We start from the raw sequence: 1109763 nt of genomic DNA, 5'->3' as shown, positions 1-1109763 counted from the left end.
GTGTGGCTAGGCCTATCCAGGCTTGCAATCACACCGAGTACAGTGTAAACATATCCTATGTAAGAAAATATGGCACAAATTGATACTATGTACCTTCATCTTTCACAGACATAATTCATGTTTTTTTAAGACAGTATGTTCTAGAGGCTAGAGAAAAGGGTTCTGAGCTGGGCATCTGACTCTGTGGCTTTGGAGAAGTGACTTAACCTCTGGGTCAAATTCTGATTAAATGCAAACCCAAACAGAAACCTTTCCATTATTTGTATATTTTAATATCAGTGGAAACCACTTTAAAACAAATAAGCACTCCAGCTGTAGTGTCTGCAACACAAATATTGCAGGATTTAGAATCTGAAGGGGAGACTGACTTCAGTGTTTTTCATTGTCCAAGTGGAAATAATGCAAAATATGAAACAGCATAAAGTGTGAAATTTGGATTTTAGAAAAATCTTTTTGTTTAGCTATGCTAGTAAGGTTTTAGTGACACAGGTGAAGAACTGTGTTTGTTGGCAGTACAGGCTTCTAACACTGACAGTTTCCCATCAAAATGGAGTACAGTTTGTAGAAAAAAATAGTTCTAAGTGAAAGAGGAAACAAACTGCCATTTTGTAGCTGCCTTATGCTACACTGGGAGCAAAGTTCCTTTCAGAGGCCGGCACCAGCCATGATGCAGCAAGGGCCAGCTCCTCAATGGTATTTAGGAACCTAACTCCCATTGATTTCACTGGAGTTATCTGTCCAAATATCTCAGAGGAGCTAGGCCTGATTTCTTTTCAAGGTGTGCTTTTGACAGGTGTTTTCAGCCTTTCACCTCTCATGAAACCCCAGCCCAACATTCAAACCACTACTCAATAGTATTCCAGGATCCTTTGTGACAGCTCTCAGGGCTCTTCCAAGGTGAACCAGCACAATGACTTCTGAAGTGCTCCTTGCAGAGAAAGGGCTCATCCCCCAAATGCTAAGAATACCTGACATGTCCTGAGGATCAAACTCAGTAAGTTAACTCCTAGTTGATTAGATTTATGTCTGAACTACAACTTGACTCGATTCCATGCCACTTCCTATGCAAGGATAAAGTGCCCTTTTGTGAAATCACTTGGGCTCTCTCTGAGCACAGCAATCTACCCACACACTACCAAATGTAGAAATGGGGACTTCACGTGCAAATGCAGGGTTTTTGCAGTCCTGGTGGGGATGCAGGTATTTTTGTGAGCATATCCACTGTACCGTCATTGGAAATGTTGGCCCTAATAATTATCCAGCTTTCAAAACTGCATGTACTAGCAATAGATCAGAAATAGCCATTTCCCCCGGTACTGGTGCAGTGGGACATCAAAAGACAAATGCAGAGAAAGAGCATAACATAATGTAACAATACAAAACCTTATAAACAGGATGAGCCACTATTTTCGTCTCTCTTATTTTGCTCAAGATAGTTGATCTGAGAAACAAACAAAGTTGTTTCCCATACATTTGCCAGCCATATGGAAATAAATTCAACAGAGATTCAGTTTCTAATTTTCTTTTCACGTAAGGGTGGTCCTGCTCCTGCTCTCATTGAAGTTCACAGAAGTTTTGCTTTTAACAATAGGAACAGGAACAGGGCATGCAAGAGCATATATTGTTTTTTCTACATTCAGTTAGTTGCTCCAGTGTTATAGAATAAATAACAGCACTTATCTTTAAAAAAATATATAACTTTTCTTGTAAACTTCCTGTTTAACTTTTTAGTATTGCTCCAGAGAGGAAATATTGTTCAATTTACTGAAATATGAATTTTGGTAATACAGCATCTTTGAGCTGCCCTGAGCTGGCATATTGAGAAATAGTTCATGTTGCAATCTTGATTCTTGCATTCAAATGCATGCAAGATTCTGAGATTAGACAAAAATAAAGCATACAACCAAGAAGTTCAGCTTGAGATGAGAACTGTCTGTAATAATACATCCTCCAAAGCAACTTGTTACTAGATACTTAGTCTGCAGCAAGGCATATGTCTCTATCACCCAGCCTAGGTCACACTATACTGGCTTCAGTAGTGATCCCACACCCACTCTTGCAGTGTGGAATGGAAATCTGTTAACTATAATGCTTCCAAAGTTGCACTGACTTTAAGATAATAATTTCTATTCTATACTGTTGCACATAGGGTCTTATACCACCCTCATCACCATAGTATACGAGTACCTTCCGCTAGCGCATTATGTGACATGACTAACGTCAGAGCATGCATGATTTGTTCTCTCTTTCATTGTCTCCCCAGGAGGAGAATTGTGTGTAGAGTGGAGTGTTGTCTTTGATAGGATTTGTATTTTATTTGTTTGGAGTTATTTGATGTGTATGTTGCTATGTGTTTATATTAGAGAATGCAAGGTGGAAAGAGAGCATTTTGCCCTTGGAGTGGAAAGTTTATGATGGTTCTTAGTTCCTGTGGGAGTTCATTGCATGGTTTCGGACAGGCCCCTGAGAGAGCTCTGTTTCCTATGCAGGTGAGATTTACTCTTACAGTAGAAAGTTCTGTTGTGCCCGAGAAGCAGAGCTGTCAAAACTATTCTTCATCTTGGAGCTTTACACAATCTGTTAGATATGCTGGCCCCAGGTGATTGAGCACCTTGAAGATAAGGACCAAAACCTTGAACTAGACTCAGTATTCTAAGGGAAGACTAGAGAGCAAAGGACGCATTTGGTGTGCTCACAGTAGACCAATATTCCTATGTCATCTCTTATCTGTACTATAGCAATGATGAGAGATGACAAAGGAATGGATAACTCAAGCAAGGTCGCCATCTGACGGGAGGAGACAGTCTCCTAGCCAACCCGAGATGTTGCCATGCAATAGCATGGTGTCAGTGAGGCACCAAGCGAACTCCTAAATGACAGTTCTGCACAGTGTGCCTGAATGGATTATCATGGTAATCAGCAAAAATGCAATGCAGGAATTTCTCCTACAAAAAGCCAGGCCCCTGCTAGTTTAGTTAAAGGAAAATCTCCAATAGCTGTAGGACGAAGACCTGTGTGAAAACTTCATAGCAAATCCCCTATAAATAGGAAGAAATCAACTGATTTCATATTTCATGATGGAACTGAAACTCACCAAGGTTTGCTGAGGTGAGCCACCTCTCCCCAGCTACATAACCCACATATGTGTGCTAGATTCAAAACTGCCTAACAGACTGATGGTTCATCTCAAATAAAGAAGATGTCACGGGTTTATTTACTCCCACACAAACTTTGTGCTGGAGGAAAGAAAGTCTCCTGCAGTATTTGTTTTCAGGATATTTTCATGGAGAAGAAGAGATCACTTCTCAGGGGGTCTCAGTCTGCGGCAGATAATTCAGTTGCCAAATTTAAGATTCTTCTTCTATTTTGTCTCCCCTGAAGGGTCCCGGAGGATAGAGCACCTATAAGGAAGTGGGAGGAGAATTGTCTGTGAATTTACCAGTGAAACAGAGGATGGAAAATGCCAATTCACTGAACCTGAAATGTTTCACGGAAACCTATCAGGTTCATCAAACTTTCAATAAACCACAGGCCGAGTTCCAGTGGAACAAGTGCTTCTCCTTCTGTCTGCACACTTTTTCCCCAAGTACACACACACAATACACAGAGCTGCAACTGATACCATAGTCCCTGAGTTTGCAGTAAGGGAATCCCTGAAACCACATGTTTTAACTTCAGATCAGGGCTTGCCATGTAGCCCTTTGCCTTGGGCAATGGTTTCGATAGTTTCCAGCTATCTCACTACACAGAAGGACTTAATTGCTCCTTTCATTGAGCCTGAAAGAAGGTTGCTTAGCAAAATCATTGGCTTTAACCAGATTTGTGATTGTCTATAGATCAAAGACCTATCTGAGGCAGCCATTCTTAGAATCGTAGGATTAGAAGGGACCACAGGGGTCATATAGTCTAACCCCCTGCCAAAATTCTTGATTTGTTGTGCCTAAACCATCCAAAACAGATGACTATCCAGCCATTAACACATACTTGTATAAAACCTTCTAGTATAACTATATTAATATCTTTCCTTAGTTTGATTTTCATATTAAGGAGACAGCAGTTCTGGGGAATCCTAGTGATTGTTTTAAGAACAGGAGTACTTGTTGCACCTTAAAGACTAACAAATTTATTTCAGCATAAGCTTTCGTGGGCTACAGCTCGCTTCTTCGGATGCATAGAATGGAACACACAGACAGAAGATATTTATACATACAGAGAACATGAAAAGGTGGAAGTACCCATACCAACTGGAAGAGGTCAATCAACTGAGATGAGCTATCATCAGCAGGAGAAAAAAAATCTTTGAAGTGATAATTGAGATGACTCATAGAAGGTGTGAGGAGAACTTAACACAGGGAATTAGATTCAATTAGTGTAATGACCCAACCATTCCCAGTCTCTGTTTAAATCCAAGTTAATTGTATCTAATTTGCATATTAATTCGAGTTCAGCAGTCTCTCTCTGCAGTCTGTTTTTGAAGTTTTTTTTGTTGCAAAATTGCCACCTTCAAGACTGTCACTGAGTGGTTAGAGACGTTGAAGTTTTCTCCCACTGGTTTTTTAATGTTATGATTCCTGATACCAGATTTGTGTTCATTTATTCTTTTGCGTAGAGACTGTCCGGTTTGGCCAATGTACATGGCAGAGGGGCATTGCTGACACATGATGGCATACATCACGTTGGTAGATGTGCAGGTGAACGAGCCCCTGATGGCGTGGCTGATGTGGTTAGGTCCTATGATAGTGTCACTTGAATAGATATGTGGACAGAGCTGGCATCAGGCTTTGTTGCAAGGATAGGTTCCTGGGTTAGTGTTTATGTTGTATGGTGTGCGGTTGCTGGTGAGTATTTGCTTCAGGTTGGGAGGTTGTCTGTAAGCAAGGACTGGCCTGTTTCCCAAGATCTGTGAAAGTGAGGGATCATCTTTCAGGATAGGTTGTAGATCTTTCATGATGCGCTGGAGAGGTTTTAGTTGGGGGCCGAAGGTGTTGGCTAGTGGCATTCTGTTATTTTCTTTGTTGGGCCTGTCCTGCAGTAGGTGGCTTCTGGGTACTGTTCTGGGTCTGTCAATCTGTTTTTTCACTTCAGCAGATGGGTATTGTAATTTTAAGAATGCTTAATAGAGATCTTGTAGGTGTTTATCTCTGTCTGAGGGATTGGAGCAAATGTGGTTGTTTTGATACAGATAGTCCATATTGTTATACTAAAAGGATCAAAAGCCAACAAAAAATAATCCCAAAGGATAGCTATTAGTAGGAAACTGGCTACAAATGTTTATGTTTTTCTCCTGAAAAAAAATATGTCCACTTCCTGCCAAGTAGTTTTAAAAGGGTTATCAGTACAGTCCATTTTATTATGGGCACTTAATGCTGTAAGGCTTTCTGTGGAGATCTATGACTATGCTATTTTGTTGCAACAGTCTGTTGTCAGTTGCTGTGACCCAGGGAGCCCCTTAATACCAACTGGCAGAAGGTCCACCAAACCATAACTCATATCATACCTGACACACTCGTTGCACCAACTACTGTTGTCATAAGCTCTATCTAGAAGGTGTTGTGCAAGGTGTCATATGCAAATTGGTAACATATTGGTAATTAATATTACTGTGTGATGTATGTACGATGGTGTATAAAGAAACAGATCTGTGCTGGAAATTTGTTCTTAAAATGTGTTTGGCAGACAGTGCCTAAGCCTTGCCTGGGGGCAGGATTTCACTACCCGCCGGATCAGTGGGTAGTGATCGATCTATCGGGGGTCGATTTATCGCGTCTACACTAGAAGCGATAAAATCGATCTCCGATCATGCTCCCTGTTGACTCCGGAACTCCAGCTCACAAGAGGCAGAAGCAGAGTCAACGGGAGAGCAGCAGCAGTTGACTCACCTCCATCCTCACGGCCAGGTAAGTCGACCTAAGATACGCTGACGTCAGCTATGCTTCACATAGCTGAAGTTGCGTATCTTAGATCGACACTCCCCGCTCCCCGCTAGTGTAGACCTGGTCACAGATTTGACTGTGTCTCCAATGTAAATTGAGCAAGGTGTGAGCTAAGACAATAAAAACCACATTTGCATGCAAGGTAAACAAAGCCATCAGGCAAGCAAATGAGGGAAGATGACCCCTTAGCCATCTTAACAGGGGATGGAGATTGCACCCCTCAGGAAGCCTTCCTGCCTCTTAAAACAGGGTCAATGAACTTTGGGACAATATAAACAGAGGCAAAAAGTCATTTTGTCATCCATCACTGGCGGGACGATCAGATACAGGACCCTTTGAGCCTATGAAATTTGGGTCTGCTAGTGTGGAGGGGGATAACTTGAGGTAAGCAAGGAAACTACTCAGGAAAGATTGTAGCTTGCTAGAATCAAGTTTTAAAAGAATGTTTATTTTATTTGTAACCTTTCCTCTCTCTTTCAAGCTGATGTGTAATCACTGAAACCTATGTTCTTTGTTAATAAATTTATTTTTATTTCATTACAAAGCCATCTCAAAGTTGTGTATTAAACTGAAGTATGGGCCTTCAGCCAATCTATCAGGCTGGTGTGTGTGCTCTGTCCCCTTGGAGGCAGTAAATTTAAAAAGTTCTGTGAGGGTCCAGTAAGAGCGACTGATGGTGTCATTCTGCAAGGAGTAACCAGGCTGGCGGAAGCCAGAGTAAGGCGATTGTGCTGTGAGCTGCATGCTGCTGTCAGGGCTCTGGGCCAAAGCTGCACAGCACAGAAGCACCCAGAGTTACAGGGCAGGCAGCAACACAACAATCCCTTACTGGTCTGAGTGAAACCCCACGCACTACAGTTACCTTGATTCGATGGCCTCTCGAGGTCCCTTCCAGTCCTAGAGTCTATGAATCTATGATAATATTTTATACTCATATAGCATCATTTTTGAAGGATTACAAGGCACTTTATCAACATTAACATGCTGAACCTTTTCACCCCGTTATGCAATAGTTAAATCTTATTTCTATTTTACATAAAGAAAAACTGATGTATAGAAATGTTGTTATTGGAGCCGTCTCAGTCCCAGGATATTAGAGAGACAAGGTGGATGAGGTAATATCCTTTATTTAGCCAGCTTAAGCTTGTTTCTCTCACCAACAGAAGCTGGTCCAATAGAAGATATTATCTCACCCACCTGGTCTCTCTGTACAGAAAGATTAGCTGACTTACCCAAGGTTACCGAGGAAGTTGTGGGAAAGCTGGCAAAAACCCCAGACGTGTTATGTTCTCGTTTTGTACTTTAATCACAAAGCTCTATTTTTTCTTTACTTTTTGTTTTTCCCTTGAGAAATAGCTGACTTTTAAAATATATTCTTTTAGTTATAGAAATTTGGTTTTTTGCAAGTATAGTCTCTGGCTCCCTACCCAAGTTCTCTCCCATGTGTTGTCTTCACCATTGTTTACTGTATTTATCAACTTCAGTGTTCTGTAGACTATGGTTTATAAAGGCCATACTTCAGTGAATTTGTTGGGAGAAATCTGAGTTTCATCTGGGATTGGGGTCTAATCATACAACTGGGATAAAACATGAGAGTTAAGAAGACTGTTAACTCTCTTTTGAAACAAACAGAGTGTGAGTTGGTAAAATATCTAAGTCACCTAAAGCATCTCAGAATCTTTATTTCTTTTATACCAAAAGCCCACTTGTCTCTGGAGGCATGCTTACTGCATAGAACTGGAAGTTAGCTGATCTATATAATCCATGAGATGCATGGAGCTATCAAGAACTATGGTTCTGATTCTGAGCCATATCTCTGGTGTGACACAATGTAAGGAAAAGAGGGTATCAAACTAATGCCTCTAGAATTCTAGAGATGGCTAGAAGCTAGGTTGGCCCCTACTGGTTTTTTAATTTACAGAAGCTGTAAATAATTTTGTATGGAGCTATCAAGCATCCCAGATTAGCCAAAGTGCAAAGTGTTCTGGCCACACATCTTCCTGCTCTTGACAAACTCCTACACTAGGAGAAGCAAAAGGGCACACTGCTAGCCCTTTGCTGCCAGAGGAATCTGCCAGGATTTTGTCCCCTTTGGCCACCCAAGTAGCATGAGGAGACCGGAAAGCAACCCAAAATTAGGACTGTATCCCAGTATCCAGCCTGTATCATGACGCTAACTCCCTCTCCCCCGACCTCCACTCCACCAGAATTCCCAGTCTTTACCACCTATTGGTCAGCTTTTCCCTTAAATACCTGTGCTTTCTCCCATGCTGCCCATTGCACATGAGGAAGATGCTCTGATAAAATCCAGTCAGGCACTACCTTATCTTCCCTCAAATTCCTCCTTAAGACTCATCTCTGCCATGATATCTGCAATCCCCAGATTGCAGGACCGCCCGGGGGCGGGAGGGCAAGTGGGGCAATTTGCCCTAGGCCCCGGGCCCCACTAGGGCCCTCACGAGAGTTTTTCAGGGCCCCTGGAACGGGGTCCTTCACTCCGGGGGCCCCCAGAGCTTCTTCCGCTCCGGGTCTTTGGCGGCGGGGGGTCCTTCCACCCAACCAACTCACCCAGGTCTTCGGCAGCGGGTCCCGCTTCAGCGGTAATTCAGTGGTGGGGAGCCTCCGCTGCAGGTCTTCGGGGCACTTCGGCAGCGGGTCCGGGAGCAGAAGGACCCCCCCGCAGCCGAATTACCGCCGAAGCAGGGACCCTCCGCAGCTGAAGACCCGAGGCCTCCTGAATCCTCTGGGTGGCCCTACCAGACTGCTGACCACAGCTAGGCAGAGCTAAGATGTGACTATTTTTCTTCCCCTTTCTACTCTTTCCTACTCCCTTCCTCTATACTTGTATGGCCAATAAATTTAATTAATTAAATTAATTAAAAACCCTGTAACTAACAAAACTGTGCCAATTCTTCACCAATTTCATGTGCTTGTATGCTGCTATATCTCCATTCCCCTCTACTTCATCTGTTTTCCCAGGACTACTCCTAAAAGTTTTACTAGTATAACTTTTTAGTTAGGACTACACATTTTTACCAAAATTGTTGTATCGGTAAAAGCTCTAGTGTACATGCAGATGGATAAAGGTGCCTTATACTGGTATAGTTATTCCCTTTCTGTATAAGAATAAGCTATATTGGTATAATCCTTTTATACAGGTATAATTGTACCCACTATACTGGTATAGTTGAAATGGCACATCTTCTACATGTAGATAAACCCTCAGTGTCATGAAATTGCAAGGTTTTCAGGGCAGGGATTGTCTCTTCTCTGTGTTAATACAACACCCAACATAACAAGGCTTCCATCCTGACTGGGGCATTTGGCTGCTACCATAATAGAAAAATTTACTACTAATAATAATGGTTATTGTACATCCACCAAAGTCTATGTATCACTGCTTCTATTAACACTGCAGGTATTCAACAGGAAAGCCTGTGTCTGCAGGGCACAGAGGTAGGTATCCCAGTGATACATGCACTGCCGTCCAGCTTGATACTTTTCAGGAACTTTTCACAAAGTATTGTGAGATGGAAATGACTCACACAGGGATCTCTGGAAGCTAGGAGACAAATTCCCAGCATACAATTTTCTCCATCCCATAGTGCCATCACTGTCCCATAATTTTTGTGTTTTGTTTATTTATTTATTTTTTTAAATTCCACAAACCCATTCAGCATTTTTTGGTGTCTGTCATCTCTGAGAGAAGCATGAAGCACACTGAGCTCTGCACTGTTCTCATGACGTTGCTGATACAGGACACATAACTGCAGCACTTCCTGTGGGTTTGCAAGTGTGCAGGGCCAATAATCATATCTTGCTATGCAGGACTGTGACACTCAGCAATGTGCAGGATACAGTGGATGGATTTGTGGTGAGGCAATAGACAGCATGCTGTGACTCTCTCCAGGGATATCTCACCACCAGTCCTGTCTGTGCCTGCTGTGAATCAGCTCCCTGAAACCACCAGCCTCTGGCAGCACAAGCATTACCTTCCAGGCCTTGCTCTCTCTGTACAGGTAGTGATAGCCACACACCAAACCCTGAATCCTCAAAGCATTTCCTATAGTGTCCAGCCCCTTATCCATTGAACACTCACAGCATTACCAAGCCTGCTGCTCCCAAAGGAACAGTATACACCAGCTTGTAAGATTCAATTCAAGACCACCACTTAGCTTCACACCCCAGTAGTTGGGTACAGTTATAGGGAAAACAAGAATAAGTTTGTTATTAAAGAACAGAGATTCAAGTGATAATGAGTAAGAATATCAAAAACAAATGGTTACGTATAAAACAAAATCATAACATGGTTTCTAGAGACTAAACTAGCAAGTTAACTCTCTTATCTAAAGACATTCATCTCACCTAAAGCATTCATCATTCATCTCATTTTCAAGTAAGCCTGGTTTTGACCCCTCTTTCATTAAGTAAACTCTCTGCCCATTTATTTCCTACCTGAAGGATGACAAGGTGTATTATTTGTCCCCCAAATATAGTAAAGCAAGCCTTTGATTTGAACCCCAAGATAGGGTCCTCCACCTGCTGTTTGTTTCTTCTTATTATTTTTCTCCTTTTGAAGTTTTTGCACTCCTTCATTAATATGCAGTTCAAACTGGTGAGAGGAGACCATTGTGAACTACACAAGACTTAATTTAGATGTAAACAGACAGCTAGATAAACATTTATATCTGATGAAAATCTATTTTTCACCTTTTCTCATGACCAGTCCATAGACACAGACCCTTAAGAACATAATTGTCAGTATGTTTACATAATTCCTCACACAACATCCATGCATGCATATTACAATTAAATTGGCGACCAGTCTAACACTGGCTTTTATTTTAAACCTTATATGACACTTTTTAGTGAAGTAGAATATGCATGCCAGACTCACGAGATCCCTGTAACCCTTCTGCATTCTCTTGCTAGTTGGCATTAAAAGGTTCTTGGGTCTCACATGCATATCCCTATTTGGGCACCAGTCCACCTTGTCAGAGAGTACATCAACAGAAAGGGCAACTTTTCTATGGTTATGCAAGAGTTGGTGGATTACCAAAGGTACTTCACCAATATCAGTGTGGGCTGGTCAGGAAAGGTGCATGACACTTGAATCTTTAAGAACACATGACTGTTCAGAAAGCTACAAGCAGAGCAGAGACATTCTTTCCCAGCTGGCAGATTACCACTGGTGATATGGAAATGCAAATAGTCATTCTGGGGCACCCAGCCTATGCCGTGGTCCCCTGCCTCATGAACCTATACACTGGCCACACTGACAGCACCAAGGAAAGATTCAACTACCAGCTCAGCAGGTGCAGAATGACAGCTGAATGTGCAACTGGTAGACTAAAATGATGCTGATGGTGTTTACTCACTGGATTGGATCTCAATGTGAAAAACATCGCAATGGTTATAGCTGCCTGTTGTGTCCTTCATAATATCTGTGAGGGGAAAAGCTGCTGCCAGGGTAGAGGTGGAGTAGCTGGCTGCTGACTTTGAACAGCCAGCCACAAGTGCCATTAGCGGAGCTCAGCATGGAGCTGTGCAGTTGAGAGAGGTTTTGAAGGAGCACCTTAATGCTTAGCCGCAGAGTGTTCTGTGCTGGACTGTTCTCTGGTCCTGGAGCTTGGGTGCAGGTAGGAATTGTGTAGTGCTTACTGTACATTTATAAACATGACTGTGTATGTGTTCCTGAACATGAGTCATGTGATGTCCCCTGTACATTTACCAGTACTGTGTGTCAGAGACAGGGAGGTGGATGGCCATACCTAGTGGTCAAAGCAGAAATCAGGCCTAATGGTCAGAGCAGAAGTTGGAGCCTAGGGTGAGAGCCAGAGTCAAAGGCCAGATGCCAGAGCCACAGGTCACAGCCAGAGCCAGGAGTTGGTGGCCAGGGTCAGAACTGGAATCAGAGACCAGATACTAGAGCCAAGAGTTAGAACCAACGTCAGAGGTCAGAAATTGGAGCCAAGAGTCAGAACCAGGTTACCTGGAGAGAGGCAAGGCAGGAGCAGGACTGGGGCCAAGGCAGGAACAAGCAGGCTCAGGAGTTCTAACAGCTGTGGGCAAATGTTTTGAGCAGCCACTGAACTGTTGCTGTAGCTGTGCTTAAGAGCCGGTTTGCTGCCTCTTCCAACCAACAAGGCAGTGTAGCCAAACAGGCAGCCTATTACAGGTCAGCTGTGCATGTTACATTGCCTGGAGATGGTTTGTGCTGCAGACCCTACTTTCTGGCATTTTGTGCTTTTAATACCACTAAGCATTCTGCAATAATATGCTGTGAAGGAGATCATAGAATATCAGGGTTGGAAGGGACCACAGGAGGTCATCTAGTCCAACCCCCTGCTCAAAGCAGGACCAATCACCAGACAGTTTTTTACCCCAGTTCCCTAAATGGCCCCCTCAAGGATTGAACTTACAACCCTGGGTTTAACAGGCCAATGCTCAAACCACTGAGCTATCCCAATGAATAAAGATAATATTATTCTCCAAAAACAAATTTATTGAGTGGCAAAACTTGTGCAAAAAACAACAAACTTTTAACATAAATGAATGAAATGGGATTTTAAAATTGGAAAGACTGCAAACATTTCTGTCCAGTTCAGTTCACAAATGTAGTCTGTTGTGACTACATAGACAACAACCATGGTTCTCAAACGTCTCTGTATGTGAAGTTGTGATTTTCTTTGCTGTCCCTTAGAGTGGAAGCATGGGGGTAAAGATATATCTTGTGATGCCACATGGTATATTGGAGAGTTACTAGCAAGGAGTTCTCCAAGGACTGGAAAGCGTGGTCCTGTGGGTCAACGAGGATCTGCAGCATATGTGTTTGCTGCCCAAGAAGACTCATTATGTTCTTTGTGCATTTACCTCTCCTTTTCTTGGTGGGATGCCTGGGCCACACCCTGTCTTTCTCCATGCTGTCAGTCATATTTGCCCTCCAGGACCACTGTTCACAGTCTGATGCAGCATTGGCTTGTGCAATCTCACTGAACATGTCCTCTTCTTTTTCCTCATCAGTGTCAGGCATTCTGTGGATGTGGAGGGCACTCCCCTCAAGGCCACAACAGCAACAGCAGCTGATAAAAACAGATAGATGAATCACTGGATTTACAGTCACAACAGAAAGGGAAAGATATACTTCAAAACTCCCTTCCCTTACTCCCATAAAAACTTTTAATAAGACATATTTCTTGACATTTCAGCTTTGGCATGTCTCTGTGCAGCACCACTCCACAACCCCAGCCATGTAGTATAACCCACCAGGAGTAAAGTGAGGGGGAAGGAAGGAATTTCATTTGCACAAAACAATAAAATTTCAATCCCTAAACTATGGGTATGAATATATGGCAATGCACTGAATATTGGCACTATTTTCCACCACTAGTTTCAGCTGATCTCTCACTCCTGAGGGTAACAAAGCCAAAGATAGCATAGCTGCTACTGGCATCCTAAATGCTCATGCCCAAATGCTGCCAGCCTGTTTACTGCAATGGTGCCAGCCAAATTCATCCCGTAGTGCTGTGGGAAAGAGTCCTACTGCAAAGGAAGAAAAGACAGCCATCTCTAGAAACCTTTAGGAGAGGATTGCAGAGTACCTCCATGAAAGTTTTATACAAATTTCTCAAGACGATACAAGAACCATTCCTATGAACATAAACAAAGTGCTCCGCATGCTCCCCTTCACCTCCTCACCTGCCGCCTAACCCAACAGAGGAATGAAAAGCAGATATGATCTCTATCTCTGTTTGTTGTACCACTACCTCTCCTCGTAAGAATAAAACAATGAAAAGTCAATATCTATGTCTTGGTAGCTTGCGGATGGGCCAGGCAACATCTTTAAATTTAATCATTAGAAGGAAAAACACATGTACCCCTTCATTGGGCTCATCCATGCTTGGCTGACAGGACTGGCTAGACTGTAGTGTAGTCTTGAACAGGTCCTGACTTGTGGTACTGCATTCTGTCCTCCGCTTCCATCTCCTTGCTGTTCACAGCAAGGGTCACTGTCTTGGGCTCCTTTGAGGTATCCAGTCCACAACTGTCTGCACAGTGCTGGTGGAGTCTCTGCCAAGCATGGCATGCAACTTGTAAAAGCAGCAGGTCTGCACCTCAGCACAGATTGATTGTTGCGTTCTTGGGTCTTGTGGTGTGACTGGTGCAATTCCTTCACTTTCACATTGCACTGCTGCAGATCTCTGTCATGCTCCTTTGCCTGCAATCTGTTCATAGGTGTCCACATTTCTGTGGCTGGTCCATAGCTGTGCTTCCACAGCCTCTTCTCCTCACAGGTGAAGGAGATCTAATACCTTCTGTCTATTCCAGATTGTACCACACCTAGTGCGTGGGGCTAGCTTGGTCAGTTGAAAGTTGCACACACCAAAGGACTGCTGTTAGATGTGCTCCCCAAGTTGGACAATCAGGAAAAAACATTTCAAAAATGCACGGAGGGGGTAGGCCTTTAGCGAGGGGTGTGGCTTCCAGTCTCCATGACCCCTGGGCAGTGGAATTCATAATAGTGCCCAGAGCAGTTGCTGTCAAGCATTGTGGGACACCTGCAGGGGGACTGTTAGGGTCAGCACAGGTCATGCAGTGTCTACCTGCCCCAGTAGGTCGACCATGGCTCCACATTGAGGTGGTGGTTTTACTGTGTTGTCATAACAGGGCACTTATGTCAGTTGGAGGCATTTGAGTATAGACACATGCACAAAGGTCAACTCAAGGCGACTTATGTCAACCTAACTTTGTAAAGTAGACCAGGCTTAAATGTAACACCCCGTTTCCTATATATTCTCCCAATATTCTTTTTACATGCCACATGTACCACTGAAGCTTGGATCTCCTCAGTTTTTCTATCATTTGTACCATCTTCACATTCCCCCTAATTTGTTCATTCCAAACATTGTCCATTTTTATAACACCAAGCACCCATCTTAACATTTTCATTTCCTCTATATTCAAGATCTTCTCCTCAGTGCCCAGCATTCAGAACCATACAAAAGTGAAGGCCTAATTAATGTCTTGAAGATCTTACTTTTCAATTTGATAGACTGTCTCCTAATGCAGATTACTCCACTTACTTATCTCCGTTTAGTCCACGCCTTTCCTGCTCTGCTAATAGGTTCATTGAGTTCACCATTATCTCAAATTATCAAACCTAGGTACTTGAACTTCTGTATCTTTGGTAGTGGCTCATCCCCCAGACATATATTTTGTTATCTTCCTGCAACTTACTGAATCTAGAGACCATGCACTCTGTTTTATTTTGGCTGGTTTTCATGACATTTTTTTCAAGTGTATGTCTCCCCTTCTCTCAATTTTCTTCCATTTTTTATTTGCCGTCTCCCCGCCCTTCTCCCAGCACTAAATCATCTGCAGAAAGTATGTTCCAGGATACCACTGTGGATGTTAAAGTGCATGAATTACCAACGTGAACAAAAAGGGGCTTAGGGCCAAACCTTGATGTCCTCTGACTCTTATTAGAAACTGTTCCATTTCTCCACATAGCCTAAAGAGTGAGGCCTGGTCTACGCTACATGTTTAAACTGATTTTAGCAGCGTTAAACTGATTTAATGCTGTACATGTCCACACAACGAGGCCCTTTATATCAATATAAAGGGCTCTTTAAATCGGTTTCTGTACTCTTCCCCAACGAGAGGAGTAGCGCTAAAATCGGTATTACCATATCGGATTAGGGTTAGTATGGCTGCAAATCGACAGTATTGGCCTCCGGGCGGTATCCCACAGTGCTCCACTGTGACCGCTCTGGACAGCAATCTGAACTCGGATGCAGTGGCCAGGTAGACAGGAAAAGCCCCGCAAACTTTTGAATTTCATTTCCTGTTTCCCCAGCATGGAGCTCTGATCAGCACGGGTGGCAATGCAGTCCTAATTCCAAAAAGAGCTCCCGCATGGACTGTATGGGAGATACTGGAGCTGATCGCTGTATGGGGAGACAAATCTGTTCTATCAGAGCTCCGTTACAGAAGACGAAATGCCAAAGCATTTGAAAAAAATCTTCAGGCTATGATACAAAGTCCACAGCACAGTGCTGCGTGACATGCATAACGGAAAGCCAAAAAATCAAATGGACGCTCACAGAGGGAGGGAAGGGGTACCGAAGACTCCAGCTATCCCACAGTCCCCGCAGTCTCCAAAAATCATTTGCATTCTTGGCTGAGCTCCCAGTGCCTGTAGGGTCAAACACATTGTCCGGGGTGGTTCAGGGTCTATCTTGTCAATTTACCCCCCCTCTGCCTCCGTGATAGAAAAGGGGAAAAAATAGTTTCTTAACTTTTTTATATGTCACCCTATGTATACTGCATGCTGCTAGTAGACACGGTGCTGTAGCAGTAAATAGTAGCATCCTCTCTCCACCCCTCCCCGGTAGCAGACAATACAGTGCAGAAGGACTGATAGCCGTCCTCATCATGAGCCCATGAGTGCTCCTGGCTGGCCTCAGGTGAGGCCGGTCGGGGGCGCCTGGGTAAAAATAGGAATGATTCCCAGTCATTCCCAGTAGATGGTACAGAACGGCTGGTAACCGTCCTCATAATAGCAACTGGTGGCTGAGCTTCATCAGCCCCCTCCTTTTCATGTGTAAAGAAAAGATTCTGTACTGCCTGAACTATCATAGCAGTGGGATGCTGAGCTCCTCTCCCCCACACCGCTTAATGTCCTGCCTGGACTATCATAGCAGCTGGAGGCTGCCTCCCCCTCATTTTACCTCACTAACAAGTCAGTGTTTCTTATTCCTGCATTCTTTATTACTTCATCACACAAATGGAGGGGACACTGCCATGGTAGCCCAGGAAGGGTGGGAGAGGAGGGAAGCAATGGGTGGGGTTGTTGCAAGGGTACCCCCTGTGAATGGCATGCAGCTCATCATTTTTGCGGGATCTGACACGGAGCAGCTGTACTCTCTGATACACTGGTTCTCTAGTACACTTGCCCCATATTCTAGGCAGGACTAACTCTATTTTTAGATACCATAAAGGAGGGATTGACTCAGGGAGTTATTCCCATTTTTGTCTTTGCGCCCCCGGCCGACCTCAGCCAGGGGCACCCATGACAGCAGCAGACGGTACAGAACGACAGATAACTGTCATCTCATTGCCAATTTACAATAGCACAGCAGACGGTACAGAATGACTGATAACCATCTCTGCTATCATGCGAAGGCAAATGAATGCTGCTGTGTAGCACTGCAATACCGCGTCTGTTAGCAACATCCAGTAGATATACGGTGACAGTAAAAAAAACGCTGAACGGGCTCCATGGTTGTCGTGCTATGGCGTCTCCCAGGGCAATCCAGGGAAAAAGGGCGCGAAATGATTGTCTGCCTTTGCTTTCCCGGAGGAAGGAATGACTGACGACATTTACCCAGAACCACCCGCGACAATTATTTTTGCCCCATCAGGCATTGGGATCTCAACCCAGAATTCCAAGGGGTGGGGGAGACTGCAGGAACTATGGGATAGCTACGGAATAGCTACCCACAGTGCAACGCTCCAGAAATCGACGCTAGCCTCGGACCATTGATGCACACAGCCGAATTAATGTGCTTAGTGTGGCCGCTTGCACTCGACTTTATACAATCTGTTTTACAAAACTGTTTTATGTAAAATCGGAATAATCCCATAGTGCAGACGTACCCTGACATAGTTACTGGGCTAAATTGATTTTTTTAACTGGTTGTTGGGTCTCAAAGAAAGTGAATTTGAACTGTATAGATCTGATTTTGTTAGAAACTTCTTGATGATTCCTGACTTTTGTATATATATAAACTGGAGTTTCATCTCTTTCAAACCTTGGCTTAGAGTTTTCTTTAGATATGGGAAGAAAGCTAAACAGAAGTAAGAGGTAAATAGAACAAGTTTTCAAATAACTACAAAGTCTTACTAATAACAATTTTAAACAAGCTATCCTGTCAACAGGCTTTTCTGTCATTGACAGACGCTATCTACATTATAGCTTATGTCAGCAGAATTTATGTCCTTCAGGGATGTGAATAAACTACTCCCTTGAGCTTGAGCAACATTAATTACACAGACATAAGCGCCTGTGTGGACAGTGCTATGTCGGCAGGAGAGCTTCTTCTGCCAATACAGCTTCTGAACTCATGGAGGACTGAGAGTTGCCAGGTGTCGAGTTTTTAACTGGAACCACTGGTCAAAAACGGAAACAGATAGCGTCCAGTTAGCACAGCTGACCGGATGCTGAAAGTCTGGTGACCTGCAGTAGCCAGCGTCCACTGCTGGGGGGTGGGAAGAGCAACAGCTCCTGCTGGAGCCTGGAGGAGTGGCTCTGCTTAGCAGATGATGCTCTTCCCACCTCCAAGCCTGACAGAGAGAACTGGATGGCTCCCAGACCGGTCTCCAAAGCTGGTACCGGTGCCATCTGGAGGAGGGGTGTGTAACCTGTCTTCCCCCCGCCACACTGCTGTGCCTCAATTACCCCAGCCCCTTGCTCTGGGGACTTCCCTGCTCTGCTGTGCCCCAATTTCCCCTCCCCAGCCCCGGCTCCAGGGACGGCCCCTCCCCCCACCCCACTGTGCCCCAATTTCCCCTCCCCAGTCCCTGACTCCAGGGAAGGACCCTCCCCCTGCCCCATGGGCCCTGATTTCCCCTCCCCAGCTCCTCGCTTCAGGGATGGCCCCTTCCCCCTACTGTGCCCCGACTACCCCCACCCCACCCCTGGCCCCAGGAATGGACCCCTCCCCCTGCCCTGCTGTGCCCCGATTTCCTCACCACAGCCTCTCACTCCAAGGACTGACCTTCCCCCCTGCTCTGCTGTGCCCTGATTTCCCCACCCCAGCCCCTTGCTCCAAGGACTGACCCCCGCCATGCTCTGCTATGCCCTGATTGAGCAGGCTAGCAGGCTCCACATCAGCTCCTCCCAGCCCAGGTACAGTGACAGGGGTAGGGGTGGAGAGCAAGGGATGGAGGGGGGTTACAGGTGGAGGAAGAGGCAGTATTCAGTTTTCAGGGATTAGAAAGTTAGCAACCCTAATGGAGGTGGTTTTATTAGGCTGACAGGAAATACAGTGTCTTCACCAGACACATTGCAGCGCTGTATGTGTAGACATGCATTGAAAGTTCCAAGTACAGCCTGATCCTCAGGTAGAAAAAACTCCACAGAGGTTTACAGGAGATCTCCCTGCATAGCGCTGGCAGGATGGGACCCTGCCGTAGCTAAATCTCAAATTAAACATCTGATTTAGTTGGGGTTTGTATGTTAATCCTCAATTCTGTAGTGCTGCCTTTTATGCAAGTACCTGATCTCTGAGATCTTTACAGATAAAACTTGACGCAGCCAATCATCGAATAGAATCAGAGAAGATTAGGGTTGGAAGAGACCTCAGAAGGTCATCTAGTCCAACCTCCTGCTCAAAGCAGGACCAACCCCAATTAAATCATCCCAGCCACAGCTTTGTCAAGCCACGTCTTTAAAACCTCTAAGGAGGGAGGTTCCACCACCTCCCTTGGAAACTCATTCCAGTGCTTCACTACACTCCTAGTGAAATAGTTTTTCCTAATTTCCAACCTAGACCTCCCCCACTGCAACTTGAGACCATTGCTTCTTGTTCTGTCATCTGCCACCACTGAGAATAGCCAAGCTCCATCCTCTTTGGAACCCCCTCTCCCCCTTTCAGGTAGTTGAAGGCTGCTATCAAATCACCCCTCACTCTTCTGCAGACTAAATAAGCCCAGGTCTCCTAGCCTCTCCTCATAAATCAAGTGCCCCAGCCCCCTAATAATTTTCGTTGCCCTCCACTGGACTCCCCCCACTTTGTCTACATCCATTCTGCAGTGGGAGGCCCAGAACTGGATGCAATACTCCAGATGTGGCCTCACAAGTGCCAAACAGAGGCGTATAATCACTTCCCTCAATCTGCTGGCAATGCTTCTACTAATGCAGCCAAATATGCCATTAATCATCTTGGCAAAAAGGACACACAGCTGACTTATATCCCAGCTTCCCATATACTGTAATCCCCAGGTCCTTTTCTGCAGAACTGCCACTTAGCTCATTAGTTCCCAGCCTGTAGCAGTGCATGGGATTCTTCCATCCTAAGTGCAGGACTCTGCACTTGTCCTTGTTGAATCTCATCAGATTTCTTTTGGCCCAGTCCTCAATTTCTCTAGGTCACCCTTTAGTGTATCTACCTCACCCCCCAACTGACTGTCATCCGCCTACTTGCTGAGGGTGCAATCCATCCTATCATCCAGATCATTAATGAAGATAGTGAACAAGGGAGGCATTTCTCCACACAATACAGCATCCATATTCTCTGTAAAAAAAATTAAATATAATTTAAAAAATAAATCAAGTGCATTTTAAATCTCTTCTTAAAGGAAACACGACCCAATTGAGTAAAATACCCACAGTTAAAAGACGCATTATGGTCTTCAGGACAGGGAGAGTGCATCTTTTTGTTCTGAAAAAGCAGCAAAGAGTCCTGTGTCACCTTATAGACTAACAGACATATTGGAGCATGAGCTTCTGTGGATGAATACCCGCTTCGTCGGATGGGTCTTCACCCACGAAAGCTCATGCTCCAAAACGTCTGTTAGTCTATAAGGTGCCACAGGACTCTTTGCTGCTTTTACAGATCCAGACTAGCAGGCTACCCCTCTGATTTTTGTTTGGAGTTTGTCACAGACTGTGACTCACAGTAGGGCCATGAACCTCAACTGGGGCCCCAAGGCGCTAGCAACAGAAACGATTGGTGCGAGGAAATGGGGGGCAGCTTCTCCTTCTTCCCCCGAGATATTAAACTCTTACAGATTAATTACTGTGATGGGTTTGCAATAAAACACCTAGTTCCCGCGGCTGGGCCATCTGCCCCATGTTATTTGCATTGCAGCTGCCCTCCGAGGCCCTGACCAGGCTGAGCTGGGGGCAGTCTGCTGGAAACTGCACAGACCTACAAATGAGCCCTGCCAGGCCTGTTTTCACGCCGTCCGTGGGCAGGAACCACACACACAAACCCAGCTGCTGGCTGGGGCGGTGACGTCACTCCCCACACCACCCCCGTCGCCTCTCGCGCGAGCGCTGCCCGGGTTTCTGGGAAGAGTCGCTGTTTCGCTGAAGCCCGCGGGGGAGGGGGGATGTCCGCGCAGCGCGAGGCCGGCGCGTTCGGGCGCTGGCGCGACGCAGCGGCTGGCGCTCGGGGTGGTTTCCGTTGCTGTCTGTTCTCGCGCGAGCGGGCGGGGGGTGGGTGCCGCGCGCAGCCGGCGGCAGCACAAGCCCGGTGGCTGGAGCCCCCGCGAGAGGATGGCGCCGCCGGAGCTGCTGCTGCTCCCGCTGCTGCTGGCGCCCCTCGCTGCAGGTGAGCGCGGCGGCTTCTCCGGGGGGCAGGTTGTGGGGTCTGCGGCGCCCCGGCCCGGCCGATCTGTGCCTGCCGGGGGGAGGGGGCGTAGCCGCGCGTCCAGCCTGCGGCTCAGAGCGCCCCCGAGTCCAGCCCTCGGCGCCGGCGGCTCTGCCTGGCCGGGCTGGGTCTGCCGCGCCGCGCCCCGGGCCGCCAGCGAGAGCAGCCCGGGTAGAAACAGGGCGGCCCTGCCCCCGGCCTCGCTTGTGCCGCTGTCAGGCGGGGCTCGCCCGCGCCACGAGCGACGGGCCGAACCGGCTGTTAAAGCGGGTTAGTTAAACTGCCCTGCAGCGCCTTTCATTTAGCGTGACAGGGGCCGTAGTGTGAGTCCGTGCCGTTCACTGGGGAGTGAATTAAACTGAACCGAATCGGGCTGTGTCTACACTACAGGGTCGACCACCTCACTTCTGTTGGTGTACAGCCAGCGCAGTTATTAAATCGTGTCTGCGTGTGTGGATGCAGCCTTGGCGCTTTGTGTGGGCGGTGAGGGTCTTCGCAGGGAGCCCGTGTATCCATGGTATTGTCAGCGTGGGGGGACTGCGGGGTAGCTCCTGAAAGCCTGTAAACATAGACGTGAGCAACCCTATGTCTACACTGATGCTGCTCTGACAGTCAGCAGTGACCCCCTAACAGCTAGTAGCCTTATAATGGCTGGCAACCATTAAAAAAAAATTAAACCCCTCACAAACACAGTAGCCTAAACTTTTAAACTGTCTTCCTTTATCAGTCTTAAGGCAGTTAAAGCTGGTCCTAAGGCAGTTTTTGCTAAGCAAATTGCAAAAGTGCAGGGTTTGCTAACCACCAATCAAATGCTAACACAACCAAAGCCTGTGTGTAAGTGTGTATAAAAAATTCTTGGTTTTTGTATGAAGTAGAGTTTTTTGTACCAAGGTACAAAACTCTCTGTTCTTCTGCAAAATAAAGCAACCTTTCCTTATCCCTGTCTGGCTGTCATTGGCTCTCAGCTAGGCAAACCCAACATTTCGGTAACGCTGCCTTGACCCTAATTACATCCTGAGGTGATGTGTTGGGGGAGGCGGCTCAAACAACCCCCAGATTTTTGCCAGGATAGGAGTTGGGCTGAGTGTGGCTGAAGTGAAAAGACATGCTTAGGAGAGGCACCAGCACCTAGTGCTCCTGCTGAGCCCTGCTAGGAGGTGCGTGGGGCAGGGAGGAGAGTCTGGGCAGTAGGGGCGGCTCCAGGCCCCAGCACGCCAAGCACGTGCTTGGGGCGGCAAGTTGCGGGGGGCGCTCTGCCGGCACCGCGAGAGTGGCAGGCAGGCTGCCTTCAGCGGCTTGCCTGTGGAGGATCCGCTGATCCTGCCTGCAGGAGGTCCGCTGAAGCCGCAGGACCAGTGGACCCTCCGCAGGCAGCCTTCCTGCCGTACTTGGGGCAGCAAAATGCCTAGAGCCGCCCCTGCTGGGCGGGCATCAAAGCTCTGCCAGAGGGAGTGCAGGGAAGCCCACTGCATCCCATCCCTTTCTCACCCACAGCTGCAATTACCGATGGTTGGCAGTAGGTGGTTGGAGCCTCTGACCGCAGCAGGGAGGCAATGGGAGAAGTGAGGAAGGAGCTGTGATGGGAGTGGAGTCAAGTTGGTGCCAGCTTGGAGCGGTTGTGGGAGGCACAGGAGGAATGGGAAAGGGCCCAGAGGCGAGGCGTGAGGCGGACATGTGCCCCCACCAACCTTTAAATTATGTCCAGCCCATTATCAAGAGTTAAGTGTCGCCTCTGATTACATCGGCCGTGATGCCACATGCTCAGGGAGGTAGTGTTACTATATTGATGTAAAGAGGAACTTGCTTTGGCAGGAGCCAAATTTAAGTGAAAACACTTTCACAGCGAGGTCAACACAAAGCAGCTTATGTTGACCTAGTCCTGTTGTGTAGGCCACGCTCTGTGATACAAGGTGAGTGGGGTAATATGTTTTATTGGACCAATTAATTTTGGTGAGATCTACAAGCTTTCAAGCTTACACAAAGCTCTTCTGGTCTGGGACAGGTACTCAGTGTCACACTTAATTACAAGATAGAGCAGTCATGGTGGGGAAGGAAGGGAGGAAAGATGCTGGAGTGGGAAGGTTAGCAGGTTACTGATTGCAGTTAGCAGGTTACTGTAATAAGCCATAAATCCAGTGGCCCTGTACAGTCGATGATTTTTAATGTTTAGCGAAGTTGTAAATTTAAGCTCCCAGGCTTGTCTTTTGAAGGTGTTGTGTAGGTTTCCTTTGAGAATGAGGACGAAGAGGTCAGATATGGAGTGACCACTTTGTGAAAAGTATGCACCCACAGGGTAATGTGGTATTTTTGTCTTATTTTCTGTGTGAGTTCATTTGAGAGCATACTGATTGTCTGGTTTCACCCACATAGTTGTTGTTTGGGTATTTAGTGCACTGGATGAAGTACATCACATGTGATAGGCATGTATGGGACCCATGGATCTTGAAAGGAGCGTGCTTGAGGTTGCTGGTCGTTGTACCAGTAGAGAGATGTCTGCAGGTTTTGCATCTGTTGTTCTGGCAGGGATTGATGCTGCTTTGAGTTGGTGTGTCCTGGTCTGCTGAGAACTTGCTTCTGATGAGGTGTGTGTGTGTGTTGTTGGGGAGAGGATGTTTGAAGGTCAGAAGAGGAGGTTCAGGAAAGATTAAAGTATGAGTTGTAATTGTTTGATACCCTGTATAGGTTCCATTGTGGGATGATAGGTGACAACTTAGTTCCTTTTTCCCCTTAGGACTGGAGAGTTGTTAACAGGCCACTTCATGGTGAATGATCCCTTGAGATGTGTGGTGACTACCTATGCTGAACAATCTGTTTCCTCTTGTATTTTGCTGTGCCACTCTGAGGGCTTGTCTACACCATGCAGCTTTTAGCAACAGGGCTATGTCGACACAGCCTTGTCACTAAAATTTGGCTTGTATAAACACCCTTTTTTGGCACTTTGTCATTACCTTTGCCGTCAAAATACTTTCACCCCTGCAAGTGGCATTCAGTTTGTCGGCAGGAGAGCACTCCTGCTGACAAAGCCGCGTTCACACTGCCACTTGCTGCGGCAAAACTTTTATCTTTCGGGAGGAGCTTTTTTTAAGCACCCGTGAAAGACAAAAGTTTTGTAGACATCTTGTCAGTGTAGTACCTTTCCCAGACCTGAAGAAGAGCTCTGTGTAAGCTCAAAAGCTTGTGTCTCTCACCAACAGAAGTTGATCCAGTAAAAGATATTACCTCACCTATCTTGTAGACATGTTGGTGTCAGGATATTAGAGAGACAATACCAGTGCATAAACTGAATTAAGGCCACTTCAGTTCTCGTTGAGGGCAACCACAATGGGGTTTAATGTGGTTTAACTTATGCACTTCAAATTCACACTTGAATTCAGATTGATTTTTCTTGAGTGTCTTTGTGTAGACAAGCCCTATGATTCTCTCTGTCCACTCTAAACCAGTAACACAAGCCCCATTGGAGACATCCTTGACTCCTCCATCCCCCTGTTTACTTTAGCCAGCTACATCAAGGCAAAGCTACAGATTGCTTGGTCTGCACTCATGTTTTATGACGTGTCAGCTATCATGTGCTAGGTATCACCTTGTAAAAACAACTCCATTTTTCCTGGGGTAGATGTACTCTAGGAGGGCTTTTGAATTGTGTTCAGGCAAAGGCTTGTGTGCATGGCAGGGTAATGCACACTATAGTGTACAATTTCTGAACCACACTAACATATTGCACACCAGCATCTTGGTCCGTGTCAACCCTGCTGGGGCTCTTTAAAGGTTTCCTAGTGCACTTTAACATAGGGCTGGCTATATTATTTTATCACAAGGGAATATTTGAATATAGATTGAGCAGATGAAGGGATTTAAAAAAAATCCATGCAACCGTGGATGGTTATGTAATGCAGAGTGATAATCATGTGATTGATCAATCTGTTTGAATTAGGACTGAGACTGACAGCTTTCCCCCTCCCCCCCCTTTTAATGATTTGGCACTCCTATCTGTATACTTTATTGGCTCTGGTGTGGAGAGCCTTCTTATTGTAAAATAACTCTCAGCTAGTGTTCATATAGGGACACTGAGCACTTTCATGTTCTTCCACTTGTTCACAATATTAATGTAAATGATATTAATAAAGACAGATACAACTCAGAGTTTGAAATAAAAAACAAAAAGCGGCTTGATCACACAAAATACTATTATTTTTTCTTACATTTATTTTAGTGTACAACTATTGTTGGCATTTGTGAGTGTATCTCTGTTGCAGTGGAGAAAAGAAATGGGAATTCTCAGGTCTTTACTGAAAGAGTTGGAGTTTATGAGAGAGGATGTGTGTTTCATTGGGTGTTAAGAGGGGAAAGAGGCATATGGAAAGGGATGTACAAGGGTGGTCTGCCTATCTGGGAAGCTGGCCACCAGTGACATCCCTTAGAGATTACTGCTACACTTGTGTTTGGTGACACACTCAATCTTGTGTGTGTCATCTTTTACAAAGATAAACTCTTTAGTTGTCATATGAATAGATGAAATAACCTTAAAAACTAGGGCTGAGACTGAATAAAAACACAAGATAACTTTAGATGTGAAAATTGTTTCTTGTGGTTGTCTCAAGTTTCTTTTCCATGATGTGTTAATATCTGACTAATATTTTCCAGTGAAATAAACTATTTGTGTGTGGGAGAACAAAAGGGAACCCTCAAATAAATGTTTGTTATGAAAGTGCTTTGAGAATTTCTCTGAAGTGAACTTAAGGGCGCATGGTTTGGGCAGGGCTGCCCGGGGGGGGGGGAGCAAGTGGGGCAATTTGCCCCATGCCCCGCGGGGGCCCCCACGAGAGTATTTCGGGGGCTCTGGAGCAGGGTTCTTCACTCCGGGGGCCCAGAAAACTCTTGCAGGGCCTGTGCCCCCAAGCTTCTTCCACTCCAGGTCTTCAGCGGCAATTTGGCGGCAGGGGGGTACTTCTGCTCCGGGATCCGCCGCCGAAGTGCCTGGTCTTTGGCAATTCGGCAACGGGGGCCCTCTGCTGCCGAAGACCCCAGGACCCCGAATTCTCTGGGTGGCCTTGGGTTTGGGGACATTTTATGTGTACATATGTACAAATGGAGTGAGATAAGTGGCACTTACTTTGAAGTCAAAAGGACATGGCCAACTTTAAAATCACACTTCTCTCTGGAGTTTTGTACCATTTACCGTTATAGTAATCTTAGGGAGTAACTTGTAAGTAAAAAGTCGAAACATTTTTTCTGTTTAGTTTTGCATTTGACAGCACTGTGTATAGTTAGTTTTACTGATTCCCTTGGATAGCCAGCTAGCTCCTACTCCTGCAAACATTCACATTTATGCTTAACTTCACACCATGAGTATCCAGTTGTTAGTTGTGAATTCAGTGGAACTGCTCATGTGTATGAGGCTAAATGTGTATAAGTGTTTACATAATTTGGGGGTTTGGTCATTTTCACCTTAGCTGAAAAAAACATAAACGTTAAGAGGAGAATAATTTTGAAAAATAAAATCAGGACACGCTCTTTAAAGAGTGCTCTATCAGAAACTGGATTTTTTTTGAAGTAATCATTTAAAAACATTAAAGTTGACAATGTCCCTTTAAAGATCACATGAGCCGCTTTAATCTGCTTGTGTTAAAATAGACAATGCTTTTTTTTTTTTTTAAGTAAAACCTTTTATGGTGTTAGAACGTGAATGTTTTGTTGAAGAAAACAATATGCTAAATTTCATGTTGTTCTTTTCACCCAAATCATAAATAGCTCTCCCTTTTTACAGCTCTGCTCTCTGGCCCTGGAAATATCAGTCACTCTTTAGCTACCGTTTTTCCTCTTCCACTGTTACTAGTCTTTGCCATAACATGGTGTCTAGCTAAAGTAAGAGCATATGTTTGTGGCTGGAGCTGCTCTGCTAGACAGATGTTTGATTAGTAAGAACGTTATTTCCTCCTTTCTTTCCTTCCTGATCATCATAACCATCTACAGTATGCTAAGAGGCTTATGTTGTAACTGAAAAGACTGGTGAGTTTGAATGTGTTGCAGAATTTCTTAGATATAGTCCAGGGATTCTCAGACTCGGGGTCACGAGGGTATTACATGGGCGGTTGTGAGCTGTCAGCCTCCACCCCAAACCCTGCTTTGCCTCCAGCATTTATAATGGTGTTAAATATATTAAAAAAGTGTTTTTAATCTAAAAGGGGGGGTCGCTCTCAGAGGCTTGCTGTGTGAAAGGGATCACCAGTACAAAACTTTGAGAACCACTGATATAGTCCATGAAGGTTCACTGAACTTCTTTCTCTCCAGTTCCTGTGATCTCATGAATTATGGCCCCAGGAGCTAATACTTTTCTGCTTATAGCACTTGACACCTTTAGCAGCCTCCCCCCTTTCAAAAAAAAAAAAAAGAATTTGGCAGATTTTTCTTGTGGGATACTTGGTTGAACTTATGACTGTTACATTGGACAAGCATTTTTTCTAAAATAGAGTTTAAAAATTGTTATAACAAAGTAAAAGGGATACAATCAATATTTGTATATTAAACTAAGCTTTATTTCTGATATCCCATTAGAAACTTAAAGTGTATTTCTGTTCTGAAAAGTGTCTGAGAATTTTTTTGAGATTCCTGATTTACTGCCTCAGTGAATTCCAGCTCAGAATTGCTCAGTGTGTGTCTCCCCCTACCTATTCCCTGCGCTTTCTGTCAGCCCCTGCAGTCTAAGCTTGGAAGCCAAGCCAAAAGTCAAGACTACCTTCTTTTTGGCTCACATTACCAGTAATAAATATTCAGTTCAACTGCTGCCCTCTATTACACCTGTTACTCCATTGTCTTCAATTAATGCCCATAGTTAAACCTCTGCTACCCTATTCCTTTCACTGAGGATTGCATAATTCAAAGACAATGATGTTGCAAATGTGGTCTTGCAAATGGAATTTATTTAATCACTGTAATGTTACATGAGTAAGAAAATAATCTTTCATTCTCTGTTATGTTACTTTTTCAGAGCAGACAGTAGTAAAAATTGTGCTCATATGATCTTGCATACATACAGACTACAGATCTGCTGAGGAAGAAGGAGCCATTTTTACACACTCACCATCAGAGTAGAAATACTTGTTTTGATCTGAAAACAGATTATATTTTTATCTCATCAACTATGCAACTTCTTTTTTCTGACATCTGAAAATGGAGGCAGCTTTCTGGAAATCCTCTACTTCCTGTGTACTGGCAGGGTGGTATGTTCTTGTGCCATGCATGCTGTGCACCAGAGATCGGCAACCTGTGGCACGCCAGGGTAAGCTCCCTGGTGGGCCGGGCCGTTTTGTTTACCTCCTGCGTCTGCAGGTTTGGCTGATTGCTGATCCCACTGGCTGCGGTTCGTCACTCCAGGCCAATGGGGGCTGTGGGAAGAGGCGCGGGCCGAGGGATGTGCTGGCCGCCGCTTCCCGCAGGCCCCATTGGCCTGGAGCGGCGAACCGCGGCCAGTGGGAGCTGCGATTGGCTGAACCTAAGGATGCGGCAGATAAACAAACCAGCCCAACCAGCCAGCCAGGGGGCTTACCCTGGCGGGCTGCATACCAAAGGTTGCCGATCCCTGCATTGCACTATAGAATTAGGTAACATTCCTTTAAGAAATGGAAGGAAAGACTATTTTATTAAAAAGTGGGACAGTTGCTGTCTGAAGAGTTACCATGTGTTATGTATAAAACAAATAAAATAGAAAGCCTGCAAGTTTCATTTTGTTTATCTCCACTCTTACGCATACACAATAACTGTCTTCCCTTTGCCTGCCACTATTTTCATGTCTTCAAAATAACAAAAAATCGGTTAAAGACTGATTCCCATTTCCTCACCATCTCCAACCTCCTGAAATAAAAAGATGCAGAGTATTAGTCTCTCTTCAGTCTCTGCTCATTCTTGTTTGTGTCTTGATGCATATTTACCCTTTACCCTCCAAGCTTATTATGGAGGAAACTAACCTGCACTACTCTTGCTCAAGAGGAAATGTTGCATTGCTGCAAAGGAATCCCAGGGTCATACTATGTGGAGAAGTCTTTGTGGTGATTGCATCTCAAAGTATATTGTAGCAGGGAGAAAGGTCATAGATCTTCTGGGTCCATTTTACAGCTGTGGAATGGTAGAAAGCAGCAGAGGCACATCTAGTAGAGCTTCTGCCCAGAGATCCAAGTGTTGAAAGCTGGCACTGCTTGTTTTTAAATGCTTTGGCTGACATGCATTCAGAACCAATGAATTTTTCCATGCACTAAGTCTTGAAACTCTGTATAAAAAGATAAAAAAATGAATCCCAATTAATAGAGATTTCTCCTCTGTAACAGGCTAAGAAGCCATGAATTATCTTGCTATTTCAATAGGCTTGAGTACTTGTTAACTATACTAAACTTGGTATTCTATTTTAATTTTTAACATGTAAAGATTTCTGTTGTGGAACTGATGTCACACATCCTTAAACTTTGTGTACAATAACATTTTCCCCAACCTCTTCCTGTCTCTTCCCCCTCTCCCTGCCCCAACATTTTTGTAGGCCAAATGAATCTGACGAGCCCTCAGAATGTTCAAGTCAATGTTGTAAACACAAATTTCACTCTAAGATGGAGCTGGGGTAGTGAGAGTGACTTCAATGTGACATTTTCAGCTCAATACCAACGGTAAGCTTACTGTTTTACTGTGAGCCAAAATTATTTGAAATCCATGTCTACAGAAGGTAAAAAGAGGAAAAAACAAAACAAAAACCCACCACTGCGGTTTGTTTGTTTATTGATATAAAAATTGTTAAAAATAAACAGAAGAGCACACTGGTGATCCAAGAAAAGTGATGCTTTTATAGTGGTTTGTGCGCTTCTTTTCATCACTGTGTATAGTTTGAACATGTAGCCACATTTTTAACATTGTAACTGTTTTTGGTTACAAGAGTTTCAAAACATTGATGTTAGTGTTTGAAGTGGTACTAATCTTCTTTAATTCACAGAGCTTTGGGAGTCCCGGCCTTCTAGCAGTGCATCCTTACACCCAGGCTGTCCCAAAGTGTGAACGGCTAAATCTGGGAATCTACAAGCATTTCAGGGGCATATCAAGGGTTGTCCCTTAGACACAGTGGGCTTTAGATTGGTTAAAAGTTGCAGTCCAGTCTACTGATTAAAACCTAGTTCCAGCTAGGTTAGGGGATAATTCTGAAACTCTCCCACCGACATAGCGCTGTGCACACTGCCACTTATATTTTTCACATCTCTGAGCAACATAAGAGCAAAATTTTCATTTGTATCACTGGATGCTGGATCAGGCCCAGAATGAATTCTTAAATCAACATGAATGCCAAAATATGTACTTGCCCAATCGTCCAAATGGAATAGAGGCATATCTGAATCTTACAAAATTGGAATTTGTTTCTTTCAGATCTTTGGATAAGATCAGGTCAGATGTGTGCAGAGGGAACATCTTTAGGGGATTTATCAAAACTAGGAGGAGCTGCACTGGTGGTCTTGCTTGTACCAATCTAGGATTAATTTTCCTCACTGCTGTGCATTTAAATTATCAGTCTTTGTATAAAAACGAGGAGTCTGCTGGCACCTTAAAGACTAACAGATTTACTTGGACATAAGTTTTTTATGCACAAAAGCTTATGGCCAAATAAATCTGTTAGTCTTTAGGGTGCCAACAGACTCCTCGTTGTTTTTGTGGATACAGACTAACACGGCTACCCCTCTGATACTCGAGTCTTTGTATAGAAATTCTGTAACTTTCTTTGTAAGAAACCATCACGAAGAAACTTCTAAAATGCAGCGCAAAGGGAGAACACAATCCTGTGCTCAGTGTGAGAGCTTGGAGACATAACACAGATTTATCTAAAGTAAGGCTATCCCTGAGTATATCAAATTGAACAGTAGACAGACTAATATTAAAAATTCAGTACCAGATGCACACACAGTTTATTTAAATATGTATCTCCTGTATTTGTGAAGCTGTGTTCAATGTGTTTTGGTCATGCCACCAGTATGGACAAGAACACCCCAGCACACCATGTGCTCTCACTGTCATGCACTGCTAACTAGTGCCACAGGACTGCCCCCAAGATTTGTCGATATGCAGAATTGAGTTAGTTCTGGGAATTTCACTACACAGTGCCTACTCAACATCATCAACTGTTGTGATTCTGGCTCGTGCAGTAGTCCTCAGTAGACTATGCCTGTTTGTTGCAACACTTCTTTGGGGTATCCAGAACCATAAGCCACTGTTACCTGCAAAGCAAGGTTAAGACTAGCAGAGTCTCAAGGTGTGTGCTGGTGAAGCTGATAGACTGATGTGGCAGGGAGCTGACACACAGTTTAAGCTCCAGCAAAACTCTCACTTGCTGAGGGGTAAAATACGGAGAATCCCAGTTCCTGAACCCCCTAGAAAACCATTCCCCTGCAGCATCCACACCCTGTCACTTGGTGCCCACAGAAATACCAAGTGTGCTGTCTCAGAAAAGACAGACTACGCACCAGTCTGTTGGTTCAGCTGAAATTGCACACCTCACTTGAATATAACAGCACTGATGTGATTACGTAAAACTAAAATTGAATTTATTAATGAACAGAGATTTAAGTGACACTAAACAGATAATATAAACAGAAAAGGATACAAGTAAAACAAATAAAACATGCTTCCTAGTGTCTATAATTTAACAAATTGCAATCCTGGTCTCAGGCAATTACTCACCTACAGTCCATTTTCAGCATCCTCAACCCATGTTGTTGGGGGACCTACCTTTCACAGATTCCAAATGTGTATGGCCCCTTTTTGTCTCTTAAGTGATGAATGCACAAGGAGTCCCCTTTCTTTCCTTTTATAATCTAGAAAACCTTTGAAACGTATTTGAAAAATAAACCTAGGAAAAGTTTCTCTCTCCTGTTTCTTGTTCTTCACGGTGAAGGTGCAAGCCCCTTCATTCTCTGGCAAACCTGCTTATTCAATTGACTTGATCATTTTGTTTACCTTAGATGCAAATGTACTTTTACTGTCCTTTTCTTGTAATCAAGCCATACTGTTTTTCTCATCTGCCCGTTAGCTTGATCCATGGAGACAGGCAAATCCACATTCCTTTATCTAGGGCAGGGATCGGTAATCTTTGGCATGCGGCTTGCCAATCCCTGATCTAGGGCAAGCTTGTTTATCAACTGCCTCCACTACATTTTTAACATAAGAATGGCCATACTGGGTCAGACCAGTGGTCCATCTAGCACAGGATCCTATCTTCTGACAGTAGCTGGTGCCAGATGCTTCGGAGGGAATGAACAGAACAGGAAAGATATCAAGTGATCCATGCCCTGTCCTCCATTCCCAACTTTTGGCATTTTGATGATTAGGGACACTGTGATTGGGTGTAAAGGCTGCAGACGGATGAGGAAGGGGCCAGAGAGGACCTGGCAGCAGGGCTAATCCCACCCCTCTGGCCCTGTCAATCATGCATGATAGGGAGGAGGTCTTTAAAAAGGAGGAAGCTGCAATTAGCAATGGGGGAAAGAGCAGGATCACACTAAGCAGCAAACTGCAGGAGTGACTCCTGAAGCTGTGGAGGGAGCTTCTGGGCAGGAAACTTTCAAACCAACCCTGAGGAGAGTGCAGTGGACTCCCAGGGCAAGACAGACAAGCTGAGGCCATCCCAGAAACCAAGCCAGAGCGATTTCCCCAAACCCATTGCACAGGGGCTGGATTGTTGGCAGCGCTATAGACTTGCCGCTTCCCCCACCTCCATTTGCTGGGATTACAAGGAAAGAGTATTCCTGAATGTGTGGGAGTTCTTGACTTTCATTTTGATCTTCCAGTCAGAGAGAATTAAGGAGCTCTACAAAGGGATAGAACCTCCTTGGTAATAGTGGGGAAGTGGGGCATGGGTTGTGACCACCTACTGTAGGTCACTGGATGTGGTCAGGTTCCCCCACTGCCTGAGCGAGGAACCATCAAGGATTGCATTACAGACACTTGGAGCATGGGGTTGTGTCCCTGACCACCTTGGCTAATAGCCACTGACAGACCTGTCCTCTGCAAGAGCATATTAAGAACATATTTCCAGCATATATATATAACTCCTTATACACAACTCATACGTACATCACACAATGATATTCATGGCAAGTGTCACCAGTTTTCATATGATACATTACAAGATATTGTTGGGCTAATTATTCTGACTCTGTGTTGGTTGTAGTGAGTTGACCAGACCTGTTGGGATTTACTCTTACATAATCATGCACCCTTTGCCAGTTGCCATAAAGGAGCTCTTAGGGTCACAGTTGGATGATGTGATGACTTATGTGTGGGGTCCTCACAGCCATGAAGTCTGCTCTCCTCTGTGAAATCTGCGAGGGAGAGGCAGGGCTTGGGGCACACCAGCCTGGGCTCCTATCATGCACCAGACTCTGGCTGCTAGTCCTGGTGGGGCTGAGGGCTTGCTTGCTTTTCTCTTTCAGGGTACTCCTGGGGCCGGTGAGACCCATCTCTGGGAACCTCCCCCAGCTTCAGGAAGCCCCACACCTCCACTGTGTCCTTCCCCCATTGCTCCCCAGCGGTGGGCAGAGGAGTCATTGTACATGGAGCAGCAGCAGAGCTTCTTGCAGATTGCGGGGGGAGGGTGGGTCCCGGAGGTGGATCTGACCCGGCCCTTGGGGCAGCCCCTGCAGGAGAATAAGAAGTTCTATCCCTCTCCAGCCTGGCCAAGACTAGTAGTGGGAGCCTAATGGATAGTAGGACCCCCCCACAGCTGAGGTGTCCCCAGCCAACAGCATCAGAACTGGGATGGATAGGGGGTCATGCCCCTCCACTATTTAATGTGGGCGTAGCTTGGGGGGCAGAGGGCAGCATTGCCCCCACAGACTGCAAGACTTACATAGTTATCAGCTCCCCTGCTGCTTGCACTGTGCAGTTGCTGTCCCCTGCTCCCAGACTATGCCCTTGTTAAAAAGTGGGGGGACATGGCTCCCAGTCCTGCAGTTCCAGCGCTGGTGCCCCCCTACTTCTAAAAAGGTTCTGGCACTTCTGTCCCCAGCCCTGCCCCTTCCCATCTCCAGGCCCAGTGCTCATGAGTTAAAGGGGCATTGGGCTGGTTGGGGGGGCATGGTGCCCCCCAACCACAGGGCTCTGGGCAGTTACCCACCCATAATGCTGGCCCTGCCACCCCCCCCAAAGTGATGGCCCCCACCATACCATGCAACCTTCACATCAGCGCTGCCCCCTGTTCTCCAGCTGCCCAGCTCTGAAGGCAGCATCTCCATCAGCAACAACTCAGATGTAAGGGTGGCAATGCTGCGACCCTCCTACAATAGCTTTGTGACACCCCTCCCCCACAATCATCTTATTGGTTGGAACCTCCATGCTTATAACACCCTGAAATTTCAGATGCAAGTATCTGAAATCATGAAATTGACTACTTTTAAAATCCTAGGACTGTGAAATTGACCAAAATGGACACTGAATTTGGTAGGGCCCTAATTATGTATCCCTATGTATATCTTTAGGTCTGTACCTGTGATAATTTGAATGTTCTCAACATATTGAAAAAGTGCAAAATAGCGAATGCTAGAAATTTGAGAATTTCATTATGAAAACACAAAATTATAGTTCCCATTGCAGCCAGGACACTGGCTCGTGGTACTTTGTGTTTGGGAAACACAGTAGAATTAAAATTCATTCCTAAACTGATGCATGCCTATGAAGCAACCATGGCATAGTTCCTGCAAATCATATATTTCCTGTGTAGATGTTCCTCAGTATTGGTATGCATATCATTTGTAAAAACACATTCAGTAGTAACAGTACATACAGAAAGAGAAACATTGGCTGGTTGATCTTAATTTACAAACTTTGGTCATCAGATTAAACTGTTTGTATATCCTTATTTTCAGTTAGCGCCTCTTTTTTTTTAGTTTGTGCTTCTTGCTTCTTTCTAATGTGACTACTATTTCTCATTACCCTTTCCCAACAAATAAATTCACAAACTTGTCTGGCTTAATAGCAACTCCGTAATTAAGATATCAGGGAAAGAATCATATTATGTATTTGAACATGAAGATTTGGTGTGCTTCTCTTTATTTTTTGGATGGGAGAAAGGTGGCTTCAAAAATACAGGTTTACCTCAGAAACATGCAACTGTTGAAGACAAAATATAGTGGTTATACAAGTTTACTCTCAGTTTTCCAGTTTTTTCCTCTTTTAATTATGAGTCTCATCTTTATCCTATTGTTTCTGCCACTTCCTGATGTCTGAATTGTCTTTTGGAGACAGGTGGTTTTTGATGAGAAGCCCAGTTCTGATAGGATAGAATAGTTCACTCTCCTGTGTTTTTCATTTTATTCGGTTTTCTTTTTCCCAGTTGTTGATTCTGATTTCCTATTCTGTCTCCTTTCCTTCATTTCTCTCCTTCACTCCTCCAGTCTACTCTCCCTCAGCTGTACTCTTTACTATTCAGAACTCTCACTCGTTGTTCCCCCATCCCTTTCCTTTGCCACTTAGGTCTCCTCCAAGCACTTTTTGCACCCCCTATTCTGTGAGTGTACCTGAGGGGTAATAAAATACACCCCAGTTTGATAGTGCACTCAGGGTTTAATCCCAGAAATGATAATCCTGAAATGATCTTTTTTTTTTTTCTCAAAAAGAACAGGAGTATTTGTGGCACCTTAAAGACTAATACATTTATTTGAGCATAAGTGTTTGTGAGCTACAGCCCACTTCATCGGATGCATAGAGTGGAACATATAGTGAGGATACATATATATGTATATATGTGTATATATATATATACACACATACAGAGATCATGAAAAGGTGGGAGTTGCCCTACCAACTCTAAGAGGCTAATTAATTAAAATGAGCAAAGAGTTCTGTGGCACCTTATAGACTAACAGACGTATTGGAGCATGAGCTTTCATGGGTGAAAACCCATACATGCATCTGATGAACTGGGTATTCACCCACGAAAGCTCATGCTCCAATATGTCTGTTAGTCTATAAGGTGCCACAGGACTCTTTGCTGCTTTTACATGGGTAGACTAACATGGCTACCCCTTTGATACTTAATTAAAATGAGCTGTTGTGTTTAAGTGTTGGACTAGAAAAGCAAATTGCCAGCATGTCTTGGGGATTCCTTATTCAATAGTTAACCCAGACTAGCATTCATAAAGTAACCTAAATTAGACAGGTTTCAGAGTGGTAGCCATGTTAGTCTGTATCAGCAAAAACAACTAGGAGTCCTGGTGGCACCTTAGAGACTAACAAATAAATTAGGTATTCTAGAATTCTGAGACCAGTTGAATATCTTTTTGACCACCAGATGGTTCTGATCAAAATACAAAATGAATGTTTACATTTTCTTTTATCACCAATAGAAACCTAATTTTATTTTTTTACTTGAAGAAGATTTGAGAATTATGAGGAAGAAGAAGAAGAAACAGATTGGAAAGAGATATCTGGCTGTCAGAATGTCACTGTCCTAGAATGCGACTTCTCCTCAGCAATGACAGCTTATTTAGATTCCTATAATGTGCGTATAAGAGCTGAAAAAGGGGAAGAAAAATCTCTGTGGTCTACTACTTTATCATTCGTACCATATTCAATTGGTATGTACTACATATGTACTTCGTTATTAAACAGGTTAATTTTTCAACTTAATAGTGTTACAGCACAATATAAAATACAGTGTAGATATTTGTATTCCCTATTATTATTATCAGCTCTGCTGTTTTATAGATCAACTTCCTTTTTATGCTTTTAATAGTAGTATTTATATACTAACTTTCCTGAGATCTTGTCCAAACACAAGTTGTGCTGTTTTAAATAATTTGACTAAAGCAGTACAAACCCCTTCCATAAGGATGGCTAAATCCCATTTGTGCCTTTGAAAATCACACCCATAATTGCTAATTTCCCAACCTTTACTAAATTATAGCACTGTATGAAATATGCAGTGAATAGCCTTTTAAATTGCTTGGACCATGTAAGTTAAGATTATTTTGAGACCCTTAGCTCTGACTATTCTGACTTGCATGCTTAAAGTTATAAGTTTAACATTGTTAGAACGTATCTAATGTTATAAGCAGCTTTAAGTGATTGTCATGGAAAATTTATGACCGATGAGTCCACCATACATAATGTATGTCAGTTATTCTTCCCAACTTTTGAGCTATGCAGCACTCCCATGGTAAAGTGTAATGTAGGGCCTTTTATTTTTGCAGGTCATGGTTTTCTATGGTGGCCATCTCTATGCTGTACCCATTTCATTCCTAACATTAGGGAAGAGGCAGGATGGTCCAGATTAGGGACGAGCCAATTCCCTGAGTACCATATGTGTCATTGCCCCTGTGCTGATATTGGCAAATGTATTTGAGAAGCTAGCGTTCCAATAGTCCTACCTTCTACCTTTCATTTACCACAAATATATACAGCTGAATCCTTCCATTAATATTGGGTTGGTTCTTGGGGAATGAGCTTTTTTTAAAGTAAGTCTTTCTTGTAACCTCATTCCACAAATTTATGACTCTTCGTTTCAGAATCAGGCAGTTACTGTGATATTGTTACAGCCAGTAAGTATTATTTTAACTATCTTCAGTCCCAGATAACACTTGGAGTTTATTCAGTTAAACTACGGTTAGATTCTACCTGAAGAACTTAATTAAGTACTGTACGCAATTCCTTGTAGTTTACTTGTTCAAACATGTAACTTCTGATTTTTCAACAGTTGTTGTGCTTCATGATAATGTTTAATTTTTGCAGCTAAAATTGGTCCTCCAGGAGTGCAGTTAGAATCCATAGATGGAGTGGTGAAAATCAACATTTCCCCTCCAGAAGACAATCAGAACAGAAAAATGTGGACAAATGATATAAGTTTTACCTACAATGCAGTGTTCTGGGAAAACTCATCAAATGCAGAGGTATGATAGGGATTAAAATTAAGTTTAAAATATTGTTTTATTTACTTCAGTTGTTGAGTCACTTCCTAGAATTAAATTCTACTTTTTATTATTTTATACATATGATCTGTCCTAATTTCTGCCTGTAGCTTGATACATTCACTGTTAAAAAATAAAGTGCATTGATTTGCTAGACTGTATTACATCTCTTGCTCAAAGTTTTGGTTCGGTTGCTAATGTCATTAAGCTGGTCCATGCTTAGTTGCTTAAGAACATAACAGCCATACTTGGTCAGACCAATGGTCACTCTAGCCCAGTATCCTGTCTTGCAATGGTGGCCAATGCCAGGCGCTTCAGAGGGAATGAACAGAACAGGCAGTCATTTAATGATCCATCTCCTGTTGCACATTCCCAACTTCTGGTAGCAGAGGCTAGGACACTCAGATCATAGTGTTCTATCCCCGACTGTCCTGGCTAACAGCCATTGATGGGCCTATCCTCCGTGAACTTACATAGTCCTTTTTTGAATCCTGTTACAGTTTTGGCCTTCATGACATCCACTGGCAATGTGTTTCATAGGTTGACACTGCATCGTGTGAAGAAGTATTTCCTTTTTTGTTTGTTTTAAACCTGCTGCCTATTGATTTCATTGGGTGACCCTTAGTTCTTCTGTTATATGAAGAGGTGAATAAGGAAGTGTTATACACTTATCTCCACACCAGTCAAGATTTTTATAGACCTCTATCGTATCCCCCCTTAGACGTCACTTTTCCAAGCTGAAAAGTCCCAGTCTTTTAACCTCTCCTTCATATGGAAACTGTTCCATACCCCTAGTCATTTTTGTTGCCATTCTCTGTACCTTTTCCAATTCTAATACATCTTCTTTGAGATGAGGTGACCAAATCTGCACACAGTATTCAAGATGTGGACTTGCCATGGATTTATATAGCGGGATTGATACTTTCTGTTTTATCCTTTTCCTAATGGTTCCTATCATTCTGTTAGCTTTTTTGACTGCCGCTGTACATTGAGCAGTTGTTTTCAGAGAACTATCCATGATGACTCCAAGATAATTCTTCGGAGGTAATAGCTAATTTAGATCCCATAATTTTGTATATGTAATTGGAAAACATTATCTCAATGTGCTTTGCTTTGCATTTATCAACATTGAACTTCATCTGCCATTTTGTTTCCCAGTCACCCAGTTTTGTGAGATTCCTTTGTAACTCTTCGCAGACTGCTTTGGATTTAACTATCTTGAGGAGTTTTATATCATCTGCAAATTTAGCCACCTCAATGTTTACTCCTTTTTCTAGATAATTTATGAATTTGTTGAACAGCACTCCTCCCAGTACAGACCGCTGGGGAACCCCACTATTTACTTCTCTCCATTCTGTAAACTGACCATTTATTCCTGCCCTTTGTTTCCTATCTTTTAGCCAGTTATTGATCCATGAGAGAACCTTTCCTCTTATCCCATGACTGCTTGCTTTGCTTAAGAGCCTTTGGTGAGGGACTTTATCAAAGGCTTTCTGAAAATCTAAATACCACTGTACCCACTGGATCACCCTTATCCCCGTTTGTTGACCACCCTCAAAGACTTCTAATAGATTGACAGCAAGATTAGTAGGGCAACTCCCACCTTTTTTATGTTCTCTGTGTATATATATATATATATATCTCCTCACTATATGTTTCATTCTGTGCATCCGATGGAGTGGGCTGTAGCCCACGAAAGCTTGTGCTCAGACAAATTTGTTAGTCTAAGGTGCCACAAGTACTCCTGTTCTTTTTGCAGTCTAAGACAGTTACTCAGATTTGTCACCTAAAAAGAATGGTGCAAGTGTGGAAATCTCCCTCACATTGTTTACAGTAAAGATGCAAAGAATTCATTTAGCTTCTCCACAATGACTTTATCTTCCTTGAATGCTCCTTTAGCACCTCAGTTGTCCAGTGGCCCCACTGATTGTTCAGTAGGCTTCCTGCTTCTAGTATACAAAAAATTTTACTGCTAGTTTTTCAGTCTTTGGCTAATTGCTCTTCAAATTCTTTTTTGTCCTGCCTAATTATACTTTTACACTTGATTTGCTGAGATTTATGGGCCTTTCTATTTTCCTCAATAGAGTTTAATTTCCAATTTTTCACAGATGCCTTTTTGCCTCTAACTGCTTCTTTAACTTTGTTTAGCCATGGTAGCACTTTTTTGGTCATCTTACCATGTTTTTTAATTTGGGGTAGACACTTAATTTAAGTCTCTATTATGGTGTTTTTAAAACATTTCCATGTAGCTTGCAGGCATTTTACTTTGGGAACTGAACCTTTCAATTTCTGTTTATCTAGCTTCTTCATTTTTGTGTAGTTTCCCTCTCTGAAACTAATGCTACTGTGGTGGACTCACAGCTCTTAGCAGGCTTTTAGAGCTCTTTGTGAGGCTTAAGAAGGGAATTTGAAAACTTTGCCCAGTTTCCCTGCATGTCCGAGGCAAGTGATCATTAATGTATTCTTTAGAATCAATATACACAATACTTATCTCCCAACTCCACAAACAGTACCAGAATGAGTGCCGATCAGATTAGATACATACTGAGAAGATGTGTATGTCCATTTGGGAGACCTACTGTGGTTGGGCATTTTTAAAGGTAAAAATCCCAAGGCCCTCCCAGTACATTCTTGCGTTCAAGAAAAGGTGAATGACAAATCTGTCAGTCCAGTTAGCTGAACTTTTACTAAAAAGTTTAGTGAAACAAGTGCAGTAAATCTTGTCCTCAGCATGGAGCCTATAATTTCTATAGAAGAGTGGATTTTGTGTTACTCTAAATAGTTAATGAACTAGAACAGGGATCGGCAACCTTTGGCACACGGTCTGCCAGGGTAAGCACCCTGACAGGCTGGGCCGGTTTATTTACCTGCCGCATCCGCAGGTTTGGCCGATCGCGGCTCCCACTGGCCACAGTTCACCGCTCCAGGCCAGTGGGGACTGTGGGAAACAGCGTGGGCCAAGGGATGTGCTGGCTGCTGCTTCCTGCCGCCCAAAGGTTGCCGATCCCTGAACTAGAAAGTAGAGCCAGTCTTAGTGTGAAAACACTTCAGTGAACAATATTTTAAGGATGATATATCTGCAAAGTTGAAGACTCAGATCTTCCTCAGACCCTGCCCAGAAATGTCATCTGGACTTTTTGTGGTGGACTCTTCTTGACTTTAATTATTCTTTGGCTAGAATTGGTAAATGGGGATTGAGCAGTCTTGACCAGTTAGTCCATCAGTGGTGTGTTGGTGATGATCAACGTACTTAGCATTAGAGGGACAGAGAACGTGATCATTTTCAACTTTAATCAACAGGAGCTGTATCGATGAGAGACATAGGGCTTGTCTACACTGGCAATTTACAGCGCTGCAATTTTCTCACTCGGGTGTGAAAAAAAACAACCCTGAGCACAGCAAGTTCCAGCGCTATAAAGTACCAGTGTAAACAGTGCTCCAGGGCTGTGAGACACGCATCTTGTAGGGGTGGGTTTTTTAAGTGACTCTCTGCCGCGACCACGCAAGCCATGTTAAAGTGCTGCCACAGCAGTGCTTTAGTGTTGCCAGTGTAGACTTAACCCATGCTTTCAAGCTTGCACAGATTTCTTCTTCCCATCTGGGAAGGGTACTTAAAGTGTCACAGCTAAATAAAAGGTGGAACAAATTGTTTAGCATAAGTAGTTAACGCATGTTTCAAGGGACTATTCAAGGTGATGTGGCCTGTTAACAGGCCTCCAGAAATGGGGGAAAGGAAGTGTGTGTGGGGGGCCAGCTTGGAGGATTTGTTAGTAGGTTATAGATTGTTGTAATAAGCTATAAAGTGTCTACTGAGTCCTTAATTTTTAGTGTTTAGCAAAGTTATGAATTTAAGTCCCAGCCTCATCATTTGAAGGTATTGTGCAGGTTTTCTTTGACCTTTCAGTCCTCATTCTCAGATATAGAATGATCACTTCTTGAAGTGTTCACCCCAGACAGTGGGGTATTTTTTGTCTTTTATCACTTTCTTGTGAGAGTTCATTCAAGAGTATAGTGATCGTCTGGTTTCACCCACATAGTTCTTGTTGGGGTATTTAGTGCACTGGATGAGGTATACCATATGTTGTGGTAGGCATGTTTAGGATCCATGGATCTTGAATGGTGTGTTGATCATCATAGCAGTGCAGATATGTCTGCAGATTTTGCATCTGTTCTGGCAGGGTCTGGCACCACCTGAGTTGGTGTCCAGGTTTGTGGGGAGCTTGCTTCTGATGATGAGCTTGGAGACGATGGGGTGGGGGGGTTGTTTGAAGGCCAGAAGAGGGGGTTCAGGAAAGGATTTATTTCAAGCTAGGGGTCCCCACTGAGTATGGGTGGTTGTTGTTTGATACCCCATATGTGTTCCAACAGGGGGTGGCAAGTGACAGCTAGGGGTTTCTATATAAAACTTCATCTGACTGCACACCTCTAGTTGTCAGCTACCACCCCACACTGGAAGCCAACTCAAATGCCCCAATAACAACTATGTGGGTGAAGCCAGACAATCCCTACACTCTCTCAAAATAAGATGACGCAGGGAGCTTAAATTCATAGCTTTGCTAGACACTAAAAATCGAGGACTGAACAGAGATTTTATGGCTTATTACAACAATCTATAATTCAGTAACGCCCCCCAGCTGCCTTCCCCCCTGTGACTGGAGTGGTGTTTGTTTCATTTCCCCCCATGACTGGAGTGGTGTTAACGGCCAACTTTGCCTTGAATGGTCCCTTAAAATGTATGTTAACTGCTTATGCTGAACAATCTGTTCCACCTTGTGTTTAGCTGTGACACTGAGTACATTTCCCAGACCTGAAGAAGAGCTCTGTGTAAGCTCGAAAGTTGGTTTCTCTCACCAACAGAAGTTGGTTCAATAAAAGAGGTTACTTCACCCACCTTGTCTCTCTGGCCATGTCTACACTACCACTTATGCCAGCAAAACGTATTTCAGGGGAGTCAAAAAACACACCCCTGAGTGACATAAGTTTTGCTGGCATAAGCGATAGTGTGCACAGCACTATGTTGATGGGAGAGCTCTCTCCCATCAGCATAGAGCGGCTAAATGAGTGATACACAGCAGCAAAGCTGCATTGGTACCTTGGTAAGCTCACTAGTGTAGATATGGCCTCTGATTTCCTGGGACCGACGTGGCTACAACACTACTCTTCAGCTGTGTCTACACTACACACCTTTCAGTGACACAACTGTGTTGCTACAGCCATGCCACTAAAAGGCACACAGTGTAGCTGCTGTATGCCAGCAGGATCCCAATGAGCGGCAGTAACTTTGTCAGCAGGAGAGTTCTCCTGCTAACAAAGCGCTGTGCACACTGGCACTTTTTGTTGATAAAACTTGTGTTGTTTTGGGGCGGGGGAGGGGAGTTTCACACACATGAATGACAAAAGTTTTGTTGTTCAGGTTCCAGTATAGACAAAGCCTTTCTCAGTAGAGCTTAAAGGACTCTGCAGAGGAGAATAAGTATCATTATCCTCATTTTACACACTGGAAAACTGGAGCACAGGTCCTCTATAGCTAGCATGCTATAATATTCAGGGTGAAAGGTTGCAAGATCTTACCACTTCTGAAAGGAAAATCCCATTTCTTATCTTTAGAAGAGAGGTATATGAACTGGGTGTATGGAAAGTCTATACATTTTAAGGTCATTTGTTACCTTATCCCTAAGTCTGAATGTATCCAAATGTCATATGTGCGGGTGGTGTCAAGGTATATGACATCATATGAGGTATATGAACTGGGTGTATGGAAAGTCTATACATTTTAAGGTCATTTGTTAACATTATTTCGCTGAACTGTACAGGCTGACCTTTTCCTGCTTTTTTATTTTCTCTTCTGTCTTCTTGCTTTGTGGCAGGGAAAGGATTTATACATTTATCTGACTGGTATAGGAAAGTTGGGAAAATCTCAATCAGATAAGAAATTACTTTTCAGAATGTTAAGAGTAGAGAGAAATTGTGTATCGTTTGACATGCAAAACTTACTACAGCATAAGAAAAATATAAATCTATTTCTGGGATTACTTTCTATAGCAAACTGTTATCAAATAGGGAACTATTTAAATTCACTTCAACATTGCAGAAAGCATTACAAAAACATGGAGTCAATTTATTTTGTTCAGACATTTAAAGCTTTTTTCTTTCCATTCTGTACTTCTTGTTTCAGGTAAGTTTTGAGTATACCGTAGCTTAAGATGGTTCATAATTATTTCCCACAAATTAAACATGCAAAATTACATTAGCATGCCAATAATATAGTATAAATGAATTTTACCTTATCCCTAATGTCTGAATGTATCCAAATGTCATATGTGTGGGTGATGTCAAGTGATTCTTCAGGACAGTAAGACTTTTTGTCACAAGTTGAGGCTGTTTGGGAAAGAACAATTTCCTCAATATGTTGTTTAAAACTGTTTTTCTGTATGTATTGCAGCCAAAAAGCAAAACTATTAATCGCAGAGACACAATTTATGATCTTGCACCAGAGACTACTTACTGTCTGAAGGTTCAAGCACGCATAACTTCTGAAAGAAAAATAGGTTCCTTCAGCCCAGTGTACTGCATTAAAACTACAGATAAAGGTAAGGAATAAAAATCCTTTAAACTCTCTAGTAATCAAATCCTACAACTGGCTTGATGGGTTGCAAAATCCATTGCTCCAAAGTAGTAGAACTGTGCAAAATTACCAACATTTCTACTGATTTCCATGTAACCTTGATAATTTGAATATCAGTTATCCAAACTCCCTGTTATGGACAGCTTAATGTCTTTCAGCATCTACTGAGGCTTTTGATAGTGAAAGGAATTTTCAGTTACCCAAACATATTCAGTGTCCACCATTACATTTAGATTATCGTGATTCTATTGTGCTCCTAGATGCAGAAACAAATTTTCCCGTATTTGTGAATTTTGGTTTAGGATAAAACTTTGTTCAATTCCTGTAAGATATTGTTGTGCATACGTGGAAAAACTGAATTCATGTAGTTGAAATGTATGATTTTGCCAAGTCAACATGCCATTTTTGTGCAAACCCTGACTTTTTTTTGTTCTGAAGCCCCAAAAAGTGATTTAGAATGTATTTGCTTGCAGCTCATGAATTGTCTTGCAAAGTGCATTTATCATCTGTCCAAGTGACTTATTTTTTTAAAATAGACATTGAAAGGATTCTACACTCTTCATATTGTGTATGTAGGAATATAGGACTTTTAGTACTGAATGAGACAAGTGGCACACCTGCTCCAGAATCCAGTCAGAGTGTGATCGGTCCCAGATGATTCAGGAGAGGTAGAAGAAATCCTTTTGGAGACAGTTTTGGGATAACTTTTTTCCCAGGGAAGGTTTCCTCCTTTTTTTCCAGAAGCTGGAGCTGGTTTATCCTTGAAACACTTATTTTAAAAGTTTCAAGTAACTGATGAAACCCAAATAAATGATTTTTTTTTCATGCATTACAAAAATAAACAGTTAAAGCAGTAGAAGAACAGTAACTAAATCTGCTACCTCAAAGCAGAAACAATTATGAGTTTAAAAAAAGAATTATCTTCTTAGTGCCAATGCCCTAGTTCAGTGGAACTTGCAGGAAACGTGGTAGATCTGAGTTAGGGCTTACTGAACAAATAAAACTAACATATATTGATAAATGCTGCTTTCATTCTGGTAAGAGAGAAAAGACTAGGAAATAATATTTATTTAGTTAGCTGTCTTCACAAGAAGAATTTCTAATGCTGTTATCTAATTTGGAATTTTAATAGGGTTAACATCCCTCTTCTTGCAGAAAGTGTCATGGTAATGTTGAACTGTGTAAGGCTTACGTTTTTCAGCTTGTAAACTTTGGTTAAATTATCAGCATTACTGTGTTGTACATATAGTAGACTTCTTTAAAACCAGTAAATAGCATCATTCAAAAAAGTGACATGAGACCTTTAATGACCACAAAGGTCTGGACATGCTTTTATTTACCTCCACCAGAGTGCCCTGCCTCATAATACCGCTGTTAAATATTTGGTTCAATACTATCTCCCAAGGGGTGCGGGAGGGAAAGGCAGGCATGTTCATCACCAACACACTTTCATGTAGCACCATGATTTTCCTTGCTGGTATCCTATCCAAGTGCAGACCAACTTCTATCTTGCTTAATTTGTGACATCTTTAGAAAAAGTCCACTAGCTATGCTGTCTTTTATTGGTTTGCTATGGAGTTTCTTACTCTGGTCCATTAATTGACAATGGAATTCATGTTTAAAGTATGTCATTGCTATGCTTCGTCACAGACGGCAACCAAGGAATTGGAATCTGAAACTACTTTTTATATGGTAATATAGAATATATTTATTGCTAACCTCAGTTTCAGTTTACATTTTGCTTGAAGTAAATTGTCTGTTGTTCCAGATTCCTTACTTTTATATAGCTAAATTTTGCACTGTGTAAAATCCCCCAGATCTGAAATAATGTTACGACAAGAACATCATCATTGCATCATAGCGTTCTTTATTTGCAGATCTTCCAGAATATGTAATTTGTAAATTTGTATTTATGTACATTTTTCCAGCCGGATTCTCACTGACACTGACTTCTCATCATATTTCCATTTTCTAACGTTTTTGTGCTGTCTAATATTCTCTGTTGATTTAAAAACTGATGCTTTCCTAGAGAACCCTTTGAGAGCTACATACCACTATGACTTAACCAGCTGTGTGCGCCCACTGCTATGATGGCAAATCACCGAATATTTTAAAGTTCTATTCACACAGTTATTTAAAATATAGCATGCAGATTTTCTTACTGTGAGGAAAAATAAGTGTACATGACTTAAGACTTCTTGACGATGATGAGTTTTGTTTTCTTTGCATTTTAGCATGGAATGTACTACCTTATCCAATGAATGTGGAAGTTCATGCTTTGAACATGAAGTTTCTTCTGTCCTGGGATAATCAATATGATCAGAATGTGAGCTTTACTGTACAATATCTCAGGTAAGTTAAATAGTTTTTAAAGCTTTGCTGCTTAAGTAGACTTTAAACGTGACGATTCTAAATTGCCCTCGATTAGGCCTATGAAGCTAAGTATTCCTAGAAATTCAAGTATGATATTCAGAAAAGTATCCTGATGTACTCATTGAGGTAATGGATACTTCATCCAGTCACCCATGTGGTGTGCTTACAAGAATAATACCAGTGTTTGATTACTGAAGAAATTTTAACGTACCCACATTACATATACTCTGGGATTTTCAAACACTATTAATGATTAGGCTGCAAATGTGTAACTTACTATATTTGGGGTATGTGCAGTGGGTGTACAAATGTTGCTGTCCTCATCTAAATTTAAATGTCCTGATTGATTCAGTTTTTCAGTGAAATGTTGCATTTAATATATTTTTCCCACTCTTCATTATAATTAAGAATGAACATTCCATAGAAAAGATTGAGTTCTTATGGAATGCTTTGAACATGTCAGCAAAATAGTTGACAGAGAACTGCATGATACAGCTTTGGACTTTTATGTCAAAGACTTCTTCAATTTACACAGTCATTATATGTGTTTGCCTAGAAACAGTGAACAGAAATGGACATATTCATTCAACTGTAATTTAAATGAAAAATATTGTTAGTTTGATTAGACTAGGGAGTTCATATTGACCACAAAATGTCATTTATTCTAGTGGATATTTAAAGAGTCTTTCTGAAGACTATTCAGATAAATGGATCACTATTTCTGGATGTGAAAACATCACTGCTACACAGTGTGACTTCTCATCTGACATAGCCATTAGTGGAATTTACTTTCTCCGTGTACAAGCTATGAACGGATATAATAAATCACGTTGGTCTAATGAAATAAAAGTGGATCCTTGTGTAGTAAGTAAGTGGATATATTTTTCTTTTCTCAGTTGATTTGTACATCATTAGTATCTGCATTCAGTCTACTCATTTTCATCTTTAATAGCTTTCTTATTTTTATAGTTCCCCTGTAGAAACACTGGGTGAAAAACTGGCACCACTGAAGCCAGTGGGAACTTTTTCCATTGATTCCAGTGGAGCTGGGATTTTACTCCTGGCTTGAAAATAGCAAATTACTTACTAAAATCGAGATGCACAGCATCTTCTGCACTTTTTGCATACTTTAACTTTCCTCATTTATTAACTATATTACATTAATCATTTTGTTATGTAAATCTTAGCATACCAGATCATTGCTGGTGTCCCTCTAATCTGGCATTTGCTTTGGATGAGTTCCTGATGTCAGAGAAGGGGGAAACTAGAAAACCAGTTAATTGTGGTGTGCTGTAAATGTGGGAGGAGGGATTTCTTACAGATCTGGTCCTTATATGTGTTCTAGTTTATGCTCTAAGGTAGGCACAGTTGGGAAAGTAACTCTCATACTTTCCTGGTGGACTCTGTTTTTCTCTAAATGGACAACTTATCCTAAATTCTCAATGATATATTTTACTTTTCACCACCAACTCTCTGTATAATGTTTTTCATGAGTAATGTACCCGAATGCATGAATGCTAAACATCTAAACTGTATTCTTAAATTCATTCACCAAAATTTGGGTTATTGCTGATTATGCACTATATGTATCTTATGACTACCCACAAATACAAAGTTTGTTTTTAAAATCTTAGCACTATACCCAGATATACAGACACTCTTTTCTCAGCCTATGTTTTATATAATTTTTTTAACATTAGCTTTAATAAAAATTTTATTTCTCACTAGTGGTTTGCAACTCCCAGGGAAGTTATAAAAATGACGACCAGAGAGAGGGTTGCAAGGCACTGAAAATTTTACTACAATCTAAAACGGATTCTCAAACTTCATTGCACCACGACCCCCTTCTGACAACAGAAATTACTGCATGACTCCAGGAGGGAGGACTGAAGTTTGAGTCTGCCCAAACCCCACTGCCCTGGGTGTGGAAGCCCAAAATCCCAGGGCTTCCGCCCCAGGTGGTTGGGCTCAGGCTTTGGCTCTGGCAACCCCATAAAAATAGGGTTACAATCCACTTCGAGGTCCCGAACCCACAGTTTGAAAACTGCTGATCTAAAATAAAGATCTTACTCTGGCACTCCTTGCACACCTTACTTTTCAGTGTCCTCTATTTTGTCAACCTTTCAATGCACAAACAAATTATATAGGCTTATCAGTTTTATCATTTGTTAATTTTTTTCAACACCTTTACATTTACTATAAAAGTGTTTTATACTTGGAATTAAGGAGTTTCAACCTGAAAAGGCTGAGAAAACATTACCTTATAACAGTGGTTACCAACCGGTTGGCCATGATCACCGGCAGTGCAGTGTGGTTGCTGCTAAGGCACTCCCTCTGCCTACTCTAGCCCCAGCCTGCTCCCAGAAGCGGCCAGTGCAGACCTGCTGACCCAGGGGTGGGGAAGTAGAGGTCTCCTATGGCGCGCTGCTCCTGCCTGCAAGCACCTCCCCTGCAGCTCCCATTGGCTGGAAAAGCTGTGGGGGTGGTGCTTACAGAGAGGGGCAGCACGCAGAGCCACGTCCCCCACAGGGGTGCATTGGCCTCTTCCGGGAGTGGTGTGAGACTGGGGTAGGCAGCTGCCACCAACTGGGAGCCATCAGAGGTAAGTGCTGCCTGGCAGGAGGCCACACCCCAACCCCCAGCCTTGAACCCCCTTCCGGACCAGCACCCCATGCCCCATCATGCACCCTGAACCCCCAGCCGTGAGCCCTCTGCTGCATCCCAGCCCGCTGCCCCAGCCCAGTGAAAGTGAGGGTGGGGGAGAGTGAGCAATGGAGAAGGGGGAATGGAGCAAGCGGGGCAGGGCTTTGGGGAAAGGGCGGGGTAGATCCTGGGTTGCCCTTAGATTCAAAAAGTGATCTTGGACATAAAAAGGTTGGAGATCACTACCTTGTAAGATTTGGCTTTTCTTACCCTTTTACTGAAGGCTGAAAATCAGTAATGCTTCTCGCCTGGCTTATACCTCTGGGGGTAAAAGAGGAACTGCTTCCTAATCCAGTTGATCAGTTTAAGAAGCACAAAGACTGTCATAAGGTTTGGCTACACTTGCAGGTGTACAGCGCTGGGAGTTAAAGCTGTCTTCGTACAGCTGTGTAGGGAAAGCGCTGCAGTGTGGCCACACTGACAACTACCAGCACTGCAGTGTGGCCACATTTGCAGCATTTGTAGCGGTGTTGGGAGTGGTGCATTATGGGCAGCTATCCCAGCATTCAAGTGGCTGCAATGTGCTTTTCAAAAGAGGGGAGTGGGGTGGACTGTGACAGGGAGAGTAGGGGAAACAGAGTGGATTTTTGAAGCTGACACTGTGTCAACTCCCTGCCTTGCAAGTTCTAAGGATTTGAAGATACACAGCACCAACCTTCAATCATTTTAAAAGTTTCAGCCCCGTCTGCCACCCCTCTCTCATTCACTAAATGCAAATAGCCTTCAGATCAGATAAGCAGCTGCTCCAAAACGGCCCCCCCAGCCCTCCCTCCAGGCTGCTTCTCTCCTCAAGCAAACACTAGCTGTGGACATTCATCCATCTCTGCTCGAGCAAACAGTAGCTGTGTTTGTTTTTTAGATAAGCAGCTCCGGGATCCCAGTTCACAACAAAAGAGAGAGTGTTATCTTTACTTAAAAAGCATTATGGGAAGGTTCCAGAGGTTAGTTACAGCGTAGTAAGATTAATCACTGTTTACCCTGGCACCCCAGCGCTGCAAGAGCAGTGCTGTTCTCTTTATTCCTCTTGTCGAGGTGGAGTACATGCAGCGCTGTAGCCAGGGAGATGCAGCACTGTATGTGCCTTGCCAATGTGGACGAGGAGTAAGTTACAGCGCTGTAAAGCCACCACCAGCACTGTAACTCTCAAGTGTAGCCAAGCCCATAGTCCTTGTAATTGTTGCTGGGTGGTAGATTTGAGGGCCTTGCATGCTGGCTTCCCATTGGGGAAGAAAGTGGTGGTTTGGAGTCTGGGTATATTAGTTCAACTTGTTTGTGTTATGCTATATACACCAATCTTTTGAACACAGGTGATCACAAATAGCATGCATGTAATCCTCTTTCAGAAATCGCAGTCTATAGATCAGTGTCTGGTTCTCAGGAAGAAGCTCTGCCCCAAGAATTGACTTTAGACAGAGGAAATGAGACAGAGCACAAACTCTCCTGCTGTTTGCAACAGCTTCCCCAACAGAACACATACTTTACCTCAAAAATTAACAGCAATACAGCAGTTCTTCAAAGAATGGATAGTGTTTGCACATTAAGGAAAAAATAACTAAGCCTAACAGTGCCATCTGGTGACTCGTACTTGTTTTTATCCTGCTAGTATAAATAAAAATATTTTCATGTTTTCATTAGCTCTCCCTATTAAATTAAACTATTAAGTAGATATTGCAACGCATGTTCTAAAATTTCAATTGCTCTATTTTGACTGATATATATCACAACTTCAAAATATCTTTCATAGTGTGACTGAAAGCTCAAAAACAACAAATACAATATTAATGCTGAAACATTAGGGTTAAACATTTACATTATTGTGCCTGCTTTCCCATCTCCCCCTATTTGTTTTTGTAAAGATGCTAGTAAAAGCCAGATTTCTAGCCATAAATCTGAAAACCTTTGCTGTTAATGGGTTTAATCACAGCTGTAACATTTTTTACTTACATGTTGTAGCTAACAGATTTGTAACTTTTTGTGTGTGTGTGTGTGTGAAATCTTTTAAGATGAAATTGGCCCTCCAAGCGTAACAGTAAGCTCCAGTAAGGATTCACTTCGTATCCAACTCACTCCTCCAGGAGAGTCTGAAAATAAGTCCATGAGTGAATTTTATGACTTATCTTACCGGGTTCTGTACTGGAAAAATTCTTCAGATACTAAGGTAAAAAAAAACTTTTTCAAACTTCTTTAATTAAAAAGGTGTAATAATAAGTAGCATGATTTTAATGTTACACTAAGACCTTCCCCCTTAAAAAGTTTAATTTAAAAAAGAGTCTTGTATATGATTTTCTTCTTGCAGAGCTCACATAAAATGTAAAATCTTGCTGGGATGTATACATCATAAAGTAAGCAAAGAGATGGTAATATTGGTTGGTTGATGACAGTTATCCTTCGTGATCCTACATTGTGTCTGTACAGTCATTTTAGGAATCTTGCACGAATGGCTGCTGATGGATCATTTTTGAGTAGTTGACTGCATGGCTCTATGGAAGCAGTTTATTTAGGATCTGACCCTGTGCACATTGAAGTAATTTATAACGCTCCCATTGACTTCACTGGTGCAGGATCAGGCTTTTAGATAAAAAAATTGCTTCAGTAAATAACTTCTTTCTGAAGTTCTGTATTGGTAATTTTAGGGCCACTCAGTTCAAAAAACAGTAATTCTTATATCAGTCCAAGACAGAACAAAAAAGCTGGCATAATACTAGTTGACTATTTCCCTATTGATCTAAAAATATTCTCTTGTTTTAAATTCTCAGCACTGAAGTTTGTATAGCATTTCTAGTTAATTCAGAGCTACGGTTAGACTGAATTTCTCTACATTTATAAATTTACACATTTTTAGTTGACATTTTGATGTGATTTTCCATTTTTAAACTTGTATAATAAACTCCTTAACTTTGTTTTACAAGACTACAATAAGAATGCACATGTGAAAAGAGAGCAGAACACTTTAAACATACCAGAAAGTTTGATGTCTACACAACACAAACTTGGAAGTGTACTTTTGCAAGTACCTTTGCAAAATAGTGAAAATGGTTAGTTTGTGGATTAATACTTTCTAAATGTGGTTTGAAATTGAAAATTTTGATTTGAGAGTGAAATATAATTAACTTTATACAAAAATTATTTTTCAGCATTGCATTGCTTACAATTTTTAATACAGTTGAATCAGTCTTGTACTGTTTTTTACTTGCATTTCTTATTTTTCTTTCAGGAGAAAATCGAAGAAGAACAACAGTTATTATTCACAATCTCTGACTTGACACCCTTGGTTTTGTACTGTTTGAAAGTGCAAGCATTTTCACCAGCATATAAAAAAGATGGTCATTTTAGTGATGTGGAATGTATTAAAACGCTTAATGGTATGAAAAGTTTAAATATATGTTTGGGATATATTGAAACTCAGTTCAGAAATTTTTATATAGAATGAGTGAAACACTTTAGTAAATCCCAGGTTCCTCAAAAGAAAGCTTATTCTCTGATGCTTACAATTCTCTGGAATTAAGAGCTGGATTCTACCACCCTTACTCATGTTAAAACACTTAGTTTCTTACTCCACAAATCTACTTGATGTCAGTGGAAAATCCACTTGATCCTACAAGGTGCTGAGAATTCTGGCCCTGATTATTTCAATGGCCTACATACCTGCTTAAAGTTAAGCACACACTGCAGTGCTTTGCTGATTGAGGCACCTGATGAGATGAAGCCTTAAATAGAGAAAATAATATCCTGATTAAAGGCAGCAGAATATGGTCCTGTGACAAGCTGCTGGGGATACCTGGAGCTGTGAAACACTGTGCTACCCCGTTCCATCTGAGCTTAAACTTAATTTTTTTAAGTGTTTGTATTTCTTCAGTAGGTGAATTTCTTAAAATATGTTTGTCCCATTAATGCTTAAACTAAATTATTGTGGAATTTGTTGCCCCAGGAAGTCACTGAAGCCAAGAATTTAACAAGTTTCCAAAAGGGATTAGATATCAAGAATATCCAGAATTATTGTTGTTGACAAATTTTGGAAGGGGTATTAAACTTCATGCTTCAAAGTATAGGGCAATCTCAACTATTAATCAGGAAGACACCTATGTGAGAGGCAGATTGTCCCACATCTGCCTACTGTATGGTTCTTATATTTTGCTCTGGAGCATCTGTACTGGCCACTGTCAGACAGGGAACTGGCCTAGATGGACCTTGGCTTTGATTCAAAATGGCAGTTTCTATGTATTTATATTTGGTGCTGAAAACCTTTTGCTTTGTTTCAGTAGACTGCTCTGAGCTATTGGGATGGTGTGAAGATTTATTCATGTTCATGTAATACTTTCAAGAAGTAAAACACTGTGTAAATGTGAAGTTTTATGGTGTAGCCTTTACATTGTATATGATCTTTAAATGTAAAGATCTTGGTGATAGGGCACTTCATGAATATGTAAATAGATTAATGATTATTTCCTTATTTTTTAGATAAAACTTCACCTCTGACTATTTTGAAAACCTTTGTAATCGCCATGATTGCCTTCTTCTTTTTTGCATCATTTTTTATTTTTGGTGTATATTATATATCTAAACGGATCAGATATGCATTCTTTCCATCATGCAAACCTCCTTCAAACATAGAGGTAAGGTGTTGACTATCTTTCCAAGAATGTAACTTTTCAAGGATCAAAGAACACTAGAATGTCATCACATAATATTTCTGATTCATTATTCGAAAGAATAGTGTCAGGGAGACTTGCCAGATTAGATACCAAGAGTTTAATGATAAAATATGTGAATTAGTCTGATATTTTGTGATTATTACTGATTGCTCTAAATCTGTGATAAGCAAATATTTCAATTTGTATGGAAAAAAGGGGAAAGCCTATTGAAAGCAGTTACAAAATAACATTTCAGGATTTCTACCTTGTCAAGTTGACCCAAAGAAGGGGAAAAGCCCGTATCAAATTTTAGTTTTAAATAGAGGAATACCTTTGTGCAAATGTTTTTCTTCCAAGCTTCAGGTTTTGCTTTAAAAAACCTACTTTTTATAGGTCATTACATCCTCTATTAGCTGATGGATAAAGAATAAGTGGAGTAGATGAGAATGAAGAAAGTTCATGAGGAGTGCTCCTTTCCCATGAGTTCCTCTGAGTCTCCAACTCATGTTCCATTCTCCTCTGCCCCCGAACACTCCTAATTGCACTGTGGTTGATGGATGAGGAGCTTAATTTCTGTAGCTGTTGTAGACAGCTCCGTTTTTAGTCTTTAGCTCCTTTATTCATCTTAGTTCCATTATTCATCTTAGTTCCATTTTTACTTGTTTACTCAGATGAGGGATTGGTTTAATGTTAACTTTTTCACTACCTTCAGCATTAGCAGGAAGGGAGAAAAAGTATACAAAACTCGGCCAAAATGATACCAGTCGCTCTAGTGTGGCCAAGACAGCAATAGTACATGAACCTCCTACTCCTGCAGAGGGAAATACAAACCTGTACCAGTAATGATGGGCTTGCTGTCCCACCAGAGGGAGGGTTTTTCATCCAGATCCAAAATCACTATATCTAGTGTCATGGATGATAGGACTTAAAACAGATTTTAAGAAACCTTGTTCTGTAGGTGTGCAACATGTATTAATCAATTCTAGAAAAGTAGACTAGAAAAATGTTATGATTTTAAATGGAGAAAAACATTTTATGGCTGACTGACTAGGATAGTGATCCTGTATCCATTCCTATTCAATATATTTTAGAATATTTATTACACTTAAAATCTATGGGTTAATCTGTTTCCTCACTTAGTCCACTTGGCAGCAGTAGCAATTTTTCATTTACCTATTAATGATAAATATTTTTTTCATATTACCGTTAAAAGGTTTTGCAAGGTTTATTGAACTTGTAGCTGCCAGTAGGAAATCCAGTTCCTCCATGGGATCTAAACTTTGTATTAACACAATTATCTCCACCCTTCAAACCTCTCTCCATAAAAACAATTTTATAATAGGAATTGCAGTTCCATAATTCTTCTAGATAGACTGTATGTTTTGATGGTAGACTCTTTCTACTGTTTTTCATAAGGACAAGGTTGTACCTAGACCTCACCCCAAGTTTATCCCAAAGTAATTTCAGATTTTCATGTTTAATCAATATACTGGTTGTCTTTCCTGGATCTCATGCTCATAAGGGTGAGTGTAAATTAGCATTCAGACATAGTTTTATTGTTATCTGGCTAGAACTAGGGAGTTTAGACCTTTCCCAAATTGTTCATTTCCTGTGCTGGAAACTTTAGAGGCTGAGCTGTTTCTGCACAGCCCTTGTCTAGATGGTTTAGACAGCATATAGAGTAAAGTTAAGATCTCTTCTCTCTCCTCCTGCTGGTCTCAGAACTCTCTCAACTAAAGTGGTTGGTACCTCTGTAGCATGTTAGGCATGTTCCTCTTTTTGAAATATGTAAGCTGCCATTTGGGGTTCATGTCTCACTTTCATTAAACATTATAGTTTAAATTTGGTATCTAGATCTGATGCTCAGTTTGATAGAGTAGTGTTTCAATCTTTATTTAATTAGGACGCTATGTGCCTCCATCCTTCGTTTGGCAAGCAGTATTTAACAATCTCATGAGAGGAAATGTTCAGTGGAAAACAAAAAACAAAAAAAGAAAAAAAGTTGGTTACTTGTAACCAAAGTTCTTTTGATATGGATTCTGTATACTCACACTCCCTGCCTGCCTTCCCCCTTTTGTGAAGTCCTAATTAATTCCTTGCTCTATGGGGGACAGGTGGGACTGTGTCCCTTTTTATAGCCTCATTCTCAGAACATAAATGCTGATGGGAGGCTTAGGAAGGTCACACAAGCACTCTAGCACTGCCACGAGAAGGTCCACTGTCCAAGTTGCACCAGTCAGTGCATCCCAAGAATGTGAATATGCAGAATCCATCTCGAACTCCAGTTACAATTACTTAATTTTCATTTTCCCCTTCAGGATTGATGAGATGGAGTTCTTTAACTTCACCCGTCTGTCCAGTTCTGGAACAGTATGATGAAAGGAATGTGGTTACATCCCCTCACTATCCTCTAGTAACATCAGAAATGATAGAGCACAAATATTTTGTAAGGGAGGGATGCCACTGGCACTTTCTCCCACCCAAACCATAACCCTGTGCTCATTTAAGCTGCAGTGACTGAAACCAGGAGTAGGTCAGGCTCAGAGGTAACTACGTTGAGAACTGTATGCAAGTAATCATGGAACAAAAGGAAGCCTTTTTCTTCCTTCCAAATCATAAGCTCCACTTTTACCTCAAAATAGTTCCCACCGTCATGGGGTACTTCCTATAAACTGTCTTCAGTCTGTACATATTCAAGTAGCGTTTGTATGGAAAAATACTTTTTGAAGTTGTATTGTTATTCACATAAAAAGTGGGTTTGCTTGAGAGCGCCCTTTTCCTCCACATGCACCTTCACAAGATGCACATGTTATGGCTCACAGCATTCAAATGCTGAAGTGTTGCAAGAATCAGCTTTCACAGTACTCTCTAATTGCCTCTGAGAATGTTATGTTGTTGACAAGGCGGCATGTCACTTGAACAGTGAACCTTGTTCCCAGCGCACTTCTGCCTCAATGAAGCCCTTAACACATACGGTACATAGTGCTTTACAAACATTAGTATCAGTCAAGTTGTGAATTAAACAATATATCTACTATCAAATTATCTGTATATTGCATTGTAAGGCAAAATTTCAGCTGTTTGTGTCAATTGTAGACTGGCAACACAGTTCACGTAATGCTTTTTTATTTATAAGTGTCCCCTTCGTAGGAAGCGATTTTAAATATTTTAGTCTAGGGTTGAGTTAACAGTTCACTATTTGTAAAGTACTGAGGAGCATAAGACTGGATGGAACTTCTTCCCTTATCTAAGTGCCCCAGCACCCACTGTCTATTTCCAATTTTTCTTCAGAACCTTTTCTCCCCTTGCAAAGCATGCAAATGTTTATCCACATCAGTTTAAAACAAAAAACGTACCTACTTATTACCACCACTTCCCTGTCCCCAAATGCACTAAGTTATTTCTCTGAGTCTCAAAGTGTGTACTTTTGTGGTGTAGTAGCTCCCTGCTCCAAAGGGCTAGAGTCTGTATAGTCTTTTGTATTTTGCTGAGCACACTGTTACTACTTATTAGCAAAGTAAAAAAATGAGAAAAATTAATTATGGCCATATAGATTGATAGACTGTAAGGCCAGAAGGAACCACCATGATCATCTAGTCTGACCTGCGCATTGCAGGCCACAGAACCTCACCCACCCACTCCTGTAATACACCCATAACCTCTGGCTGAGTTACAGAAGTCCTCAAATCATGATTTAAATACTTCAAATTACCAAGAATCCACCATTTACACCATTTACATTAGTTTAGAAACATATCTAAAGACATTTTGTAATACTTGTCTGTATTTACATACCAAAGCAACCATTATAGCTAAGTTACTAATTCCTAAAAAAAAAAAAAAGGTGCCATACTATCACTATAAGTAGGGCCATCATTGTACTACAGAATCTAATGGGAACAAGATTGCAAAGCAGCTGCATTAACCAACGCCATATTTAAGCTTATAACTAATAATTTTGTTTTTCCTCTTTCCTTCCATTCTCCCCATCTGCAGTGCCTTGGTGGACAACCTTTCAACAGTCCATATCTGTCAACTTCAGAGGAGCCAACAGAAAATTGTTGTATAATTGAGAGTATGGTTATAGAGGAAACAGATCAAACTGATTTTAAAGACTACAAACACTCAAAACAGAGCACTCGAGATTCAGGAAATTATTCTAATGATGATGATACTTCTGGAACTAAAGTGTTAGAAGAAACACTAGAACAGGAAACAGCATAACTAAAAATAACCTCAAACTTGAGACTGTCAGCCTGACTAGCATTTTGCTGTTCTCATTACATATGAAAGAGTCATTGCCTGACCAAGACAGGCTGATGTCAGACTGTTGGTCCTAAAGTTTCCAATTTTGCTTTTCAGTAGTGCAAAATTACTTAAATGTGAGGAACAAATATTACTACTGCTCCTCCAGGAAAAGGATATTCTTCTGGTCATTTTGGTTGGTATTTGGTGCTAGTCTTTCTGTTTACCATGTGGATCCTGTAACATCAGCAAAAGTCCTGTGATGTCTCCACAGAAAAGACAATCTTTGCCCATCTATGTTGCTGGTAGTAGATGCCAACGTATGTAGGCTTCCTTAAGCCTGCTCTTGGAAATCCTGGTGCCAGTAGTGCATTGTATGTGCTGGTGTCAATTCTGTTAACTTTAAACTTATTACTATCAATATGCCCTCTTCCTAGACAATTCAGCTACCTTAGCTAACATGCAGAGGTAGAGGCAGAAAAGGGATTTTTCTCAGGTAAATATTAGCTGGAGGAGTTAAAGGAAAATAGTGGATGCTTGTTGTCAGAATAGTTTTGGGCAACTTTGTCTTGATCATTCTAGCCTAACAAGCACTACATCCAGAATAAAACAGTGATCTTCCAAATTAGATGTGCATAAAAGTAAATTCTCAGCCTTGTAAGAACAGAGCAAATTCTATTATGCACTTTAATGCCAAAGCAAGTTAGGGAGCTTATACTTGTGTCTATTTAGAAACCAGATACCCATAAGCTGTAACATTTTTACCCACAACTGAGATGTACTTAAATGTGAATTTTTTTCCTACATTTGAAAATAACAAACTTTTTTTTTCAACTTGTTCTTGAATTCCTGATTATCATAAATGAAGGGCAAACCCACAACCATCAAATGGAAATAGCTTTGGAGAATTGGATCCTTTAAATCCCCCACCATAAAGCCAAATGATCACTAAAATTTATAAACCTGAATCCAACTGATTTTAATGTTGTGCTGCCACATATAAATCTCTGGATACTGGTATGGTTGAATCATCTTTGCTTTAAATAATTCCTCCGTGTGTATTCGTCAATGATTTTTGTATATTGCTGGGGTAAATTAGTTTTCTCATTGTGATTACGCTGCAATTACTAGTTTGATTTATAATTCCTCTTGACTGACAGAATGGCAAGAATAGTCTCCACTTACAAACTTTTCCAGCTCAGATCTTACTTTATCAGTGGGCTCTTGTTTATACAAAACATGATACATGCTGCACTGACACTTAAAGAAAATTTACTCCAGTCTTGTGGATAATTTTTCCACTCTTATTCTTGTAATGTGGGATTTTAAAAATAGTTTCCTGTTTTATGGGAAAAGTTGACTTGGAGTAAGAACCAGGACACACACTTCCAGCTTTCATGTAAATTTATAACTTGCTATAGGTAATTGTTGGTTTCTTTCAAAATTTGAATATTTTTAATCTCTAAAATGTGAGTGTTCCCAGATCAATCCTCAATACTTACTGGACAGGATAGTATGTTTTATAGGAAAGTATCAGAGGGGTAGCTGTGTTAATCTGGATCTATAAAAGCAGCAAAGAGTCCTGTGGCATCTTATAGACTAACAGACATTTTGGAGCATGAGCTTTCGTGGGTGAATACCCACTTCGTCAGGTGCATGCATGTATTCACCCACGAAAGCTCATGCTCCAAAACGTCTGTTAGTCTATAAGGTGCCACAGGACTCTTTGCTGCTTTTATAAGAGAGTTTCTTTTTTCCCCAGCATAATTCTGCTTAGTCCTGTGAAAGTGTGGCTGGAATTGCTTAGGATAATAACCTGTAATTAGAAAGGAAAATACAGCATTTGGACATGACATGAATTTTCCTCTAACTCGTTCTAAATTTGGGGAATGTTCATTATTTTACCTTTTGGCACTTTGAGCAGAGTAGAAATGTTTTTTCTTGTTTCCCTCTCCTCTACCATTCCCTCCTTCCCCTTCTCCTCCCCCTACCCCCCCCCAAAAAAAAATCAGTTTTTTTTTAATGCCCTTATGAAAGTTTGGCAAATTTGTTTCCTAACATTGTAGGAATTTGAATTGTTTGGTTTTTCACTATAGTAGTCTAGGAGGATACATGTGTAAGCCATGCCCACCTCATGTGGCACTGTCACTGATGGTGGCTAGATCACAGAAATTAGTTGGTAGCTTCCAAGAAATGCATTGGAATAGCCCAGTTTTAGCCCCATTCATTGGCCCGGCCTCACGTGTCTGATGGTGGTCAGTGCCCAATGTTTTAGAAGTAGACAGAAAACATCCCTAATTCACCTAATTGTTGTAATAGAGCCAAACTCTTTGGCTTTAGATCAAAAAAATTGGGGGGGGGGAGGAACATCTTTAACTTTTGCAGATAACTGTGACCTTGGAGAAGGCAGTGTCATCTCCTTTTTGGAACAGGGAACTTGAACTTGGAGTCAGAATTGCCTGGGTTCAGCATACAGTTTTATCAATTAGTGTGGTCTTGGGCATATCACTTAATAACTGTACCTCAGTTTGTGACGGTGCTGGGCAATCCTTAATTAAAGGAGCTATAAAACTGTATCGTACATACAAATTGTAATTGGATGTAGTTTTGCGTCTGTTCTTCTTGTTTATGCAGCTGTTAGTGCTTTGTGCTGCAGATATACCTCCTGGGACTACTTTTCCCAAAAAAAGTTATTTTGAAAATCGCATTTCTTAATCATAGCCTGTTTCTTCAGCAGTATTTAAGTTTGGAACACATTCTTCCATTTTTTTTGTAGATAGTCTTCCTTTGTTTTGTTTTTCTCTTCTAAGGAGAACACTTCAGTTGATATTTAAGTGGTTAATGATGAAGTATTACTTTCGGAAATGATCATTTAGTAGTAACATAGATTTGGTTGGCTCCATGTGTTTATGGCTGTTTTCCAAAGATTATTATGTTTAATATGAGGGATTTCACTGTAAATAATCAAACATTTGATGGCTGAAAAATCTCTGAAAGTTACAGGTGTAAGGCTAGCTTAGGCAACTTCCTCTGACTTCAGTGGGAATTGCACCTGTGTACATCAAACTTGTACTATAGTGTCATCTTACTGGATATTTGGTAGTACATTCATTGTATTGCTGATCTGTTCACCACTTTAAATATCACAGAGGCAGGTGCTCTGTAGCATCCCCTTGTGGTTGGCTTCAGTTTCTCCCTTCTCAAATCTCAGCAGGAACTTCACAAGTCTCTTGCTGTTATTACACCGTTGCTGGGCTTGTTTATTGGCACAAGTGTAAATTTCCAGTTCTCCAACAGATTCGCTAATCCCCAACTGCCCAGCCAGAATAATTTGGCCCTTGGGACTTTTGTCCTCTGCAGCGTCCTCTTTCTAAGAAGAGTCCCAAGCCAAACCAATAATCCACAGATCCTCTTTAAATCTGCTCTTCCTAGGCTTCTTTTCCTCAGACAGTATTAAGTACAGTCCCCAGCAAAATTAATAAATTGCAGATCCAGCCACTTCTTCCCAAGTGGTGCCTCCCCAGGCTGTCCCAGAGGCAGACTTCTTTACTGATCCCAAGATTATTTATTTTCCCCACCATGCTGGCAGTGTCTGTTTCCTCTTTCTCTTCTGAATAACTATCTGATTTTTTTATGATGCATGCCCCCGCATTAGGAGGCACTTAACTGATCACAGATGGGTGGGGCCTGTTCCCTCTTAAGGGACCAATCCCAGCTGTAACAATCAGTTTTTGATTTCTATGCAGACTTTCTGGAAGTGTATTGCCTCCACTTTTTCCACAGGAAGCCCCACTACTCCAAGACTGGTTCCCTGACTTCAGCATCTCTTTCTCACCATGATCTTCAAGTCCGAAGGCATTTGGACACTGGTTGGAGACTTAGCCATTTGGGAGCTATGCAAACAGCAGATGTTTCAATTGACGCAGGACAGCCTTTTCAAAACAGGAGATTTATTAGACAACAGGAATACAGTCTTTAGGTACATTGAGTTAAAATGGTAAAGCAAAATCTCAACGTGTAACTGTCCTTGCTTAGTTAGGCAGCTCTCTCTTTGCTCTAGCCTAGAAGGCAAATTGCACATTTGCAGCAAACCTCTCTCACTCTGTGGGCATGTTACATAGCAAAAGCAAAAAACCCACAACCGCCAGTCTCAGAGCCTGGGTCAACTGACTCTTGCTCCCAGGGCTCAGGCTCTGAGTCTAAAGTTAGCCATGTAGATGTTTGGGATCGAGCTGGAGCCCAGGCTCTGAGACCTTCCCCTCCCACCACTGGATCTCAGAACATGGGCTCTAGCCCAAGCCCAAATGTCTGTTTCTAGCCCCACAGTGTGAGCCCAGCAAGCCCAAGGCAGTTGACCTGGACTCTGAGACTTGCTGCTACAGGGTTTGTTTTGCTGTGTGGCTGTACCCTGTGTGTCTCAGTCAGTTGTCGTCTGTCCTCTTTTCACTGAGCCCCACCTCCTGACAATGTCCCCCAGCTAATACAACCCCCTCCCTTTTCTAGGATCTTTGAAGCTTTCTAATATTTTAGTGTTCCCTTTGGCCCCGCTCCTCTCAGCTTTGGCCAAACAGCTATGTCACCAGGGCTGGATCCAAGGAGTTGCCTTTTCCCTGATATCCTGGCTTTTGTTTGATGTGTGGGATGTTCCTTTTCTTGGCTATTGTTTTACCTTTTCTACTTGGTTCCTCTAACACACCTTTTGAAGTAGCATAGCAAGTAATCCATCATGAACAAACACCCATAGCCATATACCTTATTCATAAATGACATCTTCTAGTTTGTCACAACCTGCAAAACTTTGTTGCAGTCTGGTGCATTATTGCTTTGTCATCTTCCAGCTGAAATTGGATAGTTAGCATGCAGTTCTAAACTATGCATTGGAGAGGGAGAGAAGAATGCAACTTCAGAGAACTGGAAGAGCTCCTTTGAATGCCAGGGACTTCATACAGAGTGGCACATTAGATTTGAATGGTGAAGAAATTTCATGCTGTCTCAAAGGTTTGCCAACATTTTTCTCAGGTTATCATCTTCTCTAGCTGAGGCATAGCAAGGTGTGTTGTTGCCTTAGCCTGACTTAGAACTTTCTTACATGGATGGCCCAATACAAGCCCCTTGATGCCTGTGCTGGCTTCATTGCTTTTCTTAACATGCTAGTGTGTGCAGATGTTCTGATGCCTTCTCAGCTCAGTAAATATCAGAATGTCTAAATGCAGTTCAGTGGATTTTTCTTGCAGTAGCACTGACACCACTTTACTCTACCCACTTTCTATGCTCAGGGTACACTTATGGGTTTTGGAATCAAAAGGCTGACATTTCCTGGCACACTGTGAACTACCTGTGCTTTCCATGGCTTGTGTGGTGAAATAATAGGTTGCAATAAGGCTTTTTTTTTTTTTTAACTTGGCATCATGATCACCTAGGGAGTTGTCACAACCAAGTCTTCAATTTCTAGGAGCAGCATTTCCTTTGAAATAGTTATATGCAATAGGCATGTAAGGGTATGTCTGCACTACAAAATTAGGTCAAATTTATAGAAGTCATTTTTTTAGAAATCGTTTTTATACAGTCGGTAGTGTGTGTCCCCATACAAAATGCTCTAAGTGCATTAAGTCAGTGGACTGCATCCACAGTACTGAGGCTAGTGTCAACTTCTGGAGTATTGCGCTGTGGGTAGCTATCCCACAGTTCCTGCAGTCTCCGCTGCCCATTGGAATTCTGGGTTGAGATCCCAATGCCTGATGGGGCAAAAACTGTCGCGGGTGGTTCTAGGTACATGTCATCAGGCCTCCCTTCCCTCTATGAAAGCAATGGCAGACAATCATTTTGCGCCTTTTTTCCTGGGTTACCTGTGCAGACACCATACCACAGCAAGCATGGAGCCCACTCAGCTCATCACCATACGTCTCCTGGATGCTGGCAGATGTGGGACTGCGTTGCTACACAGCAGCAGCTCATTGCCTTTTGGCAGAAGATGGTGCATTATGACTGGTATCCATCATCATCATACTCCTGGGTGCTCTTTTAGCCAACCTCAGTGAGGTCGTTCGGGGCACCTGGGCAGACATGGGAGTGACTCAGCCAGGTCATTCCCATCTTTTGCCGAGCACCCAGGAGATGACGATGGCTAGCAGTCATACTGCACGGTCTGCTGCCAGCCTAAGATGTAAAAGATAGATGGAGTGGATCAAAACAAGAAATGGACCCAATTTGTTTTGTATTCATTTGCTCTCCCTGCCCTCCCTCCATGAAATCAACGGCCTGCTAAACCCAGGGTTTTGAGTTCAGTCTTTGAGGGGGGTATTCTGTGTGACAGTTGATTGTGTTTCTCCTTGATGCAAAGCTACCCCTTTGTTGATTTTAATTCCCTGTAAGCCATGTTGTCAGTCGCCCCTCCCTCTTTCAGAGCAGCGGCAGACAATCATCTTGTGCCTTTTTTCAGCGTATACGTCATAGCACTGGGAACATGGAGCCTGCTCAAATCACAGCAATTATGAGCACTGTAAACACCACGCGCATTATCCTGTAGGATATGCAGAACCTGCAAAAGCAAAACCAGGTGAGGAGGCAATGGCAACGTGGTAACGAGAGTGATGAGGACAAGACATGGACATAGACTTCTCACAAAGTATAGGCCCCGGCAGTGTGCGCATCATGGTGTTAATGGAGCGGGTTCATGCTGAGTAACGCCAGTTCTGGGCCCGGGAAACAAGTACAGACTGGTGGAACCGCATAGTATTGCAGGTCTGGGACAATTCTCAGTGGCTGCAAAACTTTGGCATGCGTAAGGGCACTTTCATGGAACTTTGTGACTTGCTTTCCTCTGCCCTGAAGCACCAGAATACCAAGATGAGCGCAGCCCTCACAGTTGAGAAGCAAGTGGTGATAGCCCTCTGGAAGCTTGCAACGCCAGACAGCTACCAGTCAATCGGGCATCAATTTGGAGTGGGCAAATCTACTGTGGGGACTACTGTTATCCAAGTAGCCAACGCAATCAAAGAGCTGCTGATATTAAGGATAGTGACTCTGGGAAATGTGCAGGCCATAGTGGATGGCTTTGCTGCAATGGGATTTCCCTAACTCTGTAGGGCAATAGACGGAACCCATATCCTATCTTGGCACCGGAGCACCAAGCCAGCGAGTACATAAACAGAAAGGGGTACTTTTCAATGGTGCTGAAAGCACTGGTGGATCACAAGGGATGTTTCACCAACATCAATGTGGGATGGCCGGGAAAGGTACATGACGCTTGCATCTTCAGGAACTCTGGTCTGTTTCAAAAGCTGCAGGAAGGGACTTTCTTCCCAGACCAGAAAATAAGCATTGGGGATGTTGAAATGCCTATAGTTATCCTTGGGGACCCAGCCTACCCCTTAATGCCATGGCTCATGAAGCCATAAACAGGCAGCCTGGACTTTAATCAGGAGCTGTTCCACTATAGGCTGAGCAAGTGCAGAATGGTGGTAGAATGTGCATTTGGATGTTTAAAAGCCCGCTGGCACAGTTTACTGACTCAGACCTCAGCGAAACCAGTATTCCCATTGTTATTACTGCTTGCTATGCGCTCCACAATCTCTGAGAGTAAGGGAGAGATGTTTATGGCGGGGTGGGAGATTGAGGCAAATCGCCTGGCCGCTGATTATGCACAGCCAGACACCAGGGTGATTAGAAGAGTACACGAGGATGCAGTGCACACCAGAGAAGCTTTGAAAACAAGTTTCATGACTGGCCAGGCTACGGTGTGAAAGTTCTGTTTTTCTCCTTGATGACCGCCGCCGCCCACCCTCGGCCTTGGTTCACTCTACTTCCTTGTAAGCTAACCACCCTCCCCTCCCCCCTTCAATCACCACTTGCAGAGGCATGTGTTGCTTCACATTCATGCATTCTTTATTAATTCATCACACAAATAGAGGGATAACTGTCAAGGTAGTCCGGGAGGGGTGGGGGAGGAGGGAAGGACAAGGCCACACTGCACTTTAAAACTTAAAAACTTATTTAATGCCAGCCTTCTGTTCCTTGGGCAATCCTGGGGTGGAATGGCTGGGTGGCCGGAGGCCCCACCACCACGTTCTTGGGCGTCTGGGTGAGGAGGCTATGGAACTTGGGGAAGGAGAGCGGTTGGTTACACAGGGGCTGTAGCGGAGATCTGTGCTCCTGCTGCCTTTCCTGCAGCTCAGCCATACACTGGAGCATATGAGTTTGATTCTCCAGCAGCCTGAGCTTTGACTCCTGCCTTCTGTCAGCAAGCTGACGCCACCTATCATCTTCAGCCCACCACCTCTCCTCGCGTTCATATTGCGCTTTCCTGCACTCTGACATTTTCTATGTCCACGCATTCTGCTGTGCTCTGTCAGTGTGGAAGGACAGCATGAGCTCAGAGAACATTTCATCCCCAGTGCATTTTTTTTTTTTTTTTTGCCTTCTAATCTTTGCTAGCTTCTGGGAAGGAGAAACATATGCAGTTGTTGGAGTTTAAAAAAAAAAAGGGAGAGTGATAGTTAAAAAGACATATTTTATTGAACAGTGGGTATATTCTTTCATGGTAAACCTTGCTGTTAACATTACATAGCACATGTGCTTTTGTTACAAGGTCGCATTTTGATGGCTTCACCTCTCCCCCTACTGCATGGCTAACAGCAGGGAACATTTCTGTTCAGCCACAGGCAAACTGCCCAGCAGGAACTGGCACCTCTTAATGTCCACTAATAAAACCACCCTATTTCAACCAGGTGACCATGAATGATATCACTCTCCTGAGGATAACACAGAGAAATAAAGAACGGATGTTGTTTGAATGCCAGCAAACACGGGGACCATACGCTGCAGTGCTTTGTTCTGCAATGATTCCTGACTACATGCTGCTGGCCTGGCATGGTAAAATGGCCTACCATGGACTACGAAATAAGGCTGCCCTCCCCAGAAACCTTTTGCAAAGGCTTTGGGAGTACATCCAGGAGAGCTTTATGGAGATGTCCCTGGAGGATTTCCACTCCATCCCTAGACACGTTAACAGACTTTTCCAGTAGCTGTACTGGCCGCAAATGCCAGGGCAAATTAATCATTAAACACGCTTGCTTTTAAACCATGTCTAATATTTACAAAGGTACACTCACCAGAGGTCCATTCTCCACCTGGCAGGTCCAGGAGGCAGCCTTGGGTGGATTTGGGGGGTTACTGGCTCCAGGTCCAGGGTGAGAAACAGATCTTGGCTGTTGAGGAAACCGGTTTCTCCACTTCCTTGCTGTGAGTTATCTTCAACCTCATCATCATCATCCTCATCCCCAAAACCCGCTTCTGTGTTGCATCCTACTCCATTGACGGAGTCAAAGCACAGAGTTGGGGTACTGGTGGCTGCACCCCCTAGAATGGCATGCAGCTCATCATAGAAGTGGCATGTTTTGGGCTGTGACCCGGAGCGGCCATTTGCCTCTCTGTTTTTTTTTTGGTAGGCTTGCCTGAGCTCCTTAATTTTCACATGGCACTGCCGTGAGTCCTTGTTATAGCCTCTGTCCTTCATGCCCTTGGTGACTTTTTCAAATGTTTTGGCAGTTTGTTTCCTGGAAAGGAGTTCAGCTAGCACGGATTCATCTCCCCATACAGAAATCAAATCCTGTACTTCTCATTCGGTCCATGCTGGAGCTCTTTTGTGATTCTGGGACTCCATGGTCACCTGTGCTGATCAGCTCACCACACTGGCCAAACAGGAAATAAAATTCATAAGTTTGTGAACCTTTTCCTGTCTACTTGGCCAACGCATCTGAACTGAGAGCACTGTCCAGAGCGGTCACAATGGAGCACTCTGGGATAGCTCCCGGAGGCCAATACTGTCAAATTTCGTCCACATTATCCCAAATTTGATCCGGCAAGGCCAATTTCAGCGCTAATCACCTCGTCAGAGGTGGAGTAAATAAATCGCTTTTAAAAAGCCCTATAAGTCAAAAAAAAAAAAAAAGGGCTTCGTTGTGTGGATGGGTCCAGGGTTAAATCGAGGTAATGCTGCTAAATTCGACCTAAAATCATAGTGTAGACCAGGCCTAATACTCATATGGACATACTGGCATAACCAGATAAGAATGAGGCATATGCTAGTCACAGGAGACATCTTTTAATTTTGTGTGCCTATTTTTGACTCTGATCAGCACATAAGGCTTATGAAATGCCTTATGACCTGCTCAAAGACAATGGGAGTATTACACTTTGAATTTTTGGATTGAACCAGGACAACTCTATTCTACAGTACAGGTAAAGGATGTCAGTGGTCACAACCATCTCAGACAGTTTGCTTCCACGTGATAGAATTCCCAACAGAGGCTTGATTTGGTGGGTTCAAGTAGATAATCTCAGTTGAGGCATATACTTTCATGTGCTGCCTGCCCAAATGAATATTCAGATGCATTCCATAAAGGTTGGAAAACCCATGTTCATGGATACTCTCTTTAGGAATTTAATATTACCAGGTTCCATATTGCTATCTTGGAAATGAGGATGTGTGGGGATATTCCTGAGTTCTAGAAATCAGATGTTCTAAAGATTAGGAATTCAAACAGACTTCCGGACTCTGAATTTCATATCAATAGACTGGGAGCTACAGGGTTTTTATCTGTTGTGTTAAAAAGCCATAGAGATGTAGAGAAAAATGTCCCACAATTTATTCTCAAAATAATTTCTCAAGTTGCATCTCTCTGAAAACTAGTTTGCCATGTTACAATCACAATGTTCATGTATAGCATGGTGTACTTGGTGAACTTAATGCTTGTGCAAGATGCTGTATCAGAAGCATTAGAGTCTGCTCTCCACAGAACAGGAACGCTGTGAATAACAGTACTATCTTCTTTGCCGCATTACTGCTAATGTTTCTACTCTTATTTGGAAGGAGCCACCCCACATGATGTGAGAAGGTAGTTGCATTCTGCCTCTTACCATTGTTCAGAGCTCCTACTGGAGTCATTCAGTACATCTGAGATTCAGACCACTCTGATTCAGGAGCCTTACTTTAGTCACCTAGGTTTGAAAAATTTGGGCATGTAATTTTATCCATGTCCAGTGTGTCTCCAAACAGACGATACTAAGGGCTGCTCCATTGTTTTCCAATTTTATTACTCTGTAGTGGATTGCTTTCTTTTTTTGTATTGCGTAAGTTGTTTTTTTTTTAATTCCAGTTGCATGAGGAAAATGTCTTTTTTGGAAATGGGTTTGTTACCACTTTTCTTTGCCAATTTCTGTTGAGAAATAATAATGTTTTCGTTTAGCAAAGACATTTCAATAGCTTACACCAGTCGTTCTCAAACTGGGGGCCAGGATCCCAAAGGGGGTTGCGACCCCATTTTAATGGCGTCACCAGGGTTGGTATTAGATTTGCTGGAGCTTGAGGCTAAAGCTAAAGCCTGAGGGCTTCAACCCTGGGTGACAGGTCTTACACCCCCCACATGGGGCTGAATCCTTGAGCTTTGGCTTTGACTCCACTCCTACTCGGGACAGCAGAGCTCAGGTAGGCTCAGGCTTCAGTTCCTCCTTCTGAGGTCATGTAATTTTTGTTGTCAGAAGGGGGGCACAGTGCAATGAAATTTGAGAACCCCTGCCAACATTCTAGGGAATGATTTTTCTAGTCTCCCTGGGAAATGTTTTTCTTGACTACTTTTTTTCATTTCTAAATATTTAGTAATATAAGGAGATCTCTCAATAAATGGTAGTCTGCAGGAGATTGGATTGGATTACTGTGCCTGAAATTCTTAATTTCAAAGTAATTATGCTAATCTAGAGTCTCCTCTTAGAAATTAAGAATTCTGTGCTGTGAAATAGGTTTGTGGGGGGAGGATTACTGTCATGGTCATTGGTTGAAAGAGAATTAACATCTGGCTCTGATCTAGCAAGACCCTCTGGTCACAGGAACTATGATTTTTACCATGGGTTCTAATTTTTTGCTTGCTCTCCACTTCAGAATCTCATGTCTGAGTTTGAAAGCTAAAGAAATACGTAGTTCTACAAGTATATCGACTATCAAGAATTGCATTAGTAACAAATCTTTCCACAATGCTGGAGTCTTCTTTTAATGACAAAAATCTGTCTTTTTCAAGTGATTGCATATGTCCATTCAATTTCACATGTGTGCATGCCCAATGCACTGAAGCTAGAGATTTTTACCTTGGCAGTGCCCATTCATGCGGCACTTGCATCCACTGCTGTACTATGACATAAAGGGCACCGCCACTCCCAGCCCTCCTTCATTCTTTCTTACCTCCTGTGATCAGTAGAGCTTGTTGGCTTGATTTGCAAGTGTTCTCCCTTTCAGGGAATTTTTCTCTTGTGTATATAGTTAGTGTACTCATCAGACAGTTAGTAGAGCTTTAGAATAAGTTTCTTTTGTTGTTTTACTTACTTTTACTTAGTTGGTTCCTGTTCGTTCTGGGTACTGGCTCACAGTACTGCCTTGGTCTTTGAGCTTTAAGCCTTGCAATGGCTTAAAGCAAAGTCGATGGTCGTGAATGACCATCATTCTAAGTTTCCGAAGTGCCTCAGTTAGGGTCACATCTGGGACAGATATCAGATCTGTAGAAACTTCAAGCCCCGGACTAAGAAAGATAGAGAGGTCACCTTCTCATGGAAACAGTGTTATGTCCATCATCAGAGTCTACCTGCTTGGGGCAGGCACCAAGGACCTCATTCAGAAGTGCCACTCTGGACATTGTGGAGATTCAGTATCAGGGGAGCAATAGACAGCAAGAAGTAAGAAGCATAGACAACATGCTTCAAAGGCACCAACCTCCTCCAGGAGATCAAGGTCCCTGGTACAGTTTATCAGCAAACAGGCTGGAAGGCAAATGCTTGAAGAATAGATGCTTTGTCTCACACAAGTTCCTCTGCTCCAGTAACAGTGCCTGTGCCATTGAGGTCGACCCCTTTAGTGCAAGATCAGCAATACCAGGTAACCTCTCAGCATCATCATCAGAGAATCTCCTATGCCTCTTGGTACCAGATTCCCCAACTGTATGAGACAAGTTGTCTTGTAACAAATGTTCCCCAGACTTTGGGCTTACTTGTGAGTAGCATTCAATACTGCAGCTGACTTCATACTGTGCAGCATCTTTTCACCTAATGCCACCCACAGAAAAGTCCAGCATGCTGTCATCAGTATTGATGTCTCCAAAGACACATGACCGGTCCTTGGTGCTGCAGGGTACCATAACTCCCTGCTCTGGCAACTTGGACTCTTGGTTAGAATTGGAAATAGGCTGCTATGCCACTTGCTCCCAGTCTAGAAGGTGCCTCTCCTGCATCAAGAGGATTCTGCCCTTGGTACTGGGCAAAGGTCCCCTCATGCTCTAGGGACCCAGATCCTTCCTCTGGTAGAGGTGGGATCCTATGTCCTACCACTGGCAGTACTGGAACACATGGGGATTTTCTCCCACCAGGTCCTCCCTGGTTCTTCCTCCTTCTAGGTCCCTAAGCATATGTGAGGATATTATCACCAAGAGACTTAGGATGTTAACGCAGGGACTGAGATTGGTACCAAACAGAATCAACTTTGCCTACCAGAGCCTTCCGCAGATGAGGTACAAGAGGCTCCATTTCAGCCTCCTTTGTGCTCCTCCTCATCACCTGATGAGGCAATGGTGTCTGGGGTATCCTGCCCTCTTCAGAACAACCTCAGAGCCTACCAAGACCTGCTAAAGAAGGTTGCTTCCTCTCTGGACATTCAGGTTAAGATAGTGAAAAGAGCTCCCATAGACTGGGGTCAGCAAGGACCTCCCCATGTGGCTCTGCCTATAAATGATGCCATACTGGAGCCCAGAAAAATATTGTGGCAAATGCCATCATCTCTACCACAAACAGCTGAGAAGACCAACGGGACATACCACATTCCTTCACAGGGATATGAACAAGTCTACACCTTCCCTTCTCTGGTTCGTTGGTTGTCTCAGCAGTAAATGAAGGGGAACATCAGCACAGCCTTCTATCACACAGGTGAAAGATGCAAATAGACATAGCCTTTTCAGTAGAAAGGTTTGTTCTATGGCTGACCTGCAGTTTCATATCTCAAACCAACAAGCCTTTCTGTTCAGATAAAATCTTTCCGCCTGGGACAATGTTGTCAAGTTTGTGGACAAATTACGAGAGGATGCCAGGCAGGAGTTTCAGGCCATCTTGGAAGAGGGCAAGTTGGTGGCTAGGACCTCTCTCCCAGCTGCCTTGGATGGAGTGAATGTGGCAGCCAAGCCCATGACTTCCACAATAATGATGTGCAGATGTTTATGGCTTCAATCATAGAGTCTTCCACAGGATGTCCTGCAGACTATACAGGATCTCCCCTTTGAGGGTCTGACCCTTTTTTCACAGCAGACCGATAAGAAACTTCAATCTCAGACTTGAGGGCTATGTTGAAGTAATTTGGGATTTACACTCCATTTCCTAAAAAGAAATAATTCTGCTCTCACTTATTTCAGTGATACCTGCCTTTTACTCCTAGACAACCTGACCAGACCAGCCCAGAAAGAAGTGGGAAAATTCATAAGAGATCTCTACCTCCTCATTCTTCTTCTTCAATGAATTCTTCTAGGCAGCCTGGGAATGCCAAACAGTCTGACTGACTGTCTGGTTGAGGGCAAGTGTACCAGTTTCTCTTACACCAGTTTCTCCTAGCCTCATTTTTTCCAACAGGTTATCCCACTTCCTATGTGGGCCCATATTAACACAGATCATTGGGTTCTAAGCAAGGGGAACTGGAGTTTTTCAGTCCCTCCCTCACAACCCCATCCCTCTTCAGGAACCACTTTCACGAGGCTGTCCTCCAGGCTCCTCTTCTCCACCAAAGGAAAGGGTTTTATTCATGCTACTTCCTGATTCCAAAGGTAAAAGTCTCAGACCCATCCTAGGCCTGCAAGAGCTAAACAGATATATAAAGAAAATACAGGTTATGATCACCCTAGCCTCCATTATCTCCTCCCTGGAACCCAGCGAGTGATACGCTGCCCTCAACTTGAGGGATGCATATTTCCATGTGGCTATCCATCAAAGCCACAGGCAATTTCTAAAATTCCTCATCAATATACATTATTCATTTACAGTCCTGCCCTTTTGGCCTTCCCAAAGCACCACAAGTATTTGTGTGGTGGTGGTGGACAAATTCCTAAGGAACACATGGTGCAAGTATTTCTCTCTCTTTATCTGGAGGACTGGCTGGTGTGAGGTTGGTCCAAGAGCCAGGGTGAATTCAGTATGTCCAAGATTCTGGTCTGTCTTCAGTGTTCTGGGGTCTGTCCATCAATGGGGACAAATGAGTCTTCTCCAAGTTCAGAGGATAGAATTTATAGGATTCTACAGTAGCCAGGGCTTTCCTTCCTCAAGCCAGACAATGTTAACCATCTCCACAGACCTAAAAGGCTGTCCAGTCACCACTATAAGAAACTCAGGCTTCTGAGGCAAATGGCTTCATGCACATATGTGGCTTGGTGTGCCAGACTTAGTCTCTGAGAAGTAGTAGAGCTGGGTAAGCTCAGTGTACTTCTTGGCTTGTCACCCATTAGACATGCTGATTTGAGTGCCTGCAGGAGTGTTAGCCTCCCTGAATTGGTGAACGAATCAGGCAAGTGTGTGTATGGGAGTTCTCTTCACCTCTCCCTACCCACATTAACTCTAATTACAGACACTTCTTCTTGGGTTGTTGCTTCTCCATGGTTAATGCCTCAGGAGGAGGTTTTGTTCAGAGAATGTGCAAAACATTCTGCTGAATAGCAGAAAGCCTTCTACTAGATATATTTACTGTACTTACTCCTTATGGTCACAGCAAAAAGGTGTTTGATCCCCCTGGGCCTCTATACAGCAGTATCCAGAACTATTCTAGCTGAAACAACAAGGCCTATCCATTAGTTCTATGAGGTTCACCTGGCAGCTATCTCCATTTCCAACCTCTGATCATGAGATGTTCTGTTTTTTACAATCTGATGTCAATTAGGTTTTTAAAGGGTCTGGACAAGTTATATCCCCAAGAGGTGGATCCTATCCCTCTCTGAGACTTGAATCTGGTGTTGAGTTGATGGGTTCACCCTTTCAACCGATGGCTACCTGCTCTTTACTTCACCTGTCCATGAAAGTAGCATTTATGGTAGCTATTACCTCATTGAGAAGAGTGAGGGAATTACAAGTGTTGGTCGTTTTCCCTCCTTACAAAGTCTTTTATAAAGACAAAGTTTACTTACGTCTTCATCTGAAATTTGTGACTAAAGTAGTGTTGAAATTCTAGCTCAGTCCAGCAATGTACTTACCAACTTTCTTTCATAACCCTCATTCTCATAAGGATGAAGAAAGACTCCATACCTTTCAGAAGTGTGTTAGCTTTTTAGTTGGCAGATTGTTTAGATTAGCATCCCAACAGTTAATAGAAATTGCAGACAGGATGAAGGGTGCTCCAGTCTCAATTTAGAGAGTCTCATCATGGATTTCTTCCTGCGTATATATGTGCTATGACATTGCCAACATAACCTTGCCGAATAGGGTGATGATAGAAGCTGAGTGTGCTAACTAAGGTGCCTATAATAGACATTTGTAGGGCTGAAGCTTGGTCATTCTGGAATACTAAGACGTGGCACAAGTAGTAAAGGGGTATGCACCTTTACTACTCGTGCCACATCTTAGTAGTCCAGAATGATGCCAAGTTCAGACGAGTAGTCCTTTAGACATTACTCAAGTACACTCCAAAACCCACCTCCATAGTGAACTGCTTGTGTGTCATCTGAAGTAGAATGGATATGTGCAATCATTTGAAGAAAAAACAGCTACCTGGTCTATAACTATTGTTCAGTATGTGTTGCAGGTGTCTACTCCACAACCCACCCTCCTTCCCCTCTCTATTGGACTCTGTCCAGTAAGAAGAAACTAAGGTCAGGGGTGGCTGCACCCTTTATACCCCTGATGCAATAGCACAAGGCTGCAGAGGGCATAAGCGGCCCAAACAGATTCAACAAAGGGAAGAATCTCTGGCTCTAATGCACCAGGCATGCTCATACCTGAATGGACATGGGCAACACATCTTGAACAACAGTTACAGAACAGGTTGCTAGCCATTTTTTGAATTCTTAAAGAGTTCTGATCTACTGGACAATGTCATTACAACTTGAACTCTCTTCTGGTAACTGAAGTGTCTCATTTATGGGTATCTCGTGTATTAATGTTTGGCACTAACAAAAAGTTCACTTAAAAATAAAAAAAAACATAAAGGTGTGGCACTGTGGAATTATCCCTCACTTTCCTTTACAGATGCTTCCCGGGTTACACAAGACCCGACTTATGCAAATTCACACTTATGGAAAAAGTTCCATAAACCAGAAATAGAATTTTCAAGTTGCAGAAATGTTTGTGTAACATATGGGTATACATTTCTGACATGCAAAATTCGAGTTATGCAAGGCTTTCTGGAATGGAACGATTGCGTAACTCAAGGGGTGAGGGCGGGGCGCGTCTGTACTGTGCGCTGTCCCAGAAAGGACTTAACATTTCTGGGGAGAAAGAAGTAGGGTGTGCACGAATGAACGATAGTGACATTAAAGGAACCAGAGAGCATAGCTGTTTGTTTATTATTAATTATTATTGTTTGTATTCATTTCAGTGCAAGCAATACACTTTTTTGAGTACATGCATTACTGACTTGAGAACTAGTGATTTTTATGAACATTTATCTCTCTTCTCATGTAGTCTTGCATGTTAATTGTTTTGGCTCAAGTAATTTAGTCTTACAGAAGCATTTGCTGTAGAGCCAAAGCAGTATATTAACAAGCTAAAGTGCTCTGTCTTTGGCCCTCTGCTCTCTATCACCTATTCCAATCTCTCTATCGGGCTTTTACATAGAGTGTAACAGCAGCAAACTTCCAAAGCAGGTCATATGTTACTTGTGGATGGGGTTGTGAAAAAGAGTCCTCGATCCCAGTAATGGATGTCCCTAAACAGGAGGAAACCCAATTTTGATGTCTCGCTGCTAACTGCATTAGCTAGGGCAGGGGTCCCCAATGCAGTGCTCATGGGTGTCATGGCGCCCGCCAGGGCATCTAAGTGTGCCCGCGTACTGGCTGGCGTAGGAGCAGCTGCCAAAATGCTGTCAACAAGTAGTATCATCCAGAGGCGTCGCCGCCAAAAATCTGCTGCATTTCGGCAGCGACGCCTCTGGATGATGATGCTTGTCGGCAGCATTTCGGCAGCAACATCTGTTGACGTTGCTGCTTGCTGCTTGTTGGCACATCCACCGCCACGGTCCTCAGTGGCTCGTTGTCTGGCGCCCACCACACAAAAAAGGTTGGGGACCACTGAGCTAGGGAATGTTCCAGGTATGCCTAAGGCTGTTCCACTCCGATATCTCCCAGCTGATAGGTTTGTGGCAAGGTGTCTTGAGGGATCTACAACCAACTTGGGCATTTGTGAGAATGATATTTAAGTGCTTGCATACTGACAGTTGTCGGAATAAATACAGACTCTATACACAGAAGACTCATCTTAAAATTACACTGTTAATTTGTGCTTCCTTCTGCCCCTGCTGCCGCCTCCCCCTCTCGCACAACCCAACCCAACCCAACCACTAGCAAGGAGTAAAGTACAGTAGCAGGTTTTGACAATCACTATTTGTCGGAGGTGTCTCTGTATTTGACTAATGGAGACTTCTTTCATTATCACTGACTTTATTTCAAGTCAGTGTTATGTGCTATTTCTTAGTCTGTTGCTTTTATAATCATCCCCATGCTCTGTAACTTATTCTCATGTGAGTAATTTTCTAGAAGTATTAAGAAAGCTATCTGCTAGTTTTCCAGCAAGAAGCAATGCAAACTATGATGTGTGAAATAAACTGACCTGTTTCTACAGCCCAAAATTCTCCATTAACGTCAGATGCAGTGTTGCTGGGTACCGTATCTGGATCTATAGTAAACCAATAGAAGTGCAATTAGTCTCTTTAGTTTCTGTCTGATTTCAGTGTTGCCTACAGGCCTGATTCTGCAGCTCAGTTAGCAAGCAGAATTCCCAGTGATTGCAAAGTGATTTCCCTTGTGATGGAGGCAGCATTGAGTCCTTAGTTGCTTGTTTTCCACATATAAATTGATTGGTTATATTTGATAGGATGCTTTTCCAACTAAACCCTGTGGGGCAGAATCTCAAAACTCTTTGTTTTTCACTAGAAATTGCTTTTTAAAAAAAAATATGAAGTTTTAGACAGTCAAGACGGTCACTTTTGAATTTAGGTTCTTCAGAGCATGTATTGGCAGAATCTGTACCAAGCCAGCTTATTGCCAATGGCCCTTGATTTCACAACAAACCCCATCAAAATGTGGAGCTGATGAACAGAGAGGGTTTTTTCTGTTCCTCTGCAGGAAACAGTAATGAGAATGCTGATATCCTTGACTTTTTGAGATATTTTAATATTTTAACAGTCTCCACTGTAAGTAGGGCACTAGAGCCAGGTGTGGGCAAGTAATTATTTCATGATGATGACTATTTAAGAGTGCCAGAATGGCTCTTTTAAGCATTGGTTAGTAATGTGGAAGAACTGTAATAGTTAAAGCTGCCAGATAAGTTATGTGGGCCCCAGAATTTGACTTACCTTAATCTAATGGGGAATCAATAACTGTCACAGAGGAATTTCTGCTCTACTATCCAGTTTCATTGAGGCTTGATATGAGTAAAACCTTAATCCTTTTATTTAAAATTATATACAATGTTTTTCTGCAGAGTCTTCAGCATTCCTAATGCAAGTATAGCAAAATATGTCTCCTTGTTGATGATCTTTGCTGATCACTTTTGCTGCCTCCAGGATGTGCAGAGCACCTCTTAAAAGGAAGAGGAGAGATCCTAGTGAGCTTCTCTCAGCTCCCGCTTCCCACTTGTCCCTCTCTTCAACCATATAACAATTGGTGCTGTCATCTTTTAGTATCCAACTGTAGTTGGATAGTAGACCTCCTGCCCCATTGATATCCCTCACTCACACCTGAAAAAATCTTTCTGGTCCCCACAAAGTCCTGTGCAGCCACTGTAGTCACTGATCAGTGAAATGCTACAAGTTGAGTGCTAGACATCAGCCATAGCTGGCAGCCTTGCATGAAATCAGAAAGTGTTGGGGATGCAGCTGAAGAAAACAGAGGAAATTTTTAACATTTAAAACTAGAGTTGTTCCCAGGAAACTATAATAAAGTGTGTTTTCCTTCTCAGGCTGGGGAAAGCAAACAGGATAAAATGACACTTTTAATCAAATAGCTATTTTAATGGGACCACAGAGAGCCTGATGTGTTGAGCTCCCTCTGCTGGCCGTGCAGCAGCATACTAACAAGCCATACTTCAAAGCTATGACAAACTGCTTGTGCGGTTCAAACAGGACAGTAAAGAGACCATTTCAGATCCATTAAAAATGTCGAATGAAGGTCTGAGCAGAGAGGCACAACTAATATAAATGTGGAGAGCTGATTTCCAATCCCTACAAGGGGAAAAGTTTAAAGTTCAAAGCAAAATATTTGTACCTGCTTAACCTGGTCTTTTTTTCCCCCTTGCCATATAAAACAGATCCTGTTTATGTATTTGTTTACTTGAGTGTATATAAAAAGTATTGTATTACTTTGCACCATTATATAAAATAGTGAATTTGAAAACATTTGTCTTTGTTTAAATCAATATTTCATCTTTATTAATGTTTCTTGGGTGGATGTGAATTAATGAGCAGCTAATTGAAACACTGAGTGTTTGTGCTAACAAATTGGGCTTTCATTCTCTAGAAGTGCCCAGCACAATATGCATGAAGTGTGCTTACCCCACATATAAGTAATTATCAAAAAACCAAACAGAAAACGTAATCTATTCTTGAATATTTTGTGCATAATAGCAGCTGAGTCAGAAAGCACTGATGTAGGTTATCAGCTATTCCCAGGTCACTTAATCTCAAGGAAATACCTCAAGTCTCTAGCACCATTTTACATGTTGAAACCTACAAAAAATACCAGTCAAACTGATAGGGTAACCAATGATAAGAATTAAACCAACATCTGATCTGACCACCATTTCACACTGATTTGTCAATCATTCAGAACCTCAGTGAATGAGCGTTAGGCAGCTGATTGCATATATGTTATTCCCCATGTAATATTCAAAATACCTTCATGATGGTTTTGTTTTTATACTCACATCAGGTAAGGTGCCTATTTTATACTTTATTAGTGTTTGCATCTCCATTGAGGAAATTGTCAGTATTTTACATGATTCTACCTTCCAACTGTGTTAACTAGAAAAACAAAGTTGGTGAAGTAATTTCTTTTACGGACCAACTTCTGTTGATGTAAGACAAGCTTTCACATTTTACAGACCTCTTCAGGTCACCATTGAGAAATGTCAGTCTTTTCTCATATGGACATTTTTGTGACTTTCTTATCAAGCAAAGCTTCCTTAAATCGTTGTCAGGACAGATATTACTTTGAAACATATTTACTGGTTGTTTGTTACATACATCAGTAAGTGTCATTTTATCATGTATTGTATAATAGACGAGAGACAGCAGTAGAGGCTCTTGATGGAAAAACTGTTGGCAGCAAGCTGGAAAAACAAACAATGGAATTGTCTTTTGAAGTCATTTTTCACAACCTAAAGGGCTGATTTCTCTCTAGGCTTAACATTCTCATGTGTCAAGATATATTTATGAGGCTAGAGCTGGCTGGAAGACTGCTTCCAGCCATGTTGTGTGCAAGTTTCCAGTAACATACACTCAAGGAAAAATGCTAGATGCCATCAATATTTTTCCTGTTCTGACTATGGCTCTTCTATTTTTTTTCAGTCAGTAGTTCAGCAAAATATACAGGTAAGTAACTGGTGTTCTATGGACACAATAAGACTTTGTTATAAAGAGCTCTGGCTCAAAACAGGCTCTCAAGATTATGTCTGTGAAATGTTTGTAAGTACCTTCAAAAATCTGGAAGGGGAGAAGAAAAGTATACTCTATTAGGGTATATAGATCTTTCATTTGCAATCATCTAGTTTTTTTCCAGTTTTGTGTGCTTTTTTTTCCTCCCATGGATGCTGTTGTGGGAGGCTTACCATAGACTCAGAATAACTTTTAATCACCAATATACAGTAAGTACACGGTGCTCTCCATGTCATAAAGTTGCTTAACAATCCAGCCAATAACCCCTAATATTCACAGTCTAAGTAGTGGCTAACTAAAAAGTACCTCGTACTGTAGTAAATGCACTGAATATGCTGTTCTAGGAAGTCAAGGTGCTCCAGTGGATAGACCACTGGACTGGGAGTTAGGAGACCTCTCCACTGTCATTGACCTGCTGTATAACTTACAATAAGTCATGTTGCCTCTTTGTAAAATAGTGATGGGGCCCATGCCTTTATAAAGCACTTCTAGATATCATATAAAATGTTTGCTAGCCTTAATTCCCATATCACACCCTTGCACAGATGTGCCTGGAGTGGTTTTTCATGTACTTAAAAATTAACTTTCAAATTAAGAAGAGAGTTGTTTCACTGATCAGAAATTTAGCCCCAGCATTTTAGAGCTTAATTCCATAAAATTAGCAACCTAAATCCCCATGTAGGCACTAAATGAAAGCAGTCTGAGTTTTCAAATGAGTGCCCACAGAAGTGAGTGCTCAGCACATCTGTAAAATTAAGCCACATTTACTTAGTGGTTACATATGGTTTTAGATGGCTAATTTTAGCATGCAAATTTGAATTTTTTTACCAGAAAATAACTCTTCAAAACAACTACACCTAGCAAACTTTCTGTTTGAAGAAGCTACTTTGTAGACAAGCTAATCTTGAAAAGAATAGGAGAAATAAACTACGTACTTAAAAAAATTGATAGTTGATCTGGCACTCTTCTGTTTAAAACAGTGGTTCTTGGCCCATGGGCCACATTTGCCCCAATTAGCACTCCATTGTGGCCCCGCAGTGTGCTCAAAAAATTCAAAGTTTCCTGCTCCAGTCCAGCAGGGGGCAGGGCCTGCTGAGAGGGAAATGGCATCATGCTGGAGCCCTGCTGGAGCTTTCCTGCCAACAGAGAAGGCAAAGCAGCCCCCTGTGGCAGGGGAAAAGCTCAGTAGTCCAACATAGTGTGCCCTGCTGGGCAAATGGGTCCTGAGGGACCCTGATCTGGGAAGGCCCCACTCCTGCTCCAGCCTGGCTGGTTGTGCCTCTCCCAAGAGGCAAGAGCGATCCCCAATTGGCTATAGCCACACTGCCAGCTCAGCCCAGTGGACACGGTCATCTACCAGTGGGGCTGATGAGTGCGACTGGGGCGCAGGGCACAGGAGAGTGGGTCTCAGTGGGGAGGGGGTCTGTGGCAGGGCTCTGGGCAGTAAGGGGTTTGTGAAGGGTGGTCTGTATGTTAGAGCAATGGGCCATTGTGGTGGTAGGGCTCTGCAGGGGGTGCTGGGTGGGCACTATGCAGATGGATGGTGTCTGGGTGGGGGGTGCTGGGCATAGGGGTCTGTAGGGGGGTCTCTGGGCAGGGGAGCACTGGGCATAGGGAGTCGGGGGGCACTCTGGGCAGGGGGATCGATATGGTGTGTGGTGCAGCTTTGCCCCCCAAAGGGCATACTGGTTGCACAGGGCTGGGCGGGCCACTGTGTGTCTATATGATCTATGTTCCTTACTTCCTTCCTTTTGTATATTTTTTTTTTGTCAGCACTTTTCAAGCACAAAAAGTTGAATATCCCTTGTACAGCCTATCTGGAGTCAGGCCTCAAACTTTTTCTTGTAATGGTTTTATAACCAATGTGAAACTCCAGCACATCTATCTTGAAACTTGATGGTTGTAGCAGGATAATAGAGATGAGCTAAACTGAGTCTGACAATTGATTTCAGCATTCCAGCTGAGTTAGTTACCCTTTTTAAAAACAAGATGAGTAGATTATAACTTTACAGTATGTTAAGAGACCTATTCAGCCATTCAAACACACTATGAGCTATGCTGTACAGCTAAAGTAGTTGTGCCCAACCCTTGAGATGTCTAGAGCAGTTGTACCCTATTGGTCTGGCCAGTTGACCATGTTTGATGGTACAGGTGAGCGTAACTGTAAACATCTTTTGGGGAAAACATTTTTATCTGCATATAATTACATACATTTGCATAAAATATTGCTTGATGGTGTTTAGGCTTTCAGCTCCTCCAACATACATATCAGTAAATTAATCTGCATCACCCGTAGCCCCATGTCAATTAAATCTGTACCCTCCAGCAGCTCCAAATCAGTCAATTCTTGATGCTCCCAGACTCACATCAATTAATGGATAGGTATCTGGTACATTTTGCAAAGTTGGATTTTGGGGGTAGTAAGGAGAGTCATCAGAAATGTATGTTGGTATCTCCCTTCCTGAAAGTGATGATAAAGATAATTGTGATAAATGAAGGGGGGGGTATTTCCCATTTATGGACACCCAGCCAGTTAGTTACAAAAACCCTGTTAGTAGCTGTTCTCTACTTGCTTTACCTATAAATGGTTAACAAGTCCACAGGTAAAAGGAAGGGAGCAGGCACCTATCTGAAAGAGCCAATGGGAGGGCTAGAACTTTTTTAATTGGGGGGAAAAAACTTCCCCTTTGTCTGTCTGTCAGTTGCTCTCTGGAGAGAGGAGAGACATAGCAGCAATGCTATAAGAAGCTTTAAGACAGGTATGGAAAATCATCAGATCATACCTAGAACTACTTATCTAAAACCTCAGATATGTAAGTAAATCAGGGAATGTGTAGGACAGGGGTGGGTAAACTTTGTGGCCCGAGGGCCACATCTGGGTGGGGACATTGCATGCAGGGCCATGAATGTAGGGCTGGGACAGGGGGTTCGGGTGCAGGAGGGAGTATGGAGTGTGGGACGGGCTGTGGTGTGCAGGAAGGGGCTCAGGGCAAGGGGTTGGAGTGTATGAGGGGTGTGGGATGTACGAGGGGGCTTGGCAGGGGGTTGGGGTGCAGGAAGGGTTGTGGAGTGCAGCAGGGGGCTCAGGGCAGGGGTGCAGCAGGGGGCTCAGGGCAGGGGGTGGGGTGCAGGAGGGGTGCGGGGTGCAGCAGGGGGCTAGGGGTTGGGGTGCAGGAGAGTGCAGGGAGCTCAGGGCAGGGGGTTAGGGTACAGGAGGGGTTTGGGTTGTCAGCTCTGGCATCGCTTACCTGGAGCTGCTCCAGGGTGGCAGCGAGGCTTAGGCAGGCTCCCTGCCTGCCCTGGCCCCACGTCGTTCCTGGAAGTGGCTGGCACCAGATCCCTGCAGCCCCTAGGGGAGGGACAGAGGGCTCCACACACTGCCTTCGCCCACGATTACCTCCCCTGAAGTGCCCATTGGCCACGGTTCCCCATTCCCAGTCAATGGGAGCTGCAGGGGGCAGTGCCTGCAGGCAAGGGCAGCACGCAGAGCCCTCTGTCCCCCACCAGGGGCCGCAGGGATCTGGTGCCAGCTACTTCCAGGAGTGGCGAGGGGCCCATGGCACCATGGGGGTGGCAATCCCACAGGCTGGATCCAAAGTTCTGATGGGCTAGATCCAGCCCACAGGGTGTAGTTTGCCCACCCCTGGTCTAGAAAGATGAGATTAGGGTCATTTCTTTTATTTCTTATTGGCTTGTGGACTCCTCTGTGCTAACCCCTAAATGCTTTTCTTTTGCTGGTAACCATTAAGCTGGACCTCAAGAAAACCATTGTTGATGCTTAATTATGATATTTGCTCTTTTAAAATCTGGCAATAGCCTAAGTTCCAGATGTATTTTCTTTCTTTTTGTTTCTAATAACATTTACCTTTTTTAAGAACAGGACTGAATTTTTGTGTCCTAAGAGGTTTGTGCATGTTGTTTAATTAGCTGGTGGCAACAGCTGATTTCCTTTGTTTTCTTTCTCAGCTCTTCCCTGGAGCAGGGGTGAAAGAGCTTGCGGGTACCCCACAGGGAGGAATTCCCAAGTGCGCCTTCCTGGGTCCCAAGGGTTTGTTTTGTTTTGTTCTGCTTGTTTGCTTTTGCACTTGGGTGGTGGCAGCATCTACCCATACAAGGTCAGAGAAAAGCTGTAACCTCGGGAGTTTAATACAAGTCTGGAGGGGCCAGTATTAATTTTTAAAAATCCTTGTGGTCCCCCACCTTGTGCACTCAAAGTGCCAGAGTGGGGAATCAGCCTTGACACTTATAAACATAGTTCAGTTATATCTTGGAGTGTGAAATTCTGTTCAAAGGTCTAACCTCATAATTTGAGAATTTCATGTGATATGTAGTTTGAAAGATACCAAGTCTGAAAGAGAGACAAACAAACTATGGTATCTTGAAGCTGTTTCATATTCCTGTGGGTATTCAAAAATATTTTTCCTTTAATTCATGACCTTGTCACTATGGACCCTTTAAAAATACATCTCAGCAGGATTTAGATTTGTTTTTTTAAATAAAGCCTCGTGCTTATGTTTCTTTTGAAAGCCAATGAGAATTGGACACCTAATTCCCTTAGGCTCCTTTGAAAAACTCTAATCCATAGGTCCCAATCCTGAAAGTTGCCCCAGATGAGCAAACTTTAATTCAAGTAAATAAGGCTCCACCTAATGGTGGAGGTCTCCCGACATGGACCAGTTTGCAAGACTGGGGCTTCATTCCTTAGCCCACGTCCACACTACAGGGTAAAATCGATGTTATTAAAATCGATTTTATAAAGCAGGCTTTATAAAATCGATTTTGCGCGTCCACACTAGGGCTACTTACATCGATGTTGAGCGTCCATGTTCCCTGGCGTCCATCTTTTCCCTGAGCGTTGCACTCTGGGTACCTATCCCACAGTTCCTGCATGGGTCCCTGGCCTTTGGAATTATGGGTTACTACCCCAGTGCATGATGGGGCCAAAATCCCCGTCGTGGGTGGTTCTGGGTACAGCCTCACCCCCTCCCTTCCTGTCAGCGGAACACAGTCACTTCGCGCGGTTTTTACTGGCTGCAGTGAGAAAACGCCATTTTGCAGCAAGCATGGATCCAGGAGTGCTCTTATCCTTGATCGCGAATGCTGTAAATAGTTCACGCATTCTCATGCTATCCATGCTGAACCATGAGTCAGAAATGCAAGAGAGAATGCTTGACTGCGGGGACGACAGTGATGAGGACTTGGAGAACGAGATTTCCGACACCCCGGGCCCCTGCACTTTGGAGCTCCTGACGGTTTGGGGGGAGGTTCTACCCGTTCCGCGCCGCTTTTGGGCATGGGAAACAAGCACTGACTGGTGGGACCGCATAGTCCTGCAGGTATGGGACGATTCGCAGTGGCTGCGGAACTTTCGCATGCATAAGAGCACTTTCTTTGAACTTTGTGACTCGCTTTCTCCTGTCCTGAAACGGCATAATACCAGGATGAGACCAGCCCTCACAGTGGAAAAGCGAGTGGCAATAGCCATCTGGAAGCTTGCAACGCCAGACAGCTACCGGTCAGTCGGTAATCAATTTGGAGTGGGAAAATCTACTGTGGGGGCTGCTGTGCTGGAAGTATCCAAAGCAATCATTAAGCTGCTGCTTCGAAAGGTTGTGACTCTGGGAAACGTGCAGGCCATTGTGGATGGCTTTGCTGCAATGGGATTCCCTAACTGTGGGGGGGCCATAGATGGAACCCATATCCCTATCTTGGCACCGGAGCACCAAGGCGCCCAGTACATAAACCGCAAGGGGTACTTTTCAATGGTGCTGCAAGCCCTGGTGGATCACAAGGGACGTTTCACCAACATCCACGTGGGATGGCCAGGAAGGGTTCATGACGCACGTGTCTTCAGAAGCACTACACTGTTTAAACGGCTGCAGCAAGGGACCTACTTCCCTGACCAGAGAATAACAGTTGGAGATGTTGAAATGCCTATAGTTATCCTTGGGGACCCAGCCTACCCCTTGATGCCCTGGCTAATGAAGCCATACACAGGCAGCCTTGACAGTGCTCAGGAGTTGTTTAATTACAGGCTGAGCAAATGCAGAATGGTGGTAGAATGTGCATTTGGCAGATTGAAGGGAAGATGGCGAACGCTTCTTACTCGCTCAGATCTTAGCCAAACCAATATCCCCTTTGTCATTGCTGCTTGTTGTGTGCTCCACAATCTCTGTGAGAGTAAGGGGGAGACCTTTATAGCGGGGTGGGAGGCTGAGGCAAACCACCTGGCCGCTGATTATGCGCAGCCAGACACCAGGGCAATTAGAAGATCACACCAGGATGCTGTGCGCATCAGAGAAGCCCTGAAAAGTAGCTTCCTCATGGGCCAGGGTAAAGTTTGAATGCTGAGTTTCTTTTCCATTGATTACCACCCTCCCCATGTATTCAGTCCTGCTGCTGCAAGCTGCATTCCCTGCACCCTTCCACAACTGCTTGCTTACGGTAATTAAAATAGCCGTCTGTGTCTGTGGAAAACATTGAATTCTTTATTAAAAGACAGTCACTGTAAGCAGCGCACCCTCCCTCTTGCATTTAGAAGCCTGTGAATAGAATTACAGTAATAGGGTTTTTTTGGGAGAAGAATAGTAAATGGCTAGGGTTAGGGAGGGATGTAGGAAGGAAAGACAAAGTCAGTTAAGGAAGCCCAGAAGTGGCTTCATGGACCAAGGAACGGTGTGATTGGTTTGTTTATTTCCCTGTTATTACCTACCTCCCCATGTCTTGACTCTGGCTGCTGCAAACGAGCTTCCCTGCACCCTTCCTTAACTGCTTGCTTATTGAAAATAAAGTTACTGGTATTTGTTAAAGAAATTGAGTTCTTTATTAAAAATCAGACCCTTTCAGCAATCAATCATCATGCTTGCTGTTACAATCCTGTGCATGACATTTCATAACTCGGGGTTCTCCGGGGAAGGGAGTGAGGGAGGTTTGGAGGAAGGGGGAGGGAGGTTGGTAAGAAGAAGGCGCATCAGAGAAGACATAACAAGATTTATCATAGACCATGGTACGGTATGACTGCTTTGTTTATTTTCCCTGTATTACCCACCTTCCCATGTGTTTACTCCTGATGCTGCAAACTAGCTTCCCTGAAGCTTTGCAAAGCTGCATGCTTTATTTCTTTAACAACCCACCCTCACGCTGCCTTTGCATAGCATGTCCTGAGAGTAAAGTAAGTAAATGGTGCCAAGGGAGAGGTTTGGGAGGAGTACAGGAGGGAAGAAACATAACATTAAGGGGTTTTCAATGTAATGACAGCCTTCTGGTTGGACTGTCCACAGGGGTGTAGTTGGCTGGTGCAGATAGCCTTCCCCCACGCGTTCTTACACGCCTGGTTCTGGAAGGTGTGGGACAGGGTGAGTACTGAGGGAGGTTATACATGGGCTGCAGAGGCAACCTGAGACCACGCAGCTCTTCCAGCATATCGCGGAGTATGTCGGTCTGATCACGAAGAAGATCCAGCGTTGCTGCCCGCCAGCGCTGCTCTTCCTGCCACCTGAAATCATTTTTAGCATCCCTCCTGTCTTCGCGTTGACTGGCAGCCTCCCTGTACTTTGCGACCAATTGTTTCCAGTCCCCCTGCTGAGTTCTCTCAGTACGGGTTACTGCCATAATTTCTGTGAACATCTCCTCACGCGTCCTCTTTTTTCTTAGCCTTCTTATGTGACCTCCCTGTCGGACAGGAGAAGGGAGAGGGAGGCTGGAGAAATGTGCAGCTGTGTAGGGGGGTGGGGGTGGAAAGAGTGATAGAAGAATCATAAGAGACATTTCATAGAACAATGGATACAGTCTTTCTCAGTGAACTGCGCTATTCACCGTACCTTGAGCATGTAACTTTACCACAAGGTCGCCTTAGGATTCTTTTAATACTTATTGCTTGTGGCTGAGGACTGAGATTTCAGCTCAGCCGCAGGTCAGGGGAGCACACAGACCGTGTCCGGAGACAATGGTAAGTTATTTGGTAGTGAACCGTGCAGTGGCTTGTAGTACCCTGCACCCCCTGCTATTATCAGGTAGCATGAACAGTAGTGAGGCAAAGCGCTTTAAGGAACAACACTGGTTTCTTTTCTTAAGCCATGGAAAAGGTGCAGCACAGGGAAATACAAGTTCCCTCCCACAATCATCTGTGCTGCACTTTGGAGTTAGCTTTAATGCCATCTACCTAACCCCATCCCCCCTCTGCCATGGCAGTTAATAGGGATGATTCATGCTGGCCAAGTGCTAGGGGACACCACCCCGTAGGAATGAACAGCTTTCTAACAACCACCACCTGGGTCATTGTTTTAGGAAAGGTTTTTCATTTACTGGCTCAGCACAGAAGAAAGGAATGAATGGTCATCTCTGTTCCCAGACATGTTAACAGACTGTTCCAGTAACTCTAATTCCAGCTACTGCATGCAAGCACTCATGGCAAATCACTCACTAAAAAAGGCTTGCATTCATTCAGCCTACGCTTTTAATAAAAAAAGTGCACTCACCAGAGGACAATTCCACAGCATCATTTTCTGTGCTACTGGCTTGAGAGGGCTGGCAGGGTACTTCTGTAAGGGTTAGGAAAAGATCCTGGCTGTTAGGGGGAATTGAATGCTCTGTGCTCTCTGCTGTTTCGTCCTCCTCTTGGTCCTCATCGTGATCTTCGCTGTCCTCTAAATCTTCGGCAGTGGCAGAGATCACTACCCCCACCTCTGAATCCACAGACAAGGGGGGGGTTGTCGTTGCACAGTTCCCCAATATTGCGTTCAGCTCCTTGTAGAAGCGGCATGTTTTGGGGCCAGATCCTGACCTGCCCTTTGCTGCTTTGGTCTTCTGATACGCCTGTCTGAGCTCCTTCACTTTCACCTTGCACTGCAACGAGTCTCTGCTGTGTCCTCTCTGTCTCCTGGCATTAGAAATCTTTTCAAAGGTTTTCTCATTTCTTCTGCTGGACCTCAGTTCTGAAAGCACTGACTCTTCTCCCCATACAGCTATCAGATCCTGTAACTCCTGTGTGTTCCATGCTGGAGCTCTTTTCCTATTCTCAGGAGATTGCATTGTTATCTCTGCTGCTGAGAGCTCCACGCTGGGCAAACAGGAACTGAAATTTCAAAGTGCCCCGGGGCTTTTCCTGTTTACCTGGCCAGCAGTAGAGTTCCTTTCCCTGTGCAGAGCGGCCACTGGTGCACTATGGGATACCTCCCGGAGGCCATTAACTTCTGTTTCCGTCCACACTAGCATAAAATCGATTTTATAAAATCGATTTTAGGGTTACTCCGCTCGTTTAGGTGGAGTACAGAAATCGATTTTAGGGACCCTTAAAATCGATTTACTGTACTCTGTAGTGTGGACGGTTACAGCTTTAAATCGATTTAAAGCTGTTTAAATCGATTTAAAGCTCTAGTCTGGACCTGCCCTTAGATTGTACTACCATTGAGAATGTTCGTGCACAAATGAGGGTGTAGTGGAAACATCCTAACCATTAAACATAGGTAAAATATGTCCAAATAGGGAGAAAAACAAAAATAGGTAAAAAGAAACAAATTTCTAGTACTGTCAGATTTCTTTCCCCTAGGTCTCCCTGTGGCAGCTAAGATAAGGGGGAACACCCAGGGAACCACTTACAATGGACAACAGCCTGGAATGTAAGATACGGTTGTGACATGGGACACTGAGGGCAGCCCTTACTGAAAATGTGACATTTTTGTTACCAGTTTGCCTGGGCCATAGTTGATTAGGCTGGGCCACAGGATTTTTTTGGGGAGGAGATGACGAGGCACACCAAGTGTGTAAATTTTAAAGCTTTATTCATAAAATAATAAAATACAGCAGAGAGTGCTGGGAATGCTTCTACATTACTTAGGGGAAGGAAGAAAGCATTAGAGCCCCAAGCCTTAACCCACTTTCATACTCACTCACGCACTACCCAAGGCTGGCTAGGCCTGGGTCTAATGTAAGAAGAAATGGGGGAGGGGTAAACAGGAGTTTTTGCCCTGGGCCCAGGTCGTCCGGGGATTCCACTGTAATTTTTTAATTGCTTTAGCTTTCGGGAGGGTTTTTAAGTTCTGGGTTTTTTGGGGGATGATGTCATTTAGGGTCCTTTGTGTCTGGTGGTTTTTGTACCAGTCCCAATTGGCTTGCTGTGGCCTTCTTGGCTGCCTAAAACACACTGGCTCTGGAGAATTTGTTTTTGTTTTTGTTGTTGGTTTTTACTGTTGCTGCCTTATTTGCTTTGTTTTTGCTGCTATTTTTGCTGCTTTGCTTTACTTAGGGTTTGTTTTTGTTTTTTTTTTAATGGCCACTTGGGCACATTTAAGCCCCCAGTTTTTTTGGCTGTTAGCCAAGTTTTGGCTGTGAGCAGTGTTTTTGGGTGGGGACCAGTGTTTTGTTTTTGGACTGAGCTTGCTAGCTGCAGTGTTGAGTTAACCCATTATTTGCGTGGTTTGTTCCCCCCACCTCAGCCCCTCGGCCTCTCGTACTCCTGCAAAGGAATTTTTTATTCCCCACTCACACATCTTTGATCTCCTCCCTCACACACACCAAGCCCTCTGCCCTGAGCCCCGCACCCCTCCCAGGTCCCTGCCCTGAGCTCTGTACCTCCCTCATACACACTCAGCCCTCTGCTTGACTCCTTCACGCCCCCCCAACCCTAGTCCTGACTCTTGCAACCCCCCTACTACCCAGCTCCCCCACCCCTCATGCACCCCCCCACATCCCCACCCCCACCCCTCACACCAAATGGGAATTCCTGCACCCCCCCCATTTCCACCCCCACCCCTCACACCAAATGGGAATTCCTGCACCCCCCCCCATTTCCACCTGCACCCCTTGCACCAAATGGGAGCTGCCCAGGTAAGTGCCCCCACACCCAAACCTCCTGCCCCAACCCTGAGCCCCCTCCTTCATTCTAGCTCCTGGCCAGACCCTGCACCCCAGCCCTGTGCTCAGTCCACTCCCACTCAGCTCAGTGCAGAGAGGAGGAGAATGGGCCAGAACCAGGGAGAAGGTAGGTACCCACTGTATGTGGGCAGGGCCTGGACCCCAGACCGGCAGCGGGCTGAGCAGGTCCAGCAGCCGGGATCCCGGCTGTCAGGAGCCGGCGGATGGAACCCGTGAGTGGCAGCGGGCTGAGCAGCTCAGCACACTGCCAGTCTGGCATCCCGGCCGCCGGCCCCGCACAGCCTGCTGCCAGCCTAGGTGAACAGAACCGCAGACCAGCAGCGGGCTGAGCAGGCCAGCGGCGTAAGACCAACATTTTAATTTAATTTTAAATGAAGCTTCTTAAACTGCCCCCCTCAGAACTCCCAACCCCCCACCCCTTGTCCCCTGACTACCCCCTCCTGGGGCCTCTGCCCCTAACTGCCCCCAAGGACCCCACCCCTATCTAAGCCTCCCTCCTCCTTATCCCCTAACTGCCCCCCTAGGCCCCTGCTCCCTACCTGTCCCCTGACTGCCTCGACCCTTATCCGCACCCCTGCCCCCAGACCAACCCCAGGGACTCCCACGCCCCATCCAATCACTCCTCGCCCCCTGACAGGCCCCTCAGAACTCCCAACCCATCCCCCCGCCCGGCTCCCTGCCTGCCCCAACCCCTCTCCACACCCCTGCCTCCTGACAGCCCCCCCCCCCGATCTCCTGACTCATCCAATCCCCCCCAGCTCCTTGTCCCCTGACCACTCCCTCCAGAGACCCTCCCACCCTAATTGCCCCCCCCGGACCCTCCTTGCTCCCTGTCCCCTGACTGCCCTGACCCCTATCCACCCCTGTTATAACCTTATTCCCAGATTTGGACCTTAGCGTCCGAAATATGGGGGTTAGCATGAAAACCTCCAAGCTTAGTTACCAGCTTGGACCTGGTACTTGCTACCACCACCCAAAAAATTAGAGTGTTTTGGGGCACTCTGGTCCCCCTGAAAAACCTTCCCTGGGGACCCCAAGACCCAAATCCCTTGAGTCTCACAACAAAGGGAAATAATCCTTTTCCCCTTCCCCCCTCCAGGTGCTCCTGGAGAGATACACAGACACAAGCTCTGTGAAACTACACAGAGACTCCCCCCTCTCTGTTCCCAATCCTGGAAACAAAAAGTACTTTCCTATTCCCCCCAGAGGGAATGCAAAATCAGGCTAGCAATCCAACACACAGATCTCCCCGATTTCTTCCTCCCACCAATTCCCTGGTGAGTATAGACTCAATTTCCCTGAAGTAAAGAAAAACTCCAACAGGTCTTAAAAGAAAGCTTTATATAAAAAAGAAAGAAAAAATACAAATAGTCTCTCTGTATTCAGATGACACAATACAGGGCAATTTCTTAAAAGAATATTGAATAAACAGCCTTATTCAAAAAGAATACAAATCAAAGCACTCCAGCACTTATATTCATGCAAATACCAAAGAAAAGAAACCATATAACTTACTATCTGATCTCTTCGTCCTTACACTTAGAAACAGAAGACTAGAAAGTAGAAAGTACTTCTCCAAAGCTCAGAGACAGCAGGCAGACAGAAACAAAGACTCAGACACACAATTCCCTCCACCCAAAGTTGAAAAAATCCAGTTTCCTGATTGGTTCTCTGGTCAGGTGTTTCAGGTGAAAGAGACATTAACCCTTAGCTATCTGTTTATGACACGCCCCCCAAATTGCAGACAGTGGGGAAGCTCACTGGCGGCAATTTCCTTCTAGAACTTGAAAATAAACAGATTAATACAACACATGCACCTTTACATATACTACTAAGTATATAACTAACAGACTTTTACATTTTAAGAACACTTTTTAACTACTGGATTCTGGGAAACTCTCACGGGAGAGTGCATCAGCAACTTTGTTAGAAGCTCCTGTGATGTGTTGAATTTCAAAATCAAAATCTTGGAGAGCTAAACTCCAATGAAGAAGTTTCTTGTTGTTCCCCTTGGCAGTATGAAGCCACTTTAGTGCAGCATGGTCAGTTTGTAGTTTGAACCGCCATCCCCAAACATATGGGCGTAGCTTTTCCAGGGCGTACACAATGGCATAGCATTCCTTTTCACTGACTGACCAGTGACTTTCCCTCTCAGACAGTTTTTTGCTGAGAAACACGACAGGATGGAAGTTGTGATCTGTTGCTTCCTGCATGAGCACTGCTCCTATACCACGCTCAGATGCATCTGTGGTTACTAGGAATGGCTTGTCAAAATCCGGGGCCCTGAGTACAGGGTCAGACATGAGTGTTGCCTTAAGTTGGGTAAAGGCCTTTTGACACTCATCAGTCCACTTAACTGCATTTGGCTGGGTCTTTTTGGTCAGGTCGGTCAATGGGGCAGCGATTTGGCTGTAGTGTGGTACAAATCGCCTGTAGTATCCGGCCAAGCCTAAGAAGGATTGGACTTGCTTTTTGGACCGTGGGACAGGCCACTTTTGGATAGCATCCACCTTGGCCTGTAGGGGGTTTATGGTTCCTCGACCCACCTGGTGCCCCAGGTAAGTCACTCTGTTTTGGCCTATTTGACACTTTTTGGCCTTAACAGTTAGTCCTGCCTGCCTGATGCGCTCAAATGCGCTACATTTCCAGGTGTAGTAGGTGTTCGGGCCAGGAGTCTGAAAAAATGGCCACATCATCGAGGTAGGCAACTGCAAATTCTCCCAGTCCAGCTAGTAGACCATCTACCAGCCTCTGGAAGGTGGCGGGTGCATTTCGAAGGCCGAAAGGAAGGACATTGAATTCATACACCCCCGCATGGGTGACGAATGCTGACCTCTCCTTGGCAGGTTCATCTAGCGGTACTTGCCAGTACCCCTTGGTTAAGTCTATTGTAGAGATGAACTGGGCACGTCCCAACTTCTCCAATAGCTCATCGGTGCGTGGCATTGGATAGTTGTCCGGACGAGTTACCGCATTTAGCTTACGGTAGTCCACGCAAAAGCGTATTTCCCCATCTGGTTTGGGTACCAGAACCACTGGAGATGCCCATGCACTGGTCGATGGGCGGATTATACCCATCTGTAGCATGTTTTGGATCTCCCGTTCTATAGCAGCTTGGGCATGAGGAGACACTCGGTAGGGTGGGGTTCTGATTGGGTGAGCATTACCTGTATCAATGGAGTGGTATGCCCGTTCAGTCCGTCCTGGGGTGGCTGAGAACAATGGGGCGAAGCTAGTGCACAGCTCCTTAATTTGTTGCCGCTGCAGACGTTCCAGGGTGGTTGAGAGGTTCACCTCTTCCACGCCACCGTCTTTTTTTCCGTCGTAGTAGACACCATCAGGCCACTCAGCATCATCTCCCTGGACTGTAAACTGACAAACCTGTAAGTCTCTGGAATAGAAAGGCTTGAGAGAATTAACATGGTACACTTTAGGCTTTAGTGGGGAATTGGGAAATGCTATGAGGTAGTTTACATTTCCCAGGCGCTCTTGGACCGTGAATGGCCCTTCCCATGATGCTTCCATCTTATGGGCCTGTTGCGCCTTCAAGACCATAACCTGGTCTCCTACCTTGAAGGAACATTCTCTGGCATGTCTGTCATACCAGGCCTTTTGCTCTTCTTGAGCATCCTTTAGGTTCTCTCTAGCAAGGGCTAAAGAGCGTTGGAGGGTGCTTTGTAGGTTGCTTACAAAGTCCAGAATGTTAGTTCCTGGAGAAGGCGTAAACCCCTCCCATTGCTGCTTCACCAACTGTAATGGCCCCTTAACCTCGTGACCATACACAAGTTCAAATGGTGAAAACCCTAAACTGGGATGTGGTACAGCCCTGTAGGCAAACAGCAACTGCTGCAACACTAGGTCCCAATTATTGGAGAATTCGTTGATGAATTTTCGTATCATGGCCCCCAAAGTTCCATTGAACCTTTCCACCAGGCCATTGGTTTGATGGTGGTACGGGGTGGCAACCAAGTGATTCACCCCATGAGTTTCCCACAGTTTTTCCATGGTCCCTGCCAGGAAATTAGACCCTGAATCTGTAAGGATGTCAGAGGGCCAACCTACCCTGGCAAAGATGTCTGTTAGGGCCAGGCACACAGTGTTAGCCCTGGTGTTGCCTAGAGCTACTGCTTCTGGCCATCGGGTAGCAAAGTCCACTAAAGTCAGTACGTACTGCTTTCCTCTGGGCGTCTTTTTTGGGAAAGGGCCCAGAATATCCACAGCTACTCGCTGAAATGGGACCTCAATTATGGGGAGTGGTTGGAGAGGGGCCTTGACCTGGTCTTGAGGCTTACCCACTCTTTGGCATACCTCACAAGACCGGACATACTTGGCAACATCCTTGCCCATCCCCTCCCAGTGGAAGGACTTCCCCAACCGGTCCTTGGTTCTGTTCACCCCAGCATGGCCACTGGGATGATCATGGGCTAAGCTTAAGAGCTTCCCCCGGTACTTAGTTGGAACCACCAACTGTTTTTGCGGCTGCCATTCTTCCCGGTGTCCACCAGAAAGAATTTCCTTGTATAAAAGTCCTTGGTCTATAACAAACCGGGATCGATTTGAAGAGCTGAGAGGCGGTGGGGTGCTCCGTGCCGCCGCCCACGCTTTCTGAAGGCTGTCATCTGCTTCCTGCTCAGCCTGGAACTGTTCCCTTGAGGCTGGGGTCACCAGTTCTTCCTCAGACTGTGGACTTGGGGTTGGTCCCTCTGGAAGCGATGTAGGTGATGGGGTTGTTTCCGTTGCTGGTGAACCGCTCTCCGCTGGTGCACCTGAGGGTATTTCAGGCTCTGGCTGAGCCTTTTGGGTATGGCTGTCTTTTGCTTCTGCCAGTTCTGGCTCGCTGGCGCCCTCTGGCGTTGAGTTTGAAGATGTGGTTGCACTTGCTGGTTGCTGTTCCAGTTCCGGGCCTGGGACTGGAGATGCTGTGGCTGTTTCAGTGGTAGGCATGGAATCCGGGTCCACTACCTCTGTCTGGGTCTCTGGTAACACAGACGGGGCCTCTGTGGACGGCTCAGGAACAGGAATGGGTCTGGAAGCTTGCCTGGTTTGGCTACGGGTAACCATTCCCACTCTCTTGGCCCGCCTCACCTGGTTGGCCAAGTCTTCCCCCAGTAGCATGGGGATAGGATAATTGTCATAGACTGCAAAAGTCCACATTCCTGACCAGCCTTTGTACTGGACAGGCAGTTGAGCTGTAGGCAAGTCTACAGCTTGTGACATGAAGGGGTAAATTGTAACTTTGGCCTTTGGGTTGATGAATTTGGGGTCAACGAAGGATTGGTGGATAGCTGACACTTGTGCCCCCGTGTCTCTCCACGCAGTAACCTTCTTTCCGCCCACTCTCAAATTTTCCCTTCGCTCCAAGGGTATTTGAGAGGCATCTGGGCCTGGGGATCTTTGGGGTGATGGTGGTGTAATGAATTGCACTCGCATGGTGTTCTTGGGACAGTTGGCCTTGATATGTCCCAGTTCATTACACTTAAAGCATCTTCCATCTGATGGGTCACTGGGCCGAGGTGAGTTACTGGAGACTGGTGAGGTTGAAGGGTAGGGTATCTGTGGCTTTACTTGGGTGGTATGTGGGGTCTTTGGCTGTCCTCGGTTGTAGGGTTTATGGTCTGTGTGCCCCCTGGGGTAATCGTTCCCCTTGACAGTAGCTTTCTTGCTTTCTGCCAGTTCCATCCATTTGGCTCCAATCTCCCCCGCCTCAGTGATATTTTTGGGATTTCTATCTTGTATGTACCGTGTGATGTCTTCAGGAACACCGTCCAAGAACTGCTCCATTTGTATGAGGAGGTTCAGTTCTTCCAAGGTTTGAATGCTGTTTCCTGTTAACCAGGCCTCATAGTTTTTTGCAATGTAGTAGGCGTGTTTGGGAAATGACATCTCTGGTTTCCACTTTTGGGTTCTGAAGCGCCGACGGGCATGATCTGGGGTTATCCCCATCCTGTATCTGGCCTTGGTTTGAAAAAGTTTATAGTCATTCATTTGCGGCTTGGGCATTTCAGCTGCCACCTCTGCTAAAGGTCCACTGAGTTGTGGCCTTAATTCTACCATGTACTGGTCTTCGGGGATGCTGTACCCAAGACAGGCTCTTTCAAAATTTTCCAAGAAGGCCTCGGTGTCATCACCTGCCTTGTAGGTGGGAAATTTCCTGTGCTGTGGAGCAATAATTGGCGCCGGGTTGTTAGGGTTGGCTGGCACATGCAGCCCAGCTTTTGCCAAGTCCAGTTCATGTTTTCTCTGTTTTTCCTTCTCTTCATTCTCTTTTTGTTGTTTTTCCATTTCTTTTTGTTGTTTTTCCATGTCTCGGCGGTGGGCCGCCTCTTCTTCTTCTTGCTTCCTTCTGTGGGCCAACTCATCTTCTGCTTGTTTCCTTCGGTAGGCTACCTCTTCTTCTTCTAGTTTTCTTTTGTGTGCTGCCTCTTGGGCTGCCTGTTCTCTTTGGAAGGCTGCCAGTTTGATGCTTTCTTCCTTTTCTTTTATCTCCATCTCTTTTTGTTTTATTTCCAGTTGTCGCCTGTGTTCAGCTTCTTTTAATTGGTCTTCGGCCTCCATTTTTGTCCTGGTAGACATGGTTCCTGTTTTCTTGTGTTGGGGTGCCCTCCGGTGTTTCTCTTTTGAACTGCAGGCTCTGTTGCCTCCTGAAGTCTGCCTAGCAACAGTGCTTTTTTCCCTTTCTCTCTGTAGCTAATGTTCAATGAAGGGAAACCAGAAAAACCACTTTATTTGCATGCATATAAGTGCTGGTACTTGCCTCCTAATGGGAGGGCTATTGTATGACAAAAGACTGGTAATAGTCCTTAACGACTTCTTGCTTAACATGCAAGGCACAAACGGCCAGAGAGAGAGCAGAAAAAAAAATTCTCTCTGGTTCCCTTTTAAAACCAAACTGTTTCTCTCTGCTAAAAAGCCCTTAGCAGAGAAAAGAAAAATATAATATTCCTACTGGCTTCTGGATTCTGTCTATATCCCGCCACTGCCACTCATGTTATAACCTTATTCCCAGATTTGGACCTTAGCGTCCGAAATATGGGGGTTAGCATGAAAACCTCCAAGCTTAGTTACCAGCTTGGACCTGGTACTTGCTGCCACCACCCAAAAAATTAGAGTGTTTTGGGGCACTCTGGTCCCCCTGAAAAACCTTCCCTGGGGACCCCAAGACCCAAATCCCTTGAGTCTCACAACAAAGGGAAATAATCCTTTTCCCCTTCCCCCCTCCAGGTGCTCCTGGAGAGATACACAGACACAAGCTCTGTGAAACTACACAGAGACTCCTCCCTCTCTGTTCCCAATCCTGGAAACAAAAAGTACTTTCCTATTCCCCCCAGAGGGAATGCAAAATCAGGCTAGCAATCCAACACACAGATCTCCCCGATTTCTTCCTCCCACCAATTCCCTGGTGAGTATAGACTCAATTTCCCTGAAGTAAAGAAAAACTCCAACAGGTCTTAAAAGAAAGCTTTATATAAAAAAGAAAGAAAAAATACAAATAGTCTCTCTGTATTCAGATGACACAATACAGGGCAATTTCTTAAAAGAATATTGAATAAACAGCCTTATTCAAAAAGAATACAAATCAAAGCACTCCAGCACTTATATTCATGCAAATACCAAAGAAAAGAAACCATATAACTTACTATCTGATCTCTTTGTCCTTACACTTAGAAACAGAAGACTAGAAAGTAGAAAGTACTTCTCCAAAGCTCAGAGACAGCAGGCAGACAGAAACAAAGACTCAGACACACAATTCCCTCCACCCAAAGTTGAAAAAATCCAGTTTCCTGATTGGTTCTCTGGTCAGGTGTTTCAGGTGAAAGAGACATTAACCCTTAGCTATCTGTTTATGACAACCCCTCCACCCCCTGACAGACCCCTGGACTCCCAAGCCCCATCCAACCCCTCCCCGCTCCCTGACTGCCCCCTCCAGAGACCCCCCCCACTCCTAACCACCCTGCCCGGGATCCCACCCCCATCCAACCCGCCCGGCTCCCTGTCCCCTGACTGCCCCCACCCCTTATTCAACCCCCCCGGCCCCGGACCCCTTACCATGAGGCTCCAAGCAGCATGTTCTGCTCTGCACAGAGCCAGACACCTTGCCCCATGGGAGCACCCAGCCCCACTCCTCACAGCGCTGTGCATGCGGCGGCATGGCTCAGGGGGTGGGGGGAGCATGTCTGCCTTCCCACAGAGACAAACACTGCCCCGCGGGGCGTGCAGCCCCGGCACCCAGAGTGCTGTGTGCACGGTGGCATGGGTCCAGAGGAGGCGGGAATGCGGGGGAGGGGCCGGCGGCTTGCTGCGCCCGGGCTGGCACTCTGGCCTGGGAGCGCGGACCTCGCAGCTTGCCGCTCCGGGAGAGTGGGGCCATTTGCCCACCCCGTGTGCACGCCTATGCTTCTTCTCCCTGCCCCTGCGGGGGGAGCAGAGGGTGGAGGAGAGCGGGCCAGGCTGGGCAGGATTTTTAATGGCACCCTGCTGCCTGCCAGAGTCCCGGCAGGCAGCAGGGTGCCATTAAAAATCGGCTTGAATGCCGTCTTTGGCACACATGCCATAGGTTGCCAACTCCGATATAGACTTGTAGAGAAAGACCTTCTAAAAAACATTGACATGTATTACCGGCATGCGAAACCTTAAATTAAAGTGAATAAATGAAGACTCGGCACACCACTTCTGAAAGGTTGCCGACCCCTGCCCTATACAAAGACTTCAGAGTCCATGTTTCAAATTCTTACTGAGTTTGCTGGCTTGAAATCCCTCTGGAACACATTGGATTGAGTCATTCAGTCCTTCGTTCAATGTTTCAGTCGGAGAACATTTCAGCCTCCCTGGTCACTCAATTACAGACCTCACAGTCACAATACTCCAACAAAAAAACTTCAGAAACAGACTCCAACGAGAAACTGCAGAATTGGAATTAATTTGCAAACTGGACACTATTAAATTAGGCTTGAATAAAGACTGGAAGTGAATGGGCATTACACAAAACTATTTCCCCATGCTAATTTTTCCTCTACTGTTACTCACACCTCCTTCTCAACTGTTGGAAATGGGCCACCCTGATTATCACTTCAAAAGTTTCTTTTTTCTCTTGCTGATAATAGCCCACGTTAATTGATCACTCTCATTATAGTATGACAACACTCATTTTTTCATATTCTCTGTGTATATATATCTTCCTACTGTATTTTCCACTGCATGCATCCGATGAAGTGGGTTTTAGTGCACAAAAGCTTATGCTTAAATAAATTTGCTAGTCTCTAAGGTGCCCCAGGTACTCCTTGTTCTTTCAGTTTATAAAGAAGTTGCTCCAGAGGTAGGAAGTGGGATTGAAGACAAAATGGAGAAGATGCAGCTGCCTGGGTTGGTGAAATCTAATTATAGAACATGCCAATAGTTTGGGGCATTTATCCTGTTTTTGGCAATCTGCTATCAGATAGGCACTCTCAGATGTGAGACACTTCAGATGGCATGACCCAGTGAATGCAAAAAGTGTAATGATCAGCTAAATGATCAGCAGCGTGAGAGTTTGCCTAGAGATACCAAGCCAGTGGCAGTGCTTGGACTCTCTTCAGTCTCCACAGGTTTAAGCAAGATGGATCCCTTCATGGCAGTCTGGTGGAGCTCAGCTAGATCTATCACACACGGCTCCAAAAGGAACCATGATTCCTAGTACTGACATCAGGTAGAAATGGCCGTGGCAATAGCATAACCTGCTAGCTGCTCTCCATCCAGCTTTGTCAGCAAAGAAACCAAGCAGTGGGGGCTTAACTGAATTAATCCTGTTTTTTTCCATTGAGCCTGCCATTTTTTGTGAAGTTCTAGCTTGGAATCTGGCTGTAGAGAGATGATTCAGTTTTGGCTTTGCCCTGGTTTTATTCTTTGCTGCTGATTTGGGCTCCAGTCCTGCAAGTCCCCCCACGTAGGGCAGACCCATGCATTCACACAGAGTAGCTTGCAGGACTGGGTCCTTAGAGAGGAAATTTGTTTGTGTCTAGGTAGAAGAGACCAACTAAGTTATTGAGTTAACCTGTCACTGAACCTTGGCTGAGTGATTCTTACTTTGTACAGTCCCTGCTTCTACAGTTGTGCACACAACCATATTTGCTTTTATACTTGTATCTTCCTTGCAAGATAGAAATCAGTTGATTAAGGAAGTGATAATCTATAATTGATAAGCTTTGTTCTCACCTGCAATTAAAGGGGAAAATGACAAAAAAGACATTTATACTTCCGATCTCCAGCTTTTCAAAAGATGTAATGGTCTGTTTAGTTGTTCTCTTCTTTATGGATCCATGGCAATGATCACATTGTGAACTTTTCCTTTTACTAGTTGAGCTTTCTCCTATCTCTTTTCTCTGATCTAAATTGTACTTTGGGTTGAATTATTTTACTATCTCTTTGTCCAGCTCTTCTTTAGGTATCATCCTCATGCCCACTTATATAAACCTATCTCCAGTTCACTCTTTCTTTCCGTCAGCAGGAGAGGTCTTTTTCCCTGCTCCCTTCTTGGAGGAAATAAGCCATTTTAACTTAAGTAATTAATTTAACATAGCTTATCTTTTCTGCACGCAAACTTTTTTAATGCATGGATAAAAATTAATGACCTCTGAGTAAATATGCCATCCTGACATGCCCACCTATTGGCTTTGATGTTACTTTTGTATTCTTGTTCTAAAAACATCTTCTTTAGCCAGACCATTTGTTCCAAGAGTCACGATAACCATACTGTAATTTATTTCCTCCTCCTTGGTCAATACAAAATGCAAAACTGGCTCAGCAGCTTGCTGAAGATCAACTTCTTGACTCAGAAGTTCAACAAAGTTTTTTAAGAACCCTAAGCTGAACAGAACAAATGTAAATTTGCATTAAGAAACTGAAAGTAGAAGCTTATTTAGATATGAATTACCAAGGGAGGTAGATGAGTCACTCTTAGAAGGGTTCAAGAAGAGGTCAGACAAAATGCTTGGACTTTCTTCAGTCTCCACAGGCTTAAAGCAGGATGGATCGCTACATGGCAGCCTGAGGGAGCTTAGCTAGATCTATCATACACGGCTCCAAAAGGAACCATGATTCCTAGTACTGTCATGAGGTAGAAATGGCCGTGGCAATAGCATAACCTGCTAGCTGCTCTCCATCCAGCTTTGTCAGCAAAGAAACCAAGCAGTGGGGGCTTCTTAACTGAATTAATCCTGTTTTTTCCATTGGGCCTGCCATTTTTTTGTGAAGTTCTAGCTTGGAATCTGGCTGTAGAGAGATGATTCAGTTTTGGCTTTGCCCTGGTTTTATTCTTTGCTGCTGATTTGGGCTCCAGTCCTGCCCCACTTAGGGCAGACCCATGCATTCACACAGCAGCTTGCAGGACTGGGTCCTTAGAGGGGAAATTTGTTTGTCAAGGTAGAAGAGACCACCTAAGTTATTGAGTTAACCTGTCACTGAACCTTGGCTGAGTGATTCTTACTCTGTACAAAAACAACAAGGAGTCCGGTGGCACCTTAAAGACGAACAGATTTATTTGGACATAAACTTTCGTGGGTAAAAAAACCTCATTTCTTCAGATGCATGAAGTGAAAGTTACAGATGCAAGCATTATATGATGACACATGAAGAGAAGGGAGTTACAAGTGGAGAACCAGTGTTGAAAGGGCCAATTCGATCAGGGTGGATGTAGTCAGCTTCCAATAATAGATGAGGAGGTGTCAATTCCAGGAGAGGCAAAGCTGCTTTTGTAATGAACGAGGCACTCCCAGTCCCTGTTCAAGCCCAAATTAATGGGGTTAAATTTGCAAATGAATTTTAGTTCTGCTGTTTCTCTTTGAAGTCTGTTTCTGAAGTTTTTTTGTTCAAGAATAGTTACTTTTAAACCTGTTATAGAATGTTCAGGGAGGTTGAAGTGTTCGTCTACTGGCTTTTGTTTGTTACCATTCCTGATGTCTGATTTGTGTCCATTTATTCTTTTACGTAGGGACTGTCCGGTTTGGCCAATGTACATGGCAAAGGGGCATTGCTGGCACATGATGGCATATATCACATTAGTAGACATGCAGGCGAATGAGCCGTTGCTACCCCCGATACTTACTCTGGACAATTCATCAAGGACTGGTCAGTCCCTGCTTCTACAGTTGTGCACAGGACCATATTTGTTTTTATGCTTGTATCTTTCTTGAAAGATAGTAATCAGTTGATGTCATAACTGTCCTACTCAGATCTGAACCTTAGAGTTCAGAACATGAGAAGCTAGCATGAAACCTCCAAACTTAATTACCAGCTTGGATCTGATATCGCTGCCACCAGCCAGAATTCCAGTGTCTGGCTCACTCTGGTCTCCCCAAAACCTTCCCTGGGGAATCCCAAGACTCAGATGCCCTGAGTCTCACCACCAAGGGAAATAACCCACTTCCCTTCCCCCTCTTTACCTCCTCCCAGATTTCCCCGCCCTGGGTTCTCTAGGAGATTCCCTGCTTCAAGTCCTTGAAACACAAGTACCAAGAGATCAAATCTCTCTCTCCCCTCACCCAGAGGGTATGCAAAGTCAGGCTTTGTAAATCTAACACAAAGAGATGTTCCCCCTCCCTTCATTTCTTAGCCTTAACCAGTGAAAAAAACTCAAACAGGTCTTAAAAAGAAAGCTTTATATAAAAAGAAAGAAAAAAGATATAAAATGGTCGCTGTATCAAGGTGACAATATACAGGGTCAATTGATTAACAGAAAAAATGAATAAACAGCCTTATCCAAAAAGAATACAATTTAACACATTCCAGCAACTACACACATGTAAATACAAAAAAACAATATAAACCTATTGTCTTACTATCCTTGTACTTACAACTTGGAAACAGAAGATTAGAAAGCCTGGAGATAGAAAGATCACTCTCAGAGCTGAGAGGGTCACTGAACCAAGACAAAGAACAAAGAACTTACACCCAAAACTTCCCTCCACCCAGATTTGAAAAAGTCTTGTTTCCTGATTGGTCCTCTGGTCAGGTGTTTCAGGTCACCTTTTGTTAACCCTTTACAGGTAAAAGAACATTAACCCTTAGCTATCTGTTTATGACAATTGATTAAGGAAGTGATCATCTATAAGTGATGCAAAACTCGCTTACAGGCTTGTTGAAGATCAGCTCCTTGACTCAGAAGTACAACGGAGTTTTTTAAGAACTGTAAGCTGAACAGAACAAATGTAATTTTGCATTAAGAAACTGAAAAGAGAAGCTTATGTAGATATGAATTACCAAAAAAGACAGATGAGTCACTCTTTTTAGAAGGGTTCAAGAAGAGGTCAGACAAAATGCTTTGGGGAGACATTGCACAGGGGAAATCCTGCCTCTTTCAAGGCAGCTGCACTACATCACAGAGTGGTTCTCATTCCTATCGTCTTTCTATCCCATGTTTATTTTCACTATCCACTCCTGATGAGGTTGCTGATGACTCTTCAGCAGTTGCTTTGTACTGTCTTGCTGTATTTAATCTCACAAGAACATAACATCACAAAACTGGAGCTCTCTAACCATTATCATTTGTAGGCTAATAATGCCTAAAGGTCACAACTGAGATGGAGGCCTCATAGTGGTAGGCACTACACAAACACACTGTAAAAGACAATCACTCCCCTAACGATCTTATCATCTAAATAGACAGGACAAAGGGTGGGAGACGGGAGGGATACTCATCCCCTTTTTTACAGAACTGAAATGTAGAGAAGTTCAGTCCAGGTCACACACAAAGTGAACCCAGTTCTCCTGAGTTCCAGTCCAGAGCCTTAGCCATAAAACTGTCCTTCTATGCTCATCATTCTGTTTCCTATTGTTGGAACTCTGACACTATTGGCCAGGGCTATATTTCATTTGGTAACTTGCACTGGGATTTCTTGTGTTCTTGAATTGGTCTTTTTTTTTTTTTTTTAATCCTCTAAAATGGCTCCTGGAAGGGCAGTGTTAGTACACTGTCAGCGTTAAAAGTTGCATCCCCAACGCTGGGACATAGCTTTCAAAACTGGCTCAGCTTTCTATTAGTGTAGAGACAGCAATGCTCATAGACTCATAGACTCTAGGACTGGAAGGGACCTTGAGAGGTCATCGAGTCCAGACCCTTGCCCTCATGGCAGGACCAAATACTGTCTAGACCATCCCTAATAGACATTTATCTAACCTACTCTTAAATATCTCCAGAGATGGAGATTCCACAACTTCCCTAGGCAATCTATTCCAGTGTTTAACTACCCTGACAGTTAGGAACTTTTTCCTAATGTCCAACCTAAATCTCCCTTGCTGCAGTTTAAGCCCATTGCTTCTTGTTCTATCATGGGAGGCTAAGGTGAACAAGTTTTCTCCCTCCTCCTGATGACACCCTTTTAGATACCTGAAAACTGCTATCATGTCCCCTCTCAGTCTTCTCTTTTCCAAACTAAACAAACCCAATTGTTTCAGCCTTCCTTCATAGGTCATGTTCTCAAGACCTTTAATCATTCTTGTTGCTCTTCTCTGGAGCCTCTCCAATTTCTCCACATCTTTCTTGAAATGCGGTGCCCAGAACTGGACACAATACTCCAGTTGAGGCCTAACCAGCGCAGAGTAAAGCGGAAGAATGACTTCTCATGTCTTGTTTACAACACACCTGTTAACGCATCCCAGAATCACGTTTGCTTTTTTTGCAACAGTATCACACTGTTGACTCATATTAAGCTTGTGGTCCACTATGACCCCTAGATCTCTTTCTGCCATACTCCTTCCTAGACAGTCTCTTCCCATTCTGTATGCGTGAAACTGATTGTTCCTTCCTAGGTGGAGCACTTTGCATTTATCTTTATTGAACTTCATCCTGTTTACCTCAGACCATTTCTCCAATTTGTCCAGATCATTTTGAATTTTGACCCTGTCCTCCAAAGCAGTTGCAATCCCTCCCAGTTTGGTATCGTCCGCAAACTTAATAAGCGTACTTTCTATGCCAACATCTAAATCGTTGATGAAGATATTGAACAGAGCTGGTCCCAAAACAGACCCCTGCGGAACCCCACTTGTTATACATTTCCAGCAGGATTGGGAGCCATTAATAACTACTCTCTTAGTACGGTTATCCAGCCAGTTATGCACCCACCTTATAGTAGCCCCATCTAAATTGTACTTTCCTAGTTTATCTATAAGAATATCATGCGAGACCGTATCAAATGCCTTACTAAAGTCTAGGTATATCACATCCACCGCTTCTCCCTTATCCACAAGGCTCGTTATCCCTATCCACAAGGCTCATTATCAAAGAATGCTATCAGATTAGTTTGACACAATTTGTTCTTTACAAATCCATGCTGGCTATTCCCTATCACCTTACCACCTTCCAAGTCTTTGCAGATGATTTCTTTAATTACTTGCTCCATTATCTTCCCTGGCACAGAAGTTAAACTAACTGGTCTGTAGTTTCCTGGGTTGTTTTTATTTTCCTTTTTATAGATGGGCACTATATTTGCCCTTTTCCAGTCTTCTGGAATCTCCCCCATCTCCCATGATTTCCCAAAGATAATAGCTAGAGGCTCAGATACCTCCTCTATTAACTCCTTGAGTATTCTAGGATGCATTTCATCAGGCCCTGGTGACTTGCAGGCATCTAACTTTTCTAAGTGATTTTTTACTTGCTCTTTTTTTATTTTCTCTTCTAAACCTACCCTCTTCCCGTAAGCATTCACTATATTAGACATTCCTTCAGACTTCTCAGTGAAGACCAAAACAAAGAAGTCATTAAGCATCTCTGCCATTTCCAAGTCTCCCATTACTGTTTCCCCCTCCTCACTGAGCAGTGGGCCTACCCTGTCCTTGGTCTTCCTCTTGCTTCTAATGTATTGATAAAAAGTCTTCTTGTTTCCCTTTATTCCCATAGCTAGTTTGAGCTCATTTTGTGCCTTTGCCTTTCTAATCTTGCCTCTGCATTCCTGTTATTTGCCTATATTCGTCCTTTGTAATCTGACCTAGTTTCCATTTTTTATATGACGCCTTTTTATTTTGTAGGTCACACAAGATCTCAGGGTTAAGCCAAGGTGGTCTTTTGCCACATTTTCTATCTTTCCTAACCATCGGAATAGCTTGCTTTTGGGCCCTTAATAGCGTCCCTTTGAAAAACTGCCAACTCTCCTCAGTTGTTTTTCCCCTCAGTCTTGATTCCCATTGGACCTTACCTATCAGCTCTCTGAACTTACCAAAATCCGCCTTCCTGAAATCCATTGTCTCTATTTTGCTGTACTCCCTTCTACCCTTCCTTAGAATTGCAAACTCTATGATTTCATGATCACTTTCACCCAAGCTTCCTTCTGCTTTCAAATTCTCAACTAGTTCCTCCCTATTTGTTAAAATCAAGTCTAGAATAGCTTCTCCCCAGTAGCTTTTTCAACTTTCTGAAATAAAAAGTTGTCTGCAATGCAGTCCAGGAACTTATTGGATAGTCTGTGCCCCACGGTGTTATTTTCCCAACATATATCTGGATAGTTGAAGTCCTCCATCACCACCAAATCTTGGGCTTTGGATGATTTTGTTAGTTGTTTGAAAAAAGCCTCATCCACCTCTTCCACCTGATTAGGTGGCCTGTAGTAGACTCCCAGCACGACATCACCGGTGCTTTTTACCCCTTTTAGCCTAACCCAGAGACTCTCAACACTTCCATCTCCTATGTCCATCTCCACCTCAGTCCAAGTGTGTACATTTTTAATATATAAGGCAACACCTCCTCCCTTTTTCCCGTCTATCCTTCCTGAGCAAACTATACCCATCCACACCAACATTCCAGTCGTGTGTATTATCCCACCAAGTTTCAGTAATGCCAACAATGTCATAGTTGTATTTATTTATTAGCACTTCCAGTTCTTCCTGCTTATTACCTATACTTCTTGCATTTGTATATAGGCATCTAAGATACTGGTTTGATCTTGCCTCCCAGCTTTGCCCTAACACTCCTTTCTCTCTGCTATTATAGCCCATGCTCCCTCCTGCTTCCGACCCATCTCCCAGGTCTTGTTCCCCACTTACCTGTGGGGTTTGCTCACCTGTCCCCGTCAAACCTAGTTTAAATAAAACTAAGGGTATGGCTACACTTACACTTGTACAGCGCTGGGAGTTACAGCTGTCTTTGTACAGCTGTGTAGGGAAAGCGCTGCAGTGTGGCCACACTGACAGCTACCAGCGCTGCAATGTGGCCACATTTGCAGTGCTGTTGGGAGTGGTGCATTGTGGGCAGCAATCCCAGCATTCAAGTGGCTGCAACGTGCTCTTCAAAACAGGGGGGTGGGGTGGAGTGTGACAGGGAGTGTGGGGGAGACAGAGAGAGTGGATTTTTGGAGCTGACACTGTTCTCAGCTCCCTGCCTTACAAGTTCTAAGGACTGGAAGATACACAGCACCTACCTTCAATCATTTTAAAAGTTTTGACCCCTTCCCCCACCCCTCTCTTATTCTCTAAATGCAAATTATGCACTCCTAAATAGCCTTCAGACCACATAAGCAGCTGCTCAACACAAGGACTCCCCTCTCTCCTCACGCAAACAGCTGTGAACATTCCAAAGCAATTCCCCTGCCTCTGCTCACTCGCTGGAGCAAAGAGCAGCTGTGTTTGTTTTTTAGGTCAGTAGCTCTGGGGAGCTCAGAATTCAGCCATTCTTCCCATTTGTTGTGGACAGGAATTCTGGGATACCTCCTAATACCCTGGAGGCCAATAACAGCGCTTTTGGTGGCCACACTTGATGACCAGCCCTGCAATCGTTATCACCCCAGCAGACCAGGTGTACAGCCAGTGCTGCAGCCAGGGAGTTGCAGCATTGGATGTGCCTTGCAGGTATGGACAGTTACTAAGTTGCAGTGCTGCAACCCCACCACCAGTGCTGCAACTCTCCAGTGTAGCCAAGCCCTAAAGCACCTCCGGGTTATTCTTGCTCAGCGGTCAGGATACTCTCTGTTAATTTGGCTGCTGTGCTCTTGTCATTACTTGTACAGCTGTTGTGTGTGGTTTGCTTCTATGCCCTTGGACTAAATACATTCAAAGAGATGGGGTCCCTTTTGTAGTAAGAACAGGAGTGTCATACCTACAAATATAGTCTCCTTATAAATACATACTGATCGTTCACCCATGAGGTACTAGATCCTATCAAATTCCTAAGCAGTTGCAACTCTTACTGAAGTCAGTGTTGCATCTGCTCGTGGTGGTGGTGCTGCATTTGATCTTATGTTACTGTTCATTGGGCGTTCAGCGCAGACAGGGGAAGCAGGCAAAACATGTTATGGTACTGTCTGTGTATTTAGGCACATGACTGTCATTTAATATTAATTAATGCAGTGTTGTGGCAGCCACATTGGTCCCAGGATATTAGAGAGAGAGAGAGGGGATGGGTGAGGTAATCTCTTTTACTGGCGCAACTTCTGTTGGTGACAGAGACAAGCTTTTCAGCTCACACAGAGCTCTTCATATCTAGGAAGTGTACTCAGGCCAGGTCTACACTACAGACCTATACTGGTATAATACGTTGCTCAAGAATGTGAAAAATCCACACCTCGAGTAACATAGTTATACTGACCTAACCCCCATATAGACAGCACTATGTCAGCGAGAGAGCTTCTCCAATTGACATAGCTCCTGTCTCCTGGGGAGGTGGATTAACTATGCTGCCAGGAGAAGCTCTCCCATCAGTGTAGCAGCATCTTCACTAAAGTGCTATAGCAGCACAGCTGGAGCACTGCACATGAAGCCAAGCCCTCAGAGTGTCACAGATAAATACAAGGTCGAGCAGATTGTTTAGCATAAGTAGTTAGCACATATTTCAAGGGACCATTGAAGGTGAATGGTGAGGGCCATATAAGTTAATTACCTATAGACAGATAGACTTGTGTCTCAGCAAAACCTTGGGGTTTTTTTCTTAATCAAGCAATGCCTATTATTCACTATTATTGTTGGTGTTTATTCTGAAGAGCATTATGCCTCCACTCAATGGATGTACCTTTAAACCTGACCTGTGCAGTCTAAGCGGGTTTTATTAAAGTTGTTGAAGATGCTAGAACTGCATTAAGGCTGCAAAATTCAGATTCCTGCTCTGTGAATTTATTTTTTGATCATTGTTATTTTTATTACAATTAGCAATATAGTATCTGAGTTGGGAGGAACTCTGATTTTCAAAATTACCCAGGGTTTGTATAAATGTACTATCACGGGTGCTGGAACTAGCCGTGTGGGGGTGGCTTTCAACACCTCCATTATAAAAATTGTTCCAGTACCCTTGTTTACTGTCGGTGTGTAATCAATAACATTAGTGAAGGTGTGTGGTTAAAATATAACCACGTGTTTGCAGTGTGCCAGATGCAACAAGTGAAAGCAAAGGGACTTTTTAACCACCTGATGCAAGATTTTCTCACTTAAACCACAAATCTATACACAATACTGCACACTCCTCTGTAAGCTTATACCACGTGTGGTCATGATAACCAGAGCATGTGTGTCTTTATTTCTCAAACCATAGAATAACTATAGAACTACTAAATAAGTTGCATGTAGTTGGCACTTTTGGTCTCCTCATTACTACTGCTTCTATTAAATCAGGTTCATTTAGCACATTCCAGATTGTTCAAAAGTTTGGTTTTCTGCCAGTTTAAAGGAAAAAATCTACCCCTACCTGCGGTGGACCTGTAATGGGATTTTGCACACCAGAGGGATGTCATCCACAGAACTGGATCTGCTTATTGTAGGATTGGGGCCTACAATTTTATTCTTCATCCATTATATATTTTCTCATCTTACACGGTTATATTGTGTGCTATAATATAAAACAATACCCTATAAACACTTTTGTTATTGAATTTACTGCTGAGACTTCTATTTTGTCACCACCAGTTTTCACCTGCTCACACTATACTGCTCCATGCTTGGTTTTAGTCTAAAGCTGAACTTTCCCGTAAACTCACACATTTTTGTTTGTTTAAGAAAAGGCGAGGCAATGTAGTCTAGTGCTCTGGCTGGGCGCCTGGGCCTTACCAGCAGGAGTTTGGCCGGGTGTCTCTGTGAACCAGGAAGAGCGTTAATTTTAGGGTTACACGTGCGCACCGGGACTACTGCAACCGCAATTAGCAAGCAAATAACCGGACAAAGAAGCCGCCGGAGGCCTTGGGGCGCTCCCTCGCGGGCAGGGTCATTTCCCCAAAGGGTTCAGCACCCTCGGAAGATGCCTGAGGCGGGTCAGTACCAGTGAGCGGCCCGCCCGGCAAGCTGGGTGTGCCCCAGTCCCGCCTTTCCTGTGGCTGGGCTGAGGGCGAGGGCTGCGGTAGCTGGTGCACCAGGAAGTACCGCAAGGCCCCCGCTTCTCTCCGCCGCCACAGGCCGGGGCGGGAGGGGGCTGTTGTGCAGCAGGGACCCGCGCTGGGCCCCGGGGCGCGGCTTGCGCCCGACCGCAGGGTTATTCCGGAACAGCCTGGCCCGGCCGCCCGGGCTCCGCAGCCGCGTCACAATTGGGGGCGAGAGCCCTTGAGCGCCCCGCTCCCCCCACGCCGCGCCGCCGGGGGCGTCCGAGCAGCCCGCGCGGGGTCCCCGGCTTTGCCAAGGGGGCGCTGCGCCGAGCCTCCCCGGGGCCCGCTCCCCTATCCCGCCGCGGGCTCTGCGCGGCTCCTCCCTGCCGAGGGGCACTGCTGGCCGCCGCCCCTTCCCGCCCGTGGGTCGGAGCTCCGGGAAGAGGTGGGTCCCAGGCGCTGCACGCAGTGACCCGCCCGGGCTCGGAGCCGGCGCACCGTGAGCAGAGCCCACCCGGTCAGCACCAGCGCCCCGACCTCGGCCATGCCGCGCCCCGGCGCCGCGCTGCTCCTCTGCCTGCTGCTGCCGAGCCTGCCCGAGCCCTCAGCTGCAGGTAGGTGCCGGGGGGCGCCCCGGGGCTGTGTGCGGGGGGCTCTGGCCCGTGTAGCCAGCATGGCCGGCGGGGGCTTGTTTTGCTGCAGAGTCCCTGGTCGCCAGGAAACCAGGCCTTAGTAGCGATCTGCCTGGGGCGAGTCCTTGGCGCTGGGGTGAGAGAGCCCCTCGGGGAGGTTTCAGAGAGTGGTTAGTAGGAAAGCTGCCGGGGACGCATTTCCCTGCGCGAAGGCTATGAAAAGGATAGATGAAGCCAGCGATGTGTTACGGTGAGCAAAGGCTCCCCCGATTTTCAGTTCACGCCCGGGGACAATCGTTTGGCGGGAGGGCAGGGGGGGTTGTATGTTCTGGGGACATCGCTCGCCTTTATTTTTATTTTCAAACTTAATGGCTGGTTTTAAAATGTTACTGTATTTCGTATACACTACGGGCAGCTCTCCTCCCCTGTGACGTCTTGACAGTTGCTAATTTATAAAAATGCTACGTCTCTTTACACAGTGATGCACCGTGCTTGTACCTGGGGAATGGATTTTTGCTGCTCTAAAACCATGGTAGAGCCAGGATTCTGTGGCAGAGAGGCCTTTCCCCTTTCTAAGTTTTATTTTTTGAAATGGCTAAGCTATGTATCTCTTTGGATTTCAATTTGTCTGTAAACATTTTACTAATTGAACTACGTCATTCTTACTTGTGATGTTACAGTGCAGCCGCCTGGTTATCCCAACATCAGGGGCGGAAACCCCCGCTGCAACTCATGCCTTGCAGCAAGCTGTTCCAGCATCCTCACGGGGAGGGGCTGGAAAGCTGAGGAGTGTATTCTAGTTTGCCTGCCATGCTTCCCAGGTGTAATTTTGCTTTTATTGCTAACAGGCTAAGTGTTGGATACATTTTGAGACATAAAACTATGTTTTGATATTCAAATTGATAGAAGAAATCAAAGAAATTTTAAATACTGGAAGGAACTCATTGATCTGACATTTTGTGTATTAATACAGTGTAGCAATACTTGAATAATATGTAACAACATATGATGACTCAAATAAATGCAAAACAGATGCACAAAGGGGCCATTTAAAATGGTGTGTGTCTTGCCTATGAAATTCATTGTTCTGTTTTATACTTAGCTGTGTTTGTCTGTGCTGTGGGTGTGTATTTCTCTGTTTTAGCGCTCTCGTTCTATGCCCCCCCCATCTGTTTCAATAATGGATGGCAGACTTATTTTTGCATTTATTAATTTGGGATATTTTAACCCAGTTGACTTGCAGTTGCATTCTTCACAATCTCAGACTGTAGTAAACAAAACCAGTAAAATATTCTTTGAAATTAGAGCCAGTTTTGTATAGTGATCATGTTCTTTGGATTTTTGGTTATTTTTTGTTTTGTGTGTGAGTTATCAGATACTAAATTTGGATAATGATAATTAAGTGCCACAGAAATTAAGACCTGTTAGATGATTAAATTCAGTCATCTGAGCTGGGTATTTTCCTTTATAGTGTTCCATAGAACCAGTTCCATTTCACAATAATTTGCCGTTTAGCACGTGCTCCCTTAGCTTGGTATGCAATTCCAAAATTGTAGGTTAAAACAGGTATGTGTGTGTGTGTGAGAGAGAGCAGTTAGATATATGAAGAATTGCTATTGAAACTTTGTTACAATGTTCAAATGTGGATAAAGTCTAGGTCTGAGAGAACATAAGTGAAAAATGAAATTTGACTATGTTTAGGGTTGGAAGAATTTATCAGTAAACGTCAAACACTGATTTCAGCATATAAACACAAACCAACAAAAAATATTTCCCTCAATAATAATTGAAATGTACAGATAGGCAATATAGGGGGAACGCCGTTTGAGAAATTAAGGTTTGATCTGAGGATTTTTACTTAGTATATTTTTGGTGTGATGTTGACAGTTTGTGTTTTTTACAGTTTTAAAGTTTAACAGCTTTAACTTTTTGAATCTCAGTATCTGTCACTAAATAACTATTGTGTGACCCCATCTCTCATAATTTTCTGCAATTATGAAAAGTTAACTTGATAAACATTCAAAAAAAGCTTTACTTCTCTATTATTGAAATTTTCAAAAAATAAAAATTGAACTCTGCCTAACTATGTTGCATAGATTTCTGACTCCTGAATTTCTATTTTGTGCCACTGCCTAAATCTAACTGTACTCTGACGTATTGCTTCTCAAAGGTGATTATTTTGCTTCATGATCAAGTTCATGATCTGTCTGATATAAAGATCTAGAATTAGACTGTTCTGTTTTGATGGATTTGCTGCCAGGTGATAATGTTGGAGTACTTTCTTCAAACCTTAACTATTACCCAAAACTCTCTCTCTTTTTTTACTCTTACATTCACTTATTCACATTTATCTTGTAGTATCTTTAGTGTTCTCAGTGGTGAACCTGGGGAATTACTTTTGAGGAAAACAATAAATCTTTAGTTGTATCTGGACTATGTCAGAAGTTTCTGAAGTCCAGAAACAATAACTTGTTCCTTCCTTTGTAAATGCTCCTTTTTCTGAGAGAAAAGTTATTTTAAAATGACACTAAATGTGGGTCTGGCACATTACAAACATATAACAAGTCCAGGTTTCCTGTCTGCGGCATCTTGCAATCTACATTAAGTTGAACTCTCTTCAGACATTCCCTTTTCAAGAAGACTTAAGTACTGGATGCTTGGAATTATATTTTAATAACCTTGTATTTGATTTTAAAAAGAAAATGCTAAACACAAAATGGTCAATTCCATGGAAATGAAAAGATTGTTATAATGAAGTACCGCAGATTTAAATGAAAATTATTTAAATTTAAAACAATTTAAATCTGTGTTTAAAAATCAAATGATTTAAATCAAGACTTTTCACTTGATTTAAATCAGCTTTTCCATTTGTACTTCAGTTATTTTCTAAAGAAAGATGCATTCTCATTGGTTGATATAACCATTACAACTTGTTGATTTACAATTAAATAGTTTTTACATTCGATTTGTTAGCAAAAAAAAGTATCTAGTTAGAGCAGTGGTTTTCAAACTGCGGGTATTGACCCAGTACTGGATCATGGAATATAATGCATTGGGTCATGGCTGCTCTGGTCAGCACTGCCGACCGGGCTATTAAAAGTCCCGTTGGTGGTGCTGCCTGGGTAAGGCAGGCTAGTCCCTACCTGTTCTGACAGCACGCTGTGTCCTGGAAGCAGCCAGCAGCAGGTCCAGCTCCTAGGCAAGGGGATCACAGGGTTCCATGTGCTGCCCCTGCCCCGAGCACCAGCTCCGCGTGGTGGGAGGGGAGGGTGCTTGTGGGCGAAAGCCATGCAGAGCCACTCGCGTGCCTCTGCTTAGGAGCCAGACCTGCTGCTGACCTCTTCTTGGAAGCTTGCCTTATCACTGCTGCTCACCGGGAGCTGCCTGAGGTAACCCTGTGCGCCCTGTCCCCTTGAGCTCCCCCAAACCCGGAGCCCCTTCCTGCACCCGGACTCCTCATCCCTGGTCCCACCCCAGAGCCTGCACCCCCAGCCCAGAGCCGTGATCCCCTCCCATGCCCCAGCCCTGAGCCCCTCCCCCATCCCAAACCCCTCATCCCTAGCTCTGTTGGGTTGCAGATATCAACAATTTTCTTCAACTGGGTCTCAAGAAAAATGTTTGAAAACCACTGAGTTAGAGAATACCTTCCTGTGTACCTGGTAATTGGAATTTAATTAAACACAAAGCAATATATACAGCTTTATTAAAACACCCCTAAATGTTTTGCATACATAAACTTCAGTGTTTTTCCATGAGCAGGAGAGTAGGTTTTCATGGTGGGTGGAGTCATAAATAATCATAATTTGATGACTGAGTCAATCGGAGCTGAGGTAGGGAGAAGCTATAAAACAGGAGTATTAAACCACCCGGCTATGATCAGTGGATGGTCCTGATGAGATACATGATGGTGTTTCCTGGAGTCAGAGTCCAGGTCCCTATGATAACTTTGCCAGTCTGTTGCACCCAGTAGCACAACCCCTGGCTCCCGCACAGGATCGAGGCCTTAATACAGTGTATACGTATCATGCCATATTTATAAAGCTTGACCTAAAAAATTAGATGTTTTCCCCCTGATTCTTTAGACAAAAAAGCAGCCTCTGTCACACTAATTCACAAGGTTTTTTTATAGAGACTCATGGATTCAGCATATTTAGTTTTTATTTAAATGTTGAGAGAGTTGGGCCTTAATTTGTTGTACATTAAATTCAGATTTCATTTTAAATAGGTTTATTTTTAAAAAGAAATTTATTCAAATATAAAAATAAAAAATCCAATTTAAATGAATTTTTTTTCTCTTCCTGGCCCCCCAGCCCCCCATTCAGTTTTTATCCACCCTGAAAATTACACCCAACTTATTTGGCACAAAGCTCAGAAGACTCATGTATAGAAATGACTTCTTACTATGTATCAACTGTCAAGTTAAAGGTTTTGATTAAAGTAGTCCTTTCTGAGCCTACTGACTGGGACGGTCCTGCTTCTGAATAATGGTGTTGCTTCATACCAGCAGTATGTGAACCTAATGCCAGGAAGAGATGAAATAGTTTACTTCCTCTTTTGTTACTTCAGTAACAGTGCGGAAAAAAATTAGAATGTGCATTTCACACCATCAACATTCTTGAATTGGCACCTATCTAGTTAGAGCTAGTTACCGCATATGGTTGGTTAAGTGAATTAACTGGTTATACAAGATACTCTGCCATGTGCATCAGACTTATAGTGAGCCCTAGCTGTTCAAGTATTCAGGAGTTTGCATGATACCATGATTCAAGAAAAGTTTCCTCTTTATATTTACTCAAAGGATTCTTGGCAACCTTAGAAATAGACACTCAATAGCAAATGTAACTATGCTGTGAACACCATTTAAAACTTACTTTTCATTGATCTTATGACAGCCAGCCCTGCCATGGATGGCAAGTTCATATTGTGCATGATTCCCCAGAGTCACAATTGCTAACTTTCACGTGGTAAATAAGCCAAAACTCAAGCTAATCCCATTTCAGACCAAGACCAAAACAAGCCAATCCTTAAAAACCCCAACACTCTGTGACTAGATATCTCCCGCCTCTCCCCCCCCCCCCCCGGGCATGCTGTCTGGGACTGTGATGGGCCTGCTGTGCACCCCAACTCTTCCCCAGCACTCTTGCCTCCCCCTTACCCCCCTGCTTGCCAGGAGCCGATTTAAAAAAAGAAGCAACAAGCCAAAACCTAACCAATAAGTAATTCACAAGCCAATTAAGCCACAAACAAGCTCAATTTCTGCATTTTTTCATGGGTTTGGCATGTCTGCCCAGAGTATGCTATCTTGGTGACATCAAGTGAACTGCAGTCAGGTCAAAGATGTTTTGCAAATTTAAAACAACAACATCGCAAAACCAGGAAATGTAGTAAAATTCTATACATATCAGAGGCCCTATAGGCAAGTTTTGTGGTTAATATCGCCAGGAAAAGCATACTCTGTGGTATTGCAGTGAGACTGAGCACTCAGGAATTATTATTTATCTTAAAGAAGGACTTCTTACACTAATATGCTTAAAGTTCATGACTAATGGAACCATTTGGCATGTTACACAAAGTTATTGGAACTTCATTAAAACTGGATGGGAATTGTTTTACAATACATTTTGTACCGGTTGTATTGTACTTCCCAGTGTCTTCAAAGTGCCATGGAAAAATACTAATTGTTAGCAAGCCTAATAGGTTTTTATAACTTTTTTTCTCCCTCAATAACTATCCCTTAGTTCCTTTTGACTTGTTTTGAAGTTCTTAAGCTGCATTTCTGGTCCTCAGAGCCAAAACAGCAGTAAGCTACCCAGAGGAGAAAAATTCATTCTGATGAAACTAGGCCTTATACAGTGCTTTTTGTTTCTGTGCAGAGGCTGGGCTTAGCATGGGCTCTGTAATATATCTAGGTTTATATCTCTTTTAATAATAAGAAAAATCATATGAACTTGAATGAAAAATGGATATTTAAAAAAAAAATCACAACACTTTCATAACACAAGGCTGCCAGTCCTGTCTTAACTTTCCCTAGCTTAACTTGCCCATATATTGTTTTCTATCTAAGGGCTAGTCTACACCGAAAACTTGCATTGGCTTAGCTACTTCACATGGGGGTCTGAAAAATCCACACCATGGAGAAATATAATTAAACCAACATAGCTTCCCAGTGTAGAGAGTGCTAGAAGAAGGTCTTCACTTAAAATGCTGCAGCAGCACTGCTTTATTTCTTCAATGAAGACTATCTGTGCTGATGGAGAGCTTCTCCCAGCATAGGTACTGCACCTCCCTGTGAGGCGGTAGCTACATCAAAGAGAGAATTTTCCCATCAACCTAGCATGTCTACACTAGGAGTTCGGTTGGCTTAACTGCATTGCTCAGGGATGTGGATATTTCACACCGCTGAGTGACATAGTTATGCCAACTTAATTTCCTGGTCTAGACCTGGCCAAGGTCAATGGAAGAATTCTCCCATCGACATAGCTGCCACCTCTCAAGGAGGTGCATTGACTACAGCAACAGGAGAACCCATCCTGTAGCTGTAGTGAGTGTCTACACTGAAGTGCTACATTGAATCAGCTGCAGTGTGCTGCTGTAATGTTTTAAGTATAGACACAGCCTAAGTGACTATATGAATGTAAGATTAATAATTTGCATAGAATTTCTTTATCCCACAAGACCCCAAACTGATTTTCAAATTTTGATGAGCTACCTCTGGAGCCACTTCCAGAGTGGTACGCAGCTTGTATCGTGTTGCCCGCATGTAGTAAAATACAAGTTGAAAACAGGAAGTGAATAATAACACATCTAACTGGAACTTTAGAAGAAGTATGTGTAGGCACAAAATAAACTACCTTATGGGAACTGGCCTAATATACTGGGTGTTATGCAATCATATGGGATTTTCAATAGTTATTTTGGTTTAAAATATACATCCTCACAAAAATAATGCTCTTTATTATATTGTCATTAGAAAGGTTATGGCAGAATATGATTACCCAAAATAAAACAAGTTATCTCCCCTGGATCAATATTAAATATTTATTGAAAATAGTTTTTGAAATAAAATAGAAATGAATACAGCTCTGAAATTGTCAAATACATATTAGGCATATTAGCCACAAGCATGATTAAAGAATTAGAAAACATGATTTATATGATGACAGACTTAAGGAGCTCAATCTATTTAGTCTAACAGATGAGGTGAAGGTATGAATTGATTACAATCTAGAAGCACCAATGTGGGAAACATATTTAATAATGGGTTCTTCAATCCAGATGAGAAAGGTATAACAGAGGGTCTGGAAGTAGAAGCTAGACAAATTCAGACTGGAAATAAGGCAGACTTTTTTGGCAGTGTGAGTAATTAACCACTGAATAATTTACCAAGGGTTGTGGTGGATTCTCCATCACTGACTATTTTTCAGTCAAAATTGGATGTTTTTCTAAAAGATACGTTCTAGGAATTATTTGGGGAATTATTGATTTCCTTATGGTTCTTCTGTGGCATTCATTAAGTGCTTTACAAAGATAAATTAAGTTATTTGCACAATACTGCTGTGAGGTGAGAGGAGGTATTATCTCCAGTTTATAGATGGGAACTGAGAGAGAGGTTAAGATGAAAATTATGTATTAATTTTGGGTGCCCAACTTGAGATGCCTAGGAACTGATTTTTTTCAGAGTACTTAGCATCCAAAGCACTTCACCCATTGACTTCGGTTTGCAGCTGTGAGTGCTCAGCACTTTTCATATCAGATCCTAATCTCAAGTTGGGCATCCAGAAAATGAGGAGCACACAATTAGTGACCACCTGTGAAAAGTTTTAGATGAAGTGACTTGCCCAGCATTGCTCAGGAACTCAGAGACAGGGACAGAATCCTGTTCTCCTGAGCAGCATTCAACTACCTTTTAACCATGAAACTGCCCTTTCTCTTCCTCCCAATCTCCTACCTCATTTATCACACTTTCAACTTCTTCAGCAAATGAGGCAAGGGTCCTACAGATAATAGCCACCTTCACTACACAACCCTGGTTCATCCATCTATCTTGTGCACTGAATGAGGGTGATCTGCCTGGTGCATGGGCACTGACTGAGGCAGGGTCCTTTGGAAACTGTGATCATATAATTAAATACTGTATTGTAAATACACAAGGGGTTGACTAAAGGTTGAACAAGCAACCTTATGTCTGCCATTTCCTAACTTTTGAATGCTTGAGTTTGCAATGTTAATGTTCTTTTAATGTTAGGGTGGTGGTGATTTTTCTTTCATGTAACATCCCAGTTTTTTTAAAAAAGCAAACTGAAAAAAAAAATTGTTAAGCTCTGGAATAAATTGCCTTGGGAGATTGTGGAATCTCCATAATTGGAGATTTTTAAAAGCAGGTTGGACAAACGCCTGTCAGGAATGGTCTAGATAATATTTAGTTCTGCCGTGAGTGCAAGGGACTGGACTAGATGACCTCTTGAGGTCCCTTCCAGTCCTGTGATTCTGTGATTTTTAGCTCCAGAACTCTAATAGGTCTCTGCTGACCATATGGACACTGAGATGGTTCAGAGGGTTGTAATTTAGCTAAATTTGGGCATTTTTCCATGAGAACAGCAAAAGGACATCCCCTGTCAAATTTCAAGTTTCCCTGCTCCACTGCATGGAGGAACTTGAGCTTCTCAATAAAATGTCTGCATGACTTTTTCCTAATCTTGTTTTTGAAAATGGCTGAACCATTTTGCCTGAAACTTTCCAACAGATTCAGCCTGAGCCAGACACCCAGCATGGAAAATGTCAGCCCAAACAATTAAAGTTTCGCAAAGTTATAAACACTGGTTCAGGGTTCTATAACTGGAAGTGTTGGGTAACCTGTGTATCAGAATGGTGCTGTCAGTTAAATCACTTTATTTTTATTATAGGTGAATTTTTTTCCCCCTATAGTTTCCTCTCCCAAAGCTGCCCTTCAGGATTTTGGATTTATTGCAAACTGTAGCCTGCATCTAGTATTAGGCAATAGTGCAGAAAACAATTATAGTGGGTAATAGAGATGTAAGGGCATTGGTGCTTAGTACATTTGGAAACAGAGGGTCGGGAGGTCTCTTGTTCTACAGTAGTTGGGAGAAAGGGGCAAGTTTGTGGCAAAGCTATATAAATACGTGGCCCTGAATTTTGGAGATGAGGAAAGGTGATTTCAAATCTGTAGTTACTGTGTGTTGAAAGTTTTATTTACTGTTTTGATGTTTTTTTCTCTCTCTCTTTTAGAATCTCCGCTCCAGTTACCAACACCACAGAATGTGACAATTTACTCATATAATTATCAGAATTTATTGACATGGGCTCCTGTTAAAGTGGACAATGGCTCAGTGTTATATACGGTTCAGTATAATACGTAAGTAAATAGTTGCAGTACACTAAATTGGTTTCATTCTAATAGAAAAGTATATGCTTATGTACAAAATGAGGTTTTTAATAAAAAGGTTTTCAGGTACTTGTGAAAGTAATAGGGAAAGCAAAGTTCTTGGACTGAATTATTTCCACTAAACAAGGAAAAGACTGAAATCCTTCCTTTTTCCCAATTTTTTTTCACTCTTGTTCCAAACCAGCTTTGTTAATATTCTTATTGAATCCCATGGTTATTTATACTCAGGACGTTCTTATTTTAAACATCAGTATGGATAATAAGGCAGAAAATATCATATTGCCTTTATATAAATCCATGATATGCTCACATCTTGAATACTGTGTGCAGCTGTGGTCGCACCATTTCAAAAAATATATATTGGAATTGGAAAAGGTACAGAAAGGGGCAACAAAAATGGTTAGGGGTATGGAACAGCTTCCATATGAGGAGAGATTAATAAGACTGACATTTCAGCTTGGAAAAGAGACAACTAAGGGGGATATGATAGAGGTCTATAAAATCATGACTGGTGTGGAGAAAGTAAATAAGGAAATGTTATTTACCCCTTCACTTACACAAGAACTAGGGATCACCAAGTAAAATTAATAGGCAGCAGGTTTAAAAGAAACAAAAGGAAGTATTTCTTCATACAGCGCAGTCAACCTGTGGAACTTTGTTGATGGATGTTGTGAAGGGCAGAACTAGAACAGGGTTAGAAAAAGAACTAACTAAATAAAAATAAATAAGTAAATAAATAATTGGAGATATACCAATCTCCTAGAACTGGAAGAGAACTTGAAAGGTCATTGAGTCCAGCCCCCTGCCTTCACTAGCAGGACCAATTTTTGCCCCAGATCCCTAAGTGGCCACCTGAAGGATTGAACTCGCAACCCTGTGTTTAGCAGGCCAATGCTAAAACCACTGAGCTATCCCTCCCTCCATCCCTCCTTTAGATAAATTCATGGAGGATAGGTCTATCAATGGCTATTAGCCAGGATGGGCAGGGAATGGGTGACGGGTTGGATCATGCAGTAATTACCTGTTCTGTTCATTCTCATCTAGCCCAGTATCCTGTCTTCCGACAGTAGCCAATGCCAGGTGCCGCAGAGGGCATGAACAGAACAGGTAATCATCAACTGATCCATCCCCTGTCGCCCATTTCCAGTTTCTGGCAAACAGAGGCTAGGGATATCATCCCTGTCCATCCTGGCTAATAGCCATTGATGGACCTATCCTCCATGAATTTATCTAAGGGAGGGAGGGATAGCTCAGTGTTTTTAGCATTGGCCTGCTAAACGCAGGGTTGTGAGTTCAATCCTTCAGGGGGCCACTTAGGGGTCTGGGGCAAAAATTGGTCCTGCTAGTGAAGGCAGGGGGCTGGACTCAATGACCTTTCAAGTTCTCTTCCAGTTCTAGGAGATTGGTATATCTCCAATTATTTATTTACTTATTTATTTTTATTTAGTTAGTTCTTTTTCTAACCCTGTTCTAGTTCTGCCCTTCACAACATCCATCAACAAAGTTCCACAGGTTGACTGCGTTGTACAAAGAAATACTTCCTTTTGTTTGTTTTAAATCTTTTGCCTATTAATTTTACTTGGTAACCCTTGAGTCTTGCCCACATGCTCCGGGTTTAACTGATCGCCATATCTGGGGTCGGGAAGGAATTTTCCTCCAAGGAAGATTGGCAGAGGCCCTGGAGGTTTTTCGCGTTCCTCTGCAGCATGGGGCATGAGTCACTTGCTGGAGGTTTCTCTGCACCTTGAGGTCTTTAAACTACAATTTGAGGACTTCAATAACTCAGACATAGGTTAGGGGTTTGTTACAGGAGTGGGTGGGTGAGATTCTGTGGCCAGCATTGTGCAGAGGTCAGACTAGATGATCGTAATGGTCCCTTTTGACCTTAAGTCTATGAATCTATGAGAAGGAGTAAATAACACTTCCTTATTTACTTTCTCCACACCAGTCATGATTTTTATAGACCTCTATCATATTCCCCCTTAGTCATCTCTTTTCCAAGCTGAAAAATCAGTGTTATTAATCTCTCCTCATATGGAAGCCATTTCATACCCCTAATAATTTTTGTTGCCCTTTTCTGTTCCTTTTCCAATTCCAATATATCTTTTTTGAGATGGGGAAACCACATCTGCACGGAGAATTCAAGAACTGGGCGTACCATGGGTTTATATGGAGGCAATATGATATTTTCTGTCGTCTTATCTGTTCTTTTCTTAATGTTTCCCAACATTCTCTTTGTTTTTGTTTTTTTTTTGACTGCTGCTGCACACTGAGTGGAAGTTTTCAGAGAACTATTCACAATGACTCCAAGCTCTCTTTCTTGAGTGGTAACAGCTAATTTGGAGTCGATCATTTTATACGTATACTTGGGATTATGTTTGCTAATGTGCCTTACTTTGCATTTATCAGCACTGAATTTCATCTGCCATTTTGTTGGCTAGTCCGCCAGTTTTAAGAGATCCTTTTGTAGCTGTTCACAGTCTGCTTGGGACTTAACTACCTTGAGTAGTTTTGTATCATCTGCAAATTTTGCCACCTCGCTGTTTACCCCTTTTTCCAGATCATGTGTGAATATGTTTATTAGGACCAGTTCCAGTACAGATGCCTGAGGGACTCCACCATTTACCTCTCTTCAGTCTGAAAACTGACCCTTTATCCCTACCCTTTGTTTCCTATCTTTTAACCAGTTGGTGATCCCATGACAGTTTGCCCAGTGCTGAAGTCAGGCTTACCAGCCTGTAATAGTTGAAGGCATTCAGCATCTGGACTTACAGAATGTCCCTTGCCTATATCATTAAATTTTTAATTGGCTACATTTTGAAAAGAGTTTCAGATGCTTTGAGAGAAGGCATTGCATGGTTATAGAGTAAAATTGCTTGAAAGTTGTACTTTTGTATCAAATGTTGATTCTTTAGAAACTGGCTAGTGTGTAAAGAAAGAGAACTCTCTCTGAAATATCAATCAGTTGTGCTAGATGCAGCAGTGAGGCGATTCCACTAATTTATTCTTTCATCATTTTATATTGCAGACTGGCCTGTAACTGTTGGGAAGAAATTAACTGCACAAACATTACGAAGACTGAATGCAGTTTCACAGATCCAGATATCAAAAGCTTTTGGACAATTACTTTACGTGTTAGGGCTGAGCTAGGGCAAGTGAAATCTGACTGGGTGGAAACAAATAAATTTGTAGCAGACCAAAACAGTAAGTCTTTTATGATCTCAGCCTCTCACTCCCTCACAGAAAATATTTCTGGTAATTGTTGTGTCTTCGTTTTCTTCACTGTTATAATATATGAGAGGACTCATAGACTCTAGAACTGGAAGGGACCTCGAGAGGTCATCGAGTCCAGTCCCCTGCCCTCGTGGCAGGACCAAATACTCTCTAGACCATCCCTAATAGACATTTATCTAACCTACTCTTAAATATCTCCAGAGATGGAGATTCCACAACTTCCCTAGGCAATCTATTCCAGTGTTTAACTACCCTGAGAGTTAAGAACTTTTTCCTAATGTCCAACCTAAATCTCCCTTGCTGCAGTTTAAGCCCATTGCTTCTTATTCTATCATTGGAAGCTAAGGTGAACAAGTTTTCTCCCTTCTCCTGATGACACCCTTTACCATACCTGAAAACTGCTATCATGTCCCCTCTAAGTCTTCTCTTTTCCAAACTAAACAAACCCAATTCCTTCAGCCTTCCTTCATAGGTCATGTTCTCAAGACCTTTAATCATTCTCGTTGCTCTTCTCTGGACCCTCTCCAGTTTCTCCACATCTTTCTTGAAATGCGGTGCTCAGAACTGGACACAATACTCCAGTTGAGGCCTAACCAGCGCAGAGTAAAGCGGAAGAATGACTTCTCGTGTCTTGTTTACAACACACTTGTTAATGCATCCCACTCGAAAGAGAGGTGATGGGACCTGCTGTGTTAGGAATCAATTTTTAAAATCTATTTCAGTTTATATTGCTATGCCAGTGGTATAGATACAGAGACCTAGTAGAAACTGGTATCTGTCAACTTTTCTGTAATAATATTAAAACAAGTTTCTCATCTACATTTAGCAACTGAGCTCTTTTCAGCACCAGTTGATGGGGGAATCTGTTGATTACAACTAATTTTCCTAGATTGAACAGAGCCCAGGAGAGCAATAACTTAACTTTCTTATATTCCTGTAGATTTCAGGCTTTTCTGTGCACCTAATTTTGTGATAACTCCTAAACACATTTTAGCACCAAACACACACCATTTCAAAAGTACCTACATTATGCCCTAGTTCTGTAGTATAAAGGGGTCGGGGATATACAGGGAGTACTAATACGGTATACTCCCATTTATCCAAAACCCTATTAGCTGAACTTCCACGTTATCTGAATCCCTTTCTTGTCCCCCAGCATGAGATACCTGACCTCTGCAGCCTGTAGCTCATGCTGGGGGACAAGGCAGATAATAGAGCAGACATCCCCAGCCAGGGCTGTGAGGAGGAAGACGAGCCCCTGGCCATGGCTCCGCATAAAATCAGTGTCCCATGTGCTATTCAGATAATGAGGAGTATACCATACTGACAAAATACAGGATAATTTGGTGGCTGTGTGAACACATTTAATGTTAACTTTTAGAAGTATCCATGAGTTTCCTTGTTATGGTTGGTTTCTGGGCTAGGAGGAGATTCAGTTCATAGAATATCAGGGTTGAAGGGACCTCGGGTCATCTAGTCCAACCCCCTGCTTAAAGCAGGGCCAATCCCCAGACAGATTTTTGCCCCAGATCCCTAAATGGCCCCCTCAAGGATTGAACTCACAACCCTGGATTTAGCAGGCCAGTGCTCAAACTACTGAGCTATGCCTCCCCTTATTGTGGGTTTCCTTTGTTCAAAAGTTAAGTTTCAAATAATATTTAGAGCAGAAGAGATTCATTCATTATTTCCTCTTATTTCCCAACTTGGGGAATGGATCCTGTGGATGGGGACATCCGGCTAGCTCAAAGGGAGCGCAAGGCAGAGGGGAGGGACTGCATGATTCCATACGTACTCTTTCCCAGCTATTGTGTATCCAGTGCTCTGGATAGTTTCAATTGACCCCTTGAAAGCCAGCAGCCTTCTCTGCCTTTTCATGTGGCACCACATGTAGCCAATCCTAAAATCAATTCCAGTAAACTCAAATGTTAGCCTTCTATCTTGTGTGTATTTTTCCCTATGGCATTCAGATCAGCCATGTGGATCACACCCCAGATCATGTTTCATGCCCTGAGCGGTGAGAGAGAGAATGTACAGGGAGAGAGTTACCTGCCAAAGGAAACTTATAAGCAAAATGCACAGAAGAGAGGACACATTAAAGGAGAGACAGCAGTTGCAACTGTAATAGGGCGTGATGCAAGAAGAAACTAAAAAGTTCATGATCCAGTGTATTAAGAAGAGGGCCAACTTTCCCCAAAATAATTTTGAGCAGAGCAGAACCATTTGAAACAGGGTAAAGTTAATTATTTTTGTTTGTCTGTTATCATAGCACAGATGACATTGCAGCATAATAAATGTAAACATGTCCTGCCATTATAAGTGAAAATAATAAGCCGAGGTTACAGGAAAGAATCAGTTTTCTCTTGTGTTATACTGGGCTGTCCGACTTTTGTTCTGGTCTTTTTAACATTTTTTTTAATATATTTGTAAAATAGAAGTGTGTAACGCTCAGAACCCCATTGAATTAGGTTCTGTAATACAATTTAGAGTCCAGGGCAACTCACCTTTTTTTCTTTATGCCATGCTATAACAATAATTAGGGATAAACGAATTGCTTGGTAGTCTTGTATTTATACTGGAAGGTACATTTTAGCAGTTCACTTCCAAACTTTGGTGACCAACGAAATGTTCAATAGGAAAATTAAAATATAACACATGAACATAAGTGTGATCGGTTCGGTCACAGGGACCCTCTTGGGACTGTCACCTGATATGCTGAGACTACCTCTGAGCCTGGCAGCTTGGGACTTCAGTACCCTGTCTTGTTGAGCCAGACACACTAGCCTGCTACAAACACAGACTCAGGTCTGAACCATGTCTCCCACAAGCTGCAGACTTAACTGAAAATAGCTTAAGAAGTACTCTTGTCTCTAGCACCGAGACATCCAGTGTCCAATGGGATCCAAACTCCAAATAAATCCATTTTGCTCTGTCTAAAGCTTATACAGGGTAAACTCATAGATTATTCGCCCTCTATAACACTGATAGATATGCACAGCTGTTTGCTCCCCCAGGTATTAATTACTTGCTCTGACTTAATTAATAAGTAAAAAGTGATTTTATTAAATATAAAAAGTAAGATTTAAGTGGTTCCAAGTAATAACAGACAGAACAAAGTATGCTGCCAAGCAAAATAAAACAAAAACACCCAAGTCTAAGCCTAATACAGTAAGAAACTGATTACCGATGAAACCTCACCCTCAGAGATGTTCCAGTAAGCTTCTTTCACAGACTAGACTCCTTTCTAGTCTGGGCCCAATCCTTTCCTGGGTACAGTCCTTGTTCCAGCTCAGGTAGTAGCTAGTGGATTTCGCATGACTGCAGCCCCCTTTGTTCTGTTCCAACCCCTTATATACCTCTGGCAGAAGGCAGGAATCTTTTGTCTCTTTGGGTCCCCACCCCTACCTCTAAATGGAAAAACACCTGGTTTAAGATGGATTCCAGTACCAGGTGAAATAGTCACATGTCCTGTGAGACCCCAAGCCTTCATTCTTCCTGGCCTCACTCACAGGAAGGCTTGCAAGTAAACAGAGGCATCTACAGTCAATTGTTCTAGTTGATGAGAGCCATCAAGATTCTAAACCACCATTAATGGCCCACACTTTGCATAACTACATAGACCTCAGAGTTACATTTTATATATTAGTTTGACACAAGAGTGATACACTTATACAAATTGGATGACCACACTGTCAATTATAAGCTTTGTAATAATACCTTACAAGAGACCTTTTGCATGGAGCATATTCCAGTTGCATTATATTCACACTCATTCGAATATTTTCATAAAATCATATGGAGTGCAATGTCACAATAAGACCCACTTCTTTTCCTCTTCTTTAAGCCTCGGCTACACTGAGAGTTTGCTCCAGTCCCAGCCATTGAAGACTAGTCACTGATGTAGCTGGAGCAGTGCAAACTCTTAAGGCAGGCAGGCATAGCTGCTATTCACACTGGTGGGGCCTAGCCTTGTTTGAAATAAAGGTAACCAGCAGTAGTGCAAATTGCAGTTTTGCCTGCCTATACCAGAGGTGGTACCAATGCTGCCACACCTATGGCTAGAACCAGGATAAATCTCTAACAATAGACAAGGCCTTGGTTCTCCTTCCAGCGTGTTGCATGCATCTAACTTCTCCTCCTTGCTTGCATCAGTCTTCTCATCCTTCTTCCTCTAGAATCTTTTTGCTTTCTTTTTCTCTTCTTAGCAACTGCAGCATATAACAGTAGTGCCATGTTGAAATACAGGAGCACTTCACAGATGCAGCTGGCTGTGAATTGAAACTGAGTGGGGTTATAACATCCTCATCAGTTTCCTTTTGCGGCATTCTCCACCTGTCTAGGCTTTGGGCGTGAGACACACTACTCTGGAGTTGATTGCCTGTTGAAGGGGTGTGTGAGAGAGACTACCAATAAGATATGAGAATAATTAAGAAGCACATATATGGTGTGTGTTTATCTGTAGTTGTCAGTGCTTTGTAAATGCTGGTAAACTTCACTGTGGATAAAACTGAGGGATAGAGTGAAATGATTTTCCCAAAATCACACAATGAGTCAGTAGCATAGCCAATAATAGAACCCACATCCTCTGACTCTAAGTCCAGTGTTCTATCTGCTGGAACAGATGATGCTCCTTTGCTGAGAGGCAATATGGGAGGCCCAGAATGTATAACTGATCTGGCATTTTGCAGGAAAAATTTAAATCAGATTAATGTCAACAGGGCTATGCAAAACTCAGAGTGAACTGCAGATAGATCCTGCTACAGCCTGATAATTTTTCAAGATAAAGTAGACAAAATGATTCTTTGTATCATTTAAATTCACATAAAAAGCCTGCTAAGGTTGTCCCACCCCCCACACACACTGTGAACTCTGGGATACAGATGTGGAGACCCCCTAAACTTATATTCTATTAATTTAGGTTAAAACTTCCCCAAGGCACAAATTCCTTTCCTTGTCCTTGGACGGTATGCTGCCACCACCAAGTGATTTTACACAAATATTCAGGTGACGGTCACGTGGAATCCCTATCCCCCAAAATATCCCCCCCAAGCCCTTTAACCCCCTTTCCTGGGGAGGCTTGAGAATAATATACTAACCAATTGCCTTAGCAATGTGGGCACTGATCAGACCCTTTGATTTCAGTGTCCTGAAGACAATCAGGTTCTTAAAAGAACTTTATTTATAAAGAAAAAATTAAGAATCACACCTGCAAAATCAGGATGGAAAGTACTTTACAGGGTAATAGAAAGATTTAAAATGCAGACGATTCCCCTCTGGGCTCAGCTTCACAGTTACAAAAACAGGAATAAAACTACCTCGGTAGCATAGGAAAATTCACAAGCCAAAACAAAAGATAACCTAATGCATTTCTTTACCCTACTTACAATCTCTGTGGTTTTAAATGGATTGTTCCAGGTATATTTTCAGGAGATGATGTACCTGGTTGACTTCTCCCTTCATCCGGAGAGGGAACAACAAAAGAGAACAACAAACAAATTCTTCTCCCTCCGCCCCGCCCCCCCAAATTTGAAAGGATCTTCCTTTCTCATTGATCCTTCTAATCAGGTGCTAACTGGGTTATTTGAACTGCTTAACCCTTTCCCCTATATTCATGACACAGCCAATATTTAGTGCTATGGAGCTATTTGAAATAGAGTAAATGGTATTTGAACACTTTATATCTCTTCCAGATAACAGGCTGTTGTATTCAGTAGTTTCTTATTATGTATCAGATCAAAACTGTTAGGAAATGTGCTCATTTTTTAAAATTCCAAATATTCATCTATTTTTTGTTCATTTTCAGCTACTATAGGGCCTCCTGTTATAGTAAATGTGGATTCAACATCTGATTCACTTTTCCTTAACTTCTTGCACACTGTAAAAGAAGATACTTTACAATATCTTGTGCGCTACTGGGAGAATTCAACAAATAAACAACATGTAAGAATTCTTATCTCTCTCTCCTTTCTTTGGTAAAATGGTAGACAGAAATGGAGGGCAGAGTTGTAATATTGACCTTTTTTCCAGCAGAAAGGAAGCTTGTTAGTTAACTGAAGGGAAATTAATCTAATCTAGGATCAAATGTATTATGTGTTTGTTAATTGAATGGATGTAAAGTTTTCCAAAGCACTTAGCAGTCCCATTTTCAAAAGTCATTTGGGCTCCTAAACACCTTTGTCACTTCTGAAAATCAGACTCTTAAGTCACTTAGGCACTTTTGAAAATTTTACCTAGGACCTCTGAGATTTTTCTCTCTATCTCAGGTCTTGTTTACACTGGGAATGTCAGCCACTTGTGTTCAGTTACTGGAGTAGCTGTGCTGGTTCAAATCAAAGCCTTAATGTAGACAGGTGGAAAAACTGCTACAAGACCTGATTTATGCAGTATCAAGTAAGGTGAGCTGTGCCAGTTCAAATCATGGCCTATAGATAGGGCCCTACCAAATTCACAGTCCATTTTGGTCAATTTCATGGTCATAGGATTTTAAAAATTGTAAATTTCATGATTTCAGCTATTTAAATCTGAAATGCCATGGTGTTGTAATTGTAAGAGTCCTGAAATGCCATGGTGTTGTAAGAGTCCTGATCCAAAAAGGAGGTGTGGGGGGATCGCAAGGTTATTTGGGGGTTGGGGTGGGAAATGGGTTGTGGTACTGCTACCCTTACTTCTGCGCTCTGCTGGTGGCGGCAATTCTTTGAGAGCAGCAGCTGCTGGCCAGGAGCCCAGCTCTGAAGGCGGAGCTGCCACCAGCAGCAGCGCAGAAGTGAGGATGGCATGGCATGGTATTGTCATCCTTACTTCTGTGCTCCTGCCTGCAGAGCTAGGCCCTCAGTCAGCAGCCGCTGCCCTCCAGCCACTCAGCTCTGAAGGCAGCAGTGCAGAGCTAAGGGTAGCAATACTGCGACCCCCGCTAAAATAGCCTTGTGACACACCCTCATCCCCTCCCCCGCAACTCATTGTTTGGTTAGGACCACCAATTTGAGAAACACTGGTCTCTTCTGTTAAATCTGTATAGTATAAAGTAAAAGCACACAAAAGACCAGATTTCACTGGGAGAGACCATATTTCATGGTCCGTGATGCATTTTTCATGACCATGAATTTGGTAGGGCTCTATCTATAGAGGTTTTGCAAAAATATGGTGTACTCCAAATCACTAGTATAGTTATACTTTTGTTTGGACTACCAGTGGCTATAAGCTGGGAAAATTCCCATTTTAGACAGGCTGGCTTTGGGGTGAATAAACTGCCCACAAATGAGGAATTTTTGTTTTAAAGACATAGACTGATGCATTTTTTTCATTTATGAAATTATCTGCCTCTGGCCAGAGTCATCCCATCCACAGGCCAGACCAGGGCAACTGCCCCAGGTCTTGTGCTTCAGGGGAATGTGGGGAGGCCAGGGCGGCCCAGGGGGCCTGGTGCTGGCAGCAGGGGTCGGCCCCATCCCCTGCACTCACCAGCCGAGGCATTTGTTTCTTTTCCTTTCCTGCAGCCCCTTGGGCTCAGTCTCTGCGGTAGCAGCCAGCGACCAGGTCTCAACTTGCTCTTCCGGGGCTCAGTGTCGCCTGCTGCTGTAGGGTCCTAGCACCTCCCAACCACTAGTGCCTGGGCAGGCTGACCCTGACCCTTCCCTTTTTCCAGTGGGACCTTCCAGCAGCACAGGGGGTTCCCTAGCACAGGTGAGTGCCAGCCAGTAGTCTCCATCACCCCGCATAGGTGTCCCCCCAGTGCCCCACGCTTCCCCCTTCCACTGCCCTTTCTCCCCTCTCCCAGCACTGTGTGGGGTCCTCCAGTGCCATCTCCAGGCCAGGGCCAGCCTTTATCACCCCTTTGCCTCAGGGTCCTCCTTGCCTTTCATCTCTCCAGCCTTGGGGTTCCCCTCCCTGCAGTACCAGGCCCTGGGGTCCCACAACTCTGCTCTCTCCACCACCAACCAGGACTGGGGTCCTCCATCCATCTGCTTTTCTGCTTCCCCTCCCGCTCCCAGCCCTCAGAGAAAACAGATCTTAGAGCCCCTCCTCCATGCTGGGGCATCCTGAGGTCCCCGAGCACCAGGGCACACGTAGGCTTTCCAAGAGTCTCCCAATTCCTGAGACATGAACTCTGTGTTGCAAATGTGTAATTGCATTTAAAACAAAAATCCACTGAGGGTAGCAAGACCATATGCATCTGGGAATTAAGTTTGCTGTGAGGAAGTCAGGGAAGGTGGATTTCAGAATGTAAGTGGTATGGCACTGATTTTTTTTATTTATTTTTTTCAAATTATATGAACTTCCTTATTGTAGTTCGTTCTTATAACAACACTATAATTATACAGCTGGGTGCTATCAATATTTAACCTGTGGCCAGCAGCTGCCCTTGAAGTTCACTGTAACCAGATTACATCTGTATAAAAAATGTTAAGGATGGCCCCAGACAGGCTGATTTGCCCTGGGCCCTGCCCCTCCCCTAGGGACAGCCCTGCCTCTGGTTTTCCAACTACTTTCCTGTTTCATTTCAGTTAATCTTAGCTGAGCTTTTTTTTAAAAAAAAAAAGACAGTGCCCAGGTTAATGCACCTTCCTCCTTTCCCAGAAAAATTGAGTTTTCTGACACACTTTTAACATACACCTCTACCTCGATATAACGCTGTCCTCAGGAGCCAAAAAATCTTACCACGTTATAGGTGAAACCGCATTATCTCAACTTGCTTTAATCCGCCTGAGTGCGCACCCCGCCCCCTCCCCAGCCCCTTTACCACGTTATATCCAAATTCATGTTATATTGAGGTAGAGGTGTACTCCTCTTCCTCTAGCTGACATACAGATGAGACAGAACTGAGACCCTCATGTCATAGCTTTTAGCTTTGACATTAAGAATGAATCAAGTTCTTAACTGATCTACCGAGCACTGAAAAAGGCAAACTGCTAGCTTTGTTAGGACTGTGGACATAGACTCATAGACTCCAGGACTGGAAGGGACCTCGAGAGGTCATCGAGTCCAGTCCCCTGCCCTCATGGCAGGACCAAATACTGTCTAGACCATCCCTAATAGACATTTATCTAACCTACTCTTAAATATCTCCAGAGATGGAGATTCCACAACTTCCCTAGGCAATCTATTCCAGTGTTTAACTACCCTGAGAGTTAAGAACTTTTTCCTAATGTCCAACCTAAATCTCCCTTGCTGCAGTTTAAGCCCATTGCTTCTTGTTCTATCATTGGAGGCTAAGGTGAACAAGTTTTCTCCCTCCTCCTGATGACACCCTTTTAGATACCTGAAAGCTGCTATCATGTCCCCTCTCAGTCTTCTCTTTTCCAAACTAAACAAACCCAATTCCTTCAGCCTTCCTTCATAGGTCATGTTCTCAAGACCTTTAATCATTCTTGTTGCTCTTCTCTGGACCCTCTCCAATTTCTCCACATCTTTCCTGAAATGCGGTGCTTAGAACTGGACACAATACTCCAGCTGAGGCCTGACCAGCGCAGAATAAAGCGGAAGAATGACTTCTCATGTCTTGTTTACAACACACCTGTTAATGCATCCCAGAATCACGTTTGCTTTTTTTGCAACAGTATCACACTGTTGACTCATATTAAGCTTGTGGTCTACTATGACCCCTAGATCTCTTTCTGCCATACTCCTTCCTAGACAGTCTCTTCCCATTCTGTATGTGTGAAACTGATTGTTCTTCTTCGAGTGATTGCTCATATCCATTCCAGTTAGGTGTACGCGCCGCGCGTGCACATTCGTCGGAAAACTTTTACCCTAGCAACTCAGTGGGCCGGCAGGTCGCCCCCTAGAGTGGCGCCACCATGGCGCTTGATATATACTCCTGCCGGCCCACCCGCTCCTCAGTTCTTTCTTACCGCCCGTGTCGGTCGTTGGAACAGTGGAGCGCGGCTTAGCTGACCTCCACTTCCCTAGCTACTCGTTTTCTCGTATATAGTTATGCAGTTATAACCCTTTTATATATATATTTGTATGGTTATACGTGTTTTCTTTGCTAACATGGTTAGTTTAGTTAGCGGGGTTCAGGAAGTAGCCCCTTCCATGAGCCCAGTGCCGGAGCCATGCATGGCTCACCGGGTTTTAAGAGGGGCCCGGCCTGCCAGAAGCCGCGGCCGAAGAGAGATCTACATGACTCCTGTTTGAAGTGCCTCAGGGAATCACACTTGACAGATAAGTGCCCCATTTGCAAGGCTTTTAAGCCGAGAACAAAAAGGTGCGGGACTTTCACTTACCCCTCCACCTTGGGCGCCGAGCGATGTTCAAGCGGCGGGCAGAAGCGCCTCCTCGGCACCGGACCCCGCCGGTACTACGAAGGCCTTTCGGCACCGGCCGTCGCCGGCACCGATGTCGACTCGGCACCGCTCCCTTCTTCCGAGGTCGAGAAAGCCTACGATTCCTGTTGGTGCCTGGCGGCTCCCCGGCACGCGCCGTGGTTGAGCCCCCTGCTCCCGCTGCTTCCGTGCCACCTGCATCGCAGCCAGAGAGCTCACCTAAGTTGCGTTACCCGGCACCGACACCTGTAGAGGCACCGATGACATCGGCACCGTCGATTCCAGTCCCCCAGGGCCACTGAATCCGGTGCCTGGCAGCTCCCCGGCTCGCGCCGTGGTAGAGCTTACTGCTCCTGCTGCTTCTGTGCCAACTGCACCGCAGCTAGAGAGCTCGTCTGAGATGGTTCGCCCGGCACCGACGACGTCGGCACCGTCGATCCCGGTCCCACGAGGGCCGTAGAATCCGGTGCCTGACGGCTCCCCGGCACGCGCCGTGGTTGAGCTACTGTTCCTGCTGCTTCCGTGCCAGCGGCACCGCAGCCAGAGAGCTCGTCTAAGTCGGATCGCCCGGCACCGACACCTGCTGCGGCACCGATGACGTCGGCACCGTCGATCCCGGTCCCACAAGGGCCGTAGAATCCGGTGCCTGTCGGCTCCCCGGCACGCGCCGTGGTTGAGCTACTGCTCCTGCTGCTTCCGTGCCAACAGCACCGCAGCCAGAGAGCTCGTCTAAGTCGGATCGCCCGGCACCGATACCTGCTACGGCACCGACGACGTCGGCACCGTCGATCCCGGTCCCACAAGGGCCGCAGAATCCGGTGCCTGACGGCTCCCCGGCACGCGCCGTGGTTGAGCCACTGCTCCGGCTGCTTCCGTGCCAACGGCACCGTAGCCAGAGGGCTAGTCTAAGTCGGATTGCCCGGCACCGACGCCTCTGAGGCACCGACAACGTCGGCACCGTCGATTCCAGTCCCACGAGGGCTATCGAATCCGGTGCCCGACGGCTCCCCGGCACGCGCCGTGGTTGAGCGTATTGCTCCCGCTGCTTCCGTGCTGACGGCACCGCAGCCAGACAGCTTATCTAACTCGGATCGCCTGGCACCGACACCTACCGAAGTTCTGATGACCTCGGTACTGTTGATCCCGGTCCCACGAGGGCCGTCGAATCCGGTGCCTGACAGCTCCCCAGTATGCACTGTGGTTGAGCCTGCTGTTCCCTTCATGCCGGAGACGTTACCAACGGCGAGGGCTCTCAGTGCCATGTCAGAGTCAATGCTGCCTGACCCCGGCACTGCCGGTGCGGGTAATACAGTCTCTTCAGGTGACTGTCCTCTGTCAGCACAGCAGAGCGGCACCGTTCATGATCACGGTCCCGCAGACACTCCAAGTCCTGTCGGCACGACGGACACCACTGGCAGTCCCGGTGCTGTTTTCCTCGGTATTGGTCGCACTCGCTGCACCGGTCGGTATCCCGTTCGCCGACCCGCTATCGGCACCGTTCCGACTCCTGGCACCGTGGCAGGTACCTTGGCTCCTGTAGCCTTTCCCCGAGCCTCGAGATCTCGGTTGACCTCCCGACACCGTTCTGGTTGCGGGTCTGGTTCTCGTTCCAAGTACCGATACGCCTCCCGGTGCCGGTCCCCGGTGCCGAGTTGGGCAAGGTCCGAATGAGTCAGAGGCTCTGCCTGTGCCTTCTTTTAGTACCTCCATGGCCGTCCGGACACGCATCCGTGTCATCCCATATGCGCAGATTTTATGCTCAGGACCACGATCCTGATATGATGGCCAGCGGGCGCCAGCCCCGAAGCAGAAAGAGGCTTGGCGAATGAACCTGCTTGGCCGCCAGGTGTACTCTGCAGGGGCCCTGCAGCTCTGGGTAGCCAAGCAACAAGCGATAATTATAGCACCTGGGTGAAGGAGTTTCTCCCTCAAAACTCCCACCAGGAGTTCGCTGCTGTCTTGGAGGACGGGGGAAAGAAGGTTCCCAGAGCGTCCCTCCAGGCCTCGTTGGACGCAGCAGACTCTGCGGCCAACACTCTGGCCTTGGGTGTCGCCATGAGGTGCATTTCATGGCTTCAGGTTTTAAACCTCCGGCCAGAGCTGCAGTATGCCATTCAGGATTTACCCTTTGTTGGTAAAGGCATCTTCGCGGCAGAGACAGCCCCAGACTGCGAAGTCTGATGGACAATAGGGTCCTAATGAGTCTCAGCATGTATACGCCAGCGACCAAACGCAGGCCTTTCTGGCCCCAGCCGCCATACTCTGTGCCTAGCCAGAGGCAGAACTCTGGGAAACGGCAAGGCCAAGGTGGTCGCAGACGAACGTCAGGACCCCTAAAGAGCCAAAGTCAAGGTCCCTCGCAATTACCACTGGGACCAAAGACGGACCTTCCAAGGTTCGCCTGAGGGCGGTGTACCACTCGCAGGTCGGGATCCCGATCCCGCTTTTTCCTGGCATGGCCCCAGTTACTTTCAGATCACTGGGTCCTGCGCACGATGGAGCATAGGTACCACCTTTAATTTGCTCCAGCCCTGTCCCCCTTCAGCGGACGAAGGGGCAAGGGGTTTTACTCCCGTTATGCCCTAGTCCCCCACTCGAACACAGGTCTCAGACCTTCCTGGTCCTGCACGGACTCAACCGGTTTAGGATAAGGTTGAAGTTCTGCATGGTATCCCTGGGAACCATTATTCCACCCTTGCCTCCTGGGGGCTACTATGCCGCCCTGGATATGAAGGACGCGTACTTTCGCAATGCCATCTTCCCTCCGCACGGGAGATGCCTCCGCTTTATAGCCAACGGTCAATGCTCCCGGTTACGGCCATAGTCGCCGCCTACCGTCGCTGATGTCGGATATGCGTTTTTCCGTATCTGGGCGATTCGCTTATCCGAGGAGAGACTGAGACACAAACCACTCAGCGCGTGGGCATCGTCACGGTCTTATTCACAGGTCAAGGCCTGCTGTTTACTATGGAGCAATCCACTCTGGTTCCCACGCAGAGGTTGGGCTTCCTAGGGGCTATCCTGGTCTCCTACCTAGCCGGAGCCTGCTTATCACAACTGCGGTTTTAGGCGATGGCAACAATCATCTGAGGTCTGAAGGCTTTCCCAACGACCTCAGCTCGTTCTTGTCTCAGTCTCCTGGGTCTATGGTTGCCCGCAAGTTTGTAACCAAACACGCCAAGCTCCGCCTCCGTCCTCTCCAAGTCCGGCCCACCTCGGCGTACCGCTTGGACAGGGAGCCAATGATCATGGTAGTCACCGTTCCCTCGAACGCCTTGGGCTCCCTAGAGTGGTGGCTAACTCCCTCCTTGGTGTGGACAGGGATGCGGTTTCATCCGCCCCAGCCCTCACTGCCCCTGACGGCGGACGCATCATCTCTCTGCTCGAGTGCTCATGGTCACCTCCGAGCTTAAGGCCTTTGGTCTTCTGCGGAGCTGGCATTCCTCATCAATGCCCAAATATGAGAGTAGTCCGCCTGGCATGCCAGGGGTTCCAGCGGCAGCTGCGAGGCCGTTGTATCTCGGTGTTTACAGCCAACACAACGGCCAGGTGCTTCATAAGTATTCAGGGGGGACATAGTCCTCCCCCCTTTTTTGTCAGGAGGCCATCCATTTCCGGGTCCTTTGCATGGCCCACTCGATGGAGCTGGCGACGTCCTTTCTCCCAGGCGTTCGGAACGTCTTAACTCTTTGACTCAGCAGGTCTTTCCTGTCTTACGAGTGATCACTCTGCCCCTTGTGAGGCGTCCCGCTTTCTGGAAGTGGAGATGTCGCCTCACACGGACCTGTTCGCTCACCGCGAGAGCAGGAAATGCCAGGTGTTCTGCTCCTTCCAAGGTCTCTCCGCGGAATCGATCTTGGACGCATTCCTGAGGCCGTGGAAAGGCCAACTGCATTATGCCTTCCCACTGTTCCCACTGGTTCATTAGGTCCTGCTCAAACTCCGCAGGGGCAGAGCACGCATCATCATGATCACTCCAGAGTGGTCCAGGCAGCACTGGCATACCACGTTGCTCGGCCTGTCAGCCCAGACCTCATCACTCAGGGCAACGACAGGCTTCGTCACTCGGGCCTGCAGCCTCTTCGCCTCACGGTGGCTCCTGCGTACCTGAGTCGGGGTGACAGGCAGCCTTCCACCTGGTCAACGTACCGGGCCAGGTGGAAGCGTTTCCTTTACAGCTGCAGTACGCTCGATCTTGCCCCTGCTGAGGTCTCGATCCCCTCTATTTGGCCTGCCTCTGGCCTTCAGCGGCAGGACCTGGCGGTATCATCGCTGAGGATACACTCAGCAGCCATCTCTACCTTCCAGCAGGCTAAGATGGACGTTCCGTGTTCTCACGCTCTATGGGTTCGAGGTCCCTCAAGGGCTTGGAGCGCTTGCACCCTCGGGTGCGCCACCCAGCCCCGCCCTGGGACCTCAACCTAGTCTTGGCCAGATGGGTCTCTGAGATCAGAGCTCTTACGGGGGTTCCACCATACACTAGGTTTCACAAAGACAAGGTGCAGTTATGACCGCACCCGGCTTTCCTCCCTAAGGTGTTTTGGCCTTTCATGTTACCCACAGCTCAACGCAATGGGCGCTACCGTTGCACTCCTTGGTCATCTGTGGAGTGCTTGCATTATATTGTGCTGACAGAACCATTTCCTCAGGTGCCCCAGCTCTGTCCCGGTAGCGGGCCAAAGGGAGGGCTTGCTTGTTTTCCTCTCAGAGGATCTCATCTGGGGTGATGGCGAACATCCCCACTTGTTATGATTTGGCTCATATTTCCCCAAGCCACATCACCGTGCATTCTACCAGGGCTCAGGCTTCATCTGCCGCCTTGCTGGCTTGTGTTTCTACCCACGAGATCTGTCACGAAGCTCCATTGGTCCTCGGTCCATACCTTTGCTTCGCAGTATGCCCTGATTCAGCAGTCAAGAGAGGCTGTAGCCTCTGGCTCAGCAGTTTTATTCTGCCACATTTCACTCCGACCCCACCGCCTTTGTAAGGCTTGGGATTCACCTAACTGGAATGGATATGAGCAATCACTCGAAGAAGAAAAGACGGTTACTCACCTTTGTAACTGTTGTTCTTCGAGATGTGTTGCTCATATCCATTCCACACCCGCCCTCCTTCCCCACTGTCGGAGTAGCCGGCAAGAAGAAACTGAGGAGCGGGTGGGCCGGCAGGAGTATATATGGAGCGCCATGGTGGCGCCACTCTAGGGGGCGACCTGCCGGCCCACTGAGTTGCTAGGGTAAAAGTTTTCCGACGAATGTGCACGCGCGGCGCGTACACCTAACTGGAATGGATATGAGCAACACATCTCGAAGAACAACAGTTACAAAGGTGAGTAACCGTCTTTTCCTTCCTAGGTGGAGCACTTTGCATTTATCTTTATTGAACTTCATCCTGTTTACCTCAGACCATTTCTCCAATTTGTCCAGATCGTTTTGAATTTTGACCCTGTCCTCCAAAGCAGTTGCAATCCCTCCCAGTTTGGTATCGTCCGCAAACTTAATAAGCGTACTTTCTATGCCGACATCTAAATCGTTGATGAAGATATTGAACAGAACCGGTCCCAAAACTGACCCCTGTGGAACCCCACTTGTTATACCTTTCCAGCAGGATTGGGAGCCAGTAACAACTACTCTCTGAGTACAGTTATCCAGCCAGTTATGCACCCACCTTATAGTAGCCCCATCTAAATTGTACTTTCCTAGTTTATCTATAAGAATATCATGCGAGACTGTATCAAATGCCTTACTAAAGTCTAGGTATATCACATCCACCGCTTCTCCCTTATCCACAAGGCTCGTTATCCTATCAAAGAATGCTATCAGATTAGTTTGACACGATTTGTTCTTTACAAATCCATGCTGGCTATTCCCTATCACCTTACCACCTTCCAAGTGTTTGCAGATGATTTCTTTAATTGCCTGCTCCATTATCTTCCCTGGCACAGAAGTTAAACTAACTGGTCTGTAGTTTCCTGGGTTGTTTTTATTTCCCTTTTCATAGATGGGCACTATATTTGCCCTTTTCCAGTCTTCTGGAATCTCCCCCATCTCCCATGATTTCCCAAAGATAATAGCTAGAGGCTCAGATACCTCTTCTATTAACTCCTTGAGTATTCTAGGATGCATTTCATCAGGCCCTGGTGACTTGCAGGCATCTAACTTTTCTAAGTGATTTTTTACTTGCTCTTTTTTTATTTTCTCTTCTAAACCTACCCTTTTCCCGTAAGCATTCACTATATTAGACATTCCTTCAGACTTCTCAGTGAAGACCGAAACAAAAAAGTCATTAAGCATCTCTGCCATTTCCAAGTCTCCTGTTACTGTTTCCCCCTCCTCACTGAGCAGTGGGCCTACCCTGTCCTTAGTCTTCCTCTTGCTTCTAACGTATTGATAAAAAGTCTTCTTGTTTCCCTTTATTCCCATAGCTAGTTTGAGTTCATTTTGTGCCTTTGCCTTTCTAATCTTGCCTCTGCATTCCTGTGTTATTTGCCTATATTCATCCTTTGTAATCTGACCTAGTTTCCATTTTTTATATGATGCCTTTTTATTTTGTAGGTCACGCAAGATCTCGTGGTTAAGCCAAGGTGGTCTTTTGCCACTTTTTCTATCTTTCCTAACCATCGGAATAACTTGCTTTTGGACCCTTAATAGCGTCCCTTTGAAAAACTGCCAACTTTCCTCAGTTGTTTTTCCCCTTAGTCTTGATTCCCATGGGACCTTACCTATCAGCTCTCTGAGTTTACCAAAGAATACCTTTAGCGTTGCCCTACAGTTCTCTCAGCTAGCTCCATTCTTGTGAGTAGACCAAGAGATAAATTGGTGAAAGTCTTGATCTTCAGTGGACAGAACTTCATCTAATTCAGTTCTTGCTGTCTGGGGCCAGTGGCTCTAGTGTCAAGAGTAGAGGGTTGATGCAAAATACGAACACCATACTTTCATCTGTCTTTAATCCCTAGATAATGATTCTGGGCATCCTAGCCTAGAAGCTGGTATTTTAAAGCAGCAGATTTGTTTTTGACGATATTTTTGTTTTGTTGTTTTTTCCAACTCCTACTTCTTCTGCCAAATCACCTTTTACTGCAGGAATTGGCACAAAAATACTGCAGACTTTCAGAGGTTCTAAGGGTGATTCATGTACAGTGAAATTTTATATTAACCTACATGCATTCACAAAATAATCATGTCCGTGGTAGATGGGGAGCGTAAATAGCCAGATTTTATTTCATTGAAGCAGAATGCCTCTAATAAAATTTGCGTTTAAAATGCACTGCAATAAGAAGCTCATACTGTTATACACCTCTACCCCGATATAACGCTACCCAATATAACATGAATTTGTATATAACGCGGTAAAGCCGCGCTTCGGGGGCCGTGGGACTGCATGCTCCAGCAGATCAAAGCAAGTTCGATATAATGTGGTTTCACCTATAACACGTCAAGATTTTTTGGCTCCCGAGGACAGCGTTATATTGGGGTAGAGGTGTACTACTTTTGCATAATGTTAGTTATGAAAAATATTGTGAAGCTTTTGAATGGAAACTTGTGATTTCACGTTGATTGTATTGAAGAAGACTCTTAATAGAAATCTTTGTAATAATATTAGTTGCACTAACATAGAACTTAACTTTTTTTTTAAAACAAACAAACAGGAAACAAAATGGACCAAGAATACCCGAATTGGACTTCTGAATCTAAAGCAACTGACGGTGTATTGTTTTCAAATACGAGCAAAAGTCCGAGTATTCGATGACAACATTGGACCATTAAGCGAAACAAATTGTCACAAAACTGCAGCTAGTGGTATAAACCTTATTTCATGAACACCTGTTTTATCTCTTGTGTAATGAAACTGGTATGAAACTTGTCTTAAATGGCTGGCTGTTTTCTTTTACTGTATCACACAACCAGTACCTGTCTTCCATTCTAAAAGGGCACTGTCTTTTAGTAGTTCAAGAGCATATTCGCATTCATTTTCACATAGTTTTTTTTTTTTCAGCAGCTCAATAAATAAGAGAAAGTAAAACAGAGCATCTGCCTCCCTTTCCCCACCCCTCCTAGATTGTGTGGTTTTTCTGTTTTTTTTTTTTTTTGTTTGTTTTTTTTTGGAGGGGTGGTTGTTGATGGGACTATTAAGGTACAAATATATGTATTCTAAGGAAAAATTACTTGCTGGTAATTCCTTTTCTCACCTTGGGTCAAATTTGTTTGTTTGAGGGAAAATGATGGTACTCCCCCAAACTCACCATGTCCCTCTCTGCCCTATCCCATTCACCTGATTGCCTCCTCTGCCATAGTGTAGAGAACGAGCAGGAGAGAGAGAGATTGGAGGGGAGGGGTGAGACAAAGTTGGGGAGGGCAAGGACAATTCAGAACCCGGTAAAGTTTGGTCCCATCTATACTGTTGGCCACAATGTTAGAATCTGGTCTGTCTATATCTGAGCTTAAGCCTGGTTTTAAACTCTGTTGTAAGGCCTGTGTAGACTTAGGTTCTCATGTTACATCTGATACGCTAACCTGGAGGAATCACCTCTAGGCATGAGAAGGCAGTATAGGCTCCATGCTCACGTACTCCTTTTTCTCTCCTTACACAAATGTGTCAAACAAGGTGCCATTTTAGGGCGTGATCCTGCAAGATGCTGAGCACACTGGCTCTAACCTAGCAAAGCTCTTAAAATACACTAACTACTCACTTAACATCATCCTGGTTAAGGTTGTTTTGTTGTTACGTTGCTGATCAATTAGGGAACATGCTCGTTTAAAGTTGCACAATGCTCCCTTATAACGTTGTTTGGCAGCCGCCTGCTTTGTCCCCTGCTTGCAGGAAGAGCAGCCCATTGGAGCTAGTGGTGGGGGCTTGGAACCAGGGTGGACTGGCAGCCCCCCCATCAGCTCCCCATTCCCCTAAGTTCCCTGTGTGGCAGCTGCCCCTTCCCTCACTGCCATGTGCTGCTCCTGCCCTCTGCCATGGAGCTGCTCCCAGGAGCCTCCTGCTTGCTGGGAGCAGGGGGGAAGAGGGGTGCTAATGTCAGGGTGTCCCCTTCCCCCGCTCCTGTACCCCATCTCCATAGGGTGAGGGGGAACATGACGGCTCAGGACTGGAGGGAGCTTGCTGGCAGCAGCTGCTGTCTCAACTTGCTGATCTACTTAAAAAGGCAGTGTACTTAGAGTGGGGTCAGCGTACTTAAAGGTTTAATGTGCATCTCTCTCTCTCACATACACATGATGTGTGTCTCTGTCTCTCTCTGCCATGCTGTCTCCCCTCCCTCCATTCATGCTGCCTTGTAGAGTGTATGGTTACATTAACAACAGGGATCAGCTGACTGCTAGTTCATCGTGTAGCAGTAAGGCATTCCCTGGGAAATATCCCACCCTCTTACACCCACTGAATTCACCACCTCAACCAAGCTTCACAGTCATCATTGCTGTGTACAGTATTCAATTGTTTATAACTTATACTGTGTATATGCATGTGTAATGTATGTGTGTATATGTAGTCTTTTTTGTCTGGCAAAAAAAATGTCCCTGGAACCTAACAATGTGCACACCATTGGAACTACTCATATGTTAAGTACATGCTTCAGTGTGAGAGTGCATTAGGAGGGCAAGGTGGATGAATTTAAATAAGAGTTAAGCCTCTGGGTCTGCCATTCTGGTATCTTTCACTGTATCATTGTTTAATAGAACAGTACAAATTATCCAGGGCAAATACCCTAATATTAATATTTCTTCTGCTTAGTGGGATTTGGATCTCAGCCCGTGAATTTCTGCATTGTTTGGCTTAAGATAGCAGTGTTCATTTCAAACAAAATTTTGAGAAGTATGAGACGTAGCATGGTGTACTTGCTATTGATGTGTTTCTCCTCCTCTTCTCAACAATTTTTGATAAAGTTCGTGTTTCCCGTAGGTTTTTTTTACTCCCATGTTAAAGCTGGAGAGTATTATTTTATCTTGTATTTTGATAGTGTCCGTTACTGTCATGTCCAAGCCTTGATTCTAGGAAAACTGTTACATGTGCCTTAAATACACTTTTACCACCTCTGGCAGAAGCTACGCATGACATATAAGTTATGCAGTTATATTGCAGTGCACAATAGGTGAAGCTTTTTTATCATTGTGTTAAACAAAAGAAGTCTATAAAAGCCTCTTGCTTATTATGATGCAATTTAAATTATTATCCAAGACAACTGATTAGTTTTCACATTAAAAAGTTATCAAAACTTGTTTATAAACTTGACACCAATGGAATAAAAAGAAAAAGCTTTTGATATGTACATTACATAGTGATACTATTTTTTTTTCTCTTTTTAGGTGCAATGAGAGCTGGATTTGTAGTAGTAATATTTGTTGCTGCCACAGTTACTGTGGTGATCTTAGCAATTGTCTGCTTCCTTTTTATTCAGAAATTTCATCAAGTTGTTAAATATTGGTTTCAGCCTCCTTTTAAAATTCCACCACATATTGAAGAGGTATGTGTTTTTTTTTATCTTTCTATTTAGCAAAAGAGGTAGTGGTATGACGGGAGTGAACTGGTTAGGTTAGTTGAAGTCACATAGAAGATACAAAATATTAAACTCTTGCCTTTCTGAGTTTACATCTGAAGTCCATAAATGCAGTATAGCTTATTTTTCATAGTTAGTGTGGCTATAAAGTTACTCCAGTTTATGCCATTTTACTTAGCTGGAATCCCTTGCTCACTCTGTACTTAAGTACAGATATTGTGGCGTTCCTTTGTGTAAAACTGTTGGAATATGAAAAAAGACTCAATTTTCTGTTTTAAAATAAATAATATTGATTAATCAGGGTTGATGCAGACCAATTCTTCATTACAGAACTGAGACTGAATGGCAGGCTGTACAGTATTAGTAGTTTCTTTGGGGGTTAAGTAGACTTTTTAAGGATCAGGTACTGAATTACAGGTGAGCACATGCCATTTTAAGAGTAGAGACCGAATATCAGAGTCTCTGAGGCCTGGGGGGATGGAAGGTTTGGTCTTGGGTGTTGTGAGGTTCTTTTGTTTGTTATGGTTTCTTGCAATTCACAGATGAATGACGAAAGATGCATGTGACTTTTTTCTGGCAGCTCATGCGTCTCTGTGCTGAAGAACATTTCAGCTCTGTTCATCTTCCTCTTTTTATGTTTTAAACAGGAAATGTTTTTCCATTGATCATGAATTAAAAGTTATGGCTTGAGACATCTTCCACATCATGGGTTAAACATTTCTACTATCAAAAACAATCCTTTGAGCTAGGGTACTTTCCTGATTAAGGAACTGGATCAGGACTTCAGGATCTGGGTTCAGTTTCCAAGTCTGCTGTAGATTTTCTGCATGACCTTGAGAAAGTCACTTAATCTGTGTCTGCCTCAGTTCCTATCTGTAAAATGAAGATGATGATTTCCCACCTCAAAAGGGTTTTGTGAGGATAAGTTTAATTTTATGCAATTAGATATTATTATGGGCGGGGGGGACACATAAGTACCTAAAATATGTTCACTTTTTAAAAATACACATATATTATGGAAAGGATGGTAAGAGTTAATCTGTTTTCTAATGCTCACTCGCGATCAGAATTTATAACCCTCAGTTGGTGTGGTGGTCATTAGAATTTCAGCTGGATAGTAAGCAGCAGAAATCAGGCAAATGCTTCAACAGTGAACCTGTTTTCAGTCAAATAACACTGATAATGATACATATTAAGAAACGATTCTGCTTGTATTATTTGTTTTCCAAGAGGGGTTAGCTGGCCCAGTGCTTTTCTTCTTCTTACAGCAGGGGTGGACAAACTACAGCCCAGGGGCCACATCCAGCCCTCCAGACGTTTTAATCTGGCCCTCAAGTTCCCACCAGGGAGCAGGGTTTGGGGCTTGCCCTGCTCCGGCACTTCAGCCCAGGAGCGAGGTCGGGAGCTTGCCCTGCTACGTGCAGCTCCTGGAAGCAGCAGCATCTCTCTCTTCTGGCTCCTACGCATAGGGGTAACCAGGGGACTCTGCGCGCTGCCCCTGCAGGTCCCATTGGCCGGGAACAGCAGCCAATGGGAGCTGCAGGGGTGGCACCTACAGACGGGGCAGTGCACAGAGCTGTCTGGCCGTACCGCCGCATAGGAGCTGGATGGGGGATATGCTGCTGCTTCTGGGAGCTACTTGAGATAAGCTCCACCTGGAGTCTGCACCCGACTCCCTCCCGTGCTGCAGCCCTGATCCCCGTCCCACCCTTCAAACCCCTCGGTCCCAGCCCAGAGCCAGTACCCCCAGCTGGAGCCCTAACCCCGTGCTGCATCCCCAATTTTGTGAGCATTCATGGCCCACCATACAATTTCCATACCCAGATGTGGCCCTTGGGCCAAAAAGTTTGCCCACCCCTGTCTTACAGCTATGGATATGTGAAAAGATTGTCATTAGAACAAGTTACCATAGTTAATATATGGCAGTGGCTTCTGTTTCATAGGGGTTTTTTTTAGCTTTGCAGAAAGTCACACAGTTCCTCCTTTACAGCAAATTCCAGGCTTTCAGCGTCTGAGTTACAGGAAGCAGATCTGATTATTGTCCCACTCCTTAGGTGTAGCAAAAAAAAATCACAAACTGATTATTTCTTGAATTCATTAAAATGTACTTATTTGCTCTGTCTTTAAAATCTACCTGTAAAAAATAATTTGAATCCGATTAATGCCAGAGATAAGTGTCATGATAAAATAACTTGTTCCTTATCCCTGCCCTGTCACCTGTATCTATAATTAAAACTGTTAATATAAAAGCCAACTAAAATGCTATGCCATGTTGTAGCTTGTAACATTATGAAAGTTTTTGGCTTCTAGGCTTTCTAACTAGCCCTGGAATAACTCTTCAACAATAAAAATCTTGTGTTCAGCTGTCTGAGGTGCTGAACGTCCTCTGTTCCCACTGAAGTGTATTAAAAGACACAGGTCTTTTTCCCTAAGAAAGCAGAGGTGTAGCCATGTATGGGCCTGAGTGGGCCACAGCCAGCCCACTTAGCTTCCAGGCCCATCTATGGAACCCACTGAATCCACAGGCTGGGACTCCCGATCCCAGCTCATTTTCCGACCGCATCCTCTCCTGCCGGCGCCATGCACTGCTGTCCTGGTCTACGGTCCCAGTGCTAGCCCTGCGGGGGAAGGGGGAGTGCCGTGGGGATAGAGAGGTCGCTAGTGCTGGGGCCGAGACCCGGGCAGCAGTGTGCGTCGCCAGCAGGTAGGGGACGCAGCCAGTCTGACAGATACTGACCTAAGGTCGGGAGGGGTGGATGGAGCTCGAGCCCTGGTGGGGCTCCCCCTCTGCCCCATGGGCATGCCCTGCAGCCTGTGTGCCCCAGGTGCCTGCTGAGTGGTAAGGGGTGATGTGGGGGAGGTGGGGCCCCCACCCCTGCTGCCCCCCCACCCAGTCTTTGCCTGCCCAAAAGCTAGGACCCAGCCAGTTTTCCTGTCCTACCTACACCACTGATGTAAAGTGCATGAAACTTTTATTTGCTCCACATCCAGAAGTGAATTTCTGGTGGCAGGCACGCAGCCTGATGGCAATTCTGTAGTGCTTTATACTGTGTATAAAATATAGTAGGTATATCACAGCCCAGTTCCTGTACTTGACCCACCCAGTCTTAACATTTGAGATGTCAGCCACCTGGAACACCTACCTGTGAAATTAGATAACTCTAGCTAATAGAATGCTGTGATTAATCAATGTATAATGTACTCTATTGATATGCATTATATTGATGAAGAATCTATCATTGGATACTTTGACTAATTCAGCAACTAAAAGTTTCCAACTTAGAGCTGTATCAGAGGGGTAGCCATGTTAGTCTGGATCTGTAAAAGTAGCAGAGAGAGTCCTGTGGCACCTTATAGACTAAGAGATGTATTGGAGCATGAGCTTTCATCGGATGCATGCTCACGCTCCAATACATCTCTTAGTCTATAAGGTGCCACAGGACTCTTTGCTGCTTTTACAACTTAGAGCTGTCGCACTTAAATTTTGTGATGATGTCAGAGCTCTGTTTGTAGGTGACAGGCTGTCAAATGGTTAATTTGTGGTGTGTTTTGCTTTTAAAAGATAGTTGGAATAGATCATGTCATGAAACACAGCTTTCAAACAAGTGTCTCTAAGATGGGAAATGAAACAGGCTTTAAAAACATTTAATGCTGTGTATTGATGAAACTGGTTGTCATAAAGGAAACCTTTTAAAACCAATTAGAACACTGTGTTTTGCTGAAAGTGACTTACCAGTCAAGTCTGAGCTAATCAAGTTAGGAAAAAACATGTTAGTTTGCTGTACTGTTAGTTTAAATACCTATTTGACCTTTGATTTAGTGGGGGGGGGGTTGTTTTTTGTTTTTGTTTGTTTTTAAAAAAGCTCTTTGCATTTATTTCAACATTGCACCAGCACTGTTTCTATAAAATGAGTCACAGGTGTGCATCTATGCTCACAAGAACAGAGTCTGATTCCTGTGTACATGTGATTCTGATGTTTCTTAGCAGCCTCAAGTTCTGTGTGATGGACGATTTTTGAAAGGACTCTTGACAGTAGCTTTGATTTTTGTAATGTGACCTCTAAATAGCACCAACTTTTAAGATCACCCTCTCCAAATTATGGCACTAAAAATTGCTCAATATATATGTTGTAAACACAGTACAGTCGTGAAATGTACGTTAACTACGTTGGTAGAGTGAAAGTAAGTTCGGATGCTTCTATATTAAAGTGATATTTTAACATGGAGAAATTCCTACTCTGGGTAGATAAAGTGGTAAGAAACTACAGAATGCTCCTGATGCATACGTGGCTAAATTTACAAAGTAGTTAGAGGCTGGAAAATCCCTACTGAATTTACTTTCATTTTGCCTTGCCAAGTTTTCTTAGCTGATATCAACAGATGATAAGAAATAGAATGGAAATTCCCCAATTCAGTATGAAATGAAAAATGCTGCAGGTTTTTTTTTCTGCTGGCTTCCAGTAAGTAACAGAATCCCAGTAAATTTAACAGAAAAGTACATTGGGACATTTGTGGTCATTTAAATATGATTAATCATATATCAGATTAACTTCTCAGAGTTATTACTGTCATCAAAAGTAGGAATGATTCTAACATGAAAATACTTGAAGGCCAAATTCTGCAATCCTAATTCAGGCAAAATTCTTAGTGACTTCAGTGGAAAGTCAGTGGCTGAGGACTGCAGGCTTTGCTCTTCAGTTTGTGAAGATTTGTTTGCGTTAAAAAAAATCTGCATTGCAAGAAACATTATTAATATTGCAAAGTCAAGCACTTAGAATTTGGAAACTACCCAAAATAAGGTTGCTGGTGCAACTTTAATTCAACTCCCGTGTATTTATGCATTCTGATGATACAGTCTTTAATTACATGATCAGACATGACTTATTCCACAGAATCCGTCTCATTCAATGAGTGGGTTATTCAATATTTCTTTTTATCCCCCTCATTCTGTGTGTGGCCCTACATACTTCATTTACTGCACACCCTTCAAACCCTGCTTTCCCTATAGCATCTTTAGTGGTTCACAAATGTCAATGAATTTATCTTCCAAACACATCTGAGATGAGTGGGTAATATCCAGCAGCTGCTCCAGGCACCAGTGCGCCAAGTGCGTGCCTGGGGCAGCAAGCCGTGGGGGGTACCCTGCCTGTCCCTGCGAGGGCAGCAGTCAGGCAGCCTTCCACAGCTTGCCTATGGGAGGTCTGCCAGTCCCACGGATTTGTCGGCAATTCAGCAGCAGGTACACCAAAGCCGCAGGACCGGGGAACTCCCACAGGCAAGCCACCTAAGGCTGCCTGACTGCCGTGCTTGGGGCCCACAAAAAAGCTAGATCCGTCCCTGGTAATATCCCCTTTCTATGGGTGGAGAGCTGAGGTACAGAGAGAGTAAGTCAAAATTACTAAGTGTCCACTAATTTTGGGTCTCTAACTGAAGACATCTGAGGGCCTGATTTTTCAGAGAACTTGGTATTTTTGTAGCATGTTATGTATTGAGAGCACAGCTCCCATTGACTTCAATTGCTGGTGTGAATGCTTAGCACTTCTGCACATCTGGTGCCAAGTGGCTCATTTCAGGCATCCAGAAGTGGAACACAGATACTTAGTCTCCGTTACCAGCTTTTGTTGATATAACTGTTACACCTGGGGGAATTCTGCACCACTGTGCATGCGCAGAATTCATGTCCCCCACAGATTTCTTTGCTTCCCTGCAGAAAAACGACTTTCTGATGGAGAAGCAAAGGATGCTCTCGTGGCTTTCAAGTGACTGTCCCCAGTAGTTACATTTTGGGTGCCTAGGGCAGCCGCCAGAGAGGTAAATCACTGTGGGGCAGAGCGGGGGGACTGAGGAAGACCCGGCTGTTGGCTCCTACCCTGCGCTGGGCTCAGCCGCTAGTCCCAGCAGAGTTGGGGAGGATGGGACTTCCTCTTCCCTTGCATGGCCGGCACCCAGAGTCAGGTCAGACCTCCAGGTTTCTCCCCAGGCTCCAGGAAGCTCTGCAAACTCTTCCCCACTTCCTGTGCCCATTGCTCCTCAGCTGCAGGGGGAGGGATCACTGTACAGGGAGTTCAAGACCCTGAGCCTCACCCCCCTGCACACATAGAACCCCTGCAGCCTAGCCCTGCTCCCCTTGCACCTGGACCACCATGACGAACCACCCAGATCCCCACCCCACTGAGCCCCAGCCTGCTGCATCTGGATCCCCACCCAACTGAGCCCTGCTCCGCCAGCATCTGGACTGCACCACTGAGCCTCCCCCACTGAGCTCTAACCACCTTCACCTGGACCCCCTGTAGAGTCCCATTGCCATTTCACCCACAACCCCCTAAAGAGCCCCTGTGCATCCAGATCCCCCCACTCCTCGATCCCTCACTGAGCCACCTGCACCCAGCTTGCCCCACACAGAACCCTGTCAACCCACACTTGGATCCCCTCCACACTTGGATCCTGCCTTGCTGAGCCTGCCTGCCCACACCTGGCATGGAGGGCCAGGGCCCTGGGGTGTTTCTGGGACAGGCTTGGTCCTTGCATTGTGTCAGAGATGGCTGCAGCCTCACTGCTGAGTCTGTGTCCGGGGGTGGAGGGGAATGCATAGTGATCTCCCATCTCTGTGCAGCCAGTGGCCTGTGCTCCCCAATGCCATGCTGGAGCCTCTACATTTATTTGACAAATAACATTTTGAAGAATTTAAAAATACAGAATTTTTAATTGGCACAGAATACCCTCAGGAGTAAATTGTGTCATACAAGGGTATGGAAAATCCACATCCCCAAACAACAGAGGTGATATTTCGAACCTACTCCTGTTTTAAAAAAAAATATATATATATAAACCCTGGCAGAAATCTGGAAGGGGCATGCGACCCCACGTGCCCCCTCCCCGCCCCATATATATATACATCACCTCTGCCAAGCCACATAGTTATACCGACCTGACCCCAGAATAGACAGTAATATGAACAGAGGAGGGCTTCTCCCATTAACGTATCTATCACTTCTTGGGGAGGTGGTTACCTACACTGCTGGGAGAAGCTCTCCTGTCAGCGTAGGGAGCATTTTCACTAAGCATTACACTGGCACTGTAAGTGTAGACAAGATCACAGTGGCCACCGGTGAAATTTTTGGATTACATGACTTGTCCAGTTTCACATAGGAACTCTGTGACAGAGGCAGGAAAAGAATCTAGTTCTCCAGGATGTTGTTCAACATCCCTGACCAGGACAGGAGACCATCCTTTCTCTTCATGAAATCCCCTGCTTCATTCACCACGCACCCTCCAACTTCTACTACAAACAAGGCACGGGTCCTTTAAACAACTGTCTCATGTATTACACAACCCTGATTCATTCCCAGAGCAGGGCCATCCTGTGCACGGAATGGGGAAGGGACAGGAGTGGAAAACATAGCATGTGATCATGTAATTAAATATTGTATCAGAATGCATATGTACAGAAAGGCTGAATTAAGGTTACAGGCAACCGTAATCCTGGGATTTCCTAACTTCTGAGTGCTTGACTTCAAAGGCACCCTAATGTTCTTTTAATGTAGTATTTTAATGTAGTTTTCCTAATCTTTGAACAATGAGGAAAAATAATCCCATCATGTGGAAGCAATTTACCCCCAGCTGGGTCATCGGCAGGGTTCAGACCTTTAGATCCATAGCACAGAACTTTATCACTTAAGGTAACTGTTCTCCTCTCTGTGGGCCAATTGTTAGAGGGGGATGAGCCACACATTTTGCCAGTGGGTTTCACAGAGATCTTCTGACAGCAGGGGAATGCAGATAATTGGGAATCCTGGTCTGAGTCGGGATTCTGTAGTCTGATTAGGCCCTTCTTTCTCTATAGCTTCAGCCCCACCTGCCACTCCCTGTCTCAAGCTCCCTTCCCCTTGATTCCTCATCCATCTGCATTCCAGTGTTTGCTTTGTCTTTCTCCATGCTGCCTGGGTGCCAGCAGGAGCAACACTGAGACACAACATCCCTGCCGTTCTGGTGCTCAGTGCCACAGCAACAGCTAGAAGAAGCCATTGCTGGGAAAGTCCTGCAGAGCCCCTGCAGCCCTTGGGATGGAACATGCTCTGGGCAGATGGAATTGTCAGAATTTAGCTGCCAGACTCTAACAAGCCTCTACTGAGCATGCACAGTTTTTTCAGAGGCTTATATCTTGGCCACATTTGGGTGAATTTTCATGGAGATTGCAAAAGGCACATCCCTGGCACCAAGGCAGCCCCTCCCTCCAGGCCAAATTTCAGATCCCTGATCCAAAGCACAGAAGGGCTAGAGCAGGGGTGGGCAAACTTTTTGGCCCGAGGGCCACATTGGGGTTGCAAAACTGTATGGAAGGCTCGGTAGTGAAGGCTGTGCCTACCCAAACAGCCTGGTCCCTGCCCCCTATCAGACCCCTCCCACTTCCTGCCCGCTCAGAACCTCCAACCCATCCAACCCCCCTCACTTCTTGTCCCCTAACCACCCCCTCTCAGGATCCCCCCACCCCTGGGACCTGACCCCCAGTCCCCTGACTGCCCCACCCCCTATCCACACCCTTAACCACCCCCGGGACCGCACCCCCTATCCAATCCTCCTGCTACCAGTCACCTGACCCCTATCCACATCCCTGCCCCCTGAGACTCCCATGGTTAGCCACACACACCCCCGCACCCACCCACACACACACATTCCCTGTCCCCTGACTGCCCCCCAGAACCTCTGCCCCATCCAACCTCCCCCCGGATCCCTTACCATGCTGCTCAGAGCAGCATGTCTGACAGCCATGCCGCCCGGCCGGAGCCAGACACACTGCCATGCTGCTCGGCAGGAGTGTGCAACCCTGCCACCCAAAGCACTGCCTGCATGGCGGTGTGGCTGCAGGGGAGGGGCCGAGGGCTAGCCTCCCTGGCCGGGAGCTCAAGGGTGGGCAGGACAGTCCCATGTGCTGTAGTTTGCTCTGGGCTACAGCATCTCAGCAGAACAGTTGCAAGAACATTTTTAACACATGTAAAACATATTTTTCTGTAATCTCCTTCTTGGAAATGGCTGCATTTTTTTTAATCCCTTCCCCCCCACCCCGAATAATCAGCCTGAAGCTGACACAATTAAAGTACAACAAAATTATAAACAATGGAAAATAGGGTTTTATAATGGAGAAGTGTTGGGTAACCTTAATTTATGGGTGGCATATCAGCTCCTCATGTAATTACACATATTCCTAAACCATATAGCATGAGATTGGTCTGTTATAGCATTTGTTCTGCAGAGAGAATTATAACTAATTACTCATTTTTGCTTTTTTTAGTATTTAAAGGATCCTGAAATGCCTGCTTTAGAAGAATTGCAGAATGATTGTGCTGAGGAAGATCCTTGGGACTCCTTGTCAGTTGTTTCCAATGCAGAAGGAAGTCAAGCCCTAGTGAGGGACACTCTGAACACAAATGTTCATTCAAACAGCAGATCCACTGAAAGTGAAAAAACGTAATTACATTATGGTAGAAGCACTGTGCCAGCATCATTGCCTTGGTGCTCTAGAAAGATGATAGTGTCACTATCAACAAACCACGTTGTGGGAGTCTTGACTTCCTGAGAACATTGTGTAACCTTGAGTGAGGCTTTTTTTAATGGTTTCTACTGCACTTCACTATATGAAGTACCTTCTCCAAGAGAGACTTTTTAAAAACAGATTTGAATATGAACTGGAAATGAACACTAAAAGGGCAGGAAAAGGACAACATCATGATTGGAGTAAAATGGCTGAATTTGCATTAACATTTTTGCAGAAATAACTGCACGATTACTATGAACATTGTTACGTTTGTCTGGGTTCTAACAAATCTTAGTGGAGTGTAGCACTTTATGGTAGGATATGATACTAGAAAAGATTTTTCAGTGAATTAGCGGATTATCTCACCATGAATGTGTGTTGGTCTTGGCCCATCAATACGTGTATATAAAGTCTGTCTCCTAACACACACACAGTAAGTTAGCACTTAGAAAATGACACTTCAGCTTTTACATATGTGAAAAATTGCTCTGTGTGCAGGGTGCTCTATGTCTGATGGAAATAGCTTGTTTTCAGGTGTCCATTTTAAGTGTGCCCCCCCCCATTTTTTTTGTTTAAAAAAAAAAAAAAAGTTCCAGTAAAAAAAATGAAAGATTTATATGATCTGAAGAGAAACCAGCACATAATTCGCTCCCAGTTAGGGAACCGTCATGGAAGGAATGCTTACAGGGACAGACAGGTTGGATCATTTCTCCCCTGAGCCTTCAGATGCTTGCACAACAATGGCATTAATTTCTTCTAGGACTGCAGTGTGGAGACTCGCTCTCTGTCGGCATCACATCCTTTACGATGAAATGAAATCCTAAAGCTTGTATCAGACACTAAAATATAATAGGTTTGGCTACCTAAAGAACCCTTCCTAAAGTCATTCAACTGAACTTGTCAGGTTTTGATGCACAAGAAACAAACTTTCCTGTGTAGTCAGAGAACACATGGGCAAGATGTGTCAAAGATAGTGTTTACCCACAACTAGTAGACACTAAGAACAAAGCCATGGTTCCCTTACCTGCTCAAGCAAGTTGTGACTGCTAGTGGAGACGAGACCCAGGATGTGGAGTGTGGCTGTTTGAGGAATGAAGCATCCGGAAATTCTTTACACCACTTTATTATATACGTGAAAATCTTGCTGTTAAAAACCCTATAATGTGTATTGAAATATTATTTGTACTGCTAATTAATAGAAAATTTCAATATGGAAAAAGTAGCTTTATGTGTTCGTTGTTTCCATATTATTTTTCTCTTTCCATGTGGTCATTTGCTCTTCATTTACAATCTAATCAGTGCCTAAATTAGGAGGAAAGGACTTCTTTCATACGACAGATATGAAGAGCAGAGCTTCATGTGCAGAGATATGGTGAATTAGCATTATAGACTGCCCTTTCAGTGCTACTCTTCCTCCTTCATTTTCCAGATTGACCCTTTACTCATATGAAAATAAGCTTCAGTTATGGTTCTTGACAAAGTTTAAAAATAAGCACAGTGGCATTCTGCTCCTGTCTGGGATGGGGAGAAGTGCTTTTGTGGCTCCAAACTAAAATCCATGCACTTTAAACTGTATATGATCAGATGTGACTCATCACTTTCAAGTTCAATGACTTTATAAAACATTTTCCATACATTCACCTCACGTTTAACTTATTGCTTTAAACAAGATAGTGGTTTTTTCCAGTTCTAGTAATGTGGTCTATGTTAAAGTTATCCTCATGATTAATGCTAAGATTTAGTCAGGGGTATTTTGGGTGAAAGTCATGGTCAGGTCACGGGTAATAAATAAAAATTCACGGCCGTGACCTGTACATGACTTTTCTCAAAAAAAATACCCCTGGCTAAATCTCTACTTCGGGGCCTTGATTCTCTGGCGGGGGACCTGGCTGGGGAGAGAGGGGAGGGGCTGCTCCAGTGACTGCCACCCAACCGCCACTCTCCAAACACCCGCCGGGTGCCCCTGGGGCTGCTGCTGCTTGGGCGGTCACCAGGGCATTCCTCAGAGCCAGCCACACTGGCTGCTGTTCCGGCGTTCCCTGGAACCAGCTGCTTGGGGCCACCCAAACAGCGGCCAGTGTGGCTGGCCCTGGGCAGCCTCTGGGACTGCTGCCCAGGCATTACCTGGCGCCACCCCCAGAACTGCTGCTTGGGCAGTCCCTGGGATCCGCCGCTGCTCACATGGTCCCTGTAGCCAGTTGCCCAGAGCCTCCTGAGCAGCAGCCAGTGCAGCTGCGGCCAGCTGCTCAGGCGGCCTTGAAGTCAGCTGCACCACTAGTCACAGAAAGTCATGGAATCCGTGCTGTCTGCGACCTTGTGAAAGAATCACAGCTTTAGTCATGATCATTGTTAACAGCTGTTCATGTTAAGTTTCTATTTCTATTCTGGGTGGAGAGGAGCTCAGCTATTTTATTATTTATAAAACCATCCAGCTGTGGTGGTACTGGTAATTCATAGTTCATTACAGTACTAGACAACCCTACACAATCCAAACATTTCACCTAAATACATTCAATTCTATATATGTTTTTAAACCATGCTCACCACTGTATTTTGTCAGCACCTACCAATCGTGCATTAAGCAATGTGGCTATACATCTGTCACAGGCTGCTTGGTCTCTTGTCCTTTTCCCAGAGGAAGAAGCATGTGCAGTAGTATCTTGTTTTGATAGGATGTTTTTGTGTTTAAAATAGCTTATGTGCTTGAGAGAAGATTAAGGCAAAGAAGTGCACTTTGCATGTGAGTGGAACAGTTTGTGATGATTCTTTGCAGGGAATTTATTCCAGGTGTTGGACCAGCCTCTGAGAAAGTTCTGTCATCCACACAGACAAGGTTTATTCTTAATGTAGAGAGTTTTGTTGTGCTGCAAGAGCATAGTTGTCCAAGATCTTTGGCCCAGAGCTTTCAGTGGTCTTGTATATTGGGCACGGGCTGTGAAGCACTTTGAGAATAAGGACCAAGCTCTTGAACTTGCTTTGAAATTCTATGGGAAGCCAGTGCAGAGGACAGTTGTAATGAAAGGAGAACATGACAATGGGAAGATGAATCTGACTGATAAGCATAATGTAAGTTACATGGTTTTGTTAATGCTGTTTTACTGATATGCTCTTTGGGTCATTGCTCTGATTGCCTCATCTTTTCATCTCTATCAGCAGTCTTGCTGAACCACTATTTGTATTACCAGAGTGCACTGGAAGCACCAGTCATGGACCAGGACCCCACGAAGGTAGGTGCTATACAAACACAGATGAATCCACCCCCACAGAGCTTATAATCTAAGTATAAAGACAAGGAATGGATACAGACAGCTGTCCAGCACCATCCCCATGCCACAGTGAACTTGGATATTAAGAAACAGCCAAGCTGTACACGTTTCCCTCTTATATTAAAATGTAGTACAGCCACCTGAAAGAGAGAGAGCTTCTAAAATCATGTTAAATAGTAAACTAATGGCCAGTTTCTTGGGGAATAATACCTGACAACTAGCTATTTAAAAGCATGGGGACTGCTCAGCCAGGTTTTGGGTGGTAGAAGGAGTTGTCCAAGTGAAAGCTGTTTTGCACCACCTCCTTACTGCCAAATGTTTCTGTAATTCTCAGCATTTACTCTTCAGCCTGCCTACCTTCCCCTGCAACCAGGAGCGGGGAAATGGAGTAGAAGCAGCTTAGGTTGGTAAGCTAGAGAAAGGGCACGTCAAAGGGTGACTGGTTAAATGAGGAAATGTACTGAAGCTTGACAACACTGCATTTCCACAGTGCCACACTTCATCTGAGAATCTTGAAATGTTTTTCACACAGGAACCCTCCTATCACCTCTGAAATAAGTTACTTCTCCAATTGTTTTCTGAAGCTGCTGTAAATCCACACTCTGAAGCCTGTCTGATCAGTGGGCATGTACATGGGAGTAGATGGTATTAAGCTGCTGGTCTTCTCTCAAGTGAAGGGTAGATGGGTATCTATTCCCACTGTGAGGGGCTTGGCTACATCATTTTTATAATACAGTAGAATCTATAGTCAATCAAGCTGTAGACTACCTCCATTAAGTCAACCCTGGGAATGTGCCCATGTTTTTTTTGTAGTACTTTCTATATGTTTAGTTTCAGAGTAGCAGCCATGTTAGGCTGTATCCGCAAAAAGAACAGGAGTACTTGTGGCTCCTTAGAGACTAACACATTTATATTTTATCAATATGTCTATAGCATCATTTCTGTTACTGGTAGGAAGGTACCTTATAGTGATAGAATTGTGTCCACAGGCAGAGGTTGTACTGCCTTAACTTTCAGTTTCTAAGCATATACAAAGTGCTACAGAAACGGGGTAGGTCAACCCTGGGGCTTCCAGGTTTGACTGGTGTATCCTGCACTGTCTTTAGAAACAGTCTTCCAAGGGGAACAGTGAGAGCAAAAAAAATTATATGGCTTTAAGACTGAACTTGGTACGTTTATGGAGGGGACGGTATGAGGAGATGGCCTACAATGGCATGTAGCTGATATCCAATAGCCAGTGATGGGACACTAGAGAGGGAAGGCTCTGAGTTATTCCAGAGAATTCTTTTAAAGGGGTCTGGCTGGTCAGTCTTGCCCACATGCTTAGGGTTTAACATATCACCATATTTGGGGTCTGGAAGGAATTTTCCCTTGGTTCAAATTGGCAGAGAGACTGGGGGTTTTCACCTTCTGCAGCATGGGGCATGGGTCACTTGAAGGTTTTAAACTAGTGTAAACGGTGGATTCTCTGCAGGGGCGGTTCCAGGCACCAGCATGCCAAGCATGTGCCTGGGGTGGCAAGCCTTGGGGGGGGCGCTCTGCTGGTCACAGCGAGGGCGTGCCGCCGAATCCATGGGACCAGGAACCTCTCGCAGGCAAGCCACCAAAGGCAGCCTGCCTGCCGAGCTTGGGGTGGCAAAATACCTAGAGTCACCCAATTTTCTGTAACTTATCCACAGAGACTCCAAGTTCTTTCTCTTGAGTGGAAACAGCTAATTACACGCCAACTGTACTGCAGTTGGGATTATCACTTCCACTGTGCATTACTTTGCATTTAGCAATATTGAACTTCATCTGCCCTGTTGTTGCCCAGTCACCCATTTTAGTGAGAGCCCTTTCTAACTCTTCCCAGTACACTTTGGACTAACTATCGTAATTTTGCCACTTCAGTATCTACCCTTTTCCAGATCCTTTATGAATATGTTGAACAATATTCATCCCAGCCAGTATAGACTCCTGGGGGATACCACTATTTACCTCTCTTCATCAATCTTTTTAAAAACAAAACAAGCAGCTGATCCAGTGAAATTTTAAACCAGTTTTATAATGCTTAGAATTATGAGGCTAAAAGTCCTAGTGAGGATGATCTGAAAAGGAGGGATGCATTCATCTTGATACTCTCACTGCAGGGCTGCTCCTGTGATATGGCAGTGTGGAAGGAAGTAAAGGAGATCACCCACTGGTGGGAGAGGGCTAAACTCAACAGCAAGAGAACATTATTGGAGTTAGAAACAGCTACATAAGATAGCTGGATTCTATTTAGGCCCCTCCATTGCTGGTGCTCCTCCTTCCTAAGCTCCAGTTGCTGCCTTGAGGTAGCAGCAGCCACAGCTGTATTCAAGACAGCACTGTACCAGGTGGGAACCTGAGCTTCAGCAGGATCAGGGCAACATTCCCTTCTGTGCCCCCCAAGCTAGGATGCACATAGAATGCCACTTCAAACACACAAGTGGAGCTAACTACACTGTCTTGCAGATAAAATATAATAGAGAATTTAAAAGGAGACCATACAAAAGCATTAATAGGCTAGATGTTTTCACTTTGCAAGAAAATCACCAGCTGTAGCCACAGGCTCATGGAAAGCTTCAGTTCTGACATGCTGCCATCACTTGGTCTGATAAGCTTGAAGCCAAGAGGTCTGGAAAATAACTTGTTTTAATATTGGCTGACTTATGCAAAGTCACCCTGCCATACTTACTTTTCAGTCATGAATCAGGATACTAAATTTTTTAAATAATGTATAGTGGTGTTTGGCAATTTTTATGTAAGATCTGTACAAACAAGAGATTAGTCTCAGAAGCCTTTATTGTATTTCAGTGACGTTATAATTGAGCAAATATAAGCTATGTACAATTCACACAGTTTAACATCATCAAATGTAACTGATTCAGAATGAACTTGCACAGTTTGGTGGACAAATCAGATTGAAAGTAACAGTCGAGGCAATGGCACAACTCAGCTATGGCATTTGCTTCATATTATGCTCACTAGAAAGAGCCTCAGAAAGGAGTGGGATGGGAAGAAATCAAATTAACAGGAAAATTAGTTGCCATACGTGGGGAATATTTTTCACGCTGTCAAAGTTATATTAATACTATTTGTGGAGCAAGCTTATGGTATATGAAAAAAATGATAAAAGTTGGGAGTGAGACAAAGTAATCTCACTTCACTTTATGCTAAATGCTTTAGCTGTAGGTAGAACTGATAAGAGAAGGATGTCAAACATGTAACCAAAACTGTAGAACATGTACAAGGTCATCCAATATAGATATAAAACCATCAAATACTCCCTTTTTGTCTTCTCCAGTTAGAACACACTAGACTCCAATAATAATGGTACCATTTCAACTCAATTCTTTCCTAAGTGTGTACTCATTAGATCTAAGAAATATGCATGAGAAAAATTCATAAAAATGAGGAAAAGTCATCCTGCCACATATATTTCATCAGCAAAATGATCCCTGAAGAAAAGCTGCATTAATATAACTTTAAAAAGCTAATGTCTTTCATATATTCGTCATACTCAAATATATCAGTTTCAGATGAATTTAGGTTTTTCTTGAATGTAATGGTAAATATAGCTAATGGTAGTAAGCTACTGAACACTAGACATGAGTGTTTAATTTTACAAGTATCATGTCATTAAATTGTGTTTGTGCTATAATAATGACAGGATTGAAAATAAAACTGGTCACTCACATTGTCCCTTTATTTTGGGACCTTGTTAAAAAGTCTTCACCTTTTAAAAATAGTTCAAAAGCTATTCTGTATTTGACTTTTTCAAACCCTTATATAAAATTCTTCTTAAAATCTCACTCTTAGCCCAAGCTCTAATCAAGATTTTTTCCTCTTAGCTATCCAGAAGTTTCGCTGAGACACTCTGAAGGACTCACTTCTGCTTTGAGGTATCTAACCAGGCATTGCTGCATAGCTTGTAAAATCAGCTACAGCTCACCAGTGCACAAAAGTAATAGTTGATTTGATACAGTGTGGCCTTGATCCTGCAAACTCTTACTTGCTTGAGTAGTTCAACTGAAGTTTGTCTCCCATGCGTGAGGGTTTGCAGGATCAGACCCTACATGGTGTTGGAAGTTCATGTATGAGAGCAGAAATAAAGACTTCAGAAATAAAAACATTTAACATTTGCTTTAAGATATATACATACACAGCCATATAATGTACATATTCACAAATCTGTCCTACGAAAAAAGGGAACTAATCACAGAAAACTGTCAAACCATTTTTGAAAATCTCATAGTTCATTCAATTTAGAGAAAGCAAAGGAACATGAACAAAGATTTAATGCAACATCTGAATATTTGGCAAAATGTAAAAACAAACAAAACAAAGATGTCTAGATACTGGATACACTATAAAGGGCATGGAATTAATGCTAACTTTAATTATATTATCCCCATAACTCTTCTGTTCTTCCAAATTTGTAGATCAGAGTACTGTAAAAAAACAGAAGTTTACATGTAATGTGGAAAAAGATCACTGGACATAGGAACAGAGGATACTTTAAAATCAAGTTTTGCACTTATAATTTGGGGTGAAAGAAAAAGTGTAAAATATTTATTCTTTAGCTACAGTACATTTAGACTCCCTTTGCTAATCTTAGTTCAGTCTACTTTAACCTCTTTAATTTGAAAATCTACTTTTACATATATTTAATCCCCTGAAGCAATAACTCACCAGGCTCAGAGGCTATATATCCAAGAGTTCTGGTGGAGTTTAACTATGAAGTGGCCGAGCTAACAACACTATGCAATCTCTTTTAACAACCACAGTTCTGAGGATTGGAGGGTAGTAAATGTTGTACCAATTTTTAAAAAAAGTTCTAGGTGTGATCCACAGAACTCTACAGCAGTAGACCTCACAGGTGTAAGTGGCAAACTGCTTGAAAATTAAAAATAGAACAAAATATGTGAAAGATCATGATATGACAGGGGATAACCAGCAGTTTCTGCAAAGGAAAATAGTGCCTCTCCAATCTCTTAGCATTCTCTGAAACACATCAGTAGACAAGCCATAAAGAAGAACTGGCTGACCATTTATTTAGGTGTCTAAATACGCTTTTACAAGGTCCCTGCACAAGAGGCTACTAAAAAAAGCTAAACATTCCTGGAGCAAGAGAACGACAAGCATTGTCATGGCTCAAATCTGGCTAGGGCAGAGAAAACAGAATAGGAATAAATGGTGAGTTTCCCACATGACAAAAAGTCGCTAGCAGATGCCTGAAGGTTCTGTACTAGGTCCCATGTTGTTCAACATTTAACAATGACCTGGAAAGGGGAGAGCAATGAGGAAGATGACACAAAGTTATTTAGGTTAGACAGGACCAGAGAAGACTTAGAGGAACTTCAGAAAGACCAAAAGAAGCCAGATGAATGGGCAATATGATGCAAATGAAATTCAGTGTTGACAAATGCAAAGTAATGCACACTGAATGGAAAAAATTAAACTACTCATACTTATGATAGGGCTCTAAATTAACTAGTAACTCAGGAAAGGGACCTGAGTGTCACTGTAGACAGCTCAATGAGCAGCTGCAGTCCAAAAAGCAAACACGATGTTAGGCTGGCTGTATAAGTAATGGGATGGAGAATAATACAGCAATCACTATTATATATTTTCATAATATCAATGGTGCGGTACTGGTCATCCTAGATCAAAAAGGTTACTGCAGAATTAGAGAGGTTCAGAAAGAGGCAATGAAAATGATCAAGGACCTGGGGAAAAGCCTCCTATGATGAGAGAATGAAAAGACCAGGACTGTTGACCTTAGAGAAAAGATTACTATGGTCTAGAGAGGATAAATCAGGAACATCTGTTTTCAATGTCTCATAACACAAGTACAAGGGGGCTTTTACTGCAATTAAAAAGGTGAGAAATTCAAAACTGATCAAATACTTTTTCACACAGTATATAATTAGACTTTGGAATTCATTGCCACAGGCAGTCATTGAGGCCAGGAAATTAGGAAGATTCAAAAAGGAACTAGGACATATCGATAACAAGAATATCCAGCAGCAAAGAGTCCTGTGGCACCTTATAGACTAACAGACGTATTGGAGCATGAGCTTTCGTGGGTGAATACCCACTTCGTCAGACACAAGAATATCCAGAGTTATCATAATTAATGATGCACTTTTGGAAGAGGTATTAAACTCCATGCTTCAGGGCTTAAGCCTAATTATCTATTCAAGATCACGATGAGATCTAATGAGGGGGGGCAGATTACCCCCACATCTGCCTATTATGGGGTTCTCACACCTTCATCTGAAGCTTTTGGCACTGACCATGGTTGGAAAGAGGATTCAGGACTCGAATGGCCCAGATTCAGTAATCAGCTACAGCTGGGCCAGCTCTAGGTTTGCAAGACTCTGTTGAAGAAGAGAGAGATGAGCCCTTACACTGCATTTCATAATCTGCATGTTTGAGAATAGGAGGATTTGGCCCATAAATCCCATTTTAGAGATGTTTTCATTAACAAAGGTGTCAGAAGGATTTCACCAGCTAGAATGTGAAGAGACCAGGTTTAAAAAAGAACTAGGAAAGACCTCCACATTTCATTTTTCAAGTACAGTAGAGGCAAGGATGGGCCATAGGGTGAAGGATGGACCAGGATGAACATTGGTTGTGGATGCTGACAGACTGGTAGCCTACACTAAGGTCAACAGGAGTGGCTCAACCTTCTTAAAAATCAGGCCACTTACTGTAGTGCTTAAATATGGATGTGGGAGCCCAACTTTAGGCTTCTTAAAAAAACTTTAGCTTCTGCCTTTAACATTTGTTTACTAACAGCATTTAATTGTATGAAAACAAACACGCTCTGTATTCCTGTGAGCAGAGAGAAACATACTTAATGAGTAAAACAGAAATGGACTTCAGTTTGGCATGAAAACAAGTAGGTTACCTGCTTCATAACATGACTGTGGGTAGAATAAGATAAATGCCAGCAATGGTTTGAAATTCTTGGGCACAAGAGAAAAACAACTTACCTAAAAAATATCAATGCATTTTGAAAAAACACAGCTAATCCTGGGTACACATTCGTGTCTACAAAATAAAAGTGCAAGATATATTAAGTTTAGTAGCTTCATATTGGAAAAGTGTATTTGAGACTATTCATGGAGTCACCATCTTGACACAAACCAAGCATACATTGCTTTGAAGAGGAATGGACAGTGAAAGACAGCACTGCCCTATCTCACAGGGCTGTTGTGAGGATAAAACATTAAAGACAGTGAAGCACTCAGAGGCTATGGTAATGAAACCACATAAGTGCCAAAGGTAGAGAGCCACTGTCACTTCCAGTACTTACTCAAGTGATTGTATATTAGAACATAGCTGCTGCAATTCAATATGTTACATGGATGACCATGTAAGAAGAGAACAAAACAAGCTCACAACAAATAAATGGAAATGTTCAAATTCTTATAAAAGTCTCCATGATTCCATGACTTGTTCTGTTCTGGGTTTCCCCCCAATCGGACAGAGAAAGTTTTATTCATATGCAAAACATAAGAGTTAGTGAACTTGAATAATGACCATAAGTGTATTAGTTAAAAAAGGAATTGGTTAATAGAGTTTCACAAAACCCTTAGAAATGGAGGCTTCACTAGAATACCTCTCCCTAATATAACGCTGTCCTTGGGAGCCAAAAAATCTTACTGTGTTATAGGTGAAACCACATTATATCGAACTTGCTTTGATCCGCCAGAGTGCGCGGCCCTGCCCCCCTCCCTCCCCCCGGAGCGCTGCTTTACCGCATTATATCCAAATTCATGTTATATCGGGTCGCATTATATCGGGGTAGAGGTGTACTTGAAAAGTAAATACTGGTTTTGTATGCTTAAAAGACATCTGAAGTTCCATGGGGATAGAGAGTTTTATGTTAGTAGACAGACTAAAGTTCAAGTATCAAGACTATAGACTACATAGCAGCACATGTATATATATAGTTTCTTCTTCAAAATAAGTCACTAAAATCAGTACAGTAAAGAGTTGAGAATTTCATTTACAGTTTCTCTTAATCTGAGCAGCACTATGGCTCCTTACTTTACTCACCAGTTCTCTATTCTCTGAACTTGCAAAACTCTCAACAACAACATCAACACAAGAGGTACATGTGTAATGGAGGTAGAATTTGCCACTGAGGTCAACAGTACAAACTGGAGCAGGTCACTTTGCACTGTATGTGTAGACTTTTTTTTTGCTGCCACTTTGGAAATGTCCCCTCCCCTCCGTTAAAATGTAATAAGGAAGGAGCCTTACTTTGTGTAACATATGCTCCAAAAAGGATCCACATTGAAGCAATAAGTGAACCGAACATCAACATGAAACCAATAAAGAGCCAGATGCGAGCACCTGTAAGAAATATATTAAAAGCATTAAAAATAATCTTCTGATCAGTAGGAGATAATGTATCATAAAACAGAGTGGTCCACATCATCCCATCCTAACCGTGAGAGGAGGCTCTGGAGGGAAAAATCTCCACCAGGATACTCTTGCAGAATTTCTACCACAGCATCCCACCAGAGAGAAGTAAGGCAGGATTTGCTTCTCCTGATGTAATAAGTCATAGGGTCTGCCACCAATCTGGGGATCCCTCAGGTATTCACAGAAGTCCAGGGCCATCTGTGGACAGGCCTCGTGTCTCTACAATGGCTCTGCCCCCAACAGCGTTCCTCATCTCCTAGCAGTGCATCTCCAAGTGGAGCTATGTTGCCAGAGACTCCACTCAGCCACTGCAGCCCATGGAACTCCTGGGGTGGGAGAGGAATCCCAACAGAAAAGATAGCAGGACCCCTAAGCTGTGCTATCTTTTCCAGGGGGCTCATGTGACGCCCTTTGGCCACAGTCCCATGCCCACTCAGTCTCCACCCCATGAGAACTCCAGACACAAAACAGCCTCTGGAAGTTCTGAAGGAGGGAGAACAGTACCTTGTGGAAGTGGGAAAAGGAATAGCTATATGCAAAGGATCTCCTCCATGCACAGATATATGGGTCACTCCAGGCCAATATTAATAGTCAGTGGGTACGTGGGACAGGTGATAGAGGTTTGGGGGGTCTGGATTGGTTTTAAAAAATCATGCCCTGTGTTAAAAAAAAAATGCATAGATGTGTACAAAGTGAAATTAAAACCTGTACACAGGAGTCCCACAGCAGCCCTACCTCCATGTAGCTCTGAGCAAACAGATGATACACAATGACCATGCCAGGGAGTTTCTACACTCTCCAAGGCCAATTAGATGGGCTTTATGCTAGCTTGAGGTAGCCTAGCACTAATGGAAGTGTTTGGGGTGGAACTGGAGAGAGGGCCATTGGATCCACAGAAACTCCGCACACAGACAGCATGGAGGGGCAGCAGCCCCTTTTCCAACCCACAGACTGGTGTAAGATTCAGAGTGACTGTACTGCAGCCTCATCAACCCATCTCAGGTTGTGGATTGGGATTTCATTCCCTCAGTGCTCATGCAGGATGCACAGATAAATGCTAGTTACTCAAGCTAGTTATATGTACTTCCTGAATTTCATCTTTAGTAGGAAATCCAGAAATCATGTTCTAAGGCTCAAAAATGGTAAAAATATATATATATATTTTCAGAGGTTAATGAGCAAAGAACATTTTTTGTAAATTCTGTGAGGTTATGAAATTCATTACAAACTGTAGTTGTTTTCACGTAGCTCTTTTAATGCTGATTAAATAAACCATTTACCTGTTCTTCCTAGACATCCATCACTGTAGCTATCTCCTCTCACCTGTGCATTTGATACAGCATTTATCCTAGGACAAAAAACAAACTCAAATATATAAGTTTATAAGTCTAAAGCTTTACTAAGAAAAGATATTTGAAAATTAAGATGGTTAAAAACAAAATTAAAGTTTTTAAGAGATCTGAAAAATATTCAGCAAAAGTTACTAGGCTGGTTGTTCCCTTCCAGTCACACAGTTTGTAAACTCTTTGTTTAGACCAGATCTTACAACTGGATCCAGAAGGGCAGATTTCTACACCCACACAGAGCTTCAGTGAAGTCCATGGTATCCTCTCAGGTGCAAGGTCTGCTCCAAGGCAACAAGCATCTGAGCCTTGTTTAAGTGGCCTTTTTTAAAACTAATTAAAATATCTGTAATATATTCTTGGCTTAAGTTAAATGCATTTTTTTAAAGTTAAAGACACTCCAAATAGATTTGGGGGATGATTGTGATGAAGACAGTAGCATGAATCACTCAACTACCCACTACTACTAATGATCTAAATTCACCTCTGATGCAACTCTGAAAAAAAAAAAAAGGTCATCAAAATGAGTTTCACACCCAAAGAAAGAGCTGTAGGAGTAGTTAGCTACACCATGGACCAATCTGGCCTAATATGCTTCCTGTTAGCATTATTGCATAATATATCAGAGTTTTTCTCCAGGAATATGAGCACTTGTTATAAAAGGAAAAGATGATGCCTTATATTAAGCCAAGATATATATAATTTTTAAAGATAAAACTTAAAGGCAGCAGAGAGAAGAAACAAATAACCATGTAACTACCCAATAGAAAAGGAAGCAGAGACCAAGAGCTTCGCCTTCTTTTGTGTATTTCGTGAAGGAGGTACTGGTGGATTAGCGAAAAGTAATGATGCTGATGGTTCAAATTTAGACTATACAGAATGCTGGTTAAATTTTCCACTCTGTAAAATTATGCATCTATGCATTTACAGGAAGGAAGTACCCTTTTAAATATAGAATTATCATTAGCATACTTACATGAAAAAAGCTAATGTGGAAAACACTCCACAGGTGTGGAATGCATGGTTCATTTGTTCTGGTTTAGGATAAACTACTGCAGCATCTATCATTATCCACCAGCCTGTGAAAAACTAGAGAAACAATGACACCATCACACAGTATTATGAAGCTGGATGGGTGTGAAGATAAACTTTCAGCATGTATTCTTTGTCTGGGGCCTGGTCTACACTACGCCTTTAAACCGATTTTAGCAGCATTAAACCGATTTAACGCTGTACCTGTCCACACTATGAGGCCCTTTATATCGATATAAAGGGCTCTTTAAATCGGTTTCTGTACTCCTCCCCAACGAGAGGAGTAGCGCTAAAATCGGTATTACCATATTGGATTAGGGTTAGTGTGGCCGCAAATCGACGATATTGGCCTCCGGGCGGTATCCCACAATGCATTACTGTGACCGCTCTGGACAGCAATCTGAACTCGGATGCAGTGGCAAGGGAAACAGGAAAAGCACCGCGAACTTTTGAATTTCATTTCCAGTTTGCCCAGCGTGGAGCTCTGATCAGCACGGATGGCGATGCAGTCTCAAATCCAAAAAGAGCTCCAGCATGGACCATACGGGAGATACTGGATCTGATCGCTGTATGGGGAGACAAATCTGTTCTATCAGAGTTCCGTTACAGAAGACAAAATGCCAAAGCATTTGAAAAAAATCTCCAGGCTACACAGTGCTGCGTGACAAGCTTAATGGAAAGCCAAAGAATCAAATGGACGTTCATGGAGGGAGGGAGGGGGTACTGAGGACTCCAGCTATCCCATAGTCCACAGCAATCTCCGAAAAATATTTACATTCTTGGCTGAGCTCCCAATGCCTGTAGGTTCAAACACATTGTCCGGCGTGGTTCAGGGTATAGCTCGACAATTTACTTTCTCCCCCACCACGTGAAAGAAAAGGGAAAGAAATCGTGTCTTGACTTCTTTCAATGTCACCCTATGTCTACTGAATGCTGCTGGTAGACGCGATGCTGCGGCAGTGAAGAGCAGTATCCGCTCCGCTCCGCTCCCCTCCCCTCCCCGGTGGCAGATGGTGCAGTAGGACTGCTAGCCGTCCTTGTAATCAGCCCGTGAGTGCTCCTGGCTGGCTTCAGGTGAGGCTGGCCGGGAGCGCCTGGATAAAAATAGGAATGATTCCCAGTCATTCCCAGTAGATGGTACAGAATGGCTGGTAACCGTCTTCATCATAGCAACTGGGGGCTGAGCTCCATCATCCCCCTCCCTTTCCTGTGTAAAGAAAAGATTCTGTACTGCCTGGACTGTCATGGCAGAGGGATGCTAGGCTTCTCTCCCCCGCACCACTTAATGTCCTGCCTGGACTGTCACAGCAGTGGGATGCTGGGCTCCTCTCCCCAACACTGCTTAATGTCCTGCCTGGACTGTCATAGCACCGGGAGGCTGCCTCCTCCTCATTTTATCTCACTAACAAGTCACTGTTTCTTATTCCTGCATTCTTTATAACTTGGGTGGGACACTGCCACGGTAGCCCAGGAAGGTTGGGGGAGGAGGGAAGCAAAAGGTGGGGTTGTTGCAGGGGCACCCCCCGTGAATGGCATGCAGCTCATCATTTCTGCGGGATCTGACACGGAGCAGCTGTGCTCTCTGGTACACTGGTTCTCTAGTACACTTGCCCCATATTCTAGGCAGGACTGACTCTATTTTTAGAAACCATAAAGGAGCGATTGACTCGGGGAGTCATTCCCAGTTTTGCCTTTGCGCCCCCGGCCGACCTCAGCCAGGGGCACCCATGATAGCAGCAGACAGTACAGAACGACAGATAACCGTCATCTTACTGCCAATTTACAATGGCAGCAGACGGTATAGAAAGACTGATAACCGTCTCTGCTATCATGCAAAAGCAAACGAATGCTGCTGTGTAGCGCTGCAGTTAACGCCTCTGTTAGCGGCATCCAGTACACATAGGGTGACAGTAAAAAAAAAGCTGACCGGGTTCCATGGTTGCCGTGCTATGGCGTCTGCCAGGGCAATCCATAAAAGGGTGCGAAATGATTGTCTGCCGTTGTTTTCCTGGGGGAAGGAAGGAATGACAACATTTACCCAGAACCACCCGCAACAATGATTTTTGCCCCATCAGGCACTGGGATCTCAACCCAGAATTCCAAGGGGCGGGGGAGACTGCGGGAACTATGGGATAGCTACAGAATAGCTACCCACAGTGCAACACTCCAGAAATCGACGCTAGCCTCGGACCATGGACGCACACCGCCGAATTAATGTGCTTAGTGTGGCCGCGTGCACTCGACTTTATACAATCTGTTTTATAATACCGGTTTATGTAAAATCGGAATAATCCCGTATTGTAGACGTACCCTAACATTTCATGCATATTGCTAATTTTATTTCTTCTTTTCACAAATACGCTCTTAAAAAAGTTTGCTGACATGTATATTCTGTAATCCAGTGAAGCTGAAAAAAAACTTACTGCTGACATTTTCAAAGCAGTGTTTGGGATTTAGCCATAAATCTTCTATTAAAATTAAAGAAAAGGGTATGGCTAGATTACCTTCATTGCCTTAAAAACTTGAACATATGTTCCCAATATATGCATGATTTAGCCAGGTAAAATGTAGGTACTGTTAACATACTTTGTTATGCCAGACACACACACATATCACATAGGAGTCCTAGTCAAGGAATTATACTAGATCAGGGGTCAGCAACCTTTCAGCAGCAGTGTGCCGACTCTTCATTTATTCACTCTAATTTAAGGTTTCGCATGCCAGTAATATATTTTAATATTTTTAGAAGGTCTCTTTCTATAAGTCTATAATATATAACTAAACTATTTTGTATGTAAAGAAAATAACATTTTTAAAATGTTTAAGAAGCTTCAATTAAATTAAAATGCAGAGCTCCCTGGATCAGTGGCAAGGATCCGAGCAGCGTGAGTGCCACTGAAAATCAGCTCATGTGCCGAAGGCGGCACACGTGCCATAGGTTGCCTACCCCTGTACTAGATTATGTACTAACACAGAACAAAAAAACCAGGCCTTGCCCCAACAAGCTTATGATGCTAAGTATAAGACAAGAGACGACAGATGGAGACAGATCGACTGATCAAAGGGGGAATACAAGGAAACAGTACTGGTCAGTATGATGCGCTGTGGTCTCAGCACACAAACGGTCTAGCCGTTGTCAAGTATTTTGTAGGCCTCACAGCAAAGGAGAGTTTTATGGACAGATTTGGAGGAGGATAATGAGTTAGTTTTGCAGATGTTTATACGGAGCTTCTCCCAAGTTTAAGGGGCAACATGGGAGAAAGCATGAAGGCGCTTGTTTGAGAAGTCAACAAGTAGGCGATGGCAGCTGGCATCATAGGCAGATCAGAGGCAGGGGTCTACCTTTCAATACTACATTAGATTTGATAGGTAGGACGGGGATAGGGCCATGAAGGTCTCTGAAAGTGAATACATACCTTCCAACAATTTAACACTTTTTAAAAGAAAATCAATACAGGAAAAAGAAAAAGTAGTATCGGAACATCAAATTCAAACAGAGTGTACACATCCAGGTGAACTGCAAAGGTTTTCCTAAACATACTTGAAAATTATGAAGAAATATATTGGTTTAAGAATGCAGTTAGCACTGCAATTTAACAAAATCTGATTTAGGAACATTTTATTTTCAAAGATTAATGAAGTATTAACGCCACATTAAATAAGATGACAACTCTGGATTCATTTGTACAGTCTGAATACTTACCAGTACACCTGCAACCACTGAAGCAACTGCATTTCTTCTTTCACTCCAGTCAATACACTCACACTCTGGCCATCGGAAGTTGTCTAGGAATCCTGCCATTTCTCTAATGGTTAGATTTTTCTTCTTTATCTGTACTCTTGCATGAATTTTTCATTAACTGTTGAATCCTAAATAATTTAACAGAACAGCCAGACAATTTAGAAACTTCATGATTTTTTTCCTTAAAAATATATATTTGACAAGTTTGTTAAAGACAGCATCCATTTAAAAAAAGCATTTTTTCTCAAATCAAATTTGGGCTAACATTTTGGTTTTGTAAGAACAAGCGTTTACAAACTAAGTCTAACAGCAATATAGCCAGAATTAAAAAATAATCTAAAACCTACAACCCAAACAATGAAGGGTTATGCTAGCTCAAGAAGTTAAAAATTATTAGAAATTGAATTCTCTATTTTCATCATCTAAGCTGACAGAAATGCAAAAATAAAAAAGCAAGCAAAACAACGTAAGTGGTAAAAACTAAATATGCCTTTTAACCTGAGAGTGTTAGTTCAGAGGCACAACCATCTTTCAGCCACTACAAATACTCTTGTAGACAAAAAGAGAAATATCACAGATGCAAGGGGATTTAAGAAGTTCTGGTAAATGCATAATTGGCCTTTACATCACAGCATCTATTAAGTTAGATTCCTGATACCAGTTGTATTCAGTGACTAAAGATGCTTGGGGAGTACCGCACTCGCACCACGGAGAGAAGATAATAAACTTGTTGATTCAGCTAAGGAATAGTGTTAATAAAATTTGAAAGGTGTCTTATTTAGTCCTTCTAGACCAAGGAGGTAGGTGCATCACTGCAGAATCTTAAAAGTCAGAAGGCTAAAGCAGGGGTAATTAAATAGAAAGCTATAAATAACTATAAATAGAAGTGAAATAATTGGGCCTCAAACGTTTTATTGGCTGATCACTAACTATAAAAGTTTCTTAACTATGATGTTATTGTTCATAGTCTATTACATATTAATCTTTATAACATATCCTCCATTTGCACATTCCTTACATTTGATATGGTACAGGCTTGTATACCTGGTTTTAGCTTTATTTATTTATTTGTTTGTTTGTGGTGTTAAGAGTTCAAATATTTACAAGATTTACACAGCATATTAAAAATTCACAGCAAGCATGCCTGATATCTAATTGTTTTAATCTTGTAGTTAATCATTTCCCTAATCTATACACAATAATCTACAAATACTGTTTAACTGTACATTATGATTAACAATTAACTATCTTAATCAAAGTACAGGAAAGATTGCTGGAGAGGTTTTTAAATTTCATTGTTATCAAGAAAAATCCCTCATTGAAGGTCAAAGGAAAATGAAATCCAATACTCAGTATCAGCCTACACATGAATAAAGGGCACTTCTTGTAGTTTAGATTTTTATAGAAGAAACAAGCAATTCTGAATCTAGCACTATGATTTCATCAATGGTTATGGTGACATCTTAAACCACTAAAGCAACCCTTGAACAATTGGGTAGTCAACAATAACTTCCAAATGAATGTATTGCACAATTCGAAAGAAAAAAAAAAAAGAATTAAACAGCAGTAATGGATACTAGTCCAAGATCCAGCTCTTAGCTAGAGGATGCAAAAGATTCACATTCTTTCCAGCTCTTCCACTAGTTCCCTCTGTGCTTCCCTCCCTGTATCACAACTCTACTGGCTCCTACTGTGCTTCCTTTTCCACCCCACCTTTAAGTTGCGGTTTGTTCCTCCTGTAATTTCTTCATTTCCTTTCAACTCCCTGTGGCTCCTGTTTCCTTCCCTCTCCTTCAATGACCTTCCTATCAGAAGGTCTGGTCCATCTCTGATCATCTCATTACCACTTTCTCCATGAACTACAAGTTCCTTTGTGTATGGTATTGCAGCCATTAACTACAACGAATGGCACATGCAGAAACATGCAACATTTTAAAAAAAATTTATTACAACAAAGTTACAATAAAACGTTAACATACTACACCATACGTTACTTATTCAGGCTCCAGTTAATATGCAAAGATCCTGGTTAAAGATTCTTGCCTGCCAACGGGAAGCCTCCCTCTGGAGTACACTAGAAAGGGTGAGCAAATTTCTAGACAACTATCCCATTTTTGGCACTTTTCTTGTGTACATACTTGGTGTGAAAGCTTTTTCATTAGAAGGACTGTCCACATTTTTCCATACTACTGTTCCCAAGAGAATGGGTCACATTTCCAAAAATGTGCAATACAGAGTCTAGCTGCTAACAAAAAAGATCTCTAACAAACTGGCATTTTGTTATAAGATGAATCTCTAATAATTTCCTGCCCAAACCATCTAATTCCCTGACAAGAACTGCATGTGCAAGTATGTTATCCTTTCCCCATAATCACTCCATCAGAGTGCCACTCTAATAGCAAAAATATGATGGATCTTCACTGGAGCTAAACGCCATCTTTATAGTAATTTATAAAAAAAAATTATGAGCTATACAATTTGAAGAGGTATATCCCTTTTCCCAAATAGAGATCTTTGCACTAATCCCTCTCCCATCTTTTCATTTGGGTTGTTTTCTTAACATCTTTTTAAAATCAAAATTGTATATATCTTGGATATTTAAACCTTTTCCACCTTTCTCTTACGTCACCTCCACAAATGTGGATAAAGGTCTAGATAGAGCCACCTCATATCCAGATTTCACAGTAAAAATGACTGGTAAATACCTGATCTTTATATTATTTACATTATTACATACCCCTTGGTATGTAATCACGACCCAGAAACAGCTGTCTGAATTAAATAATCTCAGATCTTATCCACAATAGATAGTCATGTTGATATAGGAATAATTTCCTAATAATTAATTAAAGTAGCTAAGGGAGAGGCTCTTGGTGACAGGAATTTAGAAAATTTATCCAAAACTGTTAATGTGGGCTGGATGAGTGAGTGACATTTTATTTATGGTGACTTAAATTTCTTTTTAACCCAACAATTACTGTGAATAGCTATATCTGAGGTCCAGTCTTGATTGAATTTTATCCAGTGTTTGGATGGTCTATTGTTAACCCAACTCATCACATCTTTTAATTGTGATGTATAATAATAAACCGAATTAGAAAACGCTATGCCACCCCACTTAGTAGACTTGTAGAGAATTTTAGAATTCAACCTATGCAATGTGACTTTTTCCACCACATAACATATTTGACATTATTTTAATTGTATTGGCTCAGGGGTTCCCAAACTTGGTTCGTGGCTTGTTCAGGGTAAGCCCTGGTGGGCCACGAGACACTTTGTTTACTTGAGTGTCCACAGGTATGACCGCTCGCAGCTCCCATTGGTTGGGAACGGCAAATTGCATCCACTGGGAGCTACGAGCGACTGTACCTGTGGAAGCTCAGGTAAACAAAATGTCTCGTGGCCTACCAGGGCTTACCGTGAACAAGCCATGAACCAAGTTTGGGAACCCCTATCATAGCTGATGGGTGTAAATGATCACCTTTTAAAAATCATGACTAGATGACATTAATAAAATGGCAGGTTTTGAATATGTACATATCTGAATTCTTTCTCAGTTACTCTGATTAGTGAGATACTAGCCACTCTCCTTGAGCTGAGTGTGGTGTGTAAAGTACCATTGCCTATCACTGGATCTTTGTGGTGAAGCTCATTAATCTCTGAAATACTGGGAAACAGAACAATTTCTGTATAAATACTCTGCAAAACCTGCAGTGTAAATTCATAAAATTTGCAACACATTTCAACTAGCAGCATGGTATGTGCTAAAATTAAGAATATATTGTGCTACTGCACAAATACAGAAAGGAAGAAAGAACTTTAGGCTGATCCATCAGGCATGTATGAAAAGGACTGCAACATCAGTAACTCACATACATTCACTTTTCAACCAGATCATCTTTAGGGGAGGACTAAGAATTATGGCATGAATGGGAAGGACAAAGCTACAGACAACTGAAAGCATCACTGAGTTGTTGTGCTTGAGAAACAAACAAGAGCATAGTGAGGCAATACATAGAGACTGGAATATATTTAGTCTAGTGATATAAACCTTTGTACTATATTTGCCCAGAAACTGCATGCAAGAGCTTAACAGAATAGCTATCATTTAACAAAAAAGTAAGAGAATGAAACTATACCAATTGTAGGATCCACACAACTGTTCATAACATAGTACATAAAGATTAAAGGCAGAGTTATGTGGCTGTCAATAATTCCCCCCAGAGGTTTGCCCACACTCCAACAGATAAAGTGAAACCAGTACTCTTCTCTCCCTGCCAGATTTGCTTTATTTTCTTTGAGGTTTGTAGGTTTTACATTTGTATGTTAATATGCGTATATAGATTTTAGGTGGGTGGTATGAATTATTCATATTTATGATGCAAGAATGTCTTTGCCAGTGGCATTTTGCACATATAATACAAATCTCCTGCAATAATCTCTAACCTGCTTAAATTTGAAAGCTAGGAAATAAGATAATTGTTACTTAAATTAAACTTCAGCAAAGGTTTATAGTGCATGATCCAACATCTCTCCAGTAATGTTAATTCCTTATAAAAATGTCAGGTTTTCCCAAATTGAAGACTTTTAAATTCATTCTGATACTGAGATTACCTTAAATAGGTTTCATGGAATTGGTTTGCATATGAATATTTTTCTTTTTTCCTGAGCACTAAGAGCAGTTATTATTAGTCGGGGCATGACAATTTACCAGACACCTGCTTGTCAGAGAAGTAAATCTACCTGCCATAGGTTGGTACTAAAGAAGCACAGCAATTACCCCCAAACTGCTGAAAAGTAGGGTACTGAGACTCTTACCAAGATTTTGGTACCAGAACTTGCTCCCCCTCTTGTTAATGGGTTTAGTGCGTGATAAATGTGAAGCCCCTCCTATACCCATCTGACACCTGGAAGGGAGAAGGAGATTCATCTTCATCCGGACCCCAAGTCCACAGCCTCCTGGCTGTATAGGGTGTCTGCTACTTTAGTCTTTTCCCAGTCAACTGGTTACTACAAGAGCTGGGTCCCCACAACTCTATTCCTCACCCAGTTTTCTTAACCCCCCCTGATAAATCATAGACTCATATACTTTAAGGTCAGAAGGGACCATGATCATCTAGTCTGACCTCCTCTGCACAATGCAGGTCACAGAATCTCACCCACCCACTCCTGTATCAAACCTGTGTCTGAACCACTGAAGTCCTCAAATCATGGTTTAAAGACTTCAAGGCACAGAGAAACTTCCAGCAAGTGACCCATGCCCCACACTGCAGAGGAACGCGAAAAACCCACAGGGCTTCTGCCAGTCTTCCCAGGAGGAAAATTCCTTCCCGATCCCAAACATGGCAATCAGTTAAACCCTGAGCATGTGGGCAAGACTCATCAGCCAGACACCCAGGAAAGAATTCTCTGTAGTAACTCAGATCCCACCCCATCTAAAATTCCATCACAAGCCATTGGGCATATTTACCGCTAGTAGTCAAAGATGAATTAATTGCCAAGGCTATCCTATTATACCATCCTCTCCATAAACCTATCAAACTTAGTCTTGAAGCCAGATATGTCTTTTGCCCCCACTACTCCCCTTGGAAGGCTGTTCCAGAACTTCACTCCTCTAATAGTTAGAAACTTTCATTTAATTTCAAGCCTAAACTTCCTTATAGCCAGTTTATATCCATTTGTTCTTGTGTCCACATTGGTACTAAACTTAAATAATTTCTCCCCCTCCCTGGTATTTTTTCCTCTGATATATTTATAGAAAGCAATCATATCTCCTCTCACTCTTCTTTTGGTTAGGCTAAACAAGCCAAGCTCTTTGAGTCTCCTTTCATATGACAGGTCTCCCATTCCTCGGATCATCCTAGTAGCACTTCTCTGAACCTGTTCCAGTTTGAATTCATCCTTCTTAAACATGGGAGACCAGAACTGCACACAGTATTCCAGATGAGGTCTCATCAGTGCCTTGTATAAGGTTACTAACACCTCCTTATCTCTACTGGAAATACCTTGCCTGATGCATCCCAAGACCGCATTAGCTTTTTTCACAGCCATATCACATTGGCGGCTCATAGTTATCCTGTGATCAATATTCCAGTGCCTGCTTCCACTGCACCTCACATCCTGCCCAAACAGCAGGAGAGAAATTGCCATGATTGTCAGTTTCACATTGCCCAGCACTGTAAATATCATCAGTGAAACTGACTAAACTTAGTTTCATATTTACTTTCACAGAGAAAGGATATTGGGGAATATTTAGGAATATTTAGGTAATAAACTCAAATACTCTATGGGGTTTCACAATTACGTATAGATAAAGTAATCATTCTGATCATATTTACACTTTCAATAACTGCCAAATAGAAAATAAGTAGTCAAGTTCTACACAGGTCACATTTACTTTAGAATGCTAGAAGTTCATGAAAATAAAGCAATCTTTTCACCAAGAAGGCTAGAAGCAAAGCATCTAGCTATTAGCCACAGCCAGTCATTTTCTTCAAAAAGAACTACTTTCTCAAGGGTTATAAATTAATTTTTTTTAAAGTTCTAAAAACAGGAGAAAATAAGAATGCTACCTGATATTTTTTCCCTGATCCCAATATTACTCAAATATTTTAGAGAGAAGTAATATTATTGATATCATGCTATAGTGGACATGTTAAGGGAAATAGCATACAACTCAGAATCCAAACAAAATTACTGCTTTAAAGACAGATATATCAGCGTTACAGACACAATATAACTTAAAATAACAATAACTTTACTCAATGTATTAATTTGATCTGCCTCCCACTAAGAAGGATCAATGTTTACTCTCTGTTCTGGTTTTCTAAGAGGTCACCCTCTCATTGAAAGAATGCCTGCTAGATTTTCAGATGACTACAACATCCAATTCTTAAGAAGATTCATATGGTTAAATCATTTTTTTCCTTAAAAAAAAAAATTCTTTAGTCAAAAGGGCAACGTGAAATACAAAAATTCTCTTTCCTAGGACTTAGATGGAAATGTAGGCTGTATTTTTCCCATCCTGAGATATTAGGAAAATGAGTAACTATGCAGATTTGTAATTTCAAAACAACGTGTCATTAACCCTAGTAAAACTTGTCAGAACTAATTTGGTGGTGATAGAAATATGTATATACAGTCTACACTTGCAAAAAAAATTTAAATTTTTTAACATTCAAAAAGTTGAGCACCAAATTAGGGATGTTTGGCTCACTTGGGAATTCTGAAAGCTCACACGGGAAATCTGAAAGCTCACACAGAACTTCTCTCAGCATTTCAGTAACTATCCACACACATCAGATTCTATTTTTAATACTAACATTATGGCCAAAATAGTGAAATCAGGGAAGCTGTTGCCACCTTGCCCTTGCAAATCTAATAGGTTTTTTTAGAAGACCTGCTAGCTGAAATGCAAAACAATCTGCTGCCAATGCATATTATTTTCTTTATTACAGAGTGCATTCCTGATAATCAGAACTGGCTCTGAAACATGAGTTTTGTTTGAACTTCACTTTTCAGACCAGAGGGACAGTGCAACAATTAACATGAGTAGACCTGATAAAAAAGCCAGCAGGTAGCATTTTTCTACAATGAGTGCTCATAATGGACAACACAATTTTCCTGCTTCTTCAGAACATGAATATAAATATGAAGAATAAATAAGCAATGAAGAATAGTTTGCAAATGAACTGGCTCTGTGTATGAGGGGAAAGCAGTGGACATGTTATTCCTTGACTTTAGCAAAGCTTTTGATACGGTCTCCCACAGTATTCTTGCCAGCAAGTTAATGAACCATGGGCTGGATGAATGGACTACAAGATGGATAGAAAGCTGGCTAGATCATCGGGCTCAACGGGTAGTGATCAATGGCTCCATGTCTAATTGGCAGCCAGTATCAAGCAGAGTGCCCCATGGGTCGGTCCTGAGGCAGGTTTTGTTCAATATCTTCATTAATGATCTGGAGGATGGTGCGGATTGCACCCTCAGCAAGTCTGTAGATGACACTAAACAGGGAGGAATGGTAGATATGCTGGGGGGTAGGGATAGGATATAGAGGGACCTAGACAAATTAGAAGATTGGGCCAAAAGAAATCTGATGAGGTTCAGCAAGGACAAGTGCAGAGTCCTGCACTTACGATGGAAGAATCCCATGCACTGCTACAGACTAGGGACCGAATGGCTAGGCAGCAGTTCTGCAGAAAAGGACCTGGGGTTACAGTGGACGAGAAGCTGGATATGAGTCAACAGTGTGCCCTTGCTGCCAGTAAGGCCAATGGCATTTTGGGTTATATAAGTAGGCGCATTGCCAGCAGATCGAGGGATGCGATCATTCCCCTCTATTCGACACTGGTAAGCCCTCATCTGGAGTACTGTGTGCAGTTTTGGGCCCAACACTACAAGAAGGATGTGGAAAAATTGGAAGAGTCCAGCGGAGGGCAACAAAAATGATTAGAGGGCTGGAGCACATAACTTATGAGGAGAGGCTGAGGGAACTAGGATTATTTAGTCTGCAGAAGAGAAGAATGAGGAGGGATTTGATAGCTGCTTTCAACTACTTGAAATGGGGTTCCAAAGAGGATGGAACTAGACTGTTCTCAGTGGTACCAGATGACAGAACAAGCAGTAATGATCTCAAGTTGCAGTGGGGGAGGTTTAGGTTGGATATTAAGAAAAACTTCTTCACTAGGAGGGTGGTGAAGCACTGGAATAAGTTACCTAGGGAGGTGGTTGAATCTCCTTCCTTAGAGGTTTTTAAGGTCAGGCTTGAAAAAGCCCTGGCTGGGATGATTTAGTTGGGGATTGGTCCTGCTTTGAGCAGGGGAGTGGATTAGATGACCCCCTGAGGTCCCTTCCAACCCTGATATTCTATGATTCTACAGAATAAGTAAAGAAAGATATTTATATAGGGGTCTACTTTGGAGACCAGCTCTGACTTCAGTGTGAATTTAACCCTGGGTACCGTGCTCCAGAGTTCAAACCTTCAATGATGCAGAAGGAGCTAATTTATTGTAACACTGGTCTACAATTTTTGAGAAGTCGTCTGCTTTAGAGATAAAATGTGATATTTATTATGTATTTTGATGTGCTGAATTCAAATATGACAATTAAAACAACTGATTGGCTACTGTTTCTAAGATATTTAAGTTTTTACATTTTATGTCTATGTCTATTGTGTAGATAGTAGAGTTTTAATCATAAATTGTAAACCTAGGTCTTTTCATGTGTTTATGGTGGCTTTACATGATAATATTTCACCTGTCCTGTTTATGTAACACTTTAAAAATCAGCAAAAGGGTTATATAAATAAAATTTATTATGAAACAAAAGGCAAAAAACTATTATGTACATAGTTTAGTCCTATTCAGTGTCTACTCGGCGCTTTTTGGCTTGTCTCTTGTATTCATTAAATGGAGCATCTCTTGTCACTGTCCAGCAATAGCCTGCAAGCATTGATGGGCTCCATTTGCCCTGATAGCCTGCCAGGAGATTCCACTGCTGTAGTCTGGAGCCCAACAGCTCTGCCTTACTCTTGAGTAGTTCCAAATCCCTGACAAGGTTGTTCAGTTCACCTTGTGTTATGAGGTGTGGTTCAGAGGAGGAGGATAGGAGAAAATGTGGGTCCTGTGACATTGATGGTTCAGGACCAGAAGTTTCATCCTCTTCCTCTTCCTCGTCTGACTCAAGTGAGAATGATTCTGGTGCATCAGGAACTGGCAGTCCTTCTCCGTGGGGTACTGGGCGTATAGCTGATGGAATGTTTGGATAAGGCACAGTCCACTTTTTCTTGACACACCTTTCCCAACTGGAGGCACCATGCAGAAATAACAATTGCTAGTAGGATCTGTTGGCTCTCTCCAAATCATTGGCACTGCAAAAGGCATAGATTTCCTTTTCCTGTTCAACCACTGGCCAAGATTTGTTGCACAAGTGTTGCAGCATATGTGTGGGGCCCACCTCTTGTCCTGATCTCCAATTTTGCAGCCAAAATAAAGGTGATAGGCTTTCTTAACCATAGCAGTTATACTGCGCTTTTGTGATGCAAAAGTCACTTCACCACAAACATAGCATAAGTTATCTGCACTGTTCACACAAGTACGAGGCATCGCTGCTCACTTTGGCTAAACAGAAATGTGTCCCTTTGCAAAATCAAACACTGACAAATAAGAGTGCACTACACTGTATGATTTCTAAAGCTGATACAGGGTAATTTGTTCAGCAGAGTGATCTAAGCTTCGTCATGATTGCATCATCCATGACTTCTTGGAATAACATGATGCAATTCATAGCATGTATGACGCAATACCAGCTTCAGATTGCAGCTTTCATTGTTCTGCCTAAAAAGCAAGTACTGTCCAAACTCAGTCATAGATTTATTCATAGATCCAGTCAAAGATGTATTTTAGTCATTTCTGGTTTAAATTGAGATCCCTTCCCTTTATAACTCACTTACCCTCCGCCATTCCCAAGTCAAGGGTCGTATATACTGATTCAATAGCATATCTTGAAAACTAGAGCCAATCAACAATTTTAAGCATCATTTTCATTCTCAGTGACCCAGAATTAGTAAAGTTGGACTACATTTATTTCAGAAGCATTTTGGCTGTAGAACAGTGTAATCAGCAGCCCATTTTTCTAACATAATTTGAGCATGGAAGGTACCTAGAACTCTGCAAACAGGAAGCCTCAAACTTTCCTATGACAATGATATTTATAGGAATTCAAATATGGAGTTTCACTTAAAGTTAAAAATAATTTTTAAACATTTCCTTAGTTACCTATGTATCACCACAGATGTATAGAATACGATATACTTGTGTGCCTAATATCCTAGATTATTAATAATTAGCTTTTATATTGTACTTTGTTTTCAAAACTTTTAACCCATCCTCAACATCTCAAGGAGGGAAGCAAGCATTACTCCAGGGGGAATTCTGTGCCACTGTGCAATCCAGAATTTTGCAGAAATCAACATTGTGCGTGCAAAATTTCCTTCCCCCAAACAGAAATGGGCTGCTAGCCACCACTAAGGGCTGATGGGCCAGGCAGAGCCCAGCTCACACATAAAAGACACTGTCAGGGGGAGAAGAAGGGAGCTACAGGATTCCTTGCAGCTGCAGTTCCCAGCATGTGCTGAAGGAAGGAGAGGGCAGTGCACAGGAAACTCCGTGCAATTCTGGGACCAAGCATCAGGCTGTTTCTCCCTCTGTATCCCTGGGGTCTGGAGGGAGGAGGGTACTGGGCAAGCGTGGGGGCCCTACAGATGAGCTCTGGTGGGGGAAGGGGGTTTGGGTGTGTCAGTCGGGGAGGCCCCGCAGCTGGGCTCTGGGGGGAGGAGTTGTGGGTGTCTGGCCTCCTGGCTGGGCTCTGAGGGGAAGGGGGCAGAGAAACAGGAACTGGGTGTCACAGGGGTTTCTTTAACTCTCTACTTCTGGGGGAATTTTTGTGTGCATCTGTATTGTTACAGATATACTTGCTGACAGGTATTTTGAAATAAATTACCAAAATAATTGAAACTAACATGATTATGGAGTGTTATTTTGACAAATAAAATCTGCAAAATTTTGAATTTTAAAATATTGTGTGCAGAATTTTTAATTTTTTGCCACAGAATGCCTCCAGGAGTAAAGTATTATTACAGCCATTTGACAGATGAAGAAACTAAGGCCCTGTCTACACTGGCAAGTTTCTGCGCAGTAAAGCAGCTTTCTGCGCTGTAACTCCCGAGGTGTCCACACTCCCAAGCCACTAACTGCGCAGAAACTGCGCAGTTGTAGCGCTTTAAAAAACACACCCCAGCCAGAGGCGTAGAGCTTTCTGCACCAGGGCTACAGCGCTGCGGTGCCAGTATAGACACTGTGGCGATTACAGAACTGCGTTTGGCCTCTGGGAGGTGTCCCACGATGCCTGTTCCCACCTCTCTGGTCATCAGTTTGAACTCTACTGCCCTGCCCTCAAGTGACCAACCGTCATCCCCACCCCATACATTCCTTTGGAAATTGGAAAGTCCCCTTCCTGTTTGCTCAGTAATGCATGCAGTGGTCTCGGCACATCTTTTCAGGGGGCCATGCCTGCTCCACGCACCAGGCGATCCCTCACTTGGAGCAATGCTGAGCTTCTGGACCTCATCAGTATTTGCATGGGGGGGGGGCTGTCCAGATCCAGCTGTGCTCCATCCATAGGAATTATGATACCTATGGACCGATTTCACGATGCATGACAGAAAGGGGCCATGACCCGGACACATTGCAGTGCAGGGTCAAAGTGAAGAAGCTGCAGAATGCCTGCTACAAGGCACGGGAGGCAACCACCACTCCCGTGCTGCTCCCATGGGCTGCCGGTTCTACAAAGAGCTGGACGTGATACTTGGCGGCAACCCCACCTCCATTATGAAGACCACTATGGATACTTCAGTGGCTCATGCGCCAGTCGACAGTGGACCGAGCCAGGAGGAGGAAATCTGGGATGAGGATGTGGAGGAGTAGGGGGACCCAGAGGCAGAGGATGACTCGGAGGCCAGAGATGCATGCAGACAGGAGCTCTTTTCTACCCCAGAGGAGGGTAGCCAGTCACAACTGTTGGAGCTTGGCAAAGTGCAAACAGGAAAGAAGGCACCTGGTAAGTGGATCTGATCTGAGGAATTCCTGAAGTGAGTTGTTGAGGTCAGAAGGGTTGCAGAAAGCAGGCTTGTCTCCCACCGCATGCCTCGTCTGAGCGGCCAAACAGGTTGTTGATAGACTCCCTCACCTCACAGGAATCTTCTTCAGAGATCACCAGGAAACTCTCATGGAGATACTGGGCAATCTGCTGCCGCAAGTTATTGGGCAGAGGTGCTTTCTTTCTTGCCCCATTAATAGCAACTTTCCCATGCTACTGTGCCGTCATAGGGGTGGAAGACCATTGCTGCCCACAGGCGAGCCACAAAGGGGACGGGCGGAAGCCGCAGGCTTGGAGAACACCCTCTCTTGATTCCCTGCTCACCCACAGCAGTGAGATATCTTCCATAATGATCACATCCTGTGGAAAGTGTGGGGACAGGAATGATTATCAGGCCCCCACTATAGTGCTGGCTCTCTCCAAGAGCCACATGCCCAATGTAAGCAGGGTCCAGGAAGAGTGATACCCTTTCCCTGCGGCTACCCACCATTTTGGGGGTCTTGTGGCTCATGTGTGCTTGCCTGGGGTCAGCCAGTTAGTGAAAAGTGTGAGACTATTGGCTGTGTTTTAAATCATTGAATCACTGTTCTCTGTTTTGCAAACAATACTGCTTCTGTAGAATGTTGCGTTTAAACTTCACAGAGATGACCTTGGTAGCTCAGCCTCCCTCTTTGTTATCAGCAGCTGAATGGCTGCGCAGAATTAGAAAGCGGATAAGAAGAACTAAAGAGGACTTTCTGCATGTTATGATGTACTCTGCCTCTGAAAAACAGAAATTGAAGGAGTGGCAGGACAGCGAGAAGAGGGACCAAAAGGAGAATGCAGCATGCCAGAATGAAGCCACAGAGCAGCTCTTAAAGGTTATGGAGCACCTAGCAGATACGCTAGAGGCGATACTAGCTCTTCAAATGAAGCAGCTCCACGCCCACCCTCCTCTGTAGCTGCTGTCGCAAAATTCTTTCCCATGCACCCCTCCAGACACCATCAACACACTCTTATCAACCTCCTGGCTCCTGTCTATAACTGAGGCATTCCACTCCTCCTTCCTCACAGTCCAGCACTGTGGACTCCAACTGTACTCAACAGCCATCCCTCTGCAGCTGGCCCTGATGAAGTACAGTACCCGCTGCATTGTATTCCAAAGGAGAAGGCTGGATATGATCCCTGGACATATACAAATCTTTAGCAGTCCTGGGACCCCTCCTCGTCCTGGAACCTACCTTTATCCCTCTCACTGCTGATGGGTTTTGTTGTTTAACTCTCTCCTCTGGTTGTTGTCTTTTAATAAAAGAATTGTGTTGGTTTGAAAGCAATCTTTATTCTATTAATTGAAAGCAAAACGAGCACTGCAAAGCAACATACAATTATGTTACACCCACTTATTACATCATGTGCACCAATCACCTCCTAGCACTACAAGCACTGCACTCTCAAGCATAGCAACAAATATTAGTGGCTTTCAGCTTCAAATTGCTGCCTCACAGCATCCCTGAGCCTTATGGCCCGTGCTGTGCCCCTCTAATAGCCCTGGTCTCTGGCTGTTCAAACTCAGCCTCCAGGCACTGAGCCTCTGCAGTCCAACCCTGAGTGAAGCTTTAATCCTTCCCTTCACATATATGGAGCATACAGCATGCAGCTATAAGCACAGGAATACTGTCATTGGCCAGGTACAGCTTCGCACAGAGGCAGCGCCATCGGGCTTTTAAATGTCCAAAAGCACACTCAACAGTAATTCTGAATTTGCTCAGCCTGTTGTTGAACTGCTTCATGCTGCTGTCAAGTTGCCCTGTGTATGGCTTCATAAGCCACGGCATTAAAGGATAGGCGGGGTCTCCCAGGATCACAATGGGCATTTTGACTTCCCCTACGACGATCTTCTGGTCAGGGAAGAAAGTCCTTGCTTGCAGCTTCCTGAACAGGCCAGTGTTCCGAAAGATGCGTGCGTCATGCCCCTTTCTGGACCAGCCTGCGTTAATGTCTGTGAAATGCCCACAGTGATCCACAAGTGCCCGGAGAACCATTGAGAAATACCCCTTGTGATTAATGTACTTGGTGGCTAAGTGGTCTGGTGCCAGAATTGGAATATGCGTGCCATCTATTGCCCCTAGGCAGTTAGGGAAGCCCATTTGTGCAAAGCCATCCAAAATGTCACACACGTTGCCCAGAGTCACAGTCTTTCAAAGCAGGATGCAATTAATAGCCCTGCACACTTCAGTCAACAAGAGTCCAATGGTCAACTTTCACACTCCGAACTGGTTAGCGACCAATCAGTAGCAGTCTGGAGTAGCCAGCTTCCACGGTGCAATCTCCACGCGCTTCTCCAACAGCAGGACAGCTCTCATTCTCCTGTCCTTGTGCCGCAGGGCTGAGGCGAGCTTATCATACAGTCCCATGAATGTGGCTTTCCTCATCCGAAAGTTCTGCAGCCACTGCTCGTCATCCCAGACGTGCATGACAATGTGATCCCACCACTCAGTATTGTTTCTCAAGCCCAAAAGCGGCATTCCACTGTGGTCAGCACCTCTGTGAATACCACAAGCAGTCTTGTGTCGTAGCTACTACACATGGCGAGATCAATGTCACACTCCCCTTGCCTTTGTAGTTTAAGGAATAACTCCACTGTCACTCATGATGAGTTGATCAGAGCGAGCAGCATATCGGTCAACAGTTCAGGATCCATTCCTGCAGCCAGAAGAGGAAGGGCGCGGGGTACACAAACCGTTGAAAGATAGCGCCACATGCAGATGGAAGCAACGATTGCTGGGATGCGAAGCAATTTATCATGGGTCATTGAGACAGGACCCAGGATGCCCCATGACCCTCTCCGTCTTCCCACGAGTCTTAGTGGCAGAAAAGAAAGAGGTGCTCTGTGAGATAGCTGCCCAGACTGCACTACTCCAAATACCGCTGCAAGTGCCACAAGTGTGAACACGCTATTGCGCAGGCAGCTGACAGTGTGAACACACAACAGCGGTTTCCCTTCACCACTCTCTGAGTGGCGCTGTAATTGCCAGCACTGTAACTTTTCCAGGGTAGATGTGCTCTTACTCCAAAACAAGAGGGTAACTGGAGGTAATGCTAAACAGGAACAAGGCAAGCTTGTTCCGGAATTTGAGCGTATATACATGGAGTTGGTTGGGAACAGCTTACTGCCCTTTAAATTCACACCCTACCTTAATTGGCATTAACTTTGAAGTATAGACGAGCCCTAAAATGGAACTGGAACTGAGGAGTTCCATCTGAAATCCAGTCCAGAAGGCTACATTGTCTCCCGTGAAAAAATGGGAAAAAGTTTACTGATTATGCTTTTCATTTCTTTTTGCATTTCCTAAAGTTTGGACATTGAAAATCCAGTATACATGGTCTCTGCACTTTCTGGTGTCTCTGCAGAGCGCTGGCTCTCCTTGTTTTCAGATGAGAAAGAACCGACAGGAGGGAGGAAGAAATTAAAACCAAAAATTTATTTCAAAAGGGTAAAACACCAGGCTAAAGACAGTTAAAAGTACACACTTATGTTATGAAAGAGTTTGGGAATCCTTGAACTAGTCCATTATAATCACTTATTTTACATGCAGTTTCACTTTCAGGTTTTCACCGACTGACACACAGTGTTACAGGATATGGGTTGTGACGCAGAAAGAGGGGGCAAAGAGCCGTGAGGGGATGGATGGTCTTGGGGGGAGGGGCGGGACAGGGCCGCATTCTGGGTGCCCCCTCCCCCCACTTTTAGGAAGCACCCATCCCCCAGCCCTGGGAGCAGGGGGGAGGAGGAGAAGAGGCAGCGCCCCCCCAGCGCAGAGAGCGACGAGAGCGTTTCACCCTCATCCCCGCGCGCGGACAGCCGTTGCCTGCGGCCGTTAGGAGGGGTCCCGTGGAGCGCGTGGGGGGGGGGTCTCCTGCCGCACGTGGAGCAGGCGGGGCGGGGGCGGTTTAGAACGGGCGGGGGGATGCCGCGCTCTCTCAGGAGGAGGCGGCAGCCGCCAAGCTGCTCGCCGCCTGCCTTCGCGAGGGGTCGCTTCGCCCGCCTTTCCCGCGAGCTCGCCCCCTCCCCGCGCGCTGGGCCGGTCCTAGGGGGACGCAGGCACCGAACCTACCCCGTCCTGCGTGAGACACTTCCTGCTACCACAGCCCGGCCGGCCGGGGAGGAGGGGTAGGCGAGGAGACTGACATGCCCTTCTGCCCAATCAGCAGCCGCAGCGAGGCGTCACAATGGGCTGGGCGGGGAGGAAGGAAGCACCGCGCTGTGGTTAACCCGACCCGGGAGTGAGGCTCGAGACGGGTCCAGGCCCTTCCCTGGCTCGGAGCCTCCAAAGCAGCTCGTGCCCCTGCCCCTCCCCCTCGGGGCTGCAGCATCATCACCACCGGGCTCCGCGTCAATCTGTCCCCACGGCCCCCCCCGCCGCGCCTGGCAGCCGTGCCATGGCCCCTGCCCCGCGTGCCCCTCTGCAGCCAGGGCTCTCGGACAGCGCCAGGCAGTGGGGCAGTGATGTTGGTACAATACGCGCAACCCAACCCTTGGGAAGAAAGGACAGCGGCTGTACAGCTAGGGTGACCAGATGTCCTGTTTTATAGGCACAGTCCCAATATTTGGGGCATTTTCTTATACAGGCTCCTGTTACCCCCGATTTTTCACACTTGCTATCTGGTCACCCTACGTACAGATGCGGTGGGAGCTTGGTCCTGGGGGGCAGCGACACAGAAAAAGACATGGGGTTGGTGGTGGATAATTAGCTAGACATGAGCTTCTCGTGCGATGCTTTTGGCCAAAGGGGCTAATGCAAGCCTAGAAGTCATAAATAAGGGACTCACAAAGAGGTTATTTTATCATTTGGCACTGGTGCGCCCACTGCTGGAATCTGACCTGTGACCAGTCTGCTGCCCACAGTTCAAGAAGGATGTTGATAAGTTGGAGAGGGTTCAGAGAAGAGCCATGAAAATGACTAAAGGATTTGAAAACATGCTTTATATTGACAGATGCAAGGAGCACAATCTGTTTAGTTTAACAAAGAGAAGGTTAAGGAGTGACGTTTACAGTCTGTAAATATCTACTTAGGGAACAAATATTTAATAACAAGCTCTTCAGTCTGGAAGAGAAAGGTATAACACAGGGGTGGGGAACTTTTCTATCGGGGTCATTGACCCACAGAAAAAATCAGTTGCAGGCCACACACAGCCCCCCCCCCCCCAGGAGGGGGTGGGCATAGAACAGGGGTTCTCAGACTTTTGTACTGCTGACCCCTTTCACACAGCAAGCCTCTGAGCGCAACCCCTCTTATACATTAAAAACACTTTTTTATATATTTAACACTATTATAAATGCTGGAAGCAAAGCAGGGTTTGAGGTGTAGGCTGACAGCTCGTGACTCCCCCGTGTAATAACTGTGACCCCCCCTTGAGGGGTCCTGACCCCCAGTTTGAGAACCCCTGGCATAGAAGCTTAGGGCTTCTCCTAGGCTCTGCGGTGGGGCCAGAAATGGGGGAAGGGGGCCTCCGGGCTGGGGCAAGGGGTTGGGGTGCAGGAGGAGGATCATGGTGCAGACTCCAGAAGGAAGTTTGGGTGCAGGAGGGCACTCAGGACAGGGGTTTGGGGTGTGGGCTCTGGCCAGGTGGTTCTTACCTCAGGCAACTCCTGGTTGGCAGCACAGCGGGGCTAAGGAAGTCTCCCTGCCTGCCCTGGCTCCGCACAGCTCCTGGAAGCAGCCACCATGTCAGGCCCCTAGGCAGAGGGGCCAAGGGGCTGTGCACACTGCCCTCAGAGCTTTCCTGATCACCCCTGCTCTTAGGGGCTACAGGGACATGCTGGTCGCTTTTGAGAACTGGATCCGACCCTAGCTTCCCCCCACAGTGGGGTGAGCCAATGCTCCTTGCTCTCATTTGCACTGGTGCAACTACTGCTGGAATCCTGTAAATATTGTTTAGTTTAACAAAGAGAAGGTTAAGGAGTGACTCTCTCCCCACAGCGCAGAGACTTGCCGCGCGCCATATGAAATGAAGCAGTGGGCCAGATCTGACCTGCAGGCTATAGGTTCCACACTCCTGGTATAACATGATCCAATGGCTGGAAGTTGAAGGTAGGCAAATTCAGACTGAAAATGAGGTGTAAATTTTTAACAGTGTCATCCATTGGAACAATTTACCAAGGATCACAGTGGATTTGCCATTGCTGACAATTTTAAAATCAAACTTAGATGTTTTTCTAAAAGATGTGCACTATGAATTATTCTGGGGAAGTTCTATGGTCTGTATTATACAGGAGGTCAAACTAGATGATCACAATGGTCCTTTCTGGCATTGGAATTTATGAATCTATGGACCCATCCACCCCAGTTCCCAAAGTTAGTGCTGATTAAGGTAGGCTGTGAATTTAAAATGCAGTAAGCTGTTCCTTGTGGCCCAAACCAAGCCAGCTCCAACTCACTGACTTAAGTGCAATTACTCCTGATTTATATCCCAGCCAGGGAGAACAGGATCAGGGCTAAGAAAAGAAGCTAGCATTGCCAAGCCCAAGTATTCAACAATTAAGAGTCAGTACCAGTATTCCCTCTAATTTTTCCCATTCACAAGCGGAATGAATTGTGTTAAGTGCACCAGTATGGAGGTGATGTGTGACCTGGGGCAGAGAGTTGGGGTGTGTGGGAAGGTGAAGGCTTTGGCTGGGGGTGTGGGCTCTGGGGTGGGGCCAGCGATGAGGGTCTCAGGGCTGGGGCAGAGGGTTGTGGGAGGGCTTTGAGGTGGAGCCGGGGATGAGGGGTTTGGGGTGCAGGCTGCCCCGGCGCTGTGGCAGGGAAAGAGGACTCCCCCCAGCTCTCTCTCCCCACAGCAGTACCTGGCTGGTGGGGAGAGGAGCCTCTCACCGCTGCGGCAGGGCCAGGGTTGGGTTGGGGCCATGGGACAGATGCCTCTCCTACGGCAGGTCCAGGGCTGGATTGAGGCTACGGGATAGGCACCTCTCCCATGGTTGCAGCAGGTCTATGGCAGGGCTGGGTTGGGGCCACGGGAGAGGCGCCTCTCCCACAGCCGTAGCAGGTTCAGGCCGGGGCTGGGCCATGAGAAAGGCGCCTCTCCCACAGCCCGCAGCTGGTCTGGGCTGGGGCTGGGTTGTGGCTGGGAAAGAGGAATCTCTCCCCTCCACAGCCCTGAGTACTTGCCCAGCACTTAATAGGTTGCCTTCCCCCAGCTCCCCCCTGGCAAAAAAAAAAAAAAAGGCTTAAATTTTATATATATACTTACACACACCTGGGGGATTTTTTATTTGCCTCCTGGGTTTTGAGATGCTATTATTTAACATTTTAAAGTTTTTCTCAGCAACCATCACTGCTAGAAACTATTTTTATTTATTTATTTATTTTTTAAATAAAAGCCAAGGCGTTCATGTAAGTGCATTATTCCTGAGCTGGAGCTGGGACTTTAAGAAAACCACCAAATGTCACGAGATTTGTGATAAAATCATGACAGTTGGCAACACTGAGAAGCCCAAGGCCTGGCCTTGTTACACTCCTACACTATCCCACACTCAGGGATCTCAAAGTAGCCTGTTCTTTTTTATTTCTTTATGATTAAGGCTGCATGTCTGTCATGGAGGTCACGGTAAGTCACATATTCTATGACTTTCCGTGACCTCCTTGGCTTCTCCAGCAGTAGGTGTGGCTGGCTCCAGGGCTGCCCGAGCAGCTCGGGCAGCACATGGGCCAGTAGCACTAGCCGCTGCTGGGGCAGTCTCCAGCCACCGCGCCTCCCGCCCCACCCAATCGCAGCAGGAGGAGTTTGGGTGTGGGAGGGGGCTCAGGGCTGGGGGTAGGGCACGGGAGTGGGTGAGGGCTCTGGGTGGCGCTTAGCTTGTGGGGCTCCCCAGAAGCGGTGACATGTCCCTCCCTCAGCGCCTAGCGCCACACACTGCCTCCGCCCACGGGCACCACTCCCACAGTTCCCACTGGCCATGGTTCCCAGACAATGGGAGCTGCAGAGCTGGCAGAATGCAGAGCTAGGATCTTAGGAAGGAACATGTCATCGCTTCCGAGAAGCTGGGTGGGAAGCCTGCCAGCCCCTCCAACCCCCACGCAGAACCAGCGGGGGTTCCGAGCTGCTCCCACCAAAGCACCTGTGGCGCCCCCTGGACCACCCCCCGAGCACTCACGGCGCCCCCTGGACTGCCCCCCTCAAGCACCTGTGATCCCACCCCACACAGCACCCCCCAAACTACCCCCCCCATGCACCTGTGGCATACCCCGAGCCACCGGGCCCCAAGCACCTGTGATGTCTCTCGGGCCGCCCTCCCACGAGCACCTGTGGCACTCACAAAATTTAATCTGGGGTATAGTACAAGTCATGGATAGGTCATGTGCTGTGAATTTTTGTTTGCTGCCCATGACCTGTCCATGACTTTTACTAGAATACCTGACTAAAATATAGCCTTATATATGATGTATAAAGAAGCCTGTAAGGGTGTATTTAAAAAAAAATAAAATAAAAAAAAAATCCCTAACTCTCCTTTTTTTAACCTTAGAATATCAGGAATATCAAGTCTGCTTTGGAGGACTCAGAGGACTGGGAATTTCCTCTTTACCAACAAGAACTTTTATTCCATTTGTAGGATATTGGAGTTAAATAAAATTAACTTTTAAAAACAGTGAATAAAAGTTATTTCCTTTCATATTTAAGCAGATTTGGTCTGCATGATACTTGTGATGTCATAATCATACTAATTTTCCAGTCAGCCCATTCAATCTTTTAGGAAAAACAGAGCAGCCAAGATCTGAATTTATTGTTGAAAAGAGAGGGGGAAAATAAAAATAAAAAACCCCAAAGATGTCAGGCCTTCTTTATATACTTTAAAGAAAAAAAGAGGGCAATATTCTTTTTTGTTCCTTTGCAGGTTGCTTTTAATAACTGTAGATTCATAAAGTGAGAAGTGTCCTTTGTTTTCTATCTGCAACACGGAGAATGGAGCCCACTCTAGAATGTTCAACAATTTGATATCACACCAGTCACTTTCTTGTGGATAAAGTTATAAGAAGCATTTTATTCCATAATACAATGACTGTTATTCCCTTACTTTCTGGTTAGACAAAAAGGTCTCCTTTTATTATAATTACCTGTAATTGGAATTCCCAGAATGTCTACTTGGAATAATATTTAGAGACAAATTTTCTTTTCAGATATGTACATATGTATAGCTCCCATTAGCTTTCATATGATTTGGGAATGTGTATTTGAGGTGAAATTTGGCCTTTCACAGCTAAGGCTCTACTATTTCCCTTAATCTTTCACACAACTTCTATGTATTTCAATTAGAGTTATACATGTTGAACAAAGATAAAATATAAAGCAACAAAGAGTCCTGTGGCACCTTGTAGACTAACAGATGTATTGGAGCATAAGCTTTCGTGGGTGAATACCCACTGCGTCAGATGTGGTTATTCACCCACGAAAGCTTATGCTCCAATACATCTGTTAGTCTATAAGGTGCCACAGGACTCTTTGTTGCTTTTTACAGATCCAGACTAACACGGTTACCCCTCTGATACAAAGATAAAATATGATCCTTAAACAGTTCCTGTATGTTCGGGGCCTTACTGCACATGTAAACAACCCTATAACACTGGTGAATATTATTCCTGTTTTACAGATCCTGTGTCACAGGATTGACTGGCCATTTACAGGATTTATTCTCAGCCCCACCTGCGCCTTGTCATCTGGTCCCAGGTGATGGATTTAGGCCAGTGGTTGGGTCAGGTGACCAGGCCTAACATGATCATCACAGAACTTGGTGGTGATGGGGGATTTCAACTACCCAGACATCTGTTAAGAAAATAACAAAGCAGAGCACCGATTATTTAACAAGTGCTTGGAATGTATTGGAGACAGTTTTTTATTTCAGAAGGTGGAGAAAGGTTAGGTTGGTCGGGGGCGCCTGAGCAGACCTGGCTGCTCCTGGCCAGCCTCGGTGAGGTCAGTTGGGGGCACCTGGACAAAAATGGGAATGACTCCAGGTCATTCTCTTCTTTAAGTTCTGTCTCATGGAGATTCAGTCCTGCCTGGAATATCATGGCAGCTAGAGGCTTCTGCCTCAGGCTGCTCTCCCCGTCGGCAGCATCACATGGTCGCACCTACCCCAGCCTACCCCTTGGTCCCATGCAGTGGCGTAGCCAGGTTCTAAAAGCAGGGGGAGCAAACATAAAAAAGGCACGCCTCCCCTTGGCCCTTCCTCCAGCCGCTCCGTGCCCCCTCCCTTGACTAGCTTCTTTGGCCGTGCTGTGCCGTGCCACCCCCGTGGCCCCTCCATGGCTCCTCGGGCCGCTCTGCCCCCACCATGGCTCCTCCAGCCGTGCTTTGGGCTTCCATGCTGCGCCCCCACCCCCCCCATGGCTCCTTCAGCTGCGCCACCTCCCCATGGCTCCTCCAGCCGCACTGCAGGCTGCCATGCTACACCCCACCTCGCTTCTCCAGCCACACCGCCCCCCCCTTGCCTGCAGGAGCCCAGTGCCGGTGTAACAACACAAACAGCTCCTGCTCCCAATTCCCTACTTCAGGTGTACTGAGCATGCTCACCCGAACTGAGCATGCCCAGTAACCTTCGCTGTTGCCACTGCCCTCTCTCTTTCAGCCCACACTTCAGAGCAGAGTGTGGGCCCTGCCCGCTGACTCCATGGTAACCCCTAACTAAGGCACTGCTTGTGAGAAAATGTGCTGAGGGGAAGTGGCTGCGTCCCCTGCACCCGACTAGCTACACTACTGGTCCCATGGCTCATGAAGCCTGGACAGTAATAAGGAGCAGTTCAACTATAGGCTGAGCAAGTGCATAATGGTGGTAGAATGTGCCTTTGGACATTTAAAACCTCGCTGGTGCAGTTTACTGACCTCGGTTAGACCTCGGCAAAACCAATATTCCCATCATTATTACTGCTTGCTGTATGCTCCACAATATCTGAGAGAGTAAGGGGGAGATGTTTATGGTGGGGTGGAAGGTTGATGCAAATCTGCTGTGCATCAGAGAAGTTTTGAAAACCATGACTGGCCAGGCTACGGTGTGAAAGTTATGTTTGTTTCTCCTTGATGAAAACCCTCCCCCTTGGTTCACTCTACTTCCCTGTAAGCCAACCGCCCTCCCCTCCCCCCTTTGATCTCTGCTTGTAGAGGCAATAAAGTCGTTGTTTCAAATTCATGCATTCTTTTTTAATTCGTCACACAAATGGGGGGATAACTGCCAAGGTAGCCTGGGAGGGGTGGGGAAGGAAGGAAGCACAGAGGTGGGATAGTTAGAATGGCATGCAGCACATCGTAGAAGTGGCATGTCTGGGGCTCTGACCCAGAGAGGTCATTTGCCTCTCTGGTTCTTTGGTAGGCTTCATGCGGCACTGCTGCGGGTCCCTATTATAACCTCTGTCCTTCATGCCCTTGGAGATTTTTTCAAATATTCCGGCATTTCGTCTTTTGGAACGGAGTTCGGATAGCACGGATTTGTCTCCCCAGTACCTCCTGTTCAGTCCATGCTGGAGCTCTTTTGCGATTCTGGGACTCCATGGTCACCTGTGCTCAAAAGTTCACAGGGTTTTTCCTGTCAACCTGGCCAGTGCATCTGAGTTGAGAGTACTGTCCAGTGTGGTCACAATGGAGCACTCTGAGATAGCTCCCGGAGGCCAATACCACCAAATTGCGTCTACACTACCCCAAATTCAACCCAGCAGGATCGATTTCAGTGCTAATTCTCTCGTCGGGGAGGAGTACAGAAATAAATTTTAAGAGCCCTTTAAGTCAACAAAAATGGCTTCGTTGTGTGGATGGATGCAGGGTTAAATCAATCTAACACTGCTAACTTTGACCTAAACTCGTAGTGTAGACCAGGGCTAATAGCTTTCTTTGACAGGGTAACAAGCCTTGTGGATAGGGGAAATGGTAAATATGGCATATCCTTAGTAAGGCTTTTGATACTGTCTCGCATGACCCTCTCGTAAACAGACTAGGGAAATGCAACCTAAATGGCTTGAAATTTGCTGGTTTGAGATACGTAGCTGTAGTCCACTCATTGAATAAATTTTCCTCTCAAACAGATCCAGTTTCTTTAAGTCTTTCTGTTTGGGGTTGCACTTGCTTGGCTCTGTCCATCCCTCTCATTGGCTGCTGACACAACTAGGGACCCAGGAGGAGGGTGAGAGTACAAGTGTTCATACCCCTTGGCTGGCATATCGTATTTCTTCTCTACTTCTTCGAAGAGGGCTTTTTATGTTAATTCCTTGGCATCAGAGATGGAGAACAGTGCCAGCATGGGTATCGTAGGCAGATGTAGGCTGTGCCTTCCCGAACAGCCTAGCATGGTCCTGCCCACACTCTGCCTCAGGCTGGTGGGGGCTGGCTGGCCTGCCTCCCGCAGGGAGTCAGGCCGGCTGGTGCTCGGGCTGTGCTGTGATACTAGTCAGCTCTGTGTTCTTGGGGAACCAGGGTGCAGTATCCAGCCTGTCTGACTCGTGAAAGGACATCCCCACCCCAGCCTCTGCTTGAACCAAAACTGATCAGAGAAAAGACTTGCAGAGAGCAGTGAAGGGTGGTGGGAGATACACCTAGACCCCTCCTGACAAGGGTGACAAGATTAAGGAAATTCCCCTAGCCTCATCTGCATCAAAGATGGGACAGGGAGGTATCTCCATTAGCATACAGAATGAAGAACAGAGATTCCAAGGCAAGAACCGCACTGAACTATGCAACCAGAAAAGCAGGGATCTCTGCTTGAGATGTTAATGAACCTACGCCTGCACACACTCTGCACGTACTTTAAATGACTGCTTTATGGAGCAGCTGGTACAGGAACCCACAAGGGGAGAGGCAACTCTAGATTTAATCCTGAGTGGAGCGCAGGAGCTGGTCCAAGATGTAACTATAGCAGGACCGTTTGGAAATAGTGACCATAATACAATAACATTCAACATCCCTGTGGTGGGAAGAACACCTCAACAGCCCAACACTGTGGCATTTAATTTCAAAAGGGGGAACTATAAAAAAGTGAGGGGGTTAGTTAAACAAAAGTTAAAAGGTACAGTGACTAAAGTGAAATCCCTGCAAGTTGCATGGGCCCTTTTTAAAGAAACCATAATAGAGGCCCAACTTCAATGTATACCCCAAATTAAGAAACACAGTAAAAGAACTGAAAAAGAGCCACCGTGGCTTAACAACCATGTGAAAGAAGCAATGAGAGATAAAAAGACTTCCTTTAAAAAGTGGAAGTCAAATCCTAGTGAGGCAAATAGAAAGGAGCACAAACACTGCCAGCTTAAGTGCAAGAGTGTAATAAGAAAAGAGGAATTTGAAGAACGGCTAGCCAAAAACTCCAAAGGTAATAACAAAATGTTTTTTAAGTACATCAGAAGCAGGAAGCCTGATAAACAACCAGTGGGGCCCCTTGACGATCAAGATACAAAAGAAGCGCTTAAAGACGATAAAGTCATTGCAGAGAAACTAAATGGATTCTTTGCTTCAATCTTCACGGCTGAGGATGTTAGGGAGATTCCCAAACCTGAACTGGCTTTTGTAGGTGACAAATCTGAGGAACTGTCACAAATTGAAGTGTCACTAGAGGAGGTTTTGGAATTAACTGATAAACTCAACATTAACAAGTCACCGGGACCAGATGGCATTCACCCAAGAGTTCTGAAAGAACTCAAATGTGAAGTTGCGGAACTATTAACTAAGGTTTGTAACCTGTCCTTTAAATCGGCTTCGGTACCCAATGACTGGAAGTTAGCTAATGTAAAGCCAATATTTAAAAAGGGCTCTAGAGGTGATCCCAGCAATTACAAACCAGTAAGTCTAACATCGGTACTGGGCAAATTAGTCGAAACAATAGTTAAAAATAAAATTGTCAGACACATAGAAAAACAAACTGTTGAGCAATAGTCAACATGGTTTCTGTAAAGGGAAATCGTGTCTTACTAATCTATTAGATTTCTTTGAAGCAGTCAACAAACATGTGGACATGGGGGATCCAGTGGACATAGTGTACTTAGATTTTCAGAAAGCCTTTGACAAGGTCCCTCACCAAAGGCTCTTACGTAAATTAAGCTGTCATGGGATAAAAGAGAAGGTCCTTTCACGGATTGAGAACTGGCTAAAAGACAGGGAACAAAAGGTAGGAATTAATGGTAAATTCTCAGAATGGAGAGGGGTAACTAGTGGTGTTCTCCAAGAGTCAGTCCTAGGATCAATCCTATTCAATTTATTCATAAATGATCTGGAGAAAGGGGTAAACAGTGAGGTGGCAAAGTTTGCAGATGATCCTAAACTACTCAAGATAATTAAGACCAAAGCAGATTGTGAGGAACTTCAAAAAGATCTCACAAAACTAAGTGATTGGGCAACAAAATGGCAAATGAAATTTAATGTGGATAAATGTAAAGTGATGCACATTGGAAAAAATAACCCCAACTATACATACAATATGATGGGGGTTAATTTAGCTACAACGAGTCAGGAAAAACATCTTGGCGCCATCGTGGATAGTTCTCTGAAGATGTCCATGCAGTGTGCACAGGCGGTCAAAAAAGCAAACAAGATGTTAGGAATCATTAAAAAGGGGATAGAGAATAAGACTGAGAATATATTATTGCCCTTATATAAATCCATGGTACGCCCACATCTCAAATACTGTGTACAGATGTGATCTCCTCACCTCAAAAAAGATATTCTAGCACTAGAAAAGATTCAGAAAAGGGCAACTAAAATGATAGGGGTTTGGAGAGGGTCCCATATGAGGAAAGATTAAAGAGGCTAGGCCTCTTCAGCTTGGAAAAGAGGAGACTAAGGGGGGATATGATAGAGGTATATAAAATCATGAGTGATGTTGAGAAAGTGGATAAGGAAAAGTTATTTACTTATTCCCATAATACAAGAACTAGGGGTCACCAAATGAAATTAATAGGTAGCAGGTTTAAAACAAATAAAAGGAAATTCTTCTTCACACAGTGCACGGTCAACTTGTGGAACTCCTTACCTGAGAAGGTTGTGAAGGCTGAGACTATAACAATGTTTAAAAGGGAACTGGATAAATTCATGATGGCTAAGTCCATAAATGGTTATTAGCCAGGAAGGGTAAAGAATGGTGTCCCTAGCCTCTGTTCATCAGAGGATGGAGATGGATGGCAGGAGAAAGATCACTTGATCATTGCCTGTTAGCTTCACTCCCTCTGGGGCACCTGGCATTGGCCACTGTCGGTAGACAGATACTGGGCTAGATGGACCTTTGGTCTGACCCGGTACGGCAGTTCTTATGTTAACACTCAGCTCAGCAGTTATCAGACCCATTCTAGTAATGAATCCTTGACTGATATCCAAAATACTGAAGCAATCTAATTGCATTGTGAGCTCCCTGAAGGGAACACCACCCATAGCTAGGAATAATCAGCCCCTATTGTCTAGCCTAAAGAAAACCCTTGAGTCATCAGTTTACCCCTAAACAAATCTAGTGTTCTCCCTTGAACCATTGTTCTTTCTCTACAAAAACCCCTACCTATGTTCAAGTAAGTGTTCTGATGCATAGATCCAAACTCTGCATCAGTTCCACTGGGATTTCATCTTCTCCTGACTGATTGTGCTGGGGGCTCTGCCTGTCTTCAGCACTCAAGACCCTGAGCTACCACCACCACCTGGGAACCCCAACCAGTTCAAGCTTCACGGACTGGTAAAATCCCACTCTCTGTCAGTTTTCTTTTCTACCTCAGGTATAGCTTTCTAACCCTGACTTGTTTGATCAGGTATAGTTTTCTACATATGACTTTTGTAACTGTTAATAATGTAACTGTTATGGTGGTTTAGGCTCTCCTTGTATAGTTATCACTATTATTCAATAAATAACTTCTATGATTAAAGCTGATTGCTTCCCTCTCTCTCTCTCTCTCTCTCTCTCTGAACTTTACTCTTTTGTGTTTTTAGCTTCCCCATTTACTCTGCAGCAATGCTTGTCTTACCTAAGTTAAGATCCCTGTAGCACCCAAAAATACTACGGGGTTTGCTCATCAAGTGGGTTACTACCAGTGCAATTGTAATGTGAAAGTGGGGATAGGGACATGCTGAACCTGTGACATAAGAGGATGGCAGCTTGGAAGTGCTGCTTGACCCAGACTACTTAGTCCAGGGGCATATAAGGGTGCCAGTTTGAAAGTGCTGTTCGATCCAGCCTGCTCAGGCGTACTGTATTCTGGTGCAGTACCTGTGGCATATAAGGGTTGCAGCTTGAAAGTGCTGCTTCACCCAGCCCACTGAGTCCAGGGGCATACAAGAGGTCAGCTTAAAGTACTGATTGACCCAGTCCATTGGGGGGGGGGGTGTTTCTGGAGGAACCCAGTCCTGCGGAACCTAGGTCCTGCAGGATAGCTCCATTGGGAGGGGACTTGCAGAAAGGAGAAGTAGAGCTCCGTATGAAACACAAGTAGTACATTAATAGAATTACAGACACACACACCCTGAAGAGTAACCCTAATAAATGAGCGTACCCCAAAGTAACAGGTAAATCTGGTAACAAATCGGTGGGGAAGCGCAGGCAACACGTAACCCTAATCACATGGTAATTGTTGAGTAGTTGCTGTGGAGTAGGGAAACTGAGGCAAGCTCTCTTTTCCTTTTTTAGACCAAGCTCCTTTAGCAAGGTCTCTCTCGCTCATAGAATATTTGGTAACCTTCTGTTAAGAATCATGCTTAGAATACCTGTAGAACTGTGCAATACTGTAGAACTGTGCAGGTTATGAGTTGTGCCTTAAAAATAAAGATTTTAGAGCAATACTGTGACTAGTAAAAGAGCTGTTGGTGGGGATCATTAGTGAGATAAGTAGAGATGGCTGAAAAAGACCTTTTGGCTGCTTGCTTGAGACAGGAGAAAACAGGTTAGCAAGATGGGTAATGAAGAAGGGGAAATGCCCCTGGAAAGGGGGTGCTTTAAGGGTGAGAATCCACTGACTGAAGCTAGCCTGAGCTTTGAACAATATTGCACAACCTTTAAGCCACAGGAAAGAGGTTCTCCCTACCAACCAGATGAAAAGGCCTAGTGAAAGCTGCAGGGAGGTGCTCAACCCCAAAGAGGCATGAGCAAACACTCAGGTGGAAGGACCTGGGTTTGGGGAAAGAATGTTCAGGCCAGTAAGGGACTGAAGAAAATGTGGAGTGAGGGAAAGTCTTGTTTAGATTTACATTGACATTTGAACTGTGATGTTTTAATAAATTAGATTTCAAGAACTAGAAGTGCTGCTTGACTCACAAGTAGTTCGGTATAGTTTTTGAGAAGCTGAAAAAGGGGAAACTGTCTGAGGCAATGGTAGAGTTTGAGGCTGAATTGAGCATAGATACATTCTGACTACCTGCAGTAGCTTCCTCTCTGTGTAAAATTACCCATTATTGATACTTTTTATGTAGTTCCACTGGCGATAGCACTAGCGTAGAAAAGCCACCTGTATTGTAATCATTGTCTTCTAACACTGCGCAAAGCAGAGCTAGGTGATACACTGGTAAAAGACTGGCATACCAGCACTTTCACCATTGCTACCATCAGTGCAGTTGTTGGAGGTATTCCCAGCTCAGTTCACTGGGCCACCCTGCTCTGGAGCATATAAAGCTGAGTGCTCTCAACCTAGGAGACATTAGAATTATTTAATGTGTTTTGCTGGTTAGAATCCCCCCCTCCATCTTCCTGTATGTACATTTCACACTAGCTCCAAAATTCCATAAATGGGCTGTCATATTGACCCTGTTTTGTGTACTTTCTCAAGCTTTTCTTGTTCTATTGGTAGCATGGTCCAGGGTGAGTCCATTAAGATTTTGAATCAAGTTTTCTTTCAAACCAAAAAGTTAAAAAAGTTACCTACTTTATAACAGCAAAGGAAAAAACAGGGAGGTTTTAAGACTGGTTCCTAGTGTGGTCAGAGGATCAAAACGTCAATCTTAAAAGCAGAGCAATGAAAAATTTGACTCAAGATGTCAATTACTAAATAGCTTCCTTGATGCTTCCTGTACATGATTTAATTAGCTCTCTATTTCTTGCTTTCTGGCCTGTTTGTTCTCAAAGCAATGGAGACACACAAAAGGATGTATTAGCACCAATATATATTGAGAGATCCACTGTCTCTCTAAACAAAAAAAGAGTTGCTGGGCAATTGCCCATTATAAAGGACTTAATATGAACCAGGTTTTAGAAATCTTGAGGCAAAATACTAAATTTGGATTAAATTAAATATTAGAGATGTTAGCTGGAAGAGTCTCACAAAACAAGTGTTCATATTCAAATGACTGGTTTATCTACAGCAGGATCAGTCAAAAAAGAGAGAAGCAGAAATTAGAAAGAGGAAGAAAGTAAACAAAAAGGGGAAGAATTTTTAAAGGTTACTCAAAAGGAACAGAGACTAGAATGATGGGGAACTAAGAATGAAACAAAGACAGAAGCAACATAACCCAAGGCATATAGAGAGATGTCAAGTGGAAACAAACATAAAATGCAAAGACACTAAAGACAGACATAAGCCCTGATCCTGCAACCACTTGTGTACGTGAGTACTGCCAATGAGATTTAAATGTTTCAAACCCACCAAGACATTCACAAATCTACCTATTCTTACCATTGTTATCTTCATCCTCCCTCCCTCCCTCCCTCCTACTTTTATAGACCTTGTTAGACCTTATAGACCTGATCCTCCCCTCACTCACCCCTGACTCCCACCCAAAGGTCCACTAATCTATGGATTTCTCTCTATGGGCACAGGAATCTGCCCATGCAATTCAATTGTAGAAACAACCTTACATCAAGCTTTTCAGAGCAGGAAACAAACCTTATATCTGTACAGCACCCAGACCCTGATGGGAGCACTACGTCAGCATAAATAAAATAAAATAAGTATTACCGGATTGAAGCAGGAATCTTGCCTTATCTCCTACTTGTAAGGTGCCATGCCATCTTTGGCACTAACTAATATAGTAAGAACTCCCCTTCCATGCACTGCATCTTTTGCTACCCACTCAGTACATCTATCTGAATTCACACCACCACATTCTTATCCTCTCCTCCAAGCATCTGGTGGTGCTCGTAAGGGCACCAGATGGGGAGGACTGAGTTACTACAAAAAATTCTTTCCCAAGTTTCACGCTGGCAGCTCTTGCCCACATGTTCATGGTCTAACTGGTCAAAAGGTTGGGATTTGGGGTTAGGAAGAAATTTTCTCCCAGGTCAGATTGGCCAAGACTCTGGGGGGTAGGTTTCACCTTTCTCTGCAGCATAGGGCACAGGTCACTTAAAGTTTTAAACTAGCGTAAATGGTGAAGTATCTGTAACTTGAAGTCTTTAAACCATGATTTGAGGACTTCAGTAACTTAGCCAAAGGTTGGAGGTCTATTTCAGGAGTGAGTGAGGTTCTGTGGCCTGCAACGTGCAGGAGGTCAGACTAGATTATCACAATGGTCTCTTCTGACCTTAAAGTTTATGAGTCTACGATTCCTTCCTCCACATTATTCTCGGACGCTGTTGCTGCTCTTCTTCCCCTGATGGCTCTCATCTCTTGAACTTTCCTATCCCCCCTATTCTGGCCAGTTTCTACATCAGTTCGTGCTGCTAATCTCAAATCGTGGGCAAGTGGGGGCCTCCCCATATGTATTGCCCATATGTAGGAAGTGGAAGGAAAAGCTACATACAAACATGTGGGGAAGCAGTTTCAAAACTGCAAACACTTTTTTCCCATGTTCTATTAGCTGTGTCAGCTGCTTCCTGCAAGAATGCATACTTGGCAACTTCTCTTGCCTCTTGCTTGTCCTCTGCTCTCCTGTAGCACCCCCTGCTGCTTCTCCTCAAAACCTTCTTTGTTGGTTATTCAAATGATGGTGAATGGCAGCCCTGAAGACCCAATAGTACCTTTTGTGCAACAGTATCTGCAGCAGGGATGTTTGAACTTTGGAGCCCAAGCTCTACAGCTACTGGAGCAGGATTTAGATGTATGGTAATGGTCTAGTAATTAAAAAAAATTGAAATGCAGGTTTGGGTAGGACTGAGCAAAATACAGCACTGACACCAAGATTGATACAGGATAGTCTAGTCCAACAAGTACATAACTAATTTTTATCTGAATATTAAGATCTCATATAGACAAGCCTTTCAAGGCACTTTCCATCTACTAATTATTCACATAACTCCCTGTACATGTACATAGTCAGACACCTTTTGTATCTGGGAGTAATATCTTAATTTTATTATTTTCCACAAGTCAGAACTAACAGAGAACTCTCATCAATCTCAAATTAGAGGCCCAGTATTAGACCTCACATGGGATGGAGAATTTACTTCTCTCTGGGCACTTCTTTCTTGGGTTTGTATAATTCAAATATACTTCTTAGATATTATGGTGCTTAGGGCTTTAGAAATGCTGTTAGATAGCATGATATTCTTAAGATTTCATAGCCTAAAATATGCAGAAAACTGACATTTATATCAGCCTTTCAAAAATATAGTCTCCCACATGCCAGCGGCAACTAGAATTTAATTCCTCCCCCTACCCCGCCATTATCAAGGTAAAGTGCTGAAAAGCAGATCTTGTGCCCGATAATTTTTCATGACTATTTTGTAAAGCTGATTTAAAGTACAAGGAATCTGTTCACATCCATTCAGTTTGCAGTTGAGAAATGAGCAATTATTTTGTTTGTACTGTTGGATTAGTTTAATTAGAAAAGCCAGTCAAATTCCATAGGTCATCTGGACAAATAGAAGTTACAATCTTTTCAATGCTGTTGTGTGAAATGGCTTTTATCTGCTGTAATTAAGCCCTAAATTTAAGCAGACGTCTGCCTAGTCCCAAGTTTCCATTATAAACAAGAACTACAAAAGATCACTTACACTCTTCGATAAATAAGTAGGCATTCATACAACAGTGACATCGAAAATGAGTACAAAGTTTGTGAAAGGCCAAAATCTTCCCTGAGATGCTAAAATAATGTATTCCAGCACTGCATGGCTTTGAGTATTGCTATTCATAAGACAAAAAGGAAAATGTACTCATTTCAGCTGTCAGTAGGGTTACTGAAGATTGATAGGCCCTAAATGTAACCTCTTGAATTTTTCTTTTTAATGTCTAGAGGATGATGAAAAATGATTATCCTTATCCTACCAAAACTAAAGGGTGCAGTGCAAGCTTCTCAACTGCATGACCCAACACCAATAAACTCAGCTCAGCGGGATTGCATACGAGTTTGTGCACATCACACCAGTCTTTTACTTGCTCTTTCTGCTCATTTCTTATGGGGGTTGGGGGAGTGGATTACAGAAACGGACAAGAATTCTGGTCTCTGAAAAACCTGAGAGCCAATTTCAGTCTTTTGCCTTATCACAAAAACAAAGAATGCAAGGACAGCACAGGCACAGTACAAAATGAGTGTACGTGTAAACAAATGAAATAAATTCAGGTTTGATTGTTGCTAGATCACTTGTCAAGGAGCTGTGATTTTAAAATTGTTTCAGCTTTCATTTGGACTGATCAGATACTAGAAGCAACCATCGGGGGATGAAAAGTTGTTGTAGTGATAAGGTTTACATTTTTGGCCTGTCAGCTTTCTCAGTGTTCTTTTAACATATAAGCAGCATTTAGAAAATGGAACTAGTAACTATGCTCCCAGTATTCTCAGGAAAATGTTCAATCTACTTATCTAAAGAAATATGTACTAGCTCATGCGAGCAGGGACTCTAATATTAGCCACAATTCCTTATACCAGAAAACAGTCTCTAACATCAATATTTTTTTAAATAAGAAAACTGTATTACTTAAAAGGGCCTTTTTTTTTTTTAACCTGCCCACTGTTCCTTGCTATGAGCATTCAAAGTAAGAGGGTAGAATGGTTCAAATAATAGAGCACAGGATAGGAAGTTAGATAATATAGATTCTATTCTTGGTTCTGTCACTAACTTGCTGTCATTTCTTTGCACCTCAGTTTCCTAATTTGTAAAGCAACGATAATGATACTTTTACAAGGCTTAATTATTTCTGATTTACCCAAGTAAAACACTGGTTCGATAGATGCAGAAGAATAAGCATGACAAAAGCAAAACTGGCTGAGAAAAATTATTTATTCTTAAGCAGCTTTCATATTGACCACTTGGACAGCCAGGTCAAGCAGCTAGATTCCTTCTAAACATTAAAACAGGTAGGTTTTATATTTTCAGTAAACCTGAAAAATTCTCTCTCAAATGACAAAATGTATTACAAATATTTAATCAAATCCAGTATATCCATTTTATTTTATTTCAGCATAAGATTTATCCACTTCAAAAAGCTGCATTTAAGCCTAAATATTTTAACTTTTTCCTGTTCATTTTCCTTTGTATCCACATCAGTAGTCTTTGTTTTTTCCATCAGGATCTCATAAGCCGCCTGTGCTCGTGCAATTTCTTTGTCTGCATTAAAATGAACCATTTGTCTGTTCAGAATGGGAACAATTAAATTAAAGTCATTAATTCTTTTGTTTAGTTTCTTGATATCTTCTATTAATTGTTCACAAATCTGACTCCATTGTTTCTGTCTACATGGTGTCATTGGCTCTCCAAGTTTATTCCTAGATGCTACTATGTTCCTTCTTAGTTCCTCAATAGTTTCTCGTATTTCTTTCTGCATCAGAATCCATTCTGGTTGGTATCCATTATCTATTAGAATTCTGTTCAGGTTGTGAGTCATAGGATCAATATGTGGACAGTATGAAAATTTCTGCAATGGTTTTCCTTTACCGCTGAGGTTATCAAAGTCTCCTTTAGCCATTGATTCCTGGATGAGGTCCTCAACCAAACGGTCAATTGCTTGGGTTATTTTTATCTTCTTACTCTGCCTTATATCTTTGGCTATCATAGCGTCCATAGCATACTGGCTCTCAAGTTTCTGCTTTTGATATTCCATCACCTGCTCAGCTGCACGGTCTACTCTAAACTGCTTGTACTGTCTCTCTCTTTGACTTGGAGTCCCAAAACCAACACCTTCAAAACTTAAATACTGCCTGTGCTGCGGTGCTTTGGATTTGAATTTGGTTTCCTCTTCATCTTCATTTTCACTTGATTTCATTTTCTTGGCCACATCAGAAAGCACAGTTCGGTATGCTGCTTCTATCTGCATAAACATTGCGGAATCAGCTGTGATGGAACCACTGTCTGGATGATACTGTTTGGCAAGATTTCTAAATGAATTTCTTACATCATCTAGGGAACACCCCACCTGAAGTTTAAGAAGTCTATAAGAGTCTTTGATGTTATTTTTAGATTTGTAACTTGACAACATTCTATGCTCAATTATATAGGGATAAGGAAATATTTTTACTTTTTTGGGAATCATTGTTGAAAGTGCCCAGAGATGACATCCAATTTTTTTTGTCCATATGACACAAAGCCACTTCATATTTCTTCAGATGCTGCTACATCCTAAACAATGACCTGGAAAAAATAAATAAAAAAAAATAAAAACACTGAACATAAAGTGAAACTAACATGTTGAATTTTAAAAGCCAATATTTCTTAAAAACTTCTGACATTAACTAGTTTTCATTTACTTCCAAAGATTATCAAAATACAGATTATTTTTTATGTACAAAGATCTTTATTTTAGAGGCCAACTCTCAGTCATACACTTGCCAAAATATATATAATGTAACAGCAGATTAGCACTGTTTACACACACAAGAATCCTGTATATACTACAAATGAAAATTCATTTGCAATACAGCTCTCCTAGTATCACAAAAAAGCAGTTCTCTTTTGCAGGGTAAATACCCTAGGCTTTAAACAGAGACCAAGTTATAGCATGTTTCTTAAAACACAGTTATGTCTTCTCTACATTGCAGAGAGCTGTGCTTTATAACTATGTTGAAGACATAATTGTGTAATAACAGAGCCCTGCCAATACAGTTGCATTTTAGTCAAACTCTAAATATAAAGTACCCGCCAGCTGGACTCTATCCACACTTATGAATGCCCCAGGATCTATTTTCCATTGTATACTTAAAAGTTTATTGGATCAGACCCTACTGCATTTTGCAGCATAAGTTAAAGCCATATTCATATTATTCAGTTATTTAGATGGCAAACTGCTTTACCCCAGAAGGATTCAAATATCCTAGATGCCAACCTCTTTTACTCCTGTTAGTAAGATAAAATAAATCTAGAACATTAAGTTTTTAATAAGAATAGAAAAGAGCAATAATGCCTTAACTTGGATTCTGCTGAGAAGACTGGTTGCTGAAAGTGCTGGAATCCCAAAGCAATTTTTTTTCAAACACTTACATAAAAGATGATTTTTCACACAAAAATCAACTATAGAAAGATAGGAAGCAAGCAAAAACTATACACCAAATACACCACTGGAACAACCCATTACTGTTCATGAGAATCGTCAGCCTAATTCCTTGCACAGTACACTAAGATCATCTTTACTTTCATAGCCACCACCACCATAACTCTTTGTGTCAGCTTGCATTACAAGATATAAAACTGGACAGGTTGAATCAATTACTGTTACTTAGCCTGCTAGCTGCATAAAATTTATCTATTTGGAAGAACCTTCTGAAAAGAGGCAAGATTAGAAGCATTCAATATTGATCATCTGTCCTGAATGCCTTGTAAAGGTACAACTGCACACATACAGGATCAAAGAACAGGTTTTTAAACTTAAGATCAGCAGGGGTTTCTTTTATTTTCTAATCACCTTGCCTTGTTTTACTTTCTTATTATAAACACTACCACTATGAATTCTTATGGCTTTGGTTATGCAGGAGGTTGGACTAGATCAGCAGTTCTCACACTTTAACAACCTGCAAACCCCTTTCACTAAAATGTCAAGCCTTGCGAACCCGCTCCTAAAAATTAATATTTCCAGGGATCGTCTCCTTTACCTGAGTATAAATTATAAAAGCAGTGATCTTGGACATATAAAATTTGTTTTTATGACATGCACACTATTATTTATCATTACAGTATTTTTATTACATTATGAAAATGGCAACACTCTTCCAAGATCTCAGTTTCGTAGCTTGTATCACTTTGAATAAGCCTGTTATAAGACAAGGCTCCTATGTTTCATCAAGGAGCATCAGATGTGAAACAGCATGAAGGTATTTAAGATGCCAACTCAAAGAGTTCCTCCCACACAAACATTCAGGTCTTCAGCAGTCCAGGCAAACAACCCATGTTACAACAAAGCTTAAACTTGTTCTTCATAATAATTTAAAAAACAATACTAGCTGCCTATTTAATTTAAAAAACAGCAGAAAATATCCACCTCCCTTTCCATTTCTTATACGGAGTCTTGAAGTTTAAATCTCCTCCCTGTGATAGATATGCTTGCTTTGATCTGCTTAGCTCTGGGAAGTCCAGGGGTTTTGAGCTGCTGGCCCCATGCTGCCTAGGGTCCCTAGGGACAGCTCTGTCCGCCATTATGGAATTTTTCCTCCAAAAAAACCCTGTAACATTTTGCAAACCCCAGTTTGGGAACCACTGGACTAGATGATGATTATAGTCTCTTGTTGCCTTAAAAAAGAATGCAAATGTGTTAAATAAGATCAATAGACCATCTCTTAGAACTGAGTGCATTAGTCAGAGGATGAATCCCCTACAACTCTGTGTAACTGTTTTTCATATATTCATGCTTACTCAAAATAGTGTGTTGAAAGTTTTTATGCCCATTAGCCACTCTGAGTTTCTGTCAAATTAAGATTAGGCTCAGAATTAAACCTGCTTTATAATTATAATCTGGCTGGAAAAAAAAATCAGCTTCTAAGTACTGTATCACTTAAAAGTACTTGTACAATCCACTACTCGTTACTATTGTTTAAATTTACCTATTTACCTACATGCCTTCAGCTTCCATCTAGGACACATCACACGCCCTAAAATACAACCGAATTTGCTCTGATCCCTCAGACAGAGACAAACATCTCCAAGATCTTTATCAAGCATTCTTAAAACTACAATACCCACCTGGGGAAGTTAGGAAACAGATTGACAGAGCGAGATGGGTACCCAGAAATCACCTGCTACAGGACAGGCCCAGCAAGGAAAATAACAGAACACCACTGGCCATCACGTACAGCCCCCAACTAAAACCTCTCCAGCACATTATCAACAATCTACAACCTATCCTGGAAAACGATCCCTCACTCTCATAGACCTTGGGAGGCAGACCAGTCCTCGCTTACAGACAACCCCCCTCAAACCAGAGGCAAATACTCACCAGCAACTACACACCACACCACAGAAACACCAACCCAGGAACCAATCCCTGTAGCAAACCTCATTGCCTACTCTGTCCCCATATCTACTCTAGCAACACCATCAGAGGACTCAACCACATCAGCCACATCATCAAGGGCTCATTCACCTGCACGTCTACTAATGTTATATATGCCATCATGTGCCAGCGATGCCCCTCTGTCATGTACATTGGCCAAACCAGACAGTCCCTACGTAAAAGAATAAATGGATACAAATCGGACATCAGGCATGGTAACATACAAAAGCCAGTAGGTGAACACTTCAACCTCCCTGGACATTCTATAACAGATTTAAAAACTATCCTTGAACAAAAAACTTCAGAAACAGACTTCAAAGAGAAACAGCAGAACTAAAATTCATTTGCAAATTTAACATCATTAATTTGGGCTTGAATTGGGACTGGGAGTGGCTAGCTCACTACAAAAACAGCTTTGCTTCTTCTGGAATTGACACCTCCTCATCTATTATTGGGAGCAGACTACATCCACCCTGATCAAATTGGCCCTTTCAGCACTGGTTCTTCACTTGTGAAGTACTCTCTGCTCTTCATGTGTCATTACATAATGCCTGCATCTGTAACTTTCACTCCATGCATCTGAAGAAGTGAGGTTTTTTTACCCACAAAAGCTTATGCCCAAATAAATGTGTTAGTCTTTAAGATGCCACCAGACTCCTTGTTGTTTTTGTAAATCTAGAAGTAATATTTGATTGTTGATCATTTTAAATAAAAGCTGCTAGGATTATGTATAACATTATATACAGCAGTGTGTGGTGCTTTATATAAGATAGTTATGTAAGACCTATGCAAAATGGTATTTTGTACTATCACGCAGTACAGGCATCTGTGACAAAAATTAAATGAACATTCCCATCTGCAAACACTCAGGGCAGGTCTACACTTCAAACGCTGCAGCTGCACAAATGCACCTGTGCCACTGAACATTTAAGTGAAGATGCTCCTGTGCCATTGGGAGAGCTTCTCCTGTCGGCATAGTTATCCACCTCCCCGAGAGGCAGTATAACTGCATCAATCGGAGAGCTGCTTCTGTCAGCATAGTGCTGGCTACACCTGGGGATAGGTCAGTATAAGTACATTGCTCAGAGATGTGGCCTTTTCACACCCAGGTGACATAGTTATACACCAATACAGATCTGCAGTGTAGACCTGGCCTCACCTTGCTCACAGCAGTAGAAGGGTTACTCTAGACTCATCATTTATGGTAAAACTTGATTATCCAGCTCTAGAGCTACCTTTCCCCCAGCTCAAGCAATGCCTTCGCAGGAGCGAGTGCCAGCTGTGCAATGGTGTGGGGAGAAGCCTAGAGATCGGGGACGCTGGCTCACCGCATTACAATGACAGATGAACAGCTGCACAGGCCGCGGCCAGACTGGGGCTGAGAGGCCAGGGTGACGGGCCACTTCCGGAGCTGTGCAGCCCCAACCAAGGGGCCGCCTGTGGCTGGCGCGGCCACTAACCGGCATTACCCCGCTCAGGGGGCGGGGGCAGAGGCGGACTGACAGAGTCACCCCCGCCCCCCACCAAGGCCTCGGCACAGCCCCCCGGGCTCACTCCCCCCGCCCCCGGGGCCGGGCCCTGCAGCGCCCCTTGCCCCTCCCCTACTGCCCCCGCCTATCAACGCCGCGGATGCCCAACGCCGCCGCCTCACCTGGCCCCCTCCCGCCCCCGTTGCTTGGCGCATGCGTAGGGGAGCGGGAAAGCACGCGGACGTTGAGGGGCGGTGTCTGGAAGCGCGGAGGGAGGGGCAGCTCCTTTCACCCCGCGCTCACGGACGGCTCCTAGCAGCTCTCTCAGGCGCAGCGGCCCCGCCCCCTCCCATTCCAACGTGCCGCCTGGGATTGTGGGCTATGTAGTCCCGACCATAGACGGAGGACTCTCGCGTCACCCCGATAGCTTCTGCGTCCGCCTGGCACGTGACAGGGTGTGGGTTTGTTGTGACCCGCGGCCTGCGTGAGAGAATTCACAGGGGCTGGGCGGGTGCCACGTGGGCGGGAGACCGCAGTGGGAGGGGGTTGGGAGAGGGGCTCTGAAGGATGTTCGGATATAGCAACAAACAGTAAATTACCCCCCACCCCACCCCTGTGCCATCTGTAATGTACAGCCAGCCCCGAGACAGTGTTCAAAGTGTTCCCCTCAGCAGCCCGAAACACCTGCAGCTTACTTGAAAAGCCATGTCGCTGGGACCTAAATGCCCTATGAAGTCCCTGGGAAATCAGAACAAAACTGTCAGGGCCAGCCAGCTGTTAATTTATCATGGTTAGAAACATGGTAACTTGGAAAGAACTGGGCATTCCTTATCCCGAGACAGGTGCTGGGTGAATGAACTCTCAGTGATGTCAATGAGAGCGTCAGGCTTAGGTTTTCGAGGCCCCTGGAGCGGGGTCCTTCACTCGCTCCAGGAGCCCCGGAAAACTCTCGCAGGGCCCGGGCCCCTGGAGCTTCTTCTGCTCCCGGTCCTCGCTGGTGGGGGGCCCTTCCACTCCGGGGTGGAAGGACCCCCGGCCGGTGAATTACCGCTGAAGCGGGACCCGCTGCCAACATGCAGCCCGGTCTTCGGCGGTAGTTCGGCGGCGGGGGGCCCTTCCGCTCTGGGACCAGTTGCCGAAGTGCTCCGGAGACCAACGGCGGGGGCCCTCCGCCACAGAATTACCACTGAAGACCCGGCTGCACTTTGGCAGCTGGTCCCGCTTCGGCAGCAATTTGGCAGTGGGGGGGGCCCGCGGCGGGTCTCCGGGGCACTTTGGCGGCGTGTCCCAGAGCGGAAGGGCCCCCCGCCGCTGAAGACCCCAGGCCCCCGGAATCCTCTGGGCTGCCCTGGCGCACCACTGGCAACCCAGGGAGGTCCCCTGGGTCAGCACGCCGCTGCCAGCAGCCGCCAGCCCAGGGGTTCCACTGCGCAGTCCTGCTTGGAGAGGATGCAGAGCAGAGGTGAGCTGGGGTGGGGAGGTACTGCAGGGCTCCTCAGGCCAGAGGGTGGGGAGCTGCCACGGGGGCGGGCGGCACACTTCAGGGTGGGGGGGGAGCTGCTGCAGGGCAGGGGGGCACAAGGTGGAAGTTTCGCCTAGGGCGTGAAACTTCCTTGCACGGGCCCTGTGCGTGTGTAATATTGGTTTCAAGATAATGTGTGCCAAACTCAGAAGTGATGTACATGGGGGTACAGCCAAGCTCTGAGATACAACCGTATTTGCTCCAATCCCTCAGACAGAGACAAACACAAGATCTCTATCAAGCGTTCTTAAAATTACAATATCCATTTGGTGAAGTGAAGAAACAGATTGACAGAGCCAGAAAAGTACCCAGAAGTCACCTACTACAGGACAGGCCCAACAAAGAAAGTAACGGAACTCCACTAGCTGTCACCTACAGCTCCCAACTAAAATCTCTCCAGCGCATCATCAAGGATCTATAACCTGTCCTGAAGGATGATCCATCACTCTCACAGACCTTGGGAGACAGGCCAGTCCTCCCTTACAGTCAGCCCCCCAACTAAGGTGACCAGACAGCAAGTGTGAAAAATCAGGATGGGATGGGGGGTAATAGGTGTCTATATAAGACAAAGCCCCAAATATTGGGACTGTCCTTATAAAATCGGGACATCTGGTCACCCTACCCCCAACCTGAAGCAAATACTCACCAGCAACAACACACCACACAACAAAAACACCAATTCAGGAACCAAACCCTGCAACAAACCCCGGTGCCAACTCTGTTCACATATCTATTCAAGGGACACCATCATAGGACCTATTCAATCAGCCACACCATCAGGGGCTTGTTCACCTGCACATCTACCAATGTGATAACTGCCATCATGTGCCAACAATGTCCCTCTGCCATGTACATTGGCCAAACTGGACAGTCCCTACATAAAAGAATAAATGGACACAAATCCGACATCAGGAATTATAACATTCAAAAACCAGTAGGAGAACACTTCAATCTCCCTGGTCACTCAGTAACAGACCTAAACGTGGCAATTCTTCAACAACAAAAATTCAAAAACACACTCCAATGTGAAAATGTAGAAATGGAATTAATTTGCAAACTTAACACCATCAAATTAGGCCTGAATACAGATTGGGAGTGGTTGGGTCATTACAAAACCTAAACCTAATTTCCCCCTACTGTTACTCACACCTTCTTGTCAACTGTTTGAAATGGGCCACTCTCATAACCACTACAAAAATTATTTTTCCTCCCTTGGTATCCTACTGTTAATTGAATTGTCTCATTAGACTGACCTCACACTTGGTAAGGCAACTCCCATCATTTCATGTATTTTACCTGCTCCTGTATTTTCCACTCCATGCATCTGATGAAGTGGGTTCCAGCTCACGAAATCTTGTGCCCAAATAAATTTGTTAGTCTCCAAGGTACCACAAGGACTTCTCCTTGTTTTTACATGGGGGTGTATCATGTTTGTAAATGGGCATCAGCTGCTGTATCAGATTGTAAATTACATTTCAGTGCTGCTATGTCTTGTGATTTTATTGCAAGTTTTTCAATATTTGATGTTTTTCTTATGTTCACTTATTGACGTCAGCTGATTACATGACACTCTCAGCTTTTATTTAAAAAAATTAAGTGTTTAGCTCTAATGGTTGCAGAGAAATGCTTGAAAAAGTGAACTAACTGCACCTATAATGGCTCAGAACCCAGAAGGCAAATAACTCCACCCTCCCCAAATTCTCTATTTTTTTTAATTTTCATGATTTTTAAGCCAATCCCATGGGATTTGTTGAGCCCAATTCATGATTTTGAATGCTTGGGGTAAGCAATATTGTACACCCAGTCGGTGAAATGACAGCAACACTGAAGCAAGAAAAGCCACTAACACATAGATGCCGACTCCATGGATGCTCTGGGGCTGGAGCACCCATAGGAAAAAATTAGTGGGTGCTATGCACCTACTGGCAGCAAAGCTCCCTGCCCCACCTCACCTCACATCACCTCCTCCTCTGCCTCCTCCCCTGAGTGCGTCAAGTCCCCGCTCCTCCACCTACCTTCCAGCGCTTGCTGCTGCCAAAGAGCTGTAGCAAGCTCTGGGAGGAGTGGGGAGGAGCGGGAACGTGGCACGCTTAGGGGAAGAGGCAGGCTGGGGCAGAGATCTGGGGAAGGGTTTGGAATGGGGGCAGGAGGGAGTGGGGCCTGGGGCAGAGGGGGGGTCAAGCACCCACCAGTGCCAGTAGAAGTCAGCACCTATGCACCTACATAAGTGTGTAAAAGGAGGCCTGTTTTATCTTTCTTTACACACTTGTGATAGAATGTACCTCATGTGTCCACACCACACATACTACTGTAATAATCTTTGTACAAAGTATGCCTTGTGAGTTATTTGAAAGCTCATAATTTTCTGGTCATTATTGTCCTGATAAAATGTGTGTGGCAACGTCATATGTGAAGTTATAATATTCCACTTTATGATGTTATTAAAACATATTCCAAACTGAAGTTGCCAGACAGGTCTGTCTCAAAGGAATGTGTGCTCTGCTTAATTTGCATTTAAGCAATAAACGGAGTCATCAAGCAGGTAGGGAAACAAAGTGTCCTCAATTAGGTGAGGAAAAAGCAGCAGGGAATATCCTTCCATATAGACTCTCTTGTCTCCTGAATATCAGCTGGAGATGCATTCACAGCACCTGAAGGACAAAGGAAGCAGTGCTGAACTGGTGGAATGGGCCTGACCTAAGAAGTTTGATCAGTAAGACTGCTGAAAGTATATGGTGAGACACTACTTTGCTTGATTCTGATATAGTTTAAATCAAGCACCATCAGAGTTGTAACTTTATTTTCTTGTAACCATTTCTGACTTATGCCTCATTACTTGTACATCATTTAAAATTTCTCTTTGTAGTGAATAAACTTACTTTATTGTTTTATCTATGCCAATGTGTTCAAACTGAAGTGTCTGGGAAACTCCATTTGGGGTGGCAGGTTCTGTGCAAATTATTCATTTTAAAGCAAAGGAGACTTTTATATAAACTTGTATTGTCCAAGAGAGGGGTGGGTGTTATAGGCTATACATTTCTGGGGGGAAATCTAATACTGAGGGTGTGTCGGGGTCACCTGCAGTATAACTAAGTGTAGTAAGAGCCCAGGTGTGGATGGCTGCAGCACACACACAGACATAGCTTGGAATGACTTTCATGCTGGAGGCTACAGAAGCAAAGCATTGTAAAAGGCACCCCAGGTTAGAGGGGAGGAGGAATACAGCAACTCATTAGTCTGGATTGTACCCTGATATGTTGCTTTTCCCCTTGCTTTGTTCTTTGGAGTAAATTACACCAATTTATGTTGCTTATACTGTTTTATGAATATGTAATTTATATCACCACTTACATCCCCTCTGAATCTGGCCCTGTGTAGTCAGTTTGTTCTCCTTTTGTTTGATCTATATATGAAAACTGAAGCAAACCTAAACATTTACATGAAGTGGAAATGATGCCATGGAAGAAATGTTTTTGTTTGGGTGTAAGACATTTCAACAGTTATTGTTCTCTCTGTTTATTATTGTATGTCTGTCTGTCTCTTTCTTACCCTACCTAAGAAAATTACTTAAGTCTGATAGCTGCAGTATGTTGTGGGCAGTTAGAATGAATGCAAACTTTCAGTATCTCCCTCTTATGTGATTGGGTAGAAGAAGACAGGGTTTCAGAATTGTGAGGATCCTTGTTGTGATCTACACTGCAGGATCCCTGTGAATATAAGAAGAAATGACTTAAATATCTACAGACCAAATTGTGCCTCAGCAGTTGTATGCTTGTTTGATCGGATTCCAACTACAGAGTCTCCCTCTGTTTGTCATTCCCTGGAAGAAAGCAAAAGAGACGGGTGACTTGATAGGTGATGTTTAAGCTTATTGTAATGTGCATGGCTTTTTTTCACTGTGATGCTAAAATCTGGCATCTCTCCATCAATATGTAAGGAATTGGAAGGTGTGCATGTGTGGGATTATCCTGTTGTTTATTAATGTAAATGTATTTATTTTAATGATGTGAGAGGAATGTATTGCATTTTAGAGACACAAACTTTTATTTCTCACTGCTTCAGTGTGTGCTTGCTTTTAAGAAGTTCACACACAGGTCTTGCTCAGTGATATATCAGCATTTTTTGATTTATTTTTCTGTAAACAATTGTAGTATTGGAAACATGGTGTTAGTCACATCTCTTAATGCACTACTGGAAGCTGTTCAAATACTATGGCAGTGAGGATGGTATAAGAACCTATAAGGAATGGAATAGAACATATTACTTATTGTGCACCTTTCTCCAACACTGAATAAACCTCATTTTATTTTCCACAAGGTTAAAAGATTCCATGTCCTAATTCAGGATTAAAGGAAAAACATTTAAGTTTAATATGTGATAGATATTAAAGTAGATTTTGAACAAATTAAACTGTGTATTGATATTACTGATTTGAGATAGTGGGGAGTTACACATTCACATCAAGGAATGACTATTCAACATTAATTTAAAGAATCTCTCCCATCCTCTGACATCAGAAAAGAACAGTTTTTAACTTCTGTACTGTTACCAAAGATGTTTGTTTTATTGTTATAGAAAGTTGCCTTGAGATTCATTACTTGAAAAGGGCCATACATGTGCAGTTAAATACACAGACTGATGACTTTATTGACCAATGTCTCAGTTTCAGAAATTATAATCTTTGTTTTTATAGGGAATGGGGAATATAGAGTTTGTGTGTATTACCAGCCAAAATACAGAACTGCTTGGTGGAGAAGTAATGCCATATTATTTGTTAGTCTCCTGTGAGAAATCCAAAGAATGAAGACTAGCAAATGTTACATAGGTTTTTGGGGGCATCCTGTTTTTTAAAGGAGTGAGTCACCTGCATTACCAGCAGGAGTTAAAGTAAGGAGGAGTACAGCTCACCCTCTTCTGCTAAAAGGAGAATGGAGCACACGTTCTCCTTCTTGTCCTTCTCCATGGCTTGGAGAGCTTAGCTCCCCAAGAGCTTGTCGTCCTTGGCTATGAGATCAGCTCTCATCACACAGAAAAATTTGAACAGGGAGCAGGAGGAACGGGTTGTCTCTGGCTGGGGAGTTTCTGGAATCCTTAGATGGAGCAATAGTGCCTGATGTGGCAAGTAGAGGTCTCTCAGCTGCGAGTCCCCATTATATCTCCTGTAAAGTAAGTTCTGTTCTTCCACCAGCCCCCTTTCCTGCCAAGATGCTTTTTTAAGTTGACTGCAAGAGGGAGGGAAGAGAGAGGAAAGCCCCCTCCTTTTTTTCTTCTGTATGATAGGAAAAGAAAACATGCATTTTTTTAAGCACGAAGAGGTTTCTGCTTGTGTGTGTTTTCCCCGCCCCCCACCCTCCATTAGAAATTTAGATCGATTCTACCTTGAAAGACTCTACTGAACTAGTGAAATTATGATGGGTCAAGAAAAGGTTGAAAACTGAATAATTGTGAGGAGAGAGGATTTAATTCAATTTTACAAAAACTTTTTTAGTTAACACCTATTTAATTCCAGAGTGTAATGAGCATTTGGGATAAATGTTGTTTTTGTTAAAATGTCATCGGATTCAACCTTTTGTTTATTGAGAGCTCTCTCATCCTTTCATCAGTACTGTAAAACACACACCCCAGGAAAGTCTTCCAGCAACAACAGGGAAGATCAGACTTAACATTTCTGGAATTGCTAAGACAAAAGGCAGGAGAGGGAGGGGCAGGAAAAATAAAACTTCATAAAGAAGCAAAAAAGGGAAGAACCCAACTTCTAAAAAAATTGGCATAAGGTAAACTTTATTTCAAGGTAATCTAATGTACGTATTTAGCGTGTCTAATGTATAGTACCCTTGCTCTGAAAAAAAGAAAAAACAATGGAAAAGATTTATTATATAAATAATCCTTTTCCCTGTAGATGCAGGATAAAGTCCCGTAAAAGAGGATATATAAAACTTCTTTAAGTGGACTTTATACTTGATCAGCTTCATGATTTTGGAAATGTATATAATCAATTATTATTTTATCGATATTGGTGCCATCTCTGCTAGGAACCAAAATCTCTTCCCTAAAATGTTACAGTTTACTAAAATCTATTCTTAAACATAATGCTTTTGTATTTAAATATTGTCTCTGATTTTGTTTGTAAGCTATACAGTAAGCTCCACACAGATCATCTGTTCCTGAGAAAGATCAATGTTGTGTCGGTTGGAAAGCTGACATTTTTATTGTGTTCTTAATTTATTATGTATTTCGTGGCTATGGATTGGTTAATGTCAATAGCATCTATCTTAAAGGTCATATTCTGGGATTGGTTTTGTTCATGACATTTATATGTGCCCATTTTAATTTCATATTGGAAAAACTAAATCAGCAGATGTAAAATACATTGTATATTATAGTGTTTGTGAAATACATCAAAACACATCTGCCAAGAAATACTATTGAGATAATAATTTTAAATGTCAGTGTACAGTAACTCCTCACTTAATGTTGTATGTTCCTGAAAAATGTGACTTTAACTGAAACAATGTTAAGCAAATCCAATTTCTCCATAAGAATGAATGTAAATGGGGGGGTTAGGTTCCAGGGAAATTTTTTTTTGCCAGACAGTACAGTACAGTTGGGAGGTGCCCCTGCCTTACCCCACACAGGCACAGCCCACTGCCACAGGAGACAATGAGGCAGGCAAGGAGGCTGAAGGTGCTGTAGGCTAGGAGAAACAGGGTGCGCAGTGGCAGCTTCCCCTACTCTGCAAGCACCAAGGGCAGGGGGCTCAACACTTAGCCCACGCACTCCATCCCTTCCCTCAAGCCCCCACCCTTAACCCACCTCTTCTTCCCCCCCTCTTCCCCTTTACTCCACATGCCACGTCCTTGCTCCTTCCCTCTCCCTCCCCTGCCTCCTGCCCACGGCAATCAGCTGGTTTGCGCTGTTTGGGAGGCAGGGGAGGGAGGGGGAGCCTGCGCACTGAGTCCTCACTGCTCCCCCTCCCTCCTGCCCCCTGAACATCACAAGCCAGCTGATTGTTGTGGGCAGGAGGCGGGGGGAGGAGGGGGAAGGCGCTGATCTGCGGGGTCTGCTGGTGGGAGGGAGGCGCTGTGGGGGGGGGGCATAGGGGAGCTGATGGGGTGCTGCCAGGTGTGGACAAAGCCAGCAGCCAAACAACATTATAGAGAAACATTTCACAACTTTAAATAGAGCATGTTCTGTAATTGAGCAGGGACGTAAGATTGAAAAAAAGTTAAGTGAGAGGACATTAAGTGGGGAGTTACTGTATTGGGGGAACAGCAGGTGTATTCAGCACATTATTCTATCTTAGCAGCATTCTCACTGATTTTTATAGTTTGACAATTGCTGTTTTAAAAAAATTACATATTTTAGTGCTCATTAAAGTTTCTGGATTGACATCCTCCATATTGAAGACTACCTTAAAGGTAAGTTTAAAACAGCATTTATATAAGTTTTCCCACACTGCCAATGTGCCTCAGTACTTCTGTGGAGGAACTAGACCTAGATGGGTAGTTGAGTCTCTATACCAGGGACCGGCAGCCTTTGGCACGTGGCCCGCCAGGGTAAGCACCCTGGGGGGCAGGGCTAATTTGTTTACCTGCCGCGTCTGCAGGTTCGGCCGATCACAGCTCCCACTGGCCATGGTTCGCCGCTCCAGGCCAATGGGGGCGGCGGGAAGCAGCATGAGCCAGGATCGGCTGAACCTGTGGACGTGGCATGTAAACAAACTGGCCCAACCCGCCAGGGGGTTTGTCAAAGGTTGCCAATTCCTGTTCTACATATTGGCCTGTATACTTAAGGGATTAAATCTTGACCCCATTGAAGTCAATGGTAAAACTTCCACTGACTTCAGTTGGTCCATGATATCACCCAGAAGGCCAACACTGTGGCCAATCAATACCATGTGTAATGCTGTATTTTTGTCACCTGAATACATATATGATGGACACTAGACTGAGGCCACCAATTATGAGTGGCTGTTAGAGACATAATTCATATGTTTTGTTTTTTCCCATAGGATTCCGAAATAAGTACAGTGACTGGCTTTTCACAGTCTGATGGCTGATCGAGTGCTTGTGATTGGCAGTGGAGGCAGAGAGCATGCTCTGGCCTGGAAATTGGCACAATCTCCACATGTAAAACAAGTGCTAGTTGCTCCAGGAAATGCAGGAACAGCCAATAATGGAAAGATTTCAAATTCAGGTAATGGAAAGCAAATAAAGGATATTTCAAGCTGTGCACGTATATAGATGTGTGAATATAAACAAAAACTGTTCAATATTATATGTTGAATCAATAGAAATTAACAGTGTCTTATTCTTTTCCACAAAAGATACCACAAATTATACCACATGTAAATAATTTTTGCTGTTTTTTTTTTTTGAATTGTCAGATTATTTTATAAAACACTCGTGGGGCCATTCTGCGTATGCACAGCATTTATGACCCCCGCAGATTTCTTTGCTTCCCCATAGAAAAATGACTTTCTGACAGGGAAGCAAAGGGAAGCCACAGTGGTCATGCAACCCTGCCCAGCAGTATGTTTCAGGTACCTAGGGCAGTTGGCAGAGACATAAATCACTGTGGGGCAGGAGACGGGACTGGGGAAGAGCTGGCTGGTGGCTCCCACCCTGTGCTGGGCTCAGCTGTTAGTCACAGCTGGGCTGGAGAGGATGGGACTTCCTCTTCCCCTGTATGGCATCTGGGGCTGGGTCAGACCCCCCCAGATTTCTCCCCTGGTTGCAGAAAATTCTGCAAAAACCCCTGCCCGCCCCCCTCCACTTCCTTCACTCATCATTCCTCAGCTGCAGGGGGAGGGAGTCCTGTACAGAGAGCTGCTCCCCCATCCACCTGTGCATCCAAATCCCCTCATGCCCAGACCCTTCTGCTGAGCCTCACTCCCTCACACTCAGTACTCCCCCAATAAGCCCCACTCCCCATGAACCTGGACCATCCCGACAGGCCACCAGCACTCAGATCCCTACTCCACCGAGCCCCAACTCATTGCACCTGGATCCCTACATTGAGTCCCACTCTCCCAGCATCTGAACTCCCCACCGAGCTCTGTCCCCTCCCCACACACCTGGATCTCCCCCACTGATCCCAAACCACCTTTCACCTGGATACCCCACAGAGACCCATTAATGTTTCATCCAGAACCCCCAACAAGTCCCTGTGCATCCAGATCCCCCCCCCAACCAGATCCCCCACTGAGCCGTCCACACCCAGATTGCCCACACAGAACCCTCTCAACCCTAAGCCCCTCCACACTTGGATCCTGCCTTGCTGAGCCTGCCTGCCCACACAGGGACCCTGAGATGTTTCTGGGGCAAGCATGGTCCTTGCGCTGTGTCAGGATTGGGTGCAGCCTCACCACTGAGTCTGTGTCCTGGGGGGGAAGCTGCAGAGTGATTTCCTATCTCTGTGCAGCCAGTGGCCTATGCTTCCCAGTGCCATGCTGGAGCCTCCACATTTACTTTACAAATAAAATTTGCAGAATTTTAAAATATCGTATACAGAATTTTAAATGTTTGGTGCAGAATTTTTACTTTTTGGTGCAGAATGCCCTCAGGAGTAAACCCTGTATCACATGTGTTTTGATATAGTGTCAGGAATTAAAGTAAACAACACATGAGACTTGAGAACAGCTGGGTCTCAATGGATACTCACCACTCCCAAAAACAAATACAAAGGTCCAAAAATTAATGGAGTGAAACTGATAAATCTATCAAATTCACAATGTATTTTAGGTTCTACCTTCTTCAGTGGTAAAGGATTTACTTCACTGTCACTGAATCTAATCAATATGTGCTTTAATGCTTGATTATGTGAGAATAGTTTCTCTTGCCATTGTTCCTAAAGTACAGATCAATGAGAATCTTTCTGCTGATTTCAGTGGTCACTGGATCAGGCTCATGATTTACTCCTGGGGGAATTCTGCACCAAAAAAGTAAAAGTTCTGCACACAATATTTGAAAATTCTGCATATTTTATTTGTCAAAATAACACAATATAATCATGCCAGTTACAATTATTTTGGTAATTTTTTCAAAATATCTGTCAACAAGTATGTCTAACAATACAGACAAAAAAAAGATTCTGTTTTGTTTTGGGGTTTGTTTGTTTTTTTGACAAATAGATTCCTCACGAGGCATATTAATACTGAACTTTGTGTAATTCATTTAAATGACAATACGGAATTGTATTTCCTGCACCTGTCAGAAGCAATGCAAAGACTTGGGGGAGTCAGGGGTGTTGGGGGAGCAGAGGGAGAGGGAAAGAGCATAGTGGTGTGGGTGGAAGGTTTTGCTTTGAGGGGGGGATTGTTAGGGTGTTGGGAAGCCGCCCCCATGCAGATCCTGGCTGACCCCAAGCCTCTCCCATTCAGTCAGGCACATCTACCCCTGTCCCCACACCCCTCATCTCCATGGGTCTCTGCGGCTCCTCTCCACCGTCCCCAGGCTCAACATTGTCACCCACAAGCTCCTGAGCCCATGCTCTGGTCTGTCCTCCTGAGTAGCCATTCTGAACCGCAGGCTGTGCCCCCCCCCCCAGCCCTGTGTGCCCCACTGTATCCTAACCTGGCTCTGCGTACAGAGTGCTGTGATGAACTTTTACTCCTGGGGGAATTCTACAGCACTGGGTATAGAATTTTGCATTTTCCTGCATAAAATACATTTTGCCTAAGAAGTGCTACAGTTCCATCTTCTGCCCATCAGAGACAGCTCTGGTGCTAGAACACCTTTTTATTTTTAAAATGTGCTAGTCCATTTGTATAAACATATTTTTAAAGTGTGTTTACTTGGGCTACCCAAAATAAACATAGCGTAATTAATATTTAATGACTGTATATTTATCAGATATTGTGCATAACCTTCAGTTACCTGTTCTGGACTCTGTTTATAGTTCTATTTCAGTTTTGATAATGTCTATATGGACATAACACCCTTTAAGTCAGCTCTCCTTTTGCCTATAATATCCTATTCCAACACTGTATTGTCACTGTTTGGGGGTGGAATTATAAACCCCTGTCTTTGATTCAGTGTACAAGTGTTTTATACTTGTAACTTAATTATATATCTTTATTCTTTTCAGCTGTGTTAGTCAGCAATCATACTATCCTTGCCCAGTTCTGCAAAGACCATAACATTGGACTTGTGGTAGTTGGACCAGAGGCTCTCTTGGGAACTGGTAAGGGTAGAATAAATTCTCTTGTTAGAAAAAGCCAAATGCCTTGAATTTATCTTAAAAGAAAAATAATCATATTGAAGTTTTAAACTGTATTCTACCTTAATTTAACTGAACTGTAAGAATATTCTAGGTTTTTCTCTATACTGTACATATGAAATCATTTTATGTCTAATTTTTGCTTCATTGCTGTGTACATGTTAGACATCATGTGGGAAATGTAAAGTAACTGGATGGTCTCACTACAAGGCTTGTAAAATAAGATTAAAGGTCTCTTGAAACCAAATGATGAAACAGGTAGCTTAATCCATTTGTAAAATAACACTTTGAGCATTAAACTGTTCACTATAGCAAAGGACGTAGCAGGCTGCTTGGATGGTGCTTTGGGAGGTACTTAAGAACATAAGGATGGCCCTACTGGGTCAGACCAATGGTCCATCTAGCCCAGTATCCTGTCTTCTGACAGGGGCCAATGTCAGGTGCTTCAGAGGGAATGAACAGAACACATAATTAGAAGAGATCCATCTCCTGTCTCCCATTCCCAGCTTCTGGCTAACGGGTAAGGACACCATGCCTTCCCATCCTGGCTAATAGCCTTTGATGGAATCTATTCTTCATGAACGTATCTAGTTCTTTTTTGCCTCTATGCAAAATGACATCTTGAATTCTGAATGCAGATCTGGTTGCTCCATCTCAAAAAGGATATATTGGAAGTGGAGAAAGTACAGAAAAGGGCAACAAAAATGTTTAGGGACTTTTCAGCTTGGCAAAGAGATTGCTAAGGGGGGATATGATAGAAGTCTATAAAGTCATGACTGGTGTGGAGAAAGTAAATAAGGAAGTGTTATTTACTCCTCATAACAGAAGAACTAGGGGGCACCAAATGAAATGTAGGCTTCCATGCTAACAGCACCCTGAATATTTTCAAATGAGGGATGAGAAAAAAAATAAAATGGTAATAAAGCACACAAACCTATCAATAATGTAAAGATATTATAGAATAACTACCTTCACCAAACAAGGACACTCCACTAAAGAAATAGATTGCATTATGGAACGGGTCACCCAAATACCCTGAGAGAACCTGATTCAATTCAGAATAAAAGAACTCTCCAACACACCCTCCTAGTTGTCACCTACCACCCCACAATGGCACACACAGGGGGTATCATTAAACAATTACAGCTTATACTTGATGGGAATCACATCCTGAAAGAAATCTTTCCTGAACCTCCTCTTCTGGCCTTCAAACAATCCCCCAGTCTTTCCAAGCTCATTGTCAAAAGCAAGCTTCCCACAGATCAGGACACTCCAACTCAAAGCAGCACCAGACCCTGGCATAACAACAGATGCAAAACCTGCAGACATATGTCCACTGCTAGGATGATCAACTCCCAGCACAATGCCCTTTTCAAGATCCATTGGTCCTACACATGCCTCTCAAAATATGTAATGTACCTTATCCAGCACACTAAATGCCCCAATAACAACTGAGTGGGTGAAACCAGATAGCACTATGCCTTGAATTCACACAGAAAAATGACAAAAGACAAAAATACTGCTTCACCTGTGGGTGAACACTTTTCATGAAATGACCACTCCATATCTGACCTTTTAGTTCTCATCCTCAGAGGAAACCTGCACAACATCTTCAAAAGACGAGCCTGGGAGCTTAAATTCATAACATTGCTAGTATCATAGCCGTGTGGGTATTCACCCACGAAAGCTCATGCTCCAATACGTCTGTAAGGCCATGTCTACATCTAAAATTTTGCAGCACTGGTTGTTACAGCTGTATTAGTACAGCTGTATAGGGCCAGCGCTGCAGAGTGGCCACACTTACAGCAACCAGCGCTGCAAGTGGTGTTAGATGTGGCCACACTGCAGCGCTGTTGGGCGGCTTCAAGGGGGGTTCCGGGACGAGAGAGCAAACCGGGAAAGGAAACCAGCTTCCCCGCGGTTTGCTCTCTCGGTCCCGGAGCCAGCCAGCAAACCGCAGGGAAGGAGACCTGCTTGCTCGGGGTTCCGGGACCGAGAGAGCAAACCGGGAACGCCGCGGTTTGCTCTCTCGGTCCCGGAGCCAGCCAGCAAACCGCAGGGAAGGAGACCTGCTTGCTCGGGGTTCCGGGACCGAGAGAGCAAACCGGGAACGCCGCGGTTTGCTCTCGCGTTCCCGGAGCCACCCAGCAAACCGCAGGGAAGGAGACCTGCTTGCTCGGGGTTCCGGGACCGAGAGAGCAAACCGCGGCGAAGCTGGTTTCCTTTCCCGGTTTGCTCTCTCGGTCCCGGAACCCCGAGCAAGCAGGTCTCCTTCCCTGCGGTTTGCTGGGTGGCTCCGGGAACGCGAGAGCAAACCGCGGCGAAGCTGGTCTCCTTTCCCGGTTTGCTCTCTCGGTCCCGGAACCCCGAGCAAGCAGGTCTCCTTCCCTGCGGTTTGCTGGGTGGCTCCGGGACCGAGAGAGCAAACCGGGAAAGGAAACCAGCTTGATTACCAGAGGCTTCCTCCTTCCACGGAGGTCAAGAAAAGCGCTGGTAACTGTCTACATTGGATTACCAGCGCTGGATCACCAGCGCTGGATCCTCTACACCCGAGACAAAACGGGAGTACGGCCAGCGCTGCAAACAGGGAGTTGCAGCGCTGGTGGTGCCCTGCAGATGTGTACACCTTCAAAGTTGCAGCGCTGTAACTCCCTCACCAGCGCTGCAACTTTCTGATGTAGACAAGCCCTTAGTCTATAAGGTGCCACAGGACTCTTTGCTGCTATAACATTGCTAGACACTAAAAATTATGGTCTTAATACAGAAACTGGATTTATAGCTTATTACAACAATGTATAACCCATAAACCACCACCACCCCTTTTTTTTTGTCCTATGACTGGAAGTTGTTAATAGGCCACTTCACCTTGAATGGTCTCGAGTATGTGTTAACTACTTATGGTAAACAATCTGTCCCACCTTGTATTTACTTCTGACACTCTTGAATACCTTTCCCAAACCTGAAGAAGAGCTCTGTATAGGCTCAAAACCTTGTCACTCTCTCTCCAGCAGAAGTTGGTGCAATAAAAGATGTTACCTCACTCACCTTTTTTCTATTATAGCAGTGGTTTTCAACCTTTTTTTTTTTTTTCATTTGTGGACCTCTAAAACATTTTGAATGGAGGTATGGAAATATTAGACATTGAAAACCATGGTCTTATAGAATAAAAAGGCCATCTTAGGTAGACATCTGAATATTTGAGTGCCTTTATCTTTTGGCACTTTTCAATTACTAGGAATTGTGGATGACTTGATGTCAGCTGGAGTTAGATGTTTTGGTCCCTCAGCCAAAGCAGCTCAGCTAGAGACCAATAGAAGCTTTGCCAAAGCCTTTCTGGATTGTCATGGGATCCCAACAGCAAGAGGGAAAGCATTTGCCGATCCTCAAGAAGCTTGTAGCTTTATTACCAGGTAAACCATCCGTCACTTGAAGCTTATTCACTTTTTGAAGTATCTTGTATATTTGATCTTACCCATGGGTGGCGAGTATAATAGACCAGGAAAGGCTAAACCTCCCCTGGCAGAGCCGCTGATGCGGGACGGTGTGTTGTGGATTTTTGCTTATTATTATGCGCTATGCAGATACCAGGGCAGCTGAGGCAGCGGTATCTGCTACTCAGTTTCCTGGGTTCATCAATAATCTCCCTGGACTCCAGAGCGATTACTGATGAACCCAGGAAGCTGAATAGCAGATAGTGCCTCCTCAGCTGCCCCGAACCTGCATAGCACATATAAAAAGCTCAGCATTCACCTACTGGGTGTCTGAGGGTCTCAGGAGACGAGGCACACTACCTTTCCCATTCTCCAGCTCGGGTTGGTCAGCCAGCACAGCAAGGGCCAGCCCGAGTCTCTTCCGTTTGTGATAGGAGTGGATTGGGGTTCCGTCGGCCCAGGGCTTCTCCGGCCATGGGAGGAGGGGCGCAGGGCTCCTGCTGTGGGGGAGCGGGCCTTCATCTGGAAGGAGTTGGGCCATGGGACTAGCCTCCCCAATGTATGTGGAGGGGGCCCCCGCCACCAATGGTCCTACCTCATGATATTTTCTTTTACTTGTTGATACTTTATTAGCTACTAGTTGTCATTAAGATGCTTTAATAATCAAAGACAAGGGTAGCCATTGGGCAACTGTGATGGCACTGAGGGCCACAATGGCAGTTTTTCAAGTTTCAGCTCAGAGATCATAGAGGTTTTTCTCTGTTAAACTACATAAGGATAACAGTTGGCCATCCATGATAAGGAAAAAACTGATCTAAGAAAAATAACATTGTATTTAACTGAAGTTTTCTTCAGCTATTTCATATATGGATCAGGCTATCCTGTGCGCAATCACAGATGACAATGTTATTCCTGGAGCACTATGAAAGGATACACATACTCACAGCTGAAGCTCAACTTCTTACTCATTTAAGGCTAGATTGCATATTCCTTACTCATGTTGGTGAGCAGTGACTCTAAGTAGTCCCACTGAAGTCAGTAGGATTCTTTAGGGGAGTGACTCTCAGTTGTGAAAGGGGTTCACAATCTGGCCTTGAGTAGTGATGCTCCCTTACCATAGTGCAATTGACCCCAGAAGAAAGCTACGGCTGTACAACTGTTCTGTTCTACAGCCATGCATTGGGTCCACAAATTGTGTTTTCTCTTATGTCGGGTCTTACATATGTTACTATCAATGAGAACAGGCATTTAAAAATAAAATCTTTCTTCATACTAATTTTGCCCAAACAAGTTCTACTACACTATTTTCTATTACAGTTATGCAAAGGAACTTTAATATGTAAACAATAAAAGAACCTGCAACACAAAGAAGAAAAGCAATCCCAGGTCGGCATGCCATGTGCTGCAGAATATGAGCTTTTTGTGCTTGCTCCTGCTCCTATTGAAATCAAGAATTGGGCTTTGTGTCAGTGGATTAAAATATGAAAAAGAAAACATGCTATATCAGAAAATGTGTGTCTGTTTGCATGCTGGTGTTATGAATATTCTGTTCAAATATTCCATTTAGTTTTGCTATCCAATATCTGAGGGAGGAGGAAAGATGTATAAAATGTGGTTAAACTATCTTTCGGAATTGGATAATAAATCATTTGATGCTCAAAGAATACATGCTATAATGTCAAGTAAAATACACCATATTCCTCATGTAACAAAGTAGCAGAATCCCTGCTTTAAGTGCAAAACTCAGCATTAATTATGACTGTGACCTGCACAGTGAGCAAATGTCAGAGCCCACACTAGTCCTCAGGAGTTCCTGGTTACCAGTCCTGTGCTTAGGCCACAAGACCACATTAAGTCTATCTGAAAATATGACATGTAATATTGGCACAAGCAGGTACATTTTAATGTATTATTCCTCAGAAAAAGGGGAAAATTTTAGAAGTGTTCAGCTTAGAAATGTACCTTTTAGATGATGCATTGGAGATGTCTGATCCTGACTCTAATGTGCCCTACCATCACTTATAGCACAGACTTTCCTGCACTGGTTATAAAGGCTAGTGGCCAAGCTGCTAGAAAAGAAATAATTATTGCAGCCAGCAAAGAGGAAGCCTGCAGAGCTGTGCAAGAGATTTTGCAGGTAAGCTACCCTTTGTTTAATTACTGTGAGGTCTGATTCTCATTGCTCGGTGACCTGGAATAAATGAATTTGGGGATTTCACTCCATTCTAGGCCAGGCAGACAAGTGTTTTTCATCACCAAACCCACCACTTTGTTTGCCTGAGAGCTGAATGGACCTTGAAACTGAATTATTTTCATAACCTAAGGAGGTCCCTCCAGCTCAGGGCTGGTGTACTGGGAAGCTTACTGCTGCTGCTGTCTATGCTGTACCTGTTCTCTGGGTAAAAGGAAGGCTTCAGTCGCCAAAACTGTCTGTTTCTTGTGACTGTGGGCCAATTTCCTGATGCCTTGCCCAGGCACATATCTGGGCAGAGTTCCTCTGGGCGGCATCTATTGATTCCTTTGACCCTTTCTCATGGCAATGGGTGTTGACCAGTGTTCTTTGCTCGGTTTCCCCCTCTAGATCCCTCATTTTGTATGTAATCAGTTAAGTTCTGGGTTGTGTGACGACTTTCTGATCTGAGGGGGGTGGTCTTTTCATTGCTCTGGTTGTCTCTGCACAGAATCCCAGGATTAATATAAACTGGCTCTTTTCATATACTTTGTCTTTCCTTCTCTTTGCAATGCTTTTCTTTTCTAAAGAGAAGACATGATCTAACTGATGGATGTCACAGCTAATAACTAAAGAATATTTTTAATGCAGGATAAAGTGTTTGGAAAGACTGGAGAGACGGTTGTCATTGAAGAACTTCTCGAAGGGGAAGAGCTATCTGTATGTTCAGTTTTGGCTCAATAGTTTGGTCACAAATCCTTTTATGCACTTGTATTGTTGTTACACTTTTTGCCTAAAAGCATGAATTCTTCATTTTAACTAGTTTGTGTTTTATATGACAACCACATAAATATGTAAGACATGCAGTCTGATGTCAAGTTAGTTAATATATGTTCTCAGTACAACTCTATTCTACATTAACCATAAATACGCAGTAACTGTGATCTGTGGGGGTGAATTGATTCTCTAGAGGAGAAAGAAAGAGTTTGCTGATTTTTAATATATACACTTTGCTGTAATTCTTACATTACATCCTAAATTGTTGTCCTAATGCTTAGTTCACTTTTCATATCTCTAAATAAGTTGTGGTGCCTTCCTTGCTGTAGACTATGTTACTCATCTGCAGGACAAAATTTAAGCTTACCTATATAGCGCAGGTCTGGATGTTGTGCCACAGTTACAAGATGAATTCTCTACACAAGATTTTATTCCATTACCAAAGATAATATTTTGCTCTCTTTTTAGACCCTGGTCCTGGAAATATTTACACCCGTGCTTAATTTTAAGCACTTGAATGGTTCCAGTGAAGTCAGTGGGACTACTCACATGCCTAAAGATAAGCATAAATTTAAGTGGGCTTGTTGGATCAGGACCTTAATGTGCCCAGCCCTGATAGTTTGGTAGAAGGGAATTCTTATATGTGGCCCTCACCAGTCAAAACCATTGTCTCCAGAAATCTTTGTTAATACCTAACTATATAATTAAAACAGGCTACTCCTTGTAGTCAATGGAGTTACAACAGGATGAATTTGGCCCACTGTTTTCTAGTTTTGAACCTTAAATACTAATGACAGGGCTAAATCTGTGGCCTTCTGAGCTGATTTCAGGTAATACAGAACATAACCATTTGAGTACATTCTGTGTTTGTTTTTCTTTACAGTGCTTGTGCTTCACTGATGGTGTCACTGTTGCTCCCATGCCACTAGTCCAGGCCCACAAACAGTTAATGGATGGAGACCAGGGCCCAAACACTGCAGGGATGGGAGCTTATTGCCCAGTTCCACAGGTGTAGTGATCTTTTGATTTTATTTTCCAAATCTACTCATGAAATGTAATTAAGCATTGATTAATTTGTTAATAAGGGCTCAATCCTGTTGCCATTATGTAAGCAAAACTCCCTGTGAAGTCAGTGCTTAGTTTGCATAAGGATATGGAGCCCCAGTCCTATTATTCATTCTTGGACTTCAGGTCTGAGTTCTGGGAAACGGTCTCCCATGTGGCTTTTCTGTTAATTTTAGGAATGGGTGCCTCCCAAGTTGTTAGCAACTTTGGAAATGAGCATACACTTAAAACAGTGGACCTGTGTAATTCCCGACATGTCTGGAGGCTTTCTGTATCTTAAACATGACCTTAGTTAATGATTTCAGAATTGTTATATTTTTTGGTAACAAAGAATGTTTGTGACCAGCTGCTTAATGCAGTTAACATTAACCTGGAGAAGGAACACAAGCAAGAATAGGTTAAAGAATATTTAGATAAGTTAGATGTATTCAAATCAACAGGGCCTAATGACTGAGGATATTTAAGGAGCTAGCTGAAGCATTAACATTGATCTTTAAGAACCTGTGGAGGATGGGTGAGGTCCCAGAAGATTGCAGAAGGGCAAACATCTTTTAAAAAGGTGAGGAAAGGGGGACATGGAGAATTATAGACCAGTCAGCCAAACTTTGATACCTGGGAAGATACTGAAAGAAACTATCAAACACATTTTTAAGCACCTAGAAGATAGTAGTATGATAAGTAATAACTAACAAGGATTTGTAAAGAATAGATAGTGCCAAATTAACTGAATCTCCTTCTTTGACAAGGTTATTAGCCCAGCGGTTGCAGGGGAAGGAGGGGAAGTAGTAGATGTATATATTGTATCCTGATTTTAGTAAGAATTTTGACATAGTTCCAAGTGACATTCTCATAAAATACTAGGGAAATGTAGGCTAGATGAAATTACTATAAGGTGGGTGCACAAGGGTTGAAAGACCATACTCAGAGTAGCTATCATTGGTTTGCTGTCAAACTTGGGGGACATATCGAGTAGGGTGCTGCAGGAGTCTGTTCTGGGTCCAGTACTATGTTTATAAAATTTGTGGATGACCCCAAGCTGGGTGGGCTTCTGTAAGCATTTTGGAGGCCAGGGTTGTAATTCAAAATGACCTTGACAAACTAGAGAATTGGTCTGAAATCCACAAGGTGAAATTCAGTAAAGACAAGTGCAAAGTGCTACACTTAGGAAGGACAAATCAAATGCATAACTGCAAAATGGGGAATAACTGGCTAGTTAGAGGGTAGTACTGCTGAAAAGGATCTGGAGGTTATTGTTGATTCATATTCAATTTGTGATCTATTAATAACATTCTTGGGTGTATTAACAGGAGTGTTGTAGGTAAGACAAGGGAGGTAATTGTCCTGCTCTGCTCAGTACTCCTGAGGCCTGCCTGGAGTTCTGTATACAGTTCTGGGCATAGACGCCAATGATGCTTAGCACTCACTGGCAGCCAACCTCCCACCTATTCCTCCTCCAAGCGCCTCCTGCCAATCAACTCCTCCCCCTCCCTCCCAGTGCTTTCTGCCTTCCGCTATCAACTGTTCCGTGGTGTGCAGGAGGCACTGGGGGTGGGGGGCAGGAGGAGAAGCGGGAATGGGACATGCTTAGGGAAGGGAGCAGGAGGAGGTGGGGTGCAGGTGGGATGGGGGTGGAGCCTGGGGGGAAAGGGTGAAGTGGGGGTGGGGCCTGGAGCAGAGGTAGGAACTTGGGGAAAGGGGGGGGGGCTCTGGGGCTGAGTCGGGGTTGAGCATCCCCAGGGAAAGGAAGAAGCTGGTCCTTGTGGTTCTGGGGCTACATTTCAGGAAAGATGTGGGCAAATTGGAGAGCGTTTAGAGGAGAGCAACAACAATAATAAAAGGTGTACAAAACCTGACCTATATGGAAATTTAAAAAAAAACTTGGCATACTTAGTCTTGAGAAAGAAGACTGAGGGGGGACCTGGTAAGTCTTAAAATATGTTAAGGGTTTTTATAAAGAGGACTGTGATCATGTGTTTTTCATGTCCACTAAAGGCAGAAGAAGAAGCAATGGGCTTAATCTGTAGCAAGGAAGACTTAAGGAAGACTAGGAAAAACTTTCTTTATAAGGGTAGTTAAGTATTGGAATAGGTTACTGAGGGAGGTTTTGGAATCCCTATCATTTGAGGTTTTTAAGTATAGGTTAGACCAGGGGTTCTCAAACTGTGGGTTGGGACCCCAAAGTGGGTCGCGACTCTGTTTTAATGGGGTCACCAGGGCTGGTTTAGACTTGCTGGGGCCTGGAGCTAAAGCCAAAGTCTGATCCCCACCGCCTTGGACCAAAGCCCAAGCCCTGGGTGGTGGGGCTCAGGTTATAGGCCCCCTGCCAGGGGTTGAAGGCTTTAGGCTTCAGCTTTGCCTCCACCCCCACCCCACCAAGGGTGGTGGGGCTCAGGCTTTGGCTTTGGACCCCCTCAGCCTGGGGCAGTGGGGCTTGGGTGGGCTCAGGCTTCAGTTCCCCCTCCTGGGATCATGTAGTAATTTTTGTTGTCAGAAGAGGGTTGCGGTACAATGAAGTTTGAGAACCCCTGGGTTAGACAAACATCTGTCAGGGATAGTCTAGGTATACTTGAACCTGCCTCAATTCAAAGCGCTGGACTCAATGACTTCTTAAGATCCTGCAGAAATAACAAAATATGTTGGGTGAAAGTCGGCATATAGCAAGAGAATGTTATGGTTTTCAGGAAAAAAAGACAGTGTTGAAAAGAAATGTCGTGCAATAGATCTTTAACCAGAGAAAGAGCTTTTTAATAAATAATATCTTGGTGCTATCTTAATACATTTTCACTGTAATTTAAATTCAGGCACTTCTTCTGAAAACATGACAACTTAACTGGTACAAAATAAATGGGTTATGTTCAGTGCTTTTTAAGAGACGAGATGAATTAATTATAAGAGGAAACTTACCACAAAAGGCTTATGCCAGGGGTAGGCAACCTATGGCACGGGTGCCGAAGGTGGCACATGAGCTGATTTTCAGTGGCACTCACACTGCCTGGGTCCTGGCCACCGGTCCGGGAGGCTCTGCATTTTAATTTAATTTTAAGTGAAGCTTCTTAAACATTTTAAACTTTATTTACTTTACATACAACAATAGTTTAGTTCGAAAAACATTAAAATGTATTACTGGCACGCGAGACCTTAAATTAGAGTGAATAAATGAAAACTCGGCACAGCACTTCTGAAAGGTTGCTGACCCCTGGCTTACGCTCTCAAATTTGGAATTGCTCATCAGATTCCTGAAGCTCTTCTAGAGAAAATTAAAGACTCTATCCTGCAACCTATTGTTGATGGTATGAGACAAGAGGGAACAACATATGTAGGTAAGTGCTAACCTGAATGGCAGAGTAAGGACATGCCAATTAATTCTATTGAATAACGTTTGAACTCCAAATTATCTCCATCAAAGAAGAATGCACTAGTTTCCCATGCTATTTTAAATCTCCCCAGCATTGTATATATCTCTTCCTTTGAGAGAAACATCATCATTTCTACTCTGGATGAGATTTCAGGAGTTTTATTGTGCTTGCTTTTTTTCTCATAGTTGGAGAAGTGGAGGGACTATGAATTTCTGAGCTATAAAACAGAAATACCAACTGGATTGTGAGGGACTTGTTAGTTGCATTGAACAGTAGGGAAACCTGCATTGATTTGATCAGTCACTTTCCTCAAAGGGAGAGAACTGAACTATAGTAGTCAAAAGATATTCAAGTTTTTCTTTTTTACAAAACTAAATTTCTAGTTGATCCCTGTGTATTATACCAGATGGAGACGGATGACCCTTAACTCTGCATGTTTGTTTTATTAAATTAAGCTCTACAGTTCACACCTACATTCAATAATGAAAGTTTTCTTCGGTACTGTACAGAAATTAATTTGAAAAAAGGGATGATATATGAAAGCACTGTAAGCCATCTCTTCATGCCAGTGGATGCACTTGCCATCAAAAGCATCAGGATCATGTATGTAGGAAAGTGGAGCCCAATCCTGCAAAGCGCTACATTTCTCTTATTTACTAAATCAATAGGTGGTGAAAATGCTCAGTACCATGTTAGAGGCACTTGCAAGGTTGACTCTTTCATCCATATCATTCTCTAAATCTCTACTCAGGAACCTAGCAACGAAGGATTCATTTCAGATCACTATATGTTTGTACATATTGTTGCAAGTTTTACTGATAATGATTTTAGTTACTGTTTGGTTAAATAATTTTAGATTTTGTTTGTTAATGAAAATTATTGGCAGTGGATTTTTGGTTGGGACTTTTGTCTTGTAATACTGAATAAAAAATACAGAAACTATTATGCATTGCAATATGCCATGGAGACTTCACTTAACTATGCATAGGCTTGGAAAGATTAGATTTTTATCAGTAAATGATGGTAAACATCAGTGTTGCTGTACACACAAACTGATGAGAAAATATTGTCATAGGGTATAATTGAAATTTACATATAGGCAAAGTAAGTAAAATGCTGCTTGAGAACCCATTAGAGCAGGAGCAGGCAACCTATGGCACGCCCAGGGCCGGCTCCAGGCCACAGCGTGCCAAGCGCGTGCTTGGGACGACACGCTGCGGGAGGCACTCTGCCGGTTGCTCGGAGGGCGGCAGGCGGCTCCGGTGGACCTGCCGCAGGTGTGGCTGCAGACAGTCCGCTGGTCCCGCAGCTCCGGTGGACCTCCCGCAGACACGCCTGCAGCAGCTCCACCGGAGCCGCAGGACCAGCTGACAGTTTGCAGAAACACCTGCGGGAGGTCCACCGGAGCCGCGGGACCGGCAAGCGGCAGAGCACCCCCCGTGGCGTGCCGCCGTGCTTAGGGTGGCGAAATTGCTAGAGCCGGCCCTGGGCACGCCTGCCGCCTTTGGCATGCAAGCTGATTTTCAGTGGCACTCACACTGCTCAGGTCCTGGTCACCGGTCTGGAGGGCTCTGTGTTTTAATTTAATTTTAAATGAAGCTTCTTAACCATTTTAAAAACCTTTATTTATTTTACATACAACAATAGTTTAGTTATATATTACAGACTTATAGAAACAGACCTTCTAAACACGTTAAAATGTATTACTGGCACACGAAACCTTAAATTAGAGTGAATAAATGAAGATTCAGCACACCACTTCTGAAAGGTTGCCGACCCCTGCATTAGAGTTTGATTTAAGGACATTCACTTTGTATATATTGGCGTGAGGTTGACAACTTGTGTTTTAACAGTTATAAAGCTTTAACTTTTTGAATCTCAGCATCTTCTGTCATTAAATAATTGTCTATCTGATCCCACCCATAATTTCTCACAACATTGAAAATGCAAATAGATTAACATTTATTTTCAAGGTTTTTTACCTTCTTTGTTGAAATTATAAAAAATAAAACTGAATTCTGCTGAGCCTGGCTGTACAATGCAACATACATAAACAGAAGTCTCCCCTGTACAGGAGGCAGGGCCAGTTCCAGGTTTTTTGCCACCCCAAGCGGCAAAGGGGGAAAAAAAAAAAAGATAAAGCCGTGATCGGCGGCACTTCAGCAGCATCTCTACCGCGCCACTTCATTCTTCGGCGGCAATTCAGCGGCCGGGGGTCCTTCCCTCCGAGATGAACCAAGGGACTTGCCGCTGAAGACCCGGACATGCCGCCCCTTTCTATTGGCTGCCCAAGCACCTGCTTCCTGCACTGGTGCCTGGAGCTGGCCCTGACAGGAGGTATTCTTTGGGAGCTATTTGTGCATTTTTCAAGGCCCCTTTATACCTTCAGAGTGTCTGCAATTAATGGGCTTTGTCAGAGGGCAGAACCTTCCCCTGTGTGTTTAGACTCTAGAGACACTCAAATGTTTCTGAACCAGCTCTATACTTCCCTGGTATCTTCAGTAATCTATGACAGAATATATTTGTTATGGCATTGCTATGCAGTTTGCTGGATTTTTATGGGATTTTTAAAGGACTGTCATAGAATACAAACACTTTGCAGAACCCAGGTGCAGATACCCTACAGTTTACCTAAGTTTATTGCACATTTCAGTTTGTTGCTTTTAAAGAAAGTGAACAAACCTTTTTGAACTAGCTTGTATAGTTCTGCTTTCTGTTCAGGTGTGCTGCAAACAGGATTAATGCGTACTAAAGATGATGTGAAAATTATAAACTTTACGTGCCACTTTGGTGACCCACAGTGCCAGGTGAGTGAGAGATGTTGGAAACCTAAATATGCTCCATGTTCCATACCAGAATCTAATAACTTGCTACTAATATAATTTACATAATTTAACAGGATGTGTATCATATCTACCACAAATATGGAAATCTACAAAAGAGCAACTTAGAGAATGTAACAGTAACTGTTAGAAATTTGCTTGTTAGCATTTATTTTCTGTGAAATGTTCATTGACTTAGCAAAGAATCCTGTGGCACCTTATAGACTAACAGACGTTTTGGAGCATGAGCTTTCGTGGGTGAATACCCACTTCCTCAGATGCATGTAATGGAAATATCCAGGGGCAGGTATATATATGTGTGCTAGCAAGCAAGCTAGAGATAACGAGGTCAGTTCAATCAGGGAGGATGAGGCCCTGTTCTAGCAGTTGAGGTGTGAAAACCAAGAGAGGAGAAACTGGTTCTGTAATTGGCAAGCCATTCACAGTCTTTGTTCAATCCTGAGCTGATGGTGTCAAATTTGCAGATGAACTGAAGCTCAGCAGTTTCTCTTTGAAGTCTGGTCCTGAAGTTTTTTTGCTGCAGGATGGCCACCTTAAGGTCTGCTATAGTGTGGCCAGGGAGGTTGAAGTGCTCTCCTACAGGTTTTTGTATATTGCCATTCCTAATGTCTGATTTGTGTCCATTTATCCTTTTCCGTAGAGACTGTCCAGTTTGGCCGATGTACATAGCAGAGGGGCATTGCTGGCATATGATGGCGTATATTACATTGGTGGATGTGCAGGTGAATGAACCAGTGATGGTGTGGCTGATCTGGTTAGGTCCTGTGATGGTGTCGCTGGTGTAGATATGTGGGCAGAGTTGGCATCGAGGTTTGTTGCATGGATTGGTTCCTGAGCTAGAGTTATTATGGTGTGGTGTGCAGTTACTGGTGAGAATATGTTTCAGGTTGGCAGGTTGTCTGTGGGCAAGGATTGGCCTGCCACCCAAGGCCTGTGAAAGTGTGGGATCATTGTCCAGGATGGGTTGTAGATCCTTGATGATGCGTTGGAGGGGTTTTAGCTGGGGGCTGTATGTGATGGCCAGTGGAGTCCTGTTGGTTTCTCTCTTGGGTTTGTCTCGCAGTAGGAGGCTTCTGGGTACACGTCTGGCTCTGTTGATCTGTTTCCTTATTTCCTCATGCGGGTATTGTAGTTTTGAGAATGCTTGGTGGAGATTTTGTAGGTGTTGGTCTCTGTCTGAGGGGTTAGAGCAAATGCGGTTGTACCTCAGTGCTTGGCTGTAGACAATGGATCGTGTGATGTGCCCGGGATGGAAGCTGGAGGCATGAAGGTAGGCATAGCGGTCGGTGGGTTTTCGATATAGGGTGGTGTTAATGTGACCATCACTTATTTGCACCGTGGTGTCAAGAAAGTGGACCTCCCGTGTAGATTGGTCCAGGCTGAGGTTGATGGTGGGGTGGAAGCTGTTGAAATCATGGTGGAATTTTTCCAGAGTCTCCTTCCCATGGGTCCAGATGATGAAGATGTCATCAATGTAGCGTAGATAGAGAAGGGGTGTGAGTGGACGAGAGCTGAGGAAGCGTTGTTCCAGGTCGGCCATGAAGATATTGGCATATTGTGGGGCCATGCGGGTGCCCATAGCAGTGCCACTGATCTGGAGATATATATTGTCATCAAATTTGAAATAGTTGTGTGTAAGTATAAAGGCACAGAGCTCAGCAGCCAGTTGTGCTGTGGCATCATCAGGGATGGTGTTCTTGACAGCTTGTATTCCATCTGTGTGTGGGATGTTTGTGTAGAGAGCCTCTACATCCATGGTGGCTAGGATGGTGTTTTCTGGGAGGTCACCAATGCATTGTAGTTTCCTCAGGAAATCAGTGGTGTCGCGGAGATAGCTGGGAGTGCTGGTGGCATAGGGTCTGAGTAGAGAGTCCATATATCCAGACAGTCCTTCAGTGAGAGTGCCAATGCCCGAGATGATGGGGCGTCCAGGATTTCCGGGTTTGTGGATCTTGGGTAGTAGATAGAATAACCCTGGTCGGGGCTCTAGGGGTATGCTGATTTCTTCTGGTGTTAGTGTAGGGAGTGTCCTGAGTAGATGCTGTAGTTTCTTAGTGTATTCCTCAGTGGGATCTGAGGGAAGTGGCCTGTAGAATTTGGTATTGGAGAGTTGTCTGGCTGCCTCCTTTTGATAGTCAGACCCTATATCGAAAACCCACCGACCGCTATGCCTACCTTCATGCCTCCAGCTTCCATCCCGGGCACATCACACGATCCATTGTCTACAGCCAAGCACTAAGGTACAACCGCATTTGCTCTAACCCCTCAGACAGAGACCAACACCTACAAAATCTCCACCAAGCATTCTCAAAACTACAATACCCGCATGAGGAAATAAGGAAACAGATCAACAGAGCCAGACGTGTACCCAGAAGCCTCCTACTGCGAGACAAACCCAAGAGAGAAACCAACAGGACTCCACTGGCCATCACATACAGCCCCCAGCTAAAACCCCTCCAACGCATCATCAAGGATCTACAACCCATCCTGGACAATGATCCCACACTTTCACAGGCCTTGGGTGGCAGGCCAATCCTTGCCCACAGACAACCTGCCAACCTGAAACATATTCTCACCAGTAACTGCACACCACACCATAATAACTCTAGCTCAGGAACCAATCCATGCAACAAACCTCGATGCCAACTCTGCCCACATATCTACACCAGCGACACCATCACAGGACCTAACCAGATCAGCCACACCATCACTGGTTCATTCACCTGCACATCCACCAATGTAATATACGCCATCATATGCCAGCAATGCCCCTCTGCTATGTACATCGGCCAAACTGGACAGTCTCTACGGAAAAGGATAAATGGACACAAATCAGACATTAGGAATGGCAATATACAAAAACCTGTAGGAGAGCACTTCAACCTCCCTGGCCACACTATAGCAGACCTTAAGGTGGCCATCCTGCAGCAAAAAAACTTCAGGACCAGACTTCAAAGAGAAACTGCTGAGCTTCAGTTCATCTGCAAATTTGACACCATCAGCTCAGGATTGAACAAAGACTGTGAATGGCTTGCCAATTACAGAACCAGTTTCTCCTCTCTTGGTTTTCACACCTCAACTGCTAGAACAGGGCCTCATCCTCCCTGATTGAACTGACCTCGTTATCTCTAGCTTGCTTGCTAGCACACATATATATACCTGCCCCTGGATATTTCCATTACATGCATCTGAGGAAGTGGGTATTCACCCACGAAAGCTCATGCTCCAAAACGTCTGTTAGTCTATAAGGTGCCACAGGATTCTTTGCTGCTTTTACAGATCCAGACTAACACGGCTACCCTCTGATACTTCATTGACTTAGTTTGCGATTGAAGTTATTGCTCAAATTCTGATTTTCTGAGTAGTAAAGGAGCCCAGACAAATTTGTGCTAAGTAGTATCATACTTGGTCTCTACAGGTGATGGTTGCTTTCTGTCTGTTGCTAATAATGATGGATGAAATTTTCTTTGTGATAGTAAATTTGCCAAAAATGTGTGTTTGGTATACTGAAACTATCTGAATTCATGTTGAATTCCGTGAATAGTTCAGCTGAAAAAACCCTGAAAATAAAATTCTTGGAAATGTCAAAATGGTTCGTTTAGAAAATGTCAAAATGAGCTGTTTAGACAATGTAGTTTTGAAACAAATGTCAAAACAAAATGTTTTGATACACACAGTTTTTTAAAAAAACTAGCCAATTTTTTTGTTTGTTTTTTCAGACTCTTTTTGTCCAGCCACTAAACATAAAAATTATTTGCTCAGCTCTAGTGTCTGGGATTAATTGCTGCAAATTAATGTTCACTGATTTTTTTTCCAAATCTGCAAATGTAGCAAAATATTTCTTGTTCTCCAACACATTTTTTGCTCACTGCGGTGGGCTTCATGTGAGTTTTAATTTTTGAAGAAAAGCTTAATAAGTCTTTGACATTTCAACAGTTAACAAAAACCATTTGACTAAATTGTTTAGCATACTTTTGCAGGTAATTCTTCCACTACTTACAAATGACTTTTATGAAGTGATTCAAGCAACAATTGATGGCAAGCTCTGCAGCTGCATGCCAGCTTGGTCAGAAAACCGTACTGCTGTGTCTGTGGTTATGGCAAGTGAAGGGTACCCAGGAGAATATGTCAAAGGCATGGAGGTAACAGGTAACTTTCGTTTCTTTTCTTTTTTTTTTTAATTCCAGACCAGGACTACTGCAAGGCGCCCAGTGAGTTTGATTTAGCAGAAATTCATATTGTTACTGTTCCTGAGGAGGTGCATGGAGGAAAGAAATCTTCCTTCATCACTCCTTGCACCATGCATGGGGGACAGTCATCGTCAAGGAAATGTAGGTTTACGCACCTGTCCAAAGTACCACAGAGGTTAGAAGTTTCAGACAGCACTCTCTAAGGACCAGACTGTGGCTTGGAGTTGGGATGAGAAGAGGGCTCTAGTGCAGTGGTTTTCAAACTGGGTCGCGACCCAGTACTGGGTCACAGAATGTAAGGCACTGGGTCATAGCGGCTCTGGTCAGCACCGCCAACCGACCAGGCCATTAAAAGTCTTGTTGGTGGTGCTGCCTGGCTAAGGCAGGCTAGTCCCTACCTGTTCTGACATCATGCTGTGCCCTGGAAGCAGCCAGCAGCAGGTCCGGCTCCTAGGTGGGGGGGTCATGGGGCACCACACTTTGCCCCTGCCCCGAGCACTGGCTCCAGACTCCCAATGGCCTGTTCCTGGCCAATGGGAGCTGAGGGGGATGGTGCCTGTGGCCAAGAGCTGCTTGGAGCCGCTTGTGCACCTCCGCCTAGGAGCTGATCCTGTTGCTGACTGCTTCTGCAGCGCAGCATGGTTTGTGGTACCTGGGCAGGCGGGAAGCCTGCCTCTACGCCACTGACCAGGAGCCACTGAAGGTAAGCCCGCACCCCGACCCTATCCCCCAATTCCCTGCCCAGACCCTGAGCCCCTCTGAAACCCAGAGCCCCTTCCTGAACCCCAAGCCCCTCCTCCCCAGGCCCACCCCAGAGCCTGCATCCCTAGCCCAGAGTCCTGACCCCCTCCCACACCCCAATTCCCTGCACCAGCCCTGAGCCACCCCCAAACCCGGAGCCCCCTCCTGCACCCCAAGCCCCTCATCCCCAGCTCCGCTGGGTCACGGGCATCAACAATTTTCTTCAACTGGGTCACCAGAAAAAAAAGTTTGAAAACCACTGCTCTAGAGCGTTAAGAATTCCTGGTGGAATTCTGGCTGACCCATTCAGAATTCCTCCAGAGACTTTGTGGGGAGCACAAACTGGAGTGTCACCTTTTCACATGTGCTCTTGTACTAGCTGAGCTTTGCTGGCTTGTAGATATGGTGAACCAGTTGTCTCAGCCGGATAACGCCATGCTAAAATTGGAACATGACCATCATGGCCTGTGTAATACTGAAAATTATTAACCTTTTTAACAGGAGCAGAGTGCACTTCCCCTACACCTGTGGTTCTCAACCAGAGGTACATGAACCCCTGGGGGTACTCAGTGTTCTTCCAGGGGCACATCAACTCATCTAGATATTTGCCTAGTTTTACAACAGGCTACATAAAAAACTCTAGCAAAGTCAGTACAAACTAAAATTTCATATGGACAATGACTTGTTTATACTGCTCTATTGTATGATACACTGAAATGTAAGTACAATATGTATATTCCAATTGATGTATTTTATAATTATATGGTAAAAACGAGAAAGTAAGCAATTTTTCAGTAACAATGGGCTGTGACACTTTTGTATTTTTGTCTGATTTTTGTAAGCAAGTAGTTTTTAAGTGAGGTGAAACTTGGGGGTACGCAAGACAAATCAGACTCTTGAAAGGGGTACAGTAGTCTGGAAAGGTTGAGAGCCACTTCCCTACACCAGATCTGGTTTGCAAGTCCGTCCTTTGCACCAGCTAGCAAGCCTGAGCAGTGCAGAGAGGAGTTCATGTTACAAAGCTCTCCCTGCACCATGTGTTCCTGGAGAAATTGTGTCTGAGTCAGAGAATGCTGCTGTTGCATTCCCCCTCCTCATCCTTTTCCCGTGCAACCAGTGTCTTTATTTTGCTTATCCCTGTGGTGCTCTGGAGAAGTGTATATTTCAGTTATAGGAACCCTAAAACTACACATGAGTAATGACAAAAAACAGTAAACACAAAGAAATCCCTGGTTAAGTTTGACGCTTTATTCGTAATCCATTGCTTAGTGTATATACATGTAACCCCCTGCAACACCTAAACTCTTCAGGACAGAAGGAAATGAGAATCTTTGCATATCACAACTAGAATATGATTTCCCTGTGTGTTTTTCTGTGGCTTACACTGTATGTAGAATGTGAAAAGCATGTGCCAGAATAAAATGTTATCTCTTAAAACCTTAGGCACAAGGGTTAATTTGAAATCAGAGTCATGAAGCACAGCCAACTGTACTTAGCTCTGACCTTCAGTGCAGTGCAGCCTGCATAGCAATGTGACACATTATAATTGCAGCAAGTGGAAAGGGTGTCTTTTGCTGGTAAAAACAGTTCCTAGCCTATTGTGAGATTGGGAGTTGCTATGCTGGATTTTTCTGCCTAATGATGACAGCAGCAAATTTCTCCTTCAAAAAATAACCTCAACAGTAAAACCCTCAAAATCCTTTCCTCCTGCCCCAGAAACCCCCCTTATTTTCCTAGTATGTATTGAAAGAACTTAAGGTTTTAAACTTGCTTAAACAATGACTAGGGGTGAGGAGACAACCATCTACAAGTATTTGAAGGGTGCAGATTCTATGGAGGGCGAGGAATGGTTCAGGGTGCTCTGAGCAGTATAACTTGATGTAATAGGATGAAAATTAAAATACAGGATGAATATCAAGAAAATATTCCAAACAGAGAGTTCTTTTGGTGTGCGGACTAGTATCTCAAGGGAAGCCTTGTCTCTAGAGTCATTTAACATTAGACTGGACAAGTTCTTCAAAAACATGGTGTTGAAAACATCTTGCTGTGGCAGATGGGTGAGTTTTAGAAGTCCTAATGCATCTCTCTTATTCTGTGAACTGCTGCTCTTGATGGCAGACTCAGCAGGAAGGTTTAGGATGGAATGGGCATGTGAGGTGAGCTACTCTCTCACCCTGGAAGTGATCTTTTCAGGATACACACATCGGTGAAGAAGTCTAAGGAAGCGTGTATGGCCACTGCCTGTGCTGTATTTGTGCTATGACGCAAAAAAAGAACTTCAGCTGCCAGCACTGTCACCAGCATTATATTTTATTTAAAATAATGAGATCTAATTTTGCTTTTATTTTTGTAGGACTTCTACAAGCGCGAGAGCTAGGGGTGAAGGTGTTCCATGCAGGCACAACCATGCAGGATGATAAAGTGGTGACTGGCGGTGGCAGAGTCCTTACAGTCACAGCTATCAAGGAGGATCTGATGTCAGCACTGGAAGAAGCCAACAAAGGAGTAGTAGCCATACGGTTCCAGGGTGCCATTTACAGAAAGGACATTGGTTATCAGGCTATAGCTTTTCTGCAGCAGTCTGTGTATGTAAGCAAGGGCACTAGCAGAAATAGATGCTTGCCTAGCCCACAGCCATTGATATTGTTCTGATTCTGTGATGAGCAACAGTGATGCAGAAAATGTCACTATAACCACAATGTGCCCCCTTTTTCCTTTCAGAGGCCTGATAAATGGCAACATAAGTGTAGACACTATAACCAGCACTGACCCACCAACTGCAACTGGTAGTAGATCAGGTAAGGTTAGCACAGTTCTGCAAACTTCCACTATTTTGAATGAAACCTGAATTCCTCCTAAGAAATGAGCAGACTGACCTTTCCACTCAGGTGAAATGCCTGGCATTGGTATCCCTAATGAGGCGATAGCACTTGCACATGATTGAACCAGGGCTTAAATCATCTTTACCAACAAGAATTCTCATTTTCTTCTGTCTCTTTCTTGTTTAAATCATCAGCTTAAGTTAAACACGGGGAATGACATTCTCTTTCAGTTACCTCCGCGGCTTGAGCTTTACACACTAGACAAGGGGAACTTGTGGAAAGAGAGGTTGCTGGGAAGTGAATTGTTGGATCATCAATTATTTAAGATAGTATGTAAGCCAGTAAAGTTTGGGAACCACTGCACTAGATTACTGTAGTATAACAAACCTTGCCACTAGCTTTTTAGTAGAAAATTATGTTAGCGTCCACTGAAGTAATGCTGTATTACCACTGGTCAAGTGTTACAGTACTTCTTGTACCAGCTTCATATATTTTTTTAGCAGAGTATGATATGCATACACGTATCTGTGATCTTGCTAATGAACACTGAATTTTGAAGTCTGCTGTTCACACTGTACCTTTTGTTAGTAACAGTCATGTGGTTGGAGGAATGCTTTCTGTTACATAATTAGTTTTTAAAGTGGAATAAGAAAGATTATCAGCTAACAAGGGATCAGCTGGTAAATACTGGTCACCAGTGATTTTTGCTGTAGATACACTATAATTTACAAAATACTAGGCCATAAAAGTGAGTTATAACAACATAAAATACGTGATTTCAGGATCTGTACTTCATATGATTATACATGTTTCTAGTTTAGTTGATGGGACCAATAATAAGTTGTCCAAGCTGTGATGATTTTCACTAGTAACACTTGTTGTTTATTTTCCTTAGAGTTACCTAAAAGTTGTCCTGGGCATTTTTTGTACTTGGCAGGCAGCCATGCAGAACTGGGAGGCTCTGCTGATCTCTTTGACTTGAAAGCATCTGGTTATGATGATCCTATCTTGGTATCTCGAACTAAAGGCATTGGAACTAAACTGCAGGTAACTGCTGGCATGCCCATACCAGAGCTTATGTTGTTTGCTGAGAATTTTAAAAACAGTACAATATATTGTACAGCGTACAACTCTGAGCATTGTAAAGACATTGGAGGTATGTCTACGCTGGAATAAAAGACTCGCAGCTGGCCTGGGTCAGCTGATCTGGGCTCAGGCTGCAGGGCTAAAAATAGCTGTGTTGATGTTTGGGCTCAGGCTGTAGCCCGGGCTCTGGGACCCTCCCCTCTTGCTGTGTCCAAGAGCTTTGGCTCCATCCTAAGCCCAAATGTCTACAGAGCAAATTTACAGCCCCACAACCCGAGCACTGTGAGCCCAAGTCAGCAGACCCGGGCCAGGTCTGGGTGTTTAATTGCTGTGTAGACATACCTTACAGGTCCACACTAGTCAAATGATATGAGATGCTGCTATCACACACTCATAACAAATATTCTACACCCACCACCACCTGTCTCCCTGTCACCACCATAAGTATGTTGCACTTCCTAGATTAAGCTAATTGAGACTTGCATGTATGTGCATGTATGTATTTGGGAGTAAATGAAAGTTCTAGAACAGTCATGATGATTTTTTGGCTCTTGAATGTTTCCTACTTCAAAAAATCTCACTGGGGAAACTTAGTACCACTCTTTCCTCACAACAAATTAGCAGAGGACTGTCCCAGCTCTGTCTTACATTCCCTCACTCCTGAGACTCTTCCTTGGCTGACAAGAGTTTGTGAATAATGCCCATCAATGCTGTTTGCTAGCTGAACCAGAGGGATTGTTATAGTGCAACAAAAGATGCTGAATAACTCCATAGTGCTCCCAGTCCCCACTGGTCTGGGCTGAAAGAGGCCTGGCTTTGCAAATCAAACCCAGATTTTGCATGTGAGCCTGATCCCGCACCCTTTGAAGCCAATGGGAGTCTTTACTTATGTTTCCCGCTCAAACTTTCTGTACTGAATTCTTTTGTACCGGTGTAGGTACGCAAATGCAACTCCCCACTGTAGACAGGGCCTAACATTCAGCCCTACACAGAATTTTTTTCTGCTAGTTTCATCCAGTGTAGCTATCAGTTACCAGAGTAAGTTGCAATGATGCAGGCCCTGATTTGCATGAGTGCACCGTGTCTGCATTAACAGTTGGCACCAGTGTTAACTGCATTGCCAGAGCTTCACCAATGTAACCAACCCATTTGTAGTTACATTGGCATAAATTTCCCTACTTTGGAGAAACCATCAGTGACAGTTGTTATGGGAAGCAGAGATGAATGGATGCAAGCAATATGGTAATCTTAATAAAGCATTTAAAAGTCTTTCTTGGGAAAACAAGACTTCATTGTGTGTGTTGATAAATTGTATAATCAATTGCTTGCCTATGCTTTGATTCATTATTTTGGTATGAAATATACTCAAGGCCAAATAACCAATGTCAGTCAGGTTTATTAATATGGTACAAGAAAAAGATTCTATATGATACCAGTTTCTAAAGAGCAGTCCCATGCAGATATGTTATATTCGCCTTATGAAGAAAGCGTGCTTCCCAAGTTACACACTTCAGCTGGCATTATTTATGTGGTTTTGCAAGTTTTTCACTTCTTTACACATCACTAAAATCCAACTGTTTGCTCCAGTTCCCTAACTTGTTGTCCTGTTCCTTCGTTATTGTCATTTTGGATACTAGCATTCCAAGTATTGTACTAAGACATAGGAAACTTGTCAAAATCAAGATACATGCATTAATTCTGAATGCTTACTTCAGCAAATGCAAGGTGTTATGGGATACTTAGCTGTAGTGACCAGGATTTTGGGAGAGGCCAGTTTAGGCTATATCGCTGTTGCAATATTTGTGCTAAATGTTATTGGTGTTTAATACTAATATACATATGGTGCAGGAAATACATATTATTAATGTGTTGTATTTATATCTAGCCAGCATATATTAGTCAACAGTGTGACTTTTAAGATTCCATTCAAGGCCCTGCATTCCTGTGGAACAGATCCAAGTTGCTGTCAATCACGAGATGGGGCTTCTTTATCATAGGCCTGGTCTACACTACGCATTTAAACTGATTTTAGCAGCGTTAAACCGTCCACACTACGAAGCCCTTTGTATCGATATAAAGGGCTCTTTAAATCGGTTTCTGTACTCCTCCCCAACAAGAGGAGTAACACTAAAATCGGTATTACCATATCGGATTAGGGTTAGTGTGGCCGCAAATCGACGGTATTGGCCTCCGGGTGGTATCCCACAGTGCACCACTGTGACTGCTCTGGACAGCAATCTGAACTCGGATGCATGGCCAGGTAAACAGGAAAAGCCCCTTGAACTTTTGAATTTCATTTCCTGTTTGCCCAGCATGGAGCTCTGATCAGCATGGGTGGCAATGCAGTCCCAAATCCAAAAAGAGCTCCAGCATGGACCTTACAGGAGATACTGGATCTGATCGCTGTATGGGGAGACAAATCTGTTCTATCAGAGCTCTGTTACAGAAGACAAAATGCCAAAGCGTTTGAAAAAAATCTCCAGGCTACACAGTGCTGCGTGACAAGCATAATGGAAAGCCAAAGAATCAAATGGACGCTCATGGAGGGAGGGAGGGGGTACTGAGGACTCCAGCTATCCCACAGTCCACAGCAGTCTCCGAAAAATATTTACATTCTTGGATGAGCTCCCAATGCCTGTAAGTTCAAACACATTGTCTGGCGTGGTTCAGGGAATAGCTCGACAATTTACTCCCTCCCCCCCATGTGAAAGAAAAGGGAAAGAAATAGTTTCTTGACTTCTTTCAATGTCACTCTGTGTCTACTGAATGCTGCTGGTAGACGCAATGCTGTGGGAGTGAAGAGCAGTATCCGCTCCTCTCCCCTCCCCAGTGACAGATGGTGCAGTAGGACTGCTAGCTGTCCTTGTCATCAGCCCGTGAGCGCTCCTGGCTGGCCTCAGGTGAGGCTGGCTGGGGGCGCCTGGGTAAAAATAGGAATGATTCCTTGTCATTCCCAGTAGATAGTACAGATCGGCTGGTAACCGTCCTCATCATAGCAACTGGGGGCTGAGCTCCATCAGCCCCCTCCCTTTCCTGTATAAAGAAAAGATTCTGTACTGCCTGGACTATCATAGCAGCGGGATGCTGGGCTCCTCTCCCCAACACCGCTTAATGTTCTGCCTGGACTGTCATAGCAGCGGGAGGCCTACTCTCCCTCATTTTATCTCACTAACAAGTCACTGTTTCTTATTCCTGCATTCTTTATTACTTCATCACACAAATGGGGGGGACACGGTAGCCCAGGAAGGTTGGGGAGGAGGGAAGGTAACGGGTGCGGTTGTTGCAGGGGCAACCCCCGTGAATGGCATGCAGCTCATCATTTCTGCGGGATCTCACATGGAGCAGCTGTGTTCTCTGATACACTGGTTCTCTAGTACACTTGCCCCATATTCTAGGCAGGACTGACTCTATTTTTAGATACCATAAAGGAGGGATTGACTCGAGGAGTCATTCCCATTTTTGCCTTTGCGCCCCCGGCCGACCTCAGGCAGGGGCACCCATGATAGCAGCAGACAGTACAGAATGACAGATAACCGTCATCTCATTGCCAATTTACAATGGCAGCAGACGGTACAGAACAACTCATAACCATCTCTGCTATCATGAAGTGCCGCCTGATAGAGCTGCTGGAGGAAAAGGTAAGGGGACTGGAGATGCAAGTGGAAACTCTGGCTGAGTTTAGAAGGGGATTTGAGCAGTTGATGGAACACAGACATGATGAGGCACAGGGGACAAGCTCAGACGAGCGGATAGAAGCAGGATCAAAGGACTCTGAGGAGGGGCTGCTGGGTGAGGAAAGCGGACGGTGGAAGCATGTGACTAGGAGAACCAGGCAGAGGAAAAGACGGGCCAGCGATGGAGAGATAGAACTCAGGAACAGGTTTGCTGAGTTGGAAAATGAAGATGGAGCACAGCAGGCTGCTGAAGGAGAAAGGGTGAGGAAGAAGAGGCGAGCAGCTAGTCCTGCAGAAGGAGGGGAGGAGTCGATGGAGGCGACACAAAGTACGAGCCCTAGGAGGATTGTAAGGGCGAATATAAATCGAGAGGAATTGCGGCCAGCTGCTGTGGGGGATAGACCGCAGAATTGCACTGTCGCCAGGAAAAGGCAAGTCTACGTGATTGGAGACTCTTTACTGAGAAGAGTAGACAGGCCTGTAACTAGACCTGATCAGGAGAACAGAAGGGTGTGCTGTCTGCCAGGGGCTAAGATACAGGATGTGGACCTGAGGCTGAATACGATCTTAGCGAGAGCAGGAAAGAATCCGTTGATTATCCTTCATGTGGGAACGAATGATACGGCTAGTTACTCGCTGGACTGTATCAAGGAGGACTATGCCAGAGTGGGGAAGACGCTCAAAGAAATCGAGGCTCAGGTGATCTTCAGTGGGATTCTGCCGGTTCCTAGAGCGGGGCGACGAAGGAGTGACAAGATTATGGCGATCAACAGATGGCTCAGGGAGTGGTGTTATAAGGAGGGCTTTGGGAAGTACGGTCACTGGGAAGCGTTTACGGATAGACGACTGTTCGCTCAGGATGGACTTCATCTAAGCAAGGAGGGAAATAGAATTCTAGGATGGAGGCTCGCCGACCTCATCAAGAGAGCTTTAAACTAGGAAGTTGGGGGAGATGGTTGGGAGATGTTCGGGAGATCTCCACGCCGGAATATAACCTGGAGAGGGAAGTAAACAAAGTGAGAGGGGATACCCTTGCGGTCCCAAGAATTGATCCAAGGAGGAATAGTGGAGTAGAAACCAGAGTAACAGGTGATGCTGGTGGTAGAAGGTCTCTGCACGACGGGGGAAAGAATGTCACTGACACCAAATGCCGAAAATTAAAAGGTCTGTACACTAATGCGAGGAGCCTAGGTAACAAGATGGAGGAACTGGAGTTACTGGTGCAGGAAGTGAAACCGGATATTATAGGGATAACCGAAACCTGGTGGAATAGTACTCATGACTGGAGCACGGGCATTGAAGGCTATGTGCTGTTTAGAAAAGACAGGAAGAAAGGCAAAGGTGGTGGAGTAGCCTTGTACATCAATGATGAAATTAACTGTAGCGAAATAAGAAGCGATGGAATGGATAAGACAGAGTCTGTCTGGGCAAAAATCACACTGGGTAAAAAAGCAACTAGAGCTTCCCCTGAGATAGTGCTTGGGGTGTGCTATAGACCGCCGGGATCTGATTGGGATATGGATAGAGACCTCTTTAATGTCTTTAATGAAGTAAACACAAAGGGGAAATGTGTGATTATGGGGGACTTCAACTTCCCGGATGTAGACTGGAGGACGAGTGCTTGCAAGAATAATAGGGGTTAGATTTTCCTGGATGTGATAGCGGATGGATTTCTTCATCAAGTAGTTGAAGTACCTACGAGAGGGGATGCCATTTTAGATTTGGTGTTGGTGAGCAGTGAGGACCTCGTAGAAGAAATGGTGGTAGGGGACAACCTTGGTTCGAGTGATCATGAGCTGATTCAGTTCAAACTAGATGGAAGGATAAACAAATGTAGATCTGGGATTAGGGTTTTCGACTTCTCGAGGGCTAATTTTAAAGAGTTAAGGAAATTAGTTAGGGAAGTGGATTGGATGGAGGAATTAGTGGATTTAAATGCGGAGGAGGTCTGGAATTACTTTAAGTCGCAGCTGCGGAGACTGTCAGAAGCCTGCATCCCAAGAAAGGGGAAAAAAAACCATGGGCAGGAGTTGTAGGCCAAACTGGATGAGCAAGCAACTCAGAGAGGGGATTAGACAAAAGCAGAAAGCTTACAGGGAGTGGAAGAAAGGCAGGATCAGTAAGGAAAGCTACCTTGGTGAGGTCAGAACATGTAGGGATAAAGTGAGGAAGGCTAAAAGCCGCATTGAACTGGACCTTACAAAGGGAATCAAAACCAATAGTAAAAGGTTCTACAGCCACATAAATAAGAAGAAAACAAAGAAAGAAGAAGTGGGGCCGCTATACACTGAGGATGGAATGGAGGTTAAGGATAACCTAGGCATGGCCCAACATCTAAACAAGTACTTTGCCTCAGTTTTTAATAAGACTAGTGAGGAATCTAGCGATGATGGAGGGATGATAAACGGGAATGTGGATATGGAAGTGGATATTACCGCAACTGAGGTAGAGGCCGTACTTGAACAGCTCAATGGGACGAAGTCGGAGGGCCCGGACAATTTCCATCCGAGGATATTAAAGGAACTGGCGCGTGAAATTGCGAGCTCGTTAGCGAGAATTTTTAAGCAATCGATAAACTCGGGGGTTGTGCCGTATGACTGGAGGATTGCTAATGTAGTTCCTATTTTTAAGAAAGGGAATAAAAGTGATCTGGGTAATTATAGGCCTGTTAGCTTGACGTCTGTAGTATGTAAGGTCTTGGAAAAAATTTTAAGGGAGAAAGTAGTTAAGGACATAGAGGTCAATGGTAATTGGGATGAATTGCAACACGGATTTACTAAAGGTAGATCGTGTCAAACCAATCTGCTCTCCTTCTTTGAGAAGGTGACGGATTACTTAGATAAAGGAAATGCGGTAGATATAATTTACCTAGATTTCAGTAAGGCGTTCGACACGGTTCCACATGGGGAACTGTTAGTTAAATTGGAAAAGATGGGGATGAATATGAAAGTTGTAAGGTGGATAAGGAACTGGTTAAAGAGGAGACTCCAGCGGGTCGTATTGAAAGGTGAACTGTCAGGCTGGAAGGAGGTCACTAGTGGAGTCCCTCAAGGATCGGTTTTGGGACCGATCTTATTTAACCTTTTTATTACTGACCTTGGCACAAAGAGCGGGAATGTGCTAATAAAGTTTGCGGATGACACAAAGCTGGGGGGTATTGCTAACACAGAGAAGGACAAGGATACTATTCAGGAAGATCTGAACCACCTTGTAAACTGGAGTAATAGAAATAGGATGATATACAATAGTGAAAAGTGTAAGGTCATGCACTTAGGAATTAATAATAAGAATTTTGGATATATGTTGGGGGCGCATCAGTTGGAAGCGACGGAGGAGGAGAAGAACCTTGGGGTACTGGTTGATAGCAGGATGACTATGAGTCGCCAATGTGATACGGCTGTTAAAAAAGCAAATGCGATTTTGGGATGCATCAGGCGGGGTATTTCCTGCAAGGATAAGGAGGTGTTAGTACCGTTATATAAGGCATTGGTGAGACCCCATCTGGAATACTGTGTGCAGTTCTGGTGTCCCATGTTCAAGAAGGATGAATTCAAACTGGAACAGGTTCAGAGATGGGCTACAAGGATGATCCGAGGAATGGAAAAACTGCCTTTTGAAAGGAGACTCAAAGAGCTTGGCTTGTTTAGCCTGGCCAAAAGAAGGCTGCGGAGGGATATGCTTGCTCTGTATAAATATATCAGGGGGGTTAACGTTAGGGAGGGAGAGGAATTATTTAAGTTTAGTACTAATGTAGGCACAAGGACGAATGGGTATACATTGGATATTAGGAAGTTTAGACTTGAAATTAGACAAAGGTTTCTAACCATTAGGGGAGTGAAGTTCTGGAACAGCCTTCCAAGGGAAGTAGTAGGGGCAAAAGACTTTTCTGGCTTTAAGACAAAGCTTGATAAGTATATGGAGGGGATGTTATGATAGGATCGTTAATTTGGGCAATTGATCTTGGATTACCACCAGATAGGTCTGCTCAATGGTCTGCGGGGAGATGCTGGATGGGATGGGAACTGAGTTACTGCAGAGAATTCCTTCTTGGGTGCTGGCTGGTGAGTCTTGCCCACATGCTCAGGGTTTAGCTGATTGCCATATTTGGGGTCGGGAAGGAATTTTCCTCCAGGGCGGATTGGCAGGGGCCCTGGAGGTATTTCGCCTTCCCCTGCAGCGTGGGGCACGGGTCGCTTGCTGGTGGATTCTCTGCAGCTTGAGGTCTTCAAACCAATTTTGAGGATTTCAATAACTCGGTCCTGGGTTAGGGGTTGTTATAAAATTGGATGGGTGGGATTCTGTGGCCTGCCTTGTGCAGGAGGTCAGACTAGATGATCATATTGGTCCCTTCTGACCTATGAGTCTATGAGTCTATCATGCAAAAGCAAGTGAATGCTGCTGTGTAGCGCTGCAGTATCACCGCTGTCAGCGGCATCAGGTAGACATATGGTGACAGTAAAAAAAAAAAAAAAGCTGAACAGGCTCCATGGCTGCCGTGCTATGGCGTCTGCCAGGGCAATCCAGGGAAAAAGGGCATGAAATGATTGTCTGCCGTTGCTTTCCCGGAGGAAGGAATGAGTGACAAAATTTACCCAGACCCACCCGCGACAATGATTTTTGCCCCATCAGGCACTGGGATCTCAACCCAGAATTCCAAGGGGCGGTGGAGACTGCAGGAACTATGGGATAGCTACCCACAGTGCAACGCTCCGGAAATCGACGCTAGCCTCGGACCATGGACGCACACCACCGAATTAATGTGCTTAGTGTGGCCACGTGCACTTGACTTTATACAATCTGTTTTACAAAATCGGTTTATGTAAAATCGGAATAATCCCATAGTGTAGACGTACCCATAGAGGGTCAGTGAAATATCACTGGAAGGAGGAAGTCTCATCCCTTTTACACCTAATAAAGCAGAAGAAAACTCTTTAATGATGCTCTTCGAGTTTTGCTATGGTGTTAAATGAAGGCAATGGACTAAGTAATACAGAACGCAAAACCATGTTTGATGGATTAATTTTATACAGATATTGATAAGCACATATAGTAGTTATCACGAAAAAAATGATGGCTGCCTCATCACTTTAGGACAATCTAATATTAGACTGGACACAGCATTTTAAAAAATTATACTGCGAGGACAAATTCTGCACAGGCAGAGAGGCAGAAGGTGAACTAGATGATCTGACAGGACTTTCCCATTTCTGATATCTATAGTGAATAGCACAGGCAATAAGAAGATTGTCCACTTTTCTTTCTTATGAAATGGCAACCATGTCAGAGCTGCTGTTTGCTTCCTATCGCAGCTATAAATTGGATCTCTGACTCTCTTGTTGCAGATTGCACAGATGTGTAAGAAACATGACACCATTGGCCAGGACTTGGTTGCCATGTGTGTCAATGACATCCTGGCTCAGGGAGCAGAGCCCCTCTTCTTCCTCGACTATTTTGCCTGTGGGAAACTTGACACTGAAGTGGCTCAAGCAGTCAGAGCGGGAATAGCTGAAGCTTGTAAAAAGGCAGGATGCGCTCTCTTGGGTACGAGCACTCACTTCCTGTACGGGATTTGAAGGTTCTGATATAAAATTATTACTGCCATTAGTACACAGACACTGAGCCTGATTCTCCTCTTTCACTTACTCTGGTACAAATGGGAGCTGAATTTGAGGCGCTGGATTCTTAATGTACTAAAAAAATGTCCATTACCTCTCCAAATAGAAATATGAACAAATAGAACTTCCCCTCCCCAACCCAAGAGGCACCATTTTGATTTTTTCCCAGAAATCAATGCTCAGGTAATACTTTTCCCCTTCCCACTGTTCATTTTTGTAACTCTGAGCTTAACTAGCTTTTCGGTGGTCCTTTGAAATAAGAAACGTGCAGTTTAAGCTGTGCCTGTCTTTCTAGCAACACTGAATACGTCCCCAATTTAAAAACTGTCATTGATTCCACATTAGAAATGAAATGCAGATGTGTTTACAGTTAGTGCTGCCTGCTTTCTCCCTTCCCCTAGGAAGAGATACTGCTGAAATTCCAGGCATGTATTCGCCTGGAGAGTACAACCTCGCTGGCTTTGCAGTTGGTGCAGTGGAACGAGGCCAAATGTTCCTGCAGCCGAAGAGAGTTGCTGAGGGGGATGTCGTCATTGGACTAGCTTCTTCTGGGATTCACAGCCATGGCTTTAACCTTGTAAGGAAGATTCTCTTAATGTCTTCCCTACACTACTCGTCTCCAGTACCTGGTGGATGTGGCGACCAGCCATTAGGTATAATAATATTTGCTTTTTAATGTTGAACCTTCCTGGAAGTGAATCCAGTTCAGTTATTTTCTTAAATAGACACTGGCAGGGTTTTTAGACCTCAAGATTGTATTTCCTAGTTATGGTTGCCACCAGCCCAGTTTTAGGCCCATGGTCCAGTTCCTTGGTTTCTGAGATCTTTCATCCATTTCCCCACAGTGTGGCAACACTGCTTGCAGTCTTCCCCGCTACTCTTGATAGGTTCTATGTCCCAAAGATAGCAAGAGGAATGCTGATAAAAGCATCATTTCTTGTATTGCCTGATAAAAGTGCTTCTGCACTGATTTTCATCTCTAATGATTTTTCTAAACTTTTATGATCACAGGAGAACTATTGCTAACTCCAACCAAAATCTACAGCAAGGCTCTGTTGCCTGTCCTTCGTTCAGGGCATGTGAAGGCCTTTGCCCCTATCACTGGTGGGGGGTTACTGGAAAGCATTCCCAGAATCCTACCTGAAGCATTTAGTGTAATTTTGGGTAAGTTGAAAAGAACTTTTTCTGTTATCGGTAAATGACATCTAATATAGACCTGATTTTTTTTAAGCCTGGTCTTTAGGAGATTTAGAGTATGTGTATATTCCACAAGGGTCGTAGTGGGGAAATCCCAATAGTGAATCTTAGAGCCTGAGGCTACGGTGCTAAAATTAGCAGTGTAGACATTCCTACTTGGGCTGGAGCCTAGGCTCTGAGACCTGCCCCCCATGCTGGGTATTGGAGCCCAGACTCCCACCCAAGCAGGAACATCTACAATGTTATTTTTTAGTGCTGCAGTGTGAGCTTGAGTCTGTAGACCTGGGCTCTAAGACTTGCTGCAGCTGCTCTTTTGCAATGTAGACATACCCTTAGAAGTGAAGTTCCTGATTTATAGGTACTTGGACCTCTGAGTGGCTTAATGGGCACAAAAAGCGGGGCCATAGTCTATAAATGTCTTGCTTAAAATGTTTGTGTTTATAGTTTTAATAAGTTTCAGCAAAATGTGTAGCTGTTAAGGAGCATCCGTTTCTAGGAGGAGACTAAGAATTCATGAAGATAGCTTCTGCTTCTCAAACTGCATACTCAGATTGACATGTTAAAAGCTTGGTAAGGGAGTGAAATGCTACACTTTGGGCTACAGTCTATATATAGCTGATACAGTGTTATGGAAAGGCAGTAGTTTCTCCACAGATAAGGACGCATCTCGGTTTCCATTACAAATCTGATTTTGGCCACCAGACAAAAGTCCACAGAATTGAACATCAGACATAACATTAACACATAATGTCTGTAGCTGAGATAAAATTTCTTTCAGATTTTAAGTAATTTGGACAAAGCGTCTATAAATTACAAAATATTAAAAATATAGGTGTTCAACAGAGTCCACAAAGTCTTCTAACATTCTCTGTCCTTCAAGAATGAAAATAGAAAGGAAAGAAATGAAAACCGAGTTTACTGTTTTCATTTAGTTGTGCCCAGGATCTAAGATTAGATGATAAAATTCTAATTTTTGAAAGTTATTAGAAATGTATATAGTTATGTCAGAATGGCATGTTGGCTCTGTCAGCTTAAAATAGGCCACGAACTGACTACAGGAGACAAACTCATTAAAAAAAAAAGTCTCTAGTTCTCTTCCTGTGGAGATACTTTTGCAAGGGAGGCTTGTCAATAGAGAAATGTTCTAGCAAAGCTAGAGCTAATTAGACAAGTTTGTAAATTAAAACACCAAAAAACGGTATTTGTCACAGTTAGAATATTCTATCTAAAACACTTTTGCCGGATCTCAGCTTGAGAATGGACAGTAGGAGATAAATAAAAGTAGGTCTGTTGGGTTTCTCACTATTTGCAATATGGTTCACAGGACCAAGCTTCTGAACTTTTACAGTCAAGTTTTAAAGGTTAGTAAGTGTTCAAATAGGAACATGAGAGGGGCACAGCAGGCTATGACAACCATTACAGTGCTCCTGATGAGCCTTTGGAAAATCAGTAGGATGCTGATGAACTTTACAAAGTATGCTGACGGCTGGCTCAGCGGCAGTGCACACAGTTACCCATCATAAAGTTTATGGCAGTGTTTCCCAAATGGTGGGTCCTGATAGAAGGTTTAGATGAGTCGTGAGGCCCTAGGTAAATACACACTTGTTCCAGCTTCATGTAGAGGTGAGACCTGGGAGGGGTTGGAAAATGGCTGTGCCTCACACTCTCACTGCAGCAGTGGCACCTCTCCTGCGGGGCTGGGCCCAGCTCCCCACCCCAAGCATTGAGACCTGGCATGGGGTCACAGCGCCACTCAGGTTTGGCCTGGCTGTCTCTTCCCAGTAGGGTGACCAGATAGCAAGTGTGAAAAATCAGGACAGAGAGTAGGGGGTAATAGGAGCCTATATAAGAAAAAGATCCAAAAATCTGGACTGTCTCTATAAAATTGGGACATCTGGTCACCCTACTCCCCAAGCCTGAGTGATGCTACATCCCTCCCAGGCTTAGCCCTGTGAGATAGGAGGCACTGTGTCAGTGTGGGTTGGGCTCGGCCTCTAGCCCCCCTTTTCCTACCTCCTGTCCACACTGGGCCAGTATTATGGTTGGGTTACCAGCAGTGCCAGGTTTACAATGGCGCCAGTGGCTCCATGGAGGCGGTCCCATGCTCAGAAGGGGCCTCAGTCTGCTCCGTTTGCACTGCGCCCCGAGATCCAGTCAGCCTGCTGGCTCCCCACCACCCACCACTTGCTCCTAAGGCCGAGGACGCTTCTCCACCCCCTGGCCCCGCCCCCCTGCTCCTCTCTACCCCCTGGCAAGACCCCAGTGCACCTCTGGCTCTGGACAGTCTCTACTTCCCAACACCTGGGGGCCCCTCCTGTCTCCCCGGAGCTGAGCTGCCTGGGACTGGTGCAGAAGCCTGGCCAGTCTCAGCCAGGTGTGTGCGGGGTGACAGTATGGGGGTTGCTTGCCTGGGCCCCTTCAGGCAAGTAGGTCCTGAAGGAGCCCAGGCGGAGCAGGCCCTGGCCTGGCTGATCGCACCACTCCTGAGGGGCCAGAGTGATTCCCGGCCCCGGGACCAGTTCTGGCTGCGCTGCTGGCTCAGCCTGGCAGACACAGTCACCTCCCAGCAGTGCTGGTGAGTGTGGCCGGGAGGCAGGGGGTGGGAAGTGGGTCTCTGGAGGGTGCTGGGCTGTGAGGTGGCAGGGAAGAGCTGTGTGTTGGGGCACTAGGGAATGGAGGTTCCATAGGGGGTGCTGGGCAGTTGTGCTCGGCAGGGCTGTCCTTAGGCATATGCAGCTGCGTAGGGCACCCGAAAATTTGGGGCACCACCGGGACAGCAGGTAAGAGCAGGTTGGCTCCCACACACCCAGCACACCCAGCAGTCTCCTTAGGCAGGGGTCGTATTCACAGAGCCAAATGCGCCTGCACATTCTGCGTGAGGAAGAGGGTACAGGGGTCTCTGCAGGGAACTATGACTCTCCGCCGCTGTGAGGTGGGCCGGGCAGCTCAGTATCCTTTGGTGCCTCGTCCCTCCCTTCTGGGCTGCGAGCCCAGGCTGCCACAGCATCTGCTGCATACGAAGCTCAGTGTGTGTCAGCATTTGGCGGGGGGTGTCTTCTGGGGGTCTGCAGTCAGGGGTGATGGCAGCTGTGCCCCAAGTCGGGCATAGGGGCACCAGTTTAATAATACTGTGTAGGGCTCCATAAATCCTAAGAATGGCCGGGGTGGTGAGGCTGTGGGCAGGGAGGCACTGGGCAAGGGTGGTGTTGTGCAGGGTGCTGTGCATTTGGGGGGAGCTGGGGGAGGTGCTGGGCATAGCAGGTCCAGGAGACTCTAGCCATAGGGAATTGGTGGGGGAAGATGTTCCGGTGTTGGGTGGGGGGGGCTGTGTGGCACAGCATGGGCCCGCCCCCGAGGGAAAGGGGCATGCTGGCAGCACAGGGTTAGGCGGGCCACTGTGTGTCTGGCAACTGCCGGTTTGTAAATAGTGCCCCAGCCATGCCATGCCATACCCCATTGCCTCTGGCTTGCTCCTCGCTCTGGGGACTGATGTCCCCGCGCCATGCTCCATTGCCACCATGGGGGCCCACAAATATGTTTGGTGCCAGGCCCACAAAAGGTTAATCTGGCCCTGTTGGAAGGTGACAAATGTAATGGTGTGTCACAAAGAAAAAAAAGGTGCAGTGATGGTTTGCTTATTAAAAACTTGGGAAACACTGGTCAGTAGCAAATTCCCCTGCTCTCTGAATCAGTCACTTTGAGCCATCTGCACAGCACAAGGCAACCCCTGCACTTTCCACGGTGGGTGTAAATGGCCTGGGGCTTGAGATTTCTGACTGATCTGGGACAAATGTGTCTTTGCTCTATCATGGTTCATCTACAGCAGTATGTTTTCAATAGGCTGTTCAATAGTTCCCATAAATTTTAATGCGAGTTGCACAGGAAGTTAGCTGCCCAATGCTTTTAAAATGTAGAGGATATTATCGATTATACAATGGTTTATATCCAACCCTTTTGCTGATCTATAAACATTCCAACCATTTTCAGATGCTTATACTTGGCAAATACCTGAAATCTTCTCCTGGCTCCAAACAGAGGGAAACCTCTCAGAAGAGGAGATGGCCCGAACGTTTAATTGCGGGATCGGTGCTGTCTTGATGGCAGACAAGGAGCTGGCTCAGCAAGTTCTGAAGGATGTACAGAGGCATGAGGAAGCCTGGCTGATTGGAAATATAGTCCCAAGCCACACAGGTTACTGGGCCTCTTAACTTCAAATAAGAAAAATTGAATTCCATTCATTAGGGCCTGATCCATCGTCCACTGAAATAATGAAAAGCCATTCATTGATTTAAATGGGGTTTGGACCAGGCCCTTAGAGATGCCCTATTTAAGTTGTAAACCAACACAAAGTAGATCATTAAGGGTCTATTTCTTGGTGGTTCTGAGCACTTATTAGGAGACAACATGCTTTCACATGCACATCTCCTCAACTCAGCACCCTGCAAAACTTGGTCCATCATTCTTCAGTATAGATCAAGTGAGAAGTAATTTGCTACTAGAGATGGACTTTACTAAGTCACTGGACAGAGATACCTGTAAAACTGCTTGAGACTTGAGGCAAATCTCCCTAGTGTCTACAGTCATATAGGTACTCCTTATGTTATGACTGCAATAAAATCATTATTTCTTTGGGTCATATTTTACCAACATGTTATCAACAAAACTCCCATATGACAATAGCAGCAGTTATTTTGTGCAAATTTGGTGGGTAGAAGGAGGCTACTATTACATGCTTGTGGGTCTGCCAAGTGGTAGCTAGATCATCCCTAGTTAGGTGACTCTCCATTAAGTAATTCCATCCACTTGGGTGTGCATGCATTGAGACTTTCACCAGGCCCTTTATGATCCGCAAGCAGCAGCTTTAGTAAGGGAGATACAAGGAAGTTTTGGTTCAGTTGAGATCACTTTTAGCATCCCCTGTAGGGCAGTACGAGGTGGGGTGGGGGACGGGGGGACGACTAAGAGAAAGGTTTGATATGGGATGGAAGATATCTGTTAATGTGTCTTTACTATTTTAGGTTATTCCCATGCAAACTGTTGCATGTGAGTAACTTTACACATGAACTTAATGAGATTAGATAAATTATTCATTTCTATATTTCAAATATTGGGTAAGTGTTGATGTTAGCATAAATTATCACTGATAGGTTTGCTTAGTTGATTCTAAATAGAAAAATATTTTGATATTTTACTTTGAAGGATCTTCTCATGTCAAAGTCAAGAATCTCCTTAAAGCCTTGCAGTTAAATAGATTCCAGTTTCTGCAGAATGCTGCTGATATGGACAGTCACCTGCATGTTGAGCCCCCAAAAAGCAAAGTGAAAGTAGCTGTTCTCATTTCTGGAACAGGTGAGTTTGCATTTTTAAGTGCACAGGATGACATCAAATTCAGCCCCACCGTAAGTATTTACATCTCCATTTACTTCAGTACACTTGTACCTTCTTAAACCAGAACTGAATTTGACTCAAGGTCAAAAAGATGTTCTGTGCTAGCCACTAAAACACATTACTTGTGTGAAACAGGGTTGGTGACCCTTCTATCAGCAGATAAGTCTTAGACCACATGTGACACGGTTGTCTTGCCATCCCAGATGGAGAGAATGAATTAGTCACATGACAGCCAGTCATGACACTAAAGCAGCCTTCTGGGAGGGTAGAAAAACAGAGATCTAGCCAATGGGGGACTGCAGAGTGAATCTACAAGAAGAGAAGTTTCCTGCAGTGGTCCCCAAGGAAGGAACTTGGGGCTGGGTAGAAAGACCCAGATGGAAGATTTGTTTTCTTTTTTGGGAGAAGGCCAAAAAGGCAGGCCAGACCTTGTCTTCTCCATTGTCTCCAAGGATAAAGGAAGAGAGAATACCTCGGGCAGGAGGGGCACAGCTTAAGGCTCAATGCAAGAGTTTTTTCTGTTTGTTTGGAACTTTGTTAATAAAACCAGATCCCAGAATGGGCTGTTACTGGACTTGTGAGAGTCTCTCTCTTTTTTTTTTTTTTTAGTTATTGAGTATTGAAGAGGGGAAACTGAGGTAGGGGCCCACAGAGCTACCCTTGACTACAAGGGGGCATGCAGAAGGCAACTGATTTTGTTGCATACTGCTAATCCATAAATTCTTTAGTCTTTTTCCATTCGCATGCTTGTTAAAGCAGATAGTATTTTAATGCATCCAAACACTTTGATGAAACATACAAGGATTAGATCACTTAGGTGACGGTAACACATTGTCACTACCTTGCCAAATCAAACAACACTCGTGTTCATAGTGACCACAAATTATTATCTAATGGCTGTTTGGTGAACTGAAGTAGTGCTCTGTCTGATTCTCAGTGGACAGAAACCACCACCACCACCACAGCTGGCATTATAGCTGGTCCCCCTACTGTCACTCTCAGGGCTGGTCTACACTAGAAAATTAGATGAACCCAGCTATGTCGCTCAGAGGTGAAAAAAATCCACACCCTTGAGTGATGTAGTTTAAGCCAACCTAACCCCTAGTGTAGAAATACTAGGACAATGGAAGAACTCTTCCATCAATGTAGCAACTGCCTCTTGGGGAGGTGAATTCACTAAAGTGATGGGAGAACCCCTCTTGTCACTGTAGTGTCTACACTGAAGCACTACAGCAGCCCAGCTGTGCCACTGTAGCATTTCAAGCCTAGACAAGCCCTCAAAAGAGGCCAGGGATTGAATACACACGGAGACTGAACTGTGCTTGCACCCCAGAGAGGCTCCCTCCAAGCAGGTCATGTCTGAAACATGTTGCTATAGTAGTAGGGGGGGAAGCTTATACTGGCTACGGCTGTGGTATTCCTGTTGTATGGATAAACAAGACTTTGGTCTTGAAGGCTGTCTACCTAGCACTCATCCTTAACACAAATTTCACATATAAAAATTGAAAAATATTTAAAATTATATAAAAATAGTAAAAGGGGATAACGTGGTTAGCAAGATTTCTCCACATAATGGAAATCCAGAATGTGTAGCATTACAGAGGGGTGAAATATAGGATAACATGAAAAGGACTCAAAGCTCTTTGAAAACAGGGGTTCAAAGCTGATTGCCAGAAATATGAAGAAAACAAAGCATTGTTCAGTAACAGCCAACACGGAACACTCCTAACTGTTGTTTATTTAGGAGCAGATGTTATCCCCAGTGCCCTCACTCAGTAACTTTGCTAGGCATGGGAAAAGGGGGTGAATCCTCCCCTTAAATAATAAAGCATAGTAGCTGGAGTAATCTGTATAACATTAGTACCTCCTGCCACCCTACTCTTTCCCGGTGCACATCTGCAGCTGGACTCTGTGTACTTTGTAGCGAGCTTTCCCTAGGTTGCAAGAGTGGCCCTCTATGCCTCTGGAAGAGGGGACAGGCTTTGCCCATTAATGTGTCTGAGCTCTTCTGGTCACTTGTTGTTCAGAGATTGTTACAATACCTATGCCAACTTTGGAGCCCCCAAAAGGAAAGCTGGTTGTATTATTGCTTTTTATGATGCTGCAGGCATTCATCCCCCAAAGAGCAATAGCTCAGGCTACATTTTAGTCATGGGTATTTTTAGTAAAAGTCATGGACAGATCATGGGCAGTAAACAAAAATTTATGGCCTGTGACCTGTCCATGACTTGTACTATATACCCCTGACTAAATCGGGGGGGGGGGGCGCAGCCTGAGGGCTCTGTGTGCTGCCTCTGCCCTGTGCGCTGGCTCTGCAACTCCCATTGCCTGGGAACCATGGCCAGTGGGAGCTGCAGGGGAGGCGCCTGCAGGTGGAAGCAGTGTGCAGAGCCGCCTGGCCATGCCTCCACCTAGGAGCTGAGCAATATCCCTGCTTCTGAGGAGTGCCCCAAGATAAGCGGCACCCAGAGCCCTCACCCCCTCCCATGACCCAGCCCCCAGCCCTGAGCCCCCTCCCATACCCACACTCCTGCTGCTGTGGGAGCGAGGCACGGTGGCCCGACACTGCCTCAGCATCGGCTGGTGCAGCTACTCCAGGGCCATTTAATTCACAAAGTGAGTAAAGTCTTCAGCATCCTGTTTATAAGACTTGTTCTTCTCTTTTAATTTGAGGTACAAACCTTGCGGCACTTATCGCATATGCCAGAGAACCAGCAAGCTGTGTACAGATAGCTCTTGTCATCTCTAATAAGTCTGGAGACGTGGAAGAATTGAGAAATGCAGCCCGGGCTGGGATTCCCACCAGGGTAAGGACATCCATTTCCTTTCAGTCACCAGAGGAACAGCTACTGCTTTTACAAATCTGGAACAAGTTTTCACTAATAATTCTGGCCCCACATTTATTTAAACTTACGTTAAGTTGCTAGCTAAAAGTATAAAACAATGACATCAGATAGCTAAGATCAAATCCAAAATCTTGTAGCACCTGATCCAGTGCTCACTGAAATCAGTGGAAATCTTTCCATTAATTTCAGTGGGCATTAGGACCCCAATTGAGTGAAGGATTGAAGTGTGTGCGTTGAAATCAATGGGACTTCAGATGTGTGCTTGCTTTGCTGAGCCCTATGCAGCTTACACCTTTAACTGAAAAGAGGAAGAAGAAATCAGTAAAACATCATTTTTTTTGGACTGCACGTGCACACTTTCCCCTCCTATGCTGCATTTATCCATTGGCTTCTTGAGCATGTAGTGAATATCTGCATAAGAAGACCGGTCTCTCACACCATCCCCAATTGCTTTCAATAGCAAAGTGAGTCTGATTCTGTTGTTGTTGTTATTATTATTATTAAGCAGAACTTCACTGCCCAAGGAGTCCCATTGATTTCAATTGCATAACATAGACATATAGTAGAAAGAATTGCACACACTGAGAATAGTGATACCATCTAGAGCAGGGGCAGGCAAACTTTTTGGCCTGAGGGCCACATTGGGTTTCTGGAATCGTATGGAGGGTGTTAGGATATAGATATTCAGGCCTGTCTGCACAGGCCTATACTTTAAGAATTTAGATGTATTCTTATCACTTGGCTAGTTTATAGAGGCATAAAAGAAAGAATCAAAATCACTGTCTGTGTAATGGCCTTCTCTTACTGTGACAGGCTAAGACCTTCAGCTAAGATGTAGTTAGGCAGCCATAAGCTGGGAAGTGTATGGTCACATCCTCACATTCCAAACTAGTCACATTGAAATGAGCTGCTATTGGGCTATTAGGAATACAATCCTGTCCTGATATTCCTATCACCTCCAGAGAAAGGGAAAAGCCTAGAAGATGTAAAAGGAAACTTAGTTTGATCGCATCCTGTCTGGCAAGAACTCACTTATCAAAAGAAGACAGCTGGAGAACACTGATGTCTGTATAGATGTAGTTGTGAAATCCTCACTTCTGTATTGTTTTGTATGTTTATTTGCATGGTCTCTGTCTGGTTCTGTAATTGTTTCTGTCTACTGTATAATTAATTTTGTTGGGTGTAAACCAATTAAGGTGGTGGGGTATAATTGGTTAAATAACCATGTTACAATATGTTAGGATTGGTTAGTTAAATTTCAGTAAAATGATTGGTTAAGGAATAGCTAAGCAAAACTCAGGTTTTGCTATATAATCTGAAGTCAATCAGGAAGTGGGGGGGGGGAATGGGATCATGTTTTGCGAAAGGGGGAAATGGGAACAGGGGATGGGAACAGGAACAGGGACACAGGCAAGGCTCTGTGGTGTCAGAGCTAGGAAGGGGGACACTAGGGAAGGAAACTGGAATTGTGCTTGCTGGAAGTTCACCCCAATAAACATCGAATTGTTTGCGCCTTTGGACTTCGGGTATTGTTGCTCTCTGTTCATGCGAGAAGGGCCAGGGAAGTAAGAAAGTCAAGGAATAAACCTTCTAACAGAGGGCCGGTTAGGGGAGGCTGTGCCTCCCCAAACAGCCAGGTGTGGCCCAGCCCCCAACCCCTATCCAACCCCTTGCCCCTGCTTCTCGCCTTCTGACAGCTGGGACTCCTGCCCATCCAACTCCCCTGTTCCCTGATGGCCCCCTGGGGACCCCTGTCCCATCCACCCCCCCATTCTTTGTTTCCCACCCACCCCCGAACCCCATGCCCCATCAACTCCCCCCCTCCTTCCTGATAGCCCCCCTGGGACCCTTGCCCCATCCAACCATCCCTTCTCCCTGACTGCCCCCAGACACCCCACCCCTGACTGTCCCCTGCCACCCCATCCAACCCCTCTTCTCCTTCCTGACGGCCCCCCAGGGACCCCTGCTCCCTGTTCCCTGCCCTCTGACTGCCCTGACCCCTATTCACACCCTTTTCCCCTGACCACTATCTCGAACTCCCCTGCCCTCTAGCCAACCTCCACTGCTCCCTGCCCTGGCCCCAGGACAGGCAGCCACACCGCACAGCACAGAGCACCAGTTCAGGCTGGGCTCTGCAGCTGCACTGCCCCAGGAGCTTGCTGCTCCGCCACCCAGAGCACTGTGCCAGCGGCGCAGTGAGCTGCGGCTGCAGGGGGAGGAGGAACAGCAGGGAAGGGGCCGGGGGCAATCCTCCCAGGCCAGGAGCTCAAGGGCCATAGTTTGCCCACCCCTGATCTAGAGCCTTCTGACTTAAAACATAGTGAGCCAAAAACACGTTCTTATTATAAGATTTAAGATCCTGAACCATTCTCTGTTCATACAGCTATGCTCAGACAGTAATGAAGGACATAGTAGCATTTAGTGGTTCTCCCATGCAGCTGAAAGTTTGAGCTAGCTCCGCCAAACTGTTAAACTGGAGGCACCTTAAATTTTCTCCAGTAGTCTATAAGCTCATATCTGAAAAACGTGTGTCAAGGGCCTTCAAAAGGTTTTCATGGGGACGAGAAACACTGCTCCATCACCTGTATTGATGAAAGTTGTCTTTAAAGGAATTGAAACACTTTCCTTGGGTATCTTCATTTTGGTCTGGAGTAGGGAAGAACATGATCTTCGCTCGTCTTACACACAATGTCTGATCAGTCCAGTGTCTTTTAAAATAAACTCACTGTTGCACAAGTCAATGGCTGTAAAATGATGGTGCTGCTTTTGGTGAAACCACATTGTTTTAAAGTAAATCTGTTCACTTCATATGCATTCTTCATGTGCATCTGGATTCAGGATAGGAGTAAGAACTTTGTCAATCATATCTTCTCACATAAAAAAATCACTAGAAAACACCCTTTTAAGGAATTCTGCTGCACTGGCTGGCAGGTGAACTTAGATGATGATATAGATCTTTCCCATTTCTGCTTCCTATGATTCTGTGAATTGCAAACACTGATTGATAGTACACGTGAGCACTAGCAAGGCTGTAACAACTTTTTAAAAATACTGGTATGTTTTGGCATGGGCCATTTTGATTTTCCTTTGTTCTCCAAGTAGTTACCCTCATTCTTACACACTGAGTCACTTTTAGTGTTTTGGCTTTGGTTGTTTTAATATTTTAGGTAATTGACCATAAATTGTACGGAAGCCGCTCTGAATTTGACCGCACAATTGACAGTGTCCTTGAAGAATTCTCTGTTGAACTGATTTGTCTCGCAGGATTTATGAGAATTTTGTCCAGTGCTTTTATCAGAAAGTGGTACGGTAAGAAACGAGAATAAATAATTGTTAGTAATAGCTGTAAAAGAGGCATGAAAAATATCAGTGCTTGGGGCCCATTCAGGAGTCTGGGGGCTTATCCAGTAGTGCACAGCATTACCATTACAGGGCAAGATTCTAACACCTTTTGTCATATTGATTAGCACCGTCTTCTGCATACAGTTGTATTTAAATCAATGGGGAGTATCTTATGCTTTCATTCATGTAATTCATTCATTCGAATCAATGGGACTTTGCAAAAGGTAAGGTATTACCCAAAGAGCTAAATTGTGCCCTGGGTATTGGGGTGGCAGAGGGGCAAAGAGGAAGGAAAGCAGGGTCCCTAGAGTCACTAAGCTCCTCCCACCCCAGGCAGGTGGCTGAAAAGGGCTGGGGAGCAGGTGGAAGGTTGGTTCTGTTCACTGCAATGTACCTGGTGGCATAGCTGTGCCCATGCATCAAAGAGCACATGCTGTGCTGGGTATAGACCTGGGGCAGTTACTCTTTGCCAAGAGTAGCAGGGGAACTGGGAGTGAGACTGAATTCTCAAGTCCCTCCTGAGCTGCTCTAGGAGCAGCACAACAATGCCCTGCCCCTTACCCTGGGCTTGAGGTAAAACCATGATGGAGCCTAGAGTGAATAAGGCTATTAAAATCTGACTCACAGGGTATATCTACCCTGTCTAGGTTATCTGACTTGGACTATGGGGCAAAAAATTGCATTGTAGATGTTTGGGCTATGGCTGGAGTCCGGGCTCTCAGACCCTCCTCCTTGGCGGTTTTCGGAGCCTGGGCTCTAGCCTGAGCCTGAAAGTCTACACTGCTATTTTTAGGCCCATGATCCCAAATCAATTGATCCACACTCTGAGACTCAGTTCTGTGGGGTTCTTATTGCAGTGGAAATGCACCCATAGAGACCAAGGTTCCAGTCACAGAGGCTGGGAATGCACACTCCCTAGCCGTTGACCCCTCTGTCCTGTTAAAAACCGTCCAATTCCTCAGGCCTCAGTGAGAGGTTACTCCCTTTTTATTCAGACCTTACTCAGACATCTCCTCCCAGCCCTGCCTCCAGGGGAGTGATCTGTGTCACACTTTTCCATCTGAAGATTACTGCTGTCTCTGCACTGGCACAATAGCATCCCTACAGAGTGGTCTCTCTCTTTCCCAGCTCCCCTTGTGCACAGAGTTGTGAGCTGGGTATGCAACTTAGGGGGTAGAGGGAACCTTCTGACCCCTTCCTCCTATCTGTGGCCATGGAGGACAAGTGACTGTCTTGTCTTTATCTCAAACCTCATTTTGCTTGGCTTGCAGCAGCAGCTGTACTTCACTGTCCTTGGCCCTGGAAACGTAATATTTCCTAAACGATTTCCTCAGATCCTAGCCCCAGCATCTCTGCTTTTGCATTTTAACCCTTGTACACCTTAGTAAGTTCTGATTGCAGTTTGGAGCATTCCAGGTTGTGGAATGACACCTAGTGTTATGAGCTCTTGCTGACATATTTTATTAATTGACTATCATCTATGTTTTTTATTTTAAAAGAACTTCAGCTTAAATTTTTGTTCTATTTTTTAAAATAATTTTTAGGTAAAATTTTGAACATTTGTCCATCACTATTACCTTCAGTCAAAGGGGGAAATGCCCATAAGCAGGTGCTACAAGCAGGAGTCAAAGTCACTGGCTGTACAGTACATTTTGTACTTGTAAGTATTGTTCTGCCTCTAAGAATTATTCTAACTCTAGGCAAATGATTATTGTATCACAATAACCAATGCATAAATGTTATCCAGATAATATCAGTGTAATGAACTTGTACCTGGAAATAATAGAATTATTACCAATAAAATAGGAAGAGTTGGAAGTTAAATTTCTGTAGGAAGATTAGTTTATGAATAGGAATGTGCAAAAATGTGCCCCAGTCCATTAAAGACCCAATGCATGCTTTACCCTATGCATGTGAATAATCCCACTGATGCCCTTCCCAAGTGATCTATTCCTTTAGATCGCCTTATCTCTATTGCCCTCTTCTCATTCCCTCCCTCACCCTCCTTCCCTTCATGATAGAGGCATGTCCCAGTCTTTTCTATCCTGAAAAACTATCCATCAACTATCTTTTTGCATCTCTGACATAACCCCCATCTCTCCCTTTTATCTCCACTCATCAAATGTGTGGTCTGCAACTGATGCAATGAATCCATCCCTTCAATCTGCCTTCTGCCATCTCCACACTACTGAAAATGTCCCTACTGACCTTTTCTTGGTCAGATCTCAAGTCCTTTACACCATCCACATCCTCCACCTACACCTTTCTGCTATGTTGGATGCTGTCAACCATCTTCTCCTAACAACTGATTTATAAATATCTCCCACTTAGGAGGAAGCTAATACAGGAGCAATAATTCTCCAGGAGCCTGTCTCTGTGAACACAGATGATACCGAGGAGACCTTGTTGGAAAGGGTGAAGGAAGCAGAGTGCCGAGCCTTTCCCATTGCCTTGCAGCTGGTGACCAGTGGAGTGGTGCGACTAGGAGCAGATGGTAAAATCTGCTGGAAACAAGGAACCCAAAGCTTGACTCATCATGAAAAGCAGGATTGCATTTCCTCCACTACTACTCTGAAGCCACAACAGTACAATAGGCTACAGTCAAATGCATGAATGTTCTACTCATTGCTCACTGGTTTTTCTCTGTCTGTTGTTTCTTCTGTCCTGATTTCAGGCAGACCAGTTTCATATCTTTCATTCACAACCGGAGATATATCTTCCCCAATCTAAAGTTACAGTTCCTTTGCTAAATCAGTGTTGGAATCTAAATTACCACATGTTGGGTTTGTGCATGTTCAGCTGTTTGTTAAAGGAATATATATATATAATAATATATAAAGCAAAGAACCAGAGAATTCAAGGTGTGAAAATAACAATGGTTTATAAGGGAAATCTAGTTTTGTCAGTATCTCCTTTTGATTGTTAATCTGATTCCAGAAAACCATGAACTTCACAAACCAACCCTAAATGAATTGAAGGAAGGGCAGGGGGGCAAGCTATCACTAGGCATTCTACCACCAAGGGCAGATCCAGTCAGATCAAAATTAGGTCCCTACTTGACAGGTGAGGGATATGGAAAAAAATTAGGCAACTTCTTAGAGGAAAAGTGCTAATTTTGTAGAAAGAGGTTGGTGTCTCAGTGAGTAGTCTCCCCTTTCCATCACCATGGAAGGCTCCTGGGCGTCTCTCTGTCTTCTCCCTGGTGGGTCTGTAGCTCTATGTGATGGGGAGTGAGCCTGGTTGTTATGGCAGAGAAGCGGGAAAGAACTGTTAATTTGATCAATGGTCAACTCCATCTGCCTGAGAAGTCAGAGACAAAAATTAGCACAACTAGGTTTAGACATTAGTCACATTTCTAGAATTAGGATCAAAGCCTCTGCTATTAGCAGTTCCTGGGACCCTGGTCTCAAATAGGTAAAAATGCAGCCAAAAAGTTGGAAGTGCCCAATTTTATGGAAAATATTGAATTGTGTTTTCTGCAAAATTACCTGTGAACTAAGGCCCTCATTAAAAGTGGAGCCAGCTGGTCCAAAAGCCAGCTGTAACAAGGGTAACTGACTTTGAGGGAAAATTTTACAAAATGGATTACATTTTTATCGAGCAACCTTTATCTTGTTTAAGTTCTCAGGGAGAAGCTATTTTCTCTAATCTTTCCTTCTCATGTTGTAGGAGCATGTTTTGAAGGTATGTCAAAGCACAGTCCAATTTCTTGAGTGGGAAGGGCAGTTTCCAAATATTGTAAAACATTACACAGAAGATTACTGGTACATATTGAAGAATCTTTTTGGATCCTGTTTAGGATAGTGAGAAGGGCCAGAAATACGCATTTTCCAGGTTTCTGATAGCAAGGAGAAAGAGGATGATTTCTCCATCGAGTGACTGGGTGCACATACATTCCACTGTAAGAGCTTGTCTTCGCTACCCGGGTAAGTCGACCTAAGTTATGCTACGTGAATAATGTAGCTGGAGTCAACGTAGTTTAGGTCGACTTACCCCGGTGTCTTCAGTGCACTGTGTCAATGGGAGACGTTCTCCTGCTGTCTTACCTTAATCTTCTTGGGGAGGTGCTGTACCAGGGTTGGCCGGAGAGCACTCTGCAGTCGATTTAGCAGGTCTTCACTAGACCCACTAAGTCGACCCCTGCTGCATTGATTGCAGCAGTGTTGATCTCCCTAAGTGTGTGCATGCCCAATGTACTTGAGACAGACTTTTGCTACCCATTCCAGCAGGCAGTGCACATATCCCCCACTATCCTCCTGCCCCGAGCGGAGGATGTAAAGGACATGATAGCCACCTTCCTCTCCATTTCTTCTTACTGCTCATGGCGGGAGTCAGAGTTCCCCATTACCCCTGAGCTTCAGTTAGCCAGCCTTTCAGAGGAATGTTTGTATTATATATATTTAGTGTTAGTAAATACCAGAACAATTAACTGGGCAAAGATCCCCAGATTTCAAACAACATGCCATGTGCATGGCCATGATCCTGGCTAGTGCCATACAAAAATTGTCCTAGCTGCTTAGGCAACAAATGTGAGAAACAAATGCCGCCTTCGTACTTCCTTCCCAACCAGAACAAAGAAACAAAGGGATTTCTGCCTTAAAGTAAATCTTCTGCTAAAGGCGATGCATCTCTCATCAGAGCCCAAACCCGACCCTGAGAGGACAGAACGTTCGTCCGTGAGGAGTGCCCCACTGGCAGCCTCTGCTTCCAAGCCAAAATCTGGCAAGAAATGTTACTTGTCATTTTCTGTGGCCTCCTCAAACTGTTCAAAATCCTCCTCTCATCCTCCAAGACCAACAAACCTTCAAAATCTCATTCTTCTTCTCACAGAAAGTCTCTGAAATTTGAGGTCTGGTCATAAGCACCAACACTCCCCAGCATCATTGATGGCCCTGCTGGTGCCAGAGTCAAAGACCAATGCCTCCTGCCTACCAGAGAGATCTTTGAGCCCACTGCTGTTGGGTCTGGCACCACCAGTGTTAGCAGCTTAGCACTCACCTCTGATATTGGTGCTGTCGATGCTGCAGGCATTCTTCGACTATCTTTTTGTCTCTCTCTCTCCTGGACTCTCCTTGTTACATCAGCTGGTGTCGACCTTAGTGCCTTCAGCTGCATCTGCACTGCCAGCACCAGCAACTTCACTTACCACCATGGTTGAGGCAGTTCCATCCACTTTGTCTATGGGTGCTGTACTGTCAATACTGACTCACCTGTCCTGCATTCTGACTACCTTGTCCACCAGCACCGTTGGATACATCTTTGAGTGTGCTACCTTTGGGACAACACAGTATGTTGCTGGTGCTGAGACCGCCCACCGATGCCTATGGGAATCATTCCACCATTTACTGAAGAGTTTTGTGTTTCCTCCTCTTCAGACTCAACCATGAGAGACCCATACGTCTGGGAACGTCTTTCAGGTCTCCATACAGACGACGTTGTAGAGATACCCAAATTAGGGCAAGAACATTATTATAAAGATGTCCCAGTATGGTGCCATCCACCGTGGGCAGTACAAAGACTGCACGGTCCTCCTTGGCCGGCTTCAAGACTATCCAGGTCTCTGTTGGCCACTCAATCAAAAGAGTCACCTCCTCATGTACCTAATAGTGCCTAGAGACTATCCTCTTCCAAACCCACAACCAACAGGTCTATTGGAGCCTACAGAGCCAGAGGAGAATGAGGATATTCCTGCCCTCCACAGCCCCAGTATTTCTTCCTTTCTCCAGAGTCATCACCTTCTCTTGGAGGACTTTAAAGATTTTCAGGACCTCATTAGGAGGCTGGCCACATCTCTGGGGCTACAGGCAGCACTCATGCAAGACAATCTGCAGAAACGGTTGGATGTCTCTCAAATTCCCACTCCACAAAGCATTGCCCTTTCCACTAATGGGCCTTGTTGGATCCTCCCAAGACCCTCTGGCGGACATCAGCCTCTGTACCTCTCACTGTCAAATGGGTGGATGGATGATACCAAGTCCCCTAACCAAAATTCAAGTATTTCTTTACACGGTGGCAAACAAGCATCAGACACAGCCTCACCCTAAGGCTATCCCTCCAAAAAATAAGGAATACAAGACTGGAACTTATGAGCCTTCAAATGAGGGTGTTAAATTAGGCCTTGTTGTCCAAATATACCTTATTAACAGGACAGCAATTTCAAAATTTGTAGACAAACTGGCTCAGGAATACAGGGAACAGTTTTTGGCCATCATATCAGAAGGTTATCTCACTGCTTGCTTGCCCCTCCAAGGAGCGATGGACAAGACAGTGCATCATGTTCAGTGGCTATGTAACCCTTCTGCCAGGTGGAGCTAGCAGCAACAAGGGCTGGGTTCAGTATCTGGATTTCCTTTCCCTTGATACAACAGATAACCGGCTTGAGCCCCCACCCAGTTACCTGGGAAAATTACGCACCACCCCTGGGTGCCTCTGAGAGGCAATACTTCCCCATTCGCAAGCATAGAGTCTGAGTGAGGAAAATAAACTTTTAATAAAAGGAGGGAAGTAACTGGATGTTAATTTGGGAAAATACTGCCAACAGAGTTCATAAACATAAACCATGAATGAAAGACACATCCCCAAGAAGGTTCAGCACTGTCCTTTTCCCCTCAGGTTCTTAAGTCCAACAACCCATGTGCCCAACCCTTCTCTGCACCCCGCTCACAGTTACTGTTCTTGGTCAGTGCAGACCCAGAATTCAGAGGTGCAGCTGCAGAATTCACCTCCCCCCTGGGTGGGATAAAGAGGTACCTTACTCGCTCTGCTGCGTGGGCACTCGCTTGCTGCCCCTTTCTGCCGGCCACCCTGCTCACTGCTCTCTAGATTGACTGATTTACTTAGTAATCCTTATCCATGGGTTACTCTATGTCTGATCTGGTATCTTTATGGGACCTGCATTTGGTATTATCTTGTTCGATGGGTTCCACCTTTTTGAACCTTTGGCAACAACATCCTTGCCACTGCCATCAATGAAAACAGTCTTTCTGGTAGAAATTATCCCTGCAAAGAGGGTGTCAAAGCCCCCGGCACTTCTAGCGCGCCCTGTTTTCACAGTATTTCACAAAAACAAAGCCTCGCTTTGGCCACACTTTAAGATTTTGCCTAAGGCAGTCTCTGCATTCCACCTCAACTTGATCATTCATCTTCCAGTGTTCTTTTTGAAATCTTGTTCTACCAAGGTTAAAGAAAAGCTTAATTCTTTGGATGTTCGGAGAGCTCTGATACTTTACCTGGACTGCAAAAAGTCTTTCGGATCCTGTCTTAGACTTTGTGTAGCGTATGCTGAAAGGATTAAAGGGTTACCTATTACAGTCCTGCAAATTTCACATTGGATTTCTGACTGCATCAAGCTTTGCTACGATCTAGTGAAGGTCTCGCCTCTACTGAGGATAACAGTCCGCTCCACTAAGGCTCATTCCACTTGGCTAGCCTTTTTGGAGCAACAGTCCTGTGGTGGTCACTTGCAAAGCAGCAACGTGGTCATCGCTGTATATACTTTCTCCACACACTGTGCCATTACTTAGGCTTTCTGAGACAATGCCAACTTTGGCCATCTCCAAGTAGTCTGAAGTTCCACCATCTGTAAGGAAAGTGCTGGTGAATCACTTGCAGTGGAATGACTATGTGCACAGCCACTCAAAGGAGTTAAAAATGGTTACTTACCTGTACAATGCTTTGTACCTATTCTTCTAGATGTTTAGTCAAATACATATTCCACACTCCTCTCACCTTCCCTGCTACTTCAGGAATTGTAGGTGTGCCTAGTGCACTCATCTGTCTACTGTGGACTGCATTTGTGCACCACACATCTTGAAGAACATCAGGCATTGTACAGGTAAGTAACCATTTTAGTGACAAAGGAGTCACCAGACTTGATTTGCAATGGAAGCTGAATCTCCATTTTCACAATGTCAAGCCAGTGACAGGCTGGGCAGTATGGGCTTCTTCCTTTAACTAAACACTTTGCCCAAGTAGGAGGCTTATTTTAACTCTGTCAGAGTAAAGGGCCATGTGCAAGTAAAATAAATCAGTGGGGAGGCAGGTCAGCCAAGAAATTATTGGAGTAGTTGGAAAAAGAAACAGCTAGAATTGAGCTTTCCGATGAAGGAGCCACTGATTGATTGATTAGATCAGATCATGGACATTTATATCCCCTAAGGTTCAATGAATAAACACTTATGTTTTGGAATTGAGTTTCATGTTCTGTACTTTTAGGGGCCTATCTTAGGTCAGGCTCTTGGCTCTAGTGAGATATTCCAAAGCCTGCGGCAAACTCCATTATAATTTACATTACGAGGAGGGGAGTATTTCGTTCAAGTTTTGTATTCATGCTTGTACTGTGGTGAATGTGGAGTTGGTAGTTGGAGAAGGTAAAGAAAACGATTCCTACTGTTACTTCTTGTCTACCTTTAATATACAAGACATTTATGGCTTCGATATAGCAAATGATGGAGTTTTATTGTTATGATTACAACAGTGAACTTCTGTTTTCATGTTAGCCCTTTCCTTTCTCCCAGATTAAACTGAGGACAGCTGGCAAATGCTTTTAATAGACACAGGATAAACGCACATGATTATTGCTTCTATTCTCTTGTGGTACTGTAGCCGTATAGTAATATTGTCCTGTCTATTGTTTTGAATTGTATAATCTTGTTTGAACATATTCAAATCTAACACAGTTATAACTGGAGCCGTAGCTCTTCTTATTTATGTATCTCAGATACTTCTCTGATCCCCCTTGCCATTGTATCCAAGAAACTCAGTCTTTAACTTATTTTTCTTCATACCACCTCTGTGAGGTATAATGCCCACTTTGTACAGATTGAGAATTGAGGCACTCATTGCCAGACGTTTAAAGCTAGTTAAGCACCTAATTCCCATTGAAAGGCCATCTGCTTCTTTAGGCACCTAAACACCTTTGTAAATCTGGCCTCAAGTGACTTGCCCAAGATCAAAAAGGACTAGGGTGACCCGATAGCAAGTGTGAAAAATCAGGACAGCAGGTAGGGGGTAATAGGTGCCTATATAAGAAAAAGCCCCCAAAATCGGGACTGTCCCTGTAAAATCAGGATATCTGCTCACCCTAAAAAGGACTCTGTGGCAGAACAAGGAACTGAATCCTGGACCCTCTGATGCCTATAGATTGTATGTGTAGCATGGGTGAATTTCACCTATTATTTTCTGCTAATATGTTAGAATAGTCTTAGGATCCACTGTCAAAGTGTCTGTGCACTCTTACAGAATGAGAGCTGCAGGTGAGTCTTCGAGTGGCAACTCCTCCTCTCTCCTTGACTGATCAGTAGTGAGATGGAGCTGGAAACCCTACTCTGCATGTCTCCTGATTCCAGCCCCGTGGGCAGGCACCAAGGTGTTTTGTTTTTACTTCCTGGGTTAAGCCAGACTCTTTGCGGCCTGTCCATGTGCCTCTCCACCAATTGGTCCTGTAGGCCCTCTGGTGTGAGTGTCAATTGGGGATTGTAGGAGGTGCGACCTCTAAGCCCCGACCAACTATAGAGTGTAACGAGGCTGGAAATTTGTCCTCTACTGCTTAACTATTGGCTAGTTGGTAGCAGTACCCTAGAAGCCCTTGACATGTGAAGGAGGCCATCTTGTTTAAAGAGCTCAGTTCCACTCCCACAAGACCTATTTACTTTAGCTCCAGTGGTACTTGAGGAGGAGGGGGAAGTCAAGGGGAGCCCTCTGGCCCAGCTGCCACTGGAGATTCCAGAATGCAACCTGAAGACCTAACAGGCAGCCTCACGCTATATATGCTGGAACTAGGGGTGCTGCAGCACCTTCTGACTTGAAGTGGTTTCTATCATATACAGGGTTTACACTTTGGTTCAATGGCTCTCAACACCCCCTCTATGCAGATTGTTCCAGCACCTCTGCCTTATGCTCGAGTTAGAGCCTGTGAACCCAGAGCAGGCCCAGAAATGTTGGGGGGGTGGGCTGCTGTTTTAACCATTGGAAGGGGGCAGGACATGTCATACAAGGCTGAGGCATCTCTGCCAAACAATTTGAGTTACGGAGCCAAGTTGCAGATAACTAGAATAGAAAATGTTGAAAGGGCTGAGGAGGGTAATGTGGATAGGAACTGATTGCACCTATGTAAATCTAAAATAGGGCCTTACCTGGGTAGGTTCTCTCAACAGCTGAGCAGTGACTTTGTAGAGAGCCCCAGAACCTGGACAGCATAGATCTGTGGATATGGAAGAATTAGGTCAAAATTGTTTTTGCCCGGCCCTGAAACAGGGTGTTTGTGAGTGAAGCTGAAATGGGGCATATGGCTCCAGTGATAGTGCTAATTGAGCCTGTGTGACATCATGAGCATGTAAGATGTGTGTGTGCTAGTGTGTGTTTCTGATTTGTTTTCTCTAAAAACAAAAAGTTTACTCAGCAAAAAACAAAACAAAAAACAACCCACACCTAAAAAACGTCCTAAGACACATTTTGTCAGCTTCAAAGTCAGTAGGAAGGGGGATAACAGTAATAGTCAAAGTTGCAGGGGATGACAGTTTACTGTTTAATAATGTAAGAAGGTCCTGTAATGCTCTATTTCAATTAGAAACAGGAAACTAAAGCCCCAAAGCAGCCCTGTTGAGTAGACAGTTTTTCACTCACAGCTGTAGGAATGCACAAATTCATCATGTACCCTAATCAAGTATCTATTAAGAACTGAAGTATCAAAACAACATGCTAAGTACAGATGTTAAAGTTAGATTGAAACAAACAGGTGCCTGGGGGTAAGTCTTATTTACTGGACACCGTCTCCTTACAACAGAAAGCATCTTGGTTGGAATGGCTGCTGGACTGTGAGGTATATTGTATAATTCTGAATGTACCTGATCTCTAGCAGTGTGTGTATACATAAAACACACACACACACTTTATTGTGGTGTGATCCGTTTAGTGGGGAAACAGCAACTTCAAGCTGTAATTCACCAGGGCAAGGTAAAATTCCATTTTAACTGTGCATATGTTTTACATTGTTTGTTTTTAAACAGTCTGTAGGTGTGTGTGGCAGGGCAGAGGGATAAACCCCTTGGATGCCCTACTAAAGAGGTGGCTCCCCTCTGCCTGCGGGGCCAGACACTCAGCAAGGAGCTCAGCTGCAGGCCCTAACGAGTGCAGGCTCAGGGGAACCAGCTGGGCTGGTGCCTGGGAGGAGATATAAGCCCAGGGAAAAGCTCAGTGGGAGACTAGCCAGGGGGACTGCAGCTCTGTCTCTACTGGCTGCAGGAGGCCTCAAGGGTTAGAGACCCAGGGAAGAGTCAATGGGGGGGATCGGTGTCGGGTGAATTGGGATTGCACTAAGCACTGTAAATAAAAAGAGGGGTGAAATACGTGAGAGAGGCATCGGGACCCTTTTCTTTGGCCAGCCTAAGCATGGAGCACAGGAGGGAGGGAACCTGTGCAGACCCTGTGACAGTGTGTTTCTGTAAACATGCAGTTTAAACAGTTAAGGAATATTATTAACTTAAATGTTGTTGATCATTAGGCTGAAGACATAAATACATGTGTGTAGGGAGGCAGGGGGAGAAACAGAAGAAACAGATACCACCGTGCCTTTAGTCTCTGGTGTGCAAAGGACATGCAAGCTCTTTTTAAAAAATGGATGAACACCATCTGCCATTGAGGGAGCAACCAGCAAGTCTAGACAAAGTAAGATGTGCTGCGATAGTCACAGTGAATTGCAGGATCCTACAAACCTAAATCTCCGGCCTTGAGAGAGAGGATCCCTGCCCCCAGAGAGGTGATGGCTGGAGGCCTGAGACCAACAGAGGAGTCCTTGAGGAGACCACAGGAGGCAGAGGTGTAGTTAATCCCAGCACTGACACACAGCGGCAGTGTGTGCAATTTGTGACTGGGGAATTGCCAGTAAGTGCCAAGAGCAGCAAAAGCAAGTATGGTAGAAAGAAAAGTGGTTTGTAGCCTTTTCAGGAAAAGGCTAGTGAAAAGACACAGCAAAGTGAGTTCTGAACAGCTGAAGGAAAAAAAGTTAGCAGAGGGAGATGGAGCTCTTGGAAGCTGACAAAGGCAGTTTAATGACCTGTGTATATTTTGAGAACCAGAAAAGCAACGATGGCCCAGAACTGCAGGGACACACGGATCACTGTTTCTGAACTCTATATGGGGGAAGTTTTGACAGAGCTTGAACCTGTCTAATAGGAGACCCTTGTGAACTATGAGTACGCACATTTAAGCAGAAGGTTTCTTTGCCGTGTGTCAGTTTAATTTTCAGATCCATGCCATTCTACAAGTTTATCTTGAAAAGAGAGGTAACTGTGTAAAGTTGCTGGGGCAGCTATCTTCCTGCTCTGAGCTGACCAGTTCATCCGCCTCCTAAAACCCTTCATTCATGACCGTCAGCTCTGTTTTGTATTCTCCAGATGTCTTTGTAAAACAGGCTCATGGAAAATTGTGTGGCAAGGGTGTTGTCACTGTAACTGAGCATTGATGCGGTAAGGCTACCTCCCACAGTGACATCCAGCTGGTAGAAAATGGACGCCTTGAGGTAATTCACTAGTCCCACCTGGGGCTCCTCATTGGGTTTGTAAAAGATGGAATCATCTTGCAACAGAAAGATACAGTAATATATTCAAAGCCATGTAACCTATTCCCATTCCTGCCCAAAAGTCAACCAGGAAGCTTCTGCAATGGCTGATATATATAGTTAGGCACCATCTCTATTTTTTTCCTATGCTGGTCTGCTGCGGGACTATTTAGAATGACTCGTTTGAATTTGCTGCATTCTTCAGCCCCACAGGGAACAGAAGTCATGGTGATTTAAATCTTTTACCTGGTGAACAGTGCCTCCTCTTCGCCCCAGCTTCCTCCTGGCCTTTCAATTCTGGCTAAACCAGCATTTGAGGGCTTTTTTTTTTTTTTTTTTTTTTAAAGACTTTGGGAGCCCTGTGTATTACACCTTCCATTTTCTTTTAAGCCGGCTCTTGTAAAGTTGTATCAGCCCAATCCCATTTGCATGGCTGGAATGCTCACTTTATCCAGAACAGCTCAGGAGATGCGACTTTACCCACATCTCTGGCTGTTTCTGAGCAGCTGTTTTTACAAAGGGGTTAATAATCTCTAGCCCCCTTCTCAAAAGAGGCTATGGAATACTGCCCCCATGCTGGCTCTGTACATCACAGGTGCCCCATGATATCCAGGAAGGGAATATTCAGCCTGGCCTTTAAGTTTTGGTTTATGGTGGTGGGGGTGTTCCCTATAAATTCTTAGGGTTACTACTCTGTTTTTACTTCAGGGGGACAGGTGCAGCTTGATGATCACCTTGCCAAAGTGAAAGGAGATGTCCTGCTCTGTCTATGACATCACCACTCCAGAAAATGTGATGGTTGCTCACAGGGATACAATGTGGTTTGTCATATGCAATGATAAACAGTGTCCTCATCAGTGGAAGTAACCGGTACAGAGAATTTCTGCACAAACTGGTGTTCTGCAATGTCCATGTATCAATAAAAAGTTCTAACCTCCTCTAATGTTGGAGAAAAATGGGATTTATTTATTTTTAACATTAGGACCAGGGAATAACTCCTCCAAACTCTAGGCTAGTTCCACAATGCTAGAAAATGCATAAGCCCCACCAGGAGATTTAAGTCTAACTTTTCTACCCCTATGATCGTAGCTTGTGAGCCCCTCTGGCTGTTCAGCTTGGCTCGCCCTAGCTTTGTTCATATAATCCACCAATTCAGGTATGGATGATTAATAGCCTCATTGTAGGAAGAAATGCCCATTCTTAGCCCCCCAAAGGTGATTTCAAAAGGCTTGTTTGGTGATGCTGTTTCAGATTGTATTTGCACTAACCCCAACTCCCAGGCCCCTGGGAGATAGTTAAAACTGTATAAATTCAAAGTAGGGTTTTGTGGAAAATCCTGAAACTGGCATCACTGGGTTGATGTAAAAATCACCACAGCTCTTTTCTTTTCTCCTTGTACATCTAGAAGGTTGGAGAGGTGAGATGAGGTTTCCACTCACCTCTTAAATTTAGTGGGCTGACCCAACTATTTCATCAGAAACCCATTTCTCTTCCACTTCCCTTTCCCAGCTAGAACTTTTTTCAACCCTGTAAACTCTGTCTTGTTCAGGTTTAACTTTTTTTTGGTAATTCTTGAGACCGAAAAGAATTGGTCCTGTCCTTGTAATCTTAAACCCCTATACAGGCCTCGGTCCCTTGATTAAGGCTTCATCCTCTACGAATATTTCATCAGTAAACATCTGTTGATAACCTTTTTCAATCCTTCTGGCTTTATATAGCCTCATATGGCCTGTTTCTGAAAGGGGACCCAGACTTCTTTATTTTAAAAACTGTCTCCACCATGCCTGCATCTGCATGATTAACCTCCCCAGGTCTGGTACTGATAATTCTGTGAATGTTTTGGCTGTACTGCTTTATAAACTCCAGTAACATCACTATATAGAGAGCTGATGTGGGCTGTAAATATCCTCTCTCTTCAAGTTCTGTTAAATCATTCTGCCACCTGCATTTTTGTATCATGATTACTAACCAAAGGGTCAGTTGTATGCTGCTTTCACAGATTGTTTTAAGTTCTTTCCCTGGCTCAGGCTGTAGTTTTAGGAGAATGTGCCCATCATCAACTATAGTTTGAAAGATCTTAAATTTTAGCACCTGTCTTGCTTTTTAAGCCTAAGGCCTAGGCATATTTAGGCAGAATGTCCATCACCTTTAAGATGGACCTAAAACCATTGTCATTTGGAGACTTGCAGCATATCTGCCTACTCTGCCTACCATTTTGTATCCACATCTGAAACAATAGTGTTCCCTTCTAAACACAGAATTTTTAAAAATCATTTCTGCCCTTAATGAAAGCAAAAGAATTTAAGGAAAATATTTAAATGAAGTCCCTTTAACGTTGCTTTTTCTCAACTTTATTAGAATTGGATTTGAAATAACTGAGCAGTTGAAATTGTTCTAACGCAGAAAGAATGTTAGTACAAAGGCTGGCAACCAACATTTAGTGTCACTTAGTGCATCAGTGACAGGAGGTTTCTGGTTTTTGTTTTGTTTTAAAACTATGTAGGAGCAACTGAAGGAAGGTGCCTCTAGCTTGTGGGGGGAAAACACATTTGAGTAAACTGTATAGTGACTGATGTTTGCAGCTGCTAAAAACATTAAAAGAAAATGAGGGGCTTGTACAGAGATAAGAGTTCAGCCATAATAAAAACACTCAAATATGTTTCTGAGAATGACAAATGATTTTGGAGGGGAAGAGGGGTAGGTTGAGAGAATTTAAAAAAAAAAAAGTTATTCTAGCTTAAACAGATGCTTCCAGAATTCCTGAATCTAGCTATGACAGCATTGGTAAAGAATTTCACACAGGATTATGAGCATTGGAAAGCATCTCATTCACAATTCTACACTGGGGGGGGAAAGAAATCCTCTAACTCTAAACCTGCTTAACCTCTAGTGGACTACAGGTATGAAATGAGGTCCCTAAAGCGAGACCCACTTATCCACAGTTAAGTATTCACCAGGAGTTTTATTCTGTACAGCATCTGCTGGATCACAGGTTCCACCTCTGGAGTTACTTGATACTGTGAGTCCAGACGAGGTATGATACTGCATGAAAAACACAATTTGCAGGGGCAAAATCCACTTCAACATTTTCTTTAAAGAAAGATTTTGTTATGAGGGCCACTTCCTTCCTTCTGGTGTGGCCAGAGCAATGTTGATCAGTTATCACCATGGTATTCTAAAACAAAATTAAAATTCCTGTCCCTTCCCGTTTTTGGCTCTCTCTGCCTTTACTTTGGAGCAATAGCACTAGAGGGAATTTAGAGATCCTGCTGGAATGCCATGGGAAATGTTACACTAAAACACACTATGAACAGAATAAAAGTAGCTGTGTGATTGCTAAGTTCTGCCCTCTGGATTATTATTGTTGTTCCATCACTGCAGCGAAGAGTTTTCTCAATTCCGCTGTGCTAAATTCCACAAGATCTTGCCATTTTCTCCAAGGCACGCTGCCTTACTGGCCACCAGTTCCAAGGCAGCAGGGAAGGCTCTGTGCTCCGCTTCTTTTACTCTTTCTGACAAGGTCTCCTCCGTGTCTCCAATCTTCACAGGAACTGCCTCTTGAAAAATTATAGCTCCAGCATCAACTTCCTCCTGAAAAAAGAAAATCCAAAATATTGTAAACTGAAAGAGGGGGGTGAGAAGACGCACAACAGTAGGACAGTTATTTGCTCTGGTTACCTTAGTACCACTTATACATCTTTCCTGTGATATGTGAGGAGTGCAGAAAATACAGTTGGGTCACCTTGGTCTGCAGGAAATTGATGGGACTCTGTTTCCAAGAATGGGAGCACGTAGGCCAGGGTGAATGCCATGAAAATACTTGTGATATTTCTGTGAGGTTGAGGAATAGCGTCCCACAAAGCAGTGAAAGCCATGGCACTTAAGCCATATAAAACTGGACTAGACAAAATGCAGATATATTTACAACAGAGAATTATCTTGCATTGACAAGGAGATGGATTAAGTGAGCCAAAAGGTCTTTTCACCTCTAAATTATTTATTTCCCACATGCTCAGTATGTTCCCTGTTGTCTATAAATTCTCTTCACTTGTGGAAATGCCATAATGACATACTATGGAGGGATAGAACCACATCTGTGTCTGGAAGAACCGAACTCCTTGCCTCCTCACATGCCACAGTGCTGACAAGAGTAAGAAAATGGATTTCTTAAGCAGCTATAGGAGTGGGAGGATGATTTCAAGCATTTAACGAGGGAGGTGCGTCCTGCTACTTTCAATACTGATAAGTAAATGAGAGGGAAAAAAAAAAATCTTACTTCTAAACTAATTTAATTGTATACATGCGTTTTCCACAAATGGTGAGAAGTCAAGGCTCATCAGCCCTATGGAGTTCATAACACATGTCTAAAATACCAGGGAGGGAGAGATTAACTTTGTAAATAAATCTTTCAGTTTATCGTCAAGAGAGAACTGAGTCATTTTAACCAGGGTCCAGCTGAGCAATGTTTTCTGTGGAAGCCAACTCCTCCAAAAGCCATAGACTCTCCTAATATCATGCAGGCCTACCACTGCTAGTTGAATGATTCAAAATTTTTGACAAAAGTGGTGTCAAAACAGAAATATCAGCACCAGGAAATTAGGTGTCCAGGTCTTCTGAATTTCTTATGAGAGGTCAAGAGCTGGGCCTAAGACTATTGCTAATCCTGCTCAAAGCAAGTCTTGACAACATGGTGGCAATATTGCCAACTCCAAGTGTTAAAAGAAAAAAAAAAAAACTTTTGCAAAATGAATACAGTTAGGGTTCTTTCCTTTGCCTGGTGGGGTGTGAGCCTTTAGGTTACAGTCACTCCATAGTTTCAAGCTTTTCTCTGCAAGCATGAGAGCTGGAACAATTTTTTGTTTTTAACAAAAGCTGAGATTCTCAGGCCTTCCTTGATTCCAGCAACTGGACTCTAAGAACACTAAACAGAGTGAGGCTCATGATTAAAAACACAGGACTTGGAAACATGATAGTGGATAAAGATGCTGCTCATCACCAAGGCCTTGCTTGTGCTAGCGCTCCCATTGATATGACAACTGGTGGAGCAGCACTACTGTTACCAATGGTAGGAAGCGGCACGGAAAAAAAGCAAGTGTAGATAAAGCCTGAATTCTAGTATAGTATTTATTTCCAATTCCCGTACTGCACAACATTCTAAAGAATTCATCTCACTGTACATTTCTACAAATGAAGAGGAAGAGACAGATCATTTTGACACAGGTATTATTCCAACCATGATATTCACTGCACGTTTTTCAAAGCTGCTCATTTCTGTTAGAAATGGGGTACTTACAGCTACAAAGTGCACAGTACAGCCACTGATTCGGACTCCAGCTTGTAATACCAATTTATGGGCATTTGCTCCTTTAAAAGATGGTAGTAAAGATGGATGAACATTCAGTATTTTTCCTAGAAAAGAATAAATGAAATCATCATCTCCTCTTAGCTCTCAGCCCTCGTTTCACAAGTTTAAACATCAAGTAAATGCCTCATCGTTAACCAGAATGCAAAATGCTCATAATGCCATGACAAAGCAGCCCAAAATCATCAGGAATCTACGTTCTACGCCATCTATTTTCAGCTGATCAGGGTTGGGAACAATAAAACATTTGCACATATGTGGTACACTTCTCCCAAGAAGCTCTGCCATGACTATCGTTTGTTTATAGCTCCTTGTTCTTTGTGGTGGTGGTGGTGGTCTCTTCCCCAGTGTCATGGCTTGCTCTTCATCTGACTAGACACACTCCTATTGCTCATAGTGCTTAATATCCACTCAAGTTAGTGACTTAGAATATTGGCCCATGGTGGCAGGGAGTGTCACACAAGCTTCCATGGAAGTGGTGAGATTTCTTCCTAGGTTAGTTTCCTAACCACTAAGGACTGTTCAGTCTTAACAGAAGAGAACTGCTGCCTACACAGGAGTATCCCCCTGCCCTTCCAAGAAGCAGAAACACACCACAGCTTTCCCCTTCTATTGAAAAAAGTCAGTATAATGCTCTTTTCCTGAGGGGTTTCTCCTAATGAACAGTCAGCAGGGTCCCCATTATAGTACTGAGCAGCACTAGGCCTCTCTCCTAGAGGTGACTGCCTATGCTCTGTGAGCATTCTAGTCACTAGCTAGCCTCAGAATAGGGCTGAACGCTAATCACAGACATACTATTCCTATAGCTAAGCCATCAGGCCATCTCCACTCCTCAAAAAGGTCTTTCCTCCTCCTCTAAGTTATTATTTTGTCTGACAAACTGCACTGGAAATCCTGGGCCAGAATGAAGTCTATGGTGTGATGTCATTTCACAGCAGCTGAGGATCTGACGCTCAGTTCAGAACAAACAAAAAATTCCTTTTCAGGTAACAGGAAGACAAGAACATGTGCCTCACATTAGGGTAACTTGTACACAAATGTCACTCCATGCCTCATGTGTGAGTTGCATGCCGCCAGTATTCACCAACAGCTTAATTGCACTGCGGTGAGACACTTGGCTGACTAATGTTAGGGGCAGCAGGGTCCAATTCCGGGGAGGGGGAAATGTACTGCAATGGGAAAAGTGGCCCAAGTGAAGACAGACAGTGCAAGATGAGGGCCATGTCCTATGGAGTCCAGTGCACAATTTGGACGTACACAATTTGCTCCAGACAATGACATTGGTAGCATTCTAGGGATAAGTATAGCATAAATCCCAACAGGTCTTCAACACTATCTCCAGCCTATTTTGTTCAAATAAGGCTTTTCTTCGGCTTCAATATGCCAGGTCTTCTTCCAGTGATTGTTTCGTCCTTGGGCAAAAATGTACTGGGGACAATACTGTGACAGTGACACTTCAGCTGAGTTTGAGTTCCTTGTTGCAGTATCCCCAGGAGCTGCAGTATAGGAGGCTGTTCTTCATGCATCCTTTCTGCTAAGATTCACCTTCAACATTGCAGGACCAGAGAGGAACCATGTCATGACCAGGATGTGGGGAATCTGACCTACTGGTCAGAGCAGGAGTTGGACCAGTTCAGATACCAGGAGGTCAGAGTCTGAGACAGGCCAGAGGGTAAACTGGGTGACAGGGGAAAGGCAGGGGCAGGTTACCAGGAGATAACTGATAAAAGTCCTGAAAGCTTTTGCCTCTCTGTCCTGTTACTGCTACTTAATCACAAAAACATTCATGGGAAGGGAAGAATTGAAAATACTTGTGCAAAAGGTTGTGAAGCTCTCTGGTTTTGTCAGGGACTTCAGGTCTTGAACCTTGTTCCACAGGGTTTTTAAGATCTAGGCAGGCCAGACCTGCCACCCAGTGACCTGCTAACAGCTGCTAGTACAGAAGTAAAACTGTAACAGAACTGCTTGGGCCCCAGTCTCTAACCCAAGCACAGGAATGGGAAGTTGTCCATGCAACTGAGTTTTCCCTGTTCCAAACTGTTTCCCCTGCAATACCTGCTCCTATTGCCTGCTTCCTGAATCAGTGGAAACTGAGTGCACCATTTACTTGTGTAAGAATTTCAATACCAGATTTCTCTTATCCTCTCCTTTATAGAAGCAGGTTACACACAATGCCTCCATCAGAAGGAAGTAGAAAGAAGTTCCAATGCAAATGATAAAGAGAAGGGAAAGATACTGGCTCCCTTCACCCTTCTCGTTTATTTCTCTACAGGAGGAAAGTAATCTGGCCTCCTTGCAATTTGGGATTAAGGTGGCCCCCTCCTCCATAATAGCAGGATTTAAAAGGGTCTGGCAGGGGGATTAGGAACCAATTTTGCTTTCTCACAGCAAGTTGAAGAGCTCCCTACTCACCAGCCCCTAAGACTGACACAAGGGGTGACCTTTCATCATATTAACAAGGTTCTATGTTTGGTGCGATGGCTCGTTTCTGGATGCCCTAAAAGGTCCCTTGAATTGATTCCTGTTCATATGCTCTGGGTCACTCCAATTGCTCTGTTTGGGGTTAGGAAGGAATTTCCCTCCCTGGCCCCACAAAGCCATTAGCTGAGGTGGTGGAGGGTTTTTTAAATTTTGTCTTCTCTCCCCTTTTTCTGTAGCAACTAAAGCTAAAAGGTAAAAGCTATGCACACACCTGAGAGTGGTGGGAACATGTAGGATAAAGACAGCCTGATGGGAATTTCAGCTTAAGAGCAGTAGCTGAGTAGGTGACCTAACACAAAAAGGCGACATATAACCCATCATAGTATAGATCACTTGTAATGGCCTCCTATCCTGAAACTTGGGCACGGGTTTGGGAACAGGGAAGGCTAAGGAAAGGGATCTATAGCACAGAGCCGGGGAAGACATTACTACCGTGTGCAGATATTGTATAAGGCATCCCATGAATAAGCATGTTTCCCCCCACTATTGGCTTGGCTGGGGATTTCCAACCATATCGTGTTAAAATCCTAGGTACGTGAAGTGTACTCTCAGGCCTTACACTTATTTAGGACCAGAGGGAGTACTAAATGACATTGCAGCTTGAACTATTTCTATAAATGCTACAGCCTCAGCCTTTGAACAAACTATCAGCATGTCATGGCTTATTCCTGCATCATCCCAATCGTCATCACCAACGATGGGATCAGCAACTGGTTGGTTGGCTGGCTGGCTAATGATATGCAACTGGTGTGTCACTCAATTGCTTTAAGTTTGTAACTCCCCGTGCAACCAAAGCAGGTGCTTTAGCTGCAGTTTTGGGGAGAGGGAAGGTTTCTGTTCCAACCACAGGCGACAGGTATCGTAGGCTGGGGGAAGCTGTGCCTCCCCAAACTGCCTGGTGTGGCCCTGGCCATTCTCTGCCCCCAGACTCCCTCCTGCAGTTCCCGGCGCTCTGCCCTGGCCCAGGTTAACTGGGGCTGGCTGGCCTGCCTCCCGCAGGGACTCAGGGTGGCTGGTGCTCGGCCTACGCTGCCTACCCAGTGCTCAGACCGCGCTACCCAGCGCACTAGTGCTGGGGGCGCTGCGGCTGTGCCACCCAGTCGCCCAGTGCAGGGGAGGGAAGAGGGAGGGACAGGGCATCTGGCACAATGGGTGGAGCCAGGGGCTATCCTCCTCCCCCAATGGCTGGGTCACTGGCCGCCCATAGTTCCAACCTTCAGCAGTCATGTACCTTCTTAAAAATCCAGAGTATAGTTGATAAAAAGGCATTCCAATTTAAGTGGTCAATCATCTATGTACACTTGCCTTGTTTTCTTTACATGTTTGCCATACTAAATACAGTGCTTAATTGCAACTGCAAATGTCTTTTGTCTTGTTTAGAAGTATATATTAAAATAGCATATTTACCATCCCACTTTTTGACAAAGGGACCAGACAAAATCCGCATAAATCCTGCGAGACAGATCAGTTCAACTGAGAATTCTTCAAGGACTTTATCAACCGCATTATCAAATTCTGTGCGACTTCCATACAATTTATGGTCAATTACCTACAATATCCAAAACAGGGAGAAACAGACACGAATGTGGATTAATTGACTCTTTCATATAACAAGAACATGCTGAAATACTGTGTTATAATCAAACAAAAATCTAAAATTCTAGATATGACCAAAGAAGGGTGTCCAGCTATTACAAGGATGAGCACTTCAGAAATGCACGTAAGTAATAGTAGATCAAATCCTGTAGTTTTCAACTCAGACTATATTCAGCCAAACTCATGTTGAAAGCAGTGGGAGCTTTGCCTGCTTAAACTCAGTTTAAGACTATAGGATTTGGACCATTAACAATTAATTATTATTAATAACCTGAAAAATATAACAAGCACCCTAACTCTTAGACTGGCTTAACCAGCTTCAGTTCATATGAAGCCTTAAAACAATCTACAGGGTTTAAACCCAGCCAAACCTTAGATCAGTTTAAATTGCAAACAAGATTCTCCCCTCCCCCCACCCATTAAAAAAATGTAACATAGGGCCCCACAAAAGGCCAGAGGGCTAATTATAGGCATGTTAAGAAGGAACAGCTAGGTAAGGCTGAGGATTGCTCCAGTTCAAGTTTTCTCTGCTAAGGACACGCATGTCATATTTAAATGTGAATAATTTTAAAATTAAAACTACTAAACTATTTTCTTAAAATATCCATAGCTTTAAAATAATGAGGCCTGTTAAATGCCAATGAAATTTACAAAAAACAATAGGGTTTAAAGTCAGCATGTTAGATTTGAAAAGTTTATGCTAAATTGGCTGTGCAGCTGTTCAACGCATTGGCAGTGTGGATAGGGCTGGAATTGCTTCTATTACTGGCTTTGCTACTGACCTATTGTGTAACCCTTGGCAAGTCACTTCACCTCTGTGTGGCTCTGATTCCCTTCCCATTCTGTCTTGTTCATTTAGATTGTGAATTCTTCAGGACAGACACTGTCTCTTAGGGTGAGATCCACAAAACACCCGCTAATCCCTGTAGGCCTCTAAACTCACTCAGCACTTATGGGTGTCATGTTCTGGGCAAGCGCACTACTGCCTCCCTCTAGGCATCCGGACACCTATCTCCTGCTCAAGTCCCAGAGTGATTCACGAACCAGAAGAAGATAAGTGACTGAACGCCTAAGTCACAAGCAGGGTCCAATGCTGTAGGCAACCTCTGAGCATGCCTACTAGACCAAGTGTGGTTCAAAATCTGGCATGAGGAGGAAGCAGTGGTGGTGCCATGCACCTGATAACTTTTAGTTCAGTAGTTAGAGCACTTGCCCAGGATGTGGGAAGCCCAGGTTCAATTCCCCCCGAGAGAAAGGATTAGAACAGGGGACTCCCACTTCTCAAGAAAGTGCTATAACCCCTGAGCTACAGGATGTTCTGTTGTGAGGCTCTCTCCACCTCTTCTGGTGAAGCTGTTCCACTGTAGATAAATAATTTAAGTGATTGGAACACAAGGACTGGACCCCAGATCTCCTCCCTCCCTCCCCGCTGAATGTCCTAGTCCCTGGACTCCAGAATCATTCCCACTCTCAATCTGGCCCCAGGACTGTTCTACTATAGATAAATAGTCACTGGGCCAGAGAATGAGAGCACACGAAAATGATACGGCAAGTCCAGTGGTTAGGGCACCCATCAGGGAAGTGGGAGACTCATTCAGGGCCCAGCACCCCTGCTCCAATCACTCTTGCATTGTTTATCCAATGGGGAACACCTTCCGCTGGAAAGGTAGAGAGCCCTGCACCTGAAGATCCCATAGCTCAGTGGTTAGAACGCTCTTCTCAGAGGTGGAAGTCCTCCCTTCAAATCCTCGCTCCCCCTTTGCCAGAGAGGTGGGGATTGAACATAGGGTTCCCACATCCCAGGTAGAGTGTTCTAACGACTAGGCTAAAAGCTATAAGGTGGGCACTGCGACTTCCTTCCCCTCCCCCCATTTCACAGGGACTGAGTCAAGTGCCTAAGTCATTCCTGCAAAAAATCCCATAGGCGCCTAAGGTACCTGCCTCTACATGGCTGGTTCTCATTTGTGGATCTCTAAGCAGACCTTGATGCCTCCCTGCAGCCTGGACTTAGGTGCCTATCTCCAAAAGAGGGGAGGGGTTTAGCTTGTCAGCATCTCCCACTGGCTAGCTTAGGCAGCTCCCCACTTAATGTGCTGGCTTTTGCAGATTGTGTTCTGAGGTGCCTCTCTCTCCCCATGCATTGGATAGGGAGCCTCGATGCCTAAAAAACAGTTACCTTTTCTGTAACCCGTGTTCTTCGAGATGTGTTGCTCATGTCCATTCCATATTAGGAATGTGTGCTCGCCACGTGCACCGGTGCTGGAAGTTTTTCCCTCAGCAGTATCCATAAGGGACCAGCTCTGGCGCCCTCTGGAGTGGTGCCCGCTTGGCGTGGTGTAAGAGGCACCGCCAGCTCTCCCCACTCTCAGTTCCTTCTTGCTGGAAACTCCGACAGTGGGGAAGGAGGGCAGGTCATGGCATGAACATGAGCAACACATCTCGAAGAACATCAGTTATGAAAAAGTTAACTCTCTTTTCTTCAAGTGCTTGCTCATGTCCATTCCATATTAGATGACTCCCAAGCAGTACCCCTGGAGGTGGGTAGAAGTTCATGGACGTGACGATTGCAACACAATTTTGCCAAACCCAGCGTCGTCCCTGGCCTGCTAAGTGATGGCATAATGAGCAGTAAACTTGTGAACAGAGGACCATGTTGCGGCTCTACAGATGTCCTGGATAGGGATGTGCGCCAGGAAGGCCACTGAAAACACCTATACTCTCATCAAGTGGGCTCTGACAATTTGCAGCGGTGGAACCCCCGCCAGATCATAAGTTCTTATGCACAAGGTAATTCAATTGGAAATCCTCTGTGAAGACACCAGGTGACCCTTCCTCCTATCCACTGTAGCGATGAAGAGTTGAGTCGATTTATGGAAAGGCTTGGTATGTTCTAAGTAGAAAGCCACGGCCCTCTGGACGTCCAGGGTAAGAAGATGCCTCTCTTCACTGGCCTTGTGTAGTATGGGACAGAACACCGGGAGGAAGATATCCTGGTTCATATGGAAGGTGGAGACCACCTTTGGCAGGAAGGCCAGGTGGGGCCGCAACTGAACCGTATCTTTGTAGAAGATTGTGTATGGAGGTTCTGAGGTCAAGTCTTTAATTTCAGACACCCGTCTTGCCAACATCTCCGCCACTAGGAATGCGACCTTCCACGACAGGTGGGAAAGGAAGCAGAAACCCAGTGGCTCAAAGAGCAGGCTGGTGAGCCTAGAGAGCACCAAGTTAAGATCCCACTGCGGAACAGGGGCCCGTACCTGCGGGAAGGGTGTCTCAGGCCGCCTCAGGAATTTGACCATGATGTCTTGGGAAAACACCATCTGTCCTTGGATCGGTGGGTGAAAAGCAGAGATTGCCGTGAGATGCACTCTAATGGAAGAACGTGCCAGGCTCTGGTTCCTCAAATGAAGCGGGTAGTCCAGGATGTATGGAGGACTATGAGAGAAAGATGCCCTGTTTGCAGCCCAGTAGGAAAACCTAGTCCACTTAGCCAGGTAAGTCAGTCTAGTTGAGGGCTTCTCACTTCAGGAGGACCTCTTGGACTCCTTTTGAACAGGTCCGTTCCTCCGGGTTCAGCCATGCAGCATCCACGGCGAGAGGTGGAGGGACCCAAGGTGGGGGTGGAGGTGTCAACCATGGTCCTCTGACTGCAGGTCCAGTCAGTTGGGCAGGGGCCTGGGAGTGGCCGTGAACAGGCTCATGAGCATGCTGAACCAGTGCTGGCGAGGCCACATCGAGGCGATCATGATGACCTGCATCTTGTCTCTCTTGGTCTTTGCCAGGGCCCTGCTGATGAGCGGAATTGGAGGGAACATGTACATCAGGCTCCATGACCACAACAGGAGGAAGGTGTCCGAGAGGGAGCCCTTGCTCAGAGCTTGCAGAGAACAAAACTGGTGGCATTTTCTGTACTGTCTGGTAGCAGAGAGGTCCATTTGGGGAATTCACCACCTTTGGAAGATAATGTAGGCTACCTCTGGATGGAGCGACCACTAGTGGTGAGAGGAGAAGTCCCTACTGAGCTGATCTGCCAGCATGTTCCTGACGCTGGAAAGGTGACAAGCTTTCAGGGGGATTTTGTGGCTGATGCAGAAATCCCGTAGATAGAATGCCTCTTGGCAGAGAGCAGACAATCGTGTGCTCCCTTGCCTGCTGATGTAAAACATCGAGGCTGTGTTGTCCATCAGGACTCGTACCACCCTACCCGACAGATGGAGCAAGACGAATTTCCCCGCCAACCAGACTGCTCAGAGCTCTTTGATGTTTATGTGCAACTGCGCTTTGTCTGGGGACCTCACAGTGTGAGTGTGGAGGGTTGTCAAATGGAACCCCTTCCAGGACTGTCCTGTGGTCAGTCCACCATCGCAGTGAGATAAGTATTGCCTGGGGAATGGTAACATCTTCTCCAGGGGGTCTCGGGACTGGGAATATACCATCACCAGCCATTGTCGCAGGGGCCATATTTGGAGCCTGGCATGGCAGACCACATAAGTGCATGCTTCTATGTGGCCCAGAAGGTGCAGACAGACCCTGGCTGTAGTCAGAGGGAAATGGAGACTTCCATGATGAGGTCGTCAATGTGTGAAACTTTTCCAGTGGCAGCAACGCCTTGGTGCAGGTCGAGTCGAGGACTGCTCCAATGAACTCTATCCTCTGCACTGGCACTAATGTCGACATTTTGTCGTTTACCAGTAGGCCCAGAGAGCGGCACATAGCTTGAAGCACTGCGACATCCCTTTGGACCCGAGACCTGGAGCTGCCCTTAACGAGCCAGTCGTTGAGGTACGAGTTGATCTGGATACCCCAGCGCCTGACGTAAGCCGTTACCATTGACATGCACTTGATAAACACTCTCAGTGCTGTCGCCAGGCTGAACAGGAGGACCGCAAACTGGTAGTGGTGGGGCCCCACCATAAATTGGACGAAGCGTCTGTGTCCTTGAAAGATTGCTATGTGGAAGTATGCGTCCTTCAAGTCGAGGGCGGCATACCAGTCTCCCAGATCCAGGGAGGGGCTAATAGAAGCCAGAGAGGCCATGCAGAACTTTAACTCTTTTAGGTACTTGTTAAGGCCTCGCAGGTCCAGAATGGGCTGTAGACTGCCCTTGGCTATTGAGATTAAAAAGTACCAGGAACAGAACCCCTTGTTCCTGTACTCAAGAGGAACTTCTTCCACCGCACCCAGTCGTAGCAACTCCTTTACCTCCTGTGCGAGGAGATTTTCGTGAGAGGGGTTCCTGAAGAGGGACGGGGAAGACTAGTGGGAAGGTGAGGTAGAAAGGAACTGGAGCGTATAATCCTGTTCCACTGTGCTGAGGACCCATCGGTCTGAGGTTATAGCTGTCCAGGCAGGGAGGAAGAGGGAAAGGTGGTTGGAGAACATAGGGAAGGATGGATCCGGAGAATAGTCTGGTAGGTCGCCCTCAGGCACACCCTCAAAATGACCATGTGGCCCCCTGCTTATTCTGGGTCAAGCTTGACTGGGCAGAGGGTGGAGGTGGGTGGCTCAGATGGCACTTGTAGCCCTTGGCTCATTTATGGGGCTGGTCCTGCTGAGGCTGACTCCCCTGGCCCTGCGGCTGCTGCGGTTTGAACCGCTTACATGCTGTGGCTGGGAAACAGAGACTCAGGGTCTTCAGGCTGGTGTGGGAGTCCTTGAGACCATGCAATTTGCTGTCTGTTTGTCCTGCAAATTGGTCCCAGCCATCGGAGGGCATGTCCTGCATAGACTGCTGGATCTCGGTGGACAACCCAGAGAGGAGCAGGCAAGAGCTTCGCCACATGGAGATAACAGAAGCCATGGTGTGGCCAGCATCAGCAGCATCTGACACTGCCTGGAGGGCTGCCCTGGTCACAGTTGTGCCCTCATTGAGGATTGCTCGGAACTCCGTCTTAGAAGCCTCAGGGAGCAACCCTTTGAACTTGGCCATGACTTGCCACATATTGAAGTCATATTGGCCAAGGAGGACTTGGTGGTTGGCTACTCTGAGTTGAATGCTGGAAGATGAATTAAACTTTACTTCTGAAAAGATCCAGCCTCCTGGAGTCTTTATTTTCGGGGGTGGCCCCAGGTTTTCCTTGCCTCTCCTTGTTGTTAACCACCTCGATCACAAGGGAATCAGGGGTTGGGTGGGAGTATAAGTACTCATTCCCATTGGTTGGCACAAAGTACTTGCATTCAGCCCTTTTAGAGATAAGGGCCAGGGAAGAGGGGTTCTGCCACAGGGCTTTAGTGATCTTGGAAACCTCTTCATGAAGGGGTAGAGCCACCCTGGCAGGAGCCGAGGAGCAGAGGACATCAAAGAGAGAGTCCGAGGGCTCCTCCAATTCTTCTGCCTGAAGCTGAGGTTAGAATCGACCCTCTTCAAAGGTCCTGGTGAGCCTTGGCATTATCCTGAGGAACTGGATGAGGAGGCCCCGTGATACCATCACCAGACAAGGCTGAGGACGATGCTGGTGCCGTGGGAGCCTCCATGTCCATTAGTGGTCCAGCAGCTTGCTCCCCTGGCTCTTCCTGGACCTGCATCCAGACACCTGAGTCTCACGCACCGGAGGGGGACGGGATACCGAGGCCACTGGCCTCTCCGAGGCTCCCGGCACTGATCGGGCAGCATGGGAAGGCTGGGTGAACCTCTATGGGTTCCACAGATACCATGTTGCCAGCCACTGTGCTTGGGGCCATTGGACAGGTTTCGGTGCTGATAACGTAGTCGGCACCCCCGGTACTGGAGCTTGTCCCACAGTCAGGGAACCTTGCTCCAAGCTGGAGCTAGCAGTGGAGCAGTCGGTACTGGGCGACCAGGATTGGGCTGAGCAGTGGCTCTTGTCTGATTGGTTCCAGTCACTGAATCCTGAAGCTGACCTGTCTGAGCAAGACTTTCTTGGTTGGGCTCTTGGGGACTGACAGTGTTCATCGGATCTGCATCGGATACCTGCAATCCACGCCTCACGCTATTCGACTGGTACCGGGATGTCGAATGGGACTGGCAGCTACTATGGGCTAGTTGCCAGGAGAATTGTCCTGAGATGGGCAATGACAGCCCAGCGATTGGTGGTCTCTGGTGCCCAATCAGTCCTGGGCCCTTGAAGACAGTCGCAGAGTTCTTGCCGGGTGGCGCATGCCTCAGAGGGTCTGCGCCAATCTACTAGCCAAGTACACCTCGAGTCCCTCAACTGGTGCCCCTGGTGCGAGGACCAAATAGGGCTCCACTGAGCCTGCCTTTCCCATCCTGAGGTGTGGTGGCTGCGGGCTGGTGAACACTGGTGGGATGTTCTTCTTGATAGGGAATGATACTGCTGAGGTGGGGACACATGCATAGGTCCTAACATGGGTTTTACCATGGGAGCCGGTGAGGGTGGCACCAGAAGCGTCAGGATCTCGTGAGCTGCTTGAAGGGCTTCGGGCATTGACGGCACCTGAAGCTGGCTGGGGCCTGCATTGCTATCTGGAGTTGCAGACAAAGCATGGGATGGGCTGCACTGCTTGGCTTGAGCTGGGGCCCAGCTTCCCAAGGAGGATGTTGAGCTGCCCAACCCAGGTCTTGTTGCTCCCCCTGCCCTTTCCTTTCCCTTGCAGGAGGTAGGAGATCTTCCCCTTACAGTCTTTTTCAGCTTCTTGTCTGGAGCTGTGGAGGGAGACCAGTGCGGTTCGTGTACAGCGTCAGGGGAGCACTGTGCATGGAGGCCACAGTGCTCAGTACGGAGTCAGACCACTGCTCCGGTGCTGGAGTGAGTGCCGACTCCATTAGGAGTGCTCTTAGAATGGATATCGCGCTCCTTCTTCGTCCTAGATTTTAAGGACTTGCAGATATGGCATTTGTCACTTATGTGCCCTTCACCTAAGCACCTTAGGCAGCTGGTATGTGGATCACTGAGGGGCATAGGCCGTTTGCAGCAATCGCAGGGCTTAAAGCCTGGGGACTAGGGTGCGCCCCGACCCCAGCTGGGTCCCACCTGGGACTAATGAAGAGTTGGAGAACTACTACTAAGAGTAACTAAGAAAACTAGTGACTATATAAACACAACTATTTTATGGGATTTGAAAGTTCGCAAGAACAGAGAACGAAACAATGCTAGCCGAAACGGCAGATATTCCCGCACCATCACCGGCGGGCTTGTGGGCGTCACTCCGGAGGGCGCCAAAGCTGATCCCCTATGCATACTGCTGAGGGAAAAACTTCCAGCACCGGTGCATGTGGCGAGCACACACACCTAATACAGAATAGACATGAGCAAGCACTCGAAAACTCAGGGTACGTCTACACTTACTGGGGATTGACCCTGCTGTGATAGATCCACCAGGGGTGGATTTAGCGGGTCTAGTAAAGACCCATTAAATAAACCACAGATTGCTCTACCCTTGACTCCAGTACTCCACCAAAACGAGAAGCGTGAGGTAAGTTGACAGGAGAGTTTCTCCCGTCAACCCAGCATGGTGTAGACAACACAGTAAGTTGACCTAAGCTATGTCAACTCCAGCTACATTATTCACATAGCTGGAGTTGTGTAACTTAGGTGACTTAACCCCGTAGTGTAGAGCTTCCCTCAGGTTTTGGGGAGCACAGTGTTATTGCGGTGACTTTCTAGGTGCCTAAGAGTTAGGTGCTGTGACCCTGAGCTTCGCAATGCCTCACTTCCTTTGTGGATCTTACCCTTACTATATATTTGTGTGGCACTAGCACAATGGGGTCCTGATCACAGCTGTAGCCCTTACCGTGGGGGGAAGGGGAGGGAATACTATATTATCTCACCTTGTCTCTCTAACATAATACAAACAGTAATAATAATAATAATAATTAATAATTTGTTTAAGCATCAGATCCTGCTCTAGTTGAAATCAATGGCAGAACTCACATTAGGCCCAATTCTCCATTGTTTATAAATTGATAAATAATAAATATTTGCATTGTCTGAAATGTACCTATTTTCTCATCACAGCTGAACAATATGAAAGGCTTTTGTTTAAACTTTAATAATAAAAATAATCACCTTTTGGGAGACCCCAAGCAGGGAAAATATTAGCTCTGGAAGTGAAAGGTAGGTAGGTAGGTGGTTGTTGGAGTGTGTGTGTTAATTTTAAGTGTTTTGCAACATTAACAATGGCCGGGGTTTCTAGGCACACCCTATAACAAATCCCAGTAACACCTCTAAGATGGAAATAAAAGACATACTATTATCTCCATCCTACTGATGGGAGACAGAAAGAAGGCACAGTCAGTGGCATAGAAGAATTCTGGAGTTTCTGGCTCCCAGTCCTGCGTTCCAGCTCCACCTTTCCCCTATAAATATTATTAATACTTGGCTAGATTTCCACAGCAGTGAGTTAGCAAAATCTGATTCAAAAGGTGAAACATTGCTTACTTTTGTAGGAATATCAGCTCTTTCAGCTCTTCTTAACCCTTCCACGCCTGACTTGTTAGAAATGACGAGGACTATCTGTGCATAGCTGGTTGGCTTTTTTGTGCTGGTTATTAGGGCTTCAAGGTTTGTGCCTAAAAATGAAAAAGAAGAAATGAAGACCAAGCATTTCTTGAAGGGTAAATATACTGAAGATTCCGAGATGGCTTTTAAAAACAGTAACATAGGAGGAGTCTGAGTCAATGGCCCCTGAAGTCAATGGGTGTCTTTCCATTGACCTTAGTGAGCACTGGCTTGGAACCCTGGCATGTGAGAGAACATGAAATGGTTTAATAAGTTATGCATTTGTAAAACATACTTTCCAGTGCATTAACTATGCTGCATGTGTTACTTTTGGGGCTGCCTATATGTCTATAAAACACAGAAGGAAAGTTTGATGTGTTTGAAAATACAATGCTGCATCCCTCTGATCAGCTAGTTGATCACTTGAAGGTGGTATAGAGATGTGTGGGCAAAAGCTACATATGTAGGTGATCTCACAAACAGTTTGCAGCCGTGGGTAATGATCAGAGTATATCCAATTCAAAATGGCCTAGGGCAAAAATCTGTTCTGCCTGCCCCCTGATGTCAATCTCTAGGCACCTGACTGAAAGGTCACTGAAGTCCATGGGAACACTTCCAGTAACTTGAAGCAGTTTTGGTTCAGGACCTAAGTTTCTTTTTCCAACAGCTGTGTTGCACCTTGAAGTGAAGAATGCAAAAGCCTCACCTGTTCCAGAGATGAGAACAGCCACCTTCACTTTGCTTGTTTGGGTTTTGCCTTGGATATGGTTGTGCAAAAACTGTAACCTATTTGCTTGTAAGGCTTGAAGCAGATTATTGACTTCAACATGGGCAGATTCTTAATAGGGGGAAAAAAAAAAGAAGAAGGAGTGTTACATGTAAACAGAGAAATACAGAGGACATAAAAGGACTTCAGCACCTCTGAGAATCAGACCAATAGCACTTCTTGTTTCTCACCACTTCAAAGCTAACACTCATTTATCCAACACTCTGAAGCATGTGTTATATGTACTGTAAGTGGAGTCTTCAGGACTATCATTTTAATACACCTATGGAGCAAATGCGACAGAGTATCTATGGACCAGATCCTTAGCTAACATCAGTGGACCTTCGCTGATTTCCATCAGCTGGGGATCTGGCCCTACATTTCTCTAGGTAAATGAGAATCCAGTAGTACCTGTCTGTCGGGAGACAACTTTCCCAATCAGCCAAGCTTCCTCATGTCTCTGTACGTCTTTCAGAACCTGCTGAGCCAGAGCCTTCTCTACCACCAAGACGGCGCCGATCCCGCAATTAAAAGTTCGGGCCATCTCCTCTTCTGAGAGGTTTCCCTCTTTTTGAAACCAAGAGAAGATTTCAGGTATCCGCCAACTGTGAGCATCTGAAAATGGTTGAAGCTGTAAAATTGCTCGTTGAAAAACAACACAAGTGTTGAACAGAAATCATTGTCTTGACACAAATACTCAAGTTCCTAGAATATCAAGAGCCAGAATTTCTGGACATGAATTACAAATGCAAAAATGATTAGACCTGTGGCAGTCTTAGCCCCAGTGATCTCTGTTGCAATGCAGAAGAACTGGATTTAATTCCCAGTCCATGTATCTTACTGCCTCAGTCAGTGTTGGAAAATGTGGTTCAGCCCATGGAATGTAGGAAATGAATTACTCAAGTGTGACACATTAGCTAATAATTAGGAAGAGGCTCTGAGGATACTTCAGAAGGTGCTCTTATTAGTCATCCTCTCCTGGGAAGATGACAGCTGCAAAGGTAGATAGGATATAAAATGAGGGAGGGACCATCAAATTCCGACAGACAAGACCCCTTCCCCCATTGCAAGAACTGATTGGCCCGCAGCAGCAGCATTCCTGAACAAGCCAGTATGATGGAGTTAAAAAGGGAGTAGATTTCTTTTTGACATATTATATTTTAAATGTTATGTCCTAGTTTTCATACATTAGTACTCAACAGATTTTAGCATATAGAAGAGGCGAACTATAAAAATAAAACTCAGATCTGATTATCTCAGTCCATGGAAGGAAGCACAATTTATTATTTGGAACAGAGAACTGGGAGTCACCAGCTCTCTGTTTTATTCTGCACCTGGCACCAACACTACGTGATCCTGAACAAGTCTCTTAACTTTGCTGTGCCAACAGATGCTTGCTTGTAAAATGGGAATAATAATATCCCACTAGGTTATTATAAGGATTAATTAATGTAGATAAAACGGTTTGAGATTTCAGAAAGGCAGTAAAGTGCAAAGTATCATGATTACGATATTATGCACACATTCCTCCGAATGTAAGAATGGTCATACTGGGTCAGACCAAAGGTCCATCCAGCCCAGTATCCTGTCTACCAACAGTGGCCAATGCCAGGTGCCCCAGAGGGAGTAAACCTAACAGGTAATGATCAAGTGATCTCTCTCCTGCCATCCATTTCCACCCTCTGACAAACAGAGGCTAGGGACACCATTCCTTACCCATCCTGGTTAAGAGCCATTAATGGACTTAAATTCGTGGAGGTTATCTAGTTCTCTTTTAAACCCTGTTACAGCCCTAGCCTTCACAACCTCCTCAGGCAAGGAGTTCCACAGGTTGACTGTGTGCTGTGTGAAGAACAACTTCCTTTTATTTGTTTTAAACCTGCTGCCCATTAATTTCATTTGGTGGCCCCTAGTTCTTATATTATGGGAAGAAGTAAATAACTTTTTCTTATTCACTTTCTCCACACCACTCATGATTTTATATACCTCTATCATGTCCCCCATAAGTCTCCTCTTTTCCAAGCTGAAAAGTCCTAGCCTCTTTAATCTCTCCTCATATGGGACCTATTCCAAACCCCTAATAATTTTAGTTGCCCATTTCTGAACTTTTTCTAATGCCAGTGTCTTTTTTGAGTCAAGAAGACCACATCTGTACGCAGTATTTAAGATGTGGGTGTACCATGGATTTATATACGAGCAATAAGATATTCTCCATCTTATTCTCTATACCTTTTATAATGATTCCTAACATCCTGTTTGCTTTTTTGCCTGGCGTTGCACACTGTGTGGACGTCTTCAGAGAACTATCCACAATGACTCCAAGATCTCTTTCCTGATTAGTTGTAGCTAAATTAGCCCCCATCATATTGTATTTTTCCAATGTGCATCACTTCACTTTTATCCACATTAAATTTCATTTGCCATTTTGTTACCCAATTACTTAGTTTTGTGAGATCTTTTTGAAATTCTTCACAGTTTGCTTTGGTCTTAACTAGTTTAGTAGCATCTGCAAACTTTGCCACCTCACTTTTTACCCCTTTCTCCAGATCATTTCTGAGTAAGTTGAATAGGATTGGTCCTAGGATTGACCCTTGGGGAACACCACTAGTTACTCCTCTCCATTTTAAAAATTTACCATTTATTCCTACCCTTTGTTCCCTGTCTTTTAACCAGTTCTCAATCCATGAAAGGATCTTCCCTCTTATCCCATGACAACTTAATTTACCTAAGAGCCTTTGGTGAAGGACCTTGTCAAAGGCTTTCTGGAAATCTAAGTACACTATGTCCACTGGATCACCCTTGTCCACATGTTTGTTGACCCCTTCAAAAGAACTCTAATAAATTGGTAAGATATGATTTCACTTTACAGAAACCATGTTGATTTTTGCCCAACAATTTATGTTCTTCTATGTGTCTGACAATTTTATTCTTTACTATTGTTTCAACTGATTTGCCCGATACGGACGTTAGACTTACCAGTCTGTAACTGCCGGGATCACCTCTAGAGCCCTTTTTAAATATTGGCGTAAAATTAGCTATCTTCCTGTCATTGGGTACCAAAGCTGATTTAAAGGACAGGTTACAAACCATAGTTAATAGCTCTGTAATTTCACATTTGAAATGTGAAACATGTGAACTACTAATTGCACTCTACTGCACAACAAAGCTTTCTCAAACAAGTTAGATTGAGCTGAGCTTGTGTCATGTTACAAAACGGTAAGGACTCTCTTTTGGTTGTTTTTAAACCACCTGGTTCCTTAAACAAACAAACCCAACCCAAAACCTTATGAGTTCAAGGGAGGAGATTTGCAATCTTAAGGCTACAAGGTAGGGTGACCTAATTCCCCTATGCTGAATACGGGACACCTGGTAAAATTATTTGTATTCAAGTGAGTTCAGCGGCAATCAGTCAGAATGTTGCAGTACAAACATTCAAATTAACATCAAGTTGACTGAGCCTCTGTTAAAAAGAAATACTGCGTAGTTGGATTATTATTTGCCTTCTTGTCTTTAAGGCTTAAGGTTTCATATGGGGAGGGGTGACACCCACATCCCTACCCTCCCACACACACACACGGGGAGAGGTGACATACACACACTCCCATACACCTCTCTCCCACGGAACTGCCTCTGCTGGCACCTGGTGCTGCATCTTCCTGATGCAGGGGGGAGAGAGGGGAATTGAAAGGACACAGTCACATGCCCCCCCCGCAAGATTTCTGCCAGGGTTCACACCAGAACATGGCCAGCAGCAGCCTTTTGGCACTGTGCAGGAAGGAAGGGACGGGAGCTGCTTCCAGCCACCGGTGAGGAAGACTGGGGGGGTGGTAGGGTAGAGGGGAAGGGATGACCTGGCGCATGTCTTTGCAGAGCTCATCTCTTCTCCCAGCACCCCCACCCCGCGTGGCTGGAAGCAGCTTGTCCCTTCCTGCCTGTACAGTGTTGAAAGGCAGCTAACACTGCCAGGCTGCTGCTGGCCACCAACATACCCCAGCTGCCTCCTGTACCACAGCTACAGCACAAGCAGGAAGGGGTTAAACCCTAAGGATGCATTGTGCACCAAGGCTCAGGCAACCTGACTGCAGGGGCTTCAGCGAACCCAGACAGAGAGGTGGCCCAGCAGGGGAAGGTGCCTAGGGGACAGAGCAGCCCTGCGCTCCCTGCAGGGGACTCAGGGCAGGGGTAAGTGTGAGTGAATAGGGTGCTTAGTCCCTGTCTCAGGGGTTGCTATGGAGCTGCAGAGTTGGGGAGCGAACAGGCTGGAAATCACCTTCCTCTGCAACTCCAGAGCTTAGCTGAGGGGTGGAGAGGCTTCCCTGTGCCAGCGCTGTGCAGGGCTTTGGCACACGCTGGGCTTGATTCCTTCTGGCCAGCGCCCTGGGCCAGAGGGTTGTGGGCTTTTCTGGGGTGCCAGCCCAACCAGAAGAAGTGAGGGAAGGAAGAAGCCTGCTGGCCAGGCTGTTGGTGAGCTCCAATGCTCCAACCAGGGGCTGATTCTCCACCCAGTGCTGGGAGCAGGGCTCTGCTGGGCGGGATATGGAGGAGCAGCGAGCTGGGGAACGAGGGGACAAAGGGGAAAAACAGCAACAGACCAGCCCCCATGCACTGCATCTTCACCCCACCACCATCCTTGAATACCCACCCCCATTGTCAGCCACTGGACCTCCCCTCACCGCTGGTGGGCAGGCGGTTGCTGAGCAGGGATCCAGCCAAAAGCCGGACCCCCAGTACTGGTGGGGGGGAAAATAGAAAATATGGGAAAATTTGCCCATTTTAAAGAAAAAGTCGGGACACCTACAGGAGGGCTTAAATATGGGACAGTCTCTTTAAAAACAGGATATCTGGTCACCCTACTACAAGGTACTCTGTAGGTATTCTGAGTGAAAGGAGAAATTCAGTAGAGATCTAGTAAAAAAATAAACTGTTCTAGACATGCAAATGTGAGACTCAAGGAAAGTGTCAGTTTACCTTATACCACATTGATGGGCTTTTCAGGTCCATGCCCACAACTGCACTTTTTTTAATATGATGTCCATTTTGCTTCCTTACCTAAAACTACACCAAATGATTCTGGGAGAACTCGGGGGATATTTTCCAACAGACCTCCTCCAGTGATGTGGGCGTAGGCCTTAACATGCCCTGAACGAAGGACAGGCAACAGAGTTTTACTGTAGATTTTAGTTGGGGCTAACAATAGTTCCCCTGTGAATATAAAATGAAGAAGACTGATTACAACATAGAAATAAACATAAATCGAATTAAAATCAAGAAAGCCTAAAAATATTCATTTACCAGACATTGAAAAGCAACTACTATATGACACAGTAAATTGAAGTGAAGAGAAAAATGCTTTGCTCTGACTCATGTAGTACACACCAGTGTTATTATCCATCTGCCCCTCAGCTTAATTTGTTTCAGTGTATTTAATTTGAGAAAAGGAAAAGAAGAATAGAGTCAGGTAAAAATGGAATTAAAAAAGCTATTTTGGGAAAATAATCATGACATTTTGTTACACTGCAGGAGAAGAGGTATATGTATTAGTGATGGTACCTAACGTCTGGTCACCAGAGCCACCAACAACTGATGGAGAAGTGAAATCTAAAGACGACTTTTCTACAATCTTCCTTACAAGGCTAAACCCATTGCTGTGAACCCCAGAGGAAGCTATTCCAATGACAACATCCCCATCAGCAACTCTCTCCAGTTGGGGGAGCATCTGTCCTCGTTCCACGGCACCAACTGCAAAGCCAGCGAGGTCGTACTCCCCGGGCAGATACATGCCAGGCATTTCAGCAGTCTCTCCTCCTGCAAGGAACAAAAAAGAGAAAGAGAAAGAATGGGGTGAAAGATATTGTGATCAATATACATACGATTTTTATATGTTCCCAACCGGCTGCGAAGGAATGCAGCAGTGTAAATAGGCTACATTAAAAAAAAAAAAGTATAAAAAAAAGACAATTAAAAAAATGAACTAGCAGCAGCATGTGTCACATAGCTGTAGCTCCTGTTGTTGGAACTGATGACAACATTCCAATTTGTCTGTCATCAAGAAATGCTAATTTCTGATGGCCAGGGTTAAAATTACTATATACCTACATTTTTTTCTACAGATTTTTTTCCATCAGGTTTGTTATTTCAGTGCTAATATGCTTCAGGAGCGATGCACAGAGACTACCTCCTGAGCATGCAGCCTTAGTGAAAACTAAATCTATTCATTTATACAGCAAAATATAAATGCTCTGGAGAATAACAGACAGGTTTAATTCCCCTCTGGGGTATGGCTGCGCTACACAAGGAAATGTATCCAAGGATGCTGAATGCATTACATAATTGATTGCTTCCCTTGTCTTCACAAGTGTTTAGCGTACCGAGACAGCAACATTGTTTGGCAGAACCATGCTGGCACATCCATACACAGAATGCCTTACTAACCTGGTTGTACCAGTACACTCTGAAGTGTCTATCCCACAGTGCCAGGACTGCTGATGGGAGCAGGGTTTTTTCAGTAACTTCTAAACACATGACACTGCGTTGTGGGATGGAGTTAGCAAGGCTAGTTGAATCAGTGCAGCTACAATGCTTATGGCTTCCTGTTCACACTGGAGAGAAACCCTTGTTGATTGCACCATTTCAGCCATGGCCTTTAGCTCAGATTTCTCCCAGGTGTTGTGACCATTTTGTACAAATAAGTCTTGCAATGTGCATGGGACAGCTGCAGTGTGTAGATGCAAAGGGTTGTACACCTGTTATAGTTTGCTGCAACTTCTTTTATTGCCTAGTGTTGACAAGATCTGATGTATTTAAAAGTAGCTCTCTCATGTAACAAAATGTCTGGAAAAATTAGTGATTTTAACAGGTCTGAAACAGAAAGTGATAGAATTCTAGCATCCTAATGGCTACTTGACTCATGGTCTCAGATATTTCTGAATATGAGCACACAATAATACACAGTATTCCCATTTAAAACTTAATAATTAATCTTCACTAATTAATCTGTAAGCCTCTCGCTTCCTTTCTAAAAACTCACTGTAGGTGGCTATGTTTACAGTTGTGTAGTAACTGTAATGGAAATTACACTCTGAAATTTAAACAATTTAGTCAATGCATGTGACAAGTTTTGATATTTAAATAAGTGTATTTTAGATGCAGGGTTTGAAGTAAGTAGCCCATTTGTTCATATACTGGTATGATGTAATGAATTAAGAACATCTGATTGGCAATACATACATTGCTTGTTTTTCACAGACAAAGCTTGTAAAATACCTGTAAAATGAGACATCCCCATTAAGAGAGACTCTCTTCTATTTTTCAAAGATAGTTACATAATGCAAGATAAGCTTATCTGATTTTGCCATCTCTAACTGATATATGAGATGGTTTGTCTTGAAAATTTATTAAGTTTTCCTCCTGTATTTTTACTAGGGGAGAGAATTACTTCAAAAAGGAGGAGAAACGTAAAAACAGAGAGAGGGAGCTGAACTTTGCTTTGTAGTTTTCATTCTTCTAAACTGTAAGCCTACATTCTATTACTTTTAAAAAGTAACGATTCATATTAATACTTGGATGACACAAGATTCTCTAACAGAATTTGAAATATATTAATGAGTTGAATGACTTTTAAAGGTTTAATTTTTGTGAAAGTCAAGTTAAAAGTAATATAGTGGTTCATTGTATGCAATATTAGCTTCAATATTGAATAATAGGATATGTACATAATTTACTGATAAAATATGATAACCTAGTGCATAATGAGAGTATGAGGGAAAATGCTTAAACTTACATCTTAACATCTTGGGATAAACTGATTGTGTGAAAATCTGGAACACCAAACACAGAGTCTTCATCAGAAAACAAATATGCCTCTTCAGCACATTTATAATTTGACTTGAAATATAGAACTAATTCAAATATGTGATCTATTGGCAGGAGCTGCATAAAGCCCTTCATTCTTATGAAGTTAAATGAAGAGACAGCGAAAGAAAATTGTAAAAACATGGATTCCTGACCTACTCGTAGCTTTTGTGAACAAACAGCACCTGCTATGTAGGTGGATGGAGACCCCATTTCATAAAGCATAGGCAGTTAATCAGAGTCTCATCGAGTTTTGATTTATGAAACCTTTCAAGAGTGTGGACACAAAACATTAAAAAACAATTTAAAAAAGATGCAGCACACAAATTTTCATATCCTGTATAGGAAGCGAGTGCTCGTACCCAAGAGAGCGCATCCTGCCTTTTTACAAGCTTCAGCTATGCTCGCTATGACTGCTTCAGCCACTTCAGTGTCAAGTTTCCCACAGGCAAAATAGTCGAGGAAGAAGAGAGGCTCTGCTCCCTGAGCCAGGATGTCATTGACACACATGGCAACCAAATCTTGGCCAATGGTGTCATGTTTCTTACATATCTGTGCAATCTGCAACAAGACAGAGAGAGACCAGTTTGTAATTTTTGCATGAATTAAAAGCACAAGATCAGAGTTGTTTCCCTGACAATGGCAAGGGAAGGCACAAATGTCACATTGTTCATGTGAATATTTTCTGAAAAGCCTATAAAATTGTCAGTTCCTTCAAATTAGGGTGTATCCTTTCTCTAAGTCACTTATTTTTTGTGGGGAGGGAGATTCTCAATGTTTTTCACAATATGGGTCACATCTTACTAGAGAGGGTCTCATGAACACTTCCCCTCCCATTGGCAACTGTTTAACATCCCTGTGGCAACTACAACAATTGCTTACATGACATTAGAAAAGCATTTAAGAGGTTTCAGCTGTCTTTAGTGCAATGTAGCAGCTGAAAACAAGGAAGGAAGACAGTATCATGTGACCATCCAGCTCTCCCTAGACCACCAATAAGTAATACACAGAGCACCAGATTTCAAGAAGTGAGAGAAGCTTTTTTAGGGGAAGAGAATGAAAGATAAATAAAACTGAGAATGACTTGAAAAATGGTACAGTTAACTTCTAGAACACCTCTCATAGTGCTTTGTAAACATATTTGAGTTAAGCCACACAGCACCCTACCGGTGGAGAAAGAGAATATCATTATCCCCATTTTTGTAGACTGAAGAAGTTGAGGCAAAGAGTGGTCAATGCCATAATTACCGAGTTTGTGTGTCTAAAGCTTGGAGCCTAAAATCAATATCCAAGCCCCTAAACAAGAAGCCTACTGTACTCCCAGCTCCAAACGTTACAAAAGCATAGCTAAAAATCATGTAATCTTAAAACAAATTTTGGCTGTTTATTTGTCTTCCTAGTTTTCATGTTACATTCATGTCATATTTTCAAGCTATACACCATAACCACCAGGGCTAGAATCTTACTATAAAAATAATCAGGATTGATAGTCTCATATAATCTCTTGCCTCCAGAAGCTGGGGCTTTAAGCAGAATATCAAACAGTGTGAGACTTGTGATAAAATTGGGAGAGTTGACACTACTGAGACTAATTTCCAAGGCACTACACAACCATAGCTGCCAGGGAAGTTAACAAAGGTGCCCATGAACCCTGGATGTGACCAAGTTACATGGCTGGATTTTAGCATGTCAGCTGCAGTGATGGAGTTAGTGTGAAACAGCAGGTCTTCACAACTATGTTTTTCTGGACCAGGCACAACAAGCACAAGAAACTCTTCCCCTATTTCCTAAGCAAAAGAATAAAAATGACGACCAGGTTCAAAATAGCTCTGATAAAACTGGATCACTACATTATTAGTAATAGTAATGCACTAGCACGTAGGATGCCCAATCAAAACTGGGACCCCCCTGTGCTAGGCACTACTTAAACAGAGAGTAAGAGATGGTCCCGCCGTGAAAAATTTACCATCTAAAAATGAGACTGTCATAAACAGATGGTTAAGGGTTAATGTCTTTTTTACCTGTAAAGGGTTAAGAAGCTCAGTAAACCCGGCTGACACCTGACCAGAGGACCAATAGGGGGACAAGATACTTTCAAACCTTGGTGGAGGGAAGTTTTGTTTGTGCTTTTTGTTTGGTTCGTTGTTCGCTCTCGGGACTGAGAGGGACGGGACATCATTCCAGGTTCTCCAAATCTTTCTGAATCAGTCGTTCATGTTTCAAAATTGTAAGTAATAGCCAGGCAACGTGGATTAGTCTTATGTTTGTTTTCTCAACTTGTAAATGTGTCTTTTTGCTGGAAGGATTTTTACCTCTGTTTGCTGTAACTTTGAATCTAAGGCTGGGGGCGGGGGTCCCTCTAGTCTATATGAATCTGAGTACCCTGTAAAGCATTTTCCATCCTGATTTTACAGAGATAAATTTTACCTTTTTCTTTTCTGTAATTAAAAGCTTTCTTTTTAAGAACCTGATTGATTTTTCCTTGTTTTAAAATCCAAGGGATTGAGTCTGAACTAATCAGGGATTGGTGGGGGGAAAGGAGGGGGGGGATGGTTAATTCCTCCTTGTTTTAAGACCCAAGGAGTTTGGATCGGTGTGAAGCCTCTCAAAGCAACCCAGGGAGGGGAAAGTCTGGGGGGAAAAGGAGGGGGATGGTTAATTTCTCCTTGTTTTAAGACCCATGGGGTTTGGGTCTGGGTTCCCCCGGGAAGGTTTTGGGGGAACAGAAAGTGTGCCACACACTAAATTCTGGCTGGTGGCAGCGTATCAGATTTAAGATAGTAATTAAGCTTAAAAGTGTTCATGCAGGTCCCCACTTTTTGTACCCTAACGTTCAAAGTGGGGGAAAAAACCTTGACAGAGACAAGATACAACAGGTGGATTTAACAAACTATAAGAGTAAGAAGGGCAAGGTTCAAAAGAAGAAGTGAGGAAAGCACAGTTTCCTAGTAATTGCCTTTTCATGACTTGGGTAAGGAGTGCTCTCACACCGATTCTCCTCAGTTGATGAGGAGAGAGTTACCCCTCCTGTTTCAATCTACATTAACCGCTGGATAATGGTACAAAGGGACCCCGTTAAGATTATGCAATTAGACAGAGAAGGTAGATAGTGCATAATGTCATTCTGAGTCAACAGGAAAGTACGTTTTGGTGGCTTTTTTTTTTTTTTTTTAAACTACAGTTTATTTCCACTTTCAAAATAAAAATTCACCTCAACTATGTTTATTTTTGTTACCACTCTCTATTTTCATCTTTTCCAACCGCTGATGACTTGGATATAGAAGGGATCCTTTGATTTTAATAATAAACATTTATGAGAGCACCAAGATTTGGAATATCACTCATTTACAGCTCAATGCTACATTATTTGTGCATCTGAAACTCCCAGCAAGAGTTTTGGGAAACATGGTCCCGGTCTTTAAATCTCTGAACCGGGAGCTCAGCTCCAAAAATTTATCTGGTATGAACAAGTAAACTGATGGGCACAGCAAAAACTCCAATTCATGCTGCCCAACAGTAAGACAGTCATTCTGCTCCGTTGGATACAGATATTAAAAGACTGTGGGCTAGATACTCAGCTGGAATAAACTGGTAGAGCTCCATAAATCTGACTTAAGATCTCATCTTAGGGAATGTTCATTTTTTAAAATTTAATTGGGGAGTACAACATGCACTCAGAATAAAATGGGCCAATCAGTGTGCACAAATATACAACGGCCACTATATAGTCTTATTGTTTGGCTCTGCGATTCGACACTGTGTGTGTAGAGATGGAGGCCCTGATGCATCAAGGTATTTAAATACATGCCTAATTTTAAACATGAGCAGTCCCTGACTTCAATGGGGCTTCTCACCTGCTTAAAGTCAGGCATGTGCTTAGCTGAACTGGGGTCAGAAAGAGGATGCTTTTTTAAAGTATCAAACATCAGAGGAGTAGCTGTGTTAGTCTGGATTTGTAAAAGCAGCAAAGAGTTCTGTGGCACCTTATAGACTAACAAACGTATCGGAGCATGAGCTTTCGTGGGTGAATACCCACTTCATCAGATGCATGTAGTAGAAATTTCCAGAGGCAGGTATAAATATGTAAGCAAGAATCAGGCTAAGATAATGAGCATTCTGAACACAATAAACATCCTTGATTAATAATCTCGGCATTGATGTTTTGCTTTTAATCAGGACAATCCTTCCTGCACAGGTATTTTCAGTTACCTTGAGTTTTGTTCCAACACCATCAGTTCCAGACACCAAGATAGGATCTTTGTAATCAGCTGCTTTCAAGTCAAAGAGACCAGCAAATCCTCCAAGCTCTGCATTGCAGCCTGCCAACCAGGGGGAAAAAAAGACAAAGGAATTAAACTTTTACTCCAATGGGATCCTGCCGGATCCTCCACCACCAAAGAGATTCCTTCTGAAGCTACTCAACATGACTTTAGTCAACAGAAGGGATCACAAGACTCTCTCTTCCCTTCCCTCTCCCGGCTCCCCAAAGTGCCCCTCTACAGTAGTCTCAGCCTCTGTTAAACTAGGCCCTGATCTAACCCCTATCATTGATTTCAGTTGTAAATTGGGCTCTTGGGGAACAAAAGCTGAGCTCTGGGCATAAATTTTGATCCCACGTGTTTATGCTGTTGATAAAAACAACAAAGCAGTGTGGGCTTTTTAGGGAAGGAATGTATCAACTAATATACTATTCAATTTCCAGAGCAATATCTGAGTATAAATGAAAGCACTGAGAGTATTAAAATGCTGCAAAACATACATCTCAACTGTATTTAGGTTGTCTGGGCTTGACTGTTCCCTGCCCTACACCCTGTGTAAACTGCTTACACCTGCGCAAAATATGTGCAAAGTGACTGAAAACCATTACTATTCTGACTGGTCACATTTTACATCCCCTTTGCACAGAAAGTCAATGGGACTGAAGCTCTTGAGTCATTTACGCACTTTCACAAATGTTACCCTGGGTGTCAGCGAAAGGTGCTGATTAACAGCCTAGTATACTGAAGACTTCTAACCACTTATGACCCATTCCTACAAATCATCCAGAAGTACAAAACCCATTGGAACTGAGCCAAGAACAGTGGGCCCTGATCCAGTAAACCACTGATTAAAGCACATGCTTAACTTTAAATACAGGAGTAGTTCCACAGTAGGACAGTTAAGTATGTGCTTTAATTGCTTCACTGGACTTAAGTTTTGAAACACACAGAGTTCCTTATCCTTTTAGGATATATTTTTATAATTACATAAGCCTTGTGATTGCACATTCAATAGTTAATGTAGATTATTTGTCCCTTTTTGTACTTAAAAAGCTTTCTGTAAAAGCAGATAAGAAATGGCTGTAATAGGCTGAAGCCCATTCCTCCCTGAAGAAAGTTGCCAACAGGACATTTTCCCCCCACTGAGATGCAACACCCATTTTATGTCTCTACCTACAGTGCACTATTACTGTCAAGTAAATGTATGTTTGGCTTCCAGTTGTTAAGATTAGCACACATTAAAAAAAACTAACAATGAAAGGGGAAAAGCTGGAAAAAATCAGAATTAATAAATGAAAATTATTCACAGCTTTGGTAAATGTGAAAAAGATATAAAGATATTTGAAGGGCCTTAATTAATTTGAAAATTGAAATAAACTGTATTAACAAAATGTCTGTATTCATTGCAGACCCACACTTTGTTATACCACCATTAGCGACTTGTTATGGCAAGGCAAGTTTCTGAAATCAGCATGAAGAGGGTCTGACCTGACCAGAGAGTTATCTGAGGAGCACATAGGTGTCTTGTATGCAAAACTGAGGTAATTCCATGTATGATGTATGGGGAGTTTTACACTTTCAGTGAAAAGTCACAGGCTTTCAAAACATGTATTGAAGAAAAATGAATCTCTGATACTGTACTCAAACTGATAATATAACTACTTAAAAACATGAGCAGGTGGTGAGATTTTTGCTCATGTATCTTAAATTTAGGGAATAAACCTCTGTGTTACATGAGCACCCTCAATTCTGTCAAACTCAAGGGGAGTTGAGAATGTGCTACACCTTTCAGGTAATATGTTTTATAGGGTCATTTTGACAAGTGATTCTGTATCTTTAGGGATTTCTGCATTTTGAATATCTCCTGGGTGTTTGCTCAACCTTGAATTTTCAAGGCAGGACACACAAACACGAGCATTTGCGTTACTCTAAAGATCTAATTACATCTATGGTTGTCAAGAACTGAGTGAACCAGGGATAATGGTACAAATCTGAGCTTACCTGGCCTTGAGGTGGCTGCTGCTAAGGGTTTAATTTTCTGAACCAAGGTATTGCCAGCTGCGATGTCCACCCCACTGTTTTTGTAAGTCAGGCCTCTAAAAGATTGTTAAAAAAAGTTTGAAGTAACCAATTACTAATGGCATAAATATGTTTGCCTTTTATAGTATTTACTTTCCTACATTACTGTGGTGCTCTGAGAATTAGCTATATAGAACTCGATCCTGGCCCTAATGAACTCAATAGGAGTTTTCCTAGTAGCATCATCCCTTTTGTGTTTGCACAGTACTTTGCTAACGTATCGTACGCTGTAAGAACTATTAGAATAGCATGAAGGAATTCAGCAGTAGTGACATAACATCTACTATACAACATATTTCAGACAAGCTCAGTAAGATTGAGGCACTGCACTGCTGTTTTGAGGCTAAGCTCATGCATATGGCTGAAGATAGGAACTAAGAGTACTGTGCTGTGTGATATATGACCCTCCTAGCCGTCATAAGGACTGCATCAGAGACCAGAACATAAGCCAACTGGCTACACACCAAGATACAATTTGCACAAAGATGACATTCAAAGAAGGGACAATGGGCTCAGTTTTGCAGACACTGGTCCATTGGCTTTAATTAGATTACTCACATGCTAAAAATTAAGCATCCGCTTAAGTCTTTTACGGACACAAGCAAGCATGATCAGTGGCTTGCAGGAAGCTCAAAATAGCATCCCATAATGAAGGTATTACATGGATCAGCACTGCTCTGTGAGAACATATCCTTCAACTTAAGGTTAGACCTTCCTTAATGACTCGGGTGGTAGCAGCACAAAACACAGTGCATCTTTTTTCTTTTTAATTAATAAGCAAACTTACTTTTAAAAAGATTTCTATCACAAGACTGCTTAAAGAAGGCACATTTTTCATGGCCCAATGTATTATGTGTATATATATTCTCTCTCTCTCTCTGAATATTTGGTTATAACTTGTACCCCAATTCAGTTAATGAACATATGTACAAAAATTGGAATAGCTATGTTCTTAGCTGAGATAAAGTTATTACCCCCATATTCACAGGAAGGATACTTTATTTTTGAGACAGTCATTGTAGTTGCTTTCAATGCTCAGTTGTAGCAAATGTATTTTACTCAAATTGAGCAATTTGAATTCTTATACGGTCATGGGTATGGATGAGATGGCCTAATAGATATTTTAGCTCTCTAATTTTTTTGATTCAGTATTAGATGTATTCTCAAGGCGAAGCCCGATACTGGTTGAGGAACAGAGATCTGTCAGAATGACTGCCCTCTTCCCAATGTGTCTTATTAAGAAAAATTCCCTCCAAAAAGTTGCATACACACACATTTCTGTTCAAACATACAAAGGGAGAAACATTAAACATTTTCAGCTCCTAAATATATGCTGGGTTTTGTTTTTCTTAAAAAGAGAGTATTTTATTTTCAGAAAATGCTCTGGTTGCATTATAGCAGTGGTTGGCCATAAGTTGCCCACCCCTGCATTATAGAGTGAAACAATACTGCCTGAGGATTGATCCTGCCAGGTGCTGTGCGCTTCCCCTGAGCTGCCCCCTCAGGAGCAGATGCCTCCCAGCACCTTGCAGAATAAGTTTCTAGAGACTACTGCTGCACTTTATGGGCCCAATCTTTGGTCCCTGTGACCTGTGCTCAACACAGGACCCAAGGTGGGGCAAAGGTTATTTTGCATCACCTATTTGTTCTCCCAGTAGTTGGAGCTGTCTGTCACCAGTTTGGCCTCCAATACACATTACAGCAGTCTCCGGGCCACTCAAACTTACACTAGCTCCCAAAGGGTTGATACATGAGCCGGAGATCATAAGAGCATAGAGGAATTCCAGCCATACTCCCTCTCTCTCCATGCCCCCTAAGTTCAGTGCTTTACAGGGTCAGGCTCCTAGTGTCTGTTCAAGTACACTCTTTTCTCGTGTAATACAGATATTTGATTATAATTTTTACTACAGCATTTATACCAATTATATGCTTTCACATAATTAAACAAAATTATCAAATGGTGTACTGTACTCTCAGGAGAAATAAGACTAAATACAAGCACCGTTTCACATTTAGTTTATTTATTGATTATACAGAAATGGCTTTACAATATACTAATCAAACAGCACTCTAGTAGCAAAATAGAGACTCTTACTAACACAGCCTCTTATACTTTGCATAATGGTCTATTACCAAAAGTTATTATGGCTGTTAATGAACTGGGGAAGAGGCAGATTGAGAAAAAACACTCCGTGTCTGGTAATATCAGTTAAAAAGTTTACAAGAGGTTCCAGACTACATCAAAAGGCAACAGCCAAGAATAGCAAGCGACAATGCACAAAACAACCCCCCCACCACCTTCCCAGGATTAATAAACCTGTGTCTCGCAGAACTATTTCAAAATAAAATTACAAATTATAAGCTGGCTGTTCGTCAAAACCCAATAAAGCAGGAGTTCCAAAACTTCTTGCTCCTTTTACACACATTTTAATAACACTGAGAATGAATCCAATAAAACAATTCACTAACATTTCTCCCATAAACAGGTGAGATGACTCTGTTAGACTAATGGGGAATACGAATTTAGTGCAGGAGAAAGTTACTGTTGTAAGAGCCTTGGAAACTGAAGTCCTCCATACACAGAATAGGCATAGTACAGGTAGCAGCAGTGCAAGTTACCCTAAATTTGATTGTCACTGTTGTTTACCCAAGACCTAGAAGAATCAGCTCTAGGTTGAAAGAGTAATTCAGTTTCCAAACCCAGTCAGTTGCTGGCCTCTCTTGCTGAGATCACTACAGAAATGCCAACCGTAAATTGCTACCTGCATCTGGGTACATCAGAAGCTGCCTAGAGACGACACCAAGTTAAGTGATCCCTTGAGTTACTCATGTCTTTTGATCACTTCAGGTAGCACTAATAACGATCAATTTCAGGCGATGCCTTCAGATATATACCTGGAATTGCTGAGGAAAGCTATAGCCCGATAACCAATGTCCTGTCTGTAAATGGCACCCTTGAAGTGTATGGCTGCTACTCCTTTGTTGGCTTCTTCCAGTGCTGCCATCAGATCCTTCTTGACAGCCGTTACCGTAAGGACTCTTCCACCATTAGTCACTACTTTGCCATCCTTTACTGCCGTGCCTGCATGGAACACCTCCAGCCCTAGTTCTTTAGCCTTAGACAATCCTGTAATATTTTACAATATAAATATAAAGAATCAGTCAGTCACTTAAAATACTTTGATCTATCACCTATTGTTAATTATTTGTATTCTAGCAGTATCTAGGAACCCCAATCAAGGATCAAATTGACTGTGCAGGCTCACATAACCACTCTGGTAACTAAATAAATATAACTAAGCTAAATTCTGTCGACAGACAAAAGTGTTAGCTAAATGCCCTGGGACGTGGAAGGAGGCATTTAGCCGAGACATCTGCTTACAGATTTAATTTTTAGTTGTATTTTGCATTACTCTACTCTTACTTATGACCTTGAGTGATCAAAACAGATCAGCATGTTGCTGGGTAGGTACACCCGGCCACAGGGTGTCAGGTCATGTGTGGTCCAAAAGAACAGAAAAGGCGGTACCGCAGCCAGTTAATTCTTATACTAATGACCTTTACTATGGACTTGGTAGTTTAGTGTCTAGTGGCTGGCATCAATAGGGCGGCTCTTCTAGTCAGGGCAGCATGGCCTAATGGCCAGAGTCAGTAGAGGGCCCCTCCACTCAGGGCAATGTGGCCCAATGGCCAGAGGCAGTAAACAGCCCTTCTACAAGGAACTGTGGGCCCTAATGGCCGGATTCAGCATAGTAGCTCACCTCATTGAGACTGCCTGGCCTGCTGGGGGAGTGGGGAGCCACTCAGGGGTGTGGGGCACTCTGGGTAACGGGACTTGGGCCCTCCCTGCTCCTCTGAGTCCCAGCCCCGGGCTCTGTTGGAGGTGGGAGTGCTCACCACTGAGCCAGCAGGGATCCTTCCGAAACATGCTGACTGGTTCCCCAGTTTGCTCAGCATCAAAAAGTTTATGTTCCCTGGGCTGCTTCTTACCCTTTCCCCCTTATTGAAGCTCCCCAGTTCCTCTGGGGTCCTCAAATGGCCAGGCTCCCACCAGTGTGGCCCCTTTTCGGGGCTCTTTGGGCAGCCTGGAGTCAGTCTGACACTCTGCGAGCCCCAGCCCCACAGTCGGGGCCTGTAGCAACTCTCTAGAAATAGCTCACAGCCTGAGCCCTTCCCCTCCAGCAGCCTGCCTAGACTGAGCTGGGCTGGGCTGCTACCATTTATATGCTGGGGCTAGTGCAGGGTAGGTACGTCCCGTCACACAGCACCAAACCAACAACGGGCAGTGATGAATTTAATACTATCTTCAGGTTTCACAGCACCTCAACAGCATTCCATATTTAAAAAACATAGAAGGACCAGAAAAAGAAGATGTCCTGAGTGTGAAATGCTGCGATTGTTGCCACAATGCTTATAGTATGAGAGTAAAGTATCAGTTTTCCTTCCCAGTCTGAAATTTATATGAAAGGAAGGACATTCTATTTGACTAATGAAAGCTAAAAATCTAACTCGTGTGTGTGTGTGTGTGTGTGTGTGTGTTAAAATTCAGTTCTCTTGCTGACGCAGAGTCATAAATTGTGTTGTTTTCAAATCTCTATATTACATAGATTAATTTGTGCAAGGCATACGGGGGGAAAACTTCTTGCACAGTTACTCCTGATGTCTTTACCTGTTATTTCCAAGCCCTTGGCATAGTTTCCTGGATAACCTTCACTAGCCATGACCACAGTCATGGCTGCACTGTCTTCAGACCAAACAGGCATGGAACTAGACAGCTTTCTATTGATCGTTGCTTGTATAACTTCATACAAATCACTTTTCAATAATGGAAGAATTACCTACAAAAATGTAGACAAGTTAAAAAGACACTAAGGTTGAATTAAGTCCCAAATTTAGACTTTTTAAGAACACAGATTTTATAAAAAAAAGATAGTTACTTTTTCTGTAACTGCTGTTCTTTGAGACGTGTTGCTCATGTCCATTCAACTTCAATGTGCATGCGTGCCATGTGCATCGGTGCCGGAAGTTTTTCCCTCAGCAGTATTCGTAGGGGACCGGCTCCGGCACCCCCTGGAGTGGCGCCCATATGCTGCAGTATATAGGGAGCTGGCAGTTCCCCCCACACTCAGTTGGGTGCCGGTCACTTTGCCTGGAGACCGATCTGGAGCAGGATTTTAGGGACTGGTGGTGCTTGACGGATCCACGACAGCTTGAAGCCAGTGATCTAGGTCTCACACTTGACGAGTGGTAATGGCATGAGGAGTGGGACCGGAAGTCGGAATGGGCCTGGTATCGGAAGTGCCCACACATGGTTTGCCTCCTAGGGATCAGTGACGGTTCGAGGAATGGCACCAGGAGGGACATGATCTCCTGCGCCGCCTGCAGGGCCTCTGGCGTGGATGGCATGTGGAGCTGATGGAGGCCTCTGCCACTCTCTGGGGTAGCTGGCAGGGATTGGGTTGGGCTATATCACTCCACCGGAGCTTGGGCCTGAGATCCCAACATGGGTCAAGAGCTGCCCTGCATGGGACCTTGCTCTTATCCTTTCCCTTGCGGGAAGTTGGAGACCGGCCTTGCACTGCCTTCTTGGTTGGAGCCACGGATGGGGACCGGTGCTGGCCCATGGACGGTCCCGGTGGGGTGCTGCATACCAAGGTCACTGTACGCGGTGGTGAGCTGGAGCACTGCTCCGGTGCTGCGGTGAGGGCCGACTCCTTAAGGAGCACTCTTAAATGAATATCATGCTCTTTCTTAGTCCTTGGCTTGAAGGACTTGCAAACTGTGCACTTCTCACTAATGTGTCCTTCACCCAAGCAATGCACACAACTGCTGTGTGGGCCACTAAAGGGCATGGGCTTCTTGCAGTGATCACAGGGCTTGAAGCCTGGGTATCAGGGCATGCCCCATCCCAAGACAAAGTTTCGTTTGGGACCTATGAAGTCTCTAACTATAGCTACGGGATTTATTAACACTAACAGAAAACTATGTACACTATAATACAAGAGATAACTGGTTTGTATGAATGAGCAGCAATAGCACTAGCTGAAGCAGCAACAGTTCCAGCAATGTCACTGGTGGCAAGAAGGAACTGAGGGTGGGGAGAACTGGCATTGCCCTCTATAGTGCGGCATGTGCGTGCCACTCCAGAGAGCACCAGAGCCAGTCCCCTACGGATACCGCTGAGGGAAAAACTTCTGACACCCACACACACCTAAGTTGAATGAACATGAGCAACCACTCAAAGAAGAATTTGAAGCTTATCAGAGAAATTCCAAATAAATATTTTTTAACAAAGTAAACATTCCCCTGAAGTGTTTGTTACTCAAAACACTGTACACAAGAACCAGAAAATGAGACTATCTAGAGACAGAATATGAAAGAGAGTGAAAGTGGCTGGTCTATTTATGTCATCCATATGGAGTGAAATGTAATTGAACAATCTGCATTAATGGTGAACTCTAAATTACTAAAAATAATAATATTTGCAAATCCTTACATTGGCTTTACTTATATGAGTGTATGGTCACCAAAGGGAATACATATGTATCTTCTCACCAATGTGATTAAAGGGTTCACAATCTGATCCTACATAACCTGACAGTCTTTCTTCAAAATTTGAACACTGTAATATAAATTCAAATCCCTTCTAAAGACTCACTTCTTATGCAATGAAGATATACGATGCCTAGAACTGAAAATAAAGAAAGCAAGCATTAAGGCATGCCGTTCTCTAGATCATAAGCTGCATAGGTCTGGGACTCAACTTTGTAGTTTGTTCAGCACTGAAAACATTTTTGGCACATAAACACATAGTAATTAATAATGTGGAAAAATACTAATCTATAACTGTTTTGAAGGAAATCGCTGTATAAAACTTAAAATACAAATTTTCTTTTTAAATCTTAAAACAATTGGACAATTATGCATTAGATCTTTGCCTAAGTTTTCCCTGTTTATAATCAGTGCAAATAAAGAAGCATGGATAAAAGTGTGATATATTTTCCATACCAACCTATTTTCAGACACTCACCTGACATTCTGGGTCACCAAACCTGCAATTAAACTCGAGAATCTTAGGCCCATCACTGGTAAGCATTAATCCAGCATATAGCACACCTAAAATGACAAACCACATTAAAAAACTAGTCTAAGTGACTGTACAGGCCATTTGTTTTAAAACTGTTTATAATGAATGTTGCATTTGCAATGCTATTATTAGGGGGTTGCCAGACCATGTTCACTCTAAACCTTAAATTCAAACAAACATTTGGGGCAAAAATTATCCAAAATATCCTGCAGAATTTTGTCCACAATTATTTTCGTCTGTTGTTCTTTTAATTCAAATCACTTGTGGGTGCAAATAATAGAATGAAGGCATGCAGTTACCTGATATGTGCAGCGAGACATAAATTCCATTACCTGCACTCATGCGTGATTACCCTGTTAACATTACAGGAATAAAAAATTGTGGACATAATTTTGCAGACTGCATCTGAAAATGTTGCCTTTACTGTTTGTGCTCATTTGGAGGCTGATCCATTGGACTCAACAGAAAGAAGCCACTGACTTCAGTGGGCTTTGGATCAAGCCTTTGGAACCAAATCCAGCTCCCAAAGAAGTCCAAGTATTGCCATTAACTTCAGGGGGAGTTGGACTGGGCCCGTAGCAGGAGATGGGAGGAGGGAGTAAGCTATGTTTGCTGTCTGAAGACATAAACATCTAACAAAAACAAAAGCTTTCACCTACCAATATAAGGGACACCCTCTTCTTTCATCCCATCAACCGTTTTCTGAAGAATTGTATCTCTGATTTTCAGCAGCAAATCTTTGGAAACCTAATAAAATATTATTAGAAATTAATGTATTTTTTCCTAGTGTCATACAAGTGCCTTTTTTTTTTGCATTGCTTTTAAGAGCCATGCAGCACTGAATTTCAACAAGACAAAGTGAATATCTCATTATCTATCTAGAAAGAGCATACAGCAGTACTGAGGGCTTGTCTACATCAGAAAGTTGCAGCGCTGGTGAGGGAGTTACAGCGCTGCAACTTAGAAGGTGTACACATCTGCAGGGCACCACCAGCGCTGCAACTCCCTGTTTGCAGCGCTGCAACTCCCTGTTTGCAGCGCTGGCCGTACTCCCGTTTTGTCTCGGGTGTAGAGGATCCAGCGCTGGTGATCCAGCGCTGGTAATCAAGTATAGACACTTACCAGCGCTTTTCTTGACCTCCGTGGAATAAGCAGGTATCCCAGCATACCTGAGGAAGCCTCTGGTAATCAAACAGGTCTCCTTCCCCAGCTTGCTCTCGCGTTCCCCGAACCCCGAGCAAGCAGGTCTCCTTCCCTGAGGTTTGCAGGGTGGTTCCGGGAACGCGAGAGCAAACCGCGGCGAAGCTGGTCTCCTTCCCCGGTTTGCTCTCGCGTTCCCCGAACAAGCAGGTCTCCTTCCCTACGGTTTGCAGGGTGGTTCGGGGAACGCGAGAGCAAACCGCGGCGAAGCTGGTCTCCTTCCCCAGCTTGCTCTCGCGTTCCCCGAACCCCGAGCAAGCAGGTCTCCTTCCCTGAGGTTTGCTGGGTGGTTCCGGGAACGCGAGGGCAAACCGCGGCGAAGCTGGTCTCCTTCCCCGGTTTGCTCTCGCGTTCCCCGAACCCCGAGCAAGCAGGTCTCCTTCCCTGCGGTTTGCAGGGTGGTTCCGGGAACGCGAGAGCAAACCGCGGCGAAGCTGGTCTCCTTTCCCGGTTTGCTCTCGCGTTCCCCGAACTACCCTGCAAACCGCAGGGAAGGAGACCTGCTTGCTCGGGGTTCGGGGAACGCGAGAGCAAACCGGGAAAGGAGACCAGCTTCGCCGCGGTTTGCTCTCGCGTTCCCCGAACCACCCTGCGAACCGCAGGGAAGGAGACCTGCTTGCTCGGGGAACGCGAGAGCAAACCGCGGCGAAGCTGGTCTCCTTTCCCCGTTTGCTCTCGCGTTCCCCGAACCCCCCTTGAAGCCGCCCAACAGCGCTGCAGTGTGGCCACATCTAACACCACTTGCAGCGCTGGTTGCTGTAAGTGTGGCCACTCTGCAGCGCTGGCCCTATACAGCTGTACTAATACAGCTGTAACAACCAGCGCTGCAAAATTTTAGATGTAGACATGGCCTGACACTATGGCTCAGATCCCACAACATTTCCACATGTTTTAGCGCTATACGTGCAAGTAGTCTCACTGACATAATGGAACTCCTCATTTGCATAATGTTAAGTATGTGTGTAAATGTTTGCAGGAAGGGAAGGTCAAGATAAATTAAGGATGGAATGCACACAGGATATTAATGACTGAATCACTGTCAAATAAAATCAACAGAGCTATGTTGTGATACAAAGTTTACTTTCGCAATGGAAGAAAGTCAATTGACCAGAATATCTACCAAAAGAAAGTAAAGTAAATCCCTTTGCAAACAACAGTTACCCATCAAACAGAAACACCAAATCATAAGAGACATATGACAAAGGTCAATCATTCTAACTTAAAGAAAAATTGATTTTTAACCAATTAGTATGGGTGACAAGGATTTAGTAACACTAAATACTGGCACAACATGCAATATGGCAGAAAATGCAGACTTCCACCTTCACAATTAAAATATAATTCAGTAAGGATACACCACTCTTTAGTGCAAGACAATCAAGCCTGGTGAAACACAATCCCTTGTGTCATCTCCCTTGGCTAGAAGCTCTCTCTGTCCAATCCTGTTTGCCAGGATAGGACAAATAACGCGCACACACACACACACACACACACACACACACACACACACACACTTTTAATATTAAACTCCACCAAAACAGCTTCCCAATATCATATTACACCTGTGGTGCTGGGCAATAGGCTCCCATGCCTCCAGTGTTTGGGCCCTGGTCTCCATCCATTAACCGTTTGTGATCCTGGGCTGGTGGCATGGGGGCAACAGTGACACCATCAGTGAAGCACAAGCACTGTAAGGAAACATGAATAGTTACATACCCAAATGTATATGACTAAAACTAGCACCACTGGAAATGGTGAATATAAACCCAGTTTTCAGACTTATAAAACCTGATAGTAAAAGCAATTAGCTCCACCGCCCTAAAAATATAAACACACATTAGCATTCTAAGCACTTCTCATCCCCTGCTCCCTCAAGAAGTTATCAACTTGTGCTGTAGAACCCTTATATACAAGTTATTCTGTAGGAACAGCAAAATGACACTGAGGAGGCACACAGATAAGAAGAGCAACTGGAATTTCCATTGCAGAGATTACTCCCGAGGAAGGGAAGCATTACATAGTTCTTTTTCCTTCTCCCGTGATCACAAAAAACAAACTGACTTTCAAAATTACATAGCTACCATATGCTCCATGCTTCATAGGGTCTTCAAAGAGCTCCCCCTGCCAGTCTCTTTTGGGAATTAAGCACTGTCAATCACTGTTCGGACAACTGCAAATATTGCTTGTTCAGGACTGCTTACAAGAACCATTTATAATTCCATTCAGAGGCAGGCAGGGTACCCTTATAACAATAAGCAAAAAGAGCCAAACGACATGTGTATCTCAGACCCTACAAAATTGTACTCACCCATGATGGATTATTTTTGCTTTTTCATAAACTCTAAGGTCAGAAGGGACCATCGTGATCATCTAGTCTGACCTTCTGCACTTTTCAGGCCACAGAACCTCACCCACCCACTCGTGTAATAGACCCCTAATCTCTGGCTGAGTTATCGAAGTCCTCAAAGAACTTTCAAGTAAGTTTTCATGTTCTTGTACTGAAATCCTTTGATGTCCTTTTGGCTAATTAAGAGTATCACTTTGTACATACTTAACTTGAGAGAACCACCAGTCTAAGTTCCCCTTAGTTCCAGACCAGCAGGGCTGACGAGACAGGGGGAAGCCAGTACAAATTACCAGGGCCCGGTGATCCGGAAGGGGGCCCGGGGCCCAGCTTTGCTGGCCCTGTTTAGTTGGTTCGCCCTTGCTGGGGGGCCCCCCAAATTTTTTTTCACCGGGGCTGGACCTGTTCTTGGCAGCCCTGCAGACCAGGTCACTATAAAGAACATGACCATCTGATATCTGCAGTTCTGTTTTCTTTAGGCAGGGCAGGATTCTGATGTGGCCTCCGCTATGACTGATCAACAAAGCAGTGATGGCTATTTTTCATATATAACATATCACCCTCCAAAGCTCAAGTGTGCCTCATCTAATATAGGCATATTTTAGCCCCGAGTGAGAAACCCAAGACCATACTTAGACTTCCTATGTTGCAGCAGTAATGCAAAGTTACCATGTCATCTTTTTAGAAACTGGGCCTGAATGCTCATTTACACTAAGGCCTGTTTACACCACTCTGCCAGTGTTAAGGGGCTTAAAGTGGGTGGAACTGAAATATATGTACATTTCAGGCTTCTCTAGACTGCCAGGATGGTGTAAAGGGGCCTTAGTATTAACAAAAATTCAGGCCCTAATACTGGTTACTTGTACAGTATCTTCTAAGTAAGTTGGTATAGTAGGTCTCTAAATGTTCCTTCAGTAAGCTGTAACCCAAACTCTTAAGAGTACGAAAAGCATACTTACAGAAACCTCTTCTCCTACAAGAAGTTCTTCAACAACAACAGTATCCCCAGCTACTCCAAAAGTCTTATCCTGCATTAAAAATTATCTTTATTTCTTCTGTCTCCATTTCAGTCATTTCAAACAACATTCAAACCTTTGTAATCCTCCCAAACCAGCAAGGAAAAATACATCTGGAACCATCTGTTCTGTTTCCAACCTCCACATCAGACATGTTGACAATGTTGAATGCTTTTTTCCTCTCGCTTTTCATAATACAGACATGCTCTTGAAAGTTTCTAAACTCAACATTGATACCTCTTGGGTTACTGACTGGCAATTCCTCATATCTTTTTTGTTTTAAGTTTTGAACCAATATTATTTCAGACTGGAGCAATGATTCTCAGCCTTGTAGAGCAGAAAATCTACTTTGTTCAGAACACTTACGGAGGAATGCGAGAACATCACTCCACGGAAATGTTTGCATGCTGACCACATATTAATGCAGTGCACTGTCAAGGCAACTTTGTGGCTCTCTGAGGCCATATCTACATGATTACTTTTGTCGGTATAACTTATGTTACTCAGAGGTGTGAAAAAATTTAGTGATTATCTTCAAAAACTCATGGAAGATGGGAAAGATGCCAGAGGACTGGAAGAGGGGAAATATGGAGCCAATCTGTAAAATGGTAAATAAGGACAACAAAAGGAATTACAGGCCAGTCAGTTTAACTTCAGTACCCGGAAAAATAATGGAGCAAATAATTCAATAATTCAAGAAATCAATTTGCAAACACCTAGAAGATAATAAGTTGATAAGTAACAGCCAACATGGATTCGTCAAGAACAAATCATGTCAAACCAACCTAATAGCTTTCTTTGACAGGGTAACAAGCCTGGATAGGGGGAAGCAGTAGATGTGGCATATCTTGAATTTAGTCAGGCTTTTGATACTGTCTCGCATGATCTTCTCATAAACAAACTAAGGAAATACAACCTAGATGGTGCTATTATAAGGTGGATGTATAACTACACCTCTGCCCCACTATAATGTGGTTGTGGAGAGCCAAAAATCCCTACCGCGTTATAGCTGAAACCCCGTTATATCGGGGTAGGGGTGGCAGGGCTCCGGTAGTGATTAAAGGAGCTCTGGGCTCCGGCAGCTGCGGGGAGCCCGGGCCCATTAAATTGCTGGCAAGCCCCACTGCCGCAGCCCCGAGGTAGCAGCGGCAGGGCTCCAGCAGTGATTTAAAGGGCCCAGGGCTCCCCACAGCAGCCAGAGGCCCAGACCCTTTAAAACACCGCCAGAGCCCCACTGCTACCGCGCTATACACGAATCTGTGTTATATCGGGTCACATTATAGCGGGGTAGAGGTGTCGTTGGAAAACCATCCCCAGAGAATAATTATCAGTTGTTCACAGTCAAGATGGAAGGGAATATCACGTGGGGTCCCTCAGGGATCAGTCCTGGGTCCGGTTCTGTACAGTATCTTCATCAATGACTAAAATAGTGGCATAGAGAGAGTACACTTATAAAGTTTGTGGACGATACCAACCTGGAAAGGTTGTGAGAACTGGTTAAAAGACAGGGAACAAAGGGTAGGAATTAATGGCAAATTCTCAGAATGGAGAGGGGTAACTAGTGGTGTTTCCCAAGGGTCAGTCCTAGGACCAGTCCTATTCAATTTATTCATAAATGATCTGGAGAAAGGGGTAAACAGTGAGGTGGCAAAGTTTGCAGATGATACTAAAACTACTCAAGATAGTTAAGACCAAACCAGATTGTGAAGAACTTCAGAAACATCTCACAAAACTAAGTGATTGGGTAACAAAATGGCAAATGAAATTTAATGTGGATAAACGTAAAGTAATGCACATTGGAAAAAATAACCCCAACTATACATACAATATGATGGGGGCTAATTTAGATGGCCTAGTTTTACTTGGTCCTGCCTTGGCATAGGGGGCTGGACTTGCTGACTTTTCAAAGTCCTTTTCAGCTCCACATTTCTATGAATCTATAAGTTGTGTTAGGCTAATGTACGTTCCACGTAAATCACACCAAAATGCCTTTGATGTTTTGCTGTTGTCACCAACAAACATAAAATTCTCATGCAAAATGGGTATTTACATAACATTGCAACTCACCTGCATGATTTCATGCACAGCTTTGCAGGCTCCCTCTTTGTTAGTAGCCACAATTACTCCTTTGCCAGCAGCCAGACCACTAGCTTTTACAACCAGGGCAGGAAAGTCCGCGCTTTTAAAAAAAGAGAGAATGACTGAGGGATTCCATAACAACCTGTCAGCCTCTGATGCATTTTCAAATCTAAGCCTCCTACCTTCATGGATTTTGAAGGCTGAAAATAAGAGTTCATATATTCACTACATCACAATAGCCATTTAACTATGATTGAAAAAACACACACATAATCAAGTGTCTTCCCCTGTCAACCCACTTCATTACACTATTTCTGGTTGCTATTTCTTTCCATTGTTATCTGACACTAACTTTTCTGACAGGGAAAAGAAGCATTTTATTTCTGTTAGCAGTGCGGACCAATACTGTTACTGAGTAAGCAGGACTGACTTCTGACTAGTGCAGTGGTGGGCAACCTCCGCCTCATCAGCGTATTCCACTGGTGGGCTGAGAGACAGTTTGTTTACATCGAGCATCTGCAGGCATGGCCACCCACAGCTCCCAGTGGCCACAGTTCACCGTTCCCAGCCACTGGGAGCCGTGGGCAGCTGTGGGCAGCTGTGCTTGCGTATGGTCAATGTAAACAAAGTGTCTTGTGGCCTGTCAGCAGATTACCCTGACAGGCAGCATGTTACCCACCACTGGAGTAGTGGATCATCAACAGACTGATGATGAAGCTCCAGTTGCAGAATGTGCATTACTAGTAATAAGCATGAACCACAGAGAACCCATTATGATTTTCAGATCCCAATCTAGGTTTGCATAGTTGGCAAGAAAAAACAACAACACCTTTTCCCTTGTAATCTGAGCACAGTTGAACTGTCATTAAAGAGCAATAAATGTAGAACTCATATTGATGCCATTTTTGCAGGGTTACTTTTAGACTGTCTTTTGAATACATGAACATTGTGCCACTACTGAAAAGGTAACTGAATGAATAGTGGGTTGCCAACTTTAGGTGCTTAACATATTGTAAACACACTACTGTAATGATAATAAAAGAGACTAAATATGGAAGTTTGTTTACCTGGTAATAAAGCTACAAGCTTCTTTAGGATTGGTGAATGCTTTCCATCTTGCAGTGGGGATCCCATGTCGGTCCAGAAAGGCTTTACAAAAACTCTTACTGGACTCGAGCTGAGCTGCCCTTGCTGTAGGACCAAAACATCTTACCCCAGCTCCTGTCAAGTCATCAACAATGCCTAGCAATAAAGATATTTAAGAGTTATTATTACTACAGTACTGAGCTGGTTTATAAGAGTTACAAGTTAATAAGATTGTTGCTTTGTATAACCACTTTGACACATTAGTGAGTAAGAGCTAAAAACATTGTGCCATGTATAGGATACATCATGGGGATTGTGCCCCATGGACCTCAAGGGCAGTGTTTGCCGTAACTAGCAGGGGACGATCTGGTCTTTAGGACTCTTAGGTCAGAATTTGTTGTTGCACCATGTAACTGCAGTAACACCACTTTAATAGATACAACTCCTTTCTCCCTTTTTACAACCCTCAGCCAAAAAGTCCATAGTAATCACTGGGGGAGAATAGCGCATGAGGTGTGAGAGAATCAAACTAAAACTTACAAAATTCTGTAGGTAAGTCTCTATATGCTGACTTCCAAATCTACTACACTTGATCTGAGCCAGAGGCCCGATACTATAATGCCACAGAAAGTCTCTAAAAAAAACACAAAACTATCCTCAGCAGTAGTAATGTTTTCTAGCATATATGAAGCAACACATTAAAACCCATAATTCCATGAATAGTTATATGGTAATAAGTGGGTAGAACTTTGATAATTTATTTTAAATTTACCAGCAGCAAGAGGAACTTCTGGGCCAACCACCACAAGTTTGATCTCATTGTCTTTGCAGAACTGAGCAAGAGCGGCATGATTACTGATTGAGATGGCTGTCAAAAGATGCAAGAGAAATTTAAACAGAGAGTACAATGAGGAACAGAAGATTTACATATAAAATAAAAAGAGAAAGCTTGCAAGAGACTAGATATCAAATTTTGTGACGAAAGCTCTGCAAAAAGGCAATATTATTCCACAATTTTTATCAAGAATAAATCCAACGTCAACAGTGGGGTGAGTCACCTGAACTCACACAGTTCTGAGCTGGATTGGTCATTTGCAAAGGGAGTGATAGCAGTCTGAAGCTACTCTCATCATTTGAGAAACAGAGCAAAAGCACACACTCTTTTAGTCCTGGGATATTTTGCTTTAAGCTTTTTTCTCTTTTCATGATGCAGTGTTGCAGCATAGCACCCTCGTTAGTATGTTTACAGGATGGGAAATATACTGAGGAAGGTGAGAGTTTTGCTGTATTTTAGGTTGCCACAAAAACCAAATTAAATCCACAGAATTATATCCTGATTGTTTAAACCCTTGAGATTGGCAATACTGCAACTGGCAAATAAGAGCATCATGTCAGACTGCTGCACCCCTGCTATGTGCTCACCCCAGCTCTACGAGAGATTCTCTCTTGTGCCCAGCTTCTACTAAATGCAGCCAAATAAGAGGCGTTCTGTCAGAGAGACCTGATTATGGGTTTCTTTTTCTCTGTCCCAGCACTGGCACAGGTTAGAATAGCTCGGGGAAAAAAAAACAAGACATTATACTTCGTACTGTATTGTCTTCCTGCAGGACTCAGCTAAAAACAGACATTATGACACAGAAAATATTAGCAGAGGATCCACTGTATGTACGAATGTCCCAGCAAGATCGACCAATGAAGGAGTCATTTTGTTCATGTATTATTCCAAAATGCACCTGTTTAACATGCAACATAATTTTCGTGACAGTGTAGGCTGAAAGGGAATATTTTTTTTATTCTTTCTGAAACCATTCATTTGGCATATGATTATTGTATTCTGGCCTGTCTTCCTTTCTTCAGGATAGAGTTTCCAAACCTGGGTGCCTAAAGTTTGACCCCTAACTCCATATACAGGCATCTGAATAAAAAAAAGTTATTAGAAGTGTTGTATACCCAGAAATCCCAGTGAAGTCAATGGGTGCTCATCATGTTTGCAAAACAAAGCACTTTTATTCTGGTGCCTAAATATGGAGTTAGCAGTCTCACTTCAGACACCCAGGTTTGAAAATTTTGGCCACTATGACTAAAGTTCTGGAAAACTGGTATTAGATTTTTTTTTTTAAAAGATCGGATATCCTTTTGTACCTCAATGACTTGCCAAAAATAAGTCACCCATAAAGCCACTTTTTTTGAGAGACAGGTGTTGTTTAACTGTGATCAGACTATAAACCTTTTGTGAAAGAGAACACTGATTTTTTTAAATTTGCATTATTTCCCTTGGAAAAGCACGAGACATGAGACTTCAATGCTAATTAAAGGGTATCTTGTGCATTCTGCTGTACATTGCTGCAAAAGAGAGGGAAGGATAGACGTCCAGGACCAAATCTTGATTAGACTGAAGTCAGTGGCAACACTCCCATTGAGATACATGGGAAAAAGGATTAAATCCCTATGCTTTAGAATATAAGGCTCACGTGCCTCTGTGTAATTATTTCTCATTTTCTCTCTCACACTGCAATCTAGACCGAGTTCCTGGCCCAAGCAGCAAGTCTTGGCTCTACAGAGATGCAAGGGAGTGTGGGGAAGTAGGATAAAGCCTTTCCCCACAAGCCACAGAATATTAACCTGGATTTGTGAGGAAGTGTGAATTATGCCCCTCTAATGCCTGAAGGGGCTTGGATTTACCCCTTCACACACATTCAGTGAAGCTCCAGTCCAGCAAAGTACTTAAATGGGTGTTTGAGGGGACTATTCAAGTAGCTAAAATGATGTTCATGCTTTGTTGGACTGGGGCCAGAATTTCCAGTATGTAGATAGATGCATCATTTTTTTTTTAAACTGGGAAGGTGACAGAAAAGTGTAGCAATTCTTACAACAGTATTCTTTAAATGACATTTAATTTAATAATCTGGATCTCGTGCGAGCTGGCTTTAACTTGATTTAACACAGGGACAAATCTCTTTATTTAACATTGTGGATGCAGAGGCATCATATGATTTCCACCTGTGAATGCTCGTTCCCTTCCCCTCACCTGCAAAGACAAGCAACAGATTTGTTCTGTTTGGCTGATGATACTGCAAATGGTCAAATAAGACAGAGAAAAATAAAATATGGCATTTCTTTGGTTGAACCGTCAGGTGAAGTGAAAGTTACAGATCAGTGATTTTCAGCCTGTGGTCCGCAGACGTCTGGGGGGCCGCAGACTATGTCTAAGGGGTCCACAAAAGGTTGTCGTTACCATAGAACAGTGGTTTTCAACCTGGGGTCTGCAGACTATGTCTAAGATTTCCAAAGGGGTCCGCACCTCCATTCAAATTTTTTAAGAGGTCAACAAATGAAAAAGTTTAAAAACACTGATCTAGAGCATTTATTTTATATACAGAATGTGTAAAATCTCTCATGGCTCATGTTTTCACAGGAGGTGGTAAGCAGATTTTAGTTGCATGCTATACAAGCATATATTCAGCATGTGTGTGTATATAATGTGCATCTACACATATACTGCATTAATCTAAATTTTATGTGTAATAACATATTTCAAAGTATACAGTTTAAGGCTATATTCATTGAAATATATGGAAACTTAAGCCAGTCATTAAAATATTCTCTTCAGCGGTGTGATCTAACGCAGCAAGTAATTCCTGGCTCCCTCTCCTGAACTGAGTAATTACTCCTGCTCTCCCACTGAATCACTGCGTGACTTTAGGAAAGTCACTCAAGCCAACATTTTCAAAAGCCACCTAGAATTTTGGATGCTCAGCTTTAAATAGCTTATGTCTGACTTTTATAATTGATGACTACCAATTCCAATTCAAGCCAATTGATGCTATAGGTACTTAAAACCTCTAAAAAAGGCACCTAGAATTAACCTAACTTCATTATGTCCCGATATGTAAAACGTGGAAAAGAACATTCTCTTACCTACAGCATTCACCCTTAAAAACTTGCTAATCTCTTAGGTAACTAAATAAGCAATATCTCAATACACACCTAACATTCTTTGTGGGCACAAGTGTGACCCAGATTACACACCTGTGCAGGGGGAATAAGGAAGCATAAGGGGAGTAAGCTGTCATAGGCAGGCTAGGAAGGCTTAGATTTTTAATCGGTAAATGTTGATTTCACTATATACACCCCCCCCGACAAAATACTTCCATCATCATAACAGAAATTAACAGATAAGCGAAGTAAGAAAAACGCTGCTTGAGAAGTTATTAGAGTTGGATTTAAGGTGATTTACTTTGTACTTTTGACATGTTGACAATGTGTGTTTAACGGTTATGAAGCTTTAAACTTTTAGACTCTCAACATCTGCTGTCATTAAATAACTGTCTGGCCCCACCCCATGGTTTTCTGTAACTGTCAAAAATCAACACATTAAAAAAAATGCTTAAAAATAAACATTGATATTATCCAGGGTTGGCAGGATTCAGACATTTCTTTTATAGACAGCCGTGTCTGCAGGGCCTCTTGCTATACAAGATAGTGGGTGGTCGCTTGCTTCCACATCCCCAAAGCAGCACCAGCATAGCTGAGCTGGTGCAGAGGGGGAAATAATCCACACAAGATAAATTACAGTCCGAGTAAAGTTTTTTTAATTACTTTTCACCCTATCCAAACATCACCTTTATAAGCATTCAGGGTCTGAAACATAAGAACTCCTATGACACTAATAGACAGAACCCTAAATTTACCAATGAATCAGTTTAGGCTCAACTACTGGTACTATACATTTAAAAAAACAAACAAACACACACTATTTTAGATTCTCTTTTTCATTTATTACCTGAATTTGAAATTTTTCCATTATTGGCTGTTCCTGCATTTCCTGGAGCGACTAGCACTCGTTTTATATGTGGTGACTGCGCTAATTTCCAGGCCAGGGCATGTTCTCTGCCACCACCACCAATCACAAGCACTTGACCAGCCATCAGTCTGCGCAAAACAACCAAAGTAATAATATTCAGATTAGGAAAGCAACAACATCATTGCGTACACTCATCAGCTAACAGGTTTGGTTTGCAGAGCAGCAGAGGAACTCACTGAGAAGGCAGATGGCATTTTTGCCTGTTTCACATAATTATTGTTCTGCAGTTTTGGGTATAAATGTGGTGATTAAGGGAGCAAGGTAACGATAGCACTGGCTCAACCAAGCACAGCACAGTCCCCATAGAAGTTTTCCCACTGAGTTCTGCCAATGCACATCAGCACGTACCTCCTATACCATTCCTGGTTCTCTCCTTTCCAGACTACCAACTGTACCAAATTACACAATAGTTTTATGACATGGATAAAATGTTCACTAGTGGCCTGGCTATGATTAATCACAGGACATTTTATACTGTAACCTAAATAGGTTTCTGAAGAATGTGAAAATGTCAAAGGTAAAGTCCCTTTGGACTAATGAAGAATGATTTGCTAGTCTGTCTAGTGGTGTTGCTAAATAGGAGAGCTCAAGACTTCTCACGAATGATGTCTGAAAATCTTCTTAATACTTTATATGAAAATGAAAGTGTCAGAATGATGAAACGGGGAAATGTCTTCCAACCTTGATCTTTAGGACAGAGCAACCGCATTACAAACAAAACTTTACAGACAAACACGAAGCGCAGCATGTCCTGCAAGGAGCTGAACCAGGGTCTTATCCAGCATTCCTCCAAAATCAGTGGAAACACTCCCATAGATTTCAGTGAGAGTTAGCTGGGGGAAACCTCCAAATGAACTAAGATTAACTCACATTACTTCAACGGGAGTTGATAATGCTTAGAGTCTTGCATGCTAAGGCTCAGCCTTTGCAACAATAAGAAGCAAGTTGCTGTAGTAAGTAAGACATTACTTAAGCATTTCAGTGACATTTTATCTTTACGTTAAGTTTCTAAATGAATTAATAGAAACAAATAGGTATTCTAACTTGGAGTTTCTGAAAAAAAAAAAAAAAAAAAGAAGGTAAAATTCCAAGATATTGACCAAATAATCTATAATCGGGGTTCTAAACTTTTTTCTTTCTGAGGCCTCTTCAACATGCTATAAAAACTCCACAGCCCACCTGTGCCACAATTGTTTTTCTGCATATAAAAGCCAGGACCAATGTCAGGGGGGTAGCAATCAGGGTAGTTGCCTGGGGCCCCACACCACTGCGAGCCCCCATGAAGCTACATTGTCAGGCTTCTGCTTCAACACTGAGATGGGCTTAAGGGCCCTGGGCTTCAGACCCATGGGTGGGGCTTCAGCTTTCCGCCCTGGGCCTCAGTGAGTCTAATGCTGGCCCTGTTTGGTGGCCTTCCTGAAGCCTGTTCGCAGCCCCCGACCTCTGGTTGAGAACTACTTATCTATAATATTCACAGCAGTCCAGTCTATCGGTTAGACCTTGAAGAAGCCATTCAGTAAAGGAGAATTAATTTGAGCAGAATGCAAGAAGCTACAAACTGGTGTTGCTAAGCCTGAATGTAAAATGTACTAATGGCAAGAATGAGTTTTATTTTTTTAAAACCATAATACATACTAGGCAGTAGTTTATACACATACCAAATAGACAGAGTTAACAGTATTATTAAATAGTGAAAATAATTTTTTAAAAGCTTTCATGCAGAGGAAAGCAACTAGTGTCACTTCAGTTTAAATCTTTTTAATGCTTAACAATACATTTCACGTGGTCAATAAGGGGGTCTTGTGTCTTTGCTGTCCAAACCATCTTACATTCATTAGGAGGAAGGACACCAGTTAAATAGGAATTTTACTCAAAATTGAAAAAACAGCACTGTGTTGTAATCTTACCAACATGGCACTTGAATACCATTTGTCTTCCTGTATTTCTTCCATGAAGAAGCTGGTGATCAATCCACTCTTGTACATGTGTACAGTTTCACCCAAAGCAGGGCACAGACAAAAAGCATTCGGCACAGTATTCATGTTGGACGTACGTACTCACAAGCTCTATTCACAGAAGGCTAAAGACCAGAACTTTGATGTAAAAGGGTAAGAAAGAACTGTCAGAGACCTAGTCTCCCAGAAAAATTCATAGATTCTAAGTCTAGAAGGCACCATTGTGATCATCCAGCCTGATCTCCTGTACAACTCAGGCCATAGAAATTCCCCTAATAATTCCTAGGGTATATCTTTTAGAAAAACAATCAATCCTGATTTAAAAATAGTGATGGAGAATCCACCATGACCCTTGACAAATTGTTCTATGGTTAAAAAGTGACTTATGACAGCTATGACTGATAGCAGGTTTTCAGCCAATCAGCAGGACAAGGTATTGATATCATTCCCAAATCAGCCATATTTCATAAGAAATGTAGTTAGTCTGCTGAAAACCTGACTCAAACCCTGCTACCTTCTCTCCATATAGCAGCCACCTAGTTTTGCTCCTTTTGGTGACTAGACACTAGAAACTTGTAATCCCTGGGAATTGTTACTATTCAGGGCATGGCTTCCACTGCAAAGGGATCACTTGGTATAATGCTGGGAATATATATGAAAAAGCACCTTTTTAAACCTAAAAAGTCTTAATAATAAATTGTGGGCAGGAAGATCCCGCAAATTTTCCAGAAGGTATTTCAATTCTATATGCAATAACATTTTAAAGTCTTGTACCAAATAGAAGACTCTTTCCAAGATGGAACATTTTAACTAAAACAAAAATAATTTGAAGAATAAAGAAAAAACCATGAATAAATCATGAATTCTGGGGGGGAGGAGAAAAGAGTATAGAAAATTAAGTGTGAAATACTTCACCATTAACTACAGAAATCTGGTTTTAAAAAACTTATTTACAGGTGCTCTAAACTGGTAGCTTTCCAAAACTACGTGCTGATGAAACAGACACTGCAGATTTATATAAATATTTTTAAAATACATTGACTGCAAAGTTACGTGTCTATTAAGAAGCTAATATTAAAAAAAAAATTCACACTGGTGCTAGAGATGGTCTAATCAGCCTGTGATAGAATGAAAAATCATCAATTATAGTAAAAATATTTGATGTGACAGGTAAGCAAGTAAAAGAAAAAAGGGAAGAAAGATTAAGGGACTGGCCATAGTGAAGGATAGTAATCTAAGAGGAAAACATTTTTTCCCTTCTTAAAAAGAATATAATGTATTAGGCAGTTATCTCTTATTCCTAAATGAGTTAAATCCAATTAGCATGTTCCCATGTCAGTGTATGGAACCTCATAGCAGAACAATACAGACTTGAAGAGCAAGGTCATCACAAAAGCCACAGAAATTAAAATACATGCTTTAAAGATTTACTTTGCAAAAGTCACTCCATTAGTGCTTGACACAGAGGCTGAAAGGAGGACAGAGAATGTATTTAACGCTAGGTGACGCTGATCTGAGAGAAGGGATACTCAGTAGCCAGACACACAATGACAAAAGAGAAAGGCAGTCTCCAGTTAAATTAATGCATCCACTCCCAATGCCACTGCCCCACTGACTACACCACACAAATGAGATAAAATAATCTGCAACAATTATTGATTCACATTTGAGTTAATAAAAACCTCAGTCCAGATTTTTGACCCCTCTAGGGCCCCTTTGCAGCACCCCCAGGGCACAGAGGATGCATGAATCCAGCTTCTGATGATTCCGATTATGTAAGGGGAAATCCCTAAGTGTCATCCAGTAGACTGGTGCCAGAAGTGGAAATAGAACCCAGATCTCCTAAATCCCAGTCCAGTGCTCTCTCAGCAAAGTAACTCTAGAGCAGGGTGATATGGCAGAAGCAACAGATGATAAAAATTACTTTGGCAGGGGGAAAAAAAGGATTAGCTTTTTAGAAGGAACTCGGATCATTATCTCAGAACAGTTATACCTTGTCTCAAAATTATTCTTAAAGTACAAGCAGTCACCTGAAGCCATATTCTGCATCCTAATTTAGGGAGAAAAGTCACTGAAAAAATAGTACTAAAAATCAATGGGTGTTTTGGTGGCCTCATCCCAACAGGTACTCAAACCTGTAACCCTAATTATATTTAGTGAGACTTCAGAGTGCTTTCAGGATCCAGACCTAAGTAAAGATTGCAGAAATAAGGTCTAGAGAGAATAAAAGAAAGAAAAGAAGCATTTTCCTTCCTGCATAAATATTGTCAATGTATATACTTACATATCGAAAGTAAATATACTTAAAAAATTATAACAAATATCAGCAAATTTAACCACTAATTTCAAGCTTCCTTAGCTTAGCTGAATTTAAAGAATTTATGAGGACAATATCAATTTTGGTAATACCCCAAATTTGCAAACTGAGGAGAAAGAATAAAAGTAGATTAAAGATCAAACCAAGATAGATCAAAAGTTTAATACTCACTTTTAAAAAAGCAAATATTTTCCTACTTGTTTAAAGCCAAAAAATAAAACAGTGTAGCATTTATAGACTACTAACATAACAAGCCTGTATGCGTGCATAACGAAAGAAACAAAATTGAAATTGCTAGTTTCTGAGAGGCACTTCTGACCAAGAGTAAGAACAGCTATTTTTAAATTCATATAAATTAAAAAAAAAAACACTATTGCCCTTAAAAATAATAAAACAAGCAGTAGAAGAAACAGCTTGCAGTTATAATAATTACAATGCTAACACCATACTGTTTAAATTAAACGCACCCACCCGAGTGTTATAGTTATGTAAGAACAAATGTTGCGCGTCTTACTCATGCAAGTAATTCAGTTGAAACGGAGGGCTCACATAAATACAGTAAGCATGGTTTGACATTCAAAACGCTGTTCCACCAACAGTGTAGAGGAAAAGCCATTTTACGGAAGATCAAACAGCACAGACTAAGCACATGGCCGAGATCACTGAATAAGTCTCCTCTTACAAATCTGTCTCTTAAAACACTGTTTCTTTCAAATGCCTCACTGCAGAACCTACACGTGCAACTCCGCTAGCATCCATGCAAAATATGCGTTAGATAGAACACATTTCTACAAAATGAACCAAACGCTTACTGAAACAAGAGAGCACAGCACGTCCGCCCGCCAGACTACTAGACCTTTGACAGCAATTTCGGCAAACAACAGACAAGTTCCCAGAATTCTCTAGCAGCATGAAATACTCGTGCTTGATTAACCCTTTAGGCGGAGGAAAGGAAAAAGCAATGTATGGGAGGGATTGTAAACGGAGAAACAGAACTTTTTATACTAATAAATTAAGGAAATAAGAAATAGAAAGCTGATACTGAATGCCACTAACAGTTCACAGTATCTATGCATGAAGTCAGGGATTTTAGAGTCATTTATTTACAGCAGGCAGCTCTTTGGACACATACAGGCTTTGGAGCTGCAAGGAGCTCTGGACAGGAGGATCAATGTATCCATGGTGTGACCCATTAACTTCAGTGGGCCTCTTCATAAATTTAGTGATCTGCCTATGTAGACCTGATTGCATTATCCGGGTGGTACTCTAATAGACAGTAAAATAATTTCCCAAGGGAACTAGTTGAGCCCCATCCTGACTATGTTTAAAACTAGATAAGACAAACACCAGAAAATGTACAACAGTGAATAATTTTGCATTGTAAGGTTACAGACTACAGCTAATATATCTTTTTCATCTCTAGATTATTTGATTATATCATATAATGGAGGAAATATAACATCACTCTATAGTGAAACATTGATAGTTAATGAGTTAATTGGATGATACCCTACTAAGACTAGTACTGCTTACTATTTGACTAGGGGCAATGCCCTTGGGAATATTATAGTATTAAATATCAACAAATAATTAATATCCTATACTTATTGTATCTATCAGCTTTAATTATGAAGAATTGTGGGGATACTGTAGCATGTTAAATTTAGCATTAAAATGTTACAAAGGCATAGGTGCTGGAATTAGGAGTGCTGCCACACCCCCTGTCTAGAAGTAGTATTAACGAACCCAAATACATGGTTTCCACCTTCAGCACCTCCATTATAAAAATTGTTCCAGCAACACTGTGGAAAGGTGTTATTCATCTTCTTGCAGTTTCTTTGCTTTCCAAGAGTCGTAATATAGTTGTGAAGGACTCATTCCTTGTTGAATTTTGCTCATATCTTGATAAGAGTAAGTAATTCCTCTGAATGCAAATAGGAGTTGTGTGTGCATGAAAAATGATATGCTCTGAAAAGGCTCAGTATCATGTTGCATCAGATCTTTTAAAATTATGAGTATCAAAATAAAATATCAGTTTATTAAATACTTTTACATATATGTATAACTCAAATAATCATTGGTTTAAAAAATTATCGCACAATAGAGCTCTGGAGTAGCTTTCGTCTTGTAAGTAGTACGACTGACTTCAATGGAACTACTATGGGGAGAAAAATTACTCCAGAGCATAAACAATTGCAGTATTGGGCCCTAAACTGGACAACAGTAATTAATCTAAATATATTCACTATGGCCTTGTATGAAGTAAAAAAATATATATATTTTTAATTTGAGTTTGCTTCATGGAACTAGTTCAATTCAGTTGAAAATCTCATTTACCACCAATCTAGATTAAGTTGTTACACTGTCTACACTAGTGTTAAGCCCAGTTTTCAATTGAGCTAAGGTACTTTGATTGCGCTAACTCAATTGAAACAAAACATCTTTTTTCAGTATAGACGAGGTCTATGTGAGCAAGATTTTAAATAAATGATTCAGTCTGACAATTTTTCACACCCATGAGATTTCTTGGTAATCTTCTCATTCTTGTCTAATGTGTGATATTGTCAGAGTAGTATCAAATGCTTTAATTCTTACTTATCAAAGGTGCCTCTGTCAGAGTTATAGGTGCTGCATAATTATTAAAAACTGAATAGCTCTATTATGGTATAATAAAGACCTTTTGATGACAACGTGGTTATATGCAATAAGCTAAAAGATCCAGTAACATCTAGCCCAGTCTCCAGTATTCCTACAGTGACCAATGCCAGATGTTTCAAATGGAATGAATAGAACATGGCAATTGTCCATTTATATATCCCATTCTCCAGTCTAAGCATCTGGCAGTCAAAGGCTTAGGGACGCCCAGAGCATGGGGTTGCAACCATGACCACCTTGGCTTATAGCCTTGATGGACCTTTCCTCCATGAACTTTAATTATTTTTTGAAACCTGTTATAGTTTTGGCCATGACAACATCCCCCAGCAGTGAGTTCCACAGGTTGACTGTGCATTGTGTGAAGTACTTCCTTTTATTTTAAACCTGCTGCCTATTAATTTTGTTGACCTTTGATTCTTGTGTCATGCAAAGGGATAAATAACACTTTCCTATTTACTTTCTCCACAGCATTCATGATTTTATAGAACTCTATCATATTCCCTCAATAATTGTCTCTTTTCCAAGATTAATAGTCCCAGTCTTTTTAAACCTCTCCTTGGACAGAAGCTGTTCCATACCCGTAATAGTTTTTATTGCTGTTCTCTGTACTTTTTCCATGTATAATTTTTTTGAGACGGTGTGACCAAAACTGCATGCCGTAATTCAAGGTGTGGGCAATTTATATAGCAGCGTTATATTTTCTGTTTTCTTATATATTCCTAATGGTTTCTAACATTCTATTAGCTTGACTGCTGCTGCACATTGAACGAATGTTTTCAGAGAAGTATCCATGATGACTCCAAGATCTCTTTCTTGAGTGGTAACAACTAATTTAGACACTATCATTTTGTCTGTATAGTTAGGATTATACTTTCCAATATGCATTACTTTGCATTTACCAACACTGAATTTAAACTGCTATTTTTGTTGCTCAGTCACCTAGTTTCGTGAGATCCCTTTGTAACTCTTCACAGTCTGCTTTGGACTTAACCATCTTGTAGCTGAAAACACAGTATTTTTCAGTTAGCATTCGGGCGCATTCTGCAGTAATATATATATACTGCATATAACCACACTATCATCAAATCATGGGGGCAACAAATAGTATTAAATTTGTCCCATGGCATAGACTATAAATAAGATCTCAGCAGCAATTGATTTGCTGTCAACTTAGTGTAAGTTGGCTTTCCAGAAAGGGTCACACATACAGCTTGTCTTGAGGACATACACAATGGATAGAATTTACTTTGGGTAAATTAATATTTGAAAATTTAACTTTGTCACCCAAGAATACAGAATCATCACATATCTGTATGCCATCACCTAATCTATTTTCTCTCACAGACCAAATAAGGAAAGGGGTAAGGCTGCATCAGTGGCACACCAAAATGTGTGTGAGAAAGTGCTTTGGGGATAATATCCCCAAATATCTGCCACAAGGGCAGCTGGATTTAGTGCAGCTGATCCGCTTGCAGTGATGCTCTAGTAAAACATTTCCCAAACGAGGCACTGTCTGGCTGGCGGAGCCAGGGCAGAGGCTGACTTTCAGGTTGGGGTTTATTTATTTATCTGAATTTAGTTCTGGATTCCAGTCCCCCCGACAAATCTGCACACGCTGGTCAGATCCAGGCTTCCTAAGAGCTGGGTTTTCCCTCACATGGTCTCTCTGTAAACACGCGCTGCCCTGTGCGTGACTTTACACAGCTGCTCTGTGTGTGTGTGTGTGTGTGTGTGCTGCCTTCAGCGCACGGAGCCGCGCCGCACCCCCGGCTGCAGCGGTCACCCGCCGTCTTTCTCTCGCGCACGGGCAGTGCAGGCCCTGGTGCGGCGGCGCTGCCTGAGCCCCATGGCGGAGCTCCCACTGGCTGCGGCGGGCTCGGGCCCGGCCGGAGGCGGCAGGCTCGGGCTCCAGGCGGTCACAGCCCCGGATCCCCGGCCTGCGCGGAGGTGAGTAGTGCCGGGCGTGCGGGTCTCCCGCGGGCGGGCAGGCAACCGAGTCCCCGCCGCGCGCCTACAGGCGGACGCGATCCCGGGACAGCCCGGGCCGAGCCCCGTTTACTGGCCCGGTGGGGGAGGAGTGAGAGGGCCGCGTTTCATCCCGTGGGTGGAGGGGCAACGCGGCCCCCGCGCCCACCGGCGCCCTGCGTGGAGGGGGGGAGAGGACTCGGTGCAGTAACATGGCTGCCAGGGCCCATCCTCCTCCCCAGGCATCTGCGGGGGGAGGGGAACATCACGGGCCTTTCCCCCCCCACCCCAGAGCCTGTGCTCTATGGTTCCCTGTGGGGGCAGAGCGGCTGATTGACGTCCCGTCATGCCTCTGGTGCCACAGAGGACGACCAATGGCGGGAGGGCATAAAGGAAACGCGTTAGAGCGGGGGCTGGCCTGTTGCTTCTTGCGCTGGTGCATTGTGGGGTAGTGGAGGACCTGCGTTGCGGATGGACGGGGAGTCGAGCCGTGGGGCTGTCATGGCGACTAACATCGAGCAGATCTTTCGGTCCTTTGTGGTCAGCAAGTTCCGGGAGATCCAGGAGGAGCAGGAACAGCAGCAGCAGCTGGGCGGGTAACGAGCCGGCTCGGGGCCGCGGGGCAGGCGGAGAGGGCCGGGAGCCTAGTGGGAGCGGAGTCGGGGTGGGGGCGGGGAGAGGTGTCCAGGCGGCAGTGGGAGGGAGGATGGGGGTGGGGAGGGATAACTAGGGGCAGTTAGGTGGGGGAGGGGCGGCCGTTGCGGGTCACTCGAACAGACAGGCCCTGGCCCGGCGCGCAGCGGCGACATCCGGTTATGGTGCAACCAGGCCGCTGCCCCTCCGGGCGGTCCAGTTTTTCAGTGAAAATAACAAGTTTGGGTGGGCTAATTTCGCAGTGCTTTGATGGTCCTCACAACACGTGCACGCTGGTGTGTTTTCAGTCTGGAAAAGAGTGCTTGGTGGGGTGGGCGGTTTTTTTTTTTTTTTTTTTTTGGCGAGGGGAGGGGGGAGGTAAGCGAAATTTCTGTGTTGTGAAAATGCCTGGGATGAAACAGTGAGAAAATATTTTCCTCCCTTTGGCATAATTCTAGTGGCTAACCAAGTATTTTGTCTAAGAACGCAGTAAGTAAAACAAACCAAACAATATTTCACTGAAGTGCGAGGCCTCTTCAGGAAGCTAAAATATTCTTTAGAAGTTTGGCTGTAAGAAATGTGAATACATTACCTTTAAAAAATAAAAATAAAGCTCGAAATTACTTGAATTTTGTTAATATTTTTCTCGGTTAGTGGAAAGGTAGAAGGCCAGCAGAATGGTGAAACAATCCCAGCTGAGCAAGCAAACACTTCAGATGACACAGTTACGGGTGCTGGGAGTCTTCAGAATGATCAGATAGTTCAGAAAATAGAGGAAGTACTGTCTGGGGCCCTTGATACAGAGCTACAGTGTAAATCAGGTAAATGAAAATGCTTAAACATTGAAAATATGTTTTTCTTCAAGGGGACACCATCAAGAGTAAATCTAGTCAGTTTTTAAAAAATGAAATAGAAGTTTCTAGTGCTACTTGTGCTGTGCACTTCCCTGATACTTTTTATGGTTTTATAATATTTTACATATATGTAAAAATGTAATATATATTTTACATATATAATACTCTGATTATCTACATAGTGCTGTCAAGTGCACAAATTAAGAGAAAAGTAATCTTCCCCCATTATTTCTTTGTTATATTAATATTCAACTTTATTTGTGACAGTAACAGGATAAAAAATCAGAGAATATAATTTTTTTTCTTAGTTGACAAGTGCCTCTTTAAATATTACTTATGAAATAAGGCATGTAACAATTCATAAATATTTTCTTCAAGGCGTTGTGCAGTTCTAACTCTGGCAAAACTTTCTGAAATCAATGGAAGTTTTGCCTGTATAAGGTCTATAGGATTACTCATCACATCATTTATCAACCTACAAAATTGTATGGCCAAGTATATTAATCGGATAGCAAGGTATGAAATAAAGTAATTTACTGGTGGTGATTTTAGTGAATAATGTACTTATAATTGGAAAAAAATAGGCATTCAGCTTTCTGTTGCTTCAAATGTAATACACCAAATAAAATGCCTGTATAGACCCTCTGATAACAATGAATCCAGCAAAAACGAGTCCTGCAAGCATTGTCTACATTTGAGTAGTTCATGATTTCGATGGAATGTTCATGAGTAAAGATACTTGTTGGCAGTATTGGGGTCCTACTTGATTACAAAAAATGCATTTTCATTGTTTTGTGATGGAAATGAGAGGACTGCTGTGCACTTGGTAAGTATAGATTCTAAGTGTTTCCACAGAAGACAATGTAGAACTTTGTGGTTGATTTTTGATCTGAATAATCTCAGAGGCTACATTTGCAATTTTTTCTGATGTTTCTTCTTTCCATAATGTACTATGGGTTTTCTGCACTGAGTATTTTCAGAAATCTTCCTTGCAGTTGGTGTAGAACTGGTGTTGGTCGAATAGTACAAGGAACAGTGGGAGCACTAATGCAAACTGGCCATTCATGTTTTTAAAACATGTCTAATTCTTCTCAAAAGAAGACTAGATAATTTGGTAGTAAAAAGACTTGCAACCATTATGCGCTAGTGCTCCCACCAGTAAATAGTAAAGGTGAAGCTACAGCAGTGATTTAGGATTTATTGTGCAGAAAAGAACACTGACCTTATGCTATTGATACTCTTCATGGCAATCAAAGGATCATGGCTAGAAATGCCTTTTTTTTTTTTTTTAATTAAAACTCTTAGCTAATATAGGCCATAGTCATACAAACACTTATGTGTGTAAAGTTAGTGTGCATGTTTTCATGATCAAGGCCATATGCGTTTTATAGTATGCCCATCATCATAGAATCTGAATGTTTACTTTTTATATCAACTCTTTTATTCCAAGATCACTTTCTCCTTTTAAGTATTGTTTTGAGAATAGAAGTAAATCATAGTCCTATGATACAGCTTAAGGTTGCTGCAACATACACTTTTTTTTTCCATGCAATTATTTTTTTAAAGGAACCTGGCAAACTAGAATTATATACTGTATTAAAAATGTTTTTACTAATAACACTTTAGTGCCCAATTCTGCAAGTATTTACATGCTTACGTCACATGCCGTTGGTTTCAGTGGCACTACTCAGTGCATAATTAAGCACATATGTAAACCTTTGCAGGATTGAGGCGTACTTAAGGGGGCTTTAAGACGTTTGTATACCTCCCTGCTCAAGCTCTTTGTATATTTCTCAAGTTCTCTCAGATTGGGTAATGCAAGCTTATGAATTTGAATTCAGTTTTATTTTTACCTTTTGATCTTTTTTTTTTGCTAGTCTTCATGTATGAGCAAATGCTGCAATGTGTGGTTGCAAATTTTTTTTTTAAAGAAAGTATTTCCATTGGAATTAATAACCTTGAGAAATTTTCTTAAATATTTGTTTAGGCTTTATAAATGTACACCTTCAGTTTTAGGAAAATGTTGACCTGTCGCTTAAAAAAAAAAAAATCTTAAGACGTATTTTTCTTGGATAATGCAAATGGCACATTTTCTTCACAGTTGTGTAATTTTGTAATATGTGCTATTTTTTTTCAGGCATAGTCTTTGCTGTCTTTCAGTCATTATAAATGTTTTAGCTACTGATCAAAGGTCAGTTGCGATCACATCATCTTAACAGTCTTATTTGTTGTTTTAAGTATAGAAATCCTAGCAAAAAATTGGCAAGAGGCAGTTTGAAGATTGGTTTAATTTTTTTGAAAGCTAAATTTTAGGTTTTAAACCAGACATTTTAAGCTCTTACTGAGGGAAAATGTAACTTGTGATATTATCACAAAAAATGTGGATTTTAGGTTGTGTATAACTTTGTGCACCTGTGCCCAAATACGGGTTTAAAATATTTTATTTTTGAATTTCTTTTTATAAAATTAGTTTTAAATAAATGTCTTTATTTTTTTTTAGGTGTGGAGGAAGATTCAGTGAAAAATAGCTCTCCATCTACAAAAAGAGGCCCTACTGATGAAGTAGAAGATGAAATTCCAAGAAAAAAGTCAAAAAAGAACAAGAAACACAAAAGCAAGAAGAAGAAGAAGAAAAAGAAGAAGAAAAGGAAGAAAGAAAAAAAACACAAAAAGCAGCCAAAGGAATCAAAATCAAGTGCACAGTATGGAGAGCATGCAGATTTACAACCTGTTTCTCACTCAAAAACAGAAAAATTGGGCTCAAAGTTGATCACACAGCATGGAGGACATGCAGATTCAGATCTTGCTGGTCAAATGCAGCCAGGAGAATTGGGCACAAAATTGAGTGCAGAGTACATGGGGCATTCAATTAAAAGACTCTCACCTCATTTGCTATCAGATTCTGAATCATCTGTGGAAAAACTTGGGAGTGAAAAAACAAACTTGGTCTTGACTGATACACACAGTACATTCAGTTCAGAAACCAGCAAATTGGATACCCAGGAAGAAAATACTAGTACAATGAAAATTCAAGAGCAAGCTAAAGTAAAATTATTGGTGAATAAGACTCATGAAAGTATATATCATATAGCTATTAATATGAATGCAAAGGGTGGACCTTTACCAGTTAAAGACACTGAAAATGGTACTGTGTCTACCAGCAGTACTGGAGTTGCTGGTAAATCTGAAATTGAAAAGGATTTGGGGGCTATTCCAGCCTCTGAGATAACAGAAGAACTAAAAGATTCAGAAGCTACTTCAGAAGCTACTCTGAAATCGGTGGGCATGGTGGAAGTGAAAGACTTAGAAACAACCTTAGAATCTGAGGCCATGGCAAAGATTAAATTTTCAGAAGCAATTTTAAAATCTCTGACTATGGTGAATTCAGAGGGTTTGGAGGCCCCTCTAGAATCTGTGGCTGGGACAAATGATTTGGTAGAAACTCCAACATCTGTAGTTGTAATGGAGATGAAAGCTTTGGAAGAAACCACAGAATCTGTTGTCATGACAGATATGAAAGGTTTGGAAGCACCTCTAGGAACTATGGGTGTGGCAGAGGCAAAAAGTTTGAAAGGCAGTCTTGAATTTGTGACTGTGCCAGATGATTTGGTAGCAACTTCAAAAACTGTGGCCAAGGCAGAGGTGAATGGTTTGGAAGCAACTTCAAAATCTGCATCTGTGGTGGAGGTGAAAGGTTCAGGAGTCGTCCTAGAACCTGTGGCCACGCAGGAGGTGAAAGATTTAGGAAGAACCCTAGAATATATAGCCCCGGGAAAAGATTCAGAAACAACACTAGAAGCTGTTATGAATGCAAAAGATTTGGAAGCAGCTCTAAAACCTGTGATGGAGATGAAAGATTTGGAAGTAACTCCAGAATCTGTACACATGGAGGAGGTGAAAGGTGCAGAAAGAACCCCAGAATCTCTGGCTATGGCAATAGATTTGGAAGGAACCCTCAGACCTGCTCCTGTGGCGGAGGCAAAAGATTCAGATGCAGCATCACTGTCTCTGCAAATAGAAGATAAGAAACAGTCAAAAGGATTCCTAGAATCTGTGGCAATGGCAAAAGGTCCAGAAACAATCCTAGACCCTGTAGGGATGGCAAAAGGTCTAGAAACAATCCTAGAACCTGCAGGGGTGACAGAGGTGAAAGATTTGGAAGGAATTCCAGAATCTCTGCACATACAAGATATGGAAGATTTGGAAGCATCCTTAGAACCTGTGGTCATGACATCAGGTCTGGAAGTGGCTCTAGAACATGTGGCTGTGGCAAAAGGTGCAACTCCACTTTCTATGCAAATGGAAAAAGTGAAAGATGTGGAAGGAGCCCTAGTAGAATCTGTGGCAGTGGGAGAAGTTTCAGAAGCAGCCCTAGAACATGTTGTCTTGGCAGAGAATAAAGGTGTGGAACCAACTTCACCATCTCTGCAAATGGAAGATGTGAAAGATTCGAAAGGAGCCCTAGAATCTATTTCCTTGGAAGAAGGCTCAGAAGCAACCCAGAAACCAGTGACAGAGGCAAAAGACTTGGAAGTAATCCTAGAATCTGTCTCAGGGGTGAAAGGTTCAGAACCAGCACCGCTGTCTCTGCAGATGGAAGATGTGAAAGGTTCAGAAGGAGGTGTAAAATCTTTGGCCATGGCAAAAGGTTCAAAACCAACCCTAAAAGCTGTGGCTGTATGGGAGGGAAGAGGTTCAGAAGCAGCCCTAGAACATGTTGTCTTGGCAGAGAATAAAGGTGTGGAACCAACTTCACTATCTCTGCAAATGGAAGATGTGAAAGATTCGGAAGGAGCCCTAGAATCTATTGCCATGGAAGAAGGCTCAGAAGCAACCCAAGAACCAGTGACAGAGGCAAAAGACTTGGAAGTAATCCTAGAATCTGTCTCGGGGGTGAAAGGTTCAGAACCAGCACCGCTGTCTCTGCAGATGGAAGATGTGAAAGGTTCAGAAGGAGGTGTAAAATCTTTGGCCATGACAAAAGGTTCAAAACCAACCCTAAAAGCTGTGGCTGTGTGGGAGGGAAGAGGTTCAGAAGCAACTCTGCTGTCTCTGGAAATGGAGAATGTGAAAGATTCAGAAGAAGCCTTAGAATCTGTGGGCAGGGCAAGAGGTTCAGAACCAACCTTAGAACCTGTGGCCATGGTAGAGGCTAAAGGTCTGGAAGTTCTCTCTCTGCAAATGAAGAATGTGAAAGATTCAGAAGGAGCCCTAGAATCTCAGGCCATGGCAAAATATTTAGAGGCAACTCTAGAACCCGTGGCAGAGGTGAAAGATTCGGAAGCAATGCTTCGGACTCTGCAAATGGAAGATGTGGAAGAATTAGAAGGAACCCTAGAATCTGTCGTGGCGGCAAAAAGTTCAGTTGCAACCCTAGGGCCTGTGGCCAGGGCGGAGGAGAAAGGTGCAGAAACACCTCCACTATCTCTGCAAATAGAAGATGTGGCAGAATCAGAAGGAGTCCTAGAATCTATGTCTGTGGTGAAGTTGAAGGCTTTGGAAGCAGCCTTTGAGTCTGTAGTCAAGGTAGAGGTGAAGGATTTAAATAAACTTGTACAAGCTGAGTCTGAGGTCACAGCTCAGTTTAAAGATTTGGAAGCATTTCCCAAATTTCTGTGCATGGAGGCAGATTCGGTAATAACTCCAGAATCAGAGACAACATCGAAAGTGAAAAACGTGGAAATAATTGGACAATCTGAATCACTGGCAGAAGTGAAAGATTTGGAAACCACCCCAGAATCTGAGGCAGTGGCAGAGTCAAAGGATTCAGAAACAACTACAGAAAGTCAGGTGGTGATGGAAGTAAAAGATTTGAAAACAATTCCAGAGTCCCAAGTCATGACAGAAGTGAGTGACTTGAAAATATCTCCACATACTGAGGTGGAGGTGATGAAAAGTTTTGAAACAGCTGCAAAGTCTGATGCCACTGTAATAGAGGTGGAAGATTCTGAATCAACTCTGGAATCTAGGGCAGTAGTAGAGGTGAAATATCTGGAAGTCACACCGGAATCTGAGGCAATAACTGGCATAAAATATGCTAAAAAATTTCTAGAATCTGAGGCCAAGACAGAGTTGAAACATTCAGAAGCTACCCCAGAATTTTTACACTTTCCAGGCTTGAAAGATTCTGGAAAAACTTCAGGACCTGAGGTGATGATACAAATGAAAGGTTCAAAAACAGCTAAAAAATCGGAGCCAATCCCTCTGGTGAAAGATTCTGAAGCTAGTCGAGAATTGCTGCATATAGTGGTAAAAGATTTGCAATCAACTCTAGAACCTGAGACTGTGACAGTGGTGAAAGATTTGAAGGAAACTCTTGAGTGTGAGATGGTGGTGGCGAAAGATTTAGAAACAACCCTAAAATCTGAAGCAATCATGGATGTAAAGCATTCTAAGACTGCTCCAGAATCTTTGTATAAAGCAAAGGTAAAGGATTCAGAAGCAGTTCCAGAATCTCTCTACTCATCGAAGGTGAAAGGTGCGGAATTAGCTCTAGAACGGGAGGCGGCAGCAAAGGTGAAAGATTTGAAAGAAGCCCTAGAATCTAAGGTCATGGTAGAAGTGAAAGATTTGGAAGCCGCTTCAGAATCTGTGGTCAGGATGAAGGTAAAAGATTTGGAAGAAATTCCAGAACATTGGCAGCCAATGGGTGTGAAAATTTTGGAAGCATCTCCGGAATCTGAGGAAACATTAGAAGTAAAATATTTAGAAACAACTCCAGAAGCTCAGGTGTTGACAGAGATGAAAGTTTTGGAAGAAACTCTGGAATCTCTGCACACCACAGAGGTGGAGGAGCTAGAAAAAATTACAAAATCTATGCCAATGGTAGAGGTGAAGGAATCTGAGGCTCTGATGGATCTGAAATTCTCAGCAACAACTCTAAAATCTGATAAAACAGTGGAGGTCAAAATTTTGGAAGATACACCAGAATCTTTGACGGTGGAAAATATACAAAATTCAAAAGCATATCTAGAATCTCTGCACACAGAGGAAATGAAAGATTTGGAAGCCGATCTAGAAGCTGAGACTGCAACAGATCTGAAGGATTTGGAAGAAACTTTGGGCACTGTGCAGGTGAAATATTCAGAAGCAGTTTTGAAATCTGTGGGTATAGCAGAGAGAAAACATTTGGAAACAACTGTAGAAAGTCCTAATGCAGTGCTAGATTTGAAAACCGTTTTAGAGCCTCAACACACTGTGGATCTGAAACTTCTGGAAACTCCTGAGATTCCTGAGTTAAGAGTGGAGGTGAAAGTTTCTGAAGCAGCTCTAGAATCTGAGGCTATTACAGAGGTAAATAACTTGCGAGCTACTCCAGAGTCTGTGGCCACAGTGGAGGATTTGAATGCAGTTCCAGATTCTCTTCACACAGTAAACATGAATAATTTGGAAGCAACTCCAGAGTTGGTGACAGCTGCAAAGGTGAAAGACTTGGAAACAGCTCCAGAATCTGTGGTGGCAGTAGCAGAGGTGAAGGATTTACAAGCAGCTCCAGAATCGGCAGCAGTGGTGAAAGATTTGGAAGCAGCTCCAGAACATGTGACAGTGCTGGCAGAGGTGAAAGATTCAGAACTAGTTCCAGATTCTCTGCATACCATAGATGTGAAAGATTCTGAAACAATTCCAGAATTGGTGGTGGTGGTTTCAGAAGCAAAAGATTCAGCAGCAGCTCTGGAATCTGTGGTGGCAGTGGCGGAGTTGAAATACTCAGAAACAAGTCCAGAATCTGTGGTGGTGACTGCAGAAATGAAAGATTTAGAAGCAGCTCTGAAATCTGTGGTGGCGGCGGCAGAGGTGAAGGATTTGAGAGCAGCTCCAGAATCTTTGGCTGCAGAGGTGACAGACTTGGAAGCAGCCTCAGATTTTCTGTGTACTGTAGATGTGAAAGATTCTGGAACAAGTACAGAATCTGTGATGGCGGCTGAAGAAGTGACAGATTTGGAAGCAGCTCCAGATTTTCTGCACACTGAAGATGTGAAAGATTCTGAAAGAGCTCCACAATCTGTGGTAGTTGCTGCAGAGGTGAAAGATTCAGAAGCTGCTCCAGAATCTGTTGTGACAGTGGCAGAGTTGAAATATTCAGAAACAAATCCAGAATCTGTGGTGGCTACTGCAGAAATGAAAGATTTAGAAGCTGTTTTGGAATCTGTGGCAGTGGCAGAGGTGAAGGATTTGCAAGTATCTTCAGAATCTTTGGCAGTGGTGGCAGCAGAAGTGACAGATTTGGAAGCAGCCTCAGATTTTCTGTGTACTGTAGATGTGAAAGATTCTGGAACAAGTACAGAATCTGTGATAGCGGCTGAAGAAGTGACAGATTTGGAAGCAGCTCCAGATTTTCTGCACACTGAAGATGTGAAAGATTCTGAAAGAGCTCCACAATCTGTGATAGTTGCTGCAGAGGTGAAAGATTCAGAAGCTGCTCCAGAATCTGTTGTGACAGTGGCAGAGTTGAAATATTCAGAAACAAATCCAGAATCTGTGGTGGCTACTGCAGAAATGAAAGATTTAGAAGCTGTTTTGGAATCTGTGGCAGTGGCAGAGGTGAAGGATTTGCAAGTATCTTCAGAATCTTTGGCAGCGGTGGCAGCAGAAGTGACAGATTTGGAAGCAGCCTCAGATTTTCTGTGTACTATAGATGTGAAAGATTCTGGAACAAGTACAGAATCTGTGATAGCGGCTGAAGAAGTGACAGATTTGGAAGCAGCTCCAGATTTTCTGCACACTGAAGATGTGAAAGATTCTGAAAGAACTCCACAATCTATGGTAGTGGCTGCAGAGATGAAGGATTCTGAAACAACTCCAGAATCTGTGGCAGCAGTGGCAGATGTAAAATACTCAGAAACAAGTCTGGAATCTGTGATGGCTACTGCAGAAATGAAAGATTTAGAAGCCGTTCTGGAATCTGTGGCAGTGGCAGAGGTGAAGGATTTGCAGGCTGCTCTAGATGCTGTGGTGGCAGAGGTGAAGGATTTGCAGGCTATTCCAGTTTCTCTGGTGGTGGTGGCAGATGTAGAAGATTCAGAAGGCACTCCAAAATCTGTGGAGGTGGCTGCAGAGATGAAAGATTCAGAAGCAGCTTCAGAATCTGTGGCGATAGTGGCAGAGATGAAAGATTCGCAAGCTGCTCCAGATTCTCTGGTGGCAGAGGCAGAGGATTCAGAAGCAGCTAGTGTTTCTCTGCATACTTTAGGTGTGAATGATTCAGAAGCAGCTCCAGAATCTGTGGTGGCTCCGACAGAGGTGAAAAATTTGGAAGCACCTCCAGATTCTCTGTATACAGTGTACATTAAAGATTCAGAAACAACTCCAGAATCTGTGACAGTGACAGCAGAGGTGAATGATTCAGAAGCAACTCCAGCATTTGGGCCAGTGGCGGAAGAGGTGAAAGATTTGGGAGTGGCTCCAGAATTGGTGGTGGCTGCAGCAGCAGCAAAAGATTTGGGAGTGGCTCCAGAATCGGTGGTGGCTGTGGCAGCGGTGGAAGTTTCGGGAGTGCCTCCAGAATTGGTGATGGCTGCGGCAGCAACAAAGGATTTGGGAGCGCCTCCAGAATCGGTGGTGGCTGTGGCAGTGGTGGAAATTTCGGGAGTGGATCCAGAATTGGTGGTGGCGGGGGCAGCAGCAAAAGATTTGGGAGTGCCTCCAGAATTGGTGGTGGCTGTGGCGGAGGCAAATGATTCCAAAGCAACTCCAGGATCTGTGGCAGAAGTGAAGAATGATGATCTTTTAAAAAAAAAGAAAGCATATGAAAAAAGTAAGAGTAGTGATAAACATAAACAAGATGCAAAGAAATTAAAAAGGAGTAAATCTAAATCTCTTTCACGATCCAGGAAGCGGAAAAAAAAGTCCAGGTCACGTTCTGTCTCTAAACATTTGAAATATAAAAGAGCAAGGTCTAGGAGCAGAAACTACTCGGATTCCAGAAAGAACTATTCCACATCTTATGACAAGTCTAGATCCAGATCTGTTGAAAAAAGAAGGGGCAAAGAATCTTCACGGAGGTCTAGACGCAGACGCTCCAGGTCCTCTGATGGTCTCAAGTCAAGGTCCAGATCCACCGATCAAAGGGAAGGCAAAGACTCTTCCTGGACGTCAAGACGCAGGCGCTCCAGGTCCTCTGATCGTCTCAAGTCTAGATCCAGATCTGTTGAAAAAAGAGAGGGCAAAGGGTCTTCACGGAGGTCTAGACGCAGACGCTCCAGGTCCTCTGATCGCTTCAAGTCTAGATCCCAATCTGTTGAAAAAAGAGAGCGCAAAGATTCTTCATGGAGGTCTAGACGCAGACGCTCCAAGTCCTGGGATCGTCTCAAGTCTAGATCCAGATCTGTTGGAAAAAAAGGGCGTAAAGACTCTTCCTGGAGGTCCAGATGCAGACGCTCCAAGTCCTCTGATCGTCTCAAGTCTAGATCCAGATCTGTTGAAAAAAGAGAGCGCAAAGACTCTTCACGAAGGTCTAGACGCAGACGCTCCAAGTCCTCTGATCGTCTCAAGTCTAGATCCAGATCCAGATCTTTTGAAAAAAGAGGTGGCAAAGAAACTTCCTGGAGGTCCAGACGCAGGCGCTCCAAGTCCTCTGATCGTTTCAAGTCCAGATCCAGATCCAGATCTTTTGAAAAAAGAGGTGGCAAAGAATCTTTCTGGAGGTCCGGACGCAGACGCTCCAAGTCCTCTGATCGTCTCAAATCAAAGTCCAGATCCAGATCTGTTGAAAAAAGAGGTGGCAAAGAATCTTCCTGGAGGTCTAGACGCAGACGCTCCAAGTCCTCTGATCGTCTCAAATCAAAATCCAGATCCAGATCTGTTGAAAAAAGAGGTGGCAAAGAATCTTCCTGGAGATCAAAACGCAGACGCTCAAAATCCTCTGATCATTTCAAGTCAAGATCGAGATCTGTTGAAAAAAGAGGGGGCAGGGACTCTTCATGGAGGTCTAAACGTAGACATTCCAAGTCCTCGGATTGTCTCAAATCTAGATCAAAATCTGTTGAAAAAAGTGGGGGCAGAGACTCTTCACGGAAGTCTAAACGTAGACGCTCCAAATCCACTGATCATCACAAGTCTAGATCCAAATCCGTTGAAAAAATAAGTAGTAAAGAGTCTTCACGGAGGTCGAAACGTAGACGTTCCAAGTCCTCTGATCGTCTCAAATCTAGATCCAAATCTATTGAAAAACTAGGAAGCAAAGAGTCTTCATGGAGGTCCAGATGCAGACGCTCGAAATCCTTTGATCAGCTAAAGTCTAGATCTAGATCCAAATCTGTTGAAAAAAGAGAGAGTAAGGAGTCTTCACGGAGATCTAGAAGTAAACGGTCCAAGTCTTCTGAACATCACAAATCTAGATCCAAATCTGTTGAAAGAATAGAGGTACAGGAACCCTCACAGAGGTCTCGAAGTAGCCGCTCCAAGTCTTTTGAGCGTCACAAGTCCAGATCCAAATCCAAATCTGTTGAAGAAATAGAGGTTCAGGAGCCTTCACAGAGGTCTCGAAGTAGCCGCTCCAAGTCCTTCGAACATCAAAAGTCTAGATCCAAATCTATTGAAGAAATAGAGACTCAGGAGCCTTCACGGAGGTTTCAAAGTAGCCATTCCAAGTCTTCTGAACGTCACATGTATAGATCCAAATCTGTTGATGAAATATTGGTTCAGGAGCCTTCACAGAGGTTTCGAAGTAGCCGCTCCAAGTCCTTGGAACATCAAAAGTCTAGATCCAAATCTGTTGAAGAAATAGAGGGCAAAGAATTTTCACAGAAATCTCAAAGTAGCCACTCCAAGGTTTCTGAGTGTCACGAGTCCATATCAAAATCTGTTGAAGAAATAGTGGTTCAGGAGCCTTCACAGAGGTCTCGAAGGAGCTGTTCCAAGTCTTTTGAACATCTCCAGTCCAGATCCAAATCTGTTGAAGAAAAAGAGGCTCAGGAGCCTGCAGAGAGATCTCGAAGCGGCCGCTCCGAGTCTTTGAAACGTCAAATGTCTATATCCAAATCTATTGAAAAAGAATGCAAAGATTCTTCACAGAGGTCTCGAAGTAGCCGCTCCAAGTCTTCTGAACGTGTTATGTCTAAATCCAAATCTGATGAAGAAATGGAGGTTCAGGAGCCTTCACTGAGGTCTCGAAGCAGCTGCTCCGAGTCTTTGGAGCGTCACACATCTAGATCCAAATCTGTTGAAGAAATAGAGGTTGAGGAGCTTTCCCGGAGGTCTCGAAGTAGCCGCTCCACGTCTTCTGAACGTCACAAGTCCAGATCCAAATCTGTTGAAGAAATAGAGGTTGAGGAGCTTTCCCGGAGGTCGCGAAGTAGCCGCTCCAAGTCTTCTGAACGTCACAAGTCCAGATCCAAATCTGTTGAAGAAATAGAGGTTGAGGAGCTTTCCCGGAGGTCTCGAAGTAGCCGCTCCAAGTCTTCTGAACGTCACAAGTCCAGATCCAATTCTGTTGAAGAAATAGTGGTTGAGGAGCCTTCTCAGAGATCTCGAAGTAGCCGCTCCACGTCTTCTGAATGTCACAAGTCCAGATCCAAATCTGTTGAAGAAATAGAGGTTCAGGAGCCTTTGCATAGGTCCCAAAGCAGCTGCTCTGAGTCCTTGGAATGTCAAAAGTCTAGATCCAAATCTATTGAAAAAATAGAGGGCAAAGATTCTTCACCAAGGTCTCGAAGTAGCTGCTCCAAATCTTCTGAAGGTCACAAGTCCAGATCCAATTCTGTCGAAGAAATAGAGGTTGAGGAGTCTATCCAGAGATCTCGAAGTAGCCGCTCCATGTCTTCTGAACGTCACAAATCCAGATCCAATTCTGTTGAAGAAATAGATGTTGAGGAACCTTCCCAGAGGTCTCAGAGTAGCCGCTCCACGTCTTCTGAATGTCACAAGTCCAGATCCAAATCTGATGAAGAAATGGAGGTTCAGGAACTTTCACAGAGATCTCGAAGCAGCCGCCCTGAATCCTTGGAACATCAAAAGTCTAGATCCAAATCTGTTGAAAAAATAGAGGGCAAGGATTCTTCACCACGGTCTCGAAGCAGCCGCCCTGAATCCTTGGAACGTCACAAGTCCAGATCCAAATCTGTTGAAAAAATAGAGGTTGAGGAGCCATCACAGAGGTCTCGGAGTAGCCGCTCCAAGTCTTCTGAACGTCACAAGTCTAGATCCAAATCTGTTGAAGAAATAGAGGTTCAGGAGCCTTCACATAGGTCTCGAAGCAGCCGCCCTGAATCCTTGGAATGTCAAAAGTCTAGATCCTTATCTGTTGAAAAAATAGAGGGCAAAGATTCTTCACCAAGATCTCGAAGCAGCCGCTCCAAATCTTCTGAGCGTCACAAGTCCAGATCCAAATCTGTTGAAAAAATAGAAGTTGAGGAGCCATCACAGAGGTCTCGGAGTAGCCGCTCCAAGTCTTCTGAACGTCACAAGTCTAGATCCAAATCTGTTGAAGAAATAGAGGTTCAGGAGCCTTCACATAGGTCTCAAAGCAGCCGCCCTGAATCCTTGGAATGTCAAAAGTCTAGATCCTTATCTGTTGAAAAAATAGAGGGCAAAGATTCTTCACCAAGGTCTCGAAGCAGCCGCTCCAAATCTTCTGAGCGTCACAAGTTTAGATCCAAGTCTGTTGAAAAAATAGAGGTTCAGGAGCCATCACAGAGGTCTCGGAGTAGCCGCTCCAAGTCTTCTGAACGTCACAAGTCTAGATCCAAATCTGTTGAAGAAATAGAGGTTCAGGAGCCTTCACATAGGTCTCAAAGCAGCCACCCTGAATCCTTGGAATGTCAAAAGTCTAGATCCTTATCTGTTGAAAAAATAGAGGGTAAAGATTCTTCACCAAGGTCTCGAAGTAGCCGCTCCAGGTCTTCTGAACGTCATAAGTCCAGATCCAATTCTGTTGAAGAAATAGAGGTTGAGGAGCCTATCCAGAGATCTCGAAGTAGCCGCTCCACGTCTTCCGAACGTCACAAGTCCAGATCCAAATCTGCTGAAGAAATAGAGGTTGAGGAGCCTTCCCAGAGGTCTCAGAGTAGCCGCTCCACGTCTTCTGAATGTCACAAGTCCAGATCCAAATCTGATGAAGAAATGGAGGTTCAGGAACTTTCACAGAGGTCTCGAAGCAGCCACCCTGAATCCTTGGAATGTCAAAAGTCTAGATCCAAATCTATTGAAAAAATAGAGGGCAAAGATTCTTCACCAAGATCTCGAAGCAGCTGCTCCAAATCTTCTGAGTGTCACAAGTCCAGATCCAAATCTGTTGAAAAAATAGAAGTTGAGGAGCCATCACAGAGGTCTCAGAGTAGCCGCTCCAAATCTTCTGAGCGTCACAAGTCCAGATCCAAATCTGTTGAAAAAATAGAAGTTGAGGAGCCATCACAGAGGTCTCGGAGTAGCCGCTCCAAGTCTTCTGAACGTCACAAGTCTAGATCCAAATCTGTTGAAGAAATAGAGGTTCAGGAGCCTTCACATAGGTCTCAAAGCAGCCACCCAGAATCCTTGGAATGTCAAAAGTCTAGATCCTTATCTGTTGAAAAAATAGAGGGCAAAGATTCTTCACCAAGGTCTCGAAGCAGCCGCTCCAGATCTTCTGAGCGTCACAAGTCCAGATCCAAATCTGTTGAAAAAATAGAGGTTCAGGAGCCATCACAGAGGTCTCGGAGTAGCCGCTCCAAGTCTCCCAAACTTCAAAAGTCTAGATCCAAATCTATTGAAAAAATAAAGGGCAAAGATTCTTCACAGAGGTCTCGGAGTAGCCACTCCAAGTCTCCTGAACTTCAGAAGTCTAGATCGAAATCTGCTGAAAAAACAAAGGACAAGGTGTCTTCACAGAGGTCTAGAAGAAAACGCTCCAAATCTTCTCAACGTCACAAGTCTAGATCCAAATCAGTTGAAAAAGTAGAGGGCAAAGCGTCTTCACAGAGGTCTAGAAGCAAGCGCTCTAAATCCTCTGAGCGCAAATCACAAAAACATGATAGCGAATCACGGCCCAGACGAAATCGGTCTCGTTCAGTAGCACGTAAAAGACTGTCAAAATCTAAATCTAATCATCGGTCTCGGACACGCTCTCTGTCACGTTCAAGACACAGGAGGAGGACTCGGTCAAGATCAGTGTCAAAAAGGAGACGGTCTTTATCAAGAGAGAGACACAAAAGATCTCAAAGGAACAGATCAAGGTCTGCTGATCGAAGACGACGACGATCAAACTCAAGGGATCACCGAATAGTGCTCAGGTTACGGACCAGAAGTCGAACACCTATTCGACGAAAACGGTCTAGGTCAGTGGGAAGAAGACGAAGCTCTAGCAAATCACCAGTTCGACTAAGAAGATCAAGATCACCTGGGAGAAGGAGATGCTATAGCAGATCACCTGATCGTCAGAGAAGGTCCAGATCATCCGACAAGTTTTCAAGCAGATCACCTAAACGTCTTACAGACTTAGGTAAGTAATGCTCTTATCAATCATTTTCATGGCTGTGTAGTGTTGCCCTATGTAAACTTCGTCCTGCCTCTGATGAAGATAATATACTGAAACCCTAGCATTCATCAGGAATCTCTTGTAAGTTCTTTTAAGCAATTGTTTAATAACAGACTTTTTGTTGGCATTGAGTATGCACTTTTAGGGGATTCAAAAGTATAGTTTGATTGAAAATGCAGGAGAAAAATGTGGAGGGTACAGGATTTTAACAGGTTACTCCACATAGGCAGACCTCTGCACTCATGATGAACACTGAGGCTACGAGTCTACGCAGGTGCAAGTGCACAAAGTTTTGCCCCACATTGTAATTGTAGGATCAAGGCCTTAATGTTTTTGTTAAGATGCAGTGATTCACCAGATTTATTTTTCTCCCAAGAGCATATAGCACATTATTTAAGAAAATTGAAAACAAAATACACATGTGGGAGTCCTACAGTCAGCATAATGTTTCTTTGCCAGTCATATTAATTCTCTTACTTCATTTGCAACTTCTCTGTTGCTGTTCAAAATTACCTCCTTTATATAAAAAGAGGCAGGACTGAGCAAGTAATCTGGTTAACAAAGGATGTGAGCTAGAGGATTCATGTAATGCACTCCAAATTTCCATGGGGCTTGAGGAGGAAAAATCTAGTAATTCTTCCTTACTTACTTCCCTTAGGAGCTGAGCTTAGAACCGTTTAAGGATGCTGGGCTGAAATCACTGAGTGTATTGAATAGATCTCACTTTGCCACCATGCACAGGTTGTCAGGGTCCCTATATTCTATTCTGTATCACATAGTAAGGTGGCAATATTTGGATACAACTAGCTGGTTTCCAAGTTGTTGAGCAGAAATCCATTATGTTAACTACACGTTTCCACACACGACTGCTGACTGAGGCAGCCTTAGTCAGAGGCAAGACTCAAGACACCTGAGATGTTGTTCCAGATACTGGAAAGCTGTAGTATGGAAGTTCATTTGCTCCTCATTGATTGCTGCCTGCATCAGGAATGACTTCCAGATCAAGATGTGAAAGACGACTTACCTAGAAATGTGAAGAACTTAAACTCTTTATTGAGGGCATGAGCATAACCTAACATCACATATATGTTTACAGCACTGAAAACAGCTCTTCAACTGTGTGGCAAGATGCAACAGATTTTGAGAATCTGATATGACGGGGGTGTGTGTGTCTCCTTAAGCAAAAATGTAGAACAACCAAAAATTAAGGCTGAAAACAGTAATATCACACATTGTTTTCTTGGATCCTCTGCCTCTTTCCTGCCACAAGGAGCAGAGCTTCAATTTAATTTTTATCTTTGGGGAAGAGGAAGAATCCCCACTGTGAAGAATTGTAGTAAGGAGTTGATATTTCTTGCATTTCTTTTTTTGCTATTGGTTATTTAGATGTAATAGTTATTTTGGTCTGTAGCTGAAAGAAACTTCAGTATACTCCCACCCTAAAATAAAGAAATCATTTATATGTTTTCGTTGGTTTATCTGTTCCTATCCATTCTCCCTGATTTTTGGAATAGTTTTGTTTCTGTTCCTTATGTGTATGCTCTGCTTCCTGACTTCACCTTGGGCCACATCTTATGCCCCTCACTTCACTCCTTTGTCTTTTCCCTCTCTCATTCTAGAGTAGTACAGGTGCTAGAGTAGCTTTATATTCACAGCATTTGGGGAGGGAGGCAGATTCTTAAATTGTTCCCAACCCCAGCTAGTCTCATTGCCTGAAGAAATGAGAGGATGGAGAGTTGAACAGCTCAGTGTACTGCCTTGTCCCACTCATTCCACATTGTTGGAGCCAGTGGAGGGAGAAAATTTCTGGAAACAAGAGCTGGCTTAGCATGAGCAGAGATGTAGTCCCTACTCAGCATGTTCAGCTTTCGCTGGGGAAGTTAGAGCATTTTTTGGGGAGGTGAACTGCTGCTGCTGCAGTTTCACGTAAAGCTTCACTTGGAGTCTTTTCTGTAGCTGCAAGCATGAAGCTGTGTGATCTTTTCCATTGCTTAAAAAGTAAGGGGAATCTCATCCTGATACGAGGGTTTACCTGTGTAACTTCTTGCTGAAGGTGGTGATACTTCATTTATTTGGTTTTTGCAGGATTTTTTTGGAAAGTGGTTTGAGTCACAATTATTAGAATACACAAATATGCCTCATGTATTTCCATTACCTGCCTTCTCTATACATTAGAAGCCACATTTATTATTTTCCATGAAAAAGCAGAATCTTGTCATGTTTAAAATTTTTTAATATGTAATAATTTTCTTAACAGTTTGAGAGAGATATTCACAGTGTTTAACCTATGACATAAAATGCTTGTTAATTTCCTGATTTGGTTATAGTTGGTATATTTAATATTGTCCTTTTTAGTTGACTTTCAGTGTTTTCAGATATTATTTCAAGGAATGGTTTAAAAGTGAGCTGCAAAGGATTTCAGAAAAATGGGGCTTGTGCCCCATTTTTGTTTCTTTATGACTTCTTCTTTCTCCCTCACTTTTACCTGAGAAATATCAGGAATGTCAACTCTGGTCTTTCACAGTTTTTGTGGGAGTACCTTTCACACGTCTTAGAGGATGAATATTGTGAACTTTCACCTTAATATAAGACACCATGATGTTGAATCTTTAAACAATGTCTGCAAAATGTTAATTAGTCAATTAAGTTAAATAGGCATTGACCGAAATACGCACACGCACATACCACATACACAATCTGGAATTTTAGGTAGTCTTAAGGACTTCTTCCCTTCTCAGTTCATGTTTTCTCACTCTTGTAAAGTTTCTGTTTCACTGTTTCTCAAGTCACACAAACCTGAGTTTCTAAAGTAAAAACCAAGCAGAAAAAACTAACACTGTCTTTTTTTTGAGGGGGAGGGAACCCTTCAGGCCTTTATACACCATAAAGGATCAAAAATAAAAAAAATGCAGACCCAGTTTTTTCCTCCTATGCAGGTCTCTTTAGTTATATGCCTCCTGTGATATGAGGGAAAAGTGAATGCAATGTTCCATGTTACTTTTTATATATATATAAAGTGTGAATAATATTTTGTGTATGTGTGTGTGTGCTGTTTTTACGTTCATAAAGTTTGGTTGGCGTGGTGGGAAAACTGATTTAGTATTGCAACTGGTCCTAAAATTATTACTGTATATACTCGTTCATAAGCCAAATTTTTTTATTAAAAAAGGGAAGCTCCAGAGAAGGGGGTTGGCTTATGAACGGGTATAGAGAGGGAGAGGTGGGACACAGCCCCTCCCCATAACAGAAGGAGCAAGGAGAGGCAGCAGTGCCAGAAGGGAAGAGGCGGGGCCAGAGTCTGTCCTCTTCTGGCCACGCTGCTGTCCCCACAGCCTCCAAAGCAGCTGTAGCTCCAGGACTGGCAGGCTGCAGCTGTGCCACTCGCCCCACCCCCCCAGAGCATGCTATGGCCACGCCGCCTGGCCCGCCAGAGTGTGCTGTGGCCGTGCTGCCCAGCTCAGCCCTCTGGAACATGCTGCAGCCACGTCGCCCGATTTGGCCTGCCGGAGCAGGCTTTGGCCACGCTGACCAGCCTGCTGGAGCAGCTCCAGCCAGGCCAGAGACATCATCCCCTGGCCCTCCCCAGATAAGGTGGGGTGGGGTGGGATGGGATGGGGAGAGTGTGGGGGTCTTGGGCTAGGGGTGGGCTAACGTGGGGGGTGATCACGGGGGTTAGTCCCCTGACTTTCAGCTTTCCCCTCCCCCCATTTCCCCTCCAGTTGCTGTCCCGGCCCGTCAGGGTAAGCAGGTGGCGTGCCGGGACACTTTGTTTACTTAGGTTTACCTCCGTGCATGCGAACAAACCATCTCAGCCCGCCAGCAGCTTATCCTGTTGGCCTGGGAGCCAAAGTTTATGAATGGGTTATAAAAATTTTCCATTTTTACTTATCCATCTTGGGGGGATCGGCTTATAAATGAACAGGCTTATGATCAAGTGTATACGGTATATATGTATATCTATACATATACGTTGGCTGTCAGAAATCTTTAGAGGCCCACTAATTAATATTTAATATTCTTATAGACAAGGCCCAGCTACTTGAAATAGCCAAAGCTAATGCTGCTGCCATGTGTGCTAAGGCTGGTGTCCCCTTACCACCAAGCTTACTGCCTATTATAGCTCCAGCAAAGAAGGAGGAGAAAGTTACTCAGAAGTCAGCAAGAGATACAATAAAGGAGCTCACTGAGGTAAGGAAATTAAATTTGAAAATAGCTAGCCGACTGTTACTGTTGATAACTAGGTGTCTGGTCAAGCTGTAATTCTATATGTTTAATTCTCATGAAAATCTGCTTGTGGGACGACTGCAAGATTGAGCCCTAATGGTTTATCATGTTTTCTTCACAACTTCTATTAATATTGAAAATTTGATGTTTGTCATCTTATAGCAGTCAGTCACTGACTTTTATAATTTAAAAATATAAAAATATCACACTTTTTTACTCTCTGAATCAAATTTTATCCTTTACTGCACATGTTCAGCTCCTCTAGATTTTGGTGAGACGTATGTATGCGTACCCAAGGACAGAATTTGATGATTAAAATTATGACCTGTACCAATTGCAGTATATTAAAGTTCTTTTTGTTCAGATCACGAAAGAAATCTTTGCACTTTGTTTCTTCTGTCACAGGAAACTTCATGCTGTCTGATTTTGCTAAGTTCTGGGATGTGTTCTCAAGTTTTCACACTGAAAATTTTCTGTTCAAAGATGCCATTCTATCATTTTAAAAACTATCACAGTTCTGACATCTAAGCTTTTTTTATAAAATAAAATAATAATTGTAGTGTTCATGGAAAAGATGCCATTTCACGTAAAGAGAAACTGAAATTTGACTGCCCACATATTAGGTATAACATGATATGGTGGCAGTGCAGGCTTTACCCCATTGCCCCATGACACAGATGTGTTTCAACCTTGACTTGGAGGGACTTGAGACAGATAGTAGCACAGTCTCCAAGTCTATTCAGTTTTTGGTTTCTGCTTAGACTGACAAGTAATGTGCCATTCCAATGGTAGTTTTTGTGATATGGCCCCTTCTCAACTCCAAATAGGCCATCAAACAATCATCAAATGTTTATAACTTCTGATTGCTGTTGATATGAATTGGAGTTGAACCAATAAGTTCGGTGATTGGCTCTAAATCTTTTTACCAATCCCCTGAGCCATGTAATGTCTCCAATTTTTACTAATATATAATGATGAATGGTGACATGCCACTATTTTCTCTGCTCATTTTCATGACAGAAAAACACCATTAATTATTTTGGCTTTCAGAATTTCCAACTTTGTAATGTTCTCAAACTCACCTCAAACCAATGCAGTTACAGATACCTCTGGAGCAAACAGTACAAGCCAGCCTATAAGTAATAAATAGTAATTTGTTATTAAATGCTAGTCCACCAGTTGTTTTCAGGAAAATATCTCTTCTCTCATATTCCAGTCATACTGTTACGGTCTACCCTAAAGTTGCTTTTACATATTCCTGGAAGAGTAACAACTTGGACTGCCACATAGATTTGTTCTTAGCACCTCCCCATTTACTGTACATTTTTAGGTTTCACTTGCACAGTATGCAAAGTGGGATTGTCCTGTTCAGTTCTTCTAACCTGCAAAACATTTCAGAGGTGTCCTAATCTTTCTTTTAAAACCATTGCACCTGGGAAGATTTCTGCACCACCAGTGAAAACAAGTAATTGTTTCTTGGGGTTTTCCTTGCAGTCATTTTGTGTGGAAATCTCCCTGCAGGCCAACTAAATAAGTGAGCTGTCTTTTTATTATTATTATTATTTTATTTTATTTACTACTACTATTAAACATTTATGTTATGGTGCCTAAAAGCTCCAATCAGGAGAGGGGGCCCCATTGTCCTGGATGCTAGTGCTTTACAAGCACATAGTAAGAGACAGTCTGTGCTTTTGAAGAGCTCATAATTTTAGCCTTGGTTCCTGAAAATAGCTCCATGCAGCCCCTTTGATTATAGTATAGCTCTCGATGGATAAAAGAGTAGGGATCAAAGTCCATCTAGACAAGATGGACACACTTCAATGGATAGACGATGTACAAGTAAATGGCAGAGGTATATGTTCATGCTAGTTGAATTTTTTGTAAAGAGTTCCCCAAACGATCAACTCCTCCTTTATAATTCATTTATTCCCAATTTTAAATATGTACTTCAACGAATTTGTCATTTCTTGTAGAAATAAGGAATGTTTCTGTCCAGATATTCAGATTGATTCAGTTATTTTTTGGTAGAAATGCAAGAAGATTGCACAAAGCACAGATGATGTGATTGTGAACAAGCCTCATGATTCTGATGAAGAGGAGGAGGAACGCCCTTTCTATAATCATCCTTTTAAACTCAATGAACCTAAACCCATTTTTTTCAACTTAAATGTAAGTACTTTAAACAGTTATAGATTATAAGTTTTAATTTTGTTTTATTTTAGCAAATGTATGTAGGTACAGGGAAAAACAAATTTGATGACCCTTATCAATGGAGGAAATGTTAGTTTATTACGGAATTGCAGTTTTTATATTGACATGGATTTGCAATGGAATGTTAACAAAATTTCAACAGCAACATACCTACTTGAATGCCATAGTAAGATACTGGTCAAAACTCAGTGAAGTTCATGGCCAAATTAAGAGAAACTTGTGTCGCTAGATTAAAACTCACTATTTTTCTTTCTAGAGACATTCTGATTAAAATTAATATATTTTAAAACAGCTGATTTCCTTTAACAGTTTTTTTTAAAGCTAATTTTTCAATACTTGCAGTAGAACCTCACAATCACAGATAACCTCCATTCCCGAGCTATCTGTAACTCCAAAATGTTCATAACTCTGAACAAAACACAGCTTTGGCTCCAGCAGTTCACATTCTGTGCCAGGTTCCAGAGGCTGCTAGGCACTTCATTGCAGGCAGCTTCTTTCCCGGCCTGGGCAAGCTTGCTCCCCTCCCGACTAGGGTGCGGTGGGAGGGGCACTGGTGGTGAAAACAGCCTCTCCCCCCAGGTCGAGGGAGGGGAGCGTGAAAACAGCACCTCTGGCTTACAGGAAAGCAGCACAGACCCCAGTGCTGTTCCTGCTCTGGCTGCCTTGGGCTGGCAGCGGAGGTCACAGCTTTACCTGTGAATTTCAGTGACTTTAACACCTATGCCTAGCTATAAGTGAGTGCCTGACATGTAGGGGTTGGGTTTGGGCTTGGAGTAGGGGTGGGGACAGACTGCCTAGATGTGCCTACCTTTAAGATGCAATACAGGTAAAAAGTACAGTATTTATCTTTATTCTTTAAAAAACAAAACAGCAGCAGCAAAACTGGGCTGGTAATGAATACTATATATTATTGAGGCTGCCTGACACTTCCCATTATAGGATCAGGTTTTCAGTTGCTTAGAACTTTGCCAAACTTTAAGCATTTAGGCTGAAGTTTTTCATGCCACATGGCTGCCAGAGGCTGAATATACTCTTCTGGAAAATTTCAGCCTGAATGGTTAAGCTGTTTCCGAGAATGAACCTAGGGAAAATACACTTTTTTTGCTCATGTTAAGAGATTCTGGCAACCATTTGGGTTTTCTTGTTATTTTTTGAACAGCTTTAGCACCCCTATGCTTTGAATCAGAGACTTGAAATTTAGCAGGGCTGTGGCCTTTGTATCAGGGATGTATGTGCCTCTTGCTGTGCCCTTGAAAATCTGACCAAATATGGCCAAATTATAACTCCTTGAAAAATCTTACTTCACACATGCTCAGTAGAGATTTTTTTCATATTTTATCTAAAATCTCTGAAGCTTTTATCCTTATTGAACATGCCTGAATCTCTCTTAGCACCTAGTGCTGACTAGGCTTCACGGTATGGTGATCAAAGTCCTGAAGAATATTAAAAAATGGACAATTAAATGAAATATTATGTTTTTAAGGCTGGCATTATTTGTTACCAGATAAGGCTCAGAATAATAAACAAGGCAATGTTACGGTGTAGAGACAGATACATATATACAGAAAACTAGCATGTAGCCTTGCATAATGCTGCTTATTTAAAACAGCCCTTATGCTGGCAGCAAGTACTTTATAGTTTAGAATGCAAATACATTTTTGTTAGTTTCATGTTTTCATATGCTCAAAACTTTCTGAGTTATTCAACTTTGGAGTAAAATTTTCCGTGTTTGTCTTCTCCCCAAAAGTGGATTTTTTTATTTTTTGAAAAATTGAAAATATCTTCAGCTGTTTTTTCAGGTTTGAGTGAGCGGAAAGAAAATGAAATATAGAACACTTTTTCCACTTTAAAACATTCTTGAATATGTGGAAAACTTGTGACTGAAGTTTGGAATATAAAACTTGGCATGTGTATAATTTAGGCTGTCAAGTGATTAAAAAAATTATCTGCAATTAATTGCATGATTAACATTTTTTACTGTGATTAAATAATAGAGTACCATTTTATATAAATATTTTTGGATGTTTTCCACATTTTTAAATATATTGATTTAAATTACAACACAGAATACAAAGTGTACAGTGCTCACTTTATATTTATTTTTGATTATAAGTATTTGCACTGTAAAAGTGATAAAAGAAATAGTATTTTTCATTTCACCTAATACAAGTACTGTAGTACAATCTGTTTATCATGTAAGTTGAACCTACAGGTTATGTATAAAAAATAACTGTGTTCAAAAATAAAAAAAATGTAAAACTTTAGAGCCTGCAAGTACACTCAGTCCTACTTCTTCCTCAGCTAATCACTCAGACAAACAAATATGTTTACATTTGCAGGAGATAATGCTGCCTGCTTCTTCTTTACAATGTCACCTGAAAATGAGAATAGGCGTTCGCATGGCACTGTTGTAGCTGGCGTTGCAAGATATTTATGTGCCAGATGCGCTAAAGATTCATATGTACCTTCATGCTTTGGCCACCATTCCAGAGGACATGTGTCCATGCTGATGATGGGTTCAGCTCGATAATGATCCAAAGCAGTGCAGACCAACGCATGTTCATTTTCATCATCTGAGTCAGATATCACCAGCAGAAGGTTGTTGGTTTTTTTGGTGGTTCAGGTTCTGTAGTTTCCACATCAGAGTGTTGCTTTTTTAAGACTTCTGAAAGGATGCTCCACACCTCATCCCTCTGAGATTTTGGCACTTCAGATTCTTGAACCTAGAGTCGAGTGGTGTAGCTATCTTTAGAAATCTCACATTGGTACCTTCTTTGCGTTTTGTCAAATCTGCAGTGAAAGTATTCTTAAAATGAAAAACATGCTGGGTCATCATCCAAGACAGCTATAATATGAAATATATGGCAGAATGTGGGTAAAACACAGAGCAGGAGACATATAATTCTCCCCCAAGGAGTTCATTCACAAATTTAATTAACACATGATTTTTTCAACGAGCGACAGCAGCATGGAAGCATGTCCTTTGGAATGGAGGCCAAAGCATGAAGGGGCATACAAATGTTTAGCATATCTGGCATGTAAATACCTTGCAATGACTGCTACAGAAGTGCCATGCAAAAGTCTGTCTCACTTTCACGTGACATTGCAAATGTACATTGTCTCCCATAAATGTAAACAAACTTGTTTCTCCTAGTGATTGGCTACAAAAGAAATAGGACTGAGTGGACTTGTGGGCTCTAAAGTTTTACATTGTTTTGTTTTTCAGTGCAGTTATGTAACCAAAAAAAAATCTACATTTGTAAGTTGCATTTTCATGATAAAGATATTGCACTACGGTACTTGTATGAGATGAATTGAAAAATACTATTTTATCATTTTTACAGTGCAAATACTTGTAATCAAAAATAAATATGAAGTGAGCAGTGTACACTTTGTATACTATGGTGTAATTGAATCAATATATTTGAAAATATAGAAAAACATCCAAAATATTAAATAGATTTCGATTTGTATTCTGTTTTTTAACAGTACGATTAGAACTGATTAATTGTGATTAATTTTTTTGAGTTAATCGTGTGAGTTAACTGCGATTGATTGACAGCCCTAGTATAATTACTGAAGACTATTCACATTGGTTGTTTTCATTTTCATTTACTAAATTTAGGAGCATTTGAAAAATGCATATTGAGCACATGCAGTAGCTTTCTGTTATAAAACTGGTTTAAATGACTAGTCTGAGTGCCCCCTCTTGACCTGCACCCTAGCAATTCTTGTCTAGCCTTTACCTGCTTTGTACACCTTTCAGAAAGCAGCTTGAAGTGATCTAAATGTGTAGATCAATTTTAGCTACCTAAGATGATCTAAAGGTTTAGACCAGTTTAAACTGCAAAAACATATAATTTATGGAAATGGAGCAGCTGGAGTACTGTCCAGGTGGGCATAGTTAAGCTCTTTTAAGTCTGGGATAATAAAAGTTAACCTTTATTCTGCCGCCTCTTTAAATTCAAGACAATATGTTATCTTAGGTGCATATATCTAAAGTGTATTGTTTCAGCTGATAACCTGATTATGTGATTGGATGCTCTTTTCATAAAGAGGCAGAGTTAAGGTTGCATGTTTATCTTAATTTTCATGTTTATTGATTTTTGTTCACCTTAATATTACACTAATACAGTTTTTTCTGTTAATAATTGTTTTACAGTCCCTCTTAATTCTCCGTTTGCCAATATCAAATATATTTTTAGCCAGTTTAGAATTAACAGATATTTAAATTGAATCAATATATTAAATTTGTTTTATATGGACTAATATTCATTAAATGTGGTACTTGTGTAGATCACCTACCATCTTAAGAAGTTTTTCATGTCTTACAGAGAGTTTTTGGTATATTTTTGCCAGGTTATCTACCATGACCAGGTGTTTGTGGAAATAGTCTGTGATGGAACTAGTCACGAGTATGAGATGCTTATTAAGAGGTAGCTACCCACTACAGAGGAGTGGCATCCACTTTATTACGCTATCGTTTCCTGACGCTACAAACTTCATAACACTTCTTTTTGTAGTACAAACAGAGCAGTAACGGGACTGTTGAAATGTTAGGTTTCTACAAAAACACATTTTTCTCCTTGGTGGAATTTTTCACCAGATCTTGGAACGGAAAGGTCTTTTTAACCACAGCTGGTAACCTTGTCTTTTTTATATTTGTAGCAGATGAGGTATCGAAGGATTTGGCAGGTCCTCAGGAGTTTTTAGTAAAGCTAGAAACTCCTGAAAACAGATGAGCCTTTTTTATTTAAACAGCATATTTAAGGTTGGTGTGGTGTTTTTTGGGGCGGGGAGGATGAGTTGCAGATATCGGTAGAAACACACTGACCTACTTTAAATGAATTCATTTTGAAATTAATTAGCATGGAGTTTAGCCACTCTTAATCTGCTGACAATTTGAGTAATCTCACTACACACTTTAGTTTCTTTGAGGTTGGGGGAAGAAGTAGTGGTTGCCTTCTTTACATATAAAGGCCTCAATCCTGTAAACACTTACAGGACGTCCACACTACCTGCCGGATTGGCTGGTAGCAATCGATCTATCGGGGATCGATTTTATCGCGTCTCGTCTAGACATGATAAATCGATCTCTGAACACTCTGCCGTCGACTCCAGAACTCCACCTGGGCAAGAGGCGGAAGCAGAGTCGACAGGGGAGCGCGGCCGTCGATCCCGTGCCGTGAGGATGGGAGGTAAGTCGATCTAAGATATGTCGACTTCAGCTACGCTATTCTTGTAGCTGAAGTTGTGTATCTTAGATCGATTTCCCCCTCACCTCCCTCCAGTGTAGACCAGGCCTTAGAGTTTCTGTACGTGGGAAAGTTTTACCAGTTATACAGGTGTAGGTAAACCAGTATCGTTATACTGGTATAACTCTCCATGTGGACACTCTTACTTTGGAGTAAGAGTGGCTTTTTTTGGCTTAGTTTAAATCCCTTCCAAAATGAGTGTCCAGAATAAGTCTGTCAACACAAGGAGTAATAACAATATAATCAGTGGTTTAAATTCATATCCTACTTTCTACTGGTATAACTTCTCTGTGTATAGAGAAGCTCTTACTCATGTGTTTAGCTATTTGCAGGATCAGGACCAACACCAGTCACATGAGGGCTGAGCAAAAGATATTGTCATTGCTGCTCAATGCAGAAACTAGAGGCTTAAAAATAGTTAATTGGGGGGCTAAGTTTTTGATTGAAGTCCATTGTGAGAGTCAAGAACAGTGAACGGAGCACATCCTCCATCACTTGCCTTCATTGTAAATCAATTTACCAAATGCACTGCCTTGTTTGTTGGGGACATTCAGCACCTGAAAATGGCAATGTCTAAGTGTTTGGACTTGCTGCATAATCGTTTACACACTGTTGTGGAACTTCTTTCAGGTACTGAGTGGGGGGTGGCGGGAAATGCTGACAAAGTTCTATGGCAAAATGGAAGCAGTTCTGCAGTGAGTGAGTGACTTGAAGAAAACGTCTTCACATCATACAGATTTAATTATTTTATACAGGACAACAAAGCATTTCAAAATAATACTGATGGACAGAGGAAGAGTTTAATGAAATGGGTGTACCAGAGAAAAATGGAATATGCTTATTGAATGTCTCTCTTCTCTCAAAGACTTACCAATATTCTAGGATCTTTGTTGCCTGCTGGAACTGTTGCTTTCATGCTGAGTGAAAGGCATCCCACTTAAAACAAACAAAACCCTTTTTCCTGGTACTGTTTTAGTATGCAGAAATCCTCAGTTGCAACACAGACTGCTGTAAATAGCAAGGAACTTAGAAATGCTGAACTTTGCATCTTCTCAAACTAAAATCTTTTTGGATTATATGTCAGCATTATTACAACACAAGACAAGTTTTGATCACCTTAAACACAGCTCAGGGAACTCTGGGACTTTATTTTTGCTGTATCCACAAAAAAACTGTGCCAAGGCTGAGGTGATCAGGAATGTGTTTTGTAAACCTGAAGAAGCTTCTGGTAATATATTAATTGTAGATGATAGTGTAGCTTTTGGACAGTATATATTGTATTCTGTCTGAGAACTGATTCAGTTTAATTAGATCCCATGGTTCCATTGCTGTTACTATTATCTTAACAAAAATAAAATATTATTTGGTTTTCATTATATATTTAAATCTCCCAAAAGGAATATGCAGTACAAGGGGAAGAGGGTGAGGAGAGTTCTTTATGGCAATGTTCTCTCTTGCTAGTGTGATCAGATATTTAGAGTGACTGTACCTTGTGGGCACTTAGTTTCCTGACTTCTCATTGAGAGGTGGAGTCTGTTAATATCCCCTCCAAGACATCAGTCCATCATCTGTGTACGACTCTAGCAGGTTTCTCTTTGGCTAGGTTTGCCTAAGATTTAATTGATCAAGATGATGGTGTTATAGTACTACAACTGTACATAGTATTGTGCAGTAAGTGAATTGCTCAGCCGGCCCTTACCATTAAGAGCTGATAACACAAAACCGCAAGCAGGAAAAGGAATATGTTGCAATACACAGATAGAGGGGAGACCCTGAGAGCATGGGACTTGGAATTAAGAACCCCTGAATTCTAATCCTAGTTTTGACACCAATTTCCTTTTGTGGCCTAGGCAAGTCGTGTAATGTTTCTGACTATTTCCCCATGTGAAAAGTGGGTCTAAATCTTACCTACCTCGCAGGAGTGTTGTGAGGAATAAATAATATTGTAAAGCTATTTGAAGATAGAAAGCACTATATTAGTGCTAAGTATTATTAGAACAAAGAGATATGTATATTCATAGCTTGAATACTTTACAGAATATAGGTGAGTTTTTTTAGAATTTTTTTGGGAGAGAGAAGGCACTGTTCAGGAGTCAAAACTAGATACATTCTTTCTGATGTATTAATTATAATTGTTCTTTATATACATGCTTTCCAAACAATGGCTTACAGTTGTTACTTTGTATACATTTAATTGTAGAACTATAGTAAGTTAATTTTATATGTACTTTAGAAGTTCTTTCATCCTGTCATTTTGGATATACTGTACACCGTTGAAATCAGTGATACCTGCACACTTGCTCTGTGTTGTTTTTATATTTGTATATTCTGTATAAGCATCACATGGCAAGATCTAGCTTTGACAGTGCATCTAGGTCTTGGTTTTCTTGGGCACATAACACTTGATCTTCTGTTTTTGCATGTTTTATTCCATAACTAAGTATATGTAGCATTCTACTTTGATAGTCCACTTCACTAAAACACGAGTGCAAAATGTCTCATCTCTATGACAAAATAGGAATATATTCTCTTCCAGAACGAAGTAAAGACATGGTGATGCTATTAAATGGTACTTTGAGTTACTTAGTTTTCAGTTTCTTTGTTTACCTGCATTTCCCCCGCATTTAATGCTGAAACTGTATATGTGCCAGAAGATTTAAAAAGCAATAATTTTAATTGTGTGAGTACAAGTATTCCATTAATGTAGCTGAAGCATTTATTTATTTTTATTTTGTGAAACATCATGATTTTCTAATGTGGAGGGGAAGGGTCCAAAGTCACATCTTGGATTTTTCACAGAGCAATCAGTATTTTCGTCACTCTTTAGAATTAGGCATTTCCTGTATTATTCTCATCATCAGCAATAATAATTTTCATTTATTTAGCACCTTTACTCCCTAATAATTCTAACACTGTTTATGAACTGAAAGGAAAAACTACCCGTTTAGGTGTCACTTCACTCTTCATATGTGAAACAAGGATCCAGTCTCAAAATTTTAAATAACATCTTCCCGATTTTAGTTCAGAGACTGTATCTTTAGAGTTTTAATTTTAATACCAGCTAAGGAAAGAAAATTGAAATAGTGTTTGGTGCTCAATGTTCACAAAACCTACAGTAATTGTTTCTGTGGAATAGGACCATGTATGCATATTGTGCTTTATCACTTCCTAATCGTAAAATGCTTCTTTTTCTTTAAGACCACTCCTATCGTAAAACCAGCACCAAAAAATCAGGTAACATTGACAAAGGAGTTCCCTGTCTCATCTGGGTCTCAACACAGGAAAAAGGAAGCTGACAGTGTCTATGGAGAATGGGTTCCAGTTGAGAAAAGTAAAGAAGAAAGCAAAGATGATGTTTTCCCCAAACCAGCTCTTGCACAGGTAGGGAAGGGAAATAACACATCTTATTTTACAAAAAGAAAGCTGTTACCTGCTCGCTCTGGGATCTAGTTGTAATCTTTGTAAAGAAATTGTTCATATCAGTAGTATTTGCCCTTTTAATGACTAAATCAGCTAACCTATTTTGGCTTTTGGAGATAGGCTGTTCATATGAGTGCTAATTATTGCAGGATATAGTCAGCCATGGTATTTCCGTCTGTCCACGGGTGACCTCTTAGTTTCTGTGAAATTTGATCTTTCATTTCAAAATAAAAACTAAGCTTCTAGCTCTTGTCATTGCCAAGAAAACATTCCAAGCTTAGTCTTCCTGAACCAGAGAACCTAAAACAATAGTTACCAATGGCCTACCAATGTTAAATCAACATCAACTTGAAATGTAATCACTTTAAAAAATGATTTGAAAGTAGTTTCCAGTACTACATATATATACCTGACTGTGTCTGCCCATTTCTGTAGTTTTACAATCACATTTTCCTAAATATTTGTCTTCTCTCTTGTTTTTTATGTAAAACCCACAAAATGTAAAGGAGAAATTGACTATGTATAAAGTGGTGCTGTCAAATACACAAAATAAACAAAGTGGAAAAAATAGAATAGTGAAATAGTCAAAATTTTCTTTAATCACTTTCAGTCAAAGTATTATTTTGTGTTTCTTGTAAATATAGTAGGCAAAACAAATATTTCACCTGCAAGTGTTGGTTTTTTCTTTTTAAAAACAAAAACCTGTAACATTTATTTTTTAATGCCAGAACTCTGTTAGCTGGCTGTTTCTTACTGAATTAATATATTTTTAAATTTGACAAGTTCAGTATTAAAGAACTATGTGTGAAGAGCTTCATTGAATGTATTTTAGTACTGGTTCAGAATTACATTGAAATGCAGTTGTTTTTTACTATTTATTAATTTAGGAAGTATTAACAGGTTTAGAATCCTTACCATGTAAATATTGGAAGCAAAAGAATAATCATTACAATAGTGAGCTTTTGTTTAAAGAGACATTATACCGGAATATAAACATCAGATCTCTATTTAGGAGGACTTTCCCATATTACAGAATGATCATCATTACAATACCTATGACATTTTGTTTTTAGTTATTTTATTTAATTGAATGAAATCTCCGATTATACATATTTAACATACCAGGATGTCTATCAAATGTAAATATTCAAAAAAATTGAACAGGTGTGGTGGGGTTTTTTGCAGGTCAATGTACTTTGTCTGAGTATTGAATAAAAGGTAACTAAATATCTAAGTATCTATTTGTCCTCTGTCTATTTTGCTGAGTACATAACTGGTGTGTTAATTTTTCTGTAATAACCGCCTTCCTTATTTTTGAGACATTCCTCTACAGTTGGACTATTTTTTTTTCCAATGAGAGTCTATCAGTAACTGAAGAGCTACTAGTAGATGAGAGATTAATTCTTCATTACTTTTTGTGTGACCGTTTCCTCTAGGAAGCCACATGAGGATTACCAAAGGATCATTTGGTAATAAATATCCAAAAATATTTGGTGATGGATTACATCCCAGTATTCTCTGATCAGTGGTCATGTGCCCCATATATGCATAAAATCTCTTCGTTCACTATTTCTCCCAACATTTGTTCCCATTCAAGTGTGTGTGTGTGTGTGTGTGTGTGTGTGTGTGTGTAAATAATCTGACTGGCGTGAGGTACCATTGAAACAATATCTTAAAGTAATATTCTTTTATTGTCCTACAGTCTGAAGTTGTTGGTACACTTTTCCAGACCAAACATTATTCCTCTGGTATAATTTTTCTATCCAGGTCCTTTTCCTAGCATGTGATATATGGACATTTTTTGTTAAGAAACTTGTCTGCAAAGATTTAATTAGTTATAACCTATTTGTTTCCTAATTGACCAGATGCCACCACTTCTATTAAAGTTAGGTTTCTGTATAAAACAATTTTTCTAAAGAGTTGAAAGAAATATAATGTCTAATGAAAAAGTACTGTTACCATGGAAGAATGGGCCAGTTAAAGTTAATTTTCCTCTCCACTTTAGAAAAGTTTCTTTACTCAGTAGCTGGTCAACCATGTATATTCCATTCATCTCCCAATTTTTAAAGCTCTCTGGTTTGTAATTTGGGTTAATATCTCGATTATTTGCAGTGGGTATCATTTGGCAAAGTAAAAGATCTTTTATGTCTAGTTCAATTGCTGATCTGTAGAGTAGCCTTACTATAGGATGTGTATAAATTTCTGGAGGGTGTGATTTTTTTTTTTTTTTTTTTTTTTTTAAATTCATGTTAGCCTAGTGATGCACACACCACCACAATGTTCTTGCTCCGTAAAGTGTTTGGATGAGTTAAAGTGCCTCCTGTCCACTACTGCTTTGGGCTGGCTGGCTTGATAGTGCCATAGAATATTTGGAACCAGCTAGTCCATCCTGTTTTAATGGGCTTGTACAAAGTATCTTCACTTTCTTTTGGTCTTATTCCAATAAAATCCTCTGTATTCCTGCTAGTTTTATTTGGAATCATCAAAGAAATATTTTGAAACAAGAAGCGTATCCTTGGCAAAATGTTAATTTTGACCCTAGCTGTTCTTCCCAATCAAAAAAATTGCATACTTCCATTGCATGCCATTTGCTGACGTAGTGTTTGACATTCAAATCATAGAATTCTTCAAGACTATTTAAGACTTGAATTCCCAGGTGTCTTCTAGAATTTGTTGCCCATTTGTACCCAAATGTTTTCTGGAGGGATAGCTTTTCAGAGCTGGACAAATTTATAGCTAGGTTTTTGGGTTTGGCAGGATTTACTTCAAATCTAACTCAAAGTCATAGATTTTTTTTTTTTAAGACATGAATTTTAGGGAAATATTTGGTTTATATAAAAATATTACATTACCTGTATTTAAAGCTATTTTCTGATGTGTTCCTGCAAATTTTATTCCTGTGATAGATTCCTTGTTCCTCATCGTTGTGTGAAAGGCTCCATGACCAGCACAAAAAGTAAAGGAGGCAATGAACATCCCTGCCTGCTCCCTCTGTGTAATTCAAACACGAGATTTAACCCCAGTAACTCACACAGCTGCTTTGGGGTTGGTGTCAAGAGTAGTTTTTCCCATTTAAGGAACTGGGGCCAGTGTACCTACGGAACAGAGTTTGAAATGGAAAGCTCCACTCTGTTCTATCAACAGCCTTCTCTGCATCAAGGGATGATGATTTAAAAAAAAACAAAACAAAACGGATCTTTTCGTAATCTGGTATGGTGAATGATCCCAAGAACTCACTGAATACTGTCTGACATTTGTCTATCCTTAGTGTATCCATTTTGATCTGGATTTACATAAGCTGAGAGCATGGACTCCAATCAGTTAACTAGTATTTTTACTAAATTTTTGTCATGATTCAACAGTGATGTGGGCTTATAAGAGCTGCTTAAGGTAAGGTCTTTTCTAGCTTTAGGGAGAATAACCACAGTAGCTTCTTTAATAGGTTGTGGAAGTTTATCCTTTAACAAAATAGCATTGAAGGTACCTCTCAAGGGACCCACTAATATCTCCTTAAATAAAGTAGAACCCCACTTATCTGACCCTCCATTACCTGGATCTCTGTATTAACCAAACAACTGGCGCACACAAGTCCAGGAGTGGGCGATCTCTCTTGTAGCCACTACACGGTGCTGCAGCCCCGCACTTTCCCATTCTCCCAATTATCTGATCTGGCTCCAGTCCCAATTAGATAAACTGGGTTGTGCTGTACCTTGTAAAATTATTAGGGAAAGCCATCCGATCCTGGAGTTTTACTATTTTTCATGACTTGCTTCACTGCTCGGATTTTTTCTTTTTATTTCTTTATCTAAAGTTTATAGTTTTTGTTTATCTTTGGCAAGCCTGCTACTTCCAGATATTTTTGAATAACTTTAAAGCTTGGAGGATCTGAGGTAAGAAGGTTTTATAATAAAAAGCAAAATTAGCACATAGTTACACTCCCTGATGAAATATCTTTTTTCTGATTGGTTTTTAATTGGTGGAACAATTCATTGCTCTTGAATCCTTTTTAGCTTTCAAGCCAATAGCCTATCAGTTTTATTTCCTTTTTCAGAAACTGTTTGCTTTGTATACCTAAGGGGCATCTGTCATCAACACATTCAATTTCCACATATTTGTTAATTGTTCGTACACTTTTTTGGAACCTGTGTTTTTTATAAAAGTCTTGGAGCCTTTTTATCTCCTGTTTTAGTTCTGCCTTTTCTTGAGTTCTTTCTTTTTTTCAGCTGAGAGGCTGTGCATATCAATTAGCCCCTAACCAGTGCCTTACATGCTTCCCAAAGAAGGCCTCTTTTTGTATTGTCTGTATCATTTATTTATACATCTTGAAGAAGCAAGCAGTTCATTTTCCAAAAGATTAATGTTTGGGACCCACACCAGCTATCAAATATTGCTTCCACTGGTGCATGATCTGACCTAATGTTGCCAGTTTCTGCAGATCTTGTCAGCTTCATTAAGGATTTAGAGATTGACATTAAATCTAGTCTAGCATATAACTGATACGTGTATGAATAACAGTGTAATGTCTTTCACCTTGTTGCAGTTCTGCTTCCCTATCATATCTGTCCCAGAAAGGATTCATGTATAATCTCCCCTTCCCCAAAGTGTTGCAGTATTTTAAAGAAGTCCTTAAAAAAGGTTTTGGGTTTTTTTTTTTTTTTGCTTTCGATTGGAAGCATACACTAAGCCCATTGTTATTAATAACACAACAATTGTGCCCTTCAACAAGATAAGTCATCCCTCCTTCTTCTTAAATTGATTATTAATCTGAAATATACATGGTTAGCAAATACTATGCCCACTTCCCCTCCCCCCCTTCTTTGGCTGAAGCAGAAAATGTCAGCTGAAACCAATTACCTTGCATGTCCATAATTTTCCCCTCCTGAAAGTGAGTTTCGTGAAATAGAAAATAATCTGAGTAGTTTTTGTTTTTCAATTCTTCCAGGGCTTTTTACCTTTTAATCACATAATTTAGCCTTTTGACATTCAGAGACATTACTTCCAAAGAAAGAGCCACTTTTCTGATAATTCCCCTCATTTCCCTTAGTTTAAAAATAAAATACCAACAGAGCTTATAATCAGCCACCAAATGACTGCTTTGCTGATCCTAAATCCTCATACTCTCCCCACTTGGATTACTTCTCTTCAATCCAGAGGGGAGGTACTTCTGCCTTTAGGGGTAGATTACCATCTGATCATTTGAGTTACATGGGGAATTTATACAGAACCCTGCCGAAGGCTACTCCCATCCCCTCTCTATTTGCTCCAGTTTCCACCATACCTGGGACCTCCCTTCCTACTGCCCCTTATTGACCTTTATTTTCTCTACTTTTTTAAATAAAGAACACAGCAATCAGAGTTATGATCACCCCAGTTGAAGCACATTTCATACTGTTCCTCTTCTAACATAAACATAGTTAGTTTACAACAGTTAATTCTTGGTGACTCCCAAGAAATCCCTTGTAGGTTATTCATCAGGTATCTGTGTTCTCCTGTTCAGCTTCAATTCTGTCATTGCAATATGTTCTCTAGAGGCCCTTCTCTTTTCTTTTCCTATCCTCCTTTTTTGGGTTTCATCATCTGTCACTATTCTTCTAGCATTTTATCCTTGATTTCTACTTCTGGAGTATCTGCTTGTGTGTCTGAGATTTGGAGCTCTATTCCATATGAGTAAATCCCTCCCCCTCCTTGTTTAAAGTCTCTTACTGTGTTTTGCAAGTTGAAAGAGAATTTAAATAGAAATCCTCATCTATAGCAAATATCTTCCTGTGTGAGTGCTGGTGTAATTTCTCACAGTGCTTTCTTCTTTTTTAAGGTTGGGGCAGAGAGGTTATGGAAAATTTGCAGCTTGTGGCATTTGAGTATGAGCTTTGAATGCTCCCTTGCTTTTTTCCTAATTAAGTCTTTCTGCAGATATAATGAAATTTCACAATTAGATCTCTGGGTCTGTTACTGTTAGGCTACGTCCAGACTACCCGCTGTATCGGCGGGTTAAAATCGATTGCTCGGGGATCGATATATCGCGTCTAATCTAGACGCGATATAGCGATCCCCGAGCGCGCTTATATCGATTCCGGAACGCCATCAACCCCAACAGAGTTCCAGAATCGACAGGGAGAGCCGCGAACATCGATCCTGCACGGTGTGGACGGGTGAGTAATCCGATCTTAGATATTCGACTTCAGCTACGTTATTCACATAGCTGAAGTTGCGTATCTAAGATCGATTTCCCCCCCCATAGTGTGGACCAGCCCTTAGGCTCAGTTGGGGGCAGCATTGCTGTATGTGCTCTCTCTACTTTCACCCCTTGCAGAGAGCTGAGATTTAACAAATCCACAGTTGAAGTGTTTAGATACTGGCTGCCTCTTTCAGTGTTTTCAGGCAGTCCCTTAATTCTGAGGTTATTTCTTTTCACTCTGTTTCCTGTATTATCCAATTTTAGCTGCCCCTCTCTCTCCCCCTCCCTGCCCCCCATCAGTGCCATGAAGCTCTGCAGCTCTGTCTGTCACTTGCTTCTCTTAGGCCAGCCTCTAGCATAGTGACTCTGTCTCCCAAGTCAGTAACTTCCTATTTTACTGTAAGAAGCTTGCTCCTCAGATCCTCTCTCATGGTCTTAATCTCAGAAATCAATTTGCAGATGTCTACCTTGGTAGCCATTTGATTCTCTTCAGTCCTGACATTTCTGTCTGATTTGGCTGCCGGGTACTTACTATTTAAATGTTCAGGTTTTGTTTTTGTTTTTGAGAACCCATCTTCTGCAACCTCATGCTCTGTTTTTTTGTGTGTTTTGTAGGTTTAGGAGGTTGTTGGAGGCAGATTACTTTGCTGTCCCCTCAGAAGTCAGTCCATTTTAGTCCACCCCACCTGCTGGTCTCCTCATTTTTTTCTTTTAAGGGGAGGGTGTCCCTTCATCCCACCTGCCTAAGAATTGCTTGCATACCTATCAAAACAAAAAAACATACCTGGCTTCACTTTGAGATAGAACCATGCTCTGGACCATCCCAGTGCATTTTGTATCTGAATGATTTCTTTGTTAGATTATACAGTTCTTAGAGCCAGGACCATATTTTCTTTTATGCATTGTGCTGTACCAGGTACACTATTATTGGAGCTTAATTAATAGATCTAACAAATGCGAATTGGTCCCATTCGTCTCACTGAATTATTAACTGTGAAACCTAATGGTGACCATTCAGATATCAGTCCACATTGGCCTCAGGAATCAGAGGATCATGCCTATTTTGTGTGGGACATTTTTTAATTTACTGCACTAGCTTCAGAATAAGCTGTCAAAATTGCCCCCTGTAACTAGTTTACTTCTGACCATTTTAGCAGAAGTATCCAACTAATGTAATTATTCAGTGTGGTTGGAGATGGGAGAAAAAAAATATGGTTGTTAGCCTTCTCCCAGCTTCAGGATTTCTCTTGAAAAGATGAATGCTGGTGGAGAGAGAAGAGTAGACTCTCTATGTACTAAAGATGCTGGGCCTATTGAGAAGTTTAGTGGCAGCTGGCCAAGGAAGCATGTGGAGGGAGTTTTATTCTGCAGTGAACTCTACAAGTCTGAAAATGTTTACTGATTTACTTAATTGTTGTAGATATGTAAACTGAGAGGTACCTATCTCGTATTCTGCACACACCCCCTAATTAAAAACGTAATCTTTGCAGCCAGTGTAACACAAAATCCAGCAGCATCCCCATGAAATATAGTTTGGCATATCCGTCTGCCAAAATAGTCCTCAGTGCCGTAAGATTTTGCATCATTTTTGTGGGGACAACATTAGTGTTGAAATTCAGAAATGGAGAGCAAGAGTTCTTCTACAGAGGATAAAATGTTGAAATTCATGTTATTGTTTAGTCAAGTAAAACAGTATCTTTCTTTACTCCAAGCATTTTCCAAGACCCAAAGCTACATAGAGTAATGCAAACCACTACTGTCTCAAATATGGTGACCAACCATGAGGGAGAATTCTTTCTAAGTAGGGTGTCTGCTAATAGGCCTTGATCTAGCAAAGCACTTAGTTAAAAGGTACACATGTACTTATGTGACTAGTCCTACTGACTTGAGTGAGCTATTCACATGCGTAAGTGCATTGCTGGATTGGGGCTTTAGAAAGGAAGATAAATTTTGGTGAATAGAATAATCTTAAAATTTTAAGAGGCTCTGTCAACACAAAAAAGTATATGTTGTACACAAATTTATTAACACCTTACATTATTACTGGAATTTGTTTTAATTAACTTTGTCACTGTTTATGCTGCTTGTTTATGTTCTGCAGTTCTCTGCATAACACAGGAATTCCTTTACCGGTCCATCTGGTCCACTATCTGACTGGCCAGTACCAAATGCACAATTATGGAATAACGTACCCATATGGAAAGATTCCACCTAATCACAGACAATGAGTGGTTGTCGTCTTTTCCCCATAAACATGAAGGTTTATATCCCATGTATAAAAATTAGTTATCCTGTTTTATGTAATTCTAGATGTTCTCATTTTTCTCATTTCTAGTCTTTTTTTTTTTCAAATCCTTGGTTTTAATTATTTTCAGCGTCAGTGAGCTGTCAGTTAATTGTGTCTGTGTAAAATATATATTCACTAGTTTTAACTTAATTTCCTTTCAATTTTATTGGATACTGTCTTTTATATTATGTGAGAGGCTAAATAGGAACACCCAGTTTACCTTGTCTGTACCATTCATTGTACTGATTATTTCTGTCATGTCTCCTCTCTAAAGTAAACAGTACCAGTCTTTTCAATCTCTCTCATTCGGAAGTCTCCATACCAGTCACCTGTCCCTGGACCTTTGTTTCTCTCTTTTTTGAGATACGGTGATCCAAAATGAACACAGTATTCTAAGTGAGAGTGTACCACTAAAAAATATGATTGCTTTATACTGCTTATTTTCTATCCCGTACTTGTACCTCTTAACACTTTTGTTTTTGTTTTTGACCACTGATGTGCATTGAGCAGAGGTTTGCCTGGAGCTGTTCCAGTTGGTTCACCCATGTCTCTTTCCTGAGAGTTTCAAGAAGTCACTAATGTCTATGACAGAAGTTCAGATTCCTCTTCTATTAAAAGGCATTTTGGTTCACCTATTTTTGCATTTAAGTTACTTGCATTTGTGTATAGAAATTTATAATTTATTTTTGCCCTGTATTCATATTTAACTCCTTAGTCTGACGTTATTTTCCAGAATTTGATTTCAGAAGTTCCACTGTAACTTTTATCCTGTTCTTCACCTGATACCGAGAGAGATTTAAATTCTAAGTAAATGTCTTTATCCTGAGTGTCCCCACTGCATGCATTGTATTTCCACTCGTGCCTATGAATTTTTAGAGGGGATTATTAAATAATTTTCTGTGCCAGCAATCAGGTTCTACTTTGGTTAATTGTATTTTATTTTTAGGTGCTCAGTACAGCAAAGTCTAGGTTTCACACTTCAGGGAGAATATGTAAAAAGAGATGTAATTGAAATTTAAGAAAAAAATTCCTATGATCTTCAATTTTATAAAAGTTTGATTTTACAAAATTTAATTTGGGGCATATTTAAGTTACCTGTATGCTTTCAAAGTGAATTAACTTCCAAAGATGATACCAGAATTTGGATTGCTGTGTCTGAATGTGATATTGGTTTGTACTGATTTTTTTTTATATGGTGAGATCAGCCATTTGCTATCACCTCTTTGCTTCAGGTTAAGTGGTAGGAAACAGCAGTGTGTCATGGTTACCCAGCAATAGGCCAGTCCCAAACCACTCTTCTTCACTGTGAAATTGATATCTACGTGGCCTGCCCTCTTAAAATTGCATTCCTGTTTCTGTTCAGTAGTGTGTTTTGGATGCCTTTGGGTTTTAGGTACACCCCAGAATAATTTTGCATTATCTGGAGCAGCATGTCCTTTGAAGTCCTACTGCAGCTAGGAGGGAAGAATTCTGAAACAGGTTTAAGAATAAAGGTGCTGTAGTCTGTGAATGAGCAGAATAAGTACATCCTTTTGAAGAAATTAGAAGCAAGTGATTGAGAGAGAAAGAGAAGAGGTCTTAAGTAGATGAATTAGACTAAATCCAGATTGATAAAATGCATGTGATACAAGTATGAAAAGTTGCACTACATTGGAGAAATACCAGTGTGTATTAAAACATGAATCCTAACAGGAACTGCTCTTTATAAAGAAATTTTGCTTATGTTTCTGTGGGACCTGACCTTTTACATTTAATTAATTATTCTGCATTCTAGTATTTGACAATATAAAATATATTTATAGCATTTAAAAAAATATTTTTCAGTTTTATACATCTGGAACATTTGCTCTATTTCTCTTTGTTGAAAATAAATATAAAATTGAAGCTTACTAGGCTAGTGATTGTTGACCAATTTATGAACATGCTGGAACTGCAAAAAGTAATACCACTGTATTGTACTTTATCCCTACACAATTTATATTAATTTTATAAAACTCAGATTATACATGTTTAAGAAGCAATTGTTAGATTAACTTTTTTTTTGTAGAATCTGTTTTCCATTTCAATTTACTACTTTCAACACAACTTTTGTAGCATATCTCCTTATTTTACAATAAATGCTTCTAGAGCAAGAACACATTATTGACCTCTGTTTTAAAAAATAAATAAGCTGTATTTCTTCCTAGACTGTGGACATCTCTACAGCAATGAATGAACGAACAATGGCTCAGAAGAGGCTTACAGAAAATACATTTGACTTAGAGGCCATGTGCTTGTTAAATCGTGCACAGGAACAGGTAGGTTCCACTCTGTTTTTTCTTTATCAAAGTTTTTTGAAGTCAGTGAAAAATGATGCTAAGTTTTTTTAGATCAGGCCGCTTTCTCTATATAAATACCCAAATATGGATTTTAGGAGTCTGACTTTAGGGACTCAGATTTGAAAATTTTAGTTTAAATTTTTACCACAGAGTATTTATTGTTGGTGATACTTAAGCCGGAAGTAAACCAACTTGATTTTCAGGCCTGGTCTACACTACGCATTTAAACCAATTTTAGCAGCGTTAAACCGATTTAACGCTGTACCCGTCCATACTACGAGGCTCTTTATATCGATATAAAAGGCTCTTTATATCGGTTTCTGTACTCCTCCCTCACGAGAGGAGTAGTGCTAAAATCGGTATTACCATATCGGATTAGGGTTAGTGTGGCCACAAATCGACGGTATTGGCCTCCAGGCGGTATCCCACAGTGCACCACTGTGACCGCTCTGGACAGCAATCTCAGCTTGGATGCAGTGGCCAGGTAAACAGGAAAAGCCCTGTGAAATTTTGATTTTCATTTCCTGTTTGCCCAGCGTGGAGCTCTGATCAGCACGGGTGGCAATGCAGTCCCAAATCCAAAAAGAGCTCCAGCATGGACCGTACGGGAGATACTGAATCTGATCGCTGTATGGGGAAACAAATCTGTTCTATCAGAGCTCCGTTACAGAAGACGAAATGCCAAAACGTTTGAAAAAAAAATCTCCAGGCTACACAGTGCTGCATGACAAGCGTAACGGGAAGCCAGAGACTCAAACGGACGCTCATAGAGGGAGGGAGGGGGTACTGAGGACTCCAGCTATCCCACAGTCCACAGCAGTCTCCGAAAAGTATTTGCATTCTTGGCTGAGCTCCCAATGCCTGTAGGGTCAAACACATTGTCCGGCGTGGTTCAGGGAATAGCTCGTCAATTTACTTCCCTTTCCCCCCCCCACGTGAAAGAAAAGGGAAAGAAATAGTTTCTTGACTTTTTTCAGTGTCACCCTATGTCTACTGAATGCTGCTGGTAGACGCGATGCTGCAACAGTGAAGAGCAGTATCCGCTCCTCTCCTCTCCCTGGTGGCAGACGGTACAATATGACTGATATCCGTCATCACTATCAGCCCGTGAGTGCTCCTGGCTTGCCTCAGGTGAGGCCGGCCGGGGGCGCCTGGGTAAAAAATAGGAATGATTCCTGGTCATTCCCAGTAGATGGGACAGAACGGCTGGTAACCGTCCTCATCATAGCCACTGGGGGCTGAGCTCCATCAGCCCCCTCCCTTTCCTGTGTAAAGAAAAGATTCTGTACTGCCTGGACTATCATAGTAGCGGGATGCTGGGCTCCTCTCCTCCGCACCGTTTAATGTCCTGCCTGGACGGTCATAGCAGCGGGAGGCTGCCTCTCCCTCATTTTATCTCACTAACAAGTCACTGTTTCTTATTCCTGCATTCTTTATAACTTCATGACACAAATGGGAGGGACACTGCCACGGTAGCCCAGGAAGGTTGGGGAGGAGAGAAGCAACGGGTGGGGTTGTTGCAAGGGTATCCCCCGTGAATGGCATGCAGCTCATCATTTCTGCGGGATCTGACATGGAGCAGCTGTACTCTCTGATGCCCTGCTTCTCTAGTACACTTGCCCCAAGTTCTAGGCAGGACTGACTCTGTTTTTAGAAACCGTAAAGGAGGGATTGACTCGGGGAGTCATTCCCAATTTTGCTTTTGCGCCCCTGGCTGACCTCAGCCAGGGGCACCCATGATAGCAGCAGACAGCACAGAAAGACAGATAACCGTCATCTCATTGCCAAATTACCCTGGCAGCAGACGGTACAGAACGACTGGTAACCATCTCTGCTATCATGCAAAAGCAAATGAATGCTGCTGTGTAGCGCTGGAGTATCGCCTCTGTCCGCGGCATCCAGTACACATAAGGTGACTGTAAAAAAAAATAATAATAATAAAAAGAAAAGCTGAACAGGCTCCATGGTTGCCATGCTATGGCGTCTGCCAGGACAATCCAGGGAAAAAGGGCGTGAAATGATTGTCTGCTGTTGCTTTCCTGGAGGAAGGAATGACTGATGACACTTACCCAGAACCACCCCTGACAATGATTTTTGCCCCATCAGCCACTGGGCTATCAACCCAGAATTCTAAGGGGCAGGGGAGACTGCGGGAACTATGGGATAGCTACGGAATAGCTACCCACAGTGCAACGCTCTGGAAATCGACATTAGCCTCGGACCATGGACGCACACCGCCAAATTAATGTGCTTAGTGTGGCCGCGTGCACTCGACTTTATACAATCTGTTTTATAAAACTGGTTTATGTAAAATCGGAATTATCCCGTAGTGTAGACTTACCCTTAGATTGCAGGGCTGGAAGTTAAAAGGTGATGCTAATTTTATTTGTAAATATATGCCCAGAATAATTGTGATGAGCACAATATAAAAAACTAGGCAGAGTTCAAGTGTGAGTCCTTGAGAGAATGCTATTTAAAAAAAAAAAATCATCTTTCATAGTAAAACAGTACTTTAAATATACCATAGCCTAGGATATATAAGGCATACCATAGTTTACCTGGTGATTTTTGAGTTTCACATGTCTGATTAAGGAATTGACCAGAAATAGTTTTTCCTAGTCCTGAAAAAGATTATAATTATGAGGAAAAGGGGTTCGGGGGAGACAGTAATAATTTTTGTACTTACCTCTGGACAAATACTTTACAAAAATGATGAAAGGAGTTGTAGTAAGATGGTAAAGAACAGGGAGATGACTTGTTCATGATCACACTATGGTTTACATGTTTTAAAGTAAAAATAGTTCTAAATTATAACCATCTAGTAACTTCCTATTTTTTTAATAGGGGTAGGGGGTGGGAGAAATGTTCATAACACAAATTGCATGGATCTTTACATTTATGGAGAGAAGTTGCAGATTTTTATTTTGTTTTTATGCTGATTTATCTTGTAGATTGATGCTTGGGCGCAGTCAAACTCTCTACCGGGCCAATTCACAGGAAGCACTGGAGCACAGATTTTGTCCTCAGATGAGTTGTCCAACAGCGGTCCCCAAGCCTGGATTAGAAAGGTAGATGATATGCAGACAAATATGTCCAAATATCAAATGATAAATAACATTGAAATTATTGGAAGATACGAAAAATGGCACACTAAATTGTTAACAGTCTACTACAATGTACTTGGGAAATATACTATACCTTTAACTGAATTAATTTACTATATGTGTTCAATCTTGGCATAATAACAACGCATATCAATCTAGCTGTGCGCTAAGGTGTTCATGTGGACAGGTTTTCTGATGCATAAAGAGCTTGATAAGTGCATTATGGAAATTTAAAAAAAGCACGGCTGGTATTTGAAATAGATTGGTTCACAAATTCTATTACTGTTGATGTGCTGAAATGATATCCATAGTCTTGGGTATTGTTGCAGTGGTAGGTCCTCAATTAAGCTAATCTGTTTGGAATGTACTGGTCAGGGCCTGATCCTGATGTAATTGAATTCAGTGGTGTTTTGGTATTGACTTCAATGGGAACAGGATCAGCACTTCTGTCCCAAGATGAATTGTTCTGTTTGGATTAGTTCCATCCATTTGCTTTCTTGCTTCTGTTTGCATTACATAACACCATTTCTGCAAGCCAAATATTTTGAAATATTAAAATAGGAATTGCAGCTGGTTTATTGATCTAGTATCATCAATCATCTAGATATTTGTTAATAAGAGAAATAACAGCCTATCAGCTGATTAAAATGTGTCGTACAATTTTATGTTTTTGTAAATTTGTTAATATTTCATATTTTGTCTTTGAAAATCAATGTTGAACAAGTTCTGTTTCAGTGAATAAAATTGGGGAATCTAAGAGATTTCCATTTTTACAGGCAAATAATCATGAGTAACAGCACTCACTCTGGCAAAGGTTGCAGCAGTTGAGTTTGTTACAAGACTGATTTTGCTCATTCTTCTACAATCCACAAAAAAGTTATAGGATTCTCAAAACTAGTAAGTTAGGTTTGAAGCTTAGGCAGAAATTTGACATGAACTGAACAAGAGGTTCTTGAATCATGACACTCTCTAAAAATAGAAAGTGTTCACTGAAGTTCAAAACTCTAACCTCCTCTCTCCCCTGCCCCAACACGCTTTGATTTAAGACAATAGAAAGGAAAGAGAGACTTGTTAGATGGAAATTTTTCTGGGATCTTGATGAGATCTAGGGCTGAGGACCAACGATTACTTTGTGAAAGTCTTAATTTAAAAAGTTATTTTGAATTTGTAACGTTGCTTCAGAGTATCAGTTCCAGTGGTTAAAAATAGAGTCTTTACCTTTTTCCTGGCAGAGAGAGACTTCAAAATGAAAACCACTCAGCAGAGAGGCTTATCAGTGAGGAGAAAAGGAGAACTTTTCCACTAAAAGGCTTGTGAAGGAGGCCAGTAAGCCTTCCTAAGGCTCTCTGGGGTTCTCTCTTCCTGCAAACCTCAGGAGATTCCCAAGACAAGGCTGGAGAATGCCCCTTTGATCTCCGCTTTCCCAGGCCCCCCTGTTTTCATCCATCTCTCCTTCTTTGACATTCTTTGATGGTCTTCTGTGGCTTGCTGTTGCAGGACTGTCCTTTTAACAAAATGCATGGAGTGGAGAAGGCAGGTGTGTTTTCCCTCTGCCTTTTTCTCCTGCACTCCTGAGCATGTCATCCCTCTCAAAAGATATTCATGTCTCTGTGGGGAGAAACATGTAGAGAACTGACCTCTGGCTTGAGAACGCAGGTGTTACCAGAAACAGAAAGCTCCAGATGGGGACATGGTGTTCAGCAGCGAATGTAGGAGGAGTAGGCAGGGAGAAGCACTAGCACTTCTATCCTTTCTCTAACCAATAGACATTCTGTGGTTTGCAGCAGCAGAACTCTTCTCTGGCAGACCATAAGAGAATCCATTGGGTGGAGAAGTCAGGGAGGTATTCTTGCTTCTCCCACACTTTCTCCTGCATAGTTGAACTGTTCCTCAGATTGACCTCTTTGCTCCTTTCAGCTTCCCTATTCCCCATGTACGGCCACCAAAATTCTGGGGTTAAGAGGTGACCACAATCACAAACCCAATCTAAAGGGCTTTGGGGGCCCACACAAGTCTCTTAGAGCTTGCAGGAATTGTGGTACTATTGATGAGTCTCTCAACGCTTACTTAGAGGGTTGATTAACTTTACAAGGTGGACCTCAGCTCTGTGGATGAGATGGGAAAATTTCACGCAAAAGGCAAAGCAGGCACACAGCGTTTCGAGTGCATATTATCTTTCAGGAATGGTAGTTTTAAAAAAATGAACAAACTTGTAAATGCAGAGTTCAGGTTGCATTTCTCAGGCAAGGTGCCGGAACTACCTTAACTCTGCTCTTGTAGTGATGCCCTGAGAAATTAAACTCATGCTCCGTTATCCGTCATACCAAAATGTTAAATTTCAGTTAGTAACCACAAAAAGTGGAGTGTCTTATTCATAGCTATGTAATGGTACTGCTGCTTTATGGCTGTCCTTACAGTCATACACAGCAGGCACAAAGAAATGTTAGAAATTTCTGTTACAAATAGCATACTGAAAGCAATCATGCCTGTCTTTACTAAGGGCCCTGCCCTGTAAGGAGCTGGAGGCATGCAGCACTTTGCAGAATCAAAAGTGTCAGTAGAGACAGAGTTAAAGTGTTTCCATATGCAGACATCGCACTTAGTATGACAGGTATGTATGAAACAGATTATAAAACCAATGTGTGGTGTACATTTTTGATCTTCTAAATGCAAAGATGATGATAGGCATATCTATGAGGCAAGCTAAGTTAGTTGGGGTTGCTTGTTTGAGAAATGCAACCTTAACTCTGCATTTCCTGGGTTTCCAAAAATTTAATTAGTATTTTTGGAAGGTAATATGTAGTGAAACTGCTATGTACCTGCAACCTTAATGTCACCTTAATAAAATTTTGTGTGGCATGTAAGTTCATTTACTTAAAATGGTTAATATGGCAGATTGAATAACTGTGGCATTCCAACTAGCAGTGTTTTTATTTTCTTTAGTTTTAGCAATGTGACTGATTCATAATGTTTGGATGTCGGGTTGTTGAACAATATTCCCAAAAGAACAACTTTCTGTAGGATTCATTTTATCCCATTGATACAGTTGTGACAAATATTATTTTTTCTGAAAAGTGGTTTTCTGTTTATCATCAATGATGTAATCAGTTCACAAATGTGGAAATTATTAACCTATTACATATAGTATGTATAGGATAAATTCTGTCTGGAGGCTGATGACTTGAAACAAAAGAAAACAAAACAAAGCAGAATGTTGCTGTACAAAATATCATTTGAGGGGAAATAGGTAAAATATTTTGGTCAAGCAAGTTCTTTTGAGGCTTACTCTTGTTTAGACTTTCCCAAAGCCACTAGTTGCTTCTAGATCAATAAACTCTACCATGTTTATTATACAACAAATACATTTTTCCCAAAACTAGGTGTTTTTTTTATTTGTTTTGTTAACTGGGTTCTTTTTTTATAACACATTGCACAGTGTAATGGCTTTTTTGTTGATTTGTGTATTACTGTAAAACAAGGCATTTTCAGGACTGTTATAAAGCTATATTTAGGGCTAGACATTTTAAAGAGGTAAAATCCTGTCTTCTTCATTCCCTTGTGCTCACCACAAGTGAGTATAACTCCCTCCGCCAGTAGATGGAGACAAGAAAAAAAAAACTCTTGTGATATTACTTCCTCTTGAGTGGAGAGTTGTCTGGCTGTCGCTGATCTTACAAGAAGTGGAGGCCTTTCAAGTTATCACGTGCTCATCACCTTCAGGCTTGTCTGCTACGGTGTGCTATGCTTGGGGATGAAAGTAAAGGCTGCTCTGATGTGGCTTATGCTCCGTGGGCTCCCTGTCCGGTACTGAATCCATTTCAGGTCCCTGGATTTAATTTTCAAAGGCCTCCGAATGGACTGGCTCTGAGGCTTCAGAGACTTACTTCGTTTCTCTTTGGCACACCACAACAGCTATGATCAGCAGAAATCCTGGAGGAGACAGTGCTCAGAGTTTTTAGGAGGAAGGGGATAAGGTTTCCTTTATGGTGGGCTCTTTATAATGGAGTTTTCGTTCAACATAAATCACTGTAATCAGTACCTTCCTGGTGGATTGGAAAACTCGTATCTTTGCAGAAGTCTTGTCAGGATAACAGCTCTAAGGGATGATACAGCATCACTTCCAGAAGATACACAATCAAAAATATTCTAAAGCTTTATATTCTGTACAATCTAAAATCAAACCAAAAAGCCCACCAACAAAACCAAGCAGTCAATAATAGCATCGTACAAACAAGGGTGGCGAATAGTCTTTCAGACTCATAGGTGCTTTTCAGAATTTTGTTGGTACCTCTTTGGATGAATGTGAACATAGAGGCCTTTTGCTCCAGAGTCCAGGATTCATTGGCCCTGTGACTGGGCCCTGTTACTCTCGCTTGTAGGAGTTTGACCTGCTGTATATCTTCCCTATACGTCTCACCATAGTCAGTCCTTCAGAAGAAAGCCAAATTCAGGGAGAAGATCATCCTGGTATTTCTGGACTGGCTCAGGACGTGGTAGCACTGTAGCTGGCTGGATCTCTTCTGTGATTACTCACTATGTCTCACTGTGGGTACAGTTCAGCATGGAGAATCCCTTGTTCTTGAGTTGGAACTGCACGAAGAGGGATTTATCTGAACTGCTTGATAAGTGTTCAGAAACAGATTAGGGCATATTTCATGCTTGATGCAAGGCCAGAAGATTTAAGTCCAGTTACTAGTGAAATTTCTTTCTGTTTTTGAAAGGCCTGGAATATTGGCTTTTGGGGTCCATGCCACTGTAATACTAAGAGGCAAAGTTAAAGCATTCTTCTATGATGCAGTTTTGAAGGTAATGTTTTTTAGGACAGTTGACAAGCTAAAATTGAGATTTATTTTTTTTCTCTGTCCCCATAATATCTGTATTTAGTGCCAAACGCCCGCTCACATGCACCATTAAAGAGGGGTGAACATTTCTTTTCAGTTTGCTTTTTTGTTAGGAGAGAACGAGTGCTGTAAGTCCTTTTGGCAGTATTCCCTGCATTAATTTTTCATCAAGACAAGGTGGTGATTAAGCTTGCTGTCAATTTCCTTCCAAGTTGGTTTTTCCCATCCACAAGGCTCTTCCTTCTCCTTATTCTGACTAGCCCCGTGAAACACTCGCTGTGAAGAGTGCTTTGTGTATCTTAGATATCTAGTGGTTAGAAAGTCAGATCACTTGTGGTGGTGGTGGTGGTGGTTTTGAGAGTCCCAACCATAAAAGGCGTAGCAATCTGCAAGCTTCATTGTCTTGTGTGAGAGGAACCATTGACCAGGATAAAGCAGCTTTGTTTTCTGTGAAGACCTGTTCCTTCAACATCATGTCTACCTCACTGACAGGAGAGGATGAGATTCTTCCCCTCCAGAACTGTGTAGAAAGCAGCCGGTTAGGCATATTTATATACCATCTCAAATCATTCTGGACTTGATGTTTTAGGCTTTGCTGCTGCCATCTTTGGTAGCCAAGTCCTGCTCACTGTAGTCCCTTACTCTGTTTTTTGTAAGGTACTCACCTTTTTTCTTGTTATTGACGTTCCCACTTATCTGGGCTTTGTTGGCATACCATAAAGCTGTAAAATTGTAATTTTTTACCTGTTAGTGTGGTTTTTAAGCCCTCCTGTGCCAGCCCAGGTATCCCACGCTTGTTCTTATTTTGTTGTTGGAGTTGAAATTGTTCTGAAGTTATTTTCCTATTGTAGTTTTAATCATTAAGCATTCTAAATCATTTGAGCAGGATCTGCCAGCCAGCCTCCTTTATAGGAGAAGTGGTGTCACAAGAGCATTGCTCTTTGTTCGTCCCCATCTGCTTGTAGGAGGAGATGTACCCACTTATCTGGTCTGGCATAGGAGGGCTTGGAGATGAACAGGTGAGAAGTTGCCATTAAACTGTCATCTTGATGAGCAATTTCTCTTGTAATACAATTTGTGAATAGAGATTGGGTAAATGGGAAATATTTTTTTAATCTGTTATGAAACTCATTTGACAGTGATAATGAAAAGAATTAGGAACATAGAATTTACTGTACCTGATGATCCTATTGGACGGTCTAGTCTGGTATTCTGCCTGCCTAATTTAAAATAAAAAGGAATTTGAATCTTTCACATGTCCTGCATCACTTGATTTTTTTTTTTTTTATAAACACTTTCAAAGTTCATTACAAATATGGAGCTCTTACAAACACCCTGTGAGATAACAGGGTGGATGAGTTAGTGTTATCTCTGTCTGGAGGGAAGGAAACTGAGACAAAGAGCTGAAGTGTTTTTTCCAACATCACACTGCAAATTGGTGGCAGAGTGGACTTGGAACTTAGTCATTTCAAGTACTTTGTTCAGTTTTCTAGACCATGCTGTTTCCTCTTAGTTCCATTAATTATCTAATTAAAAAAATTAACATTTTATAAATGTCCTTTTTCACATTTGCTTTAAAGTGCAGTTTCACTCAGAATGTAACTGTATAAATGGTATTGTGTGGCTTCATGTTTTTCTTTCATGATTTCTATTTCAGTTAGCTTCCATTTATAAGTAAAAAGTTTTGTTTTATTTTTCCTCTGACCTGCAATACTTGTTCTCTTTAATTGGAATGTGAGACAAGCTGAGCTCTTTATTTCTAGTAATGATGTGTGAGAAACAAACTTTCTACAGCCTGCAAAGGGGTTGTGCAGGTGTAACTGTTTGCAGTGTAGTAAATGAAGCACAAGAAGGAATAGAATCCAGCTTTCATTCTTAATTGTGTTGGCTTTGTTGTGCTAACAAGAGTGAAAAGCAGTAAAATCATGGTCTGCCACTAAAATCAGCAGATAGCAATACAAGATATGAATGCACAAGAAGCAGATCTGAGTAAGACAATGCCATGTTTACAATAATTTGAAGTACAATTGCACTTAAAAAGTTTAGAGAAAGTTAGATTTTTTTCTAGGTTTAGGATTTGTTTAGGCTTTGATATTTTCTGTCTAAAGTTAATGCCTTCATTTTAAGCCACGAAATGGGTATATTTTGAGTCTTTTTTTCCAAAATTAATTTGAAAATGTAATGGGAAAGCTCCTATAACATGAAAGTGACCTCATCAAGAACTTGCTCCTACTCTGGTTTGTGAACTGAATACACGTTGGTGATAATGAAACAGATGTTGATGTTGAAAATTCTATCATTGCAAAGCAGGTACAAAAGAGGAATCGGAACCCTGGGTGACATTGACTGGGGTTTGTATCATACTCTGCATGGTTGACCTTTTCTTATGAGAGGTTCCTGGAAAAGACAGGGGAGGATGAAACCGGAAGTAAGTAAAAGCCATTCTAGGTGTATAGAGTGAGGCAGTTGGTATCGAACATCAGCTAACTTGTCTCTGCGTACTCGTAAACTGCATGGCCTGCACCGATCAAAAGTTGACTGGAGAGGTAAACTTAGCCTCTGTCTACCCTTCCTTCCATCAGAGCACCTTGTTGTTAAATTCAACATTCAGTTGCATGGTTTTGAGGGATTGGTTTTGTTGCTTATGTAGGTAAATATTTGGAAAACTATTCCTATTATATGTGTTCAGGAATTTTTATGATTTAACTTCTTAACAACAGGAAATCTGGGGGGTTATGATGCATATGTCCTTGGTATGTGCCATAATTGCCTGTGTTGAGAGGCTAATAGGTTTTTATTAAGAATATATATATATATTCTAAGTCTCCTGGAAAAGGAAAACTTCTAATTCTGCTTATATTTGAAACCAAGGAAATATCTGTCTTCGTCTCTTCAAATCTGGGAAATATTTAGTATGTCAAACACAGTAAAAATAAATAAATAAATAAAGAGAGAAAGAAGTGTTCCGTGAACTTACCACTGTTTTGAAACATAGGTAAAGTTGCTACAAAAATACTAGGCGTTGTATCTATTACCTACTGTGTGAGAATAAGTGTGTTATCAATACCAATGTGTAAACTTGTATATTAAGTCAAGCAATTTGCTGCTGTGATGGAAATGACTGACTTACTTGGGTCAGCGGGTGGGGCAGAAGAGAGATGATAGTTCACAGAATAACCTGTGAACTTTCACCCCTCTATATGGAAACTTGTTTCAGGGTCAAATCCTTGTAGCTGCCTTCTTGCCACGGTCAATGCCAGCCCTACTATTCACAACACTGCGGCCATCGAGGCCTAGGTACGTAAACATTTAAGGAGTTTTTAAAGTTCTTTACAAGAAACCAAATTTTTAAAAGTTCTATTTGATAAGCTTACGACACTTAACAACTATTATGTAATGATGATTTGAGACGATATTACAATTACTGCTGCTGAACTGTGTGGCTAAGTACCTTATTTTTGTTCATTTGTTTTTAAAGAAACGCCTGTATCTGTTCTATGTGGATTTTCAGAGTAAAATGTATGTCTGCAACTGCTGCGTACTAAAGTGGGGAAACATTATTCATATTTAAAATATGCCTAAAGAGTATTTGAGTGTCATTACTATATTTGCTTGTATTTTGTTCAATAACTAGGTACACTTGGCACAAACGTTGCTAGTTAAACAATTAACACTGCCTCCTTTTACAAGATAAGAAGAGATACATTGGAACCAAAGTAATGTGTTTAAAAATAAACGTTGGTTATCATTTTATTACGTGCACATGTTTGAAACAGGTCAATGTTTAAAATTGCCATTTTTGACTTAAAGGATCTCATTAAAATTTTCTTAATCTGTTTCTAGTTTGATATTTTGAACAAATTATGTGTCTAACTTATATGTTGTGAACTCTGGATTATACAAGCCATGTAAACGTATGTAAAGCTAAGGTGTATTCACTTGAATTGATCAATGAAAGATTGTTAGAAACATTTTTGGAAGCTCCCAGTTATTTTTTTTAAATCAAGTGCTAACTTTAGGACTTGTTTTACTTTTCTTTCTTTGGATAGGATCAGTTCTTAAGAGCAGCCCCTGTAACTGGAGGAATGGGAGCCCAGCTGATGAGAAAAATGGGCTGGAGAGAAGGAGAGGGACTAGGAAAAAACAGAGAAGGAACTGTGGAGCCTATCCTAGTGGATTTTAAGACAGATCGAAAAGGTAAACTCTTTCTTTGAACCTTTTAAAACATTATAAACTGATGATGATTTTCTTTCTATTATAGCAAAGAATAGAACAATCTTAGTATGAGGAAATTATTTTCACTGTAATATGTATATGAATATTACAATAAAAATAGTCATATTGATACTGGCCCCTTACGCCCTAGTCGACATGCATTTAGGCATGAGCTTAACTTTAAAGCCATAAATACTCCTATATAAGTCTATGGGGCTCCTCTTCCATTTAAAGTTAGACATGTGCATAAGCATGTCTGCAGGATCAGAACCCTATTGTGGCTTAAATGAGCTGCTCACATTACACAATTGGGTATTTTGCATATATATGCAAACTCAACAGCATTTTTATTTTACAATGCATGCTGAGATATGCTGTGATTCAGAAAGGAAGTTTTTAAGCACTTAAAGTTAAAATTTGTAAATGTGCTGCAAAATTCCAATTGACTTCAGTAGAGCCTGGATTTCACCTATATTGTTTCATAGTGTGCACTGGTAAACCAGATTAACATTGGCTTGTAGTTTAAGTAGAAAACCAAATATTTACCAGTTGTTCCTTAACCTTTTTGAGCTTGTAATTCATTACACAGATCACATTTAAGCTTACAGACATTTAAAGCAGAGTTCATTCAATCATAGTTTCAGTCAGAAAAGAAACACAGGACATAAACTCTGTAGGCCTGATTTTCATAGGTGCTGTCAAGTAGGTGAAAACTGCAGATGCTAAAAACCAGACCCTGACTGTCCACATAGAGATTTCCCAGTAGCAGAATGCTCTCCAAGTACCAATCACACACTGAAAATAAGGTGTTACAGTCAAGATTGTAAAAATTGTCTGTGTGGAGTCAGGAAATGGAGACTCTGAGGAGTCTCACTCTTCTGTTTTACAAGTATAAGAATGAGTTCCTGTCTAAAGTTTATAGCTCCTTTAGCAGTCTACACAATGGCTTTATAACTGAGTGAAGAAACAGTCCAAAAATATAGAAGAGGAAGCCATGAAAACAAATATGAGTTTTACATATAAAGTGGCTTAACCTTCATTTATGTCAGACATCTTGCCAGATTGAAGCTAGAGAGAGAGAGTTTGGAGAAGAATTAGTTGACAGATGTTCCAGGAAGAAAACTTCGTTGTTGAGCTGCAGCACAGCCTTTTCAGCAGCTCTGTCCTGTAATGCTCTCATTGCCAATAACAGTTCCTTGAGTTTAATGTGGGTAATGTCACAGGCAGCGGGGAAGAACTACACAGATCTGTAACTAAAGTAAAATTCCTTCAAGGTCATTTCTCTTTTTCTGAGCGGCCTGCAGAAAGGGGTTATCTGATAGGCTCACAACGATTGAGAGTACTAACCTTATTGAGTGTCTGGGGACCTCTGTGTGGTATCTGATAACATTTCTTACATCTGTAGAGTTAGACGTTCAATCCCAATGTTTGTTTATATAATCCTGAAGACCTGTACCAGGACCAGTGCCTTGTTGTGCTAAGCACTGTACAGACAAATAGGTAGATATGTTCACTGCCCCAAAGAGCTCACTGTTTAGTAAGATGGCCAGAGAGGTGGAGAAGAAGAGTACAGCATACAAGCAAAGTTATTAGTAAGACTGCTGGCATCCATCTTAGTGAGGAGAACTCTGAGCATGCATCTTCCTTTTCTTGGTATAGGTTCACCGACAAATATTGATATCCTTGCAGTGATCCCTGGGTTGTTTTAATGTAATCCGTTTTTTCCTGTTTTGAGTTATAGCAGATAGACGATCCTTTCCAACAGGCTCCCTAAAAAAATCAAATCCAGATTGATAGGGAGAAGTGCTAAAGTTTCGCCAAACCAACATGGGTGCCTAATGTTAAGATCATGTACGCTATAAAGAGGCAACTTGGGTTGTTAAAAATAGGTAGCTGAAGTGATTCTTGTACATGGGGAGGGCAATAAAGTGCATTGGAATGTACTGATGCTGTTATTTATAAAATGCCAAATCTATGCCAAGTGCTGTGCAAACCAATATGAAGAAGATGGAAGGGAAGGGTTGAGGAAAAGCCTTGACCAGTGTGTGTGTACTGCTGAAAGCAAGACTGGAACTTTATCTAGAAGGGGTTAGTGTTCTGGCTAGAAAATTTAAATGGACAAAGTAATTTTCTTCCCTGCTTATAAAAGAAAACAATTTTTGAAATCTTGTCTAAAGTTATTCGAAAATAGTGAGTGTTTTGACTTCTGGGAACATACATCCAGGGACAGTCAATTAACTTTGTTCAGTAAAAGCTATTTTGGGAAACAGCAGCAAAGTGTGAATCCAGAGCTTGCCAGCCTTCCCTTGGCTCTGCACCAGACCCAGCTAGTCTCAGGCAGGGCCTGAACAGCTTCCAGGCCTGCAGCCACTAAGCTACTCTTTTGCTCTGTTGGCTGCCATTAAGCTGTGAGAACTCCCTTCTCGGCAGCTGAAAGGTGTAAAAACACACTGCTTCATTTAACAGTGGAAAGCAGAACATCTTCCCATTAGTTGGTTCAGAGCCATACCTCTCAAGCTGCCAGATGTGAAACATAATGTGCTATAGGATCTCTCCCTTCACTGTAACCTCAGTTTTGTAATTATTTCTGATGTAAATAATTTTCAACAACAAAAAGGAAGAAACATTGGAGTTGTTTGAATTTGGAGGTAACTTTAGGGCCATAATCTCTTAAAATAAACCATGTTTGAAGTTCTGAGGGTGAAGGCGTGGTGGTAATGAGGAGGTGAGTTTAATTTAAAACAAACAAACAAAAAAAAAAAGGTCCCCTTTACTCCCTTCATTCCCCAAAGCCAGGAGAGGAATCAAGTGAAGATAAGAAACAAGAAAAATAAAAAGAGAGGATTGAAGGAAAAGAAGTTCAGAGCCATTGTCGTTCAAATGTTTTATTTTTACATGTATTTAAAAGTGTCACTCGAGGGAGTAAAGGCCTTTTTGAAATGAATGAGGGTAAAATGTTTTATTAAAGGAAAATAGTGGGTCACCACACACATTTCCTTATTTTATAGGCAGATTGATTGTTTTATTTTACCCTTTAAAATCTTGGGATTGGAAGGTTGGAGCGGAAGAGATGGCTCATGAGAGGATGTCTTGTACAAAGTAATTAACAGAATGGAAGTTTGATAGCTACTGACTCAGAACTATACAGAATGTGTTTTTTTAATCACCTACTTACTTTTTCCTTCCTCCTGAGAACAGACAATTGCAGCAGGTTAGGTTTTCCATGACTTTCAATGGGTGGGACTTGTGCTTCTACATCACTTAAGCAATTTTGATAATCCCACCTTGTATTTCTGCTATAGGCTTGGTCTATACTGAAAAGTTATATCTGCTTTGCTCTGTCAGTTAGGGGTTTGGAAAAAAATCACACTTCTGATTGACAAAGCTACACTGACAAAACCCCATTGTAGATGCAGCTTTATCAACAGATGAGTGCTTCTGTCAAGGTAGCTAATGTCATTCAGGGAAGTGGTGTTCCTGCACTGACAGAAAAACTCCTTCTGCAGTGTAAACTGCATCTGCACTGGGGCCTATGCCAGCATAGTCTCTATAATGTAGACACAGTCACAGACAATGCTTAAGGCTAAGATTTTGTCATTTTTATTTTTAATAAAAGGCACAGGTCATGGGCTTAATGCAAAAATCATGTTTATAGCAGAAGAAAGTAATACAAGATATAAACATGGTCCATATTTTGTTTAGGCCTTGTTGCAGTGGGAGAAAAGACACAAAAGAGATCGGGACATTTTAGTGTAATGAAGGATCTTTCAGGTAAGGCCTTTTTTAAACTCCTTTAAAATATCTAATTTAAGGTAACTTGTTTAGGAGTGACATTGGAATTAATATAGAAATGAAATATGTTGATATATTTAAGGTAAACATCCAGTTTCTGCATTGATGGAGATATGTAATAAAAGAAGATGGTCACCACCTGTATTCGTATTGGTGGATGATAGTGGGCCTGATCATCGCAAACATTTTATCTTCAAGGTAAGCTTGAATTCCCTTTTCTGACATGTCTAGTACTCAGTTAGAAGTGAGAAATCTAGTGTTCTTCTTCGAGTGCTTGCTCATATCGATTCCAATTAGGTGTGTGCGCGCCGCATGCACGTTCGTCGGAAGATTTTTACCCTCGCAACACTCGGTGGGTTGGCTGGGCGCCCCCTGGCATGGCGCCGTTATGGCACCGAGTATATACCCCTGCTGACGCATCCGCTACTCTATTCCTTCTTACCGCCCGTCTTGGTCGTTGGGACAGTGGAGCGCGGCTTAGCTGATCTCCACGTCCCTGGCTATTCACTCATTCTAATACTTATTATGTATATAGTTTATTCTCTATAGTTCTAGTTAATACTTTTAATAATTTTTTGTAAACGTAGCTTGTGTATATAGTTCAGAGGGTTGGGGATTAGCCCTTTCCCTCACCTGGTGCCCAGGCCCATGCCTGGCTCACTGGGTTTCAAACTGTGCTCGGCCTGCCGCAGGCCGATGCCCCCAGGAGACCCTCACGACTCCTGTCTCAAGTGCTTGGGGGAATCACACCTCGCAGACAAGTGCCGGATCTGCAAATCCTTCAAACCGCAGACAAAAAAGGAGCGGGACTTTTGCCTCAAGCAGCTCCTAATGGAGGCAGCTCTCACTCCTTCACCTTCGGCACCGGGTGCCGGTCAGTCCGCACCGGGGAGAAGTGCCTCGTCGGCACCGGAGTGCGCCGGCACCACGAAGACATCTCGGCACCAACCGGGACCGGCCCAGAAACCTGCCCGGCACTGCTTCCTCTCCCCACGAGCCAAGAAGCTGAAAGCTCCTGCGGCTTCACTATCTGCACCGCAGTCTGAGCAGCAGCCTAAGTCAAGCCGCCCGGCACCAGTAGCTGCCGCGGCACCGACAATCTCAGCACCGTTGATTCCGGCCTCGCAAGGGCCGTCGAGTCCGGTGCCTGATAGCTCCCTGGCGCATGCCTTGGTAGAGCTCATCGTTCCCACGACGCCAGAGACATTTTCTACGGCGAGGGAACTGATTGCATTAACGGAGCCCACCCTGCCTCAACCCCCGGCACCGCCAGTGCGGGTTATTCAATCAACAGGCAAGCCTGCCATGGTAAGACTGTCCTCAAATCAGCACTGCCGAGAGGCACCACTCAAGATCGAGGTCCGGCCAGCGTTCTCGATCTCGGCACCCATCCTATTCCCGACGCCGCTCACAGTCCCGATACTGATCTCCTCGGTACTGGTCATACTCGTGGCACCACTCGAGATCCCGCTCGCCGGCCTAATACTCCAGCCACTGATCCAGCTCCCAGCACTGTTCCCTCCGCAGCTGCTCTCATCATAGAGCTTCAAGATCCTGGCCGACCTCCCGGCACCACGCCGGTCGCAGGTCCCGGTCCTCCTACTGGTACGGAACCCGGTACCACTCTCCGGTGCGGCATGGAGAACAGTTCGCTGGATGCAGGGCTCCTCCTCAACCGGTCTCTGCCCCGGCGTGGCCATCGCGGCATGCGTCTGTCTTATCGCACGCCGATAGTGCCTCCGGGGATTCAGACGTACACAGCCGAGTTCTACATGAGGCTCCAGGTCCAGACCGAGGTCCTCAACAGTAGTCCTTTTGGATGCCTTGGGCATATCCCCGGGCCCAAGGTGAACCCACAGTACCATCACGCTCCGCCCCATTGGAACATCGCGCACCGGAGGCCACTGTTGGCTGTCCCCCTCCAGCGGGTACAGACTGCTCTCCTTTGGCACCAGACCCTCAGGTCCTCCCAGACCCTGACGTGCCTCCTGACCATGAGTTCATACATAAGCCACTCGTCCCTGGTCTGTCATCTTCCTCTTCCCCAGATGAGGCAGTAGCTGGGACATCCTCATCGGGCCCGCCCTCTGTTGATCTCCGAGCCCACCAGTACCTTCTGAGGAGAGTCGCCTTAAATATCAATCTACAGGTAGAGGAAGTCCCAGAGGTTGAAGACCCTGTGGTAGACATCCTGTCAGCGGATGCGCCAACTCGTGTGGCTTTACCATTTATCCGCTCCATACAAGCCAAAGCGGACACCATCTGGCAATCCCCAGCGTCTATCCATCCCACGGCCAGAGGGGTGGAATAAAAGGACATGGTGCCCTCCAAGGGATATGAGTACTTATATACCCACCCTCCCCCATGCTCTCTGGTGGTCCAATCCATGAATGAGCGCGAACACCGTGGCCAGCAAGCCCCCGCCCCAAAATCAAGGGAGGCTAGACGTATGGACCTGTTGGGACGTAAAGTCTACTCTGCGGGGGGCCTCCAACTCAGGATGGCGAACCAACAGGCCCTGCTTAGCAGATATAATTATAATACCTGGTAGGCGGTGGGCAAGTTCACTGAACTGGTCCCACAGGACTCCCGCCAGGAATTCCAGGCCCTTCTGGAGGAAGGACAGTAAGTTGCACGGACCTCCCTCCAGGCCTCACTTGATGCTGCCGATTCAGCAGCCAGAACTGTGGCCTCTGGCATCACAATGAGACGGATATCGTGGCTGCAAGTGTCAGGCCTACCTCCTGAACTGCAGCACACCATCCAAGACTTGCCATTTGAAGGCCAGGGCCTCTTCTCTCAGAAAACGGACTCTAGGCTGCAGAGTCTCAAGGACAATAGGGTGATAATGCATTCCCTTGGGATGCATACCCCACAGACCCAGCGAAGGTCCTTCCGTAGCCAGCCTCAGCGCCCTTACCCCCCACCCAGGCCATGACAAGACTTTGGCAGAAGGCGCGGTCGTGGTAACTGCAGACGGCAGTCTGGACCCCAAGGGGGCCACAATAACTGTCCCGCCAAACCAATGACGGGCCCGAAACCGAACTTTTGAAGGTGCGCCCAAGAGCAGAGCACCAGTCCTTCCCCAGGATCCGTTTCAGTTCTGCAACTGCCTTTCCTCCTTCCTCCCTGCGTGGACCCAGTTAACCTCGGATCGTTGGGTCCAATGCACGGTAGAATTTGGATATCACCTCCAATTCATTTCGCCCCCTCCCTCCCCATCCCTCTTCAGGGACCCCTCTCACGAGCAATTCCTCTGGCAAGACGTTCAAACGCTCCTTTCGACTGGAGCTATAGAGGAGGTACTGGAGGAATTAAGGGGCAAGGGTTTTTATTGCTGATATTTCCTAATACCCAAGGCAAAAGGAGGCCTCTGGTCTATCCTGGACCTGAAAGGACTCAACATGTTCATGAAAAAGTTGAAGTTCTGCATGGTATCCCTGGGGACCATCATCCCATCCCTGGATCCCAGGGACTGATACGCTGCTCTCGACATGAAGGACGCATATTTCCACATTGCCATTTACCCTTCGCACAGACGGTACCTACGGTTTATGGTGAACTGCCAACATTTTCAATTTGCGGTCCTTCCGTTTGGCCTCTCTACAGCCCCTCGCATGTTCACGAAGTGTATGGCTGTAGTGGCCGCCTCCCTCTGTCATCGTCGAATAAGTGTCTTTCCTTACCTAGACAAGTGGCTTATTCGAGGGACCTCCCAGGCCCATGTCACCAGGCATGTGGGCATCGTCAAGGACCTATTCAGCCGATTAGGCCTGATGATCAAACTAGACAAATCTCATCTAGTGCCCACACAAAGAATAGAGTTTATTGGGGCCATTCTAGACTCCAAACTCTCAAGAGCCTACTTACCACTACCCCGATTTCAGGCAAAAGTTTCAATTATAAAAAGCCTCCAAGGCTTTCCGACGACCTCGGCTCGCAACTGTCTCAGCCTCCTTGGTCACATGGCTGCATGCACCTTTGTAACCAAACACGCCAAACTACGCCTGCGTCCCCTTCAAACCTGGCTCACCTCAATTTACCGCCCAGGCAGAGATACCATAGACATGGTGGTCACCATTCCTCAGAGCATTCTACACTCCCTCGACTGGTGGCTAACACCCTCCCTGCTGTGTGCAGGACTGCCGTTCCATCCGATGCAGCCCTCAGTGTCCCTAATGACGGATGTGTCATCTCTCGGCTGGGGGGGCTTACCTAGGCCATCTTCGCACACAAGGCCTCTGGTCATCTCGAGAGCTGGCGCTGCACATAAACGTCCGAGAGCTGAGAGCAGTCCGCCTGGCGTGCCAGGCGTTCCAGCAACATCTGCAGGGTCGTTGTGTGTCAGTGCTTACAGACAACACAATGGCGATGCACTACATAAACAAACAGGGAGGGACTCGATCCTCCCCCCTTTGTCAGGAGGCGATCCAACTGTGGGAATTTTGCATAGCCCACTCAATAGACCTTGTGGTGTCTTTTCTCCTAGGGGTTCGGAACACTCTGGCAGATCAACTCAGCAGATCTTTTCTGTCTCACGAGTGGTCGATTCGTCCGGACATTATACATTCTGTTTTCCGGAAGTGGGGCTTTCCCCACATAGACTTCTTTGCTTCTTGCGAGAACAGGAAATGCCAGAGGTTCTGCTCTTTCCAAGGTCTCGCCCCGGGCTCAATATCAGACGCCTTCCTAATGCCATGGAAGAGCCAGCTGCTTTACGTGTTTCCACCCTTCCCACTGGTGCACAATGTTCTCCTAAAGCTCCGCAGGGACAAGGCTTGCCTGATTCTGGTCGCCTCTGCGTGGCCCCGACAACACTGGTACACCACGTTGCTCGACCTCTCGATAGCAGACTCAATCTCCCTGCCTCTTCATCAAGATCTTATAACTCAGGACCACGGCAGGCTTCGCCACCCAGGCCTGCAATCCCTTCATCTCACAGCGTGACTCCTGCATGGTTAACCCAGTCAGAGTTACGCTGCTCTGCCCCAGTGCAAGAAGTTCTCCTGGGTAACAGAAAACCTTCCACTCGGTCTACATACTTGGCCAAGTGGAAACGTTTTTCCTGCTGGTGTCAAACACTGAATGCCACACCCACGGAGGTTCCCATCCCCACTATACTGGACTACCTCTGGTATCTTAAACAGCAAGGTCTTGCTACCTCTTCATTGTGAGTGCACTTGGCGGCTATTTCTACTTTCCACCCAGGAGAAGGTAGTCACTCTGTCTTCTCCCACCCTATGGTTTCGAGGTTCCTCAAGGGTCTGGAGCATCTATACCCCCTAGTACACCGCCCCGCCCCTTCCAGGGACCTCAACCTGGTCCTGACGAGAGTTACGTCTCCTCCATTCGAGCCATTGGCAACCTGCTCGCTCCTATATCTGTCATGGAAAACAGCCTTCCTTGTAGCCATCACGTTGGCTAGAAGAGTCTCCGAGCTCTGATGGTGGACCCACCGTATACGGTGTTCCACAAAGACAAGGTGCAGTTGCGTCTACATCCAACGTTCCTCCCCAAAATAGTTTTGGCCTTCCATCTCAATCAAGACATATTCCTCCTGGTCTTCTTTCCCAAACGGCATGCATCCCGTCGGGAGCAGCAGTTGCATTCCCTCGACGTCTGTAGGGCGCTCGCCTTTTACATTGACCGGACAAAGCCCTTCCGCAAAACGCCCCAACTCTTCGTTGCAGTGGCAGACCGGCTGAAAGGCCTACCCACCTCTTCTCAGAGGATTTCGTCCTGGGTAATGGCGTGCATCCGTACTTGCTATGATCTAGCTCATATTTCTCCGGGTCATATTACCGCACATTTACCAGGGCTCAGGCCTCGTCGGCCACCTTCTTAGCTCGAGTACCTATCCAGGAGATATGTTGAGCAGCTACTTGGTCTTCAGTGCACACCTTTGCTTCCCATTATGCCTTGGTGCAACAATCCAGAAATGATGCAGCCTTCGGCTCAGCGGTTCTGCATTCTGCAGTATTTCACTCCGACCCCACTGCCTAGGTAAGGCTTGGGATTCACCGAATTGGAATCAATATGAGCAAGCACTCGAAGAAGAAAAGACGGTTCCTCACCTTTTGTAACTGTTGTTCTTCGAGATGTTGCTCATATCCATTCCAAAACCCGCCCTCCTTCCCCACTGTCGGAGTAGCCGGCAAGAAGAAACTGAGGAGCGGATGGGTCGGCAGGGGTATATACTCGGTGCCATAACGGCGCCACGCCAGGGGGCGCCCAGCCGTCCCACCGAGTGTTGCTAGGGTAAAAATCTTCCAACGAATGTGCACGCAGCGCGCGCACACCTAATTGGAATGGATATGAGCAACACATCTCGAAGAACAACAGTTACAAAGATGAGTAACCGTCTTTTATTTCATTTTTTTGTATTCTAGTAGTGCCCCCAGTGTGCTGGGCACGGTCCAAACACCCAGGAATACAATGTCCTTATTCCAAAGAGCTTACAATGTATCCCCAGAACCTGCAAACACTTATGCACATTTGTAACTATGAAGAGGCCAGAAGCCATTCTTCCCACTACTTATTTAAATGAGTTAAACCAATTTGGGGTCAGATCCTACCTGTCATAGTCCCATGAATAAGCTTTAGTGGAACGGCCCTTGTGAATAAATTGAGCAGGATTTAACCCTTTTTTTATTCTTTAGTCAGTTTAGTCCAGCTTACTCGCTTTCCACATGAATCTTGCATTAATGTTTGCCACTGAAAATGACCACTCTTCTGCTAAAGAGCTGACAGAGAGAAATAGATCACAAAAATGTATTAGTGACTTTCCCCTTCGCTGGGAGAAAAATTCTCAAGCATTCTGGAAAAGATCACTGCAGTTTTACAGGAGTCCAGGCCATAACATCTTGTCCTATACTTCATTTCAAATGTTTGCATATAGAAAGAATAAATTCAGGCATACACTTTTTCTGCCTTAATGGTAGTTTCTTACCAGACGAGCCGCCCACAACTGCCTGGATGGCCGAAGGGAGAAAGCCAGTCGCTCAGCTACTATTAGGTTCCCACCTTAGTCTTAATGTATTTAATAAAGATCTATTAAATACATTAACTAGCAACCTAACTTGCCTTGGAGCAGGGACTGGTTGTACAGTGCCTAGTACAATTGCACCCCGTTATTAGTTGTTCCTCAGGTACTACTGTAATAAACACAATTAATAATAATAGACATCAAATACTCATCCCCTTTGAGGCAAGCGGTTCCCTTCTGTGTTGCGAGGGAGCTTCTGAGTCCTTTTCAAAGGAAGGCTCAAGTAGCGTTGGCTGATACGATGGTAAAAACACCAGAGCCCTGTGGGTGCAACAGCTTTCACTGGTGGAGCTGTAATAGTGCTAAATTACAACAGAAGTTTGCTATGTAGAATCCCATTTGCTGTTGGAGACGCAGCCACAGTGTACCTGGTAAACATGCTCTGCACAAAGGGGATGCGGGGAGAGTTAGGTGGGGCAGGGTTTTTTAAAATACTTGGATCTTTGCATGGGATGTAGTTGTTGCCATGTCAGTCCCAGGATATTAGAGAGAGAAGGTAGGTGAGGTCATATTTTTTTTAGACCTGAAGAGCTCTCACCAACAGAAGTCGGTCCAATAGAAGGTATTAGTTGGCCCTTTGACATTTTCCTAATATGTTGTCTATCAGTGTCTTGTATATTTAGATTATAAACTCTTTTGGGCAGGAACTCTTATTTTGTGTTTGCAGTGAGGCTCTGATCCTGAGTGCAGCCTTGGTGTTACTAGAACATAAATTTGAATAATTTACTACTTCTGAATTATACCCATATCTAAAATGAGACGGAAAGGGAAGTGAAGAGACAATTTCAAGATGCAAAGTGTGCCACCATGAGAGAAAAATGTAGAGAATGGGGGAAACTTAATGAGTGTTTTTGTACTTTGAATAATAATGAAGAGCTCATGAATTGATGTTTTTGAGGAATATTAATTTCCTCAGGCTCAGTGCAGCCCCATAGTTTGTGCTTGCTTGTCTTTCAGCATTTAAATCCAATGGAGGAGTTCATAAATATAATAGAGACTTGAGTGAGGACATGCATACATGTTGCAGGTAGATTTTGCCTACCTTTAATAGAAAGTTTGCATATTGTTTTTTCTGGCTCTTGTAAACAAACTTTTCCAGTACTAGTAACAAACAGCTGGTTAAATCTCTTACTGTATTGTACATTTTTTTCTCTTAAACAGGTGATGGTCAATGGGCATGAATACAGGCCTAGCTTTCCCAGCCTTAATAAGAAGCATGCTAAAGCCACAGCAGCAACTGCGGCTCTCCAAGCGATGGGACTTGTACCAAAGGAGAGCATGCCCAATGCCACCATCTTCAGGAGTGCCTCACACCGCTAGATATTGTTTTTTATATTGACATTATTTCAGATAATTTTATTCTGCACAAGAAAGGTATTTCCCCGTTTCATGTTGTAAATACATTGGTGATTCCCACATTGTAAAAACTGTACAGACACCTTCAGGATTTTCTTTTGTACCATCAAAAATGTATTTAAATCATACTTAGTTTTTGGTATGTTTATATTGTTTACATTAGTGATGTAATTATTCCTTAAATGACTAAATTCAACAGGCAGACTCTGGAGGGCATCAGTAATCTAAACCCTTGTTTTAAAATTCATGCAATTTCTCTTCAATATGGAATGTTAACACTTTTTCATACTCTTTTGTACTATAATGCAGTTTTCCCTGGTCTAGGTAAAGCTACTGTTGTAGTACTTTTGCCTATAGCCAGAACAAGGCTGCACAGATTATCATAGTCTAGAAAGGCTGGTATGTACTGCTGGACAGATACTGGGCCAGTAATGTTACCCCCTCCAAGGAGGTAGGTAAATTGTGGTACTGTTGTACAATGCTTACATTACCACTTCTGTCTTGTTTGGGGTTTAAGTCAATGGTGTACTGCAACTGGCCATATTGCTTATCTTTTAAAACTAAAAATAGGCAAATGACCTCACTTAAATGGGAGGGAAGAAAGTCCAGCGATGAAATTGATGAGAACTGCTGTGTAAAAACATCTCTCCCCTGCATGTTCTGGTAAGGAGATATGAAATTGTCTATTCCAGTCTCAAATTAACACACTGCCTGATGTTGATTGTATGAATTTGTGGTTAATGTGAATTTTAAACTATAACAAATCTACAACTGGATGGGGGCTAGAACGATGCTCCAATTGTTGTACCCAGCTCAGTCAATAAAGCCGCACAAGTTCATAATCTTAATCATTGGTCAGTGAACAGTAATTAAGATCTGTGCCAAAGCAGTAATTTAGAAAGTATGTATCAGGGGGGCAGCAATAGTGAAATGTTTTCAGTTGTTTATAAAGTTACCAAGCTAATTTTTGGCCTCATGTTTTCTGTGCTGGTACACATCACAGAATGAGGGTTTTGTTTTAAGTTTGATTCAAAGTTTTGGCAGTTTTTGATAATGAAAGTAAGTGGGGAAAATAGGCAGTCTGTTTTTCTCTTTTTAAAAATACCTCTAACTTGGTGATAGTAGGGGGTTTGCAAACTTGCAGTGGGGGAAAATAATTCTCATGTCATACTTTGAGTTATAAATCTTAGAAAATGGCCACTTATGCATGCCTAGTAGTTTGTGTGCTTAGTTATTTCTTTAAAAAAAAATTTCCCCCTCAAAGCTTGTATCCTGTCAACTGCACACAAGTCCACAAATTCAGAGACATCATGGAGCTCCTCTTATGCATCAAGCTGTCCTTTGGCTTGAGGCGAAGGAGCTTTGCACTAGGAGCCAGAAGATTAATCCGTGGAAGAAATAGGACTAGAATTTGTGTCAATTCTTTATTCTTTGCCCCCTTTTTTATTGAATAACTTATCAGTGTCACTTTTGTCAAAGCTGGGAATAGAACCTAGCTGTCTAATAGGGCAGATGAGTTCCATCCATGCTTGCCTGTCAGCAAAATATATAAAATCTGTGTGCTTCGCTAGGCTATTTGTGAATTGGGACTATTCCTCCATAACCGTCTGTACAAAGGGCATTGACAAATACTATAAAGCACTGTTTAAAAATAAAGTAGCATGCAAGAGTCCTCTCTGTCCCCTGCTCTATCAATCAGTTCACACTGCAAACCCAGAAGTCATGTATCCAGTACTCTACTGCCCTCTAAAAATAGTGGCACAAAGGGTTGTTGCTTTTTAAAAATTCTAGTTGAAAAATTAAAAAGCTGTGTTAAGACCATTGCTGTTGTAAAGTGAGGCACTTAAATAGGAAATTCTTGAATTAAAGATGCACAAGTAAACTTAATTACCTAATCATGCTTTCTCCTTCCCCACCAGGCCCCTGACCTCATTAAGTGAATGAAGCTGTTGATTATTGGGCCCCTGCTTCATTTGCTGCAGAAGTTAGGAGGTCTGTAGTGAAAGTAGACTGGAAGATTGTGGGAGGTGGCCACTAAATGCATATTCATGTTTGTCTAGTTGTCCACTTGATACTCAAAAGGGAGTGTTTTCGGAAGTGCTCAGCTTCTGTTCCAGCTGTAGTCAATTAGAGCTGTGGATATACAATACCTGTGAAAAATCATGCCCTAGTTCAAGAAGATGAGCATCAGTTGATTCCAAGATGATCTTCACACCAAGCAGGGCTAGATATGGTTAAATGAAAACCTGTACTCTACTGTAATGTGCAAAGGAACACTCCAATATAAGAGTATTCAAATTCAGAAGCCACAACTCTATCCCTATTGCCCAACACAGAAAGTGAACTTTTTCACAAGAGCTGGTTTAGGTTAAATAGTTCCATACAAAAGACAAAGGAATACAGTTACAGCAGAAAGCACTGCAAAAGTAGATACTAGAATGAAGGTAACCTGTGCAAGATTAGTCTTGCTTAAAGGTAGAGAAATCAATATAGATGAAGCAAGTCCTCTACACCTAGGGAAGACTTCACATTGCTGATTTTAAAGTTTAAAACCTCTGCTTGTTTTAACAATCCTTTTAAGCATTTATGCATGAAATGCCAAAAAGCATTATCACCTCTTTTAAAGTAACTTTCAACAAATTAAACTACTGTAGTTGTTTAAGTGCATCCTATTTAACATATTTTAACATCAAATTTGCTCATCTAAGTAGCATAGTAAGCAAAGGAGGACACTTTATTAGAATTAAAGATCAGTGATGGGAGTAGAGTGGTAGACCACACCAGCCTTGATGGGTTGAGGTAACAGTTACACAAAGCTAAAATCCAAGAGCTACAGTAACTTCTAATTGACTTTCCAACTTCCATGGGGCAGCCTCTTCAGTGTTCTACATATTGATATTAAGAACTCAATCTATACTGAGTAGTAAAAAACATTCTACAGCTCTCCAAGGATCTGTGTCAGTTTCTTAGTTACTTTCAGCTAAAGTTGGGACATTTGGATTGTCTATTGGAGGTCAATAGCCACTATCTACATAAACCTAGATCACTGATACTCAGATCTAGATGGTTTAGAAGCCAAATTAGCAATCAGCATTACTCAAAAGAGTCAATAATGTGAATTCATTGTTCCATTTACTATAGTACTATATATTGATGTTTAAACAGCATGAGAGGGGAAATAGTCATTTTGCTGGGAAAACAAGGAGTCTGGTGGCACCTTAAAGACTAACAGATTTATTTGGGCATAAGCTTTCAAGGTACCACAGGACTCCTTGTTGTTTTTGTGGGTACAGATTAACATGGCTACTCCCTGATACTTGACATTTTGCTGTGAGGAAAACAGTAAGTATTTCATCAACTATAACTGGTTAATATAGTAAAAGCATCCTGATTGGTTAATAATTAAATCGGTGTTTAACCTGTCTCCTGCAGCAGGTGATAGTAAAAGTCACTTGTGGCTTGTCAGCCTCAGTTATCACTAACAGTGTGCTTTTCATTGTTGAATCCTTTCAAAATGTACTCTTAAAAAGTGACAAATTACCTGTCAAGTGAACAGGTAAGTCTGTAGTCTACCAAAGCTGAACCACTACATAATGAAACAGCAGATAGATATTTAGATTCTGTTGCAGGTATTGTAATAAATAGCATGTCAGAACAAAGCTATCTAGTTTCAGAGTTACTGAACATAAGTGTATTCAACTGATCTTACCAATAGCATTGAAATCTTTCCTTTTAGATGACAGCTGTGCTTCTTTTGAACTTTAGGTGCTTCCAGTTACATTTAGTTACTGCTAAGAATAAACTCTACTTGGGAAGGATACCACTCTGTTTTTTTTCTTTAAGTTATCACTGGTAGATGGATAAGTGTCACAACTTGTTACACTTAGATTAATTTCTCATTTTAATGAAAGGTGAAGGTTTACAATTACAACTCATTTAGCTATCATGGTTTAATCTAGAGGACAACCACTATTTAATCCAATCATTGTCTTTATAGTGAAACATGTAATAATCACTGACCTCCAGTGTCCTATAGCATAGGAGCCACTTCATCTTCTGTAGAAACTAGAAGTGGTTCCTCTAACAGTTCCATACCTTAGTGAAAATATTAACCCTTAAGAGGCCCTCACTCTTAATTCTAAAACAGAAGAAAACACAAGATTACCTTGTTTATAAAAACTTTATTTAAAAACATTAGACAAATGCAGCTGTGGCAGGTTGAGAGAGGCAGTGTTCTTGCTGGACTATTCAGAATATGTTTTTCCACTGGAATTTGCCTTATGAGTGAGGATGTGTGCAACAGAAGTTCTCACCCGCTATGTCCAAAAGCTTTTGCAAGTAGGCAGTTCTCCCCTCCTGGTACACGATAGCATCTGTATAATGTTGACCAAACACTACTAGTCTCATTTCATGAATTAAAACAGCGTACTTAGGATTTCCAGGTATAAGCATAGTCTCTCATTTCTAGGAGTCGTATAGAAGACTTTCCTAATGTTGGAAGTTGAATCAATTGATCCAACGTTTTAAGATGCAATCCACACTTAGTGAGGTCCTTGCACATAGTTTCCTGTGGAAATGCAGTTTCACAAAAGAGGTAGGTAAAATGATTAGTAGTTTGAAAGCAATGCATATTTTATACCCATTTTTGTGCCAATGAGCAGTAGATATTGAAAAGCTGCCTAGTCTAGTAGTGGAGTAGCAAACGATAGGGACTGGGTTAAAGCCATCAGTTTAATGAACATGCTTTTTTCACTGTTATGACTAGGAATCCCAGCCTCCTCACTATTGATAAAACCTTGTAATCTGGTTACTCTAAAGTGGCCAACAAGTGGGTGTTAGCCATTATCCCAAGGGAGGAGCAGTTTTTTCCACATTCAGTAGTCTCTTGTTTCTAGAGATAAAAAGTATTAACCCTAACATAGAAAGCCCCCTTTCAGTCCACTTACCTTATTTAAGATTCTCTCTGTCTTAGTGTTAAACACTGCTGTTGGCTCATGGGTGTATAATACAGCAGAAAAAGCTCCTCTCTGTGCAGATTTGAGCAGCATGGTCAAAGTATGCAGACAATGGGGCATGACAGGACCTGTGATCTCCAAGCTAAATATATCATTATAGCATGAGTGAACCGGTGTTTTCACATTGATGCTTCGAGCCTGAAAACATTAAGTTACATATTCAGTGTTTGATACATCAAGATAAATGAAAAATAAGATTTGTCACTAATTTCAACATTAAGATTAGCTTTAATTCAGGGTTCTCAGAGTGCTTTATGAATATTAGACATTAAGTTATTCAATATCCCTACAAGCCATGAGCTACAGTGTGATTTTTATTATACAATATACTAAACCCTAATACACAAGAACACTAAACAGTTTGATAGGCAGAGTGTGCAACTGCATGGGGAATGTAATTTGAGAGAATGTAAACATTCCATAATGGAATTTGGCCATATACCATAATTAATAGCACTATTCTTTAGGCTCCTCTGCCTCTTAAGGACCATTGATAAGGCATTGTTTCAGATCACATCTAAGTGGACAGCTCCAGCAGCCAACATAGCTCAAGAGATCTAACCAGATTCTCAGTACAACAGGAGTTTTAAGAAAATATGTGAAAAGAGCAACCTTAGTGACTGGGGAGGGGGAAGGTGGCAAGTATAATTTTAATCCTGTGTCTTGAAGGTGAGACTATACGCAACTAAGTTTCCAAATCCTTTAAATCTGTGCTACCAACCTGAAACCCCAATAGCGAGGTTTGTAATTAAACTGTTAATTCAACATCAAATTATAAACAGCACAAAAGGCATCACTAGGATCTCTCTGGAGGAGCAGTAACCACAAAGATACATGAAGGAATAAAGCATTCCCTTTTCTTTTTGAAGGCAGACAGCACTAGAAACTCATTCTTTCTTTTGCTTTTTACCTTGAGCGTTTGCATTGTTGCACCTCGAAAAGCAACTGGGGACAGCAGTGTTGGTGGGAGCCCTGCTTGAGGGCCTGCAGCAGCTACTAAACTCTTACAGTTTATCAAGAAGTTCAGCAACATGAATGTGTTTGTTCCTTTCACTAATGCAACAGATTCAGGCTTGTGATCCACTTGCACTTCATTTTTCTCTTTACAGCTATATTGATATAGGTCAGAGGAAACATACAAGAAGAATAAAAGGCATCAAATGCACCAGACCAAGAATTAAAGTCAAGTAAAAATTCACTGAAAAGAGGTTTATGCTAATTTACATTTGCTCTGGAAAGGTAAAATAGTGTAGGCCTAATCTTTAGCTTTATTGAAACCATGAGGCAAGGAATGTTCTCCAGAGTGGTTTTTGTTTGTTTGTTTTGTAATTAACAAGTCATTAAAGGAAAATTGTTTAGTTTAATAGCCATTCAGGGAGAGCCTTTACTAAAACAGTTGTGTGTTTATGGGAGTTCTAGAAAAACTGGAGTGTGAAATAAGGTACTGTTCCCAGTTTTAGGTTTGTACTAGTACATAAGTTTGTGAAGACAAATATCTTTAACCAAACTGTCAGCTTGTCTAATAAAAGTCTTCCTACTGACCCATTCTGGGAGATGACAAACAGCTTATGATCTGTAGGGGAGAAGTGTCTTTGATATCGCCACACTGGTCTGTACTGGTCATATATAGATTACTGAGAAGGCAGTTGAACAACTGATATTTGACCTAGCATGCTATGTATGGCTTTACAAGTGAAGTTTGCTGATTATTCCTTATCTTGGCAGAAATAGGTGGAATTGGTTCTTATATCAAAATACAAAAGCACATCAAATACAGAGAGACGTGCCATAATAGTTTGGACATGGATGTGTAGAAATACCAGTTGACAGAAAACCTAGAACTGACATGATTTGTTTACATCATTTCATCACAGGCACCCACCATGTAGCTGTTTAACAAGTGGTATATTTCTGTTATGCCACATGCAATCTATACCGCCTAGTCTTGGGTAAAATTTATAACCAGATAAGCTTGAGACAGAAACCAGTTTTTCCATAAAAAGAAAATGTACTTTAAATACACAGGTAAAAGAGAATGCAGTTACTATTACTCTAAGCTTAATCAGAAGGCAGGTCAGTAACAGGCCTATTTTCACTCTTTACATTTTATATTCTGATAGAATCTACGTTAATATTGGGTACAATAAAAAGTGTAGTCACGTAGTGATCCTGTAACTATTTTCTGCTTTAAAAAAAGGTAAAGCCGCACTGTTAAGTACAGAAGGAGACACAGCTTTTATGAACACTTACTGTAAAAAGTTCATCACTAACTGAAAATTTTACAGAATCATCATTGCACAGTCACTGATGGACTACGATTCAAAACCCACAGATTTTCACAGAAAAATGAAGTACTCCAATGCCTGTTTTTGCTATATTATGGTACTCAAAAGGATACAGTTTGACAGAAATTGCGTCTGGCTTTTTAATCTTGTCTTGGACTCCCATTTCCTCAAGCCAAGAGAAACTTTCATCGTCACTCACTCCTTGTTCCCTAGGAAAAACGGATTAAAATACTCCACATTAATATATATTAAATTGTCTAGGTAGTGACAAGCACATTTAAATTCTAGACACAGACGATTGTTACATACTCTCCATCTTCAGTGTTTTTGTCTGTTTCAGGACTGTTAACTTCTGTATCCAAGTTTGTTTCAGAGTTTTTCTGTGTCTTGCTCCTAGTTTCTTCTACCAAAGGTAAAGAAAATTCTATACCTGAGTAGGGAAGGTAAGCAAATGAATGGTTTACATACATAACTGTGTTAGAACATGAGTTTTATATGTTATTGAAATCTTATTGGAAGGAACTCAGTCTTACCTTCATTTCTCATGGCTTCCCTTAAACCCCTGGTTGTGGGAGAAACAACAGCTGTGATAACATCACTTCCTGCAAGGCCTGCTGTGCGAAACAGCACAGTAAATTGGTAGGTACAAACATAGAAATAGGGACACAGCTTGGCTTTGAGAAGATTATATAGGGAAGTAAAACTGACAGACCTGCAGGTTAGAGGAAAGAAGTTAGAAAATTTTAGATGACCATTCTGCAAGAGACTTTTTTTTAAAACTATTGCCACCTGCTAAAAACAACCACCTGGATCTCAAATAGTTTGAAATAAAATGCTCCATAATGTTTCTCAGTTTTAGGGTATTGTAGATAACATGCACCCAGTATTACTAGGTTTGAAAGAGGTAGTCTTGGGACATCTAGGGCCAAATTTTCAGGAGTCATCACCCACTGTGCTGAGCTCTTTTGATAAAGTCTGGCCCCGACTGTAGATGTTGAGCTGTCGAGAAGTTTTCTCCTTAGTGTATTAATTCCCACAAAGCATTAAAGGAAACTTGTTAATAGTTTAGCAAAATTCTCTCCAATCAACAGCTAGGCTTGGAAAGGCATTCAACACAAAAAGTTAGCTGTAGAGTCTTAAGACTGGCTACTGAGAGTATTCAGCTCCCTTTACTAGGATAGGATTTTATAGGAGCTTTGCATGTCTGCTTTATGTAGCCATGAGAAAGAGAGGTTTTCCTACTGTAGTAACCTTCAAATTTTACAAACACCCTGTTTTACAAATTATCAGTTTTATGAACCATTTATCCCTGTGTGTGGGGGAGCACAAAAATAATCAATAATGAAAGTGGTGTCTATGAAGAACAAGTCAATCTCTTTACATTTCAATGCATCAGAAATTGCTTTGCAGTGGTTTGAAGGCCAGAAACCAATGCACCATACTGCAACTTATGCACTGTACCCTATGGTAATTTTGAGATGTTCACTTTTAAGACCTCCTCAATCTCCACTAGTTTGTAAGTTATGGATTCCATTGTAGTAACTATTGTTCAAGAGTTGCCTCTGTATTTAGAATATGGTGTCCCTGGTAATGAGCTGTGAAACTACCCTGATAGAGTTATATGCAGTGTTGTTTTAGTTGTGTGGATCCCAGGATATTAGAGAGACAAGGTGGGTGAAGTAATATCTTTTATTGGACCAACTTCTGTTGGCAAAAGAGACAAGCCATTTCACCTTGAATGGTTCCTTGAAATGTGTGTATTAGCTATGTATGCTAAACAATCTGTTCCACCTTGTACTTAGCTGCGTAGTAAGTTTCTCAGACCTACAGAAGAGCTCTGACAGAAGTTGGTCCAATAAAAGATAATACCTCACCCACCTTGTCTCTTTGATAAAGTTATGTGCATTGGGAAGGACAATGAGAGATCTCACATGAAAGTCATCACCCTACGCGAGGAAGTGCAATCACTCATCTGCCTCAGTTTTTCCCCAAACCAGAGGCCTGCTGTTAATTAAAATTCCAAGGTAAGGAGGAAGAGGGGAGGACTGTCAGTGCAAACCCAGAACAATTATTGGTAAGTAACCTTTCTTCTTAGAAAGTCTTTGTACATTCCCCCAATGGGAGATTAGCAAGGAGTGCCCCATCAGGTTGGCAGACGGTGAGGAGTTTAACTGAAAAGGACTGTAGCACTGCTCTCCCAAACTAGGCATTGGAGAACCATGCTAAATCCAAGGAGCACTGTCTGGTGAAAGCAGCAAAGAATCCTGTGGCACCTTATAGACTAACAGACGTTTTGGAGCATGAGCTTTCGCGGGTGAATACCCACTTCCTCAGATGCAGAAAGCTCATGCTCCAAAACGTCTGTTAGTCTATAAGGTGCCACAGGATTCTTTGCTGCTTTTACAGATCCAGACTAACACGGCTACCCTCTGATACTTGTCTGGTGAAAGTGCATCAAACTCCAAGTCGCTCCTATGCATGACTCCAGACTGGGAACCTTCCTAATGCTTGTTACTGACACCGTGGTGGCTCTTAAGGAGTAGGTCTTTTAAACCAGGAGGTACTGGATTCTTAGCTAGTATCTATATATCTCCTTAACCAGTGAGAGTTTGTTTGCTAATGGGCTCTCATTGGCATCTTTCCACATATGCGATTAAAAAAAAAACTTAGATTTTCTAGAGGCCATGGTCTTTTCCAGATAAGAAAAGAGCACCCTCACTTCATCAAGGGGTATGGAGGTAAGTTTCCTCGGGTAGGTATGGGTGTCTGTTAACGAACAACACGGGGAAGGGAAAACACTGGTAAGTGGGAACCTGAGATCACCTTAGGCATGAAGCCGAGATGGGCCTAATGGCACACTTGTCTTTGTGGACCACAGTGTAAAGGTTTGGTGATCAAAGCACTAAACTCACTAAAACTCCTAGCAACTGTATCTGCAGATGCTCGAAATGCTTACGCTAGAGGATCATGGGAAAGGCCTATTAGCTTTGTCAGACAAGATTTAAGGAGCTTCTGCTGTTGTGGGACCTACAAGTGGTGATGGGGGAATGCATTCACAATGCCCTTCAGGAAACGAGATTGTAGGCAGAGAGAAGATTGGTTTGCCCTTAACCAGAGAAGAGTTCAAGTTAATAGGCGTTGATATGCCTGGCTCCAGAGAATTGTGGAGAAAAGGTGATAGTAGTGCAGTAAATCTCCACGGCCCTTGTGGGATGGAAAGTATGAAAGAAGAGGGATGCCCCGTCCCTTTCTTCTACTTCTGCCCCTCTTGGGAAAAGGCAACAGAAGAAGCTCGTCTCACAACAGGCACCTGCACAGATAGGTGTCTGCAGTGGAGGAGAGATTTGGAGTCAATGGCAGCAGTGCTGAATGAGGAATAGGCTGTGAGGTGGTCAGTTCTTTTGTCATTGTCAGGGCTATTGATGCTTTCAAAGGCAGTGTCACTTTGGTCTTGGGTGCTGCTTTTGATTTTCCCAGCAGCACTGGATAAAGCACTTGCTCCTAAAATTATGTAGAGGAGATTCCATCTTGGGCCCACGATAGAAGGCAGCAGAGAGGCTGGATTGGCAAAGTGAGTTTTGTGTCAAAGAGCCTCAGCAAGGAGACTGGTCTAGGTACCTCGAACAGGGCAAGAGTATCAGGCTGTAGACAATGAGAAACCAAATGAATCTGGAGACTCAGATGTTTCCCCATTCCAGCATGGGGAGTGAAGGTGTGGGGAACTGCACAGTGGGTCATCGAGTAAATCTTTGTTCAGCTGTAGAAGGCACCAGACATAACTACTATACATCATCATCATCTTATTTTCTTGTAAATTAGACTAAGGGAAGATCTAGCTTGAGGACAAAAGCAAGATCTGTTGCTTTCTCTGGTGGTGGTGAAGAAACTGAGGCAATTGGGGGGATGCACACACAATCCCTTATACAGAGAAGGGTGATGATGTCACCGTCATGTGAGGTCTCTAGTGCACCCCTAATGGACACTGCTTTGAAACAGTTCTGCAGCTCAACAGAAGGGATGCCATGTACAAGTGGGAATACAGAGACCCTCAAAATGATAAAATGTTCTTGGTGAAAGAAAGCGTTTTCCACAGGAATGAGAACAAATACATAATTAAATTAAAAGACAGTAATTCAAGTATTTGGGTTTACCAAACCCAGAAGTTCTTCAGTTCAACTTACCACTCACTCATTAGAACCTGTTGCAGTGTTTCATCACATGACCAAAGACTAGTCTTTCCAGCTATTTTCCTATCTGCTCCAATACGAGGGAATAGCTGTAGCCATGGCAGTGAAGGGTGAAGCCAATAAATAAGACTTTGCTGGAATGCACAGCGGAGTTCCGTGGACAGCTTTGGTTCCTAAATTCCAAACACAGTGTTTAATAAGATTGGTAATATCTTTCTTCTCAGAGAGCTGGACAGTCTCCCTTTCTGGCACTTCAAGTATTTATTTTACATAAAAAACTTAAGGCCTTGTCTATTCTAGTGAATAGCCCCAATTCAGCAAGTGGTAGGCAGCAACTAGGGAACTGCACCAGTACTGTTTGCCCTGTTGTACACCCAGTTCAAGGTCTAAACCTTAATTTAACAATCTCACAGTTGCTGCAAACCCTGACTTTCCTTTTTCTGCAGTAAGTGGTCAGCGCTGGTGCAGTTACACCAGTTGCTCAATAAGGGCTATTCCCAGTGTACACAAGAACTTACAGAACAAAACAAAAAACAACAGATCCTCCACACCCAGCATCTCCATTATATTTAACATGATTACAGGAGAATGACTACCTGTATGCTTTGTGGGAAATTGACTGATGTTGCTCTACAGTGCTGGGCAAATCCTTGAGCCTCTTCTTGTGCCTTTAAATGCTCTGCCCAAGTAAAAGGTTGGGAAGACATGAATAGAAGTCGAGTTTTAATACTCCAGTCTGCAGGAAATTCTGTGCTTGGTGAGGAGGAAACATCAGGTATGGAAACAGGTAAATGAAGATCCTTACAAAATAGAAATAATGTAAAGTCAAAATATAAGAAATATTTTTCATCTATTTTTCAGCCAGTGTTTTCGGAAAGCATACAGACACTCATGCTTCAAGGCATAAGTCAACTACTAACAAGGATTAGAGGAAGTTTTTTCCTCAGGGAAAAAGTTATTTCATAATTGGCCACTATGGGGGTTTCTTGCACTTTCATTTAAAGCACTTGATACTTGCAAGCATACAAGATACAGGAATTGATGGACCACCAATATGAACCCATGCAAAGAAAGCACGCAAGTCCTTGCAAAAAAACTCCAAACTTTTACCTTTATTGCACTGGACAGAAGCATTCCTTACCCATTGATTGCTATTACTGTAAATACAACAGTGCCTAGTACTTAGTCATTGCAGAGGAACACACATGCAAAATTTAAGTTGTTCCTCGTTTACAAATACTGTAAGCTGTTACATTTTTCTAAAATTATCAAATGTTATTTTATATTTCAGTTTATATCAATTAAGATAGACTAGCCAAAATCACTGTTTTGAGTCACGATCACTTTCCAGCTCAGATATACATCCTCACACAATACTGCAGTGTTTGGGTTGCAAACTGCAGGAGAAGGTTTTCATCCAAATAAAAACAAGTTGTTTTCACTGACATCTTAAGAGACTTGTCTCTGTATTTTTTTTTTTTAATTATTATTTTATTATGTACAAGTTTAAGATGATATGAATGCCATGCCAGATCAGACCAGTGGTCCATCTAAGCTGGTCATCATTGTTGGTGGCTGGACAGTACCAAATGCTTCACAGAAGGTGCATGAAATCCTTTAGGCAGTAAGGGATAACTGTCCCCTTAGAGAAAGTTTCCTCCTAACCCCGATACAAGTTGGTTGAAATCTAGATTTTGACTGTTAACTTGAAATCTAGAGAGAAAAGGTGGGTGTGGTAATATATTTTATTGGACCAACTTCTGTTGGTGGGAGAGAGAAGCTTTCGAGCTGTCAAGGTTTCTTTCCCCACTCTGAACTTTAGGGTACAGATGTGGGGGACCTGTATAGATCCTTCTAAGCTTAATTACTAGCTTAGATCTGGTAACACTGCCACCACCCAGAATTTCAGTGTCTGGGGCACTTTGTCCCCCCTAAAACTTTCCCCTCCCTGGGTTGCCTTGAGATGCTTCACCACTACCCTGGTGAACACAGATCCAAACCCCTTGGATCTTAAAACGAGAAGGAATTAACCATTCCCCCTCTTTTTCCCCCCACCAATCCCTGGTGAGTCCAGACCCAATCCCCTTGGATCTTAAAACAAGGAAAAATCAATCAGATTCTTAAAAAAGAAAGCTTTTAATTAAAGAAAGAAAGATAAAAATCATCTCTGTAACATCAGGATGGAAAATGCTTTACAGGATAATCAGATTCCTATAGACCAGAAGAGACCTCCCCCCTCAGGTTCAAAGTTACAGCAAACAGAGGTAAAAATCCTTCCAGCAAAAAAACATTTACAAGTTGAGAAAACAAACATAAGACTAACACGCCTTGCCTGGCTAATTACTTACAAGTTTGAAACATGAGAGATTGATTCAGAAAGATTTGGAGAGCCTGGATGTACGCTAGTCCCTCTTAGTCCCAAGAGTGAACAACAACAAACAAAAAGCACAAACAAAGACTTCCCTCCACCAAGATTTGAAAGTATCTTGTCCCCCTATTGGTCCTCTGGTCAGGTGTCAGCCAGGTTTACTGAGCTTCTTAACCCTTTACAGGTAAAAGAGACATTAACCCTTAACTATCTGTTTACGACAGGACAGAATTATTCTTCTTCTGAAAGAGCTGTGTAAGCTCAAAAGGTATTACCTCATTTACCTTGTCTCGCTAATATCCTGGTACCAACACAGCTACAACAACACTGCACACAACTTGAAATCTAGTTAGCTTCAAAAAATTAGTTTCAGGAATTACACCCTGCTAAAGTCTGTTATCAATGTTTGTAGTTTTACTTTCTTTTAAAAAAAAAAAAAAAAAAAAAAAAAAAGAGGGGGGAGCGTTTCTCTCTTTTCTGTTACAGCACTGAAAGACCTATAGGTACAACAGGGAAAGTGAATGACTATACAAGCAGACAAGAAAATTGTTAGAAGTTCCTGTGAGAGGCGCAAAGTAAACAAATTGAAAGAATTTTTCTAATCCCTTTCTGTTACAGTAAATTTACATGTCAAGTAGTAAAGATTTCAGACAAAATATGAAATTTAAGTTAGTGTCAACTTAATACTGAACTTCAAGGCATTCTAAGAAAAAGTCCTACAATTTTAACATTCTAGTAAAATCTAGATGACACTGAACAAAGCAAAGCACAAAAAAAAAAGGACAAAATTTAAGCTTTTTAGTATCGGGGTAGCCGTTTTAGTCTGGATCTGTAAAAAGTGACAAAGAGTCCTGTGGCACCTTATAAACTAACAGATGTATTGGGGCATAAGCTTCCGTGGGCAAATACCCACTTAGATGCATGTAGTGGGCCACTACATGCATCTGACTAAGTGGGTATTTGCCCACAAAAGCTTACGCTCTAACTCGTCTGTTAGTTTATAAGGTGCCATAGGACTCTGTCGCTTTTAAAGCTTTTTTGTGCATGATGAAACATTAAACACTCCAAAAACAATATTTATGGCTTCCTACATTGGTTAATGTGGCAAAATCTGCTCTTTCAGAACACTCTTCTTTCCAGGTGGATTTATTTTCCTGAAGAGTATCTAAAAACTAAAGAAAGAAAGAAAGACAGTTATTAACTTTAGATTAAGTTAAGCAAAGTTGAGAGTTAAATTGACAATTTTGTTTTAAGGGTGATCTTTAAGTGTAATTTCATGTGATATTGAAAACTGACCATTATCAATAGCACATATTAGAATATTTCACTCTCTGGTGGCAACAATTAAAAGGCATTTTCAAGATGTAAATACATTTGTAAGTTTAGTGATTTTCTTAGATTGAACTTCAAATGTATTGGAAAGTTTGAGCTTTGAGAGTCCCTTTCTTCAGCTAAATAGCTTGCGAATTATAAAAATTGCACTTCTGAACACACATATCCTCCTTTGTGTTAGTATAATATGGAGCACACTAAATGAGAGCAACAAGTAAATTTTCCTGTTGTTCCTTTAACTGTTTTATACACAGGTACAATACTTTTGTGCAACACTCCTCCCCACAACCTTAACAGATAAACCAGTGGAACCTGCTTCTCCCTACCAAAATGCTTTTCTTAAATTGTATAAAAGTGGCTTTAATTCTACATATGACTGAAAGTTTTAAAAAGCCTTGTAAGTAGTTCACAAAACAGCATTACCCTCCAACAGACACTTCTCCAAGCACTACTCATAATGGAGTGGGGGGGTGGGGAGGGCTAGATTTACAGACTAAATAGTCTGAAAGATATCCACATGACACTAGGACAGGGTGTTAATTCCAGTAGGAGAATATATTTCTCTCCCCTTCTGGGATTTCACTAGGTGCCGGGGTATGAAGTGCTCTCCAACCAAGTGACTGTGACTGAACTTTTTAATAATAATAGTAATAATAATTAAAATAAAAGGACAAAAGTAAACGTGTCTTTTAGGTCCCAACTACCACCCGACTCACTTTTTTCCCCTTCAGAGAGAGGGAAAAAAATCCCAACCAGGGATGGGATGCTATTTACCGGAGGTGGATTTTACTAGGTAAAAATCACTGTATTTACTGCTCCAGGAAAAACTTGTTTGTCCCAGTTTAAGGCATTTTCTATTTTAAAAACCGTTTCGCTAATGCATACTCCCTTATATTTAGTTTTAGTTACACATTCAAACTGTGATTACATAAGTCAGTATATTAATGTAGGGTTGTATAAATAAAAAGTAAAACTGCAGTGGGCTTAATATATGTAATTTAATACTGAACATGAGAATGTCTGTATACACTCTGCTTTGGTACTTTCTCAAGAAAGTTGTGCCTGTCCACTCATATTTCAGTTTTCAATATTCTATCAACAAAAATCAAAAACATTTGATTGTATGAAAATGGCAATATTGCAGAGTTGTAGGCTAGAAGCATTAAGCAATCAGAAGCATGCAGAGTTTTCAGTCCAGCTCCATTTAGCCATCCAGCATTCCGTAGCATCTTTCAGAGCCTGTTCCTCTGTTACCAAGGGATGTACTCAAAAGTTTGAAGAGATTCATTCTATGCCAAACTGGCTGGACACTGATGCAATTCTTTCCCCCAGTTTCCTGGTTTAAATTGGATTTAGGCCAGTATTTACCAGCACCCTGTCCTAAACTAGTTTTTCCTGGGAAATTGCCAATACTGATTCTAACCCCACTCCACCCACCCCAAACCCTCCCATCATTTAAAAAAAAAAAAAAAAAAAAAAAAGGCATTTCAATCAACTCTAGCGCTATCAATAATTCCTAGCTCTTTTTATCAGCAGATCTTAAATGGTGGGTCTACACTGGCATAAGAGACCAATGGCACAGCCACACCTGCCCTGTGTCAGTTAACTCAGGCTGGCAGAACTCAGATTAAGGGACTACAAAACTGCAGTGTGGATGTTCTGGGCTTGGGCTGGAGCGCAGGCTCTGGGACACCCTCCCCTTGACCAGGTTTCAGAGCCTGAGCTCCAGCTCAAGTGCCTATATCGCCATCGAACAGCCCCGGCCACCTGAGCTCGGGGAGCCTGAGTCACCCCACTAGGGGTCTAATACTGCACTGAAGACCTACCCATAGGGCTGGCTCTAGGCACCAGCAAAACAAGCAGGTGCTTGGGGCAGCACATTTCCAGGGGGCATCATTTTGGCCATTTTTTTTTTTAAACTCACTTCCTCCCCTCTCACAACCCTGCAAAAGTGAAGCCAAGGAGCAGGTGTGGATCCAGCATGGGAGATCAGAACCCATGGGACCCTGGGAGCTGTAGTTCCTTGCCTAGCTCCCTGCCTATAGAGCCAGCCCTGGAGCAGGGAAAGAACTACATTTCCCAGCAATCCCTTGGGTGATAACAACAGGAAAGGGAGGAGTAGGGAGTGAAATAGCTGAGCAAGGCTGGCAGTTGGAAGCGGTGGCACTGTGAATGGGGAACAAGTGTGCCCAAGGAGTAGAAGGCTTTGCCCCAGATGTCCCCTTCAGAAGACATCCCCAGGGATTAAGGATACTGGTGTGACCTCACGTTGTAGCCCCCAAAAGAAGGAATTGGGTGGACTAAATGGACAGTGCACCTCTCTATCTGAAGCCTAGCAAGGGAGGTACGTGGATCCCACTGGAATTTTAAATGGAGAGTAAGGGAGGGGAGGATCTGCTAGGGGACTTCGGCAGCTTTAGATACAATACCAGGCACGTAGGAGGATTTCCACTTCTGAGCCATGGAAGCAGAAATTGATATTTCCTTTCCAGATTTAGCTAATATTCAGAAAGGGAATCTAGCAGCTGCCTTCCAGATTTGAACACCCTCACAATTCAGGAGTGCTCAAGCTCAATTTGGGCAGCTGTTACTTCATTTCTCCCAAATCAAACATACTGATCCACTGTAACTTCCTGTAGAAAAAGTAGGATAAGAAATGAAGAGGCAAGAAATGCTTCCCAGTCGTTTTTAGGACTGGAATTGCTATTTTCAACAGCAATTGCTTTTAAGTTTTATTGGTTTAAAAGGAAGACTAATATTGCATTGGCAAATTCTCCATCGAAACAAAGAGTGGAACAAAAGAGTTATAAAGGCATCTCAACTTTTCCTCATTTACTGAGGACAGTCTTATAATATGTATCCAGATATCCTCCAATCACACAAGCTGAAAATTGTTCCACTTTACTGCAGCTCTGTAACCATATAGGAACCAAACCTGTCTGTGCACATCCAAAATTCCTGCTGAATGACCTTCCCTGGGAGTGAGTTACCAGTGACCCAGGGCTAGGGTGGCAAGGGCTGTGGGTGTGTGTGGGGGGGAACAAGGACGCATGGGGTGGGGGGGGGGAGAGGCTAGGGTGAGGGGCAGCCAAAAATTTTGTTGCTTGGAGGAGCAAAAAACCAAGAGCTGGCCCTGCCTACCCAAGGTGCTTTGCAAAGGTCAGCCTGGCCATCCTACTGCTCACCGCTGCCAGGAACACAGCCCGGTCTCCTGAGTCCCAGCCCATCGCTCTGGCCACTAGCCCACCCCGCCCCTACTAGCGCTCCTCCCTCTGCTCGCGGGGCCTGGGGAGCAAACTCGGCTCCACCCAGCCAAGCCCCTGGGGCAGGGGGGCCGCCAGGGTCCCCGCAGCGCGGGCGGGTCGGTACCTGCCAGAGAGGGTGTCTGGCGGCCTGGCTTCCCGGCGGCGGCCGCTGCTCCTGCAGCTCGGGGGTGCCCAGGGGGCGGTGCCCGGCAGTGCCGGGCCGCGGCGCGTTGTCCAGGCTGGAGAAGGGATTGCGCCGCCCCGGTCTGGGGAAAGGGCGCCGGGCGGAGGCCGGGTCCGCCCGGGGGCAGGGCGGGGAGGTGGCCTCACTCCTCCGGGCCCTTTTCCGCTTCAGCCGCAGCGTCTCCGGCGGCCTCTTGAAGCCGGGCGAGTAGCCGGGCACCGCGGCGCACATGGCGGGACCGGGCCGGGCGCTGGCGGCGGGAGCCGGGCTCCGCTCTCCGAATTCTGGCGCGCAAAGCGGCAAGCCCCGCCCCGGGCGGACCCGCGCTGTGACGTGAGCAGCGAACCTCGCGTCCCTCAGGACTGTCGTCTCACCTGGGCAGGCAGCGGCGCAGTAGCAACGCTTGGGTGACGTTCGGAAGTTTTCTGTGCAGCCAGACGGTGTAGAGACTTGCTTTTCTAAACGAATTGCCGCTTAAACCCTGGCGCACGGAACAGTGGCTGGGGTAAGGTGTGCAGTATACCTCCAGTTTGAATTTTGCATACACCCAGGCCATCTGCGTGCATTGTACACTCACATCATGTGTGCACCTCACTTCTCTGACACACCCCTCCATCGACCATCTGCACAGTGTACATGCAGTGCACACACGTGTACCTTATGCCAACCCACACTCCTATAGCTATAGCTCACACCAATCATGTCCTGAGGGGGGAGAGAGAACTCCTCTTTTATTGCAAAAAGTATCCACAGAGGTAATTTAAACTATAAATGATTTTGAGTAAAATATAATTTGCAATTTCAAACTGCAATCAATGTCTATACATTTACGCTTTTGACTTACAGCGACTGATTTCAAAACTGGGAGGGGAAAAAAACTAGAAGTACCAAGATGCTGTTTTCCAAGAAGACTACATTTATCTGCTATGTAAATAAAATGGTTGGCCTGGCATGGGCAGCAGCTGTATTTATCTGATAATGGGAGTCTGGAAAATTCCAAATGCTTCAAACAAGATGGGCAGAATGTGAGCCTAATTCAGCTTTTGAAAGAAGGAAGGTCCCCTACCCACATCAAGCACCAAAAGAAACAGGCTGTAATCAAAGGTAGAGGGGGAAATGGTCTACCAGATATTAAAACTGGAGGCTATACACTTGTGTTCTTATATTATTCAACCACAGATATTGTGTAGGTACTGGCTAAGCAGCAGCTGTTCACTAGTTTTGCTTGTTATATATATATATATAATGGTACTTGGAGGGAGAATCTGCGTGCCACTGTTCACCAGCACAAGCTATTTTCATTTGCTCCTATTACACTCATTTAGTCCTCTGACTTTAGACTATATTTCCAAACTGCACCAATTTTTTCCATTCCAGTGAAGAGTCCAACCCACCCTAATATTAACGATCTCTTTAAATCTATTAGGAAGACAGCTCACTCTTGCCCAAGGGAAAATATGTATATAAGAGTAATACAGAGGAAAAAAAGATTTGAAGATATATCAAAGCTATTAATTACAGGCTATTTACACAGTAGCCTTACATGTTTACTAGAATGATATATGCTAAAAGAAGCAGAACTGTTAGCTAAAGGGACAGAACAGGGAGGAGTCTTCCACACCTGGGCCTTGTCTACACAAGTGATTTTCCTGGCATTAGCTTAGCACTGGTGCCACTGCACTGTTGTGGAGTGAGCTAGTGTAGACCCAATGCAGACAGATTTATCACCGTGTCAAAAAACCTACAGCCATCCAGAGACTGAGGCCACAGAGACAGGTGAATTCAACACTTCTTCGGACAGACTAAAGCAAGTGTGTCCTGCTGACCAAAGCTGCTAGATGAATATCCAAAGCAGATGCCATTCTGCCTACCAGGTCTTAGAAGGCTTTGCTGCACTCAGAGAGGAGAAAGCAGTCAACCCAGCCTCATCACGAGCTGTGGTAGAAATAGCAGCTTAGAAGCCTAACCGGTTCTTCCTCCAAGAAAGTGTCCAAATCCACATCTAGCAGCACCTCTGACTTAGTAGACTAGATGAGGCTGAAAAATCCCTTTAGGAGCTGCTGCTGCTTCTTTAGTGGAAGAGACTTTCTAAGGAGGATAACAGGAGCTGCTGGGTGTGCAACACTTTTGAGAATCAGGTCGCTTTATTCAGATGCTTAAATATGGATTTAGGAGCCTAGCTTTAGGCTACTATTTTTGAAAAACTTGGCATAAGTCTACCCTAATAGCTTTAGACTAATTTTAGGCTCTATATAAGTGTACCTAAGCTAATACTCCATAGAGAAATAGAATGAATTAATTTCATAACTGCTCACATTGATGGAGAGAGAAACTAAGGGATAGTTAAAAGGGGTGGGGCATTTATATCATCAGTCTATCGTACGTAGGGTTTGAGGGACATGCATATGACCCCTCACCATCACTTACTGCTTTAAGTTTCCAAGGACATACGTGTTGGCATGCCACTCCTACAATGTCCCTGTGGGGGGCTGTGGAGGAAATGTCAAGAAGGAGACTATGCTGTTGTGCAATGGACCTAGTTCATTCAAATTCACCAAAACAATTTGCAAAATATCCCGCCCCCCCCCCCCACTCATGAGACCAACAGTCAAAATGTACAGAGTATGGGTTAAAAAAACAAACAAACCCAACAGACTGATAGTTCTAGGACCTAGAAGTCTCTCAATTCTTTTTGCTGTTTTATTGTTACTTTTCTAGTTTTGTTAAACCGATTCCATCTTTGTCATTTCATTTTTATTTCTATTCCCTCTATTCTCTCTCCTTTTATTTTGTAGGTATTGAAACTGACATGAAAGTGACAGGAGAATAAATAAATATAATACACTGCTGGATATATCATGGGTTCAAGACTGATTTTAAATAAGAGAGATGAATGCCTTAATGTAATTTTATATGTGTATGTTCTGTATGAAACAGCACCTATTCTCAAGCTTGCATTGTATCACAAACGGAAAAATGAGATTTTTTTCATACTTATAACCTGATTTACTGTGGATATGCGATAATCCCAGTGATTAGAAAAACAGCACACCAAGGCAAATTGACATACTGTTACAGTACAGTAGAGAGAAAAGGTGGGTAAGGTAATAACTTTTATTGGACCAAATTCTGTTGGTGAGAGAGAAGCTTTTGAATTTACACAGAGCTCTTTCTCAGGTCTGGGGGAAAAAAACCCAAAAAAATTCTCAGATTTGATTAATAGTTCTATGTAAACTCAAAAGTTTCTTCCTTTCATCAACAGCAGTTGGCCCAATAAAAGATATTACCTCACCCTCCCTGTTTCTCTAATATCCTGGGATGAACACAGCTACGACGACACTGCATACTGTTACTCAGGATTAAATCTAAGAATGTAATACCTAGATTTCAAAGTGCAAGTGCTCACTGTTTGAACCATCCCATCCGACAGTGATATTTAGATTGTACCCAACTGCTCTATTAATGTGCTTCAGATCTCAAGCGGTAACAGGATGGATGCTGGTGTGTGTGATGGTAGAAAGGAGAATGGTGTTGGACAAGCTGATCTCATGAACATTAGTATATGACTAGTTATTCTTAAAGAGCAAAAGTGAAAGGGTGTAAATGAAAGAACACAGAAGGTGTTTTAGGAATGATGTCAGAGATGGAAATTCAGTTTACATTTCCTACTATTTAGCAATATAAAAAGGAACAAAGTCTATGTGCAATAAAGTGCATTGAACATTAACATGAATTGAACACTAAAGCGAAAGACTGACCGCATATCTGTGTAATCTTTCATTCACATTTGTCTACCTTAATTTTATAGCTATATAAAAGTGGGATGTTATGAAATGGTTGTAGAACAGTAATTCAAATCTTAAAGGGACACAATAAACTTGAAAACAAATAAGTTTGAAAAAAAAACCCTAAAAAACAAAAAAAACCCCAACCTTGTTACAAATAAGTTGTGCCTATCCCTAGAATCCCTCTGCCAATTTTGCTAGTTTTACTACTACATTTTCCTATTTTTTAATATTTTTCTCTTCCTGTTTAAAAAGAGTATGTCAAAGACTGAAGCAGACTATTTAGATGCTGTCAAATGCAAAAAATAAAACTGAACAATCAGAAAAAATATTTTTTCTCTAACCCCAAAATAATCTTAGATGTTACTTATAACAGTAATAGGAGGGAAAAATCAGACAGATGTGATTTTTAAGTTAATGGTATCTCTTTAAAGTTGTTGATGGAATCATTCTATTAGATTTGATATGGGGAAACGAAAAGTCTCAGTACCAAAACATTCACAGCCCAGACATTATCTTCAGACCCTAGTTACAGCACTATTTGAAGTTGCACACCAATTTACTTCTCAAATATATTACATATCTCTGTCTCCCAGTCTTAGAAACAAGGAAATTGTGCTTCAGAATTGGATGACTTGTCTTTTTCTTGCTTGATTCTTCTGAACTATTTCCATAGAAACTTTGGCTTCATACAATGGGACTGGTTCATCCAACTGAGGCCTAAAAGGGAGCAATCTGTCAGAACTGTCTGGTGTGCATGCTCAGACCAATAAGAAACATTCCAAGACTATTGCTGTAGACTTTACATTTTACAATGTCAACTTTACTCCTTAAACAAAATGAAAATGTTATAGCTCTGCTAGGATCCCTGGAAGAACTGCAGAGCTGTAAAGCAAACAGGAAACAGAAGTTTAATTCAAGATATCCTGAATTTTTTTTTGGCGGGGGTAGGGCTACTCTTCCCATTCTCTGTGTAAGCTGTGAGGGATCTCCCTTTTCCCACTTATGGCAGCCTCAAATTTTATTGACTCCATCATTCTTCTGACAGAGGAAGCCTAGAAAGATCTACATTTAGAGCTAGCAACACTCTTCAGTCAGGTACTGTGAGCACCACAAGGTATTCTCTCCCCGCAAGGAAAGAATGTGCTGCCTCTGTTGGATTTCCAAGCAGTGCTGAACCAAGGAGAGAAAAACCAGGAATTAGACCCAAATCTTCCATATAGCAATGCTGCAGGCTAGTCACACGGATAGACCATAAATAGTTTCATATAAATGATTCAGTAGAATTTTTCTCACTTTGAGTTGACAGTATAGGTGGCAAGAGTTTTCTGAAGAATAGTTATTTCTCACGTTAAAAACTCAGTATTAATTAGAGAGTTTGTTTTCACTATGGTACTTCTGTCTTACCTGAAAACACTATTGGATAACTTCTCCATTACATCTTCTAAGATACGTATCTGAATGGGCTGTTAAGGTAACAATACACACACAAGGGACTGATCTTTAAGTCCACAGTTCTGCTATCAGATTTGCCCTGGGCAGATCCATGTATCTGTGCAGATCTCCCAGGGTCAGAGCTTAGATGAGATAATTTAAAGACTGAAAATAAAGTTAATCTGAGGTCCATGTTTGATTATGTGTTACAAACTATGCTTCCTAAAACAAAATAAACAAAGCAGGTAGACGAATGTATCCTCTAACAAATACATCATCAGTTGATCTGACACATTACCTAGGAGTTCTAGTGCTGTATCATAACAATTTTAGAAATAAAACTGTCAAGTTTTACATGATCTGTATGGTGCTACAGCATTAGTTACAAGGTCCGTCATTAAACAGAGCATGGTGGTTCCCACTCTTTGGAGAATAATTATGATAGATTTTGGTATGAGTAATCTATATGAATGATGGATAGCTAGTTGTCTGAGGTAAAAATCAAGACAAGCCTGGTAGCAGAAGAACATGTGAAGCAGAACATATGGATTTACTCTCAAGGACATGCACAGTGTATAAATGCTGTGCATTTTCAAGAAATCTATTTTATTTGAACTAATCAGCAACACTAATATCAATGGGAAAAAGAGGGTTTTACTAAGACTATGGGCTTGTCTACATCAGAAAGTTGCAGCGCTGGTGAGGGAGTTACAGCGCTGCAACTTTGAAGGTGTACACATCTGCAGGGCACCACCAGCGCTGCAACTCCCTGTTTGCAGCGCTGGCCGTACTCCCGTTTTGTCTCGGGTGTAGAGGATCCAGCGCTGGTGATCCAGCGCTGGTAATCCAATGTAGACACTTACCAGCGCTTTTCTTGACCTCCGTGGAAGGAGGAAGCCTCTGGTAATCAAGCTGGTCTCCTTTCCCGGTTTGCTCTCTCATTCCCGGAACCCCGAGCAAGCAGGTCTCCTTCCCTGCGGTTTGCAGGGTGGTTCGGGGAACGCGAGAGCAAACCGCGGCGAAGCTGGTCTCCTTTCCCGGTTTGCTCTCTCTCATTCCCGGAACCCCGAGCAAGCAGGTCTCCTTCCCTGCGGTTTGCTGGGTGGCTCCGGGAACGCGAGAGCAAACCGCGGCGAAGCTGGTCTCCTTTCCCGGTTTGCTCTCTCGTTCCCGGAACCCCGAGCAAGCAGGTCTCCTTCCCTGCGGTTTGCAGGGTGGTTCGGGGAACGCGAGAGCAAACCGCGGCGAAGCTGGTCTCCTTTCCCGGTTTGCTCTCGCGTTCCCAGAACCCCAAGCAAGCAGGTCTCCTTCCCTGCGGTTTGCAGGGTGGTTCGGGGAACGCGAGAGCAAACCGCGGCGAAGCTGGTCTCCTTTCCCGGTTTGCTCTCGCGTTCCCAGAACCCCGAGCAAGCAGGTCTCCTTCCCTGCGGTTTGCAGGGTGGTTCGGGGAACGCGAGAGCAAACCGTGGCGAAGCTGGTCTCCTTCCCTGCGGTTTGCTCTCGCGTTCCCCGAACCCCCGTGCAAGCAGGTCTCCTTCCCTGCGGTTTGCAGGGGGGTTCGGGGAACGCGAGAGCAAACCGCGGCGAAGCTGGTCTCCTTCCCCGGTTTGCTCTCGCGTTCCCGGAACCCCCCTTGAAGCCGCCCAACAGCGCTGCAGTGTGGCCACATCTAACACCACTTGCAGCGCTGGTTGCTGTAAGTGTGGCCACTCTGCAGTGCTGGCCCTATACAGCTGTACTAATACAGCTGTAACAACCAGCGCTGCAAAATTTTAGATGTAGACATGGCCTATGTCTGCTTTACAGACCTTACAGTGGCACAGCTTCAGCTATGCCCTTGTAGGGTCTCCCATGTAGCCGCTCTATGCCGACGGGAGAGAGCTCTCCTGCTAGCATAATTAAATCATCCCCAATGAGTGGTGGCAGCTATGTCTGTGGGAGAGTGTCTCCCGCCAACATAGCGCTGTCCACACCGGTGCATTTGTCAGTGAAACTTATGTCAGTCGGGGACGTCGTTTTTTCCATACTCCTGATTGACAAAAGTTTTACTGACAAAAGTGCTAGCATAGTCATAGTGGTAGCCTTAATTTGTCAGTCACCAGAAAATGTAACTTGGATTCATTCAATTTTAAGAGTAATCAATTTAGTATTCAAAATGTAAGCCATTTCAACCTGATCTCCATGGGATCTCTTCTGATGTTTTTTTTCTGCAATGTTCACAGTGCACAGATCACATACATATGTTCAATGTTTCAATATAACAATTCAAGGTAATGCTGTTATTCTGTTTGAACAACTTGTGGTAAATAAAGTATGCTCCTTGATTATAGGACAACATAACAGCTTACAAAATAAATCCTGTTTGTTTAGTTAGTTTAAGAGCTAAGAACAAAAAATGTATTTCTCAGAATTATTAGTCATTTTTAAATCAGGAAAATTAATAGAGCTGCACTGAAGTGGAATGTCAACAAATAACTTTTTAAAAAGGATTTCATGATTACTTGTTTCCCCACCCACATATCAATGTTCACATAGACAAGCCCTTTGGAGTGCTTAACTTTGGTTAAACTATTGTGCAATTTAGTTGGGGGAGGGGCACTTCCTTTGTTCCAAGAGTCTCAATGTAGTTAACGCCCTTTTAAAATGCAGAGACTTAATCCTTACATTCCTGTTCTGCTGAACTGCAAAAATGATTCAGGAGATCTCGTGATCTGTGAGGGACCTTAAAACCATCATTACATTTGCAACAAAAAGGTATATTGTTTTTTAATAAAAAGAGCCACTCATCTCTCCAGCAGCGTGCGCATGTGCACAGACACACACACACAGACACACACGGCTCAGTAGAATGTAGGTACATAGAATTTGCAAATAGGGTACAATTTCTTAAAGTACAGTCCTTATGAAGACAAAATTAGAACAATGAGTTATTAAATATTTCAGTGTAGTCATTACAATACACAAGTTAAGGTTTGTAGATGATAAAATTAATGCCTAGAAGAATGGAGAACAAGTAATCCCTACAATTTAAAAGCATAGACAAGATTTGATTTAAGGTGCCAGATCCTCAGCTGGTGTAATTCAACACAACTACATTGCCTTCTATGGAGTTAAGTTGATTTACACTGGTTGATGATCTGGGCCCTAATATTTTACTTTCTTCAAAATATTTGTTTTAGTTTTCTGTTCTGTTTTTCCCAAAGTACAGTAACTCCTCACTTAATGTCATCCCGGATAGTGTTGTTTTGTTGTTAAGTCACTGATCTATTAGAGAACATACTCGTTTAAAGTTGTGCAATGTTTGTTTATAACAGGGGTCGGCAACCTTTCAGAAGTGGTGTGCCGAGTCTTCATTTATTCACTCTAATCTAAGGTTTCACGTGCCAGTAATACATTTTAACGTTTTTAGAAGGTCTTTCTATAAGTCTATAATATAGAACTAAACTATTGTTGTATGTAAAGTAAATAAGGTTTTTAAAATGTTTAAGAAGCTTCATTTAAAATTAAACTAAAATGCAGAGCCCCCCGGACCGGTAGCCAGGACCCAGGCAGTGAGAGTGCCACTGAAAATCAGCTTGTGTGCTGCCTTTGGCACACGTGCCATAGGTTGCCTACCCCTGGTTTATAACACTGTTTAGCTGCTGCCTGGTGGTGGGCTGGGGCTTGAAACCAGGCCGGGCTGGCAGCGTCCCCATCAGCTCCCCTCCACCAGCACCTCCTGCCCACTGGCGGGCCCCTCAAATCAGCAAATCTCCCCTCCCTCCCTGTGCCTCCTGTCTGCAGCGATCAGCTGTTTCGCTGCATTCAGGAGGCTCTGGGGGGAGGAGGAAATGGGGAGGAGCGAGGATGCAGCATGCTCGGGGGAGAGATGGAGTGGGAGCAGGCATAGGGCAGAGCTGGAGGTTGAGCACCCCCCAGCACTTTGAAAAGTTGGCACCTCTGCAGCTGTGCATGTGCTGTCCGGAGGAGGGAGTGGTGCACACCAAGTGGGTTCATCATCATGTTCAGTTTCCATAGGAAAGCGTTTTCAGCCACTGCTGTGCGTCTGTTGTGTCTCCTCCCTCCTGCCTCCCTCGGTGCTGCCTTGTAGAGTGTGAGGCTACATTAACAATAACATGTTAATCCTTGAGGGCTCAGCCGAGTGCTAGTTCATCATTTAGCAGAAAGGCATTCCCTGGGAAATATCTCACCTGATATCAACACTGTTGCTTTAGGAGAAGCTCAGGAAGCTCATTAGCAGGTCCCCAGACAATCCTCTGATTAGAACTCGTTTAAAACTTATGCTGTATATGTATATAATGTTTTTTGTCTGGTGAAAAACATTTCCATGGAACCTAACCCCCTCATTTACATTAATTCTTATGGGGAAACTGGATTCACTTAACAACATTTCGCTTAAAGTCGCATATTTCAAGAATATAACTACAACGTTAAGCGAGGAGATACTGTATACACTTAGAGGGAATCTACATAAAAAGTCTGGTCATAGCAATAATGAAATATATATAAAAATGATATTCCAAACAAACAATGGACAGTATGTTTCTGAAGTAGCAAAACATTTAATCACACGGTTAAAATGTAGCATATGCTTAGGAGCTTTGTCAGATTAGAATATATACTAGTAATTTTCTCATAATTTTCCCCTCTCACAAACAGATTAATCATGATTTTAGATGCTAACCAGTAAAGGATATAAAGATACTTCCCCTGTTGCATATTTGACAAATTCCATACTTCATCATTCAGAAAAGAGACTGTGGCTCCCTTAAGAAACAAGCAATGGCTATCTGGAGGGTCCAGCTTAAAGAAATTAATGGAAACATCATTACATTTTCGCAAGTGAAAATGGTATGAGCCAATCAGATTACTGGATGGTTGGATTTATATTTACTCCTAAAAGATGAGAAAAAACCCTTCCAAATCTATCAGAAATGAACTGATTCATAATAGTTACAACAGTGTAATTTTTTTGAAAAAATGGTACTTGTACAACTGGCAAATTAGTTCAATATTTTGAACCAAACAGATTGAACCCTTCAATAATGGTGTATCCATGCTATTATAGTAATTTCTTTTCTACACCACCACCACTGCTCATACAAAATGACACTGTGATTTGTTATATGATAGAAATAGACATTTATTGATGTTGTCGTAGGATAAATACTTCCTGTGGATTTGGAAATAAACATCAAGGTTTGTGTGTGTTTGTGCATGTGTGTGCACAAACTGATTGATATTATTTTAGCAGTGGGAGGCCATTCATCTGAGAGACAGAGTTCTATGGACATTTGGTCTAAAATACTCTGTGATTAAGAATAAATTGCAGTATTTTGTCCTTACCTGGAGGTTTCTCTCTATGGTTACCCAGTGTCCTCCAACACTAAGAAGTGTAATGATATCATGTTTGTGCGGCAGCAGTTGCGGTTTTAATGTTGACTCATCTTCTTTACTGTATAATCTCACTTTAAAAAAACAAAAAAACAAAACAAAAAAGGAATATAAATTATGTACAATGCCTAACAAAATACTTTTTATATTCAGTTTCTGCTTTATCAGAAGAATATGTTTTGCATATATAAGAAAAACAGAATCTCATGAAGATTTCTCACTGAAAAGCACGACTTGTACATTTTACATTTTCCTTATTCTTGTTTTTTCAGTTCAGTCTTAAATTGACTCTAAATGTATTTTTAATGGGGTGAAAAACTGTTTTTGAGATACACAATTTGCAGATCAGTGTAGTAGAATACAGACCAAAACAGATGCATGGCAGTGATTAAATACAGCTGAAAATGTTTTTAGTGAAATATATGAACCTCTATGATGCAATACCAGTAATATTATATTAATATATGTTCCTTGTAATAAATAACAACTCAGTGGAAGTTTTTCTAGAAAGTCCCACAAATGTTTTAATTATCATTAAATAGTAATAAAACCTGTTAACTATAAAGCGAGTAGTAGTCTCAGCATAGGAAGTTCATTCATGTTCACTCTGGGCTTTAATGCTCATGCAAGGTGCTGACTGACAGCACTGGAGATTTATGTCCTTACTTTATCCACTAAACAGCAAAAACAGCAGTAGTACAAATTTCCTCCATGCTGATTCCTTTTCAACTAAAAGAAAAGATATCAGGCAGGATTTAGAAGATGAATTTTATTTATTTTAATGATTAAAAAAAGTCCCAGTTTTAGTCATTCAGCATCATATATTTTCCATGGGAAATAAGTCATTTGCAATGTAACTGTCTAAGGAGTTTTATTTAAAAGTAATTTAATTAGTAAAATGTTTACTTAACAATTAATACTAATCTGTATGACTGTGTAGTAGTACCAGATACTTCCATTAAAGGGTGACGTAATCTCATACGTTTAAGGAGGTCTGGCACTCAGAGGCACAAGTGCATTTGCACATTGTGGGAGAACAGACACAATTGTTGTCTATTATGTAGGTGTGTTTTTTAATTGAAGTGTTCTGCAATTTGTCAAAAATAAAAATATTTAATACCACTCAGCAGAGCAGTTCTGCAGCAGTTACAAACCTCCAGCATCGAGGACAATATCCACTCCCAGCCCGCCTGTTTCCTCCAAACAGCTTTCTGCCACATCAGTCTTACCATTTGAGACATCAATGACTCGAGCTAGACAGGACAGGAAGTTTGGTCAATTACAGAAAGAATCTAGAACTTAAACCCAAAGCAGAACACATGCAAATGGAGTTTCTATTCTTTAAAATGAGCTATGAACAAAACTGCAGCAAAGCAAAGAAGTCCAGCAGTTTCTGTTCTCCAAATTATTTAAGACCAGTGATTGAATTTATTGAAACCAAACCACTAAAGGATATTTAACAGCATTTAAGCTCAAAATGAAATACATAGTGGTATTTATGATAAGACAGCATAAAAAAAAATCTATCAGTGATCAAAATTAGATGATGATAGGACTCTGAGGTAATTAGCTATACCAGGGGTTCTCAAACTTCATTGTACTGACACTCCCTTCTGAAAACAAAAATTACTACACAACCCCAGGAGAGGGGACTGAAGCCTGAGTGGGTGAGGGAGCCAAAGCAGAAGCCCAAAGGCTTTAGTCTCAAGCAGGGGGCTTGTAATCTGAGTCCTGCTGCCCAGCGCTGAAGCCCTTGGGTTCTGGCCCCGGGCTGTGGGGCTCGGGCTTCAGCCCCCAGCAAGTTTAATGGGATTGCCAGGGCTAGCTTAGAACGGGGTCATGACCCGCAGTTTGAGAACCACTGAGCTATATTATAGAAGCAATATGGACTAGAACAGTGATCCCCATACTCTGGGACTCACCTCCCTAGCGGGGCGCAGAGGAATGTTCAGGAAGGTGTGGCTGGGCCTGGGCCAGCCTGCATGGGGGACGGGGAAGGAGTGGCTCTCAGCCTCACACTGCCCCCTGCTTGGCTCTAGCCCTGCCGCCAACCCCAGCTGCGGCCCTGCAAGCTTGGCTCCTGCCCCACAACCACAGCCCGGCTCCCGATGGGGAAGAGGGAGAGAGGGGTGAGGACAGGTTCCATTATGGGTAAAGGGGGGGGGGGATGTGACGGAAAAAAAATGGGGACAACTAGACTAGAGGAATGATCAGAAAGTCATCATTTTTAATCATGGTTGTGTCACTGACTTGCTTTGTGGATTTGAGCAAGTCACTTCATCGCATTCCATCGTGAAGGGGAGAGGGCTAGCTCAGTGGTTTGAGCACTAGCCTGCTAAACCCAGGGTTGTGAGTTCAATCCCTGAGGGGGCCACTTAGGGATCTAGGGCAAAATCAGTACTTGGTCCTGCTAGTGAAAGCAGGGTCCCTTCCAGTTCTGTGTGATAGATATATCCTCATCTAAAAGAACCGTGCAATAATGATAACAGTTAATTACCTACCTAACAGAAATGCAGTGAAGATTAACATATTACATTTTTTTATATAGATTTTAACCTGTATAGTGCTATTACACAATATCACATTAAAGAATGCTTTCTGGCTCTCTTTTCAAAGCTTTATTGAAGAAAAAGGTGTTGATAAGGTTTATGTTGCACCACCTATTCAGTAGCTCAGGAGTGGGCAAACTTTTTGGCCTGAGGGCCACATCTGGGAATATAAATTGTATGGTGGGGCATGAATGCTCACAAAATTGGGGTTGAGGTGTGTGAGGGGGTGCAGGCTCTCGAGTGGGGCTCGGGGTGAGAAGGGTGCTCTGGGCTGGGACTGAGGGGTTCAGAGGGCAGGAGGGGGAATCAGGGCTAGGGCAGGGGGTTGGGGTGCGGGGAGAGGCTCAGGGGTGCAGGCTCTGAGTGGTGCTTACCTGAAGTGGCTCTTGGAAGCATTGGCATGTCCCTTCTCCAGCCCCTATGTGGAGGCATGGCCAGGCAGCTCTGCACGCTGCCCCATCTGCAGGCACCATCCTTGCAGCTCTCATTGGAGCACCTGAAGGGGCCATTGGAGCGCACAGGAGCTGGAGTGGGGCCATGCCACAGCTTCCAGGAGCTGCGTAGTGTGGCCCCCAACTGAGCGCCCTGGCTAGACAGCAGGAGCTCGTGGGCCAGCTTAAAATGGCTTGTGGGCCAGATCCGGCCTGCGGGCTGTAGTTTGCCCACCCCTGAAGTAACTGTTTACATACAGTTATGAAAGCAAGACTAAAATCTGATTCCAGTTGCTGGAAATCAAGAACAACGAGGATACAGAAGTAGCCAATTTAAACTTTTTCCACCTTGTGGAATAAAATAGACATTTCTATTTAAATAAGCTGAATCAGTAAAGTTTTTGCACTTTAAATTAACATAACTGAAATAATTACAAATAAAATTGGAGGTACATATCCAAAACATAAGAGATTAAACTAAAATTTGCAAAGTGAACTTACCAATTAAAGGTTGCCTCGTGCCTTTTTGATATTAAGGAAGAAAAAAGGAGAGAAGAAAAAGAAGGTGTTAAGCAGGCATTTAGGAGAGTCAGTAAATGAAAACAACAACCAAACTTATTAAGGAATTGTAGTGAGGCAGAGTGGCCTTCCTTTAAGCCTGACTGTTACTGAGAAATTGTTTACTTTCTCATTTTTACCATATAATTATAAAATAAATCAATATGAATATAAATATTGTACTTATTTCAGGGTATAGTATACAGAACAGTATAAGCAAGTCACTGTCTGTATGAAACTTAGTTTGTACTGACTTAGCTAGTGCTTTTTATGTAGCCTGTTGTAAAACTAGGCAACCCATCTAAATGAGTTGATACACCTGCTAGAAGACCTCTGTGTACCCCCAGGGGAACGTGTACCCATGGTGAGAACTACTATGCTAGAGTATTAGTTTCACAGGATGCATCGTGGGTACCCTACTATTTCTTTCATTCATTAATCAAAATGATGCCATGACTGAGAGCATAATTTAATGTTACAGAATTTATACTTGGTATAAAAAGAAACAGATATATTTCAAAATTATTTAACATCTATTTTAAAAAGTGGGTGATTGGTAACCAATTGTGAGGTGGCAGTCTAGTTATTTGTCTAAAATGTGAGGTAACAGTCTAGTTATTTGGAACCACTTCATTCACATACAGAACATTTAGTGCTATATTCAATGAATATTTATAAATTTTGCACTTTAGGTCAATGTGCTCCAGCCTATAATTCAAATGTGTTAGTCACTGTTTAAGCCCACTTCTTGCCGGCAAGGTGCAATAACAATTTTTCAACTGGTGCAGACAAGACTTATCTGTGTAATAAATCATTTTACAAAATCAAAGATCCTCCATATTTTATAGAAATTAAAAAAAAACAAACAACCAAATATTTATTGCAAGGTTCGCCAAGTCTTCTGTGACCAGCACAATCACATTAGCACTCTAGAAGCAATATATGGTTCTGACTAACAGTTTCAATGTACCTTAGACAGGTCTTTAGTTCTTCCCTCCTGCTTCCACTGAACTTAATGATGAGCAGTTCGTAAAGCAACACTTTTCATGACTTGAAGCCACCATTTATCCAATACCTAGTATTACACAGTATGAAAGCTGTCCAGTATCAAACACCTGCTATTTACTATACTGAGAAGGCTCAGAGGGAACCATGACATCAACACACAGGAGAGCTGTCACAGGGAACATATATAAATAAACTTTGCAGCTGATTACCATAAGTATACATTTCTTTTTTATGTCTCTTCTGCACTGTACTAGAAATACATTACGCTCATACTTATGTTCATATTCTGTCCCGATTCTGAAATTAACATTAGAATTCACTAGTTTAACATACTTCCTCTGTTTTGCTATTGTCTTTAGTCAACAAATTATTGAAAGCATATGTGAAAACAGCTTCCTGTATACAGACCAAATATTAATACCTACCTTTCAAGTGAAACTTGTACTAAATTTACACAATTTACACATTTTGGAAAAGGCAAGATTTTATGCTTACATTGTCTTTTTAAAAAAAATCTAAAATACACAAATGAGATCTATTTTTCCCTGTATCCCTATCAAAAACAATCTTTTGACTCCCAAGAATAGTGTCCCAATACCTTACTCCAAAAAATCCTAATGTATGTCACCACAAACTGGGAACTGAAGGGTCATAGACGAACATGCACCTGAAGCTTAATCCGAAACCCACTGAAGTCAATGGAATGACACTGGCTCAAATTTCCAGAGGATTAGATTCCTAGTTATACAACTTCACTGATTTTCTGACAAAGAAATTAGACCAGTATCATGAAACTGAGCTCCCTCTTGTTTCTGTAACAACTTAAAATTAATTCCCCATAGTTTGTTCCAATTCTGAATTCAATTCAATTCGTTTCAATTCTGATTTTAGGCAGCTAAATACTATACCTCGGGCTCACGATTATGTCATAAAGACTTCAGGTACAGAGATTGATTCTGTGCTACTGATGGTCAGGTAACATCTTCTTTCTACTCTCGAACAATGTTATTTACTACATGAAGAGACTGCCCAAGCAGTCTGACTAAAACCAGGCATTAAGTGTCTTTTTTGCTAGATAAGAAGTATTGGGAAGTAGCCAACACCATAACAGATGTGAAGATCGAAAAGTCCTGTTAAATACATCTAAAAATAAATGTTAACTGCATTTGAATGGAAATTAGACTAAACTTTTACACTATATATGAGACTATTTATTTTTAAGTTTGAATTTTAGATTTCAGTCATTAAAATAAATAAAAACGTCAAACTGAAAAAATATATTTCAAATGATTGTTCCCACAAAGAGTAGTGTCAAAGAATATAACTTACCCACAGGAGGTCTAAGCCTCTCCAAGTACTGCTTGTCTTCAAGACTATATGCTGTAGAAATTACTTTGGCTCCTCTGTGCTGTGCTAACTGAATAGCTATTGTACCAAATGGCTGCAGGGAAAAATTATATATCAGTTTATTTACAGTAATGAAATGTAGTTTGCAAAGAAGAGTTTTATTACAAGGGTAGCTCTAGAGCGATCAAAGGACACCTTGAAACAGGCTTAATATTTTGATGTCTTAATGAAATATGGCCCTAGGGGCCTGCTCTTGTGCTCACTGAAGTCAATGGAAGTCTTTTCACTGACTTTAATGGGCTTTGGCTCAGGCTCTAGGAGATTAACAATCTCCTTCCAGAGAAGCTGTAGCTTGAATTCCAGCTCCACTATATAAAGTATTGTAAATGCAGCTGCAATTTCTGAGTATGTCTGTAGAAGAGAGGAAGTCTTTGCATTTGGTTGCTACTTGAAGGATGACATGCTTCCTAGCGAGGAGCTCCAAGCACTTATCTTGTGTATGTTGCAAAGCTATATTTACATTGATGGTTCTTTGCTCAAGTGAACCTAACAGCTGCACCAGCAGTTAAGAGGGCAGGTATTGAAAACTGAACAACAATGTAAGAGAAATTGAAAAGCGGTGGTGGTGAAAGAGGTCAAACTAAAGAAATCTTCTTCCATCTACAGCTGAAGAATCAATATAAAGAGTGTGTCAAAGCAGAGCAAAGCTTCCCACACAACATGGATAGGACTGTACAACTGGCCCAATGTTTTAGGGGCGTCCTTTCTTATCCTTGTGAATCATCTACTGAAAGACAAAGGAGGAGGATACCAGACTTGATTAGTCCAATCTGTCATTGTAAACACTATGTTCCTGGGTAAATTCCTTGATAAAATTAAATTACTAGGGCTGTCGATTAATCACAGTTAACTCATGCAATTAACTCAAAAAAATTAATCATGATTAATCACAGTTTTAATCTCACTATTAATCACTATTCTATTGTTTGAAATTCATTGAATATTTTGGATGTTTTTTTACATTTTAAAATATATTGATTTCAATTACAACACAGAATACAAAAAGTGTACAGTGCTCACTTTATATTATTATTTTTGGTTACAAATATTTGCACTATAAAAATGATAAACAAAAGAAATAGTATTTTTCAATTCACCTCCTACAATACTGTAGTGCAATCTCTTTATTGTGAAACTACAACTTACAAATGTAGATTTTTTTTTCTTACATAACTGCCATTAAAATAAAACAATGTAAAACTTTAGAGCCTACAAGTCCACTCAGTCCTACTTCTTGTTCAGCCAATCGCTAAGAGAAACAAGTTTGTTTACATTTACGGGAGATAATGTTGCCTGCTTCTTGTTTACAATGTCACCTGAAAGTGAGAATGGGTGTACACTTTGGTAGCCAGCACTCCAAGGTATTTACACGTGCCACATATGCTAAACATTCGTATTCTCCTTCATGCTTCAGCCACTATTCCAGATGATGTGCTTCCATGCTGATGACACTCGTTAAAAAAATAATCTGTTAATTACATTTGTGACTCAACTCCTTGGGGGAGAATTGTATGTCTCTTGCTCTGTTTTACCTGTATTCTGCCATATATTTCATGTTATAGTAGTCTCGAACGATGACCTTTTAAGAACAATTTACTGCAGATTTGACAAAACACAAGGATGGTACCAATATGAGATTTCTAAAGATAGCTACAGCACTTGACCCAAGGTTTAATAATCTGAAGTGTCTTCCAAAATCTCAGCCGGATGAGGTGTGGAGCATGTTTTCAGAAGTCTTAAAAGAGCTAAACTCTGACGTGGAAACTGCAGAATCAGAACCACCAAAAAAGAAAATCAACCTTCGGACGGTGGCATCTGACTCAGATGATGAAAACGAACATGTGTCAGTCCATGATGCTTTGGATCTTTATTGAGCAGAACCAGTCATCAGCATGGGCACGTCTTCTGTAACGATGGTTGAAGCATGAAGGGACATATGAATCTTTAGTATATCTGGCACATAAATATCTTGTGACACAGCTACAACAATGCCGTGTGAATGCCTGTTCTCACTTTCAGGTGACACTGTAAACAAGAAGTGGGCAGCATTATCTCCTGCAAATGTAAACAAACTTGCTTGTCTGAGTGACTGGCTAAACAAGAACTAGGACAGAGTGGACTTGTAGGCTCCAAAGTTTCACATTGTTTTATTTTTGCATGCAGTTTTTTTTGTACGTGGTTCTATATTTGTAAGTTTAACCTTCATGAAAAAGAGATTGCATTACAGTACTTGTATTAGGTGAACTGAAAAATTATTTATGTTTTTTACAGTGCAAATATTTATAATAAAAAATAAAAATAAAGTGAGCACTGTATACTTCGTATTCTGTGTTGTAATTTAAATCAATATATTTGAAAATGTAGAAAACATCCCAAAATATTTAAATAAATCAAATTCTATTATTGTTTAACAGTGCGATTTAATCACGTGATTAATCATTTGACAACCCTATAAATTACTATATACGAGTAGGAAATAATCTGTTCCTAAATTATTTTAAAGATATGTCTTTAGGATGTTATTGTTACCTACACTTGCTCCATCCATTACTAGTACTGTTTTTCCAGGAGAAACATGGGAAAGATAATGTAAGGCTGTGTATGCTCGCAGGCCATCACGAATAGTCCCTGCTGCTTCAACCCAAGGGACTTTTTCTGGTTTATGAACTGTATAAAAAAGAACAAACAAACAGAGAAGGAAAGAAAGGAATAGGTTTTGTAAAGACTTGACATTTCAATAAAAACAATGTTAACAAGTTTTTATCTCTAGATCCTTAGTCATTTTCTATACAAATAGAGGAAGAAATGACAGACACCAGTCATTTCCTCTAAATCAAGTCAACTACATAAGAATGGCCATACTGGATCAGACCAAAGGTCCATCTAGCCAAGTATCCTGTCTCCCGACAGTGGCCAATGCCAGGTGCCCCAGAGGGAATGAACAGAACAGGTAAACATCAAATGATCCATCCTGTTTCCCATTCCCCAGCTTCTGGCAAACAAACATTCTCCCTATCCATTCTGGCTAAAAGCCATTGATGGACCTACCCTCCATGAATTTATCTAGTTCTTTTTTTAACCCTGTTATGGTCTTGGCCTTCACAACATCCTCTGGCAAAGATTTCCACAGGTCGACTGTGCATTGTGTGAAAAAAATACTTCGTTTGTTTTAAACCTGCTGCCTATTAATTTAATTGGGTTATCTCTAGTTCTTGTGTTATGAGAAGGAGTAAATAACACTTCCTTATTTACTTTCTCTACATCAGTCATGATTTTATAGACCTCTATCATATCCCCCCTTAAACGTCTCTTTTCCAAGCTGAAAAGTCCCAATCTTATTAATCTCTCCTCACACTGAAGCTGTTCCATACCCCTAACCTTTTTCCAATTCCAATATATCTTTTTTGAGATGGGGAGACCATATCAGCACACACTATTCAAGATGTGGGCATATCATGGATTTATACAGAGGCAATATGGTATTTTCTATCTTATTATCTATCCCGTTTTTAAATTATTTCCAACATTCTGTTCACTTTTTTGACTGCTGCTGCACACTGAGTGGATGTTTTCAGAGAACTATTCACAATGACTCCAAGATCTCTTTCTTGAAGGTTAACAGCGAATTTAGACCCCATCATTTTATACGTGTAGTGGGGATTATGTTTTCCAATGTGCATTACTTTGCATTTATCAATACTGAATTTCATCTGCCATTTTGTTGCCCAGTCACCCAGTTTTGTGACTTCCTTCTGTAGTGCTTCGCAGTCTGCTTGGGACTTAACTGTCTTGAGTAGTTTTGTATCATCTGCAAATTTTGCCACCACATTGTTTACCCCTTTTTCCAGATCATTAATGAATATAGACTTATAGACTCATAGGTCAGAAGGGACCAATCTGATCATCTAGTCTGACCTCCTGCACAAGGCAGGCCACAGAACCCCACCCATCCAATTTTATAACAACCCCTAACCCAGGACCGAGTTATTGAAATCCTCAAAATTGGTTTGAAGACCTCAAGCTGCAGAGAAACCACCAGCAAGCGACCCATGCCCCACGCTGCAGGGGAAGGCGAAAAACCTCCAGGGCCCCTGCCAATCCGCCCTGGAGGAAAATTCCTTCCCGACCCCAAATATGGCGATATGTTGAATATGACTGGTCCCAGTACAGACCGCGGAGAGGGCCACCACTATTTACCTCTCTCAATTCTGAAAACTGATCATTTATTCCTACCCTTTGTTCTTTATCTTTTAACCAGTTACCAATCCCTGAGAGAACCTTCCCTCTTATCCACGACAGCTTACGGGCCTGTAATTGCTGGGATCACTTATGGAACGCTTTTTAAAAATTGGTGTCACATTAGCTATCCTCCAGTCATTTGGTACAGAAGCTGATTTAAATGATAGGTTGCAAACTACAGTTAGCAGTTCTTCAATTTCACATTTGAGTTCCTTCAGAACTCTTGGGTGAATACCATCTGGTTCTGGTGATTTATTACTGTTCAGTTTATCAATTTGTTCTCTATGCTAGACTTTATTCCAACTGGGTTGGGATACCTTCCTATCTCAATGTCAAACTCTCAACTAAACTTTTAAAATTACCTACATTAGAAAGAAATATCACTAGACCTGGAATTTCTAGTTTATAAAGTGATTCTGTTCTGTTACTCTGCCAGGTTCCCCAGCATCTGGGAGGAATGGGCAAAAGTCCATTACACATGTGAGGACATTTTGGTGCAGAATAGTGATAGAAAGTAGAATCCCTAAGCATTGCTATCCTGTCCTCTATCTCTTCATCGTCTTGTTGCATGATATTACATTACACTGTAAAATATAAGGCTGCAAAAGCATTCGATGCCCATCTATTATAAAATGAGTTTGGAAAAAAATAAGTTCCAGCTTGTGCTGAAATAGAACCACAAACACACGAGTGGGAATGTACTTGTTACATTTTTCTGTTTCTGGCTCCTCAATGTGAAAGGTAGTACTCCTCTACCTCGATATAACACTATCCTTAGGAGCCAAAAAATCTTACTGCATTATAGGTGAAACCACATTATATCAAACTTGCTTTGATCCACCGGAGTGCGCAGCCCCTCTCCCCCCCGGAGCACTGCTTTACCGCGTTATATCCAAATTCATGTTATATCGGGTCACGTTATATCGAAGTAGAGGTGTACAGAGATTTTTCCTATTTTTTAATTTTGTATTTTAATTTGAACCCAGGGAAGGATTGCTGCAAAGAAGCAAAATGCCTGTCTCCATTCTGTGGTAGAATCCAACGTAATTACAACAATACATGCAACAGCCTTGCACTATTCTCTTTATGTAATGGAGGAGAGAAGCAGTGAGAGACAAAAAAGCATCCTTTAAAAAGTGGAAGTTAAATCCTAGTGAGGGAAATAAAAAGGAGAGTAAACTCTGGCAAATGACGTGTAAAAATATAATTAGGAAGCCTAAAAAAGGATTTGAAGAACAGCTAGCCAAAGACTCAAAAAGTAATAGCATATTTTTTTTATAGTACATCAGAAGCAGGAAGCCTGCTAAACAACCAGTGGGGCCACTGGACAACTGAGGTGCTAAAGAAGCACTCAAGGACGGTAAGGCCATTGTGGAGAAACTAAATGAATTCTTCAAATCGGTCTTCAAGGCTGAGGATGTGAGGGAGATTCCCAAACTTGAACCACTTTTTTTAGGTGACAAATCTGAGGAACTGAGACTGAGGAGGATTTGGTTATTAGAGGAGGATTTGGAACAAACTGATAAACTAAATAGTAGTAAGGGACTAGGACCAGATGGTATTCACCCAAGAGTTCTGAAGGAACTCAAATGTGAAACTGCAGACCTACTAACTATAGTTTGTAACCTATCATTTAAATCAGCTTCTGTACCAAAGGATTGGAGGATAGCTAATGTGATGCCAAGCAAGTGAGTTTCATCTCCCTGAGGCAGTGGAAAGACAGCGTGTAGATAGAACCTGGACTGCCTTTTAAATATGAGGAACAAAAGATTTGAGACTCAGATTGCACAGCTTCTGCTCTCCCCATGATACTATTTGAGGAAAAAGTGATTATTGGGTTGTCCAACTATCTCTGTTGATGCACTGGAGAACTCTAGAATTATCTCAGACACTGTGTGAGTCAGTTCATGACACTACACATAGTAAACTATACAGGAAAACACAGGAAATCTTAAAAGGGTTTCCTTCTGTAGTAAGTATATATAGTTAACCAGCACATATTTGTCACTTTTATATAACTCCTGATTTTCCTTAGCCTGTGTGTGGTGGGGCACCTGCCCCACACTGGGGCTCTAAAGGGTTAATAGAGCCCTAGGGAGGCTGCGCAGGAGACTGCCAATCAGAGAAGGGATGAAGGGAGTAGCCAATCAGGGCCATATAAAAAGGGAGCTACCGGGCAGAGGAGGGCAGTTCTCTGCTGGGAGCCCAGGGAGGATGGAAGGACTGTGTCTCTGTAGGGCTGAGAAAACTGCCAGCACCCTGGACAGAGCAGTATTGCTAACAGGGACTGGGGAAGTGGGAGACAGCGCCTGGCTGGCTGCTGAGGTTTGCAGGCTGAGGCCTTGAGGCAGGGGTAAAGAGGATGCTGGGGCCATGAAGAAGTGGCCAGACAACTTGCTGCAGTACCCTCTAAGGGAAGTGGCTGAACAGCAGACTGCAGGTTCCCCAGAAGGAGGAAGAAGATGCAGTGGTCCATGGAGAAATGTGGGTCCTAGAGTAGGAGTGCTGGTGATGAGGCACCATCAGAGAAGGGTGCACTGGGGAACAGAGCTAACCCTCAAGACAGGCAGCAGGAGGCACCAGAGTGGGGAGCGCACCCCATTGCACTGTGGTTTTAAGTGTTAGAGTAATAAACCTTTATTTTCAATATTCATAAACCTGTGACTGTTATTTTACAGACATAAGGAATCATAACCAGGAAGGGATTGAACCTTAAAATGATCTAACATAGATAATACACTACTTGGTTACATCCAATATATAGGGATCAGGGAGACAATATTTTTCTCAAAATAATTTACACAGTTGAAGTGGAGTAGGGGGTTTCGTGTCAGTATAAACAAGTTTACATTATCCTAGAACCCCTACCCCCCAGAGCAGTTAATGTTTGCTTCTCCATGGATGGGTTCAGAAGATTAGAAAGAAACTGTTAGGATACAATACAATTTCTTTAAGATAGATACCTTGAGCAAGTCATTTCACTAACCAACAGGTTGTGGCAGAGCCAGGAATGGAACCCAAGTGTTTTGACTTCCAGTCCAGTCACTATCCACTAGACAATGCTGCCTCCAGGAAAGACAAACAGAACCCAAAGAAGGAAATGTCGGCATAATCAACAATACCATGTTTTCCCTGAGTTTCTGATCTTTGGAATTTGCCTCCTCACCCCACTCTAGTCTGTTAGTGTACATTACATGTGTTCCTTTGATCCTAAAGCAATGATGATTCAGGATTAGAGGTCAATGCTAGGAGGAGAAGCAGTAATAAGCAAGAGTGGAAGTTGTTTTTCAAAATGTTTATCTGTGAGGTAGGTAGGGTAAATTAGTGGGAAAAGAAAAGTGAAGCACTGAGGGAAGTTAGGTGAAATAAGAGATGAGTCAGCTTGTGTAGTTTAGTCAGAACATAATGGCACTGCTGCTATTGTTCAAAGAAAGTCTATGAGTACACATCTGAGCGCTGCTATTATGCATAGACAGAGCAATGGTTACAATTCACTGGCTGTCTATAAGAGACTACTTTGGGTTTTTACATCTATAATCACCTTAAATATTAACAAGTGTCATGATCTACTTACCCAAATAATGCTCATGAACTAGAGCAACTTCACAGAGGCCAGACTCTTCTGAATCCAGGGGCAAGATTCCTGAAAATTTTCAACAAAAGTCTTGAATTCAATACACGTGTATGTTACAAATGAAATAAGTTGAGTGTTCCCAGCTGAACCATTAGTGCAGTTTTGTCTACATCACAGTTCCTCTTTTCTCATTTCTATATAATGCAGTTAAAAGTGTCACAGTCTGGATTATTACAATGCTTTAGGTAAAGACAAATGATTTAATGGTGCCACATGTGTTCAAAGTGGTACTCCAGCATTTTCTCTTCTTGATGATAAAGTGGTATTCTGCTGTTGGTACTTTGGTTCCTCGTCTGCTCATGAATGAACTCACCTCACACTGCTCCCATGTTGTCTAGCTGCTTCTGCAGTATCTGTGATAAGCACTCCTCTTTCGACTCTACATGAGTGCATTACACACTACAGGAAGAAGAGAGCTCACACTGCAGGTGGGCCCAGATAGGGTCAGATGTTGAAGTTTCTATTGATGGGTAGGTATTAATACTCAGTCTTTATACAGGAAGCTGTTTTCACATATGCCTTCAGCTGTGGTGCTTGTACATGACTGCAACTCATTACCAAGACACTTCTCTAATTAAATATCGCTCAGGTTTAGTAGCTGCCAAAATTCCCCCCTTCACAAGTCCCATTTACTTAATAAAAGGCCAATCTACAATTCTTGAATTTACAATTAAACTATTGCTCTAAAAAGAAAGATATCTTAGCAGAGCATTCTCTTTCTCTGTGTAATATATTCTGATGCATATTCTAATGAAGATTACCTACTTAATCTAATCACTTTCATCAGTCAAATTAAAAAGAAAAAGGAGAAAGTCCTCTTCCAAGTATAAACTCTTAGATTTTAAGATTGAGGATAATTCAATAATTGGTATGCTCATAGTTATATACAGACCATGGACCCATTCTTGCAACCTTTACTCATGGGAATAGTATCAATGAACTCAGTGGTACTTACTTCATGATTAATGACTGATCTATAAATAAGGGCTACAGTATCAGGCTCAATCTATTTTATTTGTTGTAAACCTCCGTGAGAAGTACACACTGGTACTACACACGAAGTTCTAAGCAGTTTTGGATAAGTCTAGTAATGACACTACGATAACTAATCTATGCTTTTTTAAAGTGTGTTCAATTTATTAATAAATTAACTCCGTAGGCAAGCAAACTGCTATACAAAATCCACTGTCCTTTAAATCCCCTATCTATTAAATATGGATAGGCACATTACAACGGCAATTTGGAAATGTATTTGTCAAAATTTTATTTGTGTAGGGAAGAGTTTCATAAGTGGACTTCATATTGTTGTAGTATCTTCAGTATGGGATGCATAAATTTAAAGAGTTGTTTTGAAAGGGAAAGTCAAAAGACTTCAGTATTTGAAAAGAAAACTAAAGATACTTTTAAAATATCTTGAAACTGTGTTTTTTTGCCTTGAGTGTAATTCTGGTTCTGTTGAGATAAGTGATAATCAACAAATAGCAATTTTGAAAAATATAAAACAAACTGCTTCTCTTTTTCCAGATACAGGTAAAAACAATAGGCCTGATTCTACGATTTTGGATGTCAGTTTCACACAAGTGTAACTCCATTGTTGTCAACTGAGTTACTTCACGTATACATCAGCATAAGACCAGAGTCAAATCTTTAATATTATCCACACCACTTCAATAACTTTTCACAGCTTCATTTGACCCTTGCAAATCTCTCTTTACAGTACTTTTCAGCTTTGTTTTCCTTCAATGATTGGGACCAGTTATGTTTCATGAACTAGATCACAAGGTCAATACAATACATAATTTTTAAAAGTACTGAACACATATGGCCCCAATTCAGCGATATACTTAATCACCTGTGCTTTTCCACTAAAGTCAATGTGACTACTCAGCCACTCAGAATTAACCAGTTCAAAAAAGAACTAGATAAATTCATGTAGGATAGACAGGATGGGCATGGAAGGTATCCCTAGCCTTGGTTTGCCTGAAGCTGGGTATGAGTGACAGGGGATGTATCACTTGATGATTACCTGTTTTGTTCATTCCCTCTGGGGCACCTGGCACTGGCGACTGTTGGAAGACAGGACACTGGGCTAGATGGACATTTGGTCTGATCCAGTATGGCTGTTCTTATGTGCATAAATTTTACAGGATCAGGGCCAAATAACTGCAAAACACTGGACTATAAATAATGTTTTAGTTTATCAGGCAGATCTAAAGTCTTTACAAACTGTACATTACTACATCATTTCTGAAAGCATAAGAATTGTTTATTATTAAAGAAGTAAATGGAAAATGTGAACATTAATTTTATTTCACTAAACTTGAAACTAATAATGAAAAAGGGCTTTCAAAATTCAGGAAATCCTGGAAAAAGTTTTCAAGTGATTTAGAACTTTTTATCTGGAGATTTTTTTAAATTAGTTAATATTATTTTGGGGGGAACAATGGTGAGCACTTGGGTGAGTTTCCCTAGCGGAAAGTCCATAATAAGACACAGAGCAGGGCTCCCATCCACTTAAAAAAAAATTTTTTTTAAAAGGTCCATTTTCATTAAAAATTTAGACATGAAAGTGAAAAACTGTGTGAATTAAAAATGAAGGCTGAGGTACTAAAACATCTTGAATGCATCTGTTATTTTTAAAAGGCCCTGGAGTTAGCAAAGCACCTAAGCATGCACGTAATTTTAAGCAAATCAGTAATTCCACTGAAGTCAATGAGACTATTCATGTGCTTAAAGTTACATGTGTGTTCAAATGCTTTGCTCGATCAGGACCTAAATGATTTAGATTTAGAACGTCAAAGTGAACAAACCTCAGTGAACTACGATGAGCCGCAAAGATCAGATCAGTAAAAGTTTTTGTATGAATATTTTTTTTTAGCAACTTCTAGAAAAACAGCAAAAGGGATATAAAATAATGAATGATGCCACCTTGTATGTCCACACAAATGGATAAAAAACACATGTATAACATAGTATGTACTCTGTACCACCAGCACAAATTGTCAGTGTATTTATTCAAATTGATGGATTGAAAATGGACCTCTGCGGGCAGATGGTGTAAATTTTCATTGCTCCACTGAAGTCAATGGCACCACGACAGTTTATACCAGCTGAGGATCAGTCCCTCTGTGTCTCATTCAGACAATTTCCAGAGCAGAAAGTCTTCAAACAGTACTCAGCTCAGGAAAGTTTTATTATAATGAAAGTAAAAATGTTTCAATTATGTTGCAACTTATATGAAAAAAATAAACAAAACACACAACTAACGTCTCTATTTGTACTAATAGCATTGATTATAACCTTAAAAGCAATTTAAGAATTATTTCAAGAAACAAAGTTAGCTGATAAAGCACACAAACTTTAACTTACCCACTACTTCATCATCTGGCTGAAAGAAGGACACTTTGCTTCCAACTTATAAAATACAACATGAAGGAGAGGGGGGAAAAGCATGAATAAACATTTAGAATCGAAAACAACTGTGTATTTGAGAGAATACTACAGACTAGCAGTAGCTTACAAAAACAAACATGTTCAGAATATATTTTATCTGTTAGGCAAAATTATAGGAAGGTTTCATTTTCAGAATGTAAACATTATTTAACTTAGGCTTCAAGCCCACAAAACGTGTGTAAGCACGAGAATAAGTGTTTGGAGGACCAAGGTGTTAAACAATGCATCAAAGGTGGACACATGAGTGAAATATCTTGAATTCTTGAAAATTATTTTGTTTTAGGGTTAGAATATATCTACATTATGGTGACTATATCAGCATCACCATAGCTATGCTGGCATAACCCTGTAGTGTAAATGCAGTCTGCATAACAGGAGGGGTTTTTCTGTCACTGCAGGAACACTCCTCCCCAAAATGACAGTAGCTACGTTGATGGAAGTATTTGCCCATCGACTTAGCTGCTTCTACAGCTGAGATTAGGTCGACATAGCTATGTCAGACAGGGGTGGGGTTTTTCCGACATGCCTGCCCGACATAGCTATGTTGACCAGGCCTTAGGATAGGTTTACGCTACGAAGCCTATGCCAGCATAGCTATGCTGAGTAGTTCCCTAGTGCAGACACAGCCAACACAGACAAAAAATCTCCTGTCGGTGTAGGAACATCACTTCTCCAAATGACATTAGCAATGTCAGCAGAAGCCCCCTTCAGCAGACATAGCTGCATCTGCACTAGGGATGTTATCAGTATAGCACAGGTAGGTCAGTTGCGGTGTGGGTTTTCCACATCCCTGACCAACGCAGCTCTGCCGATTAAAACGTATGTTTAGACGGAGCCTTAGTCATTGCAACAAACACTTTTACAAATGTCAGTTACAACATCACAAAGATATTCGTAAATTCTACTATAAAGTTTACCCTTAAACTGATTTGCAGGTTTTACATTTCAGTCTAAGTATTTTTAATTTTTACTAGTTTGTCAAAACTAATAGTTTGTCAAAAATAACATATAGCCAAAGTGAATATTAGCTCTGGGCACTAAGGCTGTACAATTCAGACAATTTTTAGTGGTGTTAAATGAGTGGCCATTTAATTTTTTCTCCCCCAAAAATGATCACATTGTATATTAGTCGACTCACCCTCCAACACCACTCCAGCAATTTCCCTCCCAACAGGTAGAAATTCTTTCTTCATCTTCATTTCTGATAAAAGCTAAATCACATTAATGGTTAGAACTTTCCTGCCAAGACTTAATTATTGCCTGTGCTCATAAATTAGGAGCCGTAAAGAGAGTAAAGCACTCTGTTTCTTAAAGATGAAAATCTGGTCTTTGCTCGTTTAAAAATAAAAATAATAAAAAAAACTATATAAAAGTTTGTTCCCATTTAAATTAGTTAAATTTTCTAAAACTGCAGATGTATAGCCAACATACTTAACAACAGCAGAGCATGCATAGGAACAAAAAATATATATATTAATTTAGGCTCCTATTTGGGTCTTTAGTAAGATTTTTCACATTCAGGTTACATCATTATTGTTGTTTGTGAGCCTGATCCAACCTCCATTAACATTGTTTGTATATTGCTTTATATATAGGACCTAATCCAACTAACAGTCGTTATAGCTGTCAGATCACCTAGAGGCATACAGAATCATCATCCAGAAGACAAGGGATGATTTTATTACTTTATACAAATCACAACTGAAAGTTGATCTCTCCCAAAAAATTAGGGGCCAAATTACAGGTACCTTTTACACACCTTAAGCAGATCAACCACAACAATGAACTAAAATAATATGGCCACATAGTACCATTACATCACCTGAGCATCTGGCCTATAGTTTTCAGATAGAAAAAGTAAATTCCTCATGTCCTTTTATAAGTTAAATATGTACCTTTAAATCTGTCCAGCTCAGAGCACAGGCTTTGACCTGTATTTTCACATCGTTGTCTCTTGTAACAGGAAGATTTTCCTAGGACAAATTTATAGACACTACTGTCTGTAACACAACAAGAATGTGCTAACAGGATGATCACAAGATCTTGGGAACATTTATATGCAATGAGTCCAACTTCCTGACCATAAAATAGTTCAAAAAAGTCAGGAAAAGTATGTCACATCAAAGGAAAATAGGAAACTGCAGGCCATAATGGATTTATGTACTGTATATCAGATTTTAATTTTGAAAGTATTTTTGTGTTATGAACAAACATAAGAATATTAAACACCTTACTAAACCTCACTACTGAGATAACAGGAAAAAAATGTTAAGTTTTCTTTTGCTAGATAACTTTACAAACCTGCATGCTATTTCTTTACATCTGTCGAAACTAAAGAAAAAGCAAGCAAAATGGAACAATTTTGAAGTAGATGGGGAGAATCTTAAGACTAGAATTTTTTAAGACTCAAGTGTTAGGTCCAATCCTGCCACACTTAACCATGAGAGTAGTCACATGCAAGCAGCCCAACTAAAGTCAAAAGAATTTTCTGCATGAGTAAGGATTATAATTTTAGGCTCCACAAAGGAGAGTCACCATATATTATAACAGGAAAGGTTCAGTTGTTTAAAAGGTCCATCCCCGCCATCACATTCCACCCTGGATGTCCTCCTTAGCACCTCAAATTGGAAGTGAAATTCTGGTCCCATTGAAGTCAACAGGAGTTTTCCCATTGACTTCATTAGGTCTAGGATTTCACTACAGCAGGGATTGGCAACCTTTGGCACGCAGCCTGTCAAGGAAATCCACTGGCGGGCCAGGATGGTTTGTTTACCTGCAGCGTCCGCAGGATCGGCTGATTGCAGCTTCCCCTGACCACGGTTCGCCATGGGCGGAGGGATGCGCTGGCCACCACTTTCCGCAGCTCCCACTGGCCTGGAACACCACGGCCAGTGGGAGCTGTGATCAACTGAACCTGTGGACACTGCAGGTAAACGAACTGTCCTGGCCCACCAGCGGATTTCCCTGATGGGCCGAACGCCATAGTTTGCTGATCCCTGCACTAGAGTGTTTAGATTTTCCTTTAAATGTTCTTTGCTTTAATTTTTCCTCTAGGCTTATCAATTAGACTGACCAACAACTTTTTTTTCTGAGGAAGACTGAGCTGAACTTTCTCTGGCTCTTTCTCAGTTACTCAAGATCATCCCACAGCTCCAAGGTGCAAGGCTTTTTGCTAATCTGGGGGAGGAAGATGTCAGCTCAACAATCAAACTGGGTTCTCCCTCTTTGATGTGCAGAGAACTACTGCTAAGTCACAAGACTGTTTGTTAGGATATAGATATTCAAGCCTATCTGTAAAGGCCTATACTTTAAGAATTTAGTTGTATTTTTATTACTTAGCTAGTTATAGAGGTATAAAAGAGATAATTAAAATTACTGTCTGTGTAAGGGCCTTCTCTTACTGTGACAGTCTGAGGCCTGGTTCTTAGGCTAAGGCCTTTGGCTAAGCAGCAAAGGCCAGCCATAAACTGGGAAGTGTCACAGCCTCACATTCCAAACTAGTCACATTGAAATAAGGTGCTATTGGGCTGTTAGAAATACAGTCCTGTTCTGATATTTCTATCACCTCCAGAGAAAGGGGAGAGCCTAGAAGATGTAGAAGGAAACTTAGTTTGATAGCATCCTGTCCGGCAAGAACTCACTTATCAATAGCTGGGATGTGAAATCCTCATTTCTGTATTGTTTTATCACTGTAGTTTTCACTTCCCTATTGTTTGTTTGTATAATTTTTGTTTGGTTTTGTGATAGTTTTTGTCTGCTGTATAAATAATTTTGTTGGGTGTAAACCAATTAAGGTGATGGGATATAACTGGTTAAATAACCACGTTACAGTATGTTAGGATTGGTTAGTTAAATTTAAGTAAAATGATTGGTTAAGATATAGCTAAGCAGAACTCAAGTTTTACTATATAGTATGCAGTCAATCAGGAAGTAAGGGGGGAATGGGAACAAGGAATGGGGGTGGGGGAATTGGGACCATGTTTTGCTAAGCAGGGGAATGGGAACAGGTACAGGGACACAGGCAAGGCTCTGTGGTGTCAGAGCTGGGAAGGGGGACACTAAGGAAGGAAACTGGAATCATGCTGGCTGGAAGTTCACCCCAATAAACATCAAATTGTTTGCACCTTTGGACTTTGGGTATTGTTGCTCTCTGTTCATGCGAGAAGGACCAGGAAAGTTAGAGGGTGAAGGAATAAGCCCCCTAACACTGTTCAAAAAAGATAATCTAACTCAATTAAACAATCATAATGTTTTCTGAAGCCAAAGGGTTTCCAAATAAAGCAAATGTGTGTTTAAAAATATACTAAACTTAGCCTGTAAACTTTTTGGGGCAAGGACTGTCCTTCAGTTAGGTGTGCCTATTCCAATGGGGCCCTTATTTCTAACTGGGGCCTCTAGTCACTACCACAATACAAACAATGTAGTTTTTATAGAGATTTAGAAAACAAAGCACTCTCTCATAAGAACAAGAAACAGATGAGGTGGTGTGTGCCTCTGTGGGGAGGCTGATCATGGCGCTCTTCCTCATTCATTACTGGAGACAAGATCATGGGGTGAAGGCCAATGGTGGCCTGTTATCCCCATAAAGGTACCTCCATTTTCATCCATGCTACCTCTCTTGAGGCTCCTGACTAGTGGTGAATTAAGGTTTCCTGGGGCCTTGGGCCAGAGCAAGTGGCGGGCCCTTCCTCACCCATTCTGACCCTTCCGCCTATGGTCCCGGCCATGGCCTCACCCCTTTCTGTCCATTCTCTGGGCATTGCCCCATTCCACCCAGGGACCAGCCCCATTCTGCCCCCTCTCCCCCCACGGCCTCCCAGTGTGTTTGCTTCTTTCTCCCCCGTCCTCCCCACTGTGTCCTCAAGACCAGAGCAGCTCTGTTCCTGGAGCCACAGTAGGAAGTGAGAGCTCTCCCAGCCCTGAGGCCATTGCAGGTAGCGAGAGCTCCTCCAGTCCTGGGTCACAGGAGGGGGTCTGGGTGCTGGGGCTTCCCCTGCCATGCCCCACTCTTCTGCAGGGGATCAGGGTCGGGGCACTGGGGCTTCTCCCACCACACATGCTGTGCACTTCTGCCAGAGAGTGGGGTTGGGACTGGGGGATTCCCCTGCCGCCCTGCAGCTTCTGCTGGGGACAGAGTCAGGAGGTGCTGGGGGTTTCCTCTGCCATGCCCATCTTGCACTGTTGTCGGGGAGTGAGGTCAAGGCAGCAAATTTTTTCTAGGACCCCAGGCACAGGCCCCATCAGCCCAGTGGCTAATCCACCACTGTGCCTGACATCCCTCTATGCTCCCCCAAGATATCCTCACTAGTTGGTGGTCTGTTTAGATGGAGACTGGCTTTCCTTTCCCACAGAAGTTTTACTTTTTAAAATGATTATTTAATTATAATAGTGTTTAAAGACCCCAGTCAGGACCAGGACTCCACTGTAGTAGGTGTTGTACAAACATATACAGAGACAGCCCACATTCTGAAAAGCTTAAAATCTAAAAATGCAAGCAGACAAATAACATAGAAGCAAAATAGTATACATATTGTTAGTTGCTTTTTAAATTTTTATTTACACTACAACCATCCCTCCGTCCAGGTGCCTCAGCTAATATGGTTCGCCACTACTAACCCAATGCAGTAGATTGACGATTCTTACCTAAGATAAATAGTTTCATTTTGACACTTGGATAGTTTTACATTCAGATATAAAAACATAGCTGTGAGAAAGTAAAACAGATGAAAGACGCTTAATAATTGATCCACATAGGAACTTATTCCCTTCTCTCAACACACGATTAACAATTCTTCTGTAATCTGAACTCACCCTTTCCTGGAAGACACATGTAATTTCCTCTCCAGCTGAATTCTGCTGACAATACAGAACCTTCATAGTGACCTGAAATAGCATACAGAGGAATCTAAAATAACCCAATTGTAATATATGTAGCACTTACAAATTGATTTAGCAACAAACACTTTAAGCATCTTTGTTCATCTAAAGCAAAAGTTTAAGATACACAGGAGGATTAGAAAATAACCCTGCTCCCAATGAAGTTAATGGTAAATTTGCTGCTGAATTCAATGACTGCAGGATCAGTTTTTAACTCGAACAAATACAATGTACAGAACAACAGTACCAGTGCAAGTTATGAAAACATCAGGCTTGCCGATACTAGAAATACGGGTTGAAGTGAGGTCAGTGTGTGTTAACTGATCTAACCACAATCTTTTTCATAGTGTGGATGCACTGCAATGCCTTTTATTTTGACTGAACAGGTGAAAGTTTTCTCATTCTTTTGGTGAAATGTGTTGTCTTGAGTGGAAAGGAGAAGAGAAACATAAGAAAAAGATTTGTTTCTCTCTCGCAAAGACTGGATCCTACATGTCAGAGGGAAAGACCTTCTCATGTTTGGGAGAATTATTTATGAGAAGCACATTTTTTTTCAGACTATACACAATTGCCCCAATTCCGCAATTCATTGCAAACAGGAATTTTGCTGTGCTTGTGCAGCGTCCCAATGAAATCACACACATATCTTCATGCAAGTAAAAAAAGCACTGAACTCAATGGGACTCCTCATATGTACAGTTATTTAAGTGTACTAGTATTCCCAAGGCCCTTAGTGCAATGACTTAGTGATAAATACTGTCAAATCATACCAATTTCAGAGTGTTAGGTTACCTTTATTATTAAAGCTGGATTTTCAGTGGCGTTGTGTTTCCTGGTTTAAGGGACACAGCTCATCCAGTGTTGCAGCTTTGGTGGCACTTAGTGCCTTTCTTAAAGCCCCAGCATCTGGAATCATGGGATTATAGCAGAATCTCAGCCTCCATTTTTTTAAAGGTACATTTCCCACTGCTCGCAGCCCTCAAGGAAAGCTTGAAAACGGAATTTGACGACCCAGAACCCCCCTGGTGTTTGTTGCCATCAAGAACTGGGGGGGAGGGGGCGGGTCCGAGTCATGATTTTTCAACGTGGTGCGGTAATGTTGGCTCTTAACAAAACAGGGAAGCGAGCGAGAACTGGGGAGGGAGGCTGGGGGACGGGCTGGCGCCGCGGGGGGGGGGGCTGTTAACGGTGCTGCGGGAGGGGGGGTTGATAGTGCTTCGGGGCTGGCGCCCGGGGGGGGGGTTTGATGGTGGGTGGGTTGATGGTGCTGCGGAGCTGGCGCCCCGGGGCTGCGCACTGACCGGCCAGAATCTCGCCCCCTGCCTGGGGCACCGATCCCCAGGACCGAGGCAGACCCCGGTTGCCATGGCAAATCATGAGCGACTTCCCCCGCTCTCACCTCCGCAGACCCCGCTCCGGCTCCTGCCAGGCCCGCTGTACAACCCCACCCTCCCCGCCAGCTTCCGCCGGGACTCAGAGACCAGTCAGCAGGAGAGACTCGCGATTGGTCACTCTAGGTGAACGGGGCGGGTCCACACCGCGAGCCGTACCCAAAGCACCAAGGCAGGATCCGCAAGACCACTACTCCCAGCAGGCCTTGCAGCTCCGCTCGGACTACAACTCCCAGCATGCAACGCGGGCCCTCCTCAGTTGTCGGCTTGCTGCTCAAAGGTGCTGGTGCTGCAGCGCGAGCGCGGAGATATGTCAGCGAATTAAAACCCAGGGCCGCCTCTTAGGGTTCCATTCATGCAAACTGACACGGCCCTGCCCACTCTTGGCCCCACCTCCTCTCCCCTGGAGCGCGTCTGATTGGTCCCTTAATTTACCCACTAAACAAAAAGAGGGATCCCTGCTAGCCTTGTTAGTAGGGGGGAGGTCATACAAGCCTGTGCTCTGTACACACTAACCTGATAGTGCGGGGAGAGGAGAGGAGAGGAGAATATTTATGATTGGTTGCTCTGCTCTATACGCTACGGGTAGCTTTTGTCATTGATGTCAATCTTTGGATTACGATTGGTCAGTATTTACGGCAATCTTCTGAGAGGGGCGGGTTATAGCTGGGGTGTTCCGAGGGTGGGAGGTGATGGGAGTAGGTTGGTTGCGTGGTAGTACGGTGGCTGTGAGGGCGAGAGTGACACGCTCCCGCCCCCCCGCCCCAGAGGGTGGCTCAGGAGGGGATGGTGTGTATCGCGGAGGCGGTGGCCGCTCCGGCTCCTCCACCGCCCCGCCCCTTTGCCATGGATCTGCCCAGGGCCCCGCGGCCCGCACAGATATGAGGTGAGGGGCGGCGCGGCCGGGGCCCGGCGAAGGGTCACCCTGGCAAGGAGCGAGCGAGCGGGGCACGCGGGGGGGGACCCGGCTGCCGCCGCTCAGCCCAGATCCCCGCCGGCCAGCCCGGCTCCTGCCTCCTCCTGCCCGGCTCTCCCTGTACGAGCGTCCCTGCCCGGCGCCTTCTGCTGCCCCCTCCCTGCCCCGCTCCAACCCCCGCCCCCTGCGCTCCCTGCCCGGTCTGTCTCCCCCCCCTCTGCCTGGGCCCCTCGGCTCCTCCGCCCCCCATCGGAGCTGCCCTGCCGCCCCGGCCCCCAGGAGCAGCCCGGCGCGGTCGGCGGGGCTGGGAGCCGGAGTGGGGCTGGCCCCGGGAGCGAGCGTGTCGGGAAGCGGCCGGGTCCGTGTGTGGCTCCGGGATGGGGTGTGCGCGGGGGGGCGCTCCGGGGCAGGGCTTGGCCGCTGTCTCTGGGCTGTGCCGGTGACACGCGCACCTGCTCCCCGGCGAGGGTGAGCGGGGAGACCCTGGGTGAGCTGGGCTCATAATACGGGCGCGGGGGGCCCTGCAGCCGCCGCCGGGGCAGGCGTTCCTGTGCGGGGCTGGTATGAATGGGTCTGTCTGGCGCAGAGAGAGACAACGTTTCGGTGGGTACTGCGGCGCCTGGGGTAATTTGTCAGGTCTGTTAAAATATCTTAAAATAATTCTTAAGAGCTTGTTTTTATTCGTTGATTTGCAGTTGCGTTTTTGTGGAGAAAGCGAGCAGATGCAATGGAGGGCATTGGGAGACACCTCCCTGCTATCTGATATAGCCTGCTTGTTTCTGGTCTTGTGGACATAAATCAAAGCCATCGCCCCTAGAAATCTGTATGCATGTCTGTCTGTCTAATGTCTAGGAAGCTCCATACATGACATAGAGAAAGGAAGGATACTATTGCAGCCTGCAGGCAGTGTAGTGCCCTGTAATGCCTTAGTAATGATTATTGGATTTTGGATCTCCGTTTCTTTCCTTCCTCTTGCCTCTTCTCTCCCCTATTCTTCCCCCCCCCCCCCCGTTTGTTTCCTGTCCCCTCTACGCACACAGTTCGATGGTGTTAAGTGAAGGAGAAATGCCATCCCTTGTAACTTGAAAAGGGTCCACAACCAATCGAACAAGGCGATGTTTTCCGAGGCTCAGGAAAAAGAAACTTACTAGTGTATGGTCGTTTTCCTGTTCCTTCACGTCTATTTGTCTTGGATTAGGAGACAACTTTATAGATAACATTTCCTGTGGACGTCTTTTGTTCTGTATCAGCTGCTCCTTTTATTGAAAGGAATGCTTTTGCTATTTACGAAACAGATTAGCTTCTATGAACTTCATCAGTCAATAGACTATAGATATTATGCTCAGAAACAGATTAGTAGATTACTAACATAGAGTATTGTTTAGTAAATGCTGTTTAGTAATAGCACCGGCAGTATTCTAGAAGTAGCAGTGAAGTATTTATTAAAGCAGTTGTTAGGTATTTCTCTTGTTTTTTCTCTTATCTTTTCTCTCTTGCCAGTTCTTTGAGTACTATTTGTAAGGGATGAATGTTTCAAACTGTATTTGAAATATTTTAAATATTTAAAGAGCAACATCTGCATAGTTTTAGGTAAACTGTTGAAGTGTGCCTACCAATGTTGTAGTTCTGCCTTAGATGTGTGGAACAAATACAAATATTTAATATTCTTTGAAGCTCTGCCTAATAAATAAGGAACAAAAGTGATTTGCTAGTGTGTGAAATATGTTTTGCTCTTGTTTTCACATTATCAACAACTTCAGCTTATTTTTTTTCTTACAAGTGTTTTTTATAGATCAGCAGTGTTCACAGACTAGTGAAGCAACTGCTAAATTATTTTTTTCCAGTTTAAAAGCAAACAGCCCCCTCAATTTCAGGGTCCTGTTGAGGAGATGGGATCATAGGAGAAGGGAATAGCATGAACCTAGAGTCACCTTGCATACAGATTAACATTTTCTGCTGGGTATTATGCCCAGGCTTTTTGAGTTAGGCAAGCAGCACTTTCCACGTATTGCCTCAGAAATCAAACTTAATTCTTTCAGTTCCTCTGTTCCCTTTATAGTATCCTAATACTTTAATTCAAGATAAGATCTCTTTTAATGTTATGTTTTCTTGAGAATTCTCTTAGTAATTGTTCTAAAGAACATGGCCTTAAGGCTTAGGAACACGAAAGTTACCATTTCAGAAATGGTTTGTAGTAAGTATCCTGTCTCTTGCCATATTGGATCCTCTAGGCAAAGACTGTATCTACACTACTGAATTTACAGTGGCACAGCTGTATCGATGCAGCTGCAATGCTGTAAAATCACTTTTGTAGCCACTTTATGCTGACAGGAGAGAGCTCTTTCCTCAACACAATAAAATCATGAAAGGAGCGGCAGTAGCTATGTCAAGAGAAGCTCTCCCACCAATATAGCGCTGTGCACATGAGTGCTTATGCTGGCAAAACTATGTGTATCAGGGTGTGTTTTTTCACATCCCTGAGTGACATAAGTTTTGCCCAAGTGGCAGTGCAGACATGGCCTAAATCAGGCCTGCACAGCTCGTAAAGCAGCGAGGGCCATATTACTCCAAAGAAAACAGTTGAGGGCCAAAACCCCTTGGCCTGACCAAAACACACACGCACATCTCCTGCCCCAGCGCTTGCCTGGCCCTGTGGAAACAACCCCCCCCCACCTCCACCGAAGTATGAAGTCTGGCCACCACTGCCCGCCCACACGCTCAGCTCGTCATCCTCCCTCTTTTCCCCTCCCCTTATTTCATGGGACAGTTTGAAGGGATTTTCTGGGACTATGAACTAAGAGGAGGGAAAAGGGGGGCAGTGTGAAGGGTTGGATGTGACTGTCCAACACACAAACACAGGGGCTGCAGGGAGCCCAGGCAGGGTGAGGGGCAGTGTGATAGGGGACAGGGAAGGTCCCTGGACCAGGCAAAGGGGCAGCAGTCGGGCAGGGCAGGTGCAACACACACACGTCTCCCCTGGGAATTTCCTGGCTGCCCACAGGCCGTTCAACATCCCCCTCTCCTCATCACTACAGAGGTCGCCCTGGGACCAACCAGCACAGTAGCTGCCCTGCCCCCAACCAAAGGGAGGGTCTTGACCCAGTCCCCCCCCCCTCAAGGTGCAGCTTGAGCCCAGGCCGGGCGCAGCTCCCCTCGCTCGGCAGTTACTGGCTCTGCCTCGTGCCCAGTGCTGCCTGCCTCGGCAGGCCCTGGAAGTGATGCACCTGCTGTATGCTAGGTGGGGGCAGCGGGAGACGGAGACACATGCAGTTCTGGCTGTTAGGGCGGTTGGAGTGTGGTGTGCACACGTGGGACTGTGAGGTGGGCCCGGGCCCCCCCGAGCAGGGGGTGAACCCAGCAGCCCCACCCTGCCGCTTGCCCACAGGCTGCACAGTGAGCCTATGCGGGCCGCATGTTGTGCAGGCCTGGCCTAAATAAATGACATTTCCTCTCCTCTCTCTTAATGTCCCTAATTATGCAATTTGTTTACTGTTGGGTTCAGGAAGAAATCCTCATTTGAGGATCAGTTTATATCCTAAATGATTATGTTTAATAGCTCTTGTGGCTGGAGTTATATCTTTTCTAGTAGAATTGCAGATTCTAACTTACTCAGTTTCTGCAGAATATTAACTGGAGAAGTAAGGATGTACACAAGTTTAAAAATACTAGCCCTAAAATCAGTTACAATGCCAGCAACAGCACAAAGGAATTCAGAGAAGATCATCATAGGGAGTTACTTCAGTTATGAGTATAGAGTTCACACAGCAGTCTGTTGTTAAAGAAAGTACATTGCTTTAAAAGTTATATGGAGATGTTCATTTAACAGAACAAATTGTAAACAGATAAAGACTTTGTTCATTAGGTTTATTCGGTTCCATCATGTAGAGAGAGGTGGTCAGAATGACAGGGATTGACCTGGATTTGCAAAACTTGTGCTCCCCAGACATGAAGCCTATTGTGATTTGAAATATTACTTCGTTATATGTTGCTGTTGAAATGGTAAACTGCCAGAGAATTTGAGTATTTGATTATTGTACTGAAAAAAGCTGCTGAATTTTTAAAAGGTTTTATATGGTACCTTTTTTCCTCTACAACATGAAAGTGGCTGGCAACAATAGTGACTAGAAATCCAGTGTGTTATAAGATCTGATAATACAGTACTTTATTACATTCTGTCTTGCAGTATGCAGTACCAAAAAACAATGCTTCAAAATAGCATGCTGATACTTTTAAAATACAAATTTAAGACTGTGGCAAGCCTAAGCTAAACTTTTTTTTGTTGGATGGCAAGTCTGTGTAGAGATATCAAGTGGCTTCTGAGTCACCAATCACAAATGTTAATGTACAATATTTAATTTGATGACTCGCCTTCTTGCACAATAAGTATTGTATGGTGCACACAGTTCCTGATTCTATGCTTAGACATGTAAGCCCCATCCAATTCAGTGGAGGTGTTCCTACATGTAAAGTCATGTGCATAAGTGTTTGCAGGATCAGGCCATAGATAATGTTTCTGTGTAGGAATTCATGTTTAGGAAAGTGTGTGTGTACTGTAGTGGCAGGGTGCACTGTTTGTTGATTTATAAAGGTTTTTATCTTTTGGTAGTGAAACTTTTATTAGCATTTGTGTGCGCATCCAAAAGTGTCTATACTAGCCTCTTAATCAACATAAAAATGCTCTTTACATGGAAGAAAAAATGGCTGGAAATTAAAATTCTATATATGTAGAGGGGTGAGGGAGGAGGTTCCATATCTTTCCCTAGAGGAAAGATTTTATTACTAATGAGTTTTATGCTTTCCCACTGTTTCATCATGCGGGGGACAAGTTCTCTTTTTGAGGTCTGTACAGCAGATTTTAACTTGAATAGTCTAATCTCCTTACATACCTGGAATATCAGAATTGAGACTGTCTGTAGATCTGAGGGGAGAAATTTTTCCATTGGTACTTGCTGTCTGAAGGCTTGTTCAGAAGCCTTTGTGTACTCCTGTCATTATGGGAAAGTTCTGTGTTAGAGTAAAAATTTTATTCACGTTTAATGTAGGATTCAGAAATTACTAGTGGCCTTTAATGCAACTGCCGTCTGACATTTCATTTTTTCCAAAGTGATGTGGTATTGTTATGCAAGTAGCAGAGCTAGCTTTTCTGATATGCTATTAAAGCATAGGACTAGAAATCAGGTTTTATTTAAAATTTTGTCATAGGCTCCCTGTGTGATCTTGGAAATGTTGCTTAACTTTACTGTGCTACTGTTTTCCCAGTCTGTAAAATGGGGATAGTGCTTCCCTATCCCACTGGGTTGTTGAGAATTAACTAACGTTAATGAGACACTCAATATAGTGGTACACATCACAGACGTGCCAGTGAATCGATAACCAAAAAATCTTTAAGTAGCTACTCCTGATGGGCAAACACATGGTGATTAGCAGTAAAACTGTAGGAAAAACTCAGTGAAATGGTGCATTCTCAAGTTGGTTTTCTATTATAAAATGTCATAAGTACAAAGTAACATGTCTCTTTATTCAATGTGCTGTCTCCAGGATGGTTGACTTAATTAGTGCTAGTGTCTTTACTGAATTCTTTTTCATTACCCTGGAAATCTTGCTTGCCGCTAACTTTCTGTAAGTGTACTAAGCTTGCATTAAAATACCTGTGTACATTTGTAATTTTAATTGAATGTTTTGGTAATTCACTGTTTGAAACTTATGTCAGTGCAGGTACTTCAGAATGACTCGTGTTTAAGGTGTGTTCTGTCATAGCTCTGTGCATTAATATTCTAAATAAACGTATTATCTTCAGTTTAATAGTTTCTCAGTGAAGTTAATCTTTAGTTTTGGTCTCCTCTTCATCTGGTTTGCTGTAAATAATAAAGTAAGCAAAATTATAAGATAGCATTTTCTGTTTGAAACAAACATCTGTTAGGCTCCATCTAGATACACAGTTTGAGTAATAGCTGTTAGTATGCCAGAAGAATAAGCAAGAGGCCTGGATTCAAGCCCCAGAATGGTGCATTCCTTAATTCATTACTTTCTATATGCAGAAAGAGCATACTCTTAAAATGTGTATCATGATGAAATTGAAACAGTGAGTCTGACCTATTTGCCGGACTATATATTTTGGTAATATTTTCAACAGATATATTTTCTTTAAATAAATCACTCCTAGCTTATTCTGTTGGAGACAGAAAACAACAAAAATGGTGTTCATTAACTGGTTACAGTTTGCTTGTATAAATTTCTGGCTAGAGCCAGACATCCTATAACTTCATATTGTGTGGGCTTCCTGACACAGCTTTGTCAGTTCACTGCAGTTTTTAACTTCTGTGATTTTGATCCTGGCATTTTCTGAAAGAAGCAGTTGGATTAAATTGCACAAGATTGTCAGGAGTGTTGGATTTGTGTAAATATTTAAGTGTTTGTGTTCGGGACATCTAAATCACTTTTTTTTTTTTTTTTTTTTTTTTTTAATGTTCATTAACCTCCCACTGACATCCCCAAACAAGATTGTTGAGACTTAAAGGACCAAAATAAACATTCTGGTTTAGAACTGAAGCCATATAGATGAAAAGCACAGTTGAGAAAGTAACTGAAATACTTCTCTGATGGATTGTATTTTCTAAACAGACAACCTACTCTAAATTCTCTATTACTGGGTGACAGTCTTCACTCATTAATATATTTTGCTTTCCACAGCAAACTCTCTGCACAACTTTTCATGAGTGATATACCCAAGTATTTGGATTCTAATATCTAAACTGTATGGTTCAAATTATAGACACCAAAATTTGGGTTATTGCTGATTATGCACTATATGGATCTTATGACTTTTAAAACAAACTCTGTATTTGTGGATAATCTAAGCAGTATACCCAGATGTATATACACTCTTTTCTTAACCTGTGTACTATATAATTTTTTTAACATTAACTTGAATTAAAGGGTTTATCAAGATAAAGATGTGAATTAATGCAGAAAACAGATTTCTAACTTCTCAGCAGAACTGACAGCAGAAATTTTTGAACTGACCATCGTAGTAGAATTTGGAGACCACTACATTTGGGAACCCCAGAAACAAATGCTGTTTTTAGTCTGGTTTTGTGATCAGATCAGGTTAAATTCAAATCTTAAGTAGAAATATGCTAACCTTTCTTCATATTGAACCACAATTGATTTCTTAAAATGAGTACTAGTTTTGCTACACTTTCAGATAATTGGTTTGTCAATAAACATAATAAATAAACAAATGACTCAAACTACTACGTTCCTAGTGAGATCCTGGAAGCAATGTAAGAAACATCCCTGTGCAAGTTATGTTGGATAATTAAGAACTTATATTTTTTTTTATGACGGAATAATAGGTTCCTTAGTTAAGCACTCAGAAATCTGAAAATTACAATGCTGAGGCTGCGTATGCATGACCCATTATTCATATGCATTATGATTCTTATATTGTTATGCTATTTCTCAAATACAATAATAAAGGCGTTAAAACCTAAATACCCATGCATGCAGGAATGGAAACTAATGCAGTCTTCATTGACTTAGTTTTTAGATTAATACACCTTGCAGAGAAGGTAGTTTATTTTGACAGCTGTCATGTACTTCATTTTTTCTTTTATGTTCCTTCTTAGGTACCCAGAGAAGGAGGCAGTTTACTAGGAAGCTAATTGCATCCATACAGTACAGAACAGCTTTTCCTAGGTGCACATTTCAGAAGCGTATCAAAGTAGTTGTATGAACTGAGCTGTATAGATGACTTTCAAAGGTCAAAACCAATTTTGGCTGGAAAACAGACACTTTATCAACCAAGACTATTTCCGTATTGAGCTTAGCTTACTATCCATGGCTGCTTCAGCTGTAGACCTCTTTCAGATGTCTTAATTGTCTTTATAACGGGAATGTCTAACTGGATTTTTCTCTCTCCCTTATTCTGCCACTAATATTCTATGTAAATACCTGAGAAGTTTTTGTTCAAATTAAAAAAAAAAAAAAAAATCTCGGAGCAGAGATGAATTCTAGAAAATCTTGACCTCCACGGTGATCACTTTGGAAAGCAAATAGCAAGTATGAATGTGTTTAGGATGGAAATTCTCATGCAAACTCAACTACAGTGTTTGCTGCAGCTCTTGCTATAATGACCAATAATCATGATTTAACCTCTTCCACTAAATTGTTACATAATGTACTCTTGATCTTATGATAGTCCCATCCTCGGTCACAACGTCAGAAAAATTCACTCTAGAAAACATGAAAATGAAAGCGAATTGGATCCTAATGAACAGTCTTGGCCCCTACCCCCCACAAATCTCTTGCTTCATAAATAGTGATAGCTTCACATTTGAAAAAAAAGTGCTGAGTTCTGGAACCTTAGCGTTTGTATATTGAATGATGGAATCTGCAGAGATTCAATGTAACAATCAACTCAAATTTTTATATTGCTTCTTCATCTCTTTTAATCAAAGCCTTTTCGAATAAGTAACAGCAAATGTAACAAGATTTAAGTGGTAGTGAAATGCTTTGACTAGCAGTTGGGGCTCGAATATTCTTAAGTACAATTTGAAATATACAAGTGTCACATGTAGACAGTATTTAATTTCTACACTAATTAAAATATGGTTGTTGGTAACATCCTAAAGATACATTTTTGTCGGTCATTCTCATTAGTATCCTATTCTGCATAAAAATAAAAATAGAAAAGATTTACTGAATTACCCAGTCTTATATTAAACAGTGTTGAGGTTAATTTGCTGTGTTAATCCCTGATCCTGCAAGCTACTCGGGATGGATGTGTGCTTGCCCCATGTCGAGCCTGAAGTCATCGGAAATATGTGGCAGTGGATGAGTCCACCTGTGGAGAGATCATTGCAGGATCAGGGACTTAAACACTGTATATAGATGCTGAGGAAGCTGAACTTTTAGCTGAACTGTCTGGATTCTATTTTAAGCAGAAGAGATGTGGTTAAAATTCATTTACTCTCCTTTGGTCTGATGCCTGTAAAATACTTCTCAGCTGATTTGTTGAGATGACTGCAATTATGCTGACCAATACAGTTATGCTGTTTCACTGTGCTCCCTCTGTCTGTATCCATGTTTTCTCTTGTTAAACTCTTGATTTGTAAAATCTTTAGGACAAAGACTGTCTTTCATTCTCTTTGCTCATTGCCTACCTCAGTGAGGACTTGGTCCATGACTGAGACTTCTAGGGATTTACTGCCATAAAAATACATTTTAAAGCACTCTTGAACCTCTCAGGATAAGATACTGTAAATTTTTTAATATTTTTTCTTATATATCAATTTATGGGAAGTTTGATTATTTTATTAACATAACAGAAACAGCTAGTTAGATTTTAGTATATTAAAGTCCAGTTTTTGCTGAAGTCTTTAAAGGCTTCAGACATACTATTTAAATTCCTCTTATTTTAAAAAATCTGATCCACTCTTGATGTTCACAAGGACATTTTCAGGAAGAAAGAGAAGTGTACACACACACAGTGCTTTCCACTGCACAAAGGAAACTAGGGGAAAAAAAGCTGCAAACTCTTTCCAGTTATCAGAAATGTTTTTCAGGTATGTGTCTGTGTTCAAATTGTCCCTTTTAAAATGCAATATTCAGTTTAATGCCATACCCTTCGTTTGTACTATTCAGCCTCCTCAAATTGCAAATCTGTTGGCATATTGAACTAGAAAGAACAGAGTGAATCCCAACAAAAACATTTTAAGTACTATGGAAAAAGGTTTTGCAGAAGTTCAAAAGGAGTCTGCTTGTTGAACACTTAACAAATTGTTTAATTATATATTCCCTTTTCTAGCTTGATTTTTTTATTCAGTTTTCATTGTCCAATTGGAATAACAAATTTAAAAGAAAAATGTAAGACTGTAGCTGACATTTGTGTGTGAAAACTATTAATTTAAATTGATGGATCAGAGACTGCTTTTTGTGGCGTTTGACGCCATTTAATGATAGTCAAGAAACATCCACTGACCTGTTTAGACCTTGCAGCATGTTCTTTTGCTCCTCTTGTTAAACAGAATGAAACTATACTCACTAGAGAACCTTGTAGGTTGCTTCTTGGAGAGCTACATCATGATTTTAAGAATTCTTGTTTCCGTCTTGTTGTTTTGTAGCTGTATAAATGCTGCTAGTGGCTTGTTGGAAAATGAACTCTTTTCTAGAAGCAAGACTACTTATTTTTGTGGAGTATCATGGGCAGAGTTAAAAAAAATAATCAAACTTTTCACTAACTAGTGGGGTATTAAAGCTGTCTTAGCTGGGCAGTTGAGGATTTCTCCTGTGGGGGAATCTTCAGCTGGCTTAGACCAGACATTGCTGGCTCTATGCCACACTCATCTGGTTCCTCCCATTATAAAAGGCTTAGTCATTAGGTTAGTTAATTGAGGGATAAAACTTTCAGTTCATATACCAAATGTACCTAATGACCAGTGTAGTAAGATGAGGCCCTGAGACTTAAACCCTTGGTATCAGAGGCCCGGTATGAGGCCTGAACTGAAGTAATGATCAAGACATTGCTAATATAAAGCAAAAGTAGGCTGTGAGCCAGAGGCAGGCCCTGCTCACAGAAGTTGGCAAGAGCATGGAAACACTAATAAGATGAACATATGCCAGGATGGCACCCACACAGATGATAAGGAACAAGCAGACCAAGCCTAAAGACAGTATAAAAGGACAATATCATGGATAGACAATATGATGGATAGGTAATATGAAAGAACAGTACAATGGATAAATGATGAAAGGACAATACAATGAATACAGTATGATGGATAGACTTATTTGTTCAAACCAATCAGCACCATGAGAAAGGCAACACCCTAATGCATTGAGGGGCTGTACCTCAGTGCATTCAATGATGCAAAGCTTGTTTGTACCTGTGTATAAGAATGCATCCCTGAATGGATGTCTTTGTCTGGCCTAGGGAGCAGTGGCAAATCCCGCCAGTGACATTGTCAGGGGGGCACATATTCATAGTATGTCCTGTAGAGTCTACAGGAAACTATTACTGTGCTTTGTTTGACAATAAACCTGGCTGGATGCCTTCGTACCTTATTAGAGTCTGTGGTCATTGGGCGATCTGCTCGAGATCTGCTGTGCCAGCTATCTGCGCAGAGCTGGGACGGCACACAGGGAGAACACACATACACGCAGATGACTGTTATCATTGAATAGAGCAGAGTTAACACCATGTCGTCTGTGAGGGAGGCTTGTGTCTCCACTAATCTAGCTCTTCTGCCTCTGAGTTATTCTCCCCAGTAAGTAACTAGTGCCTGCCTCTATTGTTGCTCATAGAGAACTTTCCCTGAAACCACTTCCACAATGCTCGGCTTCATTTATCTGAAGAATGCCCTCTGACAGATACTGCAATGGTATGCAGTATCTTTGGAGAAACATATTGTCTAAAATTTATATATTACTTTGGGCCCTGGATTGGATGTATGATTGTGTTCTATTCCAGAGGGGATGGCTACCAAAGCTCCTTCAAAAACTAAAATACTGATTAAAGTTAAGTCTGCATGTCTGTCACGGAAATCATGGATTCCGTGACTTCTGTTGTGGCCAGTGCTGGCTCAGGCGGTTCCTGACAGCGCCTGGGGTGGCAGCAGTTTGGGTGTGTGGGAGGGGGCTCAGGGCTGGGTCAGAAGGTTGTGATGTGGGGTGGCACTTACTTAGGGTGGGGATCCCTGGCCCCTTCGCCTAGGAGCTGCAGGGATATGTCGGTGGGGGAGCCAAGAGGCTTCATGCACTGCCCATGCCTGCAGGTGCTGCCTCTGCAGCTCCCATTGGCTGCGGTTCCTGGTTGGTACTTGTGGCGGGAGCAGCGCATGGAGCCACTGGCTGCCCCTGCTTCTTGGAGCTGCAGGGACACACAGAGCCAGGAGGGGGATCCTACCGCCAGCACCAGTGGGGGTCCCGGGCTGTGTGCTGCTGCTCCCCCCCCCACGGCCCAAGTTTTAGTTAGGGGTATATATTAAGTCATGGACAGGTCATGGGCTGTGAATTTTTGTTTACTGCCCGTGACCTGTCCATGACTTTTTTACTAAAAATACTCGTGACTGAAATGTAGCCTTAATTAAAGTGAATCACTCACATTGTAAACACCTCCAGAGAGGTACCTTCCCCTAGGGTGGTTGGTGCATACTGGGTTTCCAAAGACTAAAAAGGCAAAGAAAGGGAATTTGTCCTAAAAATGCTGCATTTAAACTGACTTGGGGCCTTTTTCCTGATCCAGAAAATGGACTTCTCTCTAAGGTGGGGGAGGCAATCCTTGCAGAAGGGATGGAAGGACTTGACCTACTAGGGCCTCATAAGACTCATGGGTAATCCCTGGTAAGCTTTCAACGTGTACAGAAACTTATTGTTTTTTTATGTTTTCTCTGTAATGCTTTCACCTTAAGAATAAGTGGACTTGCTCAGAAAGAGCTGTGTAGTAACTCATAACTGCTGGCCATACACTATTCATAGCCCTTGGAGAGAAAGCAAAGCACAGGCTCTGGCCTTTAGGCAAGCTTGCTTGCTGGGGATAGTTCAGTATAGCTGTGCAGCCTTAAAACCTCACTACCACCCTCAGCACTCAGAAGGGACTGGAACAAGGGTTCCTACCCAGAGACAGGTGACGGCAGAAGAACTGAATGAGAACTCCTGGAGCAGACCTACTGGGAATGGGAACTTCTGGAGTCATTAGTCATCCTCTTGTAAAGCCTCTATCCATAGCTGAACCTTGAGTCATCTGGCCCAACACAATAATTGGAATCTACTCTTGACACAAGTATATGAAATACCTCAGACATCCCAGTGCTGACTTTAACAAGTTGCTGCATCCACACAGAGGTCTGATTTTTTTCTCTCTCTCTCAAAGTTACATTTGATGCTGCTATTGGACATTTAAATCTTCCAAAACTGCAGAAAATTATGACCAGCTGTAGCTGGCATGATCAGCATAGCAACTTGTTTGCATGTTTTGGAAAAAAATCAGTTTAAGGCCTAAAAGGCTAAAATGGTATCTGACAAGCTGCTGACAAACAATTACACCAAGTTATTTTTTATTTTTTATTTTTCAAAATATCATTACAGTGCTAAATTTGGTGGGTGAATTTAATATTTTATTTTTTCTCCTTTTTGTTTCAGAATAGTTAAAAAAAAATAAAAATAGATAGAGGGTTTTACTTAGGCACTGGATCAGAACTCATTTACTCTGAATGTTTACAATGCAAACAATGTCACTAAGAAAATTGGGCTTGGATGGATTTACTTAGTGACATCTGTTTGAGACAGACCTTTTTAACTTTGTACTCTAATAATGCAGCTTAATTTTCTTTTGGAAAAGATCTGGTAAGGTTTTAGTTTTAATCTTTTTGTCTACCATACAAGACTTGTTGTTTGGTGGGTGAGGGGAAAGATGGATAAGGAGGCTGTTACAGATTTCATCCCCACTCTGAACTTTAGGGTACAGATGTAGGGACCTGCATGAGAACCCCTAAGCTTATTTACCACCTTAGATCTGGTTGCTGCTACCACCAAATGGTTTAAACACACGTTTATGGGAAAGTCATTTGGAAACATTTCCTTCCCCCTCCCCATCAATTCCCTGGTGAACACAATCTCCTTGGTTTAAGATCCAAGGATTTTAGAAATTAGTCATGCCCCCTTTCCTGGCAGGATTGGAGTTTAATTTCCCTTTCCCCCAACAATTCCTGGTGAGTCCAGCTCCAACCCCCTTGGATCTTGACACAAAGAAAAATTAATTAGGTTTTTAAAAAGAAGACTTTTAATTAAAGAAAAGGAGTAAAAGAAATACCTCTGAGAGATTAGCATGCAAGCTACTCTCACAGACAACAGATTCAAAACCCAGAGGATATTCTCTTAGGCAAAAACCTTAATTACACAAAAGAAAACCCAATTTGATTATCCCTCTAATGCAAAAAGACAAAGTCACAAAAGGAAATAAACATAAGCTAATTTATTCCTTTTCTAATATTCACTGCCCTGGGTGATTCCTGGATCTTTTTACTCTGGCACAGAACTTAATGAATAGAACAAAGGAAGAACTTTTCTCCTTCCTCTTGAAACATCTTGTCCCCCCCCCCATTGGTTCCTCTGGTCAGGTGTCAGCTAGGCTAGGTAAACTTCTTAACCCTTTACTGTCTGTTTATGACAGAGGTTTATGGAGAATGTTAGTGAAAATATGAGCTGATTACCCATGATTGCAGCTACTATTTAAATCTGGTTCATTAATACTTAGGAGTCCTAAATCTGCATTTGAAACTTGTCACTACCATAGGCATTGAAGGAAACCAGCTGTACGGTCAACCATAAGACTTGTTTCAAAACATTTTTTGTCTTCTTAAAATAAACAGGTAAATAGCTTATGTTGCCACTTTGTGCCTCTAACATCAGATCTCAGCCTAGCAATAAAAGTCTTGACATAACTTCTTAAAAAGCCTCCATGGTCCTCTCCAGTCGCTTTGTGGCAATTTGGTGCGAATAGTTCTAACAGTGCCCACAAAATCAGTTGGCAGCTTCAAACTCATAACTGATGATCCTTCACACAAGATGGATCAAACTTGCCATTCTGGGCAGATAAATATTGAGTTACTACTTGAGTAACTGGCACCTGCACCAAGGGTAATTGACCACTAAGTCAGTTACTCTTCAGCCAGTAGACTTAAACTTCTCTTTGAGAAACTAACTAAAAAACAAAACCCACTACCTTCAACAAAATCAACCCAGTGGATCATCTACTGGAAACCAAAGCTACTGTTTCAATCTCTAGCTTCAGAAATGTTCTTGAGTATTTTACTCCATCAATTTTGTGAGTTTTAGTCAGTATACCACCTGACCTAGTGAAGGCAGCAAAAACTGATTCTGAACTGATGCAGGGGAAGAATGGGGGAAGTAACTGAACTGAACAGTCACACTAGTAAAGGATTGTTCTTTGTATCAGACATCATGTACTAGTGTCTGACTCTTCACCTGTTAGAAAGGAAAGTATTTCCTTCCTTACAGGGCTGTGACTGTTTTTTTCAAATGGTCCTCTAGTTGAGAAACAAGTGGTAGTGTTGGGAAACCTGAATTAGTCACCGAAGGGAATGGAGAAAGAGAGTTGGATAACAATCCATTTTTTGGGTTCTACAGTAGTACTTTTGGTATATGGTGTCTGAAAAAATGCCTAACTCTGGGAGAATCACTGGGAAAATTTAGTCACCTGCCCAGACAAGGGCTATTAGTTTTAAGATCCTGTGAGAGAACGATAGAAAAGCTTGAAAACATTTTGTGAAAAGTCTTTATAACTGATCTGAAGCCTAATTTGAGGTTTTGCTCTAATGCATGGCTGAGGAGACCCATCCATAAGGTGTAGTTTACACCTTGGTTGTCAGACTGAAATGTGGGGAAAAGTCTGAGGTCAAGAAGGAGATTTTGGGTCAGGAGTTCCACCTTCTGAAGGCCAGTATTCTTCCTTCTAGAATTCTGTTGGTCATTGGTTCCATTTTCTAGGGTTGAAAGGCTTAGTTGGGGTGCTTGTAGGCCTATGGAAGAGAGACTGCTTTAAAATACAGATGCACATCAATGTGCTTGAGACAGAGGCAATCCAGAAAACTCTTTCAAGGAATTCGTACAGTGCAGAGACATTCTAGTAAAGTTGTTCTGGTACTGTGATGGTGACATGACAATAAATGTAGTGGAGGAAAATAAGGGCTTCCCTGAAAGAGTAACATCTGGTAGGCAAAATGTCTATGCCAGATGTGTGTCCTCACTTTGGAAATACCCTATTACATTGTGTTTTGAAGTCCGCTTGTGCTCACGTGTCTCTAAATCTGTCTTGTCTTTGGGAGTAATTCCAAACTGCCCTAGTTCTGTGATAGTTCTCAAAAGTTCAGTGGATACCCTTTTATCTGTCTTGGGTGCAGAGACTAACATACTCTACCTTTTCCAGGAGAGAGGGAAAACTTCTGCTTGTTGGGAAGGTGTTTGAAACTTTTACGTTCATATCATTTTGGTTTGAAAAATACTTTGGCAGCTTCTTGCTTTGAAGCATTATAGCTTTTTGGATAAAGTCATAATGGTTTTGGCAAAGTAATTGTAACTGTTCGAAGCACTCTTTCTCCCTTTCACTCTCGCCCCCGGCTTCTTGCCCCAGGTTAGGGTATCTCTATTACTGTCAGGGTTCCTTCCCCACTCTGAATTCTAGGGTACAGATGTGGGAACCTGCATGAAAGCCCCCTAAGCTTATTTCTACCAGCTTAGGTTAAAACCTGGTACGCTGCCACCACCAAGTGATTTACAAGAAACAGGGAAAGGACCACTTGGAGTTCCTCTTCCCCCAAAATATCCACTTACACACCCTTTCCTGGGGAGGCTTGAGAATAATATCCTAAACAATTGGTTACAAAGTGATCAGAGACCCAAATCCCTTGGTCTTTGATCATGGAAAAATCAGTCAGGTTCTTAAAAGAAGGATTTTTTTAAAAAGAAAATGTAAAAATATCTCTGTAAAATCAGGATGGAAAATAACTTTACAGGGTAATCAGAGTCAGAGAGCCTAGAGGACCCCCTTCTAGCCTTACTTTCAAAGTTACAACAAAACAGGGATACTTTCCTCTAGCAAAAGTAAAATTCACAAGTTGAGAAAACAAAGATAAACTAATATGCCTTGCCTGACTGTTACTTACAAGTTTGAAATATGAGAGACTTGTTCAGAAAGATTTGGAGAACATGGATTGATGTCCGGTCCCTCTTAGTCCCAAGAGCGGACATCACCAAAACAAAGAGCATACAAACAAAAGCTCCCTCCCCCAGATTTGAAAGTATCTTGTCCCCTTATTGGTCCTTTGGATCAGGTGTCAGCCAGGTTACCTGAGCTTCTTAACCCTTTCCAGGTAAAAGGATTCTGGTGCCTCTGACCTGGAGGGATTTTATAATAACGTATACAGGAGGGTTGTTACCCTTCAGTTTAGTTATGACAATTATTGTTTTTTAATAGCTTATGCTAACAGTGTTATAGGTGGATACTGTGACCCTAGGCAGTCTGAATCTGGTTACTCATATTTCTGGCAGGAGTAGAGTGTTTTAGAACTATGTCTTACTTTCTCTTGCGCCTCCTAGATGATTTGGTTGTAAACTTAATTGTTTTAGTATTGTAGGAACACTCATTCCACAGTTAAGGTTGGAACTTGGTTTCTGTTTTAAGCTTGACATTTAATGTTGCTGTAAAACTGACAGTCACGTCTGCTTTAGAATTGGTAGGTATCATATATATGGCAGACTCCTTCCCTGCTTTTTGAAGTGAATGTCCATGCTAACAAATATCAGAGGGGTAGCCGTGTTAGTCTGGATCTGTAAAAGCAGCAAAGAATCCTGTGGCACCTTATAGACTAACAGATGTTTTGGAGCATGAGCTTTCATGGGTGAATACCCACTTCCTCAGATGCATGTAATGGAAATTTCCAGGGGCAGGGATATATATGCTAGCAAGCAAGCTAGAGATAACGAGGTCAGTTCAATCAGGGAGGATGAGGCCCTGTTCTAGCAGTTGAGGTGTGAAAACCAAGAGAGGAGAAACTGGTTCTGTAATTGGCAAGCCATTGGGTATTCACCCACAAAAGCTCATGCTCCAAAACGTCTGTTAGTCTATAAGGTGCCACAGGATTCTTTGTTGCTCATGCTAACAAAGGAGATCAAGAAAGACAGCTCAGGTGTTACTGATAGCACAGATAGCAGAAGAACTAAGAACATACCTGGCTCTATACTAAGGAGCCATTCAGGCACTATATTTTGTTACGAAATAGAATATTGCAAATTATTGTCACCTTACAGACACTGTTTACTTAGGAGCAGTTTGATTGTTCTTTCTGCATTGAAATGTCTTCCCAGAGAGCTCTAGGGCTCACACCATTGACATATAAGGAACCTCTTGTTTAGGACCTGATCCAAAACACATTGAAGTCAATGGCAGTTTTTAGCCTTAAGTAGTAGCAAAGTGAACAACTCCTACCTTTCTCTTACTGTTTGGTGTTAACAAGGACACTGAAGTGGGAGGCCAGTTTTCATTTTTCAGCCTTATCAGTCATGCCAGCCAGTGCGCCTAGCAAGTTTGCCCAGCAGGCGACAAACATTTACATAAATAAAATTTAAGTGAATGTTTTCCCCTAACTGTCTGCTGAATTTTTCCTAGCTTGTTCCTGATTATTCACTTTGTCTAGGAATACTTATGTTCTAAGGATTACATGTGTTTTTTGTTGTCAGCTAATAAATTTGTTCAGATTGCTCTGTGCTGTGTAAATCTTTGACCACTATTTCAGCTTGGCTCTAATGATTCACCTACATTCTTTGAGATTCTTAAACACTATCAAAGCATTCAATACTAAGTTGCTGGCAATTACATTTCTTGTGAGAGGCCGCCATTAAGATTCAGACTTTTAAGCCAATCAGAATTTTTCAAAGGATAAAGCAATGATTGCAGTGTCAGAAGCTTCAGGTTTTTGTGGGGACCTAATTTAAGATCTTATTTCTGTTTTGTTTTTGTCTCTGTTTTGAATAGACAAAGGTGCATTTTCTAGTATTCAAATTTCCAGCCAGATAGGCAAAGCTTGAGAACCATAGGTTAGATAGAGCATACGTCCTGCATGTTTTCTTAGTCCCCTCTTTAACTTCTGCCATATTCATGCTTTTTGTTCTTAAACCCTGAAGAATACTGGCTTAATCATCATAATTAAAGTGAGATTGCTCTGCATGAACTGAAGTAAAAATCTGAACTGCTGCCATGTGTCAAAAATCTTGTAGCTCAATACCATTATCACTTACATCTCTCACTGCAAAAAGTGAGCATGAGTAAATGGCTTAAAAGGTGTCTGTGCATCTCTTGACAGTGCTCTTTGTCAGGCCTTACTGAGGATTACTTGCTGCTGCTTTTTTTTCTCTAAACATATGCTGGAAAAAATTCTAGTGAACAATTTGAAGGAGCATTGTACCAAAACAAGACTTTGTATTAAAGGAACACCGTCTGAAACACAGTTTCTAAAACTGTTACACACAAGGGCTAAGCAAATGAGAAATGAAACTTGTTTGCATAGCAAATCTTGTCTCCATATATGCAATTTTTTGCTAGCATTTGTGAAAGGGGGCATTTACTTGTTTTGCCCTGGTTCATCTAATGTGGTAGAATAAGTATACTTCTTCTGCTTTGGGAACCTACATGTATCTTTATAGATCCATGCCTTAAAGGAACCAGTAACTGATATAACCAGAGAGCTGTTGTAGCTTTAGAAATGTTAATATTGTATTCAGTTTGTATTTGTGTGTTGAATTAATGTTGTGACTTGTTTTTAAAGGGGAAATGTGCAGATGGTCTAACAATAATGGCCTTATGATTCTTGTCCTGCCCCAATTCTATCTCTTCATGATATATGGTTGGATGGTTGACCATAGGTGGACTTGGCAGAGGTGGATGATTGTTTTGTAGTTTGTTTGTTTTTATAAGATTTTTTTTTAATTTTTAAATTTTCAGTTTTGGGAAATTATGGGGGGGCAATGTCAGATAATTAATGACAGTAGATATTGAGATTCAAACAGTTAAGCTGTATAACCGTTAAAACACAAATTGCCAACGTCACGTCAAAATATAAAAAGTAAATATATCCTTAAATCAAATTCTGAGTTCTCAAGCAGCATTTTTCTTACAATGCTTATCTGTATATTTTTATGGAAAAAATGGTTTGTGTGTGTGGTGAAATTATCAACATGTACCAATAAAAATCAAATCCTTTCAAACAGAATTTTAGGTTCTAAACAGCATGTAGCTATCTACAAACTGCCAGTATGGTTAGAGCACTTGGCATATGTATACTTTTACGGTGGCAATAGTGGTTATACTGTGGGCTGGTCTACACTACAGGGGGAAATCGATCTAAGATACGCAAGTTGTGAATAACGTAGCTGAAGTCGAAGTATCTTGGATCAAATTTCCTACCATCCTCACGGGGCGGGATCGATGTCCGCGGCTCCCCATGTCGACTCCGCTACCGCCGTTCGCGTTGGTGGAGTTCCGGGATCGATAGGAGCTCATTCGGGGATCAATATATTGCGTCTAGATGAGACGCGATATATTGATCCCCGAGAAATTGATTGCTACCCGCCGATACAGCGGATAGTGAAGATGTAGCCTGTGTGTATGTCTGTCTGATTCAGAACCCATTTTAACCTATATGTATGGTATCAGAAGACCCTTAAAACAATAAGAAATCATGTTCAAAGGCAAGCTCATCTTGAGGCCAAAAGAAGTTCTTACTCTCTTCTCTGTTGCTATAAATTAATCTTTTACTCCAAACAGCCTATTTCGTTGTATTGCTAGAGTTGTTTATAGTGCGCAATGCTAAATTCTGACTTCCTGAGGTAAGTGGGCTTGAAATTAGAGATGCTGTCAAGTTCTTGAGGTCTGTCATTTGGTCTGCTGTTTGTGTAAGACCAACAGTTTGCAGTGTTGCCAACTCAAGATTTTGTAGTAATTGTTATGATATATAATGTTTTACTTAAAAACTCAGCTTCTTGAGACAAATGACTATATGAAAATATTAGCTTTTCAATGTAACAATTTTTTCTAGTCCAGTGGTTCTCAGATTGTGGATTGGGACCTCAAAGTGGGTCACAACCCTGTTTTAATGCAGTCGCCAGGGCTGGCATTAGACTTGCTGGGACCCGAGACCAAAGTCCGAGCTCTACCATGCAGGGCCAGGGCCAAAGCCAAAGCCTGAGGGCTTCAGCCCTGTGCAGCAGGGCTCACGTTGTAGGCCCTCTGCCTGGGGGGGCTTCGATTTGGTCCCTCTGCTTGGGGTGATGGGACTCAAGCTTCAGTCCCCCCCCTCCTAGGGTCATGTTGTAATTTTTGTTGTCAGAAGAGGGTTGCGGTGCAATGAAGTTTGAGAATCCCATGTCTAGTCCATGTGGTTGCATAGAAGAAAATTGAAAATGCGACCCAAATTCCTCCTAAAATCTCATATCAACAAACAAAGAATTAAAAACATTGTTAGTCATGAGATTCATAAGCCAATCTCGTGATTCTCTGGGACTTGGTTCATGATTTTTGAGCACTTGGGGTTGGCAATACTGACTATATGTTGTGCTATGGTATTACAGAGCTCGCATGAGTTGAGAAATCAGCTTGACAGTGTAACTAACTCCCCTCTCTCTCACACACTCATGCCCGTCACCCCAATTGGGGTATGGGCCACCAACCACAGATCTCCAGAGTCCTCTATCCTGGGCCATTTGCTATAGCCCATTTTTATGCTATATAGGTATAGCCCATTTTTTTGCTATCAGCCTGAAGGTCGCGTCGCCAGGTGTTTCTTGGATGGCCTCTTTTCCGCTTGCCTTGGGGGTTCCACCGCAGTGCCTGTCTGGTGATGTTAGTTGTCTGCTTACGTAGTGTATGTCCTATCCAACCCCACCTTCTCCTTCTGATTTCTTCGTCTGCTGGGAGTTGACAGGTCCTCTCCAAGAGGTGGATGTTACTGATGGTGTCTGGCCAGCGGATCTGGAGAATCCTTCTGAGGCAGCTATTAATGAAGGTTTGGATCTTCCTGATGGTTGTTTTGGTTGTCCTCCAGGTTTCAGCTCCATACAGTAGGACTGATTTCACATTGGAGTTGAACAGTCGAATTTTTATTGCCAAAGACAGCTCTCTGGAGCTCCAGATGTTCTTGAGCTGTAAGAAGGCTGCTCTTGCCTTACCAATCCTTACTTTGATGTCTGCTTCTGTGCCACCCTGCTGGTCGATGATGCTACCTAGGTAGGTGAAGGACTGCACTTCTTCCAGGGGGCTTCCATTCAGTGTGACTGGGTCATTGCTGATGGAGTTAATCCTAAGGATCTTGGTCTTGTCCTTTGTGAATGTTGAGGCCAACCTGTGATGACGTGGCTGCCACTACATTGGTCTTCTCTTGCATCTGCTGTTTACTATGCGAAAGGAGCGCAAGGTCATCAGCAAAGTCCAGGTCATCAAGCTGGGTCCACAACGTCCACTGGATTCCGTTCCTACGCTCGTAGGTGGATGTCTTCATAATCCAATCGATGATGAGAAGAAAGAGAAGTGGTGACAACAAGCATCCTTGCCTGACTCCAGTTTGCACCTGGAAGCTGTTAGTAAGCTGCCCTCCATGGATCACTCTACAATGTATACCATCATATGAGTTCTTGATCAGGTTGACCACCTTTGCTGGGATGCCGTAGTGCCGAAGGAGCTTCCAGAGGGTCTCTCGATCCACACTGTCGAACGCGGAGTTCCGCTCCATAGACTGCTCGACTATGATGCGAAGCGTTGTTATCTGGTCCGTGCATGATCTATTCTGCCGGAAGCCTGCCTGTTCATCTTAGCTGTGGATCAACGGCATCCTTCATTCTTCTTCGAGTGATTGCTCACATCCATTCCAGTTAGGTGTGCGCGCCGTGCGTGCACGTTCGTCGGAAACTTTTTTTACCCTAGCAACTCCAGTGGGCCGGCAGGTCGCCCCCTAGAGTGGCGCTGCCATGGCACATGATATATACCCCTGCCGGCCCACCCGCTCCTCAGTTCCTTCTTACCGCCGTGTCGGTCGTTGGAACTGTGGAGCGTGGCATAGCTGTCCTCCACGTCCCTAGCTTTCCTTGTTCTACGGTTGATAGTTAGTAGTTAAGTGTAGTTAGTTATATAGTTAATAGTGTAAATAATATTGTAGATATTTGTTAGCCGGTTGGGGCCGTAGCCCTTCCCGGCACCGGGCTCATGCCTGGTTCGCCGGGCTTCAAGCAATGTGCAGCCTGTAAGAAGCCGATGCCGACCAGCGACCCTCACAACGCGTGTCTAAAGTGCCTGGGGGAATCGCACAGGTCGGACAAGTGCTGCATTTGCAAGGCTTTTAAGCCTAGAACAAAGAAGGAGAGAGACCAGAGACTTAGGACTCTCCTCATGGAAGCGGCACTCGACCCGGCAGCTTCGCAGGCTGTCATCTCGACACCGGCACCGGATCGCGCCGGCACCGGAAAGACTCCCCGGCACCGACCTTCCCCGGCACCGGGTGCAGAAGCAAGACCCTCGAAGTCTGCAACTCCATCCAGGCAGACTCGAGTGGAGCGCCCGGCACCGACATCTGCCGCGGCGCTACCGGCACCGTCGACTCCGGGCCCGGAGGGTCCGTCGAGTCCGGTCCCGCCGAGCTCCCCCATAAGATCTGGGGTTGAGCTATTGGTCCCATCGACGCCAGAGACCTTCGCCTCGGCACGGGACCTCATTGCCCTGACTGAGTCAACTCAGCCTTCACCCCCGGTACCTCCGGTGCGGGTAGCGTCCAGGGGCAAACCTATGATGACAGCGCCGTCTCGGGACTCACGCTCGCTGTCGAGGTCCCGACACCACGGTCGCTCAAGATCCCGCCACCGCTCCCAGTCCCGGCACCGCTCCCCTCGGCGGTACCGGTCGTACTCGCGGCACCGATCGGCCTCCAGATGGTCACGGTCTGGTTCTAGCCGCCGATACCGGCACCGGGACTCTAGGAGCCAGTCCCGCCGTCGATCAGCGCACCGGTCGACCTCCCGGCACCGAGCTGGTGGCAGGTCCCGGTCCCGGTTGACCTCCCAACACCACGTCGGTGGCAGGTCCCGGTCCCGGCACCGAGGCAGCGGCCGGTACCGGTCCCAATCCCGGCACCGAGTCCAAGACAGACCCCGGTCCCAATCCCGGCACCGGTATGACTCCCGGTACCGGTCCCCGGCACCGAGAACATCTTCGGCGCCAGGACGTGGAGACTCTTACCAGCCACGGTCGGCCCCTCCATGGCCTTCCAGGCAGCCGTCGGTATCATCGCAGGCGGACAGTGTATACGCGCTGGGCACTGACAGACAAGCGGCCCTTTTTCAAGACCCTCCGCAACAGGACCAGGGTCCGCAGCAGTGGAGGTTCTGGACACCCTGGGCGTACCATCAAGCCCAGGGCCCCCAACAGCTTCCTCCTAGGCGTGCAACAGCAGAGCACAGGGCACCGGAGGCGTCGTTGTCTCGCCCCCCTCCCTCCCCGGACGGGGAGGACGAGTCAAAGCAACAGGACCCTGATCTCCCTCCTGAGCCAGAGGCGAGGGCTGAGGCGGACCCCCCGCTGGACACTCTTTTGCCAGGGGTCTCCTCATCGTCTTCTCCCGACGAGGCGGTGGCTGGCACTTCCTCTAATAGCCCTCCTCCACTAGATCTCAGGGCACATCAGGACCTCCTCAGGCGCGTAGCACAGAATCTGAGCCTGCAAGCTGAGGAGGTCTCTGAGATCGAGGACCCCGTCGTCAGCATCCTCTCCTCCGATCCTCCCACCAGGGTCGCCCTACCCTTCATTCGGACGATCCAGGCCAACACCAATACGATCTGGCAATCGCCGGCCTCCATCCCCCCTACTGCACGGGGCGTCGAAAGGAAGTACATGGCCCCCTCCAAGGGCTATGAGTACCTCCATATTCACCCGACACCATGTTCCCTGGTGGTGCAGTCGGTGAACGAGAGGGAGCGTCACGGACAGGAAGCCCCAGCCCCCAAATCCAAGGAGGCCAGGCGTATGGACCTCCTCGGCCGCAAGGTTTATTCGGCTGGGGCCCTTCAGCTCAGGGTTTCCAATCAGCAAGCCCTTCTTAGCCGCTACGCATTTAACTCTTGGGTGGCAGCGGATAAATTCAAAGAGCTGCTGCCACAAGAGGCGTGTCAAGAATTTGCGGCGATTCTTGACGAGGGTAAGAAGGTTGCACGAACCTCATTGCAGGCCTCCTTGGACGCTGCAGACTCGGCTGCCCGTACCCTCGCCTCGGGGGTGACAATGTGCCGCATCTCCTGGCTTCAGGTTTCTGGCCTTCCACCGGAGCTCCAATACACCATCCAGGACCTCCCGTTCGAAGGCCAGGGCCTGTTCTCGGAGAAGACAGACCCCAGACTGAAAAGTCTTAAGGACAATCGGGTCATTATGCGCTCCCTTGGTATGCACACGCCTGGGACGCAACGCAGACCCTTCCGACCGCAGCAACAGCAGCAGCGTCGGCCATACCCCCAGTTCCGCCAGCGGCAGGACCTTAATAGGCGCCGCGGCAGAAATGGCAGGCGCAGGCCGTCGGGCAATCAAGGGGGGCAAAACCAAAGCTCCTCTAAAGCCCCACCTGGACCCAAACCTTCATTTTGAAGGTGCGCTCGAGGGCGTAATACCAGTATCCCCCATGGATCCTTCCCCCCCATTTTCCAACCGCCTTTCGTTTTTCCTCCAGGCGTGGTCCCGGATAACATCCGACCGCTGGGTCTTACGCACGGTGCAGACGGGATACCGTCTGCAGTTTGTATAATTTCCTCCCTCCTGCCCCCCATCCTCGTCCCTCTTCAGGGACCCCTCTCACGAGCAATTCCTCCGCCAGGAGGTACAGACGCTTCTCAACAAAGGAGCTATAGAGGCGGTTCCGGAGAACGAGAAGGGCAAGGGGTTTTATGCCCGCTACTTTCTGATCCCCAAGGCCAAGGGAGGCCTCAGGCTTATCCTCGACCTGCGAGAGCTCAACAAATATCTAGTGAAGTTGAAGTTCCGCATGGTATCCCTGGGGACCATTATCCCATCCCTGGATCCTGGAGACTGGTATGCCGCCCTCGACATGCAGGACGCTTATTTTCATATTGCCATATGGCCACACCACAGACGTTTCCTTCGGTTCGTGGTCGGCCGCCTTCACTACCAATTTGCGGTCCTCCCATTTGGCCTTTCTACGGCTCCGAGGGTATTCACAAAATGCATGGTCGTCGTTGTGGCACATCTTCGGCACAGTCGCATTCACGTGTTCCCTTACCTCGACGATTGGTTAATTCGGGGCTCGTCGGAGCTGCAGGTCTGCAGCCACGTCCGCAGGATCACCGGCCTGTTTGCTACCTTGGGCCTCATGATCAACGTGGACAAGTCCCCCCTGCTCCCCTCGCAGAGGGTGGAGTTCATTGGGGCCGTCCTGGACTCCACCGTAGCCAGGGCCCTTCTGCCGTTGCCGAGGTTCCAGTCGTTGTCGGCGATCGTTCAGCGCTTGCTGGCAGCCCCCTGACATCGATACGGACATGTCTGATCCTGTTAGGCCATATGGCAGCCTGCACATTTGTGACCGGGTATGCACGGCTCCGCATGAGGCCCCTCCAGTCTTGGCTCATCGCACATTACCGGCCGGCAAGGCAGTCACTAGACATGCTGATCACAATCCCCCAGGGGGTGTTGGATTCTCTCAGTTGGTGGCTAGACCAGTCCGTCGTGTGTGCGGGGCTCTCATTCCACCCGCTCCAGCCCTCGGTGTCCCTAACGACGGATGCCTCAGATCTCGGCTGGGGGGCCCACCTGGGAACCCTGAGGACACAGGGCCTGTGGTCCCCACAGGAGGTGGAGCTACACATCAACATGCGGGAGTTGAGAGCGGTCCGCCTTGCTTGTCAAACGTTCTGTCATCAGCTTCGGGGTCGTTGTGTCGCGGTATTTACCGACAACACGACGACCATGTACTATATCAACAAGCAGGGTGGCACCAGATCCTCTCTCCTATGTCACGAGGCGATGCGACTCTGGGACTTTTGTATAGCCCACTCCATTCACCTCACGGCTTCCTTCCTCCCCGGAGTACGGAACACGCTGGCGGACCACCTGAGCAGATTCTTCTTTGCGCACGAATGGTCCCTCCGCCCAGACGTCGCCCTCTCGATTTTCCAGAGGTGGGGTTGTCCCCGCGTGGACCTCTTTGCGTCCAGGGGGAACAGGAAATGCCAGGCGTTCTGCTCCTTTCAGGGCCGGGAACCCGGGTCTATAGCAGACGCCTTCCTTATTCCGTGGACGACCCACTTGTTCTACGCATTCCCCCCGTTCCCGCTGGTCCACAGGGTCCTTCTGAAGGTGCGCAGGGACAGGGCCTGCGTGATCATGGTAGCCCCGGCATGGCCCACGCAACATTGGTACTCCATGTTGCTGGACCTGGCCATAGCCGACCCAGTTCCCCTGCCCCTTAACCCGGACCTGATCACCTAGGACCACGGAACTCTCTGTCACCCGGACCTCCAGTCGCTGCACCTAGCAGCGTGGCTCCTGCGTGGCTGACCAGTTCTGAGTTGCGCTGCTCCACCCCGGTACGTGAGGTACTCTTGGGCAGCAGGAAGCCTTCCACTAGAGCGACGTACTCGGCCAAGTGGAAGCGTTTCTCCTGTTGGTGCGTGGAGAAGGGTCTCCTCCCGATGGAGGTTTCGGTGGCCAATATTTTGGACTATATTTGGTCCCTTAAGCAACAGGGCCTGGCGATATCGTCCCTGCGGGTCCACCTGGCGGCTATCTCCACCTTTCACCCGGGTGGGGATGGCCGCTCCGTTTTCTCTCACCCGACGGTGACTAGATTCCTTAAGGGGCTGGAACGTCTATACCCTAACGTCCGACCCCCTGCCTCTACCTGGGATCTTAACCTGGTGTTGTCTCGGCTCATGGGGCCCCCCTTTGAGCCGTTAGCTACTTGCTCCCTGCTTTATCTTTCTTGGAAGACTGCCTTTTTAGTAGCTATTACCTCAGCTAGATGGGTGTCGGAACTCTGGGCTCTCACGGTAGATCCCCCGTATACAGTCTTCCATAAAGATAAGGTGCAGCTGAGACCGCACCCTGCCTTTCTCCCCAAGGTGGTCTCAGCCTTCCACATCAACCAGGAGATCTTCCTCCCAGTTTTTTTCCCGAAACCTCATTCTTCACGCAGGGAGCAACAACTCCACTCGCTTGATGTCCGTCGGGCTCTCGCGTTTTATGTGGAGAGGACCAAACCGTTCCGCAAATCCCCCCAGCTTTTCGTGGCAGTAGCGGACCGCATTAAGGGGCTTCCCATTTCCTCACAGAGGTTATCCTCGTGGGTAACGTCCTGTATCAGGACCTGCTATGACTTGGCTCACGTTCCTACGGGCCGTGTGACTGCGCACTCTACCAGGGTGCAGGCGTTGTCGCTGGCTTTCTTCGCCCGTGTGCCCATCCAGGAAATCTGTCGGGCAGCGACCTGGTCATCGGTCCACACCTTTGCTTCCCACTACACCCTGGTCCAGCAGTCCAGAGAGGACGCGGCCTTCGGATCTGCAGTGCTCCGTGCCGCTACTTCTCACTCCGACCCCACCGCCTAGGTATGGCTTGGGATTCACCTAACTGGAATGGATGTGAGCAATCACTCGAAGAAGAAAAGACGGTTACTCTCCTTTGTAACTGTTGTTCTTCGAGATGTGTTGCTCACATCCATTCCACACCCGCCCTCCTTCCCCACTGTCGGAGTAGCCGGCAAGAAGGAACTGAGGAGCAGGTGGGCCGGCAGGGGTATATATCAGGTGCCATGGTGGCGCCACTCTAGGGGGCGACCTGCCGGCCCACTGGAGTTGCTAGGGTAAAAAAAGTTTCCGACGAACGTGCACGCGCGGCACGCACACCTAACTGGAATGGATGTGAGCAACACATCTCGAAGAACAACAGTTACCAAGGTGAGTAACCGTCTTTTCTCTCTAAGAGGACTTGATTGAAGACCTTCCCTGGCACCGACAGGAGTGTGATTCCTCTATAATTGGCACAGTTGCTAAGATCTCCTTTCTTGGGGATTTTGATGAGATATCCCTCTTTCCAGTCTACTGGAATCACTTCTTCTTCCCATATCTTCTCAAAGAGGGGGTACAGCATTTCCACTGAAGCATCCAGGTCTGCTTTCAGGGCCTCTGCTGGGATGTCATCAGGTCCAGCAGCCTTCCTATTCTTCATCATGGTGATGGCTTTTCTGATCTCATCTCTGGTTGGTTTATCGCAATTAATTGGGAGGTCCTCGTTGGCTGGGTTGATATCTGGTGGATTTGGTGGTGCTGGTCTGTTCAGGAGTTCCTCAAAGTGCTCCGCCCATCTGTTCATCTGTTCTATTCCTGTTATAGACTTTCCCTGCTTGTCTTTAACGGGACGTTCTGGCTTGCTGAACTTTCCAGACAGTCGCTTGGTAGTATCATACAGCTGTTTCATATTACCGCTGTATGCTGCCTGCTCCGCTTGTGCTGCCAGTTCATCCACATACTCTCTCTTGTCCTTCCTGATATTCCTCTTCACTGCTCTATGGGCTTCAACATACTCTTTTTGAGCTTTGTCCTTTGCTGCTCTAGTCCTGCTGTTATTGACTGCTGCCTTCTTCTTCTTTCTGTCTTCTATCTTGATCAAGGTCTCTGCTGTGATCCACTCTTTCTGCTGGTGTTTCTTAATTCCAAGCACTTCCTGGCATACTGACCTAAGTGTCTCTCTCACCTTCTGCCATCTGTTTAGTACACTGTCTTCCTCTTCCTCAGACCGATCCTATAATACTGAAAACTTATTCTTCAGCGTCAGTCCAAAATCTTCCTTGGTCTTATGGTCCTTCAGAAGGCTGACGTTGTACTTCACTCTTCTGTCTGACGCGTCTGTCCAGTTCTTTTTCAGCTTCAGCTTCAATCTGGCCACCACTAAGTGATGGTCGGACGCCGCGTCTGCTCCTCTTCTAACTCTAACGTCCTGCAAGGATCTTCTGAACTTCTTGCTAATGCAGACATGATCGATCTGATTTTCTGTCATGCCTGCTGGTGATACCCAGGTACTCTTGTGGATCTGCTTGTGAGGAAAGATACTACCTCCTATGACCAGATTGTTAAGTGCACACAGATCCACAAATCTCTCTCCATTCTCACTCATCTCTCCCCATGGGTCCCCATGACTTGTTCGTATCCTGTGTTGTCAGGTCCAATTTTGGCATTAAAGTCTTCTATAAGGATGATGATGTCTTTGTCTGGGAGAATCTCTAATATTTTCTGGAGTCTGTTATAAAAATAATCTTTGTCCTCCTCTTCGCTGTCATTAGTTGGAGCGTAGCACTGAACAACGTTCATCTTAATCCTCTTCATTTTAGTTCTGAAGGATGCTGTGATGATCCTGGGACCATGTGCCTCCCAACCAATCAGTGCTCTCTGTGCCTGCTTGGACAACATGAAGCCAACTCCCTGTGTGTGGGGTGCGTCGCTCTCTTCATGTCCTGAATACAGCAACAGCTCTCCTGTCAACAGTCGTCTCTGTCCCTCTTGTGTCCATCTTGTCTCGCTAATGCCTAAAAGGGTCAGGTTGTTGCCCCTCGTCTCTGCTGCAACCTGCGCCGTCTTTCCTGACTCGTACATGGTCCTCACGTTCCATGTGCCTATGGTAATCCTCCTGGTTGCAAGAAGGGTAATCAGCTTAGTGGCTTCCTCACGGCTTTTACCACCCAGCGTCATGCATCTTTGAGTTGAAGACCTTTCTTTTTCCAGGGTAAAAGTCTCTGTCTCTATTGTCGGCTGACGTTGGCAGCCGGTATCAAGTTGATTTTTTACGAGGTGGAGTTGCTAGCCCCACGCCCAACCCTCCTCCTTTATCCTGATTTGGGACAGGCAGATGGCCCCAAAGGACCTCTCTGGTGGAGTTTAACTCCCCTTTGTCCTGCCAATAATGCTGTTTTCTTCTCTATTCCCCCAGCTGCATCTATTCATTTTTTCCATGTTGTACCCAATGAAGAGCACACCCTCCAAGACACTATCCTCCATTCATGTCTCTTAAGACTTGCTCCTTCATTGGTGCCCACAAGAAGTGAACCAACGCTTGTAAAAAAAAAAACAAAAAACCAACAACAACAAAAAACGTTTAATTGAAATCACTAAGATGTGCCCTTAACAAAGCTAAATAATTGTGATCTTGTTGTAACCTTTCTCCACTCTCACTCTTTTACTGTTAGTTGCTTCCCTCCATAATGTCATATGTAAAACTGGAATATAAACTGTTTGGGGCATAGTTGATGGCACTTTAGTCCATATAAAAAGACAAGCACACTTTTGGGCACTCTGAAAGAGTAATAGCAGTGATACCACTCCTCATAATGGTAAATAAACAAGATACTAAATGTTAATACATGTGGGCTTATGACCTTCAAGACATCTGAGGGTGGGGATCAGGGAAGTCCAAACAAGACACAGGAAATGGAAGCTACACAAGTATATAAAGTGTGACTTCATAGTCTTAATGCACCAAGCTTCCTCACCCCTTAATTTTAAATCTTGCTTCTTCCACTAGATGTTTAGCTACGTCAATATAATGCACGGAGTGATCCCTGTTAGGGTGTTTGCACTCCCCTTGGTTGACTGACCAACTCAGAGCAGTAGATCATCTCTCTTGAGAGCCCACTCCTCATGTTTGAGAACAAACCATGCAGCTGGCTCTATAATCTTGTCTTCCTTTGGGGAAAAGGTGTGTTACTAACTTGAATTAAAATCCTAGTGAACTCAAGCTCACACACCATTTTTTCCTAGTGAGGACAGCTTAATGTTCTGGAGTTGGGCTACGTATTGTATGAAACTTTAGAGACCTTGTTCAAAGATTCCACTAGGGAGGCTTTAAAAAAAAAAAAAGATTCTTTGGGCTCCAGACGGGATTACAGTAGGACCTCCGAGGTACAAACACCAGAATTATGAACTGACCAGTCAACCACACACTTCATTTGGAACCAGAAGTACACAACCAGGCAGCAGCAGAGACACCCCTTTCTCCCCCCCCCCCCACAAAAGCAAATACAGTACAGTAAATGTGTTAAATGTAAACTACTTAAAAAAAAGTAAAGGGAAAGCAGCATTTTTCTTCTGCATAGTAAAGTTTCAAAACTGTATTAAGTCAATGTTCAGTTGTAAACTTTTGAAAGAACAACCATAGCATTTTGTTCAGAGTTACAAACAACCTCTATTGCCAAGGTATTTGTAACTCTGAGGTTCTGCTGTAATGTAAATAGTGATACCTTGGAGCAGAACTAGTAGAATGTAAAACCCTTGTAACACTATAGGCAGAATATAGTTCTTACCCCTGACAGGCTGACCTGAAAATTAATCTTCTTTTAAAACCTATTTCTCAGCTCTGGTCTTTTTGCATGTCCTTTGCTCTGTCTCCTGACTTCCCCTTTCAGGTATGTCCACACAGCAAAAACAAAGCAAACGTGCAGCAGTGAGTGTCAGAGCCTGGGTCAACTAACTTGGGCTTGCAGGACTCACTGTATGGGGCTAAAAAGAGCAGTGTAGACACTTGGGCTCTGGCTGGAGCCTGGGCTTAAACCTAGAAGTGGAGGGGAAGATCTCAGAGCCCAGGCTCCAGCTTTAGCCTGAACATCTACACTGCTATATTTAACCCTGCAATGTTTGTTGACCCAGGCTCTGAGACATGCTGCCGTGGGTCTTCGTTGTGTAGCTGTACTCTTTGTGTTCTTTTTGCCACTTATGTTTGTGTCCTCCCTGACCACCTGAAGCCTTGCTGAGTTGGTTTGCTATGCCTCTGACATCCTCCAGATTTCTCCATAGCACACTTCTTCCAACAAGTCTAAATTCTATAGTAATCTATGTTGATGTTTCAGGTTAAAAACTTAATTTAGACCTTTCAGGCTTTCTGACTGTGTAGCTTTCTCAAACACATGTTCCCATGTATATTTTTCCTTAAGTACCTATATTGATAGATATGTACAACATTAACTGTAGCTTAAAGCGTAAGGTTCAGTGTACCTTTTCAGCAGAGGAGATTGTCTTAGTTTCCTTTAAAACACTTTATTGCCCAGTGATGGGAATTCCTATGTAGCTTGGCGTGTCTAAGTTAAACTATTTGGAGATAATGAAGATACCAGAAAGATTTAGGAAAAGTCTATCAAATGGGCACAGTAACTCAAATTTTGAAACAGATAATAGGGAGTTAAGTGTCCTGTGTGATTTACCTGGAAACCTGCACAAAAAAATGTGTTATAATAAGATGCAACATATATAATTTTGTGGCTGGACATGGTTTTAGCAAAATTAGTTGGGGGATAAAAGCAAACTATATCTGTTTTTATAACTTCTTGTAATTAACAAATCATGGCAGCATCTGTGGTTCACTTTGCTTGTATGTTACAAACTACAGACAACAGATAAGGGATCTGATGCAAGTACTCTTCCTCCATTTGGAAACCCTTACCATTCTGAGAACTAACGCAATATGAAAAATAAGTGAGCTACTAGTTTACAAACTTCCTCTGAGATTTTCATCTGTATATGACACTGAATTCTCTTCTCAATAAGTTTTTCCTTGTGGGAAAGAAAATCTGTCAATTTTAAACAACATTGGAATTCTGAGAGGTGCTCGGATACCATGGTAATAAGCGCCATATAAAAATCTACCTGCGTCTCTTCTATCCAGTTTGACACCATGAGAGAGGATAAAATGCTAACTGACTCTCACAAGTTTTATCTGATCGACTTTTCAGAAAACTGAACTTGTGCAGTTACTGAAACATTTTGTAAAAAAAAAACTCTACCCCAACTTCTCTAGTAATTTTATCAATGACCATAAACTATAAAGTCATAATTATAGTATGTGGGTTGCTTCATAGCCTTGAAGTGGTATACATACCTTTTACAAATTCTTGATAGAGTGATGGGCAATTTCTGTAATTTATTTTTTCTTCATTAACGGCATGATCCTGTGAAGTGTCAAGAACACTGTCTTGCAGGAGGCACTCAGCATTTCATGTGATTTGGTCCCTTGATTCCATTTGGTAGCCAGTTATCCAAATATCACTATACAAAGACCTAGTGTATCTTAAATTTAAAAGCCTCATGCCCCATGAATCTTGGGAGGCATCTCTGCTACAACCAGGCCAAAACTGTCTCTTTGGGAATGAACAATCTAAGATTTGTTGGTTTTGAGAGGTGGGGGTAGTGCATGTCTGAGAAGCCTTCTAGGGCTCAATTTGGGGGAAGATGATAGACTGTGTGACCTCATGTGGGGCACAGGATGTAGGGAGGTGGAGGGATGGGAAACTATCTTTGTCTCTAAGTAGTTGGCTTTATTCTGCATCCCTCTCTTATAGATCTCTTAGGGTACGTCCACACTACCTGCCGGATTGGCAGGTAACGATTGATCTATCTATCTATCGGGGATTGATTTATCACATCTCGTCTAGACGTAATAAATCGATCCCCGAATGCTCTGCCGTCGACTCCGGAACTCCACCAGGGTGAGAGGCGGAAGCAGAGTCAACAGGGGAGCTGTGGCCATCTAAGATACGTCGACTTCAGCTACGCTATTCTCGTAGCTGAAGTTGCATATCTTAGATCGTCGTTCCCCTCCCCGTACACACACAGTGTAGACCAGGCCTTAAAGTCAGCAGGGCTCTCTTTTTGCAGAGCTTAGGTATTCAGGAGTTTGTTAGGGAGAATTAGGGGCCTGGGATGTGTGTGACATTTCGCCCTGGTGTTATCCGGATTGGTGATCTGCTAGGTCACTCCAATCCTTGACTCTGAGAGCCAGCCTTGCCTGCTCTGCTGTGAGAATCCCCACTCTGCTTTTGGAGAGTTTTTTTGCCTGGGTTTTCTTTAAGCCATAAGGATACGTTTTCAGCCTCATAACTATATACATGAAATTACAACCTATAACATTATTATAACAACAATTCCTATAACATTACCATAACAACAATGCTCAGTACATCATGAACCTTCCTCAGACACCTGACATGACAAACTTTGCATTAGATACCACCAGTCATATAAGGATGAACATGGGGTGCTGTGTGTTTCCCCAAGGTACAAAATGTCACAAGGTGTTCTTCTTTCACCACCACCTCCCAGTCTCTTCCAACCTCCTCCTTCTCTCCCCCCGCCACATCCCGCCAAAATCTCTCAAAGCCTTGGTCATCTGAGCTAAAATTGAATCGGTCATCTGGCAGTCCTAAATAGAAATGCCCATCTCAGTTTTGGGCTTAGTGATGGGTTTTCAGCCCTCTTCAAGAACTTCCGAGTCTGACAGGGCTATAGGGGAAGGCTAATGGACCTCTGCAAATGTGTAAGTGTTTCTGAGGAGGAAGCCCAATGATCTTGGTAAATTTTGTAGGAGAGTGTGATAAGCCCTCAACAAGCATGCTAGGGTTTACAGTGGGGATTGGGTAGGGGCCCCAGTGAACTGATTATGGAGGGAGCAGTAGAGTCCCAAGGCCTGCAGGAAGAATCAAATGTGCCCTCATTTTGCATGTTACCTATCCTTCCTCCTGTGTCTGCTGGCACTTTTGTTTGTGCTCCCTACACACCCTGTAGATCTCCTAAACTCTACAGGAATTGAAGGTTTTTTCATAATTTTAGTAGTGAGCAACCTGCCATTGTCCCAGATAGGAATGTATATATGGCAGGGGAATGTGGAATGCTTTGTGCATGGGTTATATTGTTGAGAACATCAGTAGGAACTGTGAATGTGCATACAAGTGGGCATTAATCAATTAACCTTTAACAGAAACATTTAAAAATGCAAATTTGAGTTGTAATGTTTTAAGACACTAGCAGGCTTATAATCATAATCATGTGCTTTCACTGCGTGAAGCTCTCAGAAGTCTGAAACTGAGATTTGTTTCTTAACTAACTTTCTAGATCTGCTGGGTTTCTGAAACTGTATTCTCTTACCATGCAACAGAACTTGTTTGATCTTCTTAGATCAGGGGTTCCCAAACTTGGTTCGCGACTTGTTCAGGGTAAGCCCCTGGTGGGGCCGCAAGATGCTTTGTTTACCTGAGCATTCACAGGTATGGCCACTCGCAGCTCCCAGTGGCTGTGGTTTGCCAGTCATGGCCAATGAGAGCTGCAGGAAGCAGCACGGGCTGGGCCACTGCTTCCTCATAGCTCCCATTGACCGAGAACGGCAAACCATAGCCACTGGGAACTGCTAGTGACTGTACCTGCGGATGCTCAGGTTAACAAAGCATCTCACTGTCCACCAGGGGCTTACCCTGAACAAGTCACGAACCAAGTTTGGGAACCCCTGTCTTAGATGGAGGCAACCTCACAGCACACTTTGAGTTAAAGTGCCAAAATCTTAATTTATTATTACTGCATTCCAGGGTGGATTGATTCAACTAAAAGCAATTTAAGTCTCATATTTCAGTCATAATTCAAATCATCAAGCAGGAAACCTTGATTTAGATCAGGGTTTCTCAAACAGAGGTCGCCGCTTGTGTAGGGAAGCTCCTGGTGGGCCGGGCCGGTGTATTTACCTGCTCTGTCTGCAGGTCCGGCCGATCGTGGCTCCCAGTGGCCGCAGTTCGCTGCTCCAGGCCAATGAGAGCTGCTGGAAGCGGCGCGGGCCAAGGGATGTACTGGCCGCTGCTTCCAGCAGCTCCCATTGGCCCGGAGCAGCTATCTGCGGCCAGTGGGAGCCGTGATCACCCGGACCTGCGGACGGGGCAGGTAAACACACTGGCTAGCCCCACCAGGGGCTTTGCCTACACAAGTGGCAACCCCTGTTTGAGAAACCCTGATTTAGATAATCAGTTTTTAACTGTGTTTTGCATTTGTACTTTCTAGTTACTTTCCTAGAGAGAGATTGATTCTCACTAGTTGGGAACCATTAAAACAGGTTGATTTTTTCACCTAAATACAACCTTCATATTAAATTTTAGTGCTTCTTTTGCTAATGTGGACACTATAAATCTGTACACATTTATTTAGGTGATTTACATTGCATTTATTTAGGTTCTGAATTTTTACTATTTTTAATGACAAAATTGTGAATGATGCATTTCTTAGTTTGATTTATTTACTCATGATTTGTGAAAGCTCTATTTGGATGGAAATTCAATTTAAAATGCTGTGCGTTTTTAATTTTTTTTTATTAACTAAAACTATCTTAAATGTGCTAAATACTTTTGATATTTTTTCTTACGCAAATTTTGCATTTAAAACTGATTTATTAAACAAAGGATGTCTCTGTAATTAATGAATTGAACTGTTTGTTTCTGATCACTATGCTGTTAAAGATTTTAGAACAAGTTAATCTGATCCTTCCACATCTAGTTTTTATTCATAGTTTGGAAGAGGAAAAAATACTTCCCTGCTTTTTTCAATCCAAATTTAGGTCATTAAAATTTAAGAGCCCGTCATTGAACTGAACTAATTTAGTAAACAAACAAACAAAGAAAATATTTTCTCTTTACCTGTAGGAAAGGCTACTGCTGTCAAAAGCTGATTTAGTGCTTCAACAGACTGTTTCCAGGTGCTTAGTCAATGACTTCCGCCAGTTCAGTGGCTTGACTTGGCAGCAAATATGTACTGCTTAGTATTTTTTTATTTAATTTAAGCCTTAACATGATTTGTCAATTTCAAATTTGATTTTAAATAGGCTTATTTTTTAAAATTAACCCATACTTTATTTAAATTGGATTTGTATTTAATATTTTTTAATCCACCCTGAAGGAGCCTCTCATTTCTAGGTGCTGAAAATAGATTTATTGAAATACCCAAAGGGAACATAAATCTAATGGACCTAAGATTTGAAACCTACAGTAAACAAGCCACGAACAGCACTAATTCCTTTATCCTCTTATTGAAAGGAATTTTTGTCCTGTAAAAAGATTGACAAAGCTTGCCACTTCCTTAATGAGATATATGGAGACTACTGCTACACATCACTCAAACTCAAAGGATATTTCAAAGAGCTTCATATTGTTTCAGTTCAGAAAAATGTATCGGACACGTACTAATCAATGTGAAAAATGCATGTTATCCCAAGGTTATGCCCACTGTTAAGTAAAGGAATAAATCCAGTATAGTAATATGTATGTTGTACCATTTTTCTTTGCTAACTTCACTCCATTCCTTTTCATAGATGATATTTTTTTTCTGCAGTATTTTCAGTGCTCCCTCTCCCCCCTCCTTATCTATGTCTATATTAAGTTCTTTGTTCCTGCAGACCACTTGTCCTGCCACCTCTCACATAGGACCTGAAAATTTACTTACAACTAAGAGGAGTACAGGAGACAACTGACTGGGGTCCCTCATCTGGTGTTAAAAAGTGGTTATGAGTTCTACCAGGATGCTGTCCCCAAAATCCTGCTCAGGGCCTCACTAGCTGGATGCTAAAATATATATATATATATTCTGATTAACTTTGAAGCTTCCCTTTCTGTTTTTACTAGCAGCTATTGTCATTCCCTCCTGAAATCCTTGTTGCTGCTGTGGAGAAGGTGTTAGTAGTAGGTGTCAGTTACATATCTTCACAGATCTTGGGTCTTTCAGAGCTTTTCATTGAATATCTTGAGTACCTGCCTCTGCTGCTACTCTCAGCTTCCATTGGAGCAAAACGGATCTGACTCTTATCACTTCCCCTACTTGCCTTTCATTCTGACCAGACATGTCACTTTTCACTTTGCAGGTTGGGAAATCTCTGAACAGCAGGAGAGGCATTACAGGTCTCTATAGATGAATGAAGATGATACCTCAGTTTATGCTTTCTTCACATACGGAAGCTTTCTTTACAACCCTAAATGATTGAAACTTATTCAGAGGTGAAAGTAAGACGGTCTGGTCCGGTACAGCGTACCGGCAAGAGCCAGTACGCTGTGCTGGACCGCATCGACTTCCACGGCGGGGATTGAAAGGGCTCAGAGCTTCCCACGGCTGTGGGCAGCCCAGAGCCCTTTAAATCCTGGCTGTGGCTCTGGCGGCCAGGCTGGGGCTAGGATTTAAAGGGTTCTGGGCTTCCATCAGCGGCAGGAGCTCTGGGCCCTTTAAATCCCTGCCCCAGCCCTGCAAAGCTCAGGGTTCCCCTTAGTGGCCAGAGCACCGGGCCCTTTAATTTGCCCCTGAGCCCCGGGAGGCTCCCAGCCACCTCTGCAGCTGGAAGCCCCTGGTTGATTTGGTCTCCCAGCCACAGCTGTTCCCCATGGCCTTTATATCTTGAGAGGCCATGCCTCTTCCGGAGGAGGCCACACCCTCCTCAGGACTCCAGCAGTACCGGTAAGTCCTGTAAGTTACTTTCACCCCTGAACGTATTTAAAAAACCACAATCTTAAATTCTGCAGAATTAGTGGAATGCATCCCCACACTCTCTTGGGAAAGGTTTTTAATCACAATGGGTGAATGGATCTGTTAAGCACTATGTTTCCACATATTGTTGTTGCCCGTTACTATTTCATATTACAAAAGCTGTTCCCTAAACGCTATTTCTCTCTCTAGCCCTTTGCACGTGGCTGTTACCAGCTTCAGAAGTTAAGATGAAGTAGATTTGCTCTGCCATAAAACTTGATTCTTTTTAAACAAGTTAGAATGTTTTAACAGGCATCCCTAAAAGATGAAGCAAATAGAAAATGGATTTATTTTTTGGCACTTACCTTGCTCTGTAGTCATTCTTCACCCATCTCATTGGGGGAGGGAGAAAGGAAAGCATGTTTCCAAAGTAACATCATAAATATGACAGTAAATAGATGATATATCAACAGTATCCCTTCAACTACAATGTACTTCTCTTTCAGCTTATCGCTACGCATAGGCAGAAGCAGGAAAAAATTATTTTCTTAAATAGCTTTCTCATCTCTTTTAGTATAATCACAAGAGTATGAACTTCTAAACTGCACAATACCTGATCCCATGTTCCTCAGTGGGTCACTCGCTAAGGGCTTGTCTACACTACCCTCTGGATTGGCGGGCAGTGATCGGTCTAGTGGGGGTCAATTTATCGCTTCTAATATAGCTGCAATAAATTGACCTCTGAGCGCTCTCCCGTCGACTCCGGTACTCCACCAGAACGAGAAGCACGAGCGAAGTCGACGGAAGAGTGTCAGTTGTCAACTTACTGCAGTGCAGACACACGGTAAGTAGATCTAAGTACGTCGACTTCAGCGACGCTATTCATGTAGCTGAAGTTGCATATTTTAGATTGACCCCATGCGGTAGTGTAGACAAGCCTTAAGGTTCTGAAAATGGTGACGTTGTCATTCTGTCTGGTATAAGAAAACACTTTTTTCATACACAACCAAGAACCTGACTCTGCTTCTTCAGCCACTTATGAATACATGAAAACTAATGACACAGGAAGCCACAAGAACCCAGTATCATTTTTTTCCAGCATTAAGCTGCCAAACTGATATATTTATATTAAAATTGTTGTTTACTCTGTTCTTTATCCTCTTCCTGCAATGGACACTGCATCCCTGGCAGCATAATTGTGTTAAAATAGTAGAGTGCTTTAGTTCCCTATCAGATCATGTTTTGGGAGGGATTTTCAGTTTTTTTCTCAAAAGTCCCTTTTCCTATATAGTCTCAGACTTTGTGGGCTTTTAGCAAATTCCACCTCAAATTAGGTCGGATTTAAAAGAAAATACACTTTTGTATTGAAGAGCTTTCCTGAGTAGGATCCAGGGCCCTGAGTTTCAGAGCTGAGGTCAAAGAAGAAAACGTAATAATCTTGCTTAAAAAAAATCACTCATGCTTTAAAATGAAGAGTATTAAAGTTTAAATAACTAATCCTTTGGCAATATTAAGATCTCACATCTGATAAACTTATTCTATATAACTAGGGTGACCAGACAGCAAGTGTGAAAAATCAGGATGGGGCTGGGGGGTAATAGGAGCCTATATAAGAAAAAGACCCAGAAATCAGGACTGTCCCTATAAAATCGGGACATCTGGTCACCCTATATATAACCCTCAAATAGTTGTTACTTGAATGTAGTTAGTGTCTTTAAATATTCTGCTAGAGACTAGTGGCTGCAGCAAGTGCTTATATAGCCAACATGAGAAGAGGGCTCAAAAGGTACATTTTTGCCTTGTACCCTCTGCAGTGCATATGGAATTCACAAAATGAAACTGATTCGCTCATTTTGTATGCGCCAACTCTTTTACATAAAGTTATTTGTTTCAGCCTTCGTATAGCGTATCTCACTGTCCAAATTTGTTTTCTGAGGCTATGTAAACACTACAGCTTGTTACTCGGGGTACGTCTATACTACAGGATTATTCCGATTTTACATAACCCGGTTTTGTAAAACAGATTGTATAAAGTAGAGTGCACGTGGCCACACAAAGCACACTAATTCGGTGGTGTGCGTCCATGGACCGAGGCTAGCGTCGATTTCTGGAGCGTTGCACTGTGGGTAGCTATCCCATAGTTCCCGCAGTCTCCCCCGCCCATTGGGATTCTGGGTTGAGATCCCAATGCATGATGGTGCAAAAACAGTGTCGTGGGTGATTCTGGGTAAAAGTCATCACTCATTCCTTCCTCCGTGAAAGCAACGGCAGACAATCATTTCGCGCCCTTTTTCCCTGGATTGCCCTGGCAGACGCCATAGCATGGCAACCCTGGAGCCCATTTTGCCTTTTGTTACTGTCACCGTATGTGTACTGGATGCCGTTGACAGAGGCGGTACTGCAGTTCTACCCAGCAGCATTCATTTGCCCTTGCAAGGTAGCAGAGATGGTTATCAGTTGTTCTGTACCATCTACTGTGCCACTGTAAATTGGCAATGAGATAACGGTTATCAGTTGTTCTGTACTGTCTGCTGCTGTCATGGGTGCTCCTGGCTGACCTTCGCTGAGGTCGGCCGGGGATGCAAACACAAAAATGGGAATGACTCCCCAGGTCATTCCCTCCTTTATGTTGTATCTAAAAATAGTCCTGCCTAGAATATGGGGCAAGTGTACTAGAGAACCAGTGTACCAGAGAGCACAACCGCTCCATGTCAGATCCCACAGAAATGATGAGCTGCATGCCATTCATGGGGGATGCCCCTGCAACAACCCCACCCATTGCTTCCCTCCTTCTCCAACCCTCCTGGGCTACCGTGGCAGTGTTCCCCATTTGTGTGATGAAGTAATAAAGAATGCAGGAATAAGAAACACTGACTTTTTAGTGAGATAAAATGAGGGGGAGGCAGCCTCCAGCTGCTATGATAGTCCAGGCAGTACAGAATCTTTTCTTTAGACATGAAAAGAGGGGATCTGAGGTAGTTCAGCCCCCAGTTGCTATGATGACAGGTACCATCTGCCGGGAATAACCGGGAGTCATTCCTATTTTTACCCAGGCTCCCCTGGCCGACCTCATCTGAGACCAGACAGGAGCACTCACGGGATCATGACAAGGACGGCTACCAGTCCTTCTGCACTGTACCGTCTGCCACCGGGGAAGGGAGGGGAGAGGATGCTGCTGTTCAGTGCCGCCGCACCGCATCTACAAGCAGCATGCAGTAGAGATAGGGTGACATTGAAAAAAGTCAAACTATTTTTTTTCCCTTTTCTTTCATGGGGGGAGGGGGGGGGAATTGACGAGATATACCCTGAACCACCCTGGACAATGTGTTTGACCCTACAGGCATTGGGAGCTCAGCCAAGAATGCAGATATTTTTCAGAGACTGCAGGGACTATGGGATAGCTGGAGTCCTCAGTCCCCCCTCCCTTCCTCCATGAGTGTCCATTTGATTCTTTGGCTTTGCGTTACGCTTGTCACACATCACTGTGCTGTGGACTCTGTATCATAGCCTGGAGATTTTTTTCAAATGCTTTGGCATTTCGTCTTCTGTAATGGAGCTCTGATAGAACAGATTTGTCTCCCCATACAGCGATCAGATCCAGTATCTCCCGTACGGTCCATGCTGGAGCTCTTCTTGGATTTGGGACTGCATCGCCACCCATGCTGATCAGAGCTCCACGCTGGGCAAACAGGAAATGCATTCAAAAGTTCACAAGGCTTTTCCTGGCTACCTGGCCAGTGCATCCGAGTTCAGATTGCTGTCCAGAGCAGTCAGAGTGGTACACTGTGGGATACCGCCTGGAGGCCAATACCGTCAATTTGTGGCCACACTAACCCTAATCCAACATGGCAATACCAATCTCAGCGCTACTCCTCTTGTCGAGGAGGAGTACAGAAACCGGTTTTAAGAGCCCTTTATGTCGCTATTAAGGGCCTCGTTGTATGGATGGGTGCAGGGTTAAATCAGTTTAATGCTACTAAAATGGGTTTAAGCGTGTAGTGTAGACCAGGCCTCAGCAATGCGAAGAAGGTCGTCCCCCTTCCTACCCCGAGCGATGTAAGTTACACTGACCTAAGCATTGGTGTGGACAGCTTGGTGTCTCTGGGAGAGCTTCTTCGCCCACATAGCTACTGGCTGCCTGTGGAGGTTGGAGTAATAAATTTGATGGGAGAGCTCTCTCCCATTGGCTTGGCTTAGCGCTACAGTGGCACAGCTGCATCAGTGCAGCTGCGCTGCCGCAAGCTCTGTATTGTAGCCATAGCCTTAGTCTCCTTGGACCATAAATGTCGTACTGAAAATGTATTCACTTTATTACTTCCTTCGTATTTCTTCTGCCGAGTCCTCTCTCAGCCTTTTATGTGGCATGTGATTGGAGGTCAAAATTTAGTAATCTATCCCAGAGTGAGTGGATGCATGCTTTCATTCAAGGAATTAAAATTGGCTTTCTAATTCAGAAAGCTTTTTGTGCGTTTATGCTTTTCAGAATGTTGTGAATGGGAATTCCGCTTTTTATGTAGGCTGTAAATATTTCCCACAAAGGGCAGGATTATCTACATCTGCAACACTGCTGTTTTAAAATAAGTCAATAAGCTCTCTGCAGTGTAGCCATTTAAATTCTTCCTTGTAATAAAAAAGATGTAACCTCTGGTCTGTGGCAATGCATGGCCCAGTGTAAGCAGATGTAGATGTGGTGAAGTCAAAATTGCTAGATATTTGCATTCAGTGATTAAAAATTCATAAGAAGTGCAATGTTTCTTGAAGCAAAACCACTGTTCATTCTTTGTAGTTGGTATACAATCTCCATGCAGCTTTGGGGGCAGCCTGTATATTGCTGGCATATGGCCAAGTCCAACCTACTAAGGTCTAGTCTGTTCTGCATCAGTAGCTTCATAGGACAAGCAAAGCCTTTCTTTGCAGAATGAGTATTCTTTAAACCCAGTTTACTAGAAAAAGTAGAAAACATTGCTTCTGAGTTCTCTTGTCCAGTATGGCCCCCAAACTGGCATTTGGTTTACCCATGGATTCTGTTGTGAAGCAGTGTTGCAACTCCCTTCTCTTGCAGGCTTAGTGAAGACAAAATGTCCAGCAAACATCTAGAAATGGAAAAAGAATTTCTTTCCTTTTCCTTTTTAGTAGCATAAAGAGACTTTTTTTTTTCTAGTTTACTCTTTTATGCCAAAGAGCAAGCCTTCTCTCAAAAAGATCTACATTGTGGCACAGGCCACTCAGTGTTTTGAGGAATGGCTCCCTTAGAAGCAAGTCAGTTTCCAGCTCTTGCTGAGAGTCAGGGGCAGCAGAGACATACATACCTTCAACGCATCTGCAAACCTGTGTGTCAGCTGCTAACTGGGTTTGCCTGTTTTGTTTCACTAAAGGGAACTTTGGGTGTTTGGTGGGAGGGAACATGATGGTAGTAAGTGGACTGTGAGGTAAGGAAGGGTGTAGGATAAGTAGGGCTGGTTACATATTTTTGGCTGCTTGCAAAATTATATGAAAGGGAAAAGTGGCAATTTCAGTTACAGCAGAGCAGTAGCTCTGCTATAATTCAGTTTTAAGTTTAGTTCTCCATGTCAGCACAAGCTAAACTAATGCTCCAGAAGTGTGAAATGCACATATGCTGCAAGACTAGGGGTTTCTGGAAGCCAAAGGTTTGTAGACCATCTATTATCACAGAAGCTGGGTAGCTCAAGATGAGAAAAAGTCTTGTCTTTGCTCTCTGCCTGAATTCTGCAGGGTCTCCATTTAGGAAGCTTTGCTCAGACACCAACATTTCTGGCTTAAGTGGGATATTTTAAAGTTCTCTACAATCCACATGCAGATTCTGATTATTACTTCAACAGTATTGTTCAGGAAATTAGCATTAATTAGAGATAAGAAGAAGACTCAAGTAAGCAGTTAAGATTGTGACATTGCACTCCGTATGTTATGGAAATATGCTAATAAGTGTGAATATAATGTAACTGGAATATGCTTTATGCAAAAGGTCTCTTGTAAGGTATCATTACAAAGCTTATAATCTACTGAGTGTGTTTATCCTATTTGTACGAATGTATCATTCTTGTATCTAAAACTAGAAATATGAAGTATTACTCTGAGGTCCTATTGTAATTATGCGAAGTGTGGGCCTTTAATGGTGGCTTAGGATCTTGATGGCTCCCATTGACTCGGACAGCTGGTTGTGAATGGGTTTATTTACCGGCAAGCCTTCTTGTGTAGTGAGGTGGGTAACGAAGAATGAGGTCTTACAGTGACATGTGACCATATCCCATGATACTGGAATCCATCTTAAACCTGGTGCTTTTCCATTTAGACCAGGGGTCTCAAACTCAAATGACCATGAGGGCCACATGAGGACTAGTATATTGGCCCGAGGGCCGCATTTACTGACACCTCCCCCTCGCTGCCATCGGCCCTGCCCCCACTCCACCCCTTCCATGAGGCCTTGCCTCTTCCCACCCCTTCCCTGCCTCCATTCCAACCCCTTTCCTGAAATCCCCACCCCAACTCTGCCCCCTCCCTGCCCCCAGGGGGTGCAGGAGGGGTGTGGCAGGGGTTCAGGGCAGGGAGTAGGGGTGCGGCGGGGGCTCAGGGCAGTGGGTTGGGGGCAGGAGGGGTGTGGAGTGCGGCAGGGGTGCGGGGTGTGGCAGGGGGTTCGGATGCAGGAGGAGTTCGAGGGGCGGGCTCCAGTCCGATGCACACCGGGGGCAGGGCAGGCTCCCTGCCTGCCCTGCCCCTGCGCTGCTCCAGGAAGCTGATAGAACCTGTGGAAGGAGCGGCGCAGGGGTGTGTGTAGCTGTTGCTTCAGGCACCGCCCCCAGCAGCTCCCATTGGCCACGGTTCCCCGTTCCCGGTCAATGGGAGCTGCTGGGGGCAGTGCCTGAAGCAACAGCTACACACACCCCTGTGTCTCTCCTTCCGCAGGTTCTGTCGGCTTCCTGGAGCTGTGCGGGGGCAGGGCATTCAGGCAGGCAGGGAGCCTGCCTTGCCCCCAGTGCGCGTCGGGCCAGAGCTCCTCTAGGTAAATGCTGGGAGAGGGCGGGGGGGCGCGAAGAGCTTGCAGGCTGCAGAAAATAACCCCGCAGGCTGTGTATTTGAGACCCCTGATTTAGAAGGAGGGGTGGGAACCCAGAAAGACAAAAGATTCTTGCCTTGTGCCAAAGATATAAAAGGGGGTGGAACAGAGCAAAGGAGGCTGCCAGTCTTGAGAAAGTTCCAGTTCAGGTGGTAACTAGTGTATAACAAGGATTGTACCGGGGAAAGGATTGGGCCCAGACTAGGAAGGAGTCTAGTCTGTGAAGGAAGCTTATTGGAACATCTCTGAGGGTGAGATTTACCTGTATTAAGTTTCTTAATGTATTAGGCTTAAACTTGCATGTTTTTTGCTTTATCTTGTTTGGTGCCTTACTTTGTTCTGTCTGTTATTACTTGAAACCACTTAAATCCTACTTTTTATACTTAATACAATCACTTTTATTTATTAATTAACCCAGAGTAAGTGATTAATACCTGGGGGAGCAAACAGCTGTGCATATCTCTTTCTGTGTTATAGAGGGCAGACAGTTTATGAGTTAACCCTATAAGCTTTATACAGAGTAAAACAGATTTATTTGGGGTTTGGATCCCATTGGGAGCTCGGTGTCTGTAGGCAGGAGTACTTGCTGAGCTTTTTCCAGTTAAGTCTGTAGCTCTGGGGGCATGGTTCAGACCCTGGGTCTGTGTTGCAGCAGGCTAGCTTGTCTGGCTCAACAAGACAGGGTTCTGGAGTCCCAAGCTGGCAAAGAAAACTGGCTCAGAGATAGTTTCAGCACATCAGGTGACAGTCCCAAGGGAGTCTCTGTGATGATTGAACCCATCACAAAGATAATATCATGTCTCTCAATCATTTCCTGAATAGTGGGACTGAGTGTGATCAAAGGAAAGCAAGGCTGCACTTGGTCCCGGACTTCTTGATACACAGTCCCTCTAACATGAGTCGCTTATAATATTTTTAGATTTTTAACATTTTTGGAACAGAGCTAGGGAATAAGGGGGGTCAGCAGAGAAGGGTAGTTGGGGAGGTGAGGGAGAGGAGTTGGGAGGGTGCAGGTTGAGGGGCTTTGCTTCACTGGGCTGTGCTCTGGCATACCTATGGAGAAAACTGCACATTCCTTGATGACTCCCTACAGTGTAAGGGATTGTCCAAGCACTGTCTTTGAAAACCCAGGTTGACTAAAGCTTTGATGAAGAACTTGGTTTCCAAAAGTAGTTTCTCTGCCATCTTTCAACTAATAAAGGACCCTCCTCAGACCCCTTATATTTGAGTGCTTAGAAGTGCTGGCAGAGCAGAACCATAAGGATGATTGACATACTGGAAGGTGGTGGTAGGGAGTGAAGTGTAACCATCTATGCCTTCTTCTACAGTACAGATCTCCCTTTCCTCCCTGTTCCTTCCAAGACCCAAGGAGGGTGCTCCCATTCCCTCCCATTTCTTCCCAATTGGAGAGAAATGAAACCAGCACTTCCTACCTCATTTGTATCTTCCCCATTTCGCTTCAGGAAGTGGTGAAGGGACACTAAGCCTCACTCTTCCTTCCCCTCCCCTTCTTCCCCCCTCTCTCCCAGAAGAGCAGCACTGGAAATCAATAATGCAGGAGTATGGAGAGAAAGAGGTGTAAGTTGTGCAGTGGGGGATGCATGTGGGCTTCAGTTCTGCCTTCACATCTGTCTCCCCTTCAAAACATGCCCCCATAGTGCTGAAACCAGGATGGGGAGCTGGGAATGAGAATATTCAGTGCATGACACAGACACATAATGTTGAAGCTAGAGTGAGAAGCTGGGGATGAGCATGTTTGGGGCTTGGCCCAGTACATAGCACCAAGATATTTGGGAGCTAAGAACAAGCCTGCTCTGAGCATGTGTCAAGTCCCTTCCCAACAATCTAGAGCCAGGTTTGGAGTAGGGACTCTGCATCTCTGCTCTCCTGTCCTTTATTATGTCCAGGTAGACTATGAGCAGCTCATGTAGCCATTACCCACTTCATAGCTCCATTATGCTTATTGGGGCATGCAGTAGCAAGGAACAGGGTAGAACTGTGTGTTTTTAGGGGGGCTTGAAGCTGTAGGGGTATGGGGGTGATCAGAGCAAATAGCAGGACAAAGGGAATATTGGAGTAGTTGAAACATTGTGGAGAAATATGGGAGGTCCCAGCACTGAGGGTGGAACATGGAGGGTGTTGGAATAGTGCATGGATTTGGTGCAAAGGAAGAGGTTATAGCTGTGTGGTGGAAAATGGGGGACTTCAGCTCTTTTTCACCTACATTGTTCCTGCATCTTTAACGATTGGTCCCAGGCCAGTGATTGCCTTTCCAGGGAGAAGAGAAAGAACTGGCCTGTGCTGGACAGGCAGTGAGGTGCAGGAGGCTAGGAGAAGCTGCAGAGGCAATGAAGGGATTAACATGCAGCCAGTGCATTCTGTGACTGGGGTAATCACTGCCAAGAAGCTGGAGGAGTGGAGGAGGAAAACTGGGCTGTGGTACACAGAGATGCTGAATTTATATTTATGTGTGTGTGTGTTTGTGTAAGGATGTGAATTTTATCTGCTTATTTCCTGTTGGTGGAGGAAGGTAAGTCATAGCTATCTCAAGTGTTATTACTCTGTTGACTTGTATGGTGGCTAATGGATAGTGCACAATGGGAGAGTTAGACCTCTTTCATGCTCCTGGTTAGGTTCAAGTATTTTATGTAATCTCTGTGGGCACTATTCATTAACCACTATACAAGTCAATAGAGTAATAGCCATGACTTACCTTCCTCCACCAACAGAAAGCAAGCAGATAAAAACCACATCCTTCTCAAGGAAGTCAAAATTATAGCAAAATATCCCTTGGCAGGATACTATTTGAGGTAATCACAGAATTACAGTATTATAAGAACAGCCATACTGGGTCAGACTAAAGTTCCATTTAGCCCAGTATCCTGTCTTTTGACAGTGGCCAATGCTGGGTGCTTCAGAGGGCATGAACAGAACAGGTAATCAAGTGGTCCATTCCTTGTCGCCCATTCCCAGCTTCTGGCAAACAGAGGCTAGGGACACTATCCCTGCATTTCCTGGCTAATAGCTATTAGGGGACCTATCCTCCATGAATTTATCTAGTTCTTTTTTTTACACTAATTGTTTCTATGTAAATGGGAAAGTCTCCGGGCTAAACACAGTGCGTTAAAAAGCCAGTCTCCACCAGAGTCAAAAGTTTTTCCTGGCAATTATGGGGGCCTAAACTTACCCATTCTGTGTAATTTAAGCTTCTGTTTATAAACCCAAAAAAAGCCTATATTTGTATAAATTACTGATTACTTTAGATATCTGAATGTTTGGATGTCCAACTTGGGACATCTTTAAGGAGCCTGAGTTAGCACGTGGGCATTCAGCATTTACTGAAAATCAACCCCCCTACAGGGAGTCTTGATGTGAGCAATCAAAAAAAAAATCACTATTCAATCTTGGCCAAGTTTTCAAATGTAAATATTATATTCAGGAATTTGAAGAGCCCCTAGTGATGCCTGAAGCTTTTGCCAAGCAGCAGAGTGAAATTAACAAGGCTAATCAGTTTTACTGCTCTCATTCAAACCCTTTGGGCATCAGTGAAGCTGTTAAGAGTCATGTCACTTATCTACAGATGTAGACTTGTAAACATTAACAAATTTACAGCCATTAAAGCTAACTTAAGTCTTATGTCAGCATTCATCAGTAAACTCTGAACTGTCATTTATTGTCAAAACCCTGTTACCAGAGTGTCCACATCTGATAAATCCCCTTAAAAGAGCATCTGCATCGGGAGAATGAAAAATAAAGGTTTAATTTCATAACTTAAGTCCTCCATTGAAACACTACTAATAGTTTCCCAAGTTATGCTATCAGTCCCCTTTTTTCAGATTCTGATATCCTGATCTGAAATTGTGCAGCCTTCAGTTAAGTAACTGAGTGCTAAATTGTAAACTGCTTGCTTACTTTGAACAGTTATTCACACAAGTAATCCTATTAACTTCATTGATGAGCAAGGGGTTCATATTCAGGTCTTTTATCAATACACTGGGACATTTTTAAAGAGAGGATCAAGAGATTCAGTGTTTGAAAAGAAAGATGGCTATATGTATTTCTTATCTGAGAATCATAGAAATGTAGGACTGGAAGGGCTGGTCTACACTGCGGGGGGATCGATCTAAGATACGCAACTTCAGCTACGTGAATAATGTAGCTGAAGTCCAAGTATCTTAGATTGATTTACCTCTCGTCCTCACGGCACGGGTTCGACGTCCGCGGCTCCCTCTGTCGACTCTGCTACCGCTGTTCGCGCTGGTGGAGTTCCGGAGTCGACGGGAGTGCTTTCAGGGATTGATATATTGCGTCTAGATGAGACGCGATATATCGATCCCTGAGAAATCGATCGCTACCCACTGATACGGCGGGTAGTCTAGACGTTCCCGAAGAGACCTCAAGAGGTAATCTAGTCCTGTCCCGTGCACTGAGACAGTACTAAATATTATCTACACCATCCCTCACATGAGTTTGTCTAACCTTTTCTTAAAAACCTCCAATGTTGGAGATGTCACAACATCCCTAAGTAGTTTATTCCAGTGCTTAACTACCTTAATTTTTCCTAATATCGATTCTAAAACTTCATTGCTGCAATTTAAGCCCATTATTTCTTGTCCTGTCCTCAGCGGTTAAGGAGAACAATTTATCCCACTCCTTTTTATGACAACCTTTTATATACTTGGAGACTTATCATGATCTCCCCATAGTCTTCTTGTCTCCAGACTAAACACACCCCATTTTTAAAAATCTTTACTTGTAAATCATGTTTTCTAGACCTTTATTTTTGTTACTCTCCTCTGGACTTTCTCCAGTTTGTCCTCATCTTTCCTGAAATGTGGTGTCCAGAACAGGACACAGCACTCAATTCGAGGCCGTAACAATGCTGGGTAGATAATACTTAGTCCTGCCATGAGTCCAGGGGACTGGACTAGATGACCTCTTGGTCCCTTCCAGTCCTACGGTTCTATGGGTAAAGTGGAAGAAGTACTTCTCAGAGTGTTATACAAACATTTGTAAGTAATCCTCACACCATCCCTCAGAGGGGAATTGGTTAATCCCTGTTTTTAAAAAATGAGAAAACTGATAGGGCAGGTGTCTTGCCTGTGGTCAAAGTAGGCTAGTACCATAGTTAGAAATCGAAGCCATAACACCAGACTCAGCCCTATGCATTAACCACTAGAATGTGTCTTCTCTCAGGTGAATAGTAGAACAACATTCCAAGTAGCACTATAGTATACAATCTAAAAATAAAAGTTGCTAATTTAGTATGTGGTGGTTTAGAAGTGACAGAACCAAGGTTCTTTTGGGGGTGGGGGTTTCCCAGTGTGCTGGTCCAAGAGGGAAAAGTGTTTGACAGTTGCATATTAGTGGTACTGCTACAATAGCTCCTAGAGGCAACAGTCAGATTGTGCTAGGTCTTGTATAGACATAACAAAACCATCTTTGTCCAGAAGAGCTCAGTCTAATTTTAAGAGACATAAAAAATGGGGTTAACAAAAAGCAGGCAAAGGCAGTGATAAGATTGTTTGGATATACAGGCTATGTAGTACACAACTAGATGAGTCTGATCAGTTTTTTTTGTATATGTAATACTCAGGTGTGATAATGTGGGGAATCTATGCACAGTTTATTAAGTGTTTCATGTTGAAGAGTCTGTATTTGCATTAGATGGCAAACTCCATTTTGTTAGGCTGTTCTTTGCATTCCTGCTGTCTGTTACCCATATACGATTCCAAATGGTGGTAGCACAGGGCTGACAATGAAAAATCATTACACTTTTTGCAGTCAAGATAGACAAGATAGAAAATAAGATTTAAGATTTTGCATTAATTATGGTGTCCAAGGTCAAGAAAACCTTGGATATGCTAGAAGTGAATCTCACTAGAAAATTTGCTTTCTAAGTTTGACTAGTTTGTGTTCCACCAATGCACTAACAGAGCTGATTACGTAACAACAGAGGGGCAAGGGTAAATTGGGAAATTCTCAAAATTACTACCCCTATTAGAAAGTGACAGAGTCCTGTGTCACCTTATAGACTAACAGACGTATTGGAGCATACCCCTATTAGGGTAGCACATCAGTGATCCATTTAAATGTAGAAATTGATCACTCCTTCATTTAAGGCTCTTTGGAAAGTGGTGGTGAGGATTAGCGTGGAACAGTGATAAGTCAGGGCTCCTTCTCCCCACTATACTCCTTTTATGTCTGTGTTCCATCCAATGTTTCATATGCCATATCTGCATGTCAGTTCATGCACACACACAAACACACCTCGACATGGGAAAACCCTGTGTTGCTCTTCTTCATTATGCCACCCACAACACCTTGGCTATTCCATTCACCCGCCAATCCTGATAATGCCCATCTGCCTGAAGGACATAGTTAAGGTTACTAGGATGCTGCTCACTTAACTCCATTATATGGGTGTGTTAATGAATTATGAAAATTATTTTTTGTGTTTTTTTCTTTAAAGGTGCATAATAAAAAAAAAAGTTGGACTAACAATGAGCAGTCATAATTGTTGGCTAATCAGATTTGTGTAGTAATCCATGTATGTTCTCTGAACAATGACAGGAGCAGCACTGTACCAGGATGCCCTGAGTAGCTGTCCTTCCCTACTGCAATTGCTGAGCAGCTCCCTCGCTGCGTGCCTGCCACACCATAATACAGGAAGGAGAATAGTTAGCATCTTTGGCTATTTTGCCTGCTTTCCTGATAGGCTGTGGAAGCTCCAGGGAGATTGTGATATGAGTTTTGGGTATGTCTGAGCCTAGGTGAGTGCCTAGGAAAGAATGTCTCTCTTCTCCCATATAGCCACCCAGGAGTGAAGAGGAGAAACTGAGAACCAAAAACCAGTTATGGCTCCCTGCTTCTCTGCTCCAGCCTGGGGTCAGCTTATTGTGCTCCCATTGGCAAAATGTTCCCAAGGGACCACTTGGTAGATAGCAACGTGCTCCAATCACTCACCAGCCCCTGCATGAAGGATGTGAAGTGTAGGAGCTGGCTGTACCATCTTTTAGCCATATTGGAGTCTCCTTCACGTTTAGAAGTCGCCAGCAAGGGATGTGTAGCAGCTTCCACTTTTTGCACCACCAGAATACTGCAGAAGGAGAGGAGCAGAGCTCAGACTCTACCCCAAAGTATTGATTTGTGGCCTCTTGACTTTTTTGATATAACATGTTTGGTCCTTAGGCTGTAAAACTTAGACTTCATTGCTGACTAAGATCAAGGTCTCTGAAAGATGCTATCTGGTACCACTACGCTGAGAACCTCAAGCAGAAACTGGACCAGGGCAGGGTGTTTGAGGTGTCCAGCAAGTGGGATGCCAGTAACTGCCTCCTCCCCGGGGGCAGCTTCACCAGGTTCACCAACTGACGGTTCATCCACAGGGCCCGACTCAACTGCGTTCCCCTCAGAGCCATCCGCCACAGCAGCCGGGACAAGTGCTGCAGGAAGTGCGGCTGCGTGAATGAGACCCTGCCGCATGTCCTGTGTGTATGCAAGCAGCACTCCGGAGCCTGATGGCACCGCCACAATGCCATAATAAAATGGCTGAAGTATGATTTTTTTCCTTCTCTTCTTTGCAAAATAGTGCTCTCCCTCGTTCTGTTCTTCCTTGTTGCCTTGCCATCGACAGCATCCCAGACTCCAGTGACGTGCTGTTTGAATCCGTTTTGTTCCAGTGACATAAAGAAAACACCTTGAACAGAGTAGCTGGGGAGTTGCACAAGAAGTTGAATGGAACAGTGCCAGCAATAACATCCTTAACACATTAGTTAAAAAGAAAACATGCTGATGCTGACAGCTCAGATAGCAACTTTCTCATGAGAGGTGACACGTTTCTTTTAGCCAGTAGGCTGCTATGTTTTCCAATAGCTTCTTTCCTGCAAGCTTTTTTTTCTTTGTATCATAAAAAAAAACTTGAGTGGAGATGAAATCAAATCTTTAGGCAGTTGTTTTTAACACATTCGCTGTCAGTTATGTGAAGCAAAATCTATCTTCAGTACTGTCCCATGTACCTGCCAATAACAGGATGATGCCCTTGTACCTGTCCCCTCCATAGGAATGTTGCCTATGAAAGTGCCAGTATGAACACGCCTAAGAATGTAATCATGTTCTGTTGCTGCACAGAACTTGTAGGGGAAACATGCGGCTGTGAGGTTAATCAGAGTTTAATGTAAATTTCAAAGCTTGTATGTATTGTTTTGGAAGCCTTAGGAGATCTTGTGTTGGATATGATGGTAGTTTTTCTTTTTTCAAAATTGTCTTACTAGTCAGAAATAGTGACTTCTTGTAGCCTGCATATTTAAGTGGACATTCTCTATTGTTTGTACCTTTAAATTACAGATATGTTAGGAGAAAATGTAAACTGGCAGTTCTCTCCAGGCTGAGACTAGACCAAAAAGGATTATTCAGGGTGGCCAAGAGTTCTTTGTTACTCCTCCCAGAAAAAGTTTAACATACTTTTTATCTGACACTAACAAAGATTTTAGTAAAAATAACAGATTGTCTAATACTAGGCATAAATTCTATACTAATAACTTGGTAACCTCAAGATTTCCCCCCCTCCAATTTAAAACCAAATAGTGCAAAAGTAAAACTTCATCATTTGCATTTCCCTTTAAAAGCATACACTGTGTGTGTGTGTGTACATACACACAATAGATAACTATGCTAGACACTTGCCAAATACATAAGATATAACTCTACCCCAAAAAGCTTTCCTCCTGATAGTTTAAAAAAAAATCCCAAACCACTCAGCGTTATAGTATAATCAGACTTCTAACTCTAACAGTTATTCCTTCTTTTCATACATAAGGAATGCTGAGGTTTCAGACCCAACTGCATGCACTGTCAAATCCCTAAAAGTTTCCCTAGAATTTCCTTGGATATAAAATCAAACCTCTCTTTATAACAAGTAAACATTATGCTGTCTGTCAACATCAAACTTAAATTGCAATGTCTTTCTAGGGTATGTTGATCGATCTCTCTCTCTCTCTCTCTCTCTCTCTCTCCCCCCCCCTTTTGTTTGCCTCATATTATATCTCATATATATGTCAGTCTTCAATCTAATTTTTCCAATTGTTCAAGTCTAAATTTCAGCTCTTTCTACATTCATCTATCACTTCTTTTCAAGACATTTCTCTGCTTTTGTACCCCGCTTTGCTTGTTTCACTTACTACCTACTCTCACTTTCTCTCTAGTGTTCTCTCTGCTATTTGGTACAGCTTTATGTATTCCTAAGCATCGATCAGGTTGCTAGTTGTTAGATTTATTTTGTCCATCACTGGTGCATGCAAGGATGGAGTGATAAGCTTGCTCTTCCTGTGCAGTTATTTGAAGTTCAGGAACTCAACTCTGCAATGCTTGCAAGCACTGTGCTGCCCCAGTATTCATAATTGTTGATTTTTTTAAAACATTTGTAAAATGTGAGTAGGTGAAATGGATTGTTAGTTTGTGGTTTTTGTTCCTTTTACTCTGGTTCTGTCTCTTATCAAGTCTGGTCTTGTGTTCTCGCTGGTTGTAGTTTTCTCTTTTCCCCTCTTAGCCATCTACCTCTGGTTCCCTTTTCTTTCTACTTCTTTCCTTGCCTTCTGCAAACACTCCCACAAAGTAAACAGTTGAGGAGTGCAGGAGCAGCTCTCCTATTTTGCTACTCCCTTTCTTCTCAAAGTTTTAAGTGAGTATAAAATTTTCTATGCCACACTGATTCAGTAGTACATCTGCGGAGCTAAGACACTGCTGGAAGACTTTGCATAGGAAACTGTTTTAGCATCTGTTGTTAACTTAAGAAACCGAATCCAGAATGCTTGGGGATGGGAAGAGAGAAATAGAGGGATGGTTTTGTCTGCTGCAGAGTGCGTGATACTGAAGCAAAAGGTTAAATGCTAATCATGTATAGTTGGAAGGGCTTTTGAAGAATTACTGTTATTGACTGAACAGCTAAACGTTAAAATCTAAGTTGTATTATGATATCATTGTACTAGTTTGCATCAAGTGCCATGATTTTAAGCTGCTTAGATATTTGAAGGAATTGACACTAGTCTTATAGTTAAAAAAACTCTTAACTGTAGTTTAGAAGCAGAATTCAAAGTTAGTCAATGTTTATGGAGTGAGATAAGTGTGCTAGTAACTTTCACCGATAGACAACTGATTTGTAATCTATTTATCTTATCTTAAGACTAGTCTCTTCCTCTGTCATTTCTTCTCCTGCTTCCTAAATTACAATTAGGTGGGGAATTTGGGTTTCCTGACATTGTCTTCAGCAGTAGTAATAGTGTGTGTGGTGGTGGGTTTGGTTTTTTTTTTTTCTTTCTTTTTTCAATGACAAGTGGAGGTAAACGTATGTAGTAGGTTTAGGAGTGAGGAATCAGCAGAAATCAGAAAATCTTAAAGACCACTATCAAATTCAGACAAAAGAAAACAGCTGTTGCAAGTTAATGCCATTCTTTTGGTACTTCTGTATTTTAATGGTTTTGATAAATTTCTGCTGTTTAAGCAGCCTAAATTATTCTCCCTTCAGTTCTGTTTTCTTTTGCTTTTCTTTTTTTGTCTGGAAAACAGAGTGGAATCTAGTAGGACAGGAGGCAGCTTATTCACTATTTTGTGGCTCTGTCACTGGCCATTGTCCTACTGGCTCAGTTCATGTCACTTTTTGTGTTGAGTAAGAAAAATGCCCATTTAAAAAAAAAAAAAAGTTAAACTCACCGACACTCTGGCATTGCGTTAACTTTGAAGAATAAGCAGTATTAAACAAGTGAACATTTTAAGTGGATGCATGGAGTTCCCACCAAATAATCCATTTTTGCCTTGTAATATCCCTTTTGGAGTTGTGTTTACAGTAGTTTAACTTGTACTCTTGTTAGGTTGAATTAACTTGTTTACAGAGTAAGTGCTAAAACTGAGTGCAAAATAGTCTTTTATTTGCGTTCTAGTCTTTAGTTTAAATTTTTTTCTTATGTATTTGTAAAATCATAGCAAGATATTATATGAGCATGATGGTGCATCTCAAAGATTTTTAATCAAACAAGATAAAATTAAAATGTCTCCTTGGAGAGAGTATGCATTTTCATCAGCTGTGGAATTAGATGTCGTATTCTTGCACTTGAATAGGACAGAGATATTATACCCAATGGAAGTAACATTTTGAGCAACTTGTTCTGCCATTGCTAGAATCTTGTCTGTTTGTATGGCTGATTTAACTCTCTTCCGTACTACATCACTCTTCCATTATAAATAAGGGTACTTAGCTTTTGAGGAAATCTTGTTACAAGAGTGAAATGTAGCTCTTCACTAGTAAAGGCAAACAGGAGAAATGCATGGGATGTTGCAAAAACAGCGTGCATTAGTTTCTCCTCAACTAACAGTTTAATTAATTTTACATCTTAGTTACCCTTATTTTTCACATAGCAATTGACTATAACTATAATAAAGTGTGTTTGTAAAACAGAAGATCTATTATAATATATCTTTGCAGTGAAGATCTATTTATCTTAACATACTTCCTTTCTGTTTCAGGCATCTGTTAGTAAGCTAAAAGTGACTGAACCATGGCTCAGTTTCCAACACCTTTTGGGGGTAAGATTTTTGTTGCTTGTTTTTGTTTTTAAATCAGAAAAATTACATTAATTTCTAAATGCATTCTAGATAGTAATGTCCATGAGACCTATTCACCTAATGTTTAGCCATCTGCTCTTCTGCTACTCTAAGTGTGATAAAGTGGGTTTTTCCTCTTATGTTGTACGTGAGCCTCTGTGAGTCTTATCATTTTGCATGAATAGTGTGTACCTCAGTTTCCCTGTGTGTTGCACCAATGCCTAGGTGGTGGGAATAAGTGTGTGTGACTTTTGCTGAGACCCTCAGGAGCAGGTGAGGCAGCTCCAGCTGCCTGCATGTAAGCAATGAACAGTGCCCTTCTTAATGGGAGACCCGGAAGGGGGTTGTGACCAGGTGACACTTTGCCTGGAAAGGGAGACAAAGACCAGGAGGAGGGGCAACGGGCATGTCGGAGATCAGCCAGGCAGTCTGCGGATGGGGATTTGGACGGAGGATGGACTTCAAGTAAGAAAGGAGTCAGGCAGGGTTGGAAAAGAACTGTCCCTAGGGGCAAGAAGCCCTCCATCCTGCCCCCAATCTCATAATGGGAGCAACACTAGATGGGCAGCTTGCCAGCTGGAAGATCACACCTGAGTCCCAGTAGCCCACACCTGTGGCTCTCAACCTTTTCAGACTGTAGTATTGTATCCATTTCAGGAGTCTGTGGCTTGTATACCCCCCAATTTTTACCTCACTTTAAAAACTACTTGCTTACAAAATCAGACATAAATATACAAAAGTGTCACAGCCCGCTATTACTGAAAAATTGCTTACTTTCTCATTTTTACCATATAATTATAAAATAAAGTAATTGAAGTATAAATATTGTTTTTACATTTCAGTATGTGGTATATAGAGCAGTATAAACAAGTTGTCATGTGTGAAATTTTAGTTTGTACTGACTCAGCTAGTGCTTTTTGTGTAGCCTGTTGTAAAACTAGGCAAATATCTAAATGAATTCATGTACCCCCTGGAAGACATCTGTGTGCATCCCGGGGTACACGTACCCCTGGTTGAGAACCACTGGCCCACACCAACACCTCTATAGTTAAATCTCTGACTGTGGAGCTCAGCTGCATCCCCCCCTCTGCTTTCATATGGATTGCAAATGGAGGGAACTGAAAACTGTCAACACCAGCTTCCTCCTGTATAAAAATCCATATATGAACCCCTTCCTTCCACTCATGGAATCCTACTCATATGCCAGGCCAAGACCTCCAGGTCTAGCACAGACTGTCTGGCTGACATAGGTCTCATGCAATACAAAAGAGCAGAGCTTCTGGGGAGCCCATCCATGAGCTCTAGGCTACTTTCTTCCCTGAGAGACCTAGAAGGGACCCGTGTGGGGAAGGGGAGACACAATGCCTAGCCTCTTTGAGCGCAGGCAAATTGGTAGCCGTTTGAAATATATTTTTGGAGAAAACTCTGAGCCCAATTACACTTTTCTCTCTCTGAAGCAAGATTATGGGGACAAATTCCCAAAGGGGAAGTAAATGAATAATAAAATCAGTGCTTGGTTCCCCTGCTCACCTTCGTGGAGTGCAGCATGGCAGACCTGTGCAGAAAAATCTGATCGTGGACAAATGGTGATTTTTCTAGGCATGTATTACGCCCCTCTCTATCTCCAAAAACGGAAGTTCTTCCTTCTTTAGGATGTAAGGCCTGCAGTCTAGATCAGACAGAGACTCAAATAGCAAAATAATAATTATTAAAAACCCACAATAATATATCATAGGCCAGGGGTCAGCAGTCTTTCAGAAGTAGTGTGCCGAGTCTTCATTTATTCACTCTAATTTAAGATACTGCATGCCAGTAATACATTTTAACGTTTTTAGAAGGTCTCTTTCTATAAGTCTATAATATATAACTAAACTATTGTTGTATGTAAAGTAAATAAGATTTTAAAAATGTTTTAAGAAGCTTAATTTAAAATTAAATTAAAATGCAGAAGCCCCTGGACCAGTGGCCAGGACCTGGGCAGTGTGAGTGCCACTGAAAATCAGCTCGTGTGCCACTTTTGTTTGGCACGTGTGCCATAGGTTGCCTACACCTGGCATAGGCTTTTTCAGAGGAGAGTGCTGGGTGCTGAAAATATGCTTAGGAGGCCTACAGCCACCCAAGGTGGGCTATAGATAGATGTGTCCCTCCTCATGGATCCTGGAAAGGTTTAATGGAGGGGTAGAAATGTCCTGATCATTGCAGTGCTTACTTCTGTCAAAGTCCCTAATAGTTCTTTTTCTCTCAAAGTTTTCTTTCCTTTCATCTTGCATTGTGTTTTACTCATTCTTAGGGTATTGTCTGTATCCTATAGCAACACAATTACAGTCTGCAGCTGTGCCTTTGTAGCACCATAGTGTAGATGGTTCTTACAGCGACAGAAGGGATTTTTCTGCCAACGTAGTTAATCGATCTGTTTGAGGGATGGTGTGATAGGTTGATGGAAGAACTCTTCTGTCAACCTGGCTGCCTCTGCATAGAGGGTTAGGTCAACCTAACTGCATTGCACAGGACACAAAATTTTTCACAGCCCTGAGCGATGTAACTAGGTCAATCTAATTTTTAAGTGTAGACCAGGCCCTAGTGTTTCAGCAAAACTTTTTTCTGTATTTTGAAGAGATATTAGTCCTTTCCTGCTGAAGAAAAATATATAGAGGCTCAACTTCTATGAGTTCCTACTCTTTTTGCTCTATTGCTTCAATAGGTCGGGGACCATATTCTAAAACTGTTCAAACGGGGTTTCTGAAAAACTGGCATGCTTTATGGTTTGGGAGACCTGTGTGGATGATGTCCAGATCTCATTAATCCTACATTTACAGTGTTTGAGCTCAATATTGGAAGTGCTCAGCATGTTATATGTGGGAATTTCATTCACAGAGCATTTCTGAATCTTATTGACTAGTCTTAAACTCTGGACTATACTGCTTTTGTCCTGTCACACAAGATGGATAAACTGTTTTATGAACAAGTTGTGTTTGAAATAATGTTTGAACCATGTTTATATGAAGTTCTTAAAATGGGTGTACAGAGTCTTTGAGAATTAGTCATAGTAATTGGGAGTTTTCTTCTCTTGCAGTCTGGTCATTTCGTCAATTTAATTTTCTATTCCAAAAAATAAGTCTGGAACAGTTTAGTGCTCTTTCACTTTTTGATGAATGAAACTGAACTATTCTCTTTTAGGGTTCCAGTGTCTGATAACATACCTTTTAAAAAAAAAACAGATTTGTTAAAAGCTTTAAAGGACTGGCCCAGGTAAACTTAGGCAATGATGTAGAAATAAAGAACAAGATCTAGACAACTTGTTTTTGCAAGTCTGTATCTTTAATGTCCTATTCAGGAGAACTGTATTTTGTTAGCATTAAGTGTTTTTTGGTTTCCTGAGATTCTGGCCTGCAACAGTTAGTTATTATTGCTGCAGCAGAGCTAGTAAACATTATGTGCCCCTGGAAATGTTGACAGTGTTGTATTACCGATCCAAAAATTATGAACAACCTTATGTGCAATATTGTGTAATAGTATCTTAAATACTTTCTTAAGTGAGAGATGAGATGTTGTAGTGTTGGCTGTAAGAATAAGGAAAAGTAACCTGGAGGACAAAAGAAGAAACATCATGAAGAGAAGAGAAACAAATGCAATAGTGTTCCGACTAGACAGTGGAAGTAGATTCTGCACATCTGTACTGAAATCTGGAGAAGGCATTCTTAATGTCACTGTATTGGGTTTTTTTTGTTTTATTTTGTTTTAAAGGTTGTTTAATGTGAAACTTACTAAATATTGAACTACAAACTTTACATTGGCTCTGGAGGAGCCAAATAGTACAAAATACTCCGACATGTTGAATTTCTCATTCACTCAGGAGTATAGTGTGGGTGCTCTCTTCCTACCTTGTGCTTTTTTGTGGCCTATTTTATGTCCTCTTGCATGTTCACATCCTTCCTGGATGAACAGATGGCATTTTTTCTACTTCTGTAATGGTACAAACCCACTTAATGCATGACTGTTGATGGCTTGTGACACCTCTTCACTGTTCTATTTAGAAGAAGAGACTGCATCATGTGCTGCGCTGCATATGCTGTTTGAGTGGGATTAGTTTCTTAAATAAGCAAAACCACATGAACTTTCCATGTTTTCTCTTTCATTAAACAGACATCTTTTAAGTGTTGTCATCACAAATTGCATTACATGTTGTGTAGATTATTTATAACTTAAGAGATCAATGAGCATAAAATTGCTGAAGCGTTGTTCAGGAGTTCATTTCAGTCTTTGGTGGTTTGTTATGGTAATACTATAGATATGGCTGCCTATTTAAGGATATGTATGAATGCAACTGTAGATTAGTTGGATACGAGATTATTTTTTATCTAGTCTAATACTTAAGTTTTCATAGGCAAATTAATTCTGCTAGTACCACCAAGTCAGAAGGTTAAAATGTTAAAACTTTGTGTACACAAGACTTGTAGGGGGGGAAAGTAGTGTATCTTTTATGTACTTATTTCTGACTTCTTATATATTTTCTTTTTACACAAGGCAACCTGGATATCTGGGCCATAACTGTGGAAGAGAGAGCTAAACATGATCAGCAGTTCCATAGTCTGAAACCAACATCTGGATTTATCACTGGTAATTAGATAGATAGTTTTCACATCCAATTCCATTTAATAATATCTAGAATTCATGGGAAAAATGCAGGCATGATTTTATTCATACTGTATTTCAGCTCTCTTGTATCTCTCTGTCACATCAACGCCATCTCTTTTTGAATATTGCTGAAAACTTTGTGTCTTCTCCCTGGTTTATACCACTTGATTTTTCTCTTGTGTCATTCATGCAGTCATACCTGGTTCTCTAAAGCAATGCTACTCTATCTTGTAGAACCGCTTGTTTCTTCACAATAATCATTGTCATAGAATCAGAATCACAGAATCATAGTGGGATGACTTGATGTTACTTAAATTTGATGACTGGCACCATTGCGATACATTGTCATGTTGATTGATCAATATACACAAAAGACAGGCTAATTGTAAGTTGCACCTTTTTAAAATCAAATCTGTTTAACAATTTAGTTAAACCAATGAAAACCTCTGTATGGACAGCCTTATATATCCATTTACAAGTGGTTTATATCAGTTTAACTTGTGAGGATTAAGCAATAAATCCACACACATGGCTTGCACAGGTCTTTTAAACCACTGCAGATCAGGTTTAACGTCAGAGTGATATCAAGATCTTGTTCTGTGGCTGTTTGGTGGCTCTGTTTGGTTCTCTTTCCTCTCTTGCCGCAGCTACATGTGGAGAAATAGAATGGAGGGTGATATGTCACCTTCCTTGCTATCTATCTGTTTGAAGGTATCCAAGAGTCTCCGATCAAATCTGTGGTTTTGAGAGCCTCATCTGTGGTTCTGAAGAGCCACATGTGCCTCTCCCGGCATAGGTTGATTATTGCTGCTCCTCATATGACATTGTACAAAATCTGGTATGGTTCTGTGTAACTTAATTTTGTAAAATAATTGATATGTAATACTACTTGTAGTCTTTCTACTTCTTTCCTTCATAGATTATCAAATTTCCTTTTCAGGGAACTAATCCTGCTGCACCTAACCCTAATGTGCTGTCTTGTTTTTCCCATCCTTACTCTTCTACCTTTCCCATTTTCAGTCCAGGTTTGCAAACTACCTAAAAAATTTTGCTATTGCTTTTCTCAGTGGCTAATTAGTCTCAAATGATAACTGAAGAGTCCCTTATTCAATTTGTGCTGATGGTTCTGTATTGTACCTTAAATACCCATGAAAAAATAGAATGTTTTATGTTTGTATTGACGGGAAATAGTATTTCCTGTGGAGAAAGTGTGTGCTTCCTTGATTTCACTGGGCAGATGATTCCAATAAAGAAAGAGCCTTTAAACTTGGATTGGGTAGCAGGACCATATGTTTCCTAGTGTTCATCTCAATAGATCTTTCTGGAAAATGTTAATGTCAATTGAACTTTAAATTTGCACCAGTTGCTTCCATTTTAATATTTAAAGCATGGGGTGGATAACTCCCCAATAGATATCCTTGATTCACCAGTACCTAAAATTACATCTGTAGTATTGCTTGTAGATTGCTAAATGATAAACTGAATTTAAATAATATTCTGTAGTATGCTCCATGTTACAATATATGCCTTTTAATGTTGCTCTTTTGAATGTTACGACTTGTACTTTAACTTTTAGCTCTGTCTTCTGGGTATTATTAGCAGTCCTTTTGAAATGATGCCTTTCTAACTTATTTTACAGGTGATCAAGCTAGGAACTTTTTTTTCCAATCTGGATTACCTCAGCCGGTGTTAGCACAAATATGGCAAGTATATTTAAAAAAAAACAAAAGAAAAAAAAAACAACTTCAGTTATATTGGAGCAAGGAATTCAATTACTCACACTTTACATGCTGCTATTTAAAATCACTTGCTTTGCTCAGCCTATAGGCTAAAAGTCAACAAGACAAAAGTCCTTGTTGCTATGGTCTGGCAGTGAATTTTTTTAAAGTTATTAATGTATGCCTCTTGGTGGAGGTAGCCATCTTATTGGAAAGTGACGTTTGTAACCAAGTGGTTTAGTAGGAAGTGTAAGAAGAGACCATATAAAATGTTTCCAGCTTTGTTAAACCAATATTAACATAATCATAAACTGCAACAATTAATTTTTTAAATACTAAGATACTCGATATACTAATGGGACTGTTAAACCAGACCTGCACAATTGTCATAACATTTATAATCTGCATATAATCTACTCTCATCATAGTTCAGTGATAATGGAGTTTAAGGTGGGAGAGGAGGAACAATGATTTTATTATTCCTGGGTGAGTGAAAAGTACGAAATTGCAAAGCTGTGTTAAACTGTTTAAAAACCCAATTGGAAACTGGCACCTAGTTTCTTCATGTAGGGCTTTCAAATTGCTGCTGTTCCAAATTATGTCAAACTTTGACTCAGAAATGCTAATTTTAATGAAAATCTTGAAGAAAATATATTCTCTTACTACTGACCTTCCTTCTAAACTGAGGAAAATGAATATAATTTTCCTCTGCACAGTGCTGGGGCGGGGCGGGGGTGAGGGAGGGAGGATCACTGTGTTGACATGGTATCTACATAGATGAAAGTTAACATTAACCAGTAAATACAAGTTGTTCTCCATGGTGTCTCCTTATTGTGGCTGCTCTTACTTTTATACTAGTAGAAATGTCTCAGTATTCCATTCCCTTAGGGAAAGAGTGGCTCTCAATGAAAAAGAAGCGTTATCTTGCAAGAAGAGAGCTGCTTTGGAAATGAGTATCTGCCCTCTTGCTGCTTTATGAGAAGGCTTGAAAGAGAGGGTGTGCGTGGGTGTGTTTTTGCTTCATTTTTGGTCTTCGAAATATAAGGCAAATCACATTTGGCTGTATTTTGCTGGAAGACTTGTTGAAGGTTTCAAATGTCCATTTAAAATTTCTCTCTCCTCTTCATTTAAGAGGATGGAATGTTTAGTCTTAAGACATTATTTCTCTAAAAATATTCACTAGGCATTAGTTTTAAATGAGTGTTGTTAAAACTAAACAGTTGTAAATAATCTGAGGGCTTGTCTAAACAAAGGTTTAGTGCTCAGCAAGCTCGGGTGTAAATCTATCTGTGTGGACCCTGCTAGTGTGCATTCAGAAGTTCTCTCATGTGCATTGACCTACTCCTGTTTCAAAGCTGAGTAGATCAAAGTGCACTGGGGAACTTTTAGTGCGCAGTAACAAGGTCCACAGGACCAGCTGGTGCATGGCACTCGAGTGTGCGGTAGATGTACAACTCAGCTTGCTGCGCATTTAGCTGTTCGTCTAGACATACCGTGACTCAAAATTTCTTCCCTTCTGAGTTTTATTTAAACTTTTTGTCTCTTGAGAGATGATCATTCCACTAGTTCTGTAGTCATAGAGACTAGACCTGATTTTTGTAACTTAAAAAAGCAACAAGCAGAAATAAAACTTTAATATATTAAGGCACCTTTCTAAATCATAAGGTAAGGGGGAAATCCTTTTTTGGTCACTTCTTAATTAAGAGGAGTCTGCATTTTAGGTTAGGCCAGATGATCTCAATTTGTTTCTTCCTTGGAATTAGATGTAGTGAATAAGAGGGTGGAATCACAATAGCTAGAGCAAGAATACCACTTGAAGAAAAACTTCCCTCTTCATTAACTTCTTTGGATGAAGCAAAGTAAATATCCATCTGTAGAGCAGGGATTTGGCAACCTTTGGCTGATGGCCCACCAGGATAAGCACCCTGGTGGGCTGGGCCGGTTTGTTTACCTGCCGCGTCCACAGGTTTGGCGGATCATGGCTTCCGCTGGCTGCGGTTTGCCGCTCCAGACCAATGGGGGCTGTGGGAAGCGTCATGGGCCGAGGGATGTGCTGGCCACCACTTCCTGCTGCCCCCATTGGCCTAGAGCGGCGAATTGCAGCCAGTGGAAGTTGTGATTGGCCGAAGCTGTGCACATGACAGGTAAACAAACTGTCCTGACCCGCCAGGGGCTTACCCTGGCAAGCTGCGTGCCAAAGATTGCTGATCTCTGCTGTAGAGAGTCTAGCACAGATTATTACTGTCTTACAAAAATAATAGGCATTAAAAAGGAACTCTAAGTGGCTCTTTCCACAGAAACAGAAACCACAGTTAAAAATCCATGATCGTTTCCTTTATCAGTTGAAGCATAATTGTGTGTAACTAGACAACCATTCTCAGCCAGATCTTTGGCCTGTAATGCAATGGCAAGAAGGCAATTATATTGACAGCCAAATGATGTCACAATAGTTTGTTCAAAGCAATCTGAGATGTAAAGAAACAAGAAATTGTGACCTCCCCCCATTTGAGGGGTAAGATACTCCAAAGGACATCTTTGTGGTGGATTAAACAATCAGTATTATAGTTCCCAAAGGTCTTGTGATAGCATCAAAACTTTGTGCTTATTCATGTGGATCCATTGTGACTACTTGGTCTGAGAGACTTCCGTGGAGGAAGTGTGTATAGCACTTACATAGGAAAAGCTTCGTGAGGTGTCACAAGATCTATTCAGTGGATTCATCTGCCTGAGTCTTTAGCTCAAGTGCTCTGTACACTGTTTCAGACTATAGGTCCAGATCTTTGTTTGTGGGAAGAAAGCTATTTACAATTCTTAGTTTTCTGTCTGTATTCTCTATTCCCCTGTCTAGTTGGAGTTCACCACTGACAAAACCCCCAGCTTGTTAGGACTGCCACACTGTCATTTTCTATGAAGTTTATAGAATCTGTAAGAAAAATTTAAAACAAATACAAAAAGCAATTTAAGGCCCACAGTTCTGCAAATGTTTAATTACATGTGTATCTTTACTTGCCTAATTATTTCCAAGGCCTTCATTAGGGCTACTTGCTTGAGGTAAAGTTTTACATATGATAGTGTTGGCAGGATTGGGGCCTAACTCATTAACTTGTTAGATTCATGGCTCCAGAAACCAAGTCTGATGTAATGCAAAGTCACATCTGCTTTTATAGATTCTTTTGTTAGCTATGGAAGCATTTATCTGGGGAAGTACAGCTGTGAGGCAGGAATTGCAGAGGGTTTGGCCTTGTTGACTGATAGTTCAGACACCCTTCAGATCTGTTACAGGAGGAGTAATGCATTTTAGAATTGTCAAAGATACATCATCTCATAATTTTAAAAAGAAAATTTGGTTTGCATATGTCATGGTATAATTCCCCACTCTGAACCTTAGCGTCCAAAAGATGGGGTACCAGCATGAATTCCTCTAAGCTCAATTACCAGCTTAGAACGTGTAGCGCTGCCACCAACCAGGAATTCCAGTGCCTGGTACACTCTGGTCCCCCCAAAACCTTGCCCGGGGATCCCCAAGACCCAGTCCCTCTGGATCTTAACACAAGGAAAGTAAACCCTTTCCCTCACCGTTGCCTCTCCCAGGCTTCCCCTCTCTGGGTTACCCTGGAAGATCACTGCGATTCAAACTCCTTGAATCTTAAAACAGAGAAGACAATTCACCTTCCCCCCTCCTTCTCTCTCCCCCTCCCAGACTCTCCCTGAGAGAGAAAGTAATCCTAACACAGAGAGAAAATTAACCTTTCTCTCCCCCTTCCCTCCTTTCTCCCCACCAATTCCCTGGTGGATCCAGACCCAGTCCCCTGGGGTCTCACCAGAATAAAAAAACAATCAGGTTCTTAAACAAGAAAAGCTTTTAATTAAAGAAAGAAAAAACAGTAAAAATTCTTTGTAAATTTAAGATGGAATATGTTACAGGGTCTTTCAGCTATAGACACTGGGAATACCCTCCCAGCCTAAGTATACAAGTACAAATTAAAATCCTTTCAGCAAAATACAAATTTGAACTCCTTCCAGCCAAATACACATTTGCAAATAAAGAATACAAACATAAGCCTAGTTCACCTTATCTACCTAATACTTACTATTCTGAACAGTATCAGAGAGATTGGAGAGAAACCTGGTTGCACGTCTGGTCCCTCTGAGCCCCCAGAGTGAACAACAACCAAAATCTAACAGCACACACAAACTTCCCTCCCTCAAGATTTGAATGTATCCTGTCTCCTGATTGGTTCTCTGGTCAGGTGACAGCCAGGCTCACTGATCTTGTTAACCCTTTACAGGCAAAAGAGATATGAAGTACTTCTGTTCTATTAACTCTTATTTATCTGTTTATGACAGCATATTTTTAAAAATATCTTCAAGTTTGATTTTAAAAGGTGTAGTTCTCTTTTAAATTTGGTGAAAACTGGATTGCTATTTTGAGTAATGCAAAATCTGTTTTCACTAAAATAGAATGTCAGGAAAAGCTACCTAGTTGAAATGGTGTTTAAATATCTTCTGCCCAACAGAGCCATTTTGAAAATATTTTGAAGTTGCAGTAATTTGTTTTTAGACGTGATACTACATGAAGGCTGTATTATAAAATTAAAATAGCAGTAATTCAGTTCTTCAGAAAACATCTGTGAGAATGTTGGGAGTTTTGTAGCGCAGCCTGAGGAGCTGCTATGGTTTATCATGACAATTCCTCTGCTGATCTACTTTTTTCAGACTTTGTCATCTATCAAGCCAGTAATCTATAAAGTGTCTAATAATCTTTGAAATGAGACCGTATGATTCGGAAGGTAAGAACTATTTTTAACTAGGCCATAATCTGGATTTCTTTCAAAACCCACAGCGCTATTTCTCCCTCCTGAAATCCTCAACCAAATCTCCTCATCTCTAGCTTAGTTTAAACTAGCACTGGAAATAATCAGTGAAAGCTGCTGCTTGTTATATTCAGAGTTCTAGTTCTGCAGGGTGGTAGATTTACCCTCTTCTGACACCTGCTTTACTCCTAATAGTCTCAAATTTGTGGAAGCTAGAAGAATGATGAGAAAATGTTATGGTAGGGCAGACCCTGGGATTTTACTATTTAATTTATACAGTAATATAGTGATTCTCAAGGCTTAATTCCTGCTGTTGGGTTTGAGTTTCATGATTTAGGATGAATTTGGGAATTTAAGGCTAGATTTAGTCCAGATCTTCAGTTGCAGTAGAACTTCCTTGCTGGAGTATGTAACATTCTAGAAATAACCTTCAGAAAGATATTTTTGTAGTTTAATAAGCCATGATCTAAGCCACACAAATCCTGCCTGCCCAATCCTTGTCCTCGCCATCAATCTCACAGATGGCAGCACTGCAAAGATTCCACTGCAAGGTATGGGGAAGATGGTAGTGCTGCTTTTACCAAAGTGTAGATGAGGAGAGATTCATGTGAAGAGGACCCCTTTTGCACCTAGATTTTGGGGGTCTGATTCAGCCTTTTGCAATTAGCCAAGTAAAAAAAATCTACAGTTATGAACACAGGAATGTTTTATAGATATAATAAATCTGTAATCAATTTACTGTCGTACACTGGTTTCCAGCCAGGTCTCAAATAAATGAATTAACATACATTAAGTTCTTCCTAATTTTGTTATAACTGGATACTTTGTGTTTTGTGGAACAGTGAAATGTAGGTAGTAGTTACTGTCAGCTACTTACAGCACTCAAGGCATAGCTTTGTATTTCTGCTAGCACACTGCAGTTATTTAAATGTGTGTAAATACTGCAGCTTTCTAGTTGTACTTCATTTTCCTGAAATTTGTGTGAAGTTGAGTAAAATAGCAAAACTGTTGAACTACAGCAAATGAATAGGACAGCAGGTAAGACATTAACTGGAAATGAAAGATTTTATTGACTAAGTGGGTAGATGGGAGTTTTCTCATTCAATGAACATAATTGGAATTGTCGTATCTTGTTTCTGATTATTATTATTTTCACATAGAAGGAAACTATGTAGATTAAAAATGTCTTGTCCAAAATGTGGGAAACTACTATTGGAATAATAATAATTCCACCTAGCTAGATATAATGCTTTCCATTAGGAGATCTCAAAGCACTTTCAAAGGAGATCATTATCATGTAGTGTCCGAATGAACCAGTCATATGCAATGTGATGATACTTAATAGTATTCTCATGGTCAGGTGTACGGCAGTAGTTTGTAAATAAAAGTTGATTATGTGGTTGTAGAAGCCTTCTGGGCAGAACAAATAAGCGCTGTTACAAAGACATTTGCTTGAATATTTTACACCCCGCCCTTGCTATTGTACCACTATATCCTAGCATCAGAAATCACTTAATTGCTTGATCTGACAGTGCCAATTGGATGGGTTCAGCAGAACTGACTTCTACATATGAAAAGTGAGAGATCTGTTTAATGGGGAAACCACCAGTTGCTCAGAGTGTGATCAAAGAAATCTGTCAGAATAGCTTTCTTCAGGCAGTCTCTTTCTCTGATTTATGTTTATGGTTGACCACCTGAGGACACATATATACAAACTTGTTTTTTTTTTTTTTTCTACCGACCAGTTACAGCTTGGGGTCTGAATAAAGGATGACTAAACCCTGAAGAAAACTTTAATCAAAATAAACATACTTTTCCTTTGAGTATTCTTGTAGACTGAGTGGCCTTTTTATTTGCCCTCAAAAGGTCTAGTGTTCTTTTTATAAACCAAAATTAACCTAAATATTTGCTACTGCGTTCTATCATCTTTAATACTTAGCAATTTATAAGTAAGTTACTACACTTGTGGTATTCATATCTATGCTTCCTTTCACTCAAATGCAAAAGACTGGAGGGCTAGTTATAGCCATTAAATCTCTGGATTCCTGGGTAGAAATTCTGACAGATCAGATGCCTTTGACCTCAACCTTACTGTTTGTGAACATTTCAAAATCACCATGTAACTTGGTATAATTCTGATTTTTTTTCTAATCAAGAATCCCAGGAGTCAAACGTGACTCCTGTAGGTCAGGATCAAGGTGCACTGGTTGAGCTATGTGAGTTTTAAAAAGTAAATACTCTCAGTGGTGAGGAAGTGGAGACTTTTTTAATAAGCTGGGTCTTCCATTACAAGAGCTGGATGATACTGGGGACAGCAAGAGAATTCAACATGTTGTATGATAGCATCTCTCTTGGTGATATCCTCTCCAGCCATTGGGAAATGTCCACTCTGATCTTCTTGTCGAAACTTAAACTGTGCATTTCTTTGACAAAGGAATGATATTTTAGTTCAGTACCACAGTTGTGGGGTAATATGCACAAGGCTGAAGTCTAATTGATAGTAATTTGCTATTTGACCTCTCAGTTGATTAGTGTCCCTACTCTAACTATGTGTTTTGAGTTCTTCATATCTGTTTCATCATATAGATTTTTATTGTATTGTTTTATTTTTTAAGTATTCTGTACAGCATGTGTCTGTCTGGTTGCTTGTGACAAATGTTTCTGTATTCCCAGTAGAGTAGCAAAAGGCAAAAAGACTTTAGGGAAGTTAATTAAACTCTGTGTATACATACACACCAATATATAGCACTGTAGGGAGACATTGCACTTGGTAGCTGGCAGAAAATGGACGGCCCTCATGAATTAGGCTATGTAGCAAGTCTACTTTGCGTTTTAACTTTTTCCAGGAACAATTCTGTTCCTTCTAGCAAAAACTCCATCTTTGTTATAATCTATAAAGTTCTCTTCCTGTAGGGCTGCCCAGAGGATTCAGGGGACCTGGGGCAAAGCGGGGAGCTGTGGCACTTGTACTCACCAGGTGGCGGTCCGGGTCTTCGGCAGCGGGAGGCCCTTCAGTCACTCTGTATCTTCGGGAGCACTGAAGCGCCCCCCGCCGCCGAAGTGTCACCGAAGACCCAGACTGCTGCTGGGCTAGGGCTTGCAGGACCCCTGTGGGGCCTGGGGCAAATTGCCCCACTTGCCCCCCTCCCCCCAGGCAGCCCTGCCTTCCTGTTGCCTACAACTTGGTGGGGGGAGGTTGTCTTGCCTGCAATAAGGTTCCCTCAAACCTCTAACATTCTCAGTCTGATATAAGTATCTTGTATTTTAATTCTCTTTGGGCTAGTCTACGCTGGCAGCAGCAGCGTTTTAACATGGCTTGTGTAATCAGGGCAGAGTGCACTCCAAAAAACCCACCTCCACGAGTGGCATAGTGACCAGCCCTGGGAGCCTGCTGGGAGTCCAGCACTGGTGCACTGTCTACACTGGCACTTTACAGCGCTGAAACTTGTTGCGCTCAGGGGGATGTAGACAAGCCCTTTCCTGCTGTATGAGCAGATACTGATTTCTTATCTCAATTTGTGGCAGTTAAGTAACTATTTTTCAGGGAGACCTCCATCATGGTGAGGTTGTGGGAGGAGATGTGCTATAGCTTCCCCTCTCAAAAAAAAGCATAATTCCTCCGTTAGTCCGGGTTGATTTTGCTCATCTCATCTCTTCATTCTGACTGTTGGGAATTACTTACTTAGCTGCCATGTCACTGCCACAACAGAGCCTTTATAACTAACAGCTGAAGCTAGATCATACTAGCAACTTTATAAGTAATGACTGAAACGTACATACTCAGTTCTGAGGATACTACTACTAAGTCTTTAGAAATCTCAGCCAGTTAACCAAGCTGATTTGAGACCCAGAGAGCTAGGCAGATCTTATATTGAGTTATTGAACAGCAGGCAACATTCATCTGGAATATTTGAGTGAACTTCCCTGGGCTAGAGGTGAGAGAGAAGGCATCCGGGGACCAATCTCTGTAGCAAGTGCTCTTGCCTCTGGAATTCTCTTCCGCTAGAAATATGTGTACTAGCTGGGCCACATTCAAGAAGTGCTTCAGTTTCTAACTCTAAATTCCAGAGCCCTTAGCATACAGAGATGGCTTTCTCACTCCTCTCTGTAAATTTGTAATGCCAGATTTTTGACTGGTGCAAATCAGCATTTTTGAGAAAACAGGAAAAAAAGCTTGATTAGTTTTGAACCAAAACTGAATTAGGTAGTTTTTTCTCATTGTAATGAAAAACAGAAAATTTTGTTCAAATGAAATAAAATGTTTTGAATGTCAGTTTGAAATGACATCTTTAAATTTTTTGTTTTCAGAGAGGGTTTTCAGCAGAAATTACTTGCCAAATTTGACCTGAACTCACAAATAGTTTTGGTGTCCCGAAAAAGTCATTTTGGGGAGGATTTATCATTTGCAGAGCCAGGGTACATGGAAGATAATGGAGCTAGGATGATTTGCACTTGCTGAAAATCTGGCCTATAGTATTATGGATGGCTGGGAGTTTTCCTGTTCTTGGCAAAATATTGCTTGTCATCTCAGCCATGTCTAGTATGCTTCGAGAGTACACTTATGGCACTGATATAGCAACAAATTGACTTCAGGTTCTGTCTTACAAATTTTCCCAGCTTTGCCTCTAGTCATGTGGGCAAAGTGTTTACCTGCTCAGTTATTGAACTTCATTAATTATTGCCAATCCAGGAAGGTCCTTTTGATGACCCTTAATTTACTTACATAAATACTTCCCTTGGTGCTGATTTAATTGGAAATAAATTCAGAGTTTAACTAGACTGCCTAGCCTCTCAGCTGGGCATCTGGTCACAGTATTGTGTTGCCCCTTTCGTGGCCTATAATCAAAATATAGATATTTTATTTTTAGTTTGAAATAATCCTAAAATTTTGTACTGGAGTTAGAATAATTTTTATTCTCTCCAAGGAAAGCAACATAATGCAGTTCTTAATTTATAATTGCTTAAATCATTAACATGCGTTTACTTTTTTTATTTTGGTTCCCAGTTACAGGAACTCGTGTTGTCCCTCTTCATCCCCTCCTGCCCTCTCCACCCCTGCTGCACAGTTTTCTTAAACAGTCCACTTTTTGTTTCTTCATTTGATGTACTGTAAAGTCAGAGACTACTCTACATGAAAGCCTATTCAAAAACTGGCCTCAGTGTTTTATACTTGAATGCTATTGTCTAACTGAAGAACTCATTTGTATACTCAGCTATAATGGTGTTTAGTACAGAGCATGCACTTAAAGAGCAATTTATTATAGGACTAGCTGAAGTACAAATTTATTGACTAAGTCATTTGGATCCCTGTGGTGCTCTGTGCAGTACTATGTTGCTTTAATTTGTACAGTTTAGCAAAGTTTCTATAGAATTACACTCATCCTTTTCTTTCAGCTTACCATACTATAGCTCCATTATGGAGTGAAACATAACTTAGAAAAATCACAATTTCATCATTCCAAGGAAGAAATTGAGAAGTTTTCAGTTTATTCTTTAAATGATGGCTTAGTAACCCTGGTTCTGCTCTGCAGAATTCTTCTTTAAATGGGAATCAGATGATTCTTGAGTTTCTTGGTATGTGTGTGGGGGTTTTCCTTTGCTTATGGGAGACTTCACAAGGTCGTAATTTAAAAACATAATTGTAAATCCTGCTTATTTGTAGGGCACTGGCTGACATGAACAATGATGGGAGGATGGACCAGATGGAGTTTTCTATTGCTATGAAACTTATCAAACTAAAACTACAAGGTTATCAGCTCCCCTCTGCACTCCCTTCTGCCATGAAGCAGCCTCCCATTGCTATTCCTGGTGCACCAGGGTTTGGTAAGAGCAGAATTTGTTTCTAGTTCAGTGCTATGATAGCCTCTATAAAAGTTTTGTTTGGGGTGGTTTATATTTTGATTTATTTCAGTTTCTAAAATTGGAAAAGGTGCTGCTTTACAATTAAAAAGAGATAGATATATGAAAAACGGCCTAATAAACCTGGCTCCTTAGCATCCAGGCATAATCAATAACAAGTCAGTTTCCTACTCCATTTCAGACCCTGCTTCTCTCCCTCTGTACTCTCACCATCACCAAATATTAGGAAAAGCAGATGAGCCTTGCACCATGCTGTGAAGATCAGCAGAGCTGGGCTGTTTCAGACCAAGGAGAGTGAGTGAATTCTGAAGTTGGGGGCCCTCAATGAGACCACCTTGCTGGCAGTTTTCTTAATCTTCTTTAATGGGTTCTAGCTCTAACACCTCTGCCACAGTTACGATCAGCGATCTTGATTTAACTTAACCAAAATAGTGTGGGAGCAGTCCACACCTGTTGGCCTGTGCAAAGAGTGGCATTAATAATAGCCAGACTGGCTACTGCTTCTCTTGTTCTTGTAACTGGTATTGCTGAAGTGCTCATAATGCCAAAGATAGGATTGGGTAATGCAGGATTGAAATAAATGGCATAAAATAAATGAGTGAGTCAAAGCCTGGACCTCATGCTTACCATGCTGAGTTTCTTCTGCATTCTGGTGTTGAGAGCCACTTTACATGTAACCTTTAGTTTGCAACATCTCATCATCAGATGCCTGGTAATTGTGATCACCGTAAAGAGTGAATTAAATAAATAATGTACAGGAGCTCCGTTCCGGAACGCCTTGCATAAGTTGAGTTTTGCATAAGTCAGGAACGTATCTCCAACAATTATGCTCCCTCCTACCCACCCACCCCCCCAAAAAAAAAGAAGAAAAAAGGCACTTATGGAACTTTGTCCGTAAGTCGGATTTTCACAACCCGGGGAGCGTCTGTATTTGGTAAGCATTACAACAAAACTCTCACCCTTCAAAGCCTGTATATCTGCTAATTCATTTTTCCCCTCCTCCCTCCGACCAAACTTTTTGTTGTTTGGTTTCAAAAACTTCATCTGGGGCCATAATGATTGAGTGAAGTACGAAATAATTAAATTTTCTTCTCCAAGCCCACTGTAGACATGCTCCCATCTGCGTGCACGTAGCCTCACCTCTTTCCCCAGTGGAATCACTGAGTCTCCTTGACCTTTACTTGTCATCTGTGCAGCTGTACTCATACCTAAAATCTCTTATTACTGTGCTTTATCCTATTAGCTTTGCATTGTTTTGTTTTGGCAGAGGCTGTGAGCAATTCTCCTGAAACTCATTCTTTTTGGACAGAGGTTAAATGTAGACTTTCAGTTCTCCACCCACCAGTGTTTGACAGTACTGCTCTTCATCTAGCACACAGTGAACAATTTTCTAAAGCAAATTCTTATATTTCTTTGGTTAGCACTGCAGTCACATAATCCTATAATATACATACACTATAAAATATTATGCCTTTCTCCCTAAACCATTTCATGTTGCCGTCACTATCTGTGAGCTTAGTAACCCTGGGATTTTTTAGAGTCTTTATCTTCACCTCAATCTGCTCTCTAATTCTAGGTTTATTGTTGTATAACTCTGCAGTCTGCAAACTCCTTAAATTATCTGATACAAATGATTCTAAATTAGAAAAATGTCTACTTTTTCTTATATGCAGGTATTGGGGGCATTGTCAGCATGCCATCTCTTACAGCTGTAGCCCCAGTACCAATGGCGTCCATTCCAGTAGTAGGAATGTCTCCACCTTTAGTATCTTCTGTTCCTACAGCAGCAGTGCCTCCCCTGGCTAATGGAGCTCCTGCTGTTATACAACCTCTGCCTGCTTTTGCTCATCCTGGTATGCTGCATACTGACACTATATATTTTACTTTTTTTTGTTAACCAATTGTTGAGCAATTTTCTTTGTATCGAAAAAGTGAGAATATGGTATTAGTAACTTACTATTTTAAAGAATTGCTTTATTAAGGGAATACACTTTAAATTGGGTTAATACAAATAGGATTAAAAAAAGTTTAAAATCTAAAACAAAAATTTTAAACCTTCAGTAGAAGAAATCTAGGTTTATTATATTTTAAAGCTGCTTGTTTTTCGGATATTTCTATACACAAACCAACAATCACTATGAACAAAATGTTAGCATTCTAGTAAAGGTATAATAAAATTAGCTTGCCCATCATCCAGAATTGATACCTACATATTGGTACTCCTTACCTATTTGTAATCATTAAGATAATATTGTTCTTTGGATTATTTTCAAAGTATACAGTGTTTCAATTTTTATTTTATAAAATGTTGCACTTTATTGTATCAACCAGATTTATATAAAGAATGCAAATGCAGGAAGTCATGAAGGTGAAACGTGTTTTATTTTTTGTGGGGCAGGAGATGTTACTAATTTATTTTTGTATTAGGAACATTGCCTTAAAAAAAAACCCAAACTGATTTTAAAATCATAATCCTTGTTTTGTGTGGTTAGCAGTTAGTTGTCTATCATTGTGAATTGTACAGATATGTTTCAAATTTACTTTTCAGGATTAACACAGTTATTCTTACTATTACAGCCACATTGCCAAAGAGTTCTTCCTTTAGTAGATCTGGACCTGGGTCACAGTTAAACGCTAAACTGCAAAAGGCACAATCATTTGATGTGGCTAGGTAAGTTAGCGTGGAGTGTGTGTGCACATGTGAAATATGCTGTAGCGGCAGTACTGCCTTAGATGCTAATAGATTAAGACCATTCTTCATTAAACTTAACTTCTGTAATTAAGAAAATCAAGTCTTGTCAAGTTATTACTTCAGAGGTTTAATGGAATATCTTCTTTAAATGTGAAATACCAGATTAGTTACAAACTATTGAAATATAGCATTTAACTGTTTTAAAAGTTTCAAGTCACATTACAACATGAGGCTTTTGAGTGTGTACAGAAAAGTCTGCTTCGTTTCATATCACAAGGCCCCTCCTTTTGTGCTGCAGAAAGATAACACATTTTTTGTAGAAAATAGAATAGTAGTTTCAGAAGTAAAATATTAAAATGTGGGAACTGTGGGAGTGCTGTCCAAGACTAACTTTTTCTTGTAAGTGTGTTTTTTGTTTTTTTTTACTTATATGTAAGAATTTATTAAAAGACTGCTCCAAGGAGACATAAAATATTGACTTAGAGAACTTTGATGGGAGAGGGGAGTTAATAGTTGCAGTATAGTGTTGAGGACTGAACAGTTGCTCAAAATTCCTGTGGATTTCAGGGAAGAAAATAATTGCTTCTTCGTATGCCATTTTTAAGTGTTTTAAATTTTGTTTGGCTTTTAATCTTAGCTCTCCAGATAAATTGTCCTTGAAAATTTCTTTTGTGTCACAATATGAGAAGCTAAATGTTACTATTACTTGTCTGTAAATGAGATTAAAAATGCCTTGCATCTCAAACCTTTTTTTGTCTCAGAGTATTGTTGGGAGCACAGTGGAAGCAGTATGCTCTAATCCCCACACAGGGAGGGGAGTGTATCCCTTCCACCAGTGTGAAGTAATAGTGATTAGCTCCATAGGGACTGACATCTAGGACTCCTTAGGTAAAAGAACTGGATATTCCTTAAGACGGCTATCACAGTTATTAAGGCAAACTTCACCTCTGATTCTCTGGTCTCTTTTAGAGCTGGGTGAGATACGGTTTTCCTTTCCTGTAAAACTTTTGAGATTTCAAAAATTTTCCTGTTACATATTGGGATGAACCTGAGACCTTTTGAAGTTTTGAGATGGAGGACGATAGGAGAGTGGGCAGACTATTCAGGGATCGATTTCTCTAAATATCTCCTGTTGGAGCTGTGTATGAAAAGTATTCACTGGGCCAGAGACACACTAACTTTATAGTCCAGTGAATAGTGCAGTCACTTGGGATGTGGGAGACCCAGGTTAAAGTCCGTGCTCTGAGTCAAACAGAATGCCCTAACCATCATGCTATTAGCTATTCTGTGGTGATCAGAGTCTCATTTTGATCAGAAATTCCATCATTTAAACAAGTGTGGTCCCACAAAGTTTTGGTTTTGATGAATTGGCATTTTCTGATGAGAAAACATTTTAGTAGGGCTGTCAATTAATTGCAGTTAACTTGTTTTGAGTGAATCTCTTGAGTTAACTCCATTAAAAAATTAATTGTGTTCACGGTTTTAATCACACTGTTAAAGAATACCAATTTAAATTTATTTTAAATATTTTTGGATGTTTTTCTACATTTTCAAATATGCTGATTTCAATTACAACACAATACAAAGTGTACAGTGTTCACTTTATATTATATTTAGTTGCACTGTAAAAGAAGATAAACAAAAGATAGTATTTTTCAATTCACTTTATGCATGTTCTGTAGTGCAATCTCTTTATTGTGAAAGTGCAATTTTCATATGTAGATTTTTTTTTGTTAGATTGTTTGTTTTGTTTTTGAGTGCAGTTATGTAAAACTTTAGCACCTGCAAGTCCACACTGCTGATGACTGGTTCTGCTCGATAACGATTCAAAGCAGTGTGGACTGATGCATGTTCATTTTTCATCATCTAAATCAGATTCCACCAGGTTGATTTTCTTTTTTGGTGGTTCAGGTTCTGTAGGTTTCGGAATTAGAGTGTTGCTCTTTTAAGACTTCTGACAGCATGATCCACACTTTGTCCCTCTCCGATTTTAGAAGACACTTAAGATTCTTAAACCTTGAGTTAGGTGTTATAGCTCTCTTTAGAAATCTCATATTGGTACCTTCTTTGCGTTTTTGTCAAATCTGCAATAAAAGTGTACTTATATCGAACATATGCTGGGTTGTCATCCAAGACTACCATAACATGAAAGAGTCACTGCCAGCTTAGTGGTTTCAGTCCTTCTCAGGTCAGTAGGGAAAGTAGTTGCTATGCAATCTGTTCAGTGGCCTATTTGAAAGAAATTAGATTGTCTCAGTCTGATTCTTACTGTGTCCTAGTGTCCTGGCATGTTTTGGCAGTCTTAATAGAGGACCAAAGGTTAAATGGGGCTGAAGACTGAACTAACATTTCATTCCTATACCTGCTCTCTCCAGTTCTTAGTATTGAGACACGTTGGCAGGCTAGAATCCCGGAACTGTCTCTACAAATAGCTGATCTATTTAAAATACTTGTATTTTCTGTTAGCTCTGTTTGTTTGTTTTCAGCTCTGTTTGTTTTTCCTAATCAGTCTCTGGTTGGTTGGTTGCTAGGCTGGAAAGACAGCTGGTTAAGGTTAGCATAAGATGAGACGCCGATGAAGTGGGCTGTAGCCCACGAAAGCTTATGCTCAAATAAATTTTAGTCTCTAAGGTGCCACAAGTACTCCTGGTCTTTTTGTTTCCACCAACTACATGGAGAGTTTCCAACCATATAACTGAACAAAAATTTTGCATATCTTGAGTCTTCCAAAGCACTTAGATTATTTACTTTTCTACCTTTCTGAAAAAGCAAAGCTATCTATGACAAGGATGAATAGTTGGCTTAATTTGGGATAAGAACCATGCTTTTAAAATGCTGAACTGGGTCACTGTTCTCAACTACAACTTCAGTAGTGTGTAATATTTTTGAAGTAAGAGCTGGGAAAAATTGTTGAAAGAACAAATTCATATGTAAAATTTGAACTTCAGTCTGTCCTCATGTAGCTTGAAACTTTTAAGCGTAACTGAGTTTTCTCTCTCTCCTAATTCCAGTGTGCCTTCTGTAGCAGAATGGGCTGTTCCTCAGTCATCAAGACTGAAATATAGGCAGCTGTTCAATAGCCATGACAAAACGATGAGTGGACATTTAACAGGTATTAGAACAATTTTTATATTTTTTTATTTTTTGCTTCCATTTGATTGATCTTTGATAATTATATGTCTGTTAATGTGGTGCTTAAATTATGGAAGGTGAGTGATAGCTGAGTTCCCATACTGAAATGAGAGGGGAAAAAATGCTTATTTTCTATATTGTTTTCTATCCACACTTTGATTACAATTGAGAGCAAATATATGATCATTTGTGAGTGGTTGCTACTTAGGGCTTGTCTACATAGGGAAGTTAGGGTGTGAATTTATGGCACGCTAGCTACTCTGCACTAACTCACCAAGTGGACCCTCTGACTGTGCATTAAACGAGCCTGCATGAGAACACATTTAGTGTGCAGTTGGAGGCTCTTAGTAAAATGGGCAAGGGTTGGGGAACGGAGTTCCAAAGCCACCTAATGCCCCTGGTACAGGATTATAAGGGGTTACTGGGCACCTGCAAATTCCATTAACTTCTTGCTAACTTTTTTCCTCTCTTCACTCCTGCTTTCACACTGATTTGTTGTAAAGGTGGTCCCTTCTGGCCTTAAACTCTAACTCTGACTCTCAGATCCACGCCCCAGAATTTACTTAATTTTCTTTTTGAAACTTATCCTGCTCGTGTAGTTGGACAGGGCTCCTGATCCCTGTTGACCACCCATAAAGAAAAGGCCTTTGACAATTGTGGGATTCTTTTTGTTCCCCTTACTCCTTGTTGACCACCTACCAAGTGGGTGAAGAGGCCTGTTGGGTGAAAGTGCTGAGAAGTGACTAACACTTTCACCTGGCTGACAGCCTCATCACCTGGCTGGTAGGCTGTTAACAAGGAGCTTTCTCTTCAGACCACACACACAGTTGCCTCTGCCCAAGAGAGAACCCACCCCAAATGAAGGGAGGCACTGAGCATGTACAGGAATCCTCCCTCATCCCTATGTCATCCCAAGAGTTTATTGTGAGGAATGAAATTAGTTGTGGCAACTGTGACTCCTGCGAAGGACATGGGTGGCTGGGTCAAGCTTTGTATGCCCCTTTCACGATGGACATTTTCCCCAACATGATAGAAAACTACCTGTGCAATGGGAAAGAGTACATCAAATGTGGGATTACTAACCCTAGCAGTATTCCTTAATCTTAGATATTTTTTTTAAATAACTTCCCTCTTGTGCACTGTAACAATTTGTTCTGAGTAGCTGTAATATGTTCAGCTTTAACACACAGGGAATTGATATTTTCCAGGTCATCACCTCAAAACTGAATTTCGCTCCAGAATAATGTTTGCTGATTTTTAATTTGTTTGTTAACCCTTGTTCTAATTTGTTAGGTCCACAAGCAAGGACTATCCTTATGCAATCAAGTTTACCACAGGCGCAGTTGGCTACAATATGGTAAAGATAGTTCCTTTAATTTTTCTCATATCAGAAATGTACTTTTCACTCTGGATTATACCCTTCCTGCTAACTTGTTAAATTTTGCTGTCTCTTTCTTTACACAAGATATACACTAAAAACTGCATTACTATTTAATAATGGGCATAATCAGAGGAATTAGATTAGTTGCCACTGCATTTTTCTAATGTTAGCTAATTTTTACAACCTGTAAAAAATGGTTCGTAAAAGGAACTCTTCAAGTTTATTTTACATTAGGTACCTATAGTATTCCTCCCTTTCTGTGTGTGGGTTGAAAACATACCTGGCATTTTTACTTGGTTTTGTTTTTTAGTTGTTCCTAAAAAAGCCACTTTGTTTCTCTTGCCTCTAGTGAAATTATACCCTGGTCCGTAATACAAAAAAGTGTTGTTTTTTTTTAAATGTGTAATAAAAACTATAGCCTGTAAAATTGCCCTTTTGTCCCTAGTTGTGTCCTAGCAGAAGCATAACTCATTGAGTTTCTTCTCTTTGATGTGCTTTAAAGGAGTGTCTTGTTTTTTCCTCAGCATTCTTATTTGCCAAAGTAGATTGCCTGCCGTTAACATAACCAACCAGGTCTCTCATTTCTCCTTTAGCCTGAGTAAACTCTTGTATCTTGCTGTGTAACTGCATAGTAGCTTTAGTATTTATTTGCCTTTTTACTCTCCTGGTATTTTGGTCCCTGATTGTTCAGGGTCACCTTCTGTGATGTTTGAAATGGGCTCCATGCCACCTTTGTGTATTTTAACTGATTCATTGTTCTTTGCTGGCTATTTCTAATTAACTTCCCCGCTTCTTAAATCTCTGCTTAAAATTCAGTATCTGACTACAGTACTACTACATGATTTCCCCTGTGCTAGAATGTCAACTATATTGTCACTGTTGCATAGTGACTCTGCCATACTTGCTTTCTAAGCCAAACCCTACATGTTATTCAGGACTTACAGTAGCCTCTTCTCTTTTGTTTCCTAACAAAGTTGCTATAAGAAGCAATGGCAACCCAATAATCCAGAAGATCACTAGCTGTGACTGGGGTCCCAGTGAGGGCCAGCTGAGGTCACTCAATTAGGGTGAACTGCAAAGAATGGGGTAGATAATCCCCAAAGCTGGTGGATATTTTCAATACTTAGATTTACCAAGTCAGCATAAAACAGCTTCTTTATTACTTCACTGGTTGCCCAGAAGTCAACACCACAGTTCCCTTGAAGTAACCCAGCCTCAGGTCTCAATCCAGGTATCCAAGTCAAATATGATGAAGATTTCTGAAAATCTTATTTCATCATATAAAAGGAAAGGTTCTACCAATTCCAAAGGATTGGACACATTACCTCCCAGGTTATTGAATATTCCAGCTCTTACCCAAATACATGCTTGCAACCAGTTCTTATTAATTAAACTAAAATTTATTAGAAAAGAGAGAGAATACAGTTAAAAGATCAATATACATATAGACATGAGTTCAGTTCTTGAGGTTCTGATACATAGAGGAGATGGGGTGAGCTTTGTAGTTGCAAAGAGTTCTTTTAGAATTTAGTCCATAGGTTATAATCCAATGTCCAATATCACATTCGGGGAGTAGCATCTTAACTGGGATCTCCATCTGGTAACTCAGACTTCCCCTGATGAAGCTTAAGTGGATCTGAGATGTCAGGATCAGGACCCAATTGCCTTTTATACAGTTGACCATACAGTCCTGGGTAGACAATAGGCTTTTGATGTAACTTCCTGTTTCCTAAGCACCAGCAGTAATTAGTTACACAAATGAACATAGGGCAATTTATCCGTTAGGCAGTCTATTACAAACTTCAAAGAGACATATAGACAATGACATTATTTCACTCAAGATTCATCTAAATATTAATATTCCCCTTTTGATCTCTGAATTAATAGTTATAGTGACAGACAGGAACTGTCTGCTTACATAATTATCATCTAAGATACACATAATTAGTATCACCTCTAATTCTTTAACAATACAGGTTTGTATTTCAAAGTTCTAGCCTTACATGGCCTTAATTACCATTTTTAACATGTCTCTGCAGGCTGACTCTGGGTTAGTTAGCCTGCAAGATGCTTAACCCTTTCTGGCCATGTGTTACATTCATTATAAGATTCATTGCAAGTAGATAACAGTGGTAGCAACAATTGTTTGCATAATTATATTTTAATCAGACAACGTCAGGCTAGCCAAAGATGTAATACTTGCTGCCAGGGCTTGAAGTGTGTGGATAGCTGGGGGTGGATGGAGGGGAACAGCTGACACATTTGAGAAGTTCCAAACATAACTTGTAGTTCTTCTTTGAGTGATGTCCCTATGGGTGCTCCACTGTAGGTGTAGCAGCGCCCCCTGTCCCTGGGATCAGAGATCTTCATCAGCAGTGCCCGTCAGACCACACATGTGCACCTCCCCATCTCGTGCCATGAGTGGGACATGTGTGTATATATAGTGTTGTACGGTCTGATTGCCCCCCAGTTCCCTCTCTAATCCCTTTGGTCTGGGGCAGAATTCACAGTAGAGCCCATTTCTCCTTTTGACCTCTGAGATAGTGCCTCACCTGTTAGTGTTAGTATAGTTTTAGTAGTTAGTTCTTCCTTTCTCATCCTCTCCCTATTAAAAATAAATACATCTTTTTTTTTTTTTGTCCTCTTACTCTCTCATAGCTTACTCTTCATAGCTTTTACCCTTCAGAACTTAGGTTTTCGTTTTGCTGCTTTCTGCCATTCCCGACTGAGAAGCTTTTCTCGTCACCCTTATCTCCAGGTCTCCTGGGTTTAAGAGGTGCGTTTTCTGCTGGGACACCTTCCGGGTAACTGATGGTCACCCACAGTGTATTTGCTGAGTGGGACAGGGACACGTACCCAAAAAGTGTACTCATTGCCATAACTGACTGCCAGGGCTAGAAAAGATAGGACATTTGGCTGCAACGTTTCCTCATGGAGAAATCATTGCATCCAGCATCAGACCCTGGCCCGGACATTTTGGCCATGCGGCTCTAACACTCCACTTGGTTGTCCACTGACCCTCATTTGCCCTGTCCTTCTAAAAGAAAATCTTCTCTTTCCCACACATTGAAAGAAACAGGCTCTCCCATGACCTTTTCTGAGGCACCACACGCCAGAACACCATCCCATGCAAGGTCAGTTCCCTCAACATCCTCTGACAGGGGACGCAGCTCCATGGACCATCCAAGTACCTCCGCTACCGGAGCTAAGCAAAGGTCTAAAGACCCCAAGAGGGCAGACCTACAGCTGTTGGCACCATCTCTCGGCACTGGTACCAACTGCCCTAACCAGACTGACTTTGGGCACCACAGCACGGACAAAACCACCAACACTGATAGCTATACCAGCACCGAGGTCCATTTTAGCACTGAACAAGTCATCAACTCCATCTGGTATCTGGTCAAGAGAATGCACCTCTCCCTCAGACACTGACCCATGTGCTGGTGTTGATGATGCTCCTTCCTCCTCCCCAGGAGTTCAGAAACCCCATGGACCTGCTTGTTTCTTATCTTCCTGAGTCACCACTACTCAGACACACTCTCCCTCTACTTCCATCCTCCTCTTCAGAATCACAGCGTTGTTCCTTTTCCCTTCCAAGGATGGCACCGCCCTTCCACAGCAATGCAGAGGAGGAAGAGTATTTTGTCCCACTCATACTTGGGACAGGCACAAGATGCATCTTCTACATGTCCTCACTATCCATAACCGGACCAAGGTCCTGCTATAGACAGCAATGGATTTAACCCCACATGCCTCCCTCTCCATATTGGCCATACTGGATCCTTGGGCCATGGACAGGGCACAGTTTGGAAAGCCTGCCATAGAGCAAAGCCAGAGGCCTACACATTCACCATCTCCATCAGTCTCTTGACCAATAGAGTATGAACCTCTCCCCATAGCAGACAAGGAGGAAGACCAGGAGAGGGAAATTTCACCACCACTCCTCTTCATCCCCCAATGAGGCTATCATGCCTCCACCCCTTACTGCAGCAAATGACTTCAAATACTTTCAGGAGTTGTTTCACAGGATTGCAGACTCCCTCTAGATTCCTTTGAAGGAAGTGAAAGAACAGCAGCATAAACTCCTTGACATCCTGCACGCATCCTCATCCTCCAAAGTAGACCTCCCTGTTAATGACGCCCCTCTCGACCCCACCATGTTGCTCTGCAGACCTCAGTGACTGTCCCACCAACCTGCAAGCGGGCAGACAAAAAATATTACGTTCCCAGAAATGACATGGAATCTCTTCTCACTCCACTCCAAATTCCTTCATTGTCAATGCCGTACACAAAAAGGGACACTGACACAACCTCAATCCGCTGCTCATGACAGACTGGAAGCAATTGGAACTATATGGGCACACAGCTTATTTATCTGCTATGCTCCAATTCTGGATATCCAATTACAAGGCTCTCATGGCCAAATACGATTCTCAACTATTCCAAAATACAAGAACTCTGCTAAGACCTTCTTGATGACAAAAAAGAGTAACTCCAGGCACTTGTATCCGAAGGACACCTCTTGGCCTATATGGCTTTACAAGCCCCTTTGGAATCCGTGGATACCACTGCCCAATCCATCAAGACTGCCATAGTCATGAGATGGGCATCATAGCCACACCTCTCTGGCCTTCCTAAAGAGGTATAAACCACTGTGGAGTACCTACCCTTTGAGGGCCCCAAATTATTTGCGGAGTGTATTGATGAGTCCCTACACTCCCTTAAGGACTCTTAAGCAACTCTCTGTTCTCTTGGCATTTACTCACCAGCACCATTGAGACACCTGGGGAAATACCAACTTCCTCCATGGTCCCGACCACAGCAATACATTCCCCCAACAACTGTGCAATACTCAATGCTGTTGACAGAAGCCCCCTACCAAGCACAGACATGTGACTCCTCAAGGGGCTACCTCTCACATACCTTTGACCAAACAACAATTTTGAAGGTGTGTTCGAGGCCCTGAGAAGCCTCCCTCTATTCCAGTCAAAACAACCATATCCAGCATCCCACCAGTTTGGCAATCTTCTGTCTCCTTCCTTTCCATCATGGCAGCTACTTACCTCAGACAAGCAGGTTTTAGGGATAATCAAGAAAGGATACTCCATTCCTTTCCTATCTACCCCCCCTCTTCAGGGACCCTTCTCGTGAACCCCTTCTAAGAGAAGAAATAAATCACCTTCTGCAACTGGGAGCCATAGAGCTGGTCCCATCGCAGGACAAAGGGTAGAGTTTTTATTCCCATTATTTTCTGGTTCAAAAGAAATCCGGTGGGTGGAGACCAATCCTAGACCTTCGAAACCGAAACGAGTTAGTCAAACTGCAATGCTTCAAGATGGTTATCTGTTCTACCATTATTCCGGCACTTGAACAGAGGGACTGCTCTTGTTCCTCGACCTCCAAGATTTGTACTTTCACATCACAGTATACCCTGCCCACACCCGCTTTCTCTGATTCATCCTGGGGACTAATCACTAGGGCTCAGTGTCTGTCATGGAGGTTGCGGAAGTCACTGGTTCTGTGACTTTCCATGACCTCCGTGACTTCTGCAGTGGCCAGTGTGGCTAATCCTAGGACCACTCAAGCAGCTGGCTCCGGGACCAGCTGCTCAGGTGGCCCTGGGGATAGCCACACCAGCTGCTGCTTGACTGGCCCCTGGCCGCGGTCCTGGGGTGGCCGGGAACAGCCATGGTCCACTAGCCCTGGCAGCGGTGCCGCAGGCCCCACGCATCCCTCCTGCCCCAGCAGCAGCGTACCCTCCCTCACTCGACACCTCACAGTCCCTAAGATTTAGACACAGATATTTAAGTCATGGACAGATCACAGGCCATGATTTTTTTATTTTATTTTTTTGCCTGTGACCTGTCCATGACTTTTACTAAAAATACTTGTGACTAAATCGTAGTCTTACTGATCACTAGCAATACAAAGTACTGCTCTTCAAACTCTTGACAGACCCTTGTGTGTTCTCCAAAGTCTTTGTGGTAGTGGCTGCCTACCTACACAAAGAAGGCGTTGTCATCTTTCCATACTTAGATGACTGCCTCCTCAAAACCCCATCCAAAACAGATGCTCTTCAAAATTTGAGTGACAGTGGACCTTTTCTCAAGCCTTAGCCTTCGCATAAACCTGGAGAAATCTACAGTAACATTGGTCCAACACCTGGAGTTTATTGAGGCACAACTGGATGCCATACAAGCCAGAGCCTTCCTCCCGGCTCACAGATTTTCAGTTATAGTCAATCTTGTATTCACAGTGCGAACCTGTCCCCAAATCTCAGCCAGGGCATGTCTCCAACTACTTGGCCACATGGCAGCAGCTGCCTTCATGGTAAAGTACGCACATGTTGTGTCTCCAGGCATAGCTACATAGTTTATGGACCTCCCAAACACATCCTTCACAAACACCTATCTATACCTATGAAGGTCAAGGACTAACTGGTCTGGTGGACTCAGATCAAAAACGTCTGCGTTGGGGTCCCTTTCCTTTAACCATCATTGTCCATGATTCTAATAACTGACTCTTTAGTTGATTGGGGAGCACACCTTCACACTCACACAGTGCAGGACAGATGGTTCTTAACTGAATCTACCCTACACATCAACATCCTAGAGTTATGAGCAGTCTGCAATACCTGCTGATGTTTTCTCCCACTGATAGTGTGATGTGCTATCAGAGTCATGACTGACAATATGGCCTACATGTTCTACATCAAGAGACAAGGTTGAGCAAGATCCCACTCTCTACACTCAGAGGCACTGAAATTATGGAACTGGTGTATCCAACACTGTATCACCTTCTTAGCTGTATAGCTCCCTGGACTCCAGAACTCCACTGCAGGCTCACTGAGCAGGAGATTCTCCCACAATCACACATAGGAACAAGATACAGAAGTCCTTCAGCACATCCTCAACTGCTGAGGATTACCCTCCATAGGCCTCTTGGCCACACTGGTGAATTCCCACTGCCCTTAGTTTTGCTCAAGAGCGGGTCGAGGATGCGGATTTCTGGAAGATGCATTCCTTATCACATGGGATACACTGGTGCTCTGTGCCTTCCCTCCCTTCCCCCTTCTGTTCAGAGTACTTCACAAGAACCAAGGGGACAGAGCCAGAGTCATGCATATAGCTCCGACAGGGCCATCCCAGATCTGATATACTTACCTCATTTGCATGACAGTATGCCCTCCAATCACTATCTGTCCAACTCAGCGACTTTTACAGGATGAGGGTTACATCCTCCATCCCAATCAACACATGGCTCCTCCATGGTTCCGGGATTCAGAAATAACCTCTTTGGAAGCAGTTAAACATGTACTTTCAAACAGCAGGTGTGATAGGACTGGAGGCAGTTACCTCCACAAATGGACTAGAATCCAATCCTGGTGCACTTTCCATCAGGTTGAGGCACTGAGCACTCCATTACCACTTATCCCAGACTCTATTTTATACCTTTAAAAGATTGGAGTTATGCACAAGCTCCATAGGCGTGCATTTGGCAGCCATTGCAACCTTTCACTGCGAGATAGATGGCTGCTCCATCTTCACTCACCTGCTCATTAAACGATTCCTGAAGGGCCTCCAATATCTTTACCCTCACATATGGGATCCAACCCCGGCTTGGGATTCTGGTCACTAGACCTCCATTCGAACCAAATGGCAGCTTGCTTCTATGTTCATTTATCATACAAGAACAGTATTTTTTTATCACCACCTCTGCCCGGTGGATTGGTGAAATTGGAGCACTTATGGCATACCTATCATATGTGATTTTTTCATAAAGACAAGGTTATGCTATGCTCACATACAAAATTTTTACCTGAGGTACCATCCACTTTCCATCTAAACCAACCTATCCCCCTTCCCTGCTTCTTTTCAGTGACACACCGCAACCAACAGGAGGCAACATTGTACACCCTGGACATCAGATGAGCAGTAGCTTTCTAAATGGACAGAACTAAACCTTTCAGGAAATCACCACACTTATTCCTCCCAATGGCCAAAAGATCGAAAGGCTTAGTCATTTCTAAGCAATGCCTTTCCAAGTGGATCTCAGTGTATACATCTTTCCTACTAACTACACAATCGATAACCTCCCCCTGGAACTAGAGCACATTCCACTCACTCACTCTCCACCTCAATCACCTTTCTTAACAATGTCCTGATTGCTGATATTTGCAAAGCAGCCACATGCACATCGACGGACACTTTTAGCTGTCACTACACCATTACTCAGGATGCTATATCAGATATTCTGCTAGGACACTCTGTCCTGTCATCCACAGTAAATGCTGCTCCAAAGCTCCAGCTTTCCAACTGGGGGCATGCTTTATGATCACCTACAGTGGAGCCCTGGGGTACTGCTTTATAATCACCTATAGTGGAGCACCATAGGGACATCACTTGAAGAAGAGAAGGTACTCACCTCCTGTGCAGTAACTGAGCTTCTTTGAGATGTGTCCCTATGGGTGCTCCACTTCCCATCCTCCTCCCCTTTGCTTCAGAGCTGAAAGATAAGCTCTGCAACAGAGAAGGAACTTGGGGGCGATTGGGCTGCACAGTGCTATATATATGTTCCGCTCATGGTGTGAGACAGGGAGGTGTGCATGTGCAGTCCAACGGGCACCGCTGATGAAGATCTCTAATCCCAGGTGCAGGGGGTGCTGCTGCACCTACAGGGGAGCCACCCATAGATGAAAGGAGAGAGTTGAGCTCCAGGAGAGGGGTGATCTTGCTCACTTCCCTGAGGCTTATCCTCTGGAAGTAGAACCAGTGTGGTTGCATGCAGGAGGCAGGATTTGTGAGCCCATACTGGGGATGGCCCCACTGAGGAAATCAGTAGCACAGACATGGATCAATAGTGGGGTGAGGTGGGAGAGAAGGAATAGGTTAGTAGTCTTCCAAATTCTGCCCACAAATAAAGCCTTATACACTTGAGATGTCCAAAACACTCCATTCTCAGAGATCTCTGGAATATGAGCCTTGTCTGTATGCTTTGAATCAGCATCCAATAACTAATGAAGCTAAAACTCTGAAATCTAATGATGAAAATTTAAACTCTTAATATGAATAAAGACATTTCACATGTATAAGAACTGCTTTAGGCCATCATCAGACATCGTTGTCTTGGTTTATACTTTGTTAACATTCAAGTTTTCTTTGCATTTGTCAGTGCTGGATCTTAACTTCTTTTAAATAAAAGCTTTAATTCTAAGAACATGGTAGCAGTCTCCAAGAAAAAGTGCAGGTGTGCCAAACCACTGTAAACAAGTCCAATTTGACCCTCCCTGCACTGCATTGTGCAGTGGATATTTGTGGGAGGAACAGGACTCCACCTGCCAATCTTGCCTCTTGTAGTGGGTGCATCGGTAATTCTAGGCCTGAAGGAGTAGAAACCATGGATCAAATGTGGATGCAGAGATTATAAATTGGGAGAAGAGGGGTGGCACACTTGATTTGAGCCCAGCCATAAGAGATTTTAAACATAAACGGGGGGAAATTGTTGTCAATTATCTAACAATAGAAATAAGAAAAAACAAATCACTTGTGAATTGACAATATAGAAACCATGCCACTTAATGAGTATTTGAGTTTAAAAATTATTTTAAAACTGATTTATTTGGGTCTTTTCATTAAACAGGAATCTTTCGGATATTGACCAAGATGGAAAACTTACAGCAGAAGAGTTTATTCTGGCTATGCACTTAATTGATGTGGCCATGTCTGGCCAGCCATTGCCACCTGTACTGCCTCCAGAATATATTCCACCTTCATTTAGGTAAAATGGTTATAAATTGTGCTATTTCATTTCTAAACTACTTAATCTTGGCTTTGTTTGGGAAACCTATTTTGATATTTCTGTTCAGTTGTGTGGAAGTCAAGGATAAGAGGCTGGAAAAAGCTGCTACTTATATATTTGCATTGCTCAGAGGGCATGCAATACTCTCTCACTGGGGTAATGTCTGCTGTAGCTTTTATTATTGGTTACTGGCAAATGAAGAATCTCCATCACAAGAAGTGACTTTTAGAGTACAGTTCTTGTCAATAAGTGAATTTTACAAAAATAAACTGAGAACTAAAGCAATTTGAACTAAAATCTATTGTAATTCAGCTACCCAATATTACCCTCCCTTTTACTGCACCACAAAGAGATGTGTGAGAATTTAAAACTTGCCCTGAAATTCTATTGTAGTAAATTCTGGCTTGTGGTCCAGTAAGTATTTATGGATTCCAGATGCTGAGTCACTCTACTTCTTTTTCCATTTTCCTTTTCCAAGGCAAAATTGCAGTGAGAAGGCATCTTCACATATGTTTACTGTCTCAGGAACTTGAAATTTAATCTTACAGACAGTGATTCATAACTTATTGCACACAATGTTTTTTTAATTAAACTTTGAGCTCCTGTATCTCCTTACTTCTTGAGCTCTTGCCTAGACCATAGTTGTCAAACATTTTGGCCTTAAGTGGTTTACACAATTTATAACTATTTTTTTTTAATTGGCAGAAGAGTACGCTCTGGCAGTGGCATCTCTGTAATAAGCTCAGTATCTGTAGACCAGAGGTTGCCAGAAGAACCAGTGTTGGAAGAAGAACAGCAACAATTGGAAAAGAAATTGCCAGGTAAGTGAGTTTGCAGTGTTATTGTAGCCGTGTTGGTCCCAGGATATCAGAGACGAGGTGGGTGAGATAATATCTTTTATTGGACCAACTTATGTTGGTCAGAGACAAACTTTTGAGCTACACAGAACTCTTCTTCAGGTGAGCGTAAATTTAGATATGTTCTGTCCTGTTAAAGTAGAAAGCACTATCAGCTGCTCACATATGTTAATAACATTAAGATTTTTTTTGTTAAGGTTACATTGTGATGCAAGAAGCATGGCTGAGATGTTGCGGTGTCCAGCTGATTCCCAGTTTCTGAAATGGCCTCTGTGGGCCATTGGCAGCAGGCACTGGAATAGCTTTCACCCTGCTTTCTTGCCCTGATGGCTGGTAGGCCCAGACTGAGGCTACTGCCATAGTGGTATAATGTTGCTTTTGACCACCCCCGCACCCCCACCCTCCGACTTGCACCAAGTGCATTTTGGCCCATGTGGAGGATTAGGACCGGAGTGTGTTGTATACAGGTCTGTTTCATTGTAATCTATGTACTTTATGGATTTATACATTTTTAATCAGTTCTCTTTAAGAAGATATCAGGTTTTCTGAACATTAACAAAATTGCTTCTGATATTAAAACCTCTAAAACTTTATTGAGGAATTCTTGGCTTATTACATTGATACTTAGTTGTTGGTGTGAAGCAATAGTAACAACCAGCAGCCAGCTGGGCTTATCCTGCATGATGATTTTTTAGAGCATATTTCCAGTTGAAATGTTCACTGCATTCTTTCAGAGAGCTAGAGAAACAAAACTTGTTTCCACCCATCCAAAGTGTACTCCATTTTCTTTGGTATGAACTGCACATCTGCCCAAATGCCCTTTTGGCAAAGGAAGACTGGACTCAGCTAAATTACCTCAATGAATCTACTCTATACCACTCGGTGGCAGCAAGATGGTGGCCTTGGTAGAAAAATGTGAGGTATTACCACCCCCTCAACAGGCTTTCTGTGCAGTGCCTCGAGGCAGTGCCAGTCTTGGAGTGAGAGATTTAACTTGAATCCTCAAACTGATGTCTTATGTGGGATGTGTTGTCACTATATCACTGACCTAACCCTGAGGCATTCAGTGACTGAAGAAACCCAGAGCTTGGTGTCATATTTTCACTCATGTCTTTGTGTTGTTTTATCAGAAAAATATCTTGAAATCATCCAGTATGCTGCTCACAGAAAAGATACCTTTGTAACTGCAGTTAAATTGCTCTTAAGCTGTTATACTGCATCTCAAACTTAACTTACCTCTTTCTGTGTCTGCTCTATTATAAACGAAGTGCTATAAATAAAATGATGATCAGTGAATGTGTTAAATGATTTAAATGTGAGGCTCAAGGTGAGCACAATAGTTTAAGAATTGTGCTCTTCACTGTCTGGATTCAATTGAGAAAACTTCTGAAAAATTGTCCAATAAATTAATGAATCATAGCCTGCACTTTCTTGGCTTTGTAGTAAGTTAGCTTCCACCTCAGTGATGCTACATGGCAGTGGTTTCTAATCTCCTAGGAAAGTCACAACTTTTACTAGACCAAGACTTGGACTTTTGGTTCTCAGTGAACAACACACGCTTAAGAGTATGCAATTCATGTGTGTTGAGGGACTCTAAATCCTAGAGTATGCAAGATTGAGGGAATGGACTGCCTAAACTCCAGTATACACATCTGGATAGAAGCTGGGCTTTGTGGCACCCAGGAGCCTAAAGGGTAGGTCTGGAATTCATCCTTCAAGTAAAGATGAGGGCTTTCGTGGAGATGGCAATATAAGTGCCAGTGACAACTTCAAGCAGTATCCATTACAGTTCTGCTTATCAGTAGTTGAGAACAAGGTTGGAATACTGTTGGATACTTGTTGCATGTAGCAAACTGTTCTTGGTTCACCAGTCTGTTTTCATAGTCCTTTTGTTTGTTTGTTTGGGTTTTTTTGTTTTAAACAAAGCAAAGCTTAATTTCACCATTCACATTTTCTTGTGTTAAAGTTACGTTTGAAGATAAAAAGCGTGAGAACTTTGAACGTGGCAATCTGGAGCTTGAAAAGCGGAGGCAGGCCCTTCTGGAGCAGCAACGCAAAGAGCAAGAGCGGCTAGCACAACTGGAACGGGCAGAGCAGGAAAGGAAAGAACGCGAACGACAGGAGCAAGAACGTAAAAGACAACTGGAGCTAGAAAAGCAATTAGAAAAACAACGCGAATTGGAACGTCAGCGAGAAGAAGAAAGGCGGAAAGAAATAGAAAGGCGTGAGGTAAATGGATATAGAGGTAGTAGTATCTGTGAAAATTTGTCCTTTGATTTAAACAAAACCGAAAAAAGTATGCTGGCAAGTATTTTACCATACTTCCTTTATTATAGAAATCTTTACTTGTTTATAATTCCTTAGAAACTAATTGGTTTATTAGTGAAATATTTTTCCTGCTACAGTTAAAGAACAGACTTCAGTTTCAAGTTTCCTGGAAATAGATAGACAACTTTATCAAAATCTAGGATGTTTCTTGTGAAATATCTCCCATTCTACTGAATGGATTAGACAGTTAGGTATCGCACAAAGTGTTCTTGACCTCCAACCTTAAAACTTTTTGCAACATGAAGCGATCTTGCTTTTGATGAAGGAGCAAAGACTTCTGCCTGGGGTTGGAAATTCTTAGTGTTTCTGATGCAGTCAGTACATTAGGTGAAGAGAAAATTCAATGGCAAGCTTAGGAAGAGCTGCTGTGTTTTGAAATCACCAGACTTTAACTGTTTTTAAAATGTAATGGATCAGCACTTGATCTTCAACTCTCATGTGTTTGAGAAATTAAGTGTGTGATTATTCAGAGTTTATTGAAATGTCAAATTAAATGTTGATTAATTTATTAAAATGGAAGAAATGTGTATTTCAAAAGTAGCACCTTTGCTGATTGTGGCCTCAATTGACCAAGGGTTTTAAGCACATGCCTAACTTTAAAGTACTGGGATTATTCTCTTGTTATTAAAGCTAGGCATATACTTAAGTACTGTGTTGAACAGGGGCATATATTAATGTTTTCAGTGTACACTATACTAGAACTATTCTAATGAGGGAATAGAGTAGATTCACAGACTGGTCATTTCAACAGTAATTGTTTTTTTACATACTATAGGCTGCAAAAAGGGAACTTGAAAGGCAAAGACAACTTGAGTGGGAGCGTAATCGTCGGCAGGAACTACTAAATCAAAGAAACAAAGAACAAGAGGACATAGTTGTATTGAAGGCAAAGAAGAAGACTTTAGAATTTGAGTTGGAAGCTCTGGTAAGTGACGATATTTTTAAAAGGTTGTAGGTTTAAGTATTTACTATATATGACCAACCATTTCCACAAAACTTGTATTTAAGAGAGAAAAAGAGTGGTGATTATATTGTAAATGGAGTACAAGATCACAGTAACAAACACTACAGAGTCTTGATTAGTTTCCATAATTACATCTTGGTTTTTATTCTACAGCCAACTGACTATTTTTAGTTTTAGAAACGTATAAAATCCAGATTTGCATGACGAATTATTGTAGTAACCAAAATGTATCTCTTCTTGCTGAAGAATGATAAAAAACATCAGCTGGAGGGAAAGCTTCAGGATATCAGGTGTCGATTGTCTATCCAAAGACATGAAATTGAGAGCACAAACAAATCTAGAGAACTGAGAATTGCAGAAATTACACACTTGCAACAGCAGTTACAGGTGAGCATGCTGGTGTTTCTTATGTTTAGCCTTTAGGCTTGTTTTGTCCTCACCCATCTGGATCACTGTCCTGATCAAACTTCCCCACCAAACATTGCATATTACTTTGTCACTCCTGAACAGTTCCACTAATAAATAATTCATTTTTATAGTGTCTTTCATCCCAAAAGATCAAGTCACTCTTAAAACTATGTATAGGAATTGCTTACCACGCTGGAAGTTAGCAGCAATTGATTGAACATGCAGAGCAATATCTCACACTCTTCAGGTTGGAAGCAGTGAATAAAATGTCCAGCTGAAAATGTATGGGGAATTGAGGGAAGTGGATTTTTATTAAAAATATACACACATCTATAGGAGCCCATCCCATACATTCAAATATAAGTACTACCCATACAGAAGTAGCTACCAAACTCCTCCAACCCTCAGTCCAGCACCCTCCCAAGTTAGAATTCACCAGGACATTATGGGAAACAAGAGTCTTGTGGAAAGCCCATACAGCAAACAAAGGCATAACAAGATCAAGAGGCTGGAAGATGGAAAACTTAAGCTAGAAGTAAGAATGAAAATTTTTAATGGTAACGGCAGTTAGTAATTGTAATAAATTACCAAGGGTTTTGTAAATTCTCCATCACATAGAATCTTTAAATAAAGAGTGGATGTGATGTATCTTTATTTTAGTAAGGTTTTGACACAGTCCCACATGATATTCTCATAGGCAAAACAGGGAGATGTGGTCTAGATGAAATTATTATATGGTGGAGTCACAGTTGGTTGGAAGACCATATTTAGACTGGTTATCCATGATTCTCTGTCAAACTGGGACAATGCATCTAGTGGGGTCTTGCACGATCAGTCATGGCACTGGTACTATTCAGTATTTTTGTTCATGACTTGAAGTGGAATGTGTATTTATAAGATATATGAGTAACACCAAGCTAAGGAGGTGGTGTTTGCAGTTGGGATGACAAGATTAGAATTCAAAATGACCTTGACAAATTGGAGAATTAATCTGAATTCAACAAGATGAAATTCAATAAAGACAAGTGCATAGTACTTAAATTAAGAATAAAAATCAAATGGACAACTACATAATGGGGCATAACTGGCTATGTGGTAGTGCTGCTGCAAAGGATCTGGGAGTTATAGATCACAAATTGAATTTGATGCAGCTGTAAAAAAGGCTAATATTCTGGGGTGTATTCAGAGTGTTGTATATAGGACACGGAAGATAATTGTCCCACTCTGCTTGGCTCTGGTGAGTCCTCATTTGCAGTGCTGTGTCCAGTTCTGGATGCCACATTTTAGGAGTGATGTGGACAAATTGTTGCTCTCCCTTGGACTCTCTCCAAAAATAAGGTTTTGAAAACCTGACCTATGAGAGAAGGTTTGAGGAACAACTGGGCATGTTTAGTCTTGAGACAAGAAGATTGAGGGGGGACCTGATAACTTATTTGAAGACTACTAAGTCTGCTATAAAAAGACTGATCTATTGTTCTCTATGGCCATTGAAAACAGGACAAGAATTAATGCCCTAAATCTGCAGCAAGGGAGATTTAGGTTAGATATTAGGAAAAGCGTTCTAACTGTGAGGGCAGTTAAGCTTTGGAATAGGATTTCAGTGGAGGTTGTGGAATTCCCATCATTGGAGGGTTTTAAAACAAGCTGGACAAAACTTTGTCAAGAATGGCTTAGGTTTATTTGGTCCTGCTGCCACAGAAATGATTTCTCAAGATCTCTTCCAGCGCTACATTTTGATGATTCTATGATCACAAGTGTTTGGGACTGTAGTAAGTGAAGTGGTGGATGGGTTTGAATATTTATATATGTGGGGAAAGTCTTATATATAATAACATTTGTAGGATGGGCTCCCACAACATAAAATGGGTACTTACAGATATTTTATTTATGAATATATGCTAAAACCAGAAGGAACCACTATGATCACCTGATCTGAACTCGTGTGTAACACAGACCATAGAACTTCTCTGAAATAAATTCAAATTTATGGACTCTCATTCCCTAAATTTTACATCTCAGTCAAGATATGTGAAAAATCTCTTCTTCTGTGAACATCCTGTATTCAGATTTATTTTAGTGAGCTTTTAGTATTTTACTAACATATCCTTGCTATAGATGGAAAGAGAGTGAAGGGGGCACTGACGTATGATTTCTGATAGTCAAATGTAGTATATTATTCTGTTTCTTTAACATAATTAACATTGTCATGTTTAAGTAAATGAGAAAATAATTTAGATTTCTGCAGAAGATCTCTGGTGAAATTCTGCCCTCAGCATGTGCATACACTTCCTGACTTTTGCTGGAAACTGTGCATGTATATCTGAGGGCAGAATTTGTCTCTTCACTGTACTTTTTAGTTCAAATGACTTCTGATTGTACACATGCAGACAGCAGTGGTGTTTTGTCAGAAAGATTTTGTCTTTGGTGTGAAACCAAGCTATTTTCCTGTATTTTAAAGTTAGAAAATAGTATTGTTTTAATACTGAAATTACCAGGTAAAATATAGAGTATGTTTTTGGCTTTTTTTAAGTCTAGTCCTGACAGTTTAGTTTTTTTTCTTCTTTCCTGTTTCTTCTCCTTCATCTTCCCAAATTTCAGACAAGAGGAGTGATTTGATGTATATGCTGAACGTTGTGATATTCATTGTACTTTTAGTTAGAAACTGTAGTTACACTGTAAGCTCTTTAGGGCAGGGACGATCATTCTGTGTTTCGTACAGCACCTAGAACAATGGGGTCCTGGTCCATGATGGGGATTTTTGGTGCTTCTGCAGAACTACTACTATTAAGTCTTAATTTCAAAGAGAATGAATTGGAATTTCAGTTGTGAAGATGTAAGGTTAAAGCGGTCTTAAAACTCAAACCTATAGGTACTTTTTTGAAGCCATATACAGCATAGTCTGTTCACTTGAGCGAAGTCAGCACTTGGAAGTTAGATCTCTCAATTTTATGCCCACATTGTATCATTTCAGTTTATGGCTTTCAATTTTATGTTCCTAAGCTTAAATTTTAAACGTGTTAAATTTCCTTTGGAGTATTATGTGGTACACTGTTAGGCCCTTCACAATAGTAGCCTTTTTTTTTTGATTGCAGTAATCACTGTAATAAAATAAGTTGCAGTTTAGGGATGTCTGTGTCACTTACAGTGCTAACTTAATTTGATGCAAGCAATGACAAAAAGTCTTTCAAAACTTTTTGGCAAACTCAAGCATCAGTAAGTCTACAGCAGTTTAAAATCTGCTGCTGTTTACATACTGCAGTAATGGCTCAAATTAACAAGTAGCCGCTCTAACATAAGGACTGCTTAAAGACATGCATACAGCCTAAATTTCATGTAAAAGTAATGATCACTTGTATTTACCTTTACCCCTAAATACTTAAGCTGCTGTTACTAGAAATTGTTTCAAATAATGTACCACAAATCGGATGAGTATACAAATTTAGATAAGTTGTGTGGTGAAACTGTTGTAACTCTCCACCCCTCTCCCTCATTAAACATCCAACTCCTTTGGCTTTTTAAACATATGCTGCCCCTGATATCCTGGACAACCAGTGAGGCCACTGGACAATCAAGTTGCTAAAGGAGTACTCAGGGAAGACAGAGCCATTGTGGAGAAGCTAAATTTGCGTCAGTCTTTACTGCATAGGATGTGAGGGAGATTCCCACATCTGAGCCATTCCTTTTAGGTGACAGATCTGAGGAACTGTCCCAGATTGATGTGTCAATAGAGGTGGTTTTGGAACAAATTGATAAATTAAGCAGTAGTTCCCGTGGAGCTGATAATATTCACCTGAGAGTTCTGAAGAAACTCAAATATAAATTTACAGAACTCCTAACCAGAGCCGTAACAAGGAATTTTTGCGCCTGAGGCAAGGGCCAGCTCCAGGCCTGCTCCTCGGCGGAAATTCGGTGGCGGGTTCCTGAGTCACTGTTGGAGGGAAGGATCTGCTGCTGAATTGCCGCTGCCGTTTCATTCATTCTTCGGTGGCAATTGAGCGGCAAGTCCCTGACTCCCTCTCGGAGAGAAGGACCCACTGCCGAATTGCTGCCAAAGAATGAATGAAGGCGGTGGTGGCACTTTGGCGGCAGATCCTTCCCTCCGAGAGGGACTCAGGGACCCGCTGCTGAAGAATGAATGAAATGGCAGTGGCAATTCAGAAGCAGATCCTTCAACAAAATGATGGGGTCTATATTAGTTTTATCACTCAAGAAGGACCTTGGAGCCTTTGTGGATAGTTCTCTGAAAGCATTTGCTCAGTGTGCAGCAGCAGAAGTCAAAAAGATAACCATGTTAGGAACTGTTAGAAAAGGGATAGAATCTAGATGAGGCAGAAAATATCATAATGCCATTATATAAATCCATAATATGCCCACATCTTGAATACTGCTTGCAGTTCTGGTTGTCTCGTCTCAAAAAGTACAGAAAAGAGCAACAAAAATTATTAGGGGTATGAAACAGCTTCCATATTAGGAGACGTTAAAAAGATTGGGACTGTTGAGCTTAGAAAAGATTACTAAGAGGGGATATGATAGAGGTCTATAAAATCATGAGTGGTGTGGGGAAAATGAGTAAGAAAGTGTTGTTTAACCCTTCACATAGCACAGGTACAAAGGTCACCCATTGACAGGCAGCAGGTTTAAAACAAACATGAAGAAGTACTAGTTCACACAATGCACAGTCAGCCTGTGGAACTCATTGCCAGATGTTGTGAAAGCCAAAAGTTTAACTGGGTTCAAAAAAGAATTGCATAGGTTTATTGAGGATAGATCTATTATTGGATATTTGCCAAGATGATCAGGGATGCAGCCTTATGCTCTGGGTGTCCTTAAACCTCTGAATACCAGGAGATGAGACTGGATAGATCACTTGATAATTGCCCTAGTCTGTTCATTCCCTCTGAAGCATCTCTCATTGGCCTCTCTCAGAAGACAGAATCCTGAGTTAGATGAACCATTGTTCTGACCCAGTATGGCCGTTCTTATGACAAATGCTATTTTAGGTAATTGCGTTTTTGCTACCAACTAAACTGAGTTCATGTTCTTTTGCAATATACTGTTCCTATGAACTGTAAAAAAATTATTTCCTTGCACATTGGAATTGTCTATATTTTTATGGTAGGTAAAATGGCTTGTTTATGTAGCTTGTAAAGAACTTTTGCATCCTTTAGAAAGAAAGGTGCTGCGAAAACTTAAGCTATTAATATGGCTATGGGTAAGGCTACGAGTTCATCACAGAGGACAGAAGAAGTAGGACTGAGTGGACTTACAGGTTTTAAAGTTTTACATTTGTTTTATTTTTGAGTGCAGTTGTTTTTTTGTTTTTTTGTTTTTTCCTAGTTCTATGTTTTGTCATGAAAGTTGAACTTACAGGAGATTGCACTACAGTACTTTTATTAGGTGAATTAAAAAAATACTTTTTTTTGTTTATCACTTTTACGGTGCAAATATTTGGAATAAAAAATAATGTAAAGTGAGCACTGTACACTTCGTATTCTGTGTTGTAAGTGAAATCAATATACTTGAAAATGTAGAAACATTAAAAAATTAATAAATTTCAGTTGGTATTCTGTTTAGCAGTGCAATTAAAACAGTGATTAATCGTGATGAATTTTTTTAATCACAGTTAATTTTTTTAAGTTAATCATGTGAGTTAACTGTGATTAATCGACAGCCCTAGTATGTAGTCATTTCAATACATCATATATGTGTTCTTGTAAGTAAATGCAACTCTTTGATTGGGCTCGCAAAAGGATTAACCATTTATGTATACTTATGTAGAAGGCCATGCTATGTTGTTTATGGTCCTTTGTGACAAATCTGTCAGGTAGTTAAATGGTTAAAACTGCTGCTGAAGTAACTTGCTTAAAAGAAAGTTTGTTTTCAAAGATACAGAGATATTGATACTGACAGTTTTTGTATATTCAGCCGTTTCATAGCAGGGTTCTGTAATCTGTTCTGACAACTTGATGTTGAGGGGTCAAGGCACTGGAAAAGTATGTAGTGGAATTGACAATTATCATTCCCCAGAAATAACAAGGATTATACGTATTCTGCCATAAGAAAATTTTTCTTATTTGCAGGCTACCCTACAGTTAAACTTTTATTTATATGTAACTTTCTGTGTTCCTGTAAAGCAACTGAATCAAATAATGGACTGCGATCTCTGCTGGAATGCTAAGCAGAGGTCTGGAACTCTAGTATTCCTATTTCATAGTCTACAAGTAAGCAGATCTTGGTGGTTAGGTTTGTTTCAAGGAAGATTATTTATTATCTTTGAATGGTTAATAAAATCAACAATCCCTAAATCTTCCTCCTCTTGATGAAACTTCCAATTACGTATTTAAATGACTCCCAAACACTTTCCAAGGGCCCAATTCAATACCCAACTAAGTAGATACTTGTACTTGTATACAGATTTCAGTCAGATCTTGCTTTGGAGCTAGCTGAGATCAAGTTTATTTGTTAGATGGGAGCAGTTTCTGAGGTAACACATTTGACTCACTGACTTTTTTTAGGGGATAGGATGTACCTGTATGTAGTTATATCACTAAGAAATGGTCTCACACAACAAGTGCTTTGATGATAATTGACTGAATAAATTGTGCTGAAAAGAAATACTTCAGTGAAGGTAAAATGGTATAATGTGAAGCTAGTGACTGATTCTTGGTTAAAGTCAATAACTTGTTCCTTTATCTTTTCCCCAAGGAGTCTCAGCAGATGCTTGGAAGGTTGATTCCAGAAAAACAGTTACTCAATGACCAACTAAAACAAGTTCAGCAGAACAGTTTGCACAGTAAGTGTATATATAATATATAACCAAGGGTGAAAGTAATTAAAGGGACTTACCGGTACACAAGGCCAGGGTCCTGGGCGGGAGGGCCTCAGGCAGAAGGGGCGGGGCTTTTAAATCCCAGGCCCTTTAAATCACTGCCGCTACCCTGGGGCTCTGGCAGTGATTTAAAGGGCGTGGGGCTCTGGCTTCAGTAGTGGCAGCTGGGAGCCCCGAGCCCTTTAAATCACTGCCAGAGCCCCATGAAAGCTATAGGTGCGGCAGCAGCTGGAAGCCCTGGGGCTCTGGTGGTGATTTAAAGGGCCAGGGACTCCAGCTGCTGCCAGGAGCCCCGAGCCCTTTAAATTGCTGCTGGAAACCTAGGGCTCCCAGCCACTGCTGCTACCTCAGGGCTCTGGCAGCGGGGCTCTGGCAGTGATTTAAAGGGTCAGGGGCGCTGGCTGCTGCCTGGAGCCCAGGGCCCTTTTAAATTGCCCACCTGGGGAAGCTGCCACCTGCCAGCACAGTCTGCTGTGTACCGGCTCTTGCTGGTACACCAGACCAAACCAGCTTACTTTCACCTTTGTATATATCTATAGCTATCTAAAAATAAGTTTGAGTCTATTTGTGCAATATATCATTCGTATCACTAATAATTTTTTTTATCTTGCAAGAGAAATGCTGAGAAACCTTTCAATGTGTGACCTAAAGATATCAGTGTAAGAAAATCTCATTTGACAATATGTTTAAAAACAGGAGATTCTCTTCTTACTATCAAAAGAGCCTTAGAAGCCAAGGAACTAGTACGCCAGCAGCTTCGAGACCAACTAGATGAAGTAGAAAAAGAAACCAGATCCAAACTTCAGGAGATCGATATTTTCAATAATCAACTGAAGGTAACCTATGTTAATCTCTGTTTTCTAAATGTTTGGTTGGTCATCTGCTACTTTGATCATGAGCAGAAACATTTTATTTATAATATGATTCATTCAAAATTTTAATGTCAAGACCATTATACAATGCAACAGCATTCTGAAATGTATTGTACTCTCCTCCTTTTTAAAAAAACAATCTTTGGATAAATTCGCATTACTGTACGCTCTGAACAAGAGGTTCCGGATTAAATCTGAACCCATTTGGGAATAAGTTCAAATGATCTCATCCCAGATCTATGATTACACTTGAAATAACTACCAACCTCTACCCTCCCATCTATAAACAGAGGTTCTGGAAATGTGGTGGAATTACTACCATATATACTCGTTCATAAACCGAATATTTATGGTTAAAAAATGATGCATGAAAGAGTGGGGGTTGGCTTGTAAACGGATCTACACCAATATTTGATGACTTTAAACTCTATGGAATCATTGAATTGAATATCTAATACAGTGTCGTTTCGTTTACTTGGAGCGTCTGCAGGCATGGAGCCCCTCAGGTCCCTGTGGCTGCAGTTTGCTGTTCCCATTGGCTGGAAATGGCGAACTGCAGCCAAAGAGATCCTAGGGGCTCCATGCCAGCAGATGCTCCAAGTAAACAAAACGTCTCAACCCACCAGCACCTTACCCTGATTGGCCAGGAGCCAAAGTTTGCCAACCTCTGAAATATAGGGTTAGCTTATGAAAGGGTCATACAGTTTTTGCTATTTTTACTTAAACATCTTGGGGGGGTTAGCTTATAAACAAACAGGCTAATCAACGAGTATATACGGGTATTTCTGCAAGTTTACAGACCCTTCATTTTAAACATACCTGTAAAGTGACTTGACTTTGATTTCTATGCAGAATTTTTCTGTCATGCTTGTTCCTGACTGTAGTTTGTTTTTCTTTTGTCTCTTCATATTTTCACTTCTGTTTAATCAGTTCATACATTGATTAGTCAGTTGTTGAGCCTGTGTTTTATCCAATCACACAGGAAAAGTAGAGAAATGGCAACATCTAGGAGAGGAAGAGCATCCTTCAAAGATAGTGTTTAAGACTTTTTCCTGATAGTTACATTAAAAAAAATAATGAAAAATGATAACCTAATATGAAGAAACTTTTTATCTCACTGTTTCCATGGATATTTTTTAAAAAACAGCATCCAGGAGCAACATACAACTAATATATTGAACATTTTTGTTTTTTATATTTCAACAAGAGCAAAGGTTTTATAGCTGATTCTGGTTTGAAATTAGATTTGATTAGGAGAATTGTCTTTATAATAGGTTAATTTGGCTACAGATATGAATTGCATATATTTTCTGTGAATATATCCTAAAATACTGTTAATAAATTAGATTTCTAATTCACTTTATTCTTGAAAAGGAGACCACACTAATCACCTGTCTGTCAGTAGGTGATACAACACTATGTTTTGAAAGATAAGGTAAACTGAATAATTTAACAAAAGTATTTAGTGTGCCTTTTCACTACTGAGACCATAGGTCAAGTCTTATCTGCAGTTCTAATGTGTTTAAGATTACTGCTCCTGTCTTTAACAACATAATATACAATTGTGGCATGTCCTGGAGGTGCCCAGGACTGAGTTGCCTTGTTACTCCCTCCCTGACATCCAGCAAGAAACAAACTTGCTGGTGCCTAACTGAACATCAGCTCCTGACAACACTAATCTGTAAGCCACACAAACAATCCTCTCAGGCCAATGCCAGCCCTTGCTTTGCTTTACAGGTTAATGATAGATGCATCCCAGTCACCAAGCTCCTTTGTTGCATTCCCCTGTGATATCTAGACCCTGTCACCAGCTACTCACAGAAATACCAGTTTTGCTATCACCAAGGGGATGGTGTAAAAGCCAGCTTCTTATTCAACTGAGGATCAGCCACAGTAACATCACTGTAGCATCACAGCACTGAGATTCATTTATAGTGAAAACAATCATAAGTTTATTCTCAAAGAGAAGATTTAAGAGAGTAAGGATAATGGAAACAGGTTACATATAAAGCAAAATCAATACATGGTTTCTACAGACTATCCTGTTAATTTCACTTCCTCCTGTTGAGTTTGTATGCAAATAGGGCTATGGATGTGGAAGCCCTCTACACCAACATTCCACACAAAGATGGACTACGTCAGGAGTAGTATCCCCGATAATATCATGGCTAACCTGGTGGCTGAACTTTGTGACTTTGTCCTCACCCACAACTGTTTCACATTTGGGGACAATATATACCTTCCAGTCAACGGCCCTGCTATGGGTAACCGCATGGCCCCACAATATGCCAACCTCTTTATGGCTGACTTAGAACAACACTTCCTTAGCTCTCGTTCCCTAACGCCCCTATTCTACTTGCGCTATATTGATGACATCTTCATCATCTGAACTAATGGAAAAGAGGCCCTCAAGGAATTCCACCATGACTTTAACAATTTTCATCCCACCATCAGCCTCCACCTAGACCAATCCACACAAACTGTCCTTTTCCTAGACACTACTGTGCTAATAAGCGATGGTCAGATAAACACCACCCTATACCAGAAACCCACTGACCGCTATACTTACCTACATGTCTCCAGCTTCCATGCAGGACACACCACATGATCCATTGTCTACAGCCAAGCTCTAAGATACAACCGTATTTGCTGCAATCCCTCAGACAGAGATAAATGCCTACAAGATCTCCTATCAAGCATTCTTAAAACTACAATACCCACCTGCTGAAGTGAAAAAACAGATTGACAGAGCCAGAAGAGTACCAAGAAGCCACCTATTACAGGACAGGCCCAACAAAGAAAATAACAGAACGCCACTAGCCATCACCTACAGCCCCCAACTAAAACCTCTCCACCGCACCATCAAAGGTCTACAACATATCCTTTAAAGATGGTCCCTCGCTCTCACAGATCTTGGGAGACAGGTCAGTCCTCGCTTATAGACAGCCTCCCAACCTGAAACAAATACTCACCAGCAACCACACACCATACAACATAAACAGTAACCCAAGAACCTATCCTTGCAACAAAGCCCGATGCCAGCTCTGTTCACATATCTATCCAAGTGACACCATCATAGGACCTAATCACATCAGCCACGCCATCAAGGGCTCATTCACCTGCACATCTACCAACGTGATATATGCTAGCAATACCCCTCTGCCATGTACAGTGGCCAGACTGGACAGTCTCTATGCAAAAGAATAAATGGACACAAATCTGACATCAGGAATCATAACATTCAAAAACCGGTGGGAGATCACTTCAATCTCTCTAACCACTCAGTGACGGACTTGAAGGTTGCAATTTTGCAACAAAAAAACTTCAAAAACAGACTCCAAAGAGAGACTGCTGAACTTGAATTAGTATGCAAATTAGATACAATTAACTTAGGCTTAAACAGAGACTGGGAATGGTTGGGTCATTACACTAATTGAATCTATTTCCCTATGTTAAGTTCTCCTCACACCTTCTATGGGTCATCTTAATTATCACTTCAAAAGTTTTTTTTCTCTTGCTGATGATAGCTCATCTCAATTGATTAGACTGTTCCTGTTGGTATGCATACTTCCACCTTTTCATGTTCTCTGTATGTATAAATATCTCCTGTCTGTGTGTTCCATTCTATGCATCCAAAGAAGTGGGCTGTAGCTCACGAAAGCTCATGCTGAAATAAATTTGTTAGTCTCTAAGGTGCCATAAGTACTCCTGTTCTTTTTGCAGATACAGACTAACACGGCTGCTACTCTGAAACCAGCTTTTACTGAAGACCTCACATGACCTTCTTTGTGGATAAATACAATGAAAGCAGTGTGTAGCATAGTGTAGGTGTAGTGAGCTTGTCAGACCTGTTAAGCATTGCTGTTACAAAACAGTGAATCTTGCCAGTTGGCATTGAAGGGTTGTTAAGGTCACAACTGTAGGTTGCAATACCATTGCATATACTTTATAGTATTTTATATTCCCTGATAAGAGAGAAGGCCTGTGGTAGCCAGGGTAGTGGCTAAATTATCTGAATTACTATAATTGTTTCCTTTTGTCTTAATAGTATGTACAATCATGTAACCATGAGGTAGATGAAGACTGGTGGTTTGGCTGGCAGTTCTCACACTCCTCCTAAAAGTCTGACTTAAACTAAATAGAAGGACCTTTATTCTCATTATGGCTGGCGCTTTTCAGTTGCTTATTCCTTCAAGTTAAAAACTCATGAGTGGACACACTGTGAGTGGGTTTTTGAAGCTCTTTGGAATATAATGACAGGTTTCAGAATGGTAGCTGTGTTAGTCTGTATCAGCAAAAAGAATGAGGAGTACTTGTGGCACCTTAGAGACTAACAAATTTATTTGAGCATAAGCTTTTGTGGGCTACAGCCCACTGCGTCGGATGCATGCAGTGGAAAATACCTAGGGGGGGGGGGGGAGAGAGAGAGAGAGATTACACTTACACACACACACACACACACACACACACACCATGAAAAAATGAGTGTTGCCATACCAACTATATGTGTATATACATACCTTCTTACTGTATTTTTCACTGCATGCATCTGATGAGAAGTGGGTTTTAAACCATGAAACCTATGCCCAAATAAATTTGTTGGTCTCTAAGGTGCCACAAGTACTCCTCTTTCTTTTTGGAATGTCACTCAGGGTTGGATTTTCAAAAGCAGTATCTTAGGGCTTCCTTACTGAATACCTGAAAATCTTCAAGTTGTTGGGACTGCATGGTTGAGGCAACTGGTTTAAAAAAAAATTAGTATGGAGAGTCTCTAACTTGTAGATCACTAGTTTGAATTTGCTCCAGGTCCATAATATATGAAATGAGTTGGCTGTCTTAGGCAGTCTCCTAGTACAGTGGTTCCCAACCTTTCCAGACTACTGTACCCCTTTCAGGAATCTGATTTGTTTTGTGTACTGCCAGGTTTCACCTCACTTAAAAACTACTTGCTTATAAAAATCAGACCTAAAATACAAAAGTGTCACAGCACACTATTACTGAAAAACTGCTTACTTTTTCATTTTGACCATATAATTATAAAATACATCAATTGGAATATAAATACTGTACTTACATTTCAGTGTGATACTTGAGCCTGTTTTGCACAGTTAGCCTTGTCTGAAGCCTGAGCCAAGGCAGCAGATCTGAAAGATGTAATTTAGCTTAGTGGGGCTCCTGTGGCTTGGGGCCCCAGGAAATTACCCTTGCCACCCCTTAATCATTGCCCCATACTTGCAATCCCCCTAACCTATCCGGTGACCCCCCGGGGGCTGCAACCCCTAGATTGAGAGACACTGATATAGATGAGTTGAGTACTTCCTGGAAGACATGTGCATATGCCCAAGGGTATGCACACCCCTGGTTGAGAACCACTGTCCTAGTGTCCCTTCATTACTTTTAGATCAGATTTGAAGTGCATTAACAAGAAAGAGTGACAGTTGCTAATGCTATATATTATTTTGGGGTGTGTGTTAGGGAATAAGAATAATGAAGTCAATGGGAGCTTGCTATATGTGTAGCATGGTTGAAAATCAGGCCACTTATTAGATGTCTCAATATGGATTTGGGAGCTTAACTTTAGGTACCTTGTTTTGAAAATCTTGGCCTGTATATTACATCTAATTTAAATATATGTTTGAGTATGATATAGGCCTACCTGGATCCACTCTTTCACAAAAAAAATTGTAAAATATTTCTGGGTTAAGGAAGGTTTATTATGTTACTCTTTTTATGTAATACTGTTTGTGCATATACATTGTTTATGTACAAACCCTGACTTTTACAAAGGCCACAGTAATTTAGAACCTCTGTAAGACTGATCAGTTTAAAAAAAAAATCATTGTAAATTATAATTCTTGGCTGCAAAGATCAGATATTATTTCAGATAACTCTGGAGATTCACATATTTAGCATGTGTGTTAATATACATACAAGAGGTGAAAGCCAGTAAATTAGCGTAGCCAACTGATGTAAAAATAGATTTGTTACTGATGTATTACTCTCAAAGCCAGAAAAAATGTGGCATACAACTAAAACCATGTTCTTGAAAAGTCCTTATTTTGTGCAATATTCCAGTTGTTTTCAGTCTCTGTCTGGACAGGTGTTGCATATGAATGACTGTTTACATTTGAGCATTTCTTTCTTCCAGTCAGTGGCAATGGAAGATGCAATGCTGCAGTGCCTGGCAGTTCTCCTGGGCTGCGTCAACCACTTAGACTTCTTTCTAAAGATCTCCATGTCCTAGACAGGCAGTATTCATCCATCTCAATCTAAGAGTGATGAACCACCTCCAGTTATGTGCTTTGCTTTCTCATAAACAGATGAGTGCTCAGTGTTTAAGTTAGTATTTAATAGGTGCTAGAACAAACTCTAAATCAAAAGTTTAGATCTGAATTTGAATTTTGATCTAATCTTTACTTATTGCCTAGATAAAAGGAGTATTTCTTGTGTGCCTTCACTTATAATCAGGACAGGGTACTAGCAGTTATATTTTTCTTTTGAGTATAACATTTAAAACAATGAATCTCCTTGTTTTGACCATTGTGTTAAGAAACTTTAAATAGAAACACTTATGCTGCATCACACACATTCTATTCATATAGAGCACTGCATTTTGTGATGCTGGGTATTATACGAGAGGCTGTTAAAAAATTCATCTTCATTAGATGATACAGTTTTTCCCTGGCTGCTGATATGGGGCAAAAGGGAGAGGGAGTGTTTCTGTCAAGGATTGCACAGCTGCTTCAGGAATAATGATGCTTCGTGGGGTGGGGTGGGAGAGCGCCTCAGTGAGTAGTGGGACTAGGGGAGTAGTGGGCAACCTGCAGCCCGTGTTGCTTCCCGCAGCTCCCATTGGCCAGGAACGTTGAACCGCGGCCACTGTGAGCTGCAGGCAGCTGTGCCTGCAGATGTTCAATGTAAACAAACTGTCTCGTGGGCTACTGGTGGGCCACATGCAGCCTGCGGGCACCACTGGACTAGAGGTTGCCTTCCCCTTGGATCTAGAGGGCTGGGATGTTCCACATCTGCCTGCTCCACATGCCCCCGATCCTTTCCCTTCAAGGGCAAGATTTGGTGGAAGCTCCACAGGACAATCCTTGCAAGTTTCCTGTGCGTCCTCTTGCCTCTCTGTGGGAAGGCAAGATTTGGCCCTAAGACAATAAATGCAATAGTTTAAGGTTTCCATAGCAACTTTACTTGCCCATATTATGTACTTACTGTCCTACATACACTTAATAACCTCCCTAGCTTTCAAAAATACTGTGTGGGTCTCTTAATATTATTATCAGAATCTTTGCTGTTACACTTCTTGACTGGTTAGATTTGCAATTTTGACAGTGTTCTAACTTTTTTCAAAATATTTATGTATATCTGTGGTTTAGTTGCTTATTTTTAAACAGTGTCTACTTGCACCTTTTGGATAGCATATTAGTAATCTTCCAAACACCACAAATGATGAATGAAATATGAACTCTTAAAGTTATGAATATCTCAACAAATGTATAGTTTTCTAGCTTACAACTTGCAGTTACCTAACTTTTTTATAAAGAGCAGGTACTGGACCTTGTATTTTTTTTAACTGACTATTTAGCAGAGTTTCCTTCCTCTGTTGAAATGTCGTGGTATTTTGTTTAGTTTGTATCTTATATAGTACCATGGGAGATGCTGGATTTTTTTTTTAATGTCATGCCAAGCAAGACAGTACAGTAAATAAAATGTAAATCCTGATAATTTAATTCCCATTTCATTATAGCTGAAGTAAGAGAGCTATTTATTGCAGAAAAAGTCCTTTTCTTAATTAGTTTTACCTTCAGATAACTGTTGGAAATTACCATTCGCTACTGGATACCCAATTTTATTGGGTATGTTGCTTGTTAGGATTGCTTACATACCTCATATTCAAAATCTTTTGCTCAACAAAATATAGAACTAGTGTGTCAGTTTGTTGGGGAAAAGAAAATGGTGGACTTAAATGCCTTTAAACATTTTTTACATTTTTAAAAACTGAAGATCCTACATAACTAAATGTATAGCTATAAATAAGATAAAATTTATTTTTTTATTTAGAAGAGTGAACAGAAATTATTTACCTGTTTGGACCAGATATCAAACACTAGGGGCTCTGTTTTTGCTGCAACAGTTACTGACTTTGCTGACACCTACTCAGATTCTTCAAACTGGAATGGACATATCACTCTTATAGTGAAAGCACCCAACTCTGGTCTTAGTGGATGAAGGTGGCAATGGTTTTCAACTCTTGTTATAAAACATGCTTAGTTATGAAATAAACTTAGTTGTAAGGTAAGCCTACATATGTTTTTTAAAAAAAAAGTACAGTAGAATCTCAGAATTATGAACACCAGAGTTATGAACTGTCCGGTCAACCACACACCTTATTTGGAACCAGAAGTACACAAGCAGGCAGCAGCAGTGATGACAAAAATACAGTACAGTAATGTGTTAAATGTAAACTATGAGAAAAATATAGGGGAAGTTTTTCTTAAAGGATTTGACACGGTAAGGGAACTGTTTCTGTACTTGTTTTAATTAAATTAAGATAGTTAAAAGCAGCATTTTTCTTCTGCATAGTAAAGTTTCAAAGCTGTATAAAATCATTGTTCAGTGGTAAGCTTTTGAAAGAACAGCCATAACGTTTTGTTCAGTTATGAACATTTCAGAGTTACAAACAACCTCCATTTCCCAGGTGTTCGTAACTCTGAGGTTCTACAGTTTGCAATCCTGCAATTTTGATACAATCAGAGCTCCAACTGAAGTGAATGGGAGTTCAGTGCAAACAGTTCTTGCAAGATCAGGTCTGTACTCCTTTATGGATTTCATAACTTGGTGAACTTTTAAAAATAAATAACTAAATAGAAACTCTCTCTAAATCAGAGTAGAACTCTTTCTGAAGTCTGAGAGCTATTTAGCCATCCACATTCTTTTTAAAATGTCCTGTTAAAATAAATTAGCCATAGTGCAAATTGTTGGGCTATATCGTCAATATTTTTTGTGCTTATCGATTTTTAAATTTTGATGACCTTAATGCTCCAAGGATTTTAGTTCTACTAGTTAAAGACAGTGACTTAGTCCTGTGTCATAACCTATTCCCAGATTTGGACCTTACGTCCAAAATATGGGGGTTAGCATGAAAACCTCCAAGCTTAGTTACCAGCTTGGACCTGGTAAAGCTGCCACCACCCAAAAAATTAGAGTATTTTGGGACACTCTGGTCCCCCCAAAAACCTTCCCTGGGGACCCCAAGACCCAAATTCCTTGAGTCTCACAACAAAGGGGAATAAACCATTTCCCTTCCCTTCTCCCTTCCAGGTGTTCCTCCCCCCCCAGGTTCCTGGAGAGATACACAGAAGCAAGCTCTGTGAATCTAAACAGAGGGACTCCACCCTCCCTATTTCCAGTCCTGGAAACACAAGGAGAGAGAGCCAATCTCTCCCCCACCCCCCTCCTTCACCCAGAGGGAATGCAAAGTCCGGCTAGTAAATCTAACACACACAGATTTCCCCCTGACTTCTTCCTCCCACCAATTCCCTGGTGAGCACAGACTCAATTCCCTGGAATTCCCCACTAAAGAAAAACTCCAACAGGTTTTAAAAAGAGAGCTTTATATAAAAACAAAGAAAAAGTACATGAAAATGGTCTCTCTGTATTAAGGTGACAAATACAGGGTCAATTGCTTAAAAGAAATATGAATAAACAGCCTTATTCAAAAAGAATACAATTCAAAACATTGCAGCAACTACACACATGTAAATACAAAAGAAAACCATATAAACCTTACTTCCTTATTATATTTGTACTTACAACTTGGAAACAGAAGATTAGAAAGCAAGAGACAGAAATCCTTCCCATAGCCGAGAGGGACAGATACAAGACCAGAACAAAGGACTCCCACACAAACTTCCCTCCACCCAGATCCTGTCTTTAACTACTTAAGATAAAAGAACAGAATTGTTGGAATAAAGAAATTAAGTGAGGATGAGGAAAAGGGGCACTTGGAATGCTCCTGTGGTCTTAAAGCTAGCTAAAAGTATTGTAACTAGTAACAGATTATCTTCAAAGCTACCACTACAAAGCCATCTCACTTTCTAAGTCCTCTGTTCAACAGCAGTAGAGATGTTAGCTCTGGACTGATAAACCAGGACTTAAACTGCAACTTGGAAATTGAGCCACTTACCAAACAAATGTAAATGAGGAAAGAGGGGACGGGACAAGAAAGGGAAGAGGCACATCAAGGGAGTTCTTGGCTGAAAGCAGCTCCCACATGTAACTAAATTGAGCATGCCAAAGTCTCCCTATCCACACTTGAAATGGCATCAGTATCAGCTTGGTCACCTGGAAATACAGCTAGACCAGTGGTTAAAAAAACTCAAAATACAATAGAGCAGAATAAAATTACATATTTAGTGGAATGGCATAGTGATATGGAGGTGAAGTGGCTTTATTAATAATACAAATGCATGAATTTGGAGTTGGTTACAAATCAGATAATACTTTTATCCATGGCTGACCTCTGTAATCTGTATTTCCCTCTTGATGAATGTTTATAAATCCCATTACTGCTAATATTTATGTGAATTATGTTGAATATAGTTCGGCTTCATACATTCATAATATCTTGATGCTAATGGAAATTATGGGTGTGCATAAAAAGAAAACCTTCTCTGTGGTTACAGAAAATAAGTTAGTTTGGAACAAAGGTAGAATCCTTAACATTGCAAAATACTGTGAACTGCAAAATTAAATAGGTGAGCTAGTTCTGTAAGGTGAGGCACTGCCTCCAGCTTCAAGTGCCCTTTACTGCTACTAAGCTATGTAAGGTCCCTGGCTCCCCTTGGCTCTCACTGTCAATGCTTTTTTTTCTTCCCTGCCCCCACCCCCCAATTGTGCTGTACGCTAGTGCTTCTAGCTATGTGTGCATGTACAGGACTTGAAAAATTTCCAAAATCCCCAGATCACTTTCAAATTAAGCCTGTTGTATGTTCTGTAATGCCTATCCTAGACATCAGTTAGCCTTTAAGGTGCACTGTGACTTTAAGTAGAGCTGGTTAAGAATTTTCCAAAGGAAATGTTTTGTCAGAAAATGCTCATTAGTTGAATCTGAAATGTTTCACAGAAACATAGTAGGTTTGCTGACCTTTAAGTGAACCACAGGCAGGGTTCAGATGGAAACCTGCCTGGTTTCTAGTCATCTCTTGGTTGGCTGCTGGGGAGCCCAGGCTTTCAGATTGTCTCTCTTGAACAGCTGCACCAGATGGATTGTGCTGGGGCTGGGGAGCCAAGGTCTCTTAGATTCCTGGGACAGTGGGCTTCTGGGACTGCCTGTCTCCTGTAGCCTGATGAGACCGCTACCCAGGAAGTCCTGGAAACAGCTGACTAAAATGGATGTGATTCTCCCCAGTTTCACTGTTGTTCAGTGGTGGGCAGCATTAAAACTGACAAAAATCATGCCAATTTCATTCTGCATCTTCTGGGTCTTGGGGGGCATATTTTGTTTCAAAAACACCGGGAGTCTGTTTCTATAATGAAAATTTTATGGAATCATCATCTCGTGGGAAAGTTTATGAAATGTCGAAAATTCCAGCAAATCAAACATTCAGAATTTTGGCCCACTTTATTTCTAAATAATAGCATCCGCACAATATTGTTTTGCCCAAACTGTCCCCTTTTACTCTGTAGGTTCTGTTTCTGTGAAAGTTGTAATATTTGAGGATAAGAAATAAATAAAATTAAACCGAGAGCCAGGTCATTATATTCATTTTAACTTTTTTCTTAGTTACACGGGTATATCATGAGCTTTGTAGCATCTTGCAAATGACACTTGCTACTGTTTATCACAATATAGTTATTTTCATATCTCTCTTAAAATCTAGCCCAGCCTGCTCTGCTGTGTGATTTGCAGTTATGGATTAATGTATGTACTTGTTTCAGTGGCATACAGGTGTTTTCAATCAAAAACTGTTCTTTGCGGACTTAAAAAGGTGTGGAAAATTTAATGAATGACTATCACATTTATTTGTGTTTTTAAACTGTACGTGAGAAGTCACTAATGATATTGCAAAGTGACCTGCTCATTTTCTTTTCTGTTGCTGCTTGCCGAATTGCTTCTGACTTGTCAGAGTTCAGCTCTCATTTTTGCTGTTTTTATACACTTTCCAGTTCTGTTAATATGCAAGGTCCAAATGTGAGAAAATTAAACACCTTACGTGAAAGATTTGGAAAAAACTTAGTTTGTGAAATTCTGACTAAAGCAACAATTAAGTGGCCCAGTATATGAATAATACCTAGGAGAGCACATGTTTTGTCCTAAGTGATAAAGGATAAACCTGTAAGTGTATAAGAAATATAAACCTTTCTGGTCTGGTGCAAGTTTCAATATGTTTCACTAAGACATGGAAAATATTAGTATACATATGAAGTTCAGATTTCCCTGCCAGAGATGTTAAATAGTTTATGCCTATTTTTATATACTTGAAGACTATAGTAGATTTTTCTTCATAAACTGGAAGTGGTTATTTAAAGATATGCGACTAATTTTGAAGGAAAGAGACAATTCTCAAATGTTTTGGATAAAGACATTCCCAGTTCATACAACTAGTTAAAGAAACACTGACAAGACGATCAGACTCCAAAGTTAGGTGTTGTACAAAGATGTTCATAATATAATTTCTATTCATGTTAGTGCTGACACTTTATTGTTTTAAACACGCTGCATTCATTCATTGCCACCCAAACGCTTCAAGCAGTTCTCTTCACCCAAATCATCAAATTTATGCAAATTAATATTCCTCTTTCTAGGCTTGAAAGGATTAGATCTTATTGATAAATGTTGATTTCACCGTACACACACCAACAACTGAAATAAATATTTCCATTGATGATCACAATTTACAGATGAGCAAAGAAAGAAAAATGCTGCTTGGGAATTTGAGTTTAAAGTAAGGGAATTTACTGTGTCAGCATCACGAGTCAAAATATACAATTTTTTTAACAGTTGTAAAGCTTTAACTTTTTGAATCTGTATCTACTGTCATTAAATTGTTTGAACTCCCCATAATTTCCCTCAAGTGGGAAACTTTAAATTGATAAAAAATTTAAAAAACCCTTAAAAATAAATGTCAGTGTTATCAGTCAAAATTATTTTAAAATTAAAAAAATCGAATTCTGCCAAGCCTATCTGTTTCAGTGCCTAAATTCAGCTCTGAAGACACTGCTGAAAATATTCCATTTCTTGGAGAGAAAATAATCTTGAAAATGCTTCAGCAGTTCATATGGCAATGATATACCTATGAATTTCAAACTGAAACATACAGTGGAAAATAGTTGCCAATATTTGTAAGAACAATTCAGGAGTTAATTTTAAAAAAATTGTCATGAGTAGGTAAGAAATCTGACAAATTTATGTAACAAAGCTGCTAATAACTTATTAATTAAAAATAAGGCCACCATCAAGATAAAGATTATTTATTTATGAAGAAAATCCTTTAGCCATTTACAGCAGCATTTAAGAAACAAGTCAGTCTCTTTGAACTTTTTGTCACCTTTGGGAATATGACTAAAAGTGGAGAGAGAATAAATGTTTGGAAAGCTCTGTGAGCCATACTTTAGATAACTGGCAGATAAATTGTAAATATTAAAAGTCTGAGCAGAAACTTCCAGCCTCTTGTAAAGATGTGTTCTTGCTGCCTGATCCACTTTTTAAATCAATATGTTGATTATGAATGAAGGAAATAACAGTTCTTCTTCGAGTGCTTGCTCATATCCATTCCAGTTAGGTGTGCGCGCGCCGCGTGCACGTTCATCGGAGATTTTTACCCTAGCAACACTCGGTGGGCCGGCAGGGCGCCCTCTGGAGTGGCGCCGCTATGGCGCCTGATATATACCCCTGCCGGCCCATCCGCTCCTCAGTTTCTTCTTACTGACCGTGTCGGTCATTGGAACAGTGGTGCGCGGCTTAGCTGATCTCTACCTCCCTAGCTCTTCGCTCGTTTATATAGTCATTGTGTACATAGTTCATTCTCTATAGTTCTAGTTAACTTTTATATTAGTAGTTTTTATAGTAGTTGTGTATATAGTTAGAGGGGATCGGGGGTTAGGCCCTTCTCCTCCTCCGGAACTGGGTCCCATGCCCAGTTCACTGGGCTTCAAACCCTGCGTGGCCTGTCATCTGCCGATGCCCACAGGAGACCCGCACGACTCCTGTTTAAAAGTGCCTGGACGAGTCCCACCTTGCGGACAAGTGCCGAATCTGCAAGACTTTCAAGCCCCGGACGAAGAAAGAGCGGGACATTCGCCTCAAGCAACTTTTGATGGAGGCAGCTTTAACTCCTCCATCCTCGGCACTGACTCTGGCACCGGGGACGAGTGCTTCCTCCGCACCAGAACGCATGGTTCCAGTAAAGGCTGCTCAACACCACCCTTCACCGGCTCAACCCTCTGGCAGGCACCGATCCCTCTCCCCGAGGAGCAAGAGGCACAAGGCTCGTGCAGCACCTGTATCTACGCTGCAGTCGGAGCGTACATCCAAGGCGGACCGCCTGGCACAGTCAACTGCCGTGGCACCGCTTGCCTCCGCACCGTTGATTCTGGTCTCTCAGGAGCCGTCAAGTCCGGTGCCTACCAGCTCCCCAGCGCACGCTGTGGTCGCGCTCATCATGCCCTCGATGCCAGAGACTTTCTCTACGGCTCGGGAACTAATTGCTCTGACAGAGCCTGAGCTGCCCCAACTCCCGGCACCGCCGGTGCGGGTTGTTCAATCACTGGGCAAGCCCGGCATGATAAGGCCATCTTCGCCGGGCACTGCGGAACGCCGCCGGTCCCGATCCAGGTCCCGCGGACGTTCTCGGTCCCGGCGCCACTCACAGTCCCGGTACCACTCTCCATCCCAGTACCGGTCGTACTCGCGGAACCGCTTGAGATTCCAGTCTCCATTGCAGTACTCTCGGCACCGGTCCAGATCCCGGCACCACCATACCTCTCGCAGCTGATCTCGGCATGGAGACGTGAGGCACCGGTCGACCTCCCGGCACCACGCTGGTCGCAGGTCCAGGTCCTGGTCCCGGTCCCGGCACCGCTATGACTCTCGGTACCATTCGCCGGTACCGCGCAGACAGGAGTCCAATGGACGCAGAGATCTGATCCAATCGACTTCAGCGCCTCCGTGGCCTTTGCGTCATCCATCCATCTCCTCCCATGTGGACAGTGCTTCTTACAGGGACTCAGATACGCATGCCTGTGGCCCGGACCACGGACCTCACCAGTGGTCCTTTTGGACACCTTGGGCATATCATCAAGCCCAAGGCGAACTGACTGGCCCATCACACTCCGATCACTCAGAGCACCATGTGCCCGAGGCCACCGTCAGCCGACCTCCCCCAACTGGCACAGAGGAAACCAGTGCACACGCACCGGACCCGCATGACCTTCCAGAGACGGAGGTCCCCCCGGACCAGGCATCAGTGCAGGACCCACTCGTTCCGGGGCTGTCATCCTGCTCCTCCCCTGATGAGGCAGTAGCGGGCATGTCAGCATCGGGGCCACTGCCGATCGACCACTGGTCACACCAGGACCTTCTGCGGCGTCTCGCCCAGAACGTCAGCCTGCCGGTAGAGGAGGTTCCAGAGGTGGAGGACCTAGTGATTAGCATCTTGTCCACAGAGACACCCACCAAAGTGGCTGTCCCCTTCATCCGTTCAATCCAGGCTAGAGCAGACACTATCTGGCAATCCCCAGCTTCCATCCCACCTACAGCCAAGGGGGTCGAACGGAAGTACATGGTGCCTTCCAAGGGGTATGAGTACCTCTACGTGCACCCCGCTCCCTGTTCATTGGTGGTAAAGTCTGTCAATGAACGGGAGCGCCACGGCCAAAAAGACCCTGCGCCTAAATCTAGGGAGGCCCAGCGCATGGATTTGTTGGGATGGAAAATCTATTCCACGGGAGGCCTCCAACTCCACATAGCGAACCAACAAGTCCTCCTGGGTAGATACAATTACAATACCTGGGAGGCGGTCGGGAAGTTTATCGAATTGGTTCCGCAGGATTTCCTCCAGGAATTTGCAGCACTTCTGGAGGAGGGGAAGAGGGTGGCGAGGACCTCCTTACAAGCCTCGCTAGGTGCCGCAGATTCGGCGGCTAGAACGGTCACCTCTGGCATAGCCATGCGCCATATATCATGGTTGCAAGTGTCCGGCTTACCACCTGAGTTGCAACTTACCATACAAGACTTGCTGTTCGATGGACAAGGCTTGTTCTCCCAAAAGACGGACCCCAGACTGCAGAGTCTGAAGGACAACCATATAATCATGCATTTGCTGGGAATGCATACGCCTCAGACTCAAAGACGGTCCTTCCATTCCCAACCTCAGCGCCCTTACCCCCCGCCTAGGCCAAGGCAAGACTTTGCCAGAAGACGAGGTCGTACCACTCGCAGACGTCAGTCTGGACCTCAACGGGGTAACAATTCCGGTCCCACCAAACCAACACTGGGACCCAAATCAAACTTTTGAGGGTGCGCCCGAGAGCAGTGTACCAATTGCCTCCTCGGATCCCTTTCAGTTCTACAGCCGCCTTTCCCTGTTCCTTCCTGCATGGTCCCAGTTGACATCAGATCGTTGGGTCCTACGTACGGTGGAGCTTGGATACCATCTTCAGTTTGTTTCATCCCCTCCCTCCCACCCCGCCTCCTCGTCCCTCTTCAGGGACCCCTCTCACAAGCAACTCCTCATCCTGGAGGTCCACAGGCTCCTCTCAATCGGAGCTATAGAGGACGTACCGGAGGAGTTAAAGGGCACAGGGTTTTATTCGCGATATTTCCTAATTCCCAAGGTGAAAGGGGGCCTCCGGCCCATCTAGACCTGCGAGGACTGAACAAATGAACTTTTTGATGAAAGTTCCGCATGGTATCCCTGGGAACAATTATTCCTTCCTTGGATCCCGGAGATTGGTATGCCGCTCTCGACATGCAGGATGCATATTTCTGTAGATTGCCACGTACTTTTAGGGACGAAAGAAAAATGCAGAGCTGTTATTTACCAGGCTGCACGTGGCAACAGACTGTATAGGTAAGGGATGCAAGGAGGGTCTGGGTTCACGATGGCAAACTGCAGGCACGCACACAACTAAAATTAATTAATTAAAGTTTTTTATTGGGGATAGTTACAAGGGGTAGGGGAGCAGCATATGATTAGCTAATAGGGTTAATGGAACTTAAAACATACAATGGCTAAAGTATTTACTATTAAACAATATTTATAAGCAAAGATGCAGTAAACAATATTTATAAACACGGATGCAGCATTTAGGAATAACCAATACTTACGAATACAAACCAACTCATAACGACCGGCAAACGTAGAAACTCTGCTTAAAAACACGTGAGCTGAGAGAGGCTTCGAGGTGATCAGGCTCAGTTAAGGGTGTGCACAAGGTACACAGGATTCGTTTTTCTTTCTCCTCTTCTGCCTGCACATGGCAGACCAGCCTAAAATACCCACTATGACATCATAGAAGTGTCATAGGGGATGGGGCCCAAAAACTGTGTGTTCATTTCTGATTGGTACAAGCAAAGTTTACACCAAGTAGGGGAGCAGGTGCCTGAAAGTCTGGCTTCGCCCCCCAAAAGGTGAGGAAATGCATATAGTTCAGAATGCCTTTAACACTGACTGACAAAGGAAGAGGCCAGGGCAATACCGATATGGGCAAGTCTTTTAGGATGCAGACAGGAACGTATCTTAACAATTTCCACATTGCAATTTATCCCCCACACAGGACGTATCTGCGCTTTCTGATAAAGCATCGACACTACCAGTTTACTGTCCTCCCCTTTGGCCTCTCCTCCGCCCCTCAGGTCTTCACGAAGTGTATGGCGGTCGTCGCTGCTTCCCTATGCTGTCGTCGAATACACGTCTTCCCTTACTTCGACGACTGGCTTATCCGAGGGGCCTCCGAGGCACAAGTCATCAGCCATGTCTCCATTATCAAGGACCTGTTTATGCGTCTAGGCCTGATCCTCACTCTAGACAAGTCAACTCTGGTGCCTACACAGAGGATAAAGTTTATCGGGGCAATGCTGGACTCCAACCTGGCGACGGCCAGTTTACCCCCCCACCGGTTTCAGGCCATAGTTTCCCTTGTCCAAAGTCTTCAGTTTTCCAACAACCTCTGCTCGCAATTGCCTTGGTCTCCTCGGTCACGTGGCTGCATGCACATTCGTCACAAAGCACACCAGGCTGCGAATGCGCCCTCTCCAAATCTGGCTAGCCTCCGTCTATCGGCCGGGCAGAGACGCCATAGACATCATTCTGACAGTTCCGCTGAGCGTTCTTGGCTCCCTCGACTGGTGGCGAACGTCGTTCCGGGTGTGTGCAGGTCTGCCATTCCATCCTCCCCAGGCCTCCACATCCCTAACAACGGACGCATCCTCTATGGGCTAGGGTGCTCACCTAGGGCACCTGCGCACCCAAGGCCTTTGGTCGTCCCAGGAGTTGACGCTACACATCAATGTCCGGGAGCTGAGAGCAGTCCAGCTGGCGTGCCAAGCATTCCAGTGCCATCTGCAGGGCCGTTGTGTTGCAGTATTCACAGACAACACAACAGCTATGTATTATATAAACAAATAGGGAGGGACACGGTCCTCCCCCTTATGTCAGGAAGCGATCCAACTGTGGGACTTCTGCATAGCCCGCTCCATAGACCTAGTAGCCTCCTTCCTTCCAGGAGTCCGGAACATGCTCGCAGATCACCTGAGCAGGTCCTTCCTGGCGCACGAGTGGTCCATCTGTCCGGACATTCTCCATTCAGTTTTCTGGAGGTGGGGCTTTCCCCGCATAGGCCTCTTTGCCTCCCGGGAGAACAGGAAATGCCAGGTGTTCTGTTCCCTACAAGGTCGCTCCCCGGGCTCCCTGTCGGACGCGTTTCTCATTCCGTGGACAGGCACCTCTGTATGCCTTCCCACCGTTTCCTCTCGTCCACCGAGTTCTTCTCAAGCTCTGCAGGACAAAGCCCCGCCTTATCTTGATCCCTCCGGTTTGGCCGAGGCAGCATTGGTACACCATGCTGCACGACCTGTCTCTGTCAGACCCGATTCCCTTGCCACTCTGCCCGGACCTGATCACGCAGGACTTCGGCAGGCTGCACCACCCAGACCTGCAGTCCCTTCATCTGACTGCTGCATGGCTGCTGGCTGGTTGAGCCAACTGGAAGTTGCGTTGTTCCGCCGCAGTACAACAGGTGCTGCTGGGAAGCAGAAAGCCCTCCACGCGTTCAACATACCTTGCTAAATGGAAGCGCTTCTGTCACTGGTCCAACCAGCAGGACCTTTCTCCGCAGTCAGTATTAGTCCCCACTATCTTAGACTATTTATGGTCTCTCAAAGAGCAAGGTCTAGCGATCTCTTCTCTAAGAGTGCACCTTGCAGCTATTTCCACCTTCCATCCTGGGGAGGCTGGCAGTTCTGTTTTTTCCCATCCTATAGTTTCCAGATCCTCAAGGGCTGGAGCAACTTGGTCCCCAGGTCAACCGCCCAACCCCTACCTGGGACCTGAACTTCATCTTAACCAAGATCATGGGGCCCCCCTTTGAGCCTTTAGCCACATACTTGCTGCTGTACCTGTCCTGGAAGACAGTGTTCCTAGTCGCTGTCACCTCGGCTAGACGAGTCTCAGAACTTCGAGCTTTGACTGTGGATCCTCCATATACGGTGTTCCATAAGGACAAGGTACAGCTGCGACCACACCTGGCGTTCCTCCCCAAGGTCGTCTCTGCCTTTCACGGTAATCAGGACATCTTCCTGCCAGTCTTTTTTTTTCCCAAAACCGCACTCATCGCGACGGGAACAGCAGCTGCATACTCTGGATGTCAGCAGGGCTCTCGCCTTTTACATCGAGAGGACCAGAGCCTTCCGGCTTTCACCTCAGCTATCTGTAGCGGTGGCAGAGCGTATGGAGGGCATGGCAATCTCTTCCCAACGGATTGCATCTTGGGTGATATCCTGTATTCGGACGTGCTGTGACTTGGCTCACGTCCCGACTGGCCATCTCACCGCCCAGTCTACTCGGGCTCAAGCCTCATCTGCCGCGTTCTTGGCCCATGTTCCCATACAGGAAATCTGCTGCGCGGCCACCTGGTCTTCCATCCACACCTTTACATCGCACTATGCATTGGTCCAACAGTCCAGAGACGATGCCACCTTCGGCTCAGCGGTCTTACATTCTGCAACGTCGTGCTCCGACCCCACCGCCTAGGTAAGGCTTGGGAATCACCTAACAGGAATGGATATGAGCAAGCACTCGAAGAGGAAAAGACGGTTACTCACCTTTGTAACTGTTGTTCTTCGAGATGTGTTGCTCATATCCATTCCACACCCGCCCTCCTTCTCCACTGTCGGAGTAGCCGGCAAAAAAGGAACTGAGGAGCGGATGGGCCGGCAGGGGTATATATCAGGCGACATAGCGGCGCCACTCCAGAGGGTGCCCTGCCGGCCCACCGAGTGTTGCTAGGGTAAAAATCTCCGAACGTGCACACGTCGCGCGCACCTAACTGGAATGGATATGAGCAACACATCTCGAAGAACAACAGTTACAAAGGTGAGTAACCGTCTTTCCTCCATATATTGAATGACAATTCTAATATGGCATTTTACACATTTGTGGCCCTACATATCAGAGACAAAATTTGTTGTTTATATAACCTCGCTTATATAACTGAATTCAGAGGAGGTTCTGTAACTTAATGAAAAATCCAATTACTATAGCAAGGAATGGAGACTAAAGAATCTATGGTGTAGACAATAAAATGTCAGCATTATCACTTTGAGGGCTAAATCATGGCAATATGTAAAAATGTCCGACCTGTTGCCAGTAACTTGATTTTCAAAAATTTTGGTCATAAGGTTCTGGGTCCTTAACAATGAGAAATGTGGAGCCATTTGTTGTGATGCTGATATGTAGTACATTATTACATGCAATATATTTATTGCTGTAGGAGCTGAGAGAGATACATAACAAGCAGCAGCTTCAGAAGCAAAAGAACTTAGAAGTTGAGAAGTTGAAACAGAAGGAACAAGAGAGGAAGACGGTAGAACTGGAAAAGCAAAAAGAAACCCAAAGGTAACAGTTTTAGTTTATGCTAAATACAAAATTTATTTAGAGCCAGAGGTGTGCATAGTGTTTCACGTACAAGTAAGATAAACTTTCTGTTCCTAAGAACTTAATCTAAACTCAGTCATTTACTGAGCATCAGCAGTATGTTGGCAGCTCTATGAAACGAGGAGAAAACTCAAGTCCTTAGCCAAGACTTTTGTTTCAGCCCAAAAGGAGACTGCACTTGGAAGGGGGAAAGCCTTGTATCATTGAATCCAAAACTTAATGTGGAGACCATACTCTTGTGCATGTACAACCACACCCTTGCTTTTGGTTCTTCCTAGAACTCTCAACCAGCTGTCCTGTATGGAGATGGGAATTTGGCAAAGAAACTAGGATGCTTGGTGTGTGTTTGTGTGTTTAACAGAAATGATTCTCCAGTCCACAGATTTTTTATTTTTAAATGTCCACGCTGTTGGGAGTCTAGGGAAAAATCAAAAGGGTTGATAGTCTTCTATGCATTGAATTTTTCTGATGTTGTAACTTGTACATTTTGTATTACAGACAAGACTTAAATACTGAATAAGGAATATTTTTGTTTTAAGAATCATTTTTTCCATATATATGGTATGAAGACTAGCTGGCAACTCTCTTCCATAAGGGAGAAGTTTCATTAAAACCATAGTAGAAAATTTTAGTATGATACAGCTGTTGTAGCTGTTGGAATTTTGTTTTCAACGTTCTTTTGAAACCAATAACACACACAATGTGGGAGCATTAAACCCCTGATCTAATCAAAAGCTCTTGGTCAAGTGGTTAGAACAGAGGACTGGGAGCTAGCTAGAAAGGCCTTAAATCATAATCTGGGCCATCAGACTGTCTGAGGATCCTGGGGCAAGTCATCTAACTATGTTTCTTCTTCCCCACTCAAACCAATTTGAAAATTCGGTGAAAAACAGGATCTTGCTGAAAATCAAATTTGTGACCAAAAGGCTTTTGAAAAAATCATTAACATTGAAAGTGTGTTAATGGAGTCCAGTTAAAAGCCTCAAATTATTTACATAATGTTCTACATCTCTTCAAAAATCTCTAATATTAGTACTAAGCTGGTTGAAAATTTTCCGACAGAAGAGTTTTCTGTCAGAAAATGCTGATTCAATGAAATTGACACATTTTGCCTGATGTGCCTGCTATCTTGCCAACCCAGGCTTCCTGCTTCCCTGGCAGCCAGCCTGGCTTAGAATTTGGGAATTGTGGTCTCCGACTTTAGAGCCTGGAGAGCTGGGACCAGAAAATGTTGAAAAATTCCATGTTGGTTCTTCTGAAATGTCCCTCCCAAGAAAAATACTGCATATCCAACTTTTTCTGATTCAGAAAGAAACATTTTTGGAAATCCAAAATTTTCCAGGAGATGGAAATTCTAGGCCCCATGCAATTCTAATGGGTATGTCTGGAGACAAACAGTTTAGGATTCCATCTGATTCCTCACAGTTACATAATCATTAATCATTTGCTTGCGCCACCTGGCTTTTACCACCACCAACCTTAACATTGCCCCCTAAAGTTGTCAAAAAGGTCAAAATAATAAGTAAATAGAAAATGACTGATTTGTTTCTTGGATAATATTTTAAACCTGCCAGTATAATCTCCTGCTCCCTTTCAATGGAAGAGAAAAGATGACAACAATACACAAGAGAGAGAAAAGAATGGAATATAAATAGAGTGGGCTAGAGAATAGGTGAGAAAAGTAAATAAATAAGCTCTGAGAGACATCTACACATCATAAAGTAGTGGGAGTGTTTGCTGCTTTTATTGTAGTTAGCAGGAGACATCCTACATCTTTGTACTGTTGTGGGAAAGGGATGGGGTTTTGAGTAGTTTGTTAAATTGCAGTTTACTCTGCATGTATAGTTAAATCAGAGAAAGAATAACTTAAAATTCATCAGCATGTGCACCTAACCTTTGGATGAATGAGGACCTAGCAGCGACAACCCCAAGTTTATATGAACTTGTTTTGACTTTATTTGAAATGACAACTATGCACTGAGCATAGCACAAATAACTCAATTCTGTTTCTTTGGCAGAGGAGTCTGGGACAGTACCTGCAAGGTGAGAGGGTCCCAGAACTTGGGAACTGAGAGGTCTACACAGCAAAGGAACAGCCCTGCAGCCTGAGCCCTGTGAGCCTGAGTCAGCTGGCATAGGCCAGTCATGGGTTTTTCTTTGCTGTGTGGACATAGCCTTAGGAGATTGTGCAGGAGAAGAAAAGTATTTGAGTAATATGACCAGAACTGGCCATAGCTTTTGGGACAAGAACCTTCCTAAAGTGCAGACATGGTGTTGGAGAGAAAATAGCTAAAGTCTGTTTCCACTTGTTAATTCGATTTAAGGGCCAAATCCCACACTAGAAAAATCTGTGATGATAGAGTAAGAGAAGAATCATTTTTTCCATAGGCAACAGAGCTCCAACAGCTCCTATGCTTCTATGCAAGGTCTATGTCTGTGTCAAACTCCCTTGCATGTTTGGCTGCAGGAAGCATCTTCTCAATTTCTTCATATCCCTTTCGCCTTGTCCTCCGACATGGAGCAGAAGTGCATTGGTTCTGCTAACAGTTAGACCTTTAATTCCCACTGGTGGGTGAATCATGCAGCTCCTCTATAAAGCCATTATACTCTGCGGGTCCCATCCCCATCAATTATATCAAACTTGATTTTGAGTGGTAAGTGTTAACCATTGTACTAAATAACATCATTAAAAACTCACAGCTTTCCAGCTAAAGCAGTACAGGTCTCTCGCAACTTATGCGCATTTAACATGCACGGTTTCAACTGTCCATGAACAGCTGGGGGTGGGGTGGTGGCCTCAAGATTTAAAGGTCCTGGGGCACCACGTGTGGCTGGGAATCCAAGGGGCTTTAAATCACCCAGGGGACTCCAGCTGCAGCAGTGGCTGGTAGCCCCTGTGGCGAACTAAAGGGCCCCAGGCTCCAGCCACCATGGAGCTCCAGGCCCTTTAAATACCAGCCCCAGCCCGGCTGCCAAAGCTGCGGGCAGGATTTAAAGGGCTCGTCCAGGCTCCCCACCGCAGCAGGAAGCCTGGCGGAGCCCTTTAAATCCTGTCTGCAGCTCTGGTGGCCGGGCCTGGGGAGCATTTAAAAGGCGGCGGGGAGCCCGGTGGAGCCCTTTAAATGCTGCCGGAGCTGCGGGCAGTGTTTAAAGGGCTTGGGGATATAATTTTGACTATACGCGGTTTTCGCTTTACGCAATAACCGTGGAACGGAACCCCCACCTAAGATAAGACTTGCCTGTGTTTACTATCCATGATTACAGTACAAGCCATGAACAAATTAAGCACACTTAACACCATTAAATGCTGCATCATGCTGTCTAGAGAAGTTTATCCCTGAATGTTTTTATATAGTGCAGTCTAATAGTATTACAACAAGATTTCTGAATAATAAACTCTAAATGTATTGCAAGATCATTCACTAGTGAAGAGACACAGACTAATGTTTGAAGCAAATGGCTAAAAGGGCTGCAGCTTTACTATGTGAAGTTAAATGACATAACCGGAAGTCAGAAAGCCCTGGCAGTATTTGTAGCTGGAGAAACAGTATTCCCTTTACTATCATTGCCCTTGCACCTTACTCCTAACAATGTATTGGTGCTGGTATTGCATAACTCTTCTGCTATCCCAAGCAGTCTAATACTCCTGCCCCTGCCAGTATTGAGGCCTAAACACAGCCTGCTGTCCTGCACAAGCTGTTGTGCTGAGTAGCTTCATACCTTGCACAGAAAGATAAAATATTCTTGTTGGACTCAAGTCGTATCAGCATGTGATGGTGGCTATGCTGGTTAGGCATCAACCCAGTCTTTAGTTGGTTTGGAAGGTAGCTCTTGCCCACTTGCAAATTTAACTGTGCTGCCAGGACGCAGGTGTAAATACTGCAGTGCTCTTAATTAAACAAAATGGTGTGCTATACAAAAGGCCAAGTCCATAAATGACACACCTGTCATCAGCAACTATCAGTAATTCCACATGCATGCATGTGGTTAAAAAGCAAGCGTGAAATTGCCAGAAGAGCAAAATGACAGAGGAAACCTGTGTGTATGTAATAGCCTTGCAAAATTCTATTTCTGTACTCACTCTGAGGGCAATATTTTTTTGGCAGACAGAGTATCATTAGGTTCAGTGTTTGTTTTTGTTTTTATCCATCTTTGCAAAGGATGGGCTGGTAGAATTTGTGCCTGGGATGCTCACTTTTTATGATGTGTACAAGCCTGATCTATAAAGTGTAAGGAAAGGAAAGTAGGAACATCTAGGCCAGGGGTGGGCAAACTTTTTGAGTCGAAGGCCACATCTGGATGGGGAAATTGTATGCAGGGCCAGGGCAGGGGGTTGGGGTGCGGGAGGGAGTGCAGGCTGTGGGAGGGGTGCAGGAAGGGGCTCAGGGCAGGGGATTGGGGCAGAAGAGGGATGCGGCGTGTATGAGGGGGCTCAAGGCAAAGGGTTGGAGTACAGGAGGGGTGCGGGGTGTACAAGGGGGCTCAGGGCAGGGAGTTGGGGGGAAAGATGCAGGCAGGGTGTTGGGGGTGGGGTGCAGGAGGGGTTCGGGCTCCAGCCCAGCGCCGCTTACCTAAAGTGGCTCCGGGGTGGCAGCAGCATGCACCGGGGCCAGAGCAGGCTCTTTGCATGCTGGCCCCGGCCCTGCGCCACTCCAGGAAGCGCTGTGGGGTGTGGGGGCGGAAGGCTCCATGTGTACTGCCCTTGCTACGCCTCCAGGTACCTCCCCTGAAGCTCTCATTGTCCGCAGTTTCCCATTCCTGGCCAATGGGAGCTGCAGGGGGAGGTGCCTGGAGGCAAGGACAGCGCACAGAGCCATCTGCCCTCCCACCCTGAGGCCACAGGGAAGTGGTGCCAGCTGCTTCTGAGAGTGTCGTGGGGCCTGCAGGCTGGATCCAAAGCCCTGAGGGGCCAGATCTGGCCCACGGGCTGTAGTTTGCCCACCCTGATCTAGGTAATAGGCAGAACAGGAATATAGTAGTTTCCACTTGCTCCCCTCTAGCACCCTGGTGCTAATCCAGAGGATGAGCATGACTGACTCGCTAGTTCTTTCATGGCTCCTGCACTGTGAAGCCATGCAAAGCCAATGGGGTGGGGGGTGAAAAAGATAAAGTATCATGCTGATTTAAAGCAATAATCGTTCTGAATGTTCTGTCATCTAGGCTGCCTAGTGCTGTGCAGGAAAGGCATATTGAGAGAAATTCAGTTTTAAAGGCACAGAGCCAGCCTCTTATATAGGGTTGCCAATTTTGGTCGGACGGATTCCTGAAGGCTTCATCGCATGACATAATCTTTAGTTAAAGATTAATCTTTAATTCCTGGGGAATCCAGGAGAATCCTGCAGGGTTGGCAGATTTACTCTTGTAACAAAAGTGTTTTCAGGAAATGCAGTATTTATCAATCCAAAAGGCTTGTTTAGTTGGCCTATCTTGTTTAGGTATAAGTATTTTGAAACACAAATATATAGCCTTACATTTCCTGAGCAGATATACGATGGCTTACTTTTCAGTATTGTCACTTTAAAACCTGAAGTGCCTAAATTTAAGCTCTGAAAATTTCAAGGGTTTTTATATCTTCAAATGAATTACGTGAATTTTTTTCTACTGTTTGTCACTCTTAGAATGATTTTCTGTGGATTGTATTAATGGAACTGTGTAAAACTACAAGAAATAAAGAATAATATATTGTTGAATTTGCAACATTGGAATCTTAAACTCAAAATAGTCAGGCAATGTGAAACATGATTCTCATAGTAATACCAGCTCAGCACAGATTACATGTGAACATATCCATTTAAATCTACCTAGTAATCAGAAATGAGTAACTTCACGGTAATGACTGTGACTATAAATTTATAAAGAAATATCTTAGCCCAATTTGAGAGGGTGAACACCAGCAGTTCTAGATCTCCAAGATTTCTGCAAGACCGAGGTGTTAATTTTTTTCCCCTCTGTTTGCTGACAACTCCAGCACAAAGTTAGTGAACCATTTACCATTCAGGAGTCCTTGGTACTCTCATTATTCTTCTTCGAGTGATTGCTCATGTCTGTTCCACAGTAGGTGTGTGTGCTTGCTATGTACACCTATGCCGGAAGTTTTTCCCCTAGCAGTACCGATAGGGGAGCGCCCCTAGCGATCCGTAGAGTGGTGCCTCTGTGGCGCGGTATAAGGGGCGCTCGCGCTCCCCTGCCCCCGTCAGTTCCTTTTTACCTCCAGTAAAGGTACATTGGAACTGCTCTGCTCCAGCTTGTCTGGAGATTTCCTCTAGAACTCTTGTTCGTTCATAGTAGCAGTACCTGTAGCTGAAGTAGTTTAGTTTACTGAGCCCGGGTTGGGGCGTGCCCCGGGCTTTAAGTCGTGTGACACTTGCAGGCGGCCGATGCCTGTGAGTGACCCACATGCAGACTGTTTATGCAGCCTGGGGGAAACCCATCTTAGTGATCGCTGCAAGATTTGCAGATCTTTCAAGCCTTGGACCAAGAAAGAAAGAAAGACATTTGGCTCCGAGCTATTCTGATCAAGTCGGCCTTGACCCTGACTTCTATGCGCCACTCCGAGTCGGCACCGGGTACAGCGGCATCAGTGTGTGATGACCCTTCGGTTCCTTCCACCAGTCGGCAGCACTCCCCGTCTGCGGGGCATGCCAAGAAGGCTAAGAAGAGGTCTTCTCCTTTGAGGCACCAGAGCAAGACCAGGGGAGAGACTAGACCCACGTTGAACAGTTCTCGGTCCTCGACAGCCTCCAGGCCTCTAACTCAGGTTGAATGGAGTAGCCCGGCACAGTCAGCGTGGGCTTCCCCAGATGTCTGGGTGCCCTCCATGCCGAAGGCCTTGCAAACAGCCCAGGATGTTATGTTTCTGCCAGTACCAGGGGCACTGCCACTGTTGGCTCCCCAATCCAGAGGCAAGGCATCGCTTGAATCGCTGCAGTCACCTCCTGGTCGGTATCGTTTGTGATTGAGGAAATGTTCCCGACGTCATTCGCTGCTCAGTGACTGTCCTGTGCATAGTCCATGCCGGTCACTGTTGACCCCCACCAGGTTGTCTGGCTGGGTTCCAGCTGATGGGTTCCGGGCTCTGCCTTCAGGGACCACAGACCTCGCGAAGGGAGTGGGCCCCGTTGAGAATGAGACAGATGGCACCGGAGGTACTCGTCTCCAAGAGGCTGCCATAGCCCATCGCGTTACAGGCGTTGACGCTGTTCCCGTTCGTCATCTCACTCCAGGACCCTGCTGCAGCACCACTCCCGCAGTCCCAGACGTCAGTCACTGGCACCTTGTCATCCCAGATCCACCCTCTGGAGCTGATCGCGGAGCAGCTGCTACCAGTGGTACCGTTCCTTCATGTCGCGATCACGGTCTTGTGGTCGGCACCATTCCCAACGCCACCACTCCTCCCAGTCCGGGGACAGTACCAGATCATATGCCAGCCCAGCCTCACTTCGTAGCTGTCAGTCAATGGGACAGGCTAGTCAGGCTGAACAGCCTGTTCTGCCAGTGCCACAGCATGTGTCGTGGCACCAGGCTCCTTGGCCTGCACCATGGTACCAATGGGCCCCATGAACCCTGACACAGCCCCCAGTGGGGGCTCACTCAGTAGCCGGAGCCTCAGAAAGACTGTCAGCCTCCTTTTCCCAGCCTCCCAGAAAGGAGTTGGTGGGATGTGCATCTTCCATTCTGTGTCCAGAAGGCAACCAAGTGGTGGGACCTCTGGTACCAGCAGAGTACCGTGCCCGTATCCTCACCCTCCCCTGATGAGGCGATTACGGCCCCTCCTCCCTCTGTTCTGCAGGAGGACTCTAAAGCCTACCAGAAACTATTGAAAAGGGTGTCATCAAGCCTCAACCTTCAGGTCAAGGAGGTGGAGGAACCCTCGGACTCCCTCTTCAACGTCCTATCGGCCTCGGTACCGGGCAGGGTGGCCCTTCCACTCCACGAAGAGGTGGCAAAAATTTCAAATGCCTTGTGGCAAACCCAATCTTCCTTGCCCCCCATCTGTAAGAGGGCAGAACGGGAAGTATTTTGTGCCTGCCAAGGGACATGAATACCTGTACACTCACCCTGCCCCCAACTCCCTGGTGGTCGAGTCAGTCAACCACAGGGAGAGGCAGGGCCAACTAGCCCCTGCTCTGAAAAATAAAAACTCAAGGAGGCTGGACTTATTTGGGCGAAAGGTTTATTCATCCTCAAGTTTCCAGTTAAGAGTGGCGAACCATCAGGCTCTCCTGGTTCAGTATGAGTTCAATTTGTGGGACCCTCTACCCAGATTTGAGGACTCCCTCCAGGAGCATGACAGGAAGGAGTTCAAAGCTCTTGTGGAGGAGGGTACAGCAGCTGCCAGGGCAGGCAGCATCAGATGCTGCGGAGACTGCTGCAAGGTCCATGGCCTCCGTGGTGCCCATGAGAAGGGCGTCGTGGCTTCTGCTGCCTGGGCTGTCCAGTGAGGCGCAGAACTCCTTTCAGGATCTCCCGTTGAATGGCAAGGCCCTGTTTGTGCAACAGACGGACGTGAAACTGCACGACCTCAAAGATTCCTGCATTATGCTTAAGACACTTGGCCTCTATGTCCCGGCTCCGGCTAGGCCCAAGTTTAAGCCACAGCAGGCTCCCACCCAGGCCACCCACTCTAAATACAAGCCCCCTTATAAAAAGTCATGGAACTATAAGAAACACCCGCAGAGGCAGTCCTGGTCTTCCCGCCAGGCTGGGTCTTCCAAGGGTAAACAGATGGGGAAACGCCAGTTTTGACAGGACACCTGAGGAAAACCTACCAGTTCACATCAGGCATACAATAAAGCTTCCCTTCTCCAACTGGTTGTGTACTTTTCTCCCGGAATGGTCGCAACTGACTTTGGACCATTGGTTCCTCAACATCATCTCCCGGGGCTACACCCTCCCGTTTACCTCTACCCTGCCCAACCACCCTCTGCCCCCGTCCCTCCTGGAGGACTCCTCTCAAGAGGCCCTGCTAGAGCAGGAAGTGGGGTGGCTCCTTGACTTAGGAGCAGTGCAAGTGGTGCCAGTGGAGTTCAAACGCAAAGGGTACTACTCCTGCTATTTCCTTATCCCAAAGGCCAAAGGGGGACTCAGGCCCATCTTGGACCTGCGAGGCCTGAACTAGTACATGGTAAAGCTCAAGTTTTGCATGGTCTCTCTGGCCTCCATCATCCCCTCCCTGGATCTGGGGATTGGTACGCTGCCATCGATCTGCAGGACACATACTTCCACATTCATATATTCGAGGAGCACAGGCAGTTCCTCCGTTTCACAGTTGAGCTGAAGCACTACCAATTTATGGTCCTCCCGTTTGGCCTATCCACTGCTCCCAGGGTGTTCACAAAGTGCATGTCTGTGGTGGCGACCTACCTCAGACGTTGTGGGGTCCAAATCTTCCCCCATCTGGATGACTGGCTGGTCAAGGGCAGCTCCCAATCACATGCGGGATCACATGGCGCTCCTCCTGTCCATGTGCGCCACCCTGGGCCTGTGGGTGAACGACACCAAGTCCACGTTAGTCCCGGTACAGTGCATAGAGTTTACCGGAGCATTCCTGAATGCGACATTAGCCAGGGTCTACCTCCCACCGGACAGATTCGAGACCTTGAAAGGGCTCGTCGACACAGTCACAAAGTTTCATGTGACGACAGCCAGAGTGTGTCTCCAGCTCCTGGGTCACATGATTCGCCATGCCAGACTCAGGATGAGGCCCCTCCAGCTCTTGTTGACCTCAGTGTTTTCCCAGGCCACAAACAGGATGGACAAGGTCCTCACTGTGCTCAAGCTGGTCATCACCTCCCTACAACAGTGGTCCTCCCCAGAGAACATGCTCCGTGGGGTCCCATTCAGGGGCAGGCCCCTGTCAGTGGAGCTGATGTCCAATACCTCAGACCTGGGGTGGGGAGCCCATGTGGGGGCGTTCAGACCCAAGGTCTGTAGTCTGCACAGGACCTTGCCCTGCATATAAACGTCAAGGAGCTCAGGGCAGTCTGGCTGGCGTGCGTGGCCTTCCACTCGCACCTGGAAGGCAGGGTGGTCAGAATCCTCACAAACAACACGGCCTCAATGTCAACAGACAAGGTGGGGCCCTCTCCTCTGCTAGGAAGCTCTCAGGCTGTGGGACTTCTGTATAAGTCACGACATTTTGCCTACAGGTCTACCACCTACTGGGCACCCGGAACTCGCGGACAGATTGTCTGACCTGAGACTTCTCCTCTCAGCACAAGTGGTCTCTACACCCAGAGGTGGTGCACGGACTTTTCCAAGAATGGGGAACTCCCCAGGTGGACTTGTTCACAACTTGGCAGGACCGCCTGTGTCCCTGGTTCTGTTCCAGGCGAGGGCTGGGAGTGGGCATTATCTCCGATTCCTTCCTCCTATCCTGGTCAGGCCAGCTTCTCTATGCCTTCCCCCCAATCCCGCTGATCAGCAAGGTTCTGGAGAAGATAAAGATGGACAGAACCAGGGTCCTCCTGATTGCCCCAGTGTGGTCCAGGCAACATTGGTATGAGACCCTCACGAGCGTGGCAGTCTCCCTGCCGTGGCTGTTGCCATCCCACCGAGACCTGCTTTCCCAGGACCAGGGCCCTCTCCTCTACCCCAACCTAGCAGCACTTCACTTCATGGCGTGGCTGCTTAATGGTTAGGCCAGGAGGAAAGGACGTGCTCAGAATGGCTTTAGCACATCCGCTTGGAAAGCAGGCAACTCTCCGCACGCCAAGCCTACTTGGCAAAGTGGTCTCGGTTTTCCCGATGGGCAGCTGAGCAGAGTGTTTCCCCTGTGGCGCCTCGATCCAGCTCATTTTAGACTATCTCCTTCACCTTGTAACCCAAGGCCTGGCACCCTCATCCATCAGTGTGCACTTGGCGGCCATATCTGCCTTTCACCCGCTGCTGCAAGGGCACACTGTATTCTCCCATGCTATGATTGGCCAATTCCCTAAGGATTGGATCGTCTCTTCCCCTTTGTTAGGCCCTCAGTCCTGCAGTGGGACCTGAACTTGGTGCCATCCTGGTTGATGGGTCCCCCCTTGAGCCATTAGCTACATGCTCCTGGTCACACCTCTCGTGGAAGGTGGCCTTTCTGGTGGCGATCATGTCAGCTAGACAGGTCTCAAAACTCAAGGTCCTGACCTCCAATGGTCCATAAGGATAAGGTCCAGCTCTACCCACATCCTTCATTCCTCCCAAGGTGGTCTCCACCTACAACAAGGGTCAGGACATTTTCCTGCTGGTCCTCTTCCCCAAGCCTCATGCATCCAGTGAGGAGCGCTACCTCCACATGTTGCATGTGAGATGGTCTCTGGCCTTTTACCTGGAATGGATTAAGCCATTCAGAAAGTCTTTGCAGCTGTTTATTGCCTCAGCCAAATGCATGAGGGATTGACCGACATCCACTCAGCAGCTCTCCAACTGGATCACATCATGCATCCATACCTGTTATGACTTGGCTGGAATTCCCCCACAGTCGATTGTGAGGGGACACTTGACTAGAGCACTGGCCTTGTCGGCTGCCTTTTTAGCCCTCGTCCCCATTCAGGACATTTGCAGGCCTGCCACATGGTCTTCAGTTCACACATTCATCTCACATTATGCGATCATCTCCCAGACCAGGGAAGACACTGGGTTCGGCAGATCTGTGCTCCATCTCGAGAGTTTGTGAACTCCTACCCACCTCCAACAGATATAGCTCTGAATCACCTACTGTGGAATGCACGTGAGCAATCACTCGAAGAAGAAAAGACAGTTCTTCTTCGAGTGATTGCTCACATCCATTCCAGTTAGGTGTGCGCGCTGCGCGTGCACGTTCGTCGGAAACTTTTTACCCTAGCAACTCCAGTGGGCCGGCAGGTCGCCCCCTGGAGTGGCGCCGCCATGGCGCCCAATATATATCCCTGCCGGCCCGCCCGCTCCTCAGTTCCTTCTTACCGCCGTGTCGGTCGTTGGAACTGTGGAGCGCAGCATAGCTGTCCTCCACGTCCCTAGCTCTCCTAGTTCTCTATCGTTTATCTATCGTTCATCTCTAGTTCCATTATAGTTGTTAATTAGTTTGTTAAGCAGATAGTTAAGTTAAATAGTTGCTAAGTAGTTCTTTGCCGGGGGCTTAGCCCTTCCCGGCACCCGGCGCCAGGCTCATGCCTGTTTCGCCGGGCTTCAAGCAGTGTGCGGCCTGCAAGAAGCCCATGCCTACCAGCGATCCCCACGAAGCGTGCCTGAAGTGCCTCGGGGAATCGCACAGATCCGACAAGTGCCGCATCTGTAAGGCCTTTAAGCCAAGGACAAAGAAGGAGAGGGATCAAAGGCTCCGAACTCTCCTAATGGAGGCGGCACTTGACCCGACGGCTTCGCAGGCCGTGGTATCGGCACCGGCACCGGATCGCTCCGGCACCGAGAAGACTCCTCGGCACCGACCCTCTCCGGCACTGGAGTCAGAGCCAAGGCCGTCGAAGTCTGATACTCCGGCCAGGAAGACCCGGCTAGAGCGCCCGGCCTCGACATCGGCCGTGGCGCCGCCGGCACCGTCAGCACCGTTGACTCCGGGCCCGGCGGGTCCGTTGAGTCCGGTACCGCCGAGCTCCCCCATGAGATCTGGGGTTGAGATAGTGGTCCCGTCCACACCGGAGACCTTCGCCTCGGCTCGGGACCTTATTGCCCTGACTGAGCCCACTCGGCTGCCACCCCCGGTACCTCCGGTGCGGGTCGTGTCCAGAGGCAAGCCCATGATATCGGCACCGCCCAGAGACAGTCGTTCACGATCCAGGTCCCGACGTCTTGGGCGCTCCAGATCCCGACGCCGCTCGCAGTCCCGGCACCGCTCCCCTCAGCGGTACCGGTCGCACTCGCGGCACCGGTCGGCATCGAGACGGTCGCGGTCAGGCTCCAGTCGTCGACACCGGCACCGCGATTCCAGGAGCAGGTCCCGACGCTACTCGCCGCACCGGTCGACCTCCCGGCACCGAGCTGGTGGCAGGTCCCGGTCGACCTCCCGGCACCGAGCTGGTGGCAGGTCCCGGCACCGAAGCGGCGCCCTGTACCGATCAGGATCCCGGCACCGTGACAGATCCCGGTCCCGATCCCGGCACCGATATGACTCCCGGCACCGGTCCCCAGCACCGAGACGATCCTCCGTGCCGGCCCGCGCAGACCCTTACCATCCACGGTCGGCCCCACCATGGCCCTCGAGACAGCCGTCCGTATCTTCCCAGACGGACAGCGGGTATGCGCTGGGCACCGACAGGCAGGCGGCGCTGTTTGGTGATCCGCCGCTGCAGGACCAAGGCCCACAACAGTGGGGATTCTGGACACCCTGGGCATACCATCAGGCCCAGGGCCCCCAGCAGCTCCCTGCTAGACCGGCGACTGCGGAGCGTAGGGCCCCTGAAGCCTCGTTGTCTCGCCCCCCTCCGTCCCCGGAAGGGGAGGAAGGGTCCAAGCAGCAGGACTCCACTGCGGCTCCGGAGGCAGAGGCGAGGGCTGAGGAAGACCCTCAGTTAGACACTCTCGTGCCTGGGGTCTCATCTTCCTCCTCCCCGGATGAGGCGGTGGTGGGTACCTCCTCCAACAGTCCCCCCCCCGCTGGATCTCAGGGCGCACCAAGACCACCTCAGGCGCTTGGTTCAAAATCTGAGTCTGCAGGCAGAGGAGGTCTCGGAGATAGAGGATCCAATTGTAACCATCCTCTCTTCTGATGCTCCGACCAGGGTCGCCCTGCCCTTCATACGGACCATCCAGGCCAACGCCAATACCATCTGGCAGTCCCCGGCCTCCATCCCTCCGACAGCGAAAGGAGTCGAGAGGAAGTACATGGCCCCTTCTAGGGGATACGAATATCTCCATGTACACCCGACTCCGGGTTCACTGGTGGTGCAATCAGTGAACGATAGGGAGCGTCATGGCCAGGAGGCTCCAGCCCCCAAATCCAGAGAAGCCAGGCGGATGGACCTCCTTGGCCGTAAGGTGTATTCGGCTGGGGCGCTGCAGCTCAGGGTCTCCAACCAGCAGGCCCTGCTGAGCAGATATGCCTTTAATTCCTGGGTGGCAGTGGACAAATTTAAGGAGCTGCTGCCACAGGATGCTCGCCAAGAGTTTACGGCCATCTTGGACGAAGGCAAGAAGGTCGCACGCACGGCCTTACAAGCCTCCTTGGACGCTGCGGACTCGGCTGCCCATACCCTCGCGTCAGGAGTTACGATGCGTCGCATCTCCTGGCTGCAGGTTTCCGGACTTCCGCCGGAGCTCCAGCATACCATACAGGACCTTCCTTTCGAAGGCCAGGGCCTGTTTTCTGATAAGACAGACCCCAGACTCAAGAGTCTAAAAGACAACCGGGTTATTATGCGGTCCCTCGGGATGCACACCCCCGTGACGCAGCGTAGACCCTTTAGGTCGCAACAACAACAGCAACGTAGGCCGTTTTCCCAGTTCCGCCAGCGGCAGGACCTTTACAGGCGCCGCGGCAGGAACGGAAGGCGCAGACAGGTGGGGAACCAAGGGGGGCAGAACCAAGGCTCCTCAAAACCCCCGCCTGGTCCTAAGCCTTCATTTTGAAGGTGCGCCCGAGGGCGCGGTAACAGTTTCCCCTATGGATCCTTCCCCCCCGTTTTCCAGCCGCCTTTCGTTTTTCCTCCCGGCGTGGTCCCAAATAACATCGGACCGCTGGGTCTTGAGCATGGTGCAGACGGGATACCGCCTGCAGTTTGTTTCATTTCCTCCTTCCCGCCCTCCTTCCTCGTCCCTCTTCAGGGACCCCTCTCACGAGCAATTCCTTCGGCAGGAGGTGCAGACGCTCCTCAGCAAAGGAGCTATAGAGGCGGTTCCGGAAAACGAGAAAGGCAAGGGGTTTTATTCCCGCTACTTTCTGATCCCCAAGGCCAAGGGGGGCCTCAGGCCTATCCTCGACCTGCGAGAACTCAACAAATACCTCGTGAAGTTGAAGTTCCGCATGGTATCCCTGGGGACCATTATTCCATCCCTGGATCCGGGAGACTGGTACGTCGCCCTCGACATGCAGGACGCGTATTTCCACATTGCCATTTGGCCACGCCACAGACGCTTTCTCCGCTTCGTTGTGGGGGCTCTTCATTATCAGTTTGCAGTCCTCCCATTCGGCCTGTCCACGGCCCCGAGGGTGTTTACAAAATGCATGGCAGTTGTCGTGGCGCATCTTCGGCGCAACCGTGTCCACGTGTTCCCTTATCTGGACGACTGGTTGATTCGGGGCACGTCGGAACAGCAAGTCAACAGCCATGTCCGCGTGATCACCGGCATGTTTGCAAGTCTGGGCCTCTTGATAAACACAGACAAGTCCACCCTGAGGCCCACGCAGAAGGTGGAATTTATCGGGGCCGTCCTGGACGCCACTGTGGGCAGGGCCTCCCTGCCTCTGCAACGGTTTCAGACCATGGCGGCGATCGTTCAACGTTTGCGGTCAGCCCCATTGACGTCAGTGAGGACATGTCTAACCCTGTTAGGCCACATGGCGGCGTGCACCTTTGTGACCGACTACGCTCGGCTCCACATGAGGCCTCTCCAGCTGTGGCTTATCAGTCATTACAGGCCGGCAAGGCAACCGTTAGACATGTTAGTCACAATCCCCCAGAAGGTCTTAGATTCTCTCGGCTGGTGGTTAGACCAGTCCGTATTATGTGCGGGTCTTCCCTTCCACCCCTCTCAGCCCTCGGTATCCCTGACAACGGATGCCTCAGATCTAGGCTGGGGGGCCCACCTAGGGGCCCTGCGGACACAGGGCCTGTGGTCCCAGGAGGAGGTGGGGCTACACATCAACATGCGGGAGTTGAGAGCGGTCCACCTTGCTTGTCAAGCGTTCTGTCATCAGCTTCAGGGTCGTTGTGTCGCCGTGTTCACGGACAACACGACGACCATGTACTATATCAACAAGCAGGGCGGCACCAGGTCCTCCTCCCTGTGCCACGAGGCGATACGACTCTGGGACTTTTGCGTAGCCCACTCCATTCACCTCAGGGCTTCCTTCCTCCCTGGAGTACGGAACACGCTGGCGGATCGATTGAGCAGATCCTTCCTGTCACACGAGTGGTCCCTTCGCCCGGACGTCGCTCTCTCCATTTCCGGAGGTGGGGTTATCCCCGGGTGGACCTCTTCGCGTCCAAGGGGAACAGGAAGTGCCAAGCGTTCTGCTCCTTTCAGGGCAGGGAGCCGGGGTCGATAGCGGATGCCTTCCTCATCCAGTGGTCGACCCACCTGTACTATGCGTTTCCCCCGTTCCCTCTGGTCCACAAGGTCCTCCTGAAGGTGCGCAGAGACAGGGCTCTCGTGATCATGGTGGCCCCGGCATGGCCCAGGCAGCACTGGTACACCATGCTGCTGGACTTGGCCATAGCCGACCCAGTTTCCCCTGCCCCTTCATCCGGACCTGATTACCCAGGACCACGGGACCCTCTGTCACCCAGACCTGCAGTCGCTGCACCTAGCGGCGTGGCTCCTGCGTGGCTGACTGGTTCCGAGCTGCGCTGCTCCACGCCTGTGAGAGAGGTGCTCTTGAGCAGCAGGAAACCGTCCACAAGAGCCACATATTCGGCGAAATGGAAGCGCTTCTCCTGTTGGTGCGTAGAGAGAAATCTCCGCCCTATGGAAGTTTCGATAACCGAAATCTTAGACTACGTTTGGTCCCTCAAAGGGCAAGGTCTGGCCTTATCGTCGTTGCGAGTCCACCTAGCAGCTATCTCCACCTTTCACCCGGGTGCGGACGGTCGCTCCGTTTTTTCTCACCCGACGGTGTCGAGATTCCTGAAAGGGCTGGAACGTTTATTCCCTAACGTCCGTCCCCCTGCTCCAACCTTGGATCTTAACCTGGTGTTGTCACGGCTTATGGGGCCCCCCTTTGAGCCATTAGCTACTTGCTCCCTGCTCTACCTCTCTTGGAAAACTGCCTTTCTAGTGGCTATCACCTCAGCTAGACGGGTGTCGGAGCTCCGAGCTCTTGTGGTAGACCCCCCATATACGGTCTTCCACAAGGACAAGGTGCAGCTGAGACCACACCCTGCTTTTCTGCCCAAGGTGGTCTCAGCCTTCCACGTCAACCAAGAGATTTTCCTTCCGGTTTTTTTCCCAAAACCTCACTCCTCAGGCAGGGAGCAGCAGCTCCACTCGCTGGATGTCCGTAGGGCTCTCGCGTTCTACATAGAGAGGACTAAGCCCTTCCGAAAATCCCCCCAGCTTTTCGTGGCGGTAGCAGATCGTATGAAAGGGCTTCCTATCTCCTCCCAGAGGGTATCCTCTTGGGTTACGTCCTGTATCAGGACCTGTTATGACTTGGCCCATGTCCCTACGGGCCGTGTGACTGCGCATTCTACCAGGGCGCAGGCGTCGTCGCTGGCTTTCCTCGCCCGCGTGCCCATCCAGGAAATCTGTCGGGCAGCGACCTGGTCATCGGTCCACACCTTTGCTTCCCACTACGCCCTGGTCCAGCAGTCGAGGGAGGATGCGGCCTTCGGAACTGCAGTGCTCCGTGCCGCGACTTCTCACTCCGACCCCACCGCCTAGGTATGGCTTGGGAGTCACCTAACTGGAATGGATGTGAGCAATCACTCGAAGAAGAAAAGACGGTTACTCACCTTTGTAACTGTTGTTCTTCGAGATGTGTTGCTCACATCCATTCCACACCCGCCCTCCTTCCCCACTGTCGGAGTAGCCGGCAAGAAGGAACTGAGGAGCGGGCGGGCCGGCAGGGATATATATTGGGCGCCATGGCGGCGCCACTCCAGGGGGCGACCTGCCGGCCCACTGGAGTTGCTAGGGTAAAAAGTTTCCGACGAACGTGCACGCGCGGCGCGCACACCTAACTGGAATGGATGTGAGCAACACATCTCGAAGAACAACAGTTACAAAGGTGAGTAACCGTCTTTTACCTTTTCCGTAACTGGTGTTCTTTGAGATGTGTTGCTCATGTCTACTCCACATCCTGCCCTCCTTCCCCTCTGTCAGAGTTGTCTGGCAAGAAGGAACTGAGGGTGGGGAGAGCACGCAGCGCCCCTTATAGCGCACCATAGAGGTGCCACTCCAGAGGTTGCTAGGGCGCTCCCCTATGGATACTGCTAGGGGAAAAACTTCTGGCAGCGGTGCACGTGGTGAGCACGCACACCTACTGTGGAATAGACATGAGCAACACATCTCAAAGAATACCAGTTACAGAAAAGGTAACTGTCTTTTTCACTGTTTTGCTTCTTAGAGGTGCTTCTGCAGAACTCCGATTGTAAACCCACAGATTTCATATGCATGGCTGAAAATATAGGGTTATATTAAGAACTGAGTTGCAGCCTTCATTGTCAAATTGTTATAGTATCCTGCTGCTAGATATTTTCTGGGCAATTACTCTGATTTCCATTAAATGTAGTTTTTTGTAGTCTTAGTAGTATTCTCTTAGTTAGCTGAGTCACGAGCATGGCTCTTTTTCATTAGATGCTGAGCTCTACTGGCAGGGTTTTCAAAATGTCATGTCTTCTGGGATTTTTTAGCAGTAAGGAGATGCTATGTGGTGGGTGTTCTTGATATTTCTCATCATCATTAATAGAACTATGTAAGCTGCTAACATGAATCACATATTCACAAGAAAACTAAATATTATGTTTACTTCCCTTTGTCTGCTTTAAAAAAAAAAATTGTAATTGACAGACGAATCCAGGAAAGGGATAAACAGTGGCTTGATCGAGTGCAACAGGAGGAAGAGCACCAGCAGCAAAAAAAACTTCAGGAAGATGAAAAGCCAAAAAGGGAAGAAATAATCAAGAAAACAGACAGTGAGGATAAGGGCAAACAGGAAATGCAAGATAAACTGAATAAGCTTTTCCATCAATATCAAGAGCCAGCCAAGCCAGCCATCCAGGCGCCCTGGTCAAGTGCAGGTATGGAAGAGTAAGGAAATCTATTGCATACAGCTCCTAAAACAGGGGTCGGCAACCTTTCAGAAGTGGTGTGCCGAGTCTTCATTTATTCACTCTAATTTAAGGTTTCACGTGCCAGTAACACATTTTAACGTTTTTAGAAGGTCTCTTTCTGTAAGTCTATAATATATAACTAAACTATTGTTGTATGGAAAGTAAATAAGGTTTTTAAAATGTTTAAGAAGCTTCATTTAAAATTAAATTAAAATGCAGAGCTCCCTGGTCTGGTGGCCAGGACCCAGGTAGTGTGAGTGCCACTGAAAATCAGCTCTTATGCCGCCTTCAGTACCTGTGCCATAGGTTGCCTATCCCTGTCCTAAAACATAAATTCCCCCTCCTCCTGTCCTATCTTCTTATTCTGTATGTTGGATATTCTGTATTCAAACTAAGTCACTAATCTTGTTTAAATAAATGATTTAAGGCTTACATTGTCCACTCTGCATCACAGATCTCTTCTGGGCGCTGTTGCTCTCCCTACAAGTGTGGAATTTAATAGAAGTCACATAGGGAGTGAAGGGGACTGGATGAGATGCACCATGCAGCTTGGAGAAGCGAGTTTAGTTGTAAACTGGTGCTTGTCTCCAACACACTATTATTTCTCAAAACAATGAGATAAAATAATGTTGCCATGTTTCACCTTTTAAAGGCAAAATTGCACTTCAAAAAACTTTCTTTACCCCTGTGTACAGTTTGTATGCTAGTCTGTAACATCTGCTTTGGGATCCTTCAAAGCGGAGGCAGTATGTAACTAGGCAGTCATATACAATTTAAAAAAACAAACAAAAATCCAAATTGTCTGGAAAAAACCTTAAAACCAGTTTAGGGGGAATAAATACAGTAGATGTTATCCATCAGCCGTGTAGTATTTGCCAGGTGCAGTTTAATGAGGCTGTAAAAGGTCACTATATGGATAATGACCCTCTAGACCAGGAACTTACTGATCAAGTTAATCCATTATGTCAGTGCAGTGCTTCAAAACAAAACAGGGAAAGTTTGTAAAATCATTGTACATGGTTTTAAATGCAGTTATTTTCTATATAAATAGCAGTGTGTTTCATAAAAGCTAAAAGCATATTATTTTAAATAGGTGGTGCTAAAGGAGAAAATAGAGAGAAAATGTAAGTTTAATTATTTGTTTGCTTATTCCCCCTTATGTAAAATGGGGATAGTACTTATTCTGCCTCTCAGGGGCATTGTGATAATTAACACTTTGCCTCTCATATTTTTTTTACCTCTCTTCTTCTAAAGTGTTTCACAAACATTTTTGTTTAGTTTTTAATATGTATTTTTCTTCCTCTATATATAGAGAAAGCTCCACTAACTATTTCTGCTCAGGAGGATGTAAAAATAGTATATTATCGAGCATTGTATCCTTTTGAAGCCAGAAGCCATGATGAAATCTCTATTCAGCCAGGTGACATAGTCATGGTAAGAAGAGTGTGATGTTGCTTGAAAAACTGTACTTTGTTTTACATCTCTGCTTCTATTTTTATACCAGTATTTTATTCAACCTAACTTTGAATTTACATATACCACAAGTGTTACAAGCAAACTGTAAAGACTGAAATGTACAGTATATGCTATCATTTATTATCTCTGCTGTTAGAATAATGAGAAAGGCAAGGTGAGTGAGGTAATATCTTTTATTGGACCAACTTTTATTGGTGAGGAAGATAAGCTGTCGAGCTCACACAGAGCTCTTCTTCTAGTCTGGGAAACTTAGGTCTGTAGTGTAGGACTGGCCTATGTCAGTATAACTATATTGCTCATGGGTGTGGAACTTCTATTGACTCAGCTACTGCCAGGGAACTGGATTAACTACGCCAACTGGAGAAACTCTCTGGTTGGCATAATAGTGTCTTCACTAATGTGCTACAGTGGTATAGTTGCACATGTGCAGCTGTGACGCTGTACATGAAGACAAGACCTTACTCAGAGTGTCATAGCTAAATACAAAATAGAACAGTTTACTATAAATAGTTAGCACACATTTCAAGGGAGCATACAAGGTGAAATTGCCTGTTAACACACCTCTAAGGCACAGGGAAGAAAGGGTTTTTTTTAGCAGGTTATAGATTGTTGTGCTAAACCATAAATCCAGTGTCTCTATTCAGTCCATGATTTTTAGTGACTAGCAAAGTTATGAATTTAAGCTCCCAGGACATCTTTTGAAAGTATTGTGCAGATTTCCTTTGAGGATGAGGACTGAGAGGTCAGATATAGAGTGATCACTATGTGAAAAGTGTTCACCACAGGCGATGTGACATTTTTGTGTCTTGTCATTTTCCTGTGAGTTCATTTGAGAGCATAGTGATTGTCTGGTTTCACCCACAGATTTGCTATTGGAGCATTTAGTGCCCTGGATGAGGTAAACGATATGTTGTGATAGGTATGTGCAGAACGCAGGGATCTTGAAAGGTGTATTGTGGAGAGTGTTGATCATTGTAGCAGGTTTTGCATCTGTTTTTCTGGCAGAGTCTGTCACTGCTTTGATTTGGTGTGTCCTAGCATGTGGGGAGCTTGCTTCTGATGATGAGCTTTGAGAGTTTGGGCGGGGGGGGGGGGGGCGCGTTGTTTGGAGGTTTGAAGAGGGGGTTCAGGAAAGATTTTTTTTTCAGGATAGGCTCCGCATCGGATATGGGTTGTAGTTGTTTGATAATACCTGTATGGGTTCCAGTATGGGGTGGTAGATGACAAGTAGGGCTGTAGAGTTTGGCGGGGGAGTGCGAGAAGTGGTTATATCTGTATTTGAAGCAGGTTCTGTTTGGGTGGCCTGTTCCATGATGCGATCTACTTCTCTGGAATGTCCTTGTTTGGTGAAGGCAGTTTTGAATGTATTATAGTGTATATCCTGGACTTTCTCCTCAGAGCATATTCTGTGGTTTGAGTGCCTGGCTGTAGATTAGATTTCTTGGTGTGTTTCGGGTGTTTACTGGATCTATGAAGATAGGTATAGTGATCTGTGGGTTTCTTGTATATGGATGGTTGTGGGGTTCCATTGCTGGAAGCTGATTATGGTGTCCAGGAACTTGGTGCTGGTGTGGGAGTGTTCCAGAGAGTTTAATGGATGTTTGGTGGTTGTTGAAATTGTGGTAGAAATCTCAGAGGGAGTTTGTCATCTATCCAGAGGATGAAAATATCATTAATATATTTCAGATTTTTTGTGGTGGATTTGTCCAGAAATTTTTCAAGTTGGCCCATGAAGAGTTTTGCATATTGGGGAGCCATTTAGTACCCCTGGTGTTCCCATGATTTGGACAAAATGTGGTGATGTTGAATATAAAATTGTTTTGAGGTGAGGATGAAATGGATGAGTTTGGCGATATGTTTGGGATGCATATCTGAGAGTTGTCCACTGTCTTGTACATATTTGAGGCAAGCAGTTCTGAGGGAGGTTGTTGATGTTGCAGAGTTTGTGGAGGAAGTTGGTTGTGTCCTGGAGGAAGTTGGCCCTTTGTGTGTTGAGTGATTTGAGGATGGTTTCTATGAGTCCCGATATTACTTCAGTAAGAGTGCTATGGCCAGATATGATCTGTCTGCCTGGGTTCCCTTGTTTGTGTATCTTGGGAAGCACGTGGAAGGGGTTCACGGGGGATGAGTTTGTAGAATTTCTCTTGGAGTTGTTTGGAGGGAAGGATTTGATGATATCCTTAAATTTATGGGTTAATTAGGGTGTGGAGTTGTCTGAGTTCTTTGTAGTAGGCAGTGTCAGAGAGTTGTTGGGCCTCAATGTAGTCATCGTGGTTGAGGACTATGATGGTAACTACATTGTCAGCTGGTTTGATCACTGGTGGTTAGATTTCAGGGACTGTCATGTCAGCAGTGGAGGGATTGTGGTGGATGTGATGTGATAAGATTAGAATAATGGTCAGTTTTCTAAAAGTTCACTATAATGCAAGATATAGATAAAGTTGATGAGCAAACTGTATCAGTCTTAGTATAATAACTCAGCTCTAAATGAGTTTGGTGACAGGGAAGTCCAAAGTGTCTGAACAGGTTCCCAAAGTCAACTAGTCTACAGTGAGACATTTGGTCTTCACGACAAATAAGTGACACAATCATCACTGTCATACTCACTTCTGAGAGTGGTTGCTGTACCTGGAGGTGAGAACAGAGTATTAAAGATTTGTTTAGGCTATAAAGCCTATCTAAAACTGTAGTACTAAAACAATGCAAACTATTCAAATTTCATTTAAAAAAAAACCCTCAACTGTATTAAGAGACTGTTATGGTTAAATTAATGTGATGTTAAACACTTACTCTGAGTTAGGAAATCACTACATTAAGGTCACACTCTATATGCTGTTATAAACTTTAATTGCATGATGAATGTTTTTCCAATAATATATTTTTTCTACAATTTCTACTTTGTCATAATGATCCAATATAGGTTTTTTTTACTTTTTCATACAATAACTTTTCCTCTCAAGCATTTTCCCCTACTTAAAAATGGCTGAATTGTTTTGCTGAAACACTTTTTAAAAATTATTTTTTCAGGCAGGGACAAAGTAGAGAAGATGTCAGTCTGACGAAAGGAATTTTCGGAAAGCAATTAAGCAACTGAAAACGTTGGGGGTGTAAATGGAATGGAAATGCTTATGCACCTTTAATTGTAGTGGTTGGTACCACTGGGATAAATCTACCTAAAAATACTGTTGTGTTAGCCATAAGTAATACTGTGGAAGTATAACTTGCACTCTTTTTGTAATTCCTAAATCTTTTAAAAATTATAACTGCAATTGTCAGTAACTATAGTTATTAATGTTTAAGAATATCAGAATAATTGGAATAAGCTATATTAATATTGTAATGTGCAAATGTCATATACAGTTTTAAAAAAATCTCAATGAAAATATGTAAAAATCTAGTTAATTTATGAAAAACTATAGAGCAGAAGCATTATGACTTTGATTCACTACTTGATCTTCCTATCATAATGAGTTTTAAAAAAAAAAAACTGTCACGTTCTGGTAAACTTCGGTTGGGTTTTGGAAAAATAAACTTTCTAAACTGTCATATCTTAATAATATCTAGACATTAGTAAAAAGAAGCTCTGATCAGCCTTTTCTTCCTTTTTGATTTATTCAGCAGTATCACAATCTGGTGCTCATGACATCATGAAAATTGGATTGTGGCATTACTGAATGTTTTAGAAAGAGGCCCAAAACCCAGTTGAAGTGCAATAATTTCACTGAAATGTTGTCACTTATCCTTTGGTAAAGAAGTGAGGCTGGCAAGTCATCAGTCAAATGAGAAAATATGCAGTCTTGTGGGGCTCTGTAGGTTATTGAAGAATGGAATAATCCAGTTAATACTATCTCAGGGAATAAAATGTTTGCTAGAAGTACAGGCATACACTGAGCTTTGCTTGAGGAAGACTAAACATCAGTTTGCTGAATGGCTCTGGGAACATAATGAAATGTTGGAAAATCAGTATTCTGATTTCAGGGGACACTTCTGAATTTCAGATCATGGTTTGGATAATCTGCTTTCACCTGTGCATGACTTTAGGCTTCGATTTTAGTTTATATTATAACAGGGAAAAACTGGCCTCTGGCCTTGGCTTATTTTTATTTAAATATTTTTAATTACTGTCAGAGCTAACAACTGATTCTAGTGAGATTGCTCTCCTGCTCTTTAGTAATTGCTTAATTTGTGAAATGTGTTATAATTCTGCCTTACTTTCAAATCATTGCTTTCCTGCTGGAGGTTAAAAGGGAATGGGTAAGTATGCTGTATAACTGTTAGGAAGTCTGCACAATCTTTTAATACGTTTTTATAAATATAGCTTTGTTATTATCAAGTTACATATTTTTTCCAATTTATCTAGGGTAAAATTTTTGAGAGACTTAAGTCCCATTGTCTAAAGTTACTGAAGCTCTTAAGTGCCTACATCACTTAAGCATTCAAAAAAAAATGGCCATATCATGCTTCTAAAAGGTGTAAGTCAATTATAGTTTTTGGAGAGTAACAGTTTGCAAGCTTGTGTGTTAAGGTATGTCTAAGATCCTATATAGCAGGGGTTGGCAAACTTTGGCCTGTTGCCCGCCAGGGTAAGCACCCTGTCAGGCCAGGCTGGTTTGTTTACCTGCTGCGTCTGCAGGTTTGGCCAATCGCAGCTCCCTCTGGCCACAGTTCACCGCTCCAGGCCAATGGGGGCAGCTGGAAGCGGTGTGGGCCGAGGGATGTGCTGTCCGCCGCTTCTCGCCACCCCTGTTGGCCTGGAGCAGCGAATCATGGCCAGTGGGAGCTGCGATTGGCTGAACCTGCGGATGTGGCAAGTAAAGAAACTGGCTCGGCCTGCCAGGGGGCTTACATTGGTGGGCCGCGTGCCAAAGGTTGCCAATTCCTGCTATATAGGCTGGCCTTATGACCGTTTAAATGCAAGTTAAACTCTGGTTAAACTTTCAGCTTGTCTAGGCCAACCAATATGGACTGGGGTAAAACAAGCTTATAACAATCATGTTCTAATGTAAATGAAGGCCTACAGTACTGTAATTTTGATTGGTCCTTGCTGACAGGTGAGCAATATATAGCTACAACTGGAATCCTGCCTCACTTGTAACTGCTAATATTTTGAGGGAACACAATTAAAGCACGGTTCAGTCTGACAGTGCAGATAAGAGTTAGGCTGTGTGTTACCATGTTCCTGAACTTGAACTTTAACAGGGCAGCAACATGGTTTGAAGAGTTGGTTGAAACACTGTTTGCCCTGTGAGACTGAACTGAGCTTTAACTGGTCTCCAGCTCTCTGGTAATTTAAATTCATTTTCCACCTTTGCTGTAATATGTGTGTGGAACTGCAGGACCAGTGTGGAAGGGGAAATTTTAATTTTTAGGGGGTAGACAAATCACCAAGGGGTTCAGGAAGTATGTACCAGGTACAGATGCTGGCTCTCTAATATTGGGATATTTTGTTATATATTCGTGGTCTCCCTTTGAATCTGTGTGCATGATGGGAATACAGATGAGAGTTGAGTTAAAGTATGTCAAACTTTTTATTTATGTTCTTTCTGTTTAACTTTTTTTTATTTTTGCCTTTTAACTTGCAGTTTTTGGCTTTCCAAGTTCCTTAAACTTTAAGCATATTTTTAAAGATTATTTTTGTATAAATTGTAGTTATAATTATTTACAGCCTTTCCTACAGCTTAACCATACATTTGTCTTGTTAATACATTTGAACCGAGACAGCCCCTTCCATTCCAGGCTCCCTCTCAAACTGATAAATTTCTGACTTCTATTTCATTAGCACTCTGTATGGAGGAATGCTGTTTATTTTTCCTTTCGATTGGATATTTCTCTAGTGGAATGGATGTTAATGAGTTCATTTGTTTTCCTTTGGGTTGGGCATCTTTCCATCCCCTCCCCTAGCAGCATGCTGAAGTTCCTGAGAAGATTCTGATGGTGCTAACCATCTCCTGTGTACTTCAGTGTATTGGAATGAACTTGCAAGTAATTCCATGAAGAACACTAGGATTATTGATTTTAGTGGCCTGGGTATTAGAGAAACGTAATTCAGGATCAAATAGCTCCATTTCTGCCCGGATGCTAAAGCAATTTCATAATAATGCATAGTAGTCTGTAGTCAGCTTTGTCAACCGATGGCGATGGAGACGGAGACGATTATTATTGTTTTGTGATATGTCGGAGCCTTGAGATCTGTGCCCCGTTGTGTTAGGTACTGCACAAACTTAAGAAGATGGTCACTGCCTGGAAGATCTTACATTCTGAGTAGTAGTAGGGGTTTCATTCATCTTCTGAGATGAAAGTCAGCTTTCAGGAAAGTAGATTTTAAAAAGAAATGGATAGTGTTCTGTCAGATAGAATATATGGTTGAAAAAAGATTTGTAATGGTGGCATTTGTTTTCAATCTGATTAAATGCAAAAGGTAACTGGATTTTTAATTTATTTATTGTCATTGAGTGTTCTTTTTGTGAAGTCTTACAAAAGCTGCTTCTTTGAAGTTATACAGTTCTATACTTTAAACTTTTAAACACGTCATCTATCCTCTATAAAGCTGGGAAATCATAATTTTTTGTAAAGTGTAAAAAGATGCTTATGGAATATTTCAAAAAAAGCGAATGTTGGTTGAAGAAACGGAAATTTCATCCGCATGATTTGTACTGTTTTAAGAATTTGCCGAGTTTTCAATTCTGCTTAAAGAAACCTTTAATAAATTTTTTAAATCATTCTTGTATATTTCTCATCTACTTGTGCAAAAAAAATTGAAGTCATTTAGGCAACTGTATCAGTGTGGTCCATTTTTAAGAAGCCCTTTTTATAGCAGGTTAAAAAGACAGATTGTGACCTATTATTGTTGAACTTATTTATTATTGATTTCAGTCATCACCTTTGCAATTCCCAAAGAGTGCAAATGATGTCACTCAGAATGCCATCTCAACATGGTATTTATTGCTGCTGCAGTGGAAATTTTGCTCTGCACTGCAGCAAAGTCACATTGGACTAGTCAAGCATGCAGTCCATTTATTTCAGTGTTTGCTGTGAATTAATAGGACTGAGGCAGAGATAGGCCCAACGCAAAGCAGAAATAATGGATTGTTTTAGGCTAACTGAAGAGTGTGGGATACAAACAGTAGCAGACAGGCAAAAAGTCAACACGTGACCTAAGGCAGAGTGATCTGTCAGCTGTAGAGGAGAGTAGTCTAGGAACAGTTGCAACCAGAAGCCTTACTATTTCAAATTAAGTAGCTTCCATGCAAAAGAATTTTTCCATCCTTACTCTAGATTTGCAGAAGTGTCTGCAGTGATTCTGTAAAGTCATTCCTTGTCACAATCCCAAGTCACCTGGCTACATCCTGATCCACAATATGCGAACAAATCACATTGTGAATCTCCATTGCACTTCGAGAACAGGAGCCGTGTTCATGTAGGTGGGATCCAGCTGTCTGTGCAGGTTTTGAAAGCCAGAACTGTCTTGTGCTCACTCGCACTGGAAGTATTCCCCTTTAGCCTCACAAATGTTGTGCAAAGTAAAGCACACCATGCTAATCTGAACTGCATTGGCTGCACAGGCATTCAGATGGGACTGCAGGCATCACCAGCGAGCTTTTCAGACTCTCAAAAGTGCATTCCGCTACCATTTTGCAGCTACTCTGTACTTGCATTTTCTTTTTCTTAGGTTGGTAATGTTGGGGTACAGCTTTGAGCCATGTTGGAAGCGGGTATGCGGAGTCCCCCAAAATAACTGTGGGGACAGAAACACCATACACAACGAAGTTTTTTTTCTGGGGATCGAAGTCCCTTCGCAGTACAGACCTGACCTCCTGAGTGCTCTGGTGTCATGAACCTTTCCTGTGTCCAACATAGGTGTTCATGAATCAACCTCTGTTGTTCACTGAGCCTTGAAGAATGAGTGATGAGTAACCTTTTTGCTTCACACATTGACTGGCTCCTTTTAGTGGACAAAGTATTGGAATGTGTGTTCTTTCAATGGTGCCTGCACTGTTTGGAAAGCACATCTTCTGAAATCCTGCTCTAATTTCAGGGTCTTTAATTATGGCAACCACCCATGGGTAGATTGCAGTTTTGATAGCATGACAAACCTGTACAACCGTCACCCTAACAGTTGACTTCTCAACTGTGAATTGTTTGCAGTTGACCGACAGCTATGAGGTGTTGTCAGCATCCAAAGGGTGATAGCCAGCTGCTTCTGTTCTGGTATGGATTTCTGAAACTGAGTGGTCTGCACTGAAGGATTGGTGCAAGCAACTTGCACAACTCCATGAAGATCTTCCTCATTCGCAATTTCTGCAGCCACTGGTCATCATCCCAGGTTTCCCAGATGATGTGGTCCCATCACACTATGCTGTTTATCTGTGACTAGGAGCAGCAGTCCACCCATGGGTATACTCTTGCAATCCCAGCATTCAACACATCTGTTCCTTGGAAGCTTAGTAAATATTTGTTTGCCCTCTTGGTCAGTTGTCTTCAGCATTTCAATTTTTTCTGACCCATTCTATCCATTATCTGGTGCTAAACTGCATGAACATTAGTCCCACAAGCAGTAGCAGGAGAAAAACCACATTTTGGGCTTGCTTCTTGGCTTCAATGCAGTTTGGCAAAAGGGAGAGATGACCAAGAGCTGCTGATGCCGAATGTGTGAAGGCAGCAACTATGTGTTACCAGTACTGGCAACATGCAGCAAAGCGGTTCCCAGATCATCTCCTGCGACACAACGGACTCCAGGACACTGACCCTGAAATAGCACTACTGTCATGTACTGAAAATGGGCAGTATGAATGCAGGTATATGCCTGTATGCAGCATATACCCTTTTGCAGGCAGAATATGTGGATGCTGTGTGGGTACAAGGTGCATGTTCTAGCAGTATATGGACATGTACTCAGGGAAGTGTGCAAGTGTAGACGTAGCATGAGATTTAGGCAGTCTTTTTTTTTTTTTTCTTTTTCCGTCCCATGCAAATATTTGAATTTGGGAAAGTATTAATTATGAAAAGGATGACTTTGCATTATAGTACTCATGCCATTACATATTTATATATGCTGTATAAAGAACAGCTGAATATTTAAAAAATTGTCCAATTTTGCCCATATGAGATCTTCATTTGTAACAAAATTTTGAATTTCCAGTAACTGGAGAAAATTAATCAACTATGAATGGCAGCTAGATTTTTAAGTAAAAATGTTTCTGAATCTTGTGATTTAATGTACTTACAGGTGGATGAAAGCCAGACTGGAGAACCTGGGTGGCTTGGAGGAGAACTGAAGGGAAAGACTGGATGGTTCCCTGCAAACTATGCAGAGAAAATACCTGACAACCAAGTTCCAACCTCTGTGAAACCAATAGTCGACACTACTGTTGCATCTAAAGTTTCTTTGAGTGAAACGCCCCCAACGCCAGCAGCTCCAGCAGAATCTACTGCAACCACCAACAACTGGGCCGACTTCAGTTCAACGTATGTTTGCTGGTGGTTATCACAAACCAGTGTGCTGTGGGTTTTCAAGCAGTTAACTTGTTTCCAGTTAAAATTCATTACATTTCTCATCCACTGAGATTGTCAGTAGTAAACCTGGCAAATGAGATATTTGCAGGAAATTAGACAGCACACTGTAAATTGGGAAGGATTATTCCTCTTCAGTATCAGAGGGGTAACTGTGTTAGTCTGGATGTGTAAAAGCAGCAAAGAATCCTGTGGCACCCTATAGACTAACAGACGTTTTGGAGCCTGAGCTTTCGTGGGTGAATAACCCACTCGTCAGATGCATGTAGTGGAAATTTCCAGGGGCAGATATATATATGCAGGCAAGCTAGAGATAATGAGGTAGTTCAATCAGGGAGGATGAGGCCCTGTTTTCGCTGCGGAAAAGGATAAACGGACGCAAATCAGATATTAGGAATGGCAATATACAAAAACCTGTAGGAGAACACTTCAACCTCCCTGGCCACACTATAGCAGACCTTAAAGTGGCCATCCTGCAGCAAAAAAACTTCAGGACCAGACTTCAAAGAGAAACTGCTGAGCTTCAGTTCATCTGCAAATTTTACACCATCAGCTCAGGATTAAAGAAAGACCGTGAATGGCTTGCCAATTACAGAACCAGTTTCTCCTCCCATGGTTTTCACACCTCAACTGCTAGAACAGGGCCTCACCCTCCCTGATTGAACTACCTCATTATCTCTAGCTTGCCTGCATATATATACCTGCCCCTGGAAATTTCCACTACATGCATCTGACGAAGTGGGTATTCACCCACGAAAGCTCATGCTTCAAAACGTCTGTTAGTCTATAAGGTGCCACAGGATTCTTTGCTGCTTTTTCATCTTCAGTAAAACACAACGTCCATCATAATTTTTTTCCCTTCAGTAAACATTTTTTCCTCAACAGGATAGTCCGCAAAAGTGTTTGTGTGTGTTGTTTTTTCTGTGGTTTTTTTTTTAAATTTAAATTAGGCTTCCCAGTCCAAAGGCATGCTTTCACCATATCCTCTTAAGCAATCAAGAAGACAAGTACAAAAGCTTGCCCATCTAGCCCTTTTCCCTGACCATATTCAGAATTATTTTACAGCAGGAATCCCAGCATGTTATCCTCCATTTGTTTATAAACCAAATATGTGAGAGAGCAGAGTTGACACCTTCTCTTCCTTCATTGTTACCAGCTTGTATTTCGCATTAAAATGCTGGTGCTAAAGTCAAACAATTTATTCTTATACATTAGTACTCCCCTAGTGTGCCTGATGCTATATACATGTAAGACAAGTTTCATGTCCCAAAGATTATATAAATGAAACGTAATACTGTATGTATGTTTTATCAGGACAGGTTAGTCTACTATGTAAATAATTGGTTAATCATTTTGTTTAATGAAATAAGGTGTTTTACAATTAGAAGTATGTATTTTACTGAAATATTTGAGTACTTAACACATACTGCTTTAAAAGAGTTCTTTTACCCAAGAGAGCACAATACTCTGAAGAATCATTTAAACTTGCTGGTAATTTATGTTGCTCTCTGGACAACTTTTTTCTGAAAAAGCAATAATATAAGAAAATTAAAACTGAACTTTCCACTTATTTTTATTTTTTTCCTACCTGAACAAAAGTAGCTCAAGACAAAACTATTCAAGTTTTAAGTGAATACTATGCATTTTTATAATCTTGCATAAAAATCACTGACTTTGGTAGAAAATAAAATACAATTCATTTCTGCTCCAGAGCTTATCATGTATGATGTTTGTACAGTGCTTAGCACAGTGGGGCCTGATCTGGTTGTGGCCCTTAGGCACTATTACAGTGTAAATGCTTAATAATAGTTAATTAATATTTAATTAGGGATACATGAGCCAGGAATAGAAATTCACATTTAAGGTGCAACAAAGAGTCCTGTGGCATGTTAAAGACTAACAGATATATTGGAGCATGAGCTTTCGTGGGTGAATGCCCACTTCATCAGACGCATGTTCAAAGGATAAGTGATTGCATGAAAAAAATCACTCAGAGTTGACAAAGGAAGACTTTAGAAGTCAACATTGCACACGATAGGACAAAGGAGTAAACCGGGGTGGGCAAACATTTTGGCCCGAGAGCCACATTGGGGTTACAACACTGTATGGAGGGCCAGGTAAGGAAGGCTGTGTCTCCCCTAAACAGCCTGGCCTCTTGCCCCTATCCACCCCCTCCCACTTCCCTCCTCCCTCAGAATCCCCAACCCATCCAACCCCTTCCTCCCCCCCGCTCCTTTTCCCCTGACCGCCCCCTCCCAGGACCCCCCCAACCGCCCCCAGGAAACCCCCCCCCGATCCCTGACTCCTAGCCACACCCCTGCTCCTAACCGCCCCCATGGCACCCACCTCTTATCTGACCCCACTCACTTCCTGTCCTCTGCCTGCCCCCTAGAACCCCCTGCCCTTTATCCAACCTCTAGTCCCCGCCCCCTTGCCTCATTGCCTGGCAGGAGCGGTGGGCCAGAGCGCTGGTGGTGCAGTGAGGTGAGGCTGCGGGGGTGCTAGCCGCTCCGACTAGGCAGGACAGTCGCATGGGCCATGTTTTGGTCACCTCTGGAGTAAACAGTAGTGGAACTATTAGAGTCTTAAGAGTGAGAATGGGGAGTATGAATTTGATGCAGAAAGGGAGGAGAAAGTCAGTGACGTATCTAGATATGGAGAGCAATCTGCATGGAACACCAGGAGAGGAAGATTAATATATTTTATCAGATACCTAATTAAACTAAATTGGCTTCATAGTATAGAGTGCCCTGCTGTTGAAATGTTATTGTATAGTGACATGAGTAACGGGGTGGGGAAAGTAAATCACGTGAACAGCTAGAGTTAGTAAACAAGAAGCAGCAAGTGCATGTGGCGCTTACCTTTTTAAGGGGAAATATGCAGTCCGAATAAATCCACATATGGTAACTTCAAACAGAATACAAAGACACTTTACACCTAAGCAGCAAAGAGTCCTGTGGCACCTTATAGACTAACAGACGTTTTGGAGCATGAGCTTTCATGGGTGAATACCCACATCGTCACATGCATCTGACGAAGTGGGTATTCACCCATGAAAGCTCATGCTCCAAAACGTCTGTTATTCTATAAGGTGCCACAGGACTCTTTGCTGCTTTTACAGATCCAGACTAACATGGCTACCTCTCTGATACTTTACACCTAGCAGAAAATCGGTTATAAGGAATTCTTCTAGAATACATACACAGTGTTTTCATGTGAAATTTTGATTGTGAGCAAGTTTTCTTTTTAGCAGAATGCAATAATCACTGCAATCAAAAATGAAGATTATATAGTCTGCCTTATTTTCAGGTGGCCAACCAGCACCAGTGAGAAACCAGAGACTGATAATTGGGATGCATGGGCAGCTCAACCTTCTCTGACTGTTCCAAGTTCAGGGCAGGTGAGGCAGAGATCAGCCTTCACCCCAGCCACTGTTACCGGATCATCACCTTCTCCTGTCCTGGGGCAGGTAAGTGGCTATACCTGTGCAGAAATCATACTTAACCCAGTGTTTTAACTTTCACAAAGCAATGACCAAACATTAATTGACCAGCCCTTGCAGAATTCCTCTAAGGGAGGTAAAGTATTTCAAGATGAGGAGATGAAGGTGTTAAACAAAGCCATGTGGGAAGTGCAATTTGGCATTCTAAGAGCTCTCAAGTAGAGCTGGGCGAAATATTTTTGACACAAAATTTGTCAAAAAAATTCATTTTGGTCAACCCCAAACTATTTGTGAATTTGACACATATTCACCAAATAGTTTTAGGCAAGAAAAAAATGTTCAGGTTAGATTCCCAAAATGTGGTAAAGAAGAGTAGCAGGTGGTGGGGATGGTGTTCCCCTTTATAACTCTTATTCCAGTGATTTAGTGCACTCAGTTGGTTTGTGGGGGTTAGAACCTGAGTTTCTGTGCTGGAGCAATGATTTGAACCCAGGTCTCCCCCTCCCAGCTGTGTGCCATAACCATTTGGGCTGCATCACTCTCATTTTTTCCTACTGAAGCTGTTCCATTTTTTATAAAATGCTTGAATAAATTGGGCCAGAGGGAACAACTCTATAGTCTGGTGGTGAGGACAGTCACCTGGGAGGAGAGTCATCTGGGCTCAGATCTCTTCTACAGATTGGGGATTCCAACCTGGGTGTCCCACATCTCAGGTGAGGGACTTAGATCAGTGGTTAGAAGTTTTATCAGGAGACCAGCATCAACACCGTTTCCTGCTCCAATCATTTTGTGAATCTAGCTCTTAAAAAATGCCTGGAAACAAAATGTTTTGCGTCAAACTAGTTTTGATTTGCATAATTTTTGTCTACATTTTTAAATTTATTTCAGCCCAATTTGCAAACTTTTATTATTTTTTTTCCAGAACTGCCAGAGAACCGAAAAAATCGGTTATTCGCCCAGCTCTATTCCTGAATCCCAATCCTGTGCTCAATCTGTTAGATCACAGTTCCTCATCACTGGCTGAAAAATATGTAGTGCTGGTACCTAGACATAGCATTCTGAGATGTGCTAGATATGTAAACTCTGAAAAAGCAAGTAGAATGCAAGATGGCATAATGAATAAGTTACAGCAAAAAGATTCTCTTTTTATATATGCTTTTTGTGAGATTTACTATAAGCCCTTGGGGCAAGGCTTGTCTCTTTATTTACAGTGTTTTACATAAATGTGGTAGATGAGAATTTTAAAAATCTTTTTCTGTGTAGAAAAATTATTAAATATCTTGCAGGAGTGTATGCACCAGGCATTTTAATTAATACAAATATAGAAATACTGGTGGACTGTGTTAATATATCCACTTGATTGTTTGTTTATTTGTTTTTTTTTAAATGATCTGTTTGGCTTTATTTGAGTAAAAAGCTTATTTTAATAGAAACAGTTGATGCACAGATCTGTGTCTATACATGAATGTTGTAAGCGAATACCTCTATTCATTTATTTATTTTTAGCAGCCTTCTTTGCAAAAGACTAAATGATTCACTTTTTTTTTCTTACCACAATAGGGTGAAAAAGTAGAGGGCCTTCAAGCACAGGCCTTGTATCCTTGGAGAGCCAAAAAAGACAACCACCTCAATTTTAACAAAAATGATATCATCACAGTTCTGGAACAGCAAGACATGTGGTGGTTTGGAGAGGTCCAAGGTCAAAAGGGATGGTTTCCCAAATCATATGTGAAACTCATTTCAGGCCCCATAAGAAAGTCGACAAGGTATTTTGGTTGCTTTTGTTAGAATGAACAGCATTTTTATTTAGTCATTAATATTATGTTGTTCCTATCTAAAATGTTGTGTGTACTTGTACGTTTGTTTTTAAAGTGCTGGCTCTGAAAAGTGACTTATTAAAATGGCATTGTGTGGCCATATTTGTATCTCTGGTTTCAGATCAGTGTGGCTCCGTTTATAAATAAAAGGATGAGCTTTGTGTTTTGGCTTCCTCTATTTTTTAAACTTCCAGTCCTACATACAAACTCAGCTTGCGATATGAAAGCAAAGCTGGATTCTTCCTGCATCATGTATCGCCAACAACAATTCTGCATTTAGAATTTAACTAACAATTCTATTGATGTATGAGTGGGAACTGAATCCAGGTTACTCTCCTGTAACCAAGAAGACTACACAATGCCAAGAAGACTAAAATGTAACACAATCTTACTTAAGTTGATAAAATAAGTAGAAATTGAAATATGAGTGGGGTAGGGCTAGTGAGTAAAGAGGTGCCACTTTCCTATATTCACTTTACTAACAGTTGTTTTGAAAGATAAAAAGATTGTAATCTAATACAATACATTGTGTGAAAACTATGTTCTAGTTGATAATGAAAACTAGAATGAACTTTGTTTTCCTACTAAGGAGCAGAGGGGAGCACAGCAATTTTTTCTTTCAGTCCAGTTACATGATTTCAAACTGTATTTTGTCATGCTGAGGTTTAAAACTTAAATTTTACTATCTTTTTGCTTTACAAGTTTAGGTAGTTTATTCATGGATCTAGCTTTTAAATTATCTTTTATTCAGAACATTTAGTTGTTTTTGTTAAATTTAGAGAAATTAAAGCATTTAATATTTTCTCTTTAAGCATGGATTCTGGTTCTTCAGAAAGTCCTGCTAGTCTAAAGAGAGTAACATCACCAGCAACTAAACCTGCTATGTCAGGTGAAGGTAAGACTTTGAATTGAATGACATTAATAGCGTCTTACTGTATAGTTTTAATAAAAGAAATTATCTAGTAATAAGTACAAGTTCAGAGGGAGTTGGTTGTACTCAGTACCATTACAGAATCAGACCCTGTTACTTTACAAAGTAAGAATTTGAATTACCTCCAGAATTAATTATGACTTCAAGGCTATGCCCTGCATGTTTTGTAAAACTGCTCATTTACATAAGAATAGTATTTTTCTAATTAACTTAGGTACATTAATTTATGCAGTGTCATTTATAAGCAGTTGAGAATCAATCCCATATTTCTGATTGTTTTTAGCCTTCTGCCTACAATAGGAAGGGCCAGGGCCCAGCATTTGAAATGCATAAAGGATGTATTTTCTTTTAACATACACTGTGGGTGTATGCAGTATATGCCATGTAAAAACATGCGTATGTGCTTCAAGATAAGCAAGACTATTCATTAAATTAATAAGTTGGCTCCTAAAATTTTAGTTTTTCATTCACAATCTTCCTTTGTGAATAATTTGAATCCTGCAGTGCCTGTTTTCCTATTTAAGTGTTGGATAGACCAAAACTTTGCACCTCTTAGAAAGGGAAGACAAATCAGTGCTGATCTCACCATGAGGAAAGGGATAATTATCCAAAGAGGCATGTATGTACTGTAAATTTTTTAATAGTTTTCATTTGTGCTGTCTTATGTGACCCAAGAAGGTTAGATTTTAAATTATAAATTAATAGCAAATAATATAAATAAATAATATAAATTAATAGCAAATAATGACAGCACTCAGTGTCTTGAGTTAGATATCAGTATTTTTTGTTGTTCCTGTGTCATTTTGAACATTAAGCACCTTCCATTAATAAACTATTGTTAATAAAAAACCATATGAGAACTTACAGTTATCTACAAGTTTGTACCTCTTTTTTTCATAAGAAGGTGCTAAATGTGCCAGACCTTTGCCTTCATTGGAACCCACTCCACTGCTAGCACAGGTATGGCTGCAGTGATACCAGGAAACAGATACAAAACTATTCTTCCAAGATATTATTGATAAAACTGCTGTCAACATAACAAACTTTTCATAGGACATGTTAGCTTGGTAGAAGTTGGATTCAGTTATTAAACATGTAGGCTCCCTATTTCTTGTACTATTAAAAGTAATATTGACACTAAGGATTTTTTGGGGGTGGGGTGGGATTGCATTTAAATAGAAGTGGATCCAGCAATAGTTGGGTCAGGTCAGTCATTTATGTCACTTAATTATTGACCTATAGCATATCTGATTCAAGGTTGAAGGTGGGGTTGCTGCTTGCCACTGTTTTCCACAAGCAGAGTACATAACACAGAATATTTTCAGAAATCTTTGGTATACCTCTGAGAAGCTCCCTTTTTTTACAGTTGAGTGAATTGTGTAATAGGCATACTGCTTCAGAAGATGTTACTGATTTGTCTGAGATTCTTATTTGCACTCCTAGTTGTACAGGTTTTCATTTAGTTCTGTAATTAAATTACACACTGCATTTTTCAACAGCAGTCTGTTTCAGTGTTTTTTGCTCTTAAAACATGGTCAGCTATTTGGTAGTCAACAAAATTGTGTATTCCACCATTATCTTAGCATTTTCAAGCCAACTGTTGCATAGGATACAATGAGATTAGCTGTCTCCACACAAAGCTTCAAGTAAATGAAAGAATTCATTGTTCGTGAGAGTCAGCTGACATATGTAAAAGGAAGACTGTATCAGAAGTTCAGAAACTGGGATTGTGTAAGCCAGGACTGAAAATGCTATTTCTCAGCATAAAATTGAACCCATAGAAAGTATGCTTATAAAGCAAATCGTCATCAAGTGTTTGCACGTGTCCATACCACTTTAGGAGTGTGTGTGCTAGGGCACTGAAGCTGGAGAATTCTTCCCCATAACAGTTATCCATCAGGACAGCACATGTTAGCCAACGGTATAAAAGGATGGAGCTGCTCTGCCCCCTCATCAATTCCTTTTTACTGCTCATGGTCAGTAGTTGTGGCATGTGTGAACTTCACTCTCTCCCATTCTGTTTTCAGAAAAAAATTGCTAGAAGTTTTTTATTGTAAATAGTTTAGTATGGTTGTAGTTATAGTTTTAATTAGTAGCACTTCCTTTGCACTTTTAGCATGGTAATGGGACATACATAAGTCCCTGGGATTTAAGCGCCATTCTCGCTGTAGCAAGTCTGTACCCGTCAGCAATCCTCACTCCCTGTTTAAAGTGTTTTGGAGAAGTATACGTGAGGCATAAATGCCTTATCCGTGCAGGTCTTTCAAACCAGAACTAAGAAGTTGAGAGATGTTTGACTTTGAGATAGAGAAACAGTTTTCCTTCCCTCTTTGGACCCCAGCTGCTCTGTACATAGGGATTCAGACTTGACTCTATCTCAAAGCACATCACCAGATTTGGCAGCATCCAAGCAGCAGCGAAAGCTAGAGATACCAATCTCCATTTTCAGTACTGGGCAAGCTGCAGAAGTTCACCATTTTGACCTCCTCTGACCAAAAGAAACCCTCTTCATCTTGAGGATGGGGTCCCCAACAGGTTTGCACAAGAAGACCAGTACCAAAGTTAGAGCTAAGGCAGCTCCAACTAGGCACTTCTAGTACAGCTGGCTGGAGCTGCGAACCACGGCCAGTGGGAGCTGTGGTCAGCCAAACCTGCGGATGCAGCAGGTAAACAAACCAGCCCGGCCCACCAGGGGCTTTCCCTGATGGGCCGCATGCCAAAGGTTGCTGATACCTGTTGTAGACTGTCTCCTAACCATCTCATCATTCAGGTATGTGAGTCAGCACATCCAGTGGAAGTGCTTCGTCATTTCCAGACTGGTGAATGGACCCTGCCATTGTATCCAAAGAAGGTGGTTTGTAGATTTTTTTGGCCCAGACCTGCCCTCCATGACCCTAGTCATGGATGCTTCATCTTTTGGTTGGGGAGCTCATTTGGGGGATTTTCAGACTCAGAGATTGGACAGATCAGTATCTCTCCCTCCACATCAGTGTTTAAGAGCTTTGAGCCTGATCTGTCAAGTGTTTGTTCTCTGCATCAAAAGTTGTTTTGTACAGATGCTCAAAGACAACAGTGCTATGATATTCTGTCTAAACAAGCCAGGGGGTGCCAGGTTAGACAGACACACCCTGTGCCAGGTGGCAATGAAACTTCGGTCTTTCTGTGTCAGGAATAAGATTATGCTCAAAGCACCTCGCCTTCCTGGATCTTGGGACTGTCTAGTGGATCATCTCAGCAGATTATTTAGCAAAGATCACAAAGCAAAGTGCATTTTTCAAATTTGGGAAATGCCAGAAATAGACTTGTTCACCACCCAACAGAACAGGACGTGTCACCAGTTCTCTGTTCCAGGGCATGTCAGAGGCCAGGGTCTGTGTCATATGCCTTCCTGCTATCCTGGAAGGGGAAACATCTTTACACTTTTTTCCTCCCAACCCTATGATGCCAAGTGTTTTGAGCAAATTCGGAAAGGATCATGCCATCTTAATTTGATCACTCCAGCATGCCCCCATCAGCTTTGGTTCTCAGACCTGTTGAGCCTTTCAATTCAAGATTCTATACCTCTCCCTTCAGTCTCGGGACATAGTTTTGCAGGACCATGGCCAGACTCTACATCCCAAAGCTCTTAGCCTATACTTTACTGCTTGAATGCTCAGTGGCTAACTTCTCAGGAAGCTATCTGTTCCCTTGGAGTGTAAAATATTTTAAACAGCAGAAAACCCTCCCACTTATACTCACCTCAAGAAATGGAAGAGCATGTGGTCACAGCAGGAAAATACCTCTCCTTCACTGGCTCTGATTCAGTCTTCTCTGGATTTCCTGCTTCACCTAAAGGAAAAAGGACTTTCTGTCACTTCCATGAGGGTTCATCTGGCAGCTGTTGCCACATTCCATCCTCCGGTAGATGAAAGATCTGTCTTGGTCCAACTCTATGACTGTTATGCTCTTGAAACGTTTGGACAGGCTGTTTACCTTCTGTTAGGAACCAACACTATCGAGGGTTCTGAATTTGGTTCTTTCCATTTTAATGGGGCCTCCTTTTGAACCTATAACTGTGTGATTTGTTTTCTCATCTCTCAATGAAGGTAGTGTTCTCGGTGGCTATTACTTCAACCAGGTTGGTAACAGAATTTCAGGCTTTGGTGGCTGATGCTCCTTATATGTTTATCTTTATGAAAGTTAAGATGTGTCCACACCCCAAATTTCTCACAAAAGTGGTGTTGAATTCTAAATAAGCTTATATACTTACTAACCTTTTTTCCTGAAACCTCACTCTCTAAGATGAGGAAAAACTTTATACTTTGGCCTTTCACAGGATGTGTTAGCCTTTTATCTGTTTAGAATGTCTCCTCAAGTATTTGTCTGTCTCCTTTGCTGACAGGATGAGGGGGAAACTTATCACTTTTCAGAGGATTTCTTCCTGGACCTCCTCTGTTCATTTGTGCTAAGATGTTGCTGAGGTTCCACCATCTCAGAGTTTTAGCATACTCTATGAGAACACAAGCAGCATTGGCTGCTTTCTTGGGTCACATTCCCAACAGTAAAATTTGCAGGACTGCAACTTGGTCATCTGTACATATGTTCATCACACATTATGCTCCCTTCCAAACCTCAAACCTTGAGGCTATATTTGGGAGCATGTTGTTGCAGTCCTTCTTTAAGTAGACTCCGATCTCCTATTCCATCTAGAACTGCATGTGGATCACCTAAAGTGGAATGGACATGTGCAAGCAATCAAAGAAGAAAAAAGGGTTGCATTACCTGTTCAGTAGCTGTTCTTCAAGATGTGTTGCACATGTCCATTCCGCAACCCACCCTCCTTCCCTTCTATATCAGAGTCACAGCAAGTACTTTCTTCTGGAGTGAAGTAATTGAGAGAGATTGGGTGACTCCACCCTGGTATACTTTTGGCTAGCAGCATGAATGTTCAGAGAGTGCATGTGATGCCTTGTTTGGGACCATTATGGGAAACAATTCTCCAGCTTCAGTGCACTGGCAAACATATACACACACACCTAAAGTGGAATGGACATGTGAAGCACATCTCAATGAACAAGTTATCAAACAGAGATGTAACAGTTTGGGTGGAGGTGTGGGTTTTTTTACACACTTAGGTTACGTTAGAGGTTTACCAAAAATAACTTCATCCATAATAGGATTTTTTTTTTTTTTTTTTAAGAATAGAAGCCTTTAAAGAACTTAAAGTAGTCTTGAAGATCATCTAATTTAGAAATTTAAATATTAAACCTCCCTTATGAAGGAAGGGAAAATGTTTGGGAGTAAAGTGTTGCCTACACAGAAGCAATAGGCAGAAAGCTATGAATATCTAACCTTTGGACAGGTCATATGGCATTACTTTCATAAAAATAGATTTTTGCAAATTATACTTTGATGATTCATCAAGCATTTCCCATTTTTTAACAACTTCTCCTCCAGAATATATTGCCATGTACACATATGAGAGTTCAGAACAAGGAGACTTAATCTTTCAACAAGGAGATATGATTCTTGTGACAAAAAAAGACGGTGACTGGTGGACAGGAACATTGGGTGACAAATCTGGAGTCTTTCCTTCTAATTATGTGAGACTGAAAGATTCTGAGGTAAAGAGATGTGAAACATTATAAAGTCTATCCTTTTTTGTGTCTTATTTGTCCACTTCATAATGTTCATTTGATGATTTCAACTCAGTGAATCATATGGAGGGTTTTTTTTCTTACAACTTTATTGGACATGAAAAATGCATGATTACAGTGAAATTTGAGAGAGATTTCTGTATAAACTACCATGGAGTACCCCAGTGGTTCTCAACAGGAGGTCCACGGTCCCCTAGGGGTCACCAAACCCTTTCCAGGGGGCCATGGGGCCCTGTGGCTAAAACCCAGAGCCGGAGCCTCAACACCCCCTGCAGGGCTGAAGCTGGGAACCCCCGTACTCCTCATGGGACAGAAGCCCTGAGCCCCTGGTCAGAGTTGGGGAGACATCAGTGTTACACCTCCCACTCCGAAACTACAGTGCAGAGCAGGACAGTCCCGGGGAAGGTACAACCTGCTCCTTCTCCACCTCCTTGTCTCTCCACTCCCTGGCCAGGTCAGAGGTGGAAAACCTTATTTCCTGCTGCTTCAGGGGGTTGAAGCTGCTCCTTAGCTCCCAGCCTCCTTTGCTCACGCAACCAGTAAGAGCTGCCTGGGCAGGCAGACCCGGCTCCATTGCTGACAGAGCCCTCGAGGAACAGAGACCACAGGGGAGCGCTCCCGGCACACAGCCAATAGCTACCCTCCACCTACAACCTGAGCTGTTTGTCCCCCACCTTTTGAGTTATAATTTTTGGTTGTATTCCCCACCAGACAGGCTGAGTGGCCTGCTGCGGTGAAATCAGGGGATGGAGGTGCATTCCCTTCCTGACCCCGCCGTGTGGAGCTGTCTCGAGTCCCCCTGGCCCCTGCCTACCCAAAATAGAAGTCAAACTACACCTATTCCCGAGCCCCCAAGCCCCGGCAGAGAGCCCTGAGTCCCCCCTCCCCACTGGGCCCTGGAGTTTTCATAGCATGTTGTGGGTGGGCTTCAGAAAGAAAAAAGTTATGAACACCTGGAGTACTTGTCACTTACTGTTATTAAAGGCCCGTATGATAATCATGTACAGCCAACTCAGAGGAATTACTGCTGTTTTCCAGTTAACAGTACTATGACCAAAGAGAATGGGCAGTAAGATATGACTTGAAACAATATAAAAGGGGAAATATCCTAACATGAAATATTAAGCTTTTCATTCCAAAGCAAGGTATTGTAATAATGAACCCAAGGGAACAAGCCCAGGAGAAAAATAAGCTTACCTAATAGCCATATTCTGGTGAAGTTAGATTCATATCAATTAAATTCCAGAAGTTCTGAAGTTGGATGCACTCCCACCACATGTGTAGGCCCTGAAAGGCGGAATGCTTTTGTCAGTATTGTGGGGGGAGGGGAGTGATTCACTTTTCTTTTCTGGAGGTGGTATTAAACTTAAGAGAAATTTTCTCATGCACGTTCTCCTCTATTTGAGAATGCAGTTGTCATCCATCAATGGATGTTAGCTGGGTCATTATGTGATTGTCTGTATACACTTAAGTTCCTTCTTGCAACAAGATGAGAAATATAATGTATTCTATTGATTTATTGCACTTCTCTTCAAAATAAAAATATTATGGTCAAGACTTTAAAAAATGGGGGTCTAAATTTAGCCTTCTAAACTCTTATTTGGATTGGATTTAGGTGCCTGAGTAAGGATTTAGGATCCTAACTTTAGGTGCACATTTTTTTAAGTCTTGACATCTGTGTTAATGAGCTATAACTGTCTGTGGATTATATATGTGAAATATTAGTGCTTGTGTAGTCATCGCTCAACTTTTTTTACTTTTGGGAAAGATTAAAGAGCGATAATTTTTATAGTATATAGATACTTAAAGTACAGTATTTAGATACTTAAAGGGCGCTCATCTTTTCTATTAAAATAGAAAATACAGTAATCTCTTCTGTGATGGAGCTCCAAAACACTATGGTTATGATAGTGCAATGTTTTGGGGCACTTCTGCAGTCCAGTAATAGCTCTTTCAGAAAGCATCTTCCTCCAAGACTTGCCTCAATGCAGCAAATTCTTCATTAAGAATCAGTTTAGAAGATGTAGATCAGAAAACTTGTATTTTTGTAAATATATTGTTTATATCCCTGTTATGCTGTTGGGAGAGCTCATTTAGTAGATTAAATCTAATCTCAACTGTTCATTATTTATGCAGTGCACTTTAAGAACAAATAAAACATGGTCCTGTTCTTGGGTCTTACAACTTAATGTTGGATGTAACACAAGTGATAGCAGCACAGGGGGGAGAGCAGAAGAGCGATGAAGGTTTCAGTAATATTACAATGTTGTTTTATTACATTTTTCCAGCATTCAGAGGTACTGTTTTTCTGGGCAGACTTTCAATAACTCTGATGTGCAATAGGATTTTGGGGTTTTCAGAGGTTGATTCTCCATCTAGTTTAGCAGGAGCAATTTCGCCCGCTGTGAACTCTGACTCAGATTGTATTATCATCTTCCCTTTAGATTGATGGCGTTCATGCATGGTCACACAGCTGGAAACCTTCCCAGATTCTCCTGCCTAAACTAGTGAAGATGTTTGTTTTTAATTATTCATTACTCGCTATTACAGATAATATTTGGGGTGACAATCTATCTGAGAATTGCTACAAGGATAGATCCACTCTAGGACAGTCACTAACTATTCAGAGCCTTCTTTTGGAAAATGCTGTAGCAAAGCCATTTTGATAGTCAGGAGAAATAAACATGAATGTGTGTAACTTTTTTATATTTACCTTTTTATTTTAAGGTCCCTGGAACTGCTGGAAAAACAGGAAGTTTAGGGAAGAAACCTGGTGAGTTACACAGTGTGACAACATTTTATTTCTCCATGTGCTAAAGGATGTATTTACTTCTAACAAAGAGTAAGAAACTTAAATATGAATGAAGTCTCGTTTGTAACAATTTAATAAGTTGCTCAGTCTTATGCTTCCCTCTTTCCCTATGTACAGCCAATATGTTGCTACTGTTTTTTTTAAACATTTACATCTCCTTTAGAGTTTTGTACAGCATCCATCATGGCAGTATCCAAGCACCATGTCATTACAAAACTTCCCAAAAAACTGTTGCGTGAAAGTGAATGTAATTTCACACAACTTAGGGATAGTGCATAACAAGGCAGTTGATCAATGAGGATTGTGCAGCTTTATGTATGTGTCTGATCAACATGGTGGTGAAGTACACATCCCACTTAATGTTGTAGCATTCTGCCTGGAATCCTGCATAATTTACTTCCCACAAAACTGAGGGTTGGCCCTGTATATTGCTCAGCATAGAGGTTTTAGTGTTCCTAAATGCCCAGCCAACAAGAAAGTTTTCACTACTTTTTCTAAATAAGGGAGCAGCAAGAAGATTGGCCATTCTTGGCAGAAACTGGTGGGGGGCGGGGCACAGGGACAGCTATTTTCTGAATTTTCAGAAACAATACAAAACTGATTAGATATGTCAATGTTTATTCTGAGAAGGGTTTTATTTCTTCATTCTGTATACACACTGTGCTAAAAGGGGCCTAACTTTCCTGAGCTGCCTTGTGATTCTGTTGGAATTCTTCCCATGAGACTTCAACACTCAGAAATAATAAAGAATATATTCAGAATGCAACAGAGCTATTTGTTTATTTTCTGAAAGATTTCTAAGCCCTGATCTACAGTATGAGTTTAGGTCAAATTTAGCAGTGTTAGATCGATTTTACCCTGAACCCGTCCACATGACAAGGCCATTTTTATCAACTTAACGGACTCTTAAAATTGATTTCTGTACTCCTCCCCAACGAGGGGATTAGTGGACGCAATTCGACAGTATTGGACTCCCGGAGCTATCCCAGAGTGCCCCATTGTGACTTCTCTGGACAGCACTCTCAACTCAGATGCACTGGCCAGGTAGACAGGAAAAAGCCCTGGGAACTTTTGAATTTCATTTCCTGTTTGGCCAGCGTGGCGAGCTCATCAGCATGGGTAACCATGCAGAGCTCATTAGCACAGGTGACCATGCAATCCCAGAATCGCAAAAGAGCTCCGGCGTGGACCAAACGGGAAGTACTGGATCTGATCGCTGTTAGGGGAGACGAATCCATTCCAAAAAACAAAATGCCAAAATATTTGAAAAAATCTCTAAGGGTGTGATGGATAGAGGCTACAACAGGGACCCGCAGCAGTGCTGCCTGAAAATTAATTAATTATAGTTGAACAGCTCCTGACTACTGTCCAGGATTCCTGTGTATGGTTTCATGAGCCCTGGCATTTAAGAGGTAGGCATTTCAGCATTCCCAACAGTTATTTTCTGGTCTGGAAAGCAAGTCCCTTCCTGCAGCTGTTCAAACAGACCAGAGTTCCTGAAGATGTGAGTGTCATGTACCTTTCCCGGCCATCCCACACTGATGTCGATGAAACGTCCCTTGTGATCCGCCAGTGCTTGCAACACCATTGAAAAGTACCCCTTGCAGTTTATGTACTGGCTGCCATGGGGTCCGGTCCCAAGATAGGGATATGCGTTCCATCTGTCGCCCCACCACAGTTAGGGAATCCCATTGCAGAAAAGCCATCCACTATAAGCTGCACATTTCCCAGAGTCACTACCCTGGATAGCAGAAGCTCAGTGATTGCGTTGGCCATTTGTATCACAGCAGCCCCCACAGTAGATTTACCCACTCCAAATTGATTACCGACTGACCAGTAGCTGTCTGGCATTGCAAGCTTCAAGAGGGCTATTGCCACTCACTTCTCAGCTGTGAGGGCTGCTCTCATCTTGGTATTCTTGCATGTCAGGGCTGGGGAAAGCAAGTCACAAAGTTCCATGAAAGTGCTCTTATGCATGTGAAAGTTTCGCAGCCACTGGGAATCATCCCAGACCTGCAACACTATGTGGTCTCACCAGTCTGTGCTTGTTTCTGGGCCCAGAATCGGCGTTCAACAGCATGAACCTGCCTCATTACCACTCTGATGTCCAAATTGCCAGGGCCCATGCTTTGAGAGAAGTCTGTGTCCATGTCCTCATCACTATCGTGATCGTGCTGTCGTCGCCTCCTCACCTGCTTTTGCAGGTTCTGGTTCTGCACATACTGCAGGATAATGTGTGAGGTGTTTACAATGCTCACAACAGCAGCAGTGATGTTGAGCTGAGTGGGCTCCATGCTTGCCGTGGTATGGTGTCTGAAGGAAAGCAGAGTTTCTGCAGAATCAGTGCATGATGACGGATGCTACGACAATAGATATTTATACTGAACGACAGATTCATGGCACCAGGAGAGCAGAGTTGCAGTGGAAGCGGTGAAGGATGACAGTTAGCAGTACACGCATTTCCCAAGGACCCGGGAGCCCATGACGGACAACATGGAGAAATTCGCTGTCAAGACAATATCAGCAGAGCAGAGTTGCAGTGGAAGCGGTGTATGACGATGGTGATGGTTTGCAGTCCTTCTGCACCATCTGCTGCCAGCAGCACCCTGGACACAATAGCAGCAGTGTCGGTGAGCTCAGATGAGGAGGCTGCGCACTTGCTGTGGTATGGCGTCTGAAGGAGAGCAGGAAAGCAGAGTTGCAGTGGAAGCGGTGTATGACAATGGTGATGGTTTGCAGTCCTATTGAACCGTCTGCTGCCAGCAGCACCCAGGAATCACCCAGAACACAACAGTGGTGGTGTCAGTGAGCTGAGCTGAGCAGGCTGCACACTTGCCGTGGTATGGCGTCTGTGCGGAAAAAAGGCACAGAACGATTGTCTGCCATTGCTTTCACGGAGGGAGGGGCAACTGATGACATGTACCCAAAACCACCTGCAACAGAGTTTTTGCCCCATCAGGCACTGGGAGCTTAACCCAGAATTCCAGTGGGCGGTGGAGACTGTGGGATAGCTACCCATAGTGCACCACTCCGAAAGTCAATGCTAGCCACAGTAGTGAGGACGCACTCCGCTGCCTTAATGCGCTTAGTGTGGACATAGGCAGTTGACTGTATAAAATCGATTTCTAAAAATCGACTTCTATAAAATTTGATCTAATTTCATAGTGTGGACATACCCTCAGAGCCTCCTCTTTAGCTTCCTGCTTCTCCCATGTAATAGGTGAAAATCTGAACTTGCAGGTATATCATAACTTGTTCTTCTTCGAGTGATTGCTCACATCCATTCCAGTTAGGTGTGTGCGCCGCGCGTGCACGTTCGCCGGAAACTTTTTACCCTAGCAACTCCAGTGGGCCGACAGGTCGCCCCCTGGAGTGGCGCCGCCATGGCGCCCAATATATATCCCTGCCGGCCCGCCCGCTCCTCAGTTCCTTCTTACCGCCGTGTCGGTCGTTGGAACTGTGGAGCGTGGCATAGCTGTCCTCCACGTCCCTAGCTCTCCTAGTTATCTATCGCTTATCTATCGTTTATCTCTAGTACTATTGTAGTTATTAATTAGTTTAAGTAGTAGTTAAGTTAAGTAGTTGTTAAATAGTTCTTCGCCGGGGGCTTAGCCCTTCCCGGCACCCGGCGCCAGGCTCATGCCTGTTTCGCCGGGCTTCAAGCAGTGTGCGGCCTGCAAGAAGCCCATGCCTACCAGCGATCCCCACGAAGCGTGCCTGAAGTGCCTAGGGGAATCGCACAGATCCGACAAGTGCCGCATCTGTAAGGCTTTTAAGCCAAGGACAAAGAAGGAGAGGGATCAAAGACTCCGAACTCTCCTTATGGAGGCGGCGCTTGACCCGACGGCTTCGCAGGCCGGGATCTCGGCGCCGGCACCGGATCGCACCGGCACAGAGAAGACTCCCCGGCACCGACCTTCTCCGGCACGGGAGACAGAGCCAAGGCCGTCGAAGTCCGCTACTCCGGCCAGGCAGACCCGGCTAGAGCGCCCGGCCTCGACATCGGCCGCGGCGCCGCCGGCACCGTCGACTCCGGGCCCGGCGGGTCCGTCGAGTCCGGTACCGCCGAGCTCCCCCACGAGATCTGGGGTTGAGATAGTGGTCCCATCCACACCGGAGACCTTCGCCTCGGCTCGGGACCTCATAGCCCTGACTGAGCCCACTCGGCTGCCACCCCCGGTACCTCCGGTGCGGGTCGTGTCCAGAGGCAAGCCCATGATGTCGGCACCACCTCAAGACTCTCGTTCGCGATCCAGGTCCCGACGTCATGGTCGCTCCAGGTCCCGCCGCCGCTCGCAGTCCCGGCACCGCTCCCCTCAGCAGTACCGGTCGCACTCGCGGCACCGGTCGACATCAAGACGATCGCGGTCAGGTTCCAGTCGCCGAGACCGGCACCGCGATTCCAGGAGCAGGTCCCGACGCTATTCGCCGCACCAGTCGACCTCCCGGCACCGAGCTGGTGGCAGGTCCCGGTCCCGGTCGACCTCCCGGCACCGAGCTGGTGGCAGGTCCCGGCACCGAAGCGGCGCCCGGTACCGATCAGGATCCCAGCACCGTGACAGAACCCGGTCCCAATCCCGATCCCGGCACCGATATGACTCCCGGCACCGGTCCCCGGCACCGAGACGATCCTCTGTGCCGACCCGCGCAGACCCTTACCATCCAGGGTCGGCCCCACCATGGCCCTCTAGACAGCCGTCCGTATCCTCGCAAACGGACAGCGGGTATGCGCTGGGCACCGACCGGCAGGCGGCGCTGTTCAGTGATCCGCCGCAGCAGGACCAAGGCCCGCAACAATGGGGATTCTGGACACCCTGGGCATACCATCAGGCCCAGGGCCCCCAACAGCTCCCTGCTAGGCCGGCGACTGCGGAGCGTAGGGCTCCTGAAGCCTCGTTGTCTCGCCCCCCTCCCTCCCCGGATGGGGAGGAAGGGTCCAAGCAACAAGACTCCGCTTTGGCTCCTGAGGCAGAGGCGAGGGCTGAGGAAGACCCACAGTTAGACACTCTCTTGCCTGGGGTCTCCTCATCCTCCTCCCCGGATGAAGCGGTGGCTGGTACCTCCTCCAACAGCCCCCCACCGCTGGATCTTAGGGCTCACCAAGACCTCCTCAGGCGATTAGCTCAAAATCTGAGTCTGCAAGCCGAGGAGGTCTCAGAGATAGAGGATCCAATTGTCACCATCCTCTCATCTGACGCTCCCACCAGGGTCGCCCTGCCCTTCATACGAACCATCCAGGCCAACGCCAACACCATCTGGCAGTCTCCGGCCTCCATTCATCCTACTGCCAAGGGCGTCGAGAGGAAGTACATGGCCCCTTCTAAAGGCTATGAGTACCTCCATGTGCACCCGACACCGGGTTCCCTGGTGGTTCAATCCGTGAATGATAGAGAGCGTCATGGCCAGGAGGCTCCAGCCCCCAAATCCAGAGAAGCCAGGCGGATGGACCTCCTCGGCCGTAAGGTGTACTCGGCTGGGGCACTGCAGCTCAGGGTCTCCAACCAGCAAGCCCTACTGAGCAGATACGCCTTCAATTCCTGGGTGGCAGCAGACAGATTTAAGGAGCTGCTGCCACAAGACGCTCGCCAAGAGTGGGCGGCCATCTCAGATGAAGGCAAAAAGGTCGCACGCACGGCCTTGCAAGCCTCCTTGGACGCTGCAGACTCGGCTGCCCGTACCCTCGCGTCGGGAGTTACGATGCGTCGCATCTCCTGGCTGCAGGTTTCCGGCCTTCCGCCGGAACTCCAGCATACTATACAGGACCTTCCTTTCGAAGGCCAGGGCTTGTTCTCCGACAAGACAGACCCCAGACTCAAGAGTCTGAAAGATAACCGAGTCATCATGCGGTCCCTCGGGATGCACACTCCCGTGACGCAGCGTAGACCCTTCCGGCCACAGCATCAACAACAGCGCAGGCCGTTTTCCCAGTTCCGGCAGCGGCAGGACCTTAACAGGCGCCGCGGCAGGAATGGAAGGCGCAGGCATTCGGGGAACCAAGGAGGGCAGAACCAAGGCTCCTCTAAGCCCCCGCCTGGACCTAAGCCTTCATTTTGAAGGTGCGCCCGAGGGCGCAGTAACAGTTTCCCTAATGGATCCTTCCCCCCCGTTTTCCAACCGCCTTTCGTTTTTCTTCCCGGCGTGGTCCCAAATAACATCGGACCGCTGGGTCTTAAGCACGGTGCAGACGGGATACCGCCTGCAGTTTGTTTCATTTCCTCCTTCCCGCCCCCCTTCCTCGTCCCTCTTCAGGGACCCCTCTCACGAGCAGTTCCTTCGGCAGGAGGTGCAGACGCTCCTCAGCAAAGGAGCTATAGAGGCGGTTCCGGAAAACGAGAAAGGCAAGGGGTTTTATTCCCGCTACTTTCTGATCCCCAAGGCCAAGGGAGGCCTCAGGCCTATCCTCGACCTGCGAGAGCTCAACAAATACCTCGTGAAGTTGAAGTTCCGCATGGTATCCCTGGGGACCATTATCCCATCCCTGGATCCGGGAGACTGGTACGCCGCCCTCGACATGCAGGACGCGTATTTTCACATTGCCATTTGGCCACGCCACAGACGTTTCCTCCGCTTCGTTGTGGGGGCTCTTCATTATCAATTTGCAGTCCTCCCATTTGGCCTGTCCACGGCCCCGAGGGTGTTTACAAAATGCATGGCAGTTGTTGTGGCGCATCTTCGGCGCAATCGTGTCCACGTGTTTCCTTATCTGGACGATTGGTTGATTCGGGGCACGTTGGAACAACAAGTCAGCAGCCATGTCCGCGTGATCACCGGCATGTTCGCAAGTCTGGGCCTCTTGGTAAACACAGACAAGTCCACCCTGATGCCCACACAGAAGGTGGAATTTATCGGGGCCGTCCTGGACGCCACTGTGGGCAGGGCCTTGCTGCCACTGCAACGATTCCAGACCATGTCGGCGATCGTTCAACGTTTGCGGTCAGCCCCATTGACGTCAGTGCGGACATGTCTAACCCTGTTAGGCCACATGGCGGCTTGCACCTTTGTGACCGATTACGCTCGGCTCCGCATGAGGCCCCTCCAGCTGTGGCTTATCAATCATTACAGGCCGTCAAGGCAGCCGTTAGACATGTTAGTCACAATCCCCCAGAAGGTCTTAGACTCTCTCGGCTGGTGGCTGGACCAGTCCGTGTTATGTGCGGGTCTCCCTTTCCACCCCCCTCAGCCCTCGGTATCCCTAACAACGGATGCCTCAGATCTAGGCTGGGGGGCCCACCTAGGGACCCTGCGGACGCAGAGCCTGTGGTCCCAGGAGGAGGTGGGGCTACACATCAACATGCGGGAGTTGAGAGCGGTCCGCCTTGCTTGTCAAGCGTTCTGTCATCAGCTTCAGGGTCGTTGTGTCGCCGTGTTCACGGACAACACGACGACCATGTACTATATCAACAAGCAGGGCGGCACCAGGTCCTCCTCCCTGTGCCACGAGGCGATACGACTCTGGGACTTTTGCGTAGCCCACTCCATTCACCTCAGGGCTTCCTTCCTCCCCAGAGTACGGAACACGCTGGCGGATCGATTGAGCAGATCCTTCCTGTCACACGAGTGGTCCCTCCGTCCGGACGTCGCTCTCTCCATTTTCCGGAGGTGGGGTTATCCCCGGGTGGACCTCTTTGCGTCCAAGGGGAACAGGAAGTGCCAAGCATTCTGCTCCTTTCAGGGCAGGGAGCCGGGGTCGATAGCGGATGCCTTCCTCATCCAGTGGTCGACCCACCTGTATTATGCGTTTCCCCCGTTCCCTCTGGTCCACAGGGTCCTGCTGAAGGTGCGCAGGGACAGGGCTCACGTGATCATGGTGGCCCCGGCTTGGCCCAGGCAGCACTGGTACACCATGCTGCTGGACCTGGCCGTAGCCGACCCGGTTCCCCTGCCCCTTCATCCGGACCTGATCACCCAGGAACACGGGACCCTCTGTCACCCAGACCTGCAGTCGCGGCACCTGGCGGCATGGCTCCTGCGTGGCTGACTGGTTCTGAGCTGCGCTGCTCCACGCCGGTGAGGGAGGTGCTCTTGAGCAGCAGGAAGCCGTTCACAAGAGCCACATATTCGGCAAAATGGAAGTGCTTCTCCTGTTGGTGCGTAGAGAGAAATCTCCGCCCTATGGAAGTTTCGGTGACTGACATCTTAGACTACGTTTGGTCCCTCAAAGGGCAAGGTCTGGCCATATCGTCGTTGCGAGTCCACCTAGCAGCTATCTCCTCCTTTCACCCGGGTGCGGATGGTCGCTCCATTTTTTCTCACCCAACGGTGTCGAGATTCCTGAAAGGGCTGGAACGTTTATTCCCTAACGTCCGTCCCCCTGCTCCAACCTGGGATCTTAACCTGGTGTTGTCCCGGCTCATGGGGCCCCCCTTTGAGCCGTTAGCTACTTGCTCCCTGCTTTACCTCTCTTGGGAGACTGCCTTTCTAGTAGCTATCACCTCAGCTAGACGGGTGTCGGAACTCCGAGCTCTTGTGGTAGACCCCCCATATACGGTCTTCCACAAGGACAAGGTGCAACTGAGACCACACCCTGCCTTTCTACCCAAGGTGGTCTCAGCCTTCCATGTCAACCAAGAGATATTCCTCCCGGTTTTTTTCCCGAAACCTCACTCCTCAGGCAGGGAGCAGCAGCTCCACTCGCTTGATGTCCGTAGGGCTCTCGCGTTCTACGTGGAGAGGACCAAACCCTTCCGCAAATCCCCCCAGCTTTTCGTGGCGGTAGCGGACCGTATGAAAGGGCTTCCTATCTCCTCCCAGAGGTTATCCTCTTGGGTAACGTCCTGCATTAGGACCTGTTATGACTTGGCCCGTGTCCCTACGGGCCGTGTGACTGCGCATTCTACCAGGGCGCAGGCGTCGTCGCTGGCTTTCCTCGCCCGTGTCCCATCCAGGAAATCTGTCGGGCAGCGACCTGGTCATCGGTCCACACCTTTGCTTCCCACTACGCCCTGGTCCAGCAGTCAAGAGAGGATGCGGCCTTCGGAACTGCAGTGCTCCATGCCGCGACTTCTCACTCCGACCCCACCGCCTAGGTATGGCTTGGGATTCACCTAACTGGAATGGATGTGAGCAATCACTCGAAGAAGAAAAGACGGTTACTCACCTTTGTAACTGTTGTTCTTCGAGATGTGTTGCTCACATCCATTCCACACCCGCCCTCCTTCCCCACTGTCGGAGTAGCCGGCAAGAAGGAACTGAGGAGCGGGCGGGCCGGCAGGAATATATATTGGGCGCCATGGCGGCGCCACTCCAGGGGGCGACCTGCCGGCCCACTGGAGTTGCTAGGGTAAAAAGTTTCCGGCGAACGTGCACGCGCGGCGCGCACACCTAACTGGAATGGATGTGAGCAACACATCTTGAAGAACAACAGTTACAAAGGTGAGTAACCGTCTTTTTTAACTTGTAGTAATAGTCCTCCATGTGGGTGGAAAAGGGGATAGTCTGAAACCTGTAGTCTGAAAAAATAATTCAGTTTCTGTATTTAAATGGTGATTTGTAAGAAAATAGGAGTATTCTCATGTTCTGGCAGACAGATGAAGTGAGAGCCAGTTTTTGCTCCCTCCAGCAGACTTGCATAGAATAATATAGTAGATTAATATCATAATCATGGCTTGCTGCAGTGAAAGATGGGTATTTCTGACTTTTATCAGTTAAAACTAATTTTGATAAACCCCACATCTCATTTTTCTCTTCCTGCTCTTTCCCTTGAGTAGCTCTAGCTAAAATCTAGAGGTCCACAGAGTTCCTCCAATAGCAATATATCCAACTTTTCTGTGAAATAGCTTTACTACTTCACTTCTGTAGAGTAAAATGCAAATAACTATCACCAGCTCATCTCCACCTGCAATCCTGTCATTGTCCAACTAACTTTAAAAATGCTGTCTACAGCCTTCTGCGTGCACACCGCACATGCTGCACCTTCAGCCCAGCTTCCAATTCTGGTGTCTGTCCTACTCACAGCCACCAAGTCTTCAACCTGCTCCCTCAATTCTATCCTTTTTTATGCCCTTGTCCCCAACTCAACTGTCCCTCTCTCTCATCCTCAGTGAGACACTCTTCTGCATTTAAACATTTCATCATTTCCCACAACCTCAAGCCCCTCAACATGAGTCTCCCTCTTCACTCTGAACATATTGTTTAATCCAATTTTGAACTGGGTCTCCATTTTGTATAAACTGCCTTCAAGCACCTCCACTTTAGGTTACCAGCAAACTTTCTGGACAGATCTCAAGGCTTATCTTCCATTCGTTATTTCTCAATTTATTTGCTGCCTTTAACACAATTGATTGCTCCTTTCTTATGAAACCCTCTCCCTGTATCTTCCAAGACTCTGCTCCTGTGATTCTTTCTTGACAACTGGTCCTCTTCTGAGTTCCCTAGCAGACTAACCTCAGGTGTCACTTTTCTTTCATCTATATGCTGCCCCAGCATAACCTCATCCATTCTTAACTTCCATCATTACCATTGCTGGTGGGGAGATAGATCTAGGAGTCAGTCACCATCTCCTGCCGCTCTATGCGGAAACACATAAGCAAGTGTGTGCATGTGCATGGCAGAGTCTGCTCACTTGCAGGTTCACCCCTCATGGCTGAGCATGGTGTAGGGGCTCTCCTGCTCCTTTGGCACTTCCTGCTGACAGCAGCTCTGGCTCTGGGCTGTTCTCTCTTCCTGTGACTTGACCCTCCAGCCAGGCCACTTCTAGGCCCGCCCCTTCTGGAGAAATCCAAGGACAACCTGCCAGTGGTCTGGCAGCCTAACTGGAGATTGGGTCCAACTCAGGCTTTTGGGGCCTGCCCAGCCCTTGGCTGTGGGGTCTTCATGCCTCACCCTAGGTGAGCTGGTAGTGAAACCCAGGTTTACCCTCTACTGTGGTTCCAGCCCAGTAACCTTGTACGAAGCAGATGTCTGTTTATTCAGACCCACTTCTGTATCCCTGGACAGCTTCCTGGGCATGCTTCCTGGGCAGCTAGGCCTTTCCCTGGCTAACTCTCTTCTGCAGGTCCCAAGACAAAGGGGGGCCAAAGTAGTTATGAAGAACAAAAGGAAACTTAAAAAGTCCAGCACCAGAGCTACCTGTCCTAAGGTGGCTCTGACATTTTAGAGCCCTAGCTGGTCCATCCTTCCTTCCAGGCAGCTTATTGACTCAAAGATATAGCCAGTTGTTGACTACATTCATGGTTTGCTCTTAAAATTTTTCAAGAGACCAAATAAACAACTTAGCCAAATCTATTGTCTAAAGACAAAAGATCACAGTACAAAAAGGAGACACACCACACCCTTCTTCTGGGAAGCAATTCTTGTCTTGCAGCGTATTCACCTTACACAGAAAGTGTGCTTTAAAAATACATATTTCAGCTAGCAGTATTTATAATATGATTTTAAATGTTACAAAACTTTTTACATGTCACTAAAATCCAACCCCTTGTTTGTAACAGTTTCTTAACTTCTTGTTCTGTTTCATACTCTCCTTATCTCTGTTTTGGATACTACATTTCAAACCAGTTGGGCATAGAGGTACGTACCAACCTGTGCTAGGACACGCCACTACATGTATATTGGTTTTGACAGGTTTCCTGTTTTTAATGCCAAAGCTGACTTCAGATTTGGAAAGTGTTGTCGGATATTTGATATGAGTGAACAGAATTGTGGGGAGAGCATAATGTGTTCAGTTAACATAACTTCCCAACACATGATATTAATTATATGTGTGTGTGTGTTATATTAATACTGTACACATAATACCCATTAATGTGGTTTATACTATGCCTAACATATATGTATTGGCTAATAGCTTCAAGCAGCCTCTGGTTAGGCTTTGGCCCCAGCCAGCCTTTCCTTCACAGGGCTAGCTCAAGAGGTCTAGTCCTCTCTATCAGCCACCACTGAGCCAAGCTTTTCCTCTTTTATCTCCTTCTTCCAGGCATGACATCTTACAAGGGTGTAGCCAGCTGGGGCTGATTGGGCCCACAGGCTCTCATTAACCCCTTCTTGGTCATTGTGGGAGCTTTTTTTCTCTTCTGCTTACTCTCCAAATGTCAGTGTGGCTGGAGCAGGTTGTGTTAGGCCATCCCAAGACTAAGACTGTTCTGTGCAGAAATGATTTTTCATGCAAAGACTGTGTCACAAATAATACAACACAAAATATGCCTCTTGAAAACTCATAAAAATATTGCAGCATAAATGAATGTCTTAATCTAGGCATGCTTAATCTCAAACAAAAGGCAGACTCAGTACACTTCCTGGGTGATCTAATCAGCCTAACTCAGTTACCACATCACCTAGCTAGTCCCCAGTCTCATTCTAGCCGTTGCCAAGTAAAAACTACCTCTGTCTCCAGCCTGTAGAACAAAACACACACACCCAAAACCCACTCAAAACCTGCCCATGAAAAAGCTTCCCACTGAGCTCCCATCATTAGAGACCTTTCATCTGTGAGCTATCTGGGGGCTGGTCTACACTACGGGGGAAAATCGATCTTAGATATGCAATGTCAGCTACGTGAATAACATAGCTGAAGTCGAAGTATCTAAGATCGAATTACTCACCATCCTCACGGCGTGAGATCAATGTCCGCGGCTCCCCCTGTCGATTCCGCAACTCCGTTCGGGTTGGTGGAGTTACGGAATCGATATAAGCATGTTCGGGGATCGGTATATCGCGTCTAGATGAGACGAGATATATCGATCCCCGAGCAATCGATTGCTACCCGCCGATACGACGGATAGTGAAGATGTACCCTGAGGCTCTTAAGTCCTCCTTTTACTCCACCCCAATTAGGCCTAAAAAGATCTCCTGTACAAATGCCCCATAGTTCCTTTGGCTCATAGGTGGCTACTCAGTCACAGCCACATCAAAGACCTAGCGTGTCAAAAACTAAACTCTCAAATCCTCTTCCACTGTTGACAACTCCACTAATTCAGTTTACCACTGAGTCCCAATTGTTGTAATATTTACCGCCACCTCCCTCTCTCTTACATGAGTCCTGTCACTAAATCCTGTCTTGATTTATTTTCCAAAATGTTCATTTCCTGTCTACTTCCATTGTGACAACATTTTTTCAGGGTTTGATTGTTGCAAGGCTTTCTCTCTGACCTCCCAAAAACATGTCTTCCCCTGAGAAGTCTGTCCGAAGAAGTGCCACCAAAAATATTCCTTGCAAAATGCTTCCATCATTGTTAATCTCTCATTATTGTCACTTGCTTTCTATTGCCTCCTTTAATCAAACTAATCTTTGTTCTTGACTTCAAAAGTCTCCACAATGTACCTCTCTGCTCTTGTCAGGGCCGGCTGCAGCTTTTCTGCCATGCCAAGAGGCAAAAAAATAAATAAAAAAAACCGACAAGCAGTGGCACGTCGGTGGCAGCTCAATCGCACCGCTGCTTCTGCGGCAGTTGGGTGGCAGGTCCTCCCTTTCGTCCTCTTTAGCAATTTGGCAGCAGCTCAAAGAGGAAGAGAGGGACTGAGGGACCTGCCGCCAAATTCCTGCTGAAAACCCAGACGTGCCACCCCGATACTGGGTGGAGTGCCGCCCCTTTGAATTGGCCGCCCCAAGCACCTGCTTCCTACGCTGGTGCCTGGAGCCAGCCCTGACTCTTGTATCCTTTTGTTCCACTCAGTCGTCCTTTAGTCCATACTAGTGCTCTTGCTGTCAACCTCCTCCTTCTTCCGTTGTGTACAATGTCACCAACTCTCACAATATTTGATTATTTTATGTAGGCCTCAGCTCTTGGACCTGATTGTGAGGATCTCAGAGTTTTCTGAGTTTCTAGCTTGAAAATATGAATGCTACAGGTTCAAAATCCACAAGGCAAATAAGAAGAACCCAAACGCTGTTCTTTAAAATCTTATGATTTTGGGGGGCTCGACTCATGTTTTTTTAACCCTTGAGGTTGTCATTCAGTTTTTCATGTAAATCCCTATACCTGGAATTCCCTCTCTGACTCCTATCTGCCACTCCTCCAACCTCTCCTCCTTGAGGTCTTTTCTCAAAATGTACTACTTCTGGTAGCAATGAAGACTATAGTTTCTTTTTTTTTTTTTTTTTTTTTAAAGTGGTGTGTGGTCCTCATGATAAACACTACTTCCCACGTGACTGCAGAATCTTCACTCTAACTTGCCCCAACCCACCCTGTACTATTGTCTTCACACATCATTCTGTTCCTAATTTATGTGTGAACTCTTTGGGGCAAGGTTCTGATATCTGGTAAACTGCCATCCATATCTGTGGCACAGCATAAATAGAAAATAAAACCAATTTGATGCAAGAAGTTCATAGTGGACATACTGTACTCATGAGATATGGCACCGTAAATATTGCATGCTAAACTTGGGTACTGGTTCTATTTTTCAAATTAACAGTAAATGGAATTTTTTCTCTTTCTGTTTAACAGAAATTGCCCAAGTTATTGCCTCTTACACAGCAACAGGACCTGAACAACTTACCCTGGCTCCTGGTCAACTGATACTCATCAGAAAGAAGAATCCAGGTGGATGGTGGGAGGGAGAGCTCCAAGTTAGTTACTGCTACTACTTCTATAAAATTCCACATCCATATTTTGTTTTATTTGTCTAAGGATGGATACATCAGTACCTCTGGGAAAAAATTATTATGCAGCCAAAATATTTGAAACATACATGTGTGTTCCACTCTATGCATCCGAAGAAGTGAGCTGTAGCCCACGAAAGCTTATGCTGAAATAAATGTGTTAGTCTCTAAGGTGCTACAACTACTCCTATTCTTTTTACATTTACATTAGTTCTTCAAAATAAAATATAAAATTACCTAAGGTAATAGCAAGGCATTTTGCCATACTGTGGGTAATAGAAAGATACAAACAAGGGACAAATTTTGGGCTAATCAAATCTATTTCTTCAACCAGTCTTGCTAAATTTCTTTTGGTCTAAACTGACCATTTAAACTGGTCTTTTTTCCGTTGGAAAAATTAGTGGGTTTCAGAGTGATGGTCAATTTCTTCACTGTCTGTCCTTTCTTCGCCATTAATCTGCTCAATAAATTAATCAATGGCCAGCAGTCATATAAGGCCATTGATTAATTTATTGAGCAGATTAATGTTGCCTAATGTTTAACATAGATGTAGTTTTATCCACCATGTGTAACAAAATTGAGTGTGATTAGGACAAATAAAAAAATTGCTTTTGATTTTAACTTAAAAGAAAACTCAAGCGATCCATTATACTACCTAAGCTAACTGACTCAATTTTTCCCAAATGAGAGCATATCTTGTGTGTATGTAAAAAGGAATGTTTAAAGCTGGTTTGGGAAGTACTGGCTGCTGTTTCAAGTTCTTCATTCAGTGGGACTGTTTTGTCACAATGGGGGCTACCGCTTTTACAAACCTTCTCTGCAAGGCCCAGTTTAATGAAAAAAACGATTAACTTTTGCTAGTAAAAAGCACTGGATGTCAGAAAGTTTTAAAGCTTAAAGATGCTTTAAAAATGGTTAATATTGTTAATACTATTAAAATAACCATCAAGTGTTCTTTGTTTTGTTTTTTAATGTTTAGAACTTGCTTCAGGTCAGTTCTGAAACTTTGACTTCGGTGCGTGTTAACAACAAACCTAATTTTTTTTTCAGTCTTGCTTTGTCATCAAACTGATTTTTGTGTGTATGCAGTGACAATATTATCCAAAAGAGCAAAATTATATATTTTTTTGTAATACACATGTTTGAGTTTATCCAAACTTTAAATATTCACTACCATCTCCTCCCTTCCATATTTCTTTACTGGTGGTTCTTCCCTCTCTCTCTGGGAGCTCCTCTCACAGGTTAATTTCAGCAGCTTGCTACACCACTCTTAATTTGTAATGTAAAAGGCTCAAACAAGTTTTATTGTTGCCAATAAAAAAATATTTTAAAAGTAGAAAAGTTAAAATAGGATGCCTTCACCAAGTAATAGGCAGTGTAAATGCTGAAACAAACATTGGACTTTTATTGTGTGAATATACATCTTTACCTTGAGTTCCCATAATACCTAACTGTAGAACAGATTTAATATTTAGGGTTTTTCTTAATGTTTAGTTAAATGGCTTAACTTTTGTATTTAATTTTAAAAGCTTTAGGAACTGCTGTGAATACATGCTGCCAAACTTCATGCTGGCCAGGGACTATATTAATGTCCTTCTCCACTCTCCTCATAAAATCAAGCCTGTAGTTGAGTGAGAAGTCAGATTCACAAATTACAGAATACTTTGTATGTAACCCCACCACCGCTGCAGGACATCTAACACAGCTTTTAATACTGCAACAATTCTTTCTGTAACTTGGCAAAGTCAGAGACATTAGCAACCTAATAGTACACCTCTACCCTGATATAACGCGACTCGATATATCATGAATTTGGATATAACGCGGTAAAGCAGTGCTCTGGGGGGCGTGGAGCTGCACACTCCAGTGGTTCAAAGCAAGTTCGACATAACGCGGTTTCACCTGTAACGCGGTAAGATTTTTTGGCTCCCAAGGACAGCGTTATATCGAGGTAGAGCTGTATTTTATCTGAAAACGTTTTGCCTATTGTTGCTACAAGTACTGCTGAAGAGTACTGTAGTGGAATGAAATTGAGGGAGGGGAGTAAATCTGTTTTTTTTTTTTTTCTGTAGCATGTTTAGTTTGCTCCTTTGCCAGCATTTTGTAGTCTGTTTCCTGTGCTGGTTGCTTGGCTCTTTCATGCAGCATCTGGGAAAAGAGAAGCATTAAAAAACAAAAGTATGGCTGTAAAATGTGAGTGGCAGGAGAACTCAGGAGATGGTGTAGTATCAAACTACTTTTTAATTCAACTTTTAAAAACATGACTATGTTTCAAATTAACACTTGTTCTTTTAAACATTGAAATAATGTTTGCTCATAATTGTCCCTCAAAAAGAAATAGAACCTCCACTGTATCTCAGTCTGAAGGAACTGGATTAAATATTAGTCAGAGTGGCAAGATAAAATAAAATAAAATGCTGTAGGACTGCTTTTTCCAAACAGAACAGAGATACATAAATATCTATCAGGCATTGTATTCTGTTAGGCTTAAGGAGATCTTCCAGGACTATTAGGCTGTTAATAATCTATGCAGATTTTGAATCAGATCTAAAAAGATTAGGTTAAATTGGTAATCCAAGATGTAATACTGCACAGATGACTGCTTTCAATAGAACAAAGATATTTTTGTTATGCTTTGAAAGGCAAACTTCAGTGTAATATTAGAAATTCTTACATCTTCATCCAACTACAAAAAGTAAATGGCAAAAAAACACACCATAAATTTTAAAAAATAAAGAATTAGCACTAAAATTAGAAGCTGCCAATATTACAGTTGTTGGTCAGAAAGATTTAAAAACCATTTCCCAGGCTTCTCTTCTGGTTCTTAGCTGGAGAGAAGTTCATTGACAAAATAATCTGAAACATCTAGCCCAGTTTTGCAGCCAGAAACACTGGCATTGCCAGACTGGATCAGATCCGAGTTCCATCTGGGCCAGTGTTTTGTCTCCAATAATGCTCAGTACCAGATACTTCAGTAGAAGGTGTGACAATCCTGCCACAGGCAGATCTGTCTTCCACACTGTCTCATCCTAGTTTCCCTTAGTTAAATTGACTGGAGCCCTGAAGCATGAACTTTAATATCCCTTCCAAAATTTGTTATTAATTATAGCTGGAGATTCTTGATATCTGTGTAAATGTCCAGTCCTTCTTTTTTTTTTTTTTTTTTTTTAAATCTTGCTAAGCGCTTGCTTTGATAAACGTCCAATCTTCAGGTTTATCTGAACAAAAACTTGGAACACACTTCCTTTGCCACAGTGTCTGTCATTATCTTTGTAGCAATTGGTAACTGTTCGTGTATCTATTGTAAGTTTATAATACTACAGCTATAGTTTGCTGTTCTCCACGTGCGCTGAAGGTTGGACAAGAAATAATGGAGTTAATCTGCAGTAAGGGAGCGTTAGGTTAGATATGAGTAAAACCTTTTTAACTATAAGGGTAGTTAAGCTCTGTAATAGACTTTCAAGGGAGGTTGTGGAATCCCCATCACTGGAGGTTTTAAAGAACTGGTTGGACAAACAGCTGTCAAGGATGGTCTAGGTACTTGGATCTTGCTTTTAGTGAGGGGGCTGAACTTGATAAGCTTTTAAAGTCCCTTCCAATCTTACATTTCTATGATTCTGTACTCTAATTTTAGCTTTTTAGAAATACAATGTGGGACAAATCAGTGTTTGCCAAGTAGAAAAGGACTTAGATGAGTATCAGAATGTTTCAGTGCTCTTTAAAAAACCAACTGTCTATGTTCTTTAAGATCATTTGGCCTATTTTAAAGTGGTCTGTGTAACTTCAAATATGAATAAAATGTAGACTGACTTACTCTGTCCCGATTTGGGGTCTGCTGATGTGCTTAACCCTCTGAAAAGAATTATTTTCTTATTAGGCACGAGGGAAAAAACGACAGATAGGATGGTTCCCTGCTAACTATGTAAAACTTTTAAGTCCTGGTACCAGTAAAACTACACCAACTGAGCCACCTAAATCAACAGTATTACCTTCTGGTAAGTAATGCAGTAATGTTCTCAAAATATTTGTTGTTCTGTGTCACTTGTGTAGTTTAGAACTGGACATTTCTAGTGAATTAACTGTTATACTAGTCACTTGGGTTTCAAAGTTCCTTTCCAAAATATTTCATTTTTCTTATGAATTTCTATACAATAAGTTTCTTTATTTCATCTGTGGAGTATTTTCTCATATCTAACTTTGATCATATGACTTTAGGGAAAGAAGACCAGTCAGTTAACATGTAATATATCTATCATGCATGTTTGCTTATTTTAATGCTAATGAAAGGATACAGGACTGGTACCCCTAGAGACTGTAATACGCTATCCACTAAAGATCCAGCACAGGCAGTAACAAACAGTCCTACTAATGTATGCCAACTGTGGCAGGACCAGGTTTAAGGGTGAGAAGATAGTTCATTCTATGTCCTTAATATCCCTGCTGAGTTTGCCAGTTTGGGTGGTACCCTTGTGGTAAGGACACTTGCCCATGAGGATCTGAAGTGAGACAATCAGTTTTTTCCACAAATGCCATTGAACAATATCCAGATGGTAATGTCTTCCATTAATATTGACCTGGCTTGGACTTGCACTCATACACTACTTCCCTGAGCTGTTCTCTAATCACTATCATTCCCTTGAGCCAAAAGGAGTCTGTTTCTAATTGCTTGTGTATAAAATATTGAATCTATACACTGACACACCAAGCATGCCATCTATCTTGATGATCTGTCTCCAAATATCTAGGAAAAGTAGTCATAAGTATTTAAATGCTGGGGAACTAATAAGTCATGAAATTATAATGGAATACTCGAATGACTGAAAGCTGTCATCTGATATGTTAGTGACCTCTTTGAAAAGTATGAAATAAGTCTCATTTCAGTTTTTGGTGAAAGCAGGTGGCCACATCAGAAAAGTCTGCATCCCAAGCTGCACTAAATGGCTCTCTTATTGGTAGACTTAGCAGGGAAGCAAAAAAGTCAACTGGCATGAAGACTGATCTATCTTCTCACCGCTGGTGAGGTAGCTCCCACCAGTTCAGGCTTGGGGCACACTAGCAAGGCATTGCGAAGGCACTTGTATTTTTTGTATTATAGGGCTGACAAGCTAGAACCTTTCACAAGTGCTAAACAATATTTTATACAAATACATAAACATTCTAGTAATGTCGTACATTATTCATAATGAATATTGGACACATAATCAAACATGATTGTATCAAATACAACTTTATATTGATTTTGGAGAGTGTGTGGAAGAAAAGGGATGGTCTTGTCTTTCCTTTTATAATGATGATGTCCTAATTTGGCATGTGGTCAGTCTAATAGGGTTTCTTTATGGATGAAGTCTGGAGGTATGGGCTGGTGGAACAGAGGTTTTTTATGTAAAGGAGCAACTTATGGCTGTGGGGAGTAGAACTGAGAAGAATCTTCATAAGAGGAAAGTAGTGGCCAGGTGGTACATAGAGAGGCGTCTTTAAAGTGTGCAATAGCACATGATGTCTGGAGTTTGAAGGAGAAGGACTATCAGAATATAACATGAATTGTATGACTTTGAACAGCTTTTTAAATTCTGTTGCATGGACACTTTTTGCCTTTTGGGACCTTGAGACTTCCTTAATTTCTCACTGCTTTACATCTGCCCCCTTCTAAACCTGTGATGTGAGCACTGTCCTGCTAGCTTGAGAAATGAGCAGGACTCCTTTCATAGCCTGTGAGTGCTACTTCTGTATTGCCACAGGTAGAGAGGTCATTTTATAGAAATACTAGGAAACCTGTTTTCAAGCAGTCCTACTTATTTTAAAGAATAAGTGTGCTGCTTCCTTAGGATTTGTAGCTTGTGCTGAACTGGAGAGAGCCAGACAGGAACCTGCACTCTGATTCTAACCCACGTATCAGATGATGTATTACAGATAACCACTGGGCCAACTGCATATCATTATTGTTGTTGTTTTTAAACAGAAATGAGGGGTACATACACTTTAGTCTACTTATATAGTTATCTGTGGGTTTTGGAGCTGCTGTCACTGCTAGGAATGCAAGCAAATTGATATCATTCCTAGGGTTTTCCATCTGAGATGGGGTACAGTAGAACCTCAGAGTTTAGTAGTTTACATTTAACACGGTACTGTATTTGCTTCTTTTTTTTGTCTCTGCTGCTGCCTGATTGTGTACTTCTGGTTCCAAATGAGGTGTGTGATTGACTGGACAGTTCATAACTCTGAGATTCTACTGTATATTCAAAACTCCACTAGCAAACTTAAGTGTAGTGAGATAGGACCAAATTCAGACTTTATTTGGCTTGATACAGTATTAGTTGGGACAAATAACAATGGATGAAAAATTACCTTTTTTCAGATTAAGAAATGGAATGCTAAAAATTTATAAATGTTAAAGAAACTCTGCACTGAAATATGTACACCATGTATAGTCAAATGTGGAAATTAGCATGGATTAGTTATCTGACTCCTCAGCATGATAGGCAAAGCAATAATTAAAAGGAGTCATCATAAGCTCCAGGTCTCTGGAAAAGTAAACAGGAATTATTTTGAGTTATAAAAGTGCTATCACTCAGTACTGGCAGGAAATTAAGAATGGAGAAATTAATGCTGAATATCATGGAGCTGTTTCCTGACATTGCAATCTATTAGACAGTCAAATGATCTTTTGAGGGGAAAATACCAGAAGCCCCATTGCTTGGAACATAGAACACAGCAGAAAGGATAAGGAAGTAAGTTGTTGTTGTTCTTTTGTTTAAAAGAGAATATAGCCCTACCTGGCTTGGGAGATTTGGGCCAATTTTCCCCTCTATCATGATTGTGTGGAGCCCATTGTGTCCTGGGAGCCACTCAGATATACTGAGTTCCATGGTAAGAAAATAGAAAAATGTATTGCAGGCAACAGTTTTGCCCTGGCAAGAGGATGGGTTAAATGACCTAACAAGTTTTCTGATTTTTTTTTCCCCTCTCCCCCTTCCTCCCCTCCCAATAGTCTCTAATTTCTGATATTCTAAACATCTCTAGCAGCATTGGCACCAGAGGGATATCACTGCTTTCTTTCTCCTGACTGGAGCTGTGTTTAGTAGGTGGCTTTCTCCCCCTTCAAAGAGAAGTTACAATACTTTGAAGAAAGAGTCCATACCCTAAATTTGTAAAAGTAGGGATTCGAAAATGTTATGTATGCCACACTTATTTGTCAGTTGACCGGTTCTAGCTGAGAGAGTAGGCTTTGTAATGCTAGAGAAGATCCAGAACATGTGGGATTGTTTTGTCTCCGCATAAAACCACCATGGACCTTTTGTGGATAGAATAACTATAAAACTAAAGTTAAATGGCTGTAGAAAACTAATATCTAATCCTAGAACAAGTTTTGACTTTCAGAAAGTCAATCTTGATATGTAAACTCATCTTATTATTTGCTGAGTATTTTCTAACCAGGGAAATATTGCAGACAGTAATCATTATTGTAACTTGAATACACTTACATATGATAGTTTACTGGAATGTTATCGATGCCATAGACTTGTTCATTTATCTTACAGTGTGCCAAGTAATTGGCATGTATGACTACACTGCACAGAATGACGATGAACTGGCATTCAATAAAGGCCAGATCATAAACGTCCTGAACAAGGATGACCCAGATTGGTGGAAAGGAGAAGTGAATGGACAAGTGGGTCTCTTCCCATCCAACTATGTGAAACTGACAACAGATATGGACCCAAGCCAGCAATGTAAGTGACCTGTTCACTATCTTACTGTTACTGCTTATGTAGTATTTTAAAATGTAACATGCAGCATTGCTATGATTCTGCTATGATTTGCAGAACTCAAAGCTTGACCACTGCTGCATTTGCCAAAGTCTCTTTGAAGACCTTCTGTAAAAGAAACCTTATTTTGTGTTTTTGTTTTTTTTAGTTCCATCCCCTTTGTAGCACGTTCCCTTTTATCATTTTTGCATCATGCCGTTTACATGCCTGACTCATTTTCCTAGCTTGAATTTTGCTCATTGTTTTGTTTTGCTTATGTGTTGTTTTCCTCCTTTTTCTAGGAATCATATGTTGTCCATCCCCCACTCAGGCTTGAAAGTCCTCAAAGAGACCCACTATCCCATATCACTGCCCAGAGGGATGATGGGAGATGCAGCCTTGATCATGTGACTTCCAGCATGATCATCTACTGCCTTCTGAATAGAAGAACACACTGCAGAGCAGTTTACCTCATTTTACATTAGTTGCATGTAATCACAATGTTTGGGTTAATTATCTACAGCTATAGAAGCTAAATTACAAAAAAAAAAAAAAAAAAAAAATACACAGGATAGTGGGTCCTTTTGTGGCTTTCATAGTTACCAAACTAATTTTTTCCACCTTTGCACAGGTGCTTTCAGTAGTTTTACAAATAATTTTAAATGTGTATCTTAGCCTTCTAAAGGAAAAGAATAAATAAAATTTCTGCAATGCAATTTTCTTCTTGCAAAAAGACCCACTATCAAGGAATGCTGCATGTGCTATTAAAATTGTTCCAAATGTCCATTAATCTGAGACTTTCTTTTTTTATTGTTCAGTTGTCCAGTGTTATCAATGTCTTGTTTTTTTCTATTACAAAAGAACAGAAGGAGCTAAATTAGTTTAAGGAACTTTAACACATGCCCAATTGGTATTTTGTTCCAGTTCTTATACTGTATGTATCAGGTGTTCCGTGTTGAGTGTGTAATACATTGTGGATTGAAGAAATTAATTTCCTTCCAATGCAAGAGATACTATCCTTGCATAATGCTGTAATCCTTATTGCATTAATTTTATTTTGCACTGTTATTTGTAGCTACAGTAAGAAAGCATCTTTGTTTTGTTTGTCTCAGATTTGTGTGGTTTTTGCATTTTCCTATCCGAAATCAGTAAAATACTACATTCATGTGGTCTTTGAGAATTAACATGACTTTTTTTTCAACCTGTTACATGAAGTTTTATTACCATTGTTACTTTTACATGACTATGGAACATCATCTTTTGAACAATTAATTATCTTGACAAGAAAGAATGTATAGAAATATCTCCCTGCAATTAATTTCCAATGTTTACATTTTTTAACTAGACTGTGGAATTTATACAAATTAATATTAAATGGAGCTTACAGTCAAGTTTATGTAATAGATGTGCTGTAGCCTAAGCCATGTTTGTCTTTCAAACATTAGTTATAAACTCTTAATGAAATGCCTGATGCGCTCTGCACCGGGGGGGAAAGAACCATGCCTCAAGCACAATATAGCCGTTCTACTAATGACTTTAACATTTAGTCATGTTCTGTTCATGTATTTCTAAATTTCATGCTGGCGGTGTCTTAGAGTTCCTTCCTTACCCCTCCCCCATTTTCATATGGTGCAAAGAACAAGTGAAGCTCCTTATTCAATTGCACTTCAGTATTTTCATTGATATGAATGTAAAATATATAAATATATAAAACCTGCAGCTTTAACAACTGTAATACAGCCTTTACAAGTAGTCACATGTATAGATAATTAAATTCTTCGTATAAAACGCTAGACCAAAATGTGTTTGTTGTGTTCTTGCTGTGTACAAACAGAATGTGACAATGGTATTAGTATGTGTAACAAATTAACCATACATGAATAACCTGAAACTCAGCTTTTAATACCGAGGGAAGTTTGTGGTGTTTCCTTTGCATACTGAGACACATTCAAATTGATCACAATTAATTACAACTTTTCAAACTTGGCTCCTGATCATGTTTTCTAAATGCTATGTTGAAATCAATCAACATGCAAGTCTCATCTATCAGTAGAGAGTGGAGCAATTTGTAGTATGTTACCACACTGACTCTCAAATTAATTTTAAGACTAGGATTTAAGCTTAAAATTTGCTTGTTAGTTTGCTACACAGATTTTCCTTCTCCTAGAAGTGCATTCAGCATGGTACAATATAATGTATTTCCTTGACTAGTTTGCAAAAAAAATGCTCTGTACACCAGCATAGGTTAATGTAAATATTTTGGATATCACGCAAATATTTTCATACTATAATCATGCATGCCACTGTTACTTTAATGAAGGCTTTCTCAACATTCCCATTATAAGTTTGTGTCAAGGTTTTTTCCCCACTTTGAATTTTAGCACCCAAAAAGTGGGGACCTGCATGATTACTTTTAAGCTTAATTGCTAGTTTAAATTTGGTACGCTGCCACCAGACAAAATATAGTGTTTGGCACACTTCCTGTTCCCCCAAAACCTTCCCTGGGGAACCCAAGACCCAAACCTCTTGGGTTTTAACACAAGGAGAAATAAACCATTCCCCCTCCTTCCCCCCCCCCCGACTTTTCCCCTCTGTGGGTTGCCTTGGGAAGCTATACAGATCCAAACTCCATGGATCTTAAAACAAAGAGGAATTAACTATTCCCTTCCTTCCCCCCCACCCCCCCATCAATCCCTGGTGAGTTTAGACTCAGTCCCTTGGATTCCAAAACAAGGAAAAATCAATCAGGTTCTTAAAAAGAAAGCTTTTAATTAGATAATTTTTACTTTTTCTTTCTTTATGTAAAATCAGGATGGTAAATGCTTACAGGGTATTCAGATTCATATAAACTAGAGGGACTTCCCACCCTGCCCCCCCCCAGCCTGAGAGTCAAAGTTACAGCAAACAGAGGTAAAAATCCTTCCAGCAGAATACACATTTAAAAGTTAAGAAAACAAACATAAGACTAATCCGCCTTTCCTGGCTAGTACTTACTATTTTGAAACATGAGAGACTGATTCAGAAAGATTGGAAAAAACCTGGGTGTACGTTTGGTCCCGCTTAGCCCCAAGAGTGAACAACGAACAAAACACACAGCACAAACAAAGACTTCCCTCCACCAAGATTTGAAAGTATCTTGTCCCCCATTGGTCCTCTGGTCAGGTGTCAGCCAGGTTCACTGAGCTTCTTAACCATTTACAGGTTAAAGAGACATTAACCCTTAACCATCTGTTTATGACACGCCTCCCAAATCTCAGAGTGTGTGGAACCGTACTGGCGGTGATTTCTTCCTAGAACTTTAGAATAAACAGATTAATACAACACATGCATCTTTACATATACTACTAATTATGTAAACTACAAGACTTTTCACATTATAAGGACAATTTTTAACCAGTTGATGCTGGGAAACTTTCACAGGAGAGTGCATCAGCTACTTTGTTAGAAGCTCCTGAAATGTGTTGAATTTCAAAATCAAAATCTTGGAGAGCTAAACTCCATCGAAGCAGTTTTCTGTTTCCCTTGGCAGTATGAAGCCACTTTAGTGCAGCATGGTCGGTTTGTAGTTGGAACCGCCATCCCCAAACATATGCGTGTAGCTTTTCCAGGGCATACACAATGGCGTAGCATTCTTTTTCACTGATTGACCAGTGGCTTTCCCTCTCAGACAGTTTCTTGCTGAGAAACACGACAGGATGGAAGTTTTGATTCGGTGCTTCCTGCATTAAAACTGCTCCTACAGAACGCTCATATGCATCTGTGGTTACTAGGAATGGTTTGTCAAAGTCGGGGGCCCTTAGCACAGAGTCAGACATGAGCGTCGCCTTAAGCTGGGTAAAGGCCTTCTGACACTCATCAGTCCACTTAACTGCATTCGGCTGGGTCTTTTTGGTTAGGTCTGTTAGTGGGGCAGTGATTTGGCTGTAGTGGGGTACAAATCGCCTGTAATACCTGGCCATGGCTAAGAAGGATTGGACCTGTTTCTTTGACTTTGGAACAGGCCACTTTTGGATAGCATCCACCTTGGCCTGTAGGGGGTTTATTGTTCCTTGACCCACCTGGTGTCCCACTCTGTTTTGGCCTATTTGACACTTTTTAGCCTTAACAGTTAGTCCTGCCTGCCTGATGCGTTCAAAGACTTTTTCCAGGTGTTCTAGGTGTTCGGGCCATGAATCAGAAAAAATGGCCACATCATCGAGTAGGCAACTGCATATTCTCCCAATCCTGCTAGGAGACCATCTACAAGTCTTTGGAAGGTGGCGGGTGCATTTCGCAGCCCGAAAGGAAGCACATTAAATTCATACACCCCTGCATGGGTGATGAAGGCTGACCGTTCTTTGGCGGGTTCATCTAGCGGTACTTGGTTAAGTCTATTGTAGAGATGAACTGGGCACACCCCAATTTCTCCAATAGCTCATCGGTGCGTGGCATTGAATAGTTGTCGGGACAAGTTACAGCATTTATCTTACGGTAGTCCACGCAAAAGCATATTTCCCCATCTGGTTTGGGTACCAGAACTACTGGAGATGCCCATGCACTGGTAGAGGAGCGGATTATACCCATCTGTAGCATGTTTTGGATCTCCTGTTCTATAGCAGCTTGGGCATGAGAAGACACCCGGTAGGGTGGGGATCTAATTGGGTGAGCATTACCTGTGTCAATGGAGTGGTATGCCTGTTCAGTCCATCCTGCGGTGGCTGAGAACAATGGGGCAAAGCTAGTGCACAGCTTCTTGATCTGTTGCCGCTGCAGACGTTCCAAGGTTGTGGAGAGGGTCACCTCTTCCACGCCACCGTCACTTTTTCCTTCGTAGTAGACACCTTCAGGCCACTCAGCATCATCTTCTCCCTGGGCTTTAAACTGACAAACCTTTAAGTCTCTGGAATAAAAGGGCTTGAGAGAATTAACATGGTACACTTTAGGCTTTAGGGAGGAGGTGGGAAATGCTATGAGATAGTTAACAGCTCCTAGGTGCTCTTGGACTGTGAATGGCCCTTCCCATGATGCTTCCATCTTATGGGCCTGTTGCACATTTAAGACCATAACCTGGTCCCCTACTTTGAAGGAACGCTCTCTGGTATGTTTTATCATACCAGGCCTTTTGTTCTTCCTGAGCATCCTTTAGGTTTTCTTTAGCAAGGGCTAAAGAGTGTCGGAGGGTGCTTTATAGGTTGCTTACAAAGTCTAGAATGTTATTTCCTGGAGAAGGCGTAAACCTCTCCCATTGCTGCTTCACCAACTGTAATCGCCCCTTAACCTCGTGGCCATCCACAAGTTCGAATGGTGAAAACCCTAAACTGGGATGTGGTACAGCCCTGTAGGCAACTGCTGCAATACTAGGTCCCAATCATTGGAGTGTTCAATTACGAATTTATGTATCATGGCCTCCAAAGTTCCATTAAACCTCTCCACCAGGCCATTGGTTTGATGGTGGTAAGGGGTGGCAACCAAGTGATTCACCCCATGAGCTTCCCACAGATCTTCCATGGTCCCTGCCAAGAAATTATGAATCTGTAAGGATGTCGGAGGGCCAACCTACCCTGGCAAAAATGTCTGTTAAGGCCTGGCCCACAGTTTTAGTCCTGATGTTGCTTAGATCTACTGCTTCCGGCCATTGGGTAGCAAAGTCCACGAAAGTCAATATATGTACCGCTTTCCTCTGGGGGCCTTTTTTGGGAAAGGACCCAGAATATCCACAGCTACTCGCTAAAATGGGACCTCAATTATGGGGAGTGGCTGGAGAGAGGCTTTGACCTGGTCTTGGGGCTTTCCCACTCGTTGGCACACCTCACAAGACTGGACATAATTAGCAATGTCCTTGCCCATCCCCTCCCAATGGAAGGACTTCCCCAACCTGTCTTTGGTTCTGTTCACCCCAGAATGGCCACTGGGATGATCATGGGCTAAGCTTAAGAACTTTCCCCGGTACTTAGTTGGAACTACCAACTGTTTTTGAGGATGCCAGTCGTCTTGGTGTCCACCAGAAAGAGTCTCCTTTTATAAAAGTCCTTGTTCTACAACAAACCAGGATCGGTTAGAAGAGCTGAGAGGCGGTGGGGTGCTCCGTGCTGCCGCCCAAGCTTTCTGAAAGCTGTCATCTGCTTCCTGCTCAGTCTGTAACTGTTCTCTTGAGGCTGGAGACACCAGTTCCTCCTTAGACTGTGGACCTGGGCTTTGTCCCTCTGGAAGCGATGTAGGCGATGGGGTTTTTCATTGATGATGTACCGTTTGCCGCTGGTGCACTATGCGATATTTCAGGTTCTGGCTGAGCCTCTTGAGTAGGGTTGTCTGCTGCTTCTGCCAGTTCAGGCCCACTGGCACCCTCTGGCGTTGGGGTTGGGGATGGGTTTGCAAGCGCTGGCATCAGTGCTGGCAATGGTTCTGGTGCTTGTTGCTTTTCCAGTTCCGGTGCTTGTTGCTTTTCCAGTTCCGGTTCTGGAACTGGATGCACTGTGGCTGTTGCAGTCGTTGGCAGGGGATCCGGGTCCACCATCTCTGTCTGGGTCTTTGGTAACACAGACGGGGCCCTTGTGGACAGCTCAGGAACAGGGATGGGTCTGGAAGCTTGCCTGGCTTGGCTGCGTGTAACCATTCCCACCCTCTTGGCCAGCTTCACCTGGTTGGTCAAGTCTTCCCGCAGTAGCATGGGGATGGGATAATTGTCATAGACTGCGAAAGTCCACATTTCTGACCAGCCTTTGTACTGGACAGGCAGTTCAGCTGTAGGCAAGTCTACAGATTTTGACATGAATGAGTAAATTGTCACTTGGGCCTCTGGGTTGATGAATTTGGGGTCCACTAAGGATTGGTGGATAGCTGACACTTGTGCCCCCATGTTTCTCCACGCGATTACCTTCTTTCCGCCCATTCTCAAAGTTTCCCTTCGCTCCGAGGGTATTTGAGAGGCATCTGGGCCTGGGGATCTTTGGTGTGATGGTGATGTAATGAACTGCACTCGGTTGGGGTTCTTGGGGCAGTTGGCCTTTATATGTCCCAATTCATTACATTTAAAGCACTGCCCAGCTGACTGGTCACTGGGCCGAGGTGGGTTGCTGGAGACTGGTGAGGTGGGACAATAGTGTGTCTGGGGCTTTCCTTGGGTTGTAGGTGGGGTCTTGGGTTGCCCTCGGTGACAGGGTTTATTTTCTGTTTGCCCCCTGTGATATTCGCTTCCCTTGCTAGTAGCTTTTTTCTTTTCTGCCACTTCCACCCATCTAGCTCCAATTTCCCCTGCCTCGGTTACAGTTTTGGGCTTCCCATCTAGGATGTACCTTTCTATTTCCTCAGGAACATCCTCTAAGAACTGTTCCATTTGCATTAGGAGGGACAGCTCGTCCAGAGATTTAACATTTTCTCCTAATATCCAGGCATTCCAATTCTTTCCAATGTGGTAGGCGTGTCGGGTGAATGACACATCTGGTTTCCACCTTAGGGCTCTGAACCGCCGACGGGCATGCTCAGGTGTTAGCCCCATTCTGATTCTGGCCTTGGTTTGAAAAAGTTCATAATCATTCATGTGTTCCTTAGGCATTTCAGCCGCCACCTCTGCTAAGGGTCCACTGAGCTGTGGCCTCAGCTCTATCATGTACTGGTCTGTAGGGATGCTGTACCCATGGCAGGTCCTTTCAAAATTTTCTAAGAAGGCCTCAGTGTCATCACCTGCCTTGTAGGTGGGGAATTTTCTGGGATGGGAAATAGTACCTGGAGAAGGGTTGTTAGGGTTGGCTGGTACATCTGGCTTAGCCCTTGCTAATTCCAGGGCCTGCTGGTGGGCCTCCCTTTGGATCTCCAGCTCTTTTTGTTTCCTCTCTATCTCTCTCCTGTGGGCAGCCTCTTTGGCTTGTTCTTCTCTTTTGTGGGCCACTTCTTCCCTGGCTATTTCTGCATTAATTAGTCTCCATCCGTCTCTTATGTTCGTTGTGTCTCTCTGCTGCTTCTAGCTTTACCAGTTCCTGTTTAATGGCTTCCTTGGAACTCACTGTTCCTGCTTTCTTGTGCTGGCCGCCCCCTCTGCAGTTTACTGACTGCTTGGTTAACAGAGATTTTCTAATTAGCTATGCCCGAGAGGTAGAAAGAGAGAAAACAATTCACTTGTAAATGCCTTTTGCTGGCTGTCTGCTGGCTGACAGCTTGAGCCTCCTCTTAACAAAGACCCTTATTAAAAAACTTAACACCTCTGCCCTCAGACTGCTTTCCAAGCAGTTAGAAAGGAGAGGAAAAAAACCTCACTGGCTTTGGTTCTTAAACTCAATCCCACCACTGTGCCACCATGTCAAAATATAGTGTTTGGCACATTTCCTGTTCCCCAAAAAAACCTTCCCTGGGGAACCCAAGACCCAAACCCCTTGGGGCTTAAAACAAGGAGAAATAAACCATTCCTCCTCCTTTCCCGCCCCCCAGACTTTCCCCTTCCTGGGTTGCCTTGGGAAGCTATACAGATCCAAACTCCTTGAATCTTAAAACAAAGAGGAATTAACCATTCCCTCCCACCAATCCCTGTTGAGTTTAGACTCAATCCCTTGGATCCCACCACTACCACCATGTCAAGGTTTGTATAGCTTCCCAAGACAACCCAGGGAGGGGAAAGTCTGGTGGGGGGGGAAAGGAGAGGGAATGGTTTATTTCTCCTTGTTTTAAGACCCAAGGGGTTTGGGTCTTGGGTTCCCCAGGTAAGGTTCTGGGGGAACAGGAAGTGTGCCAAACACTATATTTTGTCTGGTGGCAGCGTACCAAATTTAAGCTAGTAATTAAGCTTAAAAGTAATCATGCAGGTCCCCACTTTTTGGACACTAAAATTCGAAGTGGGGTAAAAACCTTGACATGGTGGAATCCAAGGGATTGAGTCTAAACTCACCAGGGATTGGTGGGAGGGAATGGTTAATGCCTCTTTGTTTTAAGATCCAAGGAGTTTGGATCTGTATAGCTTCCCAAGGCAACCCACAGAGGGGAAAGTCTGGGTGGAGGAAAGGAGGAGGAATGGTTTATTTCTCCTTGTTTTAAGCCCCAAGGGGTTTGGGTGTTGGGTTCCCCAGGGAAGGTTTTTGGGGGGAACAGGAAGTGTGCCAAACACTATATTTTGTCTGGTGGCAGCGTACCAAATTTAAGCTAGTAATTAAGCTTAAAAGTGATCATGCAGGTCCCCACTTTTTGGACGCTAAAGTTCAAAGTGGGGGAAAAAAATTGACAGTTTGTGTGTGTGTGTAAAGATGTGCAACTTTACTATAAATATTTGTCCTAACCACAATATTGGCCTGTATAACACCAGCCCATAAATGGATTTTCTCCAAATTTGGGCAATATCTTTGTAATTACAGTACTTAAATGAATATTTTTTTTCTCTTCTCTGTAGATTTAGTGGTGTCTGGTGCTTGCTTTTTATTTGTGTGTGTGTGTATGTGCTCTTTTTTTAAAGTGTTTTTTAAAAAAAAATCAAGCAGGCAATATTTTTAAACAAATTTTCATAAATTTTGATACACTGGCTTATTATGCATGATTGACAAATCACAATGGCACCAAAGTTCAGGTTAATGAGCTATGAACTGAAGAGTCTAAGTTTGTTCTATAAACGCATTAGTGTATAGTGTGCCAAGAATCCTTGCTCTAAAGAGTGCTATGTACCAGTTGACACGGCTATAGCTTATAAAGCAGTCCATTATTGCGAATAATCAACTCACTAAATAGCTCAAATCACAGACTAATGTGTCCTGAACAAGACGTTCAAGTGAGCCATTATGGTTTATGCTAAAGCACATGAAGATAAAAGGTATCCATAAATATTTGTTGACTCAATAGACTGTAATAATTCAAGGGAATTCTATTTGCTATGTAGTTACTACAATTCCTTTGAAAATGATGTATCAGAATGAGCTGTCCTACACATCCATTGTTACCTTTCTAGATTTTCAAATTTCTACATTAAGTAAAAACAAAATCAAAGGGACTGCAATGGCAAAAAACTTTTAAATTTGATTCTTTAATATTACACCATTGAAAGCAAAATCTTTGAATTGTTTCTCAGAAACCATTTTTGACTCTTCTCCTCCATTCATCCAGTCCATCTAAAAAGATCTTTAGCCTCCTCAATCACACACAACCTAAAAGGCTATCAAACCTGGTTCTGCAGTTTCTTCTTAGTGTATATGCAACATGCCTTAGGTGGCAAGCAGATGTATCCAGAAGAAACCTTAGCCTGCCATAGTGGCTCAAATGACACAAATGTCAAGCACCTCAGCCACATTGAGATTCAAAGCTTCCTGTGATGAATTACTCCCACTAACATGTACACAGAGGAGGAAGGGTGCATGACCTGTCAATCATTCAACACGTTTTTAATGTATTTAACCACAATTTAGAAAAAGAGGGAAATCCTGTCACTAGCCTTATGCTGCAAAGCTCCTGAAAGCCATTCTACGTATAGGAAGGGTTAATCCTCATGTTGCATAGCAGCTTTTCTTGCTCTTTCTGGCTAACAGGAAAGTTACAACAATGCTGCATATAGGAAAGGAGCAGTCATTCAAAGGGACAACAATGAGATTGGGTTTATGGCCCCTTTTAAGTCTTTTCTGCACAGTTCATAGACATGTAGTCATCTGAGGAAGAAGTTTCCATCATGAAAGTGGTTGGAGAGGGACTTCCCAAGCATGCTCGATGGAGCTGTCAACACAATTTTCAACAGTGATTGCCTTCAGCAAGACTTCATCCCTGGGATATGGGTTGTCTGGAATATTGTACTTAATTTGGCATTTTTCAGGTTGTGGAAGAGAGATTTTTCTACTTGAAATAGGGATTAGTCTCTAACTTCTGTTTACTTGAGAAAAAGTAGCCTAAGTGTGTAGTTTAACACAATAACTATGACTGTATATTTAAGTAGTGATATAGGTAGCAAATTTGCAGACTTTGGATCAGGTCTCTCACCTGAATTATCATTTTCATTTTCTTTATTCCTCTTTATTCTATTTTAGAAACTCCTTAAAGGAAATCTGTATTGATTTTGCTCAGCACAAACTAACCAAAACTAGTCTGGCTCAAATCCATATAAATGTGTTTGTAACCCTCTTGTGATAACTAGCATAATGCCATGAAATGACCCAATGTTGACAACAGTATAAATCAGATTATGGAACAGTTTTCATTCTGCTGTATTATTGAATTAACAATTAGGTGAAAAGTATTGTTGTTTCACTGTATTTATATTATCAATTCATACTATAGTAAAGTTTGTGAATCTAATGCCTGTGGAAGGCATTGGTTTGACAATATGGGATACTGAAAGCCTCTATTTATCCTAGCTACAGAACAAGAACTTTGGGATGATTGCTAATGTGAGGTTTTCATTCACTCTCCTTCCTTGCCCTTCATGCCCTTGCGGTTGGCTTAAACTCTGACCCTGCAGCAGCAGCCGTAGCTAGTGATGAGAAGGAAGTTCAGCCCTGATAGTCCATTCACTTTTTAACCTCTGTGCTCAGACTGTCAAGGGTTCTGGTTTGTGCCCACAGAGTATTGGACTAGCACCTCCAACTCACAGGTCAACATAATTTCTTGGTGGTGAGATGGTAATGTCTTTTGGTAACTACTAAGCTGAACTGGATTCAAACCAGTGACTGAGGTGAAAGGCTGCACATGAAAAGACCACATTCCTCACAACCACATGCAGGATTATTTATACTGGACTGCTCCGCAAAGTCACATAGCTCTGTGGTAATTCTGGATCCTGATCTCTTCCCCAGGAGAGACTCTGAGTCAGTTCCCCTTCATTTGCTGAGGAAGTAAAGCCAGGAAAGGAAGATGATAGAGAGAGCTTTGTCCTGAAAGGAAATAATTAAGTAACAAGTTTACTACTATGTCTGTTTCTGAGTTTTTGGAATATGGTTCTCCTAACTCCACTGAGGACTGTTTGGGACCTTAGTAGGGATTCAAACATGTCACCCTGTGAAAGTTAACTCTTGCTCTGTTGTACAGTAAACTTTGGTAGTTGACATTCACAGAAAATGTCAAGACTGTTAATTGAGAAGCTCCCTCTTGTTGCGGAAGAAAGTATAAAGTTGGACTGGGCTGCTCTTTCCTGTTTCAAATCAGTGATGGTATTCGAGTGCAAGATGAGTTCCCCGTATTTCCTTGTCATTAGCATACACTGATTAGAGGCCCATGATGGGCAATAGTTGGTCCTGGATCAGTAATATGATTTATAGAGCCCCGCAGTGCTCCAAATAATGGCCAGAAGTCAATGGAAAGCTGCCAATTCACATTTTTAGGTGCACATGGGATTTTATTCCCAGGGCAAATTTTGGGAAGAAATAATTTACAGTTACATTTTTGAAAAGTTTTAGTAGGTTTCTTATTCCCCCTTGAGTGCTTAACCAGCCTTTACCCTTCAACTCCTTGTTACAAGATTGAAGGAAGTGTTCCTTTCTTCCCCAGTAGGATAGTGTAAAAAACCACAAAACATTCAGGAAGGCCTTTGTAGCTGCAGAATGAGGGTTGACAGTGATGTAGTAGAAATGTATGCTGTTGAGTTTCATAAGGCCAGTCTGACTCTTATTTGCACTTCAGAATTTTAATAAAAATTAACATGATTGTTGTGAAAAATCTGTATCAATAAGACTCTACCACCTCTTCAAGTATTGGGTGTGAGCAGGTGAAGGAGGCACATGATGTCTGTGACTTGTTCTGGCAGAAAGAGATTAGCCCATGCATGCTTATTTTGCAGGTTGGCCCTTTAAATCTTTTTTCCCCAGATCTTTTTTCCCCTAATGCAAAATTTCAACTATTTTTGAGAGCGGTCCATGTTCTACCAGTAGATGGATGTGTGTGGCCAGTTAAGAAAATATATACCCTATTCAAGCTCTTCAAGGCATGGACCGTGTCTTGTACGCTTTCAGTACTTTATAAATGAAAGCTATATCAGATAATGATACTGAGCAATATTCTTCCCTGGAACACAGCTATTTGGCCTGTTTGCCTCTAGAGGAGAGTACCATTGCTCATTCAGCTGTGGCTGCTTGATTAAACCTTCCAAAATCATTTAAAATGTCCATAAAGGAAGATTTTAGCCTTGTTTAATGAAGCAGAATGGCGAGGAAACAATGAGGGGTAGACAAAAGCATGCTGGAATTTTGCACCCCTTCTGTCTGTCAGTAGGTGGGGTCCCTCCTTATGTCCATTGGAATAGTCCAAATCATGCTTCTGTAGTCCTAGTGAATATCAGGTAAATAGGTGAGAACAAAGATGTTCTTCAGATTTCCTTTTGTCACGCTTGTGGGAGGGCTAATGCCATCTGGCTACCAGAGTTCAGATAAGCGGGTCTGATGACATGGTGGTTAAAATGCAGTCAGCCAATTTACTCTACCACTACTATCACCACCACCACCACCACCACCAGAAGGATTAAAGAATATTTGTTTTAAATAGAGTTCTAAATTTTATTTCTACAATACATTGACTGTAGCTGGGCAATGTGTTTGTTTGTTTTGTTTTTACAGGCATGTCTTTAATGGACAACACAGGGTCATAGAAGTTAGAGCTGGAGAAGACCTATTTGATCACTGGAGTCTACAACCTCTTTTGATATTGCCTCCCACTGGAGGATGCACAGTATCAGCTGTTTGTACTAAGCTGATGGTACAGCAGGGATGGTCTACCTAGCCTCTGTTTGCCAGAAGCTGGGAATAGTTGACAGGGGATGGATCACTTGATGATCACTTGTTCTGTTCATGCCCTCTGGGGCACCTGGCATTGGCCACTGTCGGAAGACAGGATACTGGGCTAAGTGGACCTTTGGTCTGACCCAGTAGGGCTATTCTTACATCTGAAGTTAGCTAGTAGGCCCAGAAGAAGGGAAGAGGCAAAATGGGATTGTCTTAGCCAATCAGAGTGCACAGATGCTGTATAAGTATTGAAATATAATTATTTTTCCCCAATTATGCAGAGCCTTAGCATTTTTGGGCAAGCCTGTAAAATCATTTTGTACTGCATCCACCTCCTTGAGACATAGTGGACAGGAGTCAGTTGTGATTTCACCACTATGCTGTACTGACGTAAAGACTGTGGTTAGATCTGGCCATGTTGTTTTTGGGGATACATCTCAATCATAACTGACTCACTTTGCATTAAAAGGGTGTGTGCATGTGTGGAATAGTTATGTCTCCACCAGATTCCTGTTGCAGAAGTAGAACCCCGCTGCTTGTTCCATTCATCTCTAGTGATTGGTTTATATCCATTTTTGTTTTCAAGGCTGCCTTTGCAAAGAAAGGGGGCAGGAACTTTCCTTTTGTAAATGAAATCTGAGATTCTCCTTTACAATTCTAGAATCCCCCAAGTTAGAGGGCCCTGCTGTCACAGGAGGCCAAAGAAAGGCTTTCCAGAGGAATAGTTGAACACACTCTCATTCCAGGAGTCCAGTTTACCTAATCCTCTTTCTTTCTCAGCTATACATGTGTCTGAATATCTGTGCATTGGCTGATACTTATTAACCAATCAGAGTGCATGGATTTGCATAATCATATGATTATTTCTTATTAAATATTGTGAATATGCAGATACCTCTGTCCTTTAATTGGCAATTGTAAACCCTTTGCTTCACTAGTTGCTTAAAAGAAAAACTCCAATCAACTCCACTTGCCATAGACTTCAGTGGCACCAGGATCAGAGCTTTTCTCTTTGTCTCTGTTCCCCTAAAACCCTTCCTTCTCCATAAGCCAACATGATTCATAATTATTTTACATTCGGAGGATCCTAACCTCTTCCTCCAAATTCTGATCTGAAATAAAAGATATACTGTCGTTTGCCTTGCTAAGGTTCTGTATGGATGGGAAGGGGTAGTGATGGTGAGAATGAATAGAAAGGATGGGATAAAATGTTGCTAACTATTATTTTTAACAATTTACTGTTCTGTCTGTATTTAGGGGCTGATCCTACAGCCCATTGTAATTGTTAGGCTTTTGTCCAGGATCTGTAAGTTTATCAGGGCAGGGACTGTCCCCTTATTTTTGTGTAGTACCCAGCACAATGATCGTGACTAGTGCCTCTGGAAGTTACTGTAATACAGATAATAGCAATAACATAAAGCAATTGCAGCCGTTTGGGGGTGAGCGGTAAATATTACATTGTGAATATTTAATTTCAAGTTTCAGAATAAAAGAGTAATAGCCCAAGGGTGTTTCTTGTTATCTTAATGATAACCATATCTCTTTCCTGGGGAGATCTATGCCTTCAGTCTGTTTATTTAACTCGTGATACAATTATTGTCTTATACCTTCAAGTTGTTCAAATGAACTTCAAGTTTATTTAAAAGGACCATTCCATAGTCTCTCTTCAATATGATAAAGTATCTTTTTTTAAAAAATCAGGAAAATTTCAAGAAGTGCAGAGACGGAGCTCAGCAACACACTTAAGTCTCATTTCAACAAGGTATTTAGATACCAGACTAACTTAAGCACATGAGTAGCTGCACTGGTGACTACTCATGCTTAAAGTTAGGAACGTGCTTAAGTTCCTTGTTGAATTAGGGTTTTTGAGATAGATGCTTTCCATTTGTCAGTGGTGGCAGCACCTGCTTATCCAAGGCAGTTTATGGTCCCCCAAGAAAGGATCTCTTTTAGTTGGTTGAATTCATAATATTATTACAGCTGCAAGTGGAATTTAGACTTTTATTAAAAAAAAAACAAAACCAATCAGTTATAGCCCTTTCATCTCACATTTTAGTTTGAAAAGGAACCCAAACATTGTTTGTTTTTTATGTCGAGGAGAAAGTTTCTAATCTTTTTGCACCTAAAAAAAATCTCTCTATTGGAAAAGTCCTTTCCACTTACACTACTCTGATTGAAATCTGGTTTTTTCCCTCAAATATTAAATGTTCAAAAGGAGACTAATTGTTGAAGTTCAAGTGACCTATTTAAAGTTCCCACTGGCAATCTGTCAAGCTGTTTGAAAAAATGTTCCTTTTTGAGATTTTAAATGTTTCATATAAAACTTTAGTAGTTGGAATAATACTTCAAACCAAGGTTATCAGCATATTTGAAGAGAAAATCTCTCCAGTCTTAAGAAAACAAAACAAAATACTTAGGTTCAGTGTTTGTATTTGCTGAGGCTGGCAGCTCAGTAAGAAAACTAAAGTGGTTTCTAGACCTGTGTTGTACTGTATGTACTGGAAAATTGCTCTGAAAGCAGCCATTTGTAAAGCAGGATTGAAGCTTTTGGTTTTTGAACAACTCCAAGAGTTTCTAATATTTTGTCACTAGGCCAGTGCGTAAGTTCATTGACTATTCTCAATGTTACCTTCTCATTTTATCAACAAACGTTTAAAGAGTCTCATTTAAAAAACTACAATAAGCAATATCTTAAAAGACTTTTTTCAATGTGTTTAGGTCCCTAAAATGATCTACTTTAAAGTTACTACAGTCCTACAGGATGCCCCATTGACTGTTCATATCTAATTTTTGTTTTTCAAATCTACCACTCCAGTAAATATTTTAAAAAACTGTTTATATAGAACCCATGAGTGTGCTCTGCTGTTAATCAGCCAACAGAGAGAGCATGAGTCGGCTAAAGCAGAGGTTCCCAAACTGTGGTTCATGGACTACTTAATAGTGATCCATAGAAACCTGGCTGGTGACAGGGGCTGAATTTTCCTTGTTTCCAGCTACTAAATTGCATTTAAAAAGCTAAAAATATAGTCAATACTCTCCTAATATTAAGCTTATATGGAAGCAATTTCTGTAGTTGCCACAAGGAAGTGATGTGATTGAGAATAGGAGAAGAGGTGGTTCACACTATGAAAAATATGAGAACACCTTACCTAAAACAATACTCTCCTCAAAGTCTGGGCTAAGTATGTTGGTATCATTGGTGATGCTGGTGAACAAATACATACATAAATAAAAAGCCTTGATCATTCTAAACTCCATGAAAAATTTTGCAATAGGAAGTTCTCCTGTTAGAAAATGCCATTTTGTCAAAATCGAAACTTCCCAAGGGAACAAGTAGATTTTGAGAAATCAAACCCAAGCATTTTAATACACCGAAACCTTCCATTTGTGGCCTAGAATGTTTCAGTTTTTTGTTTTTAAATGTATTCCATTTGTATTCTATTATAAATGGAAAGACACCCCCCACCCCCTGCACACACATTTCACTGACCTCAGTAGACTTTGGATCAGATCCCTAAAGTCAGTTTTGAAAAGAAAAGTGCAGAAATTAAATAAAATAGAACACTACTGGATAGAATGTCCACTTTGAAAAGAATAACAGAGTAAGGCTTTGTCTGCGCTACCACTTTTGTTGGTAAAACTTTTGTCGTACAGAGGTGTGAAAAAAGCACCCCCCTGACTGACATAAGTTACACTGACAGAAGTGCCAGTGTGGACAATGCTATGCTGGTGGGAGACGCTTTCCTGCTGACATAGCTACTGCTGCTTATTGGGGGTAGTTTAATTTTGCTGATGAGAAAGCACTCTCGCACTGGCATAGTGTGGCTGAATGGAAGACCTTACAGCAGGGCAGCTGCAGGGGTACAGCTGTGCCACTGTAAGGTCTCTAGTGTAGACATAGCCTAAAATGGAACCTCTTCTCAATGGTTCCAGCTCTGAGGGTTGACTCTTGCGGTGTATGACTATTTGAGAGAATACTTCTCACTGCTATTGTATTTATTGTATTCCCATATCATAGCAGTTAAGATCCACTTGGATACTTTAGCCTCCCTGTCCTTTAAACCTGCTCTCTCTTAATGTTCACCAAAGCTTTAGTTCAGTCATCCTCGGACTGTAGGCTTTTGTTTTAGCCAGTCTTTCATTCATTTGTTGTATTAATTGTTAGGTTCAAGACAATGGAGTTGATGAACAAATAAATAGTAGGACTGTAATTTTTTTATTTTTTTTTTTAATTGAGCCTTGCTTTAGAGGCAACTCAAGCCTTTTGATTTTTTAAGCAAATAAAGATGAAACATTTTCAATTTTGTGGTGTTACGTGCTGAGAGAATGATAAATTAAATGAACAGGTGGCTGTTACTGTTAGTGAAGCATTAGCTGAAATATCACAGTTTTAATCTATTTCCCAATAGTCCTCACTAAATTCTCTGTCTCCTTTGTGTTTTCCAGGGTGTGCTGACTTACACCTCCTGGACATGTTGACACCTACTGAAAGGAAAAGGCAGGGATACATCCATGAACTGATCGTAACAGAAGAGAACTATGTAAATGACCTGCAGTTAGTCACAGAGGTAAGAAGAATGGCCAAGGTTTGCAAAAGGGAGAGCTGAAAAGTAAGCTCCTAAATCCACATTTAGGCACAGAATCAGTGGCTTGATTTTCAAAAGTGCTGACCACAGAGCATCTCATACTCGCCGAGTGGGAACTGTTGGTTGCTCAGCACGTTTGAAGAGCAGGTCACTTATTTCGATGCCTAAACATGGATTTGGGAGCCCAACTGTAGTCCCCCGTTTTTAAAAAATAGTGACTAGTAACTTAATCTTACAAAGTTGTCATTTTTTGTTTAACTTGCACTTGCTAGGAATAATCTGACTTGAGTTTTTAGTATTCATGAGCATGTGAGTCTCTTGTTACCAGCACTGAGACATCATCATTTAAACCTTCTGTTTTAGTACAGTCTTTTCACTCCGGATTCTAAAAGTTTATTTCTCATGCATATTCTCTTAAGACTTAGAGGTTTAACTCATTGTGCAGAGATTCTACAGCCACAGTGGCACTTAGTTATCTGCTTTTCTGTGCCTAAATTCAGTTTCTTAATAGTTATTATGTGCATCTTTCATGCAGGGAAAATGGAAGCCAGATAGACATCTAAGGTGAGCCTCTTAACTGAGGGAGAGTGCTTCTTTGCCAAAATGGTCAAGATATGCAAACCTGATATGTGGTTAGATAAATAAAATAAATCAGTGAATAATTATTTATTCAGTTCTGTGACTGCATCAAAAAAACTGGGAAATAAAATCAGTTAATTTTTCTTGCCAAAATGAAAAACTGAAATAATTTCATTCAGGTTGATTCAAATAGACATTTCATTTTGAAATGAAATTAAATGTTTTTATATTTATGGGAGGTTTTTTTAGTTTTTTTTTTTCTTTTGGCTAAAACTATTTGCTGAATTCAGTACAAATTCATGAATAGTTTTGGTTCTCCCCAAAATGATTTTTTTTGGTGAATTTTCTATTTGTCAGGAAAAAAAATTCCAGCTGTAATCAGTAATAAATTGGGTATCTGTAGAGTAGAGGCCAAAGTAGACTTCTGTGTAATTTATTACTGAGATATTTTGCAAGGGACCACCAGTATAAGGAATTGCCCAAGGTTAAAACAGAAATAAGCCATCTTGTAATTAACCTCACTGATGCAAGTTTAGATTATGCCTTGTGAAGTGATACACTGTTCACGAACATCTTTTCTGGAAACATTATGGAACTCTAAGGCTGACAGTATGTTTGAAATCTGTTCTAATGAAAATTAAATGTTGTATTATTGAGTACACAGCCCTCTACATGGAGATTATGAACAAGAAGCTTTGTCGCTTTGAATTGATTTAATAGTACACTTTTGTCATAACATTTCTTCCCAGATCTGGACCTTAGCGTCCAAAATATGGATGTTAGCATGAAAACCTCCAAGCTTAGTTACCAGCTTGGACCTGGTATTGCTGCCACCAGCTAAGAATTATACAGTGCCTAGCTCACTGTGGTCTCCCCAAAACCTTCCCTGGGGGACCCCAAGACTCAGATTCCTTGAGTCTCACAACAAAGGGGAATAAACCATTTCCCTTCCCCCTCCTCCCCTCTAGGTGTTCCCTCCCTGGGTTCCTGGAGAGAGATACAGAAGCAAGCTCCGTGAATCTAAACAGAGGGATTCCACCCTCCCTGTTTCCAGTCCTGGAAACACAAGTACCGAGAGAGCTAATCTCTCTTCCCCCGCTCACCCAGAGGGTATGCAAAGTCAGGCTTAGTAAATCTAACACAAAGAGATTTTCCCCCTGACTTCTTCCTCCCACCAATTCCCTGGTGAGCTGCAGACTCAATTCCCTGGAGTCTCCACTAAAGAAAAACTCCAACAGGTCTTAAAAAGAAAGAAAAAGGACATTAAAAATAGGCTCTGTATCAAGTTGACAATATACAGGGTCAATTGCTTAAAAGAAAAATGAATAAACAGCCTTATCCAAAAAGAATACAATTTAAAACATTCCAGCAACTACACACATGTAAATACAAAAAAACAATATAAACCTATTGTCTTACTATCCTTGTACTTACAACTTGGAAACAGCAGATTAGAAAGCCTGGAGATAGAAAAATCACTCTCAGAGCCGAGAGGGCACAGACACAGAACAAAGAACTCACACCCAAAACTTCCCTTCACCCAGATTTGAAAAAGTCTTGTTTCCTGATTGGTCCTCTGGTCAGGTGTTTCAGGTTCCCTGTGTTAACCCTTTACAGGTAAAAGAACATTAACCCTTAGCTATCTGCTTATGGCAACTTTCTAAATTGCTTCATTTTCTGTAGATCTTCCAGAAACCACTGATGGAGTCTGAGCTGCTAACAGAAAAAGAGGTTGCTATGATTTTTGTTAATTGGAAGGAGCTGATTATGTGCAATATCAAACTACTGAAGTAAGTTACTTTTCTATATTTATCAACAATTAAATAATGGACCTTTCCCATCCCCTCCTAATTATTTAAATGTGTGAAAATCGTATTTGCTACCAGTGAAAACAGCAGCAGGTTGCAAAGAATATAATATAATATTATGTCCTGGAATTCCTTTTTGAGAAAATCAAGTAGTTTGTGCATATTCATAGGTTGAAAAGTGTCATTTTACTGCCTAAATAAATAAATCTGTTTTGCTGTGAAAATGGTAAAAGTTCTGTGCAAAAGAAGAAAAATTCCTCTGGAGCAAATTTGTGAAAAATAATTCATTTTAGCCCACAAAGGGAGATTTTCAGCTTTAGGCTCCAATTCAGCAAACACCTAAGCTTATACTTTACTTTAAGCACATGCTTAAGTGATGTGCTAAATAAAGATGGACTTAAGCACATGCTTAACTGCTTTGCAGAATCAGGACATCAACTATTTTCATCAAGAAAATCTGCGTTTGCTGGTACACCTGGCCACTTTTCACCCTTGTTGAGATTCATAAATACGCATGTAAATACTGGCAATAAAAAATGGCAGTTTCATTTAAATCTAACATCCTTCTTATTTCTCACTTGGTCCACTGCTCAGAGGTTGCTGATGGTAGTGGGTGATTATGGTCCAGTTCTGCAAGACTCAAAACAACATGCTATCATCAAAGTCACTCACGCAGGACTTCTCAGTGAAAGGTTTTCCTTCAGGATCTCTTGGCAACTATTCAATTCAGGATGATGAGTTTGTTTTGCATGCAGTATAATGTAATGTTAGTATATTTACATTACTCTCCTCCTAAGTGACAAACCTGGAAATCAATCTAAATCCAGTTCATTTGCACTATTTCTATGTTGTCTGAAGCAACTTGCAGTGTTTCTTGTATACGTACTCCATATACTGTGCATGGACTAAAGTTTAGTCCAGATAAATATTAAAATTACAGTATATAAACTCTTGAAGTACTTACTCTCAGAAGAGGCCTTTGGATGCAAAGACATATATTCAAATTCAACTATCCTACCTTTTATATGATTGATACAAACTTTAGATTTATTGATATTATGCCAGACTTTCTCCTTCTGGATATGTTTCCTTTTTGATACACCTCTAAGATACTAAAATATTGTTGTCCAAGTCATTTAAAATAGTTATCTTTTTTTTAATATTTAAACCATTTTGGCCAGATTCTTAGCTGGTGTAAATCAGCTTAGCTCCTTTGATTTCAATAGCTGTATGCCAGTTCACACCAGTGGAGGATCTGGCTTTATGTGTGATTTCTTTCAGGCATTAAACCATACCACTTTCCTGCATTTTGGCTGATATGCTGAAGGGAAGAAAGTGCTTTGAACAGAACTGTATGTTTTAGAGCGTGTGGTCTCGTAGGTTAGCAAAACAAGGAAATTGCATTGCTTTTTAAAAAATATTAACTCTTAGTTGAATTTGCCTCGAGTTAATTTTGAACAGCAGTTTGGTGACCACAAGAAGGAAACCAGACTGGTGGTTGAGAGTCCTATATAATAGTATATTTTTACAATATGGAATAAATCCTGTGCTGGTCTTCTGCTGTTCTGTAACCCTCTTCATTTAAAAAATGAACTATCAGCTAGTTTATTTCAGGGGTCAGTTACAATCCATTAATGGTCCAGTTACACACAAAACATGCCTAGCATCTTTTTCTTTGTGTCTAGAGCACTGCGTGTTCGTAAAAAGATGTCTGGGGAGAGGATGCCAGTGAAAATGATTGGCGACATACTGACCGCACAGCTACCGCACATGCAACCTTACATCCGGTTCTGTAGCTGCCAGCTCAATGGGGCAGCATTAATCCAGCAGAAAACAGATGAAGTCACAGAGTTCAAGGAGTTTGTTAAAGTAAGAGACAAAATAACCATTGTGAATTTCTTACCTCTGAACTGCATCTAATCATTTTGCTGATTACAAAACAGTGCTATGCTGTGGACAAGTGAAGAATCTTTAAGCCCTTCAAATGTTCAATGAGGAACAAGATTTGGTCAGAACATCATAGAAGATGAAGTTTTTGTTATTATTAATTATTAAAGTGGCAGTAGTATTACAGTAGCACCAAGAGGCCCTGCTAAAATCAAGGCCCCAATGTGCTAGATGCTGTAGAAATACATAGTAAGAAACTGTCACTGCCATGAATGGACAAGACGGACAAAGGGTGGGAGGAGAAAAAAAGGCAAAGAAAAATAGTGTTTTGCTCAAGGTCACACAGCAGCTCATAGGCAGAACTCTGGCCTCTTGATTCCATCTAGCGTCCTGTCCATCAGACCATGCTACTTCTGGGGTAAAAAAGGCTTATTATAGTGGGACATCCAGCCCATCTCCCTGGTAAGGTAGGATTATTCCCACTTGAACTTTTCTAGTGTTTAGTCCAGTCTATTTTTAAATGTCAAGAGAGATGAGGCTTCCACCACTTCCTTGGAAGAGTATCCTACAGCTTAAGGAATTCACTGTCAGGAAATGCATATGAATAGATGGCTAAGAGACAGCCAAAAGAAGAATGTAATAAGGGTGTGTCTACACTTGAAATGCTACAGTGGCACAACCTGAGTGCTGCAGGTAATCCACCTTCCCAAGAGGCGGTAGCTAGCACTTTCTACACAAGGACAAGGTTGGCTTAACTATGGGGGTGGGGTGGGGTGGATTTTTCACATCCCTGAGCGATGTAGCTGGGTTGACCTAACTTTTTAGTGTAGACCAGGCCACAGACTATCTATAAATATTTGGAGAGTGAAACTCCAAGTACTGCATGATGAATTATTTTTCAGTGTGATTCCTGGGGATCTGACTAAGAGTAATGGAGTTACATTAAAAAAAGAAGAAATATAGATTAAATACCAGGGGAAATGTCCTGACAGTGCAATGTATTGTGGAAAAGGTGAAAGCCCCATTGCTTGAGTATTTTAAAAAGGGAATTGGCAAAGCACTAGAAAATGTTCTATAGGGGACAAGGGTGCTTTGGCAGGGGCATGAACCGTATTATCTAGTAAATCTTTTCAATATATAATATCTGTGAAAAATCTGCTTTATTCACTGAGCTGTCAAACTTCTCAGATTACATTTGGAGGGCATTCACATAATTTCCAGTGTATATGTCACTTTTCTTCTGAAGAAAGAAATAGTGGAAATGTCTTTTTGTAGTCAACATGATGACATGGGAGATAATGTTGTAATGATTTCCATTCAAACCCATTCATAAATAATGTCATCATTCATAAGCCCTGTCCCATAATAAGGAAGCTTACTTCAATCAGAATGTTTATACAGTCCGAAAATATAGATACCTCTAGGGATCATAAAGCTGCTCTCATCTCTGACATACTCTACCCTATTTTTTAAAAATATGAGAAATTCTATTGCTCTGAATTTGTTTGTCATACTTCTTGTTCTGACTGAGAACAGGTTTATGTGATGTATTTATTGACTTACCATTTTATCTTTTACCTTTTTTCAGGAATTTGTCTTCCAACTGTCATAAACAAGCTGGTTAACAACATCTTACCTTTCCTATTTCAGAGGTTAGCAATGGATCCTCGCTGCAAAGGAATGCCGCTGTCAAGTTTTCTGCTAAAGCCTATGCAAAGGGTAACGAGATACCCGCTAATAATTAAAAATGTACGTTTTTTTTTAAACATACTGGAATGTATTTAGAGTGCCCCTTGGCTTGTAGCTTATTTGTAGTTAAGTTTCCCTATGTATGTCTATTCTTGCTATTCTCAAGAGGCTAGACACATCTGGTATGGGGAATATGGGCCAAATTAGTATTTCAGTTACACTGGGATAAATCATGAGTAACTCGGCTGACTGCAGTGGAGTTATTCTGTATTTACACTGGCATAATGAATGGAGGAGAGTAATTAATATGCCAGGGAATGGAAGGGTTTAGCAGCAAAAGGTGGGTGGTGGGTATACAGTAAAGGAGTGGGGAAGGACTGAGTTGTCTTCCACTCTTCTGCTAGCTGCTTTTCCTGCTGTACATGCCTCCCCCTCCCCCGGGGCTTGTCAGTTATTCATTTTGCATAGCCATTGAAGCCAGATTTGTGCAAGTTACATTACTTTACAACTTGCCTCCATTTTCTGTCCAACTTTCATCTGATGTCTAACTCACATTACCATTACCATTACTACTGAATTTGGCCCAAGACTTATCTAGGAGAGAGACATTATACCGGGCCTGAATTTGGTCTGAAAAGTCAGATTCCTTCATCAGCCCTGAATCCTCTTCTGTATATGACCAGATGTAATGGGGTGACATCTACCTCTCATGAGTGCCCCCTTCTGGTCAGGTTTGTCTGCAGTCTTTCAGTTCTGGTGACCCCTGTCGGTGGTTTCTCAAGTAGCTTTTCAGTGATTCAGCCCTCCAGCCGAGTCTCTCACACTGTCTGTATGCGAATTAGAACAGACCCCTTCTGGGGTATACAGTGCACCAGGGGCCTATCTCAGTACCCCTCGATTGGTGTCTCTTTAGCCCTCCCTGGGCTCAGTCTTTAAGCAGTCCCAGCCCTGGACTGGGCCGTACCCCCAGGGCTTCCTCCCTAGAGACACTACGTTCCTGTGATGCTCCCCGGTCTCAGTCCTTACTCAGTCCCAGCAGCCAGCCAGGAGCTCCTTCTTAGTTCCCCTGGTCCCTGCCCACACTGAGCTGTCCTGCTGCTCTTTTAGCCATCCAGGAACATGGTCTTCTCTCCTCCAGCTCCAGGCAGCAACTGACTGTTGCTCTGTTCTGCAGTTCCTTTTATATGGCCCTGATAGGCTACTCCATGCAGCCTGTCTCATTGGCTGCTTCCCCACAACCATACTCGGATTTCTCATCTGCTTCTCTCTGGGATGGGGTGTGGCAGGACCCTGAGGCCTCCAACAGGGGGCTTCTGGGCCTCATCCACTCTGTCGCAACAGAACATACAGCTCTAGGGCCCTATCAAATTCATGGTCATGAAAATGTGTCACGGACCATGAAATCTGCTATACAGATTTCAAGGGGGGAACCAGCGTTTCTCAAACCGGGGATCTCAACCCAAAAGAGGGTTCTGGGGGGTTGCAAGGCTATTGTAGGGAGTTTGTGGTATTGCCACCTTTACTTCTATGCTGCCTTCAGAGCTGGGCAGCTGGAAAGCGATGGATGCTGGATGGACACCCAGCTCTGAAGAAAGCGCTGCAGCCAGCAACAGTGCAGAAATGAGGGTGACAATACCATACCTCGCCACCCTTAGTTCTGCACTGCTGCTGGTGGCAGTGCTGCCTTCAGAGATGGACTTCCTTCAGCCAGGGGAGGTTCCTGGAGGTGGGTCTGACTCGACCCCAGAAGAGGCCCTTGCAGGGTAAGAGGAAGTCCTGTCCCTCACCAGCCCAGCCAGTACCAGCAGTTGGAGCCCAGCATATGGTAGGAACCCTCAGCCAGGGTGCCCAACGCCCTGCCTCTCTTCCATTCTGGGCCCCTGAAGCTTGGGACTTAAATTGGCTTTGGGCTGGCTGGGGGCTTGGGATGGGGATGAACACAGAAAATCCCCCACCCACCGATGGTGTCCTAGGCAGTTGCCCATGACGCCCACTTCTAAGGCTGCTATGCCCCCTCCAAAAGTGAGGACTTCTCCATACCATGCCACCCTCACTTCTGTGCTGCTGTTAGCAGTGATGCTGCCATCAGAGTTGGGCGCCCAGTCAGCAGCCTTCATGAAAAATTTTGCTAAAAGACTTGTCAGCAATAGAATTGTCCAAAATGGGATAATTTCTTTGTAAAAACAAAACGAATAACAGTTTTTTTAATTGAAATTTGAACTTTTGAGAAAAAAATAACTAAAACATTAACATTTGTAAAATGTTGACCAGTTCTAAAAAAAAAATAAAAAATGAAATGCAGAGCTGACAAGATGGGCGGATTTACAGCCAATGGTAACAAAAGAAACTAAGCTGTTTTACTTACCTGTAGATAATAGAAAACACTCCTGAAAATCACCCTGATCACAGTCACTTGAAGCATGCTCTGGAGAAAGCGGAAGAATTGTGTTCCCAAGTAAATGAAGGGGTGCGTGAGAAGGAAAATTCAGACAGGCTGGAGTGGATACAGGCTCACGTGCAATGTGAAGGCCTGTCTGAGGTAAACATTGTAACACATATTGATGTACATAGCATGGTCGTGTTTCATGTTTACTCACCAACCAAGATGAAACAACGATTTGAATATGTCATTGCATCCAAAGATGAAAAGAATATTGTCATTATTTAATCTTTCTTATATTCTCTTTTTTTGCCCTCCAAGGGGCATCTCTTACATTCATGCAAACTATCCATTTCACTATTGATTTTTTGTTTACTTCTATTTGGCAAGCATTGCTCTTGTCTCCTGTATTTGGAATGGTGCCAGATTTAAATATTGCCATTTTTGTTCAACTGCAACTTCAATTTATATAGTACTTTACAATAGTAATACTGCTATCATGAATATACAGTATATATGTCCTTCCATTATGAAGAACTACTACACTATTCTCTATTGTTTTATAAATCGAGCTGGTTGAAAAATAGCAAGCATCTTTTGTGATAAAACTTGATTTAAGCTTTGAAAATTCTATTTTTTTTTTTACCAAATCTATTTATAAACTTTGCAGGGAGGAATCACTTTGTCTTGTCCATCACCAACTGGTACTTTACAGGGGTCATGCTAAAGTCTCTTCAATGATGTCATGATAAAATATTTTGATTTTGTAGGTCCTATAAAAATAGTAACTTTTTTTAAAGTTCTAGTGGTCGCACACCTAGTCCTTGTCAACATAGAAGAGGTGGAGAAAATATAGCTTGATTTTCAAACTCCACATTGAGTTTACAGTCCTGGCAATTTGAAAAATCATCTCTTATGAACTGAAAAGATGTATTTCAGCTCATTGAGGGCAATAAATGGGGATCCGCATGATGTTGTTTTTCTGCCGTCACAGTGGAAAGACCCATGGGCCAAGTTAAGAAAAGTGGTGCAGTTGGTCACAGTTTTAATAAGCAGAACTATTGCCCAACGGCAAATGAGAGCAGGGAAGAAGGAGTGTCCTTCTGCTCCCCTAGCCCCACTTTCCTGCCCTGGCACACCCAAAAGACCAGCTAGCCAGTTGCTGACAAATATCAAGGTGAAAGCACCCCACCTTTTGCGCTGAGAGATTGGGCCCTCCCACAGTCATGCCTTCATCGCTTCCTAAAGATTAGCTCGTTTCTAATCTGAGGAAGGAGTCACTCTACGTAACATCTGATCCCGTGGGGTAGGTGGACCCGGAGACACCAGAATGCCAACATGTGCAAATAGGCCTAACAGTTACACATTACCAAAAGGAAAAACTGAAATGAAACTACTTCTTTGAGTGATTGCTCATACCATTTCCAATTAGGTGTGCACGTGCCGCATGCATGGTTGTCGGAAAGTTTTCCCTTATCAGCTCTCGTTGGGTCAGCTGTGGATCCTCCGGGAGTGGCGCCTTCATGGCACTCAATATATGACCCTGCTGACCCAACCCCCCTTCAGTTCCTTCTTACTGTCCATGACGGCTGTTGAACAGTGTTCGCTTGCTCAGCAAGGACTTTCCTTAGCGTTTCTCCCTAGTTAATTGTTCTAGTTACCCATTTTAGTTTACATAGTAAATAGTTTAGTCAGTCAGGTTTGGGAGCAGGATCTCTCCCCAGTCCTTAACCCCTTCTTGGGCTTTGGGGCATGCTGCGAGCCCAGGGCTTTAAGCCCTGTGTTGCTTGCAACAAGCCTATGCCTATTAGTGACCCCCACGACCCTTGCTTAAACTATCTGGGGAAGGTGCACCAAACTGAGAGGTGCAAAATTTGCAGGGCTTTTCGTCCAAGAACTAAAAAGGCGGGAGATTTCCGCATCAAGCAACTTCTCATGGAATCCGCTCTGCATCCCCAGCCTGCTTCAGACCATCAGAACCCGGCACCAAACATGTCCATATGGAGTGCTCCGGTATCGGTACATGACATGGTGCTGAGGAAGGACTCTAGTACAAGAGACCCTCGGCACCTGTGCTCCCCGGCACCGCAGCCAGGAGCAGTGACCCAGCACCACTCAACTTCACCGGTGCCCCACAAGCAGCATAGGAAGACTGAAAGGGACCATCAGGGGATGCACAGGTGCATCCCAGAATGGACTTGGTGCCAAAATAACACGAGTCAGTGCCATTGACCTCGGAGCCATGGAGGGGACCATTGGGTATGGTACACAGCGACTCTCTGCAAGGGCAGTGTCAGGTGGAGGAGTTAGAGCCACCCCCACCCTGGACACTTTTGAAGTCGCCAGACACTTAATCGAAATGATGGCTTCACAGCCCCCGGTTCTGAGGGACAAGCCTGCAGTTCCTATACGTCCAGTATCTAGAGGCAAGCCGGCTATGATGCGGCGATCACAGCCCCCGGCTCGGCACCATCCGTGGTATCACTCCCAGTCACTATCATTGCAGTACCACTCCCTGGCACCAAGCTCTGTAACGGTATCTCTGGCACTGGCACAACGCTCCCCCTCTCCAGCACCGAGGGTGAACCCGCACCGATCCCTGGCTCTGAGAGCAGACCGGCACCCACCCACAGAACCGGGCCCTCGTCCTCAATCGTTAATATATAATAATAATAATAATTGGAGATATACCAATCTCCTAGAACTGGAAGGGACCTGCAAAGGTCATTGAGTCTAGCCCCCTGTCTTCACTAGCAGGACCAATTTTTGCCCCAGATCCCTAAGTGACCCCCTCCAAGGATTGAACTCACAACCCTGGGTTTAGCAGGCCAATGCTCAAACCACTGAGCTATCCCTGGATACTCGGCATCAGTCTCTGATGCTGAATTCCTGGCATTGGTCTCTGGCGAGGTTTACCCGGCACCGGTCCCCCATCTCATCCGCTCAACACCAGTCTCCTGTGCATGGCCCTTCAGCACCACCTTGGTCATCACGATCAGGATCCACTTCCTTGGACTCTGACAGTGACTCATATTATTCCCGGCACAGTTGGCATAGATCCAAGAGGCAGCAAAGGGAGACGCAGCCGACCTGGCAGCCGCAGTGGCAGCTCCCAGCACAATGGCCCTTTTGGACAATCTGGGCTTCCCATCAGGCCCAGGGCTCCCTTTCATGGGGTTGACCTCAGAACACCGATCACCTCACTCTGCCAGGGACAGATCTACACCTCGGAGATCTGAGGCCACCCTGACCTATCTGCCCCCTAAGGCTCAGGCCACTGCCGAGGTGACTCTGGCACAGGACCAGCTGCAGGGTCAGGCTACAGGCACCTTGATTGTAACTGCCACAGGGGCAGGTACTGACCAAGAGGAGTTCAGGGAGCCAGAGGGACAGGAGGACCTGGTTCCTCTCCTCTGGTCACCTTGTCTTCATCCCCTGAAGAGACTGTGGCGGGGCTTCCACTTCAGACCCTTGACCACAGGGCGCATCAGGACCTTCTGAAGCAGATTGCCTGCAACATGGGGTTGCAAGCAGAGAAAGTGGTCGATGCTAAGAACCCCATGACAGACATTCTTACTCCTGAAGATCCATCGCAGGTAGCTCTGCCATTAATCAAGACAATTCAGAGCAACATCAAGAAGACTCTGTGGCAGACCCCAGCCTCAATTCTGCCGACCGCCACGGGTGTGGAACGCAAATACTTTGTCTCTTCCAAGGGCTATGACTATCTGCTCTCACACCCACAGCCATGTCGTGTCGGCGGTTAACGAGCGACAGGGTCAGCAAGGGCTGGCCTCCAAATCTAAGGAGACAAAAAGGATGGACCTTTTTGATAGGAAGGTCTATGCCATTGGGAGCCTTCAGCTGAGGATAGCTAACCAGCAAGCTATCCTCAGCAAATATAACTTTGACTCATGAGCCTCCATGCTGAAGTTTAAAGACCTGATCCCTGTAGACTCTAGAGCCAAATTCTCCACCATTTTCAAGAAAGGGAAGGTGGTGGCGCAGACCTCGCTGTGGGCATCCCTAGACTCTGCGGAATCGGCCACCTGTACCCTCTCCTCAGGCATAGCCATGAGGAGGGCCTCATGGCTTCAGGCATCCGGGCTACCCCCAAAAGTGAAGCAAACCCTGCAGGACTTTGCCTTTGAGGGTACGGGGCTGTTCTCCAAGCAGATAGACTCCATGTTGCACAACTTGAAAGACTCCAGAGCGACCATGAAGTCATTGGGAATACACACACCGGCCACCCAACGCATGCACTTCAAGTCCCAACCACAACAATAGCATCCATAGTCTCCTTGGCCGAGGCAGGATTTCTATAGATGAAGGGGCAGGAATGGCAGACACAAGTCTTCCAACCCCCCTTCAGGGCAGGGCCAAGGCCAGTCCAAACCTTCATCAGACTCTAAACAGGCCTTTTGAAGATGCGACTGAGGACGGTCCACCTGTGTCTCCACCAGATCCTCACCGGTTTTCTGTCCCATCTGTCCCACTTCCACTGTGCTTGGTCCCAAATAACATCAGACCCCACTGGGTTCTTTGCTCAGTAGAAATGGGATATTCTCTCCCATTCTGCTCCTTCCCTCCCTCCCACCCCTCTTCCCCATTCCTCTTCAGGGACCCTTCTCATGAGCAACTTCTTATCCAGGAGGTGCAGTCGCTCCTCTCCATAGGGGCAGTGGAGGAGGTTCCCTGGGAGCTAAGGAGCAAGGGATTCTATTCCCCCTATTTCCTAATCCTCAGGTCAAAGGGGGGGGGGGTCTCAGAACCATTTTAGACCTGGGAGTGCTCAACCAGTGGTAAAGTTGACGTTCCGCATGGTCTCCCTGAGCTCTGTTATCCCGTCCTTGGATCCGGAAGACTGGTAATGCTGCTGTCGACTTTCACATAGCGTACTTTCACATAACCATTTGGCCTGCGCACAGAAGATTTCGTAGATTTGTAGTCGACCACAAACACTATCAGTTCACGGTCCTCCCCTTCAGTTTGTTAACAGCCCCAACAAGTGTTCACCAAGTGCATGTCAGTTGTAGCAGCCTGCCTCCAGAGGAGGAAGGTACAGGTATACCCATACCTAGATGACTGGCTGCTCAGGGGGCATACCAGGGAGCAAGTGGAATCTCAGATCCGCATGGTCAGATCCACTTCCAAGAGGCTGGGACTCCTCCTCAACGTGAACAAGGGCGTTCCCGCCAGAGATCCGATTCCAAGCCATGATAGACATTATCCAAAGCCTCAGGTGGTACCTGACCACCACTGCAAGGGGATGCCTGAGTCGCCTTGGTCACATGGCAGCCTGCACTTACGTGGTCCAGCATGCCAGACTGAGGCTCAGGCCCCTTCAAGTGTGACTCACATTGGTATACTGCCCAGGACATAACAGGCTGGTCTCGTTAGTGACAGATGCCAGGATATATACTGGAGTCCCTACGTTGGTGGTTCAACCCTCAGAAGGTATGCGAAGGTGTCCCCTTCAACAGCTCACAGCCCTCCTTGTCACTAGTAGTGGACGCATCAGCTCTGGGTTGGGGGGTGTCGCAGAATGAGCTCTCCCTCCATATCAATATCAGGGAGCTCAGAGCAGTGTGACTGGCATGCCAAACTTTCCAGTCTCAGCTGCAAGGCCAGCACATGGCAGTGATGACAGACAACACCACTGCCATGTTTTACATCAACAAGCAGGTTGGAGCCCATTCCTCCCCCCTATGTTGGAAAGCTCTTCAGCTATGGGAGTTCTGCATGGCCCACTCCATTCACCTGGAGACGTCCTATTTCCCAGGAGTGCAGAATGAGCTAACAGATCACCTCAGCAGATTGTTCTGCAACCACGAGTGGTCCATCTGTCCGGATGTCCTTCATTCCATTTTCCAAAGGTTGGGGTTTCCCTAGATCGATCTCTGCCACCTGGAGGAACAGAAAGTGCCCAATGTTCTGCTTCTTCCAGAAACACAGCCTGGGTGGAATCGGAATACGTTCCTGCTACCCTGGGGAGACCGACTCATGTATGCCTTCCCACCAGTCTCACTCCTGCACAAGGTGCTGCTCAAGATCCGCAGAGACGAAGTGCAGGTAATTCTGCTGGCCCTAGCATGGCCCCATCAACACTGGTACACCACGCTTCTGGAGCTGTCAGTGGACACCCCAATCATGTTACCAATCTACCCTGATCTGATCGCTCAGGATCACAGTTGCCTTCACCAACCTGACCTCCAGTCCCTCCATCTCATGGCTAGAAGCTTCATGGTTAAACCCCATGGAGCTCCTGTGCTCGGAGACGGTAAGGGAGGTTCTACTCAGGAGCAGGAAACCATCCATCAGGGTCACTTATTTACCCAAGTGGAGGAAGTTCACTTGCTGGCATGCCCAGCAACACACACCTCCACTCCAGGCGTCTGTACCACTCATGCTGGAGGATCTTCTGCATCTCAACCAACAAGGCCTAGCAACCTCAACACCTTGCAGCCATCTTGGCCTTCCATCGGGAGAGTCCGGGCGTTCTCTATTTGCTAATCCTATGGTAGGATGTTTCTCTAAGGATCTGGAATGGCTACATCCACAGGTTAGACAGCCTGTTCCTGCATGGGACCTTAACCTGGTCCTCTTCAGACTAATGGGGACCCCATTCGAACTGTTGGCGACTTGCTCCCTTCTCTATTTATCATGGAAGATAGCTTTCCTGTTGGCCATCACATGAGCTAGGACGGTGTTGGAGTTAAAGGCCCTTACCTCTGATCCTCCATACACAGTCTTCCATAAGGACAAATTACAACTAAGACCTCACCCAGACTTTCTTCCTAAAGCAATGTCACAATTCCTTACTAGGCAAGACATTTTTCTACACATCTTTTATCCTAAGCTTCACAACAGTATCCAAGAGCAGAGGCTACACTCACTGGATGTTCGGCAGGTGCTAGCATTCTACATTGAGTGCACAAAGCCATTCAGGAAGTCAAACCAGCTGTTCATAGCGGTGGCAGACTGGATGAAAGGTCTCCCGGTCTCATCTCAAAGAATATCTTCCTGCATTACAGCCTGCATCCAAACTTGTTACGAGCTGGCCAAGCTCCAGCTATTAAGGCACATTCCACAAGGGCACAAGCCTCATCAGCAGTGTTCCTGGCCAAGGCCCCGAATCAAGAAATCGGCAGGGCAGCAACTTGGTCCTCAGTGCATACGTTCACCTCCCATTATGCCATCATCCAGCATGGCAGAGATGATGCAGCTTTTGGCAGAGTGGTGCTCCAATCCCCACTTCCGGGGAGGAACTTGGGAGTCACCTAATTAGAATCAAAATGAGCAATCACTCGAAGAAAAAAAAAACAGTTACTCACCTTCTCATAACTGTTGTTTCCGATGACTGAACACGCGGCGTGCACGCACCTAATTGGAATGGCCATGAACAACACATCTCGAAGAACAACACTTATGAGAAGGTGAATAACTGTTTTTTATAAGAGTTAGTGGCTAATGTGCAATTAATCCAAACTCCTCCACATAGCCGCTGACTAGCAGGTAACCCACTAAACCAAGCGTCATGAGCACAAAAAGAAGCAGCACCATGGTTATCCAGAAGCTCCTGGGTATGAACTAGAGGGTGAAATCCAAACACAGGAGCAAAATCATATGCCCTCTACCCCAACACACATACATGCTAACTCTTACAGCCACTTTGGAGATGGATCAGCCAATAGGAAGGCCCATTGACTCCATGCACGTTACAACCACCAATCCCACAGGGAAGAGCCATCAGCTTTGTTCCCTCCTCCACAGAGATACCAGTATGCAGCAGGAAAGATCAAAGAGAGGTCCAAGTGCTTTTGTCTTCCGTGCCCTCATCATGTGCTGGCCCAGTCATACTGAAGAGCACCAGATCAACATAAAAACAGCCATACTGGGTCAGACCAAAGGTCCACTTAGCCCAGTATCCTGTCTTCCGACAGTGGCCAATGCCAGGTGCCCCAGAGGCCGTGAATAGAACAGGTGATCATCAAGTGATCCATCCCCTGTCTCCCATTCCCAGCTTCTGGCAAACAGTCTAGAGACACCATCCCTGCCCATCCTGGCTAATAGCCATTGATGGACCTATTCTCAAATTAATAGTTATTTTCTATCATCTTTCTATGCCTTGTGCTGCTCGTACTGTGAGACTGAGGCATTACTCATCATCCCTTTGAAAAGAGCTGAAATAAATGTCTGAACTCAAACCTGTATTTGATCTCTTCCAGGGGAGCCTCAATGATTTGATTTTGTACCTTGCATTGTTGTTGTTCCTCTTTTCTTAGCAACTGGTCTTTAATTCTGTTACAAACTGCTTGGGACCACGCAAGTTTCTGCACAGTGGGAAACTCTACAAAGCCAAGAGCAACAAGGAACTGTATGGTTTTCTGTTCAATGATTTCCTCCTGCTGACTCAGATCATAAAGCCTCTTGGTTCCTCTAGTACAGACAAGGTCTTCAGCCCCAAGTCTAATCTGCAGTATAAAATGTATAAAACTGTAAGTACCACTTTTATGGTAGCCAAGCTATTGGTGTTCTAACAGTTCAGGATGGTGGCAGTTCCGCACTTGGAGATGTGGGCAATGGCACTATCTGTTGCTGCGTGAGAAAGAAAGAGGTTGTTAAGTACTGTTGGGACTCCAGTCCTGTGGTGCTGGTGCTGGACAGGTTTTAAGCTTGATCTGTATAAAGGAAGGCACTTTTGAGCATCCTATTAGCTGACTTCAAGTATCCCAGCTACAGAAAGAGGGAAGTGATGCAGAGGGCAGTGTGCTGCTTGTGGGAAGGGGGAACTTTGAAACAAGCTGTGACTCTCTGACTCAAGTAGAAGCATTCACAGGATCTGGAGGGAGCTCTCTTTGGCAAGAGAAAGGGTGAATGAGACACAAGCCCTTTGAAGAAGGGAGTTTAAAAAGTGGGGAGCTAGAAGGGATATCCTGGGCACAACAAAAACAGTCTGTATTGTGTTGAGCATTCCAGTGTGTTCAGTGCTGTATTACTCTAGCTTTGCCTAATATTTCACAGCCCATTTTTCTAAATGAGGTACTAGTAAAATTACCCACAGATCCTTCTGGAGATGAGCCCATCTTCCATATCTCCCACATTGATAGAGTCTACACGCTTCGTGCAGAAAGCATAAATGAAAGGTAAGTCACTGCAGCCTCCTCACTGCTGACTGTAAAGATTTTGATGTATATGTTCATGTGCTTGTGCACACGACAATCACCATGAAAATCTTTGTAAATGTCTTTGCAAGTAGGTAACATTACCCAGGTGTCTGTAGTATTCCCTGTACTTAGTATGGTGAATGCTGTGGTAATCATAATTATTGGAAAATGGGATATACCCTTCTCTAACTTGACCCAGACCACTAGGGAAATGGTTAACAAAGGGAAAACTCAATTTGATGTCATTCTGCTTCAGAGTTAACAAATGAAGGGAGACAAGTGAGGGGTTTCCACCTCTCCTGATACTTTTGTTTCAGTCTGTCTGTCTGCAAACTCAAGAAGACATCATTGCATCAGGTCACAAAACATAAGGACTAGAAAAGTAACTTTTGTTAAACAGTGAAAGCCTCAGTCCTGCAGAAGCTGATGGGGGCAATAAGACAAGAGGCGATGTGGTGTGGCCCTGGGTACAGGCTCAGTATGATCCTTGCTTGTAAAGGCATCATTTGTAAAGATTTTAATGCATATAAACCTGGGTAAAACATCCCTTGCTCCCCAGCAGCCCAAGCAGGGGGGTTTGTGAAGCTGTCACCCTCAGACGCTGGAAAGAGTGGATACCTGACCTCACTCTCTAGCAACCAGCTCTGGTAAATGCATGGAGTTGCAGTGAGTGGGACTCCAGAGGAGTAGGGCACATCCCTTCTCTGTCACCACAGGACAGGACCTCTGCAGGAAGGGGAGTGGGATAGAAAGGGGGGAGGCAAACGAGGGACTCCTGGAACTCAGAGGGGGACCTCCTAGGAGGGAGAACAGACAGGAATGACATGATATAGAATTGTGATTTCTAGGCTTAAAAATTATTCATAAAAGTCCATACCATGGCTGGATCACAGTAGTTCTCCTAGGTGTTTTCTGTATCTCCATTTCCATACCATAGAGTAAATTAACAGAGTGGGCCAGATCCTCAGCGGATGAAAATGGACCTAGCTGTATTGACTTTAATAGAACAACATGAGTTTACACTAGTTGGGGATCAGGCCCCATGTTTCACGTAGTGATCTGTCACAACTGTTGCATATTCTGTATTGGAGTGGTTAGTGCAGCCAGCCAATATCTCAGCACTCTGAATATATTTTCTACCAAGTTTGAATGGTACTACCAGCTGAGTGATTTTGCACTGTGCAGATGATACAGAAAGCAACGTTTTAACACTTACCATCACTGACACCTAGAGGTTTGAGTTTTTATTAACAGCAACTGAAATACTGCATTAGCATCAGTACCTGATAGATTTGGCCAACAATTTAATCTTTGCTTGTAAATATTTAGAACTGCAAAACCTAGGGTTAAAATCTACACTTGATACATGCCTGGAGCCCCCATTTGCGTACACCACAGACTTTCTTAGATATCATGGTACTGCTCCTGAACTCTGCCCGTAACACCAGCCTTGATGCTCTCTCTGTTTCTTTCTTCCCTCTCTTTTCTCTGTGCATTTTTCCAGGCTAAGTCCCTATGAGTGAAATGACCTCCCCGTTCTGGTTTACAAAGCCACCATCTTCTCCTCTTTAACAGCTCTTCTAAAAACTCCACAGGCGAGTTTTTCAGCTGGCATAACACAGCGAAGCACCAGTGAAGTCAGCACAGCTACAGTGATTTATACCAGCTGTGCCTGTGGCCCCTAGAGATTTTGTAATGCCCAGTTAGTTTATTGTAGTAATGCAGGAAAAATGGGAGGGAAAAGTTATCCCCAACTCTTGATTTCCCACTGTGTCCTGGCCATTGTGATTCTGCCTCTTAGGCCTTCTTACGTATAGACCTTTACACCTCTGCAGAGTCGCACTGACTCACAGGTGCAGGGCTCCAATATAGCATATACCAGTATAGGCACAGACCTGTAGATTGTGAGGGCTCTGGAGCAGGGACCATCTATTTTTGTATGCTGTGTAGTGCTAGAGAGAAATAAAATAGTAATCATAATGCTTTGGGGTAACTTTTTGTCTTTTCCTTCCGAAGGACTGCCTGGGTTCAGAAAATTAAAGCTGCTTCTGAACTTTACATAGAGACTGAGAAGAAGAAGAGAGAAAAGGCCTACTTAGGTACAATGTGGGGTAGGATGCCTGTAGTCTTTGATGGAAGTGTCGAAAGCCAGGTGCATACTAATGAATTTTGTCCTTCCTCTCCCCCGTATCCCTCCATAGTTCGCTCCCAAAGGGCAACAGGCATTGGAAGGTTGATGGTGAACATTGTGGAAGGCATTGAACTAAAACCCTGCAGGTCACATGGTAAGGACCTTACTGATTTTCCTAGAGCATATTATAAAGAAGGACGCTTCCCCTGGATGTTCCTGTCTGTCTAACGCTAAAGAAAATATAGGCCCAAAATGCAGATTTTGTGAAATGAAGCAGTTTTAATGAACCTAATATTCACAGAAACAGTTACTTGCAGGACAGCGAAACTTGGGCTGTTGGCATGTATTTAAGTATTTTTTTACAAACTTTCTTAGTGTCACTCACACAAGACTCGATCCCGCAAGGTGCTGAAATCACAAGGCGCTGAGGGTGCTCTGGATGGGCCCCCAGAGATGCTCTTTGTTTGTTAAAGTAGTGGCAGCCCAGCAGCCTTTTCCTGATTAGATGGTAATGGAAGGTAGGGGGTATTTAGGATATTAAATCCATGCCCATCAAAATGTGATCACACCCCTGCATCTGCTTTATTCCTTTCAGGAAAGAGTAACCCATACTGTGAGGTGACAATGGGCTCTCAGTGTCACATCACCAAGACTATGCAGGACACTCTCAACCCTAAATGGAACTCTAACTGCCAATTCTTTATCAAAGATCTGGAGCAGGATGTACTCTGCATAACTGTGTTTGAGAGGGATCAGTTCTCCCCAGATGGTAAGTAGGAAGCTGCTACACTTCTGGTGATGTTTTCCCTTCTCCCCACCTTTCCATTTATTAGAAGTTACATGGGTGCTTACGTAAACATTTAACAGCATAGAAGCACTCAGTTTATATTTCTGACTTGCCTCTTAGGGTAAGTCTACAGTGCAGTTAAAGCTGTGATTGCAGGTTGGGTACACATACCCAGACCAGCTTTAATCTGGCTAGCACTGCACAGCTAAAAATAGCAGTGAAGACACAGCACCACGGGCTTCAGCACAGACGGAACAAGCCGGCCTGGAATACTGGGGTACACACTCGTACTGGGGTCTGGGCTGCTGTTTCTTCACTGCTGTGTTTAGCTGTGCTAGCTAGACAAAAGCTAGCATATGTATGCCTACCTGAGGGCATATTTAAAGCTACAGCGTTACGGTGGCACAGCTGCAATGCTGGAGCTGTGCCGCTCTAGTGTAGACATATCCTTAAGTGGTGCGTTGTCCTGGTGCTGGCCCCTTTTCACTGAACTGAGATGGATTTTACCCTAAAACAATACTTCACCTGGATGATATGTTCTCCCCTTTCACAACTGTTGCCTTCTTCTTTTTTTTTTTTTTTGGTGTGATTTAAGGGTTACATACTTGAAATTACTGATCCCATGAATGATATGGGTGATCCAGTCCAATGGTTTAACATTTTTGGTGTTTTGTTTGGCATGTATGATTTTTGGATTGTAATATAAGAATGCACACATTGCCAGACTGGATCATACCTGTGGTCCATCTCATCCTGTATTCTGTTTTTGACAATGCCCAGTACGCTATGCTTCAGAGGAAGGTATAAGAAACTCACAGTAGGCACATGTGGAGTAATCTGTCCCCTAATATTAGATCTCATCCTGATCACTAGTAGTTAGAAATAGGCTTAAGCTTGGAAGCACAAGGTTTAATATCCCTTCCAAAATGTTTATCATCATTAACCATGATAATGCTGGATATTCTTTATATCGATATAGATGTCCAATATTTTAAAAACTTGCTAAATTCTTGGCCTCAATGGATTGCTGTGGCAATGAGTTCCACAGTCTAATTATGCATTGTGTGAAAAAATATTCACTTGTCAGCTTTGAATTTGTCGCCTTTTAATTTAATTGAATATCCCTTTTGTTTCTTGTACTTTTACCTGATGTTTTTGATTAAAATGTATTAATTAAAAAAACAGATAGATGGAATATAAAAGCAAATTAGAAAAGCCAGTTTTAGATTCAAGAGATTTTAAGGCTTTACCTATATTAGCCATAAAACTATTGTTGAAAGAGGGCATCTTTTCTCCTTATATTCCCAATGCAGATGGAATCTAGTGCCTTCTTTGAAGTAACATTTTGTCAGAAAATAAAGTGGAAAGTGAAAATGTATTTCACTCTGAATATGCTGATTTTTGTGTTTCAGACTTTTTGGGACGAACTGAAATCCGCGTGGCGGACATTAAGAAAGATCAGGGCTCAAAAGGACCAGTTACAAAGTGTCTCCTCCTGCACGAAGTCCCAACAGGAGAGATCGTAGTCCGACTAGATCTGCAATTGTTTGATGAACCTTAGGGGAAAATGCACCAATGTTTCACGTTAATCTGAGTTCACTGCAATAGGTGTCTGCAGAAGCTGTCTAGAAATCCTTATTCGTTTTATATGAAACTACTGCTTGTTCTTCATGTGCAAGGGGGTTATCAAAGCAAACAGGAAAATCTATGTGCCTTGATAATCCTTACTGAAAATTGATTCCCAGTTTTGGGAGCAGATCTCTGTCTCTGTTTGGAACTTCATTATAGTTTTCAGGGTTTCTGAAGTAACATAGTTGTAACTTGTGCTCCAAGCTGAAAGGTGAACAAACCATGTAGGTTGTTGCACTTACTCCAGTTACTGTAATGTTTAATTTAAATGAAGAGGGCACTGATTGTATGTTTGAAGGCTTTCTGTAAACTTCCCCATAGGAATTATGTGCCTATTGCCCCACAAAGCGGTGTATAAACATGACATGAATGAACACTTCCCAGGTAAGAAGATCTCTGACTTTCTTTAGGATTGTTATGGTTGTATTTGAAATGTTGTTGTTTTTAAATATATAAATATATATATATATTAAACACAGAAGGTACCATTATTGCATTCTCAAAATAAGGTTTAAAAGAAACATAAACAGCGCACAGGCCTTGTGCTAGCGCTCTCCACAGCAGTGAATTTCACCCTAACAGAGTACCATCATTTCCTGGAGATTTGTAAATGTTTAAACAATATGTGAAGGAGATAGAATGTTGTACTGTACCACTTCTTTACTACTGCTGCTTAATTGTATGAAAGCTGCTGGATGATCAAGTCACCAGCTGTGACAAGAAATCACTGCTCTAGCTCAGGAAGCTAATTTCTACCCTGTAGAGTCTAGTTTGCAAAGCAATCAATGGTGACTGGTTATTAAATTGTACTGTGCCTAAACGTATTTGACATCTTGGTTTTGAAATCAGGACAGTAGCATACTGTAGCTCACAAAAGGCGTTCATTGCAAACCAGGTTCATTCCGAGTTTGTTGGCTACATTAGATGTGACCAAAAAAAGAAATAAAATCTTTGTTTGTGATTGTACAGAGTGAGTAACCCCAAAGTAAAAGGGGTCTTGTTGTCATCTTGGGGGCAGGGCAGAGATTGACACACGTAATTCCCCACACATATGTAGGCCCCGATTCAGAAAAACCTTCCCTGTTCAGCAAAGAACCTAACTTTACATATGTGCTTAAGTCCCATGTACCTTAAGGATATGCTCAGTTGCTTTTCTGAGTTGGGACCTCCAAGGACAATAGAGCCCCATAAGAGAGTAAAGTCCATCACTGTTCTGCTTAGAGTCCTTTTGTTCATTACCTAGGTATCATGCATAAACTGGTATTTTTGTAATGACTTTATTTCAGAATGAGGTGTCAACCCTTTCATTGGCATGTTAATGTTCTTGTGGAGCTTGTTGGTAGGTTTTGATGTTCTTTGCATGTTGTTTTGGTACTAGTTCTGACCTTTCCTGTATAGACGGTGTTCTCTGGAGACCACTAAAAGTCGTCATGATTTCCATTAGGAAATTAGGATATCTTCATAATGGATAGCTAGATGCAGTATGGTAGTAAGTGTAAACTGTGCTGGGAAATGTCTGTGTGTTATAATTTCCTTCACGACCACTGTAATGTTTCAAGAAATTGAAAAACAAAATCCTGTATGTTGGAAGGACAATGAAGTTTACATTTCATACTTTAAAAATCTCTTTATTATTTATTTATTGATGATAGTGTAGAATTTTGTATCAGAAATGACAGACATTCGTATGTATTTTTTGAACAAAACAGAGATACACACTTCAGTTAGAAACTGTCAACTGACCAAGTTTTAGAGGAAGTTTAACTTCAAAGCATGTGTTTGTTTACCACTAACTGGCTGAAAACACAATTAAAAGAACTTTTAAGTTTCTATTTTTCAATGTTGTTAAGAAAAATGTTTCAATTAAAATCTGTAAATAGAACTAAACCCGTGGCTTCCTATTTCCATATCAGTACATTTTATTAAATATAATGTATATGAAAATACACATTGTTGTGGTAGGAAAAAAAGTGGAGTAACATTAAATGTCATTGTTCTAACCTTTTTACTGCTGTCCTAATTTTAATCACCAGCTGTAAATAAGTTTGTGTTCTAATTCATGATTTACAAAGTAGTTACACTTGCAGGGTCACTTTTAAAGGGCTCTGGTCACCCAGGATGAATTCCAGTGACAAAATTGGAACATCTTGGGTTTAAAGAAAAATCTAAGCTATGATTTTGAAAGGACCCTAAGAGAGGTACCCAAATTCTGTTGAAATTCAATAAGAGCTGGACACTTAACTTCTATAGGCGTCCATGAAAATGTCAGCCCTAATCTCTAACATGGCTGATCACACCTTATTTTGTAATTGTAACAGATCTGAGAGCTTGTTTGGCTAATATCACTTCTCTCAAATGATAGCCTAATCTTGAGGTACAAGGATGTATGTGTATAATCCTTATTAATGCAAATTGGAGACATATAAAGATGATGATGGGGTGAAGCATGGGGGTTCACCAGCACCTTTCTCCCTTAATCACATGGGCTACAAGAACCTAATCCCAAATCCTTGTGCATCAAGGTTACCAAGTGTCCCTTACAGTGCATCGAGATATCCCTTTTCTTTTTCTCTCCCTATCATGCTCTGGGGTGCAGTTCAGACCACTGAGAGATTGTCACTGTTTATATTATAACCCTGAGTTCCCCAGAATGCTTCTGCTACTTTTGGCTCCCAGCCTGGAACACACACATGTAGCCAGCATATGCTTTGTGCGATATACAGCTGTGATTCAACCACTTAGAATCCAACAGCCAGCCAGCAGTTATCACAGCCACGCTTTTGTCTTTCCCAGACTCGGATAAGATTAGCAGATGACCTCAACAGACCTCCAGTCCCAAACTTCCCCAAAGCCATGCGCTCTGAAATGTTCAGCTCTCTCCTGCAACATTCAGAAGAATAATAGAGTCCACTTTTCCTTTAAAGAGACAATCCCAAACCACTTGCTAAATTAATTGGCGTTAACATTCACTTTAATTCAAACACAGCATTGCGGTGAAACGAGTTGTCGAACAAAAGAAGAGGATTTTAAGTAAGTTCAAGTACAAGAAATAAAGTTAGAAATAGTTATAAGAAAACACATCTAAAACTTAATCTGGCAAGGTTCAGGCTTTGCTCAAGATGATTTTTCTCACTCCTCTCTACTTCCCATCTTTCTTCTTCCCAGCCATGACTGACTTTCCCTCAGTCAGGACCTTACAAAGAAGTATAAGATGCTGGCTTTGTTTGTCTTCCTAGTTGAAAAATCTTTGCCTAAGCAGGTTTGTCACCTACATTCAGTCTCCAGAGACTTCAACCTCCCACCCCCACACTGGACTGCAAGATGCATCTTCCTCAGCTTGCAAGAGCTCTGTTCCCATGTGTCTGTCTAGTGATGGACACCAAAGATGGCTTCTGTCTTTGCATATATCTTCCAATGTTTCAAGAGGCAGGATGACCTCAGGTTGTTCTTCCCTCCCTGTGGACTTCCCATCCCCCATAGTTAAATAGGGTCCCATTGTTTTGATTCCACCACCCTTAATTTACATTGGAGACAGTAAATAACGCCTTCTCTGCTATCTTGGGGGGAACCTGTTTTTCCCTGTTTGGCCACAGATTTTAAAGCTTAAATATTATAAGTATCCATATTTCCTCATACAGTGTAATACATACATTTCACAATATTAATCACTAGTGTTGTGTTAGTTTTCAGAAAAGATCTCTTGATACATTTTTATAATACAGTAATATTGGACACAGTCAGTTGATTCAATTGCTTATCACTTAAGCCCCCCACATGTCTTTATAGAGCAGCAAACCTTTGAAATGGAGTCTTCCCAGAATTACCCCTCAAAGGAAAGTTTATTCAAGCCGTGAGGAAGGCGACATGGAGTTGGTGATGAAGGAGGCTCCAGGTTCTTACTTCCTCCACTTTTTAAGCTTAATAGCTTTGTTTACCTAATACATAAAAATGGACCTTCATTGGCTTTGGCTGAAGACTGGGCTGGTCAGAGAATCAAATACGCATTCCTTTGTCTAAGGCAGACCTATTTACCAACTCCCCCTGACGTGCCTGGTTTAAACACACTTTAGTCATAATTCCAGTATATTCGTAACTTTTAATACTCACTGTGTACATATATTTACAAGAATATTCATGATCAGCAAGTTATTAGTTTTCAAATGATACCTCACAAGGCATATTTTGTACAGAGGTTATTATAATAGTGTGCTGGGTGTGAATAGAGGGAGCTTAGTGTCACACTTCTATTCACACTAAATAGTCTGTAATATAGTGGCACTGTCAGCTTCTGAAACTGAATTGTTTTAAGAGGGTTAACCCAAAGCCCGAAAGTCTATAGATATTGATCAATTATTATCCATTTTTCCCTATTCAGGAATTAGACAACCTTCCACATTGTTTGTAATGATTCTATGACTGCAAGGGACTTCATGCTTGTCAGCTATTCTGCACCTCATGACTGCACAGCCCTCCCAGTCATCAAGGATTTTATGATCCCAAAGCACAAACCTCTGTCACTTAAGTAAATGAGAGTCTCTGTTGGCTGAAGTCCTATTAGGGCTTGTATCTTCTGGAAATGAGCCCTAGAGAACAATATAGTCACACAGACATTTGACTAAGACTGACATTCTGACTAGTAGGGGGATAAGAGACACATAGATAGTAGCCAGTACCTTACGTTGTATGGAAAATAATTACTGTACAAATATTCCTTTATTGTATTTATAGAGTATACTGGCAGTACCATGATATTTGAATATTGACCAGTAATCTTAGAAGGGCAATACATTGATCATCATGCAGTGTAACCTCAGTCTGTTCTCCTTTCAACACTTAATATTTATATTTCAATAGCCCCCAGCGGTCTCCATTGTGATCAGGGCCCCATTGTGCCAGGCACTGTACAAACAAAGGTGGACAGAATCTCTGCCCTAAAGGGCTTACAGTCTAAAACCCCAATCCTACAATATGATAGATGTGGGCAGATCGCTGCTGACTTCACTAGCACTCCTGGTGGGTGTCTGTGACTCCTGACAGGTCAGACTCCAGGATGGGATCCTGCAAAGGTTTCTTTGAACTGCATGGTTTTGGTTTTGTATTGCGCCTGAGGAATTTTGCCTTTTTCCTTGACGAGTCTTCAAAGAGACTTCAAACCTGCAGCAGAATCTTGGCATTCAAGCCTATCATGCAAAATAGTTGACTCTAAATTTGCAGCAGCAGCAGCAGCAGAGAGATTTCATTAAAGTAACACAGAGTTCAGTAACACACAACCTCCTGCACCCCACAGATGCCTATTCTAGTAACTCAAGGGAAATTCAAACTGTTGTGCATCTTCATGCTGTGTTTGGTACTCTCAGCTATCCCTTTTCCTGCACCTGGCAAGGATTCTACTCTGCATGCTTTTGAAGTCCCCTGACAGTGAGCTGTTCTCTGTATAATGGACTTGTCTGCTTCCAGTATCAGGGAGAGTCATATTCATGAGAGATTTGCTTCTGCCCGCCCCAGTTATTGTAGTAGTGAGCAATCTCTCACCCCTAGCCATGGGGAACAGGCATGTCAGTCTGCCAGTTGAAGATCTTGAATCTTAGAGCACTAGACAGAACTATCTCCATCTTTAGTGTTCTTTGCTCAGGGACTGAAGCCCCTACTCCTTCACTAACATCCCCCAAGGACAGTGAGGTCCCTCCTACTGTCCTACCCACACCACAGCAGGAGGAAAGTCTCATACTTCCTGTCCACTTCCCCTTGGTCACAACTTCCAATTTCCTGCTTCTTTACAGCCAGAAACCCTACTTCCTATCTGGCCCTTCTAGAAACTCCTTGAGTTATACACATAGCATTATTCAGTGTCCTCGGGGTTAAATAGAAACAGACCTTCAGACGTTAAAAATAATCAAATAAAAACAATTGGCGGCACTACGTCTTCTAAGGAGCTGACCCTCAGAGGCGCTCACCTAGTGCAAAGCCCATTGACTTCAGTGGGAGTTGCGCATTCACCCACAAAAGCTTATGCTCTAATACGTCTGTTAGTCTTTAAGGTGCCACAGGACTCTTTGTTGATTTTTACAAGTGCTCAGTGCCTCTCAGAATCAAGCCCTAGAAAAACAGAGCTCATGTGTCTGTGGTGTGTGGCATGGCACTGCGTCATGCAATTTCTATATGTCAGCACACATTTGCTGATCTCTTGTCAAATGAGCTGGCCTGCAAGACCAGTTCACTGACTCCTGCATCCATGCACACTTGCAGGTGCAGGTACTCCACAGTATCAGAGGGGTAGCCATGTTAGTCTGGATCTATTAAAGCAGCAAAGAGCCCTGTGGCACCTTATAGACTAACAGATGTATTGGAGCATGAGCTTTCATGGGTGAACACCCACTGCGTGGTGGGAGTTGGGCATTCACCCATGAAAGCTCATGCTCCAATATGTCTGTTAGTTTATAAGGTGCCACAGGCTCTTTGCTGCAGGTACTGCACAGCACTTCTTAATGTGCAGAGACCCAAATTACAGCATGTTGGAAAAAACTGTATTGTAATTCAAGCCTGAGAGCAAAATGGCATTTTGTCTTGCTGAAGGGACCATAGGAAAAAGTTTTAGGAAACTCTGGATAGGCCAAGTAAAATAACACACCATAGAAATGAAGGTGCACACAGCTGTTTTCTTACCCAGACACACAGATTGTGTATCACAGACTGTATGTTAAATTTTACTAATTTTATGCAAGAAAAAAATCTTTCATGTCTAACTAATACTTTAATAGATGCTTTTCTGTAGAAGTTATCTGATGATTGGTTGCATGACAAAGATACACTATGCTTGCTGCATATATTAACCCTTTATATGATCAAGCTAGGTTACTATTTGAGTTGTCACTGAGCCATCCGTTCATATAAACACCCACACTAAAACCTTCTAGAGATCTTAAACACGACAAAGGACACCGGCACTTTAAAACTGGCATTTAACTTTCTCGAAGGTGGTAAAATTGTTACAATTTTGCATTGGATGAAAGAGCTTTTTGGTTGATGAAATGCAAGCTGTTAAAACAGGCAATTATATCTCTGAGTGAAAAAGGAAAAATGTGCAAGTTTTAAAACCATGACCCCTTGATATGATGAAAGAATAATATGATGGCAGAATGTTACAGCAGGCAAGGAAGATCTGATTCATTGCTTTGTTACATCAAGTTTATACTAACTTCTGTAGAGTTACATTGCGGCAATCAAGTCATGAATCAGGTATGCAGTGCTCAGCATAACACACTTAGTTTACCTGCCATTGCCTTATAGATGGGGTTTGCTGAGCTGCCCAAGGGAGTTTGGCATGCAAATTCCATTTGAACCCAATGGAATCTGGGCATCTATTTCCTTTAGGTTCCTTTGAAAATCCCAGCACATACAAATACAACAGTGGTTATCATTAAAAAATGGATCCTTATTACCACCTAGTGGAGCACTGTGTGTGTGATATCTGCCATTGTAAATATACGGAATGGCCCCAGTACTGCAATATAGGTAAATACTGCAGTGAGGGCAAGAGCCCACATTACCTTCCACTAGACAAATGAGCTCAGTGATCAGTCAGAATCACCACCTCTGAATGGAGTCATTTATTTCACAGGTTTCAGAGTAGCAGCCGTGTTAGTCTGTATCCGCAAAAAGAATAGGAGTACGTGTGGCACCTTAGAGACTAACAATTTATTATGCTACAGTAAATTTGTTAGTCTCTAAGGTGCCACAAGTACTCCTATTTATTTCACAGAAAAGCTTCAGGACAAGTGAAATTGCCATTTGTACGTGGCAGAGCCTTGAAACAAGTTGGGACTTTCATTCTTCTTCACTATCTCCCAGTTCACTAATGGGTAAAATATACCACTGTGCAGAGGGTTAGCCCACGTATAGTCCTCCTTAGCACTCACAATAGTGCTCGCGTGGGACTGAAGCAGTGTGTAGGCCTTGTCCTGCCCCTTGGCATAAGGGTACATTTCACTCTGTTAGCTGACTCCATTTTATTGGTGAAATATATTTGCTTAGAAATAACATGTAGTAGCAGTTTCTTGGTTGGGGTGCAATGCTTTTTTATAGATCTTTTCTGAAAATAATACTGTGACGTTTCAGCAGATTCACTGCCTTCACTGAAAAAATGATCTTGCTTTGTATACAGCAGTTAAAAAAACATTCTGAGAGCACCCACAAGAGGCAAAACTGTGTGTTTATAGTTTGGCTTTATATTGTAATACAGAATCTCCAGGTAATGTGGGCATAACAGGAAGTCTCCTTCACTCCTGTCCGCTCTTCCATGTATATAGTAAGTGTATTCATCTTAACAAGGGGAGAACTGGGTGTCTCCCAACACTTCCTCAGGGTGAAGCCTGGTAATACTAGTGAGTAACAGGAGGTAACCAGACACAAGTCTTGAAAAAGATTAAAATTGCTTAGTGATGGTGATACATGGTTAAAGGCAGAATGTCCTGACCAATGTAATTTCAGAGAGCTCAGAATACAAGAGCAAATCTTCCAAACTGGATTCTTCTATCACTTCAGAATAAAAACTCAGACCCAGGACACCGTAAGAGATCTTCACTATCAGCAAAGGTGGCACACACTCCCATAATAATAAACCACTGGTAAAGCTTGCACCTGCAAGTTGTTCCCAGTGACCAGACTCCTGCATCGACTGAGCCCCGTTTAATTCAGTGAAGCTCCTTGAGTGATCAGAGTCTTCAGGTGTTACTGTGCTAAGAGGAGTCAGCCTGGTATTTAAAGCACTCTCTCGCTGATTCCTTGGACATAAAAATACTGCTCTAGGGATCTTTCCTGGTGTGAGCCAGACAGTCCTGAGGAGCATCCAAGAGTCACATAAATATCCTTTTTGGCCCATGCCATTGCTATAGAAAGAATTAGATCCATGATCTTTCCATCAGCATTAATGTGCCAAGTATCCGTTTCTCACAGGACTGCCTTCCCTAGCCTGTAGCTGTATTCCCTGTCTGAGTGCAATGTCACTACAATCATTTGCTGTTTATACCGGTACCAGCAGGGAGGACAGTCGTCTCCTTAAATGGGGGTCCGATTCGTCTCCCATTAAAGTCAATAGAAAAGCTCTTACTGATTGCTGTGACAATTGGGTTAGGCCCTTAGTGCAGCTCTGGTTGCAGACACAGTCAGCTCAAATGGGGCATGAGATGCATTCTTCAAAGCACCATGGGGAGTTTGCCTGAGCTGCTCCCTTCCCTCTTGTGTTTTGTTGGATGTAGGTGGAGGTCACTGAGCCCAGGGAAGGTTTAGCTCCTGCCTGGGTTCCAGCAGGACGCTTAGGGTACGGCTACACTGCAAAAAACCAAACCTCAAATCCATGGCAGAGAATCTCAGAGCCTGGTTCACAGCTTGTGCTACAGGGCTAGGAAGAGCAGGGTAAGCATTCCGGCTCCGAGACTCTCCCCCCTCGCTGGGCTTTAGAGCCTGGGCTACAGCTTCAGCCCAGATGGCTTCACTGCTATTTTGAGCCCCATAGTGCAAGCCTGAGTCAGCTGACCCTGGCTCTGAGACTCGCTGCTGTGGGCCTTTCTTTGCAGTGTAGACATAAGCGTACACCAAGGTGCTAGATGATGGATGGCTAACTCTTAGGCCAGGGGTAGTCTGTTAGTTTTTGTCAAGGTCCAAATTTCTTGTTTGAGATATAGTCAAGGTCCACACGCCAGAGAAACATTTGTCACACCACAATAACAATGTTAATAAGTAAATAAAAAGATGTTGGGGTCCATTCAAAAGCTTCTGATGATCTGGATTTGGTCTGCCTAGTGACTATCCGTCCTAAGCTGTCTTTGCTGCAGGCTCTGAAATAGACTAATTCACAATGTGGGAATGTTTAGCATCTGGCTAAGCCTTTGCCTATATTTCTCCACAACAGTCCAGGGTTCTTTCTTCCCATGTAGAGTGCATGGATATTCTAGGTCTCTTGTCACTTAAACACATGCATTTGGAAAGTAATCAGTCTCTCGCTCTACACAGAGGCACTATTCAAACCACCAGTGATATATGTACATATTGCTACTGTAGAGGGTATTTTCTAGGCTTCTTACCCGTCAGCCCCGCTATCTACAATGACAGCTGTATGGCCCTGTTCAACAAAGCACTTTAGCACGTGCTTAGTGCTTGGACGAATAAGGATGGGATTACTCCTGTGGTTAAAGTTAAGCATCTGCTTAAGTGCTTTGCTGAACAGAGACAGACTTAATCATGTGCTAGAGTGCTTTGCCGGTTTGGGGCCTCAATTATACAGTCCATTCAAGTTATCTGACCCACAGAGGGAGGGAAGGTTATGATATATAGCCCATGGATGGAACAGAATGTCAGGCTCCTGCTGATTTGAAATCAAAACATTTCATAGTCTTGCAGTTTTGATCTCAGGTTTCTCCCTTTTTACAAGCTGATATTCATTGGGTTTGTAACCACTGAATGCTAGCGAATTTTGTTCACAGTGTGTATCATGATGATTGAAATCTTGATCTACAGCAACATATTTAAAAATAATGAAATAGATAATTTTGTAAGTTGATTCAGGAGTCAAAAGCCCTCTCTATTTACCAAGTGTAATGATGGTGCAAAGCCAGACTGTTCGCTCCAAAAGGTGGCATAGTGTTTCGGACCTGACCCAGGCACATTGAATGAGACAGCAAGTTATTGTACTGATAAACTCTACAAAGCTTTTGCTAGAAGTACTTCATTATATATTTTCTCCACAAGTTTCTATGATGGAATATTTTTTAATGTTCATTTCACAGATTTTTACCCTGAAAAGCCCACCTTTTGTTACACATGAGTAGCATTGGGGGGAATAATCATTATGGCTAATACAACTTTTGTAAAATTGAGAGGTAACAAATATGGACTTTTCCAGCATCACTATAGTCTAAACTCACATTGCAGTGTGTGCCACTGTGGAATTTCAATCAGTGCTAATCTACCAGTCAAAATCTTTGAAACACAGAAAGATTAGTAATACGGTCAAATTGCCTTTGCTTTGAGAGGGTTTGCCCTGTATGTGCATTCCACATGAAACTTGGCATTGTGTTCACGTGTGTATGCACACACATCTATATCAATGTGTATATATAAATACATATACGTATATAGGCGAATGTATGTGTATACAGTATAAAACCATGGCTATGTTGTCAAATATTACATAATAGAAAAAGGACTAGAATTTTTTTTTAATATTTCAAAGTGTGAACTGTTTTTGAGATTATTTTTCTGTATATATATGACTTAAGTGCATAAAAAGGTGTAGTAGAAATATGTTAAACTAGCATAGCTGCTTGACATAGCATTTAGAAGAGGTTCTGCTGAGATTGCAACTTAATTCCTTGCACTTTTTTAAAGCTGTAAAATACATATTTAGCATTAAATTCTAGGACCTCAAAACATCAAGCAATGTTGTTTGGCAGCCGCCTGCTTTGTCCTCTGCTTGCAGGAAGAGCAGCCCATTGGAGCTAGTGGTGGGGGCTTGGAACCAGGGTGGACCAGGGTGGACCAGCAGCCCCCGTATCAGTTCCCTGCTGCCCTAAGTTCCCTGTGCAGCAGCCGCCCAGCAGGCTATCAGTTGCTGGGCAGCTTAGCTGTCCCTCCCCTCACTGCTGTGTGCTGCTCCTGCCTTCTGCCTTGGAGCTGCTCCAGGGAGCCTCCTGCTTGCTGTGCGGGGCGGGGGGGGGGGATAGAGAGGGGCTAATGTCAGGGTGTCCCCCCCCCCCGCTCCTTTACCCCACTTAGCCATCTCCATAGAGTGACGGGGTGGGGGAGCGGACACAACAGGGCTCAGGACGGAGGGAGCTTGCTGGCAGCTGCTGCTGTCTCAAGGTCTAGAGAACATGACCTACGAAGGAAGGCTGAAAGAATTTGGTTTGTTTAGTTTGGAAAAGAGAAGACTGGGAGGGGACATGATAGCAGTTTTCAGGTATCTAAAAGGGTGTCATAGGGAGGAGGGAGAAAACTTGTTCACCTTAGCCCCTAAGGGTAGAACAAGAAGCAATGGGCTTAAACTGCAGCAAGGGAGGTTTAGGTTGGATGTTAAGAAAAAATTCCTAACTGTCAGGATGGTTAAGCACTGGAATAGATTGCCTAGGGAGGTTGTGGAATCTCCATCTCTGGAAATATTTAAGAGTAGGTTAGATAAATGTCTATCAGGGATGGTCTAGACAGTATTTGGTCCTGCCATGAGGGCAGGGGACTGGACTCGATGACCTCTCGAGGTCCCTTCCAGTCCTGGAGTCTATGAGTCTATGAACTTGCTGATCTACTTAAAAAGGCAATGTACTTAGAGTGGGGTCAGCATACTTAAAGGGGCAATGCGTCTCTCTCTGACACCCACAGGGTGTGTGTCTGTCTCTCTCTGCCATGCCTTGTAGAGTGTGAGGCTACATTAACAACCTGTTAACCCTTGAGGGTTAGTTCATCATTTAGCGGTAAGGCATTCCCTGGGAAATATCCCACCCTCTGACTTCACCACCTCAACCAAGCTTCATAATCATTATTGCTGTGTACCAATTCCCTGGAACCTAACAAACACCCCTCTACTTACATGAATTCTTATGGGGAAATTGGATTTGTTTAACATCGTTTCGCTTAAAGTTGCATTTTTCAGGAACATAACTACAACGTTAAGCGAGGAGTTACTGTAATGACTAGCCACTGCAGCTGGGCTTTTAATCTACTGTTCAGTTGCTTTCACTTCAGTCATTTTAGTGCTGGTGAAAGATGTTTAATCAAAGTATTTTTAATTCTTTCTTATACTCGGTCCATGTTTTTTGCTACTACTTTGGGCTTTTCTAGCTGATGAGTTGGTGCGCCGCAAGCTGGGATGTAAAACTACAGCACACTAATGTGCTGTGCACTGACTGTTTGTGAGGACCATGCTAGTGCACACTACAGCTTCCTGGTGTGCTTTGATTGACTTCTCTTTTGGTAGCATCTGAGGACTCCATCAGTTCAGTTGTGGTCATCCAGGCAGGACTCATGGGATGCTATCACTAGGTTTCCACCATGAATACACTTTTGTTTCCTGAATCAGGCCTAAGTGCCGGTGTTTTCAGAACAACCCTACAGCAGTGTCACTTTGTGGCGCACAGAGCACTAACAGTGAAATTTACTTCTGTGCTAAAGCCCAGCACAAGGCCCATACACCACTGGCATCCAGTTTCAGTGGGGTATAAACCTGTCCTAACCCACTGCATATGGATGCATTGGCTTCCTTATTTTATTGATGAAATTACACGCCAACCCTCTCTTACCTTCACAAAAATGCATCTTCTCATGAGGCCAGTTTGCCCAGTAGGAAGACAGGTTTTGGTTGAATGTGAGGCAATTTGCTATTATTTTTCTACCCAGAATACTATTTAAAGATCTCAAAGTTTTTCATCAGCATTTTGAATAGAATGAATGGAAATGCACTGTAGTTTCTCTTCTATCGTATCATAAATGTTAAAGTTCTTCCCCAACTAGTTTACAAAAGGATTAGCTGCTTTTTAGAATGCTAACTTGTGATGAATAGGTTTTGCAGAATACCCTATTCCTTTCTTCAGTTAACTGGAAAGGGAATTTAGCTCTGCAACCTTTACAGACTTTAGCAGTGGTACTTTTTACATAAGTGTTGGTAGGTTATTGAAAAAGGAAATTCACAGTATTTTTTCCAATGTTAATACATAAAATAGGGAACACCCTCTTGCTGGTTGTGTTGTTACTTGCTAGTACACTTTTTGTGGCCAAGTAATGGTATTATTTAGTTTCCTTTAAAAAGAAGTATTGTACTGTATGTAGTGTTCATAAGAGCCTACAAATTCCTAAGGCATTATAAAATACTTGTGCTACATGTGTGTCTCTCAGATCTGGGTAAACAGGGAAAACAATTTTCTTTTTTCAGAAAAATACATGTGTACTGTTAATTTAGATATTTGTTCTTCACTATCCATTCCATGCTTTTTTTCAAACTGGTCATCATAGGTAATAATGGAAAATAGTTAGACAACACTGTTCCTTTATATTATGAAACTCTCAAACATGCTGGGATGAATTTTTTGGATCTGCTGTTTCCTTTGCTCCTCTTTGTTAAGTTATTCCATTTATGAACTAGGTCAAAGAAAAGTTTTTAGTATTCCTTTTGTACAGATTACACCCACTTCCACTGCTGTATTCAGTGAGATTAATACTGCAAATAAGATTCTATTCTTGTTTGACACAGACTGTACTTATGTGAAATTATGCAAGAATAAACCTAATTTTTTTAAACAATGAATTGCGTCTGATGTTGAATGTGTAGAAAAGCTTGAATCTTCAATGACATTTTTGGTTAAAGATTTACATCATAGTAATATGCAAGGAAATACAAATACTATTTTTTTTAGTAAGGTTTGGCACATATAGCACACTTTATTTATAGCTATGAAAGCCTTGAATGAAGTGTCCCAGCACCTCTGCGAAATAGGTATTTTGTCCCCATTTTACAGATGTGGAAATTGACAGAGGTTGCAAGTTCAAGCCACACAAACAGTGGAAGTACTAATAGGATCCCTATTCCTCATCCTGTGTTTACTCCTAACTTAACTTCAATGTAGGGTTGAGACCCCAGTTAGCATTTTAATTCAGTTGCAGGATCTACTGTGCTGCTGTACTCTGCTTTTATTTTCTTTTACTTCTAACACTGGGGGCCTTACTTTATCCTAATAGGTAGACATGGCTGGTTCTGGATTTCTTAGTGGCACTCACTGCAGAGAAAAAGGAGCTCCCTCAGCCTGCAGTTGAGTGTCCTGTCTCCCCTTGTGGGTTTTTTTTGGGTAGGGTGCAGGTACGGTAGGCCTAAGTGAAGAACTCCTGCCACTCAAGAAGTGCAGCAGTTTCGGCAGGGTGTCCTGCTTCTAAAAGAACTCAGTCCTCTCCTTCCACTCACTCCAATTACTACTAAACCATTTAATTTCCACTTGTCTTTTTATTTAAATAGGAAAAAAGGAGTATGGGCTGTAGGAAGAATTAGTACATCTGCAACAAACTCAGAGTAGTATTGCCAATTCCATGTCTTCTCTCAGCAACATCAGTCAGGTGCACCCAATAGCAGATATCTCAAACAGGTGATCTCAGAACTGAGGTAAGTATATTTAAAATCTGTTTCCAAAACCATTTAAAGTTACTTACATAAAAAAAGTCATGGATTTTTAGAGGGTAAATCTACTATTTAAAAAAAATTGAAAGCTCAGAATATCCAAATAAACCTTAAGTCCAAAGAAATGCATATTTCATTACAACATTTTGATTTTGAATCTTAAGATACATTTTACTGAGACTTCCCACTTAAAGTATCAACTGAGATTTGTAGACAATTGTACATTCAGTAGTTTGACATGTAAAACAGACTATGTATGATGGAAATTATATACTTGATAGGTGGATGAGTTTTGGCTGAAACAGCTAAGTTTATGCACTTGGCCGTTTGAGAACTCCTTGATAACGGGTCATTGTTTACCATTCCATTAGCTTCATGACAAAATGTGTTTTCAACTAATGGCAGTTTAAGCATTACATTGTTCCTGTCTTTGAAAACAGACTGATTCATACAACCGCAAATGTAATCTGTTGACATTTATAGAGCAGTTACCTTTGCAGTGCCCTCTATGAACGCTGTTCCCGGATTAAAAGACAGGAACAATAACTAATGTAGTGCAACTCAACCATTTGACCAATTTGTCTACTTTTACAGAAAACGTTCTCCATTGCCTTCAGAGTTACATAGCTAGATTCAGGTCAAGCCCATTTTCCAAACCAAGAGTTACAGGGTGGCTAAACAGGGGTCTGTAACTGAAGCTCTTCACGTAACTTTGGAGAGGTTACTGCAGCTAATGTTGCATTTCAGAGTTAATCACCTTACATTAAATTGGGGTCGGCAACCTTTCAGAAGTGGTGTGCAGAGTCTTCATTCATTCACTCTAATTTAAGATTTTGTGTGCCAGTAATACATTAACGTTCTTAGAAGGTCTCTCTCTCTAAGTCTATAATAACTAAACTACTATTACATGTAAAAAGTAAATAAATGTTTTTAAAATGTTTAAGAAGCTTCATTTAAAATTAAATAAAATGCAGAGCCCCCTGGACCGGTGGCCAGGACCCGGGCAGTGTGAGTGCCACTGAAAAATCAGCTTGTGCGCCGCCTTCGGCACCCATGCCATAGGTTGCTTGCCCTGCTCTAAATAAACACTACAGCCTATCGAAGGAGAAATATTTTATTGTTTCCATATAATAGATTGACAGGTTTCACTGTGAAAAACAGTTGGATAAGATGTTACACGGTATCTCTCATGATTTTGGTCAGTTTCTGAATCTTCGATTTTGTTGACATGTCAGCATACTTATCCCCAATGCTGACAATCATTCCACCCAGGATTGATGGATCAGTCTAGGAAGAAGAAAGTTACACACATCTATTAAATGAAAATCCATTGGCCAAATATTCAATTGTCAATCTTTTCTATGCAGTAAAGAAAAAATGTGCCTAATTAATAGTAATCTTGTTCTTGCAGTTACTATGATGCAAGTTTAGTTATTAAAAATGCCACTGCATTTATAATCAAAAGCAGAATTTAATATGTATATCAAATTTTACTAGACCAAGAAAAACTAAAATGCATAAAAAAAATTTACAATAGATCTTTCAATGGAGTCTGTACCTCAGATCCGCCTGTTAGTTACAGAAATTGCTTCACTTTATGGAATTTATTCACAAGCCATTAGTCCTTACCTTGGTTTCCAATTTCAAGACTTCTCCTTTAGCCAGGAAGCCACTCAAAGCTGTTTTTAATTCAGCGAGGCCGGCCTCATCCAAGGGCTTGGGTGGGATGGGATGGGGGAGGGGAAATAAAAAGTCAAAATCAAAACTACAGAAAATGAAGGGCTGTATTTAAATATCCAATGCGCAAAAAATACCTGAATTTTCTATTCCCAAGCTTAATACACCAACTGGAGGAGGACTAAAGGAAGAAAGAGCAATGAGCCACACTTTTGGGCAATACACAGTGAATGTAGGAGAGCATAAAAAGTAGCATTTGTTTGGTGTGCCTTGGACAGGTTAGTTTTAGTTCTACTTAATTACATGTATAGATGTTATATCATTTAGGAATGTCAAAACTCCATATGCCAACACTCCATTTTGACGGAGACTGTTTTCGATCAGCAAGACAGCTGTGCCTAGTTATACAGTGAAAGTTTATTTTCTGCTGCAAACATGTACTAAAGATTGAACATAGAAAAGATGGTTAAATTACTGAACTGGGACTCTACTCTTTGGATTGCAATTCTCAGCTTTGCCACAGGTTTCCTGTATGACCTTAGGCAGTCACCTCAGTTCCCCATCTACAAAATGGAGAGGATACCTTCCTACCTCACAGGGATATAGAAAGGACACAGTCAGGAATGTTTGTAAGCCATTCACCTACTATGGAGATGGGACCACAGTGGAATCAGAGCAGATTTTGCAGAGAACATCAACAGTTCTAGATTCTAGCTGTTTTGCTGATAAGTTATTGAAAAAATAAATTGTGACAGTGTCTTTAAAAGCCATAAAAGAGCAGGTATGGGCACAAGAGGTAATTTTAGCCACAGAAACTTAGAGCACAGACGAGAACTTGTGCACCCAAACACACATGCAAGTCTTTTCACGTGTCCAGTAAGTCATTAACTAGGCCAGCATTTCCCAAACTTTTTTGGCCACGGAACACTTTACCCTATTACGGAACACTTATATTATTTTGTAGCAGTTTGGTTTTCAAATAAATTGCATGATTTATGCGCAAATATATTTTATAAAACAAAGCCAAAATACAAATTTAAAATAACTTGAACAATTTCTAACTGTAAAGCGCATATAAAGTAGTACAAAAATCAACTGCAAGAATCAAAATTAAAAACAGTGTTCTACTTAAAAAACCTGCTTTTATATATACACACAAACACCAAACAAGTTATATTTTTTATTAGGAAAATCTATTTTTATAAACAAATACAAATTTGGATTTAATGAGATTGGTGTTTTTGCGTTTTTCTATCATAAATTCGCTTAATATTAGGAATAATGCTGGAAAGTTGAATCCTCATGTCAGGTGCCGCATCAAGTCTACTCCTATATTTGGTTTTTGTTGCAGTATAATACGAAAATCCCGTCTCACACAAATAAGTTATAGCAAAAGGAAGGAGCACTTGAACGGCACGTTTAGCCACATCAGGGTACTATTCTATTAGGCTGCTCCAAAAATTATTCAGCAGAAGATCCTTAAACTTTTGTTTCAAATCAGAATCAGAAATTAAGTCAATTAGGCTTTCATAATCGTGCACAGTATAACCAACTGGTCTGGCTGTAATTACAAACGGATTTCTAACCCAAGCATCATCATCAGTAGTTGTAGGAAAATATTCTAATAGAGGCCTGCAAGTCACTTAAGTGCTGTAAAATGGTGCTGGAAACTTCATGGACTGTAGAATTTATTTCAGTCAGAAATTCAGATACTGTAGGGAAGCTGTTGAAGTTATTCTGTTCTACAGAAGATGCCCAGAATTCCAGTTTCTTTTTTAATGACAAAATTTTATCCATTGTAGTAAAAAAAGTCACATTCTTTCCCTTGCAGCGACAGATTAATTTCATTTAATTTTGCACAAATATCTGCTAGATACGCAAGTCTCATTAGCCATGAGGAATTTGTCAGACAGTCATTAAATTTTCATCCTGAATTATCTGAAGAATACCAATAGTTCACAACGGAGCTCAAAAAGCCTCACAAGCGTTTTTCCTCTGGATAGCCACCTCACTTCCATATGTAAAAGAAGCACTTTGTGCTGACTACTCATTTTCTCACACAAAATTTTAAATAACCTGGATTGAAGTGGTTGAGACCTGACAAAATTGATAATTTGTACTGCTTCACTGAGTACAATGTTCAGATATGCTGGTATGTTTTTAACTGCAAGTGCTTGTCTGTGTAGAACACAATGGCTCTTAGTGCTTTTTGGTGCCATACTTATGATTCGCATTCCTGCTCCCTTCATCTTCCCAATCATTGCCCGAGCACTGTCAGTACATAAATACATTTTCCCCAACTAATTTCATGCTTTGATAAAATTGTTGATGCAGTTGCATATTTCTTCTCCAGTTGTGTTGCTTTGCAGAGATTCACATAAGAGCAGGTCCTCTTTAATAATATTATTAAATCTACATTGGACAAATACTAGTGGCACAGCAAGTCCTGAAATGTCAGTGGACTCATCTAGCTACAATGAATACTCACGGCAAATTTTCAGTCAGCAAACTAGCTCTTTTTCTGTCATCGGCAAGATCTTTAATACGGCGTGCAGTATTATCTGACAACTGTACAGCATCAATTTCTTTACCAGACTGCTCACTCAACATGCACATTACAATATCTTTTGCGCAAGGCTTGATAAGTGGTTCTCCAATAGTGTAACTTCTCCGGCAAGTGCTATACGGTAACTTACTCAATAAGATGCTTTTGTTGCACTTTTGTTGTCTGTTTTAGCAATTTTAATCATCGAAAGTTTACAATTTCCAAGTGAGTCATGCTTCCTCTTGAAAAGACGTATATCTTTGTCTCTGTATTCAGCACGCTTGGTTTCCAAATGCCTATGAAGTTTAGCAGGAGCCAATGAACTCTTTGCTAGTATTTTGTTGCACACAACGCACTGCGCATCAGGAACATCTTTATTTCCAACATACATAAAACCGAAAGACAAAACTTTCATTTTGGTCTTTTAACACCTGCTTCTTGTTTTTTGATCTACTTCGGTGGAAATTCTTTCACATTGGATAACTCACTAGTACTAACAGATTTTTTGGCAGCAAAAGACTGCGACTGTTCATTCTCACTTTGAAGTATCACAATATTTTGCTCGTTTATTTCGGACACAGTTGGAGTACCAGAAGAACTTGCTTTTTGTTTCAAAGTTCCTTCTTTTAGCCACAAATCCATGGTGATTAGGTTTAGTAACAATATTTAGAAATACTGATTTGTCAAATTTTGTTTGTCACATTTTTATTGTTTTGAGCAAAGCTAATTTAGTTGTGCTTATCGCACACATGGTAAAGACCCACAGGTTTGAACATGTTGAGTGAATGTTATATTCAACATGGCGTAAAGAGAATGGTGTGTGCATACCACTGCAATTCGCGCAGCCTTGAGCGGAAGGGGTACGACATCACTAACTGAAATGTGCCCAAAAGGGGTAGACATCAACATGCTTGCGTGACACGTTCTCTTTATGCCATGATATTCAATACGAGATCTATCAAAAACCAGAAAGAGTTTTATGTTAAATTATACTCATTAAAAAAAAAAAATAATAAAAAAGAAGTTATAAACTATGCTTCAAATATGCAAAATTTAAAATTAAAAAAAACTGTAGACTCTTTTTGCTAATTATGATTCTTTCACAGAACACCTATTCACATTGTGTGGAACACCAGTGTTCCGCGGAACACAGTTCGGGGAACATTTAACTAGGATGTTCTTTCAGCTCACAACAGTGTTAATGTCTGAAGTTGTGGATACAGAGAGCTGTGTGTACTTTGTAAACAAGAAATGGAAGCAATGAATTATTTAGCCTGGCTAGAAAGTTAATTATAGCCCAGTCCTAGATTTTCAGAGATTTACTAGGAAAAGTCATTGGCTGGCAACCTAGGAGGAACCAAAACTCAGACTCAGACTCTAGGACTGGAAGGGACCTCGAGAGGTCATCGAGTCCAGTCCCCTGCCCTCATGGCAGGACAAAATACTGTCTAGACCATCCCTAATAGACATTTATCTAACCTACTCTTAAATATCTCCAGAGATGGAGATTCCACTACTTCCCTAGGCAATCTATTCCAGTGTTTAACTACCCTGACAGTTAGGAACTTTTTCCTAATGTCCAACCTAAATCTCCCTTGCTGCAGTTTAAGCCCATTGCTTCTTGTTCTATCATTGGAGGCTAAGGTGAACAAGTTTTCTCCCTCCTCCTGATGACACCCTTTTAGATACCTGAAAACTGCTATCATGTCCCCTCTCAGTCTTCTCTTTTCCAAACTAAACAAACCCAATTCCTTCAGCCTTCCTTCATAGGTCATGTTCTCAAGACCTTTAATCATTCTTGTTGCTCTTCTCTGGACCCTCTCCAATTTCCTCCACATCTTTCTTGAAATGCGGTGCCCAGAACTGGACACAATACTCCAGTTGAGGCCTAACCAGCGCAGAGTAAAGCGGAAGAATGACTTCTCGTGTCTTGTTTACAACACACCTGTTAATGCATCCCAGAATCACGTTTGCTTTTTTTGCAACAGTATCACACTGTTGACTCATATTAAGCTTGTGGTCCACTCTGACAAAACTAGAAGTATTTAGTTACTGCCCATCAGACGAACTAGTGACCTGTGTAGGTAAAAATGCAAGATCCACTGGCTCTCCAACCTGAGGCTCAAAACTTGAGCAGCCTCCCACTTCCATTTTCCACAGACCAAGAGCAAAAGGAGCAGGTCTTCCTACCATTTCTGATAAATTTCTCCTGTGGTTTTCCTCAACCATTTGTCCCCAATACTGCTCATGGTTAATTATGTAAGCGCTGGGAAACAACTGAAGTCAGTTAAGGAAAAAAGTGCACAACAGTTTTGTTTTCTGGTCAATGGTTGCTGGAGATCTGAAAGCCTGTATACAAGTAACTTTCATTCAGGTATTGCGGTGAACATGCAGTGCTGTTCATTTCTCAAGCATAGCCAAGCTCAACCTGTTCAGGCTGCCTACAGCAATTAAGCAAAAACATTTGCAGCTACCATCAATTAAGCCCAGTCCCGCAGAACTTATGTTTCTAACTTACATTAGCAGTGGTGACTGAGCAGAGCACTTCTCCACGGTATGCACTCATGATCTTTCCAAAAGCAGATATTACATCTGGAGTCTGTTGCAAACGACCATTTTCAGCAAGCAATTCTGGAAAAAGAGGTATTGCAGTGTTTAAAACAAGTTACATATGAAAAAAATATCCAATACAAACTGAGTTAAGAATGCAAAAGAGCAAACCACAGCAAATACCAAAATGCTTCAATAGTTTCATTTTACATAATTTCTTAAGTGTCTAAGACAATGAAAGTAGGTTTGGTCATGAAAAATTAACATTTGCTAGCGTAATGCTCAGACTATACTTATATCAATGACTTACTCATGAAGTTGATAGTGATCGGAGACAATTTCTCTTTTACTAAAGCATCATTTATGGTTTTTTGTTTAATTACACTCTTTACATGAGGATTCACGACAACACTAGACAATTTGGGGTCCTTCAGAAGGGTCTAAAAAAGATAAAACATAGGTAACATGTTCATCAATAGAAAACCTGATGCACCCATTTTTACACATATCCTTGGAAAATGCACAGGTTTACATTAACTAAATGAAGAGGAACATGGAAAGTTTCAAAGCAGAGTAGAAACTTCTATAAACATCTAATAACTCTTTCCTGACTTACTAAGCTGGATATACAAGGAGAAAATCTCCCATGGCCAAAGCATAGAAGAGTATGATGAAAAATCCCCAGGCAAGTCTACACTACAGAAATATTGCAATATAATTATGTTGCTCAGAGGTGTGGATTATCAGAGGTGTGAATAATCCACACCTCTGAGCAACTTAATTATACTGATTTCAGTGCTTGTGTAGACAGCACTATGTCATCAGGAGAGATTTTTCCCACCAACATAGCTACTGCTTCACGTAGAGGTGGATTAATTATACCGATGGGAGAGCTCTCTCTTCCATCAGTGGAGAGTGTCTTCATTAAAGCACTACAGTGGCACAGCTGCAGTGTTTTTAGTGTAGACCAGCCCCCAGGAATTAAAAAGCCAGCAAGTGAAGATAACCAAACTATGCAAATGTGAAAGTGTAGATTAAAAAAACCCCAAACACCACAAAGGCTATATCTGCATTGCCCCACAGTGTGGACTTTGGGGGTGTGAATTGTAGAACACACCTAAATGTTGTGCTCTTAGCTGTCTTGCATGGACATTGCTGGCACAAGCCAAAAAGGTATCTAGTTTGCATTAACATAAACCTCTTTCAAACACGACTCTTCACATTTTCTATTAAGGCAAGGGTCAGCACTGAAAACTAGACCAGAAAAGCAACAGCATGTGTTTAATACCAATCATATTCCAGTGGTAGGTAACCTATGGCACATGTGCCGAAAGCGGCACGCGAGCTGATTTTCAGTGGCACTCACACTGCCTGGGTCCTGGCCACCAGTCTAGGGGGCTCTGCATTTTAATTTAATTTTAAATGAAGCTTCTGAAACATTTTGAAACCTTATTTACTTTACATACAACAATAGTTTAGTTATATGTTATTGACTTATAGAAAGAGACCTTCTCAAAAGGTTAAAATGCATTACTGGCACGCAAAACTATAAATTAGAGTGAATAAATGAAGATTTGGCACACCACTTCTGAAAGGCTGCCAACCCCTGATATAGTCTATATAAAAATGTGATGTTTTTAAATTTGCAATGTTTAGGATTTGCTAAAGACTGAGAAATTCCTCCTCCATAACTGAAAAGGGGGGGAAAACAGTATAAGAAAAGCCATTTCCACAACACTTAATTTAAAGCTTAATTTTAAATTGTTTAGAGAAGTAACTGTACAAGACCTACTCACCGATACTCGACTAAGCTCCTTTTCGACCTGGTCCAGTTTTTTCTGCTTAGAAGCAGCAGAGTAGAGAGCAGTAGCATAACGACCTTCTAGTCCATAAACCTGGATTGGAGGCTTGAAAAACAGAGAAGTCAAATTAGTAACTGTCTGAAGCATTAGGAGTCACTAACTCCAAGCAGGTTTAACATCAGGAGATGCACAACTTTCCTCTTGAAAGACAACCTACCCTTAAAGGTTTTGACCTACCACAAATACAAACACACAAAAATAAGAGCTTTTAAAAGCCCAGTTGCCTAGATGCTATTTATTTATTGATTGATTTATTGGGGGACGGGGACTATTCATGGAATAGGTGATATGAGTGACTTAGCGCTCTGTGCTTTTTGGATGAAATTAAACAAAAGGCCATGGAGGGCTGCACTCATTCTCTGGGATTAGGCCCCCTGGCACCATACCTCTGAGATTTCTTTCTCGTGAGCCCCATCAGGGAGTCCACTCACACTGGACCCACGAGGCCTCCACACCCAGAGGGAACAATACCACCCCACAGTGACTCTCAGCATAAAACGGAAGAGTTTATTGTGTATCTGAGCACAGCACAGACAGTTCTCAGGGCCCTCAAGCCTAGAAAGTCTCAGCACCATGCAACCAGGTGGCTCAGGCTGCTCTTTGACCCAAGTCCAGAAGATATCTCCTTCCAGCCAGCCACTCTATATCTCAATCCCTCCTCTGTCCTCCTTCTTTGGTCCCAAGCAAACAGAACACCTGGGCCCTCTCTCTTCTGTCTTTTGTTCTCATTGGCCAGAACCAGCTGCCTTTCTGCCCAATTTTAGTGGAAGGGTCAACTAAACTCCCATCAATGTCAATAGCAGTTTGACTGGGTCTGACAACAGATAGTGTGTGACAGCTACTAATTATGCCACTGCACTAAACTAGGATTTTCAAGAGATTAGTCATTTTGGGTGCCCATCTTGAAACACCTTGAAGGAGTTTGATTTTCAGAAACTAGTGAACACTCGCTGTCAGAGTTTGGGCCTGTTAATGCATGTTAAGATAGTCACACAAAAATCACTAGTCACTTGAAAAAATCTTGACCCCCTGTAGATAAAATATTTATCTCAGTTTTCTCAATAGCTCTTTGGGATGCCTTTGGTATAATCAAAAAGTTTAACTTCCCATTGAGCTTCTCATATTTAAAACAGTATGAATTAGTTAATGTTAAAAAGGTTGCAGCAGTCTTGTTTTCACTCAAATCACTTTGAGCAGGAAGCTCTGGTAAAAAGCTTTTATCACCTTTAAAAGGAATTCCTGTTTTGATAGAAGAGACTTATTTCTACTACTGCTGCTACACTGGAAGCTACAGAGATGCAGCGAAACTGTACTGGTACTGGATAGACCCCACAGGATTAAGGAGGCAGCACAATCTACACTGAGAAAAAGGATCTGTTGTCATACCCCATGCCAAAAGATAGGGCAGGTGAGATTCATGCAAACTAACTGTACAGGTAACGAACAAAAATGAATAGCCAAGAACTGGCACGTGGTAAGATATTTCAGGCATTCTCCCACACATCAGAACCATAAGAGGAACTGAAACAAAAATAACCAGCTTGAAAATAACACATTAGCATCACTAACAGGGCTTGTCTACATTATCTGCTGGATCATAGAATATCAGGATTAAGGGATCTCAGAAGGTCATCTAGTCCAACCCCCTGCTCAGAGCAGGACCAATCCCCAGACAGATTTTTACCCGTTCCCTAAATGGCCCCCTCAAGGATTGAACTCACAACCCTGGGTTGAACAAGCCAATGCTCAAGCCACTGAGTTATCCCAGCAGGCAACGATCAATCGATCCAGCAAGGGTCGATTTATTGCGTCTAGTCTAGACATGATAAATTGACTGCTGAGTGCTCCCTGTTGATTTCGGTACACCACTGGAGCGAGAGGTGCAGGTGGAGTTGATAGGAAGCCTCTGCTGTCAACTCACTACAGTGAAGACACCATCGTGAGTAGATCTAAGTACATCAACTTCAGCTACGTTATTCACGTAGCTGAAGTTGTGTAACTTAGATTGATTCAGGGCCACCCAGAGGATTCAGGGGGCCTGGGGCAAAGCAATTTCAGGGGCCCCTTCCATAAAAAAAGGTTGGAATACTATAGAATACTATATTCTCATGGGGGCCCCTGCAGGGCCTGGGGCAAATTGCCCCACTTGCCTTCCCCCTCTGGATTGATTTCACCCGCAGTGTAGACCAGGGGTAAGTAACCTATAGGCATTCTAATTAAATAGAATTATATTTGCATTATGCAGAGAAGTAATCAAGGGGCTTTAATGTGTTCCAAGAGAGATGTCTCAATTAACTGCAGTGTAGTTTTTCACAGGGCTTTGGAGCTTGGACCCCAGAGCTGGAGCACAGACCAGCAGGTTTTTGTGTGGAGCTGGAGCGGAGCTGTAAGGGAGCAATTAAAAAAATGTGATGGCTCCAAATCACTGGTTTTTCAGGTAAATGAGGCAGACACACTCTTGGGATTCACACTTTGTGCAGAGACAGCCAACTCAGTACACACTGAACCAACAATACCGCATTTGTGCCTCCTGTGAAACTAAGTTAAGGACACTTCCTAGGAAGGTGCGGTAACTTCTTCGACTAGCAACAGCAAAGCCCGGGCATAACAGTACGTGACAAATATCCAACATGAACCAGCTGAAACTGCCCCGGGGAACTCCCTGCACCATCAAACACTCGTAAGCGACCCTACCTTTACCAGCTGGGACGCCGGCCTGGCCAGGGAGGTGCTGAAGAAGCGCAGCTAGAAGACAAGGGGGGTTGGGGGGGATTTAATTTCCCTCAGCAAGAAAGTGAGTCAGGAGGAAAAACACCCGCGCTTGGGCCACGGGCTCGCCGGGCGCCTCAGCGAGCCCCGCGGCCACAGGCCGAACCCGAGTCCCACCCGCCCGCCGGGCGCCCCAGCCAGGGGAGAACCCAGGAGTCCGGGAGCCCCCCGCGGACACGCTCGGGGGGAGCGACCGCCGGGCCCGGCCGAGGAGCCCACGGACCCCGGGGCGGTGAGGCCCGGCCCCTTCCCGCTCGGGTCCCCGCGAGCCCGGCTCCGCTGTCGGTCACCTGCCCCGCGGCCGCCGCCATTGTCTCCTGCCGCTCTAGGTCAAACCGGAGCCCTCGCTCGGCGCTGGCTAGGACGCGTGCGCACTACTACCCAGACCCTGCCGCGGGGCACGCTGGGAAAGCGAGTCCTGGGGCCCCGCCCGCTCCTGGGAATTGTAGTTTGTCAGCGAGCGCCGCCGCACGGGGAGGGGGAGAGAAAGGGGGAAGGGATGTGACGCCAAGCGGTGAGTGGAAATAGCGTCAGCACTGGGCACCATAAGTCAGCCCCTCCGGAAACATGAGCTGGGCCCGGAACCCCCGAGGCGGTCTCACCGCGCAACGTCAGTGTGGTGTAGAAACGTCTCCTTGAGGGAATGTTCTGCTTGGGTTGTACTGAGCGTGCGCAGAGCGACTGCCACCCCCCCCCTTGTCTCAGCTGAAAGCCCAGTCTTGTTATTCTGCTCTCACGTGGCAGCTGCTCTGTGCCCCTGAGTGTTTCAGTTTCCCCTTTTCCCAGCCGTTTCCAGTTCCAGTACATCTGTTTTGAGACGGGGCCACCACACTGCACACAGTATGCAACATGTGGGCGCACTCTGGATTTATACAGCGGCGACGTGATGTTTTCTGTCCGATTCGCTATCCCTTAACGATTCCCAACATTCTGTTAGCTTTTCTGACCGTCGCTGCACATTGAGTGGATGTTTTCAGAGACCTATCCACAAGGGTCCAAGATCTCCTTCTTGAGTGGTAACAGCTAATTTTGATCCCATCATTTTATATGTATAGTTGGGATTATGCTTTCCAATGTGCATTACTTTGCATTTATCAACATTACATTTCATCTGCCATTTTGTTGCCCAGTCACCCAGTTTTGAGGGATCCTTTTGTAACTCTTCGCAATCTGCCTTGGTCTTAACTATCTTGAGTAATTTTTTATCATCTGCAAATTTTGCCACCCCATTGTTCGCCCCTTTTTCCAGATCATTTATAAATACGTTGGAATAGGACTGGTCCCGGAACAGACCGCTGGGAGACACCACTATTTACCTCACTCCATTCTGAAAACTGACCGTTTCTACCTACCATTTATTTTCTATCTTTTAACCAGTTACTAATCCATGAGAGCACCTTCCCTCTTATCTCGTAGCAGCTTACTTTGCACAAGAGCCTTTGGTGAGGGTCCTTGTCAAAGGCTTTCTGAAAATCTAAGTACACTATGTCCGCTGGATCCCCCATGTCCACATGCTTGTTGACTCCGTCAAAGAATTCTAGTAGATCAGTGAGGCATGATTTCCCTTTACTAAAACCATGTGGACTCTTCCTCAACAAATTATGTTCATCCATATGTCTGAAAATATTGTTCTTTATTATAGTTTCAACCAATTTGCCCAGTACTGAAGTCAGGCTTACAGGCCTGTAATTGCTGGGATCACCTCTGGAGCCCCTTTTAAAAATTGGCGTCACATTAGCTATCCAGTCATCTAGTACAGAAACTGATTTAAACAATAGGTTACAGACTACAGTTAGTAGTTCTGAAATTTCACATTTGAGTTCCTTCAGAACTCTTGGGTGAATACCATCTGGTCCTGGTGACTTATTCCTGTTTAATTTATCAATTTGTTCCAAAACCTTGTCTAATGATACCTCAATCTGGGACAGTTCCTCAGATTTGTCACCTAAAAAGAATGGTTCAGGTTCGGGAATCTCCCTCACATTCTCAGCTATGAAGATCAATGCAAATAATTCATTTAGTTTCTCAGCAATGGCCTTTATCGTCCTTGAGTGCTCCTTTAGCACCTCGATCGTCCAATGGCCCCACTTGTTGTTTAACAAGCTTCCTGCTTCTGATGTACTTAAAAAAAATTTGATATTACTTTTTGAGTCTTTGGCTAACTGTTCCTCAGATTCTTTTTTGGTCTTCTTAATTGTATTTTTACACTTCATTTGCCAGTGTTTATGCTCTTTTCTATTTTCTTCACTGGGATTTAACTTCCACTTTTTAAAGGATGCCTTTTTGCCTCTCACTGCTGCTTCTACTTTGTTGTTTAACCATGGTGGCAAAAATGGGGGGGGGGGCAGTAGAGGAGCTTTTATAGGGTTGCCAACTTTCCAATAGTACAAAACCAAACACACTTGCCTCCCACATGCCCTGCCACTTCCCCAAGGCCCTGCCCCATGCCCTGCCCCTTTCCCAAGGTCCCACCCACCGCTTACTCCATCCCCCTCCCTCTGTTGCTCACTCTCCCGCACCCTCACTCATTTTCACTGGGCTGGGGATTGGGGATGCAGGAGGGGTGCAGGCTCTGACTGGGGGCGTGGGCTCTGGGGTGGGGCCAGGGATGAGAGATTTGAAGTGCAGGAGGAGGCTCCAGGCTGGGACCGAGGGGTTTGGAGGGTGGGAGGGGATCAGGACTGGGACAGGGAGTTGGGGTGTAGAGGGGGGTGGGCTCCATCTGGGGGTGTGAGCTCTGGGTGGGGCTGGAGCTGAGGAGTTTGGGGTGCAGGAGCGGGCTCCGGGCTGGGGTTGGGGGGTTCTGAATGTGGGAGGGGACTCCAGGGTGGGAGTTGGGGCACGGGACGCAGGAACGCAGGCTCTGGGCAGCGCTTACCTCAAGCAGCTCCTGGAAGCAGTGGCATATCCCCACTCCAGCTCCTATGCGGAGGTGTGGCCAGGCGGCTCTGTGCACTGCCCCATTGCAGTCACCACCCCTACAGTTCTCACTGGTCACAGTTCCCAGCTAATGGGAGCTGCGGGGGTGGTGCTTGGGGCGGGGGCAGCGTGCGGAGCCCTCTGGCTACTCCTACACATAGGATCTGGAGGGGGGATATGCTGCTGCTTTTGGGAGCTGTGCGGTATGGATGCTAACAGGGAGCTTGCCAGCCCCACGGTACAGTGCCGCCAACTGGACAGCCAACAGCCCGGTCAACAGTGCTGAATGGAGCTGCCGGAATCTCTTTTCAACTGGGTATTCCAGTTGAAAACCGGACACCTGGTCACCCTAGACTTTTTTGTTTCCCCTCTCACAGGACAGTATGTGTCAGCACCTGCTTCCCAGGGCTAGGGTCTTAAAGGCACAGGCAACCCAATGCCTAGACACTGCAGCTCCTCTCTATCTGCTGTAACGTATGGAGGTGCTACAGGACACTTAATTCAATGAACTGGTTTACATATACCCTGTCAAAATTGTGTGCCACACATTTTGAGTATCAGTTTATATGTCTACATAAAGTCTCACAGCAATTCACAAATTTGTCTTTGCTGAATTCCCTGAATTGCACCCCCTTCTTTGTAATCCATTTTAAACATAGTTTTGTTCCTTTTAATTGTTTACCTTTGTTATCATTGTGCAGATGCATGTCATTGGGCTACTTAATTTATATTTTAATAACCACAGGCACTGGCTTCCTCCGGGCCCTAGCGGTGCTCAACCCCCCTGCTCTGCCCTAGATTCATCCCCACCCGACCCCTTCCCCCAAATCCCCACCCCCACTCTACCCCTTCTCCAAAGCCCCCATCCCGCCCTGCCTCTTCCCTCCCCCGTTCCACTCCCTCCTGCAAGCATACCCTGTCCCGTTTCCCCTCCAGCACCTCCTGAACACTGTAGAATAGCTGGCTGCTGGTGGGTGCCAAGCAGCAACTAATTTTTTTCCATGTGTCCTCCAGCCCTGGAGGACCCACAGAATCGGCACCAATTTTTAATAGCAAATACTTATTGAAAATCTTTATAAGTAAATAGTTGCTGGTGGGTATAGCAATGACATATGTGTTATTCGTAAAGCACTTGCTATGGTTTTTACTGTGATTTTTAATTTGGAGTTTTTAATTTTAACTTTTTCTTCTTCTTTTTATGGCACAAGTTCATTCTGTTGGATCATTGTGGCTTCCAGTCTGACTGATTTCCTGGTCTGGTGTCAAAACTTTGTTTTCATTTGATCCACCAATGGGGATTGCCTTTTGCAACTGTTATTTTGCCTCTCAGTCTAGCCCTTAGTGCTTTTTTGCATGTCATTGCTTGTGTGTAGAACTTGATTCTCAAATATTCAATTAGGGTCGTATACGATCTCGTATTAAATCCTTCTTAAAGGCAAAAATCTACTATAATTTTTGCTGAACATAAGAATGGCCATTCTGGGTCAGACCAATGGTCCTTCTAGCTCAGTATCCTGTCTTCCGACAGTGGTCAATGCCAGGTGCTGCAGGGGAAATGAACAGAACAGGCAATCAAGTAACCCATCCCCTGTCATCCACTCCCAGCATATGTCAGTCAGAGGTTTAGGGCCACTCAGAGCTTGGAGTTGCATCCCTGATCATCTTGGCTAACAGCCATTGATGGACTTATCCTGAGGAACTGATCCAATAATTTTTTTGAAACCAGTTATAGGTTTGGCCTTTACAACATAATGAACACACATCTCCAACCCCAACATAGCTTGGCAACCACAGGAATCCAAAAATCATGAGTTCTACACCCTCAAGTAATGAAATTTTAAAAGAATAAATGATATTGGGTTCTTTTTATTTGCCTCTTTGTTCCTGAGTCTTTAGGGTGCAGTAGGCCCAGTTCCACAAAAGCAGGAGCCTTAACACCTGAATGAATCTTGATCCAGATTCATACTTTTCCTGTTACCTCTCCCAAACATTTTGCCATATCTGCTCTACAAACTTATGTTAACTTAAGTTACATCAGCACAGAGTGGCCACAATTAGTATGCCACTTGTGTACATGCCTACTTGACTCGTTGTGTCAGCGGTGAGCATACTTATCAGATGCTCTTATATTGATTCAGAGTGTAGTGCAGCATGGATATGTAGCCCACTGTGCAACTCGCTACTGTCCAGCACTTTGGGAAGTTTTGGCAACACATGGTGGGGCCCAAATGGATAGCACAGGGGTGACTGGGATCAACTTCCCATAATGCAGTGTACACCGTCCCCTAACTTTATATGTAAAATTGTACATAATTTTTCACCTTTTTTCCTTAATCCCACAAACCCATGTGGCCCTCCTCATTGTCTGCTATCTCTGACAGAAGCATGGAACCTGCATATCTCTGCACTATTGTCATGAGCACTGCAAGCCAGGGTGTGCCATCCTGCAGTGTTTGTTGACCCTCAAGAATAGACGTGGGGGAGATGATTCTGTGCAGAAGAGATTGCTGTGGGACATAGCGACAACCAGTTCAGCTTGTTGGTGGCATTCATGGAGCAGCTGCAGATGGTTCTGGGCCTGAGAAACAAGTTCCAAGTGGTGGGATGGATCGCATAGTAATGCAGGTTTGGGATGAGCAGGGCCTGCAGAACTTTTGGATGCTCAAGGTCACATTCCTGGATCTGTGGTGCTGAACTCGTCAAAATGAGAGCTGCACTGACAGTAGAGAAGCGAATATAGATTAGACTGTGGAAACTTGCAACACCAGATTGCTACCGGTCCGTCAGAGGTCTCTCAACTAAATACAAAGTGGAATAGATTTCTTTATTATAAGTACACAGATTGTAAGAGACCATTCCATGTTCAGTGGCCTGTTATACCTCTCCAGTCAGAAAAGAACAAAGCAGCGTTAGTGGATTACAGAATGTTGTCCCTTACAACTTTCTTAAGTTACCATAGCAATATTTGTGAGTTGATGATTGCAATAGCCCCGGTGGCAGAGGTCCCCAAAGTGTGGGTCACGCCCCCCCAAGGGGGCATGGAGGATCATTGAGTGTGTGTGTGTGTGCGCGCGTAAAGCGGAGCTGGACCAGCTGGGGGTGGGGAGGGAGTTCCACCCAGCCCCTCCCTGCTCCCAGCTCTGCTCCAGTCTCACCTCCAGCCGCATCTCTGGCTCCTGGCCCTGTGTGCACCTCACCCTGTCCCCAGATGCAGCTGCTGGCCGCAGCTCTGTTCCTGGCCTGTGGGCAAGGCTGGGAGTGGTGCCATATCTGGCCACTGGCCCAGCTTCAGGCTCCCACCACAGTCTGGCTGCAGCTCTGCTCCCTCTCCCAGCTGCAGCCCCAGCCCCCTTACCCCTGTCTGCGTCCTCCCATCCCTGGAGCCACAGCCCCGCTCCCGGCCATGGCTCAGGGTGGCTGAGAGGGGGAGGGAGGGGTCCAACAGGGGTAAGGGGAGCGTAACCATCAAAAGTTTGGGGACCGCTGCCCAAAGGTGTGAGGACACAGTCTGTTAGGCTGCAAGAAAGATGTATTCAACTCACTTATAACTCTGTCATGTTGTTTGTCTGCACATGTGCAGAGTGCAGGACTATCAGTACCCCCAGAAACATCAAGAAGTAGGGTGTGGCAGTTACTAGACATGCTTTTCTTTTGGTGTGTGTGTTTGCATAGACAGTTTTTGTGGTGGGCAATCCATCTGGCAGGTCACAATAGCTGAGCCAATCAGGTCTCAAGGGGGGAAATGTTATAAATAAATCATCTTATCACAGCCATGTCACATTAGTGGCTCTTTTTCCCTGCAGGAGCAAGCACACGTCTGCTGTGAGGGCTGCATTTGGTGACAACACTGAGGAACCTTGAAAAGAAGGAGGAGCTGTTGTTGTTATCAACAATTGAAGAAGCTAGATGTGTACAGTATATATTATGTCCACATTACACAGACATAGGCCTTTTTGTCGCTGCTAAAAAAGTCTGATTTTTTTATCACCTTGCAATAACAAAGGTGTTTGAGCTACTCTGAAGTAACAACACAATGAGGACAAGGCACTTGAGTTTTAGCAGTGAGGGAAAAGGCTCAAGAAAATGTCTCAAAAATAAGATCAGAGAGCAATGCGCTGACATGCATGCGCCATGGTACAGAAGTGTAATTTTTGTGTTGAAACCTTGTGTACAATGACAAAAGAGGGAAGTCCGTATAAAGCACAAAGGTAGATTTTCTGCCTATTAGCTTGTTTTCAAAGGGAACTCATAAGTATTTCAAATACTATTTATAATGCTTTACACTACTTTCAATGTTTTCTTTGCTAATAAACTGTATGACCTGCTCTGCAGTGGAAAGGGAATAATAAAAAATACTCAGGCCATGTCTACATCTAAAATTTTGCAGCGCTGGTTGTTACAGCTGTATTAGTACAGCTGTATAGGGCCAGCGCTGCAGAGTGGCCACACTTACAGCAACCAGCGCTGCAAGTGGTGTTAGATGTGGCCACACTGCAGCGCTGTTGGGCGGCTTCAAGGGGGGTTCCGGGAACGCGAGAGCAAACCGGGGAAGGAGACCAGCTTCGCCGCGGCTTGCTCTCGCGTTCCCGGAGCCACCCTGCAAACCGCAGGGAAGGAGACCTGCTTGCTCGGGGTTCCGGGAACAAGAGAGCAAACCGCGGCGAAGCTGGTCTCCTTCCCCGGCTTGCTCTCTCGTTCCCGGAACCCCGAGCAAGCGGTTCTCCTTCCCTGCGGTTTGCAGGGTGGCTCCGGGAACGCGAGAGCAAACTGCGGCGAAGCTGGTCTCCTTTCCCGGTTTGCTCTCTCGTTCCCCGAACCGCCGAGCAAGCGGTTCTCCTTCCCTGCGGTTTGCAGGGTGGCTCCGGGAACGAGAGAGCAAACCGGGAAAGGAGACCAGCTTTGCCGCGGTTTGCTCTCGCGTTCCCGGAGCCACCCTGCAAACCGCAGGGAAGGAGACCTGCTTGCTCGGGGTTCCGGGAACGAGAGAGCAAACCGGGAAAGGAGACCAGCTTGATTACCAGAGGCTTCCTCCTTCCACGGAGGTCAAGAAAAGCGCTGGTAAGTGTCTACATTGGATTACCAGCGCTGGATCACCAGCGCTGGATCCTCTACACCCGAGACAAAACGGGAGTACGGCCAGCGCTGCAAACAGGGAGTTGCAGCGCTGGTGATGCCCTGCAGATGTGTACACCTTCAAAGTTGCAGCGCTGTAACTCCCTCACCAGCGCTGCAACTTTCTGATGTAGACAAGCCCTCAGACTTTCATTCAGGGTTTTACATATAATAACCCTGAAATTCAGCTCTGTAGAATGTTTTCTAAATACTCCTGAAAACACAGAAATGTGAGCTTGGTCCACTTGTATGGGGAGACTTTGGCAAACCAGTAAAGTGCCTAAAACCACTAAGGGTATGGCTACACTTGCAGCCATACAGCGCTGCCGTGGGAGCGCTTTGAAGTGCAAGTATGGTTGCAGCACCAAGTGCTGCAGGTACTCCACCTCCTCGTGGGGATTAGTTTACAGCGCTGGGAGTGCTGGGGCAGTGTTTACACTGGCGCTTTGCAGCGCTGTAACTTGCTGCGCTCAGGGGGGTGTTTTTTCACACCGCTGAGCGAGAAAGTTGCAGTGCTGTAAAGCGCCAGTGTAGCCAAGACCTATGGCTTATTGTTAAAAAGCAACCTAGTCAGCAAGCTGTAAATTGATCATTCAGCAAACTCAGCTTGACCAAGGCAGGAGGGGAGGGGGTTTTGGGTGCCACGGAAAGGGCAGCTTGGCCCCTTGTCCTTCCTGATAAGACTGGTGTTGAAGTTGTTGATACATGCATTTTAAAAAGAGCAGGAATGTTTATTGGGGTCTCAGAGCTGCAGACTCTGGAAAACCCAAACCTGGTTAATCAATAATCAGAAGGAACCTCTTGCTTGAAACTGCTTACTTAACAAGGTTTCTTTAAGGGATATGTCATTCTATTACTAATGTATAAATAAGGGGAAAAAGCTTCAGATAGTTGGACTCATTTGGAGACTCTTTTGGACTCTGCCTCTGGATACATCTTGCAGTCCACACCGGCAGACGGACCATCAGAAGCCTGCCGCTGTGTCACTCAAGAGCCGCACTCAGCTTTGGTAATTATCAAGGGTTGGGGGTGTTTTACTAACTTGTTGCAGATGTGTGTAAGTGCTTGAGACTAGTAAAGTTTAGCTTTAAGTGAAAGCACTCTTGTGTTGTCCTGTTTGTGCCAACCATCTATCGGTCGGATGGCCGTGTCTCCCCTGATTTATTTCCTGACACCTCCTCGCACAGAGTAAAGTTATCAAGAGCTTTGGGTTGAAAGAACCCCGGGTAACACTCTCTGCTCCAGAAAGTTTTTTTTTTTATCAAGTTTTATCTAATAGATATTGTGATGATGTTGCCTAGGCAGCTTATCATACAGTGCCACTTATGATTTTCTGAGCTATAAACATCATAGGCATAAGCTACTTTAGTTTTACTATGGGATAACATAGGATTAGTGAACCCATACAAAAGTGCACTGTTAACTGTGCTTACTTACCTTGTGGTAAACACCTCAAGTGTCTCCACTTAAGCAGTCTTCAGTGAGATAACTATCCTGCCATGACTATTTATCATTCAGCACTTATAGTGAATCTATGATTTGAAAATATCTGATAATTGCGTAAGTGCAACACTTGATATCATCATCATGTTTCCATCTTCTCTGATTAGCAGAGGGACACTTTTCCATGCTGCAAAAGGAAGAAAGGTTCTCAATGTGCACACAATGTCAAAAGCCCTGCAGCTCTTTGAACAGTATCATCACTGTCCACAGGGTGGATATCAAGGAGTAGTCAAAACGAGAATTGTGCTGACCTTAAGATACTACTGGCCAGGGATGACAAAAGACCCATCACAGATTGGGTATGTAAAGTAATGAAACAAAATTCTGAAATATGTAGTTTAAATACAAATTTGAAATTTACAGTGCAAAGAATGATATTTCTAAATTTGGTGTGAAAATGTAAATCCTGTTCCTTTGCAATAATATTTTCATACGTGAATGTTAACGTCATCATATTATTCCATCCAAACTAGGTTGAGTGATGTATCAGAGGGGTAGCCGTGTTAGTCTGGATCTGTAAAAGCAGCAAAGAGTCCTGTGGCACCTTATAGACTAACAGACGTTTTGGAGCATGAGCTTTCGTGGGTGAATACTCACTTCGTCGGATGCAGGTTGAGTGATGTCTGCATTGCCAGAAAGTGAGAAAGGAATTAAATCTGGATATCACCTTGAAAAGCATAAAGATGAATTTTGGATTCTGAGACATCTACTATGATCTTCTGAAATTTCTTTTACATCCTTTCCATTGTCAATGCATTAGGAGTGTTCTTAGGACACACTGCATATACATGATATAAAGTCTTATTCACTTCCTTGAAAAGCAGTAAGAAATCTTTAAAAGAAAGAGTCAAGGATAATTATTTATTGTAGTGGGGCAGCTGCCCCGCCCCAGGAGAGCAGGGGTTAAAAGCAGCCCTTGGAGAAGGCTGTGGCTGGGACTCAATTAGAAAAGGGGTTAAGAGCAGCCACAGCTGTGGCCACACCCAATCAGGCCACAGCTGGCCCTGATATAAGGGCTAAGGGCAGAGCTGGGTCAGTCTCACTCTAGCCTAGGTGTCAGAAGGGCCTAGCTGCCTGGGAGAAACAGAGTACCTGAAGCAGAACAATGCTGGGGAAGGGTAGGCAGAGCTGGGGAACTCTGACCTGGTGAGTCCCTAGGCTGAGGCTTTGCTGAAGGCCAAAGGATATACTGGGACTGTGGGGAGACAGCTGGGCCAAGAAAGGCAGCAGGTCCAATCCCCTTGCCAGTGAGAAGTGGCTATTACAGACTGCAGTTTGTTGCAGAGAAAGGGGGCCAAATGACAACTGGCAGTAGCCCCTGAGGCAAGGTGGGTGTGGGGAATTGGGGCCTTCTCCTGGGAGAAGAGATCCAGAGTGTGGGGGTACCGCTTTTGCAGAGTCTATGTTTTTTGTGGATGGGAGTAGGCTAAAACTGCAAGAAACAATGCTCGTGGGAGGGAGTATTGCAGTATGGGATGGAAGCAGGATTAAAAAAAAAAAATTGCTGTGCAAGTCTCTATTGTAACTCAAATGCCAAATACGACAAGACATGAGCAGGAGCGGCACCAGGGTTTCTGGCGCCCTAGGTAGAATTCGGGGGGTGGCATTTTGTGCGCTTCCCACGGAGCGCATGGGAGCTTCTGGTTCCGCTCCCATCGCGCCACCGAAGAAGAACCCGCCACCAAAATGCCGCAGGCGACAGCCGCAGTCATTGAGCTGCTCAATTGCCTGCCGCTGTTTTCCACGGCACGTCGGCAGAAGGTCCTTCGGTGGCCCAATGGGAGCGGAACTGGAAGCTCCCATGTGCCCCGTGGAGAGCGCACAAAATGCTGGCGCCCTGGGGTTGCCTAATGGAAGCGCCAGCCCTGGACATGAACAAAAGGTAGCACTGCTCGATGGATTGGCAGCTCCTGCGTGCGTTGAAAATTATTATCCTCAGAAGAGCTCTGTGTAATCTCAAAAGCTTCTCTTTCACCAACAGAACTTGGTCCAGTAAAAGATATTACCTCACTCACGTTATCTCTCTAATAGCCTCAGATATAAAGAGTGATTGAAAGCAAGGGAATCTCCTCTCTCTATAACTTTATGCCCCTCATTTTTTCTGTGCCCGACATTTCATCCCACATTTGGGTATATGCAGATAGAGCAGTGTAAGGAGAAGAAAGCTGCCCCTAATGCAAGGATCATTTATCTAATCAATATAAAATATGCACAGACACTGGAGCTCATGAGCCATCACCATGTGGAGAGAGGACTGGGTGATGTTTGACCCAGTACACAGTGTCATTTATCTACCACATACAACCTGTCCCCATGAACCACCTCCATCTCCATGGGCTGTGACAAGGGAGGTATGCATCGTCTCAGTCAGACTCACAAATGAGGAAGACCTACCCCTAGTAGGAAAGGCCCACAAGCAATCAAACATCAGCTACACTTGCATGTCCTAGCTAAAGGACAGCCTTTCGGTATCATTGCTGCACGGGAGTGTTGAAACCATGTGTCCTTAAATGGATCAGATGAATCAAAGGCTACTTTATTGATTTTAGCATGCAATATTGTGAAAGCACTATTGAAATCTAATGAGTTAGGATAAACTAGATTCAGAAGTCTCCTGGGGAAAACAGAACACGTGTGTGGGTAAAACATAGGATAGGGATTCAGGAAGCATGGCTTTCAGTTCTTTCTCTGCCACAGCCTTCCTGTGTGATCTCTGGTGAGTCACTAGGGGTCTCAATTTGAGAGATGCTGCACACCTCAGATATCACCTCTGAGGATGGGAGCAGGCTTTTAATCTCTGTCTTCCTTTTCTGTAATATGGGGCTAAAAATGATTCCCTGCTTGGCAGAGGTGTTGTGAGATTTCATTCGTTCACTCCTGTGGTGTGCCATAAGATGGAAAGAGCTATAGAAATTCAGAATATCATTAGTAATGTAAAAAAACTGTAGTCCATGGCAATCTAGGCAGACTTGCTAACACTAGATGTTGCTGTTGCTACAAATTGAGAGCCCTGGTGGTCACTTGAGCCAGCTAGAAAAAAGAGCATTAACAAAATTCTCTTTAGCAGACTCAGCCTTGGTGGAAAAACCTGCAATAATGCCCGGACAATAATACCACCAAGCAGTGATGCTTTATTCCTTTAGCAAAGTTCTGCCTGTTATGTACATACAACATCCATTGCTGTCATTGGAAGATGTACAGGTGAAGCTCGGGCTTAATGTCTGAGGAAAATAATCTTCAACAGCAAACATGACGGAGGTGTCAGCAAATCTATTGCACAGCGCTGCCATCTCTTGTGTTTTTTACCATGAGTCTTGAGATATTTAGTGTTTTAGTTAAAGCCCTAGCTCCTGGTAGACCAGGAATTACTGGAGAATCTCAGCTTTCATTGGTTTTAAAACAGCATGTGTCTAGCTTTCACAATATTGGAAAAAAACCCTAAAACTGAGATGTGGGCACCCCAAAGGTTCAGAAACCAGCAGGCAAATTAAAAACAGCCCCTCATTTATTGTTTTTAAACAGCACTCCACTCATCTAGATACAACTATATGGCCAGGGCCTTACTCAGTTTCCCCCTTCCTCTTTATGTGAAGTTTTTCGCGCAGCAGCAGCGGAGAGAAAACATTTTGTAAATGATTTTGTAAAATGTGATTCTAAAACCACAAAAATTGACTGGTGAATTCAAGGGCAAGTTTAGGACCTAACTTTATTTTTACTTTTTACAACTGACTAGATTTCAAACTGACAGTATCTCTTCAGCACCAGAATATTCCACTGCCACTTTCCCAGGGATGTTTGCAGGAAGCCTGCACACTTTTCTTGCCTCAATCTTGCTGTTTTGCAGGTGAGCAGACATGGTTTTATTCTAATTTAATTTATTAACTGCTAAAATTTTGTTATAGAAGTGTTATTATTTGAGTACTTACAATACTCCAGTTTTTATATATGTTACTGTAGAGCTTTGCTGTAAAGGGAAAAACAACTAACAAAATATAGCCAGGTGTTTTTAACTTTTTCAACAAAAATATCAAGATTGTGATTCATTTAAGTTCATGTACTAAAGCTTGTTAGACTCATTTAAAGATTAACCGCAGTGAAATATCTTTTTTTGTAAATTTGTTTTATATGAAGTGGTAAGTGTGAGCAATCATCTACACAATCTGATGCAATATAAATGCAGGTAATTACATGCAATAGTTTGGTAATCTGAATATTTTAGAAGTTGTGCATGGAAAAAATAACCACTGGTCTTGTATGAATAAGAGCAATAAATACTGTTAGAGATGCCTGCAGGCAATGTGTACTGGTGGTTGAATTTATTACTTTGAGCATCAATACCAGAGACCTGAGTCTAGTGAGTGAAGCACTAGACTGGCACTCAGACGAGCTGGGTTCTGTTTCTAGCTTTGCCACTGGCCCACTAGGTGACTTTGGGCAAGTCACTTCACCCCTTTATGCTTCTGTTTCCTTCTCTGTAAAATGGGGATGATACTGGCCTCCTTAGTGAAGCACTTTGAGATCTATGGATGAAAGGTGCTAGATAAGAGCAGTGGTGGATTAACAAATTTGCCGCCCCATGGGCCTCAAAAAATTGCCTCCCCCCCATACCAGTTCACCTCCGCTCCCCCGCAGCAAGCCTGGGAGGGAGGGGGGAGAAGGGGAGTTGTGGCGTGCTCAGGGGATGGCAGTGGTGAAGTGGAGGTGAGCTGGGGCAGGGAGTGGTTCCCGGCCCCCCAGGTTACTCCCCGCAGGCCCCAGCTCACCTCTGCTCTGCCTCCTCCGAGTGCACTGCTACTTGCTTCTCCCTCCCTCCTAGCCCTTTTGCGCGGCAAGCCTAGGAGGAAGGAGGGAAGCGTGGCATGCCTGGGGGAGGATGTGGGCCAGGGATTTGAGAAAGGGGTGGAGCTGGGGAGGGGGCGTGAACAAATTTGCCGCTGTAGGCCTAGGCCTTGGCTTTGTTGGCCTAGGCGATAATACGCCACTGGATAAGAGCTAGGTGGTATTATTCTCTTCTTACATGCACTGCTGTAAACTAGGTGTAATTCCATAGAAGTCACTTGCGTTATGCCCATGTAAAACTAGTGTTAAAAAAAGAGGACAATCAGACTGGTAGCACTATTATTATTAGTTATTTGTTTTACCATAACACTTAGGAGCCCAGTCATGGACTAGGACTCCATTGTACTAGATGCTGCACAACACAGAACAAAAAGAGCTCACAGTACAAGTGCTGTGTCACTGCTGGTAGACGATAGGAAGATAAAGCCATTTCTGAAAAACTAGCCTAGGAGTCTGGAGTGGTACCATGTGCAGTGAATTATTGGTCTTGGTCCATTTGCTAGCGAGCAGGTGTCTGTCACAAAAGTCACCTTCAGTTACGGCAATCTCAGCAAAGAGACATTGTTTGAATGTGCATGAAAAATGAACTGCTCTCTGTGCCCCAGAGGTGGTTATGAGACACATTGGCAGAGTAATGTTGCACTGCTGTTGCCAGGCTGCACCTGTTAGCAATCTACCACTTTAACTGTCTAGGAAGTGCATTTTAAAGGAGAAAAACATTTGTCAGCCTTAAATTTTAAATTTGGATTGGATTCTGTTCTGAATCATACCCATGTAAATCTGGAATATTCAAGTCAATTGTGTCTCCAGGTATGGGCCCCAATCCTGCAAACTGCTCTGTATGGGTGATCTCTGCCTGCATGGCCCAATAGAAGTCAATTGTATTCTGCTTTAAACTGGTATATCAGAAAGCATATATTAAGGATATATACTGAGATTGTATCTTGTTCATTACCACAAGAAGGAAACCAATACCAATAGTATGACTTTTGTTTTTAATTGTGAAAGTTGTGGAATAATGTTTGTCCATTTCAAGATGACTGAATATCTCCTTCCCTTTCCTTATAGAAGTTTTGCATTTGAATCTTTCAACCTGGTATATGCAAAACACTGATGAACACTGTTTCACATTCCATTTGTTAAATGTGGTGTGAAATTAATTTCCTGGATTTGTCTGGCTTGTTTGAATGGCATAAAGCTGTTAACAGAAAGTTGTGATGGAACTGAGTTTGTTGTTTTCATAGTGGAATTAAACAGCTCACATACAAACAGAGAGAAACCTGTCTTGTCTCAAGCCTGGTAACATAAAGACTCTTCCTCCTCCTTATTTGGCTAAGCATGAAAAACTAAAGAATATTTTAGGACTCCTGGGCAAAAATATTCGTAGTCGTTTTTCCCTACCTACAATAACAATAGTATTCAGATAGTGTTCTGAAAACAGGGCTTTAGGCTTCAGCCCTTGTTGATACATTTCATAATGCATTCTGAGCCAAATTCTGATCTCATTATCCAACCATAAATCAGGGCCGCCCGGGGGGGGGCAAGTGGGGCAATTTGCGCCAGGCCCCGGGCCCCACAGGGGCCCCCACGAGCATTTTTTGGGACCCCTGGAGCGGGGTCCTTCACTCGCTCCGGGGGCCCCGGAAAACTCTCACGGGGCCCAGCCTTCCGGAGCTTCTTCTGTTCCGGGTCTTCAGCGGCGAGGACCCGCCGTCAAAGTGCTGGGTCTTCTGTAGTAATTCGGCGGCGGGGAGCCCCTGCCACAGGTCTTCGGGGCACCTCGGCGGCGGGTCCCAGAGCAGAAGGACCCCCTGCTGCTGAATTACCGCCGAAGCGGGGGCCCCCTACCGCTAAAGACCCCAGGCCCCCTGAATCCTCTGGGCAGCCCTGTTTGAAGATAGCCTTCGAAGCAACCCCACACTTCCATTTCTTCCCTCCCTCAGCTACTGTTTTAGTCCCCAATTCCATACACACTGCTCCATGTTCTTAGCTCTAAGCACAGTAGTATTCACGTTGCCTTCCAGTGGGACTACTCACGTGAGCAAAGTAATGCATGTGCATAAGTGTTCGCAGGATCAGGGGCATAAAGGAGCTGGCTGGGTAAAAATAATAGGCCATTTTATCCCTAGTTTAACTTTACTGACATTAGTGGAATTACACCAGGAATGAATTTGACCCAGTACATTAAAAAACAACCCTTCTCATATCCCAATTTCCTTATCTATATTGGTGGCATCATAAAAATTGGAAGCATTTAAAAAATCTAATTTACTTTTCCCCATGTATGCAGCTTGGACAACGAAGCTAAGCTATCAGGGTAATTTGCATCCCTCTGCCCCAGCAGGATCCCCTAAGGGTTGTATGGAGTGATGATGTAGCTCTGTCGGTTCCAGGATTTTAGGGAGACAAGGTGAGTGAGAAACACCACCTGCCACCCTTGGGGGAGACAAGGTGGGTGAGGTAATGTCTTTTATTGGACCAACTTCTGTTGGTGAGAGAAGAGCTTCAGGTTATGAGGAAGAGCTCTGTGTAGCTTGAAAGCTCGTCTCTCTCACCAACAAAAGCTGGTCCCATAAAATACATTACCTCACCCACCTTGTCTTCCCCAAGGGTGGCAGGTGGTGTTTCTCCTTAGAGCCATAGAGGATATGCCAGGGGAGTACTACAGGAGTCCAGAATCAATGCATTTCCCAGTGCCTCAGCCATTGCCGTCCCCATCTCCCCATCCCCAGCCATCATCAGCTGGTATTGGGGCTGAGCTGCTTAATTGCTGGCCACCAGCAGGGCAGGACTTGCAGGAGCCTTGTTCTGCTGCTTTCCACTCAAGTCTGACTTTGTGCTGCTCTGGGCCCCTGGGTTATTGTGGCGTAACCTAGGACTGAATCTAGGTCAGTGTTTTCATTTTGTTTCTAGTCAGTTCTGCTTTCTGGTTGTCATGCACTAACACCACTTCATTGTGTATGGATTGTAAACACTCTGGATGAATGTTCACACTTAAGCAAAACAGGTTTTATGTAAACAATTAAAGAACAAAACATTTCTGTCACTATTAGTCTTAGAAAAACATCTCTGTATAGGTTTTTGTTTCTAAACCAAGCTTTAAGTTAGCCTCTGAGCTACCTGACAGGAATCCTTAATGTTTCAGGAGGTACTTTGCTACCATTCCCCCAGTCCCGCACACACATTTTCCCCCTGTCTGTCCCGTTCTGTGCTGCCAGGGTGGTTTAATAGTGCAAGAGGCCCCTACTGCCAACTCACCAATCTGTATATCCCTGCTGCGATTGTAAATCCCCAGTCCTCAAATAGCTCCCAGTGCAGCCCTATGTGCTGTTTGCCAGCATTCAGACTGGCAATAATGTTTACAGTATCTACTCACTAGCCATGAATAGATCTCTAAATATCAAAAGTTGTGGAGTTAAAAAAAGAAAACTGTAGCATCTTGGACTCATGACTGCTTTGACAAGATCTATCTATAGTCATGACTGTGAGTCACATCATTGTGAGCTGACTTTACGGTTAGGCTGAGGTAATAGCCAAGACATGGGATTGAGAGAGCATCATGGGATTAAAGCTGTAAAATTCCACTACTCTGCAAATCAGGTTTGGAAAGAATTAAGGCACCAGAGATATTTTTCAGTGGGAATTATTGCAGAGCTCTTTGGGCAGCATAATGTACTTTTAGAGCACATAGAGAATAATAAAGGAGACTTATTAATAATCAGAGACCGCTGTAGTGTTCATGAGCAAAGTGTACATCTTTCTGCATAGCTCTGTGTGCAAAATGTCACGTCGAACCAACCCTGTCAGTCACTACAAGCTAATGCAGGATTTTCTCGGCTGGTGCTGTGTTGCTTAGCAACACTTCTAAGCAGCATGCTACACATCAGGCACAGAGTTGCCTACTGCGTTGTACTGGGGCCGATTTCAATGATTTTTTTAAAACTGTTAAAATATTAATTTACAGCTCACAAATAGAAACAGCACCAAGGCATTATGAGCTGACGTCTGCTCTTGAAGTGGGCATGCACAGCTCTTGTTGCCTTTAACAGGAATCACAGGTAGCCCCAGGCTGAATTTAGCCTTATGTATATAGAATGTGAGTGTAATTCATTAGATAAAAGTACCTTTCGTGCTGAGGTGGAGCACACTGTGGTGATAATAAATAAAGAGGATGACATATGAAAACACGGTCTCAACGTGATGTCACTATGTGACATTAAATGTATGAACGTTCAAATATATTTTAAAATAGCCCTTTTTTTTTTTGCCCTAGATGCACAAATCCTGGTGCGAGAGGCACATGTTCTTACAATGGCAGGGAGGCGCACACAGCATTTTGGTGTGTTTCAGGGATTCGTTTTCAGTAGCATCCCAGAAGGGAGCTGGTAACAAAATTCCATTTATTGTTACTTTCCTTGTGATGAGTACGAATCAAGTGGAGGAGACTGCCTAAGAATCCCTATGCTGCTGGAGTGCCTCGTAATGAGATTGCATAACATCACAGTTCCACGGCCAAAAGAGGAAATCCAATCTGATTTCACCAGAAACTGGGGTATTGGTGTGTAAAGGACAACAACAGAGGGCCTATTTCTAAGGGGTGCAGAGAAATTGATGTCAGTAGAAATTTCAGGTGCTCAACAATCCTCAAGATCAGCTGCTATTTTGTCATAGGACTGTAAAGGGACATCTTCCTGGGAATTGTACAGTGTGTAACGGGATCTTGAATAATAGTGAAAACTCTGGATGCAGAATACACTTCACTGGACAAATCATTACTGAAGGTCTCCCCACGTGGTAGAGGAAAGACTGACACAGAACACTAATAGAGCTCATCAAATCATTTCTGGAATTTGGGCCTTGACCTTTTCTTCTTCGCATTAGAGGACTGACTTATAACATGGGAAGGATAATGCTTAAGCCAAACAAGGAGGGAAGCAAAAGGTGGGCTCCTTAAGACTCTGTATCATCAAAATACACAAGGATTTGTAAAATATACAGTTGCACATCAACTGCACTATGCACACAAGAATGCACTATGCACACAACACTCCAAAACTCTGCTTTTCATTTACACTTGCAAATATGGCAGTACTGGTGTAGGGTGACCAGATGTCCCGATTTTATAGGGACAGTCCCAATTTTGGGGTCTTTTTCTTATATAGGTTCCTATTACCTCCCACACCCTGTCCCAATTTTTCACACTTGCTGTCTGGTCACCCTATACTGGTAGAATAATCACTACAGTCTTTTTGTCCTGTCCTTATTTCTTTATAGAGCAGTAGTTTAATTTTAGGTTAACCCACACCATATGCTGCATTGGTTTACGGTATGTAAATTTATGTGTGGTAACCCATAATAATCCACAGCTAATCTTACTGCTCTAGAGCAGAGTGGCACATCTTTAAAGGCCTCTCACAGATTTCATTAGTACAGTAGAGAGGACCCAAGCAGCCAGTTAAATTTTGAAATCGCTCTCCAATGATTGGCCAAGCAAAACGAGGCCCAGTGCTCAACCGGACAGCCTTTCTGTCTGTAACACAATAACGGTCCCTCAAAGAAAGATGGATTTCCTGAGGGTTGAGAATTGCCGCAGGGAAAGTTCCCATCTCCTTACTATAAAACGGTGTTCTATATAGAACACGCAAAAATTTAGCTCTTCACAGAAAGTGACAGGGAATCTTGGTGACAGGCAGGGAACATAAGAAGACCAGCCTGACCACTAATGAAAATAGAAAAAGAATAGCCCAAAGACTTTTTCTTTTAATTGATTTTCATTATAAACTAACTTCTGCTTTCAATACCATTAATGTCTCTCTATCACTACCCTAGTCACAGAGCTACTGAGCACTAACCCCACCTACTGCTGCCTGTGTTTGCCGGAGATGGCTCATTAGTTTACAAATTAGAGAATGTGCTAACAACTGGAAATATTGGGCCATTGTTCTGCTCATCACCTGGCTCAAGAGACAGGATTCCCTCACTGGGTTTTGTAGCTATACAGCAGGATAATCAGAGGGAGGAAGCCACTGCAGGTTCTGCTGATATTATTGTGACACTGGATTCCCTTGCCAGTTGCTTTTTTTTTAAAGAGGAAATTTAATTGATAGTGGCCCATTTCTCCTCTTTTCCCTTTGATCGTCATATTCTCCCTTGTTCTTTTCCTTTCATCTTTGACAAGGAATAGAATTTTTTTTCTCTTTTTCATAACAAGACAGATGGCACAGTCACCCTCATTCTTTCCAAATGACACAAGGACAATGAAAGCTTGGAAAACAACTCCATAAAACAGAGTTTTGCAAACAAATCGTTTAAAGCCAACGTAGGCAGTTTTCATTGCTTATTTGTACTTTGCCCATAACTTTTTGTCAACTCAAAAAAGTCAGCATCTGTATTTGAATACGTGTGCACCTGCACACAGACACAGAACTATGATAAAAGAACACTATGCCCACGTCCAGACTAACCCGCGGCATCGGCGGGTTAAAATCGATTGCTCGGGGATCAATATATCGCGTCTAGTCTGGACGCGATGTATCGATCCCCGAGCGCGCTTACATCGATTCCGGAACTCCATCAACCCGAACGGAGTTCCGGAATCGACACGGAGAGCCGCGGACATCGATGCAGCGCCATCCAGACGGGTGAGTACCTCGATTTTAGAAATTCAACTTCAGCTACGTTATTCCCGTAGCTGAAGTTGCGTATCTAAAATCGATTTTAATACCTAGTCTGGACGTGGCCTAAGGTTACAAAGTCAAGCCCTTAAAAGTTAGGAAATACCAGAATTGAGATTGCCTGGGCATCCTTACTTTGCCCTGTCTTATGTGTGTGCATTATGACAGTCTTTGATTACATGACCATATCTTATTTTGCCCATGGGACCCATGCTGCATTGCGTGCGCAGGATGGATGCTGCTCACTGATATGATAGTTGTTCAATTTTTCTTTTTACCCTCAGCATTCAGTGTGTGCGCTCAGGCATTATTTATGGCACATCATCCAAATCTTGCTCTGAATACAGAGTTATTAATTTGCTCCTGGGCTTTTCTACCTACTTCATAGGGGTGTTGTGAAGATAAATTTATGAATGTTTGTGAAGCACTAAGGTGCTATGGTGAAAGCACCATAGAAACATCCATGTGAAAATTAGCAAGGTTTGGATGGTGTGCAGCAGACAAGGCCTGAGGCCACACATTTTGAATGGTGAAGATAAAAAGAAAAACTGAATAACTACCCATTCAGTGAGCAGCAGCATCCTGTGAATGGAATGAGGCAAGGGTCCTGTGGACAAAATAGGATATGTGATCGTTTAATTATAGACTTTGTTATAATGCAGACACACAAGGTGTCTGGCTGAATTAATCTTTATTAGACCATTCTGATCATCTAGTAGAACCTCGTGCATAGAACCTCACCCTGTAATTTCTGCATCAAGCTTGCAACTTCTGTCCGAGCCAGAACCTGTCTAACTTTGCAACTTTGGCATTCTTTTAACCTAGTTTATTGATGCTATATACATATAAAGCCTTGTGGCTTTGGCCCGCTCTTGCTGCATAGCCAGCCACAGACTTGCACAGAAAGTTATGTTTTTAAAAGAGCTGGTAGAAATATTTTAAATTGCTGATTAAATTTAAACAATTTAAAAAATAAGAACAATTTTGATGGCTTTTTGATGAAATTTCCGCCAATTTTTGATCAACTATAAAGTTGTTCAACTTTTTTAATGTAGACGTTTAACAAAATTGATTTTTTCCAAAAAATGGGAAGAAAACTGCTAAAAACATTTTGTAAAATCACATCTTTTTTTCAACTAGCTCTAATGTTTAAGTCCTCAAATCTGCTTGTGATCATGCATTAGAAAAGCATCTATCTAGGCACTGACTCTGTGTATGGTGAACCTGCAGTTGGCTGCTCAGTAGCAGTAAATCACAAGCATAGTAAAACCTGCTCTGGATATTTTTCTAATGCATACAGTTTATTGGCAGCCAGTTCTTAGAGAAAGAACTTTAAGGCCATTCTGTTTATTGCTTAGAATGCTGTGTTGATCTTATCTATCACAAGTTCAAAACCGTGTATTTGTTGTTAATAACTAAGTTTTTATTGGAAAATTCCTCAGTTATTGAAGAATTGCTTCAAAAACTTTTCCAGTTCATGAGTTCAGATATATTATTTAAGGCCAGTAGGAATAATATTTAATGTTAGCTTGCTCTCTTGGTTATGATGTTATTACAATCACCTGTAATCTGTTTTAGGGTTTTACACTGGGGTCCAGCATCGTAGTATCTGACAATAAATGTAATGTAGACGCAATGCACCCAGTGTACCACTGAAAACATCACTAGCCTAAATTTTGGTAACACACCCCGCGTCCCTCTTGTCATACAGCATCATACATCCCTGCATGTCAAGTTGCATAATCGGGTTGCTCTTCTGTCCTCTTCTTGGTTTTTAGAATTTTTAGGTGCAAAAATTAATGGCTTTGAGTTTGATCTCAACCCAGTGAAAATCAAGAGTAATTTCATTAACATCCTTGGAATTACATAGTATAAAACTGGTGTAAGAGACAATAGAATGAGGCTCAAAGGGCCAGATTCTGCTCTCATTTACGTCAGTATAAGTCTGCAGTAACTCCATCAACTTCGATGTGTTGTGTCAAACTTACTTCAGCAAATCTCCAACATAGCCTCTCCCATCTCCCTACTCTTCATTCACATCCAAGCATAGGCGCCGACTTCTACTCCTGCCGGTGGGTGCTCGACACCCCCCCCAGCCCAGCCCCCCACTCTACCCCTTGCCTCTTCCCCAGAGATGAAAGTAAGACAGTACACCCCGGTACGGCGTATCAGCAAGAGCTGGTGCTCTGTACTGGGGTGGCCCGGATTTCCCAGGTGACAATTTAAAGGGCTTGTGGCTCCCACTGCCTCTACTGCCCTGGACCCTTTAAATAGCCATTGGAGCCCTGCCGCCGCTACTCCAGGGCTCCAGGGGCTATTTAAAGGGCCCGGAGCTTCCACTGCCTCTACAGTCCCGACCCTTTAAATGGTCGCCAGAGCGCCCCGCTGCCACTCCGGCAGTGGTTTAAAGCGCTTGGGGCCTTTAAACTGCTGTCGGAGCCCCCAGCTGCCACTGCTACCCTGGCAGGAGTGGGGGAGTCACTTACCGGTATAGGGTGGGCTGGGGCTGGCTCTGACCCCTGCCCCATCCCTGCCCCTTGCACCCAAGGCCCCAGCCCCAACCCAGCCCGGTACCGGTAAGTCCCTATTTCTACTTTCACCCCTGCTCTTCCCAATCTGCTCCACCTCCATCCTGCCTCCATTCCACCCTCTCCCCCAAGTCCCCACCCGCCTCTTCCCTGTCTCCTCCCTTGAGCACGCTGTGTCCCTGCTTCTCCCCCTCCCTCCTAGAGCACTGCCAAACAGCTGTTTGGCGGCAGGCAGAAGTGCTGGGAGGGAGGCAGAAGAGCGGGAACATGGCGGGCTCAAGGGAGGAGGCTGGGAAGAGGTGGGGGAAGCATGGCTGCCGGTGGGTGCGGAGCACATGCTAATTTTTCACCATGGGTGCTCCAGCTGTGGAGCACCCACGCAGTCGGCACCTATGCATCCAATCTCCTTGAGAACTCTATTTCTGTTGCCTCAGCATCCTCTCTAAATCTCTACTTGATCTTCTGCATTCTGGCTTCCAGTCACTCCACTCCACTGCACTTCTTTAAAACTAGTATCATGACAGTCACTAAGAGTTTACCAGGTCCAAGGGCCTCTTCTTCACCTTCATCCTCCATGATCTATCACTCCTACTCAGACTTCCATGGTTCTGTGCTCAACAGGTTCTCCTTTCATCATCTCCTAGCATCTCCCTCCATGGCTATGCTCCCCATTCTCACTCTTTGTTGCTGTCCTCAGAGCTTCATTCTTAGTCCCGTCTTCTCCCTTGCACCCTAACCCTGGGTGACCTTATCCTCTCTTGTGACTTCAGTTCCTGTCTTGACAGTGATGACTTCAAAATCTATCTCGCCTTTGGGACAGAGACCTCTCATTTCAGGTGTCTTACAATGTGACCCACCCGTATAGGGCTGTATAAATAATAATTAAAGAGAACATAGGAATTGTACATTCTGATTTGCACTGCTCCCCAATACAATAACAAAAGGTGAATCATGGAAAAATCTATTAGCTCATCAGCCCCTGTCCCTATGGCAGGGGTTCTCAACCTTTTTCTTTCTGAGGCCCCCTCAATATGTCATAAAAACTACATGGCCCACCCATGCCACAACAACTGCTTTTCTGCATATCCAGTAGATTAAAAGCCAGGACATGCTTTAGGGGGTAGCAAGTGGGGCAGTTGTCCAGGGCCCCACACCACAGGGGACCTCGCAAAGCTAAGTTGCTCCAGCTTTGGCTTCAGCCCTGAGTGGTGGGACTTGGGGCCCTGGGCTTCTATGTCACATGGCGGGCCTTCAACTTTCCACCCTGGGCTCCAGCAAGTCTACTGCCAACCCTGCTTGGTGGACCCCCTGAAACCTGCTTGCGGTTGAGAATTGCTGCCCTACAGGATATTCTCAAGTGCTTTTTCCAGTCCAGTTCTAAATCACTCTCACTGGCCCCATTAGAAATTCACATTCAGATCACCTTTCAGAGAGGTCTCTGCTGCTATGCATATTCTGGATGTTCACTTACCCTAAAGTGCCTGCCCTGATGGGAGGAACAGACTTGTAAAGGAAAATCTATGGGCAAAATTGGAAAATTGTCTATAGAGGGCCCAGAATGGCTTTTGATTCAAAAAAGAAAGATCACAGTCCTATTCCTGCAAAGACTTATGGACATGTTTAACATATGCCAGTAGTTACATGCTTAAAATTGAGCATGTGCCGCAAACTTTGCCGGATCTGGGGCTTATAAGATATTTTTTGCAAAGGTTGGTGTTTTGGGGGCGGGGAACAGAAGGAAGCTCCAGGGTGTCAGAAATATGAATCTATTTTAATGATATGGGGTCAGAAACTATTTGAATTGTATATATAACTTTTTGTGAGGTGGTTATAATTAAAGTCAAGGCTCTGTGGACCTAGACAGTCCTATAGGCCCCGATCCTGTAAGTCACATCTGTGCAGGCAGAGGGGTCTGCCCAGGAGGAGCTCATTGCAGAATCAGGCCCACAATCAATAATCTGTGGCAAACTGGATCTAAATTTTGTAGAAAGCTTCCTGGATTCGTCATTTGAATGAAAAAGAAGTAATGAGGTCAACATTAACAGGAATAATCCAGTCAGTCCAGGAGCCCTCTGTGTTGTGTAATTTGACATTACATTCAATTTATTGTATACTGTCTCTTCCTTTTCAGTTTTCAGTGTCCCAGAGGTTTTGTGTTGACAAATTCTACAGCTGTAGAAAGTAGGACACTAATGGCAGTTAACAGTTTTAGCCAAACAATAGTTCATTAGAGGTCAAATTAAGCAAGGAAAAAGAGGGCTCTGCTAAAACAGTTGCTGTCAGGGTTCCCTCCCAACTCTGAACTCTGGAGTACAGATGTGGGGACCCACATGAAAGACCCCCTAAGCTTATTTCTACCAGCTTAGGTTAAAATTTCCCCAAAGCACAAATCCTTTTCTTGTCCTTGGACAATATTTCTGCCACCACCAAGTGATTTAGACCAAAATTCAGGAAAAGGGCCACTTGGAGTCCCTATGTTCCCAAAATATTCCCTCAAACCGCTTCACCCCCTTTCCTGGGGAGGCTTGAGAATAATGTGAGTACCGACCTTTGTCTCTAGGACACTGAAAATCAAACAATGTCTTTAAGGAAGAACTTTATTTAAAGAAAAAGTAAAGGAATCACACCTGCAAAATCAGGATGGAAGGTAACTTTACAGGGTAATAAAAATATCTGAACACAGAGGATTCTCCTCTAGGCTCAGCTTCAAAGTTACAAAAAACAGGAATAAAACTACCTCTGTAACATAGGGAAAATTCACAAGCTAAACCAAAAGATAATCTAATGCATTTCCTTGCCTTTACTTACCTGAAATTATACATCTAAAATTACAGAAATTGTATGTTTTCAGGAGATGTTTTACCTGCTTGGTTTCTCTCTCCATCCAGAGAAGGAACAACTAAAGAGAGCAAAATGCAAACAAAGACAAACAAAAGAGAGCAAAAGACAAACAAAATGTCTCTCTTCCCTCCCCCAGGTATAAAAGTATTTTTTCTTTTCTTATTGGTCATTTTGGTCAAGTGCCAACCAGGTTATTTGAGCTTCTTAACCCCTTACAGGTTAAGTGATTCTGTACCTCTGGCCAGGAGAGATTTTATGTTAATGCATATATAAAGTTTGTTACCCTTCCCTTTATATTTATAATAGTTGCTGATAACATATGGCCAAAGAAAGGAAATCTAGAGCAATGATTTTAAAGAGCATCTGTTTATCATTAAGAAAAATGTAATAATTAAACAATCATCCTCCATTCATGTTGCTTGCAACTACATGTGCATGTGTTAGTGCAGGGAAAGTACATAGGAGTTTGCACATGCAAAATTGAAGAACAGTATGAAGCCCTGTAACAGGGGAGCTGGCCCATTAAATGAAATTGGGCTCAGCGCTCCTGTTTCAGTCTAGGTGCTCCCACTTGGTCCAGTTAGGAGGGTGGGGTAGCATCGGGGGAGGGGGAGAGGAGGTTAAGAGGCCTTGTAAGCAGAGTCCTGATTTTTTGATGTACAAGTACCCCACCCCTGCTGCCATGACCTTGCATGTATGGTGCATACAAGGTCACACTGCATGGAAGGTGCCATTTTGTTTCTATATAAGAGCCAGAGTGGTGTTCTGGTACGTTCCAGCCCCACTACATTTCTGCTGGAGAAAGAGACCCAGAGAGATAAATTAAAAGGGGATCTTAGAGAGCAGAAGTGATCTAATAAATGAAATATTGTGTTTGACCACAGAGTTAGCGTATGCTTGGATGTGAGTATAGTATGATTATAGTGCCAACACAACAACAAGATTTAAAAAGGAATGATAAGTATTGTGGACTGGGGAAAAAAAGGAAGAAGATTCTATGAAGCACACCCTGAAATAGGGGATAATGCGCTACTCCAAAGTTATGAAAGGCTCAATGAAGTGCTCATATTTCAACTGTTAACTGGTCACTCTGGTTTGACTAATAGTTTATGTTTGTTGAATAGACGTGTCGTGTGTAAGGTTTAAGAGACAATTAATCACTTGATATGGGAATGCAGGGAGTGTTCCCAGGAAGGAGTGACTCTTTATGAAGATTTTAGATATTTGAAGATGACAGAATGTAATATGATGGGAAAGTGATTAATACTAAAAAAGCTCTGCTATGTTTTAAGGATATAGAGCTGGCTAGTGTCCCCAGGTGAGAGAGCCAAGGCCAGAGGGCTGAAGGCAAGAGGTGCAGCAGAGGGAGATGCCTGCTGGCTCTGAGCTGAAGAACCAGAACCAAGGGCCAGAGAGGGCTGAAAGAAGGGGGAGCAGCAAAGGGGCTTACCTGGCAAGGGTACTCCCAGCAGAGGTTGTGGCAGTTCCAGCTGGGGAGAGCAGGGTTCACCCCACAAGGAAGGGCTGGGCTGGCTGTCCTGGCAGAGGAGGACTGACAAAGAGTCCGATGGCAAAAGACCTCAGAGTTGGCTGAGAATGAAACTGGGTTTTAAAGGCTACTTGCATGGAGGTGACTATGTTTTGGGACTTTTGGTTATGGACATTTGTACTATGCTTTGTTAGTGAACTATGATGGTCTACAAGACAAGTTTCCATGGAGTTACTGGGGACTCAAAAGGGAAACTGAGGCAAGGGGTCCTTTACAGGGCTGCCCTGAGGGGGCGCCTAGGAGGTGGGCACTCATTTATAAGCCCCCTTGAGTATTCGTCCCTTGCTACGCTAATATGGTTGGCATAGAAATGGGTTCAAGCTGCAACATTTGGAGACATGCTGTTCTGGGGGATGTTGATTTGGCCATTTGGAAAATTCCACTCCAGGTTTGGCTTTTGAACCCCCTAGGGGTATTCAGAGCTGCTGTTGTGATTCAGGCTTATCGCTGGTTTGCTGACGATGCACCGCCTTTATTTCACTAACAACAGGTACATTGTGTGAGGCACAACAGGAATGCTGAGCGATGGTCAAACACACTAAATAGCTCATTTTTAGGGCAGTGGTTCTCTAGAGATGTCCTGTGTACACTAACTGAGGCTGGCTCACTTGTAAAAGTTGAAGACAATGCCAGTTTCATTAGGTTTTCCCACTGCTGGATTACAATAGCAAGAACAGCCTCGGTGCAGGGACTTTGCTGGGGATTAATGTCTGGCTGGGGTAACAGTCCTCAACTGTGCCTTGGTTCATGTGCTCCTCCCAGCAGGTGTTAATCCCTAGGAAATGCCTTAAACCTTAATTGTTACTGCTTCTGGGAGAAAAGTAAATGAACCTTTGGAGTTTCAAAATGTATGTGCCACTTTGAAATAGACTGAAATCAGCCAGTTCTAGCCTGATCAGCCTTTAACAAAGATATGAGTGCTTCATTTTCCTCTTCCCTCCGCCCGCCCCCCCATATGGTAGCAGTGTGTCTTTAAATATCAAGAGAAATTGGAAAATCACTTTTCATTCCGCCTCCAAGGTCTGCAAATCACAGTTGACTCAAGGTGTATCTGGTTCTTGCAATGATGACTGGCAGACGAGGTCCCAATGCTAGCCAAAGCTTTAGGCCTCAGCTGAGCACTGAAAATTCATTGGTGGAAACCAGTCTGTTCCACCTGTGCGTTAATAGGCTTCAGATGGGTATGGAACTGACAACAATGTATTTAGTATGTAGACTTTATGAAATGCTTGTAAGTTGCTGCATGCATTCATCTCAGTTATAATATCTTTATCACATGCTATGAGGTAATATTTAAGTTTTTGCTTAATGACTGCAAATATTTTTGCCCTGAAACTGTGAACCCAGTCAGAAGAGATCATCTCCTAACCATCAAGAAGGCCTATTGAAACTAAATGGGCCTTTGTGTGATATCACGATACAAAGATGTAGTTAATTGCACCTTCACACCCATGAAGAGGATGCATGTAAAAGGCCTTCTCCCATTAGCTTGAATTCTGGAAGAAGGAAATAAGCAGAGATCCACAGGGTCAACCTGGGTTAGCCCTAAAAAACATTCAGAGAAAAACATTCAAGAAAGTCCATGAATAAAAATGGCAGTATTACATTTCTGTCACCCTTTAAAACCATAGACTGTGACTCATTTGTGTAGATATGCTCACCCACTTTAACCTGTAAGTAACTCTCTCATTTCTTTTTCCTAGATAATAAATCTTCAGTTAGTTTATTACAGCAGTGTTTCCCAAACTTGGGATGCCGCTTGTTTAGAAAAATCCCCTGGCGGGCCGGGCCAGTTTGTTTACCTTCTGTATCTGCAGGTCTGGCTGATTGTGGCTCCCAGTGGCCTTGGTTCACTGCTCCAGGCCAATGGGGGCTGCGGGAAGTGGCATGGGCTGAGGGATGTGCTGGCCAGGGGCTTTCCCTAAACAAGTGACATCCCAAGTTTGGGAAACACTGTATTACAGGATTGGTTACCTGCGTTGTCTTTGGTCAGAGATCTAAGGTACAAATTGATCTGGGGTAAGTGACTGGTTTCTTGGGCCTAGGAGCAAACTGAATATTTTATGATTTTTGGTGTATAGAACCAGCTTTCACTAAATCCAGCTTGCCTGGGTGGCAGAATAGACTGGAATGCCCAAGGGGATGATCTGTTACTCCCATAGTGCTTCAAGAGTTCATATTTGTTACTGGGTTGGTGGAATCTAATAATAGAAAATACAACCAGTTTGGGGTGTCTGCCCTGCCCTAAGGTTAGCACTCATGGTCATGAGCCACTCCAGACAGAGTGACACCTGCCTTTTCTCAAAGCAGGTATAAGTATATGAGATTTAGCTATTTTAACTATTGACATTATGGGCAGTTTGTTTACCTTTATATTTTGAATTTAAAATAATATTTAAAAATAATACCTAGCTCTTATATAGCACTATTCATCCATAGATCTCAAAGCACTTTACAAAGGATTTATCATTATCCCCATTTTACAGATAGGGAAAGCAAGGAGCACAGAGGCACAGTGATTTGTCCAAGGTCCCCCAGCTAGCCACTGGCAGAGCTGTGATTAAATCTGTCTCTAGACTTGCAGGCCAGTGCTCTATCCAGTAGGCCAAACTGCCTCATGTTTGTGAAAAGAGAGGAAAACTACTTCCAGTGACCCCTGTATTATAAAATATCTCACAATATTCATGTGTATCTCAGAAATGCTCAGACTAAATGTTTATACATCCCCACCGCTTTAACACTGCTGTGAGTATATAGCTATTTCGGGGAGGGGGTTAACCACTTGCATCAGTGCAAACCAATGATAATTTTACAGAAGTCGGTGGGAATCAGGCCCAGATTATATTTCAAGAGAACAGAAGACAATGTTTGTCAAGAAAGTCCCTGGATAAAAATGGCAGTACATACTATCAAAATGAAAAAGAAAAGAAAAAACAAATGGCTGCTTTTAGTGCCAATGTTCTGTTCCTATCGTATGGTCTGATTCTGTTCCCATTGAAGTCAATAACAAACCTTCCACTGATTTCACTGGGAGAATGAGCAAGGCCAGTTTTTCTTCTTCTTTTTACTAGTATGTTGATCAAAGTTTATTGCCAAGTAAATAAAATAGATCAGAGTCATCCCTGGTGTCACTGTATTTAAATCAATGGAGTGACACCAGTGGTAAATTTGGCCCCGTTTTTCTTATCACAAAATCTTGCTGGGCACTGGTCCCTCTTTTTTTTTTTTCTTCTAACTGAACACTCCAAATTAAACAAGAATAATACAAACAAAACCTTGCATGGTTTGCTTGTTTTGGACTCAGTGCTACTAAAGATGTGTAGTTTATAAATATCCTACCAATCAGTCTTCTTCTTTGCACGCTGGAGAAGTTCATACACTGGTTTAACCACTTATAATCCCAACTGTACAGACAATTACATGAAGATTCTTAGTTTAAGTTTTTAAAGTAATTTTTGTAGAAATTGTTTTTTTTAGATGGCGTATTTGGGCCAGATTCTGTTCTCGTGACAATGTCAGTCCAGAGTAACTTCACTGAAGCCAATGGAGTTACAGTGGAGGTACATCATTGTGAGTGACAGCAGAATTTGACCCTCTGTTTCAGTTAAAACATTCCAGTGTTATGTTACTTTGAGAGAAACCTGTTTAAAATTAAAAGTCTAAAAGTGACTGCATAGATTTAAACCATGTACAAGAACAAACAGTAGACAGAATCTTGCAAAAGTGAATCCACAAACAGTTAAAACATTTAGTAATTTAGGCTCAGATCTGGACCCAGTAAACACACAAGCTCACCTTCAATTATATGACTGTCCCATCAGTCTGAATGGGACTACTCATGTGAGTAAAGTTAAGCATGTTTGTATTTGCAGGATCTGGCCTTTTTGACACTCAGAGTGAAACACACCCTGTACAGCGGACCAGCACCAGGCTTATACACTACCTAAAGTCCCTTTAAGCCAGGAGTGGGCAAATTTTTGGGCCGAGGGCCACATCTGGGTGGGGAAATTGTATGCAGGACTGGGGCAGGGCGTTGGGGTGTGGGAGGGAGAGCAGGTTGTAGGAGGGGGTGCAGTATGCAGGGAGGGGCTCAGGGCAAGGGATTGGGGCAGAGACGGGGTGCAGGGTGTATGAGGGGGCTCAGGGAAGGGGGGGTTGGGGTGCAGGAGGGATGTGACATGGCAGGGGGCTCAGAGCAGGGGGCTGTGGAGCAGGAGGGGTGTGGCGTGTGGCAGGGGGCTCAGAGCATGGGGTTGTGGAGCAGGAGGAGTGCAAGGTGTACGAGGGGACTCAGGGCAGGGAGTTGGGGTGCAAGGTGCAGGCAGGGGGCTTAGGGCAGGGTGAGGGGGACTGGTGCAAGAGGAGTTCAGGCCTCAGCCTGGCACCACTTATCTAAAGTGGCTCCAGGGTGGCAGTGGCGCGCACTGGGGCCCGGGCAGGCTCCCTCCACGCCATGGGGGGCAATCCTGCAGGCCGGATCCAAAGCCCTGAGGGGCTGGATCCGGCCTAGAGGCCATAGTTTGCCCACCCCTGCTTTACGCCCTGTTGTGAGGATTGAAATGAGGTTTAAGTAGCACATAAACCCTGTATGTGCTCCTGGTCATAGACCAAGTATCAGAGGGTAGCCGTGTTAGTCTGGATCTATAAAAGCAGCAAAGAATCCTGTGGCACCTTATAGACTAACAGACGTTTTGGAGCATGAGCTTTCGTGGGTGAATACCCACTGAGGAAGTGGGTGAATACTGCATCTGAGGAAGTGGGTATTCACCCACAAAAGCTCATGCTCCAAAACGTCTGTTAGTCTATAAGGTGCCACAGGATTCTTTGCTGCTTTTACTGGTCATAGACGTGAACTTTGCCCATAGTCTTTTTTCAGACAAAACTCCCATTAACTTAACTGGGAATTTGCCTAAGTAAAAACTGAATAACAGTTTCAGGATTTGACCCACATAATAACCACATGATTTCCCCAGACACAGCAGTGGCTAGGCTGTGTTTGAAAAAATGGCATATCAGGTAACTCTTTTTGGTGATTTTTATCTAAGACTTTGCCCCTTGGCTGCCACTGCTATGAGAACCTTCACCTTATATCAGTGTTGTGATATCAGATTTCAGCCTCATGATGTCTTTAGATATGGAGGATCAAAGTGTAGGGCAGGAGCGTGGCATGTACTTGTATAGTGGCTGTATAGGAGCTGTTTGAGTACAGCAATTTGGGAGGTTATTGGGCCATGGTTGATTTTGATTATATTTTTAACCCCTCAGATGCCTTTAAGGGTTGAGCATTATAGTGCTATTTCAAAAAAATTCTACATTTATTAATGTTGCAAATCTCTACTCGCCCGACTGATTGGAACAAAACATTTTTTAAAGGAGTAAAATACTTTCTCTTCCTTTGCTCTCCACTTCTCTGTACCCCATGTTATCATTAACATCCTGGTATGGGAGGGTGAGCAAGTTTTATGTCTGGGCAGGTACATTTTCATAACGTGCACTCTCTTTCTATGTACACACCCAGACACATTATAGGAAGGACTGGGAGTACTTCCAATTACAAAGCTTGCCTAATACATTTCATAAGCCCCTGTTTTCAATGGTTTATCACTTTGCCTCAGACTGAATTATTATTAATAATTATTATTAAATACTTCTTCTGAGAGCAAGGCTAGGGAAAAATGTTTATCAGTGTTTGAAAAGATTCTGGTGACCTTTTCTTTGGAAAAATCTAGTGTCTCCATACTTTTGGAGCGGGGATCTGAAATTTGGCTGGGGGGCAGGAGTGGCCTTTGTGTCAGGGATTTGCCTTTTGCTGTCCCTGTGAAAATCTGACTTTATTTGGCCAAGTGATAAGCCTTTGGAAAAAACTGTAGCTTGCACATGTTCAGTAGAGACTTGCTGGAATTCAACAGCTAAAATCTCAGAAGAGTCTATTCTCACTGAGCGTGCTGGGCACTGGAACTGACAGCAGGGAGCCTGTCTCTCCTGTGCTCTGAGTGACCCCTTGCTGGCACACAGGCAGTGTGGAGGAGAAACAGTCTGTTTCAAATGCAGAAGGGACAAGAGTCAGGCCTAAGGCATGGCAGGGGAGGGTTGGGAGAACACGTTGTGATGATATGGAGCCTGGGGGTGGACCTGGGCTGGAGGTGTCAGTGGAGTACAGAATGGGACTGTCTGGGCAAGGAGACTAGGCTTGGGCACAGGGAGGGAAATGGAGGAAAGGCAGGGAGGCAGTGGGTGGGGGGAAACTGAGACTGGATGATGAACTGCAGGGAGACAGACTGGGAATGAGTGCGATGGGAGGAACGAGGTTGGGGGAGAGGAGACAGATCTGACAAGGAGCCAGGGTAGGAAGGAAAAATGGACTGGCTGGGCAAAGAGACTGGAACAGGGAGCGGGGGAGTGGAGAACAGTGTGTGATAAAACCAGGGGAGGGAGATTGACACTGAGAGCCAGTAAAGATGGGAAAATTGGGTGTGGGGTGACTGGAGGCCAAGGAGGGAGAGACTGGGATAGGGACTGTGGAGGGGGGAGAGATTAGGACTTACTGAGCAAGGAACTTGGCACCAGAAGCATCAGGAGTGGAGACTGGGGGTGACCAGGTGAAGAGATTGGGATGAGGGACCAGTGGTGAGATAGAGACCAAATTGGGACAGGCACAGGTTGGAAGTGATGGGACAGAAGGGAGCAGACCTGGAAGGAATAGGCAGATGATTCTGTGTCCACTCGACACTCCCTTCCAGAGCCTGGAATGGAACCCAAGATTCCAGGCTCTCACCATTCTGCTGTCCACAAATGTCTGTGGTACCCACTGGCAAAATGTCCCATTCCCCTTCTAGTACAATTCCACATAGGGGATAACAATCTACTACTGCTATTAGTTACTGCATTAGTTTAAGTGGCAGAGTTCTGTGTGACAGACATAAAGGTTCCAACTTTGCTGATGGACTACAAGTGCCCTGAGGTGTGGCTCCAGTCTCCTCCCTTGTGCTTGCTATTTGGAGTGGCTTCTGTCCACTTGGAGTGGGTCGTGGGTTTTATTCTATTTATGGTGCCCAGAACACAGGGGGGCTGTCCCCTGAGAACATTAATACTACCACTGCTGGCAAAGAGTATAATACCTACTGCTCAAGGGACAATAATATACATAAACAAACCCCCCAGGAAAGGAATAACACACCCAAAAATAAGTATAACAAAGGGGGACTTTATTGGGAGCAGGAAAATAGGAACTGGGAAAGGAAAGGGTTATGGTTAGCTAACAAGTACTAAGCAAACTCACAACTCTTCCTAGCCCTCCACTCCCTCCTTGGTATCTCCCCAGGCAGATGGTGTGCTGAGGCTGGGTTTGGAGACAAGTGCTGAAGCACTGTGAATTTTGGCTGGCTGAGACAAAAAGGGTCCCCTTACTGAGTCTTTGCCCCTAGGTGGGGCAGGGTCTTTTCCGCTCCCTGGTTTGGAGTCCTGTGGAGCTCTTGACTGGATCTCTGCCACTCTAGATGCTAGAGCTGTCTAACCTATGCGCTAGATCCACAGCAGTTCAAAGACTCCCTTTGTGGGGAGGGGGAGTTAAGCAGAGACTGTCTGACCTGTTCTGCCTCTCTTTCAGCTGGCAGCTCCCAAACTCAAATCTAGTTTCTTTGTCTCTGAGTAAGGCTCTCCTCTCCCAATGAGGGACTGAGCAGCCCTGGCTATCATTGGTCCAGCAAACTGCCTGGCCATATCACCCCATGCAGAAACCTCCCTATTGGCCTAAGCAGGAGTTTCTAGTGCATTTTGTCCCCACTCCTGACTCCAAGCATGCTGGGGAATGGTATCAGAGGAATCCGGTAACCATTACAGTTCCTGTCCCCCTGGACCCCTGTAGAACTGATGAATGAAATTGTTTTTAATTGTTCACTTTATTAATGTAACTTCGTAAGTAAAGTTTTATGAATGAAACAACATTCATTCATGAAATCAGTTACCCCAATAACTGGCTAATTGACAATGAAGATGCTTGTTAAGAGCCATAGCTGTTCAGTCAGCTGCCTTTGTAAGTTTCATTATCAATCCAATTCCTGTTTAAGTCACTGAGACTTGCACCTTTCAGTATCTCAGTATTGTAACTTCTGTTCACCATTTATTACACTTGCCTACATTGTAACTTCTGTTCAGTTTGCCATCCACTACACTTGTCTATATTGTAACTTCTATTCACTGTTTGCCATATTGTAATTCAAACCCCTTTTAAAACACTCACTCCATTTTGCAAAAGCTTCCTCCAACCTTCATTTTTGCAAACCCTGCTGTAATCTTATTAGTTTAGTTTAGATGTGTGACTGAGGTATGTATAGATGATGGAATCAACCTCCAGCCCCAGCCGGTCCTGATGAAATAGAGTTCAAACACCAACGGCTGAAGATGCAGACAAGAGCCCTAACAAAGTAAGAAGAGTCCACCCTAATAAAAAAAGGTACAATAGAAGGAAGATAAAAGCCATGTCTGAGGCTGAAAGTCACATCTGCAATTGATGGGTGATCAATCACCAAACCCAGAGGCAGCATGACACAGCAAGACTTATAGACTCTAAATTCAAACTGAAGCCTACCCTTTCTTTTGAATGGGTGAAATGGAAGATTTTAGAGGGTAACATTCTGCTGCCAACATGGAAGGGCATCGGTGCATGCCCAACAGAGACCCAGGTCGTCCTTGTACCCGGCTTTCCTGGCCAGTTAGCCACCACAAACTACAAACCCAAGCTGCAAAATCAAGCCACGAATTCAAGCTATGTCCAAGACTGGTAACTATGCAGCAGCTGCAGAACATCTGAGGATGGGTGTGTGTGTGGATGTGTGTGTGTATATAACTATTAGGTATAATGTGTGTGTATAAGAATTAAGATATTAGTTATTGGTTATAAATCAAATTGTTATCATAATAAATGTGGCATCTTTGTCTTGCCCCCTGAAAAGATCCTGTGTAGTTTTGTCTGTATAACACCCCCTGGAGGCTCAGTCACTCAGTCTGGCACTCCAGGAGCTAGCAAACTCCAGGTGGGATGGTTACAGTCCACGTTATACCACATGATGGAATCTGTGGAGGTATTTTCAGTTAGCTTCTTTAAAAAAATTACAAAATTACGCACAAAAATCTATGTTAAAAGAACATTATTACAATTGCAATATGGAGTACATAAAAGTTAGAAAATGCCAGAATTAACATTTCCTGTACAGCCTTAAATTGGCCTCCTTGTGCGTATGCATTATGATATAGTCTATAATGAATCATAAGGTAAACAAAAAGTTGTTGCTCAATGTACGATGTAATATAAGTTCTTGACAAATGTTCATGGATAACTGAATGAAGATCCATAGCATTTAACATCAATAAGCAGTTACTCATTTATAAATCCTTAAGTGTATCATATGATTACATCATAAATGATAATCTGATTCAGTAATACCTGTAATCTTTGACAATTTATATTTTAGGTTTTTCTCACGTGATTGCCCTTTTCTAGGGTGACGAGATGTCCTGATAAAATTGGGACAGTCCCAATATTTAACCCTTTGTCCCACGTCCCGATCAATGTACGACCGGGACGCCATTTGTCCCGATATTTGGGTAAGGAAGCCAGTGGGAGGGAGGCGCTGGCCCTGTGGGTGCTCCAGCCCTGGAGCACCCATGGGGAAAAATTAAAGCCAAGCTCCCCCCTTTTCTCCCCTCCCCCCTGGGTGCCACGTCCCTGCTCATCCCCCCCTAGCGCTTCCTGCTGCCAAACAGCTGTTTGTCGGTGCTTAGTGCTTTCCAGGAGGCAGGAGGGAGGAGTGGGTATGCGTCGCACTCGAGGGGAGGTGGAGAAGAGGCAGGGCAGGGGTGGAGATGGGGGTGGAATGGGGCAGGGCGGTGCAGGGGCAGAAAGAGGCAGGGAGTGGGTGCGCACCCACTCAGGAGAGGGAAAGTCGGCACTGTAGGGGTCAGTGGGGGGTGGGGGGTGAAGAGGTGAGCGGTGGGCGGGCGGTGGGTGGGGGACTGAGGAGGGATGCAGCAAGCCAGCAGCAGACCAGGGGATGAGGTATGGTGCAGTGAGGGGGCTGAGTGGAGAGGGGGCAAGACCTGGGGCAGAGTAGGGGAGGAGGCTGGGAGGAGCAGGGGTGGACTCTGGGCTGGGCTGATGGCACCCCAATGTGTCCCGGTATTTTAGTGTGGTGATCTGGTCACCATACCCTTTTCTCTGTTGCCTTTTACTTTTCTAAAATAAGGATTTCATCTTGCTGAAGATACTTCATCTATTATGGTACATGTACCACAGTGCCTCTTAGGGCACGACTACATTGCAGTTGGTAGTGAGCATCCCAGCCCAGGTAGACAGACTCGCACTAGTGGAGTTTGAGTTACCATGCTAAAAATAGCAGCTTGGGCTGGAGCTCTGGCCTTCAAGCGTAGGGGGTCAGGTAGGCTCAAGGACCCAGCTCCTCAAAGGTATTTAGGTGCCTAACTCCTACTGATTTCAACATGATCTGGGCCAAGGTGCAGTATCCTGGATCTGGATCCAGAGTTTTAGGGGGTGGAGTTTGTTGGATCTGGAGTTTTGGTTTGACTCATTCAGAAGACTGGATCCAAACAGACAATTGGGAGCTGGATCTGAATTTCCTCAAAGTTGGAGGGTCTGGATTTTTGGTTTGGGTCGCCCTTTCATTACATTGTTTATCTACTGCAACAGTAAAGAATTTTTCCTCACAGGCAGGAAGCTGGGACTTGCTGGACCAGTTGCCTCATTTGAGGTGGCAGATCCTGCGCTCCTGCTAATGTCTTGTCCCATACATATTGTGTACAGTGAAATGCAGGGTAGGCAACATAATTGTATTAAGAGGATGACTTGTCAGAGAGCTACGTTCTCCTAAACAGAAGTTTAAAATACTCATCTACAAACAAGGGAAATAGTTTTTGATATACTACTGTCTCTAAGCCTATTATGAATAAAGAAAAACGTTACACAATGAAATACAGGGTGGCTTGCTCCTTTGTGGAGCGGAGGCCTAGGCCCAGCCAACCTTAATTATTGAAGAGACACACCTGAACAAGATCCGCTTGTTCCCCTATAAAGGGCAGCAGGATATTTGGAGCGGAAAAACAAAGCTCAGCTCTGGAGGGTGATAAAGGTTCCTGTAGGGAAGAACCTAAGCCCAGGTCACCTGCCCCAGGGAGGAAGAGCTGGAAGTGGCCTGATAAAAGTAGGGAAGGCCCTGAGGCACTAGGGGAATTGGAGGCTGTGTCCCGCTCAAGGGTGCAGGGAAAACGTGTGTTTGTTTTTGAATTTTAAGTTAATAAACCAGCCCCTAAGTAAGGAGTGCTGTTGTTGGAATTGTAAAAGACTTTTTCTGCGTCTGGTGAGAAACCAAGGGAAGACTGAAGTGAGGGGTCACATAAAGCCACCAGAGGAGGAAGCCACTTGTTCACATACATAATGGCTATTGTGTACTTCTTGGAGGACAACTTATTGGGAACGTATTGGCAACCTTTCTGCTATCAAGAGTGAGTTTTTCATCTCTCCCTTTGCCCAGAATCCAAACATACCTCCTCTTTGCTCTTTTTGGCAATCGTTGTCAGTAGTTGTTATGTTTGGGGTCAGCATATTTTGATACAAACCCTTATAGGCCACTCAGTTTGTGTTTAGTTCCAAAGGCTCCAATACTGGCTTGTGTATTAAAACTGGAGCAGCAGCAAATGACTGTGATTGTGACTGCACACCAAAAAATGGAAAGGTAAGGGCTTGCTTCTAGGGTGTGGCATGTCCCCAGCTCCCATTAAGAATTGGAAACCTCCACAAGTTTAGGATCCCTAGGCCCTGACCCTATCAAAGGCTCAGAGCCCTGAATTCCCATTGAAATCAGTGGGAGTTGAGATGCTCAGCACCTCACATCCTTGCAGCGCTGAACTGTAAAGGAGGGAGAGAGAGAAGAATTTCTGCATCTCAGTGTTGTTGTTGTGTTGCATCTTCAGTGAAATACTGCTATGAATTTATGACTCACTTTTACATGAGCACTGTCTTTACCACTGGCTTGCTAATTTCAAAGAGGAATGAATGAATGAGTGGGTGAGAGCAGCACAGAATAACAAACAAACATTCTACAAAAGTGAAACTCTACAACGTGTGATTCTAAAAGGACCTTAAAGTACTACAGAAGCGAAGGGGTTAAAATAATGGGAGTATTTTACAATAGAGTAAATATCAATTAATGCTGAAATGCCTATGGAATTACATTTTACGTCACATGAAAACCAGGGCAATTCATCATGATTACCTATTCTGAAAGTAGGGGAAAAAATGCCTACTAGGAAACTAGTTAAATATGACATTAATCATTATGACTTTAATCCCAGGTCAACATCGTTTTCTTGCTCTGAATGTAGTGCCAGTTATTGTAATATTTAGGGTTAATAGAATTAATATACTGATTGAGGCAAGTGAAAAGTTTCCTAAAGAAACTCTGCTGTTTAAACTAGAGCGACTTACAAAGCAACAGAGCTGTGGAAGTGCATTAGGAGAACTTTATTATATTTTACCTTCTTTGAGGCATAAATGCAAAATGACTGGAGCATCAAAAACATAAAGTGGAATAGCTTGATGTTGCACGTTGATGGAGAGTTTGATAGCACAGCATGCTGAGGTGGTTTTGTCCGTCCTGCCAACAAGGTGGAAGAGCACGCAATGCTGCTATTGTGTATAATGAGCGACTGAGGGAAGGCCAGGTCTTTGCGAGATTGTGACATTTTGCAGAAAAGTCAAACCACTTTTGCTCATGATTTGGGGCTGATTGCACACATAGAATGTCTCTAGCTGCTCCAAGTCTGACTGTAAGTCTATATAGCAATACGGGTAGTACACAGATTTCATAGATCCTGAACTCTGTCTCTGCACAAAGACTTTTGTGTCTAATAAGAGAGAGGGAGACATTTCACTTAAAGCTTAATCCTGCAGTCATTGAAAGCCCTGTCATTGACTTCAATGGAGGCAGGATCAAGCCATTAATTTTCTCTCTGAGTTCCTCATCTATAAAATGGAATTAATAGAACTTTCCCACCTCATTGAGTTGTTGTGAGGACAAATTCATGAATGTTTGAGAAATGCTCAGGTACTACAGTGAGTGGGTCCATAGAAAGGACTTTAAAATAAACCTTTTTGTTCTCCTTTCCATTCCCAGACCTGAGCGTCACCCTCCTCCTGCTCTCTGGTGACTTCTGGTTATCATGTCACCAGGCAGAGCACTGGAAGCAGGAGGCAAAGTAGTTAGAGTGCTGTTCTGCTATGAGGAAACAGAGAGTCCTAATAGATAACACCAGCTCAGCTAGAGACACTGCTGTTGGGACTTCTTCTCTCTCCTTCCTCCCATACCTCTGCTGTCTCCACATCTGTTCCCTGTACATCCAGCTGTGTTATCCCTCCCCCTCTCTTCCAGGCTGTGGTCTATTTGCACCACTCTGATTCTTCCCCATTGGAAGGTCTGCTCCCAGACCAGTTCCCCTCTATATTTGATCCCTTGTAATGGTAGCTTAGAGCTGAGCCATCCCCTCTCTTGTGGCTGGAGACAATGTACACCGCTCAGCAGGGGAACTATCTCAGAGATGCAGGCAAGTGGGTGTCCAGGAGGAAGTCTGTAGAGATGCCAACCTCCATATGTGGCCTGCCTCCTGGACAAACATACAGATGCAACCACTTGAGGGATGAATGGGATATGGCTGCAGGATGTGAGGATATGTCATGATGGGGTGTCCACTCCACACAAGAACTGGAAGGATTATGATGGCTAAGTGGACCAATTAACTGCCCAGGCTGCACTGGAGACAGGGAACAGGGATTCAATTAAAGAGGCTCAGCTGGGCAGGAACAGGCAGGGCCTGTATAAAGCCAGGCATCTGGCAATAGAAGGAGGCTGCAGGGAGGTAGTCTGCAGTCACTCCCTGGGTGAAAGGAGGTATGTTGGGACTACAGAGGGTAGTTCACAGTTACTTCCTGGGAGAAGGGAGTTGGAAGGCTGGCAAGCCAGGAAAGTGGGGAAGCCAGGAAGGTAGGAAAAGGATCAGGGAGAAGACAGCAAAGCAGGACAGTGCAGGTCTTGGCTGCTGGCTGGAGGGCCCCTGAGCTGAAACCTGGAGTAGAGGGTGGACCCGGATTCCCCTACCAGCCACTGAGGACGTGGTATAGACCAGGCTAAGGACAATGGACTGCCTGGGATGGTTTGTTCCAGAAAGACTCAGTTATCCCCCTGGAAGGGGGAACCATGGAATGACCTGGCGGGAGGGCAGTCACGAAGATGACGCTGCTTTTCCTGGAGTGAGAGGAGTTCACAAGATGAGAGGATGGCAGGAGAGACACCACCAGAGGAGGCTGCAATGCCTGGCCAGAGCTAATCCCCAGGATGGCCAGAAGGAGGTCCACTAGTGGTGAGTGGCTCCTGTGACACGTGTCCTGTTTGTTTCAATTTTTAGCAGGAGAAGGCTGGAGAAGATTCTAAGCAGAAATTCTACAGGAAGGCAGGCAGACAGACAGACAGCAGCTTTAGGAATTATATTATTTTCCTTATTCTAAAAAAGTTTCTTATTCAGTGTTAGGAAAAAGTGATTTTGATTCATATGACATCTGTCTGTGACTCACATCACATGTCTGTCATGTGACTCATGCTCATGAATTTTTACTCCCAAACAGCCACCCACAAACTTTTTTTAAAAAAATGTGATTGTATCTCTGCCCACATGTGAATTTTTCAGGGAGTGCCACTCAAAACTGCAGGACCTAAGGCCGTGAAGGTCCCAGCCCCAAAGCGCTCTGTAGACCAAGAACTTTAAACCATGATTTGAGGACTTCAGTAACTCAGTCAGAAGTTATGGGTCTATTACAAGAGTGGGTAGGTGAGGTTCTGTGGCCTGCAATGTGCATAAGGTCAGACTAGATGATTACGATGGTCCCTTCTGACCTTGAAAAGTCTGAGTTTATGAGGTGTGATAATTAGGAAAAATCTCCCTGACAAATGTTTATCCCAGCTATTCTCTTTACAATTTGAAGACTCTGGAGTCTGATCCAAAGTCTGTTGAAGTAAATGGGAGTCTTATTGTTGATTTCAATGGACTTTTGTCAAGCCCTAGATCAGCAATGACAAGGGCTAGAAACATACTTCAAAACCCACCACCAACAAAAAAGACTGTGATTATCAGTGACACTGAACATTTCGAGAAACTAAAAGGTGTCTGGAGGGCATCCATGTCTGCAGGCTTTGTAGTCCCCACAGGACAACCATGACTGCACAGGTAATGCATTGCTCAAGAAGAAGTTATCACTGCTTATTCAGTGTGTTAATCCAATAACTAAATAATTGTCACATTATAATGATACTTATGTAGCCCCTAATTACTTTAGTATTTGAGCACCTCACCATCTTTCATGAATTTAACACCCCCGTACAGTCAGGAAATGTTATCATTTTCCTTTCACCACTGGAGAACTGAGGCACAGAGACAGTAAATGATTTGCTCAAGGTCACACAAGCAGTCTGTGGTAGAGGGAAGAACTGAACCCAAGTCTTCCAGGGCCCAGACTAGTACTCTGACCACTGGTTAGAGGCTACTAAGCTCTGTTTTACTACTGGTAAAGAAATATTTTTTAGAAAAAGACCAAATGAGTGTAGACCCTAGCCTAGTCCTAGTTACCAAATACATGATGGTTGAACAACCAAGTGGATTAAATATAGGGAGCAATAAAACAACACTGTGCTATTCGCCCCTTGTGGCTTTCCCTGCCTGTCAGCTGTGGAAAACATTTTCTAAACTATGTGTCCCCGTAATTAGCACAGTTGAAGAAAGATGGATTTATTTTTTGAGGCATCTGACATGAAGAATCAAAGAACAATGCCCACTTTTATCTTCATCAGAAGAAGATTTCAAGTATTGTTTTCCCTGGAAAATGAAGACTACCACATTAACCCCAATGCCACTTTACAAACATGAAGGGCCAGATTGTGTTGGGATCCGGCCCCTTTATGCTATTCTGGTCATGTAAAGGGGCAAACAAACCTGTGGAAATGGCCCTTGGAGAACACTCACCAGAGACAAGGGTTCCAGAGCGGCTAGAGCAGCTGTACAGCATTCCCCCCACTCAGCCCCAGGCATCGGAGCTATGCCAAGGGGAGTGGAGTGTGGCCAGAATCTGCTGTAATCAGCTATGCTCAGCTGACGTAATGCTCCCTAGGGACCTTTACAAGACAGCACAGTGTAAAAGCAGCCTGGGGCCAGAATATGAGAGGCACAAAAGTGGCTTAAACCACCTTTGTTCCCCATTCCCCAGCTCCTGTGCTGAGCGCAGGAATGTGGATGAAGAAGGCTATTAGCCAGGAACCAACTGGGAAGAGACATATTTTAGACAGTGATGATTTTGATCTGTGCAACAGTGTTATAATCAGTCATTCCTGACACTGAGTCAAAAGACTAATGGGCTACATGATATGCTATCAAGAAGAGGGTTTGTTTAACATAATGAGGAATGCATAATGTCAGACCTGAGTGCTGGAAAGATTGGAACACGTTCAAAAGATCTGTGTGAATTTTTTGAAAAATTCTGTACAGTATCGTTGCAAAATCCTGAGGTTCTTAGTCCCCCCACCCTTTGGACTTGATTGGGTGAAGATCTTGGGATTTCGATCCTAGGTCGTCAGTATTTCTCATCTGATATTTTGTATGGAAAACAGCTTATGTTCAAGATATTTCTAGCACGTCAGAGTGAAGAAGGACCAAAATGCAAGCCATCATCCTAGGACCAGATGAGGGGCAGAGAACATTATACAGTGGGAACAGGGTACTCCTGATCCACTATACAGTGTGTTCCTGATCCTGCAAACTCCTACTGCCATGAGTATCTTTTACTTGGATTGAGTCAGTGGGCCAAATTCTGCTTTCAGTTAAGGGAGTGTAAATGTAGAATAATTTCACTGAAGTCAATGGAGTTACAGTGGTATGAATTCAGGTCAAACAAAAGGAAAATTTGGGCCATTGACATCAGGAAAATTATTTGCATGTCTAAAGACCTAGACTCAAAACTGCTCCTGAGATTATCAGATGGGGGCCGTATAAGAATCTGAATGGAATGGAGCAGAATAAACCTAAGCGATTTGAGAGGCCAGAACTCTATCATATGTATTGAAATTAAAGCTTTTAACATACTCACAAAGGGAAAGTGATGTGAAAGCCCACCTAATGCCCTTTTCTCAGTAGACCAGGTTGGAATAACCCTAGTTATTGGCCAGAAGGGTGCCTAGAAGTCACCTACTACAGGCAGGGCCGGCTCTAGTAATGTCACCGCCCCAAGCACGGCAGCACGCCGAGGGGGGTGCTCTGCCGCTCGCCGGTCCCGCAGCTCTGGTGGACCTCCCGCAGGCTTCCCTGCGCGGGGTCCGGTGGTCCCGCAGCTCCGGTGGACCTGCGGGAACTCCACCGGAGCCGCCTGCCACCCTCCCCGCAAGAGGCAGAGCACCCCCGCCGGCATGGCCGCCCCAAGCACGCGCTTGGAGCGCTGTGGCCTGGAGCCGGCCCTGACTACAGGACAGGCCCAACAAAATGTATAATGCAAAGAAGTACCAAAAACACTATAAACAATGTTCAAAAACACAGGCAGCTAACTTGCATAAGCGAACTATGGCCCAGAGCCTCTGTAAAATCTAAGGCCTTTTCCTGTAACTATATTAGGAGAGCAGCAGCCCTGAGTGAAGAAGCAGAAAGTCACATCCTCACATGCCTTCTAAATTATATCAAAACAATGTAATATTGGACTGTTAAGAAGACACCCCTCCTGATAGTACCCACCATCACCAGATAAGCAAGGAATCAAGCTGTTTAAAGAAAAAGTTGTTTGATGGCATTCTGTCTGGCAAGGAATCACTTATCAACAGCTGTGGGTGTGAAATCTCTGCTTCTTTATTGTTTTGCTTTTATGGTTCCCCACTTCTCCATTGTTTATCTGCATGGTTTCTGTCTGTTGCATAATTAATTTTACAAGATTTAAATCAACTACGATGGCGGGGTATAATAGGGTAAAATTTTATTTCTGAATATGTTAGGATTGGTCAAATAATTATTTTGTAATATTTTAGAAAAATGATTGGTTAAGGTATAGTTAAGCAGGACTCAAGTTTCACTGTATAAACTATGGTCCAAGAAGGAGACCAGCTGGGAAGGAAAAAGAAAGGAAAAGGGAAAAAAGACTAAGAAGGAGGAAAGACCTGAAGAAAGAATGCTTAGCATGTGTATTTTGCCTGGTAACACCTTAGCTGGTGTAAATTGACTTCCACTGAACTCTGCGGGTCTGGTCTAATGTGAGGACATAGACACATAAGCAACTTACATGTCAGTTACTAAAAACTTAGCTCTGTGTATCCATCCATTTATGGATAGATACTTGGGTCCTAAATGATCCCTGGCTTAACACCACTGCTTCACTTGGACAATTCTATCCTAAACTCTTGAATTTTTGACTTGACACTGAACATAGGACCACTTGATCACACAGTTAAAACAAACTTTTGAGGACAAGTGCAATCCAGGGTTAAGATTTCTCAGTGGCAGTTACGTAGACAATCTCTTTATTGAGTATGCTAATCTAAGACTTCACAATACAATGTTACCTTTTACTAGCATACAGACGTCAAAGGAAAAGGGGGATACAATATGCGTCTGTTTCAAATTGGACCATTTGTATTATCGTTTCTGCGCTGTTAATGACAAGTTTATAAGAGTGCTTTAACTTCAAATGCACAGTTTGCACATAACAAAAACAGATCCTTAACCTAAGCCTGCAGGAAGCTGCTCTGAATGAATTATATGCACTCCCTTAAAAAAGAAAAAAAAACTCCAAACAACCCAGTGAAAGGTTTCAGTGGTAGCTGTGTTAGTCTGTATCAGCAAAGAAAACGAGGAGTCCTTGTGGCACTTTAGAGACTAACAAATGTGTTTGGACATAAGCTTTCGTGGGCTAGAACGAAAGGTGCCACAAGGAACCCAGTGAAAGAATCCTTCAAAGTAAAGTACAAGAAAAATCAATATGAAGGCTCTAAAGGAAGACCTTTCAGACCTTTTTCAACCATAATTTAGGGCTGGTCTACACTAGAAGGGTGTTCTGTTTAAACTAGACCAGTATTGTTAACCTCTTTCTTGTGAAAACAATGAGGCATCATTGTGGCACCTCAGAGACTAACAAATGTATTTGGGCATAAGCCTTTGTGAGCTAAAACTCACTTCATCAGATGCATGGAGTGAAAAATACAGTAAGCAGGTATAAATATGCAGCACATGAAAAGATGGGAGTTGCTTTACCAAGTTGGGGGTCAGTGCTAACAAGACCAATTCAGCCAGGGTAGATGTGGCACATTCCCAACAATTGACAAAAAGGCGTGAGTATCAACAGAGGGAAAATTACTTTTTGTAGTGACCCAGCCACTGCCAGTCTTTATTCAGGCCTAATTTGATGGTGTCAAGTTTGCAAGTATCAGAGGGGTAGCTGTGTTAGTCTGGATCTGTAAAAGCATCAAAGAGTCCTGTGGCACCTTATAGACTAACAGATGTTTTGGAGCATGAGCTTTTGTGGGTGAATACCCACTTCCTCAGATGCATTAAGTTTGCAAGTTAATTCCAGTTCTGCAGTTTCTCGTTGGAGTCTGTTTCTGAAGTTTTTTTGTTGAAGAATGGTCATTTGTAAGTCTGTTATTGAGTGTCCAGTAAGACTGAAGTGCTCTCCTACTGTTTTTTGAATGTTACAATTCTTGATGTCTGATTTGTGTCCATTTATTCTTTTGCGTAGAGACTGTCCGGTTTGGCCATTGTACATGGCAGAGGGGCATTGCTGGCACATGATGGCGTTTATCACATTGGTAGATGTGCAGGTGAATGAGCCCCTGATGGTGTCGCTGATGTGGTTAGGTCCTATGATGGTGTCCCTTGAATAGATATGCAGACAGAGTTGGCAACGGGGTTTGTTGCAGGGATTGGTTCCTAGATTAGTGTTTCTGTTGTGTGGTGTGTAGTTGCTGGTGAGTATTTGCTTCAGATTGAGGGGTTGTCTGTAAGTGAGGACTGGCCTGTCTCCCAAGATCTGTGAGAGTGAGGGATCATCCTCCCAGGATAGGTTGTAGATCCTTGATGATGCACTGGAGAGGTTTTAGTTGGGGGCTGTAGGTGATGGCCAGTGGTGCTCTGTTACTTTCTTTGTTGGGCCTGTCCTGTAATAGGTGACTTCTGAGTACCCTTCTGGCCAATAACTAGGGTTGTTCCAACCAGATCTACTGAGAAAAGGGCCATTAGGTGGGCTTTCAAATCACTTTCCCTTTGAAGAGAAAAAACACACTCCTGAGCCCAGCAAGTTTCAGCGCTGTAAAGCACCAGTGTAGATAGTGCACCAGTGCTGGGAGCTACACCCCTCGTGGAGGTGGGTTTTTTTAGAGTGCTGGGAGAGCTCTCTCCCAGTGCTCTGCTGTGACCATGCAAGCCATGTTAAAGCTCTGCCACAGCAGTGCTTTAGCATTGCCAGTATAGACTAGCTCTAAATCTCCTACATCTGTTGGTATCCAAGAATCTATGTGCCTGAACTACATTAAATGCTGTTTCTAACTTAGACACTGATTCTTTAACTGATAGTGAAAGACTAGTGAAAGATAGTTTACCCTGATCTACGAACATGTGAAAACTACAAAATGCCTTGTCTTCACTAGGATTATACCTTTTGTGTGTGAACTCAAGTTAAGAACACATTCAGAAAAGGGCAACTAAAATGATTAAGGGTTTGGAATGGGTCCCATATGAGGAGAGATTAAAGAGGCTAGGACTTTTCAGCTTGGAAAAGAGAGGACTAAATGGGAATATGATAGAGGTATATGAAATCATGAGTGGTGTGGAGAAAGTGAATAAGGAAAGGTTATTACTTGTTCCCATAATATAAGATCTAGGGGCCACCAAATGAAATTAATGGGCAGCAGGTTTAAAACAAATAAAAGGAATTTCTTCTTCACACAGCACACAGTCAACCTGTGGAACTCCTTGCCTAAGGAGGTTATGAAGGCTGGGATTATAACAAGGTTTAAAAGAGAACTAGATAAATTCATGGAGGTTAAGTCCATTAATGGCTATTAGCCAGGATGAGTAAGGAATGGTGTCTCTAGCCTCTGTTTGTTAGAGGGTGGAGATGGATGGCAGGAGAGAGATCTCTTGATCATTACCTGTTAGCTTCACTCCCTCTGGGGCACCTGGCATTGGCCACTGTTAGTAGACAGGATACTGGTCTGAATGGACCTTTGGTCTAACCCAGTATGGCCATTCTTATGTTCTTATGATACTGCTATTGTGTGTTCACACTGTCAGCTACCTGCGCAATAGCATGTTCACACTTGTGGCACTTGCAGCGGTATTTGGAACGGTGCACTCTGGGCAGCTATCCCACAGAGCACCTCTTTCTCTTCTGCCACTAAGACTTGTGAGAAGGCGGAAGGGGTTGTGGGGCATCCTGGGTCCTGTCCCGATGCCCCATGATGCATTGCTCCGCATCCCAGCAATACCTGTGTTTCTGTCCGCATTTGGTGCCATCTTTCAACGGTTTGTATACTGCCACTTTGGGCCTCAGGAATGGATCACAAACTGCTGACCAGTATGTGGCTTGCTCTGACCAACACATCACAAGTGGCAGTGGAATTATTCCTTAAAGTAAGAAGGCAAGAGAAGTGCAACATCGATCTCACCACACATACTAGCAATGACATGAGATTGCTTGTGGCATTCACGGAGGAGCTGACCACAGTGGAATGCCACTTTTGGGCTTGGGAAACAAGCACTGAGTGGTGGGATCACATTGTCATGCAAGTCTGGGATGACGAGCAGTGGCTGCAGAACTTTCGGATGAGGAAAGCCACTTTCATGGGACTGTGTGAAGAGCTCACCCCAGCCCTGCAGCACAAGGACATGAGAATAAGAGCTGCCCCTGTCGCTGGAGAAGCACATGGTGATCGCTCTATGGAAGCAGGCTACTCCTAGTTTGGAATGGGAAAGTCGACCATTGGATTCGTGTTGATGGAAGTGTGCAGGGCCATTCATCGCATCTTGCTCCAAAAAACTGTGACTCTGGGCAACATGTGTGACATTGAGGATGGCTTTGCACAAATGGGCTTCCCTAACTGCGGAGGAGCAATAGATGGCACGCATATTCCAATTCTGGCACCAGACCACCTAGCCACCGAGTACATTAATCACAAGGGGTATTTCTCAGTGGTTCTCCAGGCACTTGTGAATTACCATGGGCATTTCACAGACATTAACACAGGCTGGTCTGGAAAGGTGCACGATGCACGCATCTTTTGGGACGCTGGCCTGTTCGGGAAACTGCAAGCAGGTACTTTCTTCTCGGACCAGAAGATCACTCTAGGGGAAGTTGAAATGCTCATTATGATCGTGGGATACCCTGCCTGCCCCTTAATGCTGTGGCTTATGAAGCCATACACGGGGCAACTTGACAGCAGAAAGGAGCGGTTCAACAACAGGCTGAGCAAGTGCAGAATGACTGTTGAGTGTGCCTTTGGCCATTTAAAAGCCTGCTGGTGATGCCTCTATGGGAAGCTGTAGCTGGCTGATGACAATATTCCTGTGCTTGTAGCCAAATGCTGTATGCTCCATAATATTTGTGAAGGGAAGGGTCAAAGCTTCATTCAAGGCTGGACCGCAGAGGCTCAGCACTTGGTGGCTGAGTTTGAACAGCCAGAGACCAGGGCAAGTAGAGGGGCTCAGGATGTGGCCATAAGAATCAGGGATGCCTTGAGGCAGAAATTTGAAGCTGAAAGCCACTAATATTTGTTGCTATGGTCAGGAGTGCAGTGCTTGAAATGCTAGGAGGTGATTGGTGCACATGATGCAATAAGAGGGTTTAGCATAATTGTATGTCACTTTGCAGTGCTCTTTTTTCCCCCAATTAATAGAATAAAGATTGCTTTCAAACCAACACAATTCTTTTATTAAAAGACAACAATTGGAGGAGAGAGTCAAATGAAAAAATACATCAGCAGGGAGGGGGAGGGGGGAAAGGGAAGGTCCCAGGAGTAGGAAGGGTTCCAGGATGGCTAAAGATTTGTGTAGGTCCAGGGATCATATCCAACCTTCTCCTCTGGAGTACAATGCAGTGGGTGCTTTTCTTCAGCAGGGCCAAACTGCAAAGGGATGGGTGTTGAGTGCAGTGGGTAGTGGGAGTCCACCGTGCTGGACTGTGAGGAGGGAGGAGTGGAATGCTGCAGGTACTGACTGAAGACAGGAGGTTGGTAAGAGTGTGTTGGTGGTGTCTGTAGGGTGCATGAGTTTTGTGAGAGTTTTGTGACAACGGCTGCAGGGGAGACAGGCGCAGAGCTGCTCAGTTTTGAAGATCTAGTATCACTTGGGGCGTGTCCACTTGGCGCTCCATAACATTTAAGAGCTGCTCCGTGGCTTCTTTCTGGTGTGCTGCATTCTCCTTTCGATCTCTCTTCTCGCTGTCCTGCCACTCCTTCAGTTCCTGTTTATCAGCGGTGAAGTGCATCATGACCCCACGCAGAAAGTCCTCCTTAGTTCTTAGATGCTTTCTAATTCTGCACAGCCATTCTGCGGCTGATAACAAAGACGGAGGCTGAGCTCTGAAGGTCATCTCTGTGAAGTTTAAAAGCAACGCTTTACAGAAGCAGTATTGTTTGCAACACAGGCAACACTGATTCAGTTCTTTAAAACACAGCCAGTACTCTCACACCTGTCGCTAACTGACTGACTCCAGGCAAACTCACATGAGCCACAAGATCCCCAAAACGATGAGTAGCTGCAGAGGAAGGGTAAATCACTCTTCCCAGAGCCTGCTGTCAACTGGGCATGTGGCTCTTGAGGATACCCAGCACTGTAGGGAGGCCTGATAATCATTCCTGTCCCCACACTTTTCACGGTAGGTGATCATAATGGCAGATATCTCACTGCTGAGAGTGAGCAAGGAGTTACGGGAGAGTCTTCTCCAAGCCTGCTGCTTCTGCCCTGGCCCCTATTCAGCTCACCTGTGTGCAGAAACGGTTGTTCTCCCCACCCCCACCCCTGCGTGACGGCACAGAGGCTTGGGAAAGTTACTATTAATGAGGCAAGAAACAAAGCAGCTCTGCCAAAGAACCTGTGGCAGCAGATTGCCCAGTATCTCCATGAGAGTTTCCTGGAGATCTCTGAGGGAGATTTCCATGAAGTGAGGGAGTCTATCAACAACCTGTTCGGCTGCTCAGACTAGGCATGCGGTGGGAGACAAGCTTGCTTTCTGCAGCCCTCCTGCCTGTAACAACTCACTTCAGGAATTCCCCAAATCAGATCCACTTACCAGGGGCCTCCTCTCCTGTTTGCGCTTAACCAAGATCTGGCTGTGTGACTGGCTAGGCTCCTCCGAGGTAGAAAAGAGCTCCTGGCTGCATACATCTCTGGCCTCCAAGTTATCCTCTGCCTGTGGGTCTCCCTCCCCCTCCACATCCTTGTCCAAGATTTCCTCCTCCTGGCTCGGTCCACTCTTGACTAGCACATGAGCCAATGAAGTATCCACAGGGGCCTTCACAATGGAGATAGAGTCGCCGCCAAGTATCACGTCCAGCTCTTTGTAGAACCGGTAGCTCATGGGTGCAGCACTGGAGTGGCAGTTTGCCTCCCGCGCCTTGTGGTAGGGGTTCTGCAACTTCTTCACTTTGAGCCTACACTGCAGTGTGTCCCGGTCATGGCCCCTTTCTGTCATGTATCATGAAATCTGTCCGTAGGTATCATAATTCCTATGAATGGAGCACAGCTGGGTTTGGATAGCCTTCCCCCCACGCAAATGCTAATAAGGTCCAGCAGCTTGGCATTGCTCCAAGTGGGGGATCACCTGATGCGTGGAGCAGGCATGTCCACCTGGAAAGATGTGCTGAGACCACTGCGTGCATCACCGAGCAAACAGGAAGGGGACTTTCAAATTTCCAAAGGAATGTACAGGGTGGGGATGATGGTTGGTCACCTGAGGCAGGGCGGTAGAGTTCAAATCGATGACCAGAGAGGTGAGAACAGGCATCATGGGGCACCTCCTGGAGGCCAGTCGCAGTGCTGTAATCACCATGGTGTCTACACTGGCACCGCAGTGTTGTAGTCCCGGTGCAGAAAGCTCTACTCCTGTTGTTGAAGTGTTTTTTTTAAAGTGCCACAACTGCGCAGTTTCTGCGCACTTAGTGGCTTGGCAGTGTGTACACCTCGGGAGTTACAGTGCAGAAAGCTCTTTTACTGCGCAGAAACTTGCCAGTGTAGACAGGGCCTTAGACTTCTGTTGTTAAGTGGTAGCTAACCTTTCCTCCATCCCCCATCAGAGATCTTAGAACAAAAACTTTAACAGAACATTCTTGATAAGGAGAAGTTTGACAACTTTGTCATCTGTAATATCTGGTAAATATCTCAAGTCTTTCAAAACTTTTAAATTAACACATTTTAATGCCTGTCTGTATCAGATCATGTTAAGGGATGGTTAAATCTGGGAAACTATTTTTTCTGGCGCTATGGTTGTGGGGGCTGCAAGGATGCTCATGCACATAGTCACATTTTCAATTTCACACCTTAAAAAAAGAAAGGGAAAGAAAAAGGCTGGAACATCTCCCAGCTAATAAAAACAAAAGATAAAAAATAGAAAAATAAGAAACATAAACATTATAAGAGGTTTGCGAGCTCTCCAGCTCTCAGGCTTCTGAAGTCTTGTGCAGTAGGAGCTGAAACTGCAGACAAAGAGCAAGATAGCGACATTCTATTGACACCACACTTTTTGCTAGTGGGCCTTCTTCAGAGATTGGCTGGTCATAGGTTGAAGTGGCCTGTATTTTCATAAATCTAGAACATTATTCTAGCCCGAGATGGCCTGTAGACCCAAAATGCAAGGCTTCTAGGACTTCCCATTGATTTTTATGGTTTACAGATTGTATCACTTTACTTTGCAGTATCTTCCTTAGAGCCATGCAACTTGGTCCAATCAAATTTCATTTAGGTTATTGTTAGCTAATGTCTACTTGGAAAAGTACTGATTAAGCCAGTAATTTGAAAAATATGTGGTATTTCCCTGTCAAAATATCAAAATTCCAGAAACATAGACCACTTTTGGTCTTATATGGGCCAAACGTCATAAGATGACATAATATAGTATAAATAAAATACTATAAAATAGTATAATATAGTATAAATAAAATTCAATATAAGACCCACATAAAAATAACTAACGAGAAAAATCCTAGCACAGCAGATCTCGTGCCACATTCATTTATCAGCAAGATAAAAACAAATTTAGACATGATAAATTCGATCATTCCCATTTTCTCCTCTGCTAACCTAAAATAGACAACTCCTCTTATTCTTCTTGCAAACAAGACAATTACAGTAACGTTTTATTTTTGGAACTGGCATATAGGTCAGACAGCTTATTTCCTGAAATCTGAATCTTGATAGAGAAATTACTTCTCTTCGCCAAGGTGAAATCCATTTAAAATTTAAAAAAAATTGTAAATAAGGTATTTGCCGTTCACAAAGAGACTAAGCTGCAAGGGTATAATCTTCTCTGATTCTTCAGGACAGATGAAAGCATGAGAATACATTCCTTTTGTCAGTGAGACAGAACTTGTGGCATATTTTGGGGTGTTCTTTTGAACTATATGAAGATGACAAAATCTAAAGCAACCAGTATTCAAGGAAGATCTCTGCAACCCTCAAAATAGTGTCCTATTGCGGAAAAATGATGTGTAAGCATTCTTAGTCACAAACTACCAAGACTGGAAGGTTATAAAAGCCATGGGGGAAAAAAATCAAAACAAAAGTGGTCCAGGGTATGATGGGCAGCATTTGCAGGTGGCATTGCCTAGTGGTTAGGGGGTTGGGCCCCTAGCTATGACATCTCTACTCTTTCTTCCGGGCCACTTTCACCCTGTGTTAGTCTGTCTTTTATTGAGGGTTAACTTGACCCTCCAGCCAGGTTACCACTCATTCCTATCTCCCTCCAGACCAGTGTGATGGGATTGCTAAAGAGATATGGGGTTTGATTATTGAACCCCCAATGATTATCTAAACTTAACTGGGGTTTGCAAAAGGTATTAATCCTTTCCTTTTTTTCGTTCGGGAGGAGTCTAGAGGGTGAGTGTTTTTGTGCCTTTCTTAATGAGAGGGCGGGTTGGTAGGGGAGCTCAAGCCCTCCCACTCCACCAGGTCCCAGCCCTAGATCCTGTAAAGGTTACCAAATATCCAGCATTCAAAAGGCTGCCTCCCTGGGCCACTTCCTACCACTCTCTTCTCAAAGTCTTGGAGTCTGTTGTGCTGTCATAAGAAAAAAATTATCAACTGCACCTTTAGCCTCCGCAGGTGGGCTGCTTTACTCTACCAGAAAAGCAACTGCAGCATCTCTCTTCAGAGGTCTCAGGGCAAAGCGTTCTCCCTGCCTTGTCATCCCCTTCTGAGCTGTCTGGTTCCCTTTTAAGCTCCACCTCCAGCTTGAGTAGGCTTTTTAGGTGCAGCTGGATAGGGTTGCTTGGGCCCACGGTTGCTCCTTATCTCCTCCAGCACTCATGCGAAGTTTATACATCCCATCACACAGAGTATGGTATCAAATCCAATCACTTACGGCGTTTTTCAAGGCAATGTGGATATGAGAGAGAAAAAAAATCTCAATAAAGGTACTAAACACTGGATATAGAAGCTGGTGACACTGAGAGCTCCAGTGCTGGTTCTGGTGCCATGTTCACAGCTATAGTGAAAAATCCAAAAAGCTTTTGTTAGAGGGCAAATTTTGAAAAAAGACTGAAATAAAGCATCTTTGATACCTCGGAGTTCTTGGGAATCTTGAAAATGACAGTCTGAAGCTCTTCTCTTTTGCTAAATGGGCTGGAGATTTGCTTGGATTAGAGCCTTTACGAATACCTACAGTGTTTGTAGTTCTTCTGCTAAATGTTTGTCTCTTTCTAAACAGACTGTTTTTGCTTGCTTCAGTGTTGTTATGATGACATGAAACTTAAGAAATAAGGAATTCTGTCCTTAACCCAGCAAAAAGAATTTAAAACCTGGGGCCAAAATCTGCCCTCAGATACACTGATGTAAACCCATGGCAATGGGATTTGATTTGAGTGCTGTTACTCCAAGCTTGCAAGGTATAATGGAGCAAAATTGGGCCGGTTGAGAGGGGAACAGAGTCTTGGTGGTTGGATGGCAAGTTCAGTTGCTTGATTTTAATTTGTGGTAGAATATTCATTCCTTTTAAACCACGACCCTGTGTGGTGAGCAGTGCAGAGCTGCTCCATCCCCGGGGGAAACCATGATGCTTCCCAGGGCTATTGGGAAGGGCAGTTACTGCACCCACTTTACAAGAGGGCAGATCTGCTGGCTAGAGCAGAGGTGAAGGGGGAGGCATGGCGCTGCTTCCTCTTAGAGAGGTTACTAATGCAGGCATTAATCCCGAGCATCCTTTGTACTCAGGTGTATGCACATGTTGCAGCTGTGGCAAGGCAGAGAAAGTTAACACTTCTTTGTGTCCCCCTTCCTGGGGTCAGCAACACCTACACAGCTCTTCCCATCTTTGTGCACCTGTGCAGAGGCTGGTGCCTACATGATCTCACTCTTTACTTAGATTTGCTGAAAGGGTTGGGTTGACCTACCTGCAGAGATTCCTAGATGTGTAGCATCGTAGGAAAAATCCTGACTGGGCTATATCAGTATAGGGAGGATTTCATATAACCTACTGACCACTGTTTTGGCCAGTGTTTTTGTATTCAAATTAACAATCTATAGGTGACAAGATCAGCTTTATAATAATAATTAATAAGAATTCATTTACATTGCAGTAGGTCTTAAGGACCCTATTAGTGAGCAGGACCTGACTGTGTTAAAACAATTAACATAAAGACAGTCTGTGTCCCAGAAAGGTCACAGTCTTGGACTTGCAGCAAATGAATAAACAGAGGGTTGTCAACTCTCTCGGATTGGCCGGGAGTCTCAGACTCAGTTTCCTGGTTGCTTTTGAAATCAATCCGGAAGAATTTAATAGGCCAAAAGTCCAGCTGGTGATGCAACAGGGCTAAGGCAGGCTCCCTACCTGCCCTGGCTCTGCATGGGTCCTGGAAGCAGCCGGCATGTCCCTGCAGCCCCAGGGTACAGAGGCAATCAGGGAGGCTCTGGACCCCGCCCCTGCCCTGAGCACCATCTCTGTAGCATCCATTGGCCGGGAACTGTGGCCAATGGGAGCTGCAGGAGTTGTGTCTGCAGGCAGGGGCAGCATGCAGACCCGCCTGGCTTCCCCTGAGCCTAGGAGCTGCAGAGACATGCCAGTTGCTTCTGGGAGCCACCTGAGGTAAGCACTGCTCGGTTGGAGCCTGCATCCTGCACCCCTTCCCACACCCCAACCCCGGTCCCAGCCCTGAGTCCCCTCCTGCACCCAAACTCCGTCCTGGAGCCCCCTCCTACATTCCGAACCCCTTGGCCCAAGCCCAGAGCCCACATCCCGTCCTGCACCCCAACTACATGCCCTAGCCTGGTGAAAATGAGTGAGGGTGGGAGGGGTGGGACCTCAGGAAGGGGCGGGGCAGGATGAAGGGTGTTTGCGTTTGTGCGATTAGACAGTTGGCAACCCTACAGACAAGCGAAGGGGAAGGAGGACAAGGTAGCCTCAGAGATACGTGTGACTGCATAAATTAGTAGTCAGAGTGGTCTCAATAGTCACAGGTGATCTTGGCCGGTGTGGTTGTGGATCCCAGTCTGGCATAGTGTGAAGTGAACCGGATCCTCCTTTCCTTCTGTGCATGAGGCAGGTGGGATTGTGCTAATTCTGTGGTGAAAGATCTGTTACCAAATGAATTATTGACAGTCTCAATGAATGTTTTAAAATAAATCAATGGTGTAGTTGCTGGACCTGGTGTTTTCACCTCTCCATAGTATTTTAACAGTAACAGCATCACAGATTTCAAGGAATCCATTCTTTCTGTTGAGGGCATGTGTGTTTGTTTTGTTTGGTTTGGTTTGGTTTTAGATACAGCACAATGTTATTGTGCATATTCTCAGGATTATCTTTATTGCATCAAGGAGCAATAAAGGTCACCATCAGATTGTTCAAATTCATTATTGTCTCTTCAGTTTTACTTAGTCTTCTGCTAGCTGATTTTTTGATATTTGTGGTTACTGATAGTAGTTTTAGTTTTGAGAGTAGCCAGTAGCTTACAAATTTTATTGATATTCTCATAAAATCTTTTAAAAGCATTTTGATTTTTTTTAATTATGAAGGTCATAAAACAATTATAGCACACAGAACCACACTGTACATTAAAACAGGAGATGGTGAAATTCCACAAAGAAGGGGTGAATACACACAATGTATAAAATGTAGAGAACCAACACCAATATCATATCATATTGCCTCTGTATAAATCCATGGTACGCCCACATCTTGAATATTGCATGTAGATGTGGTCGTCTCATTTCAAAAAAGATATATTGGAATTGGAAAAGGTTCAGAGAAGGCAACAAAAATTATTAGGGGTATGGAATGGCTTCCACAGCAGGGGAGATTAATAAGACCAGGACTTTTCAGCTTGGAAAAGAGATGACTGTGGGGGGATACAGTAGAGGTCTATAAAAGCATGACTAGTGTGGAGAAAGTAAATAAGGAAGTGTTATTTACTCCTTCTCATAACACAAGAACTAAGGGTCACCAAATGAAATTAATAGGCAGTAGGTTTAAAACAAACAAAAGGAAGTATTTCTTCACACAATGCACAGTCAACCTTTGTCAGAGGATGTTGTAAAGGCCAAGATTATAACAGGGTTCAAAAAAGAACTAGATAAGTTCATAGAGGATAGGTCCATCAATGGCGATTAGCCAGGATGAACAGAGATGGTGTCCCTAGCCTCTGTTTGCTAGAAGCTAGAAATGGGCGACAGGGGATGGATCACTTGATGATTATCTGTTCTGATCATTCCTTCTGGGGCACCTGGCATTGGCCACTCTTGGAAGACAGGGTACTGGGCTAGATGGGACTTCGGTCTGACCCAGTATGGCTGTTGTTATGTTCTTGGGTTCTTAACACTCAAAACTTCTCATAGGCACAGATAAACTCATATTATTTATTACTTATATTACAATAGCACCTAATGGCCTCAATCACAGCTCAGAGCTCCATTGTGCTAGGCACTGAATTTACATATAATAACAAGATGGTTTCTGACCCAAGAAGCTCACAACTTACAGATATGGGAGGACAAGGTGACCAGTGAAACAATCCTGACTAGCCTTAAGAAATAGAATTGTCAGCGTGCCCACTGTCTCGCAATGGTCAAGCATTTCGTTGGCATAAAGAATAGTACAGTCTTCTATTCTTCCACAGAAGGCTCTTTCAACACAGTCTTTAGTCTTTTTCAAAGCAGAACAGTATATGCAGATTGGCACTGAAAACAAAAAAGAAGAAAGAAAAGAAAGAACCAGAAGGTTTATATCAGGGGAGAAAGGGAGCTGGGAAACCTCTTCGTGATCTAATAAAAAATATGTTAAATGACTGAACAGTCTGGGGAAATGATAATGTTATTACCATTTGTTATTTTAACAGTAGTTGTTTAAATAAGAAAAAAATAGAGGGCAGATGGCAGCTTTCCTATTAAAAAGGAAACCATAGAAAAATAATGTGAACACCTTGGACAGATCACACACCCAACACTATACTTGTCGAAACATGGTCTGAATGAGAGGTGAGTCTGTATGCTATGCAACATTATACATTTTTTTATTTAAAAAAAACATATGGTTGAGGTTCAGCAACAGCTGCTCTTACAGAACCAAAGCCTTCCCAAAGAGGGAAGGAAAAGGAAAAGGAAATGTGGCTGGACTATCCTGTTCTACAGAAATCTTACTGAATTCCTCAGGATGGGGTGGAGCAATGTGCTCTAGAACACACTTAAAGTTGAATGGACAGCTAGCTCTTGATGCTGATCAAGGCATATGTGCTAATTGACCGGGGCTTGCCATACCCCCCAATCCACACACCACACCACAGCCCATGATAACTTGGTCCATAAAGCAGCATGTTAGCCAATCCTCTGTGCTAGAACTTTCTTGAGTGCTGTAGAGAAATCTTGCTGAGTTGCATAACCAGGGAGAAGAGGCTCTTCTGACCAGCACAGAGTAGGATTTGCTGAGAGATGAACTAACTTGGGTTTAGTAGCCTGATTTTTCAGAGTTGCTGAGCACTCACAGATCTTGCTGACATGAAGGGAAATTATGGCAGCTCAGTCCTTCTTAAGGCCACTAAGATCTAGGCTGTCTGTAGTGATGACAAAACAGGGAGGAGAGTGAGGTACTGCACATCTTCAGATAGATTTTTTTCACTCTTACAAAATTGAAAAATGGGTGACGGTGTCCATTAAAATTCATCCTGACACAGAGGCCTCACAAGGAAATTTTAGCCTGAAAGGTGAATTTTTTGAGAAATGCAGGAATGTGTGCAAATGGGATTTTAATGGAAACTGTTTTGCAACCTTAATTAAAATAGATGCTATAACTGAGGGCTGCTGTACTCCACTCAGAAGCTAGAGATGAGGGGCCTCAATCTCTTATTCTACTGGTTTTACAAACCATGTAACTCCACTTGCTTCATGGAGTTGTTATTGTTGATATACACAAGAGTGAGGGGAGAATCAGGCACAAGAACTGTGGGCAAATCTTAGGCAGACAGATATTGATACGAAAAAGTTTTCAACATGGTTTTGAACTCCAGTGTAGACAGCATTTAAGTGTTAAAAAGTATTAAGTGTTAGCTGGCCACACTTGACCCTAGGCTTCCAGCAGTGTTGAGCACAACCAACTCAAACATTTGTAAAGGCATTAAACTCCCTTTTAACTGGTGTTTAAATTCACATTACCTACAATGTGTTAGGTCATGTTAAAACCATGCTAGCTATTTTCCTAGACTAGATATGACCTATGTTTGCGAGTCTCTCATATCTTATCTGTCTAGTGCCATCTCACATGTTTTGAACCCACTTCTTCCATAAGGCCTCCTCTATGTTGGTCTTTTCCAGTGATGATTTCATACTTTGTTCCCTATCTGCTGACCTGTTTGTCAAGTGTTGTGTCCTGTCTGTGGTATGGTAAGCTCTTTAGAGTGGATATATCTTTTTATTATAAAGTACTGTTTACATTTGCAGTGCTCTCAGACATGAATACAACTGCTGTTGACTTCAGTGGGAGTTGCACATACATGTCAAAGGGCAGAATTTTGCTGAAAATGCTGAACTATATTAATAGACAAATATTGGCTTATTTTGATTTTTAAAAATTTGAAATGGACACACCATTAGTGACTTGTTCTTGTTTGTCTAAAACCTGAGCTACATACTGTGAGCCAGTTGTGCAGTGCAGGATGGGCAGTGAGAAGAAGGTGGTCTTCAGACCCTCTTATGCCTCCATTCCCTGATTCTGGGGCTGACAGGAGATCAGATCCATCCTTGGGGTAAATTACTGCAATCTTCAGACAGTTTTAAGTTATGTCTGACTGCCCATGTCCCGGTAGGGCCTTTCTGGCAGCCAGAGATCAGTGACGTGAAGAGACCATAGCCAATACCCCTATCTCAGGTGCTGTCAGGAGAGGTGCTGAGATGCACCAAATGGGGATTCACTGTTGTTACACAAGTGAAATTCTCCACCGACCAACTAAGCTGGCTTTCCAACTGCTTTGCACTGGCAAACAGCCAGCATGGGCCAGGATGTAGCCTAGTGTATATACCAGTGATAAGAGCACACTGTAGTCTGGAATGTTGATATTTTATAAACCTAATGCAATGTTGATTTGCATCCTGCTTTCCTACTGGGCACAGTATGGATCTTTAACAGGAAAAGACCAGGACTGTAAACTGAAAACCATATCCATGGCAACATGAAGCTCAACTTCTTGTGATTAAACATATAAAATGGTAATTATTTTCTCTTTATTTCTATAATATCATAGTTTAACAGTAATAACCTCAGACCTTCAACTCCTCCAGTTGATCATTAACTGTCATTAAAGGTTAAATATTCTCAGAGATCATCAATTGAAAAATTATACTTCTGTCTGAAAAAAAATATTAATACTATCATCTGAAATAACACCTGAGAAATATTTGTCTTCTCCTTGCCCCCAGTTGGTTTACTTTGTGCATTTGACTGCACTTTGTGTACAGAAACTTTTACTGCGTCCTGGTATAGTCAGTCAGTTAGGCCGGGTCTACAATACAGACCTAAATCGGTCTAATGACGATGCTCAGGCATGTGAAAAATCCACTCCCCTGAGCGACATAGTTATACTAACCTACCCCTCCCATGTACATAGTGCTATGCTGACAAGAGAACTTCTCCCATTGACATAGCTACTGCCTCTTGGGGAGGTAGATTAACTATACTAATGAGAGAAGCTCCCCCATCAGTATAGGAGTGTCTTTACTTAAGCGCTATGCTGCGTCGATGCAGCATTTTATTTGTAGACCTGCCCTTAGTTTTCCCTGTTAGAGAAACAAGGTGGGTGAGGTAATATATTTTATTGGATCAACTTCTGTTGGTGAGAGAGACACAGAGCTCTTCTTCAGGTCTGGGAAATGTACGCAGTGTCACAGCTAAGCTAAATAGAAGGTGAAACAGATTGTTTAGCATAAGTGGTTAAACACATTGCAAATGACAATTCTAGGTGGTGGCCAGTTAGCACCCCTCCAGTTATAGCAGGGGTAGGCAAACTTTTTGGCCCGTGGGCCACATTGGGGAATAGAAATTGTATGGTGGGCCATGAATGCTCACAAAATTGGAGTTGGGGTGCAGGATCAGTGGTGGGGCTGGGGATGAGGAGTTTGGAGTGCAGGAAGTGCTCTGGGCTGGGACCAAGGGCTTTGGAGGGCAGGAGGGGGATCAGGGCTGGGGAAGGGGTGCAGGTTCTGGCTGGGGGTGAAGACTCTGGGGTGGGGCTGGGGATGAGAGGTTTGGGGTGCCAAAGGGTGCTCTGGGCTGGGATCGAGGGATTTAAAGGGTGGGAGGGGGATCAGGGCTGGGGCAGGGGGTTAGGGGGTGCAGAGTCCGAGCGGTGCTTGCCTCAAGTGGCTCCTGGAAGCAGGGACTCTGGTTCCTATGTGGAGGCACGGCCAGGCAGCTCTGCATGTTGCCCCATCCGTAGGCACTGCCCCTGCAGCTCCCATTGGAGCATGTAGGAGCAGGAGCACGGCCGAGCTGTGTGGTGTGGCCCCTGACCCAGTGCCCTGGCCGAAGCCCCCATAGTTTGCCCACCCCTGAGTTATAGGGAGGAACAGAAGGAAGGGAGGGGGAAAAAAACAGCTGGAGGGTATGTCTTTCAGCAATGAGGGAGACTTTTTTAAATATTAAAAGGCAAATGTGATTGTAAAGCTCAACAACACTAGCAAGACCAGTTTATGCATTCAGGCTGCTTTTTATTTTAGCATTGAACTGCCTGCATTGGTTTTAACTGAGAGCAGAATTAGTCCCACTAATTGTAATATAGCACAACATTGTTTATCCTACACTTTTCAGGGAAAAAAATGGGGATTGGATAATGAGGTTAGGACCTGGGTAAGTGATTCATAAGGGAACAGAACCATGATTTGGGTAACAAGGAGTTGCAGATTTAAATAAAGAATATTTTATTGTATTTGATCCCGTGTTATTTTGAACTTTATACATTTTTCACATGTCCATCTTGAGACTATCTCATCCCAAGTATGGAACACTACCATTATATTGCGTGTTTTTCATCAGCTTGATAATGAATCAAGTGAAACAACACAAATGCTTTTAAATATGTTTGTAATCTTGTGGGAAAGGAATAAAGAAGTCTGATTTCTTTAACAGAGCTTGTAGGACACTCCCTAAGTGTAACAAGTGGTACTGCAAGTTGCAACATGAAGGGCTCATAGACAAAAGATCCTTTATTGAAGAAAATGTTTCCAGTTCAGCTAGTTATAAAATGGTCCATAAAAGGGTATAAATTGGCTCTTTCATTTCAGAAAAATAAAATGCCCTCCCACTTGATAGCAGCACATAGTGAAGTCCAAAGCTCTTGTTTGAGGTGTTTACAGTATTAGGCAAACACAAAAAAATGAGGGTGCAGGACAGTGAGGGAGGGGAAGACTCATCCCTGTATGTTGTTGTGTAATGTAACTGTATCAAAGAATTTTGTTCAGTATTTATATTAAATAACCACAGGTAATATTAAAAAGTATTGAATGAAAAATAAATGCTGGGGTATATGCTGGTTTGTTACAGCCTAATGGAAAAGGGACAATGTCTTTAATTTTAAGTGTTCCAGGGCTATTTTTTGTATTCCAGTTATTCACATGGGAAAATAACTAGACATTCCAACTACATCATTTGGCAGAAACAAAATCGTGTGCTCCAATTTGAGTTTCAATAAATCAGCACTGGAATTGGCACTGTCACTCTATAAACTCTTGAGCATTGGCTTGAATACCCTTTTGGAACCATATGACTCGACTCTTGAACATGACTCTCATGATGAAAAAGTCACTACATCATGAAACACATTGACAGAGAAGAAGAATGGAGTATTTATATTGACAAAAATGGCCCGAGTGGTGTATTTAGTGGTTATGTTACAATCTAATGAAAATGGAATAGTTCATTTTAACTCTAAGATTTACAAGGCTATTTTTCATTTTTTTAATTAATTTGGAAAAATAAAAAAAGACAAGACAATGACACACATCAGCTACTGCTGTTAACATGACCTTTCTGTGCTGGGATGCAGAAAGACTGTACAACAAAAGAATTAGAAAAGCTTTGTAAATATACATTGCAAATTTTGGCACAGAATAAACCTGTCTCATTTTGTTGGTAAACAATACTGCTCTCTTAATCATGTCCTCTTTTAGTGAATAAATACTTACAGAGCCTTCTAAATCAAAACTGAGGACATTTTTTTGGTGTGTCCACACCGGCAAATTCTGTATTCATCTTTCATCGATGGTGTAGCTGCATTAGTGCTGGGAAAGGTGTAAATACTAATGGAGAGAGGATTCAGGAATTTTTATCACAATGTAATGAAAAATTGTAGAGCCCCATGTACACTAGTCCATGTACCGTTGGTGAAAAATGAGTACACAATTTTCAAGTGTTGACAAGCTGTTAGATACTTAAGCGGCAACAGTGAATGCCAGCATCATTGTTGTTTTTCCTAAATGTTATGGCAAAAGCATGAATGGAATTACAGTATTTCTAAATATTTTTGCCTAATTAGTCTGCTGGGAAGAATCTGACCTTCACTTGTACTGGATGTGATTACAAGCTACTGATGAAAGTTAAAACACACACACAGACTATGTGGAAGGCCCAAGGTCAGCACCAAACAGCTGCAAGTCCTGAAACATCTTTTTTTCCTTTTGTAAAATACACCTTCCTAGGATTTGAGTTGATTGAGCTTTGTATTTACTCAGAAATATAAATGTCCGGAGTTACAGAATCAGACTCTTCCTCCTCTGGCTGACAAGCATGTCACATGAGTAAAACAGATTAATAAACTATTTAAATGTAAGCTAACCTAGCAATATTTACACTCTCCCTCTACAGCCAGCTATCCTTGAGGGGCTGGCCCATGATACTTTTTCTCCTTCCTCCTTCTGAGAGGAAACCAGCCTTTTATATCCCTTGATAAGCTAGCTATCCAGAAAACAAAACCCACTTGCTTGATTAGATAGGTCAAGCAGAAGCACAGCTGCTTTCCCTCAGTCTGAGTCAGCTGGAGGAGTAATCCTGCCTGCCTAAGCTACCTTTATACTTAATAGTCTTAATTTACTAGCAGTGTAGCTCAGAGGAAACTGTTGGTGTGGACATAGTTGTATTAAAATTCCACATCCTGTTTATGCTTCCAGCTTCGGCTATAGTTGCCACACTGCTACCACCATCACAATTGCACTGGTGGTGAGTTATGAGTACTGAGTTTGAGCATAGAGATGTCTCTACTGCATGGAGTTCCACTGTGATATAAAGGGCTTGCAAAGTTCTGGAACGGGAAGCAAACTCATTCCCCTCAGATCCCTGCCAGCAGTCGATGGCTTTCTGGGAGATGGATGAGGGGCCTGAATGTATCTCTAGGCCACTTATGTGGCCAGTAGGCAGGCATGTTCAGGATCCATTTGATTGGGGATACTCTTGTATGTAATTAATCATGTAATAGCTGTAATTGTGAGCGTGGAAGCAAAATCACAAACAGGCAGTGAGAGTGACAAGCCTGTAGGCAGCAGCATTGAAGCCACTGCAGGGTAGGGTGACCAGTGAAGAAAATATTGGGACACTTTTTTGGGGGGAAGGGGAGAAGTCCCACCAGCGGAGCAACAAAAAAAACCCCGGAGTCCTGGAGTCCTGCTGGCAGAGAGAGAGAAAAAACAAACAAAAAATCCCTGGAGTCCCGGAGTCCCGCTGGTGGGGGGGGCGGGGAATGGCGTCCCACTGGCAGAGACAGAGAGAGAGAGAGGAAAAAAAGAAAAAAACCCAGAGTCCTGGACTTCCACCAGCTGGCGGCGCGGGAAGCAGAGTTCCGCCAGCGGAACAAAACAAAACAAAAAACAAACAAAAAACCCAGGAGTGCGAAATATCGGGACACATTGCATCCCGATCAAACATCGATCGGGACGCAGGACAAATGCCTAAAAATCAGGACAGTCCTGATTTTATCAGGACGTCTGGTAACCCTATTGTAGGGGCAGAGGCCAAACAATTCAGTCTCATTCTTCCTGGCCTGGGAGAAGGCTGTCCTCTTCCTACCAGTGTCTATCCCCATTATGAGACAAGAAGCAGATTATAGCTGCCTTCCTTCCCAGAACTAGTTCTAGTTGGCTAAGAGAGGATCCTGGTCCTTAGAAAGAAAATAAGCCTCGGGTTTACCTAGGGCCACCTTTTCTTATATCTGATGAAATGGGTTCTAGCCCATGAAAGCTTATGCCCAAATAAATTTGTTAGTCTCTAAGGTGCCACAAGGATTCCTCATGTTCTTTTCTTTCTCAACATCTATGCTGTTGTTCCCCAGACCTCAGCAGACCTCAGCAGAACATAAAAATTGCCCCCAATACCAACTTGTTGAAGGATTATGCTACGAGCGTGTGTGTGGGAATCCTGTGCTGCCATGTGCCCCATGTCCATGCATATTTCATTTCAGTTGGTGATTTTTCACTCCAACCACTCAATAAACTAACTCTTCCTTGATCAATACATCCTGCCTCTGGTCAATTTACTTCTGTCTGTGCCCATTTGCAGGGTAGGGCTCTTCTCTCTTCCATTGCTTGCTTGGCACCCCTTTGCACTCTGCATTCACAGAAGGCCATTGGCGCTCCAGCTCCGGCTGTTGCACCTCAGTCCTCTACTTCTTACTCCCGCTCCCCTTCCATAAAAACAGCTCCTTCTCTGACTGCTAAAGGACCAGCCATTCTTGCTTCCTTCTGCCATCTCTCCTCCGGAGAAGACATCAATGTCCTTTTCCGTGGGGACCATTTCCAACCTGGGTCCCCTGTCACTGGAGGTTAAAAGCAGTTTGTGTGACCTGGTCCTGATGATGGGAGAATGCATCAATGGAGAAAACAGGATGAAGTGCTTCTGTTCCTTTCTGGTGCTTTCTGAGCTCAGGGATCCTGTGCACATCATCAGAGTGTTTTACTCAATTATTTGTACTTGTGTTGCAGGTTTGGTTCATACAAATGCAGAATAGTAGACCAGGTCCTGCTCCCATTGATGCTGTTGGGAGTTTTGCCATTGACGTCACTAGAGCAGGTTTGGGTCCATACTCCTCACTTTTCACAATCTCTCACTCTGGTGTGAATGCACATGTGATAAAATCCTGGTGTACTGAAGTCGATGGCAAAACTCCCATTGACTTATATGGGGCCAACATTTCACCCATGTTTACTTTATACCTATGTTGTTTGTATGCATTCAAAAGGTGAATTTTCCATAGTTAGTGCTGTACAGTAACTTCACTGTAGAGATGGACCTATGTTATTAAACTAAATAAATGTCAGGGAAATAAGCCTCTTAAAAGAATTCACACAGCAACCAAATGAGAGGAATGTTTATATATCAGCCAAAATTGGCAAAAGCAGGGCAACATAGTTAAAGGAGAAAAGCCCCATAAATCCTGCAATACCAATGCATAAGGAGGCTCATTAAGTAGCAGCCCATTATGCTTAGGTATTGCAAGACTAACAGTGGTCTTCCAACTTAATTATATTGCATTTACTTTTGTTAATGTGTGTTATAGCCCTGGCGTTGTTTTTCAGGCATCTTTATTATAGTCAGGGGTGAAAGTAACTTAAAGGACTTACCGGTACGCCGGAGTCCTGAGCAGGGGGCGTGGCCTCAACCGGAAGAGGCAGGATCTTTAAATACCCAGGTCCTTTAAATCAAGATTTAAAGGCCCAGAGGCTCTGACTGCAGCTGACAGCCCCGGGGCCTTTAAATCACCCCCAGAGCTACCAGCTACAGAGGCGGCTGGGAGCCCTGGTGCTCAGGGGCATTTTAAAGGGCCCGGGGCTCTGTCCACCGCTACCGCAGTGTTGCTCTGGGCCCTTTAAATTGCCACCTGTGCCCTGCTGCCCTGGGATAATGGCAGCAGTGCTCTGGCGGTGATTTAAAGGGCAAGGGGCTCCCAGCCACAGCCAGTACGCCATGCCAGACAAAGACCGGCTTTCCCAGGCTGGTGATTTAAAGGACGCGGGGCTCCCTGCAGTGGCCGGAGCTCTGGGCCCTTTAAATCACCGCTGAAGCCCTGCTGCCACTACTCCGGAGCTCTGGCAGTGGGACTCGGGAGGCAATTTAAAGGGCCCAAGGCGCCGGCCTCTGCAGCGAGCCCTAGGCCCTTTAAATCACCAGCCTGGGGAAGCCGGTCCAGTCTGGCATGGGCCGGGCGTACTGGTTCTTGCTGTACGCTGTACCGGACCATACCAGCTTACTTTCACCTCTGATTATAGTTCAAATTAATCAGATAATTCCAGATAAATGCTTCATCATTAAAAAGCCAACATTTATCTACAGTCACCCCACAGTTGTATCTGTGAAATCCCAGTATTTCCTTTTATTTAGAATGCGAAATAACTGCAGGATTTCAGGTGCCTCAGTGTTACAGCTTTGGCCAAGTGTTGATTTATTGTTTTGTCATTGTGACCATTCTATTTGAAATCCCTTTTTAAGTCTAATGGTATCTGATTTGTTGTTGGATTGGAGAACTGGGGCTTTCCTTTGCTCCCATGTTCTCTCTTCCTTATACAAGTATAGAACTAATTTGTGGTAAATTATTTCCAAGTTATATTCTTTTGTGCTCAGAGGTTTCCACCCATGGGTGCCTAGGAGCTGAAATGTATTCTTTTTATTTTAGGAAGCTATCATGAAAGGGTTACTGCAAATGTCACACACTTCACAACTTTCTGCAAACAGAAGGACAAATCGTATTGTAGTTAAAGAACAGGATGGGGAAATGAGAGTTGTATTTCTAGCTCTGCCTCAGACTTCCTGTGTGATGTCTGACAAATGAACAAGAACCACATTTTCAAGAATGTCCACTAATTTTGGGTGCTTCTTTCTGTGGGTATCCAACCTGATACAGTTGTGGCATGAGTTTCAGAAGTGCTGAGTACTCACAGCTCCATTTGAATCAATGAAAGTTTCATCTGCTCAGCAGAACACCAGGCTCAATGCACCTCAAGTTAGGCATACAAAATTAGAGGATGCTTTGGAAAATGTTGACCTTCACATTTCTATGCCTCACTCTCTCCATCTGTAAAGTGGGGTTAATATTTACATACTTCAAAGGGGTGCTGTAGGTAACTGATTCTTCTTTCTTTGGATTGATTGTTTGATATGGAAAATGTCAAAATGATAATATCTTAAAATTAAAACCAACAAGCTCTGCATTTCCTTCCTTGGTAATGTAAATGGTTTATTTAACGTAGGACAGCTCTTTTGGCATGTTAAGTATGCCCCTCATTTGTGAAGTGAGAAAGCCTTTAAATATAAGGGTCCATAAAATGGAAGCTTTGCACCATAATTTGCTATAAAAGTGAGTTTGTAACAAGGCTTTTCTAATGGTGACTTTTAGGATTGTTTACATACATCCGACTCTTTCTGTGATTAAATAACTCATTTATCTTAAAACAGAGATACCAAAATTTAAAACAAGGGCACATTATAATAAAAATCATTAACATTTTTGTCTCCCCCTTCGGCTGCATTGGTGTGCAAGCGGGTAGAGCCACAAAACTGAACATAAGTAGCCTTGTGTGCAATATGACTGCTCAGCCATAATTCTTCCATTGTGCACAAGAGTGCACTAGGGGATACACTTTGCTGATGCACTGGATCATGGACTGAAGAGCTGTGACTTATTGGAAAACAGCTGAGGGGCTGTTTCTCAAGCTAATATACACAAATACTATCCTCAGCACACAGGTACCAACTTTCTGATTTTCCTGGGGGTGCTTGACTTGTCCTCTGCCCCAGGCCAGCCCCCAGTTCACCCCTTCCCCCCTTGCTCAGCCCCCCCTTCTTCCTGCCCTGCCCTTGCTCCACCTCTTCCTGCCCCCGCTCCTGCCTCTCCCCCACAGCGCCTCCTACCTGCTGCTGAATGGCTGATCAGAGGCAGGCAGGAGGCGCTGGGGGGAGAGGGAGGAGCTGATTGGTGTGGCCCACCAGTGGGTGCTGAGAACCTACTGTTTTTTTTCCATGGGTGTTCCAGCCCCGGAGCACCCATGGAGTTGGTGCCTATGCCTCAGCAGCAAAGGCAGCCACTGACAAGAGGTGTGAGCAGTTGATGCCTGCCCAATGTCCCACTGAGCATGGAGTTAAGCTGCCATGTAAAATCTTGCCCTGCAGTGGCTGTGATTTTTATGAACTGGAGATACCTACCAAGTACCAACATCTCTGCTGTCCCCTGCTGATCAGTCTGCTGGGCACATGGGCAGGATTTGAAACCTCAAATTTTAATGACAACAAATAATTGTTTTCAAATGATGCTATATTAGACTAAAATGAGAGTTTCTTCGATAGTAATAAATGATCACGGTGAAAAGAGTTTGCAGTGTAATTTCATAAACTGGTGAATTCATTCCTGTCACTATTTATAGAGGTGCATTTTCCACTCAAAGCAGTGTAAGCAATGGAATGCCCTTCTGTGATATGCTTTTACTGAAAGGGGCATGAGGAACAAAGGGAAGGAATCTGTGACCTTCTAACCTTAATCACTGTATACCATTTGACTAGTAGGTGGCATGAGCAAAGCTCTGTTGTTCATTGCTATGGGTGTTTTTTTGAACATTAGTGACAGAGAGCCACGGGGTTAATGTTTCCATAGCACAGCAAAGACAGAAAGGATACTACGAGTATTGCTGTATTGAAAGTGTTGTTACATGTTTGATTTCCCCACAGGAGAAGCTGGTTAGGATCAAAATGACATAACCTTTCCCACAAATAGGCAGAATTAACATGTAATTATATTCAGATCAGCTGCAGGCATGTGCTGTCCCATGTAGAATAGAATGTGTTGAGTTTTTTATACTCAGAACAGGAATTATTTTGGAGGGAATGAGGACTGTGGTGGTGACAGTTGTGCACATGTCCGCATGCTCACTACTCCTACTCCCCTAGCGGTCATGTTCAGTTATGACCGTGTGCAACAGCAGTCATACAGGCCCTGTAGAGAGGCATTACCCTGACAATCTGGGGAAGGCAGAAAGAGGGTAGCTAACTTCTGTTTTGCTTTCTGAATGCTTCCTGCAAATCTTCTGGTTGCGTGTACATCTGGAATAGATATATTTATATGCAACCAAAAATTGGCCCTTGAAGTTAATGTCGCTGTCTACTGCAGAGGAGAGATATGTGCTTGCTGAGCTGGGCAGGCATGCTCAAGCTGGGGTCTGATCCAACCTATGCTGAAGTCAATGATTCTTTCAAATGACTTTAATGGGCATTGGATGAGGCTCCAGGTGCATAGGCAATAAACCTATGATGTGGAACATTTGCAACATGCTTAACAAAGATGACAACCTCTTGTGTCTGCACCCCTTCTCTTATGAGTGTGCTGGAGGGGCATACTGAGGGTGGGAAATAGATATCATTGGGACAATAGTGCTAAGTCTTCATCCATGTGACAGAAATAAAGAAAGTTGTACAGCTGCTGAAACATGGTTCCACCTCCAACCTCACAGGATGGTGAGTAGCACAGCTTTGCTAAACGGCTCATTATCCCCCCTAGTACTTTTCCTATAGCATTTCTCTCTGCCCCCATGCAGGAACAGATGCATGAATGTACCTTTTGTACCTGGTAAGTGTATTAGATATGATAATGCATTCCTCTCAAATACCCTTCAAATACCTAATGTACTTAGAAAAGCATAAACTAAGGAGAAGGTAAAAAAGATTAACACCAGCATGTTGGGTGCCAGTAAGTCTGAAATGGGGGGGACTTTAAAATTTCCTTTCTGTGCTTTTCCATTATGCTAAATTTCTCTTTTACCCTTGCTATTTGGTGCATTTGCCATATTATTGTAAGGAATAATCTTTCTCCAGCAGGGACCTAATGGGTCATTTCTATTCCTAACTTCTGTGGTGCTAAAGTTAATGGCATTTTATTGCTTCTGTTTCCAGATGATCTCTAATAACTTGGCTCAGCATATTACAGCTACAGATAAAACATAGATCATGAAGGAAAATTCCACTGACCATTTTGTTTTTATTTCCTCATTGTCTCAGAACCCTACTGTCGAAGAACATAGTGTCAAACTGTAAATTAAATATGAATCCCTTCTCTTTCTGCCCCAAGATTCAAGTATGGAAACTTGTTTCTCAGTTCTAAAACGGAATTCAGAAAGAGAAACAAAGAGATCATTCTTTCAGATCCAGTTCAGGTAAAGTGGTCAGTTGACAAAGGCCCAGTAATAGAATAGTTTCCTGGAGAGGCATGTTATTTAGCAGTCCTCTAGCTAAGGAGTGACCTGTGGAGGTAAGGCAGCCTGAGAAAAAGCCCAACTTGTCATGTGAATCCTTTCAACATGCAGACTTTTTGGCACATTGAGGTGGTAAGTCAAAGAGTATCAGTTGGAACATTCCAGTAAAGAACATTTCATTCTTCCACAAACGCTTTAATTTGACAAGGGTATATATTTAGTATCAGATACTGTCATTTGCCCCTTTGCCAGCTGACACCCTTGTAACACCATTGATTTCAATAGTAATTTGACCGATGGCATGACCACAAACAGATGAAAGCCCTTGGGTTTTGGAACACTGTAAACCCAAGTTTAAGATTCATTGGCATCTGTGGATAGATAATGGGCTAGCTCAGCATCAAGACAGCATGGATTACAGAAATTAAAGCTGGAAAAGACCTGTTATTTCATTTAGTCAACGCCTCTGCCAAAACAGGATGGTTCCCTACAGTACATTTTCTAGTGTTATTTGTCTAGTTACAAAAACTCAGTAATAGCTCTGTACAACTGCTGACTCTTTGTAGGTTAATGGTAAATTCACTTTGTTTATATTGCATTCATTCCCACATAACTAGTTTGCAGTGTTTCTGCAGCCCCTATTCACATTACATAGAACCAGAGGTGAAAATAAGCCAGTATGCCCCAGTATGGTGTACTAGCTGGACCGGCTTCCTCAGGCGGCAGCAGGAGCCCCGGGACCTTAAATTGCTGCCAGACCCCACTGCTGGAGCCCCCGGGTAGCAGAGGTGGCCAGGACCCCCAGGGGTCTGGTGGTGATTTAAAGGGCCCAGGGCCCTGCTGTGGTAGCGGTGACAGGGAGCCCCTGGCCCTTAAAATCACTACCTGAGCCCTGGCTGCCGCTGCTACCCCAGGGCTCCGGCAGCAGGGCTCAGGTGGTGATTTAAAGGGCTCAGGGCTCTGCTGTGGTAGTGGCGGACAGATCCCTGGGCCCTTTAAATGGTCCATGAGCCCTGGGGCTCCCAGCTGCCTCTGTAGTTGGTGGCTCCGGCAGTGATTTAAAGGGCCTGGGGCTCCCAGCCGCCACTACTGGAGCCAGAGTCCGTGTCTTTTTAAATCTCAATTTAAAGGGCCTGGGGCTCTTCAGGTACTGCCCCTTCTGGTTGAGACCCTGCCCCTGCTCAGGACTTTGGTGTACTGGTAAGTCCTTTAAGTTACTTGCACCCCTGCATAGAACTTGTGCAAGTATTCCCATCAAGGTTGCCAAGTGTCTGGTTTTTGACAGGAATGCCTGGTTGAAAAGGGACCCTGGCAGCTCCAGTCAGCACCGCCGACTGGGCTGTTAAAAGTCCGGTCGGCGGTGCTGCGGGTCTAAGGCAGGCTCCCGCCCTGTCCTGGCACTGCACTGTACCTCAGAATTGGCCACAAGGTCTGGCTCCTAGGAAGTGGGGGCATGGGGCTATGCACACTACCCCTGAGCTGAGCACTGGCTCTGCACTCCCATTGGCCAGGAATAGGGTGACCAGCTATCCCAATTTTATATGGATAGTCATGATTTTTGGAGCTTTTTCTTACTTAGGTACCTATTACCCTCCACCCCCATCCTGATTTTTCACATTTGTTATCTGGTCAACCTAGCCAGGAACTCCCTGCTGGCCGCTTCTGGGACACATCGTGGAGCCAGGACAGGCAGGGAGTCTGCCTTAGCCCGGCTGCACTGCCGAATGGGAGCTGCCCGAGGTAAGCCCATACCCCAAGCCCCTGCCTCAACTCCCTGCCTCAGCCCTGAGCCACCCCCAAACCCAGAGCCCCCTCTGGCACCCCAACCCCCTGCCTCAACCCACACACCCCTACCACATTCCAAATCCCTCGGCCTCACTCCCCAGCCTGGAGCCCCCTCCTGTACCCCAACCCCCTTATCCCTAGTTCTACCCCAGAGCCTGCACCCCCAGCCAGAGCCTTCACCCTGATTCCAGGCCCCAGCCTAGAGCCCCCTCCCACACCCTGAACCCCTCATTTCTGGCCCCACTCCAGAGCCCGCACCCCCATTTAGAGCCCTCACCCCCTCCCAAACCCCAACCCTCTCCCCCAGCCCAGTGAAAGTGAGGGAGGGTGGGAGAGAGAGAGCCATTGAGGGACGGGGAATGTAGTGAGCAGGGGGTGGGGCTTCAGGGAAGGGGCAGGGCTAGGGTGTTCGGTTTTGTGCAATTAGAAAGTTGGCAACCCTAATTCCCACAGATGTTACTCCAGTAGGAGTACAGGTGTGAACGAGGGCTGTTTATAGTGATAAAAGACTGCAGATTCAGGTCCTTAGATTGTAAGCTTTTTGAGATGCGGACTTGTCTTATTATCCATCTGTAAAACACCTGGCTGGCACACATGGGGCATGTGACCATCAATGGAGAAGTCACATTATTCTTTATTTTACTTTTATTAATTATTTGTATTATGGTAGCGACTGGAGGCCCGTGCAGAGATTGGGGTCCCATTCTACTAGACACTGTAGTACACATAGTAAGAGAGACTCCCTACCCCAAAGACCTTGTAGTCTAAATAGACAAGCCAGACAAAGGGTAGGAGAAAGGAGATATTATCATCCCCATTTTACATTTAGGAAACAGAGGCAAGTACTGTACTGAGCATAGGTAATTGCAGAGCCAATGGCAGCATACCAACAGTATCAGAGTGCTGTGCTGCGAGTACTAGAGGGGAAAGTGTATAATTGTACGCATTATGCCCATATTAAAATGACCTGGGGTGTTTTTTTAATTCTTCCCTGTGAATATTGACTTTCCATGAAAACTGGAAGTATGGAGAGGTGGTGCAGTGTGAAAGGAACAAGCCATTTATATTGAGTGGTACTGGTAGTACCTTCTCTTCTGCACATTTTTGCATAAGAGGAGGGGAACTATATGCGCTTGAGATCTTGCAGACAGGGAAAGAAAGTCCCTGTGGTTGGCATGAATTATCCTATTGAGTGGAATAGCACAAGTTGTTCTGCCTCCCACTCTTGTAAAATCCTAGCACACAACACAGACAGTTACACATCCTGCAAAGCAGTGATGCAGTTCACTGTTCCACAGAGTCAATTTTTGTATCTAATTTCAGCATTCTCAAGGTGAATTGCTATAATGATCTTTTGTACTGCAGTGTACATAAATCTTCAAGTTGTTTTAACTTCCTTGTTTTCTGCATTGCAGCTACCACGTGTTGCTATTTATCTGTATTTTCACACACACACACACGCAAAATTGTTACTGATTTACTTAATAATGGCCTCTTTGGCTAGACCCTCACATTTACAGATACAGTTCTCTCAAGGCAAATAAAGTTCTATACTTACTCATCCAGCATTTGGCAGCATTGTCAAAACTGTAATTGCTCCACACCAGCATTAAATGTTTCAATAGAAGTGACCGTTGGATCATCTTCCACTCAAAAGATGTGTCATTTTTTTTTATCCACTTGTAGCTGGTGACTTAGCAAAAGAAGCAAATCTGAAATGCCTCAAACCAGTGTGACCATGGTGTTGATGGTACCTGCGGTGCAGAGGGAGGAGAGATATACTCCCTCATCCTCATTTTGCAGGATAATGTGATCAGATAACACACACAAGGCTACGAATACTACTGACAAAATTCATACTTGCTCAGACTCCCTGATCTTAATAGCTCAGGTTTAGCATACTATTACTCACTTACAATACTTCTTCTGTACGCAGTATACACATAACAGATGATGGAAAATTCCACTGTTCACCTTCTTGCCTCAGGCTCCATCGTTGCTTAAAGAAAGACTGTCAAATTACAGAGAACAACAAGCAGGGCTGAAAAAAAGAGGAAATCTTATTGATTTCCTATAAAGCCAAGAAAAAAGTTTGAGATGTTTGTCACAGAAGAATTGTATCTGTAAGAAAAGCTAAAAAAAAGAGTTTCAACACATGTTATGTTTTCGGATCTCTCTACTTTTTATGTTTGTAGTCCTGAGACTAGTCATGGGATATACACCATTTCTCTACACACAGGAAATAGTTTTTTATGCCACTGCTGTATATAATGTGTCCAAATACTACAGTAATATTGCCATATAAATGCTATAATAAAAAAGACTTTAAGGAAGTTCTGCAACTTCATGAAAACTAGGAGGATATCTGCTTTGTTCAGTAGAGTTCAAGAAGTGTGTGTGAAGACGTTAAATAATCCTGTTGAAGTGATGTGCAGGATAATGTACTGAAGAGTGGACCACAACTAGTTTGGAATTTGGGTTTGTATCGGATTAAATCCCTTAGAGTGCAGTTGGACTCTTCAAAGGGGCTGTGCAAAAATAGCGCTTATATCAAAAGAGATGTGTTGACTATTCAGTCATAATTTTTTTTTACTCCTGCTAGCCCTAGCTCTGCAGAACTAACATAAATGAAAAGGAAGGCTGAATGGTGTCTATTTCATCTTGTGCATCACAAGGAGTTTTTGACCAGGTTCATACCTGTTAACTCTGTGCAAGGTCACTGAATGCAATGCTCAGATGTTGCTAGGGGCATAGTAAGTCCTGCACCAGCTTTATACAGGTAATGATGCATATAAGCTGAAAAGAATCCAGTTTGATTCTCAGAGCCCAGGCTTTTTGCAGGACTGGAGGCAAACAAATAACAGCAACTTGTCTTAAGGAGCTTACAGTTTAACAGAGCAGGTACAAAACAGAACAAAGCACAGAGGGAGCACAGTGTGGTGTGTATTTGTTTTTGGCTGGAAACTTCTTGGGTGCAGAACTGGTGGGGTTTAGAAGTGTTTTTTTAAAAGGAGGAAAGGGAGGGAGTTTGATGGGCACTGACTGACAGGTTGTTCTAAACTTACTTAAGCCATGTACCCAGAGAACACTGGCTTATGCTGCTTTCCATCTTTGTATTTTTGTATTTGTGGAAATATCATGCTGTGGTTTTTTCCCCTGTAGTCATTGCAATGATTTATATCTGGATGTTTTTATTTTTGGTGATTATTTTTTTTCTACCTGCACACTTATTCACTGCAACACTTTCTTCATTTTCTCTTCTGTGCTCATGATAGACATGAAACAAACATCGAGGTGATCTTGGTTTTCCAAAATCTAGGTCAGTTTTTGTATTTGCAAAACCAAAACCAGGGATGGCTTTTGGATCAGGGTTCCATTTAATTCAAATTCCAAAAGTTCAGGGGTAAGCTGGATTGTTTTGGTTCATCCCAAAGTCATATCTTTGTGGTCCATCTTGCGCACTGCCTCTCTGTCTATCCAGCCATCCAAGGTATTTATAGGGTACCCATTGCTATAGTATTTAAGCACAGCATACCAGCTTTATTTATGTCAGTGCTTATCATCTAGTGGATTCCCCCACACCAGGAGCTTTCTCAGCTGACTGTTTAAGCCAGCTTTTTGGCTCCTTTGTACTACTGAAGCATTGCAAAGGGCCCAGACTCTGGTTTAGGATCTGATCTGTATCTCTGTTTTCATCATTAGTTGCTTGCTACCAGATCATCCAGGATAGAAATGATTGCGGTAAGACAATGAGACTTCATATTACCTCAGTAAATGGTGGGATGGTGCCTTCAATGGATGGAGAAGGTTTTCTCCTTCCCACCAGCATCACTTCAGTCTTGCCTAATTGCAGTTTGAGCTGTTCAGCTCTTCTTTATCCATGTGCTAGTCTCTTGCAGGCATTGTGACATTTTTGTGACACCATTGATTGTGTTTGTTGAGGAGAAGAGATACAGCTTAGGGTCTTCTGAATATGTGGGTAATAGAAACCACAAGTATCTTACTATTTGTGCAAGTGATTTTTGTTTTGCAGAATAAGGGCTTGTCCAGATATGAGTCTCATTTTATCCAAAACTCCAAAATTTTTCATTCTTTCTATTTTGAAGAGCCCATGTGGCACTTCCAAGCTCTGAAATAACACTAGAAAGGCTTTCTTGATAAATTTCCAATCCAAGCAAGAAGCAATAGTTACCAAAAATTTCACAATAGTTCTGGAAGACCAGTAAAGCACAGCTTCCTAGCCATCTGTTTTCAGTACCATCTTGTGAAACATCTATAAGAAAGATAACTTCTCTGAAGGATAAAAAGATGTTTCTAAATATGTAAATTTGTATATGAATGTGCGTAATAATGTCATGTCATCTGTGAGGACTGAACCCAGGATGACTTGCTCTGAAAGCATTAGCGCATACTGTGAGTTACATGTGCATAAACAATTTGAAAATATTTAGAATATTCATAATCTTACATCTATTCAGATTATATTGATAGGACTTTGTGACTCCATTCCTGCATAGCATAACTCTGCTGTAGTCAATGAAGTTACTGCATATGATATATGAATATAGAATATGGCTAAGTGAGTTTATCATGTGAACATTTATAAATTTATGTATTTAATAAAGAAATAAAGAGTGATATGATTTTTTTCCATGACAGTCAAGAACTAAATCCTGCCCTGGCTGGCCCAGTGAGAGGGTACAGACAAGCTGCTGGGTGAATACTCATATGTCATGCCAGGACAGGATTCCTGAAGCCTGTGGAATGCACAATGTGGGATGCATAATGCTGCTTCTCTGAGCTGCAGCAAAACATGTCCCCAGCTGGCACTTGCTGCTGCCTGTGGCTTACTCACCAGCCAATCTGTAAGGAGAAGGGCATAGACATACCCCCAACCTAATGACCACATTCCCTGGCACAATCTGACAATTTTTCCAAATACTCTCTCTTCCTAACAGATCCTGACCTGCTCCCTTTGCCCTCCTTTGGCATAATTACAGTTTAAAGTAGGCTGTATCCCTAGATGTCTGTAGTGGGATAAGAGACCTCTGTGTAGATATTTGTCACCTAAAGGGGCTTAGCGACAAGAAGTGGCTGAGGAGCTCTTGCTTTAAATGAAACTAGGGAGGTGGTGGGTGCAGGGGCAGGGGGGGAGGAGAGAAAGACGATCTCAAGTCCTATTGAAAAGAACATTTGGAGGGAGGAAAAGTGACCCCGGAAGCTTTGACATTCCACTTAGTTAAGTTAGAACATTTTCCCCTAATGGGTTAGTCAGAAATGGACTCTGTTCCATCAGTAGCGATTTGTATTTCTTTGATTTTTGTTGTTGTTTTGTTCATCTGTTTGCAAGGTTATGAGACTATATTTTGGTATAATTAATAATATAATTAACGTGTGCATGTTGGAATTAAACGTTTTTCTGAATTAACCTGGGTTTGAGGATTGCTCTGGGCAAGTCTACACAGCAAAAAAACCCAACCCTGCGGCAGTGAGTGTCAGAATCTGAGTCAAATGACTGCAAAGCTAAAAAGAGAAGTGTAGATATTCAGGCCTGGGCTGGAGCCCGGGCTCCAAGATCTTCTCCCTCACGGGGTTTCAGAGCCTGGGCTCCAGCTTGAGCCCAAATGTCTACACTGCTATTTTTAGCCCAGCAGCGCACGCACAAGTCAGTTGACCTGGAATCTGAGACTTGCTACTGTGGGTCTATTTTTTTGTTTCTGTGTAAATGCACCTAATTTTGATTTAAACTACTGGGATAAACAATTTGGATTATTGTAGATTTATATATTCAGATTATTACACCCCGTGATGCAGTTTATAATCAGCAAAACCCATTGCTAGTACCCACAGACTAAGACAAACATCTGTAAAATTAGGAAGTTTCATTGTGCAGACAGAGGTTGTAGGAGACCTCATTTTATTATTCACAATTATTTTATAGCTTTCATAGTACTGGTGGCACTTCTTTACAGAGTGCACAATCTGCAGCTGTTGTCAACACACAACACAACATTTACATGAGGTCTGTGTAAACAAAAGATAAGTGCTGAAATACAACATGCTCCATCACAGAGCCAGCATGGTCTATTGGATGAGGCACTAGCATAGGACTCAGGAGATCTCAGTTCTATTCCCAGCTCTGCTACAGCCCTTCTTTGTGATTTCAGTTAAATCTCTGTGACTCTATTTCCCCTTCTGTTGTCTATTTAGACTGTAACCTCTTTGGGGCAGGGAATCTCTCCCCTCACAGAAAATCTACTTCAATTTGAGGAGCAGAACAGAAAATATTCAGCCTAATCCCATGACAAATTTAAAGTTTGATATTTTTCAACCCATAATGGTTAGAAATAGAGGATTTATATTGTTGGAAAAAAGGAGATTCCCTGCTTTTCCACAGAACAGAGAACACTTGCTTCTAGAGCTGGGAGATTCCAAGATAACAGGCCATAAAAATGTAACAGAATTATATGTAGAAAATAGATAATTTCTAGAGGTTTCTATACTACATGCTTTTTAATTTTTTTCTCCCTCTGAGTCCTGTACAGTTAGGCTGGCCATATAGAGATGTGAAAAAATAGTACCAAATGTTTAAAACTCTCTAAAACATTTCTAAAAGCTTTTTCTGAAAAATGTGGCCTATAGAGAATAAGAAGGTGTGGTATTTATTGGTGTTCTTTTAGAAAGAGAGGCATCACTCGTGGTGTCTGTGCTGCCCTCGAGCAGAGAGGTGTGTGTGTGCGTCTATCCTTCAGGTGTGGGGTGGAGCATGTCGCAGTATTATGCCAAGTCCAAGCATTCAAAAATTGTGAGTCAGACCCCCAAAATCATGAGTTGGCTTAAAAATCATTACTTTTTAAAAATAATAAATGTGGGTCATTTTTTATTTACCTCTGGTTTCTGAGCCTTTAGGGCACGGTTGCTTCTTGTTTTCAACTTTTCTTTGCAACCATGAAGGCTAGAAACTTCCTTCACTTGCAGTTTTAAGAAAAATACTAAATATTGTGAGATGTGAAATAAAATCATGAGAGCTGGCCACACCGCATCTACGTAGCCACCAAGCAGAGGGGTGTGTAGGGGAGAATGAGGTGTCTATCTGGGCCTCAGATAAGGAGGGGTGACACATATGCAGGAGCCTGATGTAGAGGGATGGATGTGTATGCATGGGGCTGACCTGCAATAAAATGTGTGTGTGGCACTCAGGCATTGTGGAGGGGCATGTGTGTGACTTAGAGAGGAGAGTATAGCAGTAAGAGACGGGTAAATGTGCAGGTGGGCCTGATGCTTATGGGTAGGGAGTGTGTGGACCACAGGCAGAGGTGTGCACTTGTGGGACTTAGGCATAGCAGTGGGGAAGGATCCTCAGGCACAGGCTTCTATGGGATGGCCTTAAGGGCAGAGTGTGTGTGTGGGGGGCGAGGGGGCCTCTGGCACAGGGCTTTTTGGAAAATGGATGGAACCTTAGACACATGCGTAATTGTGTATGTGAGAACCTCAGGCATAAGTATTAAGAACATAAGAATGGCCGTACTGGGTCAGACCAAAGGTCCATCTAGCTCAGTATCCTGTCTTCTGACAGTGGCCAGTGCCAGATGCTTCAGAGGGAATAAACAGAATAGGGCAAATATCGAGTGATGCATTCCTTCCTATCCAGTTCTAGCTTCTGGCAATCAGATACTTAGGGACACTCAGAGCACGGGGTTATGTCCCTGACCATCTTGGCTAATAGCCATTGATGGACCTATCCGCTGATGGAATGTATCTAATTCCTTTTTCAACCTAGTTATACTTTTGGCTGTCACAACATCCTGGCAATGAGTTCCACTAGGTTGACTGTGTGTTGCGTGAAGAAATACTTCCTTAAGCTTGTTTGGAATCTACTAACTATTAATTTCACTGAGTGAGCCCTGATTCTTATGGTATGTGAATAGTCACTTTCTCCACCTCATACAATTTTAGCACTTGCAAGTCCACTCAATCCTACTTCTTGTTCACCCAATCACTCAGACAAACAAGTTTATTTACATGTGCAGGAGATAATGCTGCCCGCTTCCTGTTTACAGTGTCACCTGAAAGTGAGAACAGGCATCATTGTGGCACTGTTGTAGTCAGCAACACAAGATATTTATGTGCCAGATGCACTAAAGATTTATATGTCCCTATGTGCTTCAACCACCATTCCAGGGGACATGCGTCCATGCTGTTGACGGATACTGCTTGATAACAATCCAAAGCACTGCGGACAGTTGTATGTTCATTTTCATTATCTGATTCAGATGCCACCAGTGTAGAACTGATAAATGAAATTGTTTTTAATTGTTCACTTTATTAATGTAACTTCTGTTCACCATTCACTACACTTGCCTACACTGTAACTTCTGTTCCATATTGTAATTCAAACCCCATTTTAAAACGCTCACTCCATTTTGTAAAAGCTTCCTCCAACCTTCATTTTTGCAAACCCTGCTGTAATCTTATTAGTTTAGTTTAGATGTGTGAATGAGGTATGTGTGGATGACGGAATCAACCTCCAGCCCCAGCCTGTCCTGATGAGAGAAAGTTCAAATACCAACGGCTGAAGACCTAGACAACAGCCCTAAACAAAGTAAGAAGCATCCACCCTAAAGAGAAAAGGACAACAGAACAACAGAAGGAAGATCAAAGCCAGGTTCAAGGCTGAAAGTCACGCCTGCAATTGATGGGTGATCAATCTAAACCCAGAGGCAGCGTGACACAGCAAGACCTATAGACTTTGAATCCAAACTAAAAGCCTATAAAAAGGAAAAGTGAGATGAGAGACTCTGGGTAACATTCTGCTGCCAACATGGAAGGACATCAGTGCCTGCCCAACAGAGATCCAGCTTGTCCTTGTGCCTGGCTTTCCTGGCCAGTTATCCACCACAAGCTAAGAACCCAAGCTACAAAATCAAGCTATGAACTTAAGCTATCTTCAGGACTGGTAACTATGCAGCAGCTGCAGAACATCTGATGGATATATGTGTGTGTGTGTGTGTGTGTGTGTGTGTGTGTGTATAGGTTTTAGGTATAATGTGTGTGTATAAGAATTAAGATATTAGTTATTAGTAATAAATCAAATTGTTATCATAATAAATGTGGCATCTTTGTCTTGTCCCCTTTAATAAGATCCTGCTGGTTTTTACTGGTCTAATATAATTGGTATAACACCAGCAGAAGGTTGATTTTCCTTTTTGGTGGTTTGGGTTCTGTAGTTTCCGCATCGGAGTGTTGATCTTTTAAGACTTCTGAAAGCATGCTCCACACCTCGTCCCTCTCAGACTTTGGAAGGCACTTCAGATTCCTAAACCTTCTGTTTAGTGCTGTAGCTATCTTTAGAAATCTCACATTGGTACCTTCTTTGCGTTTTGTGAAATCTACAGTGAAAGTGTTCTTAAAATGGACAACGTGCTGGGTCATCATCTGAGACTGCTATAACATGAAATTTATGGCAGAATGCAGGTAAAACAGAGCAGAGGACATACAATTCTCCCCCAAGGAGTTCAGTCACAAATTTAATTAACACATTTTTTTTTTAATGAGCATCATCAGCATGGAAGCATGTCCTCTGGAATGGTGGCTGAGGCATGAAGGGGCATATGAACATTTAGCATATCTGGCACATAAATACCTTGCAATGCTGGCTACAAATGTGCCATGCAAATGTCTGTTCTCACTTTCTGGTGACATTGTAAATAAGAAGTGGGCAGCATTATCTCCTGTAAATGTGAACAAACTTGATTCTCTTAGCCCTGCTCTACACTATGAATTTAGGTCGAACTTAGCAGCATTAGAGCAATTTAACCCTGCACCCATCCACATGACGAAGCCATTTTTGTCAACTTAAAGGACTCTTAAAATCAATTTCTGTACTCCTCCCTGACAAGGGGATTAGCGCTGAAATCGACCCTGCTGGGTTGAATTTGGGATAGTGTGGAGCAATTTGACGGTATTGGCCTCTGGGAGCTATCCCAGAGTGCTCCATTGTGACCACTCTGGACAGCACTCTCAACTCAAATGCACTGGCCAGGTAGACAGGAAAAGCCCCGTGAACTTTTGAATTTCATTTCCTGTTTGGCCACCTTGGTGAGCTGATCAGCACAGGTGACCATGGAGTCCCAGAATCACAAAAGAGCTCCAGCATGGACCAAATGGGAGGTACTGGATCTGATCTCTGTATGGGGAGATAAATCCATGCTATCCGAATGCTGTTTTAAAAGACGAAGTGATTAAGTGCAGCCACACACCAGGGCAGTTAAAAGAGTGCAGCAGGGCGTGCTGTGCACGAGAGAAGCTTTGAAAACCAATTTCATGATTGGCCAGGCTACAGTGTGAAAGCTCTGTTTGTTTCTCCTTGATGAAAATCCACCCCCTTGGTTCACTCTATTTCCCTGTAAGCCAACCTGAACTGCCCTCCCCTCCTCCCTTTGAACTGCTTGCAGAGGCAATAAAGTCATTGTTTCAATTTCATGCATTCTTTATTAATTCATCACACAAATGGGGGGGGGATAACTGCCAAGGTAGCCCGGGAGGGGTGGGGGAGGAGGGAAGCACAGGGGTGGGGTAGTTGTAGGGGCACCCCCTAGAATGACGTGCAGCTTATCATGAAAGCGGGATGTCTGGGGCTCTGACCCGGAATGGCCATTTGCCTCTCTGGTTCTTTGGTAAGCTTGCCTGATATTCCAGGCAGGACTGAATCTCCATTAGACAAAACTTAAAGAAGGGAATGACCTGAAGTCACTCCCATTATGTCCAGGCACCCCAACCGACCTCACCGAGGCTGGCCAGGAGCACTCATGTCTGCCCAGGAGCCCCTGACCAACCTCACCGAGGCCAGCCAGGAGCATCTATGTCTGCCCCGGAGCCCCCGACTGACCTCACCAAGGCTGGCCAGGAGGAACCAGGAGACAACAGAAGACGGTACAATCAGGGCCGTCCTTAGGATTTATGGTGCCCTAGTCGGGATTATTAAACTGGTGCCCCTTTGCCTGTCTTGCTCTTAGCAATACAAACATAAGCTTACAGTATTGTAAAACTTGCCACATGCATGTTATTAAAACCAGTTTAACTTAATTAAGCACACTAATGCTGATGAACTAGCACTAAAAAGTAGCACTATAGAAAAAATTCTGATTTGACAGAATGATGCAAATAATATCATTTTTTTAATTTGTCAACATTTTATTGGAAATTTATATGAAGAGGTATTGAAACAAGGATTAGTTTTTAATTAAAAGCAATCTTTCTGGCTTTTTTGGCTGCAAAATCAGTAAGAATGTCATCGTATGACAAAGACAAAGTGATGTCTTGTTCGATTGCAAGAATAACAAGACCAGTCAAGTGTTCCTGACTCATTATAGAGTGGAGATAGTTTTTAATGAGTTTTAGTTTTGAGAAACTCCGTTCTCCTGATGCTACTGTTACAGGAATTGTCAGTAGAATATGAGTGGCAATGTACACATTAGGATATATGTCAACAAGTTTTCTGATATGAACAAATTGTACAATGTCCATCATTGATTTTGCATGTGGCAACGACTCAATTCTTCCTACAGTTCCAGTCCATTTTAATCAAAATGATCATCGTGCTTCAGGAGGCTCTCTAGGTCAGGGGTCCACAACGCGGTGCCTGCACGTGCCATGGTGCCTACAGGAGCCTCTCAATGCACCCGCGTACTGGCCGGAGGACGAGCATCTGCCGAAATGCCATCAAAATTCGGTGGCATTTTGGCGCTGACACCTCTGGATGACACTGCTTGCTGCCGACAAGCAGCGTCATCCAGAGGCATCACTGCTGAAATGCCGCTGAATTTTGACGGCATTTTGTCGGATGCTTGTCTGCCACCATGGTCCTTCATCTGGCACCTGCCAGACGAAAAAGGTTGGGGACCACTGCTCTAGGTTCTTGCACTTTGTCATTAGTTGCTCTTGTTTTCCTATTTCATTGAATTTAGTCCCGCTCAGCCCGCTGCCAGCTGAGTGAATGGAACCCCAGGCCAACAGCGGGTTGAATGGTTCAGCTGGAGTCTCAGCCATCGGCCTGCTCAGCCCGCTGCCAGCCTGGGGTTCCTTGGGTGTCCCCAGGCCAGCAGTGGGTGCTGAATGGGGCTGGCAGCCGGGACCCGGGTGGCAAAGGGGCAGCAGCCGGAACCCCAGAGCAGTGGCGGGCTGAGCCGCTCAGCCCACCGCTGCATGTCATCAAAAATCAGCTTGCTTGCCACCTTTGGCACATGTGCTGTAGGTTGCCGACCCTTGCTCTATACACTAGTAAGGACATGAGCATATTACAGTTGTTGGAGGGCTCTATTTAGCAGTAACAGGGCTATAGGAAAGTCAGTCAACATTTTTTGTTTCTCTGATGAAAACTGGCCCCCTCCCTTCCCCATACCAAACTTGTCACAAATAATTGTCAACAACTTAATTTTCTGTTTTTGGCTAAGATATTGATTTAAAAAAAATTGAAATTGAATTCAGGATTGTTAGCAAGCATTTTTGGCAAACAAATTTGCTCAATGACAATCAAAATGGCAACACAGTACTGCTTTCATGCTTGGTTCACCTCCCGTCCCCCCGCCTGCTGGTCCAACAGCTGCAGTAGAGGAGGAGATAGGTGGAAAACCGCAGGACCCCAAAATCCACCTATTGCGGTGCAGAGTGGCAACAGCAGCAGCAAACCCTCAGGTCCGATCACACGCCAATGGGCACCACCGCCAGCCCAACGGGCCATGGTGAAGTTAGCACAGCATCTGATCTCAAGGACGGGGCACCCATGGAGCCACAGCAGCTCATCCTGCCCTGTGCAACTCCCCCCCGGATGAGATGGATCACTGTCAGTCCAGGGGAGAGACGCGCTCCCCAGCTAGGGTTACCAGATCCAGATGTCCTGATTTTGTAGGGCCAGTCCCGATATATGGGGCTTTGTCTTATATAGGCACCAAATACCCCCACCTAGGGTGACCAGACAGCAAGTGTGAAAAATCAGGATGGGAGGTGGGGGGGGGAATAGGAGCCTATATAAGAAAAAGACCCCAAAGTTATAAAAGTGGGACATCTGCTCACCCTACCCCAACCCCCTGTCCTGATTTTTCATACATGGTATCTGGCTATCCCCAGCCCAGCCATGTGTGTCCATTACAATCCTGGCTGCCTGTGAGGAAGTGAGTTACTTTCACTGTCATTCCTCAGCAGGTAGGCAGCCAGCCTCCCACCTCTCCCCCAGCACCTCACCAAACCCAGCCCTTACAGCCCTCATGCCGGGGGAAAGAGTCACACTCACAGGTGAGTTCCTTACCCCACCCCTTCCCAGAGACTTCCTAGCAGCCAATCCCCTCCCTCAGACTGTGCTGCATTCGGCTCTCTAGGACCCAACAGCCCTGCTCTTACATGCTCCACTGCTTTCCACCTGTCTGGGCTCCCAGCAGAATGGTGCCCCCAGACCTAGTGGTGCCCTAGGCGGCTGCCTGTTCTGCCTATGGCTAAGGACGGCCCTGTGTACAATATGGCTGCTAACAGTCTTTGCTAATTTGCAAAGGCAAGGTGCTGCTGCTGTGTAGTACTGCAGTACCGCGTCTGGCAGCAGAACCCAGGAGATGTACAGTGACAGTGAGCTGAGCGGGCTCCATGCTTGCCGTGGTATGGCGTCTGCACAGGTAACTCAGGAAAAAAGGTAAGAAACGATTTTTTGCTGTTGCTTTCATGGAGGGGGGACCCTGACGACATGTACCCAGAACCACTCACAACAATGTTTTTGCCCCAGCAGGCATTGCAAACTCAACCCAGAATTCCAAAGGGCGGCAGAGACTGCAGGAACTGTGGGATAGCTACCCACAGTGCAACGCTCCGAAAGTCGATGCTAGCCTTGGTACTGTGGACACACTCTGCTGACTTAATGGTCTTAATGGTCTTAAGTGGGGACACACACAGTCGACTGTATCAAATCGATTTCTAAAAAACTGACATTAAATCAACCTAATTTCTTGGCTGATCAAGAAGTAGGACTGAGTGGACTTGTAGGTTCTAAAGTTTTGAGTGCAGTTATGTAACAAAAAAAACCCTACACTTGTAAGTTGCACTTTCACAACAAAGAGATTGCACTACAGTACTTGTATGAGGTGAATTGAAAAATACTATTTCTTTTGTTTATCATTTTTACACTGATATTTTGCAAATATTTGTAATCAAAAATAATATACACTTCGATTTCAGTTACAATACAGAATACAATATATATGAAAAAGTTGAAAAAATCTAAATATTTAATAAATTTCGATTGGTATTCTATTATTTAAGAGTGTGATTAAAACTGCAATTAATTGTGATTGATTAATTTTTTGAGTTAATCGCGTGAGTTAACTGCGATTAATTGACAGTCCTACTTTGCACGTATCAACATTGAATTTCATCTGTCATTTTGTTGCCCAGTCACCCAGTTTTTGAGATCCTTCTGTGTGTGTGTGAATGTGTGTGTGTGTGTGTGTGTGTGGTGATGTGGGGGCAGGGGAACTGAAGGGAAGTTGCATATGGAATAGGGGCTTCCCACACAAGTGTATATAGGATGCCTCATAAAGGCATGTGATTAGGAAGCTCATGTATGTATTGGTGTTTGCGCACACTGGGACTTCAAACATTGGTGTGTTTGCATGGGGGTTCTAAAGGTGTGTGTGTGTGTGTGTGTGTGGTGTGTGTGTGTGTGTGTGTGTGTGTTGAGGAGTATCAGGCATTGGTATTTGAGCCTGGTGCTGGAGGTCTCAATAAAGACTGTATGTATGTAGATGAGTGACCTCACAAAACTGTATGCATATATGTAGAAGGGACTTCAGGAATATGAACATAAGAACGGTCATACTGGCTCAGACCAAAGGTTCATCTAGCCCAGTATCTGTCTACTGACAGTGGCCAATGCCAGGTGCCCCAGAGGGAGTGAACTTAACAGGCAATGATCAAGTGATTACTCTCCTGCCATCCATCTCCATCCTCTGACCAACAGAGGCTAGGGACACTATTCCTTACCCATCCTGGCTAATAGCCATTTATGGACTTAACTACCATGAATTTATCCAGTTCTCTTTTAAACGCTGTTCTAGTTCTAGCCTAGGAATGGGTGAATGCTTCTCTGGATCACAGAGCAAGTTGTGTGTGTATCTTGCATGGGTAGTTGTGAGTGTAAGAGTCTCTTTTTGGTGGGGCACAGGGATGTGTATTGATGTTTTTGAACTACTGGCATGTATGCATGGCAATGGTGCTATTGGCAAACTGTATCACTGCCCTGATGTGTATGGGGGGGAGGGGCATGTGACAGATATAGCAATTTCCTGAAATATCCTTGGAAAATCTTATTGTATTAAGTGCAAAGTTTATGTATTGTTCTGGGTTGGGATTGTTACCGCTCTAGTGGCAGAGATGTGATGTGAGGGCTGGGAGTTCAAAGGACTATACTGAAATTGTGCCAGACAAGAACGGATTTTTTTGGACACTAAGTGTGAAATATCAGAGGGGTAGCCATGTTAGTCTGGATCTGTAAAAAGCAACAAAGAGTCATGTGGCACCTTATAGACTAACAGATGTATTGGAGCATAAGTTTTTGTGGGTGAATGTCCACTTCATCAGATGCAGGTAATGGAAATTTCCAGAGGCAGGTATAAATATGCAGGCCAAAATCAGTCTGGCGATAAGGAGATTAGTTCAATCAGGGAGGATGAGGCCCTCTTCTAGCAGCTGAGGTGAAATGGAGTTCCTGGGAAATACCTGGGTGAGGGAGGTAATGAAAATTCCCCACCTCTGGTTATGCAAAAACCCAGCCTTTTGAAGCTCTGCTCTGAGAAGGTAATTCTCTGCTGTTCCTGGAGGTTGGAGGACAAAGGCTTGATCTGTATAAGCAAACAGGGTAATCTGTCCAGTTTGGGTTCTGGCTCTGAAGCAGAGAGAGCTATGAACGTGTAATCTTAGGGAAAACCCAGCTGTGGGTTCATGGCATTTAAAATGCTCAGTGGTAAATTGTAACTATGGGCAATTGCACTGTTCATAACGTTTGGAGAGAAAATAACATGCAGAGGCTGGCCTGTTTAGGCAGTCCGACTTGTAGCGAAGTGTGTTGCCTAGAAAAATCCTGGTCAGGAGGTGGAGGGATGCAGGTCTCTTCCTCCAAGTAATGATAAAAAGCCAGGAGCCTAGAGTGGATGTGCTTAGTGGACTATGGAGGGGGGGAATACAGATGCAGTTGCCTTGAACTGTCTCAGGGCTCATCCGGCACTGGTGTTTCCCCTTTCCGTGAGGTAGGTGTGTGTAGGGGCCGAGGGGTTTGGAACACCAGAGACATGTGGGTGTGTAACAGTGGCAGTGGGTCTCTACGGCGCAGGGAGTCATTGGCCCTAGTGTATGTATGTGGGATCTCTGATGCTTGTTGCCTGGTGTGGGGCAGGGTGGGTCTACGCCGACGTTTCTGGAACATCCTGCCAGGCCAGCTGCCCCCACCCCCCGCGGCTATCTGTGAGGCCGGGTGTCACTGACGGGAGGGGCGCTGTGCTCGTGTGTCACGTGTTGGCTCGGCCGCCCCGTGCGCTCCCCGAGCGGGGTGTGTAGCTGCGCCTGCATGGTGGGGGCGGGCAGAGTGGAAACTTCCACTCCCTGCAGCAGCCGGCGCTGCAGCGCGGGAGCCGCCGCAGAAGGGGGCGGGGCTGGCGCCTCACACACGCGACTCGGAGTCCCCCCCCCCGCAAGCTTCGGAGCTGCGGCCCCCGCCGGGTGCCAGCCCCGCGCAGCCGTGGACAGAGCGGGGCTGCGGGTCGGAGGGGGGCGCGTCTAGCCCGGCCGGGGGCGAGGGGCGGACTTGGGGGGCGGTGCCTGGCTCCGAGGCCTGCGGGGGGCGGTGCTGAGGAGCCTGCGCAGCTGGCGGCGGCGCCCTTTAAGCAGCGACACTCTCCCGCCTCCCGCTTCTGCAGCCTGGGACCCAGCAGCGCCGCGCCGCGCCGCGCCGGAGCAGCCCCTGCCCCTCCGCCCTCCAGCAGCCGCGGGCCGCGCCCCCCTTTCTGCCCCCATCTTTGCGCCGCCGGCAGGATGCCCCGCTATGAGCTGGCTTTGATCCTGAAAGCCACGCAGAGGGTGAGTGCGGGGGGGACCCGGCCCCAGCTCCTGCCCCTGCCTGCCCCGCGTGGCTCTCTCGCCAGCCCGGTGCTGGGCGCATGTGCCAGGCCCGCCCGCCGGCGCCTTAGCGCCCGGGGCCCCTGTCCCGCGTCCCCGCTCGTCCCTGCGGCCTCCCGCCTCTGGGCAGTGCTGCCGCCCCCCGGGCTGAGCGCGCACGTGCGTGCCATAGGGCCGGGCTCGCAGGTATCGTCGCCTGCCCAGGGCTGCAAGGGGAAAAAGGGGGAAAACCAACTGTGCCGGTGCCTGAAGCCCTCGGGCTTGGGCAGTTCAGCTAGGCGAGTGCGGAGAGGAAGTGTGATGTGCCCAACTGGCTTGTGAAAGAACTTCCTCTCTGCCCTGTGCCCTTTCCTGCCCTTGCCCTGTGATCTGGCTCCGCTAGGGTTGCCAACTTTGGTTGGATGAATTCCTGGAGGTTTCATCACATGACATTATCTTTAATTAAAGATTGATCTTTAATTCCTGGACACTCCAGGACAGTCCTGGAGGGTTAGCAACCCTAGACTCAGCACTGGTTCCACTGTGGCTCTTTTCCACATGCATGGTGGCTTATAACAGGTCAGTGCTTAATTTGTAATGAGAGACGTGTTAGGGTTCAAACAGTTTATTTTACTTCCATAACTGATGTCAAGCCTAGCTCTGGCACAAATTAGCACAGTAGTAAGTGCTAGGATAGTTACAGCAGTTGCTGCTAGGTGCTATCTCTCCTTACAAAGGCCTACAGGGAAGAGTGAAATCATGATTTCACGCTTGTAAGATACAGCATTACCTTTTTGTGCGAGAGAGAAAGTGCCAGCATTGTGACCTTCTGACCCTGTCCATGCTAGGGAAATTTTTCAGGTGGTTTCCACTGTTGCTAATGCCAGTTGAGCTCCTTTGATAATAATGGTGTAGTGGCTTGCCCAATCCTGCCATGGTTTTGAGTGCCTAGGAATGGGGTTAGATGATCTGTGTTTTAAAAAAAATAAAAAATTAAAAATTGCTCATACATTTGCACAGGGAGCCAAACCAGCATTGGCGGCTGTGTATGTATGGCTCTTTTTTTTTTTTTTTTTTAAATTTCTCTTAATTTCCCTAATGTAGGCAGGACTTTGAAACACACTTAGTGTAAGGTGAATATTTGGTATTCCTTTTTCCTGCCCCTCATGCTAAGCTACATACACAACCCATCTTTATCCACTGCTATAAAGCTTACTGGTTAGGGACCTTGCACAATGCTTGTGTCTAAATGCAGCAGCTTTTCTATTAGTGTAGGTACCTTTTTAAATCTTAATCCTACAAATTACATTCTGTTAATGTGTTCTTGCTAACTTTCCATCTTTAACTATTTTTATATATTTGTAGTAGTGCTGAAACATTTAATTTTCTGCTGTTAATTTAATTCCATCTTTCTATTGTTCGAGCATGTTATCTTGTGCTAAACACTAGTACATTTCCATTCGTTTTACATGTAACTTCTATGTTAGATTTAAAAAAAAAAAGTGAGGTATGGCAGTTACAGAAAGCTTGCAATGTATAATGTATTTGAAATGAGAGGGAAGGTATCACAAATCTGACAACACAGTGATTTACAAACAAAAAATTATAATGCAAGCATGACTAGGAGTACTGTGGCTTCGAAGAGCCTCACAAACATTCCTGGAGTTAGAACATCGTGAAGCAGAGATGTGCTTATAGTGACAGAATGCCTCCTATCTGCATTTATACACTTACAGTAAAACATTATGGTAACAATTAAAATAATCTCTTAAAAAAGTTTGACTCTCCAGTATGTACTTTCTTAACAAATGATCTTTGTTTAAGGCATTTCTGCAGACTAAAATTATTTGAGTTAACTGCTCTGTAGTTCTGGTGAAATTAAGCTAGGTATAGAAACTCATGTTTTTCTAACCTACTCCTTGTATCATAATTCTAAAATCTGGAATTCATCTTAAGTCTCATTTTAATTGGTAAACTAACTTACTTGCTATCTACAAATATCTTGCTGCTGTTTGACTTTCTGTGCAGCTAAAACCTTTAAAGGGCAATTCTGTGCTGACTGTGGAGCTTCCCTAAAGCGGTGGTGCTGAATCTCAAGAAGTAGATTGTTTTAATGAGCCCCATAAGATCTCTCCCTCCACAGCATGCTGGTTTAAAACCTTTTTGTATTTTAAAGATTCTCAAGTGCACAAACTATTACTGAGGCTGTGACGTAAACACACCAAAGCAAGAAAATTCAGTTTGGGCTAATAGTCTGAAATCCTGTAATGAATTGCATTAACCAATATATTTATTAAATCATTCAAGTCCATACACACAACTGGGTCCTGAATAAACTAGGTTTGAATTTGACACTATTTAGTATTTCCTGATAAAACAAAGAACCCTAGTGATGACTTTCTAGAAAAAGTTTAAATATTGTTTCTATATTTGAGACATCTTTGCAACTGTGGTCCAAGAAATAGGATGTGAGACTTGGGTTCTGTCACTGTCTCCAGCTGGGGTACTCATTTTGTCCAATTTATTTAATATATATGGAAGAGATCTTTCAAAGACACGGAGGCTTTGAATGGGAGTATGGTGCTTAACTGCCACTTCTGCTTTTGAAAATCTTCCTCTAAATGAGAGGCCACAATAAGGATAGAGTGCTCCCTGTAAAAGCTGCAGCACAAATGTATGGAGATGTACTTTCTGCCTTGAAGAGTTTAGAGCCCCAGGATTACAAGTGACATGAAAGGGGAAGGTAGTGGTACACAATAAACCTCATACAATATAAATTTTTTTATTGTAAATAGAAAGAATTAGCAGTTAATCTGACCATCCCTCCCCCGCCCAGCCCGCGTTAAAGGCATTGTAGCAAAGGCGAGCCTTCAGTAGGAGAGGATAGTGACATTTTAAGTCAGTTTCAAGGGAATGTATGGGGAAAGGTATCAGAGGGGTAGCCGTGTTAGTCTGGATCTGTAAAAGCAGCAAAGAGTCTATAAGGTGCCACAGGACTCTTTGCTGCTTTTATGGGGGGAAGGGGAACTCTTCAGGAAACTTCCTGCCTGTTCTCCCAATTGGGATGATGAACCTTCTAGTCAGTGAGGGCTTGGAAATGGTTTTGTCTTGCTCTAATGCTGTTCCTGAGATGGACCTGTAGGGGGCAATGAGACATTCCTTCAGGAAATGCTGCCAGCCTGGAAGCATAGGACAGACGTGGGACCTATACTCTAATTCCTTGTGTGGCATTGCCTCTTGCTGCAGCTTGATTTGTGCATTGGTGTACCTCTCTTCAATAAATCCTACAGTTAGTTTTCATCTAACTGAATCAGCAATCTACTTTCACGTTAAATATTTTATTAGTTCCCTTTAAGAGAAGACTATATTCAGGGGTTTTGGATGAACTCAGTTTTGTTACCAATTGCATGGATCATGCAATATCAATTAACTTTTTTCTTATATAATTCTCCTGTTTCAGCAAATAATTTCACAAATATCTTGTGATTCTCTAAGGCTGCCCTTGCTTCTGAGTTTGACTTTTTTCTCCTGCTAACTTTTTTTCAACATGTATTGTTTGCCATCCAAGCAGGTTGCCATGTTTCAATAAATTCTCTGCCTGCTGTGGAGAACATTCAGCTATCTTAGGGAAGCCCAGGCTATGGACAAAAGTGCTGCCTGACAACTTGATCTTTATACAACTGAGCTTTTGATACTTCTTCTGGGAAGAAAAACAAAAAGGAAGAGGTTAAGAAGCAGATTTTTTTTAATCCTCTGCTTTTTCTTTCCTACTGGTTAGCATTGCTTGTATTTATTTTTCAATCTATAAATGTTTGTGAGACCTTAGTGATTATATCAGCACCTCACAGTTTAATAAGATCAGACAAAATTCTCTCTTTTCTTCCTTTGCCTGCTGGAGTAATTTACAGGTAGATTCCTCTTCCTGTCCCTGTCTCTCACTAGGCTCATAGACTGCATGAAGAGTTTACCATGAAAAAATTAGGCACTAAATACATGATGCACTTCTTTGACTTAACATGTGAGACGTATAGTCATTAAGTACTCATGCCTACAAGAGAAGAGTCTGGGTCCAGCTCCCTGTGAGAGCTCTGTCTCCTGCTGTAACTATTCTTGTGGAAGCACTTTCTATTGCAAGCCTTATATGTAAATAAACTTTCTACGAGTACACCTTCTGGACTGAAATATCTAATGTTTCTCAGGCCCATATAAAAATAATCCATTTTCTTTTTAAAAGTTGATTTACCAAAGTGTGGGTTATGCGTTGGAGGGGTGGATGTAGAGGATTTTATTGTTTCAGAAAATAGTTTAGCTCTCTTCAATTTGAATAGCCAGTCTACTTAAATTAAGTATTCAGGATTTAACAATTAAAATTTACTATCGGCTTAATCCTAACTAAGGACAAGTGCCTTTGATGTATTGGTTAAATAAACTTTCTTCAAATTACAGACACTAGCATACCGTATACAGTATGACATGAGTTGATGCTTATTAACCCTTCACTAAGGTACAGTACTTCATATTTGAAGTGTTGTGGAAATTCCTGATCTTGTAAGGCAGGGTTTCTCAAACAGGCCTTGCCGCTTGTGTAGGGGAAGCCCCTGGCGGACCGGGCCGGTGTGTTTACCTGCCTGTCCGCAGGTCCAGCTGATCGCAACTCCCACTGGCCGCGGATCGCTGCCCTGGGCCAATGGGAGCCGCTGGAAGCGGCAGCCAGTAAGTCCCTCGGCCTGTGCCACTTCCAGCAGCTCCCGTTGGCCTGGAGCAGCACTCTGTGGCCAGTGGGAACCGTGATCGGCCGGACCTGTGGATGGGGCAGGTGAACACACTGTGCTATGTTAATTTTTATATCTTTCTAGTATTTTTAATCAAAATGGTGCAGCTCTGAGAGACTACTGTAAACCACTTCAAAGCATGTTATGTAACCACTAATAGTGGTTAGTAACCAATTTTGTAATCTCATAAAAAAATATCAAGTTAACTTTACAGGCTCTAGTTTTCCATAAACCCATAGTAGTTCTCATTCTAGGACAAGGGATGAGAACATACTCAATGGACTTAAACACAATTACTCTTTTTTAAAAAGTTTTAATGGTAAACATACAATAAATCCAAGAGACAAGGTCAGGGTGGAGTAAATCTTCTATTGGACCAACTTCTGTTGGTGAGAGAAGCAAGCTTTAGGGCTACACAAAGCTCTTCTTCAGGTCAAGAACTCTGTAGCGTGAAAGCTTGTGTCTCTCACCAACAGAAATTGGTCCAATAAAAGAGATTTACCCCATCCCCCCCTTGTCTCTCTGATATCCTGGATGGACATGGCTACGACTACACTGTGTACAATAAATTCCTATATAATGACCTTTCAGTTAAATTGAGGTATTTACTAGGGCGTGACTGCTGCGCCATATTTAAGGTAAATTTTCATTTGGGGCCCCTTCTAAAATCCACAAGAGGTGGACCTTAAGGCTTTCAAAGAAAGCACTCAGTAAACCATGTAAAGCCAATTAGCCCCACTCTCAAGCCTAGGTTCTTCAGGTACACCTCTGCTGCCTTATCTCCTGAGACCAAAGGGGCTTTTCATGCTCATCAGGGCCTGCAGTCCTTGCCCTGTTGACCTGAAAAAAGAGAGCCCACAGGCTGGCTGGAGCTCATAAGAAGTTAAGGGAAGGGGGTCGTCACTCATGGGGGAGCTTCTGAGTGGGCTTGAGGAGGAAGGTGAGTAAGAGAAGGGATCCTTTATTCTCTGGGGTCCGTCTGCCATCACTTCCCCCACTGCATGGTGCTTGGGGAGTAGCAAAAGAGTTAATCGCTCCTTGTCACTCACCCTTCTCCCTTCCCAAAGGGCTTTGGGTGGAGGGAGTCCGGTTCCCAGTCTCATGCCACCTGTGTTTCTCCTTTCCTGCAAACAAAAGTAAGACCTCCAGTCCTTTGGACATTAGGAAGTTGTCCATTCATCAGGGAGAAGAGTCTGGATCCTGAGGATCTGCAAGGATTTTTAGGAATGGGACTTGGTCTCTGTGAACCATAGAAGGCCAGCAGCATCAGGACTCTCCTCCATGGGGTTGATGGGTGGCTAGCAGAATCTTGGGGTTTTTTGGTTTTTCTGCCCTGCCCCCCAGCTCCTTCTCTGCAACCTCCTATGGCCTGCCAGATTGGAAGGGTTACAAGGGGGGTGGGGGAGGGGCACAGTACACAGAACATGTCTCCAGCACGCCTTAGCATTGCACCTAGTTGCATGTAGTTTTAAATGGCCCTAATGTGTCATCTATAAATCTGCATGGAATTAGAGGATGTATGTGAAAAGAACTTGTGATGTGAGACAGCAGCTCACTTAGTGCTGGTGATATGTATGAGGCAAATTATAAAACCAGTGTTTCATGCTCATCTTCAATATCCTTTGTTGAAAGAAGGTAAGGTTGCATGATATCTTTATGGGGCAGAGTTTACATGAATAACCTTGACTCTTGAGTTTTCATGGTTTCTCACTGTTGTGGAGTTGAACTCCACAACAATTTCAAGTTATGTACTCAGACCATGATATATATACTTGTTTAATATCCCTACATAAAAGTTGAAGTCTGCAACATTACTGAAATGTCACTTTAAAAGGACCGTACATTTTTCTGTGCAATATTTGTGGCCTCATGTCAGTTTCATAATATGCTGCTGGAGAGGGCTTGGTAAGATGAGCACAGCTCAAACCTGCAGAAAGGGCACAACATTTAGAGTTGCTTTATGCCTCCCTTCATTTCTGATTACCCACATGGTTTGAACTTATTAATGTTCAGTAATTACTGCAGCCCTGATTATGAACCCAGAGAACCGTTTTTGAACAAACAATACTGGATCCCAAACATCTTTCTCCCTCTGTCTCCCCATCTCCCCCCGCCAAGCTTTTTTGAAATCTGCTCTACATATTTAGGCATCTAAGTATGGATTTAGGGGACTGTCTTTTGGTACAATTTTTTAAGGTCTTGCCCTACAGTCTTATCACAAAAGGGTGAGAGTACTATGACCTAGAGTAGTGATGGAGTTCTAAAGGCATGGAAAATGGGTTGAAAAATAGAAGTGTTGGAATCAGTTTTTGATTATAGGAAAATGGGATACTAGTTGGAACACTTAATTAATACGCTGGCCTTTCATTGCTGGAGTCCTGGCTTCAAATTTTGGCTTGGGTTACAAATGAAAGTTTGACTTCATACTAATTCTCATTGGACGTTTAGAAAAAGTCTACAGAGGCTGTCATAATCAGTCCCTTGTACAAGAGAAGTCCCAGAATAGAACTTGCTGGTATTGGTAGAGCTCTGTGGAGAAATCCACATCATAAATATCTGCTCTATTTGTAACTCTAGCTATAATGACAGTGGTATTACTGTGGTGCAATAATGTCTGTCTTCATCCACAGGCTCTCTAATATGATCATGGTCTGTCTTGCATGCACTAAGATCATGTAGTTCAGGGATTCTGTCTAGTAAATAAGTAGTTTGGGGTAGTACCTGCTGCTATACTTCCTCCATGTGTGTGAGGTATATTTTTTTCTTAACCCCCTCCTCCTGTTAATTTTTTAAAACTTCTCTATACATGTGTTGCAGGCAGTGCAAGCTGCTTCAGTCTGCTTGCCAGTATGGCTCAGCCTTGATGTGGAGAGGCAATCTCTAGGAGTCAGGGGACAGCTCATTCACTCTGCCTCTCTGCTGCAACTGCCAACAAAGATGTCAGTTGATGGTTCTACTGGCTTAGTTCGCAGGGTGGTTTCAGCCAGTCACGGCTCCCTGAGTTTTACCATATTAACCTGAAAACTTGTTAAAATATGTTGCTCCCTTTCCTTGTCAACCCTCTGTTTATACTACTTTGGAGGCTCTTGTCTGGGTCTCCTCAGATCCCACAGATCAGGCACCTCACTTTGCCCATATTCCTTCTAGTTTTTTCCAGCAGTGCAGTGAAAGCTCGCTTTTTCTTAGTACTTGAGTTTATGTAAGCGCTGGCTTTTGCAGCTGTGGAGGGATCACTAATAATATGGACACTTAGCTTTTAGTAATTAGCTGTACACAACTGACTTTTTTTTTCTTTTCCTTCCAGTCACTTGATCACCATAAGATTCCAGCTGGTCAGTGTCCACTTTGGGCCATCGTTAATTCTGCTAGTGACCGGGGAAACATTTTTCAAAATTTGATTGCCAAAAAAGTGATTTAATTTTCAGAGGTGCTGAGCACTTTCAGGGAATGCAGAGGATGCTCAGTACCTATGAAAATTAAGTCACTCTTGTTTGGGTACTTTAACTTCAGGCAACAAAGTATAAAAACTTTAATCTTATTTTTATTAAATCATGTGAACAGACTCTTTATGTTGTTTGGTAACTGACATTACTGCGGTAGGTCTAGGTTCCCATGTTTATATGTAACTTATAAAAGCTTTTTGTTCTTAAGCAAATATCTCTTGTTTTAATGAACAAATGGGGGCCCGAACCTGTTTCCTCAGATGTGAGGTGTTTGGGGAACATGGAGAGTGGTGAAGATGCAGCATCTAATCCTGGGGACTCATGGGGAAGGAAAGTGGAGGCAGTTACATAACAGGATTGCTCTTCTGTACTTCTTGGCTCTTGCCTGTAGCACAGATCCAGCAGGAGCTGCACTACTGCTGTCTTAGTTCTTCATAGTTGTCTTGTGCCAGCCATGGTTGCATACCATAAAATATCTGTGGGGTCAGCAGAGAGCTGGGTTTGGAAAGAGTGGCAAGTCCCTGGCTGTGGCCCCCTCTTTTTCCCCAAACCTGCTAAAGCCTGACACTTATGGTATATTTACGGGGTGTTCCAATTTCTCCATAGCTTACACCTGTCAGGCCTATTATCCTCTGAGTATGCTTGTTGAACTCCTAATGTTAATTGGGCACACATCACTATAGCAGACCATTCAGGTTACATGCTGCTACGGTAAAATATAATTGAAATTTGGGGGTTTGAAATGTAGTTATGTTCTGAAAAGTGACTATTAAAGCACTTTTACTCAACAGTTCTGATTCCTATACTTATGACACCATATCTTATTTTTACTCCTGCATTGCAGAGCCAACACAGTTATGAGAGAGTGAGCAGATTCTATTCTAGTTTGTGCATCAACAGAGCTGATAACGAGCTAGGGGAAAAAACACAACTTGATTCTTTTAGGACTACGCTGATATTTGCAGACCTGATGGGTAGGAAAGTCTCTATTGTAAACTGCTTTTTTTTTTTTTTTTAAATGTTAAGGGAGACACATGTTAGACCCAACAACAATGCTTTGAGTCACTTTATCCTTCAGTTTCATTGGGCCATATAGTTCCAGTTATTACATTTGCTTCTGTTGCATAGACAGAACTCATAAATTGGTCTACATGTTAGACCCAACAACAATGCTTTGAGTCACTTTATCCTTCAGTTTCATTGGGCCATATAGTTCCAGTTATTACATTTGCTTCTGTTGCATAGACAGAACTCATAAATTGGTCTACAACAATGTATACTTAAAATTGCTATGCTGTACTGGATTTGGACAAAATGCAGTATATTACCCCATAAAGACAGTTGTGTGTAGCTTATCAGAAAAGCAGTCTGATCCATAGAGGTGTTTCACTTGTCCAGATTCTCATTCAAAAATACTCTGAAAGAAAACAAGAATGTATTACTGCAGCATCAGAAGAACTTGGTGCGTAACTTGAATAGCATAGGAAGGTTCTAGTATAATAAAGTTATCAGGGTCACTTCAATAGACAAAAAGTGGATTAACTGCTAATATGTACTCAGATTCCAACTACTAGGTTTGGTATCTCCTTTTCCTGGAATTGGGAGCATTAATACTTCGGAAAGGTTTTCAGCCATGTAGATATTGAACATGGTGTTAATGATCCATTTCTCTGGGGTAGCAGATTTATAGGAGGCCGTTAAGGCATACCTTTTGTGAGAATACCTAAGGGGTGGGCAAAGGTTAAATGTCATTTCCAGACAAATACTTCTTAACCCCACAAGGCTATGCACAGATGTGTCCAGTAACTTGCTAATGAATGCATAGTTTTAGTAACCTGTGACTTATCTGCCCCTGAAATAATTTTTATTTTGAAAAGAGATCATTTTGGAGGGAGGTGGGGGTTGAAGAGAATATTTTGGACATAATCTCTTCCTCTTAATGAGAGTTGCCAGGATAGAGTATATCATTTGTGATAAGAGACAAGGAAAACATATCAGGAATGCTTACCAGCTGGAAGGAAAGGAGATGGGGAAGCAGCATTTAAGGCTGCAGCTGTGGGTCTCTTTCCCCTCTCCAGATTATGTAAAGGGCCATCTGTCAGATAATCATGCTGGGAAAGCTTCCTTTTAAAAGAGTGACCCAACAGTTCTGAATTTCAGTTGTGACTGAGCACTTTTAAAGAAGTGTGAGTAACGCCTGAATTTCTATATAGTCTGTTTTTTTTTTTTTTTTGAGGGACCCGATTAAAACTTCAAAATAGCTGTTTGTTTTTTTCTGTAATAAGAATTTTAAATGTAATCTTGGTGTCAGCTGGTAACTGCATTTAATGTACCAACACAACATCAGAGTTTTACATGAATCCTACATAAGTTGTGCCATAAACTGTAGTTGTCTTACCAGTAACATTCCAGACTTTAAAGTGTTAAATGGTGGCTGGATCATCCATATGAACATCTGAGAAACATAGGTCTTAGATGTATGACCATTTCCCCATTCTAATAACAAATGTATGTTCTTATAACAGGGATTGGCAACCCATGGCACACAGCCCACCAGGGTAAGCCCCCTGGTGGGCCAGGTCAGTTTGTTTACCTGCCGTGTCCACAGGTTTGGCTGATTGCGGCTCCCACTTACCGTGGTTTGCCGCTCCAGGCCAATGGGGGCTGCAGGAAATGGCACGGGCCGAGGGATGTGCTGGCTGCTGCTTCCAGCAACCCCCATTGGCCGGGAGTGGCAAACCGTAGCCTGTGGGAGCTGCGATCGGCTGAACACACGGACGCGGCTGGTACACAAACCAGCCCGCCAGGGGTGTTAACCTGGTGAGCTGCGTGCCTAAGGTTGCTGATTCCTGCCTTATAATATTTCTTCCTCTGTGTGCTGTATAAATCCTACCCTGAATCTATTCTACTGTATCTTGTATCCTTTTTGAGAATTTGCCTTTAGCTAATATATTTAAAAAAAAAAAAAGGGCAGTCTGAGTCGTACTAATATTTGCACAGAACTCAAACTGTTACGACACAAAGGAAATACTTCTTGTACTTGTGATATGGCCCAATTAGAAAGTAGCCAGGGCTGAAATTCACTGTTCTTGGCACCAGTTTTGACTTGCTGCTGGTTTTGTCAGTGCCACAAACACTATTCCCATGACTTGATAGTCTCCCCATGCAGCTGTTTGAGTCCCCCTTTAATCAGGAAGGTGGAAAAGTTTCAGTAGTCAGTGAAAATACCTTCAATACAGATTTTTTGCATGTCTACACAGCAAAGAAAAGGCTGCAGCTGCCTCGTACCAGCCCACTTGGGCTCATGTGGCTTGAACTGCAAGGCTGTTTCACTGCTGTTATAGACTTCCTGGTCCCAGAGCCAGGGTTCCAGCCTGAGCCCAGAAGTATACACTACAATGAACCAGCAGCAGGTTTTTCTTTGCTGTGTAGGCATACGTCACTACAGCAGTTCAGAGTAACTTCTTATACCAGCTTCTTATTGAACTTAATTCCAGCATAACCCTGGAAATTCTTCCCTTTTCCTTTTTGTTCCTCTGATCTTTTCCCAGCAAATTTCCCTCAAAGCTTTACCAGGCTGAACACTGCGAACCAGGTCTGAGAGTTGCAAAAGCAGCTATTTAAAGCGTGATATGGCCCTGTCTATAGGTGGCAAGTTCTCAAGAAGTTCTTAACATTGTAACCAAAATAAATACATGTCCAGTGACAGTGTCTCAATTGAGACACAACAATTTATTAAAGGGCAAATACTCTTTATAAGGATTATAATCCTGGTTGGACTGTTCGCTGCAATATACACGCTAGCTGCCTTTTTGTATACTGTTACAGCTCATCTGATTTCACTACTGGTATCTGATTACTGCTGTCGATCACTTAGTGTAGGTGTCACCAGTTTAGGTCCAAAACTTTTTTTCAATAAGATAGAAGGACAAGGAACTAAAACTTTACTCGGCTCACCTTTTTATAGTTATTACTTACATTGGGTTAAGAGAAATTATGCATCTGAGAGCAGTTGCGTTTGTATACTTTTTCCTTAAAATATGAAATCTTGGTATTAAAGTTGTAATGTAATTACCTTTGACATTTAAAAATAATGAAAGAAGCACGTGCAGCTAAGTAATGTATTACATTCACACCCAGAAGCTTCATGCAGTTTAGAAACATTTACAGTGTACTGTTTTGTTTAGGAATAAATTAAACCACAGAATAGACAAGTTCATCTGCAGTGCCTTTTGTGGATGAGTGTAAAATTAAATTCTTCCATGAAGAATTTAAAAACAGATCTGTGGTCTGAGACTCATGATCTTGATAAATTGATTAGTCGAGTGCTCAGTCTGTTTTGTATCACACTTCCATAGTCTCTTATCATTCTTGACTATAAATATTCTCATATAAAAACTGAATATCTTCGTTGGTTCTGAAATACTTTATTTTTTGTGCAGCGTCCTGCTTATAAAAGGGCCAGTTCATTCAAATATGCAAAAATGGTTGAGACTGAAGTGGAACCTTTTTTTCTTGTTAACACATCTGCATTAGTGAGAAGTGCACATTCGCACAGTAAATAAGCTGCATGGTTACCTGTAATAGTTTCCTGAAACAGCAAAAGAGTTTACATCTTTTTAACCATTTAAGGTACTCATCCATACTCTCAGCCTTAACTCCATCTTAACATAGTTTTATATGGGAATCTTGTTTTTTGTTTTTAAATTAATTTCACACATGAATGCTAAACAAGAAACCCAAAGAATGCTGCTACCCTGTGATAATTCGAGTTGTAAATATGTAATATGAACCTTTTAAAACCACTTTTGTTTTAAGGCCAGATTTGTTGGTATGCTCTGGCAGCTTTGTCATTTCAGAGCAGTCTAAAGCATATGGAACACATTGGCCAATTAAATTATTTTTACAGGGCATAGTGGTGAATCTGGCCCAAAATTTCCGCAGAATGCAACTATAAGTTTGTTTGTTTTTGTTTTTGTTTTTTTAATAGTGTAATGACATTTGGGGCTAATGCAATGATAATTGAAGGCCAAATAATCTGTGAGTGAGAACTCTTGACACACACAGCTCCTTTGTGCCATTGACTATCTTCAGCCCACAGAATTGAAGGATCCAAATTAACTAGAGAGGGAAGGTGATTGACATCAAAGGTAACTAAATCAGATGGCCATACTTAAGAGTAACCTGAGTTGTATATCTGGCCCTCTCTATTTTATAATTGGCTAAAACAGTAATGAATACACTTGGTTGCAACCTAACTTATTGTACGTGTGCTAAATTTGAAGATCACAGTGAATTTTTAATCCTAGGTAAAACTTGATTTCTTGTGGTAAAATCATTTGGGACAAAACAGGTTTGAGTACTAAATTTCTTAGTTTGCTTTTAACTCAGTCAACTCACTTGTAAATTCTCAGAAAACTCATTCTGCACTCAGTAAATGCTTTGATTGGTAGGGAGGAAGGACTTGCTAGTCACACAGTAAATATGCAGAAAATAGATAGGGACAGGTTTGGACAGTAATTAAATGATGACCGTAGATGTTGAGATTCAAAAAGTTAGATTTATAACTGCCAAAACACAAATTATGAACATCACCTGTCAAAATATACAAAGAAAATATCTTTAAATCTAACTTCTCAAGCAGCATTTTCCTGACTTAACTGAAAATTACAGATAAGCAATTAGTGATGGCAATACTTAGTTGGTTTGCATGTATGTAGTGAAATTGACATTTACAGATAAATCTAATCCTTCCAATCTTAACAATAAACATAGGCTGAATCCCTTCGTTAGGCACAAAGCACATCCTTATCTTAACTGTAGAGCGGATTTTCATTAAGGTATCTCCTTCCATGGCAGAAAGAATCACCAGCGTTCAAAGGGTCAGAGTAGATCACAGGCCTACTGGCTTCTAGAAACAAAAGATCAGTTTAGGACAACCATGTAGAACTATATCTCAGCTGTCTATCTCTCTATATATTAGCATTGTCCAACATCTGTTTATTTTAAAGCATTTGTGATAGAGATGCAAACACCAATGAGACAATATTTTTAGTCCAGATTGGTGTGACTTCTACAGGTGTCAGCTACAACCTTGCATGGAGCTTCCTTTTCACCAAAAACCTAAATCAGGGGTGTTCATTTCTCCCTCTCCTACATAAAGTGAAAACTAGTAAAAGAAAACAGTTGCAGATGAATCACTAAAGACTATGGAAACAATTTTGACTTGAAAATAGCTTTTATTTTTAGCTGAATTTCTATGCTTCCTGTGTCTTTATAAAACCACAATGTTAATTTAATTTTAAATAACTAAAAAGTGATGATGGACAAAAATGAATTATGAAAATCAATGCTGATGGTAGAAGTGGTGAGGTTCTATGCAGCTTGACAAAAGCATCATAGATTATCAGGGTTGGAAGGGACCTCAGGAGGTCATCTAGTCCAACCCTCTGCTCAAAGCAGGACCAATCCCAGACAGATTTTTGCCCCAGATCTCTAAATGGCCTCCTCAAGGATTGAACTCGCAACCCTGGGTTTAGCAGGCTAGTGTGCAAGCCACTGAGCTCTCCTGTGGAACAGAAGGAGAGTTGATACACAAACATTTTTTTAATTTGGAACAACCAAAACCAACTTTATTTATTTTAATTTTTTTTAAAAAAAGGAGGGGGGGAGGTGAAGAGTAAATTGAAACTTCTCTGGCTGGTGGAAACCATCAAATAGCAAATTCTGAAAGTAAATTTGGCATATTTTGAGGTGATTTTTCTGTAGTTTCTGTTGGGTTTTCTAACTATCAAAACTATTAATGTAAACAAGATGTATTTCCTTCCCCCTTCTTCCCCCCCCCGAATTGAAGTCAACTCATTCCAATTAAACCACAGAACTACAAGAAGTAGTGTGCACTGAATCACAAAAACAACTAGAAGGCTACACACTTCACTGTGTTTGTAAGCTGAACTGGCAGGTGGAGGGCAGGGCAGGAACTTGGTCTCTATCCCTGAACTGGTAGGACTCTCTCCACTGAACCTAACCATGCTGTTTGCCTTGGTCACCTCTCCCCTGGTTTAGATGAAGTAAAACGGTTTTGCCTAGGCCAGTGTTTTCCAAACTTGGGACGTTGCTTGTGTAGGGAAGGCCCCTGGCAGGCCGGGCCAGTTTGTTTACCTGCCCCATCCGCAGGTTTGGCTGATCGCGGCTCCCACTGTCCGCGGTTTGCTGCTCCAGGCCAATGGGAGCTGCTGGAAGCAGTGTGGGCTGAGGGATGTACTGGCCATGGCCTCCAGCAGCTCCCATTGGCCTGGAGCAGCAAACTTCAGCCAGTGGGAGCCGCGATTGGCCAAATCTGCGGACAGGGCAGGTAAACCAACCAGCCCGGCCTGGCCCGCCAGGGACTTTCCCAAACTTGGGATGCCGCTCGTGTAGGGAAACACTGGACTAGGCAAAGGTCCTATTTGAGCCAGGCATAGTTTGGAGGGAGTAATGGTGCAAATATCTAGCCTCATCCCTGTTCAGTTGCTCTATCTTCTGATCTGAAGCAGTCCCTGCTGTTCTAGTCCTGATTCTCCTAACTCTGTCAAAGCATCTCAGTCCTGATCTGCAGCTTCATTTGCTGACTCACTTCGTCCAATAGGATTGATGTATGCAAATGAACTGACAATATTGAGCAATGACTGTCTGAGTTACCTCTGACCTCCTAATGCTCTCTGCTTGCAGCCCCAAATGGACACTGTAGACATCAGGCTTTTTCTAGTTTTCTGATGATCACAAAAATCAATAGGTTTCTTCCCATTGTTACCTAGAACGTTACCTGAAATTTTAGAAATCATTGGACATGGTCTTCAAAAGCTATCATGTTACAGACAGACACACAGAAATGCCATCCAGATGTGTTTAGGTCTTGGGTTCCCCCCCCCCCCCATTAGTGTAAACAAAAGTCTGCCCTCTTTTTCCCCCACCTTGCCCCGCCCCGCTGCAATTTCCCAAAACCTTTTTCCACTTAAAAACAGCACAGTGATTGTGCTGTGCACATCACACAAAGTTGTTCTAAAACTTGTAGAGTGTGAGTTTTATAGTTAGTCATACACTTAACATTATTTGATATTTGTGGCTTTGTTATGACTTCATTCTTATTAGTCATAGCAACAGGATGGCATCTCAAACACAGAATTGTGACATCACTTCAGGAGCTAGCAAGAGAGAACCTAGGCTGTTTATGGTGAAATCCTGGGGAAATTCAAAGAAGGACTATCCAAGTAAACTTTTTCATAATGTAAAATGTCTTCCTATGCTCACACAAAAGTGGAAGGGCTTATTTTAATGTCTTTTAAAATAGACTTTAATCCTTTGAGGATTTGGGGAGTGTGGCGGGTGGGGAAATGGAAATCCCTACTGAGAATGCATTTAGTTGTGTTGGGGATATTTGACGTTTATTTGTTTTTGGGGTGATTTAATCTTTATGCTCTTGTATTTGCTGTGTCCACTGAGACACATATACCATGTCCAGATTTTCAGCTTAATTATAAAGGGCACTACTGAGTTTAAGTAATGAATTCTGTGTTCTGTCTTGCACAAATACAATTTAAAGGAGGAAAAGACTTGCGTTGAACCACTTGTTTTGATAGACGTCAAATCTTTCTCATAAATTTGAGTGAAATCCTTCTCTAATTCAACCTTTGTCTTTTGTCTTTGCTGCCTTGCAGGGTTGGTACAGTAGGCCTCACTAGACTTAGCTGCAGCTAAGAATTTCTCCTACATCAACAGAGTTAATGCTGATGCTCTTGTGGAAAAGCGATTAAAAGTGCGTGCTAAGTGCTCAAATTTCCATTTAAGAAGCGGAGAAAATAAATCTGTCTTCTCAAAGTGTACTACAACCACCACCATCAAGACAGCAAACCAAGGGACAAAGAATTTGATCTGCAGTATTGATAAATGTAAACTGGTTCACATATTACTCTAAAGACTTCTTAGGGGGTGAAAATTGGACATCGGCAGTCGCAAGTCATTTTGTTTATAAAAATGAGGGCTTCTTTGGAAACAGCAGACATTGCCATTGTGACACTGTACTTTGTACTTGTACTGTGCATAGGCTTTTTTGCCATGTGGAAATACAATCGAAGCACCGTAAGTGGCTACTTCTTGGCAGGCCGTTCTATGACATGGGTAGCTATTGGTGCATCCTTATTTGTGAGCAATATTGGGAGCGAACATTTCATTGGGCTCGCAGGATCTGGAGCAGCAAGTGGATTTGCAGTAGGTGCATGGGAGTTCAACGCCTTAATGCTTTTACAGCTTTTAGGATGGGTCTTCATCCCAGTCTACATACGGTCAGCAGTATATACCATGCCTGAATACTTGTCCAAACGTTTTGGAGGACATAGAATTCAAATATATTTTGCAGCATTGTCTTTGATTCTTTATATCTTCACCAAACTTTCTGTTGACTTGTATTCAGGTGCACTCTTTATTCAAGAATCTCTAGGTTGGAACCTTTATTTGTCAGTTATCTTGCTTATTGGAATGACTGCTTTGTTGACTGTGACTGGAGGTCTTGTGGCTGTCATCTACACGGACACTCTTCAAGCTCTGCTTATGATTATTGGTGCCCTCACACTCATGATCATAAGTATGATGGAGGTTGGTGGGTTTGAAGAAGTTAAAAGAAGGTATATGTTGGCAACACCAAATATTACGTCAATCTTGTTGACCTACAATCTTTCCAATACCAACTCTTGTCATGTCCACCCAAAGCCTGATGCTCTTAAAATGTTGCGTGAGCCAACTGATGAAGATGTTCCCTGGCCTGGATTTCTGTTTGGGCAGACCCCAGCTTCTGTATGGTATTGGTGTGCAGACCAAGTCATAGTTCAGAGAGTTTTAGCTGCAAAAAATATTGCTCATGCCAAAGGATCCACGCTAATGGCAGGTTTTTTAAAGCTGTTGCCTATGTTTATTATAGTTATCCCAGGGATGATTTCACGTATACTGTTTGCAGATGACATTGCCTGTATCAATCCCGAACACTGCATGCAAGTCTGTGGAAGCAGAGCTGGATGCTCTAACATTGCCTATCCACGTTTGGTGATGAAACTTGTACCAGTTGGTCTGCGGGGACTCATGATGGCTGTAATGATTGCTGCACTAATGAGTGACTTGGACTCTATATTTAACAGTGCCAGCACTATATTTACACTTGATGTCTACAAACTCATACGTAAGAGTGCCCCATCTAGAGAACTAATGATTGTAGGAAGAGTGTTCGTTGCTTTCATGGTAATTATAAGCATTGCTTGGGTTCCAATAATTGTGGAAATGCAAGGAGGCCAGATGTATCTCTATATACAAGAGGTAGCAGATTATTTGACTCCACCAGTGGCTGCTGTGTTTCTGTTGGGTATATTCTGGAAGCGTTGCAATGAACAAGGGGCATTCTATGGTGGAATGGTTGGGTTTGTTCTTGGATCTACAAGGCTGATATTGGCATTTATTTATCGTGCCCCCGAGTGTAACCAGCCTGATACTAGGCCAGACTTCATCAAAAATATCCACTATATGTATATTGCTACTGCTCTGTTTTGGATCACTGGAATTGTGACTATTACAGTAAGCCTCTTTACACCACCACCAACAAAGGAACAGATTCGAACAACCACTTTCTGGTCTCTAAAAATCAGGTCTGTAAAAGAGAATGCTTCAAAAGGGGATCCATATAAGGTACAAGAAAAAAACATCTTGAAATGTAATGAAAATGCCAATCATATCCTGCCAAATGGCAAATCTGAAGAAAATATTAAAAATATTAAGCCTGAGGATATAAATCTTCTAGTTACTTGCAGAGAAGACAGCAACCCAGTGATTTCTGTAAGTCACTCTGAAGTTGAGACACCAGTTGATTGTTATTCCAATGGACAGGTCTCTCTCATGGGTGAGAAAAAGCGTGAGGAAGAGACTGATAATAGAGAGAAACACTGGAAATTCATAGATTGGTTCTGTGGCTTTAGAGGTAGAAACATGAATGAAAGAGCCATCCAAGATACAGAAGAAGAGACTCTCTGTTTACAAATGTTGGAAGAGACTCCAAAAGTTAAACTATTACTAAATATTGGACTGTTCTGTGTCTGTTCACTTGGAATATTCATGTTTGTCTATTTCTCTTTGTGAATGGTGAAGCTTTAAGGGTATGGCTAAACATACAGAAGCTGATACAAGTCTCTCTCTCTGGAGAATATTTAAAAAATATACCCAACTTGCATCTCAGGCATTGTTTACGCTATATTGTAAACTCAACCTGTCAGCTAATTTAAAGATCATTTGAGATGTGTATTATATTATCTCTGTTTAAATAAGGAAGAATGTGGTTTTTAGTGCGGTGCTGCAAGGGGTGTGTGTGTACACAGACAGACACACAGAGAGAGAGAGAGGGGAGGTGGCTGTTTTTAAGGAAGAACATTAAGGGTGCTCAGTCCCATACTGAAATGGAAAAAAAAATTAAGTGTAGAATTGGCATTATCAAGGCTGTCAATCTAAACTTAAAGATACCCATATACAGTTTATCCTCTGTATCATACTCATACTAACTTGACCAACATGTTGCTGCTTAATTTTGCTTGCAGCTTTTCACTTTTTTAAAACTTTGTATAAAAAAAGTGTGGTGCTTAAATTCCACACTTCATTTATACTTAACAAAAAGACAGCATTTTGAATGCAGTTAACTCCTCATGTATTATTTTGGAACATGCTGTCACTCTGCAGCCGCCTTCTACTCTTCTCCATAAGATTAGAAACCAAACCTACTTAATCACAGATTTTAACTACTTTTTTTCTATCCAATTTAAACACTGGTATGGTGGAAGATTGATATTTTATTTTTGAGGGATAGGTGCAAGCAAGCCTGAGATGTTACTCTGTTTAACTTTGCAAACTTTAGTTTATGATCCTACTGGGGAGGGGGAGGAAAGGGATGGATACTCTTCCTGAATTTTCTAGTCAATGTGGACCAAAACAAATTCGCTCCCACCCTATTCCAAATTTCTCTTAATGTTTTTGCTGTGTACATGAGTAGGGTTAGCTTCTCCTTAAGGAGCAAGCTCCAGATGGATGCTATCGCTTGGAAAAGAGATCTGCCCAAGAATTAGCAAAGTGAAACTTGAATATGCTTCAACTGGATTTAAGAAAAAATTTAAAATACCCCTGAAGGAAACATCTAGCAACTCTATCGCCAAGCTGGATGCAATGCAGTCTGTTAAATGTTAACAAACATGTACTAGGGCTATTTGTTTTAAATTGCTATTTTGGAAGAGGGAAATGGAAGCAACAAATAAGAGTCTCTATTTAGCACAGAACTCTTTCTTTCTAACTTCATCTGTTAGGAAAAGAATAGTATGAAGGATTCCACATGGGGAAGTAAGTGAATGTAGTGGGCAACTTAATTATCTTCAGCTGGGCTTTTTTTTATACATATGTGGAAAAGCAAAATAACTTTTTGTGCTTTAGCAGAGAAACCTCAAATTGCAGGAATGCACAAAAGATGAGACTTTGAAGTTTTTTCCTCTAGGGGAACTGTATTAAGGGTTTGCAGAATTGGACACAGTTTAATACCCAATTTAATTACCCTGAGTAGCCTGTTGATTTTAATGGGACTGCTAGCAGAATAGTGTGCTACTTGGTGTGAGTAAAAATGGTAGGTTAATGGAATCTGGGTTGAGTCTAATTCTTGACTGTTGGAGGAAAAGCATCTTGCTGCATGGAACTTCAGTGTGTCACTGAACAGCTCTTGGTAAACCAACAATAACTAGATTATCAGAGGGAACTGGTAATTTACCATACTCTTGAAATAGCAATTGAGACTGGTAGGTCTGTGGATTTGAATAGATGCTGAGATGTTTTACAGCAACTACTGTTCATTATCAGCTTTTAGATCTTGCACTTGGAGGGTAGAACACTGTGGATCGCAACAGAGAGATGAGCCTATGAGCCATGTTTGAATAGTGTAGATAAGGTGTCCAGATGTCCCGATTTTATAGGGACAGTCCTGATTTTTTGGGTCCTTTTCTTATATAGGCTCCTATTTACCTCCCTCACTCCTGTCCTGATTTTTCACACTTGCTGTCTGGTCACCCTAAGTGTAGATGACAGCCATTACTGTATGTGGCTGAGGCTTAGTTTTGGTAGTGTTGTGTCAATATGTGTAGAAGTTGTTGTTTCAATAGGGTACTTCATACAAAAAAAATTCTTTTTTTAAATGATAAATTCTTAGTACATGAAAGAGTCTGTAAAAATGGAAACTCAAGTTCGTAAGTTATTGGAGGTGTAATGGGGGGGGGAATAACTCGGTATACAAAAATGAACAAATCTCTCTTTATATGCAGGAGTTTCTGACCTTAAAGTCTAGGAGCGTAAACAGTAAAAAGCTTCGATGGGTTTGCCCTATATCTAGATGGATACACTAGGAAGAGAAGGGGGATAAAGAATTCAGGAAGCCTCTTCCCCTTTCTGTAGGGACAGAGTGGCTGTGGACCAAGAGCTTCTATATGTGTTTTCAGGGCCTGGCTAAAATGCTCAGTTGGGCTCAGTGGCATACTTGGGGTGTGTAGTCTGCCATCTCTGGGATGTCAACAGGCACTATCCCCTACTAACTCCGCATACATTTCCATCAACAACTGGCATTATAGGGTTTGATTACTGGCCCTTGATCTAGTTTTAACGAATGTATTACCACCTGCCTCTCACAGGTAGGCTGGCTCAGGGACCCTTCGCTTTACTGCCACTGCTTCAGTCCTTCTTACTCTTTCCCTAGAATGCCTCACACAGTGCCAGAAGCATATATCTTGCCTCCACCTAGATAAACAGCAGACTGCCTAGTACAGTCTCTTCCCTAGTTCCTTTGCCCCAGATGAGTTCTTTTCTACCAAGCCCACTTTACATGTTTCCTGCACAATGCCCAGTGCCACGTACGCTCACACTTATGATCTGTGCTAAAATTTTAACCCTGTAACAACATGTATATTCCCAAAGAACAATAACTGTATTAGGTCTGCACTTTTAGAGATAAGTAGTTTCAGCCAGTTGGCAGTTTCAGCATATTGGCATGTGTTTGATCATACTTTGGATACTAAAATACACAGTTTACTTAGCTCTATCTTTTTAAATTCAAATTTTTTCATACTAAAAGTCCATATTACACTAGTTCTAAAAGTTCATTTCCAATAGGGATCAATCTAGTCCTGTCACTATGTAGCTTCACAGAAGTAAGACAACCTATTGTTGGATTAATTATGGTAAAGTGTTGTCGTCATAGTTGGAAACTCAGTTGATAAAATGGCTGAATTCTCTCCGTGTCTTCATAATTGAGGCCTGGTCTACACTATAAACTTAAGTTGATGAAAGCCACCTTTCGTAGACTTAATAATGCATGTGTCTACACTACAGTAGAACCTCAGAGTTATGAACTGACTGGTTAACCACATATCTCATTTGGAACCAGAACTACACATTCAGGCAGCAGCAGAGATGCAGGGGGGGGGGAACCACCCAGTACAGTACTGAGTGTTTAAATGTAAACCACAAAAAAAAAAAAGACATTTAAAAAAAAAATTGATGACGACAAGGTAAGGAAACTGTTTCTGTGTTTGTTTCATTTGAATTAAGGTGGTTAAAAGCAGCATTTTTCTTCTGCATAGTAGTTTCAAAGCTGTATAAAGTCAATGTTTGGTGGTAAACTTTTGAAAGAACAACCATCACATTTTGTTCAGAGTTACAAACAACCTCCATTCCCAAGGTGTTCGTTACTCTGAGGTTCTACTGTACCAGGTCCCTTCCACTGACCTAACTGTAATGTCGACTTAATTTACCTTTGCGAGAGGCATAGCGCTTACATTGTTGTTGATGGGTCAGAGAGGCAGTGTAAACGCAGTGTTGTGTAAGTTGACTGAATTGACCTCCGAGAGGAGTCCCACAGTTCTCCACTGTGACTGCTCTGGAGATACAGGACAGGACAGCTTGGTTGCCAAGCATGATGCCTCAGAAGGCATCACTGGTGATCATATGCAATTCTAATCAACCTGTAGGGGGTTACATGCTTTTTTTATATATCTTTTTTTTTTGTTTAATATGAAGGAAAAGTGAGGTGCAGTGAGCGTCTTCCAGTTATATAGAGGGTGCCCTCCAGAAAAGACTTATGTGCACAGGGACGGCCTGGGAATCCTCAATGGAGATATCTAGGAAACTTTGTTTTCGTGGAGGTACGCTGCAATCCTTTGCAGAAGGCTTCTGGGGAGGGTTACCTTATTTCTTCCTCCACGGTAGGACACTTTCCCACGCCACTCCAGTATCAACTGTGCTGGCATCATTGCGGCAGCAGCATGCGGACCTGGTCTGTACACAGATGTTTGCAGTATCTGTTCCTGTGTTGCCTCTGTTTCCCTCAGGACACTGATATTGCATAGGGTCCACCTAGGAGTGGAAGTTTTTCATTACACGTGCTCATACTGCAAACAATAGAGTATGTGATCACCTCTCTCCCCCTCCCCCCCCCCCCGCCCTGCACACACACACATGGTGGTTTCTGGTCCCTTGACCATTGTTTCCAAAACATGGTAGTGGTTTGGTTGGCAGGGATTGGTGTTGACCTCAATCTGCAAGCCCAAAGTGACTACTACCAGCAATGTTAAGGGAAGGGGGTGGGTGGGATTCCTGTGTTCCCTTGTGGCTGCAACTCTTTCTCCCCTGACCCCCCACCCCTAAACCGCTCTGGACAAAGACCACAATTTGGGAAGCTTAAGACTGGTCCCCGGTCTCAAAGCAATGTCTGTATTCCTAAGGGGAGGGGGCATTGTCCACTACCCACCTGTGGTCCCAACGTGGATTTCCTGCAAGTTGCAGCACAAGGCCTGTTACGCAGGCTGCTGGGCCATACTCACCATGGCTGGAACAGCAAACTGGCTCATTGAACAGCCAGGGATTCTGATTATTTTCTGGCTTGCACTTCAGTGTAATAAGGGAAGTGATATTTAAATGGTAACCTTGCACTAGACTCAGGGTATGCACTGACCATGGTTGCCTTGTGCTTTGCATGCCTTATAGTAGAAAGTTTTGGCCTTCAGCACATCCTCCATGCTGGCGGAGGGGCTTTTGCAGATTAGAAGCTGGAGGGGGGGAAGAACGCATGTTCAATGAGATAATGAATGCCTCTGGGACAGCTGACATGGAGCTAAGAGCCTGGAGGATTTCATTGTTTGAAAAATTGGCCGTGGATATGGACAGATGAAGAGTATACCAGGAGCATGAGTGTACCATGCAGGATGAGATGCTGCGGATTATGAAGGACCAATCGGACACATTGAAGTAACTGAGTCAAGAAAAAGAACTTGTGGCTAGATTCCCTCTATAGCCCCTGTAGAATGGCCTGCAAGCATCGCCCTGTTCCCAATACTACTACTCAAATGTTCCAGGAAGTGGCAGGGGAAGGTGCAGTATTCCTTCCACTCAACAGTGGGGGGAGGGTGCTAAAAACAAAAGGCAGCCATTCAAAGACCTTTAATGGACAAGACTTCTGTACTTTCAGGACACAAGCACGCTTGGTTTCTCCCCTCCAATTTAGCACACAGTTTGCCCAAGGTTAATTATTTTTCCTTTTTATTTTTGTGCAATAAAAGACAATGTTTAGAGAATTAAACACTTTTTTTTTTTAAACTTATTCCAGGCACGGGGACTTGGGGAGAGAGGAGGTACAGGGGAACTGATGCAATGGAGGAGATGATGGAGAAGGCACAATGCAGATAAGCAGTGCACATTACTCTAGCTCATTAGTGAAACTCTCTTTTCCAAAGCCTCCCAGAGAGACAGAGCTCCTTGCTCGGCTCCTCTTCTTGCCCTGGTATCTGTCTGCTCAAAATTAGCTGCCAGGCCATCTGCCTCTGCACCCCACCCCTGCAGAAACTTTTCTCTCCTTTGCCCTCACAGATATTATGGGGCACACAGCAGGCAGCGATAACAATGGGGATATTGTTTTTCACTGAGGTCTAATCTAGTAAGCAAACTGCACCAGCGACCCTTTAAATGTCCAAAGACACACTGCACCACCAGTTTGCGCTTGCTCAGCCTATGGTTGAACCGCTCCTTACTGCTGTCCAGGGAGCCGGTATATGGCTTCATGAGCCATGGGAGCAAGGGATAGGCTGGGTCTCCCAGCATCACGATTGGCATTTCAACATCACCAATGGCTATTTTGCAATTTGGAAAGCAAGTTCCTGCTTGCAGCTTTCTGAACAGACCTGTATTCCTAAAGATGTGTGTGTCACACACCTTTCCTGGCCATCCCACATTGATGTCGGTGAAATGCCCCTGTGATCCACCAGCACTTGCAACGCCATTGAGGAGTACCCCTTTCAGTTTATGTAGTCTTTGGCAACGTGGTGTGTGCCAAGAATGGGATATGCGGTCTGTCTGTCTGTGGCAAAACCATCCACTATGTCCTGCACGTTTCCCAGAGTCACTACCCTTCTTAGCAGAAGTCTATTAATGGCCCTGCAAACTTGGATCACAGCAGCTCCCACAGTGGATTTACGAACTCCAAATTGACTCCCTACTGGCCAGTAGAAGTCTGGTGTTGCACGCTTCCACAGAGTGATCACAACTCTTATCCACTGTCAGAGCAGGTCTCATTTTTGTGTTGCTGCACTTCAGGGCTGGCGAAAGCTCTGCACAAAGGTCCTGGAAGGTGAACTGCATTCAAAAGTTCTGCAGCCACTGCTTGTCATCCCATAGCTGCATAACGATCCGGTCCCACCAGTCAGTGCTTGTTTCCTGGGACCAGAAACTGCACTCCACCGTGTTCAACTGCTGTGCAACTGCATTGTTTTGCTCTATGGCTTGCTTGAGTGATATCAGTGTTTCGTGTGGTGGCTCCTGTCTTTGCTCTGAAAATACACCACATGCCTTATCCTGAGGTATGTAATGCTCACAACAAGAGTGCAGAGCTGAGCAGGGTCCATGCTTCTCAAGCTATGGCATGTGTGGCTAAGCCAGGCTTTCAGAAAAAAGGTGCAAGAAAGTATGGGTTGTTTGCTATTGATGTCAGGGGAGGAACGGAGGGAGGAAACCATTGTGGGAGGTCAAAGCCATGTTCCCATTCTCTATTGCAATGTTTTGTTCCCATGAGGTATTGCAAACCCTTCCCAAACCCTGCTGTGGCTAGTTGCATTGTGGGTTAGCTACCCACAGCGCATTGCTCTGTGCATCGACGCAAGCGCTGCTAGCGAGGACCCACTCTACCAACACAATGAGTGTGGTGTGGACGCTCCTGACTTAATTACTGTGATGGCTGGATGTTGACATGTGTGGTGATGGTGTAGATATGCCCTTACTGTTGGGGGGCTTTTTAAAAGAAACTGTCTTCTTTTTTTTTTTTTTTTTTAAGAAACTTGTCTCCCCACCCTCTGTGTGATTTCTTCATATCCAGGCAAGCTCAATTTCTGCATCTTAGCTGTCACTGTAGAACTTGCTAATGTTCTTCACTGCACATAATTTATTAAACATCCTCTAGCCTTAATTGATACATTTAATAGATTAAAGTACACTTACCAGTTTTTACATAGTTTGTTTGATCTGTAACGGAAAACACTAGTTCAGTCTTGTGTCATAGGGTAAGAGAGGTAAAGTGTATGACCACACTAGTCTATGTGCAGGTGTCAATATTTCCAAGTTTTATATGGAAACTGAATCATCCTGCTTTTCCTCTCCATTGTTCCTTATCTCTCTTCATACTAACATACTTCCAGAATATATCTTGTAATGCTTCTGTAATGTAAGAAAGTCAAATGGGATCATTTTCGCATGGGCATAGTCAGCTATGAAAAGGCCAATCGTAAGTTATGCAAGTCAGCTGTGAAGACCGTTTCTTTGATATTTCTTAAACATTCCCTCCGTATGGTATAGATTTTTTTTATCATCTTTAAAATATGCTTATTAGGTATATTTCTCTCCATTTTAAAGGGACTGTAAACTGGATAATCACCAGGTTCTTATATTGCAGTCTCAGTTATGGGGTGAATATTGGCTCCACTGAAGTCAATGTCAAATGGGGCTAGAATTTCATTCATGGATGTCTAATGGCTGTTAATGAGTAAAGATGTTTTATGTTGCTTTACAAATACTGATGGTTTTAATGCTGTCTACTGTAGAATCATTCATATTAATACAACTGCACCCAAGAATATTTTCTGAATGATCTCAAACTTTTATGTGTGTATTCTTGTACTGAGAAGCTATGCCTAGCCTTCTGCTATGTAATGTCTCACAGTTGTATGAAAGAGGGTAACTTGACAAGGTTTTCTCTCTTCATTTTGACGTTTATCAGGATTATTTTCATAGAAAGCAAAATCGAATGCCTAGTCCTTGGAATGTTAAAACAGCGGCTCAGGAGCTTTTAGCATTCAGGTAAAAGTGAAGACCTGTATTAATAATGAGTCTGCATTAAACTGCTATCCACTGTAACAACTTTTATTACATTCCTTTTGCTTCTTTATGCACATACCACATTTGATGGACAAGAACACTCTGACTTGACCATGCCAGGGACTACAGTGTGTAAGAGATTGCTTCAGGGTTTTTATAGCTTAAACGTGCCTCTATCTGTCTTGTGAGTCATGATCTAATCAAGAGATGTGAACCCAGATTAGATGTAATGTTGGTTTACCATTAACTCTTGGGGCTTGCAAAACTGCAAATTTAGGATTTTCTATAACTGACTCTGGTCTCTCAAATTTCAGTATTTGGCCTCTCTTCGGGGCCAATGCCTGTTGCTTTGGACTTGGACCAATTGCCACAGAGATCCAGAATAATTTTCCTACCCATCCGAACATAACTGGGTATTTATTGCCTTGAACTTTTGAACTGGATAAAGCCTATTTTATAGCTTAATTTTAAATGACACCCTTTTGTTCACCTGAACTTATTTTTCTTAATATTCTCCCACTGATTTAGTAAAAATTGCTTCTTTTAAAGAGAGACAGCTTCTTGGAAAGCTTTTTGTGCACGTCATTCTGGAAAACTTCCCCTCCGTTTTGGAGAACTTCTGTTGATGCCATGCTCCGCCAAAGTTTCTTCTTTTGAGCTTTCATTGATTTCCAAAAGGAAATGTGATTGTTCAGTTTACCCTTTGTATGCTTTCCACCACTCTACTTCTCTTTTCTGCCTCTCCTCCACATTCTCTCTTCTCTCCCCGCCCACCTATAAAGGCCAGGATGTGGGGAATAGCCATCACAGGGCCTCTGCTTGAGTACCCGAAGTGAAAGATTCTTGCATGTCTAAAACATGGAGCTTTATTTTTTTTAATCTTATCCTAAGATAATAGAGTTGTTGGGAAAATCTTTCAGAGAAAGGACTGTGTGGAAGAGGCTTGAAAAATCTTTGGAGTCATTAATCTCTAGCTTTCTTTGAGAGACACACTTTGGATTCAGTAGTGTATAATAAAGCAAAAATACTCATGTATTTATTCAGTAACTGTATGTTCTATGCCCTTAAACGTGATTGTTTTGAAATTAATACTAACCTTGTTACATGTGATGTTTTAAAGTAAAAAACTTATGTGCACTGTTTTTAAAGTTTTTTTTTTTTAAAGTTTGTGTATAATTCAGTGGTTTAATGTGCTTTAATTAGGCTAGTAAAGTAGTTGTAGAATATAAATAAATATATAACTAGGATTTCTGATTTTACTGGTGAAATCTCAAAATGTTCATGTTTGAAAAATGATTTTGTTTTTTGTCTACAAAACACTTTGGGGTTTTTCTTTGTGGTGTTGGTTTAAAAGGCATTTGCTTTATTTTAGTTCTGTCAGATACAATATGTAGTGACATCTTGTGACACTTCTTAAATTATCAGCTTCACTGTATAAAGTCAGACACTCTGAGCAAAGATGGTGATGTTATATGACAATCTATGTCTACGAATACACGTTTTTAAATGAGGTGATTAAAAAAATAGTTGCTGTGCAAAATGTTAGTAGTCTTCTTCAGGAAGAAAGCAAATTCTTTTTTAATATCGTTACAGAAATCTTTTCATTTATCTTTTATAAAAGTACAGTGTCAAAGTGATGCTGCTTTTACCTTGTATATTGATATATCTTTTTTCTTAGATTTCTGTGAAATGCTTTTCTGTTCTGCAGCTTTTATATAAAATACCAGTTAATGAACTGCCTTATTTTTAACTATTCAACTAAAGTACATTGCTGACCAAAACCAAACAATACTATACAGCATTTGAATTCTGCTTTTTCCCCAGCCCCAGATGGATAGGGAATGAACCAAATGGACATGCAGATCAGACAAATCTGGGTCCAGGTCTCTCTTTGGTCGAGTGTTATGTTTAAGGGTCTAGCAAGATCTTATTAGACAGAAGACTTTAAAAATTCTTGTAGTAGAAATATAGATTTAGCCGTGTTAATGAGATTAATATAGCTTAATTATACTTGTAAATTGTTAGTGTCCATATCTAGAAGTTCTTGTCATAGAAATGATGTATGATAAGGTAATTTTGGTCTAGTGAATAGAGTATTATATTGTTATAAAAACATTGAAGTAAACCTGATGCAAAACTCCTAGTTCTCACTACTGACCCTGTGTATACTGTTTGCATATTATCTTGCCTACTGCATTTGTCTTCAAACTAAAACTCTTATTAGAGAGTATCTAGATACTTCAAACTGTTTCTTGCAGTTTACATTCCTTTACTGTGGCATTTTTGTCTTGTTAAAAAGGATTCTGTAAAAAGTTTCAATAAAAATGGGAGGAAAAAACCCAAACCCATGTATTTCTGAAATTATTTAGGAGAAAATGTAGATACTGTACACTGTCTTATGTTTTAACTTAATTGACTTTGGTTACTTATAATAAATCTTGCAGTCTCTCACTCTTCATTCACCACTAAAATGCAGCCTTTTCTGGGGTGGAACTTAGTGACCATTTAAATACTAATCCGTCCAAAGAAACTAAATATCCCAGTCTACTTAAAACTATAAGAGGAATTTAGGTAGGCAGAACATAGCTGTAGAACTTGGCCAGAAAACAAGAGCTAATGCACTTAATATGGCAAGTGCCAACAAAATAAAAAACCATGGGGGCAGGGTTTGATTCAGCACTGCTACCTCCATAACTTGAAGTCCAGGGCACTGGCAGAAAGCTGCTTGCAGTGCAGCAAATCACTCCAGTGAAGCTGCAGAATCTGTTATGTTGGTGTGCCCCTAGCAGTGCGGCCCTAAATGAATAGTGCAGGAGAGGAGGTGGCAGCTGGTGTGCGCGTTCTGTCCAACTTGCCATATTTATCTCCATGAGTTCGTTTACAAAAACTCTAGGGGAGGACAGTGGTGGCAAACTGTTTAGCTTTTATTCTCTCGCTAGTGATGTGGCTGTTCTCTTGGCATGCACAGCTTGTGCCTGAGAGAGTGAGCATCCCAGGATATTTGTGCTTTTTCGATGAAACAGAAAGTCTTACTAACACGGCTGCCCCTCTGAGTCTTACTGAAATGTTTCTTCTGAGGATATTGCAGAATGATAGGAATGAGGGATACATTTGCATTTTAACAATCATGTTCACAATACTAAAAATGGACAGCAACCATTCTCAATACTAACCATGAACTAGTTTCATAAACTTTATTTTTGTTTTGGTACGTTGCCCCCAACCGGTGGAACGGAGGGGCAGCAATTAAATCTAGGGGCTCTCAAGGCTGAGAAGATGAAAATTGGGCTCAGTTTCACTTCTGCAATCTGGTGCTGCAGATGTAAACTTGGTGTAACTACCCTCCAAGATTACTCCCTCCTATGTAGAGAAATCTTTCAGTAGCCGCTATACTGGCTCTCATGGTGCATTCTGGCCTCTATGTAGGGACATCCTCAGTATTCCAGCATTCAACAGTTTTATAAAGGACACCTTGGGCTGTGGACATTCTTGCATAATTCATTAGGCTGAAAGCTTATCTAATTGATGCTGGAGAATTGTCAAGCCCCAGGAATAGGAGAGCTGTAAAGGTGATTCAAATAAGATCATTCAGACCATGGCATCTGGTTCCTAATATCTAATTTATTACTAGAGTGTGAGGCCCCCTACCATAATTTTCTGCAGAATCAAGGTTTTAAAACTTAACTTTTTGCCCTTTGTGGCTGTGAATATAAAGCAAAGCAGCCTCATCTTCTGGAGGCCATGCACTACTCGTGCCTCTGTGGCAGACCTAACCTAAGCAGCTTTAAGACAGTTTGATAAGTTTATGAAAGGCATTTTGTGATGGGATTGCCTGCAGTAGAGGGGACTGCACTCTGACCCTTCCAATCCTATTGTACTGTCCTGCTCAGATCTTTTCTAAATTGCAGAAGTGTGGAAACTGATTTGAAAATGCCTAGCATCCTGCAGATGCAACCAAAAGCAAATAATTTAAACTGAAAGAGTCAGGCTAGTTTTGAGCTGCAGCTGCTGCTTGACAAAGCTGTGAGCAGCAGCATAGGCAAGCCCTGGCAAAGGAGAATGCAAAAGAAAGGAGTGGTGAGGGGTAGAATTACTACTAGGATCATAAATGAGGTTGAGATTAGGTCACTGAATGCATGACTTCCAGAGACCTTGGTGACATTTTCCACTTCAGCCCTAGGGTGGCGGGGCTGGATCTGTCAGCCAGGGGAGGGGGGCCTCACAACTCCCAGCTGCTGTGGGTGGTGGGTGCTGAAACCCCCCCCCCCCATTTTGTCACAGTTATCTTTAGTAAAAGTCAGGGACAGGTCACTGGCAATAAATAAAAATTCAGGAAGCCTGTGATCTGCCCCTGACTTTTACTAAAGATAACCGTGACAAAATCTTAGTCTTAATCATAAGATGAGGCCAGGTTTTCATTGTATGGTTTGTACACCGATTTTAGTACACTGGGGCTCTGATCTACGATCGGGGGTTCCTAGGTGGCACTGTGATGTAAATAATACCACCACCCTCAATTGTGCAGCAGCACGAGGGGAAAGAGATTGGCTGCTCTATGCCAGCAGCCAGAGGGGCTGGAAGTGGGGTTAGGTTTTCATATTTATCAAACATCTACTAGACAGAAGCTGTAAAAGATAGGGCTTCCATGCTGGGCCTGGAAACAAATCCTATTCTAAGCAATTCCATTACCCTCTTTTCCCGCAACTGGTGTGAGGGGGAAGCTGATTACCTTCTCCCTGTTCCTGAACAGCAGCAGTCAATTTTTCCTCTGGCCATCAAGTGTCTTGAGTCTAGGCTTGGAAGAATTAAATATCTATTGGTGTAAGTAATAATTTACTAATAAGCAAAGTAAGAAATGTTGGCTTGAGAACTTTAGTTTGATTTAAAGATACAGTAACTTGTTAATTTAAAAACTGTATCTTTAAATCAGACTAGGAGATGGGGGTGAGGGGAAGCTGACTGCTGCAGGAAGAGCATGTGGATTGGACAGAGACTTCTCTTGGAGAGTCTATTGATAGAGATTCTCTAGGTTATAGTCGGGAGCAGAGGATGGAAGAGGATAATGTAAGGGCCAGATCAGACGAGAAACATTCATATAAAGAATTGGACACATCAGAAAAGAGCAGACAAATAAACAGTGACATATTTGTGAACAAGCACTTTAAAAATGCTAGAAGTCTAAATAATAAGATGGGTGAAGTAGAGTGCCTCGTGATAAAGGAGGATATTGATATAATAGGCATCACAGAAACCTGGTGGCCTGAGGACAATCAATGGAACACAATTATTCTGAGGTACAAAATATATTGGAAGGACAGAACAGGTCATGTGGGGCTGGGGGGGGAGGAGAGTGGCACTGTGTGAAAGAAAATGTAGATTCAAATGAAAGTAAAAATCTTAAGTGAATCCACATGTTCCACAGAATCTCTGTGAGAGTATTTCATGCTCTAATAAGAGTATAACATTAGGGATTATTTTGACTATCTGCCAGACAGTGATAGTAATGATGAAATGCTAAGGGAAAAATGGGCTATCAAAATTAAGAACTCAATAATAGTGGGAGATTTCAGTTATCCCCATATTGACTGGGAACCTGTCACCTCAGGATGAAATGCAGAGGACAAAATTGATACTTTAAATGACCTGCTTGGAGCAGGTGGTATGGGAATTCACAAGGGGAGAGGCAACTCTCGATTTAGTCCTGAGTGGAGTGCAGGAGCTGGTCCAAGAGGTAATATAAAGGACGGCTTGGAAATAGTGACCATAATATAATATTTAACATCCCTGTGGCAGGAAGAAACATCTCAACAGCCCAACTCTGTGGCATTAATTTCAAAAAGGGGAACTATGCAAAAATGTGGGGGTTAGTTAAACAGAAATTAAAAGGTACAGTGACTAAAGTGAAATCCCTGCAAGCTGCATGAGTGCTTTTTGAAGACACTATATAATAGAGGCCCAACTTAACTGTATACCCTAAATTAAGAAAAGAACTAAAAAAGAGCCACTGTGGCTTAACAACCATGTAAAAGAAGCAGTGAGATATAAAAAGGCATCTTTTAAAAAGTGGAAGTCAAATCCTGGTGAGGTAAATAGAAAGGAGCATAAACACTACCAAATTAAGTGTAAAAATGTAATAAAGAAGACAAAGAGGAGTTTGAAGAACGGCTAGCCAAAAACTCAAAAGGTAATAACAAAAAGTTTAAGTACATCAGAAGCAGGAAGCCTGCTCAGCAACCATTGAGGCCCCTGGATGACTGAGATACAAAAGAAGCGCTTAAAGACGATAGTCATTGTGGAGAAACTAAATGGATTCTTTTCTTCAATCTTCACAGCTGAGGATGTTAGGGAGATTCCCAAACCTGAGCCGTTTTTGTAGGTGACAAATCTGAGGAACTGTCACAGACTGAAGTGTCACTAGAGGAGGTTTTGGAATTAACTGATAAACTTAACATTAACAAGTCACTGGGACTGGATGGCATTCACTCAAGAGTTCTGAAAGAACTTAAATGTCAAGTTGCAGAACTATTGAATAGGGTTTGTGACCTGTCCTTTAAATCAGCCTCTGTACCCAATGACTGGAAGATAGCTAATCTAACGCCAATACTTAAAAAGGGCTCTAGAGGTGATCCCGGCAATTATAGACAGGTGAGTCTGTCAGTACTGGGCAAATTAGTCAAAACAATAGTAAAGAATAAAATTTTCAGACACATAGAAGAACATAAATTGTTGGGCAAAAGTCAATATGGTTTCTGTAAAAGGAAATCGTGTCTTACTAATCAGTTAGAGTTCTTTGAAGGGATCAGCAAATGTGGACAGGGGGGATCCAGTGGACATAGTGTACTTAGATTTCCAGAAAGCCTTTGACAAAGTCTCTCACCAAAGGCTCTTATGTAAATTAAGTTGTCATGGGAGAAGAGGGAAGGTCCTTTCATGAATTGAAAACTGGTTAAAAGACAGGGAACAAAGGGTAGGAATTAATGATAAATTCTCAGAATGGAGAGGGGTAACTAATGGTGTTCCCCAAGGGTCAGGCCTAGGACCAATCCTATTCAACTTATTCATAAATGATCTGGAGAAAGGGGTAAAAAATGAGGTGGCAAAGTTTGCAGATGATACTAAACTGCTCAAGATAGTTAAGACCAAAGCAGACTGTGAAGAACTTCAAAAAGACTTCACAAAACTAGGTGATTGGGCAACAAAATGGCAAATGAAATTTAATGTGGATAAATGTAAAGTAATGCACACTGGAAAAAATAATCGCAACTATACATACAATAGGATGGGGGCTAATTTAGCTATAACAAATCAGGAAAAAGATCTTTGAGTCAACGTGGATAGTTCTCTGAAGATGTCCACACAATGTGCAGAGGCGGTCAAAAAGCAAACAGGATGTTAGGAATCATTTAAAAGGAATAAGAAGGAGAATATATTATTGCCCTTATATAAAGCGATGGTACATCCACATCTTGAATACTGCATACAGATGTGGTCTCATCTAAAAAAAAGATGTACTTGCACTAGAAAAGGTTCAGAGAAGGGCAACTAAAATGATAAGGGGTTTGGAATGGGTCCCATATGAGGAGAGATTAAAGAGGCTAGGACTTTTCAGCTTGGAAAAGAGGAGACTAAGTGAGGGGGTTATGATAGAGTTATATAAAATCATGAGTGATGTGGAGAAAGTAGATAAGGAAAAGTTATTTACTTATTCCCATAATACAAGAACTAGGGGTCACCAAATGAAATTAATAGGCAGCAGGTTTAAAACAAATAAAAGGAATTTCTTCACACAGCACACAGTCAAGTTGTGGAACTCCTTGCCTGAGAAGGTTGTGAAAGCTAGGGCTATAACATTTAAAAGAGAACTGGATAAATTCATGGAGGTTAAGTCCATTAATGTCTATTAGCCAGGATGGGATAAGGAATGGTGTCCCTAGCCTCTGTTTGTCAGAGGGTGGAGATGGATGGCAGGAGAGAGATCACTTGATCATTACCTGTTAGGTTCAGTCCCTCTGGGGCCCCTGGCATTGGCCACTGTTAGTAGACAGGATACTGGGCTAGATGGACCTTTGGTCAGACCCAGTATGGCCCTTATGTTCTTAGCATTTACTTTGCATGTTTTTGACATATGGTGTTGACAACTTGTTTTTAACAGTTACAAAGCAATAACTTTAATCTCAATGCTTGTCATTAAATAACTGACCTCTCCTGCTCATAATTTCCCATAACTGTGGAGAATTTAAATTAAAAAAAATGCTTTAAATTGGTGTAATGTCAATTATAAAAAATCAAATTCTGCCAAGCCTACTTAGGTCACTCAAATCAGTGTCTGAATGGGTAGGTGAATAGGGACGAGGGGGTGGGGGATAAGAAAATAATTTTAAGTAGCTGAGAGAGAGCATGAGGAAGGGAGAAGTGAGCAGCATAGTGAAATAATTATGGTTTAGTGCATGGGAGGGTAATACGGAGAGAATGGATATGGACATTGAAATCTGAGACATCATAGGTGGAGCAGGAAGGCACCTCAAGAAATAACCTATATGAGAATGCTGTCCTATATAAAAAATTGTTTACAAATATACAATTTTTAATCTTAATACTGATAGACTTTAAAGTAACTTTTCTATCAAAGTGAAGGTTTCAGGAGAGTGTTGTTTGACCTATAGCCTAGCTCCAAAACAGGAAGGGTACTGTGAATTTGTCATAAGTCAAGCAAATCTAATTTGGAATTGGAAAAGACCAACCCCTCTTCCTGCAGCCTGCTTTCCCTCCCCAATAAGGATCAGAGAGGCTTCAGGGTTGTGCAACACTGTATCTTTATTTTCTTATCGTTGGCCCAGCACCAGTGTCCATCTATATACAAGCTTTACAGGTTTGGTTACCACCCTTACCGGCAGAGTCAACTTCTAGCTAACTCCCTTCGCACCTGACTTCTCCCTTGCTCTGACCTTCCTTCTCGCTCCTTCCCAGTCTTTATAGCCCTTGCTTGTCAGGCCAGCAGGTGTTGCCAATCCTCAGGCCAGCATCAGGCATTTTCCATCAGTCCCAAACTGCTTCCCTTGATTGGAGCTGACTGGGCAGGGGCTAATTAGGTGCTTCTGCACCAGCACCCTGCTACATTCTCTTGCAATTTGCTTCTAATTTTTGCATTATTTGACACCACCCATCTAGACCTCTTTGGAAGTGTAAACTCACAAGAACTTTTGGCCAGTATTTCACAACTTAAAGAAAATGTGGTTTCCCACCACCAGCATCATTTGAACAACTTGAGAACTGTAATGCTATTTATGGTGGAAACTTTGTTTATAATTTAATCAGGAATGCCCATTGAATTTAAATGTCTTGTATTAATTGTATCATTAGCTGAAAGAAACTTAGGGCTTGTCTACATCAGAAAGTTGCAGCGCTGGTGAGGGAGTTACAGCGCTGCAACTTAGGAGGTGTACACATCTGCAGGGCACCACCAGCGCTGCAACTCCCTGTTTGCAGCGCTGGCCGTACTCCCGTTTTGTCTCGGGTGTAGAGGATCCAGCGCTGGTAATCAAGTATAGACACTTACCAGCGCTTTTCTTGACCTCCGTGGAATAAGCAGGTATCCCAGCATACCTGAGGAAGCCTCTGGTAATCAAGCTGGTCTCCTTCCCGGCTTGCTCTCGCGTTCCCCGAACCCCGAGCAAGCAGGTCTCCTTCCCTGAGGTTTGCTGGGTGGTTCCGGGAACGCGAGAGCAAACCGCGGCGAAGCTGGTCTCCTTTCCCGGTTTGCTCTCTCGTTCCCCGAACCCCCGAGCAAGCAGGTCCTTCCCTGCGGTTTGCAGGGTGGTTCGGGGAACGCGAGAGCAAACCGCGGCGAAGCTGGTCTCCTTTCCCGGTTTGCTCTCTCGTTCCCCGAACCCCCGAGCAAGCAGGTCTCTTCCCTGCGGTTTGCAGGGTGGTTCGAGGAACGCGAGAGCAAACCGCGGCGAAGCTGGTCTCCTTTCCCGGTTTGCTCTCGCGTTCCCCGAACCCCCGAGCAAGCAGGTCTCCTCCCTGCGGTTTGCAGGGTGGTTCGGGGAACGCGAGAGCAAACCGCGGCGAAGCTGGTCTCCTTTCCCGGTTTGCTCTCGCGTTCCCCGAACCCCCCTTGAAGCCGCCCAACAGCGCTGCAGTGTGGCCACATCTAACACCACTTGCAACGCTGGTTGCTGTAAGTGTGGCCACTCTGCAGCGCTGGCCCTATACAGCTGTACTAATACAGCTGTAACAACCAGCGCTGCAAAATTTTAGATGTAGACATGGCCTTAGATACAATCCTCACCCTAAAACTAAGGCCTGATCTACATCGATGTAAGGCAGCGTATGTCCATCTAACTCTGTAGGTGTCTATGATACAATGTTGCTCCCACCGATGTAAGTCGCCCACTACACTTTTGCTCCACCTCTGCAAGAGCCTTAGTGCTTAGGTCGATGTCGTTAGGGCAACGCAGTGTTAATGTAGACGGTGTATTGACTGTTCTGGCTGTGAGCCCCTGGTGACAGTTAAATTAGTGCAAGTGCTCCTGGTGAGGACGTGCACCGCAGACAGAGGGAGCTAGTGTGGACGTGCCAAACCAATTTAATTACTGCGGTAGCTGTATGTCGACATAACTTAAGTTGATTTGCCCTAAGTATTCTGTGCATATTTTCTCTCCATCCTCTTGGGACTCTTGGGAAGGGGTGGGGGCTTGAGGAGGCCTCTCTTGGCCACCTGTGCTTTTTCTTTCCTATCACTTCCAGGCCCCCTGTTATTCCCTGTGCTCCCCTCTTTACCTTTTAGTTGCCTAAATGGAGTATAGTTCCTCCCACTCTGCTCTGATACCAACTGCAGGGTTGATCTTTCCTACCTGGGAAGAGTTAGCTGTACGGATGGCTGCATGCTTCCTCCCCTCAACTCCCTAGGACTGCACAGTGAGTTAGAAGCTCTTGTGTTGTTATAACATTGTTCCTGTTGAATTGACTCACCCTGCTGCAGGTTAATGTCAGTATAAAAAATTCAGTACACTGAAAACTTAGAAGCAGCATAACATATATTGAATTTAATATAAAAATAACACAAGTTACTGTATTGTAGGTAATTATTAAAAAAAAAAAAAGCTTGAGTATCCGAATTTCTATTATTAGAAATAAGTTTCTGGTCTTAACATGCATGCAAAATTTACATGATCAGTTTTTATGAAACACCAGTCTTGCAAAGGCTTTATTTGAAGTTGCTGCAGAATTTCCAGACGGCCGCAGTATATGTTGCCAGAGTGGTTAGAAACCATGGGCCCTTGCCCCAAAATTTAGATCCAGCTTATCGCAGAGCCAGAGCACATTGGATCTTTTTGGAACTAAATAACTTTTACTGCCAGTTTCTGTGCTTCAGGATTGTTAAGCACTGAAAATGACTAACAGGTTCATGTTCAGCGTCCTCTCTCAAATTTTTGACTACTGAGTGGTTCTGTAACTAGCATAAGAAACATGCCTGCCCCATGTCCGCGACCCCTCTGTCCCTTCTTCTCACTTTTTTATGTTTGCTTGTCCCTGTTCTAATTTTACATGATTGATAAAAGACTGTTCTGTGGACTTCTGTGGACTTCTTTCATGTTCGGAATATTAAATATCCTCCCAAATGATCATGTTCTTGGAGGAGTGCTCTACAACTTGCTAGATATAACTACAGTTGTGTGGCTCTCCTTCATGGAGTAAATATTGATCTAAGAGGACTCGACTCTCTAGCCCTCTCCCTTTTTAGAGCCCTAGCTGATGACCCAAAGAAGGCTGTGCATGGAATGGCTTTCAGCTCACTCAGATGACATTTGTTCCATATACAAAGATCCTCTAAGAGGAGACTCCTGAGAGGTTGGTGAAGAGAAAGGGAAAGCAAGGTCAATGTGGGTGATGTGCTTCTGGACTAGTATTTGACTGTAGTTATAAGTGAAATCTCAGACTATTTATAATTTCTGGGTACATGGGTGTAGTGAAACCTTTAAATAAACTTTGTGGCTTCAGTATTTGTGAATGGTGCCAACTGACAACTCTAGAGACCTCTATCTGCAGAATTATTACATGGGCAGAAGGACTATGCCCTTTACTAGTCTCTTCACAGATGTGTCCATAACATCTTCCATAGCTGCATGCACCTGTGATGTCTTTAATGCCCCTGTCTCCACCCTTCCAAGTGTAATCAACTCATGTTTACCGTGATCACACTGTTATGCACAGGGTTGGCATGAGGATTTGGGGCAAACTGATTCTCCTGAACAACCTCAAATTTAAATGATTATTTTTAGGCCTGTCAAGCAATTAAAAAAATTAATTGTGATTAATCACACTGTTAAACAATAGGATACCCTTTATTTAAATAGTTTGGATGTTTTCTACATTTTCAAATATATTGATTTCACTTACAACACAGAATACAAAGTGCACAGTGCTCACTTTATATTATTTTATTACAAATTTTGCACTGTAAAAACCAAATAATTGAAAAATACTGTTTAACCTAATACAAGTACAGTAGTGCAATCTCTATCATGAAAATGCAACTTACGAATGTGGAATTACAAGCAAAACAACAACTGCACTCAAAAACAAAACAATCTAAAATTTTAGAGCCTACATATCCACTCAGTCCTGTTTCTTGAGATTGCTCAGATAAACAAGTTAGTTTACATTTGCGGTAAATAATGCTGCCTGCTTCTTGTTTACAATATCACCGGAAAGTGAGAACAGGCGTTTTTGCTTGGCACTATTATAGCCGGTGTCGCAAGGTATTTACGTGCTAGATGCACTAAAGATTCGTATGTCCCTTTATGCTTCAATCACCATTCGAGAGGACATGCTGTTGATGGGTTCTGCTTGATAACCATCCAAAGTTGTGTGGACTGATGCATGTTAATTTTCATCATCTGAGTCAGTCAGATGCCACTGGCAGAAGGTTGGTTTTCTTTTTTGGTGGTTCGGGTTCTGTAGTTTCTGCATTAGAGTGTTGCTCTTTTAAGTCTTCTCAGAGCATGCTTTACATCTTGTCCCTCTCAGATTTTGGAAGGCACTTCAGATTCTTAAAACTTGGGTTGAGTGTTGTAGCTATCTTTAGAAATCTCACATTGGTACCTTCTTTGTGTTTTTTTTTGTCAGATCTGCAGTGAAAGTGTTCTTGAAACCAACAACATGTCCTGGGTCATCATCTGAGACTGCTATAACATGAAATGTGAATAAAACACAGAGTAGGAGACATACGATTCTCCCATAAGGAGTTTAGACACACATGTAATTAACACACTTTTTTTTTAACAAGCATTATCAGCATGGAAGCATGTCCTCTGGAGTGGTGGCCGAAGCATGAACGGGCATACTAATGTTTAGCATATCTGGCACGTAAAGATCTTGCAATGCTGGCTATAAAAGTGCCATGCAAATGCCTATTCTCACTTTCAGGTGATATTGTAAACAAGAAGCAGGCAGCATTATCTCCCATAAATGTAAATGAACTTGTCTTAGCGATTGGCTGACCAAGAAGTAGGTCTGAGTGGACTTGTAGGCTCTAGAGTTTTACATTGTTTTGTTTTTGAGTGCAATCTGTAAAATTTCTGCCATCACAAACTTTGGATTGGATTTTTGCATTCTTCATTCCTATAAGAAGTCCCCATTGGCTCTGGTGAGAATACTATGAGTAAAGATTATAAGAGTAGGTACTACATAAAGTATCTATGCAGGGTTGCTTTTATAATTGTTTTAAAAGGCATCCTGATTCAGATGAACTTGGGTGCTCAGATACTACAGTGATAGGGGTCATTATAAGAACTTGTATAGAGTTTGGGCCAGATTCTCTGTTCTACTAAGGCCACTTTATGCTATATTAGTAATGTAAAATGGCTAGAGAGAGGTGATGGAGAATTCTCCTTGCATATGGAAACTTTCTACTAGTGGAGGCAGCTCTGTCTCCTTCTGTGTCAGTGGCCCTCCTGACCTTATGGATGTGAAGGTGTTTGTTACGGAAGGGCATGGAGTAGCAGAGCTTTTCTAGGCTTGATCTTTCACTGCTTTTATGAACCTTATTCCAATGATGGAAGTTTGAATAGGCTCCCTGAGGATGCAGCTCTGCACTGTGGTCAAGCAGAACTTGTTTTTGTTTTTACTTTTACCTAGTCCCTGGAATTATTGCGAGGGGCTCTATTCTAGCTCCAGATTTCTTCTAGAGATCATGGTTTTGGTGGGGAAGTCCAATATTTTAGAAACAACAGGCTCATTTGCCAATATAATAGTACAGAAATATCTGGCTTGATTCATCAGTATTAAGGAAGACTGAAATTCAGTGGAGCTAACTCTTCACAATGTGCCAAATTAAACCCTCAAGTGGCTTGTATTTGGCTCAAATCTGCAATGCATGTCATGTAGATTGTTAAAAAAAAAACAAAAACCAAAACACCACTTACTCTACTGTAAAAGTCTTTTAACAGAGAGGAGACGGTGGGTGGTCAGTGTACTGTATTGTGAGTCAGGAGAGCAGGGTTCCATTCCCAGTTCTCCCACTGTGACCTTGCACATGTCAGCTAACTACTTTGTCTCTGTTTCCCCAGCTGTAAAAGGTGGATGAAGCCCTTTTGAAATCTGCAGATGAAAGTAATACATATGAGATATTTCTGTGATTCCCAAACAAAAAACTGCTGTCTAATGGGGTTTTGTTCTTAATTAATAAACGTACTAAATTAACCTACCAAGAATACTACACTCAGACCATTAATGCAGTAAAGTAGAAAAATTCCCCTGGACAAAACCTCACTTCAGACCTAATCCTGCAAAATGATCTGCACAGGTAGACCATTACACCTGTGCAGAGCCTTAGGGTATGTCTACATCTACAATTTTGCAGCGCTGGTTGTTACAGCTGTATTACTACAGCTGTATAGGGCCAGCGCTGCAGAGTGGCCACACTTACAGCAACCAGCGCTGCAAGTGGTGTTAGATGTGGCCACACTGCAGCGCTGTTGGGCGGCTTCAAGGGGGGTTCGGGGAACGCGAGAGCAAACCGAGGAAGGAGACCAGCTTCGCCGCGGTTTGCTCTCGCGTTCCCCGAACCCCCGAGCAAGCAGGTCTCTTTCCCGCAGTTTGCTCTCGCGTTCCCTGAACCCCCCTGCAAACCGCGGGGAAGGACCTGCTTGCTCGGGGGTTCGGGGAACGCGAGAGCAAACCGGGGAAGGAGATCTGCTTGCACGGGGGTTCGGGGAACGCGAGAGCAAACCGCGGGAAGCAGGTCTCCTTCCCCGGTTTGCTCTCGCGTTCCCCGAACCCCCGAGCAAGCAGGTCTCCTTCCCCGCGGTTTGCAGGGGGGTTCGGGGAACGCAAGAGCAAACTGGGGAAGGAGACCTGCTTGCACGGGGGTTCGGGGAACGCAAGAGCAAACCGGGGAAGGAGACCTGCTTGCACAGGGGTTCGGGGAACGCGAGAGCAAACCGGGGAAGGAGACCTCCTTCCCCGCGGTTTGCTCTCGCGTTCCCCGAACCCCCCTGCAAACCGCGGGGAAGGAGACCCGCTTGGGGGGGGGATTCGGAGAACACCGGAGCAAACCGCGGGGAAGGAGACCTGCTTGATTACCAGAGAGGCTTCCTCAGGTATGCTGGGGTACCTGCTTATTCCACGGAGGTCAAGAAAAGCGCTGGTAAGTGTCTACACTTGATTACCAGTGCTGGATCACCAGTGCTGGATCCTCTACCCGAGACAAAACGGGAGTACGGCCAGCACTGCAAACAGGGAGTTGCAGCGCTGGTGATGCCCTGCAGATGTGTACACCTCCTAAGTTGCAGTGCTGTAACCCTCTCACCAGCGCTGCAACTTTGTGATGTAGACAAGCCCTTAGTGGCTTCAGCTTGGAGCACTGTTCATGTCAGTTGACATCTGGAGGGGGCTGACAGTAGGTTTGGGGTGTTAAACACCACAGTGATAGGTGCTATACAAATGTTAGTAAGTGCACCATAGCTACTTTGAAGCTCAGAATACTGGATTTCCTAGCACCAATAAGTTATATACGGTGAGTGCACAGTGTTGTACAACGAAGTTTGGAAAGTCTAACTTGCTAAGAAATGGCCTAATTGCTGAAACGGCCATTTCAGGCAATTAAACCCAGTTCAGTGCAGATACCTAGACCTATCCGGTAGGTCTGTAGCTACTTGGACAACTATGCCACGAGGTTCAAATCAGACTGAAACAAGATTTTGAAATATTGACATTTCCTGCAAACTTTTGCCCCTCTCTTCTATCAGGTGATAGCGCTTTCTGTGTATGCACTTCTCCAGGAATCCCAGTGCTAGACAGACTTTTCCATAAGGGTTACAAAGACCACCTTGTGGCATATATTTCCACAGTTTAAACAAAGCAGTTGTGTTAAATAATGTACTTGATGACCATTTTAAATATGTATTTTGAGAAGCTTTAAAGACTCTTTTCTCCATTTAAAAAAAAAAAAGCTGCATGATATTAATTTGCTTGGTTGAAGTGTAGGTGAATGATTGTAAAATGACAGTGATTGGATTAACATTTGTCATAGAGGAATAAAGATTTACCTCTGTAATAACCTGTAATCTCTCCAGCCCCAATAAGTTGCTTAAATATCTTGAACTCTTCCTTTTCTAATAGCTAACATAGGATATTTATTATTCATCTGAGAAATTGTAGTGTATCGATTTTTACATACTTACAATTTAAAAGTTATTCTTGTAATACATTGTCTTGTTTGCAAAATAGAACTAGTTTTAACAGAGCTAAGATACTCACGTCATGTTGAATTATATTGAAGTACGTAGCTTTACTTTTATATGTAAACTCCTATAATGACCTGTCAAATATTTTTATTTACTTTTACAATAAACTGATCCAATATTCACAAAACATTAAACAATTGTCCTCTGTAACCTCTTTCCCTTTCAAATAAAATCCCACAGAAAAGAGTCTAGGGATATGTCTACATTGGTAATGCTACAGCAGCACAACTGCTCCACTGTAGCGTTTCAGTGTAGACACTGCCTATGCCTATGGGAGGGGTTCTCCTGTTTGGTGGAGTTAAGACGGTAGTTAGGTCGATGGAAGAACTTAGTACGAGCTACATGGGGACTTAGGTTGGCTAATTATGTCACTCCTGGGTGTGGCTTATGTGACCAACATAGTTTAACAAACCTTATTTTCTAGTGTAGACCAGGTTGTATTCAGGTAAGTTGGTGCAGCTCTCTCAATTGCAAATATACCACAGTGAGGCATGGATGGGAATGAACTTGGTAAGTGGTCCCTACAGCTCCTGCTTAGGTCACTGAGCCACAAGACATTATCCCTCAGCCCCAGTCATACCCACAGGGCTGATATCCTTCAGTGAGTGCCCCTCTCCTTCCTTAGCACTGGCAGCATAGCTGGCTCACATGTCATGCTGCTATAGACATCTTAATGTTGTCCCTGTTAAATTTTTTGGGAGAGCAGATGTTATAGCTGAAGTGGGGGAGCTTATGCTGATGAGATTACCATTGTGGCACTATGTAAAGTGGAACATGCTATATAACATGGATACTTCTTGACTCTGTTAGTCACTTCCTCTCTTGTCAGCTATGTCCATAGATTTCCCACTAACTCTGTGTGGATCCTGTGATCTGCCCATCATTCCCACTTGGAGTCCTCAGCTAACAAAGGCTTTGTGTTGTAAGAGAACGAAGGGAGGGTCATGGTTGCACTGCTCTTTATGCCCTCGTATGGGGGCACATGGAGGCACAGAGTGCATTTGCTGCCCTGTCACGCACTGCTATACAAAAAAATGCTGAGGTCGCATGCGTGGGGACATGGGCACCTACTGTGAGATCCACCTTCACCGCCACATCTTGAAGGGTTACTGTTGGGTAATTATTTTTTAACAATAGGAACACAGCATTTTGAAAAAAGGATTTTGAAACAGTCTACATGCATGTCTTCTTACCTAAAGGCTTACCATCTCGACAGTAGCATAGGCAGGCCTAGTTTCTTCAAACACTCCAGCAGGTCCTGGATGTCATTCCAGGGGTGATGAAATAGTTTTTATAGTGGAGGTGCTGAGAGCCATTGAACCAAACTGTAAAACCCTGTATGTAATGGAAGCCACTTCAAGCCAGGGGCTGCTGCAGCACCCCTGCAATCCTAGCTGCAGCACCTATGTGTCATTCTGCTTTTGCCAAACACTTCCCCGGCAACTTCTTTCTCTCTGGAGAACGAGTCCTTCTAACCCAGCCAGAGTTCCTTTGTTCAGTTCCCAGGCTTTTGGCACCACTAGTCCAAGCAAGCTCTCTAGATATGTTGCACGTCTATGCTGTATTTGCATGTCTAGTAAAATGAGAGGGGAAACTCTCTCCTATAAGATGTCCTATAGCCTAGGGCAGTGGTTCTCACACTTTTGTACTGATGACCCCTTTCACAAAACAAGCCTCTGAGTGTGACCCCCCCACCTAATAAATTAAAAACACTTTTTTATATATTAAACACCATTATAAATGCTTGAGGCAAAGCGGGCGTTGGGGTGGAAAATGATAGCTCATGATTTCCCATGTAATCACCTTACGACCCCTTGAGGGGTCCTGACCCCCAGTTTGAAAACCCTTGGCCTAGGGCAATGTGCACTGGGCTGCAAGCCAGGAGACTATGAATTCTAGTAACAGCGCTTTCAGTGGCTGCTGTTAATATTTCTGGTTACCTTCTTGTTGTTAACCCATGCTTCATATTCCTATCTTTAGAGGGAGGTAACTCATATTCACTCATTTTACAGATAAGGTAAGTGAGGAATTACACAAGGTCACTTCAGGCTGAGAGGGAATGCTGAGACTCACGGTGGTATGTTTACTTAAATGCGAACCATTTAAAAACTTTGCTAACTATATTTCATAACTTTCTTATTTCCAGCTATTGCCATTACATCAAGCAAGTGAGCACAGGAATATGTTTTGTTGCGAGATGTTATCTTATAAGTATCTGTACAGCATATTTTTTATAATTCTGTTGGACATTAGAACTCCTTACAGTCTCCGTTTTCCCTTCTCCGTATGGGATTTGTTACCCCAAAGTACTTCCTCTTTCTTCTCACATCAGCATCTAGAAACACTGTATTAACAACATGGTTGTGGTTCTTGAGATTGCCTGTCAACATCACTTAGTGTGTCATAAACAGTAGGATGAATGTGTTGTTCCCTCGGAATGTTGATAATCCTCCTTACCAAGTTCCAACAATGTTGAAGATGCACAACTGAAACATTTATTTTAGCTCTTCTGTAAATAAAGATGAAATAAAGTAATGGTGAAAGGTGAGTGTTGAACTGACTGGTCTAAAACTATAAACTAGCCTCGGTATGTACTCAGAAGGAAAGTTTAGTCTTTGGCAGTGTGTCCATTCCTCAGATAAGAACAATCACTTGTTAGGAGCAGAATTCATTTATACATTGTCCTTTTCAATTCCTTATTTCATAAATAAAGCTAAACTTTTGCTCAAATGCCAAACATTTATAAAGTCAGTGAAATATTTCACCATGAATCTAAACAAGGCTCCATGTTCTTTTTACACATACATAATTGAAATGACCATGTAAAATAAGTCTCTTCCTAATCGGTATCTGCAATCAGCCAAACTTTGGCTGATTCCCTTTGTGTACTTTTTAATTGATTTGATTATTATGTTGAGCAACACCATAAATTATACCAGTTTATTGGACTGAGAAATTGTTATTAATGCACTGATTTATTTATTGTGTTAATGGTCCATGGAAATCTGATTAGAGCCTTAAAACCACTGGGGCTGATTCACTATTCCCCTGAACCTCATATATTTATTTATACAAGTACAAATAGCACGCAAAATGATTCCAAATCAGAGTGGACTGGTATAAATGGCTATATAAGGTTCAGGGCAGAGGTAAATCAGACCCATCGGCTGTTTCGGCTTTTTCCTATAGAGCCTGATTTTGCATCATTGAACTCAGTGGTAGCAGAGTCAGGGCTGCAGTTTCAAAATTTCTGTTTTTATATATGAGCAAGTTGTCAATTCATGTTTCCTCGTTGGCTTGTTGTGTTGCTAATTTGCTGCCTCTAACAATTTAACAAGGCAACTATATTAATTGATTCTAATTAACTTAGAACCCTATCTGAATGTTTTTTTTCCTTTTCTTTTCTTTTTTTAAAGCCTGAGATGGCTTCTGCACTGAAGCGCACAATAGAGGCTTTGATGGAGAGAGGAGCAGTTGTGAGGAACTTGGAAAACCTGGGAGAAAGATCACTACCATATAAAATCTCTAAGCATAATCAAGATCACAGAAGAGGAGGGTATGGTCTATATAAGATCCCTTAAAATCCCTTTGATCTCTTAAAATAAATATTTATGGTGGCTGGTTTCGTCTTTTCTGTAGGTATCAGATTAAATGTGTAGGAGATGGGTAATCCAAGTAAGTATCCTATGACTACTGGCATATAACTTGTAAATTACTATGAGTTCTAAGTATTTTTATCTTGTGCGAGTTAGTTTTTATTGTAAGTCCATAAACCATAGTGCTGCAAATAGTCTTGTTTCAAGTGTCTAAATAAGCTGTATTCTGATCATGTGTCTACGCTGCAGTTAAAAACCCTCTGCTGACCCGTGCCAGCTGATTTGGACTTGTGGGGCTCAGGCTGTTTAACTGCAATGTAGATGTCTGGGCTCATGCTGGAGCCGAGGCTCCAGGACCATGGTAGGTGGGAGGGTCCCGGAGCTCGGGCTGCAGCATCTACACTGCTGTTAAACACACCCTTAGTTCAAGCCCCGGGAACCCAAGTCAACTGGCATGGGACAGCTGCGGAGGTCTGACTGCCATGTAGACACACCCTGAGAGATACCTTCCACAGTAAAGACACTGCTTCCTCCTGGATGCGTATTTTTTTCCCCCAGAAGCCAGTAATAGGACTTCAGCAACAACAGGATCTATTGACCTTAAATGAAATGTCAATACTAATTGGCAGTAGTGATTTTTTTTTTTAATTCCAACATTCTGAACTGTTGGCTGCTGTATGTGCCCTGTGAGACATACTTGTTTCCATGATGCTGTTTTTAATTAAAGAGGACTATCTGTCTGCATAATTTGAGGGAAGTATAATAATGACTTCATTATTTTGCGGATAATTTTTGCAGAATGGGTTTATGTGATATACTGCATTATTATATTGAATATAAACCCTCTTCCTGGATGCAGTGAGAATGTAATGAAGATTTCATCCTTTTGATTGCTTAACCATGTGCTTTGCTGCTGTTAAACTCTTTGAGACTACCTCTGATGTGCTGCCTCTCTGCAAGGATTGAGAAATGTTGCTAGGCAACGAGTATTACATAGTGGCTGCATACAATACTCAAAATAACAATAGATATACATTTTTCTTGATATTTATATCGTAAATATGTGAAATTTGATGGCCAGCCAATATGCAAACTATCTTTGGATAGGTTGGTACCAAGCAAAGGGAAAATCAGTACCTTGAAAGATGTATGTTTAAGGCTGCATAGCCTTTCTCAACTTCTCATCCTCACAGTTGACTCTCAAATTCAGTCCCACTGAGAAGACCTTTTTATTCTCCTGTGTAAGTCAGAGAGGTGATCTCTGCCAGTTTGAGGGGGAGAAACAAAACCAACAACAATTCCTCCTCTCCCTCACTCAAACAAAACCTTGAAACATCCATGACATGCATATTGCTAACCAAAGCAACAGCACTGTGTGACCATCACCTTCCTTCCATGGTGTTGTAATATCATGCACTGGGTGCATTGCTTAATCCTGCAAGCCATTAGTCCAGTGTTTATTCTCATTGTCTAAACATGAAAGTACTGTTCACAGGATCTAACAAATAAATTGTGGCTTCTTCAGCTCTGGGGCCTGCATTTTCTGTCACTTGCCATGCATGTTTCGGTGCTATATACAATTGCACACCAACAGCTACGTTAAAAGAACATTAAAATTGCAAAGTCAAGCACTCAGAAGTAAGGAAATGACAGAATTAAGTTTGCCTCACCACCTTAATTTGTCTCCTGCCTCATTCAGTGCACAGGATGGACAGTGCACACTGAATGAGCAACTATTCACTGTTTTAAGTTTTATCCCATTGTTCAATACATGGCTGCAGACCTTATTTACTGCACACTGTTCAAATCGTTCTCTGAATGCAGCATTACTAATTTCCATGTGGGTTTTCCTATGGCATTCAACACTGTAGTATTTGAATGTTTCACAAATCTTCATTTATCTTCACTCATCTAACAGGATGTTGTGGTGGCATTATCCCTATTTACAAATGGGGAACTGAAGCACTGATAGATTAAGGTCAAAAGTATTTACTAATTTTGGGTGTCCAATTTGAGATGCCTAGGACCTGACTTGTCAGTGTATTTGGATTATATATTCAAGCACAGCTCCCATTGACCTCTGTTGCAGCTGTGAGTGCTCAGCACTTCTGCAGATCAGGCCCCAGGGTCAAGTCAGGCTTCCAGAAAATGAAGAACACACAATTAGGGACCATCTCTGAAAAAGTTTGGTTCAAGTGACAAGCCCAGCATAAACAGGAATTCTGTGGCAGAGGTAGGGATAGAATCCAGCTCTCCGGGCACTGCTCAGTTGTTTTAAGCATGAGATTTCCCCCGTTCTCTTCCTCCAGTCCTCTGCCTCATTCATTACACATCTTTCAACTTCTGCAACAAATGAGTCAGGGGTCCTAATAAACAGAAGCCTCCTTTATTGCACAACCCAGATTCATGCCTTGAGCAGGTCCATCCTGTGCACTGAATGAGGCAGGGGTCCTGTGGGAAAATATGTGATCATGTAATTAAAGACTATCATAATGCATAGGCATATAAGCACAAGGAGGGACATATTAAGGATGCACAGCAACCATAGACGTTATCTACATGATGAGATAGTGTGCTGCAGGCCAGGGTGTGAACCTGTGGTACACTAACGTGCCACATTCTAAGCTGTCCACATGGCCTAGCTACCGTGCACTATTAAGTTCCATAGTGCGTTTTGCTCCTTACCCCAGTCTGACCCCTTCCTGGTTGCTTGTCCCAGTTTCCTTGCTCAGTTATGCCTCTTCACCAAAGCTGTTTGCTAGATCTGTCTTCCCCCTCTCCTTTGCTCATGTTCCCCCCCGCCCCTGGTTCCTAGCCCCAGTCTCCTTGTCTAACCAACTCTGTCTTCCTCCCCCTGCCATGAGCGAACCTGCTCATCCTTCTCACTTGTGTCACCAGCTCCCAATCCCAGCCTCTCATCCCTCGCTCCAAGTCCCAGTCTTCTTGCCCAGCTATTCCCAGTCTCAGTTTCTCCTGTCTTGCCCATCCTCTAGTCCAGTCTTCTTGTTCCAATCTACTCCTTTCCCTCTTCCCTGTCTGGCTTTTGTCTCCTCTGCATTAGAGTCAGACCATTTACTCCTCCATGCTGCTTGGATGCCAGCAGTGCGGATATTGAGCAGGCTCCCTGCTCTCAGTTCGAGTACCCAGCTCTTCACCCATGTGGTCCTGAACTGGAGCATGCTCAGTGAGGATGCTGTTGTAATCTAAGAAGCCTCTACTGAGCCAGTGCAAACTACAGTTTTCAGACTTTATAACTTGGCCACATTTGGGTGGATTTTCATGGCAAAAGGCACATCCCTGCCAAATTCAAGTCCCTGCTCCAAGCATGGGAGGCTAGAGCTGTTCAGAGAGAGGTTCAAGAATTGTTAAACATGGACAAAACAACATATTTTTTCTTGGCCTTGTTAGAAGTGCCTGAACTGTTTCTGCTGAAATAAAATAATAAAACAAACCCTCAACTTGAGGCAGACACCCAGCATGTAAAATTTCAAACCCAAACGGTTTAAGTTTGGCAAGGTTTGAGCAAGTTAAAACAGGGTCTGTACGTGGGAAGTGTTAGGCAACCTTAATAACAGGCAGTGCTATTCAAGCTGTGGCTATAATATTGGAAACTGTGTCCTTGGAGGTCCCCGTGTGCTGTGATTGCTCTTATGTATCAGATAGAGCTGTGCTGCAGTACTCATTTGTGGTGGATTATTGATGAGCCATCGGATATTTCTGTGTTTAAGACCAAAGGGTCACTCAGGTAATTAAGCAAATTCTAGGAATAGGAAATACAAGCCAGTTCTTTATTCACCTTTTAAAATCACTTTGTTCCCTCCCTACAACACTTGCAAGGGTATTTGTTTTATTTAAAATGGTACACACTGTGAAAAGCACAGTAGTTTATCAATATATTACAGTGAGCTAAATCTGCATCCAGCGGCCTGGCTTTTATTAAAAAATCTTAAATTAATCATCCCTGTATAGGCAATTTTTGAATGCTGTTAACTCTTCATTCTCATTAACTTGGTTTTAAGTGTCACAGCACCATCTCCTGTTCTGCCAAAGCTGTTTTTAAAGGAAATTAAAAAGGCCACTGTGAGTGGTGTAGGTGGTATTATGTCTAATAAGAAGAGATGGATAGGACACAATTCTGAATCTTTTGAAGCCTTGCGTGGCGGTTCTTTGTGACTCTCAGTACAGCTAATTGTCCAACTGATTTGCTTCCCTTTGTTTCCAGATGCTTGTGGGCTTGGGATGTATGCTGAATCCACTAGCCTTTGGCCTCCTGGCTGGTAAACAGTGTGAGAACTTCTACAGTAAAACATACATAGCGTAGGCCACATTTTAACAGAGATTGTCTGTGGGAGACAGTCTCCTCTCAGTGACCATCACATAAACCACCTGCCTTCCACTTACAGAGGCATAACATCCCTGTGCCAGCTACGGGGATTGTTTACATGAAAAAGTAACGTTAGGAAATTATATAATGAGTTTTCGATTGTCTTTAGTGTGAGTATTTATTTTTTTTTAGAAGGATAAAACAGTAATTATGCTGTCTGCTTTTGCTCTTTGTTTAAGCTCCCGCTTCTACCCATTTTGTTTTTCTCAGTTGGAAATAAGGTAGAGAACCAGCACTGGGTGATACTGCCAGCTCTTAACAATACCACCAAAAAGTGCTCTGTGGTCCACAGACCATAGTTGGAGCCCTCCTTTTTATTGAATATTTCCATCTAGTTAATTACTTTAAAATACAGGTAGAATCTTCATGTGCAATATATAGTAAAGCTGGTTTGACTGAGAAACATGGCACAAAATCATACAGTATAATATACATAGCAAGCCACATAGCAAGTACTTAGTCAGGTTAATGTAATGCCTTTGCTAAACGGAGACGAGTCAAACAGGAAAAGGTTTATTCAGAGGTTAGTTGTAGGGGCAGTTTTTTGTTGTGTGGATCTGTAGTGCTACCATGCCACTCTTCAGAGAATGCTGTTGCTATATGAGGGGAAAATGAGTATTTTAGGAATACCCCGGGCAGTGGCCGTTTAGAGTTATTGGAGCCCTGTGCGCAGCTTCATTTTTGGGGCCGCCCCTAGGGACACAGCCAAGAAAAAGAACATTCTCTCTGATCTCCCTCCCATTTTCATTCTTTTCTTCTTCATCCTCCTCTTATTTTATAAGTAATGGGAAGTAAATGAAAATAAAGTGAGGTACCTTGACTGGGGCAGGGGTGCAGGGGGTGGGCTCTGGGAGGAAGTTTTGGTGCTGGGTGCAGGTTCTGGGCTGGGGCAGGGGGTTGGGTGTGAGGTGAGGGGTGGTGGGCTCTGGGAGGAAGTTTTGGGACAGGCTCTGGGCTGGGACAGGGGGTTGGAGTATGGGAGGGGGTGAAGGGTGTGGGCTCTGGAAGGCAGTTAGGATGCAGAGTGCAGGTTCTAGGCTGGGGCATGGGGTTGGCGCTCACCTCAGGTGGTGCAGCTCCCAAAGCGACCAGCAACACTCCTCCCCCCGGCCCCTGACAGCGGTTCCTAGGCAGGGGAGGACAGGGGACCAGGGGTCTCCCTGCATCGTTGCCTGCAGGTGCCATCCCCGGCCAATGGGAGCTGTGGAGTTGGCACTTGGGGTGTGGGCAGCACATGGAGATAGCCCCCGCCCCGGGCTGCAGGGACATGCTAGCCACTTCCGGGAGCAAAGTGGCGTGAAGGGAAGGAGGCAGAGTGGACAGGGAGCTGCCTTAGTTCTGCTGTTGCATGTCTCTGGGCACCCCTTCGGGGGAGGGGGGCAGCAGATCTCCATGTGCTGCTGTCTGCTCTCCTCACCCTCCCGCGAGAGATGCGCCAGCCACTTCTGGGAGTGGTGTGGGGCCACTGGCCATACTATGCAGGCAGCCTGCCTGCGTGAGCCCTGCTGCGCCGTCGGCTGGGACTCTAGGGCAGGTTGTCAGATATTTGTTCTGCATTTTGGGGGCCCCCCTGTTGTTGGGGATCCCATGCCACCACATGATTTGTTTCATAGTAAATCCAGTCCCGCCCAAGGGAATTGTCAGGTAATGGGAATTTTACAGCCAACTGATCTCTACTTATTTTAATGTTTTGATTTTTCAAAGCTGGTAAGAGATTTTTAGACTCACAATTGCCATTAAAATTAATGGAAGTTGAGTGTCTAAATCCCCTAGGCAGCTTTGAAGATCTCAGCCAAAGTGTAAAGTTCCCTAGATCTTAGTAAGCAAACTGTATTTACTGTGAAGGAGAATGTGTATGTTGACAGTGGGGGCAGCACTTTAACTGGGACAAGTTCAGGGCTGTCTCTTCCTTTTAAATTTACCTCTGTGCAATCTGCTGTGTCCTTGACAAACAACTCGCGTGCAAACATCGTAGCAGTAATAGTTTTCCCAGGGATTTGGACAGTGTATACATTCATGTTTCAGTGGATATCTGAGCCTTTACATTTAAGTAATGGTGAGAAGGTGGCTAGCAATTAATATTAGTGTATATTTTGAGAGCTAGGTGTATAAAACATGCCCTGAACAGAAAAACAGCTCTTTTGTAGCCAATTGTGGTGGGTGAAATATTGCTTACCTTTCCTAAATACCCTTTCTTAAATTTAGGAATAGCTGAAGTTTGCTGTATTCCTTTTTGTTTTTAAGCATATAACTTGCTAATCACTTACAGTATCTGACCTGTATGATATAGATATGTCATCGGGGGGCCAAAATAATACATAAGGTGGAATCTTGGCTTCATTGAAGACCATGGGACTTCTGCATTGACTTCAGTAGGACCAAAATTTCACCTTTAATACCTGGAATTTCTGGTACTGTATATTTTTTTCCCCTAATATTTGGTGCAGTGCGGGGAGTTAGGCAAATTATGGCTTTTAAAAAAATAAATTAAAATTTTCTTGCCCGAAGGATAAACATCAGCTCTGAGCTGTTAGGAGCATGTGAGCTCTTAGTATGCCTTAAGCAATACAAAAACTATAAATTTGTGTGTGTGTGTGTGTGTGTGTGTGTGTGTTAGGGTAAATTTAGGAAATTTTTTTTGACAATTATTGCTTTATTGGTGTTTTAATGTAAAACTGGAGGATATTTGATATTAAAACCTGTGGTATTGTTTATGCTAGCTGAGTTTAGGACTAGTAATAACACTTTGCAAATATTAATATTTGCAAAACATTTTTAGAACCTTGGGTCAAATATACTGTATAACACCCCACAACACCTTGGAGCAGTTGGTAAGTAATAATTTCATCTTGTAGATGGATAAACTGAGGCACAAAGAGACTAAGTGACTTGCCTAACGTCACAGTGCTCAGAAGAAATGCTGGAAGAATATAAACCAGGGGACTTTGTCCCCTCCTCTGAACAAGAGTCCTCACTCTCTGTATATTGTCTTATCTGGCTTTTATGTGCATCTAATTTTTACATGAGCTATATTTACACTAATACACTAATTCAATTTTTATTTAATGCAAAATTATACTTTTCTGAACATGTGTGTTGGTGTTTGCTAGCTTGTGAAATAAATTAACATAACTGTTTTAATAAGGAGCAAATTAGTGTTTAAATCCAAATGATGTTAGGCTTGAGACTTTATAGGTACTGCATAAAATATTATACACCTTGGCGTTCTCAAAGTAACTTTTTTTAAATAAAGTGCTCAAATTAGAGCGTCTAATGAAGTTATTGTACCACATGTGGGTTACGGATTTTGCCAGCACTTGAGTGGAAGTGTTTTAAAAATGTTGGATCTCTGCAATGTAACTTGTGAATCATGCTGGATATGGTGGAACACTTTGTGGGTTTTCTTTAGCATGGTGGGTACTTTATATAGCCTAAAGCAGGAGGGCTCTTAAGTTCATGACATCTACAGCTGAAGGCACTGGGTGAGGCAGGATGATGTTTTGCTAGATTTTTAGTTCATTTGGGGGGATCTGTCACAATATAGTCTGCAAAGGAGAACTTTGAAATGAGGTTCACTTGCTACTTCAGTAATGAATGATCTAATAACCTAGAGAGCGCTAGTATGTGTTGATCTGAGCACAGGAATAGGAGCCAGGAATCCAAAGTTACAGAATGCTGCCTCTGACCCTGTAGCTCTCTGTGCTCTAGAGAAGGTCAGATTTGTTAGTAGAGATGTTTTTTGCGAAACAGCACTGAACATTTTAAATTCAGTTTTATCTCTGTGTAACAGAAAGATTGGGGCCAATAAAAGATATTGCTTCACCCACCTTATCTGTTTGTTTTTCTATAATCTATTTGGAATTCAGTAACCGGGGCGGCTCTATGTATTTTGCCACCCCAAGCCTGGCAGTCAGGCAGCTTTTGGCGGTGCACCTCCGGGAGGTCCGCTGGTAACATACCCGCTACTGGATTGTTGCTGAAACCACAGGACCAGCGGACCTCCCGCAGGCATGCAGCCGAAGGCAGCCTGACTGTTGCCCTCACGGTGACCGGCAGGCCGCCCCAGGCTCGCGCTTGGTGCACTGGTGCCTGGAGCCGGCCCTGTCAGTAACTTCCTTAGCTCTGTCCACACACACTCTGTAAAATTCATTTCATGTATTTGTGAGTTCCGCAGCAGACTATGCATAATTTTGGTTATTCATAATAAATACCATGTGCTATTTGTCAGCTTTTTTCACTTTGTTGTTGTTTTCCTCCTTTTCAGGTTTAATTTTGAAAAGGCAGCAGCCCTCATTTATTTGCCCACATGCCACTCAATCTTTTTTTTGTTTTGATGTTTATTCCTACCTGTCTCATCAGCCTATTTGTTTTCTGACACAGCAAATTCAAATCTTGCTTTTCTTGCTGTATTGGCGCTCAGGTACCACGGTTGTGGGCAGGGTACAAGAAATGGAATAGATAGAACCCAGGACTAGAAATCAGGAAACGTAGGCTGTATTTCTTGTTCTGCTGTTGATTCACTATGTGATACTGGGATTATCATATGAGCTGCCTTCTAGGAAGAGGATTTCAGCTTCAGTAGCTCACCTGAGCTTTGGGGAGCTCCTTATAGTGGATCTGCTCTATAGCTGTTACTCCAGCCTCCTGGAGTAGTTTGACTAGCCTCTCTACCCCCTAGCATCCCCTCCTCTGTGGAGGAAGGATTGCAGGATACACACAGCAGTTGGTGGCTCTGTCGCATCCGTGGGAGATAGGATTTGCTCCTTTCATGTTTCTGTACCTCAGTTTCTCAATGTGTAAAATGGAGATAATTCCTCAGAGGGGTGTTTTAACAATTTTAATGTTCATAAAGTGGTTCGGATATTAGAAGCATTATTGTGCAAGTGCCAGGTAGTGTGTTGTTCAGGCTTTCCTGCTTCTTAGTACTACGTATTTTGAGGTTAGGTGCTGTTCTTGTACAACTTATTTTTAAACAGGCAGCTTGTTACAGAACAGTATTTCCACTTGAGCAAGAGGGGTTGAATCTTTATTCACAAACCCATACCATCTGGATGTAATTTTATTTCTTCTGAATTATAAGAGTAAAAATAGTGTCCATCAGAATTCTCTGGGAGCCTTTACAATGTTTATAGGTTTGTTTTTTGTCACTCTGGATTTTAATGTGACCTCAGGCCTCAATGGGGTGCTAATGCTAATGTCTAACAATGGTATTTCAAATGTCAAAATTGACTATTTCACTTAGGTTAGTTTTGGCAGAAACATCTAATAACTCTCATTATAATGTCACCTGTCTTGTCCTCCAACCTGAATCCTGCTGGACACTCCCATCTTACCTGTAGATTAGAGCCTTCACTCTCTCCGACCCCCTCAACCTCTCCATTACGGAAACGTACTCTCCCAGGGCTGTAAAAAACCCACCTCCATGAGAGGAGTAGCTACCAGCACTGGGAGCACGGCTCCCAGCGCTGGTGCACTGGGGCTTGTCTACACTGGCATTTTACAGTGCTGAAACTTGCTGTGCTCAGAGGGGTGTTTTTTCATACCCCTGAGCGAGAAAGCTGCAGCGCTGTAAAGTGCCAGTGTAGACAAGCCCCTCGATTTAAAGCTCCTAAAGAAAAGAGGAGTTCTAAAGCATGTGGGCTAATCATTTCTAACATTCTCCCCTTTGCAGCAGGTGGAAACTTCTTTGGGTAGCTAACCAGACTGCCGACCACTCAACCTCTTTCAATTCTTGCCTTCCTCTCGGTTCTCAGTCACACTACACTATACATGTAGGCTGAGAGCCATGTCCCAAGGGGATTTAAAAGCAAGCTTTGATCAAGGAGCTTCTCATGTGTCTTCTAAGTCAAAGTACCCATTTGAAAACAGAGATGTGGGTAATTTGGGGGCTAAAGGTTGAAATAATTCTTGGCCTGGATATATAAGAAATGAAATGTGGCTATTTTAAGATGCAAAGGGAGCCCCCCTTCCTTTGTTAGCACTGATATTTCAGCAGATAAAGGTTCTGCTGTCCTGTATTTAAATTACCCTTCAATTTACGGTAGAACAGGGTTACAAAAATAACTGTGGTCTCACAGTGAATCAGAGTGGAATTTTCCTGTATTTCTCCCCGATGACTTTGCTAACTCCTAGAGAGTTGAAACTCCATTTTCCAGCTGTGCTTGCAAAAAGAGACTGTTAATCTCCTATATTCCTTTCTATCCTCTTCTCAGCTTTGCTGGGGTTTTATTTTGGTCACCTGACAAATAGTAGCTGCAATATTTGTGTGTCTGTTCACAGCTGACTGCTTTAAACTAAGAAAAATGTTAGCCTGCTGTGTGCACTATTGAACTGTAAGTTTAAATACCTATATCTATATCTAGATATATATCACTGACTAAATACATTTGTCTGTATGGGCAGGGTTCCAGATCAGCTCATGAATCACAGCAGGGTTTTTGTTTTGTTTCGTTTTTTGTTTAAGCACAATTAAATTAATGGAAACAAAAGGCAAAAAGACTTATTTCCTCCTCTTCCCCTCCCCTTCCCCTCCCCCTGTTTATAGATCAGAGCAATTAGTGCTTTATTACGCTGAAGGAAGGATGGTTAGTATGGTTTATAAATTGCATTCTCCCAACTGCTGTATTTTTGTATCTTCAGATAAAATATCTACTCTGTGAAACAGACACACAGATGTGCTGGAGTAGCTCATCCTTCCCATCCCCCACTTCTTCATTTATCAACAGTGCGTCAGTGGAAATTTCCACTGTCTGCTTGTGTGTGAGAAACCACAAAGTAGTAAACCTGCCTTTGGGAGAAAAGCTATTGCAGTTTTAGGAGCACAGTAAAAAGCAGCACACAACTTGCATTTAGAAATGGAATGAAATTCTGTAACAGCAAAGCCAAAATAGTATGGAAAAGTGGGGCGGTTCATGAATGAATGTTGTTGCTAAAGAGCATGCAGACTTTGATGTAGTACGATCTATTAGAATTTGCTTGGAATTTCCTTTCCTTTTTGGTTGTAACTATGCAAGGATTGCAATATTTTAACTGAAAATAGGATTTTCCTTCTTGGCAATGCACATCCTTTGGGAAATGTTAGATTTGTAATTTATTCCACTATTGTTAGGCTTTATCCATTTGGGTTTTTTAATAAAGTCTAAAGTATGTGACTTCTCTTTCTTACTTACTGGAGATAAGAAAGTATTAAGGCATTTCAGGTTTTCCAAATGTATTGAGCCCAGTCTTTCTGAGACTTTGCAATTAGGCCTCATTATAGCATTCATGAGAGGAGTTTCTTCACATAACTAGTCCTATTGAATTCCTGAGGTGTAAATTGTCATAGTTCCACCCGACTTCAATGCAGCAATGATAGTTTACATCTGCTGAGGATCTGCCCCAAGGGGACTGGTTGCTTCAGTACAGACTACAGGACTGGTCCCTTTATTAGTATCATGGGAGATTTTGCTATCCAAGCCTAACAGAGGGAAATTCAATATTTTAACTTGGTTTTCCAAATTGCAGCACTTCTGCTACAAAAGGTTATTAGTGTCCATTGCTGCACATTCATTTAGGGGCTGGGAATGCTCAGTTAAGGAAATCCTCCTTTATTGTTTTCTCCTTGTGTGTAGCATTCACCTCTGTGCAGCAGGCCAGTGTAAGACCTTTGCACCACTTATGTCCCTCCTTTACCCGTAAGTGGCATATAGGATATGTCTACACTGCAGCGGGGAGTGAGCATCCCAGCTCACGTAGACAGACTTATGTTAGCTCTGCTCGAGCTAGTTGCTAGCCATAGCAGTGTGGATGATGCAATACGCAGCCACTCGTCTGACCTGGCCTGCCTGACCCCCAAGGTCCAAGCTCGGGTGGCTAGCCTAAGCCACTTACCTGCACTGCAACCTCCAAACTGCTATTTTAGCGCACTAGCTTGAGCAGAGCTAACACATCTCTGTCTACCTGGGCTGGGAGGCTCACTCCCAGCAGCTGTGTAGGCAGACCCAGAGGCTTTGTGCTGCTTCTCTGTAGTGGGGAAATTTTGTTCTCTGTGTGTGTCTAAAACCTGTTAATGCTAATGGGACTTCATATTGCAGGTATTTAGATTGAGGAGTTTGTTTTCCTCATGTGTCATAATTTGGAAAACATAATGAACTTTTTGTTGTTGACACATTCTCTGCACTCTGTATTGTGATGTATATGTAGGCCCAGTTTCTCATCTTGGGTGCCTGGCAGTTATTGCATAGCTTAACACTTTTGTGAGTGTGCTGGGATGCATCGTATACAACTGTACAGAAGTTCAAAAACAGAAATCTAAGTGGGAATTATTGTGCTGTCTACTGTATCTTTAATGAATGCTGCAGTTGGAAACTGGCTATTTGCTATAATTGTCTAATATTTAATAGGAATTCTGAAAGACAACTGAGACTTCCTTTATTCTGTACTGTACTGTAGTTAAAGCCTTACCAAAAAACAAGATGATGGATTAAAAGTCCCCGTAACTACAATTTTATTTACAATGCCAAATTGCCATCTATTTTTAACTTTTGAAATGAGTATGATGGCTGCAGTAAGATCACTCAAAATATGCAAGAGCCGTGGGCCTCGCGCTCTGAACAAATTTGGGACATTTGAGGATATGGGAATTGTATGAGGATTTATTTTCGAACACACAAACACAATATCCAGTTGAGTCTCTTCTCCAAAGTGGAACTAGCACATGTTTGTGAAGAGCAATAGACCGTACCACTTACTCTATCCCACTGGAGTTTTAAAAGATTCCTTCCAAATTAAAAATCAACTGATGGAACAAGATCCAACATGTGAGTTACTTGACCTAATGAGTGACTGCAGAAGTGACATAGGTGACCTGAAATAGAAATGGAGAGTGGGATTCTCCTTGAAATAGGTAAGTTCCTGTACATCTGTCACAGATAAATAGATGGCTGACAAGAAATGCTTGCCTGATGCTGAAAATATCAGACGTATTATACATGTGTGAAAATAAGACCTCTGCAATTCTGCCAGGGCCAGCAAGACCTACATTACAGTATGCAGAGCTGCTGAATGAGTGCCAATTGTACAAGTTAGGGCTGCCTGTGCACAATTTCAACATACATCTTCAGTTCTCAGAAGTTCAAACATGTCACTAATGAATACATGCTCGTTTGGGCTAGCTCCAGCTCTCTTCCTCCCTCTCCCCACCCCACTTTCTGCTGCTATTTTAAACATCCACTCAGTTATAAAGTAGTATTGGGATGGATGAAATATTGCCCATACAATATATAAACTTTAGATGTTTGACACTGATCTGTTTGTGAGTGCATTCTCCACATGGCAAGGATCCCTGAGGAAAAATGCATTGAATTCAAGGAGGGAAAGTATACATTTTGTTTAACTGAATAAATATGTGACTTTTAAATGGTGTGAAAAATACTAAGTGTGTAAATGTATGGAGTAAGTAGAGGCATATTCCTAATTCCAGTATGAGTGCACAGACAAGAAATGGTGCCCTATGAATAGGAAAGATGCTCACTTATATTGTTTTCAGTTGCGTAGCTCTGTATAATATGACTTACTTGTGTTTTAAATCCATAATGTTCCTGGGCTTTGTTTTAAAAACAGTTAAAAAACCAAAATATAAGGTTATACCTTGTAGATAATTGGGAATCTGATTTTACAATTTCAACAGAATGATGGTATGAATAAAAGCTTTTGCAGTGCATATATATTGTTTTATTGAGTTTGTGTGTGTGTGTGTTTTCCATTATAGATATTTTTTGGTAGACTTTGATGGCCCACCCACGATTGTTTCAACGATGATGGACCATTTAGGACGTGATGTTGATGTAATTAGACCAACTTTTTTAAAGCATCGAGTATCAAAGACAGAAGAATGCAGTGGCATAATCCCAGTCAACTATGAAGATAAACTATATACCAAGAAAAAATGAGTATCCAAAAGATCATATCTGAAACTTTTTATTTTAGCCCAGCTTTTGGATACAATTGTGGTCATAATTTTTGTCTATGTTCAGAATAATCTATTGTAGTCATATGGCATCTGGAGTTAATGTAACTTTTAACTTTCTTTTTTGTTGTAAATTAAATAGTTAATTTGTATGCTTTTGTTAATAGTTGATGACTAGTCTGAACATTGATTTGCTTTCCTTGGAAAGCATTACATCTGATGAAGTTCTGTCTACCATCAGGAGACTAAAAATAGCATTTTTTCAGTAAGATTACTTCAGACTTTGTACATGTACGCAGTAGATTAAGAAAGCTCTGTTCGACAATGTATACTGTATAGCAGTATGTTTTTTATTATTGAGCAAGATAATAAAGGTGATTGAACTAAGCTTTATTTATTGTTGAAGACTATAAAAAGTGCAGGGAAATGTTACACATATACCCTGCCATCATGCATTCTAACCTACTGTTCTGAATATAATCAAAGAGGGTTGGTCTAAGTACAAATAAACACTCTCTATGGGAGAGGTTAGATACTTCCAGATGGCGGTTCCGAGAATGACAGGACTAGTGTGAGCAGAAAAATGCAAGTTATTGTCCTTTGTTTTACTATAAGCTGGAGCCACCTGACACTTTACATTTAGAAACATTTCAAACAAAATGGACTCATTTTTTGGCTTTTCCCTATTCCTGTTCTGATGGAGAAAACAAGGGGAGACATGGTAGGTATTAACACTAGAGTATTACCTGCTGGGGGTCCTCTATGACTGTTAGATCCCCGAGGAAATCCCCATTTCTTCCTCCCCCTGTTTACCCTGTCCTCTCATTGTATCCACCATCTTTCCCATCAAGGCAATGAGCTGTGGTTTCCTTCAAAAGTCCATAAACACTGTTGCATAATTAGCTAGAAAGGACGCTCCCCAACTAGGCATGCTGCATCTGGAAACCCTCCCCCCACAACCCTTGCTGAACTGGAGATCAAGAGACCAACCCAGGAACTGAACTCTGATTCCCACAGGACCTTGGGGGGGGGTTGTTAGTGATACTGCTCTGCAAATGCTCTACTATAAGGAAAGAATGAATTTGTTACCTTGCTCCTGGAGTCTGCAGAGTTTCATTTTTTCAAAGGTGATGCTGTAGCCATAAGAAGCTTCATTAAAAATGAAGTGAAAGATAAGAACAAATTCTCTTATTAAAAAAAAAAAGACCAACCAAAGGGGAGAAAAAGTCATAATCCCGCTGTTTTCCCCACAACCACTGAGTGCTACAACAACGACAAGGATGTCTAATCTGAAATAAGGCAGAATCTCATTCATACAGCCACCTTTTCAAACTATTTAACTCTTTGCACATCCAAGAAACCAAGAAGGGAACACAGGACAGACAGGAAGGGATCTCCTTAGTTATCATGTCCAGTCCCTGTTATCGCAGGCAACCCTTTCATGTAAACCCATTTATAAATTTGAGTTCCATCTTAAAACTAGGTAGCTTGTTTGTCCTCACTACGCTACACTAGGGTGTGAACACACATAACATTCTTTGGCAGGTCACTATCAAATGTTGCTTGCTGTAGACATATATATATATATATATATATATATATATGTATATATATAGTGAAACAATGCAACTGTTTGGATCTGGTTTAAAAAAGCTTTGCCTTTGGCTGGGATCTTGTGTTCTGTTGTAACAAAGGCAATTGCAAGTTTCCAAGCTTGCGAAATGGGGAAGAGACTGCCAATAGAGCCTGGATGTGTATAAGTGTTGTAAGTCTGCTTTTATCCTAATGCCTTTTGAGAGTATAGTGTAGAAATGTAAAATCTGATTTCTTACTAGTTTTGGCTTCAAAATGAATAAACCATGTGTTTATTGGAGGAGTGCTTAATATTAAATGCATGCATAAGCCATTGTAGGGTTGGGGCTTCAAAAAGGTCACAGACTTTTGTCCTTCCTGTGAAAAGCCTGAGTCCATTCTCAGAAAGTCAATGGCAGAACTCTCAGGGATTCCAAGAAGAACAGGATTGGGGCCCAAAGTCCAAAGCAACTGGATAGTGGAAATATCACAAGGCTCTTTGAGAGACAGTATGTAGAAACCCAACTATCCCAGTATTAAGGGGAAAGGTGGCCAGTATGCCACAAAATAAAGTTTAAGGAGGTGTTCAAGATATTACTGTCTAATGTGCTCCTTTCAGCTACCACTAGTCCCTGCAGGATTGATACAATACCAAGCAAAGACAAACATTTTCTGGACCCATACATGCCTAAATAAGTGTTTGTGCTTTATTAATCACAGTCTTTGTGTGTAAACAGTCAACTAATTAAAAAGCTGGTTCACAACAGTATGTACCCATTTCTTCATAATTGATGCTTTCCAATGTGAACATTATGGTTTTTTGGGTTACAAATATAGCTTGGGATCCAGACCTGTAGTTAGCTATTCTGGGAAGCTAGTATGTAACTGGGACCTTTGGAGTGGACTTTCACGTACACCAAAAAACTCGCTTACACTCAGGTAATTATGGTTTTCAGCAAGTTGACCAATGAGTCTGCCATATGAGAAACTTGGATAGTAACTCTACCCCAAGTGAACATAAATGTCCGCTTGTTGTCTGAGGGAAATCTTAGCCTTCCAGTAATAAGTTTGGGTACAGTGTCAGTTGCCTTTTGTGATAGTTGAATGTTTGTTCATCTCAATGAGCTGTGAGAGACTCTTGATCTTCAGAAATACAATTTTACAAGTGTAGAGTCAGCTGGATAGCTGACAGAATCGGTACTGCCAAACCACTTCCAAATCATTAAAATGTCAAAAATCATTGGCATGTTAAAAAAAAATTAAACTTTATTAACTAGAGAAACAGATGTTGAAATTATTTATAGCCTTCCTCAGCTTGTGCCCTCAAGACTGAAAAGGAAGTAGTTTTATACTCCTAGAAATAATAATTTACTTACATAGTCCCTGTCATCTGAGAATCTTGGAGCACTACACTGAAGTGGCTAAGTATTAAAATGCTGATTGACAGCTCTTCCATCAGCTCAGCAGTGGTTCCCATTGGCTATCTTAAAGTCAGATAACAAATATGCACATATGGTTTCAGCAAGCAGACTCTAGGTCCCTTTGTTCTATCTTAAATTGTTCCCTTGCTTCTTTGCTGACATTCCTGTTCATTCACACATCCACCCACTCACTGCATCTTGCATCTCCGGGAGTTCCTTCAGCACCACGGACTCAGGGTACTGTACTATAATAGTGCTTAAGGCCAAGTTTTCAAAAGGCCTCACCACAGCTTCCGCTTACATTTGTGCATGCAGTGATTTAGTTCTGTAGAGCCAGACTCGTGCATCTTCCTAGCATCAGACTAGCCTGTACAAATTCTATTTGGTGGTGGTGTGAACTTAAAGGCCTTTGAGCCTCAGTGCCAGCAGACCACCATTATTTTGGAGATTAATTAAGCATTTTAAAGGGATTATCATGCTCCTAATCACTCTTCTGCTTAAGAGGAACAAAATGTCAAGTGTCAAAGCTGTTGCCTGAGTTGGCTGTGACAAAAGCGCATGGATACAAAAACTTTGTATTCTTTCAAAAGTCTTCCAAGGAATAATTAAAATGACAGCTTTCATACATTTTACTACGTATAAATGTACGGCTTGCTGCTGGAGCCTGTGTAGCCCAGAGTCTTAGGTATCATCTGTCATTGGTGATACAAAGTGATGCAGTAGTCCCAGTTTAGTGAAGGGGTGTTAATGAACCACTTTATTGTGAATGGTCCCTGGAAATATGTGTTAACTACTTATGCTAGACAACCTGTTCTACCTTATATTTAGCTGATATGCATGTTTTCCAGACCTGAAGAAGGGCTCTGTGTAAGGGCATGTCTACACTAGAAACGTACGTCAACCTATGTTAGGGCAACTTTTCTGTGGTGGTTCATGTCCAGACTACCTCCTTGGGTTGTGGTTTGCATCCTCACAAGGAGCGCTTCCACTCACTTAAGAGGGGGCAGTGTGTGGGGCTGACAGCCTGGTATCAGCTCCGCTGGCAGCCCCCGCCCCGGGCTGTCAGCTCCCTGCGGCCAGGAGCTCGGCTGTCCCCCGGTCCCCACCATTGGGCTCCTGGCAGGAAGTGGGGAGTAGAGAGCCTCTGGGCAGCTGGTGGGAGTCTTTGGGCAGGCGCTAGGCTGTGCCTGATCAGCTCCCAGCTCTGAGCCAGGCTGGGCTCCCTGTTCCCTGTGAGGAGCCCAGCGGCTGCCCAAGGCTCACGGCTCCCACTTGGGAGCCACTTGGACTCCAGGCGCAGAGCTCTTTGCCAGGAGCCCTGCTGTGGCAGGGAGCCAAGAGCCAGGGAGAGCAGCTGGACTCTTGGCAGTGGGGAGCCAGGAACCTCCGGGGAGCTGTCTAGCTGGCAGTGGGGAGCCTGGGGAGCAGCTGGACTGGGAGCTGGGAGCCAGGGGGCAGACATACTATGACAGGGGAGTGGGGTGGGCACAGCCCAGCTTGGAGCAGGGAGCCCAGGGGGTCATGAGGCTCTAGCTAGAGCCCTCCCAACCGGCCCAGTGACAGCTGAGCTTTCTTGTCAGTTTTTTTTTTTCAGTGCCATTCTTTTCATTTTCCTTCTGCTTTTCAGTCTTGAGCAGTCACATTTTCAGGCTTCTTTGTGCATCCAGGGTCGCTGCAAACATTTTTAAAAGAAAGTTGAGATTCTCATGTAATCATCTGACTCCAAGAGGTGGAGTTTTAAGAAAAACACCAAACATAATGAATGAGGCTCATGATAAAATCATGGAGGTTGGCAAGGGGGACATCAAGGGGGAAAGAATCCTTTTGCTGGCCTTTCCCAGAATCCTACGGCTCACCCTGCTTAGATGCTTTAGAAGTGAAAATTGACTCTGAAGCCAAAACATGTATGTTTGCTCACTCTCTGGCTTAAAGAAATATTGTGGATGAGTTTTTCTTTTTAACCTGTGTAATTTATTTGATTTCTTTTGAGGGCTATTTGGAAAGGGTCACCCTCAACCTGCTCAGGCTCCCAAATGAAGCTTGTTTACAGGAAGATAATTTCTATGTAGCATCCTCTTGCTGATTAAAGTCTTCAGAGGTGAAATCCTGGCATCAGTGAAGTCAATGGCAAAACTCTCATTGATGTCAATAGTCAGATATGTGCCGAAGAGGTGAAGGTTGCCATTTACCTTTGTTTAAAGAATGTACCTATAGATACCTTACTAGGTCAAAAGAGTCCTCCTGGATTGTTATTGATATGAGAATCTTGCAACTGCCGGCACTTCTAGTAACTTAGATGTGGTAAAGCAGTGTTTCTGTATGACCTGTTTGTGGAGTGGCGCCAGTCCCGGAGAGCTCCTTGAGACAGTTTAGGAAGGCAGCAAGTCAGTCCCTGGTATCAAAAAGGGTTGAGAAACACTGGTACATGATGCATTTTGGAACATTTCTAGCATTTCTTGGGAAAAACAGTGGACTCTGACAGAGCCTAAAACAATTTAGAGAGATAAATTTAACTTGCGTTCTGCGGTGAAAGCTTTCCCACTCTGGCATACTGGGATGGGGGTTGCATTTAGACTATAAACTGGGGTTAAAGGCTTTAACTCAATTTTTTGTTTCCTTTTCAAGTCACGTTTAAGGCAGCAGCTGAATTTCTGAGGGATGAGGTACGGTGGAGAGGGTTCAGCTGCAAACCTACAACCTATAGTGAAGGTTGTTCAGAGCCCTGTTTTTGGACTTGAGAGGCAGAAGGAAAATGTTGTATATTAACCCGTGCTGTCTACTCACATGTGCAACTTACAATATGTATGACTGAGGAAAACGTAAAGAGCAAGATGATCATTATCTGGGATTAACATGGGCATTTGTCCCATTCTCTCAATCCGTAGGCTGCAAGTGCTATGGGGGCAACACATTCACCCTTTAAATGCCAAGGTGACAGGCACCTTAGAAATACCAGTGATAGGTCACACTGGAGAGGAAGTGGATGAGTGGAAAGGGGTGTCTCCTTGATCAATAGTTAACTCTCAGCTGGTAGAGGAGTGGTAATAATGGGCCCCCTGGAGAGAAGGATGATGAAGGGTAGCAATGGAGTAAAGGGTATGTGTGGAGAAAGGGGGGGGGAGCTACACCTCACGCTGGCCAAAGAGAAGTGTAGGAACTCTGGGAAAAACAAACACTACTCTCCCTTTTCCCCTGGAGAAATCTGTGTGTTTACACAGAGGAGTATTGGAAGCTGCTGGTGGGTATGGGACTGTGTCCAACTTGTTCAGAGTTTAGACACAAGACTGATGCTGTGTCAGCATGCTGGATATGAATCAAACCAAAATTATTTGATCCCCCAACTCATTAACTATTTACTAGTGCAAGGCATTACAAATCACACCAGCTGCTGGAAAGTGCAAACAGTTTTCTTTAGTAATCCCTGTAATCCCGTATAAGCAAAACCTGCTCATATATTGATGAAAAAATTACCTGAGACATGTCAGGCCACAAGGGGAAAAAAATCGATGAAAAAAAAATCAGCCAGTGTAATTTTGATCTTGGTCAGACTCATCATAGCTGCATGAGGAGGGTTTAGATTTGTGACAAAGGAAGGACTACTATCGGCAAGGATACAGCCAGATCTTAGGCTGGGACAGTAGTACAGTAGGTCCAAGTCATTGTTTATTATTTACGATACAGGCTGAGTAAGGAGAACAGAATTTGACAAAATGGGTCAAATTCAGGGGTATGGTCATAGTGACTTTCACTCTGAGGTCACTGGTTTGAATCTAGCCCAGATCAGTAGTAACTGAAAGCTGCTATGATCCTGTGGCTCTTTGGTATTCTGTGTGCAGCAGGGTTATGCTCGCAGTGTGGTTCCTGGCAGGCGAGTGTCAAAAGTACTATTGGCGCTGGCTAGCACCTTGGTAAGCCTCAGCAAAAAGCCAGGGATTTCATGAGCATAGCCATAGAGCTACCTGTTCATTCCAGAGGTTGTCATTCCAGGTTGGAGTCAAGATAAATCAGAAGGGCAGTGGGAAGAAAAGTTGGTAAGATAGTATTAGTGACTTATTGTTAGGGAGAAGTTGAGTGGCTGGCGTGTGCGCACCAAGAATAATCTTATTAGAAATGGCCCCTCCTCCCTGTCCCTGACCCTAGAGCCTTAGAAGAGTAATGCCTTTGACTGTATATTATCTTAAATCAGAGACATGTAGGACTGGAAGGGAGTTTGATAGTCGTCTAGTCCAGTTCCCTGCAGGACTAAGTTTTGTCTAGACTGTCTCTGACAGGGGTTTGTCTAATCTGCTCTTAAAAACTTTCAATAATGAGATTCCACAACCTCCTTAGGCAATTTATTCCAGTGTTTAACCACCCTAACACTTAGGAAGTTCTTCCTGATGTCCAGCCTAGACCTTCCTTGCTGAATTGAAGCACATTGCTTCTTGTCCTATCCTCAGTAGTTAGGAAGATTCATTTCTCACCCTCCTCTTTATAACAACCTTTTACATATTGGAAGACTGTTATAATGTTCCCTCTCAGTCTTTTCTTCTCCAGACTACACAAATCCAATCACCGTGTAATAATCACCCTTGCACACAACATTCCGATGACCTCCGAGAATTGTAAAAAAGGCTGTGGACCAAAATTCCTAGTTAGTTGGCCTGTGAAAATAAATAGCTGAGGAAGAGCAAGACTTCTGTCATTTGATATATGAAATCCAAAGATTTGAAATGCGTGGTCCTTAAGTACTGCTATTTTTTAAAACTTATAATGGTGGCCATCCTACTGTGTGATCAGACTGCAGAAACTTTGTATATTTTTTCATGCCAAATATGGTAGACACTATCCTGCTCACAATGAAACCAATGGGAGCCTTTGGTAAATGGTTTTACCAAAAATATTTGTATTGTAAACATGCATTAAGGCATTTTCATGAAGCCAGAAAGTAAAAAGTCCAAAAATTCCATGCGATATCCCAATCCTGAAAACATCTATGCACATATTTAACTTTACTCAAGTGCCACTGAGATCTCCTAGGATCTAGGGGAGCAGGGCATTTGATTTGATTTGGCCATTGATTTATGCTTTCCTGCATAAAGTTAAGCTCCTATATAAGTGTTTGCAAGATCAGCAACTTAATTGGTGTCCTCCTGCTTCAGAAATCAGACTTTGCTACAAAGTTTTTGCTAAATAAATGGGTTTTAACCAAAGTTTTATAAAAAGTAGTTGATTTTTTTTTCAAAAACACTGGAAATAAAAAATAACAATGAAAAAAATCCCAAAATGTCACCAAAATGTCTCATGGGCTCTGTTGCTTCCTGGTTCAGGCATTAGATTCTTCTTCAAGCCTAATCTACAGTAGGAAAAAATTAAAAATATCACTCTTTTTTCAAACATAGAGAAGACCCATAAATTTGCTTCTCCTACATCATGTCAAGCAGATTAAGTACCGCTGACTAAGTGTCCTATGAAAAATAGTTTTCTTTTTTTGGCTATAGAAGCAATTTGACTGGAAACATGCCCCCTCTGGGTGCTATGCATTGTTTCTTCTAATTTTTTATATCCATGTGCGGAATGAATTTTTTCATGTGCACCAATATGGAGGTGATGTGTGGTGGTGGTGGGGTTGGGGCTGAGAGGTTCGGAGTCTGGGAGGGGGCTCTGGGCTGGGGCAGAGGGTTGGGATGCTGGGGTGTGAGAGCTCTGGCTGGGGATACAGGCTCTGGGGTGGAGTTAGGGATGAGGGGTTTGGGGTCCAGGAGGGGGGTCTGGGCTAGGGCAGAGGGTTGGGATGTGTGGGGGGGTGTAAGGGCTCTGGCTGGGGATGTGGCCTCTGGGGTGGAGCCAGGAATGAGGGGTTTGAGGTGCAGGCTGCCCTGGGGCTGCTGCAGGGAGAGAGAATTCCCCCCAGGTTTCTCTTGACACAGCAGTTTGGGGCTGGGGGAGTGTGCCTCTCCCTCTCATGGCAGCTCCAGCAGGGCCAGAGTTGAGGGAGAGGCCCTTCTCCTTGGCTGAGGCAGCTTCAGTGGGGCCAGGGTCAGGGGAGAGGTGCCTCTTCCTGGCTGGGCAACTGCATGGTCCTTAATAGCCTGCTGCGCTGCAGTGCAGCTTAGAGGGAACTTAGGTGCTGTGTTTTAAACAGCATGCAGGGCAACAAGCTCGTTGAACTTGCAGTTGGGGGGGCAATACCCCCTCCCAAATTACACCCATGTTAAAAAGTGTGTGGGGGGGGTTATGGTCCCGGTGCTGTTTCTGCTTACTATGTTAAAGTTGCCAAAATTTTTGAAATTTTCTCGATAGAGGACATGGAGGAGATGAGATGTGGTGAAAAATTCTTGTAACATTGTTTAAAGATTGGATTCTTCTTAGGTTTCATAGACTGATAGAGTTTAAGGCTAGAAGGGACAATTAGTGTCATCTAGTTTCATCACCTGTATATCACAGGCCATAAAATTTCATCCCATTACTCCTATACTGAGCCCAATAACTTTTGTAAGACTAAAGCATCGCTTCCAGAAAGGCATCTAGTCTTTATCTGAAGACATCAAGAGCTGGAAGATCAACCATTTTCCTTGGTAGTTTGTTCTAATGGTTAATCAACTTCACCATTAATTATAAACAATGCTGCTTCTGCCCAGCTCCCATAGATCTTTCATCTGTTTCTGAGAGACTTGTTCCCATTCGTAAGTTTGAGACAGCATTTGTGCCATGGATCCTGATGATTTAATTTTGAAAACATCCAATTTCTTGCATCTTTTCTTAATTATATGAGCCTTTAAAAAACAAACAAACAGATTTTTGGTAATCTACCAACTTGCTGACACAATAGAAACAATTGGTGTCTTTTAAATTAAATGTTATTAATGTAGTCATGTTTAAATGCGGAACCTGACTAGATGGGTATGCTCCCTTTAATTGTTAGCCTGCCCTCACTCCTTCCAGAGTGGTGTATTTCAACCTTTCTATATGACATCCAGAGACAGGAATGTGGACTAAGCGGAGGAGATAGGTATAAATTACCAATTAAGGCCTTGTCTACACTACTGGGGTAAGTCGATCTAAGTTACATTACTCCAGCTGTGTGAATAATGTAGCTGGAGTCAACGTAGCTTAGGTCTACTTACTGCAGTGTCTATACTGGGTTGACGGGAAAAACTCTTCTCATTCTGATGGAGTACTGGAGTCGATGGGAGAGCAATCTATGGTTGATTTAGCGGGTCTAGTGAAGACCCACTAAATTGACTCCCTGCGGCATCAATCATGGTAAGTGTAGACATGGCCTAAGTGAGTTTTGGGGCTCCTCTCATTAGGAGATTATTCATGCCAGTTTCTGAAGCAGAAGTCAAACCATGTTTCAAAGAATGCTTATTTGTAAGTCATTAAGATTACTGTTATCTCCCTGTGGAACCAAGTTTTCCAGTAGTATGAACAATGCCTCATTAGACACTGTTTGCACTGCAGTTTCTATATACTCAATTTTTCTTTCATATTTCCTGTGCTGTTTCATTTTGGCCTTGTATCTGGGGTAAATAAATGCTATAATGACATTACTCTTTAACTGACTGGTAGTAATATTTTCCTACTTAAATTCTTCTGTAATTTCCCTTGGATAACATCTTGCCCTACACTGTTTTATCATGTTGGTGTACACTACTGAGCAGATGTGATATTTCACCGCAGAGATAGCTACACATCAGTTAGGGGCAAAGTAGATTGAGTGTGTATATATGTATTAGTTTGGAGAACCAGTGAAGTTTATAAAGCTCTTTGAGATCCACTTAGGATAAAAGTCACCATATACATGTGTGTCATTAACATCAATATAAGCTTTATAGAAACATCATGTCATAGAACCACTTACTTTGAAACCAGATGTCAAAAATTCCCTTCACATAAAGCATTGTCAGTTCATAGGTGAAACACCATGCACCCTTCTCTCCTCTGTTTCTGGTGGAATATTCTTAGAGTAAGTCTTGTTACACTGTAATGAAATTCTATGAAATTAACAATGTGTTCTTTTCCAGTAATGCCATTGCATAGGCAAGTGCTAATGCAATGGATTACTGTTCAATTATAAAATATTCAGATACAGATCTTGCATCCTTCAGCTTAAAAAATTTTCTTGTCTGCCATGGAAATGTGGGTTTATTTGTACAATCTGACATTAATTAATCCCTTTTACATACTTACAGGCTACTGCAGAAGTTATCCACTGCAAGTTCTCAAAATCCAATTTTGAGCACAACAGTTGACCTCCTTTCATGATGAAACAGTTTTGTCTGTTTTCCTATCTTCGTTAACAGAGTTCCTTAAGTTTATGTAAATTGGTTTCTAGCATCTTGGTGGTTTTTGTTTTTTCTTTGAGAAAGGAAAATTATTAGATGTTTTTGGTGGTTACTAAAGTACCCAACACTGTTTCTGGTTCCTTCTTTAAATAAATAAAAATGAATTGCTACAATATGCTTCGGTGATAACTAAGAAGTATTGCACTGATGCTATTATAAAGGGTTGCAGTGATCGGACTGGAATCTGCGTGCTGCTGCTGGTTCATGGTGCACTTGCTGCTGGCTCATGGAGATCTTGCTGGCCACATGATGCTGGCATTTTCCTCTTTGCTTCCAGCTTGTAACCTGCATTTGTTAAAGTCAGACTCAGGATTCACAATTTGTTAGATCACTCTGATTATTAGCACAGCGCTCTGCTAATAACACCTAGATAATGTGAGCGCCATGCAGGACCCACACTACCTTATTTTATACAGATAAAGGGGGCGAACTTGACAAGATAACACCACATCGAGGCCTGCACCAAGGTTCCAAGCATGAAGGAGATTCTCCTTGTGGGCTTCTACCAGCCCAACGAAGCCCTGAGCTGCTTCCTGGTGTCTGCACAGCAGGAATTTGTTCCCCCCAAACCCTCCAGTCTGCCTGACTATTCTAAGCCTTTTACCCTTTTCTGCCACACACAATCTGGGTGTGAACTTGGAGTTCTCACTCAGATACACAGAGACAAGAACTGCCCAGTGGCTTATTTCTCTCCCACTTTGGACCCTATTTCCCAAGGCTTACCCTGCTGCCTGCGAGCTGGGGTTGCTGTGGCGCGCCTAGTCGAAATGTCTGAATCCCTTGGCCTCCACTTTCCTCTTACCCTTATGGTACTTCACTTTGTGGAAACTCTCCGGCTACAATGTAACACAAGCCATCTCTCCTCCGTCTGCCTTGCCAGGTATGAACTTTTACTGCTGTCGGCTTCGTATATCACCATAAAGTGTTGTTCTCAGTTAAACGCTGCCATTCTCCTTCCTTTGTCTGATGACGGTGATCCCCACGACTGCCTTGCAACTGTCTCTGCTGTTCCCATCCAGTGCTCTGACCTTTCTGATGTCCCTTTCCCTAACTCTGACCTTGTTTTGTTTACTGATGTTTCCTGTTTTTGAGACAACCAAGGTTGTCTCCTTGCAGGATACGCTGTAGTGTCATTCTCTGAAACTCTAGAAGCTGCGCCTTTACCTTCTGTAACCTCAGCGCAAGTTGTAGGTGGACAGAATCAAAACTCACCTCTCTCAAAGATTCAAATGATAAGTTAAAAGCTTTATTGGAAACCTCCTTTCCCACCGCCAGACTGAGTGCTCCCCTTTACGCCATTCTCCGAGCAGACTCAAATCTATCCCAACCCCCTTCATACTCCCATCTCATTGTGAAAAAGGACGAAGAAAACCCCTTGTTAAATTCTGGGGATGACGATGAGGAAGACCATTAATTGGCTTGGTAGCCTTGTGTCGGATCAATAGACGATCAACCTCCCCAGTTCAGGAACAAGTCTCAGAGGTCACCAGTTTAGACCAGTCTGGACCGTCCGATGCTGCCCAAGCCCATGACCTCTCTACTCATCTGTACCTCACACTGGCAAATTCCAGTTTTATCTTTGTTATGCTTTTAGATAGGTTTGCGTTTGATGACTTTGCATTCTTGATTGGGAGTTGACATATGACATTCGAAACCTTTTCTTTCGCTCCAGAATTGCTATATTTATCAGCATATTTATTAATATCAATCGTGATAGACCCAGGCCAGTTGGGTACAGCAGAATAGCAGAAGGCAGATATACTGGCCACTGGATTAACAGTTTTCTGTTCCCTGACTGTCCAGAACAGGGACTGCTCCAGGCTAATGAGAACACCTGACTCTAATTAACCTGCAAAGAGTCAGGTGAGGCCATTAAGCTAATGTGACCACCTGACTCTAATTAAGGCCCCGCTGATACTATAAAAAGGGCTCACTCCAGTCAGGCAGGGGAGAGCCAGGGAGCCAGAGGAGAGGAAGTGCGGCTGAAGGGCTGGTTAATGAAGCCACCCTCAAACCATGGTTAAGGGAGCCATAAGGTAATGGTGAAGAAGGGAGAAGCAGGAGAGCTGTGGGAAGTGGCCCAGGGAAATGTAGCAACTCTGGCTGTGAAAGGTCGGCTACCAACAGCTGCTACCATTAGGGTCCCTGGGCTGGAACCTGGAGTAGAGGGCGGGCCCGGGTTCGCCCCCAGCCTGCCACTACAGGAACATCTCCTGGGAGGGGAAGTCAGTCCCCTGTCACTACAGAAGGCTAAACTGTTCTGAAATAAGCCCTAGGGATGACAGAGACTGTGGGAGTTCTCTTACCAACCTCCTTGCAGGCCTATGATGAAAAGGGCTCAGTAGACTGTAATCCTGGCCCTAGAGAGAGAAGGGCTACATGGAGGGTTGCAGTGAGCCACTGAGGCTAGCATAAAGCGCCTAGAAGCGCGGGACCCACGGGGACAAGGTCAGAGCTCTGCCACACAGTATATTTATCAATATATGTATTGCTATATTTTTCAATACAAAACAAAGAACCACTAAGGTCCCAATGACCATATTTAGTTTAACCTTGTATTTTAAATTCAGTGTAGCAAGTTATGCAGAAAAGAATCCTGGAGACTTTATTTTTCCCTGCATCTGATTGAACAAGACTTTAGAGTGAATGAATATGATTTGCGTTGTGGTAGTGCCTAAGAGTCCCACTCTTGGACCAGGACCCCATTGTGCTAGGCACTGTACAAACACAGAAGAAAAAGATGCTCCCTGCCCCAAGGTAGCTGTTACTCTTGAATTGTGTCTATAATTTATTCGTAAATTACAACAAGTAAATAAATAAAACATCATAGTCATGTAACAGCCAAAGTAGCATTTGCTCATTCACTAGAAAAACAGATTCTTTCAAATAAGCATCTTAGCAGGCCCGAAGTATAACCACTTCCATCAAACCACTGAATTATAGATAGAGATTATAGCACCGTAGATGTTCCACCACTTTCTTTTCTTATAAGAAAAGTATACTTAAAGAGCAAACCAGCTTGCTCTAGTCACAGAACTAATCACATTAACTGCAAGAGAATTACTTGTATCAGTAAGGTGAAAACAGATTCAGCTTCGTAAGATTACGCTATGAAATGAGGATCTATTCTTCTCTTTCTGTGTTTGCAAAACTCTACTTCAGAGTAATATGAATGGTAAAAATAACATGAAGGTAAAATGGACAATTTATTCACTCTAATCACTGACTTCATAGTCCTGAATGGGAAAAAAGATCAGCATGTTAAAACTTGAAAGCTCTCTATTATTATTCTTAGAAAGGATATGAAGTGCCAGCATGAAAATAATCAAGTTTAATTTGTTCTTGTGATGGGATGGGTCACAGAACCTCCCTTGGGAACTGCCAAGTGATGTGCCAAGACTACTTCTGCCCTTGCTTTTCTGCCCTGGCATCTTAGGACTACAGCACCCTGACTTGCTGAGCCAGACATGCCAGTCTGCTCCAACACAAACCCAGGGTCTGAACCACGTGCCACAAAGCTGCCGACTTAACCTGAAAGCAGCTTACAGAAGTGTTCCTGTCTTTAACACTCTTATGCCTTGGAAGAAAGGAAAGAATTGACAAGGATTTGTAGGGGATCTTAATGCATGTCAGTTTGTTAACAAGAGTTAGGCCAGCTGTAACCCTAATGACGTGAGACTTGTAGAAGCGAGGATTGTGTGAGGCGAGCAGAAAAGAACTGTGTGAGAAGTTATTTCGACCTTGCACTGATAATTAAATACGTAGGCTGGCGCCCAGAAGCTGAGAAAAATAAGATAGTAGGATGGCCTATGCATAAACAAAATGCATCTGTTGCTCATCATTGTCTGTAATATTGCTTGCTATTGTCTGTAACAAAGGTATAAATGCTTGCTGTAATTGTTTACCTGTGGAGAGACCTGTCCAGGACTGGGGCAACCCAGTGTCCTAGGGCACTCCCTCCTCAATTAATATTGCTTGAGAAATAATAAAGTATTTGATTTTGCTGCACCCAAACTAAAAGCGAGAACTGAGTTTTTCTCCAACATGCCCAACTCCCAATGGGGTCTAAATCCCAAATAAATCCATTTTACCCTGTAGAAACTCATAGATTGTTCGCATTCTATAACACTGATTGAGAGATATGCACAGCTGTTTGCCCTCCCCCAAGTATTAATACATCCTCTGGATTAATTAATAAGTAAAAAGTGATTTTATTAAATACAGAAAGTAGGATTTAAGTGGTTCCAACTAGTAACAAACAGAACAAACTGGATTACCAAGTAAAACAAAATAAAACATGCAAATCTAAGCCTAATACAGTAATACAACTGAATACAGATAAAATCTCACCCTCAGAGATGTTTCCATAAGTTTCTTTCACAGACTGGATGCCTTCCTAGTCTGGGCACAGTTCTTTCCCCTGATACAGCCCTTGTTCCAGTTCAGGTGGTAGCTAGGGGATTCCTCATGATGGCTCCCCTTTGTTCTGTTCCACCCATTTATATATCTTTTGCATAAGGCAGGAATCCTTTGTCCCTCTCTGGGTTCCCACCCCTTCCTTCTCAATGGAAAAGCACCAGGTTAAAGATGGATTCCAGTTCAGGTGACATGATCACGTCACTGTAAGACTTCATTACCCACTTGCCTGCACACACATACTGTATACAGGAAGACTTACAGGTAAAACAGAGGCATCTGCATTGTCCTGGTTAATGGGAGTCATCAAGATTCCAAACCACCGTTAATGGCCCACACTTTGCATAATTACAATAGAACCTCTGAGTTATATTTCATATTTCTAGTTTCAGATACAAGAGTGGTACATTTATACAAATAGGATGACCACACTCCGTAGATTATAAGCTTTGTAATGATACCTTACAAGAGACCTTTTGCATGAAACATATTGCAGTTACATTATATTTAAACTCATTAGCATATTTTCATAAAATTATATAGAGTGCAACGTCACAGTTCTTACCCCAGATCATGTAAAACTCATTTGATGGTGAAGACTCATAGATTATGAATCCAGAAGGGACCGCTGTGATCCACTAGTCTGACCTTCTGTATAACGGAGGCTATAGAATGTCCCTGAATTAATTCCTGTTTGAATAGACCATCTCTTTTAGAAAAATACATCCACCCTGCATTTTCAAAATGTCCAGTGATGGAGAATCCACCACAACCCTTAGTAAGGTTTTCCAAAGGTTAGTTACCCTCATTGTTAAAATGTGTGCCCTATTTCCCGTATGAATTTGTCTAGCTTCAACTTCCAGCCATTGGATCTTGTTATACGTTTGATAATATAGAACACTCTTTAGTCTAGCAGACAAATTTCTGTTCCCCATGTAAGAGGGACTTATAGATTGTGATCAAGTAACTCCTTAATCTTCTCTCTGTTAAGCTAAATAGATTGAACTCTTAGAGTTTATCACTATAAGGCATGTTTTCTAGTCCTTTAATTGTTCTCATTGCTCTTCTTTGAACCCTCTCTAGTTTATCAACATCCTTCTTAAATTGTGGGCACTAAAACTGGACACAGTATTCCAGCAATGCTCACAACAGTGCCAAATCCAGAGGTAATAGCCTCTCTACTTCTACTCAGTATTTGCCAGTTTATACAAACAAGGATCACATTAGCTTTGTTGGCCACAGTGTAGCACTGGGAGCTCATGTTCAGCTGATTATCCATCACCACTTCCAAGTCCTGTTCAGAGTCACTGCTTCCCAGAACTTATAAGTATGGTCTGCATTCTTTGTTACTAAATGTATGACTTTACATTTGGCCGTATTAAAACATGTTGTTTGCTTGTGCCCAGTTTACTAAATGATCCAGACTGCTCTGTATCTGTGGTCTGTCCTCTTCAATATTTATCATTACCCCAATTGTGTGTCATCTACAAACTTTAACAGTAATGATTTTATGTTTTTCCGAGATCATTGATTAAAAATGTTAAATAGCGTAGGCCTGAGAACTGATCCCTGCAAGACCTCACTAGAAACAAACCTACTTGATAATGATTCTCCATTTGCAGTTACATTTTGAGACCTATCAGTTAGCCAGTTTTTAAAATCCATGTAATGTGTCATGTTGATTTTTATGTTGTTCTAGTTCCTTAATCCAAATATTGTGCCAATCATAGAATCAAAGGGTTGGAAGGGACCTCAGGAGGCCATCTAGTCCAACTCTGCACTTGTCCTTGTTGAATCTCATTAGATTTCTTTTGGCCTGTAGCAGGGTGGACTCCTGCTCCGGGAGAGAAGGGGTTAAAACAGCCCTGGCAAGGGGCCATAACTGGAGCCAGAAGCCTGGGCTGATGGCGGGAGTGGCTGCAGCTGGGGGCCACACCCCAAACTGAGCCACAAGGCTGTATAAGAAGGCCAGGGGAGCCAGAAGCAGAAGGAGTCTCTCTCTGACTGGAGAGAGAGACAGGCCTGGCTGCTTGGGGACTCACCCAGGGGACCTAATGGAAGGCAGGGCTGGGGGAAAAAGCCTTAGGAGCTGAGAAGCCCTAGGTCAGCAACTCCCCAGCCTGCAGGGCCTAATTCTAGGCCTGCAAGGTCCTGGGCTTGCAGAGGGGCAGCCGGAGGATGGGTAAAGGCAGCCAGGCCAACCCCCCTTTGCCTATGATAAGTGGCTGATACTGCAGTCTGCCCCAGGGTGTGGGGGCTAGACAATGACTGGGCAGTAGCCAATACTGAGGCAAAGTGGGAATAGTGGGGTGGGGTTCCCCTGGGAGAGGGGAGACCCAGTTAAAGGGGCACCAAGGTCCAGGGAGGGGCCTGGGGCCAGCAGAGGACAGGTGGATCACTGGCTTGCAGAGGGTGCTCCGTAGCTGGAATCGAGCTAATTCCCCGAAGCAACCAGCAGGAGGTGCCGCAGGGGTGAGTCCACAATTTAAGTGTGGTGGAGAATGCGGGCATAGCAGTCTGCCCCTGGTAAAAGGGGCCTGGGCAAGGACTGAGGACTATTGCCTGGACTGAGGGGATCCGGAGGATGATGGATCCAGGGTACATGGGGATCCTCTATGTGGAGGCCCCTGAGGTAGTCCCTAGTTGGGCTCCGGCATCAGCGCCCCAGAGAAAGGGGGGCTGAGCACCAGCAGGGGATCTGGGAGGCCCGACAGGACATGTGGGAGGTGCAGGAGGCCCTCCAGGAACAAGTGGGCCAGCTGGTACAGGAGCAGTGGGCCCTGGTGAACGTCCTCAGGACAGAGTTCTGGAGGCATGGTGGAGATAGCTGGGAGAGGCGGAGAGCTGGGACTGGGAGGCCTGCAGCTGAGCGCCGGTCGTGTTATGCCTGTTTCAGGGAAGGATGTTTAAGGAGGGACTGTCCGTACTGCATTGGGGGCAGGGTGCCTCACCCAGAGAAGAGGAGGCGGCAGGTCCCTCGGGCAGTCTGCCGGGTGTGGGAACCCAGGCAGCTGCCAGTATGTTGGACATGTGGGCAAGCGGGCCACTTCTGGAGGGACTGTCTGGGCCCAAAGAACACTGGGCAGGGCAACCCAGGGGGGTCTAGGCCCATGAAGAAAGAGAGAAGGCCGGAGGCAGGGAGTCTGCTGGGGCTGCCAGAAACCAGGCCACATTAGGAGGCACTGCCCCCTCAAGAGACTTGAGGGTGGGCTGATGGAGGTGCCTGGAGGCCCGGAAGGGGCCAGGCAGGAACTGAAGACAGTGACACAGGCTGAGGTGGAGATCATGGGGACCCCGCAGGAGGCTGGGACCCAAATCATCACCCTGCCTCTCAGGGGGAGAGGGACCCAGACAGTGGCCCCAGCAGGAGATGGGGTACCAGGGGGGACATCTCTGAGAAACAAAATGGACCCAGGTGGTTGTGGGACAGACCACCAAGGGGACCCAGACCCTGAAGAAAGAGGGCCTGGGGGACTCAAATCTACGGGCATGGCTTGAGGCAGCAGAGCGGGCCCTCCGTGAGTCCGAGGCGAGTGCAGTGGACCTCGCTAAGGAGTATGCGGCTGTCGTAGATGAGGAGGTCTGCTTGCGGAAGTGTTTGGAGGAATCCGAAAAGAAATGAGTGGCACTGGAGGCACATGGGTGGCTAGTGCAGGGGGAAAAAGCCTCCTATTCCCATGGCTGGAGGTTTTAAGGGAGGAGGTGTGTAGCAGGGTGGACTCCTGCTCTGAGAGAGAAGAGGTTAAAACAGCCCTGGCAAGGGGCCATAGCTGGAGCCAGAAGCCTGGGCTGATGGTGGGAGTGGCTGCAACTGGGGGCCACACCCCAAACTGAGCCACAAAGCTGTATAAGAAGGCCAGGGGAGCCAGAAGCAGAAGGAGTCTCTCTCTCTGGAGAGAGAGACAGGCCTGGCTGCTCGGGGACTCACCCAGGGGACCTAACAGAAGGCAGGGCTGGGGGAAAAAGCCTTAGGAGCTGAGAAGCCCTAGGCCAGCAACTCCCCAGCCTGCAGGGCCTAATTCTAGGCCTGCAAGGTCCTGGGCTTGCAGAGGGGCAGCCGGAGGGTGGGTAAAGGCAGCCAGGCCAAACCCCCTTTGCCTATGATGAGTGGCTGATACTGCAGTCTGCCCCAGGGTGTGGGGGCTAGACAATGACTGGGCAGTAGCCAATAATGAGGCAAAGTGGGAATAGTGGGGTGGGGTTCCCCTGGGAGAGGGGACACCCAGTTAAAGGGGCACCGAGGTCCAGGGAGGGGCCTGGGGCCAGCAGAGAACAGGTGGATCACTGGCCTGCAGAGGATGCCCCGTAGCTGGAGTCGAGCTAATTCCCCAAAGCAACCAGCAGGAGGCACCGCGGGGGTGAGTCCACACATTTACATGGCCCAATCTTCTAATTTGTCTAGGTCCCTCTGTATCCTATCCCTACCCTCCAGCATATCTACCACTCCTCCCAGTTTAGTGTCATGTGCAAACTTGCTGAGGGTGCAAGCATACCATCCTCCAGATCATTAATGAAGATATTGAACAAAACCGGCCCCAGGATTGACCCTTGGGGCACTCTGCTTGATACTGGCTGCCAACTAGACATGGAGCCATTGATCATTACCTGTTGAGCCCGACAACCTAGCCAGCTTTCTATCCATCTTATAGTCCATTCATCCAGCCCATACCTCTTTAACTTGCTGGCAAGAATACTGTGGGAGACCATACCAAAAGGTCCAGATCAAATGATTTACAGAAGTGCATGTATATTATATTATTATGAACCAAACTTTTAATCTAAAAATAGGTTGATAACATCTGTTTTCCATAAGCCCATCTTGATTGGCATTCATTTAATTGTTTATTGAATCCCATATCAGCTGCTTTATTATTTTGCCAGGGATTGATGTCAGGCTGACAGGCCTATCATTACCTGGCTCATCTCATTTACACTTTTTTTTAATGGGCACAACATTAACTTTCTTCTGGAACTTCCCCAGTGTTTGAAGACTTACTAGAAAAAAATCAACATTAATGGCTCAGTGAGCTCCTCGGCCAGGTCCTTTAAAACTCTTGGATGCAAGTTATCTGGATTTGGACCTGATGATTTAAAAATGTCTTACTTTATAGCTGCTATTTAACTTCCTTCTTCATTACTGCTGATATGGAGAGTATTTCATTATCATCATCAATCATCCTATGATATGAATATATAATCTGGCAGTTTTCCAAATATGGAACAGAAATATTTATTGAATACATCTTCCTTTCTTACATAATTATTGACAATTCTATCTTTTCCATCTATTAATGTTACCATTGTTAAGATCCCTTTTGTTCTAATATACATTAAAAAAACCCATCCTTCTTCTTGTCTTAAACTCTGCTGGCCATAAATGTCTCCTTGCATCCTTTTGCTTCCCCTTTCATTTTTCTACAGTTTTAGCTTCTGCTATATCTTCATTACTATCAACTTTCCCTTTCCTCCATTTGTTATATACATATTTTTATAGCTGCTTTCATTTCCCCTTTAAATCAGATTTTTTTAACTATTTTTTTTCCCAGTTATGAGACTGGGACTTTTGGTGTGTGTAGTAAAAGAGGACTTGGCCTATCATTGATATGAAGAAAAAGGCACAAAGTCTGGAACTAAGTTTTCCAATATTCTGAGGGAACATTCTTCATAAAAGATGTATTTAAAGAATTGACAACATGGTGATTGAAAATCCAGTAATAGTAATATCCACTTTCAAGTTGTCTCTTTTTTGGGGGCTGGGGGAGAGGTGGGGATTATGTATGTGTACAATATCTTGGTATTGTCATTTTTATATCTAATACATCCTGAATTTGTAAATAGCACAGTGGTACTATAGAAAAGCCTATGACTCTATAGACCAGTTCCTAAATTGGTGTAACTCCATTGAAGCCAATGCAGCAGTGTGTATTTCCATCAGCTACTGATCTGGACTGCTGATTCATGAAGTCTCTTCCTTCTCTGGCTCCTAATAACTAATCTAGGATTACAAAAGTTCTTAAATGTGGCTCTTTCTTTAAAAGTTTAGGTTCTTACATGTTATACTAGGAACCGGAAACCTATCATTCTCTTTCTAGCCAGAGCTCATGTAACTTTATGTTGCAGTCAGCGAGAGAATTTTCTGAAAAGCAATTAAAAATTACTTCTACAGTCTCCTTGTCCCATTTGCATGCTAATGTTTATCCCACACCATCCGTACACCTAGAAAAACCTTCCTCTTTCAGGGCAACAGCCGCTTTCTTCAAATCTCTCTTCTGAACATACTGCTTTCAACTAGTTCTCCACTGTTGACCTCTTCCCTTTGCTATCTGCTCTTCCTTTTTTTGCCGTGCCCTGTAATTACATGCTTCATAGGAAACAGAATTTGAACCACATTCTCTCTCCTCGTTTTAACACTCTTCTCTCCTTTCCCTATACCTTCCTTTATCTGATGTCATTTCCTGAATTTGTTTGATTTGGAGTATGATCCTGTGAGATGCCAAGTGTCTTCAAGCCCAAGTAAACTTACTTGAAGTGGAAGGTGCTCAGGTATGAACTGGAGATGCTAAAATACATTTTGGGATCTGGTGCTCAGACTGCGAGGTCTTGGGGGCAGAGGCTGAATCCTGATATAAATCCATAGTTACTCTGACACCAGTAGCACTTACTCTGGACCTCCTGTGGTGTAACTGAGCTTCAAATCTGGTTCCATGACCTTATTTTTCTGTTAAGCATCATTCGCAGTTATGCTACTATATAAATATTTTAAATAGTAATGCTCATGAAAAAAATTGCCTTATACGAAGGGTTGTTTTCCCATAAAATAATTATGTGGATTTTATAATACAGCAGGAATTTATTTATGGTGGTATTTAAAGCCCTGATTCAGCAGAGTAACCTATTCAGCTAGAGCACAAGCTGAACTTTAAGCCTATGCCTAAGTCCCAATTGAAATAGTCAGTGGCACTTAAGCAGACGCTTATCAGTATGTGTGTTTAAACTCAGATTTTTAAAAAGATGCTTGGGCATTGTTATGCTCTGTGTTGTAATGCCTAACTAGTTCAGGTGTCTAAAAATCATTGACAGTTGATGGGTTTTAGGGTCCTCTCACTCATTATTTTTGAAAATGAGATTTATCTTTACAAACCTGGACCTGAGTGCTTTGCTGAATAGGAATGAATTTAAGCATGTGCTTAAATGTTTTGCCAATTTGGGACCTAAGTAAATAAACGTAAACATTGTTTGGGCATAGAAGTGCAAGTACAAGGCAGGAAAAAAAGCTACAATTATAAACCCTTTTGTGGCCAAAAATAGCAAGCCTTGAGAATGGAAAAATGGAAGTAACTGTGCAGGCCAAAGTCCATCTATTTTATTTTCCTCTTTACATAACTTCCTTGCATAGTGCCCAGGGAACTTAAATTGCTTTGTGAATGTGTGACAGGCAGAGACACATGTAGTGTAATTGACGTAAGAGTGTTGATTTACACAGCTCTCTTCCCCTCTCTTGTGTGTGCTAAGATACACTGGATAGGAGCTGCCAATTAGACAGGAGTATAAGGCCCTTAAGACTGTCAAAGGCATCACAAATATAACTTAGCTTCATTCCTCTGTGTTTAAGCCAGTATATTCCAATTACCTGCATTTATCTTTGATAGAATAAGAGGGCACATCAATGTAAAAATCTCATTGCAACAACAGTATTTTGTTCCCATGGCTAACTGCAGAAAATTATATCTGGGTGCAAGCAGTAGAAACAACTCCAACACAACTGATCGAAAACCAACTAGTTTTAGATTGTCAATGTACTGTCAATTCACTCTTCTGAATCCTTTGGGGGTGTTTTCCACTGGTAAAAATTGTTACATATTTCACAAGATATGTGCTATAAAAACTCAGCCACTACAGTAAATCCAGTTAAAACTGTCACAGTATTTGTGTCATAAAAACAGTTAAGAACAAAGATATTGTCACACTGGATCAGCCCCGAGATCCATCTATCAAGTATCTTGTCCCTGACACTAGCTAGCACCAGATCCCACAGCAGGCAGGTGTGGGGATCCCACAGCAGGCAGGTGTGGGGATCCCACAGCAGGCAGGTGTGGGGATCCCACAGCAGGCAGGTGTGGGGATCCCACAGCAGGCAGGTGTGGGGATCCCACAGCAGGCAGGTGTGGGATAAGCTACCCATTTCACTCCACATTAATTCTCATCCTGCTCTCTGATAAAAACTGACTTAAACCCATAAACAGAGCACTGAACATTCCTTCCACAATGCTGGTTATTCTTGGTATCCATATATATGCACATTCCCTTTTTGAAGCTTCTTAAGCTCTTGGCCTCAACAGCTTCCTGTGACAGTAAGTTCCACTGTTTGTTTACACATTGTGTGAAAAAGTATTAGTTCTGATCTTCCCATCTTTCAGTTTCATTTAATTCCCCCTTGTATTTGTGTTATGAGACAAATATTCCCAATAGACCTTCACTAGACCATTCATTCTTTTATGTGTCATGTACCTGTCCAACCTAAACAATCTCAATCATTTCATTCTTTCTGTGATATTGCATTCCATATGCTTTATGAAAATATGCTTTGAATGTGAATATAATGTAACTGGAATATTTATGCAAAAGGGCTCTTGTAAGGTATCATTAGAAAGCTTATCTACTGTGTTCATCCTATTTGCATGTATCATTCTTCTATCTGAAGCTAGAAATACAAAGTATAACTCTGAGGTCCTATTGTAATTATGCAAAGTGTGGGCCATTAATGGTGGTTTAGAATCTTGATGGCTCCCATTGACCAGGACAATTGGTTGTGGATGTTCCTGTGTACGTGTGGGCCAGCCCATGGGTAATGAAGAATGAGGTCTTACAGTGACATGTGACCATGTCACCTGGTAATGAAATCCATCTTAAATCTGGTACTCTTCAATTTAGAAGGACCCAGAGAGACAAAAGATTCTTGCCTTGTGCCAAAGCTATAAAAGGGGGTGGAACAGAACAAAGGGGATGACAGACATGAGAGCCCCTGTTTTCCACTTAAAATGGCTGATGGAACTAACAAGAACTGTACCAGGGGAAAGGATTGGGGCCAGACTAGGAAGGAGTCTTGTCTGTGAAGTATCAGAGGGGTAGCCATGTTAGTCTGGATCTGTAAAAGCAGCAAAGAGTCCTGTGGCACCTTATAGATGCATGTCCGACGAAGTGGGTAATCACCCACGAAAGCTCATGCTCCAAAATGTCTGTTAGTCTATAAGGTACCACAGGATTATTTGCTGCTAGTCTGTGAAAGAAGCTTATTGGAACATCTCTAAGGATGAGATTTACCTGTGTTCAGTTTCTTAATGTATTAGGCTTAGACTTGCATGTTTTTGCTTTATTTTGCTTGGTGACTTACTTTGTTCTGTCTATTACTTGAAACCACTTAAATCCTACTTTTTATTCTTAATAAAATCACTTTTGTTTATTAATGAATCCAGACTAAGTGCTTAATACCTGGAGGAGCAAACAGCTGTGCATCTCTCTCAATCAGTGTTATAGAGGGCGAACAATTTGAGTTTACTTTATATAAGTTTTATATAGAGTAAAATGGATTTATCTGGGGTTTGGATCCCATTGGGAGCTGGGTGTCTGAGTGCTAGAGACAGGTAACCTGCAGAGCTGTTTTCACTTAAAGTCTGCAGCTTTGGGACATGGCGCAGACCCTGGGTCTCTGTTGCAGCAGAGTAGTGTATCTGGCTCAACAAAACAGGGTTCTGGAAGTCTCAAGCTGGCAGGGAAAATGGGCTCAGAGGTAACTTCAGCATGTCAGGTGACAGTTCCAAGAGGATCACAGTGATTTAGCTTGTCACACTTTCTTCAGACACTTTTTTTCTACTTCCTTGATTATTTACATTGCCCTTCTCTGAACCTCGTATAATTTTGCAATATCTTTTTTGAGATGGGGTGGCCAGTACTGCACAAAGTATCTGGAGGAGGTCACCACGTTGATGTTATATGTCATATACAGAACAGTAAACTCTATTGTTTTCCATTCCTTATTCAACCCCATATCTTGTTTGCTTTTTAAATAGCAGCTTCTCATTGGGTTGTCCCTTTCTTGAGTTAATACAGTTCATTTAGAACCCATGTCAGGAGTCTGAATAGTTGAATTATTTCCTCTAATGTGCATTACTTTGCATTTATCAACACTGAATTTTATTTGCCATTGTGTTGCCCATTCACCTCTAGTTTAGGTTTCCGACGTTCCTTACAGCCTTCTTTGGTCCTGTCTAACCTAAATAACTTTGCCATCTGCAGATTTTGTTGCCTTACTGATCATTCCTTTCTCCTGATCATTAATAAATACAGTAAACAGCATGGGACCTAGTAGACAACCTTGAGGCACCTGCTATTGATCCTTTGCCATGATGACAACAGACCATTTATTCCTTCTCTTTGCTTTTTGATTCCTGGCCACTTTTTGATCCATGACAATACTTGGCCTCTCTTCATGAAGGCTTTAGTAGCCTCCTGGGCAGGACCTAGTCAAAGGCCTTTTGGAAGTCTAAATACATTTTTTTTTTTCATCTGGTTCTCCTTTATCCACTGCTTTATTGACACATTCAAAGAATTGAAGAGATTAGTGAGTCTTGGTTTTCCTTCGTAGAAACCATGCTGGTTAGACTTCATCATATTATGATCTTCCATGTATTTTGATATTTTGTGTTAAATTATTTTTTCAACCAATTTCCCAGGTACAGATATGAGGATTACTAGACTAGGGCCTTTTAAAAATATGGGTACAACATTTACTACCCTCTAATACTCTGGCTCAGTGGCTGTTCTTAAAGAGAGATGCATATTTTTGTTAGCATTTCAGCCACTGCATACTTAGCTCCTTCAGAACGCTTGGATGTATATCTTTTGAGCTTGGCGACCTACTGTTTTAAAAATTATAAATTTACTCTGGCACCTTTGCTTTGACACCTGTCTTTGAAAAGAGCAGGTCCTGGTTAGGAATCTGTCCATTATCTTCACCACTGACGAGTCATGCAAAGAGTTTTTTTTTTTTAGGTTCTCAGCAATGACCTTATTTTCCTTGATTACTTTCTTTAACTCGTGGCAATCCAGTGGACACACTGGTTGTTTTTTTGTTTGTTTGTTTTTTGTTCTTTTCCCCCTCCACTATAGGCTTTCTGCTTTGGCTAAACATAAAGACTCTCATTTGTTTGTAAATCTTAGCTCTTTGAAATTGGCTGTCCTAATTTCCCTCTCATTTCCTGATGTAATTTATACTCCTGTTTACTGGCTTAATTAAAGTCAGATTTCCCAGTTCTGAAGGATCTGGAGGCTCAGAAAGCCTCTTGAAACTTTCCATTATCTATATTAGTTTACTGCCTGCCTATCAGGCCCTCTATGTACTGGTAAATGTATTGTTGGTCTATATGGCTTAATATTTTTTTTCCATCTCAAATTTCTATAATGAGTCTGAAACTGATATCCCCCCCATTTTCTCAAATCATGTAGCTAGATCATGTATCACTATATCATGTAGCTATTAAACATTTATGAATTTATGCATTTTTCATAGCTGATTAGCCAGGACTTACAACATGCTGGTTTCACAACTTTCATTTCTATTGTATATTTCCCTGCATTGTTCCTTAGGTCCACATTCTCATTTTCTTGGAAGTAAGACGGAGCGCAAGCAATTACTGTCAACTGCTCTGAAGCTGAAATGAGTGGTGCTTTGTGACGTGGACTTTCTGAACCATTCAAGGAGATGAAATAGGGCTGGTGTATTTATACCTTTCTGTAGAAAGAAACTAAATGGAAGCTGTATTTTATCTACGGTCCCACAGCCTTACAAGAAGGATGCCTTTAGAGACAGCAGTTAATGGGAACTACTGTAGCCAGAGAAAGTTTTGTCAAAGTCATATAATTGCAGGAGTGTTGATATTTCTCTGGCCCAGTATCATTTATTTGTATAAGGACAAAAAAGGCAAACACTGCTTATCAGACTTTTAAGGCCTGATCTTTAAAATGTGCACACTTGCATACTCCAAATAGACAACTGTATGCACAAATGCATAATTAGTTATACAAAGAATTGGCCATTTGGATGTGCAATTACCCACTTTGTGGCCACAGGAATGATAATTGGGTGGGCACAACTATAAATATTGGGTCCTGTGTAGGAGAGTATTATCCCCTTAAGGGCCAGGCTGGAGCCAGGCCAGGAACAGTCTGAGTGTACTCAGAGACCCTCCCTCCCCTGGGGCTGGCCTGTTTAAACAAACAGGAAGCTGAGCTCAGGGAGAAACAGGTATGGCAGAAAGGCATGGAAGAAGCTGGGAAAAGCCTGTAAAGCCAGAGAGGCCGAAGAAAGGCCAATGAAGCCCCAAAGATCTGGGAAAAGCTGGAGAAACCTACAAAGTCAGAGAGGCATAGCAAAATGGATGAGAAACCATCCAGTTTACAAGAGATGGTGATCTCTCTTTCCAGCTCCAGAAGATGAGCCTCACCAAGTTCAGAGACTTTGTTTGAGGACCTCAGGTTTGGGGTCCCTGATCCAGGTCCCAAGGTGAAGACATTATGAACTGTTTGTTGTAATTGTTCCTTCCCTGAAGCCTGATTAAAGGGGACATAATTATTTTGATCAGTTCGTTTTGGCTGCCCCGACCTAGATCCTCTGTTGGGAACATTTTCATAAAATCATAGAAACGTAGGGCTGGATGGGACCTCGTGTACCGAGGCAGGACCAAGTAAATCTAGGCTATCCTTGACAGGTGTTTGTGTACCCTATTATTTAAACTCTCCAGTGACAGGGATTCGACAACTTCCCTTGAAAGCCTGTTCCAGAGTGTAACTACTCTTATAGTTAAAAAGTTGTTCCTAATACCTAACCCAGATCTCCCTTGCTGCAGATTAAATGGATACTTCTTATCCTACCTTAAGTGGACATGGAGAACAATTGATCACCATCCTCTTTATAACAGCTCTGAACATATTTGAAGACTGTCTTCTTTTCTCAAAGAAAAACCTACCCAGTTTTTTAACCTTTGCTCATAGGTCAGTTTTTCTAAACCTTTGATCATTTTTGTTGCTCTCCTTTGTGCTTTTTTCAATTGTCTTTCCTCTACAGTGGTGCCCAGAATTTTTCTCCAGCTGAGGCCTCACTGATGCTGAGTGGGACAAAGTTCCTGCCTCGTCTTACAAAAGACACTTCTATTATTACACCTCGGAATTATATTACCCTTTTTTTGCAATTTCATCATGTTGTTGGCTCATTCAATTTGTGATCCACTAAAACCCCCAGATCCTTTTCAGCAGTACTGTTGCCTAGTCATCTATTCCCCCTTTGTATTTGTGCATTTGATTTTTTCCTTCCAAAGTGCAGTACTTCTCACTTTTCTTTACTGAATTTCATCCTGTTGATTTCTGACCAATTCTCCAATTCATTAAGATTGTTTTGAATTCTAAGCCAGTCCTCCGAAGTGCTAGAAACCCCTCCCAGCTTGGTATCAGCCACATATTTCATAAGCATACTCTCCTATCCATTATCCAAGTCATTAATAAATAGTACTGTTTCCAGGATTGACCCCCTGCTAAGGCACTCCACTAGATATGCCCCTCTAGTTTGACAGCAAGTCATTGATAACTCACTGAATACAGTCTTTCAACCAGTTTTGCACCCACCATATCATAATTTAATCTAGACCACATTTCCCAAGTTTGCTTATGAGATTGTCATGTGAGGCTGTATCAAAAGTCTTACTAAAATCAAGCTATATCAGAGCTACAACTTCTACCACCTATTATGCCAGTAATCCTGTCAAAGGAGGAATTTAGGTTGATTTGGCATGATTAGTTCTTGAAAAATCTATGCTGGCTCTTACCTGATTATCCTGTAGATCACAGGTGGGCAAACTATGGTCTGCAGGACCCTCCTGCCCAGCCCCTGAGCTCTTGGCCCAGGAGGCTCGCCCTCGGCCTCTCCCCCACTGTTCCCCCTTCCCCACAGCCTCAGTTCACTGCACCGCTGGCCCAATACGCTGGGCACTGGGTCTGTAAGCTCCTGGGGCAGTGCAGTTGCAGAGCCCAGCATGACCTAGTGCTCTGTGGTGGTGTGACTGGGAGCAGCGGGGGTTGGATAGAGGGCAGGGGAGTTCAGGGTGTGGATAGGGATCAGGGTGGTCAGAGAGTGGGGAACGGGTTGAATGAGGGCAGGGGTCCCAAGGGGGCAGTCAGAAAGGAGAGGAGGGATTGGATGGGGGGGTGGGGGAGAGTCAGGGGCGGAGGTTCCAGGAGCAGTCAGGGGACAGGGAGAAGGGGTGGTTGGATGGTGCAGAGGTCCCAGGAGGCAGTCAGGAATAAGAGGAGGGGTTGGCTGGGGTGGCGGGGGGCAGTCAGGGGAAGGGGTTCTGGGGGCAGTCAAGGGACAGGGAGCAAGGTGTGTGGATGGGGCAGGGGTCTTGGGTGGACCGCCAGGGAGCAGGGGGGATTTGATGGGGCAGAAGTCTGGGGGGGCTGTCAGAGGGCAAGAAGCGGGGGGGGGTCAGATAGGGGGCAGGGCCAAGCCCTCCATACAATTGGGCCCTCCATACAATTTCTGAAACCCGATGTGTCCCTCAGGCCATGGGTGGCAAGTTTGTAGATATTTTGGTGGTGCCCAGAACCCACCTCCCCAAACTCCACCCCCACCTGCTTAAAACTCTGGGAGGGGTTGGGGGGAGGTCTGGGGAGCAGGTCCTAGGCTGGGGATTAGGGTGCAGGAGGGGTGCAGGCTTTGGGATGGAGTTTGGGTGCTGGGTGCAGGCTCCAGGCTGGGGCAGGGGGTAGGTGAGTGGGAGGGGGTGAAGGGTGCAGGCGTTGGGATGGAGTTTGGGTGCAGGCTCTGGGGTGGGGGTGGGGGTGTAGGAAGGGGTGAGGGGTGCAAGCTCTGGGAGAGAGTTTGGGGGTGGGAAGGGGTCTGTGGGAAAGGGGAGGTGGTGCATGATCTGGGAGGAGGTGCATGCTCTGGGAGGGAGTTTGAGGATAGGAGGGAGTGCAGGGGTGAGGGCTGTGGGGCTGAGGATGAGGGATTCATGCTGCAGGGGGGCTCAGCTGGGACAGAGGATCAGGGTGCAGGGGAATGATGATTGGGGCTGAGGTGAGGGGTTCATGCTGCAGAGGGGCCCAGAGCTGGGGCAGAGGATCGGGGGGTGGAGGGTTGGGGCTGAGGATGAGGGGTTCATGATGCAGGAGGGGGCTCAGGGCTGGGGCAGAGGATTAGGTGCGGCGGGATGACAGCTCTTGTTGGGGCTGAGGGGTTGGTGTGTTGGAGAGGCTCAGGGCTAGGGACGAAAGGCAGGGTAAGGGCAGCCTGCCTTGCCATTAATGCATGGCGGGCATTAGGACCCTGGGGCAGCAGACAGCAGTTCTGCTGGGAACTGTTCTACCCCGGCAAGAGAAGCAGGCAGGGGACAGGCGCCGCACTGCTTTCTGTCAGGCAGGGACGTGGTGCGGCGGGGGGGAGACCCGTGGGAGCCAGGGCCCGATCCAGGCAGGGCCGGGGGAGAGATCCAGCTCCAGATATTGCTGGAGCAGGGCCCCCAGCCCTGAATATTGCTGGTGCTCGAGCACTGCAAACATATATAACCTGCCGCCTCAGGCCAAAAAGTTTGCCCGCCCCAGCTGTAGATGCTTACAGATTGATTGATTGTTTAATAATTTTTTCCAGCATCTTTCCAAGTATCAAAGTTAGTTTGACTTGTCTGTAATTTCCCAGGTTCTCCTTCCCCCCGCCCCTTTTGAAGATAGTTACTATATTTGATCTTCTCCAGTCCTCTTGCTCCTCACCCACCATCCATGAATTCTCAAAGATAATTGCAAATGGTTATGAGATTGCTTCAGAGAGTTCCTTAAGAACCCTAGGGTGAACTTAATCAAACACTGACTTGAATACTTCCAACTTATCTAATTTTTGTTTGTTCATACTATAACTATAATTTAAATATTATGATATGGCTACATTATGTATTCCAGTTACTTATGTTACAGTTGTACTTTGTGGGATATTTAATATTTGAATTCCCCCACCAGTTTGGCCTGCTGTCTCCCACGTCTACAAAGGTTCTGGGGTCATTGAGTTGAGGCCTTAGCTGGACACTGGGTCTGATTCTCCATTTGTCATAAACAGATAGTTAAGGGTTAATAGAACAGGAGTACTTCATGTCTCTTTTGCCTGTAAATGGTTAACGAGTTCAGTGAGCCTGGCTATCACCTGAACAGAGGACCAAACAGGGGACAGGATACTTTCAAATCCTGAGGGAGGGAAGTTTTTGTGTGCTGTTAGTTTTTGGTGATGATTCTCTCTGGGTTCTGAGAGTGACCAGACGTGCAACCAGGTTTCTCTCCAATCTCCCTGATACAGGTTCTTATAGATTCAAAATAGTAAGTACTAGCTGATAAGGCGAGTTAGGCTTATGTTTGTTTTCTTTATTTGCAAATGTGTATTTGGCTGGAAGGAGTTCAAATTTGTATTTTGCTAAAAGGATTTTAATCTGTACTTGTATACTTAGGCTGGGAGGGTATTCCCAGTGTTTATAGCTGAAAGACCCTGTAACATATTCCATCTTAAATTTACAAAGATAACGTTTACTGTTTTTTCTTTAATTAAAAGCTTTTTTTGTTTAAGAACCTGATTGTTTTTTTATTCTGGTGAGACCCCAGGGGACTGGGTCTGAATCCACCAGGGAATTGGTGGGGAGAAAGGAGGGAAGGGGGGGAGAGAGGTTAATTTTCTCTCTCTGTTAGGATTACTTTCTCTCTCAGGGAGAGTCTGGGAGGGGGAGAGAGAAGGAGGGGGGAAGGTGAATTTTCCTCTCTGTTTTAAGATTCAAGGAGTTTGAATCACAGTGATCTTCCGGGGTAACCCAGGGAGGTGAAACCTGGGAGAGGCAATGGTGAGGGAAAGGGTTTACTTTCCTTGCGTTAAGATCCAGAGGGACTGGGTCTTGGGGGTCCCCAGGCAAGGTTTTGGGGGGACCAGAGTGTACCAGGCACTGTAATTCCTGGTTGGTGGCAGCGCTACAGGTTCTAAGCTGGTGATTGCGCTTAGAGGAATTCATGCTGGTACCCCATCTTTTGGACGCTAAGGTTCAGAGTGGGGAATTATACCATGACACCATTGTATTCTATCAGTTCTATGCTGATATAGTTCCATCGATATCCGTGGAGCTACACTGCCATAAAATTGATGTAACACAGTGGAGAATTGGACCTGTTTTTTCACAGAGTAACATGTACATTTGTGGCACCTTATAATGGTGCTCACTACTGATGGAATAGTTGCACACAGACAACACAAACATCTATTATGCTCTGCATCAACCAGCATATTACTGTCAATCTGTGCCAGTTTATCTGTGCTGCTACTAAGCCAGGAAGAATTTTTTGGCTAGGCCAACCAGTGTACATGTAATCTTATTTTAAGATTTGATGTTCAACATTTACATTTCCTTATTGGGAGCATGGAGGAAGAGGTCTACTCTCCAGATAAATGTAGAAATTCTATGGGTTTTAGCCACCTTCTCCCTCTTTTCTCAAGTCTGCTTCATGGCAAACACAAGAAAGATGATGCAAAGGGAAAGCACTGCAGAGAGAAGGTGGAATTGGGAGTAGATGAACAATTCTAGCCCAAAATGCAAAACAACATTCTAGTCAAAAATAGTCAAGCAGAGCTGCAGACATTCTGCTATGAGGAGGATAGGTAGCCACATGCTGTTAAGCAAAAAAAATTTTCATAAAAGGGTTATTGGAATCTATCTGCAACATGACTGAATTCTCTCTGGCATGGAAGTGCATTTACTAGGGTGGCTCAGAGTCTACTTGGCACTCCTGTATACATCAGTGCTATGGTACTAGCAACTATGCTCTGTAAAATTGACCAGTGTGTGTCTGTATGTATGATTGCCCTTTACTGGATAAATCAGAACAGTTCAGCTGTGTCAAAATGCTATAGCGATAAAAGATTCTCCATTAGCGCTAGAGGGAGGGGCCTGTGTTGTGGGGGGAGGAATTGCTGAATCTATCCTTACTATTAACGGGGAAGGTCTGAATGGGTGAGGTGTAGCATAGTGATGACAAGTCTTAGGTGATCAGAGATTTGTTACAATAATCATTTATAGTGCTGAGGTAAATGTACACAAATGACCCATTCCCTTTAGTAGTCTTCACTTTTCCCTTTCCTTTCTGTTCTAATCAATGAAGTGATTAGAACTTAGGGAACAGTCAGAGTTTTTTTTGGTTCTATTCTCAGTATGCAAATAGAGAGAGGCCACATGCAAACCCTGTGATCTGAACCCCTTCAAATGTCCGTGGTATTGGTAGATTCAGATATAGATTCCTGGATCCAAACCTGCCCCTTTTGGTTTGGATAAAATCCAAATTGGTTCTGTTTCAAAGCTATTGTCACAAGAATCTAGCCCAAGAGAACATCAGATTGATGAGAGAGGTGATCTCATGAGCTTTCTATCATTTTAACTGATATCTCCCAAGAACAGGTCATGAGATTTGGATACCACTGAATCCAGCTTAGACTACACAAAGATTCCTGACGTAAAGCTAGAATTCCAAACCCTCCTCTCAGCCTAACTGTGGCAAGATACAGCAATGGGATCTTAGAATTGGGGTTATTTGAAGACACAAACATATGAGTCAACCCAATAGGGCATCAGACTTGTGACTGGCCCATTTAGTCTGGTATGTCAGCCTCCTATAAAAGACCAGAGAAGAGGCTGAAGAAATAATGCTATAGATGGGGGAGTGAGGAAACAGAATTCCTTCCTAACTGTCCTTATCTGAGCTAGCATAGTTGCAAATGTTCTTAATGTTCATAAAATGATCCTATACTTTTAAAAAGGACAGCCATATTATCTGCCATGGTGGCAGCAAATTCCTTAGATTGGCTCTGTGCTGCTTTGAAAGCTATTTCCTTTTACTGGTTCCAAATTTACTGCCCTTTAATTGTATCAAGTGTGTGCTTGTTCTCGTCCAGTATTATGGAGCTGGGTAACAAGGGTATTAATATTAATTCTTCTTGGCAGCAGCAAAATACAAATCTGTGTAGTAGTGATATTTTCTCTCCAGTTGCACTGAGGTTTTTTTAATGTTTTGTAATCCTTCCCTTAAACCTCATCAGCCAGGATTTTTTATAATATAGTTTTTATCTACTTTTCCTCAGAGAAAGTAATATGTCAGTAAAAATGCCATTAGTTTACCACCTAAAGTGTAGTCGGGTCATTGTACATATTGATTTATACTTGTGCTGCAATCTTCAAAACAAAATATTACAATGGAAGTCTGATTGAATTATATTTGATTTTTAAACTGGCAGTGAATCCCTTTTTGAGTTCTCGCTAATAATACAACATGGTGCAAACTATTGTTCTCAATGGGCAAACTGTCCCCAGGTGCTTTGCAATTCAGGAAGCTGACCCACAGCAAAATTCTTATTTTTTTTTATTTAATTGGAGACAGCACAGAATCCAAAGGGCACCGCAGCTAATGGTTGGAAATCTGAAGGTCATGTGTCTACAGTGTGTTTAGTCTTCAAGCCAGTTCTTTATCAGCTAAAATAACGCACTCTGCCTCCCTCCTACACCAGACTTGTTGACTTGGATATGCTTCACAAAATAATTATGTACAAAAGATTTCTTGAAATTTAGTACACTTGGGCATATAACTTCCCCACTAGCTATAGATAAAATATTGAGGTGACTTAAGTGATGTTTTAAGTTTCAGGTCAATAAGTGGGTGTGAGAAGGTGTAATTTAAGGAACCACTGACTTATCTTATACCCTTTTATTCCCAGCTGTTGGATGCTTTTCCTGCTCCAATCCCACCCTTTTGTCTCTGACATGTTAATTACATCCAGGTTTCGATTAAGGTATAAGCACACTAGATGTGTGTAGAATGCCAGGTCCTGGTGTCAGGTGATGGCATTATCTATGTACATAGATATATATACATAGATATATTTCATACTAAAAATAACTACATTAAAAATGTTATTTAGGTTGCAAAGTCCAAGCATTCAAAAGTTACGAAATGCTACAATTAAGGTTGTCCAGGCAACATTAATGTGGTCCTCTTGTGCGTATGCATTATGATGCAGTCTTTAATTACATGATGACCTACTACTATTTCCACAGTACCACTGCCTCATTCAATGCCCAAGATGGACTAGGCTCTGGGGATGATGAGAGTTGTGGAGTGAAGGAGACTGTTGTCTGTAGGACCCGTACTTCATTTGTTGCAGAGTTAGAAGGTGTGTAACGAATGAAGTAGGAACTTCAGGAAGAGAAAGGAAGGTCTCATGCTTAAGACAGAGTTGGATTCTATCCCCGACTGGGCCACACCATTCCTATGTGATACTGGGCAAGTCACTTATATCAAACTTTTTCACAGATGATTAATTTTATATTTCTCATTTTTTCTGAGCGCCTGACTTGAGACCATGGGGTCTGGTTTGAAGAAGTTCTGAGCACTCACAGCTGCAACTGAAGTCAATACATTGCAATATAATGCTAAGTACTCTGAAAAATCAGGTTGTAGGCATCTCAAATTGAGCACCCACTATTGGCAGATACTGTTGACTTTCGTCTCTGAGTGCCTCAGTTCCTCATCTGTATAATGGAGGATAATACTACCCCATGATCTCATGGAGGTGTTATGAAAAATAATTTGTTTGTAAACACTGGGGGCAAATTTTCAAATGTATTTAGGTATCTAAAAATGCAGATAGGTTCCCAGTAGGTTTACAAAAGCACTTAAGAAGGTTAGATGCCTAACTCCCACTGGTGTCAATGGGAGTTAGCCATCTAGCCATAATTTATCATTTTGAAAATCCCTATCTGTGTTTTAGGCACTTAAATATCTTTATAAATCTGACAGTTGGATACTGTACTGATGTCCACCATAGAAAAGTCAATGAGGAAATTAATAACTCTGTCTCTAGGGCAGGGTTTGAATAGTGTGCAGTAAATTAAACTTAAGCCCAAACATTGAATAACAAGGAGAAAACAAAATATTCAGAGGCTGCTGAATGAGGCAGGGATCCTGTGGAAAAATAGTATGTGATCATGTAATTATAGACTGTATTGTAATGCAAACCGGTAAAGAGGGATGAATTACGATTGCACAGGCTACCTTAATTCTGGCCTTTCCTTACTTTTGAGTGCTTGACTTTGCAACTTTAATGTTCTTTTAGAGTAGTAGCTGTGTGTGTAATTCCCTAGGTTTTGAAAAAGGAATTCCATCACTTGACATCATATTGATACCCACATCAACCATCACCAGGGCTGGAAACTTTAGATCCGTCACACAGACCTCTACCACTTGAACTAATGGAATAACTGATAAGAATAGTAGGTTGTCTCTCTTTAGATGGACCAGCATTAGATGGGGATGAGACATACATTTTGTCAGCGGGTTTCACAAAAATTTGCTAACAGCAGAAGAAAGGCGAGACTCAGGAATCTTGGGTTCCATCCCAGGCTCTGAAGGGGAGTGTGCTGTGCTAATCACAGACCCAGTTGTCCTGAAACTTGACCCCTTTTGGCACATCTTCTATTTTGGCTGAAATTAAATTTATATATAATATATATAATCAGCCTGAGGAAGACACTCAGTATGGAAAATTTCAGCCCAAACAATTAGAACAGTTAGCAAAGTTATAAACAACTGCAAACAGGATGTTCAAATGGGATGTATCAGGCAACCTTAATAAGTGCTACCAAACCTGCCTATAATTAGCTACATGTGGTTACACATTCTAGCTTTTCTCCTTGCAACTATGAGGATGAGATGCTTTATATACTTACAAGTTTTATAGCTTGGATTTCTGCATTGGTGGAACCAAGTGTTACTGACCAACCACCAAACTGTGCGTGTGTGTGTTTTTCCTTCAGCCTATGTGGAATTCAGTAATTTTCTTAGCTCCCACATCCTCTCTCTGCAGGATTCATTTAGTTTATTTGTGAGCTCTGCTGATAAACTGCATAATTTTGGGTTTTCCATTGTTCTTAGCCAGTTTTTGAAGTTATTTGTGATTTTGAAAAGATGGCAATGTTTTTTGTTATGTTTTGCTTGCCACTGAATCATTTCCCATTCTAATGTTATTCCTAATAGTCTCATCAAACCTTTTTGTTCTTCTTCGAGTGATTGCTCACATCCATTCCAGTTAGGTGTGCGCGTCGTGCGTGCACGTTCGTCGGAAACTTTTTACCCTAGCAACTCCAGTGGGCCGGCAGGTCGCCCCCTAGAGTGGCGCCGCCATGGCACCTGATATATACCCCTGCCGGCCCACCTGCTCCTCAGTTCCTTCTTACTGCCGTGTCGGTCGTTGGAACTGTGGAGCGCGGCATAGCTGTCCTCCACGTCCCTAGCTCTCCTTGTTCTACGGTTGATAGTAGTTAAGTGTAGTTAGTTATATATAGTTAATAGTGTAAATAATATTGTAGATATTTGTTAGCCGGTTTGGGCCGTAGCCCTTCCCGGCTCCCGGCACCAGGCTCATGCCTGGTTCGCCGGGCTTCAAGCAATGTGCGGCCTGTAAGAAGCCGATGCCGACCAGCGACCCTCACGACGCGTGTCTAAAGTGCCTGGGGGAATCGCAGAGGTCGGACAAGTGCCGCATTTGCAAGGCTTTTAAGCCTAGAACAAAGAAGGAGAGAGACCAGAGACTTAGGACTCTCCTCATGGCAGCGGCACTCGACCCGGCAGCTTCGCAGGCCGTCATCTCGACACCGGCACCGGATCGCCCCGGCACCGACCTTCCCCGGCATCGGGTGCAGAAGCAAGACCCTCGAAGTCTGCAACTCCATCCAGGCAGACTCGAGTGGAGCGCCCGGCACTGACATCTGCCGCGGCGCTACCGGCACCGTCGACTCCGGGCCCGGAGGGTCCGTCGAGTCCGGTACCGCCGAGCTCCCCCATAAGATCTGGGGTTGAGCTATTGGTCCCATCGACGCCAGAGACCTTCGCCTCAGCACGGGACCTCATTGCCCTGACTGAGTCAACTCAGCCTCCACCCCCGGTACCTCCGGTGCGGGTAGCGTCCAGGGGCAAACCTATGATGTGAGCGCCGTCTCGGGACTCACGCTTGCTGTCAAGGTCCCGATGCCATGGTCGCTCAAGATCCCGCCACCGCTCTCAGTCCCGGCACCGCTCCCCTCGGCGGTACCGGTCGTACTCGCGGCACCGATTGGCCTCCAGACGGTCACGGTCTGGTTCCAGCCGCCGATACCAGCACCGGGACTCTAGGAGCCAGTCCTGCCGTCGATCAGTGCACCGGTCGACCTCCCGGCACCGAGCTGGTGGCAGGTCCCGGTCCCGGTCGACCTCCCGACACCGCGTCGGTGGCAGGTCCCGGTCCCGATCCTGGCACCGAGGCAGCGGCCGGTACCGGTCCCGATCCCAGCACCGAGTCCAAGACAGACCCCGGTCCCGATCCCGGCACCGGTATGACTCCCGGTCCCGATATCCGGCACCGAGAACATCTTCGGCGCCAGGACGCGGAGACTCTTACCAGCCGCGGTCGGCCCCTCCATGGCCTTCCAGACAGCCGTCGGTGTCATCGCAGGCGGACAGTATATAAGCCCTGGGCACTGACAGACAAGCGGCGCTTTTTCAAGACCCTCCAACAGGACCAGGGTCCGCAACAGTGGGGGTTCTGGACACCCTGGGCGTACCATCAAGCCCAGGGCCCCCAACAGCTTCCTCCTAGGCCTGCAACGGCAGAGCACAGGGCACCGGAGGCGTCGTTGTCTTGCCCCCCTCCCTCCCCGGACAGGGAGGACGGGTCAAAGCAACAGGACCCTGATCTCCCTCCTGAGCCAGAGGCGAGGGCTGAGGCGGACCCCCCGCTGGACACTCTCTTGCCAGGGGTCTCCTCATCGTCTTCTCCCGACGAGGCGGTGGCTGGCACTTCCTCTAATAGCCCTCCTCCGCTGGATCTCAGGGCACATTAGGACCTCCTCAGGCGCGTAGCACAGAATCTGAGCCTGCAAGCTGAGGAGGTCTCTGAGATCGAGGACCCCGTTGTCAGCATCCTCTCCTCCGATGCTCCCACCAGGGTCGCCCTACCCTTTATCCGGACGATCCAGGCCAACGCCAATACGATCTGGCAATCACCGGCCTCCATCCCCCCTACTGCACGGGGCATCGAAAGGAAGTACATGGCCCCCTCCAAGGGCTATGAGTACCTCCATATTCACCCGACACCATGTTCCCTGGTGGTACAGTCGGTGAACGAGAGGGAGCGTCACGGACAGGAAGCCCCAGCCCCCAAATCCAAGGAGGCCAGGCGTATGGACCTCCTCGGCCGCAAGGTTTATTCGGCTGGGGCCCTTCAGCTCAGGGTTTCCAATCAGCAAGCCCTTCTTAGCCGCTACGCATTTAACTCTTGGGTGGCAGCAGATAAGTTCAAAGAGCTGCTGCCACAAGAGGCGCGTCAAGAGTTTGCGGCGATTCTTGACGAGGACAAGAAGGTTGCACGAACCTCGTTGCAGGCCTCCTTGGACGCTGCAGACTCGGCTGCCCGTACCCTCGCCTCGGGGGGTGACGATGCGCCGCATCTCCTGGCTTCAGGTTTCTGGCCTTCCTCCGGAGCTCCAATACACCATCCAGGACCTCCCGTTCGAAGGCCAGGGCCTGTTCTCGGAGAAGACAGACCCCAGACTGAAAAGTCTTAAGGACAATCGGGTCATTATGCGCTCCCTTGGTATGCATACGCCTGGGACGCAACGCAGACCCTTCCAACTGCAGCAACAGCAGCAGCGTCGGCCATACCCCCAGTTCCGCCAGCGGCAGGACCTTAATAGGCGCTGCGGCAGGCGCAGGCCGTCGGACAATCAAGGGGGGCAAAACCAAAGCTCCTCTAAAGCCCCACCTGGACCCAAACCTTCGTTTTGAAGGTGCGCCCGAGGGCGTAATACCAGTATACCCCATGGATCCTTTCCCCCCGTTTTCCAATCGCCTTTCATTTTTCCTCCAGGTGTGGTCCCGGATAACATCCGACCGCTGGGTCTTACGCACGGTGCAGACGGGATACCGTCTGCAGTTTGTATAATTTCCTCCCTCCCGCCCCGCATCCTCGTCCCTCTTCAGGGACCCCTCTCACGAGCAATTCCTCCGCCAGGAGGTACAGACGCTCCTCAACAAAGGAGCTATAGAGGCGGTTCCGGAGAACGAGAAGGGCAAGGGGTTTTATTCCCACTACTTTCTGATCCCCAAGGCCAAGGGAGGCCTCAGGCCTATCCTCGACCTGCGAGAGCTCAACAAATATCTAGTGAAGTTGAAGTTCCGCATGGTATCCCTGGGGACCATTATCCCATCCCTGGATCCTGGAGACTGGTATGCCGCCCTCGACATGCAGGACGCTTATTTTCATATTGCCATATGGCCACACCACAGACGTTTCCTTCTGTTCGTGGTCGGCCGCCTTCACTACCAATTTGCGGTCCTCCTATTTGGCCTCTCTACGGCTCCGAGGGTATTCACAAAATGCATGGCCGTCGTTGTGGCACATCTTTGGCGCAGTCGCATTCACGTGTTCCCTTACCTCGACGATTGGTTAATTCGGGGCACGTCGGAGCTGCAGGTCTGCAGCCACGTCCGCAGGATCACCGGCCTGTTTGCTACCTTGGGCCTCATGATCAACGTGGACAAGTCCACCCTGCTCCCCTCACAGAGAGTGGAGTTCATTGGGGCCGTCCTGGATTCCACTGTAGCCAGGGCCCTTCTGCCGTTGCCGAGGTTCCAGTTGTTGTCGGCGATCGTTCAGCGCTTGCTGGCAGCCCCCCTGACATCGATAAGGACATGTCTAACCCTGTTAGGCCATATGGCAGCCTGCACATTTGTGACCGGGTATGCACGGCTCCGCATGAGGCCCCTCCAGTCTTGGCTCATCGCACATTACCGGCCGGCAAGGCAGTCACTAGACATAGACTCATAGACTCTAGGACTGGAAGGGACCTCGAGAGGTCATCGAGTCCAGTCCCCTGCCCTCATGGCAGGACCAAATACTGTCTAGACCATCCCTGATAGACATTTATCTAACCTACTCTTAAATATCTCCAGCGATGGAGATTCCACAACTTCCCTAGGCAATCTATTCCAGTGTTTAACTACCCTGACAGTTAGGAACTTTTTCCTAATGTCCAACCTAAATCTCCCTTGCTGCAGTTTAAGCCCATTGCTTCGTGTTCTACCATTGGAGGCCAAGGTGAACAAGTTTTCTCCCTCCTCCTGATGACACCCTTTTAGATACCTGAAAACTGCTATCAGGTCCCCTCTCAGTCTTCTCTTTTCCAAACTAAACAAACCCAATTCCTTCAGCCTTCCTTCATAGGTCATGTTCTCAAGACCTTTAATGCTGATCACAATCCCCCAGGGGGTGTTTGGATTCTCTCAGTTGGTGGCTAGACCAGTCCGTCGTGTGTGCGGGGCTCCCATTCCACCCGCCCCAGCCCTCGGTGTCCCTAACGACGGATGCCTCAGATCTCGGCTGGGGGGCCCACCTGGGAACCCTGAGGACACAGGGCCTGTGGTCCCCACAGGAGGTGGAGCTACACATCAACATGCGGGAGTTGAGAGCGGTCCGCCTTGCTTGTCAAACGTTCTGTCACCAGCTTCGGGGTTGTTGTGTCGCGGTATTTACCGACAACACAACGACCATGTACTATATCAACAAGCAGGGTGGCACCAGATCCTCTCCCCTATGTCACGAGGTGATGCGACTCTGGGATTTTTGTATAGCCCACTCCATTCACCTCATGGCTTCCTTCCTCCCCGGAGTACGGAACACGCTGGCGGACCGCCTGAGCAGATCCTTCCTCGCACACGAATGGTCCCTCCGCTCGGACGTCGCCCTCTTGATTTTCCAGAGGTGGGGTTGTCCCCACGTGGACCTCTTCACGTCCAGAGGGAACAGGAAATGCCAGGCGTTCTGCTCCTTTCAGGGCAGGGAACCTGGGTCTATAGCGGACGCCTTCCTTATTCTGTGGACGACCCACTTGTTCTACGCGTTCCCCCCGTTCCCGTTGGTCCACAGGGTCCTTCTGAAGGTGCGCAGGGACAGGGCTCACGTGATCATGGTAGCCCCGGCGTGGCCCAGGCAACATTGGTACCCCATGTTGCTGGACCTGGCCATAGCCGACCCAGTTCCCCTGCCCCTTCACCCGCACCTGATCACCCAGGACCACGGAACTCTCTGTCACCTGGACCTCCAGTCGCTGCACCTAGCAGCGTGGCTCCTGTGTGGCTGACCAGTTCTGAGTTGCGCTGCTCCACCCCGGTATGTGAGGTACTCTTGGGCAGCAGGAAGCCTTCCACTAGAGCGACGTACTCGGCCAAGTGGAAGCGTTTCTCCTGTTGGTGCGTGGAGAAGAGTCTCCTCCCGATGGAAGTTTCGGTGGCCAATATTTTGGACTATATTTGGTCCCTTAAGCAACAGGGCCTGGCGATATCGTCCCTGCGGGTCCACCTGGCGGCTATCTCCACCTTTCACCCGGGTGGGGATGGCCGCTCCGTTTTCTCTCACCCGACGGTGACTAGATTCCTTAAGGGGCTGGAACGTCTATACCCTAACGTCCGACCCCCTGCCCCTACTTGGGATCTTAACCTGGTGTTGTCTCGGCTCATGGGGCCCCCCTTTGAGCCGTTAGCTACTTGCTCCCTGCTCTATCTTTCTTGGAAGACTGCCTTTTTAGTAGCTATTACCTCAGCTAGACGGGTGTCGGAACTCCGGGCTCTCACGGTAGATCCCCCGTATACAGTCTTCCATAAAGATAAGGTGCAGCTGAGACCGCACCCTGCCTTTCTCCCCAAGGTGGTCTCAGCCTTCCACGTCAACCAGGAGATCTTCCTCCCAGTTTTTTTCCCGAAACCTCATTCTTCACGCAGAGAGCGACAACTCCACTCGCTTGACGTCCGTCGGGCTCTCGCGTTTTATGTGGAGAGGACCAAACCGTTCCGCAAATCCCCCCAGCTTTTCATGGCAGTAGCGGACCGCATTAAGGGGCTTCCCATTTCCTCGCAGAGGTTATCCTCGTGGGTAACGTCCTGTATCAGGACCTGCTATGACTTGGCTCACGTTCCTACGGGCCGTGTGACTGCGCACTCTACCAGGGCGCAGGCGTCGTCGCTGGCTTTCCTTGCCCGTGTGCCCATCCAGGAAATCTGTCGGGCAGCGACCTGGTCATCGGTCCACACCTTTGCTTCCCACTACGCCCTGGTCCAGCAGTCCAGAGAGGACGCGGCCTTCGGATCTGCAGTGCTCCGTGCCGCTACTTCTCACTCCGACCCCACCACCTAGGTATGGCTTGGGATTCACCTAACTGGAATGGATGTGAGCAATCACTCGAAGAAGAAAAGACGGTTACTCACCTTTGTAACTGTTGTTCTTCGAGATGTGTTGCTCCCATCCATTCCACACCCGCCCTCCTTCCCCACTGTCAGAGTAGCCGGCAAGAAGGAACTGAGGAGCGGGTGGGCCGGCAGGGATATATATTGGGCGCCATGGCGGCGCCACTCCAGGGGGCGACCTGCCGGCCCACTGGAGTTGCTAGGGTAAAAAGTTTCCGACGAACGTGCACGCGCGGCGCGCACACCTAACTGGAATGGATGTGAGCAACACATCTCGAAGAACAACAGTTACAAAGGTGAGTAACCGTCTTTTTTTGGAAATAGCAATTGCAGAGCTTGTTTTTGTTCTTCTTACAAAGATTCTTGGAAGTACCCCACTGGTCTTGATGCTGAATGTGTGTGAAGTAATTCTGTCTTCCATTGATATTTGAGCCCTCTCTTTCCTACCTCCAGGCTATCCCCAAAAACAAATAGTTCAGAGAAAATGTTAACTATTGTCTTTGCAATGATTAGCTTAAGAAGCAGACTCACAAAAAGCCAAATTATGCTTTGAAATCCCAATTCCAAAGCAATAGAATGTCACCTAAAATACATTTGCTAACTCCTGATGTCAGATTTGTGTCCATTTATTCTTTTGCGTAGAGATTGTCCAATTTGGCCAATGTACATGGCAGAGAGGCATTGCTGGCACATGATGGCATATATCACATGGGTAGATGTGCAGGTGAATGAGCCCCTGATGGTGTGGCTGATGTGATTAGGTCCTATGATGGTGTCACTTGAATAGATACGTGGACAGAGTTGGCATCAGGCTTTGTTGTAAGGATTGGTTCCTGGGTTAGTGTTTATGTTGTATGGTGTGCCTTTGCTGGTGAGTATTTGCTTCAGGTTGGAGGGCTCTCTGTAAGCAAGGACTGGTCTGTCTCCCAAGATCTGTGAGAGCGTTGAACCTGAATTAATTTGCAAACTAGATACCATCAACTTGTGCTTGAATAGAGACTGGTAAGGGCTGAGTCATTACACAGATTGAATCTATTTCCCCATGTTAAGTATCCTCACACCTTGTCAATTGACTGAAATGGGCCATCTTGATTATCACTACAAATTTTTTTTTCTCCTGCTGATAATAGCTCATCTTAATTACCATAATTAGCCTCTTAGAGTTGGTATGGCAACTCCCACCTTTTCATGCTCTCTGTATGTGTATATATATATATCTCTTCATACTATATGTTCCATTCTATGCATCTGATGAAGTGGGCTGTAGCCCACGAAAGCTTATGCTCAGATAAATCTCTTAGGCCACGTCCAGACTAGATATTAAAATCGATTTTAGATACGCAACTTCAGCTACGGGAATAACGTAGCTGAAGTCGAATTTCTAAAATCGAGGTACTCACCCGTCTGGACGGCGCTGCATCGATGTCCGCGGGTCTCCGTGTCGATTCTGGAACTCCGTTCGGGTTGATGGAGTTCCGGAATCGATGTAAGCGCGCTCGGGGATCGATACATCGCGTCCAGACTAGACGCGATATATCGATCCCCGAGCAATCGATTTTAACCCGCCGATGCCGCGGGTTAGTCTGGACGAGGGCCTAGTCTCTAAGGTGCCACAAGTACTCCTGTTCTTTTTGTGGATACAGACTAATACGGCTGCTATTCTGAAACCTGTCTCTCAGTATGTGCATGTATGGTGTCTAGCTCAATTGGTTCCTTATCTCAGTTGTGCTCTCTAGCTGCTACTGTAATACAAACAGTAAAAACAGCTGTGCAAGGTACTCAAAAGGAGCTTAGCTAATAGCAGAAAACTCCTGTAAATTAACTAAACCATCATTTATTTAATGTCAGGTCTCCAGAAGTCCAAAGTGCAGGGCTACTATATAACCCACTGCACCGTCTTTGCTCTCTCCTGTTAACAAAAAATAACTTCCACTGTGTAGTATCCACCTGCACTAAAAAGAAGACAGTGGTCAGTCCTTTAAGGTTTCCGCTTACATCTGTATACACTTTTTTACATATGGGGACTGATCACACTCACATTAAAGTTAATGGCAAGCTGCTTGTGAGCTGTATGAGAAGGACCAGAACCACAGTGATAACAGACTGTCATAGCATGGTACACTTCCGAAGTTTTCTAAAATACAAACATAATTAAATCATTCCAGAAGGGATACTGGATCCTGAGGTAGGGAAGTAAGTATTTAAGTTGAACACAATCATGTATGGAAGAAACCTTTCACCACATGACTAAAATGTGGCCTTTGATTAGCAATGACAACATCATGCTGTCCGTTAACTTTCAATATATTCAAATTGTGCCTCAAACATTTCCCCCTCTCCTTTTTGTCTGTACTCTTAAATTACAGTTCCAATGAGGTAATGCATCATAAGCCACATTCTGAAGCTGTTGTGAATGTTCGCAGGCCCACAGGGTTGCATCTTTATATCTTGTTAGTGGTTGAAGGTTGGCTTTGTTTATATTTCTATAGCAAAACGTGGTTGAAGAGGGACAATTATACAAAAACGATGTGGTTCTTCTATCCTTGAACTGCTACACATGTTGTATCTGATTTACCCTGCTCATGCGCACTTTGCTATAGATATAGTAACAAACCAGACTATTCTTCTGTACTTATTCAGTGTTTTTAATTTATTACTGTTATGAAAAGGAAAGCGGGGAAGGAAATGGCCTTCATGGACCTGAAAGGAGGATTTTCCGGTTAATCTTCAATTTCTCCTCTTTGAGAAACAAGGTAAAGACTCAGTCCTGAAACCCTTATTCACGTGACTGTTCCACTGAAAAGTAGGGTTACAGGACACTTAAATAAGCCAGGCTGTACAGCTCAACACCTCATTTGAAAGCTAAATACAATCAATTGTGAAATTCCCTTTGCCCACCCCAGTCCTCTTTCAGGCACAGAAGATCTGTCTAGCCCCTCCCCCATTTTACACCTTTGTTACTGTGAACCCCCCGCCTCATGACCACCATCTTCCTGACTGAGGAAAGCAGCACAGGGCTGGGCTGCCTTTGGCACTTTTCAGGGTACGTCCACAGAGCAAAAGCTGGTCTACCTGAGCTAGCTGGAATACAGCTAGTGTGGGTAATCTTAGCAGTGAAGACAGTACAGTGTGGGCTTCTGCACAGGTGGTGGGCCCTGGGTAGTTACTGGGCTTGCTAGCCCACTGTGAAGACTTATTCTAACATTTCAAACTTCTGAGCAGCTACAGGGGAAAAAAATCCACTTGTCAGAGGAATATTAGCTCTTCTCCACCAAAAGGGGAACTTCTCCAAAGCACTCCTGCCTGAGTGCTGGGGCAGGCAGGATTTAGTGCTGGGCCAGAAGCAGGTTTTCTATCCATATACATTTTCATAACATTGCCAGTCTCCCTTTAACTAATGACAAGTTGTACTTTCACTCGAGATGACCAATAACTGCTCTGTGATGCGTGCTCTTATGGGAGGAAAGTCTTCTGGAGTATATTGCTGGACATCAGTCTATTGCTGTAGTTCAAAAACAAGGAGTCCTTGTGTCACCTTAGAGACTAACACATTTATTTGGGCATAAGCTTTTGTGGGCTATAACCCACTTCATCAGATACATGGAGTGGAACATACAGTAGGGAGGTATAAATACACAGCATATGAAAAGATGGGAGTTGCCTTACGAAGTGAGGGGTCAGTGCTAACGAACCAATTCAATTAAGGTGGAAGCGGCCTATTAGTCCATCTTTCTCAAATACAATTTTGACTTCAGTGAGCAAAGTAAATTTGTTAGCTTTGCAATGTAACAATAACAAAAAGGGTCCCTTTGACAATTAAGTGCCACAAAGGAGGATCTTTGAACAAGATTTCTCTCTTCTGTGGAGAGAAAGGGAAGTCTCAGTGCTAAGGTGAAGAGATTTTTCATTATAGATTTTAAAATTAAACCCAAGGGATTGTTTGTTCTGGAAGGCTGCCATGTGGCTTGTATTAAGTGAATTTCAATTGCCTGATTTATAACCATGTTTTTAGGTAATTGTTCTTTAGTATAGCTCTCTGATTTCTTGGAGGTGGATTTATACCTAATTAAATATGTGGAACAGCAGTAATTCAGAGCAAATTAATTGCTAGGACTGGTTTTGAACTTGGTCAGTAACCACAAACAGTGAATTTGTTAGATCTCCAATCACTACATCCACTGCTGCGTATCTATTTAAAATATAGCCCTAGAAACAAACATTAGAATATTGGTTTTACAGTTTGCAATGAAAAAAAAGTGTCTTTGGAGCCTGCCTCTTATTTACATTAAATCCCTTTTACCCTGTTCTGGCCTCAAAGTGGGCAGAAATTACACCTCCAATGATATAATTTAGGCCTATTTAACAGCCCCTTTATGCTGCCAGAATAGTGTCAATGAGAACTAGCTCATTCATCTTCTGTAGCTCCCTTGTAAACACAGTGTTTCTTCAATGGTAAGGAAAAGATGAAGTAAGGAGGAGTCCTCTCACAGCACTGCACGTTGACCTGGATCAAAGGGCATGTCTCAGGAAAAACTCCCCTTGAAGCTAGAGTAAGGAGTTTGGGATCAGGCTGAAATTTCATAGAAACTTGAACTAACCACAGCTGTGCTCTTGGTCTGCTCTGGGGCTACATGGAAGACTGCAGTCTGCAGAGCAATTAGTCTGGTACCTTTCACGAGCCCTACATTGAAAGGAAATGCTGTAGTTTTGAAGTATGGCATAGCGGGAGGTGACACTGTATACTAATGACATGCTTTTGATTGCATTAAATGCCAAAACTTCAGGCTACATTGTGATTAGCCTTTGTGCTTATGGGCAGAGTGGAAAGATGGTGCAAGGAGCTTCCCCTCATACCTGCCTGCCTCACAATTACAGTCTTTAAGCTGAGGATTGGCCTTGTGCCTCACAGGGGTTAGGGAGGAGGGAGAATGGCATGGATACACATGGGGAAAGTGGCTGCACAACCCTGATGCTGCAATCTGTGTGCTTTCCATGTTCATCTGGGAACTCCAGAAGAGGTGGTGTCTTAAAGGTAAGACTGAGCTTTGTATTAGTGCACAGTGAAGCTGCACAGTTAAAACCACAGATTTCAAGGAAAAAGCTAAGGCTCCAGTAGCTACATTAACTAGGCCGTGTTGCATAGTCTGTGTCTTATAATACACGTTATAACCTAAGCAGTAATGTATCAATAGAAGACATTAGGTATTCTCTGCACAATGCAGCCAAGTTAATGCTGCTGTTGGAATTTTCTATAGTGCCTGACTTTTTGTCATTTTAATTCTGCAACTCATTCTATTAATGTGCTTTTTTGCTTTACCTCTTTTTTTTAAAAAGAAGAGATATTTTGTACTTAATGAAGTTAGTATTGAGATGGTTGCAATTATGCCCTGCAGTTCATAAATCACTGATGTGAGCGGGTCAGGGAGCTATGAGTCCCCACTTTTCTTGCTGTTGTTTGGTTGGAGGCAGTTTTTTTGCAAGGCTGTGTTGACTGGGGGCAGCAGCACTTCTGTTTACACTGCAGTTGTGTCTACAGTAGAATTCTCCCCTAGTTGCACTGCCATCAGCAGGAGCAAGGCGGAGAAGGTTTTACCACTTAATTGGCTACTCCTTCAGGTGTTGTGCATCGTGTTGCTTTAAATAAAAAGAAGGGCATCTGAATTCAATCCAGAACAAGTCATATCTGAACATGAGTTTATTCTTCTGAAACTTATCCCTTTCAGAGCTCTGGTCTACATCACAAATATCAGATATGGTGAAAATTAATGCATCCTGAATCCTAAGGGTCTGATGATCCCATGCCACAGAAATCAGATTTGCCATCAACTTCAATGGGAGCAGGAGCAGGCACTAAACTACTAGATGATAAACTGTTTTCAAGTGTGGAATCTGGGATTGTTGTTTCCTTTTTTTGACATAGGTTCCTTGGCTGCTAAAGGCACACACAATAGTTAATCTAATTTGCATGGCAATCACGGGGCCTGCAGTATGGAAAAAACTAGTACTTTAATTGGGAGGGCCTGATGATTTTTTACCTTATAGATCAGTGATAATTTCTCCTGTACTGTCTGAAATTCAGAATGAGGAAGTACAGAGTTAGGTCCACACCATCAAAAAAAAAAAAACTTATAAAAGCTACATGATGTTCAAAGAGACTAAGGACACCTAATTATGGCTTTTCTGTTCATCTGTCTAATGTCATGGGGCTTGATCATGCTTCTCTATTGATTAGATTTAGAAGTCATTTTCCTTCCCCTCTGCAGTAATATCTGCAAAAACTTCTAAAAGCTCCTTAGATGAGAACCAGAGCTAAATATTCATGTCATAATACTCTTACATCCAGTTATCCTGGTTCATCTCAGAGCCTCCTATTGTATGTTAACCCTTAAGCTCCAAGTTCTGCAGAAGGGGAATAAAAAACAAATCCAGCAAACTATTTTTTATCAAATGATATCTGAAGCATAGTGTTTGTTTTTATTAAAGAATAGTAATTGACAAGTTGAAATCTTTGGACATGAACAGTGTGTTTTCTTTTCATCAAAATAATTAAGAAGGGGATGTGTTTTTACAAAGTGGATTTTTGTGTTTGTGAAAGGTTTTATGTTCTAAGACCCAAATAAGTCAATGATGCCTCTTTAATTAACTAAAGTGACATGAATTGGGTCAACAAGAAACATAATGTAACAACAAAATGAATTAATTTAGCACAGTGAATGAGTGGGCTCTTGTAACCAATGGCAGCTAGCCATTCTTGGCTGCAACTGCTCCCAACTGATCAAGGATTTTGAACTCTGATTTTCAGAAGGCAGGGTGAACATCTGTGGATGTTTTGAACCTTAGAACATTTGACTTCAAATATATAACACACTTGTCCAAGGTTTGGCAGAGTGTGTTATTCCTTACTGGATGAACCACTGGGATTCAAGGGTGATCTTACTTGATTTTGCTTAATTACTCCAATTCAAGGAAGTTGCAAACTCTGCTGGCAGAATTTGTGAACTGATTACTAAGATGTCTGTGTTTTACTGTAACCCATATGTTCTCTTTACATCACATCTATAATTATAGTAAGTTATAGACCAAACTTTTCAAATATGGATATCTAAAACTAGATACTCCAGTTCATATTGAGACATAAAGGGGGACAGATTATTAAAGGTATTTAGGCGTCCAACTCCCATTGAAATAAATGGAAGGTAGGTGCCTAAATTACCTCTAAAAATGTGGCCAACAGTCAGTATCCTGATTTTTCAGACATGCTGCATTCTCAGTGGGAGTTGTGGGTATTGAGTGATTCTTAACATCAGGCCACTTACTTAGGAACCAAACTTTAGGGGCCCAAATTTGGTAATTTTGCATATCATCTCTATCAAAAACAAAACAAAACAAAACAATCTACAGCAAGTTTGCCACACTCAATGTAAATAAATCACATCTAAGAAAAAACAATTAGAGAATTCCCTGGTACCAGAATTTCTATGAAGTATAAGGTTGTAAGCAGACATCAGCTACATTAAAATATCCAACTTGATTGTCATATGTTCACAGCTTTAACTGTATATTAATTCTCAATATAATGGTAATGTCTAATAGAAATAGATTACAGTGCGTTCAGGATGAAAGATAACATAACAACCATACAATTACTGCGGTACACCTCATCTGTATAAGGTTTGGAGGGTGGTGATGACTTCAGCATCTTTGGCCAGTTTTGAAATATTTTCAGCTCTTTTATATTGTCATTGAACAATATAGTAATGCAAACTATTTTGCATACAGTAGAGGAAGTAACATACAGCAGAGCACAGAATGATGGTGCTAACAGATGTTTTTTAAAAAATACCTTCAATCAAATAATACATCAGCTTTTATTATTCCAGAAGAAACATTGGAATCTGTTGGAGCTTTGCTTTCTCATCTGCTGGATCTTTGCGTTCTCATGTGCACATGATGTTCCGACTAGCTATATTTTTTCCTCTAAGCAGAGATTTTCTGTAATTTCTGATGAAGATCAAGTGAGTTACTCTCATGTATGAGTTGATGTAGAGTTTGATATTTGTCCTCTTTGGAGTATAATTCTTTTCTCAAAAACAGTGCAACTATCAACTGTCATTGTAAACTAATGAAACTATCTTCTTACTGTATTCCAAAATGTTGATATAATGTTCAACCCTATCCATTAACTAAGGAGAATTGTGTGTTTGAAGAAAGTGTCAGTTAGGTGACAAAAATATTTACTTTTTTCTCTAGCCCTGAAAAAGCAAGGTACTTGAGTGCATGTGTTACGAAAAGCATATGCGTAGTCCCATGGACTTCATAGAACTACAGTAGAACCTCAGAGTTACGAACACCAGAGTTAAGAACTAACCAGTGAACCACACACCTCCTGTGAAACTGGAAGTACACAACTAGGCACCTGCAGAGACCAAAGAAAAAAACCAAATACAACACAGTACTGTGTTGAATGTAAACTACTAAAAAAAATAAAAGGCAAGTTTAAAAAAAAAGATTTGACACGGTAAGGAAACTGTTTCCGTGCTTGTTTCATTTAAATTAAGATGATTGAAAGCAGCATTTTTCTTCTGCATAGTAAAGTTTCAAAGCTGTATTAAGTCAATGTTCAGTTGTAAACTTTTGAAAGAACAACCATCACATTTTGTTCAGAGTTACGAACATTTAAAAAACAACCTCCATTACTTAGGTGTCTGTAACTCTGAGGTTCTACAGTACGCCTATACTTTGTTATATACATGCATATGTACTTTGCTGAACCAAAGTCTCTATTTCTATCCTCTCTAGTCTAGGTATTTACACTGCACCAATGCCTATGTTTTCTGATTTCCTATGACAGTGTATGTGATGCTAATTACAGGGTTAATTTTGAAGAGGTAGCTTTCAGAGCTTCCACAACATAAATTACACCAGAATGACATATCAATATATATGTAGCAATCAGAGCTGGTTGAAGGGTTTTGTTAAAAATGTTTTTTCAGTGAAAAATGTCTCTTTTTTTTTTTTTTTTTGGTCAAAATAGAAATTTCCATGAGAAACGTCTGTTTTCAATGGAATTTTTCAGAACCTAATTGAATTCGAGAACTATGTTTTTTCAACAACCAAAACAAAAAAAATTGGCTTTCTTGGCAAAATTTTTCAGTAAAACTGAATATTTTTGACCGACTGGCTATATTTATTTGTATTTTGTTTGCTGAAAATGGAAAAATGTTTGTTTTCAGGAGTTTAGTTTTTTTTTACAGAAATATGAAAATTATTGAAAATTTTCGATAAATAAAATTTTCATTTTTATTTTTTTTTTTGAGGGGGGGAATCCCCTTTTCCTGGCCGGTTGAACAGCAATCAGTATCTCAGGTTATTAAAAACCATTGGTATTGAACACATGCCTAAAACTAGCAGTGGGGAAGACATGTAAAGTAGAATTTTTTTTGTTTTCATTTCACAGACATCAAAGCCATTTGACCCCAATGTAATTAAATTATTTTCAGAAAATAATGTGACATGTAGGTACCATAACTTTTTATCAGAGGTGAGTTCAGTGGAAGCTGTCCCTGCTGTCCTTAGGTATAGGTCTCTTTGTGCCAAAGTGAGGTGGGTTTGCATTGCATTAACATGTTTGTGCTGTGTGGGTGGAATTATACCTTTGTTCTAGTTAATGACAAGGCTTGTGAAACCACCATAAGAAATATTATTCTGATTTAAAAACTGAATATTTTAAGTCAATTCAAAGTTTGTTATGTCTTATCTCTTCATTGGGGCCAGAGGTTGCACAGCTGATTTTAGTCTGAAGCTTACAAGAGTTCTGAGGAAATATTTTGGATGTCTGGCTGTCTCTTTCCTTCTCTCACCCCCGCCCACTCCAACCTACACCTGCACCACTCCTTCTTTTCACATATTTTAATCTCCACTGCTCAAGGTGTCCTCCTCCCATTGTCTCTTCACTCCCCTCTTATATCAGACAGGTATCCTTCCCTCTGCATTACAAGAACCTCTATTTCCTCCATCCATGACCCCTTTCTCCCCAGTCTTCCCTTCAGGACCTTTTCTGTTAGTCGCTAAACTCCTTTGCTGTAGAAACATAGTACTGTATAGCTGTAAAGGGGCCTCTTCTAACTCCAGTGCTTGTCTGGACAGGGTCTAGTGCTCAGGGCCACCAAAACCAAGAGCAAACTAAAGAGGAACACATGTAAATTAGCCAGTGAGTATAGTAAAGGAAGAGAGCTGTCAAGGTTTCTTTCTCCACTTTGAACTTTAGAGTACGAAAGTGGGGACCTGCATGAACACTTCTAAGCTTAATTACTAGCTTAGATTTGGTAACACTGCCACCAGCCAGAAATTCAGTGTCTGGTGCACTCCCTGTCCTCCCTTACCCCCTAGACTTTCCCCTCCCTGGGTTGCCTTGGGAGGCTTCACCAACTGTAATGGCCCCTTAACCTCGTGGCCATACACAAGTTCGAATAGTGAAAACCCCAAACTGGGATGTGGTACAGCCCTGTAGGAAAAAGCAACTGCTGCAACACTAGATCCCCATCACTGGAGTGTTCATTTACGAATTTACGTATCATGGCCCCCAAAGTTCCATTAAACCTCTCCACCAGGCCATTGGTTCGATGGTGGTAAGGGGAGGCAACCAAGTGATTCACCCCATGAGCTTCCCACAGATCTTTCATGGTCCCTGCCAGGAAATTAGTTCCCAAATCTGTAAGGCTGTCAGAGGGTCAACCTACCCCAGCAAAAATGTCTGCTAAGGCCTGGCACACAGTTTTAGCCCTGGTGTTGCTTAGAGCTACTGCTTCCGGCCATCGGGTAGCAAAATCCATTAAAGTCAGTATGTACTGTTTTTTCCCCTGGGGGTCTTTTTTGGGAAAAGACCCAGAATATCCACAGCTACTCGCTGAAATGGGACCTCAATTATGGGGAGTGGCTGGAGAGGGGCTTTGACCTGGTCTTAGGGCTTCCCCACTTGTTGGCACACCTCACAAGACCGGACATAATTAGCAACGTCCTTGCCCATTCCCTCCCAGTGGAAAGACTTCCCCAACCAGTCCTTGGTTCTATTCACCCCAGAATGGCCACTGGGATGATCATGAGCTAAGCTCAAGAGCTTTACCTGGTACTTAGTTGGAACTACCAACTGTCTTTGAGGACGCCAGTCTTCCTGGTGTCCACCAGAAAGAGTCTCCCTGGTCTGTAGAATGTTCTAATTAATTAGTAAATGAAAATCATGTGAAAAGCAGGTTGTTTGTTTCTTAATGGAATAGTGTAAAGATCAGTTGGCCCAAAATGTAACATTGGGCCTGATACTGCTACCAAAGATGACAAATTCCTATTGAATTCAGTAAAATGGGACTGGCCCCCTTTGCAAAGTGTGTGCCATCATTCCACATGTCTATTTTCCTCAAGCCAAATACTTCATCTTCATCTTCTCCTCCTCCTCCTCCTCCTCCCCACCCAATCAATGCCAGAAGCCTAGCAGTCACGCACAACTCTGTAACAACAAATTGGCACGTTCACAAAGTAAAGAATCAGATTCCATTTTCAAGCTTCCAGGAAGTCATTTAAGCAACTGTGCAAGAAACCAATGATTTCTAAAACTATGAAAGTATCACGCCTGAAAGTAGCACACAGTGGCTTGCAGAAAATGGTTTTAACATGGCAGAGAATTTGGTGGCGGGAGGGTATTATTTTTGCATTGAGGATTTTTTTTTTTTAAGTAAAAGTTTTTGGAAATTTGGACAAATTATTATTGCCTTCATATGGGTCTGACCAGCTTCCACTAAAGTCAATGGGAATCCTGGGGGAATGTCCCAGGGTGGAATTTACCCCCTGTAAATCAATGAATATCTTAAGTCATGGGACTTGCTTGGCATGACACTGAGCTGGGCTTTTTCCTGCAATGTAACAGTCAGATGGATCCATTCTGGTTTTCTATGGCAAAATACTCTTGTCATAAACAGATGGTTAAGGGTTAATGTCTTTTACCTGTAAAGGGTTAAGAAGCTCAGTAAACCTGGCTGACACCTGACCAGAGGACCAATAGGGGGACAAGATACTTTCAAATCTTGGTGGAGGGAAGTCTTTGCTTGTGCTTTTTGTTTTGTTCGTTGTTCGCTCTTGGGACTAAGAGGGACCAGACGTACATCCAGGCTGTCCAAATCTTTCTGAATCAGTCTTTCCTGTGTCAAAGTTGTAAGTAATAGCCAGGCAAGGCGGATTAATCTTATGTTTGTTTTCTCAACTTGTGAATGTTTCTTTTTGCTGGAAGGATTTTTACCTCTGTTTGCTGTAACTTTGAATCTAAGTCTAGAGGGGGGACAGGGAGTGTGCCAGATACTGAATTTCTGGCTGGTGGCAGTGTTATCAGATCTAAGCTAGTAATTAAGCTTAGAAGTGTTCATGCAGGTCCCCACTTTTGTACTCTAAAGTTCAAAGTCGGGAAAGAAATCTTGACATGGTGGCAGAGGGGGGATTTTTAGGAACCAAAAGCCAGTAGGATTTTTTTTTCTATTCTTTCTAGCTGCTTGGAAAGCAGCCTGAGGGCAGAGGTGTTAAGTTTTTAACAAGGGTCTTTGTTAAGAGGAGGCTTCAAGCTGTGAGCAAGCAGATAGCAAGAAAGAAAACAATTCAACTTGTAAATTCTTTCTTTCTACCTCTCGGGTATAGCTAGTTAGAAAATCTCTGTTAACCAAGCAGCCCTGAGCGGAGTGCATCCCAGGTTTCAGTGAGCTGCAGAGGGGGGTGTGGCCAGCACAAGAAAGCAGAAAAATGAGTACCAGTGGAGCAACTAACAAACTAGAAATGGCTAGGCTGGAAGCAACAGAAAAAGACAATGAACATAAGAGACGGGTGGAACTAATTAATGCAGAAATAGCCAGGGAAGAAGCTGACCACCGGAGGGCTTTGGAGCTCCAGAGGGAGGCCCACCAGCATGCTCTGGAATTAGAAAAGGCTAAGCAGGATGGAACAGCCAACCCTAACAACCCTTCTCCAGGTACTGTTCCCCATCCCAGGAAATTCCCCACCTACAAGGCAGGTGATGATACTAAGGCCTTCTCAGAAAATTTTGAAAGGGCCTGCCTTGGGTACAACATCCCTACAGGCCAGTACATGATAGAGCTGAGGCCACAGCTCAGTGGACCCTTAGCAGAGGTGGCGGCTGAAATGCCTAAGGAACACATGAACGATTATGATCTTTTTCAAACCAAAGCCAGAATCAGAATGGGGCTAACACGTGAGCATGCCCGTCGGCGGTTCAGAGCCCTAAGGTGGAAACCAGATGTGTCATTTACCCGACACACCTACCACATTGGAAAGAATTGGGATGCCTGAATATCAGGAGCAAGTGTTAACTCTCTGGAAGAGTTGTCCCTCCTAATGCAAATGGAACAGTTCTTAGAGGGTTTTTCTGAGGAAATAGGAAGGTACATCCTAGATGGGAAACCCAAAACGGTAACAGAGGCGAGGGAGTTTGGAGGCAGATGGGTGGAAGTGGCAGAAAAGAAAAATGCTACTAACAAGGGGAGCGAAAATCAGAGGGGGCAAACCAAAAATAAACCTTATCACTGGGGGCAACCCAAGACCCCACCTACAACCCAAGGAAAGCCCCAGACACCCTATTGTTCCACCTCGCCAGTCTCCAGCAATCCACCTCGGCCCAGTGACCAGTCAGCTGGGAGATGTTTTAAATGTAATGAACTGGGACATATAAAGGCCAACTGCCCCAAGAACCCCAACCGAGTACAGTTCATTACACCACCATCACACCAAAGATTCCCAGGCCCAGAAGCCTCTCAAATACCCTCGGAGTGAAGGAAAACCTTGAGAGTGGGCGGAAAGAAGGTTATGTCGTGGAGAGACATCGGGGCACAAGTGTCAGCTATCCACCAATCCTTAGTGGACCCCAAATTCATCAGCTATCCACCAATTTTTAGTGGACCCCAAATTCATCAACCCAGAGGCCCAAGCAACAATTCACCCATTCATGTCAAAATCTGTAAACTTGCTTACAGCTGAATTGCCTGTCCAGTACAAAAGCTGGTCAGAAATTTGGACTTTTGCAGTCTATGACAATTATCCCATCCCCATGCTACTGGGGGAAGAATTGGCCAACCAGGTGAAGCTGGCCAAGAGGGTGGGAATGGTCACATGCAGCCAGGCCAAGCAAGCTTCCACACCCATCCCTGTTCCTGAGCCATCCACAAGGGCCCCGTCTGTGTTACCAGAGACCCAGACCCCCTGCCATTGACTGCAACAGCCATAGTGCATCCAGTCCCAGAACCAGAACTGGAAAAGCAACCAGCACCAGAACTGTTGCCAGCACTGATGCCAGCGCTTGCAAACCCATCTACCATTCCAACGCCAGAGGGCACCAGCGGGCCTGAACTGGGAGAAGCAGCAAACAACCTTACCCAAGAGGCTCAGCCAGAGCCTGAAATATCACCTAGTGCACCAGTGGACAGTGGTTCACAGTCAACGAAAACAAACCCATCACCTACATCGCTTCCAGAGGGACCAAGCCCAAGTCCACAGTCTAAGGAGGAACTGATGTCTCCAGCCTCAAGGGAACAGTTCCAGGCTGAGCAAGAAGCAGATGACAGCCTTCAGAAAGCTTGGCATGGAGCACTCCACCACCTCTCAGCTTCTCTAACTGATCCCGGTTTGTTGTAGAACAAGGACTTTTATACAAGGAGACTCTTTCTGGTGGACTTCTAAGAGTCTGAGTCTTCCTGGTGTCCAAATTTCTGACCAGCCTTTGTACTGGACAGGCAATTCAGCTGTAGGCAAGTTTACAGGCTGATGAATTTGGGGTCCACTAAGGATTGGTGGATAGCTGACACTTGTGCCCCGATGTCTCTCCACGACATAACCTTCTTTCCGCCCACTCTCAAGGTTTTCCTTCGCTCCGAGGGTATTTGAGAGGCTTCTGGGCCTGGGAATCTTTGGTGTGATGGTGGTGTAATGAACTGTACTCGGTTGGGGTTCTTGGGGCAGTTGGCCTTTATATGTCCCAGTTCATTACATTTAAAACATCTCCCAGCTGACTGGTCACTGGGCCGAGGTGGATTGCTGGAGACTGGTGAGGTGGAACAATAGGGTGTCTGGGGCTTTCCTTGGGTTGTAGGTGGGGTCTTGGGTTGCCCCCAGTGATAAGGTTTATTTTTGGTTTGCCCCCTCTGATTTTCGCTCCCCTTGTTAGTAGCATTTTTCTTTTCTGCCACTTCCACCCATCTGCCTCCAAACTCCCTCGCCTCTGTTACCGTTTTGGGTTTCCCATCTAGGATGTACCTTCCTATTTCCTCAGAAACACCCTCTAAGAACTGTTCCATTTGCATTAGGAGGGACAACTCTTCCAGAGAGTTAACACTTGCTCCTGATATTCAGGCATCCCAATTCTTTCCAATGTGGTAGGTGTGTCGGGTAAATGACACATCTGGTTTCCACCTTAGGGCTCTGAACCGCCGACGGGCATGCTCACGTGTTAGCCCCATTCTGATTCTGGCTTTGGTTTGAAAAAGATCATAATCGTTCATGTGTTCCTTAGGCATTTCAGCCGCCACCTCTGCTAAGGGTCCACTGAGCTGTGGCCTCAGCTCTATCATGTACTGGTCTGTAGGGATGTTGTACCCAAGGCAGGCCCTTTCAAAATTTTCTGAGAAGGCCTTAGTATCATCACCTGCCTTGTAGGTGGGGAATTTCCTGGGATGGGGAACAGTACCTGGAGAAGGGTTGTTAGGGTTGGCTGTTCCATCCTGCTTAGCCTTTTCTAATTCCAGAGCATGCTGGTGGGCCTCCCTCTGGAGCTCCAAAGCCCTCCGGTGGTCAGCTTCTTCCCTGGCTATTTCTGCATTAATTAGTTCCACCCGTCTCTTATGTTCATTGTCTTTTTCTGTTGCTTCCAGCCTAGTCATTTCTAGTTTGTTAGTTGCTCCACTGGTACTCATTTTTCTGCTTTCTTGTGCTGGCCACACCCCCCTCTGCAGCTCACTGAAACCTGGGATGCACTCCGCTCAGGGCTGCTTGGTTAACAGAGATTTTCTAACTAGCTATACCCGAGAGGTAGAAAGAAAGAATTTACAAGTTGAATTGTTTTCTTTCTTGCTATCTGCTTGCTCACAGCTTGAAGCCTCCTCTTAACAAAGACCCTTGTTAAAAACTTAACACCTCTGCCCTCAGGCTGCTTTCCAAGCAGCTAGAAAGAATAGAAAAAAAAATCCTACTGGCTTTTGGTTCCTAAAAATCCCCCCTCTGCCACCATGTCAAGATTTCTTTCCCGACTTTGAACTTTAGAGTACAAAAGTGGGGACCTGCATGAACACTTCTAAGCTTAATTACTAGCTTAGATCTGATAACACTGCCACCAGCCAGAAATTCAGTATCTGGCACACTCCCTGTCCCCCCTCTAGACTTAGATTCAAAGTTACAGCAAACAGAGGTAAAAATCCTTCCAGCAAAAAGAAACATTCACAAGTTGAGAAAACAAACATAAGATTAATCCGCCTTGCCTGGCTATTACTTACAACTTTGACACAGGAAAGACTGATTCAGAAAGATTTGGACAGCCTGGATGTACGTCTGGTCCCTCTTAGTCCCAAGAGCGAACAACGAACAAAACAAAAAGCACAAGCAAAGACTTCCCTCCACCAAGATTTGAAAGTATCTTGTCCCCCTATTGGTCCTCTGGTCAGGTGTCAGCCAGGTTTACTGAGCTTCTTAACCCTTTACAGGTAAAAGACATTAACCCTTAACCATCTGTTTATGACAAGAGCATTTTGCCATAGAAAACCAGAATGGATCCATCTGACTGTTACATTGCAGGAAAAAGCCCAGCTCAGTGTCATGCCAAGCAAGTCCCATGACTTAAGATATTCATTGATTTACAGGGGGTAAATTCCACCCTGGGACATTCCCCCAGGATTCCCATTGACTTTAGTGGAAGCTGGTCAGACCCATATGAAGGCAATAATAATTTGTCCAAATTTCCAAAAACTTTTACTTAAAAAAAAAAAATCCTCAATGCAAAAATAATACCCTCCCGCCACCAAATTCTCTGCCATGTTAAAACCATTTTCTGCAAGCCGCTGTGTGCTACTTTCAGGCGTGATACTTTCATAGTTTTAGAAATCATTGGTTTCTTGCACAGTTGCTTAAATGACTTCCTGGAAGCTTGAAAATGGAATCTGATTCTTTACTTTGTGAACGTGCCAATTTGTTGTTACAGAGTTGTGCGTGACTGCTAGGCTTCTGGCATTGATTGGGTGGGGAGGAGGAGGAGGAGGAGGAGAAGATGAAGATGAAGTATTTGGCTTGAGGAAAATAGACATGTGGAATGATGGCACACACTTTGCAAAGGGGGCCAGTCCCATTTTACTGAATTCAATAGGAATTTGTCATCTTTGGTAGCAGTATCAGGCCCAATGTTACATTTTGGGCCAACTGATCTTTACACTATTCCATTAAGAAACAAACAACCTGCTTTTCACATGATTTTCATTTACTAATTAATTAGAACATTCTACAGACCAGGGCTGGGCAAACAAGTGACAATCAATGTGATAAATTTTGTCCTTCCCCATTCACAAATTGTTCATGAACAGACTTTGAGGTATTTGTTTTTTTGTTTGTTTTTTCAGAAATTTGTTTACTGTTCATAATTATTTGTTTCATGTTTCATAATATGTTTCATGCAAACCCATTTTCCTCTGTGAATTACTCACAATGTATTTGCTGTATGTACTTGCTATTAGTTATCACAGTATAGCATTGGTAGAAAAAATGAAAGTTCACTGAAATCTTTGTCAGAAGTGGTCCTTCTTTTTGGTAAAAAATAGTTCTTTTATTGATGATTTTCTTATCAGCTTTACCACTGTGAGATTAGTCACATACTGTTGACTCTGTTCCCTGATTGGATACGTGCTACTGTAATGGAAAGCGAGGACAACGGTTCAGACGGTGAACCCATGATTTTTGCAGGAAGAGGGAGAGAGCATTTTGTGAAATTTCAAGTATCTAGAGCAGTAGGACTACAAAACTTCCTTTCTGGGCCTCTTGAATTAGGCCTTTCCTCAGACTTCACTGCTAGTTTGTTGTACTATTCTAGTCTAGGATTGGTTTTAGAATGTGTTTTTGAGAAGCAGCATGGTTAAGTGGATATGGCACAGACGTGAGTTCTAACTCAGGCTCCGCTCTTGGTATGCTGTGTGACTTCGAGGATGTCACTTTACGTCTCTTTCCCCTTCCGCCTTTATCTTGTCTATTTAGACTGTAAAAGCTTTGACAGGCACAACTCTTACTTTGTGTTAGTACAGTGCCTAGCACAATGGAACTTTTAATCTCAGCTGGGCCTTTAGGAGCTAATGTAATGCAAATAATTAATAATAGTAATATTTGTCCTCTCCTGTCCTCCTCCTCATCTTCTCTTCTGATCCTCTTTGTCTTCTCCCTCCTTTCATCTAGTTGTCTTTCTACCTCCATTTTCTCCCTAATTTTCTCAGTCTCTCTTGTCTACCCTTGCTTTCCCCTTGCCCTACAGCAAATTACTAAAGATGGCTGCTAAACTACATCTGTTTGTAATACATAGATTGGGCTCACTTGTGCTTCACAAACATTGGACCATGTTGAGTATGGTGTTGCCCTGAGAGTGACCACCTTTTCAAAATGCAAAACCAGGACACATGCAGGAGCCCTGCCCCTTAGTGGCCCTGCCCCTGGCTCTGTGTTGCCTCCTGAAGTCTGCCTAGCAACAGTGCCTTTAGCTAATCTTCAATGTTAAGTAAACCTGAAAAACCACTTTATTTGCATTTATATAGTGCTGGTATGACTCTCAATGGGAGTGCTATTGTGTGACAAAAGACTCGTGATAGCCCTTAACGACTTCTTGCTTAACATGCAAGCCACAAACTGCCAGAGAGAGCAGAAAAAAAATTCTCTCTGGTTCCCTTTTAAAACCAACTGTTCCTCTCTGCTAAAAAGCCCTTAGCAGAGAAAAGAAAAATATAATATTCCTACTGGCTTCTGGATTCTGTCTATATCCCACCGCTGCCACCATATCATAACCTTATTCCCAGATTTGGACCTTAGCGTCCAAAATATGGGGGTTAGCATGAAAACCTCCAAGCTTAGTTACCAGCTTGGACCTGGTACTTGCTGCCACCACCCAAAAAATTAGAGTGTTTTGGGGCACTCTGGTCCCACTGAAAAACCTTCCCTGGGGACCCCAAGACCCAAATCCCTTGAGTCTCACAACAAAGGGAAATAATCCTTTTTCCCTCCCCCCCTCCAGGTGCTCCTGGAGAGATACACAGACACAAGCTCTGTGAATCCAAACAGAGTGACTCCCCCTCTCCGTTCCCGGTCCTGGAACAAAAAGGACTTTCCTATTCCCCCAGAGGGAATGCAAAATCAGGCTAGCCAATTCAACACACACCAATCTCCCCTGATTTCTTCCTCCCACCAATTCCCTGGTGAGTACAGACTCAATTTCCCTGAAGTAAAGAAAAACTCCAACAGGTCTTAAAAGACAGCTTTATATAAAAAAAAGAAAGAAAAATACATACAAATAGTCTCTCTGTATTAAGATGACACAATACAGGGCAATTTCTTAAAAGAATATTGAATAAACAGCCTTATTCAAAAAGAATACAAATCAAAGCACTCCAGCACTTATATTCATGCAAATACCAAAGAAAAGAAACCATATAACTTACTATCTGATCTCTTGGTCCTTACACTTAGAAACAGAAGATTAGAAAACAGAACTACTTCTCCAAAGCTCAGAGAAAGCAGGCAGCCAGAAAACAAAGACCCCAGACACACAATTCCCTCCACCCAAAGTTGAAAAAATCCGGTTTCCTGATTGGTCCTCTGGTCAGGTGCTCCAGGTGAAAGAGACATTAACCCTTAGCTATCTGTTTATGACACCCTGCCCCTCCTCTTTGCCGAGATCCCACCATCTGGCCAGGTTGGAAGCCAGAACCAGGCAGTGGTAAGAGCTGTGCATGGAGCCTGGGCCACTGTGGGGAGCTCTGGCCCCTCCAGTTACCCTGGGTGGGGGACTGGGATGCCCAATAGCAGCCACCAGCTTGTGTCCTGGCCCCCAAGGTGCACTGACCAGGGCAGGTGGAGGGTCCAGGGCTCCCCACAGCAGCCCAGGCTCCCTGGGGAGTTATTACTGCCCAGCTCTGGCTTCTAGCCTAGCCGGGGCAGGGCCTCAGGGGGAAGCAGAGGAGCAGAGGGTGGGGCCTCATGGTGAGGGGAGGCTAAGGCCCACCTCAGCCCTCCACCCCACCGAGAAGAAGTTGGTGCCGCCTCGAGCCTCGGACAGGCATGGAGCAGCGCTGCAAGGAATTTGGGACAAATGCTGTTCCAGAGTCATTCAGCCTTGGAACAGGACTTGAAATGCACATTTTGGTGCTGTCCCACCCAGTCAGGGATGGGTGGCCATCCTAGCTGCACTATCCTCACTGCAGCACTGGAAGGGTTTGTGCTAGATTATTATATTATGGTAATACCCAGAGGTCACATTTTTGCTCAACACTGTTACAAATGTATCAAACTGTTCCAGCCCTGAAGAGCTCACAGCCTAAATAGACAAGCCAAAGAGTGGGAGTGGAACCAGAGATATGGAGAGATAAAGTTACTTGCTCAAGGTCACATGACACATCCGTAGGAGAGCTAGGAATAGACTGTAGGTCTCTGGAGTTCCAGTCCAGTGATCTCTGATGGAGACCCAACACTTCTTTGAGCTTTTGAATGCACAGAGAGGGCAGAGGCTCTATCATTCATTAGGAAGGTATATTAAGTCCCAATCTGAGCATCTGGCTGGCATAAAAACTGCCTGGCTCTTGCACAGAGGGGACTGTCCTTTTGCCATCTGCCCTCTTGCACACCCACCTGGGGCTAGGAAAAGTCTAGCTCAGGGGTAGGCAACCTATGGCATGCTTGCCGAAGGCGGCACACAAGCTGATTTTCACTGGCACTCACACTGCCCAGGTCTTGGCCACTGGTCTGGGGGGCTCTGCATTTTAATTTAATTTTAAATGAAGCTTCTTAAACATTTAAAAAAAACTTATTTACTTTACATACAAAATAGTTTAGTTATATATCATAGAGTTATAGAAAGAGACCTTCTAAAAAAGTTAAAATGTATTACTGGCATGCAAAAGCTTACATTAGAGTGAATAAATGAAGACTCGACACACCACTTCTAAAAGGTTGCTGACCCCTGGGCTAGCTTCTTACATGCAAGGCAATTCAGTACATGGTGACCCCTACGTCCCAGGGATGAGAGATGGCATTTGTAGTGTTCTCAAGCAATACCTCATTTGACAATATGGTACTTATAAGACAGAGTCCTGTGGCTATCTTGCTTACTCACATTGACATCATAAGCCATGGAAATATTTTTATTACAATGTGTTTTCCAAAAACCCTTGGTTCAGAAACAAGAGTTTTATTGTAAGTAAAAAACTGTATTTTAATACATATTTTTATTGATACCCTGAAGGTTCTGCTCTTCATATTACAGGGCATCTCATGAACCATTCTGGCTTTGGGCTGCAAAACATCAAAAATTTAATCTTTAGTTTTACTACTTTCCCAGAAACCATGAGTTGTGAAGCAGACACCTTATAAATAGAGGAACCCTCGGGGGACTGTATAGTCTTAAAAAATAACAAAATAAAGATTAATTGATTGCAAAATAAATGTTTTCCCTCCCTTGGCCTAACTTTAAAATGGAGCAGGCTGAGGGATAAATCTACATGTTGTAAAAGTAGTTCATTTCAGAGCATGGGCCTGCCCCCCCTCCTAAATGTAATTCTGATTCCTGACTGTGATAATTACATCACTGTGCACCAAATCAGTAAAGATGCCAATGGACAAAAAAAATGCACAAACCAAATAAAAGAAGTAATGGAGAAGATCGGTTTGAGATACAATGCAAAGAAATGTAAAGTCATGTTAATGGGGATCATAGGGACAGAAATCAAAATTGGAGAAGAGAAACTGGAGAGGGTGGACAGTTTTACATATCTTGGACATACCTTCAGTCAAGGTGGTACTAGTTCTGAGGAAATAAAAGGAAGAATCTGGAAGACAAACACTGCATTTGGAAGACTCAAACATCTGACAACTCAGAACATCTCCCTCAAGACAAAACTGGATGTGTACAAAGCAATTGTTATTGCCATATAGCAGTGGCATATAGCAGTGAGACATGGCAGCTTGTCAAGAAAGATATGCAAAAGCTGGATGCATTTCATCACACGTCTAAGAAGAATATTGGGAAGAACATATAGAGATAGGAAGACAAATGAAGAAGTCAGAAAAAATACTGGACAAGGTACCCTCTCAATTAATCTACAAAAGAAGATGTCAGTGGCTGGGACATGTGCTGAGAATGGAAAAAGAATGCTTACCAAATAATGCCCTTGAATGGAAGCCAGAAAACGCAAGAAGAAAGAGAGGAAGATAGTGAATACCATGGAAACAAACAGTTCTGAATGACATCAAGCACCTCAACATGAAATGGGAAGATTTGGAGAGAAGGGCAGTTGACAGGCAAGGATGGCAAATGTGGGTAGCCCAATGTGCAGCAAAGCAAAGGGATAGACTACTGTCTAAGGCACCAGTCAGTGTAAGAATTTGGGGCAACTGAAGTGAGATGATTCTTTGGGGTGCACCCTACATGCCAGTTTCACCACAGCTTGCTGTCAATGCAGCAAGCAAAGAAGTGGGATACTTTAAAAACAATGTACAGAACCTCTGGAAAAGGATCAACAGGGTCAAAACATCAGAAACAAAACATTGTGAAGTGGACATTGCCAATGGAACTGTGGCTGTGGGATCTATTCACGGCTACCCACCCCAGAAATGATAGCTGCAGACTTTGTGAAATCAACCAAACATATTTTCAAATGGACAAAATCTGTTTATAATCCTCACTGGGACTCTTGCTGTATGTTTCCAGCAGCTGTTTATATTGCTATTGGGACAGCTGTGGAGTGCCTTTCCATCACAATTCAAGTTTTTTATGCCAAGGCAACCATAGGCTCTGATTGTTTTAGACAAAGGAAATGCAGTGGATCTAATTTACCTCGATTTCAGTAAGGCATTTGACACGATTCCACATGGGGAATTATTAGTTAAATTGGAAAAGATGGGCATCAATATGAAAATTGAAAGGTGGATAAGGAACTGGTTAAAGGGGAGACTACAATGGGTCGTACTGAAAGGTGAGCTGTCAGGCTGGAAGGAGGTTACTAGTGGAGTTCCTCAGGGATCAGTTTTGGGACCAATCTTATTTAACCTTTTTTTACTGACCTTGACACACAAAGCGGGAATGTGCTAATAAAGTTTGTGGATGACACAAAGCTGGGAGGTATTGCTAACACAGAGAAGGACCGGGATATCCTACAGGAAGATCTGGATGACCTTGTAAACTGGAGTAATAGTAATAGGATGAAATTTAATAGTGAAAAGTGCAAGGTCATGCATTTAGGGATTAATAACAAGGATTTTAATTATAAATTGGGGATGCATCAGTTGAAAGTAACAGAGGAGGAGAAGGACCTCGGAGTATTGGTTGATCACAGGATGACTATGAGCCGCCAATGTGATATAACTGTTAAAAATGCTAATGCGGTTTTAGGATGCATCAGGCGAGATATTTCCAGCAAAGATAAGGAGGTGTTAGTACCATTATATAAGGCACTGGTGAGACCTCATCTGGAATACTGTGTGCAGTTCTGGTCTCCCATGTTTAAGATGGATGAATTCAAACTGGGACAGGTTCAGAGACGGGCCACTAGGATGATCTGAGGAATGGAAAACCTGTCTTATGAAAGGAGACTCAAAGAGCTTGGCTTATTTAGCCTAACCAAAAGAAGGTCGAGGGGGGATATGATTGCTCTTTATAAATATATCAGAGGGATTAATATTAGGGAGGGAGAGGAATTATTTAAACTTAGTACCAATGTGGACACAAGAACAAATGGATATAAACTGGACACTAGGAAGTTTAGACTTGAAATTAGACGAAGGTTTCTAACCATTAGAGGAGTGAAGTTCTGGAACAGCCTTCCAAGGGGATTAGTGGGGGCAAAAGACATATCTGGCTTCAAGACTGAGCTTGATAAGTTTATGGAGGGGATGGTATGATGGGATAGCCTAATTTTGGCAATTAATTTTGGCAATTGATCTTTGATTATCAGCAGGTAAGTATGCCCAGTGGTCTGTGATGAGATGTTAGATGGGTTGGGATCTGAGTTACTACAGAGAATTGGAGCATGAGCTTTCGTGGGTGAATACCCACTTTGCGACGAAGTGGGTATTCACCCACGAAAGCTCGTGCTCCAAAACGTCTGTTAGTCTGGATCTGTAAAAGCAGCAAAGAATCCTGTGGCACCTTACAGACTAACATGGCTAGCCCTCTGATACAGAGAATTCTTTCCTGGGTGCTGGCTGGTGAGTCTTGCCCATATGCTCAGGGTTTAACTGATCGCCATATTTGGGGTCAGGAAGGAATTTTCTTCACGGCAGATTGGCAGAGGCCCTGGAGGTTTTTCGCCTTCCTCTGCAGTGTGGGGCATGGGTCACTTGCTGGAGAATTCTCTACAGCTTGAGGTCTTCAAACCACAGTTGGAGGACTTCAATAACTCAGACATAGGTTAGGCAGGAGGTCAGACTAGATGATCATAATGGTCCCTTCTGACCTTAAAGTCTGAGTCTATAGGCTCCGATTGTTAGAGGATCTGGAAGGCTCCTCTGGGGAACTGAAGGTTCACAACATGCCATGACAATGGAGATTTTTCCATTGCTTTCAGTAGGAGCAGGACTGGCCCTTTAAACTGCAATTCACTTTTTGACATACTATGTAAGTGCTATTTTGTTTGAGTATCATTCAGAGAAAGTGCGATTCAACTCGACTCCTCCCTCTTTACCATAGGTACATCCCTTCTCTTGTGGGGTGTGAATATACCACAGTTGTTACAAATTATACTAGTGTAAAACTATGAAATGGAATGTGGCATCAGAACACGTAGACAGGATTTTCATTGGGAGGGAGGGAAGAGAGAGGGAAGCTTGTAAGGCACTTGTAGAAGTAGGCTTCTATACAATCATCTTTATTTGGCTGTCTGCTGTGAGAAACATTTCTGCCTGTATGACTTCCGGGATGGTCATGACAGCCAGGCAAGAGCACACCATATCTAAATTTGGCAGTGTCCTTTAGAATTTCTCACACGTCAGCTGGTCCATGGCCTCTGAGCTGGGAAAGAACTCTCCCCCTTCCCTTCAGCTGGCTGGGGATGCTGTTGAGCATACTCTGGGAGATCCTGAGATCTCTATCAAGAACTCAAGTGCCAGTGCCCGGATGGTTGAATTTTGTTCCATTCTGAGGCACTCAGGCGGTGTCTGCAGAGATAGAAGCAACACAGTCATTCTTTCATCATTGGCTATTTTTTAATAATCTTTCTGTGTACCCTTGAGATCTAATTTGGAGATCCTGTTATAATAACCTACAAAAGTCATTGCTTTGAGGTTGCTTATGGCACTTTGAATAAGCAAAGTATTCAGTGCCCATGTTGTGATGTAGATGAAATGTGCATATAATTAGCTCAGTACAAGTAAATGTGTATAGGTAAGAGAGAAATATGCAGTGGGAATCAACAAACTGAATCTTTTAAAAAATGTCTTAATGGTTATATTGATTTTACTTTTTATTTTAAAACCTAAAACCACTGATGCACTTTGCAGGTCTTGCGTGTGGCAATTTCATTTCCAGTGCATTGGATCTGCACGGAAGCAGATGCAATACTGGAGTAACTGCAACCATTTTTAGCTTGCTTTAGCTGTACCTGACTTTGTGCATTCCTACACTATCTGGGCCAGATCCTCAGCTGGCATAAATGGGTGCAGCTCCAATGATGTCAATAGAGTTGTTCCCATTTACACCAGCTGAGGACCTGGCTCTAAAGTTACAATATTACGTGTGTTGATTTCTCTAATGCAGGGTTTTCAGCCTTTTCCATAGCACTACTCCATTTTCCACATTGGGACACCCTCAGAATGCCTCTAGTCTAGCTGGGACCCCCTGGCCATTTAGTAATATGGGAAGCACAGGGTGACTGTGGCTGACTGGTATCTATTCTAGTCTGCGTAGGGTTTTCTACAATGCTTATCCCTACAGCATCTGAATGCCTTCCAGTAGTGACTGCACATCTGTCACATGGTGTTAGTTCTCTCGTCCTCTCCCCAGAGGGAGAAACATGTGCAGTGGAGTATCTTGGTTTGGTAGTTTTAAAAAATAAAGACATGGCAACGGGTACATATACGTGAGAGGGCAAAAAAGGTGCTCTGCATACGGAGTGGAATGTGGAGAGGTTTGTGATGGTGCTTAGTTTCTGTGGGGAGTTCATTCCACAGTCTCAGATAACCTGCTGAGAAAGTTTTGTCTTCTGCACAGTTGAGCCTTCTTCTTATGGAAGAGTTTCATTGTGCCAGAGGAATGGAGTTGTCTACACGGTCCTCGGCCCGGAGCTTTATGCAGTCTTTTAGACATCCTGGGCCACAGCCATGGAGAGCTAGGAAGATAAGGATGGAGACCTTGCACTTGATTTGAAATTCTATAGGAAGCCAGTGTAGAGAGAGTCTGATGTGCTCATGCTAGCCTGTGTTGCTGAGGAGATGTGCTGCAGTGTTCTGTACTAGTTGGCATTTCCTAAGTGCTGAAAATGTCATACCCAGGTATATGGCATTGCTGTAGCCTAGCTGAGATATGACGAAGGCATGAATAACTGTTCATGACCCACTTCCGCATAGGGCAGGGGTGGGCAAACTACAGCCTGCGGGCCCGTCCTGCCCAGCCTCTGAGCTCCTGGCCTGGGAGGCTCGCCCCCAGTCCCTCCCCTGCTGCTCCCCTTCCCCCGCAGCCTCAGCACGCTGCCACCAGCCACCGATGCTCCAGGCAGCACGGTAAGAGGGCAGGGGAGTTCGGGGTGGTGGTCAGGGGGCGGGAGTGTGGATAGGGGTCGGGGCGGTCAGAGGGCGGGAAACGGGGGGTTGAATGGGGGCAGCGGTCCTGGGGGGGCAGTCAGGAAGGAGAGGGGGTTGGATGAGGTGGTGGGGGACAGTCAGGGGCAAGGGGTCCAGGAGCGATCAGGGGAGAGGGAGCGGGGGGGGGCAGGGGGGGCCGACAGGGAGCAGGGGGGGTTGGATGGTGTAGGAGTCCCAGGGGGGCTGTCAGGGGGCAAGAAACAGGAGGGGTTGGATAGGAGTCGAGGCCGGGCCACACCTGGCTATTTGGGGAGGTACAGCCTCCTCTAACCAGCCCCCCATTCAATTTTGGAAAGTTTGCCCGCCCCTGGCATAGGGTCATAACCCTTAGCGTTGAGAACTCCCTGCTCTAATGCTACATGGCTGATTGTCTCTGTGGCCAAAATCTCTTCTTCCCACCAGGGCTGGTGCAAGGATATTTTGCGCCCTAAGCGAAACTTCCATCTTGCGCCCCCCCCGCAAAAAAAAATCACATACATTATACACAATACACGGTCACGAAATTGTGCCCCAGACCTTTTTTTTTTTATCTGCCATGAGGCTGCATCAACTGTAAACGAAAAAAAAAATGAAATTTTATTCCTATCAGTCCTTTTTCTTGTTCACTATTAAAAGTAAAGGATAGAGAATGCATGTCACTTACTATAATTAACTATTTGAATTTCATCAACTGTTTGACGTAAATATTGATTAAGAGATCAAGATGACTTTCCCTTAAAATTAAGCAATGTTGATTGTAATCAGAAATACACCTTTTTTAGTCACGTATACGTCCTTCCTTCATATCAAAATCTGACTGGGAGTGCTGCGGAACCCATTCTGCCTAACTAGCTATGCACCTCCAAATGATTACAAACATCAAATGGTACAAACTCAATTTGAATGAAAAATTCCATTTTCTAACTAAATAGGTCACACACACTCAAATGGTTGCCAAGTGCTCTCTGTGGTGGTATGTTCATCTGCTCTAAATGCCTGCTAACTTCCCTGTGAAAATAATCTTTGACTTTGATCCAATGAAAGCAGGATGGAAAAGCTCCCCCCCCAGAAGACCTAAGACATGATGGCTGGATGACATAAACAGACACCTGTCTCTCACAGGCACTACCTCATAACATGCCAATTGTGCTCAGGACAGAATATCACAGAGGAATATTATGCATTCAGTGGTTTCGACACTGGCCAAGCAACAGCACGACAACTAACCTAACCAGTCCATCCAACTTCTTTGACTGCTTCTTGGGCACTGGTGAGGGGTAGCGGTGCCAGACTGAGCCTGGTGATGGGTGCAGTACAAGTCCACAAACTGAGGCAAGGTGCTGGGCCTAGAGTCCTGCTGAGACTGCTGTCCTGCACCAAGTGGAGCACAGCCTCCATGAGGAGAGAACTCAAATAAATATCACACTCCTTCTGCATGATTCCCCCAAGCACTTCTTCAGGCAGCTGCTATGGGGGTCACTCACAGGCTTAGGCCTGCCTGTTGCAGGCAAAACACAGCAGCAGGGCTTAAAACTCAGACAGGGCTGCCCAGAGGACTCAGGGGGCCTTGGGCAAAGCAAAATCAGGGGCACTTTCCATAAAACATTTGCAATACTATAGTAACACGTATTAGGAAATGTAAAAAATAACTAGTGAAATACATTCAAAAATTAACTTGTAATAATTTGAAAATACACTAAATACATTATTTAAAAACATTAAAAGCTGTAATGGTATGTATACATTTGCAATTACATAATGGGCAGATGATGGGTGATTGTGATGGTTGGTACCAATGGGCTGTCGCTGCCTGGGGGATGGTGCTGTTGTTGCCCAGGGCTGGGTGGGGAGCTGGGCTCTGGGTTCAGGGGGGCCCTGCTCACAGGGGCTGGGCTCAGGGATGTGGGGAGATGGGGTCAGGGTGGTGTCCAGCTCAGAGGGGCTGGGCTCAGAGCTGGGGGTCAGGGCTGTGGGGGGGATGGGGTCAAGGGGGGTGCCTGGGGGCACTGGGGCAGCTCAGCTCTGCAGGCTGCTGTTCTCTCAAGCCGCCCACATACAAGGGGAGCAGGAGCAGGGACCAGCCAAGGACCAAGGGGGCAGGAGCACAGGCGCTTGAGGCCGAGCTGTGGGGAAGCACTTGCTTACCTTGCCCAGCACATGAGCGTCAGGGTCTTCTTTCTTCCTCCGCTCCACCAGACCACCACTGAGGCTCTTTTCTTCTCCTGCCCCTCGCTGGGGCTGATATGGAGGCTGAGCCAGGGGGCAGCCCCCGCTTTCCTCCAGAAGCCCTTGTGTCATGCCGTCGCAGGGCTCCTACCACGTGCGCTAAGCAGAGCTGCGCAGCTCTGCCTGCCGCACCCCCCCCACTGAGAAAAATGGCATAGGCTGGAGCCCCTCCTCTGGGAGGGAGAGGGATTCTGATTTCTGAGCCTCCGCTAGCAGCCCAGGGATTCCCCTGGGTCAGCGCGCCGCCGGCAGCCTGAACCTCTGGGCAGTGGCAGCGGGACTCCCTGGACTGCCAGCTGCCGCGGCGGCACCCTGACCCAGGGGGACCCCCTGGCCTTCCGGCTGCCGCGGTGGTGCGCGCTGACCCAGGGTCAGTGCGCCTCTGCGGCAGCCGGCAGCCCGGGGTTTCCCTGGGCCAGGGGACCCCCTGGGAGGCCGGCTGCCGCGGTGGTGCGCTGACCCGGGGGACCCCCTGGGCTGCGGGCTGCCACGGCGGCGCCCTGACCCAGGGGGCCGCTGGCCTGCCAGCTGCCGTGGCGGCGCTCTGACCCGGGGGACACCCTGGGCTGCTGGCTGCCGCTGGCAGCTCAGACACCCTCTCTGTCGGAGCAGCAGCGGCCGGTCAACCATTTAAAAAAAAATTGGGGGCGCTTTTTGGCACCCCCAAATCTCGGTGCCCTAGGCAACCGCCTAGTTTGCCTAAATGGTTGCACTGGCCCTGCTTCCCACACAATTAAGCAGCTTTCAGCAAGCTAGTTGTTTGCTGACCTCCATCCCAGAGGTGGCAGAATTTCAGTGATGTCACGAGATAGGTTGTGCGCCCATTGAGGTCAATGGCAAAGCTCTGGTTGACTTCAGTGAGGCAGGGGTGGGCCCCACTCTAAATGTTTTGGGAACCTTTGAGGTGATAGGCACTACATATATGTAAAATATTTTATTCTCCTTTAGCTAATCAGTTTTGGAAGACAGTTGTGCATTTTTTCCCTCTGAGAACTGATGAAACATGAAAATCACTTATTAGATAAAAAACCCACAAAGTCAACACAATAAACTGTGAGTTATTCAGTTGCTAATCTGTGAAATGAGCTAGGTCAGACATGCTTAGCTCCTCTGATAAATTGTTATTCTTGGAGATCTCGTCCTTTCATGGAAAAGTACTGAGCCTGCTCTCTGCTGTTACCCTGTGATCAGCATACAGCAGTAGGTCAGTGGAAAATTGGAGAAAATCAGCTGCATGTAGAATATTAAGGGCATTATTTTTAGATGCTGGATTTCTTTGACTTCACACAATTCCTCGTTAAAACCAAGGCCACCAATGATAGTTGTTGCATCATGTAAAGTGAAACTGTTCTTTAGAAATGGGATGCTAAACAAAATAAACAGAAAACAAGCAGATCTATAAATCTGTTCAATGCTCACTCATGGAAATTAGAGGGAGATTTTAGAAATAATTCATTGGAGTCTCCAGGAACCATGTGAGTCAATGTAAAGTGAACCACCCCCTCAATGAAAATGTAAGTTGGAGGATCTAACTCCAGGTGGGTAGCCTTTTTTTTCCTCCATGGGATGTAAGCTAATTTGTTTTCTAGGCACCACTACTTATTGTGACATGCAGCAAGGATCAGAGCTATATACTGGCTTTCTCACAGTACTAATCTCTCATCACAACAGGGGTGCTAATGTGAGTGGTTGCCTGTCCAGGTCTGTCTAGGACTAGAATAATAATTGAATAAACAAGTCTAAAATGTGCTAGTATGTTTTCCCATAAAAAACACATGCACTCCCAGTCTATATGACTTTGTTAGTTATTTTCCACAACCTAAAAGAAAGAACAAATATAAAATCTCCATGGGGAAGAAAGCAGAGTGTCTCTCTCACTGTAAAATCCTCCATCTGCAAACTCCTTACAGCCCTGCCCCCTATAACACAGGTAGCTAAACTTACCATTAAAAATGCAGTAAACAGACAAAAGGACTTGAAGCTGTATGCACCACTGGTCACTGGTACATTGTACAGTTAGGCTCTGCATCTGCAGGGCCTCATGGAGAATGAGGGATAAAAAAACTGATTAGGTCATGGCTTTTGCTTGTACCAATGTTTCAAGTTTGGAATGCAACTGGTTAGTGCAAAAATAGGGTATCCTGGGAAACTGTCAATAAAGTACAGTATATTTTTGTTCTCAGCACTGATATTTTCTTAAGAAGCAATGTTTCATTTTTATCTGCCTGTCTCTCCTGTGCTCTCAGTGCTCCCCCTGCTGGTGCCAAGACAGCATGAAGGAGAAAGCCACCTGACTCCAATACAGAGGGGACAAGTGTCTGACTTGGCGTGGTGGAGGAAGGGCAGTGGAGGAAATACATTGAGACTAGGAACCTGGTAGGAGATTATTTAGATTGGATGAGAAGAGTGTAGGACAAGGAACCCAGAGGGCAGGGGAGACTGGGACTAGAATGAGGAACCCACGGGGTGGAGACTGGGCCTCCATAAAGTACATACTACAAAAACTACATGTTGTAGGGTCGGTCCCCCTCCCAAACACCCTTTCATGACCTGAGGTTGCTCTGCAGGAATCCTGCCATCAATCTTACTTCTCTTCAGGGCTCCTCAACTAAATGCCACACAGATCAATACCAAACCCTTCTGCCAGAGCTTGTTTTATTCTGCTTGGCTTAGTTTCTGCCCTCAGCCATATCTCTCCCAAACTACTGCTAGGCTTCCTGTCTCTGGCAGTCCCTGCAAAGCCAAGCCAAAACCACAGCTCACTCTACCCACCTCCCTTCTGCTTCCTGCTATTCTTTATAGGGGAAGAGCTGGTCTCTCTCAAGTGTGCCTCTTCAGGAATCAGGGTTGGCTGGGCCCAGGCCTCTAGCCCATATAGGGGCAAGGCAAAGGACGTTAAATTTGCAAAGTCAAGCACTCGAAAGTTAGGAAATACCAGAATGGAGGCTGCCTGTGCCACATTAATTTGTCTGTGTGTGCATACAATACAGTCTTTTTAATTACGTGATCACATACAATTTTTTTTCTGTGGGACCCCTGGTTCATTCAATGCACAGGATGGATCTGCTCTGGAAATGAAGGGGTTGTGTAGTGAAAAGTCACTTGTCTGTGGGATCTCTGCCTCATTTGTTGCAGAAGTTGGAAGGTGTATACCTAGTGCAGGTACTGGGAAGGATTGGAAGATATGTAATGAATGAGGTCGTGACTGCATGAAAAGAAGGGATGGTCCCATAGTTTAAGCAGCTGATTTCTGCCCACTAGGATAATTGGATTCTATCCCTGGCTCTTGGTTGAGGGGACAGAGTCACCAAGTTATGTGATTTTTGGCTGGAAAAAAGTAACACAGGTGGAATTCTGTGCTACTAGTGGTAGAAGCTACTCCCTCCTCCTACTTCTGCATCCCTGAGCTGCCACATAGGAGTTCCACTCCATGCTCCGCTGCTATTTCCTCCTGCAGCAAAGAAGTGGTAACCACACAGAGCCAGCAGGTGGTGCAGTAAAATAGAGGGGCTATTTCTGTCTTGGGCAAATCTTGTTGGGAGAAGAGAAAAGGTCCAACTGGCTCAGGACTACCTGGTTCGGAAAAGATGCAGCTCTTTTCTTGCTGCATTATGGACAGCTTATTTGCATGTCTGCTCACATTTTGGAGAGAGAAAACCAGCAGGTTTACTCTGCACAAGTAAGATCACCTCTCTGACCCATGTACATTACAGAGAGGTAAATAGGTAAAGCTGGGGCAGGCAGGAAAGGGAAGGCTGTGGGTGCACCAGGTAAGTACAGGAATCAGAGGCAAAGTGGAGCATTTTGGATGGACAAGGATAAGTGTAAGGGAGTTAGGGAAAGGGACAGCTATGAAGGATTTGGGAGGACAGGTGCAAATGTGGAGGTTATGGTGGGATAGGGTGAGCATAGGGGCTTTGTTGGGGACAATAGAGACTGTTGAGAATTTTGAGGGGAAAAGAGGCAAATGCAGGGTATATGAATTAGTAAGGGCTTAGGGAGACCCAGGTGCTAAAGGGATAGATTTTTATTTCTCTGGCACAGTGTTGTATATTGTATTACACCATGAATCGCCTTTCTCCCTAGTGTAGACAGAAGCTGGGGCCATGCATCATAAAATCATAAACAAATTGATGGGATAGAGAAGAAATAAAAGTAGAGAGGTCCAAAATGAAGGGAGAAGAGAAGGCAACTTCACAGAAGAGGGGAGGAAGAAGGAAATGGGAGCAGCAAGCCCAGCTGAGCAAATCAGATCTGGAGTCTCTAAGTCAAGTCATCTGAAGGTAGGAGATGGCAAAACTCCTGTAGGAAACTTTTCAAAAACTCTGAACAGCTCTGTCTTTTTTAAAATCTCAGAAACCAATCAATCAACCAGCCTGGAATGTTCTAGAAAATCTCTACCACAGCAGAGGACCCAACATGCCCATTATGAAGCAGATTGTTTAGAGTTTATTGAAGTTGAAGGGGGAGTGGGGGAAGGAAGGGGAGAGGCTGGTTTTTGTATTCAGCTGTATAATGGCAAATGAAATTTAACCTTAACCATGTTGTTGCTACTGAGTCTCCCCAACTACTACTGGAAACTGCTATTGCTACTGGAATACTTGGAAGCTGATGTTGTAAGTTATTTTAGAGCCCATAAACCTCCTGTTTTGATTATTTACTGTTTCACACGTGGGATGTAGGCAGCTGAGGCGCTGAGAAAAATCAGGGAGGCCTGCACTCCTCAAGGTTATCTTGATTTGTTTAGTTCCCCTGCTTTAATACACACTTGGAAATGATTGCATTTCTGCTCTCTTGTGGTGTTTTCTATTCTTCCATCACATTGCAGGAGACTGTGCCATTATGTCCTAAGGGCAATCTCTTTCTGAGAGTCTTTGTTGTGGTTCTGTCATTATGTACAGGCCTCGTCTCTGCTTCGTATGTCTCAAGCCCAATTTACGAATGAGACTAATGTGAAATGACACCCCTTGTTTAAGCCCCCTACCCTGAACTATACAGCCATGGAGTAGGATGTATTTTTTTCTATTTGACTGTGAGGTCTGTACTCCCAAATTCAGACCTGTAGCCTGTTGAATCTCCTCTGACCATATAGCTGGGGAGCTAACTGGGTAGGTTATTATTAATCTATTTGATATTATCATGGAGCATCACAGTTAGTTTACAGTTCTGGGCTTGGAAACAGCATTTTGAAATAAATCCCTTGTGGGAGGTCCCTGCTAATCAACCAAGGCACATGAGGTGAGACAGAGGGCATTATACCTGTGAAAATGTGAGAGATGTCTCATAGACGCTTCCTGCTTATTGTGCACCTCTCAGCCAGGCAGTTCTGCCTGCACACTCCAGACGGCTTCCACAGAGATATTTCTGTCTAATTTGTCAAGAGTGAGGCAAGTATTAATAATACTTCTTTACTGAGAATTGCTTCTGCAGATGCTCACTCTTGGGAATATGGCTTGGCACAGCCTGTAGAAATACCTGAAGCAGATCACAGGGGATCAGAGACTTGATTCATTAATATTTATAAAGCATGTACAGCTCCTTCCAGGGAAGGTGCTAGAAGTGCCTTGTGTTATTTTTAAAACCCAGTTAATGCAGTACTTTTGGGCACTGCACATCACAAAACCTGCTCCTTCAGAGCTTATGCATCCAAAGTGCAAAGCTTGTAACATGCAGAGTTTAACAGCTCTGAAAGTGCTAGTAGTGTAAGGAAAAGTGTTAGACGTGCAGGTGCAGGTTAGTAGTGTAAGCTAGTAGTGTAAGGAAAAGTGTTAGACGTGCAGTCTGCAAATGACTCCAGCTGAGTGGAAGTCAGTGGAGTTCTGCACAAGTGTTGCGACCTGCTCACACATCACTTGGGGGATGTCTACACTGCAATTAAAAAACCTGTGGCTGCCTCGTGCCAGCTGATTTGGGCTTGTGGGGTTCAGGCTAAGGAGCTGTTTAATGGTGGTGTAGACATTTGGGATTGGGATGAACCTGGGCTCTAGGACCCTGTGAGGTGGGAGGGTCCCCGAGCTTGGGATGCAGCTTGAGCCCAAATATATACACTGCAATTAAACAGCCCCTTAGCCCATGCCCCGCAGGCCCAAGTCAGCTGGCATGGGCCAGTCATGGGTGTCTAATTGCAGTGTAGACTGTGACCTTAGAAGAAGCCTTTAGATTTTTTCTTTTCTCTTTGATTCAGACTCATCCCCTCTTCCCTCTTTCCCCCATTATTTACAAACCAAAAGAAGGAAATTAAAACACTAAAATATATATTAATACAACATTAATGTTATGATTTTAAATACTCAGAAGTCCAGAAAGAGCCAGTTAAAAGTCTCCTACTAATGTTTGCTTTGCCTCACTTTACATATGTAAGCGGGGGAATGGTCCCGCTATTGTGGAGAACTTTCCTGGCTTCTGCACTACCCCAGTGAAGTGGGCTGGTGAAAGGATCTGAGTCCTCGCTCCCACTTCCTTTACCCAGAAGCCTCCCTGCCCTTGAGGACTCCCCTTCCACTCTCCTGTCTGGCAGAGTCCTCGTAACCCCAACAAGGCTGGGCCCAGGATTCCTGGGGGGCTCAACCCCCAACCCTGCTGTGGTCACCTAGGACAGGGGGTAGGGTGTCCCCACTCCAGGGTACTCTCTTTGCACTGCGCACCTCCCTGACCCACTGATCACATCATACAATTTAAAGCAAATACAAGTTATTTAATTAACAATTAATTTTAAAAAAGAATAAGGAAAAATGGAAAAGGTTAAAGGAAAACACATCACCCTGCTCTGTGGTAGAGAACATTACAGTCTCTCTGGAATGTCAGGGCACTTCATAGTCTGTTCCTTGTAGGGCCCAGGCCTCCTTCTCAGGCCCTGGCTGTGCTGCAGGGATGCTGCGGGTTGGACACTTGCTCTGGTGGTGGCCACACACTCAGGCTCTGGGTGGCAGGGACCTTTCTCCCCAGTGTCAGCCCCGCTCTGTCAGGGTTACGATCCCCCTCCAAGTCTGGCCTGCAGGGCCTCTTGGCTGAGGCGTCTCCCTGTGCTGGGCCCACTGCCCAGGGTCCCCCTCGCTCTCCCCAGCTGCTCACCGCACCCAGCTCCGGATTGCTCCAGCCCCAGCTCCACACTGCCTCAGCGCCACTGCTGCTCTGCCTTCAGCTCCCTGGGCTGCTTCTCTGGCCTCTCTGGCTCCAGTTGCTACAGCTCTGCTTCCAGGGCAGGTCTGCTCTGCAGGCTGCTTCTGTGTCTCTCTCTCAGCTGCTTCCTGGACTGCTTGTCTGGCCCCTCTGGCTCTGGTTGCTGCAGTGCCCCTCCTAGGGCAGGTCTGCTCTCTCTGGGCTGTGCTCTGGCTTTTTTGGGCTGCAGCTCTGCTCCCAGCAGCTTAGCTTGGGCCCCTGCTCTCTCCTTAGCTCGGCCCCACTCCATCTGACCCAGGCAATTTCAGCTCACAGGGAGGATGGGACACACCCTGGCCTTCTGTCTCTTTGATTAGCCTGCCCACCCTGTCAGTCAGGCTGACCTGGAGCATTGGCCTCTCGCCATTGTTCCTGGGGACTGTCAGTCTCAGGATCCTGATTTGCCATTGATCCCTCCCCTTTAATGCTGGGAGCTAGCAAGTAAACACCTCCACTGAATGTTAGTAAGGGGATAACAGTCCCCTTACACATACATAATATTTTCTTTTTTTTCCCTCCCAAATGTGTGCCTTTAATACGTTCTCATTTATTGCATTTCTCTAGGTGGTACTGGTATTGCACCTATCGCTGTAGTTTCTGAGCGCCTCACAATTTGTAGTGCCTTTATCCTCCCACACTCCTGTGAGATAGAGTTGCTATGAATCCCCATTTTACAGCTGGGAACTGAAAGGCTAAGTGACTTGCCCATGGTCACATAGGAAGCCTGTGAAGAGCAAAACATTTAACTCTGGTCTCTTATGTCCAAGGCTAGTGCCCTAACCACTGGACCACGCTTCCTCTTCCATCTTCCTTTAGGATTGCTGAAGACCTTTGGTTAGTATTTGCTCTATTCAGCAGACTGCCTACAGGAGCATTAGGAAAGCTTACACCAGGATGAGAGCTGTGACATCATTTCTAAGGGTACTGCGAGGCTTCTCACTGGTCAGTGAGAAAGAGATCAGAGCCAGGAACCCAACCTTCCCTCTTTATGTATTTAAATGGTTTCATTTGAATGTGCTTATATGGATAAATTTGTAGGGCTAGATCACAGGGCCAAATTTTCAGGGATTTTCAAAAGCGCACTGCATTGGGTAACTCTCCTGCCACTGAAGCTAAAAGTAAAAGTCGTGTTGACTTCAATGGGAGCTGAGTTGGGCCAACAAGGAGCGCTTTTGTAAATCCCACCTTAAGTGCTCACACTCAGCTGGGGCAGATTTTCTAAAGGGCTCAGCACACAGCAGCTCCTAATGTGACATATCTCACCTGAGTGACAGAAGAGTTCACAACCAGTGTGCTGAATTCTTTTGAAAATCTGACCCATGATGTAACAGTACAAATTACCATATTTATAGACAATTACAGTATCTGAAGCTTCAGCTATAGGCAAATAAAGTTTTCTTAAGATTAACAGAGAAAAAGGTGTTATGCCTATTATAATTTGAAAAAAAACAACCATATTTACAGTATACTCATAGTGATGGTTTCAAAGTATGTCCGTTGTTAGCAAGGATAGGAGACAATTTATATCAAACGAGTAGCAGATTAGATAACAACTTCACAAACATTTTGCAGGTGTACAGATCGCATGTTGCTCACATGCTCATGGTCTAACTGATTACCATAGTTGGGGTCAGGAAGGAACTGTCCTCCAGGTCAGATTGGCAGTGACCTTGGTTTTTTTGTTTTTGTTTGTTTTGCCTTTCTCTGCAGCGTGGAATGCAGGTCACTTGCCAGGATTATCTGGGTATTTCTCACTTAAGCATTTTCCTGCCATTGCCGGGACCTGGGCATCATTGTACCTCAGTCCCTGCGTACCTCCGTCAGCCTGTGGCACATGATAGTTTAGTTTTCTGTAGCCTATAATAGTTTTTTGGTCTAAGTTTGATTGTTGAGTTTAGTGTGCGGGTGTGGGTATATCACAAGTGTTGGTGGCCTGTGCTATCCAGGAGGTCAGACTAGATCTGGTGGTCCCTTCTGGCCTTAAATTCAGTGGGTATGACTACATTGCAAAAAAAACCAAAAAACCTGCGGCAGCAAGGCTCAGAGGTCAATTGACTTGGGCTTGCTTGCATATCTTGTGGTACAAGGCTATACATAGCAGGGTACACGTTCCTACTTGGGTGGTAGCCCGGGCTCTAAAACCCAGACCATGGGCTCCAGCCTGAGCTGGAACATCAACACTGCTGCCTTTTAGCTCCATAGTGCAAGTCCAAGTCAATTGACCTTGGCTCTGAGACACGCTGCTGTGGGATTATTTTGGCAGTGTAGACATTGCCTGTGACTCAATCTTACAGTGTGCTCAAGCAATGCTCATTTCTAGGTATTTTCCTTGAAAGTCTTCTCTGTATTGTTTGAGATAGTACGGTGATCCTAGAATACTACAATAATACAAAAGCTGAGCCCTATCAATAGCAGAGCAAAGCATTGAGCTAATGCTAGAGTTCAATACTATTTTGTTCATGGCAGCATTTCATAGTCCGTCGGTCTCTGAGTCCATTGTCTATTTGCCCAGCTGGTTTTGCATTGTCCTCTAATCTTTTTCAAAAGACAATTTTTGCAGATTTTACATCCCAGAAAATACCTTGATATTTCACTTTAAATTTAGCTGTGAGTAAAGGGCTACATCAGCTCCTTCCTCAAACTCTTGTTTGATCTGCGTAACAGCCTCTGCCTGCTCTGGGTCATAGGGCTGGTGCCGGAGGGATAACAAGACACAGCAGGAGCTGAGGGTGAAAAACTCCACCTCCGAGCAAGGTTAGAGGAAAAGCAGGGGGGTATTAACTAGAGGTTGGGGGTAGTGGTATCTCTGTATACAGCGTTTCAGAGACCATGGCTAGAATACTGTGTCCAGTTCTGGTGTCCAGTATCAGAGGGGTAGCCGTGTTAGTCTGTATCCACAAAAACAACAAGGCATCCGACGGCACCTTAAAGACTAACAGATTTCTTTGGGCATAAGCTTTTGTAGGTAAAAACAACCACTGTTAGTCTTTAAGGTGCCACTGGACTCCTTGTCAATTCTAGTGTGTACATTTAATCAAAATAATAGTCCAAAGAATCAACATGAGGTCAGCACTTTGATCCAGGTATGAATTTGGGGTCAGTCCCAGAGGGCCCCCCCCACCCCTTTTTTTAATCAGTTCCTAGGCGTTTCTCTTTCCTCAGGGAGGTATAGAGAGGCCTTTCATTTACTGGGATTTCAAATATTTTATATGCTCGGAGGGGAAAAATAATTCATACAGGCCCTGACTCAACAAAGCACTTCCTCTGCCCTCTGAGTAGGCAGTGGTTCTGAGGTTTGGGACTTAGCTCCTCTGGCCTAGACTCCTTCCACTGGCAGCATACACCTTGTCCTAGTGTATGGTGGTAGGAGAATGCAAGAATCAAAATTGTGGCTGATGCACAAATGTAAGAAGTGGGGAGGCGGACTCCTGGCACTTGGATGGATCTAATCACAATCTAACCTAATCTATTGTCTGAATAACAAAAAAGCTGTCAAATGCCAAGACAATCTATATTTCCCTCTGTCACCAACCAACTGCAGGGCCTACATCCGTGCAGGACAGTGATGCACATTTGTGTAGTGAAATGCTCAGGTTACGCACTGACTCCTTAGGGACATACATACTCAGTATTTAACAACACCCAAGTGATGCTGTGTAGGACTGGCACTACATTTGTCATCAAGTTCAGTGCCTTTAGCCAATGCCTTTTCAGCACTGCTCAAGTGAGGTTGTATTCTGTATCCAACTGGAAGTGGGAATTCTTTTGTATCATTGCCAGTCTCTGTCACTCTAATTTTAGGGCTAGATTCTGTTCTTGCCTGCGTGCCCACACATGGCTTTCATTGAAATCAACAAGAGCTGCAAGCACATACCCGGGATTTTCTCCAGCTGCTACTGGAAGAAAATATAAGCTTATTGCTGGTAAAGTTTACAGATGACATAAATAATGGTGGTGTGGTAAGTAGTGATAAGCACAGGCCAGTTCTATAGGGCAATCTGGATTGATTGATATACTGGACTCACTTGAACAACTATCAGTTTTAATATAGATAAATGCAAAGTCAAACCTCTAGGAACTTAGAATGTAGGTCACACTGCTTGGATGGAGGATTCTGGAATGCTGCGGCTCGGAAAAAGATGTAGGGGTCATGTTGGATAATCAACTGAATATGTGTTTGCAACACGATGTGGTGGCTAAGAGAACAATGCAATCCTTGATGTATAAGATTGGGACTATCGACTAGAAGTGCGCTGTGTTACTACTCTGTACAGCATTAATGAGGCTATTATTGGAATGCTGTGTCCAGTTCTGGTGTCCACGCTTTGAAAGGGATGTTGACATATTGAACATGGTTCAGGACAGATCTGCAAGTATGATTAGAGGTCTGGAAAACCTGCCTTAAGGTGAGACACTAAAGAGTCTCAATGTTCTTAGCTTAATAAAGAAACTAATGAGGTGGCTAGATCACACTCTGTGAGTACCTACCTGGATAAAAGGTTTCTGATAGTAGAGAGAAATCGTTTAATCTAGCAGACAAAAGCATAACAAGATCCAGTGGGTGGAAGCTGAAGTTGGACAAGTTCAGACTAGAATAAGACACATTTTTTACCTTGAGAATAATTAACCATTGGTATAAAATAAATCTGTTCGTCTTTAAGGTGCCACCGGACTCCTTGTTGTTTTTGTGGGTACAGACTAAGATGGCTACCCCCTGATACTTGTAACCATTGGTATAGTTTTCTTAGGGATGTGCTATATTCTCCATCACTGGCATTCTTTAAATCAAGAATGGATGTCTTTCTAAAAAGAGAGATGCTCTAGCTCAGCCAGGAGTTATGAGCTTGAGGGAGGAATCGTGTGGTTTAAATTCTGTATATTATCTAGAATGTCTGACTAGATGATTAGAATGGCCCTGCGAGGGTTAAACTCTATGGCTATAAATATATTGAAATCAATGACGAAAACTCCTATTGACTTCAAACAGGTGCAGGGATGGGGCCCTTTTTGAGCACAGCAGAAGAATGGGACTGACTCAGTTTTTCATCCTACCTTGCAGAACACATTCATAGCATAAACAATACAGCTATACTTTACAAGGTAAGTGGTGGAAGTCCCATTCATTTTAGTCAATTAAGAGACTGGACAAAGCACTTGAGAATATAGTGTAGGGTGCAATCCTGCACTGACACAGGGACAGACCAGATGACAATAGGTCTTTCGGCACTCATTCTCCAGTGGGCATACAATATGACTTTTATTGTATAATTGTATAATGCACCTTCTTCGAGTTTGGCTTTCTGTCCTAGTTTCATTGTGTTGCTTTTAAAGGAACAGAGATGGATGTGTTTTCAAAGCAGAGTGAGCCTCTTAAAAACAAAACCAAACTAAAAACCTTGTGATGTTATGGAAACCAACAGTTTTTGAATTAATACTTCTGTACTCTAGAACAATGCAACTATGGAGCTTTTGAGATGCTGGGAAATCAACATGTTATGTATTAACTCTTTCTTACAAGTAAATCAATGGCAAAAAATGTTTGGTAACGAATGGCAAGTTTATTTATGGCTTTTTTGAAGAAGAAATAACAATGTGCCTTGTGTGAATGGTTAGTACAAATAGCCTACAATAAAAGATTGTGAGTCACACAAAGATTTTGAATTATTGATGTTCTAGGATTCTCAGTCTTTAAGAGCTTGTACTGTTTTTCCAGTTCCTTCCAGGCAAATGGAATGTGTATGTGTGTGTTTGTGTAAACCATACATGAATCCATGTCAGGGCCAGATCTAGGCACCAATGTTCCAAGCATGGCTTGGGGTGGCTCTTTTCACGGGGCGGCCCTGATCCACGTGCATTTCCACAATCACATACAATGATACCTGCTACTTGAAACTGTCATTAAACAACTTTTGAAGTTCCTTTCCGAAGCATCTGTTTTTAACAACCTGCAGCCATCCTTTTACCAGAGGTCATTTCAAGCATAACTTGTCTGCTCAGCCCAGTAAATTTCCATTAGCTAGGTGCTATGTGCTATTCTGCATACACCTTGCTTGCTTAGGCATTTTCTAAAACTGATGGTTACAATGGGATTATGATTCACTGATGTCTATATGTTGTACTGTGTGTGTATATATTTCTGAGCTTTTGAGTGCTTGACTTGGCAGCCTTAATTTTTAACAGTTTTTTGTAATATATCTATAGTAATATATATGCTAATAATATATAACAAAAGCTCAGAAATGCCAGAATTAAGATTGCCTATGCAACCTTAATGCAGCCCTCTTATACATGATAGTCGTTAATTACATGATCACATACTATTATTTTTTCCCCCGGACTCCTGCTTCATCAGTGCACAGGATGGACAGTGCTCAATTGATTTAGGTTGCTATTCAGTGTCTGTTTATCCTCATCATTCAAATGTGTGGCCCCTGTCCTTACATATGGTACACCGTGCAAACCTGAAGTGAACACGGAATATTAATTTTCTTAGTTCTGCCTATATGTAATTTATTTGATTGTACTGTATGTATGCATTCAGGATCAAATTCACCCCTCTGCAGAGGGTCAGGACAAAGCCTATGCACCATATAAGTCCTGCATAAGCCCTCCAAATGGGGCTGAAGTAGGATGTAAGTGGTGCATAGTCTTTACGTTGGCCTGCTGCATACAGGTAGATTTCATCCATGTTGTACAAGCTGTATAACACACAGGGCTGATAGCACTGACTTTAGTTAAGATTGCCCAACACTTCCCATTATCAGACCCTGTTTCCAGTTGCTTGTAACATTGCCAAACTTAAACCATTTTGGGGCTGAAATTTTTCCTGCTGGCTGTCCACCACAGGGTGATTTTTTTTTTCTAGGGGGGGAGTTTAAGTTAACAATGGTTCAGTTATTTGTGAGAATAGAGTTTAAAATTAAAATGTTAAAAATTCTTACTACCATTTTTTGAGACACTCTAGCACTACATGAATTTGAAATTTGGGAGTGGGGTTGCCCTGGCATCAGGCATGTGTCTTTTCCTGTCCCTTTGAAAATACATTCACACTTGGTCAAGTTGTAAGCCTCTGAAACATCTCGGTTCACATATACTCAGTAGAGACTTGTTAAAGTTTGGCAGCTAAAATCTTCAGATTGCATGCACCATCCCCTCATAGCTCTTACTTCTAATTAGACTGCACAGGTGCCATCCACCCAGAGCGACTCAGCATGATCTATCTCAAGATTGCAGAGGCTGAACAGGACTTTCCCTGAATAGTTGTTCTTGGCTATGGGGGAAGTGGGAGGGGGAGGAAGGTTACTGTTGCACCAATCACCAGAACTAAGAGTAGGGAGACTGTTTCTCCTGTGCTCTTATAGGTCCCTCTGCTGGGGCCCCGGTAATGAAGAGGGGGAGGAGTAGCAGGAACTTGTCTGGCATGACTGCAGTGGGGCAGAGAGTAGGTTGCCACCTGGCCATCTTTTAACCAGCCTGACAGGTTATTCTTCTGCCTTGCCTGTGAAAAGATGTAATGTGCTCTTTTCTTCCACATTAGAGTGCTATATAATTCACACCCTTGTAGTCCATGCTGATACTGTGTTAGGGTAAGATAAGAAAAATGATAAAATAACATCAGAATAAAAGGTGTAAAAGGTTCTCTAAAACATATTCATCATAATTAACTGTAGTTGATGCTCAGGCACATTTTGTTGGTGGGACTATGTGTCCAGTAGCAATTTTTTCTGTGTCTCAGAGGTGGTAGCCTGAGGAGAGAGGGAAGAGACATAAGTTGGGGTCAGGGGCAGGAGCTGTTGAGGGCAATAGAAGCTTGGCAGAGAGAGAGAGTTTAATAGTAGGGGCCAGGAAGGGGAACAGGGAGAAGAGCGGGGTGAGGGAGGGAAGGAGCAGAAGGCAGGAGATGGGGTAAATAGAAACAAGATGGAGGGAGGGTGGAACCAGAAGGACAGAAGAGAGGGGGAGACATGGACAAGAACCAGGAGAAGGAGTAGAGAGTGGTGATCGCAAGTGGGAACCAGGGGGATAGCAGCAGAGGAAAAGAAAAGAGCAGGAGCAGTAGGGGAATAGGAGGAGAAGAAATAGGCTAGGGGCATGGAACAGAAGGATCTGTAGCCATTAGAGAATGCTACCCTATAGAACTGGAATTGAACCAGTTTTGTATCAACATTGTATCAACATTCCTTTGCTGTGTAGTAAATAGCTGTGAAACCCACTGGCAAAGTGTGTCTCCATTCAAGACCGGATGTTTTTCTGAAAGATACACTCTAGGAATTATTTTGGGGAAGTTCTGTGGCCTGTAGTATGTAAGTGGTCAGACTAACAGATCACAATGGTCCCATCTAGCAGCAGGCCTGCATAGAGGATAATAATGTTGTACTGCTACCAGATACTCTATTAGTTCAAATGACAGAGGACTGTGCTGTGGATCTGAAGAGCCCAACATTTTTGATGACCCTTGTAGCTGTCAAAATGGTTCTACATGGTGGAATTATTGTTTTTTACATTTTGAAAAAACTTAGGAAATGTATATTAAAAATCCTATATTAAAAGAACATTAAGGTTGCAAAGTCAGGGACTCAAAAGTTAGGAAATTCCAGAATTAAGGTTGCTGTTGCATCCTAAATTCAGCCCCCTAGTGCATATGCATTATGATACAGCTTTAAAGATCAGATACTATTTTTTTAGAGAACTCCAATCTCACTCAGTGCACATGACAGACAGTGCTCATGAAATGATTAGCAATTTGATATTTCTGTTTATCCTCACCAGACCAGGGGTTGATTTCCAAAGCTACTTTGTACATCAGGGTTTTTTCAAACTACAACAGGAACCATCAGTTATAAGATTCTGCTAAATCTGCTTTAATGTGGATCCTAAATGTCATGCAAAAGTTTATTTCTTATTTTCTTTTGCTGGGGTTGATCTTGCACGGTGCTGAGAACTCCTGCAAGGTGCTGAATACAGTGCAATGTAGGGATTAAGGGCACTCAGGCTTACAGAAGTGCTGAATGACTTGCAGGATTTAACTCTTAAGATATACTTCTTTGTACAAATGCAATTGGATAGGTATAGAAATGTAACTGTGTTCAGTATGAGTATCCTGTTAGCCAAATGAAATGAAAAAATATCAGGATACAGTATTCCTATACACTTCCTGTCATAAACTGTTATGTATATTGCTAGGTGTGCTGTTAAGCAGCTCTCTTCACGTGCAAAGTGATTGTGATGGTATGTGTATCAGGCTAAGTTTTTAAAGCATTTGGAATCTTTTGAGTTGAAAACTCTCTCTAGACATTGTTATTATGACCAGCTCCACTCCTATGCTCATTCCTGGGAAGAGGGCATATGCACACCTCTCACTCTTTTGTTGTGCACGCTGTCAAGGCGTTGCCTTTTTTTTTTCTTCACCCTGCATCTGATGGTTCTCTCTCTCTCTCTCTCTCACACGACTACACAATTAATGCCTTTAACACGGTAATCATACTATGAAGCAGCAACACAGGCACTCTGGCAGCCAACACAAGTGAAACCCCCTTTTATGTGAATGTCCTTGTACTGTCTCCTATGATGAAGTGTCAGTATTTTAGGAGACAGTGTTTTCAGTTGCTCACAGAGGGATTTTTAAAAGTGACTACAATTTCAGTTTCCATTGTATTCTCTTCTTCTTTATGAAAATGTATAATTTATTTAAAATTCTCCCTGTTTTCATTGGAATGTAGTTAATTTACTTGGAACGAGTATAATCTCTTGTAGAAAAACATGCTTACAGTGTAAATAGCCCCTTCTCAAAAGCTTTGCAAAAAGCAGATTATATGCAAATTCTTCAAATATTCTTTGGTGCCAAACACTGTTGGATTTACATGGGCTGGTCAAGTCTCTGCATCAAAGCTTGATTTTTATTGCTGGTTTATGTTAGCAACTGTCATATGGTTGTGGCAGTCCAATTATTAATGCTGTTAGTAGAGCCATACGAGCCATTCATAACAATAGCAGAAACAACACAAAACTTGGCTGGTTTCAAGTTCAAAAATGGAAATGAAAACAGATGGCAAATAGTTTCAGGCAAAACTGTTTTGGGCCTATGAACCTTTCATGAAATCTGCAAGAATTATTTGTGTGTGTGTGTGGTGGTGGTTTTTGTTTGTTTTTTACTACATGTGGATAAGCTTAAATTTTAGAAAATGGGTTTTGCGGATTCATAACTTCATAACTGTGGCTACCCAGTATAAGTCACATGACTGGTCTTCTGGCTCCCTGATTGACTGTGGCTAACATTTTTATGATTTATGTAGCACCACTAGTGCATATATGTAACCACTGATGAATGTGTTGATGGGGTTCTGTGCCCTGTGGTGCTGATCCACAGAGAATGAGTTGTTAGCGTTGCTAGCTGCAAGCCCTTGGCACTTTAGTTCAAGCTCTAGCAACTCATGTGATGGTTGTTATCTTGGCTGACATTGAACCAGGGACCACCAAAACAAAAATGCATAAGTGGTGGCTTGGCGGGGATCTGAATTGCTGGAGGCCTTCAATGCTTAGGATGAGCTTCCTTTAAGCAGAAGAACTATATAATCCACTGTGAGTGTATGTTACTGGATGTCTTTGTGCTGTTCCTCACAGGATGTGAGGTTTTGCAGTCCCCAGCTACACATCTGTGTGTTGGCCATGAGGCTGGTCATCACATATGCTTCCCGAACACTAAAGAAGATGTAATCCCTGTCTCAGAGTGCTTATGAGCTAAGCCAAACAATAATGGACAAAGTAAGAAAATATAAGAAGATCATGACAATTGAATGACTTGGCTTTTGCATGTATCTCGTTAGTTCCCGTTTTATTCTTTGTTTCTTAAAAATTGTTTGATATAGCATAACTTCGATTATTTTTCAATTCTTTAAAATAACAGTGTCGTGTTTTAAAGTAGATGGCTAGTGGTGGGAGGCTTAGTGAAAGAAATGATTGAGAGGGACAGCCATAACACTTGTGGCTGGATAGATGCTGTGTTTAGTTGAGTTCTGTAGTTTCCATGTCCAAAAGCACACACCCAAACATGTTTTATGCACACACAGAATTACTGTTTTTGTGCAGTTAGGGAGTCAGGCAGGGAGCAGCTGGACAGAGATTTTTTTTTCTTTTGTTTTGCCTTTGGCAAAAAATCCAAAATCGCATTCATAGAACACTTGAGATTCTCATCTGAAAGATGCAATGTACAATAAATGCAAGAGACTGGGCTATCTTATAGGCCTAGTAACATTTAGTTCTTCAATCTGGGTGTGATGTGTTGGACCCCACAATCTGGGATGCCACCTGATGTGCTGGAGTCTCACTGAACTCACCCGTTCCACCAACCTGGGCTTGCTCATCCTGTTTATGCTGTGCCAAGCCCTCAAGCCTTCACTAGCGCACACATGCAGGTAAGGCCAAACATAGACTGAAGTTGGGTGATCAGATGGCAAGTGTGAAAAATCAGGACAGGGTGGGGGGCAATAGAAGCCCATATAAGAAAAAGACCCAAAAATCGGGACATCTGGCCACCCTAAACTGAAGTCAGCTCTGTGTGAGAGGCTTCAGCTCGGAGATTCACCCAGAACTCACATGCACACCCCCTTTGGGAGTAAACCCACTGTAATATTGTCTTACACCTTATAGAAAGATCTGCACAGCACAAGCTCATAACAATTCACCCTCTCCCTTAATGTTTAGAGATATATGCACAGCTTCTCCCCCCACCCGCTGATATGAATTGCACAAACTGGGTTATGTTATAAACAAGAAATACATTTATTAATTACAAAAGGTAAATTTTAAGTGATTATAAAGGGTAGCAAACAGATCAAAGCAGATTATTTTAGTAAATAAACAAAAATCGCAAACTGAGTTTAACACACTAGATAGGTAAGATATACATTAGCAAATTCTCATCCTAAGTGATAATCAGGCTGGCAGATTCTTAAGGCTCAAGTTGCCTTGGCTTTCCCAGGTTTTCATACACAGGCTAAAAATCCTTCTAGCCTGGGACTATCACTTCCCACAGTTCAGTCTTTGTTCCTGAGGTCTTTCCAGGTATGTTATTGTAGGAGAGTGAGGAAACCTCCCCCATGATGTCATTTTCCCCCTTTATATCTTCTCCCCACTTGCTGGAAAGCTCTTTTGCTGTGACCTGGGTCAAACAATTCCCATTGTGTAGTGCTATCTCTGAGAGGTTTCTGTTGTACACAGTTCCTGGGGTAATCTTTGTGCTTGTGTGCATTTCCTCAATAAGCCATTAACATTGTTTGTTTGACCTTTTTACTGTCTTACCTGAAAGGCTGCTTGTGGGTGTTTTCAACCTTAGGACATGTTTCCGCAACACATACATAGCCACACTTCATAACTTCACACATGACGATAGCACACAGAATCCAATGGGATATTACTGTCTAGCAGATCAGGACTTTTAGAATGACACCTCACAAGGCATACTTTCTATAAGACAGATCCTAATTACATGACAGTGGTGAATATTGGGATGTCAGTGTGTAACACTGGGTACCATCTTTTACTGCAAAAAATTTAATTCCAAAACAAGCCATTTTTTGTCCAAAAAAATAAAGTTTTCAGCCAAATAGATTTTGACCAGCTCTAGAAAGGATAACTCAATTAAAGTTTACCTGTTACAGAATCTTTGCATTCTGTCGTCTCATTTAGAGTATTGATTGTTGAAACTTGATCTTTGGGGAATGTACCAATCACCCTAAGTTGAAAATTATCCTTTATTTACTTGAAATGTTTCCCATTCTTTCCTGTAGTTCCTTGAGGCCCATATAGCTGCTCAGCATAGAAAAAGGAAGGTAGTTTACAAATATCTGGTGGGATTAGGAAGACTGGGGGAGGGAGACAGGCTGTTGTGGAGGCAACAGATTGCATCCCTGAGGTAAACTCTTCCGTCTCCCATTCCCACAAAACTAGGGATCCCTTAAGGTCATTATAATGAATTGCATTGTTATTGGGGCAACTGGGGTCAGTGGAGTCAAGGGTTAGGTATAGCCTGGGACTAGGGTGACCAGATACAACTGTGAAAAATTGGGACAGGGGGTTGGGGGTAATAGGTGCCAATATAAGAAAAAGCTCCAAAAATCAGGACTATCCCTATAAAATCGGGACATCTGGTCACCCTACCTGGGACAGCCTGGGGGTGGATAGGGTGAAGTAGGAGATGGGAGTGTTTGGGAAGGTAGCAAATTGTTGAGAGACCTAGGAAGTGAGTGGGAAGCAGGTGTTTGATAGGTTGAGGGCAGTGGTGGAGCTTGGGGTTTTAGGGAATGGGATTAGAGGGAAGGATTTGATGAACAGAGAGAATGAGATAGTGGAGAGAGAGAGGATTGTTCAGGAGAGCCTGGGGCAGCTGTGGGGTGAGTGCTTTGGGCATTACTGGAGCCTGATCTCGTGTCCCACTGTCCATCTCCTCCTCACCATTCTCTTTCAGCACCTTGGTGGTTGCATCTTCCCACTGGCTGGGATCTAGCAGAGGCAGTGATGCCACTGAAAAACAGGCAGCTTGCCTGCCTGCTCAGCAGGCCCCACACTGACCCATAGGTCTAGGAAGAGATAGGGCAGGGGAATCCTGGTGCCTCCCTGCAGTCTGCTGAGTAACAGAGTGTGACAGGGCTAGAGGGAAGGTGCAAATGCATGACTATTCCATGAGATACCTGACACTTGGCAGCCCTCTATGGGTCACATCCAAAGAGATTTGTTTCTGTACCATAGCCCAGAACTAGGAGGGCTTTGCATAGGTTCTGGTTACATGAAAAATTTTTACTCAGCCTGTGACAATGCAGTTCTGGTGGGACCCAACTGAGAGTGCCAATTCAGGACCAATTGCTCAAACAGGGCAGTTACAGCCCTAGGCTGGGGTTTTTCCACCTCTAAGGCAAACCAAACCAGCCAGACAAAAATGACTTTGGTTTCACCCCACTGGCTAACCACAAGTCACACAAGCAATTTTCTTAGACACTCCAGTCTCCCAGTGTCACCACCAGTGCCACCCATTCTGGGGATGAATGGTTATGAAAACCAACACTCCAATAAAAGAAAAAGGTTCTCTCGATCCCAAAGGACCAAGCCCCAGACCCAGGTCAATACACATCAGATCTTACCCACAAATCACGCTGTTGCCAATCCTTTAGAATCTAAAATCTAAAGGTTTATTCATAAAAGGAAAAAGATAGAGATGAGAGCTAGAGTTGGTTAAATGGGATCAATTACATACAGTAATGGCAAAGTTCTTAGTTCAGGCTTGTAGCAGTAATGGAGTAAACTGCAGGTTCAAATCAAGTCTCTGGAGTACATCCCCTGCTGGGATGGATCATCAGTCCCTTGTGTAGAGCTTCAGCTTGTAGCAAAGTCCTCCAGAGGTAGGAAGCAGGATTGAAGACCAGATGGAGATGAAGCATCAGCCTTATATAGGCACTTCCAGGTGCAAGAACACTTCTTTGTTCTTACTGTGGAAAATTACAGCAAAATGGAGTTTGGAGTCACATGGGCAAGTCCCTGCATACTTTACTGAGTCACAAGGCCTATCTGCCTCCTCTCAATGGGTCGATTGTGTAGCTGATGGTCCTTAATGGGCCATCAAGCAGGCTAAGCAGAGCTAACACCAACTTGTCTGGGGTGTTTCCCAGAACTGCAGCACCAATTTGAAATACAGACAGTATACAGCCAATACTTATAACTTCAACTACAAAATGATACAGACATACAGACAGCATAATCATAACCAGTAACCCAGAACCTGGTCTTAGACACCTTATATAACCCCCTTTACATAGGATTTGGTGCCACTATGGGACCTTGGTTGCAACCCATGTTCTATTATGGTCCTAGTTTATATCAATAACGTCACACAGCCATGTTAATGAACGGGAGTGTCGTGATGCATAGAAAATCCACAGTGTGCAGTGTAAGAGAAAGCACATATGTCTTAAAAGCAAAGGGGAATGAAGGCAAACTGCACTGTCACTTCCTCCTTCTTTGACATCATTTTCTAGTTTGGCTTAGGAGGGTGTTTGAAGTGTTCAAATTGCTTTTCTTAAGCAGCACAGATTGACTGGGCCCTTCTGTAGTTTTCTTCCAGCAAAGCCAGAGGATCCGCTCCTTGAAACCTGTAGGCTTCTGCCAGATGCGGGCAACTGAACAGGTTGTGTTTCCAGAAATTCTTGGGAATACTGGTGTTTTCTTAAAGTGGATCTGAGAGCATGCAGAAGCCACAGTAGTGCCTACTCTCATGTTTTTGTCATCAGACTCTTGATAATTATTGTTTTTCTTAAAGCCCCAGATCCTGGAGTCAAGTGGATATATGGTGATTTCAGCCTTCATTCTTAAAGAAAAAGTAAGTTTCTAGCTCCTGTGGTTGTGCAGAAAGCTTCAAAATGTGATCCCAGTGCACCCTGAAAGCTCAAAAAGCAGAAGGCATATAAAGAGAACACCAAATCTATTTTACATAATCTCATGGTTTTAAAGCCAATTGCATTGTTTTTGGTGAGCCTGACTCATGGGTTTTGAACATTTGGGGTTGGCAATACTTGGAGCTACTCCAGGCTCATGTGATAGTCACCGTTCAATATCTATTTAAATTCTAACAAATTTATCAGTTAACTATCTTTTTTTTTCTTTTAGAACCTATGATGATTATGTGAATTAGAAATACCTGCAAGACGTAAAGGCCTTCCTCTAACATTAACGAATTCACCTCCACCATGAAAACGTTTCACTATTTTTTATTAAAAGTGTAGGTATTTTAACTTGTTTTAATACATTCTTTTTCTAGATTGTAATTTCTTTTTAGAATATACTTCTTTAAAAATCGAGATAAAGTATCTGTTTCAGGAGGACTCTAATACAGTCTTCAAGTAATAACTTCAGTCTGAGAAGTCTGAGTTAAATTGACCATTTCCCTTTCAAAGTGCATATGATAATTTCTAGCCTAATCATTTCTAATCTAATTGATAGTTTATTATTAGGTACCTGTAATAAGACTGAAAAACAGCATTATCTTGATTTGGCTTTCCTTTAATTCATGAGCTTCTGACAATATAGCTAAAGTATGCACTCGGCATAGGAGGGCTATAAGCTCCTGCTAAACCCCGGAATCTGTGGTGCTTAATGATTATTTTTTCACATATGTTCATAACTTCAGGGCTGGCACATTAGGAGAGAAAAATGAAGTGCTGAAAAGTTGCTAACAATATATGGGAAAAATAACGTAATCACGAGCGCTGAAAGAAAATGTTGTGCTAAGTGGCCAGGAGCCAATCCAGGACACAATGAGAAGGGGATGCAGCCAAAAGGGAAAGAGAGGGAGGAGCTGCCACTAGGGCTGTTAGTACAGCTAGAGCCAGACTTGTCCCACAGCAGCAATGACAAGCCACTTACGGCAAGTGTTTAAAATGCAAACACTGAGTCTTGAAGAACCATCACTAAGGTATTTGCCTAGGTCACACCACAGTATGGATCCTTTTTAGTCCCAGCATTTTCATGAGCATTCCACCTGGTCTTTCTTCCCTCCTTCCCTTTCAGGCATCAGATTTTTTGAACTGTAGCTAGGGAAGGTTATTACCCTCTCCTGGTCAAGCTGAGGAACTGAACCAGCATTCTGTAGCATCAACTTTGAGAGCATTGAACCAAACAGAAGGGAAATTGCTGATTTGTCTTTTTAGAACAGCAGAGCTGATGCAATATTGCAAAACCAGGGTTGATGAGCTTTTGTTTGGCTCCCAAATGGCAGTTCAGCTTGATCATGTTTGCCTCATTTAGTATCCACATGAATGGTTTTTGCTATTTTGTTCTTCATTCAGATGCCCACATGCAGATGTGAACAAGAGCATTTGTGCACGGAATAGACATTTGCTATTTATTATCCACCAGCCTTATTTTCCTGTGTAACAAATTCCATTCTCCAACCAGAAAGCTGAACCAACACCACGGGGTATGACTTATGTAACCCAGGCACTCAACACAAATAACAAACAGCAAATAGTCAGAGCAAACAGTTTGTGAACAGCCCATAGGCTGTTCTATCTCTGCCACTGGATGAGTACCTAGGAATAATGAATATATTCTCAGAAATCAGAATGAGTTTTCAAATACTACATGAAGAGGGGAAAAGATTACATTTACTGGATAATTTAGTTGCAACAAATAATTCCACCAGTTCTAATAATATTGATTCTCCTTAAGACAAGAATTCTATCTTTAGTTATTAAGATAATATCACAGTACAATGGAACTACCTACAATATGTTATTCAGTTTGCATTTTTCTAGGCTGACACTTCGTACAGAGAACAAGGTACATCCAGACACACATCGGGCAGGATCCTCTCACCCAGCTGAGCTGTGCTAAACACAGGTCCAGAGGGGGAAACGCAAAGTAGACTGTGTGCCGCTTTTGGTTGTCCTCAGTTCTGGAGTCACTAAGAATCTGTTTCGCTCTTGGCACAAGTTACTGCAGCCTCCAGGCTGCTCAGAGCCCCGTGGGGTCCAGAACACAGTGCCTTCAAGCTCCACTCCCTATGCTGGGGGCTTCATGGTATGGTGGCATAGAGTTACTAGTCAGCCTCTGCATCCCCTTGGGTTCTCCCTTTCACAGCAGAATCCATGCATAGCCAGGTAAGACTGGATTATGGCACCTATGAGCCGCTGTGCATTGCAAGGGGTCATAGCAGGATGAAGGATCTGGGCCACTGCTTAAAATGGGAGGGCAAAGCTGGGAAAGCAGTTATCCAAAAAGAGCCCTAGAGGTGATTCTGGACGGCACTAGAAGAAAATGATTTGTATGTAAATTTTCAACCTACACGTGGCATATATGCCCAGGACTATCTAATGTATTAACAATAACAGAATCATCATTAATCATTGAAGGGCTTTTAGTGTGAAGACTTGGGAGAGAGGTTAATTATTATTCTTTATTATTATTAGTTGCAATCATTATTTTTATTTATTACTATCATTAGTATGCATTAGAGTTGTGGTAGCACCCGGAGACCTTAGCTATTCTCTTGCTATACTAGGCACTGCACATACACAAAGGAAGACACAATCCGCAGAAGAATGACAAACGCCAAACAGATTTTGTAGTCATTATGCAAGCAGAGCTTTCCTTAGCCCTCCCCGGGGATAGAACTAGGCACGCATCAGAGCTGTACTGGCTACTCTACACAATCATCTAGGTACAGAAAGTGAAGCTTTTATTATCAGGAATAGTCAGGGTCTCACTTTTATGTCTTGTTAGACAGATAATCTTTCTGGCACTCGAAGGGCCTCCTGGCACCATTCTGGAGAACAGGTTCAGTATGGACTGAGAGGGAAGAAAGTCATAGTCGGAATTGCCAAAACAACTTCTTGCAGCAGCTTGGGCATTACTTGCGTGACTCCCATTCACATATTGACCAGTTTATTAACTTATGAGGGCTGGTAAAATCCCAGCACAAAATAATATGGCTGCATGCAATGAGTGGCAGGTTTGGAAGCTGTCCTGGAGCATCTAGATCAAGTGCCATCTAGAGGAAATCCCTCTGCTGTGATATGCTGGTGGTTGCCAAATTCAGGGAAATGTTGGCAGCAATATTAATGGGGGAGGAAAAAAAAGAATTCACTATGCCTTCCTGAATCACCATGCCCTGATTTGGCAAAGTACGTAAGCATGTGTTTACAGCTAAGCATGTGTGTGATGAAGCAGAGAAACCTCCCACCAGCACAGAAGGGGTTAAAAAAACCCAGCCAGCCAAGGCAGCAAGCACCATCTTCCTGTCCAGAGGAGACAGAGGAAGAGGCCTAGGAGCACCTGGCCTAAGGTAGGACCAGGTGACTGAAGCACAGAGACCTTGTGGGGTACTGGCCCCACCAAACACAGAGCTGCCCCTCCCAGAGGAACCTGGAATTGCAAGAGGACGCCACCCCAGGTCCACTATTAGAGACAAGCCACCACTGCAACTTGGACTACAGGGGCCATTCCCCAAACAGAAGGGACAGCAATAGGAAGTAGCCCAGGGCAGTGGATTTAGACTCCCTGCTGTGAGGTTGTCTACTCGGGAGTGGACATATACAGGGCCCTGAGCTAGGATCCGGTGTAGTGCGTGGCCTGGGTCCCCCTATCTCCTCCTCAGCCTTAAAGACTGAAGCATCTCCATCAAGCAAGGAGCCAGAAATCAAATGCTCCAACCGCTAGGCTGCCCTGCCCTCCAAACGCCCCGGTACAATATGCTCAACTGCTGTCAAAGCAGAGTCCTAGTGCTTGTCTATACATAAGAACGGCTGTACTGGGTCAGACCAAAGGTCCATCCAGCCCAGTATCCTGTCTTCTGACAGTGGCCAATGCCAGGTGCCTCAGAGGGAATGAACCTGTCATAACAGATAGTTAAGGGTTAATGTCTCTTTACCTGTAAAGGGTTAAGAAGCTCAGTAAACCTGGCTGACACCTGACCAGAGGACCAATAGGGGAACAAGATACTTTCAAATCTTGGTGGAGGGAAGTCTTTGTTTGTTCTCTTTGTGGTGGTGGTGTTCGCTCTTGGGACTGAGAGGGATGGGACATCAATCCAGGCTCTCCAAATCTTTCTGAATCAGGCTCTCATGTTTCAGACTTGTAACTAATTAGCCAGGCAAGGCGTGTTAGTCTTATGTATGTTTTCATCACTTCTAAATGTTTCTTTTTGCTGGAATGATTTTACCTCTGTTTGCTGTAACTTTGAACCTAAGGCTGGGGGTGGGGTCCCTCTGGTCTATAGGAATCTGATTACCCTGTAAAGCATTTTCCATCCTGATTTTACAGAGCTGATTTTTATCTTTCTTTCTTTAATTAAAAGCTTTCTTTTTTTAAGAATCTGATTGATTTTTTCCTTGTTTTAAGATCCAAGGGGATTGGGTCTGGACTCACCAGGGATGGTGGGGGGAAAGAAGGGAGGATGGTTAATTCCTCCTTGTTTTAAGATCCAAGGGGTTTGGAATCTGTGTTCACCAGGGAAGTGGTGAAGCCTCTCAAGGCAACCCAGGGAGGAGAAAGTTTTGGGGGGACAGAAAGTGCCCCAGACACTGAAATTCTGGGTGGTGGCAGTGTCTAAGCGAATAATTAAGCTTAGAAGGGTCCATGCAGGTCCTCCACATCTGTACCCTAAAGTTCAGAGTGGGGAAAAAAACCTTGACAGAACCTAACAGGTAATGATACAGGGACACTCAAGGCTTGTCTTCATGTACAGCTGTAGGGGTTCAGTGAAGACTCTACTACATTGATGGGGGAGCTTCTCTTGCTGGAGTAGTCAATCCACCTTTGCAACAGGTGGTAGCTGTGTCGATGGGAGAAGCTCTCTCATCGGACATATTGCTGTCTACACTGGGATTAGATCAGTATAACTTTGTTGCCCAGGAGTGTGGATTTTTCATACCATTGAGGCAATGTAGTCAAGGACGTTGGAGCCTTCCCAAAAGTGGAGGCGTCTGGTGCTGGGGACCTCTGCCTCGTCGAGGCCCTACCCCTGCCTCTCCTCTTCCCCTGGAGAGCCCGCCCCCAGCCAAGCTGGGGATGAGGCTGCAGGAGGGGCAGGAAGACGGAAGGGGGCAGGGTCCCGCCCTGGCAAAAATTGGATGGGCCAGGCCCATCCACTTTCAAAATGTGAGAGGGCTATATCTCCCTCCAGTTCTGATGCCACTGAATGTAGTCATACAGATAGGTCTGTAGTGTAGACCTGGCCTCAGGAAAGTTCAGTTGAATCAATTAAAGATGTGAAGTCAATGAGCTTCCAGTTCACTGTAACTTAATCCTCCTTGGATTCACAGTGAACTAAGGCCACTTGACTTCCCATGAGAGAATCCATGCGAGTGTTTAATGTGCCTTAGCTTATACACATTGACTTCACATGTTTAGTTGTTTTGCCATAACTTTCTGAGTGTCCCTTGTGGACATTGCCTTACATCCAATCAAACATCCATATAGGAGGCAGAAAAGTTATGTTTTTGTCTGCTAAGAATGTTTCTGCGTCCTTTGCGGTGAGGAGTTTCAGGGCTTTATAATTTCCCTAACTGGCCCTTACTAAGGCAATAGGACAAATCCCACCCTTGGAACCCACACATATGACTTCCTTAAAAGTCAGTGGGAAGGTATGTACATTCAGTCAAGATTTGGCCTACTCTCTATATCAGTCTCTTCCTGGTAATCCAACAGCATGCCTTGCTTCTTTTCAAGAGTTCTGTACTTCCTTGTTGATTGGTTTTCAAAGTACCAGACAATCTGGTTTCATTCAGGAAAGACTGCCCCAAATTATGATTTATGATCATGCAGAATGATTTTATATCATCTCTAAATTAATGTCAAATCAGAAAGGGGTTAAAACAGGACATTTTGAAACAATAACAAATAAAGACCTCCTTATGATATTAGCAACTAACATATACTCAATCATTCGCATAGTGGTATGAGAGAATTTTCTTTTTCTTCTTCTTCTTCTTCTTTTTTTTTTTTTAAGAATCAATGATTAGACTGGAAACCATGTGCAAAAAGAAAAAAAAATCCTCATGAAATTATAGCTAAATGTTTTTCTGTTAATTACAAGGCTCTGAATCAGCTGGCTGATTTATGGCTATCTTTTCCACAGAGAATAATGACCCATGTGCCCTTAACTAGTATTAACCTGCCAAAGTTATGTTTTTGCTGGAAGGGCTCTGGAGCTGCCAGTGCAGTCACTGCATCTGTTTTGCAAATTAAGAGAGAGAAGTACAAAGAAACATACTGTACCTTTTGCTTTTTAATGGCATTAACATGGCCTGTATTAGCCAGGAGCAAAATCATGGTGGTTTATATGTTCAGATGAAAATGATAGGAACCTGGAATGATTTTTAAATAGTAAACATAATAATTATAAGCCTATTAAAGCAGTTACTGAGGGTTGGCCAAGATGGACCATAAATTCCTTCCATCTTTTCTTGTCTTTTTTTTGTATCTCGATGAAATTGTGGTGAAATTATGCATCTATTTTTAAAATGCCATGACCTTTGACTTTGTGGTTCTTTAACAAAGTGTACAAGCATATTTTCTGCAGATTTTGTAAGTTAGTACCTCATCAACCCCACTATGAAAGGGAATTGGTTGATTTATTATAAAATTCCTGCAAAAAATAAGAAATATTTCTTAGCGTGCTTAAGCTTGACCAAGAGGCAAATTGCAACATCAGTCTTTTAAAAATATTCTCTGCTAATTTAATCCTTCATTGTACAAAAAGGGCTCTTAAATAAACATAATTATCAGTGCGTTACAACTATGCAAATTAAAGCTCTGGAACCCAAGACTGCAACCTATATTTGGGTGAGAAATGTTTACTGAGACGAGTAGTCCTATTGACGTCAAAGGGACTATTAACATGATTAAAGGCCTGTAGGATGGGGTTCTTGTTCCTGCAAACCTTTACTCACATGAGTGGGTGTTACTCATGCAAGTAGTCTCATCTGAGTAAAGGGTTGCAGGACTGAGCCCTTTATTTGATCTGAGTGTGTGCATATTTATATCCAACGTAAGTGCCTTGCGTGACCTATTTGTGCATGTATCTACATTCAGATTTGTCTCTGGCTGACATAAGCACCCTGTTACAGTGTCAGAGTAAAACTACTTCCCCGAATGGTGTGGAGTCATAGTTGACATACCTGGACTGATGCAGTGTAAATACAGACATTGATGGCCTATGTTAACCCTAACAGTCTTCCAGAAGCTGTCACACGATGCCCCATTCCCTGTGACAATGACCCCTCACAGACCTGGAAGTCACCCATCACCCTTAAGCTCCTTCAGGTGTTTTTGAAATGCCTGATCTGATGTCCATCTTGGCGAGCACACCTAGCAGCTCTCTCTTGTGTATGGAACTGCCCAGCCAAATGTGCTGGCTCCATGCACTAGACCCACCCCTGCTTGGAGTAGACGGGAGGTTTTGGATCTCTGGGCTTGTGGGCTCAGCTATGAATCAGCCATAGAAACACAGTAATCTATGAACAGATTGCACATTGGATGCAGGTGAAGGGCTATGACAGGGATCAGTGGGAATGCTGTGTGAAAGTGAAGGAACTTTGCCAGGGATACCAAAAGGCCGGGAAGGCCAACAAGAGTTCTGATGCTGAGCCACTTACCTGCTGCTTTTACAAGTTGCATGCCATACTTGGCAGAGACCCCACCAGCTCCATGCAGATCACTATGGATATCTCAAAGAAGCCTGAGACAGAGACCTTTGCTATGAAAAGCAAGGCAGAGGAGAGGGTAGACATGCTGGGGGGCTCCAGTCATGCTGAGAGCAAGGACCTATTTGAGACTGCCCCACAAACTAGCCAGTCCCACCAGGTAAGCATGGATGAGCCTGATGAAAGGGAAGGGACCTTGGTTAAGTGTATATATGCATTTTTCCCTTGCAATTTTTAAATTTTTAAAGGTGCCCATCCCATCCCAAGCTACCAAGACATAGGTGTTGACTTTTCATTGTTTTACTCAGATAAGAAACGATAGCGATACAACAAACGAGGTATAGTTGGCATCTGCTTTTCATTCCCCTATTGGGTTAGGTAGGGGTGGGAGGTGGGGGACATTCAGAACATATTCATATCCTACAAACTACTGCAATGATGTTTGTACAAAATATGCCTTGTACAAAATATGTTTGTACAAAATATTAGAAACTAATAACACAGTGGTCATTAATATCATTGCAAAATGCATGTGTTAACCTTATTTCTGAAGTTATGAATTCCCTCTGAATGATGTTTGCAAGACAGCCTAGCCTAGGTAAAAGTGATAAACAGGTCTGTCCTAGACAAAGGAATGTGGGTTTACCTCAGTATACATATGGCCATAAACAAAGCCATTGAGCTAAACCAGTGTGGGTGTCTTGAGCCTGACTTGAGAGACAGAGAATTAACATGGCTCCTGCACCCCAGAAAGACACAGGAGACTGAAGCCCCAGAAGGCTTTCCTGACATTGAAAACAAAGACAATTCTTTGGGAATATAAGGAAAAGAGAGTGACTTCATCTTTATCTTTCACCTAAGAAGATAAGGGAAACCCACACTTCATACTTCTATGGAAGGTCCTGGTTGAGAAACAGTCAGTCATGCTGGACAAAGTATAGTTGGTGAGAAAAACCATCTGAAATGAAGACTGTATCATGCTAGATTAAGTTTTAGACTTTTAGATGCATGTTTTCACTGTTAATGGCTTGTTAATAAACTTCTTTTATTTTTAATCTAAACCAACCCAGTGCAGTGTTTGAACTGAAGTAACCGCTAATTCCAGTTAATGTGGCAACAGGATGGGTATTGGTTCTTTAAAGAAGCAAACAAGCCTTATTATTATCTGAGTGGTCTTGGAGACTCAGGGCAGATGGTTTTGGGGCAATTCAGGACTGGAAGTGTATTGGGACCATCTTGCTAGGTACAACCAAGGCTGGTGGAAACCAGGGTGGGGTGTTGTGTTGTAGGCGGGGTCCTGTATCAAAGCAGAGAAACAGGGCTACACAACACACAGGAAACTGCATGCTGGTCTGCTCGCTGTTCATGTTCATGCTGTGAGCCACAGCAGCAGGGCGTTTAAGGCATGCAGGGCTACAGGGTAGGTGGTGACACAACCCCTTACTGGTCTGGATTGCACCCCAAAAACATGACACATCCTCCTGAGAGATCTCAATGAAACTTCTATGGGCATACTTTGCAGCCCTCTGCCAAAGGTTTCCAGGGATGGCTGCCTTATTTCTTCCTCCATGTTAGGAAACTATCCAATGCCACTTTGTGATGAGCTGTCTGGTAGCATTGCAGTAACCAGGCTAGCGGCATATGGACCCAAGGAGCTTCAGGGCACCAGCAATCTTCTTTGTGCCTTTGTAACCTTCAAGGAGTGAGATGTCCCTTCACCAGCTGTGGAAAAAAGTGTCAATATTCTGTGCCATTGCCCTATACTCATGGAATAGGGACTGAAATGTTACTGCTTCGTGCAATAGAAAATCCTTTCCCTCCCGTTCTTGCCGCTGGTGGGCTGTACTATATGGCTGGGGTTGAAGCAGAGACACACCAAAGCTGAAGTGTCAGTAATCATTTCTTATTAAAAGTGTTTATGGAAATAAGGGAAGGGAGTTTTGCGACGTATTTTTCCCTTTCATAGTGGCTGTAATTCCAATGGCACGTTTGTCTGTTTTTTTATCAGCAACTTCTGGCATGGTGGCCTAACAGGGTGCCCCTCCACACCTGCGGGATGCCTGACCCTGATGAGGAGAGAAAGAAGACTAGGGAGCACATGTTCGGTAAGACCCTGCAGGCCAATGCTGCATTGGACTGTGAATGATAGGCCTGGAGGGCCAATTTTACCGACAGCATGGAGGAGGACAGAGAGGACAGGAGAAAGGCTTAGGCATCCTACCAGGAAAAGGAGAGGGAGATGCACCAGGACCATAATGGGTCTTCTAAGGCAGTAAACTGAACTGCTGCAGACCCTAGTTGACGTACATGTCCAGAAATCCTGGAACCCCCCCACTTGCAGTCCTGGGTGTGATTCCCAGCTCAAAGATAGATACTCGTGGTAGCTGTGGCAGAGCTGACTTGCTAAATAGAAAATGTAGGAGTGGCAGCATGAGCAGCTAACAGGATGGCTAACTGTCCCAAGTACATGCCTCATGTCTGGGATGGGTAGGTACTTGAGGTGGCTAGCCCCTGGTGTTGCTGTGGCTACGTTCTGTTTTTAGTGCACTAGCACAGTGTTTCTCAAACTAGGGTTGCCGCTTGTGTGGGAAAGCCCCTGGCAGGCCGGGCTGGTTTGTTTACCCATCTGCAGGTTTGGCCGATCGTGGCTCCCACTGGCCGCGGTTCTCTGCTCCAGGCCAATGGGAGCTGCTGGCAGCAGCGTGGGCAGAGGGACTTACTGGCTGCTGGAACCACGGCCAGTGGGAGTCCTGATTGGCTGGACCTGCAGATGGGGCAGGTAAACAAACAAGCCCGGCTCGCCAGGGGCTTTCCCTACACAAGTGGTGACCCCAGTTTGAGAAACAGTGAGCTAGCACAAGTATAGCTGCTTGAGCTGGAAAGTACATCTCCTGCTCGAAGTGTAATACTGCATCAAAACAAAACTGCCTCAGCAGCGAGTCTCAGACCCTGGGTCAACACACTCTTGCTCTCAGGCATTGCACTTTGGGGCTAAAAGTAGCAGGGTAGCTGTTCCCACTTGGGCTCGAGCTTAGGCTGTGAGACTAACACGCACTCTTTGTCATGTCTCAGAGCCCAGGCTCCAGTCCAAGCGGGAATGTCTGCACTCTTAGTTTAACCCTGTAACATGAGCCCGAGTCTGTTGACCAGGCTCTGAGCCTTGCTGCTATTTTTATTTATTTTCAGTGTAGATACCCATAGTGTTTGTGGGCCTCAGTTCCTATGTGTAAAATGGAGATAATAGCACTGCCCTATCACATAGAGGCATTGTGAGATGAATACATACAAAACTGTGAGATGCTTGGTGGTAGGGTGTTATGGTGCTAGGGGTCCTAGAAATATCCTATGTAGAAATAAACAAGAGAAACTGAAAAGGATTTAGAACTCAGGAAAAAAAAATCTAACAAAATAAATACACTGGGCCAAATCCTCAGGTGCTGTATATTGGCATGGTTCCACAAAAGTCAATGCAGCTATGCTGATTTACATCAGCTGAAGAATATATACAGATAGTCCAGTATATGTACAGTACAGAACAGCTAGCATTCCAGCCTCACTTTTTAAGGGGTATTTTTCTATACCTAATGCATGGCACACTCTTCCCTTAGGCTTATATACACAAGGCTTTATTCGTTTTTTAAAACCGAATTATCTTTTAAAAATGGGTTGAAATTTCAGAGAAAAGATTTTATGAATTTGAACTGTATAGTTCAAGAGGTTCACAATCTCTGTACTGTGAAGTTCGCCCCTTCTTTGAAAAAATGCTTTAATCATTATTTTAAAAAAGAGCCAGATTGACTCAGCCTTATGTTTGAAAATATTTTACATTGATGTTTCACATGAAAAATATCACCCAGGTTTCATTATATAAAACTGACAAAGATTTTTTTGGGGCGTGGTGGTTAATCTAAAAAAAAATTCAGCTGATGTATCTTGCTTTTAATTAAAGCTCATCATCAATAAAAAATCATTCTAATCTTTGCTTATAGTCAGCAGATAAACCTATTAAAGCCCCAGTTCAGAAAGGTACTTAAATATGTGCCTAACTTTTAAGCATCTGCCTTGTTTCATTGAATCCAATGGGAGTACTCACATGCTTAAATTTAAGAACATGCTTAAGTAGCCTGCTGAATTGGGGCATGGAGGTTTTCTGCTGTTCCTTTCTGGCTTCCAGGTGCTCATTTATGAATAAAAAATCCAAGTTTGTTTTTTTAAATAACAGTTAAGCATTATAAAGATATGATATTTTTGAAAACTGCCATGATATAAAAGAGTTAGCCAATAAATGGCCGAATAAAGCAATACATACTTAGGTCTAACCTTCTCTCCACTCCTCTGTGTAATTTAGAATTCCCACGTGTGGCTTTATAAACCTTATGAGAGAGAACAAGTTAGCCCTTTCTTTCTAACCTTGACTAACCCTCTTCTAACACATCTTTATATTGTAGATGCCACATCTGTAGATAGCTGAACTCTTCTTTTCCTAACTTGCTTATTCTGTTAGATGTGAAATGTTTTCAGTTAGATTATTTGTGCTTCAGAAAAATGGTAAGAATTTATAATCGCCTTAACAGAGAAAGTTAATAGAAATAATTCCCCTCCCCAAAAACTTAATAGGATTTGAATTTGTTCCCTTTACAATATGGCAACAATTTTACCCACTTGGCTACACAGTCTTTGCAGCTATGAACCAGAATGTGATTCCCTTACTCATGCTGAATAGTACCTTACGTAATGAGTTGTTTCATTAGATCTGAAGATATTATTCAATAGGAGTAAGAGTATCCTAGTCTGGCCCTAAATGAAACTATTTGGGTGTGTCTACACTGCAGCTGGGAGTGAGCATCTCAGGGCGGGCAGACAGACGTGTGCTAACTGGGCTTGTGCTAGTTTGCTACACATAGCTATGTGGACGTTGTGGCACTGGCTTGGACTCGGGCTTACAATCATGGCTGGAAGCTAGGCTATCTGAAATGAACTGTATTTGCTAAATAAATTGTAGTGAGTTTGGTTATACTATACTACCCAATACATCAGTCAGGGAAAAGAATGAACCCCAGCAGGAAGGGTAATTAACATAAATCAGTTTCAAAGGGGAATATTTGTTCAGACAGCCACATGATGTGGATAACATTTGAAAGGTACCGAGTGTTAGCACCAAATGTTAAGAACTCTTTTTTTATGAGATACAGTGTAGCCTACTGGATAGGGCACTGGACAGAAGTGTATTTCTTGGCTGTGCTGTGGACCTGCTGTGTGGCCTGGGGCAAGTCATTTCATCTCTTCCCTTCTGCCCTGTGTCTTAGCTATGGGAACTCTTTGGGGAAGAGACTTTCTCACACAATGTGCAATGCCTAGTACCGGGGCTGCCAATATCATTTGGGGACTCCAGTTGCTACTGTAATGCCAATAATAATATTTGGTTTACATATCAAAGGTTTGTAGATCTAGTTCACAAAACCTTATCCCTCACACAGGCTCAAAGAGTTCTCTGAAATGGTGAAAAAATGTTGATAGCGATATGCACCCATGAAAAAGCAGAAAGAAATATGAAAGGATTGTGTATTTTTAAGCAATAATGAACTTAATTAAACACAAGGTGGGTAAGGTAATATCTTTTATTGAACCACTTTTGTTGTCTATCTAATATCCTGGGACTGACACAGCTACAGCCACACAATTAAATATGGTCATTTAGGAGTACAATTCTAATTGTGCATTGGCGTTTAAAATAAAGAATGAGGTAATGTACAACATGCTATTGAAAGTTTTTAATGCCTGGCCTGATAAAACTCAAGAAGACTGTGACACACGGAGAAACATTGATCCTGGGAACACCTTCTTGGGTCATGTCACACAATTGCCTAGAAAGAGCTGCTGAATGGCAAATCTTCTGGTATGCAGGATAAAGTATGTTCTGCTTCCTGAGAGCCTCATCCATCTTAACCTTTGGGATGTAGCTCACAGACAGGCCTAGCTAGCTATGCTTATTGCAGACTTTCCATCTATCTGTATTTAGAGTCTGATTAGCTTTTCACTGTGCAAGTGATTTTGACTAGAAATTTTTTTTTTATTTAAGACCAGCTGAATTGAGTTTAGGGACAGTTGAAGATCACAAGCATGGTCTGACAAACTGGACACATTCCAGGGGAGGCTAAGTCATGAGACAAGTTATGGTCTAAGCATTGCTTCCAGGCAAAGGAATACTGGGGGCCTGTGATGGGGTATGTACCCTATACAAGGCAGAGTAGGTTAAATTAGGTAAATTAACCTTATATGCTGTACCTGGAGGAGAGCCAGGTATCAATAAAGGGGAGAGAGATAGCTCAGTGGTTTGAGCATTGGCCTGCTAAACCCAGCATTGTGAGCTCAATCCTTGAGGGGGCCACTTAGGGATCTGGGGCAAAATCAGTACTTGGTCCTGCCAGTTAGTGAAAGCAGGGGGCTGGACTTGATGACCTTTCCAGGGTCCCTTCCAGTTTTATGAAATAGGTATATCTCCATATATTAATTAATTAACAAATGGAAGATGAAGTTCAGCTGGGAAGGAGAGTGTTGGGAAATAGCAATAAGGTCTGGGAGCAAGCAGGCTATAGTTGTTAAATATAAGGTCCCTGGGCTGGAACCTGGAGTAGTGGGTAGATTTGGGTTCTCCTACAGGAAAAGTGGGACAGGACCTAGGCCTTGAACCAGAAGACTGTCTGGAATGGCATGAGGACAGCTGATTTAATGGGACTTTGTTACCCTGGAAGGGGATGACTATACAGTGATGTGCCCAGAGCGCTGAATCATGAAGAGGGAGCACTATAGAGCAAGGAGGGACACCATGTGAGCTACAGTCAGAAGGGGGCATCTGACCTGAAAGTAACTTATCCCCCATGGTGAGTAAACCCTGTTACAGGGCCCCTCTCAGAAAAGTGCTATGAGGATATTGGCTGTGGTCATTAGGAGCATGGAAAGAACCAGTCAGGTGTGAATGGCACTAGACTGTACTTCATTTTATGTACAAGTGTATGGGCACATTTTTTTAAAACATATGCTGTGATTGGTACAAGGCTGGGAGGTGCTAGAATAGACACCTTCCTGTGTCTAGAAAATTATAGGTTGGAAGTGAAGAGAGGAAGGAAGAGGGCCCTCCATAATGTGAATGGGAAGGAAATAATGGACTTGAGGAGTGAGACATGTATGCTCCATTGACAGAGCAGCCCTAATGGAATGAAACTTGAAAAAAGTTGGCATGCAAGTGGTTACATTTTCACAGCTGTAGCTTCGCTGTAAATAGGGGACATATTTTTCCTGCTGAAGAGGACATAGTGCTTAAGTAGGCTAAGCTCTGGTGTAGAAAGGAGCTAAACCCAATGCAACAACACTAGTGTGGCAAGAACTGCTGAGTTGCTCTTTAGTAGTCTGAGGAGCAAACAAAAAACATTAGTGTAAAAAAGTACTTATACACAGATTCACCGTACAGCTTGGTATGGCAAGTAGGAATCCCAGGGGATCAGCAGGGTGCATAAGCTAATGTAGTAGGAGAAAAACTATATGTACTAGAGATGCAGAAATAGATAAACCAGCAAAAGATTTAGTGTTATGTGGCTTAACAACAAGATAACAGATTCTGTGAGACTGTAGGTCTGTAATGGCCATAGATTGCAATGGTCCAGTCTTGGCTTCCTACTAGTTCAGGAAAAAACAGGTTCTTTCATTCAAATGAAAAACAAAAACTATGAAGGAAGAAACACTGATCTTGTATTTCTGGCTTATTTCCTCTCCGTTTTCTGTCTATTTCCCCAATTCTCAGATTCATTTCATACCCCCTCCAGCTTTTCTTTTGTTCCTTTTCTTCTTCCTCACTCCGAATTGAGTCACTTTTCCCCATTGTCTAGTCTTTCCTTATTGCACTTACTCTCTTACTTTAATTTCTAGTTTTGCTTAATTTTCTCTGTCTTTCTGCTTCCCCATTTATCTCTCTCCAGGGCTGCCTAGAGGATTCAGGGGGCCTGGGGCAAAGCAATTTCGGGGGCCCCTTCCATAAAAAAATTGCAATACTATACAATACTATATTCTCGCGGGGGTCCCTGCGGGGCCCATCGCAAATTGCCCCACCATAGGCGGCCCTGGGAAAAATAAACCTTCTGCATCTCGGCACAAACCCAGTTTTGAGAAAATTTCTTTACAAGGTATCACTGGTTCTCAGCATCAGCTAGTGCTAAAAGGCACTAAAGCTCATTAAAAAGGTTGGACAAATATTTTCCGTCAAAACTTTTTCTGGATCGAAAACTAGGGGTTTTTAAAAAGCAGAAAAAAATCACGGACAATGTCTGCTTTCCTTCACAATTTGTTGTGGTTTTTTTAATTGAAAAGGTGAAATTAGTCTGCCAAAACCTGAATATAGTTTGGGGTTTCAGAAGTGTGTGGCCAATTATTTGCTGCTTGCTATGTTTGATCGTTTAAAGAAACAACAAAAAAATTCTGCTTAAAAAAATCCAAAACTTTTGAACAACCTCAGCTTGTGACCAAATGCCTGAGCCCATCCAGTCAGAGATTTTTCCAGGTTTCTGATACTCTGCTGGCTTCCTTGACTCATATCTGTCTCCATAACTTTGGATTCATTTAGCTTAGAACATAAGAACAGTCATACTGGGTCAAACCAAAGGTCCATCCAGCCCAGTATCTTGTCTACCAACAATGGCCAATGCCAAGTTCCCCAGAGGGAGTGAACCTAACAGGTAATGATCAAGTGATCTCTCTCCTTCCATCCATCTCCACCCTCTAACAAACAGAGGGACACCATTCCTTACCTATCCTGGCCAAAAGTCATTAATGGACTTAACCTCTGTCATGCATTTATCTGTTTCCTAGAGACTGGCTCCGTGGCATCCCTCACAAACTGGAGACAGTTACTGTGGGTTTGTTTTTAGTATAGACTATGTATATACTCCACAAACTCAGCATTTGAGCTTGGCTCATCTCAGATTCTGGACTATGTTGTAAAAACTGAAATGCTCAAAATAGCACATGCATGTGAATGGACAGAGGTTGCTAAAATTAAATTAACCCAGGGGTTCTCAAACTGGGGGTCGAGACTCCTCAGGGGGTCATGAGGTTATTATTGGGGGTCGTGAGCTGTCAGCCTCCGCCTCAAACCCCGCTTTGCCTCCAGCATTTATAATAGTGTTAAATAAATAAAAAAGTGTTTTTAATTTATAAGGGGGGGGTGTCGCACTCAGAGATTTGCTATGTGAAAGGGGTCACCAGTACAAAAGTTTGTGAACCACTGAATTAACCCTTTGAAGCTTCAGGGAATGCAGGGGAGGGGAGTCTTCCTTGGTAGCGCTGGGAAGGATATTGCTCTTCTGATGTGATCCCTCCCCCAGTGGCTAATTTTAAATGAAGCTACCCTCCCCTGACATGAATCTCCCTATGGCACTGAAATTAAATATAGACTATAATTTGGCATTTGAGAAGTGAAAGGGATGGTAGCCCTAATGGAAAAGCTAACAGCTTGGCTCTTCTGCAAGCCTCAAACTGCTGAATGAGCTTTAGGGTAGGGAAAGCTGTGCCTCCCAAACAGCCTGCCCCCAGCCCCTATCCAACCCCCATCCACTTCCTGCCCCCCTGAGAATCCTTGACCCATCCTGCTCCTTGTCCCCTCACCGTCCCCCAGAGACCTCCCCCCAACCACCACCCTGGGATCCCACCTCTGCTCCCTGTCCCCTGACTGCCCCAACCCCTATCCACCTCCCCGCTGAGTCCTGACAGACCCCTGGAATGCCCATGATCCAACCCCACCTTCCCCATCCCCTGACTGACACCCCTCCCCAGAATCTCTGCCCCTTCCCTGTGCCTTGACTGTCCCTGGGACTTCCTGCCCCTTTAGTCAACCCGCCCCGGCCCTGGCCCCTTACCCAGGGCTGGCTCCAGGGGTTTGGCTGCTCCAAGCAGGCAAAAAAAAAAAAAAAGCCATGATCGCGATCTGTGACAATTCAACAGGAGGTCCTTTGCTCCGAGCGGGAGTGAGGGACCCTCCGCCGAATTGCCGCCGAATACCTGAAAGTGCTGCCCCTCTCTGGAGTTGCTGCCCCAAGCACCTGCTTGATAAGCTGGTGCCTGGAGCCAGCCCTGCCCTTACCCCTGGCTCCTCCTCACCCAGAGCCTCAGCCCATCCATGAGCTTCCCTCGATGGCAGAGCAGTGTGGCTCCGATGGGGCCTGAGCTCCACCCTGCTCAGAGCCGCGTGGTCAGGGGGCGGGGCTGCGAGCTCCAGCGGGGACTGAGCTTCCTTCGCTCGGCATGGAGCTCGCAGCCCCGCCCCGTGACCGCGCGGCTCTGAGTGGGGCGGAGCTCAGGGGCCCTGCCGGAGCCACGCTGGGCCGCTGTTCAAGGACGCTCCTGGATGCTCTGAGGCTCCGGCTGAGGAGCAGAGGCAGGGTCAGGTCGGGCTGGGGCCGGAGAGGGAGCCTCAGCCGTTCTCGTGGGGGCCCCTGTGGAGCCGGGTCCTGGGACAAATTGCCCCACTTGCCCCCCACCCCTCTGGGCGGCCCTGTCTCTCTCTCTCTCAGCGTGGTTTTGATCTCTCTCTAAGGCTCCGCTTTGTATTACATTGGGTCAGATCCTCTGCTGGTGTAATTGCCATAGTTCCATTGACTGCCCCAGGTGAGGATCTTCTCAACTGTTTCTGCAGTATTCATCCTTTCACTCAATGTTGATTTTTCGTCCTTGTTTCTATTGTCTTCATTCTCTTCTCTCAATCTGCGCCTCTTTCTTTGTTTTTTCTACCTTCCTTTTCTTTACAGGAATATTTGCTCACTCCTACTGCAAAGGCAACTACTAGATTGCTTTAGAAACTCCTGGGATACTTCAGGACACTGGAAACAAGTTCAGACAGCTCTCGGGAAGCATATAGCATGTGGTCTTCCATAGTTTTTGAACCAAATAGAACAGGGGTGGGCAAACTATGGCCCGCAGGCCGCATCTGGCCTGACAGCCGTTTTAATCTGGCCCTTGAGCTCCTGCCAGGGAGCAGGGTTGGGGGTCACTCCACATGGCTCCCAGAAGCAGCGGCATGTCCCCTCTCCAGCTCCAATGCATAGGGGGTAGCTGGGGGTTCCACTCCGCACACTGCCCCTGCCTCAAGCACCACCCCAGCAGCTCCCTTTGGCCAGCTGCAAAAGGAGCTGCAGGGCAGTGCTTGTGGACGGGACGGTGTGCAGCAGAGCCGCCTGGATGTGCCTTTGCGTAGGAGCCAGAGAGAGGGACATGCTGCTGCTTCTGGGAGCTGCTTGAGGTAAGTGCCGTCTGGAGCCTGCGCCCCCGAGCCACCTGCCTGTACCCCAACCCCCTACCTCAGCCTTGATCCCCCTCTGAACCCCTTGGTTCCAGCCTGGAGCACCCTCCTGCATCTCAAACTCTTCATCCCCAGCCCCACCCCAGAGCCTGCATCCCCAGCCAGAGCCCTCACTCCTCCATATGCCCCCAATGTTTCACATTCAGCTGGTGGCAATTATCTCTTTGATTCAGTATATGACCCACTATGGAGTTTACAGGTTCTTGTGCTACTGCTATTACTGCCTTTCAGATGTGAGATAAAATCAAGTATGCTGACAACTTGAACTCATTTCTTGTTCCATGTCACGCTTTGTAAGATTAGTAGTGTTACCTCTCGTTAACTTAAGACAACATTTCTTCTTGGGCAATTGCATTTTACTGAGCTAAGTCCCATTACATTTTCAACTGGAAAAAGTATTCATTGCTTCCTGTCCTAAAATGCTGGGTAGTACTCGTGATCAGTTTCTCTCTTTCCACCAATGGCGGTATTTCAATGGTGAATTAAATGATCCCAGTGCATAGACTGAATCGGTTACAAAAATGTTGTAAAACACTTAGGGTGAAAAATCATCGGATTAACACAAGGGCATTATTATTATGGAGAAATAATACACATTATGGAGAAGTTAAGAGTTTACAGTGAAACCTACATTTCATAATCCCTATTATCTTACTTTCCCTTAGACCTTAGTTCCTCCTACACCACTGACATTCTATCATTGATGATGGTTGCTTACTAGTTGTGGTACTTCTTTCCAGGTGATACCAGCACATTCAATATCCTCTTTCTCTGTCTTCTGTCAGTTCTTCCTTGGCCTTCCTCACTTTCTCTTTCCTCCCTCAGGTACCCAATTCATACTGCTTGCTTAGCACATCTCCCATCTTCCATATTGTATACATGTCCCACCCACCTGAGCCTTCTTTCTTTGATGACATTTTCTAACATGTCCTGCTGGGTCAGATCCCTCACACTTGCATTTGTTCTTTTGTCTTTCCATGATTTTATGTAATATTTTCCTTGGCCATCTGTGATGGGCAGCCTCTCATCTCTTTTCAGAGGTGTAGCCGTGTTAGTCTGGATCTGCAAAAAGTGACAGAGTCCTGTGGTACCTTGTAGACTAACAGATATATTGGAGCATAAGCTTTCATAGGTGAATACTCACTTCCTGAGCCATTGCCATTGTCCAAGTCTTTGCTCAGTACAGTACTGTGCTTTGTACAATTGCATGATATAATCTGACCATTACTTTGGAGTCTGTTTGAAAAAATATCTTTGCTTTTCCTAATCTTGTATGAATATGTTCATTGGAGCCACATTTAAATGTCATCACACTTCCCAGGTAGCGAACTCTTCTACCTGTTTGATTTCTTTTCCATTCATGTACACCTTTGCATCTGTTGTCCAGTTTCCTACCTTCATAATCTTGGTTTTCTCAGCATTTGTTTTCAGTGTTCTCTCTTATTTGCTCATTAGTACAGTGCTAAGAATGAGGGGCACTTGACATTTTGGAAAACAGATGTTTGGGTGGGATTTTCAAAAGTGACCAAGCAAGTTTGGAGCACAAACCCCTTGGCATTTCAAGGGGATTGACTTGTGCTCTTGGCTTGCTCAGAAACTTTTGAAATGCCTAACCTTGGCTATTAAAAAAATTAAAAACAAACAAAAACCCTAATGGCAAAAAATGGAGAGTGCATGAACCTGCTGGTGATTGATAAAGTACATGATATTGCATGACTAGGCTTTTAAAAATACAGTTTAAAAAAAAACCAGGGTCCATAGGAATCTGAATAGACTAGACTATCTTGGTATTTATGGTATATTTGTGTTTCTGTTTTTCAGGCTGTTATGCTCAAGAGAACCATTTTTGGGGCAAAATGAGAGTTGAGTCTTCTGGCATTTCAGTTCCTGGATGGTGGCAATACCGGTTCTCTTGTTACATTGGCATCATTAAGTGCCACTGGGAGTTATTTCTAAGTCTGTGGAAAAGCAAACACAAATCTGAATCATACAGTACATATTAAACCCTACTCTACAAGGAGCTAGATTACAAGACAAATGTGCTGTCTTTTGCAAAGCACAATTAATCTCTCTGTTTTTATTCACAGGAATGGAAGTTAATGGTGCATTGGACAATGGCAAGTTCAGATAATGGTGTCATCAAGAGCCTTCCAGCAGTTAATCACAAACACAGACTTTGTCAGACATATTTCAGTGTGACACTGGGGGAAGCTAGGGAAACGCTTTGAACGTTGCACTGAAAGGCATTCAGTGGAAATGTATGATTTCCAGAAAAGTCACAAATCACAAGTAGAACAAAGACTTTGTGTTGTGTTGACCAACAGTCAAATTGTGTCTATTGCCACCAGCAGGTTAGGTTTTAAAGGAAAGCAGTGTAAGAGTCATAGCATCATGTGGCATGCATGCCAGTGAAGTGAAAAGCATGTCACACATACCTCTTTGGCAATGGTAGCCTGTTATGTTTGTTAAGGTTATGCTATGACACTGCTAGTCTGCTATTTGGAAAATAGAAGTGATTACTCTTTAGCTAGGGATTTCCTTTTCTTTTGAGGAGCGACTTACAACTTTAACATTTGTGTGACTCTTTCATTAGAAACAACAGTCATTTTATGATAGTTTGTGTCAGTCAATACAGATTCTAGTTTAAATGTATTTCTCACTTATGCCAGTTACTCTTCAGCTAGATTGCAAACGAAGTCATTGTATATTGCAAATAGGGTTTCCAGTTGCCCATTTTTTGTCTGGAACGCATGGTCGAAAAGGGACCCTGGTGACTCTGATCAGCACCAATGGCTGGGCCCTTAAAGGTCCGGTTGGCAGTGCAGTGGGGCTAAGGCAGGTTTCCTGCAGCTCCCAGAAGCAGCAGCATGTCCCTACTCCAGCTCCTATGCAGAGTTCTGCATGCTGCCCCCACCCCAAGTACTGTTTTCAGCTCCCATTGGCCAAGAACCACGGCCAATGGGAACAGATGGGGCAGTGCATAGCTCCTCCTGGCTGTGTCTCTGCATAGGAGCCACTTCTTCCAGGAGCTGCTTGAGATAAGCGCCGCCCAGAGCCTGCACCCTTGATCTCCTCCCATACCTCAACCCCCTGCCCCAGCCCTGATCCCCCCTCCTGCCCTCTGAACCCCTCAAAAGCCCCAGCCTGGAGCCCCCCTCTGCACCCAAATCCCTCATCCCCCAACCCCACACCAAACCCTTCATCCTGTCCCCACTCCAGAGCCTGCACCCCAGGTGAAGCCCTCATTCCTTCCGCAACCCACTGCTCCAGCCTGGAGCCCCTTCTTGCACCCTGATCTCCTCATATCTGGCCCCACCTCGGAGCCCGCACCTGCAGTCAGAACCCTCATTCCCTTCCACACCCCAACCCCCTGAGCCAGCCTGGTGAAAATGAGCAAGTGAGTGAGGGTGTAGAGAGCGAGTGACAGAGGGAGGAGGGATAGAGTGAATGGGGGTGGGGCCTCAGAGAGGGGGTGGGGCCTCAGAGAAGGGGCAGGGCCTCAGAGGAGGTTGGAGTAGGGGGTGGGCAAGGCTGTTCAGTTTTGTGTGAGTAGAAAGTTTTCAACCCTAACTGCAAAGCTTTATAAAATGTCTGTGAACTTGAAATAAATCCAGTGGGCCAAATTCTGCTCTTTTACATGCTCACAACCACACTGAAGTAAATGGGGTTACTCTTGTGTAACTACAGAGCCAAATTCTGTTCTTAAAGTAACATAGATTGCATTGTAAATTAGACTTTGATATCATATGGAACCATAGCAAATATTCTAAGATCAGACCAGACCAGACTTCAGTGTCAAACATCCAATAATTTACCATCTGGCTGGCCAGCTCAAATTTCTTTGGAGACAGTTAAAAATAAAAAGCTGAGATCGAACTGTTGTGTTATGTACTCTTTTTTTTTTTTTTAAATGTCCTCCTTACCCACTGACCATTCCTTCTGCAGGGAGAGGCAGGATGCAATTGGTGAAGGGTAAACTTCAAAAGAGATTGGGAAGTTCAGATCAGATAAGCACCTGAATATCTGGATATTCAGCCAACTATAGGAAAAATTGGGGTCTGCAGAACTGGCCTGGAAATGTTGCAAGAACTGGCTTTCTTTGGGGATATTTCTGTGACTTTCCATTTCCACTTGGTCCAGCATAAGCATAACTTGCCTTATGGTATTTCATTTGGTTTCTGATTCAGGGGAAACCCAGTGGAAAAGAGCTATACAAAGAACTGCCCTTAGCTTTAGAACTCACTCTTGTGGACTGCTGAAAAATCCACCCACGCTGCCAGAAGTTACATATATATAACTTTTTTGTTTTTGGGTAGACTTGAAATGGAATTTTCCTTCTCTTGCACATATTTAGATCAGTATAATAGATCGCAGTGGTCCGTTCTGGCATTTAAAAATCTATGAATTCGGGAGAGGAAAACCCAGAGAAGATTTGTTTCATTAAAACTTCAGTACTTTTATAAGAGATTTAAAAAGAAAATTTGAGAACCTTTTTGGTTAAAAAAATAAACAAATAAACAATCCCTCTCCCCCTCTCGCCCCCCCCCCAAACCCCCGGCTATTTTCTGGTTTTGGATATTTTCCATTTAAGTCATCTGGAACCCCATGTTCATATTCAAACCTAGAATATGGCCCAATATAGTATCAAAGGTGAAAACCAGTATTTCCCTTCAAAACTCTGCAAGGCTTTCAACTGAGAAATGAAAGTTTAAAAGATTCTATATGTGCCTTCCCAGTTCACCTCTCTGCCTTCTCTCCAGAGGTGGAACTGTACATACTTTTTTAAAAAAAGGTTGGAAAGAGTATAAAAAAATCATGTTTCAAAGAGTTTAAGCCAATCTCTAACAAGTATGAGCTAGCAGAAGACTTCCCTGGTAACAGATTATCTCAAGTTTGCCTAATGAGAGGGGTCTTGAAACTTCATTTGAAGCAGTTGATGCTGGCCATTGTTGCTGTCAGGATACTGGTCTAGATGGACCATAGATCTGATCCAGTCTGGCAATGCCAGTGTTCCTTTGTTATTGTTGAGCACGGGTAGTGTGCTCAGTGTATACATAGAATAACATATAGGGACTGATGCTACAGCTCTTACTCACTTGTGCAATCTCACTGATGTCAATGGGATGTACTTTTGTCTGTAAACCTTGCCGACGTGTGTGGTGGCGGCCAGGGAGGCAAGTGGCTCAGAAAAGGAGGCACCAAGTACCATAGATAGGTACTGTGGGCAACATCCAGGGCATTACAAAACCAGCTATTCACCATTTTGCTTGTCATGAGGGCGGAGGGGGATGGGAGGAGGGCTGAGGAGTGAAGTGCATTCCGGGACTGATTTACAAAGAGACTCATGGGCTCCTGAAGGTATTTTTTGGGGACTACTTGCATGAATATGGAGTGTGTATGTGAGTGAGGGTTGTAGGATTGAGCACCTGGTCCCTGCCCCAGTTATTAAAACCTAAGGCCCTGGTTCTGCAGTTGGATCTGTGCAGGCAATCCCTTGACTTCAGTGGAGCTCTGGGCAAGCATAGGGGTCTGCCCATGTAGAGCAGATGACAGGAGCTGAGCTTAAATTCAACAGACCTGTAATACTCAAATTTAGGTGACGTAAAAACACGTACAGGTAGCAGCATGCCGCTGTTGATCTGTTTGAACAGTGAATAGATTGTCTTATTCTGAGATCTCTAGGGCATGAGAGTGCCATCCAGCTCTCCCGTGACAGAGGCTTGGCAGTATTTCTTCCATGATTCCTGACCCTTGTTCTACATTTTTTGTGTGTGTGTGTTTTCATTTAAAAAGTATTAAGAACAACTTGGCAACGTTATTTGGCCCTGCTAAATGCTGCAACAGCTTAATCCAGATTTTATTATACTGGGACTTTATAGTCACTCATTTTATATAATAAAGTAGGAATAAGTGAACCTCAAGGAGTTTGAGGTTTTGCAGACCTCTCAAATTAATTTGAGGGTTCACTGAGTTAGCATGGATTTATGAACCTTTTCCCTCTGTAACTTTAATCCACTTCTTTCTCCAAAGGAGATTCAATTTTTAAAATATTTTTGTAGCTAAAAGAGAGGCCTGGGCTACATGTAAGGGGGTAGCACATTCCCCAAAAGCTATGCTGGCACAAATATGTGCTCTACACTTTGTACATAAGATGTATTTTTAAATTAAATGTCTCTTCCTTCCCTTCTACTCCTTTTCTTTCATAGTCAGTGTTTAATTTTCATTATGCACACTCTTGGCTCCACATTCACCATATTTCCCCCCTTGTTTTCTTTTTTTCCTGTCTTCCTTTTTGCTCATTTAAAAAAACCCAACAGTCTCTCCTAATAACCTAATAACATTCAGGCTGATCTTTTAATATATCATAGCGTTCACGTGGGCTTTAAAAAAAAGAAGAAGAAAAAAAAAAAGGCAAAATGAGTTCACCCTGCCTGACTTTTACAGGACCAATGTCAACTGTTAGAGCTCAGGTCCCCAAGAGGCTTAAACATGTATCAATGGGAGAACTCACATGCTTAAAGATGGGGGTATGCTTAAGTACCTTGCTGAATTAAGGCCTTGAAGGGGGACTTTCTAACTGGGAGTAAACCTGCAAAACAGACAGCTTTAACAGAATGTTAAAGTCATTTAGTCATTTCAGCATCCCCTTCAAAAGGATCACCTAGATACCAGTAAGAGGTGATGTTGACAATTCAGAGGTGGAACGTTTTTCCTCTGAGGGAAGGCTGACCCAGTGCTCCACCATAGTACTAGAGGGCTTTGTACAGACAGGATAACACCATGGGCAGTGAATCCCCTGGTTGGGAAGGCTAGCGCCCATCCCCACCCTTTCCACCATAGGCTCCATCCCTACCCCATCCCTTAACATTCCTACTAGCCTTAACATTGTCCTTTAAATAGAGTACATAGAAGATATGTTTGTACATCATTTGCTGTTATCCCGCTAGCTATTTTACCTACTTATTCATCAATAAATCCCTTTCAAGTAAAACTGCATCCTTTGTTGCCAACAGTCATATGTTACAGAATCATTAGAGAAACACTTTAAAGTTTTCACATGAGGAAGAAAGCCACAGGGCACTGGTCAGTCATATGTTTTGTTTCTTAAAGTATTTTTAGAAACCAACATAATAAACTAAACTGTCAACAAATAGGGCAAAAGTAGCTATTAATTTATAATGACCTAGAGATTAGCACACCAAATTTTCCCTTCAGGGAGAAAAGAAAGTGGAGTTTTGGGGTGTTTTTTGGAAATTTTTTCTCCCTCAAGTTAATAAAGTAATTCATTGTTCAGATCCATTAGGACATTCAGGCCATTTCCTTGCAGGGCTGGATTGTTCCTTACCTTATGGCACAATTACTAGTATTTTTCCCCAATCTATTTTCATTTGTCTCAATCAGTGGGGGCTTCAGTTACTACCCTTGGGATGCCATCTGTAAAACCTGCAGGAGGAGGCCACAGAAGAGGAAAGGAGTGGAGACCCCTGCTGGCAAGGAGAGGAGGGCAAGGTTAGCCTGTAGAATGAACAGGAGGTTCTGTCTCTGTGTATCATCCAAGATCTAGGGGATCTGATGAGGTAAACGGACATCTGCACAAAGTTCCTGTGCTTCTGCACTGGCTTTGAGGCAGATGTCTCCGAATCTTCCCTTGATTGGGCTTCCCCAAGCCAGAGGAAGGTCTGCTCAGAAGTTAATGTAACCTGAAGCTACTTTAAATTCCTTATCAAGTTTCAGCATAATTTTAACATGAGTAGCCCCATCAGCTTCAAATGAGACTTCTCATGTACTTAAAGTTACAAATGAACTTAAGTGCTTTGCTAGATCAGGGTCGAGCTTTGGGTGGATTTATTGCTGAGTAGGGGAACAGGTGTGGGCTGCAGGTTAATGCCAAACTGAACCCTCGATATCATCTGTGAATTTCATTAGCATGCTGTTTACTCCTTCTAGGTCATGACTAAAAGTGTTAACCACACATAGCAACTCAGAATTTATTAGAATTTATGAGAATGGAGAAATATTTTTTTTTAAATCACATACAATTTCCCACAGGGATGAGGAACGGGGGACATCATTTTGTCAGCAGAAGTCACCTTGTATGTGTTTTAGTTCTTGAAGATACTCAGATACTGCAATGCGGTGGTGGATGTGTATAAGAACCTATATACAGGGCCGGCTCTAGCCATTTCGCCTCCCCAAACACGGCGGCATGCTGCAGGGCGAGCTCTGCTGCTCGCCGGTCCTGCAGCTCTGGTGGGCCTCCCGCAGGTGTCCCTGCGGAGGGTCCGCCGGTCCTGCGGCTCCAGTGGACCTCCCGCAGGCGTGCCTGCAAATGCTCCACCGGAGCTGCGGGACCAGCGGACCCTCCACAGGGACGCCTTCAGGAGGTCCACCAGAGCCGCCTGCCGCCCTCCCGGCAACCGGCAGAGAGCCCTCTGCGGCATGCTGCCCTAAGCATGCACTTGGCGCGCTGGGGCCTGGAGCCGGCCCTGCCTATATAGAATAGAATAAAATAGTATATTTCACAGCACTTGGCCTAACACTGAGCTCTGTGGCATCAGGATAGAAACTGGCCCTGTGTTCAATACATTGCCAATTAACATTCCTCTTTCTTTAATATCCTACAGCCACTTTTCAGTCCACATCGTTCCCATATAAGTTGATTTGAGTTAATTTTGGAAGTAAGATTTCATAAGACACCCTATAGCAAATGTTTTATTGAAATTGAATATACCTGTAGTATATCTCCTACTTTTTTCACGGATTTTGTTATTGTGTCAAAAAAAACCCAAAAAACAATCAAGTTTTTTCCGGCAAGATTTTTTATGCTGCTTATTGCTCAATATTCTGTTATTCTCCAGATGTTCAATAATTTTTTTCTTAATATTTGTTCCAATATTTTCTGGAGGCAGCTGTTATGTTTGTGAGATGGTAATTTCTGAGACCATTCAATTTACTAGTGTACTTCTTGTAGAGCCCAGAGGCCCACACTAAAATCAGGGTTTTAAGCACAATGCATACACATAATAAGAGAGAGAACAAAGTCCCCATCCTAATAAGGAATGTTCTGGGCTTGTCTGGATTATGTTAATTGTGGAAACCCCCCATTCTACCACGTCAGTGCTATATGACAATGAGATCAGTAGTCTCCCAAAAGCAATATAACCTGGAAGGCAGGTAGCTTGCTGGGTAAAAGCTTTGCTATGCATGCATGTGTCATGGAGTCACCGAGTGATGCTCTGTAACTACCCCATATGAAGCCAGTCAGGACTCTGGGAAAGCCTCCTCTCTGTGAGCAGACTGTCTCCAGGGCAAGAAGCTTACACAGCTTCGACCTTCCTGAGTGTGACCTTGGAGCATTCAGCATCCCCTTCTCACACCGTGCACTTCCCACAGCAAGTCCACACAGGCTGGGCTCCTGGAGAAGCCAAAGGGCCCCACTCCCCAACTTCACAGTCAGATATGACTCTCAACCAGCCAGTAAAACAGAAGGTTTATTAGATGACAAGAACACGGTCTAAAACAGAGCTTGTAGGTACAGGAAACAGGACCCCTCCATCAGGTCCATCTTGGGGGCAGGGAGGACAGAGACCCATCTGGGCCTCCCTCAATTTCCCCAGCCAGCTCCAAACTGAAACCCCCTTCAACCTCTCCTCTGGCCTTTGTCTCTTTCCCAGGGTAGGAGGTCACCTGATCCCTTTGTTCTCCAACACTTTCAGTTGGCACCTTTGCAAAGGAGGAGCCCAGACCATCAGTTGCTGGGAGACAGGATGTCGGCCATTCTCTGTGCTGACACCATCACCCCTGCCCTCTCAGGCTCTGCAACAATCACACAGACTTATCCCACCACCTAGATATTTAAGTAATGCATAGGGGAAACTGTGGCACCCACACAGTACTCAGTGAAAACATTATGAACATTCCCACTTGGTCACAGCATGTATTGTAGATTTTATGGTATGTAAGGGACAATTCACAGGCACCCACTGATGTAGGACACTGCCCTTTCCCCCCTCACTCAATAACTGTCTGAAATGGTTTAGCAGATTGACAGTTTATATGCAGCCATAACGGCCAGTTATTTTTTTATCTGTAGGTCGTTGTAAAGTAAAAGAATTGAAACCACAGCCAAGGTGGTAGCTGGAATCTGGTGATCAGGAATGATATCCATGAGCTCAATAGCAGCTTTAAGCATAGAGATGTGGCTTTTCTGCATCTTTGCCATTAAAAAGCCTGAAATGTTTACCCCTTTGCATTCATCATCCCCTAAGGACATGTTCTTAGACATAAATTCCACCATGGCACTTTCTAGAGTTTGCAAGCCTCAGACAACAAGAGATCCTCTCCTTGAGAAGTAAGAGAAACTTCAGTCACAACGACAATGAAGTCCAACCTGGAATACAATGTAGACACAAACTTGCCTGTCTTGATCACCTCAAGAATGTCCTTTAACTAAGGCTTCACCTGTACTGCAGGCCTGGTGTGTCATTTGCAGCTTATGTAGATGTACCAGTGCGAGCTTTAATCTAACTAGCTCACTAGAAACAGCAGTGAGGTGGTGTGGGCTGTACACAACTGCCTGGTATTCCTGGTTGTGTACTTACTGAAGCCTGCCTTGCAGCATCCTACCTGCTATGATTAGCAAACTAGCTAGATTAGAGCTAGTGTGGGTACATCTAGCAGTGTAGATGTAGCCTCAGGCTGTTGAATGCAGAGAAGCTAGGGGAGGGTAACTGACTGACCTCTATTTCCTGTTATCCTAGAGTTTTGATATTTCTCCCACGAGGTGCCTTAGCAGCCTGTCTAAACAGGGGCTCTAGGACAATGGTCCCCAACCTTTTTCGTCTGGCGGGTGCCAGATGATGAGCCACAGAGGACCATGGCGGTGGACGAGCATTCGGCGAAATTCCACCGACAAGCGGCAACGTCAATAGGCGTCACCGCTGACAAGCAGCGTCATCCGGTGATATTTCGGCGGCGACACCTCTGGATGACGTCACTTGGTGGCATTTTGGTGGATGCTTGTCTACTGGCCAGTACACAGGCGCACTTAGATGCCCTGGCGGGTGCCATGGCACCCATGGGCACCATGTTAGGGACCCCTGCTCTAGGCAGTCACAACTAACAGCTACACAGGCTCCATCAGTCCCTGAGCTAGTTCCTTCAGTATCTTCAAAATGGGCACCAGCCAAATGATGATGTTTGATCAGAACCTCCTGTTCTATGGCCTAACTACGGTCTCCCTGTGTGGAGACCTTCAGTACAGCTCAAAGTTTTGCCTCAAAGGAATCAGCAAGAGTTTGAAATTGACAGAGTCCTTTGAGACTCAGATAGCAAACATTGAACATGACATTACAAATAAATTCAAATTTTTAAGATAGGGACAGTCTCTTTTTGAGATCCACAAATAGTAAACACAAGGTGGTGGGTGATGAAGTGCATAAATAACAACACAATATGAGGAAGATCTTGTCTTAACTTGGCCTGCACACCATTTGGGTGGTCCATGATCACTGCTGTACCATCTGAATTCAAGCTAACCAGTTATGAACAGAGTTCTTTTGCCTGGATCACAACTTCTACCACTTTTTATATTCCCTGCATGATACCAACAGCTGTCCCAGATTTCAAATCTGCTAGGTCAGCAAATGGCGAATAAGATTTCTCTCCTAGACAAATCTGATGTATGCTCACCTTTGCTCAGCTACAGAACTGTCAGTGGATCCATCAATAAGCAAACTCATAAGACTAGCTATCTGGGTATGTATTTCTGACACCATTTGCTAAGAGACTTTGCAATTGCCTCTATACAGTCTCTCATTCTGTGGATGCTAACATAGTTTGACCCAAGATTAAGGCAAGTAGTCAGAGTATTTGCAGGGCTGCAAGATGCAGAGTATTCAAATATGTCTAAAATTGAAATCATGTATAGTGACTATGTTAGCTGTGCTAAACAAGATGGCAAAGGCATGGATCTCCTGATGTTTCCTTTTACGAAGCAAGCTTGTTTTTTGTGGGCCAAGTGACATATTTTCTGCTATTATGCATTTTATATAAGCAGCAGAGCAGTTATGTAACGATGGAAAGCAAATTCTAAATGGTAGTGTTTTATCCACTTTTAAGAGGGCAGTCCTTATCATAAAGCATCTAACACTCTGCTAATTACACAAAACATTTAATGTTTCTGACATTAAAATTAAAGAGATCAGCATTTTCAGCCCCAAATGTTAAAAAATCATGCATCAGGACCTCCCAAAATCATGAACTTGGTCTAAAAATCATGAAATTTTGGGTGATTTACATTGGCCTTCTGTTTTTTTTATGCTTGAGTCATGTTTTCACATTTAGCTCTGTCACCAAGAGGCATCGAAACTTGCTTTTCTTTTAATGAAAGCTGAAATTCTCACCTAATGACTTGCCTCGTAGAGCTCAAAAATACCAAGTATCATGAGATTTGCAATAAAATCTTGAAAGTTGGCAATAAGCTTGCAAGGAACTCTGGAAAATTTCTTATATTCCTTAGTATATTCTTCTGAGCCATGTGCTTTGTTTATCTCAGAGCTTTGCACACTGCCCTCTGATGGTTTGGGCTGATGGTGGGTTTTTTTTCTTTTTTTTGACCCCACTTTCCCCAGCAAAATGTTTTAGTAGTTCCAGACTTTTTTAATTGTTTTAATCAACTAGGTTTATTCATATAGTTTTTATGCAAATATCTTTCATATGATTTGTGATTAAGTGAAGGATTGATTTGCAAATTAAAGTGCTTGGTCCAGGCAGCAGCAGCAGCTAACTTTGCAATTAAAAGGCTATAACAAATATAAGAGAGAGGACATTTGCCTCCCCAAATCAAGTTAAATGATAGTGTGTTCTGCAGCAATGGAAAGTAATGAAATTGTAGCTTTCTTTTCTTTTCTTTTCTTTTCTTTTCTTTTCTTTTCTTTTCTTTTCTTTTCAGAAGCCTGGCTGTGTCTAGGTAAGTTAAACTGCCTTTGAACCGTGTGTGATTTGTCAGCTTTATTCTCCCTCATCAAATCAAATCAACTGTTGCTGTTAAATTTGCAAGGCTCTAAAAGTTGTTACACAGCTTGCTCTGGCTTGGTTGGAAAAGTACAGTTTGGTTTTTTTCCTGCTATTCTGGCCTTTGAGCTATCTGACTATAGCTGAAAAGTCCAGATGCAATCTGTCTTCTCCCAATTATTATACATCTCTAATCAGAGCATTAACACAGAACATATTCAAACTGAAACTTGGCATCAGACATGCTCATCTCTGCACTTCTCCCTGGTTCCAATCCCTTCTCCCAAAGTATTACTCATACGGCTGACATTGGCCCCGCCCCTCCTTCGACTAGCACCTCAGTTGTGTTGATCTGCTTGGCCTCTTCTCCTTCCCCTATGCCTGAGAGAGCACAGTTTTCTTTGTTTCCACTCATGTCCTCCTGCTGCCCTCCTAATCTAACTTGCAGCTCAGTGCTATAGGTCTGATGTCACATACCTTCTCTTTCCCTTCTGGCCCCCCACCTTCCCCTCACTCCTTGCCTAGCAGGAAGGCATGCTCAGACAGCACTTCATACATCCTGGTCCAACTTGGTCTTACCCTGCACGTCTGAGTGCCTTACTGTTTTATTAAAATGAACACAAGAAAATTCTTGTTTCTCTTTCTGATTCCCCGTAACCCTTTGGGTTAGCATTTCATTTTCATTATATACAAGTGTTAGCTGACTCTGTACTCCGATTTGGTTGCCTATCACCTTTCTGTTTTCATTCCTTTTTTGTTTAACCTTATATCGCTGAGCAGGCAATTGTAAAACCACATCAGTCACTTTGTGGCTCTTGCATTCTTTTTTTGTAGAAGAATTATAGTCTACTGCATGACACCTTACAATCATGGCATCTTTTAGGATTTCCCAGCCTTCTTCCTTACTAGTGTATTTAATATTTCCTTCCACTATATCTTATTCTGTTTCCTAATTCTACATTTGCTTTTCTAACATCTAACATCCTTATAGAGCCACAGTGAGTGAATGCATTCCTTACTGGGCTGAGTTCTGTATTCTCATATTTTCAGATCAGTTCCTCCCTATTGCTAAGAGTCAAATCCAGGTTGGGGTCTCTTCTGGTTGGACCATAAAGTCTTTGTGTAATTTAGGAACCTCTTTGATGTCTGGCTGTATTAAGTACCTGATGGATATTTAGTTTACGTACCCTGGGGGCTGGTCCAACAGCTTGATACTCTTGTCCTCTTCCAGTCCTGGCAGTCTGTTGCAGATATCTCTATTTTCTTATTGTTATCTTAATCCATAAACATTGCACCATTGCATTCTTCTTTTCAAATTGCAGCTTGGTAAATATTCACATATACTCTCCACTTCTTGTTTCCTTTCAGTCTCTTCTATAGCTCTGAGAATGTGATCAGCTATGAATTAGGCCCAACAACGTAGAGTCTCCATCCTTTATTATTGCTTCTAGTCATTCTTACTTATTCCCCAGGCTTCACGAACTTGTGCACTGATATGTTAGAACATTAATACTAACTTATTGGGCACTAGTGTTCATGCTTTGTTTTGGAGCAGCTTCACCTTCTGTCTTACAGTGTATGTAGAAGGTACACAGCAAATTATCAGAATTGTGGGCCTGTCCAAAAGCGTACTGAATCAATGGAAAGGCTCCCATTGACTTCTGTGATTTCTGGATTAGGATGTAAGTGCATACACTCCTTTTCTCCCTTTTTCTACCAACTAAGCTTCTTCACTTGTTGGGCCGTCTCAAAATCCAGCACATCAATATGTTCCTCTTAAAAATCCTTTTGTGACTTTACTCAGAGCTCATCTGTTCATTGCTCACATAATTCAATGGTCTGTTCTAGGCTCCAACACTAGCCTCATCTCTAAGCCCTTGTTATGCAATATTGCACACAGCTGCTTTCCCTGCACTTATACAGAGCTTCCAGACAAAAGGTCCCCACAGAGTCCTGGTCATGGTTCTTACTGTCAGCCACCCAGCGCTCTTCAGGCCAGCCTGAGCCTGAGACTAAGTAGGAACAACACCCACTGAAGTCAATGGGAATGGTGCCAAGTTACTTCAGGGTTGAATTTGGCACATCAAGTAGAATTATTTGTCACTGTTATGGGCTTGTAGTCAATGCTGTAAGAGAGGGTCCAGAGTTGGTGCCCACCTGGAAGGGATCTAAGGAGTAAGGGGAAAGTGGCAAGGCTGATAAATCAGGTTGACTATCTCTGCCAGACCAACCAACTGCACACTATGGAGAGTGGGCACAGTGCCAGAAACAACCCCTCTTGCCCCACCTGTTCCATATGGAGAACGAGGTGAGTAAGGAGAACAGGCAGTTGGGGTATGCTACCATCAGGAAGGGAAAATGTCACTTCTCCCACAAGCAAAATGAGTGGCCAATCTCTCTTCTGATTGGATCAAACTCCCTACAAGCCTACTGACATCAGGAGTAGGAAGGAGGGGCATTTGCAATGTTAGAAGAATTCTTCATATTGCAGCACAGGATTTTCATTGGACATTCAGTAAGGACTGACTTATACCATCCTATTTCATTCTTCTGTAGGCTGCTTGTGTAACTTTTCCAGCAGAAAGTAGATGAGTAATGACATAAACCAAAAGTAGGTCAATAATGACCATCACTTATGCCAAAAATATTGGTCCAGACTCCAAGTTTTAATATATAACAGAGGGCTAGTAGCATTTTAATAACTCAGTTAATGACATTCTTTCTCAGATGGCAAAGAGATACTTCTATTTTTTTTTGATGTGCAAAACTATACCTGGGTAGCAAGACATTTACTTTTTTCAGCAGAGTATAATAAAAAATTATTGATCATTTAGGGATAATGACACATATGGTAATACTCATTGTTTCATGTTCTCTGCGTGTATATATATATATCTTCCTACTGTATTTTCCACTGCATGCATCCGATGAATTGGGCTGTAGCCCACAAAAGCTTATGTTCATATAAATTTGTTAGTTTCTAAGTTGCCACAAGTACTCTTATTTTTTTAGGGATAATGAAAATCATGTTGTTGGTAGAAACTGAGGCCCCTTATTCATGCTTATTATTTAAAATTCTTGGTGGTGATTTTCAGATATATGTATTAAAGGAGACATTATTCTGTATTTTAGAGTGTATGGAAAATAATTCATCATTATGTTACACTGGTTTGATTTCCATTTTCACAATCTGCATGATGTAGTTTACAGTCTGGTATATACTGTGGCCCTGATTCTCCACTATCTCATGGAGATGTGCATTTATACCCAGACAAAGTGGGAGCAGCAAGCAAGTAGTGTGATCTAGTCCTGGGGTAGGTGGATGTGAGGGGATATGGCAGGTGATTCTTGAAATATGATTACAATTTGGCCAAACCTTAAAAGGCTGATGGATTCATTATTCAATTCAGAAACATTAATGTGTAACTTCTCTCCCTTTTGTTTGGAACTCCTGCAGACTAACAAACAGAATGAAGACTGTCAATGCACAACGTGAATGTCTGCCATAAAGCCACAGTACCCAAAAACCTCCCCAAACAATCTAGGACAAGATACAAAATGCTTGCCTAGTACTTCCTGAAGTTAATGAGAATTGTACACATATTCGAGGCCAGAATTTGACCCTCATACAGTGTTCTCTTTATTTTTTACTAGATGTGATAAATATGGGGAAAGTTTACAGATAGTAATATTCTGCTCATGTTATGAAAAGTAAAATTACTAACTGGCATCTGTATATCAATGAATAGATAGTAATTCCTATACCATTATGTCTCCCTACAGAGTCTATTTTCAGTACCTTTTAACAACCTCAATTTACCTCACATGCCAAATCAATTTAACTATAACTTTTTCTTCTTCTTTGGAGCTAATCACAGAAGAATGAATTAGGATTCAAGTTATTTGCTTCAGAAACTTTCCTTCTTTTTGCAAACATTTCAGTCACAATACAAACATCTCACAGACATACTGTAGGTTACAAAAGAAAATCTCATACAGTTCAGGGCTGGTCTACCTAGAAAATTAGATCAACCTAGCTACCTCACTCAAGGGCATGAAAAATCCGCACTCCTGACTTAGTTCAGCCAACCTAAATCAATCTTGTAGACAGCACTAGATTAATGGAAGAATTCTTCTGTTGACCGAGCTACCACCTCTTAGGGAGGTTGTCATAACCTTAGTCCCAGATTTGGACCTTAGCGTCCAAAATATGGGGGTTAGCATGAAAACCTCCAAGCTTAGTTACCAGCTTGGACCTGGTACTTGCTGCCACCACCCAAAAAATTAGAGTGTTTTGGGGCACTCTGGTCCCCCTGAAAAACCTTCCCTGGGGACCCCAAGACCCAAATCCCTTGAGTCTCACAACAAAGGGAAATAATCCTTTTCCCCTTCCCCCCTCCAGGTGCTCCTGGAGAGATACACAGACACAAGCTCTGTGAAACTACACAGAGACTCCCCCCTCTCTGTTCCCAATCCTGGAAACAAAAAGTACTTTCCTATTCCCCCCAGAGGGAATGCAAAATCAGGCTAGCAATCCAACACACAGATCTCCCCGATTTCTTCCTCCCACCAATTCCCTGGTGAGTATAGACTCAATTTCCCTGAAGTAAAGAAAACTTCAACAGGTCTTAAAAGAAAGCTTTATATAAAAAGAAAGAAAAATACATACAAATGTGCTCTCTGTATTAAGATGATACAACACAGGGTCAATTGCTTAAAAGAATATTGAATAAACAGCCTTATTCAAAAAGAAGACAAATCAAAGCACTCCAGCACTTATATTCATGCAAATACCAAAGAAAAGAAAACCATAGAACTTACTATCTGATCTCTTTGTCCTTACACTTAGAAACAGAAGATTAGAAAGTAGAACTACTTCTCCAAAGCTCAGAGGAAGCAGGCAGCCAGAAAACAAAGACCTCAGACACACAATTCCCTCCACCCAAAGTTGAAAAAAATCTGGTTTCCTGATTGGTCCTCTGGTCAGGTGCTCCAGGTGAAAGAGACATTAACCCTTAGCTATCTGTTTATGACAGAGGTGGATTACCTATGCTGATGGGAGGACCCCTCCCAGTGGTGTAGATAGTGTCTGAAGTGCTCCCACAGCATAGCTGCGGCTGTGCTGCTGTAACAGTGCAAGTGTAGACAAGCCCACAGTGATGGTGGCTAGCTTGTCAAACAGGTCAAAGCTGTATGTGGCACACTCATTTAATTTCTTTGTCCTTCTCAGATGTGAATTTTATTTCAGAAGCATTATTTTTCATAACTACAGTGTAATAGTCATAGTTTAATACTCATAGAGTTTTGAAAAAAAATCATGGAGGCCAGATTTAGCCTCAGAATCACAAGAAAATCAGCTATCAGAATTTCCATATTTATCTTTTATACTGCCATCCATCATTGGCTTTCCAAGTAAAATAAATAGCAACAGCAAAGTCCCTAGTGGATTGTATGGAGTCTCCAGCTCCTCTCCCTTTTTGGATTAAAACTCTAGATGGGTTAATTTTTTGTTTTGTTCTGAGTTAGGGGTTTGTGGGTTGATGTATTTGTTACAGTTGGTTTCTTTTCTTTGTCGAGGGGAGGGGTTAGAAAGATAGGGGCATCAATGCTTTAAATGTAATTCTTGTTATGGTGGAAAGCTTTTGCAGTGTTCCCTAAAGACAGATTCTGGCTTTGACTGATGTGCTGTGGAAGTGTCACGGGGTAACACTGGCCTTTTAGGAGGTAGCAGGGCCAGTGCACCTGTGACCGACCCCAGCTGGGCTTAAAAGAGGGAACCTGTGGCCTAGAGAGGATGGGACCTGGTGAGTGAGGGTTGCCTTTGAAGACACACACAGTCAATCTTTGAATGTAAAGGGCAAGTGAGAGCTGTCTGAGAGAAGGGAGACTGAGGAAGGTCCTGGGAAGAAGCTGCAGTTGGTTTCTGGGAGTACGCTAAAAGCAGGAGAGCAGCAAGAAGGGTTTGCTGGCTTACATCACAAAGCCAAGGAGACAAGGTTTCATGGCTAGGTTGTGGGCGGCCAGACCTCATCGTCAGAGCCTGAGCCCAGGGCAGGAGTCAGCTGGGTCAGGATTCCAGGCAGTCAGGAGCAGGAGACAAACTGGAAATCAGAACCATGAATCAGGAACCAGAGTCAGGTTTGGTCAGGAAACTAGGGGGTCAAAGTCAGGAGACAATGAAACATTGTTTCAGATAAAAGCAAACTTCATTCTGGGATGTATTAGCAGGAGTGTTGTAAGCAAGACACGAGAAATAATTATTTCATAGACTTTAAGGTCAGAAGGGACCATTATGATCATCTAGTCTGACCTCCTGCAGAACGCAGGCCACAGAATCTCACCCACCCACTCCTGTAACAAACCCCTAACCTGTGTCTGAGTTATTGAAGTCCTCGAATTGTGGTTTGAAGACCTGAAGCTGCAGAGAATTCTCCAGCAAGTGACCCATGCCCCACGCTGCAGAGGAAGGTGAAAAACCTCCAGGGCCTCTGCCAATCTGCCCTGGAGGAAAATTCCTTCCTGACCCCAGATATGGCAATCAGTTAAACCCTGAGCATGTGGGCAAGACTCACCAACCAGCACCAAGGAAATAATTCTCTGTTGTAACTCAGATCAAACCCCGTCTAACATCTCATCACAGACCACTGGGCATACTTACCTGCTGATAATCAAAGATCAGTTGCCAAATTAATTACCAAAATTAGGCTACCCCATCATACTATCCCCTCCATAAACTACTTAGCACTGAAAAAGCCTCAACTGAAGTACTGTACCCAGTCCTGGCAAGCACACTTTGGGAAAATGTGGATAAATTGGAGAAAGTCCAGAGCAGAGCTACCAAAATGATTAAAGGTCTTGAAAACATTATCTTTGAGAAAAGATTGAAAATATTGGGTTTATTTAGTTTGGAGAAAAGAAAACTGAGGGGGGGACAACATGATAACAGTTTTCAAGTACGTAAAAAGTTTTATAAAGAGGAAGAAACATGATTACTTGCTGCAGGGATTTTTTCCATGATGAGGTGGCAGTGTGTATAGTTGGGAGGACATCTGCCCGGAGGTTGTCATCTATAATACTCTGAAATTCTGCTTCCTATGTTTATGTAATGTGGTACGATGTACCTATTTCAGCACTATTCAGTGCTCCATAAAGAATGCACTTTGTTATTTAGATTAGATCTTGTTTGCTTTTTGATTCATTTTTGAGTTTGGACATGGAGTTGCTGTATAACAGCCCAATCAGTTCCGGTGTGTTGAAGTTGGAGCTATTTTGAAAAGCCTGATCATTGAATTAATTGGTGGGTTGTTCAAAGCTTCTAAATCTGAAAGTGTTGTAGGTAATTCTGTTTTATTCTACTTGCATCTAGTTATGGTCTCATGGCGGAATCCAGGGACTTGGTCTAGGATGTTAGAATTTATTATCTGTATTACAGTAGCACCTAGAATCTCTGGTATTAAGGCCCTGTGAAAATTGCTTTTTTCCTTTTCCACTGAGGACAGGACAAGAAGTAATGACCTTAAATTGCAGCAAGGGAGATTTAGCTTAGACATTATGAAAAACTTCCTAATTGTGAGGTGTAGTTAAGCACTAGAACAAATTACCTAGGGAAGTTGTGGAATCTCCATTATCAGAGGAGATTCCTAGGGAGGTTAGACAAACACCTGTCAGGGATGGTCTAGATAAGATTTATTTCTGCCTCAGTGCAGGGGAGTGGACCAAATGACCTATCCAGGTCCCTTCCAGCCCTATATTTCTATGATTCAATTAAAAAACAAATAAAACTCACTCATCTTATTTTGCAAATATATACATATATCAAATCAGACTTTGCCACAGAGTGATTTTTCTAGAAGTCACGAATCAATCCTACAGCCTCTTATGGTTGGGATTTTCAAAGGAGCTTAAGGGAATTAGGCACCAACTCCTTGTTTAATTCCAATTGGATTTAAGCACCCCACCCCATAGGCTTCTTTGAAAATCTCAGCCCCATATGAGTAGTCCTAAGTAAGTTAATAGGAATCATGTGATTATTCCTATTGTAAGATGGGACCCTATATGTTTGACTGGGTACCTACATCAATGTCTAGGTTTGATAAAAAGCCTCATCATTGATTAAGTCCTGCTGACCTTCAGTAGACTGGAACTACTGCACGGGAATGAAGGCTTCAGGATCAGGCCACAAAGAGTGGATTAGCTCTTGGCTGCAACAGGCATAGCTCACCAGAGGACAGTTCCAGTTCACAGCAACTTTTGAGGTTTTTGGAACAAAATCAAATGTAATGTGGAACAAAACAGATTGTGTATGTCCTAGAGCCATGGGGTGCTGGCAGGGGATGTGCAAGTCTCAGGTTCAATTCCATGCTAGGCCTCATCCAGAGCACATTTTTTCATCCCAGATCACTAGGGGCCTACCAAATTCAAGCTATGAAAAATGCATCACAGACTGTGAAATCTGGTCTTCCCTCATGAAATCTGACTAGTGTAGGGAGGTTGCAGTGCATTCAGAGCTGAGTGGCTGGAAAGCAGCAGTTGATGGCTGAACACTCAGCTCTGCCCACCACCTGCAGCAACGCAGAAGTGAGGGTGGCATGGTATGGGGGGGAGTGGTCACTTTTTGGGTTGGGCATGGTCGGCCCTATAGCTGGGTGATACGGGTGACTGCCCAGGGTGCTGTGGTCAGGGGTCGCTGTGGTCACCTCTCCTCACACAGCCAGCCCAAGCCCCTTTAAGCCCTGATTCTATAGCTGGGGAGAGACAGGGCTGGCGCACCCCAGTCAGGGTCTCCTACCATGCACCAGGCTCCAGCTGCTAGTCCTGGCTGGGCTAGTAAGGGTTGGGAATTCCTCTTCCCTTGCATGGACCGCTCCTGGGGCTGGGTCAGACCCACCTATGGGAACCTCCTCCAGCTGCAGAAAGCTCTATGGCAGCTAGCTAGGAGCCTAGCTCTGAAGGCCGCACTGCCACTACCAGCCACTCAGAAGTACGCACGGCATGGTATGGTATTGTCTCCATCACTTCTATGTGGTGCTAGCTGGGAACCCATTTCTGAAGGCAGCATAGCTTCCAACAGCAGCAACCATTCCCCCCCGCCCACTGCCTCCCACAACCTGCTTTTGGGTCAGGAGGACCCCCATGGTTACAACACTGTGAAATTTCAGATTAAAATATCTGAAACCTTGACATTTAAGATTTTTAAAATTCTATGGCCGTGAAATTTACCAAACTGGACCGTGAATTTGGTAGAGTCCTACAGATCACTCATTCAAGCAGATCAGGGACTTGAATCTGGATCTATCACATGCCAAGGCAGTGCCTAACCACCAGGCTCTAGAACAGGAGAGTCTCAGGCTCTTGCACTCTTCACTTCTGATCCCCCAAATGTTTTGATTTCAAGGAAACAGCGTATTTCAATGAAATTTCATTTCACGGAGAATGTTCTGACTAGCTCTAGCAACAGCTCCCAAGAGTTTATTCAGGCAGCTGGCAATAACACAAGAGTGCTCTGGCAACGATCACGATACTGCAAAAAGATGAGAGGCATAGCACAGAGCTGGCTGTGGTAACTCTGTTAGAGAATCGCTAGGACTGTGGTATTCAGTAGGGAGACCACAGGGCAAATCCAGACCACCAGATGGTTTTGAATGGACCACCAAATCTTTTTATTTACTTATTTTGATCATTATTATTGTTGTTTTTCTATTATTTTCTCTGGAATCTTGACCCCTTGACCAAGAAATTTGGAGCTTGACCAGAAATAATTGATTACCCCTGCTCTAGGAAGACCAGCATAAAGCAGCTGCAGCAGGAGTCAGGATCTGACCCAAAATATCAAGTGTTAAGACTGCCCAAATCCATACAAAGTGACCTCGCCAGGTATCATAGCTGATCCTGAAACCAAGATCTCTCAGCTGTACAGTGAAATTAATTAGTATTTGGTTGTCAATAACAATAACTAAATATATTAGTATCTAATAGCCAGTTCCTGAAGTCCTTGCTTAATTTTTATTCAGTCCTTACTAAGGCCAAATTCCCACTGAAGTCAAGCTCAGATTTTTTTTTTTGAGTATGCATTGAGAAAAACTGAGCAAGCACTTCAAGATTTGACCTAATAAAATAATATGAACAGTCTGCATTTTATAAAAGCTATTTCTTTGAGGATCACAAACTGCTTTCAAAGACATTAAATAAACCTCAGAACAATGCTGCAGGAAGCAATATTGGTTGCCTTTTACAGATGAATATACACTAAGGCATATTAAGGTAATGGGACTTGCTCATTGCCACACAGGGTGTAAATAACCTAAAGTCACATTTGCCAACCACTGGTCAACTGACTTCTTGTGCTGCTCTATCTGATATGCCAAGGTGAAGAGTCAGATGGGAGTCCAATTCAAGAAAGTGATGGTCCGTCACTTCCACTTACAGATCTTTTTTATTTGCCTTATGATAATCTGAAGAACCAATTTTAACTTCACTAAAAAGCTCCTGCCCTGGGCTTTTTTGCCATCAGAATGAACAGATGCCAAGCACCTGAGGTTTTACAATTTTTAAATAAATATTGCCATGTCCTAGTAAAGAAGCACAGGAACACGGAGTGCATTTTGTCATTTTACAGAGCACAGTTGTTACTTCTGATGGTGCCTGCAAATTCTTTAGCTGTGCGGGTTGCTCGACCCTAAAATTGGATGATGCATGCCAGAGTGTGACTGGTTAACTAGACTGGCAAGCTAGATCTCAGAACTTTATGTATGCTGGCATATAAAGAGACCCGGCAGATCTGCATTGGAGTCATAAAGTTCTGTACCCAGATGGAACTCTTCAATTCCAATGTTGCCATTTCCAAATAACAGTGCAATTACAAAACAAATGGGCAGATACACATGAACTGCATACTATCTGGGGTCTTAGCTTTTCATTTTGCTTACCAGTCTGCCTGACCTGCAGTGTAGAAAAGTATCAAGTCATTAAAGAAAAGGAATTGTGAATACTTCATAATGCAGACATGTCCATGTTGTTCTTGGGGGGTGGGGTATTGATCCCCACAAATGAGTTAGCTGCATATCTTGTGAGTATATGGTAATGCAGCATTTAAAATAAAGATGTTTGAAAAATCTCGAGAATGTGAATTTTCTTTGTAAAAGCTTAGTTCTTATTTTCCCTAGAAAACAGATCCTCAGCTGGTGTAAATCAGCATGACTCTAATGAAGGGTTTACACTTGAAGCTACACCAGTTAACACTGTTAAAGTTAGAATCAGGACTTACAATTTGTCAGACCACTCTGTTTTATTAGCGCAGCGCTCCGCCAATAACACCCAGATAATGTGAGCACCATGCAAGACACAAACTATTTTATTTATACAGATAAAAGGGCGAGCACTTAACAAGATAACAAAGGAAGCAGAATCTGGTAAGTTTACCTGGGCTAGGCATGATTATTTTATTTCCTTACTAACTATTACCGATCCTCTGTTAGTGTTTCACCATTAGCACCCTTGTTTGTGCCTAATGTTTCTTTTCCTGGCACCTGTATTTCAACATTTCTTATTTCTGCTTAAAGGTACATACAACATTTCTTTAATCCATTCTTATTTTTACAATTTAATTCATTCTACTTTCACAACACTCACTGAGAATCTGGCCTTGTAAATGTATTTACTCATTTATTTATAAGTTTGTATTGTTGCACCTATAATCATAGTAGTGAGATGCCACATCTTCTATTAAACAAACAGAAACATTCAAGTCATTACAGCAGGTCCTTCAGTGCAGTGAGCCCATCAATCAGTCTGCCTTATGATAAATAGTAATAATAAACAACAGCCAAATTAAACAAAGAACAAGACACTATGCCCTGATGATCACCAAACATGGGTTCTGAAGAACCATTAGAGAGAACAGATTCCAAAGGCCAGGCTTCTCAACTGGAAATGCTCTCTTTGCAGTCCCAAAAAGATAAATTCCAGGCACTAATAATAATAGCACTCCTAGGCATCTCAGCTAGCATGATGCAGCATGATCCACCAAATAACTGGGTCCCAGAATATGCGCAGCATTGAAGGATCCAGTAGTGTCACAGGTTCTCTCTAGGTTATAGCACTAAGATTTGACACTGAAGAAGGGTACAAAACTACTGCTATGAGAAACATGTCTACACAGGTGGGTGAGGAGTTACTGTATATTCCACGCTTTCAGTTATGGAATATGATGCAGAATCCACCCCTAATGCAGAATTATGCTCTAGAATCTGACTTTCGTTTTAAAAAATTAAGACCTTAGTCTTTATTGTTGCAGAGATCATCTCAAAAACATGCAACGTACATAAACCAATTCAATATCATCTGCCTGAGTCTTCAGAGATCCTGAACCAATATCTCTGAGAGATGTGACCTGCCCATTCATCTCAGCCAGGGCCCCGTGAACTTTGCAATTGTGAATCTTGGCACTTTCCGAAGATGCTGTACAGTCCAACAGGTTGTGGTAACCAGGCATCTGACATTTTATATTTTGTCTCCCAGCCCTGCCAGGAACTGCTTGCAGATGCTTCTTGGTCTGTAGTTAATTGGCTTACAGGGCATGCTCCTGACATTGTTCTAAACAGCCAGCCCTTTGCGATTTTTATGTTTATACAAATTTTAATTAAAAAAAACCCTACTTTGTCCGGTCAACTAAAAACATACCTAGCCTCATTTATTGATACAAATGAATGTGAGGCCCAGGCCTGCCCATTCAGGAAGGGCAACTATCTCCTCTCAACATAGGGAAGAGCGAAAGGACCATAAGCCTGTGCTGCAGAAGGGCAGGATCCCATGTACCATTTCAGACACATTCCCTTTCCATCCCTCTGAAACTTTTTGAAGTGGGGAAAAAATATTGCCAAACTAAGAAGTTGTATGTTGGAGCTCCTCCCTATATGTTTGCTCAGACTCTTTTACAGAGATGCTTCCTAGAAGTGGGGGCATAAAGTTTAGTAGAGCTATTGGGGTGTTCTCTATAGCACCCCTCCGTTTTCCCTTCAGTTGTGTCTCTAGGTACTCTTTAGGGATGTAAGAGGCATGTAGAAGTTGAAAGCACTGTTCAGAGGCTGTCTTTCAGCTCCTTCCATTCTTCCTAAGTAGGAGAAAAAGGACGTAGAGCTTTTTGGGATTTCCACCTCTTTTTTTCTCTCTCTGACATGAGCAGCCAAATTTCCAGCCACTGAGGTCCATGGCATTGTGTCCAACTCCACCAGAGATGAATTTGTTCTGAAATCTTACTGATGCTTTTTGGTAAAACAGAATATGCAAGTGTTATGTAGTGCTCATTCTGTGCCCCATCTCTCTCACCCCTATCCTCCACAATGAATCCATCTATATCCCTCCAAATGCACCTCTCACATCAAGAACATTAGCACACAGAAAAATTTTTGTTCCAGATGCCTCTCTCAGATGCTTTGATACCATGTCCATTCATTGCTTGCCCATATGACATGGCCTGAAGCTCTGTAGGATACTCAAGTTTGCACCCATGTGGTCTGGTCTCTCTGGAAGAAGACAATAGTTTCCCTATATTTTAGAGCTGGGTTGAAATGCTATCTTGCCTGCTCAAGTAATAGGATCAGAACAGTAGAAACTGTAAAGAACTGTTTTTCTCATAGATAATGTACCTCTGAGTGATGATTTGAAAGTGTACATTCTTAGGAGAATGGTGCTACTCATGTACTTCAAAGTTATGTGATTAACGTTACTCATAAGAGAAAGTGCTTTGCTGGATTGGAACCTTAAATATGGTGCAGACTAAGAATTTATTCTGAGCATTTATGCCTTCTGTTTACAAGGCTAACATCACACAGTACAGGAGACCAGGAATATAGAGAAAACACAACACAAAATGATCTTGTATGATATTGTTCCATGGGACTGGAAAACTTTATCTGCAGAGAAAGCAAAAGAGAACTATAAGAAAACTAACAAGCACCCATTTTTTATGGCCTGTCTTCTCTCTGAGAGTTTCCAGGGCTGCTCCCCCATTGTGAGTGAGACTGACAGTCTCAACCAACAGTGATCCTACCAGCCTAGTCAGCCAGGAGAAATGAAGATCCAGCGCAAAGGTGTTGGCCTTAAGCAGTCCTAACAATTCTAGAATTCACTGGGTGAAATTCTATGGCCTGTGTTATGCAGACTAGGGTCTCTTCTACGAGATGGGATCACGTGCACTATGGGGAGGTGATTTCTAAAGCAGATTAATGTGCTGTGCATTAAGGGGGAGTATAGAAGAATAGCACAAGGGCAAAAATAGGTGTGCAATGACAAAATCAGAAAGGCTAAAGCACAAAATGAATAACATCTAGCAAGAGACGTAAAAGACAATAAGAACAGGTTCTTTAGATACATTAGGAGGAAGAGAAAGACCAAAGAAAGTTTAAGTCCTCTATTTAGCAGGGAAGGAGAGGTAATCAGGGATGACATCAAGAAGGCTGAGCTGTATAATTTAGGTTAGATATTAGGAAAAGCTTTCTAGCTACAAGGGTAGTTAAACTCTGGAATAAGCTTTCAAGGGAGGTTGTGCAATCACCCCCAGTGGAGGTTTTAAAGAACATGTTGAAGAAACATCTGTCCCAGATTGTGTAGGTTTACTTGGTCCTGCCTCAGCACAGTGGGCTGGACTAGATGATCTATCAAGGTCCTTTCCAGCCCTACAATTCTATGACTTTATGATTAATGGACTATGTAGACCCTTCTGGTGTGCACTAAATGTTCCCTACTGCTTTGAATGTAATGCTGGAAACTTATAATGGGCACCAGCAGGGTCTACGTGGACCAATTAATGCGTAACATTTCTGTGTGCGTTAGAAATTACACTCCTGTAGTGCGCATTACCTCACTGTGAAGACAAGTCATAGATGATCATAAAGGTCCCTTCTGGTATTAAAACCCATGAGCAACTCAGAAAGTGACACTGACCTTCTCAAGCAGACACTCACCTGTTGCCAGGGAGGCTGAAGTCTAGGCATGTGCATGGTCCTGCCTGTTAAAGAATTGCCTTATTGTATGCAGTTTTCACAATCCCTACTCTGCAGTTGATTCAGCCATGGATACATTCACGTATTCTCGCTGCTTGAGCCAAACAGCCCTTTCCAAAAGCTATGCCCAACCCAGCTTTCCTCCTGGGACAATAAACTAAAAATTCATTTTATTTACCAAACTTTCTCCCCTGAGTCAAACTGATGTGTTGTAGGATGAAAAATTAATAAACAGAAAGAAAAGAATCGTATAGGAAAGTCAGATGTCTTTGTACTGGGAGGACTAGAAATGTGGCTGTTGCATTATTTTTGATGTGTTTAACTCTTTTAATGCTCATGAAATGTGCTGCAATAATAGCCTTAATGAATGAAATATTCTGTATAGCTACAGAATGGCCACAGCACAGGCAGTACCGATGTAATCTTCCCCAGGCTTGGAGGGGCCAATTCTAGAGGCACGTGTGTCTGAAGAAAATACACGCAGTTGTTTCATTTCAGCTTGCTCTGGATTACCTTTGTGTACATCTTGTTGCCTTCATTGCTCTCTGTGACCTCGTCTTGTGCTTTCAACAAGAAAGGGAGCCAGGGGGACTGCTCTTTCTTTGCTTCTTCATCTTTTGTAGTGATGGGGATTTGGCTCTTCAACACAGGCAGGCTTTGAAACTGGGTGTATGATCAAGAGAACAACTGTAAGTATTGCTGGCATGAAGATAATCCATTGCTATAGCCCATGGCAGCTAATCTGCTGCAGACCAGCCAGCTTTTGGTTCATGTCCACAGTGCAGCTGGCTTTTTATTAAGGTATACGTGCATGAGGCATCTGTTTAGCACAAATATATTTATTAATGGTGCCCTACAGTATCGCCAAACAATGAACAACAGTTAGAAACTGTAAACAAATGTTCTGCCAATAAGAGTATTCACATTAAGAGAACAGGTTTTCATAATAAATTACTATAGTTCTGGAGTTTTTACAGAGTACAATGAAACAAATAGAAATCAAGTAAAAAATGCCACATTTAATGGTTCTGTTCAATTAGTCCTGTTTTACTATAAATACTTCTAGCCTATTCTTCCAGCAACTGAGATGCCAGCACAGTTTTTTTGCATGTGAGGGTCAGCAGTATTAAAATGACCTTGTGTCATAATCCTGGCTGAGTTCTCCCTTGTGGATGCTCATCAAGCAGCTGTGCTTCTAAGCACTCAGAAGTCTGGGCAAGCTTCAATCACAGTATCTGGCTGTGGCCTCTTGCATATGCTTCCCAGGCACAGACTCTCTGTCTGGTAACACTTCCAGGGAATAGGACCCGACACATCGGCTGCCCTGGGTGCCAGGGGCAATCCGCAAAGGGACATTGGTGTTACAGCTCTGAGAGATACAGTGCCTAACTTTTAGGCACCTAGAAAATCAGAGGAACAATGTTGCTATCTAGGAAAGGCGCCTAGGCTCCTTATCCAAGGGATGGGGAAAGATATGCACCTTAGACTGCAATCTGCAAAGCCAGCAAGCTAGGAGGGGTGCTGCTTAAGCGAGTCAATGGGAGAAGCGAATGAAAGGGTTGTTTGTTAAGCCCCATCCCTCTCACAGAGACAGACGGTCAAACACTTGTCTTCCCTCAGTTCATGGATTGCTAGCAGAGATGGACGATGCCAAAGTTGCATGTGGGGCCCAAACCAAAATGGCTGGGCAGTGGGGAGGAGGAAGGTAATCTCCTTTATAACCATTAGCCTAGCTAATAGGATATTCCCCTAAAAGGTGGCAGACCTTTATTTACATCCCATCTCCCCTGCAGGTGGGCGGGGATTTGTACTGGGGGTCACCCACATCCTGGGTGAGTATCCTATCCACAAGGTTATAAGGGAAGTCTTCTTCCCCCTGGCTGCTTTGTGTGAACTCACCTGAGGGGCCTAATCTTGTAGGTGGCCTCTGAACTCGGATAGGTCCCCACAGGCTGCTTAGGTGGCCAAACGCCACTCTCCCAGTTTGTGAATCACTCTGTGGCTTAGGCGGTAGGCAGGCATTTGGGCATCTATTGTGAGGCAGCAGTGCATGCAATGAGGTGGCAGATAGGTGTCCAGCTGTCTAGAATGAGGTGCAAGTGTGCTTGCCCAGAGACAATAGACTTCAGGGCCAAGTGAGCTTAGGCACCTACAGCGTCAGATGGCAGCCGAAAGGGAGTTTCGAGGCTCACAGTGGTGCCTAAAAACAGGACTTAGGCAGCTAAGTACTTTCATGGATAGTACCCACCCTCCCCAAAGCTCCATCCTTGGGAGTACTCTGATTCAGAATTGACCTTATAGACTCATAGACTCATAGACTCTAGGACTGGAAGGGACCTCGAGAGGTCATCGAGTCCAGTCCCCTGCCCTCGTGGCAGGACCAAATACTGTCTAGACCATCCCTGATAGACATTTATCTAACCTACTCTTAAATATCTCCAGCGATGGAGATTCCACAACTTCCCTAGGCAATCTATTCCAGTGTTTAACTACCCTGACAGTTAGGAACTTTTTCCTAATGTCCAACCTAAATCTCCCTTGCTGCAGTTTAAGTCCATTGCTTCTTGTTCTACCATTGGAGGCCAAGGTGAACAAGTTTTCTCCCTCCTCCTGATGACACCCTTTTAGATACCTGAAAACTGCTATCAGGTCCCCTCTCAGTCTTCTCTTTTCCAAACTAAACAAACCCAATTCCTTCAGCCTTCTTTCATAGGTCATGTTCTCAAGACCTTTAATCATTCTTGTTGCTCTTCTCTGGACCCTCTCCAATTTCTCCACATCTTTCTTGAAATGCGGTGCCCAGAACTGGACACAATACTCCAGTTGAGGCCTAACCAGCGCAGAGTAAAGCGGAAGAATGACTTCTTGTGTCTTGTTTACAACACACCTGTTAATGCATCCCAGAATCATGTTTGCTTTTTTTGCAACAGTATCACACTGTTCACTCATATTAAGCTTGTGGTCCACTATGACCCCTAGATCTCTTTCTGCCATACTCCTTCCTAGACAGTCTCTTCCCATTCTGTATGTGTGAAACTGATTGTTCCTTCCTAAGTGGAGCACTTTGCATTTATCTTTATTGAATTTCATCCTGTTTACCTCAGACCATTTCTCCAATTTGTCCAGATCATTTTGAATTTTGACCCTGTCCTCCAGAGCAGTTGCAATCCCTCCCAGTTTGGTATCGTCCGCAAACTTAATAAGCGTACTTTCTATGCCAACATCTAAATCGTTGATGAAGATATTGAACAGAACCGGTCCCAAAACAGACCCCTGCGGAACCCCACTTGTTATACCTTTTCCTTCTTAGGTATAGGTAATAATTGAAGCCAGTAATGCCTAGCCTTGGCCAGGGGATTTCTAAACCAAACACGCTTGACCCATTCTGTCTGATAGTCCACTGCATGGGAACATTGAAGTTTAACCTTTTGGAGATACACAACCTCAGGGATTACATTGTCCTTTGCTGTACGTTCGTTTGGCCCATTAATATGCTCACACATTCACCTGGCTGGAAGCCTGGAAAACACCAGTATTACAAAGGTCACTAAGCTAATGTTGCACGTGGGCCATTACAGAATGGTGAAAGAAAAAAGTCAAATTATCTTATAACAAAAGTGAAACTGCCTTTTTCTTAAAGAATACTCCTAGTAAAGAATAATCTACTCTATTCTTTAGAAAAGCAAACTGACAAAATGCTGCTAATTTCTTAGCAATCTGTAAACAGGGTCTGAATGAGCTCTCCCCTGCCATCTAGTGATGAGTTAGGGAAAAAGGCATCAGGAGCAGACTGTGTTTGCATAGACATGCCTACTCCCCCTAAGTGCACGGCAGATGGAGCTACTTTGCCAAAATGATCAATTTGGGTTGCAAATCACTCTAGTATTTGAATGCAGAGGTAACAAAATGTTGTTATCTTTATTGTATGAGAAAAGGGCAGCAGAACTGTACTTAGTGTGCCCTGATTGAGGGTGTCACCCTAAACTGAACATGACTTGCTAAGTAGTGGGTATGGATTCCAAAGCACCAGGGAAACAGTTTTTTTTTCCTTCCCCCTTATTGGTGTAGTTGTTCCCTAAAGAGCCTTAGATGCTGTTTAAAAATACAGCTGATATACATTATTTCTAGTTGGTGATTCCAAAAGCTGACATCACTGTTTAGCAGGTCTGGGGACTAAACCTTAGACCTTGCATGGGGATAATATTGCAGCAAAAGACAACACTGCACCTGCACAGGCCGTGAGGTTCCCCACTACCTGCTGAAATCACTAAGAGTTGGGTTAAGTGGTTGGACCTCAGAAAATGACATCACAGAGACTGGTGGTAGAGAGGCAGTGGTCAGTGGCAAGAGAGAAACAGCAGCAGCAGCAGGTATTGTTTAAAACCCTGTGAATGCACCTCTGAACTCTGAGTTTTTGCTAATTAAGGACCACCAACTACGAGGGGAGGGTGGGGGCAACAGAGGTGAGATGGAATTGGTGTATTAAGGGACATTTGTTTATCAGACTTTCACACCGCAAGGTGAGAAACTGAGGCAAAGGACACTGTCCAATGCATTGTGGGGTGGATGTTAGTTTATGGTCACATGCTTTTGAATGATGGTTGTGTTGTTTTCCCAAATTAATGTTGGCTCCCCCTTTTCCCTTTTAATAAAAGTTTTATTTTGTTGTACACAGACTGAGTGCTTGCGAGAGGGGAAGTGTTGCCTCCTACAGGTGCTCAGGGTGGTGTTCAGGGTGGGGGCTCAAACCAGTTCTATTTTGTGTTAAGAAAAGTCCCTAGACATTGAACCTGGCCCTTGTTGCTGCTGACTCCACCAGGCAGAAGGGTTACAATATAATTAGCAATAATAATAATAATAATAATTAATAATAGAGTATAATTAATAGAAAGATGCACCAGTGCTAACAGGGAACTCAGGAAAACCAGTTCAATTCTCTACTCTGCCACTGTCATTTTTATGACCTTGGCCATGTCAATTAAGCCCAGATCCTCAGAGGTGTTTAGATACTTAATTCCCTTGAAATCAATGGGAGTTAGGCTCCTAAATAGCTTTGAGGATCTGGGTTTTAGTCTCTCTGCATATCCATTTCCAATAGGTAAAATGGGGATGATGATCCTTCCCTACCCAGCAGGGGTTGTTGTGAGAATAAATACATTAAATTGTGGGTGTAGAATTGCACCTATTTTGCTATTTTGCTTTGATTTGCTTTGATTTTCATCTCAACTTTCTAATACGCTTTGCTTCATTTATATTTGGCTGAAGGCTGGTTGTTGGATATTCACTGTGGTCTGTTCCTGAAGTTAAGGAAAATGAACTTCTCATCCCTGGCTAGGAGGAAGAAAAAGTACAAAACCTGGAGCCACTCAGTCAAAGGTGTTCCTTTGTTCCAAAAAGATGTTCCTAAGAAGCTGGCTGTGGTCAGTAGGGACACAAGAGAAAGCCAGGGGATCTCTAGGAGTAGCTGAAGTAAGGGGCTGGAGGTTACATTAGGGGTGGCCGGAAAACAACAAATCTATTTTGTGAAAAATTTTGAAATTTATTTTTGTTCCAATGTGGAACAAAAATTAGACTTTTCTAAAAGGTTCTATGAAAAAACAAGCCACTGTACAATAGCCAAGTACTCTCACCTGGGGTGTAAGGATATGGACAATCCTAGGTCAACTTTCTGCACTGATGAGAGCAGGGGAAAAGATTGAATCTGTCTGAGTCAGAACAGGGATTTGAACCTGGATCTCCTACATCCCAAAGGGCAATACCCTAACCACATGGCTATTCTGCAGTGGTACATGTGGGCTGACTAGAAATTTCTTCCTAGATTTATTTGGGAAACCTTCTCAACAAAGTTTTCATGGGCACACACGCTTTTGCAAAACATTTCAGTTTCAAGGAAATGGCAATTTTCCATGGAAAAATTTTGTTCAAAATTTTTTTAACCACCTCTAGTTATAGCAACCTTGAGGGACAGAAGGTCTGTGTATGACAGTCATTGCTCATTATCTGAGTCTTGTAGTTTCGTGTCTGAGTGTGTGTGCTAAAATATTTCAAATCCTCTTCCTTCTATTACTTAAAAATAAGTCACCATAAAGATGAAAAAGGAGCAAAAAAGGATAGCGAGAAAGACTCCAGTGAGACAGAGGGGGAAAATCCAGCTGTAGGACCAACACCAGCTACAGACCAAACAAATATCAGTAACACATTAATGCTGAAAGAGGATCAGGCCTTTAACCTCAAACCTTCAAGAAAGGCCTCATTTTTCTGTCCTCTAATCCCTTCCTTCCCTTATCCCTAACAAGGCACTTTATGTGCCATAATTTTGACCCTGTAGAAGGAATGTCTTTAGCCCTGCTCCATGGAAGCCCTAAATCTTTGGGGTTTAGATAGAAATCACAGGCATCCTCTCAAACTGCTCAGTAATAATGATAAAGCAGGGTTCCCAATAGGTTTTAACTTTCATTCTCCAGTCTTTCAACTTCCAGTGTTGCCAACTCTCATGATTTTATTGCAACTCCAGCAATTTTGGTTGCTCTTTTTCCTGTCTCATGAAAACATGATGAAAAGAGCCAACTCATGAATTTTTTCTTATTCAAAATGGCCCCTATCAATGGGGCTGAAGCCAGCAAGATGGCTGCCATTTCCCTACAGTCCATCTGCATGTAGAAGTGAGACTACTTTTGATAAAGTTGCCTGCCATCTCCCATGCCATATTTTCAGTGAGGCAGAAGCCTTGCCCACAGGCAAAATGGCTGACACTCTGTGGTTCAGGGAGCTAGACAGGATTGAAGGACTGCAGGAGCAGCAGATACATTGTGAAAGGTAGATAGGGAGCATGAAGGAGAACAGGGCATTGGGGAACAGGAGATAGATTTAGGGAGTGCAAGGGGAGAAAGGGTACTGCTGCCCAGACCCAGGCAGAGAAGTGCCAGATAGATGAGTGTGTAGGACATCCACAGTTTTCTATCCTAGCTTTAGTGTGGCCAAAAAATGTCTTTCACATTTAATGGGGGACTGTCCTGGGCCTATGTCATAAACAGATAAGTAAGAGTTAATAGAACAGAAGTGCTTCATATCTCTTTGCCTGGAGAACAGTGAGCCTGGTGGTCACCTGACCAGAGGACCAATCAGAGGACAGGATACTTTCAAATCTTGAGGGAGGGAAGTTTCTGTGCTGTGCTGTTAGTGTTTGGTTGTTGTTCACTCTGGGGGCTCAGAGGGACCAGACGTGCAACCAGGTTTCTCTCCAATCTCCCTGATACAGGCTCTTATAGATTCAGAACAGTGAGTACTAGGTAGATAAGGCGAGTTAGGCTTATGGTTGTTTTCTTTATTTGCAAATGTGTATTTGGCTGGAAGGAGTTCAAATTGGTATTTTGCTGAAAAGATTTTAATTTGTACTTGTATATTAGGCTGGGAGAGTGTTCCCAGTGTCTATAGCTGAAAGACCCTGTATCTATTCCATTTTAAATTTACAAAGATAATTTTTACTGTTTTTCTTTCTTTAATTAAAAGCTTTTCTTGTTTAAGAACCTGATTGTTTTTTTATTCTGGTGAGACCTCAGGGGACTGGGTCTGGATCCACCAGGGAATTGGTGGGGAGAAAGGAGGGAAGAGGGAGAGAGAGGCTGATTTCTCTCTGTGCCAGGATTATTTTCTCTCCCAGGAAGAGTCTGGGAGGGGGAAAGAGAAGGAGGGAGGAAGGTGAATTGTCCTCTCTGTTTTGTGATTCAAGGAGTTTGAATCACAGTGATCTTCCAGGGTAACCCAGGAAGGGGAAGTCTGGGAGAGGCAACGGTAAGGGAAAGGGTTTACTTTCCTTGTGCTAAGATCCAGAGGGTCTGGGTCTTGGGGGTCCCCAGGCAAGGTTTTGTGGGGACCAGAGTGTACCAGGCACTGGAATTCCTGGTTGGTGGCAGCGCTACAGGTTCTAAGCTGGTGATTGAGCTTAGAGGAATTCATGCTGGTACCCCATCTTTTGGACGTTAAGGTTCAGAGTGGGGAATTGTACCATGACGTGGTGTGCAGCGTGTGGGATAGATAGGTAGATAGATAAGATAGAATCCAAAAGCCAGTGAGGTTTTTATTCTCTCCCTGCTAGCTATCTGCAGGCAGACTGAGAGGTTTGGGTTTAGAAGCAAAAGCCAGTAGGATTTTTTCTTTCTCTTTTCCTGCTAGCTGTGTGTAAAGCAGGCTAGAGGAGATTGTTTTAAAAGCAAAGGTCTGCAAGTTTTTTTTTGGTCTCTACCTTCTGAGTAGTCTGAAGGCATAGGCATTAAGTTGAAAAAGGGTCTTTTGTTCAACAAAGGGACTCCAGTTGTGAGTCACCATACACCAGCAAAACACATTTGCAAATGAATGGTTTTTTTTCTTTCTAACTCTGTCGGGAATAGCTAGGTAGAAGGAGTTTAAAAAAGACTCTGTTGCTAAGCAACCCTCAGGAGGCAACAGAGAAGAAGAATTTCAGGTAGTAAACACCAGAGGGCGCCCCAATACAAGAAAACAGAAACCATGACTACCAAGGATGCCCTGAAACACGAATGAGAGAGACTAGAGGCAGAGGAACAAATCAAAGACGCAGACCACAGGCGAGACATGGAAAAAAAACTACAAGAGATGGAGCTGAGAGAGAGAGAAAAAGAGGCCGCCCACAGGAGAGAGCTGGAGATAAAAGAGAAAGAGTTGGAACTCCAGAGGGAGGCCCACCAGCAGGCCCTGGAATTAGCGCAGGCTAGGCAGCATGCTCCAGCCAACCCTAACAACCCTTCGCCAGTTATTGTTCCACATCCCAAGAGATTTCCCACCTACAAGGCAGGTGATGACACTGAAGCCTTCTTAGAGAATTTTGAAAGAGCCTGTCTTGGGTACAACATCCCTGAAGACCAGTGCATGATAGAACTGAGGCCACAGCTCAGTGGACCCTTAGCAGAGGTGGCGGCTGAAATGCCTAAGGAGAACATGAACGACTATAAACTTTTTCAAACCAAGGCCAGATACCGAATGGGGATAACACCTGAACAGGCCCGTCGGCGGTTCAGAGCCCTAAAATGGAAACCAGATGTGTCATTTCCCTGACACACCTACCACATTGCAAAGAATTATGAAGCCTGGATATCAGGAGCCAATGTTAAATCTCTGGACGACATGCACCTCCTAATACAATTGGAGCAGTTCTTAGAGGGTGTTCCAGAGGAAATCAAAAGGTACATCCTAGATGGGAAGCCCAAAACTGTAACGGAGGTGGGGGAGATTGGAGCCAGACGGGTGGAAGTGGCAGAAAAGAAAAGAGCTACTATCAAGGGGAGCGAATATCACAGAGGTCACCCCGACAATAAACCCTATACCCGAGGGCAAACCAAGACCCCACCTACAACCCAAGAAAAGCTGTCGACTCCCTATTCTCTCACCTCACCAATCTCCGGTAAGCCACCTAGGCCCAGTGACCAGTCAGCTGGGCGATGCTTCAAGTGTAATGAACTGGGACATATAAAGGCCCACTGCCCCAAGAACCCCAACCGAGTGCAGTTCATTATATCTCCATTACTCCAAAGATCCCCAAGCCCAGATGTCTCTCAAATACCCTCAGAGAGAAGGGAAATTTTGAGAGTGGGCGGAAAGAAGGTTATCACGTGGAGAGACACGGGGGCACAAGTGTCAGCTGTCCACCAATCCTTAGTGGACCCCAAATTCATCAACTCAAAGGCCCAAGTGACAATTTACCCCTTCATGGCACAAGCTGTAAACTTGCCTACAGCTAAACTGCCTGTCCAGTACAAAGGCTGGTCAGGAAAGTGGACGTTTGCAGTCTATAACAATTATCACATCCCCATACTACTGGGGGAAGACTTGGCCAACCAGGTAAAGTGGGCCAAGAGGGTGGGAATGGTTACACGCAGCCAAGCCAGGCAAGCCTCCAGACCCATCCCTGTTCCTGAACAGTCCACAGAGGCCCCGTCTGTGTTGGCAGAGACCCAGACAAAGGTAGTGGACCCGGATTCCCTGCCAACGACTGCAACAGCCACAGTACTTCCAGTCCCAGACCCGGACTTGGAAACGCAACCAGCACCAGAACCATTGCCAGAACTGATGCCAGCGCTTGCAAACGCATCTTCAACCCCAACGCCAGAGGGCGCCAGCGAGTCTGAATGGGCAGAAACAGCAGACAACCATACCCAAGAGGCTCAGCCAGAGCCTGAAATACCACCTGGTGCACCAGCGGAGAGTGGTTCACCAGCCACAAAAACAACTCCAGCACCTACATTGCTTCCCAAGGGACTAAGCCCAAGTCCACAGTCTAAGGAGGAACTGGTGTCTCCAGCCTCAAGGGAACAGTTCCAGACTGAGCAGGAAGCAGATGACAGCCTTCAGAAAGCTTGGGCGGCAGCCTGCAGCACCCCACCGCCTCTCAGCTCTTCTAACCGATCCCGGTTTGTTATAGAACAAGGGCTTTTATATAAGGAGACTCTTTCTGGTGGACACTGGGAAGACTGGCATCCACAAAAACAGTTGGGGGTTCCAACTAAATACCAGGGGAAGCTCTTAAGCTTAGCCCATGATCATCCCAGTGGCCATGTTGGGGTGAACAGAACCAAAGACAGGTTGGGGAAGTCCTTCCACTGGGAGGGGATGGGCAAGGCTGTTGCCAAGTATGTCCGGTCTTGTGAGGTGTGCCAAAAAGTGGGAAAGCCCCAAGACCAGGCCAAGGCCATTCTCCAGCCACTCCCCATAATTGAGGTCCCATTTCAGCTAGTAGCTGTGGATATTCTGGGTCCTTAAAAAAGACCCCAGAGGAAAGCAGTGCATACTGACTTTTGTGGACTTTGCTACTCGATGGCCGGAAGCAGTAACTCTAGGCAACACCAGGGTTAAAACTGTGTGCCAGGCCCTAACAGACATTTTTGCCAGGGTAGGTTGATATCCTTATGGATTCAGGGACAAATTTCCTGGCAGGGACCATGAAAGAACTGTGGGAAACTCATGGGGTGAATCACTTGGTTGCCACACCGTACCACCATCAAACCAATGGCCTGGTGGAAAGGTTTAATGGAACTTTGGGGGCCATGATACGTAAATTCGTGAATGAACACTCCAATGACTGGGACCTAGTGTTGCAGCAGTTGCTTTTTGCTTACAGGGCTGTACCACATCCCAGTTTAGGGTTCTCACCATTTGAGCTTGTGTATGGCCATGAGGTTAAAGGGCCATTACAGTTGGTGAAGCAGCAATGGGAGGGGTTTACACCCTCTCCAGGAACTAACATTTTGGATTTTGTAAGCAACCTACAAAGCACCCTCCAACACTCTTTAGCCCTTGCTAAAGAAAATCTAAAGGATGCTCAAAAAGAGCAAAAGGCCTGGTATGATAGACATACCAGAGAGCGTTCCTTCAAGGTAAGAGACCAGGTTATGGTCTTGAAAGTGCAACAGGCCCATAAAATAGAAGCATCATGGGAAGGGCCATTCACTGTCCAAGAGCGCCTAGGAGCTGTTAACTACCTCATAGCATTTCCCAATTCCTCCCTAAAGCCCCGAGTGTACCACGTTAATTCTCTCAAGCCCTTTTATTACAGAGACTTACAGGTTTGTCAGTTCACAGCCCAGGGAGGAGATGACGCTGAGTGGCCTGACGGTGTCTACGATAAAGGGAAAAGTGACAGTGGCGTGGAAGAGGTGAACCTCTCCACAACCCTGGAATGTCTGCAGCGGCAACAGATCAAGGAGTTGATGCACTCTCCCATGAAAGTTTCCCAGAATCAACTGGTTAAAAATTGTCCTTGCAATGTGAAGAATTTTGTAGTTGTACATAATTAGTAGCATATGTAAGGGTGGAGGTGTTTATTAATCTGTTTATTCTAGAGTTCTAGGGAGAAATCACTGCCAGTGTGGTTCCACACTGTCAGTGATTTGGGGGGCGTGTCATAAACGGATAAGTAAGAGTTAATAGAACAGAAGTGCTTCATATCTCTTTGCCTGGAAAGGGTTAACAAGAACAGTGAGCCTGGCTATCACCTGACCAGAGGACCAATCAGAGGACAGGATACTTTCAAATCTTGAGGAAGGGAAGTTTTGTGTGTGCTGTTAGATTTTGGTTGTTATTCAGTCTGGGGGCTCAGAGGGATCAGATGTGCAACCAGGTTTCTCTCCAATCTCCCTGATACAGGTTCTTATAGATTCAGAATAGTGACTACTAGGTAGATAAAGCGAGTTAGGCTTATGTTTGTTTTCTTTATTTGCAAATGTGCATTTGGCTGAAAGGAGTTCAAATTGGTATTTTGCTGAAAAGATTTTAATTTGTACTTGTACACTTAGGCTGGGAGAGTGTTCCCAGTGTCTATAGCTGAAAGACCCTGTATCTATTCCATTTTAAATTTACAAAGATCATTTTTACTGTTTTTCTTTCTTTAATTAAAAGCTTTTCTTGTTTAAGAACCTAATTGTTTTTTTATTCTGGTGAGACCTCAGGGGACTGGGTCTGGATTCACCAGGGAATTGGTGGGGAGAAGGGAGGGAAGAGGGAGAGAGAGGCTGATTTCTCTCTGTGCCAGGATTATTTTCTCTCTCAGGAAGAGTCTGGGAGGGGGAAAGAGAAGGAGGGAGGAAGGTGAATTGTCCTCTCTGTTTAAAGATTCAAGGAGTTTGAATCACAGTGATCTTCCAGGGTAACCCAGGGAGGGGAAGTCTGGGAGAGGCAACAGTGAAGGAAAGGGTTTACTTTCCTTGTGTTAAGATCCAGAGGGTCTGGGTCTTGGGGGTCCCCGGGCAAGGTTTTGTGGGGACCAGAGTGTACCAGGCACTGTAATTCCTGGTTGGTGGCAGCGCTACAGGTTCTAAGCTGGTGATTGAGCTTAGAGGAATTCATGCTGGTACCCCATCTTTTGGACGCTAAGGTTCAGAGTGGGGAATTGTACCATGACAGCCTATCAATATCTTTTTGGGCTCTTGAAGTGTTGGTGCTTTCATCCTCCTGTAAGTGATCCTGGAATCACTCTTACAACATCAGAGGGGTAGCCGTGTTAGTCTGGATCTGTAAAAGCAGCAAAGAGTCCTGTGGCACCTTATAGACCAGGCCTGCACAACATACGGCCCACGGGCCGCATGTGGCTTGCGGAGCCTCACTGTGCGGCCCGCGGGGGGATTCTAAATCCCACGCACATGGCGCTCTGCGGGCAGCCCAGAGCCCTTAGAATCCCAGCCGCGGCAGGGAATCAAAGGGCTCTGCACTGCCCGCAGCGACGGGGAGCCCTGAGCCCTTTAAATCCCAGCCGCGTCTGGGAATCAAAGGGCTCTGTGCTGCCTGCAGCGGAGTGGAGCCCAGAGCCCTTTAAATCCCAGCCACAGCCGGGAGTCAAAGGGCTCTGGGCTGCCCAGAGAGATTCCCAGCCTTGGCTGGGATTTAAAGGGCTCAGGGCTCCCTGCGGCTGGGGGCAGCCCTTTGAATCCTGGCCCGCAGCCGCTGATTGCTCCCTGCCCGGACCCCTGCCCCAACTGCCCCCCAGGACTCCCTCTCCCATCTAACACTGCTGGTCCTTGTCCCCTGAATACCCCTCTCCCGGGACCTTTGTCCCTAACTGCCCCCCAGGACTCCATCACCTATCTAAATGCCACTGTTCCTTGTCCCCCAATTGCCCTCTCCTGAGACCACTGCCCCTAACTGCCCCTTGGGACCCCAGCCCCTATCTAAGCCTCCCTTCCCCTTGTCCCCACCTGAGACCCCCCCAACTTTCCCCCAGTACCCCATCCCCTACCTGTCCCCTGATAAACCCCTGGGACTCCCATGCCTATCCAACTGCTGCCTGTCCCCTGACTGCCCCCCTGAACCTCCTCCCCATCCAAGCCCCCCTGCTCCCTGTCCCTTGACTGTCCCCAGGACCCTCCTATCCCTTCTCCAACCCCCAGCCTCCTTACCATACCACTCAGACCAGTGTGTCTGGCTCTGTGCAGCTCCAGACACGTTGCTGCCATGCTCCCCCGCGTAGCCCACAGGGCCCCCTCACAGCACCTGCTTTCCAGATTTGAACACCTCAAAATTGAGGAGTGCTCAAGCTCAGTTTGGGCAGCTGTTACTTCATTTCTCCCAAATCAAATATACTGATCCACTGTAACTTGCTGTAGAAAAAGTAGGATAAAATTGAGCAAGAAATGCTTCCCAGTGGTTATCAGGACTGGAATTGCTATTTTCAACAGCCATTGCCTTTTTGTTTGTTAAAAGGAAGACAGTGATATTGCATTGGCAAATTCCCCATAGAAAGAAAGAGTGGAACAAAAGAATAATAAAGTCATCTCAACTTTTCCCTATTTACTGAGGACAGTCTTATAATATGCATCCAGATCTCCTCCAATCACACAAGCTGAAAATTGTTCCACTTTGCTGCAGCTCTGTAACCATATGGGAACCAATCCTGTCTGTGTTTTGTGCACATCCAAAATTCCTGCTGAATGACCCAGCCTGGGAGCGTTACCAGTGACCCAGGGCTGAGGCGGCAGGAGGTGTGGCGGGGGGAGGCGCTGGTGGGGAGGAACCCAGGGCTGAGGCAGCAGGAGGTGTGTGTGTGTAGGGGGCACTGGTGGGGAGGAACCCAGGGCTGGGGCAGCAGTGGGGTGGGGGAAGGGCACAGGTGGGGAGGAAAGGGGGAAGCCCAGCGCTGGGGCGGCAGGAGGTGTGGGTTGGTGGGGGGAGAGCCCAGGACGGGGGCAGCAGTAGGGGTACAGGGGAGAACCCAGGGCTGGGACTGGGGGCAGCCAAATTTTTTTTGCTTCGGGCAGCAAAAAACCTAAAGCAGACCCTGTTGGGTTCCCCCAGCCGCCGGAGCCCCGGGCCCTTTAATTTGACCCTGAGGGCTCCCAGCCACCTCTTCAGCTGGGAGCCCCTGGTATCACCTCACCACTCCCAACCTTCCTTTTTGGCCCACAGCTGTTTTGGTGGGGCGATGCTGGGGAAGGAGGGTTTGTTTCCGCAGGGCTGGGCGGCCCTGGGGCGGGGTGTTTCTGCGGGGCTGAGAGGTTTCGGCCCTTTGCTGTTTTCTTTGGAGTAATGTGGCCCTTGCTGCTTTACGAGTTGTGCAGGCCTGTTATAGGCTAACAGATGTATTGGCGCATGAGCTTTCGTGGGTGAATACTCACTTCGTCGGATGCATGTAGTGGAAATTTCCTGAGGCAGGTATAAATATGCGGGCAAGAATCAGGCTAGAGATAACAAGGTTAGTTCAATCAGGGAGAACAAACAAACTCCACTGGCCATCACATACAGTCCCCAGCTAAAACCTCTCCAACGCATCAACAGGGATCTACAACCCATCCTGAACAATGATCCCTCACTTTCACAGGCCTTGGGTGGCAGGCCAGTCCTCGCCCACAGATAACCTGCCCACCTTAAGCATATTCTCACCAGCAACCACACACCACACCATAGCAACTCTAACTCAGGAACCAAACCATGCAACAAACCTCGATGTCAACTCTATCCACATATCTACACCAGCAACACCCTCACCTAACCAGATCAGCCACACCATCACCGGCTCATTCACCTGCACGTCCACCAATGTAATATACTCCATCATATGCCAGCAATGCCCCACTACTATGTACATCAACCAAACTGGACAGTCCCTCCATAAAAGGATAAATGGACACAAGTCAGATATTAGGAATGGCAATATACAAAAACCTGTAGGAGAACACTTCAACCTCCCTGGAGACACAATAGCAGATTTAATGGTAGCCTTCCTGCAGCAAAAAACTTCAGGACCAGACTTCAAAGAGAAACTGCTGAGCTTCAGTTCATCTGCAAATTTGACACCATCACCTCAGGATTAAACAAAGACTGTGAATGCTAGCCAACTACAAAAGCAGTTTCTCCTCCCTTGGTGTTCACACCTCAACTGTTAGAAGAGGGCCTCATCCTCCCTGATTGAACTAACCTCATTATCTCTAGCCTGATTCTTGCTTGCATATTTATACCTGCATCTGGAAATTTCCACTACATGCATCCGACGAAGTGGGTATTCACCCACGAAAGCTCATACTCCAATACGTCTGTTAGTCTATAGGGTGCCACAGGACTCTTTGCTGCTTTTACAGATCCAGATTAACACGGCTGCCCCTCTGATGTTGTAAGAGTGATTCCAGGCTTTTACTCTTACAACAGACCTTGAAGTCTACCTTGTGTTTAGACTACCCGTCTGCTGCATAATGTCCCCTTTTTAGACATTTCCTGCATGTGGTATCTCTTGCTGGACGAATACACTTGGTTCCAGGGCCAAATCAGAGTGGGCAGTGAGGCGGTCAGTGCCTAAGCTACTGATCGCACCTCCAACTCCCACTGCAAGATAAGGGAACATGTGTGAAGAGGGGCCTGACCTGCGTGGGTGGAAAGCAAAGCTGCTGTCCTTACTCTGCCTTTTGCCCTGAGCATTGGTTTGAAGTTTAAGGTAACAAGGTTAAGATGGGAAATGTTCTGTTTCAACCAAGAAAGAGGGTTTTGGAGGTTTAATGGGGCTGTTGGGAAGCATGCCATCAGGCTTTGGTAGTCTTTGGATCAGAACAGGGACCGGACCCTGGCTCTCTTACATCCCTGGGGGTAGTGCCCTAACCACTTAGCTAATCTGCAGTAGCTCATAAAAAAGGAAATAGTTCTTCTCTCTCAAGGAACAGCAATAGACCAAACAACAACAACAATTCTCTTATGCAAGGAGGCATACAATTCTGTAGCTAAACCACAGCCAATTCCCATGTGTTCAAACTGCTTTTTTTTTCTATTTATGAACTAATTTTCTTGGATTTTTGTTTCTAGGCATTTTCACGGAGCAACTATACACTGTTTAATTTACCAAATCATAATTAGCAAATTCAGCTTCTCAAACAAGTCCTTGTATTTCCTTGTGCTTCAAACAGAGAATGACTGGCATTTCCGATAACACAGTGCGGTTGGTGACTTGTGGTAAATATTGACAACTGCTGTATTGAGAAAACATCTATGCATTAAATCACTATTGCAGCTGGGTTCCAATGTAGACCATTGTGTGGTGTTAGTTGGGAGTGTTTAGAGCCACTATGTCCCTAAGGGCATATAGCAAGCAGGCAAATGTCTGTGTAAACAGGAAATAAAGTCAGTCTTGCATTTACCCTAACCATGGTATGTATGTTGGGTATCTGTAATCTCTACATGGTGTTAGAATGGGGTCAGATAAAGACCCAACACACCACAGAAACACCACTGCAAAATAAAAAAAAAATTTAAGGAAAAGGAAAACAGAGAAGCTGCAAGCCCTCCAACCCAGCCAGAAGAATCTAAAAGCTGCACACAGCCAGCAGCAAAAGAGGCCTAAAAATAGAAGGCCCTGAAAAAAACACAGTGTTGAGTCTAGGATGCAGCAGGGAGTTAAGATAGGAAAGAAAGGGACAGTGAAGCTAAGGTTAGGACAACATTAAGGGCCATACCATGTTATTCCACCTGAAGGCAACAAAGCAAAAAAAAGGGAGGGTGGGGAAATCTGTAGTACACTAAAACAGCAGAGATGGCTACATTTGACCCAGCCTTCTCCTAAATACCACCACTATCCAAATTTGGTTTCCAGCACCCTGAGGGATGGCTATTCAGAGTAAGCAGATTCCAGAGGTTCCACCAGGCTTCCATTTTAGATTACCAATTCAAGGAGAAACACGTTAATGCCTTGCTCTATAGCAGAGGCTCTCAAACTTCATTGCATTGCGACTCTCTTCTGACAATCAAAATTACTACACGACCCCAGGAGAGGGGATAGAAGCCTGAGCCTGAGCCTGTCCCAGTCCCACCACCGCAGGTGGAGGCGCCAAAGCCCCAGCCTTGCCGCCCTGGGTGAGGGGTCTGTAACCTGAGCCCCACCACCCATGGCCAAAGCTGAAGCATTCGGGCTTTGGCTTCAGCCATGGGTGGTGGGGCTTGGACTTTGGCTTCAGCCCCAGGCTCCAGCAAGTCTAAACCAGCCCTGGTGACCCCATTACAACAGGGTCATGATGCACTTTGGGGTCCCGGCCCACGGTTTGAGAACTGCTGCTCTATATAATGGGATCTACAACAGGGAACGCTATCCTTTCCAGAAGCCTCACAGCTACCCAGATGAAAGAGTTCAATACAGTTAAAGAGGAAATGGACAAGTATATCATTTCATGCCACCACAATGTGACTTTTGAGTGGGTGCATTATGGGGTGTGTAACCCCACACAGACCATGAAGGGCTGCATGTGTCCTGAGGGACAGGTATGTTATCTGGCTGCACCTGGAGAGTGAGCCAGGCTTAATTAGAGATGAAGCCCAGCTGGGGAGTGATTATAAAGGCAGGAAGTTGACAGAAGAAAGGGGCTGCAGGGAGACACTCTGAAGTCATTCTCTAGGATTAGATGGCAGGACTAGGCTGTGGGTGGTGTTACCTATTGATTAGAGCTGGACTTGGTCTAGTGGTTAGAGCTGGAAGCCAGGGTCCTGGGCCCAAGCTGGAGTCAGGAACCAGGAATGAAGTCAAGGGTCAGAGCTGGAGTCAGAAGCTGGTAACATAAAGAACTGACATGCTTTTCTGAGAAATAACTCTGAGGAGAAACCCACTGCAAAAGCCATAGACATGGGGAGGAAGATATCTCAGAATGCCCAGAAACAGTACCTCCTAGACCAAGATGAGCACCAAAGAGCCAGACAGGGCTATGCTAACATGGAGTAAAGAAAAGGAGCTCAAACAAGTGCACAAAAGAGTCACTGTGGTCACTGAGCACTGCTTCTATTTGCTGATGCAATGGAGTTGACTCTGGCACCAGTATCTGAAACAGACCAGTCGGAGCTTTGCTGCTGTCATCCACGTACTGGACAGGAATCTGCAGTGATGCCCACCTGGGGGAGCTGGCTGGAAGATGCATAGTGGGGAGCCCTGTGTGGGGAAGGGGCCCCCACTTTAGCCACTTGAAAAGTTGGAAGGTATGCAACAGGAGTCTTTGGATTGATGTCAATGGACTCAGGATCAGCAGAATTGCCATAGTATTTGGCTGGACTTAGAATTCAGCTTCCAGGTTTATGCACTTAACTGGTTTTTACTTGGCTTCCATTTGTCCTGTCTTATTGCTCATGCTAGTGTGGCAAATTCAGGACACTTAGCCACCAGGAGAGGGGTAGTAATTAGTCCCAGAAGGCTTAACCATGGAGGAATAAGGTTCAGCTGGAACAGGGGTTACCAGGGAGCTAATTAGTTTCAGCTGGCCCCAATGTCTGGAGACCTTTTTAAACCCCCCCTGGCAGAGGAGGGGAGAGGAGAGAAGTAGAGTAGCTGCCAGCGAGTAGGGGTAGCTGAACTCTGAAACTTTTCTTGCAAGGCAGATTGCACTCTCCCCAGAAGGAGAGGAAAACAGAACAAGGGCCTGACTGAGAAGGGATCAGCCAGACCCTGTGCGACTGTGAAGGGCTTTTGCTTTGCCCAAGCCTGTGTCTCCAAGGCTCAGAAGGACTGAGCTAGCAGAGGAGAGGCAGGTACTTTGCCACACTAGTTTTAAATTAAGGGTTAATACATTGAGTTTAATTGTGGATTTAGTAGTATGTTTGGCCTCCAAGTGGAGGGGAGGTGTGTGTGTGTGTGTGTGTATCCATGGGTGAACTGAAATTGGACCATGATTATTTTATCCACCGTTTACATGTGTCCTCACATACATCAGTTATGTACCTATACCTCCCACAAACGAGCCCTCTTCTAGAGTTTAAGGCCAGAAGGGACTACCAGATCATCTAGTCTGACCTCTTGTATACCCAGCACCCGCACACTAAACCCAACCACCAATATTAGACCAAAGAGTTACAGCCCACAGGAGATTAGACTATCATGTGCCACAGGGAGAGAAGAGGCAGGGCTGAGGGGCACCAATTCTCAAGGCCCCTGCAATAGCAGGGAAATAATTAAGTGAGACATAGCCAGATAAGCCTGGGAAGTGACCAACATACTGCAGAGGAAGGCAAAAACTTCCAAAGGCATGAAAACCATTGTTTTCTAACATGCTTCCCATAGAACCCCATTACCTATATATTTCTATGGCACTCCAACAAGCTGCTGATTGCAGCAGGGAGTTCCTACAGAGAATGAGTATGTTCCAGTCAACTCATCTTTAGTAACTGCTTTTTCAGAGATGACTTCTGACCTCTTTCACTTCATCTGCCAGCTTTTGGGTGATTGAACTAAAAGAAAGGTCACAGGAAGGTACAGATAAAATGAAAAGAATGTAAAAGCTGGCTTGGCTTTTGCTGCTGGAATTGCAGTAAGGGATCTTTTATGCCCTGCTTGCTAAATAAAATCCATAACGAGGAGGGGGAAATAAACAAAAAAATTTTCTTCTCGCATTTGCTGGGACCCGCCACTGCAAATACATGTATTGTTAGCTGAAATCAGTGTTTTGGTTTCTCCTTTCCTTTGTGAGATGTTGTAGAGGAAGCAGATTAAGAGCTTCCAGCTTTCTGGCAAAACACACTGGTGACATTATAATGACTTCATTATGGGCTCAAAGTGAGATAACCGATAATGTATTCAGGAAAAAATACACATTATGAGCATGTACACAGGTGTACAGTTAACTCCTTCTTAGACTTGGTGTGCCTTTAACCAAGTTAGTAAAGTAGCAGCTCCAATGCCTACGAGCTGGATGGTAAAAGAGAGAACAGCAGTGTGCCAAGTCATCACAGCTGTATTTGCTTCTGAGTCCATCTACAATGCAAACAATATAGCAGCATTTGTGTTGTTTTTTGCTGGGAGTGCTGCTGCTGGGTGAAACTGCCAGCACCTTTGGCTTCTGTTTGGAAACATATTAGCCCCAAAGCACGTCTTGTTTTTTTTGAAAAAAAGGTTTTCAAAAGAGGTTTTATGGCATATCTGTCTTTTCTAGCATTTTATATTTTGCATAACATTAGTGAGGAAAAGAGAGCAGTAGGACAGACCCCGATATTCCCCAGGAAAGGAAGGTGGATTATGCTCTTTCATGAATCAGGGTGAGTTTGCACCATATTGGAGGAAGAAGAGGATGTACATTACACATCAGATTGACAGGACTGAGTGTTCAGCCTAGGAGATGGCTGCAGGATTCAGGAAACCAACCTGGCAGCAAACAGTCAATCCCAGCAGCTTGTCTCGGCATGAAGATAATATGGGCAGTCCCAGCAGAGATTGAGAGATGCCTACTTGATGTATCTTTTTGTATCACCTACCACGATGAGCCTAGATCATTCAATACATAGCCCAGGAGCTCAGAGGTTATATCGCAAACTGTTTTCACGATGCTGTATTTCATTCAATAGCAATGGCACTACTTTAGCATTTTGATTGTAAAATTATCTGCCAACAGAACGTGAAATATTCCTCCAAGTTTTTATCTGAAATGAACATTCCCAGCTAGGCTATTTCACAGGCCATGACAACCTGCCCTGATCTCTGCAGCTATAGCCAATCACTGTGACTTACTTTCCAGTATTAACTTGTATGGAAATGTAATGCTTGAGAAAGGTAAGACCAGTAGGCCTATTTTCTGTGTATAATTAATGGTTGTTCTAAACAATGAGTTCTTGTTTATAAAATAGCACCACAATTCTGTCTGCCTTTGGGGGCTCGGTAGGCATTTTGCATAGCCTTCAGCACAAGAACTGTACGATGCCTCTGTGTAACCAGTTCAGCTGCTCAAGGGCAGGTGATGATGAGGAAAGGGGCTCAGCTGCTAAAGGTATAATTCCACATGTTGGTGACTGCTATGCATGTTTCTTCCCCTCTCATCCAAGCTTGTAGCAAAGCAGGCCCTGTGGTAATAAAAGTGTTTAAGCATGCATGCATTATACTCTGGCTGATGCTATATTTTAAACACTTATCTTTTTCAAGCTCTTTTGTCGCTTTTTAAACTGATTTTGTACATAATTAGCTTAAAAGCCCATTTAGTAAGGAAGGCAGGCAGGCTGCACACAGGTATCGTCCTGAGGCACCAAAAATACCAGTAGAGAAGTGTATAGAATTTCTTTGAGAATGCTGGGAGGTTTATGGTTATTAAAATACATACAGTACAAAGGGCCAACTTCTGCTCCCACCAATGACATGCAGGCTGGCATTTTTCAATAGAGCAACTGGAAGTTAGGCACTCCAGATACCACTGACTTTCAATGTGAGTTGGGCACCTAATTGCCTTAGGTCCTGTAATGGAATGCTAAACTGTATAAAATTGTTCAGCCAGTAGCTGGTGCTGTGAGCAAAACACCTTCTTTAAGCTAAGCTCAGCCATACCTGGCAGAGCATTAAAGAAACTTTTATGATAAACACATCTGGTGCGTATAAGCAAATTCTGTAGCCAGTCCATATCACAGAAGTACGTGACATGGTGTCCTAAGTAAACCAGAAACAGAAGGAACAAAGCAACACAGGTTGTAGGATCTCATCACCAGGCTACTCTTCAATACGTGAGAAAACTTTCACATACTTTCAGAATTGAGAGACTGGAAACAATATTTTGCAAGATTTTGTCTTGCTACCAAGCTCCACAAAGATACACAGATATGGTCTTAAATTTATGCTATGGGGCAGCAAGCATAGCATATCTTTAAATGTTTTGACTTTACTGAAGATAGTCACAAAGATGACTATGAAATTATTTTGACTATATTTGATGCATCCTTTAAACCTCAGAGAAATGTGGCTTATGCAAGAGCATGTTTTCACCAGAGAATTCAAGGACCAGGGAGAAATGTTGAATCTTTTATACAAGCTCTGCATATATTGGCTGAAAACTCTCTGATTTTTGGGAAGGCAAAATATGAAAACATTGGAGATAACCCAATAACTAGCCTAACAGATGATTAGCTTTCATAGCTGTTTCTATTAAAAAGAGACATAAACCTACGCACAGCTATTTAAAAAGCAAAACAGTCTGAACTTGTGAAACAACAAAACCTAAAGGAAAGTGACAGTTTCAGGTTTTTCAGTTTTATCTTGGAAACTGTAAACAGAGACTTGAGTGTTTAAAAATCACTATCATGAAACCCCTGAGGCAAGGAGAACGAATTCTCAGGCTGAGGGACAAATTCCAGCCTTAGTCACTCTTTTCACAACTTTTCCCAAGAGATAATGCATGTCTAGCCAGAGCACAGTGTAATAAATGCTTGAAATATGGACTCTTTGCAGCTGTTTAGCACACCAAAGCCATCAAGGAGTTGACATATATTACAGACAATCAACAGCCATTGTTTCTGGGGTCTATCACTTCTGATGACATATAGCCTGCCTACAGATTGACATTAAATATTCATTGCAAGACTATTGACTTTAAAATTGGTTCAGGAGCTGACCTCAAAGTCATCTCAGAAGGAATTTGCAATCCCTGTCAGCCCCTTCCAGAGCTGAAGTTACCTGACACAGTTCTGACTAGCCCTAGAGGTATTAACTACCTCGGTCAGTTCACATGAAAACAACTTACAGCAGTGGTGGGCAACCTGCGGCCCATCAGGGCAATCTGCCAGTGGTTGGAGAGACAGTTTGTTTACATTGAGCGTCCACAGGCGCGCTCGCCAGCAGCTCCCTTTCCTGGCCAACGTGAGCTCTGGGGGCTGTGCCTGCAGATGGTCAATGTATTAACAAAATGTCTCGTGGCCCGCCAGCGGATTACGCTGATGGGCTGCATGCTGAAGGTTGCCGACCCCCGAACTAAATGGTTGGAATGTAAATTTAAAGGGGGAAATATAATAGAATGGTAAACTGTTTTATACTGTTCTGCCACTAGGTGGCAATATGTATAAATACCCTATTTAAGCTAACTTCAGCCATACCTTGCAGAGCATTAAAGGATCTTCTGATGAACACGGCTGGTATATATAAGAAAGCTCTCTATCCAGCCCATATCTGGTACAGAAGTGCATGACAAGTCCCTTGAAAATCCCAGCCTGAAGGTTTTGCCACTTGCTTCAATGAAGGGGGGCAGGAATGGATTGTAGAACTGGGGGTCAGACCCTGAGCTGGTAGAAAATGTCATGGCATAGCTTCATTTGTTTTCAACAAATAAGGATCTGGCCTTGAAGATTTAAGGGCACATCAGTTTTTATTAACTAAAATGCTTCAAAAGTGTGCCAACCAATTCTATTTTCCCAGTACATGGATGTTAACAAAATGATTGATACAGATTTAGCAGCTCACGTCTTCCTTTTTTCCCCCTTACGTTCTTTAATAATGCCACATAAAATACAGGAAAAAATACAGCACACAATGCAGCAGCTTCCTGTTATAAAACTGTAAATGCTGGATGGAAGTGAACCAGCTGTATTACTGGTTGCATTCTTGACAGCTTAGTATTATAGGTTGGGATCAGTCTTTCACCTGGAAGAGAAACTGATTTAAATTTAAATCTCACTGGTAAGCTGTTAAATGTAGAAATATTTGGGGTGCAGGTGGTAGTATAATGGAGTCCATGAGATGTCTTTCAGATACATCAAGAAAAAGCTAAGCAGCAGTTTGGGTTTAGATGGTCCAACTATCTTTCCATTTGCCTATTGTTGATCTAAAAAACTCCCTCCAGCATGGAGAATGTATTACTAAGTGAAAGTTTATTGCTATGGAAACATTTGACAGAACTGAACTTTAAAGAACAGTGGACATTAAAGAAGCTTTATTTGGAGGATAAAGTTCTTTTTGTTATCATGCAACAGCTTTTGAGGATATATACCCAGCTTAAACATGAATTGTGGTGGCCAATATCTTCCTCATACAGGTTAACTTAAATAACCACAAAACTGCTCACATGACAGGTCATGTATGAGAAAACAAAATATTATCTTATAACAAATTGTGGCTTGATCCAAAGCCCACTGAAGGCAGTGGAAAGACCCCAATTGATTTAAACAAGCTCTGGATCAGGACTGTAGCAAGCATACAGTGCACTTTCCAGGGGATTTGAATTATAGCAACAGATCCATTTATTTTTGTTAAAGTGATCTAGATACTTTTTTTCTTAGATGAAAAATTTATAGTAGGAACATTCCCCATTCATCCATCATTGTTAATGTGCTGTAGAAATGAAATCAAGTATCCCACAAAATCTGTAGACAAAACATTGGGCAACTAATTGGTTGACCATAATGAAACCAGACCCCGTGCGGCATGAAAATATTTAGTGTTTTAGTGCTTCTAAGGTGGTGAAACTTGGTGGAAATAGTTGAAAAGACAATGAGCGAGAGAGAAATGAAAATGATGGCAGAAAAGGTGATGTGAATGAAAAGTGGGAAAAGAAGAGGTGACAGTAAGAGTGAAGAAAATTAAAGGGGTGACAGGAAATAGAATATGATGGAGAGACACCTTTCCCTGGCTGGGTTTCAGAATCTAGGCTCCAGCCCAGCTGGGAACATATTATGCTGGTATTTTTAGTCCCGTAGCATGAGCCTGAATCAGTTGACCCAGGCTCTGAGACTCACTCATGACAAGTCACTGAGTGTCTTCTGAGTTTAACATTTGGAGGAGACTTTTTAAATTTTGCCTCTCAACCTTCTCTCTGCCTTCCCAGTTGGCACAACTGTATAAGACAGGATTGAACAAATATTTTAAAGAAAATGTAGGGTGAGGTCTTCAAAGAGATCTCAGCATTGACCTAAATCTCCTCTCACTAAAGTCAATGGTGAAACTGCCATTGACTTTAATGGGCGCTGAGTTATGGCAATTCTGAGCACTTTGGAAAATCCCAGCCGGTGAGTGCAAAACAGATCATTGTAATTTATACCACAGAGTATTTGGGTTTGCCCCCATCTAAAGCAGAAATGGTGTACTGATAGGTGAGGCAGTGGAGAGTCTGAATGTGGGCTGGAGAGAATTGGGTGTATTTAGAATCTGACCCATGGCAGCTCACCCACGAATCCACAAGGGTCAAACCCTGACTTGGACTAGACTAGCAAGACAGATGCATGGGTTTGAAGACCGTGAGGGCTGAGTAGTCCATCCCTCATCCCAACTGTCTTTGTGCTTTAAAGCAACTTCGTTTGGCCAGCAGCATTTCGATAAAGCTTTCTCCATACTCAGTGCATCTTGATGCTCTAGTTAGAGCTCTTTGAATTATATAGATCTGGCTTCATACTTGGGGAAATATTTGAAGCAACACTTGTGATTGAGCACATGAAAGACGTTCATTTGGGAGTTTGTCCAGCCAGCTGACCATACACAATACTGCATTTATAGTTCAGGGTCTTGTAAATTGTCACATTTAAGAACTGTGCTTGGGCAAAAAATACATTCTAACAAGCCTGATGTGTAATTAGGGCATCCTGTAAATATGTACTAAATGGGGTCTTGGTTTCCCCATTTGTAAAGTGAGGATAGTAACACTTGCCTGTCTCACATGCTGAAATGGGTTCATAGCACTTTGAAGCTCTGAAGCTTTTATGTAAATATTAGGTGGCATTGGGTCACATTGGTCAATCCTGGTAAATTGCCTGGGTTTGAGCTGGCATGGAAAAGCCAAGTACAATAGTACTGAGTGTCTTCAGATGGGTGATCCGCAGAAGTATAACTTTGTTTATAATGCTTGGAGGACAGGTATATTAAGACAGGAGCTCTCTATCCCATGCTGTATCATATAAGAAGGCACTGCATACTTTGATGCTCTTACACTTTTCCTATTCAAAAGAACTTGAAATTTTGAGTCCCCAGAAATATTCCTGAATGGTACAAACAGTCACAATTCTGGGCTTTTTATTTAGTGTGAGTAATAAGGGGTGGTTGAGAGAGGGACTGCCTGCCTGCCTGTCTGCTGGACAATAGAGAGTAAAGAAAACAAATTCAGAGGCACTGTAAATGGATGTAAGAAAGCATCAGATAAATGACCAGGGCATTCATTTTAGAACAGTTGTATTTTGTTTTATGCTCAAATTCCAAGACACACAGTGCTACTATTCTTTACATTTCTACAACAGCTCATGTATTCTTGACTATTTCTATACAATTTTCTCAAGCCTGACACCCAAGAGATGGACTTTTAAAGACTGGCCCTCTTCCTGACTAGTGAGATCTAAAAGAATGAATCTGCCCTAGCACATGGGACATTTTTATAGCCAGACCATTTCTGAACTGCACTGGCTGCCAAATCATACTGGAGACAAAGTGGGTAATATCTCTTATTGGACCTCTGCTGGTGAGAGACAAGCTTTCGAGCTACACAGAGCTCTTCTTCAGGTCAGACCCCAACTTTAAATAGCTGTGTGGATCCCAGAGTCTCGGAGCACTCAGCTTGGGGCAATACATTGTGGACATCTCCACACTGGAGCCAGGGAGTAGCATGCCAAAGGCCGAATACTGAACCTTTTAAGATCAACGGGCATCTTTCAATGGACTTCAGTGGATTAGGTCCTTAAAAAAATAAGTTGTCTAACTTTTTCTGCATATGTAATAATGTACGTTTTCCCTAGAATTCTTCAGGTTGGTACTTACGCTGTTGAGGAAGCTTGAAATGAGGCCTTTTCCATTATTGTTTGTTACTATCCTCTTCTGATTTTTTTTTAAATAGGGGAATTTCAATATTCCTTTCAATTAACTCTGTTGGAATATATTTCCTAAGGTCATAGTACCAACACGATTGCACAATCACAGTAACTTTTATGGCTGAGTGGGAACACTTTGCTGTTGTGAAAAACCAATATATGGTTTAAAGATCCCTTTGGATTTTTAATTCATTTGCCAGAATGTTTAGATCCTTTGCCTGCTTCCATACCTGCCTTTAATTACTTATTCAGTTGGCCTAATGCATATTGCAAAGAATGACTGTTCTCCAGGATGTGTGTCTTGGTCAAGCTAAGCCTGAAACACAGCAGATTGGGAGCTCCTACGGCGTAAGATTTACTGTGTGTATCTTAATGGGGCTTTGGTTTTGGCTTATTCATCGTATTCCCTCTTCATGGTATCGTAGCTGTATGTGAAAACAGAATATAGAAGCCAATATCCATCTGTCCATCCTCTGGGTACTATAATAAAAGTTCCCTTTTCGCAATTACCCATCTATACTTTAGGAATCTGCCAGTAAAAATAAAAAGGAATTTGCTATTTAAATATTATGCAGTATCTGCACATTCAAAATATTTTTTTGTGGTGCCATTCATGCCATTACAAATAAGTCTGTATTATTGTTCCTGTTATAAGTCCCTGAAGGGACTTATAACTTGGCTGTAAAAATCCACTCAGGCCTAAAAATTACCAGATAAGGTCTCAGCCTAGGAGGTATTTGTTTATTTTGACAAGTTATTTAAAATAGGGCCTGGAAAAAAAATGTGAAATTAGTGGTTTCAGATTCCTGTTTTGTGATTTCATATTTATAAAGGGTTTAAATTACATATTGCAGGCTCTTGGTCTATATAACATAGGCTTATGTCTGCGGAGATGGGGGGGAGTTGGGGAGAAGAATTACAAAGTGCCAAACCCTGCAATCCCTTCTAAGACAAAACTCTCATTCACCTGTGGGCCAAGGACAAGTGTGAGACATTTCAATTTGTTTTTCAAAGTGCTGAGCACTCAGCAGCCTGGCTCCTGGTTTGAACATTTTGGCTTAGGTGACTTGCCCAAAACCACACAGGAAATCAGCCACAGTTCCAGGAATAGAGCAAAGATCATGTGCTTTAACGGCAAGAGGCTGTGTTTTATTTGCAAACTCTCACTCCCACAGTGAAAATGAATGAGGGATCTCTGCTTCAAAAAGTCATACAGGGCTACCTACCAGGGGCGGCTCTAGCCATTTCGCCGCCCCAAGCACAGTGGCATGCCACGGGGGGCACTCTGCCGGTCGCCAGTCCCGTGGCTCCGGGGGACCTCCTGCAGACGTCCCTGTGGAGGGTCCACTGGTCCCACAGCTCCGGTGGACCTCCCGCAGGCGTGCCTGTGGATGCTGCACCAAAGCCGCAGGACTAGCGGCTGCGGGAGGTCCACTGGAGCTGCCTGCCACCCTCCAGGCGACTGGCAGAGCGCCCCCCGCGGCATGCCGCCCCAAGCACGCACTTAGCGTGCTGGGGCCTTGAGCAGCCCCTGCTACCTACTGCTAAGAAGCTAAAAGAAATGGCTTGTTCTGTCAGTTGTCTTCTTTTCAAGCCCTCCAAGCAGCAGTTTGGTGCACTGAAAACAGGGCCAATTCTGTGTCCTGTCTCTTGGGAGAGCACATGTGTATCCCACTTTTGTGTCATTCATATCCTGGATTGCTGAAACTGAGCCCAGCATAAGTTAAAATTGCCAGGTAAGCTGCTCTAATTTATGTCAGCCTGTCTGACTGCCTATGTGATATACAGCAGCACAGAACCTCCACAGCGCTGAGTGGGATGGCTGCTCTTTCTCTTATCCCTGAAATGCCCCCTCCTGGCTCTGGTTTCACCCCACCATGCTCTTGAGAGGGGGAGTCTAGAGCTGCTTATATCACCTTCGTGGCTCATTTATGTTCTTTCTGTGCCTTTGGATCAGGTTCTAGAATCAGCTCCATATGCTCCTCAGGCTGTTTCTTTACAGATCCACAAACCCTGCTTTGCTTAGCACACCAAATGATATCAACTCAGACTAGTAAAGTCCTAGGCTCACACCCTCAGCTGGTGTAAATTGGCATAGGACCACTGAAGTCCTCTGGATGTCTTACACTTACTCAGTTCCGTAACTTTCCAGAGGCCATGGGCATTGGTGCACCTTGGTCCCTCTGGTTTTCTGCCAGTGGCACAAACAGCTGAGGGCTGTAACACTATGGTCTACTTCTGGTTGTTGGAGTTGATATGGTACCAGGTGGGGTGAGTGGCCTGTGATATACAGGATATCAGACTAGATGATGTGGTGGCCCCTTCTGGCCTTAATCTCTATGACTCTAAATCAATGGTGCCATGCTGATTTACACCAGCTGAGGATCTGGCCTGTACTCTACAAAGCATCCAGTAGCTGCCTCTCCAATTGCAATTTATGGCAACACCCATAATATATGAAGCCCAGAGTAGCTTTACAAATATGTCACTCAAGCTTGGAGTTTTGCCATTAGCTTAAAATATTTGTATAAAGCTGTTGTTTAGGTGACATGCTGCAAAGCTAAAAGGCCTGCTGTAAGGAAAATGTTTTGGCTCTCTCGGCATAGATATACTATTATAATTCCATCAAATGGGTTCCAGGTTACACCTCATCTTACTGTAGAGCCAACCACAATAACCAGCAGCTCCGAGACTGTTACTGCAACTACAGCTAGGGACATCTGGAACATCACACGTTGGGTGTTCTAAATCAATAAGGGAAACAGTTCGAACATTCCTACTCAAATCTCCCTAGACACAAACCCATGTTTGCCCCATACGTGCAAGCCCAGTGTGAAGCTTTGCACAAAATGTTTCTTGAGTAATCCAACTTCAGGAAGCATCTGAGTAACTTTCTTAATAGTTCTGATTGTTTAATGGTATCTGAACACATTCTCTTTTATTTCAAAAGGAAACAAATTCAACCCTGGACTAAGACCGAGCATGAGAAGTTCCAGGCTGAATGTTGGGGGAAATGATACATGACTGAAACAGGTAAGAATGAGAGTATAATTTCAGACTTAATAATAGATGTCATCGTTCAGTGTAATTGCGCCTGTATTCTCCCTCTGCGGTCCACCAAGTGCACTCATTTCTAGGCTTTTGGCTCCCAAGCATCACCTCTTCTGAGTGGAGACCCTCTCTCCCTCCTAACGAAAGTGCTTACAGTTCCCTGCCTACGCTGTTATTCCCAGAAAGCCAGGGGGCCTAAACAGGCCAGCCTCTACAAGTCATGCCCTCTGAAGAGAAAGTAAACAATGTTATTGCCCCTAAGTTACAGCTCTTTCTAAGCAAGCACATTTATTCTTAAATTGAAAGAATTACAGAGAACACACATTAAAAACAATAAAAATGTACACCCATGTTAATAAAGGGTCTGGTAGAAGTCAGTCCTTTGAAGACTATAAAAGTGTTTTTGTGACATTACAAGTTCATAACAGCTTTAGCTTAGAACACACCTATGAATGAGTTAGCCTTTCCTTTATATCGGCCTTTGATCATTAGATTCCAGAAAAAGGCAAGCAATAGATAATGCTCCTTTCCTCATAGTGCAGCTTCTTCAAAAGACTGGGCTTTGGCATAAACGGAGATGGGAATTTGCATGCACTTCCCCCTAGAGATTCCCCAGGGAAACTGTTTGCACAAAAGTCCATTCTTGGCTGGCCCACTGTTCAATATAGTCCTTTAAAGTTCATAGCACTTCCCTGGGCTCTCAATAATACATAACTTTTGCATTTAACACAATGGACTCCAACAATACTTGAACTTCATTCAATAAGGTTTTTAAAGGATACTACAGGAAACTGCTAGATCAGTCACAATAGGATTGATATGGTGATGCTCACATTCAAAAAATGTGAATTTTTTGCATACTAACCATCTTCCATGAATTCCTGCAGAGTCAACAAATTCTAGTTATTGTGTTCCTCCAGGGGGATTTTTAATGCCAATTGTAATGACAGATTATATGAAACAGCTGGTCAAATAGAATGAGGAACGAGTTAGTTGGCATTTGATGCAATAATAAAAATAGACACCCTGCAAACGTTGGCAGAACCAAGCAATCCTCAAGAAGTCTGGACACAAAAAAGAAATGGACTGGAATCTGATCACTGCAGCTGTTTAGGCTTTCAGGTAAGGGTCAGCTATTCCATGGCATGACAATCATTTGAAAGATGCTTAAGAGGTTCCCACTACAATGAAAGTGCATTCATTACAATAAATATGGAAATTCCACATGACAGAAATACACCAGCTGTGTTTACATTAAACAGAAGTCTCCATTAGCTACTCTGGGGCAAAAAAGAGCTTATAAACCTGGTTCCAGCACAGGGCCAGAAGAAGTGGCTTGTGCTTCCTCTGGGCAGCAGCTGACAGGGGTTGGGTAGTTCTGAGGACAGCTGTACTATGTGATGTTGTTGCAGTGACACCAGGAAAGGAGGAAGTGCAATGTGACTAGCGATATGAAGAGCTGCAACATGCCTCACTCTGCAGGCTGTGCTGAGAATTTCTCAACTTTCCCATGTGATATGTAATCAGATGGTCCCAGGAAAAACATAAAGTGCCTGTTTATTCTGGCTGCACTCTGTATGGTACAGGAAGAGGGGTGGGTCTGGTTCTGGGTGAGAGGTGCCTTTAAAAGCCACCTTGATGCTTCCCCTGTTCTTGGCCCCTTGCAGAAACCTGTTTTCCCCTCACTGTAAATTACAGCTGCCTCAGGGACTACTCTCATTTACTATCAGCTGCAATAGACAACTAGGGGTTGTTCAAGCAGCTGAAAATAGCCTGAATACCCCCCTCCTGGAATACTCCCAGCTCGGTTCCTTTTTGGGGAACCCCTTACGTCAGGAGCTTCTGTCATGTAGAATGCTTACAGCTAAATAGATTTTGTCACGTATACCTGTAGAGGGGTCATGACATTGCAGAAAATAAGGCCTCACATCACCCATGTGAAGAAGATACAGTATTATCTTTTCCACATTCGTAATGAGCAAAGCAAGACCAAGAGAAGTTAAGAGGCTTGCCCAAAGTCTCACAGCATGTAAGTAGCAGAGCCTCAAACTCCTGGCACCTTGGATTCTATCAAGCAGAACTCTCAACTTATGTTGATGGTAATGACTTTCAGTAGTGACCTGGACAGATGTCCCAGTAGTAGAAGACTCCATGTGCCATTACCAAACATCTGAGTAGCTTAGGGCCACCCTCCTCTCCCCCCCAAGAGTTCTAAACCATACTTAAAACAGGGCTTAACCAAGCTAGAATTTTTTTCCTTAGTAAAACATTTTTTAAATTTTTCACTGGATAAAACAGACAAATTTCACTTGGGCCTCATTTAGACACATCATGCTCTGTTAGGCGTGATTGTCCTACAATGTTCTGGCTGATAGAACTCAAATGTTATGTTCATGTCTCAATGTCTATTTATCTTTTTAGGATAATATTCTTATACAAATCATTACGTGTCCATGGAGTCCCAACTCAGTTAACAATAAACTCTCAGTTGACATACCTTCAATATTTGCTTTTCGCAAGCAAACCGTATAAATTCTCCGTAGTCCAAAATGGGAATAGGTAAAATAAGGCTGAACAAAGGTTGTGGGTGGAAACCCAAGTACTCAGTCACCATGAGGAATGCCAATCAAAGAATTTTCCATTGGGGGTTATAAGAAGTTATGAAGTAGGAAGAAATGAACAACAGTCAAATATTTCAGGCTCTGAGTCTTTTCAAATTTTATTTTAACACAGTAAATTGGAAACAGGGAAACTATTATTTTTTTAATCATGTGATCTGATATGTACCCTTGTAATCAAATTGCATCTCCACACCTTTCAGTTTTACTACAGAAATGTGAACCTGATACCATGCCTACAATTAAAAAAAAATTACAGTGAGTTTATAGTATTGTATAAGGAATTGCTTAATCGGAATGCAGAGCTGCACAAATAATTTTTAAGTATAGTGTCTCTAAGCCAAATATTGACTTTAGTTAAAAAGTTTTTTATGACTTGTGGAAAAGAAGCCCATCCAAAGATCACCACACATAATTCTACTCATTAGTAGGTGCAGAGAAAAATGAGATGATTAGAAACATAGCAATGAACTGACACAGATGTTGCAGTGCTTTGGAAAATATATTTTAAATTATGCCATCTGCAGAGTCATGGTAAGCCTAATAAAAATAATGAGAAGCAAGCAATAAACTAAGATTCCTGAGGCTCTCACATTAGGAGATGTATCTGAAATGTAAATAAGTACAGCAAAGCCACATGTGCTACAGACATCTCTTCCTCATTAAATTCTCCTGAACATTAGTATTAACATATGGAGCATACAAGGAGGTATCTGCGCTAGCCTTTATTTCCTAAATTTTCCTGCCAGTAGTAGCAATAGTGGAAGGGAAAATTTTCAAAGGCTCAACAGGGAGGTTAGCTGCCTAACTGCCAAGGAAGCCAATAGGGCTTAGGCACCTAGCTAACGGTTGTGCCTTTCAACATCTCCCCTGGCAGTATTAGTGTACATAGACACCGGTGTTTTGACTTCCATTTTGTCTCATCCTGATCATATTATTTCTAAATGGCATAGTGATTTGAACGCCAGTGACTGCTGATACCTATAACCATAGAACTGTAGTGAAGAGAAGTATGTGATAGGGTTCTTTTGATCAGACCATTCATAGCATAGTCAGTGTTTCCCCTTTATCAAAACATTTGTGAGGGGAAAAAATGTTTAATTAGTCACAAATACATATATGACCTTAGGAGCTCCTTTATGCTAATTGGTAAAGGGCACATTCAACACACTGTTGTCAGAATATTTAGCTGAAGAATGACTTGTAAGGCATCATATAAAAACTGGGGACATAGAAACATAGAGTTAACAGGGATGGCAAGAGTCATCTAGTCTAGATGCAGAATTGTTGTATCTAAACCATCCAAGACAGATGGCTATCCAGCCTCCTTTCGAAAATCTGCAGTGAAGAGATTCCAGAGCCTCCCTAGGCATCTGTTCCATTGTCCTACTGTTCTTACAGTCAGGAAGTAGTTCCTGAGATTTAATCTAAATCTGCTATGCTGCCATTTGAATCCATTGCCTCTTTCCCTGCCTACAGAGAGAACAATTTTTCTCCATCTTTTTTATGGCAGCCTGGCAAATATTTGAAGACAACTACTTGTTCCCTCCTTGATCTCCTCTTTTCCAAACTAAACATACCCAGTTCCTTCAGCCTTTGCTCATATGGCTTGCATTCCATCCCTTTGATCATCGTTGTTGCTTGCCTCTGGATCCTTTCTCATTTCTCTATGTCCTTTCTATACAGTGGTGACCAAAAATGGACATGGTACTTCAAGTGAGGAGAGTTGTACTATCACCTCACATGACTTGCATGCTATGCCTCTGTTAATGCAACCCAAAATTGCATTTGCCTTTTTTGCAACAGCATCACACTGTTGACTCATTGTGACACTCGGTACTTCAAAGTAGCACCCTGGAACCCCCATATTCATCACTGTCATATAATTATAATATGTTTTGTACAAAGTACGCCTTATGAGATCATTTTAAAAATCTTGATCTGTTGAATATTAATATCCTGTTGAATTGTATGTACTATCATTGTATGTGAAGTTATGTGTGTGTTACTGAAATATGTTGTGAGGTTAGGAACACCCACAACCGGCCTTTCAGTTACTACAAAGGAGTAGCCATCATCAGTCTGCTGGGCATTCATGGTCTCATCAACACTGAATCCCCTAGCCCAGAGGCTTCTTGGAGAAGGCCTGTATGCCAGGGGGGCAGGCTAACCCACATCACAGCAAGAATCTTTCTGGCAGCTAGAAGAAACTATAAAAGAGTGAAAGTGACCTTATCACTTGGCTTCTCCCCCCCAACCCCATCTCAACGTCTGGAAAAATGTCTGGAAGACAAAGACTTCAAACTGGGGAAGTTTGATCCCAGGCTGAAAGGTGGTCCAGTCTGTGTACTGAGGAACTGTAGCCTGCTTGTACCATCTGACAGAGTGAGACACTGCTTGATTCAAATCTTGCTTAGTCTGTTTAAATTAGAATTAGACTGAAGACGTATTTTTGTTTCTTAGGTAACCAACTTTGATCTCTATGCCTGCTACTTATAATCACTTAAAATCTATCTTTCTGTATTTAATAAATCTGTTTTATATTTTACCTAAAACAGTGTATTTTGGTTGAAGTGCTTGGAAAATCTCAGCTCAGACCTCAAAGGCTAGTGTATGTCCATTCTACACTGAGGGAGTGGTGGACTTATAAATGAGTTTGCACTGTCCAAGGGAAACTTGAGCAGTGCAAGATGGCACAGTTCTGCGGTGCAAGGCTGGGGAGCTGAGAGGAATTGGCTGGAGCCTCTCTATTGATGGTTCATGAGTGGCTGGGAGATCGTTCACACAACTCAGTTGGGAGTGTCCCGGCTTGTGGATGGCTGTGTATGAGCAGTGCCTGTCAGAGGCTTGTAGCTTGACATCAGTGTCACAGCGTGAAAGGCAGCCCCGGTTGGTGGGTTTGGAGGGCTCAGCGGTCCCACAGTGCAGGTTGCACCTTGGGGACCTCGTCTTATTCATGCTGAGGTTATGATCCACCACAGCTCCTAGATCCTTCTTAGCAATATGTGCAATCCATAATAAATCACACAATAATATTCATGACATGCTGGCCATGAATATCATTGTGTGATTTATGTATGGGTTGTGTGTAAAAAGCTATGTACACGTGCTGGAAATATGTTCTTAAAACATCTTTTCGGCCCAGTGGATAAATAAGCCTGCCCTAGACAAAGGAATGTGGATTTATCTGTTTCCTTGACTACAGTCAAAGTACAATGAAAGTACATTTATATCTATGGTAAACAAAGTGATTAAGACAATTGAAAAAGCAACTTGCTCTGAGGATGAATTAGGGATTTGCATTTGAAACACAAAGAACCAGCAGCAGGAGACAAAAACTTTGCCTGGGTTTACTTTTCAGAGAATAATTTGAAACATTTTCTGGGCTATTAAAGAGAAGAAAGAGAAACCTTTGGTTATCCATCATGTTGGGGAAAAAGGGGACAACACCCTCTGCATCATTGAACACTGGATCCTCCTGCTGAAATGGATGGAGAAACTGGTAGCTCAGACGTGGGCAAACTATGGCCTGCAGGCCTCATCTAGCCCATGGGACCATTCTGCCTGGCCCCTGAGCTCCTGGCCTGGGAGGCTAGCCCGCAGCCTCCCCCCACTGTTCCTTTCCCCCTGCAGCCTCAGCTCACTGTGCCGTAGGTGCAATGCTCTGAGCAGCAGGGCTGGGAGCTCCTAGGGTAGCGCAGCATCAAAGCCTGGCTGGACCCGGTGCTCTGTGTTGCGTAGTGTGTGTGTGGTGCTAGCTGGGTGGCGCAGCTGCCTGTCCTGGTGCAGCCACATCGCTAGCTACCAGTGCTCCAGGCAGAGCAGTAAGGGGTCAGGGAACGGTGAAAGAGGGGTTGGATAGAGGGCAGGGAGGTGATCAGGGGCCGGGAACAGGAGGGTTGAATGGGGGCGGGATTCCGAGGGTGGTCAGGGGGTGACCAGGGTGGTTGGATGGGGGAGGGATCCATGGTGGGGCAGTCAGGAAGGAGAGAGGGTGTTGGATGGGACGGCAGGGGGCAGTTAGAGGTGGGAGGTGTGGGGGTGGTCAGGGGACAGACAGTGGGGCGGGAGGTGGTGGATGGGGCAAGGGGTCTTGGGGGCGGTCAGGGGGTGAGAAACAGGGAGGGTCAGATAGGAGGCGGGGGCTGGGCTGTTTGGGGAGGCATAGCCTCTCATAACTGGCCCTCCATACAATTTCTGAAACCCAATGTGGTCCTCAGGCCAAAAAGTTTGCCCATCCCTGTGGTAGCTTGACGTAACTGAGAAAGCTGTTTAACAAGCTACAATCTTTGCCTAAAGTCAACTCCTGGACCCTAGAAAGTGTGTTTTGTTTTGTTTTTGTTTGTAATCCTTTTCTATTTGTCATCTCTGCTTTGTATCACTTAAATCTCTGTTCTTTATTAATAAACTTATATTTAGTTAAACCATCTCAGTGTTGTGTATTAAGGTAAAGAATGTGCCCTCGGTGAGCCAACAGGCTGAGGTGAATTCTGTCTCTTTGGAGACAGCAGGCTTAATTTCTGTGAGCAACCAGTGAGAGATGTACTCTGGACCCTGAAGAGAGATGTCTCTGGTGAGCTCAGGCATTGGGGTTCACTGAGTATTACCTGCAAGGCAAGATTTAGACTGGCAGAATCTTGTGGAGTTTGCTGGCAAGGAAGGACAGAGTGGGGTGGCAGGGAGCTGACACACAGTTTAAGCTCTAGCAAAGCCCTCTTGGTGAGGCAGAGAGCTAACACAGCGACTTGCAGTACTGGGCTTCCCAAAAGAACGGCACAACAGAATACATGTAACACAATGGGTTCCTCTTGTTAAACATCCATGTGTCTGGGTGATCCCGTAGCTCTAACCCTTACTTCCTGGGCCAGCTGAGTTCAGTGGAGGCACCTTGCTTAGCCTATGAGGGCAGGGTAATGGGAATCTCTCATTTGAATCTCTCAACTGACACATCTCTGTAGCCAATGCTAGAAGTGGGAGTGATTGAAAATGTAGTGAAAGATAATATATCTATCTTTTTTTTTAAGGCATCTGTGATTGCTGGGGGAGGAGGAAGAGGAAAAATTTAAGTGACATTGACATCTATCTTCCAAAACTACTTGGAGTGGGGAAATGTTATTTCAATTATTTTCTTAAAAAGCATTGCAATCCACTTATGAGTCATGACCTGGAAAGCTTTAGGATAAGATGATAGGTTTAAGCTACTGCCTGCATACTGTAGAGTGTGTGTGTGTGAGTGAGAGAGAGAGAGAGAGAGAGAGAGAGATACTTGGGCTATATCTACACTATGAGCTGGGGTGTGATTCCCATCTCACATAGACATAGGCACTGATTCTGTGGGTGCTCCAGGGGTGGAGCACCCATGAGGAAAAATTAGTGAGTGCTATGCACACAATGGCAGCCAAGCTCCCCTCTCCCCCACCTTGCCTCACCTCCTCCTCCGCCTCTCCCCCTGAGTGCGCCATGTCCCCGCTCCTCTGCCTACCTCCCAGTGCTTCCCACCTAGCCACCACCAAATAGCTGTTTGGCAGTGTAGCAAGCTCCAGGAGAGAGGGGGAGAAATAGGAACGTGGAGAACTCAGGGGAGGAGGCGGTGAGGAGGCGGGGCTGGGGCAAGGATTTGGGGAAGGAGTCGGAATAGCAGCAGGGAGGGGGCGGAGTTGGGGTGGGGTTGGAATGGTGGTGGGGCAGGAGCGGGGCCTCATGGAAGGGGTAGAGTCAGGGCGGGGCCCGGGACAGAAGGGGGTTAAGCACCCACCGGCGGAAGCAGAAGTCGACGCCTATGCACATAGACATACTCACCCTAGTGCTTTAAAAATATTAGCGAAGCCTCGATAGCACAGGCAAGAAGGAGTGGTAGCATGGGCTAGCTGGCCTGAGAATGGGGGAGTGCTCAGTGGAACAGCAAGTACTACTATCATTTTAGAGGCTGGAGCTTGTGTTTTTTATCTTCGCGTTCACTTACTGGCTCACCTCTGCTAGCTAATACCGAGGGGGTCAGGGACATAGCTCTGCCCACACCCCTCCCTTCGTTAGCAGGGGCTAGCACTTCTAGCTGTGCCAGTCTATTGCAGTCTCTGTGCCTTGATTTGCAAAGACAGTGACTGGCTGGCCTAACGTGCGAGTGAGGGCCTTGCACTCGGTCTCTGCTTGAGCACTCTCACTGGTCCAACCACAGCCTATCCTCTACTGGACTAAATATACTGCGCAGTAGACTTATTTTTAGAATTACTATGACAACAGAAATGTGCTCCCAGGAAACCATGTCAATCCTCTCCTCGGCTGGAGAGTGAGTCACCTCATGGCAGGGTCTTTGAGGGATGTGGGCGGGGAATAGCCAAACATCTCATTGATGTTACATAGCAGCAGGAGCTGTGTTCAAAGCTAGCATGCTCAAAGCATGTAGACAAACAGCAGTTCTGTTCTGTATTCACACATACGGTGCGTTGCTTCTGATGTCTGACTTCTGCTACCTCTTCTTACTCTGCACAGTACCTTCTTCTGTGCTTCCTCCCAATGACTTCACTGGGACAGGTGCTTCCTAGATTCAGACATTTGTGACCAAACTGGGACCTATGGTCTTATTTTCTGATGCATTAAAAGCACATTCATTGTATTGTTAGGGCTCATGTTTCCTTATAGACTCATAGGTCAGAAGTGACCAATCTGATCATCTAGTCTGACCTCCTGCATAAGGCAGGCCACAGAACCCCACCCATCCAATTTTATAACAACCCCTATCCCAGGACCGAGTTATTGAAATCCTCAAAATTGGTTTGAAGACCTCAAGCTGCAGAGAAACCACCAGCAAGTGACCCGTGCCCCACGCTGCAGGGGAAGGTGAAAAACCTCCAGGACCCCTGCCAATCCGCCCTGGAGGAAAATTCCTTCCCGACCCCAATGTAAGATTTGGATAATAAAATTAGACTAAAAATATGTTCCTTGCCTTCAAATATGCCCAGGGCAATACTTTCCATCCTTCTCTTTCTGATCTTGGTCCCTTTTGAATCTAATGCTCTATGAGCCTTCCTGTCTATCAGAGGAGTGGGGGTACTTCCTTGGGTTTAGCAGCAGCTGGGTGTTTAGTACGTGAAAAGGGGACAGACAATGTCAGGGTAGGTCTGCAACGCAGTTGAAGATGTGACTGCAGCATCTGTAGATACACAAGAGCTAGTGTTTATTTAGCTAGCGTGACTCCCAATAGCAGTGAAGCTGTGGCAGTGTGGACCTCAGTGTGGGCTAGCCGCTCGAGGAAATACCCAGGGTTCTGGGCAAGCTTGTACAGCCTGTGCTGAAGTCTATGCTACCACAGCTTCATTGCTATTGGTCCGCATGCTAGCTAGCTCCAGTATGTCTACACATGCTGCTGTGGCACCTCTGACTGCTGCATAGATATACCCTCAGCAGATCATTAGCAACATTGGGCCAAATTTTGATCCGTTACACACAGGCAGTCTCTTACTATCACATTTCCTCTTTGCCATGCCCTATCCCTTTCACTTCCTCATTCCCTCTCCTATTCCCTAGATGTTCCTGTTCCTTTACAGTTTTCAGTCCAGGGTCCTAGCCATAGAACAAAGGGTCTGGTCATCTTCACTGATGGCATCCAGGCTTCATTTCCATAAGAAACAATGGAAAATGGCCACTTCTATAAGAGGCAGCTTCACTTCACTTCCACATGCAAGGATATAGGGATATGGGTGGCCATCTTGCCATCTTGATAGCAGTCTAAGGCTTCCAGCTCACTGAATAGAATGGTAGAAGGTGGGCATTTTGAATAAAGACTAAAATACCCCAAGGTCTCCTGATTTCTATCAGGACCTTTTGCCCCACAGTTTTGCCACCTTCTGGCATTACTCATTTTGCCCATCAATGTAAATTTTTAGGGAGGCATGCACCAAGTGTGGTCACCATTTTCACTTCCACGCTACAAAATGTCATTACTCCAAGTGTAAGCCCAAATTGATAAGCACTAACTCTGGGCATCTCTTCAACTGTTGATCATAAGGTAATTCATGTGGTACACAGTTGGGCATAACCAGGCCCTGACCATAAGCACTCAGTCCATTGGAACAAGAGGAGAACTATTGAACTCAGTTGTGCTCTAAATGCCATAAAAGAGATCTGGATTTCTGATCAGCTTTTTTGCTGACCCCTGTGGAGGGATATCATAGGGGAAAGGGCAGATATGAACACAATGCATTGAGTCTAATTTTAAAACAAAGACCAACAAATGGATTGCTGACAGAGGGAGAGAGAGAGAGATTGATAGAAAGATAGAACACAATAGAATTTGGACCAATGCTTCTCACTGTCTGATAATGTCCATTGGAAGTGCCACCCATATATGTACCATTGAGGGCCTGGCCTCAGGGGTGTCCCACCCAAATCACAACTACATTAGCCATTCTTGTTCTTTCCAAATTTGCCTTACACTATGGGGAAATGTTTTCTTAGGGCTTGTCTACATGGTGGAGCAATGCATTCCATGGGGATGTGATTTCTAAAGTGCACTAATGTATTGTGCACTAACTGGTTCATGTAGACGCTGCTAGTGTGCACTGAGGATTCTCTAGCAGCACACTTTAACATAGTACAATTTCAAACAACATTATTGTAAAGTTCACCAGCAGGGTCTACATGGACTAGTTGAAGTGCAACACCTTCGTGTGTGTTAGAAATCACACTCCTACAGAGCACCCAACCCCACTGTGTAAACAAGCACTTAGTATTTGCAACACTCCTTAGATCCCTACATTACCTTGAAGATACACAAATACTGGAAAAATGATGTTTACTTTTCTAAGGCAAATGAAATATTTTTAAGCACGACCACTGTATTGGCACAGTTTATACACTATTTCTGCATGTCAAACTCCAATTTGTACCAGATGCAAAAAGAGAGGTATTTACCATAAATGCCCCAAACTGTGCAAATTCCTATGTCTTTTGTGTTCCCTTAACCTCAACTTCCATTCCACACAACCTCACCTCAACTATGTTTCTTGGAACAACATTGCATTTTGGTCAGTTTGTTCTTGGCTTTGTTTGACTTTGGGGCAGTGTGTGTTATAATGCTGGAGAAAGAATCCAGTATGGCAATACAAGTATGTGCATACTACAGAAGGGACAGTTTCCATTACAGCTCCTTGCTTTTACACACTCCTAACTTTCCAAAACATTCACCTTTGGAGATAAAGTTTTCCATGCCTGGTTTCTGCCTGAAGGTTAGTTAGTGTGTGCGTGCTTGCGTGCGTGCGTGCGTGCGTGTAAGGTTTAGCAAAAGCTTGTTAGTCACTTTTTCATTGTGGGAGAATGGAAAAAAACCCACATCCAACAACCCCCATCTACCCTTAAAAAAAAAAATTCCAATCTCACTTTTCTAAACAGGACTACAGTAGAACTGCCAATGTATACACTGACAGGCACAATAGAGGTGGCCCCAGAACACAGGCGTTAGGACTTCTATCCTGTAACCTGTTCTGTGAGGCTCCCTGCACCTGCACAGATCCAGGTGGGGCTCTGTTTGTGTGGAACAGCATGCAAGTTTGGGGATTAGATGTCCAATGTCCTGACTGCTGATAAGACAGCTAACTTCTGTCATTTGGGCCTACGTTGAATGGTTCAGTCTCAGGGATATGCTTCAAACACGTTGGCTTGTAACAGCATGCTAAAGGCTGCTATGCTGGCTGGGCATTGCAGGAGTGCAGCATGCACTGAATATGCTTCCAGTGCAGCCTGGTGCTGGGGAAGGAGAGGTGAAATAGAGCTCTGTGCCAGCTAAAGGTTCTCCCACACCAGAGAAATCCTCATAGCCTGGTTAGGGCAACTTTAAGTCCCTTTTACTGCTGTAGAAGCATAAAGTGGACTTAGCAAGGGCCAGAATTGCCTTGAACTTGTCATTATAACTGATGCCGAACCCCTATAGGAAAATGTCACAAGGTGGGCACTCCTGATTGATTCCCATATCTGAGCTCTTCCTACCTTCCGAAGGAGGCAATGGAAAGTGACACTAACAGGAAGAACACGGGATAGAGGATCAGTCTTTGAGCGCCAGGTTAGAATTCTACTCATCATCTAATCCTGAAAAACTCCAAAATAAGAAGTGCTGCTGCACTATTCTACTGTGTCCATGGCTCCTCCTCTCTGCACCTTTACATCCACTTACTGCTTTACTGCAGTGAGACCTCTCCTAAGTTCCCAGCATTTATGAGACTTCAGGAAGATTAATACTCAAAAATTCTTGCCCAGCCACATGGCAGACAGGCAGCACCCTGTGGAGTTGTACAGAAGTTTGTAATCCATATTAAACCAATCACTTTATAGCTTTTACTTTATTTATTTAGTACTGTACTTCATCAAAATCTTGGATCCAAACACCCTCAAATGTGGAATCAGAATCCAGACTAAAATTTTGAAGCTGGCTACTGTCAGTATAATGGAGAAATCAACACCCCAGATGTGAACATTTCCCCATTGGGAAATCTCTGACATTTGGAAATAGATCTGAATGGTGTAGTTTGGGACCCTCGCTGGTTACAGGTTAAGATGCTGAATACCCTTCCTTGGTAACTTAGATGGGGAATCCCTTCCTACCTGCAAGCTGTAAGGGGTTTGGTGGGAAATGGTGCCTTTTATAAGGAACATTATCAAGAAGCAGGAGGGCAGCAATTGAGTAACAACAGTCAGATATAAACAGCTTATATGGGGGAATTGTAGTACAGCATGCTTTAAAAATGTGTTGCATTCCCTTCTAATATATCAGGGATCTGCAACCTGTGGCACGTGGCCTGCCAGGGTAAGCCCCCTGGTGGGCCGGGCCAGTTTGTTTAGCTGCCGCGTCCATGGGTTTGGCCGATCACAGCTCCCACTGGCCATGGTTCGCTGCTCCAGGCCAATGGGGGCTGCAGGAAGCGGTGCAGACTGAGGGATGTGCTGGCTGCCTCTTCCCGCCTCCCCCATTGGCCTGGAGTGGTGAACCATGGCCAGTGAGATCTGTGGTCGGCCGAACTCGCAGATGCAGCAGGCCATGTGCCAAATGTTGCCAACCCCTGCCATAGAGGATAAGAGTCTACTACTGCTACCAGCTAATGGTGTTACTTCCTCAGTTTAATGATAGAGTTCTGCTCTATGATATTGGCTTCAAGCACTGCTAATGAAGGCTGGTGCAGGTTATTACCCTTCATCAGCAAATTGGATTGCTCCTGGGGCTGCTCATGAGAGAGAGCACACACCTTTTATCTCTATTTCACCTGGTCAAAACTAGCCCCCAGTCACATAAAACCCAAAGCCATTACCATCTGATGGCTTTGCTGTGGCTTACAGTACAGGATGTGAAAAATGTGCTTGCTGATATAAGCTTCATTCCACATGGTGAAGGACAGGGAGCTGATCTGTAATAATTTACGGCTAGTGCATGTGAACCGGTTACTGAGATAGTTGCTGTATACTGGGTTACTGGAATGTTTACTGTATGTAGATGTTGGTTTAGTTTAATAACAGGGCTTCTAGGAAAATAGCAGAAAAGCAGCACAATGGCTCCAGGTTAGCAACCTTTCAGTGTGTGTCGGGGAGGATCCTTAAGGGACAGTGCCAGAGCTGTTAGCTGGGAAGATGTTACTTTCAAGTTCCAGCCAAGTTATTAGAGTTGATATGCCAGTGCATGGAGCCAACAGATCCAAAGGCCATTATATGGTTAAAAAGGCATGCTCTGTCCCGGGGTCTCATAGTTGTCAAGGCGCTGTTCACCGGGAACAGACCGACACAGACTAGGGTGACCAGACAGCAAATGTGAAAAATCAGGATGGGGGTGGGGGTAATAGGAACCTGTATATAGAGGTGAAAGTAAGCCGGTACGGGCCGGTACGGAGGACCAGTAAGAAAAGGTGCAGTAACTACCGGCAAGAAAATGGGGCATTCTCTCCCTCTCTGACTCCTTCTCCTGGCTCCAGCAATATTGAGGGTCCGAGCCTAGCTCCACAAATGTTCGGGGCCGGGTCTCCCCCCTGGCCCCACCTGCTGCCCCCTCATGCCTCTTCTGAGTGTGCCCCGGCCCCCCTTTGCTACTCCCATGCATCTCCCTGGGTCCTGGAGCAGAGCGTTTGTCTCTCCCCATCCCCTGCAGCTCCATGCTGCCTGTCTGCATTAACTGCCCCCACAGGGTCCTAGTGCCCCCCCCACTACTGCCAGGGCAGGCTGCCTTTCCCCCTAGGACCCTTTCATTTTCCAGTGGGACCCTCCACCAGTACAGCTGCCCCCCTGCCTGCAGTCACTGCTCTTGCCCCACGCTGGGCAAGGCGCAGCCCCAGTGAGGCTACAGTGAGGGGCAGCAGCAGGGGAGGAGGCGCACATGTGATAGCAGCCCCCCCTGGAATGGTGAGGAGGATTCCTGGACCTGAGAGGGGCCCTAGGAGCACATGCAGTGATGCGGGGGTGATAGTGCTGCCGGGGGGGGGAGAAGGGGGTCCCTACCCAGAGCTCGCTGCTGCCAGCAGGGAGAGGGCTGGAGGGAGCCCTTCTCTCTGGCTCCAGTCCCAGGGCAGCCTGCCTGCACCCCAAACTCGTCCCCAGCCCTGCCCCACCCCAGAGCCCACACCCCCAGCTAGAGCCCTCATCCCCTCCACACCCCAACCCACTGACTGAGCCCTGAGCCTCTCCAAAACCCCAAACCCCTCATCTCCAGCCCCAGCCAGACCCCTCATCCCCATGCACCCTAACCTTCTGCCTCAGCCCTGAGTCCCCTCTCACACCCCAAATCCCTCATCCCCAGCCACATCCCAAATCCACCCACAGCCTCACCCACAGACCTCACCACTGCACCCTCTCCCTCCAAACCCCCTCTTATCCCCAAACTCCATCCCAGTACCTGCACCCCCTCCCTCCACACTCCCTCCCATCCTCAAACTCCCTCCCAGAGCCTGCACCCTGCACCCCTCCTGCACCCCAGGACCCTGCCCCAGCCCAAGGCCTGCACCTCAGACCTCTTCCCCCACCCAAACTCCCTCACAGAGTCTTGGGCAGGTGAGGGGGTAGAGTTTGGGGGGGCAGAGTTTGGGCAGGGGCAGGTTCTGGGCACCACCAAAATTTCTATAAACCTGCCACCCCTGCCGCAAGAGCTGGTGCGCCATACCGGGGTGGACTGGCTTCCTGAGGCAGCAATTTAAAGGGCTGGAGCCCAGGGGCCTTTAAATTGCTGCCAGAGCCCCACTGCCAGAGCCCTGGGGTAGCGGCTGTGGGGCTAGGATAGCAATTTAAAGGGCCCAGGTCTCCTGCTGCTGCTACTGCCCCGGGCCCTTTAAATTGCTGCTGGAGCTCCACTGCCACTACCCCAGGGCTCCGGGTACAATTTAAAGAGTCCCTGGAGCCTGCTGGAGCCCTGGGGTAGCGGCAGCAGGACTCTGGTGGCTATTGAAAGGGTTCGGGGCTCCTGCTGACTCTACCACCCCAGGCCCTTTAAATAGCCACCGGAGCCCTGCCGCCGCTGCCCCAGGGATTCGGCAGCAGGGCTCCAGAGACAATTTAAAGGGCCCTGGAGGGTAGCAGCAGCCAGAACCCTGGCCCTGCTACTGGAGCCCTGGGGCTTCATCAGCAATTTAAAGGGCCTGGGGCTCTGCTGTGGTAGCAGCAGCTAGAGCCCCGGGCCCTTTAAAATCACTTCATTTAAATTGCCCCAGAACCCCACGTCTCCCAGCCATCTCTGCAGCTGGGAGCTCTGGGGGTGATTTAAACGGCTTGGGGCTTCCAGATGCTGCTATCACAGTCCTAGCTCTGGGCCCTTTAAATTCTGATTTAAAGGGCCTGGGGATTTAAAGGCTTCGCCTCTTCTGATGGAGGCCACGTCCCTCCTCAGGATTCCTGAGTACTGGCAAGTCCTTTAAGTTACTTTCAACCCTGCTTATATAAGAAAAAGACCCAAAAATCAGGACTGTCCCTATAAAATCGGGACACCTGGTCACCCTAACACAGACACCTGGTAGAGGGTTTGAGGAAGTCACGTCTCCCTAAGCTTCCAGAGGGACAGTAAGCTGTGGTGAGACAGACATGCATGTAGCTCTTTTATGGCTTTAAAATCTATTTTCTCTTATGTTTTGCTTTGTCCCTGCTGTTAAGATCAGACAGTGCTTTGGTCTCCGACTCCCAAAATGTGCAGATGCCAAACCCTGTCAGGCCTGCTGAGTAATCATGGCTGGTGCACCAGGGGCCTGGGCCTGGTCTAAGAGTGAGCGAATTGTGGGATTCCACCTTAAGAAAGGTCAGAGCATCAGGTCTGATACCCGTAGAAATGCACTCAGAGAAACCCGGAAAGGGGCCAAAGGGACCCCCGTGGAACCGGGGCATTTGACACAGTCTGGATGGCATCTGAGATTAAGAAAATGGCACAAAGAAAGGAAGAACAAATAAGACTGTGGGGCACAGAACGATTGAATTAATTCACACCACTGTCTCAGGCAGGTAGAGTTTACATTTAAAGGTGCAAGGACACAGCAAACACAATCATAACATCACCTTACTTTGAAACGGGCAGTCTGGGCCCGTGGATAGAACACTGGACTGATGCTAAAGACTGGACTAGTACTCTAGTCTGAGCTCTGCTGCTGGCCTGCTGGGCAACCTTTGGCAAATTGCTCTGTGCCTCGGTTTTCCCATTGTAAAATGGTGATAATGATACATACCTTCCTTGTGAAGTGCTTTGAGAGCTATGCATGAAAAGCAGTCTTATGTCATAGTGCTATATAACATCATTTCAACCTCTAGGCCTAAATTTTCAACCTGTGCTTGGTTTTATCGTAAGTGCAAGTGTGCCGACTCTCACCATCGGTATTCTCACTATAGTGCCTGACCCTTTGTTTGGTTTTGTTGCAGACTGAGGTCATAACTATTTTCCTGGTAGCTCTAAAGATAACTACGGGTCAGATCAATGCTGTGCAAAGGTTTATATGTCTGTGTATTGAGATGTGTTACAAGTGAGAATCATTGTCATTGGTAGATTTAAGTAATGCTGTACGGCACTGTGGGGACACCATGTGGTCATTCTGAAAATGGCAACTGACATACATTGCCGTTACCCGTTTTATCCCTTGTTTGCAATATATAGATTCAGGGTAAACACTGCAGCTGAATCATGTTTATGTAGCAATGACCTAATAAAATGATGTGCCAACATGAAGGGCAGTCTAGTTATCTATTCAATCTACTTTCTAAAGCATTACGGTCAGTCACATCTTTGATACAGACCAGCTCACAGAGAAGAAAAATATTTACCTAATTTCTCTGCACTTTGATTCCTGATAAATATGAGCTAGATACTCTGAGCCAAATTCAGTGGTGAAGCTAAGATAATGTAATTTTTAACTTCTTCTGGCTCCCTGATCATGTCAATTATGCCAACTTAGAGTCAGGCAGATACTCTTTGACTTTCTCTAGGATCTCCTGGACTCTCCCCCACTTCCCAATATGTAATTTACACATCACTTCTCAGTTTGGAACACTGAGTCTACCTAAACAAGTCTTACTTAGGGTATGTCTATACTACCCGCCAGAGAGTGTTCGATGTATCAGGGATCGATTTATCGTGTCTTGTCTAGATGCAATAAATCGATCCCCGAATTGACACCTGTACTCCACCTCAGCAGGAGGAGTAAGTGGAGTCGATGGGGGAGCCGCGGCGATCGACTTGCCGGCGTGAGGACGGACAGGTAAGTCAAACTCAGATACTTCGACTTCAGCTATGCAAATAGCATAGCTGAAGTTGCGTATCTTAGTTTGAACCCCCCTGCTAGTGTAGCCCAGGCCTAAGTTGGTGTAAACTCTGGCTTGCCTTTGTCTGCTGTTGAAGTCAGCACTGGTGCAACTGCACTGATTGCTGAGCTAAGGCTATTCTGGAGTGTGTACAAGGTCTTTGAATCATTTAAACTTGTCCCTTTGTGTCCACTGTTCTGCGATTCTCTATGTACAAACTAGAAAAGCAGGTGAGAGTTCTCTGTCAGCCTTTCGTGGTGTTTAGTGGTACCTGTCTGAAAATGCCCTGCTCTCTAGAGCAGGAGTACAAGCAGTATATTTTACATTTCCTTGACACCCTAAATCTGGACTGAATTCATCATGACCCTGAACATGATGTTAATCTTCAGGCACAATTGTGCATGGTTATTTAAGATCACATTGTGGTCTTACAGTCACTTGAGTAGAGCTGAAGACTCCGCTAGGGCATTGGCTCTGGCTCTGGCTCTAGCTCTGGCTATCTAATTAACGTGGAAGGAGCTCGGATGCTGCACTGGTGGGCACCAGTCAAAACTGTACAATGGAGATGGAAGTGAGCTGCAAAGTTTTGTGTTAATTGAAAGTTTCCCCAGGTTAATGGGACATTTAGTTCAGCCTACTGTAGGATAGCTCCAGCCACAAAATTTGGTTTATGGTCAGATCTTCACTTCCATAAAGTTCAGGGGTGTTCAGGTGGGGGGCTTCTGTTCTGGCCCAGCACTTTGTTTGCAGTTCAGCTACATATTATGTGATATTAATGATCAATTAAAAAACCCTCAGCAGGTAACTGTCCTTTTACAGGACAAGGCCTAGGTTTTATGAAGCCCCCTGCAAAGTCAGATGGGATTCTCAGGAAAACTTTCTTAACCCAAATAGCACATTAGGGAGAGGAGGGTTTGTCAGCTCAAGAGTGGGGGACTTACATGGGTCTTCACATGGAAGAGTGAGGTTCCAAATTAGCATTTCAAGGTGTCAGTGAGAGGGTATGTCAGGCCAGCAGAGAAGGTATAAGCTCTAGTCTGGGGCTTGGGATACCCAGGTCAATGCCCTGCTTCATAGAGTCCCTGTGTGACTTTGGACCAAGTCAGGTAGGGCTACTTTACAGGGCAAGTTATTCTGGGGTAGCTATTCCCGATTAATGCATTGTGTGGATGCTCTTAATCCACATAATATCAGAGGGGTAGCCGTGTTAGTCTGGATCTGTAAAAAGCAACAGAGTCCTGTGACACTTTATAGATTAACAGACGTTTTGGAGCATAAGCTTTTGTGGGTGAATATCCACTTCATCAGACGCATACATCTGACGAAGTGGGTATTCACCCATGAAAGCTTATGCTCCAATACGTCTGTTAGTATATAAGGTGCCACAGGACTCTCTGTCACTTTTATTAATCCACATAAGGGCATCCATACATAGAGTTAATCAGGAATAGTTAATCAGCTTTAACTTCACACTCTACCTAATTCCAGATTAATTTTCACATGTAGATAAGGCTAAAATCTCTTTTTGTCTCAGGGCTTGGCTACACTCAAAACTTCAAAGTGCTCCCGCGGCAGCACTTTGAAGTGCGAGTGTGGTCGTGGCACCAGTGCTGGGAGAGAGCTCTCCCAGCACTGCACGTACTCCACCTCCTCATGGGGATTGGCTTGCAGCACTGGGAGCCGTGCTCCCAGCTCTGGGAACTGTTTACACTGGCGCTTTGCAGCGCTGTAACTTGCTGCACTCAGGGGGGTGTTTTTTTCATACCCCTGAGTGAGAAAGTTGCAGTGCTGTAAAGCGCCAGTGTAGCCAAGGCCTTAGTTCTCCATCTGTCAAATGGGTATTACAGCACTTTCCTACCTCACGGGGTGGTGTGGGGATGAATACACTGAAGATATGTCAATAGCGGCCATATAAGTGCCATAGATTGCAGGAGATAGTGTAGATAGAACACAGCCGCAAAATGTATGGGGCCTGCTGTGATTACATGACTAGAGCCAGCCCTGCTCTCTTAATCAGGGCAGGTTCTTTATCACTATGAAGGAATGCGTCAGTGTCCTTCAGAAACAATGTGATTACCCTTCCCACAAGTGGTATCACCTCTGGGATGCTGCACGGTACAGGGCATGTTGTTCTAACGTTGCTAGATAAAATTCCTTACCAAGTTCCAAGTTTCTCAAAAACCTCACAGCAAATGAAACGTATGTGGAAGGCTCCAGCTTCTTTGGGGTATACGAACTAAACTGTATCTTTATTTACTTTCAGCAAACATCTATAGTACTTAAAAATAGAGCTTTTAACATCCATTACGTTTGCCAAATAGTTGAGTAAAAAGAGTGTAAAACAAGAATGGTCAGGTGATTAAAGCATCAAACTCCCTTAAACTCCCTTGACAACCCCAGCCATAAATCTGTCATTGCAGCAAGAATAAGGAAAACGAACTATGCTGTAAAAAGTCAACCCATTGCTTCTTTCTCCATAGCCTTTTTTTCAGCTCTTTCTTCCTTGGGTCTCAAAGATGATCAGCATTTTAACTGGGAACAAAATGGATGACTCCTTTCCCTCTTTCAAACAGTCATTTGGGATCACCACAAAACTCTCTAAGCGTGCCTTGGGCTGCTGGACTGATGTCTGGGCGTGAGACAGGGGAAGAAAATTCACTGTTTTCAATAAAACCTATTCTGACGTCCTTGTAAAGCTATGGTCTCAGTCAGATCCTTCAAGTATGAAATGGTAATTAGAATAGCGTTGCCAGCTGGGTTTTGTTGGCCCTGTATCATCGATGGTGTTCAAAACATTCGTATAAAATCCTTCCAGACATCAGTTTTCAGGCTGTGGGGAACAAATGTTTCTCTAAAAGAGATTAAATCAGTTTCCTCTTCATTGTCAGCACTCCAAGGACCTAGTGATTTTTATATCTCATCAGGGTCTTAAGAGTCTTCATCATTTATCATTATGTTTAGCTAGCGTTTCTAGGAAAGCAGTCTGCTTTGTGCCCATCTGCATAGCCAAATTCTCCTGCATTCATCTATGCTAAAGGCAGATGATATCAATCACATGAACTTTCCATTGACATAAATGGGAAGTGTGAGTGCTCAGCATCTCTGCAGCTTTGGCCCGGCTGCTCAGGAGAGTGCAATATGACCTGTTTTATCTCTGTGCTTTACCAAGATGGAAACTTTTCTACACTGGAGATGAGACCCCTGCAGGCTAGAGATGGGCTAAGGAGACCGTGTTTTCAATTTGGTTTTGCAAAGGCTTCTCATTCAAGTTTTGGTTTGACAAATCCAAAACCAAAGCTAGGGCTGCTTCCAATCCAAGCCTTTTTAAAATTCAAGCTGCAAATGTTTTCAGATTTGGATTTAGCAGTTTGGGGTTTTGGACCACCAGTAGTAAGCTGCATGGAAACACTACCCATTATAATTGCTTGCAAGGATCAGAGATGGATTCAAGCTACGATCATTAGATCTGGATTGCAATTATACAAACCCCTATATTCAGGAGTATTAGAGCTGAGATTTGGTTCAGCTTGTTATGTAGATACAAATATGGGCCATTTTCAAAATTTGGTCCCAGATCTCGATTCAGATTCCAACCATTACCTGAGTTCAGGGGAGTTTGGCTCAGAGGCTTAGATCAGGCTCATGACTAGCAAGGATATTACATTACATCACAAGAACAAACTCTAAACAATGGGTCATTGCCCTGTAGGGCTGAGGACTTATCCATCATAGCAACTGCTAAGGGCTGATTAACCCTTTCAAGGATGTCCGAGGTATGATCTAGTATTTTAAAACTTTCTTCAGATTCAAATACATGGAACTATCTGATTGTTCAACAGTTACAATGGATTAAATTCAGCCTTGTGTGCAGGGGCAGCTCATAGTGGATGCACCATTCGGTCCCACTGAAACCCTATTTTGAGGGCTCAAGTAGTGCATTAGCCTAATACGGCAGCTGTGCATGGGGTGAATGTCACTTAGAGTAAAGAGAGACCTGGACAGATAAAGGAAACATACAAAGTCCTTGTGAACTAGTGTTAAAAAGCAATTCCATTTCCCACTGAGGAAACAGACTTGGTGCTGAGGAGTCAGTGAGAGCTTGGAAAGAACAGCTTTGAGTCCTGGTCCTTTTCAAAATATAAGAAACCTTTAACTTTTGAATGAAAGCAAACATCTACTGGGACACCTTCTCAGGCAGGGGATAGTATAAAAATATGCCATAAATAAGGGAATTGATGGAACAAGTGGGTGAGTATCAAATTTAGAATTTGGAATTAGCTCTCAAAATTGCCTTTTAAACACCAGTTTAATGATGCTTTTGGTGGTTGCTTAAGACAAGTTTCACTGCCTATGTGCTTAGCATGAAAGGATAACATCTAAAAGCCGATGGATAAAAGTTCTCCAGCAGATGGCGCATCCACCTGGGAAGTTGTTCTGACCACAGTTTGGAGATGCCTCAACGCCTCACTTCTGGAAATGACATTTTACAGTAGCTTGGGGAATGGTAGCAAACATTCACCAATTGCATTAGGTTTAGTTTATCTTGGTCAAGCTGTATTTAAGTTGGTTTATAGGCTTGCCTCTCCCTCCACCGCGAAAACAAAAACAAAACCCCAACATCTAACAGGCTTATTTAAGTGGGTTTATGAGCCCACTCACAGAAAGGCACTTTAAAAACATACTAAATGGGGACATTTTGTGGAGTAAATCTGATGGGATGCAGAACTTAAATAGCATGAAAAGCAGAGCTCATTGAAGTGTTGTATTTGGAATATTTTTCAGTCTCATTTCAAGAGAGACATTTAATTTTTTAAGAAAAAATGTATCATTCTTATATTACACTCGCTTTAAAGGACCCCAGGTGAAGACAAGCTACATTATTTTGTTCTCAAGGCATCTACAGAAGAAGAGGAGGAGGAAAAGAGAGAGAATAGACAGATTCCACCCTAACCTTTCTAAAGTGTGTGGGACACAAATTGCATTTTCTGAAAAAAATCATTTTGTTGAAAAATTCCTGTGCAGCACTAATTCCAAACATATTCTCACCTAGACCAGCTGTGCACATCATGCAAGCATGTTAACTGCATAGCTTTTCAGTCCCCTTGTTGGTTGATAAGGAAAAAATCCATTTGCTTTGATTTTAAAACTGACTGAACTTTATATTTTAAATGATGGTTTCCCCTACCCCTGCCATTGCATAAATTGCTGATCCAGCCTCAGAAGTGGAAAAACTAATCTTCATCTTTACTAAGAAAGCACCTTGTGTTACTGTATAAGGCCAAGGCTAAAAAAAAAAAAAGCACCTCCAGGCTCAGGAAGAAGATGGTGTTCATAGCACAAGTGGAGGAGGAAGAGAGTGAGAAGATTGTCTCCGTCCTCTGATCCAAGTTGACAGGAGAGCTATGATTTGGGTTTGGTGTACAAGCTTATCCATGTTCCATGTCCTTTGGGATGTGGTTTGAAGGTTAGGGACAGTATCTAGGCATGTAGCCAGCTAGTGCTATGAGCAGATTGTGCTAGCTGGCACAAGCAGAGTCAGGCAAACTACTCCTGCTCAGAAGAGCTGCGAAAGCACCCAGCAGGGTATAGCAGGTAGTGGCCTGCCCCCAGCTATGTTAATAAGCCATTCTTGGGCCAGGCACATAGCCTGCTCTGCCACTCGCCCTCCCCTCTGTATGGCTACATCAGATGCGGACAGGATTCTGCAGTAAATCTTTGACACATAGTACAGCTATTCATGGGTGAAGCTCATTAGGTTCAGCTTGGATAAATATCTCAAAGGTGTGACCCGTATGCAAAACTTCTTGATCTGGAAATCTCACCTAGCCAGGCTCTTGCATGAAATTTCCAGGTTCAAATGAGGTTGGACGTGTCATCAGAGAGCCTTTCTGATGATGGGTAGGCAGGAAGTAAGTTATGATTACTGTTACACATACTGGACATTGCACACATATTGTGCATCCAGCGAGCCTGGGCTGAAACACGGTGAGAGTTATCCTCCAATACAAAACACAACCTGGCTTCTGGCTCTTTCTGATTTGAGGACAAAGGATCAGCTCGGTTCTTAGCAGTTAGAGGCCAGATTCTGCCTGGCTACTGTGGCTGCACAGTGAGACGAGGAGGGAGTGTTGTAAGGAGCCTTGTGACTTCCCCAGCACAGATCACAAATGGGCCAGGAAGAATTGCTATCCCTGTACTTTGGGAAGTGAAGTCCACCCCTCTCTGCAAGCCTGAGAACCACTTAAAGCCAATTTAGTTCTCAAAATAGGGCTCAAGCAGTGCCCAGACCTCATGCTGAGTTAGCCCTTTGCACAGGCTGAGCGTTGCCTGGCATGTTGAAGTGTTTCCGAGTTCATTTTTTAAATTCAAGGGGACGCTAGAGTGGTACATTTTTAGGAAGGACCTGAACAAGTTGTGGGCACAGTCCAGGTGTATGGGGCTGGATGGAAGAAGGCACAACTTCACTCCCAAAACAGTCATTCCCCCTCCACCCCCAATAATCTTGGTTTGTTTTTTCATTAGAAGACATTGGATTAGTTTCATTCATACTGGAAGGTAAAAGTCATTGGTTCTGTGGAAAGGTCTGTGTTTTCCAACACCACTCCATGAAGGCACTGGGAAAAGAAGCACACTACGTGTACAGCGTGTACTAACTGGGGCAACAGTTTTGTTCTTCTCGGACCCTAATGAATCTACGCTACTGAATCTATCTGTTTCACTGTCCCAGCTGCGTTACTGAGCCTGTTAGTCAGTAATGGCGTGTTGACTGTGGGAAATCATGGTTACGCTGTGGGCAGGGCCAAATTCAAACTGGTAGAGTGTGCACAAGAGTGTGTATACACATTTACAATTGCTCACTGCAGCCCTAGAGAGAACTGAAGTGTAGCTTCCAATTAAAAAAGCAGGTTCATCCTAAACCATCACAAGCATAGTGCCTGCTTCCATTATTTACAAACATCTTTTAATTTCATTCCAACATACCTAAACAAGGCACTGGCTTCAGGCCACAGCGAATACAGCACAGTTTCAATGCAACAGACACACTTTAATGACCTTTGAAGCCCAGGTGAAAATGCATTTGAAGTTGATCCAGGAATGTTTGTTGGCCCTCACATTGTTCTGTTCAGAGTGGAATGTATCTACTTTCTCTTCTATGTCCCTGTTTCCTACTGAGAGAGCTTTCTGTACAGTCATGATGCTGTGAATAAATCAGGCCCTAATCAAGCAATCGGCTCTCCACTGCAGGACCCTTGAGCCCATTTGGCGTGCCATTGAAGGCAATGGAATTCCCCAGTGGGTAGCGGCTTACCTGTGTGGATGTAGCTGTGGGATTTGGGGCCTTCATAGACATATTCGTTTAGATCCAAATCCTCCAAGGTATTTAGGTGCCTAGCGTTGTTTTCAGTGGAAGTGAGGTGCCTAAATGTCTTGGAGGCTCTGAGCCCTCAACCTCACTCGTGTGGTGATGTCTGACTTGTGAGACAGCAGGGGCCTGCTCCTACAAGCTCTGCAATTCTTGTGTGGTTTCAGCTGACTTTAGTGTGGACTGGAGTCGTTCAGCACCTTGCAGGATAGAATCCTAGATGTTGACAAGGCAAATTATTTGCCTCTTTGTCTGCGTGTTTAAACACACAGTTAAGAGAGAGCTTGGAACAGCAAGGTCATTTGATTTAAAAAAAGAATGTACAGAAAAGTTTAGCATTTGTGCAAGCCCCACCCCCATCCCCCAGGACTGAACATTTCCCAGCATGGTGATTAAACCTATAAAGCCTTTCATTAAATGAATGCACTTGGACAAAAGCTATTAATGCAAAACCCCCAAATGATTTAATTTTTTTTTTTAATTTCAAAGCATAGTTTAGGGTAAAGCTCAGAAGTCAGAGCTACTCTTCTGCTAAAAGTTAAAAAAAAGAGCAAGACCCATGGAGAGAAAGATGTTGTGCTCTGTATACATGAAAACCACTGTTCTCAGCAGCTTTTGCTAGGAATGGCTGTGGGTTGTCAGGGAGCGGGTTCGGGCCCCGGTAAAAAAAAATGTTCAGGCCCCCCCAGCAAGGGTGGACCGGCTAAACAGGGCCAATGAAGCCAGGGAAGCCAGGCTCTGGGCCCCCTTCCGGACCGCCGAGCCCCAGTAATTTATACCATCTTGCCCTCCCCTTCTCGTCGGCCCTGTGAGTTGTTGCTCTGACACAGCTGTTGTTGTTGTGTCTGGGACTGCCCTTCAGTAGTTCCAGTCGCTCCTGGAAGATAAAAGCTAGTTGGGGTTTCTGCATCGCCAGGAAGGCATGTGACATGGTGTGCCTAGAAGGATCTGTTCTATCTCCCCTGTTGTTCAACTCAGCAAGATCATTTTGAACCACAAGGTGGGTTATCATTGTGCTGAGGATGCGCCTCTGGGTGTGTTTTGATCTGTGAACTCAGCAAGCTCAGCGGGTGCCAGAGAGAATGTTTCGACAATGTTTCCAGCAGGGGTATCTCAGTCTCAGTCTTGAGGAGACAGAAGAATTGCAAGTGGTCAATAGGAGGCCGTGACACACTCTCAGGGCATCCAGAACTGTAGGTTACCCTGCTACCCTTCTGCCTTAGCAATGGAGGGCTTTGTTGGTGTTAAATTGTGTGACCTGCCACCCTTAGGCAGCCAAGCAAACTCCTTAGAACTCCACCAGTCCTAACTTTGCCTTGGTTAACTCTTGGTGTACTTCAGTTCCTGAACTCTCCAGAAGCCTCGTCCTGCAGCATCCAGCCCCTGTCATGGGACGCTCGCAGAAATGACCAAGTTTGCTGTCTACAAAGAGATAGAACACACACCCAGCCTGTCGCTCAGCTGGGGACGTTCACCTCCCTCTGATATAACAGCACGGTGATGAATTTCTCATAAAAACAATAATGAGTTTATTACTAAAGAACAGAGATGGAAGTGACACTAAACAGAGAAAATAGCAACAAAAAATGGTTACAAACAAAACAAAAGTATAATCATGCTGCCTAGTGACTAAAACTTAGCTCTACAGGCTACAGTCCTTGACTAAGATAAGCAACTTTTTAGTGTCACTCACATCACATGGCTGGGGATCCACCCTCCACCACAGAACGCAAAGAGTGCTGACTTCTTTGTCCCATCAGCGATGGATAAGGCTATGTTTATGTCACGGAAGTCACAGAAGATAGTCTCCTTTGTGTTGGTTACGCAATACTTGATTCACAACAGACACCAAGGCAGACTGGTAACATTCCTTTGTCTGGGGAAGACTTGTTTATCTGCCCTGCTTGGTTACATGGTTGTAAACACCTTTTTAGTCTACACATACAACTTTTTAATTAACGGTCACACAGACATCATGCAATGCCACTGATGACCTGTGTGAGGTAAGTTTTCATTTGATAGTTTACAGGACTTTTTTATAGATAAATATCATAAGAGTAATGTGTTAGGTGTAGTGAATTTGTCAGGCCTGATGGAAGTTGCTGTTACAGGGCAATGACCGCTTTGCCAGTGGGCATTGAGAGGCTCATAGGATCACAGAGGTGACTCCATTTGTCTTTGTGTCCCTGCTTATCAAAGGGTTGATAGTCAGTGAGGTTAACTCCAGTCTCTCGAGGTTACTTGAAGGCATGTGCTGGACCAAGTAAAATGGGTTGTGTTTGCTTTTTCATGTAAATGCTTTGTGCAGGCTACACCCTTATTTATTCCAGATAGCCGGCACAACAACAAAACATACCGCCATGGCAACAGTGCTCAGTTACTGTAATTACCTCCGTGCCATCCTGTGCAGTGTGTGTTAAAAAGAACAGGACATTCATTCACTGGACAGAGCATGATTGCATCCCAGCCACCTTGCATTCTCTATGTCGGCTGCAACAGACTGAGTCCAGTGTTGCCCCTGCTGGTTTTTAAACACTTTAGTGATGTAGGAGCTGTTTCTAGATCATCCCCTTCAGGCTGGTTCTGATGGGTATTTGCACTCTCACCCCAGCTACATTTAGGGATTCTCCACAAACCATGTCTTAGGCTGGCAGATGATTGAGCTGCTAGTGTGTGTGTACGTGCATGTGTAGAACTCACCTGCCCCTCTCAGTCCATCCCGCCACACTTCTAAGTAATCACTGAAATTGTCTCTGTATCCCAGTGTTTTATTATGATCACTGATGACCCTGCTAGGTAGAACCTTTCTCAGTTCTTCTCCTGGCAGTCCTCCCTCCATTTGTTTATGCAACTTTTATTGTTTTAGAACAGGGAGTAAATATTATACAGAATCCTGAGCACCTCACGGGTGGGGCACTTTATACATACAACTATTAATATATTTAGAGACAGGCCTCCCCAGTACTCCAAATCCAAACACTTCTGACCTTTGGGGGTATTCAAAGCCCAGACACAAACCTTGATCAAAAGGACCTCTCTCTAAAGTGGGCTGTGTTAGAAAGCCTGATCAAAATTGTATGGCTCAGACCATCTCTAATAATGTTGTTATTCAGCTCCATGTTATCTATCTAGCTAATCACAGAAGAAAGAGTGACCAGCTAGCTCAGGATTTGGCAATGTTGCATAGTGACTTTCTTCTGAACCACAAGTTGTTGGTCTTGGATGCAGGAATTGCAGGCAGGGCTGGATGGAGGCAGAGACACCATACGTCCTTCTGTAGGCCTCCCACCACTTGGAGTCATGTGATTTCATCTGTATCTCAGCTTTGAGTCTTTTTTTTTTGTAAGTTTCTTGTCCTTATGGTTGTGAAGAAGACATTGAAAACGTGACCTAAGTGTAACTGATATAGTGACAAATATCAGAGTGGGTAGCTGTGTTGGATCTGTAAAAAGCAACAAAGAGTCCTTGCATCTGATGAAGTGGGTATTCACCCATGAAAGCTCATGCTCCAATATGGCTGTTAGTCTATAAGATGCCACAGGACTCTTTGTCGCTTGATATAGTGACATCTGCCTGAGTCTGCCAACAGCCTGAACCAATAGCTCTGAGAAGGGTGAACTTCCCCCGTGTTTCTCACTGGGGTGGGAACTCCAAGACCCAGCATGCTGGGATGGCTCCACAACAGCCACCCCAGCAGATACACCTTCGCTGCAGGGTAAATAGAGGGACCCACTTGCTGTCATCCCCGCCCATCCGCTGGGGAGAAGGGACCCCTGTTGCTGTCCCTGCTGCACCCAAGGGAAGGAGAGTCCCTTGCTGACGTCCTTGGGTGGAAGAAGAGGGATCATGCTGCTGTTCTTGCCTCTCTTAAAAAGAGAAGTGGGGGGGGGGTTCCCTTGCCACTGCTACTCCAGTTGGGGACCTGTGCAACAGGTGTAGAGCCACAGGGTCCCTTCTGTCATGGTGTCCCTATGGCCCTGCATTGCTCTAATTCAGCCCTGGTCCCAGGGTGAAAGGCTACAGCCTGTGTTATGCAGGAGGTCAGATTAGATGTCCGTGGTTGTCCCTGTGGCCCACAGAAGAGAGAATCCTGTTGCTATCTACCTACTACTTGTGAGCTCTAAGGCAATTCACACAGGAAGCAGCAAAATGGAAGCAGTAGCAGTAAAGGCTGCCAGGAGCCCACCAGCACTAGGACGTGTGCATGCAAGGAGAGTCATCCAGCAAAAGCAATGGCAATAGCCATGCCAATGTCGGCAGCCTGGCACTAACTTCAGTGGAGCTTCGCTGAGGCAAATGATTTTTTTAATACAGCATTCATTTGCATGCTCTGAGCAGGCTGATCATATGTTGCCAGACTGCTTGTGCTTTCGTCTAGCTCCTCACAGGCTGATGTGTTGGAAAACCTATTTTCTCTGGGAATCGCTTAGAGGCAAAACGACGTGTAAAATGGCAATGCTCTTTTGGAGAGGAACTATCTCTTACTAGGTGTTTGCACAATGCCTAGTCCAACATTCTGAGCTGGGGCCTCTGGGTGTTACTCTGCAATGGATGCATCATCATCCTGGCCAAAGACCATTACAAACCTTCACAACAAAGAGGTCTCCGCCCCATTAGAGTAAATCACTGCTATATCTAAGGTTTTTCAGCTAGGTTTCTGTATGGTACTTGTACAGAAGAAAAGTTAATGTGTAATTCACTTTTTTAAAAATGTATTTCGTCCTCTTGCTTCTACCAATGGTCTCCATCCACGCCAGGGTCGAGAAATGTTAAAGAGACCAGCATGGAGAGGCTTGCCCAGCTTCTGCCTGTGCTGTTCCTGTTCCACACAAAAGACGAGGACTTTGCCATTAAGAGCTGTCATCAAGCTGACATCTTTCTTGAGCCTTCTTTTGGAATATAGATCATTGCAAAGAAGAAGTGTAGAGGACTTCTGGTGGAGCTATCAGGTAGACACTCAGAGTAGGAAGCTGATGAGAGGTGAAGGTGTCTGCACTTGAAAACAAAAAAAACAAAAACAAAATTAAGTTAAAATGAGGGTTGCTGTAGGCTGTGGTCAGATAGGTGCTGCTGTGGGCTCAGCATGCCAGAAGGGTGCTGTGGCTCTGGGAAGAGATCCACTGCAAAAAGACTGGATCTGGCCAGGAGAGCTTCATGTTTGAGGAGCCCATCTCCTGCAGCGTGAGCTCCAAAAGGAGGCTGAATGACCAATAAAGGGAAGGTCAACCATCTGAAGCATCTACGGGAAAGGCAAAGGAAGTGGCAAGGTTGGGACAGAGAAGCTGGGAAGCTACCCAAGAAAGAAATCACAGAATTGTAGAACTAGAAGGGATCTTGAGAGGTCATCTAGTCCAGTCCCCTGCATTCAAGGCAGGACTAAATATTATCTAAACCATCCCTGAGAGGAGTTTGTCTAATCTGCTCTTTAAAATCTCCAATGACAGAGATTCCACAACCTCCCCAGGCAATTTATTCCAATTAACTACCCTGACAGTTAGGAAGTTTTCCTAATGTCCAATCTAAACTGCCCTTGCTGCAATTTAAGCCCATTGCTTCTTGTCCTATCCTCAGAGATTAAAGAGAATAATTGTTTCCCCTTCTCCTTGTAACAATCTTTTATGTGCTTGAAAACTGTTATCAGGTTCATCCTCAGTCTTCTCTTCTCTGGACTAAACAAACCCAATTTTTTTAATCTTCCCCCCTAGGTCATGTTTTCTAGACCTTTAATCTTTTTTGTTGCTCTTCTCTGGACTTTTTCCAATTTGTCCACATCTTTTCTGAAATGTGGCACCCAGAACTGGACATAATACTTCAGTTGAGGTCTTATCAGCATGGAGTAGAGTGGAAGAATTATCTCTCGTGTCTTGCTTATGACAGTCCTGCTAATACATCCCAAAATTATGTTTGAGAAGAGTAAGAACTGGAAGGATTGGGGGGCGGGGGAGGTACTCATAGTTGTGATTTGAGGAGAGAAGGAAGGAAAATAGGAAATTCTACTCTTTGGGTGACGATACCCCAGCTCTGCACAAAAGTTCTTTTACTGTGTCTGTGCAGTATTCAGCACATCACACTGAAGTTATTCAAGAGGTCTTTTTTTCATTTTTTAAAAAGCACGTCTTGACCCTTAGCCTATAATGTGGAATAATCAATACAGAACAAGTTATGTCAATGTATAATCTTAAAAGCCTTTATGGTGTTCTTTTAAACTTTATGATATTATAGTAATTACAAACTCAAGGAGTGCTGTACACTGTTTGCCAGTAAGATTACATTAGTTTTCAGCCAATATTTAACTTTCCAGTAAGATTAGATTTAACGTTTCGTTTAAAATAAACATAGAAACTAGAGTACAATGTAGTTATTTCACTGGCCAGTATATAGCTTAGTCTAAGCTGGTAGTTTCTTGAAGCTAAAGATTTTTGTCTACCCCTCAAGATTATTGTAACATTAGCAAGTGAAATTTTAAGATCTCAGTTGTTGCTGTGAATTTAATTACACGAAGACACAGAAGAGGTAAGTTTCTGTTAATAATTCTTCACTTCCAATAGAAAAAGCACAATACCTTTTCTTTTGAATCTTTTCCACAGAAAAGCATAAATAATGAACCAATTGGAATGCGCATGACAATTTTTAATTTTACTTATTTTCACAGAAAATTAATTAGGTCATGTTACTCTTACACAGTTGTGTGAATATGTGCACACACACACACATTCAAGGAGAAGACATGTGATAGTAGATTTAATTGAGCAGAGGAAGGCATAACAAGATCCAGTGACTGGATGGTGAAGTTAGAAGAATTCCAATTGGAAATAGAATGAAAATGCTGATCAGACAGGATAATTCCTCATTGCAGCAGTTTACCAAGGGATTGGTAAATTCAGCATCACTTTAAGTCTTTACATTGAGATTGGATTGGATACTCTAGCTCAAACACAACTCATTGAGCTTGATAGTTTTTATGCATGCAGTAACAAAGAATAATATCCACTGAAGGAATTACTGGTTGAAATGCAAAGGCCTGTGCTATGCAGGAGGTCAGACTAGATTATCATTATTAGGCACTTCTTGTCTTAAATATCTGCGAAATTGTGATCCAATCACAGCTTTTTATTTTATTTTAAACAAGCAAAAAACAAACAAACAAACCAAAACACCCGAGGAAATAAGCGTCTTGTTTGAGCTTTTAGACAAAGAAAATCTGAAGTTACAGTTCCCACCGAAATCATGATACACCACAATGCGCAGACAGAAATGCAGTAACACAGCATATTATGTAGTAGCACCAAATATTACATATACAATTGTGGGCAAATCCTACCCTTGGCTAGAGGGGGACCCCTGACGGTGGAACTGGTGTGGTTCTGGCATGTAACAAAGGCAAAATTTGGAGGGGGCTGTGTAGAAGGATATATTTCCAATGAGGTGTTCCAGCAGCAAGAATGGGACAGGTAGGGGCAGATATTCTGGTTTGGGACTGGAGAATCTGCTACTTTGCACTCTTCCCACACCACACCTGGGGGTGCAAAGGCCACAGAGGGCACTGCAGGCACTGTGCGTCAGTAGTCTCTGTGTAATAACTGCAACGACACCTACCTGAAGAGCAGGATTCCTTCCTCCTGTCCCTCATGCCTGGCACTCAGCTAGCACTTTGTGAGGGGTGCATATTTGGATATTATGCTCTTCCAAATGCATTTGTATGTGTTGCGTATGGGCATGCCAGATTTCATTTTTTTTAGATGAATCAAGAAATGGATCGCTGAATTCTGTGCTGATATATCTTGTGCAGCCTCATTGATTTGAATGGCACTGTCCTAGCTGCTAGTCAATGCAGAATTTGACCATTCCTACTAAGCCAAATCCTAAGAGTCTTACTCAACTTTTACTGAGTCCTAACTTAGCCAAAACTCTTCATTTGGCCCGAGTATAGACTGAAACAAAACTGAACTAAGAACTAAGTAAAGACCCACTTGATCCTCTAAACACATGGTAAAATGCAGACACTTGGGACCAGATCCTCAGCTGCTCTAAACTGGCACAAAAGTTTACGCTAGCTTAGGGAATTGACCCTGCAGTTGTTATAGTACAGAATTAAAAATATCTATATATTTGTTTTCAATGGCAGTGCACGGGAAATATGGTCGATTTACGAAACTTCACCCAGATATTGGAAGATGTTTTCAAAAACACATTTCTTAACTACATGAATAACTGGCGCCAGAACATGACAGCGGAACAAGATGCACTGCAAGCAACAGTTGATGCGGAAAACTTTGATTTCGTTATCTTGTATCTCATGGTAATGATTGGAATGTTCTCCTTCATTATTGTGGCTATCCTAGTGAGCACGGTGAAATCAAAGAGGAAAGAGCACTCTAATGACCCATATCACCAGTACATTGTTGATGATTGGGGTGAAAAATATAAGGGCCAGATTCTGAATCAAGACGACTTGAAGTGCATGATCCATGAAAACATCAGTGCAAGGGACAAAACAACCCCTGGATCGCCTTGATTTCTTGGAGATAGCACCAGTGAACACACCAGAAAGTCATGTATGTAATGTAATGTAATGTTTTCACTAGGATTCTGAATTGCCATCACATTGTCTGATAAATACCCAGAGGTGTCTACGTACAGATCGTTCCTGAGAAATTAAATCTACTGCTTCACTGTGAGATTTTTGGGTGAGGCTACTTAGTCAGCCACCCGAGAAAGAAACGTATTCATACTCTATTTTGATTTTCTATTCTGCTTGACACTTGAGAAGCATGAAAACACCTCACAAAATTTTCCCCCAAACTATAGGCAGATTTAAAATCTGGATGCGGATCTGACTCTGAATATCCCATATCAAAATAACGGACAAAACCAAATCCCCAGATCTGAAGACGTGAACTTCAAGGTGCTCAAAATCTGGATCATGATCCAACCAGGGCAGCTGGAGCTCATCTTTTATAATATAATGAAATCTTAAAAATAAATCTACATGTAAACTGTCTGAACAATAGTTTATGGTGTTAGCCATAGGTGATATCCTCTCCCTCCATCCATTCAACATGAATAACACTGATTTTACAATGCAAATTCCCATTCTCAGTTTGATATTCTTCCATATCCAAGACAAACATTTAAAATACAATACCTCAAAAAGTCCAATTTTAAAGCTACAGAACTCTAACCTCATCCTTTAACCACCTACTGGTTATCTGCACTTGGCACCACCCACCTTCCAGGGTTCCACATTTGTGTCTGAAGTCTTTGGAGAACCAAATCTTTGTCACAAAGCCTGGTGCTCTCTAAAATGTATAACACATTCTTCCTTAGTTAATTGTCTTACTTAATCCCTCCTCTCTTTTATTGTCCAGTGGAGAAGGCTGGGAGCTGGGAGACCTGATGTCATAAACAGATAGTTAAGGGTTAATGTCTCTTTTACCTGTAAAGGGTTAAGAAGCTCAGTAAACCTGGCTGACACCTGACCAGAGGACCAATGAGGGGACAAGAGACTTTCAAATCTTGGTGGAGGGAAGTCTTTGTTTGTGCTGTTTGTTTTGTTTGTTGTTCACTCTTGGGGCTAAGAGGGGCCAGACGTGCAACCAGGTCTTTCTCCAATCTTTCTGAAACAGTCTCTCATGTTCAAAATAGTAAGTACTAGCTAGAAAAGGCAGATTAGTCTTATGGTTGTTTTCTTAACTTGTGAATGTGTATTTTACTGGAAGAATTTTTACCTCTGTTTGCTGTAACTTGTATCTTAGGCTAAGGGGGAGGGAGTCCCTCTAGTCTATATAAGCTGAAGAGCCTGTAAACATTTTCCATCCTGGTTTTACAAAGATAATTTTTACTTTTTCTTTCTTTAATTAAAAGCTTTCTTTTTTAAGAACCTGATTGATTTTTTTCCTTGTTTAAGATCCAAGGGGATTGGGTCTAAACTCACCCGGGGATTGGTGGGGGGAAAGGAGGTGGGGGGAAGGTTAATTCCTCTCTGTTTTAAGATCCAAGGAGTTTGGATCAGTGTAGCCTCTCAGGGTAACCCAGGGAGGAAAAGATCTGGGGGGGGGGGGAGAAGGAGGGGGAATGGTTTATTTCTCCATGTTTTAAGACCCATGGGGTTTGGGTCCTGGGTCCCCCAGGGAAGGTTTTGGGGGACAGGGAGCTCCCATTGACTTCACACATGACACAAAAGTTTGTTTCAGGGCCTCATCTTACTACAAGTGCTTTAGTCTGTAGCTGAGCATGGCTTCATTGCACACACGGAAAAGGATAACCACAGGACATGAAAATCTCCTGAGAAATTAACAGTTTAGGCATTAATTTTTCCATCACTAGAAAGTCCTAGTCTATTTCTATCCAGGTTACTTTGCTTAAGGCCTTCTGTTTCCATTTAGCTGCCTTTTTACAGTGAGCAGCTATGTGTGTATGGAGTAACAAAAATACATCAGTGTCCAGCAGGGGTGAACTAGAAAGACAATACTTGTGCTATTAAAGGAACGCTGTCAGGTCGAAAATCATGGTTTGAAAATAATAATATATAAATATAAATAAGACATAATATGTCATGTAGGTCTACATGGCAAACCAACACGATTTGCTATTCAAACCGAAAGAGTGTTGCTGTTTTTTTGTGTGTAACTCATTTAGGTTGGACATTGAAACTATAGAGATTATCTGTCTTGCAAAGACGTTGCATAAACTCTTCAAACATGGAGGGACAAAAACACTATCTGGGTCAGATCCTCAGCCGCTGTAAGGTGACTTCAGCTTTATTGCTCCTCAGCTATACTGACTTCAATGGAGTTGTGCCCATTTACACTTGCTAAGCATCTGGCCCCCATCTACCTAAACCAATAACATGTATAAAATTGTATCAGAGCAATTCTTTAAAAACATTCTTTAAAAAGAAGCAAACTGCCCACATTTCCTGGTTTCTCGTGTTCCTTGTCATGGTATCTTAGGACCTTGTTAGAAAATAAAACAGGTAGTGCATTATTGGGTGGCTCTCTCTGACTAACATTAGCCCAAGGCTAGGAGAGAGGATCTAGTAGTTAGAACACTAGACTAGGATTCGGGCAACGTGGTTCTGTTCCCTGCTCACCCCCAATCTTTTTTTGTGAACTTGGGCAAATTAATCTGTCCTATACTTCAGTTCCCCACATATAAAGTGGGAATAGCACTTCCCTACCTCAGAATGGTGTTTGTAAGGATGATGTCCATTAATGAGTAAGAGGTGCTCAGACATAAAAGTTATGGGGGCCATAGAAGAATCTAGAATATGGATGGGGAGAGGGGTTCCTTGTCTTGTTTTTCAGGGACAGATAAGGTGATGAGATGGGTTTAGAACTTCAACCTAAACTACCAGGTACAGGTTAATTCCAAAGCAGATCTTAGTTAAGATTGTCTGCAAGTAACCGTCAAACTGCCATAGTGTATAGGGTTTAAAGGTCAGCCAGCACAGATTCATATCAAAAGCATGTATCTACCTTACACAGATGCTGCATAGGCACATATGAATATGGGATGTTGTGGGTACTTTAACTCTGGATTTCTATTTTTTTCCACACCTGTAGAACAAGCTCTCCACATGTTCTACCAGGTGTCATTCTAAAAGGACAAATTCCACATTATAATTGTTAATAATATACATGGTGTTAAATGTGCCAGAATGTGCACTGTGCACGTTTGTTTTAAAGAGGTATACTGGAAAAAAGGGTTAACAGCCAGCTATATTTGTGGCATGCTGGGAGCTGTAGTTTGCCAGCTGTATGTCTTCTGGTATTTGTAGTTTGTGTCCACTTCCCCTCTGTGTGTAATGGCTGCCTGCTGCAAGGTACTGTAAGAATCTGTTCTCTTTGGGAAGGTCTTATTTTTAAAATGAATCCGTGACCTAGGGGTTTTTGTAAGCTAGACTTTCGGCACAAAATGCAAACCTTAAACAAAGTGAGTTTCAGGTAAAGTTACGTTTCTGGGCCTGATTCCCTGTTGGTTTGCATTGTGTGTTGGCATTGCTGCCAGACACCTTACACACACGTGCAAGGCAGTTCAAAATTGGGCTTGTTTGTTTTTTTTTGGGCTATATCCATTTCCCCAGTCTGTCTCAGCAACTTTATTGGACACGTGTTGGACATTTTGAGCCCCAAATTTTGTAAGAAACCCCACCCCAGCTCATTAAAATAGTTTGATATCATTTTAAAATTCAGTGAAAACATATTTGACTGGATGTGACCATCCCCTGCAGTACTGCAACCCAAGCCCTGATGCAGAGTTCTGGGGTATGAGAACCTGAAAATGAAGTTGGCTATGGGCTAGTCAGTTTCACTTATGTTCAGTTTCTCTGTCTCAGCTGAGTGAAGTAAATGAATAGCAGAAAGAGAATGAAGTAATTTTTTCAATACAGTAATTTTCAGTTTCCTGAGCTGCGTGTGCAATTCAGGTGCAGTGTCGGTGACAGCTGGGAGAGGACTTGCATTGGGAAGTGCCTTGTTTGGGGGTGAAGAGTCGGGGGGAGCAGAGGTAGCAGGGCCCAAGTAACAATGTCAAGGGAAGGCAGTACAATCAAGCAGTGGATTGGTAGGGGAGGAGCACTAGGAGTGATGGGAAGCTGGTAACTGGCAGCAGGAAAGCCAGACAGGGTGCTGAGGGGTGCAAGGCAAGTGAGAAGCAATGGACATTGGTGGTGTTAAGAGGGAGGCGAGCAGGTGGAAGTAGCCCAGCAGTAGGGTGGTTGGGCTGGTAGTGAGTGCAACGGTGGTGGTTTCATTGTGGAAACCCCTCTGATCTACATGCAGTCTGGCATGTGACTAAAATTGTGTGCTGGGACTCCGGGGTTAACAATCTGAGTTGCTGCAGGCATTTGTAATATGATTTGAAGTCTGTCTCTTTAAATTTCCCTTTGCTCCATGTTTAATTTCCAGAGTATGGCATATATGAGGCTCTGTCGGAGAGGCTGTTAATACATCTGCTCGCTACAACTCCAGGTATGAAGATCTCAGCAGTGCTGTATATTTCTGTTATTCATTTAACTGACTGCTCTCAACTACACTAGTTCGAACCCAGAGTAACTCCACTGGCCTCAACTGAGCAACTTTTGACTTACGCCAGCGTAGCCTAGAGTAGAATCTGGGCCACTCTGTTTGAGTTATAAAAGTATCTGGATCCGACTGGCCCTTAATGATTTCATCCTGTATCATATGCATAGGCAGCAAGTTACATGGGCCCGTGGTGCCCATGCTCCACCAGTATTTAGGAACATTGGCCCAACTCCACCAGTGTTTGGGCTTACCGTGCCTGGGGGTAGCCCTGTGCTTCAGGTTGATGCGGGGTCCAGGGGTGTCTGGGGGGCTAGTGGGGGGCCTGGCGCCGGAAGCAGCAAGCAACCTGGCTCCCAGTGTTGCTTGGGGTAGGGGATGGAAGCCAGGAGGAGAGGCGGGGCAGAGGCTTGGGAAAGGGGTGGAATGGGGGTGGGGAGGGGTGGAATGGGGCCAGGTCACTTGCTGCTGCTGGCGCCAGACCCCCTGCTAATGCCCCAGGTCCACCTGGACTCTGCGTCCCCTTGAAATGTAGGGCTCCGCAAAGCGTCGGCCCCGAGATGGTTGCCCTGGTCTGTCCTATGGACGGGACAGTTCTGCTTGGACCCGTTCTGGGCACGACCACAAATTATACAAACCCGGCACCCATGATCACATGCGCTGTTGGGGTTTTGAGGAATTGTAGGAATGGCAATCCAGGTTCAGATCCTCTCCCGCTGTGTCACACAGCAGCTTTTTGTCTGGGTTCGGAGAGCCATGTTGGGGTATCTTGGTCCCACTCTCAGAGATCCCAGCCCGACACACAGCGTAGCATCAACAAGTCAAGCCCTGTGATTGTTCCTCTGCCCAATAGCATGCTGTAAAATGTATCGATGTCTCTTTAAATATGTGAACGAGGGGAAGCTAGCAAGATCAGCAAGATAGTGAGAGATGGTCCAAAGAAGAAAACATGGTTTCTGTCCAAATGAAAGGAGGATACACATTTTTTAGTGCAGGTTATAGTCTGCTGTCACCTTACTGTAGGCGCAATCAAATACATCCTATACCTCTACCCCGATATAGTGCGACCCGATATAACAGGAATTCGGATATAACATGGTAAAGCAGCACTCTGGGAGGGGTGGGGCTGTGCACTCCAGCAGATCAAAGCAAGTTCGATATAACGCAGTTTCCCCTATAATGCGGTAAGATTTTTGGGCTCCTGAGGACAGCGTTATATCGGGGTAGAGGTGTATTTTGCCCTTTTACGGTGCCTTTCGGCTCATGGCGCTTTATATACGTTAATTAAGCCTCACAACACCCCTGCCAGGTAGAACAGTATTATAAGCCCCACTATATGAGCTACGCTGCTGAGTAAAAAAAGCTATCAGTAGGCCATGGGAATTTCCCAGACAACATCACATAAGAGGCCTCATTCCCTACTACCTTGTACCTCATCTAGTCATTTACAGCTGTGCACAGTTGATGTGAGACTGAGTGAGTGGAGGATTATGGTTTGGGAGCAGAGGTAGAGAGGAAGGATGGTGTAGTGGTTAAAGCATCAGCCTAGGCCTTGAGAGTCCTGGGTTCACTTCCCTGCTCTCCACTTTGATTCATTGTGCCTCAGTTTCCCCATCCATAAAACAGGGATAATGGTACTGCTCTGCCTTAGAGAGGTGTTGTGGGGATAAACGTGTTAAAGATTATGAGGTACCACTATGGTGGTGGTCCTTTTACGTGCATTTGCGCAGGTGTAAATGACTGTGCGACATGCAAGTCAGTGGTGAACTGAGCCCTGGAAGTCTGTGACAATGCTCAGAGTGGAGATCAGATGCTCGGTCGCTCATGTGACATAACCACAAGATCTCCTCGGAAGTCCTGACTGAAAGTGAAGGTGACCTCCTTTACACTGAACTGGGTCTCCTTGCCATGACCGTTGTATTTATTAAGAGAATATACATTTTCAGGGGACCAAACAGCTGAGTGTAGATGTTTTTAAACTCCTATCTCTGCCTTATCTGCCTTTGAAAAAGCAAACATGAAACTTCCATTGTTTATTTGCCTGCCTCCCTTTAAGATAACATAACCTTGAGAGTACAGTATGTGAGCTTTTTTGTTTTTAAGCCAGTGATGTCAATGCTAATAAATGTTTCTTTAAAGTATGGAGCACTCAGTCCTGCCTTTCATACATACACATCCAGACTTCTTTCTTCTGCCAAGATTTACCAGGCCTGGGTCAAGATAGGGAAGCAGGAGAACCCAAGAGGCCTAAAGCAGGATTAAGGGGGGCCACTGGAGGTTGGGGACATCAGAGAGTGGGTATGCAACACTGATATATAAAGGTGGCTTCAAACCAGTTCAGAACAGTGAGTAAAGGTGATGCTGTAAGTAGGAGAAATGACAGGAGGTAGGAATCTGTCTCAAGGGCACACAAAAGCCTTAAGACCACTCACTTGACTCCTCTATCTTAGTGAGAGAAGGATCAGAAAGGCGGCAGTGGCGGGCTTATTGTTATTGTTTGTATAGCTCTGCAAGTGGCTGAGAAGTGGTCCCCATTCTGCAGATCACACAGTGAAACTGTTGTTATACAGAAGCTCCCCGACTTATGCAAGCGTTCCGTACTGGAATGCCTTGTGTAAGTCGAGTTTTGCATAAGTCGGGAATGTATCTCCTACAACTACGCAAAAAAAAAAAGTGCTTACATAACTTTTTCCATAAGTCCGCATTTCCATAAGTTAGGTTTGCGCAACCTGGGAAGCATCTGCACAAACTTGGGACACACATAGAGAATCAACTCAGGGACAGGTAGAGCATGTGCAGGGAAATCTATTTAAAGTGGAACCCATGTGTCCGATGTTCTGAAACCACTGGATAAGCAGAGGTGAAAACCAAAATGCAGACTCATCCATATGTAGCTGCCTTATGTCCACTCGAGACTCCTCAAACATTCTTCAGCTGGAGATCTCAGTGCTGGCAGCAACAGCAAGTGCCCTAGAGGATCACTGACAGTGAGTTTGACTTTCATGTTATGTTTGCCATAGGAAGACTTATGTATAGTGTTTTTTCAAAATCCAGAAGCATATTTTCACTTCCCCCAGATGATCCTAAGACGAGCAGTGTTTCTCAAACTGAGGTCACCGCTTGTGTAGGGAAAGCCACTGGTGGGCCAGGCCAATTTGTTTACCTGCCCCATCTGCAGGTCCAGCCGATTGCCGCTCCCATTGGCTGCGGATCGCTGCTCCTGGCTAATGGGAGCTGCTGGAAGTGGTGGCCAGTATGTCCCTTGGCCCATGCCCCTTCCAGCAGCTCCCATTGGCCCAGAGCAGCGAACCACGGCTAGTGGGAGCCGCGATCGGCCGGACCTGCGGACGGGGCAGGTAAACACACCAGCCTGGCCCACCAGGGGCTTTCCCTACATAAGTGCAACCCCAGTTTGAGAAACACTGGACAAGAGCAATCGAAGCAGTGGGGATTCAAGCTCTGAGCAGGGCCGGTGGGATTAAAACCGCAGCCTTGGTTTTGGTGGGCTTGTTTTCCTAAAACATCTCATGGGGATACATCCTTTGCACACACGTCATGCTTATTAAAGCAGCCAGCGTTGCATTTATAGTTGAACAGCTGCAGGGATTTGCTGTGTCTGGAAGGGGTGGGCCCCCTCCATACAAACAAATGACACCTGTTCTAGGCCTGTCAACCTTCAGCTCTGTGTAGGGCTCCAAATGGCCGTTGTACCTGTCACTCAACCAGCTACAAAATAATCCGCTCCCTGTGAGGTGGTTACTGAATGTTCCTAGAGTATTGTAGCAGTAGGCTGGGTGTGCTTGTCAGAGACCCGCAGCTAGGACATGTCAAATGCAGACAGACTGGCTCATTTCTTTCTTTATTTTTATTTCCTCAGATGAATCCGCCTCCACCAGTTTCTTATAAATCTGACAAACATTGCTGGGCTTAGACTGTGGTGTGACCCGTGACATCGTCAGAGATCCAAGATGGTGGAATTTAATTGGAGGGTGAGGAGACTTTTGTTATTAAAGCCTGGAGGGCAGGGGGGAGTGTTAAAGAGGAGTGTGTTAAGGTAGAGTTGGGGATGTTGAGTTGGAGCATGTGTGTCTTTGTTTGGAATAAACGCCATGTTCATGTGTAAGGGGATTTAACCACAGCGCTCTCCCCATGGAATCTGGAGACTTACTATTGTATTTCCTACCATGTATATTCAGTGCCTTGCAAGTTGACTTTGCTGTGTGCATATGAATAAGGACTTTGCTGTGGGTCTCAGAGTACTAAAGGCAGACTCTGTCTTGCTTCTCCAAAAACACACTCCACATGGCAATTGGCTCTGCTTATCTTACTTTCTGTCTATCTCCTTTTCATGGCTGTGCTGTAGCTCAGTTGCTGTGTTGTATATACCACTCATCCCTGTGTTGCTGCGCGGTATCCCTGATACCGATATACCACTTAGCAAGCAGCACACCAGACGCAATGAAGCGGCAGCCAGCACATCCCTCACTCGCGCCGTTTCCTGCAGCTCCCATTGGCCTGGGACAGCGAACTGCGACCAGTGGGAGCCGCGATCAGCCGAACCTGACAATGTGGCAGGTAAACAAACTGGCCCGGCCTGCCAGGGTGCTTACCCTGGCAAGCCGCGTGCCAGAGGTTGCCGATCCCTGGGCTAGGCACTAGGTCAGCTGGGACTTACATTTTTCTACTCAATTCTGTTTGCTTGCCCCATACTCCCATATTTATGTGTGTGCTTAAAGCTGAGCATATGCGTAATCTTTGCAGGATCCTGGCCTTGGTTTGGTTTCCTCTGAAGAATTAAATATTGGTCAATATCAGAGACATTATCAAATATCTTCTATCCTGAATCGAGCAGACATCCTCCACCTACCTATGCCCTGCTTACATTAGAAAAACAACCCATTTACTGAGAACATGGGTCGTTTCACTAAAAGGGTGCGGAACATAGTTTCCGTTTGTCTGCCCTTGCAATTAAGTTCAACACTCATAGTTTACAACCATTCTAGTGTAGGCAGGGCCCCAGCGAACCCGTCTCACCATACTGTAATGGATATTTATCACCTCATTGACTTGTGATGGTACCTAGAGCTTGGTTAAGAATATACATAGACTGTCAAGGTTGGAAGGGACCTCAGGAGGTCATCTAGTCCAACCCCCTGCAGGACTGATCCCCAACTAAATCTCCAAATGGCCCCCTCAAGGGTTGAGTTCACAACTCTGGGTTTAGCAGACCAATGCTCAAACCACTGAGCTATCCCTCCCCAATAAATAAATAACAAATAGTTTATTCTGCAAGTTTTTCTGTGTGCAAATTGTCTGCAAACAGATCTGTTTTCTCAGATTCAGCCATTACTCAGAATGATTGGCCAGATAGCTTTTGTGACTGATGTGTGGCCTGAAATTTATTCACAAGCAGCACATTGTGAAATATTCATTATGAAATGTCTGAGCTCTTTTGGCTGGACACAGAGGTCATTGCAACCTGGGGAAGCAACTCAACATAAAAATGGGGGATGAGCCAGTTGGATTTTTTTTTTCATTAACAACTCTGTATTTTACTCACAGAAAAGCAGTTAACCCCAGAAAATAAAATAATAAAATAAAAAAATCAGTATGAAACACAGGGATTCCACAGATCAACATTTATTATCCACCCCTGGGCAACAAAAGCAGCCTTATCCCAGGAAACCTACAACTTCCTGTTTCTGAATCAGCTGCTTTTATGGCCCCTCCCTGGAGCTCTGTGTGGGCCAGAGTTGGGATGAACTCAGGTTATCTGATCTCTGCACCCAGTCTCATGGTGTATTTCCGTGCTCTGAATGGATGAGATACTTTTTTTCAAGACGCAGCACTCCCTTTTTGGACTCCGACATCTGCACGGGTATTCACTGAAACCACCGTCATTCCTCCATCCCCCCCTCCTACAGAGCCTGGCAGCCACTGCTGCATGCCTTCAAGATTATGGCTTTGAGTGAACAAGGAAAAGAGCCAACTAGAGCCCTCACAATCCCCCAGTATTGGTGGGGCCTGGTCACAATCCAAGACAGTGTCCTTATTTCAGAGGAAGATGATGTCTCTGATTTGTCAGACATTGGCCTACAGCTCCTAAGCTACAATTCTTGGCTCAGCTCTGGCTCTTTTGGTCTCGTACATGAATACCTTATGCTATTCCTGTTTTGTTTCCATCTTGCAATTGCAACAAACTAACACATAAAGATCTTGGTCTGGAGCCAGTATTACCATTGCCTGATTTGCTCATCTTTGATAATATTCTGTAGCTACCTGATGTCAGGTCCAGGTAAGATGGTCATCAGCATGGCTAGCAGGCTCCATGTAAGAGGAGCACATTTGGGCTGTTGTGTAACTCAGGCAAAGAGGTGCCAGGAGGAGTTTTGATATTTAATGGTTCTAGAGTTATCATCCACCATAATCCCTCTTTTCCAGTTGATGATTCTTCAGAAACCTGGGGTGAAATCCTGACTTCATTGAAGTCAATGGCAAAACTGAGTACATAAACTTCTAGGAAGGCCAAAAATCTTCAGCACTGCCCAGGAAAGCAACTTTGATCATGCCTAATGCGTGAGACAAGTGTAGGAATCAGGTGAATCCTCACAATTACCACTCCAAGTTTGCTTTCTGCAAATCTCTTGCAACATTCACTTAAAATTTGCCCTTCAAACAAACCATCTTACCAGTAAACTATTTCATGGAAGAGCAAACACGGAAGGAGGTGTGAATACAGGCAAAGCAAATTAGTTTACAAAATTGAGAAAAATGGAGGGAAATATTTTGCAGTCTGCACCTGAACTCTGATCCACATGGCCTGAAATTTCCCATGGGAAGAATGCATGCACTGCATTGCCATAGCATGAACAAAGTCTGAATAATACAGCTTCCATTGGGAAGTTGATTGTATGCCATAGATGTGCTTTAAATGTTCCAGTTGCTCAAGTGTTGTAGAAACTCTGTTGAAATATATTGTTTTATATTTCAGGCTTTGGAGAATTTTCCACTGCTGATGTACATTTTGGCAGCTAAAACATTAATTCTTTGCTTGGCATTTGCTGGAGTAAAAATATACCAGAGTAAAAAAATTGAACAAAGAATGAAAAAAGAACGTGAGGCAAAGCTGAAAAAGGAAGCAGAGAAGAAGGAAGACTGAAGAGTCTTACACGGTATAGAATTACTGGCTCAGTTGGTGTGCAATATACTGTTATAGCTCATTGTTATGTTTTGGTTCTGATCTAGTTGGATTCAGGCATTATCTCACTCATCACCACTTGTCGTCAAACAAAAATATTTCCTGTGGTACTTCAGCACATACATGTATACTAAGCGGTTCAGTCCTCTAGCACTAACACAATTATCACCAGAAAAGTCACACTGCAGTGCATGACCTTTAAGAGATTCTCTTTCTGCTATGTATCTACCTACGTTTTTATACCATGCTCAGCGCCTGTGGGATCTGAGCACCGGAAGACAAGTTTAATTTGAGCTCAACTCAGGGGTAACTGGGTGAAAATTCTGCAGTCTGTGTTATACATGAAGTCAGGCTACATGATCTAATGGTCTCTTCTGGCCTTTAAAAAAATCTAAGACTTTAAAGAAAACCCAAATCTCTCACAAAGTTTAAGTGTGTTACAGGACGAAAGTAATTTATCTGGAAGAGCAAAACCGTGTCTCAAGGAGTTCTTTCAGATGGATATATCATGCAAGGTGGATATATCACTACACAACAGGCTGTGCACTTTACTGGTATAAATGGGCTGTGAGCAGTGCTCGGTGCTTAGAGGTGTTGCATACCCTTGCCTTAGACTGGCTTAAGAGAGAGCTGAGCATGCTCAGCATCTGATTGAGCCCATAGCATGGAGAATTATAGTCGTGCCAGTATAATGTACACCATCTAGGATGTGGTACCCAGAAAAGTGTTGTCTAGTGATTAGTGCATAAGACTGCAGGGGGGATCAAGAGACAAGGGTTGTATTCTCTGCTCTGCCACTTGTTTGCTATGTGACTTTGGACAAGTCTCATAGACTCATAGACTCATAGGTCAGAAGGGACCAATCTGATCATCTAGTCTGACCTCCTGCACAAGGCAGGCCACAGAACCCCACCCATCCAATTTTATAACAACCCCTAACCCAGGACAGAGTTATTGAAATCCTCAAAATTGGTTTGAAGACCTCAAGCTGCAGAGAAACCACCAGCAAGCGACCCGTGCCCCACGCTGCAGGGGAAGGCGAAAAACCTCCAGGGCCCCTGCCAATCCGCCCTGGAGGAAAATTCCTTCCCGACCCCAAATATGGCGATCAGCTAAACCCTGAGCATGTGGGCAAGAGTCACCAGCCAGCACCCAAGAAGGAATTCTCTGCAGTAACTCAGTTCCCATTCCATCCAACATCTCCTCGCAGACCACTGAGCAGACCTATCTGGTGGTAATCCAAGATCAATTGCCCAAATTAACAATCCTATCATAACATCCCCTCCATATACTTATCAAGCTTTGTCTTAAAGCCAGGAAAGTCTTTTGCCCCCACTACTTCCCTCGGAAAGCTGTTCCAGAACTTCACTCCCCTAATGGTTAGAAACCTTCGTCTAATTTCAAGTCTAAACTTCCTAATATCCAGTTTATACCCATTCGTCCTCGTGCCTACATTAGTACTAAACTTAAATAATTCCTCTCCCTCCCTAATGTTAACCCCCCGATATATTTATATAGAGCAAGCATATCCCCCCGCAGCCTTCTTTTGGCCAGACTAAACAAGCCAAGCTCTTTGAGTCTCCTTTCATAAGGCAGTTTTTCCATTCCTCGGATCATCCTTGTAGCCCGTCTCTGAACCTGTTCCAGTTTGAATTCATCCTTCTTGAACATGGGACACCAGAACTGCACACAGTATTCCAGATGGGGTCTCACCAATGCCTTGTATAACGGTACTAACACTTCCTTATCCTTGCAGGAAATACCCCGCCTGATGCATCCCAAAATCGCATTTGCTTTTTTAACAGCCGTATCACATTGGCGACTCATAGTCATCCTGCTATCAACCAGTACCCCAAGGTCCTTCTCCTCCTCCGTCGCTTCCAACTGATGCGCCCCCAACATATATCCAAAATTCTTATTATTAATTCCTAAATGCATAACCTTGCACTTTTCACTATTGTATTTCATCCTATTTCTATTACTCCAGTTTACAAGGTGGTTCAGATCTTCCTGAATAGTATCCCTGTCCTTCTCCGTGTTAGCAATACCCCCCAGCTTCGTGTCATCCGCAAACTTTATTAGCACATTCCCGCTCTTTGTGCCAAGGTCAGTAATAAAAAGGTTAAATAAGATCGGTCCCAAAACCGATCCTTGAGGGACTCCACTAGTGACCTTCTTCCAGCCTGACAATTCACCTTTCAATACGACCCTCTGGAGTCTCCCCTTTAACCAGTTCCTTATCCAACTTACAACTTTCATATTCATTCCCATCTTTTCCAATTTGACTAACAGTTCCCCGTGCGGAACCGTGTCAAACGCTTTACTGAAATCTAGGTAAATTATATCTACCGCATTTCCTTTATCTAAGTAATCCGTCACCTTCTCAAAGAAGGAGATCAGATTGGTTTGACACGATCTACCTTTACTAAATCCGTGTTGCAATTCGTCCCAATTACCATTGACCTCTATGTCCTTAACTACTTTCTCCCTTAAAATTTTTTCCAAGACCTTGCATACTACAGACGTCAAGCTAACAGGCCTATAATTACCCGGATCACTTTTATTCCCTTTCTTAAAAATAGGAACTACATTAGCAATCCTCCAGTCATACGGCACAACCCCCGAGTTTATCGATTGCTCAAAAATTCTCGCTAACGGGCTCGCAATTTCACGCGCCAGTTCCTTTAATATCCTCGGATGGAGATTGTCCGGGCCCTCCGACTTCGTCCCATCGAGCTGTCCAAGTACGGCCTCTACCTCAGTTGCAGTAATATCCACTTCCATATCCACATTCCCGTTTATCATCCCTCCATCATCGCAAGGTTCCTCACTAGTCTTATTGAAAACTGAAGCAAAGTACTTGTTTAGATGTTGGGCCATGCCTAGGTTATCCTTAACCTCCATTCCATCCTCAGTGTATAGCGGCCCCACTTCTTCTTTCTTTGTTTTCTTCTTATTTATGTGGCTGTAGAACCTTTTACTATTGATTTTGATTCCCTTTGCAAGGTCCAGTTCAATGCGGCTTTTAGCCTTCCTCACTTTATCCCTACACGTTCTGACCTCACCAAGGTAGCTTTCCTTACTGATCCTGCCTTTCTTCCACTCCCTGTAAGCTTTCTGCTTTTGTCTAATCCCCTCTCTGAGTTGCTTGCTCATCCAGTTTGGCCTGCAACTCCTGCCCATGGTTTTTTTCCCCTTTCTCGGGATGCAGGCTTCCGACAGTCTCCGCAGCTGCGACTTAAAGTAATTCCAGGCCTCTTCCGCATTTAAATCCACTAATTCCTCCGTCCAATCCACTTCACTTTCTTGCTCTGTGCCTTAATTTCTGTATCAGTAAAATGAGGCTAATACGACTTCCATACACTTTACTTCTTTGTAAATGTAAAGTGTTATTGCAGGACTCCTGTTGCATTTTTAAATTAAGCATCACCCCACATAAGAAATCAATTTAGATTTTTAAAAGTGTTGGGCCGAAGTCATGTCACCATTATTCTTCTTCTGGAACTCCTTCTTGAGTGAATGGGAGTTATGCATAATAGCTGGTGGCAGAATATAGCCCTAAGAATAAGTTGTGAGAATGCAGTGGTTGTCTATATGCCAAGTTGCTTCACCACTTTAGGTGCAGCTTCAGCTGTGATTTTAAACTGATTTAGTTAACTGGTACACAAGGCTCCATAGACACTCCTAATTCAGTTTAAACCAGACTTATTGCAGTTTGGCCCAAGCTGATTAGGAACAGGTTTAAGGCAAATAGAAATAAACTACTCTTAAACTGAAATAAGAGTTTCCCTGCAGGGATTTGCAATGCTTTAACTAAACCTGTTCAACTAAACTGGTGCAAGCTGTAGACAAGGCCTAAGGAAAACAGCAAAGGGCAGGTAGAAAAGTTTCCATGAGACACATTCATTCAGTATGATTCTGCATGTAAATCAAAGCACTAAAATGGTAGCTGTCACTAGCAGACAGGGAGACTCCCTTTGATCCAAATATCCAGACCACAGCATGGCAGCATGACGCCATGCACCACAGGGAGGGTCATTGTTAGCTGAGACAGGAAGATACAGAGGAAAATGTTTTGAATTTCTTCTATGTATAGTCCTTTGATTTGACGTCTGGGAAGGATTAATTTATGAACTAGAAAGGTAGGAAAGAACTATGTTGTTTCTCTATCATGTTTCAATAACTGTTTTATTAAAACTCTGCTAGTCTCGGGATAAGATTTCAAAAATAAATATCCAGTGCTGGTGTGTGTGTGGGAGAAGAAGTATTAAGGAGCCCTCTCCCTCCATTCAAGCCTCTGGGATACAGCACTAGGGAGGTGTGGGAAAGTCTGTCTGTCACTATGGCCTGTATCTGCAAGGGAAAATGGTTTCCTGCCTAAGGGCTATACCCTGACCCTCCATTAGCTAGTGTTCAGACTGTGGTCAGTAGCACTCCGCTACTTTTATGACCCTGCCTGTGTACCGTCACTGGTCTGCCATGAATTCGGGCCGGAAGCATTCTTGGCGCAAAGGTTATACCTGCCAGTGTTGGTGTTGTACCAATTATATTAGACCAGTAAAAACCAGCAGGATCTTATTAAAGGGGACAAGACAAAGATGCCACATTTATTATGATAACAATTTATGACTAATAACTAATATCTTAATTCTTATACACACACATTATACCTATTACCTATACACACGCACATTCACATTATACCTAATACCTATACACACACACACACACACACACATTCACACACCCACACCCACATTCATCAGGTGTTCTGCAACTGCTGCATAGTTACCAGTCCTGAAGATAGCTTAAGTTCATGGCTTGATTTTGCAGCTTGGGTTCGTAGCTTGTGCCAGCTAACTGGCCAGAAAAGCTTGGCACAAGGCTGAGCTGGATCTCTGTTGGGCAGGCACCGATGTTCTTCCATGTTGGCAGCAGAATGTTACCCAGAGTCTCTCATCTCACCCTTCTTTTTTATAGGCTTTTAGTTTGGATTCAAAGTCTATAGGTCTTGCTGTGTCACGCTGCCTCTGGGTTTAGATTGATCACCCATCAATTGCAGGCGTGACTTTCAGCCTTGGACCTGGCTTTGATCTTCCTTCTGTTGTTCTGTTGTCCTTTTCTTTTTAGGGTGGATGCTTCTTACTTTGTTTAGGGCTGTTGTCTAGGTCTTCAGCCCTTGGTATTTGAACTTTCTCTCATCAGGACAGGCTGGGGCTGGAGGTTGATTCCATCATTCATACATACCTCATTCACACATCTAAACTAAACTAATAAGATTACAGCAGGGTTTGCAAAAATGAAGGTTGGAGGAAGCTTTTACAAAATGGAGTGTGTGTTTTAAAATGAGGTTTGAATTACAATATGGAACAGAAGTTACAGTGTAGGCAAGTGTAGTGAATGGTGAACAGAAGTTACATTAATAAAGTGAACTATTAAAAACAATTTCATTTATCAGTTCTACATTGGAGATTTTCCCCCCAAAAGGCATAATTTGGTCCTGACGTGTTTTGGGTCTGATTTATATTGCCTGTCATCTTAGACTGTAAACATTGGAGCAGATCCTCCATTTGGCACTGTACAGCAATGAGCATGTTTTGCGTGTTTAACAAGTAATAAAAATTCTGCTGGATAGAGAGAGAGGTTAAACCAAAGTAGTTGCATCCCTGCTCCTGCCTGGCATCCAGTTTCATGTGGAGCCCTTCCCTGATGTTATCCTCTGAGAGAGCCATGCTGTCATGAAGCATGGGGAGGCCCAGGGAGTACTGAGGAGATGGGCTTCCACAAGAACACCTTGGCTATCCGAAGGTGTCCCCAAATCCTCAGGATCTCCTCAGCTATTGAGACACTCATGGATTGGAGGATCAATCTCTTCTTCATTTACATGGGGAATGGTGGCAGCAGGAGGAACCCTCCAACCCAAAGGATGTTCTAACACAGGAACATAAGAGTGGCCATACTAGGTCACACCAATGGTCCCTCTAACCCAGTATCCTGTCTTCTGACAGGGCTGGTGACAGATGCTTCAGAGAACAGAACAGGGTAGTTACTGAGTGATCCATCCCCTGTTTTCTAGTGCCAGCTTCTGGCAGTCAGGGGCTTAGGGTCACCCAGAGCATGAGGTTGCATCCCTGACCATCTTGGCTAATGAACATTGATGATCTATCTTCCATGAACTGAACTTAATTCTTTTTTCGAAAGTAGTTATCCTTTTAGCCTTCACAATCTCCCTTGGCAATGAGTTCCACAGGCTGACTATGTGCTGTGTGAAGAAGTACTTCCAAATGTTCGTTTTAAACCTGCTGTCTATTAATTTCATTGGGTGACGCCTGGTGCTTGTGTTATGTGAAGGGGTAAATAACACTTCCCTATTCACTTTCTCCCCACCGCTTTGTGCAATCAACATAGTGTTAAGGCTGCAGAGCTTTGTGTTCGGTCATGGCTTGCCACATGGGAAGGCTGATTTAGACCAGTGGTTCTCAATCTTTTTGGGCTCAGCGCCCATTTGTAAGTGTTTATGGCTTCTCACAACCCAGTAAATACTCTGAGGGTAGAGGATCTGGGGCAGAGCCGGAAGTGCCCAGGGCAAGCAAACATATTTACACCCCCTACCAGGGGTGATATGTGGGGAATCACGTGCCTCCCCAGATTTTTTGGTTGCACTCCCTCCCTCAACCCAGATAGCCTGGGTGGTCTATTGAGGTTCATTGGGGGTGGAGGTGGTGTGCCCTCCCTGAGCCCCATTGCATGGAGTTGACCCCATCGAGCCCCACCTGGCATCGCTGGCCTGAGCCACCCGTGAGGCTTTCCGCTCTTGGCAGTTGCCCCTCTCATCCTGCCCTGGTTATGATCCTGCCCTGAGGTGGTTTCAGGTGGATCCTGCCCAGCACTCATCCCATAGTGGCAGCTCCTGTGCTGTGGGGATGACTGGGCTTCGCTCTTGGCTCTGGGCATTGCAAACTCCAGGGTTGCAGCACCAGTCAGGTTTGGCCCAGCTCCCGTGACTGGACCAACTTTGTGTGAGTGGAGTTGTGACCTGACTCATGGGGTTGCAGTACCTCTCACTCAAATTTGGCCTACCCGGACTCCCGTAGTCATGACAGCTGGGCCAAACCTGAGTGGCACTGGGACCCCAGAGGTTGCAGTGCCTGAAGCAGGGAGGTGCGCCCAGCCAGCCCTGTGGGATAGGAGACACAGGAGCTGCCATGTGCCCCTTTGAAACATTCTGGTGACCCAGTTTGGGGGCCCAGCTCAGGGGCTGAGAAACCCTGATTTAGACCATATGTTGTTGTAAGCTTATCATGTTTTCTGTTCTCACTAATTTAATCATTGTTTTTTCTCTGCAGATTTCCTGACGTTTCCTGCTCATGTGGATACCTTTCCCAGGAGGGTGACGACTTCCCTTCAATTGAACGATGTGTCAGAGAAATAAACCGTCCCCAAGCAGCATTCACTTAAACTGCATATTGACTTTTTATACATGTTTTAAGAATATCCATCCTCTATTTATTCAGTAAAGGTTCCTCAGTAGGAGTGGCCTGGGTCTCTGCTTACCAGAAATGCTGCACTTAAGGCAATTGATGTAAAAGAGGCTGTTCTTAAAATCAGCTGTGGAGTGCAGAAAGACAATCACTTCTAACGAGAAAATCCATCACAGGTGCTACAAGCTGGTGGCGCTTGCAGGAGGCAAATAATAGAAAGCCCCACACTCTCCTTGCTCCTTTCTCAAGGCAACCAGCATCAGCTGCAGAGGAGAGCATAGGGCATGCCTAGTCCCTCCCCTGGACCCAGAAGAACCAGTCCATTAGAACAAAGGCAGCAGTACCTCCTCATCCTGTCCCATAGCTGCGGGGGGTGAGGAAGCCAAGGGGGAGCTGGTTTTTCCATCCCTCTACCTCTGATTCTGCTGCCAGAGCAGGAGTCCCTGCATGCATGCTCTGTAACTCAAAGGCTGGCCACTTGAATTCCTTGTGCTTTAGCTCTGCCCTGAAATTAAGCAACCCAACCATAACCAAACATGCAATACCTTAGCAAAAGGATGGCGTGGGCGTGTGTTCGTGTTCCCCGAAATGTCAGAGGCCTGCTGGTGTCTATTGTTCAAGTCTTAATGGATCATGGTTTTAAAGAGCTTCTCCATAACCATGAGGGCTGAATGTCACTGACTCCAGCAGCTGGGGCTTTAAGAAAAACAACAGATATTGTGAGACTCCTGATAAAAATCAGTAACATTTGTGCATTATGGACTGCTTGAATAGAGTAAGTGTGGCTTGACCCAGCAATGCTACGCTGGGGCTTTTTATTTAATACTCTTGCTTTTTTTTAATACAAAGTGAAAGTGAATTAAAAAGGGTTCCAGATGGAACTGTGTCAGACACGTTCAATAAAGAGAATGGAATTACCCACTCTGGAATTTGGCCTGAACAATGGTGTTAACAGCCTGGTTTTAGTGTCATCGGTTTTTTAAAAAAACCTTGAGTGGTTAGGGCCTCAGCTTTAGGTTTCTCCTGAAAAGCAGTATCCCTTAATATTGTAGAAAGTTACATCTTCTCTGACCACAATACTCAGGGATGGGCCATTGCAGTCCCAAGAGGTTTCTGGTGTTTATACTTATTTAGAAGGAGACTATGCAGCTAAAATGCCATATCTCCAGAAAAATCGCAGGCTCACACTTCCATGGCTGATCCTTGCCTACCAGGGGATTGGTTCAATAATACAGCTAATATAGTGCACCAGACTGGGATTTGGGAGACCTGAGTGCTGTTCCTAGTTCTGCTGAAGTCATTCAGGTGCTTCAATATCTTTGAGGATCTTTACCTCAGTTCCCCCATCTGTAAAACAAGGATAAATGATACTGATCTCTTTTGTAAATCACTTTGAGATCTATTGATGAAAAATGCTATACAAGAACTAGGTATTATTACTTCCAGCAACAAATCATCCAAGTACTGAGCAGCCCTGCTTAGTTTATGAGAGCAGAACCCAAGGAATGTGGCCATATTTTTCTCAATATATCGTATATACTCGTTCATTAGCCCGTTCGTTTATAAGCCAACCACCCAAGATAGGTAAAAATAGCAAAAACTTTATGACCCTTTCGTAAGCTGACCCTATATTTGTGGGGTTGGCAAACTTTGGCTCCTGGCCTTTAGGGGCTCCATGACTGCAGACGCTCCAGGTAAACAAAAACGACACTGTATTAGATAGTCAATTCAATGATTCCATAGAGTTTAAATTAATCAAATTTTGGTGTAGACCCATTTATAAGCTGACTCCCGCTCTTTGATGCATCACTTTTTTACCAAAAATATTCAGCTTATGAACGAGTATATACGGTAGCTATCCAACAGCAAAATCTAACTCTTTTACATGAGTAGTCTGCAGTTGTCAGAGTATTCATACTCCATAAAGCTAGAAACCTTATAGGGCATTTTATGAAAAGTTTGTTTGTTGCAGACATAAATAATTAGACATATTCTGGTCTCTGATGCCATATGGCTCTTTTCCTGTTTGAATCTGAGACAGTATCCACTGCAAACATTGCTGTAACCAACCAGTAGCAACATCAAAGGCTGTATGTCACACCTGTCATGAGGCTAAAATCAAGTCTATAAACTGCTTGGAGATTCTCAGATAAATAGGACTGTAGTAGTTGCAAATTATTTATAATTGTTACTTTTCATTGATCATAAGAATGATAGCATGGGCTTCATTTTTTAACATCTGTGTCTCTTGTTTTTTAATGCTTTTTCTT

The 1109763-nt window shown here is 43.4% G+C and overlaps 15 protein-coding genes and 2 long non-coding RNA genes across 67 annotated transcripts; 10 read left to right on the top strand and 7 right to left on the bottom strand.

The window, feature by feature from the left end:
- Window positions 1–21007: 21007 nt before the first annotated feature.
- Window positions 21008–59918, top strand: IFNAR1 (interferon alpha and beta receptor subunit 1). 2 transcript variants are annotated; one of them, XM_030578957.1, is made up of 11 exons: window positions 21008–21271; window positions 29835–29958; window positions 36698–36900; window positions 38054–38211; window positions 44672–44819; window positions 47089–47206; window positions 47896–48095; window positions 51934–52088; window positions 53145–53292; window positions 54389–54543; window positions 58558–59918. In XM_030578957.1, the coding sequence occupies exons 1-11, from the start codon at window positions 21217–21219 to the stop codon at window positions 58783–58785; spliced, it is 1692 nt and encodes a 563-aa protein (XP_030434817.1). In that variant the 5' UTR covers window positions 21008–21216; the 3' UTR covers window positions 58786–59918. The 2 variants fall into 2 exon arrangements, with proteins under 2 accessions (XP_030434817.1, XP_030434826.1); XM_030578966.1 differs by having other exon boundaries at window positions 21009–21271; window positions 36701–36900.
- A 52212-nt stretch (window positions 59919–112130) lies between these two features.
- Window positions 112131–156981, top strand: IFNGR2 (interferon gamma receptor 2). Of its 3 annotated transcripts, none has more exons than XM_030578927.1 (8): window positions 112131–112397; window positions 121662–121788; window positions 122863–122925; window positions 124847–125022; window positions 130853–130989; window positions 142960–143110; window positions 145619–145776; window positions 155099–156981. In XM_030578927.1, exons 1-8 carry the CDS (start codon window positions 112328–112330, stop codon window positions 155276–155278), a joined length of 1062 nt encoding a protein of 353 aa, XP_030434787.1. In that variant the 5' UTR covers window positions 112131–112327; the 3' UTR covers window positions 155279–156981. The 3 variants fall into 3 exon arrangements, with proteins under 3 accessions (XP_030434787.1, XP_030434804.1, XP_030434796.1); XM_030578936.1 differs by lacking the exon at window positions 112131–112397 and adding an exon at window positions 112511–112665; XM_030578944.1 differs by lacking the exon at window positions 122863–122925 and having other exon boundaries at window positions 112134–112397.
- Window positions 156982–161394: 4413 nt separating this feature from the next.
- Window positions 161395–190099, bottom strand: TMEM50B (transmembrane protein 50B). 3 transcript variants are annotated; one of them, XM_030578896.1, is made up of 7 exons: window positions 189921–190097; window positions 173131–173297; window positions 169372–169484; window positions 168333–168400; window positions 166888–166980; window positions 165612–165669; window positions 161395–163061 (listed from the first exon to the last, which is right to left on the bottom strand). In XM_030578896.1, exons 2-7 carry the CDS (start codon window positions 173227–173229, stop codon window positions 163016–163018), a joined length of 477 nt encoding a protein of 158 aa, XP_030434756.1. In that variant the 5' UTR covers window positions 173230–173297; window positions 189921–190097; the 3' UTR covers window positions 161395–163015. The 3 variants fall into 3 exon arrangements, with proteins under 3 accessions (XP_030434756.1, XP_030434765.1, XP_030434773.1); XM_030578905.1 differs by lacking the exon at window positions 189921–190097 and adding an exon at window positions 177988–178186; XM_030578913.1 differs by lacking the exon at window positions 165612–165669 and having other exon boundaries at window positions 189921–190099.
- A 17775-nt stretch (window positions 190100–207874) lies between these two features.
- DNAJC28 (DnaJ heat shock protein family (Hsp40) member C28) lies at window positions 207875–213834 on the bottom strand. Of its 4 annotated transcripts, none has more exons than XM_030578874.1 (2): window positions 213739–213834; window positions 207875–209239 (listed from the first exon to the last, which is right to left on the bottom strand). In XM_030578874.1, exon 2 carries the CDS (start codon window positions 209202–209204, stop codon window positions 208065–208067), a length of 1140 nt encoding a protein of 379 aa, XP_030434734.1. In that variant the 5' UTR covers window positions 209205–209239; window positions 213739–213834; the 3' UTR covers window positions 207875–208064. The 4 variants fall into 4 exon arrangements, with proteins under 4 accessions (XP_030434734.1, XP_030434725.1, XP_030434716.1 ...); XM_030578865.1 differs by lacking the exon at window positions 213739–213834 and adding an exon at window positions 213247–213640; XM_030578856.1 differs by lacking the exon at window positions 213739–213834 and adding an exon at window positions 213284–213640.
- Window positions 213835–223129: 9295 nt separating this feature from the next.
- On the top strand, window positions 223130–273454 carry LOC115644292 (trifunctional purine biosynthetic protein adenosine-3-like). Its single transcript, XM_030548437.1, has 21 exons — window positions 223130–223274; window positions 226167–226262; window positions 229534–229708; window positions 231755–231866; window positions 232551–232619; window positions 233560–233685; window positions 236974–237061; window positions 239819–239904; window positions 243921–244089; window positions 247225–247456; window positions 247593–247669; window positions 248631–248740; window positions 257796–257994; window positions 258470–258721; window positions 259080–259232; window positions 263253–263456; window positions 264465–264614; window positions 267327–267460; window positions 270667–270808; window positions 272386–272501; window positions 273173–273454. The coding sequence occupies exons 1-21, from the start codon at window positions 223130–223132 to the stop codon at window positions 273452–273454; spliced, it is 3117 nt and encodes a 1038-aa protein (XP_030404297.1).
- An 8159-nt stretch (window positions 273455–281613) lies between these two features.
- On the top strand, window positions 281614–286094 carry LOC115659073. 2 transcript variants are annotated; one of them, XR_004002443.1, is made up of 3 exons: window positions 281614–281794; window positions 282342–282656; window positions 284106–286094. It is a non-coding gene; the product is annotated as an uncharacterized LOC115659073 (long non-coding RNA). The 2 variants fall into 2 exon arrangements; XR_004002441.1 differs by having other exon boundaries at window positions 281614–282656.
- On the bottom strand, window positions 285733–342072 carry GART (phosphoribosylglycinamide formyltransferase, phosphoribosylglycinamide synthetase, phosphoribosylaminoimidazole synthetase). 5 transcript variants are annotated; one of them, XM_030578727.1, is made up of 22 exons: window positions 341971–342072; window positions 336806–336954; window positions 332795–332890; window positions 332004–332178; window positions 330925–331036; window positions 328801–328869; window positions 327060–327185; window positions 324957–325044; window positions 324241–324326; window positions 321880–322048; window positions 320106–320337; window positions 317133–317227; window positions 315082–315191; window positions 311235–311433; window positions 308572–308826; window positions 308071–308223; window positions 303433–303636; window positions 302962–303093; window positions 302196–302326; window positions 292648–292789; window positions 288691–288806; window positions 285733–286988 (listed from the first exon to the last, which is right to left on the bottom strand). In XM_030578727.1, the coding sequence occupies exons 2-22, from the start codon at window positions 336948–336950 to the stop codon at window positions 286791–286793; spliced, it is 3033 nt and encodes a 1010-aa protein (XP_030434587.1). In that variant the 5' UTR covers window positions 336951–336954; window positions 341971–342072; the 3' UTR covers window positions 285733–286790. The 5 variants fall into 5 exon arrangements, with proteins under 5 accessions (XP_030434587.1, XP_030434578.1, XP_030434595.1 ...); XM_030578718.1 differs by lacking the exon at window positions 341971–342072 and adding an exon at window positions 341673–341911; XM_030578735.1 differs by lacking the exon at window positions 341971–342072 and adding an exon at window positions 338794–339037.
- A 3353-nt stretch (window positions 342073–345425) lies between these two features.
- On the top strand, window positions 345426–414153 carry SON (SON DNA binding protein). 14 transcript variants are annotated; one of them, XM_030578679.1, is made up of 14 exons: window positions 345890–346374; window positions 347066–347232; window positions 349766–360429; window positions 361240–361259; window positions 361620–362677; window positions 366738–366901; window positions 368966–369106; window positions 377602–377784; window positions 388472–388582; window positions 391555–391671; window positions 400598–400745; window positions 404466–404534; window positions 404638–404753; window positions 412762–414153. In XM_030578679.1, the coding sequence occupies exons 1-14, from the start codon at window positions 346250–346252 to the stop codon at window positions 412918–412920; spliced, it is 13242 nt and encodes a 4413-aa protein (XP_030434539.1). In that variant the 5' UTR covers window positions 345890–346249; the 3' UTR covers window positions 412921–414153. The 14 variants fall into 14 exon arrangements, 11 of the variants coding, with proteins under 11 accessions (XP_030434471.1, XP_030434548.1, XP_030434514.1 ...); XM_030578638.1 differs by having other exon boundaries at window positions 349766–356274; window positions 356413–362677; XM_030578695.1 differs by having other exon boundaries at window positions 345891–346374; window positions 349766–359799; window positions 361240–362677.
- On the bottom strand, window positions 413468–431803 carry DONSON (downstream neighbor of SON). The gene is made up of 10 exons (XM_030548423.1): window positions 431513–431803; window positions 427903–427983; window positions 425040–425243; window positions 424438–424616; window positions 420790–420968; window positions 420566–420686; window positions 420370–420465; window positions 418882–419080; window positions 417903–418109; window positions 413468–417523 (listed from the first exon to the last, which is right to left on the bottom strand). Exons 1-10 carry the CDS (start codon window positions 431801–431803, stop codon window positions 417386–417388), a joined length of 1695 nt encoding a protein of 564 aa, XP_030404283.1. The 3' UTR covers window positions 413468–417385.
- Window positions 431804–432286: 483 nt separating this feature from the next.
- Window positions 432287–466970, bottom strand: CRYZL1 (crystallin zeta like 1). Of its 9 annotated transcripts, none has more exons than XM_030578788.1 (15): window positions 466892–466970; window positions 466134–466247; window positions 465276–465347; window positions 461360–461437; window positions 460603–460675; window positions 459381–459425; window positions 455952–456020; window positions 450672–450805; window positions 448061–448172; window positions 445667–445687; window positions 443340–443438; window positions 442138–442259; window positions 441489–441594; window positions 436765–436810; window positions 432287–436077 (listed from the first exon to the last, which is right to left on the bottom strand). In XM_030578788.1, the coding sequence occupies exons 3-15, from the start codon at window positions 465339–465341 to the stop codon at window positions 435978–435980; spliced, it is 1071 nt and encodes a 356-aa protein (XP_030434648.1). In that variant the 5' UTR covers window positions 465342–465347; window positions 466134–466247; window positions 466892–466970; the 3' UTR covers window positions 432287–435977. The 9 variants fall into 9 exon arrangements, with proteins under 9 accessions (XP_030434648.1, XP_030434632.1, XP_030434642.1 ...); XM_030578772.1 differs by lacking the exon at window positions 466892–466970 and adding an exon at window positions 466741–466838; XM_030578782.1 differs by lacking the exon at window positions 466892–466970 and adding an exon at window positions 466643–466724.
- Window positions 466971–467462: 492 nt separating this feature from the next.
- ITSN1 (intersectin 1) lies at window positions 467463–706008 on the top strand. 9 transcript variants are annotated; one of them, XM_030578535.1, is made up of 39 exons: window positions 467463–467618; window positions 525088–525147; window positions 529690–529782; window positions 531440–531503; window positions 541995–542155; window positions 543976–544044; window positions 544769–544862; window positions 547895–547995; window positions 549309–549372; window positions 559036–559173; window positions 559900–560015; window positions 562018–562280; window positions 563155–563304; window positions 563590–563730; window positions 570457–570544; window positions 571277–571416; window positions 592450–592574; window positions 611256–611485; window positions 612831–612952; window positions 622221–622459; window positions 625814–625973; window positions 627507–627712; window positions 628576–628658; window positions 634131–634297; window positions 637058–637103; window positions 651527–651648; window positions 655559–655676; window positions 659220–659411; window positions 677516–677637; window positions 679918–680024; window positions 681728–681911; window positions 683580–683678; window positions 685990–686157; window positions 694284–694496; window positions 695023–695144; window positions 697182–697264; window positions 697367–697450; window positions 697892–698065; window positions 699496–706007. In XM_030578535.1, the coding sequence occupies exons 2-39, from the start codon at window positions 525120–525122 to the stop codon at window positions 699642–699644; spliced, it is 5025 nt and encodes a 1674-aa protein (XP_030434395.1). In that variant the 5' UTR covers window positions 467463–467618; window positions 525088–525119; the 3' UTR covers window positions 699645–706007. The 9 variants fall into 9 exon arrangements, with proteins under 9 accessions (XP_030434395.1, XP_030434375.1, XP_030434404.1 ...); XM_030578515.1 differs by having other exon boundaries at window positions 543865–544044; XM_030578525.1 differs by lacking the exon at window positions 467463–467618 and adding an exon at window positions 521000–521126 and having other exon boundaries at window positions 543865–544044.
- Window positions 706009–715958: 9950 nt separating this feature from the next.
- ATP5PO (ATP synthase peripheral stalk subunit OSCP) lies at window positions 715959–726660 on the bottom strand. The gene is made up of 7 exons (XM_030578501.1): window positions 726554–726660; window positions 726189–726239; window positions 723429–723539; window positions 721943–722072; window positions 721601–721713; window positions 716490–716576; window positions 715959–716147 (listed from the first exon to the last, which is right to left on the bottom strand). The coding sequence occupies exons 1-7, from the start codon at window positions 726572–726574 to the stop codon at window positions 716034–716036; spliced, it is 627 nt and encodes a 208-aa protein (XP_030434361.1). The 5' UTR covers window positions 726575–726660; the 3' UTR covers window positions 715959–716033.
- A 90504-nt stretch (window positions 726661–817164) lies between these two features.
- MRPS6 (mitochondrial ribosomal protein S6) lies at window positions 817165–880850 on the top strand. 3 transcript variants are annotated; one of them, XM_030578473.1, is made up of 3 exons: window positions 817165–817275; window positions 865948–866087; window positions 880260–880850. In XM_030578473.1, the coding sequence occupies exons 1-3, from the start codon at window positions 817180–817182 to the stop codon at window positions 880438–880440; spliced, it is 417 nt and encodes a 138-aa protein (XP_030434333.1). In that variant the 5' UTR covers window positions 817165–817179; the 3' UTR covers window positions 880441–880850. The 3 variants fall into 3 exon arrangements, with proteins under 3 accessions (XP_030434333.1, XP_030434341.1, XP_030434347.1); XM_030578481.1 differs by lacking the exon at window positions 817165–817275 and adding an exon at window positions 818029–818101; XM_030578487.1 differs by lacking the exon at window positions 817165–817275 and adding an exon at window positions 864544–864608.
- SLC5A3 (solute carrier family 5 member 3) lies at window positions 818014–840901 on the top strand. 2 transcript variants are annotated; one of them, XM_030578451.1, is made up of 2 exons: window positions 818014–818101; window positions 835031–840901. In XM_030578451.1, exon 2 carries the CDS (start codon window positions 835347–835349, stop codon window positions 837486–837488), a length of 2142 nt encoding a protein of 713 aa, XP_030434311.1. In that variant the 5' UTR covers window positions 818014–818101; window positions 835031–835346; the 3' UTR covers window positions 837489–840901. The 2 variants fall into 2 exon arrangements, with proteins under 2 accessions (XP_030434311.1, XP_030434320.1); XM_030578460.1 differs by lacking the exon at window positions 818014–818101 and adding an exon at window positions 826484–827308.
- Window positions 880851–900466: 19616 nt separating the features above from the next.
- KCNE2 (potassium voltage-gated channel subfamily E regulatory subunit 2) lies at window positions 900467–1088746 on the top strand. 4 transcript variants are annotated; one of them, XM_030578417.1, is made up of 8 exons: window positions 900467–900551; window positions 902670–902736; window positions 956094–956223; window positions 957939–958130; window positions 965993–966105; window positions 1053976–1054058; window positions 1054997–1055198; window positions 1087918–1088746. In XM_030578417.1, the coding sequence occupies exon 8, from the start codon at window positions 1087930–1087932 to the stop codon at window positions 1088305–1088307; it is 378 nt and encodes a 125-aa protein (XP_030434277.1). In that variant the 5' UTR covers window positions 900467–900551; window positions 902670–902736; window positions 956094–956223; window positions 957939–958130; window positions 965993–966105; window positions 1053976–1054058; window positions 1054997–1055198; window positions 1087918–1087929; the 3' UTR covers window positions 1088308–1088746. The 4 variants fall into 4 exon arrangements, 3 of the variants coding, with proteins under 3 accessions (XP_030434277.1, XP_030434269.1, XP_030434286.1); XM_030578409.1 differs by lacking the exons at window positions 900467–900551; window positions 902670–902736; window positions 956094–956223; window positions 957939–958130; window positions 965993–966105 and adding an exon at window positions 1044850–1045041; XR_004002402.1 differs by lacking the exons at window positions 900467–900551; window positions 902670–902736; window positions 956094–956223; ... (1 more) ...; window positions 965993–966105; window positions 1087918–1088746 and adding an exon at window positions 1044850–1045041 and having other exon boundaries at window positions 1054997–1055969.
- LOC115658910 lies at window positions 1005205–1014268 on the bottom strand. Its single transcript, XR_004002405.1, has 3 exons — window positions 1014258–1014268; window positions 1006316–1006322; window positions 1005205–1005314 (listed from the first exon to the last, which is right to left on the bottom strand). It is a non-coding gene; the product is annotated as an uncharacterized LOC115658910 (long non-coding RNA).
- Window positions 1088747–1091568: 2822 nt separating the features above from the next.
- Window positions 1091569–1108415, top strand: SMIM11A (small integral membrane protein 11A). 3 transcript variants are annotated; one of them, XM_030578380.1, is made up of 5 exons: window positions 1091569–1091616; window positions 1092701–1092763; window positions 1096692–1096803; window positions 1099806–1099986; window positions 1107359–1108415. In XM_030578380.1, exons 3-4 carry the CDS (start codon window positions 1096783–1096785, stop codon window positions 1099971–1099973), a joined length of 189 nt encoding a protein of 62 aa, XP_030434240.1. In that variant the 5' UTR covers window positions 1091569–1091616; window positions 1092701–1092763; window positions 1096692–1096782; the 3' UTR covers window positions 1099974–1099986; window positions 1107359–1108415. The 3 variants fall into 3 exon arrangements, with proteins under 3 accessions (XP_030434240.1, XP_030434255.1, XP_030434248.1); XM_030578395.1 differs by lacking the exons at window positions 1091569–1091616; window positions 1092701–1092763 and adding an exon at window positions 1096543–1096566; XM_030578388.1 differs by lacking the exons at window positions 1091569–1091616; window positions 1092701–1092763 and having other exon boundaries at window positions 1096579–1096803.
- The last annotated feature ends 1348 nt before the right edge of the window (window positions 1108416–1109763 follow it).

This window comes from Gopherus evgoodei, chromosome 1 (genome assembly GCF_007399415.2).
Source record: "Gopherus evgoodei ecotype Sinaloan lineage chromosome 1, rGopEvg1_v1.p, whole genome shotgun sequence".
In the NCBI taxonomy this organism is placed as follows: Eukaryota; Metazoa; Chordata; order Testudines; family Testudinidae; genus Gopherus; species Gopherus evgoodei.
This window is presented reverse-complemented; position numbering and strand designations above follow the sequence as displayed.

What these genes read in the sequence shown, in the direction of transcription:
- IFNAR1 (XM_030578957.1), top strand. Translation starts at nt 21,217, where the DNA reads ATGGCGCCGCCGGAGCTGCTGCTGCTCCCGCTGCTGCTGGCGCCCCTC. An exon ending in AGTGGATCCTTGTGTAGTAA is followed by an intron (nt 48,096 to 51,933) that starts GTAAGTGGATAT and finishes AAATCTTTTAAG; the next exon opens with ATGAAATTGGCCCTCCAAGC. An exon ending in ATGTATTAAAACGCTTAATG is followed by an intron (nt 53,293 to 54,388) that starts GTATGAAAAGTT and finishes CTTATTTTTTAG; the next exon opens with ATAAAACTTCACCTCTGACT.
- IFNGR2 (XM_030578927.1), top strand. Translation starts at nt 112,328, where the DNA reads ATGCCGCGCCCCGGCGCCGCGCTGCTCCTCTGCCTGCTGCTGCCGAGC. An exon ending in TATACGGTTCAGTATAATAC is followed by an intron (nt 121,789 to 122,862) that starts GTAAGTAAATAG and finishes ATTCTCATCTAG; the next exon opens with CCCAGTATCCTGTCTTCCGA. An exon ending in TCACAAAACTGCAGCTAGTG is followed by an intron (nt 143,111 to 145,618) that starts GTATAAACCTTA and finishes TTCTCTTTTTAG; the next exon opens with GTGCAATGAGAGCTGGATTT.
- TMEM50B (XM_030578896.1), bottom strand. Translation starts at nt 173,229, where the DNA reads ATGGCAGGATTCCTAGACAACTTCCGATGGCCAGAGTGTGAGTGTATT. An exon ending in TCCACATTAGCTTTTTTCAT is followed by an intron (nt 168,401 to 169,371) that starts GTAAGTATGCTA and finishes TTTTTGTCCTAG; the next exon opens with GATAAATGCTGTATCAAATG. An exon ending in TGGATGTCTAGGAAGAACAG is followed by an intron (nt 166,981 to 168,332) that starts GTAAATGGTTTA and finishes TATTTCTTACAG; the next exon opens with GTGCTCGCATCTGGCTCTTT.
- DNAJC28 (XM_030578874.1), bottom strand. Translation starts at nt 209,204, where the DNA reads ATGAAGTGGCTTTGTGTCATATGGACAAAAAAAATTGGATGTCATCTC.
- LOC115644292 (XM_030548437.1), top strand. Translation starts at nt 223,130, where the DNA reads ATGGCTGATCGAGTGCTTGTGATTGGCAGTGGAGGCAGAGAGCATGCT. An exon ending in GCTTGTAGCTTTATTACCAG is followed by an intron (nt 229,709 to 231,754) that starts GTAAACCATCCG and finishes CATCACTTATAG; the next exon opens with CACAGACTTTCCTGCACTGG. An exon ending in TTTTATCAGAAAGTGGTACG is followed by an intron (nt 270,809 to 272,385) that starts GTAAGAAACGAG and finishes AATAATTTTTAG; the next exon opens with GTAAAATTTTGAACATTTGT.
- GART (XM_030578718.1), bottom strand. Translation starts at nt 341,734, where the DNA reads ATGTCAAACCATGCTTACTGTATTTATGTGAGCCCTCCGTTTCAACTG. An exon ending in GCTTGTAGCTTTATTACCAG is followed by an intron (nt 331,037 to 332,003) that starts GTAAACAAACTT and finishes TTTTTTTAAAAG; the next exon opens with CGCGGACTTTCCTGCCCTGG. An exon ending in ATCATTTGGTGTAGTTTTAG is followed by an intron (nt 303,637 to 308,070) that starts GTAAGGAAGCAA and finishes AACCATTTTCAG; the next exon opens with ATGCTCACAGTTGGCGGATA.
- SON (XM_030578601.1), top strand. Translation starts at nt 346,250, where the DNA reads ATGGACGGGGAGTCGAGCCGTGGGGCTGTCATGGCGACTAACATCGAG. An exon ending in CCAAACCAGCTCTTGCACAG is followed by an intron (nt 377,785 to 388,471) that starts GTAGGGAAGGGA and finishes ATTTCTTCCTAG; the next exon opens with ACTGTGGACATCTCTACAGC. An exon ending in TGTAATGAAGGATCTTTCAG is followed by an intron (nt 404,535 to 404,637) that starts GTAAGGCCTTTT and finishes GATATATTTAAG; the next exon opens with GTAAACATCCAGTTTCTGCA.
- DONSON (XM_030548423.1), bottom strand. Translation starts at nt 431,803, where the DNA reads ATGTGCGCCGCGGTGCCCGGCTACTCGCCCGGCTTCAAGAGGCCGCCG. An exon ending in ATTTTGCCACATTAACCAAT is followed by an intron (nt 425,244 to 427,902) that starts GTAGGAAGCCAT and finishes CTATTTTGTAAG; the next exon opens with GATCTTCATTTACCTGTTTC. An exon ending in CAGAGAGAATCTTAAATAAG is followed by an intron (nt 417,524 to 417,902) that starts GTAAGTGGACTG and finishes GCATTTCCACAG; the next exon opens with GAAACTATGTGCAAGGACCT.
- CRYZL1 (XM_030578762.1), bottom strand. Translation starts at nt 465,359, where the DNA reads ATGCTATTTCAGGTCACTATGAAGGTTCTGTATTGTCAGCAGAATTCA. An exon ending in TGAGCTGGACAGATTTAAAG is followed by an intron (nt 460,676 to 461,359) that starts GTACATATTTAA and finishes AATGTGATTTAG; the next exon opens with CTTTTATCAGAAATGAAGAT. An exon ending in TGCTGGAGTGGTGTTGGAGG is followed by an intron (nt 459,426 to 460,602) that starts GTGAGTCGACTA and finishes GTATTTTATAAG; the next exon opens with TTGGAAGCAAAGTGTCCTTC.
- ITSN1 (XM_030578515.1), top strand. Translation starts at nt 525,120, where the DNA reads ATGGCTCAGTTTCCAACACCTTTTGGGG. An exon ending in TATATTCCACCTTCATTTAG is followed by an intron (nt 559,174 to 559,899) that starts GTAAAATGGTTA and finishes TTTAATTGGCAG; the next exon opens with AAGAGTACGCTCTGGCAGTG. An exon ending in ACCCGCTAATAATTAAAAAT is followed by an intron (nt 683,679 to 685,989) that starts GTACGTTTTTTT and finishes ACTTACCTGTAG; the next exon opens with ATAATAGAAAACACTCCTGA.
- ATP5PO (XM_030578501.1), bottom strand. Translation starts at nt 726,574, where the DNA reads ATGGCGGCGGCCGCGGGGCAG. An exon ending in CGGCGTCCCAGCTGGTAAAG is followed by an intron (nt 723,540 to 726,188) that starts GTAGGGTCGCTT and finishes CTGTTTTTCAAG; the next exon opens with CCTCCAATCCAGGTTTATGG. An exon ending in TCTTGAAATTGGAAACCAAG is followed by an intron (nt 716,148 to 716,489) that starts GTAAGGACTAAT and finishes TCTTCTTCCTAG; the next exon opens with ACTGATCCATCAATCCTGGG.
- MRPS6 (XM_030578473.1), top strand. Translation starts at nt 817,180, where the DNA reads ATGTGCTTAGTGGACTATGGAGGGGGGGAATACAGATGCAGTTGCCTT. An exon ending in GTGTTTCCCCTTTCCGTGAG is followed by an intron (nt 817,276 to 865,947) that starts GTAGGTGTGTGT and finishes CTTTTTTTAAAG; the next exon opens with CCTGAGATGGCTTCTGCACT. An exon ending in CAAGATCACAGAAGAGGAGG is followed by an intron (nt 866,088 to 880,259) that starts GTATGGTCTATA and finishes TTTCCATTATAG; the next exon opens with ATATTTTTTGGTAGACTTTG.
- SLC5A3 (XM_030578451.1), top strand. Translation starts at nt 835,347, where the DNA reads ATGAGGGCTTCTTTGGAAACAGCAGACATTGCCATTGTGACACTGTAC.
- KCNE2 (XM_030578417.1), top strand. Translation starts at nt 1,087,930, where the DNA reads ATGGTCGATTTACGAAACTTCACCCAGATATTGGAAGATGTTTTCAAA.
- SMIM11A (XM_030578380.1), top strand. Translation starts at nt 1,096,783, where the DNA reads ATGGTGGAATTTAATTGGAGG. An exon ending in TGGTGGAATTTAATTGGAGG is followed by an intron (nt 1,096,804 to 1,099,805) that starts GTGAGGAGACTT and finishes TTTATATTTCAG; the next exon opens with GCTTTGGAGAATTTTCCACT.